The sequence below is a fragment of the Ornithorhynchus anatinus genome, chromosome 8 (assembly GCF_004115215.2).
Source record: "Ornithorhynchus anatinus isolate Pmale09 chromosome 8, mOrnAna1.pri.v4, whole genome shotgun sequence".
Taxonomy (NCBI): domain Eukaryota; kingdom Metazoa; phylum Chordata; class Mammalia; order Monotremata; family Ornithorhynchidae; genus Ornithorhynchus; species Ornithorhynchus anatinus.
Genome location: NC_041735.1, coordinates 38,780,538 through 39,929,678, shown reverse-complemented (window position 1 = coordinate 39,929,678; position 1,149,141 = coordinate 38,780,538). Strand labels below are relative to the sequence as shown.

At 43.6% G+C, this 1,149,141-nt stretch overlaps 10 protein-coding genes, 1 long non-coding RNA gene and 1 other non-coding gene across 29 annotated transcripts; 6 read left to right on the top strand and 6 right to left on the bottom strand.

Annotated features, from left to right (window-relative positions):
- Positions 1 to 9,684: 9,684 nt before the first annotated feature.
- Positions 9,685 to 18,306, bottom strand: ASTE1 (asteroid homolog 1). Of its 2 annotated transcripts, XM_007666165.3 has the most exons (5): positions 18,263 to 18,306; positions 16,493 to 17,795; positions 14,515 to 14,725; positions 12,336 to 12,531; positions 9,685 to 11,499 (listed from the first exon to the last, which is right to left on the bottom strand). In XM_007666165.3, the coding sequence occupies exons 2-5, from the start codon at positions 17,771 to 17,773 to the stop codon at positions 11,199 to 11,201; spliced, it is 1,989 nt and encodes a 662-aa protein (XP_007664355.1). In that variant the 5' UTR covers positions 17,774 to 17,795; positions 18,263 to 18,306; the 3' UTR covers positions 9,685 to 11,198. The 2 variants fall into 2 exon arrangements, with proteins under 2 accessions (XP_007664355.1, XP_039768783.1); XM_039912849.1 differs by lacking the exon at positions 18,263 to 18,306 and having other exon boundaries at positions 16,493 to 17,819.
- A 6,266-nt stretch (positions 18,307 to 24,572) lies between these two features.
- Positions 24,573 to 184,864, top strand: NEK11 (NIMA related kinase 11). 3 transcript variants are annotated; one of them, XM_029070650.2, is made up of 16 exons: positions 24,573 to 24,676; positions 29,108 to 29,387; positions 55,093 to 55,258; positions 64,005 to 64,123; positions 74,604 to 74,668; positions 75,486 to 75,612; positions 84,978 to 85,127; positions 85,229 to 85,307; positions 86,814 to 86,899; positions 93,375 to 93,494; positions 99,082 to 99,175; positions 102,772 to 102,910; positions 137,348 to 137,499; positions 145,572 to 145,632; positions 160,635 to 160,731; positions 184,589 to 184,864. In XM_029070650.2, exons 2-16 carry the CDS (start codon positions 29,218 to 29,220, stop codon positions 184,803 to 184,805), a joined length of 1,842 nt encoding a protein of 613 aa, XP_028926483.1. In that variant the 5' UTR covers positions 24,573 to 24,676; positions 29,108 to 29,217; the 3' UTR covers positions 184,806 to 184,864. The 3 variants fall into 3 exon arrangements, with proteins under 3 accessions (XP_028926483.1, XP_028926486.1, XP_028926487.1); XM_029070653.2 differs by lacking the exon at positions 93,375 to 93,494; XM_029070654.2 differs by lacking the exon at positions 160,635 to 160,731.
- On the bottom strand, positions 46,221 to 46,358 carry LOC114814003. Its single transcript, XR_003761746.1, has one exon. It is a non-coding gene; the product is annotated as a small nucleolar RNA SNORA7 (small nucleolar RNA).
- Positions 184,865 to 238,302: 53,438 nt separating the features above from the next.
- On the bottom strand, positions 238,303 to 283,627 carry MRPL3 (mitochondrial ribosomal protein L3). Of its 3 annotated transcripts, XR_003761516.2 has the most exons (11): positions 283,488 to 283,627; positions 276,557 to 276,741; positions 275,426 to 275,517; positions 274,077 to 274,172; positions 264,976 to 265,075; positions 262,832 to 262,892; positions 248,366 to 248,474; positions 245,111 to 245,188; positions 243,946 to 244,023; positions 240,558 to 240,687; positions 238,751 to 238,838 (listed from the first exon to the last, which is right to left on the bottom strand). XR_003761516.2 is itself a non-coding variant. In XM_029070655.2 (10 exons), exons 1-10 carry the CDS (start codon positions 283,604 to 283,606, stop codon positions 238,686 to 238,688), a joined length of 1,071 nt encoding a protein of 356 aa, XP_028926488.1. In that variant the 5' UTR covers positions 283,607 to 283,622; the 3' UTR covers positions 238,303 to 238,685. The 3 variants fall into 3 exon arrangements, 2 of the variants coding, with proteins under 2 accessions (XP_028926488.1, XP_028926489.1); XM_029070655.2 differs by lacking the exon at positions 240,558 to 240,687 and having other exon boundaries at positions 238,303 to 238,838; positions 283,488 to 283,622; XM_029070656.2 differs by lacking the exons at positions 238,751 to 238,838; positions 240,558 to 240,687 and adding an exon at positions 242,660 to 242,676 and having other exon boundaries at positions 283,488 to 283,626.
- On the top strand, positions 240,681 to 243,204 carry LOC120638583. The gene is made up of 3 exons (XR_005660309.1): positions 240,681 to 240,763; positions 241,755 to 241,855; positions 242,729 to 243,204. It is a non-coding gene; the product is annotated as an uncharacterized LOC120638583 (long non-coding RNA).
- Positions 283,628 to 292,348: 8,721 nt separating the features above from the next.
- Positions 292,349 to 718,678, bottom strand: CPNE4 (copine 4). Of its 4 annotated transcripts, none has more exons than XM_029070548.2 (17): positions 718,520 to 718,678; positions 652,550 to 652,665; positions 505,645 to 505,825; positions 391,748 to 391,927; positions 383,157 to 383,228; positions 382,048 to 382,122; positions 376,407 to 376,490; positions 374,335 to 374,424; positions 333,191 to 333,289; positions 323,072 to 323,158; positions 320,847 to 320,906; positions 315,384 to 315,517; positions 305,964 to 306,018; positions 304,337 to 304,388; positions 303,194 to 303,327; positions 297,740 to 297,976; positions 292,349 to 293,781 (listed from the first exon to the last, which is right to left on the bottom strand). In XM_029070548.2, exons 3-17 carry the CDS (start codon positions 505,822 to 505,824, stop codon positions 293,647 to 293,649), a joined length of 1,674 nt encoding a protein of 557 aa, XP_028926381.1. In that variant the 5' UTR covers position 505,825; positions 652,550 to 652,665; positions 718,520 to 718,678; the 3' UTR covers positions 292,349 to 293,646. The 4 variants fall into 4 exon arrangements, with proteins under 4 accessions (XP_028926381.1, XP_039768913.1, XP_028926380.1 ...); XM_039912979.1 differs by lacking the exon at positions 718,520 to 718,678 and adding an exon at positions 683,629 to 683,783; XM_029070547.2 differs by lacking the exons at positions 652,550 to 652,665; positions 718,520 to 718,678 and adding an exon at positions 580,131 to 580,268.
- On the top strand, positions 686,810 to 733,529 carry ACP3 (acid phosphatase 3). 6 transcript variants are annotated; one of them, XM_007666160.3, is made up of 12 exons: positions 686,810 to 686,895; positions 687,345 to 687,532; positions 700,330 to 700,425; positions 701,225 to 701,311; positions 707,427 to 707,579; positions 708,458 to 708,556; positions 711,829 to 711,921; positions 713,852 to 713,984; positions 718,167 to 718,249; positions 721,843 to 721,946; positions 722,864 to 723,033; positions 730,255 to 733,529. In XM_007666160.3, exons 2-12 carry the CDS (start codon positions 687,422 to 687,424, stop codon positions 730,371 to 730,373), a joined length of 1,248 nt encoding a protein of 415 aa, XP_007664350.1. In that variant the 5' UTR covers positions 686,810 to 686,895; positions 687,345 to 687,421; the 3' UTR covers positions 730,374 to 733,529. The 6 variants fall into 6 exon arrangements, with proteins under 6 accessions (XP_007664350.1, XP_028926387.1, XP_039768914.1 ...); XM_029070554.2 differs by having other exon boundaries at positions 686,810 to 687,214; XM_039912980.1 differs by lacking the exon at positions 730,255 to 733,529 and adding an exon at positions 726,007 to 727,175 and having other exon boundaries at positions 686,810 to 687,214.
- A 25,338-nt stretch (positions 733,530 to 758,867) lies between these two features.
- Positions 758,868 to 869,354, top strand: DNAJC13 (DnaJ heat shock protein family (Hsp40) member C13). Of its 4 annotated transcripts, XR_003761411.2 has the most exons (59): positions 758,868 to 758,960; positions 773,577 to 773,674; positions 776,125 to 776,205; positions 789,872 to 789,947; positions 790,505 to 790,654; positions 791,044 to 791,085; positions 793,573 to 793,773; positions 794,689 to 794,895; positions 794,985 to 795,080; positions 795,440 to 795,531; positions 802,520 to 802,686; positions 802,777 to 802,856; positions 802,936 to 803,105; positions 804,095 to 804,194; positions 804,965 to 805,072; positions 806,947 to 807,102; positions 807,997 to 808,053; positions 809,522 to 809,643; positions 817,224 to 817,299; positions 817,507 to 817,602; positions 818,838 to 818,981; positions 822,817 to 822,831; positions 823,402 to 823,484; positions 824,817 to 824,970; positions 825,414 to 825,517; positions 825,597 to 825,756; positions 826,950 to 827,012; positions 829,493 to 829,594; positions 830,543 to 830,647; positions 832,141 to 832,343; positions 833,863 to 833,947; positions 834,322 to 834,476; positions 834,769 to 834,814; positions 838,506 to 838,660; positions 839,479 to 839,680; positions 840,581 to 840,696; positions 841,964 to 842,042; positions 843,203 to 843,338; positions 844,502 to 844,686; positions 845,094 to 845,168; positions 846,191 to 846,310; positions 846,833 to 847,012; positions 847,120 to 847,287; positions 847,838 to 847,951; positions 849,376 to 849,492; positions 849,577 to 849,754; positions 852,225 to 852,316; positions 853,417 to 853,516; positions 854,331 to 854,405; positions 854,964 to 855,076; positions 855,689 to 855,858; positions 856,048 to 856,090; positions 857,067 to 857,240; positions 858,876 to 859,055; positions 859,517 to 859,657; positions 860,479 to 860,622; positions 861,596 to 861,695; positions 866,908 to 867,016; positions 868,460 to 868,546. XR_003761411.2 is itself a non-coding variant. In XM_029070119.2 (58 exons), exons 2-58 carry the CDS (start codon positions 773,664 to 773,666, stop codon positions 868,555 to 868,557), a joined length of 6,762 nt encoding a protein of 2,253 aa, XP_028925952.1. In that variant the 5' UTR covers positions 758,868 to 758,960; positions 773,577 to 773,663; the 3' UTR covers positions 868,558 to 869,354. The 4 variants fall into 4 exon arrangements, 3 of the variants coding, with proteins under 3 accessions (XP_028925952.1, XP_028925954.1, XP_028925953.1); XM_029070119.2 differs by lacking the exon at positions 866,908 to 867,016 and having other exon boundaries at positions 868,460 to 869,354; XM_029070121.2 differs by lacking the exons at positions 773,577 to 773,674; positions 866,908 to 867,016 and having other exon boundaries at positions 868,460 to 868,557.
- A 21,431-nt stretch (positions 869,355 to 890,785) lies between these two features.
- ACAD11 (acyl-CoA dehydrogenase family member 11) lies at positions 890,786 to 960,781 on the bottom strand. Its single transcript, XM_001514023.4, has 20 exons — positions 960,599 to 960,781; positions 955,952 to 956,051; positions 949,774 to 949,899; positions 947,057 to 947,218; positions 944,767 to 944,931; positions 941,848 to 941,995; positions 940,106 to 940,227; positions 939,034 to 939,140; positions 937,568 to 937,694; positions 935,578 to 935,655; positions 933,600 to 933,738; positions 928,521 to 928,628; positions 926,894 to 926,992; positions 906,317 to 906,383; positions 905,278 to 905,363; positions 901,665 to 901,736; positions 899,909 to 900,063; positions 894,746 to 894,862; positions 894,100 to 894,209; positions 890,786 to 891,765 (listed from the first exon to the last, which is right to left on the bottom strand). The coding sequence occupies exons 1-20, from the start codon at positions 960,718 to 960,720 to the stop codon at positions 891,651 to 891,653; spliced, it is 2,325 nt and encodes a 774-aa protein (XP_001514073.2). The 5' UTR covers positions 960,721 to 960,781; the 3' UTR covers positions 890,786 to 891,650.
- ACKR4 (atypical chemokine receptor 4) lies at positions 919,089 to 924,914 on the top strand. Its single transcript, XM_003430454.4, has 2 exons — positions 919,089 to 919,370; positions 922,396 to 924,914. The coding sequence occupies exon 2, from the start codon at positions 922,405 to 922,407 to the stop codon at positions 923,464 to 923,466; it is 1,062 nt and encodes a 353-aa protein (XP_003430502.1). The 5' UTR covers positions 919,089 to 919,370; positions 922,396 to 922,404; the 3' UTR covers positions 923,467 to 924,914.
- A 2,449-nt stretch (positions 960,782 to 963,230) lies between the features above and the next one.
- UBA5 (ubiquitin like modifier activating enzyme 5) lies at positions 963,231 to 977,237 on the top strand. 2 transcript variants are annotated; one of them, XM_029070399.2, is made up of 12 exons: positions 963,231 to 963,374; positions 967,053 to 967,098; positions 967,212 to 967,301; positions 968,198 to 968,307; positions 969,642 to 969,728; positions 969,945 to 970,029; positions 971,492 to 971,596; positions 973,456 to 973,583; positions 974,384 to 974,519; positions 974,738 to 974,813; positions 974,943 to 975,049; positions 975,651 to 977,237. In XM_029070399.2, the coding sequence occupies exons 1-12, from the start codon at positions 963,340 to 963,342 to the stop codon at positions 975,732 to 975,734; spliced, it is 1,089 nt and encodes a 362-aa protein (XP_028926232.2). In that variant the 5' UTR covers positions 963,231 to 963,339; the 3' UTR covers positions 975,735 to 977,237. The 2 variants fall into 2 exon arrangements, with proteins under 2 accessions (XP_028926232.2, XP_007664349.2); XM_007666159.4 differs by lacking the exon at positions 963,231 to 963,374 and having other exon boundaries at positions 967,047 to 967,098; positions 967,212 to 967,296.
- Positions 977,238 to 977,593: 356 nt separating this feature from the next.
- Positions 977,594 to 1,019,571, bottom strand: NPHP3 (nephrocystin 3). The gene is made up of 27 exons (XM_029071397.1): positions 1,019,230 to 1,019,571; positions 1,017,258 to 1,017,383; positions 1,013,092 to 1,013,242; positions 1,010,784 to 1,010,936; positions 1,009,846 to 1,009,979; positions 1,007,097 to 1,007,257; positions 1,004,636 to 1,004,792; positions 1,002,183 to 1,002,257; positions 1,000,675 to 1,000,854; positions 1,000,076 to 1,000,179; positions 998,682 to 998,796; positions 997,752 to 997,895; positions 996,945 to 997,042; positions 996,074 to 996,176; positions 995,082 to 995,164; positions 994,049 to 994,187; positions 989,322 to 989,486; positions 988,812 to 988,909; positions 988,361 to 988,483; positions 987,131 to 987,320; positions 986,724 to 986,965; positions 986,214 to 986,289; positions 984,311 to 984,438; positions 983,825 to 984,065; positions 981,398 to 981,523; positions 979,818 to 979,933; positions 977,594 to 979,619 (listed from the first exon to the last, which is right to left on the bottom strand). Exons 1-27 carry the CDS (start codon positions 1,019,569 to 1,019,571, stop codon positions 979,436 to 979,438), a joined length of 3,954 nt encoding a protein of 1,317 aa, XP_028927230.1. The 3' UTR covers positions 977,594 to 979,435.
- Between the last annotated feature and the right edge of the window lie 129,570 nt (positions 1,019,572 to 1,149,141).

Below are 1,149,141 nucleotides of genomic sequence, written 5' to 3'. Positions count from 1 at the left end.
TGCTTTTGAAAGAGGCCCTTTAAGAAGTCAAACTGCTCTCAGTGAGTGAGCTCTACAAATAGAGGATTCCTGCTTTATCGGTGGACCTCTGTCCATTTGGACCCTCAGAGAAGTGGAACTGCTGTTCGCCAGTTCTTCATTTTCATCTCCTGCAGTAACCCTCCTCCTCCTCCCTTTTTTACTCCTCACCCATCCAGCATTTACTCACTTCCTGCTTTCATCAGCGAGCGTGTAAATGGACGTTTTCCTGTGTTTCTAACTTGCAGTCCTTCACCACTTGATGAGGTAGGTGAAAATATTAAGTAGATACAGGACTTTGAATTCAGAGAGGATTTCTGCAATGTTCTGACTCTCTTCTCCCTGTTCTCACCCCTGCCACTGAAATTCTCTAAACAAAATAAATATTAAACAGATATTGAAGCAGTCTGCCACCCCCCTCCCCCCCCCCACCCCAAATCGCATCTCAGAGGTCTCTGGATTTTTTTTCTTTTTGAAATGTTGTTTTAAAATTCTTGCTATTCAAGCACATTGAATATAAAATTAAGCTCTTGAAATATTAACCAAAGGTAACAAAAGGACAACTTTTTTACTCTTATTAGTGAATACACAATCTTCATGAACAGCAACTTAAATATCTTTTTGGATAGAACTCTAATGATGTAGTAATCTAACTTTTTCTCAACTCATGAGTTCAGATGATGGTCATGATGTCTCTTGGGATGTTTTGTTTTTGAGATAAACTGATTGTGTTCATTACTATACCTGTGCTACACATTTCCAATTAACCGTGAGCTGTTCATTTGCTTCTCTGCCACAGGGATTTAGATCATTAACATTTCCAGGGAACTTCAAGTCTATTGTGCCGGAATGGAAACACTTCGCTTATCAGATCTGAATTATGGATTGTAAAACTTTAAAATCTATATAGGTTGTACTGGAGGGAGATGTAAACATTAACATGATTAATTTTGTGATTTAGTTCCTTCCTGGGTTGCCCAGGAATGATGATGATAATTATGGTACTTGTTAAGCGCTTGCTATGTGTCAAGTCCCTACTCCCAGGCTTATGGTTTATCCACTAGGCCACACTGCTTCTGATGCAGATAAAAGTGAAATCAAGTGCCTAGAGAAGCAGTGGCAGGTGTGAGCAGAGGGGTTATGTAGTTTCTAGCAGCAATAAATTGCTGTTGTCTGAGATTTGTTCTTCTAAACCTTTAGGTTCTTGGGCAGGACAAGTGTGCTGTCCATGGGGTAGCGTACAATTTTTGATAACCAATTTAATCATTCATGTAGTTATTAACGTGATTGTTTCCCACTAGGCTTTTGGAAACATACAATTATCCTAGAAGTTCATATATCAGAAACAGTGATCAATGCATACAAAATTTCTTGAATTTCTAAAGTACTAAAACGTCACTTGACACAGGTTGCATTATAAAAAGGCGTTTAATTTTTTTAAGCAATGGCAAGAAGTCCTTGCCTTCTACAGCCTTATATTTTGTATGACACAGGCACCAAAGGAAGCTTAGAAGAAGATCCATTCTCATGTCTGGGGATTTACCAAGAAGTTATCCAGACCTTTCTTGAGCCTATTAATAAAAGGTAATTGCATCAGATGTTGGAGGAAAACATCACTGGTGAAAATGAATGGACACGGGATGAAAGAGATGAGAGGGAACTTGATCACAGTGTTGAAAAAAGAGGGTTAACAGAACTATAACTACTCGTGATGAAACATGATGGCGAATGAAAGTGGTGTGCCGATTTTGGGGTTGTAAATGAAGACTAGAAATCTGTGTACTGTCTACAGCTATTCCCATTAGAGAAGCATTTTTGATCTTTGTAAATAGTGAATAGAATGCACTTAGGTTATTCAGAAAAACACTCTGGAGAAGGGTTTGGAGGGAGGAGTGATCAAAGCTGGTATATAACCTTTTTCCATCAGTTGCCCTCAAGTTCTTGAGCCAAATGTTTCAGAAAAGCAAGAGCCACAGTTCAAGGCTTTTTGAAATTTATTAGATATGCCAGGAAATATTTCTTGCGTTCTTTCTTTCCTCTTCAGTCCCATTCCCACACCACACTGAGCAAAGTGAATGAAAGAAAATGAGTTCTTGCATTTAGATATTGTTTTTCGTTTTCATGCTTAGAGCAATTTTAAGGCAGTTTTACAGGTTTACCAATTTGTTTACAGTTAAGTAATAGTCTTTCTACAAGGATACCTTCACGGTTCAGTAAAGGGCATAGAAAAGGCCTTTATTGAGAGATGCTATTTTAAAAATATGTACAGAAAATTTAATCTTTCCAACTCAATATCAAATTTTATATTTGTCAGAGATGGATGGGATCTAGAGTGATCTAGTCCATCCCCCTATTTCCAGCTCCACCTAGTCTCAGGCAGATGTTTAAAGATTCCCTAGAAGAGACTTTGCAGTCCTCATAGAAAACCCACCCCAACAAGTCCTTCCTTTTTATCTAGAATTTAGAACTGCCCTGTGTTCACTTCTTATACTGTCTTCAGTACTGAAGTCAACCTTCTTTCACTTACACTGAAACTTACACTTAAAAATCTCCTGTTGCCTTTCTGCTTTTCTTTGGAAGCGACATTAAATCCAGTTCCTGGCATTCTTCCGCCTCTGAGTGTAAATTCTAGAACAGACACAATACACCATCAGGATCAAAACTAAGAAAAACTGGAAGGATCAGGATTATCGTGATGTGTGGTTGGTTGCTGGCTGGGAAAAGGGGAAGCTGGGGTCTGTGTGTCCTTCCACCCTTCTGATGCATACCCTCTTCAGTGAATTAAAGGAATTCAGTCGATGGGCTGCCTTGGAAACAATAGTGCCTTGTGGTAACCTTTTTTAGGCTTTTTCATCTTCCACAATTTTCTAGAATTTCACCTCATGATAGGTGATAGGGGGTCTATACTAGTTATTTTCAAACTATCTCCCCCACTAAGCCCCTCAGTTCTTACCGAAACAATTGACATAAATGTACTATTTGGATGGCACTTGCTTGACTGCAGCTACTCTACTGTGGAAGAAATGCTTGTTTTCACAAGTCTGCTCCCAAAATTGAATGTGCAGCTTTATTTCAAAATAAATTGCCTTTAATGCCTAGCTTCTTGGCTGTAGTCACAGGTCTTAAGTGGCGAAGCGTTCCCTTCTACACACAGTCACTTGAAGATGGACTTGCAGTTCATTTGTGATTCCAATAGGTAGTAATTGATAAGTTTAAGTCCAAACCATGTTATCTATTCCAGGTATTTCCACCTTCCTAAAGAAAAGCCACTCTTTCTACCATTTGGGCCCTGTCTATCCAAGCAACTTAAGAATGACTTCAAAGCAATAACAGGGGATTAGTGAAGGGGAAAACCAATTGCTTCCTAAACTGGAATCCCACTGCAAACTTCCCTGTCCTTTTAAAACACTGTGGCATCAGGGTAATAATGGGAGGGCAGCGGGAGCAAATGCAATTACAGTAGGAAAGCAGTAAATGAGCAGGCTTTTAAAATTTTTTTAAAAATGGTAAAGTGCTTAAACACTGTTCTAAGCCCTGGGGCAGGTACAAGTTAATTAGGTCGGACACAATCCTTGTCCCACCGTGGGGCTTATGGTCTAAGTAGGAGGGAGAAGAGGTATTTAATCTCCATTTTCAGTAGAGGAAACTGAGGCACAGAGAAAGTAAGTACCTGGCCCAAGGTTACACGGCAAGCAATTGGCAGGCGGGGATTAGAGTTCAGGTCCTTTGACATACAGTGTGGCCTGCTTCTTTAAGCAGTTAACTCATACAATGGAACCTTGACTCGAATGAAGAATTGATCCCATTCCAGTGAGTCTTCTCAGTCTCCTTTTACTTGCTTTCTACCCCTACCAGGGCAGGGGATTCAGGAAGAGTTAAAACTCTGAAATTTTGAATAATAATTATTATGGCATTTAAGTGCTTACTATGTGCCAGGCACTGTGTTCCACATGGGGGGTCTCAGTCTTAATCCCCATTCTACAGATGAAGTAAATGTGGCCCAAGGAAGCTAATGGTCTTGCCCAAGGTCACCCGGCAGACAAGTGGCAGAGCGGGGATTAGAACCCAGGTCCTTCAGACTCCCAGGCTCACGCTCTATCCACTAGGCCATGCCACTTCTCAATACTAAAGTTTCTTCTATGTAAAGAAATAACATAGGTCAGTCTTGCAAATCATTTCTTAAAATCAGTCAAAATGCAACATCCATTCTGAATTCTAATTTGCCAGTTTTACCTTGTTCCTTCCTCCGAGCAATACTTACTTATTTGATCCAACCAAATCGGTAGTAGAGATGGGACTAATTCCCAGATTCCCTAATAGCTAACTCCAATTATTAAAGAGGGGATAGACCTCTGGGAGGTGGACAGAAGTGAGAAAAGAATTGATGCTTCATAAAGTTTTCCTATACAGGAACTTTTCATTGGTTTCATCAGGGTGTGGGCATGAGCATATGTATCTGAGGCCACTGGGTATTGAGTTATACCATTTCCAGCTCTTTTGCATTTAAAAGGAGCTTTTATTGAGGTAACTGACTGCAAAACTGAGATCATCAGTAGTAAATCTGTTCCCTTAATGTTTTTGAATTCCAGATGTCTGCAAGAAAGGAAGATGTTAGAAGCCCAGTTTAAGCAGCAGTGATAAAACCGTACAGTCTAGATCTCTTATTATCCATCTCTGAATGGCAGGTTGCCACAGGGTATATGCCCTCAGCCTTGGAAACAACTGCTTTCCTCTTTGCCCACATTATGGCTGGGAAAGTAAAAAGGATGTTGATTTCACTTGTTCCAGTGGGACACCCGGCAGTGTTCTGTACTTACATTTAGTGTTGATTTAGAACAGTGTAGGGTGTTGGAAGAGGAAGGTAATTTGGAAATGAGGAAACTTTTATCCTGTTTTGTTTTTTTTTGAAAAGAGTTTCTGGCCAATAATCTGATTCTAATGTGGTTCACTGTTAAAGGGCAACTGCAGAATGCAGGGAAGAAAAGAATAAACTGTTTCTCTGACCTGCCGTTCACACCCCTCAAATCCCAACTGTAGGTGGCTGGAGACGCTGACAGAGGCCTAGTGTTTATCTTGCCGGTGGCTCTGATGTGCTCCGTAGTTACTACAGTATGTAATCGTAATGGCCCAGACTAAGCTTTTCCCAGACACGGAACAAAGGGCAGAGGCCTAGGGGTTTGTAGAGCAGGGAATCTGCCCATCCCATAGGGTCCCTCCCAGTGGAAAAGCTGGGGGTCACTCACCTGCTTACACCAGCTGCAGCAGCCACTTACAGGAGCCGATCTGGGCATGGACTCGTGTGAAAGTTCCCCTCCACCGTACCTTGGTAGGGGCATCGGGTAATGTGATTTTGTTTGTAATGCTTAAATCCTCCACTCTAAGTTCACTTCATCCTCACATGAGCCTGTAGGCTCTTTATGGGCAGGAAGCATGTCTGCTAATTGTCATACTGCACTCTCCCAAGCGTCTAGTACGGGTCTCTGCACGTAGGTGCTCGATAAATACCACTGATTGACTGATAAATCCTTTTCTAGGGATCCACTGAAAGCAAACTCATCACATGAAGCTACAAACTTTTTCAGTGCTATCTATTGGCAGATAAAACAAAGTTAAGTTTTGAAAGTTGGGAGAACTAGCCTGTGTCTTTCAAGAAGTCTAGCCATTTAACCTTTAATTCAACTTTGGGAAGAATATTCTGAAATGTTTATATCTTCAAAGCATCATTACAGTTTCATGGAAAGTCTCCATTATTGCCAGTATCTTGAACAACATGGTCCTGAGGAAAGAACAAATGCCTGGGCCCAGCACGTAGTAAGCACTTAAATACCATTATTGTTATTATTTTAATCCCTCCTCTGGCCACTTGCCTGCTGTGTGACTTTGGGCAAGTCATTTAACTGCTCAGGACCTGTTTCCTCATCTGTAAAATGGGGATTCAATACCTGTCCTCCCTCCTACTTTAGACTACGAGCCTCATGAGGGACAGGGACTGTGTCCACCTGATTATCTTGTATCTATGTATCTACCCTGATCAATTGTATTTATTGAGCGCTTCCTGTGTGCACAGGACTGTACTAAGTGCTTGGGAGAATGCAATATGACACCTGGTAGACTCATTCCCTGCCCATAATGAGTTTAGGACAGTGCTTATCAATCAGTAAATAACTATTTATTGAGCGCTTACTGTGTGTAGAGCAGTACATTAAGCCCCTGGGAAAGTAACAAGAATACAACAGAGTTAAGTTGTTGCCCACAAGGAAGGGGGAAGCATACATTAAGATAGATTATGGACAAAGAAAATAAGAGTATGAGAATATTTACCTAAGCACTGTGGGACTAGGGTATGCCGCCCTTAGTAAGCACTTAACAAGTACCACTAATGATTGATAATTATGCTCACTGAATCTAAAAACTATACCTATTTTGTTAGAAACAGTCTTTTAGTCAAAGAAGCACAGCCAGTAAGATTACTTTCAACTTTTTGAAGGACAGGTATGACCTAATGCGAAATGCAGGGGTCTGAGACCCGGGAGACCCAGATTCTAATCCCAGCTCTATCAGTGATCTGTATGATCGGGGGCAAAATGGGGATTTACACATAGGTTTTTCTCCATTTTAGTTGGTGATGTCATGTGGGACAGGGAGTGTGTCCAATCTGATTATCTCTTATCTACCCCATTACAGTCCATAGAAAGCACTTAATACCAAATATAATCACTGAAATGCCCTCACCTCCTCCTATCCGACTATAGATTCGTCAGCTCTACGGTCGTACAGGGGTCCAGGAAAAAGAGATACCAAACCGAAATATTGCCAGAGTCCCATACCCCTTCACCAGAATCTATCCCATGGTGAGCACGTTGGTGGTGGAAATGTTGGATGGTAGCAGCAGTAGTGAGTTGTGTTCTCTCACGCCTCTTTTCACCTCTCATCCTCTTAGTTCCTTTCCTTCTGTCGATATCCATCTTACATGTCCATGGTCTATCATCTGATTTTAGAAGAGAAATTCTTTACCAAGAATTGTCTTTCTCCCTTCAAGTACAGCAGCCAGATTGCCCTCCCAAAATGAATATGCTTGGATTTGCCATCCACTTAATCTATATGTCAGGGCTGATTAAACAAGTGTAGGCAGCCATCACTTTTCTACCCTCAGGCTTATTTCTCATAAAATGTTTTTGAAATTCAGATTTTACTTGTTTTTCTTTTCCTGTGGAGGTTTTTCCTTAAGGTAACTGAACCCACCACCCCCATACTTACCCAAAGTCAACTCTGACTACATATTCTACAGTCCATTTCCAGATATGTTTCCTCTCCTAGCCTGCTGTCAGAGTAAGCCGCTGTTCCACTTAAGTATTTTTCATCGCAGCCTGTCTTAAGTATAGGAAGAATTACGAAAACCTTGTGAATGTGTCAGTTTTCCTTTTGCAGACTTGAGAGTGTGCAGTAATGGATCTTCTGTGCAGGAGCTGAGCAGAACTGCCTTTTAGAAGAAATACTCTGAGTAGGTAAGGATATCATCAGAAGTTAAGCACATCTGGGGCTTAAGAATTTTGGCAAGCTCAAGGGGCTTGACTACAAAAGGAATAATTTTGTTGTCATTTAAGATAGGCAGTACGCTCCATTTCTTCCAACGAACTCCAGCCTCAGCAGCATAGGTCAGTCAGTGGTATTTATTGAGCAGTGTGTGCAGACCACTGTACTAAGCATAGGTTCCCCGTTCAAAGGGGCGAGGGGGAGATTACCCCCAAAGTCATTTGAGCTGGCCTCCTGACTTGATCATCCCAGGCCTCAGAAAAGATCTGAGCACGTCTAATCGGGATGGAAAAGGTCAGAATGGTGGCTGGCTCACCTACTTTGTCCCCTTCTCACTCCCGTGTTCAAAATGAAGTTGGCACCTCTGCTTAGCAATTAATCTACCATCTCACTCTACTTCTAACATCCTTGTGAGATCAAGGGGAAGGAGTCTATCCTCACTTAACAGATGGGGAAAGCTGACAGGCAAAATGCGCTGCCTGGATATAGAACCTACTCCCTCAGTGTAGCCAATAAGTTATCTAAGAATTTCACAGCTAGCTTGACCAAGCCTTATGCATAAATCATAACCCTGAAAAAAGTGCAAAAGTAATTGTTCCATATGGCCCAGCAAGGCTGCTACTGAATGAAGGAGAAATGTAATTAAAATCTGCTCATGACAAACAGCGCTTCACTTTTAAATTGGCGTAAAGGACAATGTAATGAATCAGATCGATTAAAATAGATTTCAGAAAGACATTATGGGGCAAACACTCGAAGGACAGCATCCATCTCGGCTAATAGGTTGGAAAGAAACACAATGTTTGTGTTTCTGGGTTCTCGTGCCAAAAATAAGACAATTACTGCTGAATGAGAAGATTGACTGCCCTAGTTGCCTCTGCTGCCCTGAGGTTATCTGGTTCTCTTCATAATACTGGGGAAGCAGTGTAGCCTAGCGGAAAAAGCCCAGGCCCGGGAGTCAGGATACCTGGGTTCTAACCACGGCAACACCACTTCCCTCCTGTGAGACCTTGGGAAAGTCACTAGGTGTATTTTGAAGAGCATTTTTGGGTAGGGAAATCCATTCGGGGTTCAGAGCAAACCTGGAGGCAGTTTGGCCTAGTTAAAAGAGCTTGGTACCGGGAGTCAGAAGAGGCAGGTTTTAGTCCCAGTTAAGACCCTCGCTTGCTGTTTAACCTGGGACAAAAAACTGAATATCTCTGGGCCTCAGTTCTAAGACCTCTGCTCTCCCTGCCACTTATAATGTGAGCCTCAGATAGGACAGAAACTGCGATATGTCGACGCCAACGTTTAGCACGGTGCTTGCCACGTCGAAAGGCTTAATAAGCACCGTCATCTTTACATATTCATTCAATAGTATGTATTGAGCGCTTACTATGTGCAGAGCACCGTCTAACATTATCTGAAGTATATCTTGTGGATGGGTACCTATATTTCCGGAGAGCCCCTAACTCATCCCACCTTGAAGGACAGACCGTGTCAGCCTTTTGCCTCCGGGCTGGTCGTTCTCTTCCGGTCACAGTTCAGCGGGACACGGCAGACCCCCGGGGTCCAGGCGGACTGGCGATGAGGAAGAGCTCACGGTTGCCAGCCCTCCTTGGCAGGAGCTAACATAGTGTAGACTGCTGGGCTTAAGATGGTCTGCACAAGAATAAAATCTCATATAAATCATCAGCTATCATAGTGCCGCCTGCTGGGCTTAATACGGTCTGCACAAGAGTAAAATCTCATATGAGCATCATCAAGCTATTTGCTTGAACTGCTATAAAAACTACTGGTAGCAAATCTGATGTCACCGCCTTGAGTCTGAGATCTTAAATTGCTAGCCCCAAGCAGATTCCACGGCCCTTCTCCTCCCTGCTGTCAGTGTATAGAGTATTTTCTCAGAGCGGCTCTATTGACTCCACCTCGGAGGGGTGGCCTGCGGACTGTCGGTCGAACCCTCGGCCAGTTGAATGGAATGCACCCTGGCTCTGCTCCGGGTAGCGCTGTTGCAGCTTTTCCGCTCTCTCTGGTACGTCTTTGTCTCCGTCTGGCTGGTCGTCGGGCTGCGAAGGGCAGGGACACGAGCCATTCCTGCCTGCTCGGCCCTACTACCCTTCCTCCGCTCCCAAGTTCCAAGTCATTTCACTCTATAGTTGACAAAGTATTTATTTGTACACAATACCTACAAATAGCTTTACATACGTAAAAAGCATTAAAAATTAAGACCGAAAGAAGTAATCCCACAATTTAGGAACAGTATATTGATAACTCCTGATTCCTCAGCGAACAATGAAATGAAAAGATAACCACACCATGAACGGCTGCGGCAAAGCTTGTCTTGTCAGTTTCTTTTCCATTTTCAAAAATATTCCATTACCTCAGTTTTCATATTCAAAAAGTTAATCTGTTAACGACCGAATACCAGTTGTGACATTAATTTGCATTTCATCCTATGCCAGCAAACGTATATCCATCAGAACCAATTAAAACAAACCCCCAAAAAACCCCTTACAAAAGCCTCAGGCAAATGCCAGAGAAAATAGATTGGTAGTGGCCTGTGGTTGATAGAAATGCAGGTCCTGTTTGGAGCAGGTTATGAAAATTCTCAGGCTGAAAGATATCCTGAAGAGTTGCTCTTTCAAAACCACAGGACCACTTGTCTTCTCCATCGTTCTGGAGGTGCAATAGTGAGGTGAAGCGTTAATGTAGGATGGTGGGAGTGGGCCAAATGCCACTCAAGACCCACCCGCAGCTCTTCTCTGCTTGTGCTGCGGCTCTCACCTCTCCTCCCACAACAGACCTGGTCGCCATTCCAGTTAAAATATATATTTTTTTAATCTGTGGCTCTCAGCTGCCTTACATTTTTGAAGTCCTAGACTGTGGGCTTGCGGGCAGGGAATGCATCCACAAACTCTACTGAACTCTCCCAAGAGCTCAGTACAGTGCTCTGACCACGGTAAGTGCTCAATAAATACGATTGATTTGTGGCTCTCGTGCTCTCAATCAATACTTGCGTACCACCGAGGGTTAGACGACTGAAATAAGCACTTGGGAGACTACAGTGGTTAAACATGGTTCCACAAGCAGCTCATTTCATCTAATGGAGTTTAGAAAAGAACATCCCTTAAGTTTTAACAAATGCAATATATTTCACCGCTATAGGTGCGTAAAAGGAAGTAAAATGTTTTAGAAATTTGTTACCTGCTACCTGATGTGCTGAATTTCTCAAACTCCAGCAATATCACATCTGTCTCTTTCTTAGATATACAGATGTATCTCCCCCTCTGTCACATATACATATATAAAACAATTTTGGGGGGTTTTGCTTGCCGCTTGGAAGGGCGTTTGGAATTCGTCCTCTTTTTGTAAGCATATCTGGCTTGGGCATCTGTGATTCCAGGGGTTTATGACATAAAGGCTTTTAGCCAGTCAAAGAAGTGCCTGAAGTAGATAATCTAGGTTAAAAGTTTGGTAATTTGCCGGTCCCCTCTGAACTTCAAGTACTCTGTAATGTGCAATACAACATTCTCTGGAAAGGACATAAGTAGCCAAATTGGCCCCTGAGTGATCCAATTTAAGGAAAGCTATAGGTCATTCGTACCGGCAAGATGGACGTGTACCACGCTGGTACGGCCAAGGCTTATTCGAACCCCGCTGTTACCCTAAAGAGAGGGCTCCTCTAAGTCACTTAACGTTAGCATCGCAAACCTGTTGCTAGCTCTGGTCGCTAAGGTAGCGCCCATTCTCTTCTCCCCCTTAGTGGCTCGTTTCTTCCGTTTCGTTTTCCTGGGTTTTGATTTCCTACTCGGTAGGAAGTGTTCCGCAGGGACGGATGACTTCACTACCAGGAACAGCCGGTTATAAAGATGACTTGTCTCTGGACATGTACTTAATAGATTTTCTGCTGAAGCTGCTGACCGGAGCTCGTGATACAGTCCATGAGCAAGGGTCCCACTATAAAGCCTGTTCAATAAGAGAAAGAAGCAATGTCTTTGGGTCAAATTTTAGCGTAACTTTTGTCAATATTGTGAGCAAAAACAATCACCAACTTTAGACTCATTCATTTAGGCATCCTAAATGTTATGCCTGAAACTTACAACTTCCTTGATAATCAGTTAGGTCCTTAGCAAAAAAATTTCTCAGAATTGGAATTCAGTGCATTCTATGCTGCGGGGCGACGGGGAGGGGAAATCTGGCTACAGGTGTTTTCTACTCGACACTAGTCCCTTTTCCATACCCCTGTTAGGGGAGCAGCGTGGCCCAGTGGAAACAGTACAGGCCTGGGAGGCAGAAGATCTGGGTTCCAATCCTGCCTTTGCCACGTGTCAGCTGTGTGACCCTGAGCAAGTTACTTAATTTCTCTGTGCCTGTTACCTCATCTGTAAAATGGGGACTCAATATCTGTTCTTCCTACTTAGACTGAGAGACCTATGTGGGGTAGGGACTGTGTCTGACCTGATTATGTTGTATCGTCCCCAGCGCCGAGAACAGTGCTTGACACATGGTAAGCACTTAATACCACAATTCTTATTATTTCTATTTTAAGGTTTACCTCCGCTAAACTCATTTTATAACAATTAGTATTTCTATCACTAGATAAAAATGAGTTCTTTGTAATCATTTTTTAATGAGGCAGTAATTAACAACACTTTCCATTACTGTGCCTCGATACCCCGGATAATATTAATGCAACCTATGGTCAGAATTTGATGGTCCTTTTCTTTAAAATACATAAGAATTGTGATTTTTCTTTTTTTATTTCTCATGAAATAACATAGTATTTTACCAACGCTTCTTACCGAGTTAGGTCTGGCTCAGGGAGAGGAGTAGACAGCAACTGGTTCAGATATAATCCCATTTGGAGGCAACACTGCCATTGACAGAATATGTGGGCTGTTTCTAAATCCAATCTTCTATCCCAGAGTTTCTGTTGCTTTATTTTGAGAAACTGGTCATACACCATTTTAGCATTCTTCATGTGCAAATCATCCAGATCTAGGTGTAAAAGGAATTAATAAGTGACAGCATTTTCAAAGATTCCCCAAATTAAGTACTGTGTGTTCTATATGCAGAAACACGCTACAGTGTTGATAAATATTGAAATAACTATAAAGCTGTGCACACTGTTTTTCAATGTCTCCCTCCTAAGGTATAGGAAGAAGCTGAGTTTACTAATGTTAATCTCGTATAGCTAAATATCCTTTCTGGAACAATAGCTTAATCTTGCTAAACATGCACAAACAATTTTGCTGAGGGCTAAACACCCTAAGGAGACATTTTGTGATTTTGCACACATTGGTACCGACTTCAAGCACTAGATCCTAATGTATACGACTCTCTAAACTCCCCAAATTCTAAATGCATTGGTTTGTGAAAGTTTCAATACTTAATGTTCTGGCTTTTGGGTGTCCTATGGAAAATATATGTCTTTTTAAGGAAACAATGAAAGCAAATTGTACTTATGGCTTGGGATTTCATTTTCTGGATTCTAAAAATACTTGAAACATAGGCAAAAGTATGGCACAATGTGGGAAATGAGTTTAAATACAGTAATCTAGTTCCAAGAGGGGCAGAGGGAAGTCTGTGGGTACAGAGGGGATACAATGTAGGCAATGGGTAGTGTGGCACTTCCAAGGAATAAACAGAATGCAGTCACACTCCTAGGCAGATCACACACTTCTTTATGTCTACGCATTAGTGCACAAGATTAGATTTGGACCACCTTTGGAGTAGTAAAAAGAAGGTCCCACCTTGTACCAGATTAACAAGCAGCAGGAAACTGAGCCTGCCCATGTTCTGTGTCCAAAAGCCCTAAAAGAAAACACACAGACCCTTGACATGCACCCTTTCGATTGGTACTGGCTATATTGCAGAATGATGAACTCTGTCCTTACATATTTCATATTTTTCAATTAATATGGGGTGGGGAGGAGAAAGCCACCCTCATACTTCCAAACCTGGGGCTAAAAATAACAGAAGGACACTAACATGGATACTTGGCCCATAGACTCACTAGGCAACTCAAGCTGCCTCAGAGTTAGAACTTTAACATTTGAGTCATTCTGCAGAACATTTGAGCATTCTTTTTTTTTTTTTTTTTTAATGGCATTTGTTAAGCACTTACTATGTGCCAGGCACTGTACTAAGCACTGGGGTAGACACAAGCTAATCAGGTTGGACACAGTCCCTGTCCCACAATAATCAGTCTTACAGATGAGGTAACTGAGGCACTGAAGTGAAGTGACTTGCCCAAGGTCACCCAGCAGCCCAAAGGACGAACCCAGGTCCTCTGACTCCAGGCCAATGCTCCAGGCCTGACGTCACTCTATTTCTCTGTTTTTCTAAATAAAGGGAATCGGAGTGTCTCTAGATAGTCACTCATTTGGAACTATTCATTGGGATTAAAAGCTATATGATAGGTAGCACTGAAGAGTGATTATTGGAGATAATGGAAGACCACTGCCCAAACTTTTCTATTACCTAATATTTACACAGAGCTATTTCCTGAGGACAAGGGTTCCAGCAGAAATAGGAAAAAGCTGATACTGTCATCTTGTCAAGGAACTGACAAACACAAGAATGAGAGACAAATGTCAGGAAGGATAAAGTGTAGACATAAATGATGTGTATCCTATAACTATGGAAGAACAGCTTCCAGGATTACTCAGGAATGACACTACTCACACTTGGAAAAATCCAAGTACTGAAAGAACATCTCTTGGCAGATGGGATGTCTGTGAGTATGGAACGGGACATAAAATGGGCAAATGACTTTTACCAAGGCAAAGTCCTCACACCCCTGTGCTACTCTAGCCTGTGAAAGTGGATGGGCCAGTTAACAGGTTTGCCCGTTTTCACTCTCTCCATATTATATGCTAGAAATTGGTAGACGATAAAAGGGGCTACCTTGGGAGTTTGGAGTTACAAATAGAAAACTGTCCATGCAAGGACAAGTATTTTAAGTCATCACGCACTTACCTGGGTTACTGATTATCTCGTGCAACTGTCCACAGATCATCCCGAGTAGTAAAGCTTGTAAATGATGCAAGTTGGCTTTGGGTTCTGAATTTTGCAACCAATAGCAGGTGACAGCAATAGGCAGCTGCAAAGAACTAGGAAGAGGCTGGAGGATTCTGTGTTTCACATTCAAGGTCTCTAACAGAAGCATCAAACGACTAGATAAGGAGACCTGGGAAGAGAGAAGATCCCATGTGAATCAAATGTGGCTTTCTATAAGGCATGCAAAAGGTTTAAAATTTTACACTGAAATTTTGTTAGGTCTGACTGAGTTTAACTGAACAGTCTCCACCCAGTTTTATTTTTTAAATGTACTTCTGATCTGAGATCTCAGAATGAATGTGAGATTAATGGAGTAATTAAAAAAACACCAATTCTGCTATTTTTCTGAAGACTTCTTAAACGTTCCATAAAATCTAGTTTTTCAACTTGTTTTGCATGAAATACTTGTACGTGGTGGAAGGAAAGAGTTAATGTGTTGGTAGAAGAGTTTTACACAAGAAAATTACCTTTTCTTCGTATATGTATCTTTAAATTACAGTTTTATTGGCCTGAAGTGTCTTTATGTTCGCATTTATACAAAATACTATAAAAGAAATAACTAAGAACAAAGTGCTCAGTTTCCTTGTTGCCTTGGAAATATTTCCTCTCAGCTAGTGTTCATACTGCCAGAACTGGTGAAAGAACAATGACAAATTCAGAGTCATATTGCAGTTTAAGAAAATATAAATCAGCTCCCTGATGGGTTCCCATCGAGAGCGGAGGAAGGAGTTCATTTTCTAGCATTCCTTTCATCTTACGCGGAAGGTGAAACTCGTGTAAGTACAGCTAACAGGTGATCCATAAATACCGTTGACTGACAGAATAAAATAAAAATGAGGCTTAGAGGCTTAAATTGCCAGGACAAATTTTCCCCAAAAATATTCACCAGATTTCAGGCATACTACTCTGTGTCAAGAGCTACCAGTGAGTAAAAGGAAACCGATAATACCTACACCAAATCTAGTTTTATCATTTAATTGCAGCAAACATGAATGATTTAAAAAAAACTAAGGCTGAATGAAAGACAATCACATAATGATAATAATGGTATTTGTTAAGCAGTTACTATGTGCCAAGCACTGTTTTAAGCACTGGGGTAGATACAAGGAAATCAGGTTGTCCCACGTGGGGCTCACAGTCTTAATCCCATTTTACAGATGAAGTAATTGAGGCACGGAGAAGTGAAGTGACTCGCCCAAAGTCACACGGGTGACAATCGATGTGAATCTGATGCGTCTGTTTCCTCATCTGTAAAATGGAGGTTGAATGCCTTCCTCATACACTGAGAACTCCATGTGGGATAAGAACTCTATGTGTCTAATTGCACGCTCCCTTAGTCCAGTGCTTTCCACACGGTAAGTGCTCAATAAATACAGTTGAATGAATGAATGAATGAGTGAGATCTGATTATCCTGTATTTAAGCCAGTACTTGGCACACAGTATTTAATATCGTGACTGTTATTATTGCATATTTAGCCAGTTGAGTCAACTGTATTTTCCCCTCACCCCCTTTCCTCCCCTCTGGGATCATTTTGTCTGGCCAGAGATTTCCCCATCTTACATTTTGGTTGATTTCTTGCATTTTCCCCTTACTGATTTTTGCCTATGGAATCCATAGGTCTCTGCTTGACTCTCCCTCCCTTGGCCGAGACTGGTAGGTGCGTGCCTGAGAGGGGAAAGAGGATGGTAGAGTGAGCCAATGTGGGGTTACTTCGGTCTAAAACCTTTTCTATAAACTCCCCCAAGCAGAGCACTTTCTGTATGTTATTCTTTCTCATCTGTATTATTGTTTAAATCTTGAATTCCCCCATGATTCTGTCTGAGAATCTGGTTCGGCTAAGATCGCCGGGGTCATCACAGTGCCTTCACCCTTAAAAGTACAATATGTAGATTTACCTCTGGCAATTCATCCAAATCAAAAGAATCCCTGGGTAGCTTCGTCGCATGGATTATCGTCCTTTTGATGTTTTTATTGAGCCTAGTCAGCTCGCTGACAGCCAGTGGCTGATGGGCCACGGTTCGGGGATTCGCAGAGTTCAGAAGCAGCCCATAAATGATTTGGCGGATGGGCAAGGAGATGACGTGAGCGCTGGGCTGTTGCACATTTTCCACCTGCGTATGGAGGATGGTTCTTCTCAACACCATGACGTCACTGATGAACGGAGACAGCTGAGCTTTGGCCAGAGCCGTCCGGACCCATTCTGGCAAGCCCTGTTTCAAGGCATCTGGAGAAACGTAAATGCCTCGGTCGAAGAAGTCCTGAAGCTTCACCCGAGACGGCTGGTATTCCTCCATGGACGAACAGAGCAGAGCCTTGGCTTCTTCTCGCTCGTGGTTTTTCAGGTGTCTGAGAACCTTATCCAGGGCTTCGGTGGGGTCAGCGAAATGAGACAGCCAATTCAGAAGTCCCAGGATGCGGTGGTGCCTCTTCCCCTTGAAGCGCGAGGTTCCGGCGTGAAGGTCGACTCTGCTGAAGAACGTCTCAAGCGCAGGCAGGTTGATGTGGTCGTTCCCGTTCAGCACAGCGAAGAGGGGGAGCAGGGCCTTGTTCATGTGACCGAAGTGACCGCAGAACCTCTCTAGGGAGAAGCATCTGGCTGGGATGTAGTAGCCGAATGAACCTTGAAGGCGCGGGTTTCTCCACTGAAAACAACTCAGGGGGCAAAAACCCGATTTGAGGTCGAAGATGCAGAAATCACTATCCATGGTTAGTACGGGGCAGTCCCAGTGATTGGCCAGGGTCATGATGTCTCTATCTGCCTCCGAAAAGCACTGGACGAAGCTCACCTGAAGCTTTATCAAGACCTGAATGAAGACTTCTCTGATGAGCAAGGGACAGAGACTCCCACCTCCCCCCCTGGAGAGCGAGTGGGCCACCTGGATCTTGTCCTTGGCTCGCTCTTTCAGCGTTGCGAACTTCTTATCTGAAAAGTCACACCCTCCATCTAACAAAACGTAAGGACGGATGTCGCAGACGGCCAGCGATTCGAAAAACTCCTGGACGACCTCTGTAAAAGCGTCGTAGTCCCCTCCGTGCCGCAGGTCCAGATCTGAATCGAAGCAAAGCCGATGAAAGAGAGCAAAGCCGTCGATGACGATCTTTGTGTCCCTCAACTTCAGATCGATAAAGAACTGATTATTCTCTTCCACAAAACTCATCAATCCACGAACACCCATATCGGCGCATTAAGGAAACCCCCTGGAAGACCAAAAAAAAAAAAAAAAATCGATCCCGATTAAAGACAATCAGAGCACTGCACCAGTCATACGCTTCTTCCTGCTGAACACTGAGATGAAAGCTTCCCTGGGCCTAACGATCAATAGCAACCGTCGTGGAGTCGCTATGAAATTCTGGACGTTTCAATCCTACGGTCTGAGCACTGGATTGGGAGTCAATGGCTCCTACTTCAAGTCTCAGTCCTTCCGATAATGCTCCAGGAATATGGTAAAGCTGACTGCCAAAGAGAAGAGAGGTACTACTTTCTAAGTTGTTACGGAAGATAGGAAAACTGGAAGGCGACTTTCCACTTTGAAAAAATCTAGGTAAAACTGGATATAGCTTTCAGGTTCGTTTTAGTTTTTATTACTGGTTCACATCACCCGCAGACCATTTGGGAGAGTACAATATGAGTTGGTAGACATGTTCTCTAACCTCAAAGAGCTTACCCACTTAACTTCTGTACTTCAATCTTCTCCTCTGTAAAATAGAGAAAAAACATCTGTAAGCTCCATGCGGCTTAGAGACTGTATAATTATAATGATGGGATATGTTAGGCGCTTACTATGTGCAAAGCATTGGTCTAAGTGCTGGGGTAGAAAGAAGGTAATCAGGTTGTCCCATGTGGGGCTGACAGTCTTCACCCCCATTTTACAGATGAGGTAACTGAGGCACGTTGAAGTTGTGACTTGCCCAAAGTCACACAGCTGACAAGTGGCAGAGCGGGGATTAGAACCCACGACCTCTGACTCCCAAGCCCGGGCTCTTTCCTCTAAGCTAATTATAGTAATAATTGTGGTATCTAAGCGCTTACTGTGTGCCAGGCTCTGTACTAAGCGCTGGGATGAATACAAGCAAATCGAGTTGGACACGGTCCCTGTCCCACGTGGGGCTCACAGTCTCAATCTCCATTTTACAGATGAAGTAACTGAGGCAGAGGGAAGTGAAGTGACTTGCCCAAGGTCCCACAGCAGACAAGGGGCAGAGTCAGGATTACAACCCGTGACCTTCTGACTCCCAGACCCGTGCTCTATCCGCTACACCATGATGTCTTTCATCTACCTCAGCGGTTAGCAAAGTGCTCGGCACACAGTGAGCCTTTATACACCGATGGATGAATGGTATTTCACGAGTGCTTTACGTGTGCAGAACACTATCGTAAGCACTCGGGTAAGAACGGGGTTAGTAGGCAGGAGGAGGGAAGCAGCGTGGCCGGATGGAAAGGGCACAGGCCTGGGGATCAGAGGATGATAATGGTGGTATTTGCTAAGTGCTTACTATGTGCCAAGCACTGTTCTAAGCATTGGGATAGATACAAGGTTCTCAGGTTGTCCCACGTGGGGCACTCAGTCTTAATCCCCATTTTCCAGATGAGGGCACTGAGGCCCAGAGAAGTGAAGTGACTTGCCCAAAGTCACACAACTGACAAGTGGCAGAGCTGAGATTAGAACTCACGACCTCTGACTCCCAAGGCCCGCTCTTTCCACTAAGTCACGCCGTTTCTCTATGCGGACCTGAATTCTGACTCTCCCACTTGCCCGCTGTGCGACCCTGGGCAAGTCACTGGACTTGGCCGTGCCTCGGTTTACTCATCTGTCGCCCTCCAGATCCTGGATGTCGATTATCCAGAAACCGCTGAGGCGGTGCAAAACTTCCTGGGCCTCCAGCCACGGGCCACAGTGCGGGTGCCGTGCCAAACCTCACTACCCCAAGGCTCCTGAGGAAGAGGCCTTGAGGCCGTGCCATCAAAGTTTGATAATTATAATAATTATAGTGTGCTGGGCAGCACTGACACGGGAGAGAGTCGAGGGCAGAGACTCATTTAATAATAATAATGATTGCATTTGTTAAGCGCTTACTATGTACCAAGCACTGTCCTAAGCGCTGGGGGAGTGGTACAAGTAATCAGGTTGTCCCCCATGGGGCTCACAGTCTTCATGCCCATTTTCCAGGTGAGGTCACTGAGGCCCAGAGAAGTGAAGTGACTTGCTCAAGGTCACACGGCTGACAAGCGGCGGAGCTGGGATTAGAACCCACGACCTCTGACTCCCAAGCCCGGGCTCTTTCCACTGAGCCGCGCTGTGCGGAAGGAGGCGACGATAAACCATTTCTGTATTTTGACCGAGAAAACCCTATGGATCCACCACCGGGACAATGGCAGACGGAAGCAAGGCATTCTAGGAGAGTGCGTCTGGGTCGGACACGACTCGACAGCAAAAGACAACCACCATCTGTTAAGCGCACACTAGGTGCCAGGGACTGTACTAAGCGCCGGGGCGAATACAAGTAAATTGGGTGGGTCACCACCCCTGCCCCACGTGGGGCTCAACAGCCTCGATCCCCATTTTACAGACGAGGTAGCGGAGGCCCAGAGAAGCGAAGCGAGTTGCCCCAGATCCCACAGCAGACCAAGGGGCAGAGATGGGATCGGAACCCATGACCCTCCGACTCCCAGGCCCGGGCTCTAGCCGTTAGGCCACGCTGCTTCTCTGGACTGGGGGGGCCGGGGGACCCATGGCAACCCCCCCCCCCCCACCCCCATCTCAACCCGCTCCTTCCCTGAGCTCCCTTAATTGGCAATAAATGGGTGAAGGGTCTTAGAGGGGCGGGGGCCTGTGGGTGACAGGCCTCTCCCTGCAAACACCCCCTGCCCAAAGCGATTGTCACCGTATATTGTCCTAGGTGCATATTTGTATATTATTTCTCTATTCTGTTAATGTGTAGTATATATATCTATGATTCTAATCATTCATTCATTCAATAGTATTTATTGAGCGCTTACTATGTGCAGAGCACTGTACTAAGCGCTTGGAATGAACAAGTCGGCAACAGATAGAGACGGTCCCTGCCGTTGGACGGGCTTACGGTCTAATCGGGGGAGACGGACAGACGAGAACGATGGCAATAAACAGAGTCAAGGGGAAGAACATCTCGTAAAAACCGATGGCGACTAAATAGAATCGAGGCGATGTACAATTCATTAACAAAATAAATAGGGTAACGGAAATATATACAGTTGAGCGGACGAGTACGGTGCTGTGGGGATGGGAAGGGAGAGGTGGAGGAGCAGAGGGAAAAGGGGAAAAAGAGGGTTTAGCCGCGGAGAGGTGAAGGGGGGGTGGCAGAGGGAGTAGAGGGGGAAGAGGAGCTCAGTCTGGGAAGGCCTCTTGGAGGAGGTGAGTTTTAAGTAGGGTTTCGAAGAGGGAAAGAGAATCAGTTTGGCGGAGGTGAGGAGGGAGGGCGTTCCGGGACCGCGGGAGGACGTGGCCCCGGGGTCGACGGCGGGATGGGCGAGACCGAGGGACGGCGAGGAGGTGGACGGCGGAGGAGCGGAGCGTGCGGGGTGGGCGGTAGAAAGAGAGAAGGGAGGAGAGGTAGGAAGGGGCAAGGTGATGGAGAGCCTCGAAGCCTAGAGTGAGGAGTTTTTGTTTGGAGCGGAGGTCGATAGGCAACCACTGGAGTTGTTTAAGAAGGGGAGTGACACGCCCAAATCGTTTCTGCAGGAAGATGAGCCGGGCAGCGGAGTGAAGAATAGACCGGAGCGGGGCGAGAGAGGGGGAAGGGAGGTCAGAGAGAAGGCCGACACAGTAGTCTAGCCGGGATATCACGAGAGCCCGTAGCAGTAAGGTAGCCGTTTGGGTGGAGAGGAAAGGGCGGATCTTGGCGAATTATCTGTTTTGATGGTAGTGATGCCTGACTACTTGTTTCGGTTTGCTGTCGACGTGCCCCTTTTAGACCGTGAGCCTTTGGTGGGGCAGGGATGGCCTCTCTCTCTTGCCGAATTGTACATTCCAAGCGCTCAGGACAGTGCTCTGCACACAGTAAGCGTTCAATAAATATTATCTGTGATTCTATTTATCTGTTTTGACGGTAGCGACGCCTGACTGCTCGTTTTGTCGTCTGTCTCCCCCGTTTAGACCGCGAGCCCGTTGTGGGGCAGGGATCGTCTCTATCCGTTAACGAACTGTACATCCCAAGTGCTTAGTACAGTGCTCTGCACAGAGTAAGTGCCCAATAATTACCATCGAATGAATGCTCCGCATCCGGTGAGCGCTTGAGAAGCAGCGCGGCTCAGTGGCAAGAGTCCGCGCTTGGCAGTCAGAGGTCGTGGGTTCTAATCCCGTCTCAGCCCCTTGTCAGCCGTGTAACTTTGGGTAAGTCACTTGACTTCTCTGGGCCTCAGTGACCTCATCTGGAAAATGGGGATGAAGACTGGGAGCCCCTCGGGGGACCACCTGATGACCTTGTATCCTTTACACTGTAAGACCCTTCCCCAGTTTAGACGGTGAGCCCGTCATTGGGCAGGGATGGCCTCTGTTGCCGAATTGTACCCGCCAAGCGCTTAGTACAGTGCTCGGCACAGAGTAAGTGCTCAATCAATACCATTGAAGCAGCATGTCTCAGTGGAAAGAGCCTGGGCTTGGGAGTCAGATCATGGATTCGAATCCCGGCTCCGCCGCATGTCAGCTGTGTGCCTCAGTTACCTCATCTGTAAAATGGGGATGAAGACTGTGAGCCCCACGTGGGACAATCTGATGACCCTGTATCTCCCGCAGCGCTTAGAACAGTGCTCTGCACATAGTAAGCGCTTAACAAATACCAACATTGTTATGAATGAATATCCTCCCCAGCGCTTAGAACGGTGCTTGGCACCTACTAAGCGCTTAACAAATGTCTTTATTGTTATAGAGAAGCAGCGTGGCTTAGTGGAAAGAGCCCGGGCTGGGGAATCAGAGGTCGTGAGTTCTAATCCCGACTCCGCCCCTTGTCTGCTGTGTGACCTTGGGCAAGTCACCGAACTTCTCTGGGCCCCAATGACCTCCTGCCAAAATGGGGATTAAAAACTGGGACCCACACAGGGGACGATCTGATGACCCTGTATCTCCCGTCAATGGGCAGGGACTGTCTCTATCTGTTGCCGATTTGCACATTCCAAGCGCTTAGTAATAATGTTGGTATTTGGTACTCGCCCACAGTCACACAGCTGACAAGGGGCAGAACCGGGATTCGAACCCACGACCTCTGACTCCCAAGCCCGGCCTCCTTCCACTGAGCCACGCTGCTTCTCTCGTCCAGTGCTCTGCACAGAGTAAGTGCTCAATAAATACTATCAAATGAATGAATCTCCCCCAGCGCTCAGAACAGTGCTCTGCACACAGTAAACACTCAATAAATACTATCGAATAAATGAATCTCCCCCAGCGCTCAGAACAGTGTTCTGCACATGGTAAGCGCTCAATAAATACTATCGAATGAATGAATGAATCTCCCCCAGCGCTCAGCACAGTGCTCTGCACAGGGTAAGCGCTCAATAAATACTATCGAATGAATCTCCCCCAGCGCTCAGAACAGTGCTCTGCACATGGTAAGCGCTCAAATACTATCGAATGAATCTCCCCCAGCGCTCAGCACAGTGCTCTGCACATAGTAAGCGCTCAATAAATACTATCGAATGAATGAATCTCCCCCAGCGCTCAGCACAGTGCTCTGCACATGGTAAGCGCTCAATAAATACTATCGAATGAATCTCCCCCAGCGCTCAGAACAGTGCTCTGCACAGGGTAAGCGCTCAAATACTATCGAATGAATCTCCCCCAGCGCTCAGCACAGTGCTCTGCACATAGTAAGCGCTCAATAAATACTATCGAATGAGTGAATCTCCCCCAGCGCTCAGCACAGTGCTCCGCACAGGGTAAGCGCTCAATAAATACTATCGAATGAATCTCCCCCAGCGCTCAGAACAGTGCTCTGCACAGGGTAAGCGCTCAAATACTATCGAATGAATCTCCCCCAGCGCTCAGCACAGTGCTCTGCACATAGTAAGCGCTCAATAAATACTATCGAATGAGTGAATCTCCCCCAGCGCTCAGCACAGTGCTCCGCACAGGGTAAGCGCTCAATAAATACTATCGAATGAATCTCCCCCAGCGCTCAGAACAGTGCTCTGCACAGGGTAAGCGCTCAAATACTATCGAATGAATCTCCCCCAGCGCTCAGCACAGTGCTCTGCACATAGTAAGCGCTCAATAAATACTATCGAATGAGTGAATCTCCCCCAGCGCTCAGCACAGTGCTCCGCACAGGGTACGCGCTCCATAAATACTATCGAATGAGTGAATCTCCCCCAGCGCTCAGCACAGTGCTCTGCACATGTAAGCGCTCAATAAATGCTATCGAATGAGTGAATCCCCCCCCAGCGCTCAGCACAGTGCTCTGCACAGGGTAAGCGCTCAATAAATACCATCGAATGAATCTCCCCCAGCGCTCGGCACATGGTAAACGCTTAACAAATGCCATGATGATGATGATGATGAGAGGAGGAGTGAAGGTACCTGGTCCCGCCGTAGGTGCGGGGGGGGGGTGGGCGGGGGGCAGGGCCTGCGGAGTGAGAGGAGGATGGTGGTCGGGGAGGACGGGCCAAGCAGGGGACCGGAAGTGAAGGACCTTCCCGGAAGTGACGTCGGGCGGAGGCCCATTTTGGGGGGGAGGGGGGAGGGAACCCGGCGTCGGCCCGAGGGCGAGTCCTGGCCGACGGGAGGGGAGCAAGGCGGCGGGTACTTGGGGTTTCCACAGCGGGGCCCGCTTCTTCGCCGGCGGCCGCCCCTTCGCCTCAGGCGCCGCCCTGGCGGGAGGGCCGGGGCTTCCCAGGAGGCCGCGCGGCGTTTCCAGGCGACGGAGGCGCGTGGGCCACGTGACCCGGCGGGGCGCGCGCGCCTGCGCGTGTCCCGTCTCCGCCCCCGCCCCGAGGCGCGGGGGGGCCGCGGGTGGTTTCCAGGCCGCCCCCGTCAGGCTGCCCGCCGTCCTCCTCCTTCCTCCCTCTCCCTCCTCCTCCTCCTCCTCCTCAGGAAAGAGAAAGGGGAAAGGTAAACGCCGGTGTGGCCGCCCCAGCCCCACACCCGCCGCCCTCTCCCTCTCCACCGACCACCTGTCTCTCCCTGTGCCTCCCCCCGTGTCTCTGACCCTCCCCATGTCTCTCTCTGTCTCTCTCCCTCCCCCGTGTCTCTCTGTCTCTCTCTGCCCTCCCCCGTATCTCTGTCTCTCCCTCCCCCGTGTCTCTGTCTCCTCCCCCCGTGTCTGTCTCCCTCCCCCGTGTCTCTGTCTCTGGCCCTCCCCCCGTGTCTCTGTCTCTCGCCCTCCCCCGTGTCTCTCTGTCTCTCTCTGCCTTCCTCCTGTCTCTATCTCTGGCCCCCCCCGTGTCTCTGTCTCTCTCCCTCCCCCGTGTCTCTCTGTCTCTCTCTGCCCTCCCCCGTCTCTATCTCTGGCCCTCCCCCCGTGTCTCTGTCTCTCTTCCTCCCCCGTGTCTCTCTCTCCCTCCCTCCCCCGTGTCTCTCTGTCTCTCTCTGCCCTCCCCCGTATCTCTGTCTCCCCCTCCCCCGTGTCTCTGTCTCCTCCCCCGTGTCTGTCTCCCTCCCCCGTGTCTCTGTCTCTGACCCTCCCCCCGTGTCTCTGTCTCTCTCCCTCCCCCCGTGTCTCTGTCTCTCTCCCTCCCCCGTGTCTCTCTGTCTCTCTCTGCCCCTCCCCCCGTGTCTGTCTCTCCCTGCCCCTTGTCTCTGTCTGTCTCTGGCCTTCCTCCGTGTCTCTGTCTTTCGCCCTTCCCCGTGTCTCTGTCTCTGGCCCTCCCCCCGTGTCTGTCTCTGTCTCTCTGGCCCTCCCCCCGTGTCTCTGTCTGTCTCTGGCCCTCCCCCGTGTCTGTCTCTGTCTCTCTGGCCCTCCCCCCGTGTCTCTGTCTGTCTCTGGCCCTCCCCCCGTGTCTGTCTCTGTCTCTCTCCCCCGTGTCTCTGTCTCTGACCCTCCCCCGTGTCTCTGTCTGTCTCTGGCCCCCCCCCCCCCCGTGTCTGTCTCTGTGTGTCTCTCTGTCCCCCTCTGACCCTCCCCATCCCCCCCCCAATCCCGCTGGGAAGAGGAGCAGTAGATAGATAACCCACCTCCCCTTAGGTTGTATTCATTCAGTAGTATCTATTGAGCTCTTACTCTGTGCAGAGCCCTGGACTGAGCGCTTGGAATGGACAATTCGGCATCAGAGAGAGGCGACTTAAACCCTCCTTTTATTTCCTGTGCAGTTGGCGTCCTCCTGCAGGGAATTCCCACCCAGAGCCCCGGGCCTCGAAACCCAGTCTCCCCTCTTATCAGCGGAGGGAGGGAAGGAGGGCCTGCTTGGGAGTCAAAGGTCGTGGGTTCAAACCCCGACCCTGCCACTTGTCAGCTGTGTGACTGTGGGCAAGTCACTTCACTCCTCTGTGCCTCAGTTCCCTCATCTGGAAAATGGGGATTAACTGTGAGTCTCACGTGGGACATCCTGATGACCCTGTATCTCCCCCAGCGCTTAGAACAGTGCTCTGCACATAGTAAGCGCTTAACAAACACCGACATCATTACCGAGACACCGGTACGATGGTGAATTCACTCATTCGATCGTATTTACGGAGCGCTTACCATGTGCAGAGCGCTGGACTAAGCGCTTGGAATGGACAATTCGGCAACAGGTAGACACCATCCCTGCCCCACAACGGACTCACGGTCTAGAAGGGGGAAGACAGACAGCAAAACAAAACAAGTAGTCAGGCATCACTACCGTCAAAATAGATAGAATCATCGATATATATATATACACATCATTAACAAAATAGAGTAATAAATATGTGCAAATATGCACAGTGCTGTGGGAAGGGGAAGAGGGAAGAACAGAGGGAGGGATTGGGGGAAATGAGGGGAGGAGGAGCAGAGGGAAAGGGAGGGCTCATTCTTTCAATAGTATTTATTGAGCGCTTACTATGTGCAGAGCACTGGACTACGCCCTTAGAATGGACAATGCGGCAACAGATAGGGACCATCCCTGCCCAATGACGGGCTCAGTGTGGGAAGGCCTCCTGGAGGAGGTGAGCTCAGCTGGGTGCAGTGGGTGTAGTGCCTGGGTCAGGCTTTGGGGGAGAGATAAAGGACCTGGCAACCTTTGTGCCCCCCAAAGCTTCTGCACTTGGCCTCCCCACAACACCAGAGGAGACGGGGATGGTCCTAAACTTTCCAGGACCTCACCCTGCAATTCTAGGGCCTCTAGGGAAAGGGCCACTTCCCAAAATTTGGGAGTCCCCCCCTACCCCCAGCCTTTTCGGTGCAGGTTACTAAGCACTTCCCCCACGCCTTTAACTTCAACCTCAGAGGAGGACCTCTCCTCCACCGACGCAGTGATGTATTATGTCTTTCCTTTTCGAGGGATGCTGAAGAATAACATCTCTGTTTTAAAATCATGCAAGAAACAATGAACGATCCCGGTGTTAAATATATAAAATGCTTTGATAAATGGCCGTGAGTTGGGTTTCATATAACACTAAATTTTCCAGAATGCTTCACGTGGCTGAGCATTAGCCGTCTTGAGGAAGAGATTGGGGGGATGGGGGCATCATTACATCCCACTTTACTCGGGGCGCCATTAAATCCCACTTTACAGAAAAGAAAAAAATTAATGCTAGAGAGGTTAAGTGATGTGGAAACAATGTTGGAAACTGCTTAACTTTGAAATTCCAACTCAATATTTGGGCAGACTGATTAGGAGTCTGGGTTCTGGTCCCGGTTCCCCTCCTTGTTTGATCTTGGGCAAGACAATGACATCGTCATCTTCAACGCCATCATCCAAACTTTTGTATATTAATGTCTGTCTTCCCCTTAGACTCTGAACTCGTTTTGGACAGGGAATGTGTCTAATCTCTCTGAATCTGAATCTCTCTCTGCACTCTCCTGAATGCTTAGAACAGTGTTTGGCATATAGTAAGTGCGCAATAAATACAATGGATTGATTGATAAAATGGGGACTAAGTCTGTGAGCCAACCTGGCTATCTTGTATCAGTCAATTGTATTTATTGAGCACTTACTCTTTGAAGACCATTCATTCATTCAATAGTATTTATTGAGCACTTACTATGTGCAGAGCACTGTACTAAGTGCTTGGGAGAATACAATAATAGAGCTGGTAGACATCTTCCCTGTCCACAGAGAGCTTACAGTCTAGAGGACTGTACCCTAACACCTAGCACAGTGCCTCGCGCATAGTAAGTGCTTAAATACCATTTTAAAAGTTATCAAAACAGTACCTTTTCCTTCATTTACGTGTTCCAAAAGTTAAATTTTGGAATTTTGTATTGGACATGTTCAATTCTTTCCTCATTTTTAAAAGGGCATATGGTGTGAAGGATGGATAGAAAGCTTGGAGTATTTGAGCTCTAATCCCAGAATTGATATTATTCATTGTCTCCATGGGTGTCAGATATTTCATTTTATATAAAATGGAAATAGTAAGAAATATCCTCGCAGGTGTGGTGAGCTTTGCCCAATTAAATTTCTTTGAAGATGGAAGATGCCATAAATAGTTTATTTATGACACTATATTTTTATCGCTTTTTGAAAATGTGAGATTTGAGTATTTTTCATTATTAATTGCTATTGCCAAGTAAAGCCTGTTGGCACTGTGCCAGGCTTAGAACAGATGGCTCTTCTAATACTTTCACACCTCACATTAGAAATCACAGATTCTTGTAGTTTATTATAGTTTGAAACGGTTAGCTATGGGAAGCAACTTCCCACGATCCAGGCATTGTACATTAGTTAAGATAAGCATATTTTGTTGCGTTTAGAAATAAAGTCAATTATTTTCATGGTCATTTATCAAAATGTTTTTCAAGATTAAAGGAATAAATAGTGGCCTTTCTCTATTAAGATTGATAATCCTGGTTTACACTGTATAATTCCTTTATCTCAAGTGACTCCAGATCGTTTTCTACAGACCAGCACCCATTACAAAAATCTCTTGAGTCTGTCTTTTTGAAATACAGCTTTTGGATTGGAATGCATTAGCCAGAGAGTACAATGTATTTCCTATTCCAAGCCAAGGAGAATACTGAGTTAGTAATCATTAAAGTTAACAGGTACATATCATGTAATAATCCATGTTTTAGGGTATAGCAGCTTGCCCGGTTGTGGATTTAATATTGTCTTGAAGCTCATTTCTCGGAGCTCAGGGTGAACGAAAAGGGCTTAAATGTGGGAGATGATAGAGATTCCAAAAGCCTGAAAAAACTTTGCTAGAACTCAATTTAGACTATCAGCCTCAGGAAAAAAATACAGTAAACAAGCATTTCTCCATGGGGTTTTCTCAAAGGACTTCTCTCCCACCACTGATTCATATAACTAAAAGTGTGCCATCCAAATCCCAGCCCAAAGTTCTATTACTGCTCATCAAAATGGGCCATTTGGGCCCAGCAGATTTCTGATCCATGGTTTTTTTTTTTTATTAATCTTTAAGGTGTTTTCCTGTGATCACTGCTTGGCTGAAAACAACCATTTAATGGGAAACTTGAATTTTTAAGTCTCTATAAATGAATAACTGAATAATCAGGGTCTCTCGCTGGAGCAATGCTTAAGTTCCAAGAGACTGCCAAATATATGAATGCATCAAAATCTACTTCCACTTATTCAAAGACCTTGATTGCAAGAAGATATGCTCTTCAGCAGAAGCTCGGCAGTGGAAGCTTTGGGACTGTCTATCTGGTTTCAGATAAGAAAGCGAAGCAAGGAGAAGAATTGTAAGTAAATATTCCAAGTGAAAATCTTCATCTGCCTGCGACTAATAGCACAGTGATTTCACCAGCCTTACCTGATTTAGGCGTGAGGGGTATTATCTAAATGGGCTTTCAGATTCTTTTAGGGGGGTTAGTGGTCCACCGTTCTCAATTTCAGGGAGGTCAGGGCAAGAGGAAACAAACTAGCACCCAGAAAGGTTCAGTAAATGGCATTGATTAACTTAGGTACTGGATCTATTGAAGAAAGAATACCCTGGTTATGAGTGGTTAAAAACCACTGGAATCTCCTTTTCTGTAGTTCTTTAAGGACAGAACTGAAAACGGGGGGTAGATGAGAGGTGCCCTTGCCTGAAGATGACTTCCCATGACCCTTCTCATTGAACGGGAAGGAATTATTATTCTAATTCTTTGTTTTTACAACTGTTGCTTATAACACGATTTCGATTTTCCAGGATTGCAGAGAAAAACTGTAATTTACTTCGTTGGTAATTTTGTAGTTTTTATTTCTTTTCATTTACTTTGGGATTGAAACATGAACAAGATATAAAATCCAGATTTGTTACAAAATTGGCAATTTATCATTTTACCACTTGGAGGCACCACCACACCGCAGGTATTTTAATATAAACTTAGTTACAGTTTCAGCAGTATTTGAATCTTTTATCTCTCTTCTGTGAGACATATTCAGTGACAGACATAACACTTAGGATAATTGATGCTTAATGGATTTTATTTTCTCCCTCTGGCATTCTTTTAAGTTACCATTTAAGAAAATGATTTAATTGTTGAGCAGTTCTTTCTCTTAATGGAATGGGGTTTGGCTTACAACATTTGCAGTTGGAGAATACAGAGAGAAGCCTTTTTCACCACTAAATGCGTACCTCATGCACACGTAGCACCTCATGCAGTGCCAGAAAGTTAAAAAAAATAAAGCCCCAAAATGTGACTTTAATAAGATTTCTAGAAATTCAGATAATTATTTCGACGAAGCATCGCTGTATTACCTTTAATATGATGCGTGAAGTATACGGAAAACCCCATATGGGCAGGGAACATATAACAACTCTGTTATATTGTACTCTTCCAAGCTCTTAGTAAAGTGCTCTGCACACAGTCAGTCCTTAATAAATACCACTGATTGATAAGAAGGGAACATGGAGGTCTCCTACATTATAGACAGTAGTAGTTGCCAGGGAGCCTGTACAGAGGTCAGAGGACTGAATGAAGCCCTCCATTTTTTATAGCTCCTGCCTTACCCTACCACTTCTGGGCCGGGTTTGCCACAACCCCCATGTTCTACCTGTTTTCCCCAAAAGAAGGGCCAGAACCGTTCAACTTGTTTGTCAAGGGGGGGGGGGGGGGATCACACAAAATTCCTTTCCGTGACTTTGTATTTTATGAAGCACCTTGTCTCTCAGATTGCTGGTAGGTGAGAAGCCAGGCTTTCGGGAAAGCCTCTTTGGTGGTCAGCATTTAAATGTCTGGCAATTTAGGCTTAGAGATTTTATCTGATCTAATCCATCTATCCCAGAGTACCATGTCCCACTGGGCCTCTTTAACTCAACCTCCCTCTTCTTGATGCACAAATCCATGTGTTCAATCCTGCCCCCTGAGCATAAGTCAGCTCCCTCACCCCCTTGCCCTTCCACTGATCTCATGACCCTGGATCACCTCCACAGTATAGGCTACCTCCTTTTCCCGCAGAATGTTCTTTCTGTATATCCAGGCACCCGGCTGACTTCGCCCACTTCAAATTCACCCATACCTACTATGCAATTCCTCTTTTCCATTCAGCAAAACTACTTCTCCCTTATCGACCCCCATGCCCATTGTTCACATCTATTATCCTAGACTTTTAACATCCTCCGAAAACCTCTAGTATCTCCACCTCCCTCATCAATCATCCCAGTGACTTCGCCAAATACCTTTTGACAAAAGTCAAACCCTGTCTCCCTCTCACTTCCTCAGATCCCTCCTATATTATCTCATCTTTCCCTTTTTTTAATTTTTCTTTAATGACGTTTGTTAGCGCTTACTATGTCAAGCACCGTTCTATGCGCTGGAGTAGAAACAAGTTAATTAGGTCGGGCACAGCCCCTGTCCCTCATGGGGCTCACAGTCAATGAAGGAGGGAGAGAGAAGTGAAGAAACTGAGGCACAGAGAAGTGAAGTGATTTGCTCGAGGTCACGCAAGAAGCAAGTGGCAGAGCTGGGATTAGAACCCAGCTTCTTCTGACTTCGGGGCCCATGCCCTCTCTCCGCTAGGCCACGCTGCTTCCCTTCTGTCTGTCAAGTGGAAAACTCCTGCCTGCTTTTAAAATCTAGGTCCTCCATCTGAGCTTCGGACCCCATCCCTTAGTATCTTCTAAAATCATTTGCATCCAGTCTTTCTGCCCTCATTTCATCATCAGCTGCCTGCTCTCTGATGACTCTTTCCCTTCTGCCTTGAAGCATCCCCCCCCCACCCCCCGCCCACCCCGGATCCCATTAAGCCGTCTAAATATTTATACCATCTCCTTGCCTGGTACTCGTATCCATATTCTTCGAGTGGGTGGTACAAACATGCTACCTCATCTTCCTTTTTTCCAACTCTTTTTTCTTGGCTGCTACAATCCAGTTTCCTCCCTCTTCACTCTCCTGAGACCACTCTCTCCAAATCCTACCGACTGCCTTTCGACTACATGCCACCTATTCCCTTAAATACTCACAACTTTCCATATGTTCACACACCCATTCCTGGAGTACTAGCGTGGCTTAGTGGAAGCGGCACGGGCTTGGGAGTCAGAGGTGTTGGGTTCTAATCCCGGATCTGCCCTTTGTCTGCTGTGTGACCTTGGGCGAGTCACTTAACTTCTCTGTGCCTCAGTTATCTCATCTGTACAATGGAGATTAAGACCGTGAGCCCCAACCTGATTCTTGTAACTACCCCAGCGCTTAGAACCGTGCTTGGCACATAGCGCTTGACAAATGCTATTATCATTAACTCTTGTACATCTCCCCATTGTAGTTTATTTTAGTGTCTGTCACTCCAGCTAGATTGTAAACTCTTTCAAGGCTATGAATGGTTCTTCTAACTCCGTTGCATTCTCCCAAACACTTAGTAGAGTGCTCTCCATGAGGCAGACACTAAATAAATACTAGTAATTTGATTTGACCGATAGAGATTGGCAATGGAAGTTGACTCTGGTTTGTATATAAAGTAGCTGACTTTCCTGGTTCAGGCTGTCTCAGTATTTATCCTTGTCCCCGCTTACATTGGATCTTCATATAAGTGTGTACAGTCTGAAGCAGTTGCTCCTCTTAATCTTGACAACTGCTTCGAAATGCTTTTATATTTTGAAGCAGTGTGATCTGAAGGTGTGTCAAGGACTAGAAATGTTGGCTCTCCCACTTCTGCTGCTAAATTTCCGTGTGACCTAAATCCCTTGGGCAATATGCCATCCTAACTCACTGCCTTCCTGTTTTTCGTCTCATCGTAGTCATCAGCTGCCCATTTTTTCTGATTAAGAAAGGTACTGGGAACCATTCATTCATTTATTGAGCGCTTACTGTGTGCAAAGCACTGTACTAAGCACTTGGGAGAATACAGTATAACACCAGACACATTCCTGCCCACAAGCTCATAATCTAGAGGGAGACACAGACCTTAATATAGATAGATAAAGTCATTTGCTCATTTGTATATATATTACCCTATTTATTTTGTTAATGAGGTGTACATCCCCTTGATTCTATTTATTGCTATTGTTTTTGTCTGACTGTCTCCCCCGACTAGACTGTAAGCCCATCAGTGGACAGTGATTATTTCTATCTGTTGCTGAATTGTACATTCCAAGTGCTTAGTACAGTGCTCTACACATAGTAACCGCTCAATAAATACTATCGAATGAATAAATAAATAAGAGATATATACAGATATGTACATATGTGCTGTGGGGATGGGAGGGAGGATGAAGGAAGGAGCAATTGAGAGCGGCACAGAGGGAGTGGGAGAAGAAGAGAGGAGGGATAGTCAGGGCAGGCTTCTTGGAGGAGATGTGCCTTCAATAGCCATGAGAGGAAGAAGGGACAGAGAAGGCTTTCAACAGGTATTTGATGAGTTAGGGGACAGGGAACTCTTTAACAAGCTTCCTTCATTTTTTTCCCCTATCCTTTTTGTCCCAGTGTATCACTCCCTTCGTTATTGACCGGTGGTGGCGGTGGTTATTATTTTGGGCCAATGGGCAAGTGAAATGTAAGGAATAAATACAAATGTTACCTAATTGCTCTTTCTGACCGTAGATATCTTTGTCTTAATGAAAGAATTCTTGTAATGAAAGAAAACTTTCATAAAGCAGTAGGGCTTCAATCAGTCAATCTGTGGAAATCACTGAGCGCTTACTGTGTGCAGAGCATAGTACTAAGCACTTGAGGGAGTACAGTCCAACAGAGTTCATATAATAATAATAATGTTGGTATTTGTTAAGAGCTTACTATGTGCAGAGCACTGTTCTAAGCGCTGGGGTAGATACAGGGTAATCAGGTTGTCCCACATGAGGCTCACAGTCTTAATCCCCATTTTACAGATGAGGTAACTGAGGCACAGAGAAGTTAAGTGACTTGCCCCCAGTCACACAGCTGACAAGAGGCGGAGCCGGAATTCGAACCCTGACTTCTGACTCCCAAGCACGGGCTCTATGCACTGAGCCACGCTGCTTCTCTACTTGTTCCCTGCAATGATTGACATTATTAAAAACAACTTTTGGCAACCAATGTAGGCATATTTGGATTTTACGGGAATTGTGAATCTACTTGCAAAGACAATCCAAAGTAGTTCAAAGATGGTTCATCTATTTTCAAGTTTTATGCTTGACACTGAGAGATGATCAAATGGATTTTTCATGGTCCAAAAACCTAACCCAAAGTGCCGCAGGCCTTATTTTAATATCAGAATTTCCCCTGCTTTTAGCATCCATGGAGTTTTACTCTTCTGAGAAGTTAATAATACATCGGGCAGAATGGTCTGACAGTGTCTAAAACATAGTTATGATGAATAATGGATTTCAGACATGAATGGAGATTATAATCTGGGGTTATCTTCCAGGGATTTAGACCCCCCTCTAGATTGTAAACTCATTGTGGGCAGGGAATTGTGTCTGTTTATTGTTGTATTGTGCTCTCCCAAGTAGTTATAGTACTCTGCACACAGTAAGTACTCTGTAAATATGAATGAATTTGAAACTAAAAAGATGCCATTTACACCTCCTAGTCTCTGAGTAAGGCAAACTGAAATCTTTTTCAAAGACATTATTCATGAGGATTGATATACCGGCTGTATCTCTCATTTATTTTTGATCTCCTGGTTTTCTTTCAGCAATCATTTTAGTAACAGTAGAGTGCTGCATTGAAAATGTTCATTCAATCATATGATATGTATTGAGCACTTACTGTGTACAAAGTACTGTACTAAGTGCTTGGGAGAGTACAGTATAACAATAAACAGATGCATTCCTGCCCACAACCAGCTGACAGTCTAGCTAACAATCTGGCTAACCCAGATGACTGTAAATTTTGCTGTTTTCTGAATCGGGATCTGACATCGCAGGTCCAGTTGTATTAGTGACTTGCAATAGTAATTTTCTAAAGTTAAATAAAAGAGGCAGAATGCCCCTGTTCGGTTCAACTGCCAAATAAAGAAGAGTGAAAATTTGCAAACAGTAAACATGCAATAGCTGTTGGAACAAAAGGTAGTTGTTGAAAAAACTCCAACTCCTGAGAATGGGTCGAGTTGGGTGTTATATGTGTTCAAAAAAGGATGTTGCAAATCTAAAGGTTGGAAAATGGAAGATTGGGGGGAGTCATTAAGGCGGTCCTAAAAATTTTAACTTTTGCTAGTTATTTGAGACCTGTTTGGCTAAGGAGGTAACAGAATGAAGATTAATTCAGATTCCCCGGCCTTATGACCTTACAGCCACTCCGTACCCGTTGAGCCGAGAGATTTATAACATCACTACATAAGTAGGATCCAGCAGCCCTTAGATTTTTCATCTTGGTGAACTTCCTGGGAATTAAATCTAAAACCAAGGCCTACAAATTAACAAAATCAAATGCTTTAAAATGAAGATTTCCAGAGTGGGTTAGGGAAAAAAGAAATGAGCATGGGGATCTTGCCAACAAATAATGCATCTCAGTGTTTTCTTATACCAGTCCTCCTTCCCATTTTCAGCCAATAAAGGTCAGTGAAATCAGTATTTTGCAGTTCACCAGCCTTAAGTCTTACTTCAGTCTAGCCAGTGGGCAGCAAATGTGTTACACTGTATGTGTTTTGCTGTTTTATATTTGCATCAAAAAGAGAGACAGTAAAATTTATAAGAGGAGCAGTATCAAAGATTTGCAGATAGCAAAAGAGAGAAATTGAAAGACACCTCATGGAACATTACTTCTCCATCACTTTTGTTGGGGATACAGTATGCAGAAATGCATTGTCAGTTTATTGTTATATTTAGCAAAATCTGAGACCTAGGCAAGATCTCACTAAGATTCTGAGAAGTGAAAGGTATTTCTTCCCCCCAATAGGAAGACAAATCTCTGTAGTCTTTCCTTGCACTTTTTTGGATGACCCTCAAGAACAGGTGACTGTACAACTCTTAAGCAGTAACCTGACTGCCCTCCTTGGATCAAGTGCTCTGCATATAGTAAGCACTCAATAAATACGATTGAATGAATGAATGGCACATCACCAGGGCCGGCTTCGGACAATAGTTTGAGGTAAGCCATTACCAGGTGGTGGTGTTTCTGCCGCTACCCTTCTCAAACCTTCCCAAATGGCTGCTGCTTTAGAAAAGCAGTGCAGCCTAATGGATAGAGCACAGGCCTGGGAGTCAGAAGGACCTGGGTTCGAATCCTGGGTCCTCCCCTTATCTGCTGGGTGACCTTGGGCAAGTCACTTAGCTTCTCCGTGCCTGAGGTACCTCATCTGGAAAATGGGGACTGAGACCGTGAGCGCCATGTGGGACGGGGACTCTGTCCGACCCGATTTGCTCGTATCCATCCCAGCGCTTCGTACAGTGTCTGGCACAATAAAAAAGGGACCCAGGTGTTATTAGGACATAGCTCTCTCCATATACATATATTTGGTCTCAGGCTGGTCCTAATTACAGGCCAAATTTTTAGACGATTTCCCCATTATTGAATAACACTTGCTCTACTTCTGAATTTTTCTCAATGGTATTTGAATTATTTGTGTGTGAGCTCTCTCGAGAACCTTTTAAATATATATCTGATCCTGACAGAACATTTGAGGAGAAAGTTAGAACTTTTCAAGGCGTGATGAACTTTAGGTTCAATGCACTGCATTAGTGCTGTCATCCTGTGCAGGCTTTTTAGTTTAGATAGAGATTTTCATTTTGTCACGGTCTTCGATCAATGTTCACAAAAGAATGTATAATTAAAACTAAATAGCAGATAAAGAGATCACATTTTCACTTTAGTAGATTACTCATTAATTGTAATAGTTGGCTGCATTTTTACAATGTTTCTTTATTATTGTATAATGTAGTTTTTTTATAATATAAGCCAAGAATTGAACACGTTTCCTAGATTTCATTTGTCAGTTTTTATAGGGGAATCAAGCTATTCTGGTTAAGAATAATCAGTATTTTAGTATTTATAAAGCATCTTTCCCCATTTCAATTGTTCTGTGTGTATTTCAATTAAACCTTTCAAACTCTCAGGAGCTGGTTTTTAATTTTTTAGAGACACAGCATGGCATAGGGGAAAGATCACACAAGACAGGGAGTTAGGAGACTTGAATCCTAATCTGGCTCCACCACTTATCTACTATGTGACCTTGGACGAGTCATTAATTTCTCTGTACTGTAGTTTCTTCATCTGCAAAATGGGGATTAAATAGCTGTTCTCCCTCCCTCTTAGACTGTGAGGCCCATGTGGGACAGACACTGTGCCCAATCTTACTGCACCTGTCCCAGGTCTTAACATAGTTCTTGGCAAATAATGAGCATTCAACAAATATTATTACTGTTTTTATTATTATGATAAATGGGACCTATTTATTTTGGCAAGCACTTGATTGAGAGACCATCATCTGAATCAGTCAGTCAGTGGTACTGAGCACTTACAGCTTGCAGAAGACTGTACTAAGCGATTGGGAAGTCCCAGGAACATATGCCCTATTTCAAGAGAACAGTAATTGTAGGTTGACACTGAACTAAACTCTATACTAAAGTTCTATATATTAGCATTTCCACCCTATCTCCAATTTGCCAAGTTAGAGCAATTAATGTGATCCAGTACTTCTTCCTGTAATTTAGCTATTTGCTTCTGATGAGAATCAGCCTAAAGACATTCCCCCACTGGATAGATTTCTCTCTCTGATCTTTAAAATGGCCCTAAGCTGAATTCTCTGCGGGTCCAGACTATCGCTGTAGTGGACACATCCAGCATCAAGATTTTTGTTTGGACCGAGTCACAGGCCTGGAGAGAGATGGAAAAACAAGCAGTTGCTAGATTGGCCGCCATGGCCATTTTCCTCATTGCAGACATTCCAGACCCATTTCTTAGAAACTCATTGCAAAGATGTTGGGGTTCTTTCCTTAAGCCCCTCCATCCACTTCCTCATTTAACAGCCCCTCCTCATCCTCTTTCCTCCTCGGGCGTTGCCTGTCGGTTTGGGTTTACCGCCTTTCAGTTTTCATCTGTTATTAGAGGCACCAGAAGCAATTAACAGATTTGCGAATCTTCAATCTTTTAATATTGCAATTCAAACTCTAAGTGAAGAGCAAAACGCTGATGTTGACATTTAGTTTCTGGGTCGGTTGTCTCTAAGCTGCGCCTCAGCAATTTTTGTAAAGAACGATTTATCTCTGTGCGTACAAATAGACTCTTCCTACCTGTTGGAAGGCTTCAGAGGTGGTTGGTGCAACTTGAGTCATTGTGCATTGCATTTATAATTTCCCCAAGCATTGAAAATAAGCAATCTACATTGCAGTTCCTTCCTTTGAATTAAAATTTTGCTCCAGAGTTGAACAAGGCTTCATTTACTTTTTACCCCTGTTGGTAAGAATTGCAGTATATTTCATCAGTGATTTTATTTTGGGTTAGAAACTATTGCGCAGTTCCTCTCTCAGCATCTTACTGCCACTGTTGGGGGCAGAATAGGAAATCGGATGGGCTATGGATCTGATCCAGTAATGGTACTGCTTTTGATCTAAGATTGAAACTAAAGGAAGATGCTCTTAAAGTGTAAGGGAGAGTTAGGGACATAGGATGAAAAGGGCAATACTTTTTTGCATTTTGGCACATATTTAAACACACATTCTCCTCCTTGGGCACCAGCCATTGCACTGTGGGGAAAGTGCAGTTGACTTCCATAGTTCCCAGACTGAGATATGACTGGGTCCCCTTTTTCTTCCTTATGAAACTCTACTTTGCAGGAGGCCGGAGCATGGACTGCAGTGTGAGTGTTGAAGGGGCAGGATAAGGAGTGGGAAAGCCTATATAAATCCAAAAGCCTGACTTTGGGCAAAAGGTTAGATTATTAAAGTGGAGAGGATGGGGGAACCAATCTCTGATGGAAGAGAAGGGAAAGAAAGGGTTTATCTTTCCCTATCCTGGCCTTCTTTCCCAGGTTCTCCTGTTAACATTTCCAATAGTTGTAGTAGGTTTTATCGAGAGACGTACAAGACTCATTCCCTGCCCACAAGGAATCTTGCAATCCCCAAAAGACTTCATATCGTGAGAAAACCTCCTTGGCTGTAGCACGTCCTCCATAAGTAAGCCTAGGCCTCACATTCTTAAATAGCTAGTCCCAAATTAGGATTAGTCAACTGCAGTGCAAGGAGTTTCTCTCATTCCACTTTCTCTCTTCCCTCAGTTCACTCTATTATCTCTGGGACAGTTTTTCTCTTTCTGATACTACCTGTATTCCTATCCTCAGGAGTTCCTTACTCTTCTTATATTTCCTTTTAGGATATATCTTTATCTGATTGAAGGTCACTCTCCCAAAATGGAATGGAGGCCAACAGGTAGAGTTAAAGTGAAAGATAGAAGGGCTGCATCATGTTTGCGCTTTATTATAGACCGCCCCAACCAAAAAGAAAAGGATAAGAATTTCCCTGAAAACTTCACCAGAGCAGTGTTGCCAGTGCTTTAAAAGCCAGAAACTGGACAGCAGCAACGGGTTTTGTTTTTTTTTGATAGCTTCATTAAAACCTGGTATGGAACTTTCCAAGGCCCTCACATACATGTCGGTAGCATCGAGGAGTCCTCAACATCCGCAGGAGACTGTACGAGGCACTAAGGGACCGTGTCAGACACGCATTACAGTAGGACGGGTGGGTTGTGCCTTTATCTTTTCCACTGCATTGGTAAGAGTGGAAAGGAGCGCGCTGGCAGCATCATTTTAGAAGTGAAGAGTGGTTGGAAAGGGTTACCCAAGTTGGTTGTGGAGTCCTTGGGAATGCTTAAGGACGTAATAGACAAGTATATGTCCATGAATGAATTCGTCTTTTACTTGCTTAGAGGGAGAGGGCTTGAACCGGATGACCAAGTAGTACCAGAAGGGGACATTACAGCTTTCGGGGTGCTCCATCTAAATGCCCTGTCAGCCACCCTTCGAGGCGCTGGCTCACCTTAGCTCTTCGTGATTACAACGGGTGGAGTCTAGCCAGTTGCAAGGAAGGATTTGGATAAAGTGTAAGAGGGAACATGTTAACTACCAAGGGCAGGCGTATTTCTCTCTGAGCCTCGCCTTACTCTTCCTGGGCAGAACTTGATGATTGCAAGGTGCAGTCGGAGGTCAGAGGAGTTGGGCTTGAGGAGCCCTCACTGTGAGGATGACAGGAATTTCAGTGGTCCCGGAGCCACATCCTACAGGCAGAGGAGGGCAAGGCGTGGGCCAGCACCTGAGTATTTGGGCTATTGGCTTTCTTCTCCGTCTGTCTGCTAACCCCGCAGGAACACACGTCAGCAACCAGCCGCCCCCAGAAGTCATCCGTGCCTCTTGAGGATTCAGATCCGTTCAGCTGTGGACTGGGGGCAGCTAATTACTTGGGGAGCTGGAGCTGCTTGGGAGTGGAGAGTAAAGGAGGAGCAGCAGCCCCAAGATTCCCCAGACCCGATCGGGAAAGGTTGCCCTCTCTACCGATGTTTTCCAGTCCTGGCTCGGCAGGCAGGTAACCTAGGATGGGGAGACTTGTGGCCCCAGCCCCTCGGTCTCCCCTTGATTGAATCCTGCACAGCTGGGGGTCTGGGAGGGGCTCTGCCTTCAACAGAACCCCTCGAGTGGCTGTCAGATGCTGGCTGTGGGTTCCTTGGAGTACAAAAGAGGGCAGATTCCTCTTTTAAAGTGAAAGGGTCTGGCCTAAAGGTACTTCAAGGTAACTAATTGGGGCAAATAAAATAATTTTCGGTAGTTGGGTGGGGTCCCAGGGCAGTGAACTCTGAGATTCTCTGCTTCACTAGAAAAAATCAGTTTAACCTGAATTGTTGTGTTTTAAAACTATACATGGGATCCTCCTTCGGAGGCCTCTGATGGCGAAGCGATTAGCAAAACAGTTTGAAGATCCGTTGGGCAGCAGAGCACTGATTGGGTAAGAGAGAGATATTAACTTTTAAATTGGACTTTATCAGAACTGCTTTATGAAGGTCAAAAAGCTTTACTGGAAAGTGGGCTGGAAAATCTTCGAAAAGCCGTCTATCACAATTTGGTCTCATAAAAGGATGCATCGCATGCACTGAGAAGGTTCTGAAAACATGATAAATGATAAAACAGGAGGAACTCTAACTCCCCAAATAGCTTCTACATGCATTATTTATCATCCACACATAATAGGGAAAGTCACTGTTACGCTTGGGTCCTGTGACATCCCTGGGTCTACCGTTGAATAGAAAAATCAGCGAAGTCATCGCTGTCCTCGGTGGATAATGAATGTCCCGGCGTCCCAATCAGTTGGGTAAAGGGAACCTCGAGGTCAGGTCTTAGTATTTCATAACCGTGCTTGGACAAGCAACAGAAGTACACAGTGGGGATTTCTGCCTTATAAATATTGAGTAGGTATTAATATGTGCCCTTGGGGAAAGGCACATGCCGAGAAGAGTTTAACACCCAGCAAAGTCGCCGCGTGGGGTAATTGTGGGGTGTCGGCTCAACGGCTGCCTCCGCCTCGCATTATGCCATCGACCCAGACTCACGCTATGATTCCTTGGAAACCGTGCACTTACCTGAATAATTTATTACGTGACTTTCAATTATTTATGCCTCGTTATTACAACTGAAGTAAAGCCTAAAGGTGGAACGGCTCCGTCTCCTATGAATATCGGTAGATTGCTGTCCAGTTTTAAACCCGTTGGTTTCTCTCAAGGTATTCCAAAGAGAACGGCGATCTGAAACCGAATCGACTGACAGTATCGGATGACCTCCTGCCGCACTTGCTCTTCTCACTGGGCCGTTGGTTTCATTTCAACCTTGTTGGGACGTAGATGAGTAGACCACACACCCTCAGAAGGCTCTTCACGGGGTCAAGTTCAGGCTCTTGTCCAGAGCTGCCAGCCTGTCTCTCACTCTTGTAGGATCGTCTGTGCAGGGTGAGGGAGATGACTTCCGTCAAATTTCATCTAGGCGGAGGCCTGTCATTTTCATGTTCAAAAACTACTATTTCGGGGCTCGAAAATTTAGTGTACAGCAATATCCCATATTGCTGTTGTTGGGAAATATTTAAAGTTAATGAAAACAAACCCATTTGGCAGTTCTCAAGTAGTCATTATTTTTAAAGGAAATTCTCTTAAAGGTCAAAAGCAGTTCAGCAATGATTCTAAAATTCTAAATGCTTCTTTTTCTAATTATCTTAGAAGAAGTGAGATTCAGATTAATATTTCTCCTGAAAAACTCCAGTTTGAGCAGTCATTTTCATTTATTCAATTGGTTACATGCACGACGATGACTCTGGTTGGTGGCATTGACGAGGGAATCTTCAGTACATTTCTAAGGAGGGTAGAACTTCGAGATGGCATATGGGATATTCAGGTTGCCATCGGGACTGCAATTGTGCTTTCGTTTTATGAGTTCCTTCCAGGAGAGACTCAGCTCTGACTACGCACCTCACCATTTCAATACGCTCTTCCCATTCCTTTAAAATCCATGGGTTAAAATTTAACTGTTGATTTCTAAAGTTAGGATGTTTTTCAGAACTCACGAAAGTTTATTATTTCTTAAATATCTGCTCGACGGTTCATTAAGCGGTACACACGTAATAATGTTTACGCAAAGCCGAGTGATCTCTGCTGACTATCCAGTTGGGAAATTCTTTCGAACTGTGAAATCTTTTTTGCCTGGAATCAATCATATTTATTGAGCATTTACTCTGTATAGAACCCCTGCTCCGAGCGCTTAGGAAGAGTACAGTACAACAAGGTTGGTGTATATATTCCCCATATACAAGGAGCGTACAATCTAGGGGAAGATTTAAATAGAACAAGACAGTCATTGAGACGTTTTTACCAGTCATTATTACCTGGAGGCAGTGTTATAAGAAGGCATGTGAAATGTATCTAGCTTTTGAAGCTGATCTATCCGTAATTGGCCAACTCTAATGGGAAAAAGAATAGTGCCTCCCCAACAACATTTGAGAGAAGCAAGTCCTCCGAGGTTCCTTTTAGAGAGGTTTTGATATACGTTACTATGTTATTTTCCTTAGAATACTGATCACCGTGGAAATTAGCAGTGATTGTTTTAGGCAGCATTTAGTGCATTTTTACACCAGATGTGACATGGTTGAAGGAGGATGGCAGAAATTTGTGGTTTACCAGTAGACACGAACAGTAGATGGTGGTAACGTTACATCAGGAATCGTTCCTAAAGAGTGTGATATGCACGCTGAATACAGTGATATTCCAATGGCAATATCTGAGCCCTGCATTTTTTCACTTAATTACAGTCTTTTAAGATTTTAATTTCACCATTTAAATGAATAAAAGACTAAAACAGGTAATTAAGGTACTTCAGTTTCCTCCAAGGAGGAGTACAAATGAGTAACGTGTGGGGAATTATTTTTGTTTTAGCAAATCATAATAAGGATATATTTATCAATTTCCAAACATCCACTAGATTATTTTCATCTCTTATACATGCATAACATTATGTCCTTACAGACACCTTATTACTGTACAGTATATTAGAAATGCTGAACTAGGGTCCTAAACCATACTGTTACCGGAAAGAAGAATTGCCCTATCCAAAATGCTAAAAACATTTTCTAGCAGGATATGACTCATTACCTCATTGATTCTCACAATATATTTTTGAACCAGATTGCAAGCATTGTTATCCTCCACTTACTGATAAAGAAACTTGAAGACTAGAATGATTAAGTGATTTGCCTATGGCCACAATTCTGTGAAGAGAACAGAGGACAGAACTCCGATGATTTTAACTCTCATTTCTAGGCTCTTGCCACTGACGTTCATTATGGCCCCAGGAAATGAGAGAACTATTTGCCATCCTCTATAGATGGACTAGATTACCTTTAAGGCCTTTTCTGAGTTGATTTTTTATTATTATTGTGAAATGTTATGACGTGGATTCACTCTTCTAAGAAGTGTTTAACCTTCACAGTAAGGGTACTATATACACCAATACATACATATAATTATCAACAGGTTACTAAAGCGGCTATTGTAAGGTAAACTGAAAAGGGAGACCGTGCAAACCAAGAGGCCGGAATAAGCAATATAGCATTAATAACAAAAACTTCAATTTCCTAAATATCAGTAAATATATTTATAAAAATACATTTCATAATTTTCAGTGCCTTAGCAATAGTGATGGGTTTTTTTCCTTTTGAAGATTTCAAAATATTTTAGAAATATTATTCCTTGTACTCTCACAGAATTTCTGTGAGTTACCTTCAAATTAAAGATCAAAAACCTTCCAGGTGAAATAATGTTTTTGACTTAAAATAAAAGGAAGCTTTAATTAAAGGCTAAGAGGAAAGGACTTATAAATTTCATTTTAAAACGGATAATTTTTCTCTGGATTCAGCTGAGTATATTCAAACCTATCAAAAGAGATGAAAGTGTGGGTTGCCTAAAGGCTTTCATGTAAGCTCGCCTCTGGACTGTAAGCTTATTGTGGGCAGGTAACACATCTACCAACTCTCTTGTATCCTCCCAAGCACTTAGAACAGCACTCGTACTAAGCACTGGTATCAGTCGGTGAATACTATCGATTGATCGATCGATAGTCGTGTGAGAGCGGTGGCCGTCGATAGCTTAGGCTAGAGATTGAAAGAATGGCAGCTACAATTACGGTCCGAACAGCTCGTTAGAAAACTGGACTGTAACCGATCACTCAAGATACCAGAGAAGATAGATAATTAAAAGCAAGATGTCATCTTGTTTGAAATTATCTTCAGAGCCTCACAAGTGGTACAGAGTAATAGGAGTTTCAGGCCATTAGCTAGCAAATGGAAAATATACCTTAGACTGAGGTCACTCTTAGCTGGTATTCACGGTATTTCTTATCCATACGTTTGTCCATCTTCTAATGGCTTACTGAACCCAAATCTGGTCTGGTGCAGTATTCACTAGAGGAAAAGACGCATTAACTTCAATTCACATTTCTTTTGAACCTTTTCCGACGCCCTTTATATTATATCAGATATTCTGTGACATTGCTGTAATTGGGAAATGCTTTTGGTTAGGGCAAGAGATCTTTTGCAAAGCCCCTACAATTAGTAGTTGAGTCTTAGTAGGATTTCCATTTGCTGCTTCAACTCCCACAAGGAGAAGGGGGGGATGATCATGTTCACAAATACCTTTGCCAGATGTGCCTGGTGTTTAGTTGTATCTCTTTTGTGTTTGTCAAGTGATTAATAGTATAGAGGAAGCCTCAAGGGTAAGACACACACTTCCCTTGTCCGTCAAGGAATTAAAACCTATTTTTATGAAACTAGAGGCATCTGCAACCATTTCCAGAATTCCAAAGGGACCAGTTCCCTCAATAGTTCTAAGACTCAGGAGCCAACTCATTTGAACAGCTAGAGTTCTGAATGTGAAGGGACAGCAGACGTTCAGTCTAATTGGAAAAACACGTGATTTCCAGGAGCAATGGGGCCTAAACCTGGCCAAAGAGAAAGAATTTGAAGAAAGGATCCTGAAAATCAAGTTGGGTTATCCTTCTCATCGACTGAAAAGCTTTGCTCAAAAATTGGTTGATGCAATATTGTAGAAGTTTACTGGTTAGGTAGATGAGGAGGGATTACAGTTAAGTAAGATTGGTAGTTAAAACTCCAGACTAGGCCCTGGTAATCCTTTGGTTTATTTATCTCTTGCTCCTTGATGCCTTAATAACTTTTTGTGAGGTCTTCAGTTGTGGAGTCTTGAAAACTAAATCTGGGTTTAAGCCTGAGTTTTATTTGTAAAATAAAAATCGACAACCTATAAACACGTTAAATTCCCTCGAAAGAACTCATTTCAGAAAGTGAAAATGCAAATGCATAAACCAACCAAAGAGAATAAGCAAAATACGTTTTAGAGACTTGGATGGGTTGGAATCTAGCTTTTTATTCATGTTTTCCTAGGTCATGGGTGCTTTGTGTATTTGGCAATTGCCTCGTCTTACCTCTTGCCTTGTCGAGTCGTCTCAGACCCATAGCGGCACCGTGCACACGTCTCTCTCTGAACACCCCACCTTCATCTACAATCGTTCTGGTAGTGGATCCATAGAGTTTTCTTGGTAAGAATACGGAAGTGGTTTACCATCGCCTCCTTCCACGCGGTAAACCTAAATCTCCACCCTCCACTCTTTCCCATGCCGCTGCTGGCCAGCAGAGGGGAATTTTGACTTTTAACAGATGGCCTTCCATTCGCTAGCCCCTGCCCAAGCTAAGAACGGAATGGATAGGCCTCTGCTTGACTCTCCCTCCCGCAGTCGAGACTGGTAGAGTACTGGAAACTCTCCAGGTGCGACCCTGAAAGGGGATTTGGCAATTAGGAAATAGTAATTAAAGCCGCCTTAGGAAATGTGCAGAATCCATTACAAATAAAAACAGCTACTGAGGAACAGTATTTTTCTTCAATCAGCCCTATGTTTTGTTTTGTGTTTCTGTTTTTGAATGAGTCTGACTGATTCTGGAAGAGAGGGACCGATTGGCTCCTCATCGGTAGTTGAACTGATTGCCCCTGCCAGGTCTCTCCATTCAGTTCTCCATCGCTTTGCGATACTGATGCCGGACCTCCCTTGTGCGTAATTTTTATATTTTTATATTATCGAACAACTTATGTTTGGATCGGGTAAATATATTTAATTGTGATGGCATATGATCTGGTTGGGCATTGTAGAACTGTCTTTTGCTTCAGAGGTGGCATTCCTGGCGTGGCTAAAAAACTTACCCGCAATCAACAACCCATTCCATACTGGGTTTGATAAAACTCGTTCTTTGCCATGCTTCATATAGAAATCTTGATGTTCCTTGACCTCAGGGTTATTTTTGTAGGGGATATGAGTTTTTAGGGCTTTACCCAATTGAACCTTGGTGTTACCCCCTTCTGGTGTTGTCCCTTCAAAACCTCAAATGCACTAAATCAATTTTGAGAGGGAAGAGTTTAAGAAATAGTTTCTAAAAATGTGTCAACTTATGAATGCAACCTAATTCTGCCACAGTCCACAAGTTAATTCTGGTGCGTTGTGGGTTGAGTAGTCGATATTGCTCTGCCTGGTACATAGTAAGTGCTTAACAAATACTATAATTATTATTATTAGTTGTACATTTATTATTTTTTACTTCATTAATACAAATTATTATTATGTATTATTACTTCATTTATCATTAATAATAATTATGGTATTTGTTAAGCGCTTACTATGTGCCAAGCACTGTTCTAAGTGCTGGGGTAGGTACAAGGTAATCAGTGTGTCACACGTGGGGCTCATAGTCATAATCCCCACTTTACAGATGAGGTAACTGAGGCCCAGAGAAGTTAAGTGACTTGCCCAAAGTTACACAGCTGACAAGTAGCAGAGCAGGGATTCAAACCCATGACCTCTGACTTCCAAGCCCGTGCTCTTTCCACTGAACCACGCTGCTATTTTACCCCCTTCTGGTGTTGTCCCTTCAAAACCTCAAATGCACTAAATCATTTGTGAGAGGGAAAAGTTTAAGAAAAACGTAGTTTCTAAAAATGTGTCAACTTATGAATTCAACCTAATTCTGCCACAGTCGACGGATTCATTCTGTTGCATCGTGGATTGAGTAGTCGATATCGCTCTGATTGGCACATAGCGCTTAACAAATACCATAATTATTCTTAATTGACAGGCATTTTGGACTGTGATGTCCGGAAGGTTGGGTAATTTTAAAATGGGTCTCTGTAGGCCATAAAGAGTCTGGAATGTCAGATAGTCAAGGGCTCAGAGCCCCCCAAACCTCACAGCCTTCCCCATTCAGGGACTTCACGGCAGAGGAATCTGCACGACTGTAGGCCGCTACCATTCATGAGCAGCTTTTTGAACGTGTGCGCTCTATACGATCCCAGCCGCTCACTGAAACTATCACACGCATGAAAATATCCTGCCACCGCAAAATGGGTCTGGGCTCATTTCTAGTTTGGCCAGGACTCTCTCGCCTGGCTTTGTACTTGATACTACGATTAGGGCCCGTTGGGGGTGACGGTAATAGTAGTGATAGGTAAGTGCTTACCATGTGCAGAGCAGTGTACTAAGCACTGGGAAAGTATCCAACGGTGTGATTTCGAGATGGTTCCCAGTCTTCAGGGAGCTCGCACTTTAAGAATGTAAGAGAGGGAGAAGGGACTGGCCTCATAAGGAGAGTTGAAACCATAAATTATTTTAACAGCCTACAAGACGAGGGCCCTCTCAGGATCGTCCCGGGAGAGTTTCCGGTCCTCTACCGATCTCGGTTATGGAGGGGAGAGCCAAGCGGAGCCATTCCCATTCCATTACTAGTTTGGGTAGTGGCTAGCCAGTCAGCTCCAAGTCCAAACTCCCCTGTGCCGGGCAGCAGCGGCACGGCAGAGAGGCGGGGGCGGAGACTCAAGTTTAATAATAATGTTGGTATTTGTTAAGCGCTTACTATGTGCAGAGCACTGTTTTAAGCGCTGGGGTAGACACAGGGGAATCAGGTTGTCCCACGTGGGGCTCACAGTCTTAATCCCATTTTACAGATGAGGTAACTGAGGCACAGAGAAGTGAAGTGACTCGCCCACAGTCACTCAGCTGACAAGTGGCAGAGCCGGGATTTGAACCCATGACCTCTGACTCCAAAGCCCGGGCTCTTTCCACTGGGCCACGCTGCTTCTCTCCAGTTTACTGCTGGAGAGAAAGCGGTGTTAAGCCACTTCGGCATTTTCACCGAGAAAACTCTACGGATACGCCACCAGAACGTTTGCGGATGGAGGCGGGGCGTTCTGGGAGAGATGCGTCCGTGGTGTCACCGTGGGTCGGAGACGACTGGACAGCATAAGAGGAGGACAGATATAGAAATGTCAGTCGGGGGCTGTGGCTGGAGGAGTAGTATCTCAGGTTCCTCGTGGCTCAAAGGCACACTACTAGCCAGAGCAGCTGCTAGTCTTCCCAGAGTCTTGTGGAGGCCAGGCGGGGCCCACGGCGGACTTCTGTAGTGGCAAAATTGGCCCCGTGTTTCCAGACTCTTCAAGCGTTCTGCCTCGCCCTCCGTTGAGACTTTTAATATCGTTAAACTTACTACTTCTAATGTTTTAGATAGGCTGGGTCACATTCAGCAAAACCACTTAACCTGTCATGCCATAAGAGCCGTGTTCGAAAGTACTTCGTTTAGAGAGCTATCTCCTAAAGGTTCGAGGAAGGGGTTTAATTTAAGAAGGGACGGTACCGTCTTCTCTGACTCCGTTGCGCTTCTCGCTTCAAGTCGGCAGTAACTATTTCGTGTTATAAATCAATAGCAAAATCCATAGGTGGTTTTGCAGTGAAATGAGATCCTTTCTACAGCAGATACCAATTAGAATGCAATGGATTGGTTTTGCCTTTGAAGTTAGTGCGCAGAAATCAATCCGTGAAATGTCAGAAATTGTTTCTTTTTGTAAAAAATGTATTCATTTGCTGTGCAAAGTCTTCATGGGAAACGCGTTGAGGGCAGTTAATAATCTTTTTTAGTTCTCATTTTAATATGAAATGAAATCATCTCCAGGTTTAGGGCCATGCTTTCTGAATTCTATTATAAGCTTAAGAACAAAATGAAATCTAAAGTATTAGTTGAAACCGGAATTCAGGTCACAGTCTGTGATTATCTGCTAGTTTGACTGTCTTAATGTTAGGGTATGGGGAAACACACCTGCCGCATACAAGTTTTTGAAAGTTCATTTTTTATTAAAACCTTAGATTATTTTGTCATAATGCTTTTCAAGTATCGTCAATGTTTGTGACTCATTAAATATAGGTACTTTTGACTCAAAATCATTTTCTGTTTGTTTTACTTTGCAAGGTAATCCATCATTATATCAGTGAAATGATATCAGGATTATTTTGTAGAAACACAAAATAATTCCAGGATTATTTTGTAGAAACACAAAATAATCCTGGAATGACTTCATCTCTAATGCCTACTCATGTGGTCTGGCGAAAGCATGTTGGTAGTGAAATCTGCATTTATGAGCCACTGTTTTAACGGGAAGTGAGGAGATGCATTGCAGTCTCCTCTGCCAAGGTCCATGTTGCCCCCATGCATTTATATATTTGTGGAGTTAAGAAACTCTTTTTGGATGCCATAGTTCTGCTTTTAGAGGTACTGCGGGGAAAGTAAATGCAGTCTCCTGGAAAGCGCTCATATATACACACACAGCAAATGCCATGTATTTATTGTTGAGTTTTCATTTAACCCACATAATTTAAAAGTTTTTGGGGGGTTTTTGGCATTAGAGACAGTCTCAGAAATTACATAGTTGGTCCTGTCTAATACAGCTAAAATGCACAGTGCATATGGCCACAATTTCACAATTCTTTGCATTTTGTTTGATTATCATGATTCCACCAACCAAAAAAAAAACTAATAGTGGGCAGATCTAAGAAGTAAATCATTCAAGTGTGAAACCAGTGGCATAGGTCCTGTTTTTTGCAAAAGACTAGTATGTTCTTGTCCAGGGAAGAGCTCCCATTCAATCAGTAGTATTTATTGAGTACTTGCTCTGTCCAAAGCATTTCACTAAACACTGGGGGAGTACGTTAGAGTAAGTAAACATGATCTCTGCCCTTAAGGGTGTTATAATCTAGTGGGGAATCAGGGGAGGAAGTCATTGAGAAGCAGTCTGACCTAGTGGAAGAAGCACGGGCTTGGAGGTCAGAGGACCTGGTCTGTAATCCAGGCTCTGGCAAGTGTCTGCTGTGTGACCTTGGGCAGGTCACTTAACTTCTCTGTGCCTCAGTTGCCTCCTCTGTCAAATAGGGATTAAGACTGTGAGCACCTTGTGGGACAGGAACTGTGTTCAACCTGATTAATTTGTGTCTACCGCAGCATTTACTGCTTGGCACATAGTAAGTGCTTAACAAATAAGCAGTGTGGCTCAGTGGAACGAGCCCAGGCTTGGGAATCAGAGGTCATGGGTTCGAATTCCGGCTCTGCCACTTGTCAGCTGTGTGACTGTGGGCAAGCCACTTCACTTCTCTGTGCTTCAGTTACCTCATTTGTAAAATGGGGATGAAGACTGTGGGCCTCATGTGGGACAATCTGATTACCCTGTATCTACCCCAGCGCTCTGCACGTAGTAAGCGCTTAACAAATACCGACATTAAATGCTCTAATTATTATTATTATTATTGATAAATTTAAATCATTGTAATAATAATAGTAATACTGTTGGTATTTGTTAAGCACTATGTGCAGAGCACTGTTCTAAGTGCTGGGGTAGATACAGGGTAATCAGATTGTCCCACATGAGGTTCACAGTCTTCATCCCCATTTTACAGATGAGGTAACTGAGGCACAGAGTAGTTAAGTGACTTGCGCAAAGTCACACAGCAGACAAGTGGTGGAGCCAGGTATAGAACCCATGACCTCTGGCTCCCAAACCCGGGCTCTTTCCATTGAGCCATGCTGCTTGCTGTATCTGTGAAGCGCCATATTCTTTTTAGATCATTTCTTAACCCCCATCTTTAGACCTCATTCGAATATTTCATTCACTTATTTCAAGAGAAATCGTTGCCTGCGTTGTGTGGGGTTAGTAACATCCCAGTTTGTAGTCTCTCTACTGAGAGGGCCCATAGAAAGTTCTAAAGTCAAAACTATATTTCAGTGTCTGTACTAAACACAGTGAGCCAGCTTTTTCTACTGTGTGTTCTAGAGTGTCTTCTTATCTGAAGAGAGAATCCAAATACAACCTCCGCTCCAAACAAAAACTCCTCACTCTAGGCTTCAAGGCTCTCCATCACCTTGCCCCTTCCTACCTCTCCTCCCTTCTCTCTTTCTACCACTCACCCCGCACGCTCCGCTCCTCCGCTGCCCACCTCCTCACCGTCCCTCGGTCTCGCCCATCCCGCCGTCGACCCCCGGGTCACGTCCTCCCGCGGTCCCGGAATGCCCTCCCTCCTCACCTCCGCCAAACTGATTCTCTTTCCCTCTTCAAAACCCTACTTAAAACTCACCTCCTCCAAGAGGCCTTCCCAGACTGAGCTCCTCTTCTCCCTCTACTCCCTCTGCCATCCCCCCTTTACCTCTCCGCAGCTTAACCCTCTTTTTCCCCTTTTCCCTCTGCTCCTCCACCTCTCCCTTCCCATCCCCACAGCACCGTACTCGTCCGCTCAACTGTATATATTTTCGTTACCCTATTTATTTTGTTAATGAATTGTACATCGCCTCGATTCTATTTAGTTGCCATTGTTTTTACGAGATGTTCTTCCCCTTGACTCTGTTTATTGCCATTGTTCTCGTCTTCCGTGTCCCCCGATTAGACTGTAAGCCCATCCAACGGCAGGGACCGTCTCTATCTGTTGCCGATTTGTTCATCCCAAGCGCTTAGTACAGTGCTCTGCACATAGTAAGCGCTCAATAAATACTATTGAATGAATGAATGAAATACTCCCAAATCCGTGCTCTTTCCACTGAGCCACGCTGGGTCTCCTCCTTGCTCGGAGATCGGGAGGCCTCACTGGCCAAGTATGTCTGCTAATCTGAGATAAAGATGGCTTATAAAATCCCAACTAAATCGCTAGGGGAAACCCCTGTATTCCTCAGACGACATCCCGGGGGAGACAATACCATTTCCCGGTTGCCCTTATGGTCTCTCTAGGACTAGTGAGTGTCAACTAACAGTTCTGAACGTACTGGCTGTGGTCTTTTGTGGTGACTGTGACTCACTTGCGGACGGAATGGCTCCTGAGCCAGTTTCCCGTCCTTCCAGGAGCATCCAGGGTTTCTGGGAGGCAAGTGATATGGTGAGGGAAAACAAACATTGGACTGTGAGAGACCTGGGTTCTAGTCCCAGCTCTGCCGCTGGCCTGCCGAAGGGTGTGTACACAAGGGCTGTGGGACTGGAGTGAATATCAAAGTGCTTAAAAAGAACCCAGCCAAGGGCACGGTTGACACAGAAGGGAGGGTGGGGATAGGGGAAATGAGGACTTGGGCAGGGAAGGCTTCTTGGAGGAGATGTGATTTGAGGAATGTTTTGAAGGTGAGCGGAGTGGTGGACTGACGAGAAGGGGAAGGGAATTCCTGAGGAACGGTGTGGGTAAGAGGATGGTGGAGGGATAGAGGAGATGGAGGTACAGTGAGTAGGTTAGTGTTGGAGAAGATGGGGGTGCCGATTGGGTGGAGGTAGGAGATGATAATAATTATGATATTTGTTAAGTGTTTACTAAATGCCAGACACTGTACCGAGCTCTGGGTTAGCTAGGAAAGCTAAACTAGGGTTAGATAAGCTAGGTAAGATAGAAGGGAGAGAGCTAATTGAGTGCCTTCAAGCCTACGGTAAGTAGTTGGATGTGGAGGTGGATGAGCAACCATTGGAGGTTTTGGAGAAGTGGGGAGGTGTGGACTCAATTTTTTTGGTAAAAAAATGATCCAGGCAGCAGAGCGAAGACTGGAGAAGGGAGAGGCGGGGAGGTCAGCGAGGAGGTTGATGCAGTAGTCTTAACCTCTCTGGGTCTCATTTTCCTCTTTGTAAAATGGAGCTGATAATATTCGGCCCTCCCTGCCTTACAGAAATATTGTGAAAATAAGATAATTAATATGAAGCCCTTTAAGACTGGATCTGTGCCCTCTAAGCACTTGATATTGCCCCACCCTCAGCACCGTAGCACATACGTTCTTATGTACGCTCACGTTTTTCTCCCCCGCTAGACTCTAAGCTCCTGATGGGCAGTGGAATACGTCTACCGCCTCCGTGGTAATGTATTCTCCCAAGCGCTTAGTACAGCGCTTTGCACACAGTAAGCTATAAATGAAGACCACTGATCGATGAGTTAAAAGCTGCAACTGCCAATCTGGGCTGCCTAACTCCTTCTGGCCCTTTGCTACCAGAGGTGGGGGAAGGAGTACCTGTCGGCATCAGGCGGCCCAAGGGGGACACTCTACTCGATGGGGTATGCGGGTGCCGACCTCTGGAAGACAGGGAACCCTAGGGGCTCCGGGACCCGTGCCGCCCTGGCCCACCGGGCACCATTCAGATCAGGGAATCCTCACTCTGTTCCTTCCAGGTAGGGAGTTCCTGCCCCCTCACTTGCCCACCCTGAGGGTCCCAGGGGCAGGGCAGCTCTTTTGGACCTGGAAGGACAGGCGGCAGGTCCCAGCCACTGACCCACAGGCGGAGGTCCTGGCCAGGAGTAGGAGAAGGATTAGGGGCAGGACCCGGATTTAGATAACCACTAAGCAACCCATTCATTCCCCAATCCCACCCTGGAGCAGAACAGCCAAACCTCTCATCGGCCACGGGGTAAGAAGAGACGACATCCTGCTTCAAGCTGGGGCGAGAGGGGTCTACACCTGTCCCCGGAGAGTCTGACACCTGTGGGGAGGGGGATGGGTGTCTGTCCTCTGCCGGCGGGTTTGGGTCGGAAGAGGGGAGAAGAGAAAAGAGACTACCCTCTGCCATTGCCAGCCTGCTGCACCACCCCTCCTTTCCCACCCTCTGACCTCCCTTCCCGCTCTCTCCTCGTCCATTTCTCCCTCTCCCCCCCTTTCCTTTCCACTTCACTCCCTCCCCCCTCCCCCTTCTCTTCCACTCCGCTTCTCTTCTCTCTTTACCTCTCACCTTCCCTTGTGGTTAAAGGCCAGCCTGGAATATGATGTTTTGCCAGGTAGTATCTGATTGCCCACCGAGCATCACGCTGTTGGGGGAGGGAGTAGAATTGGTGGGGAAGCAGGGGTGGAAACAACTTTCGGGAAGGTTGCACAGCTGCAGTACTGTGTAAGACTAAGTGCATTCAGTGTACAAAAATAAAGGATCTCAATTATTTAGACATGAATAACTGAAACCATGCTAAAAATGCCAAACCAAGGCCCCAAGTGTGTGTTTATCTATAGGGACGGACAAGCCTTTCGACTGTGGCCCTGTAGTTTGGCCTACCCACATGCCAACTTTTAAAGACTAGCTTAACACTGTAGCCTGAATAAATGTCCAGTTCCATGACAATGAGTAAGTTAACCGATAGTCAAGTGATCTGATATCATTTGTTCGTGTCCTTTGCTGCCCTTAACACTTTTTAATGGTCTTTTTTTCTTCCTGGCTACAGAAAGGTTTTGAAGGAAATCTCCATTGGAGAACTAAAGCCCAATGAAACAGTGCAGGCGAATATGGAGGCCCTGCTCCTCTCCAAGCTTGACCACCCTTCTATAGTCAAGTTTTACACCAGCTTTGTGGAGCGAGATAACTTCTGCATCATCACCGAGTACTGTGAGGTGAGGCTCCAGCACCTCGTTGAATTGGTAATTTAATTGGTCTAATTGGTGATATTTTCAGAAATCTGCTCTGTGGAGTTTCAGCACTCACAAGTGCCCTAGGATGGCTATGGGAAATCTGCTACCTTCTGGATGGTAACTAAGAGTAATATTCTTCAGGCAGCTGATCTGCTCCAAAAGTGAATCAAATAGATCAAGGAAATAAATACTTATTCGTAAGAAGAATATAATGATAAAAAATAATAATGATCACGGTATTTGTTAAGCACTTAGTATGTGCCAAGCATTGTTTTAAGCGCTGGAGTAGATACAGAGTGATCAGGTTGTCCACGTGGGGCTCGCAGTCTTAACCCCCATTTTACAGATGAAGTAACTGAGGTGCAGAGAAGTTAAGTGGCTTGCCCAAGGTCACACAGCAGACAAGTGGCGGAGCCGGGATTAGAACCCATGTCCTCTGACTCCCAAGCCCTTGCTCTTTCCACTAAACCACACTGCTTCTCATAGCCACGCTGCTTCTCATATGAATATAATAATAATAGTGATGATGGTGGTATTTAAGCGCTTACTATGTGCTAAGCACTGTTCTAAGCATTGGGGTAGGTACAGGGTAATCAGCTGGTCCCACGTGGGGTTCACACTTTTAATCCCCAGAGTTCCTCAGTTTCATATGTACTCATATATGATTATGTGAATTCATATATTATGAGTTCATATGGACTCATATGAATATATGAAACTGAATGGTCAGGAAATATTTCGGGAAGATGATTATTTTTTTTAACAGCCAGTTAATCCTTCCTCAGTCACTGAATGAATATTCAGTTGCAAAGTATAGAACCTTGGGTTCTCTACTGGTCCTTTGTGACACTTAAACAGTCGGAACCTTAGTAACTTCACTGTAAAATGGTAGAATCACTTATTCACCAACAACCCCCTCTACACTTATGTACATATGTGTATACTTTTAATAATAATAATAACATTGGTATTTGTTAAGTGCTTAATATGTGCCCAGCACTGTTCTAAGCACTGGGGTAGATACAAGGTAATCAGGTTGTCCCACATAGGGCTCACAGTCTTCATCCCCATTTTATAAATGAGGTAACTGAGGCACAGAGAAGTTAAGTGACTTGCTCAAGGTCACACAGCTGACAAGCGGCGGAGTCGGGATTAGAACCCATGACTTCTGACTCCCAAGCCCAGGCTCTTTCCACCCAGCCACGCTGCTTCTCGACTACTTTTATCACTTTCACCCCTCTGTCATGTATTGTAGCGTCTGTATCTCCATAGTCTGATGGAAAGAACACGGGCCTGAGAGTCAGGAGACTTGAATTCTAGTCTCAACTCTGCTAGTTTCGTGTGGTAAGACCATGGACGAGGCACTTGACTTCTCTATGCCTCAGTTTCCTCATCAGTTAAATGGGGATTATCCACCCATTCTCCCTCTGCCTTAGGCTGTGAACCCAGTGTGGGACAGGGACCGAGTTTGGTCCGTGTATATTAGCTCTACCCCAGTGCTGCGTTAAATGCTTGACATATAGTAAGACTTAACAAATACCACAATGATTATTACCACCATCTTCATTGTTGTTATTATCCCATCCACCATGGGACTGTGACATGAAGCAGCGTGCTCTAGTGGATAGAGCACGAGTCCGGGAATCAGAAGGACCGGGGTTCTAATCCCGGCTCCGCCACTTGTCTGCTCTGTGGCCTTGGTAAAGTCACTTAACTTCTCTGTGCCTCAGTTACCTCAACTGTAAAATGGATTAAGACTGTGAGTCCCATGTGGGACAGGGCCTATGCCCAACCCGGTTTGCTTCTATCCATCCCAGCACTTACTACAGTGTCTGGCACGTAGTAAGCACATAACAAATACCACAGTTATTATTATTACTACTAATTCCATTGTACTCTCGCAGGCACTTAGTACCATATTCTGCAGGTGTTCAATAAATACTATTGATTTACTGACTGTGAAATGGAAGTGATAATTCCTATCTCTCAAGTATATGGGGATGTGGGAAGATAAGTGAAATATTTATATGAAAATAGTTTGTAGCTCTCTGGAGAATTAATCCAAGGCATTATAATAGTATCATAAAGGAAAAATATGCATATAGAGTGTCACACTTCAATAATTGGTCATAAATGTATTATTTTCCTTCCTTTCACCCCCGTCTTTGCCCTACCTTCCTGCCGCCGCTGCCAGTTTGAGGCAGTTGAGCACCGTTTTTACTAGGAAATTCACCTTTAACTTTTGGATCCGATTGAGGTTTGTACAAGGCATTTGCTATTTTTAAACTTTTTCTTAAAGTCAACTGCCTGGATTCAAAGAACCCCATCTTCCTCGTCTGTCTTAATTGTAAAATGATGGCTGATTTAAAAACAGCATGGCCCGTTCTTGAGGATAGGAAGTTTGTTGCTATGGTAGCTGGCTGGAAGGGCAGACAGAACATCTGTAGATTTCCAAAGCTCTGCAGAGAGCCTAAGCTGCTTGAGCCACCACTTTATACTTTAGAAAATAAATGCAATGTGCAGGCTTTTGAGTTGCTTCTTAACAGAGATGTTCCTTATCTTCAGGTCCAAATTTGCTTTCAACTCACACAAACCTGATGTTATCTCTCTTTTATTATGGTAAAATATATTAGAAACGACCGGTTGTGAAATCCCAGCGCAGAGAAATATGCTGTTACCATCAAGGGACTAGATCCCGTACGTTTCTGTAAACTTCCCCTTTGGTAATTTAATTCATTACCTCAGAAGACGAATATTGGTAACAGACCTCTTGTAGGAAGCTGCGGAGCTCTTTCCCTGTCCGCTAATTGAATTTGACCCGTACACACAAATATTATCGAGGGATTAATCGGGGATGATTGCTGGATGTTTCGATGCCAGAAGGAGTGCCAGAATGCTTCTTCATTTTAGGTCATGAATGTTTGGAGAGATTCCCCTTAGTATCAGGCTTGCCTTCTCGCAGAACTCTACATTAAGAAAAGCTCGTATTGTTGATCTCATCCCATGTCCGATGCCACTTGCCATGCACTTAATCCAGATAGACGTGCTTTATTATTACTACTAATTCTGTTGTACTCTCGCAGGCATTTAGTACCATATTCTGCAGGTGTTCAGTAAATACTATTGATTTACCGACTGTAAAATGGAAGTGATAATTCTTACCTCTCTCAAATATATGGAGATGTAGGAAGATAAGTGAAACATTTATATGAAAAATAGAACAGTGCAACTTTCGGAGTGTCTCTTAATCCTGCCATTGCATTCTAGCCAAAATGTGTAATGGTAATCCGCGTTCTAGCAGAACTGTCTGTAACTTCCCGATCATGGGGTTCGCCATACTACCTCAGCTCTACTTCTTTCCTCTCTTTGAGCTTTTAGAAGTACAAATCCAGATTAAGCTCCATACCCTATCCAAGAGCCACATAAACTGTGGCCTGGCCAGACCAGAATCACTAGCTATTCCAAGGAGGCTACTGCGTAGAAGGGGCTTCTGGAGCCCACCATGGTCCTAACCTGTGGCACCAAACAGTCCAGGCTCAGGACGGCAGGGGCAGCTGAGTCCCACTGGGTAGTTAATAAGTGGCAGGTTGACCCGAGTTATTGATTTAGGGCATGGAAAGATGGCCTTTTTCTCCTTTTTTTTAAAAAAAAACCTTTAGATGTGCAGATAATTTCTCGAGTAAATCGGTAAACTTAGTTCCATTTTTAAACAAAGAACGAAACCTCACATCATTCTCTACAGACAGTGTTATCTAAGGAATTTTATCTGGGTGGTTTGATTTTTAATAATGCAGCCAAATCTTACGGTTTTCCAGGTCTTTCATCCCAACTTGACTATATGGATATAAAGAAGAATTTCCTGAGGGAAAGGATTGTTAAACATTGAAGGGGGTTACTGAGGAGGTTCTAAAATCTCTCTTTGAAAGATTTTGAAAACAGGAAAGTCATAAAATGCACTTCTAAATGTAGAGCAGAATTTAATTGCTGAAAGGCTTAGCTTTGAAAAAAAAATTATGTTTGAAACATTATTTCTTCCTATTTCTCAAATTAAAAATAACACCTCCATTTTTTCATGCTCATACAGATTCAGCTCAGTGGGAAGAATCCTTACTCCAAGGAAATCTGAATAAGATTAGAAATTGAAATAATGAATGCCCATTTGTGTTATCAATCACAAACTTTGTGAATATTCCATGACTCACTATTTAGGAATTGGATTTTCTGCATTAGATTTTAAAATCGTAGTGTGGGTTGATACTTCACCTGCCTTTACCTCCCTGTATTGAACTTCAGAATATTAGGAGGAACCTCTTTAGGGTTTCTGAGCTCTTAACTTTTTATTTTATTTCCTGATTTCTTGTAAGAAAAGTTATCTGGGCTTTTTGTTTTGTTAAGGGATGTTTAGTGCAATTTTTTTGCATTGGCTTTAGTATGTTCAATGCATCTCCACTTATCCAGCCTCCATTTAATAAGATTTCCAATGTACCTCAACTATTTTGTGTTCTCTCCTGGCTTTTGCACCATTTTGAGTTGCTTTGTGTCTGTAATTAGGTCACGAGTGTCCGATTCCCCAAATTCACCTGAAACCAATAACGAGAAGCAGCATGGCCTAGTGGAAAGAGCACTGTCCTGGGAAGTCAGAGGACCTGAGTTCTGATCCCAGCTCTGCCCCTTGTCTCGGTGTAACTTTGGAAAAGCCACTTAATTTCTCTGAGTCTGTTATCTCATCTGCAAAATGGGCATAAAGGCTGTAAGCCCTATTTGGGACAGGGACTGTGTCCACCTGAATATCATGTATCTAACCTAGAGCTTAGTACAATAATAATAATGATAATAATAATGTTGGTATTTGTTAAGTGCTTACTATATGCAGAACACTGTTCTAAGCGCTGAGGTAGATACAGGGTAATCAGGATGTCCCTTGTGAGGCTCACAGTCTTCACCCCCATTTTACAGATGAGGTAACTGAGGCAAAGAGAAGTGAAGTGACTTGCCCTCAGTCACACAGCTGACAAGTGGCAGAGCCGGGATTCGAACCCCTGACCTCTGACTCCCAAGCCTGGGCTCTTTCCACTGACCCACACTGCTTCTCTGAATGCCTGGCACATAGTGAGCATTTAACAAGTACCATTTTTTTTTTACCCTAGGTGGTGTCACATTTTATTTTCAGAATATCATTTTCCAGGGTAGGAAACTATTTAAATTTACATCTTTAGATTATTCAGAATGTGCCAAATCCCGATTGCTATCCCTGTTAAGCTGAAGAAAGGGGGTTGTAATGACAGATATTGGGCTCATACAATAGGAGAAGCTCTGTGCTCAGTACTGGGGATAGGTAAAATAGCCTCCAGCCCTAAGTATCGGCCAAACCTCAATCCAGTCGCGTGCAAGAGAAGTGATTGTAGTTGTTGGGGTTTTCATAGTGTCACCCGTGTTCTCTTGTCCCTGCCAGCCTTGTTCCTGCCAGGGGAGGGGATGGAACAAACTAGTAGGTAGTCACAGGTGCAGCGTACCGCAAAGCACAGGTGAGAAATTCACGTTCGAAGCCCATGTGGGGGCAAGTTATCCCAGCAGAGTGCCAGTTCTGGGCTATAGTGCTGTGGACTGGCAGGCGAATAGCAGGAGGGGCACCACGTTATGTGTTATGGCCTTTACCTCCCATGTTAGCCAGCTGTGTGTTCAGGATCTGTGCTGAGCCTCCTTGTCCACCACCCAAGTTGCCACATAACTTAGCCCCACCAGCTATTCCCCGACGTGAACTGTGGGCCACACTTTGATAGGCAGGAGGCTGAAAAAGGTTCAAGAATATCGATTCAGGCACCATCCCTGTTCCACAGTGCTCTGTCCTCCAAAGGGCAGGAATGGAGCGGAAGGAAGGAAAGACCCACGGGGATGGAATATCCAGGTAATTTTAGAAGAAACATCACTTCTAGGATGGAACAGACCTTCGGTCAGGGCCGTTTTCGATCCAAACTGTCAAAAGACAAGGCTAATTCCATGCAGATCATGACTTCAGTAATAGGTTGAATGTTAAGTTTAGGTCTGTCAATTTGTGTCTGTGGCGGAACATTTGTTAGAATTACTTTTCGATGTTGAATACTAAAAGAGCATTCATAAATACTGACCCCAGAGGAAGTTTTGGAATTCAGAACTGACCTCTAATCTCCATTTTTCACATTTTTGGACTTTCACTTCTCTTCCTTGAATGTTAATTGTAAGCATATTTTTTACTTTATTGGATTGGGATCTACCCACTTCTACCGGTGAATTTTCACTCCTGAACGTTAATTTGTCTTTAAAATAATCCAGTTAGGGTTTAAAATTTAAAAGGAATCTAGGAAGGCTTTTAGATGACTAAATGGTGCATGAGTGCATTAACCTGTCACTGTCGTCTCACTGGATTCTTAACATTCAAAAGTCAAATAGGATATTAACTGATTAGGGAGAAGAAAATGTCAGATGGCATGCCTAGAAATATTTTTGAAACTGAAAAAGTTAACACAAAAGTTTTTAAATAAGGTACATTTTACTGATGGTCATGTTACAGCAAGTATTTTTCACAGGTAATATAGATTTAAATCAATACTAATTTCATGTTTAATAAAAAGTAAATACCTTTTTCAGGTCCTATTCTAAATAAAGGTTACCTTTAGACGAGAGAGATAAAATAAAGGTCACCTTTAAAATGAGAGCTATAAAAAAACCCCTCAAAGTTTCGAACATGAAATCAATACCACTTCAAACTTCTTAATTAGTGGAACATGTGGCATCAGGGCAAACGTATTAACTTTGTTACATTTTTCTTTCAGGTAAAAATAAGAAATGAGAGTTACTATTGACCCAGAGTAGTGTATTCCAGTTCTTTCTGACTTTTGTTTGATCCACTGAAGACTTGCGGTGCAGTCTTTGAATATTGTTTTGTGATGTGTGGAAGTTTGGTTATGTTCGGAGACTACTCCTCACTTCTGCAGGCTCAGTACAAAACAAGGCCCTGTTCTAGCTGTGAACATTTGCAACCAAGTTCCGGAGGTGACCCCTATGTGATGCAGTAAAATCTGGAATTGCAAGGGCATAAAAGAATCTATGGCCTCTTTTCACCAGAAATAGCAAGTGTATATGCTTGTGTTTGTATGTTAATAGTTGATGATTGCTTTGGAGGCTTACACCCAAAAGACATGCACATGATGAGGAACTGTTTCTCAGAATTAGTGAAGTAGTTTGGATTGGCAATTAGTCTGAAAAAATCTGAGGTTATCATCAAATGTCGTCGTGTCAATTCCGATTCATAGCGACTCGAGGGACATATTTTTTCCAGAACGTCCTGTCTTCTGCCCTGAGGTTGTATATGCCTGTAATTGAAGAGCCTTAAACACAACCAAGATCATAACGGGGGATATAAAGCTGAAGGCCGTCACTGACTTCTACCAACTAGCCAGCACTCTGTACAATGATAATAATAAGCATTGTAGTTTTTAAATGCATATTGTGTGCCAAGCACTGTACTACACTTTGGGGCAGACAGAAGATCATGATGTCAGATACACCCCTGTCCCATATGGAGCTCACAGTCTAAGTAGGAGGGAGAATAGGTACTGAATTCTTATTTTACAGATGAGGAAACTGAGATTCTCAGCAATTAAGTGACTTACCCAAGTAGATAAGTGGCAGAGCTGGATTAGAACCCAGCTCCTCTTACAGACTCCTGCTATTTTCATTAAACCAAACCGCAAGCATAGACGAAGACGTACTGAACCACAAAAAAACTGTGTCATTTGGAAGACTGACACAGTATACCACCAACACATTCTATGTAACTGGAGTCATATAGAGCATTTGTAATTCCCCATCTTTTTTATGACTTTGAGACATGGACCTATTAGAAGCACTGCATTCAGTTGCTAGGCACTTCCACCGATTTTGCAGTACAAGCGCTTAGTAGAGTGCTCTGCACAGAGTAAACGCTCAATAAATACGATTGAATGAAAGATAGGATGGGCTCCTAAAATGAGGTCAGACTACCAGCAAAGAAGCAATTCTCATCATATCATATAATTTCACTAGGTGGGCAAGTTAGGCTAACGGATTGAAGCAGGTTCCCCAACCAGCTACTATTTGTTAAACTAAACTGGGATAACTAGATGAGATGGAGAAAAAAAAGGTATGTATAGATCCAGTGAAGCAAAACCTCAGACAATATGGTATAGAAATGGACAGTTGAGAAGGGGCAGTAAAAGATAGATGATGGTAGTGTTTAACCATCAGAAGCAGAGTCACTGCTTTCTAATGTGATGCTGAAAGGAAGAGATGAAACAGGATCAGACACTGTAACGGATGAATCGCTTCAACAAGGGGCCATCTTCACATGCATAGAGTGTGTTAGGGATGGTTGATGATGCCATCCTACATGTCCCGATAACCATCTCATTGTCAAAAGCATCATATTCAAACTCAAAGAACAGTTCTGTACATAGAGGGAGCTCGAATGGAAAGCAAGGGAGCAAAGGTCTTTTCAGAGCATCGGAAGCCCTCGGGTCATTTCTGACGTCTGGAATGAGTGAGGCTGGTAGACGAGTACGGAAAACTGGGTGGGTGATGGTTCCCTTTGGCATTCACGCTTCTTTGTAAATCTTGTCAGGTAAAACATCCATATGTGTTCACTGGAATTAAAAATGATTTGATTTACCTGTTTTTGAAAAGACGTGGGGATGAACATGCTTTTGCCTTTTAGGGTCGAGATCTTGACTGTAAAATTCAAGAATACCGTGAAGCTGGGAAGACTTTTCCTGAAAGCCAGATATTAGAATGGTTCATACAACTGTTACTTGGCGTTAACTACATGCACGAAAGGTAAAAAAAATCATTGGCTAATATTGGGAGCTCCTTTTGGAAATGTTTAAAAGTTCTAAGCTTGAAAAAGAGTAGAATCAAACGCTGACGTATTCAAAAAGAAATTAGTGGTGAGTGCTGAACGAACAGGCAAAAAAGAAAACTGTTTACTTGGAGTAGTGGGGGAGTCCTCAGACCTCTAAGATCCATTCTTTCACTGTGTTGACAATGTCATCTTGGCTGGCTGGTTCTCTTGTAAACATTCCACTGTCTGTACCCACCTGGATTATAAATCCCTTGTGGGACGGGGTTTAGCATAGTGCCTGCTGCATAATAAATGCTGCATCAATATCACAAGCTTTGTTTAGCTTCGTTGAACCCTTGTTCACAGAGGAGCAGTGACTGTATGATTTACATGGAAATGATATTCTTCAAGGACTTGATTGCAAGGGCGAAGGGCTTTGGCCGATGACATCCTAAAGCCACAGAAGAGATCACCTTGTATGTAGCAGGTGGGATCTGAGAGAGGCTCTGACACCAGCCCATTAAGTAGATAGTAGTAGTATTTATTAAGCACTTCCTGTGTGTGCAGAGCACTGTACTGAACACCAGGAAAGAATAAACAGGCGGGAACTTAGACACGGTTCTTTTCCCTCTTGGGGAATCACAGTCTAAGAATATAAGTAGGAAGGGAAGGGGGCTGGGACTTCGGTTTGCCGCTTTTCTAACTGGTTCATGGTGGACATTGAAAGCCAGCTAGTTAGTTGTACTGTTTCTTAAACACTGCAGCGCCGCGATAGACCAAAAATAATCTCGAAATCCGGGAATAGCATAACTTCCAGGGGTTCGGGTTTATTCGGGCATGCAGTCATTTTAGCTCCGGGAGCTGTATTGACAGAGCCGAGCCATGTTATTCGTATAAACATGTGAGGGTCCGGACGAGTGGCTGTCAGCACAGAATTTACGAAAATAGATCTGGAATTTAAGAGATGTGTTATTTGTCCTTCTAGAGTAGACCTTGAATTGAACACAGTGACTTATGTTTTGTAACATCTTGTAAATTTAGGAGCACAAAGGCATTGTGGTGATGATTTCAGTGTATTCAATACCTTATAGATCAATCTATAAACTGCTCAGTACTCTAACTTAACAGTTTTCCAACTTGACATCAGTTAACACTTACGAGCTTCATAGTGTTTAAGGATCTGCCTCAGTATCCTGCTCTCCCCAAAGGCCTGCTCATGGAGAGCAAGCCCTGTCCTAACTCTAGGCTGGTCCAACTGCCGCTCTATTTTTCTCAGTAGTCCACTGTGCTACTGCATGGTTGAAAGAGTGCTTCAGTGGACCGCTGAAGCTGTTCATTCTGTTCTCCCTGTTGGCCAATGCCCCATTTCAGAACAGTGTCCTCTCCTGGTTATCCTCTGAGCTCTCTGGCTGCTCATTCTCAGTCTCTTTTATAGGCCCTTCTATTTTCCATCTACACCCACCCTCTTGGAGAACTCATTCACTCCGACTTTAAACTGCCATCTCTGTGCCGCCCTCTCTCCTTCTCTGCAGTCTCTCATTTCCTCCCGCCTTCAGGACACCTTTATTTGGATGTCCCGCCTCCAAATGGAGCTGAACGTGGCCAAAGCAGAAGAACTCCTCGGTTTCCTACCCAAACCCTGCCCTTCTCATTCTTTCCCATTACCGGAGCCAACACCCCGTCCCCTCTTTCTCACAACGTTGATTTTAGCTTCAATTTACCTCTCATTAGACACCCGTATGCCGTGTTACCATAACCTGTGGGTTCTCCCTTCACAACATCATTAAATTCTGTCCTATCTTCTCTATCCAAACTGCTACCATGTTGAGGCACTTGTCATACCCTGCATAAGCCTCCTCATAACCCTCCCTTCCCTCTCCCATCTCCGTATACTACACTATACTGTCTGGATCATTTTTCTGAAAAAATTGGTTCTGTTCACGTTTACCCGTTCCTCTAGAGTCTCCACTGGTTGCCTATCTCCCTGTAGACTGAAAGCTCGTGGTGGGCAGGAAGCGTTATTATTATGTATTCTTTCCCAAGTGCTTAATACAGTGCTCTTCACACGGTGGATGCTCAATAAATACCACTGATTGATCCACCTCCACATAAAACAGAAACTCCTTACAGTCAGTTTTAAAGGCACTCAAATCAGCTTGCCTCCACCTATCTCATTTCGTGGATTTCCTACTACAACCCAGCCTTCAAACTCTGCTGCTCTGATGCCAACCTACCCACGATACCTCAATCTCGTCTATATCACTGCCGACCCAGTAATTCACTGGGCACTTAATAATAATTGTGGTATTTGTTAAGCACTTACCTTGTGCCAGGCATTGTACCAAGGGGTATCCACTGGGGTGGATACAAGAAAATCGGGTTGGACACAGTCCCCGTCCCACGTGGGGCTCACGGTCTCGGTCCCCAGTTTACAGATGAGGTAACCGAGGCCCCAGAGAAGTAAAAAGACTTGCCCAAGGTCACACAGCAGACAAGTGGCAGAGCGAGATTAGAACCCGTGACCTTCTGACTCCCAGGCTGGTGCTCTATCTACTGCGCCATGCTGCTTCTTAGTACAGAACACTGTACTGAGCGCTTGGGGGAGACTATAGCACGACAGAGTTGGTAGACACATTGCTTGTCCACAGTGAGCTCACAGTCTAGCTCCTCCTCCTTTCCGTGTCGCCCCGACTCGCTCCCTTTACTCTACCCCCCCTCCCTGCCCCATAGCACTTGTGTATATATGTACATTATCTATAATCCTATTTATTTATATTGATGGCTGTTTACTGTTTTGATGTCTGCCTCCTCCCTTCTAGACTGTAAACGTGGTGTGGGCAGGGATTGTCTGTCTTTATTGCTGAACTGTACTTTCCAAGTGCTCGGTACAGTGTTCTGCGCACAGTAAGCGCTCAGTAAATGCGATTGAATGAATGAATGAGGGGGAGACTACATATAGAGTGGGTATAGAGTATATTTAGATGTGTGTGTGTGTGTGTGTGTGTGTAGCTTATCGAAAGAGTACAAAAGAATGAAAATTAGGTGGCAGGGAGGGATGGAATATTTCTAAGTCTGCAAACTGTACTCCAAATCTTTTATTATCCAAAATGATGGTTTCTTGGGTAAACCACAGTCTGAATATCTATCCATTCTGTGGTTGTTCAAATATGTCCACTAGGCTATATGCTAGAATTAGAATAAAGTTAAAATATCCTATGCTTCTCCAGCTTCTTCTCAAACACATCTAGAAAATGAAGCTATGTTTTATTGAGCACCCAGAAGTCTTTTGAAGGTTTTCCAACTATCTTAAGAGATGGTCAAAAAAGTAGATCAAGTAACCTTTTAATATTTTGTTCTGAGCCGGCTTCCTTCGAATTACAATGTAACTGATCATGCAAATCTATTCGTTTTTCTATTTTGTATTGCAATTGTTTAACTGTATTGTGCAGCACACTGAGAACTTGCAGTTATCCAATCAACCAAACCAAGGCAAGAACTTCAGTCAGTGCATTGTAAAAGTACTACCTCTTGATCTCTTAGTTCACTTAGCAAACTTTCAACATTTCAAATATATCGTGCATATTCAGTGACTTACCGGACCACAGTGTGGGGGAAAAAATGTGCCTTAAATTAATTAAGTAGATTTCTAAACCCTAAAATAATGTCAGAATACTTTTTTTTAATCATCAAGTAATTTATGTGTTATAAACTGAATCTAAGATGAATTTAATAAAATGTTAGTCAGTGGCTTTGTGGTGGTTTCTGTCCCAGGTCAGAGCAGTAAGAATTGAAAGATAATGAACAGGATATAGTATGTTTTAAAAATTAAGGTCTTTGTGTATAGTGGGATGAAAGAAGTTAATTTTCATCAAACCTATCGTTTAAATAGTTGATATCGTGTGTTGTATCTTTGTTCTGATATAAAAGTTTTAATTTCATATTTGGATTCCACCCCATTATTTGTGCAGGAGTGGCTAATTCATTATTTGCATTCAAATTAGGAGAATCAAAGGTCTTAAGAATGTTAATTATTCATGGCATATATGCAAAACCTGGAGGAATAGATCTCCTTCATCAAGTTTATAAAGACGGTTTTAATGCTGCTTCCAGTTTTTTGGGGTTTTTTTTTCAAACTGTACGGAAATTTAAGACCAATATTTCAACTTAATCATCATTCTCTATTGATGAGTAATGTCTGTCTTGCTCTTTTCTCAGTCATAACTCGTGGCAATCATGGTGCATAGAGGTTTCTTCAAGAAATATGTTTCCTCTGGACAGGCTTTTCCAAGCATATCCTATGTAAAATGGGAAGGTGGAAGATTGGGGCTGAGAGGTGTTGCAAATGCAGTGGGAACCATCTCATTGTGAATTCCCTGATGGGCCATTTCCGTTAAATGAAATCCAGGGAGGTCCAGGGAATAGCACAACTTTGCTTGACATGACACATGACTAACAGTATCCGTATTTGAGTGTGATACAAAACAAGATCAACAAATTCAGTCCCTGCCCGCCAAGCGTTTTTAATCTTCCCTCTTCCTCTTTTAACTTTCCCTCCTCTGTGCTTCGCTTGCTCTTAGTTTGCTCTTCTGCTTCCTTACCAGTAATCTCTCTAAGCAGATATAGCTTATTCGGCTTATGATCGGCTTGAAAGATCTGATTGTATCTTGAGATGGAGCCAATTGAGATTTCCAGCAACTTTTCGTATTTTCTATGAGTGTTTGAGATATCAGCACATTCAATAGTAGCTCTTTCCTATGTCTCACAAACTTGATAGTTTCCTGAAGAAAGTTCTCCATGTTCTACAACTTTGTACTTAAATTATCTTTCATTTGCATTTTATAACCTTCAGAATCAACCCTCAGATTTCACCTTTTTCTCCCTAAGCATTTACTATAACAGAGTGATAATTCAGTATTTATTAATCACTTGGAATGCCGGATATCATGTCGAAATAGAATTCTGCTTTTATGAAATTTCCATACTACAAATTTTTATTGCTGTGAGCATCAATAAGTAATATTTATTAAGCATTTACTGCATGCAGAGCATTATGCTACATGTTCTGGAGAACACAACGGATTTAGTAGGCGTGATCCATGCCTGTTATTGGTTTTTACCAACTTGCAGGGTCTACTTCCGGTCTATCATTTAGCAAATGATTTCTGTCTATTTCAGTCTGTTCACATGAACTAACAGACATAGGCCTGGTCTTGAAAGCAGACTTATATTGTTTTTTTCATGACATTTGTTAAGGGCTTACTATGTGCTAACTACTGGGGTAGATTCAACAAAGTAATCGGGTTGGACACAGACCTTGTCCCACAGAGGGTTCACAATCTTAAACTTAATTATACAGATGAAGGAATTGAGGCTCAGCGAAGTTAAGCGACTTGCCCAAGGTCACGCAGGAGACAAGTAGCGGAGCTGGGATTAGAACCCAGATCCTCTGACTCCCAGGCCCGTTTTCTATCCCATATTTGGCCTTGTGACTCTAAATAATGTGTTAGCATTATGGAATTCTCAGCATTGTTACTATCAGTGTGGCTAGGGTAGAAGTCTGTGGGTTTTAGGGCATTTAGTCACTGGCCTGGCATAATAGGGAGCCCACTGGGCAAGGAGCATAGCATCAGGGAATGATAGTAAGTGGAGAGGGATGGCGAGAAAAGAGAGCATTCACCAAGAGAGATAGGCAGTAGGGAGCCAGCTAGAAATATATAGAGAAAAACGGAAGGCTGAAAGGAAATGGAGGGAAGGATGTGAAAGGGGTGAAGAGAATAAGGAAGGGGGTGGGAGAGAGAAGGAGTTTATCCAGACAGCTGTTACAGAGATGGTATGGATCAGGCACAATCTGAATCTTCAACTTCCAGCCCCCTCTGCTATGTTACCTGCTCTGTGCCAGGCGGCAACTATCTGCACAGCCAGCCTTCCCTAACTGGAACCATCCTGGATAAATGCTTCCCCTTCACTAGCCTGTCCAGAGTTAGCTCTAGCTATGGAACCCCAGTAATTCTCAGGCAATTTGCTGAACCATCCCAGATTCGGTTATACGTGGAGCGTCCGTCAGATGAATACGGGCAGGGAACGTGTCTCCCAACTCTGTTGTATTGTACTCTCCTGGAGTGCTTAGTACCGGGCTCCGTGCACAGAAAGTGCTCAATACATAACCACTGTTGTTGATGACGATGGTGACGGTTCCTACACCAGGAGGTCCAAACTGTTAGTCCTTTACGCAGCTGATTCAGTAGCCAGTAGGGTAAGAAAGCCAATTCTCCAAAATGGCAGCGTGGTCTTTCTGGGATAATGGTTTCTCAAGAAAGAGACTTCACAGTCACTTCTCTTTTTAGAAAAAGAGATAGAAAAGTACACTCGCATGGACATTCAGAGGTGCCGTGGGGCTGAAGGTGGGGTAGAGATCCAAGTACATGGTGCAGAAAGGGGCAAGAAGGGGAAAGGCTGTCGGAGGTGTTGGGATTTAAGTAGGGCTTAGAAGGTGGGGAGAGTGGTGGTCTGTCAGATAGGAAGGGGAAGGGAAATCCAGGCCAGAGGGAGGACATGGACAAGGAGTCAACAGTGAAATAGATGAGATCGAGGTCCAGTGAGTACATTGGTGTTAGAGGAGTGCGTGGACTCATTTGTAGTAGGAGACTGGTTACGTAAGGTAGGATGGGGGAGAGTTGTTTGAGTGCCAATTAAGGAGTTTCTGTTTAATTCGAAGATGGAAGTTTTTGGAAACATCCTGGATAAATGCATAAACCACTGGAAGTTTTTGAGGAGTGGGGCTAACTGTTTTTTCGAAGAATGATCTGGGCAGCAGAGTGAGGTGTGGACTGGAGCAGGGAGAGACAGGAGGCAGGGAGGTCAGTGAGGAGGCTGATGTAGTAGTCAAGGCAGAAGAGGAGTGCTTGGATCAGCTTGGTAGCCATTTGGATGAGAGGAAAGGGAGGAACTCTGCCAGTCACCTGCCTGCATCCAAAACCACGATATCCAGCCGACGTTTTAAGTGTTGTTAGATCCGTAGGAAGAATGTGGTCTCTGGAAACTTTGAAGGGGAACTTTTGAGGGGAATAAAGTCCAGAGGTGAGCTCGATCAGCTTCTCTAGTGCTCAAGGCGTAGACATGCGAGGGAACTGGAACAAGGGTTGCCACAACGACGCTGCCTCTTCTCCAGGATTGCAAGGTTCCAGGAATTTGTACTGCAGCCTACCATTTCTCCTGGCTCTTGACCATCTCCTTGCGGGTCCCTTGTTCTACACAGGCTCCTAAAACATCAAGATAGAGGAAAGGAGTACAAGGGAGGGTGGCATTTGGGTAGACTGTGAGTTTAGACTTTGAGCTCGTCGTTTAGACTGTGAGCCTGTTATTGGGCAGGGATTATCTCTGTTGCCGAATTGTACATTCCAACCACTTACTACAGTGCTCTGCACATAGTAAGCGCTCAATACATACCGTTGAATGAATTTGGGTACCGGCAGTACGTCACCAGGCTGCAAAAATGGCAACGGTGAAGTGTCACTGTGAAATAAATCTGTATCTGGATTGTTTTTCCTTGCTCTTCTTAAATGAGAAGTGACTAATATGTAAATGAAATAATTGGAAATCTCTATATCGGACTTCTTTTTTTAACTGAGTCCTAAAGGAAAGCTATATTGCGTAATTATTAATCAATATATTTAAAGTTCTCTATTTCAGGATTTTAGTTGACATTCTCTGATGAACCCCCAGGCAGCATTATATTATTTCACTGCCAATGTTCATTTTTAATTCCCGATTTAGTGTATTTTTAGGGAAAGCTTTCTTTGTAAAGAGGGGATTTTCTCTTAGTGGGTATACAGCTCAAAGAGAATTAAAATGCGAAAATATATTTCACTCAACACTGTACGTCATCTTTCAAAATAGTGTATAAAAATATGGTTGTCTGTTAGGTATGTACAGATTATTCCAGTTTTTTTTTCTTTTTTATAATGATTAGTATGTCATGAAATCAGCCATAGGCACAGATTGCTTTCACATAAATAGCAGAATAAGTTGTTGGAAAATGATGCACCAGGAATAGTTTGGTGCTTGATGCAAGAAATTTCAGCACATCAATCTAGGAAATGAAATAAAGATCAGGGAAAGCCTTGCTAGTGTACAGAGTCAGATTTAAGGATTAAACTGATGATTTATGATTTTTATCATCCTCCAGCTAGGAATTTCCCAGTAACTTATTTTAAAACTTGTTATTTGAAGATTTAAGAACCTGATTCCACGCCACGTGACAAACCCTTACACACATATTTTTTGGTCTGGAGGAAATATTTATAGATAACTAAAGTGGTATGCTGTTATGGAATCTTTGCTTATGATTTGGACTTGGCATAGCGCGAGTCTCTCGAATTCCGCAGTTTTCACTGAAACTTGTTGATCTCAGGGCAGAGCTCCATAATGATTATCCCATATCGTTCTTCCTGGAACTAGCTGCTAGACTGCTATACTCAGTTCTCAGGAATCATCAGCCCATTGCCCACATAGCCTCCAGCTTGATATAAATTTACCAGTACTGGGGTAATATTCTGCAGTAGTGCAACTGCTCTGGCAATCCGGGCAGCTCTGTGAAGGTGCTGAATTAAGCATGGGGCATTCTGCAGATTTTTCCCTTTGAGAAGGAGATGATGAAGTGCATTTGTACCAGAAGGTGAGCTTCAATTTGTGATCGAATGCATGAATGTATGTTCCTCCTCTCTCGCCCCGCTCCGGTCTATTCTTCACTCCGCTGCCCGGCTCATCTTCCTGCAGAAACGATCTGGGCATGTCACTCCCCTTCTTAAACAACTCCAGTGGTTGCCTATCGACCTCCGCTCCAAACAAAAACTCCTCACTCTAGGCTTCAAGGCTCTCCATCACCTTGCCCCTTCCTACCTCTCCTCCCTTCTCTCTTTCTACCGCCCACCCCGCACGCTCCGCTCCTCTGCCGCCCACCTCCTCGCCGTCCCTCGGTCTCGCCTATCCCGCCGTCGACCCCTGGGTCACGTCCTCCCGCGGTCCTGGAACGCCCTCCCTCCTCACCTCCGCCAAACTGATTCGCTTTCCCTCTTCAAAACCTTACTTAAAAATCACCTCCTCCAAGAGGCATTCCCAGACTGAGCTCCTCTTCCCCCTCTACTCCCTCTGCCATCCCCCCTTTACCTCTCCGCAGCTAAAGCCTCATTTTCCCCTTTTCCCTCTGCTCCTCCACCTCTCCCTTCCCATCCCCACAGCACCGTACTCGTCCGCTCAACTGTATATATTTTCGTTACCCTATTTATTTTGTTAATGAATTGTACATCGCCTCGATTCTATTTAGTTGCCATTGTTTTTACGAGATGTTCTTCCCCTTGACGCTGTTTAGTGCCATTGTTCTTGTCTGTCCGTCTCCCCCGATTAGACCGTAAGCCCGTCAAACGGCAGGGACTGTCTCTATCTGTTGCCGACTTGTTCATCCCAAGCGCTTAGTACAGTGCTCTGCACATAGTAAGCGCTCAATAAATACTATTGAATGAATGTCTGAGCTACAGCCAGAGCCGCTTCTAAGAGACGCGGCAAGTTAATTCCTACTGTAGACTCTTTATAAGTTAGTCGTTTGTATGAGGGCCATACTTTCCAATTTTGTCAGTGTTATTATTTTTATGTCCGTTGCCTCCGTTATAACGAGAATCCGCGTAGCCTAGTGGATGGAGCTTGGGCCGGGGATTCCGAAGGACCCGAGTTCTAATCCTAGTCCCCCACTTGTCTGTTGTGTGACCTTGGGCAAGTCATTTTGCTTCTCTGTGCCTCAGTTACCCCATCTGTAAAATGGGGATTAAGACGGTGAGCCCCAAGTGGGAGAAGAACTGTGTCCAATCTGGTAAACCTGCTCACCTAGCAGCACAGTCTTATGAAATGGGCAAAGAATGACCTGCAAAGTACGAGGTCATGTTTACTTCAGCACCCGTGTCTGGGGCTTATTCTGTGACTGTGAAAAGTCAGATATTTATAAACCCCTTGAGGGCAGGGAGTATGTCTACTTAATCTGCTGTATCTCTCAAGTACTTAGTTAAGTGTCCTGCACAAGTAAGTTTTCAATAAATACCGCCGATCAAACTCTGGGCTTCTTTCCCCGCATAAAATAATGATAATTTTCATCTGTCCCTACCTCAGAGGGATATTATATGGGCACATGGAAAAATACTTGCACAAGTTCTTGAAAATCTTGGGAAGAAAGCCTATGTAAAAATGTGTTATTGTATCTAGGAAATTAATACATTCAGTGGGTAGAAAATACAGTGCCAGGCTGTATACTTAGGGGGTTATACCATATGATACCTCTGTTTAAAAGTTTCTATACTATACATTTTTCATGTGTTTATCAAATACATGCTTTTATATACTTCTTGGTACATGCCTACATTCATGTTACTGTGTTTTTCCATTTTTCACTTTGTGATTGGGAATGAAGTTGATTTCCTCTTTATTTTTCAGGAGAATACTTCATAGAGACTTAAAAGCAAAGAATATGTTCTTGAAAAACAACCTTCTTAAAATTGGTAAGATTTTCTTTTAGCATCTCTGTTAAATATTATAATAGCATCATAAAGTGGCTTTTTATGAAAATTTGTGGTTTACACTTTTCTAATATTTTTGTTTCATCTTTTACCGTGACTTATACAATCGAATACCAAATGAACTCTTTGACATATAAATTGAGTTTTTCATTTTAAAAGGTAAATTTTGTAAAACAGAAAAATTATGTTGTTTAGGAGATGTCTACTGGATTGAAATTGTCTTCCGCTTACTGTATTATGGCCTCAAGCTTTTATTCCAGATTATTAAATTGTATATTTAATTATTATATTAAACTTTTGCCCTTCCTGATAATTATTCAGATCTCTCTGCCTTCTCTTAATTATTAAGCACTGAATTTATTTAATTAAAAAACTTCTGATTTTATGTAGAGTGAACAAGTAAAAGAACTTCTTATAGAGTCATTAGACTAGAACAGAGAGATTTCACGATTTTGAGTTTTACAATTTAAAGTATTGTTTGGAAAATTCACAGGTTTTGCTTTAAAAAAATGAATTTCCTTCTTTGTAAATCTTTGTAATTGCAAAGAATCAAATCCAACTCCTACAAAAGGATTTGTATTAATTCATATCCACAGCATATGTTTATTTCCACGGAAATTGTCTCTCAGAAAAGATTAAATGCCTAGACTTCATTACTTTCAGAATGTTAGTCATTGCTCTTGTCCTCCTTTAAATATAGCTTTCTTAATTTTTTTCCTTTTAAATAGTAAAAAGCCATTTTGACTTTAATCAACTTGCCAATCCTTAGGATAGGTTTTTGTTTGCTCTTTTTTTTTAGGGGATTTTGGAGTTTCCCGTCTTTTAATGGGGTCCTGTGATCTAGCAACCACATTTACTGGGACTCCTTACTACATGAGCCCAGAGGCACTGAAACATCAAGGCTATGACACCAAATCTGACATTTGGTAAGTAGGCGGAGTGTTATTTCAGCTGCGTTGTCCGATTTTAATGAGATAAAGGAGAAAATGATGCATTGTGTCTGTTTTTAGGTCACCATCCATTAGGTGAGACTATGCACTCGCTTTTATATCTTAACAAATAGGTATGTGATGAGAAAAAAGAGAATCTGTGACCCTTTGAGTTGAAAGTATGGCCTATTCTATCAAACCATGTTAGAAGCTTCACGTATAGCTCAATTATAGCACAGCTGTCCGACTAACATACTTGGAAATTGAGTAGATGCCCACTGGTCTTTAGTGCAGCCTACCCCCCATTTTTCTAAGGGCGGTTGGGCAGAAGACAATTTGGTGGTCACTGAGTTCTGCCTCCCTGTTCTCTTTCTGCCCACCTCTAACTCTGCCTCTCAGTGGTTGCAGCAATTTCAAAGAATGGAAGTTTGGGCTCTGGAAAATTTAATGAACAGTGGACATTTGCCAAGCCTGTGGATGAAGTGATTCTAACCCTAATTGTCTACTTGAAGTTTTCTTCTTGATGACTGAAGCTATTACCAGGCTGTGACAAAGACATTTTGATGGGTTCTCCTGCTTTGCATTTCTCATGTTAGGATGTCATCGCCCTTTATTAGGCAAAGATATTACTTGGATTGTGCTGTATCTCTGGCCAGCAGCATCAGCACTGGATGACAGGCCCCTGGTCAGACCTCCCGGGGAGGAGGATTTCTTAGGCTTGCGCTTCCAGGGATTGGAGTCATCTTCTTTTATTTTTACTGGAGGGAAAGGGTCAGGATAAGGATGAGGAAGATTTTTGAAGCCAATTACTGCTGATGGCCTTCCCTCCCCAGAAGATTGCAGTTTACCAACCATGAAGCCTAGCAGGCAGATGATCAGTTGGGGACCCTATTTATCCTATACAGAAGAAATGCAACAGTCTTTGCTTTTTGTTTGCCTTTTCTGTTCCATTCAAGTATTTTCCCTTGGTAATGTACTGGGACAGAGGTGGTTGACTCCAACTGCAATTTTTAGGGGACATTTTTCTCCCTCAGAAAGGGCTTAGTCTATTGAAATGCATTCCATCAGTTCAGGTCCTAATCATGTCCAAGGGTGAGTCATTGTTTGGGGTATCCAAGTCCTTGGAGTTTTGAGAGAACCCAAAGGAAGTCTGCATTTAGAAATCGCTGCTTGGTTTCCTAGTGGGAGAGCATTTGAAAAATGTAGCCGTTAAGCAGATTGGGTATTAGCCTCTGCCCTGACAGCAGTAAGCCTTGGTGGCAATGTTAAACTCATCTTAGCTTTACATGAATTGTTTTATGAGCTTGGAAAAAGACTTGAAGAAAGGGACCCGTCATGGTAAATGAATTTTTCTGGCCAATTACTGTTCTGGCAGCTGTGAGTTGAAGAACCCTAAATTGGGAGAGCTAGTTCTGGGAGCCACAGTGTGATATGATATTGTTGTTTGCAGGATTTCCTCATGAAAAGTACAAAGGAACAAATCGTCCTATTCGTCTCCACACATTTGCAGTACAATTGAGTTCATTCCAAAGAGATACAAGAATTCTGTTTGGGTCTGAAGTAACTGAATCACCAGTTTTTATGTGAGAGTCATTGTCCTTTTCACCTCTATTGAACGCTTGATATTATCACTGAAGCCAATAGGATGTAGGTTTCACTATGTAGGTTTCACTCAGCCACCACTAGAACAAAATAATTGATCTCAGTCAGGAATGGTTTTTCATATAATTTATTTTATCTGTGGCTATTGTTTATGAATTCAAATAATTCATCTCTTGGATCAGCAGCTAATAATACTCACCAAAAGGGGATAATTGAAATGTAATTGATTATTTTATCTCAAAATTTAAAATGTGAAAGAAAGCATTTTAACCAATTGTTGTGAGGGCTATTTTAGCTACAACCTGAATTGAAGAACAATTAATAGAGCAGATGAATTTTTATTTCCCTCTTGATTTTTTTTTTTTCTTCAGCTGCTATGTGGGTAAAAAATTTAAAAGGTAACATGGTTTCAAGTAATGATTCTTAGCTTTCTAGCTGGAGCATCTCTTCCCTTTCAGAAGGCGGGAGATGAGAAAAGACTAATGAAAGAGCAAGAGGTTTGGAGGAGTTAGGATTGTCAATTCAGGACATGTGTTTCTTGGCCACAATGGGCAAGCTGAAATTAGAAAAGGGAAAATTGAATACCAAAGGAGTTCGATATAGTATCAATGCCCTATTTCATCCAGTTTTAGAATGTCTATATTTTGGGAGTTTCAGGAAATAGAAATGTAACTTGTCAGTATATAATTTTACAGAAAAAGGCTTTAATATGGCCACATCAAATCGTGCCCTCGAAAGTAATAGAGTCCAAAATGAAAATGCCTCGGGCACTAAAATCCACATGCAGAGAAGTTTCAGCGTATTCTCCTTCACATCGTGACCACAGTTTCCCTTCTTCCAGAGTTCATTCCTTTTTACTGGGGTGGATATAATTATGTCCTGCCTGCTTGCGTGAACTTTAGTACCTTAATCCTGGTGACCAGGAGTCAGAAAAGGTGCATTACTGCATTTTCATGGAAACAGTATGCCAGGAATTCTCTCTCAGCGATGCTCACACTCATGGATCTGATCTGATCGTCAGCCGTGCCTTCTCTAGAGTGGGACCTGAGAAATTGTCCACCACGTGCTGTAAGGGTTTTGACTTTGAGCTACAAATTTAATGGTAAGGCATTATTTGCCTTGATTCTAACTGGATCAGAGGTAGGATTGTTGGAATGTCTTATATCAGATTTTAAATGGTAGGAATAACAGCAAATGATTAATAATAGTGACAGCTCTAATTAATAATCTCCGGGAGGTACCCGCTGTAAGTTTAAATGGCATAAAATGAAGAGCCCTTCATTTTAATGTGCAGTATTCTATTTTTGGCGGGGCATTAGTCTGATAATTGGAAATACTCAAGAACAATTAGCATTTGTTATGTATTATTAATGGCTAAAATAGCATTTTTAAAAATCTCAGCTTAATAATGATATTTCTTATCTTTCTCCTCTTCTTATAATCTTGTTATCCCCAGTTTTCCAAGGCATACTCAAATTTGTTTATTTAAAGCACACACATACCTAAATTTAGGAATACTCACATTGATTGTAGTAATACTCACCAGATGTAATGCCTCACTTAAGCGCACAACTGTTTCTTCTGACATTATGGCATGGTGTGATTGAGTTGTCAGATGAACATTCCCCAGTTCTCTAATGATGTTCTAGCCAAAGTCTCAGCAAAAACACAAATTTGGACAGAACTGAGTATAACCAAGTGGAGTAAATGATAGGTGTCCCATTGGACAAGGCATCATAGATCATGACAGTTGAACCAACAACAATGAGGCTGATTCATGATCTTAATCAGTAACATTTATTGAACGCCTACTGTGTGCAGAGCACGGCACTAACTCCTGGGAAAGAAGAGTTGGTAGACGTGATCCTTGCTCAGAACAAACTTAGTCTGAAGAAGCGTGGACTGTGAAGTTCTTTAGCCCTCACTCTGTAGAAAGAGCCTTCATACTGAAAAGAACCTACCCCCGATCATTGGTATTTAGTGGGAATAAAACTAATAATAAGGATTCAGTTATAAATCTTAGAGAAAGACCACTTGTTGCTGGGATCGAAATGTCTTACAAGTTCCAGAGGTTTTTCAGTGATTAATTAGACTCTCTGAAAAGCCAGCTTTTTTCTTTTTTAATCTGAAACTACCACTTTATGGGCAAAGTGACAAGGAGAAATAATAAGTGCCCTAAAATCCTAATACCCCAATATGGCTTTAATTTTATCCCATTAGGTCTCCTCATCGGCAAGCTGGGAAAATATGGTCAGGATCATCCTACTGTTAAGTGGACATAGAAATGGGAAGATGACATAGGGAATTAATTGCCACTGTAGCCCAAAGAGGGTAGTCTTTGGTTTAGCTTTATTGAATATTTTTATCCAATAAAGATGGTGGAACAGAAAGCATGCCTGCCATATTTGCAGCTAAGAAATTAGAAACATTTTGTAAGAAACATGTTATAGGAAGTAAACATGCCAGCTTCAAAGGATCTTTCAAAATTAAAATGTAGATCATTAGTTTCGAGTGCTATGTAGTCTGCTTAAGTTCCAGAATAGACCACACAGATTCAAGGTGGGGAATAAGAATCTAGGTAAAAACACATCAATCAATTAATCTGGTATTTATTGAGCACTAATAGTGGGCAGAGCATTGTGCTAAGCGTTTGGAAGCGTATAGTACAACAGAGTTGGTAGATATGTTCCCTGTCCACAACGAGCTTACGGTCTAGAGTTACAAATCCAACGATCGACATCATAGTCATAGCTTTAGTGCTGTTACTGAAAAAGCTAGATATGCTCTTGAGGGTATATTGAGGGAGGGAGGGAGGTTACATAGGCAACCAGAAATTGACCCTTTCAAATAGACCCTTTCAAATAAACATTTGGCTGCCATATGTTTAGAGGGATTTGGAAAAATTGGAGAGATCTGAGAAAAGACCAACAAAAATGATTAAAGAAATGCATATAGCTTTCTTGCAAAGGAACAAATAGTTTGCCAGCTGAATTGAAGGGTTATTTAACTTATTTTAGTATCTATACCTTACAGGAAAAGGCTGGTTGGTTAAAAAAAAATGATAACGCAGGCTGCGAAACCTTTGGTAGACTGAAGTAAAGATGAAGAAAAGTGAAAAGAGTTGGGATAATTTAATGTGGGGAAGAAAAATTACCCTAGATCAGAATAACGTCTGACTTGATAATCAGAACTTTCTCCAAGTTCTCAGAAAATGCTATCGTTGCTGTTTAGCCTGGATTTTTTTTTTCAGAGTTTTTACAAAGACAGATATCAATAAGTGAATTCAGTTAGATTGAGACAAGTTGATGCCCCAGTTACATTTGCAATTTATTATCAGACTTTGCTTCAGTATTCCTCTGGGTGGTTCTGGTTGACTCAGACAGATGGTCTGCCTATGAAATTTAGGTGTAATATGCTTAGCTGCACCTGAGGTAGGGGTTTTTTTTTTGCTTGTTTCTCTCGATTTTGTTCCCCCTGGTATTTAGTTAGTTACCTATCATAGTGACAATGTTGTTGGAGAAAAAGTATTAATGTAGCTCATTTTCTCATTTCTTTACACAATGCATCCTTTCCATCTTGTTTTTCTCAGTTGCCTATTTCACTGCTTTTAAATTTGCGAATATTTGCATTGAAAACATCAAATTGAAAAGAAGATCTCTCAGAAGTTGCCTTACCCCAACTCTTTCACCTAGTCTGGCAGCCTTTTGGGTTCTAAAGAATTGCCTAGTTGATCCAAAACCATTAATCTCCCTTCAGAAGGTTACAATTAGTTTTAATGTGTTTTTTTTTCTATTCAGCGGGTTTCTACCATCATTTGCTTTCCTGTTGTACATATTAAATTTGAATCTGGCTCAAAGCAATATTTGCTAACTAAAATCCAAAAAAGGTAAAATCTGGGAAAGTAAACCAACAGGGGCCCGTATAGCCCAAGGTGACTCAAACAGATTCTTATTTTCGGCAAATAAATACATTTGGAGAGTCGACTCTCCTGACCATAAATAGGATCAGTTGCAATAAAAGCACCAGATATAACTTTTTTTATTTGATTCTCTTGAGATGAGATCTGAAGCTCCCTTTTATTTCTTCCAGAGTCGAACTTCTCCTACCCCCTTCGGGAAGGCTTCCCTTTCTCAGGACTCCTCGCAGCGGCGGTCCCTGGAGAGTCAGTGCTGTCTCGCTTTCTGAAATGACCTCCTCCCCAGTATACCTTTCCTTAATAACATTCAGAATGTGTACCCACATTGCAGGAACGATGAACTGAGAAAGGAGTTATCAAATTTGATTAGGTTCCCTAGCTCTGTAGGCAAATAGGGACCCTTCGCTTGAGCATTGCTGCCCCAAGTGTGTCTAGCCAAGATATTGTTGAGTGACGGCCCTGCCAGAAGGGAATGGTTTATTCATTTATTATAGATTTTGCAAATATCCATCCCTTTTTGCTTATTTTTGCTCTAACAAACAGGTGCCTCTTCTATCAGTAAGTGATATTTATTGAACACTCACAGTATGTAGAACTTTGAACTGAGCACTTAGCAGAGTACTATAGAAAGGCAGACCCATCCCCTGCCCTCTAGGAGTGTACAACCTCATCAGTGGCTTCTCATCTGGATAAGCGCTTAGTACCATGCACTGCACACTCTAAGCACTCAGTAAATACCACTGATTAATTCATTGATTGATGAGGCAGCTTAGAGTTTTGGAACAGGAAGCCTCATTACCGAGTCTAAATTAATCCCAAATCTATCTACTTCCAGAAAAATGGTAACAGTTCCATAAAGAACATAACACAATCCCTGAGTTGGATTCTTGGGCAGGAGGCGTTTCCAAGAGGGCCATTGTAAGCAAGAAATAGAAATGTTCAAAGCATTTTGCTGCAGAATTTTCATCTTATCTCCAAAGGATTTCCCATTTCCTAAATGAAATATGTTGGCCCCAAATTATGCACCACGTAGGATCGTAAAAGGCCCCAGGTGGATATAAGTACGCTTAGAATGCAGGAGCAGATGCAACTGGGGGTAGACAAATTAGAGTTAATGCGTACGGGTAAAAATAATATAAACTTCTCTTAAAATTGGTTCTCCCTGAGCTTGGTGAATCCTTTAACACTAAACACTTGGTCTCACCGAAAATACCTTAGTGTAAGCATTGAGCACATTAGATGTGGGAAGCAGCTTGGCCTAATGGAAAGAGCACGGGCCGGGGAGCCGGAGGACCTGGGTTGTAATCCCAGCTCTGCCACTTGCCTGTTGTGTGACCTTGGGCAAGTTGTTTCACTTCTCTGTGCCTCAGTTTCCTCAACTGCAAAAATGGGGATTCAGTACCTGTTCTCACTCCCACTTAGACTGTGAGCCCCATGGGGAATAAGGACTGTATCTAGCCTAATTAACTTGTATCTATCCCAGCACTTGAACAGTGCTTGACACATAATAAACACTAAATAAATATTAAAAAAGTTGTAGGCAGCAATGCATTAAATGATACTTTTTAAGCACTTACTATGTGCCAAGCGCTGTTCTAATAATAATAATGTTGGTGTTTGTTAAGTGCTTACTATGTGCAGAGCACTGTTCTAAGTGCTGGGGTAGATACAGGGTAATCAGGTTGTCCCACGTGAGGCTCACAGTCTTAGTCCCCATTTTACAGATGAGGGAACTGAGGCACAGAGAAGTGAAGTGGCTTGCCCACAGTCACATAGCTGACAAGTGGCAGATCCAGGATTCGAACCCTTGACCTCTGACTCCCAAGCCCGGGCTCTTTCCACTGAGCCACGCTGCTTATCTAAGAGCTGAGGAAGCTATAAGTTAAACAGTTTGGACACAGTCCCTGTCCCACCGTCTAAGTAAGAGACAGGAGGGTTTAATCCTCATTTGAAGATGAGGTAACCGAGGCACAGAGAAGTTAAGTGACTTGCCCAAGGTCACAGAGCAGACATTAGTACCCAGGCCCATGCTCTTTCCACTAGGCCACACTGCTTCTCAGTGGTCCCCTATTGATTCCTCGAAAGTTAATGCTACTCCCACAGTTCCTCTTTCGCTACCAAGCTACCAAGCTATCAAGCTGCTGTTTGAGAAGCAGCGTGGCTCAGTGGAAAGAGCACGGGCTTTGGAGTCAGAGGCCATGGGTTCGAATCCCGGCTCGGTCACTTGCCAGCTGTGTGACTGTGGGCAAGTCACTTCACTTCTCGGTGCCTCAGTTACCTCATCTGTAAAATGGGGATGAAGACTGTGAGCCCCATGTGGGACAACCTGATGACCCCGTATCTCCCCCAGCGCTTAGAACAGTGCTCGGCACATAGTAAGCGCTTAACAAATACCAACATTACCATGGGATAAATTTTAGCACTGAGGGGCTGAATCCATTTCTATGCTTTATTTGTATTTTTATATGGGTTCACTGTGGTCAGGAAATGTTTCTACCAACTCTGTTTATATTGTACTCTCCCAAGTGCTTAGTACAGTGCTCAGCATACGGTAAGCCCTCGATTAACACGATTGATCGATCAGTTTACTATTGATTTACGTGTTTTTGCCATTTGTGTTTTATGTATCTTCATAAGGGTCTTAGCATGATAAGCCTAGTATGATAAGTGTAAGAAGCAACATGGTCTAGTGGATAGAGCATGGGCCTGGGAGTCAGAAAGATCTGAGTTCTAATCACTGTTCTGCTATTTGTCTGCTGTGTGACCTTGGTCAAGTCACCTAACTTCTCCATGCCTCGGTTACCTCATCTGTTAAATGGGGATTAAGACTGGGAACCTCCACGAGGTGAGGACTGAGTCCAACTTGATACATAGGAGATGCTTAACAAATTACATTAAAAAAGCCTAAATGTATTTTTCTTTCTCAGAATTGTGTTCCCAATTAGGCTTCATTTACCTTACTAACTTTTCTGTAAATTTACTACTAAAGAAATGGCTGTGAGTCAGCCAGCCAATTGTATTTGTTGAGCACTTACCATCTGCAGAGGACTGTATTAAGCACTTGGGAGAGTAGAATATAACAGACCATTCCCTTCTCACAATGAGCTTTTAGACTAGAAGGGAGACAGACATCAATATAAATAAGTAAAATTATGGATAATAATGTTGGTATTTGTTAAGCGCTTACTATGTGCCAAACACTCTTCTAAGCACTCGGGTAGATACAGGGTAATCAGGCTGTCCCATATGGAGTTTACACTTTTAATCCCTGTTTTAGAGATGAGGTAACTGAGGCCCAGAGAAGGTCACGCAGCAGGAAAGCGACAGAGCCGGGATTAGAACCCAGCTCCTCTGCCAAATCCATGCTCTTTCCACTGTGGCGCTGGGAAGTTGAATAAAGGGAGCAAGTCAAAGCACCACAGAAGGGAGTGGGAGAAGAGGAAAGGAGGGCATAGTCAGGAAAGGCCTCTTGGAGGAGATGGGCCTTCAATAAGGCTTTGAAGGTGGGGAGAGTCATTGTCTGTCAGATATGAGGAGAGAGAGCGTTCCAGGCCAGACGCAGGACCGGGGCGAGAAGTTGGCGGCGAGATAGATGAGATGGAGCTACAATGACGAGGATGGCATTAGAGGAGCTAAGTGTGCGAGCTGGGTTGTAATAGAAGAGTAGCAAGGTGAGGTAGGAGACGGCAAGGTGAGGAACTGGAGTTTTGTATCAATTGGAAAAATAATATTGCTACCTAAAAGAAGGTGGCCTCATTACTGTTACAAAGGACCTATGTAGGGGAAGCAAGTGAAGAGTATTGTCCATGTGGATCCTTGACATTCTTTTGCTTTGTCCTTGTAGGTCACTGGCATGCATTTTGTATGAGATGTGCTGCATCAATCACGCTTTCACTGGTCACAGCTTCTTATCTATTGTTTATAAAATCGTCGAAGGCGAGACGCCTTCCCTTCCTGGTAGATATCCAAGAGAACTTAACGAAATCATGCAAAGGTACGCAAAGTTTACGTTTCAACTTGTTTAATTTTTACCTGGCATGTATTTTTTCAATTACCGGACTTTGGAAACTGTTTTTTCCTCTTTGAATATTACAGCATGTTGAACAAGAATCCATCATCGAGGCCCTCGGCAAGAGAAATATTAAAAAGCCCTTACATTGATGCACAACTACAGGTATTGAAAATGAAAAATTTACGTGCACATGCTTATGAGTATTTAAATGACCATTAGATGTTTTGAAGCTACACTGAAAGAGCTAGAGGCATAAGAATTCATTTGCAGAAGATACGTGAGATCTTGCATGAATAAAATAAGAAGTTTCAGGCTGTGTAACTCTGCATGTAAACTCCCCTCTTTCGAGACCTAGGTATTAAGAATCTAGGAATTACGCGTTTAGTAGAAATGAAGTTTCTCCTTTCCTGCCCTGTTTTCTGATAGAGACCTGGGAATCACTGAGAACAGGAACCAAATCTACGTTAGCTGGACTCCTGCAAAATATGACCGCAATATCCTTTCCCCAGATTTCCATTTATCAGCAGACGAGCTAGGCTATTCTTTGGTCAAATATGGTTGAAACTGCACACGCTTCTCATGGAATGCAGATCTGACAATTCTTTAGAGAAAAACCTAAACTATCTTCTGGAATTTGATACTTGAAATGACTGGCTGAAGAAAAAACACGGACAACCATTTATAGGCCTAACAAGTGTCTGCAAGCAAATATCAATTATCCATGCATCAGTGGCAGATATTTTTAAAACTCTAACCACTCCTAGCATTCCTTCTCTTTGACACCTAAACTGCAGTTTTCTAGTTTGCCAGCCCAGGGTGCCTTTTTGCTGGATAGGCTTTTATTGTCACTACATATTTATATTTGCCCTAGCAGCTAAAATAAGAAGCATGAGGAATCTAATAACCATGTTTGGAAATTTCATATTGTAATAAACTATCATATTCTAACATCTTTATTATCACTTGCTTGCATTCTAGGAGGATAAGGCTGTGAAGTATTGAAGTTTTACTATGTGCCAAGCGCTGTTCTAAGTGCTGGGGTAGAGTGCAGCGTAATCAGGTTGTCCTACCTGAGGCTCACAGTCTTCATCCCCATTTTACAGACGAGGTCACAGGCACAGAGAAGTTAAATGATTTGTCCAAGGTCACACAGCTGACAAGTGGTAGAGTCAGGATTCGAACCCATGACCTCTGACTCCCAAGCCCGGGCTCTTGCCACTAAGCCACACTGCTTCTCATACTCCACTTTATACTCCACTTAGGGCTTTTTATTGTTTCCAAGAAAGCAGTGTCTAGTGAAAGGGCTAAATAAAGTATAGTTTCTCAGAAGAAATAGTGTAAAACACCTAATTTCTTCCCCAAATTAAAAAATTAATCAAAACAATATAAATAAATAACAGCAAGTAAACACACAGCTACACCATCATCATTTAAGGAGGAATTATACATGCAGGTTACAACGGGTCATAATAGATTCTGATGTAAAAATCCTTTTTTTCAGGCTCTGGATTTTACTAAAAAATTATAGAACAGTTCTTTGATGGCTATGGGGTTGAAAGTGAGAAGAGTTGATTTTTGAACAGGTAGTTTATTGCCACGTCTTTACCATGCCGATTCAACTAAGTATCGTGTAGCCTTGCCAGAATTTCGTTTCTTGTTCTTTTTCAGCACATGAAGTGTAAATATTCACACATGGTCCCGGAAGACAAGAGACTGAATTGTCAGAAGGAAACTGACCATATTGTTAGTGCTGTGTAAGTAATTATTTTTGTGGTTTTTTTAAGGAATTAGCATTGTCAAATAGAATAAAAATCTATTAGCGTTAAGCTTATTGAATGAAGTCTTCTGAAATCCACTTGTGCTTTGCCAAGAAAACTGAGAAGCCTCAGTAACTTTGTGTTCCAGAGCCCTTTCCCCCAGGTGGTAGCAGGTTGAAGTCATAAAAGTTTAAACCAATAGATCTGCTGCATATCACCAGAGTTGCCTTTTAAGTATACTGAGAAATTAGTACCCCAAGCATTTCATGGCATTTACATTAATTGCCTCTAAGGATAACTGGCTTTTCATAAATTGTTTGCTTAATATAGATTGGCAGTTTATTAATTCTAAGGCTGCTTTTTTGATGTCTGAGATGATCAAAACAAAACAACATCTATATTTTTTTTTAAGATTCCTGCCCTCTGAAATAGGAACTGGAAATCATGATTTTAATGCATGCTTCAAAAAGTGTTTTTAGTCCTGTCCTGGCTCATCTCCTTTATCCTACTCCATAAACCTGCTCCTTAACTCTGAGGAATTCTACAAACTCAGAATGCTGTGAAGAGGCTATTTTGCTATTCTCCTGACTCTGCCTCAGGCTTCTTAAATGATTGCAAATTAAAATTTCCCATCCTCCTTCCCTGACAAATTTCTGCTTAATCCATCAATAATTTAATCAAGATCTTCAGAACTCCAAAGATTAACTTCTTCCTTGGTGATAAGGGCCTAAGGAAGAAGTTAATCTTTGGAGTTTCGAAGATCTCGAGTAAATTATCGATAGATTAGGTAGGTGATAAGAGCCTGAGTCTTCTAGATTCAGTATGAAATAGCCAGATTTCCCTGGGCTCAAACCATGATCTTACTGCTTTGGTTCCAATCCAACATTCCCTTTCTACTTCAGATTATTCCTGCTGTTTAATTTGATGTCAATCTCCATATTCCCTAGTTTTTCATTCACCACCTCCCTTCCCTGTCCTCAGAGCCTGGAATTTGAACTGGTTTGACGTTTTACGTCTTCATCCGAGAGTGTCACAGTGAAGCAGAGGCTGTTTGCCTTCCATGTGATGGGCTCAGTTAGGAAGATCCTAGTTTCCAGTTCTATTCGAGAACCCCTTAAGGTCTTCCTGTGAAGCCCCAGAATGAATAATTGCTAATTTTTGGCAACAAAAATGTGGTGCCCATCCCATTCAGTTTATAATTCAAATGATAATGGGTTGGAATTTGCTATGTACTTTGCACATAGTAAGTGCTTGACAAATATTCATTCAATAGTATTTATTGAGCGCTTACTATGTGCAGAGCACTGTACTAAGCGCTTGGGATGAACAAGTCGGCAACAGATAGAGACAGTCCCTGCCGTTTGACGGGCTTACAGTCTAATCGGGGGAGACAGACAGACAAGAACAATGGCAATAAACAGAGTCAAGGGGAAGAACATCTCGTAAAAACAATGGCAACTAAATAGAATCAAGGCGATGTACAATTCATTTACAAAATAAATAGGGTAACGAAAATAATACCATCGCTATTACTGTTATTATTCTTAAATCTTCAAGCCTGAGCCTAAGCTCATTGCAGTATAATCGAGATCAATCAATCTGTATTTTTGGAGGCCTTACAGTTTGCAGAGCACAGTACTAAGCCCTTGGGAGAGTACAATGCAGTAGATTTGGTAGGCATGATTCCTGTCCTCAGGAAATGTACAATCTGTGCAGAACACAGTGCTAAGCATTTGTGGGAATGCAAAAGACATGATCCCTACCCTCAAGGAGCTTACACAAACAGAAGAGAAGAGAAGAGAAGGGAATAGAAAGAAGGATAAATACCTTTTTTTTAAAAAAAGATATATAGATGAGTAAGTGCCTTAAATAGTAGCATAGGTAAGTCATCAGTTTCAAAGACTGTGAGCCCGCCATTGGGCAGGGATTGTCTCTATCCGTTGCCGAATTGTACATTCCAAGCACTTAGTACAGTGCTCTGCACATAGTAACGCCCAGTAAATACTATTGAATGAATGAAAAGCGGTACCAATGTTGTGTGAGTGTGTAATTGCCAAGGTGGCACAGAGTGACAAACGGGGAGTGGTGAAAGTATGATCTGAGGAGAAGGAAAATAAAAACGTGGAATGCTTCACAAATGTACTAATTTGGTCTTTAGATGCAGTGTAAATACCATCCTCTGACTTCAGAAATCTAATCTACTGATTTTATTTTTAATTATTTGAAGTAATAATAATTGTAGTATTTAAGAACTTACTATGTGCCAAGCACTAGACTAAGATCTGGGCTAGATATGAGATATTCAGATCCTACATGAGGCCCACAGTGTAAGTAGGAGGGAGAACAGATATTGAATCCCCATTTTGCAGTTGTGGTAACTGAGGCAGATATTGAATCCCCACTTTGCAGATGTGGTAACTGAGGCACAGAGAAGTTAAGTGACTTGCCCAAGGTCACCCCACAGACACTTGGCAGAGCCGGGATTAGCAACCAGGTCCTCTGATTCCCAGACCTATATTCTTTCCACCAGGCCAAAGCCACCGCATTTGCCTTTGAAGTATTCACTCAACGGAACAGATTTAAAGATACAATTCTCAAGGATCATCCTTGTTTCCCTTTTGAATTCGGAGACCACTGAAGATCTATGAGATGAGGATTATAGAACTCTTTGGTCAAAAGCCCAAATGCATCATATTAAGAATTTGCCATATTTTAGAGCAGAGTCCTGCAATTATGCCTCAAAGAACACTAAATAACTAATGAGGTTTAAATCTTCGTGCAAATATAGTAGCTGCTTTTACTTAAAAGATGTGTCTTTAGTATTTAGAGCATTAGCCCAGTGAGAAGGCTAGCAGTTTTGTATTCAAAGTGAGGCTCTGATTTACAACCATTTGCTGCTCTAAGTCTAATACTCTTGTGTTTGTTTTTTTAAACTCGGTAAGGGATTGAGTATTGTCTGTGAAGCAGAGGAAGAAAATTTGAGGGGAAAGCATTGTTTGTCAGGTTTCCTCAGTAGCAGGAACGGGGAGAATTAAAATGAAATCCATTGCTCTCTTCAGCAGACCTCCTGAAAGATACTAATAATAATTTTGGTATTTGTTAAGCATTTATTTTGTACCACACACTGTACTATTGCTGGGATTGCTATAGTACAGTCAGATCAGATGCAGTCATTACTCCACACTGGGCTCACAATCTATTTGGGAAGGAGAACAGGTATTTAATCCCCATTTTACAGGTGAGGAAACTAAAACATTGAGGAGTGATTTTTCCCAGTCACACAATAGACAAGTGACAAAGCTGGGATTAAAACCCAGGTTCCTTGACTCCCAGCCCCGTGTTCTTTTCGCTAGTCCTCTCAGCCCCTCACGACGATGTTTTTTGGTTTGAGTCATGTGAATAACTGAGTCAGTGATGGTGTGAGCCGGTAATTTTGTTGAACTCCGTGTGTACAGATAAGCTCACAGAGGCAGGCCCACTCATTTGTGGGGAAATGAACAATGCAGGACCCCAACTGGTCGAGAGCCCTCTTCTTCTAGGCATCTGGTGAAGTGAGGTCGGCAGGGAAGAGGGCTGTATTTAGCAGTACGCCCACCGGCACTTTATCCTTTGATTTCAAGTGCTCCTAGCTCAAAAAGACGGCGATATGTCAGTGTAGAGCAAGGGGCTAGAGAGAAGAGTCCACGGCAGAGCAGATCTGAATGAGCACAAAACCTCGGAGAGATCCTAGAATGCACCTGGTCTCCTGGGCCCATAATAATAATGATGGCCCATCTATCCCCTTGGGATCATTCCGCCCTGGACTCACATTCCCCTGGCTGACTCATTCTCTTTGAGCATCAGATTTTGAGTACCCGCCTGTTTATGGCATTTTCCCTTTCCCTTCGCAGCTCCTAGCAAAGATGTGATTTACTAGTAAAATCGGGCAAAAGACTGGTAGCAGAAAGAAGGAGGAAAAACAGAAGGCCTGAGGAATCCACAGATTGGATAATGAACCCTCTGAATAGTTGAAAATTGGCTATATCGATTCTACTGAAGGAATTACGTCCATGTGGCAGGCCTACGGTCACTTAACTCCTCTGTGCCTCAGTTACCTCATCTGTAAAAGGGGGATTAAGACCGCGGGTCCCATGTGGGACATGGACCGTGTCCAACTTGATCCACCCCAGCGCTTAGTATAGTTCCCGGAACATAATAAGCACATTACAAATTCCATTAAAAAAATCAAACTCTTCTTTCTTCAAGAGCAAACAAGTTTACGTTAGAAATTCATGGGGTTTTGACCAGAACTGGACATTACCCATCTTGAGCTGATTTTTAAATCAAGAGGAACAGTTTTCAGAGTGCTTTGCTTTTGAATTGTCGGCTAAGTGTACCTTCTCTTGAGAATCTGCTATATTAGGATTCATTTATTGTTCCATGAATAATGAAAATGAACTAAAGCCAGTTACAAAAGTACAATTTAGGGTTTAATTCCACCATGAACTTAAACAGAATTGGCGATGAAAATAAAAACTAATAAAGACAATGTAATTTGGTTGTAAAGGTTATGCTGACAAGCCAGCTGCCTTAGGGAGATATGACAGGAACATATAGTAGTACATCTCTTCAGGGACTTTGGTGTGACCATTTCAGTTGGTCAGCTTCCAGGACTTTTCCCCCGTAGCTTCGTCCTCTTGACTTTGATTCTTTAACAGCAGAGATGTTAATAATTTCAAAGTTTTACCCTTGTGACCAAATGTACTTCGAAGACTATTCATTGAAACGAAGCATGTGTTGGCATTCCTATTCTGTTTTCTCTGCTTTCCCTGGAGGCGTGAGAGCAGTTACTGTCTTATTCTAAAATACTATACTAATTCCACTTACTGTTATGCAACCTACTAAGTTCGTAAAACTCAACTGGAATCGTGTAAGAGTTTGACAGTCTTGGTTTACAGATGGAAGTATGCTGAAATCTAATTGTTTGGGGAATTGTATGGTAAGAAAGTATTAGTTTAATAATTAGTAGTTATAAAGATTTGAGGCTTTGCCTAGGAGTTTATAGTCATGTAAAAGCGTTTATCCCAGTAAACTACAGTCCGGATGCCATCAGAATGCAAGAAAAACTACATCGGACCCTGTAGTGGTTCCCAGATGAGTAGCACATAGGGAAAAACTTGGGCGGTGTTGTACAGAACCCTCAGTGGAGAAGGAAGGATCCAGTTATTTCACAAATCGAGTCAGATCTCTGAAATAATTGATTGTGTTTCTTCCGCCTAAGAAAATTCCCTATAGTATTTAGCCCTGAAAATAAAATTGTGAAATTGTCTGGGCTTCACCTGGGGTTGGGAACGAAGAAGCAGTGGGAGCCATGCAACCATTAATTGAGCCACACAGATTTTACTCCTCACATCCCCCACACATGTAATGTTTTAGCCACCTATGCCCGCAGAAACGTTCAGATAGAAGCACAGCAGGGGGGGAAGATTTCACTATGGAGTAAACCAGCACTGAGAGGAATTGATAAAAATGTAATTTCCTTGAGTGTGTTGGCAGTGGGGGTGGTGAGAGCAGCAGTTTTTGTTCTTACTTGTTACTGCTGCTCCCAGAGCACTTCTCTCTGGGCTTTGAATGGGAGGACGAACACCAGAGAGCTTAATCCCAGCTATAGAAACCACAGTGGCTGAATTTTCTATTTTTTATGTATTCCTGCTATGATTGCTTTGTTTCCTCGTGTGCTCAATGGATGGGTTAGCAGAGGCAGTACTGCGTACTCCCCCACCTCACGAGTATATGTACGGATTTGGATGAATGTGTTGATGTATTGCTTTGCCCGTCAGGGTGGTCACGGGGAAATTGTGACCCCCTTTTCAATTTAAATCGGTAGCAGAGTTGATGAAAAGGGCCCACCAAATTTCTGGGTGGGGGTGGGAAGGAAGACCGTGGCATGGGTTTTGGGAGAAGTGGCTGAAATTATTGGAGGCTGAGAGATTTGACCCATCCTTACCGGCTCAGCCTTCTCCGAAGCGCTCCTTAATTGATTCTCTTCCAAGACTCAAGGGGATGTTGATTCACCAAAATTTTCACTCTTCTTTGCTGCGTTGACATAGTAAATAAAATATTTCCCATTTGTGACATTTTGTGGCAGAGGAATCTCAGTGGCCACTGAAAGTAAATTGTTTATTAGTTGCTCCATTTATTTTCCCGCTGCTGGTTTTAAAAATTTCCTTACATTCTTAAATTGTCCTAGTCAAGCCGAAACTTGAAGTTCCTTTAATTCGGTTCTAAAGAAAAATCAAATTTAAAAATTATTGTAAACGAAAAACAGTCCTCATTCACACATTAACCTACCAGTTGTCCATTAGTTTTAGCTTTTATTGCTCTGATGTGTTTCAACTCTCTCAGTAGTATAATGATACCGTTGAAGAATATTGGTTCAGTTTTTCTAAATATGTTTGGATGGTCGGGGGGGTGAAACATTTATTATTTGTAGGCAGAAAAAGGTCCATCTTCAAACTCTGCGAGACTTCTCTGAAGTGCAGAAAATGACTCCACGTGAGAGGATGAGGCTGAGAAAGCTACAGGCCGCTGATGAGAAAGTAAAGAAGCTCCAGTAAGTCTCTGCGTTATTAGTTTTGTGTTCAGGTTTCCTGCAGCAGTTTACCAAGAAAAGAGATTCAAAACTAAAATTCTTGACATATTATTAGAAAGCATGGCCTCCTTTAGTAACGGTGGCATTTATTAAGCATCTGCTATGTGTCAAGCGCAATAAAAGATAATCAAAAAAGAAAGAGTCCCTGTTACCCGTGGTGCTCACAGACTAAGTGGGTCAGAAAACAGACATCCTATCCCCATTTTACAGATGAGGAAACTAATGAGGAAGTGACTTGCCCAAGGATTACTTAGTGAGAAGGTAATAATTGACCAAGGGGAATTTAATGGCTATGCTTAGACAATTAAACTTATAAAACTGCATAGAGTCATTTCTGCTAAATGTGTGTTTTTATTATGCGATTGGGATAGATCAGGGTGTAACAGGTGAACCTAGCTACTTTATGCAGCTGTCACTTAGCCCTGTACCCCTTAAGCACTCTGTTACTCAACCCCGCTCCACAGCGCTTATGCACATCTTCTTACACTCTTCTACTTCCCCTAAATCTACCATATGATCTATAACACCAGACTGCAGAGAAGGAGAGAGGTCAGGATTGAAGAGGTAAGTTTGGGAATCATCCATATAGAAGTGGTGTTGAAGCCGTGGAAGTGAATGAGCTTTCCAAGAGAGTGGGTGTAGGTGGAGAAAAGGAAGAAGCCCAGAATTGAGCTTTGGGGGACTCCCACAATTTTGTTTGTGTGTTGTAGTTTTTTTTAATAGCATTTATTAAGTGCTTACTACGTGCCAAACACTATGCTGAGCATTGGGGTACATCCAAGCCAATCAGTTGGACATGGACCCTGCCCTAGAGTCACTTCTGCCTATTGACTAATATTTTGGGTAAAAAATTATTACATTTTGAAATGTAAGTTTAAATGCTAGCAACAAAGTCAGTCAGTGGTATCTGAGCACTTTAAGTGTGCAGGGCAGTATACTAAGTGCCTGGGAAAGTACGATACAACAGAGTCCGTAATAATAATAATTATGGTGTATGTTCAGTGCTTACTATGTGCAGGCACTGTACTGAACCCTGGAGTTGGATACAAGCAAATCGGGATGGACGCAGTCCCTGCCCCATGTGAGGCTCACAGCCTTTGATCCCCATTTTACAGAGGAGGTAACTGAGGGACAAAGAAATGAAGTGACTTGTCCAAGGTCACACAGCAGACAGGTGGTGGAGTTGGGATTAGAACCCATGACCTCCTGACTCCCGGGCCCATGCTCTATCCTCTACACCGTGCTACTTCTCAGTAGACACAATCCCCGCCCACAGTGAATTTACAGTCTAAGGATCTTAAAGGAATCATGACCCACAGTTAAAATTTTTCAAATGCCATTTCCATAGAAGCAGAAGAAGAAGCACGTAGGAGCAGCGTGCCTCAGTGGAAAGAGCCCGGGCTTGGGAGTCAGAGGTCATGGGTTCTAATCCCGGCTCTGCCACTAATCAGCTGTGTGACTTTGGGCAAGTCACTTAACTTCTCTGTTCCTCAGTTCCCTCATCTGTAAAATGGGGATTAAGTCTGTGAGCCCCACGTAGGACAACCTGATCACCTTATATAAACCCCAGTGCTTAGAACAGTGCTTGGCACATAGAAAGTGCTAAATAAATAACATAATTAATTATTATTATTATTTCCGTGAATGGTGCTGAATTCGGCAACATTTTCATGGGCATATGAAAGTTTTCCAAAAGCATACAATCTTAAGGTTGGCAGTATCACCTACAAACCCGAGTGACACTTTCTACTCCTCTTCCTACTACAGTTTTGATAAGCTAAAAGGAAGTAGATGAGAGGTGGAACACAATTCCTTTAAAATATACTCTCTTTGAAAGGGAGGGGGAAAGATAATACCCCAATATGTGATTTTGTTTTTAATATAGCAAGATATTAGTTTGCTCAAGGTTTTCTACCGATGCACTGCCTCATCTTATTGTACCTCTCCTCCCTTTATTCTGCCAAAAGTCCATTAGTCACCAGGAAAAATGGCTCTTCTTTGCATTTCACATGATATGTGCATGTAATGTGTGAAAAATAAGGGAAAAATAAATGAGAAGATAGAATCCGGGAGCTGCATGACGGGTGAAGAAATCATTCACAGTGTAATTCTAGGAAGTATGGTTTATATATGTCTGTGTATATGTAATGACCCCCGCCCCGCAGCAGTCATCCTCACCACTTGGATTCGGTAGCCGGTTAGTGACAGACAACGTACGGGAAGATTTATTTCCCAGGTAATGGGTTCTCTGGGTTACATCAGAGAAGAAATCAGTCGTATTTATCGAGCACCGATTGGGTGTAGAGCACTCTACTAAGCGCTTGTGAGAGTACGGTATAACGGACTTCGTTCATTCATTCAAGAGTTGGTAGACATATTCCCTACCCGCAACGAGCTCACAGTCTAGAGGGAAAGAGACCTTCCCAGAGCCCCTCCGGTTGGAGCGCCGACAGCAGCAGGCAGGAGACAGCAGGATACAGAAAGAAAAAGAGAGGAGGCATCAAGAGTCAGAGCAAGAGCCAGCCTGGCATAGCCTCCCACTTTCCTACTCCCACTGCCTTAGTTATGCACACTTCACCTTCACACCTTCTTAACTCTACCCATCCTATGGTCTCAGATCTTCCTTTGCCCGTAGCCTCCCAGTGGGATTAATCATTAGGCCCCTGTTGACTTCTTAGATGCTCTACACCCTCTCTCTCCACTTCTGGAGATGAAAAGGCCAGAGCCTTCCCTCGGGCCAGACTTCACAGAGAGAGACTCGGTGCCCCTCAGAAGAGAGGAGTGAGTTCTTAGCTCCCCGATGGTTCTCCGCTCTCGCTCTCGGGTGGGAGGGGACCTCCCAGCATTCAGGCCTGACCTGCGAGAGCTTCCCCATCCTCTTGCGGGGCCTTTTCTGGGTGGACGTGTCCAGCTTCACGGTGGTTTTTTTTCAGTGGTATTTGTTAACAATAATAATAATAATTATGGTATTTGTTAAGCGCTTACTATGTGCAGAGCACTGTTCTGAGCGCTGGGTTAGATACAGGGTCATCAGATTGTCCCACGTGAGCTCACATGTCAAGCACTGCACTAAAGGCTGGGGTAGACACAAGCTGGGAAGCAGCTTGGCTCAGTGGAAAGAGCCCGGGCTTGGGAGTCAGAGATCATGGGTTCGAATCCCTGCTCCGCCACTTGTCAGCTGTGTGACTTTGGGCAAGTCACTTAACTTCCCTGTGCCTCAGTTACCTCATCTGTAAAAGGGGGATTAAAACTGTGAGCCCCACGTGGGACAACCTGATCACCTTGTATTCCCCCAGCGCTTAGAACAGTTCCTTGCACATAGTAAGCGCTTAACAAATACCACCGTTATAATCAAGTCTCACATGGGGCTCACAGTCTAAGTAGGAGGGAGAAAAGGGATTGAATCCCCATTTTGCAGTTGAGAGCCCTGAGGCACAGAGCCTCTGGTGTGAAACCTGAGAGGATGGAGAGAAAGGGCGGTGGGCATTTGGAGGCGGGAAAGAAGCTGCCTTAACTGGTTGGCGTTCGGCAGCACTCAGAGTTCCCTGCTAGGAGAATGGGTGAGGAGGAGGGGGACGTCACACTCTGTTTTCTCGTAGTTCCGAAGCCGTATCGGTCGGTGGCGGGACTGGAATTAACGCTCCTGCCTCCACGGTCTGATTATTCATTCAGTTCATTCAATAGTATTTATTGAGCGCTTACTATGTGCAGAGCACTGTACTAAGCGCTTGGAATGTACAAATCGGCAACAGATAGAGACAGTCCCTGCCCATTGATGGGCTTACAGTCTAATCAATATTGGTATTTGTTAGGCGCTTACTATGTGCAGAGCACTGTTCTAAGCACTGGGGTAGATACAGGGTCATCAAGTTGTCCCATGTGAGGCTCATAGTTAATCCCCATTTTACAGATGAGGTAACTGAGGCAGAGAGAAGTGAAGTGACTTGCCCACAGTCAAACAGTTGACAAGTGGCAGAGCCGGAATTCGAACCCATGACCTCTGGCTCCCCAGCCCGGGCTCTTTCCACTGAGCCACGCTGCTTGATTATCTTGTCGGGGCGGAAGGAATAGGACTGTATCACAAGGTCACTTATCGTAATACCTCAAAGCAGTGTGGCTTAGTTGGAAGAGCATGGGCCTGGGAGCCAGGGGGCCTGGGTTCTAATCTTGGCTCTGCCACTTGTCTGCTGTGTGACCTCGGGAAAGTCGTTTCACTTCTCTGTGCCTCAGGGCTCTCAACTGCAAAATGGGGATTCAGTCCCTTTTCTCCCTCCTACTTAGACTGTGAGCCCCATGTGGGACTTATCTTGTGTCTACCCCAGTCTTTAGTGCAGTGCTTGACACACAAAAGGCGCTAAACAAAAACCACAATTCTATCTCCCAACATCCATTTGGAATTCATATTGCCCATCTTCAGTCCTTCGGATATTGTTTTTCTAATAATAATTATAATAATAATTATAGTATTTGCCAACCACCGTTCCAAGTGCTGGGGTAGATACAAGGTAATCAGGTTGTCCCACATGGGGCTCACAGTCTTAATCCCCATTTTATAGATGAGGTAACTGAGGCCCAGAGAAGTGAAGTGACTTGCCCAAGGTCACAAAGCAGAAGAGTGGCAGAGCTGGGATTAGAACCCACATCCTCTGACTGCCAAGCCCATGCTGTTGCCACTAGGCCATGCTGCTTCCCATGAATCCTGCCCTTTGTATAGGCCTGCAAATATCCGTTCTTATCTACTTTATCAGAGATTGAGCTATTGAAATGGTAAATTAAGATTCCTAAAGCATCCATGTGGTCTCTTCAAGAGGCCTTCCCTGTCTAAGCCCTCATTTCCCCATCTCCCTCCCCTCCCTGTGTCACCTTTGCACTTGAATCTAACTTTAAATACTTGACGTTCACCCCACCTTCAACCTCACAGCACTTAGGTATGTGTTCGTAATTTATATTAATGCATTTCCCTCTCTAGACTGTAATTTCCTTGTGGACGGAGAACACTTCTGTTATATGGTACTCTCCCAAGCGCTTACTTTAGTGCTCTGCACTCAGTAAGTGCCCAGTAAATGCCATGAATTGACTGATTAATTGATTATAGTCCTCTTTAGGGAACACACAGCCTGCTGTATATTATCTAGTGAAACCTGGGCATAGTGAGGTCTATCAAACAGATTTGATCTACACCCAACAGGACAAGTTTTGGGGAGAATAAAAGTAGCAATCTCCTGTCCAGCTGTTTCTCCTCTATTTCTTTGGGTCAGCAGTCTCTTCTTCCGCCTTTCAGCAGCCGCTCAGTGATGACCCCGACTGAGTACCCCAAATCCTCGCCTCACATCAAGCCTAGCCCCGTCCCTGAGGGGGAATCTCCACAATGGGAGGGACGGAAGGGAAGCGGATATATAACTTTCCTACCTCCGAGTGCCTTCAGCTAGCACAGTCTTGCTTGTCTTAGGGGAGAACTAACGTCAGCGTCCGTAACGGTGATATGATAGTTGTGTGATTGTATCTGTATTCCTATAGTTGCACATTCTATCTATTTTATCTGTTTTAGAAAGCTGGCAGAAGAAAAATATCAAGAAAATAGCACCCGGATGCAAGAATTGAGATCTCGCCACTTCGAGCAGCCGAGTCTTGATGTGCTCCATGTAAGAGTTCTTCTTTTGTTTCACTCTGCCATTTATCCTCCTCAGCTGGGTAGTGCTTGGCACACAACAAATGCTCAATAAATACCATTGATTGAATGAATAACAAAACCTTGCTTGGTCAAATCATACTCGCTTGTGAAGATCTATATATCAATTGAGTTAGGATAGGGGGAAAGTGCTCAGATTGTTGAATACCTAATTACTGCACTGGATTTGGTGGTTCAAAATTAGCCGTAAGAGGGGGATTGTTCAGGGTTCAGGCCTAAATTCAGGGCATGGATTACAGTGTTGTAGCTAAATTTAAGAGAACGCGTTGGGATTTTTTTCTGTGATTCAGGGGCTAGAGGAGTCAAGTGAAGGGCCTCCTCGTAACTTTTTATTCTCTTATTTGTTACACTTTTATACTCCATTTATATACTTCCATTTAGCTCTCACTTGCTCTTCTCCCCTATATCTTGCCTCTTCAGTCATATTTATTGAGCGCTTACCGTGTGCAGAGCACTGTACTAAGCGCTTGGAAAATGCTGTTGCTTCTATTCTGTGCATAGATAGTGAAAAGTTCATATATATATATATATACATGCATGAAATGGAATCCAGATTCAAAGAGACTCATTTCAGCCAGAGCTAATGTTATCTGAAGCTCATGTATATTTCCCATTGTCTGCTGTGTGACCTTGACTAAGTCACTAAATTTAGAAGCAGCTTGGCTTAATGGGAAGAGCCCGGGCTTGGGAGTCAGAGGTCGTGGGTTCTAATCCCGACTCCATCGCTTGTCAGCTGTGTGACTTTGGGCAAGTCACTTCTGTGCCTCAGTTACCTCATTTGGAAAATGGGGATCAAGACCATGAGCCCCAAGTGGGACAACCTGATAACCTTGTGTCTATCCCAGCGCTGAGAACAGTGCTTGGCACAAAGTAAGCGCTCAACAAATGCCATCATTATTATTATTATTGACTTCTCCTTGCCTCAGTTCCCTCATCTGCAAAATGGGGATTCAGTACCTGTTCTCCCTCCTACTTAGACTGTGAGCTCCATGTCGGACCTGATTATCTTGTATCTACCCTAATACTTACTGCAGTGCTTGATACATAGTAAGCACTTGACAAATAACACAATTATTATTTATCCTGATGACAGAAGGCATTTCTTAAGATTCCAAGGGCTTGCCCTTCTAGACTATAGACTTGTCTTGGGCAGGCAACGTGTCTGCCAACTCTCTTGTATCGTACTCTCCCAAGCACTTAGTAGAGGCTCTGAACATAAGCTTGGATTTACTGTTCCAAGATGGTTTTCAAAACAAGTTGGGGTTCGGTAGCACTCCGAGTTCTCAGCTAGAGGAATGGGCGAGGAGGAGGGGGATGTCACACTCAGGTAATTCCACTCTATGGAAATACTCAATGAAGTGATTTTAGAGACCTGATATAGGCTTATATCAGAGCAAGCGTGAGAGAGGCTTTGATGCAAGAGGATAAGGGGATAAAATGAAATGAGTCCCATTTGTTGGATTTCATATTCACGATTGCAAGAGCTCCAAACCTTAAGAGGACGGTTTCTGCCGTTTCCCTAGAGCTGGGAAGCTTAAGCCTAATTCAGGAGAAACATGGAGAATTATTCGGCCAGAATCTTCTGTACCTTCTGGCTTTCTCTCCCAGTAGTATTTTTATGCGTACTTATACTCATCCTCAATACTTATGCCTCTAAGTTAGTACTTTTTTTTTTAGAGAGCAGGAAGTTAACATGAACAGGAGGAAAGAAAGAAGGTCAACAAAGCCTTCTTCTTCTGAGCCTATCCTTTACATAAAAACTTCTGGGGAAAGAACCAGTCAGGAAAAAGGTAACTTCAATACATGAAAGTGAGAAGACTATTCACTTAAGTCTAATAACATTCAGATTACAAGAGGAAGAAAGAGAAAGGAAATCAGAGTGCATCGTGTACAAGGATTTAAGCCTCTCTTGAAAAAGCATATTTAAAAATAACTAATGGGAAAAAATGGTTTAGTGGGCTGAGGAAGATTTTGAAAATTAAGATAAGGATGGGTGTTAAGAAATATTTCCTTTTCCTTTTTTTTCCCAATAAAATCATCCGTTTTTCAAATCACATTTCTTCACTTCATCATCTTTTAATTTCTAGTGAATAGAAAGTGAAATTTCTAGTGAAAGTGTTAGAAGCTACTTTGCAGCTTCAAAAGGGAGATGAACATGTAAACAATAGTAACAACAGAGTGGAAGGGGGGATACAGGAGAAGAAAAAGTAATTATACGAATAAAAGTAAATAATTTCAGTGGTTAAAACAAGAGAAAAAGAGAATAGAAAGGTAAGATGTGATTCAGAGCTGTCCACATGTATCCTGGGTTAATGGAGAAAGCATGTCTACTAAATCAAGTGAAAAAGATTCTGTCTTTCATTCAGTTTTCTGAGATTTCAAAGGAGGAACTAAAATTTCCTTGGGAAGATTGAGAAACATCTGACAATTTTTACTTTTAAGACATTTTCTATTGGGCTTATGTTTAGCTTTGGTGCTTGAAAGCTGAATCCAACACATTGTCATATTAGGAAACATTTTCTTAAGGCATTATGGAAAACATAAAAATGTAGATACATAACGAGACACAAATCAGAAACATTTCTTTTTCTTGAGGCATAGCCATGAAAATATTGATGACTTGATACAGTATATGTGACACTTCTCAGTGTACTCCCCTAAATAGATGTTTCTATAAAATCGATGACTATTCCATAAACCACATTGGAGTTTGTGTTGTGTCTATATGTGTTTAATAGAGATGGAAAGGATAAATCAACAAGCAATTAGAGTAATCTGACCTCTTCTCTTCCTACTCAAAAACAAAACAATCTCAGTCATTAGTGAGACCAAACATTTTCGGAACCTCTCATCTGCATCCAGAGGATTGAAAATTATTCCTAAAAGACACATCTCAACATCTTTCATGTCTTATACTGTTTTTAAAGCTCTCCTCCCATGGCAACACTGAAACACTAAAGTTGCGAGCTGCTAGTCTCTCTTGCCCCCCAGAAATAATTACCGGGTAGAGTAAATTCACTTTTGAAAAGGCTTTATGACTCTAATCTCACAAATGCCTTTTCTTGTGTGGTGTTGCTTTATTTTATTCATTAACTTAAGATGATTGCGTTGAACTTTCCATCCAGCTCTTAGTAAGAAAGGACTCTTGGAGTGTCTCCCCATGAAGGCTTTTATTTGGTCTCTCATCCATTCGCCAGAGAAAATAGGTCAATTCAGTGTAAGCTCGAAAGCTCTTTGCAGAAACAGCAAAAATTGTTTGAAATACCAATCAATGAACTATGGAGGTGAGGAAGGGGAGGGCTGACGCTGAAGGGTTCTTTTCTAGCTGGGCCAATATGTTTAGATTTCCCACTGGCACCGGTGAATTCGCCTAGTCTAAGTGTCTAAGTGTTTTTAGGGAGTGAGAAGTGCTGTAATTAAAGATGTTATTATGGTTTTTAAAGCGGGGTGAGTGAACCGTTTATTGATTTGTGAAAAACTTTATAGATCAGGAAATTAATCAGTTGTCTTATTTCTTTTTAACTTCCGCTCAACAAACTATTGAACAAGGAATCCCATGAACAGACTTCAGAGCACTTAATTGCGTCTCAGCCAGGCACTCCTTGGGACTCCAGAGCCGTAAGATACGATAAGTCGACTGGAAAGGAAATACCGGGCAGACTACTTGCATTTAAATCAGAGGAGCACGGTAAGGATTTGTTCAGAGTAACGACGGCATTTATTAAGGGCTTGCAGTGAACCGAACACTGTGCTAAGTACCAAGGCAGATGCAGAATGATTAGGTTGGACACAGTCCCCGTCCCACACAGGGCTCACAGTCAAAAAGGGAGGAGGCTTGGCTTTTTATCTCCCTTTTACAGGTGAAGAAATTTTTACAGAGAGATTAATGGACTTATCTAAATTCAAAGAGCAGGCAAGTCGCAGAGACAGGCCTGGAGCTCAGGTTTCCTGACTCCCGGCCCTATCCTATTTCCATTAGGCAGTACTGCCTCCCATTGTTCGTAATTGTTACAAATAAGACTGTAAGCTCATTGTGGTTAGGGAATATGTCTGTTATATCATTATAGTGTACTCTCCTAAGCACTTAGTACAGTGCTCTGCACACAGTAAGAGCTCAATAAATACAGTTGATTGATTGATAAGCACGGCCACATCCCTAAGATGCTTCTGATTGAGAAGCAGTGTGGCTCAGTGGAAAGAGCCCGGGCTTGGGAGTCAGAGGTCATGGGTTTGAGTCCCAGCTCTGCTGCTTGTCAGCTGTGTGACTGTGGGCAAGTCACTTCACTTCTCTGTGCCTCAGTTACCTCATCTGCAAAATGGGGATGAAGACTGGGAGCCTCACGTCACCTGATGACCCTGTATCTACCCCAGCACTTAGAACAGTGCTCTGCACAGAGTAAGCGCTAAACAAATACCAACATTATCTCTCCCCCGATTAGACTGAAAGCCCGTCGATGGGCAGGGATTGTCTCTATCTGTTGCCGAATTGTACATTCCAAGCGCTTAGTACAGTGCTCTGCACATAGTAAGCGCTTAATAAATAGTATCAAATGAATTCCTGAGTCAGATGGGGAAACTCACTCGGTCATTCGTGAAGATTAGCAGTTAAAAGAGAAGTAGCAGAATAATAATCAAATATCAAAGATTTCCATCAAACAGGCAAGATAAAATGCATAGTTTTGATATCCGATATAAGAACAGAAGGTTTTTTGAAGTAGAAGTTCCCCTAAGTTGAACAGTGAATGCAGTTGGAGTAGCTCGTAAGCCTGAAGGACGTAAGTATGTAGTTGTCCTTCATATTCGACAGAGATGGTGAGGTTCACCTCTCCTGTGTGGCTGAAAAGTAAAGGCTGCACCACAGTCCCCGTTAGGCACAAAAAAAAGTTAACCTTAGTTGTCTTGTTTTGCTTAATGCTTGCAGCACCTGGAACTGTTTCTGCTTTTCATTCATTCATTCAATAGTATTTATTGAGCGCTTACTCTGTGCAGAGCACTGTACTAAGCGCTTGGAATGTACAATTTGGTAACAGATAGAGACAATCCCTGCCCAATGACGGGCTCACAGTCTAAACGGGGGAGTCAGATGGACAAAAACAAGGCAACATGATCACGATAAATAGAATCAAGGGGATGTACACCTCATTAACAAAATAAATAGGGTAATAAAAATATATACAAATGAGCACAGTGCTGAGAGGAGGGTAAGGGAGAGGGGGAGGAGCAGAGGGAAAGGGGGGAAAGGGGGCTTAGCTGAGGGGAGGTGAAGGGGGGAAGGAGGAGGGAGCAGAGGGCGGAGGGGGAGCAGAGGGAAAAGGGGTAGCTCAGTCTGAGTAGTTTTTGCCTCCTTGTCTTTCATTATTTATGAAGCTTTTGCTTGAAGAAAGCCACTCCCGTCTTGATAGCAGCGTGTAGGCCAGAATGTCCTCAACAGCTGGTTCTCAGTTTTCGGCTGGGATGCAGCATTTTCTGAAACTGTGTTTCCCCAAGTCCTTAAAATGCTTCCTCCACCCTCCTCGCTTCCTGTTTCTCAGTTTCTGCTCTTCCTAAAGCAATAGTTTTGGTGTCTCGCTGCCTCCGCTCATTCTCTTTTTATATCCTACCCAGCAGAGCTTCGATGCTAGGGGACAGACTGTGTTCCGGGGCTTAGTTGTTTGTGATCTTGTTTTGTCATTTGACATTGAATATGGCCACTAAATGATGCTAATGGAACCGCTCCAGGCGGTGGATATGGTGGTTGGATGGAGTCCAGGTCTCACATTTATAAAGTTTTACAACACTACAATTCTGCAGACCTTAATTTGGTCTGGAGCCCGGTACCCTACTCATTCATTCATTCAATCGTATTTACTGAGCACTTACTGTTTGCAGAGCACTGTATTAAGCGCTTGGAATGTACAGTTTGGCAACAGATAGAGACCATCCCTGCCCAACAACGGGCTCATAGTCTAAAAAGGGGAGACAGACAGCAAAACCAAACAAGTAGGCATCAATACCATCAAAATAGGTAAACAGAATCATAGATATTCTATTTAACATTCTCCCAAAGGATGTGCTGGCCTTCTTGATTTGGTTTGTTACTTCCTTGTCTATCAGTATATCATTAGTCAATGTGCTTGCCAAGGTAACAGAATTCCTTCACAGCTTTTCGCTCTTTGTTACTAATATGAATTTTTGGTTGTGCCTATGGCTTTCTTGGTGCATCGCCTCAGTTTTCTTTAGAATTACCATCAGCCTACAGTGGCTGGCTCATTCGGTAAGGTGGTTTACAATCATTTGCATATCTTCTTGGGGGTGTGCCTCTAATACGTAGTCGTGTACTTGTAGGAAAACTTGAATGTTTCTTTCTGGGGCTTTGGATGCTTGAAACCTGTTAAGATGAAAGAGTTTCTCGGAGGTGCAAAAGTGTATTCCGACACCTACATCTATGGCCCTTTGTACCCTTCAGCAGGGCTGTATAGGTTGAGATTAACAGGAAGAGCCCCAATACGTGTCCCTCCTTTATTCCATTGGCAATAGGGAATGGATCGGACAGCCAAAAGTTTGAAGTATTTTCAAGACGCTGCACGTTGCTCTTGTGTGTTTTGCAGATGCACACCGTACACAATTTTAACATTTAAAAAAATTCAAGCTTGGCGATTCAGAGTTTTAGATGCTAAACGAGAAGATTGACAACCGTCTATCATTCTATGGGGTTAGTAGGCAGCAGTTCAACTTTGGAAGATGCAGGTCTCTGCAGGAGATTAATCAACAGTTTTTGAGCACTTGCTCAGTGCAGAGCACTGTGTCAAGCACTTAGGAGACTACAAGAGAATTAGTTAACACGATAGCTGTCTGCAAGGAGCTTACAATCTAGCAGGGAAGACAGGAGGTGAAATAAACTTCAGGAAGGGCGGAAGCAACGGAGTTTAAAGTTCTAGGCAAGTAGGGCTGGTGGCGGGGTTTAAGTTGAATAAGCGTTTAAGTGCTTAGGTGACTTGAAAATGGCGGAGTGATAGGACTGATGAAAATAGGGTGGGGAGATGAGATATTAATCATGGAAGGCTTCCCGGAGGCTAGAGAGAGAGAGCAGTGGTCGGCCAGGGGTGAAGGGGGAGGGAATTACAGGCAGGAGGGAACGCTGGAGCGAGACACTGATGGTGAGAGATCAGAAAACAAGGCACAGTGAGGAAATTGGCTGGAGAGGAGTGAAGCATGTGAGCTGGGTGGCAGTGGGAGAGGAATGAGTCAGGGAGAAAGGTGATTGCCTTAAAGCCAATGACCAGTAGTCTCTGCTCGATGTAGAGGGGAAGGGGCAACCACTGGAAGATTTTGAGGTATGGAGAGGCATGTGCAAAATGATGTTTTAGGAAAATGATCTGAGCAGCTGAATGGAAGTTCTGCCTTTATTAACAGGCTGATCACTCGGCTAGAGTAATCTGGTTTGTCCGTCTCCCCCGTTCAGATTCACTGGCTAGTCGAGCGGGTCGCCCCTTGCCTCCGCCTCTGTAGTTTTTTCTAAAAGTTTCAGAAGTTGTGCTGTCTCCCTTTAGCTGTAGACCTTAGACATTAGGTTGATGCAGTAATCTCATTGCCTTCTAAAGTGGTATCAGAATAACAATCTTGGGACATATATTATTCAGAAAAAATATGTGATCAAATTTATTCATATTTTACAGCTCTTTAAACTATTTTCCAGTGGTTGCTCTAGGTTCTTTAACTTAACATGCTAGTCATAACGTTTTTCAAAATGAAATGATCTGGTGACCCTTTTCTTGATGGAATACAAATTGGAAAGGTAGCAAAGATGTAGTAATATCCAAGTTGCATTAATAGATAGTTGCCTTGAACTCCTGGGAAGAAGTCAGTTACAAGAAAGAGGGCAAAGTGTGGAATACCTGAGAGGGCAGTCTGAAAAGTCAAAAGTAAGGACATCATCATCAGTGGTCTTTAATAAGCACTTACTCTGTGCAGAGCACTGTACTAAGCAGTTGGGAGAGTACAGTACAATGGAGTTGGTAGACACATTCCCTGCCCACAACAAGCTTACAGTCTAATACAGTGAATAGATTGGTGTTAGGGGAGTGAAGTGTGAAAGGGGGAGAGCTGATGGAGTGCTATAAAGATGATAGTAAAGAGTTTGGGTTTGATGTGGAAGAGCATGGGCAGTGCTTAGTACAGTGCTCTGCACATAGTAAGCACTCAATAAATACTGTTGAATGAATGAATGGAGGTTTTTGAGGAGTGGGAAGACATGGACTGAATTTTTTTTTTTTTTAAGAAAAGCAATCTGGGCAGCAAAAGTGAAATATGGACTGGAGTAGGGAGAGTCAAGAGGCAGGGAGGTCAGTCAGGAGGCTAATGAAGTAGTCAAGGTGGGATGGAAGTACTTGGATTCCTTCATTCATTCAATAGTATTTATTGAGCGCTTACTGTGTGCAGAGTACTGTACTGAGCGCTGGGAATGGACAATTAGGCAACAGATAGAGACCGTCCCTGCCCAGTGATGGTCTCACAGTCTAATCGGGGGAGACAGACAGCAAAGCAAAGCAGAACAGAACCAAAAGCAAGACAACATTGTCACAATAAATAGAATCAAGGGGATGTACATCTCATTAACAGAATAAATAGGGTAATAAATAATATATACAAATGAGAACAGTGCTGAGGGGAGGGGAAGGGGAGGAGCAGAGGGTGAAGTGGGGAAGGGAGGGGGGGCTCAGCTGAGGGGAGGTGAAGGGGGAAGGGGGAGGAGCAGAGGGAGGGATCAGTATGGCAGTAGGCTAGATGGAGAGGAAGGGGTGGATTCTAGAGAATCCCTTTCTTAATATCTTTCCTTCTGTCCCCTGATCATTTTGCCCGAGTTAATGGGGCCAAGGAGCTACCACTAAGAACTCTGTGGCAGGAGAAGATAGGAAGGAAGGGGAAATCTGTGGTTTCCTCACATTATCTCGTTGCCCCCAGCACCTCTCTCTCTCTCCACACCAAGCTTCCCCCAATTACCTCTCCACACCTCTTCTCCTTCTTGCTGATTTGGAATCCCCTTGTTGCCAAGAGTGAGGTTCGTTTCTCTCTGGACTCCTTAGGGAAAACTCCGTCACTGCCGTCTTCACCCTCCTCATTCCCGTGGAGGTAGCACCTATGTATCTGTACTTCTAAAGTAGCTTCTAATTATTATTTTTTTAAGTTAGTTGGGTAAAATACCCTCAAAAGGTTGTTAGGGATGTATCTCAGGAGTGGTATTGTGGAGAAAGATAATTACAAGGAAAGCAGAGTAGGAACTGATGAAGCCAATACATGGTGACCTTTGGTGAAGTGGCTTGACATATTCTTTACGAATAAGAAAAGTTCCTTTATAACGTTGGATCCTTTTTTAATACAGACTCAACCGAGGCTCTCCCTCAGGAACTGTCTGCAGCCTATCTGGAGTGGAAAATCCCTCCAAAACCTGAGCCGTCCTTATGGCGCCTCCAGATTTCTTTAGGCCCCTGAGGTCACCCAAATCTCCAGAGCCTGCAGTCGGAGCAGCTGCTGATTTCACCTGGCAGCCCCAGTTTAGTGGAGTCAGCTGTCTACATTGACAGACTGCTCTGGCTCTTTCAGGAGGCCTCCAGGGAGCGGTCTTCTGCTGTGTGCTTGGAGATTGATCAGCCCAACACTACCTCTGGTAAGCAGCTCTCCTTAATAACGTAGGCAGCAGCAGCAGTGGAGAACTCCAGCTCAATTGCCTTTAGATTTTCTACCACTCCTGGTTTTGCAGGGGTAAAGCATGTCTTGACCGCTCACTCCGCCTCCATTCGGCTACCTAAAATGCCTCTCCACCTCATTGCGAATTAGACCTCCTTCATTCTGATCACTCATTGAGGTAGCTTTTCTGGTTTAAGGCCTCTCAATTCCCTGTTAACCTTTTTTGATTTTTTTTTTCTGTGTTTTGCTACTGTCAGACTCCTATCAGGAGGTAGTTTAAAGTAGAATTTTGACCTAATGAATGGCTGTAAAAGTAAAATGGTTATCCAGTGTTTATTCTTGCGTTGACCTTCCGTTCAAAGTTACCGGTAGGCCGGATCCAAAGTCAGTCAATCAGTCATATTTATTGAACGCTTCCTGTGTGCAGAGGACCGAACTAAGCGCTTGGGTGAATACAGTATAACAGAGTTGGGAGACATGTTCCCTGCCCACAAGGAGCTTAAAGTGTAGAGGGGGAGATAGATATTAAAATTCTTGCATCATTTGACAGTGTGCTTTACAGTTATTGAGATGAAATGACAACCTCTAACTTCATACTGCTAATGGAGTTCCTTGTCCGTGTACAGGGTTTTCCAGGTGCAGGCGGTCTCAGACCTCAATCTTTTACAAGCTAATTGTCAGTACTTAACGCTTTGTTGATTCCGAAAATTAGTTCATAATTATCTGCATATCTTTCTGGGTGGGTGCTTTTAGAGCACAATAATCAACATGCAGGAGCTCCTGTAGGAGAGATTCAAGGACTTTAGGATGATACCTTCGTTTGTCGAGTTTCCTAGGGAAAGTTAATTGGAAATTTGCAGGGTCTTTGTGGCATCTTCAAACTGGCTAAAAGGATGAGGGAAATTATCAAACAAATCATCCCATCAGGGATTTTGTTCATATCTTGGCAAAGTTTGCAGGACAGCTTAACTTTTTAGTCCTGTGAGAGCTCAGACCTACAAAATTGTGTCAGTTGTGTGTCAGTTGCAGCCAGGACTCAATAAACACCATTAATTGATTGTAGGATAATATGACTCTACTTTTCATTTTGCAGTTATAAAAAGGAAGTTAGTCCCTCTACTCACATATATATTTTAAAATCTCAAATATAATAAATGAGACTTGAAAAAATGCCATCGTTTGCAGAAATCCTTACTACTGCTGCCATCGCTTTTTTTTTTAGACAGAGAAATATGTTCTATAAAAATCCAAGAAGGCTCTTCCTTATAATGGTCTCTAAAGGCTTCTTGTAGCTTCTTGGGATGAGAACAGGATAATCCCAGAAAGCCGGAAGGAGAAACTTCATTAAAGACTCATCTTTCTTGCTTCTGTTTTGCCAAAGGAGATTGAAGTTAGGTAGCAAAGAAGGAGGATCAAAATTCCAGGTGTGGCTCTGTCTTGGAATTCATTTTAAAATCAAGAGAGAAGAGTCTTTAGAACTTCTTAAAAGAGATCGATTCTTTTTGGAGTGATGAGAGGTTGGCTTTATCACACAAAGAAACATTCTTTCATCCACCACAGTTTGAGTCCACAAGATTCACTGAGGGTCTCCAGGCTCGAAGCCCTCTTTCTTTTTCCCTTTTTCTCTTTCTCTTTCTCTGAGTCTAACTCTCCAGAACTTTTTATGTATAGGATGGAGTCTGACGGCGAAAGGGCCACGTGATGATGCAGTGGAGAAGAATGATAGAATTTGTTATTTTAAAAACATCTCCAAATTGTATTAGGACAGAGTATCTGGGCAAGAAACTTTCATGTCTGAACCTTTTTCAATAGGCTCATTGCTTGTGGGCTACAAAAACCATCTGGTCTTTTAACTAGTGTCCAGAGACTCAGGGATTAGCAGCTTTACCCCTCTAAACTAGAAGTGAATTTATCTAGGGCCCTTAATTAGTCCTAATTTCCTCTTATTTGTTGTTAATGTTACTTGCCTGGAGGTTATTTTCATGAGTTTGGCTATTAGCAGAATAGAGTACAGTGGACTAAAAATGAAGCAGTTAAAAAGAAGGGAGAAACTTTACAGCTCCTCACATGGTCTCCAATTTCACCTATCTTGCCCACCCTGCTGTCACAGTGATTTTTCACATCCTTTCATCAAGAAACAAGAAGGTTTGCTTTGCCCTTTTCCTTCACGGTCTGGTGCTAGTGCCTCTCTTGTTCTTGTCCTTTCTTATTACAGAGATGCATGCAGCAACTTTACGCTCTTTGTACTAGACAGGAAAAATTGTGGTTTTATTACAGAAAGAAAGGGAGTTCACTGTATGCCCAACTTTTGGTTAGCACTGATAATGGCGGATAAAGGTCTCCTGGCTAAATGAAACCCAGAGATAATCCCAAAACTCTCATTTTAGCCAGTCTTTATTCATTAGACCTTTTACCACAGCTGAAAACAAATGGGGAAAAAAAAAGTCTGATTGGAGTTTCCTCTGAGCTCCCCTCCCCTCTTCACTCTAGAATGGAGGGTCCAGAAGGGAAGTGGTGAATCAGTCAATCTGTAGCATTTATGCAACACCTACTGTGTGCAGAGTATTGTGCTAAGCACTGGGGAACAGGGTGCTTGGGTAATCAACTCCTGCATAATGGAAATTTAATTGAATGTCAATTATGCCTTAGGCCCACCTAAAATGTAATTTTCAAAAATGAAAAATCTTCCTTACCTTTATGGTTGCGTTTTTTTTTTTTCCTCCTAAATGCTCATGATCAGGTTGACTAGTTTTGTTTCTTACTAAAATCCTTTGGGGCAGGACAGTCTTATTTCTCTGTTTTACAAACAAGAAAGTGTGAGGTGAAATAATTTGCCTACAGCTGAACAACTAATAACTGGGAGGGCCAGACATAGAAATCTCCCCCAATGCCTGCTAGAGAAATGAGAGTGTGGTTATGTAATCATAATATATACCATATTATATGACTTACCCTAGGGCTTTCCTTTTCAAGGATTTTATTGAGTTTTGAGTGATTTAAGGATACCAACTGGATTATCGTGTATTTGTAAAATTCCACTGATATTTGAAAAGTGCGAGCTTGTGGGTGTTTGTGTATTTAAGTGTTTGTATCTGGAGATGTGAAATTGTAAATGGCTTTTAAAAACAAATGTTGAGGGGGAAATCATTGGTGGCAACCCTATTTACTCTATTACACCCAACTATATCCCACGATGAACAGATGTAAGAATTTTTTTCAGGTCAGAGGGGCCGAAACAAATATTTAAATGCTGAAGAAATTCGGGATTTTCAGCTATTCCCCAAATCACAAAAATCAAAAGGGTAAGGGGGCTTAATATAACAATTAGAAGAAAGATACTGATGGTCCAATTTCAATGTCATTCCATCTGGGAAATTAACTGCGTTCTTCAAAGCAAATTGAATCTGAAACAGAAATGGCTCACCATCATATTGTGAGGCCTTATGCTCAGAGAAGACCCAAGAGGGACAATGTCCTTGGTGGGAAGGGAGCCGTATGTGATACCATTCTAGGAAACTCTTCCAGCTCAGCAGGCTAGGAGCATCTTAAAACATCTTTGAGATAGCAACCCACAGATTGCTTTATTAAGATGACTGTGCCCTAGAGGGACACCCACAAGAAAGCAGGCAAATGTGTTAAATTTCTATCAGATACTCTAGGGACTGAGAAGAAGTGAGAAGAAAGTGGAAGTCACATACTAGCCCACACTTGGAGAAACAAGAGTTGTCATCAACAAAACACAACTTAACCCTGTCAGTGAATTATGTTACCTAGTCAGTACGCTGTCTCATGGTGCACGGATAAAGAGATTGAAAGCAGAATGAAGGCGGAAATCATGACCGTCAGCTGACGGTAAGATTGAGTATGGTGACAACTGGGTATCAACCTCCATACCCGTTTGAATGTCTGTCACGTCGCTGTGGTGTTCAACCTCTTATAAGGCTATGAGACCTGGTCCTTCTTCAGAAAACACATCCAGCTTCTAGCTCAGTTAATGGCAGAGCAAGATAACCGTGGCTCAGTGGAAAGCGCCCGGGTTTAGGAGTCAGAGGTCGTGGGTTCTAATCCCAGCTCCGCCACCTGTCAGCTGTGTGACTTTGGGTAAGTCACTTAACTTCTCGGTGCCTCAGTTACCTCATCTGTAAGATGGGGATTAAGAGTGTGAGCCTCACGTGGGACAACCTGATTCCCTTGTATCTCCCCCAGCGCTTAGAACAGTGCTCAGCACATAGTAAGCGCTTAACAAATACCAACATTATTATTATTATTATAACCAATCAGTCAGATGTTCTGGTAAAATATTGAAGAAACATTCACACGGGCAGCACGTGAAAAAAATGGTCAGCCGCATTGTGCTGTTAGACTCCCACGATCTGTGAGATTGGAACTGTCTTGCTGACCTACACTGGATAAGGAATTACAATATTTGGTTAATAACATTATTAACTTTGCTGCACCTAGGCAGTCAAAAGGAATAAAATGGGTAGGGTGTCCGGCCAAGATCCAAGAGGAAGCTCTGTACCCAGTCCCCGCTAACAATGGCCGAAATAGGTTCCTGGACAGAAAAATGGTCGAAGGTCAGTGCCTATAAGGTCATGGTGGTGTCCAACCTCCTAAATGGCTATGAGATCTGACCTGCTGCCAAAGACACATCCAGCTTCTAGGTGAGTTTTCACGAGTGCCGTCTACAAACCGTACAGAGATTAACGCTTCGTATAGTCATGTAATCCAGGTGTCATCCCTCTCTTTAGCAAGAAAGGCGGGTTCCCCTACTGTAGGAAATCCTCCTGGCCCTCGGCTCAAGCCCCCACCCAACGTGAAATAAGGGGCCCATTCTGATGCAGGGCTACTGACCTGGAAGCATCTATAACCTCACCTTACGCTTGTGGAGAGGCAGAGTGTTTGCACTCCTCATGGGGGTCTCATCGACCGGTGTTACCAATCAATCGATCAGGGTATTTATTCAATCGATGGGATTTATTGAGTGCTTTCTTCGTGCAGAGCACTGAACTAATTGCTTGGGAGAGTATGATGGAGTAGGTAGATACAATCCCTGTCCTCAGCCACATTAACAGCCAGGAGAACCTCTGCCCGGCCTTATCCCCTCGAGTGATTGCCCCCAGTCACTTGGGGTGTCTCCTTTTTCCTCCCACTCTAGGGTTCTCCCATCCCCCCCCCTCCCCCCCCCCCCCCCCCCGTTTCCTAAGGCAGATTCCCCGAGGGCAAGATTCCTGCCACCTCCACTTGGGCCCCTCAGGAAAATTCCCCGGTCCCAGCTCTGTCAATTAAGAAGCTTTATGCGAAGCAGTGGAGGAGTTGGAGAGCCAGCTCATACATACAATTCAGGTCAGTACTCGGTCCAGTCCATAAGTAACAGGAAAAAAACTTCCTTGGAAGCCACACTGTTACACTTGTTTTCCTCTCTCTTTCTGCCGTCCAGATTAAAAACCATCATTGCTACTGAACAGTGCAGCATTTTTCAAAAGAATAAATTATCCCCTAATCCTGTTTATTGTTTGATAGACAAGGAAAACTTAGTTAAACTGCTTCTCATTCTTCTAACTCCAACAAATGAACAAGTAATACCCTCTTAATTTATACCGGGCCTTTTTTGAGGCAATTCTTCTGTAGCACGTCGGTGCTTTGGCAGGTTTTCAATTTGGGTAATTATGTTAAGCGCTCCTCAGTTCCTCCCGGAGCTTTAGTTGGAGAGGTTTCCTCTTGCTCTTCCTGAAATTATTGTGTAGCACGTTCATTTCAAATGGCCTCATTTCAGGGGAGCCCAAGGCAGCCGTTTTTGATGTCCTCTTTTATCTGCCAGGCCCATGCTCTCACTTCAAATAAATACTCTCAGGGCTCAAATTGAGAATTTTCTGGGAAGCCAACCCAGATTAAGCATGAAGTTATGTTCTACTCCACCATCCTCCCGGTCTCACCAGCCCGTAGCCTTGGCATTATCCTCGCTCGACTCATCTCTCATCGAACCCACGTATTCAATCTGTCACCAAATCCTCTCGGTTCTATCGTCACAGCATCTCTAGAATCCACCCTCTCCTCTCTATCCAAACTGCTATCGCTGCATATTTCAAGAACTCATATCGAACCTTCACGACTGCGTTCGTCTCACTGGAATCCCTGCCTCCTATCTCTTCCAACCCGATTTGATTGTATCCATCGAAGCGCTTAGTACGGTGTCTGGCGCATAGTAAGCTCTTAACAAATACCGTCATTATCACTATTATTAATTATTATCCCCCACCCCAGTCCTTATTTCACTCCTATTCTCGGATCATTTTTCTGAAAATATGTTCCGTCCACGTCTCCCCGCTCTCTTTTTTCAATAGTATTTGTTAAGCCTTTACTGTGTGTCACGTACAGTTCTAAGTGCCAGAGTAGATTCAGGTTAATCAGGTTAGTTAGAGTCCCTGCCCCACAAGGGCTCACAGTCTAAGTAGGAGAGAGAACAGGTACTGAATGCCCATTTTGCCGTTGAAGAAACTGAGGCACAGAGAAGTAAAGTAATCTGCCCAAAGGTCACAGAGCAGGCAAGTGGTGGAGCTAAGATTAAAACTCAGGCCCTCTGGTTCCCAGGCCCTTGATTTCCCCACTTCTCAAGAACCTCCAGTGATTGCTCGTCCACCTCCACGTCAAACAGAAATTCTTTTCCACTGGGTATAAAGAATTCATCAGGCTAACAAGCTTTCCCCCTCCTACCTTAGCTCATAAATTTCCTATTCCAACCGGCCTGCAAACTCCGCTCCTCTAATGCCAACCAAACAATAACAGTAATAATAATAATAATTGTGGTGTATGTGCCAAGCACTGTACTAGGAGCTGGGATAGATACAAGATAATCAGGTCCCCCATGGGGCTCACAGCCTAAATAGGAGGGAGAACAGGTATTGAATCCCCATTTTACACATGAGGAAACTGAGGCACAAAAAGGTAAAATGTCTTGACCAAGGTGATGATGATGATGGGATTTGTTAAGCGCTTACTTTGGGTCAGGCACTTTACTAAGCACTGGGGAGGATACAAGCAAATTGAGTAGGACACAGTCCCTATCCCACATGGGGCTCACAGTCTCAATCCCCATTTTACAGATGAGGTAACTGAGGCCCAGAGAAGAGAAGTGCCTTGCCCGAGATCACAGAGCGGACAAGTGGCGGAGCCAGGATTAGATGGTCACACAACAGGTAGGTGGCCGGGCTACGATTAAAATCCAGGTTCTCTGGCTCTCAGGACCGTGTTCTTTTCTCTGTGTCATATTGCTTCCCACTTGGCCCTGTTGCTTCTCTACTCACTGTACTGTGATCTCTTCTATTTCACCAACGACCCCTTGCGGTGTCTTCCCTCTGGCCGGGTACTCCCTCCGCTTTCATATATGTCAGTCACTCTCCCCGCTTTCAAAGCCTTGCTAAAATCGCCGCTCCTGGAACTCCCTCCACTTTCATATATGTCAGTCACTCTCTCCGCTTTCAAAGCCTGGCTAAAATCGCCACTCCTGGAACTCCCTCCACTTTCATATATGACAGTCACTCTCCCCGCCTTCAAAGCCTTGCTAAAATCACCGCTCTTCCGAGAGGCCTTCCCCGACTAAATCCCCATTTCCTCTACTCTGTCTCCCTTCGGCATTACCCAGGCCGCTGTGACCGTACCCTTTAAGGACTTGATATTCACTTTATCGTCCGCCTCACAAGTGTTATGTACATAGCTAGAATTTATTTTAATGACTGTCTTCACCGCTAGATGGTAAACTCCTTGTGCGCAGGGAGTGAGTCTGCCAACTCTGATGTATCGTACTCTACCCAGCACTTAGTACAGTGTACATAGTAAAGCATTCAGTAAAATACCATGGATTGAGTGACTATCCAATCCAAAACTTAACTAACAGCATTCCATAGTCACACCGCTCTATGCCTTTGTCTAGTTCTCAATAATGATGGCATCTGGTAAGCGCCTACTATGTGCCAAGCACTGTTCTAAGCACTGGGGGGGCGGTAATCAGGTTGTCCCACGTGGGGCTCACAGTCTTCACCCCCATTTTCCAGATGAGGTCACTGAGGCCCAGAGAAGTGAAGTGACTTGCCCAAAGTCCCACAGCTGACAAGTGGCGGAGTCGTAATTAGAACCCGTGACCCCCGACTCCCAAGCCTGGGCTCTTTCCACTGGGCCACACTGCTTCTCATAATAATAACAACAAGTCTGGTATCTAAGTGCTTACTCTGTTCCAGGTACTGTACTAACCGCTAGGGTGGGTACAAATCCTACCCACCCTAGCGGTTAGTACACCGGGTTGGACACCACCCCGTCCCACGTAGGGCTCACAGTCTCAATCCCCATTTCACAGATGAGGTAACTGAGGCACAGAGAAGTTAAGTGACAAGCCCAAGATCACACAGCAGACAAGTGGAGGAGCCGGGATTAGAACCCATGACCTTCTGACTCCCAGTCCTGTGCTCTGTCCACTATGCCACTCTAATTACCACTCAAGTGAACTCAAAAGGAACAGCCCCACAAACAAAATTAAAAAACACTTAAGAAGGGCACAGCCATGCCAAGGGTAAGGCACTTATGACAGTTGCTACATTTGCTATTCTGCCCTGAATTGTAGTTAGATTATTCTTGGCACTGGTGCAGCGGGAATTAGACTGTTGAAGTCAGTATCCCTCGCTGCGGTTTAAAAAAGGCCATATGGCAAAATCAGAGGAAGTCCAGAAAAGGGTTCTTCTCTGGGATTTTTTCTCCTGGAATCACTGTCTTCGGGGAAAATTTCTAAGGAAAAACTATATTTAGCAAAAACCCCCACGGAAGACAATTTTGCACCCTCTAAACACTCTGGGTCACCGATCAATCGATCACTTGTATTATTGAGCACTTACGGTGTGCAGAGCACTTTACTAAGCGCTTGGGAGAGTAGGACAACGTTGGTGGATACGTTCCCTGCCCACAATGAGCTTGCCGTCAAGATGGGGAGACAGCCATTAATGTAAATAAACTGTGGACAAATATATTAACTGCTGTGGGCTGGAGGCGGGGGAATAAAGGGAACATCTCCAGGGTGATGGAGAAGGGAATGGGAGAAGAGGAAATGAGGGCTTAGTCTGGGAAGGCCTCTTGGAGGAGATGCGCATTTTGGGGAGAGTAATTGTCCGTCAGATATGAAGAGGGAGGGCATTCCAGGCCAGGGGCAGGATGTGGGCACGAGAGGTCAGTGGCGAGGTAGGTGAGATTGAGTAGGTTGGCAGTAGTGGAGTGAAGTGTACGTGTTGGGTTGTAGTAGGAGAGCAGCAAGATGAAGTAGAAAGGGGCAAAGCGATTGAGTACCCAAAATCGAGACAAAAATTTGCCCCAAATTCAAAAACGTAGCTTAGCATGTAAGTCAGTGAAAGAATTGTACCACTACCGGATAGCTTAGATCTGTTTTCCCGATCGTGTCCGTGCTTATTTACTTGAGTAAGGTATGCATCTAATAAATGTTGCTGAACACGGGTGACATGTTTTATTTCTTAAAGGGAGTAAGACATCACTGTACGTTTAGGTGCTGTAATTGTTAAAAGGATTCGAATAGGTCGTTAAAATCTCAAATGCTATCGGAATGATTGAGACCGAGTATTTTTCACCTTCTGCATGTAAAAGAGTGAGAAATTAACAGGAAATTATATCTATTTCACTAACAAGGACCGAAAGATCCAATATCATTCTCTGATGGATTTGCCTGCCCCAGCACCTCAGTAAAGAAGATTTAGGTGTCGACCCTTCGTTAGAGGTGAATTCGAACGGGCATTACAGTGCGGACTAGATGGCTCTGAGAAGCGGTACAAACGAGGACTGTTGGCAATTTTAGAAGTCAGACATTTGCTTGGGCCAACATAGGCTTGGAAAGTGGCAGATTTGCAGAAACACTTCACATTATGTTGTCATTTCAGCAGACGTGGAAAAGGTTCGCGAATCACCACACTGCGATCTCCCAGGCAACCACAAAACAATGGCTTTTTTGGAATAATTCAACTGGGTTAGCAACATCGGGGCCATGGAATATTCTTAGCTCCTACAATCCTCCGTTTCCTCCATTTAGCCTAAACGCTCCAGGAGAATTTATATGTGTACGGTTCGGAAGACATGTGTCGTAACTGTTGTTATTCTGTCCGTTAAAGTCGTACTCTGTGTCAAGCACTTTTCTAAGCGTTGGGCTAGTTAATCAGTTCGGGTACGGTCAGTCTCAATAGGACAGTTAGTGAATCCCCATTTTGCAGCCTAGGAAACTGAGGCACAGAGAAGTTAAGTGACTTACCCAATGGTGACACAGCAGGCAAATGACGGAGCTGAGATCAGAATCCAGGGCCTCTGGCTCCCGGACCTGTGCACTTTCCCACATCCTCCCCGCCATCCTGGAATTCCCTCCCCCTCCATATACACCAGACCACCACTCTCTCCACTTTCAAAAAGTTATTAAGGTCACTTCTTCTCCAAGAGACTTTCCCTGATTAAGCCTCTTTTCCCCGGCTTGGTCTCCCTTTCGAATCATCTGTTCACTTGGATCCGTGACCTTTGGACATTTGATTTTTGCCCATTGCACTTAGGTACATATCTTTAAATGATATTTTTTAATTTACTTATTCATATTAATGTCTGTTTCATCTAGACCCTAAACTCATTATGGGCAGGGAACGTGTCTGCTAATTCTGTTGTAGTCTCTCAAGTGCAGTGCTCTGCACAGAGTAAGCACTCAATAAATGCAGTGGATTTATTGCCACTAGGCCACGCTGCTTCTGGGATGTAACATACTTCCCTCCTAAACTGCAACCGCCAGTAAAGGCTCTGATAAGGCAACACTGATATTTTTGAAAATGATGCTAAAGACTCTCCACCTCATTCATTCAATAGTATTTATTGAGCGCTTCCCATGTGCAGAGCACTGTACTAAGCGCTTGGAATGAACAAATCGGTAACAGATAGAGACGGTCCCTGCCCTTTGACGGGCTTACGGTCTAATCGAATGAATGATGAGAATATAAGCATAGGTGGTTTCGCTGGCAAAGTTGGATTAAGAATGTGGGTAGAGCAGCCTCCTCAGGGCTCACTATCAGAAAGCGTGGCCATGATAGACAATTTAAAAACGCCTAACCTCCCTGCACCCGAGTTGGAAATGTTGGTATTTGTTAAGCGCTTACTACGTGCAGAGCACTGTTCTAAGCGCTGGGGTAGATACAGGGTAATCAGCTTGTCCCACGTGGTGCTCACAGTCTCAATTCCCATTTTACAGATAAGGTTACGAGGCACAGAGAAGTGAAGTGACTTGTCCACAGTCACCCAGCCAACAAGTGGCAGAGGTGGGATTCGAACCCATGACCTCTGACTCCCAAGCCCGGGCTCTTTCCACTGAGCCACGCTACAATAATGACTTATTGTCATTATTGTATGACATTGCATTATTGTATACATTATTGGATGTATTGCATGGCATAGTGGAAAGAGCCTGGGCTTGGGAGTTAGAGGTTGTGAGTTCTAATCTGACTCTGCCACTGAAAACTGTGACTTTGGGCAAGTCACTTGACTTCTCTGTGCCTCCATGACCTCATCTGTAAAATGGGGATGAAGACTGTGAGCCCCATCTGGGACAACCTGATTACCTTGTATCTACCCCAGCGCTTAGAACAGTGCACGGCACATTGTAAGCACTTAGCAGATGCCATCATTATCAGCGCTTAGGACAGTGCTTTGCACATAGTAAATGCTTAATAAATACCATCATTATTTAGGTCACCTAAAAATGCATTTTGCAGGAATAGGCTGATGCTCTCTGAGTCATCCTGGGATCTCTTTGGAGTATCTCTGAGTTCCAAGAGAGTTCCAAGGATGCTTTAGATCAAGAAAAATGTCACCAAAAAAACCCCTAGTTCTTAGAAAATGCAGCCAATAGTCAGAAGACTAGTGGATTTTTTTTTCCTGGATTCATCTGAATAATTGCCTTAACTTTTCATTTCACTTGGCTTGGGTAGACAGATCATTTATCAAAATCTCGAGTTCCTTTTGGTGCCTCTGTTCCCTCTTTAAAGCAGCAGGATGCAGATGAACCAGTGATTCGCTTTATTGATGGCTGGTGATTCTTGAATTAAATTAGGAGTTAATTAGCTGTAAAAAATAAAAACAAGCATACAGGCACATTGAGATGGTAAACCCATCTTCTGACTATTGGCTGCATTTCCAAAAGAACCGTTTTTTTGTGACATTTTCCTTGATCCATAGCATCCTTGGGATTCTCTTTGAACTCAGAGATACTCCAGAGAGATCCCAGGATGACTCAGAGATCATCAGACTATTCCAGCAAAATTCATTCATTCAATAGCATTTATTGAGCGCTTACTATGTGCAGAGCACTGTACTAAGCGCTTGGAATGTACAAATCGGTAACAGAGACAGTCCCTGCCCTTTGACGGGCTTACAGTCTAATCGGGGGAGACGGACAGACAAGAACAATAGCAATAAATAGAATAAATAGAATCAAGGGGATGAACATTTCATTAACAAAATAAAATGCACCCTTATGCCCTGTGATACCTGCATTTATGAGGAATATTATCTGTCTTCTCCAAAATCTATTTTTGAGGAGGATCCCCTCCAGATCGTAAAAATGAGAGTAAATATTAGCTCTGTTTCTACATCTTATATGAAATAAGAACAGAACTTTTGATTTTGAAATGGAAAGCCAGGGAGCCATAGCTATTAAAATCAGAAAAATGTAAATACATGTAATTATAGTATTGTCTTGCTATTTTTGAATTGCAGTGAATCAGGATTTTGCCACCTCTAAATTTTTAGACTCACTTTCCTCCTTCCCACTTCAGAAATTCCTTAGCGGTCGGGGAAGTCAAACTGCTCTGTGCCGCTCCCGATTCCTCATCCCCGCTAGTCGTCCCTCTCGTCGGTTTTGGGCTGCTGAGGGGGGGCCTCTGGGGCAAATACAGTCCAGGCCACTGTGACCAGAGCGAAGCCATCCTTCACGCGAACCGTGTCTTTCCCTTTTAGTGGGACTGCAGCACATCTGAAAATAGAAGAATCATGGCAACTGGGCAGGGGTAGATCTGTGCTGTTTCCCTTCAGAGATGAAGAGCCAAGCCATATGTGGGATCCAGAACACACTTCATAGTAGCACAGGATCTATGTGTAGGGTGAAGGCGGGGTGTGGGTCACTTAATCCACTATTACAGAAGTGTCAGCCTTAACGAAAGGCTCCTCTCCCCAGATTGTCATTGAAGACCCTCATAGAGACTGGTCACCAAAGGGCCTATGACATCATGGGAGATCCCACTTAATAGGCTAGATGCACCATCTTGGTGTAAGTCCAAAAGTCAGCCCGTCCAGGCTCACTCAGATTTAGGGAGATCTCCTCAGTTGGGGCAGGGAATGTGTCTGTTGTGTTGTGCTCTACCAAGCGTTTAGTACAGTGCCCTGCGCACAGTAAGCGCTCAATAAATAAGATTGATTGATGAGAAAGGACTTCCCATGGCCCTCTCCCCTCTGACTACCTTCAGAGTCTTTATAACCCCCTCTAATTCCTGTAAATACCAGGCACCACTTTTGAGCCAAAAAAATCAGTGGCAGGAGCTGAGGCAACGGAAAGCTCGGAACCCAAAATGAAAATATTAGACGTAAAAGGGTGGGAAGTCTGCTCCAGTCCATCCAAACCTCCTAACCCCAAGAGTTTCCCTGGGTTCACCTGAGACTTCCTACCCTACGCTCCACTACTCTTCTCACTTTTGGTTGCAATTTCTCAAGAGCCAGGGGGGTTTTGTGACATTTTTCTTGATCTATAACGCCCTTGGGACTCTCTTTGAAGTAGAGATACTCCAAAGAGATCCCAGGATGACTCAGAGAGCATCAACATGTTCAGCGCTGCTAGAGAAGTGGCGTGGCTTAGTGGAAAGAACCTGGGCTTGGGAGTCAGAGGACGAGGGTTCTAATCCCGGCACTGCCACATGCCTGCTGTGTGACCTTGGGGAAGCCATTTCACTTTAACTGGCCATGTGTCCGTCTTCTAAAATTTAACTTATTCTGTTTGGGAAGGTATTAAAATAATAATAATATAATAGATAATATAATCATATTATTTGGATGTAAATATGCTACAAAATGACATGTTCACGGAGTCTATTCCTCGTACATGAATGAAGTCATTTTTTAGCGTCTGCGTGATTGACGTTTCATGCTTATTTATAGTGATCATGTATAAACTGTGAGGGGTTATTTTCATCAAAATGTACATTGCAATCTCCTCAGTTTTGCTTCAGTTGCAATCGCATCAGTTTGCTTCCCTGGACCGTCCTCAGCATCTAATATCCTAAAATTCTTTAAGCAGTTAACTTGCTTCAGTGCAGAGCCATTGACTATCATTTGTAAACCGCTAGAAGATTAAGTTCCTTAGCCATGGCTCCCAATTTTCATTTTGCTCAAATGAAACCAAAGGAAAAGAAGTTCTTGTTGAAGTTGGGGGCCCGAGTTCCCCTTTGCTAGTGGAGGCGGAGCTAGTCCTAGGCGGGTTTGGAGCCCGGGACAGATGGGCCAGTGTGTAACCTCTGTAGCTGGAACTTCAATCATTCCATCAGTGGTATTTGAGTGCTTACTCTATGCAAAGCACTGTACTAAGCACTTTGGAGAGTACAGTAGAGTAGGTGGACACAGTCTCTGCTCTCAAGGGACTTTCAGCCTACTGAGGACAGACATTGTAATAAATTAAGAAGGAAGGGAAGCAACCGATACGGATGAAAGTGCTCTCGGGGATGGAGTGAAGACCCAAGTGCTTAGGGATGGGACTAAGTGCAGAGATGATGCGATAAGGAGGAAAAATAGGTGGGAGGGGAGGTGGGAGCTTAGTCCAGGAAGACTTCCTGGAGGAGATGAGAATTTAGTGGGGTTTTAAAGATCGGGAGAACGGTGGAGTTCCAGGCAGGAGAGAGGGAGGGGGTGAGAAAGAGGTCAAAGGCGGGAGAGATGCGAGCGAGGTCCAGCGCATAGGTTAGCGCAAGCGGATGAGAAGGGATTGACAGGAGAGGAACTGGAGGCAACTCATTCAAGGAGTTTGGACAGGAAAGGAAGAGGAGGGAGTTGGGGACAATAGCTGGAAGGTGCAGTGGGGTCAAGGGAGGATTTTTTCAGGCAAGGAGATGCATAGGGGTCGTTCATAGTAGAGGGAAGGGAGATCATTGGAGAATTAGGGATTAAAAATATGCCATGGAGGGATAAAGGATGGTGCAATTTTTTTATTAAGATGTGAAGGGACTTTTCAATTCTGCTATTTAAACTGCCCCCCCTGCCCCAGGTTACACCTCAGAAGCATTGGTTCCAGGGACTGGTTTCATCCCTGCCGTCAGGTCTAGAAGAGGTGTGGGGCCAAGAAAATCACAGGCTCTGGGGCCATTTCTCCATTTCACTGCATTCTCTGCATGGTCCTGGGTGCAGGACTGAGTTTCTCTGTTCACCAAAGAAGCTTACAGAAGGAGAAGACGCTCCGCTCATTAATTTTCCTACCTAGCCTCATATTCCTGAGACCTGGACTTCCACAAATGCTCTTCCTATGCATATCGAAGAGGCCCTCAAATGTCCTGCTTTAGCAATGCCAGGGCATCACACATTTTTTTTCCCCTTCACACTCCCCATTTAACCAAATTTTGACAGACTGTCACAGGTAAAATAATGTGGAAGATGCGCAAAGGTATGTACTTCCTGTGAGTTACCTAAAAGCATAACCACCAATCAGCAACAATAGTGAAGTCAGTGATCTGCCATAATAATAACGATGGTATTTGTGAACATGTGTAATCTTACTAAGATTATGCACTTTATTATTTAAACTATATATGCTAAGTAGATTAAAAGATGGAATTGCATTTAGAATTTATTCATGTACCCATTTCCATCGAAAAGCTCTTGAGTCTGAAAAGCAATTAGCAAAATGCCAAAGCTTCAGAATCTGCAAGACACAGCAATTTTTCATCATGCTAGAGGACCAAATGAGATGCACATAGTTGGATGAAATATTTTTGTGTTATTGCCAAACTTTTCACCAGATGATCTCCAGAGAGCATTACCTGTGGCCAAAGCGACCCTTGAATTGATAGTAGAATGATTTTAAGCTTTTGTCATCTTTAAATAAAAACATCAAATATTTGGAAAGTGTGGTGACAACAAAATATGTTCTTACCTTGTTGGCATGAGTTTTCAAACATCTTTTGAGATTGATTCTTTTATGTCAACATTGATAAATTAAGCTTACATCCATTTCTATTTCAGGGTCTCCACTTCACTCTCTGTATCCTGATTAATTTCTTTAGACGTTCCTTTGGGAAGCTTTAAATTCTTTCTTTCAGTTGAATGACCTATAGAGAAAATGAAGTGTGCTTGTCAACAGTGCGGAGCATACGGATGGTATAAACACAGCTCTAAATTGATGAGCAACTAAAGAAGGGGGACAGTCCAAAATTTATAATACTTTTTCACTGATACATCTGTTCTGTTGTTTATTGGGCTTTATGTATTTATCAGAGATTATTCAACAGCATTCTAATTACAGAACCCTCAAAGACATAGGTAGGACTTTGCGATTTTTATCCCCATAGGTTGGGTTTTCCCCCAGGCATGAAAATAATCCTTTTCAAACCTTATAGACTGTTTCATTTGTGCTTTAGAGGGAATTTAACTGGATTTGTTGTGATAATTTAGTATTACTACATGCTCTGATACTTAAATTAAAAAGAACAAGATCTTATGATCTTTGAATAAACACTGGCAGATCGAAAGTACTTTAGGACCAGAGAGGTTTTATACTGAGAATGTGGAGAGACTTGGGTTCTAGACCCCGAAGTGCCACTGTATCATTTGCAGCTTTATCTCATCAATGCCAGTAGTTACACGTCAGCTGCAAATACGCGTAGCTTTCCACACCGTCTTAATTGAAAGAGAAGCTTAATTTTCAGGTTCTGTCGTTGATTTTACTCATGATTCTACATTCAATTGTAAGCATAGAAAGAAGGAAGAAAACTGACCTTGGGGTGAATATATCATTCATTCCTTAAAAGCATTCCGATAGTCTGCTTGGGGTAAGTCTACTACAAAATGGTGATTTGCAAATGCTTATTTTGGTGGCTGCAGAAACATCGTGTGTGGCCTCGTCGGGCTAGCCAACCAGGTTGATTTACGTGAAAAACTCCCCAAGTTTTGTCAGCGTATGATCAGGTGCCTCTGGTCTCCTCAAACAAATGTCTAATGAAGACTTCCGTACTTACCCTCAGAGACTCTTACTGACTTCATTCCAAGCTCGGTCTGAGTGAAAAGAGCACACTTCAACTCCGCTTATCCAAGTCGTGAATATAAAATGGGTGCATGTTTGTAATCTAGTCACAATATGCAAATATCTACAACGGAATCTTCGCAGAAGTACATTTGGCATCTTTTAGCATCACAGGCTTCTGCCTCCATACATTGACTGTCAGGCCCGTAAAAACTCGGGAGACGGCATAACCTAGTGCTAGAGAAGTGCCTTTTAGCTGTTGGGTAACTGCACCAGCTGGCTGGCTTATGGAGTGGCGCTGCCAATGGTAAACAAATGTTTGTCACGGGTTGGGGAATAGAAAAGGGAAATCATGACACCAGGCCATAACAGGAAAGGAAATCCCATTTGACTAACAAGGTGATCTCCCTGCCAGAAAGCAAACAAATTGCTAAATGTGTCCTAGTTTATTCACAAAACTCTGTTAATTAGGAAATGCAGCCAGAGAACAGGAGAGATAAGTCTTACTCTTATCATGTTGCTTTGATCTTAATTTACGTTTCTCTGCCATATGAAAGCGACTTCTGAATCTCATTCATTGCTGTTTTGCTCGAGGGATTCAAGCCAGGCAAAGTGCTACTGTAGTCTCTCAAACTCCATTTCTCCTCAGCCAGGTTGTCCTGCTGGAAGGGATTTATTTTCAGGCTTGTCTTTACTCCCATGAAGCTTAGAGAGAAGACAGATTTTCCTACTGGTTTTGATCCCAACTCATCATTCTAGATGGACAAAGTAGAAAAATGTATTATGGGCTTGCCTGTGGGAAAATCATCTTGACACATAAAATAGAGGTACAGATTTTAAAGTGAAAGAGACCCACTTTCAGAACTTAATTCTGTGTGTTGGGGAAGAAAGCTAAGAAGGAAGGAAGAGAAAGGGAGAATAAAAAGTAGGAAGATCTTTATGTGTTTGATTAAATACAGACCCGTCTCTCACAGTAAATTATATTGGGCCCTGCTATGCCGATTGTAAAAAAAAAGTCGTATGTATTTAATTTAGTACATGAAACTGAAAGGCTCATGAATATGCATTTTGACTGAGAAAATTATTTCACTTAACATCTCTCTGTGTGACTGCTTCAGGCCAACTAATCAATGTGGTTAATTTTAGTCTGAGTTTAGAAGGTTTATTTTGGGAAAGGTCAATGGTACTGGTGTATACTTGGATAAAAATATATCTTGAAGTCAAGATGCCAATATTTGTTGCTATGTAAGAGTCCTTTTGATGCTTCCACTGAAATACATTTATTTCTGGAGTTAGCCAGTATTACCCATATCAGAATCAGAGAGATCCTTGACAGTAGTTAAAGGTTTTGTTGGGAGTGAAAACAGCTCATTTTGTAAATGCTTGCAATATCATTGTCAGATCATAATATTAATTGTGGTATTCAAGTGCTGTTCATCAAACATCATTCTAAGCTCTGGAGAAGGTGCAAGACAACCAGGTCGGACACAGTCCCTGTCCCACATGGGGCTCACAGTTTAAGTAGGAGGGAGAACAGGTATTAAATCCTCATTTTACAGATGAGGAAACTGAGTCCCAGAGAAGTTAAGTGACTTGCTCCAGGTCACATAGCCGAGCAAGAATTAGAAGCCAGGTCCTGTGATTCCTGGGCCCTTGCTCTTTCCATTAGGCCGTGCTGCTCCCTTTTATCATATGCCTTTAAAGGATTTGCATTGTGTCTTTGAGGTCCTAGAACACAATGTCTTACTCATGCGTACTTGTAATCACTGGGTATTAAAGTGAATGGAATGGCATCCCACACTTAAATGGGTTTGGTTTGATGTAGAAAAAGGACACAAGTGTTTATCTAGCTAATTTATAATTTATTCTTACTTTCGCACACCTTTGACCTGCTAAGATTTACTGCCATTCAGTTTCCTTTTTTGGGAGGGCATAAACTCTGGAGTTCCCACAAGAATGACGATAGGAGAATAATGATCTTAAATAGTTTCAATCTAACAGGATTGAAACAGATGTCATCATCACCAAATTGCTTCTAAAGTAGTTATAGTCTCTTGACTCCTATCCTTTTCCAATCGCGAAGCAATTGATGAGACTCAGCAGTGTGTTAGGTATATCACCTGAGTTTATCCCATCGTAGATCACAGTGTAAGCACAGGTGGGTTTAGGTAATCTGCCTCCCTTGATTGAATGTCAACTCCTTGTGGGTAGGGAATGTTTCTTGTGCTTCTGTTGTTCTCCTCAAGTACCGAGTATAGTACACAGCATTCAATAGCTGCTCGCTGAATACCATTTCAACTGGTCCTAACCATCTGTGTAAATCAGAAAGCTCAGCAAATATGTGTGGGAAAAGTAGGCAGATCACACAACTGAAAATAATTTAATACACTTGTGGTTTAAATTTAGATTTGCAGGTTCAGAGCAGCAATTAGCTCTCCTTTATTATTGGGCTAGGAACTTGATGCAGAATCAAGGAAGACAACCCTTTCTGTGGTCAGAATTGATCAAAACTGGCACAGATTAGATCATAACAGGCACAGATTATATTTTCATTTGTAAAATATTTCATTGTTGATTGTATATATTGATCAGATTTTGCCAAGCTGTTAGGACAAAAGGCTCTCACCATCTTTGTGTATCTGTTTTCTTGGCTGCAAAATGTAGATAACTGTGGTCAAAGAGCTCCACTGCCCGGTATGGATCTGCTTTTGCCTGGTTTTAAAAGCTAAGTGGTTTCAGGCTTGCCCAGAACTTGAATGGGAGCCGTGAGATTACGTTCTTATGATCTCTCAAGATCCCTTCCAATAGCATTCTAAAAGTGATCACCCATACTTTGCAAATAGAAAATGTTTTGAGGTGCTAAAACATCATATTAAAATTATATTCCACAAAGTTTTACGTATTTCCCAGTTTAGCAGGGGCAGACTTGAGATTTTATATACCCCAGGCAATTTAAAAAACGTTTGCGAAGATCCTGGAATTCGGGTGATTACTGATGAACTGTTCAATTGACCTTGGGCCAAAGCCATAATGGCTCCAAACAGTAATTTATCTTCGTTTCCCGGCATATCTGTTTTATTCCTTCTGAAATAAGCGTAGATTAAGATTTTAAAAAAGATCTCCGTCTCTTAGTTTTGAGTTTCCAATTACAGTTCCATTTTAGACAGTGAGAAAGCACTACTTAAAAGCCCCAGAAACCCGTTTGGAAACGTTCTGCTGGGAAGTCAGCTCTGGGGTATACAAACTGTTCCTGTTTACTTCCGCGATAGAAGGGCATGTACAACACGGTGCTGAATCTGGCCCCGCAGTCTCACTTGGCAGATGCGTTAGTGAAAGCTTTGAGTGCCTGAAAATGATGTGGTCGTTGAAAACCAGAGTTTATCCCAGTACCCTTGGAGGGCAAGTCTTCATAAAGAGCCGTGAACACAGGGCCATTTGGAATTCTGCTTCTCCAGAGGCAAAGAAACAAATTAAATTCACGAGTGTGTGTGTCTGTTTCCATGGGTGTGGTGGGGTGGAAGGAGTTGAGTGGTGAAAGATTGGTGTAATCGATAGCGTGCCTCGTGGAATACTGTGCTACCATGCTGAGAACCAGCTTAGAGCACGGGCCTGGGAGTCAGAAGGTCATGGGTTCTAATGCTGACTGCGCCACTTGTCTGCTGTGCGACCTTGGGCAAATGACTTTACTTCTCTGGGCCTCAGTTCCCTCATCTGGGAAATGGGGATTGAGACTAAGCCCCATGTGGGACAGGGACTGTGTCTAGCCCAGTTTGCTCGTATCCACCCTGGTGCTTAGTACGGTGGCTGGCACATAGTAAGCGCCTAACAAATACCATCATTTTTATTACCCATTGCCTTCTTTTGAGTTTCAGTGAATAATCTGTAGTCTGTAATAATGATCTTTAGGCTGCAATAATGATCTGCGTTAATTATTACGAAGTGTAACGTAGCAGGTAGTGAAGTTTTTAAAGAGCTGGAGCTTTGTTTCTTGAACTGCTGCGCACTGACTTATAAACCTATTTGACTACTTCATCTTTTCTGGCTCCATTTCGCCATCACAAAGAGAAGGTGGGGATAGTACTCTTATTCAAGATTAACAAATTAGTATTTGCAGAATTGATATTTAGAAATGTTCCCCCGACTATGCGTCCCGTTCAATTCCGAAAGAAAGCGATCATGATTATGCTATTTGTTCTGCACTCATTATGTGTCTAGCATTGTTCTAAGCACTGGGGTGGGTCTAAGTTAATCAGGTCGGACACAGTCCCCGTCTAACAAAAAATGGCACTGTCTGTTAGCTACTGTAAAGGAGGAACAATTGCACTGATCCAGAATTCTACATTATGATAATGATGATGTTTACTGTTAATTTCCATTGTTAAATATTTACTTTGTGTAAACCACCGTACTTAGAGCTGGGGAAATTAGAGTAACATTGAGTCAGGCACCCGCAGTGGTCCACAGGGAACTCACAGTCTATAAACTGGAGGGAGGGATTTGGGACATAAGGAAAGAATAGCGGAGCAAAAACTGATAGATTAACAATGACAAAAATGACTCTAAAGGGAACAGTCTGTCAGGCTCCTCGGCGTTCCAGGGCTGATCTTAGTCCAACAGTCACAGCCTTACCAAAGTACCCAAAGTTGTGTGGGTAAGCTGCTACAATACCTTCTCCTGTCGATCAATCAATCAATGTTTTACTCATTGAGCACTTAATACGTGCAGAGCACTGTACCGAGTGCTTGAAAGAGTACAGTGAAACAGAGCTGCTAGACACGTTCCCTCCCTACAACTAGCTTACAGTCTAGAGGGGGAAATGGGCATTGATATAAATAAATTACAGATATGTACATAAGTCCTGTAGGGCTGAGGGAGGGGTGAACAAAGAGGTGCAAATTCAAGTGCAAGGGTGACGCAGGAAAGAGTGGGAGAAGAGGAAGTGAGTCTTAGTCGGGGGGAGGCCTCGGAGGAGATGTGCGTCAGTAAGGTTTTGAAGGTGGGGGGAGTGATCATCTGTCAGATACGAAGAGGGAGGGAGTTCCAGATAAGAGTCAGGGCACGGGCAAGAGGTTGGCAACAAGATGGGATCGGGGTACAGTGAGTAGGTTGGCATTAGAGGAGCAAAGTGTGCGGGCTGGGTTGTAGTAGGAGAGTAGCGCGGTGAGGTAGGAGGGGGCAAGGTGATAGAGAGCTTTAAAGCCAATGTTAAGAAGTGTCTGTTTGACATGAAGGTGGATGAACAACCTCGGACAGTTCTTGAGGAGTGGGGAACCATGGACTGAACATTTTTTTAGAAAAATGATCTGGGTAGCAGAGTGGAATATGAACTGGAATGGGGAGAGGCAGGGAGCTCAGCAAGGAGTCTGATACAGTAATCAAGATGGGGTAGGAGAAATGCTTGAATTACTGTCGTAGCAGTTTGGATGGCCAGGAAAGGGCTGATATTAGTGATACCGCGAAGGTCGACTGTACAGTATTCAACCTTCGCAACCCTGTCCTGTTCGTGTGGGACAAGGCTTCTCCCTGCAGAGATGGATATTACCCCCATAACTACAGGTAGGGTGGTGGAGGTTGGTGGGGAGATCCCATCTGTAAGAGATGCAGGTTTCTAACATCTCTTGCCTCCCTGGTCACTGAAGAGGGTGACGTGGGGGAGGTCATGGATCCAACGCGTAGTGGGAACGAGCACGGTGGAAGGTATAGAAGGGGAGACATCTTCCAGAACTGATTTTAAGTAGCTATTCTCTGTGACTTGCTCTAGCTTTAATTGTTGGTTTCCTAACAAAATGAGGTAGTAAATGAGTTCTGAGGAAGTAAATACGTTCTAATGAAGTAGATTCTTCTCATGCTGTTGATTTGGGAAATCTCATTTGAAGGAGTACATTGATATTTCCAGTTTAGCTAACTCCCCTCACGATTAACTCACAGTTGTCCAATTGTTCCTTTTCAAGGATCATGGGAAGTTCTGTGCAACCTTCCTCGTTAAATTAATCCTAATGTTCCCTTCTATCACGTCCTCTCATCCCATCCCATCCCGCTGATGGGCGAAATGGTCCGTAAGAGAGGCTAAAACTCCAAAGACTCCAAAAACAAAAATTGGAAGTCAGAAATCAAAGTTTGATTTTTGTTTCAACTCTCTTTCAGCATAATCATGTCATTTCCCTCAAAGAACAGGAGAATCTTAGGCTAAACCCCCCCCCAATTTTCAAAAATATTAGTGTAGAAATAGGTACTTCCCAGGGGAGAAAGAAATGCCTCAGATTAGTCCTTTGGTTTTCTCAAGTCGCAAATCATTTGGCTTCTAATTTCAACATTTATTAATGAGTTCTGTTATATTATTAGATATGTGGAGAGAGGCAGCCCAATATCATGGTTACAGCAAAATGTAGAGACTGGGAAAACTCTGTTGTGCCATCCCAGCGTGGCTCCGTGGAAAGAGCCCAGGCTTGGGAGTCAGAGGTCATGGGTTCGAGTCCCGGCTCTGCCACTTTTTCACATGTGTGACTGTGGGCAAGTCACTTAACTTTTGGCAAGTCACTTAACTTTTCTGTGCCTCAGTTACCTCATCTGTAAAATGGGGATTAAGACTGTGAGCCTCACATGGGACAACCTGATTACCCTGTATCTACCCCAGCGCTTAGAACAGTGCTCTGACATAGTAAGCGCTTAACAACTACCAACATTATTATTATTATTATTGTTATTATCCCAGTCACCTTTTCACCATACCCCATCACCTTGACCTTTTTGCTGAAGTGAATAGAGCTGAGAGGGAATCTCTGGCAAAGCCAAAACGGCTTTTGCTGTGACTTTCAGTTCCAAGATTATAATGATGGGAGAGTCTCCCTTCAGAAATGGCGGTTTGAGAAGAGAGGATTGAGAACCCGTGTAGAAGAATGGATTATAGTACTAATAGCCTGTGCAGTTGGTTCCACCCTTACTCTTTCATCATATTCTCGTGGGGCACAGACTGTAATGAACGAGTAGATGGGCAGGAATGCTTCACACGGCTAGGTACCTAAGTGTTTTTGGTCAGTGTTAACCAAAGGCAGAACTGGGCTGAATACATTCCCATGATCAAAAAGCTAATAGTCCCGTTAGCATTAGTTAATAACTCCGTTAATTAGCAAGATAGAAGCCTATTGTGAGCAGGGAATCATACTCTCCCATGTGCTTAGTACAGTGCTCTGCACACGGTAAGCACTCAATAAATTCAGTTGAATGAATGAATGTGTATATATAAAGATAGCTATACAAATATATAGATATTTGTCCCTCACATTCTCCCCCCTCTAGGCTGTAAGCCCGTTGTGGGCAGAGATTGCCTGAACTGTACTTTCCAGGTGCTTAGGAGAGTGCTCTGCACACAGTAAGCGCTCAATAAATACGATTGAATGAATGAATGAATGAATGTAAAGAAGACACCTCCGATCCTCTCAGGATGAGAAACAGTGAAGTCAGGGAGACAGCTTCAGTGTCTTCATATGCAGGGATACTTAATGATATCACACGCCATTTGGAGGTCCCAAAACTTATTAACACCAGGCCAACAGGACTAGTTAACATGGCACTGCTTTGCGGGAAAGATGATGAGTGAAACTTTCTTTCCCTTCAGTTATTCCAAGGGGTCACTTTAGTGGATTCTGAAAGAAAGTAAGTTTTGGCAGGAAAGGTTGACTGTCAGGGTCCTTGATGCTAATTCCAAAGCTGATGTGGGCACAAAGTAAGGTGTCAGCATTAAGATTGACTTCCAGCAAAGCTTCCTCTTTTCCATTATAAACTTTATAATCTCCAGCCTTGGGTAATGACATTAATGCTTCTCTGCCTGTTCTAACAAAGAAGGATCTGCTGACAGACACTCTGACACTTGTGTCAGTCAAATTCACACTTTCCTGCTAAGCACACACTGTGGGGAAAACTGGAATTGTCTCCCTCCCACCCAACCAAGTTTCCATCATACTCTGAATTGGGGGAGCAGGTGTCTTAATATGCAAAGTACAATTGAATTTCCCATTATGCTAATACCTGTGTGGCTCTTCAGCTCTATGAAGCTCTCGGAAGGTGGTGAAAAATTAATATGGTGGAATTGTTGGAATCAGAAGAAACATAATCTAGGATCATTTAAAACCGGAAACATGACAGTACTTTGACTTGGCTTTTACTGCAACCACGTTCCAGTAATGGTAACTTTGAGTGTATTGTTGGTCACTATACATCTTTTGGAAAGTGGAATGGGGCCAAAACTGGCCCACTTAAGTCCACCAAGGCAATATATCTCTTCTTCTATTCCTGTCCGAACTTCTCCAGTGGGTTGTATTCACCCACTGCTTCCAATTCCTTTCCTCCAACTACCTTTGTGACATGCAACAATCCAGTTTCTTCCTCTTTCACTCCACTGAGACCACTCTCTCCAAGGCCATCAATGACCCTCTTCTTGCCCAATCTAATGGTCTTTACTCCATCATAATCCTCCCCAACCTCCTGACTGCCTGGATCACTGTGGATCATTCCCTTCTTCTGGAAGCACTTGGTTTTTCTAACACAGTTCTCTTTTTACCTCTCTGTCTGATCCTTCTCAGTCTCTTTTCCCAGTTCTTCCTCCCTCTTTCACTCCCTAAAAGTGAGTTTCCCTCGTGGCTCAGCTCTGGATCCCCTTCTCTTCTAAGTTCTGCTTTCACCTGCCTGAGAAGGTCATCTATTCCCATGGCTTCAACTGTCTCCCAAATCTACTTCTCTCCTCAGTAATCTAGCATTTCCTCCTACCTCCAAGATGTCTTTATGTCCCACTGGCAACTTAAAGTAAATAAGACCCAAACTGAATTCCTCATCTGCCCTCCCAAATCCTCTCCTCCACTTATCTAACCTTCCTTCCACAGTTATCAACACCATCCTCCTAGTTTCTAAAGCCCTCAACCTTGGCATTTCTTTTAAGCCTCCCTCTCTTTCAACCCCCGTATTCAGTCGGTCCCCAAATCTTTCTGGTTCGTCCTCCACAACGTTACCGTAATCAGCCCATCCCTTTCCATCCAAGTGGTTACCAAGCTTGTCCAGGGGCCTGTCGTATCCTAGCTTCACTTCAACCTTTCCCTCCTCAATCTTTTTCCCTCTCCAGCCCATGCTTTGCATTGCTGCCCAGATCATATGAGGAGATGAATGTGTGTTTATGGGTAAAGTGCTATGAACTTCAAAGGTGCCCATAAAGTATTATGAGCACTGTAGGAAGAGTTCTGGACTGGGGAGTCAGGAGATTTGGACTTTTTTTTGTCCCAGTTCCCCCAACTTGGATGAATTTGGGCCTGTCACTGATACTCTCTGTCTCTTGGTTACTGCCAGCAAAATGGGGATCAAAATACCTGTCAAAAATAATACCAGCTGACATGATTGAGTAAGGTTTTAGGAGATTATTTGTTTGAAAGTGGAAAGTGATTAGAGCTTTTCAGGAGAAAGATATCCAGGCAAGATATTATTTTTATCAGAGTAATAGAGCCTATAATAAAAAGCTAATCTCTTTATCCAGCCAACCATGGATGAGCTTTGTTATCTTTTTAACCAGAGAGTATCTAGAAGGAGAATCTTTCGGACAATGCGATGGTTGATCTTTTCTCTTTCTGTTCTGTGGTGAGCTGGATCAGTTGTAGTGCATGCTCTGGGCAGTTATCATTGGTTTTCTTGGTAAACATACTCAGTCATTGCCTACTAAGAGTATGGGAATTCCAGAACGCAGCACTGATGCATCAGTTATTCGTCTGACTTCAGGGTGAGAGGAAATTAAAGCTATTTATCAAAGAGCATTTTCCCTCACCGGCCAAATTGACTGTGAGTGCAAACAAGTGATCACCTGCTGCCCATAAAAAACACACTCCTGCCCATTTGACAAGCACAATCCCAGGAGCTTTACACTTCTTTGAACTTTCCCCATAGACAGAAGTCCCCTCGGTAAGGTAGGGCTGTTTAATTTGACTGGTCAAGCCAGCACGTGGTGGTGACAGCGAGGGGACTCAGGAAAGATAATCAGAGACAAAGAAGGGATCTTGCCTGTTCCTTCCGCACAGTGCATTTTTCTAGATAATTTCTTAAGTGAGATCGTGTTTAGCAGCCTTTCCAGATTTATACTCTCCCAGGGCTCCACAGTTAATCTAAAGGAGCCCCATGAGGTTTTCAGTGGAGCAACCCTTTGGAAAAATTGGTTAATGCAGTGACAGGTGAAGAGATCTGCATGTCACATAATGAGTTAGCTGCAGGGTTGAGATTAGAAGGAAGAGACTTAGTTAATTGGTTAAAATGGTAAAGCTTGGTCTTGAGTTCTACCTCACTGATTTGCAGAGTGTTTTTTTAAACCGCTGATAATCTCTCTTCTTCGACTTCCATCTCCCTCTTTCTTCTCCAGTCGCAAAGTGCGGTTGCTGTCACTGTACTTGATGGCAATACACTTTGGACAGCCTTAGATGAAAGTGTTATTGTAAGTGTCAACTTTTTAAAAATAGTAATGTTAAAACATCAAACGAGTTACGTAACTCTTACTTGATATAAACAAACAGGATGTACTTTTTATCATTCATTTTTTATAAACATTCTGCTGAAAGGATAAGGATTGAACCCACAAAGTTTAAGAGCTAGCTAACTTTTGTGCTTCAGAAAGCTTCCCGGAATCTGCTCCAGATTTATGAAAGCAAAAAATTTTTCACTTCTCAAACGTCATCTCTAGCATTTTGACCTATTTATGTGTGCTCACCTCTAACTTTGTTGATTTGCTTCTTAGCTAGAACGCTGACCCAACTCCACTTGGACTGTTTGGCCTGAGAACACGTAGACATTATATAACAGGAGTTTACTGCAATGCTGGAATGGAACATCTTTGCTTCCTTAGTTCCTTCCCTTGAAATGAGCTTTCTTATTTAAATGGAGGTGTTTTCTAGTAGAACTTTTTAAATTGTTTTATGCTTTTGCTTTCCCTGAACTTTCAAACATGAAAAAAATTTTCCTCCTTTTCGCTAATCATTCACTTTAATGAATAAATGATATTGCTCTGGGTTTTCTTAGAAAAGTAAGACTGAACTCCAAATCATTTCTAAGCACCAACAATGGAATGGCTTATTGATACTCCTGTTTCCTTAACTCCATGAAAATGGCATTCACCTTCCCAGTCCCTAATCACTAGTTATGGTTTCATTCCAGAAATTCCTGAAGATCCCCTGGTAGCAGAAGAATACTACGATGATGTATTTGATTCCTGTTCTGAAGAGAGCGAGGAGGAAGCGGAAGAAAAAATTCAGGAAGAAATGGTGGAATATGAAACATCCCAGACAGTTGTTAAAACAAATCAACAGGTGAGTGCAGTCTTCAGAAATGTTGAAATAAATCTTACACCCTGTTTTTTTCCAGTTGACCCCACAAAGACTGTGTGAGTGAAGATCCAAAAGATCTACAGCTAGTGGATTTATATTCTAACACCAAAGACCAGACAACAGTTGGTCCTATCCGTTCAGGCCGCATGTCCCAATTTTCTGGTGAGGAAGGAGACAAGTGGGTGGTGTGAGAACATAGAGCAGATTGTTCTTTTTTCTCCAGGCTCCTACAACCCCCTTCCTCCCTAGGGCTGAGCCTTGTACCATTCTCTCCGTAAGCCATATACCACTAACTCCGCTATACCCGTCATATACTGCATGGATTGATTTGACCCCTGCTAATGAGGTTGCTCAAGTGTTTTTTTTAACCATTTGACGATGAATGGGTCACTCTACAGACAGCAAGACCAAACATGTACCTTCAGGGGTACTGTGAAAAGAATTACTGGTGTGGAACAGATCTGATTTAAGGAGAATCCGAGAGACTATTATAAGCAAAGTGTCAAGAAGCGATCAACAGAACTTCTGAGTTACGGAAAGTTTGTTGCACCAAATGCTTTTGGATATACTAGTTTATAACTCAATTAGCAATCATACTACCCACCCCGAGAAATCTAAAATATGACAAACTTGTACTTGGAAAGGAGATAATTTCCTCTTACAACTTAGTCGGTAGAGAAGCAGACCGGATGCCCGGGAACATACAAGAGGAGTAATGCTAATACTCTGATGCCAAATGCGCGTACTTGGATCAAGTGAAATGATTAGCATTCCTACTTGGCTAATCCCCTGTAGTCTTTCTCCCTGAAGAGTCTCAGGTCCCAAAATGTTCTGTTGGTAAAGTCTTATGTTCCCCAAAAGTGGACTGTTCATTTTAAAAGACAGGATGGGTTTCTAGCAGCTGAAGGTGATTGCACTTTTTGTGATGAAAGAGATAAAACAGTACTTTTAGGAGTTGAAACTGTGTTTTGAGCTGTAGAACTGGTGTTTCTAGAACATGATTCTCCTATAAGTTAACCTGAAAGGCTCTCCAATTTCACTATGCTTTCTTGGCTCTGATTGTTGAGCAAAGGTTCTACGAAGTAATCATTTGTTCATCAAGAATCAGAGAAATGTTGTAGGGGAAGTGATTGATTTTACTTGGGCAGGATCACTGGCCTGCCGGGATCCTATAGATTGAGTCAGCTGGAAGTGCCCAGGCCACTCTGTTGGAGACACAATCCTTTGGGTTGCACATCCGTCTTAACGGGTTTGCTTGGTTTTCTGTATCCTCTATTTCTTTTGTCTTCTCTGCCTCTCAAGTTTTCATCTGACCCTGGTCCAAGTTATCCACAACTTCTGTCATTAAGCATCAATCAGTAATTTTTTTTTAATCATTGGCCTGTTACCTAGGTATTAACTGAAGACAGCGGGAGATATAAAGACGGTTTTTAATAAAGTGGAGTAAATGAGGCCGAAAGTGAGATTCAGACAGATTGACAGGCATGCCTGAGAAATTCACAATTTTGTGACAGTTTGAGATGTTGTAATGTTATAGGTGACAGAGAGGCTTATTGCGAGTCTCATTTTACAAAGATGAGGTTCTGTTCTCCCCACGCTACCCACCCTTGCAAACCCTTTCCACGTGAGCTTTTCGGGATCCCCCGAGGGAGGCGAGAAGACCCACGTAAATGACTGGTTTCGGGACAACTCTGTTCAGGACAGATCAGCTCTGCTCACTTGTCTGGTCGGCTGCTGAATAATGGCTTCTAGCTCCTTGTGATTAATGGGTGTAAATCAGCACTGGGCTCGGGAGCTAATGAGATCAAGCTTTAGGATTCAGAATGAGGGCCATACTTTTGAGCAGGCTGTATGCGACGAGGTCACCTTGCGGCTTGTCTATGGCTGTGGGAAACCTAATAAGCAGTAATGAGAGAGGTGATGGCAGAGAGGTTAAATGCTGCGCTCTGCCTCCCTTCTCTGCGCCCCCGCACCCCACTCCCACTATAGGCTGTCAAGAAGAGGTCATTTGCCTTGAAGAATGGATAAGGCAGTGGCCTAATGGATAAGGCACTGGCCTCCTAAGCCAGGGATTGTGGGTTCGGGTCCCATCTGGGGTGCATTGGTAATATTTTCCCGATTAAGAATAATAATGGTGGTATTTGTTAAGCGCTTACTATGTGCAGAGCACTGTTCTAAGCGCTGGGGTAGACACAGGGGAATCAGGTTGTCCCACGTGGGGCTCACAGTCTTAATCCCCATTTTACAGATGAGGTAACTGAGGCACAGAGAAGTTAAATGACTTGCCCACAGTCACACAGCTGACAAGTGGCAAAGCCGGAATTCGAACCCATGACCTCTGACTCCAAAGCCCGTGCTCTTTCCATTGAGCCAAGGGCAGGGACTGTATCTGTTACCGATTTGTACATTCCAAGCGCTTAGTACAGTGCTCTGCACATAGTAAGCGCTCAATAAATACTATTGAATGAATAATGGTCAGAATAGCATGCATTTTGCTTTCGTTCTGAAACTTTGTCTGTCATGGATCTGACCAGTATTGCTCAGCAGGAGCAGCGTGGCCTAGTGGAAAGAGCACGGGCTTGGGAGTCAGAGGACGTGAGTTCTAATCCCAGCTCCACCACTTGTCTGCTGTATTGACCTTGGGCAAGTCCCTAACCTCTCTGTGCCTCAGTTACTTCATCTGTAAAAATGGGGATTAAAAAATGTGAGCCCCACGTGGGACAATCTGATTACCCGGTGTCGACCACTTACTATGTCCTGAGCACTGTTCTGAGCGCTGAGATAAACAAATACCATAATTATTATTATTATTTCCCAGGGGAAGGCAGCTAATAGGAAAGTATCATCACTGCTAAAGAATCATAGTCTATCGGCCGTTTTCAGTGTCTGGAATAGTTTCTAAATGTTCTACATTTGTGCAGCCATGAAAATCAGACCTGGCCCACATGCTGAAGGACACTATTTGCTGCAAGCAAATTACATTGTTACCAGATGCTAGAGAGAAAAGGCACAGTAGAAGGAGGGGCAGGAAGAGGGAGATTTGGAATTGATAAAACAAATGAGGAGGGGATTATGCCTATTTGCAACCTAATGTTTGTTGTTGTTTTTTGATTTGAGGCTGCAGATCTAAAAGCTGCGTACAGAAAGCTTTCTCCTGTGACGAAGTAAATTCTCCCTTACTGTCTACAAATATTTAGAAGTGACAAATAATAATAATAATGTTGGTATTTAAGAGCTTACTATATGCCCAGCACTGTTCTGTGAGGAAAGCATATACAGCGAAGACATAGTAAGGGACTAGGAAGCTAGTGGAGCAGTCGTTTCCAATCTACTAGGAAACTTCCGATCGAACAAACGACCGGTATCGTCGAAGGTTCCTGAAACCATTGATTACAAGCTACTGTGTGTCGATGGCTATGCTCTCAATACATGCATGCCAGAAGACGTGAACTGATTCTAAACTGCTTTGCAGAAGTCACTGCAGCGCAAGAGATTGACCGAAAGTGGAAGAAAACCAAGCTTCTGAAGTTAACCTACTCTCTGTGCCTCATTCTCATCTCCCTTGCCCTCAGCCTCTTGCTCTTGTCCTTCCCCACGTCTTGAACTCCTTCTCCACCTCGGATCCAAGACATAGCTCTTCCCATGCTCAGACCCCTTCTGAAATGACATCTCTGCCAGGAGGTCTTCCCTGATTAATGTTTCATCCCCCCCCTCTCCAACCACTTTAGCACTTCCAGTGTCACCTTCACGTCCATCTCTCCCTGACTAGATTGTAAGCTCCTTGTGGGCAGGGAATGTTTCGATCTATTGTATTGTACTCTCCCAAGCGCTTAGTACAGTGCTCTGCACACAGTAAGCACTCAATAAATACGATTGAATGAACGAATGAAAGGAAGAAACAGGAAAAATGGATGAGTATAAATAAGTAGGGAGAGTTTGTGAATCATATATATGAATGCTAAGGATGTTCCCAAGTGCTAAGGTGGCCGTTGGGACGACAACACCCGAAGTGGTTGAGTTCAGCTGGGGAATGAGTGAATCTCGAGGGAGATAAGATTTCAGAAAGGTTTTGAAGCTGGGAAGAGCTATAACGCGGGGAAGAGCTATAACCTGGTGAATGTAAAGGGGCAGCGAAGAGATCAGCAGTGTAAGAAGGAGTTACTTGGTGGAGAGCCTTGAAACCAGTTACAACCAGGAGCTTCCACCCGGTGCAGAGAGAAATGAGTAGCCATTAGAGATGCTTCCGGGGTGGAGAGATATGTGCCGAGTAACATTTTAGAAAAATGATCTGGGCTGCGCAAAAGGGCCTGGAGAAAGGAGAGGTTAGAGGCAAGGATACCAGCGAGGAGGCTGATAGAATAGTCTTAGTCCGGAGCTAGGACTAAGGACGTGGCTGTTTGGGTGGGGAGGAAGGGATGGATTCAGGAAATGTTGAGAAGGAAAAACCGACAGGATCTAGTAAAAGACCGAGAGAATTAGGCCCCAAAGGAGTTGAAGATGATGTCAGGTTTGCAAGCTTTGGGGACAGGGAGGTTAATGGTGCCACCTGTGAGGGGAAGGTTAAGGAAATGACAGGAACAAATGTAAATGCTAGAATGGAGTGCTAATTGGACTTGGTGTAAACCCGCTGTACCACCGAACACTTTGTAGAGTTGCCGCTTTTGCAAGTCTGTTCTGTTTTCAAGTACACAGTCAAGGAGATGGTTTTGCCAATTTGGCCCAAATGTCTGTCAATTTGTTAGTACGACTAAATGATCCTTGCATAAAACATTGTTCACCGATTGGACAATTGCTTTTCTAGGCTGCTGAGTCCCCAGTGGAGCATCCATCGTAATTTCACAAGAAATTTGCTAATTGCATCAGCATTAAGTTGACTAGGAAAACAACAGTGGGATGTGCTGTGCATTCAAAACGCTGTGTTTTTCTGGATGATCACAGCAAAAGCATATTTGGCAAGGCAGGTTTCAAAATTGTTTTAATGAGTCTCAAAGCCTCGGGGACTCTCTCCATATTAACCGAAGCTTCTGGTGGGGTTTTTTGTCGTTGACGATTTGAACAATCAAATGGAAGATTTGGGGGAATCCCTGTGTTTAATCGGGTCAAAATGTTTTAATCTGCCCAGAACATAAATCATATCAATTGCAATTTGGCCATTCCTGAGAACGTTAATAGCTAGTTATCAATCAATCGATAAATAGTATTTACTGAGCAAATATCGAATGCAGAACATTTGGGATAGTACAATAGAGAAAGGAGATAAAATACTTGCCTTGGAGGATTTTGCAATCTAAAGTGGGAGGCAGATACAAAATCATGTAGAGATAAAGGGAAGAATACGTGGAAAAGGAAGTGCTTAAAGAGTAAAGTTGCAGTGATCTAGCATATCCCAGCTCTGCCACTTGTCAGCTGTGTGACTGTGGACAAGTCACTTCACTTCTCTGTGCCTCAGTTACCTCATCTGTAAAATAGGGATGAAGACTGTGAGCCTCACGTGGGACAACCTGATTACTCTGTATCTACCCCAGTGCTTAGAACAGTGCTCTGCACATAGCGCTTAACAAATAACAACATTATTATGATTAGACCGTTCTCCCCCAATTAGACTGTAAACCCGTCAGTGGGTAGGAACTGTCTCTATCTGTTGCCGATTTGTACATTCCAAGCCCTTAGTACAGTGCTCTGCACATAGTAAGCACTCAATAAATACTATTAAATGAATGAATGAATATAATTTGAGACCTTGAAGTCATACATTTGAGTAATCAAGGGAAAAACTCACTTCCTCAGGCTTATATGGGAAGTGAGCTAAAATGCCAAAATTCTGGATCCCGTACAGCCTTTTTCAGAGATTGATTTAGCATTCAAACGTACACAATTTCATTGGCCATCACATCCATTTGTAGCATTACACACATTGTATCAATTAAGGTTCTCTGCAGAAGAATACACAACGAGGTGAAAGGATATCAATATTCAGGGGTGGCAGAACAGTGAATTGCCGCAATTCCCATCCGCCCATGTCACCGTTCGAACATATGTGTGTATCTACTGAACCGGCCTCTTCCCAATGTCCAAGTTATTTCCTGTGAGAAAGGTGCCCGAGGGGGGCATATTCACTCTTTCAGACTTTAAATATATCGTTTAGTATATTGTTGCTCCAGTGCCGTAAATTAGTGTTCCGCAGTTCAGAATGATCAAGAATGAGACCCTTGGAAATGCCATCCTAACACCCAAGTGTCCGTAGAGCATGAAGCAAGATCAGAAAAAACCTCAGGCAGTTGTAATTGGAGTGTGAAATATCTCCCTTTCCTATTAACCTCCATGAGAGGCGAGACAGTAGCCATCTTTCAAAGAGGTAAATTACAAATAAGTTGCTAGAAAAATCACGAGATCGTTTTGAATTTTAATAACCAAATTAACCCAGTCTCTGACATTGGCCATCCTTCCCCGTGTGATTGACTATGATACTCAGAACTGGCATTTAGCGTACATGCCCCTCTAGTGATGGTAATGCCAAACTACTTTCCTTCTTCCCCGAGCCTCTTTAATCACTAAGTTCTAGGTTGAGACGGATGCCATAAGAACTCCAGTTTTTCTGTGCTTCTTAATGTGTGCACTTCCTTATAATAATAATAATAATGTTGGTATTTGTTAAGCGCTTACTATGTGCACTGTTCTAAGGGCTGGGGTAGATACAGGATAATCAGGTTGTCCCGCGTGAGGCTCACAGTCTTAATCCCCATTTTACAGATGAGGGAACAGAGGCCCAGAGAAGTTAAATGACTTGCCCACAGTCACACAGCTGACGAGTGGCAGAGCCGGAATTCGAACCCATGACCTCTGACTCCCAGGCTCGGGCTCTTTCCACTGAGCCACGCTGCTCTGCTTCTCTTTATTATTTGTCCCGGGTCATACATATGGAAGTCAGAGGTTTGAGTTTCAGGCATTTTGAGTGTCAGGTCCGCAGGCCCCCACGAGCAAGGGTTGTCCGTTCCCGGCGTTTTTTATGTTTGACCCCAAGTGCAGCCAGATGGGAACCGGGACATCTCTCCCACTCAATCCACATGTTCAAACTTTCATCAAATCCCGTTGGGTCTATCTTCACAACATCTCTAAAATTCACCCTTTCCTCTCCATCTGAACTGCTACAGTGATCAGCCAAGCAATTATTGTAGCCTACCTCGACTCCTGCATCGGCCTCCCCATCGACCTCCCTGCCTCTTGCCCCTCCCCACTCCAGTCCTTCCTTCAGTCTGTTGCTCGGATCATTTTTCTAAAAACCTTTCAGTCCATGTTTTCCCCACTCCTCAAGAACCTCCAGTGGTTGCCCATTCACTTCCACTTCAAATGGAAATGCCTTAATCTAGGCTTTAAAGCACTCGGTGACCTTTCCCCCTCCTACCTGGCCTCGATGAGTTAAAATTGAGAGGTGAAAAATGTAATGTTAATTCCGAGTGGACATAACCACAAACGTTAAAATGGTGGTCTAATTAGGAAGCGTCATTTTCTCCAGATCACGTTGACCCTGTGTCGGATGGTTGGAATTAATTGGAGTTTGTATGCTTTTTTATGGTATTTGTTAAGCCCTTACTGTGTATCAAAAACTGTTCTAAGCTCTAGGGTAGATACGAGTTAATTCGGTTGGGCACGGTCCCTGTCCCACATGGGGCTCACAGTCTAAGTAGGAGGGAGAACGGGAGAACTGAGGCACCGAGAAGTGAAGCGACTTGCCCAGGGTCACACGGTAGGCAAGTGGCAGAGCCGAGATTAGAACTCAGGTCCTCTGCCTCTCCGGCCCATGATCTTTCCACTAGACCACGCTGATTTCCATTCACCCTGCCCACTAAGGAACTCCCGATCTGCCAGTACGCACCGGGGCAAGTAAGAGTCGAATGTTCGATTGCACAGAAAGCTTCATATTGCTAAAGAAGAATATGTGGAAAGCAGCTAAGATCAAACGGAGTCCCAGTTTTCTGCCCTGCTGTATTCATTCAATGAGCAGGATGAGAAATGCTAACAACCACAATGATTTTCTTTCTCTCTTGTGCCTACAGGACAGTGATGTTGAAGCAATGGTCAGGTATTTGGAGAATATCCTGGAGTGCAGCTCTCTAGGTGAGTTGATGTCACTTCGCACCGTAACGACATACTATTTGAAGGATCTGTGAGCCTTCTCTTGGAATATAGTCAATTTAGACCTTTCCATTCTTTTGCCACTCTTGCCATTTTCTTAATACTTTTAAAAGTTACTCTTAAAAGAAGTTGGGGTTTTTTTCCAGACAGCAACACAAGCTGCAACCTCTGAAAAGTAGTTTGAAGTTATTCAGTGTGAACCTGCCCATGTCTGAGGCAAAATGGAAATTTGGAGGCAGTCGTAATTATTATCCAGCCTGGCGCTGCATAATAGATTTTACACGAATTCCTGGGAAGAGAAATCTACCCACCTCCCATATTACGGAGAAGCGTATTGCTTTCATTCAAGCTGAGAGGGTTGTGACCATGAAGGTCAGCCAGCTATTGAAAGATATTAGGTCTGCAAAAGGAAACGGGGGTTTCTTTAACGTTTTCATTCTCAAGAAATGGGATGAAGCCCAGATTGCAATACTTTCAAGGAGAAAACCCTGCTGCTAAATTTTCTTTTCAAACAGCTCAACCGTGATCTCGCTAACTCCAGATAATAAATTGTCACGGAGACATAAGATAAAGTGAGGGTGAATACTGATATGTGGCCTAGTTGAAAAACGCTAGAATTCTTCTCTGAAAGTTGACTGGATCTCTTTAGGCTAACTTTGGAACAATGTCCGAAAGGGAAGGATGGTTAAATATCAGTAAAACTGATGTTTTAAATTAGGATATGAATCTGTTGCTTTATTGGTTGCTTAAAGATTTGTTCCCTGGGTCTGGGCATTTCCACATCAGTCATATTTACTGAGTGCTGGGTGCATAGCACTATACTAAGCACTTAGGAGAGTACTGTATAACAATCAGTAAACATGCTCCTTGCCCACAACCAGCTTACAGTTTAGAGGGGGAGACGGAGGCCAAAATAAATACATTACAGATTTGTACGTAAAGGCCGTGGGATTGAGTTGAGGGGATGAATAAAAGGTGCCAATCCAAGAGGAAGGACAACGCAGAAAGGAACTGGGAAAAGAGGAAATAAGGGCTTAGTCAGGGGTGGCCTCTTGGAGGAGATGTGCTCTTAATAGTGCTTTGAAGGGCAGGGAGAGCGATTGTCTGTCAGTTATGGAGAGGGAAGAAGTTCCAGTCCAGAAGCCGGGCTTGGGCAAGGGGTCAGCAGCCAGATAGATGAGATCGAGGATAGGTTAGCATGAGAGGAGCGAAGCGTGAAGTCTGGGTTGTAGTAGGAAATCAGGGTGTTAAGGTAGAAGGGGGGCAAGGTGATTGAAAGCCTAAGGTAAAGTGTTTGTGTTGATGCAGAGGGAGATCCCTGGAGGTTCTTGAGAAGTGGGTGAACATGGTCCGAAAGGTTTGTAGAAAAACAATCCGGGCAGCAGAGTGAACTATAGACTGGAGTGGGGTCAGACAGGAGGCAGGGGGCTCAGCAAGGAGGCTGATGCGGTAATCAAGGTGGGATAGGATAGATGCTTCGCATGTTAATCGAAGGATATCAAGATACTTCGATTAACATGCTAGCAGCAGTTTGGATGAAGAGGGAAGGGTGGATTTTAGCAATGTTGTGAAGGTTGAACAGACAGGATTTGATGACAGATTGAATATGTGGGTTGAGTGCGAGAGACGAGTGAAAGATAACACCAAGGTCACAGCCCCGTGAGACAGGGAGCATGTTGGTGCGATCCACAATGATGGGAAAGTCACGGGGAGGACAGGGTTTGGTGGGAATAGGAGGAGTTCCGTTTTGGACATGTTACGTTTGAGGTGTCGGTGAGACATCCGAGTAGAGATGTCCTGAAAGCAAGAAGAAATATGAGACTGCAGAGCAGGAGAGAGAGATCAGGGTTGGAGACCTAGATTTGGGAATCATCAGCATAGCGATGTCGAAGCCTTGGAAGTGAATATGTACTCCAAAGTAAGAGGGTGTAGGTGGAGGATAGAAGATGCATGTATAATCTCCCAAGTGCTTAGTATAGTGCTCTGCACATAGTAAGCGCTCAATAAGTACCATTGATTAATAGACGTTAAGGTAGATACACACCTACCTTTACTTCTGAGTTAAGGTAACTTCATTTTCTATCAGATACATTTCAAAATGGAAAGGGTCTAATACATTTTTCCTGATTTCCAAAGATTATTTACATTGAATGAAATATAAACATCAAAGATGACTGTTGTAACAACACATTATTCTTATTACAGAACTTACAATTGTTACTTCCTAGTAGTTCATATTATTAATACTCACCCAACAACCCAACAAAATGTTTCTCTTTATCATTCTGTCCGGTTCTCTTGAAACTATGGCTGCAGTCTGCCTTGGAAGCAAAATTCATTCACTCATGCAATAGTATTTATTGAGCGCTTACTATGTGCAGAGCACTGTACTAAGCATTTGGAATGGACAACTGGGCAACAGATAGAGACCATCCCCGCCCAACAACGGGAAATTTCTCACCAGCTGAGCACAGGGGCCTAACTGACCTCCCCCTTTCACTCCCCCACCCCACTTCACCCCCCCAGCCATGATTCCCCATCCCCAAGCTTTTCATTATGTGATGATGGGATTCGTTTACCACATGTGCTTCTTAAAATACCCTTTAGGACCCGAAATCCCCTCCTTTAATTCTTCTTGTTTCTTCCTATTCCCACTTTAGAGTAGGATACCCATGGGTTGAAAATAATGTCATGAATATGAAGACACAGTGAGGAGAGAATGCATTCCAAACTTCATCCTAAAGGAAAATGGGAACAAGTTATACACCGGCAGATAGGCCGAAACTTTCTCAAATGGCCAGATGAGGAGACTGTTTAAAAAGAGGCTGTATAAAGGCAGTCTCATTTCATTAATCTTGAGATCTGTGCTGGTGAAATTACTCAGGTGTGCTGAGCCCGCTACCCAGCATTGTTTTAATTACATTTACAGGGAGTTACTATGATTCAGCAATTATACAATTATAGTTACCACTTATTGATAATTATAGTTGCTATTCTATGCCAAAACGTTATTAGGATTCAAGAGTAGATTTAATCTTAAATAAGAAAGCGAGCCACACTTTAAAATGAAACCACAGTAAATGGGTTTATGCCTTTCACAATATACCCTAAATTAAACATGGTTTAAATTTTTTTTAAATGTCATCATATTCTTTATTTAAGTCATACATGCCTGTCACAAAGATTCCCTTGACGTAGATTTTCTTCAACTTGAAAGCAAAAGAATTAGAAATGCAAAAAGAAAAAAATCTGAAAACGTAATAACTGGTCGGAGTCTCTCTCTTACAGGGTAATTCTAATAAGCATTTAGGGAAAACCAGTTTCATCTCAGGCTCTGATTTCTGTTCATGTAAGGAGGAAATACAATATATGAGGCTTTTAAATCTTGAAGGAATATTGAGAGAATTAATTGATTAATGAAACTTAATTCTCCCTTATTTAGGAGGGTGTGTACTTTCAGCTACACAAAAGTATCTGAGTCAAAGTAGAAAACTGCATTTCTATGTAGTAAATTGTGAGTTGGACACTTTTTGTATTACAGTCCTGCTAAGATGAACTTAAATTCTTTCAAAAATGAGAGGATTGAGTTTAATACTTGTGAAGCATTAGGTTGCAAGATCCTGCCTTTGAAGTGCAATTTCCTGTCCCTAGCCCAAGATCATCGTTAGGGCTCTTCTCATCTACGGAACCAGTCAACATTATAGTTTATGTGAGTGACGCACTATCACAGACTGATATCAGGTCCCAAACTTTGAAATCTCAAGAGTTAGAAAATCTGGGGATTGCTGAGCAAGAGGAGGAAGACCTGGAGCAGAGGGAGAGTAACTTGCTGGGTGGTGTGGAGAATAGCGGAAATTCAGAGAAACAGCAAAGAAAGATCCCTGTATGGCAGCGGGGATCTGGACAACAGCCATTTCACCCTAATTTTTTAAGATGCCCCAAATATGAAGTTGCCATTTTTAATATGTGCAAAATTATGGCAGTGTTATCCCTTTTCAGAGGCAGATTTTTGTGCCTGGAACCTGCGATGGGGAGAGGTGCCAGAAAATGGGTTTGGGGAAATTGGGGTGGCACCTATATAATGCTCCCCCCGCCCCCAAGGGTGTCTGTTGTCCACTACCTGGTATTAAACTCCCTCTCCCACCCCTCCGTGAGGTATTTGCTCCACTCTCCACCCCAGTCCATTTTGTTTCCCTTCTTGGGCTCCATCCTAGTTTGGCTATTGCCTGTCTTGTCCACATTGTAGTAACCTAGTTAGGCCTTTATTCAAAGTATAAATCATGATAGCAATCTCAATAGGGCCATCCTTTTACATTTTGGACACTGAAGATATTTGCGTAGGTTTGTATTAGCAGCAGCAGGGCAATAAATACTCTTTGGAACATTTCAAGTTTGCTTTGTAGCCCCGCACTGGCTGTCTCTAAGGCAGTGATTAGAAGGTTAGTGAAGCCCTAAAGTCTTATCGCCCGTGAAGAGTTCTTTAATATGTCTGACTGATTTGAATTGTGGAAATTTACCCTTGAGAACCCCCTCTGAGCTCTGGTATTAATTGACTTCCTGTAATGTCTACTGAACAAATAAGGCGGATAAAGATCAGAGAAGATATTAGGGTTTGTCTTTATCACTGTTTGTTTTCAAGTCCAGAGCCCCTTAAAAAAAACTTCCTTCTGTTAAACTCTTCAACACAAAGTCACCAAGTGGAGAGGCCGAGTGACAGCCATTTAACTTCAAGGTGCTGTGCTTTTCATCTTGAAACAAAGATTTGGCTCAATGAGTTCATTTCAACAGGTTGTTTCCTCGTGAGCTGGAAAAGCTAGCCCTTTCAAGATTGGAAACCAGAATAGAAGTACTTTATATCCTAAATAGACTAGACCATGTTAAGGAAAGACTAATTCATATTCATTTTGTTTCCTTCCTTTCTTTTTCAATGTTTCCAGTGGGCCTTCTCCAGTAAACTTGCCCTGACTAACCCTGCCCATTTTCCAGCCGCCTTAGCTTAGACGTAGACCTGCTCTTTTCACACAAAATCTGAAATGTTAATGGATACAGTGCTGTGTAAGTGGTATTCTTTAAGGAGATGAGAGACTGTGCCAAAATATCAATCAACCAACTGTACTTATTGAGCGCTTACTCTGTGCAGAACACTGTTACTAAGTGCTTGGGAAAGTACAATGTAACAGACATATTTCCTGCCCACAATGAGCTTACACTGTGGGGGGCGGCGGGGGGACAGAATATTATGGTGTTCTCCCTTTTTACTTTGTCCTAGGAGCAAGGGCCGAGACTCCACGACACTTCACCCCTCTCCGCATCCCTGCCCCAGATCCTCAGGCAGACGTGTATTTCGCTCACGAGGGGCATACTTGTGGGCCCGAACTTTTAAATTAATCCCGGAATAAAACCATTCCCACATTCCATTTACTGACATAAGGAATTGCACCGCCAGTGGATGAGAATACCACTTCCTTAAATTTTAGACTTCTCGAAGCTGTTGCGGGACACCACTGAAGCACCTGACCGACGTTCATTAGGATTTTAAAAACTAGAGTATGGATACCTCTACCTAATTTGAAACTGCATTAAGCAACTAATTCCAATTCTGGTATTCTCAGGATTTAGGATAAAGAGGATGTGTATTTTCATTTATATCCATCCTTAGCACTTTAGTGCATCTGCTTATTCAATTGTGTATTCAGTTTATTTTGAATACTCTGCTTTTACATATTTTCATGTCTGTCTCTCCGAGTGCAAGATCCTGGTGGGTAGGGAACAGACTACTTCTTTTTTTCTTACTTTCCAAATACTTAGTACAGTATACTGCATGCAGTGAACACTCGGTTATTACCATATAGGAAAATACAAGTCTGAATGGTCTGGTGGTCTTTTGGGGAAGGGGATGCAGGGGGATGGTATTTATGGCATTTGTAAAGTGCTTACTATGTGCCAGGCAACTGTACTAAGCGCTTGGGTAGATACAAGCTAATCAGGTTGGACACAGTCCCTGTCCCACATGGGGCTCACAGTCTTCATCCCCATTTTACAATGAGATAATCGAGGCACAGAGAAGTGAAGTGACTTGCTGAAGGTCACCCAGCAAAGCGGTGCAATTGGGATTAGAATCCATGTTCTTCTGACTTCCGGGCCTGTGATCTGTCCACTTGGCCAAGCTGTTGTAGCATCATGTAAACAAGCACCGTCTTACCCATAAACTAGAATACACAGTGGCCTCCTTTCTTTTCTATATTTCCACTCACCAAATAGAATGGCGTTAAAGTCGAATCCTGAAATTCCGAGGTTAGGAACCTATGGCTCATTGAGCTACATTTGGGCCTTCTTGGAATCCAGCGTGGCTCTTGAGCCTTGGTACCCACCCGGGGACTTGGAACAGTGAGGGCAAAGGAGAAGTGGGAGGAAGGAAACAACTAAATGTCAATTTGGTTCTTCTGCTCTCTTTCTCCCTCATTCTCTCTCTTCCTTGTTCTCCAACAAATGCCAGTCTTCCCAAATCCCCGTGCCCTCTCCTCCCCCCCGGGTATCCCGTTGGCACCGATGTGGGCTGGGGGTTTCCTCTGCATTGACGGGGGTGGAAGCCAGAACGCATCCCTCTGCCTGTTACCTTCTCTCCTGGTTCGGCAGCTGGTCTGGGTGGGAGGATGGTGTCGGGGAGCAGGGACAAGAGCTGACTGAGAAGCTGCCTAAGTGAGCGGCAGTGGGAACGTCCTGGGTCGGTGAAATTTTTCTTCCCTTTAGCTGATCCAAGGGACAGAAATTCCCTATCATTCCTTCCCCTTTCCCTCCCTTCGTCCTCCTTTTCCTTTTTTTTTTTTTTTGCCCTTCCCTTTGGGAAGCAGCACGGCATAATCGATAGAGCACGGGCCTGGGAGTCAGAAGGTCATGGGTTTGAATCCTGGATTCATTCATTCATTCAATAGTATTTATTGAGCGCTTACTATGTGCAGAGCACTGTACTAAGCGCTTGGGATGAACAAGTCGGCAACAGATAGAGACAGTCCCTGCCGTTTGACGGGCTTACAGTCTAATCGGGGGAGACGGACAGACAAGAACAATGGCACTAAACAGCGTCAAGGGGAAGAACATCTCGTAAAAACAATGGCAACTAAATAGAATCGAGGCGATGTACAATTCATTAACAAAATAAATAGGGTAACGAAAATATATACAGTTGAGCGGACGGGTACAGTGCTGTGGGGATGGGAAGGGAGAGGTGGAGGAGCAGAGGGAAAAGGGGAAAATGAGGCTTTAGCTGCGGAGAGGTAAAGGGGGGATGGCAGAGGGAGTAGAGGGGGAAGAGGAGCTCAGTCTGGGAAGGCCTCTTGGAGGAGGTGATTTTTAAGTAAGGTTTCGAAGAGGGAAAGAGAATCAGTTTGGCGGAGGTGAGGAGGGAGGGCGTTCCAGGACCGCGGGAGGACGTGACCCAGGGGTCGACGGCGGGATAGGCGAGACCGAGGGACGGCGAGGAGGTGGGCGACAGAGGAGCGGAGCGTGCGGGGTGGGCGGTAGAAAGAGAGAAGGGAGGAGAGGTAGGAAGGGGCAAGGTGATGGAGAGCCTTGAAGCCTAGAGTGAGGAGTTTTTGTTTGGAGCGGAGGTCGATAGGCAACCACTGGAGTTGTTTAAGAGGGGGAGTGACATGCCCAGATCGTTTCTGCAGGAAGATGAGCCGGGCAGCGGAGTGAAGAATAGACCGGAGCGGGGCGAGAGAGGAGGAAGGGAGGTCAGAGAGAAGGCTGACACAGTAGTCTAGCCGGGATATAACGAGAGCCCGTAATAGTAAGGTAGCCGTTTGGGTGGAGAGGAAAGGGCGGATCTTGGCGATATTGTAGAGGTGAAACCGGCAGGTCTTGGTAACGGATAGGATGTGTGGGGTGAACGAGAGGGACGAGTCAAGGATGACACCGAGATTGCGGGCCTGCGGGACGGGAAGGATGGTCGTGCCATCCACGGTGATGGAGAAGTCTGGGAGCGGACCGGGCTTGGGAGGGAAGATGAGGAGCTCAGTCTTGCTCATGTTGAGTTTTAGGTGGCGGGCAGACATCCAAGTGGAGACGTCCCGGAGGCAGGAGGAGATGCGAGCCTGAAGGGAGGGGGAGAGGACAGGGGCGGAGATGTAGATCTGCGTGTCATCTGCGTAGAGATGGTAGTCAAAGCCGTGAGAGCGGATGAGTTCACCGAGGGAGTGAGTGTAAATGGAGAACAGAAGAGGGCCAAGAACTGACCCTTGAGGAACTCCAACAGTTAAAGGATGGGAGGGGGAGGAGGCTCCAGCGTAGGAGACCGAGAATGATCGGCCAGAGAGGTAAGAGGAGAACCAGGAGAGGACAGAGTCCGTGAAGCCAAGGTGAGATAAGGTACGGAGGAGGAGGGGATGGTCGACAGTGTCAAAGGCAGCAGAGAGGTCAAGGAGGATCAGAATGGAGTAGGAGCCATTGGATTTGGCAAGAAGGAGGTCATGGGTGACCTTAGAGAGAGCAGTCTCGGTAGAGTGGAGGGGACGGAAGCCAGATTGGAGGGGGTCTAGGAGAGAATGGGAGTTAAGGAATTCTAGGCATCGATTGTAGACGACTCGTTCTAAGATTTTGGAAAGGAAGGGTAGTAGGGAGATAGGACGATAACTGGAGGGGGAAGTGGGGTCAAGAGCGGGTTTTTTTAGGATGGGGGAGACGTGGATCCGCTGCTTATCTGCTGTGTGACCTTGGGCAAGTCACTTCATTTCCCTGAGCTCAGTTACCTCCTCTGGAAAATGGGAATTGAGACGGTGAGCCCCATGTGAGAAGCAGCATGGCTCTCAGTGGAAAGAGCTCGGGCTTCGGAGTCAGAGGTCATGGGTTCGAATCCCAGCTCTGCCACTTGTCAGCTGTGTGACTGTGGGCAGGTCACTTAACTTCTCTGTGCCTCAGTTACCTCATCTGTAAAATGGGGATTAACTGAGAGCCTCACGTGGGACAACCTGATTACCTTGTATCTACCCCAGCGCTTAGAACAGTGCTCTGCACATAGTAAGCGCTTAACAAATACCAACATTATTATTATTATTATGTGAGACAGGAACTGTGTCCACCCCAGCACTTACTACAGTGCCCGACACATAGTAAGCGCCTAACAAATACATTATTTTATTATTATTATTTTTATTTCCTACCCTTGCTGGCAGCAGCAACTGTTGCTATGAGGAGCTACTGATACACATTGTGGGTATGCATTGTGCTTTAAAGAATACTGACTGGTCATAGGTTTGATTTTTGTTGACTTTTCTGCAAAAAAAAAAAAGAAGTTTACCAATACCTGCGGCAAGTAGGGATACACCAGTATCTGTAATATTTCCACTAAGGTAGAGTAGCAAATGAATGACAGAAATGGCCACAACTTAGTAAATTTGTTAGTTGAAGAAGTAATTTTTCTATCCTAACAGCATCTACTGTGTCATATACGCTAATCATTTAGACCCCCCTCCCTCCCCACACACAAAAAAAGTGTTATGAAGGAAGAGGCATTTTTTTAACTTGAATTCTCCACTTATTGAACTCAATTTTCTTCTTTACTTTGCCTGGGTAGGCACACTATCAAAGGGGCAGGATCCTTCTTTTCAACCTGTCCCCAATCGGAATCTCATTGTCACTACAAAACGTCTTTATTGACAGATCGCATCCATCTAGAAACACTTTTTAAAGCTCTGAATGAATTCAAAGTCAACCTGAAGTTTTCAAAGCCCAAACCCCTACTTCGCTTTATTATTTCATACGGTTCTAGGGTATTTGCAGTATGAAATAAGTGTGCGGGAAAACCAACTCGACTCTCTATTTTGAAGGGCATGAAAATTCCATTCTGTGGCGTTGCACGGGGGAAAATGTTCAATTACAACTACATTTTGATGTGTGGCACGGTGCCCCTAAATCTGACATCCTTTGAATCTGACTCAGTTCTGTATCATTAACTCTTTCATACATCCCCAAATGCATGGATGCAAGGAGAAGCAGTGTGGCTCAGTGGAAAGACCACGGGCTTGGAAGTCAGAGGTCATGGGTTTGAATCCCTGCTCTGCCACTTGTCAGCTGTGTGACTTCGGGCAAGTCACTTAACTTCTCTGGGCCTCAGTTACCTCATCTGTAAAATGGGGATGAAGACTGTGAGCCCTACGTGAGACAACCTGATTACCCTGTATCTCCCCCAGCGCTTAGAACAGTGCTCTGCACATAGTAAGCGCTTAACAAATACCGACATTATTATTATTATTATCATCCCCAGTACCCAGACCAATATCCTAAGGTGTATGCTGCTTTAAATGTTTGCAGAAGGTGACCCCTACCGAAATCAATCAATCCACTGGAGTTTATCGAGCAATTACTGTGTGCAGGAACTGTACTAAACCCTTGGGAGAGTGCAGTGTGGCTCAATGGAAAGAGCCCGGGCTTGGGAGTCAGAGGTCATGGGTTCGAATCCCAGCTCTGCCACTTGTCAACTCTGTGACTGTGGGCAAGTCACTTCACTTCTCTGTGCCTCGATTACCTCATCTGTAAAATGGGGATTAAGAATGTGAGCCTCACGTGGGACAACCTTATTACCCTGTAAATCTACCCCAGCGCTTAGAGCAGTGCTCTGCACATAGGAAGCGCTTAACAAATACCAACGTTATTATTATTATTATGACAGATTTGGTAGATCTGTTCCCTGGCCACGGTGTGTTTGCAGTCTAGAATAGTCAAACGAATCTAAGGAGAGGACATTCAAGTTCCTACTGATTTCTTGAATCTTGGATCTTTTGGGGTGAGCACAGTGCTGCTAGTTACCCTAGAGAGGTACAATAATATGTGGAAGAAAAACCCCTCTTCGCATGTCTCTTAGCAACAGAGAGCAGAGTATTTCAGAACCGCATCCAAGGTTGTAGTTTTCCGGGGCTTGACTAGCCAGTGTGATGTGGCAGGACCTGCTAACCCTGTGCTTCAGGACATGCCCTATGCTAAATCAAATAGCATTTCAGCTCATCATTTCCCTGAGCCTTTCACTATTTATCAGTAAGATCCATAGCACCGGTGCTTGCATTTGACAGAAGAGCTTCCCCAGAACCTGCCCTTGTGTTCCTTATAGAGGCTCCACCCACCGGGAGAATATTCCATATAAATCTCAGGAGCCTCTGTTAAATTTGGGTTCAGTACAAAAAACATGAAAAATCAATATCTCACTTGGACTCAAAGGAAAATTTGAGTATGGGATTTCTTCCTCACCATATGTACTATCACTTAAAAATGATTTGGGGCTTCTGATTAGGCATCAAATTGCAGCGAATACCAAATGTGCAAGTTCTTCTAACCCTTAAATTGTCTCCGTCTCGACCCTCGATACTCCTTCTTGCATCCTGCTAAACATCGTTCGCGACTCTTCTTGCACCTTTACCTCTAATTATCAATCGATCTTCTTTATCGAGGACTTACTGTGTAAAGAGCACTGTACTGAGGACTTGGGAGTTCACGGCTATTCTTTGGGGCTATTAAGGGAGAAAGAACTCTGAGATCTGTAAGGGGATGGGAGTTTTTGCATTTCAAAATGACTGCCGTTTGAAACTTTCCTAGCAGTTTGCGGTCACAGCAATATTACCAAAAATCTAAGCCTCCGCCTCCCATTTCTTTCTAAATTGAACCACTCTAGTGCCCCCTTTTTAAAATTGGTTTTGCTTGAAGAAAAGGAAGGTGAAGCCACCCTACACTTCCAAAGACAGTTGGCAATTAGTCACAAATCAAGCAAATAAAGGTCAGAGCAATTTCCACAAGGGTGTAACTAATGCTAATTTGGTCACAGCTCCCCACAGTTTAACTCAGAGGTGTTGGAGAATAAGGGATCGGTGAGGTGCCTAAAAATCAAATTTAATAGTAAACTTCAGCTCTGGTGAAATGTGGTTCCCACAGGGATTTCGTTTTCAAGGTTTTTTCCTCCATCGATAGGCTTTTTCTCTCTCTCTGTCACCTTTCAATATGAGGAGCCAGCCACCTTGGCCCAAGAGAGATGAGAAGCAAGGCAGAAGCCATCTCAGAAACAATCAACTCCGGTGTATTATTCTGCAAGCTGCCTGGGGAACTGCAGATAATGGAGGCTGACCAATAACTCAGCTTGCCAAAGGAGATGATTATAGAACAGTCAGTCACAAGATTTAGCTGAGAAATGAGGTTGCCTGTAGCCCTTGGCGGGAGGCAGGAATCAGTCATTAAAGTAATCCTCAGGTGAGAAGTTCAGTCAGTCATTTATTGAGCACTTACTGTGTAGAGAGCTCCGTACTAAGCGCTTGGGAGAGTACAGTATGACATTTGGTGGCCCTGTTCCATGCTCACAAGGAGCTTACGGTCTAGTAGGGGAGACAGACATTCATATAAATAAATAAAATTTGACTATGTACCGAAGTGCTGGGGGGCTGATTGGAAAGATTGGAAAGGTAGAGTGGCTGGGATGGGAAGCAGCATGGCCTAGTGAATAAAGCACGGGCCTGGGAATCAGAAGGTCGTGGGTTCTAATCCTGGCTCCCCCACTTGTCTGCTGTGTGACCTTGGGCAAATCACTTAACTTTTCTGTGCCTCAGTTCCCTCGTCTGTAAAATGGGGATTAAGACTGTGAGCCCTACGTGTGTCCAACCCAACTATCTTGTATCTAAAGTGTTTAAAAGAGTGCCTGGCACATAGTAAGCGCTTAATGAATACCATGATTATTAATATTATTATTAGAGTGTCACTGCCGCTGACTGGAAAAAGCATAAAGGTTTTGGAGGGCCCTCAGTGAGAGTCCCTGCTCTTCCTCTAACCTTGCTACTGTATACTCAGTAAGCACCCAGTACATACCATTCATTGGTCGATAGCCTTCTGCAACAGCTCTGGGATATCATTCAACCTCAGAATTGCAACAGGATACCGTGATTCAGTATCTGCAGTTAAATTGTTCCTGCCTCCCCTAACCCTTCAGGCAAGTCATAAGGATAAAATGAAATAATTGATATGCATTCCTTTATTCAGTCAGTCAGTAGTTGTTAATGAGTGCCTTCTGGAAACAAAGCATTTCCCCAAGGCACTCTTAGTTTAAGAATCAAAAGGGATTGGCAGGCACATAAGGGAGCCAAAAACAGGACATAAAAGACAAAGGCAGATATAAATCCATTATGGGCCCTATTTTTAATGGATTTTCCAAGCGTTTACTGTGTGCCAGACACTGTACTAAGTGCTGGGTTAGATACAAACTAAGCAGGTTGGACCCAGTCCATGTCCCACGTAGGGCTCACAATCTTAATCCCCATCACACAGATGAGATAAGTGAGGGTCAGAGCCACTCCGTGATTTACCCAAGGTCACACAGCAGGCATGGGACAGAGTCGGGATTGGAACCTCTGGCGGTCAATGGTATTTGTTGAGTGCTTACTGTGTGCAGAGCCCTGTACTAAGCGCTGGGCAGAGTACAGTATACCCCTTGTCCTCTGACTGCCAGGCCCGTGGTCTTTCCACTAGGCCAGGCTGTTTCTCTTGTTGCCAAAGGGCAAAGTTGCTGGCTCCTTGTGGCTCAGAACTTTTCAGAGCCCAACCATCACAGAAGGCACAGATGCAGCAGCAGCCACAGGCTTCCCAACATTCTAACTTGTGAAGGCAAGCTGCCATTTCACATGAATATGCTTTAAAACAGTGCCAGTTCCCTAGATGCCCGAGTGGCATTATCAGTTTTGGTTTGTGTCCTCATGACCAAGGTGAGAGGCCATTTAAAAGCGAACAAATCCCTAGTCCTTGTCCGGTCTTACGCCGTCGAGTCATTTCCGACCCGTAGCGACACCACGGACACATCTCTCCCAGAAGGCCCCGGTCTCCATCTGCAATCGTTCTGGTAGTGGATCCATAGAGTTTTCTTGGTCAAAATGCGGAAGTGGCTTACCATCGCCTCCTTCCACGCAGTAAACTTTAGTCTCCGCCCTCGACTCTCTCCTTTGCCGCTGCTGCCCAGCACGGGTGAGTTTTGATTGCCTTCCACTCGTTAGCCACTGGCCAAATTGGAGTGGAATGGACAGGCCTCTGCTTGACTTTCTCTCCAGAGCCGAGTCTAGTAGAGTACTGGAAACTCTCCAGGTGTGACCCTGAGAGGAGAGGGACCTTAGTCCTATTCAGGCTTGAATTTAGGGCCTAAAACTAGGTCCCGGTGTTAGTTGCCCTGGTCAGTCGACTTAATCAAATAGCCATCTTCTGAAATGGTTGATGGTGATCAATGCAGAGGCTGTTGAGGATTTTTTTTTCTGACCGTGGTCGGCAATCACCAAGACTGTTTTACGTAACTTCAACCAGGAGTCAAGTAATAGTTGAGATGTCAGGACCGAGAACCTGCACGGAGGAATTGATAAGAGTGATAACAGCTTGCCTGACATCGTTCACACCCCCTCACACCTTCTTGTTTCTCATGTTTCTGCAGGGGCAGGCAGGCGGGAGGGCAGCCCAAGATGTTCATATGCAGTCTGCTTCCTCATGAGTCAGCTACTGGCAGGACTAGGACTAAAATTCAGGCCTCCTAATTCCCAGAGCAGTGTTCTGTCCTCTCAACCAAAAGCAGGGCGAAGTCTGAGAATTATGCATGTCCCGTAAGAGGGGAGGCTTCCAGCGCAAGTAGATAGCCATCGCAACAGGGAAAGCAATAGAGAACGGTATTATCCAAGCACATTTCCTTTTTGGCAGGTTTCTTTTCTTTGTTCCAGTTTATTACTGGAGTAACACCCCTTTTAATAAACAAATCTGACAAAATGTTCTCGAGATGATTGGTCTGCAAATTTCTTGCAAATTTAAAACCTGCAAGCCTTTTCCTTTAGAAGACAGCTATTTAATGTGCATGTAGTAATCTAAGAAATCTTTAATTAAAGCAATATTTCTTAGGCTCGCAGGTGACTTTCTCCCGGGTTTCTAATTGTCCTTGAAAAGTGCCTGAGGGTGGAAATAAGATTGTGTGTTTGCACATTGATTTCTAGGCGTGAGGACTGTCAGCAGTGTGGCTACAGGCGGGCCCGAGGTATCAAGACCTCTAAACAGCACCATGGCTGAGACCAGGATGAAGCGCATGAGGGAGTAAGTAGCATATATTGACCCACTGTAACAATCCAGAAGGAAGATCTACTTGGCACTTGACAATGTCCAGGCATACCTGCAACGCGACTGTTGAGGATGGAGGAGAAAGAGAAGCTGTGTCTTCTTGATTCAGAGGTGATTGGGGGAGGCCAGAGTCCTCCTGGCTAAATTTGAAGTCCAGGTCTATCACCAGATGTTGTGGGTGGGTGCTATCAAGGTGACAAAGCCACCTTATTCACTGTAGAACATCACCCAAATAGCAGTTGGATTTGTGACTTTTTATAATCAAAATTGTTTCCGTCACTGCGTCTCGTGCCAGCTTTCAATCAGTAATATTTATTGAATGCTTACTCTGCGCCGAGCACTGTTCTGAGCGCTTGGGAGAGTATAATAAAATAGTGTTGGTAGTTATGAGCCCTAGCTGGGGAGACAGACATGAAAATAAATTCCTGATAAGAGGAGCACAGGCTATAGTGATATGAGCATAAGTTTTAGGGGGCTGGGATCAGACCTAAGTGCTTAGGCAACACAGAGGGGAGGGCAAATAGGATGGAGAAATGAGGGGTTGGTTAGGGAAGACCTCTTGGAGGAGATATGATTTTAGTAGGGCTTTGAAGATAGTGGAGTGTGTCCATTGGATATGAAGGGGGAGGGAGTTCCAGGCCAGAAGTAGGAGTGTAAGCCAGGGGTTGGCTACTAAACAGTTAATTAGCCAATCAATCAATGAAATTTACTGAGTCCTTACTATGTGCAGAGCATTGTACTAAGTGCTGGGGGGATGGTAGACATGATTCCTGTCTTCAGGGGGTTTACTGTCTAGTGGGGGATGCAGATGTGTGCATCGAGGTACATCGAGCAGGTTGGTGTTAAAAGAGCAAAGTGTGTGGGCTAGGATGTATTGGAAAACAGCGAAGTCAAGTAGGAATGGTGGAGTACCTTAAATCTGATGGTGAAGAATTTCTGTTGGACGAAGCGAGCGATGGGCAACAACTGGAGGGTTTTAAGGTGCGGGGAGACACGGACTGAATGATTTTTTTAGCCAGATGATCCAGGCAGCAGAGTGAAATTGGGCAAATGGGAGCCTTGGGCAGAGCCCTTCTACTGGGACAGAGAGAACCCATTGCTTAGGGAACAGAACTACTTGTCAACACAGTAGTTTCATTCTTTGAAGTGCCCTGGCCTCTTCTGGGGATCCCCATGGCAATCCCCAAAATTGGTAACCTTGAGTGGTTGAACCAGGGGGCTTTCCTGCATCTGGGCCTTGGGGAAATTGCCCTGCCTAACCTATCCACCCCTATCTGAAGCCAGCCCACGAGGAAGAGTCATTTGAAAACAATGATTTAACTTCTCTCCTGGTTACTGTGGGCAGTCTAATTGCAGTCTGTGAACATCTCTCATTTAAAAATTTTTGTTTGGGGAAGGATAATGAAATTAATGGGCCCCCAGATTTTAATCTATTGAAATCCTCCATTACCACAGTCAGAAATTCTTCCTCAGCCTAACATTTCACAGAGAGGAGTGTCCCAGTAGTGGTTGAGAGGTTTCATCAATTCCTGCTATGTAGATGTGAAACCATTTTCATTCATTCAGTAGTATTTATTGAGCGTTTACTATGTGCAGAGCACTGTACTAAGCGCCTGAAATGTACAACTCGGCAACAGATAGAGACAGTCCCTGCCCATTGACGGGCTTACAGTCTAATCATTTTGTGAAAGCTGCAGAGGAAGACATCTGGTGATTACTCTGTACGGTGTCAAGGAATACTCAAGGAGGAATCTGAGAGCCGAGAGGATGGGGGTGTGGTGTTGGGGGTAGGTGGCCTTGTTGAGGTGTTGGTATCCAACCTCATTATTGTCTTAAATCCCTAAAAGGGGTGAGGGCCTTTTGGAATAGTGAGCAAAATGCCAAGTTTTGCACTGGAGATTATCTAGCCAGAACTGGTTAGTTTGCATAGGACTGTTCCTTGAGTATTTGGGTATTTGAAGAAATCCAGTTAACTAAAAAAAAAAATGGTGTTGAAGTTATTGGTTATGATGAACCTTCCTCTGCTAGGAGATCGTTAAGAGAAGCAGCGTGGCTCAGTGAAAGAGGCTGGGCTTAGGAGTCAGAGGTCATGGGTTCTAATCCCGGCTCCGCCACCTGTCAGCTGTGTGACTTTGGGCAAGTCACTTCACTTCTCGGTGCCTCAGTTCCCTCGTCTGTAAAATGTGGGTGAAGACTGTGAGCCTCACGTGGGACAACCTGATTCCCCTGTATCTACCCCAGCGCTTAGAACAGTGCTCGGCACATAGCGCTTAACAAATACCAACATTATTATTATTATTATGAAGCATTTTCCATGCTACAACATTTTGCTCTTAAAATGAAGTCTTTCTATTCCTGCCTTGAGACCTCTTCTTGGGAAACTTGCCTTCGCATAGCAAATGCTGTTGTTTTGAGGTCAACTGCAGTCAGAAGGTGCTACTCCCAGATATCGGAGCTGTAGTCGAATGAAGTGAAACAGAAACTTCATTCCAAGCTGAATGCTTTCCATTTACTTCGAACAACGTCCTGTCAGGCAGTGCCATGAAGCTTTCAAAGACGTTCTGTTAGTTAACCTCAAGCTTGCTGATTTCACCAAGAAACTGTTCAGTAAGATCCCAGTCTTGACCACTGCCTTGAGGTGGTGCTGGCAGGCAAAGCACTCGATTTAAATAGTAAAAAAAAATGATCACCGAAGACTCGCCGATTTTTTTTTCAGTTGGATGATCACACGAAGACCATTCAAACCTGATCTGACCCAACAGGCCCATCTTGTTCATCTGAATTGATTCCTGCAGAATCCACAATCGGTTCCTCTGCCGTTAATAAGTTGGCTACTCGGCCAAGTTCTCCTGAGGGCAGGCAGAGTCAGACAGTCGGGCCTTGCCGCTGGCTGTGATCGGTATTCCAGCCTGCTCTCCCAAAACCCTCCAGAAGAAAAACTTGTGGCAATATATTTCTGTTGGCTTAAACTATTCCGGGATAAAAATGAAGCTAGGATGGGTTAATTTGGGGTTACTTTCACCTACACCGTTTTTCCAACCATTTCCCAAGGAAGTTCTGAGGTCACCTGCCCTCACTGGGGGCAGGGAATGTGTTTACCAACTCTGTTGTATTGTACTCTTCCAAGTGCTTATTACAGACCTCTGCAAACAGTAAGCACTCAATAAATACCGTTGATTGATTTCTGGTAGCCAAATCACCCGCCTGGCTCTAGCGGTCTTGAATCTCCATGGCTTAAAAAAATCCCTTGTAAACTTTGACCGTAGTATTTTCTGTTGTACTCTTTTCTAGCTTGTGGTGCTAATTAAGTTCTGACTTTGATCTTTTCTTGTCGAAGAATCTGGGTCAGCCAGTCTTCAGAACTCTCAATAGGTTCACTGTAGGAGTTTTTCTATCTTATATCGTCCTTCGATTGCCCTGATTTCAAGATGGCTGATGTCGGTCTGGGTTGGGGTTATACGGCTGTGCAGCCCAAAATTCAACCTTCCGAGGAAAAAAAAACCTCATCATGGTCTAATATTGGCTAGTTCACTAGTAGTAGCTAACAGAATATTTCACTGAATCTGAAAAATAGTTCAAAAACTTTGAAATAAGAATAGGGAACAAAAATAACATAGATTACTTCCTTTCTTCCCTTGTTTTTTTTTCCTTCTCTGTCTCTGGTCTGCATTCACTTTCCTTTCTGTACTGTTCTTTTGGCTCTTGACTAATGGTCCTTCTTTCTTACAAGTTGAGTGAGAAACGGAAGACTTTTGTCCTCCTTTCGTCCCCCTCTCAAGTGAAGCTCACTTTAGCCCGAGCATCTTCATTTCTATGTCCCAGTAGCCCTGCTTCCCATCCATCCAGCTAAATCCAATTACACCTGCCAGTTTGAAGGTAATAACGGAATTTCTAGGTGAGTTGCAGTGGAGGCGGGAAACTGGGAGCAAATCCTGATTGTGTTCAGTCAGTGTTTGATTAGCTACTCTGTGCCAAATGCATCAAAATGCTTGATTAAATCCAATTTTCTCAAGGTAACCTGGGACTGGTCCTTTTTCCCAGAAGCAGAGGTGTTCTCTCTTTCTCTCTCCCCTTTGTCTCTCCTCTTTCTGTCGCTCTTTCTTTTTCTCCCCTCTCTCTCTCATCTATCTGTCTCTCCCTCACCTTTTCTGCTTAGAAGGCAATGAAGACAGTTATAAAGCACCTTAGGTTCATATTCCCTAAGCTAACATTACCTTGGGAAAGTTATACATTGGTTGAAAACACCTATAGGCAATAGATATCTTACCCCATCTCTAAATCTCTAAAAACCCCAGAGTCAAGGCTTCAGGATGGCAAGGAGCAAGCAGCTAACTTGCCAAGAAAAATATAAAGAATGTTTCTGAATATCTTTTGTAAAGGCCAGACCCTGTTACACACTAAAAGGTCACCAAATTACTCCCGAGAGGTCCCTTGGGGTTAAAGCAGGAAGCTTACCATTACAGTCAGAAAGACCGGGTTCTTAGATTCTAGGTTCCTAGATTCTAATCCCAGCTCTGCCTTCTAGGTAACCTTGGCCAAGTCACTCAACTTCTGTACCTCCACTTTCTCATCTGGAAAATAGGGATTAAGTTCTCCCTCCTGCTTAGACTGTGAGCCCCATGAGGGACAGGGACTTTGTCCAACCTGCTTATCTTGTATCTACCCCAGTGCTTAATACATTGCTTGGTTCATAGGAAACACCACAAATAGTTTATTATTGTCAACATCATCATCATCCAAGAGAACAGGTACTCAACCTGTCAGGGACTCTGTGACCCAGGGCGAGCACCAGGACGGGAGCCAGGTAGCAGGGGTCAGGCTGCAGATCGTAGACTGTAAAATTCTCACGGGCAGGGATTGTGTCCAGCTATTCTATAGTAACGTTCTTTACCAAGTGTACAGTACAGTGCTCTGCACACAGTAAGGCCTCAAATTGATTGATTGCTATGGGCTTCTGGTGTATAAGCAAAGAGTGGGACCTGTAAAATGCCCTCATAATTCAAAGCAGGAAATGCCCCAGTTAAAAAAATGACACGATATATACCCTGGGTGAACCGTTCAGATTGTGTAGTATCTTGGAATGTGCCTCTATCCTTTGCATCAACGCGCTAAAGAAATGATTAACTTTTTTTTCAACAGTATATGTTAAGCACTTACTATGTGTCGAGGAGTGTTCTAAACACTGGGATAGTTACAACATAATCAGGTTGGACGTAGTCCCGGTCCTTCATAGAGTTTACAGTCTAAGTCGGAAGATGGAGGATGTAGTCCCGTTTTACAGCTGAGGTAAGTGAGGCACAGAGAAGTTAAGTGCCTTGCCCAAAGTCACACAGCAGACAAGTGGTGGAGTGGGGATTAAACCCAAGTCCTCTGACTCCCAGGCCTGTGCTCTTTCCACTAGGCCACATTGCTTCAACCGTATTCACATGATATTCAAAGTCTGCACTATTTTTGCTGGCTCCTTGGTTTCTAATAAATTTGCACTTCAGAGGTTAGTTCTGCATCTGGCCTGGAACGCCCTCCCTTCTCATATCTCACAGACCATTATTCTTCCCACCTTCAGAGACATATTTAAAATGCATCTCCTCCAAAAAGCTTTTCTGGTCTAAGCCATTATTTCCTTTTTTCCCCACTCCCTTCTCTTTTACCAGCCCCACTGCGCTTATGGATAAATATATATATATATATATATATATATATGCACATATATATATATATAATTTATTTATATTAGTGTCTGTCTCCTCCTTTAGTCTGTAAGCTCATTGTGGGCAGGTAATGTGTCTGTTATACTGTTCTCTTATGCTCTTCCAAGTCCTTAGTACAGTGCTCTGCATATAGTAAGCGCTCAGTAAATACGATTGATAGTAATCTGCATCAAAGAAATGGGTGTGGTTAAAGTGCCTTGTTCCTCCCTCTCTTTTCCCTCCCCCTCCAAATTCTGTGGATTTGCTCTCTTGCATAGAGCTCATTTCTGAATGCATTAATAATCCTCAGCATTTGTACAGCTCTTTGCATTCATTGATCTGTTATTCATCCCACTAGCCCTATTAGGTAGGTCAGGGTTATTATTTCTCTGTTGCGTATACGGAAACCGAAGAATGAAGAGGTCAGACTGCCTCTCTGTACGTGTGCACCTGAGTCATTGGCAGATTTGGGGTTCCTAATTCCCTTCCCACCAGCCACCCCCGTCTTAAAGTGCAAATTCAACATTGGAAGAGCCAGATCTGGGTTCAAAGCAGCCAGCTGAGAGAATTTTCTAATAAGGCATGAAGATAATGAACTCATTATCCAGCTCTCTGCAGAAATGTTAGGTACAGAAATCTATTTTCTTGAAGAGAGTAAACCTCACTCAACACTTTTATCAAGTTTGTCTTGCCGTTACCTTGGGGACCCGGTTCTAAACTTTCACGGGTATCTTTTATATATCACTCGGAATCATCTGTAGAGTTGAATCTGTCTAATGCTCTGCTTTTTTCACCTTCAAACCTGGTGAATCTTCTGAAGTCAGGTTAGAGTTTTGGCAGGAAAGCGGAGAAGCATTTCAGTCAGGGCTAAGGCAGTCACTCAATCAATGGTATTTACTGAGCGCTTACTGTGTGCAGAGCTCTGTAGTAAGCCCTTGGGAAAAGACAATGCCGTAGAGTGGTAAGAATAAAAATAATTATGGTATTTAAGTGCTTACTGTGTGCCGTGCACGCGGGACAACCTGATAACCTTGCATCTATCCCAGCCCTTAGAACAGTGCTTGGCGCATAGTAAGCAGTTAACATATACCATCATTATTATAAAAGCTAATAAGGTTGGACACAGTCCCTGTCCCACACAGGATTCACAGTCTTAATCCCCATTTTACAGATGAGGTAACCGAGGCAAAGAGAAGTTAAGTGACTTGCCCACAGTCACAAAGGAGACAAGAGACGGAGTTGGGATTAAAACCCACGTCCTCTGACTCCAAAGCCCGGGCTCTTGCCACTGGCCATGCTGCTTCCTGCCCTCAAGGAGCTTAGAGTCTAATGAGGGAGATAGCTATTAAAATCAACTACAGATAGGAGAAGCAGCAGAGCATAAGGATGTGTCCGTAAGTGCTGGGGGTGGGGTGAGCTCAAATGCTTAGGTGATGCAGAAGAGAGGGAGAGTAGGGTGGGGGAAATGAAAGCTTCTTGGAGGAGACGTGATTTTAGTAGGGCTTTGAAGATGAGAAGAGTGGTGGGATTTCTGTTGGTCGTGGAACTGGAGAGAGTTCCAGACCACAGGGAGGAGATGAGCAAGGGGACAGCAGCAAGATAGACAAGAGCGAAACACCGTAAGTAAGTAGGCGGTAGATGAGGGAAGTGTGCGGGCTGGGTTGCAGTGGGAGACTAATGAGGCCGAGTAGGAAGGCGAGAGCTGATCGGTCAAAAGTATTAATTCTCCGCTTACTGTATACAGAGCACGGTTCTAAGTGCCGGGGAGAGTCCAATATAGCAGAAGTGGTAGACAAGTTCCCTGCCCACAAAGATCTTACAGTCTAGAGGGATTGAGGAGGATCTCTTTTCACTTCATCCCACATGGGAAAAGAAGTTTTCACTTTGTGATGTTCAAAGTCACCGATGTCTGACCCTTGGAGGCCAAGCTGCTCGGGGAAATGCGTAGATGTTGCATAGATTCAACAGAAGCCATAGAGAAAAGACTGCTCCTGTTCATTCAATAGTATTTATTGAGCGTTTACTATGTGCAGAGCACTGTACTAAGCGCTTGGAATGTACAAATCGGTAACAGATAGAGACAGTCCCTGCCCTTTGACGGGCTTACAGTCTAGCTGAGGCTCCTGCCGTTGCCTCCACTGCTCGAAAACCAGCTTATGAACACGGGACAATCTAAGGAGTTTTCTCCGTTTTCTTCAGTGCTGCCGGTGTCCCCGGGACCTAAAGGCCGGTGTCATCTAACAGCTCCAGCAACTTACAATCACAAGAGCAGGCTTCCCCAATACAGGCAAACATTCTGAGATCAGAAACATTCCCTCCTTTATGTCTCTTCTTTCTGGTTCCCTAAATAACTGCTCTGATCTGCTAGTTTTGAAGATTAAATTTCTAAGGACTGCAAGTTTGGAGATGTCAGCACTCAGAACAGTGCCCGGCATATAGTAAGCGCTTAACAAATACCACTCATTTTTATTATTATTATGCTTAACAAGCCCTGCAGAGATTGTACACTCCTTAACGGCAGGGATCGGGTCTTCCAACCCTATAGTACTGCAACTCTCCAAATAACTCTGTATATTGCTTTACATACAGTAAGAGAGAAATCCTGTGTCCAATACTATTGTGATGATAGACTTTCCTTAGAAGATATATTTTCCTTCAGGAAACACAGGGCAAAACTGAGGTCAGAACTGAGTTCTGATCAGTTTTCTGTGGCTAAATGATTCAGATTTGCCCAAATCATTCAATTAGCCGCTTTTTTCCCTATCGAGCCTATTAACTGCTGTGGCATTCTCTATTTCTCTGCAATTCTTAATCAAGAATTGGTTTACAATAGAAGGGACACTATAACTTGACAAAAAACCCTAAAAATGGGTAAATCTCCATTTATCGAGATATCGAGGTTATCGAGCCTGTTAACTGCTGTGGCATTCTCTATTTCTCTGCAATTCTTAATCAAGAATTGGTTTACAATAGAAGGGACACTATAACTTGACAAAAAAACCCTAAAAATGGGTAAATCTCCTGGGAGCTGAAGTGGATTTCACCTGCAGTTTACATTACAAAGAAGATGTTGACATTTCATAGCCCTAGGAAGCATACATAGATTATTCATATTCCAAATGTCATTTTGTGCCTTTTCTATAACTTCTCTTCTATTTTATCACTTAATTTGCCTAACATCAAAGCAAAAGCATTCAAAACAGATAAGTTAAATTGATAATGAAAAAAATCTCATCTGTTGTTCTTCGACAATGGAAATAAGCTACAGAGGTGACCGAGAAATGACATTTGATTTTTAAGAAAAGTTCACCTCTCTTGATGGACAGATTAACAACAGCATCTCTCCGGAATTCCTTCTACAGGCTTTGCCAATGTTAGTAGGAATCCACTCTCCTTCCTCTCATTGGACCTCCCTCTCTCCAACCAAAGTTACCAAAGCAAACTTTTTTAGAGGGTGTTCAGAGCTCACAGGGGGGCTGCCCTTGGGCTTTTGTTGGAGTTTATGTGATAGCTGGGTTCTGTTGGGTGACGGTGTCGTGAGTCCACTCTCCTGAGCAATCAGGTGGCCGATTGTGGATTTCTGTGCAGTACTTCAGTGAGGAAAGGTTGAAAAGAGGCCAAAAAAGAGGAACAACATTATCATTATCTGCTGGGCTGCTTTCCCAAATTATCAGGAAAATCAAATGTGAGTTGGCTAAGGGAGGAGAGCAAGTTCTCTATTGAGCCGCCACAGCTGTGCATTTCATTCCCCATTTTTCTTCCTGGTAAATGACAGAGCAACATGCAGACCAAAAGGTGGAAAAAGATACCAAGGAATTTGACATTTGCGTGTTTTGGCTTACTTTAGTTCTAGTTGTGGAGTGTGCTACACGGCTGTTCCTAAGACTCAGGGTAAGAGAAGCCAGAGTGCTCCCATTTGGAGGTACCTAAGACACAAACAGAATTTAGTTTATAATAGCATGAGACTCATCACAGATTTTGTACTTTGCAAGCTGGGCTGGGAAGTGAACAAGTTTAATATTTAAAATGTGTGGTCACTAATAGATCTGAGGTGCCACCCAGCTGCCCAAACGGCTCCCTAGCCCCTAGTAAGCTCCGAGATTGTGTGAGGGAAGAGATCTGTCTGGGGGGTTCGAAGAAGCAGCTCCGGTGGGCGGGAAACGCGCAACCTCTTTAATCAGTATTTCCCGAGCGTCCAGTACAGCGCGCTGCACCGAGTGGGCACTCAAAAGATGCTACTAATATTACTATTGATATTACTTCTTAGGAGAGAACAGGACTAGTGAATTTCCTGGCTTATCCTTGACCCCACGGCCACCCCACACCCTACTGAGGTGGAGGTGGGGTGAAGGATAAGCCAGGAAATAAGCCGGGGACTGGAGTCGTGCTCCAGTTTAGGGCTGTGGTTTAATTGAACGGCAGCTCAGAGAGTCAAGAGTACACCCGTCTGATCTAAAACATCCCTCCAGAGAGATGACTTTTAGGTCAGAGCACTGTTTATATAGGAGAGCCCATCCAGAGCACTCTCTGGTAACACTTGGTACGTACCGAACCTCAGGCAATGAGATGTAATGATCGACAAGACCGCATGCCCTTGGAAGCCCCCACCGACTCGTGGTGAACAGCAGAACCACCCAACGTGGAATCAAGTCAGCCTTGGCACTAGTGTTTTCAGGGCTGAGTCTGGGGAACTGGTTTAAGGATGGATGTACTGCACTATTCTGTAAACACCACTTCCCTTTTCTCATCGGGGAGCTAGCGGCCCTCCACCTTGACTGGCCCCGGGCTCCATCCGCACTTCTAGAGGGCCGGGTGGCCTTGCTTCTACGCGAACTAGGAGTCCCAGTGACCTCAGGGCCCTGCCTTTTGCAGGATGGATCGCCATTCTGTAAAGAAGGAAACTGAATAGGAATAATGAAAAGGAAACTAAAAAGCAATTGCAGAAAGATGCAAGCTGCAGTCTTATATTCAGGGTAACAGCTGAAGCTTTTTCAGTTAATGTCTAATTTTGTGCCTGAAACATGAATATCCATCTACTTTTCTTTTCCTCCTACGACAGCAGCATTTGATGTGAGATGGTGGTAATTGTTCGGTCCCATTATGACTGAGGCGTTATTGCCGAATTATTTCGACAACTTAAATTGTTTCCTAATGTTTTGACCCTATTAAGATGTTTTCTTTCAAGAACACCATCTAACCTTTGATCCATTGAAAAGGAAGATAAAGCATCTGACAGACGTTATCAACATTGTCATTTAAAGTTGAAGTGAAAGATGATCCTTCTCTCACCTCTTAACTGACAGTGCTTCTATTCGTTATGCTGCCTACCCCGTTTCCATTGACGAACATCTCCCCAGCTGTACTATTCTTGCAAATTACTCATGGAGGGAAAAAAGAGAAGTTGTAAAAATACATTTCCAACATCTTGAAGAAAGTTAAATTTTATAAGTGACGGTTTCCCCGGGTCATATATAAATCCACCTCTCAGACTTCTTCCAGGAAGCTCTTCGGAAAGCCCGCTCTCGAAGCAAAAGGCGGATGAAGAAAACCCATGTCAGTTAACCCATAAGGAGCAACCCACTGTGTCTGATTAATCGCCCCATCTTCCTGGTTGTGTCCACCCAATGCCCACCTCTGTACCTTAGGCCCTTACCTATTTAGTTACTATTGTTTGATTTGTCCACTTCGTTTAATTTATAACTACTCTCATGATCTTTATGTTGGAACTTGGTTAATATAAGCTTTCCTCCAGTTAGAGGTCAGGCTTCCTGACTGCTTTCAAGTCTTGCGTCCTGCTCATCGTTCATTGTGAAAAACAAAGAAACAAACTCCCCAGTTGTGTTTTTCTCTCTATGGTGATAGGTGTCATGGAAATGAATAATTCGTTGGCTAGAATTGTTCCTGTTTGAGATGAATTCTATTTTTTGCCCTTGTTTTGTTCTCCGAGGGCCACTTCAGAGCTTTTTGATTTTTATTATTCTCATAAGCTCACGATCCACAAAATCTTTGATTTAAGTTAACAGATTCCAATTCAGAGACATGTTTTTAATGTCCTGGCTTTTTATGCAATCCAGATAGGGATGATGAATCAGGAAAGGGAATCATTCTGCCTTGCTTGGGCAGAACCTCCCTCCCCCGTCCCACCCGCCCACTCCAACAAAGGAAGAGGCTTTGTTTCCCTTTCGTAGGAGTGGTGGGGCGGACACTATTCTATTCTCTACTACATTATCATAAAGATAAAAGTAATGTGATTGTCTCCCACTTCCCTCCAGAGAACTAAAAAACAATATTAGCTCAGCTTTTTGTGGCTGAGCACGATTTAGACCATTCCATCACTCAGCCAGTACACCAAGGTCCCCTTTGGCAGTAGCCACCACCTTCGATTTAACCCAGTGCCTTCGTATGGGCACGTTCTCGAGAATGGAAGTGTACCTGCCAGAGTGCCCCGAAATCATATATGGTGGAGTCCCCGGATTCTTGGGGCACACCGGGGAGATTACCAAACCACACTGCAGTTCTCTCAGCACCGCCAGGAGGGAACCAGTGATCCCGTCCAGCCTCCTGCCTGTTGACAGAACTGGCTTGATCACAGTCTCGGGAAGGTGGTCAACTACCCTTTACGGAATGGAGAGAATGAAACTCGATAACCTCCCTTAGAAAAATATTGTCTTGTCTGACCATATAGACCACCAAGAAATTCACCCTTCTGTAGTTTAAGCCTCAATCCTTATTCTGGCCTCAGCTGGTTCAAAAAATGATTTCTCACAATGACTATCTCACTCATCCTGCCCCCTTATGAATTTGGAAACAGGTGGATGAGGAGGAAGGTTCTGGAGATGGGAGCTGGAGGGGGTTAGAGGTATCGGAATTTTGCATCTGGGGCAATTAAACATTCCTAAAGATAAGTTGAGCGTCCACATTTTAGAAACTTAAAACTCCCTCTCCTGTCCTGCTCCAGCCATCAGCTCCCAGTCCTCCTTCCGCCCTGGGCAGAGCAGATTTGGTTAGCTCTTACCATCTCATTAGCTCTGGAGCATTAGAATGTTTTTAGAGTTAAGCTAATAAACTATGTTTATCAAGTTGGTCTGGGTAAATGCAGATTGGAAAAGATGAGTAGGGGAATGCACTTTATTAAGGTAAAGACTTCTAGGCCCAAGGAAAGTTCTCAGATTGGCCGTATTGATTAATACTGGCCAGAATTGTTGGATGCAGTCTCGGACCCAAGAAAATCCAACAGTTCTGACCACTTGTCCTGGCATTGCTGTGATGGCTTTTCAATTCACCCTTTTACCTAGAGGCAGTGTGAATCAGGGAATGAAAGCTTATTTTAGAAACCAGCAGATCTGGATTCTAGTCCCACATTTCTGTACGACACATTCCCTCTGGGACCTAGAGTTAGTCAGTTGACCTCTCTGGGTCTCAGTTTTCCCATCTTTTAAAAGAAGAATAACAATTTACCTACCCCAGCTTCTTCCAAGGGGTAATCAGAAGCTAAAGTGGTCATGTCCACCATACAAAGCTTTCCAAATTTCTTCCCGAGGCCGAGATTATTTCTGTTCAGGATTATTTTGTCCCTCATCATTGTAGCACAGTTTTCACTAGCATCTACGGGACTTTGATTACTCATGGTGGTAAGAAAAGACAGCCTGATGAAAAGTAACAGCCTGGGGAGTGTCACAGAGAGGAAGCTAAAATAGTTGTTGATTCCCCTACATACCAGTCCCGAGATCTCTAATCATATGGCAGGAACAGTTTAAATGAGTGATTTTCCTCGGCAAGCTCTAGTGCGCAGTAGACAGCTACATCCTTTCAACTTGAGAGTTTTATCACTTTCAGATCGAGGCCTACCCCGTAGCAGGTGCAGAAACACAGCTAGCCCTGGATTCATAAACCTCTTTTCAAGAGCAGGTGTCAGCTTCAATTATCGTTTTGCAAATTCATTTTAGCCAGTTAATGAAATTCACTGGAGAATAATGATATTGATTTTTTTCCCTCCCTCAGCTGTCTCTCTCTCTCTCTCCTAAGGCTTATAAAACATTTGCCTTCTCTCGCAGGGAATACATCTCTCGGTTAAGCTTAAGACTTCCTGAGGCTTTCTATTAGTGAATTGTCTGTGGTCGTCAAAGGAGTTGCTGTGATAATGGAATTAAGGATGTATTTAAGAGGCACGGTGAAAAATAACCATTCCGAATTTACATGGAAAAGTTTTAATTTAACTGTAATGTAATGAAAATTAAATTCAACTGAACCCAGAAAGCCAAGGCAGATACAGCCTTAAGATTCTGTCCCTCTAGGTCTTTACATGTTTCTTTTAGGACTCAGTCAATCCTATCCAGGTCCTCTATTCCGTAAACCACCCATTTTACATTTCTTTGCGATGCAGCTTTCCGTGTTACCAGCTGCCCGGTGCTGGTCTGTATGAAATTCATGGATTTTCCAGGTGATCTCAGCTAGAGAAATAACAGCATTCTTTTATCTCCGTGCATTATGAGCCAAACAAACCCTATTGTTTCCAAATCAAAAAAAACCTCTCCTTCCCATGATAAATTATTCAGTAGAGCTTTTTTTTCTTGAAGAACTCTTGATGATTTCCTCTGTGAATTTAATTTTTTTCATTTTGTTTGATTATGAATTATATTTCTGCTTCTGGCCTGCTTCATCCAAGCTACAATGAGATTGGCTTCTGAAAAATTAAATTTAACAATTAAAGTACCATTTAGCAAGGAAATCTTTGGGGCAGCCACATTTTATGATACCCTGTTTAATGGGAGAGAACCAGAAGGAAATCATAATCATTTATTTTTACAATTCATAAATTGAAAAGGCAGTGAACTTCTCATGAGAGCAGCCTGACTCTTCTTTGTGATTCAACAGAAAGTCTCAAGGTCTAATTCCTGTTCTTCCCAGAATGTAAATCAGATGTAATCTCCCAGGATCTTAGGTCTGCTTCCCCTTTCTAGTGGGGGTGGAGAAGAGAGTCCCTGATAATGCCAGTGCTCCCCAAGCCTGACCCAAAACTCTGTCTGACCTCACTGACTTCTCACCTACCAAATATATTTCATGAGGTCTTCAAGAGACATTATAAACAAGTTTTAGCAAAGGCTCGTCTGTAAATACATTAATATCTTGACTTACGTTTACATAGCATCCGACATTGAGCACTCACAGATCTTATATATTTTTGCTGCGGGTAATGAAATATTCTGCGAGCAGGGAACAGGTCTGCTAATTCTACTGGTCTCTGCCCATAGTGAGCACTTAGTAAATTCCACCGTTTAGTTGACGTTGGAATCCACACACACAGTTACGCACCTCTGGTCTTAATTTTCAGAGAGAATGCTATTGATCTAAAATCCTGTGGATGTGACTGAAAAGAGAGATGCAAAACTGACACTTTCACCTAGTTTGCATGTAAAGATGGTCCCTTGATGTATCTGTCCTGTTTTCAAAAGTGCCCCTTGGTATCCCCGTCTTCACAGAGCAGTCTCTCTTCTGATCTCTGCCAACCAGGCTGTTCTGTTAAAACATTTTTTCTGTCCTCTCTGCTTGTGCCCTTTTTCTGCCTTCTCTTTCAAGTTTGAAAACTCTCCCTCCCTCCCTGCAGGAAAAACTGGTGAATGTTTCATATGTAAATGTATGCTCCCACCTTCTCACAACAAGCCATGCTAGATGGTAGGGGTGATATTACCATCTCATTTTATATTTGAGGAAAATGAGGCTTAGCTATATTTAGTTATTTACCCAGTGTCACCAAGGAAATCAGTGACAGAACCAGAAATAAACAGTCTTCTTCTCTCCTCCAGTCCAGTAGCCTTTCAACTGCGCAGCATGGTATCGAGAGGAAATGCTAATATTAATAATTTCCCCTTTTTCCCCACAGCTCAAATCGTCCCCAAGTTTAGGCCAGCCAGTTGCTGAAATAGGTTAGAAAAATAAGGAAATACAGTTTTGCAGATTGTCACTCAGGTGATACGGCAGAGCCATAAACCTTCACAGGGATAAGCTCTGGAAGCTTTTTTGGGAAGCAGCACAATGTCTGGATCCAACACACCAGCATCTGAGGTTGGAGAAACTAGAATGGTACAATATTTAATTAGAGTTTGGATTCCTGGCATGACAATTCTAATTCTATATTAGCCACCCTAATATAGAACAAAAGTTATTCAGTGATAGCTTCGGAGCATTCTTCCATGTTTTTCAGTATCTTCTGTGGAGAACTGTTAAATGCCTCTTTTACAAATACGTTTTTCTGGTCAGCACTTCTTACTAATTCTGCCAGTTTACTCTTGTGCATTTTTCCGTAATTCTTTGGTCAAAATTTTAGGGAAATCTTGAATTCTGGGACCCAGTCAGGGAGAGAAATTGCAGCACTTGGTCATTCATTTCACTCACTGTTGTTTCCCCTTTTACTTCTCCAATCAGATTTGGTTTCTTTTGGCACATCAATCCGTCATTGGTATTTGTTGAGTGCTTACTGTGCAGCACTGTCCTAAGCACTTGGGCGACTAATAATAATAATGACATTTGTTAAGCACTTACTATGTGCAAAAGCACTGTTCTAAGCACGGGGTGGAATACAAGGTGATCATGTTATCCCACATGGGGCTCACAGTCTTAATCCCCATTTTACATGTGAGGTAACTGAGGTACAGAGAAGTTAAGTGACTTGCCCAAAGTCACACAGCTGGCAAGTGGCAGAGCCGGGATTAGAACTCATGACCTCTGACTCCAAAGCCCAGGCTCTTTCCACTGAGCCACACTGCTTCTCAGTACAGTACAGTAGAATTGGTAGACATATTCCCTGCCCACGAGAAGCTCACAATCTAGTGAGCTCATGTCCAATAGCCATGAATGTCCAATATTCCCAAGTTCTGAACTCCAAATCTGTAAAAACAAAAGAAAAATAATGCCAAGCAAGAACTTTACTTTTTTTTTTCATTTTAGTTACCCAACAGCCTGATTTACTATTCTGATTTTCCTGCCAAATTAAGTGTCAGTTATTGCCCTTAGAAACACCCTGATGAAAATCTTGATACTGACCAGAACTACATGTGCACTTCCATTTTATTTCATTTTCTTAAGCCTTGGCACTTCGCTGGTGTGCGTTGGACCATTATTGGGTTTTATTTTGCTGAGGGAAATGTTATATTTCAAGAAGATTGTTTAAAACACCTCTTTCATGTGTGTATGTGTCTCTCAAAAAATGTTGTTGCTTGTTATTGGGTAAGGGGAGAAAATTCACATACCACTAAAAATTTCTTCAGGTGCTGATTTCTGCCATACTTAGCATACGTGGGAGACAGGGACTATCTGAGTAGTGTCACTGAAGTGGTTGCCGTCCACTGGGATACAGAGTAAAGCTATTGATAGGCCAAAAACAGGTCATATTCCAACCGTCTCAGTCGCAGGAATGTTATCTTAGTTATTTCTCAAATGGGAAGCTGTGTATCCCAGGACATACAGGTGGAGATGTCCTGAAGGCAGGAGAAAATGTGAGATTGCAGAGAAGGAGAGAGGGTAGGCCGGGGGATGTAGATTAAAGGAATGAATGACCATAGGACACCCAAACAACTGTTGAACGGTGAGCTACAAGGGGGCACCCAAAACCTAGGGGCATAGACTAAAAGCTTTTAAAGAACACATTAAAGCACACTCAAACAGTTTCACACCTGGAACTGAGGGATAGAATTGTGACTGGCAGACCAGACCGGCTCTAATCGAGAAAGTGGTGGCTCTTTTTGAGCAGAAGACTTGAGAGAATTATAAGACCAACAGTAATGACAGCAAAAGGGAGCTAATCTTTGTTTGAGCACTATGGAGCCTGGAACTCTGGGTCCTAAATTGGCCTTTTGGGCTGCACTTATACAGATAAACTTTATCATATTGGTGTCACCTTCAACTGTGGACAAGTATATATGTTTATAGCTATGCAGGTCTCAAACTGTTTAGCTTTAGCATTTATCAAAGAAATCCTGGACCCTGATCACTATATAGCAAGCAATTTTCAAGTCAATATTTGGGGTCTCCTGTAAAGCAAGGGCTACCTGAATCCCATTTCTAACCCAGAATTGATTTTCAGAGAAACCTAGATATCACCCTGGAATTAGAAATGGGATCCAGGCTTTCTCTGCCCAATTTCATTTCCATATTTCCACTGAAGGCAAGTTAGTTTTTACTTGCCTCCCACCACCAGATTTAGGGGTCACAAAAGGAGCAATGAACACTTGAATGCATATATTAAAACCTCAAATATGTACAAAAGTGCACAATGTTTTTTTTATGGTATTAAGCGATTACTGTGTGCCAGGTACCGAACTAAATGCTGGGGTAGATGGAGCTAATCAGGTTGGACGCAGTCCGTGTCCCACACTGGGCTCAGAGCCTTAATTCCCATCCTACAGATGAGGTAACTGAGGCACAGAGAAATGAAGTGACTTGCCCAAGGTCACACACAGCAGACAAGTGTTAGTGTCGGGATGAGAATCCAGGTCCTTCTGACTCCCAGGTCCGGACTCCTTCCTCTAGACCACGCTTCTTCTCAATTCTTTGTAGAGCAGTGTACTAGGTATTTGGAAACATACAATAAAAGGAGACAACGTGGACTCTACCCCCAAGCAGTTTTTTTGTCTAATGGGGTTATCTGAAATTGTGTACATTTGGTATTAGATACACCAGAGTTGGCTGGATAATATAATGGCCTTCATCATGAGTGAGTTACATACTCAAGAAGCCAAGCTAATGTTTTCAGCCCCCCATAGCTGCTGAAGTGACCTAAATGTGTACTCTGTGGCCCTGGTTCCAAAAACGGCTCGATGTTTCAAGATGTGTTTTAACTTAGGACTTAGGATTTAGGGGAAAATCAGATGAGCTTTTATTTAGATTAACTTTGTGTGGTCAGAAAGCTAGCCTGCTAGTTAGGAAACATCCATCTTCTCCCTTCACAGATTTTTCAAGCACTAGAAGGGAGCCCCTTGAGTCCAGTAGCTAACTGGAAAGAAAGGGATGGATCAGAAGAGGAAATGAATGAAAAAAATTACTCATATGTCAAGTCCTCACTGTGATTCTTTTCCAGCTAACAATATTTTCATAATATCTCTTGTATCTTATCGTGTTTTATCAAAAAAGCAGAGACAAGTGCTGAAACCAGGCATCGCTAAGAACAGGCGTAGGCCGTTAGATAGGACCAATGTATTTCCTTTAAATAGAGTTTTCTATCTGCAAATTCCATAAACTTCAGAAGATATCATTGGCTGAATATTACAGTTTACTTTCCACGTGTCAGAATAAATTCACACTGTGGTATTTTTAAGACAGCCTCTTGGCATCCATCATTTCCCTCGCTTCCTAAAATGAATGATTTTATGTGTATTTGGGTTTATGGCAGGATTGACCTATTCTTTATGCAGAATAGCAGAAATAAAAGATAGCTGCAGAGCTCAGGTCCAGTTCCTAACCTGCCCACTGTGGGTTTCCCAAGTATTTTGTATAGCTAATGCCTGTACACACTGCTCTTCTTCTCTGGTTCTTCTACTGGTTCCTACTCCATCTCTCACCCCATAACTGTGGGTATCTATAAAGCTCCTATTCTTATCGTTCTAGACTTATCCACTCACATCTTTTCAGCGACTGTCTCTATGTAGATGACTCCCAAATCTACCACTCGAGCCCTGACCTGTCCCTAATTATCCTAGCCTGCATTTCATCGTACTTCCAGGAGATCTCAGATGGATGTCCCACCAGGGTTTCAACCCCAACATGTAACTGAAATTCTCATCTTCACCTTTCAACCTTCTCCTCCATCCAACTTTCCCATCTCTGTCAATAAAAGGACCGTGTTCCAGAAGCGTGCAACTTTTGGGTCACCCTCAACTCCTCCCCGTCTTTCAGGATTTATATGCAATCAAGCACTTAGTCCTGCCGACTCTTCCTCAAAAACATTTCCCAGATATGCCCCTTCCTCTCCATACGAACAACCACTGTCATGGTTTTCCTGTTCATATTACAACTGGGCTACTAGCAGCCTCCTCACCAAAGTCTTCATCTTTCAGCCTTCTGATTCCATGATTTTAAGTGATGTTTCTAGCTTGTTGAGTTTAAAATGCTTCCCAAGGGATAGCCCGAAATCATTTTCTACCACTAGTTTGCAGATTCTTTGTTGCAGTTTTGAGCTAGCTGCCCACTTAAGAAAAAATCAGAAACATTGCCTGTAATTCTGAACTGAAGATACAGAAACCTAAAACATAAAATTGGTGAAGTGAAAGTAAGGGCTGCCAGTCTTTATGAGAAGCAGTGTGGCCTGGTGAAAAGAGCAAAGGCCTGGGAGTTAGAAGACCTAAGACCTAAAATCTAATCCCACCTCTGCCACATGTCTGCTGTAGGACCTTGGACATGTCATTTAACTTTTCTCTGCCTCAGTTACTTCATCTGTAAAATGGGGATTAAATCCTACTCCCTCTTACTTAGACTGGGAGCCCCCATGTGGGACAAGGACGGTATCCAACCTGATTAGCTTTTATCTACTCCAGAGCTTAGAACAGTGCTTGGCACATAGTAACTGCTTAAGAAATAGCACAGTTATTAATTGTATGCTCTATTTGGGGGGTGGGAGGCAGTTGGAAGTGTAGGGTATATGAGCGGTTAGAACAAAAAAAGTCTTACCAGCTATCAGGAGTACCTTGTACTTTTTGTGATTAAAAACATGATTTAAGCAACAAAAATACTGTAGAAGGATTATAAACCACCTGACTAGAACTCAGAAAATGAACAAGAAATGTTAGATGAGACTGGGGAAGCTTCACAAGTGGAGTCATTCATTTTCTCTTCTGATCCATCCCACTAGTCAATAGTAATAGAGAATTCTATTATCCTGAAATAGATTGACTGAATAACTCATCAGGACAGATGTGAAAGGTAAGGTTGGGGGACTGGATAGAAGATGGTTTTCTGGAAAAATTAGTCCTAGAATCCATAGGGAAAGAGAATAAACTAGATTGAATTCTGAGTTGAATATCCTTCCTGATGCAGCGAAGTGTGAGGGAGAGCCACTTTGCAATAGCGAAAACACAACTAAATTTAACTTTCTTATTAGGGGAGAAAGGTAAAAACAGTTGCAATTCGATTATTATTTTAGAAGGGGGAAACTATGACAGATTTCAAACATAGAGGAAAATTAGGAAGGAATAGCCATACAAACAAAAAGCCTACAAGAAGACTGGAGGTTCTTTAAAAGTCTTTTTAGAGGTTCAGGCACTCTGTCCCAAATAAAGAACCCAAACAGGTGCTCAAACATAAATCGAGCATTCCTAATTGACCAAGTTAAAGAGGTCATTAAAATAAAAATGCAGTCTTTTAAAATGGCGAACTCCCCTGAGTGAGAATCGGCAAAAATGGCAGGTTAAAGTACATACAGAAAACTAGATGGACCAAAAGGGAATTTAAAAAGCTCCTTGCAAATTGTCAATGTTAATGAAAATTTCTTCAAAGTGCACTTGGGAATAAAAAAGGAGAGAGCAGAGAGGCTCAGCAAGTACTTTACCTTTTACTTAGGAAGAGAAAGTGTACTTTGCACCCAGTAAGTGCTCAAAAATTTGATTTATTTGAAGTATGATTGATATATGCTGAGAAAATTCGTAGGTAAAATTATTTTTTGCAGTAAACAAACCAGCTCCTGGATCAAATGTAGAAAACACTCTGTTCAGATGCTACTTCTGTTTTCCAGCTGTAGTCTGTCTAGTTGTATGAAGGACAACTGTATGTGTTCTTTATTTTGTTTTTCGGTTTTCACCTGATTTTTAAAACGAAGTGGAAGAGACTTATCCCTACTTCCTTAGCCACACATTAGTATTATTATTATCATTGTATTTGTTCAACACTTACTGTGTATCAAGTACTGTTCTAAGTGCTGAGGAAGATACAAGTTAATCAGGTTGGACAAAGTCCCTTTCCCACACAGGACTCGAAAGATAAGTAGAAGGGGGAGCAGGTATGAAATCCTCATTTTACAGTTGAGGAATCTGAGGCACAGGAAAGATAAATGACTTTCCCAAGGTCACACTGCAAACAATTGGCAGAGCCTCAGATACCTTATCTGGAAAACGGGGAATCGAGACTGTGAGACCGATTGACTTGTATCCGCCCCCGTGCTTAATACAGTGCCTGGTACATATCGCTTAACAAATACCATTATCATCATCATTATATATACACATATATAGGTAATTATTTAGACTCTTTAAGAGTATGTCTAGCTTGTCTTTGTTTTCACAGAGTATCTCATACTTGCAAATACAGTTGCTTAAAAAAGAAGACACTCCATTTTTATGTCTCATTCTCTGTATGTAGTGAAGAAAAGTAGTTTGAAAAGTGTGATTTCCTGAAACTCCTTCTTGAGACAGTTGTTACATGTATATAAAACATCCAAAAATGAAAAAAGGCATTTCAAGCTCCCTCATCCCAAATTCCTACCTGATAAATCCTCAGAGTATCTCCAACCTTTCTAACTTCTCTGCCAAATTTCTTCCCTCCCTCCCCCCAGCAATCTCACATCTTCCCCCTTACAGTATTATCCTTACTGTTATCATTATTATGTTAAGCGTTTACTATGTGTCAAGCACCGGGGTAGATATAAGCTAATCAGGTTGGACACAATCCATTACCCAGTTTATAGATGAGGAAGCTAAGGCACAGAGAAGTTAAGTGATTTGTCCAAGGTCACACAGCAGGCAAGTGGCGGAGCAGGAATTAGATCACAGGTGCTCTGATTCCTAGACCCTTGCTCTTTCCACTAGGCCATGCCGCTCCTCAATTGCTGAACCTTTCTCAGCTACAGGGAGAGACCGTGTCAGGAATTTTGCAGGGGTATGTAAAGGGAAGGGCTTGGCAGTGCATAGGAAGCACTTAACAAATACTACTATTATGAAGTACCTAATTGTGCCCTTCTTTAGCTGTTCATAATTGGCCTTACTTTAATATACCTTTCTCGGTCTTAGTTCTATCAGGAGTAGATTGAACCTCTAAAACAGAGATGAGCCATGGTCATGCCAGACAACTGAATTGTATCTTGAGTGTGCCTGTTACTTAGAAGAAAGCAATATTTTCCTCATTTTGGGTACTGTAGAGCCTAAGCCCTGGCAACTTTCCACACCATTTTATTGGTCACCATTACCCTTTGGGGTCCCTCTCCACTTTCATACACTATTTTGGGGTAGTGTATCATCAGTGGTTCTTTTCCAGACTGGTGCAGCTTGTATAATGGCTACTTGGGACTGGGTGCTTAGTACCCATCACCATTTATGGTAAAAAATGAACTTTATGGGGCCCCTGTATGTGGCCCCCCTGCTCTCTCCCTTCAAGGACTCTGACCATAAACCTCAGCCCTGCCCACCTTCAAAGCCCTTCTGAAACCCCACCTTTTCCAACAAGCTTTTCCTCACCAATTTTCACTTCCCTTGATGTTAACCCTTTGGCAATATATATACATATATATAAATATATGTAAATATTGGGTAATTCTGTGCCCTGTTAGAGTATAAACTCCTTGTGGGCAGGGAGTGTCTAGTACTTTTGTCTAATCAGTCGATTTTAATTGAGGGCTTACTGTGGGGCGAGCATAGTACTGAGCACTTGGGAGAGTTCAGTAGTTAAGTATATAGAATTCCTGCTCTCAAGGCATTTACAGTCTAACAGGGGATTCCCCCCAAAATAAATTATAGGTAGGGGGAAACAACTGAGTTTAAAGATTTGCATATAGGTATTCCTCTGTATGTACGTAGGTGCATAGGTGACGCAGAAGAAGGGAAAATGGAGTGGAGAGTTAGGGAAGGTTTCCTGTTGAGGATGTGATTTTAGTAGGGTTTTGAAGATCGGGAACATGATGGTCTGTCAGATAGAAAGGGAAAGGGAGTTCTAAGTCAGGAGAGGGGGTGAGCGAGTGGTGGACAACGAGAAAGATGATAGTGGGGCACAGTGAGTAGGTTGGCATTAGAGGAACGAATTGCAATCTGGGCGGTAGTGGGAAGAAAGAGTGCCTTCTGTACTTCCCAAGTACTCAGTACAGGGTACTGCACTCAGTAGGTACTCAGTGCCTACCAGTACACATGTTCATTGACAGCAAAATTTCTTCTTTTCTATTTTTTTTTAATTTATAGATCAGCCATCCAGAAGCTGGGAGCAGAAGTATTCGAGAAGGTCTATGGTTATCTCAAAGGGGCAAGACAACAAACTACAAGTGAAGATGAGATCAGGGAGTCTCTGGAGAAACTAGTGCCGCGGGCGAGTGACTGTTTCGAGGTGGACCAGCTCCTTTACTTTGAGGAGCTGCTGCTTGCCGGAGGAGAGGACCCAGTGATGCAGAGCCTTCTTTAATTAGCAGAACTGGCATGTAATCAAGGGTGTGATACTAATAAACATATGATTGTACTGTGTTATGGGAAAGGAAGATATTGCTGAAGTCCCCATTTGCCTGCTCACTTCAGTAGGAACAGTAAGCCTTGGTTTGAGGGTTCACCGCATATCTTACTGTGTCTTAACGGAGAGAAAGAAATCCAATCAGCATTTAAATTCTAGGGCTCCAGCTAAATAACTGTCCTTCACTAGTGTTGCTAGAAAAATAATCCTTTCTACTTTTCTTTCTCCATTAGAAACGATGTCCTTTCCTCCTGAAAACATCCCCGTGACATCGATGGGTGGCAAGCACTGTTTTTTGTTTGTTGGTTGTTTTGGGTGTTTTTTTTTTCCTGTTGGAGAAACTAAGGTACAAAGAAGAAATCCGGCTGCCAACTGAGGCTGGGACCCAGGGCTTCTGGCTTTCAGCGAGAGCTCTGGCTTCTCCACCTTCCTATCAACAATCCTACTGTTGTCCCGTGGGGCTACACAACTTTGGAAATGATCTAAGAATGAGAGCTGGAAAGGACCTCAAGAGGTCATCTAGTCCAGCCCCCAGTTTACAGAAATATCACCTCTTGCCAATTTAGAATAATACTACCTCACTCAAGGTGCTAGATCAATACTTGAAGAATTGCCTGAACCCCCCGAGGGCCAGAGACTCTTGACTCTGCCCCATCGTCCCATCCCCTGGACTCCCGGTGCGGGCTGTGGAGCGGAGCAAAACTCTCCACCACTTCACTGGAGATGGGAGGAACTCCAAACCCCTCAGAAATGTGGGGAGTTCCGTTCCCACTTTGCTCCTGGCTCTTGGGGAGTCCTCCAAGGACTCTGCAGTTTAAGAGTGAGAATTAGAGTTTCCCATTACCTCAGATGTTTCTACACTGATGAACAAGTTGCCCTCTTGTTTCAAAGTTGAATCTTACAGTGCTTTAAAAGCCTGGCACTAGCTTCCTGTCCCACGACTCCCCTGTGGGCTGCAATTGAAAAAGGAAAGAGCATAATATCTGGATTGCTGAAAAAGTTTTGGACTCGCCTTGCCGAAGAGTCTTATGTCAGAGGTTCAGAGGAACAAAAGGCGTACTATTACAAGAAATATAGAGCAAGTCTCTGGAATAGCTGGGTAGTTAGGTGGACTCTTAATTCCTTTCATAAGTAGATAAATATGTCCCAGAAGAACGATGCATCATTCTTCATCGCTTTTTAACATGTTTACAGGAGGGCAGCGGTAAACCTGGAAACATCTTCCTGGGATTAATGATGCATCCCACATCAAGCTTAAAGGAAAGAAGAGAAAAGAAACACTATTTCCACCTCGGCATCCTGCTTGGCAAACAAAGGTTACTCCAATTTACAGCTTCATTTTACATGCTAGGGAAGTAAGGGTTTAAGATAACTCAAAGAAAATTACCTTTTATTGCTGCCATTGGAAAAGTATTTTCTTCCCAAGCCGTACACAGTCTTATTTCCAGAGAGACTCTGGTATGGGTATTTATGACTAGCTGAACAGCAAGGGAGTAGATTGTTTACATGGTTGCTGTTCAGCTCTAGCACTGAGAAACAGCTAGTTGGGAAAGAGTTACAGATGGAAAGGTGTTCCACTGCCCTGCAACTTTATTTTTAAAAAAAGAAAGTACACACACATATACATACAACAGTTGACCTTTCTGCCTCCTAGTTACACTTCTATAATGCCTCTAGCTATTTTTAGGTGATGAAGAGATACAGCCCACAAAAGAAGGACTGGGACTCAATTATTTAATGTCTTTGAAGTTGGGACTTTGGCAACGGGCTCTTCCTCTATTACGAACAAACCATTGATAAGGAGCCTGGCTATCAATGTCTTGACTAGAGCTGGATAAAGAAGGCAGACAAATTAAAGCCTGGGCAGCCCGGCAAGAAATACATTCTTTTTCAGGAACGATTGGACTGCCAACTCTCGTCTGACAGAAGGAAATAGAGCCGGGTTCCAGGCCAGAAAGAGTGGGGGAGGGGAACTGAGGGTAAGTGGTATTTGTGTGTGTATCTGTCTATTTTTATATGGGTGGGTATATCCGTGCTTCTAATGTGGCATTTTGGTGTATAAGACCTGTACTCACGAAACATCTGTACCAGAGGCCTCAACAGAACCAATAAATTGCCTAGTCCTTTTTCAGTAGAAAGCTAGCCACACGGTTCAGGTGTTCAGTCCAACTGAAGAGATAAGCATGGTATTTTAATAACCCTCTTCTCAATCATTTTTGAGGCAGCTGTATATAGGGATGCTCGGGAGGGCTGCTATTGTTCAACACATCCTCTATACACAGGGAATGGAGATGATTCCTCACCTTACCCTTCCTTTCCCTGTGATACTGCTCTAAAGGACCATTCTGACAACCCCTTGGTGTCCTATCTTGTAGTGATACTTTTGCAAATACTGGAAAAATTGGATCTTCAGGCCAAATGCTGGGCAATCAGGATTGCTGTTCCCGGGAAGAAATAATGACACTCATCGTTACAAAGTAGCAGGTAGTGTCACAAACCTTTTTCTTAGTTTTCAAAAAACATTTTATAGAAATTGATCATTTAAGCTGGAAGGGCCCTAAGATTGCCTTCCCGCAATCCTCGGTTTACCCTCAGATCATCTTCTACTCTTTTTTCGTCTTTCTCTGTTAGTATGGAATTTGAGATTCACTTTAATATCTTTCCCTATGCAGTAAATTGTGTCTTGGTGAAATGATCAAAATAAAATACCCCACCTCTTTGCTTTGCAGATGAAATTTTATTTTTATGGTATTTGCTAAGCACTTACAAATATGCCAGGCACTGTGCCCAACACTGGGGTAGACACAAGCTAATGAAGTTGGACTTAATCCATGTCTCATTTGGGGCTCACAGGCTCAATCCCCATTTTACAAATGAGGAATCTGAGGCACAGAGAAATTAAGTGATGTGCCCAAGGTCATCCAGCAGACAAGTCGTGGATCTGGGATTAGAACCACCATTAGAATAGGAGGCTTTGGCCTTGAGAGCTATGGTCTTGAAATAGTCTGGTTTGTTTTTCCCTTCTTCCTTCAAAATGCTTCCTACTGGTTGCAGTTAACCCTGGAGAATACTTCCCTTTAACTGAGAAAGGTGATTGCTGGGAAGTCAAACTACTGAAATATGAATAGCAATCAGTTGCTCTCTCTTCTCTCATCTCCAGAAAGCAAAGCAGAGCAATCGGATAGACCCCAGGGCCCAGGAGTGGGGAAGCAAGTTCTGATGACTGGTCCCTTCACCTGGAAATTATATTGATTATTACTTACAACTAGTTTACTTCGTTTCCTTTTACAGTCTGGCATTCTAAGCTGTCCTCCATCCCTGTCCTAAGAAGCAGCGTGGCTCAGTGGAAAGATCCTGGGCTTGGGACTCAGGGGTCATGGGTTCGAATTCCGGCTCTGCCACTTGTCAGCTGTGTGACTGTGGGCAAGTCACTTCACTTCTCTGGGCCTCAGTTCATCTGTAAAATGGGGATTAACTGTGAGCCTCAAGTGGGATAACCTGATTACCCTGTATCTGCCCCTGCGCTTAGAACAGTGCTCTGCACATAGTAAGCACTTAACAAATACCAACATTATTATTATTATTATTATCAAACCTACTGACATTCACATCTTAAGCTTTGAATCTCTTTACCCACTGTGGGTTTTCATTTTCCTCAGTTGGAGTATTTCTGGGGGAGGGGCGGGGAAACCCGGTGTTTTGTTTTGTTTTTTCTTTTTTGACAAGCCGCCCCTTTGAGAATCAACACCTCGATCCACTACCTCTCATTCAGCAGACTTTCCTCTTCCCTCATACCAGCAGAGGAGCGCCTACCATCCAGGGAAAGTTAATTTTTGGTTTTTTACAGGATTGTACCTCCCCTAACCTGTTACGTTCATTGATTTTGAGCACCGCCTTGATTTTTTCTTTTTCTCCCAATACAGAGAAATGTATCTCTTTTTTTTTTTTCCTGGACAGGTTCACGGTTTAAGAGGAGACACAAAAGCTCAGGGCCTTAAGGTCAGGGATAAAATGGTTGAGCTATGGGATGCCAGACAACCCTGAACTGCTGGGGCAAAAAGAATGATCAAGATCCTCGTGCTCTTTGATCTGCAGTCACCTTTCGGCTCCTCCGAGGGGCCCAGACAGTAGCACACCTGCAGGGGAGTTTCTCATTACCTGCAGCTGTGTGAGCAACGCCTCTCTGCAGCTTGAAAGGCTCCCCCACTTTAGAAGCAGCAGCAGCAGCAGCAGCTCCCGGAGCCAGGTACAAAGCAAAACTTTTCCCTCTCACTTTGCTTGGGAAGCTGTTTGTTTTGCGTTGGGATTAGCTATCAGAGGTAGATCACGGACACACTGTTTGCAGAAGTTAGATATTTACACTGTTGTCTCCCCTGTGACTTCTAATTGTCCTGCTGGCTGACCTCCCTCCAGTTCCTTAGCCCTAACTCAGTTTACTAGTCCACGTTCTGGAAAGCTTTGGGGGAGGAAAGTGGGAGTCTGAGCAGGAAAAATATTCCTCAAATGATTTTAAAGAGGGCAAAACCAAGCCAGCTGGAAGAAGTCATGGTTGAAAATGGCCTTGAGCGTTTTTGCCCAGACAGGAATCAAGAGGTGCTTGGATAACAGCGTGTATGTTTGTATCTATGTTATTATGAGCATAATATAATAAAATATGTATATTAATGCTTGTTTCTCCCTCTGAGCTTAGTCTCATGGTGAGCAGGCAACATGTCTAAATCCGTTGTACTCTCCAAAGTGCTTAGTATAGTGATCTGCACACAGTAAGTGCTCAATAAATGCCATTGAGTTCATAAAGTCAAAAGCCGATAGTGCTGTAAGGGAGTGGGAGAGGATATTTAGACCCACCCTCCGCCAACATTTAACCCACTCTGCGCTCTATCCTATTTTAAAGGTTTTACCCAACCTTCCTCCTGTTTTCCATTGTCCCACAGCTTTTTATGTCAGGAATCGGTCAATCAATCAGTGGTATTTATTGAGCACTTATTGTGTGCAGAGCATTGTTCTAAGCCCTTGGGACTCTAAAATAGAGCAAAGTTGGTAGGCATTTTCCCTGTCCACAAGGAACATACAGGTTTACCCAGGGAGACAGACACTGAGAGAACACTTTTCTTTGTGTCTGACCCAAATACCTAAGTCTGTTTCTCTAGTCTGCCTTTGCTTGATATGGAGAACTAGTGGTCTCCCTCTCTAGTTTTTAAATGGTATTTATTGAGCTTTTCCTACTTACAGAAAATTGTATTAAGCTCTCAGAAGAGTCCAGAAAGTACCTTATTTCATCCTTCCCTTTCTTAGTCATTCCATTATTTTTAATTGAAAAGGACTCCATTCCCTTTGGTTCTAAATGAAATGGGGTTGGAATATGTGGCTTGTTCTCCTGGTAATGGTAGCTTGGTAATGGTCTTTAGTAGATGCTCTTGCTTGAGTACTGTACTAAGTCCGGGGTCAATCAGTTGTATTAATTGAGCGCATACTATATGCAGAACACTGTACTAAGTGCTTGAGAGAGTACAGTACAACAGAGTTGAAAGACATCCCCTGCCCACCGTGAGGGTACAGTCTAGAGGGGGAAACAGACATTAATATAAATAAATTATGGATATATACGTAAGTGCTGTGGGGCTGAGCGTGGGGTGCAAATAAAGGGAGCAAATCAAATCAGGGTGATGCAGAAAGGAGTTGGAGAAAAGGAAGTGGCTTAATTGGGGCCGGCTTCTCGAAGATGTGCCTTCAATAAGGCTTTGACGGTGGGGGGAGGTTGTCTAAAATATAAGGGAATTGAATCAAGAGTCTCCTACAAGGGGCTCACTATATAACCCGGGGAAGGCAGACACATAGGAAAGAAAAATAAATTATAAACAAGCCATGGACAATGGGAGCACTTAAAATAACTTGGTTCAAAAGGGACAGTTTGGTTCTTCCTCCCTCCATGCAGTCCTGTTGATGGTTCCTCTGAAGACGTGACAGAGTGGGAGACACGGGGTTCGCTTTGAATTCTTTTGTGTTCCATCCCTATTTGGTTCAAGGCTGATACTTAACCCCAGCTTTCATTTCCAGCTGGCTGAGAGACTTTGTTTTTCAGTGCTTAAATGTCCCACCTCCTTGCTAATCCTCTTCAGTCTGTCCTAGCATCAACTGTTCACACTTGTTTGTCCCTGTCTGTTTTCCTCATTTCTCCTGTTAGTTGTTTGTACTATATGTAGGGTATCTGATTACACATTCTGTCAAGCCAAAGCCACTGTGTTAACAAGTTCCTAGCAAGGCTGCTACTTTTAGGCATTATGTTTGTCTGTCACCTCACGACTTCCAGCACACTCTGTTGTGCCAATCTGAAGCCATGACCAAAGGAAGTGTTGCCGTGTAGTTAAAGTTTTCTCCATTTTCCTGTTTTTTTTCACCTTTCCCCTTAAACTCACTCAACCAACCTGTATCATCCCCAGAACTCCTCCATGCATTTTATCTCATTTTGTGCAGGATTTTTATACACAGCAACTACCTTCTTCCCACTATCACTCAGCCCCTCCTTCATTAGTACTTTTTCTCAGGGTGACGCAGTAGGCTTAATTTAGCTCTCAGTTCCACTGTTCTTTGTCCTCACCCTCCCACTTACACCTCGAAATCAATAGTATATGCATTTTATGCTTCTCAGCCCGCTCCTTTATTAGATTTCTCACTGTGTCACAGTGAGCTTTCAGCTGCACTGTTCTTCGCTATGTCAACTAAGAGTATTTACCGTATGCTTGATCTGGTGCAGAATACTGTATTAAAGCCCTTGAGAGTGTAAAATCAATCAGTCGTATTGAGCGCTTACTTTGTGCAGAGCACTGTACTAAGTACTTGGGAGAGTACAATTCAACAGAGTTGGTAGACATGACATAATCCGTGTCTTTAAGAAGCTTACAGTCTAATGGAGAACACAGATAGACATAGAAGTATTTACTGCTAGGAAGAGAAGAAGAGGTACAATAATAATTTTGTTTCATTCATTCGATCTTATTTATTGAGCGCTTACTGTATGCAGAACACTGTACTAAAGGCTTAGAAAGTACAATTCGGCAATAAAGAGAGCCAATCCGTACCCACACCGGGTTTAAATGTTAACTGTGTGCCAAACACTCTGCAAAGTACTGGCGTTGATACAATACGATCAGATCAGATACAATCTCTTCCCCACCTGGGGCTTGCTGTCTAAGGGGTAGGAAGATTAAAGATGAAGAAACCAAGGCACATAAGTGACTTTCCTAAAGTCACAAAGGCAAGGGGTGGAGCTGGGGTTAGAACCCAGGTCTCCTGCTTCCCAGTCCTGTGGTCTTTCCAGTAGGTGATGATGCTTCTCGGCTTTATAACCGTTTATTTCAAGAGAATGAAATGATAAGTAAATAAGTTCTTAAATGACAGAGTAAATAAATCAATTTGTTTTAAAATGTGGACTGTGAGTGCATAAATGCTGAGCTGGCAGTTGAGATGAAATAACCAGAGACGAAACTAGTCAATCAATCATAATTATTGAGTGCTTACTGTGGGCCAAGCACTGTACTAAGTACTTGAGAGAGTACAGTGTAACAGAGTTGGAAGACAAGTTCCCTGCCTATAATTAACTTAGAGTCTTGAGGCGGGGACAGGCGTGTTATAAATAAATGTAAGGATATGTACATAAGTGCTGAGGGAGGGGTGAATAAAGGGTGAAAATCCAAGTGCGAGGATAATGCAAAAAAAAAAAAGGGAGTGGGAGAAGAGGAATTCAGGGCTTAGTTGGGGAAGAGGCCTTTTAATAAAGCGATGTGCTTTTAATAAGGTCTTCAAGGTGGGGGGAGTGATTGTCAGACATGAAATGGGAGGGAGATCCAGGCCAGAGACCTGCTGTGGGTAAGAGGTGGGTGTTAAGATAGACAAGATCAAGTTACAATAAGCTGATGAACAGGTGCCTCCTGGAGGCATTGAAATTTCTTGAGGATTTTGAAGCTGTTTCTTAATAATAATAACAATAATAATGTTGGTATTTGTTAAGCGCTTACTATGTGCCGAGCACTGTTCTAAGCGCTGGGGTAGACACAGGGGAATCTGGTTGTCCCACGTGGGGCTCACAGTCTTAATCCCCATTTTACAGATGAGGGAACTGAGGCACCGAGAAGTGAAGTGACTTGCCCAAAGTCACACAGCTGACAAGTGGCCGAGCTGGGATTTGAACCCGTGACCTCTGACTCCAAAGCCCGTGCTCTTTCCACTGAGCCACGCTGCTTCTCTTATTATGTTTTAGGGAAAGGGAGAATTCCCAAAATGTGTAGTCCAAATGTATAAAATCCTACATGATCTGCTTGATGGAGAGATCGATCTTTCATCTTTAGCATCAAGCGATCCTCTGCGCCCAAGGAAGCAGCATGGCCTAGTGGAAAGAACACAGGCCTGGAAATCCCGACTCTGCCACATACCTGTTGTGTGTCCTTGGGCAAATCATTTAACTTCTTTGTGCCTCAGTTCCCTCATCTGCAGAATGGGAACTCAATACCTGTTCTCCCTCCTACTTACTCTGTCATCCCCACATAGGATCTGATTATCTTGTATCTGCCCTAGTGCTTAGTACAGTTCTTGGCCTGTAGTAAGCACTTAACAAATACCACTATTGTTATTATTGTTGCTAGTATTATTAAGGCATAAAACATTTACAAACAGAACCACAAATTATTGAATGTACAATTGAATAAACACATGTACAGAAGTCCTGAAACTCACCGTCATTCTCAACGGTAGATTCCAGCATCAGTACATCCGTTGCACTTGAGAAGAATCTTGAATCAAGAATCAAAACTGCCTTCTTTCCTAAAGTCCCTCCTGCAGTTTATTGCTTTTCCCCCCACGTCGGCTTCTCCCCAGAGCCGCCTTCTGATAGATGTTTAGGTTCAGTGGAATGTTGATGTTGAATAGTTGAAACAATTAACCGATACCACTACCCACACAAATCACTAATTATGGGCTAGAGAAGAGGTTGGAACCAGACAGTTATATTTTGTGCAAATCTGATTAATGAGGAAGGGGATAGACACAGCAGTTCTAATTACATTATAGAGCATGCTGAAGCCGAATGTACTAAGAGCCTAATATTAAGCGCAGAAAGGGATTTTAAGGCCCTCGTTGGTCATGCCTCGTTTCTGAAGCCGTTAAAGTCCTCGTGCATACTTCCTTCCTGGCTCCCCAGTTCACTTCTACCTTTGTACGTACTTTATTTTTAAATTTGCATCTTGTCGAGAACTCCCTGGCCTTTTAACGTTATCTGGCACTATTCTCCCTGTTTTCCTGATGGAGAAATCAAAGGCTCAGACAGGCTGCCTCTGTTCCCTTCCAATATCTAGACTGGATTTGAATTAGTTTCCTGACCCTATTCCCCAAGTAAACATTTAATATGCATCACCCGTAACCCGTTTCTAAGACCGAGAGAACCGGTCATTAATAACGTGTGCGTCGGTGGTGCTTAGGGCCCATCAAAGCTTAGCTTAATGCCACAGATCTGGGGAGCCTCCATAAAAGCCTCCACGTGCTTGTTTTGGGATGGGATAATAATATTAATAATAGTAATTGTATTTATTAAGCACTTGCTTTGTGCCAAGCACTGTACTAAGACCTAGGGTGGGTACAAAATCTACAGGTTCCACACACGGCTCACAGTCTAAGTAGGAGGGAGAACAGGTATTGAACCCAGATTTTCCAGATGAGGAAACTGAGATGAAACGAAGTGACTTGCCCAAGAAGCAACAGAATTTAAACTGTGAACTCGTTTTGGGCAGGTCTGCTAACTGCTAACTCAGGTGTACTCTCCTGAGCTCTTGGCACAGTGCTGTGCACATAATCCTTACTAAACACCATTGATTGTTAACTGCAAAATCAGTTATACATTTGTGTTCCTCATACTTTTGCGGTTTGTATGCCTGCTTTCTGTTTGTCTCTCCCAAGACCTTTGGGCTTCCCTTGAAATTTACCTCATTCATTCATTCAGTCATATTTGTTGAGCAGAGCACTTTACTAAGCACTTGGGAAAGTACAATGCAGCAATAAACAGTGACATTCCCTGCCCACCATGAGTTTACAGTCTAGAGTTGGGGAGACATCAATACAAATAAATAAAATTACAGATATGTACCTAAGTGCTTTGGGGCTGAGATGGGGGAAGAGCAAAGGAATAAATAAAATTACCGATATGTACATAAGTGCCTTGGGGTTGGAAGGTAGGAAGAAGAAAGGGAGCAAGTCAGGGTAACACAGAAGAGAGTGGGAGATGAGAGAAAGAGGGGCTTAGTCTGGGAAGGCCTCTTGGAGGAGATGGGCCTTCAAGAAGGCTTTGAAGCGGGGGAGAGTGGTTGTCTGTCAGATTAACGCTGTTAGAAGCAGCATGGCTCAGTGGAAAGAGTGCTGGGTTAGGTAAAAGCTAATCAGGGTGGACACAGTCTAAGTAAGAAGGAGTAAGATTTAATCCCCGTTTTACAGATGAGCTGTCTGAGGCACAGAGAAGTTAAGTGGCTTGCCCAAGGTCACACAGCAAGACCTAAGTGGCGGAGTCAGAACTAGAACCCACATTCTCTGACTCCCAAACCCACGCTCTTTCCATTAAGCCACGCTGCTTCTCTCAGGAGGGCTTTGAATTTTGGGAGGGCTGTGGTCTGTCAGATTTGGGGAGGAAGGGAACTCCAATCGGGAAATATAGCGTGAACAAGGGGATGAGCGTGGGAGAGGCGAGTGCGGTTCAGTTAGAACATTAGCTTGTGAAGAATGAAGACAGTGGATTGGGGGAGCAGAAGGTGAAGATGACTGATATGTAAGGTGGAGTGGCCGCTCTCGGGTTTACCCCAAATGTGATTGGGCACATCTAGCTCAAGGGCATCTGTGAAAACAAGCAATTCCACTAGGCCAGCACAGCATTCTTTCTCTGACAGTGGCAGAGGGACACTTGGAGGAACATTTATGCAGAATGTGATAAGGGAAAGGATCAATAATTAAGCCTTCATCACCTGAGTCCACATTATTTCTGCTTCACAGGCACATTTAGAAGCTTCTCCCAAGGTGCACCTGTCCTAAATCAATCTTAAACAACCCCCTTCCTTCTTTGCCTGTCTGCCCTGCATTGAGACATATTTCAGGAAGCTGCTTTTTCCCCATATTTCCTCTGATGGGAAGGTTGTTCTCTCCTTATTTGTCTCGTAAACACATAGCCTTGAATCTCTCACCTTTAAAAATCCATGTTCCCATTAATCTTCTGATGAACCTGGGTGCTTTGCTCTTTCTTTTCTTGAGGTCATCTCTCCTCTGTGTACATTTCATCATCTCTGATTGATAAGATTGGTGACGGTTCTATGTTTCCACCGCCCCAAGTCACCCTATGCTGCTCCGTTATAAGTGGCTGGAAGAAGGTAGTCGTCGGCACTGGGCTGGCCCCGGCTAGGTGATGTGCTGAATGGGTTAATAGATGTTTTTATTGAGTGAAGCAGAATTTACCGACTCGACTGGTAAGCTGGAAGTCAAAAGTCCTCACTTCTGCCCTCAACCACACAGATGCCTTTTGATATTCATTACTACAAAGAGCAGTTAAAAGAGTGACTGAATTCAGGTTAGCTGACCTTCTCATAGAGGGTGGGAAGGCTGTCCTCTCTTCCCCGGGGCTGTCTACTGGTACACAGTATTCACACGATGGTTTTCTGTGGGAGGAAAAAAGTGAGAGATAGGCAAGGGGATAAACTGAGGATCCCCTAGATCTTGAGCAGGACCACCTGAGGCAGCTCAAACAAACCTGCTCTTTGGGATGGTCACCCTGATCCTCTGACAGGGTTGTTGAACCCCGAAAGAGTTGGTCCATACCCAGCTGTGGTTGATAATTGCGTGGTTCATTCATTCCGTCAGTCATATTTATTGAGTGCTTACTATGTGCAGAGCACTGTACTAAGCCCTTGGAATGTATGATGTAGGGAGTGCTGAAACAGAAGTCCATGTACTGGTGCCTCCTCAAAACTGGACTTCACATCGTCCCTCCAAACTCACTCCACTTGCAAACTTCCCCATATCTGGTGACACACCACTACCGTCCCCGACCCAGAAGCCTTCAACTCTGGTATAATCTTGACTCTCGCTCTTTAACTCTTGCATTTCCTGAATTCACCCATTCTCTTCCACCTAAATATTCCACAACCCTCATTCAAGCATCCCATCTCCCGGTTAAAATTACTGTATTAGATCTCCTAGCCTACAAACTCAGTCAGATGTCTTTATCGAGCACTTACTGTGTGCAGAGCACTGCCCTAAGTCCACAGGAAAGTACGATAGAGTTGGTTCCCTGAAAGTGTATATTCGTTGCGTGAATCATCTTCATAAAAATGTCTCCGTTCCTCAGAAAACCTCGGATGGCTCCCCATTTCCCTCCATATCAAGCACCAGGTCTTACCATTCGCTTTAGGGTTATCAAGTGGTTTTCTTCATCGTCATCCCACAACTCTACCTGCTATTGCTTAAGCTTCCTCTAGTCACTCCTCCTAAGCTCACCTTGTAACTGTTCTGCCATTAGACTTAAACCTCCTTGTGGAAAGGGAGCTTTTATTTTGCTTCCATTCTACTTTCTTAAAAGCTTAGGTCAGTATCTTGCACTCTCAATAAATACTACTCTGATATTCTAGTACTTTGTTCTCACCAATCAATTGTGTTTATTAAGCACCTATTTTATGCAGAGCACTATACTAAAGGTGCTTGAATCCAGAAGAAGAAGACACAAACCTTGCCCAAAAGTGTAGAATCTAGTGTGAAGACAGGTATAAATTACAAAGAAGAGGAAGAAGTTCTCAAATAGTAAAGTATGTAAACACTGTTTACCAAAGTGTTAAGAGAAGTTAGGAGTTTAAAAGTGCTAAAAGATGGTATGCAAATGCTGAACTGATAGTGGGGAGGGTGTGACCTGAGGAAAAGGAAAATTAATTGGGGAAAATCTCCTGGAGGAGGTGGAATTTCAGAAGGGGAGAGTTGTGGCCTGGTAGATTTGAAGGGGGTGGGAATTTTTGCCTAGGAGAAGGAGGTGAACCTTGTGCCAAGAGGCAAGAGAATGGAGAATGAGGCACATTGAAAAGGCGGATTTGGGGGGAACAGGGGCTAGGAGCTGGATTGTAATTAGTAGGAGAGAGAGGAAGAGAGGATAGGTCCGAGGGGTTGAGCTGTTAGAGTGCCTTAAAGTACTGCTGGACCACACTGTTCATTTTTGCTTGTGTGTAGGCTTTGCCAGGTGCAGGAGTGTATATAACTTCAGTTTTTAGATTAATTGTCAATCCAAAGAGATTTGCACATTCTGAAAAGCCATTTGTAATCACCTGTAAGTCTTCCTGTGTATGTGCTTCCGGAGCCCAGTCATCCGAGTAAAAAAGCTCTTATGTAAGTGATTCAAGGACTTCCGATGATGCTCGCAGCCTGTTCAGTTGTTTCCCAGAGGACTGGAATTATACTTGGACATGAGTTTCCAGAATCCTGGTTGGGTTCTTGCACAAGCTTGTATAGAAGAGATTGAACAGGACTGGGCCTGGTATTTGACCCTGCCTTGCTCCTCGGGGGACAGAGAAAAGACCTGACAAGGCCACTCCCATTCAGATGCATTTTGCCTATTATTGTAGGAGAGATAGTGAGCAGAAAGAATATAAAAGGCTTTTTGTGTGTCAGCAAGGCCGCATTCAGTAAATGTTCTCTGGCTAACATGCTACCTTTTGTAAAGCACTCTGTCAATGAAATTTTGACATATTTCAGTCATATTTCAAGCATCACTACAATAGGAACGTAGTTCCTATAGCTTTAGCCTCGGCTAACCGCTCTCCCTGAAGATCTCCCTGTATTTTTATTCCAAAGATTTGGTTGCCATGGCCCAATTCTTATCCTTAGAAATATTGTTCAAGTCATTCATGGAGTATTTATCATCACAGGTTGAAAGTTGTGTGCCCCTTGGCCTGATATATTGGACAGATATTTTACATTAATGGCACATATTGCTACAAATCCTGGCAACGGTGTTGTTCATTCTAGGTTGTGTGGGGTTTGTGAGTGTTTTCTCAACAGGTTCACTTTAACTTTTTCTCTCTGTGTCAAAGATTCTGTTCTGTCTACCAAAAAATTCTCAGAACTGCCTTAACTTGCGACCTTCTTCGTCTTTCCACACTATACCTTGTCCTAGGACCTTCTTGAAAGTGTGTGTGTGTGTGTTTATAGGAAGCAGCTTGGCTTAGTGGATAGACCACGGGCCTGGGGGTCAGAAGAATCCGGGTTCTAGTCCCGGCTCTGCCACTTTTCTGCTGAATGACATTGGCAAGTCATTTCACTTTTCTCTGCCTCAGTTACCTCATCTATAAAAGGGGGATTAAATCTTACTCCTTCTTACTTAGACTGTGAGCCCCCATGTGGGATATGGACTGGTGTGCTAGGTAGGGATCATGTCACCACAGTCCCAGTGGGCCTGGAGTCATTTTAGGATCTGGGGGTGGGGCATCACGATGCCCCATGGCTGCCCTGGGCCTGTAAATTTAATTTAATTTAATAATGATATTTGTTAAATGCTTCCTATGTGCAAAGCACTGTTCTAAGTGCTGGGGGGGATACAAGGTGATCAGGTTGTCCCACATGGGGCTCACAGTCTTAATACTCATATTACAGATGAGGTAAGTGAGGCCCAGAGAAGTTAAGTGACTTGCCCAAAGTCACACAGCTGACAAGCGGTGGAGCCAGGATTAGAACCCATGACCTCTGACTCCCAAGCCCGGGCTCTTTTCACTGAACCACGCTGCTTCTCAGAGCCGCGCTGTAAAGCCCTCCCTTCCTTGGTCCTCCCCGCTAGATGCAGCCCACTGCTTCCCCAGCACGCACTCTGCAGGAATACCCGGAAGAATTTGCGGAAGCCCCCGAATGGAATTAGCTCCTTTAGAGCACAGAGGGGTTTGCCAGGAGAAGGACCTGCCTTTGGTGTCTGTATTATATATTATCTATGATGCCTATATTAAGCTGAGCGTCTATTTTTTTTTTCTTCCCTCTCAGATCAACCCAAAGAAAAATGCATTCAATTCCTGAAACCAGCGATGCACCTTTGCAGCCTTGTTAAAGCAGTCCTTCATCCATCCTAAAGGTAACTGCCCAATATTATGACTTTGAAGTAGATGATCAAAATTGAGAACAATAAGAAAGTGTCATTTTTGCCTGAGTTTGCAAGAGATTCACTTGAGAGTTTGTCGGCTCTATTATTTCAGCAGTGTTTGGACTAAACAAGGTTGCCATAGCGCCAGGTTGCCAAGCTGGCCGTGGGGCAGGAACAGGGATGGCCGTCTTGGGGACTCAAGACACGGGAGATGGTCCCGCTGCCAGCTGCCTCACGGCAGCCGTCGGATTCCGGGGAGTTTCTGGCATTCGGGTTCGCGGCTCTCGTGGTCGTTGTGGAAGCGTGGTGTGCTGTGGTGTCACGGTCTGGATGGGGATCGCCCCGGAGGTGATCTCACCATCAGCAAGAGATCGTCGAGTTGTCCTTTGGATTAGAAGATGACATTGTCAACGGCGAGGCGGCATCCCTGCCTGAGAGGGAACCCTGGGGGCGGGGCAGGGGAGAGGAGCGGGACGTTCATCACCTTAATCCCAACCGGCCGACCTAATTTTCAGTAATTGTGCTTGAGAAAAGTCTTTCAAGGTCTATGTGCATAGGAATGGTGGGAATGATTTTAAGAATGTGATGATAACGGTAATTATAACAGTATTTGTTAAGCATTTACTGTACTAAGCGCAGGGGTAGATATGAGTTATCAGATTGTCCACAGTCCCTGTCCCACGTGGGGCTCACAGTCTCAGTCCCCTTTCTACAGATGAGGTAGCCGAGGCACAGAGAAGTGAAGCGACTGGCCCGAGGTCACACAGCGGGCATGTGGCAGAGCCGGGATTAGAACCCATGACCTTCTGGGCCCACGCTCTATCCACTACACCATTCTGCTTCTCTGTACTAAGGGATAAAAAGATGCCTTCCAGTTAGTACAGATATATTGGTTCGATAGTTAATTTTAGGACTTTTCTAGCCATCTGAATCCTGAAATATAAACAATTCTAGGGAACCTAAGACTCAAGGTCCCCAGAGGAAGGCTGTAACTAGGTACAGTTCCTCAAAACAAGAACATCTCTTGCTTTTCTAGTTCAAGCTCCACAGGTTCACTAAGCCTGCTAGAATTGTTTTCGGTGCTTTCCCTTGATTCCAGACATCCTAGTACTTTGCAGTATAAATTTTCCCTACACCCTACGTATGCTTGTAAATGACTCCTACCGAAGTCACATCGCTAAGATAATATATTTGTGTTGAACTTTTCAGCAGTTTTAATCAAAGAGGCATTTTGAGGCACAGCGTGATGCTAATAAAAAAAAAGAGTTTTGTAGTGCATTTGTTTTAGGTGTTCTTGTATTTGATTGCTTATTTAACATTCATTGAGTCAGAGCTCTGCTTTGTAAATGTAGGATTTCATTACCAACAGAATTTAGTGAGCTTGAGAGCACAGTATTAGGTCTAGCTCACTATGGAAAAGAAACTTGCCTGCTTATTCTGTCATATTGCACCCGCCCAAACGCTTAGAACAGTGCTCTGCACATAGTAAGCACTCAATTAAATACCACCGATTGATTGATTCAGCAAAATAAGAGACCCGGCCTCTTAGAGGAGTTTATAGTCTACTGAGGGAGAAAAGCAGGCATGAATTGGCAATTATGGTCTAGTAGATAGAGGACGGGCCTGGGATACAGAAGGACCTGGATTCTATTCCCACCTCCTCCACTTGTCTGTTGTGTGACTTTGGGTAAGTCACATAATTTCTCTATGCCTCAGTTACCTCATCAGTAAAATGGGGATTAAGATTGTGAGCCCCATGTAGGACAGGGACTGTGTGCAACCTGATTAGCTTGAATCTACCAGTTCTTGGAACTGTGCTTAGTAAGTGCTTAACAAATACCATCATTGTTATTAAAAGAATAAGACACGTTGACATATTCAGTGAAGGATTTCCCAATGGTCCCCAGCCTAGAGTGGCAAATTGGAGTGATGGGAAAGGGCCGAGAGGCAGTTTTTCAGGAAAACACCATCCAAAACGTCGTACATTTATTACTAAGAATGTAAGGTATTTGTACAGAATTTTTATTACGGTTTGCTCCTGACAAAATTTCCTGACCGAGAGTTTGCAGAATGCAGTGCAGCAATGTTTCTTCTAAACCTGGTGGCTTTGAAGTGAAATTGCCCCCAGAGTGGGACAGTCGACTTTGTTTTTCGTTTTTGTACTGCAGTAGCAATAAGCTTAGTGTCTGTGGATGGGTGACAAATTGGTCCTTGTTCAAATGACAAGATCCAAAGCAAACCATGACACTGGTAACTGGGCCGTCAGAATTTTCCACATCACCAGAGGAGTATATCGGGTTAGATTAGAACCCCAGTACAGCATAGAGACTCTGGAGTCCAAATATGATTCCAGATCTCCGAGTCTGCAAACTCAATTATCTAAAAGCATCTCAAGTCCTGGAATCAAGCAGATTCAGAACTGTCGGTGGCTCCTATAGCTGATGATTGTGTGCACTAACCGCAAGAATACTGCAGGTTATTATGAACCGTTTTTCAGAATCCACAGAGTGCTCTGGTCTGAAAATTAACCTGAGCCTAGCAAAAGCAAGCAGGGAGGCCAGCCCCATTTTACTAAGTTATTAGATGTGGAATTTGAAGAAGCTTCTCAACAGTGGTAGCCAAATTTTAGTGAAGCTAGAGGGTGGAGAGAGACCCCAAAGGAAAGATCAATTCTGAATACATTTCCCATTATGCATTGAGTTTTAGCAGGGACTGTGAAAAGGTAGCTATTGCTTAAGGTCAAAGGGGTAGATCTTGAGAAAGAGGTGAGAGATAGAGGTTTGAGAAACAGAGTAGAAAGTGGAGGGCCCCAGTAGGGAGCAACCAGACACTCTCTTTATTTCAGTGGCAGAAATCCTGCCCTGCTGAATCTCCCTATTTTGCACAACTGATCGAGACTCTTCTCTAAATGGGTCCCCTTTTAGATGCTGGTGACCGCAGCAATTAACATTGTTTAGGCAGCTGCCTATCCTCCTCCTCATGCCATTTACATCCCTTTAGATCTCTTCATTTGAAAGAGGGAAAACTTTCTTTTTGTAATGCTTTAAAACCCCAGGCTAGAAAAATCCCTCGATCAGTTGTTTAACTTTACAGATGTAATTTATCCCGCCCTTCACAAACCCTTACTAATCTAAATCTTAAAATAATTCCAAGTTGCATTATTCCATGGAGTTCCTGTAGTAACAGTCATGATATTTGTTAAGCGCTTAACTATGTGCCGGGTACTATGACTGACATTTATGCAGTTCAAGACGGTGTTTGCAGTCACACTGGCAGTGACGGACAAGTCTCTTTCCACCGTTCCAGAAGTCATGGACCTCAGCTCCCTTGCTGGGTTATAGAGAGGGCTGTCTCTCCAATGGAAAACACTTTGCAAGTGCAGAATGATATCTAATTGCTAAATCACTGTAATCAAAACAATGAAATCTTTTTAGTTACAGATCCAAATAGTCTAGAGGGAGAAGAAGAGAATAAGAAGTGGAATTTTCACTGCATCGACAGTCAAGTCCAATTCCATTAGGAGCTTAGGGCCTACAAATTTAGTTTCTTGCTTGGATTTACTGCATAAGGGTTTTCCAAATGGAAACACGGGCATCGAGCAAGATCCACTTGGCCCTTGGCATCTGCCCTAGTATCTGATTTGGAAAATTCTAGGAAAAGCCTCACCCTTTACTACTACTACTAATAATAATAATGTTGGTATTTGTTAAGCGCTTACTATGTGCTGTTCTAAGCGCTGGGGTAGACACAGGGAAATCAGGTGGTCCCACGTGGGGCTCACAGTCTTCATCCACATTTTACAGATGAGGGAACTGAGGCACAGAGAAGTTAAGTGACTTGATGGGTGTGGTGGGGAAAGGGCACGGGGTGGCAAAAATGCCCCTTGTTTATTTAAAGACAATTCATATAGTATTGTTTGGCCCCGGGCCAGGCCACTCAGTGAGCTCTCTTCCTCCTAATAATAGTAATTATTATGGTATTTGGTAAGCACTTACTATGTGCCAGGTACTGTACTAAGCACTGGGTGGATGCAAGCAAATTGGGTTGAACACAGTCCCTGTCCCAGATGGGTCTCCCAGTCTCAATCCCTATTTTGCACATGAAGTAACTGAGGCACAGAGAAGTTAAGTGACTTGCCTAAGGTCACACAGCAGATAAGTGGCAGAGCCTCCAAATCTTACCTCACCGATGTCCTTATTATAACCCAGCCCGCACACTTGACTTCTCTAATTCATTCATTCATTCATTCATTCAATAGTATTTATTGAGCGCTTACTATGTGCAGAGCACTGTACTAAGCGCTTGGGATGAACAAGTCGGCAACAGATAGAGACAGTCCCTGCCGTTTGACGGGCTTACAGTCTAATCGGGGGAGACGGACAGACAAGAACAATGGCACTAAACAGCGTCAAGGGGAAGAACATCTCGTAAAAACAATGGCAACTAAATAGAATGTCAGCCTACTTATTGTACCTCCATCTCATCTCTCGGAGAAGCAGCGTGGCTCTGGAAAGAGCGCGGGCTTGGGAGTCAGAGGATGCCGGCTCTGTCACGTCTGCTGTGTGACCGTGGGCCAGCCACTTGACTTCTCTGTGCCTCAGTTACCTCATCTGTAAAATTGGGATTAAGCCTGGGAGCCCCATGTGGGACAACCTGATTACCTTGCCTTGTGTCTACCCTGACGCTTAGAAGAATGCTAGGCACTTGGTAAGCGCTTAACAAATACAATTATTATTATTATCATCTATCATACCACTGTCCCCTTGCCCACATCCTCCCCCTGGCCTCTCCCTCTATATCTGTTGCATCTCTGCTCTACCCACCTTCAAAGCCCTCCTCAAATCACATTTCCTCCAAGAGGCCTTTCCTGACTAAACCCTCATTTCCTTTATTGCATTTCCTTCCCCAAATCAACATCACAATTGATGAACAAATCATTGCAGTTCCAATGAGGTTCACCCTGTTTCTCTGTTGCTAAAGCAGTCAGATGATTTTCTGAGTATTACAAGCAAACTATTCAATTTAAAATACTAGCACCTCATTTCATTTGCCTGTAGGATCTACATTTCCAACATCTAGTCATTTTCCTTATTTACCAGGCCAATAGCTTTCATGCTAAATCGTACCCAATAAGAATGGTCTCAAATGCTTGGAGAAAATAATTGCAAACAAATGCCCAGAGGAAAGTCTAGCCCATCCAGGAAAGAGAGGTTTATTGAGGAAAGCGGGAAGGGACATTGAGTTGCCACTGTTTAAATGTTAACTACAGAGAAACCCATCTATGAGGTTTTGCAGATAGTTGAGAAAATGGGTCACAAGAAAGGAGGAGAATGCTTTCTGAAACCCTGAATGTGAATGAATGTGAGAGGCTAGAAGAAAAAAAAATACTTGAAAAATCTCGATTTTGTTGGAGCTGGTTATCCAGTTTCTAGGTAATCTAAGTCAATTTGTTTGCCCTCTTCTCCCTCTTAGTACTGCCTTTGGGCCATTTTGCTACTCATTACCCCCCACTCCAGGGATGGATAGGAAAAATAAATCAGTCAATGTCACTGATCTTATCCGAAAACAAATACAAATGATTTAGAAAGTAAACAACTAAATGAGCAGATATAAGTGAAGGTGCTAAGGTGGCTGAGGTGACATAACCAGAAAAGCAGGAATCCATTTTTTATACTAGAAGATAAACTGTTGGCATGGGAAAATGAGAAAAGGGAAGGGACAGGGAAACTATAACAAGGATTAAAAAAAAAATCCTATGCCTTACTAGTAATAGTAGTAAAAATACTAGAAGTAATAATAATAGTTGAAATAAAGAAGTGATGTGCCCAATGGAAAGAGCATGGGCCTGGGTATCAGAGGACCTGTGTTCATTCATTCAATAGTATATATTGAGCGCTTACTATGTGCAGAGCACTGTACTAAGCGCTTGGAATGTGCAATTCAGCAACAGATATTGTGTTCAAATCTCATTCCCACTACGTGTGTGCTGTGTGACCTTAGGTCAGTCACTTTGTGTCTGTTACCTCATCTGAAAATTGGGGATTAAGACTGTGGCACAGGGCCTGGGTCCAACCTGGTTATTTTGTGTCTACCCACATACAGTGCCTGGCACTCTCATAATTAGTGTTTGTTAAGCGTGCTGTGAAAATAGTAATAATAATAATGATGGTATTTGTTAAGCGCTTACTATGTGCCAAGCACTGTTCTAAGCGCTGGGGTAGATGAAAGATAATCAGGTTGTCCCACGTGGGGCTCACAGTCTTCATCCCCATTTTCCAGATGAGGTAACTGAGGCCCAGAGAAGTGAAGTGACTTGCCCAAAGTCACACAGCTGACAAGGTAGGAAGTCACCCACCATCCTTAGTGGTGGTTTGCACTAAGCAATTCACTCTCTTGCCCAGACTAAATTCCACTAGGTTTTAAGCTCCTTGATCATGTCTATCAATTTGAGTATACTCTCACAAGCTCTAATACCGTGCTCTGCAAATACCTTACAGAGCACTCGGGAACTACCAATGATGGACAAATCCTTGTAAATGTTTTCCAAGCCCAAAGAGAAATTTAAACTTCCAGACATTAGGAAGGAGAACTAACATTTTGTGTGCCAAACCTCTTTGACTATAAAACCTGCTTCAGAAATATTGCAGAGCTCGGAGGGTGAAATGCCCAACTGCTTCTTAGTGGCCAAGCACGAGACTGCTATCCCACTGATTCCGGGGAGCCAAAATTTAATGAGCAATTCGTTCTGAAAATACCCAACTGGATTCCAGATTTTGCTTTCAAAACCAATAAGCACCGTTGGAGTGGATATGCCGGGGAGGCAGTGAGAAGGGGGGAAAGATCTATTAGTTCATCTAATCCCCTTCCCTCAGCACTCAGAACTGTTCCCCTAAAGTGCCGCACCTGGCCTAGATACAAATGAGTTTTAAATCAGTTTAAGGGGATTGTATCGACTGAATTGCTCGGAGGAATGCTCCAGGCTTGGGGTTCTCATCTTGTTTTTGATTTCTGTTCCTTCCCTCCCTCCCTCCCTCCACCCTCTCCTGATTGTGATGCTCCCCTCTTGATGAGCTCCTCACCGGTCCCCACCCCAGTGGGGCAATCTTTTGCTTTTGTCAAAGGACAAGACTCCCTGCTGATAAAAGGTAAAAAAAAAAAAAAAAAAAAAGTCAGTCTCTCCCTTCCCTTCCTTCCTCCACCCCCATCTGTTTTCTAAATAAAGTGAGCAAAAAAGCCCATGGATTTTCATTAATCTCTGTTTAAAGCGTTAGCTGTGGGTAAACAAACTCGAGCTTCCAGTTTCCAAGCTGAAAGTGAAGAACAGCTACACTCATCCTTAATAGAAACTAATCCATTCAGGAGGTTAGTCGATTTCTCTTGAAATCTAATTGCATTGTTTTCATGTTTTCCACTCCTCCTAAAACACCCTAAGGATCCCTGTGAGGTGAAGTTGGAAAGGAGCCCTCTTACTTCTCTTCTTCCTCCACCCACCCCAGTTCCTTTTCTTCAGTATACAGTAGTACTTCTAGATTCAAGAAAAATACATTGCACAGAGCCAAGAGATGGAGGCATATGGTTTCCACTCCAAAGCTTTGAATTGTTTTACTTTTCCCACCAGGACTCACTGTGGATTCGATGAGGTTGCACTCAATGGACTAAATGGAGATTTGTCAATTTCTGGTCTGTTTTGGTCAGAAGGGGGAAATAAGGTGGTTACTTGTACAGGGTTTGCCATGCAGCCACATGTCGCTGGGAGTTGGGGGATTTTTGTTTGGGTTTAAGGTACCAACTGCTGAATGCTTTGAATCTGGGGGGCGGGGGGTTCCTGCTGACTTTCCTGACCACCTTTCCACCCAGCTTAGTCTTCCCCAGATTTTGGAGTAGGTTGGATTTCACCGAGAAGGGAAATGACCACTTCAGTCCTTGGGGAAGACTGAATTAGATTTATATGGGGAGTTGGTGCCAGGGAGGTGGGCATAAAGGCCATCCAGGGCAGATGCTCTGGGGGACACTGAAGTGAGAAGGTTCAGAGGTCAATATGGTGGTGGTGGGCAGCTCATGTCTGCTTTACAGAAATACCCCTTGCATCAGGAAGGGGGAAGGAAGGAGGAATGACGGAGTAAGGAGGGTTTAACTTCAGTCAATGGCATTTACCGGAGAGAGAACTGTCGGTGCCTCTGAGAAGAAGCAAGTGAAAAGCAGCATGGCCTGATGGTAAGAGCATGGGCCTGGGAGTCAGAGGACCTGGCTTCAGTCATTCAGTTGTGTTTATTGAGCGCTTACTGTGGGCAGAGCACTCTACTAAGTGCTTGGAAAGTACAATTCAGCAATAGAGAGAGACAATCCCTGCCCACCCCGGCCATGCAATCCAGAAGAGTTAGAAGGGTTCTAATCTGGTTCCACCACATATCTGCTGTGTGACCTTGGGCAAGTCACATAACTTCTCTGTGCCTCTGTTACCTCTTTTGTAAAATGGGGATTAAGCTTTGAGCTCTATGTGGGACAGGGACTGTGTCCAGCCCAATTAGCTTGTATCTCCCCCAGCACTTAGTACAGTGTCTGGCTCATGGTAGGCACTTAACAAATTCCTTTTTTTAAAAATAAAAATAAAATTGCCTGCTTAGAAAATTGCCGTTGAATTAACACAGTTTTAATAGAGAATCAGGAAGCTGGAGATTTACCCTGAAGTTTCTGAGGTGCAGCCCCGATGTGTACCATTAGGAACATAAGGCAGCGTGACTCAGTGGAAGGAGCCCGGGCTTGGGAGTCAGAGGTCATGGGTTCTAATCCCGGCTCCGCCGCTTGTCAGCTGTGTGACTTTGGGCAAGTCACTTAACTTCTCTGGGCCTCAGTGACCTCATCTGGAAAATGGGGATGAAGACTGTGAGCCCCACGTGGGACAACCTGATCACCTTGTATCCCCCCCAGTGCTTAGAACAGTGATTTGCACCTAGTAAGCACTTAACAAATACCAACATTATTATTATTATTGTAAGGAAGGTAGCACAAAGGGAAAACTGAAAAGACAGATCTAGGTCATTGGCAGAGAGAGGAAAGGCCTTCAGATATTTTCCAGCAATGCCGAGCAATTTTTCAGTACCTTCTGAAGACAATGTAACATTTACAATTCTGCTAGTAAAAAAAAACCAAAACACCCCAAAACCCATCCTGAGTAACATTCTATCCAAAGAGTTGTCCCATCCATTCTCTTTGCTTGTACATCTTTTCTTTTATCCCATCTCCAGGTGTACCAACCTTGCTGGGAAATGGCATAATTAGCAGCTGGGTTGCAAAGGAAGCTGATCATTTGCAGCAGATTCTCAGCTTGTTTTCTTTCAGAAATTCAGTCTGAAAAAGCTTTTTTTTTCCTGGAGGCAGTTTTCAGAAGTGGGTTTTGCTTGATGGCCTCTAGATTCATCTTGTTGGTTATTTGTTTTAAATCACTGATTTGGACTCCTGGAAATTGCCACTTTTGGGGCAGCAAGTTCTCAGTAAATGGTTTTGATTAGTGTTAAACTGGTTTGTAATATGTTTCTGAAGCAAAGGCCTACAAATCCTTGTCCTATAAGTGCTTCTGAATGCTCATTTTCCCTGCTTTCTGGATAGGAGACAGGGAACAGGGGCGAGGGACCCCCGTTCATGCAGCCCAAACTCTGTGTCTAAAGACAGGCTTAAAATCAATAATATTTAATCACAATCTGAAAACCTCTCAGAGCCTTGGTATAATCATTTTGTTTGGCAGACTAGCCTGTAACCTCGATGTGGGCAGGGAATGCGACTACCAACTCGATTGTATTGTACTTTCTTGGTGCGTAGTACAGTGCGCTGCACACGGTAAGTGCGCAATAATGGTCATTCTTAAGAGACTCAGGTGTGACATATATGAAATGTGTACTCTATTGATTTTGTCGTTTGCTATGCTATTTTTCCTCCTCCTCCCCTAAATCCCTTACAGTCGTTTTATTTCTAACTTTTAATCAAAAGTGATTTTGCCTACCCACCCCGTTCTGTCATCCCACTTTAAGACCACTGCAGGCAAAATGAATTCACCCCTGATTTCCTTTCCCAGGCCTCTTTTTGTGTCTCTCGAGCCCCTGGCTTTCTTGGAACTGGCAGCCTTAAGGATTTGGGGGGTTTTATTTTCTGCCTGGCTATGTTGTAGCAAGAAGAGAGCATGGTGACCTTTCGTATGGCAGTGGATTGGAGGAGGAAAGTGACCCAGTTGCTAATTATTCCTCAGGTTGGATGAAGCCTCCCACCTTCCCATACTATTGAATGAATGAATGAAGGGCTAAATCGAGCCTTAAATGAAGCACATGAAGGTGATTTCAGCAAACCTGCTCGAGAAGATGAATGTACCATCTGTGTCAGTCCAGTTCTGATAGCCAGAAAATAAGTCGGATACTGCAGTAGTTTTGTAGATCTTCTCGTCATGAAGATTGATGCCCCAGTGATGCCCCATGGTGGTCTTTGAAAGGTTTTGTTGAGCTCCTTGACTTTTTCTACTGCTTTAGCCTATCTCTGCATTGTCCATGCATCTTTGAGCAACATGTTTTTAGTGAAGACATTCTCCTTAGTTTCAAGGATGAAAATCTTCAGGTTTGTGAAGGGTTTCCTGAGTGGGTGTTTGTACATAATTTCCGTTTTCCAAACAGGTGATCCAAAACTGGAAAATGGTTTGAGCTCTAAAGAGGTGACCAAGGGAGGTAGTCCTGACACCTCTCCGTAATTCAGGAAGACAGAGCCTCAAATATGGAGGAGAAAGGCAGATTTCCAGAGGGCGGTAGCATAAGAATTTGTTGCAGATAATCCACTTGTAATGTTGGCTGAATTCCAGTTTGGAGAGTCAAATCTTGCCTGAAGTTTTCAGCTTCTTTTTATCCTGGTGGAGTGAGATTCAGTGTATGGCAAAACTACAGACTGTTCAGGTCTTCTGCGTAAGATTAGTGGGACGATGGCATGCTCTTCGCAGGCTTTAGTGAGTTAATATGCTCTGAGTCAATCAATTGTATGCATCGAGTGCTTACTGGGAACAGGGCACTGTAGCAAGCTATTAAAATACCTGACAGGCAGGGGGAAGTGGCTGAGTTTATAGATAGGTACATAAAGCGCTGTGGAAATAGAGGGGTTCTTAGGGGATGCTTTCCTTTATAGACTAACTTTGATGCCTTCAATGCTGACAAATCATTTGAAAGAAATAGGACTCCAAATTTTTAATTGACTTATGTGCCACCCCCACCTCTTTATCCCCCACTGTCCTCACGCACACCCTCACAACTCAGTGACCCAGTTAGGCAGGGAGGCTCTCACTCGGTCCCTATTCATTCATTCATTCATTCATTCATTCATTCAATATTATTTATTGAGCGCTTACTATGTGCAGAGCACTGTACTTGGCATGTACAAATCGGCAACAGATAGACAGTCCCTGCCCATTGACGGGCTTACAGTCTAATGGGGGGAGACAGACAAAAACAATAGCAATAAATAGAATCAAGGGGATGTGCCTCTCATTAAAACAATGGCAATAAATGGAATCAAGGTGATGTATATCTCACCAACAAAATAAATAGAGTAATAAAAAATAAATACAATTGAGCAGAGGAGCACAGTGCTGAGGGGAGGGGAAGGGAGATGGGGATGGGGTGGTGGAGGCTAGGGGGCTCCGTCCTGGTGTTTCAGGTGGGTGGTCTAGAAAATATTCATGGGTGGCCTTCATGGGTGGGACTGCCAATGGGGAAGCAGGGGCCGCTGCTTGGCTGCTCTTGAGCCCTAGGCGGTAAGGGAGCAGGGGTGTTGGCAAAGGAGAGGTGTGCAAAAGGCTTCTGAAGTCTTTGTTTTGGACCTTCCTATCTGCACTCAACTAGCCCAGAGGCTGGCAGCCTAGCAGGATCTGAGGGTCTTAAAATAATCCATGCTCAAAGGGCCCCTGAGGGCTTGATTTGAACTCCGTCTTGTCGGGGTGAGAAAGGATCAATCAGTCTGTGATATAGAGCGCTTTCTCTGTGCAGAGCACTGTACTGAGCACTTAGGAGAGTACAGTGCAACCGAGTTGGTAGACAGGTTCCTTGCCCACAACAAGCTTACAGCTTTTGTCTCCCATCAGCTACTTCCTCTTAGTAAAAACCTAGTCTAGGAGGCTTTAGATGGACAGAGATATGCAGGGGGTAACAAGCCAGACTGCCCCTATCTCACCAGCATCATACTTCTCATCCCCAGCCTCTGAAGCCTTTCACTGGGGATCTTCCCTAACTCAGCCTCTCATTAAGGACGGTCCCCTAGAGCGACAAATTCAGTAAGGAGCAGGTTTGTTTTCTGAAAGAAAAGAGTTCAGGATGGAGATCACTCACTTTGTCAGTTTGTACCTTATTTTTGTGGCTCTGTGTGCTTTAGCTGCGTGCCACCAGGCAGATCTGGTGGGGAAGTGTGATTTGGAAGCCGGGGGTCAGCCTTTATGTCACCATGAAGTCCTTCTACGCCTCTGATTCCAAATCAAACGTAAGGATTTTTTTTTTAATCCTCCTGTGCGAGAGAAGACTTAAGTTACATTTATATGCCAAGAGTTCAATGGTGTCACTCAAAATTGGAATCACCAGTCTGCTTGGCCTAGTTTTTTTCCCCTTTTCCCCTGTCCCCGATTTAGTCTGATTTCATTATCGTGTTTATATCAGCCTCATCAACATCTCAACGTTTATTAGTTGGGTTTTTTTTATGAATTCTTACAACCACTAATTTGCTCATTCAAGTATCAATTTCTTGATTGACTCATTAAGAGGAGATTGTAGTATAACAGCGAAGCAACGAGCCTAGTGGAAAGAGCATGGGCCTGGGAGTCAGTACGTGGATTCTAATCCTGGCTCTGCCACGTGTCTGCTCTGTGACCTTGGGCAAGTCACTTTTCTGTGCTTCAGTTACCTCAGTTGTAAAATGGGAATTCAATCATACTCCCATCTACTTAGTCTGTGAACCTCAAGTGGGACAGGGACGATGTCCAACGTGATTAACTTGTATCTACCCCAGAACATGGAACAGTGCTTGGCACCTAGTAAGCTCTTAACAAGTACCGTAGTTATTATGATTGTAAAAAAACGAGAGAAATGACAAGTAGTCCATTTCTTTTCATGCTGTAGCTAAGAAGACCTTAGCAGTAAGTCCTAGAGATAATGCCTCCAAATTCAGGGGAATGCATTAAGGGGCTGAATTTTAATAATAATGGTGCTTACTAAAGTGCTTATGTCCTCAACTGTGGGAAAAAAACAATTCTTCAGTGCCACATAAGAGAAAACTTGGTAAGAGAGCTAGGATTGGGGATACTTAATATATTGACCCCCTCATCTCGTGAGCTCCAGAAGTTCACCTCGATTTCGAGCCCAAGCCCCAATTTCTATGTCGCTTGAGGTGATAGGATTCTGAGCCTCCTTGTTGCACAAGCCCAGTAAAATGACCTTCCAGGCAGTAGTCTGTAGTCAAGCAAAGACTCGCTCGGAAGCCCTGAGTTCCCCGGATTTCCCAGGGAGGAAACCATAACTCCTTTGAAGTCTTGTCAGTTGGCATCATGTTCTTAACCGTTGCCTATTACTACCTGCGGTTCTAATGACACTAATAGCGATGATGATAACTGTCCAGAGAGCCCAGATAATAATAATAATAATAATGTTGGTATTTGTTAAGCGCTTACTATGTGCAGAGCACTGTTCTAAGCGCTGGGGTAGAAACAGGGGAATCAGGTTGTCCCACGTGGGGCTCACAGTCTTCATCCCCATTTTACAGATGAGGAAACTGAGGCCCAGAGAAGTTAAGTGACTTGCCCACAGTCAGACAGCTGACAAGTGGCAGAGCTGGGCTTCGAACTCATGACCTCTGACTCCAAAGCCCAGGCTCTTTCCACTGAGCCAGGCTGCTCCTCACATTGAAGGGAATGGGAGTTGGCCCCCAAAGCAGTCAGAAGATTTTAGGCTTAATGGCAGTTTGGGTTTGGATCATTTCTGGAAGGAGGAAAGTTTGGTATTCGACTGATGTCTCTGTAGTGGGATATTTTATCACCGTCATTTGGTAGAGGACAAACCACGTGGCTTTGCCTTAGTGAAAGAAGGGGTTACCTTAACATCATCCAGTGACCTGACAAATATAAATAAGGACAGTCTGAAAGTGATTAGGCCTCTGTTGGTGCCAAATTGTTCCCCTCCTCATCTCCCTCCCTCCTCCCCTACCTTTGTGAAGCACAGTTTTTGTTGAGCCTCATTTTCCAACTCAGTGACCAGAAATCAACCTCGTGGGGGCTGTCCTCTGGGTTCCCCCCTAGTGATTTTTCACATTATAATAAACACCCCTGGGATTGAAAGGGTTCTGGGTCCCGAAGTAGCTCTTAATTTGTACGGGGACTTGGGAGTGGCCTAGAAGAGCAGCCAGGGCCGTGGGGGAAAGCTATGCTAGCAAGGACCTCCCCTGGCTCATGAGAGAGAGTGGAATTTGGACACCTTATTCCCAGTCCTCTGGTTCTAGGGGATGTGCCCAATGGAGTTGAGAGGAAAGAAATGGGGTTATGAGAAGTAGTGTGACCTAGAGGATAGAGCCACGAGTCTGGGAGTCAGAAGGACCCGGGTTCTAATCCGGGCCCCACCACTTGTCTGCTGGGTGACCTCGGTCAAGTCACTTGACCTCTTCTGCGCCTCGATTCCCCCCTCTGTAAAATAATAATAATAATGTTGGTATTTGTTAAGCGCTTACTATGTGCCGAGCACTGTTCTAAGCGCTGGGGTTGACACAGGGGAATCAGATTGTCCCACGTGGGGCTCACAGTCTTAATCCCCATTTTACAGATGAGGTAACTGAGGCACCGAGAAGTTAAGTTACTTGCCCAAAGTCACACAGCTGACAAGTGGCCGAGCCGGGATTTGAACCCATGACCTCTGACTCCAAAGCCCGTGCTCTTTCCACTGAGCCACGCTGCTTATGTTGGCATTTATTAAGCGCTTACTATGTGCAGAGCACTGTTCTAAGCGCTGGGGTTGATACAAGGGAATCAGGTTGTCCCACGTGAGGCTCACAGTCTTCATCCCCATTTTGCAGATGAGGGAACTGAGGCCCAGAGAAGTGAAGTGACTTGCCCACAGTCACACAGCTGGCAAGTGACAGAGCTGGGATTCGAACCCATGACCTCTGACTCCCAAGCCCAGGCTCTTTCCACTGAGCCACGCTGCTTCTAAGGAGGATTAAGACTGCGAGTCCCACATGGGACAAGGACTGTGTCCAACTCGATTATCTTATATCTACCCCAGCGCTTAGAACAGTGCCTGGCACGTAGTAAGCACTTAACAAATAAGACTGTTCTCTGTCCATGAAGAAATGAAATTCAACTTTGTTTCCTCTTAAATCACCCGTCCGTTAGTCCTACCTTTCTAGCCGCTGCCCCTTGCCACATACACACAAAGCTATCCTTAGGTCATACTGATCCAGTCTCCGCGTCTTCAAGCTCGAAGCGATACTCCTCCTTTTAGAAGCGTGATGATGTTCCAGTGGGTAATAACTCAGACCTAAAAGGTTCCTTTATGGTGGCCTTCAGGCTGCTTGCCTCTGTCTTGGAGGTCACAGCAGAGGGCTCCTTTTAACCTGTTGCCGATCTGGTCTCCTCCTCCCCCGTGGGGTCTTCAGGAGCGGCTTCTCTCAGTTGACTCCACTCTTGGAAGTAAAAATAGTTCCCGAGGGTCTACCCGCTTTGGCCCGGCAAACCCAGCACTTTGGCGGACAGGCAAAAGCCAGTGTGTCACCTGGGGGTAGGGGTAGGTTAGGAGAGAAGTGAAAGACGTCCCCTTCAGCCGTCAGGCTGGAAGGAAACAGAGGAGAGACGACGGCCCGGTTCCAGCTTTCACTCTGGTAGTTCTTGGGACGCCAGAAATGACTTTTCTAGTACATTCAGAGTAGGGCTTCACAGCTGGTAAGAAATAAAGCCATTTTCTTGATGGAAAAGAAAAGATCATCATCACTTTCTGGGCCTCCTGCCATTCAATGAAGCCATAGGAAGGTCATCAGTTCAAACCGCAGCAAGGCCCGATGGTTTGTTTCTGCTCCGGGAGTCAGGAACCTTGAATTGAAACTCAACTATGGAGCCAATTTGCTGCGCGACTTGAGGACGTCATTTGTCCTCTCTGGGCCACGGGCTCCTATCTGTGAAACAGGGGTCACGGACCTTGCTTTGGAAAGGCCGAGAGGATAAATGAGATGTCGTATCAAGTGAAATTCCAAAGCTAATCAGGACCACAGCCAAGTATTAATATGGCTCAGGTCCCCAAAGTGATTGTGTGAAGCTCTTTACAAAACTCAAAAGCACTTTGCAAATGCCAACCAGCCAGCTCACTTTCGCCCTCGCCCTTCTCTGTTTCTGTAACTCTTTAGTTCTGTTTCCATTATCATGCGGGGCTGGTTCTCATTAAGTATTGATGGCATGAGCGTTTCTCTTTCCAGTAGTAGGAGGAGGAAAAGGTTATGATCCTTGCGTGAGCACATTCACACGCACGAGTCCTGCTTGCACGCTGCAGTTTTCCCTTTGATTCCCCCCCCGCAGCCTCAAAAGGAGATGGAGAATCTCACTGAGCATCAGTCCGTGGGGAGAGGAAGGCCATCCAGGATGCTTTGCAGCCTCACTACGATGGCTCAGGATCTGCAGCGAGCGTCTCAAGCTGGCCACCTCCTAAAACAGAGTCCCTTAAAAGGCTGGCTGCGGTTTCCGCTCCGCGCCTGCTGGGGAATGCCTGGTCCAACTCCTGCCCGTGGGTTTGACTTTGTTTCCGTTTGGATACGCCCAGGAAAAGCTGCACGGGAAAAGCACGGGCTCTAGTCACCCAAACCGGGACTCCAGGAGCTCGCCTGGAGAGCGATTCCGGAGATGGAGTCTCCCGTCAGGAGCGATGGATGAGCCTCAGTCCCGATGTTGGGACCGAGAACTCGGGCGGAGGAATTGATACTGGGGCTAATAATAGTAATTGTGGTATTTAAGCATTTATTTTGTGCCAGGCGCTGTACTAAGCGCTGGGGTCGTTACAAGCAAATCAGGTTGGGCACGGTCCCTGTCCCATGTGGGGCTCACAGTCTCAGTCCCCATTTTACAGATGAGGTAAGTGAGGCCCAGAGGAGTGAAGTGACTTGCCCAAGGTCACACAGCAGACAAGTGGCGGAGCCGGGCTAGTCGTTACGGGGCTAGTGATTGGGCAGCCCCAGTCACACTCTCTCGACCCCGGGGGTACAGCGCGTTGCCCAGTACGTGGGCGGTTTTCACCCAGGTTAGCCAGCCGTGTACCGGTGGGACTGGGACTAGAACCCCTGTCTCCTGACTCCCAGAGCACTCAGTACCCTTTCCTCTGGACCATCAGCAGATCCAGAGAGAAGATGCACATAGCAGGTGCTTTCCAGCCTGGGCTACCATCACCTAGTGAACCAGGAGGGAAAGTCGCAGGGCCTGGAACGCATGGGAGAGGAACCAAGCTAGGTTTGGATGCTTGGAAAGTAACCCGAGCCAATCAGAACCCACTGACACCTATCGTTCATCCCTCCTCAGTCTGGGGACTTTTTATCACTGGGCCGAAGCACCTCTGGGATGCATCCATGTGAAATGTTGACTCTCTCCGTGATTTTGGCCAACTCTCTGCCTCAGTTTCCCGGACGTCAAGGTCAAGTAGGTGCCCAGCCAGCCCCAGAAGAGCAGCCCTGGCAACGCGAGACTCTGCTCTGGCCGGAGATTTGCCGGAATGGCTCCGGGTCACCACCAACCGGTAGTCTCTCTGCCTTTTCTGGCCCACTTTTTCTCCTTGCCAGGAGTAAATGGGCAGGATCCATACGCTGGGCCTGCCACCAGAATACTGAGATGAGAATGAGAACTTCATCAGTCACCTGGGTGAAAAAGGGAATCTTGATGAGCAGTGGGGATCACTACGATAAAAGCGTTCCGCACACAGTCCCCAAGAGAGAATTGTCTTGGTTGTTTCAGTACAGGAAGAGTGCTGTTAATTGCGTTCTGAAAACAACCGCAGTGGAATCCATTTTCAGGGTTGTTACTTGAGCTCTAGAGCAGCCTACCAGAGCAGGGCACCCCATTCTCCGCTCTCACCTCCACCCCCTCCTGTACAGGCGGCAGGGACTCTGGGCTAGAGTGCAGGACTCTGGAACTGCAGATGTGCTGCCCAGACTCCCTTGCCGCTGACCTGGCCATCACTCTTTATTACCGATCCCTGAACCGGTCTCTACTGGGAACGCTTCACGGGGCTGGGCTCCGTCAGCCCTGGACTATCTGGGGAGGTGACGGGAGGGATTTCTGGCTCGTAGCTTTTCTAGGCTGTTTGCTTCTCCTCCTTCCAAAAGCTGCCGGGTTTTTCACCCATTTCACTGCTCACTGGCAACTTTACCGGGGATGGGGGAGGAGAAGAGAATGAAGGTGAAACTCAGTTTTGCCAGCATTGCTGCCTTTGGAATGGGACGTGGATTGGGGCTAACATGAGATTAACTCTGGATTTCAATTATCCCTGCCCCAGAGGTAATTGTACTCTCTGTTTGAAATGACCAAAGGTAACAGGAGCAGGAGAAGCAGCGTGGCCTAGTGGAAAGAGCACGGGCCCCGCACTCAGAGGACCTGGGTTCTAATCTCGGATTTGCCACCTGTCTGCTGTGTGACCTTGGTCAAGTGATTTAACTTCTCTGTGCCTTAGTTATCTCACTTGTAATATGGGGTTTAATACTGTGAGCCCCGTGTGGTGCATAGATTGTGTCCAACCCGATTAGCTTGCACCTACCCCAGGGCTTAGCTCAGTGCCTGGCACATGGTAAGTGCTTAATAAATACCATTTATTAAAAAAAAGAAAGGAGCCAGAGCCAAAGTGAATCCCTTCTGTTCCTTTTAAGGCCTTCCCCGAGGAACGTTTCTCCCACTTCCCAAGGCCAAGGTTGTGAGGTTTTCAACGGTCTCTTCCTCCGGGCGTGGTTTAATGGAACGTGTACTGGCCTGGGTGGCAGAGACCTGGGTTCTCATCCCAGCCCTGCCACTTGCCTGCTGTGTGACTTTGGGTAAGTCACTTAACCGCTCTGTGCACCCGCTCTGTGCCCTTTCCTGTACAGTGAGGATTAAATACCTGTCCTCCCTCCTCCTCAGACCGCGAGCCCCCTGTGGGACGGGTCCTGTACCCTGACCTGATTATCTCGTATGCACCCCGACTCTCAGTACGGTGCCTGGCACGTAGTTCAGATGCTTAACAGATACCTCGATCGTTATTATCATAGACTGTGTCTACTGACCTCCCAAGGGTTGGCGTGGGGCAGGTGTCGTCTTCTCCTACTTTATAGCTGAGGAAACTGAGGCAGCTCTTCCCACTAGGTGGCACCACCCTGATAGCATTTGCCCGGATTGGAAGTTTTACTCTTCTCTCATTCCCTCCGGAGACTGGGTTTGGCTACTTTAAACAAACCGTGGTTCACCCCTGGTCTTTTGCAGAGAAGAACTCTGAAGAGGCCCAAATTATTTTCGACAGCGGGTGGCTCCAGCCATTACAGAACAAACAGCAATTAGAAGGGTAAATTTACAATTTGCAGATTGTACTCAAGATCCAATCCCTTCTTTCCCCCATCCTTTTCCCTTCTGGCCAGCTCCTTGTTTGCCTAGCTCGATGTTACAAGTCTGGGCCTGTGGTGACATTTCAGGAAAGGTCATTCATCCCTCTGCCAGGAAACAACCCACCTCCAACCCCTTCCGGTGGGTTTTCGTGCTCCTCTTCCCCTCCTCCTCTTTGAAGAATGGTCTCCCTCTCAGCCGCCTTTAGACCTTCGCTGCACTTGACCCAATGACTCCAGTGGCCTCCTTGGAGTGGGAGAGGTCTGGACCCGGGTCCAGGTCACTTCTCTGGGCCTCAGTTCCCTGATCTGGAAAATGGGGCTAAAGAGTGAGAGCCCCTTGTGGGACGGGGACTCTGTCCAACCTGATTACCTTGTATCTACTCCAGTGCTTAGAACAGTGCTTGGCACGTAATAAGCCCTTAGCAAGTACCATCGTTAGTATCATCACTACCATGATAGCGCAGCAGCAGAGCCCAGCTTGGGGAAGACTCTCACCCTGGAACCATGTTGGTGTGCTGGCCACGAAGATGCTTCAGTTTCCCCGTTGGTAGGGACAGTAGAGAATTTGAGACCCAGCGTCTGACCTACTTCCAAACGGTGTTAATCTTTTGGGGGATTATCTCTCGGTCGTTAAATAATTTATTTCTAAATTCCATCACCGTTGCTGGGACTCGGCTCTGTCGTCATGACCTTGAATGGGTTTTTTACCTTCTGCTCCTGCAGAAATAGCTGTCGCTGCCAGGGAACGAACACGCTTGCCATAAATATACGGTTTTTTTGCGCTGTGCTTTGCTGCATTGATTGCTGACGGAAAACAAAACAAATCCTGTAAATGCCACCGTGCTTTGGGCTCAGAATAGAAGGGACTGGGAGAAAGTCCACGGAGGAAGGAAAATAAGGCTAAAATATTGAGTGTGATTTCTCTTTTCTCCCCCTGTGGCCCTCATCGACACCCTGCTCAGCCTCTTAGTAACCTGGAGAGGATCTCTTGGAGCTAGGGCCATGAACTGGGGTTCAGGCCCAACGTATCATGGCTGGGATGGGATGGACTAGGAGAACGCACACTGCTTTTAGAGGCAGCTAACGCCGATCAGACGTTCCCGGGAGCGTATCTAACGTAGCATCTCATGCATCCAGAAATCACAGATGGAAATGAGTTTCCTTGTTGCTCTAGTTATTATCTGGCTTACTCGAGAGAGATGAGCACATAATCCGCCTACTGAGTTTTACAGAGGTGAGAACGTCTACACGGAGAGGTTTTGTGACTTCCCTCAGGTACATCAGCAAACCAGCAGTTAAGCCTGGTATGGAATTGAGCCTTCTTGACCCCAGGCTCAAGCTCTTACATTTTGAAGCAGGAGGGCCTAGTGGAGAGAGCACAGGCCTGGGAATCAGAGGGCCTGGTTCTAATCCTGACTCTTCCACTGGCTGACTCAATGACCTTGGGCGAGTCAGCTGCTCTGCGCCTCGATTTCCTCATCTATAAAATGGGGATTAAATACCTGCTCTCCCTCCCGCTTAGACTGTGAACCCTCTATGGGACAGGGACTATGTCTGATCTGGCTGCGTTATGCCTACTCCACTTAGTACAGTGGTAGGCCCTTAGTAGGTATTTAACAATCAGTCGCATTTTTTAAGTGCTTACTGTGTGCCGAGCACCGTGCTTAATGCTTGGAAGAGTACGGCATAACAGACTTGATAGACACGTTCCCCCCGACATGAGTTTACAGTCTAGAGAGGAAACGGGCATTGATATAAATTAATAAATTGGGGATATGTACATAAGTGCCGTGGGGCTGAGGGAGGAGTGAATAAAGGGAACAGATCCTAGATCAAGGGAGACACAGAAGACAGAGGGAGCAGAAGAAAAGAGGGCTTAATCAGGGAAGTCCTCTTGGAGATGTTCCTTCAGTTAGGCTTCGTAGGTGGGGAAAGTAGTCGTCTGTCAGATATGAAGAGGGTAGGCGAGAGTACGGCAGTGACATAGGTGAGATCGAAGTCCGGTGAGGAGATTGGCATTAGAGGAGTGAAGTACGTGGGCTGGGTTGTAGTAGAAGAGTAGCGAGGTGAGTTAGGAGGGCACAAGGTGATTGAGTGCCTTAAAACTGATGGAAAGGAGTTTCAGTTTGATTCAGAGGTGGATGGGCAACCACCGGAGGTTCCGGAAGAGTGGGGAAACGTGGACTGAGTGTTTTCGTAGAAAAATGGTCCGGGCAGCAAAGTGGAGTATGGGCTGGAGAGGGGAGACACAGGTGGCGGGGAGGTCAGCAAGGAGACTGATACAGTAATCAAGATGGGTTAGGATAAATGCTTGGATTAATACGATAGCAGTTTGGCTGGAGAGGAAAGGATGGATTTTAGCGATGATGTGAAAATTGGACCGACAGGATTTAGTGAAAGCATAAATATGTGGTTGAATGAGAGAGGGGAGTCGAGGATAACACCGAGATTAGGGGCTTGTGAGGCAGGAAGGATGGTGGTGCCGTCTACGGTGATGGGAAAGTCATGGGGAGGACAGGGTTTGGGTGGGAAGATAAGGAGCTCTGTTTTGGACATGTTCGGTTTAAGGTGATGGCAGGAGGAAATGTGTGTGTGTGGTTGGGGGGAAGATGGAGAGAGAAATATAGCAGGGCTAGAGATGTAGAATGGCAATCACCTGCAAAGAGTTGGTAGTTTAAGCCATGGGAGTCGATTTCTTGGCTGCCTTCAACACTGTCGACCATCGCCTTCTCAGTCAATCAGTGGCATTTATTGAGCACTTACTATGTACAAAGCACTGTACTAAGCGCTTGGGGGAGTACAGTACAACAGAATTAGTAGACATGTTCCCTGCTCCTAATGAGCTTACAGTCTAGAGATGACGGCTTTTCTTGGAAACGTTATCCAGCCTTAACCTCACTGACCCTTTCTCTCCTCCCCTGGTTCTCCTTCTTCTCTCTGGCCGCTGGGAGAAGAGCGAGGAGGGCTCATTAGCGGCTGCTGGCTGCCAACTCTGATATTTCAGAAGATGGACTCGACAAAGATGTGGGAAGTTCCGGTAAGTGGGACGGTCCACCAGCTTCCCCTCCTCCCCCGGCCCTCCCTTGCCTCAAGCACCGGGTCCTGTGCCGGCAAAGGAAGACACGCAGATGCCGGGGCCCAAAGTCCATAACGACCGGGACCCGGCATTTGACTTGTCTTAAAGAATTTTCTACCATCCACTTGGCTAAGGATTGCTTGACACTGTCATGGTTCTGCTTACTCAAGACCCCCGGCCTCCTCAAGGACAAGACGTAACCGTGGGGTGGAGGGGAAAGGGAGAATCTGGAAAGTGTTGTGGGAGAAAACCCCACAGGTTTCAGCAAGAGACCAAATGTGTGTTCGGTCTGTGTGTTGTGCTACATCTGCAGTATATATTTTGGTTTTTTTCTTCCTAGAATAAAGCCCCGTCCCCACAGGAGACAAGTAAACAGTTGCACAATGGGATGGGAGGGCTGGAATAGGGCTTTCACTTTCTTCATTCGGCTTGCTTTTCCATGGGAACAATGCTGCGTTTCTTCTTAGCTGTTGCATAATGAGGTCACTCGCCTTCCAATATAATCAACTCTTTCTTGCTGGTTGATTTTTACCTCCGAATAAGTGACAAAAACCCAGAGCTGAGCCTGAATAGAAACACCACCTCCAGCTCTCCAACCTACCAATTACTTTCAAAACTTTGGGTTTGCATCTCTCAAACTTAATTCCCGGAGCACTCCCACTGAAACGAATACAGCCATTACGACGAGAGCGGGGATGGGAGAGGGATCCAAGTGTCACTACACAGTGCGAGAAACTACTCCCATCTTTCACCCTGCAGCACTTCTCCCTCCTGGAAGGGGCATCGGCTCCCAGTTTCTCTCGGCACTAGCCGGGGGTGTTCTCTCCTGCCGTCGGAATTGCGTTTGGGCTTTCCCATCCTACCCGTCGGTTCGGTGGTGGTTTTATATGCAGTCGGCGGTTTCCTAAATGTGGGTAAAGACTTGTCTGGGTCGGGCAGGATCTTAATCCTTGGATCTTCGACACCGTATCAATCAATCAGTGGAATCGAGCGGTTACTGTGCGCAGAGCGCTGAATTAAATGTTTTGGAGAGTACAATACAGCAGAATCGGCAGCTTGGTTCCGTGCCCACGAGGAGCTTACAGTCTCAAGAGGGAGACAGTCAGTAATATAAACAATTTATAATATATAATTTAAAGATGCATACATAAGTGCTGTGGGGTCCAGGGTGGAGCGAATACCAAATATCCATCTGCTTTGTTCCTGTGTGCTGGGGGAGAGGAGGAGCTAAAGAAAGGGAAGTTCGGTTGATATGATTTTATGGCAGGTTTACGCCCAGAACAGCATTATCCAATTCGTGCCTCTCTCAGATGGGTGGAGTATAAATGAAGACCCTCACATCAGTACAGATAGATGAATTTTGGTTCTTGCAGACTGGACTTTAAGAAAGAAGGCCCATAGAGGGACCTTAAGCATCAGCTCTAAATTTTGGACTTGAAGGTGAAACCGACAGTCCACATTCAGTGTTGGGTGAAGCTTCCTAGATTGGATTACGTACCTCACGCCTATGCACCTCTAAAACCGAACGACAACCAAACCCGAGGATTGATTGGAGAAGCAGCATAGCCTGGTGGTAGAACAAGGACCGGGGAGTCAGCAGGTCATGGGTTCTAATCCTGGCTATGCCACTTGTCTGTTGGGTGACCTTGGGCAACTCACTTAACTTCTCTGTGCTTCAGTTACCTCATCTGTAAAATGGGGATTGAGACTGAGCCCCATATAGGGCAGGGACTGTGCCCAACACGATTTGCTTGTATCCACCCCAGTGATTAGTACAGTGCCTAGTAAGCACATAGTAAGCGCTCAACAAATACCATAATTATTATTATTTCCAAATCAGAAGCACCACTGTGCTCAGTCGGATCGAAATAGTGCTCAGTGGGGTTAAGGGATTGAGAGAGAGGGAGATGGGGAAACAATGAGGAGGAAAAGATCGAAAGAGAAATTGGTGGGAAGAGGGAGGATTAAGATGAAATGAGTGGATAATGATTTTAAAAACATCAAAATATTCTGGTCTACAAGTATCCAACTCCACCACTTGGGTAACAGTGCCAATTTGATGGAATTGAAAAGGCCTCATAAATGCTCCTTTTGTTTAGTTTTCAGAGTCATGCAGAGTGAGGGTTCAAAGTCTGGTTGGAATCAATCAGTGGTATTTATTGAACGCTTCCTGGGTGCAGAACACTGTACTAAGCACTTGAGAGAGTATAATATAACAACGTAACAGACCCAGAAGAGTAGTTGGCAGACACGATCTCTGCCCTCAGGGAATTTACAGTCTATCGGAAGATTTTTTACCATCTAGTGGATCTAGCAGACCTGGCTTTCTTAGTCGGAAGGTTGCCGAAGAGCACATCTACTCCAGCCTGGATCATTTCTCCGGGACTCAGAACAGCGCTCTGTACCCAGTTCAGTAACGGAGTGATTGACTGATTGATTGATTGTGTATGCCGTAATGTGGCTGCAGGAAAAACTCACTCTTGCCCCACTTCAATACTCAGGGAAGGTGGTTTGGGGAGGAAACCGGGCAAACACAATTAGCTCACTGATAGACTTTAATTCCTGGGGTTCTGATTCTGTTGATGAGCCTCTGTCGCAGAAATAGCTCATTTTCACATTTCCTGGGTTCCCTCAGGGGAAAGGAAAGATGGCTGGTTTGGTAGCTGGTGAAAGGAATGGAGCTAGGTTTCCTAAGAAAGCTATGCCAAGGAATGTGGTCTTTTGTTTCCTTATTGCCCACATGCAATATTTAGGGCTTACTGTGTAGCAAAGGGATTATATAATGGATTGGTGGCTTATAAAATGATCCCAAATATCTGTAGGGGCTTTCCCTTCCAACATTCACTATCCTCCAGAGGCCTGATTTAATTTCTCCTCTTGATATTGCCTCGAGATCGAAGCCGTAAGGATTATTAACAATTTTTACCGAGGAGAATACTGGGAGGGGCTGTGAACCGAAGAGCGAAGGTTTCAGCGGCTTTCCCAAGGTGGCAGAGCATGTGGAAATGGGAGCCAGAACCCTGATTCCCAGCCTGGCATAGAAACACCTGCCTGGGAAACTCATAGAAACATAAAACTCCCGGCCCATCCCTCACCTCTAGGGAGGCACTGTTATAACCAACGTGAATCAGATGGTAATCTCTTTTTCAAATCTCTCAGTCGGTCAATTTATTGAATGCTTACTGTATGCCAGGGCACTGTCCTAAGTGCTTGGGAGAGTACAATACAGCAGAGTTGGTTGAACACGATGCCTGCCCACAAGGAGTTTATAATCCCAGCAGTTGGAGAGTCCACAGTTATGAGCCCTTAGAACAGTGCTTTGAACACCGTGAGTGCTCAATAAATACCTCTGATCGATGGATCTTTTGGTAGTCTCATCCAGGGTTTAATCACCTTTAGTGTTGAGGTTTTAAGATGATGTTCCAGCACATTCTCTGTGCTACAATCCCAGCTCACTTCTGAGTGTCTATGGGACACACTGTTTTGGATGACATTCTTTTACGTTACAAATTACTGTTTGAAGTTGGGATTCCTTGTTCCAAAGGACAGCTGTGGTGGTGTTGCAGAGGACCTCTCGGTTCCTTTTATCTCATATTTGGCTAGCTTGATGGTATGGGTGCCATTTTTTGATGTGTTCATTGTGTTAATAACTCGAGTTTGGGTCCTGTGAGCTGATGGTCGGTCCGGTATTTAACTCTCATGACTGCCCTGGTCTAAACTTTCTTCAGATCCCACTGATATAACCTTCAGATTGCCTCTGTTCAAACTTCGGTTGAATCCACAATGCCTTTCTCTTACGGGGGGAGGAGAGTGAATGAGTCCCACGGTAAGCTTGGCACGTTCCCTAGGCAGAAGTTGACCTTGCTATTTAGCTTCCTAATCCCTTGAATTCTGATGGCTTTTATTTGACTTCATAAGGCCAGCTTGAATTTGCTCAAGTTTCAAGAGTATCGCCAAATTCTGAGGAGTCATTTAGTAATTTTGTTGGCTCTTTAAAATGAACTAGGCATTAATTATGAATCTAGTTATGCCGAACTACTAAGTCTCTTGTTTGTTTTTTTGTTGTTCTTGTTGCAGGGTCCTTTCTGTTACTAGCAGTAATATTCGATTTCTGTTTCGTAAGAGGCAAGGAGACCGTGGGCTCACTGATAAGTGAGGGCGAGAATACATATCAATAACAGTAATGTCGATTGAGTGCGTATAGGTGCGGAGCATTGTATTCGATGGAGTTGTCCTTTGGTAGAAGGTGACATTATTGTCGGTGAGATTGCATCTGGAAGTGTGAGAGAGAGAGAGAAAATCACCTACACACTTTGTCCATGAAAATACAGTAGAGTCTTCAGCAAGCGTAGGTGTTGGGTTTCAAGGCTACGGGTTGATGGTCCCTAATTTATTGCTGCTAGGGTTGCTGATAATTTGGGTCTCAAGGCTATGGGTGGCCGGTCGGATGTCGATAAGGTGGATCCTGGCCTTGCCGGTCGCCGCCATTTTCCCGGGTGGGACTCAACACAAACTGATCAGAATACATATTCAGTGACGGTAATACCAATAATAACAATGATGCTGATGGTATTTGTCAAGCACTTGTATACATGAGCAGGGATAAGGCTTGACCACAGTACGGTGAGTAGGTTGGCGTGCAGCCTTGGCTCGATTCCCTTCGGGCGGCTCTCCTGGCAGCACCAACCCCAGAGCCCATCTTGGCGACGGAGCCACGTGTTCATGAAACCAGACTCCCAAGCTATCCTTAGAATGTCGGCGGGATGGGACTGCTGACATGTGCTTTCTGTACTTTGTGACAAGTAATTAAGATCTGTAGACACAACTGGCAATTACAATGAAAGTTCCCAGGAAGCAGCTTAGCTTCTTTTCTTTAAGCCATTATCAGCTTCTCAACACATTTTAGGTTCTGTCTGTCATCTCTCTCCTAGAAACTTTAATCTTCCCGATACAAATATCACACTATCACCAGCAGGGTTAGCCCATCCCTCTCTCTGCCCAGAAAGTGATTTGGGGGTGATTTTTCTCCTCCTCTTTCAAGAGTCCTTGGCAGAGCGGCATCCGTCACTTCCTCTGAAGAGGTGGACACCACCCCTTCCAGGTCTTTCGAGAAAGATCTCCCTTCTCAGTCTTCCCCTCCCGGCCGTTTCTACCGACGGAAATGTGTATATGATGCTGGGGCCAAAACAGTTCACCACTCGGTGGGTGCTGGACTGCCCTCCGGTAACTTGGGCCCTATTTTTTTAGAAAAATGAAAATTGCTTCAGCCATTTCCCCTCAGGCTATTTCAGAAGAGTTGTGGATCCACTGGTTGTCTTTGTATAAAACGTGACTTTGTTTTATAAAAAACACCGAAAGTCCCAGCTCCTCCCTCCTTCCCCGCAGCAGCAGGGCACGAGGAAGAACGGCCCGCCGCTCTCTGGGTGAAAACGGTCTGGGATCCAAGTAAAATGGATCTGCTGGGCCTCGCAGGAACCAGATTCTTTCCTCTGGAGGCAGCAGGCTGGCCCCGCTCACCAAAATGACACAGGGTTTTTTTTTTTCCCTGCTAAAATACCACTAAACTCTCCTCTCCATTCCCATAAATAAGAGCTTTCACATTCTAAATGATTTGGATAGTCTTATGAAAAATATTTCCCTTCTAGGCCCCTCTGTGGATGTGTTAAATGGAACAGGAAACCTAACTTTCCTCATCGGAACCTGTGAGAATTAGGGAAGGTAGGGAACGGAAGCCAGTCTCCCACGGCGAAATTAAGTGAGGAGGCTGGGATAAGTGGGGTGTCTGGGAGAAAAGTTCATAATAAGTGCTCAATAAATGTGATTGATTGATTGAGAGGCTCCATCCCCAGGACTTAGTAGTAGTAGTAGTAATTGGTATTTGTTATGCGCTCACTATGTGCCGAGCACTGTTCTAAGCGCTGGGGTAGACACAGGGGAATCAGGTGGTCCCACGTGGGGCTCACAGTCTTAATCCCCATTTTACAGATGAGGTAACTGAGGAACAGAGAAGTTAAGTGACTTGCCCACAGTCACACAGCTGACAAGTGGCGGAGCTGGGATTTGAACTCATGACCTCTGACTCCAAAGCCCGTGCTCTTTCCACTGAGCCACGCTGCTTCTCTTGAGGCTTCAGGGTTCACGAGGTCTTGCAGATCCAAGACTACATTTTCCCTTGCGGTGTAACCTTAAGGACGTTTTGAAAGGACATTTAGTCCTACTTGCAAGGATCGATTTGGGCCCCCAAATCCTGTTTTCTATTTCTTCCCTTTGTCTTTGTGGAACCAGTTCTTTAAGCAGCGTGGCCCAGTGGCTAGAGCACAGGCCTAGGAGTCAGAAGGACCTGGGTTTGAATTCTTGCTCCACCTTGGGCAAGTTGTAGACCTTGGGCAAATCACTTCACTTCTCTGTGCCTCAGTTACCTCATCTGTAAACTGGGGATTAATGCCGTGAGCCCCATGTGGGACATGGACTGTATCCAACCCGTTAAGTTGGATCTACCCCAGGACTTAGTATAATGCATGGCACATAGTAAGCACTTAATAAATACCAATTTTTTAAGAAAAAAAGAAACCTCTTCCCAAGAGTCTAGCATCGGGACCTGCTTCAGAGAGCAGGGCCATGGAGCTCTGGAGGCTTCTCTTGAACAGTAGCTGAGAAATTTAGGGGCTCAATCAGAGCAGTCCTTTGAGGTATTAGTCGTAGCAATAATAATAATAATGATAATAATAATATTAATTATGCACCGTTCTAAGCACAGGGGTAGACACAAGGTCATCAGGGTGTCCCACGTGGGGCTCACAGTCTTAGTCCCCCTTTTACAGATGAGGTCACTGAGGCACCGAGAAGTTGTGACTTGCCAAAGTCACCCAGCGGACAAGTGGCGGAGCCGGGATTCGAACGCACCATCTCTGACTCCCGAGCCCGGGCTCTTTCCACTGAGCCACGCTGCTTCTCTAATACTATTTATTGATCACTGACTGGGGGCAGTGCACTGCACTGAAATGTTTGGAAAGTACAAAACAAGCCCGTGACTCAGTCCCCGCTCACCAGCTTGCACTCTAACAAGGGAGAGAGAGGCATGAAAATACGTAGTCAAAGGAAGATTTCGAGTGGATAATTGGATAGCATGTTTAAGTGCTCAGCGTGGGCATAAGAGGCCTCTGTTCTGCAAGCTCCTGGTAGACAGGGATTGGGTCAGCTCTGAAGTGTAATTTCTCAAATGCTTACTACAGGACTACGCATTCAGTAAGCGCTCAATAAATGCCATCGATGGATTGATAAGACCGGGCCCTTTCCCGGGGACTGAGGTTTCGGATTAGTTCTCTCACAGAGGTTATCGGCGTGTGGTCATTCTGGATGGGAACAGGACCCGTGTTCATGTCAAAACAAGCCATCTGGACTTCACTCCACTTCACACGATGGGCTTGACAAGCCCGAGGATACGCAGTCGGTGCTGACCAGCCCTGCTGACTTCCATCCCGAAGTGGAAGCGCTGTCCTTGTTTTCCTTTCTTTCCCTTTCAGGGAGACAGACAGCTTTGCCAAGTGGAGCAATTTCACTGAACTGTAAATAGAAGATGCTTGAAAGCTTGTCATATCATCTCCCGATCCGGGACAAGTGAGAAGCGTTCTGGGCTCTGCGGGTCATTCTCTCTAGTCTCACACCCCCAGACACACACAAGCGGCTTAGCTTTGACCTTGTCATTCAGTCCATAGGCTGGGAAATCGAGCTTCCTTTAAATTCCTTCTCGCTTGCGTGCGGGGCTGTCGAAAGGGGAGCGGAGAGAGAGAGTCAGGAAGGAGGAGAAGGGTGGAGGGACTTGAGTTTCCGTACGTTCACCTTCGTGTGTCGCCAGCGGCCGACGGATTGAACTTAGCTCATCATCGCGAACCCTTGCCGTTCGGAGAAGCGGGAGAAAGCGTTCTACCGGGCACCTGAGGCTTTTTTTGTGCCCAGAGGCCCGGTGAGGAGGTGGCTAGGCACGCATTGCATTCTGCGTTCCCCGGCTTCTGCCCAGCATTCAGCGGTGCTCACCGGATGGGTGAAAGGCATGGCCCGGCAAAGGCCGGGCCGGGGTGGAGGCTGCCCGGGGTGGGCAGGAGGTCTCTAGGAGTTCAGCTTCACAGTCTGGGGCTCGTCAGGGCAGGGAGGACTTTCGGAACTACCCGCCGGTCATGTGAGATTGGTACCTTTTCCAGGCAGCGACACAAAAAGAGAAGTCAAACCGATTCTGTACTCCCCCGGTTCGTAGGGGCCGAGGATGCTGCCGTGATGACCTGTGGCCCTGAGGGGGAGGCCAGATCGTTTTGTATTCATCCCTTGGGGAGCCTGGGGTCTCCAGTGCAGCCCTGCCCCGGGGGCAGAAAGCAACAGCCCTCAATGTGGCCCCTTCCCAACCCCACTTCGCTGCAGTTGGATATTTTGTGCTCTCCAGCAGGCCCTGAATAAGGTTCGCTGGTGAGGCCGAGGAGGAGGGAGGCCCCTTAAACGTTACTGCTCAGACTGTAATGTTTTCCTGCAGTTGCCGTCTCCCAAAGCAGCAGTACCATTTAAGCAGCTCCCAAGTTCAGTGCATCGGCATCATTGTGTTGTAATGGGGAAACTTACGGCAGTGGAATCAGACTAAATACATCGACCGCTCTGTCGTAGTCACAAGGGCTGTAGGAGGCTGCTTTGATGATGCTATTCAGGCTACTCGGAATTAGCCTGGGAAGGTTTGTTGGAAGGGGTGGGATTTTAATAAGCTCGTTGTGGGCAGGGAACATGTCTACCAAGTGGGTTTTTTTTGTTTTTAATGGTATTTGTTGTATTTGTTAATGGTATTGTAGTAATAATAGTAATGTTGGTATTTATTAAGCGCTTACTATGTGCCAAATACTGTTCTAAGCACTGGGGTAGATACAGGATAATCAGGTTGTCCCACGTGAGGCTCACAGTCTCAATCCCCATTTTACAGCTGAGGTCACTGAGGCACAAAGAAGTTAAGCAACTTGCCCCAAGTCACACAGCTGACTTTGGGCCTTGGAACCTCTCTACTTGCTTGGCCTAGCTGTGGTCGTGAAGATGGAGACTTTCTGGACCTTTGGACTGGAATTAGGTGCTGTTTAACTCATCGGATTTAAGGTGGTACTGAGTTTGGGCCTCTGTGTTCCTTGCTGGTTTCATCACTAGAGGACTGTGTCATGGGCCTAAAACAAGGCGGGCAGAGAGGATGGGTGGGAAGGAACAGAAAGGTTGCAGTCAAATGAAGGAGGGGATTTGAGTGTAGAGTGTTTGTTCTCACCCCTTTCCGTTTTCCTTTTTCAATTTATTTATTTTCACTTCTCACGTAACATGGGGATTACATTCCCAAGCAACTCCATGTGAAGGAAAGCGCATGTTCCCTAATGCCCCTCTAGATTGTAAATTCCTTGAGAGCAGGAATCCGGTATACTAATTCTTTAATAGTCTCTCGGGCGCTTCATTCAGTGTTTCACGCAACACAGTAGGTGTTCAGTAAATGCTACTGACTGGCTTTAATTCCTTTACAGCATTCTATCCAAAACTCACAGTGGTAGCACGAGGTGAAAAAGAAAGGAGCAGGCTCCATGTGGGTTCAGTTGTAGGTCTGTCTTATTTCCGTAGCTCGTGTTTCCAGGAGGAACCATCCATCCGTATGGTGACCAGTTGTCACGGTCCAGCTGGGACAATCCTGAATGGTCTTGGACAATTTGAGAAGAGCAGAGCTCCGCCCCAGACGCAGAATTCTCCCCGGTAAGCTCGTCACCCTCCTGTTTCCGACCCTCGGTTACTGTTGGTCACTTTAGATGCTTACCCTGCTTTGTTCAGGTTGGCGCAAGTCCAGGGGAGGTTGAGTTTTGGTCCCACAGAATTCTGGGATTCAAAAGTCTGGATTTCCCAGAGGGCTGAAGGATTCCCCCCTCACCCGGCAGGCCAGCCTAAATCCCTGCCTCTAAAGCTCCCTTGCCTTTTCTGAACTAAGCAATGTAGCCAGATTTAAATCATTGGCTCTCTCTAGGCTAAGGATTGCATTTGTTTGGATTAATCTTCCCCGTCTGACTGGGACCAGACCTCTCAGTATTCATAAAGGGAGGAAACCCCTGAGTGACGGGGTATATTGCCAGGGTTTGAAGGTGTGCCTGAGAGCAGGATAATGAAATGAGTGATGGGGGGGGCCCACCGCCAGAAAGAAATGGCATCCTTTAATCCCACCCTGTTATTCCTTTTGAGTGGGGCCACAAAGAATAGTAGTCTCAGTTCCTCCCCTAATTGGTGAAGTCAGAGCAGGATTTTGGCATTTAGACTTGTTACATTTTAATGAATAGGATGAAAAATTAAAGAGGTCCTGACTCTAGTGGCAGTACCCCACACTGCTAAAAAGTGAGAGAAACAATAGCAAAGCGTTAGAGCAGGATGACTTTGAAGGGGAAATCGAGTTGCTTCCCTCCATTAGGTAGAAAATAAGACATTTCTGTATTTAGGTGCAGTGCAGAGTCTGAGCCTTTATACAGAGGAAACTGACCCATCAGCCCCCTCTCCTCTAATTAGGATCAGAAATCTTCCCCCCTTTATTGCCTTACCCATCTCAATCCATCCCACTCCATCACTGAGATTAGTATGAAGTGATGCGTCGGCTAGAAGAGAAACAGGATGCAGTGGCTTGGAGAGGTTACCAGTCATTCGCAGGGACTAACAACTGACCTCAAGGCAAAACCATCACTTGCCTCTCAGGGTCCCTGGCCCCGGGTGGCTTTTCCAAGGCCCGGCTCTCTCCCTTCCTCCTATTTTTCTCCTTCTCCTCTGTGCACGTTTCCCCCGGGGACCCCTGAATTGGTGGGTACCGAGGGAGCCGCAAGTGGCCCGATTAGCGAGTCGAAAGCATCAAACTTAGAATGGCATCATAGTGTTGGGAGTGACCTCAACGGCTCATCTGCCTTCCAAAATGAGGAGCGTCTCTTTCCTTAAACTACTTGCAACTGCTCCTGCTTTACCCTAAGCTCGCTTTCTCTCATTCGACCCTCAGTGGACATGAGTAACATCCTTCCTCTGGACTCCCATCGTATGCTTAAAGACAGCAGTTCACCCTTAAGCATTTTTGCTCTAGGTTAAACAACTTCTGGCATAAATCACTATTAAGAAGAAAACATTGAAAATGGATAAGGAGACTTGGTTGCAGTGAATGCTAAAGAATCCAGAAATCTGGGGCCTGGACATCTCTAGTTTTAAAAAACACTTCTGGATTCTTTCGCGTGCCCTATTTCTCTCACACTCACACTCTCACAGCTCTCTTTCGCTGACAAAATCATTTTACTCTGTCAGGAAGTTTTCTCTTCCCAGGTGGGCAGAAGGCGGGGCCGGGTTTGGCTCTCTGAGAACACCAGTGTGGCTGATTTACCTGCTTGTTTGTGACTGCGGACGGCTCACTCATCCCAGAATTAAAATTTAGTTGTTCAGTCCAGGTCCATTTGCCTTCCTCTGCACATCCCAAACCTCACCTCCGAGGTCCCCAAGAGCCCGCACTCCAGCCTTTCTACTCCCTTCCTGTCCTTGTCTGTGTCATTCTCTCTGCTGTTTTACAGTTTAGAAGAAATTCCTGTTCAGGGAGATGTCATTCTCGCCACTGGGGCGACATTGCTTTTGAATGACCTGAATGGGAGCTCTGGGTTATTTTTTTGGAGCCAGCAATCGAGAAAGCTGAACTGAAAGGATGTAAACATCCAAAGTCTAAAATTCTCCCAACAAGGCAGCATGTAGGATGAAAGTCAATATTTCACCTATCCCATGTTTGTTTAGTTTGCAGTTTCTTTATAATAATAATAATAATGTTGGTATTTGTTAAGCGCTATGTGCCAAGCACTGTTCTAAGCGTTGGGGTAGATACAAGGTCATCAGGTTGTCCCACGTAAGTCTGACAGTCTTCATCCCTGTTTTACAGAAGAGGTAACTGAGGGACAGAGAAGTTAAGTGACTTGCCCAATGTGACACAGCTGACAAGCGGCAGAGCAGGGATTAGAACCCATGACCTCTGACTCCCAAGCCTGGGCTCTTTCCACTGAGCCACGCTGCTTCTCAAAATTATTGGTGGTCCCAGCTTTTGTGGAGTAACACACTCTTAGAGTGAGTAAATCCTGGACCTTTCCGGTTCTCACGACCACCTGCTTCAGTTATCTTGAAGCAGGGGAAGCAGTTCTGTGGGAAGGAAGGACCCTTGAAGACTCTTGATAGGTGTTTAAGAGCTACAGGATCATAGAGCATATTTAGCATCAGTAACTGGGAAAATTATATCTTTACAATTCACTTACAATTTACAATTCCAGAATCACTCGGTTTGCTTCGGAACCAATACGAAAAGCATCTAGCCAATGATATCTTCTCTGGTTATTTCAGATAAAAGACCACGTTTACTGGCCCCACAGCTTGATTGAAAAAGGGAGCGCGTCTTTTTGCCATCTTCGGTGAAAGCCCTGCGTAATGAAGGTATTTAACATCATTTTGCGATGACCCAGCGGGTGTAACTCTGAATGATACTATATGCGGTATTTGTTTAGCACACACCGTGTTCCAGGCACTGTGCAAAGCGCTGGGGTAGATGCAGTGCCGTCAGATCGGACAGTCTAAGGGGTAGGGAGAACAGGAATTTAGCCCCCATTTTACAAAGGAACTGAAACACAAAGAAGTGACTTGGCCAAGGTCACACAGCAGGTAAGTGGCAGAGCCGGGATTAGAGTTCAGGTCTCTAGGTTCCCAGGTTTGTGCTCTTTCCACTAAACTCCACTTACATACCATTTTTAAAAAAAAATCCTCTACTTAACTCCCCTTTTCCTGTGCCTGCCAGGGAGGTGGAGTCACCAGGGAGGGTTTGAGCCATCTGTCTTACCTACTGGCTGCTGAATACTGAATTATAGGTGGCAAATGGACCTAGTGCCATAAAATGTAGATCAGTCTGTGGAAAGGGGCGTTACATCTCAGTTGAGGGCAGCCAGGATAGCAGTATATATTTCCTTGTAGTTGATAGCCACCATTAATGTCACAGTAGCTTTTGCCCTTTAACACTGTCTCTAGGAAAAAGAACCATAGACTACGGAATGAGCCTTTCCTTTACCTCTCCTGGCAAAAGCGATTCCCGGATTTTAGCCAGTCCTGCTCCCGCTTTCATTCTGCCGAGGAGCAGCAGTGGTGAGCTTTGAGGATTCTCTGCAAGTCACTAAGTTCTCCAGTTATTTTCAAAACCTGCAAATTAGTTGGTAGGGAATAGTATCTTGATTTAATAAAATGATTTAGCAGATATTTGAAGTGTCCCAAGATAACAAAAAGTACATCATCTCCTGAAGAACAAGGGCCTGTACTTTATGTCTGGGCCCCTCCCTTAAATAGGATGGGTTTGCATGGACCCGGTACCCACTATACTGCATACAGTGTTTTGGTTTTATTCCTTGGTAAAAAAAAAAAAAAAAAAGAAAAACAAATCCTAACGGAGAAAATTGGCATAATGAGGAGAGGAGAACAGAGAAAAAGAATCTAGAGAGGGGAGATAGGATTCAGAAAAAACAAACATGTAGGAGGAGCAGTCCTAGGAAAAGGCCTAGAATGAGTACTTTAAAAATGGCAAAGCAGGCTCAGAATATCCCGCCCTGTATTTTGATTCTAGTGGACAGATAAGAAACCAAGGTGATAAATGAGCATGGTCAAGCATCGCGGCGGCCCATCAGCTTTCTCCATCTCCCATGTCAACTCTCTTGACCTGTTACACTTCAGCTGTCATTCACGATGCTCCAGAGCTCACCTTCTTGGTACTGGGCTTTGCTGTGAACTTTCCCGCCTCTGGGCTCACGCTACACTCCCTGCCTAAAATTCCCTCCCTTCTTCAAAGTTCAGCTGCCAAGAAGGTTTCTGACCCCCAAAGTCACTGGATTGCCCTTACACGTACATGTATTCTCTTCCTCCCAAATTTTAGACGCCCGAGCGAGGAGATAACGGGAAGGGGAAGAAACGTAGGAGCATATGGAGTTTGTGGGACAATTAGAGGTCTCCTTCTCAAGCCTGCAAAAGTGAATATGCTGCAATAACTAAGTAAAATTTCTGTGTTCGAAGACTGGTTTTGTAGTTAAATAGGGGCACTCAAAAGATGATACTCAAAGTCCCAGGTGTAAAAATCCAGTGATCTTTACGCCTGTGCAATATTTAACTTGAAATCTGCTAGTACTGAGAAGCAGTGTTGCCTAGTAGAAAGAGCACACGCCTGGGGCTGGGAGTCTGGAGAACGGGGTTGCCTGCCGTGTGACCCTTGGCAAGTCACTTTGCTTCTTTATGCCCCAGTTTCCTCACCTTAAAATTAGGAATCAGAGATCTGTTCTCTTTTCCCCTCAGACTCTGAGCGGCCCCCGGGGAACAGAGCCTGCCTGTGATCCGTCAATCTTGTATCTGCACAGTGCCAGGTGCGGTGTGGGGCACCTCGTAAGCACTTGCGTGAATCTGCAAAAGCATGCATAGATTGAGATACTTGAGATCTGTACCGCTTGCTTAGAAGTCACACAGTATCAATTTCCTTACCACAGCACGCCTTACGGACAGATCCCATAATAGTTTGAATCTGATAATGAGGAACCCGTTTTTAAACCAACACCTGACCCGATGATGGGGCGGGGGGCGGGTCCCTGCCGATGAGTCTCCGTACTCAGGACCGTGGCTGGAGGAAGCGATTAGGGTGGCGGTGGTCCGTGCGGCTGCCTACTCTCTTGGGTGAGTATGCGGGCGAGAGTGCGGCACACATCCCAGCTGCCCACTCCGATCTTTGCCACCGTGTTAACTGCTGCCTTTCCCACACGTTCCCCTACTTGCAGAGCCAGGACTGGAACCCAGTTTCACCCCATCCCCACAGAGTGGATGGCAGGGCTACGCAGTTTTCCTGTCGTGGATGAAATGAGGAGCTGGAGAGGAGGGATCCAGAGGTGGCCATAAAACATCTAAACACAGAGGTTGCATTCTTAGAAAAGATCACAGAATCGGAAAACGTGGCACAAGAGTCTGGATCCTTTCCGTCAGTTCTACACATAAACAAGAGCAGTACACCGGATACTTAGAAATGGATGTTAAGGATCATTTGTAATATACAAGTGCTTCTCTTGTCTTTCTGCTTCTGTGTGTGGAGGTCCAGAATGCCAAACTTAGTTTGCCTTCCTCCCATGAAATTGGTGCTACAGCTCTCACGATATTTACTCTTATCCTTGTTGTTTTTTTTGTTTGCTTTTCATTCAGTAGTATTATTGAGCGCTTACTATGTGCAGAGCACTGTACTAAGCGCTTGGAATGCTTTTGCTGTACCTTTCCTTGTGGGTTTCTCTAACTCCTCCCTTCTTATTCTTAGACTGTGAGTCCCACTGAAGGCCAGAGGCGGTGTCTGATTGTCATCTGTGGACTTGCTCCCAGAGCTTAGTACATTACTTTGTGCATCATAGAAAAATAAGTAGTCTTATTACTCTTACCTCTCTGGACCATCTATCTCCTTATGCCCGAGCAGAGTAGAACGCAGGAAATACTCTGATCTTTCCCTCTGGCTGGCCTACCTTCCGCGTGCAGAGAAAGAGCTCTCGCTTGTCTCCTTTGGGCCCAAAACAATGCGTGAAGGAGGTCACGTGGAAGACAGAGTAAGTAAATGTTTCAGGAAATTTTGGCAAGAAAATCCTTTATTTTTTAAAAGCTATTTTGGGCTAATCTCTCGTTTAGGGGAGGAAAAACAATGTAGGAAGGAATTCAAATTAATCAAATGGCATTTACTTACAAAAACACTTTAAATGAACTCAGTCTTTGGGATTGAGACAGCTGAAGCTGAAAAAAATGTACAGTTAGCCTGCAAATCGTTTTCATTTAACCTGCCGAAAACAGCTCCACTTAGTCCGATGATCTAAAACCGAAAATCTGGATCCCAGATGAAGACGGTCCTGGTGGGTAGCTTAGATCATCGCTAAAGGAGAATGCGGAGCTCCCGGCTTATCCTTGTTCCTTTATTATAGAGTCCCTGGAAATACCCGAGAGCGAACCATTAGGCAAACGTGAGAGATGGATCACCGGGCTCAATTATGTCTTCGTCGAACAGGTCCTCTGGAAGTTCCTCTTCGTCGCCATCGGGAAAATAGGTAGGGAATGGCAGATGTTTAAGCTTGTCTCTGTATGTCGGTAGCTTGGTATCCCTGATCTAGGAAGGAAGGAAATGAATACAATCACTGGCCTGGATTTGTAGGGTAACAAAAGCTGAACTCCGAATGGAGTAAAAGGTGGTGATTGGCCAATGTCCTTCTTTCTTCCCCACCTCCGACCTTGAGTCCATCATTGAAAAGCAGCCTCCTCTCCCCTGGCTCTCATCTTTAGCTCTTGGGTAGAGTGTCCTAAAAATAGACTCCATGAAAGGCTACGGTATTTTTTTTTAATGGTATCTGTAAAGTGCTTACCGTTTGCTAGGCACCGTACTAAGCGCTGGGGGAGATACAAGATAGCTTGGACACAGTCTATGTCCCATGTGAGACTCACAGTCTTAATCCTCATTTTTACAGATGAGGTAACCGAGGCTCAGGGAAGTTAAGTGCTTTGCCGAAGGTCACGTAGCAGACAAGTGGTGGAACTGGGATTAAACCCCAGGTCTGTGCTCTACCCACTAAGCCATGCTGGTACATTAACATTTCTGCAACAACCTTTACAGCTTAGAATTTTTCATCATCTTTTCCCACGACAATAATAATCATCATAATTATTACGGTGCTTATTAAGCTCTTAGTATGTGTCAGGCACTTTTCTACGCACTGGGGCTCACACATTCCCATTTTTTACAGATGAGGTAACTGAGGCACAGGGAAGTTAACTGAGTTGCCCCAAGTCACACAGCGGACATGTGGCGGAGATGGGATTAGAACCCTGGTCCTTCTGACTCCCAAGCCTGTGCTCTATCCACTGAGCCACACTGCTTCTCAACTTTCATTCCTCTCTTCTCCGGTCTCCATCCCAGCCCTTTCCGAGGAGGCAATGGGCAGCCAGGTGCAGGAACCCTGGAAGTTGAGGAACAAATGCCTCAGCTTGGAGGGGTGTGGAGAAGGGGGTCCTTTAAACATGCTGCATGTAGGAATCTCTTCCACACTCAGAAATGATGACCCTGCGCTGACCAGGGTCGCTCTCCTCATCTCTCTCTTCGTCGTTTCAACACTTCTCCACAAATATAAAGCTCCTCCCCGCCCCACTCTATCGGCTACTTCCCAAGGCAGACATCTTGCTGTGCTTTTGTTAAACGAAGGGACTCTTTTTCCCCCAGAAGCCAACTGAAAGGCGGTCTGAGATATCCCCTTCAAGAAACAGGCCCGTATCCCCAGATTAAAAATAGATTCAATTGATCCTACATTTGAAAACTACACTTTCCCCTCTCAAATTTGTTTCCTATGATTAGGATTTGATTTCAAATCAGAGGGTAGACTAGATCTTCCAGTATCGTGTATATAAATGTCATTATATGGGAACTTTGAATAGCCTTAGCACATTCAAGAACTATCCAAGCTACTCGATAATTCATAGAATGAAGGCGTAGCGAATTATTGGTACGGCCCCAAATTGGTTTGCTTTATTTAGGGGAAAATTCCCCATTCCTCTTTAGCATCTGACTCATTCCCTAACTCATTCAGAGGAATATATTTTTTTTAAATTACATGTAATTATACACATACACAGCAAAATAAGGCACAGTCATTTTGGCAATAAGAAAATGAATAATTTAGTTGAAATAAGTGCACAGCTGCCGGGAATGACAGCAAAACAGATCTATATTTACACTCTCATTAAAATTGTTCGTGAAATTACAAAGTTAGCAACACTGGAGAAAATAAACTGTATTAACTGTATTCCATCCACAAAAATACTAAGGGGATAAACTCACTTTCCTTCACGGGAAGCTCTACACTTTGTGGGGTATCTGGGATGTTTTGGGGCTCGAAGTGATCATCCCTTGAATGCTCTTAACACTTTTCTCCAGATGTCTGGTTCCTAAATACAACTCTCCTCGGAAGCTAAAGAATAAGATGAGAACCGGTCAAATCTGGAAAGAAAATGCCACCAGGTACTAAGAAATTTTCATCAAAACAGGTGTGTTATTTTTAGCCTAAGGAATTACTACTGTGCTGGGGCAATCAGAGTTTTATATTCTCTCCCCTTCACCACCCAAGTTGTTTTGCTGTTGCCTTTCACCCACCTTGCATTCAATGTGTGTCCCTGGGAGAAAACACTCCCAGTCTTGCTCCCTTCTGTGCTTACCAAGTTGCGCAAAGCTCTTTCAACAAAGCTAAAACTGGATCGAAAATATTCCCGAACCAAAGCGAGTTGACCCTCACCCGCAAACACTTAAATGTTCAGTTCTTTGTAGAACTACAAAACCTTATACAAAAATGAACGGAACCACGATTGACAGCTTTACCTGATCAAGGGGGCAACAAAAGGGGGAAAACACCTCCTTCCTGAAAGGGGCTTTTTTGTATTTATCATCCGTTTCTCGACACTCTTCTAAAAGTGATATATTTCTACTATGAAGTTTGCTTTGGGGGTCACTGCAGATGCGAGTTCTTATTAACAGCACAGCTGGGTTGACAGGCTGCGGGGGTCACTTGTCCAATACTAGAGTCAGAGTGACATAAGGGATCGTGCGGGTTAGTTCGGGCTATCCCCTCCTAGTACTCTGCCAAGGGGGCACCGTCACTGTTGGGTTTTTAGGACGGAGGATTCAAAAATTACACGTGGTGATGAGAAGGGAGCCGACTACTTCGCGACAATTATCTGCCTGGTGGCCTCCTCTGACTCTCTGCTCAGAGTTGATGATGGACACGCCGGTATTCGGGCAGTCTCCTGATAGTGCAGCTGACCCAGAAAAGAAAAACGACCCATAGAGGGGAAGGAAACTTCAGTGAGACAGCTGAGGAAACAATGTAGAAGATTTGAAAAATCCTGTGTGGGCTGAAAAATTTGATGCAATTTTCCACCAGTGATTCCTATCTGAGCTGTAAATAAAATTCTGAGCTTTGCTTCCCACCGAAATACTAACTTACTTATTTCTCCCTCTTCTCCCCTCCCCCCGTTTATCAAGCTGAATTAAAGGCATCTCATTTTACGGACTTGGGCTAAGGATGTTCAATCCCCTGGCTTTCTCCACACAGATGCACTTGCTATTATGATAGTGGACTTGAGGTATGATTTTTCTTCTCAATGACTAATTACCATGCTCTTGGCTGCCAGAAAACAAATTTAAAAATCAATGTTCTTCTTAGCAAAACAGCAATCGTACTGAGGTCTCCTATTCGGTTAACTCTAAAACCTGATCGCTATCCCACAAGAGCAGAGCTGAAATGAGATTTCAAGAAGACATTTTAAAACAATTCGGGCTCTCCCTCCGACTTACCGCGTGAGCCCTGATGAACTCGTATGTGCCCCAGCACTTTCTTGGCTCACAGAAAGCACTTAAATGCCACTGTTACTTACTATCGCCTAGCGACTGTAAGCTCCTTCTGGGCAGGGAACTTGCCCGCCGACTCTGTTGTGCCGCACTCTCCTAAGTGTTAATTACAGTCTCGCCTTGGGCTCCCGAACCATCCGAGGACGGACACGGAAATGATGCCACTGAGGTTGAGGGAGCAGACGGCAGCGATAGAGCGTAGAACCGGGCTTCTGGCTGTCGTCCCCAGAGGTTTCACCTCATCAGGGAGCTCAGGCAATAGCAATGGAAAAAAACACCTTCAATCAGATACCTCTCACTGCACTAATTTACTTTCTCTTCATTATATCAAGCGTAAACTAGGAGAGGGCTTAGCTGAGGAGGACATTTCAGAGGCCACAGCAAATATGCCCCATTTAGCGATAAAACTCACCTAATTTAAATGCATTTTCCTTCACGTGTCTAGGCGTATATATTTAACAACATACACTGCCTCCCGAATTCGATGTACGCGGCAACCTTCTGAGCCCTAGGCAACAGCTGCCCTGGCGTTTTTTTTCCCCCTTCACCTGCATTTCTAGGCAAAAGAAACTTGGTTTAAATGTTGAAATCTTTTTTTTTAAAAAAAGCCTGATTGTAACTACAAAGAAAAACATGAAGAGGCTCATCTGCATGCTTTTCATCGGTTGACAATGTAACAAATGCAAAGAATGCAGAGGATGCGACTGTTGGAAGAACAAAAACTAAACTTACGACGACATCTCCACTCTATACAATGGAGGTCAAAAGGAAAATGGGGTTTGATCCATGGGACTGTGTACTGGGGAGCCTTCCACAAGACTGTTAAACTCCCTTGAAGACAGGGATCATGTCTACCAAAACCCCAAAGTACCAAGCTCTCCCACATGCTTAGTTCAGTTTTTTACCCACATTAAGCACTCAATAAATACTAGATTGCTTCACGTGTGTATTTATATGTAGATATGTAGATAAAAATCAATCAGTGGTGTTTATTGAGCATTTACTCAGCTCTATATAAAGAGTTGGTCCCCTGCCTGCAATATCTATGTATATATGAAAATATATATATTATTAAAAAAGCAGTATGGCCTAGTGGAAAGAACACAGGCCTGGGTCCTAATACGGGCTCCGCCATTTACTTTCTCTGGGCCTCAGTGACCTCATCTGTAAAACGGGGCTTAAAGCTGTGAGCCCCATGTGGGACAGGGACTAAGTTCAACTTGGTATCTACCCCAGCACTTAGTATCGTGCCCGGCATATTGTGAGGACTTAACAAATACCATTAAAAAAATGAAGCCCAACTCTTCCAGGGCCTAAAATTACTTCTTAGTAAGGCTCTTAGCGGGGAAAATTAAGTCTAGGGGGCCATTTGCTGTTTTACACTGCAGTTCTAAGCAGTCCCCGACTGGTCCGAGAGTCAATATTCCTCCCAGAGTACCTCGCTTAATCATCGGGCTAAATATACCGAATGGATAATCTCCAAAGTTCTCCCTGGGCAAGCGGTGTTGGATCTCTGGGCGCTACTGCTGCTGTGGACACCTGCTCCTCTATGTGAGGAAAGGGGGCCATTTTGGACAGAGGACGGGGCAGAGGGTGCATTCCAATAACTTCCGTTCTTCCCCTTTCTCCACTTTGTCGTAATTAAAATTTGAAGCAAAGCAAGGAAGAGAATTTAAGTCACCTCTGTGTGACACAGGGGACTTGATCACACCGTTAACTAAGTCTTCAGATTTCTAGAGAAAGACTTTACCCAGGTGTTCGAGCCTCCACTCCCTTAAATCAGCGCGACGACAGGCAACACCACTGAATAAAAAACTGCACATACCTTTACGAAGCAACTTTTATGGCCGGGAACAGAACCGTTGACATAAATGATGTTATGCTTTGTGTTTATTCTCCACACCTAAGGCAAAAATATACTTGTAAGAAGAGATGTCTTTACAGTGTGCAATTTATCTGTTTTATTAATGATGCGTCTATATCTATGATTCTATTTATTTGGATGGTATCGATGCCTACTTGTTTTGTTCTGGTGTCTGTCTCCCCCTTTTAGACCGTGAGCCCGCTGTTGGGCAGGGATTGTCTCTGTTGCCAAACTGTACATTCCAAACGCTTAGTACAGTGCTCTGCACACAGTAAATGCTCAATAAATACCACTGAATGAATACTCAGGTAGATTCACTGGTTTAAATTTAAGAGGAGAGGATGCCTTTACACAGGACGAATTAGTTGGCAATGATTCCCAGCTTCGTCTCAGGCGGTCTTGCTCATCAACCAAAACCCTATCAGACCCTCTTCATTAAAAAAAAGGTAGCTTCCTTTTTGAATGGATTTTTTTGAAGGGGCATACCAAAAAAAAAAAAAAAAGGAAACTGGAACCTCACGGGGAACCGAAAACCCTCTCTCCCTCGAGTGTGTTCAGGAGGCTGCCCCCTCCTCCCTCCCCCTTGCCTCCTGACTACAGATTGAGATCGGGCTGCAGACCTCAAACCCAAGCAACAGACGGACCCAAACGAGTACCGTGAGTGCAGCGGCAGCTACTTTGGAGTCTAAAAGGAATAGGATGCCCCCCTCGCCAGCAGGTATTCCCTTCTCCATTCTGGCTGCGAGCGACTCTAAGCAGCTGACTTGAATTTAGTGGTTTATTCACGGATCACAGGCAGGACAACAGAACATTTCATCACCCCCACAGCCCCCCGCCCCGCAAATCCCAACAGCCCTGCCCCAGATACCCAGGCCAGCAGGTGTGCACTACGACCCAAAGACCCTCCGTCGCTATACCTCGGGGTGGTATCAAGAAGCAGCAGGCCGAGAGCTAGGAACTGCCTATAATTCTTGCCTATAATGCTACTTCTGCCTTAAATAAGACAGCCCTTTCTTGGCTTTCTCTCAAAGTCGTATCAACTATGGAAAATGAGTCCCCGAAAAAGAAAAATTAACAATTTCAGTAAGCCATCAGGATAGCTAGGCCTCCGGCTTTCAAAACTCACCTTCAATCCAAACGCCGTCTGGTACCTGTTCCCCATTTGCCCGGGCATTTTCTTCCCAGGCCAGACTCTAGCGATATCCTACGATAAATCAGAATCGACAGTAAGGGAAGCGAAATATACTGAAGAAATGCACCTAGAACAGGCAAAAAACATCTCAAACTAAAAAGACTGTATTAGTTTGCCTCTGTTAAGCGGCAACAGTGAGTTGAGTAAGAAAAACTAGAATTAAAAACAATTTCTGCCTGGGGGCTTATGTTCTAAATTAGATTTAAATAGATGGGATACAAACATGGGAAGACGAGAGGAAACCAAGATGAGAAAAACAGAGCAGAGGGCCAGGCAATACCAAAGGATTCGCCGTATAGCGAAGTGGCCCTTAGGCTAAAGGAATGAAAAAAGAGAAAGAAAAAAGACGATAATGGATAAAGTCACCACTGGGCATGAAACAAAACTGCCTGGCCTCTCTCCTGCAATTCTGCAGAGGTTTTTTGTTGTTTTTTTTTAAAATCTATCAATAGTAGGGCAACGTAATCTAAGTGAATTCGTACTCTTTGCCTGTCCCTCTGTTCTTTTGATGCTAGTATTTTTTCTTTAGGCCAAGGTGATTAAAGGACAGACTCAGTTATCAGAACAAGCTTGTTTGCCCAGAGCCCTCGTTGGCTCTGTTTCACATAACCCGCAACTTCAAAGGGTTCTGCCCAATTTGGTTTCTAATGATAGCGACGACATCTAAAACGGCAAATTTTTAAAGCCATATAAAAAAGAGAGCACATAAATTACAAAGCTTTCTTTCCAAGGACCACAGATCCTTTGTGTATCCGACTACTTCATCATGTGTTCACAACTTCAGAAGAGGAAGCATTCTGAATCAAGATGGCGAATGGCAGTTTTTAATTGCATAAAACTAGTTCGGAGTGGATAACTGGAGGAAAAGCTGTTGATACTAGCTAAGTAGCACTCCCGTAAACATTAGGGACGATCAGTGGCGTTGACGGAATGCTTACCGTGTGCAGAAGAACACTGTACTAAGCGCTTGGGAGAGTAGGGTACCGCAAGGCAGACACGTTCCCTGCCAACAGTTAGCTTACCATCTAGAGGGACAATCCCACCTCCACCATTTGTCTGCTGTGTGACTTTGGGCAAGTCACTTCACTTCTCTGGGCCTCAGTTATCTCATCTGTAAAATGGGGATTGAGACTCTGAGTCCCATTTAGAACCGGGACTGTGTCCAAACTGATTTGCCTGTATCCACCCCAGCGCTCAGTACAGTGCCGAGCACACAGAAAGCACTTAACAAATACCACAATTATTGTCATTATTATTAAGGAAGGCAGTCCCGACCCAGTTCCCCCAGGGACCCTTTTGCCCAAAGGATCCAAAAATCCCGGGAGGGCTGGACTACGGATCTAACTCTGTAATGGCATTTCCTGACTAAGCCCTCATTTCTCCTCCCCTCTGCAACCATGACCCTCACCAAGCCCCTAGGCACTTAATAATAATGATGGCATTCGTTAGGGACTTACTATGTGCAAAGCACTGTTCTAAGCTCTGGGGAGGATACAACCGGTCATGGGTTCAAATCCCAGCTCTGCCACTTGTCAGCCGTGGGACCGTGGGCAAGTCACTTCACTTCTCTGTGCCTCAGTTACCTCATCTGTAAAATGGGGATTAAGACTGTGAGCCTCATATGGGACAACCTGATTACCCTGTATCTACTCCAGCGCTTAGAACAGTGCTCTGCACAGTGTAAGCGCTTAACAAATACCAACATCATTATTATTATTACGAGGTGATCGGGTTGTCCCACAGGGGGCTCACAGTCTTAATGCCCATTTTACAGATGAGGTAACCGAGGCACAGAGAAGTGAAGTGACTTGCCCAAAGTCACACAGCTGACAAGCAGCAGAGCCGGGGTTTGAACCCACGACCTCTGACTCCCCAGCTTGGGCTCTTTCCACGGAGCCACGCTGCTTCCTTAGACTCGACTATTTCCCTTATCTTATGGCATTCATTTTAACATCCATTTCCCCCGTGTGCTCTAAGCTCTGTGTAATCAGGGATCCCGTCTACCAACTCTACTGTACTTTTTTAAGCGCTCAGTAGAGTGTTCTGCACAGAGTAAGCCCTCAGTAAATACGACGACGGAGTGTTTGAGCTTACAATCTAAGGGCTGTATTTACACCCACAGACGGCCTGTCAAGATGCATATACACGATACTGTGAGTTTTCCTTAACGCAAGGGTTCATCAAGAACCTAATTTACCCTTGTGTTATATTTCTCTCTGTCTCCCTCTTGACTTTGAGAGCCTCACGTGCCACGAGGCCCGTCTCCGCTCTGAACTTGTAAGAAGGCAAGAAGGGAGGGACCAGAGAGGTTGCATCTAGGGGGAAGTACTTTCCTTCTTTCCTCTTGGCCTTTTTCACTCTTATCTCCCTCTTCTCCTCTTCCTTTACGGCCAAATTCGCTTGGAATTTTCAAGGGAAAAATTTCATTTTTGACTGGGAACTGCACAGAACCACTTAAAAAAAAAAAAATCAGCCTCACGAAGGCTTCACGGCAGTCTCCGGCAGGCCGGCCAGTCCTGGGATGAGGGAAGCAGCTCAACCAGCTGCTCTGGGCAACGGCTGTCAATCATACATTGATTGACATAATCATAATCAATCATAAAGGGAGCAGGCCCGAAAAGCCTGCAGCGTGACGCAGTGTGAAGCGGCCTGGCTTAGAGGATACAGCACGGATGGCCCTAGGAGCCAGAAGGACCTGGGTTCTAATCCCAGCTCCCCCACTTGTCTGCGGTGTGACCTTGGGCAAGTCACTTCACTTCTCTGGGCCTCAGTTACCTCGCCTGAAAAATAGGGATGAAGACAGTGAGTCCACTGTGGGACAGGGAATGGGTCCAACCTGATTAACTTGTATCTCTCTCAGGGCTTGGAACAGTACTTGGCACAAAGTAAGTGCTTAATAAGCACCAAAATCATAATTATTCGTACAGTCCTCTAGACTGCAAGCTTGTGGAGGGAAGATAATGTGTCTGTTATATTGTACTCTCCCGAGCGCTCAATACAGTGTTCTGTACACAGTAAATACGACTATCGCAAAGATTACTTGATGCAAAGTCAGCTATTTGTCTCCTTCCTGCTATGAAAATGTGTAAGATCTCATGGAAATACGTATTGTTCTCCCTGCTGGATGAGAAAAATGGCTCAGGCTACATTATAAACAAACAAAGAAAATAACCCAGGGAATGTCCTCACCCCAGTTGATATTGCCCCCGGTCTCCTGTGGGTTTTGGTCTGTCCATGAGTAGCTGGCTGTCCTTTAAATCCCCATCTCTTCATGACTCCTTGAAAACCTTTACCGATTCTGAAACAAAAAATATACAGAGAATCTGAAGTAGGGATCAAAAAAAAAAAATCTGGTCATTTCATAGCAACTGAGTTTTAATAAGGTTCACTCGGAGCCACTGCCTTCTGCCAAAATGATCTACCTAAAATGTTGATTATTCCCAAGCTTTACCAACCCCTCTTCCGCTGCTACTCTGGGCGACGTTAGAAGTTATAGAAAAAGTTATCCCGAGCAAGTAAAATCTCTTCCTTTACTGCTCGGCCTGCCATAATTATGATCTTAAAGCATCCGATTTCCTTGGAAGAGTAATAAAATTCACGTCCCTACATGCATATAAATAAGGGAAATAGCACTTTCACTCCATCCACATTGTTTAGGACAGAAGGGGCCAAAAACTGTAATTTAAATGCTATAAACAACCCTCAGAGTTGGGATAGATGAACTCTCCGAGCGTCTTTAAGGGCAGAAAAATAATTCCCATCATATTACAGTGCATCAGCAACAGTTCCTGCCGTGAATAACTTTATAGAGATGTTTATGCTGTGTTGAAATAGAGGGGAAATCCCGCTTCAAAAATCACCACAGAAATAATATGTAAAAATACCATTCAAATAACACTGAAACTAAATGTACTTTTAACTAATAAGGGTACTCCGTAACCGAGGCTCTGAAATTCATTTAGCAGAAAAATCATTCCGTGGAAACCTACCGAGGCCAGAACACAAAGCCAATTAATTTTAATAGGTTTGGGGACAGGGTTAACCGATGAATCAGACTCGGGAAAATCAAAAACTTAAAAGCTGCGACTGAGGGCACCGGGCAAATTTTTGCAGAGGATGATGGGCACGCTGAGAGTGCGAGGATCCTAAACCCCCGGCTCAGTCATGCCCTCGGCTCATGGAAATCCGGATAACCCGATGCACCCTTCCTCTACCCGACCGGCAAGCAAAAAGCTGGAGCTGGCAAAGTACACTAAATCAGAAACAGGACCCGAATGGGTATAAAACCATGAACAATACACAGCACCTAACAAAATTAGCCCAAGACTCAGAGACTGTCACCCTGAAAAATGAAGAGTACTCCCTTCCTCCCTAGATTTACACATTTGCTGCTGTACATCATTTTCCTAAGGTACACTAGCCCAAAAGGCTAGAGAGGGGCTCATGAGCCATGTAGAGTCCTTTGGGTATCGAGAAGGCGCTTTGCTGCATTTTCTCCATTTATGAGGCTGAGGCTGAAAAAGGTCTAAACTCTGCTTTAGGCCTGATTAACTCATATTCATTCAATAGTATTTACTGAGCGCTTACTATGTGCAGAGCACCATACTAAGTGCTTGGAATGTACAATTCGGCAACAGACAGAGACAATCCCTGCCCAATGACGGGCTCACAGTCTAAACGAGACAGCCCAGCACTTAGTACAGTGCTTGGCACATAATTGGTGCTTCATAATACCACAATAATTATTATTCCCTGTTTTGATGCACAAGAAAATTCAGCTGCAAAAGCTGCAAACCTACAAAGATACTACTGTTTTCTCGTTTAAAGACTCCTTTATTCCGCTGAACTGAGTATGCCAGAATTTGGTGGTGTTAAAAAAGGATGAGAGAATTGAGCTCAACCATCTAACACAACTAGATTCTTCAGCAAAGGAACAAGAGATTTGGGTGTTTCATAATTACCCTTGGTCTCTACTGAAAGGAAATGAATTTCCTTCCAATACTTGCCTAACAGAAGTCATCTAAAATGCCATTAAGCCGCACGATAAAGGAAACCTTGCAATATGCAGAAGACCGGGGACCGCTCGTTCAGCCTGGCATGGCCGAGAGCCCGAAGACCTGGATTCTCCGGGGACCAGCCCCGCTATCCAGGCGGCAATACGCTACCGTGTTTTCTCCTATTAAACTTTAATCTTTAATTTTGGAATACTGAATTCTGAAGAGAATTTTAACTTTGACAGCTTTCTGTTCATCTGTCCTCTTTGAGGCCGAGCCTCACGCAGACCAGTCAGAACCGTCTTTTCTGTGGGCTTCGGTCAGCTGTATTCAGTGAGCACTTACCCTGAGCACAGCCCCGTACTAAGCACTTGAGAGTACGATATGACAACGGAATACGTCCCCTGCCCACAACAAGCTTCCGGTCTAGGGGACCGTACAGTACTCTCTCTACTCTGAAGTCTTCACTCACCATGACGTAGAATGGTGGTTCCAAAGAATAAAGACGGCAAAATCTTACCGCTAAACACTGAGATGATCCATGTATTTGCCAGATCCGGTTGAGATTCTTAGGGTATTTTAAGGGAAATGGATATTTTTGTCTTCAGCGCTTTAATAATTAACGTTCCAGGCGGAAATCCAATACTACAGGACCATATGCCAAACTTTTTCTCAGTCATTTAGATCGATGAATTACAAAAACCCACCCATCCACCTCAATAAGCATTACTGAATGCACAGTTTGGCTAGTTTCAATTTTTGAATCATAATTCAAAGAAATACTTCTTCCTGATCAAGGGGCAAAATACTTAGTTATTAATTATAAACTTAATCTTCCGTATCAACTCAAACGGCTTATGTGAAACCGAAGAACAAAACCTAATATTCACTTAATGTGTGTCAGATACCTAAAAGAGAGCTTCTTTTCTAATTTGGCTTTTCTTCCTTTCAATTTGTCTTTGTTGCGTTCTCCGAAATGTAACAAGTTTTGGAGTCTGGAAACATGAACACCGAGGCCGATAAAGTCAAAAATTATTTTTTTTTCAGTAGGCCTGGAATAAGGCTGCTCGATACCTTTAAAATAACCGCGCCCCCCCCCCCCCCCCCAAAATTTGGCTCACAATATTAGTCCGAAAAAAGGGACTTCTTACAACAAATGAATTCTGCTTGTACAAGCAATTTTTGTTTTAAGCAAATACGTTATTCTTAATTGCCCAGCTTGACAATTTTCGATAAAGAAATACTGGGAAATAGTCTACAGATGGCTGTTAGGGTAATTTTAGACATTCAATTTACCCATCTCCAACGCAACCCAACAAAACACATGCCAGGTAAATTACTTAAGATAATCCGGCTCATTTTAAGAATAAATGATTATATGACGAAAGAAGTGAACTGACGGTACTAATTATCTGCAGACTAATTACAGATTGCCTTTCAATCTAGCTCTAGGTTATATCATGCTTTTATGCTGGATACAATGGAGGTCTAGTCGATAAATAACTCAAAACAAAAGGATTAAACTCAAATGCCATGCCGAATCGCCACCTCGATTCAGGCAAAGGAGAAATGGAGTACTTGCTGATCTCTGGCCTGGGCAGATATTTCACAGGTTTGACGCCGGAGCTCTGATGATTGTGGCATTGGTTAAGCGCTCACTACGTGTCAAGCCCTGCTCTAAGCGCTGGGGTAGATACAAGTTGATCGATCCATATAGGGCTCATGGCCTAGGTAGGAAGGAGAGTAGGTATTCAATCCCCATTATAGGGATGAAGAAACTGAGGCTGGTGAAATGAGGTGACTTGCCCAAGTCCGCATGACAGGCAAATGGCAGAGCCGGGATTAGAACCCAGGTCCTTTAACTCACAGGATTCTACTCTTTCCACTAGGCCACTCTTTCTCCAGTTGATGGAATAAAGAAGGGGGAGGTTTGGAATAAGGGGCATTTACAATAGCTAACGTCTGAAAATGACAGGATGGGAAAAAACGTTCACTATGGAAGTTCTCTCTCCAGTGAGTTAAGAAAGGATGAGCGGTGTCCCAGACCCCGGAGGCTGCGTGGTTAGCGGGAAAGAGTCAGTGAATCCAAGAGAATGGAGGTCCCAATACCGACGCTTTGTTCAATGACTTACAGACAATGGACCCGTGACTCCTGTTCGTAGCTTCCTAAATTTCCAATGAGGACAAAATGGTCTTACCTAAAATCTACCGGGTTTCCAAACAGTTCAAAACTGCTCGGTGAAAGCAAGCACAGCACATCGGCCTCACCTGTAAAACTGCATGGAACACCCTGGTGGCAGCCCACTTTCGTGATCGGGGACAAAGACAGATGGCGACCTTGTATCTTGGGCACAGGTATGAAGACGGGGCGGGGGGGAGCAAGTGGGATGATGGCCTTTGGAAGTGGCAGGCAGGCTCCATAGGTGCTGCTGGATCAAAAAGATCCAAGACGACACTAGATTCTTTTCAGCCCTGTCGGGAAGCCCCTATTTCAGAGAGGCCAGGAGGAGAGCATGTGGGAGCGCGGAGCCACATCTGTGGGGATCCCAAACCGAGGGTCCATCCATCTCCACAGCTGGAACTCTTAGGGCACTGGCCCCTACAGATCCCTACACTGGACCGAGCTCAATGACGAAGATTTTTAAAGTAGCACTTCGAGAGATTCTGAATGATAGGTTTCAGGCCTGATCGGTTTTTAAAAGCCCGCCTTGGCTCAGCCTGAAGTCAATTCGGTTAACCTGTATCTACCCAAGCGCTTAGAAGAGTAAGTGCTGAACAAATACCATAGTCATCATCAGGAAAACCACCACACGTGCGGCTTTATGCTCCTGCCGAACAATCCCCGCTTCGGCAGAAGTCATAAGTGGGGGTGGTGGGAATAGTGGCCTAAGTGACGATAATGGTATTTATTGAGTGCCCGAGTGCCATCAAAGGTACTAAGCACTTGAGAAAGGCCAAGAGAAGAACCAGGCATAGTCCCTACCCACACATAGCTTGCAGTCTATCAGTGCACCTACCCCCGATTACAAAGGGAGAATTTAGGTGAAGAGGTCCCAAATCTCACATAGAGACAACCAGAGAATCCAGCAGGGGTTGGGGGGTAGGGAGTTATAGCACTGAATGATGATGCCATCCTCGGCAGCGCCTGGGAGAGTGGATCAAAGTGTCCTGTGACCGTTATCTTCCCCCTCCTCTCCTTTTTTCTTCACTAATCCCCTGAGTACCAGCCCCTCCCTCGTTTAGGGTGGTAAAATTTAAGCCCAAAAGAATGGGGCGACTAGGCAAATTATCTCAAAGAAATGCTACTTCAAAGAGGACACTTTCTTCCAAGTGAACATTCGCTGCAGGTAGACAAGACCGATAATGAGATCTCAAATGAAAATGATTGGCGAATGGGATGCTGTCAAGTTTTACAAGAGCGGCAAAATTTAAAAAACTGGATATTGATTTCAGAACCAGGGCAAAATTGATTCCGTCTGGAAAAACCCAGTGCTTAGCCAGAAGCTGAGACACTTTAACTAATAAGCTAATCAAAATTATGATTGATCAGAGGCCGTGCTCCAAGAAAGTTGAACTACTTTACTGAGAAAGAATCTAAAGAGAGTTCATGGTGTGAATTCAACATTCCATATATTTGTTTTCAAACTAAATTTAGGGTAAACTGGACAAAATCAGGCTGATGCCCTACTAGTTCTATTGCTGCTATTAAAATCCTCCCACTAAAATGTGTTTGCTGTACTCGTCATAAAATCTCACCCCTGCTGTTAATCTATATTTAGATTTTCCTCAAAGCATTCCGATTAGAAACTTCTTTGCGCAAAGTTATAATTCCTCTATCCTGGAGACGGTCTATCCACCGACCACAAAGTCATCTGTGACCGCCGCTTCCCTGGCCCCTGGATCCCCACCATCTGCTTTCCCTGGCAGGGATGAGATGAGAGGCTGGGTGCTTGCCATCTACCTAATTTGGGAACTGCCCACGTTGCCTAAGAGAAGAACGGTTTGGCACGTGTCTACCGATCCTCTCAAGCCTCCAATGGCTACCTATTTCCCAACACAGTAGGTAGAACTTCCTGATCACTGGCTTCCAGGCTTCCCATATACACCCCCACCTTTTGCTCACACCAGCCCAAAGCCCTCCTGAAATCTCACCCCCTCCAGAAAGCATTCTCTGATTAACTTCCAGCGATCCAGGCTGTGTTGTCAAACAGTCACGCTTAGCTGGGGTGCCAACTTCTCATTTTGAGAGTGGAAAGGACTTGGGAGTGAGGTATTGGGCCATGGGGGAGGGCAGGAGAGGAAAAGAAGAGGAGGGAAAGGACAGAGAAAGCAGAAGGAAGGGGACACTCATCTCCAGGGTCCAGTTCTCCTTTTCGTTTTTATGTTATTTGTTAAGTGCTTACTGTGTGCCAGGCACTGTGCTCAGCAGTGGGGTAGATACAACAAGCTCGTCAGTTTGGTCAGAGTCCATGTCCCACATGGGGCTCACAATCTTAATCCCCATTTGGCAGAGGAGGTAACGGGCACAGGGACGTGAAGTGGTTTGCTCAAGGTCACATAGCAGACGAGTGGTGGAACCCAGGTCTCTCTGACTCCCAAGCCCGTGCTCTGTCCACTTGGCTACTCTGCTTCTCCTCCCCCGTGACCCTCTCGGCCCCAGCCGCCTCGGCAGCCCGGGTCCCTAGGCCCTGAGGATGAGATAGGGGTCGAAACTGTGCAGCCGCTGTGCTGGTGGGATGGGGGGACGCCCTGGGGCCACACAATCACTTCACCACTTTCTGGCCAGTGTGGGTCTGTAGGCCAGGCCACCCTGGATTTCTTGCTATGGTCAGCTGACCGTGACCGGACAGTTGGGCAGAAACTGTGAGGCTCCAGAAATCTGGCTCCCGTCCTGCGCCCGTGAATCCTTGGCTGACTCCTCGGGGTCCCGCCCCCTCCGGGCCTGGGGCAGGACTCCCTTCTCCAGGGGAAGAGGAGAGTCGTGGTCTCCACTGCCGCCTAGCTGGGTGATCTGCAAGGGGGGCGGGGGGAGGGACGGGTGCAGTGAGGGAAACACTGAGGGAAAGGAGCAGGTTCGGAATCAACTGTCCCCAGCTGGAATCCTGACCATGGGGAGGCAAGGGGGGCGGGGGGCAGAGAGGATGTGGGGCGATGGAGGCAGAGGAGAGGGGAGATCCCGGGTAAAGATGTGGGGACTTGGAGGCAGAGGCGAGAATAGATCCGGGGGAGGATTTGGGGGCAGATCCCGGGGGAGGGAGGATGTGGGACACGGAGGCAGAGCAGAGGGCGGATCCCGGGGGAGAACGTGGGGAGACGGAAGATCCTGGGGGCCGGTGCCATCTCTGATTCATTTCCGGCTCCAGGGGGTGGAACAGGTTAGCTAGTTACAGCTGCCTGCCCTGCCCTGCGAGGGATGCCTTCCTTGCCCCCGTGGAGTAGGGGACCCATGCCCCGTGGGGTTTAGGAATCTACAACTATTCTCGGCATTTACTTATCCCCATTCCCTTCTTATTCATTCTTACTCGGCCTTCCATATTCTTGATATATCACCAGCTGCCTCTCCTCCTACTCTTTCTACTTGCAAATAACTTGAGCCTCCCTGTCGCCCTTTAGATTGCACACCCGAGGAGAAGGATTGTGAGGCTTACTTCAGCTGCGTGCTCTCCTACGACAGCACAGCGCTCCGCACGTAGGAGGGCCTCGGCGAATACGAGTGGCCGATGGAACTGCTCTGCAGTCCCAAAGAAGAGGTTACGTTTCCAGCGCCAGAGACCGACCATCTAGGAGACGGGGATTTAAAGTGGCAAGATAGGAGGTCTTTTTGGAGAAAGCAGCGTGGCCTAGTGGCAAGAGCACGGGCCTGGGTTCTAATTCCACCTCTGCCAATTGCTTGCTGTGTGACCTTGGGCAAGTCACTTAACATCTCCGAGCCTCAGTTCCCTCAATTGTAAAATGGGGATTCAATCCCTGCTCTCCCTCCTTCTTAAGACTGTGAGCCGCATGTAGGATAGGGACTGTCTCCAACCTAATTAACTTGGAAGAATGACGATAACTTTGGTATTTGTATTAAGCGCTTACTCTATGCAAACACTGGGGCAGACACGAGGTGGTCGGGTCGGACGCAATCGCAGTCCGATATGGAGCTCAGTCTTAATCCTCATTAACCAGATGAGGTATAACTGAGGCAGAAGTGAAGTAACTTGCCCAAGGTCACACAGCAGACAGGTGGCAGAGCCGGGATTTGAACCCAGGCCCTTCTGACTTCCAAGCCCGTGCTCTTGCCTCTAAGCCATGCTACTCCTACCTCAGTGCTCAGAACAGTATTTGACATATAGTAATAGCTTATAATCGTTATAAAATTATAAATAATTTAAAATATTTTAATTTTATAAATATCGTATTTACATATTTATACATAATTTTAATTTTTATACAATTTTAAATATAAAATATTACTTTATAAATAATCGTTAGCAATCGTTTATAAAATTAAAAAAAAAGGAGGTGGTGATACGGGGATTCAAACTTCTGGTGGTCCATTTTTGAATGGATATGTCCCCCCCTCCTCAGTCTACTTCACAAAAGAATCCAGGTAAACCAAAAATTCTGATACGCAGGAACCAGAAAAAGTAGGTCAAGTGGCTAGATAGTTCTTAAATCCACTTAAGTTCATTTCATGTGGACATTATAAGAAAACCAACAAGGTAAAAGCACTGTTCCCCAAGGAGCTGGTCTCTGGCTATCATTACAAACGTTAAATAAACAGAGCTGCTGCTAGAATTCATTTTTTATAAAAGGCCTGTAGAAATAAAATACAGCCTATCAGCACCACATACATTTTCTTAACTTTAAGAAGAAAGCTGTTTACTTCTAAAATGTCCTTAGCCTCTAGCCCTTTTCCAGCAACTAAATTTGATGGTAGATGCCAGCCAGCATTGAGAGCACTCAGAGCTTCTCAGACTCAATTTTCCTTTCAGGTTAAATGTCACATTTAACACATTCAGCATCAAAACAAGAGAAGTCTCAAAAAAAAAAAGGAATTAAAATTAGGGTTTAATTAAATGACATCTTCTTTATTTTTCCTCAAGGGAGAGAGTCAGAGAATCCAATTTTGAGATCTTAATTTTCAGCGGCAAGTTAACCAAAACGTCAGTAAGAGACATGTACAATTCTGTTTATAAGGTCCTTCGAAACTCCCAATTAAAATGACCTCCATGCTTGATGACAGGCATCGCAGACCGATGTTAGTAATCTGAGCAAAATTAAAGGTTACAAAAAGCTTTCCTATTAACATTTGATGATGGGGAATGGATCTGGGGTCAAATTTAAGAAATCAAATTTGGATACATCGTCGATTCTAGATTTGCGGGTATCATCCCGGTCCTTTACAGCTTCTTTGCCTCTTGTTCAGTCAATAACATCTGAATACTTAGTTCGAGCAGAGAGCACGTATTGATGAGCTTGAGTACAGTAGAATTACTAGGTGTGATCCTTTCCCTCAAAAAGCTTAAAATCTTAGCGAGGAGCTCCCCTTGCTTGTTTCTGGAATATTCGCACTGTAGCAACCAAAGGATGGGCAGGGACGTTGAGCTCAAATCTCGATCGGTAGTAAATTTTTAATTACCCAGAAAAATATCTGGGGGATATTAACACAGGAATTAATACAGGCTGTAAGATTCTTATGGGCAGGGATCATGCCTAGCAACTCTATTGTACTCTCCCCCATGCGCTCACAGGATGCTCTGCACACAGCGTTCACTAAATACAACCGATGGACTGGGCACAAAAAAAATCACACAAACGGACACACGCTTTCTATCTGTTGTTTCCACACCGTATCTATCCCACGGCAGTTCTGGCTGCCAATTCTCCCGGTTCCTTAGCAGAGTGAGGCCCGGCTGCCCCAGATTTGGAGCAAAGACGGCGACAATTCTTGGTCCAAAAGACGGTCCCGCAGAGCCCAGAGAATTTGCCCCGGCCCCCATTCCCATTAGGGTCAGCCCAGCTTCCCCGAGAGACCCAGGTTCAGGCAGCTTCCCTCCCAATCCTAGCCAGCCAACTCCACACTAACCCCCGGGTGCAGCCACGCGTTACAGCTTTCCACTTCCACACTGCAGGCTGCCCACCCAGCTCAGCTATCACCCCCATCTCCCTCCTTAATTCCTTTCCAAATTCTTCAAGAGGGTGATTTACACCCACAGGCCTCCATTTGACTCCCTCCTCGCCCCTCTATAATCCGGCTCCTGCCCCGCCCCACTCCACTGAAACTACTCTCTCCAAGGACACCAGCGATCTCTACACCCATCTGATGGGCTTTTACTACGATGATGATGATTTTGGTATTCGTTAAGTGCTCACTGTGTGTCAAAGCACTGTTCTAAGCGCTGAGGTGGATACAAGTTAATCAGGTCAGGCAGTGGCCCTGTGCAACATGGGGCTCACAGTCTAAAAGGGGAGGGGGAGAGATCAGGTAGTTCAGGTATTGAGCCCCCATTTTACAGAAAACTGAGGCACAGAGAAATGTAATGACTTGCCCAAGGTCACTCAACAAGCAAGTGGCAGAGCTGGGATTAGAACCCAAGTCCTCTGTGCCCGGGGCTTAGGTTCTCTCCATTAGACCAGGCTGCTTCTTTACTCCAGCCTCATCTTTGTTGATCTCTTGGTGGCGGTCGACACCGTGGACCGTTTCTTCCTCCTCGAAACACCATCTCTAACCCCGTCCCCTCTTGGCTCTACTACCCCTTGTCACTCCCTCTCAGCCTCTTTCACTACCCCGTTACTCTGCCTCCTACTCTCTTCAAGGCCCAGTTCCCGGTTCCCTTCTATTTTCCATCGAAACCCACTCCCTCGGGGAGCTCGTCCGTTCTCACAACTTCGATGCCCACTTCTACACAGTGACTCCCAAATCCACCTCACGGGAGCTCCCCGCAATCTCGCATCTCCTTCTGCCTCCAAGAATCTCTGCCGTGACGCTCTACTCGATGCTTGCCGCTCTCGCGTTCAACACGGGAACTCATTTCCCTCCCAGATCCGCTCCTCCGACAATCTCTCCTTTCGCAGTTGAGAACACCGTCACCAGCTTCCCTATCTCAGGCCAACAACCTCGGCATTGTCCTTGATTCCTCTCTCTCTTTCAACCGACATTTTCAGGAAATCTCTCAATCGATCAAAGGGCATTTGTTGAGTATTTTTTCTGCGTAGGGCGCTGTCCTAAGCGTTTGGGAGAGTACGACAGTAGACGCGATCCCTGCCCATGTCACCATATCCTATTGATTCTTTTTTTTTAATGGTATTTGTTATGCGCTTACTATGTGCCAGACGCTATTCTAAGCTCTGGGGTAGATACGCGACAGTCAGGTCTGTCCTACGTAATGCTCGCAGTTTCAATCCCCATTTTAGAGATGCGGTAACTGAGGCACAGAGAAGTTAAATGACTCGCACAAGGTAGCGGAGCAGACAAGTGGCAGATCTTTGACTCCCGGGCCACTGTTCTTTCCACTACTCCAAGGTGCTTCTCAACATCTTCCTTTGCAAGATCTCGAGAACCTGTCCCTTCCTCTCTTTCCTCTGTCTAGTTCTTGTAGGATGACCATCTCCAGCTCATTCGTCCCCCCCGCAACCCCAAACATCTGGCAGATCACTGCTCTTCCCTTGTTCAAATCACATCTCCTCCAAGAGATCTTCCCTGATTAAACTTTTCCCCCCACACCCTATTCCCAGACCCGGCAGACACTTCTTCACTTGTGTGTCACCTAAATACTCTCCTGGCATAGAAATCCAGTTTCTGTGTGCATTAAATTAAGTCTTATATTACTGTACAGATGTTAGAGGCGTGGAGCAAAAGGGAACATTCAGACATTTAGCACAGCGGTCTGCATTCAGTAAGTGCTTAATAAGGTCTCTGTAGGAATGTATTTTTCTTTTTCCTCTCACCAAATTTTCAGACTCTGGGGAAAACAAAACCCAAAACACTTTTGCTTCAATAATCACCCACTGGAATAGAGTTGGTCGATAACTTTGAAATTAGATTTTTCAAGATGATTATTCTGGTTTATAAAGTATAACACATAAATAGCGTCGGGGTAGTCTGTGACTCAAATTTTAACAACATGCCTTTCGAAAAACACATTCTTTTCAAGAGTAAAGTGGAAAGCTTTATATAGTTTATTGTATTTAACGGGGGGGCGGGAAGAGAAAATGCTAGTTCTAACTTTTAACTTTCAAGAGATTTCCTCTTATAATAAATATTATTTTAGGATCTTTCAAACTTTTTTTTCAGGGAAAGGAAGCAATTAGTAGCTGAAAGAATTCAAATTTTATGTGAGACTAATCCATAACATCATAAGAGGATTACATTTAATTCATTTGTATAAAGGAAGCCAATATCTTAAACTGATTAGAAAACACTGCTGTTTTTACAAAATTAGAAATTAGAATACATATTGTTGCTTCAGGTAAAATGGGTAAGGGATTCTTAGTGACGCGCGGGAATAACTTGGGGATAACTGATTTGGTATTCAGCCAAAGTTAAAAATGATTTTCAAAAAACAGAAGTGGCCTTCAATCAATAATTATAATAATGATGGTGATGATGGCATTTGTTGAGCACTTACTACGTGCAAAACATTGTTCTAAGTGCTGGGGGAGGAATACGAGGCGATCAGCTTGTCCCATGTGGGGCTCACAGTCTTAATCCCTATTTTACAGATGAGGTCACTGAGGCCCAGAGAAATTCAGTGACTTGCCCAAAGTCACACAGCTGACAAGCGGCGGAGCCGGGATTAGAACCCATGAGCTCTGACTCCCAAGCCTGTCCTCTTACCACTGAGCCACGCTGCTTCTCAATCAGTGGTATCGCTTAGTATGGGCAGAGCACTGCACTCAATGCTTAGGAGAGTACTACAGAATTAGTGGACATGTTCCCAGCTTCAGAACAAGGCAGTACACAAAATATTTAGAGATTTCAAAACTAAAGTGGGACATAGAGGGGACAGATCCAAGTACAAATGTGATGCAGAAGGATGAGAGTAGGGAAGGCTTCTTGGAGGAGATTGGCTACTAATAAAGACGCTTGATGGGGTCACGTAACTATTTAGTGTGCCAGTGTCTCGCTCGTTATCCGATAACAAAATAAACCAGACAGATAGTTTCATTTACTAAGAACAGCCACACACCTCTCCACCCCACAGCATCGAGAGAGAGCATTCAATCTGGCATTCCTTTCCGTGTCTGGGCGAGGTTTGCCGTATGGCTAATCTTTGCTGACAACTTTTCCACTATAGAAAGCAGAAGTTCTGGTTGATAAGTGACGCTACTTAATATAGGAATATCTGAAATATAAATGCATTCGAGTGCTGTTCATCGAAATGCATCCACCCTAGATACTTTTCAGCTCGTCTCTTAATCTGAGAAACTATTTTCAATCTACTTTAGGGCAAACGAAAAACACCCAGCCAGATGTCCACGGAACTATGTCCCCATTCTATATTTCTAAATTTCACCTTCATTAGGTTACAAATGAAAATGCACAATGCTGTCAAATCAAGGCAATACGTCAGTACGGTTGGTCTTCTAATGCGTGGTGTCAATACGCTCAAAAATCTAACGAGACTACAACAAGCCATATGTATTTCCAGCCAGACATGAGGAGCATGGATTTCTATTCCAACTAGTACCAAAATCTTATTATTCTTGTTTTGAAGAACATCGGGGAAATGGAACGTGGTTAATAGAAATTTTGGTCTTTCATCACACTGCACAGTGCTAATGATAACTGTCCGGACTACAAACCAATCGTATTTTCAAAACAATGAGACTTCACATTCCATGCCCCCTAGGTATGTTTACTGTTTGTCCCATTTTCAATTGCCGGTGCAAACTGATCGGTTCCTTCTTGGGAAATGCAAACTAGTAAAAAGCAATTCTAGTGTAAAGAAGCGAGAAGAAGCGAGGGAACGTCAAACATGCCACCGATTCTGTCTTTGGAGGAAGCGACATGAAAAAATCTAGACACTCCAGGAACAAAACAAGTTACCGAATACTGATGAGACACCCAATTTCAATTTTGATTTCTAGGCACAGAGATACTTTGCAAGAAAATACACCACTCCCAGCTAACCACAGATATTGACAAATACTACACAGTAAGCAGACAATTGCTTCTTCCCCTTGGTTTATTCAATCTATACAATCTACTCAAAAAACCTGCCACTTTTCATGACTACTATTATTCACACTGTACCTTAAACTAAGAAATTTCAGAAGTGCATTTAGAGAAGGCCCTGAATATTTAAGGTTCGCTCTAAAGATGGTCTTTTCCATCTATGGTATTGAAAATCATAAATGCACATAAACGAACACATCAGGCAACAGCACGATAAAAGCACAACATTTTGAAAACAGACCTCGCAAAACCACTTTTTAAAGACTAATGTCTTCAGCCCCCGTCTGATTTTAAATCTGCCCTGGGAAGCTTAGCTTGATGTTCTGATACACTAGGTTCCAATTAAAGGCAGGGATCACCAGCCTGCTTTCACTTTACTTAAAGGACGGCAGAGGAAAACATTCCCCGGCAAGTGAATCCTGCACCAGTCTTTTCCCCAGCTACGATATTTTCATTTACATGAGCTAACAAAGAGAAAGTCCCAGGGCACGAACTTACGTTTTTGCGGTGACATCCACATATTGCCCAGGGCGAAAGTGAGCAGCATACAAAGGAGTACCTTTAGAAGGAGAAAAATAACATTTTGTGAAGTTGTGAAAGCTGAGAGACAATACATACCAAGTCTAAATATGTCTTCTAGAAGAAGGGTCTAGAAGAAAGCAGAAACACGTGTGGTGAAGGAACTGAACATTTCCTGAGATCAGGCTACCCAAAGCTATTTAATGACAAAGTTTGATTCTGCATTAGTCCTTTACTCTCAGAAACTCAGCTCGGTCACACCCAAATGTTGACATGTTCTACTTGATTTTTACTTTGCAGATATCACTTAGGGAGGCCATTTGTCTGATTTTATACCAGGAAATCTGATTTTCAGCGGATCATATGCCTGTTTGGTAACAGATACTTTGGAGTCTTGTTTTTCAAAAGCCTGGAGGGCGAGTGGAAAGAGCGTACGCCTGGAAGTCGGGAGACCGGGATTCTAATCCCAGCTCTGCCACATAATAATAATGACAGTAATAAAACAATAACAATAAATGCGTTATTTTTTAAGCACTGTGTCAAGCCCTGCTCTAAGCTCGGGGATAGAGAAAAGGTAATGGGGTTGGACACAATCCTAGTCCCTCATGGGGCCCACAGTCCAAGTAGGAGGGAGAATAAGTATTGGATCATAATTTTACAGATGAGGAAACTGAGGCATCGAGCAATGAAGTGACTTGCTCAAGGTCACAAGGCAGGCAGATGGGAGAGGTGGGATTAGAAGCCAGGTCCTCTGACTCCCAGGCCCTTCTCTTCCCACACTGCTTCTCTTGCCTGCTGTGGGTCGGTGAGCAAGTCGTTTAACTTCTTGGTGACTCAGTTTTCTCATCTGTAAAATGGGGATAAGATCTCTGTTCTTCCTTCCCTTTAAGACTGTGAGCCCCATGAGGGACAGAGGCTGTTTCCGATCAGTTTATGGAGCATCTACCCCCACCTTCTGTTCGGTGCTCGCCCGGCACATGGCAAGCACCTAAAACACGCCACAGATATTATTATTTTTTTATTTCGGCACCGAAGCTCCCTCGGCCACGGTTTCTGCCGTCGGTCTCCTCGGCTCCGATGCAGGGCCGTGGTTCATGTGGAACTGGGAAGGGAACACAAAGCCTCTGCGAGCAAGTGGGGTGTTCAGGTCCCCAGAACATCACTTCCCTAGGATCGCACAAAATAAACTGAGTTCTGCAAAAGGGTGTATAATATACCATCATGCTACTCCAGATGTCCTGTGTAACACGTGTCCGGGCTCTGCGAGGGCTGACCGTGGCCACCCTACCCTCGTCGCCAGGCTCGCGTGACTGACCCTGGCTTTTCGGGGTCCCCAGTGCAGAAATCCATGTCTGCGCGCCCATCAAATCCTCTCGTTTCGACTTCACATTCTAGAGCTCAGGTTTACAATGCCGGGTGGCTAGCACAGCTCTGAATACCAGGGAAAGCAAAATACTCCGTTTCGGGTCTTATTTACTGGTGCACTTATTGTGTGCACTGTATTAAGCGCTAGGGAGAGAACGATAAATCAGAGCCGGTAGGCACGTTCCCTGCCCTCGACGAGCTTCCAGTCTCAATACCGAAATGGGCAAATCCCTTCGAGGCTAAATTAGTCGGCAGCCACCGTTCTATAGCTTAGGCTCCATTTCATCTAGTTCTGCAAGGTTAACGTGTCTTCACCCCTCCTTCCAGATGTCCGTTTTTGGGAACACTAGGGACCATCTAGGAGGTGGGCCCCACACGCTCAGTTCCGCCTCACACATTCATTCCCTTCCCATTTTTCCCCGGAACGCTGCTGGAAGACTACGGCCCGCTCACCCTACCCCGTGAGCCCGTCGGGATTCAGCGCACGATGGTGTAGGAGAAACTGTCGGCGTTGGAATGGCCATCCTGCACAGTGCAAGTTTGCCTTAGTGCTCACTTTGCAAGGACGGTAGCCTCCCGTATTTTAAGAGAGTTGTGTGTACCCTAAATTTGTAAGTTAATTGGTTCATTATGGAATGGGTTTTCCAAGCACGACAACTGCCTCTCCTTAATGTGTTCCTCTCCATCTGATAAAAACAAAGAACCGAACCCTTTCGATTTTGCCATAAAAAAAAAACATATCCACCGCTTAAGGTTACCTGGCTTAATTTTAGCATTTTCGGTCACACGAAATATTTTAATTCTCTGCTTTGGGGGTACTCCAGCTTCTCTGTACATCTCCAGTGACTCTTCAGATTTCTGAAACAAACAAAAATGCCCATTAAGAATTCTCTTAAACACCAAAAAGGTAGGTTTACAACTTAAGAGTCTACTATTGTTTTAATGAGATGTTCATCCCCTTGATTCTATTTATTGCCATTGTTTTTGTTTGTCCGTCTCCCTCGATTAGACTGTAAGCCCGTCAAAGGGCAGGGACTGTCTCTATCTGTTACCGATTTGTACATTCCAAGTGCTTAGTACAGTGCTCTGCACATAATAAGTGCTCAATAAATACTATCGAATGAATGAATGAATAAAACTGAAATTAATACTAAAATACACCACACCACACCCTACCGAAGGGCAAGTTTAGTTTATATATGCAACTCGCTACATTCATGTTTCAGAAAACCACTTATGCTTTAGGAGAATTCAGGAAAAAAAATTCCAGATTTAGGAGATTAGAAAAAGAAGCCGTGGCACTTCGCAATGCAAAGTAAATCATACGCACTCCCTAAAAACAACTGATAAATTTATTGCCCACCTTTTTGTTAGAAAGATGAATACGGTCAATCTCACCATCTCTAACATAGATCAGACAAACACCTATAGTTTTTAGGAGTCACGACTCTCCACAGGGAGGAGGCAGGCCAAGAAAATGGGATTTTTGATTTATTCAGTCGAAGTCTACACCCTCAGGAGACTTTTCTACATCGACCTAAACCAACCCTTTATAACTCAGCTGATTTTAATTAATTCTTAATGGGGGAGACAAACAAAACTATTTACAACTAAAGCAAACAGAAAAAACAATCAAATGCATAGAGATTCACGGGTGCTGAGCCTGGGTGGAGATATAGCCGATGGGTTTCTTACTCAGTTTGGCGTGCTGGATTAAATGAGGTGTTGGAGGGGGCGATATTTTGGCAGGGCTCTGAATACGGAGAGAGCTACGATCTAGTAGATCTGGTAGGGTAGAGAAGGGAATTCCACGATGGGGATGGTATAGCCCTCTGGTCTTGGCGATAAGGGAACTATAAGGAGAAGCAGTGTGGAAAGAGCTGGGCTCTAATTCAGCTCGTCGGCATTTATTGAGTGCTTACTAAGTTTGTGAAGCACTGCATTAACCACCTGGGAAAATGAAACTGAAGCAAGACTGCCCTCGAGGAGCTATAATTTTAATAGAGTAGGCAGACAGACGAACATTAGTTACAGACAGTGGGAGCAAGAGGACCTATAGGGACAGAACAGAAAGTAGTACAGATATGTCAAGATACAAGAACCGGGCGGAAAACTGAATACAAAAATGTACAAAAATTGCTGGCGTGTCATCCAACAAGAAAACTCAATCCTGGTTTACACACACAGGCCCACCCTATGATACAGCCGTAATACGTTCCTCCAAAAAGTGGATGTATCCTGGAGCGTGTTTTCCCATTGATTTTTATACGTCAGAATCCATTCCAGAACCTCTGGATAAACATGGGATGTCTTTACACCCGATAGTCTATTACACCATTAAACCTATTTATCCTCTATTTACTTTAATTCACAGCACAGCATTACATTAACTACATAAGGGATTGAAATAATGAGTATTTATTTAGTCTTTGCAAGAGGCTGTGGAAGTAGCACTTCGCTTCACTGACTGCGACAGCGGCTCTGAAGCTTTTAGTAAGAAATACGACCGATTTACGTTGCAAAACGGGTTCCTTCATCCCGCACCTTACAGTAAGCAAAGTCTCTCGGGGCATCTCTGTACATTTTTGAACTCCTCTATCATTTTGCGATCATTTAAAAAAGTCCATTCGGTCTCTTGAAAAGTGATGCGAGACTTTTTGATGCAGAGAGCCTAGCTGGGGGCAGAGCTAAGATTCTGGGCTCGGCTGCAGCCTGGATGACTCGCCCCCCGGCAGGGCAGCTCCCGAAAGGAGGCTTCTCTCTCTGGGTAATCTACAGCGGCAGAGATTTGGGATGAGGCAGCACAGAGATGCTAGCCAGATTTAGGAGCTTCTTCTAATGGGTCATGATCAGGTAGAGCAGGGGAGTGGCTTTTAGTACATGTTCGGGGAAGGGCGGGAGGAAATTACAGGCCCTGGGCTATGTCAAGCCACTGCTGTAGGACACACACTGTATTTTACATATTATGGTGACTTGGTACTGGAAGAATAGCTGGTTTTTAAAATGTACAATAACCACAACAGTTTGGGGGGAAGCAGCGTGGCCTGGTGGAAACGCCACGGACCTGGATTCTAATAAGGGCTCCGCCACTTGACTGCTGTGTCGCTTAACTTCTCTGTGCTTCAGTTGCCGTACCTGTAAAATGGGGATTATATCTTCCTCTCTCTGATTTAGACTGTGAGCCCCATGTGGGACCAGGACTATGTCCAAACTGATTAGCGTGTATCTACTCCAGTGCTCAAAACAGTGCTCGACACATAGTAAGTGCTTAACAGACATTACAAAAAAAAATTAAAAGGCTATTTAGCTTCTAGGTGGAACAGTCAGGAGGGAGACTGCACTTATAAAAGGCCCCTGCCCCAGACCTCACTCCCTCATAGGGGAGGGGTACGCAGAGAGCCAGTTCAGTGGTTAAGAGGGCTAAAGATGCCCCAACAGCTCTTCCAAACCCACCTCCCCTTCCAGCTGTTGCCCACACCCAGGCTGTAAAAACATCCATTGCTTTCATTCCCTTGGCTTCTCTTTGCGATCCATTCCAATCAGGGTTTTGACCCCTCCATTTCACCAGCAACATATTTTCCATGGAGACAACCAACCACCTTTAGCAGTGGGCTTTCAGTACCTCCAGTGTGCCACACAAAGTACTAAACGCTGGGGGAGATCCAAGACAATCAGGTCAGAGGCGATCCCTGTTCCACATGGGGCTTACAATCTAAAGGGGAGGGAGAACGGCTCTCGTATCTCCATTTTACAGATGAGGAAACCGAGGCATAAAAGTTAAGTGACTTGCCCAAGGTTACAGAGCACACAAGTTGGCAGAGCCGGGATTAGAACCTGAACCCCAAGGCCTATGCTCTTTCTAAGAGGCCAAACTGCTTCTCCTTATGGCTCCCTCATCGTGGAAATCCCAAGTTCTACCACATCCATCAGACCCCAGCTCTCCCCGTATTCAGAGTCCTGCTGAAATACCACCTCTTCCGACACCGGGCTTAATCCAAAGCGCCAAACTGAATAAGCAACCCACTGGCCACTTCTACACCCAATCTCTGAGGACCCCTGAATAAGTCTATTCAAGTATTTCTTTCGATGACTCTAGTTGAAAATATTTTCATGTCTTGCTTTCCCGCCGTACTACGCTACCGTACATAGCAACCAGTGGGGACTCAATAAATTACTGCTACTAGGCTGGATTTGCGACCACTGCTTCAGGCTGAGATAAATGAACCGGAAAACCTTGATTAATTTCCACATATACATTTTAAAAATGTGGTGGGGAGCATCTGCCATTTTTTGAAATTCTGTTCAGGCCCTTATCTGTCACTGCTAGGTTAACCTCCAGAACCCAGCACCAACTCATATTCTGAGGTTTTTATAGCCAGACTAAACTAATGAGGTTATTTTCATTGACTTCATGGTTTCAAAGGCTTGATCTGTAAATACACTAAGACACCTGAGCATATGACATGGGTTTTATAAATGAAATAAGCAATTACCATGGTGAAGGCCCAGAAAAAAGTCCTAGCATTACATTTCTTGATATTTCCCGGTTTTAGTAAATAACCTTTTAGGAGCAAATCATCTAAAAAACTAAAAGGATTTCCCTCAAATGAAAACTACCAAAGACCTGAACCTGAAAATGGCAGCAGTACATCTACCTTTTGTTTGTTTGTTTGTTTTGTGTATTATTTTATTTTAATTCCAAATGAATAATCTCAAAAGGCAATTTACAGGACTGGCAGCAGGGTCACACTCGGATGAGCCCATCTAGCACAGGAGGTTGCTTTTTCTCCCCTTTTCAAGGTCCTCTGCAATTATCCTTTTCACAATGAAAACGCTTCTCTTCTCGAAAGATGAACTGATAGGGACCTTTTTTTTTAATACCACTTAACTTCCTTATTGGAAAACTCGGTGTAATTCATAAGTTTTCATTTTTAATAAATGACTGCATAATCCATTTTACAAGCAGAGTAGTTGGATTCAATATAGCTACACTTCCATAATACTTGGAAAAATAAGGATCTGAAACATTAAAAGGAAAATAAGACCAATTTCAATTTAGTTCCAGAATGCTTAATCCAAATATTTTTCTTTTCCTAGGTCCAATTTACTTAAGATTCAAAACTGCAACATAAACCTATTTGTAGTTTCCCTGAAGACTTGAGCAAAGAGAAATAAAAATCCAAATTGCCTGTTTTGAGATGGGCAGAGAGTCAGCCCAAAAGTCCTATTTCCAAATACTATTATTAGTAGTATAGGGGGTCATCAGGCTAACTTTTAATAAACTCTGTGCTGATAAAATTATTTTTCTAGTTACCAAGTTGATTTAGAATATTTCCTAGGTCAGCTTCTCAGAACCACACCAAGAACCAAACGCTCGAGAAATGAAAGAATAAAGCCCATTCCGTATCCGTTGACGTCACTTTAAGACGGTAAATGTTCCTATTGGGTCATTTTAAGAAATGAAATTAGGGCTATTACAGATTAGTGAATTTATATGTGCATATTTTGAGTTTGGAGGGCTTTCTCTTCACTTTTTCCAATGTCTGTAGTTTGGAAAAGTAATAAATATACTAAAGTGGCAAAACATTATGAAACACACTTTTGAGAAATCAATCTTCATCGGTCTACTGAAGCGGTATGAGGCACTCCCAAGACAGTGCTATCTGCAAAATGATTAATCAGGCTTTAAAACAGCATGCACGGTACCGAAATTAAATGGGAGGGACTAAGTGTCCCGTAAAATAAGATTTACAAAATGCAGCCACTTGGAAAACACTAGCTCCTGTCAAACTACAGCATTCCCATGACAGCTGGCACCCAAATTTGAAAAATTTAAGCATCTGACATGTTGAAAAGATCGCATACACCTTCACTGTTCTTTTAATTACTTTAAGAGCCTCCGAATTCTGAATTCATTAATGTCAAGTAGCTGCCGAGAACCAAGCCAGGAAAGGCATTATAAGATGACATTAACGAAAGCTACCCTCCTAACGTTAGCGTAAAACTTCAGGAGAGTTCGCTAGGGGTCCAATCTGCATGGACGTGCTTTTCCAAAGGATTTTTTAGTGGGAAGCTTCCCTCTGCCCAGAGCTCGCGGAGAGCAAAACCAAGTTTCAGGGCCCAAGTTTATGTTGGTGGTAGGAGGGCAGGAGGGTTTGGATAATGGGGGGAGCTTCATTCTGCGGGGGGGGGGGGGGGGGGGGGGGAGGATGAGATGGCAGGGAAGGTCCTACTGCCCCAGGAACCCTGACAGGCAGACGGCACTTCAGGCTTCTCTGTCTCCCGGCCCTTCTTTTCTCACGCCACGACCGACGTTCGGGATCCGGGGACAACGTTGGCGGAGCGAGGGCAGTAGCTGTCGTCGGGCAGTCGGGGCACCCCAGGACCACAGCTCTCGATCCGATAGACTCCCGGCCGCTTGAGAGGTGCCACGGAAGGAAGGAATCCCATGGGAAAATAGCCTGCCGGAATAAACCTCCTGATGCTTTTCAGTCCTCAAACTGCTACGAGTACTAGTAGCAAATCCTCCTAACTCTGGCTATCAATCAGTGGCAGTGCTCACTAAACTAAGCACTTGGGAGAGTACACCATGGCAGATTTGACAGATACGTTCCCTGCCCGCAGGGAGCTTACGGTCTAGAGGGGGAGCCGGATATTTAGCAGCGGTGGCTTAGCGGCAAGAGCCTGGGCTTGGGAGTCAGAGGTCGTGGGTTCTAATCCCGACTCTGCCACTTGTCAGCTGGGGCAGATACAAGGTCATCAGGTCACCCCACATGAGGCTCACAGTCTTCATCCCCATTTTACAGAGGAGGTAACTGAGGCACAGAGAAGTTATGTGATCTGCCAAGGCCACACAGGAGACAGGTGACGGAGCCGGGATTAGAACTCAGGTTCTTCTGACTCCCGAGTCTGTGCTCTTTCCATTAGGCCATGCTGCTCCCCCTGACCTTCCTATCACTGTAGATAGCACCACCATCCTCCCTGTCTCACAAGCCCGTAACCTTAGCATTATGCTAGACTCAGCTCTCTCATTCAACCCCAGATTCACTCGGTCTTCAAATCCTGTCAGTTCGACCTTCACACCGCTGATAAAATCCTCCCCTTCCTCTCCATCCAAACTTCTGCCGCGTTAAGCCAAGGACTTATCCTATCCTGGCTTGATTATTGCATCAGCCTCTTCGCTGACCACCCTGCCCCCCATCCCTTCCCACTCCAATCCAAATTTCACTCTGCTGCCCCGATCATTTTTCTACAACAACGTTCGGTCCAGGTTTCCTCACTCCTCAAGAACCTCTAGTGGTTGCCCATCCACCTCCGCATCAACTCCTTACCATTGGCTTTAAAGCACTCAATCACCTCACTTGCCTACCTCACTTCGCTACTCTCCTCCCGTGACCCAGCTCACACACTCACTACTCACTGCACCTCCATCTCATCCACCTCCCCGCTGACCTCTCGCCCACATCCTGCTTCTGGCCGGGAATGCCCTCTCTCCTCGTAGCCTACCGACAATTATTCTCCCCACCTTCAAAGCCTTATTGAAGGCCCATCTCCTCCAAGTGGCCTTCCCTTACTAAGCCCTTCTTTCCTCTTTTCCCACTCCCTTCTGTGTCGCCCTGACTCGCTCCCTTTATCCGCCATCCCCATCCTAACCCCACAGAACTTAAGTACATATCTGTAATTTATTGATTTATATTAATATCTGTCTTCCCCCGAGACTGTAAACTCATTGTGGGAGAGGAATGTGTCCATTAAATTGTTGTGTTGTACTCTCCCAGAAGCTTAGTACTGTGCTCTGCACCCGGTAAACCCTCAATAAGTAAGACTGATTGACCGATCTAGACTCTGAGCTCGTTGTGGACAAGAAACCTGTCTACCAACTCTGTTTTATGGTACTTTCCCAAGCACTTAGTGGGATAATCAGCCCACAGTATGTGCTCCCGTAGAACCGAATGACTGATTGTCCCAAGGATCTCCCGCAGCTCAAACCGTAAAGGGCTGCTGGGTGGCTCCAGTTAGCTATTCTACGGCCTCCCGAAATGGAGTCAAAAATGGGCCTGGGAACCTCCAGAATTGGTTCTAGGCAGCAAACACGAGACAGCATCCCCAGCCCTGGCTACCCTGGCCCAAAAAGGGCCAGAGGAGAGGGCCCACCGGCTCGGCTTTCTGTTGGCTTGGAGCCACAGGGCTGGAGTTCGGGTCTGCAACGAGCAGGACTCTAAACTACAAGCAAGACTCGCCACATCCCAACACGAGGAACTCCCTCCAACCACTGACCGTGGATAAGCCCCTTCTCAGAGGCTGGAAATGTGCGCCTGGAAGGGTGGAGTGACGACCTTCCCTGCTGGAGCAGGACACGCACTCCTCCCCAACGAAACTTCCTTTCCCTATCCTTATCCAACGTTTTCTAGCTTGGAAGAACCCCACAAAAGTTACTCCGGCTCTTCAAGGGGCAGAGGAAGGGAAACACTTCCCTAGAGGAAGTGGGGGTAGGCACGTTTGCTGGTTGGAAATTGACATAGACAGCCAAAAAAAAAACCCCTTTTGAGTTCAAAGCAAATATTTTGGCCTTTTCACACAAATCAAGCAAACTCTGAAGGCTATAAACAAAGGCATAACATTAATGCTGGTATTACGGGCTCACTATGTACTTATCAAGAGTTGGGGTGGATACAAGGATAGGAGAGGGGACACAGTCCCTATCCCAAACAGGGCTCTCAATCAATCGATCTCCATTTTAGAGATGTGGAAACGGAAGCCCAGGGAGGTTAAGTGACTTGGCCAAGATCACAAGTAGGCCAGTGGTGGAGTCAGAATGAGACCGAGATCCCTTGACTTCCAGTTTGGTGCACTGGAGATAATAGGAAATAACTCCGAGCCCAGAGAAAAGCAACTTTGGGGAGCTAAGCACTTAAAATTCTCATAACATCCCTTTGTAAAATCTAGGACACAGAGTAGGTTAGGGAGGGACGATGAGAATTAGCAGAGAAAAAAGGCCTATGGGTCTGGAGTGCACCACCTACCAACTTCCCTTAATACCCTTTCTAAACAAAACTTTGATTCCCTTCATGCTGGTAAAATGTCTGAATACGTAATTTTTCCCTCTATCTCTAGGTAACGCTGTACAGTGATCTGAAAGTTCGGCCTAATTTGATTTGGGCCCAGTTCTACCCTGAGGAGCACTCGTTCCACCCTGAAGGGCAGACGCTGGCTAGGGAAAGACTTCACTGCCACTGCTCGCTGAGTGTTAAGCATCAGGTCAAGGAGGGACCCTACACCCCCTGTCCCTCTTTCACCTCTCCGAGGCTGGCGGGTGGCACAGAAAGGAGAGAGGCAAGGGACGGACTTGGCGATTTTCCACCTGGCATGTGTATTTCCCAGCACGTGGAGGGGACAAGGCGAAACAAGAGAGAGGCTTGGGCTCGAGTTACTCAGATTTCCAGATTCCCGCCTTAATTTAAGCCTATGTTCTGTCCACTGATGGGTAACACATTTTCAAATACAGACAAAATCACTCTTCCTAAGACAGTTTGACTTTTACGGGAGGTTTTAAGTGTGTTTAAAGAAAATCAGTGGCACTGCATTACCAGACCCTGTCTACCACCCCCCTGCCCCGGATCCTTAGAGTGGCTCACATCAATCAATCAATGGTATTTATTGGCGCTTACTACACACAGTGCAGTAGACTAAGCGCTTAAATTAACCAGGGCCCACGCCTTCTCTCAGAACCCAGGATTCAGCTTGGTTCAGGGACTTGCCTAGAGTCGACTGAAACTGACGGCAACGGAGAGCCGAAAGACATAGAGTTGCCATTTCTGACATGGATCTAGTATTCCGCGTGTGAAGAAAGTGCACTTACATAGAAAGGTGACGCATTTTTGCCTCCTACAGTTAGGGCTCCCAGCTTTCCGGCACCTTCACTTGGCGTGTATTTGACCACATGACAGTCTTGTACCTTAAAGTGAAAAGAAAACCAAACCAAACAAACGATAAGCTAGAATTCAAAATGAGGAGCCACGGATTTTTAAAACGCTCCCTGCATATGGCATTTAGTCAAGTCACCTAGGCCTAGTGGGGGTCCAGGGGAAGGAGAACTGCTCTGGGAACCAGAAGACCTGGGTTTTAAGTCCCGATTCCGCCTGCGGCCGGCTAGGGTGGGCCAAGACGGCAACTGCGCTTCACGATGCGCTGAGCCCTTGCCTGCCTGGTCTCGCCCGTTGATTACCCTGTGCCCCAGAGGACTAGCGCAGCATTCAATTCCTCTACACAGGTTCCCGAAGCCTCGACCACACCGTCCCAGACGCGAGACTCCATCGGCATCAATGACATCTGATATACACCGTTTATAATAAAATCCCCTCCTCCACTTCCCTGGTATCTACCCTGCCTCTCCCCTCGGATTTATCTGCTTGAGGACAAGAATCACGGCTTCTTTCTCTGTAACTGCCCCCCGCCCCCCCACCAGCAGCTGGCAAAGTGCAATGCCCACACTGGATGCTCAATAAATGTCGATTTCATCAAAACTCTTCTGCTCAGAGAGTAATACTGAATACACCCTCCACTTTTGCAGATGCTAATCTTAGAGATGAAAGAAATACCCAGGGAAAATGTCCGTACGAATCTGCAAACTCTCTCGGAACCACCACGGTAACAATTCTCCAAGTGACGCTTTTCCTTCACCGGCCAGTTGATGACAGCAAAACAATTTTTTTTTTAATCAGTTTGGGAATCACTGTGTTGCACTTTTATCGTCTTTTCTATCTGCAGTCAGAAACTCTTCCGGAAACATTTATGTCTCATCTAAGTGCAACCGGGATTCCTGACGGAGGTAGGACACAGGCGTGCGATTCAACGTACTGTGCGCCTTGCCCTCAGTTGACCGACAGTTATTACCCCCTCAAGGCGTGAAGGGAAGGAGTCTGGCCATCAAGTAGCTGAGAGGCTCCTAAAGGGGGGGAGTCACGATGGCCTCCCTGTCCGCCCCTGGATCCCAAGGGCCAGAGACCGGAGCCATTCTGTTTGCCGTGGGCCAACCCCAATTCAGGGGGAGGGGAAACACGTTATTTTCACGTTTAAAAGGCTAACAGACACCCTGGTATATACTAGTTATACTACATAATATATTGGCTGTGATTCACAATCGCCAAGAATTCTACATTACACCTATTGGCTCCGGAAATCTCCCGCTGAACGTTTTACTTTTCTTACTTGAAGCAACGTGACGGCATGCTTTTTACCATTCTTAGTCCACAAGGGCATCATTCCCAATTTCAGAGCAATAAGGCCGACCCTGGCGGAACCTGGGGATTAAAACCAAAGAAGGTTAACGAGACTAAGAGTATTACTTCCGGATCTTTCGGGAAAGCAGCTAATTCATAAAGGATGGCACTACATACTGGGTCCTGCCTTCTCTGAAATAATTCCAATTATTTTTAATCATTCCCTAGGAATGAGATTCTCAGGCTTCCTACAAGCCAGTTGTAGAATCAGAGCTGTCCTCGAAAAATAATCGATCAACAAAGGCAGATGAAGTCGGGGTTGGAAACTATAAATTTTAAATATATTGGAATACTCACACTGACGCACTTCCTCCGCCCCTCCCCGCCCCCAACCTTGGAATACCTTCCCTCCTGACATCAGACCACAGCTTTTCCCTCATTTAAGTCCCTCCTAAAACTCCGTCTCCTCCAATTCATTTCCCTGGACCCCGAACTACATCGTTGCTTTAGCCAAATCTAACGCTGATGAATCCGTCACCCTCCTTGGATTTCAGGTACGTACGAAGCGCGGCCTTGCAGGAAGCGCCCGGGGCCCGAGTTCTAATTCCGGCTCTGCCGACTGCTTGCTGCGTGAACTTGGGCAAGCCCCTTAATTCCTCTGTGCCTGGTTCCTCAACTGTAAAATGGGAATTCTATACCTGCTCTCCCTCCTACCTTGACAGTAAATCCCGCGTGGGACAGGGACCGCGTCCAACTAGATTGACTGCGTTTAATCCGGCGATCGGAACACACAGTCAGTGCTTAACAATTACTAGTAAAGAAAACTTCTAATTCACGTCTGAGTTCTTTAGTTGTCTGTCATCCCCCGCTCCTTGTGGATAAGGAACATATCACTTTGTGATTCTGTACTTCCCAAACTCACTGGCCCAGATGGGCACTCAATAAATGCTGCTGCTGCCTTCACCTCAAAAGAGTACTGATACGGCAGAAAGTCTGCACTGATAAAGTCACGTATCAGAGTACCAAACACCGTTTTTCTTTTGGAATCACATCCCCAATGGCTCAAACCCCCGTCATCACTTTTTTAACGCCGAAAAATACCCCATTACAAATTAAGCACCTGGTTCCCAAGGTTGTATGGGCCACGGTTCATCCTTCAGAGGGCACAGTTTACTAGCCGTTTGGGCTCCGTATTCTTCCTGGGTTAGTTTTTTTATAAACTGGACGTTTTCTTCAGAAAGATGTTCATTCCACCAGGTGCGGTCAAGGTTGTGAACGCATCTCGCGCCGAACCACAACGGTGCCCTGTGGAGGAAAAACGAAGCGGGGGAAATTTGATGAGAAAACAAGAGGAAAAAGTCGAGGAAATGTCGACAGAGGGACCAGAAATTGAAAAGAGATGGGGGGGATCGGAGGGGTCAGACTACTCGATTCTGGCCAGTGGCTCGTTATGGTATTTTCTGTACAGACTGAAAGGAAGAGGTGGGGGCTTCCACAAGGTGAATCGCATGCCTTTTCTTGAGGCCTCTAGCCTCAAAGCTCGCCGTGAACGGGGAACATATCCGTCATATTGTACATTCCCAAGTGTTTCGCACAGTGCCCCGCACACATTATGCACCCGATAAATACGACAGATGGATCCACGGGCAAGGACCGACAATGGGACTGCACACTGATTCACTTAATGATAATAACTGCGGCGTCTGCTAAGCGCTTACTATGCACCGGGCGTTGTCCTAAGCGCAGGGGCGGACACGAGGCGACGGGACCGGAAACGGTCCCTGTCCCTCAGAGGGCTCCCCGGGCCCATCCCCATTTTCAGAAGGGAAAGTGAGGCACCGAGAAGCGAAGCGACTTGCCCGAGGTCACACCGCAGACGAGGGGCCGAGCCGGGATTACAACCCGGGTAGTTCTGACATGGAGGCCTGTGCTCTTTCTACTGGGTCACGCTGCCCTGGGGCAGGGAAACCGGCACTTGGCTTCCGCTGAACTTTCCCAAGTGCTCAGTACAGTGTACTGCAGTCGGTAGGCGCTGAATGAACGCCTTCACCACTCCTGCAAGAAGGGAGAGAGACAGAGAGAGAAGCAGACAGGCGCCAGCAGGAACCAGCCCCTCCACACTTGCCAGCCTAACCTTTCATTCATTCAATCGTATTTATTGAGCGCTTACTGTGTGCAAAGCACTATACTAAGCGCTTGGGAGAGTATGATATAACAACATACATTCCCTGCCCACAGTGATCTTATTTTTGTTATTTTTGTGGGGTCGGTGCGGGGGGTGAGAAGCAGCGTGGCCTAGTGGAGAGAAGACGGGACCAGGAGAAAGAAGGTCATGGGTTCTAACACCCGTCTGCGGTGTGACCTTGGGCAAGTCACTTCACCTCTCCGGGCCTCAGTTTCCTCATCGGTAAAAGGGGGCTTGAGACCGTGAGCCCCACGGGGGACAGGGGACGGGGTCCTGCTCGATTTGCTTGTATCCACCCCAGCGCCGAGTACAGCAGGGAAGCAGCCTGGCCTAACGGGTGGAGCCCGGACCTGGGAGTCAGAAGGTCGTGGGTTCTAATCCCGACTCCGCCCCTGGTCCGCTGTGAGGTTCTCTGGGCCTCAGCGACCTCATCTGTTGGGAGGGCGAGCCCCATGTGGCACAGGGGCTGCGTCCAACCCGACGTGCTTGTCTCCACCCCAGCGTTTAGTACAGTGCCTGGCACACAGTAAGCGCTTGACAAGAGAGCGTGGCTTAGTGGAAAGAGCACAGGGCTGGGAGGCAGAGGTCCTGGGTTCTAATCCCGGCTCCGCCGCTTGTCTGCTGCGTGACCTTGGGCGAGTCACTTCACTTCTCTGAGCCTCGGTGACTTCATCTGTAAAGGGGGATGAAGACTGTGAGCCCCGCGTGGGACAGCCTGATTACCTTGTATCTCCCCCAGCGCTTAGAACAGTGCTTGGCACATAGTAAGCGCTTGACAAATACCACCATTATTATTACTAGAAATACCATCCTCATTATTATCATTGCAGTGCCTGGCACATAGTGAGCGTTTGCACAAATGCCCCCATCATCATTATTGTTCATTTACTCATTTCATTCAATAGTATTTATTGAGCGCTCACTATGTGCAGAACCCCGTACTAAACGCTGGGAACGTACAATTCGGCAACAGATAGAGACAATCCCTGCCCAACGACGGGCTCACAGTCTAAAAGGGGGAGACAGACAACAAAACAAAACGTTATTATTATTATTACTATTGTCAGCGGGAGGATGAACGTGGCTCAGTGGAAAGAGCCCGGGCTTGGGAGTCAGAGGTCACGGGTTCTAATCCCGCCTCCGCCGCCTGTCAGCCGTGTGACCTCGGGCAAGTCACTTAATTTCTCTGTGCCTCAGTTACTTCATCTGCAAAATGGGGATTAGGACTGTGAGCCCCACGTGGGACAACCTGATCACCTTGTATCTACCCCAGCGCTTAGGACGGAGTAAGCGCTTAACAAATACCATTATTATTAGTAGCAGTGCTTGTAAGTGCTCAGTAAATTCATTCATTCATTCAATCGTATTTACTGAGCACTTACTGTGTGCAGAGCACTGTACTAAGTGTTTGGAAAGAACAATGGGGCACCAGATAGGGACCATCCCGGCCCCACGACGGGCTCACGGCCTAAACCGGGGAGACAGACAACACAACAGAACAGCACAAAACAAAAGATGAGTAGCCTGGCGACAAATAAATCAGTAAATGCCACTGATTGTCACGGTAAAAGTGCTCGGCACATAGTGAACGCTTAACGCAGCGTGACTCAGTGGCAATAGCCCAGGCTTGGGAGTCAGAAGTCATGGGTTCTAATCCCGCCTCTGCCCCTCGTCAGCTGGGTGACTTTGGGCAGGTCACTTTGCTTCTCTGTGTCTCAGTTCCCTCATCTGCACTATGCAGATAATAATAATAATGTTGGTATTTGTTAAGCGCTTACTATGTGCAGAGCATTGTTCTAAGCGCTGGGGAGATACAGGGGAATGAGGCTGTCCCACGTGAGGCTCACAGTCTTCATCCCCATTTTCCACATGAGGGAACTGAGGCACAGAGAAGTGAAGTGACTTGCCCACAGTCACACAGGTGGCAAGGGGCAGAGTCGGGATTCGAACCCATGACCTCTGACTCCCAAGCCCGGGCTCTTTCCACTGAGCCACGCTGCTTCTCTGATAATGTTGGTATTCGTTAAGCACTTACTTATGTGCAGAGCACTGTTCTGAGCGCTGGGGTAGAAACAGGGTCATCAGGTTGTCCCACATGAGGCTCACAGTCTTCATCCCCATTTTACAGATGAGGGAACTGAGGCACAGAGAAGTGACTCGCCCACAGTCACCCAGCTGACAAGCGGCAGAGCCGGCATTCGAACCCATGACCTCTGATTCCCAAGCCCGGGCTGTGAGCCCCACCTGGGACAACCTGATGACCCTGTCTCTCACTCAGCGCTTACAACGGTGCTGGGTACCTAGTAGGCGCTTAACAAATACCAACATCATTACTATTATTATTGTTCTCTGGGCCTCAGTGACCTCATCTGTAAAATGGAGATGAAGATGGCGAGCCCCACGTGGGACAACCTGATGACCTTCTATCTCTCCCAGTGCTTAGAACAGTGCTGGGCACCTAGTAAGCTCTTGCCAAATACCCCCATTATTATTATTATTGTTCCACGTGGGACCACCTGATGACCTCCTATCTCCACCAGCGCTTAGCACAGTGCTGGGCCCCTAGTAAGCGCTTAACAAACACCATCGTTATTATTATTCTCTGGGCCTCGGTGCAAAATCTGCAAAATGGAGATGAAGACTGTGAGCACAACGTGGGACAAACCGATGACCTAAGCGCTTAGAACAGTGCCGGGCAAGCGCTCATCAAATACCCCCATTATCATTATTATTCCACGTGGGGCAACCTGAAGACCTTCTATCTACCCCAGTGCTTAGCACAGTGCTGGGCACCTAGTAAGCGCTTAAAAAATACCCCCATTATCGCTGCTATCATTCCACGTGGGACACAACCTGACGACCTTGTGTCTCCCCCAGCGCTTAGAACGGTGCTGGGCACCTAGTAAGCACTTAAATACCACCATTTTTATTATTACTCCACATGAGACAACCTGATCACCTTCTATCTCCCCCAGCGCTCCGAACAGTGCCGGGCACATAGCGGGCGCTTGACAAATACCACCATTATTAACATCATTCCATTCCATCATTAGAGAAGCAGCGTGGCTCAGTGGAAAGAGCCCGGGCTTTGGAGTCAGAGGTCGTGAGTTCGAATCCCAGCTCTGCCACTTGTCAGCTGTGTGACCGTGGGCGAGTCACTTCTCTGTGCCTCAGCGACCTCATCTGTAAAATGGGGATGAAGACTGTGAGCCCCACGTGGGGCAACCTGATTCCCCTGTGTCTACCCCAGCGCTTAGAACAGTGCTCGGCACATAATAAGCGCTTAACAAATACAAACATTATTATTATTATTATGTAGAATAACCCGATGACCCCGTATCCCCCTCCCCCCAGTGCTTAGAGCAGCACTGGGGACCCAGGAAGCGCTTAACAAATACCATTATTATTATTCCACGTGGGACAACCTGACGACCTTCTATCTCTCCCCGGCGCTTAGCGCAGTGCTGGGCACCTAGCAAGCGCTTAACGAATACCACCATGATCATGATCATCATTCCACGTGGACCCACCCGATGGCCTTTCATCTCCCCCAGCGCTCAGCACGGTGCCGGCCCCCTAGTAAGCGCTTAACAAATACCACCATTATCATCATTCCACATGGGCCCACCTGATGACCTCCTATCTCCCCCGCAGCGCTCAGCACAGTGCGGGGCCCCTGGCAAGCGCTTAACAAACACCACCGTCATCACTGTCCATTCCAAGCGCTCAGTCCAGTGCTCTGCACCTAGGAAGCGCTCAATAAATACTATCGAACCAACATCATTCCACGTGGGCCCACCTGATGACCTTCCATCTCCCTCAGAGCTCAGCACAGTGCTGGGCCCCTTCCAAGCGCTTAACAAATACCACCGTTATCACGGTCCAGTCCAAGCGCTCGGTCCAGTGCTCCGCACGTAGTAAGCGCGTACTGAACGAATGATCATCGTTCCACGTGGGCCCGCCCGATAACCTTCTATCTCCCCCCCGGCGCTCGGCACTGTGCTGGGCCCCTAGCAAGTGCTTAACAAACACCACCATTATCACTGTCCATTCCAAGCGCTTAGTCCAGTCCTCTGCACATAGTAAGCGCTCAATAAATACTATTGAGTGAATGAATGATCATCATTCCACGCGGGCACATTGTAAGCGCTCAATAAACACTATTGACTGAATGAATGATCATCATTCCACGTGGGCCCACCTGATGACCTCCTATCTCCCCCGCAGCGCTCGGCACAGTGCCGGACCCCTAGCAAGCACTTAACAAACACCACCGTAATCACTGTCCATTCCAAACGCTCGGTCCAGTGCCCTGCACATAGTAAGCGCTCAATAAATACTATTGAATGAATGATCATCACTCCACGTGCGCATACAGTAAGTGCTCAATAAACACGAATGAATGAATGATCATCCTTCCACTTGGGCACATAGTAAGCAGCGTGGCTCAGTGGAAAGAGCACGGGCTTTGGAGTCAGGGCTCATGAGTTCGAATCCCAGCTCTGCCACTTGTCGGCTGTGTGACTGTGGGCGAGTCACTTCACTTCTCTGTGCCTCAGTTCCCTCATCTGTAAAATGGGGATGAAGACTGTGAGCCCCACGTGGGCCAACCTGATTCCCCTGTGTCTACCCCAGCGCTTAGAACAGTGCTCGGCACATAGTAAGCGCTTAACAAATACCAACATTATTATTATTATTAAGCGCTCAATATATACCACTGAATGATCATCCTTCCACTTGGGCACATAGTAAGCGCTCAATATTTACCACTGAATGAATGATCATCCTTCCACGTGGGCACATAGTAAGCACTCAATAAACACTACTGAATGAATGAATGATCATCATTCCACGTGGGCACATAGTAAGCGCTCAATATATACCACTGAATGAATGATCATTCTTCCACGTGGGCACATAGTAAGCACTCAATAAACACTACTGAATGAATGAATGATCATCCTTCCACGTGGGCACACAGTAAGCGCTCAATAAATACTACTGAGCGAATGAATGATCATCTTTCCACGTGGGCACACAGTAAGCGCTCAATATATACTATTGAACGAAGGAATGATCATCCTTCCACGTGGGCACATAATAAGCGCTCAATAAATACTACTGAACGAATGAATGTTCATCCTTCCACGTGGGCACACAGTAAGCGCTCAACAAATACTACTGGACGAAGGAATGCTCATCCTTCCATGTGGGCACATAGTAAGCGCTCAATAAATACTACTGAATGAATGAATAATCATCTTTCCACGTGGGCACACAGTAAGTGCTCAACAAATACTACTGAAGGAAGGAATGCTCATCCTTCCACGTGGGCACATAGTAAGCGCTCAATAAATACTACTGAATGAATGAATAATCATCTTTCCACGTGGGCACACAGTAAGTGCTCAACAAATACTACTGAAGGAAGGAATGCTCATCCTTCCACGTGGGCACGTAGTAAGCGCTCAACAAATACTGAACGAAGGAATAATCATCTTTCCACGTGGGCACACAGTAAGTGCTCAACAAATACTACTGAAGGAAGGAATGGTCATCCTTCCACGTGGGCCCCACCTGATGACCTTCCACCTCCCGCGCGGCGCTCAGCACAGTGCCGGGCCCTTAGCAAGCGGGCCAACAACCGGCCCCATCAGTGACGATGAGGATGTCAGTGATGATGACTGTCATTATGAGCCACCACAGTTATGTGCTCTGCACGTAGTAAGCGCTTAACAAGGACCAATATTATTAATAATGGGGGGGGGGGGGGGGAGGCGGAGGTGCCGAGGAGCGCCCCCTGGTGCCCCCTCCCGGTATCGCCCCCCGCCGCCGCCGCCGCCGCCGCCGCCGGCGCGGCCCCCACCTGTGTCCGCCGGGCCCCGCCGCCCCCCGGGAGATGCGGGCTCCGATGCGGGCTCCGCCGCGGGCCCACCAGGCTGTGGCCGCCAGGACCAGCGGCCTCCAACCCGCCGCCGCCGCCATGGCCCCGGCGTCCCGGCGCCCCGGATCCGGTCCTGCCGCCTGGGCCGGTCCCACTTCCGGTCCGCCCCGGAAACCCCTCCGCCTCCCCCGGCCGGCTTCACTTCCGGTCCGTCCCCGAAAGCCCTCCGCCAGGCCCGCGGGGAGGCCCAAGGGGGCCCCCCCCCCCCGTCCCCGCCGCCGGCCGAGGAGGAGGACGAGGAGGGTGGAGGGAGAAGGGAGGAGGAGGGTGGAGGAGGGAGAAGGGGGAACGAGGCCTGGCCGGCGCCGAAAGGAAGGGGCGCCATGCAGGCCCCCACCTGAAGGGGGCGCGCCTCGCCGCCCGCCCACGTGACCGATCCCCCTCCCGCCCCACAGCGCCCCCGCCCGGACGATCCTGCACCTCTCGGGGCAAATGTTAAGGATAACGTTGGGATCTGTTAATAATAATAATAACAATAATAATAATAATAATGTTGGTATTTGTTCAGCGCTTACTATGTGCCGAGCACTGTTCTAAGCGCTGGGATAGACACAGGGGAATCGGGTTGTCCCACGTGGGGCTCACAGTCTTAATCCCCATTTTACAGATGAGGTTAACTGAGGCCCAGAGAACTCAAGTGACTTGCCCAAAGTCACACATCTGACAAGTGGCGGAGCTGGGATCAGAACCCAAGACCTTCCGACTCCCAGACCCGTGCTCTCAGCGTTTACTATGTGTCGAGCCCTGTTCTAAACGCTGGGGGGATACAAGGTGATCAGGTTGTCCCACGTGGGGCTCACAATCTTAATCCCCATTTTACAGATGAGGTAACTGAGGCCCAGAGAAGTGAAGTGACTTGCCCAAAGTCACACAGCTGACAAGTGGCAGAGCCGGGATTAGAACCCATGACCTCTGACTTCCAAGCCTGTGCTCTTTCCACTGAGCCACGCCGCTTCCCACGATATCTTCAGACGTAGTTATCTTCAGACATAGTTCTCTTCGACCCAAGGTCGAGATTTCAAAACATTTGTTTTCATGAATCCAGTTTCAACCTCAACCAATTACTATTTCCCTGGCTCACCTGCTGCTGGGGACAACACTTGCAAGCTGTCTGCTCACTCCCTCGAGGCCTGGGAGGTGGGGCCGGGGAGGGATTTATTCGGTAAAGGGCAGTTCTTTTTTAAAATCAGTTGCCTCAGAAATGATTGAACCGAAAAAGTGACATCCCAAGCCGAAGACGAGTGGAGTGAGGGGAACCCTTGCGGGGAGAAGCCAGGTCCCAGGCGATGGAGGGAATTGAGAAGACTGTTTAGCCACCTTTTTCTGCAGCATTTCCTCCCCGCAACACCATGGCTGGGTTAGTGCCTGGCAGTGATCTTAGTTTTGACAGTTGAAAGGGAGTTCGCACGATGGGCCGGCTTACCTTGCGATCCCACGGCCGTACAGGATGTTGTATGAGAGAGAAAGGGGAACACTCATGGGAGAAGAAAACTTTCTTCTGCAAACTTCCCTTTCAAACCTTGAAAGGGAATTAGAGGGTACTTTCTTCTTCCCTTTGCAGGCCTAGGGATGCCGGGTAGATCTGATCTTAGTCTGTCCGGTGGCCAATACATATAATACCAAATGATCTCACCTCAAATCCTCGAATGAAAACTGCAATAATGATATGACCGCCTCCTAAGGAGAGAAGAGGCTGTGGCCTAAAATGAAGAAACCTCGAGACCGTCCGAGGCTCCAGGAGGGCATAGATTTGGGAGCCTCCATGGAAATTCTTCCATGACTCTGTTTCAGATTCCACTCCGAAACTGTGGGACTCTCTTTAGACTCTTCCGAGCGCTCAGTACAGCGCTCTTCATCGAGTGAGCACTCACTACGTGATTGACGTGGATGTTAAGGGACTGGGAGAATTAGTAAGAAACGCATCTCCGTTTGCCCCTTCGCGGCTCATTTTTAAAATATCAGGAGTTACGGCATTTAATAAGTGCTAACCGTGGCAGAGCCCCGGACTAAGCTCTGGGAAAGAATACTCAGTTGGGGATGAAACACAGTCTCTCCCTGAGAGATCCATCTGTACCTGCTAGCGCCAATCTGTCGAATGGAATATCCTAACCTCCAGTGCCTACCCCAGTGGAGAGCTGGGAGTCGCGGCAGGAGAGGAGGTGGGGAGTAGGGGGAAAGAAAAGGTCCGTGAATGTTTTGGGGCCCCCCCTCAGCCCCGTCCGTGAGCAAGCCGCTTGCTTAGATACTAGATGCCGCCAATCTAGCTTCCCGGCTCCCCGAGTAGCTCGTTTTCCTTTCCAGGACTGCCCGTACGGATAAATGAGACGGGGCGAGGGATGCTTCAAGATGCCTCCAGAGAAGGCATTACAGTCATTTGCAGTATTATCAGTTTCCTCGGCTGAGAGGGAAATGTTGGCCGGGCCAGATTGCAGACAGCTCGACTCCCGCACGCTCCCCCTCATGACACGGCTACCGATTTCATTAAATTTCAGATGCTGCTGTCGCTGCTAACCGGAAGCGTGACCTTGTGCTGCACTGAGGTGCGTGGAGGGGCCGGGCTCTCCAAAATCCCAGGAGGAAGGAGGAGGGAGGAAGGAAGGGAGAGAAAGAGTTTGTGTGTGTGTCTGTTGGGGGGGGGGGGTGCCAAAATCACTAGTGATGATGAAACTCAATAACTAAAGGGAGTAGAGACCCGGCAATATAAACTACAGGATGAGTTCTTCGAACAGATATCACAGGTGTCATACCCCACCAAAACCAAAATGTTTCAGTGACAACTCAAAATCGAGTAATAGATTACTCAAATTTCAGAATTAAAACTTACCTCGCTGAGAATCTACTGAGAGACGGGCCGGCTCACCCAGCTCAAAGGGAACGAGACAGCTGTTCTCTCCCTGAATGGATTTCTCTCTCTCCCTCCGATTGCCATCAGAGTGAGTACATCTGCCTGTACTTAGACCTACACGTATTCGCATCCTCTCATTTGAAAGCGATCCCTGAGGGCTAGGATGGTACCTGAGGAGCCTCAGTGTACAGTTCCTAGCACAGAGCCCCCTGTCTGAAGGTGCTTAAGAAATGTGACCCTCGAGAAATGGGAGTAATCACCCTAGATGGTCCACCGTCATGTCTGAGGAGGCAGGAAATGTCATTGTTCCATCGCCATGGTGACCGCATTCCCACTTGGTGATGCTGTGGAAGACAAGCCAGGATATTAACTGGAGGCAGGGCGTCGGAAGCTCCCTGGACCAGGCAGTTAAGGGGAGAAGACAGTTAACTGGAGAAGTGCGTTCTTATGCCGCTCGGGCAGATTTTCCCCCATGAATGGGGAGGGCAGGGATGGGAAGGGAAGAGCGGGGAGAACAGGATGAGTTTTCGGAATCTGGACTGATGACGTCGGATCCGGTTCAAGCTGGGGCCGAAGCCGGATCTCCAGCGTTCTACCTCGGGACTTGTGGGAAGCCGCTTGGGCGCCCCTAGTCCTGGCTTGGGGCTTCTGGAAAGGTGGATCAGAGAGAACTGGAAGTTGCAGAAGGCTCTGCACCTGTCCCAGCTGCGGTCCGCTTGGCCCCCAGGACTAAGTTTGCCCCCTACCGAGAGGGTACACCTGGGTGAGCCTCCCTCTATTTTGGCTCATTTCCCTCCATACTGGGGTGGGGCTATTTTCAGTCTGGCCATGGCAACAGCTGAGGTGGAATGGGGAATATTTCACTTTCGGGCTAGCCCAAGTGGGCCCTCTAGGTTGTGCCGTGTCTGGGGCAACCTCCCTTCCTGTCCGACGGGCCGCGTGTTCCTTCAGGTTGGTCTCAGATGGCTAGAGCCATTCCTTGTCTGGGGTTAATTGTCTCTCTTACTGGAATTCCCCCATTTCAACCGTCACACACAGGTCAGACTCCCGAACCAGCTAGGGCCCTGACCGGTGACTGCCCGTTGCCCCGGCCCAGGCACTTTACAGCTCAGTGGGCAGGGGGCAGCGGCAGGAAGCGTGCCAGTGAATTCTCCCTGGACAAGAAGAAAAGGTTGAGGTAGAGTCCCTGGCACTGAAACTGGGATGCGCGGGGAGCCGGAGGCAGGGAGGAGACCGTAGGCCGAGGACTGGTCAGGAAAGGATTGATCGTTTTGCTTCCCCTAGAGACTAACCTTATTGCTGCTCCTTGGTCATTAATTATAAAACCTGAAATAATTGTTATTCATTCTAAAAATGTTTGCTCTAATATGAATTTCCTTAGAAATGAGCGCAACCCAACGCCCCGCCTTCCTTTCGGCAGTAGGAGCTGGATGACGGCAATTCCATGACAACCCGTTCTCTCTCTTGTTTTGGTTTTGTTAGTTTTTATACTGAGCTTTGCTCGGGCTTTTTTCTCCACTTTTCATCATTTAAAAAACAATAAAAAAACCCCAGAGCTCTATCTCGTGCAAATGAATGGGCTGCACTCAAGGAAGGTCACCGGGGCTGCTGGGGTCATAAGGAATTCTGCCGCCAGGGTTAATGGGCCGCGACGGGCTCAGGCAGTACGAAGGTGTAAATTTCAAATGACAAAACACACAGCAGAATCTTGCCTTGTTCATAGAAACTTTTTTTTGTTGGTTAGGGGTTTTTTTGGTTGTTTTTTCTTTTTCTCCCGAGAAATCACCACTCCTCACATTTGCTGCTCTAGGCCGGGTGCCTCCGGAGCCTCCTGGGAAATCCACGCTGGCCCAGGTTGGGCAGCAGGCCATGGGTCCGAGGACAGCTCCGAGAGGCCAGTTCTGGAGAACGAGCAGACTTCCTTGAGTTCCCTCCTAGGTACTACACACATTTCCTCTTCTCCCACTCCCATCTGCGTTGCCATGATTTGCTCCCTTTATTCGCCCCCCCCTTTCAGCCCCACTGCACTCATGTGCGTATCTGTAATTTATTGACGTTAATGTCCGTCGCCCCCTCTAGACTGTAAGCTTGTGGGCAGGGAATATGTGTTTATTGTTACTTTGAATTCTCCCAAATACATAGTGCAGTACTCTACACAGTAAGCGCTCAATAAATATGAATGAATTTCAAATACAGAACCAGAATTAGTCAAGCCCAAGTCGCCCACCTGCACCGGCCAAGGGTTTCCTTTGTTGGGCCGTTCCCGGGAGGTCAGCAGGGGAAGGAGTGGGGTCCTTGCACTCTAGACCGTCAGGGTCGTGTAAACCCTCTCCCTCAGCTCCAGGGACCTGACTTGCCACTGTGGATCCCTGCCCGACTCTCCTCCCTACCTCTGTCGCCACTGGCCCAGGTCCCGTGCCATCTCGATGCCCTGCCATCCAGGGAGTAACAAGCCCTTTCCGGTCCAGGAGAAACAAGTTGCGAGGGGTACCTCAGCGCAGCCTGTCCTGGGCAAGTCCAGGTTCGTTATCCAGGGCCCCTCTGCTCTTGGCTTCAGAGGTCAGGATTATTGAGAAATCATTGCTACCCTTCCCACCATCTCACCACGGGGGCTCAAGCCCAGAAGAGACTGTGGAATGGTGTAAAATGGCCAAAATGCACCCGGAGGTTCCCGGGGTCAGGATCTGGGCTTCCTGGGGTGGTGCTGTTCCGAGAAACTACAGTAACTGCTTTCCCCCTGAAATAATAATAATAATAATAACCGTGGTATTTGTTAAGCACTATACTATGTAATATATAATACTCCACTAAGCACTGGTGTAGATAAATGATAATCTGGTAAAACACAGTCCTTGTCCTTCATAGGCCTTTTAGGGCTTACAGCCTAAGTATGGAGGAGTAGGATTTAATCTCCAATTTACAGATGAGGAAACTGAGGCATAGAGAAGGTAAGTGACTTTGCTCAGGGTCACAGAGGAGGAGAATGGGGGAGCAGGGATTAGAACCCAGATCCTTTGACTACCAAGCCCATACTCTTTCCTTCCAGACTTCCATCCCTCAGTGCCCAGCCCCTCCTCATCGGAACAAACCTTGGTAGACTGGGGACTCAAGAACCCTCTCTCCCATGCCTTCAATAAGGTTTTGAAGGTGAGGAGAGTGACTGTCGGAGGCCGATGATAGGAGAGGTCGGCAGCGAGATGGATGAGCTCGAGATAGAGTAAGTAGGTTAACAATAGAAGACTGAAGTGTGTGGGCTGGGTTGTAGTAGGAAATCAGGGTGGTAGGGTAGGAGAGGGCAAGATGATTAAGTGCTTTAAAGCCAAAAGTAAGATGTTTCTGTTGGATGCAGAGGTGGATGGGCAACCCCTGGAGGTTCTTGAGGAGTGGGGAAACTGACTGAACGGTTTTGTAGAAAAATGATCTGGGCAGCGGAATGAAGTATGGACTGGAGCGGAGAGAGGTAGGAGGTAGGGAGGTCACAAGGAGATTGGTACGGTAACCAAGGCGGGACAGGATAAACTCTGGGAGTAACACGGTAGCGGTTGGGCTGGAGAGGAAAGCAAAGATTCTATCAACGTTGTGAAGGTTGAACTGACAGAATTTAGTGACAGACTGAATATGTGGGTTGAATGAAAGAGATGAGCCGAGGATACCACCAAGGTTACGGGCTTGTGAGACAGGAAGGAGAGCGGAGCCGTCTACAGGGACGGGAAAGTCAGGGGGAGGACAGTCCGTGGAATTAACGATCCCATTCCAGGAGCCAGTCAACTAGAAACTCTTCCTGACCTTTCACTTGTGACTCTCCTCAAGGCTGGATTAGGGCCCCAGAATCTACAGCTGAACTCCAGGTAAGCAACTGAGCTAATATCCGACTGAACAGGAGAAGGTGGAAGCGACCTGTCCATTACTGCCGTAGGCTTCACGGTAATGGTTACTCACCTTCAATTCATTTTCTCCGTACTGAATTTGAAATGGATTAGTGTGGGTAATGAAATGATTTTCAAAGTCTAATTCAATTTCCTCTGACCACGTGGGTGAGTATGTTTTCAGCAGGCCTAAGAGTCCAAGCCAGCCCGTGAGACATTGTTCCCGGTGGTAGAATCCTGGTGGATCAGTGGATTGCCTGGTATCTAGAGTTTGGTGTGAAAATAAAATCCCCCTTTTGGGATTTCCGTGTTACGTAAAGTATTATTCAATGTGCAGACTTGAAAATATTTTCTATTTGAAGGTGTCGGACAGTTGAATTGCCACTAATAGAAAGCCCTTCCTTCCTCCTTCAGCAATCGGAGTGTCGGAGGCTGACAGGGAAGGAAAAAGGCAGGCAGAAAGACAGCTCACCTAAGAGGGCTCTTGAAGCCCGTTGGCCCTTCCTGACAATTTCAGTGTAGCCTAGAGGAAAGAGTGTAGGGCTGGGAGCCAGGGGACCTGGATTCTAGTACCAGCTGTGCCATTTACCTACTGTGTGACCTTGGGCAAGTCACTTCTCTGTGCCTCACTTTTTCCTGTAAAATGGGGATTAAATGCCCGTCCCCCCTCCCCCTAGGGTGTAAGCGCCGTGTTTGACAGGGCCTGAGTCTGATCTGATTTTACTATAATGTATATAGTACTTAGCATATAGTAAGCTCTTAACAAATACCATTATAGCTATTATTATTATCATTAAAATATCATTCAGTGCGTGTGTGGCAAATAAAGGACTTTGATCGATTTATCAACAATACTCTGAAAGCATAATTATTATTATGGTATTTGTTAAGCGCTTACTATGTTCTACGCACCGTTCTAAGTACCGTAGATACAAGGTAACCAGGTTGTCCCACGTGGGGCTCACAATCTTAATCCCCGTTTTACAGATGAGACCACTGAGGCACAGAGAAGTGAAGTGACTTGCCCAAGGTCACACAGCAAGCACGTCGCCGGTCGGCCGTGTTGAGGGAGCGACTCGTGGCTAGTCTGGCATCCCGCTTTGGGTCCTTAAGTAGACTAGAAACCTTCATTTTCAAGCTCCCACCCTCCTCACTCTCCACCCTCCCCTCTGTGTCATCAGTGTACTTGATTGTGAAGCCGTTTAAATGCAGATACTCATCCCAGCCCCACAAAACCTATAGGTAGGTAAATATACTTAAACTCTATTCTTCTCCCTATCCCTAACCTATTTTAATGCCCGTCTGCCCCTGTAGACTGTGAGCTCCTTGCGTCTACTAACTCCGTTGTACTCTCCGGAGCACCTGGTACAGTGCTTTGCACAGGAAGTGCTCAATAAATATCATCGATTGATTGAAAAAATGTTCATGTTTGTCATTGCATTTTTGAGTCACAAATGGGGCATGGCTCAGGAGCTTCACTGGCCCTTCATTCTGTCAGACACTAGGGGAAGATTGTTCCCTGGCCCAGAGTTTATTTTGGGGACTAGACTCTGTGTTTCAGATCAATTTTCTAACCCTGTACCGAGCTCCGTAGGCACTCTCCCGGCCTTCGGGGTCAGAAGGCATTCTCGGGCCCCACTTCCTGTGGCCTCCTTCTACAGTCACAGTCTGAGTTGCTATGGGGCTGGGGGAGCAGGGGTGGGGGGATAGCTTGACCTGAGTGGGTTCAGCGGCAAGCCTTGGTCAGGCCTCCTGGGGTCAGAGCAGGGTCCCCCCCAGTCACCAGGGGCCCCGTGTAGAAAGAATGGACAGTTGCCAAGCGGGCCAGGGCTCACTATCCTTGCAAATGGCCGGTTGCCCAGGCCAGATCACCTCAAATCCAAATGTGCATCCACCGGGAAATGGAGATTACAGCAGGTATACACCTCGGGAAGCAGCTGGTGTCTAAACTGAGACGGATGCCATGACCAATGGCTCCGGCCTAGGCCCTGGCCAAATCGCCTCCGGCCTTTAAGGGACATTGTGAAAATTGCCTTGAAAAGAGAAACAAGAACACAACTCTTAGAAAAAAAATTGTTTAAGTACCCAATTTATTCATAAAACAATACAGTTTAAATATTCATGTCATAATTTGGGTCTAAGGTTTCACCATCATTTCCCAAATACTGTGCTTTCGGTTAACGTATTTGCAAAGTCAGGAGCTACGGTTCTGACACAGATGAGTCATCTGATTTGCTCGTTAAAAAACAACAGAACTATAAACAATGCAGAGGTCTGAACTGACTTATGGTTTATTTCCCGGTTCCCTTAAGCGGGGCCCAAGAAGCGTATACAAGTTGAAAGGCTCAAACTTTTGGTCCAAGACGAGACAGGTTGAAAAATATGCTTCAGGCAGTGTTCCAGATAGAATCAGTATATGAATGCAAGCACAAAACCGAACCCCAAATCCCACCGAAATAATTTCTGTACCAGCAGGAGGCCAATTTATGATCTACTACAGCCCAGTGCGTTCTACTGAATGGCCCATGCCCCGGACTCCTCTTTCATAAGACACGGAGCATGCAGGGGCAAAGGGGGACTCTCCCGTCTCGATTCTCGGGCCTGAGATTAGGCGGAAGCCATCCTCGCTACGATAGAGAACCGTATTCAAGACAGCCAGGGATGGCGGGGCGGGAGGTGGTTCTGCTACCTTTCCTCACTCTTGTTAATTAGGTTCGGCCCTTCTGGACCTTCTCGTATCTCAGTTGGGCCACGTTCGGGTTCCCGGCTAAAAAACCTACTCCGCCCCGGAAGCCAGGGGCTGAGTTCTTCCAGCACGCCGAGGCCGAAATCAAGAAAATAGCCTCTTGGGGATTACGTTCTCCAAACGGGGTCTGTTTAGAGGATGCTTCCTCCCTGGCTGGGGAGAAATGATGACCACGACAACAAAACTGGGTGGTTTTATTTTAAACATGCAAAACACAGGCCATGCATCCGCCGTTCTGAAAAAATCTCGTACCCGGTAGCAGGTAAAACCAAATACGTTTTGCCTATCGACGCTCAATAAATGTTTCAAAATGCTTTACAGTGTAAAGATAAGAAATTTAGCAAAATTTCAACAAACCTGTATAAAAAACAGATACAGAGACCATTTTATTTCAAGGCGACATGCTGTAAAGTGTTAATTCTTTTTCTCTTCATAAAAAGTCTTCAACAATACAACGGTTTAATAGATCCTAGCCCGGGGGCTACACATGCAAAAAAACTGTCAGTTAAAAATCACCGAAACGTGCTATGGTTTTAAAATGTTTTTAAAGTACTGGAATAGGAGGACTATTAAGTAGTATTAGCGGGTAATATTTCTGTACGCCATAAAAGTGTGCGGAGAAGGTCACGGTGCTAGTGTCCTGGAAGACTCATACATTTCAGACATACATTTGGGTTTAATCCCTTTACCGTTGTAATAGTCCACGACTTGGTTTGGAACTTCGGCCAAAACGCTCTTCGCTAGTGCAGCCGGAGATGCCTGCGGGGCAAGCGGAAGGCAGTTATTCTATGGCGAGAGAGCCGGAGGACCGGAGGGGTAGACCAATAAGATGACCGAGAAAGGAGCCTAACGGTTCCCGGCTGTCCTGGCCACGTCTGGAGCACTTAAGCGGAGGGTGGCCTGGCTGTGCGCTGTGTGGGACGGGCATCCTGGGAGGGGAAGCTTGTCCCCGGCCCCCTGACCTGTGGATGCCGGGAATGGTACGGTCCAGTGGGATCTAGCGTTTGCTGTGAAGGTGTTGGGCAGGGTTAATCCTGACAGGAAAACAAGACAAAATCTTGTTGGGCCCGCTCCCATTCTCTAGCTCTGAGTCCTTCCAGAGATCACCTCTTATCCAGAGAGGGCCTGTTGGCCCTTAATCTTCCTGCCTAACTCCTCACGGAGCTACAACACAAGCTTGGAAGCTGCAGAGGGGAAAGCAGCCTCCGGTTATCCCCTTCCCCGACCCTCTGCTGGATGCAGGCTTACACTTGTAGCACCACTCCTGAGGGGGGTGGGAAAGGGGGGCAACCCGTCAGCCTCGTCACACCACCCCAACACATCTCTTTCAGTTTCCCTACGGGCTGGATGTTGAGTATTTTGTGGTGTTTCTCCGCTTCCTTCCCCCATCCCCCGCCCTCCAGTGAAATGACATGACAACAATAAATGACACATTCCCTGCCCACAAAGACCTTTTGGTCTAGGGATGGGGGGAGACAGGCATTAACATAAATAAATAAATCACAGATATGTACGATGCTCCGTGGGGCTGGGACGGGGGAGAACAAGGGGAGCAAGTCGGGACGACGCAGAAGGGAGTGGGAGAAGAGGAAAGGGGGGCTTAGTCGGGGAAGGCCTCTTGGAGGAGATGTGCCTTCAATAGGCTTTGAATGGGGGGAGAGTAATTGTCTGTCAGATTTGAGAAGGGAGGGCGTTCCGGGCCAGAGGCGGGACATAGGCGAGGGGGTCAGCGGTGAGATGGGTGAGACTGAGGCACAGTGAGAAGGTTAGCACTAGAGCAGTGAAGTGAGCGGGCTGGGTTGGAGTGGGAGAGTAGCGAGGTGAGGTAGGAGGCGGCAAGGTGATCGAGTCTCTTTTGCGGGCTTCTCCTCTGCCTCCCATTCCCTTAACTGCAAGAGTCCCTCCAAGGCTGGGTCCCCTTCGGTTCTCCATCTACACCCATTCCCTTGGAGAACTCAATCGCTCCCTTGGCTTCAACTATAATCTTATGGAGACGATTCACAAATTTACTTCTCCAGCCCTACCCGCTCTCCTTTTCTGCAATCTCGCATTTCCTCCTGGACACCTCCACCGAGATGTCCCACTGAAGACATGAACTAAGACATGTCCCAAACAGAACTCCTTATCTCCCACCCAAACCCTGTCCTCCTCATGTCTTTTCCATCACTGTAGACAGCACTATTATCTTCCTTATCTCATGAGCCTGGAACTTTGGCAATATTCTCGATTCCTCTCTCACTCAACCCACATATTCACTCCCACCAAATCCTGTCAGTGCTACCTCAGCAACCTCACTAAAATCTGTCTTTTTCTCTCCATCCAAATTGCTATCATGCTGATCTAAGCACTTATTTGAATCTGCCTTGACTACTGTCTCTGCCTCCTCGCTGCCTTCTGTCTCTTCAGACTCGAGTCCAGACTTCACTCTGCTTCCTAGATCATTTTTCTTAAAAAACTGTTCGGTCCATGTCTCCCCACTCCTCAAGAACCTCCAGCGGTTGCCCATCAACCTCCACGTCGAACAGAAACTCCTTACCATCATCTTGAAAGCACTCAATCAGCTTGTCCCCTCCTATTTTATCTCACTGATTTCTTACTAGAATCAAGTCTGCACACTTCATCCCTCCAAAGCCAACTTACGCGTACTCGGATCTCATCTATCTTTCCATGAGAAGCAGCATGGCTTAGTAGAAAGAGCCCAGGCTCGGGAGACAGAGGTCGTGAGTTCTAATCCTGGCTCTGCCACTTGTCAGCTGTGTGACTTTGGGCAAGTCACTTCACTTCTCTGTGCCTCAGTTACCTCATCTGTTAAATGGGGATGGAGAGCGTGAGCCCCACGTGGGACAACCTGATCAAGTTGTATCTACCTCACTGCTTAGAACAGTGCTGGGCACATAATAAGCGCTTAACAAATACCAATATTATTATTATTAAGCAGCGTGGCTCAGTGGAAAGAGCACGGGCTTTGGAGTCAGAGGTCATGGGTTCAAATCCCGGCTCGGCCATTTGTCAGCTGTGTGACTTTGGGCAAGTCACTTCACTTCTCGGTGCCTCAGTTACCTCATCTGTAAAATGGGGATTAAGACTGTGAGCCCCACGTGGAACAACCTGATTCCCTTGTGTCTACGCCAGCGCTTAGAACAGTGCTCGGCACATAGTAAGCGCTTAACAAATACCAACATGAGAAGCAGCGTGGCTCACTGGAAAGAGCACGGGCTTTGGAGTCAGAGGTCATGGGTTCGAACCCCGGCTCTGCCACTTGCCAGCTGTGTGACTTTGGGCAAGTCACTTAACTTCTCGGTGCCTCAGTTCCCTCATCTGTAAAATGGGGATTAAGACTGTGAGCCCCACGTGGGACAACCTGATTCCCCTATGTCTACCCCAGCGCTTAGAACAGTGCTCGGCACATAGTAAGCGCTTAACAAATACCAACATTATTATTATTATTATTATTTCCACTGACTCCTTTCCCATGACCCCACCTTCCGCCGGCCTGGAATTCCCTCCCTCTTCATATACGACAGACCATCACTCTCCCCACCTTCAAAGCCTGTTTAGGTCACATTTCCTCCAAGAGGGCTTTCTTGATGAAACCCTCTTTTCCCTGACTTCCTCTTCCTTCTGCACTGTCTTTGGATCTGTATCCTTTAAGCACTTGATAGTCACCCCACCCTCACAGCACCTACGTACATATCCGTAATTTTTTTATTGATACTAACGTCCGTCTCCCTCTCTATACTGTAAGCTCACTGTGGGCAGGGAACCTGTCTACCAACTCTGTTACACTGTACTCTCCCAAGTAGTTAGGCCAGTGCTCTGCACCCGGCAAGTGCTCAGTAAATGCCACTGATCGAGCAATCGTTCAATCTTATCTATTGAGTACTTACTATGTGCAGAGCACTGGACTAACTACTTGGGAGAGTACAGTGTAAAAAAGTTGATGGTACACTGATTAATTAAGGAGGCCTCCTTATCTTGCAGGGGATGATTTGGTGTACCTACTCCATTGCCCAGTGCTGGAGAATCATGTGTGGGTGTGTGATTCTTTTTTTTTTCCCTCTTGGCTGGCTTTCTGGACTCTGGGTAGCTTCCACCACTCAACCCTGCAGTAAAAAGATCAACTTTATCCTCTTTTAATGAGCCCAATTACATCTCAGGGGAATGGCTTTCTTGTAAAATAGAAACATAATTGAACGGCAATGTAATTATGAGGAGTACCTCATCATTCTGCCAGACCTGGGGTTTGCACTGACTGCCTGTGAGTTTCCCGCAGGAAACAAAGCCAGGGTTTGGCTAGCATTACCGTTACCATTATTCATCGCTTTCTTTGAAGAGACGTGCACATTGGCCCAGTGTCAAGGCCAACGTCTCCCCCTCTGTACAACCCCAACTACAGTGTAACTGGCTTCGCTGGTTAACTGCAAATTTCGGGTCAACTCTTTGAACGATGGTTGAGCTCCCAGTTAATCTATCATCATCATCTACTCTCTCTTTCTCAAACTCAAAGAGCAAAGCCTCAAGGGGCCCTGCCTGGGAAGAGGCTCGGGGCAGTCTCCTGGCTGGTCCCAGGAAGCTCATCCAAGCCAGCTAGTGTCAAAGAGGGTCTCACAGTCCAACGTGGACCACAGTGTCCCCCTCTAACGTGAAGCCCCTCAATTCGAGAGCTCCACACAGACGGTCATCCCCTGCCCGGGCCCAGAACCTCGCATTTGCTTACATGCTTGAAGTTCCTGAACGGCACAAACTGGACGATGTCTCGGAGAACGGGCTCGCCCTTGGGAGACCTCAGGATCCCGTCGTCCCCATCCAGCATCTGCATGTCGCTGAAGTCAGCGTTCCCGACGCCGACGATGATGACCGACATGGGGAGGTGGGAGGCGTGGACGATGGCCTCCCGGGTGTCGGCCATGTCTGTGATCACGCCGTCCGTCAAGATCAGCAGGATGAAATATTGCTGGGTTACAGAGGGGAGCAGCGGGGCGGGGGGATGGGAAGGGTTGGGGAAAGCGATGAAAACAGCAGCAAAGGTTAGTCAGTTCTACACCATACAAACCGTCGAGGGAGCTCATATGCAGGACCGTACAAAAAGCCAAGGAGGAGTTAGGTGGAAACCGGTACCGAAAAACAGCGGGCGAGGTTTTGCAAGAGCAAAATGTGGGAAAAAGGGGTTCTAACCCTGGCTCTTCCGTTGTCTCGCTGTACAGCCGGGTGACCCGAGCACTTAGATGCTCACTCCACACAGCACGTACCTAAATATCTTTATACTTGTCTGCTTCCCTTATCTATAATTTCTTTACGTGTCTGTCTTCTCCCCTAGGTTGTAAGCTCCTTGAAGGCAGGGATTATGTCTTCTTGCTCTGTTGTTTTCTCCCAAGCAGTTAGTACACATTCCAAGCGCTGAGTACAGTGCTCTGCACACAGTAAGCGCTCAATAAATACGATTGAATGAATGAATGCACACAATATGTACTCAATAAATACCACTGCTTAATTGATACATTGACTCAATGTGCATAGTCATTCATTCAATCGTATTTATTGAGTGCTTACTGTGTGCAGAGCACTGTACTAAGTGCTTGGAAAGTACAATTTGGCAAGAGATAGAGACAACCCCTACCCAACAACGGGCTCACAGTCTAGAAGGGGGAGATAGACAACAAAACAAAACAAGTAGGCATCAATACCATCAAAATAGATAAATCGAATCATAGATATATACACATCATTAATAAAATAGAGTAATATGTACAAATATACACAAGTGCTGTGTGGTCCTAATTTACTGCCTCAGTTCCTTCTTCCTAAGGAGGTGGCCTCACCAAGAAGAGTTGATATTGGGCTTTAGAAGCCCCTGACTTTGAAAAGGAACAAAGATGCCAAAGAGAGGGACAAACAAGGACTCCTGTCTGGGGCCTTGCCCACAGTTTCCTGGGAAGGGACCATCAAGGCCAATTAGAGACATGGAGGCCCGAGGTGCGGTAGCGGTCAAAAAGGTCAACTAAATCCTGGGCGTCATCATTAAAGGTAAATAATAATAATAATAATGTTGGTATTTGTTAAGCGCTTACTATGTGCAGAGCACTGTAAACAAGCCACAGGTACCATTTGGCCTCTCTAAAATACAACTGACATCCACATTTGGATTACTGCATAAGGTTCTGATTGCCGGATCTTAGGAAGGTACGTGAAGGACAACCAAGATGATCTGCGGGGTGGAGAAGCTTTTTTGTGAGGGCAGACCGAAAAGATTAAGACTCTTCACTCTGCAAAGAGGAAGACCGAGAGGGGACAGAATTGAAGTTTACAAAATAGGGAAGGGTTTGGACAGGACAAAACCGGAACTGTTGTTCATCATTTCCCCCAACTGTAGGATGAGTGGGGAGACCCACTGAAGCTTAACAATGGTTGGCTCAAAACAAAGAAAGAAAACACTTTTCCATAGGCTGGGTGGTAAAAAAAAAAATAAAATGGAATTCACTGTCTCAGGAAGTTGTGCTATGGAAAATATCATTAGGTTCAATTAGGGTTAAGACAATTCAGGGAAGAGAGAGATATATATTACTAGAGGGAAAGTTAGGGATAATAAGTGGTGCTCGTCTATCCACTGAGATTGATGTCAAGGCATCCTATTGTCATTTTGAGAGACCGGGAGGGTTGGGCCGGTGGTCTGATCCAGTAACGGCATGGCTTCCATTTTTATGTGTCTGAGCTGTGGGTATCACTGTCTCTTGTCCTCTGCACTTCATTAGGTCCCCAGCTCTCAGGATCACTGTAAAGAGTCCAAAGTGCCCGGACAGACTCCGGCTGCCCCAGCACAGAAACACCACTTGGAGACTTTGTGGAGGAAAGAACGCCCTAGTTTTTAAAAACAGAGACGGAGCCGTTGTAACAAGGAGGGCTTTACGCACAAGCAGAAATGTGGGAAAGAAGACCTGTCACGTCCGGCTGTGGGTTTAAAAAGAAGACAGGAATGATCGGCTAGAAACTAGAAATCATGTGACGGTGCAGGAAACACAGTCGCCTGGCCTAGTGGATAGAGCATGGGTCTGGGAGTCAGAAAGTCATGGGTTCAAAGTGGGCTCTGTCATTTGTCCGCTGTGTGACCTTGGGTGAGTCACTTAACTTCTCTGTGCCTCTCAGTTCCTTCATCTTTAAAATGGGGATTAAGACTGTGAGCTCTATGTTGGTGTGAGCTCGTCGAGGGCGGGGATTGTCCCAAGCGCTTAATACAGTGGTCTGTGCACAGTAAGTGCTCAATAAATATGACTTTATGAATGAATGACAGGGACTGTGTCCAACCTGATTCTCTTGTACTACCCCAGCGCTTACTACAGTGCCTGGCACATAGTAAGTGCTTAACAAATACCATAATTAGTATTATTACTCTTGGTGCCCCTGATCTGCTATCCAAGAGTGAAGCATCATTCTAAGAATTCCATGTATTGTCACAGAATACAGAGCATGTTCTCGTGGCAAGGGGGAAGCCAAATGGTTTATTAATAATAATAATAATAATAATGGTATTTGTTAAGCGCTTATTTTGTGCAAAGCACCGTTCTAAGTGCATGGGGGGGATTTGGGAGGGATACAAGGTGATAAGGTTGTCCCACGTGGGGTTCACAGTCTTAATCCCCATTTTACAGATGAGGGAACTGAGGCACAGAGAAGTAAAGTGACTTGCCCAAAGTCACACAGTTGACAAGTGGCAGAGCCGGAACTAGAGCCCATGACTTCTGACTCCCAAACCCAGGGTCTTTCCACTGAGCCACGCTGCTTCTCTACACTAAGATATTTTAACCTACATGTCCCAGATAGAGGTGCCCAAAGACTTTCATTACAATTTTTACAAAGCGGGCGACACCGGCTAGTCTGAGGCAGGCGTGGGGTGTGGAGAATGACTCTCCATCTCTGCCTATCCAAGTGCCACGCTGCTAAACTTACCAGACTTCAAAGGAAGGCAAGTGGTGCCAGGTCTGCAAATCAAGTGGCCAAAAGATTTCTAAGCATGGTGCCCATCAGGCCTCCCTTCTTACTTGTGAGCTCAAAAGCTCTCATTCTTTTTTTTTTTAACTCCACCCAAGGTTCAGTGGGAAAGTACTGGGATCTGTAATCAGAATGTTCCATCAGAATGTTTTCCCTTTGGCTCCACTGCATTTCCTTGAACACGGATTAACTATTACCTAATTGGTTAGGAGCAGTGGGGCAAGTATGATGGGAGAGAGATGTTTTCACTGAGATATAGGAATCCACAAGTGACAGAGGCTGCTGGTTAGAAATGGCTCTCTGCCCCCTCCCTGCCCACCCCCACCAAGGTTTTGGCCATCAGGGGTAGGCTGAGGAGGGGAGACTACAGTGGAGCCAGGAACTTTTCTGTGTTTACCTCGGAATTCTCTTTGGAACTGTTTTCCAAAGCGCATCAACCAGTTCATCATATTCCAAACTCTCCAAGCGCCTAATAATAATAAAGATGATGATGGGATTTGTTAAGCGCTTACTATGTGCCAAGCACTGTTCTAAGCGCTGGGGTAGATACAAGGTATTAGGTTGTCCCACGGGGGCGGGCTCACAGTCTCGAATCGCATTTTACAGATGAGGTGACTGAGGCCCAGAGTAGTTAAGTGACTTGCCCAAAGTCACACAGCTGACAAGTGGCAGAGCTGGGATTAGAACCCACAACTTCTGAGTCCCAAGCCTGTGCTCTTTCCACTAAGCATGCTGCTTCTCAGTACAGGAAAACTAGGAGAAGTCACCAAGATGAGCTCTCCTGGTCATCATGCCATTGTCTTTCCTGGGTGTGTGTTCGTTTCAAAATGACCAATAGCTAAAGAACCTGAAAATACTGAAAAATCATTTCCATCTCTGTGGAACTGCTTGATCAAGAGGTGGCCTAGGTGGCTTCTAAGATGCCTGGCATAAAAATGGTCTAACTTAATTGCCCAAAGATACCTCCTGCAGGAGCGTCTATTTTTACTGAAAACTGTGGATCTTTGAAAACTTGAATACCTCTTACAGTAATTTGTACACGAGGGTGGAAACTAAATTTCCTTTGTGAAATAGGTAGCTAGGATTAGCAGTTATTTTCTATTCAGATGTGCTGAGATTCATCTAGATGAAAAGATGCAGGTCATTAGCCCATTATAATTTGAATACTTACTTCTGATTTAATAATAATAGCACACAGAAAGATCTTCCGTATACTCATTAGATGGGATGTTTAATACAGTGCTTTAAGGTCTGCAGTGTGATTTATGTGGGTTATATACAGTCCCCACATAGATTCATATTCATTTTTCTATACCAGTAAAGATTAGTACCTAGAGAAAGCCTTACCACCCATTTTCAGTTATTCAGGGTGAGGGTGACCAAAGGCCTCTGGTTCTCTGTTTCCTCCTCCTAATGCTCCCTTTCTAGCCTTCTCCTTGCTCCTGAAATATCACTCCTAGAGAGTAAGCAGGGGAAATTAATGGAGACAAAAGTCAGGCCAATCCAGCTGGAAGTCTGGGAGCCCCTCAAATTAAAGGACTGATGAGAATGCCTGGCTGTAAAAAGGTTTCGGAAGTTACTATGGGTTCCATTTATTCATGTTACCCCTGTGGTTCATAAGCTTTCTCCCTACCTGGAGGTATGGCAAAAGGCCCCACAGAATCCCAGAGAGACGGTTTTAATTTTTTTTTTAAATGGTATTTATAAAGTGCTTACTATGTGCCAGCCACTGCACTAAACACTGGGGGTAGGTGAAAGCTAATCAGGTTGGACAGTCTCTGTCCCGCAGAGAACTCACAGTCTTAATCCCCATTTTAAAGATGAGGTAACTGAGGCACGGATAAGCTAAATGACTTGCCCAAGGTCACACGGCAGACAAGTGGCGGAGCCAGGTTTGGAACCCAACTCCTCTGACTCCCAGGCCCGTGATCTTTCCTCTAGGCCATGCTGCTTCTCCTGGGCAGCAGCAGGTCGGGATGCTGAGAGGGGTGAGGAAGAGACAAAAGCCACCCCCCCGCCTTCCAGGGAGACATGAGTGATTGGTCCTTATTTCAGGATCCTGTTCCTTTCCCAGAAAAGTCTTCCTGGAAGAGCTCGTTCACAAAGTCAGGGACTCCTGAGAGCCAGGGGCTGATGCCAAGGGAAGAAAAATAGGCCAGGGTGTATACGTGCCCTGACCCTTGCTTACCGAGGCTTCCTTGGTGTTGGTCTCCTCTGATGCCGACTTGGCTACCTTCTGGATGATGGGGGCAATGTTAGTTGGCCCATAGAGCTGGAGTTTAGGAAGGCAGTTCTGATAAGCTTCAACAACTCCCTGTATTCCTTTGGGAGAAAGAAACATAGGCCAAAAGACAGTAAAGAAAAAAGGCAGACAGGACTATCTCCATGGAGACCGTATTCCTAACGGCAGAGAGAAAACAAGATACCACTTTTGCCAGTTGGGTCAGTCTTATAGAGAAGAAAAGAGGTTCAATCACTCCATGACTCTCACTGGATAAACTGCTAATCTAGTCCCTACCCAGTTGGTGATGGGAATGGGTTGGGGAGGGGAGATGCCTAGAGACACAGTCCCAGCTTCACTCGATTCTTAAAAAAGTGAGTAAAATAACACCATCGGGGTTCTCATCGGGAATCATTTTCATTCTCAGCACTGACAGGTTCCTCGTTTTGGAGCCTGCTGCTATACTTCCCTCTTTTCTTCTCCTATCTGACCTCCCTTCTTTAACCAGTCCCCAGACAGCTCTCTAGGAGAGGTACTGACTGACGGACAGGGGATTCGTTTGAGTCTCATCTGGTTTTTCATCCCATACCTCGTGCCACCACATGCTGGAGAGCAGATCTTGGACGGGGGATGATGGATTTCTCTTCTGTTTGCTTCCCTCACACAAGCTGTACAGAAACTCTGGGAGAGTATGGTTGTGCCTATTTTGCTCTTCCCTAGATCTGCGGTTCTGAAGATGGAGGGATGCTCAACTGTTCTGCCTCTGGGCTCTGGGCTTGGGTCCTGCTGAATCGAGGTATCTTATTCTTTTGAGGTTCCCGAATGCCCGCCCGAGTCATCAGTTTGATTTCCTTTTCCAAAGCTTGGAACAGATGGATTGAAAAAGCACAAAGCAGATGGGAAGAGGAGGGTGGACCACCGCGTGCTCTTAATGCTCCGAGCCGATGGCGTCCAACGGCAACGTGAGATTTCGGGTCTGCAGAAATGTTTTCAGGGGTCGGTGTGGCATTAATTGGATTGGGGCTAAATTGCTTTAGGGGAAAAAGATGACAATCGGAACGATGCATATAAAAAGATTACAAGAATGTCCCCTTCCTCGGGATGATTTACCTGCGCATTCGGGATTATCTTCATTGAAGTTGATTGCAAAGTCATGAGAGACCTAAACATCAATTAAAAAAAGAATTATAACTTTAAGTCACCGAGTAGACATCAGGGTTTAACATTTACAAATACCCATTACGCTCATTATGTGTTTAAAAGGCTGGAAGCACTTCAAGGTTTTTGCCCATCAGTCAGAGGTAGGGAGTCAGCTCTAAGCTCCTGAGGTCTTAGGAAAGTTTGGCAGAATCAGATAAATGATGTCACACAAAGATTAAAAAGCAAAAAATACATAAAAATATCTAAGAAAAATGGGACTCCACCTTCAAACGGCCTCAGGGCAATGCCACTAATGCCAGCTGTAAACTTGTGGCCTAAATCTGATTAGAACACAATAGCCCATTATGTTGAGGGGTTACGAAGTTCCAGCTGGGGAATCAATAATTGGAGTGCTTTTAGGCCAAAATAAAATAAAACAGACAATAAAGGGTTAGAAAAGCATCCACATAAATATAGAAAACTCTTCTAAAGGATACAACTGAACACAACACATTCACTTTGAAAAGTATTAAAAGCAGTCGACCTTGGTTTTTATATTTATATTATCTTTCCACACACAGAGTTCTATAAAGTGAGGGACATAGGTACAGTCAAAAACCCAAACCATATATTTATCCTTTTATTTCTGTTAACCTCCAAGGCACCAGTTTAGAAATACTTTAGGCTCCCCGCCCCCATCTCCATTTTTAGGCTTATCTTTGCTTCAAAACCTGCAGAAAACCCTTTCGCTGACTTTTAACTTGGGGATAGGAGCTGCTTCCCAGAGTAGGGGCCATCGGTCACGCAAGGACTTTCTGCATCTCCTCGAAGAGGTCTTTCCAGACCAAGCCCCACTTTTCCTCATCTCCCACTCCCTTCCACATCACCCTGACTCACTCCCCTTGCTCTACCCCCCTCTCCCAGCCTCACAGCACTTACTTATACATCTGCCATTTTACTTACTTACACTGATGTCTGTTTACTTGCCTTGATGTCCGTCTCTCCCACCACCCCTCCCAGACTGTGAGCTTGTTGTTTTTGTTGTGTTGTCTCTCTTTACTGTTATACTGTACTCTCCCAAGCGCTTAGCACAGTGCTCTGCACACAGTAAGCTCTCAATAAATACGACCGGATGAATGAATCTGTGCCTTCCCAGGGTCCATCCATGTAACTCCTCCCTGCTCCACTACCTGGGAAATCCCTTGGGCTGTGGTTTGCTTTCCCTTTTTATGGAAAAAAAAAATAAATGTCAGTGAAAATGAATTTCAACCTCATCGGCCCTTTTCCGCGGCTCTGGCCTTTGACATCAAGTCCCTCAACTGATATTGGTTCTGTCCAGGTCACCGGACCAATATTACCAGGATTCCCCTAGGTGCCACCTCTGACGATCATAAGCCAGGGGCCTGGATTCATAAGCAGGGCTCTCAAAGCACTAGGGTTTCTGGGAAGCTTGAACCTTTATGTTCTGAGCCCCTGGGAAACTCACTTCATGAATATTCTCCTCACTCCTCCCTGAAAGATTAGGCCAGAGCTCCTAAAACCTGAGCAGCTTCAGGCCCAAACTCTGTGAAATACGGACCCAAATTCACTCACTCACCGTATACTCGGGAGGTATCCTCGCTCCAAAACCAAAGGCCGGGAACATTTTATCACTGAAATCAAAATGAGACAAAAAAATTGCTCTTCGGCTTTTTAGCAAAGAAGGAAAACATAAGACGGATAGGACAGGTCATATTTTTGAAGCAAATATTCAGTCACCGTAAGCCCTTCTTGATCATTCAAGATGACACTAGATCACAAAATTAGCATGGACGATTGAAATTTACAAGTAACCCCCAAAATTCACTTCAACTGTGCTTTCAGGCTCCTCTGGCATCAAATCTCTTTCCTGAGCCACTCTTAAAGTCACTCAAACTCTTTTTGTTTCACTTTCTCTCTCGGCCACCTGGAAGAGCCTCAGTCTATGGTGGATGATCTGCCCTGGTTGGCCTCACTGGACACTGAAGAGCTGATGAAGCAGAATACTATGTGGAAATACATGGGACTTCAAACACGGCACTCCATCTCGGCTTGGGTCACTTGTGATGACCAGAATGCTCGTTCTGTTCTCTGTTACCTGCACTGAGAAATGATTCCCTAAATTTATATAACACTTGTTTTTCATAATCTCCAGGATGATCCCTTAATATATCACTGGGATATTCTTTGAAGTTTCCCTACTGGCATCCTCAGTTTGCAGAAATGGATCGGTGGCTAAGAGAATTCACACTGTATTTACAACTGTTAAAATCTTTTCAGTTTATGGCACTGGACTGGATAGACAAGTTAACTCTTATCTTAATAATAATGTTGGTATTTGTTAAGCGCTTACTATGTGCAGAGCATTGTTCTAAGCACTGGGGTAGATACAGGGTAATCAGGTTGTCCCATGTGAGGCTTACAGTTAATCCCCATTTTACAGATGAGGTAACTGAGGCACAGATAAGTGAAGTGACTTGCCCACAGTCACACAGCTGACAAGTGGCAGAGCCAGGATTTGAACCCATGCCCTCTGACTCTCAAGTCCAGGCTCTTTCCACTGAGCCACGCTTCTTCTCAAGATAAAATACAACTAGGTATTTTATGAATTTCAAATCACATCGGGACAAAGTGATTGGGGAATCCAGTATGACCAGGTATAGGACAAAATTAAAATCAAAGCCTGACTTTTTTTGCCCTCGGGTAAAGCTGCCTAAGTGTTATGAAAAACGTGATCTTCCCATGAAGAGGCTGCAAAAGGAGAAAATGAACTGAATAAGTGAGTTTTATTCTCTACCTCTGAATTTTTTCTGGATTCTGAGCATATTATCACTTAGCTGAGCAAGTATTGGTGTGGTAAATAATCATTCCGGTTTATAAAGATTAACTACAGCACTAAAGGAAACACTGCAGAACATTTGCAATATTTAAGTCCTTCATATCAGCAATTTCCCCTTGAAAAGTAGGAAAACTGCTTCTGAGGATGGATTGATCCTAAACTGCCCATTAAAAAATAAGGGGCATAATCTGATGGGCTAAAACTGTCCTCATCTTTGTAGAAGACAGAGACTGCTATAACTGGGTTGCCAGATGTCCTGGTGTTGTCCTTTTTTTAATCCATCACCATTTCCTACTTTCCCCGAAGGACTACTAAGTGGGGATGTGTAATTGTCCCATATTTGAATGACACAGCAAGTCATCAGGAAGCAATGCGTCCTAGTGGCTGCAGCCCAGGCCTCAGAGTCAGAAGGTCGCGAGTTCTAATCCCAGCTCCACCACTTGTCTGCTGTGTGACCTAGGGCAAGTCACTTCACTTCTCTGGGCCTCAGTTCCCCCATCTGTAAAAAGGGGATTAAGACTATGAGCCCCACGTGGGATAGGGACTGTGTCCGACCCGATTTGCTTGTATCCATCCCGGCGCTTAGTAGAGCACCTGGCACATAGTAAGCTCTTAACAAATGCCATTATTATTATTATCTACCTTAGTGCTTAGTACAGTGCCTGGCACATAGTAAGCGCTTAACAAATACCATTTAAAACCAAACAAAGAACCCACAAGCCCCAAGTCTGTGAAGGTGTGGAGAGCCCGGGTCCCTATTGTGTCAAACCTGAATTTATGTAGGCCTGCCACAACCCGAAGACCAACTTCCACTGGGAAAACACAGCGATCCCTGCTGTCTGAATTCACAAACAAACTTAGATAAGAGCTATACGATCACACAGTAGTATTGGGCATCAGCTTTAATTACTGTTGTTGGTATTGAACAACAGAGAGGATTGAAAAAAAAATCCTACTAGCTCTCTTTTGGGAATTGAAGCTTGCTGAGTGCAACATACTCTATATACACAATTGGGTTTCAAGACTAGGAAGTTGGTTCAATTGGGTTACAAGACTAGGAAGATAATTCAACCTTATTTCCTTCCAGGGGAATAATTAACAAACCAAAAAAGCACAAATTCCCTGGAGTTAACTCTCAGGAGCATCTAACTAATGAAGTATCTAACAAAGCCTCATCTAGGAACAAGAGCTTAACATATTCTCTTTCCCTGATCGAAATGTAAAGGAACTCTGAGGACCAACTGGAAAGTTAAGTCAGGCTGAATAGAGCCTATCATTAAATAACTCTGCAACCATGGGATACAGTGAAGGAGAGAGAGCGGAATGTTGGGAAATCGGTGATAACAGGTGGTCAGGACAATTTTGCCACAGGTAAGGCAGGAAATTGGCACCTGTCAGGAAGTGGGGTCAAGTGTTCAATGGCCAGGCTCCTCCTTAATTTGTTGTAAAAACACTCAGGCTGTGCTCTGTGGCTGGGGCAGATGTCTCCACTGAATGGGTTTATGACTGCAGAAATGGGCCCACGTAGGAAAGAAAGTACACTGGCAGGAAGTATGTACATTGGGTTTGTTTGGCCCTAACCACTCGTAAATGGACTGCCTACATTATGGACGTATGTGCTGAATTGTGATGGACCCCAAAAAACCAGAATCAGGGCTAAACCAGGGTTTTAGACACAGCTGTGCTAATACAGCAAGATGAGGTAGAGTTGAGCTAAGGTGTTGCTTTAATATCCCACAATTAAAAACTGTTGGAAGCATCAGAAAAGTATGCTGCCTCCCAGAGTGTGGCATGAGCTTGGATGGCAAACAGGCACTGCCTCAATCCCCAGAAAATAAAGATAATTTAAGGGACATTATAATATCACAGACATTATGCTGTCGGGTGTTAATGACACTCTTTTTTGAATTTCTGAACGGTCATGCCCTGCACAGATTTTGTGTCTGGATCCACAGTCTTCAAAGGTAATGTTCAAACTCTCCCGCCCCTGTCTCTGCTCTCAAAAAAAAAAATAATCAATGAACTCTCTCTAATTGTGCCTCTCCTGATCCTGGGGCACCTAAGTAAGTCCTAATTTAGAGGCTTTTCTGGTGGTCCGATCCGGACGCTAACTACCTGCAAAACCTCAGCCGGGAGTTGCAGAGATTGACTTGGGTTGCTGGTTATGTACCTGGCTCTCCATTCGGATCCTGCAATGCTGATGAATGAGGGCTTCAACTGGGACACCCCTCCTTTTCGATCCAGGAATGAACACTCCGCTCCAGTTCAAAAAGGAGACTCGAGGATCTCTCCCCTACTACATGGGATATAGCCCAGAGAGCCGGTTAAAAACAGACCGCCAGCCCCCGCTCTAGATTCCATATTGCTCATGACATCCTAGCATCACAACACTCAGGGCCTCCCAGGGCTTTATGAAAATTTTACGGTGACACTCTTCATTCTAACTCCTTCACATAACACTCTTAGAATGACCTGCAGCTAAGCAACGTGTTATCCTCGTCACTCTGAGGAGTTGGAGATGAATCCTTTTTTAATTGAATAACCAGAAGCAGTGTGAAATTTCACTATTCCTACACTTTTAATAAAAGGCCTTTATCATTAAAATGGCATTTAATGTTAAGCTGGAAGCCTTCTCCCTTTTTCTAGCTTTTTATTTATTTATTAGCCAGGCTCTTTACCCTGAACCGTGAAACCTAATCTGGAAATTCCATTCTGTTTCCATGTCTTTGCATGTGAAGAAACTAAAGCAGGAATATAAAATCAGAGAAAACCCTTCCAAAATCCTTGCTTGAGGAGGCCACTCATCTGCTCTGTGCCAAGAAGATGCCTAAGGACAAATGTTTCCTATTCCGGTGGGTCAGTCTGGTGCCGCTGCCTAAAAATATTCCTGCAGCTGTTTCCTTCATTTCTCCAGAGCTTGCCTTCTTGCTGAACATGACGGGTTCTTTACTGGCTGTGGGTTAGCCTGGTTTTTCGACGATCAGAAGTTCCACAAACTTTGTTCTCCCCTAACTGCTCCCCGCCGCCCCTACCTTTCCTCCACCTCTGCCGCCCCAGTGATGTTACCCCTCGGGGTGGGACGGTATTCCCAGAAGAAGTATACCAGCATCCCTCCCGTCTGCTGCACAGCTCCCGGATGAGAAGGGGTAGAGACGATACAAGTCTCCGAGTGCATTTCTGTCCCTTGCAGTTTGTACCAACTGATTAAGCTCATTGCTAAAAGGCAGTTAATGGCATGCGATGCACTGAAAATTCCTGTTGGACCACAATCAATCAATTGATTAATCTACAATATTTAGTGAGCTTTTCTCCACACACAGCACTGTATTGAATGCTTAGGAGGGTACAAGAGAGTTAGCAGACACGATCCCCACCCCCCTGCATCCGCCACTGGGTACTGTGACTGGATTGTGCTCATGATAGGAGTTTGCTCTGCCTACAGGTTTTCTAAATGGTTTGAAAATTCCGACTTCTCCCACGTGGCACAGTCACGGGATGAAAACACTCTAGGGCGATTTTATTCTTTTTAGACATAACATTCCAGAACATCACAAGAGCACTAGGCTGCTGAGTTTGTTGCCCTGGTGAGAAATGTGGGTTAAACAAATCAACTAGAGTTTGTAGTTACTAAATAGGTTTGTGTGTGATAAACCCAGCGGTCTAATTTGCTAAAATTAATGGCACTCATGAAAACATTCATGGGATTGGAATATTCTCAATATTCCCACCATATTGCCTTCTTGCCACCTGGCACTCTTCTGTCCCCTTGGTCTCTCTCCTTGTCCTTCTCTCTTATATTATTGTGGCATTTATTAAAGGTTTACTATGTGTCAAGCATTGTTTTGAGCTACAAGTTAATCAGGTCGGATACAATGTCCCACATGGACTGGATAGTTTAAGGAGGGGGGGAGACAAATTATTGAATTCTCATTTTACAGATAACTGAGGCACAGAGAAGTTAAGTGACGTGCCCAAGGTCACACATCAGGCAACCAATAGAGCCAGGATCAGAACCCAGATTCTCTGACTCCCGGGCCTGTGCTCTTTCCACTAGACCCTATTGCTCCTCCCTTTCCAATTCTTTTCTACTGGTTGCTCCTTGCTTCGCTCCTTTTTTCTGCTCCCTCTCCTTTTTTATCTCTTCCCTTTTCCCAGTTTCTCATCTACTCTTCTTTCCCTGTCTCTTTTCTCCTGACTCTTTTTTCTCCTCTCTCGATTACTCATCACCTTCCCTCTCCCCATCCCTCCAATTTCTTTCCGTGTCCCTCACTTTTGTCCATCTTTTTCTCAACTCTTTCTGTCATCCAGTATCTGCCCTTGGCCGACTCAGAGTTTGAACAAGCCAAGGCTTCTCCTTGCTCCCCTCCTTTTTAGTATATCTGTCTCTCCAGATCTTGAATGCAATGCTGTCCTGGACTGGGTATAAGATAATCAAATAGAAATTGCACTAACCAGACTAGTTTGTGAATATGTGTAATAACAAAGTGGGCAGAAGGGCATCAGACATGTGGGTTACGGAATCAGAAGGGTGAGTGAGTGTGGAGGATGTGGGGGAGAGATGAAGAACTAGAGAGTTTGTGAATCTGTGTAATAACCAAGTGGGCAGAAGGGCATCAGACATATGGGTTATGGAATCAGGAGGGTGAGTGAGTGTGGAGGATGTGGGGGAAGTGAAGAACTAGAGTTGGAAGAATGTCATAGGAAAGCTGGTAGAGATCGAGATGAGCGCTAGCTACCACGGTGGATTTATTCAACATGTAACATTCAGTTCGGCTTGCTTCAGGCAGTGCCTCCTGATAGCCAAGTGGAGATGACTGTACAAGGCGGACAGGGCCTCACCTGCCGTGGACATGCAAAGTTTTGCTTGGTTGATAGTAAAGAAGACCTTATTGCAACTGAAGGAGAATAGAAATACAGCATGGTTTGGTGGAGGAAATCTACATCTATGAGTCAGAGGACCTGTATTTTAGCCCAGTTCTGCTACTTTTCTGTTGGGTGGCTTTGGACAAGTCATCTAATCTCTTATGCTTCAGTTTTTCCAACAGCAAAATGGAGCTTAAAATACCTATCTTTCTCTACCACGGAGGGAAGTTGTGAGGACAAAAACAACCCCCAGAGACGTGAATGTGGTTTGGAAATAAAAGTGTTGTATAAAATCAAGGTATCCTTTTGCCAAATAATCTCATTCTGACCACAAGTCCCTCGTAACTTTGACTTTTAAACAAATTATACCAGACCCAAACAATGAGATTTCTCGTCTTCAACAGTTTCTTTCTACTATATGCCCACACAGGGGAGCAAACCTTTGGGCTTGGACAATTTTTCAACTGAGCTGATTGGATTACTCTTCTCTGCAGGATAAATGATTTTCCGAATTTCTTCAAATAGCAATAGTTTACTGGATTTGAATCTGACTTCCCAATTTTCCGGAGTTTACTAAAAATTAGGTCATTGATCTGTTTGGGTTGCTGGCTGTGGCGTCTGGCATTTGCATTTTTACTCTTTCCATTTTTAAAAGCCTTCCAGGCAATAATTCTCCCATTGCCTCTTGGTTCCTGAACCACACTGTATCTTACTGTACCTTTTATTTTATATGGTAAATTTTTGGTAGGGAGTGAAAAGTGATGACATTTGACTGACCTTCCCAGTCTCCTCATAAGGCAGGCACCATGTTAACACAAGTATTCTTGTGTTATACTTGAGGAAGTTGACAAATGGAAAGGTTAAGCAACTTAATAATAATAATAATAATGTTGGTATTTGTAAAGCGCTTACTATGTGCAGAACATTGCTTTAGGCACTGGGGTAGATACAGGGTAATCAGGTTGTCCTATATGGGGCTCACAGTCTTAATCCCCATTTTACAGTTGAGGTAACTGAGGCACATAGAAGTTAAGTGACTTGCACACAGTCACACAGCTGACAAGTGGCAGAGCCGGGATTCGAACCCATGACCTCTGACTCACAAGCCCGGGCTCTTTCCACTGAGCCATGCTGCTTCCCTAACTTGACCAAGGTCATTGGGTAGCTCACTTGCAGAGTGGGGACCAAGCACTGAGAGTTGAGAAGCAGCATGGCCTACTAGATAGAGCACAGACCTGGGAGTCAGAAGGACCTAGGTTCCAATCCTGGCTATGCCACGTGTCTGCTATTTGGCCTTGGGCAAGTCACTTCACTTCTCCAGGCCTCAGTTACCTCATCTGTAAAATGGGGATTAAGACCGTGAGCCCTCTGTGGGACAGGGATGATCTCCAATCTATCTTGTATCTACCCCAGCGCTTAATACAGTGCCCAGAACATAGTAAGTGCTTAAATACCATGAAAAAAGCAGCTGGATTATTACCTCCTACACACTGTCGGCCTCTCTTCTGGGAGACACCCAACACCAGATCTTTTCACGTTCACTGCAGTCATTTCAATGGACAAAATGACAGGATCCTGGAAAGCGTACCTGTCTTGTTCTAGGGGATGGCCCTTCAGTTCAAGCTGGAATAATAATTATGGTATTTCTTAAGCGCTTACTATGTGCCAAGCGCTGTTCTAAGCGCTGGAATGACCCGAAAGGCCTGACACGTGTCAGAAGCCAGCCAGAAAGCCGGGATTCTCTTCTCAGTTCCACCAGGCTCCCCCAGAGAGTTCCCTATCCAAATGACCTACTTTCTTCACCTGCCTATTGAAAGGAACAATGCCTAATATCTTGGATATTTTTCTTTTCCCCTTCACCAGTCCTATTTTAGCCTTTATCCTTCCCTCCATCCTCCATTTCCATTGACTCACGGATGAATCGTGTTGCTCTACCAGACGCTTACTCCCTTACAAAGTCCCCTCCAAACAGTTGGCAGGTCCATCTCTATATTGACAGTGAATCAAGATATTTGCCTCCTTTTGGAGTCCAGAACACAATCAGAGAATATCACTCACTCAGAAAACTGTGTCTAGGAGACATTCAATTTGTAAACCGGGGATGGTAATTCTGGCCTACTATAAAGGACTGTTTGGGGAATAGAAAATAAAAGTGAACTGTAATGCTTTTCTGCAGGGACAATCTAGAAAAATTCATCCTGTCAAAACAGGATGAAATCTGGTAGGGACAAATACACAAAAACACGGCACTCCAAAAATGAATACCAATGTGGTAATGGAGAAAAATTTGCTAGATCTTTTTCCCAACAGAAATCGAGGCACAGAACAGTTACGTGACTTGTCCAGGGTCACACAGCAGGTAAATGGCAGAGTTGGACTTAGAACCCAGGACTGTGTTTTATCCACTATACCACACTGCTTTCTGAATCCCTAGCCAATCCCCATCCACATTTATGAGCAGCTGGAGGTGACAGAGCCGAATCTGAGAGAAGCGAGGTCACCACGACCTCTGTCATTCCCTGTCAACTTTTTCTGATTTCCTGCCTTGCATATGAAATGGATTTTCTAAAACATCATTGCTAAGCCTGAGATAACAGTGTCTGCGAGGCATAAAGGTGAGCCCTAGAGTAAATAATGTACTACGTCCACATCCAGGTAAAATCTGGAAGGCGGAATTACTCCCGTTTGTTCCTTCCCCCACCTCCTTCTTGCGGCTCTTCAGCTAAGTAATCTAATTAGTGTCAAATTACTAGGAATCAAAAGAGACCTTCAATACAAATATTTAAATATATATCAGCACAATAAATCCTTCTTGAATAAACACCTGAAAAAAATACACACTCTGAACTAACGGAAAGCAGCATGCCATTAGCCTAATACAGTTTATGCAGAGCTCATGAATGCGGGGAATTCTAATAAGAATGAAGATGTCAAATCACTGACACAAATAAAATAATGATCAAACCTTAAATCCTACCTCGCCCTTTTTATACACTCTAGCCAAGATTTTCAAGTGGCCTGACTGCCGACCTCCTTCAAAGGAGAAGACTAAATTCCGAAGGGAAGAATTGAGTGACTCTGTGATGAAGGCCTTGGGAACACCCATCTGGGATATATCAAATGGGGTGGATGATGGAAGTAAGGGGAACCGGCACGTCTGTACATTCAACTGGATTGTCCTAAGGTGTCCGGGGAGGTGACCCCGAGGAATTGCTCCCTAGGGAACCCCAGGATCCTACAGGGCCCTGTTTGGCTATGTTTCATAGCCTACTAGGGACAGCAAACTGGAAGCTTTACCTGTCATAGTCTTGGCATATTTCCCCGACGGCTACCAAGGCCTTCAGGTACTCGTTGGGCTGATACGGGTGGATGTAATGCAGGGAGCAGCTGTTCCGGGGATCGCCGTTTGAGGCGGTGAAGTCTATAGCTACCTGGAAGAGAAAAAGGAATGGCTGACATCCGTAGCCACAGCAACGTATGCACAGAAAACCTGAATAGTCAAAACCTAAATGCCACCAGGCTGAAGAGAGAACAAACCCTCAGATACCTTTAGAGAAAAATGAATGAGTCCTGTAAATTAAAGGTTTATTTTGTGCTTTGTGTCATCATCACAGTACTAGGTCCTAGGGAGGAGGAGCCGGCTAGAAGTTGCAGTCCAGTCGGGCCTTGCTAATGGGGTCGTAGGGCATACGGGACAAACACCTATACGCAGAGAGTTTGTCCAAAGCAAAGGGCAAATAAGAAACTGAAGACTCAGGGACAGAAATGCAGATTGCCAACAGTCAGAGGAATGCAAAAGGATTTGAGGGGAGCCAGGGATGTGGCGTGAGCAGCATCTAGCAGCCTGGGTGTGGAGGAGACACTTGGCCTTTCAGGACTTGGCTTTCAGAAGGACCCATTCCTGATTAGTCCAGGGTGGAGTTTCTGGAGCAGTCCTTGTTTTGGTGTCGGCGAGGAATTGGGAGCCTGGCCATTCCCAGGTCCCTAATGATGGTCTGTTTCTGAACAAGCAAGAGGCCCCAGAATTCAGTACAACAGAGGGAAGGCAGTTCACATATGAGGTAGGGGAGAAGGGGCTGCTGATCGGCAGAAAAGAGAAAGTAGGCTGCCCTGTCTTTTAAAAGTTTACTCAAATCAAGTTAGCAGAAAGCAACTCCCCCACCTTTCGAACCGCAGAGTTATGACACCATCCACGTTATAAGAAAAGAAAACCCGGGATTATGCAGCACTGACTGTCCTATATCCTGTCATTCTTTCCAGGTCATTATTCTGTTGGCATTCTCTTTCCCTTCAGCTCTTTATAGGACAGTGATTTAATAAGGAATTCATACCTGTATAACTCTTTTAAGTTTGGAGGTCTGAGTGATGAAATTTTTATTATTGAGAAGGTCTGGGGGCACAGTACAAGTAAACAAACGAGGAACCCAGAAACGAAGCAAATAAAACAGCCTGGAAGGTAGTTTCAAAATGTCTGTTGTTGAGCACACATTTTCCCCAGGCTCACACGCTATTACCTCCTTCTCCATCCTCAACAGACTCATCCAACCCTTTCTACATATCCAATATCGGAGCCTGTGATATAGATTATGGGAACCTGGACATCAAATACTCCCAGACTTCCTTCTTAAGCAGAAAGTCCCATGAAAACAGCCTCAAAACGAGAGAAAAATATGAAACTTCTTTAACTGGTTAAACTTCCTTAGGTTCACAACCTATTTTTACCTGAGTGTCTCATTTTCATCTGCACTGGGACCCGGTTTCTTATGAATACATAAAACCAGAGCTGGGATTAGAAGACAAGTCCTCTGACTCCCAAACCCAGGTTCTTTCCATTTGATTTCTTATGCATATAGACTAATCTGCACTATGGTACTAAGGCTAATCATTTCCATTGATCCGGGCAGATCTGGAGAAGGAGGTTAGTAAGGAGAAAAGACAAAAACATGAGCTAGCCCCTATTGCACTAGAGTGGATGCTTTTTGGTATCAATCAATATCATTGATGGGTTGATGTCTGTCTCCCCTCTAGACTGTAAACTAGTTGTGGGCAGAAAATGTGCCTACCGGCTCTGTTGTGTTGTGATAATTAAAATGATGGCATTTGTTAAGCACTGTTCTAAGCGCTGGGGTAGCTACAAGGTCATGAGCTTGTCCCACGTAGGGCTCACAATCTTAATCCCCATTTTACAGATGTGGTAACTGAGAAACAGAGAAATTAAGCAACTTGCCCAAGGTCACACGGCAGACAAGTGGCCGAGACGGGATTAGAACCTACGTCCTCTGACTCCCAAGCCTGTGCTCTTGCCAGTTCTCTGCACACAGTGAGCACTCGATAAATACCATTGATTGATTAATGTCTGCCTCCTGCTCTAGACTGTAAACTCCTGGTGGGCAGGGAACATATCTACCAACTCTGTTATAGTGTATTCTCCCAAGATCTTAATAAGTGCTCTGCATACAGTAAGCGCTCAATAAATGTGATTGATTTGGGAATGGGTATCCTGGAGGAAAATCTGTCCATTTTATCACAGGCAGAGGATGAAAATTTAATTCAGATGTTGCTCTTTGGGAACGTATGGAGGAAAGTGATGACCATTAGACTACCTTCTCCCATGTGCCTGAAGCAAAAAAGACGACTTTACACATGTATTTATCATCAGAAGTTTCATTCCTTTTCTATCCCTGCTGGGATCTCCCCTGCAGCCCAAACTAACCACTCTTCCTTCTGTTGTAACCTAATCTTTCTTCAACCCAAGCTGAATACAATTTCCACTGTTAATCTTGGCTACCCCACTTATCTGCTGTGTGACCTTAGGAAAGTCACTTTACTTCTCTGGGCCTCGGTTACCTCATCTGTAAAACTGGGATTGAGACTGTATGGCCCACAAGGGACAGGGACTGTGTCCAAACCCATTTGCTTGTTTCTAACCTAGTGCTTAATAGAGTGCCTGGCACATAGTAAGCGCTTAACAAATACTACAATTACTATAGATATAATATAGTATAATATAGTAATTATGGTATTTGTTAAGCGCTTACTATGTGCCAGGGTTTGAAATGTAATAATTATTAACTGTGCTGTTAACTCCTATTAACCCTCCTTTCAACTCTATTACGTTCCGAAACTTGAAGCAAGCTATGACCCTTTAGCTCAGATATTCTTTCCCCTTTACATTTAAACCCTGCTTTACTGGAATAAAACTTTCTTTGACTTCAAGAAGATTACCATGAGCAGGAGTAACGTGAAGGAGTGTTTGCCAGGGGCGGCGGGAGAGGGGGTAGAAGACAATGGAAAAGTGACAGTTTTAGCCTTCATTCTTCCACACAGGGCTCCTTTTGGTGATTTCTCCAGTAAATCAGCAATAATGATGATAATTGCGGTAATTGTTAAGCACTTACTATGTGCCAAGCACTGTACTTTGCCCTGAGGTAGATCCACTTGCCTGTACTACTTCAACAAGATAAGTGATTCAGCAGTACTCTGAGCCTCCTTTTCATTCATTCATTCAATAGTATTTATTGAGCGCTTAAAATGTGCAGAGCACTGTACTAAACGCTTGGAATGTACAAATCGGTAACAGAGACAGTCCCTGCCCTCTGATGGGCTTACAGTCTAATCGGGCCTGTGTGCAGTGAGGAGTTACAGAGATCTTTGCTCTCAGGAGGCTTACAATCTCTAGGCCGGCGACAGAGTCTAAGAGGCCGCCTTTTAGCTTTCTGATGATTTCTCCCAGATTTGCAGTTTTTCCACTGGCCCGAGAGGAGTACAGAAATGCGCCTAATGGAGTATTTAGTCCAGTGCCTTCCCTGCTCGGTCAGCGTATGTGCTGTTTGGTCTTGTGATAGCCAGGGGAGATATTACCGCCAGAGGGGAAGGAAATGAAGTATTTAAAAAATAAACTGACAACTCAACCCAAAGCCCCCATGCAGCTCCTATAGCCGATAACAGATGAACGTTTTTATCACACGGCTTGGACAGCAACGGGAGCGATAAAGTAGATGTCAGCTGGCAGCTCTTTTTCCGCCTGACATCTCCCAAACAGACTGTCTTAATGAGGTTTGAGGAAAAATGCGCCAGAGGGAATTGGACGGGCCTATCTTCCGGCCATGGCTCTTTGCCAAGATTGAGCGGGGCTCTTTAAGTGGAAACAATATCAGAGGGAGAAGGGAAGAGAAAAGGAAAGCACGCTGAGTTTTAGGACTGTGTGGCGGATAGACAGGATCCAGAGACGTGACACTTCCCTGGAAATAGCTATTGTCGTTCTGATTTCCTTTGTGCCTAGCCGAGTGCTTGCAGAGCGCATAAACCTCAGTTCCTGTCATGGTGCTTTTCTGAAACTTGAGGTTCTGTTATGTGCTTCAGTTGTCTCAGCAGGCAGCGGGAAGAGAGGCACCCGTCGGCTCCACTACTATCCGGGAGGACCCCGCTCATCATTATGTGGAGTTCCAAAGCTGCTTTGCAGGAATTTTGATTCATTCATTCAATCGTATTTATTGAGTGCTGTGTGCAGAGCAGGGTACTAAGCGCTTGGAATGTACAATTCGGCAATAGAGAGAGACAATCCCTCCCGAACAACGGTTCACAGTCTAGAAATTTGGAAGGCTAGAATATAAACTGTCCCTCCTGGCTAAGCAAAGAGGGTCCAAGCATAACCCAGCACTTCCCTGAGGATCCCGGAAGTCAGGGAGGAGCCTTCTAGTCATCGTCTGCGTTTCGTTTTTAACCCAGAACGACTTTGTTCCTCACCTCCCATCCGCGCTTGTGCAAACAAGCTGTTTACGAATCTCCTGGTACGATTTCTAAGGGATGGAGAAATGAACCAATCTCTGCAGTACTGTCCCAAGTGTTTAGTAGGGTGTTCCGCACATAGTAAGTGCGTAATACCACTGATTGTTGGGTTGGTTATTTATGGCAAGCTAGGATGATCTGAAGTTACTGTGGCTTTTCCCTTTCGCTTGGCACGGCAGCACCGATTCCTATACTGAAGATACTTGGATACTGAGGGTGGAGATGATGGACTTTCTTTGAGGACTATTTCTAAAATGATGAGCCTCGTTCTTATTTCTTCCCTTTACGCCTAAAGAATTCACAGCTGTGTGTCGAGAGTCACAAGAATCCAGCCTGGAGGATCGTTGCGATCAGAGAAGGGAAAGGCAAATGTCATCTCTCAAGAGCATTTCCTGGCAACGAATAGTCCGTTTGGAACGTCCAGCTTATACTGGCATTGTCGGGCAAATGGATAAGTACATTAATGATCACTTATCAACCTGCTTTGTTCCAGCCCAGATGAAGTTTCCATGCCCCAATAACTGATTCCTGAAAATTAGTCTGGAACAGCTCTGTCCTTGTATCCTTTAATTTGAGTAAACCTCCTTAACCCAGTCAATTGTCTTTACTGAATGCTTATTGTATGAAGAGCACTGTTCTAAGCGCTTGGGAGAGTCCACTACAACAATAAACAGACATATTCCCTGCCCACACACGCAGCCAATCCTTTCATAAAGCACAGACTGGAAAGGGTTGGGGTCGCTCCCTCCTCCAGCTTAGCAAGAGGGAGGAAGGGATAGTTTCTAGTTCCAGGATCAGAGTGTGTAAATGTTATCAACGAGAACTGTGAATTCTGTTGATAATGCACTGCTCTAAAATAAATTCCATATAAAAGGATAGCACATTACTAAGGGAAAAGAGTGGGCTTGATTTTTAGACCTTTCCCCTCTCTACTCCCAATACACCAGTAGAGTACATTAGAAAATGACTTACTGTAAACTGTATTTGGCATCCACCCATGATGTAATCCAAGAAGGAATGCATCTTGTGGATCTGAAAAGGAGTTAGAAATTCAAATAAGTAATAGCATTCGATTTCCTCTTAGTTTTGGGGACAAGCTGCTAAATACCGGAGATTGAGCGCAGGAGGGATCTGTAGAGGGAAATGGACTCTGCTATTTTCCTTTCATTTCACTCGTTCAATCGTATGTATCTATGTATTGAGCAGAGTATTGTACCAAATAAACAATAAACAGACACATTCCTCACCCACAGCAAGCTTACAGGAGCAGCAAAAACTATCGGGCAGAGGTTGGTCTGGAACAATTGAAAACACATAGCTTTCCTTCTGAGTGTTTTGCCCTAGAACTGGTCCGGGATCCCTTCCACAACCATCACTTCTGTCCCTAATCTTCAGTACTCTCCATTCTCAGCATATTTCCACTATAGCATCACCTGGTGGTAAAATTAAAAGAAAACACAACTATATGTTCCTTACCCCTGTTTCGGAAGTATCTAGAAAAAAAGAAGCATCTCCAGGGTACAGCACCACATCCTCCTTCAACATCTGCCTTGGGACGTTCATATCCACTTCCCTTCAGAGCTATGCTGAGAATTTAAGTGCCTGGCACAACTCTGCAACCCAACATTTTCCCCACGACACTCCAGCACCTCTCTTCCCCCGCATCCCCTTCCTACCCTTCATACCTTTTATCTCTCTGCCACTTCCCCTTCCTGCGCACAACCCTGCAGAAGTGCAGTTCGCTACGTGAAAGCTGTCACGTTTCTGACACCTGGGCTTGTGGCTGTGTTTGCGTCACTTTGTGCCTAGCCCCTTTTCGGGGGCCGTGTCCTGTCTCTCCCATGAGACTGTGAGCATTTTGGGGGCAGGGACTGTCGTATACGCTTTCTTTATAAATTCCCTCTCTACTCCTTCCCCTCCCCGACCACTGTTTAGTCGGCAGGGGGCTGGATTAGTGCTGCTGAGGGAAGATGCTGCAGAAGGCATTCTTAAATCTGCCAGCAGTCAGGAGTTTTACCTCCTCTGTCCGCATCTCCACCAACCTGGGGCTCCCATTGTATGGATGGTAGGAATCAGGTTTCACCCCAACTCAGTTGACTCTCAGGGCCATAGCCTTAGGGAGCAGGAAGATCCCCATTCTTGGAAACTGCCCCCCAATGCTGCCCCAGTTTAGGAATCTAGGCGTGGAGTCAAGGTCCCTCCTCAACACCCCTGAGCTTGTCCTTACATCCAGAGTTCCCCACGACACCAGAGAGCTTCACTTTTTGGGTAAGTTGGCTCAGCAGCTCAGAGTCACCAATCCTGGCAAAACACAGTCACGTCCCCAGTGGGCCTAGCCCTCTGGTCAAATCAGGACGGGAGTGAGATGGATGAAGGGGCCCTGATGAGGGCTAAAGTAGGGTTTCAGGCTTGTGGTTATTGGCAGAACCCAGCAGAAAGGAAGCTCCTTCAAGGAAGACTTCCCTCCTAGTTTATCTTATTTTATTCCTATGGCTTCATGATAAATTTTCAGTGAGGAGGGATGCAGTATACAGAAAAAGTCTGCATCCAGGTAGGACCCATCTCACTAAATCCTGCCCCGGGTAATCCCTAGAGGGTACAAGGCTCAGGGTGGGAGAAATAGAGAAGCAGCATGGCCCAGTGGAAAGGGCACCAGCCTGGGAGTCAGAGGATCTGGGTTCTAATCCCAGCTACCCCACTTGTCTGCTGTGTGGCACTGAGCAAGTCATTTCACTCCTCTGGGCCTCAGTTACCTCATCCGTAAAAGGGGGACTAAAACCGTGAGCCCCATGTGGGACACGGACTGGGTCCAAGTTTGTACCTACCCCAGTGCTTAGTAGAGTGCCTGGGACACAGTAAGGGCTAAATATAATTTTTTTTTTTAAAGGACTACATGCCCATGCAGTAGATCCACAAGCTCTCTCCCCCTTTTAACAAATCACTGCAGGCAACAGTTCCCAAGAGCTTTGGGTCCCTTAGGCTCTGCTACTCACTGGACTGTCCGGGCTCACTAAGGTGAGGGGCTGAGGGCAATTTCTATGACCCACCCCACCGAAGGGATCATCTTGATCCCACCCCACCGTCCCATCCTTGGGCTCTCTTACTGCCTCCTTTCTGCCCCTCTCCCCGAGATGTTAACAGAGTACAGGAGACAGGAGGAAGACCTAACAGGTGCTTCGAAAGGCTCATTGCCATACCTTGCACAGGTTCAGAATGACCATGCCCGAGTTCTTGTAATTCTTCTTCTTTGCTTTGTATTTGGGGTTTATGCACTCCCACTGTACCTGTAACAACACCAGTCACAGAATTAAAAGAAATGGAACCATTCATTAAGACTGCACCTCCCTTGGCTACTAATAAGAAGCCCAACAAATGGGCTAAAAAGTGAAAGCCAGAAAAGTGATCGGGCAGTCCAGTCTGTTTCCTGGCTTCATGGTGAAAAAATGGCCATGGCAATAGGGTGGGTTGGGGGTAGGAGTCTGTGTGTATATAAAGCAGTGTGGCTCTGTAGAAAGAGCATGGGCTTGGGAGGCAGAGGTCATGAGTTCTAATTCCAGCTCTGTCACTAATCAGCTGTGTGACTTTGGGCAAGTCACTCCACTTCTCTGTGCCTCAGTTCCCTCATGTGTAAAATGTGGATTAAGACTGTGAGCCCCATGTGGGACGACCTGATTACCTTGTACCCCCCAAGTGCTTAGAACAGTGCTTGGCACATAGTAAGCACTTAAATGCCATTATTATTATTATATGCATTTATGTGTGTGTTTGTGAGAGAGAGAGACAGAGACAGAGACAGAGAGAGAGAGAGAGAGAGAGAGAGAATCTGCTATGGAGGCAGACTCATCAATAATGGCAGAACCTGATGTTCCAGATTGAACCTGGCTGAAAATAAAATGAGACCAAGCAAAAGTTGAAGAATGAAGTTTTAAGAAAGTTTCTGACTCCTCAGTATTAGTTTACATGAAACCCCCAAACAGTCCTGTCAGAACTCTTTTGATTATGGACATGTGATGATCAGGGTCACATTGGAGGCTGAACAGTATTTCTTAATGATTCTCAGTCACTCTGCAGGTAGGGAGGGCAGCGGGGCCCCAGAACATGAGCAGGGCTAAGCAGGCACTGACTGCAGAATAAGAATCAATCAATAGCATTTACTGTGTGCAGAGCACACTACTAAGCACTTGGGAGTTGGTAGACACATTCCCTGCCCACGAAGAGTTTACAGTCCGGAGGGGAGACAGACATTAAAATAAATTATGGATATGTATACGTAAGTGCTGTGAGGCTGAAGGTGGGGTGAATAAAGGGCAAATCCAAATGCCAGGGAGAAGGAGTAGAGAAAATGAGGGCTGACTCAGGGAAGGTCTCTTGGAGGAGATGTGATATTTTATAAGGCTCTGAAGGTGGGGAGAGTAATGGTCTGTCAGATATGGAGGAGGAGGGAGTTCCAGGCCAGAGCGGGACGTGGGTGAGGGACTGATGGTGAGATAGACGAGACTGAGGTACATTGCGTAGGTTGGTGTTAGAGGAGTGAAGCGAACATGCTGGGTTGTAGAAGGGGGGACATCTGCAACCCAGGATAAACTTGGAGACACAAAGGGAAGTGAAGGGACAAAAGATAAACTGCTTGAGGATAAAGTGACTCAAGGGATGAGAAGGCTCGTGGGTAGAATGGAGAGTCAAGGAAAGCATGGTGATAGTGGTCAAAAAGTGAGAGGATGCAATGGGCCAGAAGAGGAGATCCAGACTCCCCAGGACCACCCTTACTCAACTCCCTGATTCACTCTTTAGGATTTTAGCCTTGTGTTGAGAAAGTGTGTTCCAACCCATAGTCCTAAATAATCGACAGCCTCAGCCACACAACAAGCAAAATACTGTGAGATTATTCTGACAGTAAAATATGAACACATCCAAAAAACCAGAAAAGGTGCTTCTCTACAGCTACAATAAAATAATGATAATAATTATAATTGTGGCATTTGTTAAGTGCTTTCTATATGGCGAGCATTGTATGTATCCACTGGGGTGGATACAAGATCATCAGGTCCCGATCCCGCATGGGGCTCTCAATCTAAGGGAGAGGAAGAAGCAAAAGAATGGGATGAAGGTTGGATATATGGGAAATATCCCCTTTCGTACTGATCAAAATGTTGAGATGGTGCTACGAATGGGCACCAAACAATTCAAAGAGGAGAAGTCATGTTTTGCAAAAAGGTGAAACTCAAGACCCCAGAAAATATAATTTTGCCTTTGAACTAAGTCCTTGAATTTAGGAACCATCTGGGCAGGGAATGTGTCTACCAACTCTTCCGCGCATTCTCCCAAATGCTTAGTACAGTATCCTGCACACAGTAAGCGCTCAAGGAATATGATTGCTCGACTGACACCACCGTACTAAGAACTCACACCACTTCCAGATAACATTCCCGGGAAGTAGGAACAGGATTATTACCCTCATGAATCAACCTTTCAAGAATATCTATTGAGCACCTATTGTGTGCTGAGCACTGAATTGAACACACGGCAGGAGTGCGATTGAATAAGTGACATGACCTCTGCCCTCAAAGAACTTACAGTCTAACCAGGGAGACTGACAGACCCAAGCCATTCATAAATAGTGGGAGAGAAAGAAACAACAAGAGAAAGAAAGATAAACAAAGGTACGGTAATGTAAGTTGAAAAAAATACATAAATGAAATTTATATAACATATCGCACCATTTTACCGATGTGGCACCAAGATTCAGAGAAGTTAAGTGTTTTGCTCACGGTCACTTGACAGGCTGATGGCTGAGTGGGAAATGGGTGCTCGAATCATGCTGCTGTAAGGTTAAACACGTAACTGTCCCGGGTCAAAAAAGGTATCTCCTTGGCAGATAGCACCTTTTCAATTCATATTACAGAGGGGAAGGACTTCAAGAGATCAGCCTTCTCCCTGATCACCCCACCTCCAGTTTCTCTCTTCCCTAGTTCACACTTAACTCGACTGACCAGATTATTTTTCTAAAACCCCACTGTGCACCAATCTCCCCACTCCTCAAAAACCTCCGACGGTTGTCTATTCCTCTCTGCATCAAGCAGAAACTCCTGACCAGTGGCTTTTAAAACACTCAATCAACTATCTCTTATTTATCCACTCTCGTCTCCCAATATACCCCAGCTTGTACTCTTCATTCTTCTCAAGACAGCTTGCTCACTGTGCCTTGTTTCCATCTCTCCAACCACCAACCTCTTGCTCACACCCTCCAATCTGCTGCATCTCCCTCCTTCATATCTGGCAGTCCTCAGCTCTCCCTACCTTCAAAGCCCTTCTAGAATGTGAGCCTGCTGTTGTGTAGGGATTGTGTCTATCGGTTGCCAAATTATACTTTCCAAGCGCTTAGTAAAGGGCTGTACACACCGTAAGCGCTCAATAAATATGAATGAATGAAATCATATTTCTTCCCAGCAGTCTTCCCAGATTAATATCTAACCACCTTATTTTTAATTTTCCAGCTATTTCAGCCCTTCTATGTCACCTAACCGCTTAAGTACTCCCAACCCCCTGAGCACTTAGGTACGTTACTCCATTAGTTCCTCCTATCTGCAATTTAAGTTTCTTCCCCTCTAGACTGTAAAATCCTGAGTGCAGGGATTATGCATTCGAATTCCACTAAACTCTCCCAAGTGCTTAGGCCAGTGGTCTGCTCCCGGTAGATGCTCGATAAATGTGACTGATTGATTTATCAGCGAGGGGGTTAAGGTCCAGGCTCCAAACAGATAACATGTAAATTTCAGTGAGATACTGAGGAAATCAGCTGTGCAGCTCAGTTTCAGCCTTGCAACCATTCTGATCAAAAGACAATTTGGTAGCCATTTCCGGTGGCTACTTGGGAGCACATATTAAATACTTCCAGATGCTTGGGGCAAAGGATGAGAGGTGAAAGGGAGGAGGGATCAGAGGTTTGCAGCTAGAATCTGATAACTGGGGGAAAAAGCTCTAATCATAAGAACACGTCTTCCAGCTCTGTGTTCTGTGGAGAACAGTTGTCACTTCCTTCCTTGTATCCATCAACTTGAGCGTAGTTAGTGTTTCTTTTTTTCAATTAAGTTTTCTCTTGATTAAATCATTCTAATTCCTTTCCTCTTTCCAAAAGAGCCATGTTTTCATCCTTTTTGAAGTTTCAGCTAATCTTTCTAGATCCTCGACAGTATTTCCACATACTTGTTGGTATTTGAAAACCAAAACTGGGATGCAGAACTTTAATAAAAGTTTTAAAAAATGAATAAAGTAGCAGATGAATAACTGCCTGCATCTTGGACATCATACTCCCATTCGCCTGTACGGATGCCATGTTGATTTTTCCAGTGACAACATTGCATTGTTGAAGCATTAGCTTTCTACCTCACAGTTTTTTTCCAAAATGTGATTCCTCACTAAAGATCTGTGATAAATCACCGATGAGCACCCTAACTTCAATTTGTTCTTACTAAATTTTAGTCTGTTCTTAAGGGAACATTTCATTGATTTGAGAAGTTAGATGGGAATTCTCTTCCTAAATTTCAGTGTCAACAACCTCATCCCTTCTCCCCATACTGGTATCACCCATAAATGTACACATATTCACAATTTTACCTCTTTTCCTAATTTTCTTTATAAAAAGGCAAAGGGCCATTTCCAATCTTGTTTCTCAGTGCTCCTCAAAGAGCAACTACTGGATTAACAAAAACATAAAACAACAAACCCCAAATGGCTGAGAGGAGGTGGAAGTCTGTAGGATATCAACATATTTCCATTTTGTCTCAATATAGGGCAGTCATCTTAGTATAAGTGACTTCAAGGAAGTTCTGCAGATTTTCTGCACTCATCCTATGGTTAGTTTTTAAGGAACTCTGGAAGGAAAGGGTTTTCTAAGCAAGTCTTCTTCCCAAACTTTCCCAGGGCAAATGCAGCTATATCAGCCTCACAGAATCTCAAACCTCATCACTACTGGTTTCCATAGCATTGCCAATAATCCAAGAGTCTTTCTTCAATCTTCTTCTGAGGTTTTTTAAAAACGAGCCACTCAGGGATTAAATAATAATGGGAAACAACAATTCCTAGTATTTGATATGCCAAATCATTTATCATTTTCAATAATTGTGATCAGCCTCAATTTGTGTGGCCCAGACAAACATAAATAATGCAATTATTAATGAATTAATAATTCCTGCTTCTGTTAGGGAAAATAATCATTCATGGAAGAGACTGATTTGTTTCATTTTGACAGTTGCTGTCTGAGAGTGACAGGAAGGAATATATCTGACAGAATATTGGGCCCCATCTGGCCAGAGCATTCACAGTTGGAAGTTGGAATACTCTGGGGCTCCCAAACCAAGACAACTCTGGATTCAAGACGACTCCCTAAAATCTGATATTGTAGAACAGAGAGGCAGTTAACCTCTTCTTTCTCCACATTTCTGGCTTTCTGTCACTTATCTGTCCCTGAAAGTCCTCCTTCCTTTAACTAATATCTTACTGCGCTTTTATTTTTGTTTTCAGCCATCAGGACAAGGAGGACACTTGAGGAGGCAACAGAAGAGATGATACCTTCACATGAGACACTCGGGCAGAAATGTACTGCATTTTGGGGGTGTTAAAATGCTTTACATGATTTGTATCTGGAGGAAAAAAGTGTAAGTCCAAATTTTGAGAATTGAGGGGATTTTGCATTTTTGTATTAATTTTGTACTAATTTTCTGCAGTACTAGCAGAAATCACCTCTGAGATAAGAAGACCTAAAAAGACAAGGAGAAAGAAAAGGAGAGGGAGTGACGGAGAAAGAATCAGAAACACACAGGAGGGAAAGCAAAATAAAATTATTTTTGCCCTTTTTTTTCCTTCCCTGGAAACCTTCTGTGCTGGGTTCTGCTCTCTTTTAATCTGGCTCTCTCAGGAATTTCCTCTCCTGGTGTGAGCCTCTGCCCACTCCTAGGGCACGAAACTGGAGGTGAAATGATCAGAGGTAACTTATTTCCGAGTACATAGTTCCCAGAGAGTTTTTGGACACAATTTTTTACACTGCAATTTGAGGATAAGGATGGTGCTAAAAATAACAAAAAAACCCCACTCTTATAATCACATCTGTGCTTGCTTTTGGGGAAATTCTGAATTTTTAGAAGTGGTAGAGTACAATACAACAGAATTAGCAGACACGTTACCTGCCCTCAACCTGGACTGCATTAGAAGAGCTGAAGACGGTCCTGTCTCCACAAAATTCTAGGATCAGGCCGGAGGAGCAAAAAACAACTTTCCCCATTTGGGGTTATTCCCTCTTTCTCAGGTTGCACAGAGGATCTAAGGGCTCAAACCCAGATGCCCAGGTTTTAGGCAGGGGAAGGAAAAGTGAAATGCTCTGAACTAAACCTACAAAGAGGAAGCTACTCCCAACTCACTAAAGTAAAGAATTCATTTTCCTCCTGGTTCTCTTCTAGGATGTGGTATCTTTTGCAATTGCGTTTCTCAACTGACAGAATCTATTAATCAACCCACAGTATCGATGAGCACCTTCATGTTTGCAGAGTGCTTGGGAGAGTACAACAGAGCAAACAGATCTGATCCCTTCTCTAAAGAGCTTTCAGCCTAGTGGCAACGCGAGCCTTAGCCTCAGCTAGTCTCTAAGCCCACTGGAGTCAGGGAATAATTCTCTTTATTGCTATAGTGTACTCTCCCAAGTGCTTAATACAGTGCTCTGCATATAGTAAGCGTCCAATAGATACAGGTCTATGCCATTTCCACTTTGTACAAGGCTCTTTAATCATATTTGAACTATTCCTTAAGAGAAAATTTTGAGGTGAATCTATGTTTTTATTCCCATTGTGTTGTAGTTGGGAAAGACAGTGGTTCGGAGAGGACAAGTGGCTTTTCCAAGACTGAAGAGCAACAGACTCTCTTTCCCTCTTAAAGTCCTACTGAGAGCTCACCTCCTCCAGGAAGCCTTCCCAGACTGAGCCCTCCCTTTCCCTCTGCTCCTCCTCCCCTCCCCATCGCCCCGACTCCCTCCCTCTGCTCTATACTAATAATGATGTTGGTATTTGTTAAGCGCTTACTACGTGCAGAGCACTGTTCTGAGCGCTGGGGTAGATACGGGGGAATGAGGTTGTCCCACGTGAGGCTGACAGTCTTCATCCCCATTTTACAGATGAGGGAACTGAGGCACAGAGAAGTGAAGTGACTTGCCCAGAGTCACACAGCTGACAAGGGTCCCCTCCCCACAGCACTTGTGTACTTGTGTACATATTTATTACTCTTTTTATTTTATTAATGATGTGCATATATCTGTGATTCTATGTATCTATTTTGATGGTATTGATGCCCGTCTACTTGTTTTGTTGTCTGTCTCCCCCTTCTACACTGTGAGCCCGTTGTGGGGCAGGGATTGTCTCTTCCTGTTGCTGAATTGTACTTTCCAAGCACTTAGTACAGTGCTCTGCACACAGTAAGTGCTCAATAAATACGATTGAATGAATGAGCGAACAGAAAACCCCAATCCTCACATCCTCTTTTTGCCTTTCTGTACACTTCTTTCGTCCCTGGTAATTCAAGATCCTTCACAGATAGTCTTCTCTCTACCGCCTGGAGAGAAAAACTGTGACTCAGAGACAATACTTCTGTTTGTCCTTCAAAAGAAAGATTATTTAATGTGTACGATTATAGCCGGTGTAGCACGTAAAGTCCCACACCAACTCTACTTTTCTCCTGCTCTGAATGGACGTCTCGGTTGGGTTGTGAGACATTAGCATGCATGAAAGGCACTGGTGGGAAGATCAGCAGCTCAAACATAATTGTGAGATGAAAAGTGACAGTGCTCGCCTTCTCGCCTCTGAACGGAGAGACCAGCTACCCTCTGTGGGATGAGGAAACCCTTTGAGAAATTCCAATGACGTCAATGTCAGCCTCCACTGTCACCATTTAGGAAAGAGATCTTTTTATAAATCGAATGCATCATCAAATCCAAGCGTTAAAATTAAATAGCATAAAGGGAAATCAATAAATCTTCCCCACTATTTAAATTCCCAGAAAGCTTGTAGGGCTTTTCGATGGATAAAAAATTTATCCGGCTACTCAAAGGATGCAACGAGATGCATTCTAAAAAAAAAATCTATGTAGAGCAGGGTTTGGGGAGAATCTTTATATTCTGGTCAGCTACAGAAATGGTGACAGGGATTTCTGTGATTCTTAACTGTGGATTTTGACAAGCTATTATTTTCAATATCCTCTTAGGAACCGAAAACTAAAATTTAGCTATGTACGTGGGTACCGATTTGGTCATTTTCTGCTTCTTTTTCTTTCGAAATAAGCAAAGGCAACATTTTGTGCAAATGTTTGCAAATACAAAGTTTACTAACAACCTTCATTAATTTATTAGCACAATGTAGCCTAGTTTGGTGCTTTCGGTTGAACGGTAATTGTTTTCCAACTGTCCCTATAGTGTTCTGGGAATGAAATAACTTGTATCTTACCTACTGGGGTTTTTTTCCTTCTCACTCTCCCTACCCCTACCTGCTTTCTTCTTCTTGCCTTCCTGCAGTTGAAGAGGTGTCCGGGGTACCACGTGTCCCAGTGATGGACTGCAAACGCTTGGGAGAAGGACTCTCAACTTTCTGATATGTTTCTTACAGTGCCCTGTAAATTATAAGCCACAAGAGGTCTCGTGGGAACTGTCAGCGAGCCTGAACAGTCGGCTTTCTGGAGTAAAGAGGTTTGGATGTGTTCATAGCAAAATATGGACTACCGTGACCCTAACGAGACCTCGTATCCTTAGAGGGTTAGCCTCGCTTGATTACTCCAGCTACATCTTGACAGAAACAACTGGAGAGATGACAGGGTAAGTCCATCTCCTCAAACAGGTTAGGCCGCTTTCAGGATGTCGGGTCCCAGGGTAAGAAGGAGCAGAACTAGGGCCCGGGAAGCAGGACGCTTGTGCCTCTCTCCCCTTCCTTCCTCAAAAACCTCCCTCTGCAGGCTCCCTCCCATCAATGTTAGTGTGCTGGGGGAACAGGGTAAACACAGTCTAATTATAGGCTTAATTATACCAGAAATCGCAATGGCAGTAATCAGTTTTCTGTTTGACTGATCTTTGATCCTGATCTAATGGGTTAATTGTCAACTCTCACAACTAGAGCTCTCCCTCTGCAATACTCATCTTGTGGTATTTAACCCCTCATTTTACAGATGAGGAAACGGAGACACAGAGAAGTTAAGTGACTTGCCCAAGGTCACTCAACAGGCAAGTGTTAGAGCTGGAATTAGAACCCAGGTCCTCTGACCCCCTAAGGTGCTTCTCTTATCTAGGCTTCTGGACGACCTGAGATCCAGAAAGTCTAACCTGGTCCCTTACTTAGGGTCTGATTTTACCAACCAGACTCTCAAAAAGACTGTTTTAGGGGAACACAATGTCAACCTCCAGCTTTCTTTCCTTCTGACTGTTTGTCTGGAGCCTTGTTTACTTTGCACACCCAATAAGATGGTGTCTTCTGCAATTAATGGCCTGCTCTGTGATACTGCCCCAGGGGACAGCCTTTTCAGATGCTGAAAGGCTTAAGCTTTTACCTGAGAAAGAAACTTAATATTGGATCCAGCTTTCAAAGCTTTCGATTTTGATGAAGTCGAGGCCCGATTTCCATCTTTGGAGGGAGAGAACTAGGAAAGGCCCCATGCTGGAGAGTGAATGGGATCAATGGGAGAGGGAGTGAAGGGGATCCAGTGCCGGGCCGGGAAGAGGGGACAGGGGCTGAAGTCAAGGGCAGAGGAAAACTTGTGAAATCCACTCAAAACAGCTAGGGGAGAAACAAGGGACTTCCCTGAGGGAAACAATACCTACCATGCCCTGTTGAGTTGACACCGGCCATTAATATCTTCAGGTTTCTCTCAGTGTTCCTGTGGGAGACGAGGGACCTGGGGTCTAATCCCGGCTCTGCCACCTGCCCGCTGCGTGACCATGGGTAAGTCACTTAACATCTCTGTGCCTCAGTTTCCTCTTATGTAAAATGTGAATTCACTATCTGTTCCTTCTCACCCTTAGGCTGTGAAACCCATGTGGGCCAGGGACTGGCTGACCTGATTATCTTATATCTACCCCAGTGATTAATATTGTGGCTGCCATATAGTAAGTATTTAACACATACTATTATTGTTATTACTATTATTGTCCAACCGGACCAGGAAGGCTGTTTTTATAAAATCATCCTGATCCAACAGCTCTACGGGAGCAATACTTTTAAATCCCAATCCGGGAATCAACACTTACTTTAAACCACGGACAAAAGAGAACTGTTTCTGAAACTGTTTGTGCTTACCTGTCTCCCTTCCATCGCTCCTCTCATTTCTTTAAAAGTCGAGGTAAATTCTCCAATGAAGTCATGTTTGCCATTGGAGTCCCAATCCCAAACTATGCACTACAAGAGAGGAAATTTTTTTTTTTTTAATTCAGAGGCAGTCAACACCAAAGTAATTGCAAAGCATGCTGTGACACATTTACTCTGTGAACTGTCGTTCGCTGAAACCAATTCAAGGAGCAGTCGACAAGTTGTGTCAGACCCGGAATGAAATAACATTACAGGATGTCAACCCAGATCAGGTGGAAGGTTGGATAGGCTCAGGATTGCTAGTGGTATGAGTGCCCGGCTTTACGGACGGGGTAAATGGAATAACGTGAGTCCGTGGATCCTATAACCACCGACTCTGCTTGGTTATTAAGGGTACGAATAAGGGTGCAGATTGCTTTCATCCCCTGGAGCTTCATCTCTAAGTCCGATGAGGATGGAGCCAGTGATAGCTCTTTGCTAGCATTAAAGGCACACAGTGAGACTGTTCAGTGAATCAAGTGATAATGGTTATAGCTGGCATTTTAATACCTGCCCCAAACACTGCCAACAACACAAGGTGGCCATCTCTCTTTAAAATACTATCCAGGAACACAGTTAACCCCTTTAGCAATGAAACCACCTGCAATCAGACCAGTAAAGGCGCCTAGGATGGAGACACTCATACCCTGGGTCCAGGGATTCATGGTCTCAAGAAGCAGTCCGATCCTTCCTAAACATCAGTGTGAGCCTACAACTCGCCCTAGGGGACCAGTCTGAATTTGATCTAGTGGAGATAGGTTTCCCAAAAGGAGAACAGAGGCAATATTAACTTAGCTTGCTGAAAGGCACTGAGGACATAAAGACCCAAGAGGGAGGAATGGTCAATAAAGACCTATTTCTTCAAATTTAAGAGGAAATCCAGAGAAAATTTTCTACAATCCCATATTACTAGCAACCGAGAAAGTAAATACCTCATCCTTACGATAAAATGGACTGTGGTTCCACGCCTGGTGCATTTTTGTGAGACAATCTAGGCAAACTAGACATCTCAACAGGGGTTCATGTGTGAGGGAAAAGAACTTTCCCATTTGGGATCATCAGTGGATCATCCCAAACCTTCACAGTGGACGTTGAAACACAACAATGATTCGGCCATTTGGAAAAATCAGTTAATGTGCCTGAGTGAGAACCGAAATGCAGATCACTCTGAACTGATTTGCTGCTGTTTCTGGATCCACTGGCTCTCCCACCTTCCCAGAACAATCTTCAAGTTGAAGAGAGGAGATTGAAATTTGGAGAAGAGATTAGATGGGAGAAAGTTTTGGGGTTTACATCATTCTGATCAGGTTTCTGATATCCATACTTACTCTCCAGCTTCAGACTCCACACACTATTGTTCTTGCCAATTCATTCTGTCGGGATTTATTCAAAGGCTATTCAAGAGCACAGTCTCAATCAAGAGTCCTTTCAGATCATAATGACACTTTTGCCTAGCAAACTGAAACATCAACTTTCCTTTCCAAAGGACATCTAATCTCTGCTTCCATCTGTGGCTTGGCAGGCAGATACATGGTGGGGTTTTCTGTCTTGAGAGCTTTGCAGAGTCTCAAGGAGTTCTAATCAACCATCCTTGGCCCATAATGGAGAATATCAGTGGGAGAAAAGTACTGGGGAGAAGTGAAATCCTCAAGGCTAAAAACAATAATCTTCCAAATGAAACAAATTCTGCATCAGGTTCACTGATGCTCTTTTCTATACTAAGAGAGCTTTTGCTCGCTCCTAGATACGCTCAGGACCTTTCACATGCCATACTCTTCCAAAGGGTAAGTCCTCCTTGATCCAGAAGAGGGAAACTGACATTCAAGCAGAATCACCTAGAAATAGTGTGTACCAACCGTCCATGCACATTTCTACACCTGTTTCCTGGGGACCCGCTACTGATTAGGCAGCAGGCCTTGATTATGAACATTTTAGCATTCTTCACCTTAGCAACTGCAGAATGTTTTAACCTTTCTGCAGAGGGATCCCAAAGGAAGGAAACACTCAGAGACAAACAAGAAAAAATGGTTTGCTTTTTTGCAGACTTGTGGCTGGTGTATGACAGTTCAGGCTAGACTGGCAGAGACAAGCTCCTTTGTGAGCAGTTTGATTTATTTCTTTTTCCACAGAGAACAGTGGGGTGGAGGTGGTTCAATTATCTGAGGAGACATGGAATAAATGTGAGGCACTGGAATTCTCAAGTGGCTTTGGGGTTTTTTGTGCATAGACAGTTTTGCCTTTGTCTATGGACTGTGAAGTTAAACTTCTCAAGAGGGTAAATATAAGAGCAGGTGCCAGGTTACCTGAGTCCGTTCCTTTCATCTGCCCAAATTTGCTCTGAGGATAAATATCCCTGAAAACTCTTCCTATACAACATCTCCTGTTTAGATGTTGTTAAAAGGCTCTGGTCATATCACGGCTAGATCATGGTATCAGCCTTCTCGCTAGTTTCCGTGCCTCCAGCCTCCCCCTTCTCCAATCCATATTAATAATAATAATAGCGGCATTTGTTAAGCACTTACTATGTGCCAGATACTGGACTAAGTGCTGGGGCGGATATAAGCAAATCAGGTTGGAGGCAGTCTCTGTGCCACATGGGGCTCACAGTCTCAATCCCCATTTTACAGATGAGGTAGGTGAGGCCCAGAGAAGTTAAGTGACTTGTCCAAGGTCACACAGAAGACAAGTGGCAGAACCGGGATTAGAACCCACGACCTCTGACTCCCAAATCCGGGCTGTGGTCACTAGGCTAAGCTGCTTCCCTGGACCCTACCGCACAGAGCATCTTCCTGAAATGTCATTTGACACATAGCTTCCTGCTCCTCGAAACCCTCCACTAGCTCCCCGTGTCCCTCCACAGCAAGCAAAAACTCTTCACCCTTGGCTTCTAGGCCCTCCGCCGACTCACTCCACCTTACCTATCTGGTCCCTTCATCTGCTCCTCTCCTATCTGCTCTCTCCATTCCTCCCAAGCCAAACTTCTAACACCTTGCTCTTGACTCTTCCGCCTCCACTCCCTCAGCTCTCCCCAACTTCAAAGTCCACCTCCTCCTCCAAACTGCTGTCCCTGATTAATTCCCAGCTTCCCAAGTCATCCAAACCCATCAATCATCTTCAGCGCTACGTACCTATTTATACCCATCCTCAGCACTTATGCTTATTCATATATACTTATTCAATTCAATAATGATTTATTCAATAATTCATATATTTATTCCATTGGGCATTCTCATTTGAATTACTCTGCAGACTCTCTTGGGTGAGTTTCCCCGTTAGAGTCCAAGCACCTTTTGAGCAGGGGGTGTTTCTCTTGCTTATTTTGTTCAGTGTATAGCATACAACTACTGTGTATCACCATACTTTGTTTAGCTCATAGCACCCAGAAAACAAAAACAGATGTTAAATGATTCGTTATAGGCTGTCCTGTAGCCACTCACCACTCTTTTTTTAGGACCGAGGGGCCTTAAAAAGTTTTAACAGAGTGGTATTATCCCTATACGCAATGTTGAAGTAGGTGTCCTAGTGGGCAGTCATACCTTTTCAGTCAAACCACCACCCACCGTGATTTTCTGCAATGGATAGTTAAAACTCCAGGTATGACTCTGGGTTGTCCTAACTATACGTCCTGGCGGAGTTGGAATTATCCTGAATATTTGGTAGGCAGTCCTTGATATTTTTAGCAAAACCAAAACGTCCGGTTAATCCAGTCTGCCTCTTGAATCGACGTCCCCAGCTGAGTTTTATGAGAGACAATCAGAGTCAAATGATTTTGAACAAGGTCAGAAAAGCATGAAACAAGCGTTTATTTGTTCCATTCCAGAAGCCTTCTAGCTGTAGCTTGGAGGAACCAGATGGTGCTTTATCTTTTGATGGACAAAATGGCCAATGGAAATAATTTCTATTTCAGCACAAATATAATTGGGTGTTTGTTAGCATTTCTGTGACAATTTCTTATTTTTAGGGAGCTATTATTTAGGGAGCTTATATTTAGGGAGTTATCCACCGCTTAGTAGGGTGCCTGGAACATAGTAAGCACTTAACTAATGCCATCACTACTATTGTTATTGGTTATAAAGATTGTCTGAAAATTCCTGACCCAAAACTGGTAATTTGAGACAAGAAACAAAAGACTATGGAAAAATAATTTGATTTATTTTTAATATACTTTTGGCATGGGGATACCTTGGCATCTTCTCTGACTGTGTCTACACCAAACAAGTGTATCCAAAAGTACTCATCAGTCCTACTACATTTTTTCTCCACAAGGTTTTGATGGTCTCCAATGACATTCAATAATTTCTCTATATCGGGGTGATCATGTTCTTGAAGAGCCTCGTGTTATGGAAAAATAGTGTTATAATAGCTATCAATTCGATGGGAATTAATGGAAAATTAATGCCTGGCCTCGTGTATAAAGCATGAGCCTAGGAATCAGAGGACCTGGGTTCTGATCCCAGCTCTGCTCCTTGTCCCCTGGGTGACCTTGGACAAATCACTTAACTTCACCGTGCCTCAGTTTCCTCAACTGCAAAACAGGGATTTGGGACCTGCTCTCCCTCCTGCCTAAAGTCTGAGCCCATGTGGGACAGGGACTATATCTTATCCAATTAGCTTGCATGTACCCCAGTGCTTTGAACAATGCCGGACACATAGTATGTGCTTAAGACTGCGAGCCCCACATGGGACATAGACTATGTCCAACCTATTTAGCCTGTTTCTACCCCAACGCTTAGTACAATATCTGACACATATTAAACACTTAATACCTTTAAAAAAAACTAAAAAACAAGTACCAAAGAAAATGGATTAATGGGTAAATGGTCTGAAGAGACATCACGACCGACACTTTTTGATACAAATATCTACATTACTCTTCTGACCGCTACTAATAGAATGCTTCATTCCTTTGCCACTTATAGTTATCTTATTACAGTAAATACTGTAACACTGCAAAATCCCACAGAAACCCCAAATAAGTAGTCTTACTGGGGCAGATCAGCTTTTCTGTTGTGAAACTACCCTTGTGGAATGAGCATGGGTCTGGGAGTCAGAGACCTTGCCTGCCGTGTGACTTTAGGCAAGTCAATTTGACGTCTCTCTGCCTCAGTTCCCTCATCTGTAAAATGGGGATTAAGACTGTGAAGTCTATTTCTTTCTGAAGTGCAGTGGTGTGCTTGTGTAGATTTGAGAAACAGCGTGGCTCAGTGGAAAAAGCCCGGGCTTAAGAATCAGAGGTCGTGGGTTCTAATCCCGACTCCGCCACTTGTCAGCTGGGCGACTTTTAGGCAAGTCACTTCCCTTGTCTGGGCCTCAGTTAACATTTGGAAAATGGGGATTAAGACTGTGAGCCCCACGTGGGGCAACCTGATGACCTTGTATCCCCCCAGTGCTTAGAACAGTGCTTGGCACATAGTAAGCACTTGACAAATGCCATTATCGTTTAGACTGTGAGCCCGATATTGGGCAGGGATTGTCTCTACCTGTTGCCAAATTGTACATTCCAAGCGCTTAGTACAGTGCTCTGCACATAGTAAGTGCTCAATAAATACTACTGAATGAATGAATTGTCCCAGTCATTTTACCATTATTTCCAATCAGATCCTTCCAGTTTATTAATTAGTTCCTCTTCCCAACCACTTCCAGAAAGGCAAGTGATGTTTGTAATGGAGCATCCTGGAGTTTCTAAATGATCAACTGAGAAACAAACACCTGTAGAAGGAGAAACTACTGCAATAAGTGAATCCATTGGAATTTTAAATGGTAGCTTGTGGAAAGGAGTTGCTCAAAGCCAATCAAACCCAAAATACACAAAACTTGCTTAATAGTAGCTACTTCGAATCTTCAGACTTGAGAACTCAAAAGCAGTGGGAGATTTTAGGAAAGATTTTTTTTTTCAACCTGTCCTCTAGCATTCATGTTCAATTATTTTTCTGCTCAGGTCTGGGTGGAATTTGGCAACGAAACTTGACCAGTGGCTTGGAGACTATTTTTTTTTTTTTGCAAAATACAAGGTCTTGAAAAGTTCTCATCAGGTTTAAAATAGTAATTTTTTATCCACAGATGATACAACAAACTACTGAACTACTTTACAAAGCCTCCATTTGCATTTGAAACCTACATAACCACCTAGACTACTTCCATCACTTGGGCCCCGTGCAATGTACGTTCTACAGAACAATAAACCAAAACGTGCTGAATTGCAAAAGCCAAAAAGGAATAATAACAATGTCCACCACATTGCAACTTTGCTATAGTCTACAAATGCTAGAAATACATAGCCAGATGAGCTAGCCCTATAAAATGGGTTTCTCCTGTTTATCAGTCTCCCGACAGGAAAAATCAGGTATTTAGGTCTAACAGAAAGCTCACCACCCATATTTTGCCCTCTGCATTCGCTAATAGTACCCTGCCCATAGAATTTTCCTTCTTAATCTCTCTATTTTATCTTCATCACCACCATCAATTGCATTTATTCAGAGCTTACCTTGTGCAGAGCACTGTACTAAGAGCTTGGGAGAGATTACAACAGAGTTGGTTGACATGTTCCCTGCCCCAAACAAGCTTACAGTCTAAAGTACATGGATCCTCTTTTCTCGTTTGGGTCCTTTGCTCTTAAAACAGTGATATATGTCATGGTTATTGTAGCCAGAAAAGAAGGCAATTTATCTTCTTGCAATGAGTCACAGCTTACCCCATCTCACATTCCTTGTGCTACTGCTCCAGGAGAAATGCTGCTGAAATAAGGAATCTCTTTTCTACGGTCCTAATGCTTGGAGGCAGGTATTCCCGGGTTAATAGTGGGGAATAGCAGATAGCCAGACAGAGCTGCTTTCCCGGTCCAAGAAGTTTGGGATTTCAGGTCCTCATCCACATGAGAAGAGTTAGGGAGTATGATGCCCCCAGGAAGAGGGATGGACAAAATGATCTCTTCAAAGGGTCTTCCAGGGCTCAGATTCTAAATCACAGATGAAGGCATTTCAGAGACAGGGATCATGAGGATGGCACACACAAAGCAAAGGAAAAACAGATTTCCTTTCCTTTGAAATCAGCCTGTCGCTAGGTCAGCAGTGGGCGTGTTGCCATGTTCTACTCTAAGTACGTACCCCTGATTGAGCTGGGAATGTTCTCCAATCCTGCTTCGCTGGACCTGTCCAAAAAATCCCCTTGAGCTGGATGCTGGAAAAACCTCACCCCAGGGATCCCACGGAGGAACAACCAGATTAGAGAAACCAAGCTCTGGTGTCCCAAAGAGCCCAGTTACAACAGCTGTCTGCAGTGGGCTTTAGGACCTTCCCTTCTTCCCATCAAACTTAATTTTTCTAAGCAGCAGGTGTCTCATTTCTATTTTGTCGCTAGGTCAGTGGGACCAATTTGCCTCCTATTACATGAATGGAAGCATAAGTGTTGGAAGAGAGTTCTTTTCACTCATATCCCACTTTTCCCTCATCCCTAGTGACTATTCCCCATGAAGAGGGGCTACGTTTAAGCGTACCACTCCATCACATTCAGAGGGGGGAACCAAATACTAGATTTGGTATCCTCCAAATCTAGCCCAGGTTATGTTGGTGGCTGTAGAAAGGGTCAAAATTTCCTCTGAATGATTCTTTCCACTCTTTCTTCAGCAGAGGAAAATATATTCCACAATGGGTCCCTTAAAACCAGCTGTAACAAGGGATTTGCAGGGGGAAAAGGGCAAAGAAAGATGAATATACACTTTGTTCACTTGGTATTCACAACCAGATAGGAGTGTTGAATTAAAAGGCCCAGCACGCTGCCTTTGGGCAGACTGGTGTTCATCACTCTGAATAAATAAGGCCAACCACATTGAACGGTTGCCTCAAACTGAAATGGAAACAAACTTTTCTTTTGAATTGCTGTACTGTTGGTTTTCCCTTGATTATTTCGATTCCCATGGAAAGAGCACGGGCTTGGGAGTTAGAGGACGTGGGTTCTCATCCCGGCTCTCCCACTTGTCTGCTGTGTGACCTCGGGCAGGCCGCTTAACTTCTCTGTGCCTCAGCTGCCTCATCTGTAAAATGGGGATTAAGACCGTGAGCCCCACGTGGGACAACTTGATTACCGTGTATCTACCCCAGCGCTGAGAACAGCGCTTGGCACAGAGTAAGCGCTTAACAAATACCATAAGTATTATTATTTGTAGATTCTAGGCAGGATGGAGAGAAGTACTGAATTAGTACTTGAACAGAACTCAAAGCAGCCAGATTGTTTCCAAACCTTTTAAACTTCACTGATGACTAGTCTTTAGCAGAATCAAAGTTCCCATGATTGTGTGAACACAGTGAGAAAGATGGACCAAAGACACTGGCTTAGAACTCAAGCTTTCCAGGTGGTCCAGCTTCATGATCAATCTGAGCTGCAGTGATGCCTTACTCCCCTTTCCCTCCTCCCAAATCCAACAGCGCATTCTACGCTAGAGTCTTTCACTAGATTGGGCTCTGAAAGGCTCTTCTGTACAGGGAAAGGTGAACGTGTAAGAGACCAACTTGGGATTCCTTCTCTCAGGGATTCAGTCCCCTCTACAGCAACACCAAAGACTGTGGCCTGCAACGCCTGGGCTTCTCAATTTCTAAGGACCGGCGGTCCATGTGGTACAACTTTTTGAGTCGGCCTGGGTATCATCTTAATACCCTCAAAGGTGTTCCTCTTATAAACCCTGCTGCACTCCTGGCAGGGCATCACGGCAGGGCAGAAGGGAGGTGGCTGCTCCTAGAATACTAAGCACCGTGGCTGATGGGGTTGGCCAGGCTAAGGTCAGAGGGAGGAGAGGGGGAGAATGAGTCAGAAATGACAGAATACAGCCTCAACAAAGCCACAGATCGCAACCCGAAAGAACGGCTGATTGGTCTGTGAATAATCTTGGAAGAAAGAGAAACTGGGTCACGAGGCAAAATTTCGAATAAGGTGTTGTCGCTGTCAAGATGACAGTCCCTTGACTTCCACATGAGGTGTGCAGTTAGTGGTTTATTGATTGCTGTAACATGATCCCAAGAAACAATCTTCAGCTGTTGAGGCCTCGAAGCACAGAGAGAGCAGCGGATTCCCACAGAGCAGAGCCTGAGCCTCGGCCCCAAACGTTTAAACGTGGAGACTACCAACAGCGAGGATACCTCTGCCTAAATGCCCTCTGCATTTAGGCCCCCATCTAGCAGCTAAAAGTAGTTCAAAATCGTGAAAAAACAGGCTGACTTGCACGTTTCCCTTTGATTAATTGCCTTCCAGAAGAGCCATCGAAAATGTCTGGGACTTGGGAGCTTTAGGCAATAGTCAAACACACTTTATGGACAAGAAACAGTACCTCTTCAGGCTGAACCAAACAAGATGGGCCAGACCAAGAAGAGTTTTACGATTTAAGCCCAACTGGGGGAAATGAGTCTTAGGGCTGTGCTTCAGAAAATCTGGTGACGTCTTCCTTTGATTATGGGGCAAAGAGAATCCCACATTAACAAGGAAATTGACTTGCTCAGAGGCTGCAAGTTACTTAACTTTTCCATTGGCTTCTATGAGCTGTGATATTGGATTAAGGCTGGGGAACTGTTATGGAGATTTTGCACGAATGAAGTAGTAACCTTCAGGCCCCAATCAGTAGGTAGTAGAGAATAAAATGTCATTTGCTCATTGGGATTCCCTTCAGCACCTTTCAACCAATCAGTGGCATTGAGTGGTCCCTGTGTGCAGAGCACTATACTAAGCATGTGGGATAGTACAATACAACCGAGTTGATAGGCAAGTTCCCTGATCCCAAGGAGCTTACAGTTCACAGAGGCAGACATTAAACTGAATTACAGATAGGGGAAATAGTAGAGTATAATAATAATAGTAATAATAATACAGGTATTTGTTAAGCACTATGTGCCAAGCAGTGTTCTAAGCCCTGGGGTAGATACAAGGTAATCAGGTTGTCCCACGTGGGGCTCACAACCTTAATCCCCGTTTTACAGATGAGGTAACTGAGGCACAGAGAAGTTAAGCGACTTGCCCTAAGTCACGCAGGTGACAAGTGGCGGAGCCGGGATTAGAACTCACAACCTCTGACTCCCAAATCCGGGCTCTTTCCACCATGCCACGCTCCTCCTCTATATATCTAAGGGCAAGTTAGGGTTGGTCAGAAAGTGAAACACTCCCTCTGGGGCCCTGGGAATTTTGCCAGCAGCCAGAGCATCTTGGTAGCTGACAGTGCTTGGGGGTGGGGGTTAGTATGAGCGACCGGCGCCCTGTATTGAGGGGTCTGGAGGATAGGAGTCCCCCAACACCAGGTGAACAAATCAGTTCTCCTAAGTAGATAAGTGTCTGTCCATTCGGATGTCACAGTGATGAGCCAGATGGCCAAACTATCTCATGTGGTTTATTGCACAAATCCCCTTCTTCCATCATTCTTTGTGAGACAGCATACCTTTGACAAATGACTTCCTCTGCCCTCCACTCCATTTCCAGCATTTCCTCTGACCCTAGCTAATTGAGAAGCAGTATGGCCTAGTGGAAAGAGCATGGGCCTGGGAGTCTAGGGACCTGGGTTCTAATCCTGGCTCTGGCCCTTGTCTGCTGGGTGACTTTGGGTAAGTCGCTTCACTTCTCTGTGCCTCAGTCACCTCATCTGTAAAATGGGGTTTAAGACTCTGAGCCCCATGAGGGACATGGACGGTGTCCAACCTAACTAGCTTGCATCAACCCCGGTATTTAGTACAGTGCCTGACACAAGGTGGGCATTTTAACAAATACCATAAAAAAAAATTCTTCCAAAGAAGGTGTCCACGGTAGCTCATTCTAGAGGTCAGCCAAACATCACCTATGTCTTGCAAGTTAAAGAGATCAGGACCATCCTCCTGTGGAGAGGGGCATAGCAGTAATGAGATGAAGTCAGTCCTCTTTTCGATTTGTCGGCAATAAGTTCTTACTTGCTTTTGGCAATTGGAAATGTGATTATAATAATAATAATACGATGGTATTTGTTAAATCAGGATTTGTTCTAATCCCAGCTCCTCCACTTGTCAGCTGTGTGACTTTGCGTGAGTGACTTTACTTCTCTGTGCCTCAGTTACCTCATCTGTAAAATGGGGATTAAGACTACGAGTCCCACGTGGGACAACCTGATAACCTTGTAACTACCCTGGTGTTTAGAACAGTGCTTGGTACATAGTAAGAGCATAAATATCATCATCATCATTAAGTGCTTACCATGTGCCAAACACTGTTTTAAGCACTGGGGTAGGTATGAGGTAAGTAACTGAGGCACAGACAAGGTAAATGACTAGCCCAAAGTCACACAGCTGATTAGTGGCGGAGCTGGGATCAGAACCCACGCCCTCTGACTCCCAAGTCAGTGCTCTTTCCATTAAGCCACGCTTATCAAGACTGGGTAAGGCCATAACAGCTGCCCACCACATAACAAGTCAACACAAGTGGCAAATCAAGAAGGCTTTCCTTGAACTAGCGACATTTACTCCCACATAACTGGGTAACCTGGACTGACCCATCAGGGGTTTAAAGCACCTAGAGAAATGGGGAAGAGTGTTGCTGTTACATAGGCTTCATAGAGAGGGTCCTCCACTCTGGTGTTTCCACATCCCCTTTCTGGGCAGAAAAAGAAAAATCCAGCCATGAATAACAAAGTGAATTTAAGAAAGAGAAACACTTGCCACAACATAATACTATACCATTAGACAATAGAAACTTCTGGGGTCATGTGAAAAAGACTAGCCAAAGAAGAATGGGGCCAGCAAGGAAGAAAAAGTGAATGATGAACTCTCCACCTCTTAGGAGAAAAAAAAAAGACTGTGATATGTGGAACCGTTACCTGAAGAGAAGTCCATGTTGGAAGAGTGAAAGGGAAGAGAGATTACTTTCCCTACCAAGGCCAACACAAAAAGGAAAGCGAGGCGTGCGTGCAAAGTTGTACGGGGGGATGGAAGGAGTAAAGCGTAAAGTGAACCGAGGCTATAGGTGGTGCCTGTTCTCATTCTCTGACCAGTCCCAACCATCAGGAGCAATAAGAAGAGCATATTATGCCAGATTCTACACCCTGCTTGTCACGGTGACAACTGTTTATACAATATGATTGATTACCCTGCAATTTACTTCGTCAATCAGTCACGGAGTTAATTACATGTTACTCTTGGGCACTATTCTAAATAATGGTACAGCAAACAGTGCTCGGTTTAATGGTCCTTAACACTCCACTATTAAATTGATGACACCGCTGTGTCGGTATTGATGACAGCGGCCCTCCTCCATTAAGGGTAATTTATATCACTAAGAGTAATGCACTACATCGGTCCTATTTTTGCCTTGACATTATTCATAACGATACAGATAATGAATTCCTCAAACAACGCCGAGCAAGTGTTTTTTCATAAACCCAAAGAAATCCCCTCCTCGAGGGCCCATCATTAAGATTCTGAGGAGCCTGGTTTACTATCTCTTCATTAAAACTAAAGGGAAGATGCTGGTGAAAAAAACTCCACCACCAGGAAGGTGAATGAGGAGTGGATTCCCACCAAGTTCCACACTCTCTTTTTTTTTTCTTTTAAGGGATGTATTAAACACTTTCTATGTGCCAGGCACGGTACTTTCCAGACCAAGAGCATTTGTCTGGATGCTCACCCATCTCGCTTCCCTCCCTCCCTGAGTTGCAGACTCCTTGGGGGCAGCAGTTGCATCACCGTCCCGTTCTGTAAAATCCTTTTAGATTAGCACCATGTTGAGGGGTGACCAAGGGGTGAATGAAAGGGGTAAAAACGACGAGAGATGAGATGATGCCCGGAGGCAGGAGATAACCTGAGTGGAGCAGGGGTGTGGCTCCATTTTGTGGCCCAGGATTCTGTGGTCCTCACTCTCTCCCAAAGTAGAAATCCTTTCCTACCAGGCCCCAGAGCACACCAGCCTGAGACGTTCCGGCCAAACTGCTTCTTCCCGCTTAAGGCTCTCGGCTATAAAAAGTTGACCCAACAAATAGCGTCCATACAGGGAATGATTAGCTGCACTTGCAAACGGGCACTTTGACACCTGGATATTTACTGGGCAGGCCTAAGTGCTGTTTAGGAGATCTGTGAGTCAGGGCTTTGCCGGGCCATTTAGGCAGCAGCTTTTGAAACTGTAACAAGGGTGCTATTTAATTCAGTTATAAAAACCTGAGATCACAATCGCTGCTAAACAGAATATCTATCACATTCCTCTTTGTCTTCTGACCATGCTGCAAACCATTCATTTGGAGAGTTCTTAGTAATTCCCCTAATTTAGTGCATCCGATTAGCCCCGGGTTTGGAGAGGCTGGAGTCCACCCTCTGTCTTTCACAAGGCCAAAAAATCAGTCCAGTCAAGATCAAGAAGCCACCCAATGCATCAGAAGAGACCTCTGACTGCTTAGTTCTCCTTAGCACTTAGTACAGTGCCTGGCACTTAGTAAGCGCTTACAGATATCGTTTTAAAAAACCACAACACCCAAAATCAAAACAACGGCCTGAATGAAAGGGACTAATTTACAAGCAATGTGCAAAGCTCTGTGTTCAAGTGAAAGGTAGCTCCTTGATGTGCTGATGTCAGCTGTGTGACTGTGGGCAAGTCACTTAACTTCTCTGTGCCTCAATGACCTCATCTGTAAAATGGGGATTATCTGCGAGCCTCACGCGGGACAACCTAATTACCCGGTATCTACCCCAGCGCTTAGAACAGTGCTCTGCACATAGTAAGCGCTTAACAAATACCAACATTATTATTATCATTTGCCCCAGACTGGGCCTGTTTCCATTTTCAAGATCGCCTCGTATTATTCTGACTTTTACAGAGCTTTACAAAAAATAAATGAATTAATGCCTAAGAGGCTGAGGAAGCTGAGAGAAGGCAAAACCGGAAAGGCCGAGGAAAATTAATAGCCTTTGGAAGCATCCGTATGAATTCGTCAGAGTTGCCGGTTCTGGCACCGGTGCTCTGCGGGACTCTGCCAGCTTGTCATCCGTTCATTCTGCTCTGTGTTGAGCACTTGGTCACCAGGAGTGGTCAGTTCATACAGAGCCAGATTCTCCCTGTGCTTAAGCTATGTTGGGTTGGTGGTTATTTACACCCGAAAGGTGCGTAACCTCTTTCAGCCTGCAACTCTGGCGCTGTTATTGACTAAAGCTATTGCCCACTGAAGAGCAACTGGACCCAGGCCAAACACAGGGAGGATCTGCTCATGATCTGATTACAGGTGACTCTGAAACTGCATCATCCCTCCATGTGCCTTCAGTTAGGGTCCAGGCCCAGGACCCATTCCTGTCAGATCCCTGCGATCCGAGCAGGAGGTCCAGGGAGCAGCAAGGCCTCCTCCAAGCCACAAGCTGAGCCATCCTGGTGGTGGTGGTGGCAGCTGGGGCCCTAATAATGGTGAGGGCTTCCTTCAGCATCCATCCCACTCTAGTTCTTCTTCCCCAAATAGTAGAGAAGAGAGAGAGAGAAAGCAGCATGGCTTAGTGGAAAGAGCCCGGGCCTGGGAGTCAGAAGTCATGGGTTAATAATGTCGATATTTGTTAAGTGCTTACTACGTGCCGAGCACTGTTCTAAGCACTGGGGGAGATACAGGGTAATCAGGTTGTCCCACGTGAGGCTCACGGTTAATCCCCATTTTACAGATGAGGTAACTGAGGCACAGAGAAGTGAAGTGACTCGCCCACAGTCACACAGCTGACAAGTGGCAGAGCCGGAAGTCGAACCCATGACCTCTGACTCCGAAGCCCAGGCTCTTTCCACTGAGCCACGCTTCTAATCCCAGCTCTGTCACTTGTCAGCTGTGTGACTTGGGGCACGCCACTTCACTTGTCTGTGTCTCAGTTACCTCAACTGGAAAATGGAGATTAAGACTGTGAGCCCCACGTGGGGCAATCTGATTACCTTCTATCTATCCCAGCGCTTAGAACAGTGCTTGGCACGCAGTAAGCGCTTAACAAATACCATTATTATTATTGTTAGAAAGGAGGTGGGGCCGGGGGATAAAGGGGAGTCAACATACATTCATTTTCCAAAGAGGAAATACAGGTTCCCCTCCTCTTTTTTCTTACCGTATACTACCTAATACAAATTGAAGGCCAGACAGATGCTAGAAAATACCGAATCGGATCAACCCGACCCTCAGTATTCTTATCAAAACTGGAGATTTCAGTCACTCTCTTTTTACCATTCCTTTGTTCTAAAAGGGCAGGAACTGCATCTGTACTTTGTTTTAAATTAAAGAGTCCCGATCCCCTTAAAGGAGCTCAATAAACAATCTGCAAATACAGCCAATTCTCGGTCATTTGAAGAAACGGGGAGATAGGAATAGTCTGGATTATGGAAATTTGGCTGCAACAGGGGAAGGAAAGAACAGGATGAATGACGGGGTTATTAGACTCCGACCATTTGTGAACTCTTGTTAATTCATTTACTCATTCAATGGTATATATATTGAGCACTTACTATGTGCAGAGCGCTGTACTAAGTACTTGGGAGAAAGACTATGCTACAACAGATTTGGCAGACGCATTCCCGGCCCATGATGGGTTCGCAGTATGGAGGGGGAACCAGACATTAATGTAAGCAAATAATTTTTCTTCCGATTAACTCAGTTTCATCCCTCCTAGAGCCAGCATCTATTTCCCGAGTTTCTGTGCAAGGAGAGGGTATATTTGAAAAGTGTCACTGGTCTCTCGACCTAGCCATGGCACCGGTCCATGACCGAACCTAATACGTCGCAAACTTGAGAATAGGGCAATTTTCTTTCCTTTCCCACTCACCGCAAAAAGTTAAGTCCAGGCACTTTACATAATGGCGGCTGACAGAGCTTCTGAGGAAGATTAGTTCTTTTTACCCAACTGGGTCAAGATGAAAGGAATAATTCATTACGATTCACTTGAGAATTGGGAGGAAGGTATGTGGTGAAAATGAGAGGTCCACAGTGCTTTGATGTGCATTTCCTTCATTAATTCAGTCAACTTGGGGGTAGGGAAGGTCCCGGGTTTTGGGGGGACAACTAGTTATAGTCCTCTTACTTCCCCCACCTATGCCAGCTTCCTGCACAACTTAGGGTGCTGTTTTCCCCAAGTCTGGTATATGTAAATTCCAGAAATCCACACTAAGGGAGGAAAAAGTGATGCAGATAAGACAAAATCGAAACTAAAAGAAATCAGAGGGGGCAGTTTGATTTCCGGTTGGATCAAAACAGAGACGCAAAAGGGTTCTGGGGAAAACAACCAGATATATCAGTATTTTCAAAACGTAACAAATCACTGTCATTGATGGGTTGATTTTTCAAAAGGGGAAAGAGGAAAAGTGAGGATTTAAAGAGAGGATCTGTGCTAGCATGGTAGGGATTGGAGTGCTTTAGGGGTCAGAGAGGTGCCAGATGAGATTCAATTTATTTTGAGGAGCAAGCCATTATAATAATAACAATGACAACTGTGGTATTTAAGTGCTTACTGCTACAATTACTGACTGTGGTGTCTGTTCAGTACTTTTGTGTCAGGCATCGCTTGATACAAGATAATCAGCTCAGACAAGTCCTCGACCTACATGGGGCTCACAATCTGAGGGAGGGTTAATCCCCATTTTACAGATGAGGAAACTAAGGCACAGAGAAGTGAAGTGACTTAACTTAAAGGTCACACAGCAGGCAAGTGATGGAGCTAGGCCTATTCAATACTTGTTCTCCCTCCTAATTAGACTGTGAGCTTCATTTGCGACAGGGACTTTGTCCTCACTATCGTCTATTTACTTCAGTGCTTGGCACATAAGAAGCATTTAATGAAAAATCACAATTTTTATGAAGAACTTGGGAAAGTACAACAGAAAGAAGGTGTACATTCTTTGCCCACAAGGAACTTAATTAATTAATGTTGGTATTTGTTAAGCTCTTACTATGTGCAGAACACTGTTCTAAGCCCTGGGGTAGACACAAGGTAATCAGGTTGTCCCACGTGAGGCTCACAGTCTTCATCCCCATTTTACAGATGAGGTAACTGAGGCACAGAGAAGTTAAGTGACTTGCCCACAGTCACACAGCTGACAAGTGGCAGAGCCAGGATTCGAACCCATGACCGCCGACTCCCAAGCCCGTGCTCTTTCCACTGGGCCACGCTGCTTCTCATAACTTGCAATCTGAGGGAGACAAACACTGAAACATTTACAGACCGATCAAAATAAATAGTTGAAAGTACAATTAAATACACACATACCCACTGAAAATGGGCATATATACATCCCCAAGACCTAGAGATGGTGGGTGGGTTGATATGATTTGGGGTGTTGGAAATAAACCGGGGAGCAATTCTTCCCAACCTCTCAATGAGTCATTATCCCCAGCTCTGAAAGCAGAGCATGGAATGCAGTGTTGCACAAAGGAACAAACTGAGAGACACTGGAAGTCCGACTTTTCCAAGAAATCCCTCACTGGAGAGTTAAGAACTCAGAAGACACTGCAAATGGAGATCATTTTCCTGAGCATTTGCTACCCTGAGATCAATAAATCTGACTGCATGTCTAGGCTAGGAAGAGGTATAGACCTAACTGAATTTCCCAGCAGAAACTTCTTTTTTTAACCATTATTCTATATAGGGAATCTGTTATCCAGCACCAACCTAATTCTTGCAGTCGCCGGCTGTTCAGCAGCAAGGCCCCCAAACTAGTCCTGCCTCGGAACCTGACCCGGGAACTCTGACGTCACCCCATCGCCCCGGCTGCATTTCAGTCTCTCACCCGCTAGATCATCAGCCAGGTAAAGGAGCTGCCTCAGCTACCTTATATTTTGTCAAATATATATTTTGTCAGTAGCCCCACAAGATATTTCTTTCCCTGCAAGATGAGTCTCTCCCAACCCAACTTGGCTCTGCCTTCAGAGAATGCATCTTGGACTTCAGAAGAGTCATAATAATAAAATAATAATAGAAGCAGTGTGGCCTAGTTGACAGAGCACGGGCTCCAGAGTCAGAAGCATCTGGATTCTAATCCTGGCTCCACCACTTGTCTGTTGTTTGACTTTGGGCAAGTCACTTGACTTCTCTGTGCCTCCGTTATCTCATCTGTAAAATGTGATTAATACCGTGACCCCCAAATGAAACACGGAAACTGCCTGTGTCCGACCCGATTAACATTTATTTACCCCAGTGCTTACTACAGTGCCCGGCACATAGTAAGCGCTTAACAAATGCCATTAAAAATCCTAATAATAATAATAAAAATAATAACTGTGATATATGTTAAATAGTTACTATACGCTAAATACTGTACTAAGTGCCGGGTTGGATACAGGGTAATCAGGTCCGACATGGGGCTCACAGAGTAAGTAGGAAGGAGAAAAGGTATTACACTCCCATTTTGCCATGAAGAGACTGAAGCAAAGAAAAGTTAAGTAACTTGCCCAAGATCACACTTGCTCAAGATCACACAGCAGATAGATGGAAGAGCCTGGATTAGAACCTGGAGACTTTGACTCCCAGGCTTGTTCTCTTTCCACCAAGTCACATGGCTTCCCCAAGGAACGGCCTAAGCCTCATGGTAAAAAAAAAATAAATCAGTCCTTAATCACAAACACCCCCCGCCCCCCAAATTCAGCATCAACCCGTGTCTCTTGAAAATCCGGGGAACCAAAATGACAAAACCCAAATGATGAAGCAGTGTGGCTTAGTGGAAAGAGTCAGAGGTTGTGGGTTCTAATCCCGGCTCCGCCACTTGTCAGCTGAATGACTTTGGGTGAGTCACTTCACTTCTCTGTGCCTCATCTGTAACATGTGGAGTAAGGCTGTGAGGCCCATGTGGGACAACCTGATTACCTCGTATCTACTCCAGCGCTTAGAACAGTGCTTGGCACATAGTAACAGCTTAACAAATACCATCATTATTATTATCATTATTATTATGAAAACCTTGAGTAGGAAGCAGCATGGCCTAAAGGAAAGAGCACGAGCTTGGGAGTCAGAGGATGTGGGTTCTAATTCCACCTCTGACGCCTGTCTGGGGTGTGATCCTGGGCAAGTCTCGTAACTTCTCTGTGCCTAAGATACATCATCTGTAAAATGGGAACTAAGCCTGTGAGCCCTATGTGGGACAGGGACTGTATCCAACCCAATTGATTACCTTGTATTTACTCTAGTACAGTGCCTGGTACACAGTAAGTGCTTAACAAATACCATTTAAAAACAAACAAAAAAAGAACGGGAGTGGGGTGGGGTCAATTCCAAGCGCTTAGTACAGTGCTCTGTACATAGTAAGCGCTCAATAAATACTATTGAATGAATGAATGAATGAATCCAGGCAGGGCACACAGACTTTTCGTGGAACCCAAGGGCCCAGAAAATAAACCATCTTAACAAGCTTCATCTGCCACAACATTATAAAAACTAGAATTACAAATGATTCATCTGGAAAGCTCCTAAGGGTAGGGATTTAATGGACTGTGTATTATTAGTCTCTTGGCTCTAGGAAGCTGTATTCTCCAGCCACAATCAGGAAAAGCAAAAGAAAAGAATTCATTAAAAAAATGCTATGTTTTGAAGCAAAGAACTACCTTCATTAAACTAGTAGGCATAGTTTGACTGGCTTTTGCCATTAATAAGAAGCATTCAAGCCTTTCACTCCACTTCTTCAACATATATCTTGGAAAATTGCAAATACTTTCAAGATTCTCTTCTTTCTGTATGGCCCAGGGAGGGGTGTGCATTACTCACCTCATTTGGCAGACGGGACACTGAAAGCACAGTGAGGGTAGGTGAGTGGCCTGAAGTCACGGAGCCAAGGAAGAACAGAAGCCGGTCTCAGGGTCCGGGGTTCCCTCCCACTAAGTTGCCATACAGTTGTACTGCCAGGCAATGGCACGGCAGCAGGACTGGAGGATAGGGAGAATGAAGGGAGCAAATTCCCTGGGATCTGGGCCAAATCGGGATCTTAGTTAGTCAAGGAAGTGAGGAGACAGGGGATTTACTACTGTACCTTCCGAGAGTGGTGGCTACGCAGCTGTGGGTGGCTGGGGGAACTGACGGGAGGAGGGAAGATTATTCTCCACCCCCTTTATGGGGAAGGTCATCAAAAAAACCCTGCGGGTAAACCCCGAACTTTTCTCCTACGGGTTTCTCAGGGCTCTTCCGACATTAACCCTCAAATCAACTCTGAGGGCAGCAAGAGTAGGCCATTCTCCACTTTACAGTTGGAGAAAAGGACTGAATTGGTCAGCTGATGCGATTCATTTACGGCAGCGTGGGGGACAAAACCGAGGACACCTCCGTGGCAGAAGAGCCCGGCTAGATGACGAGACCCTCTCTGGAGCCTGTCAGACTGGATTAGCTCAGTTTTCCTCCTCCACGTTCAGTCCGGTGCACTGGGTCCGAGAATGCTGCCTCGGCGGGAATAGCGGAGATACGTGGGATCAGAGCCTACCCTTACGAAGCAGGACCACTACTTTTTCCTGAAGCCTGAAGATGTTGGCTCCTGGATTAAGTTCAGCAATGGAATGCGGCAGTGGGGTCCAATGGGTAGGGCACGGGCACGGGAGTCAGGATGTGGGTTCTAATCCTGCCTCTGCCACGTGGCGACTGTGTGACCTTGGACGAGTCACTTCACTTCTCTGTGCCTGTTACCTCATCTGTAAAATGGGGCTTAAGGCCACGAGTCCCATGTGAGACAGGGACTAGGTCCAATCTGATTACCTGCTATCTACATCAGCACTTAGTAAGGTAATATAACACATAGTAAGCGCTTAACGAATACCATAAAAAAGCGACTATTCTACATCGGTCACGAGTCTTCCGACTGGCTTTGCTTTCTCTGAGATTTTCACTTTGTAATTTGCAGCAATGACACAGAGCCGATGGACCTTTGAGGGGATTAACGAAATGGAGGAAACAAAATCTGTCAGGGCATGTAGGAACATTTGGCAGTCGTCGGTTGGGCCTTTCCTTGGCCTGCGGGAGAGTTCCCAGATTTCTGACTGCTTCACAGGGGAGCTGACACCGGTTCTGATGGTGCGAAGCTTCGTTACGTCATAATGAAACCCGGTCCCATTCCTCTTGGATTCCGTAGCCGCCCCGAGACGCCCCCGATGACGAATGTGCCTAGAGGAGCGTCCTACTAACTGCAAATCTGCGTTCATGCAAGATCTCATGCAATTCCAATGTGTGAAATGCAATTTGGAATGATACTGCTCTGGGAAGGCTAAGAGCTTTTGAACGTTACCAACAGACAGCAGAGTGTCTGCTGAAACGAAGTGAAAGGTTCTGTGAAAAACAAGCTGGCAAATGAGAACTAAAGTTAGGCTTTTCCTATCGGTCTCTGAATAGCCAGCCCGCATAGAACTCAATCATCTCCAGGGCTCAGTACAGTGCTCTGCACAAAGTAAGTGCTTAATAGATTATATTAGTAAGATTGCTAGTAATAAAAAGACTCTGCTAATATTGACAGCAATGGGAAAGTATTTGTGAGCGTCTGGAAGATATCCAACAGGAGTTGCCAGGCCAGAAACTTGGCATCCGGACGGACTACGTCCTAGGTGGAAGAGCATCAAATATAATGTTATCCCTACCCCTTCACTGTGTTTCTGAGTCTTCTTTTCATTCATTCAATCGCATTTATCGAGCGCTTACTGTGTGCAGAGCACTGTACTACGGTTCTGCCTCTCCTTGTTTTAATTACAAAATTCGCATTAGCCTTCCCGTGCTTACCACATCCCTCCTTACCTACCCCTTTCTCCTTCTGCTCCCCAAGAGCACACTGTATGCAGCTAAAACCCCCCAAATTTCCCACAAATACCGATTCCCATGAAATCTCAAAGAAAAGCGTACCGGAGAGAGAGTCAGCAGAGATTAACCGTTTTACAGGTCAACACTACTCACACTTCACTGTGCTTACAGGATAGCACAACAACATCATAACCACCATTTTGCATAAACAAATGGATTCCAGGAAAGCTCAGCTAAATGCCCATGTTACACTGCTTTATATTGGCTGTTAATCATTGGGGATGTGGCTCATTAGCGAGTCATAAATCAACCTCTTCAGCTAGGTGGAGATAGATGAGCTAGGGGTGCCCAGAAACAGCCTTAATCCGACCCAACGCCTCTCGTGTAAATTGCACCCTCAGTGCATACTCTCCAAAGTCTTTGTTTTCCCTTCCCAAATCCCTCTAAACATAGGCTTGTCTTCTGAGCTGCAGAAGAAGGCGGCTGGGGCCTTAAGACAAAACTACCAGAGATGAAGGCGTCCAGTGCTATATCCATACTGAGTCAGACTGCCTCAACACCAGACTCTCCATCCGGCATGTGGTCCAGGGCTAATTTTCATGGCTGCCTACTAATCGAGTGATCTCTGCAATGTTAAAAGCAGCAAGGATGATGAGCCTTGGCTAGTCCAAACCCATTCTGCCACTTCCCCCAAGGAACAGGAAAAGATTTGAGGAGCCAGCTGGCCGGGGAGTTTCAGACAGCATTGATAGAAGGGCCAGGGAGATGGACGCAGCTTTAGGGACCAGAGCTGGTTTCTCTAAGGCTGGATCCGTCGCCTATCCTCCTGTGACTCTCCTCCTCAGAGTTCCCCTGGGCCAGCTTTTTCCAATTGCCTCACCTGCCCGCCACCGGTCAACATGGTTTCTTCCACTACAGCTCCCCTCTCTCCGCCTCTGCCATCTTGGGGGCCCTACTACAAGGAGTTATTATTCAATCGTATTTATTGAGCGCTTACTGTGTTACTACAGGGCAGGATAGGGCACGGCCTGATAGGAAGAGCACTTGTAGGCAGGAGAGTGGACAAGGGGTGTGTGCTAGGTGAGTTGATTCTGGCTGTAGACTCAGGACCGGGTAGCCTAGCTTCGGCTGTTACACTGACATAACTGTGACCTAGTCTTTCTGTGCTTCGGTTTTTTCCCTTTTAAAATGGGAAGGGCCAAACTTGCACTCCTTGTTTCACCAATGCGAAATAATACATGTAACAGGACTGCAGTAGGAACTAGTATTACTTAATTATTAGCAACACCTTAGAACTCCTATTTTGACTACTCATTCTAATGAATCCATATATAAATGAGGCTTCCTAAAGCTGTGTGAATAACCGGTTACCTTGGGAGGGAGGCCAGAAATCCCCAGTAGGGTATGTTGATGTGATCACTGGGGATGTGATTTACATTTTTTTTTAAAATTTGCTCGAACTGACGCTCTCCTTTGCTGCAACAATCCATATTGGTTTGTTTTTCTAACGATATCTGCAGAGCTCTTACTATATGCCGGGCACTGTATTAAGCACTGGGGTCGTTACAAAAAAATCAGGTTGGACACAGTCCCTGTCACAAATAGGGCTCATAGTCTTAATCTTCTCTAGACTGTGAGCTCGCTGCGGGCAGGGATTGTCTCTATTACTTCACTGTACTTTCCCAAGCACTCAGTACACGGCTCTGCACACAGTAAGCGCTCAATAAATACAATTGAATGAATGAATTTCCATTTTGTAGATGAAGTAACTGAGGCACAGAGAAGTGAAGTGACATGCCCATGGTCACACAGCAGATGTGCGGCAGAGCCGGGATCAGAACCCAAGTCCTATGCTCACTGGTGCTTGCTCAAAGAAATTCTAGTTCTAGAAGGAGAAGAAATAATTTCTTCTCCTGAAGGAACTGGCTCAGAGACTGTGAACTCTAATTTAGGAAATCAAGTCAGCAATCCAAAGGATGGGCAACAAAGATCAGACAGAGTGGTGGTTTTGTGGTCTTCCCAATTACGTGCTTGTGTTACCCATCCACACGCTCAGAGTTGGAGAAGGATGGTTGCATTAAGGGAAGAGGCCCTACACATAAATTCCAGGACTGCCTTTTAGAGCTTTCAGGAAGACATGTCTTTTGTACACCACATTCAAGGTGGGGGATGTGATTAGTTTTCTCCGTCATCATCATCACTGTTTGTTTTACGGTACCTGTTAAGCGCTTGCTATGTGTCAAACACCGTTTCAAACACTGGGGTAGGTATAAGTTAATTACATCGGAAACAGTCCCCGTCCCGCGTGGGGGCTCCAAGTCAGTCAGTTAGTCGATCATATTTACTGAGTGCTTACTGTGTGCAGAGCTCTGAATTAAGTATTTGGGAGAGTACAATACTACAAAAACCAGACACATTCCCTTCCCACAATGATCTTACTAAGTAAGCAGGTAACGAATCCCCACTTTACATTTGAGGAATCTGAGGCATGGAGAAGTTAAGTGACTTGCCCAAGATCACACAGCAAGCAACTGGCAGAGCCAGCATTAGAACCCAGGATCTCTGACTCCCAGGCCCATGCTCTTTCATCAGAATACTACCCTAGGAATTGTGGGGAGCTACAGAGAATGTTAAAGTTCAAATAATGGCATCTACTGAGTGCTTACTACATGCAGATTACAATAGAGTTGGTAGACACAATATCTATCATCAAGAACCTTACAATCTACCATCAGCGTTTGCAAAAATGCAATCCCTGACCTCAAGGAATTGAGCACTTAGCGGAGAAGACAACATATCTAGAGAAATTTTAATTCTAGTATCAGCAATTAAAACTTCTTTAAATACAGTACTCTCAGAAATATCTTGTTCAAGGATCATACCAGCAAGAGAAAGAAAGCGAGCAGCTAGCAAAGGCAGGGAACACGGGACTAAGGAACAGAACAAACTTTCTCGCAGCTTTAGGGCCTCGGAAACATTTTGCATCTTTCCAGACTCTGGCCCTCTCTCCTGGAAGAACAAGGGGTGCACTGCTTGGTGGTGGGTGGGAGGTAGAGGGATCAAGTCTTTCTGGCCTTGTTACTACCCTCCCTGTGACTTTCATGCAACATCAGAGCGCCTCAGAGGTCAGAATTAATGAGATAATCTCCTTAAAGTTTGGCTTTCCGGTACCTTAAGCCGTTTTGCTTAAATGGCTTCCCCAGAACAATCTCAGCCATCCAAGGCCTGTGGAGTACAGCTGCAAATTCTCTCTGGGGGGCTGAACCGACAGTCTCCAAGTAATTAGATGAACTTATAAATTACTTCACTGGGCCCGAAGTATGTCCATTTTGATGAATTAAATAAAATTATTCGGGAAGCAAACTTGCTTCCGTCTCTCCTCCGAGTGAAGTGAACTCCGTATGAATTCAAATGTATTCATAGTCAGAGGCCGACAGCCCTGACAAGCTCAGTTCTTAAATTAATTCCAGCCCAGGGACTAGAGATTGTAACCAAATGCAAGGTGACTTTTAGTCGCTCGTGGAGTTTTTGACCTCGGTTGGAGTATTTAACAGCTCAGGGTCTTGGTTTCTTTCTCCCCCTAATGAGGATGACAAGTCTGCTGGTCACCGGCAGGGGTGAAGCCAATGACAATACCGGTAAAGTGCTCGAATATTTCAGACCAGGGCCATTTCAGCTGTTGGGCAGAAAAGGCCATTGTCCAAGACCTCCCATTCAGAGATGCCCCACAGGAATCCAAAGAGTCATCTGCAACAGATAAACAGCCTGATCGCTCCACTCCCCTAACTTCTGGCCCCCTAAATGCTGCCAGTGCCTAGGTCAGGAAGGTCCTAGGTGAGATCCTCCAGAATCCCTGGCAGATGGACAGGGGGTGAACTCAGGCGTGAAGTCCCTTCCCGATTTCCATTTCTGGGCACTACCCACTACCTAGCTACGACTAAAAGTTGTCATAAAAGCATGAAGCAGCTGCAGGGTGAGGACTCTGAAGGATCACCTCTCTAGAAAGCCCTCCTGCACAAGTGAAATCTAAATTTCAATTCGAAGTCAGGAAAAAATAAGGAAAAGAGGAAAGAAAATTGGAGGCAGAACTTCAGGCTGCATTGTCATCACAGGGAAAAAAAAGATGTAGAAGCAGTTAGGTCTTATACTGAGGGCTTACTATATGCAGAGTACTGTAGTAAGCGCTTGGGAGAGTTCAATGCAACAGAATTAGCAGACACGTTCCCTGCCCATAATGAGTTCACAGCCAAGAGAAGCAAATGAGAATTTCTCCCACACTCAAAAAAGATCTTGAGGAAGAAGAATTCCCGAAACTCCTTTGGCAACTCATTTCACAACATTGGCAGCAGGGAAATTCTGCCTTATTTCTATCCCAAATCCCTCCTGATGATTCGCTTGCATTGGTCTGTGAATTTGTTTTTTTTGCATGACTGCTCATTTTTCTTTACCTAGAACTACTAAATTTCTGTGACCATGATGTTCAAAATGAGTAGAACCTGCAGAGGGCGGGAAAATGAAAACCATACTTTTGAGGTGCCTTCCAAGGCCTAGACTCTTGCGGGAAGGACTCTCAGATGACAAAAAGTTCTGTGTCACTATCCCAGAGAGTTCCTTCAAGCAAATACATTCTGATCACATGGGTTAGCCTAATCCTGATAAAGACTGCGCAAAATAGCTTTGAAAATAAAGGGCAGTAATGCTCTTTCCCCTAAAATTCTTGCCAATCCTACTGTCCTCTTTATTTAGACTACAAGCTCACTAAATGGGCATCAGCTCTCCCACTGAGTTCTTCACAAAAATAAGGACCCATTTGAAGTACTTCATCAGCATCCACAGCAACTCAGAGAAGCTCAGATTTGAGATATCTGGCAAATAAATTAAAAAAGTGAAACCAGAACCTTGTAGAGTACCTGGCACAGTGCTGAACAACTACCATAAACTACAAACAATTCTCTCTCAGTGTGTCCTTGTGTATTTGCTTTATTGAACCACTTCACACGGGTGGAAATCTAAATTTCACTTAGAAGGCAAGAAAAAATAAGAAAAGAAAATTGGATGCAGAACTTCGGGCTGCATTGTCATCGTAGGAAAAAAAAAATGATGTAGAGGCAGCTCTGAATCAATGCGCCTCTCTCCATCCACTATCCTTCCTGAGGTCCATTTAATGATCAAATCGCTGAGGTCTGGAAACAGGAAATGGCACTAAGAATGGAGTCCGAGGGTACTCCTGCCACAAGAAAAATTGATTTGCAAGGAGGCAGAGCTTTAGGCGGCTTGTTTAGCTTTTAGCAAATCAGCGGAAGCAGTGGAGGGTCATATCAAATTACTTTCCAGAACCCCAAGCTCCATTAATTTCAAATCAACCACCTACTTGAGCTTTCCAATCCGATATCTTTATGACTGCTGACGGATCGCTAGTTATCTCACATGTAAGTAACAACAACAGCAACAGACTACAACTGTGTTACTTAAGAGATAGAAGAGTTGCAATACAGTAAGGCTGAAGGAACGGCCTAGAGGCAGAGAAAGAATATGTTACAACACATTCCGTCCATCTTCCGGTAAACAACTGACTTGAGGATCACCAAAATGTTCAGCGTGAGCCTTGGAATGCTCAAATATAAGCAATATAACCAACTTACCTTCTGCTGTTTGTGAAAAGTCTAAGCAAAGCATTCTGTTGAGGATGTCAGAAGCTTAGGAGAGGGAGAGTTCTTCTCCCTCCACTCCCTGCTTTTCCACCTCTACGTCCCTCTCAGCACCTTGGCGAGAGGCAACTAAGGTCTGCAGCCTATTCTTGTGCCAGACCTCTGAAAGCCAATTTTGGTTTTATTCCCTACTCCCCTGCTTATCCACATATCATCATCACTCCTTAGTATCTCAGTTTCCCCTACCTCAACCTGAGACTGTTCTAGAAGCACTGCGGCCTAGCACGGGAGTCAGAGCACTTGTGTTCCGATCCCAGTTCTGCCACTTGCCTGCTGCGTAACAAATTGGGAGAGTCATTTCACTTCTGGGTGTCTCAGTTTCTTCATCTGTAAAATGGGGGAATATTCCATTTTTTCCTCCCCTTTAGACTGGGAACCCCATGTGGGACAGGTACTGTTTCTGACCAGATTGTTGTGTGTCTACTTTACTCTGCTTTAATTACAGTACTCTCAGAAAAATCTTGTTCAAGGATCATACCAGCAAGAGAAAGAAAGCGAGCAGCTAACAAAGGCAGGGAACATGGGACTAAGGAACAGAACAAACTCTCGCAGCTTTAGGGCCTCGGAAACATTTCGCATCTTTCCAGACTCCGGCCCGCTCTCCTGGAAGAAGAAGGGGTGGGCTGCTTGGTGGTGGGTGGGAGGTAGAGGGATCAAGTCTGGAACTTGGAACATAGTAAGTGCCTAATAAATACCACTTTACTAGTAAATCGGGCCTGATCGGAGACAGGGCATCTCAGGCATTTTGGATCAGACTTTCTTGGGAAAGCACAATTATATTTCCCAGTGAGAACGTTCCCACGAACAAAGAGGTTCCATATGCCCAGCTAGTCCTGCTGGTTTCCATTCATGTTACCATCTGGCCCTGACCCCTGAGCAGATATAAAAAGGGCAGGAGTGCAGAGAGTATGGTGCAGCCAGACAAAGGTTGAGGAGCACTGGTCTAGGACAGGAGCGGTCAAGCCTCACGGACTGAGGAGCCGAGAGCCGCAGATCGAGAAACAGCACTGCTGCACTTCTGGGTGGCTAAGAGGTGATGGTAAGCGAGGGCAGTGAGCAAAACATGATGGGGGGGGCTAGTGTTCTTCCTCTTCCTGGCTGGGGCCCAAATGGGTGGGGGTGCCACAGCAGCCGCCAACAGGGCTGGAGTGGCAAATCCCTGTAACCCAGTCCCAGGGCAAAATCATTTTTAAGGTGAGACACGCAGCAAGTGAAGAAGAGTGACATGGGGCTCCCAAGCTGCAGTTTGGCCATCCCGGGTCCGGGCTTTAAAACCGAACAGGTAACGCGTCCTTATCATCACCCAGAATATTTAGTAGCAACCCTTTCGAGTTCTTCCCAAAACTGCATTATTCAGCAGGAAACGAGGCAACGTACACGAACTCTTATTTACCAACCCAACTCTCCCAATTGTCTCATTCATCCTCATTACAATGTGGGGATCCACGGCAGTTCAAATTTAAGGTTTGCTTTCGATGATTAATGTCAGGAGCTGCATCCCTATTGCTGAAGACATCCTTTTCCTCGCTCATTCCGATTCTTATGAGATAGTAGGGAAAAAAGTGTTCCAGCTCATGTTCCCCCAGGTGGGTCACATCCCCTATCTGCTAAGGTCAAGCCCAATAGGGGACTGAAAGAATTTCTGTGCTGTGCACATAGTAAGCGCTCGGAAGCATGGCCTAGTGGATACGTGGGCCCGCGAGCCAGACGGCCATGGGTTCTACTTCCAGATCTGCTGCTTGTCTGCTTGTGACTTTGGGCAAGTCGTTTCACTTCTATGTGCCTCAGCTACCCCATCTGTAAAATGGGGATTGAGACTGTGAGCCCCACGAGGGACAGGGACCGTGTCCAACCCGATTGGCTTGTACCCACCCCAGAGCTTAGTAGAGTGCCTGAGCTTAACAAGTACCACAATTATCATTATTATTACCATGATTAACTGATTTTGTTGGGAGAATTTGAAGCTATTATTTTTTGTTGTTGGACTAAAGGTATTTGATTCCAAGAACGTTAATCCTGTTGGCTTCACTCATTCTCCTTATGTTTTAGGTCAACATTCAACGGCACATTTATGTGTGTATGTTTGAGCTCAAACTAGAATTTTAGGTGGAACGATTCCTTCCAATAAAGAAAACTTAATCCATGCAGATCCAGGCAGACAAACAAATAAACAAAACTAACATTCTTGAGTGCTCTTCAACAGCGAATCTTACTCTTCCAGGGCAGGGTGGCCATTTTCAAGAGGCAGGTTGGAAAATACAGCCAGACTCTGTACGGGCCAAACCCATTGATGTAGTTAGGCTCTCTCCTTACAGTTTGCAAATAATGTGGGATGAAAGGTAAGGTCATATATCAGTCTTTTCCCCCGCACTCACGTGCATGGACAGGATCTTGCCATCGGCAGTGTCACTTTCCAAAAAATCAAGGACACCCATGTATTTATTCAAGATGGCGTTCAATGAATATCATTTATCGCTTGAAGCGGGTAAGGAGTCAGAGACAACGCCAAGTTTTCGGGGTTTGTGGACAGGGAGGATGGTGGTGTTATTGACAGAGATGGGAAACTTAGAAAGAGGAGTAGAATTAGGAAGGAGAATGATGAGTTCAATTTTAGGAATGCAGAATTTGAGATGCCAGATAGACATCCAAGTGGAGATGTCCTAGAGGTAAGAGGAAATATGGGACTGGAAAGTTGGCGAGAGGTTGGGGCCAGAGAGGTAGATTTGAGCATCACCCTTATAGAAGTAGTAGCCAATGCTTTGTGAGTGAATGAGTTTTCCAGAAGAGTGGGTATAAAGCAAGAATAGTAGAGGTCCAAAGGCTTCCAGGACTCCCACAGGTAAGGAATGAGAGGTGGAAAAATAACCGGTGAATTAAAAGAAGTGACCAGAGAGATAGGGGAGAGCCACCTGAGGAAACCCAAAGTCTGAGAGCATTTCAAGGAGGTGGAAAAAACGGGGACTAGAGTCCCCTTCCCTCTGCCTTATGTTCCCTTTCTGATCGTGTGCTTAGTCCTCTGACTCTTTTTGTCTTCCGGTAGAAGACAATGGCGGAACTCATTAAGAGTCAGGAAGCAAAGACAGTCCTCGGTAGTTGCTCCCTGCAACTACCTTCTTTTCCTCATGAGAATGTGAGACGTCTCCAGTCCGCTCTATGTCACAGAAGCACCATTCCCCCTAACAGGTTGACAGACCGACTCTCCCAGTGCCTTCACAAAGGTAATACAATAACAGTGATTGTGGTCTATGTTGAACTTTAAACCCTGGGGTAGATGGGAGATAATCAGGTCACACACAATCCCTGTCCAAATGGAGCCCACCAACTAAGGAGGAGGGAAAACAGGAATTTAACCTCCACTTTACAGATGAGGGAACTGAGGAGCAGAAAAGGTAAGTGACTTGCCCAAGGCCATACAGCAGGCAGGGGGCAGTGCAGGGATCAGAATCCAGGTCTCCTGACTCCCAGTTCTGGGCTCTTCCCAAGGCTGACACAGGGAAATTACAAGTCCTCAGGTTCCCTCGTGGGCTCTTGACACAGGGTGAACCTCTAAGTTCACTGATACTGGTGAAGAGAATTAGAATAATATTAATAATAGTGACTGTGGTATTTCTTGAGTGTTTACTCTGCCGAGCCCTGTGCTGAGCACTGAGGTAGATACAAGAGAATCGGGTCAGACACCGTCCACATGTGAACCCACACGGGGCTCAGAGTCGCAGCCTAATCCAAGAGTGAACTGACTACCCCCAGGATGCCAAGTGTCTACCTTCTGGGTGGGATTTCACCCTCTGACATACTTGGGAGCCAGTCTGGTAAACTCTCTTTTTCAGGGCATTAAATGCTATCCGCAGTCTTGGAAGAGTTCAAATCCCCCAGCTGGAGGAGTAAGCAGCCAACTTGCAAAGGGCATTTGGCTTACTGCCTCACCAGGCCTGGTGCAAGGTCTGGTGTCTATAGAATCCTCATTTCTCCTCACCCCGAGGGCTGAGATAAATACCAAGTGAAGCCTACGGAGGGTAACCGGAACCAAGACCCTGAAATGAAGGCGATCAAGTGTGAGGGTCTGAAGACCTCCACTGAAGATTTATCCTTGGCCTACTTCTTTCAGGGCAGGGGCTGAAAATAGCTTTTGGCCTATCAGTGCTATTGTTTAGGAAACCGTAGCTTCTCAATAGAGGCTCCCTCCCTGAGAGCAGCCGGGGGTACGTTTAGCGGAGGAGAATCCGTGAAGGAGGCCAAAAGGAACTCTTAGGTGATGAACTGTAGGTAATGCATTCTGACAGATCCATCGGTGCTTTTATTCTGTCATGGGTTAGCTGTCACAAGGAGTTCCAAGCGCTGATGCATCCAGGCATAGTGTGTGGTCAAGAGCAATAACAGTTGCGCAGAGGTTTAATTAGCAGAAAGGAGGAATACGCCAGAATCCTAGGGCAAAGATTCTAATCAAGGGCCTCAGGGAGATATCTCTCCGACTGTCTGTATAGATAGATATATAAAGAGAGCAATAATGATTTAGAAATAATCTCCCATCACTCCAAGCCATATTCCTTCAGCCAACTCTAGCACTAATGAACACATTCCTTACCACCTGAGCTCTCAAGTTTATATATCTGCTCGATTTATCTTGTTCAACAGTTATAAATATTTTTATGTTCATCTCTTTAATCATAGCGTAAGCCCCTTGTGGTCGGGGAATGAGTCACATTGTTATTCTGTATTTCCCAAGCAAGTAGTACAGCGAACTGAACGAAATGGGGCTACAGTAGATGTTACTACTTCTAGAAGAGAGCTAGGCTTGCCACAACTCGTCACTTAGAAATCTAGTCCTCGGAGGAAATTCCCACAATTAGAATCCTGAGAGGGACCCACAGTCCGACCACACCAATGCCATGATATGAAATAAGTGCTGGGGACTGCCTGCTGACATTCCGAGGGGGGTGTCTAGACGAGAGACTGCCAGGCAATTTAAACTACATCAGTCAGGGATGTCACAGAGCCAATCATCCCTTAGAGCTCCAACTGTAAATCCTGCCACTTTTAGATTAGAGGTCAAACAGTCACGCCTTTACCGAAAGGGCGGTTTTGTCCTTTAAACCACAACTCAGCTGACAGTCCCTCTCTCAAAGGAGAATCGACCACCAGCATCTCAGTGAACAGGTGTGAGGGTTTCATCCATAAAATCTAGTCACAGATGGGGACGGGGAATAGCAGAACTGGTTTGGGTACAATGAACCGCAAGGTCTAGACACCCTCCATGAGGCTTAATTCATCTAAATAGTGAACAAAAACCGAAGCCCACGGATTCCAAATGAGCCTACTGACAATACAGGCTGCAGGGACTCGTTTCTGATTTAGTGGGACCTCAACTATTGCACCTCAGGCCCCGAGAGGTCAGGAAGGCGGAAGAGGAAGAGAGGGTTGATGGAACCACCTAAACCCAGCCCAGACCTGAGCGGACTGTCTAGACACCACCCTGATTCAGTCAGAGGAGCTCAGAATTCTGGGACCTATGGAAGAGGTCTAACCATTTGCAGATTCCAATGTCACCTACCTCGCCCAGTGCTGCAGGACACCCTTCTGAAGAGTTTCTTAGGGGCAGGACAGTTAGAGCAGCATGGCTTAGTGGAAAGAGCATACTTTGGAATCAGAGGACCTGGGTTCTAATCCCGGCTCCGCCACTTGTCTGCTGTGTAACCTGATTAAAAGGGACCCTCTGAACCATGGCCATTATGTCTTAGAGGGACTTTGTCCTCCATCCTCCTTCTGCTACTCAGAAACCTAAGACATAAAGCTGAGCTCCAAACAGGTGTGGTCTCAGTGGAAGAGGCAGAGAGGCTGAGGCTGGGCCGGCACCCTTGGGGCTCTCCGAGGGCCTCCCCCAGGGCTCCCATGTTGGGAATGAAAGCGGCTCTATAACGTTGGCGCCCAAAGAGGGGCAGCGTGAATCCTCCCAAGTCAGGGGTCCTCTTCCCACCCTCTTGGGGGGTTTCCCAGTTGACAGAAACACATCCTAAAGGAGGGCTTGTTGGGGTGCTTGTGGGCCTCTTGAACCCAGCTAGATCCCCAGAGTACATTAAAGAAACTCAAGTAGTTGCCCATCCACCTCTGCATCAAACAGAAATGCCTCACCATTGGCTTTAAAGCACTCAATCACCTTGCCCCCTCCTACCTCACCTTGCTACTTGCCAACTATAACCCAGCCCATACGCTTCGCTCTCTGTTTATTACTGTTCTCTACCAGTCACTTAGTTCAGTGCTCCACACACAGTAAGCGCTGAATACGACCGAATGAAAGAATAACGCTAACCTTCTCACTGTACCTCGATCTCCACTATCTCACTGCAGACCTCTCGCCTCGTGGCTCACTGGAAAGAGCACGGGCTTTGGAGTCAGAGGTCATGGGTTCAAACCCCGGCTCTGCCACTTGCCAGCTGTGTGACTTTGGGCAAGTCACTTAACTTCTCGGTGCCTCAGTTCCCTCATCTGTAAAATGGGGATTAAGACTGTGAGCCCCACGTGGGACAACCTGATTCCCCTGTGTCTACCCCAGCGCTTAGAACAGTGCTCGGCACATAGTAAGCGCTTAACAAATACCAACATTATTATATCCTGGCTCTGGCCTGGAACGCCCTCTTTCCTCACATCTGACAGAAAATTACTCTCCCGCCCCTTCTAAGCCTCAATGAAGGCAATGTGCCTCCTCCAAGGGGCTTTACCAAGCCACCCCCTTCCTCTTCTCCCACTCCCTCCTGCATCATCCTGACTTGCTCCTCTCTGTTCTTCCCCCATCCCAACCTCAGAACATTTACGTACATATCTGTAATTTATTTATATTGACGTCTGTTCTCCCCTCTAGACTGTAAGCTCACTGTGGGTAGGGAATGTGTCTGTTATATGACTTCACACAGTCAATCAAATACGATCGACTGACTGACCGTCCCCTAGTGAGGGTGATTGCCAGGAGAGTTTGTTTGGCTTAACACTTCGGGAATAGACAACATTGCACCAAGCCATCAGGGTGGCTTGTTTCAGCATTAAGAAGCCTTCTACTTTTACTAAAAGAGGTTTATTCTCTCACACGCTTGTTTTGCCTCAGTTTCAGGTGGCAATTCTCCCAAAGGGAACTTCTTCTTCTGAAAGGCACTCTGGGAAAATACAGACTGAATGGCTCTTGGGAATGTCATTTAATGTGCAGGTCTAAGTCACCGAATAAACCCAGAAGTTGGGTGTGCTCAACTGGAGAGGCTTCGAGACATCAACTGCAGAGAAGCCACTTTAAATTCTCGGCTTGTTTGGCAAAATCACTCCTGATGACAAGGCAATTTTTGAAAGTAACATTTTCACAGACCCAGGAAATGAAATAAAGAATTCAAAACACCTTTCCAACTGCTGATGCTAACAAGTCAGTGCAATGCACTATGAAGCCGCTGACATTCAAAAAAACTAATGGAAACCAGAATAAGCTAATGTTTCTGTTAACAGAAAAGCACAAACCATAGTAATAATCTCAACCAAGGGGTATGCTCCAACGCTTGAAATTATGCCACACGAATGCGGTACGATATTTTCACTCTCTTCAACCATCACAATCCGCCTCCTTTATTAACATTTAGTCATAATCACAATTTCGATAGTCTGAGGAGTTTCGTTAGCTTTTCTTCCCAAGCTCCCCAATCACTGCGGCCACCTCCGCTTCCCGGATTAAGAGGCACAGAGGTAAAGCTATAAGAAGTCACTGCCAAAGTGGCATACTTTCAAATCCCTTCAGGTAAACTTCAAACAGTGCGTGGCACATGGTAAGTGCCTAACAAATGCCATAAAAAACCCCACCAACCAACCAAAAATAACTTGGTGAGGAGAACTGCAAGAAAGGAAACACGAATTACAAAGCCCTGGGCGGCAGGGGTCTGACTGCCTGTCTACACTTCCAAGAAGCTACTGGGACATTCTGGGGGGGGGAGCCTGGCTTCTATATCAGGAGTTTGAAGATGTCATCTCAGGTTAAACTCTGCTGAGTTTAGTGTTTCTGACCTACTCTTGGTACTTTTTTTTCTTTGTTAAGAGCTTACTATGTGCCAGGCAAGCAGCATGGCTCAGTAGAAAGAGCACGGATTTAGGAGTCAGAGGTCATAGGTTCTAATCCAGGCTCCGCCACCTGTCAGCTGTGTGACTTTGGGCAAGTCACTTCACTTCTCGGTGCCTCAGTTACCTCATCTGTAAAATGAGGATTAAGACAGTGAGCCTCACGTAGGGTAACCTGATTACCCTGTATCTACCCCAGTGCGTAGAAAAATGCTCGGCACATAGAAAGCGCTTAACAAATACCAACAACAACAAAAAAAACCCCTAAGTGCTGGGGTAGATACAAAGTAATCGCATTGGACCCAATCCGTCCCTTATGGGGCTCAATGTCTTAACCCCTCATTTTACAGATGAGGTACCTGAGGTACAGAGAAAATAAGTGATTTGTCCAAGGTTACACAACAGACAAGTGGCGGAGCCATGATTAGAATGCAGGTACTCTGATCTGCTCTTCCATAAAGTACTGTATCTCTCCCTGTTTAAGCTACACCTGGGATAAAAAGAGAGCTTACAGAGAGCTAAATTTGGGTTATTTTAGTCAAAAACCTTTTCCATGTACTTCCCCCAAGTAAAGCCTTAGGGTGGCCACGTGGCCAAGCATATGGTGAGTTGTTTCTGGTAATCAGGCACTCAACCTTTGCATTTGCAGATTTCCCCCTCAGTAGCTTTAAATAGCTTTCTGTAAACCTTGGCTTTTCTATTTTCTGTTGCTATTCTTCCAAGTAGTCACACCGATTTTTAAATCTTGACTTTGTCCAACATTTGGTTCAGGAATCTGATTCACTCATGATTGCTAGGGCTTCACAGATCTAGCAACTGGATCCTGGCTGGCCTCTTAACATGGGGTGATAAGTAGTCTGAGTTCTAATAATAATAATGCTGGTATTTGTTAAGCACTTACTATGTGCCAAGCACTGTTCTAACTGCTGGGGTAGATACAAGGTAATTATGTTGTCCCCACGTGGAGCTCACAGTCTTAACCCCCATTTTCCAGATGAGGTAACTGAGGCACAGAGACGTTAAATGACTTGCCCAAAGTCACACAGCTGACAAGTGGCGGAGCTGGGATTAGACCCACGACCTCTGACTCCCACACATCTGGGCCTAGGCAATCCCTCTTCCATTTAAACTGTATGATTGACTTTTTGTTCTCCAGATTCTCAAAGGCTTCATCTTACATGACTCTGCAAGAACAGGTTGCGGGCCTTTGTCCTAGGACTTCCTATCGAGGAAGCTCATGTTATACAAAGTGGAGATTGGGCTCTTAGCTACTTAATACTAATGATTCCTTTAAGGGGTTTTTTTCCAACTAGAATGTGTTTGCTAATTAGGATGGACACTAATAATAATAATGATTGTGGCATTTGTTAAGTGCATACTATGTGCCAACTACTGTACTAAGCACTGGGGTAGATACTAGATAATCAGGTCCTACAGCGTGGCTCAGTGGAAAGAGCCTGGGCTTGGGAATCAGAGATCATGGGTTGGAATCCTGGCTCTGCTACTTGTCAGCTGTGTGACTGTGGGCAAGTCACTTAACTTCTCTGTGCCTCAGTTACCTCATCTGTAAAATGGGGATTAACTGTGAGCCTCACGTGGGGCAAGCTGATTACCCTGTATCTACCCCAGCGCTTAGAACAGTGCTCTGCACATAGTAAGCGCTTAACAACTACCAACATTATTACATGAGACTTACGGTCTCACGAGGAGGGAGAAGAAGTATTAATAATTATGGCATTTGTTATGCGCTTACTACGTGCCTGGCACTGTTCTAAGCGCTGGGGTGGATACAAGCAAATCAGGATGGATATAGTCCCTGTCACAAGATGGGCTCACAGTCCAAATTCCCATTTCAAGTGAGGCTTGAAAAAGTGAAGTGACTTGCCAGGTCACAGAGCAGAGAAGCGGCAGGGCCGGGATTAGAACCCATGACCTTCTGACTCCCAGGCCCGTGCTCCATCCACTCTGTCATGCCGCTTCTTGAATCAGATGAGGGAACTGAGGCATAGAGAAGTTAAGTGGCTTGCCCAAGATCACAGAGGAAAAAAATGGTGGAGCTGGAATTAGAACCCAGGTCCCTTGACTCCCAGGCCCGTGTTCTTTCCAAAAGAACATGCTGCTTCTCTTCCTACCTTCACTATCACATGCTGGAACAGTATTTTACCCTTCTATTGTTGCAAGGACTTCAGTGGGGAATTCAAAGATCAATAGGCAGTTTTGTTGGAATTATAGGAAGTACATGGAGAATACTGTTGGTGTGTCCTGAGTATCTGCTGAACTTGATTCCTCTGGCTTTGAAGAGTAGAAAAATTCAGCTTGGTGGGCTGTTTGGAAGAAAAGCATTGCCACTGTACAGATTTCCACCATGCTGTAGCTTTTTAACCTCTTTATTCAACACAATGCCAGGTTAAGACAGTTCTGTCTAGAGAATAATGGAAAAAATGGGCTTACTATTTCCAGTGTTACAGTTTTAGCATTTTATTGTTAGTATTGTTTTAATATTTCTATTTTGGGTGGTAGCCAATTTTTGTTTTGGGGAATTTGGCTAAAGGTTAATTCCAATAATTACCAGCCCAAAAGGGGACAGTAATTGACAAACACGTTTAGATTTTCATTAAGTTGTAACCACGGTTTTATGACGTATGAATCAAGCTCCAGTAACAGTGTAGGAAAGTGATAAATTACCCTATCTTTTGCTTCTCGGTGAAGAAATCTTTTCTTAATGAAACTTTAGCAATGGTGCAAATAATATGTACACTTGGCCGACTGCCTTGATGCAGTCAAAGAGAGAAAAGAAACGTATCACCAGGCTTGGGGAAATAATGATTCAAGTAGTAAATGCACAGCAAAAATTTCTGTTCATTTCAGAAGCACAGAATGATGCTGGATGCTTAGAGACTCTGAATGAAGCAGTATTCTGGAGAAGAAGAGATGTCCACTAGGGTACCAGACTGAGTGTGGAGGCCCAGACTGAGTGTGGAGGCCCTCTTAGGTGAGAACACGGGAGTTGGATGCCGACTTGTAGCTCAACTAACCACCTATGGGGTGTTTCAGGAAATTCAGAGCCCTTGGCTTGTCTCTTCTGTCTTTTGCAGAGAGAGAGAGCCTAGTTGCCCTAGGAAGCCTGGGAATCAGAAGACCTGGGTTCTAATATCTCTGCTACTTGCCTTCTGTATGATCTTGGGCAAGTCGCTTAGTTTCTCTGTGCCTCAGTTTCTTCTTTTGTAAAATGGGAATTCAATACCTCTTCTTCCTACTTAGACTGTGAGCCCCTTGCGGGACAGGGACTGACCTGATTATTTTGTATCTACTCTAGGGGTTAATACAGTGCTTGGTTACCATAGCGAGTGCTTAACAAATACCACAAATATTATTATTCACTTCCTCAAACTAATTGAGAATGTATTTCCTTGCCTTGGCTCCCTTAGACTACCAAAAAGCACCGGTGCTCTTGACTTCATTTGAAAGCTCCTTGACTTAAATCCTAATGCTGTGGCCAAAATGAATTCACCACGTGATGACTACTTGCTAATTAATTCCCTTGAGAATCATAAAGGAATGTTATGTACCACCTGTAGTGAGTCCAAAATGGTAAGACCATGATCAGTTCTTTCAGGCCAGTGTAACAGAAGGACCTCTTGTTTCCGCTTCCACAAGTCAGGACACATAATGACACTGAGAGGGAGAGATTATGTTGCTGTGTGCGGATTTGGTCTACGTTGCTCTTAAGCAAACTGATGGGGATAGCCTTATTTAGAGTATTAAATGGATAGTGCACACAAAATCAATAAAGCCCCGTCAGCCTTCCAGGGTAGCTGCATTTGTCCATGTGTCCCGCTGGATTAAAACATCAGTCCCGGAATCAAGCAAAACTCTGCCTGACAACTTGTCCTGAGCTGTTCCCTTGCCCATCCCTGGAGACACTTTGCCTGCAAACAGTGCTTGATGTCTTGTTTCCTCAGCCTTCCCTACATTCCCCCCTACCCCTTCAAAAGGCTGCTACTCCGCAGAGGAAACAGAATTCTTTTAAAACAAATTTGCACTATTTGCAAATTTCCCTTTTCATCTCATTTCATTTTGGGAATTTTTGTCCTTTTGACCCTCCCACCCTTCCTTTCTCGCTACCTCGTGAGTGGAGGCTCTCTTCAAACTGGTGCCTGCGTCCCTTCTCCGGACAAGTTAGGGACTTGGGCAGGTGAAAGCACTCTTTCACTCTTTCAGACCACAAGGAGGCTGTCCTCCAGAGTGCACCACTACATCACAGACTCCTTCTGTTTCCTAGTGTTTCTTTGGGAAGCAACTGTACTTGGTTTCATGGCAATCACTTATAGCTTTTCTATCCTTCTCTCTATCTTCCCCCCAATATAATTTCTTCCTGCTTTGGCTTCTTGCTCCTCTTATGGGATGCATTCTAACTAACCCTCTGACTTCCCAACAGAGGGTGTTCATGTTTTGGAATCACAACACTTTGACGAAAAACCCAATGTGCTTAAACCCCAATTTCCCCTCCTACCCACCCATCCCAGTAGGATACATCAATTTTTTTTTTTAAATTGCCTGATGTTGGGCTCAGAAGAAGTTTTTTTCCAGCAGGAGGACCTGAGGTGATATGGTCTCATGAGGCCCTGGCTGTGAAAACGGACATGGGGAGAAAACAGACATGGGAAACTGACCCGAGAGGTACCTGGAGTTACCTATCATTTTCTCCAACGTTATCCAGCACCAACTCCCTCCAGAAATCAAAGCTGGCCCTCGAAATTATGGGAGGATAGGGCTGAAAACTGTGGTAGACCAGGATAGAAGCTCACTGTGTCTACTGACTCTCTCGAGTGCTTAGCACAGTACTCTACACACAGTAAGCACTCGAAAAATACCATTGATGAATGTATTTCCCTTCCTGAAAGTCACATGGCTAGGTTGATGACGGAAGGAGGGAGGCAGGGGAGAGAGGAAAGTGACGATCTACTACAGCCTCCTTAGATTAATTTGTAGGACTTCAAGAACACACAAAAAAGTTGTTTATGCCAAAAGACACCTACATTTGTTCTCATGATTATTTATTCTACAAGACTCATTCAACATTCAAAGGCAACTCAGAGACGCAAACTATAATCATTTATCTGACATCTCATGCGTCTGCCATCCCACGTAATCTCGGTGAAACAAGCTTCCATTCACTTTGCTTAATGTGTGTTCTACAGATAGACTTTAACTTCAGTTTTCCAGATAACTCAGGCAAAAATATCTAAACCACTGATGCCAAAAGGGTATTTTGGGGGGTCTGCAAGATACCCTTTTCTGAATGAAATGCCTTGCTAGTTCCAGACTCAGATTTCTCAGTCAAGAACACATACAGTTTAGCTTCAGCAGGCTCAAGAAAATTATTTCTCTGACTTAACCGTTGGATTAACAGGGAGAGATCATAGCCCTTCCTCAATGGCTAATGCAGAATGCAGAAGTGAATTCTGGTTTTTCATCTCAGGCATCTCCAAACTCTCATTCCACTGCCCACTGGCCCAGCCATAAGAGCAGAAAATTATGGGTAGTCATCTCATTTGAAAACTGTACAGTGAAGGGGAGAGCGGGGGAAAGAATATTTATCCAGCTCAGACAGATCTCTGACCTTTAATCGACGGTCCTGGTCTCCACTGCACAGAGAATTTACAGATACTTTGAATGCTTTCCAGGCTGGGCTCAGGTTATTCATCACAACCTGAGAAAAGAGAACGGAGAGGAAAAGAGAAAATGTTTTGACATTTGCACATTTCAAAATAAAAACTGCTGGAAAAATTATTGCGACTCTCACGGAAGGACATTCATCAGAAGGAGGTTCCTTAATGAAGAAAAGCCAGAGAGGTAAATCTTTCCCAAAGCCTGTTCAATGGGGGATTATTACGGTTGAGATTCTTGCGGCAATCTGCTTGGCTTGCATACATGGCCCGGGCTGTTTAATGAAGAACAATATTAATGTGCATCACCTCGAGGCTATTTATGATTAGGCATGCTATAAAAGAGGACTGGAATGAAAGATCCATGGCCGGTGCTAGATCAGTGTTTTCCAAAACTGGGTCAGCAAGGTCTTTTATTTGGCATGGGGGAGAGAGGGGAGATAAGTGGCCCCAATAATAATAATAATAATGTTGGTATTTGTTAAGCGCTTACTATATGCAGAGCACTGTTCTAAGCGCTGGGGTAGATACAGGGTAATCAGGTTATCCCACGTGAGGCTCACAGTCTTAATCACCATTTTACAGATGAGGTAACTGAGGCACAGAGAAGTTAAGTGACTTGCCCACAGTGACACAGCAGACAGTGGCAGAGCTGGAATTCAAAGCCATGACCTCTGACTCCCAAGCCCGTGCTCATTCCACTGAGCCATGCTGCTTCAAGAAGCTTCGCTTGATGACTTCACTTGATGTTTTTTGGGGTGCACGGAGAAAGAATGTGCTTCGGGAGACCAAAAATGGACAAATAATAAATTTAGAAAAACAATCTCCTTTTTAGATTGTCAAAAAAAATTAAAAACAATCACCAAAATCATGATGGTCTATTATTCATTCAACAATCAAACTAGTTATCTAATGCCTCTACTATGGCAAAAGCCAGAGTCTACCTGTTAAGTGCCAGGGCCATGAAAGCGGGGGGGGGGGGGGGGGGGGGGGGAGACCACAAAGTAGCTGGGCAAAATGATTGACTTGGCAGGTATAATTTATGAATTTCCATATATATTCTGTTAGTAATAATAATGACATTTGTTGAGCGCTTACTATGTGTCAGACACCGTACTAAGTGCTGGGGTAGATATGAGATCATCTGGTCCCACATGGGGCTCACAGTCTAAGTAGCGAAGATGAGGAGTTCAGTTATGGACACCTTGAGCTATAGGTGTTGGTGGGACAATTAGGTGGAGATGGCCCTGAGCCAGGAGAAGATATGAGTTTGTGAAAGAGGTGAGAGACTGGGTGAAGATTTAGATTTGGGGGTCACCCACATCTGTAAACTCACTGTGGGCAGGGACTGTGTGTGTTGTATTGTTGAACCGCCTTCTCCCCAAAGCCCATGGGGAGATTTTACCCTCTACGTTTGAATTTGAACAAGAAGTCAAAGCTCAAGTGTGACCACCTCTCCACTCCACCCCCAACCATCTTCTAGAAGTCTGAAGGACAACTAAGGAAATCAAGGCTGAATAAGTGCTTTCCTGCCCCTATCAAATCTCCACTCAGGCTGAATTTTTCCTCTTTTTCCTAAGGCCAGTGAAATTTAATAGTTGTGAGTTTCAGTGTAAATAGCTGGTTAATCATCACTTTTTGGAAGGATATAAGTTTTGGTGGTTGAACAAGTCCTTAGGAAAATGTAGATATGAGTTTTCCCTGAAATTAAAGTTTGCATTTCTTATGAGAATGAATTGAAAGACACTTATTTGAGTTAGGAAGTGGTAAAATGGAACACTGAAATTCAGTTCAAATGACCTAGAAAATTCTCATGAAAGCATTAACCTTCACTTTAAATTCTCTCTCTCTCCTCTCTTTTGGTCTTGTGGCCCATCGGGGGCTGGAGACCTGCCCCATAAATCCCAGACTCTGGAACACTGTGGGGAGTATATTTTGACACTGAGCCAAGATGCAGATCAGTGCAGCCCTTTACTGACTGCCATACATGAAATCACACCACAAACACCCGGGTCATTTTTCTTACCTCAGTTCGGTGAACAAGCTGTTGAGTTGCATCATCGTTCATGCGGAAGATTTCCAGAAATGGATCAGATTTACTGAAGAAATCCTAAAGTGGGGAAGGGAGAGAGAGAAAGAATGAATTAGATTCACTGTAAGCCCATCATTGGGCAGGGATTGTCTCTATCTGTTGCCGAATTGTACATTCCAAGCGCTAGTACAGTGCTCTGCACATAGTAAGCGCTCAATAAATACTACTGAATGAATTCCTGAGTTCCAATTAATTTCACCCCAGCTAATCCTCTGAATTCCTCAACAGAAAACCAATGGTAATTATTGAGCTTTTACTGTACGTAGAGGATAATCAGGTCAGAGACATTCCTTGTCCCACCTGGGATTCCCAGTCTAAGGGGGAGGGAGAAAAGGTATTTAATCCCCATTTTGCAAATAAGGAAACTGAGGCAAAGACAAGTTTAGTGACCTGCCCAAGATTTCAAAGCAGTCAAGTGGGGGTTCAGGATTAGAACTCTGTTCCCTTAACTCAGAGAGCCGTGCTCTTTCTACTAGGTTGTGCTGCTTCCCTTCACGACTAAGGGATATACTGAGCTCTCAGCTGTCTGGCTGTGTTTCAGAGGATTAGCAATCCAAAAAATGGACTTAACTTTTCATCCTCCATCTCTATGGGGAAAAACTTAGAGTTATGAGAAGCCTCCACAATGCCAGAGAGAATATTTCCCATTGGGACACCATCTACTTGCCCAATGTGAACCAAAGGTGTTTCTGCAGAAGGTATCAGGAATAGATATCAATCCCCAGGCCAGAAGCTATCGGTGAGAAACGATATTACCTCTGAATAACACTTTGCACTATAAATTCATCCTCTAGTCTGTAAGCACATGGTGGGCAGGCAATGTGTCTACTAACTCTGTTGTACTGTACTCTCTCAAGTGTTTAGTAAAGTGCTCTGCACACAGTAGGTACTCAATAAATACTACTGACTGGCCCCCATCCCTCCTTCCAAGACCCTAGGAATGGAATTTTGTTCTTTTTCTTTGTCCGCTCTGGCAGGACAAAATTAAGCCTTTGAAATTTAACAAATTCAGTCCACCTGGAAGCAAATTCCCAGTGGAAATACATGAATGCAGTGATCAAATGCTTCTAACATAGATTTAAAGTCAAGAGGAATGGGTGAATTTAGAGTAGAAATGTAAGATAAGAGTGCTTTCATGAAAAAGAGAAGCTATTTTAGTGTCTCATTAATCTTGGGTCAGAATTAAAATAGTTATGTGGGTGAGCATTCTCCTTAAACAAAAATGGTTTAACACAAAGGGATCATGGGCAGGAAAAACACTTAGCTGGGGTTAGGACTTTTTCAATCTAATTTTAGAGTCACCGTTTCAATGGCTACATTGAGTCGCACAGAATTTTTAACTTTTGTTGGTTAGGCAGTCACACTGTCGTGGCAGTTCAGGGCAATCAAGAAGGAATGAATTAGATAGACAGTTTAATTACGTTCAGCCTCAGTAAAAATGTTTTACAAAAAAGAGGGCACAAAGCCCAATTCACCACCTTATTTTTGCCGGTATTTAAGGTAGCCTCATACCGAGTCGGCTTTGAGCTTAGAACACAGGAGGCAAAATGCAACACTTGGGAACTTGGAGAACTTTCCTTCCTACCCACCACTATGCCCATAAAAGTTCTCAGTAAGTTAGGGGTTGGTGATGAAGATAACCAAAATGAGGCCCTTTCCTGTATTTCATGGGCACGAACCAGGTTAAGGGGTGTCACCTCCCGGATAGTGACATAAACCATTCCCCAAGAGAGAGAAAATGAGAGCTTAAAACTGATGATTGTATTCAATAAGTACAGCTACTTGCTATGGTAATTGCCAGCTTGCTGCGAATGCAACAATAACGCTTTTGGAAGTCAGCATGCTGCTGTGAAGAGTTCTCAGCAGAAATCTTTAAGCACAAAGAGCCTCGCTGAGCTAAATGGGTTACATTAAAAGGGGAAAACTTAGTTGCTCCTTGCTTCTAAAATATGATCTCCTCTCTCCTGGCTTCCATTCATTCAGAATTAGCTCCTGGATTTTGGTTTGTCTGAACAGAGAATGAGAGCCCACCTACCCTTCAGTCTCCTCGTGCCCTTAATTCGATCAGTTGTTTTCTGTCCCAGATTCTTCATCTACCGCCTCCTCTACAGAGACAGCCTCACAAACCAAACAGGGAGTTTGATTTTTCTGGATTCACCAAGGGTGAGCATACCCAGCACTCACTTGCCAAGTGGAAGAGTTCAACAAGAGAGAATTAGCTTTTAGAGTTGGGAAGGAGCATTCAGGCTAGAATGGGCTCTTGAGAGAGACTCGGGCTATTCTTCTGATGAGCTCTTAATGAAAAGGTGCTCTTTTCTAAAGGGTTAGAATAAACAGGTTAATGTATGGAGATCGGGAAGTAAATAATATGACCGCTGAAAGACTTTTCTAAGGTTTGTGTTTCTTGATTTTTATTTTTTTTTGCTGCAAGAAAACCTTCCCTATCCAATTCCTTCTTTCTGGGTTAACGATTTCAGAGCATAAACAACTTTGAATGACAAGGAACAATGACTTTACATAGAGGTAAACATGCATAGCCTAGTGGAAAGAGCATAGCCCTAGAAGTCAGAAGATGTGGGTTCTAATCTCATCACTGCCACATGTCTGCTTTGTAACCTTGGGCAAGTCACTTAACTTCTCTATGCCTCAGTTCCCTCATCTGTAAAATGGAAATTAAGACTTTGAGCGCCATGTGGGACAGGCACTGCGTCTGATCTGATAATCTTGTACTTTCCCCAGTGCTTAGAACAGTGCTTGGAGCATAGTAAGCGCTTAAATATTATGATGATGATGTAGTGTGCTGTGCATTACAGGGAGAGCTGAGCTTCCATTTCTGGATAGAAACTGCATCCTAATTCTTAGTCCACTAATTCACTTCCATCTAAGGGAGAGTCTCTAAATATTAACTTCTCTGCAGAGAGTTTCTGATCAGAGATGTTATTGTCACCTGTCTAATGGATCTTAGACCCAAACACCGAGTACCTTGAGTGACTGACCCTTGCAACCTCACTCACTCCATGAGGCTGCCCCACCTAATGGAACCCATAGTTGAATGCCACAAATCTAGTGCGCTGTGACAACTGCTTGGCAGAAGTAAGGATCTTAGAGGAGGGGATACAGCCGATGTCTGCCGTCTCTATCCCTGACTTCTCAAAATCCCAAGAGATCATTTGGGTCCTACCAGGAATTTCGTTCCACTGTTTGATGGGTAGCAAAAGAGCAGAAATGTGGCAATGGGAATCAAGCTAGAGACTGGGAAGTCTGTACAACTGAGAAAGATACCATTTCTCCAAGGCAGCAAGAAAAAGAATGGGTGTGTGTGTGTGTGTGTGTGTGTGTGTGTGCGTGCGCTTTTTCTCTCTCTCTCTCCTCTCTCACTCTTCCTCTTCATTTCTCCTTTCCTCTCCTGCAGTATTTGGACAAAGAGAAATTGATCAAACACCCCAGAGCAGAAAAGCCCTCTAATAAACAACCTGAACCCTGTTATGTTGTAACCTGGGTAACGATGTCTTAACTTAGAAGTCTTTGAGTAAATCCTTAATGGGATGAAGTCACTACATGCCATCAAGTAAATGCCACATATTGCCAGGGCAGTTGATGACGGCATTGAGAAAGTCACTTCAGGGCATCAGCACATAAACATCATCTGAGGCCATCTTGTGAAACTCCCAGGGAGAGTGGCCGAGATAGATGCAGGTGCCTCCCAACAAGGTGAAAAACAGGGACTATGCAAAGATGTGTCTACAAGTCACAAAGTGAAAAGGCTGAGCCATTTATTACTTTGCTAATTTGATTAATGGAGGCAGCCAAACTGGAAAATTTCAGGTTCCAAGGAATCGTATTTAGCAGTCAAATTGGCCAGATAATTGGCAACTCCCCATTTCACTCTGTGCTGTATAGGCAGAACCTCTCAGTGACAGCCTCGTTTCCAGTATCGTGTGAGGTGCCTAGGGAAGCATTGTCCCTCGGAGGATACGGCAGGGAGTCGTTTAGTGCCCTGCGGTAGTGATGCCTCTCACTAGGATCCCTATCGTGTGAGGTGCCTAGGGAAGCATTGTCCCTCGGAGGACACGGCAGGGAGTCATTTAGTGCCCTGCGGCAGTGATGCCTCTCACTAGGATCCCCTACATTATATTACTATATATTACATTACTGCCGCTAAGGGGAACTTAGCCGCAGGGGTAATCTGACTCTCTGATTTTCTAGGAGTAGGGAATGCTCATTTCAGGACAGAATCAACCACTCAGTCAATCACTGGTATTTACTAAGTGCTTACTGTGTGTAGTGGACGGTACTAAGTGCTCGGGGGAGTACAATACAATAGAGTTAGTAGACAAGCTCCCTGCCCACAACGAGGATGATAACTTTTCTCAGGGAAGCAATAAGCAATTCCTCACTGGTTACGCTTTCTCCCAGTAGTTTGCAAGAAGAGCGCAGCTTCCAAAATCTATCTACAACATTCAGGAGCTATTCAACATCTATCGACTTGAGTAAAACATAGTTTTATACTGCTCAAGGCAAGTAGATAGCCAAGAGAAAAGATTCTTCTCAAGTTGTCTCACATAAGCTTCTTTTGATCAGGCACTGGGCTTCTAAATGCTGGGGAAGATCCAAGAAAACTAAACTGGAGTCCCATATGGGGCTTACAAACTAAGATGCAGGGACAGTAGGCATCCTCTTCCCGTTTTAAAAAAGGAAACTGAAGCACAGAGAGGCAAAGTGACTTGGCCGAGAGCACAGAGCACACCAGGGCAGACATGGACTAGAATCCAGGTCTTTTGATTCCAAACCCAATGTTCTCTAGCTCTCAGCTTCTGCGAGCCTAGAGTGGGTAACGAAACCCCCGCAGTGGCCACCCTGATTCATTCATTCATTCAATAGTATTTATTGAGCGCTTACTATGTGCAGAGCACTGTACTAAGCGCTTGGAATGTACAAATCGGCAACAGATAGAGACAGTCCCTGCCCATTGATGGGCTTACAGTCTAATCGGGGGAGACAGACAAAGACAACAGCAATAAATAGAATCTAAACAGGAGACAGAAAAGGACCTGTCTACTCATCCCAAACTCCAAGACTGGGTCTACTCAAAATATTATCCAGATAACTGGGGTCTACAAAATTGGCCTGAACTGTGATTGGGTCAGTCAGCCCAGAGATTTCAATTTCTTCACATGTACCAGAAATAGTCTGGGCCGGAAGGGAGGATTTTAGACAAAGAAGAGTCATGGTGTCAGAGGTTTTTTTTCCCTCTTTGTTGCTTCTTTGGAATGTTGTTCATCTGATGCCGCGACTGGTAAAGCTCACATGTCTTAGCACTTCTGATCGGTGACATTTTTAAACTAATTGAGGTCTCCATGTAATTAAATTGTCTTGGTTTTAATTACAATCCCTTCCCCCTTTTGTACTTGCTCCACAACTTGACAGGAACCTCATTTTCCACATTGGTCTGGAATCTCCAATCTGTTTAATCAAACTGGTGAAAGGAATAAAATAGCTATGGGGGAAAATGTTATTAAAATGCTTGAGGTTGCTAAATAGCATCTCTCAACAAAGTTAATATTAGATACTTTACCTTGTCATCTAATTTCCTGGCGTTGAAGGAAAGTTCAACGTAGTCATCATTGCCGGATAATTCTTCAGCAATCACCTAAATGAAAAGCTACACTTAAGGCCTAAACAGACAAGGTGGGTCCACAGAATCAATAATCTTGACCTTAGCTGATGTTTGGTCTGCTAACAGAATAGCCAGGACGCCATCTCAAATAGTTCCCTTAGGTTTTAACAAATGACAAGTATTTGATGGGATATTGCATGGATGGGAAGAGGAAAGAGACTAAGAATGCAAGACCAGAATTTTTAAATAGACATCGCAAATAACTTGTTGCCTGAGTTCTGACTCACTGAAATTTGCTCTCGAGGGGCAAGGCCAGGATAAGGCTCTGGGAGATTTGGTAATGGTCCCGAATCTCTCTTTCCCCAGTCCCCAACCCAGATAATAGCACAAAGTGTTCTCCTGAGGGAGGTTGGTTTTTTGTCTAGTTGTCGAAGTGAGTCCATCGAGGGAGGTTGAAGTCTCAGTCAGAACCTCCCTCAGTATGCACACTGAATTTGTGAAAATCTCCTCCAACCACCTGCCCATTGGTTTTGGATTTTCCTTACAGACCTCCAAGGTGTTGCACAGTCACTCTATGAAGGTTTGGCCTGATCAGGGAATGGGCTTTGAAGCCCCCTTACATGTTTAAACCACTGGGATACTCAATGAATAGCCAGATGCTCATTCCCATTGCCGGGAACAGTTGACCTCTTTATTTTTTAATATGATATAACTTCCGCTGCCGTCAATTCATTACTTTTAAGATTTAAAGTGAGCGTTTAAAGCAGTTCTGGAGAAGACTTGCTTTAGAGTTAGGATTACTGTGGGTTTCTCTCCAACTCCCTCAGAGGTTAGATTTTGGAGCTAGGAATTCAATGAATGCATGCTCTTTTCTTAATATTGAAAGACTCCTCTTGCTCCAAAAAGAGACTGGATGTTGCAAAGGGGCTTGGTAATCCACAAACTGGATGATCAGATCCTGAAAGTGGATAGTTAACTATCGGTACTCTTGACCCCATCCCTAATTGATTCAAGCAAGAGAATCCTGACCTTACTCTCATCCAGATGACTGCTTAAATGAAACTTACCGTTATGGAGGATTTCCCCGCTGTATTTCCGTGCTTCAGTAAGGACTTGGACAGCTTTCTCTGAGAAACGATCTTCACAAAACAAGGAGAAAAAGAAGGAGGGAGAATATTAACCCAGGGTCTGTGGCTGTCATCACCACAGGATGAGCACGTGCAGTAATAGCTCAGAGGGGACCCAGAGGGGAGTGGGAAGCAGCATTTTTTCCTGGTTGTACCCCAATTTGACAGCCTTCCTACCCCTCAGCCACCATCTATTCTGCTCCCAGGTCCATTTCTGGTCTATATAAAACCTGAGGCTCTGAACTGCTCTGCCTCTTCTGCAGTTCAGTCAATCGTATTTACTGAGTGCTTATTGTGTGCAGAGCACTGTACTACGCACTTGGTAGAGTATGATATAACAATAAGCAGACACATTCCCTGCCCACAATGAGCCTACAGCCTAGAGGGGGAGGCAGACATTAATATAAACTACAGATATGTACCTAAGTGCTGTGGGGCACTTTTACCCATAAGGATTTTTCAGCTTCCATCCATCCACATCAATTAATAGTATTTATTTAGCACTTACTGTCTGCAAAACACTGTACTAAGCACTTGGGGGAGTACAACATAACAGAGTTGGTAAACATGTTCCATGCACAAGGATCCAAAGTAACCATTTTTGGCCTCTAGTATCCTTAACCGGTTCTAATTTGGCCCACAGACATTTCACAAATAATGGTCACCTGTTTCCTTCCTGCCCTCCCCTCGTTTTTCCATCTGCCCTTGTTAATTAATAAGTGAAACCACCTTTACAGAGATACACAAATTAAATTAAGTTGAGATGACAGGGAAAACAAGCATGAGTACATCTCCAAATAACCCCTCATTTTTTTTTTTTACCTCTCCTGGCAGGGAAATGAAGTCTGGGGCCTATAAATAGCTGAAACATATGTGATTGTATAAAAAAAGCATTTCACTAGAAAGCAAATTATTAAAAGCCCAACACAAGACAAGCTGAGTACCAGTAATTGAGGTTTTCCTCCGAGATTCAGTATCAAATCATGAAATAGGGTAAACAACGATAAAACAAATTAGTCCCATTTATAATGGTGTTATTAACAGAAATCTTTTTCCTTCTTAATTCTTGTACCAAAAGATTAATCAGACATTATGACCTCGATGGGATTCTGAAAAATAAAGCTTGAGGCACAAAAACCCCTCAGTCTTAAAAACACATAAAAGGCAGGTCAGAAAAGAGAAAGAGTGAGTCACTCAAAGATTCGCTTTAACTGGGAGATCATGGATACCCTCAGACCACCTTCTGCTTTTGATTCCATGTTAGGAAAGAGCAAATACCAATAGGAGGTGTAAGGAACAGAAGAAAAACCCTCAGCCTTAGCTATCTTCACTGGGAAACATTTAAGTGTGCACTGTGTTCTTGGAGGGAACATTGTATTCTGCTTCAGTCAATCCCAAAGGGGAGAGGTGTTTGATCAGCAAAAGAAACAAGTGAAGCCTGTGCAAATTAGTAATAACAAATATACCGTAATCCATCTTAAATTACTGGGGAAGATGGGGCCATATTAAGGTCATGACAGGGCAGAGGAAGCCCCCTCCTAAAATCTGTCCCCACTAGCTCTCGCTTGAGCTCATATGTGTGTCTCTGCCTTCAGGTGCGCACTTCTTTACCCTTCTTCCCTACTGGATGACATGGTTGGAGCTATTTTAAGCTCAGTGATGACAGCAACAGAGTTGGGTGGGAGTTACTGTCAGGGGCAGTTTCTGTCATCATTGTTCAGTTGAAAAAAATCAAACTGCAATTAATTAGTAATTGGTCAACTCTCTATTATCTGTAATTATCCAAAGAAAGCCTTTAAATTTTGCCCAGTTGCAAATCTGTCCTTCGCATCCCCAGGGGTGCAGCCCACGGCTGCTCTCCAGCCTCTGTTGCCCTCAACTCACCTCTCCCCCTGCTACCCGGACCCCTCTCCTATTTTGCTTTATCTGGGTCATTATCTCTGGCACATCTTCCCTTCATTAGCGCAATAATCTAGAGGGCGGTACATAATAATGTTGGTATTTGTTAAGCGCTTACTATGTTCAGAGCACTGTTCTAAGTGCTGGGGTAAACAGGGTTATCAGGTTGTCCCACATGAGGCTCACAGTCTTAATCCCCATTTTACAGATGAGGTAACTGAGGCACAGAGAAGTTAAGTGACTTGCCCACAGTCACACAGCTGACAAGTGGCAGAGGTGGGATTCGAACCCATGACCTCTGACTCCCAATCTGTCATCGTTTAATGTAAATACGTGACAAGCAGCACCATCACTTTGGATCGAGTAAAATAGAAGCCAGAGAAGTTAAGGATCCTACACTAAAATCGCTCAGAAAATACAGCAGAGGGTGAACAACAAGTTGCCACTCCTCCCAGTCAGTTCTTAAAAAAGTCCAAACTGACTTTCCTTGCCCCAGAGGGTCCGCCTACCCCAAACTCCCCATTTGTGGGGCTGTTTTTATGTCCTAAAGGAAACAGAGCCATTTTCTTGCCAACATTAAGGGGACAAACTCTCTGTGCTATGAGGGTTTTGGCAGGAGAGAGACGCTGAAGGGAAATCCATGCCTGTATATTTGTGCTCTATGATCAAGCGACTAATGAATCAGACCCACTGGGAAGCTACTGGCCTGCACTTCTGTCCAAAAAAGGCAAATGACAGTTAGGATTCAAAGTCCTAAATTTAAATCATTTACAAAAAGAAAAGAGCATTTTTTAGCAGGAACTTTCCCTTTAGATTTATGGTTTAAAATAATAGCCAAGTGCCGCTGTTCTTTTATTGCAAATTACATTTATTGTTTATATTGCCTACTGCTGCCATTGCTTAGCTATAAAAGGACTTAAGATACCTGTGGATTCTGAAAAGGAAAAAGAAATGTTAGGATTAAAAGGACACAGTTAAAAGCTATAAATAACCATCTGACTCTAGCCTCTGACTGGGGATGAGCTCAAAAATCCTTTAATTTGATTCTTTAAATCCCACTTTGAGTCACAGCTGCAAATCCTATAGAAAAATCACTGTTTGCTAGCAGTGGGGTTTAGGAAAAATGCAGAGTTAAGATCTTCAGTGAATCTTCCTTTTCTCTAAGCAAGCAAGACTCAACCTCATACCACAACTAATATTTAGCCTGTGGGGAGGGTTTAAGTGTTGTTATGCACATTATTCAAGAAAGGCAACTGAGGCACTGTCTGAATATACCTTGGTTGTATACGTTCATGTCAAAGATGTTTGTCTTGGATTGGCAGTCCCCATAAGGTAGGCACCATTTATCCTGCTCTATCCCATACCAGCACAGTGCCTTCAATAAGTTGGTGATTCACAAACCCTGTGATCATGAGACCTCTTAAGATAAACCTGACTTGCCCAGCTTTACTAAGTACAAGGAAAAATCTAACTAGATTCAGTGGAATCAGAAAAATCTTCAGCAATCCACACTTTTCAGGGGTATCCAGGCTGGGCGACCTGGCTTTTGACCTATTCCGGTTCTCTACATGGGTAGATACCCATGCAAAAAGTAAGTCAGTACTGGATTCTGAATACTCAGTGATGCTAGCTAAAATGAGAACATGAAGCAGGATATGGTACTTAATAAAAACTGGCAGAGGGTACTGAAAACAAAAGAGGTGCCATTCATACCATTAACTTCAAATAAAATAAGTGTTCAAGTTCCTTCCTGCCTTTTAATTTCATTTGGCATCTTATTTCCAGGTGAGTCAAGAACTGTGACCTATATTCAGAATAGCCATGAATCCAGTCCATCTCTGGTCTGTTGTTTTTTTTTCTGTAATTACCTCAGAGCCAAGCTGCCTCTCCAGGACACTAATTTACCCCTGATAACCCATATGTAGGATATTGAGGAATGATGGTTTCATCAACATTGAGGTGATGCTTCATGCCCTACAGTGTGGGGATAGTTTTGAAAAAAATCTCTGCCATGTTTGAAAGGGAGGGAGTTAGGAGGACTGTCTCCTTCACTCTCAGTTTTCCTTCATGATATTTCTCAGCGCAACTACTTCTTTCCATCTTGGTCCATTCCATCCTGCCCTACTTTAGAAGCTCTGGGTAACGGCGGTGGGAGGTGCTGGTGGCTGCTTAAGACAGACCTTTCTTACAGTATCCTTAAAATAGGATTGGTTCCATATGCTCCGACCCCTCATTTTTTTTATGGTATTTGTTAACTGCTTACTCTGTGCCAGGCACTGTTCTAAGCACTGGAGAAGATACGAGCTAATCAGGTTGGAGGCAGTCCATGTCCCACATGGGGCTCATGGTCCCTATCCCCGTTTAATAGATGAGGTAACTGAGGCACAAAGAAGTGAAGTGACTTGACCAGGGTCACAGAGCAGACAGGTGGCAGAACAGGGATTAGAACCCAGGTCCATCTGACCCCCAGGTCTCTCCACTAAGCTACGCTGCTTCTCACTTATCTTACTTCAAAGAATAAGTGAGTTCTGAATGGAGCATCTGCTTTGGGAGTGGAGGTTGGGAGTTAAGAGAGAGATTGAGGGGAGGCAAAACTAGAAAACTGTAATTAACTCCTAGAGGAGCTTATCTTTATCTTGTACCTGGCCCAGTGCTTAGCCCTGTGCCTGACACATAGTGAGTGGTTAATAAATACCATCGTCACTGTCATAAGGTCTTACGCAAACACAAAACTATCTACTAATATGAATTCTGCAGCCTTGGCTCTGATTTGCAGCTTCGACATGACAAGCACAACAGACTGTTCTACAGAGCCAAGTGGGATTCTGGGAGAATCCTAGTCTACAGTCACGGTATCATGCATAATTTTGGTCACAAGGGAAAGATTAAGTACTAACCTAAAGGATCTCAAATGATTAACACTGATGCCACTGTGATCTCTAGGGCCATTAATGGGCGAAAGTGACAAGACTGCTGCAGTCTCAGCCAATCGGAGCGGCTCTGAATTCATTCATTTTTATCAAGTGAATTATTCAGCCTTGTGACAATTACATTGGAAGGACTGCAGTTGGGAGATGAAAATGACTTTTGCACTGTAGAAGCAATCTGCCATCTATTGGTCTGGTTTCGTTGTACTGAGGTTTCCATTAGGCAGAATTCCAATTACCTCAGGTGTAATTACAGCACTTACCCTTTCTCCAGTTTCATTAGTATAAAATGGGACTGGAAAGAGGGGAGGGGCAGTCAGGGTGCAAAGGCTGGATGGGAATTCATTATGCATAATTATCTCTTCCCCTGTATAATCCCTTAAATAGCATACAGTATTAACGGCATAGGTGAAATGGCGATAATCATCCAGAGGCCAAGATCTCCAATACAACGCAGGAGACAGGATAAAGATAGATTCCACCTCCAGCCCTCTCCCCCGAGCCTGCCCTGCCGCCATAAATTAATATTTTATCAGATTCCTGCCACAGCGGGAAGTGTCCACTTTTCAACCATCTGCCTTCTGTCAACAGGAGACTGTAGGGGGGAGTTAACCACTGAGTATTGGAGGTAGGAATAATTGGTGTTTGTGGAATTTGTTTAATTTAAAGCACAAAGACTGACCTCAGGGGGAAAAAAAAGCCTCTCTGCCACTTGCAAGTTTTGTCCCAGGGAACTGAGCACAGCTAACAGGGTTTATAAACCAGGACAGTGCATACTGCAAAGTCAGCAAGATGTTTCACCACTTTGAGTGCAAGCAGTTCCCAATATTTACAAGATGATGAAGATCTCCAAGGGAAGTCATCTTTTCCGGTGCCTGAGCTTACAGGGGAGTCATAATAAAATCAGTACTAAGAAGCTATGGGAGTGACTCACTTTGCTCCCAAAGGAGCACATGTGGAACCCAGAGCCACGTGCCTATACCCACAGGTAGGACTGCCATCGGAATGGGAAGATCTAAGAAAAACCCCACTGTGGAAATACAAGCATTGAGAGAGACACTGCATTTTAGGTAAGAGATCACCTAGGGTAAAGGAGATCCCAATATTTGGAAATTAACTCACCCTCCCAAAGGCCAAGGGGGTTAAACAGTCCCTACAGGGAGGACAGGTGGAGAATATGATTTCCAAAGAAGATGGAAGGGTTCTGTGTAGAAAAGGGAAAGCTCCTCTGTGGGAGAGATTATATCCCCTTGGGTTGAGAATGGTGGGGGCTGGAGGGTGGGAGTTGGGGGGAGAATGGGACAGAGAGGTGGGAAGAAAGGGAAAGAGTGAGTGAGAGAGACACCAAGGACTGGAGAGAATGAGGCAGAGAGAGGGTGATAAGTAGATTAAAGGATTACTTGTTTTTCCAGCTATTTTCTTCTGAGTGTTGGGATTTTTCCTAGGAACCTCTAAAGTAAGAGTATTCATTTCAGGATTCCAGTATATGGTGACAGGAAGCAACAGATCTTAACTGGAATTTATCAGCACAGTCCCCTCTTACTTCTGAGCCTAGGGATGCGGTTTTTATCTACTACATCATTTATCACTCACGGCTTACTACTGCTGCTTTCGGTGACTCCACAAAGTTAGGGAAGAGCTTCTTCGCTAGGAACAGAAGGAAAGCAAATCAACGACTCACCGTGACTGGTCAATTCAACTCTATCCGGCTCTTGTTCTCCCATCCCTAAGGCAGTAGATGCTAGATTCCCAGGAGGGCTGTAGTGTAATCGCTTGGGGCTTGCATGCCCCCATCTCTCCCACCGCCAAAACTGGGAGATAGCTATGAGGGAGGGGTGGCTACCCCCGCCCAGAGCAGATCAAGTTCTTCTCTGCATTTTCATAAAAAGATGAAAAGAAAACCAGAATCATTTTGGTCCCAGACTCAGAGGGATGGTGATCAGAAAATCCTTGGAAATCTCTTTTTATTTTTTGGGAATTTCCCCAGCATTGCTACTATCTTTATCACTACCTTTAACTACACTCCGTCTTCCCACAGAATAGGGCAGGATAGCTAGCAGGGTAGCTATATTTTGGATGCCCTCTAAGGCATTATTCTTAAAGAACCAACGAGGAGACCAGGTCAGAAATGTGTCAGAGGGAAACGGACAGCTGGAAAATCATTTTAAAAAATCCTTATCTGGCCTCAAAAGCACTAAGTCCTATAAAAGTGAGGTCAAGCAACTTTGCACAGACATGAAAGGGTTTGCCTAACATTGCGGGGTGAGTCAAAGGGAAGTCTGTTAGGACCCTCTGGGATGTCCAGATTCCCAGTTCTTACTGGGCCTTCATGCTTTTGTCACCATTGAGACCCAATGACCCTACCTCTATTTGAGGTAATTTTATTAGCAATACTGTGGGGGAAGAGAACTGAGCTACGTCATCAAAGACCTCAAGGTTACATTTCTGCAGATTTCTTGTTGTTCTCTTGGTTACCATGAAAAAGTGAAATTGCACTTCAAGTCCAACCTGGCGCTGAAGTATTCATAGCTGTGGTGCGTTGTTGAGGGCTTGTTTTCAAGGCAGTGCCAGACACAAAGAAACCTTGCATCTTCAAATCATAATTGGAAAGAAGGGCATTTTGGATATGTCTTTTTCATATGCTGACATGCTCCACATGCTATTTCTGTCAAGAGTTATCCAATATTCCAGACTCGGTGTCTGGATTATGAAGGAGCACACAGCTACAGAAACATCCTGGGTTCCAGTGTTCCCATATAACAGTTTCAAAGAGTCAAAACCATAGAGATCTAAGTAGGTTGTCAGTGAGGAGACAACCATTTTGGGAACCCAATAAGGCTGGGATTGTTGAACCTGCTCTGGCGTTTTCAGGCACACAAGCACTCATAGATGAACTTCACCATCAATGGTGTCTTCTTGAAATACGATGGACAACTTTATAGACACCATGGAGGCCATTTCCCTAAATTTGGAATCTTTGCTCAGATTACACAGGTACCTGCTGCACCTGAACCAAATTTGTGTCCAATCTGCTCCTGCCCTGGCCGCCTCATGCTTACCACCGGCCCCCTGCCTATTCAACACTAAGCCACTCGTTCCTGTTCATGGCAGTGGAGGGTGTAATTTAGAGAAGGTTAAGAGTCAGGAGATTTGGACTTTTATCAGAGAGCTGTCCCCGCTGTATGACCTTTGGTCAAGTCATTTCCCTTCCACTGAGCTCTCAGCAAGACAAAAATATTATCTGCAATAAGTTTTTCGAACTCAATCTGGGGTGAGGTCTTCTTTAACTTCCAGATGTTGACAGCAAATGAGGTGAGCAAAACTCATGGAAGAAGCAAAACTCAGTGATTAATTTTCAACAGATTGAAAATGATTATTTAGGAGATGACCCACCATCAATTCTTTCTTTCTACCTCTCCCCACTGCATTTTTTTTTAAACTACCATGCAGCAAACCCTATGGAAAAGTTAGCTGATTGATTCAACTTGTTACTAGTATCGTTAAGTTCTGAGGGTTTTCTCTTTTTCCCCTTCCCCTCCTGGGCTCCTACGTCTCCTTGAGTGTGGGTCGGCCCAATTTCAAGTCTGGGGGAGGGCGTGGGGGGTCCTAGGGAAGCAGGAGAAGCCAGCAGCCCCTCAGAATTTCCGGTCTTCCATCAGGACCATGTGGGCAGACAGGGAGAGGGAAGGAAGCCAGTAGGCCTACCTGGCCGAGAGTGCACTCCATGCCACCAAGAAAGTCCGCTTCCTTCAGCCCATTGTGATTGCTACTGATGTCGTGGACTTCAAACCGCAAACGCTGCACCTCTTCAAAGTAGAAGTCCACTGTGAACAACTTGGAGAAGATGGGATTTATGCAGGTACGAATCACCTCTGTCCTGTCGACCTGTCGAGAGAGAGCGAGGCTATAAGTTGGTAGAGCCATTTTTACCTGTAAAGCACCTCAGTGTTGACCAAATAAAAACCAATACCAATACCTTCGACACTTCCCAGATAATCCACCTCCAAACAGATCTAACCTGACTTGACACCAAATAGTAGGTCAGTCAGTCGTAATTATTGAGCACTGTGGGCACTGTGGGCAGAGCACTTTACTAAACGCTTGGGAGAGGACACTATAGCAATAAACAAAGACACTCCCTGCCCACAAAGAGCTTACAGTCTAGAGAGGGAGCCAGACATTAATATAAATACTTAAATTTAGTCCAGGCTAAATGTAGGGAACTGCTCCTTTCATGAGTGGATACGTAGTGTTTGGGCAAAGAGAGGGTGCCTTTGCAGACTGCAGATTGAGAGAATACTACCTAAACTCACTAATGAATACACTATAAAATTTTTTCCACTCATCACCCAAGAGCACACAATTTTTACTGAGAGAGAGGTATGCAGGAAACATTATAGTCAACATTTTTCAGAATGAAAATCTGAGGCACAGGAATGGTGAATCTGGGAAAACAACAAACAAAACAACAATGGTCCGGGAAAACAAAAATGACAGATTGCAGAGTCCTATTCCTCTGTTCTACTCGCCCAAGTAAGAGAGGGGTTATACTTCCACAAACGGTACGAATGAGCAAGTTAATATCTCTGTTGCTCTATTTAAGATTGGGTCTACTTTGCTCAAACGCACACCCAGATTTCAGAAGGAGCAGGATCAAGAGGGTGGACGCAGCCCGCTCACTGTGTCACCCTGACTTGCAGGCCAAATTTGGGTGACCAAATTATTAGTATTTTAATAATGTTGGTATTTGTTAAGCGCTTACTATGTGCAGAGCACTGTTCTAAGCGCTGGGGTAAACACAGGGGAATCAGGTTGTCCCACGTGGGGCTCACAGTCTTAATCCCCATTTTACAGATGAGGGAACTGAGGCACAGAGAAGTGAAGTGACTTGCCCAGAGTCACACAGCTGACAAGTGGCAGAGCTGGGATTCGAACTCATGAGCCCTGACTCCAAAGCCCGTGCTCTTTCCACTGCGCCACGCTGCTCCTCAATGGCACTGAACCTGCTACCAATGACTCAGCAGCATTTCCAACTTGTAGTCCCCAGAAATGCTTGGCATAATGAACACAACAGTTAGGGCCACATTAAGCATCCCCCACTGGCCTTTGAGCTAGTCGATTCTATGGGACTCCTTTCGCAGTTTGTGACAATAGGCCTCATGTGACAATATTGGAGCTGTCTCCTCAGCTTCACGCTGATCCTGGCCCCTCCCACCCCTCATGAAATCACTTCCCTAACCTGCGGGTGAGGTGTTCCCCAAGATACATGCCTCTCCTCCTGGTGGTTCCCCCGCCTCACTATCCCAGTCCAGAGGGGACAGAGCACTTAAGAGCAATGTATATGTCCCAGCTGTTGCTCCAGTTAACCATCATAAATTCCACATAAGATAAGAGTTGCTACTTAAAGGAACGATTTCATAAACTAGTGTTAGTGGGACTGTTTGTTAACTTGTTCAGCCACTGGAGCTCTCTGGGCCACAGCTATGGAAGGGGAGGAGAGGGCAGGTGAGGGAATGCCCTCTGCCTCCCTTTTTCCCCTCCACGTCTGGGGCTCTCTCAATTCCTGACAGGCCGAAACTGAACCTGGGGTCCCCGGAGTTGGGCTGCCTGGGGCTGCTGCTGGGATTCTTCTACATTACCTCTGGTAACAGCCCAGAGCTTCTGCTACCTAACTTCACTCCTTTCCCACTACAATCCAGCACGCACACTTGGTTCCCGTAACACTTTTGTACTTAGAGAGCCTCGATCTCAACTCTCTCACTGTCAACCCCTCGTTCAAGTCCTCCCTCCTGCTTGGAACACCCTCCCTCTTTATATCCAGTAGACCTCTACTTTCCCCACCTTCAAAGTCTTAGAAAATCCTATCTCCTCCAAGAAGCCTTCCTGACGACTTAGCCACCTTCCCACCTTATTCTCTCTCTCCCTTCTGCATTATCTACGTAGTTAGGTCTGTACCCCCTGAGCAGTTTAAAAGACACCACAGCCCTATCCCCATAGCTATCCTTAAACTCTGCTGCCTTCCCTACCCATAATATTGTAATGACCGCGACTTCTTGAGGGCAGCGATCACCATGCCTACCAACTGTATTGTACTCTCCTAAAGCACTCCATACAGTCATCTGCACACAGTGTTCGAGAAATACCACTGACTGAATGACTGACGACTCTCTCCTCGCAACACATCGAAAGTTCCTTGCGGGCAGGGATCACGTCAAACAATTCTGTTATACTGTACTTTCCCAAGCTCTTAGTATGGTGCCCTGCACTCAGTAAGAGCTCAATAAATACCATTGACTGATAGAAGAGGGAGCCTCACCCCGAGAAGGGGTAGTGACTGGGGTGGCTTTTGGCAAGGGTGGGGATTGCAAGTGGCGTCAACTCATGCGGCTGGGGGTCACACTGCGGAGTGGTCGTGGGCTCCCACGCTAGCCCAGCACTCCTAGGTTCCTACCCTGATAGCCTCTGAAGGAACCTGGTCTTGGCTATGATGTGTAAGGGTCATGAGGTGCACTTTGGTTCCATTGCTTCCGACTTCCTTTCCCTTCAGGGATCCAGAGACCTTCACTGAGTTCTGGTTCCCGTTTTGCTTCATCAATCTGTACCTAATTTCCTCCTCAAGAATCAAGGTTGACAAAAAATCCTGGACTGTTCCTTCTGAGCAGTCCTGAGATTTGAGAAAATAGAAACGGAATGTTGTATGGGTGCTAATTATTTTTGCCCTTCAGTACAGGCTCTTTGTTAATATTCAATTGCAAAAATATCCGAGAGGATTATCTAGCAACAGCACTATATGGTTTAAGGCCATTCCCAGCTCACCTCAAATACAAAACTCCCAATTGAGAGAGAAAGACACACACACACACAGAGCAAGCCCACAAGACCAGAGTCCTCTCTCTAGCTGGTTCTCTCCAACTGTTAACTGTTAGCGGTGAATTCGCAGGTCACTTAATCTGAAGCACAGTGGGACGGCCCCATACTGTACCACGCTGACCTCAATTCTGTGAGAAGTGAATTAGGCAGGGTAGCCGGTTGCAGAAGGTTAGCTGCTTGCTCACCGTTTGAAAGAACCCCAGACACAGTAACCGCCCACAGGGACACTTTCAGCTCTCTCCCTTCTACCCTACCTCACTGATCTATTACAAACCAAACCGCACGCTATGCTCCTCAGACGCCAAACTACTCCCCTCTGCTAATCCCTTGTCCGCATCCTCTCTCAGGCCTGCAGCCCCCTTCCCCGTCATAGCCAACATCTCACCACTCTTCTCACCTTCAAAACCCTCTTAAAATCACACCTCCCTCAGGAGATAGTCACTGACTAAGCTTTCCTTTCCCCATTTGCCCTCTCCTCTGTGCGACTACATACTTGGCTGTGTATCCCTTACGGACTTTGATGCTCACCCCAGCCCCCCGGCACTCAAGTACCTAGCCTTCTACTCTCCTATTTTGCTTACCTGCAATTTATTTTAATGTCTGTCCCCACTGTAGATGGTAAGCACCTTGTGGGTAGGCATCATGTCTACCAACTCTATGGTACTGTACTTTCCCAAGTGCTGTGCTGTGCACACAATAAGTGCTCAATAAATATCACTGATTGACTGGTTGCCTGGAAGGAACGGGAGCCCAGGACCATAATCTCGATGTGGTCAGGGAATGTGTCTGTTTATTGTTACAATGTACTCTCCCAAGCGCTTAGTACAGTGCTCTGCACACAGTAAGTGCCCAATAAATATGAATGAATATAGTTACACAGTTCCAAACTCCCATACTTTTCTACCACTATCTTCCCTGTTCTCAAACACACTACCCGCCTTCGTGCCCTCTCCTCAACTGCGACCCAACCTGACTTTGCCCCCTGGCCCCAAACTCCACTGGACTCAGGGAGCTCGTGGGTAGCTACAGTGACCCCTTCTCCAAGTCACTGCTGCCCACCTGTGGACTCACACACACTCACACATGTACACTGGAGAAGAAGAGTGGCCTAGAGGGAGCCTAGGCCTGGGAGTCAGAAGGATCTGGGTTCTAATCTCGGCTCCACTGCTTTTCTGCTGTGTGATTGGGCAAGTCACTTCGCTTCTCTGGGCCTCCATTTCCTCATCTGTAAAATGGAGATTAATGATGATGATGATAGTGGTATTTGTGAAGCGCTATGTGCCAAGCACTGTTCTAAGCACTGGGGTAGATACAAGGTAATCAGGTTGTTCTTTGTGGGGTTCACAATCTTAGACCCCATTTAAGATTTGGTTTGAGGGAACTGAGGCACAGAGAAGTTAGCGGCTTGCCCAAGGTCACACAGCAGACAAATGGCGGAGCTGGGATTAGAACCCATGACGTCTGACTTCCAAACCTGCCTTCTTTCCACTAAGCCCCACTGCTTCTCTAGATTAAGACTGTGAGTCCTAAGTGGGTCAGGGAGTGTGTCCAACTCGATTATCTTGTATCTTCCCCAGAACTTTGGCACATAGGAAGCATTTAACAAATACCATAATTTGTATTATTATTATTACCCATCCTGAGGACCTAAAAGCCAACTCTATTAGGTAAATTGAACCTCAGTAATTATTGAGCTCTATCTACTGGAGCACTTCCTAAAAATACGGAACCCTAAAAATGCTACAAGGACTTCACTGATGCCTACCATCATCACTGTCAAGAAGGAGAGAGAAGCCAATTATGGAACTACCAGGAAGCTACTGTTCGGTTACTAACAACATTCTAGCCAGAAATCCTCAGTCAATCAATCTAGCGTATTTACCGAGAGCTTACTGTGTGTGCTTGGGAGAATACAATACGATAAAGTAGGTAGACATGCCCACAGAGAGCTTACAGATAAAAGAGCTTGTTTTACACGTAAAAGGTATTGTGCTTTAAAAATCACATTTCTAAAGGTTTTTCACCATTCATTAGGTTCGTTATGCGTTCCGTCACAAAATGAAATGCCTTAATATCACATTAGTTGTTCAGTATTATAATTAATAGTAGGGTTGCAGTTCAGACTGGGGCAAAATTCTATAAGTAAAATGAATTGAAAAGCACACTGGAGAACTGTGCACTATATGAACTGCAATGGGCCAAAGGTTAAAATACAGCAGAGCAGAGAGCAATTACAAAATCTCTATACTATTTTCATAGATCTCCAGAATAATCTGACCACATTAATGGACCCAGAGTTCCAGCAAATGCAAAGCAAATCTAGTAGTCCTAAATTCACCAAATTCTTGGGGTACGGTACAAGTGAGCGAGTTCGAATTGAGGGACCCCTACCTGATTCTCTCCCCCTCACCACCAGAGTAAAGCAGAGCTGTATGGGTAAATCCAGTCCTGTTGAACTTATTCTAAGATAGCACGCTTGAGGGTCCATCGATGGGTCATAAATCTGGAGTGAGAATGCCCTTCGGATCCACCAGTAAACTTTTCCGACTCAAAATATTAGTAAAATTCATAAAAGAATCTTTTATGTCTTCTGGATTGACAATTTAAACAAGGTAAGGAGGGTCTGGAGAGGATCTAGAAAAGAACAAAAGCCAACTTTTTGGGAAATAGACCATATGAAGAAAAGCCAAAAGGGAAGCAAAGACTGAGGGAGGATTTACCAGTTTTCAAAGTACAAGAAGTAAATTCTAGGGATGGTGATGAGAAAGGGCAAGTGGCAAAGAATTTGAAGGACAAGAAACACTGGTCAAAAAAGCTTTGGGAGTTTTTAAGACAAGGGTAGACACCTTTTTCTGGAATACTTTGAGGACCACCCTCCTTAGCTGCAGAGGGATGGTCTACGTGACCTCATGAAATTTCTTTTCTTCGAGTGACAGAATCCTAATCCTGGCAGGAATCATGGAAGGTCATCTTCAAGAAGTGCATCAAGAAACATCCCAAGTGCTGTATGAGAGAACGGTCCAATTTGGATGCTATGAGGGAGTCAGATGGGCTTATAACCTAGCGTCTTTCTAAGCATTCAACTTGGTGAAGAAAGACAGGCCCAGACACACCTCCCCTTAATTGAGATTTAGGCATGCAAAACCTGGCTTCCAGATGAGCTAGGCCTCCCTTCCCCCTCTTGACTCCCAAACTACCTGCTGCCATTACCAATCAATTGGATCTGTTTAGGGCCTTGCACAAGTTGTCCAGTGCTCTAAAATGACTCACCTAAATGGCAAAGCCTGGTCGGATAAAGATGTGTTTTCCTTGGGACACAGAATCTGATTAACACCCGAGCACCTCCTGAAGATGAATCACATGAAAAGCTGGATATTTTCAGCAGCTGTTTACCACCACCCTCTGCTCCCCTCTGCTAACCCCACTGTAAATCTGTGCAATCAAGAAACACCACATGAAATTCAAAACTGCCTGCTAAGCTGGCAAAGCGCATTAGGGACAAGGGAGGGAGAAGGTTCTTTTTCAAGTCATTTGGCATTTTAACACAACCAGTGGGCTTGTCATCACATGGGAGCTCATGAACTTGCAAGATAATGCTGGACAAGTGTAAAGCAATTTACACTTCACAAAGAAGTTTTCATTAACAGGACTTCTGTACCATTTTGTCCCTGGGTTGCAGGTGAAGAGTCATCGGAAAAGGTCACCAGGAGTGAACTCTGGTTTCATGTTAATTGATGTTGGAAAACAGTCAAAAAAATGCATTTGCTATCTATTTCTAGCAATAAAAACTACAAATCATCTTGTGACTATGCCTTTCTGACCAATCAAAAAGCTAGGCTCATTCTGGAAGAAGTGTGATTCTCATTAAACCCTAGAGATCTGAAGGTCCAGAAGGTGGGGCTGGTGGTTTGATTTCATTAATTTTCCTTAAGTGCTTGTTATGTGCTAGGCCCTGCACTAAGTGCTGGGGTAGAAACAAGCTTCTCAGGTTGGACACAGTCCATGTCTCACATGAGGCTCACCTTTAATCCCCATTTTACAGATGAGGTTACTGTGGCACAGAAAAGTTAAGTGACTTGCTCAAAGTCAGACAACAGACAAGTACTGGAGCCCAGATACTATGACTGCCAAGCTCGGGTTCTTTCCTTTAGGCCACACTGCTTCTTCTTCACACTGGTTAAAAGTAATTTTCTCTGGGCATTGTCTATTGGAAGCATTGCTTCCCATTGTACTACTTAAATGGCATTTAGTTCCACAACCTCGGATTTTCACAACTGGAAAAGCAGAGGATGCCAAAGCAGGGAGGTGGGACACAATGGTTGCTTGTGCCCGGGCCAGTTATATTAGTATTCCTAATATTAACAGAGGTAACAGTGCTCTGATCATGCGATGCATATTTACACTGTTTAGGTAGGCCTGCCCTCTTGTCACCTATTTGGCACTTGGTTGGACAAAACTGGTGGGCAATGATATAGAATTGCTGTCAATATAGTCCTCCAAGTAGAGTTTATTTACTGTTTACTTGAATTGTTGACTTTGTTCATTAGAGTTATTTTGAATTCAATATTACTTTCTATTCAAGGCCACACTCTGCACTCCTGTCAGTTGTCTCATGATCTATGCTGTTTCTCATCAAAATGCTGGGAAAAAGAAATAGGATGAAACCAAGAAGTTCAGGAGGAACTACACTGGGCCCCAAATCAAAGGTAGAACCTTGAAAGATGCTGGGCCCTCAGTCCTAAGCTCCTGTAAAGCAACAATCATTCAAGAAAGCAAAGAGAGAAATCTGTGAGTGACGCAGAGAGTATCCCCTTACCCAGACCTGCCTTTTCATTTTTATTTGCTCCTGAGCCTGGGATTTTTGTGGGAGGGGGTGGAGAAGAGTGTTTATGATCCCTCACAAACTCTTCTGCCTATAAAAAATGGATCTGCATTGTTGAGGGGAAACTACCCCAAGAATAGCAGCTTTGACGGCAAAGTTTAAAATGATTCTAGAGCATGGTTGTTAGCTTTTCTGTGAAAAAAAATCAAGCTGAACTACACACGCCCGGTGCAGATTTCTGAGAAGCCCCAAAGAAAACTATTAGAAAGGCTTGACAGAGGATTTATTGATAGTCAGCCTACTGAGTTAATTGATATTCTAACCACTTCATCCATTAAATCATTTTCATACTTCGGTGTTGAATGGATGCAAAACAATTACAAATCGATCACCGGGTACAATGTGTTTTCATGAGTCATAAATTTGAAAAATGGCCTGCTGTGAGGTGCCATAAGTTTGACATGTTTCTTAATATTCAGAAACTGGGAGTCAGAGCTATTCAGGTTTCTTTTCATGTTATAGTGTTGATTGCTTCCTTTCTGTGATTTCATTAAATAAAAAAGCATCATGTCTAACTTATTTTATTACCATTAAATGTATCACATTTAGGTGTATCTGTCTCCTTACATTAGGCAGTGCTTTTTCAGAATACGAATTGGTCTCATTCTGAACAATTTACACCAACACATTCCAAGAAGAAGTGTGAACTATCTTAAGCATATCCTAGGCTGTTTCCCAGCTCTCTGACTTACAGAAGTTCTCCATTCTTTCTTTGGGAGAAACCCCAAATTCCCTGAGTTGTTAAACCTTCTTGATCACAATTGTGGGCAGGCACAGTCAGTGTCTTATATTGCTTCATAAGTACTGGGATGGGGTTTTGGGAGTTAGATGGAGTGGGGTGGCTTTTCCTTGTTTCCAAGACATTTTGAAGTGCTGAAGAGTCTCCTCTAACTGGGTCAGAAGACCTTCATTAGAGGTCTTTTGACCTCTAGTAATAAGGTAACTCTCCAGGATGTCTTTTTTTTTAAGCAGACTTCTCATCGCAGTAGCAAGATAAAAATTGTAATAATAAAAATCAGTAGTATTCATCAAGTGCTTCCTGTGTAGAGAACGCCGTAGTAAGGGCTTGGGAAGGTACAATATAACAGAGTTGGTAGACTCATTCCCTGCCCACAAGGAGGATACAGTCTACTGGGGCAGGGGGGACAGTATAATAGATTAGGGGTAGGGATAGTAGAGTACTGGAATATTTACATTAGCATTGTGGGGCTGGGTTGAATAATAATAACAATAATAAGGATAATTTCATTTCTTAAATCCTTACTATGTGCCAAGTACTATACTAAGCACTAGAGTAGATTCAAGATAATCAGGTTGGAAAAAGTCCCTGTCCCACATGTGGCTCCCAGTCTAGGTAGGAGGGAGAAGAAATATTAAATCCCCATTTTACAGATGAGGAAACCAAAGCTCAAAAAAGTCCAGTGACTTGACTAAGTCATGTTTCTTGGGGAACGTTCCCTGGGGCACAATGGGACTGTCTTCCAATGCATCGGTTACATCCAGCAGTTTTTTCACAGCAGGTTCTACTGCTTCGGAGTCAAGTATGAGCCCACGTGGTGGAGAGAAACTACCTGGTTGACGTTCTTGCTTCCCAGAGCAGGCCCACACGGAGCTACTTCTGAGTAAAGCTTTTCAACACTCCCCACCCCACACTGATGGCGAGGAGAGACAGACGTGTCTTTGGGTTGGTTTTCTAATGGAAGCCACAGCCTGCCCCTCTTGTGACCAAAACATCTCACTGAAAGATGCTAGCGGAGAACAACGGTGCAGTCAGTAAAACAGAAAATATGCGGGTCCTCGGGAACAGGCGTAGGTATGTATTTATTTCTTTTAATATTAATGTCCGTCTCACCCTCTAGACTGTAAGCTCATTGTGGGCAGGGAACATGGCTATGAACCAGAGGTCTCCCTGGTACTCCGCAAACAGTAAGCAATCAATAAATACCACTGATTGACTGTTTGTTCCATTCCTCCTGTAGACAGAGAGTCTTGCAGTTTCTTGCGGAGAAGACCCCTCCTTCCCCCTTCACGTGCACGGGAGAGAAAGCCCTCCTGGAAAGAGTGGTAGAGTGGAAAGAGCAGGCAGGACTAGGTGCCATGAGAACACTGGGTTCTAGCCTTGGTTCAGCCATCACTTTACCATCTGTGCTTCAGTTTCTTATTTCAACAAGGTGAGGATAACTTCCGCCTATTACTCTGAGCTAAACTCAATCAATTCAACCTATCTTTCAGCAGCCTTGAAAATTAGGAAGGCTCAACAGACCAAGAGGCAGAAAGCAATAAGGCCAGGTCTAAAAGAATCCAGCAAATAGGCAAGCCAGAACTTTACATGAGATAGAAAATAGAACCTCCAGCTCTGGAACTTGCCGTTTTCGGGGATCAATATTCACGGTCCCCTGATGCCTCATTACTAAAACAATGATGTGTATCATGATTTGGGGCTCTATAAATCTCCACTCCATGGTGTTAGTTTAAAAGACTACATTCTTTCTTGAAGTTACCTCTGCAACACAGGGAAGAAAACATTCTTTTTCCAAAAAGACTGCACAAGTTTGAAACTTGTGAGAAAAAATTGTTCTATTAATATAGGTGATGCACTCCCCCTGAGGTATTTAGTCCTGACCCAAGTTTCCTGAATATGTGAACATTGACTATTTAAACCTGTTAAATTCTCCCTTAATGTTCTGTATTTCCATGCTACAAGGTGTACGCATCAATATCAATGAGCAGGTCGATTTGATAGGATGAGAGAAAAAGTGTCCACTCTTTTAAGGCCAGACAGAGCGAAATCCCCACTGTGCATCATGAAATAACCAGCGAGACACAAATGCTTCACTAGATAAAGCTAAAATTAGAATCTGGTATGGAGATGAGGGCAAGGAAAGGAAGAAATGACAACTGGAGAAAAGGAAAGAAAAGGGAAAACAGAACCATTTTAAAAGAAAAGGCATTTTATATGATCTTTAGGACAAGTCTTATCCTTAAATTGATATGATGAATTGACGGCTCTCTGTTCCTTCAGACTCTAAACATGAGAGGAGCCCATTTTTCATAGTGGACTCAATGACTCACTGCAGAGAGTTTTTTTTTCCTACCCAAAATCACTTTTGAGCTTTGATTAAACTTTGGGAAATACCTTTGGCATTTAAGTTTCCTTTCCTCTCATGTCCCATAGTCAGTAATTTCCATTCACAACCTCCATATTTCCCCCTATCATCCTAAAATAACACTGCTAGTTATTTTCGTGCTCTTTTCCTGAACCCCCTCTCCGGTGATTACTCTTCTCTCTCCTCCCATCTTCTTTGACCTACCCTTATCTTAGGTTGTCCCTCTCCATCTCCCCACCAACACACACTCTACCTGTAAGGCTCTCTGGACCAATGTTTTAGGAAATCCAAATTCAGTCATTTATGAGTAAAGATGGTGAACCTTATAAAGCCATATTGTTCCCTAAGAGATCTGGCACAAGCGTACTTTTGTGGAGAGAGCACAAAGGAGCTCCCCAGGAGATTTCTTGAGTAGCCCAACATATCAGTGACAAAATCGAGTCTTAGCTCTTAGATCGCTTGCTTCATCTAGACTATGGTCTCCACAGGCAAGCCAGAATCTCTCTGTGTTTCAGGGTCTTCCTCTGGTAAACAGAGAGGGAAACTAGCTCTTCAGAAGGAACGCTGGGAGAAAAAGCTGGGTAAAGAGTATCTTGACTTCTGTTGAAAAAGGAATATCGTATTGAAACAACTGGCAGATTAGACTGTCCTCTAGCAAAATGAAACGCCAGCTGATGTTAGAAGAGAATTTGATTTGGCAGTGCTTCAAATACTCAAACACATGAATTTAGAGGCCTTTATAAGTGAAAATAAATCACTAACTTGCTATATATATAGCCGATGAATTGTGGAGTAAATTACTCAACTCAGTGTAATACAATATAAATAGACACCCTGAGGTCCCTACCTTGGATTTCTCTAATAATTTTGATCTCTCTTATCAAGAGTAAAGCCATTTGATCATGCCTCTCCATCAAATCTCATTGTAAAAGTCACTTAGACTAAAACAGAGCATCTGTTGGCCATATTCCCTACATCTCCCATCCCACCTAACACTCCTCCAGGGAGGCAGAGATGTCAGAGTGGATCCATGCTGATGTAATTTTCCGAGCATTTCTGTAACTTGTTAATTAAGATTGAAAGCAAATACCTAGGTGAATTGGAGGAGATGTTAGATGTTATAGCTCGATTTCTTAGAAGACAACTCACCTCTCTGAAAACGTTCATCACCTTTTGTGGGATTTTAATTAGACACCAAAGAAGAAATGGCCTAAGTTCTTGGTCAGACTGGGGATATATGACAGTCCACTGAAAGGAGCAAAAAGGGCTTATTCATTCATTCATTCATTCATTCATTCAATTGTATTTAGTGAGTTAATGTGCAGAGCACTGTACTAAGCACTTGGAACGTACAATTCGGCAACAGATAGAGACAATCACTGCCCAACAGTGGGCTCACAGTCTAAACGGGGGAGACAGACAACAAAACAAAACAGAATAAAACAAAACAAGTAGTCTGGCGTAAATATCATCAAGATAAATAGAATCATAGATATATACACATCATTAACAAAATAGAGTAATAAATAATATATACAAATATGCACAGTCCTGTGGGGAGGGGAAGGGGGAAGAGCAGAGGGAAAGGGAGGGCTCAGTCTGGGATGGCCTCCTGGAAGAGGTGAGCTCTCAGTAGGGCTTTGAAAAGGGGAAGAGAGTTAGTTTGGTGGATGTGAGGAGGAAGGGCATTCCAGGACAGCGGTAGGATGTGGGCCGGGGGTCGATGGAGGGACGGGGCAAACGAGGGACCGTGAGGAGGTGAGCGGCAGAGGAGCAGAGTGTACAAGGTGGGTTGTAGAAGGAGAGAAGGGAGGTGAGATAGGAGGGGGCAAGGTGATGGAGAGCTTTGGCCAAGAGTGAGGAGTTTTGTTCCATGCGAAGGTTGATAGGCAACCACTGGAGGTTTTTGAGGAGGGGAGTGACATGCCCAGAGCGTTTATGTAGGAAGATGATCCGGGTAGCGGAATGAAGAATAGACTGGACCGGGGAGATACAAGAGGATGGAAGATCAGAGAGGAGGCTGACACAATAATCCAGTTGGGATATTATTGATAATGGGAAACCAGGAGACGTCGTGGATGGGTGAGAGGGAAAAGGAGAGCAGATGGGGAAGGGAAGATTTGATTAGGTTTGACTCAGAAATCCAGGGACTAGCCCTCTTGTATGAGAATTTTTTTTTTAAAAAAAGGACTAGTAATAAGGAGTCACGATGAATGTGCCTTAGAAAATGAATTAATAGCTTTGGGCTGCAGGGGAAGGGATATAACGATTTGTTCAGGAAATTCCGTTCAGAATTTACTGCAAATTGCTTCGAGCAGGAAGAAGCCTTCCTTTAGCTTTAATCTGATACCCATTTACTTTAGCTAAATACCCAATGTGATAAACTTTCCTACAACTCCAAATACTCGTTTCTGACCGTACATTTAGCTTTTTATTGCTGTGAGTCTTCTGACTCTCGCCAAAGAAATTTTACTGTAATCTAGCTCATGTTAATAACCCAAAATGTAAAATTACCAGTGATCACTTCCTAGTTTCTCATAAAACCTAAATGTCCAGTACCCGATGATGGAGATAGAGTCATGTGAGGGCTAATTAAATCTGCCCTAGTGAACAGTTTATGACAGGCAGAACAAAGAGCGTATATGAATGTGTGCCTATAGCTTTCAGTTCTGCAAATGCTCTGCTGGAGTTTACATTCTCCAGGCAGGCAGGAGACTTTAAGGAAATGCCTCACAAACTGGGGCTGAGAAAGCTGTCGGAAGAAGGAATCTTACTTTACCTTCTTACTTTTATGACAGACCATGGTCTAGTAGAGAGGCCATGCACTAGAAGCTCAAAGTCCTTTTTTGTTTTCATAAGTATGCACTAATGTATAATCGCATTGTGATTTTGCTCTAGGAACGTTTTCTTCAAAAAGCTTTTTGTGTATTTCTTTGCAATCTTGGTGGCATTCAGAAGTGGGCACTCCAAAAAAGGAAATGGTGAAATGAGTGGGAAATGCTACAAAGTCCTTAACCAGTCCTTGCTTTCCTCTATTCTTTTAATCAATCATTAGAAACAGAAATGTTCGTGGTCACAGGTGAGCCTTGTCCACAGAAAATCCAACTGCCGATCACTTTGGATGCTTTGAGGGTAGAGCTAAGAGGTGGGTCTTGCATGATCTCTGGAGATCCTTTCCAGCCCACTGGTTCTAAAATTATCCCCTTATATTTAAGTACCACACCATGCCAGCTGGACGCATTCGTTAGCTATCACTGGCCAGCACAGTGGGAATTTTCCTGTCACTGCCAGCTGTCCTCCATATAACCCTTTAACTATTTTTTTTCCTTGTATTTATTCCATCCTCTCCCCACCCCTCCATCCTCACTACCCTACTCTTTTCTAAGCTGGTTTCAGATGGGGACTTCTTGCCTGCCCACTCCCTGCTGCTTCCTCACACCCCTAGACCCCAGTACCTGTTATAAATCTTCTAACCCTGAATCTGCCTGTCACTTAGAAAAAAAAAAGTCTGACCTTCTATGCTGCCCTGGTTCCATTTTAGCCCATACCTCCCTGATTCCCCCAAAGCCACAGGAAGGTGGGGATGGAAACAAGGTGGGAAGGAAGAACCAGGGGAGGAGGGCTATTGGAGGATTTAGGATAGAGGCAGCTCTATCCTCTTCCTCCTCCTCCCGTTCCTCATGCTAGTACAGTGAAGAGTACTGGGGAGGCAGAATTGGGGGCGGGTTTGGGACTTTGAGGGACCAGTGATACCAGGGAAGGTGAAAACATGGCTGCTACGAGAGGGGACGCAAGTTCAAAGAAAGGTGAGAAGGGTGGGCAGAGGATGAGCATTGCTAATAAGGGAAAAAATAATAATGGCTTTCCCGGGGGATGGCTAGCGGCAACAGGAAGAGTTCCTTTGTGCTGGCTGGAGATAGCTGGCCAGAGACGTTAATAGCTTTGAATTCTAAACTTAATTACTTCAAAATAATGAATCACTAGAAGATTTTTTTGCCTCCAAAATCCCTGGCAGCAGAGGTTGGGAAAAATTGTCCTCTGAACAGCAATGGCCGAATCTTTAGTTCAGTAAAGCTTCCTTGAGCACTAATCGCCCCCATAAACAGAAAAATAACAACCCTATTGAGAACCAGCGTAGCCTACTGACATGGGCCTGGGAGTCAGACGGACCTGTGTTCTAATCCTGACTCTGCCACTTGCCTGCTGTGTGACCTTGGGCAAGTCATTGGATTTCTTTGGGCCTCAGTTGCCCCATCTGTCAAGTTGGGATTGAGACTAAGTCCCTTGTGGGATTCAGACTGCGTCAAACCCGACTAGCTTGTATCTACCTCAGCATTTAAGATAGCGCCTAGTGCATAGTAAGCATTCATTCAATCATATTTATTGAGCGCTTACTGTGTGCAGAGCAGTGTGCTAAGCATTTGCACTGAAAAAATACCATTAAAAAACCAAAACCAAAACAAACCCAAAAAACAAAAAAACAAGGCCAGGAATCTACACAGATTTGAAACTCCTCGCTTCTCCAGGGAAATGTTTTGGGTTTGGATATTTAATTTTGTCCTTAGAAAAATAATGCTTTAGCTGGGGTGAATTTTCAGTTTTTGCTCGGTGACTTACAGTACTTAGCTTCTCACATATTCCCTTCATCCTTCCTCATAAGGATTCTTGATGTAGTCTGTAATGAGGGACAAGGGTATGTTCCATTTGTGAACTGAGGTGCAAGTGAAAATGAGAAATGAGAATAATTCAGGAAGAAAATTAATCTTTAGGTCTTCTTTACTGTGGGTCAGTTTCCCTGCTGGAAATATGCTGAAAACTTGGGAGCAAACGTTGAAATGTTTTCAGAAACGTTCCAGTTTGAAAGCAAATTGCCGTGACAGACTTGTCGTTTCCTGTCCATGCCTTTATTTATCCAGGACCTATGACCTGGTTCAGACTTGGAGATTCTAAAATGAATTGGATGACACTGTTAATCACCTAATCACACCCCTGGGATTAACATTATACAAAGAACATATACAAATATGAATCAGCATGAAAATGAAATGAATATTATGGAGTGAAATAGACTCGTTCACATAGGCGTTAGGACCACTTTTTTTTTTTTTTTTTAACAAACTGGATTTTCTTAACAATGTCTTTTAGAAAATTAGAGTTTTGCAATTTGCACTGAGGAAGCTTCTTACCAGAAGACCGAGGCTGTAGGGTTCTTAGCATGCCCAGACAGTTTAAATTTCTTCTGAGGATCATCAGTAGAGAAGAGAAAGAGAGCAAGGCAGGAGAGAGGAATTTTACAAAATCGATCAAAATGGAAAAGAGCCAAAACAGAGAGGGGGGGCCATAGGGAAAAAAAAAATTACCAATCTGAATCCAACTTGCATCCAGTTCCTGTATCACCGCTTACTCCTGGTGCCTCTCTCTTTTCACTATTCTCCTTCTCTGCCTAGAAAGGTTTTTTTTTTTTATTTAGACTGCTGCTGGGGCTCTCATCCTAGAAGAACCCAGCCCAAGCAGAGCCTGAGGACTGTGGTTTGAAACTTGATTAGGGGTGAACAGGTGTGAAGCAGGTTCAAGGATCACCCCTGGCAGGGACATTCAGTGATCCCTGTAACTGCTAGAAGTTACATCCCAGAGGACCTGGAGACCACTGAACATGTGCAGCACCCCTCTAGCCACTGGCAAGGACAACTTCTGGCCTAAAGAGCCTTAATCAGGGGGCCTCAGAGATCCCAGAGCCCTAGAGTTATGCCCAAATCCACCAGGGCAATCCATGCAGAAGCAAGCATAGACCACAATCTTTTAATAATAATAATGTTGGTGTTTGTTAAGTGCTTACTATGTGCCAGGCACTATATTAAGTGCTGGGGTGGATATGAGTAAATTGGGTTGGAGACAATCGCTGTCCCAAATGGGGCTCACAGTCTTAATCCTCATTTTACAGATGAGAAAACTGAGGCATAGAGAAGTGAAGCAGCTTGCCCAAGGTCACGCAGAAGAGAAGTATTGGAGCAGGGTCTAGAACCCAGGTCCTTCTGACTCCTAGGCCCGTGATCTATCCACAAGTCCACACTGCTTAGAGTTTTACCAAATTCTACATCGACATTCCTCCTTTCCTGATGAATTAGTGGGGCATGCAATTCATATGGCACGATCTTTTAGACAACATCAACACACAAATCTAAAAGCTTCTTGTGCCAAGGAGGCAAATCAAGAGAGCTTAGTCCACCTTTGAGGTCCGCCACTATCTGTCATTCTACCGATCAGGAGAATGGATCCTGTTTTCCCCATCAAGGATGGAGTAGCAAAGAGGGGAAAGGAAGAATTCCTCCATGGCTCGAGGCTAATTAAAGCTGGGGAAGAGGTAGAACTGAGGGAGGAGACCAATGAGAGTCAGTAGCCGAACATTTTTCAATTCTGTGTCTTACTGCCATCCACCCCGGATAAGAAGATTGCAGGATGACAGGATCATTACCAGACAAAACCCACTCTAGTCATCTTGAGATTGATGGAACCAAATGAAACAGATGCCCCCAGAGATTAAAAAAAAAAAAAAAAACAGATTCCAATTTGGGAAAAGCCAACACAATACCAGTTGTACTTAAAGCCATCAACATCTTCAATAGCCAAGTTACTTTTACATAGAGCTATTGAAAATGAAGTCACCTCTTCTAATACCTCCCATCTCTTACTTTTTGTTCAGACAATGGTGCTTGTTCATAAGGAATAGATGATGAATAAAGATTTGCTTGTAAAGGAAGAATACATTTAAAGAGACCAGTTAAACATCAAGGAATAAATAGAAGTGACTACATCAATTAAATTAAGCAATGTCAGGGTAATTCACACAGTCTTGTACCCAGAAAAGCCTTTTAGCTCATTCTCTTTGCTGCCGCTTTCATTTGTCACCACAAGAACTGTACCGCTGTTAACGGTATGGCTGAATTGACTGACTGGGAATGTGTTTCTCGTGAATTTTCTCTGAGAGTGAATTGACAATAGGATCTCTCTTGTCTGATCCTTTACAGTGGGTTCAACACCAATCATTTGAGGTCCAAAAAATCTGAGTAAACTTGATTTTCCACTTGTTGGTTTTGAACTACTAGTGCTGGCCTGAAATATGACATTGCACAGATTGAAAATGCTAACTCTATCATAAGAATGCCAATTTAGTGAGGAATTTTTTCTTTACTTTGCAGAACAAGACAGAAAATGCATCTCAACTCTTGTGTATGCATGTGCAATACAACTTAGAACCAATACATTCAACTAAGCTTTCAATTAATTTTCCAAAGTGCCTTCTGCACTGAAGGTCAGGTAGTTCCATAACACAAAGGGACATTCAGTCTATGGGCCTCTCTTTGGAGGGAACGTTTTTGGAGCCCTGAAGCCCTTTGAATAGTGGGTTCTCTATGCCTCACTTTATTCCCCATTACAATCTGGCCATGTAGGTATCCTAATTCAGGCCATCCTAAATCCTAAATCTCAGGCCAATCAATAAATCAAATAAGAGAGGATGAATCAAAAAGGAGACACAGAAAGTGATGGCTCCGCTCTCGGGGCATTTCTACCAAAAGGACTCCTACCTAGGAATGAGGGCTGGTTGTCTGTGGGACATGCCCACTTTTAGCCCGTGTGTGTGATGAAGGTTGGAGGGGTGTTTATTAAAGGTTGTTCACTTGCCTGATCCCACGAATTGGCTGTTATTAAGATTCTTAACTAGAAACAGAACTTCACAGCACATTAAACCCTAGGCTCCAATTTTGATGGAAGAACAGCATTTCAAAATCTTGAAAACATCAATCGGAAAGGATTTTTACATTATGCTTTTATATTACTACTCCAATAGATTTAATGCTCTCTAGAAATTTGCTGCCAATACTTTACAATCTCCCAGATCCTTTTAGTCATTTATTCCAAAAAAGGCCAATATTTAATGCACATTTTGGAACAAAAGCTATTGATCTGAATTTTAGAATCAATTTAAGGGTAGCAAATTTTCTTCTATTACACCAGGGTTGTAGCCTTAAAAAAACAACAGTTGGTTTCGTTAGTTCAGAGCTGTTTTAGAAAGATTAAATCTTAATCTACAGAACGAAACCACAGCTTCTCAAAAGAGATAGTTACAGTCATAGTATTCTGGAGGAGAAAAATCAATACTGCAGTCAATCCTGCAGGTGGTGACAGCTAGAGAGCATTGGTCTTTAGTGAATTCATCAAGTTCCCATGTTGGAAAATAATATATGGTACTGTGAATTTCCTCCAGAGTCCTTTTGTGAAGGGCAATCACTTTCTGGTGATAGTTCCTTATGCATTTCTGATTTAAAAAAAAAATAAAGGATAAGGTGAATTTCATTTCTCTTCAGTGAAATAATTGTCTCCTAGATTTTTGGAAATATGAGGTCTAACTTCTAACTCCTACGGTTGCAAGAAGCCTAGCTATAGGGTGGCCACTGTGGTCTTGATCTCAAAATCAAGAGGCTACAATAAACATGGACCCAGACTGCCAACTCTGACTACTGTTAAGGTGAAAAGGTGACCCAGTGGTAGGTAATTCTGCTGAAGTCGCCATTTGGAGGGAGTCACCAACACGCAGTGGCCAGTGAGACAATATGGGTCAAAAATAATAATAATAATAATGTTGGTATTTGTTAAGTGCTTACTATGTACCAAGCACTGTTCTAAGCGCTGGGGGAGATACAAGATAACCAGTTTGTCCCATGTGGGGCTCACAGCCTTAATCCTCATATTACAGATGGGGTAACTGAGGCACAGAGAAGTTAAGTGACTTGCCCAAGGTCACACAGCTGGCACCCCTGAGGAAGAATTGTGACTTACAGATAAATCAAGGGTAGTTTATTTCCTGGGTCACAGACCAGCAATAGGGAAAAAAAAATCCTTCAAAACTTTTTAGATCCTAAATGCATATATTTTTAAAAATGACCAATGCCATCCTTCCAGGCTCAAAAGGAGATTTTTAGGAGTTTAATTTTTTGCTTGCCCTAGAGGCCACTTAGGTAAATTTTGGAACTAAGTTTGGCTGACTGTCAAGGACTGCAGAAAAATTTCTCCCTGATAAAGACATCTGGTGGTTTGAATCAGGGATCTTAATGTTCACCCCAGTGCATGTAGGATTAGAATGGGGAGCAAGAAAACTGGCTTCCACCGTTGGCTTCATCATTCGCTATTTACCGGGTGGTCTAGACTGGTGGGTTGAGGAATGAAGGAAAATATATTTTAGAGATAGTTTTGATTCTTGGGTTTTTGGAAAACCGAAGATCATACTCACTTTTGTTGTGGTGGCTGAACGATGAGTACCCATCGTGTCCTAAGCACGGCACGTAAGCACAACACAGTACCCATCCCTTAGGAGTTTACATTCTGAGGAAGCATGGCATCTCTCAGATATATAAATGTATTCATTATACATCTCTGTTATATACTTGAAATTAAATACGATCAACTACAAAAATGAGTTGGAGAAGGCACTCAATCAGATGTCCCTTCATCATGGATATAGTCACTCCTCTACAACCAGCCAAACCCATTTTTGTTTCATCCTCAGCGATTGTTTTTCTTTCAACAGAAACGCTTATTAACACAAGGAATTTGGGTGTTGACTGTTTCCTCTCCCGTTTTCCTGAGAAGTTGGGCAGCAGCACCCTTCTCGAGTCTGTAAACAGTTCTGCGTAACCCTCCTGTGAACATGCCACATGTTGCCAACTTTAACTTCAGCACCTCTATTTGCAACTTGACACATTTTTAATCCAGGTTACTAAGTAACATGCACTCAGCTCTTTCCTTCCAATATCTCATTAAATGTCATAACGTGGTCAAAGTCTATTTTCTAGAGCCCAAAGAAGAAACAAATTGCAGAGAGGCATCCAGGACTGCCGAACATCGGTGGTATTTCCCGAGTGCTTACTGTGTGCAGAGTACAACAGAGTCAGTAGGCCTGTTTCCTGCCCACGGGGATCTTACTGTCTAGAGGGGGAGACAGACATTAAAAGAAATTATGGATATTTATACGTAATTGCTGTGGGGCTGAGGGTGGGTGAATATCAAGAGCTTAAAGGGTACGGATCCAAGTTCATAGGTGATGAAGAAGAGAGAGGGAATAGGGGAAATGAGGAGTTAGTTGGGGAAGGCCACATGGAGGAGACGGATTTTATTGAGGCTTTGAAAGTGGGGAGAATGGTGGTCTGCCATCTACAAAAGGGAAGGGAGTTTCAGACCAGAGAGAGAATATGGGCAAAGGGTTGGCAGCAAGATAGATGAGATCGAGGTACAGTGAGTAGGTTGGCGTTGGAGGAGTGTAGTGTGCGGGCTGCGTTATAGTAGGAAATCAGCAAGTGAAGATAGGAGGGGGCAAACTGACTGAGTGCTTTAAAGATCATGGTGAGGAGTTTCTGTTTGATGCAGAAGTGAATGGGCAACCACTGGAGGTTTTTGAGAACTGGGTCGATCAATCAACAGTACTTACTGAGCACTTATTCTGTGTTAAGTACTGTATTAAGTACTCGGGAGAGTACAGTAGTGTTAGTAGCCATGATCCCTGACCTCGAGGACCTTAAAATATAGCAAGGCCCTGTGAGTGGAAGCACAGCGCTCTGCACATAGTAAGCGCTCAGTAAATACTATTGAATGAATGACATTGGACTACGTCTATTACCTTCTCCAAGCTTTCACCATTATACCTTTATCTCATGGCTATAAGAGAATGAGTGGGTGATGGAGGGCAACTACCGTTACAGATTTCTGAGACTGACTCCACACCTTGCTCACCCCAGGTTTTCTGACATAATCTGAGTCTTCAACGGTGCTAAAAAGACTCATAATTGTGTCTCTCTGGCCACTTAGATCTTTGAAACCTGTGCCCTTCCAGTTCTCCCTCTGCCCTAAAATACCTGCCCCTTTTTTGTCCACATTCTCAAAATGAAAAGCAGGCACCTACGCCTTGGTATTCTTGGTGTCTGTTCTAGGTCCTACACAGATCGAGTCCAAATGTCATAAGGGCGCACGTAGCCAGGGGTTCAAATTTGGGTTAGAGAATCATTGCTATAGCCAAAAGTTGTTTTATTGGGAATTCATTATTAGTGACCCATTTGTTTGTCTCCAGGTATTATGAAAAGAGAACTGCTTTTTGCCCCATTATGAAAATGCCATACTGTACAAGAAATCCAACCCAATTTCCACCCCATAAAAGAAAACAGAAAAATAACACAAAGGAGCATTTTTCAATGAATTCATTCCCTGCTTTTCTTCCCAGAGAGGGAAAGTATGATAAGGGAAGGAGAGTGGACTTGAGTAGGGTAAGAGGACTGTAAAACTGTAGTACTTATTTGTAAAGCAGAGTTAGCATATCATGAAGATTTGGTTAGGATTTTTTTGTTAACCCTATCAGTCTGTCAATCAATATTTACTGAGTGCTTACTGCGTGCAGAACACTCTACTAAGCGCTTGGGAGAACACAATATAACAGACACATTCCCTGCCCACAATGAGCTTAGAGTCTAGAGGGGGAGACAGACATTAATAAAAATAAATAAAAATGCAGATATATACATAAATGCTGTGGGGCTGGGAGGGGGATGAATAAAGGAAGTACGTCGAGGTGGCACAGAAGGGAGTGGGAGAAGAGGAAAGGAGGGCTTAGTCAGCAGGCTAGCACGGAAGGGACAGTGCAATTCAACTTCTCCAGTCTTCGGGAACTGCTGATAATACTTCAGACATTAAAGTTGAAACAAGGGACTGTTTTGCCATCAAGCAGGTATTAATGTTGACAGAAGACAACATAAAGTTGTTTAGAAAATTAAATCCAAATAGATCCTAATTATGCACTTATAAAGGCAGCAATTCTGGGAAATCATCACAACAAAACTGGGAAAAAAACCAGAGGAACTAATCCCGTCGGGGTCTTTCCTGGCATGGTGGGTTATGATTATTTACCTCCAAGTAGTTGGTTTCTGCTATCATCCTCAATTAAAGGGTGGTTTTGGCTGCAGTGCTTTCAAAATGTTTCCCCAGCTGCTCCATCTAGCTTTGGCTCCTCTCAAAAACTTGAAAGTTTGATTATGTAACTTTTCTTTTTTGAAGGGGGAGACTCAAGGAGGGGCTACTAATTTCTTTCCTCTAGAGTACTTTGTGTGTCCTCCACATTCAAATTCTTCTTTTCTTTTTTTAAAAGGATTCTAATCTCTGCATCAGGCCGTGGGAGCCCAGGTTTTCACATCAGTAATTCTCCCAAGGAACCCACATTTGCACTTCAAGCCAAAGAATGTGTTCCCTTTGCTACTCTGCTCAGCAAAGTTCCCTTTACCTCACTGAGAATGGAACTGATAAAAAATGTTCTGTGCTGAAATCTAATCTACAATACCATATGCAAGCAGTACGGTTGTTGATTTATCAGAAATTCCTGCATGTGTTCCAAGGGTCGGGGTTTAGGGGAAAGAGCACTGGCTTGGGAGTCAGAGAACATGGTTTCTGATCCCGGCTCCCCTACTTGTCTGCTGTGTGACCTTGGGCAAGCCATTTAATAATAATAATAATGATAATGTTGCTATTTGTTAAGCACTTACTATGTGCAGAGCACTGTTCTAAGCGCTGGGGTAGATACAGGGTAATCAGGTTGTCCCACGTGAGGCTCACAGTTAATCCCCATTTTACAGATGAGGTAATTGAGGCACAGAGAAGTTAAGTGACGCCCACAGTCACACAGCTGACAGGTGGCAGAGTGTGGATTCAAACCCATGACCTCTGACTCCCAAGCCCGGGCTCTTTCCACTGAGCCACGCTGCTTCTCCTAACTATGCCTCAGTTACCTCATCTGTAAAATGGGATTAAGGTCGTGAGTCCCATGTGGGACAACCTGATTACCTTGTAATCAGTGCTTAGAACTGTGCTTGGCACATAGTGAGCGCTTAACAAGTACCATTATTATTATTAACCAATCAAAACCCTCCTGTCACTTCCCGAAGCAGCATCAGAGCCAGTGAAAGAGTTCATCCAGGGGAGTTTGGGGAGGGGTAGACAGACTCAAGGGAAGACTGGTGGGTTGACTTTCTCCCTGCCCACCATGGCTGCATTATCCCCTGACTCAGCAAAGGGCTAAGGAAAGGCTGAGAAATCTGGGATTCTCCTGGAAGGCCTTTTTCATGGTTTTCCAATTCCCTCTGCTTCTTCTCTTCCAGGGTTCCACGCTTCTTCTGCCACCTCACTTGCTGTCCCTAGCTTCGGACCACCACCGTCACCACATGACGGGCCTGGAGATGGACTGAGTTTGGATAGCGTGGGCCATTTTCTGACAGGAAATTTTCCGTGAAACACGTCCTAGCTGAGAAATCACCTGGAATTGTGCCTTCTGCAGTGACAGTCCATACCTCTCATTAACCATTGGTAAATAGGATTTAGGAGCATTTCCATGACTCTTTCCTTATCCCGTCTCCTGACCCAATGTGAGTTCTAGTGCCTCTCCTGTCTTTGACCTTTGACATTTTATTATTCCGGCCATAATGACAGAATTACAATCAGAGTCCACTCCTGGTTGCTGTACGAAATTTCAGCAGACTGATGGACTTCTCCCTAGCTTTAACTTGGAACACAACCAGTATACAGAAAAGGGCAAAATGTGAAATAAATTGGGCAGTGCCAATTCTATTTGGATGAGAGACTGAGGGGTCAGGAAACCGGGCTTTTTATTTGTGGTTTTATTACCGACTCACATTCTTCACCACACCAAGTCACAGTTCTCTAGACCGACTCATTGCTCCTGACAGTAATTGATGGTTAAATGTTAAGATTAGGACATTCTTCCTCCACGGTTCAATCACTCCACCACCCTAGGACTGATCCAAGTGACAAAATGGCCACAATTCACTGGCGCAGCAGTAGCACAGCCCTGATAGCCGAGCCGGGAAATACCTGAAGACCAGAACAAGTGAGCAAGAACTCACAGGGAGGATTTTATTATTATGCTTCACACCTTAAACCAACGTCAGGTGCAGGTGTATACCCGTTCTTTCCTACAGCAAATCTATTTTCGGCAACTCGGGGATCCCACAGTTTTATGTTGTGGGAAGAATTTTCTCTAAATCTTCTCTTGTGTTTCATCCAAATCTTGTCATGAAAAAGAAATGCTACCACCGAACTGGGAGTAACGTAATTTTTTGGACAGCTGCATGAGGCTGGGATTTTAAGTGGCATGTAAAAATGAGCAAGCTGCTATGTTTGTCACATGCTGTTTCCCGAGTTTTGTGGAATCCTGCTTAGTGGAAAGAGCATGGGCCTGGAAGTTAGAGGACCTGGGTTCTAATCCTGTCTCTGCTACTTGACTTCTGTGTGGCCTCGGGCGAGTCACAACTTCTTTGGGCCTCAATTCCTCGTCTGCAAAATGGGGATTCAGTTCCTGTTTTCCCTCTTACTTAGACTGTGCTCCCTATGTGGGATAGAAGCTGTCTGTGTCTGACCTATCTCGTGTCTACCCCAGTGTTTAGTACAGTGTTTGGCATATAGTAGGTGCTTAGCAAATATTATTATTATTATTGTGTCTATGTAAAGAAAACCTTCACCTTCTGTAGTCAAAAATATTGAGGTTTCAGGAGATTTTTCAACTTAAAGACTTTCTCCTGATGTTTTTCAGGATTGTGTAAATCCAGTTCATGTTATGTAAACTCTTCTGCCCCATTAGCCCATTTCAGAGTAATCTTCAGCCTCATTGACTGCTTAGATGGCTATTTGCTCACCAGTGCCTGAACTTCATACAGTTAAAAACAAGAACCTGCTGTGGAAATGAAGCTTCAAGTCAAGGGGAGCCCTGTCCAGTCACAGCGACTTAATTATGGACCAGTTAAATTCCAGGCCAACTTCACCTGGGTGACCATATTTAATGGGGCAATTGCAATCCACACAGGGGATGGGCTTTCCATTTTCTGGGAAACGGTGAAGGGAGCTGAAGTCGGGGGCAATGCAAATAAAATATATTTTCTCCAGGTCCTTATTTCTACGGCTCCTTTCCATCAATCCACATATTTAACTTCCCTGAATGCTCTCTAGGGAGAATTCAGTCAGCCACCAGCTTCCCCAAGAGCTTCCTTTCAGGGTACAAAGAGTTGAAAATGTCATTGCATTTGCAAATGAACAGAAGCCTCCTACTCAAAGAGCCCAATGCCACTGTCCCTCCCAGCGGTCCAGCAGTGGACTGCAGGAGCCTTCCTCTCCCCACCGCCATAGCTTTGTTGCTGGAATAAAAGCTATTTTTCATCTAATGATGTTGGGCAAAGTTAAACCTGAGAGGAGCAAATTCTCACCCCCATCTTGCCTTTCTTTCTTGGCAGAGGGAAGATACTGTTCCTACTTAGAAACTTTTCATCTTAGGGTCTCACTCTCTTCTGGCATTCAGTTCCTGCTTGGCTATCACCCCACTATTTTGAGATCTCTCTCTCTCTGTCTCACATAACACACACACACAGACACACACACACACACACACACAGAGTCTTATATTCACCTAGCTAAGGAAGCCTGAATTCAGAATTATAATTGGAGACTAACTGTGTTGATCCTAAATTTGTAGCATTCCTGAGAGGCTATATACATTTCAAATTTTGGAATTCCTTCTTCCCTGTGACCCCTGGCTCCTCTGAGCATATTCTCCATCCTTGGCAGACAGATTGTATCTTTAAACTGCCTTTTATAATCAGGTGGGACACAGTCCCTTTCCCACATGGGACTCACGGTCTCAATCCCCATTTTACAGATGAGGGAACTGAGGCTCAGAGAAGTGATTTGCCCAAGGTCTCACAGCAAAGGGCCACCAGCACACACCACCGTATTCATAGGGTGCCAAGAATCTCAATATGAAATTGGTCTCAAAATAATTCTATTGAAGCATCACTGTCCGCAGTATTAAACATCAAGCTTTTTGATATTAATACCCTAACCAAAGGTGGGCCAGTGTTCTGGTTTTTATGCAAAGGTTCAGAGCCCATCACCAATAACTGCAAATATTTATGAAGCAGTCTCTTATTCGTTATGCCATAAAGAAACACTTTACTGGCATCCCTATTTAAGAAATGAATTAATGCCGGGGGGAATTTCCCAACAGGTCAGCTCAAGTTAGGGGCAAATGGAAGACTTAGGGGGATTTCTACTCTTAGCAATCCGAGTCCTGACGGGATCACTGTGTGCGTCCTCTAGAGAATGTCCAAATTTGGCTAAGAGTTGCTGAGTCAGAGTCTGCCTATCTGCCTGTCCCCGAGAAGATTCTACAGCACCGTGACTTTTACTGTTACTAGAGGTATAATTGTTGTATTGCCCCATTCTGGAAGCTCCATTTGGTAACCAGTAAGCCCACTCCCACCCTCTCCCTTCTTCAAACTTTAAACTGTGCCTCCCTCCCCAGCTTTCACATTTTTCCTCAATTTCCCCACAGCTCCCATACACGATTCTCACCCCTCCATCCCCAAATCTGTTGTCCTCATGACCCTTTGTGTTTAAAACTTTGCTTTACCAAGACCACAATGGATTCCTTTAACAGTCTGCGCCCCCCAAAACCACTCTAGACAAAGGGACCAGATTGGACTGGGGAGGGACAAAGGCAGGGAAGGGCAAAAGTATTAAAGTACATCTTACCGTCATCTACCCTTCTGAAGCTCTTCCAGTTGTAATTCCTTAACATCCATTCACCACTCAGGGAACTACCAGGTCCACAAAACATCTCATACCCCTGTGTCTTGTCCCTGTGCTTTCACAAAACACTCATACAATTCCCTCTGTGGAGTTTGACCATGATATTAGTCTATAACAATCAGGACTTTGCGACAGCACATGCTGGTTCCATTTACAGACCAAGTGGTAAGGTAAACCACTTCCACATTTTTACCAAGAACACTCTATGGATACACTACCGGCATGTTTGCAGATGGAGGTGGGGCGGTCTGGGAGAGACGCGTCCACGACGTCGCTATAGATCGGAAAAGACTCGACTGCATTAGACAAGACCACTGTGAAAGGAGGGAATTGGCACAAATGACTCATCAATCAATGGTATTTATTGAGAGCTTACCGTGTGCCCAACACTCCACTAAACAGTGGGGAAGCAAGATACAACAGAGTTGGAAGATACGATCCGTGTCCACAAATCGATCAATCGATTTCTTGAGTGCTCGTTACTGTACTAAACGGCGGGAGAGTTCAACACAATATAACAGACACATTCAGAAGAAGCGTGGCTCATTGGAAAGAGCCCGGGCTTGGGAGTCAGAGCTCATGGGTTCAAATTCCAGCTCAGCCACTTGTCAGCTGTGTGACTGTGGGCAAGTCACTAACTTCTCTGTGCCTCAGGTGCCTCATCTGTAAAATAGGGATTAACTGTGAGCCTCACGTGGGACAACCTGATGACCCTGTATTTACCCCAGCACTTAGAACAGTGCTCTGCACATAGTAAGCACTTAACAGATACCAACATTCCCTGCTCACAGTGAGCTCACAGTGTAAGGAGCTATGTAGAAAGTATACAGAGTGAAAAAGAATTCTTTCAGCCACAGACTACACTGAATGAAACCTCATCATCAGTAATAATGAAAATAATAATAATGATGATAACTGTGGTTTTTTTTCAAGTGCTTACTAGGTGCCAAGCACTGTACTAAGATACAAGATCAACAGGTCCCTATGGGGTTCACAGTCTAAGTAGGAGAGAGAACAGGTATTGAATCCACATTTTGCAGAAGAAGGAACTGAGGCACAGAAAAGCTAAATGACTTGACCAAGGTCACTCAGCAGGCAAGTAGCAGAGCCGGGATTAGAATCCAGGTCATCTACAGAAGCAGAGCAATGCTACAGAAGCAGCATTGCCATGGGGTTGGGAGTCAGAGGATGTGGGTTCTAATCCTGGCTCCACCACTTGTCTGCTGTGTGACCTGGGGCAAGTCACTTAACTTCTCTTTGCCTCAGTTACCTCAACTGTAAAATGGGGATTAAAACTGTGAGCCCCATGTGGGACAGGGACTGTGTCTAACCTGATTACCTTCTATCTACCCCAGAGTACTTAGAAAAGTGCTTGGCACTTAGTAAGCGCTTAACAAATACCATTATTATTATTATTATCTGAGTCCCTGGCCCATGGTCTTTCCACTAAACTATGCTGCTTCTCATCAGTAGGATCATTTTTGAATAAAAGGTAGACCTAGATAGTAAGCGCTTAATAAATATGACTTAATTGAATAGGATACATAGTTAATAGATACAACTTTGTTATACTGTACTAACCCAATTGCTTTATACAGTGGTCCGCACACAGTAAGCGCTCAATAAATTCAACTGGTTTATGGACTGATAATCCCTCTCAGATAATCCTTCTCAGTCTCTTTTGCAGGTGTCTCCTTTGTCTCCCACCTTCTGACAGTGAGGGTCCCTCAAGGCTCCGTTCTAGGTTCCCTTTTATTCTGCATTTATACCCACTCCCTTGGAGAACTCATTCACTCCCATGGCTTCAATTACTACCTCTGTGTGGATGATTCCCAAATCTACATCTCCGGCCCTGACCTCTCTCCTTCTCTGCAGTCTCGCATTTCCTCCTGCCTTCAGGACATCTCTACCTGGATGTCCGGCTGACACCTCAAGCTAAACATGTCCAAAACAGAACTCCTTATCTTCCCAAACCCTGTCCACCCCCCATCACTGTAGATAATACCACTATCCTCCCTATCTCACGAGCACACGACTTTGCTGTAGTCCTTGACTCATCTCTCTCGATTCAATCTGTCAGTGAAACCTGTGGGTCCTACCCTCAATACATAGCTAAAATCCACCTTTCCCTCCAAAGTGCCACTATGCTGATCCAAGCACTTAACCTATCCCACCTTGACTACTACTTGCTGAAATCTCCGCCTTCTATCTCTCCCCATTCCAGTCCATAGTTCACTCTGCTGCCCGGATTATTTTTCTGAAAAAAAAATTCAATCTACATCTCCCCACTCCTCAAGAACCTCCAAAGGCTGCCCATCCACCTCTACATCAAGCAGAAATTCCTTACTATTGGCTGTAAAGCGCTCCATCAGCTCACCCCTTCCTACTTTGCTTCACAACTCCTTCTAGAGCCCAGCCCACACACTCAGCTTCTCTACTGATAGCTTAGTCAATGTACCCCAATTTCATCTTTCTCACCACTGACCCTTTTTCCATGTCCTCTCTTTGGCCTGGAACTCTCCTCCCCTCCATATACACCAGGCCACCACTCTCTTCACTTTCAAAACCTCATTAAGGTCACATCTCCTCCATGAGGCCGTCCCTGATTAAGCCTGCTTTTCCCTGGCTGCCTCTCCCTTCTGCGTTGTTTATACACTTGAATCCGTGACTCCTTGGTTATTTGATATTCGCCCCTCAGCACTTTTGTACATATCTATGTTATATATTGTTTATATTAATGTCTGTCTCCCCCTCTAGACTGTCAGCTTGCTGTGGGTAGGGAAAGTGTCTACCAACTCTGTTGTACTCTTTCAAGTACTTCGTACAGTGCTCTGCACACAGTAAGTGTGCAATAAAGACCACTGATGATGATGATGATGCAATATATAGGTGTCAGAGTTTTCCATATTCAGCTAGGCCCTGTTTTTTAATTTTCTTGGGGCAATCTCCAAAGGCAGCTTTCTCCACCACAAAGTCATCTGAGACTCCTGAGCAGGCAAGCCCTTCTGCTCTGCCAGACACGTCATTGACTAAGTGGGATTACGCTTTCCTTTTGTTTCTTGGGCTGACCAGAAGATAGGTCCCAAGGGAAACTTCTTTAGGACTCTCAACACCATCACTGTCATCAGCAATATTTATTGTGTTCCATGTGATCAGTATTGTACTAAGCATTTTGGGAAGATATAAGGGAAACGTATGACGCTATCCTTGATTATTATTATTATTATTATGGTATTTGCTAAGCACTTACTGTGTGACAAGCCCTAAGCGCTGGGGTAGTTATAAGATAATCAGGTTCCACAATCCCTGTCCCACATGGGGCTGACAGTCTAATCACAACCTGACTTGGACGACATTTCTCTCAGAAATTTTTCACGAAGAAAATCCCTTGAGCAACATTTCATCTTTTGGTCCTCAGTCCCTGCTCAATCATCGCCCACGCCCATTCCTGTTGATGCAGTGTTGGCATCCCAGACCTCTGGCACGTTGCCCTGCTCAGGGTGAACACTGGCTTCTCTCAGCAAAGGTTCAGCCTGTCGCTCTAGGTCTTGCCAGGAAAAGTCCTTCTGGGCCTGCTCTGGTCACTCACAGTGCAGATGGCGCATCGCAAGTCCATCGTCTTCTGCCAAAGCCAACTTGGCCCAAGACACTGCCAGCAATCTCAATACCAACTGAAAATTTGGGCAAGTAGAGATGAGCGGTTCCCCCAAATTACTGTGGCAAATTAGGAATCCCATCAAGAACTGATCATGCAATCAGCTTTTGAAAAGGAGGGCAGTGGAACTTCCTGATGGGAAGAGGAGCAAACTGGGGGGTGGGGGTGAAGCAGGGAGTGTGGCTTATACCCCCAACCAACAGGGATAGGCTCCTCTCCCAGGACCAACCCACCATTACTGTACTTCTGCCAATCCATTAGTAGCATTTGTTTAGCACCTACTGTAATCTGAGCACTTTACCAAAGTTTGGGAGAATACCATAGTCTAGATGACACAATCTGTATCCTCAAGGGCCTTACAAGCAATGGAGAAGACAAAGTACAGATAAAGGAGTAATAGAGTATAGCCAATCTATGCAGGTTTACTTTTACTTTTCACTGCAGCAAGGAATGTTGCTTACATAAATATTTCCAGTGTTGGGGATTTGCTGTTTTTTGACTTGAAAAGTGAGAGGAGGAAAAATGGTAAATTTGGAGAATGAGACGAGGAAATGGGTGGCAAAAACGTCTCCCAGAACCATTCCTCCTGAGGTAGGGAGCATTGCCTACCGCTGCCAATCAGCTTCCCTTGTTCCTGAGAGGCCCTACTGGTTTTTAACCTTTAGTACACTCTCGTCCAATCCCTCATTCCCAGTTTGAGAGCAGGGTGGGGAGAGGAGAGGAGAGGAAGAGGGGGACAGAGAGAGAGAGGGAGAGAATATGAACTTTGGCTCCTTCCCCCACTGTTTAGAAGATCTGTGGGGAGGGAACCAGGGTATCAAATAAGGCCATTAGGCAAAACCATGATGGGCAAGGGAAACCTGGAATCATTACTTTGGGGTTGTGCTATTAACGCTAATAATGTTACAACAACTGGATGGGAAAGTCCACTTTATTGAATACGGCCTTATTCTGCATTTAATTTCCCCTCCAGTGATTCGCTGGGATATCTTCTGACACTGCCCATCACACTGCCAAAACGCTGTTTTGTCTCTCTGGATGTGAAGACGGTCTACATCCTTGAAAAGGGATCCCAGCAGAAATAGCTTGTCTACTCCATCCTCTATTCTAATCCTCCTTGACTTCTTGGTTGCCTTTGACATATCTGGCCACATCTTCTCCCTGGTCTCTGTTTCTCAACACAAAACTCTCCTGGTTCTCTACTTAACTCAGACCACTCTTTCTCAACCTTCTTTGCTGGCTCTCCTTCCTCCAGCCTCTGGTCATGCCATCCCATCGGCCACCCTTAGCACTTAGGTGGATATCAGGTCATTCCTCTAAATTATTCACATATTCATTCAGTTTTTGTTTATTCTGTTGTTACCAGTTTCATTTATGCTTTTTTTCCCCCTTTGTTCCCATCCTATATATACAATCTGTGCCTGCTTCTCTCCCACACTGCACTGTGAACTCCTTGAGGGAGGGTACCATGTCTATTCTACTCTTGCACTTAGTACAGAGTGAGTGCTCAATCAATAAGTATCACTCAGCCCACATCTCTTGGCTCCTCAAACCCCTCCACTGGCTTCCTGGGCCCCTCAATATCAAACTCTCCACCAACTCTTCCCACCTTACCTTTCTACTCTCTTCACCTGCCCTCTCCCAGCTCATGGTCTTCATTCCTCCCAAGCTAAACTTCTTTCTGTCCCTCACTTTAGACCCTCCCACCTCTAGCCCTGCATTCATACTCTTCCCCAACATCTCAGAACTCCCTCTCTCCCCAAATCCAACAGATCCCAGCTCTCCCAACATTGAAAACCCTAATATCCCACCTCTTCCAGCAAGTCCTTCCTAAGTCCCAGCACCCTAAATCCATCATCTACCCCTAAGACTTCTGAACAAAATTATCTCACTCCTCAGAGCTTTTGTATATATGTTTATTCAATTTTACCTTTATCTTGCCAACTCTACAAGCAAATATTTTCATATCTGTCTCCCCCGTTAGACTATAGAGTGTAGTTAGAGAATGATGGCTCTGACCGATTTAAGAAATTGGGAAATATTGCTCAGTGTTTGAGCTGGAATTAAAACCAGATGTCCATAGCAGATGCTTGAGCCCTGTGTCTGAATCATCAGTTATTTCTTGAAGAGAGAGAGAGGGTAGATATCTATCTGCCATTTGTCAATCAATCAGATTTACTGAGCACTTACTCTCCTTGTTGGCAGGGAACGTGACTTGCTTTTTTTATACTTCCTAATCACCTCATATCAAATCAATAAATACGCCTATTGAGTGCAGAGAACTGCACTAAGCATTTGAGAGAATGTAATACAAAAGAGTAAGTATTTCAAGGAGCTTACAAGCTAATGGAAGAGACATGAAAATAAATTGCAGGCAAAACATAGGATATGTGCACAAGTGCTGAGGTGCTGGGGGAGGGGTGAATAGCAAAGTGCTGAAGGGGTACAGACCCACAATGAATCAAGCAGAAGGGAAAAAAAACTCTATTATTAGTCCAACTACTACTGTATGATGGGGATTCATCCCTCTACCTCCCTGTTACCTCCACATATGGACTTTGGAGGCAGAGAATGCAGGAGTTGAAGGACAAATTTTCAAGAAAAGGTTTGCGGACCACTGAACTACTTAGCTGACATCTGTTTTCGTTACCCTTCTCCTTTTTCCATCCCCTATGACTCTTCCAAAACTTCCTTTGCCATTCCAATAACCACCTTTCAGCCTCCTAAAGGTTAATTTATGTGCAAGCATGTATATGTTCCCTTAATAGTCTTTCTTTAGACATCAGTTTGGAAAGTAGAAAGGACTAAAAAGGTTTTCACTGCAGAGGTGAATGTCACACTCAACAAGAGTCCAAAAAAATAAACGAGGCCACAAGGGCATCTTGAGGCTGCAGAGAGTGCAACCAATCGATTAACAGTATTTACCGAACACTTACTGTGTGCCAAACATTACAAAGGAGTTTGCAATCTAGCAGGAGAGACACTATAATAAATTATAGGTAAGAGGAAGCAATAGAGTATAAGCATATTTCTCTTAAAATTATAGAGAGGTAATGATAGTGATAATCATAATTGCGGTGTTTGTTTAGCATTTTCTATGTTCCAAAGGCTATATTAAGCTCTGGGGTACATACAAGATAATCAGGTCCCACAAGGGGCTCACAGTCTAAGTAAGAAGGAGAACAGGTACAGAATCCCCATTTTGCAGATGAGGGAACTGAGGCACAGAGAAGTGATTTGCTCAAGGTCAGGTTGCAGACAAGTGGTAGAGTCGCGATTAAAACCCAAGACCACTGATTCCAAGGACTGCGCTTGAAGAATGCAGGTACCCGGTACTTAGGTGTTATGGGAAGGCTGAAGTAGCATTAGGGAAGATCTAAAGCAGTGCGGCCTAGTGGATAGAGCACGGGCCTGGGAGTCAGTAGGACCTGGGAGTCAGAAGGAACTGGTTCTAATCCCGGCTCTGCCACTCGTCTGCACCGTAACCTTGGGCAAGTCACTTCACTTCTCTGTGACTCAGTTACCTCATCTATAAACTGGGGACTAAGATTATAAGTCCCATGTGGTTAATACAGTGGCTAGCACGTAGTAAGCACTTAACCAATACCATTGAAAAAAAATGGGGAAATGAGAGATTAATCAGGGAAGGCCACCTGAGGGAGAAGTGGTTTTGAAGATGGGGGAGGGCAGTGGTCTGCCAAATGTGAAAGGGGAGGGAATTCCGGCAGAAACTAAGGCATGACCAGTGGTGAGAAAGCTGAGAGCATGGCAGGGAGAATAGGTTAGCTTGAGAGGAATGAAGCATGCAAACTGAGGTGTAGAAGGAGAAAGTCTTGCAGCAACTGCTCTCTCTAAAATTCCCCAAATTCTTAAGGGAGCAAGAGAGGCAGGAAATTCCAACAAGAACATAGATACAAGCTAGGGCCCACCCCTTTATCTGGTCAGCCCCAAGACAATAGGCACGGAGAAAGGAGGATTTCTGAAATGCTGTTATTTCCTACAGAAGCTTGACTTCCAGAACTTACAGCCTCAGCTCACAAAGACCGGGAGAAAAGATTACAGACCCTGTCTGACTGCTCCAGTGGTGCTTAGGAGACTGCCAAAGTCCCATTAAAGAAGAAATGAATTTCCCCGAGAGAACACACCACCCATGTTACTCCCACCAGGAGCAGGGCCTAAAAATAACTGGATGGCAGGAGCTGCGTGAACAGGACGAGAAAAAACATGAAAGAAGAAAGCCAGAGCTTAAAACAGCAGCAGGGAGTCATATTATTTAGGAGTCTTAATAGTCCAATAAAATTGTCTCTAATTTTTACAAGAACTTATTTTTTTCCCCCATATGTCATTCTCAGGCTGCCCCCACATTGAGTGTGCAGCAGGCACAGAAGTAGCTTCTATTAATATTGTCCACAGTGGGGAAATTAATTAATGTTCAGACAGCACTTGGAATTTTCCAAAAAATCTCCTGCTGCTATTCTGATTAAAGAAGGGTCAGGTTTTCTTTTTGCATCGTGCTGCACTTTGAGCCCCTTCCTGTCAAATTATCCCATCATCCCAAATTGCCGTCGTCTGAGAGAAGAATGTTGGAGACACAGAAAACAGCTCAAACAGAAAGGTGGCTCTGATCGATTTAAGAAATTGGGCAATACTGCCCAGTGTTTGAGTTGGAATTAAAACCAGATGTGCCGAACAGATGCTCAAGACCTGTGTCTGAATCATCAGTTATTTCTGGAAGAGAGAGAGAGTAGACATCTATCTGCCATTTATCAATCACATTTATTGAGCACTTACTGTGTGCAGATCACTGAACTAAGCCCTCAGGAGAGTACGAGATAGCGGAGTTGGTAGACGTGTTCTCTTCCCACAGCGAGTTTACAGTCTAGAGGACCATGTACTACCTTAGATTTAACTCAGTTGCCCGAGTTGGATTCTTCCAAGAAGAATGTTACAGAGCACATTCTGTTTGAATAAACAGGACAAAATATTTATCCGGAAACTTCCCAGAATTGAATGTGCAGGAAACCCCATCACTCGTCCATTGAAGGGACTAAATCGTATGCTGTCATAGATCTCAGGGCTGCTCAGAGAGCCCATGAATAGTCCCGAGTCTCTCCCGCACACGACACTTCTCAGTGTATCTGAGAGTCGCAGAACAGCTGACAAGGTCGAAAGCCGAACTTTGGGTGATCTAATTAAGGCAAAAATGCAAGGCTGCTTCCCATTGTCAGCATTTAAATTCACGTTCAGCATCTTAATAAATCGCTGGGCCACCCAGTGATGGTGCATAATGCTGCAGAGCCAGAAACCTCACTTCCCCAGTCTGTACTTAGCGAGAGCCTCCTGTGTAGGGACTACCCTATGAGGCTCCTTGGGAAATGAAAAAGGAAGGAGAAAACAGGGACCTTTGCTTTGAAGGACTGAAAATCTACTTGAAAAACAAGCACAGAACTGTAATCCTACATACAAGAAGACACAGTGATGTGGATGATGGAGTCTCCAGTTGAAAATGACAGACCGGCCTTGGTTTTGTCTCTTCAGGTGTGTTCCGAGTTAAGGGCAGCGACAAGCGGTTAGACGTACGGCAGGCCACAGACCCCGCACTGGCTGTTCTGCAACACTTAGAGCCATCCTTCGTCTAGCCCTTTTCTCCTTGGCCCTCAAAAGTTTGAAAAGCAAAATGGCAGACGTGATGCGAAGAGGCCCTATCTTTTGCTGCCCTTTCCAAAGCAAGGGGGTCAATGGAAGCAAGTTTTGAAGTCGACATTCAGTACGTTCTTGTACCTTTTCCTCAGCGGTGACAGGTAAAAGAGCCAAGGGAAACAAAACCCACAATTTACTGTATTGGAGAAGGGGTTTCTAGAATGAGGGGAGTGCCGAAAGCAAAGAGCAGCTAATCTGAAAAGCTCCTTTTAATGAAGTTTGGAAAGAGGGACGCTGATGCCTATGGATAAGACATATTAAAAATCCAGGTTTCACTCCCCTGGGTTTCTCCTGAGAACTACACTTAGGGTTTTAGGTGAGGGGACATCTCTAACAAATAAACCTCTTTCTGGGCTGTTTCTAAATGGCTGTTAATTGTCAGGAGTGTTATACACCCAAAATCCCAATTAATTCTGGATTAGTGCACTATCTTCACCTCAGAAGCTAGTGGCCTGGTGACTACCACCGACCCCTTGATCAATTACTGGTATTTACTGTGTGGCTGCTTAGTATCAATCAGTGGCATCTATCGAGCATTTACTGCGTGTAGAACACTGTACTAAGCATAGAACACTGTACTAAGCACTTGGGAGGAATTGGTAGGTGCAATCCCTGATGCAATCCCTGACCACAGAGACTTTACAATCTAGGAGAATATAACAGGAGCAAGACATATTAATAATAATGTTGGTATTTGTTAAGTGCTTACTATGTGCAGAGCACTGTTCTATGCGCTGGGGGAGATACAGGGTAATCAGGTTGTCCCACGTGAGGCTCACAGTTAATCCCCATTTTACAGATGAGGTAACTGTGGCACAGAGAAGTTAAGTGACTTGCTCAAAGTCACACAGCTGACAAGTGGCAGAGTCTGGATTTGAGCCCATAACCTTTGACTCCCAAGCCCGGGCTCTTTTCCCTGAGCCACGCTGCTTCTCTGTCCCCTGCCCTCAGGGAACTCACAATCCAGAGGGGAAGACAGGCAGAAAGTATAGATATTGTGCATATGAGGATGAAACAGGAAGGGGTTCGAGTATGGCAGGATGAAGCATCAGAACATGCAACTGAACAGAGCATCAGAACATGCAACTGAACAGACAAGTGAAAATCCATCTTACCAGCCATCAGATTGGATGATCAAAAAGGAGAAAGTTTTTGGTGGGGCTTACAGTCTTAGAAAGAGAGAATCTAGAAAGAGCTGGAAAGAGCCCAGCCCCTGCTTCCGAGCAGGTGAATGTCTAAACCACCCAGTCCAGTCTGGCGGGGGCGTGGGGACGGGGAGGACTGTCATTTTTTGACAGTTAGTTATTTCTGTTAACTTCTCTTCTTCATTCTTTTAGGGGAACAAATGAAAAAGCCAAGTCAAGAGCCAGTGACTGCAAATGGCCATGGAGAAGTGCAAGGGTTTTCATGGATTATAAGGTCTTTGAGCATCAGGGTCAAACAGAGATGCTCAAAGCCAGCAAAGCGTTCAGAGAAGATAGGAAAAGAGCAAATGCAGTTCAAAAAAAAAAATCCCAGCAGGGGCAATCGAGGGATTAGAGAGCCCAGGAAAGGCACTGAGCGGCTTCTGGTGACTGGTGGAGCACACTCAGAAGATCAAAGCGGAAAAAAAGGAAACAGAGAGGGGGTGCCCCAGGAGTAGGGAAGTACTGAACTAAATCTGAAGCTCTAAGAACTGTTGCAAAGACCTTCAGACTCTGGCCAAATTTGATTCAAGTTCCACGTTGGAAATGACCACGCCTGGGTATCTGCTCGGCATTTTAGCTATGAAAAGAAGCCCCGATCCCTGAGTCCGGGGCTTAAAATGGTGGGATAAATGATAGTGGGAAATTAGTCCAACAGGAAATGCCATACATGTCATCCCTCCTTTCTTTCACTGAGTGGAATAGAGTGTACTAAGGTCATGTCTCCTCCAAGAGGCCTTCACAGATTAAGCTCTCCTTTCCACGGCTCGCTTTCCCTTCTGCATCACCTATGCACTTCGATCTGTGACCTTTGGACAACTGATATTTGTCCACAGCACTTATGTACAATCTTTTCATTATACATTATAAATTATTTATTCATATCAATGTCTATCTTCCGCTCGAGACTGTAAGCTCGTATGGGCAGGGAACGTGTCGGCTAATTCAGCTGTATTGTACTCTCCCAAGAACTTAATATAGTACTCTGCACATAGTAAGTGTTCAGTAAATACAATCGATTGGTTGATTGGAGTGTGTTTTTCATGGGACCCACGTCGGTTGGGGAACGCCAAGCATTCTTGCTGCAGTCAGGTATTAGATTTCTCTCGGGGTTAGTGATTTAGGGGTGGGAATGTCTTTTGTATTAACGGTATTATTTACTGAGCACCTAGAGTCCGATGCACTGTACTAAGTTTTTGCAAGATACAAAGAAAGCACAAGACCCTGCCCACATAGAGTTTAGTTTAACTGGGGAGGTAGACTTATAAAAGTGAGGGATATACATATAATAATAATAATGGTATTTTTTAAGTGCTTATTATGTGTCGGGCACTGTACTGAGCGCTGGGGTGAATATGAGCAAATTGGGTTGGACCCAGTCCCTGTCCCCGCGGGGCTCACAGTTTCAGTCTCACACTCTCATATAATACCCAAGTGCTGGAGGGGTTATAAATAAATCAATACACACACATGCATAAGAGGCGGCTAAAGGGTTGATAAACTTTAGGTACTGAGAATTAGTTGGGCAAAGCTAGTTGGAGGAAATGGGACTGTAGTAGGTCTTTGAAGGTGGGAAGGTTTGAGGTCTGTGGGATCTAAGGAGAAGGGAGTTCCAGGCCCTAGAAGGGGCTGTGGTAAAGCCAATACTGTGAAACACAGAACTTTTCCAGTTTAGTAATTTTGGGAAACAATTTGGAGATCGATGATATCTTCTTAATTGCTTTGTAAATACCTTGAAGTAAAAATAATCCTCATTTTTCATTCGCTGGCCCCACATAAACTGCACTAAGGCAAGAGAATACATAAAAATCAGACTTTCTGTTATTGAAGCAGCATAGCGTAGTGGATAGAGACAGGCTTGGGAGTGAGAAGGTCATGAGTTCTAATCCCAGCTCCTCCACTTGTCTGCCTGGGCAAGTCACTTTCCTTTTCTGTGCCTCAGTTACCTCATATGAAAATGGAGATTGAGCCCCTGAGCCCCATGTGAGCTAGGGACTGCGTCCAACCCAATTGCTTGTATCCACTCCAGCGCTTAAGTACAGTGCCTGGCACACAGTAAGCTCTTAACAAATGCCATAACAATAATCATCAATAACAATACTTCTCCATCTATAATTAATACTGTCCTCAAGTGTGTGGCCATCCATAAGGCCTCTTATCAATAATAACTTTCCATAATCTTTGCAGTGACCATGGGCAGCAGGTCAGCATGGTGTGGTGAAAGCAGGATGAGATTTATTTCCAATCGGCTGCTTACTTCTCTAAGCCACAGTTCTTCCAAAGAGGCAGGGTACAATATATACTGATGGATGAAGCATTTTGTGCTGAAAAAAATCTTCAAACCAAAGAAAACATAGCATCTTCAAATGGTGTGAGTTAATTTAAGAGTTCAAGGAAGGAAACAAGTTCAAGGCAGGGAGCTAGCTGGACTCAAATGACTGCTGTCCTATGGTTGGGCCAAATGATACAACCTCTACTCTAGTTGCCAGCTCCACTGATAGCCATTCAACTGAGACAAGTACTAATGTGTGATAGCGAGTAATCAATCTGAATTAATTGATTTTACCGCCTAGAAAACTTCTAAGGGAAGACAGGCTGAGAAGCAAGTTATTTAGTAGGGCAAATATTGTATTACTATGTGCAAGTCCTGTAATAACCAGATAATGGTAGTTGAAGAACTGATCTGAGATTTCCTGAAGGTTGGTGGGGGGAGAGAGAGAAACTGATTTTGATCTAAGGAGAAACAGCGAAGAGGCAAACAGTAAACACCTCCCACTGCAGCCCATGGTTATCCAGGTATAATTTAGGATAGGGTTCAAAATTAGTAGGAGCTTAAGCAACTCCTCAACATAGACCCCTGAAGCAAATTCTACTGAACCTCCAGTTCATTCACTTAAGAACACTAATGCAATCACCCAGTGAGAGAAACAAACAGTAGAAGGATGAAAAGCTTTCCCTTTTTTTTTTTTTTTTTAACTGCCCCTGGGAGGCATTTTCTTCTGGCCCTCTAGAGTCTTGTTTTGCAGGGAGGAATGCATCAGGGAGCAAAGCTCTCAAGCTGTCAAAGCATTTGTACTGGGAAAAGTTAAAGAAAAAAGACTGCCTTGTAGTGGGACAAAAAAAAAACCATGGAGATCATCCTAAAACCATGAACACATACATTTAGATATTGCCTCTATTCCTAGAACAAAATAAATGGAAATGGCATATTTTGTAAATTTCAAAACAGTTTCAATATCATTAACATGCAATCAAAATCCTGTTTCAGCCTCGTGTTCAGAAACTCTCTTAATGACTTACATATTGAACAGAGCCATTCTCCACAAGGCTCCATCCTCCTAAAAGCAACTGGGAAGCAAATGTCATTCTCTCTCTTGGCTAGATTCCATCTTCTCAAATACAAACTAAGTGATGTTTAATTTGAAATTTGACATCAGTTTAAAATATTCATCAGCATGCAGTCTTCTTACAGGTTGCTCACATCTGACTATGGAAAGGAAACCCAGTCAAACAAGGATAGCTGCTTGTTAACCACAGCTGACGAAGAAAGTGACTCCAGTCTCATTTCAAAGCTTCCTTGTTGTGAGCTGCAAAAATCTAACCACCCACAAAAACCATAACCAGCCTGCAAAATTACTATCCGATACACAAAGTCCACATCACACTGATTCTTTCCCCACTTACCTTACCTTTCTTGGATTTGCTGCCTCCTTCTCCTCATATTACTGTTTTATGTTATATTGTACTCTCCCAGTACTTAGTGCAGCGCTCTGCAAACAGTAAGTGCTCAATAAGTAGTATAGATTGAATTTGAGCTGAGGGAACTACTCTCAGAGAAGAGAAGCAGCATGGCATAGTGGATAGAGCACGGGCCTGGGAGTCAGAAGGTCATGGGTTCTAATCTCGGCTCCTCCACTTATCTGTTGTGGGACACTGGGCAAGTCACTTCACTTCTCTGTACCTCAGTCACCTCATCTGTAAAATGGGGATTGAGACTGTGAGCCCCATTTGGGAAAGGCACTGTGTCTCCCACTCGATCTGCTTGCCTCCCCGCCAAGGCTCAGTACAGGGACTGGCACAAAGTAAGTGCTTACCAAATACCATCATTATTGTTATTACCCTCTAGGTGGAGAAATAACATTGACTGGAAGCCACAGTTCACCTGTTTCCTGAGGTATTATAGGACCTGTCAAACAATACCACAGTACGCCGCTCAGTGGAAAGAGCCCAAGCTTGGAAGTCAGAGGTCATGGGTTTGAATACCGGCTCTGCCACTTGTCAACTGTGTGACTGTGGGCAAGTCATTTCACTTCTCTGTGCCTCAGTGACCACATCTGTAAAATGGGGATTAAGACTGTGAGCCTCACATGGGACAACCTGATTACCCTGTATCTACCCCAGCATTTAGAACAGTGCTCTGCACATAGTAAGCACTTAAATACCAACATTATTATTATTATTATCTTTGGGGTGAAAAGTTGGGAAGAATCGATTGGGCATGTTTGAAACAAGTGGGGAAAAAGCTGTTGGAAAGTGAACGGTTGAAGATGGCAGTCAAGGAGAGAAAAAGAGAGGAGAGTGTTGTAAAAGGTGAAGGGATGGGGTCAGAAGCACAGGTGGAGTGGTAGATTTAGATAGAAGGCGAAAGATCTCTTCTTGAGTTGCTGCAAGGAATATAGGGAGAATCAAAGAGGGCAGAGGGGGAGGAAATGGAGAGGAGCAGCGGAGATTGTAGGGAGATCACATCTGATGGTTTCAATTTTGTTGATTAAGTTCTATGGCCAGGTCATTAGGGGAAAGAGATGGTGAGGGTGGGAGAGGACAACAGGTTTGAGGAAGGAGTTGTTGAATTTTGGAGGGGGTCAAAGAGAGAACAGGACAGATTGGCAGGGGGTGGGTGGATGGGAGAGAGAGCAGATGAGGAGGTTGTGGCCAGAGAGAGGAATTTCAGAATTGGTGAGGGTAGAGATTGTACAGTGACTAGTGATTATAAAATCAAGCATGAGTTCAATTCACTGAAGGAGAGCAATCCCAGGACAGCTAGGATAATAGAATGGCAAGCAATAAAATCAGCATTTATAGAGCAAAAAATCCAAGGAACACGATAATTTGAAATGCTGGATAACAAGTGGAGGAAGGAAATATTGTCGATAAACATTACTGTCTTTAAATAAAGAAACCTAAACATCGTGCCTCAAAATTATCTTCACTATATTAGTCACTAAAATCAGCTCTGGCCACAGGCTGCAGAAAAGGCTGAAGAAAAGATGTCATAGGGCTTGGATGTTCTGTCCTGTTTCCCTCAAGGGAACTTTCAGAAGCTCCAAGATTGGCAGGCCAAGTGGTGGTAGTATCTAAACTGTTCTTACAAAGCAGGAATGGGGAATAAATATTCAATATCATTACCAACTGGAGTAATTCCTATTTATCATTCCCTTCAAGGGTCCCGCTTTCTCCTCTGTCCCCCTTCCCCCTACCCCATTCCTATCTTACTGTTCCAACAGACCCTCCATTTCTCAGTGCTAAATTGTTTTTTTCCAGAATTTTCTGGGCAGTGCCTTGAGATCTACAGAGGAAGGGCATTACAGAAAATCCTCTAAATGAAGACTTAAATAATAAATGTTTGAACATGGGTCACATGGATCAAAAATTTTCTAAAAGGTAGAAGCCCAAGAGCATTGATTACTGAAAAATAATTTAACAAGCGAGAGGTGCGAGTCTGAGAGATGGATCACCACCACCATCATCATCTATCGACACCCACCGAGCCTTCATCAAAAATTCTTATATATTGAATACGGGGGTCTGTATGCCCTTGGCTCCTAAAAGACACACAATACACAGACCCTGCTGTTCAGATTTATGGGCAGTAATCTATTTCAAAACCAGTCATTCTCATTCTGAAGGAAGGGAGTTCAGGAAGTGCAACAAGAAAACTAATGGGAAAAGCAAGAGATCCAATTTGGAAAAAAATTCTGGCTGGAGTCCAGGAGGAAAGATTTTCACAAATAGATATTATAACAGTGAGGAAACCCAGAGAGCTGTGACGTCCAAGGTGGAGAGCAGGAAGGTTTGAGTGGATCCTGCTTTTGCTCCCAAACCTCTCAAATCAAGGGCAGAAGGAGGATCTAAAATTCTTCTCCCAGATTCAGAAATCGCAATCCTGGGAACTCTCACCTGATTTAAGCTCTAGATAGGAGTCTCAGATATTGCGCAGAAGCATAAGGGTCCTTCTAGATTGTAAGTTCATAGTGGGCAGGGAATGTGTCTGTTTTTTGTTTTATTGTACTCTCCCAAGCACTTAGTACAGTGCTCTGCACACAGGAAGCACTCAATAAATATGATCGACTGACTGATGGTGAAGTGAAATTATTGGAAAGGAAGGCTACAATGGATGGTAAAAATTATTGGAGCTTTTCTAAATGCTGCCCCCCCTACCCCCGACTCCTTGGGTCACAATGCAATCTCAGTAACTTGGTGCCAAGAGGATCTAGTCTTCAGGAAGGAGCTCGGTGAAGGAGAGCATACTATTATGGGGCCAGAAGGATTGACAGATAAGGGAAGATGAGGAGGATTAAGTATGTATAACTTAGCTAAGCAGAAACAGCAGGGAAGAGCAGTGGGTGGTGGAGGTGGACACGGGAGCCATCTAAAAATATCTGAAGGATATAAATACTCAGGAAGGAGAGGAATTTTTTTAGCATGGAAACGGGGAGGCACAGACTAGGTGTAATAAAAAAGGAGGATGGGAAATCTGAGGCTGAGTGATATTTTGTGAAAAATATCATATCGCCAAGGAAGGGAATGAATGGAAAAAATGAAGAATGAAAAATCATCTTAAAATCACTTGGGTTAAGGACTGAAATCAGCTGAGGGGAAGTGAGACGTCGGCTTTTGAATTAGAGGCAAAGGTTACCATTTAGTCTCTAAAGAGGAGAGTGAAGAAGCTGAGGTGTAGGTCAGTCTTCCCTTAAAACCCAAAATGGGTCAACAGCACTAGAAAGTTTAGACATACAGCAAAGCCTCTTATAGGAAGATTACAGAAACAAAAGGGTCTCAGGGTCTGCTAAGGGTTTTTGGAGGTGAATCCGAGTATCTGAAACGGCGTGGCTTAGTGGATGGAGCACAGGCCTGGGAGTCAGAAGGATCTGGCTTCTAATCCCAGCTCCACCACACATCTGCTGTGTGACCTTGGGCAAGTTGCTTAACTTCCCGGTGCCCCAGTTACCTCATCTGTAAAATGGGGACTATGACTGTGAGCCCCATGAGGGGCAGGGACTCTGTCTAACCTGATTAACTCGTACTTACTCCAGTGCTTAGAACAGTGCTTGGCACATAGTAAATGCCTAACAAGTACGGTCATTATTATTATTTCTAAATCAGACTCAGAAACATCTGAGTGTCTCCCAGTGGAAGCCTCAGATGATATGGCATAGTAGTGGCTAGCTGGGAGACTTGACCAGCACCCTGATCACCTTGACCTAGAGCACTTAAGACTGGAGTGACTCTTCAAAAGAGGCTTTGTGGAAAAAAATTACACCAAAAGGCAATATCAAAAATAGTGACAAGCTTGGCACATAGAGAATGTTAAAACACAGCAAGGACACTTTTTACAAGGACACAGATTAGAAGTGATTGCTTGTCACATGTTGGCTTTTTCAGCCACACTCACACATGATTAAAATCTCACCATCAGGAGCATCATCTTCAAACCCTAAGAATGGTCATAAATAAATGTTGAGGCATTTTCTTTGTTTATTCAAATTCAAAGGAGCAATTTAGATGCTCAAATTAACTACAACCTACCTCATCTCTGCCCACAATTTCTAAACAAGAGATTTAGCTTCCTAAATGCCATCTGCTGCTTCTATTCCTTAGAATAATCCCAAATCACACAAAATCTGGAGGGTCTGAAAATGGAGGAGAAATTTTGTGTCCTGCCATGTGAAGGCAAAAACCCCCACTCTGATTCTGGACATGGAGATGTTCCTGAAAAAGTGAATGAGAGCACCCGGGATTAAGAAAGCCAGAATCCAAATCTAACTCATGGCAAAAAGCCCAAATCATCGATCAATGGCATTTACTGAATGCTTAGTGCGGGCAGAGCACTATAAGTGCTTAGGAGAGTATGAATCAACAGTAGTGGTAGACATGTTCCATGCCCACAGGGAGCTTCCAGTGGAGAGGGGGAGAGAGACATTAAAATTAATAAATGAGGGAGATGGGCATGTGCTGTGGGGCTGAGAGTGTGGCAGATATCAAATGCTTAAAGGGTAGCGATCCATGAGCATCACATACACACACATGCCATAGAAATCCTGTTCCAATCAACCCTGGCCCCAGCGAAGGGACAGGAGTCGGCGAGTGTGCCCGGGTGACAGAGAGAGACCTGCTGGTGATTTCCCCCTACCCCTGCCCCGGCAAAGCCCAAGATTGGCATGCCTGTCCCCGCTGTACACCCATCCAGGGCCTTCTCTGACCCCAGGACCTGGGGATGGAAGGAGAGGTAGAGGGAATCCCACCATCATCCCTCACCAGTTGGCTCAGGGTCACACAGGCTCCTCTCTCAGATGGACCATCTCTTGCCTGCCCTTAAATCATAGATGACCCACTTAGAGGGCAGAGTCAGAGCCACATCAGAGTAGTACTTGGGGGCTGGAGCTGAGCTACAAGCAAAATCCCGGCTCTGACACTTGTCTGCTGTGTGACCTTGGGCAAGTCACTTAGCTTCTCTGTGCCTCAGTTACCTCCTCTGCAAAATGGGGAGTAAGACGTTGAGCGCCATGCGGGACAGCGACTGTGTCCAACCTGATTAGCCGGTATCTACCCCAGTGCTTGACAAATAGCAAGCGCTTAACAAGTACTGTTATTATTATTATGTGGTTCCCCCACCGTCAACCCACCCTCATAATCCTCTATCACTAGTTTCTCAAGTCACTATGAGCCCAACTGGGACCATTTTAGAAGCTGGGGAGAGCACTTGCTCTAGCTGGCCCAAGGGAGGTTGGGGAGGAGGTTGGGAGACTGAATCAGTTAGTGTAGTGTACAGTTAAGGTTCAAATTATTATCACTGATTGATGGATGCTGTGAGGACAAAAGTTACCTACATAAATGTGAAAAGACTTTGGAAATAAAAGTGCCATGTAAAATCAAGGGGCTAATGAGCACCTACTAGGTGTCCTGCACTGTCCTGAGTGTTTAGGATGGTACAAAGAAAAGAGGGAGGCACATAAAAATATTTACAGATAGAAAAGTCAGAATAAAGAATCGAACATCCAATAGAAAACATATATATTACACACACCCACATATTTTGGATGGGAATAAAATGAGTACCTAAATACTAGGCCTGCTTGGTGTGAGATGGGATATAGGATGCTGGGAATAAACCAGGGAAGCTGTGTTGGAGAAAGTGGGATTATAAGAGATCTTCGAATATGCAGAGAACTGTTGTCCATTGGCTTTATCAGGGAGGAGTTTCAAGTCTGGGGAATTGCATGAACAAGGACAGAGCTGAAAGCAAGTTGGCACTATCTGGAACACCTCTCCAGAAAAATAGCAAGTGCTGGGATCACTCCAGAATGAATTATTTGGAAGTGGATGCTTTCTTTTTCTCCACTTCAGCCCTGAACTCACCCTACTCAGGAAAGGGGCCAGCACTCTCTGTCTGGGGACTTTGGACCAGGGATTAGGTTGCCCTGCAAGCCCAGGCGGCAGTGGGCCAGGCAGCAAATTGGCCACCAGCACCCTCTCTGATCCTGCGGCAAGTCTGGCCAGGCTCTAAGATGGAGTGTTGAGGGTAGTGACTCCTCCATGGTGGGGATGGGGGCAAAATCTGGCCAGGGCTCCTGCTTCTCTAGCCCTTTCAGCCCATAGGTCATGACTCCCAGCCTGGCCTAGAGGCTTGTGGGGCCCTGGGTGAGTCATCCAGTGATATTTATTACATCTAATAACTGTTCTAAGCGTTTATTAAAGTACTATATAAAATATAATAGAGTAGGTATTTTGCAATCCCTACCTGCAAAGAGCTCACAGACTAAATGGGTACAGTCATTCATAATGCAGTGATATTTTCACGGAACCTAATCCTGCTGCAGCATGGGAAACAATCAAACTGAGCACTTGGGAGCATATAATAATAATAGAGCAGCTCTCCTCTCCTTTAATTCCATCCCTCACTCACGCCCCAGGCCCGTTTATCGCCTCCTGAGTGGTGAGGGGGTCAGAGACAGGAGAGTTGGGAGCAGAGTACACTTAGAAGGCTTGCTCGGGAAGAATGAACAAAGTCTATATATAAGATGGGGAGCATTGGTAGAGTCTTGAAGTGAAAGGTTTTTTCTTGATGTGGAGGGAAGTGGGAAACCAAAGGAGGCTTTTGAGAAGTGGAGGGATGTATGCCAAGTGATGCTTCGAGAAGATTATCTAGCCACCAGCATGTAGCATTAACTGGAAGGGGAAAGAGGCTGGTGGTGAGAAAATAGCTTTTCAGTAAATACTAAATCGCTTTGTCTGTTGTGTATATAAAAGCCTTTCAGGGTTGATGTTTTCCTCTGATACACCCGAGAAATCTCCAGTCTTAGTTGGGAGGGGAAGCAAAATGGTCCAGCACTGAACCAACGGAGCACTAAGAGTACAGAATTACCGAATCTGATGTCGGCCCCTTTCCTGAGTAGGGTGAGTTCAGGGCTGAAGTGGGGAAAAAGAAAGCATCCACTTCCAAATTTTACCTCCATCTCTGTCTTCCATAGACTGCGATGTGGGGCAAGTTGCTGTCCTTCAGTTTCTCCAACTGAGAAACACGAAGGAAGAATGTTCCCACTTTGGGGAGAGGTATAGTGTGGATTATAGTAAAAAGGTTCGGAGATGGACTGAAGCTACATAGTAGAGAATGGGATGATTTCTCTGCTTGACACAGAAGTGACCGGAGCTTGTAGGCCCCAGGATGGTAGCTGAGGGATTTTGCTCAAACATGGCATCTCCTCAACGGGATGATTTTGGCTCTTAGCATGAGACTGTCCTCCTCGGAGATGCACCAATCTGAGTCCAGAGGTTCCACTGAGTGGCAGCTAGGCCCCGGAGCCAGGGGAGTTCAGCTCGCCACGATGCATCCTCGAAGTTGGGTGTCCCCTGGTTCATGGGCAGCGTTCCTTCCCAGCCAGACCCCGGCCCAAGCTGAAGCCTTCTGTACAGTAAGAGTGAGGCGGGAGCCTCCTCTGCCAATACAGTGCAGCCCCAGGACAGGCTTGCTTGGGCATTTGCTAAAATTTCTGGAACCATACCTCATGACAGTATCTGTAAATAAAACCAAAATGATTGCCCTTACCACTTGGGATTACCTAATTGGACACGTGAAAGGGAAAGTGCCCTCCATACAGGGTAGCCCAATTAATGAAAATCATAATTAAAACTGTAGTTGTAGTTTTTGTTTTTTTCTTAAAAAAAAACAACAATGTAACTTTACCCAGGGAGAAAATAAGCACAGTAAAAAACACACTCACGTATCCAGCCAAATCCACTCCCCAGCGTATACTCATAGAGTACAAGAAAGGTTTTTTTTTTTTTCTCGAATGCCAACTCTGCTCTGCATGAATATGTATAATTAGATGTTCCCTGTGAGTGAGAAGTAGTAATTAATTCAGTGTTAAACATCACAACCTATTACTTGAACTCCATGGTAACCGATGTTGCCAATAGACAGAAAATGAAATTTCAAAACCTATTTTTAAGTTATTACTTTGAAATTTTGGAAAATGTGTAAAACATAGCTCTTGCTATTTTTAGGCTAAGACAATAGACTTTACCTTCTCCGAGAGCTACGGAATACGCTAATTAAGTGAGGAAGAAAAGGACGTTTCACTGAAAATGATCAGAATTCCTTAGCACTTTGGCCTTGGACCTTTGAGGCAAAAAGAAATAAATGAGCTTCTTTGGGAGATGCATTCATAGTCTGTAAACTCCTTGTGGGCTGGGATTAGGATGACCAACTATACTTTCCCAAGCATTCAGTACAGTACTCTGCACAGAAAGCACTCAGTAAACACCACCGACTGCTTGTCAGTGTGCTGCAAGATCACTTAACTAAAGAAAGTCTCTTGGCTGCGTACCCAGTTCCGCTGAAGCACATGTTTTCACTATGCTTTTTGGCTAGAATGCTGTTAGGAAATTATGGACCATTCATCTTCCAACATAAGCATGTTTGGATGCAGGATGCTGTGGTGCCAGAAGAAACAACCTTTGCAGGTGCACACATCAGCTGTATCTGTTGTGGGCTATGGCCAGAATTTAACACCCATGTTTTAGGAGAACTGGGTGTATTAATGGCTAAAAAGTGAGCAATAGTCTCACCGGGGGTGGGGGAGGGTGTCAGAAAGAACAAGAGGGAGAGACAGAGAGAAGGAAGAGAGATAAAAATGCATTCACAGGCTACCCTACATGATAACCCTGAATGCAGGTGTGGCTGAAAAGACCACTGTGTGACTTACAGCCCGTTCCACATTACGTAATTTTAGGTCCTGAACACACATTTATTTTGGTAGAGGGAGAGTGCCAAATTTAATGTCCTTCATCACACTCAAAAAAAGTTGCACGAGGCTAAGAGAAGCAGCGTGGCTCAGTGGAAAGAGCACGGGCTTTGGAGTCAGGGCTCATGAGTTCGAATCCCAGCTCTGCCACTTGTCGGCTGTGTGACTGTGGGCAAGTCACTTAACTTCTCTGTGCCTCAGTTCCCTCATCTGTAAAATGGGGGTGAAGACTGTGAGCCCCACGTGGGACAACCTGATTTCCCTGTGTCTACCCCAGCGCTTAGAACAGTGCTCGGCACATAGTAAGCGCTTAACAAATACCAACATTATTATTTAAGAAAAGTAAAATAGATCCTGACTATTTTACAGTGTCAGAGGATGTTCTTGGAGGGACAGCACAATCCCCAGAGGGTAAGGAAAAATGTACATTAGACATACAAATGCCTGCTCTGGGCTTTCAAATCGGAAAACATTACTCAGTGTTTGGAAAATAGGCTTTTCATTGATATCTGTCTTTCCCGGTATTTGGAATTTGGTAAAGTTAGAGAATACCATTGTCATTTTCATGCAGTTGTTGACATCACCCCATATACTTAACATCATGACTCATGACTTGCCCTTGGAAGACCTGAGTTTTCATTCCTTTCATCGACTAATCTCTCTGGGCCTAAATGCCCCCATCTGCAACACATGAGTGAGTACTTTGCAATAAATTGTTCCTAGAGAGTGCTGCCGGGATACGTTAGAAGCTATTGGCCAAGTGGTTGGACAAAAGCTAAAGATGCATACAAAGCCTCATTGTTAGCATTAGACAATTGCTCACTCTTTTTCTCCCAGAGTTCCAAGCACCGGCCATTGACGCCTGAGCAATTACTGAGCAATTTCTGGACCCGCGTCCGCTCCCTTTGTTCAGGTCTATTTGTTTCAAATAGGCACTCTTCCTGGAAGAGAGTTCCAGGGCCAGGCCCAGAACAGCCCTTACAGTGTTTATCCAGTGGCAAATTTTCCCTCGTCTTACCCAACCTGGGGAGCCCTCGGTTTCACGACGACAGCAGAGCGAGACTAGCCCTTGGCCTGGACCCTCTCGCTGCTCTTGTTGAGCCCAACTGCCCCGTCTGAGGCACCGGAGGTGTGGTCCACACTTCAAGAGCAACAGAGAGAAAACCAACCACCCTCGGACCCCGATATCATTCCCCACTTGAAATAGGGGGGTGTCCGCCTCAGACGGAAGAACCTCCATCGAGGGCCACTGCTATCTCTCGAAGAGCAGCTCTTATTTTGGGCAGGGAACGTGTCTGTCAACTCTGTTGTATTGTGCTCTCCCAGAGTGCTCTGCATATAGTAAGCACTCAATAAATAGCATCGATGATCATGGAGGGATGCTGTCACGGAGAGCAGAGCGGGAGGGGATGCGGCAGGGCGGGGGGAAAAAGTCATGCTAGGATTGCAAGTTGTTCCCACCCATCTCCAGTTCCTGGGCTGCACAGAAAGGTACTGTTTGCTAACAGAGGCACACTCACAGAAAGCATACTGCATTAACAGCCTTGCACTTGATATGAGAGAGCAGATAACATTTTCCAAACTCTCACACTTTAGGGTGTAAAGGAGCCTCCTTGTGAATACGCAGTTCATTCTCCTGGAATTAGACTTTCCTTTAATAAAAGTACCCTAGGATCAGAGAGTGTTCTGCATTCCCAAAGAGCTAATGTGATCAAGACCTGATTTGCCTCAAGTCCCACCCACACGGGTTTAATTTTCCTATCTAACTTCAAAGGAACTTCCCTCTGCCTGGCAAGAAGTTGGGAGAAACAATTCCGGAGCTGAAAGTGATGACTGAGATCCAGCACCCCCCATTTTAGGCAGATAAAAATTAAACCCTGAAAGTCAGGTAGGTGTTTGTTCCTTCCTTCCAGACCTGAAGGGAACTCCACAACCTACTTGGAGTGTGGGACAGTGACTATGTCCAAGGTGTTTATCTATCTACCTCAGCACATGATGCGGTTCTTGGCACAAAATAAGTGCTTAATGAGTACCGTTAAAAAAAAAACCCCAAACCCTTTTTTGGTAGCATTCTCTAGTGTTTTCTCTCTAGTCAGGAAGTTCTTCTCCATATTCTTTCCGCTGGATTCTTAGCACATACATCCCCCACCCCCATCTAGAAAAATATCACCTCAGTTATTTTTGATGAAATAGTTTCAGAAAAAACCAATCAATCCAAAATAACTTGCCCCCTATCGAGCAGTCTGGTTTACAAAAAATAAACGGGTGCGAGGAGAAAAGGCAAGATAGTATTGATGCATTATCTGATTATGTTGGGAAAACTGAAAGGACTAAAGCACATTACTTGCATTTTAACTTTTTGGGACTGAAATGAGACCGCTCTCACCGCAAAAGTCTGTGCAGAATTTTTCACTTGGTTCTTTTCAAGCAACTGACCAGTGGCAAATCTGTCATATCCTCCAGGGGGTTGCTCTACAGTTTTTCGATTACGTGGACATTGAACTACAGCTTAACCCGAGCATCTAGTAAGCACTTGATGAATTTCATAAATACCCTAGAAGTGGGTGGGAAGATAATTTCTAATAAAGGAGGGCTGTGAAGCAGACACTATCTTCTCCTCCATATTGTCATTCACATGTATACTTAGGAAATTAATCAGCACGACGGAGAGGTGTTAAGGTATTTGCTATTTGCTGTGAAAGCATATTTCCGATCTCTCTTTTAGGAAGCCACTATCCTAGGATAGTGGTCTCCAACACATGTTTAATAGTCACCTGTCATGATACGTTTCAACCATCTTGGTGCCAGCCATGTTTATTCTATTGTGGTTGTGAATAACAGCCTTAGTATACTAGCCTTGCAAGGGCTTGGTGCTTTCCAGCTTTCAGACTGGTTAAAAAAAGAAGCCACACTGCGGTGGGACTGTGCTGGGCCATAAAGGGGTGATCCTTAGCCTTCAGTAAGTGCTCAATAAATTCATGGATTGATTACTCCTAGATCAGATTTCTAAGAGCCATGGGAACTGCAATAAGACAACAGTGGCACTGGGATATGTGGGAGGTCGTTCTTCTGGGGTGCTGGGTGTACAAATCATTTTACTCCCATTAGCCCACCGTCAACTGTATTTATTGAGCACTTACTGTGTGCAGAGCACTGTACTAAACTCTTGGGAGGGTACAGTATAACAATAAAAAGACACATTCCCGGCCCACAACGAGCTTGCAGCCCAGAGGATTGTCTTACAGGGAAAACCACCTGTTTGTGCCACCACCCATGCCTTCCCACCACCTCCCCTAGAAATGAGATTACATCATCTTCAAGTCCTCTTAGGTGTGGAGTTCGGTATAGGCCTAATATGAGCTGGAGCTCAGTTTACAGCTCTCTAGGCTGAAACCTTGACTAGGGTTCTACTCTAGCATGTTCAGGTACATGCCACAACATGCGCAACCATATGTCTAGCGACCATTCCAGAGCACGTTAGGGCATGAAGAGGGATATTTAAGCAATGTTCCCCCCTCCCAAATCCCATTCCTACAGACTTGTTGCCCTCTTTCCATGTCTTTAGAGGTTCCTCAGTCTGAAAATGGCTGGGAAACATTAGTCTGAGAGAAAACCAGTAGAGAGAATCAGTTACTTGAATATGTACAATATAACACCGGTATTAAAAATTCCAACGTGGTTATTTGGAGAAGTAGCATGGCCTAATGGAAAGAGCATGGGCCTGGGCGTCAGAGGACCTGAGTTCTAATCCTAGCTCTGACACTGGCCTGCTGTGTGACCTTGGGCAAGTCACAATTTCTCTGAGCCTCAGTGTCCTCATCTGTAAAATGGGGGTTAAATATCTTTTCTCCTCCCTACTTAGACTGTGAACCCCATGTGCGATAGGGACTGTGTCTGACCTGATTATCTGGTCATAGAACACCACATAGAACAGTGCTCGGATGCTTGGAACATAGTAAGTGCTTAAATATTACTGATACTATCATTACTAATTATTACTACAAATTATAATTATAACAAAAATAAATAAGTCTAAAGAATTGAGATTGGCAAGGCTCATACTATAACCTGTTTTAGCGTCTGCATTTTAAACAAAAATATGGAGAAACCAGAAAGAGTTCAGAAAAAAGCCACACAGACTACTTCAGAAGAAAAAAGATCCCCTGAGGAAAAAAATAAAAGATTCCTTTTTTAAAAAACACAAGAAAAGACTAAAAGATTGTTTAATAACTGCCTTCAAGGATATATTGAAATATACATTTGAAATATTGAAATGGTATTTGTTCAATGCATACTATGTGCCAGGTACTGTTCTAAGTGTTGGGGTAGACACAAGGTAATCAGGCTGGACAAAGTCCATGTCCCATAAGGGGCTTACAGTCTTAATCCCCATTTTACAGATTAAGTGACTGAGGCACAGAGAAGTTAAGTGACTTGCCCAAGGTCACACAGTATACACACAAGTATATGATGGGTTACGGTGTGAAGAAGGCTTTCTAGATGATTGCCATCTCCACAGGTGCTAGGACAAAATTGTAGTAAGAGGAAGTGTCATTAGACATAAGAAAGAACTCCATTACTACGGGAGCGATTAAATATTAAAGCAGGAGTTTCCACTCCTGGGGATCTTTAATTATTGGGCTGACATGGTTTGTTTAGGGTCCTCAGACTCTGGGGGCTCCTAGGTTTACAGACAGGTGGGGATCCCTTTATCCCAGACAGGAGCCCAGACTCTTCCCTGATTGGTAGTTTATTATGAACAAGAACTAAAAACCCACTGTCAAAATCAAGTACCTCCCGTGAGATGAGGAAAGAAGAGAAGAGTTATTAAGTGGCCCAGATTCATAAATCTAAATTGTAGGTCAAAAAATACATCTTGTTGAAAATTGAATCTTATCTCACATGATGAATTCGGGATGCCCACATCCTGTGGCATTAAACTCCCTAGGCCCTAGATCACGGGGGACAGCTTGATCTGATCTTTGAGTTGTTAATTCTTGATCTTCACTGAAGATCTGTTCAAACTGGCCCACGGGGCTCAGAGCAATAAAACAGTTTAACATTCAAACATTCAAACTATCTTGAGGGGATTCTCGTATGGGATTAAAACAAAAGATTAGACTTTAGAGACATGTACTACACAGAAAGATAACAGCTTGTGCGATGGTGATAATAAAGAGAATGCCATGGATCTAACCTACAATGTCATGTGTGTCATTACTTCAGATACTAACCCAGAATACCTGAAAAAACCCACTAAGGTTTTGCACTTGCACTTGAATTTGCAACACTTATCCACCCCCCTCCTTTCCTATTTTTTCTTGTCCAGTAAATAGTTTATAACATACGATCTAGATAAAAAGACTCTTCTTCACCTCTTGACCTACTTTACACTGATCGGAGTTAATAATAATGTTGGTATTTGTTAAGCGCTTACTATGTGCACAGCACTGTTCTAAGCGCTGGGGTAGATTCAGGGTAACCAGGTTATCCTACGTGAGGCTCACAGTTAATCCCCATTTTACAGATGAGGTAACTGAGGCAGAGAGAAGTGAAGTGACTTGCCCAGAGTCACACAGCTGACAAGTGGCAGAGCCGGGAGTCGAACCCATGACCTCTGACTCCGAAGCCCATGCTCTTTCCACTGAGCCACGCTGCTTCTGTACAGTTTACTGTGCCTGGAGGAGAACCGATAAACCGTTCCTTCCCTCTGTGAGTACGAACTTTTCAGTGCATCCCCTGGACTGCTTTGTCCTGGAGAACCACAGAGGCAGCAGGACAGATTTACATTCTTGCACTGACCTGGGGTGGCCTTGCAGAAAAGTGATCGAGAGGATTCTTAAAGTTGAGCAGCATCAAACCCATCCATAGCAGGTAAGATTAAATTTCCCACCCCTTCCTGCAGTTTCCAAATACACTCTTCCTCCTACGCTCAAATCTTGCCTACAGAGAGAGGGGAGACTGGGTAGGGAGATGGAAGTGTAAAGGGTTCCACTGTCTTGGCACCCATCTGCTCTGAGATCGATGTCTGTCCCCGCTGAACATTTATGCAACGTCAACTCTAAACAAGGGGATCACTGTGATGAAACACTGTTGCTAGATGCTCCCGAGAGATATACTATACAAGCAGGATGAAGAACTGTACTTTATTACTGAAAAACTGTCATTTGGCCCGGAGGCATTTTCTGGTGGCTTATGGAAAGGAAAATCAACCATGGGGAAATCATGAGTGGTGAAAGAAACAAAGGAAGATGATTTAGGTAGTAACATTTTGAGAAAACCAGGAGTTAGCACACAATGCTGGGGCAAGAGGGAGGACAACCAAATCTATCAATAAGGACTTGGGGCAATAGCAGGAACAAAAGGGACAGAGCTTCACAATCAAGGAAAGCTACTAGATGCCTCTCTTCCTCTGCACAATCCCCTCAGTAGCCATTCAAAAAATGGTCAGGATTCCAAGAGCCTACCCACCACAAAGGCCAGTATTTCAAGGCAGTGAAGATTAGCTTTTAGCTGTCATTGGGAGATAGGGTTGGGTGGTTGCAGAATCAAAGACCACTTTTCCCTATTTCCTCCTACTTCGCAAACTCTGGCAAATAAATAATAAATCAGAACTGTGGTATTTGTTCAGCATTTACTATGTGTCAAGCACTGTTCTAAGCACCAGGATAGATACATGAAAATCAAGTCAGACAGTCCCTGTCCCATATGGGGCCCACAGTTTAAGCAGGGAGAACAGGTATTGAATCCCCATTTTGCAGTTGAGAAAACTGAGGCACAGAAAAGTGAACTGGTCAAGATTACACAGTGTACTAAGTGTTCCAAGAATACAGTAGAGGTAAGAGACTTGAGTCAAGCAGAGGCCTACCCATTCCATTCCTAGCTTGGCCAGTGGCTAGCGAGTGGAAGGCAATCTGCGACAAGTCAAAACTCACCTAGGTTGGGTAGCAGCGGAACGGGAGAGAGTCGAGGGCAGAGATTCAGGTTTACTGCGCGGAAGGTGCCAGTGGTAAACAACTTCCATATTTTTATCAAGAAAACTCCACGGATCCACTAGCAGAGCAATTGCAGATGGAGAGCAGGAGTTCTGGGAGAGATGTGTCCGTGGTGACGCTATGGGTCAGAAACGACTTGACGGCATAAGACAAGATGAGAGACCCAATCTTTGCCCTCAAGGAGTATATAGTCTAATGAGGGAGGCAAGCACAGAATAAATGGAAAGATAGTCTTGGGACATACAATGGATAGAAGGAGAAATGTCCGAGGTGGACACTGGCATCTTAGAGAGGGGGCCGGGAGGCTGGCGGTGCTTTTACAGTGATTTACAAATGAAAATAGCAAAAAACCAAACATATCAAATTCAGGAGTAAATGAAATATAAAATCCAAATTAACACGTGAAGGTCAAACAGGAAAGTGTGACTAATGACAGAATCACTATATCTTGGTGTAAATCCCGGCCGACAGAATCTTCAGGCAGAAAACTGGGGCTTTGGTCCAAATTTGGGAAATTTGGATGAAGACTATGTTAAAAACATAGTTGAAGACCATTTAGGACTTCATTACTTCCTCAGCATTTTCAAGTTATTTAGGTCATTTTTGTCCTCAACATCTCAATGCAGTAGGGAAAGGCAGGTATGATTAACCCTGTTCTACGAATGGGGAAATCAAGGCATGAAAAGGTTAAGTGACTTGTTTAAAATCATACAGAAGGCAAGTGGCAATGCCAGGACTCAACCGAGGCCCCCCGACTGTGGGAGACACACGCTTTCCACTATACCAGGCAGGGAAATTGTATAAGGGCAACCTCAAATTATTTTGACTAAATCATCAAACTTTATCTATGTTTCTCTCTAGGGCTTTCCTTCTGCTGTGTTCTAGTACATCATAATCCCTGTTTCCCTCTCGGTTTGACTGGTTCCTCATGGAGGCCAACTGCTAGCATCTGAAAGAGGATAGAAAGCAAAACAAAAGGCTTCAAACTTCTACTCCATAAAGCCATGGTAACCGTACCCTTGGAACACGGCATGTAGTTCTAGCTGACACATTTTAGGAAGGAGAAAAGAATAAATAATAGTATTTGTTAAGCATTTACTTTGTGCCAAGGACTGTACTGAGTCCTAGGGTAGAAGATAATCATGTCAGACCATAGTCCCTGTCCCACATGGGGCTCAGTCTAAGTGGAACGGCAATCAGGTGTTTCATTAACATTTTAGAGTGAGGACACTGAGGCACAGAAAATAATACTAATAATAATAGCATCAGTTGAGCACTGTACTAAGCACGGGCGTAAATACAAGCAAACTGTGTTGGACACAGTCCCTGTCCCATGTGGGGCTCACAGTCTTAATCCTTATTGTATAGATGAGGAAACTTAGGCACAGATAAGTTAAGTGACTTGCTCAGGGCCACACAGCTGACAAGCGGCAGAACCAGGATCCTTCTTACTGTCAGGCCCGCCCAAGGTCAGATAACAGGTAAATGGCAGAGCAGGGATTGGAACCCAGGTCCTCTGACTCTCATATCTGTGCTCTTTCCACTATGCCACACTGCTTCTCTCCCAGAAAAGATTACGATTTCTTGATCACGACAAATGAAGGCTGACGAGGAATGTGATTGAAGTCTATACGGTAATGAAGGATGTGGTCAGGGAAAACCCAGAATTATTATTTACCAAATCCCACAGCAGCATGAGGTACACCCACTGAGGCTTGAAAGTAGTAAGTCCAAAACAAACAAAAGGAAACACTTCCTGCAGAAAGAGGTAAGCACATGGAATTTGTTACCACTCCAAGTTGTGTAGGAAGAAAATATCATCAGGTTCCAAAGGGGTTTGGATAAATGTGGGAAGAGTGCCCTATCTGGGAATTCACCCCCTCCCTCCGCCTGAGCAACCCACAGCGTGGACACGGAACTGCTACACTACAAGGATGCGGAACGGAAACTGCCCCAATCAGACAGACATCCTGGGAACATGGGGAGGGCTGACTGGTACGAGAGGGCTTCACACACAAATGCATGATAAGTAGGGTATATGAGGCATTTCTGCATTCATTAGTTGTAGGCATGTAGACCGAGGCCTGCAGAGCCTGCAGGCTGAGTAAGACTCGGACCCCCTCCTTCACTTGTTTGCTGAGCTCCATTTAATAAAAAGGCAGAACTCATCACTCTGGCTCGATGTCTGGTCTTCGGTTCATCGTCGCCCAATCTGAAGAACCCGGAGCCGCTCTCTGGTCTGACTTGGGGGGCCTCTCCCCACGATAAATTAGCGGACAAGAGGTACATAATGGGTTACTCAAGTGAACATTAGGGATGTAGATGGGAAAAGTTATGGGTGTGAGATGATACACCCTTATCCATGAGGGTGGATGTCAAAAAGGACAATCATCATATGATTCGTCCAAACATCCTGTGGACTCGTGGCAGATGGAATACTAAGCTAGATGGATCAGTGGCTTGACCCGATAATGGTATTGCTTATGTTTTAGCACTTTAGGTTCATCTACTCCATTCCTCTGTTTCTGGGGAGGAATAGCTGAATCCTCCTTGACAGAAGCGAAACAATTCTAAGTTTAAAGATCTCTAGGGGAGGAGATTCCTAGCTTTATTGGCCCCCCATTCCCAGATTTTGCCACAGTAAGTTTAAATGACAACTGAACATCCTTCCTGAGAAATGTGTTCCATTTCACCATTGACTGGTATTTCCTAAAATGCCATGCTTAAATGCCACGGGAGCTATCCTTCCAAGGCCAAACTACCATATGTTTCATAAAGCAGATATTCTGATTTTTCTATTCAGTGAAACACGGAGCAAGTAAAAACACGCTCAGGAAAAGCCAGATAATAACTCCGTCACAACTGAAGCACAGTCCCCGACTTTTTCAGTAGGTGCAACATCATCATGCACATACTTCCTGCCTGCCGTGCCATTTTACTGGCCCTTGCTTGGTATCCTTGAAGACAAAATGGCAAGCGGGGGAATTTTACAAAGGTCACCACTGATTCACCAACCACTCTAGCAACATTCTAAATGTTTCTCGGTAAACCCACATTTCCCCAAAGAAGATCAGCTTCCACTGGGAGAGCACTGTAAATTCTAGCAATAGGAAATCAGCATGTGATTACTTTTCCTCAATTGTCAAGAGCGCTGGGGGTCTAAAGAGCTAATGTACTCATACTGTACCAAATACATTTATATATCTATTCAAATAGCTGATTAAGGACCCTTGAATAATACAAAGAATTAAATGGGGAAACAAGAAAAGTCTGCAAACTGATAAGGACGCAATTATTTCTTGCTCATAAAGCTCCAATTTTAATTCTGCATTTTGAGAAGCTAAGAATCCCATAAATATTCATCCGTTACACATTTTATAGTCAAAGGCCTAAAAGGACTTAGTGACTAACTGCTTACAATTCCCTTTTAGATTTCATAATCAACTTTATCTTGTGCAATTTCTCCATTTATTTATATCACGGGGTGTCCAGACTTAATGGGCTCCTTTTCAATTGTGTCGCTTGCTTCTCTGGTATGCTTCCTTTGCTTCTTGCTTGAAAAAAGGCAAGGAAGGCAAATGGAGAATTGTGGTTGTCCCTGCTGCCTCACCCTTACAAAGAAAGGAGACTTGGCTCCTCCTGGGGTTGAGGAGGCTTCTTCCTTCAGGGAAAAGGAGGAAACCGCCTACTCAAAGGTCACCAAAGATCTTCTTCTTGCCAAATCCAACCGCCTCTATTCCATCCTAATCCTCCTTGACCTCTCAGCTCCCTTCAACATTGTGGACCACCCCCTTCTCCTTGGAAATGATATCTAACCTTGACTTCACTCACTCTGTTCTCTCCTGGTTCTCCTCTAATCTCTCTGTCCGTTCACTCGCAGTCTCCTTCGCGGGCTCCTCCTCTGCCTCCCACCCCCTAACTGTGGGGGTCCCTCAAGGCTCTGGGTCCCCTTTTATTCTCCATCTACACCCACATCCTTGGAGACCTCATTCCCTCCCACTGCTTCAACTACCATTTCTATGCAGATGACACCCAAATCTACATCTCCAGCCCTGATCTCTCGCCAGCCTCGATCTTCTCCTGCCTTCAAGACATCTCTACTTGGACATCCTCCCATCACCTCAAACTTAACATGTCCAAAACAGAGCTCCTTATCTTCCCACCCAAACTCTGTCCTCCTCCCTAACTTCCCCATCACTGTAGACGGCACCACCAACTTTCCCGTCTCGCAAGCCCGTAACCTTGGCGTTATCCCTGACTCTTCTCATTCAACCCACATATTTAATCCGTCACCAAACCCTGGCAGTTCCACTTTCACAACACTGATAAAATATGTCCTTTCCTCTCCATTCATATTGCTACCATGCTAATACACTCACGCATCCTATCCCACCTGGATTACTCCATCAGCCTCCTTGCTGACCTCCCAGCCTTCTGTCTTTCCCTAATCCAGTTCTCACTTTATTCTGCTGCCTGGATCATTTTTCTACAAAACTGCTCTGGACACGTTACCACGCTCCTCAAAACACTCCAATGGTTGTCCATCCACCTCCGTATCAAACAAAAACTCCTCTCCACTGGCTTTAAAACCACCTTGCCCCATCCTTCCTCTAACCTGACAATCACTCTACCCAGCTTCAAAGCCTTACTGAAGGCCCATCTCCTCCAAAAGGCCTTCCCAGACTAAGCCCCACTTTTCCTCATTTCCTACTCCCCTCTGCCTTGCCCTGACTCCCTCCCTTTGCTCTTCCCCCCTCTCCCCTCCCAGCCCCAAAGCACTTATGTATATATCTGTCATTTTATTTATCCCTTTGCTCTTCCCCACTCCCTAGCCCCAAACCACTTATGTACATATCTGTAATTTTATCTATTTGCACTGACGTCTGTCTCCCCCACTCTAGACTGTAAGCTTGTTGTGGGCTGGGAATGTCATTGTTTATTGTTGGATTATACTCTCCCAAGTGCTTAGTACAGTGCTCTGCACACAGTAAATGCTCAATAAATACAACTGAATGAATGAATGAAAAGGAGGAAGAGCCTCCACTAGGGATCCGATTGCTTATCCCCTGTTTCCCCCAGTGCCCCAGACTGATTTTGTAATTTTCATTTTCTTAAATCATTTTTTTTCCCCATTTTTCTCAGCTTATGATTTCCTTGGGCGTAAGGTTTTGCTTGCAAAGATAGCCTGCGCAATTCTACAGTAAGTTTTGTCTCTGTTAGGAAAACTGACACAAAGCTAGCAAACCAGAATCAAAAAGAACAAATCTCATCACAGTTAGCAAATATTTTGGCAAAACGCCTGCTTTGGAGGGAGATAGCCAAAATATTTATCAACAGGATTTCAATCTTGAGGCTTGATTCAAATGTATGCTCGATGGTGTCTGTGGCTGATCTAGCTAAACTGGATGATTCTGAAGTTCAGAGCAAGGTAACAGCAGAGGGGTGACTGAGCCAGCAGACCGCTAACTCGAGATTTCTGAGTTTTAATTTCACAGCCATTCAACCAAAAGGGGCTCCCTGGAAAGTTCCGAGCCAGCTGGCCACTCGAGGAAAGGACAGAGCCACATAATGAACTTACCTACACCTTCCTGGGCTGGAGCCAAATACTCCTTTGGGTTAACATTGACTTCTCCCAGTAGGCCGTGCTACCTTGAGCTACCTAATTAATTTCTCCGGGTATTAGCTCTCTCTTCAGTAAATTGAAGCATGCCCAATAACATGGCCCACAATGCAGTTAATAAACAACGTGCTCTGGAAATGCTAAATAACAATGATAATTAAACCCAGGGGGTTAAGACAGGTCTGGGAAATTCTGCCTAATCCAAATGCATTCGCTTCCCGGCATCCCTCGGTGGGGGTCGTGATTCTCAGTTTCCACGTCAGCCTGCCAAATCGCACACTCCGCTTGCGTGAGGACCCTCTGAGGGACTGGAGGAGACTGCTGCGTCAGCCTGCACCAAGGTAATAATGTTGGTATTTATTAAGCGCTTACTATGTGCCGAGCACTGTTCTAAGCGCTGGGGTAGACACAAGGGAATCAGGTTGTCCCACGTGGGGCTCACAGTCTCAATCCCCATTCTACAGATGAGGCAACTGAGGCACAGAGAAGTGAAGTGACTTGCCCACAGTCACACAGCTGACAAGTGGCGGAGCCGGGATTCGAACTCATGACCTCTGACTCCAAAGCCCGTGCTCTTTCCACTGAGCCATGCTGCTTCTCGGATACCCCCTCGCTCTTTGGCAGTTCTGAACTCTGGGGTGGTGGGGGCTTATTAATAGTTTCCCATCCTGGACACCAAGGTTCAGTGGAACATGGAGAAGTGAGTCCCTTTATGAAGGTGGTGCAGCCTTGGGGGAAACCGTGAAGGACCCTATCTGGGAACCAGGGGTCTTGGGGAGAGGTTTCATCTAAGACTACCTCGCTACTCCCTCACAGCTGCTCTTGCTGCCTCCAATGAGATCATGATGGCAGCTACCACTTTGGTTTTATCGTCGACAGTGATCTGGAGCACCTCTCACCCAGGGGAGGGTGTCCTTTGCTACAAAATCCCTCTCCCCCTCCAACCCTCCATTCTAAATCAGTTATTATCATCATTACAAATACTGGTATTTGTTAAGTGCTTATTATGTGCCAGCCACTATACTAAGTGCTGGGGTGGATAGAAGCTAGTCAGGTTGGATGCAGTCCATGTCCTACAAGGGGCTCGTAGTTTAAATCCCCATTTTACAAAAGAGGTAACAGACAAAGAGAAGTTAAGTGACTTGCCCAAGGCCACACAGCGGACAAGTGTACGAAGCATTGGGGAAGACCCAAGATAATCAGGTTAAATACAGTCCCTGTCCCATACTGAGTGCTAATTGGATACAGAGCCCTGATTAAGAGTTTTGAGAGAGTACAACAGAGTTGTTACATTCCTTAACTTCCCTCCCCCGGATGCCACCTTTCTCCAAGCCCCCTCTTTTCAAGAACCCTCTCCCTCAAACAGCATAACCTCTTCAAGACCACCTTTCCTCAGACTCCTTTGCTTTCAGGACCCTCAGCCCTAGCACGCAGGATCTGGTGGTAATTGAGTGTGAGAGAGGAAGCGGCACGGCCTAGCAGGAAGACCACAGGTCTGGGAGTCAGAGGACCCGGATTCCAGCCCCAGCTTTGTCACTTGCCTGCTGTGTTGACTGACCGATTGACTGACTGCTGTGTGGGACCTTGGACAAGTCACTTTCCTTTACTGGGCCTCAATTACCCCGTCTGTAAAATGGGGATTGAGACTGTGAGCTCATGTGGGAGGTGGACTGTGTTCACCTTAGCTTGTATCTACTCCAGCACCAAGTGCAGTGCCCGGCACATAGTAAACACTTAACAAATACCATAAAAAAATCGAGTGTGCATGAATACAAGTAAGGTTATAGGGGTACATGAGTATGTACTTGTAAATATGTGAGCATATCTGTTATCTGATTGTATGTGAGCAGGCAGAAAGGATGATTTTTTTTTTCCATAGGGAAAAATGAGAGAGGCAGCATGAGAGGAGAAATTTAACCCAGGCAAATACCAGGTAGTGTGACTTCTTTCTTTTCTTTTCTTTAAAGACTGGCAAAACTCCAGTGGTGCTATAAATTATTTAAGCAGATATAGAAAAGAATAGTTTTCTCAATAAATTATGTATGCTTTTGCTTTACCAAATCCTTTTTTCCCCCTCCACCCATATCATACAAGTTGTCATCTCTTACACACCCCAGGGTGCTCCGCTTAGAGAAAGAGGGCAAAGTGATCCTAGTGGAGAGAGGAAAGGATGGTATTTACATTTGCACTATTAGCATTTAACAGTTACTGCCCCATTTCAATATATATTCTTTGAAAAGACGGGTTAATTTACACTGATTATTTCCTTACTGGGCGTGTTTGCGGTTTTATCTATTCTAGAAGACAGGGAGATGGCAGCAGGGATTAGCACTGGCAGCATGTTTTTTATTTCCAAGGTACTGTACTGAATGGAGTCTGGCACCAGGCTCATTTATTCCTGTGTCATTACTGTAGCCATCTGTGTTGGTTTCCCCAGCTTTGGAATAGGTTACTAAGGGAGAATGTGGAAACTCCTGTCTTTCAAAACCAGCATCAACACGCTTCTTAGCATTCATGTAAATGCGTGTGTGTATATACATACATATATATATTACTCATTTATTTATTCTGGTCACTGTAGTTGTAACAGTGTATATGTCTGTCTCCCCCATTAGAGTGTCCTTCCTTGATGGGGGAAAATGTGCCATGCCTTTATTCTATATTGACCAAATGTCTAGTACAGTGTACAGTATCAAGCGGGCCCTCAAAAAACCCTGCTGCCTGGAATAAGTCAAAAGTGGTCCTGTCTTAAGATGGGCGGATGGACAAGGTGACCCTTCAAGAACCTTTTCTGGCCCTGAGGTGACATGAATTCTGGATCGGAAAGTTAATCAATCGAGGGTATTCATTGAGCGTTTCCACGTTCCCTGACCACGAGTCTAGAGACTAGACCAGTCCTGGAACTGGAGGAAGTCTTGACGGTCCCTGTACCTGATAGGCTCCCTGGTTCTTCTCTCACATCAGGCTTTTGCCTCCTAAAGATAGCAGAGCATTTTCACCATAAGTTCCTTTCTAAGAACTTGTGTTTAAAAACAAAGGCAATGCGAGGTACTTCAACAGAAGTGCAAACAGTTGACTCACCTAGAGCTAACTTCCTGGATTACTTGGTGACTCCCACTTAACTTGGGGTGGAGAAATGGTGGCTAGGGCAGACCACCAATCTCTGGCAGCCGTGCTCTATCCATCTCATCTTTGGGGCCTTATGGAAATGTAACGGATCTGTCGAGTGGAGTCAGTCCGCACCTGCTCTTGGAGGAAGCATGACAAAGCTGACCGTGGCCCGGCATTCATATGCAAATGCAAAATTAAAATATAAGCACCCGGAGAGAATGGATCGGGTCATGTATTTCTACAGCAGTCAGCACCTGGTGGAAATTCAGGAGTGTCCAATCTTCTAGAACATTAAATCTCCACAGCAGTTTCACTAACGCCATCTCCATTCATTCATTCAATCGTATTTCTTGAGGTCTTAACTGTGTGCAAAGTACTGTACTAAGCACTTGGAAGAGTACAATATAACAACAGACACATTCCTGCCCACCGTGAGCTCACGGTCTAGAGAGGGAAGACTGACCTAGGTGAAATACATGATATAAAGCGTCAAGACAGAATCCCGGTACACAGTCCAACAACCGATCGATCGATCGAGCAGCGGTATTTATTGGGTGCCTTCTGAATCAAAAGCACTATTTTAAATGAGTGAGGAGAAGACCAAAGCAGCAAAACACCAACATAGAAATAATTCTAGTCACACCACACCTGGGAGGAACGTATGAGCCCAATGGACAAAAGGAAGATACGGTTGGTCAATATATTAGCACTCTGTTAGGCTACTTTCATTTTCATCATTCATTCCACAGCTTTTACTCTTTTATCTATGGTACCCATTAGGTTTTCATACCTATCTTCTCCCGACACGCAAACCCACAACCCCAATACCGCTCTCTCAACTGAATTCAGTTCCCTCACTCCCCTTATAGCCAAGCTTGTACCACCAACCTGCAGCCATGGATCACCTCCACGGTACACTTCCTCCACTCTTGCATGTGAGGTGTGGAATTCTGCTCTTTGGAAATCTAGACCTCAGGCTGACCCTTGGACAGCTCAAGTTCGTTCTCACCTGCTTTAATTCTGCCCTCTCATTCACAGGAAAATAATATATCTGCAACATTACCGACTCCCATGCTCCCTGTCTGTTTCAGACTTTCAACTCTCTCCCCCAACCCCTGTTCTTCCCATCTCTTGTTCCAGTGACCTGACACATATTCAGTAAAATTGAAATCATTAATCGTGCCCTTCCCTAAAATCTCCTCTGCTCCTCTCCAATCACTTCCTCATCCTTACCCCTCTTCAGCCCTCTGTCCTTCCCAGCAGTCTCTCAAGGAAAGATCAACTGCCTCCTCTCAAATTCTATCCCCTCAACCTGTGCTTCTGACCCCATTCCTTCTCACCTTGTCAAAGAAATTACCCCCTTGCTTCTTCCCTCCCTGACCACTAACTTCCACCGTTCACCTACCGATAACTTTTTCTCCACTGCTTTCAAGCAGGTCCACGTATCTCCATCCTAAAAAATACCCTTCCTTGAATCCTCAGATCCCTCCCGTTGTTATCTCATATCCTTCCTACTATTACTCCTCCAACTCTCTAAGCAAGTTGTCTACACCCACTGCCTCCACTTCCTCTCCTCGAACTCTCTTCTCGACCCCCTGTGATTTGGCGTCTGCCATGGAGTGTACCGAACACTTGTTAACCATCTAAGTGCACTACCTCCTCCGCTTCCTAGCCCTTCCGTGGAAGAAGGCAATGGTAAACCACTTCCGTACTCTTTACTAAGAAAACTCTACGAATAAAGTCCATAAAGTCTCTATGAATCAGAAATGACTTGATGGCATTGGATGATGACGATCCTAGCCCTTCCCTGAATTATCTCAGAGTGAAAAAAAAATCCCCTGATACAGAGCAATAACCCCTCTCTGCTTCTTTCAACCACTTGGAGCTTTGAAAGGTAAAAGCCTGTGACAAAGACATTCCTAAACAGGCATGGCTGGGATACTGGAGAATATATTAATGCCATCAACTCTAAGAAAATGATGCCAGCAACATTTCTGGGGCAGGCAATCAGCCTTTTAGGGAGATGCATTAGTGTCAAGCAGGCAAAGCTTTATCTGCAGTACAGTCCTTGTAAGTGACTGTTTCTGCCTGGCCACCTGCCAGATGTGTATGGTCGCATGTCAGTCCTGTCCTATCTCCTGATTTTTTTTTTTTTGCAGGCAGGAAAATCCATTCGTGAGCATGCCTATAAGCATCATTACCAATCAACACACTCTCTCGCTCATTTTCTCTTTCTTCTCTTACCCTTCTTTGCTGTTTAGCATTCCACTGTATTCATCAGACTCTGGCATTTCTCTCCAGCAGGGTTATGGCAGTTTTGAGATAATTAGGATGGGCGATGGATTCAGACTTAAAGTCATTTTACTATCAGTGAGATATTTTAACTGGGAATAAAATTAGTGGTAAATGTAATTGTTTCTAGCTACGTAGTGACTCATCGCAGTTGGAATATTGACTATTTGCCAGAAGAGGTACACATCGTTTATGTGAAATCAACCAAATGTTTTAGGATGATTTACTATTAAAAATCTCACTTTCATTAAAAGATATTCAAGGGAAACTTGAGAGGTTCAAAAGTTATTTCTGATAAATTTAGTGTACATGTTTCTGATTTGTGTTTTTTCCACTTTTTGCCTTAAACACATAAGTAGATGAACAAGATAAGGGAGAAGACTGGCATTACTTTAAATTTCAAATCTATGTAGTAACAATTTTTTAAACTATTTGAAACCTCATGAGTCATGAATCCTCAAGAGGTAGCCGCTAGCCTACAGATAAACCATACCTTTCCTGTTATCTCATTGCAATGTTCAGTAAAACAATGTCATCTAATTTCAATACCTCATCCCACTATATTCAATGGTAGCCAGAATCATAGAATAGTCTCTGATGAACCATGTACTTCTCGTAGAAGACATTATATATCACTGTCAAAGCATGGAAAGATAATGAATTGAAGCAACTGAGAATGTGACATGATTTCATTACTTCCTCTTTCCAAAGACAATGAAAACTGGCTAAGGGGCATTGGGGAGTCTGGGGGTAAAGAAAGAAGTGGGAAGCCTTCTTTGTTTTTTCCCCCCTTCAACCCTAATTCCTCAAATTAGACAAATTCACTTGTTTTTGAAGTCAATGATATTCTTATTACCTGACAAATCGGAGGACCAGAGAGCTAGAATTCAGCATTAATATGAGGAATGCAAGGAGGTGACCCATCTTCAGATCTTTTGCATCTGCTCTGGCTGTAATTTAGAAATCTATGAGTTATTCAGACATGATGGAGGACCTACAGCAGTAGGTAGAATTTCCGGCTCTATTCCTCATGTGCTCCCCATGTTTGAGAAAATCATTTGATCTGACTTGATTAATGGAAGGATAGCAACCCGATGAAAAGGACTTGAGTAATCAATCACCTTGGGGAATATCTTTCCATTCCAGAGCTTTCAAAGAGTAAAAGACGCTTTACCTAGAAGATGCCAAGCTCCACTGTGCCCTCCACAGCCTGCTTGGGAACTAGCCCCTCATTTAAGGTTAAGATCTCTAGGGAAAAGATATTTTTCCAGCTACAGGGAAGCTATGCTGTATTTTACATTTACTCTGTAGAGGTAAGCTCTCGGTCTTCAGGGCCACATTGCTCTCTTAGCATATCAGGATGGCCTAGTAGGTTTAAATCTGATATCCCAGCAGATGTCATATGATTAAGCATCAGAGAATGATAAACTTCGAATGATTTTTGAATAATTTTGTCAGCTTTAAGAACACAGACTGATTCGGCAGCTAACTTATTTTAGAGGTGCAGCATTTAAAAAACTTACTTTTATCCTCAATATTTCCTCATAAGTTGGGAGTTAACCCCAAAGACACTAACTCCTTTAACACATTTTCTATTCCCAAGAAAGACTAACTACACTTCTATGTTGGAAATCTGAAGTTATCCCTTTTTTGGCTGAGCTGCATAAATCTATGAGCAACTGGACCTTAGGAGACATCTCATTATTGTTCGAGACCTTCCTAGGGCCTAGCTGCTTGCAAATTATGCCCCTTTGAAGTTGAATTAAACTTTCCAGACCCTTGGGCTAATATTAGAAGTCCATTTAAGGCTTTAGAGGATCTTCCAGACCCAAGTGCTACTTGTGTTTTGAAACAGCAGCAGCCTTGGCAGAGATCAGAACAAAAGATCTACTTCTGTCCACCCTGATGAGAGTGGTGGGGGTGGACCCGAAGGCAGTGGATAAATGCTGGTTTACTTAGTGTTTAAGGCACTCTAGTTTCCAAGATTTGAGATTCAGGATAACATGGGCTTCCTCTTACAGCATATTTTGCTCATTGCCTTCTACTGCCCTGTAGAGACAGTTTATGTGGAAGATTCGAAAGCACAAATAAGAAGCATGAGTGCATTCTTGTTTGCAAGGGAAGTAGCATGGCACAGAGGATAGAGCATGGGCCTGGGAGTTAGAAGGTCATGGGTTCTAATCCCTGCTCCGCCACTTGTCTGCTGTGTGACCTTGGGCAAATCACTTCGCTTCTTCGTGCCTCAGTTACCTCAAAATGGGGATTGAGACTGTGAGTCCCACATGGAACTGTGTCCAGCAGGATTTGCTTGAATCCACCCCAGAACTTAGTACAGTGCCTGGAAAAGAATAAGCGTTTAACAAATACCACAATTATTTGGGAAGCAGCAAGCCCTAGTGTATACAGCACATGCCTAGGTGCCAGAAGGATCTGGGTTCTATCTCAGCTCCACCACTGAGTCTGCTGTGTGACCTTGGGCAACTCACTCAACTTCTTTGTGCCTCAGTATCCTCTTCTGTAAAATGGGGATGAAGACTGTGCACTCCACGGGAGACAGGGACTGTGTCCAACCTAATTAGTGTTTAGAACAATGCTTGAGCCATAGTAAGTGCCTAACAGACACCAGCATTACCATTATTACGTTTTAGCTTTTCAGTATAAGTATATGCTGTATAAGAATATACTATATGGGCATGGAATCTACTATGCCATAGGCCTCCCCTAAGATTTCCATGTTTCAAAAAACAAAAACCAAAAACCGCACCTCAATGGAAAGCCACTCACTGAATAATCATCACGATACTACATCCTGTTAATGTCTAAGAAATGACTTGTTCCTCTTCTGGTACAAATAGTAAATATTCACATCTGCCACTTGACAAGGCCTCAGGGAACTAAACAGTACTCTATTGGCTTGAAAGAGTGAATATGACTTCTTATGACACATTTTCCTTCAAAGAATAGCTCTGGCACAGGGAGACCATCTCTGCAACAAGGCAGTTTAAGGGAACGATGAAATTGTCAGTGAAAGAAGGTTTCTAGAGTCACAGACTTGAGATTTGACTACTCCTAGCTCTAGGCTAATTCTGAGAGGGGCCAAATATATCCAGATGGCCACTGACTCTCCAATATTTCTACACATTCAAATTAATTAAAGCCTGCCTTGATGGAAAGGTGATTGTCAAAATAGTTACAAGAGTGTGTATTCTCTATTGCCACCTCCCTTTCGAAGAACCGAGGGTTTTAAGATGCTGGTAACAACTTCCGGCACTAGGCTCAGATCTCCCAAAGCATTTGGGCAGGCAGACTCCTTGCAATATTCTTGCTGGTTTCTAAACTATTTTTTCTACCTGCCAGGAAATACCACCACAAAGGATAAGGCAGAAAGGGCAGTGGCTCTGAGGTCCTCTCCCAATTCGAGATATAAAACATCACCTCAATTCCTAACCCCACTCTCAGAAAACAGAGTACTTTGCTCACTAGGAAAGTTTAAAATGACTGCCTCACCTAGATAAAATAATTGTTATTAGGGCATTTATTAAGACCTTACCGCATGCCAAGCACTGGGCTAAGTGATGGGATGCTGACAAGATAATCAGATCATACAGTATTCCTGTCCCACATGGGGTTTACGGTCTAAAAGGTAGGGAGAGCAGGTGGCTTATCATTTTATAATAGGGATATAGATGAAAAAACTGAGGGACAGAGAGTTTAAAGTCACCTGGCATGCATATGGTATAAATGGAATTTGAACCTGGTGCTCCAAACTCCCAGATCCATTTGTGCTCTTTCCAGTAGGCCGTAACACCGCTTATAACTTATAACACACACCATCTTTAGAAAAGCAGTGTGGCTTAGTGGAAAGAGCATGGGCCCATGACTCAGAGGACCTGGGTTCTAATCTCAGACGTGCCACTCGTCTGCTGGGTGACCTGAGGCAAATACATACTTCATTCTGCTGCCCAGATCATTTTTCTACAAAAACGCTTAGGACATGTTTCCCCACTCTTCAAGAAACCCCAGTGGCTGCCCATCCACCTTCCGCATCAAACAGAAATTCCTTACCATCGGCTTTAAAACACTCAAGCACCTGTCCCTCTCATATCTCACCTCGCAGCCCACAAACTTTACTCTTGTAAGCCGACCTACTCACTGTACCTTAATCTCACTATTTCGTCCCCCAGCTTTTGCCTACATCCAGCCTCTGGCCCGAAATGCCATCCACAGACAATTACTCTCACCGCTTTCAAAGCCTCACTGAAGGCACAGCTTCTCCAAAAGGCCTTCCCTGACTAAACCCTCATTTCCTCTTCTCCCACCCTTCTACACCGGCCTTATCTGCTCCCTTTATTCACCCCCACATTAGCTTCATGGCACATATGCACATATCTGTAACTTATTTATTCATATTAATGCTTGTCTACCTCTCTAGATTGTAAGCACATTGTGGGCAGGGAATGTGTCCATCAACTCCGTCATATTGTGCTCTCCCAAGTGCTTAGTACAGTTCTCTGCACACAGCAAATGCTCAATAAATGATGATTTACTAACTTCTCTGTGTCCCAGTTTCCTCATCTGTAAAATGGGTATTCAGTACCTGTTCTCCTTCTACTTCGTCTTGATTTATTTTTATCCGGTAGGAGCGACAAGTTGGTTGAAGCCGTGCACATTCTCTCACCTAGCTTAAAGTAAAGGTGAGTCTGTGGCAGCAGACATTCCCTTACATCCTCAGCTCAACCTAAGGGGCTTTCTCTCAGACTAAGCAAAGGGGAGCTCAGGAACCCCGAGGCCCAGCATCCCAAGAGACAACTGGGGGCCCAGACATCTCCCATAGGATCAGAAAAGTCCATATTCAGGTAGATGAAATGAAATGCATGCAGCTGTTCCTCTGGGTTGAAGATGACATTATTGAGATGTAAATTCTTACTTTGTGCCACACACCATGGTAGATAGGAGATTCTCAATAGTGCCAAGCACCACGGTAGATCTTTCTACTGCCCACCCAGCACGCTCCGCTCCTCTGCCGCCCACCTCCTCACCGTTCCCCGTTCTCGCCTATCCCGCCGTCGACCCCAGTTAAGCGCTTAGTATGTGCAGAGCACCGTTCTAAGCACTGAGGTAGATACAGGGTAATCAGGTTGTCCCTCGTGAGGCTCACTCTTAATCCCCATTTTACAGATAAGGTAACTGAAGCACAGAGAAGTTAAGTGACTTGCCCACAGTCACACAGCTGACAAATGGCAGAGCTGGGATTCGAACCCATGACCTCTGACTCCCAAGCCCGTGCTCTTGCCACTGAGCCACACTGCTTTACCCATGAGCTAGAAAGATACCAGAATTTGGGGACAGTATTCCCCTCTGTAGCAGACTAAAATTATGTGGTTGTATGTTGATAGGTGCGGGCTGGTATATAATATCAATCTCCTGCTTAATTTTTAATTCATGATGCTTTTCTGTGCTCTACAAAGGGGTTCTTCATCTTCACCAGCCAAACGCTCAGTGAAAAGAGCATGGGCTTGGGAGTCAGAGGTCATGGGTTCGAATCCCTGCTCCGCCACTTGTCAGGTGTGACTGTGGGCAAGTCACTTAACTTCTCTGTGCCTCAGTTACCTCATCTGTAAAATGGGGATGAAGACTGTGAGCCTCATGAGGGACAACCTGATTACCCTGTATCTACCCCAGTGCTTAGAACAGTGCTCTGCACATATTAAACGTTTAATAATGTTGGTATTTGTTAAGCGCTTACTATGTGCAGAGCACTGTTCTAAGCGCTGGGGGAGACACGGGGGAATCAGGTTGTCCCACGTGGGGCTCACAGTCTTCATCCCCATTTTACAGATGAGGGAACTGAGGCACAGAGAAGTTAAGTGACTTGCCCACAGTCACACAGCTGACACGTGGCAGAGCTGGGATTCGAACGTTTAACAAATACCAATATTATTATTATTTATTGAATGCCTGCTGTGTGCAGGAAGTTAGCCCAGAGGTTTGGGAATATGAAATAGAAATAAATGTGATCCCATCACAGTACTTAGCATAGTGCTCAGCTCACAGCAGGTGGTTAATAAATGCCCTAATCAATCAATGGTATTTATTGAGCGCTTATTGTGTGTATTGGGAGAGCACAATACAACAGAGTTGGCAGGCACACCCCTGCCCAATCAACCTCTGGACAGGTTTACAATCTAATGTGGCTGATCAGAAGAAGCAAACAGCCAAACAAAATGGTTACCGAATAAGATCCGAGACATTCACTGTTCCTCGACCTCGTCTACCTCGCCACCAACCCCTCGCCCACACCTCTGGCCTGGAACTCCCTCCCCCCTCACATTCCAGATGATCACTTTCCCGGTTTTCAAAGCCTTATGCAAGTCACATCTCCAAGTGGCCTTCCCTAACCAAGCCCTCATTTCCCCTACTCCTCCCCCCTTCGGTACGGCTCTTGAACTGGGATTTGTACCCATTATTCACCCCATCTTCAGCCCCGCAGCACTTATACACATAGCCCTGATTCATTTTATTGTCTGTCTCCCTATCTAGACTGTAAGCTTCATATGGGCAGAGAACACGTCTACAGACTCTGTATTCTCCCAGGGGCTCAGTATAGCTCTCTGCACACAGTGAGTGCTCAATAAAGACAATCAATTGATTCATAACATGTATATCTATTTATTATAAGAATATATCATAAGTATATCTACTTATTCATAAGAATGCTAAAATGGCTAATTGGGAGGAAGGTGGATTAATCATAATCACTTGCATCACAGAACACTCAGACTTTCAGTATTGTTTGGTGGCTATAAGGGAAACAAAGGAGACCAGTGGGGAGTATAACTAGAGGTAGAAAATATGCAGGTAACACCTGCAACAAACTACAAGGAATTTTTTTAAATTACAGAACTCTTCTCTCAAATTTTCCAATGAAATGGTAACAAATCCCTGGAGATTGTATTATAAACACCTACATGTCCAGGATGATCTCTCTATTACTGTAGTGTACTTTCCCAAGCACTTAGTACAGCGCTCTGCACGCAGTAAACACTCAATAAATACGACTGAATGAATACAGTATGCATATTTTGAATACAACTGCTTTTGGTTCCAGAGTAGAGGATACCAACTTGTACATTCGAATGGCAATAGCTGTGTGACTGCTAACTGTTTATAGTGTTTCCCTAAGTGTAAGTTATTACATTCCCTGATATCTTTTTAAAAACCCAAACTTTCAATTTTGAAATAGCCAACTTTCATAACCCAGATTTCTGCTGAAAGAAGTATGGGGGTGGGGGGTAAAGTGGGAATAACTGAAATTGCAACTTCCTCACATCTCTCAGCTCTGAGCACCCTGTAGGTGCCTAACAAATAATAAATGAGGGCGATGAACAAATGATGTATTATTTATATTTTCTGGAATCTGTTTTTACTATTGCTTAGGGGTTGGGGACAAAATGGAAACACAACGGGGACCAAATACTCTTCCCATTTCTTTATGATAGCAATGGCCAGCAGGCAAGATTCTGCTGATCAAAAAATGGCAACGGTCGTGCGAAAGGGATTCAGACCACACCATCTGCACCGTACTCCTGTTCCAAAATGTAAAGCATTACAAAGGTTATTATTCCCTAATACAAGAAGGCACCCCAAAAGCAATGTCTTCAACAGCCATTCTTCTTGCTTAAATAGGATGTGTTACTCTCAAGAGTTCCCTTGGGTCTATATGCTGGAAAGAGTTACTTGCCCAACCATTCTTCCAACTCACTTAGCAGATGTCTCGAACTCTAAAACCTCTCTTGTAATAGTTTGAGACATCTGAGGATGGCATAATCCGAGTCAGGACTAGCAATGGATAGCTTGGGTGGGAAAAGAGAAGAGGAAGTGAGTAAAGAGAAGCAGATGGAGAAGGGAGAAAAAGAATTAAAAAAAATCAAGGGTGAAAAGGGCCACAAGGATGACCGGGAGAAATGAGACAAATGAAGACTGTGGCACAAAACAAAATTACAGAGGGGGCTGGAAGACGGGGAGGAGGCCCCATTCTGTCATGACTTCATAGAAATATCTCACTGGCTGAGGCAGTGAATTCAAAGGAATGCCAGTCTGCCAAGGATCATCTATCTACTGCTGAACAAAACTTAATTCCCAACTACAGAGCCATTCAAAGGGCTCCTGGAGGCCATGACTAGCGTGTGTTGAGGTTCCTCTCACCTGTCTACTCCACTTTTCCAGCTTCTCCTGTCTGAAGGGCGACATGGATATCAGGCTAACCAGGGCTGGTATGTGTGCTGGGGAAAATGTACCTTAGAGGCAATGAAGTGTTCAAAGAGCTGACTGTGATATGCAATAATTGCCTGAAAACATGGGGTTAAAGACTGACACCTTTTCCTCCTTGCTGTCTCTTCACCTCAGAATAACACTGGCCCCCTCTCAGGAAATTGTAAAGCCCGGAGCTTCTTTTCCAGTCTGGAAATTCGAGTCCTCTCTGCCCTGAAGAAGGAAAGATGTCCCATAGTCAGCAGACATAATTTTGTTAAGAGTAAGAATCGATGAAGTTTCTAAGTTTTAATCCCTCCTATAAGTCCTGAGACATTAGAAACATGTCTGAGTTAGGTTCTAATGCTGTGGAATATGATGGTTAATACAAAGTGCTTCATAAATCTGAAAAGCAGCCCCCAGCTTCGACTGGACTCACTGCCGCCTCTGGAATGCAAATATAAAACCTTAATCACTTAAACTTACCCTAACCTGGGCAGGCCCAGAGCCACTGTCGCTTCCAAAATGCTAGTCAGATGCTCTAAAGCAGCCTGTTAGTTTCCTCTTTTGGCATGTCTGAGGATCGTCTCTATCTGTTGCCGAATTGTACTTTCCAAGCTCTCAGAACTCTGCGCAAGGTAAACTCTCAATAAATACAATTGAATGAATGAATGACTCCTGATTTTAAGGCATATTTAAATGAAGAATGAGCGAAGGCCCAGAGTAAATCCAAACAGTTGAACTTTGAGCCATTTTGGATATTCCTTCCTCACTCAGTCAAGAGGCTGACTGGAAGGATAAGGGGGCCCGGACTAGAGGGACATGTGAGAAGCAGTGTGTCTCAGTGGAAAGAGCCCGGGCTTTGGAGTCAGAGGTCATGAGTTCGAATCCCAGCTTGGCCACTTGTCAGCTGTGTGACTGTGGGCAAGTCACACTTCTCTGTGCCTCAGTTCCCTCATCTGTAAAATGGGGATTAAGACTGTGAGCCCCACGTGGGACAACCTGATTCCCCTGTGTCTACCCCAGCGCTTAGAACAGTGCTCTGCACATAGTAAGCGCTTAACAAATACCAACATTATTATTTAGGGATGCCGAGGGTCATCTGACAAGCCGGAGATCCCCAACCAATAGGCCGCCCATGATTCACACAGCAAATCAGCCGCTGGTCGGGATCCGCTGCAAAGCCACACATACAACCAATCCAGACAACACCGCATCATGATGGGTCACTTCTCACCTGAGTCAGGGGGAAGGATGGCCAAACCTCTGGCTCAAAGGAAAGGGGTCTTTTGCAATACGGGGCACACACTGTGGGACATATGCTCCTGGAAGGCTGGTACCCTGACAGATGGGTGAGAGCTGCGGGGCTTCTCCCCAGGCTGGAACCGGAACAGGAAGGGTCAGCCTAGCCCAGGGGCTTGTAGAATTTGTGCAAGAGCCACACCAAAATGACACCTCTGTGCAGTTGGGGGGCAAAGGGCCAAACACACAATTTTAATGGATCAGGTGGAGGGGGAAAGAGAGGAGGGGAAAAAAAGTGGGGAGAAGAGAGAGTACGAGAATAAACTATTTTCTGATTCCTTTCATTTAGAAAAAGGAAGGGTGGGTGGTAAAGTTGCAAAGTAGCATGACTGCCCTTCTCACATCTCACTCATCAATCACATTTACTGAGCACTTACTGAGGGCAGAGCACTATACTAAGCCCTAGGGACAGTCCAATAAAATAGACACATTCTCTGCCCGCATTGAGCTTACAGTCTAGAGGGGGAGACATCGATATAAATTACAGATCTGTGTACCACACCCCTCCCTCCTCTTCACCCCGTCTTCCTCTTGATGCTTCCTGCTGCACCTGCACAGCAGTCCTAGACTGCGCACACATGGGGGGTTCCATTTTCCTTCGAGCACCCACAGGAACTGTTCTAGCTCCCAGCCCTGATCCTTCCCTGCCCAGCCTGGAGTTTTCTGCTGCCATACCAGGGCCCGCCAGAGTCCCCCACACCTGCGGGGCATGATCCAGCTGGATGCTGTAGCTGATCGCAGAGGTGCCAGCGGAGAGGGTGGGGAAGTGAGGGCAGTCACAGCTTGCCCTCCCGACTTGGTGAGGATGGTGGGAATCCCTCCCGGGCCAGGTAAGGTCATATCCCGCCACTGAGGGCAAAGAGCGGAGCCGCCATCTTGACTCCATTTCAGCTCCTTTCTGGGCAAAGAGGTGGGATGGGCCAACTCCTTCCTGCTCAGAAAGCTTTGTGGCTAATGGCAGGCGGAAAGAGAGGATCTGGCTCATGAGCCACGGGCTGCTGACCCCTGGTCTAGGGGAAGAGTGGACCTTTGAAAAAAACCTGAACCTTATAAAGTCTTCTCACACCCTGAAGGAGTTTTACTTAATCACCAGGTCAATCTGCCCCTGGAAGTAGCAGAGGAGGGGGTCAAAAAGAGGGGACGGGGAACCGTATGGAATACCTTATTCCTAAAATGCATTCCCTTCTTCTACCCACTCGTAACCAGAGTTGATCTGTTTTTCCTAAATGCCCTAAGTCTATAGTAGTGAAGAGCCAAGTGGTCTTACACTGGCCTAATTTTCTTTGAAGGTATTGAGCCCCAGACTGTTTTTTTCTACCACACCTCTTGTCTTCTCAATCAGTCAATGGCATTTATCGAGTGCTTACTTTGTACAGAGCACTGTTCTAAACTCTCGTAACAATACACCCAAATTAGCAGACACATTCCCTGCCTGCAACGAGCTTACAGTCTAGAGGCACCATGGGGATGGCTGTATCTCAGGTCAATGTGGCTGGGTGGAAGGTAGTAGCTTTGGGACCTCGTGACTCATTCTTTGGTTTGCCGACCTCATTCTTGAGACCGGAGACACACACTGTGGTCTAGGCACTCGACCCAAAATCCGAAGAAGGTCAAAATGTAATAATAACAATAATGGCATCTGTTAAGCACTTACTATGTGCGAAGCACTGTTCTAAGCGCTGGGGGGCGGGGGGATACAAGGTGATCAGGCTGTCCCAATTGGGGCTCACACTCTTAATCCCCATTTTACAGATGAGGTAACTGAGGCTCAGAGAAGCTAAGTGACTTGCCCAAAGTCACACGGCTGACAAGTGGCAGAGCCGGGATTAGAACCCATGACCTCTGACTCCCAAGCCAGGACTCTTTCCACTGAGCCATGCTGCTAATGTAGAGGTTAATGTTAGCCAGAGAGGGAATCTGCTGGGTAAAGGGGCTAATTGAGAGCATATTCCACCAGCTTGGAGACATCTGGGCCATGTTTGGCCCAGTTAGTATTAGAAGTAATAAAAATCGGACACGGACATTAAGCACGAATGGGAACATTAAACACTAACACGACAGAGCTGAGGTGTAGTCTTTAATGCGCCAGTAATAAATGTTTAGCTTCTAGCCTCGGCTTAATAGGGAGCGACCGCAACAGGCTTAATAAAGTCGTAACGTGTGAGGTAGGTGAGGAGGGGAGCTAGTGATGAGCATGCTGTGTGCTGAATGGAAAGACGTGAACACACAGTTTGAAATGGTAATAATAATAATGTTGGTATTTGTTAAGCGCTTACTATGTACCGAGCACTGTTCTAAGCACTGGGATAGATACAGGGTAATCAGGCTGCCCCACGTGAGGCTCACAGTCTTCATCCCCATTTTACAGATGAGGTAACTGAGGCACCGAGAAGTGAAGTGACTTGCCCAAAGTCACACAGCTGACAGGTGGCGGAGCCGGCATTAGAACCCATGACCTCTGACTCCTAAACCCGTGCTCTTTCTACTGAGCCACGCTGGGCTGAAGGCTTGGTTGAAAAAAGCTTCAGACTGGGATTTGGCAGACTTGAGTTCCGTTTCTGGCTCTGCCCCTAAGTGGCCATCTGACTCTGGCGAATCCTCTAGACCCTCCATTCTCCACCTGCCATGGGAATGATACCTCTTAAAATCACATCTCCTCCAGAAGACCTTCCCTGACAAACACCATAATACCAGACTGTGTCCTATCGGATTACCTCATGCTCCAGCACTTGGTACAGGCCTGGCATATGGTAAGCCCTAAACAAATAGCACAGTTCCTATTATTATTAGCTGGGCCACACAGCTGTAGCTCGGTGTCTTCTGGTTCCCACGCCTCTGTCAGCTTGCTTGATTAAATGAAAAATCGCCCCATCCTCCACTTATCTTTGGCTGCAAAGGTCAGTCCTGAGTAGGCCATTCCCAGGTTTCAGGAATGGTTGAAAGTGGTTGGGGTCCATTTCTTCGCCTGTATCTTCGCCCAGCATCCAAGCATCAATTTCATTTCCATAAGCACAACTTCAGGTCCCTGCTTTCCCTTCAACAAGAAGCCTCCCCTCATCACCTTGGCCTTTATCATACTCTCCTCTCAAGGAAGAGCACAGAATCTGTGACCGGGAGAGGCAGCCCACCGGGGGTTACTCGCAATACAACTTCTATATACAATACCAACAAATGAGCATGGGAAATATCACAGCAGAAACATGGGAGCTGTTGCTCCGCTCCCAAGAAAACTATCAGCAAATGTCTGCCCACCCTTGCCCATCCCCAGCCTCTAGCCCACCCATAAGTGGCATGAAATATGTATGCCTGCCAGAGTTTGTCCTCAGAAAATGTAGATCCACTGTCTTTAAGAGTGCCCTGTGAATGATCAGCAGTCCCTTCCATATCCACACACTCAATCAGTGGTATTTACTGAGCATATATTGCATGTAGAGCACTGTACTACACATTTAGGAGAGTACAATACAACAGAGTTGGTAGACATGTTCCCTACCCACGGTGAGCTTACAGTCTTCAGGGCAGTCATCCATACTGGCAGCATGGCTGGTTGTCCCGGCTCAAAAGAGGCCCATAAAGACAAGAGAAGCAAAGGCTTGCATGGCACTGTGGCCTCTGGCTGCTCCAGGATGGATGTAAACTTCCATTATGGGGACCCCTGTCTTTCACCACACGCTTAAACTAGCCCAAGGCAGAGGTAGCTGTGAAGAAACATTCATTTTCCCTCCCCCTTCTCCCTCTCCCCACTCTGATAAATTCTAGGAGGATTTCCCGCTGCAGATTTCCTGTAGCCTGCCCTCCAACACACAGACTGGAGAATCAACCTCATTACTTCCTAAAGCTCAATTTGACTTCTCTTCAACACAGTTCCAGGTTTCCCTTGAGAAATGTGTGTGTTTTGACCCTACTGTGCAAATGTTTGGCTTCCCGTCCAACTTGATTTTCTCCCTATTTTCACCCATCAGTTTATTTTAGCCATTATTCTTTGCGGACTTCTTTCTGAGCTCTGCGCAACATTCACCACCCTCCTCATACCGAATTCTAATGAGCCTCTCTGCCAAATTACTACTATTATTATTAGTTATGACATTCTTCAAGCACGTATTTTGGATGAGACGCTGTTATGAATGCTGCGGGGAGGGAGTGCAATAATAGTGATGGTATTTATTAGCATTTATGTCAAATGCTAGGTTAAGCCCTGGGGAAGAAACAAGAAAATCAGATAGGACGCGGTCCAGAAAAATACGGCAAGCATGATCACTAGTGGCAGAGAATCCATGACCTAAAAGAGGAGATAATTGAAAATAGACACGCAAGGAAAGGAATTGTGTGATGACTATGGCCCAATAAATAAATCAACAAGCTTAAAAGCATTAATACATTACTAGTTCCTCACCACATTCCTGACAAGCTCGGGTATTCCAAATGAACACATCTCTGTGTTTAAGGGCAACTGGACTTCTGAAAATTAATTCAAATTGCTCCCAGGGTCAGCAAATCGAACCATCCCCATAAAGGATTTGCTTTTCCTTTCTAATTTTATTCCTTAAATTTTGGCCAAAAAATTGCTGGTGTCCTATGGGATGATCTTGGTTCCGTTAAGAGCCAACATAACCTGTTGTCCTGGCAACAGATAGAAATATTTATAATTTCTATGGTAATCTGGATATTTGGAAAGGGTCATATAAAGTAATCAGATTTAACCGTCAACCTTCATTCCCTCTACAATATTACCTTTATTCAATTTTTCTTGTATTTATAAAGAGTGGAATTTGTCTGTTTTCAAATGGATGACAATTTAAAATGAGAAGAAACCAAAGAGAACAGAGAAAGCCAATCCCTGCTTTGCCAGTTGCTTGTTGTGTAACCTTGAGTAAGCCACTTAACTTCCTTGTGCCTCAGTTACCTCATCTGTAAAATGGGGATTAAATTCTCCTCCCTTGAATTTAGACTTTGAGCCCTATGTGGGACAGGGACTATGCCCAACCCGTATCTATCTACCTTAGTGCTTGACACATAGCAAGCACTTAAATATCATTAAAAATATCCAAGAGGAAAAGAAAGCTAGAAATGGGCTGAGAAAAGTAGGAGTCAGGAGAAAGGCAAGCAGGAACCAGGGCAAAATGTGGCAAATAGGGAGTATTGTTTAGCTGCATTCTAAAGGCTGCCATCTCTTTCATGATTGAAGGAGACCTGGCCCTACTGGATCATCTCCCTCCCCGAAGAGAAAGGTGTTTTATCCTCCTGGTGATGGTGGGGAGGAAGATGCTTTGCTTAACTCCTCTTCTGCTCCTCTGTTTCCATCACTTAACTTGGTTATGGCCCAATCAAACATTATAATTCACTGATCAGATCAACAACACACACTTCTTAATGACTTTAGCAGGTGTTAGGGGAAAAAAGAAATTAAAGAAAGATCAAAACAATTCACACCAGCTGTAAGCCATATAAATAAAAGTGTACAGGTGCTCACAGGGGAATATGTTCTCACTGTTTCTCCAAATAAGCCTCTCTATTCTTGACACCCAACATTTTGCAAAAGCTACTCACTAATTTAAATATTATCTGTTACCCAGGGAAGTGACTTTTACTCACACAAAGTTATACTCCCAAACTATTTCAGTTACAGTTTTCACAAATAATTTCCTAAGGTCTTTGGTGGGGGGTCAGAACGCAAATGAAACGATCTTTCAAGTTCTGCCAACTTTTGATTATGCCCTTGAATAGGATATTTGAAATCCACAGTTAATTCAAAAATACCATGATAGCAAGCAATTTCTACTTTCATTCGGGTCAAGCCTTTTACCAGAGCTGTTGACAACTATATCAGCTTCCACACTGGTCTTTCTGCTTCCGGTCTATCCCCTAACCGGCCCTTAACTTCACACGGCTGCCCAGGCCATTTTTCTAAAGCCTCATTACACGTGTCTCTCCGAAAAGTCTTCGGTGGTTACCGATTCCTCTCCACATCAAACAGAAACTCTTGACCTTTGACTTAGAAACACTCTAACAGCTCTCTCTGACATCCACACTCTCTCCCACTATATCCCAGTTGCATCGTTCATTTCTCTCAAGAAGCAGCATGGCCTATTGGAAAGAGCATGGGCCTGGGAGTCATAGGATCTGGGTTCTAATCCCAGCCCCGCCACTTGTCCGTTCTGTGACCTTGGGCAAGTCACTTAATTTCTCCATTCCTCAGTTTTCTCATCTGTAAAATGGGGATTCAATACCTGTTCTCCAACCTACTTAACCTATGGAAAGAGCATGGGCCTGGGAGTCATAGGATCTGGGTTCTGATCCCAGCTCTTCCACTTGTCAGCTGTGTGATTTAGGGCAAGTCACTTCACTTCTCTGTACCTCACTTACCTCATCTGTAAAATGGGAATTAAGACTGTGAGCCCCATGTGGGACAACCTGATGACCCCTGTATCTCCCCCAGTGCTCAGAACAGTGTTTGGCACATAGAAAGCACTTAACAAATACCATCATATTATTTATTATTATGTGTGAAACCTGGTAATCTTCTATCTCCCACAACATTTAGTACAGTGCTTGATACATAGTAAGTTCTCAAATACCATAATTATCACTAGTTATTATCACCCTCTCACTGTGCTTCAATCTGGACTTGTTCATCTTCAACCCCTTGCTGATGTCTTTCCTTCTGTCTGAAACTCTTCCCTCTTAAAACCACCAGACTTTAGTTCTCCTCATCTTCAAAGCCCTTCTGAAATCCTAACTCCTCTTGGAGGACTTCCTCTATGCATTTTTCTTCTCCCCAAGCCCTCTCCTCCCAACTACCCCTCAACACGGTTGCACCAACTCTGCATTTAGACACTCAAACACCAGCAGTACCTCTGTGCGCACAGATTTGCATACCCTCCAATTTAAGCATTTATCCTTATCCTTATTTCCATTCTCTGTATCTGCATTTATTTTCTGCTTCGCCGCTAAACTATAAGCTTTTTGAGAGCTCTTCTAGTTCCAATGAACTCTCCCAAGAACTTAATACAGTACCCTGCACACGAGAAATGCACAACAAATATTACTGATTGATCCCAGTAGTGAGATTGTGAAGTGGGGATTTCCCCTTTTCATTTTTGTCACCCTCTTTGGAAGGAAAGGGGAAGTGCTGAGAAGCAGTGAATTGTGAAAATGGAGGGTTGCGGAAGGGATAATGAGACTTCAGAATATGAAAAAGCCATAGACTAGATCAATTTGTGAATAACAGGTGGCATTCAGGTATGGAGAAGCAGCATGGGCTAGAGGAACGAGCATGGGCCTGGAAGACAGAAGATTTGGTTTCTAATCCTAACTCTGCTACCTCTCTATTGTGTGAACTTGGGCAAATCACTTCACGACTCTGGGCCTTAGTTTCCTCAACTGCAAAATGGGGATTCAATACCTGTTCTCCCTCCTACTTAGACAGTGAGTCCCGTGTGGGACAGGGACTGTGTCCGACTGATTATCTTGTATCTACCCCAGCGCTTAGTACAGTGATTTGCACATAGCAAGCGCTTAGCAAACACCGTTACTATTATTGTTTACAGTGAAGCAAGAATGTTTGACATTTGTTAAAACCACAGCTAAGGAAGCTATTTACCATTTTGTTTTTACTGTATGAGACATCTTGAAGAAACACTTACTATTTTGAATGCTTTTCTAAATGACCTGCAAAGGTGAGGAATGAAAAGTTTCCCGCCAAGTGACTTCACATCAATTAAACATTTATACCTGGTAGCTTCCAAATGTAGTCTCCAGGCCATCTGACTTAATGACCGTGTGTCATACAGTTGTCATATAATTGTTAAATTTTCTTGACTAGTATAATACGAGTGGAATATACAAAAAGCATGTTGGTATTTTACAATTCTTGCCACTTGTCAGAATGTCAAACGCTAGAACACTTCAGAGCAATAAGTAGGCATATAATTAATTCTCACACCAGTAGCAAAAGTAGGTGGAAAATATTAACTATTTCCCCTTTATAAACAAATATCAACTAGAACGAAGCCAGAAGACATAATTACTATTAAACTTCTGCATTTCAAGTGCTTTCTGTCACATCTTGGCAGTTTTTACTAACAAGGGCTTTTGACTTTATGGTATTTGTTAAGTACTTACTATGTGCCAGATACTGTACTAAGTGTAGGAATGTATACAAGCTAATCAGGTTGGACACAGTTCATGTCCCACATGGGCCTCACAGTACTAATCCCCAATTTACAAACGAGCTAACCGAGGCACAGAGAAGTGACTTCCCCAAAGTCACACAGCAGACAAGAGGCAGAGCCAGGATTAGAACCCAGGTCCTTCTGACTCCCAGGCCCTATCCACTAGACCACACTGTTTCTCTGTATATACTATTAATATGGTATATACTGAATATGTCTCCCTGTACACTCTTCCAGGTGTATTCCAATTTTAAAAATAAATGCTTACAGTATTGTCCTGAAAACTTCCTTGAAGTTTTCTAGTTGTATAGATCTTTTCATTCACATCTGTTCACTTGCTTCTTTTGCAAAAGGGACAGAATCAGGTTTTCCTTATGTATTCATTTTTCATGAGAAAACAATACTGGATTCTGCCTCTAGAGCTCTCCTCAGATCTGCAGCATGAAAACTTTGTATTTAGAATTGGGCAGGAAGAAGGGGTGTGCCTAAAGCCAAAATAAGGACCCCTGCAACTGGCCATTGGTTGCCAGAGAAAATCAATTGTAATTGTAAATATTTCATCCCCAACTGGAAGACAGAGGTGGCAAATTTTGTCTATAATTACCCAATCATACAGCTGAATTCTGCATATATTCTTTTGACATTGCAATGATGCAAATGGGTTGGAGAGAGACAACTGGGCTGTGGGATAATAATGCCCCCCCCCCCCAAAACAGCCAATCACCTATCTTGGCTACAAATTTGGAAGAAGGAAACAAAGGGCATTCGCCTCCCACCTCCCACTCCCTTGAAAGGGAATTTGGGTAGCTAATACTTTCCCCCTCCCCTACCCAAACACAGAAATGAGAAATGGTAAAGATATAACTAAAGGTTAAAACACAATTATGTTGTCAACCTAATCACTAGTACTATTACTGTAGAGAGTCAATTATCCTAACTAATTGGGATCAAGGTTAATGCAGATGATTGAAGTTCAGATCACTGGATGTAGCTGGATTTGGCTTTCTCTGAGAGGGACATTTCCAATTCTGTTTGGAAGACTTTTTTCCCCAGGTTTCTGAACTTTCTCTCCTTCAGTAACTGATTTGTGTGGATAACTGATATATCAATAATTGGCTTTTGCTGGTGTATGAAGAGTCCAAATCAAGCCAGCCAAGGGTAAGCCAGCTTCCCCTTAGCACATCCAGCCACGGGAAGGCAGGTTGTTGGAATTAGGTCTATCCCCAATCCCTTCTCTGAGTTTAAACTCTTAAATTCTGAGCTTCAGGAAGGACTAGGACCATATCTAATTCCCACTTAGGTATTCTCTCCCTAGGCTTAGCATAAGGTAAGTGCTTAATAAATAGGATTACTACTTTGAGCTCACAAACCAGAATACGTTTAGGCCATAATAGGGTGGGAGAAACCAATGGGTTTGAACTCTAGCAAAGTCTCATAATCTTGAAGACTGCTGCCTAATTATGGTCTTTCTCAACCCAAATGAGAAAAAAAGACCGACCGACTGAGCCAGGATTTTTGGGCCCAAAAGTCTCCGGGGCTCCAAAGCTACATTTTCTTCCTTATGCCATTAGAACACACATGTCGTAAAAAACTCAGTGCAGCTTTTACAAGAACTAAACTCACTTCCTGTTTATTCATGGGAAATCTGGGCATATCTTTGATCCTGGTTAACATTTTACATCAAGCAATATTTTCTCCAGTTTTGATCAATGTGTAAATTCAGCTCTGTGGGATTGCCAAGGGCAAAGATCTTGTAAATATTCCTTTTTTTTCCAAGGAAATCCATTTTTGGGTCTTGCACGACCTGGCCTGGGAGCCCCATAAGAACTGAATGAGTGATTAGGGTGCCAGACTGAAGGTTCAGGTGGGGGCACAACAGATTTTAACCCAATCAGTTTACGCTGGACTCAGGCTGCTCCTGGCTCTCCCCAACCTCCCCACCACACCCATCTGGACTCCTTTTTCTGCCTGTCTACCGTTCTACAAAGTAAAGGGGAAGGAAAGGGAAAGGAATAAATATACATCGAAATGTTTTCATAATTTTGGTTCCACTTTCCACTGAGAATTCAGCAATTCTACCCAAGCAAGGGCATTTTAAATGACTTTCTCTCCTAGCCACTGCTAAAGCAGGGCAGAACGGGACCCAACTACTTTGCCAGTCAGGCTTGAAGAGCAGCATTTAAGGGGACCACAGGCAGATAGCTTTCGATTACAGAGATAACAGAGGGCTGTTGCCTGTGCCTGAGCCTGTCAAGCTCAGATTAAACTCGGAGCCAGGTCGGAGTCTAAAATTCCAGCCTAGGCAGAGCTCTAATCCAGGCCCAGACCCTTAAATGCCTTTCAAGCATGGGACAACCAAACTCATTATGAGTCTCATGTTACAAACCATAAACACTGGCGGCCAAGACTTAGATATGGGTAAACAGAGATTTTCATTCAGATTCCGGGCAGTGAGCTTGAGATAATTCAATCCTTATCGACAATGTTTTGTTTTTTTTAAAAATGGTATTTGTTAAGCACTTACTATGGGGAGCTGCTGTACCACAAGGGGCTACAGTCTAAGTAGGAGGGAGGAGGATTTAAACCCCATTTTACAGATGAGATAACAGACACAGAGAGGTTACGTGATTTGCCCAAGGTCAGGCAGCAGACAAAGGCCGGATTAGAATGTAAATCCTCTGACTCCCGGGCTGTGCTCTTTCCATTAAGCTATGTTGCTTCTACTTTGCAATAGTGTTTTTGTACTGTTTATTGAACACCTACTGGGTGCACAGAATGAAATTGGGTGTTTACGAATCTACAGAAGAAGTGGACCAGTCCTCCCTTGAAGGTCTTGATGATTTCAACTGGGGACTCAAACTAAAGTTAGGATGGTAGCTACAAAACAGAATGGGCTTGAATTCAAACATTTTTCTAACCTAAATGAAATGACTTCCCTCCCTCCTATCAGTAAATCTATTATCATATGATTGTTTGATATGTGCTGCTTTGCATAAATATAAGCGTGTGATGTGGTACTCTGACCAGACAGATCAGCCTGAGGTACAGCAATCGATAATAGGACGGTTCCAGCAAGAAGCAAAAGGCCAAATAGAAACAGCAGCAGGTACTGCAAATACAATGTGGAAATGTCCCTAAATATTGTGGATGAATTTTAGCAACAGTTCCGATATCAACTCAGCACTAGGCATGATTAAGCATTCAAGTAGGCAGGAGCATCTAGAATAACAAATCGAAGGATTGGCCACAAAGAACGAAGGTACATTCAAATGCCCAGGTGCATATTTCAATTACCAAGCCCAAGGAACAGTAGAGAGAGGCAGGATTTACTCTCAAAACATGTACCGCAATCATGTTCTGTACCTGTATCTGATAATATAAGAATATAAATTAAATTTTAAAATCTATTAATCTATCAAGAATGATTAATCTTTATGTGTGTAAATTTCAGCCACATATAAATAAATAAAAGCTTCTCAGTAATATCACCTTACACAAAGGACAAAAAGAGAAAAAAACAAGTAGATGGAGAAAGATAACTGTCAGAGATGATCAAACCTGGGAACCTTTTCCAGAACTCACAGCTAGAAACAGACCAATCACACCTGAACTCAAACCAACCCAACAACCTTCAACATGATTCCCTGGAATATCTCAGAAGTCATTGGAACAACTTGCATGTGTCACCACCTACCAATTGACATAATTATACCCATCAGGCAATTCCCAATCAATCAACGGTATTTATTAAGTGCTTACTATATGCAGACCACTGTACTAAGCGCTTGGGAGGGTATCATGCAACAGAATTAGCAGAAACGTTCCCTGCCTATAACAAGCTAACAGCCAAGAAAGGGAGACAGACATTAATAAAAATAATTTTCAGATAGTTAACATGAGAGCATTAAAACGAGGTCTGGCTATTTAACCAAACATCCAGCAAAACTGAAATGAGGGACCCAATGCTTAAGAATCACTCCCACGGTAGAAGGAATAAATGTTAAGAGGAATTAACAAAAGCACCGATGAACTATTTTCAGCATCAAAATGATGATACTCCTAACTAGTGTTAAGTGTGAAAATGTATATTTATGTCTTTTTCTATATCTGTATGCCTGTCGATTTACATTGATAAGGACTGGTATTTCAAACATTTTTATAAAGCTACTCTTTAGTCTAATAAAATATGCTTCTTTTTTTCTTAGTTTTCTCCATTCCTATCAAGCTCCTCTTCTCATTTATATCCATTTATTCCTTACATACATTTACAATATCTCTGGTTTCCCCGGCCCCAACTCCTGAAGCCATCATTAAGACAAGTAGAGATATTTGTGGTTTTTTTTTTTTTTAACTAGCTCTCACAAATCAATACTTCTGTGTCTTTATATTTTGGTAGGTTAATCACAAAATGGAAGGAAAATAGCATGTGCCTCTGGGAATACGGTAAGGAGAATAAGACATACTTAATAAGAACAGTCTCAGTTAGATTTAGTGGTCATTAAACCTAAGAGTCCATGAAAGTAGAAATTTCCCTGAAATATTATGGATTAGTCTGAGCAACAGTTTCAATATTAACTCAAAAAGAATGTAGGTACATAAAAAGCCCAAGTGCATATTTCAGTGACCAAGCCCAAGGCAAAATATCGAGAGGCGGGATTGACTCCCGAAACAAGCGGTGCAATCACCAAAAATGTTCTATTCCTATATTTGATAATATATGTATGTAAATGAAGTTTTAAAATGAATCAATCAGTGGTATTTATTGTCCAGGGCACTGTAAAATGAGCTTGGGAGAATACAACAGAGTTGGTAGACAAGTTCCCTGCCCATAACAGGCTTACAGTCTAGGGGGAGACAAATATTAATATAAGTAACTTAGAGATATGTACATAAGTGCTGTGGGGTGAATACCAAGTGCCCAAAGGACATATACAACATAGAAGCGAGATGGGGTGGGGGGAAAGAGGGCTTAAACAGGGAAGGCCTCTTGGAGAAGATGTGAATTTAAGGCTTTGACTATAAATAATTTATATTAATATCCACCTTCCCCTCTAGACTAAAAGCTCACTGTGGGCAGGGAACATGACTACCATTTATGTTGCACTGTACTATCTCAAGTGCTTAGAATAGTGTTCTGCAGCGTGGCAGAGTGGATAGAGGATGGGTCTGGGAGTCGGAAGATCACGGGTTCTAATCCCTACTCTGCCGCTTGTCTGCTGTGTGAGCTTGGGCCCACTTCTCTGGGTCTCGGTTCCGTCGTCTGTAAAATGGGGATTAAGAGTGGGAGCCTCATGTGGGATAGGGACCATCTAACCCGATCTGCTTGTATCCACCCCAGCACTTAGTATAGTGCCTGGCACAAAGTAACCATTTAACAAATACCATAATTATCACTATTATTATCAGTAGTAGTAAGCACTCAATAACACCATTCATGTTGATTATGAGAGTGGGGGTCTGGCATATATGGAGGGTGGGAGGGAGAGAGAGGGAGGAGTGCCAAAGGGAGGATGGGGGGAAGGGTCAGTGATGAGATTGAGATCACGGAACAATGAGCAACCTGGCGCTAGAGACATGAAATGTGCGGGCTGGGCTGTAGTAGGAGATTAGTGAGGTAAGAAAGGATGGGGGTGAGTTGATTGAGTACTTTAAAGTTGATGGTAAGTGAATCTACTTAACATGAATGCACCTTACAGTAAATCTGGACAATCCAATTAGCCTAGTCAGTTTTATGTTTTGCCTTGAGATAACTTCATTACCTATTCTCGTGGGTTAAGATAAACAGAGGCGATGGACAAAGTATGTCATGTTCATTGGGTTTAGTCCTGTGTTTTAGAGCCTCCAGATGCTTCTGATTTCCTCATTTGTAATAATGCCAGAGCAGCAGAATGACCACCCTGTTCTTACCTTCCAGGCAGCTTCCTGTCACCATTTGTTCTCTTTAATGTTTAATTAAACCACAAGAACAGTTCCTTTGCATTAGGATTGATTAAAAAAACACACCACAAAACACATGTGGACAAAAACAATCAACAGATCACTTGCTGATAAAGGGACTGCATGGGCTGGGCTAAGGACTGCCATAAGCCTCCCTATACAAAATGACAAGCATACTGGCTTCGCCCACCAACTCTACCTTACATCCCGGTTCTTTCTACCCTTTGGTCCTCAACTCACACCATTCACTCCTCCCAAGCTCTCCACCTACTCCAGTAATATTTCCCTGCTTAATTCACCACAACCAAGTTGGATGATCTGGGCCCTGTGCCCCTATCTGACCCCACCCTGCAAGATGAGACCTAAAAGTAGATGGAAAGGTACAAGAAGGGCCACCAAACTCTAGACCACCCGGACCCTTGACAATCGCCCCAGCTTGGGCTTTCAGGATAGCGGCATCAATCAAGCAATCAATTGTATTTATTGGACGCTTATGTGCAGAGCTCTGTTCTAAGTGCTCGGGAGAGTACAGTATAACAATAAAACAGCTACATTTCCTGCCCACAACAGGCTTAAAGTTTATAGGACCAGTTTCATTGGGTGACCAGGGAACAAGCAATGTGATTTTTGATAACTGAGTGCCTTCCTGCCATCAGAAGCAAGACACAGTGGATGCTGAGTGCCCACCACACCCATTCTCTCAGATTCAAAATTAGAAGTGACTGCATCCTTGGCACAGGGGACTCGGCAGGCAGATTCCCCCACCAATCATACCCAGCCTGAGGGAACCAATTAGAAGAGGGGGTGAGAGGGGCAGATGATAAATCGGTGTTTTAATTGACAGAATACTAACAACAAAGGTTCCTTGGAAGACTTTCATTTGCCACGGGAGTCACAAACTTAGTGCGTACCTCCCTCAGGGTGCCTGTAGCAGGGAGGACAAGGGAATAAATGATAGGTGAGGGGAGATGTGAGGCAAAGAGTCAGGCAAAGAGTCTCAAGTCCTTAGTGCAGCACTCTGCACAGAACAAGTGCTCAATAAATACCACCGATTGATCATAGCGACTGAAAATTACATTAGGATTTTTTCTTTAAGAAGTCCTGCCCCAGGCTAATGGGAAATTGCTTGGGTAAGGTGTGACACCTAATGGTCCTCACTGACAGAAATGATAGAATGGAGTGTATACCTACACATTTACAAGGTAAAATAGAGAGAGGCATGATCCTCTGGAAGGAATCCAAGTGAATCAATGTCCCTACCTTTACCATTTGTAAAGGTTTCCTAAATGTGACTTTGTGTTTTGGGCTGATTTGTATGAGACTGAATTGGAGAGCCAGGATGCATACATATCTTCAAGTCAGGAGTAGGCTTTGAGAAGGAGGAATCTCCGGTTTTAATAATAATGCATGCTAGTCAAAAAATATCAAATTGTTAACTCATATAGTTTGGGAGTGTGTAAAAAAATTAATAATCTTATCTTGTTTAATTCCACTTGGCAAAAGAAGGAAACAGAGAGAGGTCACAGGGTAATTATTGTCTCATGAAAGGCTGGTTGCTAGTTGGGACAACACACTTTTATGAATTAAGGAGGCATTATGTCGGTAATTAAGAAAGGAGAACTGAAGATAATCTGGTAGAGAACTGAATCCTGGAAAAATGTCACTGCCTTTCAAACAAAGAGGGCAAAGGAGAAAATAAATAAAATACAGAGAGAGAGAGAGAGAGAGAGAGGGAGCGAGAGATGCTGCTGAGCACTGAATTACAATTCAAATTAATTTGGCAGCTAGTCAGCAACACTCTTGAGAAACTTTGAAGGAGAAGCAAGAATAGAGCTGCTGATGCCAGGAACATGTAAGAGTTTGTTACCTCTGTTCACAAAAGAAGATAAAGGTCACATATCGGAGATAGGAATATGTTTTCCTGGTGTAGAATAGCTGGGAAGGGTGTGAAACCAGGGAGAAACTATTTTACTATAAGGCCACAGCTGTCAGAGAAGCTAGGTAACAAAAGCAAAGATGAGAAAAACACCAGGAGCAGATAAACCAAATCCCTGGATTCTGAATGCTGCAGTAAAAGGACAAACCAAAAAGCTACTGACAGATTTGAGATGAGAGTGATAAGGAGAAGTGCACTGACTGCAAGGTGGCTAACACTTATAATTGAGAAAGGACAGTGATAATAAAGGGTTCTTCCTAAATGTCTATCCTTAGAATCAAAGACTTTAGAGGAACTTAAAGAGGTCACGGAATCCAGCCCCGTCTTTAGGAAATACTTCACCTCAATCAGCCAATAAAGATGGCCTTCTCTTCACTGTTAACCATTCCAGGAAGAGAGATTTCCCCACCTTCTACTGGTTGCCTATTTGAGTGCTTAAGAATGCTGACTCTCCAGACCTTCTCCCATGTGTTTAACCTACATTTCCAAATCTACGCTTGAAGCCCATTCTCTCTATCCTCCAAGGAAAATGAAGAGAAAGTGGTCAGCATTTCACATAGTAATCCTCCAAATGACTGGCCCTTTTAAGTTGTGGGCAAAACTGCAGAAACTGAGGTACGGGATATGGCAGACATTCCCTTTCACAGTCTGGAAGGTCAACACTCAACCGCCTTGTCTCCAGACTAAATAAAAACAATTCATTAAACTTAATTCATAGATCCTAAATCCAACGCTGAGAAGCTCGGGGGATCCCCAGCCATTATCGTCTATCCTCATTCACAGACTGATCATATTATTTTTGCTGAAAACCAGGACATCCAGCTTGCATGCCTTCCTCATCTTCCCCTGCAACTGGTGCAAAAAAGGGAGGGGGGCAAAGCAGAAATCCCCTAGGCTTCTAGGATATCTGAATGATGAGTCTTAAATAGCTGGGAAACCTAACCTGAGCATATGCTCAGCATGCTGCCACCCAGGCACAGAAGTCCAAGTGTATAAAGTGAGAGAAAACTTCTCACTTTAGGATGGCAAGTTTACCAGAGATGTTCCAATTCCAGGGCATTTGATTCATTTTCCTTAAATTACCCAGGCCAGCCTTCAAAAATCCAGGGCTGTCCAGTCTAAACCAAACCAGCTAATGTTAAACACTCTAGACAAGGACATTTTCAACCCTTACCCCACCCAAGCCAGCCTTGTTGGGCACCCAAGATGAACACAGCCAAAGAGAGTCTCCAAAACTGACAGGTTAGAAAGAAACTGAGTGGGGAGAACAACAGGTTTTGCTCAACCCCAAGCAAATTATACACCTTAAAATTACATACAATTTCTTTATATTAACATCTCCCTCCCTCGCTAAACTGTAAGCTCATTGTGGACCGGGAAATGTGTCCACCAACTCTGTTGTTTGTATTGTACTCTCTCAAGCATTTAGTACAGTGTTCTACCCATAGTAAGCGCTCAATAAATACTCTTGATTGATTAGAAGACAAAACACACGCCCAGCTTACTCAAAGAAAAAGTGATGTCATGTCAATACAGATAGATACTCTTGAAGTGCTGGACTCCCTCAGTGGGAGAGAGGGTAACAGTGGTCAAGGCGGATGAAATACAATCCAAATCACTGAAATGAAATTGCCCAAAGAATAAAACAGCATGGAGGTCCTTTAGTCTGGTTTCCTCCCTGCTTGCCTGGAAGCTTTCTTCCCATCAAGGAGCTCCTGCTTTGGTTATTTTTTGCAGAATTTCACCTGGGTCTGCATCAGAATTACAGAGCAGGCATTTCAAATGGTTTCTCTCAATGAGCCTTGTTATCTTTAAAGTAAATAAGCAAGGCATAAGAGAGAGCTACTAAAAAGATAGCACACGTTCAGAAGAGATTGGGTAAACTGACAAAGGCACAGCTTGCAAAGACTACAAAGCATTGCGTTTCAATAGGTTTTAAAATGGAAGCCAGAACTGAATCCTGTCAAACTACTTAGGGAAGGAAAGGACTTCAAAAGCAATACACCCCAAGGGCATTGAAAACAAGGTGAGCCCGCCACTGGCATCTGCATCAAACTTTCAGGTCTGCCCTGCCAAGCTCTCCAGGGATTTGATGGGGACCATAGCTCTTTCCTAAATTTCCCTTACCAAATCTACGACACACCGGAAAGCCTTTGAAGAATAGAGGCCAACTCCAGAATGTAGAAGGAAAAATAGGGGGCAATTACTCTTCCTCCCAAACCTTTTTGAGGGGGGAGGGAAGGGGGAAGGGGAGAGGAGAGGATACCTAATCCCTCTAACCCAGAGCTAGTTAGTAGCCAGAAAGAAGCAGACCTGTGACCTTTTTGGCTTTCCCCTTTCTTGAGTTAGAGACATTGGAGGGCAGGATCTCTCCTGTCCCTCAGATGCAGCTGAGAACAGACTCTAACCTAGACTCACCCATAACTAAGAGCAAGGTCTCCCCCAGGCCTGCTCGGAGGGGGCATCACTTTCCTTTCTTTCCCACTTTCCCACTGAGATTCCAGGCCAGAGGGGCGGTTGCCTGTGTCCCTTCTGAACTCTGGACTCACCTTAGGGATCTCCAAGTCCTGGGCCAAGGGATTTTTACACCTTTGCTGGGGTTGAGGCCTCCCTGTCCCCCAGATACACTATCTCTCTCTGCTTCTTCTCTCTCTCTCTACCTCTCTACTATTCTCTGATTCTCTCCACTGGTCTTCTTTGGTTCCCGCTCCTGGTTTTTTTATCCCGTTGGGGGTTCCTATGCCCAAAATTAAGAGTTGGCATGTAAGACATGCGAGAGAATGGAAAAATCATTGCTAATGGGACTTGAAAGCTCACGGAGTTAACCAGCGGAAAATCAAATCTATCATGGGATCAATGAGCCTAATCTGTGAGGGAAAAAAACACATATAAAGAGTATTCAGACGATGAGATTGGTGGTCCTCAGTGATCTCCTTCTTGCTAAACCCTTCCAACAGACACTACTCCATCCTAATTCTCCTCGACCATTCTGTTGCCTTCAACACTGTGGTCCACCCCCTTTCTCCTAGAAACTTTATCTAACCTTGGCTTCACTGACATTGTCCTTTCCTGACTCTTCTCCTCTCTGACTACATCTTCTCAGTCTTTCAGTCTGTTTGTCAGCTCCTCATCTGCCTCTACAAGTGGTCTACAAGACCTTCTACCAGCGGTTGGGGGGGAGGGGCGTGGGGAGTCAAATCTCAGTTTTGGCTCCCTTCAGGGTCCCCTCTTCTCTTCATCTACACCTACTCCCTTGGAGAACACATTCTTTCACACAGCTGGGATACAATCTCTATGCCCTCTAGACTTGAAGTTCCCTCTAAACTGGAAGCTAATTGTGGGCAGGGAATGTGTCTACCAATTCAGTTGCATTGTACTCTCCCAAGTGCTTACCACAGTGCTCTGCACACAGTAGGTGTTCAAAAAATAGCTTTGCGCAGATAATTCTCAAGCCTAATTCTCCACCCTGATCTTACTCCTCCTCTGCAGCCTCACATTTCCTCCTGCCTTCAGAACATCTCTACTTGGATGTCCCATCGAAGCCTCAGACTTAACGTATCCAAAACAGAACCCCCCACCTTGCCACCCAAATTCTGACCTCCCCTTGAAATCAGTGTAGATAACACCACCATCCAGTCTCACAAGGCCATAACCTTGGCATTATCCTCAACTCATCTCTCATCCAAACTGCACATTCCTTCTGCCATGAAGTCCTGTCAGTTCTACCTTCACATATTTCCCATTCCTCTCCATCCAAACTGATCCAAGCACTTATTTCCTGGTTTGACTACTGAATCGGCTTCTTCTCACCGACCTTCCTACCTCTTGTCTCTCTCCTCTCCAGGCTATACTTCACTCTGCTTCCTGGATCATTTTTCTTTTCTGATAAACCATTCAGCCCACATCTCCCCACTGCTCAAGAACCTCCAGGGTTGCCCATCTATCTCTGCATCCAATAAAAACTCCTTACCATCACCTTTAAGGCACTTACCATCGCCTTACCTCTCCGATCTACTACAACCCAATCTGCATACTTTGGTCTTCTACCACCACCTACTCACTGTACCACAATATTGTCTAGCCCACCACTTCTCTGTGGCCTGGAACTCCCTCCCTCTTCATATCCTACAGTCCAGCAGGCGCCACACGTTCAAAACCATCCTAAAATCACATCTCTTCCAAGATACCTGCCCTTAAGCCCTCAGTTTCCCTTTCTGCACTTCCCTCTGCAGTACCTATGCACTTGGTTGTGGACCCCTCACCCCAGCCACATGGCACTTAAGTGCACATCCTTATATCTATTGTTTTCCTTATCTGTAATTTATTTTAATGTCTTTTTACCTCTTCAGGATGTAAATTCCTTGTGGTCAGGGATCATGTTCACCAACCTTATTATATTATACTTTTCCAAAAGCAAAGTAGAGGGTCTGGCCCAGTAAGCTCTCAATAAATACCATTGCCTGATTTGATTTTGTTTAATAGCTCTTGTTAAGTGTTTACTATGTGCTGGGCACTGTGCTAAGCACCGGGATAGATAAAGAAGAATCAGGTTGGGTCTAAGTCAGAGGAAGGAGGACTCAATACCCATTTTACAGGTGAGGTAACTGAGGCACAGAGAGACGTGCCTTGCCTGACGTCTCATAGCAGGCCAGCGGAAGAGACAGGATTGGAACCCAGGTCCTCTGATTTCCAAGCCCGTGCTCTTTCCACTAGGCCAGGCAGCTTCTGCCCCGGTCCTGCTAACCCACTGGTTGCTTTTTTCCACTCTCCTCCCTCCTCGGTCCCCCAGGTTCTTTTCTCCTGGGGGCCACTGATTTCTCACATGCTATTCCATCTTGTTCTGGAAAGTACTAGTAGGCCTGCAGTCCTCCATCCATCTTCATTCATTCATTCAATAGTATTTATTGAGCGCTTACTATGTGCAGAGCACTGTACTAAGCGCTTGGGATGAACAAGTCGGCAACAGATAGAGACAGTCCCTGCCGTTTGACGGGCTTCATATACTTGCAAACATCTTCATCTTTCTCCTTGGTGAGCCATCTTTGATGGTCTCCTCTGCACTCGCCTCAGGAGGTCCTACATTAATAATTGGTGAGGTTGGAGAATCCCGGAATATCACTGTCTCAAGTTCTCCCCTCCACTCCAGTTTACCACCAGTATTTCTGGAGTGGTCACAAATGGTTATGCTGCTTGTCCTGCCCTACCCAGGAAAATTACTGCGTAGATCTCTGGGATGGACATAAGTTTTCATCTCATTATTGACACAATGAAGGAAATGCATCAGTGACAAGGAAGGCCTGTTATCTCCCCATGTCTCCTTTACATAAAAGGTCAGACTTATAATATTGGTATTTAAGATAAGAAACCCAAATCTTTGACACTGTTACAAATTTCCCCTTGAGGAAATGGTTTTCTTTTCCCTTTGATCAATGGTATAACAGGTTTCATATCTGACACTGAAATAATGTTGTTTAAATGGCATGAAATAGTGTAGTGGAGCAAAAATATTAAGCCTTTTCATTTCTCCTGGCACTTCAGAGATGAAAACCCCAATACTCTTGCACTGATCATTTTCCCTCCCTTTCAAAGCAGTAGACACAGAGCATGTCAAATACTTAAGAGTTGACATGTACCAACTCTAGTGAATGGTATAAACTCAAACCCAATTTGTTAAGTCCTCCTTTCATCCTTTAAAGATCACTTCTCCACCAAGGACGCCCAGCTCTTTTATATTTTATGAAAGACAGTATATTTTTAGACGCGGTTATAAATACATTATATATCAGATTCCCAGCCATTCATTGTACGATTTCCTTTTCTAAGCTTTTATGGATTAAGAGTATAGTGGGATAACCAGGATTGGATTTTTTATAGGGGAGGGAAGAGAAAAAGATACTCGAGGCTACAAGGAAAGGATACAACGTTTCTAAAATTCTAAAAACCCGCCTGTTCCCTGCTTGGCCCTCCTCCCTCTGCACGCTGTGGAGTCCCACCTCGGGACATCAGCCCAGACTGACCTACAGAAACCTGGCCATATGGCGGAAGTAAGCATCTCCACCACAAGAGCCTCCACAGGTTCCCAGGGCTTCCGGAATTAGTTATAGAGGAAGGGGGATGGGAAGACCGCCTGATGCCCAGACAGATGCAATTTCTATTAAAAAAAATCAGCTCGCCTGTGCAATCTGTCAGAACCGTGGAGCGAGCATGTGGTTCTTAGAAGCAGCCCCACAGAGTCATGCTGCGGAAGTCCAGCCGGTATAAAGGCTGAACTAGCAGACCTATTTAGAGACCATTTGACGAGGCAGAGCAGAGGCACTGAAAACTACCAGTTTATGTGCAATAGAGCTCTTTATGCAGCAAGCGAAGTGTTAAAAGGCAGGGCAGCTCCTGGTTGGTGTCACTATGAACCCTCCAAACTCCTTCCTCTTTAAAAGGTGTTCTGGGTTTCTGAATTTATTTGTAGGTCCTATCACATATATTTCTTTCTAATTTAATTTTCATTTGTGTTCTATGCCCTTTCTTGTTAAAGAACTGGAAAAGACGACCCAAGAGGAAGGTTAGAGGAACTGGGCTAATTTAACCCAGAGAATATCAGTTTTTCTTTGTATAATACTAATGAAATCTTCCAATAATCTGTTTACATAAAGTTGCTTCGAAAACTCATTAAAAAAGTGATGTATTTTTCCTGACTTTTTTTTCAAAATACCACTATCTTCATAATTTTGCATCCAACCATATATTGACCCCATTTTGTCTCTAAAGCCGTATTTTTTCCTTAGAGGAAAAAAAAACCACACACACAAATCTGGATCCCCCGCTTCCTTGACCATCCAGAAAAGTTTGCCACATGACCCTAATAAATGGTGTTCTTACATTCCTGTCTCTTTGCAGTTTTGCCTCATATGAGACTCTGGGTGTCTCCCAACATTCATATCTTTAACTCTCATTTACCATGTATACCGCATCTTCTTCCCTCCTGCTCATATTCAGTCTATTCAGACGGTAGAAGCTTGATCTGACTTCCTCAAGTTCACATCGCAGGCAAATGGTGGAACTGGATTAGAACCCACATCTCCTGGTTCCCAGTCCTGTGCTCTTTCTGCCTGATCATGCTAGTTCTTTGCCATCCCTACTTCTTTCCCACACATCATCCACAAACACATTCCTCAAACACTTACTTACCTCTTTAAGTGGATCTCTCTTCTCCTCTCCTTATTCCCAGTGCTTCCTATGCATTCTTCCATATCCCTTCATCTCAGCTGAGTTATGAAATCTCAGATTTGTTCATAACTTCTAACTGAAGATAAATGGACATCCTGATGGAGTTATAATACAGAGTATCATCTCTAACCACAAAGAAAAATTCTGGATCTTGATCTACAACCTCCCCAAACCTTAAAGCCAGTATCAACTCTTCCATTTGACTTTTACACTCTCTCAAAAGCATTCACACATGTTAAATGCTTGTGTTCATATCTGTAATTTATTTATATTAATAACAATCAGTCAAATTGTACTTATTGAGCACTTTACCATGTACAGAACACTGTACTAAGCACCTGGGAGAGTTCAATATAATGACAGATACATTCCCTGTCCACAAGTTTACAGTCTAGAGGGGGTGACAGACATTAATATAAATAAATTACAGATATGTGCATCAGTGCTGTGGGACTGGGATGGGAGATGATAATAATAATAATGATGGTATTTGTTAAGTGCTTACTCTGTGCCAAGCACTGTTCTAAGCACCAGGGTAGATACAAAGTTGTCCCACTTGGACTCAGAGTCCTAATCCCCATCCTCAGTTACAGATGAGGTAACTGAGGCACAGAGAAGTGAAGTGACTTGCCCAAAGTCACACAGCTGGCCAGTGGTGGAGCCGGGATCAGAACCCATGACCTCTGACCCTCAAGCCCGGGCTCTTGAATGAAGGGAGAAAGTCAGGGAGATGCAGAAGGAAGAGGGAGAAAAGAAAAGGAGGACTTAGGGAAGGCCTCTTGGAGACGTGTCTTCAATAAGGCTCTGAAGGTGGGGAGAGTATTTGCCTGTCTTCCCCTCTATGCTGTAAACTCCTTGTGTGCAGGAAACATGCCTACCAACTCTTCTGAACTGTACTCTCCCAAGCATTTAGTACAGTGCTCTGCACACAGTAAGCACTAAAATGCCATTGATTTTTGAATGAGACAGGGGTCGGTAGCCTATGACTTATGAGCCATATCTGGCTTTTCTTGGAATAAAATGTGGCTCGAGCTTCAAGTTAGTAGCAAGTAAACATAAAACTATAATAAATGTCTTACATTTAATAAGGTGCTGTCATGTTGCATAATATAGGTCTGTAGATTTTAAACTCACCTACCTACTAGTCTCTTTAGTACTTAATTCCTGTTTTATTGAGTTTTTATTGGTTGAGAAACCTGTCACTATCTGATTTGGTGTTTTTTTGTACTTTAACATGCCCTTGAGTCTGAAGCAGTTGCATTGAAAAATGACAAAAAAGAAAGATGAGGAATACTGTTATCATCAAACAGAATGGAAAGTCACGTATGCCTTTGTGGAGAAATAGGGATTTCCACTTTATCTCATATTCAGGGATCGTCTGGCTTCAAACAAAAAAAATCAAATTGACAAAGACATCTCATGACAAATCATGCTGCCTTTGCAGCAAATTACCCAGCAGGTGAAGTTCGGAATAAGGCCTGGGAGGTACTGCAAAGAAAAACAAAAGTCGGGCAAAGTAAAATCTGTTGGCATTAGGGAATAATGGGTCCAACACATTTGGGAGTGATTCACACATGCATAATAAAATTAAACTGGCAGTGCCCAGAACTTCTGGAGCATACTAGGGGGTGAAAACCACTGAATCAGATAACGCTGCAAGGCCCCTTCAAGACTATGCCAAGTATACCAAGCACTCAATAAATATGACTGAATGAATATCGTCCCCACGGGATGTCTGGGTGAGCTTTCGGATTGGACTAGAGTGGCACAGTTTTCACGAAAACCTAAACAGGTACAGGTTTTTTTGGGGTTTTTTTTTTTTTCTTTTTTGGGGGGGTCGTCCCTCCACCCCCACCCCCCACCCAGGTCATATGGGGAGGGGAAATACAAAGAAGGGAGGGAAAAATAACTGGATTAAAAGTTTGCTCTTCTGGATAAAGAAAACTAAGGAAAAAGGAAGGGGAGAAAGCCCAAACTAAGGCTTCTGGGAGCTCAAAGCAGCCTCTCTAGACACAGATTTCTTCTTCATTCATTCAATAGTTATTGAGCGCTTACTATGTGCAGAGCACTGTACTAAGCGCTTGGAATGTACAAATCGGTAACAGAGACAGTCCCTGCCTTTGATGGGCTTACAGTCTTCCTATCCATGTCTCAGGATTCTCTAGATGACAGTATTTCAGACAGTTCCATAACAGGGGGACTGCAGATCTGACATTACTCTCATAGTTTTCAGAACATTCCTTATCGTACTTGACTTTCGCCCAATGGAACTAAAGTGAGTATACTATGCATACACTGTACAGACTGTATATGTTTTGGATAAAATTTTTGAGAAAAGTACACCAATGGGTCTGATGCTCTGACTCCCACCCCAGGGGAATTTAAGAGAGTCAACACAGAGAAATAATCTTTGAGAAACATCTTGATTCATCCTGAATACAATATGAGAGAATAAAATGACATTCTCCTTATCCTCATATTCCTAAACAGGAGAAGGTTCCACAACCTTCCTCTTTGCTGATGAAGTCTCTCATTTCAGGTAGCGATGAACACGAGAAGCTAAGCAGTCCCGTATTAGGTGAGACCGATGGTCCATCCAACCAATATTCCATCTACAGTGATGGCATCCAAGGATACTTGGAGGGAGGGATGATAATTGCCCATGGTGAAAATGATCAGATATACCAAAGTCAATAGGAGAAATCTCTTGCTTCTTTTTTCAAATGGAAAAACTAAAATCTGGAGAGAGAAATGAAAACCTGGGCAACATTTTTACCCTAAGGCAGTCTTCTTTCCCTAAAGGTTTCCTCAGAAGTAATTCCTGGACAGCTTTTATCCCCATGTCAATAAGACCTATTTCGTGAATCCACTGATTACCCAACTTCTTCCATTCTTTTCACTGCTACATCAAATCAGTTTAAGGACTGTCACAACATTTTTATTCCACCAAAAATACCAGCATGCTTTCTTTCCCCTGAGTTTTCTTACCTTGGGTAATGTGAGTTATCAAACCAATTTGTCTTCTCATTTAAATAAGGAGAAGTATCAATATATGGCACTCAGAATTAAAAGATGACATTTTGGGGATACTTGTATTCATTCCTCTGCTCTCAGGAACACTTGTACAGTTTTTGTGAAGCATTTAAAAAAAGACATTGGAGCCAAGGAAGAACACAAATCTATAGGTTTAACATAGAAATTCCTGAAGAAACACCTATATATTGGAGAATATTGTTACTACTAATGTTTTACAAGCTTAAACAACATTTTCAGACACATTGGTGCTAAAGTGAGCATTGACATGCTGGATATAGGCAGCTTTTAAATGAGAAAACTCAAGGCAAAGCTTCCCTCACTACCAATCTTTGGCTCTAAGAAGTTGTTCAAAAAGGGCAGATATTCTACAAATAGAATAATTTTTATGTTCTTCTTTTGATGCACACCTGTACAAAATGCTAGCCTCTTAGAGAGAAGTGGTTTTCGAATCCTGAAGAAAATAGAATAGATGAGAGAATGCCCCATGAAATATCAAGTGTTTGAAAGGATAGCAACATAGACAGGAAGTTAAACACTCCTGAGCATGGAGCAAGATAAAATATTCAATTAGCCTTTAGTCTGACCCTCCCACCTCCCCACCCCCACCCCCACCCCACCACCACAAAAGACTTGCTGAGTTTCTAGAAAGGAAGGACTTTCTTGTCACTTCTGTTCAAATTCAGCCAAACTTTGGGGCAGTGATTGGTAGGGAACACACAAATGGAAAAGAAAGTGCTGGAGACAAGTGAATGGAATCGCCTTTCAGAGACCCACAGTTTACAGATTAGAGGAAAAAGGAAAAGGTAGGGAAACTCCCAGGCTAGCCGCCTGATTCCAAATGCAGCAGCCAGGGAGAAAAATAATCTAAAATAATCCTCCGCTCTTGAGGTACAGGCAGAAAACTCGGGTTGGATGGTTCCCTGGATGACTGCAGGAACTAGAAGACCCATCAAATTTGGGGCTGAAAATTATCTTTGGTCCAGAGGCACAGAAATGAACAAGTATGGAAAATGACAACAAACCCCATTTGGGACTTTTGCAATGATAAAGCTAATTTGAAGACATCACTGCTTGTGTTTGGGCCATGTGACACTGTTTAGAATGATGATACAACTCCAGTAGCAACTAAGAGTTCCAGATATTTATAGCGGTCCCATATTAGAAAATGAAGCCCCGATTCAACAAGTTCACCTATGGGTACAAGGAGGCCAATATAGGGCTAACAATACCTACTATATCATAAAGAAATATAGGTTTTAATTATTTTTTATTATGCTGACCTTCTTTGCTGTTTACAATACCTTGTGCTTGTTTGCTTTTACCTGGTTCGTGATTCTCTTGAAACTTGTACTTGAATAGAAATACTCCTTTCTTGAAACTTGTACTTAAATAGAAATACTCCTTTCTTGATTGTAACGCACCTAGTTGGCTGAGGTTCAGTCAATCCATCATTCATTCATTCAGTCGTATTTACTGAGCCGCCTACTGTGTGTAGAAAACTGTACTAAGTGCTTTGGGAAAGTGAAACACAATGAACAGTGCCATTCCCTGCCCACAACAAGCTTACAGTCTAGAGCGCTTACTGTGTGCACAGCACTGTACTAAGCATTTGGGAGAGTACAACATTGCGTGTTACTGCAACCGTGAAGCATTTCCTCTATAGCTCTTGCTTCTGGTGGTTAATTTTCAGCTCACCACGTAGCAGCTCTTAGCGTATTTTACCATCATCCACTCTCTCCAGATATTCTCCCTCTGCCCCCGCTCTCCTCCTTCCCCTTCCAAGCCAGGTGTTTAGGTGAACATAGTTTTAATGTCAGTAGAGTGACTTCATTCCATGGCTTCACTGTGTGCAGTCCTGCTTTGCAACTTAGAGGTGAGCCTGGATTGTAAATGCACCTAGCGTTATCTGCTCAGGGATCAAAATGTGGTCCTTGTGGAGGGTTAGGGTCTCATTACCATAAAAAGATTAGGGCTGTTCTATAGTTCTGTTGGCCTTGAATTTGGGATTCAATTCTGAAGCCATCTGGCCTTCACTTTTGATGTTTCTGGAGGGCCTCTTAAATGACTTCTTAAATGGCCATCAAGTTTCACGTTCATAGGTTTTGATACTGGAAGGTGCATTCGCGAAAATACTCAAGTGTTGTTCCCATCTCCATACGACTCCCTCCTTGACTGTGATGAGACTGAGCCCAGCTTCACTCTTCTCCTTGCACATTCAATCCCAAATCCTCTGGATTTCTACACATCTCCAGAATCCACCCCTTCTTATCCACCCAAACTACCACCACGCTAGTCGAAACACATCGGTCATATCCCAACTCGACCTCTGCACCAGCCACTTCTCTGACCTTTCTGCCTCCAGGCTTTCAGCTCTCCAATCCACACTTCAGATCGTTTTTGTGCAGATCACTTCTCCAAAACACCATTTTGCACACTTTTCTCCACTTCTCAAAATCCTCCGATAGTTGCCCCTTCCACTCTGCCTTAAGCAGAAACATCTCACTATTGGCTTTAAGCCACAAAATCGGTTCTCTCCCACCTCTTAATCCTTACTCCTGTCCCAATACAACGCAACTCCCATCTTTCTTCCTCTCAAGCCAACCCTACCTCTTATTTGTGTCTCTCACGTCAATATGTTACTTCAGACTTCCTCCAACCTGAAATTTCCTTCCCCTAGTTTGTGTAACGAAGGCCACACAGCTGCTTAATGAAGAAGTTCTTGGATCAATCAAAAGCATCTATTGGGCACTTACTCTGTGCAGAACAATGTTCTGAGGGTGTGGGAGAGTACAATAGAGTTCAGAGTCATAATTCCCTACCTTCAACGAGCTAACGCTCAAGAAATGGAGGTAGACACTAAAATAAATTACAGGTAGAAGGAAGCACCACAGCCTGTACAAATGCTAGAGGGAGAGGGGAGAAAGGGTGTGAGAACCTAAGTGCCTAGGTGATCAAGTGGCATTATGGAGGGAAAGATTAATCAGGGAAGGCCTGTGGAGGAGATGTGACATTACAAGGGCTTTGAAGATGGGCTGGGGCTGGGCGAGTAGTGATAATAATAATAAGAATGATAATAATGGCATTTGTTAAGGGCATACTGTGTGCCAAACACTGTACTAAGTCCTGGGGTAGATACAAGGTAATCAGGTTGGACATGGTCCCTGTCCCACATAGGGCTCATAGTTTTCATCCTTATTTTACAGATGAGGGAACTGAGGCATAGAGAAGTCAAGTGACTTGCCCAAGGTCACAACAGACAAGAGGTGGGGCCAGGATTAGAACCCAGGTCCTTCTGACTACCGGCCTATGCTCTATCCAGTAGGCCACACTGTTTCTTAGTGGTCTGTCACATGTGAAAGGAGAAGTTCCAGGCAAAAGGGAGGGCATGAGGAAGGGTTCATCTGCAAGAAAGACAACAGCAGAGCACAGTGAATAGGTTGGCTTCAGAGAGCAAAGTGAACAAGTGAGCTGGATTGGAGAGGGGAGAGGCTAGAAGCAGAGTTCTGTGAGAAGCCTGATTTCTTCAGCTTTAGCGACATCCCACCACTTGTTGAATGTAGCTGAAAAACGATTTGCAGATAATAATAATGTTGGTATTTGTTAAGCGCTTACTATGTGCCGAGCACTGTTCTAAGCGCTGGGGTAGACACAGGGGAATCAGGTTGTCCCACGTGGGGCTCACAGTCTTAATCCCCATTTTACTGATGAGGTAACTGAGGCACCGAGAAGTTGTGACTTGCCCAAAGTCACACAGCTGACAAGTGGTAGAGCCGGGGTTCGAACCCATGACGTCTGACTCCAAAGCCCGTGCTCTTTCCAGTGAGCCACGCTGCTTCCCGTCAAAACACAAGCTTCTCTAAGCCTCTTTTCTGTCTTAGTTCATCAAGTACAACTTGGAACAGATGTCCTGGGTTGTCACTGGTGTAACAGATGTGCTTAGAAGGGTGTTTTTGCTGCCTCCGGTGCCTCAGTTGAGTCCTCCCCTGGACTAGCTTTAAAACACACACGCTAATTAGGACAGCATCTTCTTGCTATGATTTCTGGGTAACAGAGACAGGGCCAACAGACTTCAATGTGGGGCCAATGCCAATATCCAAAGGCATCCCTGGAAGAATCTGGCTAAGACAACTTTATAAGGGGGAAAATAGAAAATTACCTCCAGTGATTTGGAACTAGTTGGCAGGGACTCCCTTGAAGGGTCGCTTGTTTGAGTTCCTACTGACTTTGAAGGCTGTTTTCTCTGATGTGTGACCAATGGGTAGGGGGCAATATTCAGCCTTGTCAGAGAGTCATCCTTGCCTAGAAAGATGGTTGAGGTGGGGAAGGGGGGTGCTGATTCCAGAGGTCTGGCATGGGTCCCTAGGAATGACATCAGCCAGGAAGAGCTCCTGTAGTCACGTAGTATCGAGCCAAAGGCAGCAGGAAAGGAGCTCCTGACCCAATGCCACTCTGGTGACGGCGCCTGAGTCTGTCGCCCCTACGCGGCACCATCTGAGGGAAACCAGCTGCTACCGCACAGGATGGTGACCAGATGCACATCTATCTCTATTTGTGACATAAGAAAGGTACGGTTGAATGCAGCACCCAAGTAACCAGGAAACAGTCTGGGTGATGGCACTTTTCTTCCACTTGCCAGGAGGGACTAACTTAACAGAGTCAAATGGTGGTGGTAGTTACGGGGGGGGGGGGGGGGGGAGGGGCGTTAACTTTTTGGGGTGCACTTTGGAAGTTCCCTACAGGTTGCCCCACCCCTTGTAAGGGGAAAACCCCAACTGTTAAGAACCTGGGATTTTCCTGGACAACTGAGCTGTCTTCAGAGTGACCTTTAGGGTTCTTTCTAGGCAGTGTAAGGCAATGGATCCCACACATTCACTAGCCTGCTGTCAAATTCTCCTTCTAAACTCATGGATCGAAAAAGCAACAGAGGAGTTCCCAATCAAAAGGACATCAAACCTGAACTAGAGGTGGCCATGAACTTGCCGGGCCATGGGCGACAAGTCATTTAAGGCCTAGTCTCCCCCTCTGGACTATCAGCTTGTTAGGGGCAGGGAATGTGGCTGCTAATTCTATTATACTGTACTCTCCCAAGTAGTTAGTACAGTGTTCTGCACAAAGCAAGTGCTTAATAAATACGATTGATTGACTGATTGATAGAAGACTCGGGATGGAAGACCATTCAGCTAATATGACTTTTTAAAATTTTGAGCAGTGTTTTCAGTTCATTGTCCCTAAAGGGTGGAAGCCACTCCATTTCTCCTCCTCTAGGGTCTTTGCTCTCTGAATGACTATCTAGTGATATTTTATAAAGGGCCTGATCAAAGAGGTACCTGGATGATTTGCAAGGCAAGCAGATAAAACCAATTCAGTAAAACCCACCACCTAACTCCCCATTCATTCTCCCAGGATTCCATATCCTACTTGTGCTGCTCTGTACAAGTCTGGCCCTTAATTAATCATGTTTGATTGCTTCGTGCCCATGTGCATGAGTCAAGTTGTAAAATGAAAGTACTCGGATGCCAAATTTAGACTTCACTATGGGAAAAAAAAGTTTAAAAACCAAATATGCTAAACACATTAAGAACTAAATATTTCAGGAAACCACTTCTCAACAGGACTGCTGGCAGAAATATTCATATTACAACAGGCAACAAATAACCATCAGGGGACTATGAGAGGTGGAATTATAAAACATAAGTTTTTTTGCTTCATTTTGCCTTTTCTCATTCGTAGGCAATGAATCTCGCCTTCAATTCCGGCACTAAAACTGTTCTTGGCATTGGTAAGCTAGACATCTCAATTTCCAAATAAGTCAGTTGTACTCTATACTGTAGTGGAGCAATTCCCATATTCTGTGTCCAAGGTTTTGTGTTGGTTTTTTTTTACCAATTGAACATGATGGAATATCTGTTTCCGGAGGCACAATGTCATCTTGGGCAGGATAGAAGCAATACTTTCAGTTAATAATATTTTATATTTTGTTAGATGCCCAGGTTGGATTGCTAATATAATAATAAACCACAAACTTTCATAAAGGAAAAGAGGAAAATATATTATTCCCATTAAATATGTGTTAAGGGAAAGGCTAAAACTGACATTAAGCTTTTCCCAAATGGGGATTTGATGCAAAGCAACTGTGGAAACTTTAATAGCAAAGAAAACCGTCATTTTGAATCATCTGTCATGCTGGGTGTTAGCAGCTGAAACATTGCAAGTTAGAAAAGTGTGAAAAGAAAATCTTTTAAAGAGGGAATTCATTTGTAATAGCTAGCTTGAACATTCTTTTCCAGTTCTGCCAATTCTGGCAATTGATAAAAGAACAAAAGTTCAGTTGCTGAACCCTCACTTTGGTTTTTTAATCTCCTATTTATATTTTAGATTATTTCTAATTTTCACTTCAATAGAGGAACCAACTACAATTATTTTTTCACCTGGTAGACTGGGTCCTCTTGGTTTCATTTTTCTCCTTCACATTAAGTGGTGGACCAACTACCTGATCCCGGGGATGGCACAGAGCTGAGGCAAGTTGCCCCCCCGCCCCATCACGGTTCTCCCTTTCAGCCAATGGAGCGCTGCGGATAGGCAGCCTCTTCCCTGACTTCGTAGCTTCTGGAGGAGGAAAAAGAACGAGCCCATCTTGACAGAATGCGCAATTCCCCCTCCCTGAGAAGATGGTGGAGTGTGACAACTGGCTGAAGGATCTCCTCTAGTGTAGACTCAGTCGTCCCCCAGCCCCCGAGTCAATCCACTTTGGGGGTTCTGCTGTAGAAGGAAATGTGCTAACCTATGAAACGGCTGTTTGACCTACATGTAGCTGAAAGGTAGTCTTGGAGAAGAGATTTTTTCTTCCTTACACCCCACTGTGCTCCGAAAGAAGAATGGGGCTCATAGCTCATTGATATTTCATTAATAATAATAACGACGCTATTTGTTAAGCACTTACTATGTGCCATGTACTGTTCTAAGCACCAGGGTAGATATGAGGTAATCAGGTTGTCCCACGTGGGGTTCCCAGTCTCAATCCCCATTTTTCAAATGAAGTAACTGTGGCACAGAGCAGGTAAGTGGCTTGCCCAAAGTCATACAGCAGACAAGTGGCGGAGCTGGGATTAGAACCCACGTCATCTCACTCGCAAGCCCATACTCTTTCCACTAAACCAAGCTGTTTAGATCAAAGATAAAATGCCATGAGATGCCTCCCTCTAAACAGGAACAACACATACAATCTGGTGAATTGAACAAGCTGGCTTTAAGTGACCATAAAGCAGCTCACCTAGAGTAGCAATTCATTTCCAGAAAATAGTGAATACATTCCGGAATCCAAAAATCTCAGACGAAGTGAAATGCATTTCTGCATTAAAGGTGAAATGTGCTGAGGCCCACAGATGTATATGGTCACTCTCATTTGGACTGATATCCAACCTGATTGGGAATGAATGACCCTAGCACATTGGGCATTCTACAAGCACTGGAGGGGGCTTGTATAATCCACATATTGCTGGAATTCGTAATTCCAGAAGCTCTCCAGACCCACACAGTCCATTCAGCTGGGAGCACTAATGGGGAATGCCAGCAGTGAGGAATTGTCCCTGCTCCTTCACTCCTTGATCCCCGTCCAATGCTCCAAGTTCTACTGCTTGGATAGAAACAGTCAAAGATGCTTCTGAAACTTCTGAATATTCCTCTATATTCTGACAACCTAAATTTTCTTCTTCCTACCTGCGGAAAATCAAACAGTGTCTGTACCTGGATAGGTGCTCACTTTCTCTCTGGACATCACTTAGAAGCCAGGGCCAGGAGGGAGCATAGTGACTTAATTCTAGGATTGGAGAAAAGTAATCCTCTGCACTTACCCTGACTTGATGCCCTTCTGCATCAGGAAAAATTCTACCCTCTCTAGGTTTCAAATTGCAACTTGCCACTGTACAATTCAGAAGAGTTGATTTCTAAACTCACGATGACTTAATGATATATCTCTGACCCTTCATTCTACTGCATTTAAGGAGGTCAGATGACAGATCTACAGATCTTCTTGATTCATTTAGTCATTCTTTTTTATGATCTTCTTTATTAGTGGAGGCCCAATCCAAATTTTAACGCGCTACAGTAAATCAAAATAGCCCAGGCTCACCCCCATACAACAGCACAACACCAGTGCACTAAGTTTAGGAGATGAAGACTCTGGTGGTGGCCAATCAAAACCCATTAAGATATACAGTTCAATTAGACAGACTATTCCTTCAGACTCTTTCACATCCAGCATAAGTCGGAGATGGGGAGAGAGGATATATGCCACAGTCTAAGCATATGAAAGCAAGTTCTCAATTTTATTTATTGATATTGTCTGTCTCCCCCTTTAGACTGTAAGTTTGTTGTGGGCTGGGAATCTCCCAAGTGCTTAGTACTGTACTCTGCACATAGTAAGCGCTCAAATACAACTGACTGACTGGAAGTCACTGCGTTGTTTTCTCCATTTTTTTTCTCGGTCAGGGAGTTCATCAGAACTCTCTTTAAAGTTACTGCATTTTGTTTTCCAGTAAAACCAACACTCCTTACCTCTTCTGTACTGTACCCTTTCCTTATTTACGAAAATATCCTGAAGGCAACATCCAACTCTCAATCCTGTCACTCATGCAGATAGAAAATGCTGATGGAGTCCACTTTAAACTTTTCCCATCCTAAAATCATTAGTGCCATAACTGTAGCAAAGGAAACCACAACCTCCCTAGTACATCTCGAGCAATTTCCCAGAATTGCCATTCATTATTAGTTAAAAAAGCAGATGTGGTCTGCTGCTCTTATTCAACTAGGCAAGCACAACTAAAACCATTCTTCCCTTTCTTCTTTTCTTTCTCTCTGCTAAATGTCAGAATGTTAGCACTTGTAATCCAAAAGGTTGAGGAGGTAAATTGCATACTTCATAAAATATATTCTATAAAAAAGAGAAAAACACAATGGATCACGATGCACACGAAAAAGATGACCCATATACAAAACAAATATGTTAATTTGTAATATTTTCCAAAAAACCCTACCCTGGCTTCTTTATGGCTTGAAAACAGTGAAAAGCCCAATAAAATCACATGAATTAAGTTATCAGGCAATATTCTTTTGCATTTCTTGGCCACCTACCTCAAACCACTGCCCGTGGGACTGCATTTTAAGGATGACACAGGGGTCGGGTTTGGAAAGGGCATCTCTGTCAGAAATGCCTTTGCATGCCACACGCAGCTCAACTTTTGTCAGGCAGGGACTGTTAAAGATTCCCAGCGTATTGGCGGCTGATTCATAGATGTTGCTCATCTTCTTCATTCTGTTTCAGGAAAGACAGATAAAGGAAAAGATGTGTCAAAGTCCACGGCCTAATTTGTTTAAGGAACGATTCTCACATTTCCTCTTGCAGTAGGCACCCACAAATACCCAGTGGACTTTTGTTCTTGTCTTCCAACAGAGTGACACCATCTTATTTAAAAAGTGTGACGACTTTTACCTTGAAATACTAGTGGAGAAGCAGGATGGCCTAGTTGGAAAGAGCATAGGTTTGGGAGTCAAGAGGCTGGCTCCATCACTTTGCCAATTGTGGGACCTTGGACAAGTCACTTAACTTCTCTATGCCTCGGTTTACTCACCTGGAATATATGGATTCAATCCCTGTTCTCCCACCTGATTATCTTGCCCTTACTTTACCACTTAGCACAGAAGTTGGCATACTGTAAGCACTTAATACAGCCATTATTCTTTGCATCCCACTATGAGCATTTTGCAAATCAAATTCATTAACCCTTAACTTCAAAGGACGTAAAACAAAACAGATAAATCTGTTATGCCAACTGACTGGTAATTGTAAGCCAATCCCAAATCTGGGATATGGCCCATAGGTAATATCTAATTGATTTAACTCCATGCCAGGTTAGGAGAGACAGGAGAACATGGGAGATGACCACTCAGCACCTTGCTGAAAAGAGGCAGAGGAGCATTTTCTTTGTTGTATCTCTCCTGTCCCACCCCATGCCCTGTTGCACCTTCCCATTAAGGCACTGACTTAGTTCACCAAAAGGTATGGAGACAAAAGTTCCCGCTTTGCTGATGGAGAGGGACGGAGCTTTGCCGGTGACCAGGTCATTTCACTGACTTCCCTGCCTCTAGTCTCTCCAACCCATACTTGGCTCAGCTGGACAGATCTATTTTTCAAAGTGTTTTTCTGCACATCTCCCTTCTCCTCAAAACCTGCAATGGTTACCATTTCTCTCTGCACTAAGCAGAAACTCCTGATTTCTATAAGAAACACTCGATCGCTGCTCCTTCTGACATATCCACTCTACCCCCATTACAGTGCAGTTCGCACTCTTTATTCCTCTCAAACCAACCTACTCTCCATACAGCGTTCTCACCTCTCCCACTGCCACTTTCTTGCTCACACCTTCCGTTTCGCCTGCAACTCCCTCTCCCTTCACATCTTGCTGGCCACTCACTCTCCCTTTCTCATAAGCCCTCCTGAACGCGATCAATTCCCCAATCAACTCATCATCTCCCCTCCCAATATCCCCCAATGGACACTCGAGGACTCCCCCATCGTTTAGGGACTTGCACAACCCCTGGATCACTTATGCACAGACCTTTAGAGTCTGTTATTCCTCCTATAATTTATTTTAGCATTCATGACTCCATTAGGTTGGAACCAACTGGAGGGCAGGAATCACGTCTACGAATTTTATTGTACTCTAAGCTCCTTGTGGGAAGGGAACACTCCTACCGGCCCTGTTGTAGTGTATTCTCCCAAGCGCTTAGTACAGTGCTCTGCACACTGTAGGCATTCAATGGCATTTATTGCAGGCTTACAGTGTGCAGACCACTGTACTAAACGCTCAGGAGGTTACACTACAGAAGAGTATGCACAGACGATCTCTGCCCACAAGGAACTTGCAGACTAGAGGTATGCAGTAGGTGCTTAATAAATGCTACTGATTGATTTTCTTTGACATTCTCTGTGGTCTTGTTATTGCCTTCAACTCATTTGGAAAACAATTTAGAATTAGTTTTACTAGAGGAATAGAGACAGAGGGACAATGTAAAGGGGTTTCTTTTAATTAGATGAATATTCTAAGTGATCAGACTATATTTTAGATTCACTTCCCATATTGGCCAAGTCAGTTTTTAATGAAACAATTCTCTACAGATGTCAGTCTCCTTAAAAGAAGAATGATATATGAAAGCCCATGAGAAGGATTTAAAAGGCATATGTAAAAATGTATCAATCATCTGGTTATATTAATCCTGCTCTCTAACAGAGTGTGAAATTACTTGTATACTGCTCTTATCTAGAGCTGAAGGTTGCAGGTAACCAATCTTCAGATTTGGGTTTGGGGGGACCATTTTAACTTGAGCGCTTGTCAAATCTGACAGCAAATTCCACTGGTGTTTCATATTGATTTAAGAGTGATGGTGGTGATTCTGTAACACAGAGAGAAAACAAGACTTTGCTGTCCTGCTTTTTTTCCCCCACCGGTGGACCGATCTAATTATTCTTTAGCTAAAGGATGGAAAAATAGCAATTTATATCTATACTATCTGTTTGGGATTGTCATCTCACTGAGGCCAGAGGGTCTACCACCTTATTCCATTCAAATCCGATTTAGAACCTTGTATTTACGGGTGTTTCATTTGATGTTGCTAATGATGCTGACATGGAGCAACTGTAGAGTGAGGTTCGATTTTCATTTCCGGTTTAAATAAAACATCATATGACACCATAGAGTCTCCTGCCCCACGAGGATTTCAAAAATCAAATCTACCACTATCCATCAGGGGCGGTCCTCTTTAGAGGCAGGAGGATGGATGACTTAACCTGTAGCGGTCTTCATTCCCCATTTAAGGTCTTTGTGTTAGGGTATAAGTCTCAAAAAAAAATTTATAGGGGTAAGTGAAGAAGGTTTGGATTCCTAGATTTATTGGTTTCAGTCCAAATTGCTTTGGAGTTCTCCCACTAAGCTTAAGATAAGAGTTATTTTTTTAGAGAGACTCCCTTACGTGGGGCTGGATTAGCTAAATGGGAATTGGGAGACTACCCTAATGAGAGAGAAAGCTCAGCTCTCCCTTTAAAAGGTAGATACTGTGTATTCCATGCTGGCTCTACTTGAAAATTAATGTTCTTTCTCATCCATAATTGTTTTTGATGTTGGAACCCTAAGACGATTAACAAATCAATCAATGCGATAGTCAAATTATGATATTATAAGTACTTGGCCATGGCGGTGGCTATTTGGATGGAAAGGAAAGAACAAATCCTGGAAATATTTGGGAAGAAGAAGCACCAGGGTTTGGCAACAGCTTGAATAGTGGAGTTGGGGAAAAAAAAAGGAGTCAAGAATAAAGTTAAGGCTAGGAGTTTCAGAGACAGAGAGGGTGGTTTTGGCATCATCTGTGATGGGAATGTTGTGGGAAGAGATTTGCAGGGAAAGTAAAGCAATCAGTTTGGGATACATTAAGCTTGAGGTACTGGTGTAACATCCGTATGGTGACATCCTGAAAGACTGCAGAGGAGAGAGGTCAAGGTTAACAAGGTGAATTTCAGAGTCATATAGACAGAGGTGGTAGTTAAAGTGTGGGATTGATTGGCTTCAACAACCACCCCCTCCCCAAGGCTCCCCCAGCCTCCTATCCTGCACAAAATACCCCTGTGTTTCCTGAATGGAAAAAAAATCACACTCAGCTGAAAAGATTTTTTTTTTTCCTTTTTTTCCCTTTTTACACTGCCCACATTTCTGAGTGTTTCACTAGAAACTAAACTTACCAAAATAGAATGATCAAATCTTCGCTTTCTTTTATTCCGTTATTTTCTTTTGTGAATAATAATCACTAGCTTAGGTTCCTCCACTGATGTCACGTTAACAGGAAGCAGGGGGTTTATACCATAGACTTTGAACTTCTGGTATAGTATGTGGAGCTTAAAAATATCTCAGAAAATTATTTTGATGTTCTCTGGAGGAAAATGGAGATTATATATGAAACAGCCAATTTTCCCATACTACCAGAGATAACTGATCAAATGAAGGGATTCATTTTTGTTCGGCAAAGCACTACTTAGGTTCCTCACTTCATTCATACTTTATCATTTCTAAACGTTTGCATAATTTTTGTTCACTGACAAGTGGTCTAAGAACTAAAGATCTGGGAGGGACAGAGGCAGCCTCAAGGCTGCCAAAGATGAACAGATCCTGAAGAAATGTAAGCTGACAGGCAGTCTATTATTTTTGAATTTCTTGTTCATCTTCTAGGAAAACAGAAGTCAAATTGGGTTGTCAAACAACATCTTTACCAACTCAGCTTAGGTCCCAGTATTATGGGTTTTCCCTTACCCCATCAAAGACCTCGTAAGACTGGATTTACTAACACTATTTTGGACTAGGTCTTGCTGTATGATTTCAGCTTACATATGGGCCTTCTCTCCAGGACTAGAAGCATAAGCTGCTCTCCAGTTCCTTTGCTTCCAACCAGCTATTATAGTTCCTGCTCTGGCGACCTTCTACAGTCCTCAGAAGCTAGTCTGACTAGAATCACTTCCTGCCTCACCCCTGGGATCTCAAAAAAAAAAAGATTCAATCACATCCCCATCTCAAGTCAAATGAAGAGGAAGAGAAATGGAAGAAGAAGCCTGATATTTGGAACCAAGTTTAGACTCAAACCTAAATTAAGCCTGCAACTTTCAGTACATTTTCCAGGTTCTCTTCTTTCTGTTTGTGACACTTCATTGGCCTTGTTAAATCTCTTTTGCCTGCGAAGTTGACATGTTCAGGCTAAATGACTTTAAGCAGCAGACATTTTTATGGCCCCTTAAATCTTACTGGGATTTACACTGAAGTGGATTTACATTGGAGGCATGTAATTTTAAATTAATTCTGCCCTCTAAGTCCTCTTGGGTAAACAGGGGTTAACCCAGAGAACAGAAAAACAAATCTTTAATATGCACATCAGATGTACTACCATTATCTCTTCCTCAGATGAATTCTTTGGCAAAGGATAAAGTATTATGACTTTATGACACTCTTGCCTCTTCCCAGCAGACAGATTCCTCAACGAGAGGTAAGGCAGCTATGCCTTACCTCAAATCTAGTTCTCACCCCCATCGGTGTTGGCTCTGGGTCCTAGTGGAAAACAGAAAGCAAAGAATTTTGGCCCTGCCCTCCGCATCTGCTCCCCAAATCGCCACTGAGCCAAATGGGGTGAGCGAGAGTGGAATTAGAGTGGGGGTCGGGTTCTTGTTTGGGTCTTATGTTTCTGGGAAGTGGAGTTCTGGAAAACTCCCCCAGGCAATAGTGGTAGCAGGAATCAGGTAGGTAGTCAGCAAAAGTGCAAAAATGGGTGGGGGGAGCAGGGGAGACTTCCAAAGCAATACCTTCAGGACCCTAAGCCAGCACCTGTTTCACCTGCCCCAGCAGCTATCAGCAAATTTCACCACTGATCGGCCAAGTGAGTTTGTTTCTTAAACTCTTGATTTTCCAGGAGTCAGGAGGAGGACACCCAATCTCTTCATTCTTCCCTAAAGTGGTGTGAGGATCAATGAGGGAACATCAATGGAACATTCAGCTCCTTGGACAGAGGCCCAATCTGAAATCAAAGTATTATTGCCAATTGCCAGAGCATGAAGGGATGAACATAAGGTGGTGATTGTAAGGAGCAAATGGCAACATTCCTACACACATTTTTCTGTGATGTACAGATAGCCTGAGTGCCAGCTAGGATTTGACTTTTTAGAGCACAATTTTGATGAGGAAGAGAGGAAGAATAGAGGAATGTATTTACCATTACGTGGCTGTAAATTGCTTATAAATCAAGAGGCTCTGCCAGGGATGGTATTTCAAACAGATGACAGTAACACTTACCAGTCCTTCATTGGCAGTGCAAAGAGTTCAAGTTACAACTGTTTAAAATTCATTATTTACTTGAAACCGATTTTAAGCGGTGCAAATTGGTTCCCCACGTGATGCTAATGACCACGGATATGTGACTGATAAGCATCAGAGTATACTCAGAGAAAAAAGTACAATAGTACACTTCAGGTTTTGGCCTTATAATGTTGAATCCAGCTCAAAACAATTGAATTGTACCCGATGAGAGAGAACTGTCTTCAGACCACCTCCCCACCTACTCTCATTATTCTCACAAACAACTGATGATACAACACAGTGATGGGGTAACAAGGGGGTTTGCAGGAACACAACTACCCAAATGCCCGTTTGCCTTTGGGCACAGTCTTGGATGAATTTACTTCCTGCTTTAGCTGGTGCAATCCTGAAGTCGTGTAGGTGATCACAAAGCAATTTTATAAAAATAAATACATGTCCCAGAATTTGGAATTCCCTGCTTTCTAAACTGCTCAACCTTTACACTGTAAGCTTCTTATAGGCAGGGAACTTGTCTACCAAATCTGTTCTAATGTACTCTCCCAAATGCTTAGTACAGTGCTCTGCACATAGCCCCCAAGAACTACAACTGATTACTCTTCAGAGGCTCTTGCTTATACTTGGACTTCCAAGACTGGCCTGGAACATGCTTATTAGGGACTTGGTTTATGTTCCGTGGCATTTTGGGCCTTGAGGTTCAGGTGAATCAGAATATTGGTTTTATCTCACCCCTCACTGTCTCTCTCAACTCACAGCCACCTGAGGGAAGTGGAAAAGTGTCCCAGAAAATGTCCTGGTTTTAAACAAAACTAATATGATCTATCTACTAAGGGGACTAAGGCATGCTTGAAAGGACTGAAAGGATTAACTGCTAGAACCTGCCTTCTATTCTCAAGAAGCCTTTTTTAGTTGCCTCAGAAATCTGACTCTGGTAATGTAGATGTAGCTTCAATCAGTCACCAAAGTGAAGTAGAGAATCGAGGCAATTACCTAGTTGACTCAGAAAACAGACACTTTAACTTCAGCTATCTGGAGAGTTGCTTCAGTGATCCATTTCTATTTGATATATCAACCTGTTTATTATTGCCTTCTGTTGAAGTTTTTCCAGAGGGATCTCATGGGAATATTTTAGGAAATCCATTACTTATGCTTCAATTTACACTTTTTATATAAATTGTGTGAATATAACACTCTCCAAAGATCGCTCACCCTTTCTAACAGCTTCATGGAATCATACAGTATCCATTCCATAAATTATACCAGTCCTCCAAATAGGTTTAGAATTGAGACACCCCATTTGCTAAAAATTGAATCCCATGCAGTGTGATATATAGATATACATCTCTCTCTCTAGATATATATTTCTTCCTATATCTACATGTAGATGGGTGTCCCACTTACACAAAAATATTGTATACATGTACCAAGAGTTTAGAGAAGAGCAATACAAAATTATTAAAGGAATGAAAGTAGTGCCTTTGAAGAAGAGTGATAACTGGTCTCATATAGTTCAGAAAAGACTGAAAGAAAGCTTAAAAATTGTCTTCAAAGTCCGTGCAAGGTTAGAATCAAGAACATACTGACTGGAGAACCAAATTAGAGTAAATCGATTTACATTGCCGCAAGAGACATGAGGAAGAACTTCTCAATTAAAAAGTGATTTAAAAAACCAGAAATGGCTACCTAGAAAAGATTACATTACCATCTACCCAGTATATTTTAATGGAGCCCTGCATGGAAGCAGAGGGCTGGACTACATGATCTTTCAAAATCCTTTCCAGCTCTGATGATGCAATTCAAACACCTCATACAATTTGCAGGGATTCAAATAATAGTGATAACAGTAATAAATTAAAATATATTTCTTAAGCACTTACTATGTGTCAAGCACTATTCTAAGCACAGGGGGAAAAAAAGATAATCAGGTCTGATACAATCCCTATCCCACACAGGGCTCACAGTCTAAGTAATAATAATGTTGGTATTTGTTAAGCACTTACTTTGTGCAGAGCACTGTTCTTAGCGCTGGGGTAGATACAAGGTAATCAGGTTGTCCCAAGTAAGGCTCACAATGAATCCCCATTTTACAGATGAGGTAACTGAGGCAGAGAGAAGTTAAGTGACTTGCCCACAGTCACATAGCTGAAAAGTGGCAGAGCCAGGTTTCAAACCCATGACCTCTGACTCCCAAGCCCGGGCTCTTTCCACTGAGCCACGCTGCGGAGAACAGGTGTTGAATCCCTATTTTACAGATGAAGAAGCTGAGGCACAGAGAGGTTAAGCAGCTAGGCCAAGGTCACACAGCAGGCACCTGGCAAAGCAGGGTTATCAATCAGGCCCTCTGTCTCCCAGGCCCCTGCTCTTTCCATTAGGCCATGCTGCTTCTTAAAATTTGAGTATCTTCCATATACAGGATGCAGGCCCTCTGGCAGAAATATGTCTATGCAGCTGCTCTGAGGTGTATCAAATTCAGGTTCTATTTTTAACAGGATCCTTGGCATTTTTAGTTCACCAATATCTCCCCCACTCTCCTCATCAATAATTGAAAAGGAAATACTGCATCCAATGACTTCAGAGATCCAGGTGGCCAATATGGCATACTGTTTCATTACAACATTCAAGTCAGTTGAACTGTGCACCCATGAAGCACATGATGAGTCTCTTCAGCGCTGCATTAAACAGTACTTCTGAGAGCTAACTAGAATGAAAATTTCTAACTTAAAAAGACTCTCCTTATCACAGCATTTATGGGTCTACAGGCTAAGGGAGATGAAATTTTGATGTAGGAAGGAAGAAAAAAATTGTTTTTTTATAGTTTTTGAAGTCAATGTATATTGGCTTTACCTTGTACTAGCTTCATGGTAGTCCCATTCTTCTAATAATGATGGTATTTGTTAAGCGCTTACTATGTGCCAAGCACTCTTCTAAATGCTGGGGTAGATACAAGGTAATCAGGTTGTCCCACGTGGGGCTCACAGTCATAATCTCCATTTTACAGATGAGCTAACTGAGGGCAGGAATGTGTCTATTTGTTGTCATTCTGTATTCTCCCAAGAACTTAGTTCAGAACTGGTCACAACCCACATCTAGTCAATTATTCATTCATTCATTCGCATTTGTTGAGCAGTTACAGTGTGCAAAGCATTGAACTAAGTTCTTGGGAGAGTACAGAACAACAACAAATAGCCACATTCCTGCCCACAATGAGCTCACAGTCTAGAGAGGGAGATAGACATTAATATAAACAAATAAATCAATAGAAGAGCAGCTTGGCTAAGGGAGAAGCAGCATGGTTTAGTGGAAAGAGCTTGGACTTGGGAGTCAGAGATCGCGGGTTCTAATCCCAGCTCTGCCACTTGTCAGCTGTGTGACTGGGCCAGTCACTTAACTTCTCTGTGCCTCAGTCACCTCATCTGTAAAATGGGGATTATGACTCTGAGCCCCACGTGGGACAACCTGATTACCTTTATCTACCCCAGTGCTTAGAACAGTGCTTGGCACATTGTAAGTGCTTAACAAATAGCATCTTTATTATTATTATAAATAAATTACAGACATGTACAGAGACGCAGCGTGGCTCAGTGGAAAGAACCCGGGCTTGGAAGTCAGAGGTCGTGGGTGTGAATCCAGGCTCTGACGCTTGTCAGCTGTGTGACCTCGGGCAAGTCACTTAACTTCTCTGTGCCTCAGTTACGTCATCTGTAAAATGGGGTTTAAAACTGTGAGCCCCAAGTGGGACAACCTGATCACCTTCTATCCCCCAGCACTTGGTACAGTGCTTTGCACATAGTAAGCACTTAATATCACCGTTATTATTCTTTGGGCATAGGAAGGAGGATGAATGAAGGAGCAAGGAAGACTGGCACAGAAGGGAGTGGGAGAAGAAGAGAGGAGGGCTTAGTGAGGGAAGACTTCTTGGAGGAGATGGGCCTTCGATAAGGTTTTGCAGTGGGGAGAAGCAACTATCTGTACGATATGAGGAGGGAGGGCATTCCAGGCCAGAGGTGGGCGAGAGGTCAGTGGCGAGACAGACGAGATCGAGGTACAGTGAGAAAGTTACCATTAGCGGAAAGAAGTGTGCAGGCTGGGTTGTAGTAGGAGAGGAAGGAGGTGAGGTAGGAGGGGGTAAGGTGATTAAGTGCTATAAAGACAATGGTGAAGATTATTCTTTCAGGTTGCTAGCCTAAATTCAGGGTCCTGATCTGGTATAAGCTTCTGCTGTCTCCATCTTCCACTAAGGAGGTGGAGGCAATAAGAGCAAGATGACACTGTCAATGATTACATCATGGAAGTAGAATCAAAATGCATTTGCATTCTAGAGACCTTTTGTAGTTTGGGGGAAAAAATGTGACATTCTCAGTAATCAATGAATGTGTACATACTACTCTTAGACACTTAAATTTTTAAATGTATGTGAGTTTTTTCTGTTGCAGCGAATCAAACTGTAAATAACTTGAAATGACAGCACCTAGCTTTCCATAAAAATGTAGTTTACAAGGACAATTAAAACTGGTATTAAAGAATCAGTCATTTTAATTTAAACCTCAAAAGCACTTGGCTCCAAAATGCAAAGAAGGCATTAAAGGTTGACAATTAAACAGACCCATGTCTGCTACCTGCAGCCAGCCTTTTCAACCCCCCGCTTCCTTCTCCTGCCCATTCCTCTCTGACATTTAAATAATGGGAAGAAGCCATCTGCTGCTATTTGTGCAGAGTGCACAAAGCCAAGATCTCCCCAGCAATTTGACACAGTTGAACTAAGTAGGGCCCACCTGAAAAGCCTCCAGTAGAGCTCCAGGTGGAATATTGCAAGAAGTGAGATAATAAAGGGGTGAGACGAAGTCACGGTGAATGCAGAGGGTTTCTTCACTGAGACTGTTCGCACAGATTGGTTTAGATGCTACAGAACATGACCAGATTTAAGCAGATGGCTCTAGAGCTTCAGAATGTCTCATCCCCAGCCAGGGGAACCTGTTATTCTGAACGCTTTTGTTTCCCTGACACCCCTATCCCCACGTGAGGGAAAGTGAAATGAGCTGGTGGCCATTGCCTGATGTTGCAGAAAGGTCTGGCTTCCAGCCGATGACAGCAAGTATCGTCCTGGACACACTCCAGTGGAGTTATTCCTGGGACTAATTGAAATAAAGGCTAAAACAGGCAATCCTCAAAACTCTAAACGTATGAATGAAGCTCCACTCTAGCAGCATCCAACTACGGGTCTCTGTTTTAAAATTCTCAATCAATCCATCAGACGAGTGGTTTCTGGGTGCACAGCACCGTATTGAACACTTAGGAGAGTGTGGGAGAGTTTAGTAGATGCAGTCCCTATATCTTGGAGGAGCTTACAATCTAGCGAGAAAGACAGACCCTAAAATAATTTAGAGAGAGCAGGAAGGACAGTGGATGGAAAGGCAAGTACTTAATAGGGTATGTCCAAAAGGTCTACAGAGGCTTATGAACTGCATAAAAATCACACCAACGTAGCACCTTAAATTCCAGTCCAAGATGGCACTTCACCTGGAGGTTTTCCACTCTCCACCTTCCACAAATGTAGCAAAGTCAAAATCAATATGTCTTTCATTGATGATTAAATGCTACGATTCAAAGCTATGGCAGATGAGAGAGACCTCAGAAGGCATTTGTCTGCCGGCCGATGGGATTGGCCACACTTTTCCAAAGTTGGGAAGGGAGAGAGAGAGAGAGAGAGAACAACAGAAACTGGTTTTCCAGCTCCCACTCCACTTTAGGACTGAATACAAGCAATCCTTTTAGATTGTACTTGCCTAGGCACTTAGTACAGTGCTCAAGAAATGTGTGTGTGTGTGTGAATATATATATGTGTATATATATATATATATGTGTGTTTGTGTGTGTATTTGTTAAGCACTCACTGTTATACTATACTCTCCCAAGTGCTCTGCATACAGAAAGCACTCAATAAATGCAATTGAATGAATGCATACTATGTGTCAGCTACTAAGCACTGGGGTAGACACAAGCTAATCGGGATGGACATAGTCTATGTCCCACAAGGCGCTATCAGTTTAAATCCCCATTTTACAGATGAAGTAATCCAGGTGCAGAGAAGTTAAGTGACTTGTCCAAGGTCACACAGCAGACAATTCGCACAGCTGGGATTAGAACCCTGATGGTTCTGACTCCCAGGCCCATGCTCCATCCGCTATGCCACATCCCTCAGTTTCCTCTCATAAATGCAGATTCAATACCTGGTCTCCCTCCAACTAAGACTGCAAGCCTCAAGTGAGAAAGGGACTGTGTAACCTAGCGATTTCGTAACTACTCTAATGTTCATAAGAGTGCTCGGCACAGAATATGCATTTCACAAATACCACAGTTATTTTTTACCGGAAGCCCAATCCCAGAACTTTTACTGAGGATCCTGGTGCCTTTTGAGTTTGCTTAGTCTGCTTGGTGGAAACAGTCTAATATCAGATATCTCTACTGCCCCAGAAAGAGAATGGCTTCTAACAATACTCACTGTGGATTATGGCAGCCTGGAAAATGAGCTCAAAACATATACCAGCTCACAAATTAACTAGCTCTCCTTCACCAGGTACAATATAAGAAAGGAAATTAGCAATCTTCATTATTCATATCTAGCAACTTTTGCTGGCTACTTTTCTAGATACTTGGGTCACAATACAACTAAATTTCAACAGTCAACAGCCTGTCCACAAAACTGTCTCACATCCCTTCCCTAATGAATATCACTCTGAATTGCAGAAAATTCAAATTGCCGACGCCACTAGACCATAAATTCCCCGAGGTCGGGGTCAGGTCTACCAATTCTATTGTAGTGTAGTCCCCCAAGTCCTCCATACAGTACTCTGCACACAGTAAGCATTCAAATGTCTTTGATTCATTAAGAGTTCAAAGGCAGAAAAGCTGGTGCTACTTAGTAATCTCTATGCTTCTTTTTGTACCTTGACAGTCACAAGGTGAGCCGATGCAAATGAAGTGCTGCATGGTGAGAAAAAAATGAGATTACAGAATGCAAAGGGTGTTCATTAGAAATGTTTCCGATCAGCTGAGCCAATATTCCAGACCAGAAATATACTGCCAGTTGAGAATTGCCTAGTACCTTTCACCTCAGTCAGCCTCAATGTTCTTTGGAAATCAGGAAAAGGGCTTTCAGTGCATAACCTGATATACTGAGCAATGGGGAGGGATCATTTGTCAACTACTCTTGAAACCAAATTATCTGTGAATTGAATATAATCATGACCTAGCATGAACAAGAAGCAATTCAGGAAAGGGAAGAGGGTTTTGTTGAAACAAATCAATACAGAATGTCTTTGAAACCACAGGGAGAAAGTGGTTCTAAGCTGAACTTTCAGGCTGAAATTTCACTAGGACCATCGTGAATCCAGGATCTGCTCTTGCCAAAGACGCCCGGGAGAACTAGTGGGCCTCTAAAAGGTCGGTCTGTTCCTTTGAACAGCGCCTTAATGTTTAGGATCCCTGCCACCGATTACGTGACCTTGGCCTTCTGCCATCACTTACAGTTGAGACCAAGGGACCAGTTTTTCCTCGCATTGCCTTCGATACCTGCCACTTAATAGAAATGGCAATAGAAAGTAATTGCCATTATATGAAAGTCACCAATCGATCACATGCTTACTGTGTGCAGAGCACTGTACTGAGCACTTGGGAGAGTACAGTACAACAGAGTTGTAGTCTAGAAGGGGAGACAGATAATAATATAAATAAATTACAGATATTTACATTAAGTGCTGTGGGGTTGAGGGAGGGGTGAACAAAGGGAGCAAATTCAAGTGCACTTTCCCCCCCTTTCACTCACCTATAACCTTCCTACCTCTCACAAATGATTACGAAAGATGAGACCATGGTAATAAAGTCCAAAAGGCAAGTTGAAAGCATTTATACAATAGACAAAGAGATAATCCACTAAACCAGCTTTCAGACATGCTGAGGATTGCCGCCACTCAGTTTATATCATTGCTTTCACCCAAGTTTTGATACTTTGTGCCGCAAGACCAAGTCGGCTGGAGTTGTCGAAGACAAACTACCATAGAAAGGCTAAAGCTGAAGCGCCGAAAGATTTGAGTAACTACATAGCATGTAGGAAATGATGAATTTCAGGAGCATCCCTGATTGTATTTTCAGAAACAACAGAAAGACTTCACTTTTTAGCTAATGCTGTGGGACGGAAGGGGCATAGGTCTCGGAACGAAATGACAACGATAGAAAATGAAAAGATACACACGCTGACAAATCCAAAGCCCTCATTACCAACGAACCAGCTGGTTTAGTTACAGGGTGACACACGAAAGCCGCTGGAGAACGACAAAGGTATCTGCTTTATGACAGGACAAGTTGTGGAAGCAACATCGTTTATAGGCAAGGGCGTCACCCACATCGCTTGGCCAGGAAACCCGGAGATCATTCAGGGACCAGGGTCCAGGAAACAAGCCTAGGGCATTCTTTCACCCAAAATGCATTTTAATGTTCAATGCTTGGCGCGCTAATCCTCCCTCAGATTAATAAGAACCAAATCGAACCACATACCTGAGCCTGCAATCAGGGGATCCAACAACAAATAGGGTACCATAGAAACCAGTATTTCATTCCCTGTAAGTATTTAAAAATCATCAATTTGCCTGAGTTGATTTCGGCACTCACCAACCTGGAGGTCAGTTGGGGCCCTTCCAGCTCAATGATTCTGTGATGAGAAGTTAAGGAAGTCGAAAGGGCCTGAAGGAAGAATTGCGTGTGGCTCTACGTTCGCTCTGAATATACGCTACTCAAGATCGTTAGTATTATTGGTATTGTAATTACAACAACAAGAACAGTGTGACTTTAATGGCCGATTGGTGTTCATTCCTCTACATCTCTGCTGGATATATCGCAGAGTCCCATTATCCTAAAGATCCAAACTGCGGTGCTATCGCTGTGATTTACAGTAGACCCTGCCAGAGAAAAGAGGCCATTTCCAGCCTGCGGGTTTCAACTTCTTGCTAACCAATCTGGATCTTTTCTAATTTAACAAAAGTTGTTAGACTCTTCCTAGGAAATCCAAATGCTACCATCCATCTGAGTTAGTGTGTGCTAGAGACAAAAGGGTAAAACGTTTGGCCTATCTCCATGCTCCAGATGCTAAGCAATGCTCATGAAGATAAAGTAATATAATGAGGAGATAAACCCTGGAATCGGCAGCTGTTCCACGGTCGACAGATTCACAAAACATGGATTAGAAAGGGGCTTCAGGAACGTAGCCAGTGGTTCTTGGGGACAGGAAGCAGCATGGAAAAAAACACACATGGGGACAGTGATGGGAGAGGCTTTGGGGACACTGACATTTGCCTCAGATTTAAAATCTACTCTGCTCAGATCTTAAAAAAACACACAAACCCCAATCAGATCCAGCATAGACAAGTCGTTCCCGAAACAATGATGCCATCATTCTTGTCAGTCGATCTGGGGGATTAATAATGGTGGTATTTGTTAAGTGCTTACTATGTGCAAAGCACTGTTCTAAGGACTGGGGTAGATACAGGGTAATCAGGTTATCCCGTGTGAGGCTCACAGTCTTAATCCCCGTTTTACAGATGAGGTAACTGAGGCCCAGAGAAGTGAAGTGACTTGCCCTCAGTCACACAGCTGCCAAGTGGAAGAGCCAGGATTCGAACTCATGACCTCTGGTTCCCAAGCCCGGGCTCTTTCCACTGAGCCACGCTGCTTCTCTGTGTGCTCTTCTGGATACTTTCAAGGGGCTGGAATAATAATAATAAGGATGGCATTTGTTAAGTGCTTACTATGTGCAAAGCACTGCTCTAAGCACTGGGGAGGATACAAGGAGATCAGTTTGTCCCACGTGGGGCTCACAGTGTTAATCCCCATTTTACAGATGAGGTCACTGAGGCACAGAGAAGTTAAGTGACTTGCCCAATGTCACACAGCTAACAAGTGGCAAAGCTGCCATCGACTCAGGGTCAAATGTTGATTCTATTTATTGCTATTGTTTTTGTCTGTCTCCCCCGATTAGACTGTAAGCCCGTCAATAGGCAGGGACTGTCTCTATCTGTTGCCGATTTGTCCATTCCAAGCACTTAGTACAGTGCTCTGCACATAGTAAACACTCAATAAATACTACTGAATGAATGAAATGTACCGGGTTCATGACGATGACCCCAGGGTGGCCAAGGGCCCATCAAGGGCTCACCAAGGGTCAGGGGCTCTGGGGGATTTGGGGAGGGGGATTCTCCCATTGGGGCTAGATCCAGGCTGCTCAGACCACCCACCCTGCACGGTTTAGACTAGAGAAAGCTTGCCCCTTTTTGCCCGAGGAGAGCGTTCCCACCCTTTTGTGGAAGGGTATTAATCACCTACTCTGAAGTCTCCCGCAGTCTCAGTGGCTCTTCAGAGTCAGGAGGGCAGAAAGGAGGTGGGGGCTGTGGCAGCAGGTCTTAGCTGCTATCCAGGCCCAGAAAGCCCACCTTGTGTCCCCACACCCATCTTCAGAGCTGAAGCCTGTTGGTGACCATGGGGTGGGGAAGAATGGGGTCCTCTCTTCTATAAAGGAAAGTTGCCCAACCCTAGTCTAGACACTTTCACTTCTGGATCTAAAAACATCCTCCTCTGAGCTCACCACAACTAGTATACATGGTTCGGTGACCAGGGCTTGGACAGTGAATGTTAGCTTCACCGCAATGTGACTGTGGAGTGGCAGCGTGGCTCAGGAGTGGCAGCGTGGCTCAGTGGAAAGAGCATGGGCTTTGGAGTCAGGGGTCATGAGTTCGAATCCCAGTTCTGCCACTTGTCAGCTGTGTGACTGTGGGCAAGTCACTTCACTTCTCTGGGCCTCAGTTACCTCATCTGTAAAATGGGGATTAAGACTGTGAGCCCCACGTGGGACAACCTGATTCCCGTGTCTACCCCAGCGCTTAGAACAGTGCTCTGCACATAGTAAGCGCTTAACAAATACCAACATTATTATTATTATTAAGAAAAAGAGAGAGGAGCCATTACACAAATAAAAGGGGGGCTCCTCAGACCTCTCCTGAATGCCTTGGCAATAAACCAGTCCGAATCCCAGCTCTGCCACTTGTCAGCTGTGTGACTGTGGGCAAGTCACTTAACTTCTCTGTGCCTCAGTTCCCTCATCTGTAAAATGGGGAATAAGACTGTGAGCCCCACGTGGGACAGACAACCTGATTCCCCTGTGTTTACCCCAGCGCTTAGAACAGTGCTCTGCACATAGTAAGCGCTTAACAAATACCAACATTATTATTATTATTATTAACCCCTTCATAAAAAACATATGGTAGCAATGAGACCAGTTTTCTGTTCAGCTGTTAAGGGGAAGAAAAAAATTATATTGAGCCCAATTTGGTGAGAAATGTTACAATCATAGGGACAAAGCAAGGGGCATCTGTTTTCAAACCCATCCCAAATATGTGGAGGTTTGGATTCTGAAGTCACTAAGAGTAATTTGGAGTGGTTGGGGAACGGAGGAAGAAGAAACCCTAACTAACACTGGATTTTTAGGGCAGGAAGTGATTTGGGATGGAATGGGGATCAAGAATTTCTCTAGTAGACAAGCAGCAGGGCCTAGGGGAAAGAGCACGGGTCTGGGAGTCAGAGGTCCCAAGTTCAAATCCCAGATCTGCCATTTGCCTCCTGTGTGACCGTGGGCAAGTCACTTAACATCTGTGTCTCCATTTCCTCACTTGTAAAATGGGGGTTCAATACCTGTTCTCCCTTCTACTTAGAGTTTGAATCACCTGTGGGACAGGGACTGTGTCTGATCTGATTAACCGATATGTATCCCAAGGCTTAGAACAGTGCTTGGCACATAGAAAGTGCTTGACAAATACTATTGTAATAATTATTATGGAGCAGTGCTGTCTAGAGGGCAGATCATGGTACTGAGAGTCAGAAGGAGCTGGGTTCTGATCCCAGCTCTGCCATTTGTCTGTTGTGTGACACTGAGCAAGTCACTTAACTTCTCTGTGCCTCTGTCACCTCATCTGCAAAATGGGGATTAAGGCTGTGAGCCCAGTGTGGCCGCCCGATTAGTCTGTATCTACCCCAGTGCTTAGTACAGTGCCTGTAAATGCTTAACAAATGCCATAAAAATAATACTATTTTGGCCACATAAGCATTTAGGGACTGTAGTAAAGCACATGCAGAGCAAAACGGAGAACTTAAGAAGGCTAGCAAGGGCTAATAATACGGCAACCTTGCACACAGAGCCTTCCCTTCTGACTGGTCCAACCAGAAGAGCTGCAAGGAAACTAATGCCTGGATCTAGGCTTTATGACATTGGCTTGTAGTAGTTTCCAACTGGCCCCTACTCTGCCACATTTTGTTCATAACACCACTCCCAATCTCCTCTCCACTAAAATGAGTCAAAATCCTTCATTCTTACCATGAAGATCAACTTTGTGAGCAGGGGACATGTCTACCAACTCCACTGTATTATACTCTCCCAAGTGCTTGGCACAGTGCCCTGAAAACACTAAACACTCAATAAATACCACTGATCAACTGAATGAACAGGATAAAGAGGACCTGAGATAAGGATCCAGAAGAAATGAAACCACAAAAAATTAAACAGCTATATGGAAATGACCTGATGAAATATGAAAAAGCCTTGGAAGGGATGGACAGATGACTTCTAAACCAAAAAGTGAGAAAAATGGTAACTGTCTGATCTATAGAGAAGTGAATTCAACCATTGTGTTGTTGAAAGATATTACCAATTGCTGGACCAAATGCACAGCAATCATATGCCATTTTAAAGATTTGTCTCCAATTGCAGCAGCTCATTTTCTTCCCCCGGATTGTCTCTTTCAGGATGCTTTCATCCCACAAGTATTATGAGCCACCGAACACACCTTTAAGACTGGACGGGAAAACATTGTGAGTACTGAAACATTCCCAAGTCATTTTAGAAATATCTGCCTTTTGCAACCGGTCCAGCTGGTTTGTGTTCACCATAAATATTGTCTGCCATTTGGAGCATTACAGTACTCAATGCTGATAAATGGAGACACGGAAACATCTTTTCTATACAAGGATACAACTTCTACTTTCCCCTTCCCTCCCTGCCGAAACAGGATGCTACTGAGCTTCTGAAAGTACAGTACCATTTGCTCTCAAAATAGGAATATATGACTAGTCATTTTTTCTTTCATGAACAACCTAACCATTGTAGTACGTACATCTCCAAAAGGCCACATTCTATTACTTTCAACTAATGCATCAAACTAAGTTGTGGTTATGAAGATAGAGTACATTAAAGTGACATGTGTGCATATATGTATGTGTGTACATATATATATATCCATCCATCCTTGGGAAGGGCTGTCATCTTAATGTACTGTGTTATATATTAAACCAGTGGTACGTTTATGATAAATAGGGCAAAGGATTATTTCTGTCCAGTGAGGGAGATGTCAATTTACACAAACTGCCTTTGCTGCTAAGAGACAGTTACCTAGCATTAGGGAGAAACTGGCCCCTGCACCTATTTGCTGACAACACATCTAGTAAAATAGACAACATTAGAGTCCATTACAACCCAGAAATACAGTTACTTCCTAAATATATGAAGCAATTTCGATGGAAATTATTTCCATTTAAAGATCTCCCTAAGAACTCTACATATAATAATAATAATTTTGGTATTTGTTAAGCGCTTACTATGTGCAGAGCACTGCTCTAAGCGCTGGGATAGATACAGGGTAATCAGGTTGTCCCACGTGAGGCTCACAGTCTTAATCCCCATTTTACAGATGAGGTAACTGAGGCAAAGAGAAGTTAAGTGACCTGCCCACAGTCACACAGACGACAAGTGGCAGAGCCAGGATATCATTCAGTGGTATTTACTGAGTGCTTCCTGTTTGCACAACACTGTACTAAGTGCTGGGAGAGTAAAATGCAACCACTAGAGTTGGTCCACACATTCTCTGCCCACAAGAGACTTACGGTCTACAAGAGGGAAAAGAAAAGACATGAAAATAAATTACAGATGTGTACCTAAGTGCTGTGGGGCTACTGGCGGACTGAATGTCAGGATCTTAAAGGGTATGCACAGACCCAAGTGCATACATGACTCAGAAAGGAGAGGGAGTAGGGGATATGAGGGATTAGTTGAGGAAGGTCTCTTGGCGGAGATGTGACTTTAAATAAGGCTTTAAAGGTGGGGAGAGTGACGGCCTGTCAGATACGTAGGAGGGGGGAGCTCCGGGTCGGAAGGAGGACGTGGGCAAGGGGCCAGTGATAAGCTAAATGGGACTGAGGTACAGTGAGCAAGTTGGAGTTAGAGGAACAATGCGTATGGGCTGACCTGTTGTAGAAAATCAGAGAAACAAGGTAGGAGGGGGATAGGAGATTGAGTGTTTTAAAGTCGACGGGAGGGAGTTTCTGTGTGATGCAGCGGTGGATGGGCAACCACTGGAGATTCTTGAAGAGTGGGGAGACCCGGACTGAATTTTTTTTTTTTTTAGAAAAATGAGCTGGGCAGCAGAGTGAAGGAAGGACTAGAGTGAGGAGAGACAGAATGCAGGGAGGAGAGTGAGGAGATGGATGCAATAGTCAAGGAGGTAAACGATAAATTCTTGGATTAGCGTGGTAGTAGTTTGGAGGTGCTTCCCTGAGACGAGGATATCGCAAGGCCTAGAACACACGAGGTGCCGGAGGTGCGGAGGTCCCCGTGGCACAGACCAGCCTCGCGAACCGATCAGCAATTGCACGATAACGATCGACTGGTAGGGGACAGTTGCAAAGTGGCCCGTGCGTTGTTTCCGCGTGACCAGCAGGCTTGCATCTCGCACATCCTTTCGGAGGCTTCCCAGTCCCTCCCAAATGTCCCATTCCTACCTATGAGAAGGGAAGCTTCAAGAGGGGCAACTAGGGACACTACAATCAGGGAACCCACAGCTTGCCCACACATCCTCCCCATTATCCTCCCCTTGGAGGTGTGTCATTTGGTAACGGGGAGGCTGGGACTATGGGACTGCTCAGAGAAGAGGAGGTTTTTGCCTGTTCCGCCTTGGATCTGCTCATCATCCCAACGGGGCTGGCCCCGATAAAATACGGTGCCCTGCAGCCATGGGGCAGGGAGGTGTGGGGAGGAAGACTGAAGTGAGGGATTATTTAAACATTTTACACAGAAGTCAACGACTCAAGACTGCAAGCTCATTATCGGCAGAGAATGTGTCTGATATAGCGTTATACCGTATACACGCCGTATTTACTGAACAACTTACTGTGTGCAAAGCACTTTACTAAGCACTTGGGAGAGTACACCACAACAGACATTCCCTGCCCGCAAGGAGCTTTCAGTCTAGAGGGGAAGACAGACATTAAAATGAATAAATTACTCTCGCAAACACTTAATACGGTGCTCTGCATCCAGTAAGCGCTCAATAAATACAACCGACTGACCGACTATGGAAAGGGAGCTGATGGTGGCAGTGAGCAAGTGGTGGCCATTTCGGGAAGCTGACTAGTCGTGGTGGGAAGCTGATGGTGGGGAACCACCTCAAACTCAGTGCCCTGACCCTGAAACTCCAAATACATTATTCCATCCACATGCAGTTTGTAGATGCCCTCGGAGATGGAGAAAAAGAGCTCTCTATGTTGAAAATGACAAAAAAAGTACATTAAAAAACTATCTTTCTTCCGTTGATTTGCCCTTTCCAGTTTCAGTATATTTGATCTCATTAGTGGAATTATCTCTGGATAATGTTTTTCTGGAAAGTCTTTTTGACTCAAAGATCACTCTGACAAAAGTGAAATGTAGAAGTTTGCTTTCCTGACAAAGCATTTGGGATGAGTCTAATTTAACTCTACAATGCTTTAAAATTCTAATTAAAAATAAAGAAAGGGGGTAAAGGTTAGAATCTTTTGCATCGCTGCATCTTATCAGCTGCCAAGACCTGCTGTCCTACACAATTAATAGTCTCTGCTGCCATGAACAGAATACACTGGGAACTCAGCAATTTCTAGTTGCTGCAGGTCTGCTAGCATGGGAAACAGAATGGCCTAGTGGAAGGAGCCCAGGTCCGCAGTCAGAGGATCTGGGTTCTAATCCTAGCTCCATCACTTGTCTGCTGTGTAACCTCGGGCAGTCACTCAATTTCTCTGTGCCTCCATTACCTCATCTGTAAAATAGGGACTACATCCTATTCCCTCCTACTTAGGCTGTGTCAACCTGATTATTTCTATCTACACCAATGCTTACTAAAGTCCACAGCACATAGTATACGCTTAATACCATAATTATTATGGGACTAAAAACAGTGAGGAGTTAGGGGGAAGTGGATGGATGGGGATGGGGGCTATGTGTGTGTCTCTCTGTCTCTTTTGCTCTAAAGGGAGTTCTAGGGAAAATAACTCATTGTGTAACTCCCTGGCCAAAATTGGAATTGTACCTAAATTCTTGGGAGTATCGTTCCTATTTTAATACTATTCCAGGTTGTTCAAAATAACCAAACTCCACAAACAGACTGAAAATAAAACTAAGACGAAAATTTCCCACCAGCCCAAACCCCTTACTACTAGACCCCAGCATCAGCCCTCGGTTGGTCAAAAATAGTACAGAGCTGCCGCCTCACATTCCTTCAAGGGAGACAAATTTATGAGATGGCCAGAATGATGAGACAGGATAAGGGAAGGGTCAGCCGTGAAGTCTTTAAGCTACTCCCCGTGCTTTAGGTCATCTCAAAACATTGAGTAAATTAGGAGGAGGAAACATTAGTGGGTGATAAGCTGACCAGATGGCTCACATTAAGTGGGCTGACCTTGCTTTTCTCAGGTCTATACTGTATCCAAAAAGATAGTGGTGATTAGGACCCTGCTTTCAGCCAGGCTGCAGCAGTGGGGTCAATGACAGTCTCCACAGCTCCTACTCCTTTTCCCCTCTGTCAGGGGTAAGAGTAGCCACTAGAGTTATGGTCGTCATCGTCATCATCATCATCCCGGCTACACTAATAACATGCATGAGGGGTTCATTTCTATTAATGTCTGCCTCCCCCTCTGGACTGTCAACTCGTGGTGGGCAGGGAACATGTCTGTTTATCTTTCTAATATGTAGACAGTAAGCACTCAATAAATATGATTGACTGTGGCTCTGACACGTGTCTGCTGTATGACCTTGGGCAAGTCATTTAACTTCTCTATACCTCGGTTGCCTCATATGTAAAGTGGGGATTAAATCCTATTGTCTCCTGCTTAGACTCTGATCCCCATATGGGGCAGGGACTGTGTCCAAACTGATTAACTTTTATCTTCCCTAGTGCTTAGAACAGTGTTTGGCACACCCTAAGTGCTTAACAAGAACTGTCAGTATTATTAGTTACTACTACTATCCTGTTATTCAAGGTTCAAGCATGACCAGAAATTAGAGTCAAGACTAAAAATGATGTTCCTCAGTATTTAGTTCTCAGTCTTCGGCTCTGGGAAGCAAGTGGGATCATGCTGAAATCCACCTCTTCAGTGGCTTTCAAGTTAACTAACATTACAGGATTTATTGAGAACTTACTCTGTGTCGAGAGTTGTGCTAAGCCCTGAGATAGATAAGATAATCGGATTGGACACACGCCCTGTCCCACATGGGGGTCAGTGGCAGTAACAGTGAGGAACCAACACTGCGATACTAATATGATAGACTGTTTCTCACTGCAGGCCAACTAGTTTCCACTCAAATGTGATGCTCCGGAAATTCTCGGAACATCCACAGATACCTCATGATGAGTTAGCTGATGCCAATACTATGTGCTGGAGCTAAACACCATTTTAAAGCAGACTAATGGAAATTAAACACACACATAACAAGGAAAGTGCCAATTCCCTGTCGCAGCAGCCTGACCAAGCCTTTTGGGGCTAATAATCTGTTGATTTTTGAATAGCTATCTCTAGGATATATATATACACACCGTAAAATCTGAATTTTAGAAAAGCACTGGAACCCTGGGGCCAGTCTGTACAAGGACAATAAAATGTCATTTACATATTAAATTAGGCAGCAGCTAGGAAGCTGTTAAAGGGGTACTCTAAATAGTCAAACTTGGCATCTGGTTCCTTGGAACACATTTAAGAAACTAGATCCTATCTCAAGGAGAAGAATAGGACAAGAGAAAGATTTGCAATATTGACTGGCTCGTATTTTATGCCCATTTGTACTGTTGCAATCTTGCTATCTGATGGGAGAGAACCTTCCTCTCAAATCTGGATCCTTGGTGGGGGAGATGAAGTGGAAATGAGTACCTGGCCTAAGTGGTGAAGTCTATGAATGAAGATCTACACAGGGATGATGGTGACAATTTATCTGAATAATCTCTGGGGGCTCCAAGAAGAGAAACATTCCAATCTCTCAGGTAAGAGTGTAAACTCTTAACACTCAGGGAATGTGTCTTGGCTTCACACTTTCTGAAGTGCTCAGTGGACACTCAAAATATACAGGAAAGCAGGACATGACTTACTTCTTATTTTAATTCTTTCCTTGTGCTGTGGAACTCTGTCACAGAGAAGAAAGTATAGGGAGTGGTTAGCACGGCTGCAACTAAGCTTTTTGAAGAGTGATTTCATGAGTTTTCATGGAGATTCCTCTCCTTTTTTTAAAAAAAAATGGCATTTGCTAAGTGCTTACTATGTGGTAGGCATTGTATTAACTGCTACAGTAGATACAAGCAAATCAGGTTGGCTCCAGTCCATATCCCACATGGGGTTTACAGTCTTAATCCCCATTCTATAGATGAGGTAATTGAGGCAGAGGATTTAAGTGAGTTGCCCAAGGTTACCTTCATTCCTATCTTAAGCCACAAGTATGTGTGACCCCCAACCATCACTGCTTTCTGAAGTAACCTGGCACGTCATAGTAGAGTACACGCCTAGGAGTCAGAGGTCATTGGTTTTAATGCCGACTCTGCTACTTGTCTGCTGCGTGACCCTGGGCAAGTTACTTCACTTTTCTGTGCCTCAGTTACCTCATCTGTAAAATGGAGATTGAGACTGTGAGCCCCACATGGGACAGAGATGGTGTTCAATTTGATTTGCTCGTATCCACCCCAGCACTTAGTACAGTACCTGGAACATAGTAAGCATTTAGCAAATATCATCATGATTATTAATATTATTATAGAGACTGGTAGAGGGAAGAAGACATCTGGGGACTTCTGATCTACTAGCCCCACACTACTTTTTCTGACCCACTAACCCAATCCCCAAAGTCACACCAACTCCTTGCCCTGGGGTTGGCCTTTAACTCCTTTCTTGACTTGAAATATTATGGCATTTTCTGTCCTGTTTCCATTACCGAACAGTGAGAGTGTGCTGGGCATGTGAGCTTAGACTGTGTACGACCAGGAACAAGCATGACATCTGGTCTGTATCAATCAGTGTAACCTTCCTTCAAGATAATGCATAGCTAGACAGATTATTTCACCCATTTTTCCCCAGTTAAACTCAGATTACACTGCTTCCTAAGAGTAGCACTGATGGCCTGGGAACTTTAGCCTAACTATAGTCATGGCTGAAAGCCCGTCGATTAGACTGTAAGCCCGTCAAAGGGCAGGGACTGTCTCTGTTGCCGATTTGTACATTCCAAGCGCTTAGTACAGTGCTCTGCACATAGTAAGTGCTCAATAAACACTATTGATGAACGGCAGAATTTTGGACAAGCAATTGTACCACAGTTTATCACTGGCAATGAAGTAAAATTTGGCAGGACACTGCTAGATTACAAAAGCATTACCTGCTCCCTCTTCTTGGTTCTTTGGAGAATATTTATGCTCCTTCCCTCTCGCCCCCAAATTTAAGACTTACCAATACATGGGTCCACTTATTGACACTCTGTTCCGGTTAAAAAAAAAAGTGACAGGCTAAGATCAGCACCATCCATCCATATCCTGCTTAAAGTGACCAGAATTCTGTAGGTAGAATAGGCTGAAAGGGAAGGGGCTGGAGGTGGGGAAGCCAGTAAGGAGGCTGTTTTAATAATTCAGCGGGAGTGATGGGGACTTGAACCAAACTGATGGTCATAAAGGAGAGGAAAGGGTGTATGCTCCATGTTGGCAAGAAATATGTCTATCAACTCTATAGTGTACTCTCCCAAGAGCTTGGTAAAGTGCTCTGCACAGAGTAAGCACTCAATAAATATCTATGCTTGATTCACTGATATGGAGGATATTACAGAGGCAGGACGTAAAGGCAGATGGAATCTGGAAAGCGGAAGACAAGGGGAAAGGAGTCAGAGATAATAATTATGGTATTTGTTAAGCCCTTACTATGTGCAGAGCACTGTTCTAAGTCCTGGGGTAGATACAGGATAATCAGATTGTCCCACGTGGGGCTCACATTTTTTAATCCCCATTTTTTCAGATGAGGTAACTGAGGCACAGAGAAGTTAAGTGACTTGCTCAAGGTCACACAGCAGACAAGTGGCGGAGCCGGGATTAGAACCCACGACCTCTGACTCCCAAGCCCAGGCTCTTTCTACTAAGCCACGCTGTTTCTTCATGACACCAAGGTTGCAGGTTTCTGGAACATGGAGGATTGGTGGCGGTGTTGACAGTGATGGAAAAGTTAGGACGAAGAAAAGATTCTGGAGGGCAGATGAGGAAGTGGGAATGGTATCTGCTGAGTGCCCACTGGATGCACTGCAGAATCCTATGCGCTTAGTAAAGGCCAACAGAAACACAAGACACGTTCCCTCCTGACAAGTAGCCTGTACCCAAATGAGAGTTTAAGATACCTGTGAGTCAGCCAGGTAGAGATGTTCCATAAGCAGGAGGAGAGAGGAGGCTGTAAAGCTAATGAAAATTCAGAGTTGAAGAGGTAGATTTGGGAGTCAGTTACACAGTGGTGGTAGCCAAAATACGTGAGAGATGAGCAATCAGAGCAAGAGTATAGAGCAAGAAGGTTAGATGACACAGAAATGAGCACCGAGACACCCAAAAGAATGACGAGGGGAGGAAGAGCTTGCATATATTCAACCAAAGAGAACCAGACAGATCCAGAAGCTCTCCTCGCCAAACTATGCTTCACTCTGCTTTCTAGATCATTTTTCTCCACTACTCAGAAACCTTCAGTGGTTACCCATCTCTTAGTACAGTGCTAAACGCTCAATAAATATGATCGAATGAATATCTCCGCAAACAGAAACTCCTCACCATTGACTTTAAGGCACTTTATCAGTTCTCTTCCTCCTATCTATCCTTGGCTCCTCACCCATTGCAACCCAGCCTACATACTTACGCTCCTCTAACACCAACTTACTTATTGTGCCTCCATCTTTTCTCTTTTGCCACTGACCCCTTGCTTATGCCCACCCTCTAACCTGGAACTTCCTCCTCCTTCAAAACTGACAGACTATCCATCTTCAGAGCCCTATTAATATCACACCTCTTCCAGGAAGTCTTCCATGACTACCCTCTCATCTCCCCACCCTCTTCTCCCTCTGTTCTGTGTAGCCAGAGTAATTAAGTCCATACCCACTAAGCACTTGGTTACTCACGCATCCCCCTCCCTCAGCATTTATGTACCTAGCTATATACATCTTTGTTTCCCCTATCTGCAATTTATTTTAATGCCAGTCTCCTCTACTACAGCACAAGCTCCTTGAAGTCATAAATCATGTCTACCTTCTCTATTGTACTTCTAAAGATGTTTAGTACTGGGGTCTGCACACAGTAAGGGCTCTATAAATACCACTGACTGACCGATTGATTAAATGCCCTGTATATGCATTGGTATAGGAGTTTCCTCTATTTGCCAGCCAAGGGGAGAGAAAACGTTTATTAAAGGTTCTCTTCAAAGTAAACTATTTTTAAGACAAACTGTTGATTCCCCCCAAATATTCTGAAATCATTATGAACAAATGCAAATTGGACACTCTTCATTCCCTTTATCCAAACTGTTCAAAATATGTTACCCCAAATAACAGTGCTCACCATTGCTTTGAATCACCATGGCAACAATAGCCAGTAAGGATCCAGGCAGTGTAAAATACACAGGAGAGGGGCTGTCATTAAAACCCGGTTTTCAAAGAGGTCAATTTAAAAGGAAGCCGATCCTGCAGGAGATTTCTCAAACTATTTCTGGGTTATCAGTGATCCTATATGATGCAGACCCTTCTGTTCACAATTTTTCTCAATATCGGAATTTTGTTTTGAGGGATTTCCTTTTCCTTTCATTCTGCTATGTATATATTGGCTGGTTTCCCAACCTCTCCTCACAGTGGTACTTACAGCTCAAGTGATTCTGACAGATGAGCGCTGCTGTGGAATTAGATTCAGTTGAGAGAAGCATCATGCTTCAGGGAGGGGCACCAAATGCAACTTCTGTTTCCCTTCTTTAACGAGAAAGGGTGCCAGCCTAGCTGTGATCTGATTAATTATGACCACCCGAAAAAAAAAATACAGATTCTCTCTCACACTCCACTGATGAATTTGTACCTTGGACCTTTCCATTTCTCCTCCTGATACCTGCTCCAAATAGAATGTGAAGACCATGGATTTTGTAAAAGAAAAAAAATAGGTCAGGGATGTGTTTGTTAATACCGTAATATGGTAACTGGGCCACTGACAGCTGGGGAAAAGACACATCAATAAACCAAAATGTCATTAGGACCTCTTTAAGCTCTGAGGGAGAATTTAGGGGGACATCGACCAAGAAAATTAGTAAGAAACAGAGGACTGGGGGCAAGCAAACTTTCCTGAGACCTGGTCCTTTCAATCAGCTATCACTCTCTCCACTCATGACAGCTTATAGTGGTCTAAGCTAAAGTCTACTGGGGATATTCCCTACTTAAGAAGTTCCTCCACTTGCAAGATTTTCTTTGCTCTATGGAAAATGTTACGCTAAGACTTTAAAAGTAAATAAAGTTAAATTCCCGAGGCCCAAAAATTGAAGGCTTCCACTTAGATGGAGGTTGGAAGATCATTTCCAAGTTGGATACAATGTAACAGAGGAAGAAGAAACCATAGGAGGGGCATAGAGGAAAAACGGTAGGAATGATTTACAGAAAACTTATGAGGGGAGGTTGGTGAAGTCATGGCTAGTGAGAGATTACTCATTACTTATTGAGCACCTATTTGGTGCGGGGTCCTGTATGAGGCACTTGGGAGGTATGGAATAAGCAAGTGACATGTTCTCTGCCCACAGAAAGCTTGCACATTAAGAGGAGGGAGGGAATGAATAAAAATATAGTCACAGCTGGAGAGGTCAAAAATAAAGTGGACGTAAAAACTTGAGTGCTAAAGAGGATGTAAATAAATTCATAAACGCTAGAATTGGTTAAGCCATTCTGGCTCAGCATCCTGAGAGATTAGTCGATGATTTTCAAATACACACACCAAAGAGGTGGTGTTAAAGAGTCTGAGCTTTTTCTGCTAAGCGCCACCTTAAAACATTGCCCCTGGTCCCACCCCTTAAATACATCACATTAGAGGTCACCTATCTCCAAAAGCCCCCATTCTGTTGAGGCAGCTGGTAATTTATTTCTGGAGTTTTATAAACTCTGTGTCAAGAGCTTGCTTGGGATAAAAATATTACATATATATGTTTCCTGAATTTCATAATAATAATGTTGGTATTTGTGAAGCGCTTACTATGTGCCCAGCACTGTTCTAAGCACTGGGGTAGGTACAGGGTAATCAGGTTGTCCCACGTGAGACTTACAAGTAATCCCCATTTTAATAATAATAATAATAATGTTGGTATTTGTTAAGCGCTTACTATGTGCCGAGCACTGTTCTAAGCGCTGGGGTAGACAAAGGGGAATCAGGTTGTCCCACGTGGGGCTCACAGTCTTAATCCCCATTTTACAGATGAGGTAACTGAGGCACAGAGAAGTTAAGTGACTTGCCCACAGTCACACAGCTGACAAGTGGCAGAGCCGGGATTGGAACTCATGACATCTGATTCTTAAGCCCGTGCTCTTTCCACTGAGCCACGCTGCTTCTCTATTTTCATTTCATTTCATTTTTTTCATTTTATTTTAATCAACGGATCTACTAATAGGAACAAATACTGCTGCATTCAGCACACAAGCTATCCTCACTTAAAATTAACAAACCGGAGAACAGGCTCCGGTAACAATTAGCAATCAAAATCGCTCACCTCTGTCACACAATTGCCCTCATTCAGGGGCTGTGAAAATCAGCATTAGAGCAGAGAGTATACACCTCAAACAGGATATTAATTAAGCCTACCACTGTTAATGAGGAATGGTTCTTGATCTCGGAGAGCTTTAGACAATCCCATAAAAATCAATGTTCAACTAGAGAATAACTAATCACCGCAAAAATAAACTCTCCCTGGGGCCTCCCTTCAGAGAGTCATATTCAATTTCCTCCCTTACCTGGTGGTTGATAATGTGGGCTTTATGATTCTTCTCAGACATTAGAAATTCAGTGCTGCTTTCTCTCAGCTTCATGATCTCAACTATAGAGTAGCAACATGGCCTAGTGGAAAGAGCCCGGGCCTGGGAGTTAAAGGACCTGGGTTCTAACTCTGGCTCCACCGCTTATCTGCTATGTGACCTTGAGCCTACGTCTTACCCTTCTTGGATCTTCGATTGAACAATTCTGTTAGAGTTCCTTGAAAGAACAGTTTCTAGGAGTGGCGGCGCCTAGTGAAAAGAGCACGTTTGTGAGTCAGAAGACATGGATTCTAATCCCAGCTCCGTCACTTAGCTGCTGTGTGGGCTTGGGCAAGTCACAACTCCTCTGGGCCTTATTTTCCTCATCCATAAAATGGGAATTCAACCCCTGATCTCCCTCCTACTTAGACTGTGAATCACATATAGGACAGGGACTGTAACTGATCTGATCAATTTGTAACTTCCCCAGCCCTTAGGACAGTGCTTGACACTTAGTAAGCACTTAAATACCATAAAAAAAATATTCAAATTGGTACACTTTGGGGTTCTGCACTTAAACATGAAATTATGTTGACGCTAAATAAGAGGATTCCATTAATTTTAACTAAGGTTCTGCATCAATTACTTTCCAAGTTCAGTAATAAAAAGAGAACAAATGAATATTTCTGTTCCTATTTTTGTGTGGAGCAAATTTGGGGATACTTTTCAAAGAAAATCCTGATAATCATTGATAATCATCAAAAGAAAATCACTTGATCTGTTAACTACGCAAAAGGATATCAGAAGCTACTCCCAAGATAATAGCATTTGTCTTGCTTCATAAGTAAAGGATGCATTCAGGGTAGTTTTTGTATTATAAACTGTCCATTCTAAGGAATCAACCCATTACTAAACTTTGAAATAACTACAATATTAAACTATCGGATGCCCTGAAACATTGACTCACCTTTTAAAGCTCAGTATACTGATGTGATTTCATTTCCGGAATAAGCTATGTTGGTGGTTTTGCAAAAACGAGATTGACACTGAGCTACAAATGGAACTTCACAAAATTTATTGCTAAGTAAAGCTAATAAACCACAAGTATAGAAGAACTCTGAAAACTAAAAAGATTTAGCAAATACTTTGGAGCCCCGAACTGAGTCTTCTCACAAAGAACACTAACAGAATAATTCCAACTAAAATCCAGTAAGCTTGGTATTTCTCAGGTTAGGGGTCCCACCAAGTGAGTTGCAAGTCAGAGCAGCAACCTCACCTGCTCTGTTCTCCACCCCTCAGACTCTCATCACTGCTCTCCTTTTACCAGTCACCATATTTGCTCCAGAAATCTCCCCTTTCCCTTTATCATCTTACTAAAATTTCCACCCCAGAGAAGATGATAAAATTGTTCTTCCTTTTTCAATAGCATGGAAATCTTGCCCTTGGTAGAAAGCTGAAGGAAGAAGATAACAAATTTAACAGTCTTCAGAAGACTGGTAAGAGAAAAAAAAGTTTGGTAATTCTAAATACAAGTTATTGTAGAAAGGTAGAGCTTATGCATCTGACAATTTACTCAAAAAGAATTACAAGCAAGAAGGGAAGGGACTATTAAGAACTTTGAGCTCTTCATGAGAACAATTCTATCATCACTCTCAAAAAGAAACATGAGAAAATTGACCAAAGCTTGCATGTAGATTTTTCACTGCCTCCACTGACAAAATGCTTTCCAGGATTCTTATGGACCAGCTGTGGGAGAATATCATGAATTACACACCTCATAGCTTTGGGCTTCAAATAGGAACATGAAACATGGGCATTCTGTCAATTAATTGGTCAATCAAATGCATTTACTGAGCCCTTACTGTGTGGAGAGATCACTGAATTAAGTTCTTGGGAAAGTACATCAGAGTTGGTAGACATGAACTCTGTCCACAAGGAAAAGGAGGAGATGGACATTAAAATAGATTAGGGATACTGGAAATGTTAGAATATAAGAACATTTACATATATGCTGTGGAACTGGTGTGAGTATCAAAGTTATTCGGGGAACACAGCCAAGTTCACAGACAGTGCAGAGGTGAGGTAGATAGGGGAAATTAAGGGCTTATCCTGAGAAGGCCTCTTGGAAATGTGATTCTTTTAAAATTCCCTTTTAAGAGAAGTCCACTAAATGCTACTGTATGACAAAAAAGCAAATGCAATATCTTAATGGATCAGAAAAGTAACCATCCAGTCCAATATTCATCTCCCACAATAGCAGCAAAAGGTATTTGTAGGAACAGTGTGGTAGTTGGGCTTCTATGACATATATCTTTGATATTTATCTTTTCCTCTAACAAACACATCAAGGACCTGCTGTATATGGATTTATCCAAATCTTTTCTTTTTAGGATAAAATAAAAGCTCTTACAAATCCATCTTTTTAAAAAGAAACCACAGGGTGACTTTATTCTCTCAGTATTTCAGAAATTATTGTTTCTAAAACTGTTCTAGATCATGATTATAAACACTATAAACTCCTTGAGGCCATGGACTTTTTTTTCTGTTGTGCTTGTCCTAGTCCTTAGAACAATGCTCTGCATACAGAAAGCACTCTAGAAAAAGCATTTATTTACTGGTTGAAGAGTTGTTTTTTCTAAATTATTTTGCATAGTGTTTGTCAAAAAGAAAAACATGAACAAAAAGAACTAAAGAATGATTCATCCATATGGCCCATCCATTAATCACAATAGTAATAATAATTGCAGTATTTATTAAGTGCTTATTATGTGCCAGGCACTGTTTTAAGCACTAGGGTAGACACAAGATAATTAGGTTGGTCACAGTCTATGTCCCACAGAGAACTCACAGTCTTAATCCCCATTTTACAGATGAGGTAACTGAGGCACCGAGAAGTTAAGCGACTTGCCCAAGGTCACACAGCAGACAAGTGGCAGAGTCAAGATTAGAACCCAGATCCTTCTGACTTCTTTCCCCTAGGCCATACTGCTATCCTACATCAACAAATGAATGTGACCGCTGCATTCAAGCTCCAACTGGGTAATATGGACTCTACCCTTCGCAGATCTTTAAACAAATTAATTTGCAAAGGTTTTCAATAAAAGAACTTCTATTTGGAAAAAATGATTCCTGCTCAAAGAAAACAGCTTTTAGGGGGAAGGTTTCAGGTCCCCCATGCATGAAATGTCCATCAGCAGGAACAGCATGGCACACAGGGACTTTTTTTTTTTTTTAACAATAACTACTATTTTCAATTTCAAAGCAGTGTATCTGGATGATGAAGTTTCCTATTGTAAATGATGGACAAAACTTAATTCAGTCACAAAGACTTTTGGACTAGCAACTAGGACAAAGGAAATAATACAACACTAGTGGTTTGTTCAGGTCAACTCATATTATCTTATTCCTGCCAACCACGTTCTCTTAGGGGCAATTTGTGCAGCAATCAATCATATACACTAAGAGCTTACTATGTGCACTGTACTAAGCACTTCAGAGAGCACAACAGAATTAGCAGACACGTTCTCCGCCCACAGCAAGTTTACAGCTTCCAGACATTACATGAATAAGCAAATTATATACTTAAAAGATAGGTATGTAAGTGCTGTGGGTTGGGGCAGATATCAAGCATCCAAAGGTCAGAGATCAAAGTGTACAGAACACAGAAGGGAGAGGGAGCCAGGAAAAAGAGGGCTTAATCAGGGAAGGTCTCTTGGAGTAGAGGAGGAGGAGGGCAGAGGTGTAACCCGGTTGACTAAATTACCTAAGCATATCAAGTCTGTTGCAGGCACGGTTCCTAGATTTATCAGAGATGAATAGTAAACAGCATTTAAATACCTTATATGCAGGAATAGAGTTGATTCAAAATTGCAGTGATTGAGCATTTTTTCAGCCCTGATCAAACTAAATGTTCTCCTTTCCTGACATGAAGTAATTGTCTGTGCCTCCTCAATTTGCTTAGGACGTTCTAAAATGCTCTCTATATTTCTGAAGAAATTAAGTGCCTAATTTAATCCACGGGTCCTCCTTTGGGGTTTTTAATTATTCATTTCTCCGTGATGGGAAAAGGCTGCTGGTCTGAAGTTATTTACAGCTGCAGGGTGAGGAAGGAGATGAAGACAAAGTAAGTGGGAATTATTGCTTTTTTTTTTTTTAAAGAATACAAGAACATCAATCAGAAATGTGGACAAGATTAATGAAACAAATGTAGGAGTTGGAAATCAAACCAAATAAACAAATAAGAAAGTTCACATGCACCAGTACAGCCAGAGGCTTGGGTACTGTTAATGAAATTTGGCAGCTTCATCATCACTCTTCAGCCCAGTTATCATACTTGGGAACGGGTGCAATTCGGTGTGATGAAATTTTCAGAGAGTCACATATGTGAGTTGACTTCAATATAATGGAGCCCTCGCTAATAAGCCAGCAACTTTGTAAAATCATGTGGGTAGAATTCTACAAAGATATGATATATCTTTATACATACACACACAATTAAAGCAATTTAGCAGTCATGCTGTTTTACAAAGGGAAATTCAGCATCTTCTGAAAAACTGTTCCCTCAACCAGAAATGTTTTTGCACGGACATTCACGAGGATTGTGAAACTTTCACCGGTAATTCTGAAGAGTTTGAACGGTGTGTGCATCTGCTTAATGAATCTTCGTTTTCTCTGTGTAGGCAATGCAGGTTATAAAAATGGTTATTAACAGAAATACTTTGTTATCAAAGATGTCATGAGGTCCATATAATAATAATAATAGTTTAGTGCTTACTATATGCCAAGCACCTTTCTAGGCGCTGGGGTAGATACAAGGTAATCAGGTTGGACACAGTCCACGTCCCACGTGAGTCTCACGGTCTTAATCCCCATTTTGCAGCTGAGGTAACTGAGGCACAGAGAAGTGAAACGACTTGCCCAAGAACAGACAGCTAAGTGGCAGAGGCAGGATTAGAACCTATGTCCTCTGACTCCCAAGCCCATGCTCTTACCCCTAGTCATGCTGCTTCACGGATATATATCATATATATGTAAAAGATATTATATAGGACTCAATGAGAATGAACCATAGTATAAGTGGCTACGTTTGGCATTAATTACAATGACAGTAAAGAAATAGCATTTTCATTTTCAGTTCCATTACTTTACGTGGTTTAGCATATCTTCTCAGTTTTGAGCTATCCCAGTTCAGAAGACCAGCTGCTTTCCACTTGGCAGGACCCACATACCAACCCGCCTTGCTGACTTATGTAAACAGTTGCTTGAGAAACTTGCATGGGAATTTTCAAGGCCCACTATGTGTGCAGTGATAAGCTACAGTAATGACAACAGTGCCAGGAGGCTAGGACGCATAATCGTTTAATGGAACGTAAATGCCTTGCTTTTACAGAAATGCACTCTGGGTTTCCAGAAAGTCATTTCCGATGACTCTCTGCTGTTCAGGGTGGTGACTGGCAACAGGCTAAAAGCTAGAGAAGCAGCGTGGCTCAGTGGAAAGAGTCCGGGCTTGGGAGTCAGAGGTCGTGGGTTCTAATCCCGGCTCTGCTGCTTCTCAGTTGTGTGACCTTAGGCAAGTCACTTAACTACTCTGTGCCTCAGTTATCTCATCTGTAAAATGGGGATGAAGACTGTGACCCCCTAAGTGGGACCACATGATTACCTTGCATCTACCCTAGTGCTTAGAACAGTCCTTGGCACATAGTAAGCGCTTGACAAATACCAACATTATTATTTGCCCACTGAAGTTGTTGGGTTGGAGTCAGTCAGGAAGAGAAGGGGGAGAAGAGTCCCAGAATTTAGACACACATGATTTATATTTTCAAAATTATTTTCAGGAATCATTCTGTCCAACATCCAATTTTATAGCCAGGGAAATGCAGAAAAAGGGTTTGGGAGGAGCAACAGCCCCGAGGGAGCAAGGTACCCTGAACCAATCTCATCTTGATTGAAGTTTGTTACTGTCATATTCCTGAGAACCTAGGAAGGTTGCTTTCATTCACTTAAGAAGGCCTAGCGAGAGAAATATCGTGGCCTAGTGGATAGAAGATGGGCCTGGGAGTCAGAAGGACCTGGGTTCTAATTCTATCTCTGCCACTTGCTTGATGTGTGACCCTGGACAAATCACTTCACTTCCCTGCACCTCAGTTACCTCATCTGTAAAACAGGGATTAAGGCCGTGAGCGCTGTGTGGGTCAGGGGCTGTGTCCAACGCGATTAACTTGCATCTACCTCAATAGCACATAAATATCATTTAAAAAAAGACAGCTGTCCTGGATTATGGCGGACACAAAATAATGACCAATGAGGCTTTCTGCAGCATTGTTTGATCCTGGAAATTACAATATGAAGGGCTGGGTACTATTAGTTCAGTTTTCTGTACATAGTGGGTTTTCAATAAATGTCCATCAACTAATTATTGACTGAAAGGGGAGAGGGAAAGAACAGAAGCAAATGGAGATTAGAATAGTAGTGCAATGTCTTAGTGACAGAATCTGAGAATTGGGTCAAAACTGGAGCCCGATTGGACAAACCCCAGTTAATCTCTGGGTATTGCCCGATGATACATCGGGGAGCACCCACTTTTCTGGAAGGCAGGAAATGAATAGCTGTGACTAGCCCTTAAGGTCTCCTCCTGCCTTACACCTAACTTTGGTGTGTATAATAATAACAATAATAGTGGTATTTGTTAAGCACTTACTATGTGCCAGGCACTGTACTAATAATAATAATGTTGGTATTTGTTAAGCGCTTACTATGTGCAGAGCACTGTTCTAAGTGCTGGGGGAGACACGGGGGAATCAGGTTGTCCCACATGGGGCTCACAGTCTTAATCCCCATTTTACAGATGGGGTAACTGAGGCCCAGAGAAGTTAAGTGACTTGCCCACAGTCACACAGCTGACAAGTGGCAGAGCTGGGATTCGAACTCATGACCTCTGACTCCAAAGCCCATGCTCTTTCCACTAAGCCAGTACTAAGCACTGGGGTAGAGACAAGATAAGCAGGTTGGACATAAATCCCTGTCCCACATGGGGTCACAGTCTTAATCCCCATTTTACAGATGAGGTAACAGACTCAAATAAGTGAAGTGACTTGCCCAAAGCCGCACAGCAGACACGTGGGAGAGCTGGGCTTAGAACCAAGGTCCTTCGGACTCCCAGGCCCAGGCTCTTTCCACTAGGCCACCCTGCTTCTCTTAGTGTTGTCATCTCTCTCACCTATCACCCACAGCCTCACACTTAGAAGTTCCACCTCTCAGAAATTCTCTAACTCGGGAAGAGGATGGTTGGAAATAATAATAATGATATTAATAACAATAATAGTATTTAAGTGCTTACTGGAGTAAATACAAGGTTAACAGTTTGGACACTGTCCCTGTCCCACATGGGGCTCACAGTCTGGATAGGAGACAGTGGGATTTAATCATTTTACAGATGAAGAAACTGAGGCACAGGGAAATGAAGTGACTTGCCTCAGGTCACACAGCAGACAAGTAGCGGAGCCAGGAGTAGAACCCAGGTTCTCTGACTCCGTGTTCTTTCCATGCTGCTGCTGCTGCTTCATAAACCAGTGGTATCAGATCTGTTTTCCCCTATTGTTTTTAATTAAATTTGGGTCTAAGTAGCAATCGGGTTGTAAAATGTAATTATTTACTAAATAGAAGCAACATGGCTTAGTGGAAAGAGCACGGGCTTGGGAGTCAGAGGTTACGCATTCTAATCCCGGCTTCACAACTTGTCAGCTATGTGACTTTGGGCAAGCCACTTAACTTCTCTGTGCCTCAGTTACCTCATCCATACATTGGGGATTAAGACTGTGAGCCCCATGTGAGACAATCTGATTACCTTGTATTGACCCCAGCACTTAGAACAGTGCTTGGCACATAGTAAGTGCTTAACAAATATCATCATTATTATTATTATCCATCCAGTGTTTCTACTTTGAGGAGTGATAGCATGAATAATTTCAGGATCCCTAACACAAAGGGAAAAATAATGCCTTTTCCACTTGTTCCTTTTTTCCTCCTTCTCAGGCTGATTTTGAACTACTGAAAATGAGCTAGTGTAAATTTGAAGTATGTTTGGGCTCTTAAAAATCCTATATTATACAGTCCCTGCCTGGGGGCTTAAAACTCCACTAAAATAGCCCAGGCCTGCCAAGTGGTGACTGTAAGCCCGTCATTGGGCAGGGATTGTCTCTATCTGTTGCCGAATTGTATATTCCAAGCGCTTAGTACAGTGCTCTGCATATAGTAAGCACTCAATAAATACTATTGAATGAATGAATGAAGTGGTGGGTGTGGTGGAGGGGTTAAACAGGCTCGGGAACTAGTTCTTATGGATTAGTGTTCTAGAGCCGCGATTATAACTCTGGATACACCATTTCTAGTCCCAGCTGCTGCAGTGACTCAGTGTATGTTTCCAGCAAAACACAAAGAACAAGAAGTTCTCGAGTAGACTTGTTTCACACAAGACTTCCCCGGCTTGCTTCTCAAGGTTTCCCGGATGTTCAAAAAATAACTTCTGAGAAATAGCTGCACTTCTCTACACTTCTCTGATCTCTGGTGTAACTCCTTTTTATCTGAGTTCCAGAGCTACTATTTGGGGATCTCTAAATTCCATCTGTTGGCTCCACAGTATTGAAAACTGGGAAAGGAGAAGAGGGCAAATAAATGGCAGGTTGCCCCGTCCGAGGCTCAACGTGCCATCTTGCAATAAGTATCTCTCCCAGTTTTCCCTCTGTAGCTCTACTGATGTTACTTTCTCAGTGGGGGAAGAAGCCTTCAAATGGAAGCCTCTGCTCAAAGGGACGTGGATTTTGAGCCATACTTAATTATACTTATTGAGCACTTACTGTGTGGAGAGCACCACACTACGTGCTTGGGAGAGTGCAATACAACAGAGTTGTTAAGACACAACCCCTCCCCACAACAAGCTCAGAGTCCAGAGGGGTAGACAATCATTAATGTGCATCAATAAAGTACATGTCTGCTTAACTGCTGGTTGACAGGTGCATTTTTCAGTTTGTCGCATTGTACTCTCACTGGACAACTCTTGTCCGACAACAGTAACTCGAAAACCCAGTACCATTTAATGGCGACTTCTGTATTCACGTGATAAAGAGCGTGAATTTCGGGGGTTAGCTGTGGTTTTTAAATTAATAGGAGAGTACTCATTAACATAACACATCGTTATAAGTTTTTGCTAAAGATTACACTGGTTCTCCTGCCCTAGCTGTTTCCTACAGTCTATGTCATGGGGGGATACCGCATAACAATAGCAAAGAGTTCACTGTGGTTTTGCCCAGTCGATGATAAAGTCGTTCTTTCGGAGCAAAGTTGCCGCAAACTCCAGTGGGTGAAGGGAGAGAGGTGAAAATAGTGAGAGGCTTTATGAGTGTCAGGTAAGTAAAATCCAAAGAACAATCTTCACTGTCGAAAAGTGGTGACAGAGGTGGGTGGCCCTGAGGGAGACAGGACCCTCTGTCCCGACCATCTATAGGCGACCTCCACTCAAATACCTCTCACTTAGGTTTGAGAACTGGGTCAGTGTGCATTTTGCCACAAGCCCCTTTGCTAGTACTGGGCAAAATGGCTAATCGTACATCAGTCATTACAGCCCCACCTCACACAAGGCTAATCACCCCAATCTGCAGGGCAGTGTTTATTCAATGTTCACAGTGAATATAAAATTCAAAGTATTTGAATATTAACACTTTGAGAAGCAGCATGGCCTAGTGGAAAGAGGAGGGCCTGGGAGTCAGAAGACCCAGCTCTAATCCTGGCTCCACCACTTGATTGCTGTGTGACTTTGGGCAAGTCACAACTTCTCTGTGCCTTAGCTACCGCATCTGTGAAATGGGGATTAAGACAGAGCCCCATAATAATTAATAATAATTATGGTATTAAGCGCTTACTATGTGCCAGACACTGTACTAAGCACTGGGGTAGATACAAGCAAATCAGGGTGGACAAAGTCCCTGTCCCACATGGGGCTCACAGTCTCAATCCCCATTTCACAGATGCGGTAACTGAGGCAGAGAGAAGTAAAGTGACTTGACCAAGGTCACACTGCAGACAAGTGGTGGAGCCAAGATTAGAACCCATGACCTTCTGACTCCCAGGCCCGTACTCTATTCACTACAGCATGCTGCTTCTCTTAGTAAAGTGCTCTGCACACAGTAAGTGTTCAATAAATATAACTGATTAATCATTATGAATGAAGGCAAGGTGAGACTTCCTAACACAATTGCCTATTGGAGGAGTAGAGTCACCACAAATCATTTATTGGAGGACTTGTATTTTGTAAATAATCTTTCAGCCCAGGACATAGTTTGCTGCCCATTAAGAAGGGATTGTGTAAACCACTACTAGGGAGAGTCAGGATTATGAACGGAAAAAGAAATGAACTGACTCTACCCTAAGGTATAATCAGGCAAAAGTAGCTTGATGACTTGCAAAATCAGATGCTTCACATGAATGCGTGTCACTTTGACCATAATTCACTAAAAATTGTCCTGTATTCTTGTGCCTGTAGCTGGACTCTCTCGAGTCATAAAATTTTTCTATGCTGATTACCATATTGCTAACTCCAATTCTGCTCCGCGCTGGATATAGCACAAATAAGGGCAATAAGGTTAACCCCTGGATTACGGGATTAGAGCATCTGGAAATGCCATATATAATTTATAACCATTAAAAAAAGGAAATCTCAGCGGAGGTCTCAAACAAACACGAAGAATTCCTCCTCATATAATGCTGGCAATGTGGTTGATTTTAATCAATACACTACAGATGAAAAAACTAGGAAGATTATTGTAAATATGAAAAATGAGCACGCCTCACATATATAAACAGCAATCATTTCGATCAGAAAATGGAAGTATTTTCATCTGGATCATAACACGCATGATACTGAGGGTTTGGCAGCAAAGTCTGGGTGCCTCTGGAGTTTGTTATTCCTAGTTTTTTTGCTGGAAATACATTGGCATAAAGTTCATCCCTCTAGACTGTAAACTCATTGTGGGCAGGGAATATATAATGGCATTTGTTAAGCGCTTACTATGTGCAAAGCACTGCTCTAAGCGCTGGGGAGGATACAAGGTGATCAGGTTGTCCCACGTTGGGTTCACAGTCTTAATGCCCATTTTACAGATGGGGTAACTAAGGCACAGAGAAGTTAAGTGATTTGCCCAAAGTCACACAGCTGACAAGTGGCAGAGCCGGGATTAGAACCCATGACCTCTGACTCCCAAGTCCGGGCTCTTTCCACTGAGCCACGTGCCTGTTTCATTGTTCTGTTGTCCTCTCCCAAACCCTTAGTATAGTGCTCCTCACACAGGAAGGGCTCAATAAATACGACTGATCGACTGACAGACGGTTTTAGTGACATTAATATAGTACCAGTAGCACTAGTATTTATCGAATGCCTGTTGGGTGTAATATACTGCACTGAGCACTTGGGAAAGTAAAACACAAAGAAGAGATATAGTCCTTGCCCACAAGGCGCTTGAGCTTTGTGACGGCAGACGCGAAACGCTCTAATATTAATTGATTAATGTTTTGAGATGTGACTTGTTCAAAGACCACAGAGCGGTCCGTGGTGATGCTAGCGCCTTGCTCTCCTGACTTCTGGATCGGTGCCATTCTGACCAGTCTCCTAAGCATCGAGAAAAGACGCTATCATCTTGGCCTGGGGTCTTTCTCTGGAGGGTACAATCATCACAAGCAAGTCAATTTAGAAGAGTAAGAGCTTGATGATCTTTCAGTGCAAAGAATCTTGTCACATAGCTGTCTTAATTACTCACTGCTCCTATAGATTCTATCATGCCTTCTCTCGGGATTAACATTCATCATTTATTCATGACACTGTAAGATCCTGGAACTCATTATGGATATAGAAAAGACCAAGCTCTAGCCTTCACAAACCTACAAATTCAAGAGACAAAGGCACGACGAAAGAGGGTAAAAGAAATCTATAGGCCAGCAGGAATAACAGAAACCTCTCCAATCTGTCCCATCATAAGAAGGTCCAAGCCTAGGTGCCTTCTGGCAAAAATACTTCCGAAACCACTCACGGCACGTGAGCAGAACCCACAGCAGGATGGTATAGCTTCAGGAATTCTACCTTCGGCACAGAGCTGATTCACACTTCACCTGACTCCAGAGCCTTATCTTGGTGTTTCCCCTCCTGCTCCCATGCTCTATTTCTCAGAAAGCAAGACCAAGAACATCATCATTACCAGTGAAATGTATTGAATGCCCACTGAGTGTGCCACACAGCTAAGCATTTGGGAGACTACAGCAGAAGCAAGATATACGATCATCGCTCTCATGATTTTATGGGGTGGAGAGATAGATAAAAACTCTTTACAAATAGCAAGAGCAGGATGACAACAAGGATAACACAGAAAGCAGTATAAATGTGTCAGAATTAATAGTTCAAATTATTGAATAAGCAAATAAAAATGCAAATGAAAATATCCAAAGGTATCTGAGTGCTGAAGAAAGGAATAGAATGAGCAAGTGCTAAGGAGTGGGCGTTGATGTGACTGGTGTTGAGAATCAATCAGGGATGGTTTCTTATAGGAGATGGGATTTTGGAAGGGCTCTGAAGATGGGGATAGCTGGAGTCTGATGGAATTGGCTGGGAAGGGAGTTCCAGGCCGGGGAAACAGCACTGAGTGCATGGTCGGAGGCGGGAGGGTCAAGAGAGACGTTCAGTTGGGAGGCGAGCTTGAGGAGGAACAGAGAATGCAAGCTGGGGAGAAGGTGAAGAGAGACACTACTGTGTCAGATAGAGTCGGTAGAGAGTCTTGATGCCGACAGTAAGGGATTTCTGCTTGATATGGAGGAGATGGGCAACCACTGAGGTGAGATGAGATTTATGCCAAGGGGCGTTTCACGAAGAGGATGCTTGCAGCAGCATGGTTTACTGACCCAAATGGGGAGAGGCTGGAGAAGAGCGTGGCCTTGTGAGAAGAGCAAAGGCCTGGGAGTCAGAAGACCTGGGTTCTCATCCCAGCTCTGCCTCTTAGCTGCTGTGTGACCTTGGGCAACTTACTTAACTCCTCTGTGCCTCATCGGCAAAATGGGGATTCCATACCTGGGTTCCCACCTACTTAAAATGTGAACCCCATGTGGGACCTGATGATCTCCTATCTACCCCAGCATTTAGAACTATGCCTGGCACATAGTAAGCGTAGAGAAGCAGCGTGGCTCAGTGGCAAGAGCCCAGACTTGGGAGTCAGAGGTCGTGGGTTCTAATGCGGACTCCACCACTTGTCTGCTGTGTGACCTTGGGTGAGTCACTTAACTTCTCTGTGCCTCAGTTCCCTCAACTGTAAAATGGGGATTAAGACTGTGAGCCCCATGTGGGGCAACCTGATTACCTTGTATCTACCCCAACGCTTAGAACAGTGCTTGGTACGTAGTAAGCGTTTAACAAATACCACCATTATTAACCAAAACAGCAATTACAATTACTAGCAGTAGTAGTAGGCTGATGAAATAATCCAGCAGTGTGAAAGGTAAGAGATGGTGTCATCAGCCTCTCAAGGAAACAGTCCCATAGCATGCCTCGGCCTAGCTTTACGCCCCAGGATGCCTTCCTTATTGGGTTCAGAGGCCTGGGATAAAACAGTCCACGGGAGATTGGAGCCTGCCAGATAGCTAACTTAATAATTAACAGCACCAGGTCTGCAAAATCCTTTCAATGATAGTTTCATTTCCAGCCTCTGCGTTCCCGGCCAGAAACGGTGTTCATTTTTCCAAGGAGTGGATTATTAAATTAAAATGTAATTAACATTTATTTTCCCTGAGATCTTCAGAAAGCTGAAATTTGCTTGATGGACAGTAGTAAATGAGGCTCGCGTTAAAAAGAAGATGCTGACAGCTAGAGGCCGAGGATGAATTTAGAAACTTTCACACAGTGGCATTTTCTCTCAAAATGGCATTCGATAGGAGATACTGAATTAACTAATCCAAAGGAGTGGCATGCCAGGGCTAGGGTCTGATGACCCTAATTAAATTGGGGTTTATTACCAAAATGACTGTCAACTTTCCTCCCGTCTATCCCTCCCCAATAAATTCTCTCTGCCCCTTGACTTGTGCCCTGCTTCTTCCCTTCCTGTCAGTCACTTTTCTTTCACTTTGAAGTCTTCAAAAGGAAAGAAAGTAATCTAAGGGTTTAGTGCTAAGGAACTGTCTCCTTTATATCATGAGCAGGGTCAGAATGTCAGCTTCTTTGCTCCTTGATGGATCTATGCTATAGCTTCCCTGAGAGAGACAATAAAGTCAATTCCTTACCTCAAATAAATGCCCTATGAAATCTTGAAGCACATCGCGTTTTTAAAAGGAAATAATGCAGCCACGATTTCCCAAAGATTGTAGATACAAAGTAAATACGACTGTGGAATTTAATCAGTGACTAAAGAGTCTCAATCAAGCCATCGTATTTACTGAGCACTTACTGGGTGCAGAACACTGTACTAAGTGCTTGGGAGAGTTCAGTTTAACAGTGCAACAGAGTTGGCAGACACATTCCCCACCCACAGCAAGCTTACAGTCTAGAGTCATAGCCAAACAGATGAATCGATTGACATTTCCTTAACATTCAAATATATCTCATTTCTCTAAATTTATATATTTAATATCTAAATATATTATTTATTATATTATTCGCTCTCTCTCTTTGGAGAGTGCTTGGTGTTGGAGACTCTAATGGCTAATAACCCCTCTGAGACAGAAAGAGAGGTGGTGAGAGGATGGGGATAGATTTAAAGGTAGTCATGAAGGTCTCCATTTCCAAGCACTCTGATGGATTTATATATATATTTTTTAAAAGATGGTATTTGTTAAGTGCTTACTATGTGCCAAGCACTGTTCTAAGCACTGAATAATAATGAAGATATTTGTTAAGCGCTCACTATGTCCCAGACATCTAACTAAGCGCTGGGGTGGTTACAAGCAAATCGGGTTGGACACAGTCTCTGTCCCACAAGGGGCTCACGGTCTCAAACCTCATTTTACAGATGAGGTAACTGAGGCACAGAGAAGTAAAGTGACTTGCCCAAGGTCACACAGCAAATGGCATAATTGGGATTAAAATCCATGACCTTCTGACTACCAGGCCCAAGCTCTATCCACTATGCCATGCTGCTTCTCTCAAAGACATCTGGACAAAAAACCCAACTGGATGATAAGGCTTAAGGCATGGGGAGTGGGAGAGGAGTAGGAGGAATGGCAGGAGGGAGGGCGGATAGGGCAAGGGATACTTCCAGCAGGCTTCCCTATGCCCTAAGGCCAAATGTCACTGACTTAGGGGAGAGGGGCCAAGGACATGGTAGAGGTAGAACCGCAGCCTCTCTCTTCCTCTGTGTTGTCACTAGCACTCCTTGAGTGACTCAGCCCTGGGGATTGTTCAGGGGAAAAACAGCTGAAGAGGGGGGACAAACCAGCCACATGGCCCAAATCATCTCTCTCATTCTCACAGAGACAGTATACGCCTGCTAGTGGAACTATAATTTCATTAAAGTATCCAGATGAAATTTTGCCAAACCTCAGAAAGGTTTCATGACAGGTCACCTAAAAAAAAAGGCAATTATTTAGGTTTTTTTTAAAAGGAAAACCAAATAAAATCAGCCAACCACTCTAGATTCCTGAAAACATTTAAAAGAAGGCCACATGCCACTTATATGCCCTCCATTATTTTTCCACAATTGACCACCTGTTTAAAATCAGGCTGGTTTCGATTTCTGGAGACTCTAAAGATATTTAGATAATGTAACTCTAGTTAATATAATATTAATGATGGCATTTTTAAGCCTTTATTTTGTGCCAAGCACTAGATTAAGCTCTGGGGTAGACTGGACTCCCTTTCCCAAATGGGGCTCAGTTTAAGAGGAACATGAGTTATAATTTGTTGCCAGACTCACATAATATCTATACACCACCACCTAGTTTTTTTAATATATGCACCTAATAAGCAGAGAAAAACATGTGCTTAAAGGGCATAAATCCAAGTGCAAGCGTGGTGCAAAAGGAAGAGGGAGTAGGGGAAATGAGGTTTAGCTGGGGAAGGTCTCTTGGAGATGTGATTTTAATAAGGCTTCAAAAGTGGGGAAAGTGACAGTTTGTTGGCTATTGAATAATAATAATAATAATGTGGGTATTTGTTAAGCGCTTACTATGTGCCGAGCACTGTTCTAAGCGCTGGGGTAGACATAGGGGAATCAGGTTGTCCCACGTGGGGCTCACAGTCTTAATCCCCATTTTACAGATGAGGGAACTGAGGCACAGAGAAGTTAAGTGACTTGCCCACAGTCACACAGCCAACAAGTGGCAGAGCTGGGATTCGAACTCATGAGCCCTGACTCCAAAGACCGTGCTCTTTCCACTGAGCCACGCTGCTTCTCCTTGAAGGAGGAGGGAGTTCCAGGGCAGAGGCAGGACTTGAGTCAGTGGGAAGTAGTGTGGCCTAGTGGAAGGAGCACAGGTCTGGGAGTCCTAGGGTCTAGTCCTGGCTCCACCACTTGTCTGCTAGGTAACCTTGGGTAAGTCACTGAACTTCCCTATGACTCGGTTCCCTCATCTATAAAATGGGGGTTAAGACAGTAAACTCCAAGTGAACGTGGGCTGTGTTCAGCCCCATTAACTCGAATCTACCCCAGCTCTTAGCACAGTGCCTGGCACACAGTAGACACTTAAATACCATAAAAAAGTGATTGGCGGCAAGATAGATGAGATTGAGGTACAGTCATTAGGTTGGTGTTACAGGGGCAAAGTGAACGTACTGGGTTGTGATTAAATGATTTAAAGCCATTGGTAAAGAGTTTCTGTTTGACGTGGAGGTGGGTGGGCAACCATCTTGAGGTTCTAGAGGACTGGGGAACATGGACTCTATGGGCTTTTTTTTTTTTTTTTTAAGAGAAAAACAGAATGAAGTATGGACTGGAGTGCAGAGAGACAGGAGGCAAGAAGGTCAGCAAGGAGGCTGACGCAGTAGTAAAGATGGGATATAATAAATGTTTGGATCAACAGAGAAGCGGTTTGGATGGAGAGGAAAGGGCAGATTTTAGTAATGTTGTGAAGGAAGAATCGACAGAATTTGGTGACAGCTTGAATGTGAGGGTTGAATGAAAGAGATGAGTCAAGAATAATACCAAGATTATGGAACAGAGAGAGAGCGAGAGAGCATGAGGATGGTGGAACGGGGTCTAGAGTGATGGGCAAGCTGAGGGAAGACAGGTTTTGGGTGGAGAAATAGCATGGCTTAGTGGAAAGAGCACGGGCCTGGGAGTCAGAGAACCTGGGTTCTAACCCTGGCTCTGACACTTATCTGCTGTGTGACCTTGGGCAAGTCACTTTACTTCTCTGTGCCACAGTTCCCTCATCTGCAAAATGGATTCAATGCCTGTTTTCCCTCCTACTTAAGACTGTAAGCCACATGTGGGACTTTGTTTCCAACCCAGTGCTCAGTACAGTGTTTGGCACATAGTAAGCACTTAAATACCACAATTATTATAATTATCATTAAGATAAGGAGTTCTGTTTCGGACATGTTAAGCCTGAGGGGTCGGCAGCACATCCAAGTAGAAATAGGCAGGAGGAAATGAAAGTGTGCAGAGAAGAAGAGAGATCAGGACTGGAGATGTAGACTTGGGAACCACCCAAATAGAGATGGTAAATGAAGCCATGAGGGTGAATGAGTTTTCCAAAGAAGTGGGTGTGTAGATGGAGAAGAGAAGGGGACTCTCAAAGTTAGTGGGTGGGAGGCAGAGGAGACTGAGAATGAGTCACCAGAGATAGGAGAACCAGAATAGGACAGTGTCAGACCTAATAATAATAGTAACTGCGGTATTTGTTAAGCACTTACTATGTGCCAGACACTACATTAAGCCCTGGAGAGGATACAAGCAAATCAGGTTGGACACAGTCCCCATCCCATGTGGGGCTCACAGTCTCAATTGCCATTTTACAGATGAGTTAACTGAGGTCCAGTGAAGCTAAAGTTAAAGGATGTTTACAGGAGAAGGGGGTGGTCTGAGGCAGGTGAGAGAATGGGCTGGATTAGGATGGAGTAGAAGCTGTTGTTTAGGGCAAGGAGCTCTTTGGTGAACTTTGCGAGGTCACCCTGACAGTGCCAGTGGGCTCGGGGGCAGGTCTGTGGCATCCCCGAAGAGGTCTAAAAAAGTGGGAGACAGTAAGGAGCCCCACAGCTTCCTTCCCACCACAGAGCCATGGGAGAGGGCAGTGGAGGAGAACGGACAGCGCCCTGTCATGCCTGGGAGCCTTGGAGCCTGAGCACTCTCCCCAAAACTCCTAGGGAACGGACTCGGTGTGAAGCAAGAGGCTGGATTCTTCATTTTGGTAAGAGCTGCACAGGTTGCGGCACAAGTTGACACCACTCTCTCCCTCATTAGGCTAGAGGTTTTGGATCCTTGCCTTACATCCGGATGGATCCCTGGGCATAGCAGGTCCTTGGGAGGACGGTCTTGTAGAGGTGGCATTATTGTTGATAATTATTCACTCTTATCCTGTTTAACTGTGTTATGATGCAGAACATAAACACTTCTAACTCTTTTCTAATGTGATTCAATCCCACTGAAAACAACACAAGGGTTGAAACACAGGGGAATAAAACAGAGCTAGATGTTTCTTATCTGCCCATTTTGTAGAATGATGAGGCATAAACTCCAGCTGCTTCCTGCTTCCAGCTGAGCAATGGGAGGGGTAAATTTCTTTGTATCTACCCCAGCCCTTAGTATAGTGCCTGGCATATAGTAAACACTTAAATATGACAATGACTATTATTATCCTTCAATTTATCTCATCTAATGTGAAATCTTTCACACCAAATGGCTAAGGAAAATGACCAAATTCAGAGGATAGCTACACCCAACAGAAACTATCAACATTTTTTCAGTTTATAAAATGACATAGAAGAATCCCAGGCATAGCTTCCTTCCCTCACCCTCCTAAATGGACCCATAACTCGTGATTGTTCATTTCCTGAAACTTTTAAAGAATTTTCAAGCTACTCACACAGATCCTTTACAGGGTTTCATCTTTCCTTCATCACTTACGGCACTCCGCTCTGAAGAGTTGTGCTAATATGTTGATTTAGAAATATACTGAATTTACAGAGCAATCTGCCCAGCCCTGCTCCTTTGGATCATCAAAACCATAACCTGTGCCATAAAGTATTAGGGTAAGGAATGGGAGATGAAGGTATTGCTTTTCCAACTGTCCGTCTTTAAGGGGTACCAACTTGGTGTTTTCTTTTCTAATTTTATTGCTGATTTCATTATAGGTAGATATTAGAAATAATTCATAAAGAAATGCTGAGAATATCTAGGATCAGGATAGTATAAACTGTCCCTGGCAGAAGTACTTTCATGTTGTATTATTTTCAATAATGGCAAGCTGGGAACATTCATTCATTCATTCACTCATTCAATCATATTTATTGAGCATTTACTGTGTGCAGAGCACTGTACTAAGCGCTTGGAACGTACAATTCGGCAACAGACAGAGACAATCTCTGCCCAACCACGGGCTCAAGGTCTAAAAGGGGGAGACAGAAGCCAGCCTGTAGTCCTCCACTCAACACAGAAAGAGAATGTAGGAAAATAAATGGGCCCGATTCTGGCCCCTCCCATGATTCTAGGATAGGGAACATTTCCCTGAGCCACCTACCCAACTATATTTTATGTACGAAATATGCAGTAGATTGGAGAAATGCTACATTCTAGGTGAGAAATTCACCAATCTTGAATAGACTTATCAGATCAAAACACTCTACCTCCTTCTAAGTAAAACCCAACAAGCCATGCTGACACCTATTTACCAAGAGAGTGCACCATTCCTCATCTTGCTGTAGCAGTAATGTTAATTACTGAGTATAATTTACTGTACAAAGCACTGGGAAATGCACGACAGAAGCTCTCTAAGTTATGTTTCCTGCACACAAAAAGCTTACAGTTGTTGAGCTCAATTAGGGAATACTTGCACCAACATACTCACCCGCTCTGGTTCTGTGGGCACATACACAAGCAGTGTTGTAAAAATATTCCCTAACCTCCTTATAACATGCCGGTCAAATCCCTCTTTGAAATAACCAAGGCAGAAGGGAAACCTCTGAAACAAACCCTAATTCTGAAAACTCTTTTCCCTCCTTCAGTTTGACATCTAATACCTGCTCTCTCATTCCACTACTATAAGTTGTGAGACCCCTGGGAATTGTACTCTTCCAAGGGCTTAGTACAGTGCTCGGCACATAGTAAGCACTCGGTAAATACCACTGATTGATCTAGTAGTCAGAGCATCGGGGGGTTATTGTAATACGCAAACAGAATTTGATTATGTTAGCAAAAATACCACCTTGATTTGGTCTTTTCATTCATTCCTAGCGACTTCCATGTCTTTTAGCCATTCACAGTGTTTGCACATCTATTAAAGGATTCATTTTTTAATATCAACTTGGGGATATTTTATCTTCTTTTTTAGTCTTCCAAACACTCCATCACTGGGGATATTCAGAGTTGCCGCCACCTTCCTCCTCACTGACTTCTCTCTCTAGTCCTAACTTCCCTCTGCTGCCTGGATCGTTTTTCTGAAAAGCCATTCAATCCATATCTCCCAACTGTGTGCCTCTTCTGAGCCTCTGCGATTCAGGATGATTATTGCTCACATACCACTGGTTAAAAAGGAGTAGGTATGTCCTACCATCAGCAGGGAATACGCTTGAATTATTTTTACTGTAGCGTTAATGGTTTATGCTGAATCATTCCGACTCTCAGAGTACCCAGTGACACCTATTACAAGTTAGGTGACAGGGATAATGGGATAGCTTGAAGGTCTACTCATTTTTGAATGCATTACAATTGGGCGGGGGGTGGCAGTGGGGTTGGAGGAGGATGGATAAGACTGTAAAGAGTTTGGAGTTTCCACGAGTAGTTAGCAACTCTGATCATTTTTTCTATCCCATATATACATTTTATTCTTCTTCTTCCAATATAAAGTGCCACCTCAAACCAAGATTTATATGTTGTAAAGTTTTAGGTTCACACCAGAGTCCGATATTCTAAATTGAGCAAGGTTGCCTTAATATTGCTGTGTTTGACAAACAACAGCTGTAATGGCACATGTGACCAATCAATATTCCACTTGTCATTCAGTTATTGAATTTGATTATTAAAATTCATCATAAAAAACAAATTTTTGGAAGTGCAAACTTCATTTTTACTCCAATTTTTTAAAATCCAATAAATGACACCAATTTTTTTTTTTTAAAGAAAAAAGGTCCATTTTTTCCAATAAAACCTTTTAAATCCTCACCCTACCTATAAAGCAGGCCCTGATTCTTCTTGAAGGAGATGTTTTTTTCGTAAACATCTGGAGCATTTAGCTCCCTTCCCATCAGTCTCATGAAAAAATTCCAGCATGCTCTTTAGAGGTGCCAGCAATGCCATACGCTTACGCCCTAGAAGCGGTGTTCCTACAAAAAGAATAAGCAGATTTCTATCTGGTTGGCTGCCTTTTGATGTTCCCCACTAGGTCGGTGCTTAGACATTTACAGACATGCATTCACCCTTCCAGGAGGAAGTGGGTGATATAAGGATGATCCCAATATCTAACAGGGAAAGTCAGAAGTTGTGAACTCAGTTTAGATCCAAAAGGGGAAAAGAGATGGAAGCCCATTACATATTGTATTTTTAAAGCAGCACGTGAAGTTTCCGGTTGATTCTGTGAGCCCTGAAGGTCAGAGGGCTCAGAGTTGCAATCCACTGAAGACAGGAAAAGAAATACTTAAGGATTTGGAGAGGGGAAGGAAGTAAATTAAATCAAGAACTAAATCGCATAAGTTGCCACGGGATTTTAGGTCGGATGCTTTCTTCTGAGCAGGATGGAATGATGAGACCAATCGACGGTCAATGAAAAAAGATAGGTGTCCTGCACCTCTTACAGGGTCTTCCTTGGGTGGTCCCTAAACTGAGAATACCCCTTGAAACTTTGAAGTACTACTTCAGTCTGACAGCAATTCTACCTCAAAAGCCCACAACCTCGGTGTCATCCTCAACTCCTCAGTGTCTTTCAACTTTCCTATTCTTAAATCGTAGCTTTCTATTGCCAAATCTTGCCAATTCTTCTTTCACATTATTTCCCACAGCTTCCCATTCCTCTCCACCCAAACTGCAACCACCTTGGCCCAAGATCTTATGATAACCCACCTCGGACCCTGACCAATTGCTTAAACAACCCTCCCATCAGACTCAGATGTGAATAACATAAGTAGAGCTAATATCACATGCAAAGAAACCGCAATCAAAACAAAAATATTTTGAACCAAGACCTTTATCAGGCATGATTTCACTGACTCTTGAGTCTGGGATTCTGTTTCCAGTGTGGCACATTTGTTAGTAGAGGTGGAAATCTAGATAAGGGAGAATTTGCTCACGAGGGCCATATTCTATGTATGTTTCATTACATTAAGCATTGGAGGCACTCAAACATTAAACATTGGCAACATGCTGTTACAGAGTAAGAGGTAGATTTGGATCATCTGTTTTTTTGTTGTTCTTGGATAGATGGTATTGGGTAGGAGGGACTAGAAGAGGTGAGCAAAGGGAGGGGTAAATTAACAGACTCCTCAAATCAAGGGACAAATTTGATTTGGAGAGTTCTATTTAATAAAAAAAAAAAGATCAATCTCGCAGTTTGCATTCCAAACATCCTGGGCAATGTTAATGCTGGAAAATGAGATGAAAGGTACAAAGAAATGGTGTTTAGTTAGCTTCACTGCTCAAGATGAGTGCAACACGGTCACCAATCCGATCCACGTGGTGGAAAGTAAGTGCGTATTTTAAAAATACCTTCCAATTACAATCCTTTAAGGCAGGGGTGGGGTCTGTAAACTTTTCATGCCAGAGCACTAAACCAAGTGAAACCTCTAAACAGGTGATATCCAAACGGCCAATCACGCGACTTAGATAAGAAATTTGGGAGGAAGGAAAGGAGAAAAGAAAAATGGAGAGAGAAAGAGTGAGAACCAACTTACTCTGGGTTCACTGGGAAAGCAAATGGGTGAGTCCCAGACGTGCAGCTGCTGGGCCTCACTCACCCCTCCTCCTCTTCTCCTGCCGCCACCACCCGCTGCTGCCAATCTGGGCCTGGAATATGTTGAGGGTTGATCTGTTCCTCCACAGCTCAAGGGAAGCAAGGCACCTGGACTGGGGCTGTTCTGACACTTCCCTGCCAACATATAGCTCGTCAATGCCACGCCAGGGTGGACTGTGTCCGCTGTCCATGGAGAGTGTATAATCTCCCTCCCCACCTGGCTTGCTGGCTCACTTTGCGGCCACTACTGTGGGCACAGACACTGGGAGGGAGGGGGCAAAGAGTGTCTCCAGCTTGCCAGGTTGACCAGGGAGGATGGCGGGAAAACCCAGCAGTTCCTGGCTGTGAGGTGCTGCGTCCCTTTGGCTCATTTCTGGGTCAAAGGGGTAGTGTCAGCCGGCTTCTTTCCGCCCGACTTTTTACGGTGGGGGATGGTGAACCAAATGGTGTTGCCTCCTTTGCCCTGCAGGTATGTGTGGTGTCAACTAGAGGCATAACTTAACCGAGAGCCTTGGGTTCCCAACCGCTGCTTAAGGGATTGGGTAATGACTGAACTGACTTTTGTTTCTTCCTTCCATCATCTCCCTTTCCCCACCCGTAACTGCTAGGCTTCACACAGCTTCCACTGCCCCACACCACTGCTCCATCAACATTTAAAAGGGCCCTAATATGGAGTCCCCCACTCCACTGCTCCATCAAAATTTAAAAAGGCCCTAATATGGAGTCCCTTCTAGCATCAGTGGAAATCTTAAAGGCTAGGGATTAATAATAATAATAATGTTGGTATTTGTTAAGCGCTTACTATGTGCCGAGCACTGTTCTAAGCGCTGGGGTAGACACAGGGGAATCAGGTTGTCCCACGTGGGGCTCACAGTCTTAATCCCCATTTTACAGATGAGGGAACTGAGGCACGGAGAAGTTAAGTGACTTGCCCACAGTCACACAGCCGACAAGTGGCAGAGCTGGGATTCGAACTCATGAGCCCTGACTCCAAAGCCCGTGCTCTTTCCACTGAGCCACGCTGGATTAGGGGGAGGAGGTGGCAAAAAGCCAGAAAGGAAGGAAGCTGCCTGGGTCTGTTCTTATAGCTGACAGTCCACTCTGCCACCCCTCCCCCAAAACAACTGAAAGCATTACAGTCCTTTTATTACTTAAAAATATGGAGGCCTCTTCTAGCCAGAAATATGGTTTTTTTCCAATCTGACAAACATGGACAGGGCCCCACTATTGAGGGTGACCTTACCAACATCAATTTGCCCAGAATTCTGACCCTTCAGTGAATAAGAAGCACAGGGTTTAATTTGTGCTAAGGCTTGTTGGAGCTTCAGCCCCTGGGCCACAGTCCAGCAACTTCAGGCTTCACCGGTGAACGGCTGTCCACTTACCCAGATTAGAGGAGAACCCGGACTGTGGGACCAGTGATGACTGAAGCACTCCATCTTTGAAGGAGAGGAACTTCCACTCTTCAAATCCTTACCTCCCTTCCCTCACCTCATTTGGGAATTTGGGCTTGGAAAGCACTGATTCAGTGTGGAGATTGGAGACTGGACAAGGTGATCAGGGGAGAGTGGCTGGAATTGACTATCGGGAACCTCTTCTAAGACAAAGTAAGTTTTAACAAAGAGAATTTGAGATTTCTTCCAATAGCATAGCCAACAATGAAGGAGAGAGAGACAAGAGCTAAATTAATAGAGACAAAAATAAATCCTTATAGATTGGTGGAAACTCACACACTTTACCTTGGGGAAAACTCTTAGCTATATTGAGATCAAAACCCAGGGACAGTGGGAGAACAACATATAACATCCCAAACATTCACTCTGGAAGGTATTCACTCCAATCCATCCCTTTAAACCCTTTCATTTTGGGAAGTTATTTCCTCCAAATAACTTCTAGAAAAACTAGATTTGGAAATTTTCAAATGGTGGAAAAGGAGGCTCTATTCATCTGTGTATTGCTGTTTGAGACACTAGAAAACTTTGGTGGTGTTTAACCTTGCTAATTTTAAAAAGGATGTAGAATCTGGGAAGGAATCTAGTTAGCGCTGACTCAGCTGAAGATTTCCTGCCCAACATTCTATAGACGGATTGCATTTTTTGGGATAGCGGGCGCTTCCCCATATATTTGATAATTTGGAATTTGTGGGGCTGAAGATTTTCACAGAATTCCCTCAACAAGTCTCACCACTCATTTTTCCCACAGCTACTATATTTTAGTAATCCTTTTAACTGACTACACGTTCCTAATACCACTTTAAATCTAAGTGATCCTTTGTCTCTTCTTTCTCACTCTCTCCTCCGCCCCCCACCCCCCAACACACACACATATACTCATTCACTTGTCTTTTAAGAATTCTGGGCTTCAGTCAATAGATATAGGAGTTGGTAGACCTGCCTTCCACAAATCTCTAGATCTCGACATCTCACAATATGACAAGACGACAGCTGTTTCAATTATAAATTATACCAAGCCTATGTCACCAGTGCCTAAGGGGATAGGAAGCAACATAAGCCATCTTAGGAGAACTCTTAAAGGTGATATCTAAAGGTTGGAGGTTATTCTGAAGGTTCCCTGGAGCAGCAGGAGCCAATGCAAAGAACCTTTCTGCACCCTGGTACGCAGACGTTTAGCCGCACTGGTGACTGCCTTGTGTATGGAAACCTTTGGCTCCAGATACCTCCAGGGAGGCTGGAGCCTTAGGTAGTCCCGGTGAGTGGTGACCATTTTGCACAATTCTAAAATAGACTGGGAATGAAGGGCAGTCTTCTCCCAACTCACATTGGATGGGGGCATTTAAAATGTAGTACCACCAGAGAATGAGGGAATAAGAAGGAAATATCAGTGTCAATCTCACTGGGAATAGCTTGAACCTTTAGTTGTACTTTTCCAGAAAGCTTAGTACAATTTATTGTACCAGGTAGGCACTCGATGCCATAATTACTACTGCTTCAACTTCCAGACCTCTGTTAGCACTACTGAGTTGGCTAGATACATGTAATTTCATACATTTGCCCTTCAAAAGAGTTAGCCAACTACCAGTCTACTATCTGCAACTGTCAAGAAGAGGACAGTGATTAAGTCATTCCTTAGGCATCTCCGGATCTAAAAACCAAATAACGGACCTTTTGTTTATGTTTATAAAACTATCTATCTCGAAGGTCTCTGCGCACACATACCAAATCCAAGTATTAACAAGCAAGAAAAACGATTTTTTTTTCCTCCAGGCTCCAGAGAATTCTCTAAGATGCGGTGGCAAACTTAGAATGTCTGGCAATGCATACAACTTGGACTCTGCATCCCCCAAAATTTCCAGGAATTGAGACTATTAGCCAAAGATTCTGGTTGAGGTACCCCAGATTACAATGAGGTTTAACTGCTAAATTTTCAATACAAACTTCCCTTCGCTCGGGACATAAGGGAACCTGTTTTAAGTGTGATTACCCCCTCCCCATCCCTCAGTATTCCCTCTCTCCCCTGAACCTACGAACCTGATCGGAGGGCACTGATGAATAGAATCTTGGTCCTGCATTTTCCTTGATTCCTAAACTGGAAATGTGAAGATTTCTGACAGGCAGAGAACACTCCTCAACAGCACAGTTTCAAGGTACCTGAGAAGCAGACGCATAAAGTACTAGGTTTCCTAGTGCGAAGCTTCAAAGTTCTTTACTGCGTAGCATGCAGCACTAGCTTTCTGAGTGGGCAAAGCCTGGCGATAGATACACAAAGAGCTGTCCCCTAGCATTATTCTGCAGTCGGTTGTCTTCTTTTCACATACACTGGTGGATTATGACATATTTAGTAAATAGCTTTGGGAAATCCACCATGAATGACTTCAGTGCATATTCTACCATGAGCCAATTCATGTATTTCCAATTGTTAAGGTGGCTGGTTCTTTCAGATTAGAAAAGCCCCTCGCTTCACAAAAGCTTCCTTGCTACTTCAGAGCTCTCTCTCAGGCAAGGTAGCACTGAATAGCACAGACTCCTAATAGTTTCTCATCCCACCTCCCCAAGAAGGCAAAGAGGTTTCTGTTAGTGCCCTGATACAGAATATAAATAGCTCCAATTACCTCTTCCTTGAGCACCCACATCTTTCTCTTGATCCCCTCTTTTCTGACTGAGTTGCTGACCTGCTAAAGAGTACTGGACCACTGAATTCTTCTTGATATGAGTACACTTGAAAACACAAACCCTATCAGGGAACACTATCACCACCGGGCAGACCCGATGCCACTCTCTTCTCCAAAGCACATTGTTAGAGCTTGAATGATATACTGTCAATTAGAAAAAGAACCCTTTCACATCAAAAGGAGACCATATCAAAAGCAGAATCTGGTTATCTCAACTGGATGTTAAATTCACTGAACTAGTTCCCAAAATGACAACTGATAGAGCAGCTCTTTTAAATGAAATTTTTGCCGGTGACATCCTCGGAATGGTCCCAGAGCACTCCATTCCTCAATCTGTCTGGGCGGGTGCTATTAATATATCCATTCACAATAACCCTGGATTGGCAGGGGCTGAGGGGTACATTTCTCCTTCGGCCGATACTCCTCTGAAGAGGAACTAGGATTCGATTTAGATTCTACTCCTGCCACGCAACTCACTCACTATCTAGATCTTCTCTCCTTGCATCTTTTCAGTGAAGAGGAGTGATTTGAGAAGAGATACATATTTATTACCACAGAGTGTTTCCTTTTTATTTTAAAAGCATAATTGGAGTACAGAAGCAGCATGGCTCAGTGGAAAGAGCACGGGCTGGGGAGTCAGTGATCATGGGTTCAAATCCCGGCTCCGCCGCTTGTCAGCTGTGTGACTTCGGGCAAGTCACTTAACTTCTCCGGGCTTCGGTTACCTTATCTGGAAAATGGGCATTAAGACTGTGAGCCCCACGTGGGACAACCTGATCACCTTGTATCCTCCCCAGCGCTTACAACAGTGCTTTGCACATAGTAAGCGGTTAACAAATGCCATCATTATTATGTTAGGAATACTGTTTCCTCCCGTCAAAATACTACCGAAATATGTCAACAAATACTACCAAAACGTAGTTTAGTTGCAAGATTAAAATTGACTGGAAATGCCAGAAAAGAAAGGTGATCTATATTTAAGGAACAACAAACTCCTAAATCATGGAGAAGTATGCCTTATCACTTTATTTTGTAAATGGCAGTTTGCAGTCTATGGAGATGTGAATCACTGTCTACATATGATATGACGATCACCCATATTTTCTTTGAGAGTTCATAAGGACTTACCAACTAAAAAAACAGAAAAGGTTTTGATAGATTCCCCCAAAAGAAAACATCATTAGCAAACTCAAATCACACCTGGAGAAAAGTGTTTTTTGGGGAGCCATACCCACACCAGGTCTAACAGCATAAACCTGAATAGTAACATTCTGATTCTCAAACCTTTTAAATGACTGAGTATTGCAATAAAAGAGGCTTCCACTAATAGCCCTCCCATGGCTGGGAAGGGAAATTCCCCACCTTCTTCCTGCAACAAAAGGCAAAGATATTGATTTAATTATTATTAAATTTTATATTGAGAATTGAAAGAAATCCATTTCGGAAAGAAAGAGTTGTATCATGGGTCTGCCCGTGAATGAGCACATCTGAGGAATGAGTTTTGTTTGCAGAAATACACTCAAAAAAGAACGGGTGATCACTTAAAAACTGACCCTTTTCTAAATCACACATGCAAATATATTTTCAAATGGAGAATGGAAAAGATTAGCAGAGATAAAATAGGTTTTTCTCATTTTGAGAAAACTTATCATGAATTCTAACTCAGTATAAGAAAAATCTACCATCTTGCTGGTTTGGCAATATTCCCCAAAGGTGAGAATTTTATTTTTTTAAATGAATCCAACATCAATATTACACTGCTGATGGATTTCGGAGACTGTACAAAGAATTAGAAGCTCTGAAAAAAAAATTTAAAAAACTCCTCCCTCGAAAGAAACAGGTAATCACTTACACCAAGCATACTAGGAAAAGGAACATTTTGGAAAGGAACCCCAAAGCAAAATGAAGTCATTAAAATTTGTCCCTGGGATTAAAAAATGCTAAGATTTAAAATACATGCAGGCTTTCTTCAATCAGTGGAGGGGAAGGGAAGGGGCACACAGATGAACACAAAAAGTGAAACGGTAAGAAAATGAAATGAACCGAGATGATGTAGAGTTCCCCTTCCCACCGTGGTGGTCCCCACCTAGCTGATGTGAGGGATGGGTTAGAATGCGGCTGGCCACTCACCAACAATGCAGCTCCTCTGAGCAGCTCAGCTCTCCCAATTCTGGAGTGCCTCAATCTCAGCTCTCTCGATTTGGCGCAGAGGCTGAGCCTATGCTTCACATCTCAGCGGGGGTGTCCCACCCTCCCAAATGAATGAATTAATAGAGGATAACCCCCGGCCAGATCTGGGACTTCGCAGCATATGGAAATTCGGGCTCGCTGCAGCAAAGGGTACTCTGTGAAGTGGAAGGGTTTGGATCCAATTCTGGTCAATCCACTCACCAAAACCGAGTATCTCTAGCCTCCTTTTTAAAAAGGTTGTCCTACTGCTTCTCCCCTTCTATCCTCTCCCCAACCATCCCCTTTCTCTACGGTCCTCTATCTTAACATCTAATCATTTTAAGGTCCAAGCAGTGATTTCTCTTTATGCTTCAAACCGATGAGATCCTGGTGGGCCTGGCATTGAGGTGCTCTCCTTAAGACCTGGGCGTGGCCCCACCCGAACACCCGGGGCTTACTCTAAGTAACCAAATCGTACTCTGAAAGAATTTTGAGGGATAGATACTTACCATTATTCCAAACTGATTTTTAAACTTATTCTCCATAAATACATTTGGGATAGAAATAAAATGCAGACTTGATGAGCGTGGGCTTTAGTTTCTTTCCAAGTAACACGAGACAGTGGACCATGATTATCTGTGCCCTCAACCGTCACCATGGGTACATAAAGCTAAGCAAATTGATAGCTGTTTGGTAGGTAATGAGTTCAGCAGAGCAATAGCTTTTACGTTCCCTGGGTTCAAGGCTCAGACTCGGTGGTACTTGTGGGATGACATCAGAATTAGGGCTTTTGGAGAAGCAGCGTGGCTTAGTGGAAAGAGCGTGGGCTTGGGAGTCAGAGGTCGTGGGTTCTAATTCCACCTCCACCATTGATCAGCCGTGTGACTCTGTGCAAGTCACTTAACTTATCTGTGCCTCAGTTACCTCATCTGTAAAATCAGGATTAAGGCTGTGAGCTCCACCTGGGACAACCTGGTTACCTTGTATCTATACCAGAGCTTAGAACAGTGCTTGGCACATAGTAAGCACTTAACAAATACCATCATTTATTTATTTTTTTTCTGTGCATCTCTTATCTCCGGTCCTTTGGGTGGGATCTCATCCATATTAGAGGTATAACTACATCTTGTCAATCAGCCAACAGAAGACTAAAATATTCTCCCTAATGAGGGGCTAAGCAGAAACGCCCATGAATGCTGTCAATTCTTTGGAAATGGTCTGAATATTCACAGCAGCGGCAAAGGCCCTGATGAAGGGCATTTGCCTTGTACTAGATCATTTTTTAAAAAAATACAGTTCACCTCTATGTTTGTGCCAGGACCCTCTTATCCTTCCTCTTGACCTCCATCACACACAAGTCAGTATCTGAAGGGAATGAGGGGATGGTGAGACTTTCAGTCTGCAGTGAGTTAAGAGCTACAACTGACCACTTAAACTAGAGGTGCAGAAGAGAAGCGTGACAAATGAAAATCAATAAATAATGGCATCTCTTGCCCTTGATGCTGCAATGTGCACACAATCGAAATGGCCTTGATTCTTAATGCCATATTGACTCTCACTCACTTTGGAGGAAACCAGACATGCAGAAAGGGTTCCATTACCAGGGCTTGGCACAATTTGTGATGTCTCCTCTCATCTGCTTGCTGCAGCAGCAAGGGTTGTTTTGTGGTTGCTTTGTTTGGTCCCTTTTAAAAGAAGCAAACTGTATCCAGTGCTCGATGTGGAAAGGAAAGTGTTGGTATAGATTTCTCCAAACTGGGCATCTTGAGAGCGATCTGGGGTAGCTGAGAAAAATGGGACGGAGCTGCGTGCTGTTGCCTACCAACCCCACTTGGAGTTCTGAGTCTGAACGATCAGTTATGGATTAAAGGAAAAAAAACAACTCTAAATGGCATGTCTGTATTTTTTCAAACAGACTCTGAAAACAAGGGTGTTTATCAGAAGTCGTCACCGTTACTGCCCACTTGAAACCCATAAGCAAACCTACTGCTTTTTACCTTATCCAAATGTCAGAGTGAAGAGCAAAACCCCTCTATAAGAGGCTTCCGATCTGATGCATATAGGCTCCTATAAGTCTACTGAAGAACCTCTGATGCTTGAAGTGAAAAGTCAGAAATGCTGACCAGAGTAGCTCACCAAATCTAAGAGATTTGAAGCAGAGTTGCTATCTGTTTAATTACTCTGTACGGAGGTAAGCCCAGTCAGCTTCCCTAATTAGCCCAGAGTGATTTCTCATTTCTTACAGCTATTTCTATATTTTACAAAATACATAATCCAAACGCACCACCAATCGAAATGTACGAACCTTGACACTAAATAAACAGAGGCTCTCCTTGCTGTATTTAATGCTTCTCTCAAGAATCGCATTTAACTGGACCTAATTCCCAAGGAACCATCCAGACAAGCGACTCTGTTATTCAAGGATACCCACCGGGGCAGTCTCAAGAAGTTCATTTTTTTCCTATAAAAGAGGATTTTTTAAAAAATGTCATTTATCATCGCATGACTCTCAGCCCAAGCTAACATGGGATTGGGTTTGCTCACTGAAACTTAATGATCTCATAAAGCTTTCACAGTTCAATTAGCAAGCACATAATACTGTCCGCATAACACTTATAGCACACTCAAACTCACAGCAAAAATAAATACCTGGACTTCGTTGCTGGCTTGTATTCCCAATAAGCAGTGAACATAAAATCATCAGAAAGGGCACTATTTCAGAGTTTAGCACAAGAGCTAACAAGACGCAGCTACCTATGTTATTGAACAGTTTATTATTTTCAGGTTTAAGCTATTTCTATCCCGGTGAAACTGCAAAATGATTTGATTCTTCTTGCAATGCCTTTAAATAGGTCAGAGCTGAAGGTTTTGCTCTCGTAAGCAGGAAATGGGTCTGTTGTGTTCTACTCTCCCAGTTGCTTAAAACAGTAAGTGATAATAATGATGATGATGGTATGTGTTAAGTGCTTACTATGTGCCAGGCACTGCACTATGCACTGGGGTGAATACAAGCAAATCAAGTTGGACACAGTCCCTGTCCCATGTGGGGCCACAGTCTCGGTCCTCATTTTACAGATGAGGTAACAGAGAAGTGAAACGACTTGCCCAAGGCAACACAGCAGACAAGTGGTGGAGCTGGGATTAGAACCCATGACCTTCCGACTCCCAAGCCTGGACTCTATCGACTAGGCCAGGCTCCTTGTACTACTATGCTCCTCAATATATGTGATTTTTTAAAAAATATGATTGATACCCCTTTTATTTAAAAATATCCTTTAGACAGAGATCTAGACTGAATAACAAAACTGTCATTGTTAACATCTCTAATAATGATTGGCATTTAATCGCTTATTGTGGGAGGTGAGTCTTGAATACATCTCACTTTTGAAAAATTACTTTATCCTCTCCTTTCCCTCAGGCAAAAATGAGGGAATAGTGGATGGGAAAGGTGGATAAAAGACCACTGCCCAAGCCAAAAATAAATAAATAGTATTTTAATTCCTACTCTGTGCATAACACTGTACAAAACAGAGGGAGAGAACGAAAATGGTAGACGATACCATCCCTGCCCTTGAAGACAAAATTTCTAAAAGATATATTTTATAATCTTAGAAAGGGAGCCAGCTTCAAAGAATGTAGAGCTCAGGCAAGGTTGAGGGAGGGCAAAGGGGGTCGAAACTCGCCCATTAGATTGCCAATTCCTTGAAAAGAGGGATGGTGGTTTTTGTCTTTATTATCCTAAGTGCTCAGAACAGTGCTCTACATTATAGTAAATCCACGAAATAGCGATCGCAATGCAGAATGAAGTCAGTCGGGATCTCCAACCCAGGAAAGATTTTCTTATTTTGTACATCTCTTGATCTTGGCTACTAAGGCACATAAGGAAAACGCACCAGGCCCCGCGAGAATGAAGTCCTTAAGAGGAGCTCCTTTCCCGCATCTGTGATGGGGTTAGCAGAAGGGAATCGAGAAGGTCTGCTCTCATTGTTCGGGACTGTAGCTGGCTCGTGGAGGAAATCACTCAACACCCTTTTACATCAAATAAATTTCACTTTCAACTCTGTCTTAGGGAAGTATTCGGTACCCATGCCGGTCCTACGCCAGAGAAACAAGTCGGCGAGCATGGCGTCATTCCGGGGAACTTCAGCCTCGTCTCCTCAACCCACCCCAAGTGCCAGGGAGCTTCCCGAGGATGCAGAAGCTTCCTCCCTCGGACAGGATAAGTCATCGGAACCCAGAGGAGGAGTGGGCCGGATCAGGAGTTCGAGAGAAAAAAGGGGGTAACCAGGGCTGGGCCGTGGAAGCGGTCTGAGAGGCGGGAGAGGTGAGGCTGAGGAATGGGGCAAAGAATGAGGCCTTCGAAGGGCCAGGGAGGAAGGAAACGGGAGGGCGAGGCGGAGGTGGGGGAAGAGAGGGACAGGTCGCCATCCCGAGGAGCAAGTGGGCCAGCCTGGCCGCAGCTAGGAGCCAGAAGACCACCGGCAGAGGCCAGAGAGAGGGGCTGGGAGAAGTCTTTGGGGGAGATCCTGGGCCAGGGACCATCCTCCCATCCAAGTGATGCACGGAGGCGGACCCTGGGGACCGACAGCTTAAAATCCCAACCCTTCGGCTGTCCCAAGGATGCCCCTGCCCCTACCATCCCCGGGGGTCGGGAGAGACGGACAGAACCAGACAGACACACACAGACATAGACAGCACCCAGAGTTTCTGTAGGCCTCTGGCCCCTCCTGCTGCAGCCCACCAGGCCCCTTCTCCTCCAGGGCTTCGGCGCCCCCTTGCGTCCATCCGCTCAAACAACCGATCCTCTCTGGCCTGCTCCTTCTCTCTCCCATCTCTGCACTTCCACCTCCCCCATCCTTTTCAATCAGTCGCATTTATTGAGCGCTTACTATCTGCAGAACACTGTACTGAGCGCTTTTCCCCCTGTTCCCCCCTCTTCCTTCTCCCCCCCAGCTCACGGGTCACTGCCAACGCTCTCTATCCACCTCGCCCGAGCTCTCCTCTGCCTTCCCCCTAGTCATCCCTCTCTCTCTACAGGCGGTTGGAATGATGCTCCTTCTGGGCTCCATCCATCCCTCCTCCCACTCGCCCACTCCCACCCTCCGAGGTCCAACGAGGACCGGGAGATATAGACCCTTCTGGGCCACTTCCCGGTGGAAACATGGGACACTCGTGTCTTGAGAAGTTGCAGACCTTCAAAGCTAGAGAACTCCAAAAGTTTATGATGGCGTTATATTTTTCTCTTCCCTAGAAAGACAGCTATTATCTGCAACACTGACTGGGAATGCATTCTTAGTTTAGCCATCAGGACATGGAAAACTGAAACTAATAATTGAATGAGCAAGTTTTCTTTACAGAACATGAACATTAACGGCGAAGGCCCAGACAATAAATTTGTACAAATTTAATAAAATCTGTTGGGTAAATATCTCACTGGCTCCGAGGGAATGGAATGTAATAAGCCCAAATCCTCCACAGTTAGTAGGGGCAATTCATCTTCACTAAAGGCTACCTAGAAAAAGCTCTTGGTCACCACAGTACCGTACTAGACCTCTCTGAGGTACGGCACTCTGAAACAACACAATGTAGCAGATAAATCAGAATGGCAGATTTTACACTGTAAAGTGAAAATTAGTTTATTATTTAGCTGGGACCCAAATGTGAAATGAAATATATCAGTGTCATCTCTCTCTGTGTCAATACACACAGACGCATAGACCACTTCACAGTTAGAAACATAAGGCTGAAGGAAAACCAGTCCAAACTCCAACACCAGAGCAGGATGACACTCCACTCAAAGCCATCTCAGAAGTCCCCACAAAGAAATGAAATCAAATAAGGCTTAAATGATTGGAACCCTATTTTTTTTTTACATTTGTGCCAAGAACCAAGGTCTCAGTAGGTACTCAAGAAATATCCTAACAACTCAACAGATATTTGGTCATTTGATCGACTTCCCAAGATCTAGATTTTTAAAAGTACAACTTTAGGGATTTCTTTGGCAGAAACGGTTTTTTGGTAGATAGGGATTTGGTAATTCTTTTTTCCCCTATCTTATTTGTTAAGCAATTACTATGTGCCTAGCGTAGACACAGGTTCATCAAGTTGGACCTAATTCCTGTCCCACATGGAGTTCACAGTCTAAGTAGTAAGGAGTAGGATGTAATCCCCATTTTACAGTTGAGGAAACAGAGGCATAGAGAAGTTAGAGATTTGCCCAAATTACACAGCAAGGAACTGGCAGAACCAGGATAAGAACCCAGGTTCTCTGACTCCCAGGTCCATGCTCTTTCCACCAGGCCATGCTGTTTTTTTTGTTTTCTTGTAAATGTATGGATCACTACCTTATTTCTATTAGTCAGAATCACCCTGAAGCTCTAAATGTATCAAGATATACTTCCTCCATCCAGCCCCAGATTTGGGGATTTTACTGAGGAAATGCAAAGTAACTTATGCTCTTTCCCTCCAAGATACTCGAGCTTATACTACCCAAACTCTTACTTAACAAGGGCATTTCACTGTTCACATTGGAATCTCTGGCCAATTTCATCCCAAGTTTTAGACATCTTATATCTGAGTTTGGATCTACCAAAAACGTACCATTAAAGATTAGATTTGTGTTTAGTTGCATTGAGCCTGCCCCTCATCAGGTAGAATTGTTATTTCTTTCTCTTCCTCCCATCACAATCAGTTCAGGGCTCTAATGCGCTGTCCTTGAGCTGGGGAGACCCACATTGACACAATGGACTGTACTAGACACTTGGGAAGTATGAAGTAAAGTAACAAGCTCCCTTCCCACAAGGAGTGACAAACACAAAAAATTTTAAGTACAGTGGGCAAAATAAGTGATTATTATTAAAATAATAACAGTATTTTTAAACACTTACTGTGTGCCAAGTACTTTAATAAGCTCTGGGGTAGGTATAAGATAATCACGTCCCACGTGGGAGTCACAGTCTAAGTAGGAGGAAGAACAGATAATGAATCCCCATTTTTCAGATGAGGGAACTGAAATACAAAGTTAAATGACTTGTCCAAGGCCACACCACAGACAAGTGGCAGAGCCGGGATTAGAACCCAGGTCTTCTGACTCCCAGGCCCACGTTCTTTCCACTAAGGCACTTTGCTTCTCATCTCTTACACAGATATTTGTGAGTGATGAGAACTTTATACGCTCCCAAATTGGCTACAGGGGTAACTGGCTCAGGGTAATAGGAGATTAATCAGGGAAGGCTTGTTGGAGGAGGTGGGATTTTAGATCTCTGAATGCGAGGAGAGTGTCGATCTGTCTGATGGGGGAGGGAGGGAGTTCCAAGCTGGAAGAATAGCATGAATGAAGGGTTGGAAGCAGTTAGGTACGGCTAGAAGGCTGGCTTGGGTGGAATGAAGATGGCACCTTGGGGAATAGGTGAAGAGTCAGGTAAGGGGCCAGGTGGTGGACAGCCTTGAAGTCAGCTGTGAGGAGTTGGAGGCAGAGAGAGACAGAAAGCCAGCGGAAGGTTTTTAGGAGAGGAGAGATATGGGCCCAGTGATTCTCCATCCCAATACATTTCAAACTGGGAGGGAGTGAAGCGGACAGTGGCAGAGAGTGCTACCCACCCCAGGCAATGATTCTCCAGGAAAACGTGGAAGAGGCACAAACGACCGGGTCTCCTTTCACAGTTCTGAGAGTGTGATGATATGCTCCCGGAGTCTCAGGTGAGTGAACTGAGGCTCACTCGTTTTCCGACTTGTGAGACTACCCGGGCAATAATTCATTGTATTTTAGGTCAGCCAAGAGCAATGAAATTAAATTAACCTATGCTTGGCACTGATTTTTTATTTAGCCAAGAAAAATTACACATCAAAATATAATCTGTTTCATGAAGAATAACCCCTGTTAAAGTGATAATAGGATCCTGAACTCATATAGTACTGTTGGTTTTTTGCCAGCATTCATTTTAAAAGGCATGCCTAATAGCTTGTTTATCTAACATAATGTTTTGTTGTGTGATGTATAACTTGGAACTATGCAATAATTAAGTTCTATGAAGAGGAATTTGCACACTTTTAAACGCTAAAATGGAAAAATCAGAAAACTCAGAAGTAACATTTGACCAACATACTTTAACGAACTTTAAATGTTTCTGTAACATTACAGATGAAGTCTCGCAACTTCTTTGTTCAGCACAACTATTTACAATTCTCTCCATTTCACAGTGAAATTGGGTGAATGACTTTTCAAGATCTAAATCAGACCTTGGAATGGACTTAGGGGCAATTTCTGACTCCCTCTCAAGTTCAGATCGCTTTGATAGACTCCTGCAATAGAGCAGAGATCACTGATCATTCTCAGTTGTCAACTCGCACCTGCCTGAGATGTGACTCAATTTATTTACCTCAGTTGGATTGAGCTGGTAGCTGGAGGTATCATGCAAAAGTTAATGCAGAAGTCATGGCGCAAACCTCATTCAAACGTTAGGATACAGGAGAGTCCCCAATGCCCAACCCACACCACCTTTATAACTGCTAAATCTAATCTTTCCCACGCATTCCTAAAGACAAATTCTCCCTTTTAAACAGAGGACAAATCCCTGACAACCTGAAAGTGAGGGAAAAAAAATAAGTACTCTATTTCTGAAAGCAAACAAAACTCTAGGGTAACTCCAAGGGAGGAGTGATCATTTTTTTTTATTGAATTTTCAAATGCAGTTTAACTGTGGAGTGAGAGTTTCTTCAGCTGAAAGAGTAGATTAGTTAAAAACTATGGATATATCTCCTCGAGACAAGTCGACGGCTTAATACCCAACATAAAATTGTTATTGGAGACCTAAAAATAGGAGTAGCTTGTGCTGTTTCTATCAAGTAGAAAATAAAAGAACCAAACAACAAAGAACGCTCACCCTTTTTGAGCAGGAACATTTAAAAGCTTCAGTTAGGTAGCTACCTCATGTTGTGAAACTTACTAGAATTCTTCTGTGCCTATTTCCTCTCAGATATTCAAGGAGTGTGCCTGGAAGGCTAAAACTAGAAAGCAGCTAGATTACTTATAGAATAGCTACAGGTTTTACGGTGACCAGCCTTCTGTCAAATCCCAGCCTAGTGCCATGGGATTAAATCTAGCGGTGTGGTTAAAAGCCATAAACCACTTGCAGCGTGAATAGTGTCGTACAAACCAGACAGGTGAAGCGATTGAAAATTCTCATGTTCAGTTCAATATCATGGGAGACAAAGTGCTAGATTTGCAGCCAGCGAGACTCTGGAAGAATCCCTCTTTAGCAGTATCGGTGTCATTTTTCTCTAGGCACGTCGATATAGGATTCCAGAGATTTTCTAAGGATTTGCCATGTCCCATTTGTGTTGTCACCCCTCTCTTTACAAATCTCTTTTAATGTGGGAACTTTCCCTCCTCGCTTAAAGAAAACAACGAGCAATGTACATGTGTTTTAAAGAAGGCAGACCCCAAAAATCAGTTCAAAGGAGACATGGACACAACTAATAATAATAATAATGTTGGTATTTGTTAAGCGCTTACTATGTGCCGAGCACTGTTCTAAGCGCTGGGGTAGACACAGGGGAATCAGGTTGTCCCACGTGGGGCTCACAGTCTTAATCCCCATTTTACAGATGAGGTAACTGAGGCACCGAGAAGTTAAGTGACTTGCCCAAAGTCACACAGCTGACAAGTGGTAGAGCCGGGGTTCGAACCCATGACCTCTGACTCCAAGTGATAACCTCAATTAAATAGTACATTATTTGACCAAGTTTAGAAGCACTATGTTCAAACTTCATATCTTATTTCCCAGTCACTAAAAAATAGGTGAAATCTTCTTAAATCTCAAAGCCCAGATTTACTATGTGATTGATGCACAAAATATTAAAGGCAGATCAATTTATCATGCCTATGTGCATACATACACACACACTGCAGTAGGATCCCAAGGGAAGTTGTGGAATCTTTGTGAAGATCTTTAGGAAAATAACAGACAGCCTACTGTCCTGGAGGCAGAGGCCAGAACCAAGCAGCTGATCTCTCTAACTCCCAATCTACCAATGATATTTACTGAGCTATTACTATGTGCAGAGGATTGTGCTACGCACTTGGGAGAGTGCAATATAACAGAGTTGGTAGACACGTTCCCTGCCCACCATGACCTTACAGTCTACGGGGGGGAGTCTAGTGCTGGAATTCCATCTAGCTCTGAGGTCCTTTTCCAATTTATGTACAAATTTGGCATCCCCAGAAATGCCAATTCTGAAAATCATTTTAGCCTCAAATTGCAAATATGAAATTATCGTCAAATCAGAGGAAGGCACAATTTGTAGAGTTGCTCTCAAGTGCTATATCAAACTTTTTCAGAGCTACAAGACCCTGGACAGGTCACACCTTGTCAGTAATGATTGGCCCAACGGGCTGAAAGTGCCACCCAGCCAGTCCCCCAAGTGGAACGAGGGCCTGGGCAAGAGAACAACAACAATAATAATAATAATAATAATAATAATGGCATTTGTTAAGCGCTTACTATGCAGCAAGCAAGCAGCACCGTGGCTCAGTGGAAAGAACCCGGGCTTGGGAGTCAGAGGTCACGGGTTCTAATCCTGACTCCAGCACTCATCAGCTCTGTGACTTTGGGCAAGTCACTTAACTCCTCTGTGCCTCAGTTGCCCCATCTGTAAAATGGGGCCCCACGTGGGACAACCTGATTACCTTGTTCCCCGCCCCACCCCCCATTGTTTAGAACAGTGCTTGGCACATAGTAAGTGCTTAACAAATACCATCATTATTATTATGGGCCACGCACTGTTCTTAGCGCTGGGGGTGGGGGGGTTGGGGAGGGGAATACAAGGTAATCAGGTTGTCCCACGTGGGGCTCACAGTCTTAATCCCCATTTTCCAGATGAGGTCACTGAGGCCCAGTGAAGTGACTTGCCCCGAGACCCACTGCTGATCGGGGGCGGCGGCGGGATTAGAACCCACGACCTCTGACTCCCAAGCCCGGGCTCTTGCCACTGAGCCTCGCAAAGAGCGCAAAGCAGAAAGTTCGGCAAAGGGACTTTTCAAAAGGCGCCGACGAGATAAAGAGGCCGGGGCCCCAGTCCCAGGGAGGGAAGGAGGGAGAGTGGGAGGGAGGGAAGGAGGGTAGGAGGGAGGAAGCGCTGCACAAATGCCGAGCAACAGCTCCAGCCAATTTCCCGGCCGGACAATCCCACTCGGTACCTGGACTGTGCTTGTCCGTGGATGGCATCCTCTCGCTCCCCGTTTCCATGGCCAGAGAGCAAGTTGGAGGGGAGGGGTCCCAGAGAGAGCCGGGGTACCCCCGCTCCAAGAAAAAAAGGGGGGGAGGCGGATAGGCCGCAGGCTACGCCGTATAAACCCCACCCAGTTCTCCAGGGCGATCCCTTTTCCAAGAGGGTGGGACGAGAAGCCCATTTCTAATAATAATAATAATGACGGTGGTATTCGTTAACTGCTTACTATGTGCCAAGCAGTCTTCTGAGCGCTGGGGTAGCCACGAGGCAATCCCACGTGGGGCTCCCAGTCTTCATCCCCATTTTGCAGGCGAGGTCACTGAGGCCCAGAGAAGTGAAGTGACTTGCCCGAGGTCACACAGCTTACAGTCGACGGGGCGGGGATTAGAACCCACGACCTCTGACTCCCAAGCCCGGGCTCTTGCCACGGGGCCACGCTGCTTCTCATCTCTAACAGGTCCTTCAGCTTGGGGACCCCCAAACACACACGTCCATACCGCTGGACCTAAAATCCCCTGAGGCCCGGGTGACCTCGGGCAAGTCACTTCCCTTCTCGGGGGGCCTCATCTGTAAAATGGGGATGAAGACTGCGAGCCCCACGTGGGACAACCCGATGACCTCGTATCTATCTCCCCCAGGGCTCAGAACAGTGCTCGGCACATAGTAAGCGCTTAACGAACACCAAGATGATTATTATTGTTATCCCACCGCCTTATAATAATGATCATTAGTACGGCATTGACTTTTCTGAGTCGGAGGGCGGGGATTAGACAGTCGTTTAGACCGAGCCCGTCGTGGGGCCGGGATGGTCTCGATCTGTTGCCGAAGTGGAGATTCCAAGCGCTCAGTACAGTGCTCTGCACAGAGTACGCGTTGGATAAATGGGACCGAATGAACGAGGGCGTGGGGGAGGCCACTTCTTTTTGGATTTCTTCCCGTTGCCCAGCACGCCCGCAAGCGAAAGCCAAGAGAGCCAGGCCCGGCGGCGGGACGGGCCCTGACCTCCAGGGTGAGAGGGACTGGGAGTTGCCGCGGCCTACCTGGGTCCGCCGCCGGGAGGAAGGACCGGACCGTGGGCCGGAGCTCTGGGGCTGGCTCGCTCCCTCTGGGGCCGGCGGGCAGGTTACAGCCGGCCCGTGGACGAGGTGTCAGGGGGACAGGTGGATGGCTCCGGCCACGACCCGCTCTCCATCCTCACTGCATCTGATGGGGCGTGGGGGGGGAGGGAGGCAGAGAGGGCGAGAGAGAGTGACAGAGACAGAGAGAGAGGGAGAGAGAGAGAGAAAAAGAGGGAGATGCAGAGAGACAGACAGGCAGAAGGGGATGGGGAAGAGAGGGAAAGCGAGAGAGGCAGAGAGAAACAGAGAGGGAGAGAGATGGGGGACAGAGAGAGAGGCAGAGGAGGAGGAGAGGGGAAAGAGAGAGAAGGGGGGAGAGAAAGAGAGAGGAGAAAGAAAAAGAGAGGGGAAGGAAGAGAGAGAAGGAGAGAAAGAAAAAGAGGGGGGAGAGAGGAGATAGAGACGGGATTAGGGGAGAGAGGAGAGAGAGGAGAAGAGATAAAGAGAAGGGAGAGAGAGAGGCAGAGGGGGAGAAAGGGATAGAAAGAGGCAGCGAGGGGGCGGGGGGGAGAGAACGAGAGAGGGAGAGGGGGAAGAGAGAAAGAGGGGGAGAGAAAGAGAGGGAGACAGAAAGAAAGAAAGAGGGGGAGAGAAAGAGAGAGGGGAGAGAGAAAAAGAGAGAGGAGAGAGAAAGAGAGAGGGGAGAGAGAAAAAGAGAGAGGAGAGAGAAAGAGAGAGGGGAGAGAGAAAGAGAGAGGGGAGAGAGAAAGAGAGAGGGGAGAGAGAAAGAGAAGGGAGAGAGGAAGAGAGAGAAAGAGCGAGAGGGACGGAGAAACGAATTCTGGAAAGAGAGAGAGGGATGGAGGGAGAGGGATGGAGGGAGAGGGCGGGCTCCTCGTCCGGGCTGGAGGAAGCAGAGAAGAGGCTGCGCTGGGGACTGAGTGGAAAGTGGCAGGTTGTGTGGGCGGGAGATTTCCCTCCACCCCCTGCCGCCGCCCGCTCGGGGGCCAGGAGCGACGAGGAGCTCCAGCCGCTAGGCCACGCCCCGGCCTGCGAGTCGGAAGGACCCGGGTTCTAATCCCGCCTCCGCCGCCCGTCCGCTGTGGGACCTTGGGCGAGTCGCTCGACTTCTCTGGGCCTCGGTTCCTTCATCCGCAAAATGGGGGTTGAGACCGTGGGCCCCACGTGGGACAGGGACGGGGTCCACTCTGAATCCACCCCACCGCTTAGGACAGTGCTTGGCACCCAGTGAGCGCTTGGCAGCGCGGCGGATGGACCACGGGCCTGGGAGTCCGGAGGTCATGGGTTCTAATCCTGACTCCCCCACTTGGGTGCCGTGAGACCTCGGGCCAGTCGCTTCCCTTTTCTCTGTTCCCCCATCTGGAACATGGGGATTGAGAGTGCGAGTCCCGCGTGGGACAGGGACTCTGTCCAACCCCGTTGGTGCTTGTACCCACCCAGCGCTTAGGGCAGTGCCTGGCACCCAGTAAGTGCTCAACAAAAACCATTATTATTATAATTATTAGCTGGGCCCACCAAGCGGCCCCAAGGGGAATCCAACGGAGCCGGGCTCTTCGCAGCGAGCCCGCAAATCTCCCCTGGAAGCCCGTGCCGGTCCTGGCCCCCGGCCCATGTTTGGGGGGCGAAAAAAACAAGGCGAGTGGCCTCCACACCCTCGCCTTTTAAACCCATCCCCGCTGTCACCTGGGGTCCCGCTGGTCGGAGAGGAAGGATACACGTGCTCTCTCCAGGAGACACCGGCCCAGACCTGCAGCTGGATCCCTCTCGCTTTCTCCCCGAAACGGCAGCCGAGTGACAACAGAAGCCTCACACTCGGGAGACGGAGCAGTGGGGATCCGCGCTGCTCACTCCTGCTGCTACTCCTTCCCTCCCCGCAGCCCTTCAGTTGGGGATAAAATCAAGGGGGGCTTTTAAAGTCTCCCCTCCCCCGGCCCAAGGTGGGTAAATACCGCCAGGGCCCTCTGAGCCGACACCGCTTACCCATCTCAAAGTCTACAAAAGGATCCTGAAGCATCTGCACGGCGAATGCTCCAGCGGGATAATTAGCAGGTCTTTAAAGGGCTTTGCCTTTGCTCCGTCTAACCCCCCTGTCGGTCCTCCTCTTTGGAACTGGAAGTCAAAAGGCAAATTTATTTTGCTACTTGGTCACGGCGGGCTTTTCCCTAGCCCTCCCAGTAGGTGGAAAGGCAGGCGTTGACGCTCTTTGCTGTGCCACCTCTGAGCGACGAGAAGTGTAAAGCATCAGGTAATAGGCAGAGTACATCTCTGTATCATTCTACAGGCAAAACTCCAGGACGATTCCTTTGCGGGAGGGGGGGAAAAAGTCGCAACTTGTAATCAGTCTGAATCCCTTGCCTAATCACGAAGCCAGTAGAGAACACGTGCAACCCTTGATTCCTCCCAACGCAGAACACCCGAGGTCAATTCGAAGCAGCTTTTGGCTATCGGGCTAAATTTACCCTTTCCTAACTCCTCCCAGCCTAAAATCAAAGATCGGTCAAGTCATTAGTGCGGATTGATAATCTGCCAGAGAAAAGCCAGAACATACAGGGAGGTCTGCATAAACTACATGACTCTCCCCCCCAACCCCAATAATCCCATGTCACAATCAACGCTTGTGTTCCCCCTTTCATTTTTCCACTTACCTTCCTCCAGCCTCAATTTCTGTGTTCTCGAAGCCGCCGTCTTTCTTAGCCATCGTTTAACTAAATGCACAACCACAAAGCCACGCGACTGCTTGAGTTCCCAAGCCGGCTGAAATGTTCCTGCCCCGCTCACACGGGTCTTGGTACAATAGCATAAGGGTGGGCACCTGCGCAGGGGCCTGTGCCAGCTTTAAAAGCCTCTCACATCACTGACAAGTGAAATGCTGGAATTCAGCCAAGAAAAGAAAAAGAAAGAAATGAGGATTTTTACAAACGCTCTCTCTACCCTTTCGGAGAAATGCTAACAGATGATGAAACAGGGAGGAGAAGAACAGAGAACAGTCAGAGAACCAATGTCCTATCAGGGACCCTGAGTGAGTCAGGGTCAGCATTTTGGTTTTAAATTTGATTTCTATTTTCTATTGTTTTCATCGCATGCTGTGAGATGATAGCATTCTCAACTAAGCAATGGGAACGCTGTACATAGCAGAATTTATTCTCAGGAAGATGTTTATAATAAGAACCTCAAATCTCACCCTGAGTTTATTTTTATCTGATTGATATGTTCTTTTCTAATTCACATGCTTTCTAGAACCGACTGATAATCCTCCCTCTAACATTCCTGCGGATACCCAAGATGGACTAAATTGCTGGAAAGCAAAGAAGGTGGGATGGCCAGGATTACCTGCATCTACCAATGAGTGGCATCCATAGTCCCTCTCCCCCATAACTTCTTAAATCCATTTAAAATATCACTGACAGATAAATCTCTTGGGGAGTTTTAAAGATATTAATATAAGCTGGCTGGTAAAAGTTAGTATGGGTGAGAGAGAGAGAGAGGGAGAGAATGTGAAATGGGGGGGTAGTTTTACAATGAAGTGGAAGCTCAGTACAGCCAACCCTGATTATCTGAGACAGAATAATGAGATAGAGAATAATAATCAAGTTGGACAGCTCAACCTTTTTGTACCTTTCCGTAGTTGGGGGGGGGGGCGGTTTAATGGTATTAAGCACTTACTATGTGCCAGGAACTGTACTAAGCACTGGGGTAGATGCAAGCTAATCAGGCTGGAGACAGTTCATGTCCCACATGGGGCTCACAGTTTAATCCCTATTTTACTAATAAGGTAACTGAGGCACAGAGAAGTTAAGTGACTTACCCAAGTCACACAGCAGACCAGTGGTGGAACTGGGATTAGAATCTAGGTTGTTCTGACGCCCCGGCTCAATCCACTAGATCATGCTGCTTCTCTACTTGGTTAAAATCTTACAGTGATGTCGTACATGAGTTGAAGCTAAGACCAATGAAGAGTGTTTAAAAAAAAAATACTGTAAACCAGAGGCAGCATCTCCAAAGAAGATATCTTGTTTCCTCTCCAAATCTTCTTCCTCCACCTGTACCTCCTTGCCCGCTCCCTGACAGCCACATTCACCCATTCACTTTCCAGTGGCTTCTTGCCCACTGCTTTCAAACAGGCTATTTGTAACCCCTATTCTAAAAATTAAAAAAAAACAAACCCCACCCTTGATCCCACAGCTCCCTCCAGTTTATTGGCCCAACTCCCACCTACCATTCCTCTCCAAATGCACTGAGAGACTTATCTACTCTCACTGTCTCTACTTCCTCTCCTCCAATTCTCTCCCTGATCCCCTCCAATCTGGTTTCCAACCCTTCACTCCACAGAAACTACCCTCTCTAAAAGTCACCACTGACCACCTTCTCACCAAATTCGATGGCCTCTACTCCAGCCTAATCCTTGTAGATCTCTTATCTGCCTTTGATACTATGGACCACCCCCCTTTTCCTTGAAGGATCATCAACCTTGGCTTCACTGACACCATCCTCTCCTGATCCTCTTCCTTTCTCTCTAACTGCTCCTTCTCAGTCTCTTTTGCAGACTTCTCTCCTCTGCCCCTCACCCTCTGACAATGGGTGTCCCTCAGGGCTCAGTTCTGGGTCCCCTTCCATTCTCCAACTACACCCACTCTCCAGGACAACTCATTTGTTGCCATGATTTCAACTAGCATCTTTTCCCAGATGATTCCCAAATTTAACTCCCCCTTACCTGACCTTTCTTGTTCTCTGCAGTCTTGCATTTCCTCCTGTCTTTGGGACATCTCTAGCCGGACAACACTGATCATCTGAGACAGAATACCGAGATAGACACACACAGTACACAGTACCACTATCCTCCCTATCTCACAAACCCATAACCGTAACGAACCTCGGCTCATCTCTCTTGTTCGTTCTATGTACTGTCTTGCACCAAATCCTGTCACTTCCACCTTCCCAACGTCACTAAAATCACCCTTTTCTTCTCCATCCAAACTGCTACTATGCTGATCTAAGCACTATCCTATCCTGCCTTCATCTATCAGAGTGGCTTAGTGGCCGGGCTTGGGAGTCAGAAGACATGGGTTCTAATTCCAGCTCCTCCATTTGTCTGCTGTGTGACCTTGGGCAAGCCACTTAACTTCTCTGTGCCTCAGTTACCTCATTTGTAAAATGGGGATGAAGACTGTGAGCCCCCCCCATGGGACAACCTGATTACCTTGTTTCGACTCCAGTGCTAAGCACACAATAAGTGCTTAACAAATACAATAATTATTATTATTATTATCTGTTTCCTTGCTGACCTCCTTGTCTCCTGTCTCTCCTCTCTTCAGTCCTTACTTCGCTCTGATGCCCATATCATTTTTCTAAAAAAACTATTCAGTTCTCCTCTCCTTATTCCTCAAGAACCTCCAGTGGTTGCCCAACCACCATCACCTCAGACAGAAACTCCATCGGCTTGCCCCCTCCTACCTCGACTGATCTACTACTGCCCAGTCTGCACACTTCGCTTCTCTTTTGCCAACTTGCTTACCATGCTTTCTCACTGCTGATCCTTTTCCCATGTTCTCCCTCTGGCCTGGAACTCCCTCCCCACTCCGTATATACCAGACCAGCAGTCTCCCCACCTTCAAAGCCTTATCAAGGTCACATCTCCAAGAGACCTTCCCGGATTAAACCCTCTTTTCCCCAGCTCCCTCTCCCTTCTCAGTCGTCTCTGCACTTGGAAGCTGCCTCTGGGCATTTGGTATTAGCCCCACCCTCAGCCCCACAGCACTTAAGCGCATATCCATAATTTATTTATTTGTATTAATGTCCCTCCTGGCCTCTAGACTTTAAACTCATTGTACAATTCTATTTTATTGTCCTCTCCCAAACACTTAGTACAGTCCTCTGTACACAGTGAGTGCTCAATAACTCCACAATAAGTCCACAATAATAGAGGAGCAGCGTGGCTCAGTGGAAAGAGCCCGGGCTTTGGAGTCAGAGGTCATGAGTTCAAATCCCAGCTCTGCCACTTGTCAGCTGTGTGACTGTGGGCAAGTCACTTAACTTCTCTGTGCCTCAGTTACCTCATCTGTAAAATGGGGATTAAGAGTGTGAGCCCCATGTGGGACATCCTGATTCCCCTGTGTCTACCCCAGCACTTAGAACAGTGCTCAGCACATAGTAAGCGCTTAACAAATGCCAACATTATTATTATTATTATTATTATTAACTGCCATTGATTGATTGGTAAAGTGGTCATGCATACAGTGAGGAACTGAAAAAATTACAACTGATCAGAGTAACGAGAAAGCAGTGGTCTAATGTAAAGAGTACGGGACTGGAAGTGAGAGGACCTGGGTTCTAACTCAGATCTGCCACTTGTCTGCTGTGTAACTTTGGACAAGTCATCTAATTTCTTTGTGCCTCAGTCATTTCATCTGTGAAACGGGGATTAAGACTGTGAGCCCTGTGTGGGACAGAAACTATAACCAACCTGCTTATCCTGTATCTAGCCCAGTGCTTAGTACAGTTCCTGGCACACAGTATGTGCTTAACAAACAGCACCAAAAAAACCCAAACAGATGCTTATTTTAAACAATGTGCATACAGTCATTCCTGCTATCATTTTCTTCTTTTAGGGTTCTTTCCTGAATTTAATACTAGCATTTTTTATGTTGCTCTTTAGTTTAAATCATATAATCTAATTCAAAATACTTTAGTTTTGGTACATACTTTTATTTCTATTGGTTCATGTAACTATCACTTTTATAGTTATATTGTTTGGGTCCATTTTTTGGAACTTGGAAAAGCATTAGTGTACTTTATTTTCTATGAGAAATTAAATTAGATACTGTTTTCTTGGAAGCAACTGAAGCTCTAACGGGGATACAGCAGCAGTCTGTGCTTTCTCTACCTTCCAAAATGCTTCATTTTAGTATAGTCCTTCTGCCCGGCTGATCTTTTATAGTTGTCAATATTCACAGCAATTTCTTTCCACTTAAACCGCAGCCAGGGATTTAGGACACTTCTTAAAAATCAAGCCAGGAAGCTAAATTGACCTAGTGAGACAACATCTCCACCCGTGAAAGAAGGAAAGATCATAGAAGATGACAGAAATGTCTTTGGCTAAAGAACATCTGTAAATCGCCTCATTCCTATGTCATTTGGAAAATGATTGTTCCAAAGAATTCAGTAAAAATCTGTTTTGTCCTGAGTGAAATGGGCATGTTTATTTAAAAGCAATTTGAATCAAAAAATATTCATCGAAATTCTGACTCACTGAATATATATTTGGTTTAATAGAGCTAACCAACTACGCTGTGAACAGAAGCTTTCTCTCCTCAAAAATGTTTGGATACCACAGGCCTCAATTATCAAAATTCAGAATACATTTGGAAAACTTGTTGCCTTTAAGCAGAAAAAAAACATAAAATCAGTGAAGCTAACATTACTGATAATGCTATTTTCAGCATCCACCTTTCCTCAATTTTAAGACTTTAGTTGCACGTAAATAGTGGTTACGGTTTGGTTGACTAATAGAAACTATGTCCCCGGGCCTAGTCGTGAACTTTCCCAGGAAATTTCCTCTACTTCGAGTTTAACACATTGGCTTTGGTTCTCATCTCTCTGAAAATAAAGACTTTTGATTGCTCTTTCTAGAATAATATTTTTTCCTATATTAGCAGGTGCCACTTGTCATTAGGTTCATAAAAGACCACTTGATCAAATTCCTTTCTATGCCAATGAAGCGACTAGAATCTAGGAGCTAAGAAGCTACTAATTTGGCTTCTTCTTGGGCCAGATCACAAGGCCTCAGCCTTTACGAGATCTTCCACTGCTGGGAGTTCTCCTAGGCACGTACAAGACTCTGTTTTCCACTTAATAAATTCTGCCTTTTGTCCACCTTAGCCCCAGAAGTACACGAGGCAATATGCAAAGAGACCAGTGACAGACTACCACAGTTAGCTCCCTGTTTTCCTCTGCCTTCATTCATCTCGTCTGACTCTTTCTGCATTCACAGAACTACAGTCTAAATAGGCAACTTATCGATCAATCAACGGTATTTACTGTGCACGTACTGTGTGCAGAGGACTGGATTAAGTGCTTGGGGGAGTACGATATAGCAGAGTTGGTAGACAGGTTCCCTGCCCACAAGGAGCTTACAGTCTAGAGGGGATAGCTACATCATAGACTGCTCACCGTTTCCCCTACCTCCCTCTCCTTCACCCATCTATAGTACTTACCTACTCTCTCCTGTCCAACTCCACCTTTGAATCTTATCCCTTTCACTAATTCTCTCAGCCACCTGATATTTCTCACACTCTCTTTTCTGTCTTCAGTCTGTTGGTAGTCTCCAGTTTCCATTTCTACCTCAGTCTCTATCTTAGAGAAGCAGCATGACTTAGTGGAAAGAGCCCAGGCTTGGGAGTCAGAGGTCGTGGGTTCTAATCCCAGCTCTGTCGCTTACCAGCTGTGGGACTTTGGGCAAGTCACTTCACTTCTCTGGGCCTCAGTTACCTCATCTGTAAAATGAGGATTAAGACTATGAGCCCCATGTGAGACAACCTGATTATCTTGTGTCTACCCCAGCACTCAGAACGGGGCTTGGCACATAGTAAGCACTTAACAAATAGCATCATTATTATTATTCCTGCCTCTTACACTCTTCGTTTTTTTCCCTTCTGGTGAGGGAACCCATAGTGACCACAGGTGAGAGACTATCTCGCTAATCCTGACTTCTCACCTCCTCTGTCATCTTGCATTTCTTCTTGTCTCCAAGACAACTCCACATGGATGTCTTGCCAGCACCTTAAACTCAGTATGTCTATGACTGAATTCTTCATCTTCCTCCCAAATCCCACTACACTCTAACTTGTACTCTTCATCACTCTTAAGCTAACACAGTCACTGCGCCTTATTCTCATCTCTCTCACGACCAAGTTCTTACTCAAGCACTTCCCCCAGTCTGAATGTCCTCCGATTGCATACCAAAGAATCCACAGCTCTCCCAGTTTTCAAAGTGTTCTGTGAAATCACATCGCCGCCAGGAGATCTTCCTCGATTAATTTCTCCGGTTTATATCTTCCGAACTGCCACTTCAGCACTTCCACACCATCTGAGTACAGCGTGGCTCAGTGGAAAGAGCCCGGGCTTGGGAGTCAGACGTCATGGGTTCGAATTCCGGCCCTGCCACTTGTCAGCTGTGTGACTGTGGGTATGTCACTTAACTTCTCTGTGCCTCAGTTACCTCATCTGTAAAGTGGGGATTAACTGTGAGCCTCATGTGGGACAACCTGATTTCCCTGTATCTACCCAGTGCTTAGAACAGTGTTCTGCACATAGTGAGTGCTTAACAAATACCAACATCATTATTATTATTATTGTTATTATTACCCTCAATCTCCTGTAGCATTTTGGTATATGTTTTACATACCCTACCATCTAGGGACTAACATATGTACATATCCCTTTTCCCTAATAGATTGTAAACTCCTTAGAAGGCAGGGATCGTGATTGCATCTATTAATTCTATTGCAAAAATAATGGCATTTGTTAAGCGCTTACTAAAGTGCCAAGCACTGTACTAAATGCTGGGGTAGATACAAGATGAGCAGGCCCGACTTGGAGCTCACAATCTAAGTAGGAGGGAGAACAGGCATCAAATCCCCATTCTGCAGATGAGGGAACGGAGGCACATAGAAGTTAAGTGACTTACAGAAGGTCACGCAGCAGGCAGGTGGTGGAGCTGGGATTAGAACCCAGGTCCTCACACTCCCAGGCCATGCTCTTTCCACGAGACCACAGTGCTTCCACTCGTGGGCCCACACCCCTTCCCACTAGGCCCAATAGCTTAGAATAGGGAAGAAGCATGGCCTAGTGGATCGAATATGGGCCTGGGAGTCAGAAAGACCTGGGCTCTAATCCTGAACCTGCCACCTGCCTGTGTGACCTTGGGCAAGTCACTTAACATTTTCGTGCCTCAGTTACCTCATCTTTAAAATGAGGATTAAGACTGGGAATCCATTGCAGGAAAGAAACTGTGTCCAACCTGATTAAGTTGGATCTACCCCAGTGCTTAATGGAGTGCCTGACACATAGCAAGCACTTAATGAATACCATAAAATAAACTGTACCCTCCCAAGAGCTTAGAACAATGTTCTGCACACAACAAAACACTCAACAAATACTACTGACTGATCCTTTCCTCCCAGTTAAATTTCTCATAGTTGATAACACCATTATTCATCCTTCTTGTCTCTGAAGCCTGCAACCTTGGTTTCATACTTGATTCTTTCTGTAACATTTCCCTAGCTTTTACCTTCTTTTCCACCGAAACAGCCACCAACCTGGTCCAAGGCCTCAGCAGATCCCAGGTAGACTATTGTGCTAACGTCATCATTGGTCTCCCTGCCTTCAGAATCTCCCTTCTCCAATCGATCATTTTTATTGTGCAGTAAGAGAGGGAAGGTGGGGAGAGTACTTTTCAGATGGGAAAAGGATCCATGGCCTACATAGAGGCATGAGATTGTTAAGAGGAACGGAAACACAGTTCGAAAGGAGGAAAATGTGCAAGTGAGAGCAAGAAAGCATTGAGGGAAGAAGGGTGATCCTTGGGGATGTCCTCAACTAATGGCCTCTCTCTAGACAACAAATTAGTTCACAAGGTCATCAGGTTTATAGAGGGAGGAGATGAGGGCTCTGGGGGGCATCCAGAAGGGAGTTCAAGTTCCCAGATTCCTTTGTTAAGGTCTTTTGGCTCCCCAGAGCAGGTCCTGAAGAAGATGATGCATGCAGAAAGAAGGACAAATGATATATTCTAAGAGGAAATGAAAGGTGAGGGAGTGAGAAACAATTACTTGGACTGGTTTCAGAACTGCATACAGCTGAGAAAGCCGTTCTCTGGAACTGCTAGGGCAGCAGCAGTTCTTGCCAGCAGTGAATTTTGGAGGAGCACCAGTAAATTCACCTCCAGCATCAACACTTCAACCCTGTGACCAGCGGCACGTCTCTTTGCCTTCCCCTGCAGAGGAAGTACTGCTGATTCGGAAGAGGAAAGAGGAGTCAGACTCCCAAGGATTCAGGTAGGGTTCATGTCAGTGAAGGAGCCGGCATTCTCATTGCGCTGCTCCCTTAACAAAAACATTCTCTCTCTGTCTTTATGTTTCTTTCCCAATAGTTCTTTTACAAACCATTCTGCTTTCTAGACACTTCTCTGTCCAGGAGTCCCACGACTTTTGTTCCCATTCCAGACTCTTCATATGAGGGGAGGAGAGAGGAAAGACTGGTTGTTGAAGCTTTTTTTTTTTTGTAAATTTACAATTTCTTTGGGATATTCCCAACAAGTCAGCAGTTCCAAGTGGGGAAAAGATCCCACAGAAGAAATTATAATTGAAAGAAAAAAAAATCTTGACACTTACACTCGCTTGCCCTTTCTTCTCCCTTCCCCAACCTTCTGGATTCACCTTGCGTACTTGAAGTAAAAGGTACTTAACTGGTGGCCTCACCTGTAACTCAGCCAATCACAGGAAAAAATGGGGAAATGTGGAGGGGGAAGCTTAACTGTGGGAAAGAAGCTTCTCGGCCATTTAACCGGAGGTGTGATGAAGCAACCCTTGGGACAGGATGCTGAAGAAGAAATCATCATGCCTGGGGGCCAGTGGCTAGGATCTCTGGCAAGAGAGGGGCATCTTCCCCAAAGTGGGAGAAAAAAATGATTATGTAGATCAGCAGTAGTTTCACCCTGAAAGCTGAAAATCCCAATGGTGGGAATATCCCCCCCCCCCAAAAAAAAAGCTAAAGGAAATGGACCAAAAGAACACATACTGGAACCACTTGCAGGAGAGTAGAAAGAGCCACGGGTGTGGTGGGGAATGAAAAATAATCCTTGAGAGTATGAGGGAGGGGCAGTTTGGATCGGATTTGTTACAAAATCGTGTCAGTGAAGATTATATCTATTTTTCTTTAAGAAATTAGTTAAAGCTCTTAGTTCCATGAATAAATATGGTAGGGGGTCTGGGCGGCTCCTGGTTGCCAGAGGAATGTGTTTACCTAGGAAGCTGAGGGGTGGGGAGAGAGGTAACACCTCAAGTTTTCTACAGCTCCCTTCAGGAGATAAGATGGCTGGTTGGTACTCCAAATTTCACAATGTTGCTTAGGGTGCCTATCTGAGAGTCAAGGGGTGGTTTGAGTGGTCTGAGGAGTGGGGTTTGGGGATTTTCTGGGCTGAAGTCTCCAATTCTTGCTTGTTTCCGTTGTGGTCAGAGAGAGACCTAAGAGTTTAGGATGCTGTGGAAACTTCTATCTGAGCCCTTCTCCAGTGACTCTGGAGGCTATTTGGGGGACTGAGGCGACCCTGACGTGCTACTCTTACCAACTGTAGCAAACTCACTCTTCTCACCTTTCAGCTGGAACTAAATTTCCGAGGTATCTATGAGCCAAGTTTTCCTTTTATTTTATTTTTTTCCTGACATCACCCCGGGAAACAGATCCCTTCCTCAGTCAGAGGAGAGTCATCCCAGTCATCGTAACGAAGGGGGCCAGAGGAAGAACAAGCATCCGGTACGGTCCTTCTACCGTTGCCTTGGCCTGGCAGTGTAAAAGAGTGGGCAGGACGTGTGACTCAAAGACACCCAGGGAGCAGTTACGTGGAGTACGAAAAGGCGATTTCACATCGTCATCTTCCTGATTGCAATTTGGCTCTCGGTGCTCTCAGCAGCACTGTTCTTTTAATGAATCACTAGAGTTCTAAGCCTATCAAAATAAAGCATTGTTCCCCTCCAGAGGAGATAATACCGATGTGTCCTGTGTTCTAACACAGTGAACGGTTGGACCCTCTCACCCCTTCCTAACTGACCCTCATTGGCCATGTTTCTAAAAGCGGGACCCATCCTGCATGTTCTTCTGATGTTTGTTTGTTTTTTAGTTTCATTTAGACCTAGTCGAAGAAACACTGGGGTTGAATATAGGAAAGAAAAAACCAAAACATTTCTTTGTACTCCTAGACATCTACTCTTTGGTCATGCTACATTCTGCCCTCATTCTGACTAGAGGGAAAAATAAGTGCTGAAAGGTTGTTGAGCTCATATTCACTTTTTAAATAGTAAAAGCTGCTCTTTTTCAACGTTGGGTTAGTTAAATAAGAAAATACCCAAAGAAAAAAAGGTGCCGGGAGGAGGAAGGAGATGTGGTTTATCGAATCTTTGAATACAAAGAATTTTGTTTAAAACTGATGTCATTCCATGACTGAAACTGTGAATGGCTAGCAGTAGAGTGGTCAGCTGCTTACCTGCGTATCTTAAAATGGGTTTTTCTCTTCCAATCCACTACTGCTAACTCTGCATGAGTCCTGACTGTTTGGCCTTCTTTCCCAGATGGGGATGCAAGTAGCCAGATTAGAAAGGAAGGATTGAGAAATGGTAACACTTGCTACCTAGCTAGAACAGTGATGAAAAAGGGGAGGAAAAGTGGAGGGAAGGGAGGAGAGAAGGAGAGAGGAAGAAGGAGTAAAAGGTACAACAGGAGTGACGCCTCCATCCTGGTCTTCCCTGAGGAATAGGACTAGATGTAAGGAATCTCCTTTGCCCCTTCCCCCATCCATCTGCCTGCTTGCCTCATCCCAGCCTGATTGTGTGTCTTTAGGGTTCAAAGAAATCCCATTGCCATGAGACCAGCACAGTGGAAAGAGCATGGGTCTGGGAGTCAGGAGATTTGGCTTCTAATCCTGACTGCATCATTTAATAATAATAATGTTGGTATTTGTTAAGCGCTTACTATGTGCCAAGCACTGTTCTAAGCGCTGGAGTAGATACAGGGTAATCAGGTTGTCCACGTAGGGCTCACAGTCTCCATCCCCCTTTTACAAATGAGATAACATTGTTATCTTGCATTGTTATATTGCACAGAGAAGTTAAGTGACTTGCCCAAGGTCACATGGCTGACAAGCAGCAGAGCCAGGATTAGAACCCATGACCTCTGACTCCAAAGCCCATGCTGTTTCCACATTTCTGGATGACCTTCTGCAAGTCACAACTTCTCTGTCCTCAGTTTCCTCATCTGTAAAATGGGGATTAAATGCCTATTCTCCCTCCCTCTTAGAATGTGAACCCCAGATAGGACAGTGTGTCTATCTGTACCGTATCGACCCCGAGTTTAGTACAATACCAATCAGTGGTATTTTTTAATGGCACTTGTTAAGTGCTTACTATGTGCCAGGCACTGTACTTAGCAATGGGGAAGATACGAGTTAATCAGGTCGGACGCAGCCCGTGTCCCACATGGGGCTCAGAGTCTTAATCCCCATTTTACAGATGAGTTGACTGAGGCACAGAGAAATTAAGTGATTTGCCCAAGGTCATACAGCAGACAAGTGGCGGAGGAGGAATCAGAACCCAGTTCTTTCTGATATTTATTTTTTATGGTATTTGTTAAGTGTTCACTATGTGTCAAGCACCGGTCTCAGCGCTGGGGTAGATACAAGTTTATCAGGTTGGACACAGTTTCTGTCCCAAATGGTGCTTATGGTCTAAGCAGGAGGGAGTAGGATTTAATCCCCATTTTACAGTTGAGGAAACTGAGGCACAGAGGAGTTAATTGACTTGCCCAGAGTCACACAGTAAGCAACTGGCAAAGCCAGGATTAGAACCCAGGTCTTCTGACTCCCAGGCTGGTACTCTTTCCACTAGTCTATGCTGTTGCTCAGGCTGCTTACTGAGAACTTACTCTGTGTGGAGCGCTGTACTACAGGCTTAGGGAAGGATAATTTAGTAGACTTGGTAGACGCAATCCCTGCCTACAAGTTGCTTACAGTCTACAGATGTTCAAGAAAATTGCAGATGGGGAAACAGTAGAATGGATGAATAAATGGATGAATTTTTATAAATAGTTGAAGAAGACCCTGTTGGAGAGAGGGATTAAAAAAGGCAAAGATGCTCAGAAGGAGTAAATTTTCCTGAAGGACTTCCTGAAGAAACAAAACTGCTTTTCAACTTAGACTGGACAAATTCTTCAAAAATTGAAAAACCATTACCACAGTGAGAATGAGGGTCTACTTCTGTGACACCCCCCGAAAAGATTTAATCACATTAACAGTTCCTCGTTTAGTTCATGTTCCAAATTATGCTCTGAATTACTCTAATAAGGATTGAACGCCATTATATGGCATGCCTAGGACTTTGATATTAGTTTCCCAGAGGTTCTGGAATGGATCTTAATTTAAAACCTGTAAGTTTATGGGAAGGCAGATCCCACAATAAAGCCACGCATGATAAAACCACATTTTCAGGGAACCTAATCCCTCTGTACCTTGAGGTTTGTCTGTAAACTAATAAGGCCATGGCCATGGGTAGTAAAAACAGGTGTTGCCTCAAGGGAGGTGCCCAGCGGAGGTATGGTTTAAATGATGAGGCTTTAAAAATAAATGTGAGAAAGAGCAGGGTGAGATAAGAGGGGTGGTACGGGACACAGAGACCTGTCAGGGATTTAGGATTAAAAAGGAATGTCAACATTATACTCTCCCAAAAGCTCAGTACAGTACTCTGCCCACAGTAAGCTTTCAATAAACACGACTGACTCTAATACATATATTAGCGCTTTTCTTTTCCCCTTAAAAATGCCCGGCAAGCTTCAGTTCTGTGACAACTCATTCGTTCTGTATTTATTTCACAGCAATCTAACCATACGGCTCCCCAGATTTTCAGAGTGGTTCTTTTCTATGAAGAAATTCCAGGGATCTTATCTCTAGGCATCTTGGAAATTCAAAACAATGAAGAAGAGACTATCTTTTCAAGATCCCATTCATCTCCTCAATACCAAAACTCAAATCCCTTAATGGGACCAAGCTTATATTTCCCATCTTTGATATTTTTTTATGAATCTTTCAACAGCAGTTGCCGTTACTGACTCAGTCCTCTCGAGCATTTCCAACCATGTTCTCGTCCTTGGCTGAGGTAATTTGCTTCCAGTTCTCACTTCTACTCCACTTTACAAAGCAGAGTAGCTAGTGATGTCTCCAAATGCTTCCATTTACATCTCACCTTGGGAATCTTTCTTTTTCGTTCACCACTTACCGGGGTCAAGTAGAGGGGCCAGGGCCTACTGTACATTGCCATGAATCAGATACCTCCACTAGTTGCTCTCACAATGTATTATCGTTTATTAATCCCTGCCAGTGTCTTGTCAAGGGTTCTCTTTGGAGAATGGTAAAACAATTAACTGACACCCAATCTCTAGTTTTATCTTCCTGCATATCAAACAATTGAATATTAAGGGAAAGTAAAATTCGTTATCTAGGAATGGTTCTCAAATCAAATCTTTCAACTCCTATTCATGACTCTCATGCATATCATATTAAGACAGTCTGCCGGCTTAAAGACTTCGTGTTCAAATCGAGGGAGATGGCTGTGGAAAATGAAGCGTTATTATATGAGCCACAGTGACTCTGAGGGAATGGGAGACAGCAGGGTGCAATCATTAACTCGTATGCTCACAGCCTTGTTTGGGGACAGAAAGTTCCCTTAATGCAGAAACCCATTTCCCAGGCAACTTCCTATTTATGGCTGCTTTTACACTAATTATTTGGTCTGCTTTGGCTTAAGTACTTTGATTTTTCTGTTCCTCTCCCCTCACCAAAAATCCCCACTTTCATTTACATTGCCTTTCCTTCCTCCCTTTATCTCACCTCACCTTGTTTACAGATAAGGCAACAACCAAGCGGAGAGTATAGCAGAGGGAGTAATTGCTATTGAAAAAATAGCAAGGGGCACTCTAGGGCCGGTGAAGAGGAGGTTTTCAAAATAAATTCATGAGGGGTGGAAGGGAGAGAGAAAGAGATAAGCCCTACAAAATATAGCAGGATTACCAATATGCAATATTACTTTTCTCAAAGAAATGCAAGGTGCAGGACGATCTCACAATGCCATACACTGATATGGTTTATGTGAACAATGGAGTATTTTAGTATTTTAATTAGTTTAGCTTGAAAGGATCCCAGTGGAAGAATCCCACAGAAGTCCGATTGTCATGGCAATATGTAATTACAACCTGCCGGTTCAGGGTGCATTTATGAAAAGCTATGTCTTCTTAATTCTCAATTCTTTACGTGAGTTTTCATCTGGGGCAAGCAAAGGCATATTTCAGTTCTTGCCACTAAGAAATCAAGTAATGGATATATTAAATGTTGACTGTGTGCAGAACACTGTTCTAAACACTAGGGTAAGTACAGTACAACAGAGTTGATCAATGAGATCCCTGACCACAAGGAGCTTAGAGTCTATGTCATAAAGGAGCAACTTTGTAGATTTATGTCATACTCATTTGAAGAATAATTACTACTTTGGAATGGCCAAAATATGGCCAAAGTCCTCCTTCAAGGAGTTCCCACATTTTTTTTCCTTCTTGATGGCATTTGTTAAGTGCTTACTAGGTCCTAAGCACTGGAATAGATACAAGTTAATCAGGTCAGAAATAGTCCCTGTCCCTATTTAGATGGGGCTCCCAATCTAAATAGGAGGGAGAACAAGTACTGAATCTCCATTTTGCAGTTGAGCAAACTGAGGCACAGAGAAGTGATCTGCCCAAGTCACACAGCAGGCATGTGGTGGAGCCAAGATTAGAAGCCAGGCCCTGTATCTCCCAGGCCATGCTTTGCCCACCAGGCCACATCTTCCTGCTCTGCTTCCCGTAATTTATTTCTGCAACAAAAATAAATATCCCGTGTCTCTGTCCCTTCTTACTGTAAAATCCAGTTTCATCTAAAACCAGAGGTTCAACCCCGACAATCACAGTTTGATGAATCTCTCTGCTTCTCATGTTCTCAACATTACATATTAAACATTCATCTCACTATTGGAGGGAAAGATCATACATCAACTCATCCTGTCCTTTAGAAAGTGCAGTTCCAAGAGTAGACGATGACCATAACATTTTAAAACAACATTTTAAAACTAAAAATAACGTTTTAAAACCATAACATTTTAAAACTCGGGGCCTCGTTACGGTTTTGAAAGAAAGAAAGGAATATCTTGCCGAAAGGCATCCCAATTCCTTATAGACTATGAGATGAGGCCAGGATCAAATCTAGGCATCGGAAATGTCGAACTAAGCAACTCAACATCCCTGTCTGATTAGTCCTTTTAGAGATTTAAAGAAGAGAAGAAACATTTACGCTTTATGAACCATCCTGCTAATACGGGACACTCTGTTACTGATCGGGCCCCAAATCAATCTGTTCAAATTCTGTTCAGCGTCCATAATATTCTTCTCCCTATCCCCACCATCTCCCAGAGAAAGCCTGAATATCCCAGTGAATCATCCGTCTAGAGGGTCCTATTTTACTGTGAGAGTGGGGTTAGCTGGAATAATAAGGAGGATATTTGTTCCATAGAAAAGAACTGGAATTTGTTGGATAGGGGCATGGGGCTCTTTATTAAAAAAAAAAAACAACAAAAATTAAAACAAAACTATCCCCTCCACTTATCTTTTTTTAGCTTAGGGGCTTACTCTAAGTCCCCTTCCCTTCATTCCTTATCCCCTCTCCCATTGATGAAAGTAGCAGAATGCAGATATGATAAGACCTTGAAAGGGAAAAAATTGCCATGGGCAAACCATAGCTCTCGTATGTGCGTCTTCTTGTGAATGCCAGTCACTATACAAAATCTACGGTGGAGTGGATAAAGCAGGGGCCTGGGAGTCAGAAGGTCATGAGTTCTAATCCCAGCTCCACCCCTTGCCTCCCGTGTGACCTTGGACAAGTCACTTCACTTCTCTGTGCCTCAGTTACCTCATCTGTAAAATGGGGATTAAGAATGTGAGCAAATACATTTAACAAATACCACAGCTATTCCCTCTAAACTGTAAGCTCATTGTGGGAAGGGAATGTGAATGTATCTGTTTATTGTTGTATTGTACTCTCCCAAGCACTTAGTACAGTGCTCTGCACACAGTAAGAGCTAATTAAATACAATTGAATGAATGATTTCAGAGCTCGTAAAGTCACCCTGGAATCGGAGATTGCAAAAGGGCAGACCCAGGCCACTAGACTGTAAGCCCCTTGTGGGCACAGAATGTGTCCACCGACTCCCTAGTATTGTACTCTCCCGAGCTATTAGTACAGTGCTCTGCACACATAAAGTGCTAAATAAATATAGCAGATCAAGTGATCCAGAGAGAATGGGCCAAAAATATCTATATGTGTAGAGGTAGGGGGTTTGTATGTGTAGCTATTCTCTGGTTCAAAGATGAGGGTTCTGAAGGTAAGATTTTATGAGTGGATGCAAGTGTGACTGAACAAATGTGTGACTTACATCATGTTCGAGTATAGATTGCTCTTTGAAGGCCTGTTGCTCCCCTAATGCTTGGCAGTGTCTTTTTGTTTGGTTTTTTTTCCCCTCACTTGTGTCATAGTCTTCTTGAAATCTCTATTCTAATTGCTGTCCCCCAGGCTGGCCCACCTTCTGTTGACTCTCCACTATGCGAGGTTAAGTCATATGGTTTGAGGTTTTGCTTCCCTCATCTCTAAAATCTTTCTCCTTTCCACTGTTTATGGCTTACCCATTTCAGCTCATCATACAATAACTCTTGTCCATTATCCTCCCTCACCCCACCCAGTGAAAGTGTGGTGAGGAAAGACCTATTTAGATGGGGGTAGACTAAATACACAACAGGACCTCACTGTGATGCAGTCTTCATCATCAGTATTTATTGATCCCCTAATGTGTACAGCGTGGCCTAGTGGAAAGAGCCCGGGCTTGGGAGTCAGAGGTCAGGGGTTCTAATCCCTGCTCTACCACTTGTCAGCTGTGTGACTTTGGGCAAGTCACTTCGCTTCTCTGTGCCTCATTTACCTCATCTGTAAAATGGGGACGAAGACTGTGAGCCCCACGTCGGACAACCTGATAACCTTATATCTACCCCAGCCCTCAGAACAGTGCTTGGCACATAGTAAGTGCTTAAAAAATATCATTATCATTATTGTTATTATTATTATTATTATTATTACAGAAGACTGTACTAAGTGCTTGGGTAAATACTAAAAGTCAAAGACAAGGTCTCTCCTCCTGACGAGCTTTACAATCGAATGGGGTGCTCGCATCTAGATGGCATTGATGGAACGGCTCTAGAATTCTGTAAATCACTTATTTTTATTAATGTCTGTCTCCCCCGACTCTAGACTGTAAGCTCGTTGTGGGCAGGGAATGTGTCTATTGTTGTACTGTACTCAACCAAGTGCTTAGTACGGTGCTCTGCACACAGTAAGTACTCGATAAATACGACTGAATGAATGAAATACGATTGAATGAATGAAGGAGTCATATTAAGGTCACACAGTCACAAAAGTGTTGAACATTCATTCTATGTATTTTCAATTTGATCTAAATCTTAATGCCGTAATGTTGCCGTGCTCTGCCTGTTCTTCTCTCAAAACATACTCATTTTCTTCTTTCTGTATTTTATCTCTACATGTGGATACCCATAAGCACGTGCCCATAGATTTTATTAGTATTCATTCATTCGATAGTATTTATTAAGCACTTACTGTGTGCAAGAGCTTGGGGAAGTACGATACAACAGTAAAGAGAGATGATCCCTGCCCACAACGAGCTCACGGTCTAGAGGTGGGGAGACAGACATCCATACAAACATCATCAAACATCAATACAAATAAATAAAATTCCAGATACATAAGTGCTTGTGGGGCTAGGAGAGGGAACAAGAGCAAAGGGAGACGTATTATTACAGCACATATGAGTAAAAAGAAAACGATCATAGGATGGATGACTTCTATTCTCCTCACTCCACGACCCAAAACTGAGATTCCACTGGGCTCAGTGGGAGGAGCAGTGAGAGGGTACAGAGGAACCACACGATTTAATAACCCACGACACAGCTGTCATGCTTATCGGAAAACAATGGGAGATGAATGCTGCATGATGCCGTTGATTCACACATTAGGAGAAACAAAGTCCCATGTTTCTTTATCATCCTTGTACTTTTTCAGCTTTTGTGCGATTAGAAAGGACTGAGTCCTGATAAATTGTCTCCTTAATATCAGTGTCTAAAGATAGCGGAGCGCTGTGAAATGGCATTCAGAAGCTGTAATTTGTGATCTAGTGTTTTCATTAGATAGCCGTAGGTGTAGTAGTGTAGGAGGATAATTTGGGAACACAACACTATTGTGATTCACAATTATGGATCTTTATAAAAACGAGGAAAGAAAACAAAATTATGAAGTGTTTCCTCTTTTTAAAAATAGAGGCCTTCAGACGCCCCCAGGAAAGCACACCACAAAAAGATCCCCCGGACAAGCTGCAGAAAGCCAAAGAGCTAGCCCAAAGCATCCAGAATCTGGGGCCTGGGGCCTTTCTTCAAGGACTGAGCAAGAGGGATTGGACTGAAATTACAGCAAAAGAAAACTCAGATTTAAAGAATTTCTTGACTGTCGGCAGGGTGACGGGGAGGGGAAACATGGAAATATCCCTCACTGAAGGACACTGAGGAATCTCCATTCATTCAATCGTATTTATTGAGACCTTACTGTGTGCAGAACACTGTACTAAGCCCTTGGAAAGTACAATTCGGCAACAGATAGTGACAATCCCTACCCAACAACAGGCTCACTGTCTAGAAGGGGGAGACAGGCAACAAAACAAGTAGACAGGCAATGAGCTCCTTTTTATAAAAACAAGAAAAAACACACTGATTTGTCCTGAATACTCTATGCATTGACTTGCCTGGAATAGAGGTTTGAGACGGGATATACATATTTATATACATATCCCCTTTTTATCTTTCTTCCTATCTAAATTATTTCAGTGTCAGTCTCCCTTGCTAGAATGTAAGATCCTTACGGGTGGGAGCCTTTTCTACTAACTCCACTGTACTCTCCCAAGAACATAGTACAGTGCTCTGCACAAAATAGGCACTTAGTAAATACTACTGATTGAAATAGTTGAACACACATCAAGATCCCATCCACTTTTTTGATTCCAAAGAAGGCATATGTAATTAAAACAGTTGAGAAACATGAGTATGATTGGAGACCTTGAGAGATAACAGCATGATCTCAAGATGGGTTGAATTAATGGCTGGAAATCCATTGGCCTTTGGGCGATTCATGTGATGAGTCACCCTGTTTTACCTAATTATAAATTCTGTAAGATTCAGTAGCTCCGACTCCCTCTTTAAGTATGTGGATAGAGATCTACCTGAGACACTGCTGAGAGGCCATTAACTGGTGTGGACCCATCGACTATCGCTCGGGCCCGAGACCTGCCCGAGGACACCTGAGATCTTTCCACCGAGAGGCCACAGACTAGCCCGGACCATCGACCATCAGAACCCCCGCCTACCATCTGCCCACCAGGACTCTGACATTTCGTTCCTGCACTGCCAGAAGTGGTCATTTCTTCATCTTCCACTTTTCCCTGCAGCCTGGCCTGAATCCATAGGGGAGAATGTAGAACAGGTGTGGCTGTCCATCACCCAGGTGGCAAGAAACTCTGATTTTTGAGGAGCGAACAATAAAGGCTGCATTGCAGTAGGAGAGTAGTGAAGTGAGATAGGAGGGGCAAGGTGACTGAGAGCTTTAAAGCCGATGGTAAGGAGTTTCTGTTTGATGCAGAGGTGGATGGGCAACCACTGGAGATTCTTGAGTAGTGGGGAAACAATGGACTGAACATTTTTGTAGAAAAATGATCCAGGCAGCAGAGTGAAATAACAGACTGGAGTAGGGGGAGACAGGGAGATCAGCCAGGAGGCTGATACAGTAATCAAGGTGGGATAGGACAGGGAAGCAGCGTGGCTCAGTGGAAAGAGCCCGGACTTGGGAGTCAGAGGTCATGAGTTCAAATCCCTGCTCTGCCATTACCCTGTATCACCCCCAGCGCTTAGAACAGTGCTCTGCAAATAGTAAGCGCTTAACAAATACCAACATTATTGTTATAAGTGCTTGGATTAACACTGTAGCAGCTTAATTGGAGAAGAAAGGGCAGATTTTAGCAGTGTTGTGAAGGTTGAACCAACTGGATTTAGTGATAGATTGAATGAATGGGTTGAATGAGAGAGGAGTCAAGGGTAACTGCCAACCAACTCATTGTACCTTGATCTCATCTATCTCACCATGGAACTCTTGCCCACGTCCGGTCTCTGGCCTGGAATGACCTCTTTTCATATTTGAGAGACAATTACTCTCCTGACCTTCAAAATCTTATTGAAGGCACATCTCCTCCAAAAGGCCTTCCCTGACCAATTAGTCTTGACCAATTAGAGGATTAGTCTTGTCTCCCAGAACGCCCCACCTCCATCTGCAATTGTTCCGGTAGTGTATCCATAGAGTTTTCTTGGTAAAAATGTAGAAGTATTGCACTCGACTCTCTCCCATGCCTCTCTCTTCCCTGACCAAGCACTCATTTCCTCTTTTCCCACTCCCTTCTGCATCATCCTGACTTGCTTCCCTTTATTCATCACCCCCAACAAGCCCCACAGCAATTATGTATGCATTCTTAATTTATTTATATTAATGTCTGTCTCCCCCTCTAGATGCAAGCTCACTGTGGGCAGGGAATGTGTCTGTCATATTGTTGTGTTGTAGTCTGCCAAGCGCTTAGTACAGCAGTCTGCACACAGTAAATGCTCCATAAATACAATTGATTGGATGTTCCGATTTACAAATAATTTAGGTCTTGCCTTATTTTTTACAGAGTGTGGGTCTCAGAGCACATTACGGACAGGATCTCACTTATTTTCATAACAGTCCCAGAGAGGAAGTAAGGGAGTAGACATTATTGTCCCCATTTTTCAGGGTTAATTGAGCAATGCTCAGAAAAATCAGTGCCAAGGTTTGGAACAGATTCTAGCCAGCCTGAGTCTTAACTTGTTACTCTCTCCAGGACAGTATTCCATCCCTCTTCCCACAGACTCCAGAAGTGCCAGAACTGGCTAGGTTGGCTCATGGAGGAAGGGGAATTGATATATGCAGCAAAAAAAGCTAATATGGATTTCTTTTTTTTTTTAGCACCATCTTTAAAAAAGAATAGTTCTGAAATACTGGTGGGTGTGTGTGTGTGTGTGTGTGTGAGAGAGAGAGAAGGGACAGAGAAGCATAGATGAGTTTAAATGTGGGTGAGTATAGATTCTGTGACTATCTACTCACCCTCGGCAAGATCCTGGTATCTATCCACACAGCCGATGTCCTGCCATGAGCTTGCGTAAACCTTATTCCCTCATTTGGAATTTTATGCAACTACTAATTCACTCCCCTCTCAAGGTCACACCTGGAGAGTTTCCAGTATTCTATCAGTCTCGACTACAGGAGGGAGAGTCAAGCAGAGGCCTATCTGCCAAACAATCACTGTTCCCCCTCCTTTAAAGCCCTACTGAAGGCTCACCTCCTTCAAGAGGCCTTTCCAGACTAAACCCCCCTTTTCCTCAGCTGCCCTGCCTTCCACGTCACCTCGTCTCACTCCCTTTGCTCTTCCTCCCCTCCCTGCCCCATATGTATATATCTATAATTCTATTTATTTATACTGGTGCCTGTTTACTTGTTTTGATGTCTGTCTCCCCCTTCTAAACTGTGAGCCCGGTGTGGTCAGGGATTGTCTCTCTTTACTGCTGAATTGTACCTTCCAAGTGCTTAGTACAGTCCTCTGCACACAGTAAATGCTCGATAAATATGGCTGGATGAATGAGCCCATGAATATCCTTTCCATTCCTAGCTTGGGCAGTGACAAGCGAGTGGCAGGCAATCTGCTACACGTCCAAACTCACCCATGCTGGGCAGCAGCGGCACGGGAGAGAGTCTAGGGTGGAGACTCCAGTTTACTGCGCGGAAGGAGGTGGTGGTAAACGGCTTCCTTACTTTTACCAAGAAAACTCTGTAGATCCACTACTGGAACGATTGCAGATGGAGGTGGGGCGTTCTGGGAGAGATGTATCCATGACATCGTTATGGGTCGGAGACGACACGACAGCTTAAAAGAAGACAAGACTAATTCACTGCTTCACCAGTTGCCCAAGGAGTTTCAGAAAATGAAATCCTGCTTCTCTACATTTTAGAGAGCCTTGGGCTCCTAAAGACGTTGGGCCAAGCCCTTTAATTTTTCTTGTATCTGTTCCTTCAAGGATAGCCAAGCACCATCCTTCGTTTTCCCTCCCCCTCGATACTCTTCTGGTGCCATTCCACCAAACTGAATTTGGCACGAGTATTTGTCCCGATGATAACACAAGAACTGGACCTGAGGAAAGGCCTACCATAATTCAAGGCCTGCTATCCAGAGTGAAAGTCGTATGAAAAAAATCAAATTTTAAGTTGTTAAATAATTCAGAGCCTCATAAAGATGCTCAAATGGATGTCATATAATCTGACTGTCCATTTAGTTCTTTTAGTCAGGTAATTGGCGAATCAGTATGGGAAAGATCCAGAGTCATCATTTGTACAGTAATCAACTCTGAATAATGCCAGAGTTCTCATGCTTAGGGGACTTCCTTCGGAATTTGATGGAGCCAGACATCATGATGACTCCAGTAAGCAAGGCATGCATTAAAACAGGAAATACTGTGGGTGGGGTGAATTTGATGTGATGAATCTGATAATTCCCTTCTAATAATTCCAAATGTCCCGATTAAAAATGTTTTCTTTGGCAGGTACTACAACCATGTCGTGCTCTCGCTCAGAATTTTCCACTGGACCCTTCTAACCCTTTACCTTATAACCAGTCACCACCTCCATCAACATCGCTTCTCTCAATTCCTCCTCCTTTTGACCTACATCCTGGCCCACATACCTGGAATGGCATCCCACTTTTCATCCCTTATGTCACCCTATTTAAAACTCCCTTAACTTATCATCACATGCAGGAAACACCCCCCCCCCCGATTAGGCAGCCTAGAAGAGGGTTTACAATTTCCCCAATCCTATTTCGAATAATTACTCTGCCTTGACGTATCCACATCATCTAGCTTAAGGGGAAAAAAACCAGAAAACAGAGAAAGAAACAACAAAAGCGAATTGTAAAAAGTCATCAGTATATGCATGTGGAGTTTCTGTATTTGTGATACCCCAGTTTCCATCCTCCGGCCATCCCAATTTCACCTTTCTTCCTGCCTGGCACTCCCTCCCGCTTCTTCTCCACCAGAGCTCAGCTCTCTTTATTCAAAATGCATCTGAAATCCCATCTCCTCCAGGAGACCTTCCCTGATCCATTTTTCTCCTCCCTACTATCCTCCCTACAACCTTTTCAGCCCCTTGGCATTTCTGCAGCCACACTACTTCACGCTGCATTTTGTATATATGACAGTTCGCATTATTTGAACACCTCTTCCTCTTTGTAAATTATTTTATCTTTATGCAGATGATTCCCAAATGCACTTCTCTAGCTCTGCCGTCTCAACTCCTCTGCAGTCTGACATTTCCTCTTGCCTTCAGGACATCTCTACGTGGATGTCCTGACATCTCAAGCTTAACATGTCCAAAACAGAACGTCTCGTCTTCCCACCGTCTTTCCCAACACTGTAGAAAACACCACTATTCTCCCTTGACTCACGAGCCCGTAACCTTGGCGTTGTCCTCAACTCCTCTCTCTCACTCAACCCACATAATGAATCTGTCCCCAAATCCCGTCGGTACAACCTTCACAACGCCATGAAAATCTGCCCATTCCTTTCCATCCAAACTGCTCCCACGTGAGCAAGCACTTATCCTATCCTGTTTTGATTACTGCAGCAGGCTCCTCACTGACCTTCCTACTTCCTGCCCCTCCCCACTCCAGATACCCAGATCATTTTTCTAAAAACCACATTCAGTCCGCCTCTCCCTACTCCTCAAGAAACTCAAGTGGTTGCCCATCCCTTTCCACATCGAACAGAAACTTCTCATCTTTGTCTTCAAAGTGCTCAATCAACTCATCTCCTCCTCTTACCTCACTGATTCCCTACTACGATCCCGAATGCACACTTTCCTCCTTTAACACCTGGTGCTAACCTCCTCACTGGGCCTCGTTCTCGCCTGTCCCGCCGTCGGCCCCTGGCCCACGTCCCGTCTCTGGCCTGGGATGCCCTCCCTCCTCAAATCTGCCAAACTAGCACACTTCCCCCCTTCAAAGCCCTACTGAAAGCTCACCTCTTCCAGGAGGCCTTCCCGGGCTAAGCTCGCTTTTCCTCTGCTCCCCCATCCCATCACCTTCATTCACTCCCTCTGCTCTACCTCCCTCCCCGCCCAGCAGGACTTGGGTGTATACATGTAGGTATTTATAATTCTATTTATTTTATTGATGCGTATATATCTATAATTCTATTTATGTATATCGATGCCTGTTTACTTATTTTGATGTCTGTCTCCCCCCTTCTAGACCGTGAACCCGTCATGGGCAGGGATTATCTCTATTTGTTGCTGAATCGTACTGTCCAAGTGCTTGTGTGCTCTGCACACAGTAAGCTCTCAATAAATACGATTGAAAGAATGAACCTAGTCACCGAGTCTTGATCTCGTCTTTCTCATTGCTCGCCCTTTGCCCACATCCTCCCTCTGGCCTGAAACTCCTTCCCCCATTGTATTCATCACATCACCACTCTCCCCACCTTCAGAGCCTTATTAAAATCACACCTCCTCCAAGAGGTCTTCCCCCACTAAGCCCTCATTTCCCCTGCTCACACTCCCTTCTGTGTTCCCTAGGCATTTGGAGCTGTACCCATTGACCACCTGATATTCATCCCACCCTCAATGCCACAGCACTTAGGTACATTTCCATAATTTATTTATTTATGTTAATGGCTGTCTCCCCCTCTAGAGTGTAATCCCACTGTGGGCAGGGAATGTATCTACCAACTCTGTTCTAATGTACCTGCCCAAGTGCTCAGTACAGTGCTCTGTGCATAGTAAGTGATCGATAAAAAAAATCAATGATTGATTGGTCCCAAGCACTTAGAGTGCTCTCAGTAAGTACTCAATAAATTCCATGGAGTGACTAATTTTTCTGACTAAATTGTAAGATCCTTGTGAGCAGGAATCGAGTCTTCTTTGATATGACTCTCCCAGGTGTAGAGTGCTCTTCACAAGGTAGGTACTCAACAAATGCCACTGACTAATGGAATCATGTCATCTAGGCTGCACAGTCTAGGCTGTTCTAAACCCGGCTCTGCCACTTATGTACTGTGTGATTTTGGACAAGTCACTTTACTTCTCTGTGCCTCAGTTATCTCATCTGTAAAATGGGAATTGAGACTGTGAGCCCCACGCGGGACAGGGGCTATGTCCAACCTGATTTGCTTGTATCCACCTCAGTGCTTAGTACAGTGTCTGGCACATAGTATGCACTTAACACCGTAATTATTATTATTATTATTTCCAAAGAGACATTGATGAACCTAATAATAATAGTATTTAAGTTCTTGCTATATAATAATAATGATGGTGTTTGTTAAGTGCTTACTCTGTTCCAAGCACTGTTCTATGTGCTGGGGTAGATACAAGATAATCAGGTTGTCCCACTTGGGGCTCACAGTCTTCATCCCCATTTTACAGATGAGGTAACTGAGGGAAGAGAAGTGACGTGACTTTCCCAAAGTCACATAGCTGACAAGTGGCGGAGCCGGGATTAGAACCACGACCTCTGACTCCCAAGCCCATGTTCTTTCCACTAAGCCACACTGCATCTCTCATCATCAATCGTATTTATTGAGCACCAACTGTGTGTACTAAGCACTCGAGATGGACCATCCTCCTACAGGTAGAGACAAGCCCTACCCAACAATGGGCTCACAGTCTAGAAGGGGGGAGACAGACAACAAAATAATAATAATGATGGTATTTGTTAAGCGCTTACTATGTTCTGCACTGTTCTAAGCCCTGGGATAGATACAAAACAAAACAAGTAGACAGGCATCAATAGCATCAATTTAAATAAACAGGATTATAGATATATACATATTAAATTAATAGAATAATAAATATGCGTGTATACACAAGTGTTGTGGGGCGGGGAGGGGGAAGAGCAGAGGGACGGAGTTGGAGCGATGGGGAGGGGAGGAGGAGCAGGGGGAAAGGGGGGTTCAGTCTGGGAAGACCTCCTGGAGGAGGTGAGCTTTCAGAAGGGCTTTGAAGGGGGGAAGTGTGTTACTTTGGCGGATGTGAGGAGGGAGGGCATTCCAGGCCAGGAGAGCAGAACAAACCCTTTAAAGCAACTGAGCCTCAAGCAAAGCAGCAGAGTAGAGGACAGTTGAGAAACAATTCTCATCCAGCTGGAGAGCAAGCTTTGGAAAGATTGTTTTTCCCAGATTGTGAAACTAAGAGAAAGAATGAGAAAGAGCATTCGAGGATGCAATTAGTAGATAAAGCGACTCATGAAAAGTCAATGAGGAAGGAGCCCTTTGATGTGTATTGACCATTTCAGCCTCACCCATATGCATGGATAGAGTTCACCATCTTTGAACATGAACAGCTTAAAAAGAATGAAAAATAATATATGTAATATTTGTATTTATGAATGCTGAATATATTTGTACGCCTCCATCTGCCTACTAAATTTAGACTCAGACCATATTTACAAATGTCCCCAGCCTTGACTGCATCACTGCTCTAAATGAAAACAGGTGTTATTTGGAGAAGTTAAATACATTGAATAGTGGGACCGAGTTATAACGAGACTAGATGGTGCACACTTTTAGATTCATTATGTACCAAACTCTTGTTATGGCTGGAACCGGAAAAGCAGCATGGGGTCCTGGGAGTCAGAAGGACCTGGGTGCTAATCCCAACTCTGCCAGTTGTCTGCTGTTAACTTCTCCGTGCCTCAGTTACCTCATTTGGGATTGAGAACGTGAGCCTCATGTGGGACATGGACTATGTTCGATTTGATTATTCATTCAATAGTATTTATTGAGCGCTTACTATGTGCAGAGCACTGCACTAAGCGGGGAATGTACAAATCGGCAACAGATAGAGACAGTCCCTGCCCATTGAAGGGCTTACAGTCTACCCCAGTGCTTAATAGAGTGCCTGGAATATAGTAGGTGCTTAACAAATACCATAAAACAACAGCAAAAGCCCACAAAAATCCAGAGCAAGGAATGTGCACAGGCCAGGGCCCGGGCCAAGGGGGAGCTCTGCTTCTCTAGGAGGAGCCTGAGGATGGGGAGAGGATCGGGACCCCTAATGGGAGCCCGGAATCTGCCCTAGAGACTTGGGGATGGTGTTGTTGGCGGGGGGAGGGTTGATAACTGAGAAAGGAGAAAACAGTGAAACACCAGCAAGAGGGAAACCCCAGGGAAAGGAGAGTCTAGCTCTCACTGGGAAGTGGGCAGGAGAAACCTAAGCAGGAGCAGAGGGATGCAAGAAAGGGATGGGGGAAAGGAATTCTAACCTGCCATACCATCTTCCTGTCGTTTCTCTCCTGCATATTCATAGATACTCACACATATTTTACAGCTGCAGATGAAAGGGGGCGTTTTCATGCAAACTGTTGACTGGATGCTGGTTCAGTGCATGGCAGCTGAGAATAGATGCTAATAGGTCTGAACTCTACTTTCCTTCACTCCCCTACATCACTGAATAATATTAAGTGAGACCAGTTCTCTCCCCTCAACATAGAAAAAGGAGCCGTGTAGCCTAGAGGAAAGAGCCGGGGCCTGAGAGTCAGAGAACCTGGGTCCTAATCCCTGCTCTGCAAGCTGCCTGCTGTGAGACCTTGGGCAACTTAACTTCTCTGTGCCTCAGTTTCTTCATCTGCAAAATGGGAATTCGGCAGCATGGTCTAGTGGATAGAGCCTGGGTCTGGGAGTCAGAAGGACTGGGTTCTAATCCCTGCTCTGCCAGTTGTCTTCTGTGTGACTGTAGGCAAGTCACTTCACTTCTCTGTGCCTCAGTTTCCTCATCTGTAAAATGGGGATTAAGACTTTGAGCACCATGTGACACAGGGACTGTGTCCATCCCTACTCATTTATATCCATCCCAGCGCTGAGTACAGTGCCTGGTACATAGTAAGCGCTTAACAAATACCACAATCAGCATTATTATTATTATTCTCCCTGTCACTTAGACCATCGGTCGCATCTGGGCCAGGGACTGTGTCCGCCTTGACTAACAGTGCTTAGAACAGTATTTGGCGTATAAAAAGTGCTTAACAAACGTAATAATAATAATAATAACAACAACAGAGATCAGATTGTTAGAAAGCTGCACTCTGACTTTCACCGACGGGGAATCACTGCCCCATTAGGTAAATGCAAAATTCAATAGCACTTCCTGAGGCTCATGAGCTCAGTGATTCCCATTTGGGAGCTTGGCCAGAAGCTGCCCATCGCAGCTCTTCCTGTGGTCTCACTAAGTTAACTTCCCTTCCGTGGCCTCTTCTCTAGCAGAAGGGCTGGAAAATCGGAAGGCTGCAGACTCAAGAAAAGGATCAAGGAGGAAGGGAATTTAGAGAAGGGCTTTTTCCCCTTCACATGACTTGCAACTTCCTAAATCAGTTGGGTGAGTAGACACAGATGAGTCTTAAACGGTTTACTTTCACTAAAGTTTAGTTTTCACCTTATTTCTTTTGTTTCCACCATTATGATATGCGTGACAAGGTGGGAGAAGAGGTGATGAAGGTAGGAAACAGGAGGGAAGAGGACTGTGGAAGCAGAGGGAGAAGAAGGCTGCAGGCATAGGGGAGGGGGCTGGATGAGAAGAAAAGAGATGGAAGGGGAAGATGCAGAGAAGAAAGGGTGGGAGGTGGGCACAGTTGGGAGTGGGGAAGTTGTTTGGGGATGGAGGGAGGGAAGGAGGAGGGAGAAATCAGACCCACAAAGCATTAACAATCAGCTTATCATAATAATGGCATTTGTTAAGCGCTTACTATGTGCCATTATGTCCCACTAGGGGGATACAAGGTAATCAGGTTGTCCCACTTGGGCCTCACAGTCTTAATCCCCATTTTACAGATGAGGTCACTGAGGCACAGAGAAGTCAGGTAACATGCCCAAAGTCACACAGCTGACAAGTGGTGGAGCCGGGATTAGAACCCATGACCTCTGACTCCCGTGCTCTTTCCACTGAGCCATGCCGCTTCTCTAAAAATAATAATAATGTTGGTATTTGTTAAGCACTATGTGCCAAGCACTGTTCTAAGCGCTGGGGCAGCCCGACTGGATTATTGTGTCAGCCTCCTCTCTGATCTCCCTTCCTCCTTCTCTCTTCGCTCCAGTCTCCCAGTGCCTGGGTCATCTTTCTACAGAAACACTCTGGGAATGTCACTCCCCTCCTCCAAAACCTCCAGTGGTTGCCTATTGACCTCCGCCCAAAACAAAAACTCCTCATTCTTGGCTTCAAAGCTCTCCATCACTTTGCCCCCTCCTACCTCACCTCACTTTTCTCCTTCTATAACCCACCTCCTACACTCCACTCCTCTGCCGCTCATCTCCTCACGCCTGTCCCACTGTTGATCCCTGGTCCACATCCTACCGTTGACCTGGTATGCCCTCACTCCTCACCTCTGCCAAACTAATTCTTCCCCTCTTCAAAGCCCTACTGAGAGCTCACCTCCTCCAGGAGGCCTTCCCAGACTGAGCCCTCCCTTTCCCTCTGCTCCTCCTCCCCTCCCCATTCCCCTTACTCCCACCCTCTGCTCTTTCCCCTTCCCCTCCCCTCAGCACTGTGTATATTTGTATATATTATTTCTTTATTTTTGTTAATGATGTGTATATATCTATGATTCTATTTATCTTGATGATATCTATGCCAGACTACTTGTTTTGTTTTATTCTGTTTTGCTTTGCTGTCTGTCTCCCCCATTTAGACAGTGAGCCCGCTTTTGGGTAGGGATTGTCTCTATCTATTGCCGAATTGTACATTCCAAGTGCTTAGTACAGTGCTGTGCACATAGTAAGCGCTCAATAAATACGACTGAATGAATGAATACAAGATAATCGGGTTGTCCCACGTGGGGCTCACAATCTTCATCCCCATTTTACAGATGAGGTCACTGAGTCGTAGAGAAGTTAAATGACTTGCCCAAGGTTAAACAGCTAAGTGACAGAGTCAGGATTCAAACCTATGAGCTCTGACTCCCAAGCCCGTGCTCTTTCCACTTCTCTTGCTCCCTCCTTCGACACCATCATTAATATCAACAGAGCACCGAATGAGGCTCTCGGGGAGCATATGACAGAAATAAAAGACTCAACCCTTTCTCTTGAGGCACTTCCGACTTAGGCGAGACTTACAAATAGGCTGAATGGGTCTTGCCTCTGCCTCCCTCTGCTCTCACATCTGAAATTAAAGGAAGGGTTAATTCTCAATCCTCTGTGGATACTGGGACTGGTCCCTAATTTCCTTTGGTTGGAAGGGAAGGCTTTAAGAGGGAAGCTAAGAGCTAAAATGCCCCCATATTCATCAGCAAGTTGCCAGTGAGGAGAGGTGTTGACTTAAAAGACTAAGCTCTGTTCCCATCCTATCCCTAGTTCCCGGGACTAGTATATGCCAATAGAAAAATCCATGGATGCAAATAAAATATTTCCAGTTCTACGTTGGTTCTTCCTCTGGCTTTCACGGTGGTCTGTCAGTCTCCCCAGGAGATTGTAAGCTCCACGAGGGCAGGCACATCTGTCTTGCTACTGTTTTCCACCCCGAAGGGTTTAGTTCAATACCTAGCACTTAGTAGGTACTAAAGAAACGGATCGATTGACTACAGGAAATATAGTTTGTGGTGGCAAATGAAGAGAAGTCTCTGAACACACAACTCTAATAATAATAATGTTGGTATTTGTTAAGTGCTTACTATGTGCCGAGCACTGTTCTAAGCGCTGGGGTAGACACAGGGGAATCAGGCTGTCCCACGTGGGGCTCACAGTCTTAATCCCCATTTTACAGATGAGGTAACTGAGGCACCGAGAAGTTAAGTGACTTGCCCAAAGTCACACAGCTGACAAGTGGTAGAGCCGGGGTTCGAACCCATGACCTCTGACTCCAAAGTCCGTGCTCTTTCCAGTGAGCCACGCTGCTTCTCTAAGATAAAGAACAGCTGACTTGCTTGCACAGATATCCTTTGAGCTTCCAGCCATAAATTTTCCCTCCCCTCATTCTTCAAAGGTGTCACCTCCTCCCATGGGAGTCTGGAAATATGGACGGTAAAGAGCAGGGTTACCAAACTCTGCCTTTTTCCCTTCAAAAATATCCCCTCATCCCTTCCTCTTCCATCCTGAATTTCTTTAACATCTTCTCAGGCCGTAAGAGCCAAGACAAATCTCGGGCTCCTGGGACCCCACATCAGCTTTCATCCTTTCGAATGACGACTGCGTTTCCAACTAAAGATAGCCTGATCGTTGTTTTCCCTCTTAGCAGGATAATCCGATCCGACCTTGCTGAGAGTGTTTTTATACTTGATTTTTTTAAAACCCATGTCTTCTTTATAAAAAATTCAGAGGAATCCAATGGAGATGTCAAAAGCAAATGCAAATATATTTTCCAAAGGCTTAAACTGATGTATACCCATCAAGAGGCAGCAGGAAATTAAATATAGGAACTCCTATTGATGGGAAATTCAAAAGAAAAATCACCTGCCAATTCAAGAGAGTTGGCTCCAGTGTTTGCAAGTAGGGGTGGCAGGGAAGGCATAAGAGCTCATGATTTTTAAAAATATATTTCACTAAGGTGGATGAGAGAGGGATTGATGGATATTTCAAGCTCCCAATCATGTGGATCAAACAAAAAGATTAATGGGTGCACCAGATGAAGAGAGAGCTGCCAGGTGCATCTCAAAATAGACAGGCCATCTCACAAGGAGAAAGGAAACCAACCAGCAACTAGCTCTGCTCTCCCTTTTGACTCATTTCCTCGACAATTTTTCTAACTTTTTATCAGGGACTTAGCATGACACTAGGTGGGAAACGATGGAAAATGGGTCTGATACTATGAATCGCATTAGAGAGGAGGATGGTGGTGGAGGGAGACTAATGGGATATAGAGGAAGAGCAAATCTCATTCTCTTGATATATTCATCTTTGATGGTGGGATTTTCTTTCCATTTACCACACTGGATGTTCATTAGAGAAAAAGAGGTACAAGATTGATGTCATATTAGCCTCATGTTATAAAATGTGCACTTTTGTTCTGGAACCGGATGTCAGAAATATTTTCGTGCATGGAGTTTGGTCCCTGGGGCTCAGCTCAGGCAAATGCCCTCTACTCTAAATACTCACAATTGTCAGAAGCAAAATGCTAAGTAGTTATGAACTCCTCGATATCCATTTACTCTCTAAATCTCAATCAGTAGTCATAGGTTGCATCAAGCTCTGAGTATATTACTGCTGACAGGGAGGTGAAGGAAAAACCCAGCATTTCATCAGCCTGAGGACCAGAGGGGCCTGCTTGTCAATTCCAGCATCCCTTAGCATTTACCATGGAGGAAAAGGACCAAAAATTTTGATGCACTGAGCATCTAAGCAGCAGGCAATCTCGAGGCTGATGATTAGGCTCCCTCCTCTGAGCATCAACATCCCTTTTCATCAGGTGCCAATTTCACCCTTTTCCCTGCTCCATTTTCCCTGCTCTAAAATGTTCATGATGTGCTCTGTCGAGCATTCAGATTCCACAGGATGTCTGAAGGAGCTGTGGGTCCCCGAGAAAATCCTTGTCCTTTTCACAGTATCTCAGGCCCAGGTGTCTCAGGGTCAGACTTCCTAAGGCCAGCCTTCCAAACTCATCTCTCTCCCACCCTGTAACTTGTGGGAGTCTCTCAAGGCTCAGTCCTGGTTCTCTTACTATTCTCCGTCTATACCCACTTGTTTGGAGAACTCGTTCGTCCCCATGGCTTCCATTACCACCTCTATGTGGACGATTCCCAAACCTACGTCCTCAGCCCCGACCTCTCTCAGTCATTCATTCGTTCGTATTTATCGAGCGCTTACTGTGTGCAGAGCACTGTACTAAGCACTTGGAATGTACAGTTCGGCAACAGATAGACAATCCCTGCCAAACAACGGGCTCACGGTCTAAAAGGGGGAGACAGACAGCAGAACAAAACAAGTAGTCAGGCATCAATATCATCAAAATGGATAAACAGAATCATAGAAATATACTCCTCTGCAGTCTCTCATTTCCACCTGCCTTCAGGACATCACTACTTCTGAATGTCCCGATGACTTTAAAAACTAAACATGTCCGAAATCTTCCCACACAAACCCTGCCCTCCCCCATACTTTCTCATCACTTTAGATGACACCACCATCCTCCCTGTCTCACAAGTCTACATCACTGGCATTATCCTCAACACATTTCTCATATTCAACCGGTCACCAGATCATCTTGCTTCTACTTTCACAACATCTTTAAAATCTGCCTTTTCCTCTCCATCCAAACTGCTAACATGTTCATCCAAGCACTTATATCCCACCTTGACTCAGCCCTGCCTCACTGACCTCCCTGCCTCTTGTCTCTCTCCACTCCAGTCTATACTTCACTCGGTGGCCCAAATCATTTTGATTTAAAAAAAGCCCATGTCTTCCCTCTCCTCAAGAATCTCTAATGATTGCCCTATCCACCTCTGCATGAAACAAACTCCTTACCTTAGACTTTAGGCACTCAGTCAACATCCTCCCTCCAACCTTACCTCACTGATTTCAACACAGCCCACACACTTTGCTCCTCTGATGACAACCTCCTCACTGTATCTTGATTTCATCCATGTCACCTCCGACCTCTTGCCCACATATTTCCTTTGGCCTGGAATTCCTTCCCCCTTCACACCCGACGGACCACCATTCTCCCCACCTTCAGAGCCATCCTGAAATCACATCTCCTCCAAGAGGCCTTCCCTGACTAAGCCTTCATTTTCCCTTCTTGCTCTCTCTTCTGCATTACCTATGCCCTCGGACTGTGATTTTTCTAAATGGCACAATATAATTTACATTTGTTGAGTAATAAAAAAAAAGCTGGAGAAAATCAGGAAGGGTAGGGTAGACAAGTCAGAGATAGACATTATGATGAACTATGATTATGAGCTATTGGAACTTTTCTCTGAGTATTTCCAAGACATCCGAAAGCACCCAATGATGTGAAGGAAAGCTTCTGAGTAAAAGAATAATCAGGTGTTTGTAAGGAACCCTGTGTATCCCCATATCATTCATGTGAATGCTAGACCAGAAATCACCAAAATTCTTGAATCTTTTCACTCGTTGCTGTTGTTCATTGCCAAATAGCAACTGAAAAAATATGGATTGAAACCCACTATGTCCCATGACCGTACTGGTTTCCATTTACAAAAGTCAGCATTCAGGCTACAGTAAGCTATTCCTCAAATACCTTTGGTGAGATAAACTTAGTAAATCATTTATACCAGAAGGGGAAGTGTTCTAGGTGCAGCTGAACAGGAGGCCAAGAAAGGGAACTGAAGTGAAACTTTTTTGCCTGCATTGTGCCACCTCTCTCTTTTTCTTTTAAAATGGTATTTGCATACTTTGTGCCAGGCACTATACTAACCAGTGGGGGAAGATACAAGTTAATCAGGTTGGACACAATCCCTTTATCACCTAGGGCTCACAGTCTGAAACCCCAATTTACAGATGAGGTAACTAAGATACAGAGAAGTTAAGTGACTTGCCCAACATCACACAGCAGACAAGTGGCAGAGCCAGAATTAGAACTCAGGTCTTCCCAGGCCCGTGCTCTATCCATTAAGCAACACTGCTTCTCTAGCTCCTCCACCCTGCCTCTTGCTCTGGAGGTAGCCCTGGCCCCATGTGACTCTCCTTTCCCCTTTCTGGGGCAATTGTAGAAGTGAAGGGAGAAGGGAGTGACTTTCAGTTCTACAAACAGTGCCCTAGGGGCTTCGTCTAGCATGGAGAGTGGCCTTGGCCACACCAGGTTCCCCAGCCATCACGGTTGATGTGAGCCACCTCAGTGGTTGCTTTATGCTTAGAAGTCTTGACACGGGGTCAGAGGTCAGGGCTCTGCTGTCATGATATCCCCAGGAGTTTTTTTCCTAACCCTGGACGTGGAGCAAACTGTAAATGCAGGGCATTTCCTTTCTCCTTATACTGTCACTCAGGATGTGTGAGTTTCTGTGTGTATGGGGACTGCTAAGGTCTCACCAGCAAAGGGAATGCTGGGCTGAAGGTGGAGTCCATGAAAACCCTAAAACTGGACATGAACTGTCAGAAAAGCCCCGGTTAGCCCTTGAGGAAGCCCTCACAGGCCAGGGAAGAGTCCTGACCACCCAAGAGCCGAGTCATCAGGGAGCTGATGTCGCAGATGATGACACTCAGCTATCTCTCCAGTGAGGTGTGGAGCCCCTCCCCATGACCTCTAGTCTGAGGATAGTCCCAGGACTAATCATATCCAGGAGCAGGAAGACAAGGTGTGAAATATTGGGGTATAGAGAATCAACAGGGGACAATGGGAAGTAAGAGCCTGAAGCCTACTGAAGTCTAGGACCGGGGGCACAAGAGAATGTGAAATGCGTGTGCATAATAAAGGCAGTAGGAGGAGGCTAAGATCCCTTCTCTCCCTTTTTTACTGTGCTCTCTCTCTCTCTGCTCCTGTTGCTAGATGTTCATTTGAGGGAGGCAGTTCAAATGGTCAGCCTGCTTCTTCCCAAACCATGAGGTCCACTAGTTGCCAAATTAATCTTACTGTAACCCATGTGAGACAAATATTCCATCGAATCAGGGGTTCAGGATCACTTCTGTGGGTAGGAGAGCCTTACATCTCTCCTCGTCGACCTCTAAGGGTATACCAGGAAAGTGGGGGCCGGGGGCTGGATAGGATTGTATTGAGCCAATCCTCAACTCTCTCTGAAATGTCTGAGCTCCATCTGCCACCCACCTTCACTTCCCTCTGCCCTTGGAAAATCCAAGTGCCGGGTAGGAATGTGGTTATCAGGGAGTGCCATTTAGGGTACCCAGGGTGGAAAAGTGAGCTGGGATATTTGTCCTTCAGTATATTGGGAAAATGATAACATCTCAAACCACAGGCTGGCAGGCTAGTGCAAATTTGCTAGATGACTGGTTGGGGTTCTGGCAATTACATATTTGTAAGGTGGATACCTGTGGCTCCTGAAAGAGAGCAGGGAGCAGAGAGGGCAGAGCTGTTCTCTCACACACAATAGTGGCATTCTGCTGGGGAGACAGAATACAATTAGTGTTTCACTTGGTTCCATCTTCTCGGTGGTGTCTTTCTGTGTTTAATCCGTGCAGCAATCCTTCTTTTCTCAAGATCTGCTCACTGCTCCCTGATAGGAACTACTTGGGGAAAAGGGATGGGTCCACTGCAGTAAGACAGGAAGAGAGCCGCAAGGAAGTGAGAAGAGGAATAGGTAGAGGGATACAGGCGAAGAAGGAGAAGAAGTGGAAAGATCATTAGAGACAGAAGAGAGGGACAAATGAGTAGAGTGACAGAGAAAGGAAGAGAGGAAGACAAAGCATGGGCGGTCATAGGAAAAGGGAATAAGAAAAGAGAAGTGTGAGGGTGGAGGAGGAGGAGAACACATAAGTACAGGTCTGAGGAAAATGAAAGCAAAGGTGAAGGATACAGTTTCGAAGCACAGGGAAAGGGAAGTAGGAAATGAAGCTGCAAAGGAAAAGTGCAATGAGAAGGGGAAATGAAGAGAGGCATAAGGACATAAGGAAAGGACACAGGGAGAGAGGTAAGGACTGGCAAAGGGAGGGGAAAGGACAAGAGAAGACAAATGGAGGGAGAGACAGTGGAAGAGGAATTGAGGTCTAAGGAGAAGAAAGAAGAAATTCAAGGAGTTGGGAAGGGAAGGTAGTCCCGAGGAATGACAAGAGTTACTTCTAGTCATAACCAGTCTACACAATGTGCCTGAAATCAATTTCATTGAATCTGGAAAACTCTTAAGTTCCTTGAACTGGTGGGTCTATTCGCTTAATGCATATACATGGCAGCTATTTCTAGATTTTTCTCTATTTCATGAATGTTTGAGGCCTACTCCATTCTCTCTCTGCAGAGCCATTTTTGTGTGAGACATCTGTGGCTTCCTTACGGTAACACCCAGGGAAGTCAGAAGGCTGGGAGGCAATGTGGCCTTGGGAAAAAGAGCACAGGTCTGAGAACCAAGAGACCTTGTTGGACCTTGAGCAAGTCTCTTAACCTATCTGGGCCTCACTTTCCTCATTTGTAAAATGGGGGATAACATACCTACTCTCTTCCCTTCTTAGATTGTGAGCCCCAATTCTTTTTTACCCAAATAAAGGATCTGGCTTAGCTCAGCAGCCTATGTGTGGCTTCACATACTACACAGCAGCAGAGCAGTTGCTTAATTGCCTGTGGCATGTTGAAAGGGATTTCTGTGCCCATTTGGCAGAATGAACAGACTGAACAGTTGATTCGGCTGTCTTCCCCACACAGGCTTAAAGCTGTTGCCCACAAGAAAAACAGGAACGTGTTTCATTACATTTTTCAACGGGAGAAATTCTGAAAAGAAATTTTTAATGATGGAGTATCAATCCTGTTCCAGTAAGCCATGAGTAGAAAGAGAAGATGATACTGGCATCTGACCTACTCAGGACACCCCATCAGTCGAGGTGACAGAACTGAGGCAGGGACTTGAGAAGATCATATGGCCAAAGGTCAGGGCAGCAAACTGCTGCCCTTGAAATGGTGGCAAGATGTGGTGGGGACAAAAACGGTGTTCAGCTGTTACTATTATTGTTACTTAGGGAAGGAAATCTTTCCAAGACCAACACAAGGACTATACTGATCAGATGGGCCCCAGGCTATTTTCAACTCTGCTAAAGTGAAACATTACTTACTAGAAGAAATACCTGTTCTTCACCCAAGTTAGACAGATGGTGTACTCCTGTACTTCATTTTTACTGCTTTCCCCCCGCCCTCTGCTTCTCTCCTTTTATTTCTTTCAATTCACTCCATGTCCTGTTCTTCCATTATTCTCTGTCCTTTTCCTCTTTGCTGAACCTATGGCCTTCACTTGAGGGTACTCTAGCCCGCCTCCCTCTCTTTCCCTAGATTCCTATTACCTCAATCTATCCATTGGCTTCTTTTTTGTGCCTCTAATTCTGTATTCCTAATTATGTCCTCTCCCCACTTTTAATTCTCTCATCTCTTCTATTTACTCTTTTTTCCTTTACTACTCTCCCATGATCCTCACTACAGGCTTAAAGATCCTCCACCAACTAACCCCACTTATATATTGGCTCTCTCCAGTGCTACTCTCCAATTCATTCTCTTCATTCCTCCTGTGATAACCTTCTATTGTGCCTCATTCTTGACTTTCTCTCCTCTTTCCCCTGGCTCCTGCATCCTTTGCTTACAACTTCCTCCTTTCCATTAATCTAACACCTCTCAGCCCTCTCCATAATCAAAGCCCTCCTGAAATTCCACCTCTTCCAATAAGCCTTCCATGATTTAATTCCCAGCATTTCAAGCTGTAGAAATCCATTAGTCTTTTCTCACACTTAGATATTTAGCTAGATTAACCTTCAGGACTTTTGTATATATGTTTATACAGTAGTACCTTCAATTATTTAACTGCTCTATTTGTAAACATTTTTAAGATGGTCTGTGCCCTTTAGCATGTAAGTTTCCTGTGGACAGGGAATGCCAGTGCTCTGCTCAGAGTAAGCACACAACAAACACCATTAATTGACTTTTTGTGCTGAAATAATAATAGTGATTGTGGAATTTGTTGAGTGTTTACTATATGTAGAGCACTGTACTAAGCACTGGGGTAGAGGCAAGATAACCAGGTACACATGGGACTCACTGTCTAAGTAGGAAGGAGAACAGGTGTTAAGTCTCCATTTTGCCAATGAGGGAACTGAGGGACTTGCCCAAAGTCAAGCTGCAGACAAGTGGCAGAGCCAGCATCAGATTTTCCCCTGACATTCTCCCCCACTGGGTATTTGCCAGGCATCAATAAGGGGGCTTCTTTCTGTGCTCAGCTAGAGCCAATCGGTAATACGGCCTCCGCAGGAACACGGAGCACCTTTCTCTCCTAGAAGACTTGACATGACATGGCCTTTGGAATAAAAGCTTCATCCATCTCATCAGAAGACTGCTTTACAGCAAGTACATCGGGATGAATCATGTCCCTTCACCCTTCCAGCACATTAGATCCCTTCTATTTTAGAAGAAAACATCTAAAGGGCAGACAGGTGTCACCTGTAATTCCTGCCAGCCAACTTGGAAGTAATCTCAGGTTTTCCACCCCAAAGAATGAGAAGCTTTCAAATTCCAAAGCTGTTCCCAGTAAGCAGGACTCCATACCATTTTCATGGCCATGGACTCCAGGACTAAGCCAAACAGGGATAGTTTCCTTTATGGTAAAGCCTCTATAGACCATTCCTGACTTGGCAAATCGGAAATAGTGGCATGCATGTTACTGAGATTCCATTCAGAGGTTGGGGTAAAGAACCATTCTTCTTGAAGTTTCCCGGAAATTCTCAGGCCTTGAAAATTCTGAAACGTAAGGATACTGCTGTCCAGTTTCAATTATCTTGGAAAACTGAGGACAGGAAAGATTAGAATAAATGCCATCCAGAGATAACAAAAAAAATTTAAAACTAATATATTGTCATCTCTCTGAGGGCAGGGACTTTGTCTTACTTCTACCATACTCTCCCAAGCACCGAGTACAGTGTTCTACACGTAGTAGATGCTCAGTAAATGTCACTGATTGATAAGCTATTAATAAATATCACTAACTGAGTGTCATCGCTCTAATTCACCAAACCTATCACTTGAGCCGATAAGGACCAAAAATGAGCTCTCAATTTACCCGCCTTTCCTCATCCCTAACCTCCATTTGACAGAGATGCTAAAATAACAGGGAAATGGATGAAGTTGGTGAGCAGGAGACAGAAAGAGAAGCAAAGAGTCCAGATAATCTACAAATCAGAAAATCAGCCCCTTGAGTTAGCTACATTTAGAATATAAGTTTACTTACTGGGGAGAGTAAAGTTGAATGCTGTAAAGAATCTAGAATAGTGCCGATATCCTATTATTCACTGTTGGTGGACTTCTTCTAGCTTCCCCTGAGACAGAAAGAGGGATTTAGGGGTAGACAAAGGGGGATAAGAAAGATACAGGAGGTAGAAGCAAACAGTGAGGGATGGGCTCTCCCAAAGCGGATGCCCTTGACGGGAGCAGCAGGAACAGCTAAAAATGGAAATGGCTGCAGAAAGCTGGAGGAGCTTGGTAGTGGTTGAAACCATGGCAGCAGTTTTTTCTATTCTTCCCTACACCTCCCTCTCCTGCTCCCCTTTTGCTGGACGTCCCAGCGCAGCAGTAGCAGGGACAGGTACAAAGACCAACTAATGCTGTCACTGTGGCCATCATAATCACTATGGTAGGCTCTCTCCCCGCCCTTTCCGTTACTCCACCCCCAAGTATCCACAGGGTACCTCTTTTTCCCGCTTTCAGAAGAGCTCCAGGACAGATGCTGAATCAGAAACTGTTGGTGCACGCCTTGGAACTGCTAAAGAACAACAACATCCTTGTTGCATTAACAAAGCAGATAAGCAGATCCCCACCTGTGGTCATTTTGTGGCAACAGACTATTGAATGGGCTGCTCTCCTCATTTTCCTGCCTCCAGCCTCCCACCTCTGCTGCCCAGATCAGTTTCTTCAAGAGTGTCTCAGTACACAACTCACTGCTCCTCGAACACCTCCCTTGGTTTCCCAATTCCTTCTGCATCAAGTCAAAAATCCTCACAATTAGCCTGGATGTCCTCCTCCACCTCTCCCCATCTCACATACTGGCTCTCTTCACTCACTACTTCCCAAATCACTCCTCCAAGCAATTCTTCTAACTCTTACCTGGCTTCTGAGTCCATTCCCTTCACCTGCACTAGTCTTGAACTCCCTGAAAGACCACTGCTCTCCCCATGTTCAAGACCTTCCTAAAATCCCAAGAAGCCTTTCCCAATAAAATCCCATCTCCCCAGGTTATAAGAACCTGGCAGTCACCTCTAGCACTATGTTTTCACTTTTGCCCTTCCTTGGTACTTGTGTAATAATAATAACAATTATTATTATTACTACAGTAGGCGTTTAGCATTTATTATGTGTCAAGCCCTGTTTTAAGCCCTGGGTTGATCAGTCTGGACACCTTTCCTGTCCCAGCTGGGGATCACAGTTTAAATAGGAGAGAGAACAAGCACTGAATCTCTATTTTACAGTCGAGGAAACTGAGGTACAGAATAGTTAAGTGACTCGCCCAACCAAGTAGTGTCGCTGGGGTTAGAACCCAGGTCTTCTGACTCCCAGGCCTGCATTTTTCCACTGGGCTACGCTGATTTCCGTAAACACGTATAATCAATTAGAGAGTAAAGTAGTTACTCTTCAGGTGAAATAACTGTCTCTCTCCCTTCCCAAACCTCCTAAACCTCCAAAAGGGCTGCCTGCATGCTTAAGGGTAGGAGATGAACAGATGTTCCACTGTGACTTATTTTGTACCTAGCCAATATTTTCTTGAAAACCAGGCAAGATATGTGCTTTTAATAGACAAGCTCTATGCACAGAACAGTGTTACTTAGGACAGGGCAGGGGCCATAATATCAAATTTGCTCCTTCACCTTCTTCTCCCATGGAACGGAGATGTATTCATGCTACCTGCGATTCCTCACTACTTGGCCATACGACCCTCCTTCCGCCTCTGTACCCGACTGATTTCCAGTGAAGTTAGATGGTTTGTATTTTTCAAGCATTTAAACTACAACCCAGGGCGATGCTGCAAGTTTCCACTCCTCCCCTTAGCCCCTTCTCTCCCCCCAGAAGGAGAGATGGGATATTTAGCCGGTATAGGGCAGTATATCAGAGGGCTACTGGGTTTTCTTACCTGGCTTGTAAGAAGGAGGCAGCAGAGTAGCATTTATTGAGCACTCACTTGGTCCCCAACTAGGCTCTTGGGAGGAATGGAATAAAAGAAGGACTCACCCCCTGCCCAAAAGGAGCTTACATTATAACGGTCATCTTATAGTTGTGAGAAGCTCTGAGTTGTGATAGGGAAGTGAGAGCTGTGGCCTCTGAGTGCAAGAGAATCAAGTTCCTGAAAAAGATCCGGGATGATTTTTTTCTTGCCTCCTTACCTGGGACCTAGTTGAGGACTCTAGCAGAAGACAGATGCTAAAAATCAGATATCAGTAGGGTAAGCCTCAAAGCAAATAATCTAGCAGGCAAGTTGAAGCTAAGGGGAGACTAGCAGACAAGTGTGGCGGCTGCTGATTCTGAATCTGTCTGAATCTTGTTTGTTGTTTTGCTTTATGGCATTTGTTGAGCACTTATTGTGCGTCAAACCCTGTTCTAAGCCTTGGGGTAGATAAAAGTTAATCAGGCTGGATACAGTCGCTGTCCCACATGGGGCTCACAGTCTAAGTAGGAGGGAGAACAGGTATGGAATCCCCATTTGGCAGTTGAGAAAACTGAGGCACAGAGAAGTTAAGTGACTTGCCCAAGATCACACATCAGGCAAGTGGTGGATCTGGGATTAGAGCCTAAATCCTCTGCCTCCCAGGCCCGGACTTTATCCGCTAGGCCATTCTGCTTCTCATTTGCCTAGTATCTTCTGCACTAGACTTGGGAACATGCTAAATATAGAAATATCACTGTCCTTTGTTTTAGAAGATGACACTACTGATAGTGAGATTCAATTATGTATGTGGATGAAAAATCTGATGTATGACTGACATTCCCTTTTGCACCGTTGCACATAAGGATGGAGTCTTGCTGTGCTAATGAATTTATCCCATACGGTGCCCAAGTCTATTTAGTATCCCAATTTTTACCAAATTTTTGCTCATGGAGAGTAGCTCTTTCCATAATTCTTGATGTGTTTCTCAATAACATGAACAGCTGTATTGCGGGGGTATATTTTTCCCATAGACCTACATGTAAGAATTGGAATGTATTCCAAAACCCTTGGAAAAACAATATAATAATGATAATGGTGGTATTTGTTAAGCATTTACTTTGTGCCAAGAACTGTTCTGAGAGCTGGGGTAGATACAGGGTAATCAGGTTGTCCCACGTGAGGCTCACAGTCTTTGTCCCCACTTAACTGAGGCACCGAGAAGTTAAGTGACTTACCCAAAGTCACACAGCTGATGGGATTAGAACCCATGACCTCTGAGTCCTAAGCCCCGGCTGTTCCCACTGCGCCACGCTGCTTCTCTTTATGTGCTATATTCTGCTACAGTAAATATAACTAAACTATTACTTAAGCTTTGTTAAAGTAATTCAAAGCATAACATCACCACATTAATTAAATGATGGGTTGCATTACAAGTATAAATTTTTGCAGGAAACTGTAAAAAGTAGGAAGTTTAGTCTGTTGACTATGGAAGGGATTTTTGGATTGGATGTCCACTTTGGATTGAACAGCCTTTTTCTTGACGTCTAAAGAAAAATAAACAAACTACCTCTGAAACTAATAATAATCATCATCATCATCATGGTATTTGTTAAACAATTACTAAATGCTAAGTGCCGTACTAAGCACAGGGGTAGATTTCCATAAGATAATCAGGACTGATACAGTCCCTGTCCCACATGGGGCTCACAGTCTAAGAGGGAGGGAGAACAAGTATACTGAGGCACGGAGAACTTAAGTGCCTGGCCGGAGGTCCCTCGGCAGGCAAGTGACAGAGCCGGGATTAGAATCCAGGCCCTGTGACTCCCAGGCCCAGGCTCTTTCCACTAGGCCACTCTGCTTTATACCTTTCAATTCTCTCCAGCAGGGCCATCTTTAGTATTTTTATATATTAACATGCTTTCTTTAAAATGGCTTCAAGACTTCTTAATTCCCAAATTTGGCTGGTGGTGAATAGGCCGTAACTTTGTCATCTGTTCTGGCTTCTTGCAAACACCAGCGGGGTTAATCAATAACAGCTGCCTCCCAACTATCCCCATCTCACATATTGACACTCTTCACCCTCAATTCTTCACTCCTCACCAAACTCACCTCCCTCTCGACTGCCTCCTCTGACCCCTCGCTCCACATTGTTCCCCAAGCCTGAAACTCCCTCTCCCGACTAGATTGCAAGGTCACAGCCCTGCCCGTCTTCAAAGACCTCCTACCACTGACTCCAAGAAGAAGCAAGAAGGGAAGCAGCGTGGCTCAGTGGAAAGAGCCCGGGCTGGAGAGTCAGAGGTCATGGGTTTAAATCCCTGCTGTGCCGTTTGTCAGCTGTGTGACTTTGGGCAAGTCACTTAACTTCTCGGTGCCTCAGTTACCTCAACTGTAAAATGGGCATTAAGACTGTGAGCCCCACATGGGACAACCTGATCACCTTGTATCCTCTCCACGCTTAGAACAGTGCTTTGCATATAGTAAGCACTTAACAAATGCCATCATCATTATTATTATTATTATTAAGCCTTCCCCGACTGATTCCTAAGACACCCATCACTACCTCACGTTCCATCAATCCAGCGGACGTCCTCGGGGCTTATGTGGGCTTTGGAGTCAGAGGTCATGGGTTCGAATCCCAGATCTGCCACTTGTCAGCTGTGTGACTGTGGGCAAGTCACTTAACTTCTCTGTGCCTCAGTTATCTCATCTGTAAAATGGGGATTAAGACTGTGAGCCCCACGTGGGACATCCTGATTCCCCTGTGTCTACCCCAGCGCTTAGAACAGTGCTCGGCACATAGTAAGCGCTTAACAAATACCAACATTATTATTATTATTACTTGTACCCATCCTCAGCATTTATAAATGTATAGAATATAATATATATATATAAATGTATATATACATAGCCACACACAAGTAATTTAACACCTACTTTCACTACTACCTAGTATGTTCTTCTTCCTGCTTCTTCCTTTGTATATAATTCCTGTCTGTCTGCCAACCCCCCCCCAGATAGATTGTATATGCCTTGAGGTCAGGGATTATGTGTTTTCTCTCTATTATTCTCTCCTAAACTCATAATGCAGTGCCCTGCACTCAGTAGAAATTCAATAAATACCCATGATTCATGCAAACAATTGGAGGTCCAGTTCTGGGCCTTGAGGAAATCAACAGAAATTTCTAAGGAGCTCTCAGAATGGTTCACTCCTTAAAACTGACCTGTAGAGACTCTCGCCTGCAACTCCATGTTCATTCCCATTACGGTCACTCTGCTTGAAGATCTACAGAGGAGGGACCGTTTTAAATAATTCAATCGGGATCGGAACAAAAGCACTGAAGCATAATTCAATTCCTACTTGGAATGTTTACAAGATAGGATCTATGTCACCAAAGAATTTACGTATTTCGATTGCAACAAGTGGCAGATAGATTAGTGAGGTAAAGGATGATTTTTACGGGCACGCAGCATGGAATAGAAGATAGCCAGTAGGTCAGTCAATCATTTCAAACACGGCTGGGCACATGGGACGGATAGGATCTCACCACTAGCAAGCAGCATCATCTCCAGATATGAAGGACTGCTGTATCTGGATAGATTTATTTTGGGTTCACCCATGAATACCATTCTCCATATGTTTTTTCCAGAAAATAGATTCTTGGATCTGAAAACATTCTTTCAATATCTGTACTAGGGGAAAAAATGCATTACCAAGTCTAATGCTTTTCCTACCCCACTCACTTGTTACCAAGGCAAGATCAAGTTTCCTGTAGGCCACTAGGCTAATAGATTTTGCCTCCTACACAATGGGTGATGCCATTATGTCACACTGCATCCGTGGAGCCAGCTCCTTGACTTCACTCTGATCCTGCTCCTACCCCGAAGTCAATCCCTGCCCTGTAGGGGAGGGCAGGCCACTGATCGCGGCTATGGGGCTCCATATTATACGACTCAGGAGAAATTTTCCCTATGCCCTGGCACCTCTCCCCTGCCTCTAGGGAGGGAAGGAAAGCCAGGGAGGAAACACTGCCTCGTACCTTTCTCTTCCTGTATTTCTGTTTTCAACACGGATCAGAGTAGGTAGAGGGGCAGAGACAAAGCTGCTTGGGGCCTTGCCCTAAGCTTGTGAGAGTCTTTCCTCTGACAGCAAACCAGGCTGTATCAAGGTTTGATCTTGTTCTGAGGCTGGAGGGAGGTTAGCGGGCACATAGCTTCAAGGATGGGGACTCATCACTGGACAGCGCGGGGTGGTTGGGTCCCCAGGTTCCCCGGTCCCTGGTCTGAGATTAGTCCCACTCTCCATTTAGTCTATTTTTCATGGTCTGCAGGGCCTTTTGAGGGGCTCTGGTGAATTCAGCTCTGCTAGGGTCAACTCCCTGCATACCCCACTGGCCAAGCCTTCCCTCATATCCAAGAGCTTCGGATGGACGGGTGGGAGGAGAGGACAGGTAGGAGTGATCCTCCGTCCTTGCTTTTCTCCCTGCAGGTTCTCTGTGAGGGGCTCTCTCTCCTTCTAGGTTTCCCAGAACTTACCCTGGGAATAAAGCTCCTTCCAAAAAACTCCTGCGAGGCTGAGTCTCTCTCTCCCCATTGCCTCTGATCCCAGGACCCTGGGTAACTGCTTCTAAAGCTCCTGCATTGATCTGGCCCTTTTGATTATGCTCCACTAATGTAATATTACCATCTTTGGCTGTCCTCTGGAAAAATGCATTTGCCTACTCGCGTAAGGGGATCCCCCTTTCAGGATCACACCTGGACAGTTTCCGGTACTCTACTAGCCTTGGCTACGGAAGGGAGAGTCAAGCAGAGGTCTACCCATTCCATTCCTGGTTTGGGCAGTGGTTAACAAGTGGAAGGCAATCTGCTATGAATCAAAACTCACCGGTGGTAGGCAGCAGTGGCATGGGAGAGAGTCAAGGGCAGAGACTCAAGTTTACTGCGTAGGAGAAGGCGATGATCAACTACGTTCGTATTTTTACCAAGAAAACTCTACAGATCCACTACCAGAATGACTGCAGATAGAGGAGGGGTGTTCTGGGAGAGATGTGTCCATGAAGTCCCTATAGGTCAGAGAAGACTCGACAGCCTAAGACAAGACGATAAGGGGATCGGGGTATTTTTAGTCTGAGGGGAACAGCTGGAGGTTAACTCTGACAAAGCTTTCAGCAATAACCTGGTTTATTCATTCATTCATTCAATAGTATTTATTGAGCGCTTACTATGTGCAGAGCACTGTACTAAGCGCTTGGGATGAACAAGTCGGCAACAGATAGAGACAGTCCCTGCCGTTTGACGGGCTTACAGTCTAATCGGGGGAGACGGACAGACGAGAACAATGGCACTAAACAGCGTCAAGAGGAAGAACATCTCGTAAAAACAATGGCAACTAAATAGAATCAAGGCGATGTACAATTCATTAACAAAATAAATAGGGTAACGAAAATATATACAGTTGAGCGGACGAGTACAGTGCTGTGGGGATGGGAAGGGAGAGGTGGAGGAGCAGAGGGAAAAGGGGAAAATGAGGCTTTAGCTGCGGAGAGGTAAAGGGGGGATGGCAGAGGGAGTAGAGGGGGAAGAGGAGCTCAGTCTGGGAACGCCTCTTGGAGGAGGTGATTTTTAAGTAAGGTTTTGAAGAGGGAAAGAGAATCAGTTTGGCGGAGGTGAGGAGGGAGGGCGTTCCGGGACCGCGGGAGGACGTGACCCAGGGGTCGACGGCGGGATAGGCGAGACCGAGGGACGGTGAGGAGGTGGGCGGCGGAGGAGCGGAGCGTGCGGGGTGGGCGGTAGAAAGAGAGAAGGGAGGAGAGGTAGGAAGGGGCAAGGTGATGGAGAGCCTTGAAGCCTAGAGTGAGGAGTTTTTGTTTGGAGCGGAGGTCGATAGGCAACCACTGGAGTTGTTTAAGAAGGGGAGTGACATGCCCAGATCGTTTCTGCGGGAAGATGAGCCGGGCAGCGGAGTGAAGAATAGACCGGAGCGGGGCGAGAGAGGAGGAAGGGAGGTCAGAGAGAAGGCTGACACAGTAGTCTAGCCGGGATATAACGAGAGCCCGTAATAGTAAGGTAGCCGTTTGGGTGGAGAGGAAAGGGCGGATCTTGGCGATATTGTAGAGGTGAAACCGGCAGGTCTTGGTAACGGATAGGATGTGTGGGGTGAACGAGAGGGACGAGTCAAGGATGACACCGAGATTGCGGGCCTGCGGGACGGGAAGGATGTTCGTGCCATCCACGGTGATAGAGAAGTCTGGGATAGAACCCCTGCTCAGTGCAAATGGATGTTGCTACAAGGAGCACGCTGGAACAGCTGGCCAGAGGAGTTGTTATAAAGAACTGAGACCCAGAGCATTTTTTCTGTCGTCAGACATTTCTTGAGTTTCCCATCTAGTTTCAAGTCACATACTCCACTGGCATTCGAGAAGTTTTATGAATGAAGGGCTAAGCAACAAAATAGAAAACCTGGGGCAGGTTAATATATCCTCAAAATCCTCGGTGTATATAATCCGAGGGTCTTTAAATGGATGACTGAGTTATTATCAAGTGTTTGAATTTTCTTCTAAAAGAGTCCTTCCTTTGCTAATACTGACAGAACCAGAATACTAAGACCGAATGGACCGCTGCTTGACCAAGGGGGTTATTCTGAATAGTCTTATGCTCTTTTCCTCCTTCCGAGGAAATCAGGGGACCATTACCTCCATTTCATCATCCAGGAAATAGTTTTAGAAGACTTAAATAGTTGGCCTAAGATGCCACACAAGGCAAAAATTCCAGGGCCTTGGGTTTTCTGTTCAGCCTCATCTTTGTGTTTTTCTAACAACCATATATCAGAAAAAAAAGTGTAATACTGAGCCAGAGGTTTTAGATCATCAATCATCAATAGGTCTTACTGTTGAGAGCTTCTGGTGTGCAGAGCACTGTGCTAAGCACTTGGGAGAATACAATCTAACAGAATTGGTAGACATGCTCCCTGCCCACGAGCATACAATTTAAAGAGGGAGACAGATATTAATATTAAGAAATAAATTACAGATATGTACAGAAGTGCTGTGGGGCTGAAAGGGGGGAATAAAGGGAGCAAATTCAAGTGCTAGATGCTCATTGGCACCCGACTCTGCTCAGTTTAGGTAGGCTTTATAAACTTTCTTCTCCTCTTCAAAGCCCTTCTGAGAGCTCACCTCCTCCAGGAGGTCTTCCCAGACTGAGCCCTCCCTTTCCCTCTGTCCTTCCTCCCATCCCCAATGCCATCTCTCTGCTCTACCCCCTTTCGCTCCCCACAATACTTGTGTATATTTGTATATATTATTTATTACTCTATTGTATTAATGATGTATATACATATCTATGATTCTATTTCTCTATTTTGATGGTATTGATGTCTGACTACTTGTTTTGTTCTGCTGTCTGTCTCCCCCTTTTAGACTGTGAGCCCACTATGGGGCAGGGATTGTCTCCATCTGTTGCCTAATTGTACATTCCAAGTGCTTAGCACAGTGCTCTACACACCGTAAGCGCTCAATAAACACCACTGAATGAATGAAGGAATGAATGAAGGAAAACGGAGAAGAAGATCAAGCTCATGAATTCTGTTGAGCTATCAGGGTCTTAATTTTTGTTCCCTCTTCTGCTGTGATGCAGTTATCTCTGTTAGCAACTGCCAGAATCACCCTGTATTCCTGCCTTCTCACAAGATCATGTTAAAAAAAAAAAGTCTGGAACCCTGCCAAGGAGTAAACTGCCAGGAGGAGACCTTCATAAATAAAATGCATCCTTCTGCGTGAGTTGAACAACCTCATTAGAGATGGGCACATTGCAAACGAACAGGAGCAGGCCCATTTGATATGTGTTAGAAAGTATCATCCCAGCAAATGAAGGCAAATCCACAGAAATAAGGCTACTGGCAAGTCAAAATGAGAAAATTGAAAGTACAACCCAGAGCCACTAACGTTCATCAGATGCATCATTATTATGACATTAGCAAGTGAGGGAAAAGCTAGTAACAAAATGCTATGGGCTGAAATTGTAGCTAAGGTTCAATGGCAACACTACTCATTCAGTTTACAGTGACACCGCTACTTTGCATTTACATACTGACATTTCTTCTAGAGACTGGTAGAGGTTTTACACATTTTTGTCAGCTGTCAAGTGGTAATTCATCATTTTAGGGATGGGAAATTTGAGACTAAATAACCTGGCAAAACACAGTCAATGGCGGGAATGTGAGTAGAACCTCAGTATCCTGACTCAGCTCTCATAAACTTTTAAGATATCAGGGTACTAAGCACAGACATCCATTCGTTCATTCAACTGTATTTATTGAGCGCTTACTGTGTGCAGAGCACTGATCTAAGCGCCTGGAATGTGCAATTCGGCAACTGATTGAGGCAATCCCTGCCTGACAACGGGCTCACGGTCTAAAAGGGGGAGACAGACAGCAGAACAAAACAAGTAGTCAGTAGTCAGACATGCACATTGAGGGCACAGCAGGGGACGTGTTGTTTAGGGGACACATAAGGATATTCTGTTCTGTAGCCACACACCACAGGCAGTTTCCCCGATGGGTAGCGGAGCAGACGAGAGCATCTCACTCAGCAAAAGTACACTAGCTGGATGACCACCTGGTAAGGTCTGCTGCTAAGAGGGCACACAGAGATAGGCTGACCCAAACGACACCTATATCCTGATAAACCATCTCGCAATGTGTGCCTTGGCTTACAGGTGTCCTTGGCATGAGAGTATGGATGGCTCAGCATGATTCATCAATATTACTGAGCAATAACTCAAGTTCAGGACCTACCTCCTCCCTAAATATGTACGTGATTCAAGATACTGGTCACCTATTTCTCTGAAGAGGCAACAGCACCATTCGGCGCCTCGGAGGTCCCAGCTCACCTAATTAGGGATGCACCGGTCACTTCAAAATGGGCAAAATATCCTAGGAAAGGACGAAAATCACCTGCCTCACCCAAATGAAACTGGGTTCACTTCGGTTACCCCCAAAATAACAGAAGAAATACTTCTATTAAGAAAATAAACACTGGGCACAGACCTTTCGAAACGGGGATCCACTGTACTCTCCAAAACACTCTGTACAGTGCTCTGTACACAATGAGTGCTCAATACATTGATTTATTGATTGATTGATCTTCCTAAAGATACCAGTTGGTCCCAGGAGCATCCACTATTTTCTCTTGCTCATCCTAATTACAAAAGGTGTATCTATGGAGCCCTCCCACTGCAAGTACAATTTTTGAGGGTTTTTAAAGCTGAAATTTTTCATTAATTCTAACTACCAGCAAGATTTAGATAAATCGTCGATTAGGAGTGCACGAGTTTCTATCAAGTTAGGGAGGTATAAAGAAAGTTGTATATGTTAGACTGCTCATTCAAGGAGGATAACCATCACAAACTTCCTCTCATTATAACGCTGCCTCGGCACAAAAAGGATCCCGGCTGGCTGGATCCCATCAGTCTGAGCCAGTAATGACATTACTTATGTTCTTGTGTATAATACTGTCTCTGTTTTTCACTGATGCTAAAAATTGTTCACTCGCACTTTGAAGCTCTTGCAATTCTCAGAGAGGCACTTCAAAAATCCCAGAAAGTATCAAACCAGAAAGAGAGCTGGGCTTTAATAATGATCTTTCTATACATCCACCCATATCAAAAGCTGCCCCTGCCTTAAGAAAAATGATAACCACAGATAGCAGAAAGAAACAGAGGAATAAAATTAGCGGCGACTCAAGGGAGAAAATGACATTTTTTAAGATGACAATTTATCCAAATTAAGAATTCGCTTGCCACCTCTAAATTAACAGACTGTAAAGAGAATGCTAGGTTAAAAAAGAGAAACCTTTAAAGGAGAAAAATCATACTAAAGGTTTTTAGCAAGAACTTTAGTGGTTAATGGAATTGCCAAAAGCAAAGTTTAATTCAAAAATAAGCAAGTCCTAAATAATTCACTTAGTATTTAAAGCCACAAAGTCTCCAGAGCAAACTGTAATTGCCTAGATTAGATGATTTAAAAATGCCATATGTGAAAGCCATTGTACAAAACAAATTATTTTACGAAAAGACCAATCAGTGAGGTCGGCAGATAATCCAAAATGAATTAAAATTGGCCAAGTTTTGAGGGATTTTTATTTTTTATATTTATACACAATGCAAGTCCTTTAGTAATGTGCAAACTTATTAAATGATACCACAAAATCCTATGAGGTCTACGATTTTTTAAAAAATGAAACAGATCAATAACTTGAAAAAATAAAGTACTCTTCAACACTTTCAACACTTCAAAATTCAAGGTCTCAGATGATGGCCCTTTAAAATAACTAGAGAACACTGGAGGGAAGAAGGCCTCTACTTGAGGAGACACAGACATGCTTCTGTGGAAAGTACTTAAACAGATTCTCCCCATCTCACCTCCCTCATCCATTAAGGCTTTACAAAAGTGATATCATAGATCACAGCCAGAATCCACTAAACCAACTAGCTGAGTGATCCGAGAAACTTCCCCATACAAATCAACCCAAATGCACTGGAGTTTTAGAAACACACGCACACACACACAAATAAATAAATAAATAAAAAACACCCAAAAACTTTGCTACTTGTCAATTGCTTCTATTTAGAATCAATTCTGTTTGGTGAAGCCAAGACACAAGCATGATGGACCATCCAAATCCCCCATCAAAAAAACAGATTTCTTTTTAATAAAATGTCCCTTCTTCCCACCTGATAGTATGTTCATTCAACTGTGTGCAGACACAAATCTCAACTGCTTAATTTAAAGCCACTTCTCAATTATTCATGTTAATGGTGAGGGGGCGAGAAAGACTGTGAGAACAGTTTGGCACATAGTAAGTGCTTAACAAATACCATCATTATTATTAATATTAAAAGAAGTCTACAATTAGTTCCAAAAATCCACTTTAGCAATGAGTGCTAATCTCCTCCCCAACCAAATCTTTTAGCAAGTAGCAAAATTGGTCAATTTGTTCTCCATCTCTTCATCTCTTCTCCCTTCCCCAGTTCGCCCTCGAGCTAAAGTGCGCATCATCAATGAAATGGCCAAAGTCAGCCAAGGAGAAGAAGCATGGAACCCGGATAATAAACCTGTGAATAATTAAGATATTTTGTGCTAACATTGTAAGGTTGAGGCTGCATGTGGGCAAAACTGGATATTCATTTAAATGTCCCAATGTTTCAAAAGTCATAGACAATATTTTTTAGTTCTGGGCACACTGAAGGTGGTCGTGTGTAACAGTTCACTTGGATTTAACTTTTTGTGGTAGCTAAAGGAGCTGAGGAGAGAGGGCATGGTAGAAGAAATAGATATAATACTGTCCTGCAGGAAGATAAACCTAACAGAGCCAGGGACAGCAAGAGTGTATCTGTCTCTGTCACACGGTTCTGCTTTAGAATCCAGCATGGGTTTGGGTTATTTATGGCATCTCCAGGCCACTCTGCATGTGCAGTTGTTTCAAACCTTTTCCTCTGCCTTCTCTTCCTCCTCCTCTCCCTCAGCAGCAAAATGAGCAACTTATTTTACCTTGCTTGGCCTTTATATTATCATTTGTTCATTGGGGTTAATGTATTGAGTTCCTTAGAGAAAGGCACACACTTCATTATTTTCTTTGTCCTTACTGGATCATTTATTGTTCCAAGTAATGGGGAATTTGGAAACTTCCGGCAAGGCCAAATGCTCATCAGCCCATAGAAAAACTGTCATCTTGGTCTTATGGTTGCTGAAGTGGAAACTGGCATAACTCCCCTGCCTAGCAACTTTTCTCATTAGCTTCTGGAGGAACATCTTCACTAAACACTTATTTTGAAAATGCAACAAATCAAAAAAGTAAAACACAAAAATTCAGGAATGTCTAACCAAACGTAACAGAGCTAATGAACTCCAAGACCACAAGAAGGAAACACTCACTGCCACCAAATTGTGTCATTTGGCTGAGTTTCAGGAAAAAAAAGCAACCTTCCATCTGATATTTTTCCCCTGAAGTCAAATTCAAATTTCATGGAGGAAGAAATGATTTCCACATCATAGCAATCACACACTCAGCAATCAACCAAGCAGTGTGAACAAATCTGCCCTGGAATTTATTCGAAGTAAATTCAAACAAATCCAAAATACAAGATGAATGCATAGTTCATCAGTACGATGGCTCTTCCCCCGTGCCATCAAGGAGACTCCATCCTGTCCTACCTTCTACCAGCCCAGAGAGAAGGAGAAAAGTAGCCAAAGCATGAGAATGCCACAAAACCTGCAGGTTACTGTAATGGTTGATGTAGCCATGGATATTCATTGTATCCTGAGCCATGAGGAGTCTGAAATTCACCTTCAGCCACCACATCTGATTTTGTTTTAATTTTGTGCATTTGTCTTGATGTTGTGCTTTATTGTTTCATCACTCTTAATTAGTCTATCTCTACTCCCTTCTCTCCATTTATACTCTCAGACTGTGAGCCCCTTGGGGGGCGGGGAACAGGTCTAATTCCCACCTGTGTATTCTCTCCTGGCACTCAGTACAGCACTCAGCCAGAGAAAGCACTTAATAAAAACTATTATCACTAATACTATTACTAGAAATATCTGAATGTTAAAATGAGGGAGATAATAATGTTGGTATTTGTTAAGCGCTTAGTATGTGCAGAGCACTGTTCTAAGCACTGGGGTAGATAGAGGGTAATCAGGTTGTCCCACATAAGGCTCACAGTCTTAATCCCCATTTTACAGATGAGGTAACTGAGAAGTTAAGTGACTTGCCCACAGTCACACAGCCAACAAGTGGCAGAACTGAGATTTGAACCCATGCCCTGTGACTCCCAAGCCCGTGCTCCTTCCACTGAGCCACGCTGGTATCACTTAGTATTTGACCTGGGTAGACATGATTGTCAAAAACAAAGTTGAATTCCTTCCCAAGGACACACTTTTGGAAAACAAATATTTTTATAATGTACTATCACATCATCATGATCATTACCAAAAACTACTAAGCCCTCCCACACACATAGACTGGACAGAGTACGCTGCTGAATACGTCTACTAGATCCACTCCTTGTAAATTCTAAAAAGAGAGGTAGATAGATATGGATTTATCTACAGTGAACCTTATATGATGAACTACTTTTCTATGTTGAACTAGTTTTTCCTCTTGCTCACTTTTATCACAGAGTGTCGCTTGGACTTGTACCCTTTGGGCACTTGATATTTACTCCACCCTCAACCCCACAGCACTTACGAACATATCCCTAATTTACTTTAATGTCCGCCTCCCCCTATAGATCCTAAGCTCCTTATAGGCAGTGAACATGACTACCAACTCTGTTGCGTTCTCTCAGATGCCTAGTACATGCTCTGCACACAGTAAACACTCAAGAATACCACTGACTGACTGAGCGGTATCATTTTTTGGATACAGCCTAGGTCAGTAATGTTGGGAACTTGCGCATCATAACGATGGTATTTATTAAGCTCTTACTATGTGCCAAGCACTAGTTATGTCATTTCTGGTCTTGTAATTCTGCCACCCAGCAGCTATACTGCCAGGCAGCTCTGTAGAAAAAAAGATGGGCAAGTTGTTCAAGATGATGATTTGTAGCTTTTTAAGGGCCTACTTTGTGATGGGCTCTGGGGAATCAGTGAATCAGAAGCAAGCCCCGGCCAACGATGGGGCTTGGTGGAAAGATCATGGGACTCGGGGGTCAGAAGACCTAGGTTCAAGTCCCAGATCCACAAATGAGTGATCCTGGACAAGTCATTTAAACACCCTAGGTCTCAGTTTCCACATATGTAAAATGGGACTAAAATAGATCAAGATCCCCACATGGGACGAGGACTATGTTCAATTCCATTGCATTGTATTATAACCAGTGGTTAGCACATAATAAGTGCTTAATAAATATGATTGTTAATAGGTGGAGGTCTTTGGCCCAGATGTGGTGAGATTAGACCCACAAAGAAGTACCCATGCAAATTCAGTAGATACAAAAAACCCCCAAAAAACCACACCTCTGCAATCACAATAATGACAAGAAAAGCTGTATAATATAGTGAATGTGGAAGAAATATTTCGCAGGTTTCTCACTTCCCCAGCCAGGGTCATCTACAATTAAAAAAGGTCAAAAGTTTCCCTAGGTTTGAAAGCTGGGCTTCTCCCTAATGATGTTGGACAGGAAAGGAGAGGCGCAGGAAAATGGCCGTAACTGTTCTCACTGCTGAATGTTTATTTCCTATAGGCTGGTGGATACCCAAGAAGAGGGGACATAACAGTGCAGCCCAGTTCCCCTTCATTTCAACCACTATGCATAAACATCATGTTGTAGTTTTCTCCTCTTTGCTCTCCTCTAACCTTTTGAATCTGAAGGATCCGAGGATGATCTCTGCTGATGTTTTGGTGCCCATGTTGCTACTGAATACTGAGTACCACGGGGGTCTTGTTTTCTGTTTACCTTTGAAAAGATGGAAAAGAAATTTTTGTCTCAAACCATTAAATTTAAACGAATGGCTCTCAGTTACAGGACCACGCCCCCAACACAGACACACACTTTCTCTGTCTCTGTCTCTGTCTCTCTCTCTCACAGACACACACACACACACAAATACATAACCCCATCTAAAGACTCCAAACTCCTATCTAATTAGATTGGTTCTTACCCTTTAAAATAAGTTACAAACTCTAAATTAAATCCTAATCACACTGAATCCTGGCTACACTGCTTCCCAGTGATCTACAGAAACTGTGATTCCAAATACACTTCTTTTTTAGACATTCCTTTCATTAGAATGAAATCGGAATTCAGATTCCAGACCCTGGTGCCTTTCTTTCTTGCCTTTCTTCTTTCTCTTACTGAAATGATTCCTATTTCCCTCACCCCTATAGTGAGACTTTACTAATTTATATAAAATGTTTCTTAGAATGCCCATTTCTTAACAGAGGATTTTTACTAACGGATTTTGCTGATTTCCTCCATACTGAAGTTTGTGAAGTGTGATCAATGGTTGGAAGTGAATTTGCTGCCAAACTTTTGCTTTTCTCCTCATGAGGACAATTTTCAAAATAGTTGGAATGGGAGCAAGATTAGCCAGTAGAAACCCTCACTCTGAAGGCCCCCCGCATGATTAAATGTCCAGAAGCACTCATTTTCTAGTTACTCAGACTTCTATCTCTTAGGATTCTGATTCATTTAGTCATATTTATTGAACTCTTACTGTGTGCAGAGCACTGTACTAGACACTTGGGAGAGTACAATACAACAATAAACAGACATATTACCTCCTCCCAACGATCCTACACAACAAGAAAATACAGGGTTTATTGGCTTAAACCCAGTCCAGAGAGTTCACCGCCTTACATAATGCTTTAGTTTAAGTAAGCAGAATGGCCTAATGGATAGAGCACGGGCCTGGAAGTCAGAAGGACCTGGCTTCTAATCCTGATTCTGCTACTTGTCTGCTGTGTGACCTTGGGCAAATCTCTTCACTTTTCTTTGCCTCAGTTAACTCATCTGTAAAATGGAGGTTACAGTGTGGGACAGGAACTGTGACCAACCCAAGCTTTGTGGCACATATTAAGCACTTAAATACCACTGTTTCTATTATTATTATTAAAATTCAAGCAAGCTGCTTCACCTCTAAGTCTCAATTTCTTCACCTGTAAAATTGAGTTACTACATCCAATGAGGGTGTTGTTCAATTTTATAGAACTGTATAACCCCTAATTATCATAAAAAAGAAAATTAAAGGATCACAGGTATGAGGATGGGTTCAGCTTTGAGAGTCTCTTTAAAGTTTAAAAACAATGTCACGGTCACCAACAGCCAGTGCAGAGTAAATCATTTGCCAGATATTTTTCTTTCTTTCTTTCCCCTCCCCGCCGAAAAGAGCCTTTGGAAAAGAGATCGGAATTTTTTCAGCCAGCAGTATATGTTACTTAAGTTCATCCAAAACCGCAGTCATCCCTAGGCCTTGAAGACTCTACAGTATATTGGAGATTTTCATCCTCAATTTCTTCTAAATCTCAAATGGCCTCATGTAAATTGTAAATTATTCTAGGGCAGGGATCTAATCTTCTTCTCCTTTTATATCTCTCAAATTACCTAGGATGCAAGGCTACGCAGAGTGTGGCTCAACAATATTGTCAGCTGATTGTGCTCTCGATCAACAATCATAGTTATTGGGCACTTACTGTGTCCAGAGCACTGTACTAAGTCGTAGGGAGAGTATAACAATCTAACAGAGCAGGTAGACATGTTCCCTGTCCACGACAAGCTTACATTCTAGAGGCTGGAGCAGAAATGAGGCTCCTTGTGGCCTTCACATAGCCGACTCTTGTCCCTGATTTGGGAGGAGATGAAACGGCAGCCACAGTAGCCTGCATTTCCCCAACACAAGCTCCTGCGGCCAGAGCACAGATGAGCCCACTCAAAATAGCTCCCAAATACCGTAAGGAAAATGCAGTGTATGTCTACTACAGCCAGGTCCTTCCTGGAAAGATCCAGATGTGACTGAACCGTTGCTACGATAAAAATTTTCCTCCAACTCACAGACATTGGAGATAGACCCTTTCTGTCGCCACAAGGGTGGTGTGCAGTCATCTGGGAGGAAATACACCGGGAACTTGTTAATCCTCCGAAGCAATACAAGAGGACAAGACAGACCACAAAGTAATAACATCAATTTAAGAATCTCATTTCCAGGATGATCAATAGTATCTTTAATATTATCGGATCTTGTCAACTACACTGTATTCTCAAACATTTACTACAGTACCCGCCCCACAGTTGCTGCTCAAGATGAAGCAAAACACACTAAGGGTCGGAGTCAAATTAAGATTAAACTGGGGGGAAGTGGAGGCAGGAGAAGAGAGCTGCTCTCTTGTTTGTGCCTAGATATATATGCCTGGAAACAGGGCTTTTGGAGTTGGTCAATAGAAATAAGTTGGAAAAATAATTTTAAATTGTCTTTTTTCTGAGCACTGAAAGATACAAGCAGATCTTATTTCTAAAATAGCCTATTTTAGTTCAAATAGACTGATTGCTTTTCTCCTACTTAAGAAAATGCTCTTTCTGATTTCCCTCACAGGGGCTTTCTCCTTTCAGGTGAAGGATAAGTGTTAAATCGAGTTTTATATATCACAAAATCTGTAAAATTTAGTATAAAAATATATTTATAAATTTTATTTTTTTCCTCATGTTTCTAGGAAATCGCTTCCAGGCTGCCACCTGCTGGCTATCAACTTCTAGCTTTCAGAAGCAAGCTTCATAAAGCGTTTAGCCTCGAACTTGGAAATACATTTGGAATAAAAGTTCATTCAGTTATGATTTAAAGGAAAACTAATTAAAGGTCAGTCTTCCATTTGAGTATACCTTGGGTACATTTTTGACATACACTGTCCTATGTGTGCTGGGAATCCAGGTGACTGCTTCAGTGCAAAATTTTGCCCCAGAAATGAATGTAGAATGTATTTTTAGGATTGCAACTTATGGTTGAGTAGGTTAGAAAGTGTTGGCTATCAAGGCCACTTATCCTGACATTCATACTTATCGTTATCAAACAGTATTTACTGAGTGCCGACTTTACACATACAATAGAAACAAAAGACACTTTTCCAGTCGTGGAGGAGAATGTGATTTAACGGAGGAGTTGGTCAGATATAAAATTATTTACAAACAGAGGATCAAGAAAAGACAGAGACACTCCTGCTAATAGTCGAAGTGTGTTTCAGTTCCCAGAGTAGACCTTAATTGGTACCTCAGCCAGGATTCAGCTATCTTTTTTGGAACCAAAGAAATAGTCCCTAGTCCCCACAAAACAGGCCCCTAGACAGCATACCTGATGATAGGGCTTCGGAGTGGCCTTTTTCACCATCTACAATTGAAATGTTCTTTGAGGGAAGCTCACGGTTCCTGGGTTCATGGGTTTGGTGGGCCAGGGAAGGTTGCTGCTGCCCCTCTCCTTTGCCCAGCCTCTCCCTGAATATTCTGATTCTCTGTGGAACCTCCTCAGGGACAGGGACCTCAGTGTTTCGTCCTCTTGCATCCGCCCCCACCTCTGAAAATGAATGAGCCGATCCAAATCACTGGGCATCTGTTCCCGTCTTCTGGGAGATAGTACAACCCTGCCCTCAGCTTCCAACTGGCTACGCCTGAGGCAGCAGGAAAAAAATGTGTATCTGCAGCCATGATGGACGCGTATTTAAAATTCTAAATTAATTCAGTTTCTGGCTGGATTCTTTGCTGCAAAATGCTGTGATAAGTTGGTAAACGAATGAACTTTACTTTTCAAATACATTCACCTTAGAACTACAATTTCTCCTCCTGTCAAATGAGTATTGCAAGCCTTAAGCCATATTTCTTAATTTCTTCATAAAATCTCTCTGTTACAGTTAGTCTCTAAGCAGTTGTCTCTAAGATTGAAGAAAACTTAGTACCAAAAGGTAAACGATAGAAAGATATTGACAGAAGCTTCCAAACTTTGACAGTGAATGAAAGGACTCTTGTCTTGGCTTTTGAGCTTCAATAAGGACTATAGTCCCCTCTAGGGTCACACTTGGAGAGTTTCCAGTACTCTATCAGTCTCAGCTACAGGAGGGAGAGTCAAGCAGAGGCCTGCCCATTCCATTCCTAGGTTGGGCAGTGGCTAGTGAGTGGAAGGCAACCTGCTACAAGTCAAAACTCACCCGTGCTGGGCAGCAGCAGCACGGGAGAGAGTCGAGGGCGGAGACTCGGGTTTACTGCGAGGGAGGCGGCAGTGGTAAACCATTTCTGTATTTTTACGAAGAAAACACTATGGATCCACTACCAGAACGATTGCAGAGGGAGAGAGGGGCGTTCTGGAAGAGATGTGCCCGTGGTGTCGCTATGGATCGGAAACGACCCGATGGCATAAGACAAGACAAAAGACTACAGGGTTTGGAACAAAATGATTTTAACATGTGGGAACTCCCTCTAAAGTCCAAATCACAATAGAAAGAAAAGATTTTCAATTTCATTTCTGCAGTCATGAGGTGAAGTAGGCACTAGTGGAAAAATCATGAGTCCAGAGACCCGAGACCTAGTCCCAGCTCTGCCACTAGCCTGCTGTGTGACATTTTAAAAGTCACTTCATCTCTCTGGGCCAAGTTTTCCTCATCTGTAGAATAGGGGGAGTAATACCTGTTTCTCCTTAGCTCATGGGGATAAGGTAAAGATAAAAATAAGATAATTGATGTGAAAGCGATTTAGAAAACAAAAAACAACATAAAAATTCAAAATATTATGCAAAAATCAATATTTTTCTGACAAGATATGGCATAAAATGAAAAAAGCAAAAATGCATCGTATGCAGATAATCCATGTACTAGTAATATTAATTCATGTTAAATATCCAAACAAAAAGCAGCTTGTTGTTCTACCTAGCATTCTTTCCTTAAGTCTGAAATCAATGAATTAGAAGTTTAAACATAAACTAAAGCATGAATGAGCTGCATGATATTGATTTCTATATTTGTTAGAAAATACTATTTGCTACAATTTCAGCCGAGATTATACTCTCACTTTTAAGCACTAGCAACCTGATGCGGCTTTTAATTTGAACACGTGCTTAACCAACGACCTATATTGCAGTCCTGCAAAAAAAGATGTACTTCTAGTTATCTAACAGTGGTACTTATTGAGCTTTTACTTTGTGCAAAGCACTGTATTAAGTGCTTAGGAGAGTACAAAAGGGTTAGTAGACTTGACCTCTGCCCCCTGGGAGTTTACAATCCAGTGTGGGAGACAGACATTAAAATAAATTACAGATTAAACATACACACCTAAATGCTCGAGGGGGAGTATTACAGTACTTAGGTACAAACCCAAGTGTCTAGGTGGTGCAGAAGAGAGGGAGGATATGGTAGGAAGATGAGAGGTTTGTCAGAGAAATCTTCCTGGAGGAGATATAAGTATTAAGCTTATAGTTTATGCTTTGAAGATGAGAAGAGTGGGGGTCTATTGGATATAATAAAGATGAAAATAATAATAATGATATTTGTTAAGCACTTACAACGTGCCAAGCTCTGTTCCGAACACTGAGATAGATACAAGGTAATCAGGCTGAACACAGTCCCAGTCCCACATGGGCCTCACCATCTTAATCCCCATTTTAAAGATGAGGCAACAGGCACAGAGAAGTTAACTGACTTCCCCAGGGTCACACAGTAGACAAGTGGCAGAGTGGGAATTAGAACTCAGGTCCTCTGACTTTCGAGCCTGTGTTCTTCCCAATAGGCCACGCCGCATCTATATAAGGGAGTTCCAGTCAGGAGAGAGGACATGAGCAATTGGGCGATGATGAGAGAGAAGATATCAAGGTAGAGTAAGCAAGTTGGTGTTAGAGGAGTGAAGTGTGCTGGCTGAATCGTAGTTGGAGGCGAATGTATGGGGAGTGCTGAATGTGCGTCTAAAACCAGTGAGAAGGAGTTTCTGTTCGATGTGGAGATAGGAGGGTAACCATTGGAGGTTTTAGAGGAGTGGGAAGATGTGCAGGATGATATTTTAGGAAAATGATCCTAATGAAGTATGGACTGCAGATGGGAGAGGTTGGAGGCAGGGAGGTCAGTAAGGAGGCTGACGCAGTAATTGAGGTGGGATATGACAAGTGCCTGGTCTGGCGTGGTAGCAATTTGGATGTAGAGGAAGGGGCAGACTCTATCAATGCTGTGAAGATAGAATCCACAGGATTTGGTGACAGTCTAAATATGTAGGTTGAGTGAGAGAGATGAGTCGAGGATAATGACAAGATTAGGGTTTGTTGTCAAGAAGGAGCAGTGTGGCCTAGTAGAAAGACCATAGGCCTGGGTTCTAATCTTGACTCTGCTACTTGTTTGCGGTGTCACCTTGGGCAAGTCACAATTTTTCTATGCCTTGGTTACCTAATCAGTAAAATGGGAAATAAAGCCAAGAGCCCCATGAGGGACATGGACTGTGTCCAACTTGATTAACTTCTATCAACCTCATTGTTTGGTTTAGTGCCTGGCATACAGTAAGTACTTCATAAATACCGTATAAAAAATAACAACAACAACAACACAAAAAAAACAGTGATGGGAAAGTTGGATGGAGGACAGGTTTAGGTAGGAAAATGAGTTTTGGCTGTGTTAAGTTTGAGGATTTTAGCCAGGCAATCAAGTAAGATATTTGAAGGCAGGAGAAAATGCACGATTGTAGAGAAGGAGAAAGGTTGTACCGGAGAGATGGCGTGCGAGTCATCCGTGAAGAAATGGTAACTGAAGTCCGTGAGAGTGAATGAGGTTCTTCAGCAGATTGGGTGTAAATGGAGACTAGAAGGAGACCCAGAACTGAACCTTGAGGGACTCCCCCACAGTTAAGGGTGGAAGGCAGAGGAAGAAGCGGAAAGAAGAAGCAGCCAGAGACAAAGGAAGAGGACCAGGAGAACACAGTGTCAATGAAACCAAGCTTAGACAGTATTTCCAAGAGAAGGGGGTGGTACACAGTGTTGAAGGAAGCTGAGAGGTGAAGGAGGATTAAGATGGAATAAAGTCCATTAGATTTAGAAAGATGGACGTCACTGGTGACCTTGAAGAGGGCAGTTCCAGTGGCATGGAGATAAGGAAAGCCAGACTGCAATTCACAGTGAGAAAAACAGGTGCAGTGAGAGTGCGGCCCCAGAAGAAATCAATGACAAGATCGGGGTTCTTTTGGGCACACAAGAGTCTCCTAATGAAAGCCCCAAGAAAGGGTTCAAGTATACCCAGAGAAAACACCACAGGGATCAAATACCATAATTGTTATCGAACAATCATTCAGTTATTCAGTGACATTTACTGAGCACTTACTTTGTGCAGAGCACTGTACTTGGGGAAGTATATTAGAATTGGCAGATGCCACGCCTCTACACAGGAGCTTCATCAACAGGGGGAAAGAAATATAAAAATACATTATGGATAGGGGAAATATCACATGCAAGATGAAACCTGAAAACTGAAAATTGGACTACTTGACCCAACACAGTGACTCTTGGGTTAAATGTCCTCATATGGGTGAACACATTTTATCTAGACACTCCCCCAGCACAGTCCAAGACAGAGCCCTTTGGGGAAAAATGATGAGAGGCCTCATTACCCAGCTGCTTAACACTGAGCTGGGACTAACTCTGAAGAGGTGATTTGAAGGCACAGTCCCGAATTAACTCTAAATAGCAACAGTTTACAGTCTATGACTAAATTATTCTGGGATACAGAGTACCAGAAATCACACCTAACATCATTTAATTGTTATATATTTCAAGAACAGCTGATAAACATGAAATGCTTTGAAAACCTTTCCTGAGAGAATGGTTTCTGCATGTATTTCCTAAAATCTCTGTAGTTGTCTTTGCCAATTGTTTATTTCTTTATCTAACCCAGGAGTGATGTGCTCATTAATCTCCACCAAGTGTCTGGAGGTGAAAGAAGTTCTAAAAAACATTCAAAGTGCGTGGAATGAAAATAGCCTATGAGGGTTTGCATAATTTCAGCTCTTTTTTTTTGCCCACCAGCCAAAAATCCTCATCCTCCTTTTGGCAATTAACACGTAAAAGATAAAAGTCACTTGGTCAGCAGTTGGCTAGGATGCCAGAGGATTACAACTTCAAGGAGAGAAAGGACTAGTAGAAATGGGGGAGTTGTCAGTACGAGCTAAGTCCAATCTAAAGCTCACGGTTGTCGAATCGGAAAAGAGAAGGAATGGCAAGAATCCAAATGAACTAAATTGTTTCCTTTGGATGAAACTTTTTCCAGAAGAGACCACTTCAAACCTGCTAGTCCTCAAACCCAACCCAAATAAGGATCTCTCCTTACACTAGTTCGGGAAAGGCACTTCCGTACATATCTGTTACGTACTTTAATATGTCCTCCCCTCTAGACTCTAAGCTCCTGTTTTTTAAAACGGTCTTTGTTAAGCTCTTACTATGTGCCAGGCAGATAGGGTAAATATTAACTAATCAGGTTGGGCACAGTCCATATACCACATGGGGCTCACAGTCTTAATCCCCATTTTACAGATGAGGTAACAGGCACAGAGACACTACATGACTTGCTCTAGGTCGCACAGGGGACAAGTGGGGGTCCTCTAACTCACAGGCCCATGTTCTTTCCACTAGACCACACTGCTTCTCCATGGGACAGAGAACATGTCTACCAGTTCTGTTGTATTGTACTCTCCCCCAAGCACCTAATGCAGTGTTCTGCACAAGGTAAGTGCTCAATAAACACCATTGGTTGATCGATTGAGAGACTCCTGCTTACTTTGTTCACACTGATTCCCTGATGGCTTCAAGCATCGCATGAAAAAGTGGAGATCAAGAAACCAGATAATTCTGATACACACTGTGTTTCCAGAAAGCGCCCAGCAGCCTCTAAGCATGATATTTAAGAGATTAAACTGTGTCTACCAAAGGTATTCACTAAACCCCCCAAATTATATCTCTTCAAACTCTTCGCCTACAGGGCAGGCAAAAAAGTACCCTATGCTTTTTAACAAATACAATGCTTCTTAATCTTATCTGTGCTGCTACACTACTTTCATTCCCGGCCAAGGGCACCTATAATTAATTTGCATACACCAAACCCTCAACCCCACGACTCTCCACTGATACATGCTGCCGAACATTATACTGCCAATTAATTTGTCAAGCAAACGCTAGGAACAAGAACACTAGTAATTTCATACCATAGATATTCAAATGAAACATCAAGTTCAAGTGTTTTGTGACATCCAAATGGAGAACAATTGCAGGAGGAGATCAGAGGAACACAGTCTCCATCCTGCTACCTCCTGAGGGGCGGAGGGTGACTGCAGAACAGATGAAATGTATTGTACCCTTCGGTGCCATCTGTGAACTTGTCTTAGGGACATTAAGAGACACACACTAATTAGGGGTATTGCTCAGCGTGTTCCCACTCTGAGTGAAAGGGTATGGGTGGTTATTTACTTTGTACTATTCCTCGTGGTTCTGGGAATCCTTCTAGGGAAGAACAATAGATTCCCATCCTCCCAACTTGCAGTAACCCACATATGGGTACCACGCTATTTCCTGGAAGGCCAGAAACTTTGGCGGTTGACTTCTGACTGATCTTGATATCTCTCAATAGGCTGGTTGCAGATAAAGAATTATCACTAAAACAAAAGCAGCTTGAAAAGGTCTTGGGAGAAATTCCTGGAAAGCCATACTAGGTGATAGAATCGTGGAAAGTTTAAAAGATTGTCAAGAAAAGCATCAGTGAAACTCTGGGTTCTTCCATTTCTCCAGTTCTAAAGGGTAATTTCACAACCATTTCCATGTTTATTTTTGACTCTATGTAATGAAACCCAGGTCTCTTAAATAGGATTATTGTGTGGTCAGATTATGAAAAGGATTTCAAAAACATTAAAAGCAAATGAAAACTAAAAAGCACAGTGTCAGTCAAATACTTATCAAAAATGCATGGCTCAGTGGAAAAAACACAGGCTTGGGAGTCAGAGGTCATGGATTCTAATCCCAGCTCTACCACTTGTCAGCTGTGTGACTTTGGGCAAATCACTTCACTTCTCTGTGCCTCAGAGAAGTGGGGATTAAGACGGTGAGCCCCACGCGGGACAACCTGATGACCTTGTATCCCCCCAGTGCTTAGAACAGTGCTTTGCACATAGTAAGCGCTTAATAAATACCATCCTTATCATTATTGGCCTAACTACACAGTACTGGCCCTGAAGCAAAGTACACACATTAACTGCAAAATTTTACTGATCTTGTCGAACACTTTATAAAAAAAAATGCCTGAAAGGTCAGTGACAAGTGTATCAAGTCCAAATGCATGCTCAACATTTCCTTTGTGTCCTAAATTAGGTACAGCTTTACCAGGATGAATGTGGGGCTGAGTTTTTTAAATTCCCTGCTAATTAAAAAAGCACAAATGTCACACATAAATAATTAATAGTCTTTCTGTCTTTACCATTACCGTTTGTTTCTTCTTTATACCTTCAGACATCCTTTCCTGGATGATTTTCAGAAACTGGAGGACACCGCTTATCATCGCCTAATGTTAAGACAATGGAACATTTTCCTAAATGAGCATTTCACATCTTACTAGAACAGTCATGGGATTGATCTTTGTGTGGTTAAGTGTTAAGATGACCTAATTCCACAACAGTGAAGCAAAAGAAACTGAAGTGTTGAAAAGGGGTTGCAGAGATAGGTTGTTAATGGGATAGGAAATGTAGATAAAGCAATAACATTGCCAGGTTGAAAAGCACAAAAACAAACCATGTTTGTTTGTTTTTTATGCTGTCTCCTACGTGTTATATTCAAAATGGGACAAATCTGTTGACAGAAAAAAAGTTTCACTAAATCCTGCCTGTCTCTTGATGGGCTCAGTGATATCTAAATAGCCAAATCATATAAGATTGGGTTGGTTATGGAGATAAAAAATAGGACCAATTAATACATCATCTAAACTAGAGCTGAAACTAAATGGCTAAAGATTCTGAGCAGCAATAAATTGATTCGAATTGATACAAATCTTGGTTTTCACATCACTGCTTCTGCCAAGTGAGTTGGGAGGTTGGTATCCGAACTCAAGAAAATTAAAGTAAAGAGCATATGGGGCAATATGTCTCAAAAAGTAAACACCATACGGGGAATTCCAAAATACATTCTAACACCCGTTCCCCCAGCCAGTGACACTTCCACAAGAGACAATCTTCCCTGTGTCTGTTTTTCCCCACTTTTAAAATGGGATCACGATTCTATTTAATAAGGGGTTGAGAAGAACAGCAAGTCTGGGATTGTGAACCAGTTGGAAAATAATTACATTTTTAAATACAAAAATTCCAGGGAACTTGTAGTTATGATATTGACTGCTAATTGGGTGCTAAGCTCTGAGGTAAATACAAGATATTTAGATTAGACACATCCTGGCTCCAGGAGAGAGTTCCCTAAGGGAGTCACAACCTAGGTGGGGGAAGACAGAGTCAGAGAACAATGAGAGTGAGGATAAACATTACAGTCAATCAATTAATAGTATTTACTGGGCACCTGTTGTGTGCTGAGCAGCTGAACTAAGCCTTTGGGAGAATTCGCTAATTACACAAACCAAGATGACAGTGTCACAGTGAAAAATTACAATTCCTAGAAAGGATCCTCATACCTCCCAACTAGGTAATAGCCACTGCCTCTCCAGTGCTCTGAATGTTCTAAAGGCAGGCCACTATGGTAATAGGTTGGCTGGCCCCTCTATAATCAATCAAATTTATTGAGTGTACAGAGCACCGTACTGAGCTCTTGGGAGAGTGCAATATAAGAGAGTTGGTAGGCCCCTTCCCTGTACACTACAAGCTCAGTCTAGAGGGGGAGACGGATATTAATATAAATAAATTACGGATATGTACATGTGCCGCTGGTCTGGGGAAGGAGGGTATAAAGGGAGCGAATCCAAATGCAAGGCTAACGCAGAAGAGAGTGGGGGAAGTGGAAATGAAAGGCTTGGTCAGGGAAGGCCTCTGGGAGGAGATGGGCCTTCAATAAGGCTTTGACGGTGGGGAGAGTCATCATCGATTGAATATGAAGAGGGAGGGTGTTCCAGGCCAGAGGCAGGACGTGGACGAGGGGTCAGCAGTCAGATCAATGATATCCAGGTACAGGGAGTAGGTTGGCAATAGAGGAGTGAAGTGTGCAGTAGGAGAACAGCAAGGTGAGATAGGAGAAGGCATGGAGATTCAGTGTTTTAAAGCCTGTGGTAAGGGGTTTCTCTCTGATGAAGAGGTGGATGGACAACCATGGGAGGTTCTTGAGGAGTGGAGAGACATGGACTGAATGATTTAGTAGAAAAATGATCCAGGCAGCAGAGTGAAATATGCACTGGAGTGGGAGAGACTGCAAGTTTGTTATGGGCAGGGAACAAGTCTGCCAGTTCTATTGTATTGTACTCTCTCAAGCACTTAATAGTGCTTTGCACATATTACAGGCTCAGTAATATATCACTGATTGATTGATGGGTATGGCGTGGAGCAGCCATCTCTGTTGACTCCACAGGGAGTGTCATGGGGACTCCTCATCAATTAGGTCCCAAAATTTTCTCTAAGCTCTAAGAGAGTGCTGGACAGCTTCTCAGGCCAAGTCTCTCAACCACATCATTAAGTTCAAATGCCTCATTGCCTGTTGAGCAATCAGGAGAGGAAACACAAGTAGCCCTGGTTAACACTTCAGTCATGATTACTGAATTTCTGTAATTGGATCTTCATCCTTGGATAAAATTGCAATTATGGTTCAGGCATGTAGATTCTCATATAGCACATTTCTTGGGTTCAAGACTCCAAAAGGAAAGTACTTTTTGATGATATATATATTTATTTACCAAAGGAAAATTGGGAGAATCAAATTTGTTCAGAAGAGTCAATCAGTGGTATTAATTGAATGCCAACTGAGCACAGGGCACTAGACTAAACAGTTGGGGAGTACAATACAAAAGAGTTGGTAGACATGATACCTGCCCATGAGGAACTTAGAGTCTAGAGGGGGAGACAGACATTATTATGAATAAATTGTGGACATGGACATAAGTGCTGCGGGGCTGAAGGTGTGATGAATATCAAGTGCTCTAAGGGAACAGATTTAAGTACATAGGCACTTGGGAGAGGGAATCGGGAAAAGGAGGGCTTAATCGGGGAAGTCCTCTTAGAAGAGATGTGATTTTAGGATGGCTTTAAAAGTGTTAGATTTGAAGGAGGAGCGAGTTATAGGACAGAGGGAGAATGTGGGCAAGGGATTGGTGGAGAGATAATAACGATGGTATCTGTTAAGTGCTTTCGATGCGCCAAGCACTGTTCTGAGCGCTGAGATAGATGAGATCAAGGTACAGTGAGTAAGTTGACATTAGAGGAATGAACGGAACTGCGCAGGCTAACTTGTAGTAGGAAAGCAATGAGGAAAGATTAGAGGTGGGGAGAACTGACAGTGCAAGGATTTTCTGTTTGATGTGGATGGGCAACCACTGGAGGGCCTTGAGGAGTTGGGTAGAGCCATGGATTGAACATATTGTTTAGGAAAATGTTCTGGGCAGTAAGTAAAAACTGGAGTAGGGAGAGGTAAGAGGCAGGGAGGTAAATGAGGAGATGGATGCCGTAGTCAAGGTGGATCAACGCAGTAGCAGTTTGGAGGGACTTTCCTGAGAGGATGGTATCGCAAGGCCCTAGGACACACGAGGTAACTGAAGTGAACTGGTACCTGGGGCACACGCCGGAGTCGCAAACCAATCAACGATGGAACTCCAATAATCTTTTAGAAGGAGAGAGTTACAAAGTGCCAAGCACTGTACTAAGCACTGGGGTAGATCCAGTTAATCAGGTCAGACACAGTCCATTATCCCACCATCTAAGTAGCAGAGAGAACAGGCACTGAATCCCCATTTTACAGATGAGGAAACTGAGGCATGGGAAAGATAAGTAACTTGCCCAAGGTCACATTGCATGCAAATGGCAGAGCTGGGATTAGAACCTAGATCCTCTGACTCCCAGACCCACGATCCTTCTCTTGGAACATTAAAGGTTAACCTTACATTAGTGGTGATGGTTCTTTGTTGACATGATAAACATTTTGGAGTCACTAATCCAGCTGTGGATGACAGCAATTTGTGGTATTAAGTGCTTAGTTTTTGCGGAGCAATATACTAAATGATGGAGTAGATATAAAATAATAGGGTCAGGCAGTCCTTGCCTCACATGGGGCTCACAGTCTTAGGGGGAAATAGAAAAGGTAGCATTAGTGACACTGAGTATCCTCTACACTTGGAAGAAAAAGCCACGAAGACCTAACTGAAAGCAGACAAACCAAGCAAAGTCTGCCAAATGTATACAAATGAAACTTCACTATCAAACCAGTGAAAATCAACTTTTTCCAATCAGTTCTGCTTTTCTGAGATGTGTCTAACATCTGAGATGCTTCTAACAGTTTATGTTTGAAAAGAAATTTAAAAGTCCCTTTTTGGGGTAAACTGCAGTTGCTAATCATCAGGAGCAAAATCAAGCTCAAGGGGGAAAATGCTTGCTTTTCAGCATTGAAAAATGAAGCACCTAATTATGCATTCTGTAATTAATTTGTAATTCTCAGAAAAGGCATATGCAGAATGTTAACGGTGGATGGTATAGGGAGAAAGATAGCTTGATATTCAGAACCCATCTTTTAATGGGATTCACTGATGGTGCAAAGCCTAGCTGCCAATTTTATTCCTCCAGCAAAAGAAACTCTGTTAGCAAAGTGACAGAACGAAGAAAAAATTAGTTTACTCTTCCCAGATGTCGAGATCCTCAGTAATAGAATCAGTACCTAGATGTTTGCTATGGAACCCAGTTGAACCACATATTTGCCCCCAGAACTGATGTAGGTGAGTTCGTCTAGACTGTAAACTCATTGTCAGCAGGTAAGGTGTCTGTGATATTGCTACGTTGTACTCTCCGGAGCTTTTAGTAGCTTTTAGTAAAGTGCTCTGCATACAGTAAGCACTCATTAAATACAATTGATTGATTAGGATTTTCCATTGAGTTTCAATAAAATCAGATGCATTATTTGCAGAAACGGTTGCTCAACTCCAAATCCATGCCACAATTACCAACAATCCATTCCCTCAGGCCATTCCTAGTGTTCTCTTGGAGCCGGAATGATTATCGATTATCCAAGCTCCCTGACCCTTCTCCTTAGAAATATCTGAAGTCAGGCTCTCTAGGAGTTACCTCCCGGAGAACCGGAGAGCTCCTCCTCTGCTAACAATTCCTGCTTTCTACTGCAGTGTTCTCACTCTGCTCCCAGGTGGTCTCTAAGAAGTCTGTAAGGTGAGCCCCAACTCACCTTACAGGAAAACGGATATGTGCAATAACGATGATATTTATAAAGCTGTGCCTTGCACTGTATTAAATGCTGGGGTAGAAACAAGATCAGCAGAGCAGAGTCCTTGTAACACATAGGGTTCACAGTCTAAGAGGGAGGGAGAAGACTATATAAGTTAGGGCTTAAGTAATGGAGCACGTTAAGATACATTCAAAAGGGCTTCGGGTGATTGTGGATACCCAAGGTTGTAGTTGGCAAGGAACAGTCAAAGTGGTAGATGAGGGGGACGTCGTTTGGGATGAACAGAAATGAATCAAGGGAGCCCTTGTGTAGGATATGGGATTTGAGAAATGGCTTTGGAGTATTTCTGCAAGGTAGAATATGATAGATATGGCATTCTTCAAACTCAAAGTACGATCCCTTCTGAGGGTTGTAGTTATTTCTCTCAGAGGAGCCGACCCTCTATATGGCACACAGATAGAAAGCTTACCCCTTATCCTCCTACCGTGCCGCGTTTCTGAGTCAGCCGGCCTCTGCCTCCGGATTCCCTGCCATTCCTCAGCACTGGAAGCTCCACAATCCGTAGCCTTCATTAACTGTCAGAACCTGTGGAAAGCAGAACGTGAGGGGACCCAGGATGGCCTTTCCCCATTCTAACTATTCCCCTCTTCCCCCAACCCCCCATCCCCAGCCATGATTTGGACTAGACCCACGTGCGGGACACTGTGGGAGGGAGAGGTGTGGGGAGGATGGTGTCCCTGGACCAGGGACACCCTGTAGTCCCAGGCTAGGCTGCTTTAGGGCATCTTCTTGGCTGCCAGAGTTTCCCCATGCAAAAGAAGCCAAAGATCATTTTTCCTTTGTCTTCAAAGCACCCAGTGTCCTCTGGCCATATCTCAGCCATATCTCAGAGACCACTTGACAAGACTCTCAAGTGCACTTAATTGTACTATTGCAAAGAAGGAAATGTCTTCCTGGCCCCAGCGGGTGATCCATTCCTGTCCTGAAATAGTAACTTGCAACTTTAAAAGAGACTATTCGGTAATGTGACTTGGCCCCATACAATGTTCTGAGTCACAATATCTCTTTCAGAATATTTCAATTGATCAGCCAAACAGGATGTAACCTTTTAAACGTTGTTTTTTTTTTATTTTAACAATGGGTTGAGCAGGCATCTAAAGTCCGGATGGTAGTTAAAGAAATGACTATTAACTGAATTGGCAAAAAAAATCATAAACCCAGTTTAAGTTAACTCTATTCTAACCATACCAAAATTTAAGATGTCTCATCTGTCCTTAATGTGTTTGACACTTTTGCTGTAGCTCTAAACTGTCTCTGACCAGAGTGATATCCAAATAAGAACTCATCTGGTTTGGTTCCTTTCACTCCACTGAGCAGTCATCGATCAATCAATGGTATTTATTGGGTGCTTACCATGGGCAGAGTACCGTACTAAGTGTTAGGGAGAATATGATGCAAGAGAGGAGACAGAGAAGTTCCCTGCCCACGAGAAGTGGGAGATAGACATTAAAATTAATTATAGATATGCACACAAGTGCTGTGGGGCTGAGGGTGGAGTGAATATCAAGAGCTCAAAGGGTAAAGACCCATAGGTGATGCAGAAGGGAGAAGGAATAGGGGAAAAGAGGGCTTAACTGGAGAAGGCCGCTTGGAGGAGATGTGATTTTAATAAGGCTTTGAAGATGGGGAAGAGTGGTGGACTGTGGTATGAAGAGGGGAGGGAGTTCCAGGCCAGAGGGACCAAGTGGTCAAGGGGTCAGCAGTGAGATAGATGAGATCCACATGGGGCTGACAGTATGAGAGGGGCACATGAGAAAACAGGCACAGAGAAGTTAAGTGACTTGCCCAATATCACGCAGCAGGCAAGTGGCAGAACTGGAAATAAAATCCAAATCCTCAGACTCACTAGCCAGCCCTGCTTCTCGCTGTATATTTACATAGTGTATATATTTTTGCTCTTCTAAGTCTCCCATCTTCAAGACCCCTTGCTCTGATTTGAAGGAATTTGGGACGCTGGAAAAAGTGGTGAAGAGAGGGATTCTTAGGAGCTAATAACTCCCTTCTACCTCTAAACCAATGTTCAGAGTTTCCCAGTCCAACCTCTAGGAAGCAGCATTATTGAGGAATTTCAATCATCGCAACCTGACGACCAGGCATGGACCCGAGTGAAGGCAGTGCCGTGGCTTTTTGAGGGAGGAATAAATCAGCAGGCAGAACCATTCACCAATCATCCCAAATCAGAAAACCGAGTCAGCTAAGAACCTGGGAGAAAGTGAGGAGAAATAGTCTAATTGGACACCACTCAGTAGTGACTCCAGGAAGGAATTTGTTTTTAATTAGCTGCAGGAATTATTTTATGGCAGCTCTCATTCTCCTCTGAACTCTTTGGGAAACTGCTAATTGTAAGATTCAGGAATTGAGATCTCTGTAACAGTCTAGCACTGAATAGCATTAACTTTCCTGCCTATGATTTGTTGGGTGAAAAGCAGCCCATTTTGAAGGCAAGCAAAAGAATTCAGTAAGATACTGACAGGAATAAAATTTCCTATTCATTTTGAAAAGTTTCAAGGTTGTGCTGTGTCACTCGGTGGATGGTCTGACCATGCTCACAGTTAAATTGATCATGAACAATGGAAAATATTTCTCTCATCTCTTTTTTTTCAACTACGTGTCACTTTCCCAAATGAGAAGGTGGCAGCACAAAGACCCATAAGATATGATAAAAAGGAAGAAATCTAGGCCATGCGTGGAACCATCATCATGAAAGATTCAAATGTACCAACTGTAAAATGCGATGAGAACTACAATAAGGATATTTTCCAGCTGGTGTGTATTTTATTAGCATAGCGTTGGTATTATGGCTCACTCTATCACATGTGCTTATTAAATATGCAAGCTACCCTTTTCATAAACGTTACATCTTTTTCAGTTCCACGCACATATCCACAGGTGAATTTCACCATCAGTGGTGTCTTCTTTGAGAATAAGTGACAGGTATATGTCACTTAATGGGGAAGCAGCGTGGCTCAGTGGAAAGAGCCTGGGCTTCGGAGTCAGAGGTCATGGGTTCGACTCCCGGCTCTGCCACTTGTCAGGTATGTGACCATGGGCAAGTCACTTGACTTCTCTGTGCCTCAGTTACCTCATCTGTAAAATGGGGATTAATTGTGAGCCTCACGTGGGACGACCTGATTACCCTGTATCTCCCCCAGCGCTTAGAACAGTGCTCTGCACATAGTAAGTGCTTAACAAATACCAACATTATTAATTGTATTCATTGAGTGTTTAGTCTATATAGAGCACTCAGTGCTCTAAGCACTTGGGAGGAATTTGGGATGCTGGAAAAAGTAAGTGGTAAAGAGAGAGAGGCTTAAGGAGCCAATAATTCCCTTCTACTTCTAAGCCAATGTTCAGAATTCCCCAGTCCAACATCTTGGAAGCAGCATTATTGAGGAATTTATATATCTTCCCTTTATTAGAATTAATGTATTATGTAACATACAATGTCATGACATGAAATAATATATATGTATAGTTAATGGGCATAAGGTAAAATATTGGGGTTGCTCATAATAGCAATAATAATAATGATGATGGTATTTGTTAAGCATTTACTATGTGCCAAGCACTGTTCTAAGCTCTAGGGTAGATACAAGGCAACCAAGTTGTCCCAGATGGGGCTCACGGTCTCAATCCCCATTTTCCAGATGAGGGAACTGAGGCACAGAGAAGTGAAATGACTTGCCCAAAGTCAACCAGCTGACGAGTGGAGGAGGCAGAATTAGAACCCATGACCTCTGACTCCCAAGCTCGTACTCTTTCTACTAAGCCACGCTCCTTCTCCAGTAGTGATAGTAGTAATTGTAGTCAAGTCCAAGAAGCCCATGGAAACCTTCTACCTCCCCACTACGAAGGCAGACCCATTCTAACCCTGCAGGACCTGTGTTCTAATCCTGACCCCACCACTAGTCTGCTGTGTGACCCTATGACTTCTCTGTGCCTCAGATTCCTCATCAGTAAAATGGAGATTTAATAATCCGATCCCCTACCCACTCACTTTTAGTCCCATGTGAGTCAGGGCCTGTGTTGGACCTGATTTCCTTGTAGCTACATACTAAGTGCTTAACAAGTGTCATTATTACTTTATTATTATTATTAGAAGTTGCTGCATTCAGCGTGGCTCAGTGGCAAGAACCCGGGCTTAGGAGTCAGAGGTCATGGGTTCGAATCCTGCCTCTGCCACTTGTCAGCTATGTGACTGTGGGCAAATCACTTAACTTCTCTGTGCCTCAGTTACCTCATCTGGAAAATGGGGATTAAGACCCCGAGCCTCATGTGGGACAACCTGATTACCCTGTATCTACCCTAGCACTTAGAACAGTGCTCTGCACATAGTAAGTGCTTAACAAATACCAACATTATTATTATTATATGATATTCTCCCTTCCATTCAGACTGTGAGCCGTACATGGGACGGGGACAGTGTCCGACCTGATTATCTTAAATCTACCCTAGCGCTTAGTACGGTGCTTGTCAGAGAGTAAATAGTTAAATATTACTATTATAATTATTAATAACTTTGGAACATTGGAGAGGCTCTGTTTGTTGTGAATCCTGAACTCTGGGTTGTGGCACCAAATGAGAAAAGCGAAATGACTCAGTTATCATAACTTATATTGCCTCTTATTGTTTCATTTTTGTCACAGTCTTGGGTAATTTTATTTAATTCATTTTAGGGTTTACTTGCAAGCCTGGTGCCTTCCCCTAGATTCTTAGATGATGAGCCCCTAAGTGAGACAGGGGCCGTGTCACTCTATTCTCCCCCAACAGTTGTTACAGTGCTCTGCACACATAAGAGCTCACCCAGATTTGTTCATCATTCATTCGATGGTATTTATTGAGCGCTCCTTGTGTGCTGAGCACTGTACTAAGCACTTGGAAAGTACAATTTGGCAACAGAGATGATCCCTACCCAGCAACGGGCTCACAGTCTGGAAGGGGGAGACGGACAACAAAAGAAGTAGACAGGGTTCTAATCCCAGATCTACAGATTGCTTACTGGATGACCTTGGGCAAGTCACTTAACTTCTCTGTGACTCAGTTTCCTCAGCTGTAAAGTGGGGATTAAATACCTGTTGTCCCTCCTACTTAGAGTGGGATCCCCATGTGGGACAAGGGCTGGGTCCAACCTGATCAACTCGTATCGGCCCCAGGACTTGGAACACACTTGACACATAGTAAGCATTTAAAAAATACCATAAAGTAGTAATAATAATAGATACTACTGAATGAGAAATAGTAATGATAACAATAACACCACTAGTATTTTGAGCCATATTCAATAGAATAACAGTGAGAAGCAGGGTTTTCTAGTGGAAAGAGCCTGGGAATGGGGACCCACCACTTGGCTGCTGTGTGACCTCGGGCAAGCCACTTAACTTCTCTCAGCCTCAGTTACCTCACCGGTAAAATGGGGATTAAGAGTGTGAGACGCACGTGGGACTGGGACTGTGTCCAACCTGGTTAATTTGTATCCACCCCAGCGCTTAGAACAGTGTTTGACACACAGTAAGCACTCAACAAGTAATTATATTATTATCATTTTCCTTCTTTCCAATTCTCTATTGCATAATTGGCTACATAATTTTCCATCCCATCCCACCCCACCTTCCAATTTTGAGAATGAAATAAAATATTATTATTTTTCTAAACTGTGTTGGGTCACAAGCCTGGGTAGGAAGAAAAGTAAGGTATTTATTTTATTTATATTAATGTCTGTCTCCCCCTCTAGACTGTGAACTCATTGTGGGCAGGAATGAGTCTATCTGCTGTTATATTGTACTCTCCCAAGTGCTTAGTACAGTGCTGGCACACAGTAAGTGCTCAATAAAAATGACTGAAGGAATGAATGAAGTCCAGAAAGCCAATGCAGGCAGATCCATACTCAGGTCAGGGTGGGAGTTTATTCACTGATATTAGGGAATTCCAGAGTAGCAATCATTCATTCGATCATATTTATTGAGGGCTTACCGTGTGCAGAGCACTGTACTAAATGCTTGATAGGTGGTGGAGTTAATTTAGTGAGTGTCTACTGTAGGCAACCCTTGGGAGAGTGCACTAAAAGTAAGAGCAAGTGCCCTCTTTTCTTTCTTTCCTCCTTCCCTTCTTCCTCCTGTTCCCTTTATTGTTAAACTTAATTCTTATGACTCTATGAAAATACCCATCCCAAGTTTTTGTGTTGCAAAAATTATGCAAAAAAACGGAGCAGTTATGGAAGTAAATTTGGTCATCCTTTATGGACTTTTCATCCATTAAATTATTTAAAACTTTCGACATATATTTACCTATTTGAGATGGGACTAAGGGGAGGGGGAGGAGGCAGAGGGGGGAAGGTAGGAGAGGCCAAGTTTGCTTAGAGGAGTGAACTGTGGAAAAGAAGGTGAGAAGGTAAAAGCTATCTTCCAGCATGGAAGGAAAGCTGCTTTACTCCCTGGATCGTTCAAATTGCTGCCGGTAACCTTTTTAGCTTTTTATCCATCAGTTCATCCTGGGGCCTCCAGTACCATGTTGGGGTTCCCAAAGGCACCAAAAAGGTTATAAATGAGGTAATCAGTCTTTTGAAGAAGATAAGCTTCTGCAAGAACAAACAATCCAAGTTTCTGAAAAGAAGACCCCTACCATAAAAATCCCAGAGGGAAGAAAAGGCCTTTTACAAATAAAGGTCTCCATGAGCACGGTTGTCATGGATTGCCCTGTTTTTTCTGCAGTGATTACCCGGTTGTGTGCTTGGCACCTGGACCTGAAGTGGAGAGATTTGTGATTTAATAACTTCCATTTCCACGATTCATCAGTCCAGCCCCTGCAGCATACCAAGGGGAGGCTTAACTGCTTGAGCAAATATTTTGGCAGTCATCACAACAAAAAAGCGCTGATCGGAATGAGTTAATGTGACCTTCCTTGTGCCTGAAGACCTAATCCCAGAGAGTCCTTTTTCATTATTTCTCTTTGCTTACCCAGATGAAACCCCATAAGCAGACTCAAGTTGGCCAATGTTCCTGGAGCAGCCAAATGAACAGGGAAGCAAATGACCTGAACCTACCCCAGGCCTAACCTACCCCAGGCCTGGCACTCCCTGCTTTACCCGACCTGCAGCACTTATGTACTCATCTGTAATTTTATTTATTTCTACTGGTGCCTGTCTCCCTTGCTCTAGACCATAAACTCATTGTGGACAGGGAATGTCATTGTTTATTATGTTGTACTTTCCCAAGCACTTAGTACAGGCCTTTGCACACAGTAAGCGCTCAGTACGTACGACGATGAATGTCTGGATCTTCCTTAAACACTGGTCTGCAATCCCAACCAGCATTTCCACCTCCCGTGGATCAGTCAGTCGCATTTATGGAGTGCGCACTCTGTGCAGAGCACCATACTAAGTGCTTTGGAGAGTACAGTACAGTAGATCTATGCCCTGACTATAGTCAGCTACTGCTAGTTCCCCAGCTGCATACATTTCCATATAGCTGGGCCTTCTAGATCGTGAGCCCGTTGTTAGGTAGGGATTGTCTCTGTTGCCGGATTGTACATTCCAAGTGCTTAGTACAGTGCTCTGCACACAGTAGGCGCTCAATAAATACGATTGAATGAATGACTTCACTACATCACACTGAGTGTGGTACAATGTGATGACATCCTCACATTGTGTGACTACTTCATAGCAGCAGCTGTTGCTGCTGGGACTGTCTCTATCTGTTGCCGACTTGTTCATCCCAAGCGCTTAGTACAGTGCTCTGCACATAGTAAGCGCTCGATAAATACTATTGAATGAACCCCCATACATCTCAGAGTGGCAAGCCAAGTCACAGTACCCCATCATCAGAAGAAAGGGACCCAGTGAGACCTTTGAGCAAATAATGACCAAACTTGCTGGGGAATCTTCATTTGTATTTACCCGACCTTGATTCCTGTCCTCCCAGAGTCCAAGTAATGAGAGCTGCAAAATGGGATCACATTCTGGGTACTTCTGGGATTAAAGTGTATGTTTAGATCAGCACAAAACAAGTTTAAATTGCAGACACCAAACACTGAAAGATCAGTGTTTACCTGAGAGAAATCATTCTGTGCTGCAACCTGGCACTTAAGTCCCTGGAAGACGGGTGTTAGAGGCTCAGTAGCCTCAGCCAAACGAAGAGAAGATCCTGGAGATGAGTGGAGAACATCTCTGTTCTAAGATGCTGAAAGGACTGTATGCATGTGTCGGGATTAAGGTCCCCCTCGTATTTGTGTGTTGGAGAATGGTTATGGAGGATGTTTCAAGAACAGCGAGGAATAGAGATTTGAGATAATGCCTATAAAGAGATTATAGGGCAGGATGTGGATGGGGCAGGAATAAGGAAAAGTTGTAAAGATCGGAAAGAGTGAAAGGATTGAAGAGTCATCTCTAAAGAGAGAGTGGGAGAGTGAATTTGGATAGAGAGGGAATCTGTACAGAGCAGAAAGGAATGAGAACGTTGAATAAGGATTTAGGCATGTGGTTATGGGAGATGGAAAATGACACCTCCTCATTTACAGGAAGGATCGGGTGCACCCACGTGTCTAAGTAAGAGAGTGTGTGTATGTAAGTGTGGGTTATGGTAAAATAGACTTGTCAGGGTTGAGAAAATGTGTACTGTGGGAGAAATTCCTAACCGAATATGGGTAACTGCATAGGTTGAGAGTCATCTTATTGGTTGCCTCGTCGTTTCTTTAAAGCAGGAAAAGAAGGCCATTACTCCAGTAGAGACCTCAGCCCATCCACTGGCTTAGAGATTGACCTCTGATCATTATTCTTAAAAATTCTGAAAAAATCAGAGCATGCCGTATAACTCCATGACCCTATGTCATATTCTCACTGAGTTTTTCTAGTTTAAAACATCAGGCTGTGTCCTCACAGTTTCCTGTCCATACTACTTCCAAAAGTATCTTATGTCCCTTATTACTTCAGCACCAACTCTTGTCCAGTAACTCTCCCTCTCTAAGCTGGAAGCTCATTATGGGCAGGGAACGTATCTGCTAATTCTGCTGTATTATTGTACTCTCCCAAGTGCTTAATACAGTGCTAATCACATAGTAAGCACTCAATAAATACCACCGATTGATTGATTTGCTGTTTTAATCTGTTTCCTTCTCTCAGCAAATCTTGAAACCACCTAGTTAGTTGTAGGTAATCTGCAACTGAGGCATAGGAGTAAGAAACCTAACCAACTTTCCTTTCTTATTTGGAATAAGAAAACCCCTACGGGCCAGGGCTATCAATTTAGAAATGTGAGGGAAGGCACCTCCCTCAAAAGGCCACTCCCTTAAGCAAATGATTATCTGGCTTTATTATGAAGTGTGGATAGCCTTGTTGGGAAAACTAGTTCTCAACTGGTTAAGTGTGAAACTTCAAAGGAGGTAACTGAGAGAGGAGAGTTTGCAATTGCTCTTTCAGGCTAAGTATGCTTGTAGGAGTGGTAATCTAATTACTCTGTCACAATTCAACTGCAGATTTGCTTATTTGGTAAAAGAGGCACATAAGCAAGTCAAATGCGAACTGTCATCTTGTTACCGGTAAGTATTATAATAATAATAGTAATGGCATTTAAGTGCTTAGTATGTACCAAACACTGTTCTAAGCACTGGGGGGATACAAGGTAATCAGGTTGTCCAACATGGGGCTCACAGTCTTAATCCCCATTTTACAGATGAGGTAACTGAGGCACAGAGAAGTGAAGTGATTTACCTAAAGTCACACAGCTGACAAGTGGTGGAGCTAGGATTAGAACCCACGACCTCTGGCTCCCAAGCCTGTGCTCTTTCCACTAAGACACATATAAACATGATGGTTTGAAGAATGAAACCTGCCTTGATATGTTCACTATGGAACTAACTGAATGTGTGGTAAAAGAAAAAATGTTAGAAAAACATGTGTTCCTTGCTTACATAGTGCTGGATGAATTGGAATACGGAAATGGGGTAAAGAAATGTTGTTCTGAGTGACAAGATAATACCAAGAATTGGAAAGGGAAAATTTGGAATGATAATTAAATCTGGATTTTTCAGGAATGGGAATTAAAAAGAGAACCTAAGGAATCTGTGTTAGATGCCAGGAAGGCTACAAGGCTACACAAACATCTTGGGGAAAGGACTGGAGAAAGGGTCGTTATTTGACAAGGGATTTTAGGTCCACATAAAACCCCAGCTTTCAAATGGTTAGTAAGGGTTAACTGGAATAGGATTAGGCTGAGAAACTTTGTCAGCCTTGAATCTTAAAGAGTCTGTGATAAGGGGGCAGCTGCACAGAAGGAAAAAATGTAATTGCTGAGCATTGTAAATTAAGTGCACTAAGGTTGGGTTTTATCTGTTCATCTCTGCTTACTTGAGCTTTTGGTTCAAATGATTATTATTAGAAAACGTCCACTATGTTAAGAAGCAGAATGGGTTTGCTCAAGCTGTGTTAGTCCAGAGACATGGGGACAACTTTCACCCCACTGCTTATTTTAGCTGGCTCTCGTAGTGGCAGGCAGGCCTCCTCCCTCGCCTGCATGAAATAGCCACCACCACGCCGCTGCCTATGCAGTGGAAACTTCCACCATGCTCCTTTTAGGCTCTTTACTTTCTGTCGCCATCCCCCAGTGCAACTGTAACCCTTCTGCTGAATGAAGTCACCCAACTCTTCTTACTGTCCTGATTGACCAAGTGTGAGATGCTGCTTTTGGGCTCGCTCCATATCACCGTGACCTAATGTCTGTGCTGAACCCCAAATCCTCAATACCCACTCCCGAGGAGTAAATGCCAGGCGTGCCAGCAGGTTACCGATGACGTTACCCGAGGAAACGGTCTGGCAGATATCGCCTCCAGAGACGCAGCCCTTTCCTCTGCTCCTGCGGCTGGAGCTTTCTCTGCCCTTCGTGAACCCTCTTTGGGAACTGTGGATGGTGATTTCTTTACAGGACGCTGGCTCTGCCACAGAGCAGTCTGCCTGGACATCGGCAAGCTGCACCCATTCCCCTCGGGCTTCGGGTTGCCCCGATGGCCGCCCTCGGCCTCCTTCATTATTACCACCCCTCAACTGATACCTTGCTCGTCTGACTCACGGATTGAGCCATGCAAAGCCAAGAGGAATGATTGCATCTGTGAGAAAGCTTTGGGTTTGCTCCCTCATTTCCCAAGGTCACGGGACAATACAGGAGCACTGGCTTGACCTGCCAGACGAAAAGCTGTTCATCTGCCACCCTGGGGACCCTTTGTAAATATCCAAGTTGACTTCATTCAAATGCCCAAACACTGGCTTTATGCACCATATCGCTATTTTTCCAAATGGATGGAACCATGCCAATGCGCAAAGGTGAACACTAGATCCATAGGTAAACACCTCTTAAGAGCAGATGGTTTGCTGTCAGATTATTGTAGATCATTAGTAAGTGCATTCGGAGTTCTAACACCCAGGTCCAGGAGGCCCTCCCAGGGGACCCAGGCTCATTCTACCATTCTCTAAAACCAGGGGATTGGGTACAAGTCAAGGTCAGTCAATCATATTTGATGATGATGGTATTTGTTAAGCACTTACTATGTGCCAAGCACTGTTCTAAGCACTGGGGTAGATACAAGGTTATCAGGTTGTCCCACGTGGGGCTCAGTCTTAATCCCCATTTTTACAGATGAGGTAACTGAGGCACAGAGAAGTTAAGTGACTTGCCCAAGGTCACACAGCAGACAGGTGGTGGGGCCAGGATTAGAACACAGGCTCAGTACAGTGCTCTGAACACAGCTCAATAAATGCCATTGACCAGGCAGATATCCTTAACGGCTGAAAGCACACTAACAGGTGATATGGGAAGAAACCCATTTTTATTCTCCCTTTCTTCCCAACCCACAACTTTTCCATTTTTCTGCCCTGCACACATTCCCATCATTCATTCAATCATATCTATTGCCTTTCTCTGAGTTTATTTAATTGCTTTTGTGGACCTATTGGATGAAGACTGCCTCATAATTTGAGTCTCTGACTCACTGCCAGTTAATTGAAACTTCCAGGAAGTTCATGGAAGTGATAACCAAAGAGAGCATGAAGATTCAAAGGAGTCTTTTCATCGGAATTCTACAGTGCTCTGCACACAGTCAGCATTCAATAAATATCATTGATTGAGTGGAGGAATGCATGCATCCAGTAGCACCAAAAGGGTAGAAATGAATAGAGAGGGGAAGTGATCACTAGATGGCAATCTGCCTTTAGGAACGGTTTACTGCAAGGCAGAAATGTTTTTCCCTCACATTTATTGCAGGGTTTACTGGGCACTAAAACTGTTACTAAACAAATAACGGGGACGTTTGTTTATGGCCAGCCTGATGCCATGATTAGAAAGGTCTCCAACAAAAACAAACGCCAGTTTCCTGAATCATCCACAGTTTATAAGTTTCTTGGTATTAACCAAAGGAAGTGCCGCAATTGTCCACAAGTGTTTTTGTATTTAAGAATCGGCATACTTACTCGGATATGAAAAAAATCCAGTGGCAGAACTGTTTTAACTACTGGGAAAAGTGGGAATTTTCCCAGAGCTCACTGCCCCTGTCAAGAAGCCTGCCAAAGCCCACTGAACAATGTACCTTCCATTCTTTCTCTTACCCGATCAGTTCTGCTGGGCCTCTGCTGTCCATCTGTCACTGGGTGCTTTTTGGATTGGAGCAGAGGTGAATGCAGAAATGGGAACATTATAGGGAGGGTGTTGACCCCCATGATCCACATGCAAACCTGAAAAGCTTAACCCTTGTTCTATCCACAGGGACAGCTCTCACGTGTATATTGGAGTCAACCTCTGGTACTACTGCGTATATTCCAACTGAATAACAACAAAACTAGTCCCTGGATTAGGACCATGACAAAGGGAGAAAATAAGGGTTTGTCTTGGCTTTCATGTTTTCTCAAATTGCAAGGGTGGAGAAATATTCTATGAGATGAATTGTACATTCCAAGCATTTAGTAATAATAATAATAATAATGGTATTTGTTAAGCACTTACTATGTGCAAAGCACTGTTCTAAACTCTGGGGTTGATACAAGATAATCAGGTTGTCCCTCGTGGGGCTCACAGTCTTAATCCCTATTTTACAGATGTGGTAACTGAGGTGCAGAGAAATTAAGTGATTTGCCCAAAGTCACACAGCTGATGAGTGGCAGAGCTGGGATTAGAACCCATAACTTCTGACTCCCAAGCCTGTGCTCTTTTCACTAAGCCACGCTGCTTCTCAAGGCTCATCCAATTGGTCCACAAAAGCAATTAAACTCAGAGAATGCAATAGATATGATAGTACAGGGCTCTGCACACAGTAAGCGCTCAATAAATATTATTGAATGAATGAATATACACAGCTCAGAGCAGGTGAAAATAGCTCAACAGACTTCAGCCAAAGTGATACTCTCACTTCGGCTTTGCTGTGGGACATGTGAGGAAAATGGATGGCATTAGGATGCCCAAACAGCTGCTCGATATTGAGCTAAAATTGGGAAACTAAAAGCAAGGAGGACAGGGAAAAGCTTTTACAGGTCATACAATTGATCATACAGAATAAAAAAGTGGTGGTCCAAGTGCTGAGGAGGAGTCCAAGTGAAAACATAAATCCTAGGAGTGGTTGCTGAGCTGCTACAATTCAGGGAGTTGGGAGTCAATTATGAAAGGCTTCTTAAAGGAGATGGGATTTGAGGAGGACTTTGAAGTTATGGAAAGCTGCAGTCTATTGGATTTGCCGGGAGGGGACCTTCCAACCTGGAAGAAACACGGGACCGAGGCAGAAGGGTTGGCAGGGAAAAACAGATGGACTGCTCGGGAAGAATGAAGAGAACAATTTGGGGAATAACAGTTGAAGTAAGCGGATGTGGTACGAGCTGTCATAATGTCCCGACTGGATGATTGTGTCAGCCTCCTCTCTGATCTCCCTTCCTCCTGTCTCTTCCCACTCCAGTCTATTCTTCATTCCGCTGACCGGATCAACTTCCTACAGAAACGCTCTGGGCATGTCACTCCCCTCCTCAAACACCTCCAGTGGTTGCCTATCGACCTTCGCAAGAAACAAAAACTCCTTACTCTTGTTTTCAGAGCTCTCCATTACCTTGCCCCCTCCTACCTCACCTCCCTTCTCTCTTTCTACTGCCCCCCCAATACACTACACTCCTCTACTGCTCAACTCCTCATGGTCCCCCGTTCCCTTCTATCCTGCCGTCAACCCCAGCCCATATCCTACCACTGTCCTGGAATGCCCTTACTCCTCAAATCTGCCAAACTAGCTCTCTTCCCCCCTTCAAAGCCCTACTGAGAGCTCACCTCCTCCAGGAGGCCTTCCCAGACTGAGCCCCCCCTTTTTCCTCTGCTCTTCTTTCCCTCCCCATTCCTCCTTCTCCTGCCCTCTGCTCTTCCCCCTTCCCCTCTCCTCAGCACTGTGCATATTTGTATATATCATTTATTACCCTATTTATTTTAATGAGTTATATATCTCTATAATTCTATTTATCTTGATGATGTTTTGTTTAGTTCTGTTTTACTTTACTGTCTGTCTCCCCCGTTTAGACTGTGAGCCCATCATTGGGCAGGGATTGTCTCTATCTGTTGCCGAATTGCACATTCCAAGCGCTTAATACAGTGCTCTGCACATAGTAAGCACTCAATAAATACTACTGAATGAATGAATGGTATTCTCTACATTGTGAGGATTCTTGTCTAACTTGGTGCCTGCAGTTTGAGAAGTTCTGCCTTTTGTATGTAGCGTGCAACGAAACTATTATATCCTGAATGCAAAAAAAAAAAAAGCAAGTTTCAGATTATGCTACATTTTCCTTTCCTAAAGGGGAATAGAAATTGCCAATCATGTATTCTCCCAGACAATCTGGAGACCCATAAGAGAACCAAAATTAATCCTATCAGTCTGATCCTAAATTATTACAGCGACATGTGTCATTTCCAATGACTTTTTGTTCTGAATGAAACAGAGACAGAGAAGGTTTGCCCTATTAAGATAAATTTATGTTTTAAATTTCTTTTTCGGAAATGAATATTATTTTTTATCTCACAGGGATAAGGGCAATTGCACAAATGGGAAAGAATACATTTCCAATTTATTGTCTAAATGACCATCTTCTGTGAATCTTTTCTTTCAGGTTAATATAACGGAGGTGATTGGCCATAGGATTTGGAAAATGCCATGGGGCAAAGTGACTTTTCAAACAACTGACTTCATTCAAGTGTAAGAGTTCTGTAGATACCACAGAAATTTCCAAACAGATGTTGTCTGAACGCTTCCTTCTTTTCCCCAATCTACTCTACCAAAAAACAAACAAAGCTCACCGTCATAGCTGAACTCTGGCAATGCAAGGAAAGGAGATGGGAGTCACCACACCTGTAAATAAATCTACGTATCTTGAGTTTCAGGCCTGGCAGGTCCCGCTCCCAAATATGTCATTATAGAGACATATGATCTGAGTAAACTTTCATGTCTCAGGCCATCATTTGTGTAGGGATGTTGTGAAGTTTAAATAGTATTTTAAAATGCTGTATAAGAGGGGGAAAAAAAGCACTATTCAGAAGATGGGACAGACTGCATTTCTCACCCCTACTCTGCACTACATTTTGAGAAATTAACCCAGAAAACTATGTGGTTGTGGGCTTAAGGTCCTTAGAAAATACAATCTATTTTTATTCTTCATCCAGAACTCAATCAATCAATAAATTGGTGGCATTTACTGCTTACTCTGGGCATACCACTGTAATAATAATAATGATGATGGTATTTGTTAAGCGCTTACTATGTGTGAATCACTAAGTGCTATACTAAGCAGTTAGTACTCTTGGCATCTCCCAGTGCCTCACTATATTCTGAGCATCACTGAATTCCCATTAGGATAGAGAAGAAAAAACCTACTGGGGGCTGTGTCATCACTGTTGAAGGTTTCCAATAGAAAAGACACTTATGGTTTTTCAAGTGGTGGACAAATTCAGCAGAAGTCCCCCAAATAACCGGCTAATTAGGAGGGTAAGACCACAGTGGCTACCAAGGCTGCTCCCTTGGCAACTGTTGGCTGTTCTATAGCTCTACTGGCAGAGCATCAGCACTATGAAGGAGTCACTTTGGCCACAGATGAGTTCAGTGCCTAAAATCTTGGGTGTACTTTACAATGTGCTATATTCCTGCCTGCCTACTAGCTGGTGGCATTAACCTCCCCACCGGGAATCCCACTAGTAGGGATGACGGGGGGCAGACGATGCTGCCAAACCACCAGCACTCTGATCAATTCCTTCATGTGGGTTCTCGTCCCTTTAGTCTTCAAGGCTGATCCAACATTTATGATGGGAGACACCACCATGCTTCAGAGTACTAAAGAGTTAATGCAGCTTCAAAAGGTGACTAATCTGTTCTCAGGGAATAGCTTAGGCACTAGTAGAATCTGGCTCAGTATGCAGTTTTGTGAGTACCCACAGGGTTTGAGGCATGACGCATGAGTTAGATACAGGTCCAGCCTTATAGCTTAATAGGGTACCTTCTGAATGACATTTGTGGAAACACAAAGGTCAAGGTCCTGCTTTTGCCCACCTTTCTCTCTGACCTTTCCCTCTACCTAAGGCCCCCTTGACCACTTCTGGTGTGCCTGAGGGGTTGGTTGACTCAAATTGAATAGCCTCCCTCCTTCTGCTCTTCCCCCTTCCCCTCCCCACAACACTTGTGCATATTTGTACATTTTATTACTCTATTTCTTTTGTTAATGATGTGTCTATATGTATGATTCTATTTATCTTGATGGTATTGATGCCTGACTACTTTTGTTTTGTGGTCTGCCTCCCCTGTTTAGACTCCGTGAGCCCGTTGTTTGACAGGGATCGTCTCTGTTGCCGAATTGTACATTCCAAACAGTACAGTGTTCTGCACATAGTAAGCGCTCAATACATATGATTGAATGAATGAATCTCAGTCAAACACAATACAACATGATAAAACCATGCCCTTGAACCAATCAAGCCCCTGGCCCTACTTATCACCTTATCAAAGGAGGTCCAGGACTAAACACGAAATGTCCCAGGGACTCACTGCTTTCTATCCTGAAGTATTTCTCCTATTGTATTGTTCTGATCTAATAATGCTGGTACTTGTTAAGTGCTTTCTATGTGCTAAGCACTGTTCTTAGAGCTGGGGTAATAGTAATAATAATTAGGGTATTAAGTGCTTACTATGTGCAGAGCACTGTTCTAAGTGCTGGGGTAGATACAGGGTAATCAGATTGTCCCACGTGGGGCTCACATTTTTTAATCCCCATTTTTACAGATGAGGTCACTGAGGTACAGAGAAGTTAAGTGACTTGCCTAAGGTCACACAGCAGACAAGTGGCGGAGCCGGGGTTAGAACCCATAACCTCTGACTCCCAAGCCCGGGCTCCTTCCATTAAGCCATGCTGCTCCTACAAACCAGGTAGAAACAAGGTCATCAGGTTGTCCCACATGAGGCTCACAGTCTTAATCCCCCTTTGACAGATGAGGTAACTGAGGTACAGAGAAGTCAAGTGACTCACCCAAAGTCACACAGCTCATAAGTGGCAGAGCCAGGATTAGAACCCGCAGCCTCTGACTCCCAAGCCAGTGTGCTCTTTCCACTAAGCCACGCTGCTTCTCTAAGAATATTAACAACGGTGGTATTTGTTAAGTGCTTACGATGTAGCCCAAGCACAATCCTAAGCACTGGGTAGATACAAGGTCATCAGGTTGTTCCACATGGGACTCACAGTTTTAATCCCCATTTTACAGAGGAGGTAAGTGAGGCCCAGAGAATTTAAGTGACTTGCCCAAAGTCACACAGCTGACGAGTAGAGGAGCCGGGATTAGAACCCACGACTTAATGGAATATAAAGAAACTCTGCATTGCTTGAAGTTGAGTTGGCCTTGACTAGCAGGAGAATCTCTGCCACTCAATGCCTCTCCCTACTTGTGCCGGATGAAGCTCTAGTAGTAATAAAACTTGTCTCTGACATCTTTTTCTGAACACAGCACAGAGTCTGTAAAATTTTTCTTCCACCCATTGCTGCTTCATACCTAAGGCAGCCCAGTAGATAGGATCTTTGCAGTGAAACAGGCTGAAGAAAAGTGTAGAGAGCAACATCAAGACTTCTGTGTCGTATTCGCCATCTTAACAAAACCATTTGATGGTATCAGCAGTTCAAGCTTCTGGCAGTTATTAAGCAAATTTGGTTGTCCTGAGAAAAATCACCAAGATAATAATAATAATGTTGGTATTTAAGTGCTTACTATGTGCAGAGCACTGTTCTAAGCGCTGGGGTAGATACAGGGTAATCAGGTTGTCCCACTTGGGGCTCACACTCTTAATCCCCATTTTACAGATGAGGTAACTGAGGCACAGAGAAGTGAAGCGACTTGCCCAAAGTCACACAGTCGATAAGTGGCAGAGCCGGAATTAGAACCCATGGCCTCTGACTCCCAAGCCCAGGCTCTTTCCGCTAAGCCACGCTGCTTCACTCTTCTCATTAACAGGCAACGGTTAATGAGCTACATATACAGGAAGGCAGGCAGATGGTAAGCGCTTAACAAATACCATTATTATTATTATGGTTATTAACTGCTTTGCAGATTCAGCATAGTGCTATGGTTTGAAGTAAACGTGAAAAAAATTAAAGTTACATAACAACACAGTCAGGACATCCTCCTCAAAACCAAGATCTTCAATAACAACACAGAACACTTTCACTGAATTTTGCTACCAAGGCATCATCACAATCATCAACGGTATTTATTGAGCATTCAGGTGCAGGCAATGTGTCTATTAATTCTGTCTTATTGTACTCTCCAGGGCTCTGCGCAAGGTAAGTGCTCAGTAAATACCAACTGATTGATTGCTGTGTGCAGAATATTAATTCATTCATTCAATCGTATTTATTGAGCACTTACTGTGTGTGGAGCACTGTACTACGCGCTTGGAAAGTACAATTAGGCAACAGATAGAGACAATCCCTACCCAACAATGGGCTCACGGTCTAGAAGGGGGGGAGACTGACAACCAAACCAAACCAGTAGACTGGCATCAATAGTATCAAAATAGATAAATAAAATTATAGATATAGGCACATCATTAATAAAATAGAATAATGAATATACACAAAGGTAGCACTCTACTAAGCACATGGGAGAGTACAATCCAGCAGAATTGGTAGACGAGTTCCCTGCTCACAGTGAGCTTACAGTCTAGAAATGCGCTTGCAGTCTAGAAGCAGTGTAATACACTATAATTAGTGGCGCAATAAAGCAATAAAAACAATAATGTCCAGATCGAAGTAGAAAACAGAATCAAGAGCCTGGAAGGTAGCAACAGCATGTTTATATTTAACAGTGTATAAGACAATGGAATCAAAAAAGGGCCTTCTAAAGGTAATTAAAATTTCAGTTGAAAATTTCAGTTGAATGTACTTGCTTTATGAAAAGTAATAATATAACTGGGTACCAAGTAAATAAGTATAGGCCTGGCATAGCCAGATTTTTTTGTTCAACGGTACTTTGAAGTCAAATCTAACAGGTTGAGTCCTTGAGTCCTGATCTGTATTGTAGGACCTCAGTCTCACATGTGATGTCTCGTCTCTATGGCTCAGTTGCTTTGAAAGTACAAAGATATCAGTAAATCACACATGGGTTTCATTACTATTATTATTATGGTACTTGTTAAGTGTTTCCTCTGTGCCAAGCACTGTACTAAGCACTGGGGTAGATACAAGTTAGTTAGGTTTCATGTGAAGGAACAGATTAGATGAAAATAATTTAGATAAGTTTTAGCTTTCTTCTGCCAACTCCCCTGTTTCATGAGGAGAGATTTTAGAAGACATTTTCCCAGTTATCACATGAACACTGTCACCTATCTTAATGTCCTATTTAGCTTAGAAGTCCACAAGAATCGGGTCAAGTCCAGAAAAATGGAAGAAAATAATAATAATAATAATGTTGGTATTTCTTAAGCACTTACTATGTGCCGAGCACTGTTCTAAGCGCTGGGGTAGACACAGGGGAATCAGATTCTCCCACGTGGGGCTCACAGTCTTAATCCCCATTTTACAGATGAGGTAATTGAGGCGCAGAGAAGTTAAGTGACTTGCCCAAAGTCACACAGCTGACAAGTGGCCGAGCCTGGATTCAAACCCATGACCTCTGACTCCAAAGCCCGTGCTCTTTCCACTGAGCCACACTGCTTCTTGTTTTCAGAAAATGAAAACGTGCCTTAGAGCTTTCTCATTTAGGTGTAGGGAACTTAGGCAAACGAAGGTGGAAAGACAGTGTGGCTCAGTGGAAAGAGTCCGGGCTTGGGAGTCAGAGGTCATGAGTTCGAATTCCGACTCTGCCACTTGTCAGCTGGGTGACTGTGGGCAAGTCACTTCATTTCTCTGTGCCTCAGTCACCTCATCTGTAAAATGGGGATTAACCATTAGCCTCAAGTGCGTCAACCTGATTACCCTGTATCTACCCCAGCGCTTAGAACAGTGCTCTTCACATAGTAAGTGCTTAACAAATACCAACATTATTATTTATTAAGACCATAAATTATGAATGTTTTGTATAAACATGAGTTATCGGAACATGGGATTTAGATGTAGCCATCTGGAGATTCCCAGATTACCACATATGGTAACTCTCAGCCATGTGAATGTGTCACATGGCTGGATTCAGCAAAGTTTTCAATGGTGAAATACAGATATTGAAACAAAATCTCTCACTCAAAGTCCTTTTTCTACAAGAATTTCTAAATCCTTAATGGACCTAAACCCTTCAGAACATTCCAGATAAGTGGGGTTTCTCTTTTTCTGGGATGGTTCTCTTTACCCTTCAATTTGAATAAAATTTGCAGTCAATAAAATAATTTCAAAATAAAGTATGTAAACTCTTGCAATCTACTATCTATACCTGACTAAAATACATAGGGGTTTTTTTTTTGGAAAAATGCCTTGCTCTAGATCTATTTTCTAGAGAAGCTTGTCACTGATCTTTTTTTTTTCATGGGTGTCACCAAACCCCTCCCCACTTTATTCTTAGATAAGGAATGTGTCTGTTTATTGTTATATTGTACTCTCCCAAGCGCTTGGTACAGTCATCTGCAGACAGTAAGCACTCAAAAATACGATTTAATATTAATAAATTACAGATATGTACATAAGTGCAGTGGGGCTGGGAGGGGAGATGAATAAAAGGAGGAAGTCAGGGCAACACAGAAGAGAGTGAGAGAAGAGAAAAGGCCTCCTGGAGGAGATATGCCTTCAGTAAGGTTTTTAAGAAGGGGAGAGTAATGGTCAGATATGAGAAGGGAGAGGGTTCCAGGCCAGAGGCGGGACGTGGGCGAGACGTCAGCAGTGAGACTGACGAGATCGAGGTACAGTGAAAAGATTAGCATTAGAGGAGTAAGTGACATTACCAAAGTCATTCCCAAACAGGCAAGTGGCAAAGCTTGGACTAGAACCCGGGTCCCCTGACTCCCGTATCCATGCTCATTCAACTCCACTGCACAATACTTGCTGGGTTAGGGTCAGTCTAGTAAGGATATTTTGTTCACACCCTGCTTTAGGTCATCAACAAAGCAATATATGTTACAGAAACTAAATTTAAGCAATCCCCTCACTCACGGTATTTCTCCAGCTTGGGACTTCTTACTTCCCACAAAGGGCTTACAGTGTATTGCATTTAGTGGGTGCTCAGTAAATATTATCACTACTACTACTATCTGGCTATCACCCTGTAACCATCCCCTTCTCAGTACACCCTGAGGCCATCGCTTTACTCGGCTGTCTGAAGCTGGCACTGGTCGAGTGATCGGGCTTGCTCTCTGAGGAGTCTAAATTTCCAGAATTTTATTCAGCAGCGTGCTCCATTTTATTTTGAAAATACTCAGCCACAGTGTGAACACCCATAGAAAATGAACGGCCACTTTGTCATCCAGAGACAAAGGTCAAGTTACTTCTTGAAAATGATTTTCATTTTCTACCAAAGTATCTTAAGGGCAATAAAATATTTGTGCAATAAAATTCTTACACAGAGGATAATAATAGTGGTACTGTTAAGTGCTTACTATATGCCAAGCACTGTACTAAGCTTTAGGATCGATACAAGAAAATCAGGATGGGGCTCGCAATTTTAATCCCCATTTTCCAGGTAAGGTAACTGAGGCACTGAGAAGTGAAGTGACTTTCCCAAAGTCAAACAGCAGACAAGTGGTGGAGTCAGGATTAGAGTCCAGGTCCTTCTGACTCCCAGGCCTGTGCCGCTAGGCCATACTTGGATAGGATAGATATCCAATTCCTCGCAGGAGGTACAAAATAACAGTGTCACTTCTGAGCCCCAACTTAGAAACCCGGACATAACCCTGTGGACCTGTTTGGAAGACAAAAGCCTATTTCAGGCTTTTTCATCCCTCTTATGATTGACCCCAACCCCCTCAGTGCCACCCTAGCTGACCTCTGGGCATTCTTCAGAGTCCAGACAGGATAAGTGCTGACCCTCTGCTCCCTCCCTCTACCCCCCTTCACCTCCCCTCAGCTAAGCCCCCTTTCCCTTCCCCTCCCCACAGCACTCTGCTCATTTGTATATAGTTTTATTATTCTATTTATTTTGTTAATGAGGTGTACATCCCCTTGATTCTATTTATCGTGATTATGTTGTCTCGTTTTTGTCCGTCTGTCTCCCCCGATTAGACTGTAAGTCCTTTGGGCAGGGATTGTCTCTATCTGGTGCCAAATTGTACATTCCAAGTGCTTAGTACAGTGCTCTGCGCATAGTAAGCGCTCAATAAATACCATTGAATGAATAAGGATGAGATGGACAACTTCTCCAAACATCAGCTGTCAATCAGGCTTACTCTTGGGTCACTCAGAAGGCGCACTTCACAAAGCAGCACCTGAGACTCGCTTGTTTCCTTTGTCACCATATACGAAGCAAGCCATGCTGAAGAGCAGCAAAATATTATATCTACCTACTCCTTTTTAGTTGACTTGAAAACAAAGGTAGGGAGCACCCAACCACTCAACACCAGTAGTACATCCTTTAGTTTCTTTTTATTTTTTTTTCCAAACTGTTGCGTAGCTTGCCTGTTAGAGATATGCTGTTTATCCTCTGTAGTCCCAAGGTGGTTCCAAATGGACCCACGCCAATACCTTTGGGATTTGCTCAGGGAAGACTCAAGTGCATTTGTTTTGTAACAAGCCCATTTTATTGCTTGACAGTTACATAATGGAAATTCAAAAAGGAATTGTTCAATTTGTAAATAGGGTATAAAGGAAGCAGAGAGTTTTCGGAATAAGACCAGAGTGGTTTGCTGAAATGATTGCTGCAATAGGGATGAAAGAACCCGGACTGGTTCCCTGGCTCTACGACTTCCTTCTGGTATGAACTGGGACCTCGGTGCTTCACTTCTCCATCAATCAGCCAATCCATCAATCCATCTATCAAATGGATTGAATAATTCCTGGAGGCAGATTGTGTGGTAAAGTGCTTAGATATTCTCTGTTGAAAGGTTGACTACCAAGGGGATCATGCCTTTATAACTTCCCGCACGGACATTTGATACTATCAGTGTTTATTATTAGTAATGAGTTGGGTAATATATTTCATTAGCTGCCAGGACACTCTGAGCATCCCCCTAACCCAAATGAGGTAAGTTGAATCATCATCACCTCAGTCTTGTGCTTGTAGCTCACATACAAAGGAATATTTTTCTTCTAATAATAAAAATAATAACAATAATAATAATAATGGCACTCAGGTACTTACTATGTACCAAGCACTGTACTAGGTGTTGGGATAGTTACAAAATAATCAGGTCAGACACAGTCCCTGTCCACATGGGTTTATAATCTAAATAGGAAGGAGATGAGGTAATAAGTATTCTGTGGCAAAGAATTTTCCTCTGGAGGTTGTTGAACGATCCCAAGGCCAGATATAATCAGGTCACTTTGTTATTACATTCATTCATTAATTCAATCGAATTTATTAAGTGCTTAATGTGTGCAGAGCACTGTATTAAGCACTTGGGAAAGTACAATACAACACTAAACAGTGACATTCCCTGCTGGCAGTCTACAGGGGCGGAGGGAGACAGACAGCAATATAAATAAAGTTACAGCTAAATATACAAGTGATGTGAGCCTGGGAGGGGGTGAAGAGCAAAGAGAGCAATTCAGGGTGTAGCAGAAGGGAGTGGGAGATAAGGAAAAGTGGGGCTTAGTGCCTTGACCGTGCCTTCAATAAAGGCTTTGAAGTGGGGGAGAGTAATTGTTTGTTGGATTTGAGGAAGGGAGGAAGTTCCAGGCCAGATGCAGGATGTGGGCCAGGCGATAGAGGCGAGATGGGGGGCCCAGCGAGAAGGTTAGTGCTAGAGGAGCGAAGTATGTGGACTGGGTTGTAGGAGGAGAGAAGCGAGGTGAGGTGGGTGGGGGCAAGGTAATGGACTACTTTAAAGCCAATAGTGAGGAGTTTTTGTTTGATATGGAGGTGGATGGGCAACCAGTGTAGTTTTTTGAGGAGGGTAGTGACGTGTCCTGAACGTTTTTGTAGAAAGATGATCCTGGCAGCGGAGTATAGTACGGACTGGAGTGGGGAGAGACAGGTGGTCGGAGGTCAGCAAGGAGACCGATGCAGTAATCTAGGAGGGCTAGGATGAGCGACTGTATTAACATGGTAGTAGTATGGATAGAAAGGAAAGGGCAGATTTCAGCAATGCTGTGAAGGTGGGACTGACAGGATTTGGTGACGGATTGAATACGTGGGTTGAACAAGAGAGCGGATTCAAGGATGACGCCAAGGTCGGTGGTGCCGTCTACAGTGACGGGAAAGTCAGGGAGAGGACAGGGTTTGGGTGGGGAGATAAGGAATTCTGTTTTGGACATGCAAATCTGTCACCTGTACATGACTGTTGAAATAATTCATCCTCTCCCAAGTGCAACAGTCTGTTTGGTTGCGGTCGGGTCCTTGCTGGTACGAAGGCTCTTTCTGCAAGAAGGTCTCAAGAGACACCTCAGCTGCAACGTCATTAACTGAGGCTCAGAACTCTGGCAATTGGCTTCCTGGGGAGCTATCATTCTTTGGACACCCAGTCAGCTAAATTATAATAATTAGAATTGTGGTATTTGTTAAGCGCTTACTATGTGACAGGCAAGGTACTAAATGCTGGGGGGGGGGTAATAAAGCAAATTGACACAGTCCCTGTCCCACTTCAGGCTCACACTTAATCTCCATTTCCAAATGAGGGAACTGAGGCAAGAAGGACTTGAAGGACTGCCCAAGGTCACACAGCAGACTGGTGGTGGAACCGGGGTTAGAACCCATAACCTAATAGTATTTATTTATTGAGCGCTTACTATGTGCAGAGCACTGTACTAAGCGCTTGGGATGAACAAGTCGGCAACAGATAGAGACAGTCCCTGCCGTTTGACGGGCTTACAGTCTAATCGGGGGAGACGGACAGACGAGAACAATGGCAATAGAGTCGAGGGGAAGAACATCTCGTAAAAACAATGGCAACTAAAAAGAATCAAGGCGATGTACAATTCATTAACAAAATAAATAGGGTAATGGAAATATATACAGTTGAGCGGACGAGTACAGTGCTGAGGGGATGGGAAGGGAGAGGTGGAGGAGCATAGGGAAAGGGGGAAAAGAGGGTTTAGCCGCGGAGAGGTAAAGGGGGGGTGGCAGAGGGAGTAGAGGGAGAAGAGGAGCTCAGTCTGGGAAGGCCTCTTGGAGGAGGTGAGACTTCCAGGCCCATGCTCTATCCATTAGGCCACGCTAGGTCTCAGCCTCCTACCAACAACCAGAAGATTGCCAGGAGAGGTGCATCAGAAAACTGGAAAAGATTTCCAGTAAGAGGAACCTGAATACCAACTCCCACTACCAACGTTGAAGCTACCTCAACAACTAATCAGCTGTTGTTTATACTGATTTATCTTCTTTTGAAAAAAAAAAAAGGTCAACTATATTGTCACCAAGAACCCAGAAAGTGGCCCAAGAATTGGACAGCTCAAGGGTAGTGGAAGGCCCAGTGCCAAATCCACCAAGAAGCATGGTAGCCTAGTGGAAAGAACACTGACCTAGGAGTCAGAGAACCCAGGTTGTCATCCCAGTTCTGCCACGTACCCGCTGGGTGACCTTGGGCATGTTATTTAACTCCTCTGTGCTTCAGTCCCCTCATCTACAAAATAGAGATTCAATACCTGTTTTCTCTCCTACGTAGATGCTGAGCCCCATGAGGTACCTGATTAGCATGTATCTACCCCAGCGCTTAGAAGAGTGCTTCACACATATTATGTGCTTAACAAATACCTCAATTATTATAGTTATTATTATTATTCTTAGAACTGGGAGTCAAAAGACGTGGGTGCTAAACCCAGCTTCACCACTTACCTACTGGGTAAGATAGGGCGAGACACTTAATTTTCCTGAGCCTCAGTTTCCTCATCTGTAAAAGGGGGATTTGGGTAAAGAATGTAGTAAAATTTGGATAACTTGATGAAAAGAGTTAATCACCAATGCCACAAAGTGAGAATTCCCCTGAAAAGTGGAAGGTCACACATGGCTTGCACTTTCTCTGAATGTTCTAAATCATCTAGGAAGCGTGCATGGCCAGAATGGCACGCTCTATCCCAATTCAGATACACAAGACTTTCCTAAGCACTGTTGTGGAAGTACTTATAATAAAGTTATTGAAATTCAGTACCCATATGATTAATATATCTGAAAATCCCTATACAATCATTTAATTTTTCACATTTAAAGGAAATGTTCTTGAATTTCTTATTCCTTGACTAGTATACTCACATATGTTACAACTGTGGTCGCCCTTCACAGATGACGCTGGGCACTGTGGAACTCCTCTGAATTCCAGAAATATCTGTGTTTCACATTATCAAAAAATGAATAGGACTCTGTGGACACCATAGAGGGCTGTGACCAAACCAGGAACAGAGGCAGCAACAATTAAAATTGTTAACACTGGCAGATAAAAAGATCCGACAGATTCAAGAGGGATTTGTATAGATTTATGGACGAGTAGTCCAAAACAGTTGTAACTAGATGTAAAATTTAGACTGTAGAAGAAAAACAATAGGATTGAGGTCAAACTATCACACAAGTCTTCCAAACATTCTACTGTCACTGGAAGGGACAGAATACTGAGCTGAATAAACTATTGGTCAGACCCAGGAACCGCATTTCTTATGCATCTAAGTTCTTTTTGCAAAATATCTTAAAATCAAGTTTTAATTCAGGATGCAAAGGTCAATCTGTTCTATTTATTGGAAAGATTCTTCCGGAATTGAAGAATCAATCATATCTTATTTCTACTATGTGGTAAGAATCCGTACCTGTTTCTATAAACTTGGTGGGGACCCAAATATTCCTATGATATTGTCTACTGTAGAGATAGTGACAGGGAATCTTGGAATAACAATGCCACCTAAGGGTTCTCTATTTCTGTCTCCCCAAACTACTCAGTAATGATTTTTCATGTGATTTAATTTTATTCACCTTAACAAGAGATACTTGTATCTTGTTTGGGAATGATCTAATCAAAAGCTATAAACACGAAGAGAAAGCAAAAGAGCAAGGAATAGAAATAAGTTCTTCCCTCCGAATCCTTATGCCAAATAGTCTGAACACTGATCTACTGTGTAGAAACTGCCATTCTCTTCCTATCTTCTTGCCCAAATTCTCCCATTATCTTATGCACCAACCTTTAATAAACAGAAAAGCTCCCAAGCCCTCTCTTTCCACAAGTTCACTCCTCAACAAGAGTCCAAATATATGCATTTTCCTTCTCTGTAGTAATAAAGTTCAAAGGTGAGCATTTTACTACTTAGGAGGATCCTAACAAGGTGAACCGAAATAGGAATTCATTCATTCAGTAGTATTTATTGAGTGCTTACTATGTGCAGAGCACTGTACTAAGCACTTGGAATGTACAATTCGGCAACAGATAGAGACAATCCCTGCCCATTGATGGGCTTACAGTCTAATCGGGGGAGACAGACAAAAACAATAACAATGAATAGAATCAAGGGGATGTACATCTCATTAACAAAATAAAATAAAATAAATAGGGTAATAAAAATATATACAAATGAGCGGACGAGTACAGTGCTGAGGGGAGGGGATGGGAGGGGGTGAGGAGCAGAGGGAAAAGGGGAAAAGGGGTATTAGCTGAGGGGAGGTGAAGTGGGGACAGAGAGGGAGTAGAGGGAAAAGGGGAAACAGTCTGGGAAGGCCTCTTAGAGGAGGTGAGCTTTCAGTAGGTCTCTGAAGAGGGGAAGAGAGTTAGGAATCACTGATGTGAAATTAGGTTTTCTCTCTGGGAATTTATTCATGATGCCTTTGGTCCCTGAATTCAGGGCCACTCCAGGTGCATGGAGGAGAAGTGATGATACAAGATGCATGATGGGCAGGGAAACTTCCTGCTAATTCTGTTGAACTGTACTCTCCCAAGTGCTCTGCACATAGTAAGCACTCAATAAATACCATTGATTGACTGACTGCTGATTATTAGAGGACATTCCATTAGAGCACCCCATCGAAGATCAAAGAGCTGGCAGTGGCAAGAATTGGCTCTTTTGGAGCAGCACGTGAAATCCAATTGAAGAAAGGAGCATAGTTGCTGAATTTCCTCCATTTTCACCCTCTCTCTTCTTACATACCCCTAGATGACCAGTAAGTAGGCATGTGATGCCTTTGTAGAGTGCTAACATTCGATCAGCACTGAAGACTTGCAAAAACAGGGGAAGGACTTCTTATCTTGACCTATTAAATAGCAATCCCTCATCCTAAATTCTCTTCTCAGTACTGTATTTTCCTTTGTACTGTACTTCAACACTAATTGATAACGAGGACTGCTTAGGTTTGAAAAAACCACTAACTGTAATGAAAATAGGCACATAACGACTCATATGCTCAGATCCCTGAAATAAATCTGGACCAGTGGAGCAAAAATTAGATCGAGAAACAATTTACATTATTCTGCTATTCATTTATATTTTCTGTTTGCTTTGTTTTCAGGAGATACTGCAGAGTTTGTATCCTGCTGGCAGGTCCCTGTATTCTTCCACCTTGTAGAGATGGGGAATAGCAAGAGGAAGGTTGAGGATGGCTAGGAGGGAGAGGGAAGTGGAGCAAAGGAGGGAAATCAATTAAGGAATATTTATTGAGTGCTTACGATGTGCAAAGCGCCATACTACGCAGCTGGGGGAATAAAATACAACAGAGTTGGAACATATACAATCCCTGTGCCAGAGGAGCTAACAGCGCTAAACGAAGATATCCTTTCCACGGATGCTCAGGAGCCAGAGCTCTATAACATGGGACCAGGCTGCACAGCTGCCAAGCACCCTGTTCCCAAAGCTAGAGCCATCCACTGCTGCTGCCATCTCGATAACAGCGGCCAAGACTCTGACTTGAGTCAGGAGCTGGGAGTGCTGCGGCTCAGCAGACAGCAGCTGCGGTGGAAGTGGAATCAACCGTTCGATTTATTGAGCGGTGACTGGGTGCAGAAGACGGTAGGGAGCACTTTGGAGAGTTGGTAGATACGCTCTCTCTCCATAAGGAGCTTACAATCTGTTGGCAGAAATGGCACAGCAGTATTGGATATCTTCTCTCTTCCTCCTCTCCCCTTCTCTATTTATTTGCTTATTTCTGTTTTTAATATTTGTATCTATGCCTTCAGTCTTTTGCCTATGACGTGTGGGGCAATTTATGTCTACTTGTCCTCCCTACTAAACTAAGTTCTCCTAATACATATTTGTAAGAACCTAGAACGGTATTCCCTCCACAGAAAGTGCTCAATCAATGGTGTTGATGATGATAACGATGATATTTACCACTTTCCCCTACCCTAGGTTTTGTTTCTGGCCTGGGCCTTTTTAAGTGCTAAGTATACTGCTTTGCACACAGTAAGTGCTGAGTAAATACGAGTGAAGGAATCAATAAGGTCCCACTAGGTTCCAGAGTAGGAGAGAGGCTTTTTTTCCTCTCCTGTCAGCTAAGGGCTTTTTATCTCCTCATTGTCAGGCCCCATCATTCATTCATTCATATTTATTGAGCGCTAACTGTGTGCAGAGCACTTTACTAAGAGCTTGGGGGAAAAAAATCTCAAAGCTCCACTGTAATTCGACCCCACAGTCAAAATGACACCCCTGCAAAGAAGGCCAATGAAAATGTGGTGGGGGAAAAATAATTTCTGAAATGAACTGGGAAGCTGCTTTCTAATTACTTACTCATGTTGCCATTGTTTTTATGAGATGTCCTTCCCCTTGACTCTATTTATTGCTATTGTTCTTGTCTGCCTGTCTCCCCCGATTAGACTGTAAGCCCGTCAAAGGGCAGGGACTGTCTCTATCTGTTGCCGATTTGTCCATTCCAAGCGCTTAGTACAGTGCTCTGCACATAGTAAGCGCTCAATAAATACTATTGAATAAATGAATGAATATTTGCTTACTGGGTTCTGCACATGTCCCCAGAGGCTGAGGCAATGGATGTATTTGTTCCATCAGAAAAATAAACATATTTTGAGAAATAACTTGTTTTAGACATTATCTCTATTTAGCTGCAAAAACTGCACAGGAACATTCAGTTCAAGGGTGTTGCCAGATCCTGAGAAAAGAGGTCTTAAGTGTCCTTTAGCATAAAAGGACATTCCTGTCACTACAGAAAGATCACATTGAAGTGATGTAATAGTTAAAAACTGATATACAACACAGTTGACCTGGTTAATAAAAGGAAAAGTTCCAATCCAGATTACTCAATTTTTAAAATTAGTTTGGAAATTGAAGAAATGGTTACAAGTCTACCTTCCAAAATGCACTTTTTATTCTGTTCCCTTGGATAAATGGAAATATTTCATTCTAACCATTTATATTGTAATAGAAAGTAAATGTGCTGCAGTGGGTGGTCTTCAATACATAGAGTGAATTTTGTAAAGTGTCTCTTTTGGGACCCTTCAAGGAATGGTGGGATTTTCATCATTTTCTTGCAAATTACTGTGTTGGAAGTTAAAGAAAGTCTAAATTTCCAGGGCCATCTAGTAGTATTAACCCTGCTATCATACCCTTCATCCTTGCATCCCCACAAGCCATTACAGCTTGGCTCAATCTATTTTCTGAAACTGCTGAAACTGGAAAAGGGGAGAGTAAAAAAAGACTATTTTGGACCCTTTGGAGGCAACTGGGCACAATGGGAGAAAAGCCCTCTCATCTGATTAGAGGGTAGGCAGACGCCTAGAGACATGTAGCCCCAAACTCCATCCCCATCTTGTGTCTTGAGTTGGGGTGGGAAGCATCTTGCTGGCCTGGACCATCCCAATTCTCCACTGTGGAAGAGGACCCCTTCCCCACTCACACCTACCCCTCATCACATTTGGAATTCTGGGAAGATTGTGGCAGTTTGGACCCAGGGGGTCCTGCCTGAAACAGTGAGGAGAATGAGAAAACAAAGAGGAGAATGAGAAAACAAGGACTATCCCCTCCAAACAATAACTCACCATTATTTTCAGTGTTTTGTCTTTTAACTGTTCAACAATTTAGCTTATTTTTTTCTCTGTATGCTTATCCTCCATCCTTTAGACTTTGAAACTCCTGAGAGCCAAGAATCGTGACTGGATCAGGGTCTTCCCAGTACTTAGTATAGTTCTCCAACAAATCCTGTGGCAAAATGAATATTATTGATTAAGGTGGAGGCTCTTCTTGATATAACCTTTGCTAACAGAGAGGTTAATTTAGAACTTAAAAGTGGCAGGCAACATTGATGAAAATGATCATTAACCAAGAAAACATAAAAATATATTCCTGTCTGTAATTGATACTGAAATGCTTTACTAAGGAAGATGGTGGAACATACTGAAGAAGGAATACCTCCTGGATAGTTTGGCTTTCATTTTGCCTTGGACAGTGAAGTACATGAGTTCTGAGCTCCTTCCTTGTCCCACAGTCTGTTTCTTAAAAACTCACAGACACACACACACACACACAAACCATGGGTCCTCTTGCTCAACACAGCATTATTACAAAGTGCTTTTTGACTCCCTTTGAAATACTAATATTCCCCATTATCACATTTTCACTCAAGAACTCAAGTAATTTTTAAAATTATCATGCTTTCGTGTAAATTTGCATAAGTACATAGGAGTCATGCAAGTTATATAAGGGGTGAAGTTCAAACACTAAAGGATGATTGAACCCAAGGAATACTTGATTTCCCAAATTGTGCCTTCAACCACTGAAATTAGACCACAGTCTACGAGAGCACCTAAAGACTAACTGGTCTTCTCATAGGCTACTCCTTGGTCAACCCTATAACACCCCGCAGATAGCAAACACTTGACAAATGGAGAAAAAAGTAGTGGCATGAAGTGTGACTGCTAAAGAGCACCATCTCATCAGCATCCCTGAAGATAGATAATAATGATGAAGACAGAGCTCTTTAGGGCACTTATAAATAAGATAAAATGAACTTATATATTAAATTAATGAGATTTTTACAATGAACTAGAGTACTAAATCTCAGATAGGGTAAATTAAGTACTATTAAAAGCTGGATTTACTTTCATACCAGAACATCAACTAATAAGTAACTACTCCCCAGCGCTAAAATCTTTTCAACAGTGGCTAACAGGTTCATACGATTTAAGAGCAAGATGACTCATGGGGAAAAAATCCGGCATGTAGTGTGTCAGTGAAGAAGAAAGTGTGTTTGGTAGTTATGGTAGATGACACTGCATCACCAGAGGCCTCTTTTGAAAATGCATCAAAATGCCCCATCCTATTTTTACTACCATAACCCCAAACAAGCTGGTTACTTTCACTCATTTTGAAGTCTCCTCAGCGAGTCTGCAAATTTAGAGACCATGACAACTTAAAATCCAGAAACCACTGAAAGCTGGGTAAGTAGGGGTGCAAGCAAAATTTCAAATCATGCTTCAGATACTAAAAAAGGTGCCAGATGAGCCATCTCCCAGTGGCAATAGAAGGCACACTTCTCTAGTGAGATGAAAAACAGGATTGGGATGATAACTGAAGTAGTGGGGGAAAAGGAGGCTGAACTAGCTTTGCCTCCATCTCTCTCTCCCCCAGACACTCCGTGTTTTCTTAGTTCTTTCTCCCCTCAACCCCCGGGAGTGTTTTTGGGTTTTTTTAAGGATTTTTTCCTCCCCTGGTTATATTTGGTTTTGCCCTGAAACCACAACGGACAGATTCATTCAATAGTATTTATTGAGCGCTTACTGAGTACAGAGCACTGTACTAAGCGCTTGGAATGTACAAATCGGTAACAGATAGAGACAGTCCCTGCCCTCTGACGGGCTTACAGTCTAATCGGGGGAGACAGACAAGAACAATGGCAATAAATAGAATCAAGGGGAAGAACAGCTCATTAAAACAATAGCAAATAAATAGAATCAAGGTGCTGTTCATCTCATTAACAAAATAAATAGGGTAATGAAGATATATACAGTTGAGCGGACGAGTACAGTGCTGAGGGGATGGGACGGGAGAGGGGGAGGAGTCCCTGTGCCAAACTCTAAGTCCCCTTTCATTAGACTGAAAATGAGACTCCTCTATCTGTGTTAAGAAACATGTGGGTGTGATTTGTGAAATTTTCAAACAGCTGGTGGTTTTGCCTCGGGCAGAGGTGGCATTGAAATACTGCATTCTCTTTGCCCCATTGCTACCCTGTGAAGCTGTGAGAAACCAAAACCCCATTAAATTGAGTGTGCAAACAGTTATGGGGATAGTAGATTTTTTACAACCTTATTTTCAAGAGTCTGTCTACCAAAACATGGGAGGGAGCAAATGATTGATTGATTGAAAAGTCCATGGGGGGGTGGGGAGACACACCACAGTTTCTCTCCTTATCTATTCTCTACTTAGCAGAAAAAGAATCAAAGCATCAAATAAGAAACAGTTATTAACATATCTGTAATAAGACTAGATAAGGTCACAGGGACTCAGTCAGGCAAGAGTCCAATCAGGAACCTTCCCCAAGGATGCAGTCTCAAAGAAAACTCAAACCGGGACCTAATGATTCGGATAAAACCAAGTCAATACACAAAATCAACACACGTGGTTGCAAATCCCTTTTTCAAATAGCTGAAACGAGTTTGCTTCCAGTTTGGGTGGTTGAGAAACAAGGAATCGGTGTTGAGCTGCCCTTCCCCCCATCAAACACACATCCCCGTCACATGTAGGGTGGTTAAATACAGTGCTCTGAACATAGTAAGTCCTCAATAAATACGATCAAATGAATCAATCATCCAGTTTCACAACAGATGGTACAGTTTTCTGTCCCCTGACGCTTTTAGGTCTGTTTTTTTGTTTTCCAGCTTTCAGTCTGTGCCGTGTATCTTGCTACCATGTTCAACAGATGGGACGAGGTGCCAAAGTTCATATGGAACTCAAAACTTGGGAAAAGGTGGGTGCTTCAGGGGTCCTCCTCCACCTCCAAAGAAAGGCATGCAGATCGTGCAAAATCCGCTTATTTGGGCAAAATGGTGCATGAGACAGCATCACACTAGCACTGAGCCCTAACATAGGTGTGAAATCACAAGCTACTTCTCTGATGTTTGCTAGGCCCATCGGTGGGCAACCTGTTCACATTCCACTGCATTCTGTGACCTCATAAACCGGAAAAACTCTCTGACTGTAAGCAAGCAGAGAGAATGAGGGGGCCGGGTTGCCAAGAGAACCTAAACGTTGGCCTGATTGCTCAGATGGATTTAAAACCTCAGGCTTCTTGGCACTTCGACGTCACGAAGGTCTGTAAGAGCCCTGCTAACTCCCTGCCTGATGTCCCAAGCTAGAGGGTTTTTTAGCTCATTCAAATCATACGACTCACATGGTTCCTGATAATTCCCTTTCTAAGCTTCCCCTGTGAGATCATGGCTAGGGAAACGAGGACCTGAAATACCTCGTGTGTGAGGCTCTGAGCTATCAGCATGCTGACATTTTGCGATTTCAACAACTAAAGAGACCATGTCAGCCCAGTCCAGATCTGGTTCCCTAAAGTCACAGCTGGATTCTTTGCTACAAGCCTCTGGCAAAACATAAGCCCAGAAAAGATCAAACAAATCAAAGGTGAGTGAGATCAAGCTAAAAGCAAATCATCTTAAAGAACCCATAAAAAAAATGCAACTCCACCCAAAGCCTCTTTGGGTGTTTAATATTCATGATGTCTGGTTCCGCCTCTTCATTTGTTTGATTAAAGGGCTTCCACTTCAGGGCTTTTCGACTTGGAAAGCTTCACTATCGCGTTTCAAGCAACTTCATTCAGCTGGCCCCAAGATGAGAGTCTCCCCACCGATGCCCTGGCCTGCCAGCCTGGGCTCTTTGTTTCTTTTTTCCGTCTGGTTCCACCAAGCCGCCGCAGTGAAGGAACTGAAGTTTGTCATACTAGTAAGTAGATTTTCTCATTTCTTTTTTTTCCAAGACTATGTTATCAGTGTGTTCTGGAAATCGCATAAGTTTTCATTATGCCCTAGATGGTCTGGTTTATGGTCTCGTTCCGACAAACATTTTAAGAATCAAGTTTCCCTGAATGAAGATCAAACAAGTCCTGACAGACGAACAGACCTTCTTTTTCTTCCTCTTATTTAGCCCCCCTCCTTTTTTCTTTTGCTCTGCATCAGGTAAGGGAGCCTCCTTATCTATCAATCGTGACAGCATAAGAAGACTAGCAGCAGCCGTGGAAGGAGCTCTACAAAACCTGCATTTTTTACTTCTAGGATTCAAATTAGCTTTACTTAAATCGTATTCCAAATTCGTAGGAATACTTCTTTAGACTGAGAAGTGTTTCCCTTTTTTGGTTAACAGATTACTTCAAAATGCTGATCTTGTGAAATAACCTCTAAAGTGTGAAAATGAAACTAAACCAACGATTTCAGAGAATACTTTCTAAAGGACAGAACGAGTTTACTTTGATAAGAATTAAATTCAGATGGTTGAGAAGAACCAAAGTTACTAAAAGAAGTGTTAAAGACATGCTCTTGGGAAAAGGAATACTACAGTATTTGTGCTCACCGTTTGAACTAGTCTGAATGAAAGGCTTAAAAAAGATGAAATCACCTCCTAGGTATCTGTGTTAACATGTCAGCATATTTATACAAACACGTTTAATTGACACGTGACACTTCATTCATTTTATCCATAGGTGCAGCTTTTTCTAATTTGCGCAGGATCTTCCTTTTGAGGCTCCAGTTTAAATTAAATTTAGAACCCCACTCCCCTCGTCCCCAACTTTTCTTCTAGAAACCTCTAATGCATTAGCCCACCAGACCAGTGAATCTCAACCACAGTGTGAGGCAATAATAAATGACAGAGAACTAAGTGAGAGAATTTGTAGTTTGATTCAACTGTGAGACTCCCATGATATAAAACTCTCAACAACAGTGTGTACTTTTTGGGTACGATGTCTAACAGCTTGGACATTTTATGGAAAGCCTTTAAGCTGTTAATTACAGTACATGAGGAATTTGGCATTTACACACTCTGAAAAATATTCGCTCTTTTTGCACTTATATTTAAAGAATGGCTTGGGAGTCGAGGATTCACTATACCAGCAATGACGGCAGACTTGCTATACTCCAAATGTTTACTAGAGCAGCAGAAGAGGAAGAGGGAGAAGGACAGACAGACAGGCAGACAAACTTGAGCCCCTTTCATCCAGAGATCTCAAGCTAGTAAATATTCTCTCCATTTTATAGTCTGGGAGTGCCAGGTCAGAGGCAGTCCCCTCTAGACTGTAGGCTCCTGGTGGACAGGGAATGTATCTACCAACTCTGTAATGTTGTATTCTCCCAAGCACCTGGTAAGTGCTTTGCAAACAATCCATGGAATTTGAGTGCTTAAAGCTTTAAACACTCATACCACTGATTGAAAACCCATAAATTGAACCCATCATCCAGGCCAGCCTGAAATCACTTCTGGTTTCAGCTCATTGACTCCCTAAAGCACAACACTTTTAATGATGGAATGTTTTACTTCAGCCAGGTTTAAGGAATTACTAAATCAGTTAGAGGTCTTGCAGAAAACAGGAATACAAGATGTGCCAGAACTCCAAAGAGCAAACAAGCTCTATGTCATCTCTGGGAGCCAATGTAAACAAGTCCCTGCCACTTCTAAACAGGTTCTCTTAGGAGGAAGGACAAGGGAAGGCCGTAGTCGAAGGTGATCTCAGATGACGAGCAGAGTCCCATCCCATCTCATTCCATGGAAATAGATCTGCCCAAAGGTTTATTCGATAACTTTTGCCCCCCTTAACTATTAAGGGCTGAGGTAGGTACAAGCTAAGCAGGAGGGACACAGTCCATGTCCCACATGTGATGCTCAGTCAATCCACAATTTACAGAAGTTAAGTGACTGCCCAAGGTGACGGAGCTGGTTTATAACCCAGGTCCCTCTGACTGCGAGGCCTCTGCTCTGTTCACTAGGCAACAGTGCTTCATGACTGCAGTGTGCAGAATTCCCATTTTAGTTTCTGGGATTTCCTTGAGAGTTTGGATTTAGGAATAGACAAAGCAAACACTCTAGGCCATCTAGCTCACTTTCTACCTTCTTCATTTAAGAGATGTGAAACATCTCGTATACTCCTGGTCATCCCGGAACACAGCTACAGATCTAACATGTGGCTATAAACACTTCTTCATCAACCTCTCCAAGGTTGGTGAAAATTTCATGACTGCTGAGAAGCAGCGTGGCTTAGTGGAAAGAGCCCGGACTCACTCAGTAGGTCCTGGGTTCTAATCCCATCTCTGCCACTTGTCTGCTGTGTGACCTTGGGCAAGTAGTCACTTAACTTCTCTGGGCCTCAGTTCCCTCATCCGTAAAATGGGAATTAAGACTGTGAACCCCACGTGGGACAACCTGATTACTTTGTATCTACCCCAGCACTTAGAACAGTGCTTGTCCCATAGTAAGCGCTTAACAAATACTATCATTATTATCAAAACATGTTGCAAAAATTTGTTATATCACAACTAGAACAAACGCTATTCTTTGCTGACATTTGGCAGCAAAATTAGACATAATCATGGTCTACTGATTGGCCACCCGTATCATTCATCTGTCTCCATGGAACTCACCCCAAAATTGCATACGCCAAAAAAGCTATCCAAACTGTATGTTTCTTTTCACTAGTCGTCTTGATTTTGTAGTTACATCAAACGAGTGTAAATCAAAGTGGTGGTCCTCTTTACAAAATGGAAGTACTTATCTCATGTGCTACTCGCAAAGTAGAGTGCAACTAACGAATCTACCATTTTAGCACTTCGTTTGCCCATCATGAAACAATTCTTAATTAATAGTTTTCACTGAATAAAAAGGGGCTTTTAAACATTCGAAATAAGCATGAAACTTTGGGAATTGCAAATCTCCGTTTCAGCCAAATTCAGGATTTTAAAAAAAATATCATCAAAAACAAGCCTAATCTGTTGATTTTTTTTTTTTTTGGTTGTTGTCCCTATATTTGAATTCAAGGCATTTAATGACTAAAGTCAATGTTCTGGGTTTCAGGGAACCTTAAAATCTTAGTTTAAATGAATTCCAATGATTTAACCTTAAAAAGAGGTTGACAACTCTAAGGCCTCCAAATAGTCTGTCAACTTGTAAAATACACCCAACATTACAGTGCCTTTGCATTTGATCACAGTGTGTCTCTGAATCCTGAAGAAACTTTATTCTATTACAAGGAATCACAGTTTTAAATATACACAATTCCATTGCCTAATTTTATTTTCATCCAGTCTAATTTCTTTCAAGCCCCAAGCTTCTAAACTTGCGTTAATTTTTCTTGGTTACTTTATTTAAAGTTTGCAATGGAAGACCATCTTCTTGGTCTATTTATCAAGGCAAAAAAACTCCCATAAGGTACTGTCAAGTGAGACAAGATTTGCATATATAATAGCACTTGCAAATAAATGTGGGTTGGAATTTAAATGAAGGGAGATGCTTACATGAGGAAGGAAAACCCTTTCCAGGAAGTCCTGTAGTTTTCAAGTTTCATAGAGGCAAATTAATTCCAGAGCAGAAAAACCAGATAGGCTAATTATAAATGAAACAATCTCTTTTGCTGAGCTAAGAGAAAGGCGTGGCTGGGAACATGAGAGAAGAGGAAAGAAGAAGAAAAAAAGGAAGCACCGGGCACCCTGGGATATTTGCTTAGAGTTAGCACTGATGGACTGCCCTGAGCCAGTTCAACCAAGGACTCAGACAAGGAAATCTGCCAGCACAGGAAGGATTTCTGCACCCATTAAGCACTTTCCCTCCATTGAATTCACCCCACATTCCAGGTATTACCTCATGAATCCTCAGAACTTTCAAGCTATTAACAAGAATAACTATTTCTGCTCTGTGTGCAGAAACCAAGGCACATATAGTGACTTGCCCAAGGTCGCATAGAAAATAAATTTCACAGGTAAAAATAGAACCCAGCTCTCTCTGCCTAGACCGTGCCCTATACGTTGCCCGGCCTCGGAAATCACAATGAAGCAAAAGCTTTAGATGATGGGGCATACCAGCAGGAAGCTGGGAGAGAACAGCCTGGCCTACATAGCCTTAAAAAACAAAGATTTCAGGAAGACTGTAGCATCCAACAGGGAGGATTGTGAATGGCATCAGGCACTCTGGAGAACCAATTTCCCAGAGTGCAATTGTACAGGCACGTATTCTAGAAGAGAATGCTGGTCATGCATTGGTCTTTCAGCCAGACTTCTACTGATAAAATCTCACCGTCAGTAGGTTTCATCTTTAAAACCAAAAAGATAGTGAGATCCATACATATAAATATTGATATGGATGTGTTACACACACGGACACACAAACATTTGTGTCGACCTCACAGGAAATTCCAGCAGGTGTTATGGAGGTGGGGTTATGTAATACTTTAGGAGCCTGGTATTGTACAGTGAGATCTGATGTCATAAACCTGAAATAATATGTAAAATCAGATTAGATTAGATCCTAGGTGTTAGATTTTGAAGCCCATGTGGGACAGGAACCTTGTCTAATCTGATTATCTTGCACTTACCCCAATTCTGAGCACATGGCTTTGCCCAGAGTAAGTTTATAGAGACACTACCAAGATAAGCCAGTCTTCTTCCCTCCCTCTCTCTCCACATTCCTTCTTGATGATTTTCTGGGCTTTCTCCCATATTTGACTCCTGTCTCAGCCAGCCTCCATCGGAAGGGATTTCAGACCGAAAAGACATCACTCATCAGGCATCTCACCCTTTTACCTGCTTGTCTGTCTGTCTGCCTTAGACAAAGAAAAGCACAGCAGTTTCACCTTCTATAACAGAGGGTTAATTCACAAGGAATAGGCAGTCACTTCTACAAACTCCAGGTCTATTTAAAATCTATCTATGCCTTTTAGGTCATTCGCTCCAGAGTCACTGTATTCCCTTCCCAGGTTCCTCTTTCCCCGGGCACCACTTCTTAGCCATGGAACTTTGTAGCATGAACCCAGGTGGAAGGAGGATTGGGGGGTGGTCACAATAAAATAGAGTCATAAGACACCTGGGGTCATATTCAGAGACTAGGTGAAAGTCAAATTAGCTGGTAAAAATGTGGATAAATGGCCACTCCAGTGCCATATCTGCACCTCTGACATAGATGTTAACAGGGCAGATTTTTAGCTGGGCCATCCATGTACATGTAGTTTAGTGCCTCTTCTTGGCTTTATTGCCATCCTTGAGGTTTTTTGGTTTTTTTAATTCTCTCTTTCCCTCTCGCTCATGTGACAAGCTCACTTCCGGACTGCCATGATCCAACACAGAATTCCTTTCAAGGTATCCACGTCGCAGTGAGCTTAGACCGTAAGGAACAAACTACTATGAAAAATACTTGGAAATAGATTATGAACATCAAAGTGTTCTTTTTAAAGGATTGTCCCCTCCCCGCATCTGATTTGCCTCTAGTCAGGGTCTACATGGCCTGTTAGGAAATCTGCCACTGGCTAACACCCAATCAAAAAGTGTGAGGCAATAAAAATGAAGCCAGTCCTGCCACTAAATTGATTTCAAAATAGAGAGCCTGATTTAATAGGTGGCAGCTGAACGGCCCGACGCTGTTCTTGCCCACAGAATACATCCTGCTTTGGACAGTTCAAGGAGGGAGAAGGGGAGCAGGTGATGTGTCAGCTCATTTTCTCTGAAGAAAAGTACCAGTGGGCAGAGAGATGGTCAAATACTGGGCAACAAGGAGGAAAAGAAGTAAATGACATTGGTAATATATATAAACAGGTAACAAGGCTTTGAATAAGCAGCATGGCCTAGTGGAAAGATCTTGGGCACAGAATCAGGATGATCAGGTTCAAGTCCAAGCTCTGTCAGTTGCCTACTTTGTTGCCTTAGCAGGTCACAACCCATCTGGGCCTCGGTTTCTTCATCTATAAAATGGGGGTAAAATAGGCTGTGAACCCTGAGTGGGAGAGGGACTGCGTCTGATCTCAAATGTGTGCTTTTCACAAAGCATTTATTAACTGCTTCCAAAAGTGCCAATTTATTCCCAGGCCATAACTAAACCATAACAAACTGTCTTACCAAGTTCTCCGAGTTTAATATGCACGTTCTGGTAACAGAAAACAGCATAAACATTTATGAAGGAAATCACTGGTGTTTTATAGAGATTTGAAGAAAAAATAATAGTGGTTTTTGTTAAGGGCTTACTATATGAGAAGCACTGTACTAAGCCCTGGGGAAGATACAAGATTGAAAAAAGATTGGATACAGTCCCTGTAGTATGTGGGTCTCCCAGTCTTAAATAGAAGGGAGAAAAGGTATTTAATCCCCATTTTATAGATGAGGAAAGTGAGGCAGAGAAATGGAATGACTTGCCCTAGGTCATAAATCAGGGAAGTGGCAGAGTCAGGATTAGAATCCAGGTCCCCTGACGCCCAGGTCCATATTCTTTCCCACTGGGCCATGCAGTGAGCTGAATATTTCCTGCTACTTTTGAGATGAAGCAAATTGAAACCACAACACACTTGAGATTCTCCTGATTTTATAACATCACTAGTTCCTGTTTCTGAATTCTTATACCATACTAGGCTCTGAACTGACAGTAGAATTAGATGTGGTCAGTGTGTTGGAAGATCACAATCTAAATTAGACAGACAGGCAAAACATTGGAGAAAGAATGGAAATATCCTTGTGGAAATGATGCAGTGGTCAAGTACAAACAAACTAAAGATCTTCAAAACAACTACCTCATCCTCTCAGCCTAACCCCCCAAAGCCCCAATGTCTCTGTTACCTAGAGCGGAACCCAGGAAGTCTTTGGAAAAGAAAAAGAGAGAAAGAATCACTGTCATCTGGGCACTGCTGCTGAGAGGTGAGATTTTTATACTAGGAAAAGAAGGTTCCAAGCTTCCCTTAACCTGGGGTGCTAATACTTCATTCTGGGTATGAGGCAGGGTTGAAACACATAGACACAGTAAAGACCACTTCCTCCCACCCTGCCCACACACAGACACAGGCACACAGCCAGGGCAGTGGATCCAGGCACACAGACAAATGGAAACTGGAAGGTGTATATGTAAGCACAATTAGGTGGTGGGAAGGGGGAAACACCGTCACACACTGGGCAAGGAAGAACTTCTCTGGGCAAAAAAATAAGAGGTTGGCAAGAATAAGGGGTTGGCAAGGAGCCTGTTTTCCATGCCTACTCCCTGCTGAGACTGGAGGGGGTAGGTTGGACATGAAGAGGCAATTTCTGGGTCCAGGTCAGGATTAAGAGGGGTCTTCAGTACCCATTGCTGGCTCCAAGCTAGGGCAGACTGGGCCTCAAAAGTCTCAACCGCACCTCTCAACCAAGAGTCAGCCTTCTTTCTTTCCACTCATGATTTACCCATCCCTTACACCTCACCCCTTGCTCCAGAGTCAGCCTCTTTCGAGGTAGTGATAGTGATATTTACCTAAAGGTGTGTGTTTCTCCAGCTTCCCCTCCTCATTCCTTGCTGCTTGTATCTTATAACTCCATTTCAGGCATAAGGGAGTGGGGAGCAGAGGGCAGGTCACCAGCACCATCATTAATACCTTTACTAAGCACCTACTGGGCACTTGGATTACATACACTACAGGAAGAAGATGTGGCTCCTACCCTTCGGGAGTTTTTGATCTAATATGAGACACAAAAATTTCCAAACATTCAGAAAGTTTGGAAGATAATGTACATGATAGAGACAAATGGGAGAAAACACAAATAAGCAAATAAACATATATAAATGAGTGCTAAGGTGGGTGGTGGAGTGGCCTAATCAGAAAGGTGGGGGATTAATCAGAGAATGCTTTTCAAAGGAGGTGGCCTTTTAGGAGGACTTTGAAGGAAGACGGGGTTATGGTTTGGCAGAGCAGTGGAGAGATTACATTTTATGCAGGGGAAAGATATAAGCAGTGGGTCAAGGATGGAATTTTCACAAGTGAATTACATACAGTTAGGTGGTTTGCTTTAGAGGAGCTAAGAGTGCAAATAGGAGTCCAGGAGGAGAAAGAGGGAGGCTAGATGAGGGGGAATCAGCCGATGGAGAGTTTCGAAGCCAAAGAATGGATAGAATATCTTGTTTTATGCTTGAACAGCTAACTATTGAAGGCTTGCCCAACAGCAAAAAGTCATGAGGACAAGCGATTAATTGGGCATCTGGCATAAATTGATCATCCTTTGTGGATGAACTTTTACATTAAGAATGAATGATACCAAAATAAATTTCCCTCCATAGTAAAATCAACAGACCACATAGATGAGGGAAGAAACAGATACACTCTCCTTAGAGTTTAGTAAAGAATTTAAATCTGTCCCACCTGACAAAAGTATCATCTTGTTCATACTACTGTCAGTTGAGTGAATGAAGGGTCACACCAAAAGAGTAGTCCTCTTTTGTAGTAGTAGTAGTTCCTCCCAAGGGACACTTCTCATATCTCCCCGCTTTGACCCCTTGATCATTTACACCCACCTGCCCCAAGACTGGAGCTCCATCCCCAACTGTCCCCATCTTTATTACCCATTCTCCCTCCTACTTAGACTGAGACCCCTGTGGGGACAGGGACTATGTCCAACCTGCTTGTCTTGTATCTAACCCCAAGGGTTTAATATAGTGCTTGGCACAAAATAAGCACCTAACAAAGGGTATGATTATTGAAGCCCTTCTAAAATACCACTTCCTCCAGATGAATTTTCTTCTCATTAGGTCATATCCTCCCAATTATCATCTAAGCACTTAGAATATATCCACCTGTAGCACTTATGATCATGTCAGTTTATGGACTTTACTACTTTTTATTTCTGTATCTATCTTTTCATTTTCTTAACAAGCTCTTTTTTTCCCTAAACTGTCAGTAATGCTGTGTTTATCTCCCCTGTTAGACTGTCAACTCCTTAATGGCAAGGATAGTATTGTTACTTCTATCACAGGACCCTTATAACCCTCCCCCCCATTTAAGCAGTACATACAAGCAAAGGTAAATATACTGTATTCTAAATTGGTTAAACCTCCATTAGAATATTGCATTTAGTTTTGGCCATCACCTCTAAATAGGATGCAAAAAATCTGGAGAAGATTCAGAGAAATCAATATAAAATGGATTCTCAGAAGAAGTTAAAGGAATCCGAGTTAAGTCCGGCAAAAAAAAAATGACAATAACTATTTAAAAATATATGAAAAGCTTTTATGGGGAGAATCCTGATCAGTTGTTCTGTCTGTGCACTGAGGACCAAATATAAAAGGAAACAGGCTTAAATTAAATGAAGAGATATTTTAATTAGCTGTAAGGGGAATGTCTTGACTATCAGGTTTAGAAATATTGGAATGTGCAACCAAGAGAAGTTATAGTCTCCCCAATGCAGAAGATCTCTAAGAAAATAATAGACAGCCATGTGGTATGACTGACTCCAAACAGGGTGAAGACTGAGTTGGACCAAATTACTTCTAGACTGTCAACTTGTTGTGGGCAAGGTCATGTCTACCAACTCTGTTACATATATTATACTCCCTCAAGTACTTAGTACAGTCCTGTGCACACAGTAAGCGCTCAATAAATACAATCGAATGACTGATCTCTTAAATCGCTTAAATAGGTAGTGATGTGGAAAATGGAAAAAAACAAAACATCTCTGGACCTCTAGGGATTGTGCAGCCAAATAGTAATAGCCTTCTGCTTGATAAGATGGCCTAGGGGAAAAACACTGGCCTGGGTCACAAAACCTAGGTTCTAATCATCATTCTCAATGGCATTTGCTCCAGCTCTCCCCCAGCCTAGGTGGCCTTGGACAAGTCATTTAACTTTTCCATGCCTCAGTTGTTCTTCATCCTACTTAGACTGTGAGCCCAATGAGGGACAAGTCCAACCTAATTATCTTGTATCTAACCTAGTGCTTGGGTTATAATAAATACCACCCTAAAAAAATTGAGTTTTAAAAATTAGCCCAAATCTACCGGCCCTAACTTTCATGAACTGAATATGAGGAAGACATGTTTGATGCAACCCAATAATTCTACTTCTAAAGTTCTATCATCTTCTCTAATAGGACCTGAATGATTTTTGGATCACTATAGTCATGAGAGGTACTGAGTACTGGATCGACGATCATATAATATGGTTCACATGAGCTAGCAGGGCAGCCCATGTTTTGAAAAAAAAAATCAGCACAGAGAAATGGGAATAAACTGCAGAAAAACTTTAAGATGAATTATTTGCCTAGAAAAAATGGCAGATACGATTCATTTTGAGTCAGTACAGCATAACATACATAGTGAGAAGTTATCCAAATTATCATCACATGATGATGGGCTCCAAACTCTGTTATGATTTTAAAAAATATTGAGGTTATTGTTGATTGTTCTTCCAAATCACTCGGTCCCTGCACAGCAGGCGCCAAAGAGATCAGCTGAATGCTGGGCATTATCAGGAAGGGCACAGAAAACAAGAGACAATTTTGCCACTACATAAAACTATGTAAGCCCATACCTGGGAATACTGTGGACATATTGTGGGCAGTTGAGAGTGACAGACTAAGGAAAAATATAATAGAGTTTCTGAAAAGGAAAGAGAGACAGGATAACTACATACGTTCAGAGGAATCGAGAAGCCTCCTTGTGTGAATAGACCGCCAGGGATAGGGCTTCTCAGTATGGGAAGATTCAGGCTGAGAGAGGATGTGATTGAAATCTACAAAATCATGTTGGATGTGGATAGGACAAATATGGATAATTACACACAAATCCCCATAACACCAGGATGAGGAGATACCCTAAGAAAGAGGTAGATTCTAAGCAAACAAAACTCTTCTTTACACAAAGTGTGAAAAGCATAGGGAATGTTTTATTCATTCATCCGTATTTATTGAGTGCTTACCGTGTGCAGAGCACTTTACTAAGAGCTAAGGAAGTTGGGTAGAATGAAAATGTTAATAGGTTCGAGAAGAGTTTGGATAAATTTGTGAATGAGCAGTCCGTAATGGATTACTAGGAGAAAGTTTGGAGTGTAGAGGAGCGGAGAAAGGTAGATTAGATGGTGCATTCCAGAGCATTAAAAGCTGATTGTTAATCTCCGAGCATATTTGCTTTTTACAGTCAAGACTCAGTAATTACATTTCTCTTGTTTTTTTATCAATGTTATCTAGGAGCTCTATTTAACATCAAATGACAAGGGATAATCACCAAAAAAAAGGGTTTTGGCCCATAGTCATTTCCCTAGCGTTGGAACAATACTCAGTGCATGACAATTCATGGGCAGTACATCAAACAGATTCCTAATCATTAGCTTTTAGGTACCCAGAAAGCTCTCCCTTTTCTATCTTACCTTGTTTCTCCCCCACTACGACTCAGTTTGCTCACTTGGCTCTTCTAACACCCACTTATACATTGTGCCGCAGTCTTTTCTCTTTCAACCCTCTCACCTTGCTCATACGTTCCCTCTGTCCTGGAACTCCCTCTCCCTTCATATCCAACAGCCCTCTGCTCCCCACAACTTCAAAGCTCTACCAAAATTATATCTCCCTCAAGAAACTTCTAACTTCTATTTTTAAAAAGTGGAATTTGTTAAGCGCTCACTATATGCCAGGCACTGTACTAAAAGTTGGGGTAGATACAAGTTTATCAGGTTGAACACAGTCCCTGTCCCACATGGGGCTCACAGTCAATCCCCATTTTTCTGATGAGGTAACTGAGTCCCAGAGAAGTTGTGACTTGCTTAAGGTCGCCACTCTATTTACCCTCCCTTCTGTCCCCCTTATATGCTAAGATTCATTTAGGAACATACACTAATAATATTACACTTCCTCTATATGTAATTTATTTTGTCTGCCTCCCCCAATAGATTGTAAACTCCTTGAGGGCAGGGATCATGTCTATGATCTCTACTGTATTGTATTCTCCCCAATGCTTAATACAATGTTTTGCACATAATCAGTACTCAAATACCACTGAATGATTGAGGAAAGGAGGAGTCCTAAAGAGCTGCTGGATAGCAGACTAAAAGGGGAAAAATAACAACAGGGAATTTAGGATAAATCCTTTAAAATCAGTTTCCTGAAACACATTTTAAAATATGGAGAACCTGGTAAAGTTTTACTTATGTAAAATCTATTCCAAGTTCCGTAGTTCAGAGAGGATAATAGTTTCTTTTGAAAAATTTAAGGCAACCACAGCTCATTTCAAATTGTTCTTCCATCCCTTCTCATATTTTGAAAATTGGAATTTGTCGTGTGACTCAGAATCCAGAAGGAAACCTAATATAATACATTTCAAATGTGCAAGGCGTAGCTTGCCGGGGTACAATTTAGAAAAATCAATGAAATTTCATTAATAATGATTTGTATTTATGAGGCATTCATCTAACACGTACAAACTCAGTAATATGAAGCCTCTCTAATGCTTTCTCTTATTAAATCCATACCGAAAAGGATTTTGAGTGTATGTGTAATCAAGTTTACAGAGAAGCAATGTGAGAATTAATGAGTATAACTTTAACAAAATCAATATTTGGGCCTTTTCAAGGATCAGAGGCATCAAGCTTTCACTCACAATAGTCAAAGGAGCATAAGCTTCAGCCCTAATTGATATATACAACTGAGTTTCTTCAAGTTCTGCAGTACCGCAGGTGGGAAAGAAAATGCTGCTAGATTTTCAATAAAATCTCCTATTGCAACAGGCAAGGGAAATGACAAAAAGAACTTTCAGAGTCAATTTCCCATTCCTTTTTTTAGATATTTCGACATGGTGATAGAAGTCCCATCGAAACATTTCCTATGGATCCTCACAAGGAGTCTGCTTGGCCACAGGGATTTGGGCAGCTTACTCAGGTTAGTGGAGTTAAGTGTTTTCAAAGACTGATCCCATTCTATTAATTTTCTTCTCTTTGCTCTATTAAATTATAAGAGCTCCAGATTCTTTGGGTAATATCAAACAACTAGCTCAGTGTGAACTCTCCAATTAAAGCAAGTAATAACTGAAGTTTAATAAAGCCCCAAATCAAGTACTGACTAGTAGATTTGTGTTAAAGAACTGAGATCTAGTTTTCAAATTTCTAAAATGAATCAACCAAGGTAGAAAAGAATATCTTTTATCTTGCTGAGTTTGTGAGTTGCCTCATGAAAGACAATGGATTACCATCCAACTCAAAATGCTGACATCAGATATGAATTTTCTGGAGGCACTGCTATCTCAGCTATCTCAAGTCACTGCTATTGAAACAAATTAGTTCTGACTTGAAGATAATCAAGCCCTTTCATGGACATGCTAGAGTTCTCTCTCCAAAAGGAAACTGATGTCTTTTTCTTAGGAGTTGTTCACAAATAGTTCAACATACTGAAAGTTATGAGTGACCTCACACATTCTATAGCAAAAAAAAATTTACTTTTTTTTTTAACTTCTCTTTTCCTTGTTTATGTTCAATCACATCTTGTTTGGAATCCCTTTGGACAATCATAACTGACTCTCAGGAATTCTTAGAGAAATGAATAGAAGTATGGGAGGAAAAGGAGAGTGAGAAGAGGGTGGAGGAAAGTAGATGAGAAGTGGAGGAGAGAGAGAAGTAGGAAGGTAATAGTCCACTCTATGCAAATGGCTTTCTGACATTCACTCTTATTGATGTTTTTGCAGCTTGGCATGGAACAACAGTATGAACTTGGACAGTTTTTACATAAAACATACTCACACTTTCTGAATGATTCTTATAACCGGAATCAGGTAAGAGGTAGAGCAGGTGATTGCGGGGAGGTAAAGAGAGGGGGAGAGTTTTTCCTTTCAGACTTTGCTTTGCACTGAATCATCAATTTGTTACTCTCTTTCCCACTGGAGTAATAATAATAATAACGTTGGTATTTGTTAAGCGCTTACTATGTGCAGAGCACTGTTCTAAGCGCTGGGGTAGATGCAGGGTAATCACGTTGTCCCACATGAGGCTCACAGTTAATCCCCATTTTACAGATGAGGTAACTGAGGCACAGAGAAGTTAAGTGACTTGCCCACGGTCACACAGCTAACAAGTGGCAGAGGCGGGATAAGAGATTATAAATGGTGAAAAACATCTTACATTTATTTATGATGTCTGTAGGGCACTTATAATGTGCAAAGCACTCTATTAAGAGCTGGGGAAAAGCTCTTAGACCATAGTGGGTTCACCATCTAAAAGTGGGGACCCTAATGCCAGATACCCAGGAAAAGAAGTTCAATTGGGAATATAAAGAACTCCACTTTTCTTATCGATAGCTTACTGTATGTTTCTCAAATAATTAAGTAGCAAAATTTAAGAATGCATAATTATTTAACTTATAAAAAGAGAACTCAGGTTAAGAGGACAATAGTGTGTTAATAGAGGAAAAGAGTATGCCTCTGAGTTGTGAAAAGCAGCATGGCCTAGTGGAAAGAGCATGACTTTAGGAGTCAGAGGACCTGAGTTCTAATCTAACTCTGCCAATTGCTTGCTCAGTAACCTTGAGCAAGTCACATACCTTCTCTGCCTCAGTTACCTCATCTGTAAAATGAGGATTAAATCTTCTTCCCTCTAGTTTAGACTATGAACCCTATATGGGACAGAGATTATGTCCAATCTAATAAACTTGTATGTACCCCAGTACTTAGAACAGTGTTTGACACATAGTAAGCGCTCAACAAATACTGTTAAAATTGATTTTCGGGGTTCAGATACCATTCAAACATTTGATTTTTAGTGTTCTAGGATTGAATTTAGTAAGGTGAACCCTTGTATACCTTAGATGTGCATCCTGTACATATGAGAAGGGAAAATGTGAAAAACATCCCATTTCTAACCAGATGTCCTTACCTATTTTGGCTGGCTAGAACATTTATTCACACAGAAATAGAAGTCAGTACTCCATTCATTTCTACTCCTTCACTTTCCCCATCATGTAGCACGGCATAGCTAGAAAGAAGATTTTCTCCTCTCCAAACTCTAGGATTCTGCAAAATGATGGAAATCATCAGCCTGGAAAGGGCCTAGGGAGATTATCCAGTCCATTTTCCTTTCTTATGGTTAGACTACAACTGAACGAGCAAATAAGAGTTTAAAATAGAGATTAAAAGTGATGGTCACTTGGTGTCAAGACACCAAAATAAACAAATTTCTCAAAAGATACCTCCTTCTTAGGAGAAATAAAAGTAGATTTTAAAAACCCAGTGTCTCTTTAATAAGGCTGTCATTTTATAATAGCAACCAACAGTTCAACTATGGATATGAACAATATTTACTGTCCAGTTTCCAATCAGGATTTCCAGCAGTCTTATGTCTCTTTTTGGCCGCTGGGCTACTTGGTATAAGTGCCGCAAAAGCTTCAGATTCTAGTCAAGACTTGGAAACTGCCATTTGTCTCAAAACAAGAGAAGTAGAATGGCCTAATGGATAGAGCATGGGCCTGGGAATCAGAAAGACCCTGGGTTCTAATCCCAGCTCTACCATTTGGCTTCTGGGTTACCTTGGCAAGTCATTTTTCGTGCCTCAGTTACCTCATCTGTAAAATGGGGATTAAGACTGAGCCCCTTGTGGGACACAGTCTATGTCCATCCTGATGAACTTGTATCTACTCCAGTGCTTCGTACAGTAACTGGCATATAGTAAACACTTAAAATACCATTAAAAAAACTGTCATGGTTCCAAATGGGTTGGGCCACACTCTACACTGCTCTCGTTATGCTTCTCTGAGCAGAACCTCCGGGGAGATGAGGGAAGTGGTCATGGGAGTGAGAGTGGTAGCCAGACCTGGAAGCAGCAATAACGGAGACCTAGACTCCAAGGCTGGTAAAGCTTAACTGTGCCAGGTTAAATAATCAAACCTGCCTGACTCTGGCATGTGTGTCAAAGGTTGCTGATGTTTGATTTCAGTAGTAATAATAATGATAATGGTATGTATTTAGCACCTGGCTTAGTGGAAAGAGCACAGGCTTGGGAGTCAGAGGTCATGGGTTCTAATCCCAGCCCTGCCGTATGTCTGCTGTGTGACCTTGAGCAAGTCACAACTTCTCTGTGCCTCAGTTACCTCATCTATAAAAATGGGGATTAAAAAATGTGAGCCCCATGTGGGACAATCTGACTACCCTGTATCTACCTCAGCACTTAGAACAGTGCTCAGCACATAGTAAGTGCTTAACAAATACCATAATTATTATTATTTACTACACACCAAGCACCATAGTAGGCACTGGGGTAAATACCAGATAATCAGTTGGACAGTCCCTGTCCCACGTGGGGGGGGGGGGGGGGGTAAGAGAGGAGAGAGAGGACAGAGAGAGGATAGAGAGAGGACAGAGAGAGGACAGAGAGAGGACAGAGAAGCTCATTTTCTGGACTTGTGGGCTGGGAATGTGTCTACTAAATCTGTTCTTTTGTACTCCCCCAAGAGCTTAGAAGAGTGCTCTGCACACAGTAAGTGCTCCATAAATATGACTGGGTGTGTGTGAGAGAGAGAAAGGTATTTTATCTCCATTTTACAGATAAGGTTGCTGAGGCACAGAGAGATTAAATGAGTTGCTCAAGATCACAGAGCCAGCAAGTGGCAGAACCAGAATCTGGCTCTCCTGATTCTTAAGCCCGTGCTCTTCCCATAAGGCAACACTGCCTCCCCGAACACATTCTTCTCTGTACTTCCCTGCACTACTATCTACCGTGTTTGGCATTTGGTTTCCACACATTCTCATGATACGCTCCCTTGGCCTATATTTCTAGTTATCATTGTGTAATGTTTCTGTTATTAGGATGCACTAAACCAGTGTGTCCTTAACGACGAAGTCAATCAGTAGCACTTAATGAACATTTTCTTTTTGCAGAGCTCTGCTCTGCTTAAAAGATTAGAAGAGAAGAGACGCACTTCTTACTTTTAGAATATTTATAACCTAATGGGGGGAGCAGACAAACATTTACAGTTAGAAGGAAAATGAGAATGGAAATATGGATGAGAATAAATGCTTAAATAGTATAGTTAGCACTCCCAGAATGCTTGTTTTCTTGTACATTTTGAATAAATCATGAGAACAGATTTAGGGAACTTTTCCTTCCAAAAACATGCCTCAGTCCAGGTAAAAACACAGCGAGCATAAGGAGAGATGGTTTGTGCACATGTGTGAGGCATCAGACATGTTGTGAGTGTCATAATGAGGAAAGAGGTGGGGTGGGGAGTGAAGGTGTTTGTGTTTTTGGCTCCAGTTTGGCATTCAAACAGTGGTATTTACTGAGTGTTTATTGTGTGCAGAGCACTGTACTGTTTGGGCGAGTACAATATAACAGGTTGTTAGTCGGCTTTAAAGCACTCAATTGCCTCCCACCCCCACCCAAAACTAACCCCGCTGCTCTTTTTCCACAATCCAGCCCACACACTTTGCTCTTCTAATGCCAACCTACTCACTTTACCTCTATCTTGTCTATCTCAGAGAAGCAGCGTGGCTCAGGGGAAAGAGCCCGGGCTTGGGAGTCAGAGGTCATGGGTTCTAATCCCCACTCCACCACTTGTCAGCTTTCTGACTTTGGGCAAGTCACTTGACTTCTCTGTGCCTCAGTTACCCCAACTGTAAAATGGGGATGAAGACTGAGCCCCACGTGAGACAACCTGATCACCTTGTCTCCTCCCAGCGCTTGGAGCAGTGCTTTGCACATAGTAGGCGCTTGACAAATAGTATTATTATTATTATTATCTCACCACCGACCTCTCATCCACACCCTGCCTCTGGCCTGGAATGCCCTCGCTTTTCATATCGCACAAACACTCTCCCCACCTTCAAAGCCTTATTGAAGGCACATCTCCAAGAAGCTAAGCCCTCATTTCCTTTTCTCCCACTCCCTTCCACTTTACCCTGATTTGCTCTCTTTATTCACCCTCCCTCAGCCCCACAGCACTTATGTACATATCTGTAATTTATGTGGATGTCTCTCTCCCCCTCTAGACTGAAAGTTAATTGAGGGAAGAGAATGTGTCTGTTTTATTGTTATATTGTATTCTTCCAAGAGTTTAGTACACTGCTCTGCACACAGATTGATTGCGTTGGTAGACACATCCTCTGCCCACAAGGAGCTTACAAACCAGAGTGGTGGCAGGGTGATATTGCTCTCCTCTTAAATCCAGGAGTGTTGGTTGAAATAAATATTTTAATTTTGTAGCACATACATTTTTCTTTCATCTTGAGCCTCAGTCTAACAAGCCTTCTAACTTTTCAATTCTCATTCCCTGCTTGCTAATTGAGGTACTACTTCATTGTAATAACTTGGGTTCACTACTTAAAAGAACTGTGCCTCTGTTCTCTATAAATAAGAATATCTTTCTCCTCCCTACCTTCCCAGAGATGTACTAAGGGTACATAGAATATTGAGGCAGATTCTCTAAGGGTAATTTGGGTCTTGAGTATAATACATCAGTTCACCTTTGGAAGGAGTGGCAACTTTTCCAAGCCACTAAGAGATGGTTCAGTGCTCTGAAGGGTGAAAGAATAATAAAAAAAAATCAAGCTAGTTTTCTGTCATGCTATCTGTTAGTTTGGAAATACTGCTGAAGGGGGTTACTAAAGATAGGTAAATTGGGTAAACAGTGGTCTTTATTGAGTGCTTTCTGTGGAAAGAGCTCTGTATTTAGCAGTTGGGAGAATATGCCAAAAGGAAAAGATAAAAGCCAGACCCTTCTGCCCCATATAGCCTTCAGAAATGCTCTGAGACCATCGGAGAGATTCAGGAGGGCCTCCGGGAGAATTATTTGAGCTAGGGCCAGGTCTTGGTTTGGGGATTTACCACTCCTGTAAACAAACACCCTTAGGACCTCAAATTATAGTTGAAAGAGGATTTATCAAGCACCCCCTGAGTACAATACATTATTCTAAGTACTCAGGAAAGTATAGTAGGCACACAAGGCATATTTCCTGCCTGAAAGGTGTTTATACCCTAACTGAAGAGACAGAAAAATATTTACAAACAGTGGAATCAGAGCATGTCCAAGTCCTTTTAATTTGAGTACACAAGTACAGCTCTTGAAGAAGTTATCCCCATCCCAGATCTCCCAACCCATTCAACAGGCAGATCCTCTGAAACGGTCTTGTGGCCAACTGAACCTCTGTGGCAGTCCCTGGGCACCCTGAAATAGGCACAAGTTTGGGATGAGAAGAGAATATACAATGCGAGAAATGGCTGAACCAAGAAAAATATTGCTGTGGAGTGAACCTCTGGTAGTGAATTTGTAAAAGATCTGAAGTTTGCATTTTTTCCTCTTTACTTTGTTGAACATCATTACCTCACATTGTTGAATTTGTAATTTAGTGTTGCTTTGTATTTAACTGTTGTTCTTCTAGGTGCCTGTATGCCCCTACTTAGACTGTGAACCTCATATGGGATTGAGACAATGTCTAATCTATTCTACCTTGTAATTATCCCTTGGGTTAGCACAGTGCTAAAGACATAGAAAATGCTTAAGAAATACAGTAGCTAGCTACGAAAGAGTAACTTATTAATTGGTTCTAGTACCTGAAATTGCCAATGCCCCAGAAGGGCCTAACTTGTACAGTGCACACACAATGGGTGAATCTCGCACCATATATAACAAATTCTGATAATTCTGAATTCCTAAGAAGCTCTACATAAATTCCAGGTGTTTTGATTTCACCCTTCATGTGAGCTCACTGAATACAATCACTTTAGGAACCCCTAATGCATTCTGGAGATACAGCTGGCCTGTGCTCTATCCTAATTTTCTCAGAAGAGCACGAGTCCACTAAAATGGCAACTGTTTTTTTCTGAGGTCAGAGTTGTCCCAGTGATACTTGCCATGAAGACCGCTTCTAACACTAACAATCTCTATGGGTTTTTATTCTCCAGGTTTATGTTCGCAGCACAGATATTGACCGGACCTTGATGAGTGCCATGACCAATCTTGCTGCTCTCTTTCCACCAAAGGGAACCAGTGTTTGGAATCCCCAAATCCCCTGGCAACCCATCCCAGTCCACACAATACCAGTGTCCGAAGATCAGGTCAGTACACATAGGAAACTTGCTGGTGGATTATCCAAAGGAAGAGTGATTTTTCTGCCAACGGAGGTCATGTCTGTTGCCTGACCCCTGCAAAACACAAGCCACCTATGGAGGCACAGGAATAAACCTGCCTTTTCTTCATCGGCACTTTGAAAGAAATAAGAAGCTGGTCCATTTGGTTATTCATCTGCCCACCTCTGTCACTCTAGTAGTTTTTATGAGTGAAGAGCTATGACAGTTTTTTTGAAATGCTTAAACAGAAACTTTTCGTTTCTAACAACAGCATATTCTTGGGCAGAAGTATCAGTAACTATATAATGCAAGTCATTTTTGTCACTTTATGGTTTCCATATTACAAAGTATTTGATTAATAAACTGCACTTTTTAAAAAGCTACAAATTATTGCAATAATACAACACTTTAGCTGTTAGTGTTGTAACACTCAGGACTGACTGTAGTCTTTTATCCCATCACAGTGACAGGACCCGAACAATCAGAAAATAAATACTATTGCATAATTGTCGATCACTGAGACACCATACAACTCTCAGTTATTGAGTGGTAGATTATCCAGGGGGTGGTTTTAGGGCTGTTTTGTCCAACTGTAAGCAGTGGATTAAATAATGCTTCCCGCCTTGTAATTTGATTAGCTAAGTACACGGTAAATGCAGGCATGTGTGAAAACATATTCATCTACTAAACTATTTTTCCAGAAGTAAATGTTTCGATCAGTTCAGATAAAAACGAAACTGGCATTATTTGTGCCAGTTTTCCCAGCTGAGGTTTGGCATGTGACTCTATCCTTCCAGAGCTGCCTCTCCCATCATATGGTATAGCATCTTTTCCTACCTAATAAATGTTTTATTCTCTTGGACCAGTTGCTGTACCTTCCTTTTCTAAAATGCCCTCGTTTTAAAGAACTTGAGAAAGAAACTTTGGAGTCGGAGGATTTCCAGAACAGGCTCAAACCCTACAAGGTAAAAAAATAAAATAAAAGCACTTGATTTGTTCATGTTTGGGTCATTATCACCTATAGCGCCCTTTAAGAGGGATTTCCCAAGGCTTGGCAATGGTTGCTGCCTAAAATCACAGAATGCAGGTAAGTTCAAAACCCAAGATGCAACACATGTGGAAGGATTTATGCCAAACCAAGCAGAGAAACAGTACCTAGAGAAATTTCAACTTCCTAGAAAAATATCAATATAAAACTATAAATACCTACTGTCCCATTCCCTGCCTTTCCCTTGTCGTGAGCTGGTTTAAACTTCTCCAATCCCATACATCTCTCCTCCTCAGGGGGCCTAAACCCGAGGATTGTTTCTGAACCTGACCAAGCCCCAGACTCTGGTATCCTCCAGAGATTTAGCGACTGAGTTTTGGAAAACTCTCTCTCACTGAACCATTTGTTTCCTGTCACCAAATGGCACTTCCTCCTATTGGCCTTGAGACTTATCATTAGTCTGTCATAGTTTTCCCTTGTGAAGCTATGTGGCTATATACCATGGGAAGGTCTAATAGTATAGCGAGACTGAAGCAATTAAGGACATCACGCTGAAGGGGGCACAAAATCATGAAGGTTATTGGTCAGAGCAACCACCTGTTATTACTAAATCCAGAAACACCGGAGAATGAAGGTGCTAGATTCAAAACAAAATCAAAAGGAGTACACTTCTCACACAGTGGTAATATAAATCCATATAGAATTCATCACTATAGAAGTTGTACAGGAAGAAAGTACATTCAAGTAGAATTTGGATGCATTCATTTACAAAAGGCCCTTTGGGTTTATGGGAGGAAAAAAGTTACTCTGTCCATATCTAGCCACGAGAATGGGGATCGTCATACTTAAAGTTTTATCCCTTAAGCATTTGATATTCACCACACTCTCAGCCCAGAGTACTTTTGTACATATCCTTACATTTTTCCACTTCCCCTGTCTGTCTCCACTTCTAAACTTTAAGCTCCTTGTGGGCAGGGATCATGTCTACCAACTTTATTGTATCGTACTTTCCCAAGAGCTTAGGACAGTGTTCAACACACAGAAAGTGCCCAGTAAATACCCTTGATTGATAGGGTAGGTGATCACTTTGCTCCACTCAACATCTAGGAGTTCCATATCTCCAAAAGAGTTTGCCTCAAATAGAATGCTGGACTTGTTGGATCACTGATCTGACTCAGGCATTTCTTTTGCCTTATGTATGCATCTGATCAATGCTTAGAACAGTGCTCAACATTTAGAACAGTGCTTGGCATATAGTAAGCGCTTAAATACCATTATCATTATCGTCTTAGGCTGTGTAGGACTCGATTTAAAAATAATATGGAACTTATTAAATAAGTTGACTCCTCATTTAGGTAACTACATCCCATTCCCAAGTGACAACTAGAATAAAAATTAATATACTACTCTAAGCCAACTGGGTTAGCACCGTAACTGAAGCAATTTCTTCCTTGAAATTAAAATCATTTCCACTGCCAACTTGTACCCCTTTCTAAAACGCACTAAGTGACAGTTGTCCAAGATTGAATTCCTCTTAACCTCATATGCAAGTGCACCTAAAAATAGCAAAATGCATTCATAACTCATTCATTATCTGTTGTCCGGTAATGATAGTACTGTATGGCCTTTCAAAGGAGATTTTCATACTCTACACAAATTAGGCTCCCCTTGACTAATTTGACAAGAGGAATCAACTAATGTGTACCCCTTGGAACAATCTGCCTTGGTAATTTATCACATACTAAAGCTTCACTGATGGCCCTCCTTCGATGTAGAGCGAAGCAGCAGCATGGCTTAGTGAAAAGAGTATGGGTCTAGGAGTTAGATGACCTGGGTTCTAATCCCAGCTCTGCCATTTGCCTGCTGTGTGACCCTGGGCAAGTCACTTCACTTCTCTGTCTGTTTCCTCATCTGTAAAATGGGGATTCATTACCTGTTCTCCCTCCTACGTAGACTGTGAGCACTGTTCCTGGGACAGGGACTGTGTCCTTAATTAACTCGTATCGACCCCAGCACTCAGGTCGGTGCTGGACACTTAAGTACTTTATTATTATTATTGTTTTTTATCAGGACTCAACTGCACCCACATAATAATAGTAATAATAATATTAATTAAGCAGTATGTACCAAGCACTCTTCTAGATGCCGGAGTGGATACCAGATGATCAGGTTGGACATAGTCCCTGTCCTACTTAGAGCTCACAGTTTAAGTAGGAGGGAGAACAGCTATTGAATCCCCATTTTACAGATGAGGAAACGGAGCCCCAGGGAGTTGAGACTTCTCCAAGGTCATACACCAGGCAAGAGGCAGAACTGAAATTAAAACCCAAGTCCTCTGACTTCAAAGCCCATGATCTTTTCACTTCAGCACACTTCATACCTAGAGAAATATCTGTTCCACCCTACCCCATGCCCAAAGGCAGATCTGAGATGTCCTGCGGTTGCTAATGTTAGACCTAAATCGTCTTGGCCACCTAAGTTTCTCCAGTTCCAAATCCTTGTGAGTCTAGGTCTGCCTTTCCCCAGAGTTTGGTTGGAATTGATCAGAAATCTGGGGAAGAGGGGTTTCAAACTGTAACTACTACTAGGAGTGTTAAAAAGTGTTGCAATAACTTTAATCAAATTCAGAAAAAAAACAGTAAACACTATTAGAAAAGTTATCAGTGCATATATCAAACAAAACCCCCTCACTATTGGCTTTAAAACCATCCATCACCTTGCCCCCTCCTACCTCACCTCCCTACTCTCCTACTACAAGCCAGCCCGTACACTCCACTCCTCTAATGCTAACCTTCTCACTGTACCTCGATCTCACCTATCTCTCCACCAACTCTCACCCACATCCTGCCTCTGGCCTAGAACATCCTCCCTCCTCAAATCTGGCAGGCTATTACTCTCCCCCTCTTCAAAGCCTTATTGAAGGCACATCTCCAGGAGGCCTTCCCGAAACTCCCCCTTTCCTCTTCTGCCATTCCCTTCTGCATCCCCCAGACTTGCTCCCTTTGTTCTTCCCCCATCCGAGCACCACAGCACTCAAGTAGCGATTTGTAATTTATTTATATTAATGTCTGTCTCCCCACCTCTACACTGTGGGCAGGGGATGTGTCTGTTTATTGTGGAATAGTACTCTCCCAAGTTCTTAGTACGGTACTCTGCACAGAGTAAGCGTTCAAGAAATCCAGCTGAATGAATAAATCTCGGTGCGTTAATCCACTTGCTGGATCCTGCATTTTTGTGTGTGTCTTTCAGGAGTTCCTAAAAGAGTTACCAAAGCAGTCAGGATTCACAGGTGACAACCTTTTTGAAATCTGGAGTAAAATCTATGATCCTTTATTTTGTGAGGTATGACAACAAACAAAAGGAGACTAATATCCTGTAATCTGATTTTGTGAAATATGCTTATATAAATTCACAAATGTGTGTGTGCATATGTATGGGGAGGGGGGAGTATGTTTCTTCTTATATTGTTACATTTTCCTTTGCTATTGAATCATATTTTTTTGCCAACTTTGGAAATCCTCTTCTTTTCTGTTATTAATATTCTCAACCTTTAGAAAATTGCAAGTGAAATTGCTTTTCTTCCACCCCTTACTCTATAGTTATTTTTCAGTCACTGTATGCTCCCGGCCACGATTTTAATTAAAAAATAGATTCCTCTCTTCAGAAATGAAAGAGAGAATCATTTGAATTTTGCCGACATAAGTAAACAAACCAAATATAGGAATCCATCAGCACTGGCTTATCAGCAGAGAATCTCCTTAGTTTTATGTTATGAATATAAAAATATCCATTTACATTGGATGAAATACTGTTATTTTGTTTAGATTGCATTTTCTCACTTTATGTGAAGTTCATGGCCATTTTCCTTCTCGTTCATGGAGCTCTACCTTCTGGATAGGAAGGGTATTACGTTACCCTCTCAATCAATACTTTAAGTTTGACAATTTAATGAAGTTCTTCCCCCATCTCCTTTCTTTTAAACTGCTTTAAAAGTTGCTATGGAGATAATTTAGCTTTATAGTTGTTTCTCAGAAACACAGCAGAGTTGGAGGTGCTCAGTAAAGTACCTTTTCCCTTGGGTACACTAATTTTCTAATATCAATCTATTGCCAGTCATCATCATCAATTTATAATGATTGTATGCCTACAGGAAAAGGAAACTATGGTTTTCCTTACCATAATTTCCTCAGATTTCCCCCACTGGAAATCTTGTTCTTCTTCCTTCTCCTGACTGAGCAGTTAAACAGCACGATTATGTTACTGGAAATTGATCCTCTTTGATTTGATTGCTCTGCAGATCATGAAACTGTGATTATCAATTTGATCTTCATGGTCCAGAGAATGACCATGGGCCTGGGAGTCAGAGGATCTGGGTTTTTGTCCCGGTCTTGCTGTGTGACCTTGGGCATGTCATTTAATCTATGGACCTCAGTTTCCTCATCTGAAAAATGGGGATAATAATACTTGCCTTCTCCTTCCTCACAATGTTATTGTGAGGTTAAATAAGATAACTGACGTGAATGCACTTTAGACAAATAAAAGTGCTATTTTTTTTTTAAAAAAAAAGATAGTATTATTACACTGACTCTTAATTGGGCTCTTGCATTAAAATCTGGGGGAAATCACTGCTCTTCTTTGGAATGTGGAATATCATGTGCCAGGCAATGGGGAAATAACTTTTAAGCCAGGTTCCCAAGGGCTCCATAGAGGCTCCCGCCCTTGGCCATCCAATTCATCAGTGGTATTGAGTGCCTACTGATCTGGAGAATTGGCGGGGATGGCAGAAGGGAGTTCAACCAAGGGAGGTAAGAGAGTCGGGTAGGCTCTTCATTTGGACTAAACATTTTCTCGGTCCCAATTTGAGAGAAACAGCTGATTTATTTCCAAATTCTGAATCCAAAGTTGCTCAGCTTTGGCTGTCTTTCCTAGAACGTTTTCAAATCTTCCAGCAAAAAGTGAAGTTGATTAGCAGTCTGATCTTCCCTTTGCACGCACAACGTATTTATCACTGAAATATGTAATGTAAATTTCATGACTTCAGCAAGGACAAATGTGCTGCAGGAATAGAAAAACTAGTCTGAGCGTGTTCCCAACTAAAATGTAAAAGGCTCAGCATACTTTTTCTACTTTTAAGGCCATGGAGATTTGAGTCCAAGAGAGTTTCCTTTTGGACTGAGGTAAGATAAATGGAGATAACAGAATGAGAGGGAAGAAAAGGAAAACTTCTAAAGGAAGGGCAATCAACATGCTTTCTGCTTCTCTTTTGCTATAGAGTATTCACAACTTCACTTTACCTACCTGGGCCACTGAGGACACTATGACCAAGTTGAAAGAGCTGTCAGAATTGTCCCTAATGTCAACCTTTGGAATTTACAAGCAAAAAGAAAAATCTCGACTTCAGGGAGGTAAGTGAAAAAGTGGTGGTGTAGAAAAGGAACGCATTGGTGTTAATTACAGCATTTTATGCAATGGTTTTTGTCCAGCTTTTTCAGAATCCTGAAGGGTGAATATGTCAAAATAGGAGAAGACTGAAATAGTGGCTCTAATGAAAAATCAAATTTTTCTCCCCATGGGCTGTTCATAAACTGAAAGTTTGATCTGGCATCTAAACTAGGTTAAACAAGATAGGTCAGGTCTGTCTGCCATAAGCTTCTGAAACAGTAACATGACTTTAAGCTGTAACCTGTCTGAGAAGATGATATGGTCATTTTAGCAATCGATACAAAACAAATTCAAGGAAAGAGCAGCAGGATCCCCACTCTATTTACTAGCCTGACCAAAGCAAAATTGCTACAAGGTCCTAGTCCTGGCAAAGGCTACTCCAAAATGATATCATCAATCGTATCAGAGTTGATGGCCCCTTGACCAACCTGTTCCTTGACCATCACCAAGAGAATGAAGTGCTTAACAGATCTAGATTTTTTCAAGCCATATACAAGTATACTACAAGAAACCTGGTTTTAGATTGTGCTTCCAGACTTCTGGAAAACACAGCTCAATATGCGAGGTGTTGGAAACCTTCTGGGCCATAGGGTAATGATGAGGCCCTCAAAAGGCACATAAGAGAAGATTTGCATTAGGTGGTGGACCAGTTTGCAGAGGCAGGAGAGCCTTAGGCACTGACAAGAAATTCAAAGAAAACTTAAATCAGGTACCAGCCTGCCCCAGGGTCATGCTACACGAAGCCAGCTCTTATCTGCACATAACCAAATTCTTCTACCTACGTTGTACACTAATGAACTGATTTCAGAAAGAGCAATAGACAATAATAATAATAATGTTGGTATTTGTTAAGCGCTTACTATGTGCTGAGCACTGTTGTAAGTGCTGGGGTAGATACAGGGTAATCAGGTTGTCCCATGTGAGGCTCACAGTCTTAATCCCTATTTTACAGATGAGGTAACTGAGGAACCGAAAAGTTAAGTGACTTGCCTAAAGTCACAGCTGGCAGGTGGCAGAGCCAGGATTAGAACCCATGACCTCTGACTCCTAAACTCGTGCTCTTTCCGCTGACCCACGCTACTTCTCCAGTAGATCTTTCAAAGAACTGGCAGCCAGGAGGTGGTGATTATAACATGTCAATGAAGTTGTTTATCATGGTCAAACTTCCTTGCACCTGTGAGACATGATCCTCTCAGGTGTGCCATCTAGACCCTTGAGCAACTTCATCAGTGTTACCTAAGAATCCAATTTGTTACCTAAGAACCAAACGCGACTCTAAATGGGAAGGTAAAATGAACAACAGATATCTGGCAAAAAGTCTCTCAGCACTGAAATAACACTTTCCACAACTCAGCTCTGCTGGGTAGGACGGGGATGAGAGCACAATACTTAAATGCCGTGAAGACCGCGACAAGGAACAGAGGCTGAAGAAAGGCTAACGGGATGTCCTGAAGTACAACTTTAATAGTCAGTGACATGGCAGTAGAAAGCTAAGGAAAAGGGAGGCAGGGACCTGGTATGTAATCCTGCTAGTAGAATGAAAAGGCTCAGTTCACATGAAAACGTTTAGCAGCCCACAAGGTAAAGAGGTGGAACAAACAGCAACAGAGCATTAAAACAATGGCTAGAGTTGAAAAGAAAAAAGGTCATGCATTGCATTTGCCTCTTGATCACACACCCAAGGAGAAAATAGCTCCATCAGACCAAGTTACCTTGCCCACAAAAGAACAGTGATTTATATTACCATTTATAGAGCAGCTGGTAATACTGTGAGGCTTTAATAATCATTCACCACTATCAATAATAACCATATACTGTTAAACCTGATTTCCTACAGGACACATTCAAGTCTAGAGAAATAACATATGCAACCACAGGAAATATATAAATATATATTCAGAGAGGACATCAGGGATGGTGAAACCCACCTTGGGTGCCTACATGCCTGAAGAAATCAGTTCAGAGCCCAAAGGCCTCTGCCCTTTCCTCATCTTTTTCCTTGTTTGTATTACCTGAGGCTCTGCCACTTGTCAGCTGGGTGACTGTGGGCAAGTCACTAATTTCTCTGTGCCTCAGTTACCTCATCTGTAAAATGGGGATTAAGACTGTGAGCCTCACATGGGACAACCTGATTACTCTGTATCTACCCCAGCGCTTAGAACAGTGCTCTGCACATAGTAAGCACTAAATACCAACATTATTATTTTCACTTTTTCCTTCTTTCCCCAAAATCATTAGAAAGTTTCTGCTTTAAAAAAAACAAACGGTGTTCTTGATTTGTATCCCATGCTGGCCTATCTGGCAGTGTAGTCAATAGAGCACAGGCCCGGCCGTCAGAAGGTTGTGGGTTCTAATCCCATCTCTGCCACTTGCCTACTGTGTGTCCTTGGTCAAGTCACTTCACTGAGCCTCGGTTACCTCACCTGTAAAATGAGGATTGAAACAGTGAGTGCCACATGGGGCAGGGACTGTGTCCAACCTGATTTGCTTGCATCTAACCCAGTGCTTAGTAGAGTGTCTGGAACATATTAAGCACTTAAATACCATAATTATTAATTGATGAGAAGCAGTATCGCCTAGTGGCTAGACCACAGTCCTGGGAGTCAGAAGGACCTCAGTTCTGTGACTCCACAATTTGTTGTGTTACCTTGGACAAGTCATTTGACTTCTGTGCCTCAGTTACCTCATTTTTAATGGTAATTAAGATTGTGAGCTCCATATGGGATGTGGACCGTAACTAACCCGATTAGCTTGTATCTTCCCCAGCACGTAGTTCAGTGCCTGGCACATATTAGACACTTATGTCATTTTTTAAAAAAGTGACTCCCAGCTGAAAACATGGAGTCAGTGTCTGAGGCTTTCCTTTACGGTGTCCTAAAAATACTCCCCCTGACCTCTTTTTCAGCTCTCCATAGAGCAGTTGCTAGGGTACCCTGCCACTGGCCACTCTCCTATTCCCACTCCCACTGCAGGCATGTTGCTTTAGGCAGAGCTTCAGTAGCAGGAGATTGGCTTCAACACTAGTAGCCTCACTTCATTGTTTATGGTCCTCTCTTGCCACTTGATAGCCCATAAATGATGCCGTGGAAGTGCTTAAGCAGATGTGTGCGGAGAAATCAGGTCTCACAATCACAGGGTAGGTTGGACAGCACTAAAGCTCTGGAGACCTTTAGTTTGGTATTGAGTTGAACACCACATTACTGGCACAGTCTAACAACTTCCCAAAGGATGTTGCAGCCTGTCTGATTGGATTTTCTACTGCTGCATCGATCGACGTGCTGCCTTATGTTACAGAATCATATGACGATGATTAACTCTGTATGGCCAATACAGATATTTGGTTATTTGTACAGTTTCCCTGATGCCGGCTGATATGTCGCTTCAGTTTTCTCTAACTTTGTCAGAGGTAATGCCTGGCTTGATCTGACCAAAGGGGTTACATTAATTTGCTTTGTTTTGGGGAGGTATGTGCCTCAAGGGTGATTCTTTGGTCTAATGGAAAGCCACACCCTAGTCCCAATCCTGCCACAGACCTGCTTGGTGATCTTATGCCAATCACAGCCCCTATCTCAGTTTCTGCATCTGAAAAACAAGAATTCAATAGCTATTACCTCCTGGATGGTGATCTGTATGTAGATCAAGTACCATGTCCAACCACATTATCTTCTACCTAACCCTGTGCTTAGTTAGCATAGCGTCTTGACAAAAAGTAAACACATACTGCCATTATTGTCCAGAAAGCAGAAAACAGATTGTCCTGAAAGACAAACACCCAGAATGAAGCGGGAGAGGAGACGTGGACAAATGCAAGCAGGAATCTAATAACCATCATTTTATTATTCTTCTCAGGCAAGTATCAGCTACCGCTTCTTGATCAGAAGAACGGTGTTCAGAAGAGCAAAAGGGAAACAATTAGTGGGGCTCCTGAAGTTCATAAATCTCTTGAGCTGTATACTAAAACCCTACCCTAACAGAACAATGCCTGCTGAAGCATAGATGGTCCCTCACTTGTGAATTCATAGAAAAAGATTCAGCTAATGACTTGTCATATATCTGAATCTGTTTGTTCTTGGACTCCTTTGAGTCTGAGCCCTCAGTTGTTAATTCTTTGATTCATCCCCATCATTTTTCACATTTTCATTAAGGTGTCCTGGTGAATGACATCCTCACACATATCAAGAATTCCACAGAACCCACCAACCAGAGAAAACTTGTCATCTATTCTGCAGTGAGTAATTTTGCTTTCCTCAGGAGCTGGGTAACTCTGATCACCAGAAACAAAAGACACCAGGTTTTATAACTCACTAGCTGAAATTCTTGAAGCATTCATGATCATTTTGGGATGGGGTAAGGAAATTCCATCAGTCTTTTCTGCATTTCCTTTTCAATTTCCACTTGTATTTCCCACTCCCTTCTCTCTTCACATCCTCAACCTGGTTCTTGTGTCTCTGATCTCCTAAGAAACCGGTCCATTCAAGGGGCCCGTGCACACACTTACCCAGTCTGTATGCCAAAGAAACACGGTTGTTCTAAACAGTGCTGAAAGTAACCCAGAATGGGCCACAGCTAGCTTCCAGTAGAAGAAAAAGGCCCGGCACTTTCCCCAATGAAAGCTGTCCTCCCACCGTGCCATCCACAAAAATGGCTCTCCCAGCCCAGCTGAGATTAATTTAATCACAAGCACAAACTGAATGTATGCCCCACCCTCCCATTAACAATCATCAATCCTTCATCAAAAAGCTCGTGCTAATGGGGCTAATAGTCTGTAGGGGGAGAGGGGTGGGGCTTTCTCCGCTAGTCCTCAGTCTTCATTAGCTACAGCTGATGAAGCTCAGCCCAGTCAGCTCTCTCCCAAGGATGAATTTTAGGGACAAGAGGAGGAGAGGACAGGACAGGTAAAGAAGAGATCTTCCACCATCTCTTCTCATCCTGCAGGGTGCTTTTTCTTCGTCCCCCCCAACTCATGCTGAACCTAGGTCCTTCTGAGCTGGGTTAAGCTCCCTTGGGGGAGTGACTCTTCTGTATTGTACTCTCCCAAGCACTCAGTACTCTCCCAAGCACTCTGCACACCGTAAGTGCTCAATAAATACCACTGAGTGACTGACTGGTCGACCCAGGCTGTGGCTCTCGCAAGGCTTAGGAACTGCAGTTTGTACATGCATCCTCTATGCTGTTCCTTACATCCCCATAAATGAGAGTGCCCAAAGCACAAGAGGCAGAGACAAGGAAGCAGAGCACCTATGGGGGGGAAGGACACTGGACTCCTGGCTTCCCATCTCTGCTGCTCTTTCCCTCCCAGTCAAGTGCTTAGTACAGTGCTCAACACACAATAAGTGCTTAATAAATACATTTGAATGAATGAATCCAGCTGGGGCACTAGCAAGACTTTCTCCTTTGTAAAGGGGTCTCTCCCTTGTGGAATCGCTCCAATTGCCCTCAGTGTCCTCCCTGTCCCTCTCTATTCCTCCACCCTTCTCTTCTACCTGTTGCTGTTTGCTCTTTTGGGTGCAAATCCTGGGCCAGAGTGGGCCCTTACTTCTTGCTCCCCTTCCCACCCTCTTTTACTCTCACCACCACCTCTCCCCTCCCCTACGATCTATACTCACCACTCCTGAGGCAAGGTTCTGGTTAAAAATTTGTAAAAAACCCTCTTTCTATTAACTCTAGTTCTATCTGAATCCATGAGGGACTTCAGAGAGACCTAGGGCAATGCTAACTTCTCTTTTTTTAAGAAAAGTACCATTTTGCCATCAGTGGAATTTATCAAGCAACTGTTTTAGGCCAAATGCTCTGGAGAATATGCTGATAAGAAAAACACTCAGTTCCTACCCTCTAGTGGCCTGCAGTGGGTTTGGAGAGGCAGGAAATTTTAAATCATTTACAAACAATGAGATCAGCAGGAACAAAAAGATATAACAGAAGATAGCATATATGCATGGATAGTTTTCCTTGGAGATTAGGCTCTTCTCGTTACCCTACCTCATCCCTTTCCAGACCAGCTCCTCCTTGAAATATAAGCTAGCCCACTCTATTCTCTTGTTGAGAAAGAGATAAAATGCTAATCAATGACACCCTTCATATCCAGAGAAGCACTGTGGTCTAATGGATAGAGCTGTGGGCCTGGGAGTCAGAAGGATGCGGGTTCCAATACCGGCTCCCCCACTCGTCTGCTTGTGTGACCTTGGGCAAGTCACTTTCCTGTGCCTCATCTGTAAAATGGGTATTAAAACTGTGAGGCCCCCGTGGGACATGGACTGTGTCCAACTTGATTAGGCTATATCTACCCCAGCATTTAGAGATGTGGCTCAGTGGAAAGAGCTTTGGGCAAGTCACTTAACTTCTCTCTGCCTCAGTTACCTCATCTGGAAAATGGGGATTAAGACTGTGAGCCCCACATGGGACAACCTGATTACCTTGTATCTACCCAGCGCTTAGAACAGTGCTTGATACATAGTAAGCGCTTAACAAATACTAAAATCATTATTATTATTATTACACATAATACACGCTTAACGATACCATAAAAAAGTCTGGCTTAGGGATGCAATGTCCAATCTGAACGAAAAGTGGCCAGAACAGATTACCTCTTATGTTTATATAGGCACTACATGCCAGCGATTGTATCTACCCTTGTATCTACCCAGCGCTTAGAACAGTGCTTGGTACATAGTAAGCGCTTAACAAATACCAAAATCATTATTATTATCATTACACATAATACACGCTTAACAATACCATAAAAAAGTCTGGCTTAGGGATGCAATGTCCAATCTGAAAGAAAAGTGGCCAGAACAGATAACCTCTTATGTTTATATAGGCACTACATGCCAGCAATTTTCAGCGTTTCACACAGATACCCACCTCCGCCCTCAACAGCAGCAAGCAGGTTTTTCAATCGTGAAAGACAGCTAGCTTCTTTCTGAGTGTCTCTCTGGGTGGGTATTGGTCATTTTGACCCTGTATGTTGATTTTTCTGTTTGTGTGTGGTGTGGGCCTGCCTACAGGTCTATGTCTTTAAGTCTCTGTGATGTAGGTCTGTATATGGGTCCATATTTGTTTTCTTTAGAAAGCTCTGTGCCCTATATGCTTTTCGGACTCCCCATGTGCGTTTGTGTCCTTAGTGGTGGATGTATCTGCTGCCTGATGCTGGTGTCCAACTCCATCCTGGCCTACTGATTGTTTTTCCACTCGGGACTGGACCCAGAAGCAGCAAAAACAGGCGCTCCTGAATCCCAACCATCCAATCAATCCCTACTGATAGGGCCTGCTGATAGGTTGCTTTCAGGGCCTTGTCTTTTCCCTCAGCTCCTGGGCTTTGTCTGTAGTGCTGGGCTGGGAGATGACTAGAAAAAGTAGAAAAGGGAAGAAAGGAAAAGACAGTGAAAAAAGGAGGGAGAGGACCAAGAAATGAAAGAGGATAGAAAGATCTGGGTGAGAGTGAAGGGGCAGATAGGTGAAAAAATGGATGTTCAGGTAGGTCACAGACATGGAAAGCAAATTGGGGATTGCCCAGTTTGGCTAGCGGTAGGGTGCAGAGGTGGGTTTTTCTGAATTTGAGAATCATTCATTAAAATTTATAGTATTTCTATTATGGAAATAGCCTTGTTTTGAAGTTTTGCCCAGTGGCGTGTTTAGTGAAAATTTGCCGTCCTATTTGGAAGATGTGATATGAACCTGGACAAGGCAGAAGGACGGTGTGAGGGAAGTTCTAGACATTTTTCCTCAGAAAAAAAGAAAATCCCATGAACTCTTTCATCAGTGGGCTTTACTAATGTCAGTGATGAATCTGAAGAGTGAAAAACTCTATTTTGGATTTTTCAGCATGACACTACCATTGCTGGTCTCCAAGTGGCACTCGATGTTTTTAATGGAAAACTCCCTCCTTATGCCTCCTGCCACATCTTTGAAGTCCATCTCGAGAATGGGTAAGTACCTTCAGCTATTTGTTTACAATACCCACGGCATGAGGACCTAAGAATTTTAGTTTAAAAAGTCTCAGTCTAATCATGACACTTACATTACATGTAATCCAAGTCCATTACATCTAAGGGGAAAGATTAATTCCACCAGTTCCTTGAAACATAATAAAAATGAATAAAGGGAATAATAATAATGGTGGTGTTTGTTAAGCGCTTACCGTGTGCCAAGCACTGTTGTGAGTGCTGGGGGAGATACAAAGTTACCAGTTGTCCAGGTGGGGCTCACAATCTTAATCCCCATTTTCCAGATGAGGTCACTGAGGCCCAGAGAAGTGAAGTGACTTGCCCCAGGTCACACAGCTGACAGGCGGCAGAGCTGGGATTAAAACCCACTCTCTGACTCCCAAGCCCGGGCTCTTTCCACTGAGCCACGCTGAATGAAAGGGAGAATTGAAGACAGGCATGGCTTCCTCTGAAGCTGAGCAATTCCCTTGAGACAAAGAAAGGACAAAAAAGACAGTATGGTCAAATAGGTACTTAGAAAGTCTGGATTCAAGTCTCAGCTCAGTCCTGACTTGCTACACAACTGTGGACAAACTGTTTATTTTATCTGGACCTCATATTCTCATTTGGACCCTGCTCCCTGCCCCAACCGGCAAGTAAAGCCATTATCAGATGGTAGCCCTCTTTCTCCTTTGTCGTCACCTCGTGTGAATCCTCCTACGTCCCAAGTTGTGCTGATTAGACACAGCATTCCCAAATGACAAAGCTATTCTCATATCATTGCTATTAACCCACTGTGGTCACTGTGCTATTAAACCACTGTGGCACCCATGTGCAGCATGCTGGAGTCTCTTCCAAGAATTCAGAGGCACTTGGATGATACAGAAACTAATTTCCATCTTTTGTGTTCCACCACCCAGGAAGTACAACATTGAAATGTATTATCGGAACAACTCTTGGAATGACCCTTACCCACTCACGCTGCCAGGCTGCACCCATAGCTGCCCAGTGACAAAGTTTGCTGAGCTGGTCTCTCCTGTGATAACACAAGATTGGTCAGAGGAGTGTATGACCACAAAGGCTTACAAAGGTACCAAGAAATGTAGGGGCTAATTCCGTAGCACAGTATCTCGGCAGCAACAACGGGAACATCTGGGAAGCTTTGACAAGGGTCACTTTGACTATCCTCCCATCTCCCATCTGTGGGGTTTTAGAGTGCAAATCATGTACTTCGGGGACTGCCAACCTCCTGCACCTCAGGTGTTGGTTTTTTGTTTTTTTTTTAATTCTACTCTACCCTCATTCATTTGCAACAATTGTGGATCAGCGTTTAGACCAAGAAAATTTGAGAAAGTGACCAGTTCAGAATTCGGAATAAAATTAGCCAGAAAATGATCTGACAGCACTGTGCTAAGGGATCAGTGGGAGCTCTCTGTGGACTGACCTGGTGATGCCAGTCTGTACAATTTTGAGTCCTCTTGGCAGCCACAGCAGAAGCCCACTCTGAAAAACTATGCCACTGGTGGGCAAAATACAGGCAAGGGGTCAGTGGATTTTATCAGAAAAACATGTCATGGCATCATTTCCATGAGAAAAAAAACCTGTTCAGTTTCTTGGCATGTTTATTAGCATTGTGTGAATTTGTGCCAAGTACTTTATACAATAAATGTCATGATAATTTTAATGATGGGCATTTTGAACACTAAATTTTTATATAGGCAACCCTCAGCTTCTTATTGAAACTTGAAAAATAGCCCCCTAGCCAAAATATTTGTTCACGATTCTACTGAGTTCTCCAGAGGTAGAACAAAACCCAGTTCAAAACCTGCCCTCTACAATTCTGAAGAAGTGGAGTCTCTGGGAATGAGGCAGAGATCCAGTCAGTGTGCAGAGGACCCAGGGGACCTAGCACCAATAAATTCCATAGGATCTCCTCATCTTCCTTCTAGAAGAAGCCAGGCTGTGAAGTATAAAAGGATGGGATTTTTACGAGAGCCAGGGAACTGGTAAGTGGGAAGTGTTCATCTCGGTGCGGTAGACAAAAGCAGCAGGAAGATGATGTAGAATTGTGTAGTTGCAGCAGATGAAATCAAGGAAGTAATGTTTACCTTTATCTTGAATGACCCCTATACTGAAGAAGGGGTAAAATCTTCCTAGGGACTTAAAAAAAAATGATGCTGGAGAGAAATTCCTTCTTAAACCACCTGGCTCTGTAACAGTGAAGACATTTTCCTTTCTGTCATTTTTGGGAAAAATTTGAAGTCAGCCCCTAGAAAGGATCTGTGTGCATCATATGTTTATGGACATGACAACAGTGCTGCATCTGTGTGATTTACATCATGGCATTCAAAGTAAGCCGATAGACTGTACCAAAAGAGTATGTTGGTGATGAAAAACTTAAAAAGATGACTCATTCCTCGAGCCCCCAACATGAGCAGCGAGTGTCAAAACGGCAGCGAAAACTAGTAGTAGAAATGTCCTCTATGCTCACCGATTCTTACAAAATCTCAGACTATAGAAACTTTCCAAGTATAAGTAAAAGGAAACGTGTTAGAATAGAAGTGAAATCTCAGATGAATATGAAATATAGACACAGACTTAAGGAAGCAAGGGGAGTATGCGAGCCTTTGGATTTAGCTGGCCCCAGGGAACATTTATTAAGTTGTTCTTTAATTTGAAGACAATGTTGCTGATCGTGAGATTGCCTCCGTGAGAGTGTCATTGAGAGAGATCACTGAGAATCTCTTGCATACTTGTACCTCGAAGGTACAGTAATATACTTTTTCTAGTTTTTGCCATTCCCAGAATCTCATGGTTAAGAAGGGAGGGACATGTCCTATCACCAGCAGGACATGTGCTTCAGTTGATTGGATAGTAATAATAATAATATTTGTGGAATTTTTAGGTGCTTACTATGTGCCAAGGACTGTACAAGTACTAGGGTACATACAAGATGATTAGGTTAGACACAGTCCCTGTGCCATATGGGGCTCAGAGTCCCATAGAAGTAGAAGAGACAACAGGTACTGAATCACTATTTACAGATAAGGAAACTGAGGCACTGAGAAGTTAGGTGACTTGCCCAGCATTACACAGCAAATAAGTGGCAGAGCTAGGATTAGAACCCAGGTCCTCTGATTCCCAGCCACTAGGCAATGTTAGCGTGTTTGGGTTGAGTCATTCCCACTCTCTCGCCTGGTCTCTGGGCCCCAGTAGCAGGCACTGTGAGACTGCAAGTAGGCATCATGGGTGCCAGCTATGGGCAGAGAAACAGCACTGTGCCCTCTGAGTAACTTAGTAAGGGTTGGGGGAACGGGTGACTTCCATTTTCTTGGAAATTTCTGGGGAAAAACAAAACGGAGAACATGGGTAACGCTTAGAACTAAAAGCCTCACACCAAGAGATAAAATTGCATCAAAATGCGTATGCCACGATACCCTAAACCTAGAATAGTGAGAGGTTCGACGCGGAAATCACTCGACCAACTGATGGAAGCAATAGAACAGACTCGAAAATAACCATTTCTGCAGAGAGCAACCGAAGGAAGGTTGGGGGGAATTCTTAGGTGTGACAACCTTTTACGCAAACATCACCGCCTGGAGCTCAAATTGCAGGCAGAGCTTCTCCCAGCTCATCAAGTTCGCTTGATGCACGGAGAATTGGTCAGCCACATTAAAAGTGCATTTTGTCAACCAAGTTGAAAAAGAATACCAATACCTTATGACAATGATTGATGTATACTTTATAATACCTGAAGCTTGGATTGCAGGGGTATCCAAAGTATTATTTTTCACCGATATTACATTTTTCCTAACTACCTCTAATGAACTTTGCGAAAGTGCCTAGTGCCCTTAGGAAGTTCAAAAAAATTACTGTTTAGCTGAATTGAAACGTGTGTTTAGAGAATGTATCTATATGATAGCACACATCTATTTGGTGGCATAAATCAATGTTCACCGTTATGGGCAGCAGTACTTAATGCAAACCTATTCTTTCCCCCCCCCCCCTTTTTTCCCAATCTTGATCTCACCTTTCTATTTCTACTTTATTGTGAGTTTTTCAGGCAAATGTTTTCTGATTAAGTGTCAATTATTGCATATACGACAAGCGAACTGCTCGGCAACTGGAAAAAAAAATAAACATAATCTAAGCAGATAGTTGCCTGCTCCTTTACCTCCTATGACCCCGGCCTCTTTTACAGCCCAGTGAAATAGATATTTTCATTTTTGGTAGGGACCAAAAGAGTTTGCACTGAGAATATTAGCTAGTCAAATGGAGACAGAGAAACTGGTCAGTGGTAAGCGCTAGCTGGGGAGACTCTCCGGGTGGGATCGGGAGGCCAGAGGATGAGGGGGCTGCCAACCTCCCACCTTCTCATCCCTACTCTGGCCTGCTTGCTTTCTGTTCTGAGAGTACTTGAGATGGCAGCAGAGTAGGATGGCAGAGACGGGGATGGAAAAAGCCTCGAGTGCTCTCGTTGAATAAGGGCAACCGTGATCGGGACACAGAGCAGTTTCTGGTCACGACAGACCACAACGGTTGAGAGGGACTATGACCGAAGACTACAGAATCATAAACGGTATAGAAGGGTAAACGCCAAAAGTTGTTCATCAAATCTCACAGCTCCAGACAAAGAGAGCAGGCACCTAAGCAGGCTAACAAATGGCTAACTGGAAGGGCAAAAAGAGTTACCAGAGAGAAAAAGCCATCTTAAAAAAAGGCTTATCTCAGTGAGAATAAAAGGAAAGTTCATAAGGAGTAGCAAGTCGTTTCAAACATAAAATGACCTGGGATGCAAAGGAATCTAAGGGCACCTTCAAAGGAGTGTCATGCAATAGAAAAAATTATTTGAATAAGTCAAAAACAAGGAAGAAGGAAGACACTTGACACATTGAGGAAGAGTGCACCTTTACACTCAGTTGAAGGGTGAAAAAATTGGTTTGGGTTTTTCCTGAGGAAGATATTCAAGTGATTCAAGTGATTCCAACAACTTGAGTTATTTTTACAGCAGATAGGACAAAGGGTCTGAATCAAGTTGTGATGACTCTACAAGGTGTTTTAGATCAAAGTGATAAATTTCACACCAAAAAATCCCCTGGACCATAATGGCATATCCACCCAGGAGTTCTAAAGGAACTCAAAAAATAAGTTACCAAACTTTGGGGAGATTGTATAACCTAGTTTTACAAAGAGTCACTGTCCCAGAAGGCCGGCCAACAGTGAGCATCATTTCTAAACCTTACAAATTAAAATTAATCATTAAGTTTAGAATCAGTGAACACTTGGATAATGATGGCGTCTCCTGTCATAAATGAAGGTTGAGCCTTGTTCCAATCACAAAGACTTCAGTTCAGCGCTTAATAAGTTCGATTGATTGATGGTCATATAGCACGGGGAATCAAGTCTGGCAATATAGAATCAAAGTTAAACAGGAATTTGCATGGAAAAATCGTAAAATGCCGATTTCTGATATGGTCAAGATCAAGTGACTCCAAGTCAGGTTTAAGACAGATGCATTCTCCCTAGATTTTTCAACTTCTTTCCCTCCATATAAATAAATATTACGAAGGAAGAAAAAACATATTTTGTGTCCCAAATTCAATATACCTGAACCTGCCACTTCTAAAACTCCTTCAGAAGAGATTTCAAGGGACTAAGCTTTCTGAATTTTACATGAAGGAAAACATTGCATGAAAGTAAAATCACCGTGGGAATATCCAAAACGGAGGAAATCAGAAAGGTAATATTATATGGAAGCTGAAATGTCACTGACACAAATAACAAAAAACAGAGTAAAACCTTAAGGATCTATGGACTCAGGATCCTTTGTCTTAAAATCACGCTCACCAAATGATTCAACTAACACTTCCATTAGCAGTAATGAAGGGTGGACTTTCACTGTTGAGAGGGGTAGCTGTGATGTGTTGGTTTATTTTCCCCAGACTCACTGCTGTACCTACGCCTATTTTAGACACATGAGGGATATGTAGGAAGCTTAGTGATATAATTAAGAAGCAAAAGAGTTAAGTTATTCAGTGGGAATCAGCAGTGGCCTTAAATTAAGGGGGCAAGTTACTTAGATAAAAGTCTGTACATTTTTCCAGCATGGCTAAGGGGAAAAAGTACAGGATTGGGAACCGGGAGAACTGGGCTCAAGTCCCAGGTAAAAATAATAATAAAAATAATAATAATGGTATTGGCTAAGTGCTTACTATGTGCCAAACACTGTACTAAGTGCTGGAGTGGATACAAGCAAATCAGGTTGGACCCAATCTCTGTCCCATGTGGGGCTCACAGTTTCAATCCTCATTTCACAAATGAGGTAACTGAGGCACAGAGAAGTGAAGTGACCTGCCCAAGGTCACACAGACAAATGGCAGAGCCAGGTTTAGTACCCATAACCTTCTGACTCCCAGGCTCATGCTCTATCGTTACACCATGCTGCTTCTCTACCACTGGCCTATTACGTGACCATGAGCAAGTCACTTCACCTTTCTGAGCCTCAGTTTCCTCATCTGTAAAATGGGAATTAAAAGATTGTGAGTCCTGTGTGGGACAGGAACTGTGTCCTGTCTTGTGACTTCTTATCTACCCCAGTGCTTAGCACATAATTAGCACTCAATAAATGCTTTTTTAAAAAGTGAGGCCCTGCAACTCACTGCCAAGCCCAGTTTGGGAATCCCCTCCTTATGAAAATCTTAAGTATAGAGGAGATGACTGTCTAGAATTATTTGGGAGGCTGTGGAATGGACATAGCATCTTGAAGATCTATCCAGTTCTGTGATTAAATAATTCTACATCAAACTCTGAACTTGCTTCCCAGGTAGCCATCAGCAAGTCACAAGAATACTAGTTTAGCATAGTGGGAGGTACCCTGCATACTGAATACATAGGTATCTTTTAATTTCTGCTGTAATTTGTCCCTTCCATTACACAGTAAACTTGTGGCAAGGCCTATCACTTTATAAACCCTGTCAGGTTCCAAGATAAAACCAACAACTCAACAACAACCCAAAATAAACCTTAGGCCTTCCTGGCAGAGAGTTTCAAAGGCTCATCAGACCACAGGCATTCTATCTAGGTGTAAAATTTATAGGACCCTTATAAACTAATGCAGGTCCTTCCCCTACTAACGAGCCACTTTCCCTTTTTTGTGCTTGTCATATCATTAGCCTGTATGAACAGAAGCCCATGCCCCTAGAAAAAAATACTTGGTTTCCCCACTGACACATATCCCCATGAAAACCAAACTCAAAGGGAATATCATTCAATCAATTCATTATATTTACTGAGCATTTACTGTGTGCAGAGAACTGTACTGGGCACTTGGGAAGAGTACAATACAACACAGTGGATAGATATGTTCCCTTTTCCCGAGGAGCTTGCAATGTAGAAAATGAGACAGACATTAAAAATAGAATACAGATGTATATATATATATGATTTCTGATTTCCTCCATTTTGGATATCCCCACAGTGATTTTACTTTCATGCAATGTTTTCCTTCATGTAAAATTCAGAAAGTTTAGTCTCTTGAAATCTCTTCTGAAGGAGTTTCAGAAGTGGCCGTTTCAGGTATATTGAATTTGGAACACAAAATACTTTTTTCTTCTTAATATTTATTTATATGGAGTGAAATATATGCATATATATATGTTTTGGGGCACAGACAAGGATGAATGTCAAGTGCTTAAAGAGAACAAATTCAAGTGCAAGGGTGACACAGAAGGAAGAAGGAGAAATGAGGGCTTAGTCAGGGAAGGCCTCTTGGAGATGTGGGTGGGGAGAGACTGTAGGATATGAAGGGGAGGGAGTTCCAGGCCCTAGGGAGACTGTGGTGAATGGTTGGTGGAGAGATAGATGACATTGAAGTACAGTGAGTTGGTCAGCATTAGAGGAGTGAACTGGGTTAATAGAAAGGAGAGGCAGAGTAGATCGCACTTCTTTTAGGCCCTGGTACTAGACATGTACTTATTTCCTTACCCCCCCAAATTATCATTACAGTAAGAAATAACAAAGAAGCTGTGTGGCACGATGGGCTGGTAGCCAAGAAACCTGGGTTTGACTTTCAGCTCTGTCCCAAATTGCTGGGTGACTTGAACAAATTACTCAATCTTTCTGGGCCTCTATTTTCTCACTTGCAAAATGAGAAGAATACTAACCTGCCTACCTCAGGGGGCTGTTGCAAGGAAAAATAGGCTCACTGATGCAAAGCTTCCTTGGGAAATAAAAGCGTTCTCTAAATTTGAGGAATTATCTGCTAGGATTTTCCTAACTTGGATATTTGATATACTTTTTCTATTTTTCAAAGATCTAAGGATAACCCTTGCTGTTACCTTTTGCCTATTGTCCGGCCTTTTGATGGTGTTGCTGTTTCTCCTGTTGCGATTTGGACCTTGCAGGCAGAGGGACTGCTATCAGAACATTTAAATGGAGGTTCAAGCGAGGAGTGAAAAGCTGTGAAAGACTTGATGCAGTGATGTGAATGTCTGTGTTACGACCCTCAAATGGCTTTCATCCTTTGTAGCTCTTCTGTCCAAACCCATCCTTGAACCTGTTGTAGTAATGAATTAGAGCAATTACATCAGCCGCAACTAGGCTGACCTATTAGTGCACACCTATGATACACAGGCCATTTCAGGAACAAACTCATATTAGAGCACTTATGCTGGTAAATGAATTTTGGCTAGTCAGAGGTTGATTTCTTCCAGAATCTTCAGCGGTTTAGCAAACGGGTGCTTGGCTCTCGGGGTTGGGCCTCTGCTACTAAGGCTAGGGAAGAGTAAGAAAGGAAGCTAACTTTACATCCTTATTTTTTTCTATAAAGGATATAAAGATGTGAGGGGGGCCAAAGGGAAAACTTAAAAGAGCCAGAGGGTTGCTTCTGCAGTAGATTGTTTGAAAGAAATAAGATCAAGCCATCAATAAAGGGAGCAAGAAATAGATGGAAGATTTTCCTCTGACCAAGCTGGAGTTATAACATACCCAGAAGAATACTAACTTTGAGTTTCATCATCCGTGTTTCTCTTCTGACCTAGATGTTATTTATAACCTCAACAAACTTGAAGCATTAGCCATGTTTGTTTCTCGAGTTTTTGTCTTAATTATGTACAATACTTAGAGCTGGTCAGCTGTAAAAGTATGCATTCTTAACTCTTTTTCACTGAAGAGAAGAGTGAAAGAACTCTATTCCCCATAATTTATAGAAGTGGGTTTTCTTCGTCCCATTTTCCATTCTTCCTCCTTCAATCTTCCTATCTAACTATAGAAAAAAGAAAGCCCTCCGAATCCAATTTAGACTCCCAAAGCTAAAAATTGGACCTGTCACGAGTTGTTTCCTTCAAAGTTCAATGGAGCTAGTCTGTTGACAAATTCGGTAATTATATTTCAAGGCTCAAAGCTGAATGAAAAACTAACAGTGACAAATGATGTATAGCAATAGAGCAGAGAGCACACGTACATACTAAAAAAATTATCCATGTAGAAACAATCGCACAGCTTCAAAAAAGAAGGTCCAATCTCTCTAAATGTGAATTCTCTCTGCTGATAAGTGACTCTTTTCAGATATGGCAAAAATGATAAATCCAGTTGTCAGAATGATCAATCCTTAGAAGATATTTCCAACATTTAAGTAACCTTCACTAAGAGTTGTACCTATTGGCTTTTGGACAACTACTGACATGGGCCTGAATGAGACGAAATACTACAGTGGCCAAGTCACCATGTCAGTATGCAGAGATAGATAGATTTAATATGCGGATAAGCAATCTAAAATAAAAATATTAGTTATCATGTATAGCAAAAGAACAAGTGCACAAATCCATTTTGATGGAAAGTGACATTATGTGATGACCCGTATACCTACACGGTGCCTTTGGAAAGTTTGAGTTTTCTAGGAAGTCATTTCACTGGAGTAAGTTGACCTGAAAAACTTGAACTACATAACTGCTCTCCACTTTCTTCAAACACCAATTCTTTATTTTCATTTTCCCTCCAAGTAAGTCTCTGTTCTTTCACACCCTCCTCTATCCCCAACTTTGTGCCTTCCTTCATGCGGATAAGGTTTCTTGATTAATGTAAGCCTAATGGCCTCAATCTCTCTTCTTTCAAATTCTCTCTGCCAAATCCTCTCTGAGGTTATTGATCAGCATTAATGTGCTTACATTACATTTTGACTGTTGGCTATATTCTATCTTGATGTCACTGGTTGATTGCCTCTCTGTTATTCGTTTCTGATTGTAAAGTACCACATGTAGCTATAGAATTGTAGAAATAAAATAGTATCTTTCACTGTGTATCTTTCTGGTAGAATGGATATAAAGGCTCCAGGGTTGGAACAAGCTTTGGTAAGTGCTGCCATTCCAACAAGGGATAAAGGACGCCTACCCCAAGAACATCCTGGGCTTCCTAAAATCCAGGATTCCCAATGCAGCCACACCATCTGATCTGACAAGTGTTTGCCCCAAATAGGTGTCCCTTCATTTAGAGAAAGCTCTTCCTTAAAACAAACACCAACTGGGTTTATTGGCCCTCCACAGCCTCTACAGAAATAAGTTGGAAATGTTTTAAATAAGATGGAGATAAATTAATTGCAGTGGATTTTGTAGTGGCTGAAAATTGGAAACCTGTGACCCCAGACCTAGACCAGAAGTGAGCAATCATTTTTGCTTTAAGTTTGCCATGCCGGTGGATGCCACAGGTTGGTCAAGGAACACAAGAAAAGGATAAGGAACAAAAAGCAAGAGTAAAGGGAAGGAGTCAGTAAGTTAAAAACAAAAAGTGAGATAGACACCAAAAATTGCTTCTAGAGATAATGATTGTTGGAACCTACTTTAGAGTTGCTATTTAACTCCTTAAGCAAGTGATTTAACCTCTGTCTCACCAGTGAGTTTCTTCACCCGTTAAGCAGTTCCAGCTCACAGGGAAAGACTAAAGAATCACTATCATTTCATAGAAGGGGCAATGATGCTTCGGAGGAAACGTTTTCAGCTAAGTAAACTGAGTCTTAGAACATTTCTAAAACTTACTCAAGGTCAGTGTAATTTTTGCTTCAGGCTATAGATCATTATACATTCCTAGGAACCAAAGGGTGTGAATTTCACTTGAGAAAGTTACACTAATTATCCTAAAGTATTCAGTATTAAACTAAACACAACACATCCCAATTACGCATGATAATATTTTGAATTTCCTTCTGTGAGAGAGCTGAGCAGATTGAATTAGCTCTGTACCTGTTCTCTGAAAGATTTTTTTTTTTTACATCCTTTCATCTCCATCAATACTACTATTTCATTTAGCCATGCAATATGGAGACTTGAAGTCTCATCAAACTGTAACTTTGATGAAAAATTGTTTTTGGGGGGCCCAAACTATGTAGTCAGGAATACTGTGTTGAAATTACTACATTTCAGAAAAACATTTGAGACTGTGAGCTTATTACCAATTGCAATAATAAATGTGATGCTGTAAAATTACAATTCATTAAAAGTGGAAAGAGGAATTCTAGGATGAAGTTACTGTAAGATATTTCATATGAGTGTGGATACATTATAAGAAAAATTTAATAAAGATTTTTCACACCATTAATGATGAAGTTTTCCTTTTTCAAGTACTTGCTATAATGAAGTGAAGCAGGGAGGTGGGGGTGGGTAGAATTGTGCAGTGAATTGTTTTTTGTCTCCTTTACTATAATTCTGAATTTTCAGACTGTTAAATCCTGTACCTTCTTGGGAATTCTTGACACACACCCCACCCAGTTCTTCCAAGCCACAAGCGGAGAAGAGTTGCCCTCTCTTCAGCCTGATTTTAGAGAATTGTTTTCTATCAGGGAGAAACCAACTGGCAGAGTGACTATTGTGAGTACCCCAGTAGGGTGGCATGGGGCTATCAGAATTGGCAGCTGGCTCCAAATCAGTCCCTGCTGGGGTACAGAGCTTGTGCCACACAGTATGCGGTACACTCTTCTCAAATATAAGCAGACATATAAGCCAAGAGTGTGTTTACAGCCACCCATTTCTCACCTACGAATGAAAAGGAGAACCATCATCTCGCCTTGGAAGTGCAGACACCGCTTAAGTCTGAAAATGATGTTGCCAATGGGGAGGTTTTATCTCTGTGGGTGTGGTCAAGAAAAAAAGGGAGAAGATGAAGAAAATCTCTTCCATTCTACACCCAGAAAAATAATAGATAATTTTTTCTAGGGATCAACAATGCACCGATGTGTTCAGAAATAGGTGCTGCCAAAAGGTCAATAGAGAACCCAATATTTAGCTCCTTTCTTGGGATAATAATAATGATGGTATTTGTTAAGCCCTTACTACATGCCAGGCACTGTACTAAGATCTGGGGTGGACACCAGCAAAATGGGTTGGACACAGTCCCTGTCTCACATGGGGCTCATAGTCTCAAACCCCACTTTACAGATGAGGTAACTGAGGCATAGAGAAGTGAACTCACTTCCCCAAGGTCACACAGCAGACAAGGGGCAGATCCTGGATTAGAACCCATGACCTTCTGACTCCAGGCCCGTGCTCTATCCACTACATTCATTCATTCATTCAGTCGTATTCATTGAGCGCTTACTGTTTGCAAAGCACTGTATTAAGCGCTTGGGAGAGTACAGTATAACAACAGAGAGACACATTCCTACTCACAACAAGCTCACAGTCTAGAGGGGGAGATAGATAGTAATATAAATAAATTATGGATCTATTCAGATACATACATATATGTGTGAATATATGTATAGAGAGATACAGATATGTATGTGCTGTGCGGATGGGAGGGAGGATGAATGAAGGAGGAAGAAAGAGTGGCCCAGAAGGGAATGGAAGAAGAGGAGAGGAGGGCTTAATCAGGGAAGGCTTCTTGGAGGAAGCCATTTAGCGGGAGGAGGGTGAAAGAAGCAATATTCTTTGGGCAGCACACAGATCTGATTTCTTTTCCCAATAATGGTGGTGATTTAAGCTGACCTACCTATTCATTCATTCATTCAATCATATTTATTGAGCTCTTACTGTGTGCAGACCACTGTACTAAGCACTTGGTATGTACACTACACTGCGCTTTCTCAGCCCATTCCTCACAGCTAATGGTCTGCCCTGCTGGATGCCTGGCAGGAGTAGCTAGTGTAGTTTCTGATCGCTTCGCAGAAAATCTCCATCAGCCCCCCAAAAGTGGGAGACACTGCTGGGCCCTCAAAAGATCACTTGTGATGAGCTCACCCTGATTGTACTATTAACTAGCCAATACGGTGGAGGGGAGGCAGGGGGCTAAAACCAAACCAGCCAGATTCTTTTACTTTCATAGTTATGAAATAGTTTGGCCCAAGTCATTTTGCCTTCCCACCTTCCCCTGATCCTCTACGCCATCAGTAGCTAGTCAAAAAGAATAACCTAGGGAGCATAATCTCTCCCAGGACATCGAAAAGACTTCAGTCTCCATAGCTCCTAGGAGGCACCAACAATCTCCTGAGATCTTCCAAATCGTCAGCCTGGTTTGGGCACTTTTCCAGTTTCTTTTTTTTCTCATCATGACTACCTAGGAATGGTTCTGAAAGCCTCTGATTTCTTCATTTGAGAGTACGTCCGAGAACAAGGGGAAGACCTAAATCCATGGCATTATTTTTAAGTTGAGGCCTCTAAGGAAACAAAACCAGGGTCAGTGAAATCGATCCAACTAATGACTTCAGGGTATGGGAGATAACTCCCTTTCCAAATTAAATCAAGGTACAAGCTTCATGGATTTTTACCAAATGTCATTCCTGACAAATTCCAGGGAAACAAGGTAAAATGCACTACTGAGTGATCTGTCTAGACAAAGACTTCCTACCTAGGGATGGCCACGAGGGAAGCAGGGTCGGGAGGTTGGAGGGATGGCTACAGAGATGATAGAGAGGACAGTTTGGGTTTGGAAATTGGGGAGGGAGGAGAATGGGCAGGATAGAGGGATGTGAGTGATGATGAGGTAACGATGATGACGCTGAGGAGGATGAAGAGGATGAGAAGGATGATGACGGAGTCTTCCACAGTGGATGGAATATGGGGGGTGGGGTTTTGGACCAACTGTGGTGGGGATGGGAAGGCTGGACCAGGAATGAGAAGGATGAACCAGGGCTGGGTGGACACAGCAGTAGTCGAGAATACGGACACAGTCCGGGACAGTGTGGCTGTGACAGTGTGACAGGGGTTGAGGGGCAGACTGAGTTGGGAATTCTTGGAGTTGGAGAAATGGGCACATAATGAGCTGTTTAGCTGGGAGAGAATGAATGGAAGTTGGGTAGAGTGAGGGTTGCAGGGGGAAAGGGTGCAAGGTTCAGAATCCTCTACCAACCCCTTGTCTATCTTTGCAGAGAAGGAATTCCGACAGTGTCCGGAACTGAGGGAGAATCCTAGACCTTGTTCCCTTTCCCAATACCCAGTGCTGCCAGTCCATGAACCCCAACTCATGGGGATCGCATTCACTCTCTAACCCCAGTCACTCGGAAGACAGATCACTCCCCATCCAGGAGCAGAGATCACTGAGATCGGAGGAGGGAACAAGAGGAAGAGGATTGGGGGAGGGTCAGTCAAGGAAACAGAGTTGGAAGTTCAAATCCCTACTTAAAGCTCACGTCCTCCAAGAGGCCTTCCCAGACTGAGCTCCCCCCTTTTTCCCTCTGCTCCCTCTACCCCCCCTTCACCTCTCTGCAGCTAAACCCTCTTCTCCCCCCTTTCCCTCTCTTCCTCCCCCTCTCCCGTCCCTCCCCCTCAGCACTGTACTCGTCCGCTCAACTGTATATATCTTCATCACCCTATTTATTTTGTTTATTTTGTTCAATGAGATATATATCACCCTGATTCTATTTATTTGCCATTGTTTTTATGAGATGTTCTTCCCCTTGACTCTATTGCCATTGTTCTTGTCTGCCTGTCTCCCCCAATTAGCCTGTAAGCCCGTCAAAGGGCAGGGACTGTCTCTGTTGCCGACTTGTACATTCCAAGCGCTTAGTACAGTGCTCTGCACATAGTAAGTGCTCCATAAATACTATTGAATGAATGAATGAATGATACCCCTTTACCACTCCTCCCTTTGTCTAGATCAGGACGGAGGGCATTCACCTGTGGTCAACCCCTGAGCCGAGGTCACAAAAGCAATCTTCCGCTGATTCGGGGGCAGACATGTGGAGCTTGGCAAAGGGCAGGTCAACATTCTGCTGGTCACACAAATAACAGTAACCCGTCTGCAGCCTTCCCCCTATCCTCTCCTGTGCCTATATCAGTGGTGTGCACCATCATTTCGTCCAACCACTAGGGCATAGTTCGGTCCCGCAGCAATGATATAATAACTAACAGGGTTACCATAGTACATCTCTGTTGCCAAGTATTAAATGGCCTCTTAGCTGTTGGGAAAAGTGATTATGTCTCCCTAACTATCTGCCTTCTCTAGCTTCTCTCATCTTCTCTTTTTGTACTTCTGTTAACCTTGCATCCAAATGTTCCATGCCTCATTCTCGGTCTTGGATTCAGTGCTTTGATTTGCAGTTTGTCAGGCTCCTCCTTCTCCTCCCATCCACTGCCAACGTGGCTTGCAACCCTTTAATTGCAGGTGCAATTAGAAAATCATGATCAACCCCTGCACTCCATGCTTTATTGTGCCGTTTCCTAAAATCTTCATTTGCTGGCCATACTCTAAAGGACTCCACTGCCATTTCCTGGATCGAGTCCGCCCTCTGCTGATCATAAATAGCCTCTGCTGTAGCTTTTCCTAATCCAAAGGATGGGTTTCATTTCTATTTTTGTGCAATTGAAATATAAAAAGCCGTTTGGGAAATCAATCAACCAATGGTATTTATTGAAAGCTTACTATATGCAGAACACTGTACAATATTACAGTATCAGCAGACATGTTTCCTGCCCCTAAACATAACTCAGAATCTTCTAATCTCACCCTTAACAACTGACTTTTTTCTTTTTTTTTTTCATTTTAAAAGCCAAACTTTCACTTTGGTTCCAGGCCTTTGGCCTTCTGGGGATCTCTGAGAAACTGCTGAGGAGTTCTCCCTTTCTAAAGATTGATCTAACATCTCTCATTATCACAGAGAGATTTCTCTTGAAACATCTGATTCTCAGAGGCAGCACATACTCATTTCATTTCACTTAATCAATTGTATTTATTTATTGAGCACTTACTGTGTGCACAGCACTCTACTAAGTACTTGGGAGAAACAATATAATGGTTGCTAGATACCTTCGGGCTTACAACAGATTTACAGCCTAGAGGGGGAGACAGACATTACCATAATAAATTATGGGTGTGTATTCTCTCAGATATCTGTTTCAGTGTACTAAAATGTATATCCCATAATGATTCTTCAAACTTTTAATTATCTTTTATCTCTTATTACACCTCTCAAAAATTAACATCTCATCTCCAGGTTTTTTTTTCCTTTTCAAAGTTCTACTTTCTAAGGGCCAGCAAGCATCAGCCAGCCTGACCTTGGTCAGATGCTTTAAGAAAATAGAGATAAGGACAGTCACAGTCCTGGTTTCTGAGCAACAACTCTCCCGGCCAACATCTCAGAGAGACTCCGCATTTTGTTCACATGTCTTAACTACTAATTTGATCTGTTAGTTCTATATTTCATCTGTATTCCAGGAACCCAAAGCACTAAATACATAATATAAAATAAAGATTCTTAAATTCTTAAATAGCACAAGAGCTAAAGAAGTGGAAAACTATCGGTGGAGGAGGGGCTAACAGCACCACTGGAGGTAATGGGCAGAGAGGATGATAGGAGTGCAGTGTAGTTGAACAGGAATCCAACAACATAACATTCTCTGCACAAAATATAGATCATTCAGTTACCATTTCCATACCAAATACTTGGAAATGTGACGCATTCACCCTATTCGATACTCTGTAAACTTTCACTTCTATTCATAATTGTGTTTTTTCCTTCTTCTTTCTCTGCTTGTTCTATTTTCCAACTCGCAGGTATAGATCTCGGATCCCTGTCAGAGTCACTTTCTAATGAGAACGTGTCCAAGTGGTTGGAAAACTCATTAGGGGAGACCGTTCTTGTCACTTGTGGACTAGGCTGGAGATCCACATCCAGGCCCCAAACGTATCATTATAGATCTATATAACTGGGAACCTAGAGCGCTGACAAAACCAACCTTAAAGTGGCCTAAATGGTTTAAAATGACAAAAATGAGAGAGAACTCATTTCCATTTGAAGGAAGAAGGTTCAAAACAAACAACAAAATACAGTGAATGGTAGTCAGACAGCATTCTGTCTCCACCGGAAGTTGTATAAGTCAAATTCAGCAGGAGGTTCCAGAGGAATTTGGATAAAATTAGGCACAAAAAGTTTAGAGTATTTTACTAGTGGGATATTTAGGGATGTTTGGGGGGAAGTTAGGAATATTAGACAGTACCTTTAATATAGATGTCAAGGATGTCAGACATGACATTCTTCCTCCAAGTATCCTGCTGCCACTGGGAAGGCAGAATATTGAGGTGGGTGGACAGTTGTTCTGATCCCACCAAGCTATTCATCTTTGGTTGTATCTGCTTAGGTCTTGGCCCTGTTGGTATGAAATAAAATAATAAGTCCCATTGTTTGTTTCCTAAATGTGTTGTGTGACCCATTTCGGCCAAAGCAAATGGGAAAGAAGCATAAACAGAGCTAATTTTCAACACACTGACCTCGATTGGGTTTGTATGTCATGGGTTAAAATGATATTTAGTAACACTGGCTGTGTAGGGAAATGATAGCTGATTTTTGATGGCAAACGTTGTGTATCACTGCCCCTTTTACTCAGGAAAATTATTCTAGAAAAATTAATAAAAGTTGCAAGGGATACATAAAGATTTGTTGGAATAAATTGAATATGTAACAACCAAGAGATAAGAGAATAAGAGATCATCACCGAGAGCTGGTCAAAAACAACATCAACAGAACTGCACTGAGTGAGACACGGCTGCCTGACATCTACATTTTGGAGGAAGTTGGAGCTAGATATGCCTTTGATTGATTTAATAAGACACAAGAGTGATAATGGGATGGGGTTGGCTGAGTGAGCAAGATACCGCTTATCAAAATTTTTGGTTAAATCCCACTCACTTCATGGGGACATGGCTCAGTCTAACACAGTCACCCCAAGTTACTGCTACCAATGCATATTCCCCAAAATTGACCCATTCTGAGATGGACAGTGAGTACTTCTATAAGGATCTAAATTATGTCATTAAGGTAATCGGCCAGTCAGTCGTATTTATTGAGCACTTACTGTATTCAGAGCACTGTACTAAAGGCTTGGGCGAGAACAAATACAACAATACAACAGACACATTCCCTGCCCACAACGAGCTTTCAGTCTAGAAGATGGTGACAAATTGATTCAGGACAGGCCAGTTCACCTGGGGTTGCTGCGAATGTCGCTACCGCAACCTGGGGTCCACTGACAAAGGCAGTTTCAGCAAGCCAAGGTTGCTAAAGTTGGTGGGGATTTAGAGGGTTGGCCCTACCTCTTAGGTAAGTTTGGTGTAGGTAAACACAATTGGCAGGCTACTTTTTAGTACGTGTGCGAGTAAACAGCTGGCTACCTCAAACACTGTATTTGAACTGGCAGAAAAGCATGGAACCACATGGAAGTTTGTCTGGAAAAATCTGTTCATCTCATGAGGTCTCATTGGTGAGGTACTATTTGTTGATGATTTCACAGTGGTGGCTGACATTCTTAGAGACAGAGATAGGCTTGCTAAATGCTTTACAGGAGTTGCTACTCGCTTCGCTACGAAAATCATCTGAAAAAAAAAATCAGGCATTCTCCAGCGGAAGCCCGACACCACAGGGTCTGCGTCAATGTGAGATAAACTTTAGATTTACCGTTTAAAGCTATCTAGAAATTCTGCTATGTGGGCAGAGGGCTCTCACAGAACGCTGCTGTCTGTGGCCAGGTCGCAAGAGTATGAGCTACTCTTACTTACTAGTACTAGTACTGCTCGTACTAGTACGAGTAGTGCAATATTTGTTAAGGTGGAACACTGGCTCTGGGAGGAAAGAGAAACCAGTTTGAAGGTGAAAATCAATGCCTACTATGCTGGTGCTGTCATCACAACACTGCTGATTGGCAGTGAGGTACAGATACCATACCAAAGGCATATCAAACAACTTGACCAACTCCACTTGTAGTTTCTGAGGTGAATAACTTGCATAAAATGGCAAGGTTTCATCCCAAACTCCAAGGTCCATATCGCTGAAGGATCACGGACACCAAGGCAATGAGGATCACAGCTCGACCACAGTGCTATGGTCGACCAGTATGGATGAACAGTAAGAGGTTGCCCAAGACATCAAACAGGATGGATGAACTGTAAAAGGGTGCCCAAGACAATCTTTTTTATGGAGATCTTAGCAAATAGATCATGCTCTAGAGGTGGCCAGGTAGAACAGTAGAAGGATGATTAAGGGATGCCTCAAAATGTGCTCCGTTGACACTAATGCCCTGAACTTTGCGATATGAGACAGGTCCTCCAGCTCCAGATTTGCCATTTGGATCTTTGGTCTTTTGAGGACAAATACACCGATGCATAAAAGGGACAAACTTGCTGAGCACAAGGCAACTCTTAGCATTGCACAACCGGTGCTAATTTTCACAAGCCCAGTCTGTGATTGGCTATGTGTCTCATGCATTGGTCTCTCTGCTCATCTTGGAAAATACTGGAAGTGAGAGACTGACTCTCGTGAGTCATTTTTGCCAGGAGACTCTCACATTTTATTCTCTGCCGAAAGTATCTTCAGAGCACTTTCCTGTTTCTCGGACAAGGGATCTCCTCCTCATTTTGTAGAAGGGAACATTCAGACACCAGAAACGAAGCAACTTAGCCCAATTCGATAGCAGAACTGAAATGTTAAATTTGCTGAGAGAACTACAAATTCTTCTGTGAGGAGCTAGAGGCTCAGAGCAGAGGCACAAGAAGTTCCAACCAGCTCCAGGGCCGCGTTCCATCAAAGTGGATTTGGGGCAGGCAAGATGGATGAGGAGGGTGAGAAGAATTAGAGCATAACACAGTGGGAGCCACCTTCGCTCCTACTATCCAGATACCATGATTATGATTATTACTGCAAGCTCCAAAAGATGGGGTACTTTCAGAACAGCTACTTTCAGTATCCTTCAGGGTACTTCGAGAATATTTTGGGAAATATGGAATGTGGGTGGGTATTCCAAGATTAAAATATGGCTCTTCAAGACCCTGGGCCTCTTGCCCCAAATACCTCAATAATATAGTCTCAACTATGATTCATTGTCCCAGAAAACAGAGGTTCAAGAGGATGGGCTGAACCAAAACTTGAGCAGAAAAAGATGTTATAGGAGGTAGCTTGAATAGTTGACTTAAAAATCAAAAGGCTATGAAACATATAGGAGATGATCCTGTCTGGGGGTTTATCATGTGTCAACTTTTAAAGAGGATAAAATGTGTGGGAAAGAATCAGAGGCCAAAGGAGAGCCTAGGACCAGGGATTATGGTATAAAGGTTACATACATTTGGTGATTTTACTGCTCCCACCCAAGTCTAAGAAGAGGAGCACCTGTTCACCTGGAGGTAATATGTCAGATTCTTGGTCAAAATTTGCCTCCTGGGAGATGACATTTCTCCATTAGTACTTCAACTAACCACATCAATACCGGTGGTAAAGAATGAGAAAGGATTTAAAGAAATCCAGCAATCTGCTGCAATGATAAAGATCACTATGCATCACTCAGAGCAATAATTGACTGATCAACTCCCACGCCGATCTTCACTAGTTCAAATTGAAAAAAGTGGAGAAGGAACTCTGACTGATTTCTCTATGTCTGTTACTTCCCTCAAAATGCCCAGGAGCATGTTTAGCCGTGTGAGATAACAAGTTATCATGCAGTGAGAAATGAAGGAATTGGAAGCCATTCAAAATACTATCCTGGAATAGGAAAGATATATCAGCTAGTTCTAAATAGCCCTGGACCAAGAGACAGAAGAGAAGCAGTGTGGCTTAGTGGAAAGAGCATGGGCTTGGGAGTCAGAGTCGTGGGTTCTAATCCTAGCTCCGCCAATCATCAGCTGTGTGACTTTGGGCAAGTCACTTAACTTCCCTGTGCCTCAGTTCCCTCTTTCGTAAAATGGGGATTAAGACTGAGAGCCCCACGTGGGGTGACCTGATTACCTTGTGTCTAGAACAGTGCTTGCCACATAATAAGTGCTTAACAAAAGCCATCATTATTATTATTTCTATTATTAGAAGATACAGAATCAGAGTAGGAGTTCAGAGAAGCCAAACTGGTTGCTTCGTTGATAGTCATGGAAAACAGAAACTGATTAGATGTCTTTAACTAGGCTGAGATCAGGATGTCCAGTATCTTTTTTAACATTTCGGGATTCACTCAGGTCTCGGCCCCTGATTAACTGCATGACTGTGATGAGTCACTTCCCTACTTTCTGACTCTTCATATACGCTCCTCGAGGGCAGGGATCTTGTTTACAAACTCGATCATACTCTTCCAAATGATTAATTCAGTAAGCACTCAATAAATACCACTGATTGATCTTCCCTGTCTATAAAATGGGAATAACCATACTCAGGGAGGACAAATGAGATGTGACAGTGTGCGAGGGGAATTTTTGAGAAAGGCGGTGTATCAAAAGCAAGCTAATAACTTTATTATGTTGTTTTGTGTTTTTCAATCAAAACCATGGTACTCATGATGTTCAAAATCTGTAAAGTCAGTGCTAGCCTGTTCAACTCCAGCTCCAGGGAGAATGGTTCAACACTTCATTGGATTATGTAGAGATTACACTTTAGAGGCTGAAGATCTTAAAAACATTAAACTACTTATTAACATTACCTTCTCTTACATGTCTGTGGGGAAGATGCCCTAGTAAGAAGATAGGTGGTCTGGAAAGGTATCATCAGGAAAAATAACGAAGTTCTGATAAGGAACAACAGAAAAGAGGAGGGAAAGAATTCGAAAAGAAACAAAAAAATGGGGTCTTCAGCTGAATGAGAAAGGGAAAATGATCAGAACCAAAGTCATGCCAGCTTTTAAATATAATAATAATAATAATAATAGTGGTATTTGTTAAGCGATTACTGTGTGCAGAGCACTGTTCTAAGCGCTGGGGTAGATACAGGGTCACAGGTTGTCCCATGTGAGGCTCACAGTTAATCCCCATTTTACAGATGAGGTATCTGAGGCACAGAGAAGTTAAATGACTTGTCCACAGTCACACTGCTGGCAAGTGGCAGAGCTGTGATTAGAAACCATAACCTCTGACTCCCAAGACCGTGCTCTTTCCACTGAGCCATGCTGCTTCCCCATGCTGGGAACTAGGATGAGAATCCAGTAGGCACAGTTCTAGTTGTCCAGACAACAGCAAGCTGGGAAAATTTATTTGGAAATAATAATGATCCAGTAGTACTTATTGAACTTACTGTGAACTTAATCACTTACCATGATTCTAGCACTACATGAGGAGGGAAAGGTACAAGAATGATCATTCATCCATGACCCCTGGCACACAATGGACTCTCCCAGGCTAAGAAAATGTTATTATGGCAGGGCCCCCAGGTGATTTATTTTACTATTGTTTCAAAGACAAGGCATCATGAGCCCAGAGATGTGGAGTGATTTGTCCAAAAGGACCTATCACATTAGGAGACAAGCTAGCAGAAACAGGATGTGTGAGTGGGGGTGTGTGATGACACTCCTAACTCTGTCTTGAGTTGTATATTCATCAAATCATACTTTCTCATCTGTGGAAAATAAGACTCTGGAGTTATGTGGCATGACTACTTTGACAAAGCTCGAGCAGGAAAACGATGACACACTCTACTGTATGAGTGAATTGAGCCTGACTAGGGAGGAAAATAGCACTGCTCTCATCTAATATTAACTTTGCCATTTAGGCAGTAGAACGCACCTCACAGCAGCCTGCAATCTATAAACCGGATAATTCTCTTCCAGCTTGAAACTGGGTTGATCAATCAGAAGAGTCCAAAAAGGGGGATTTTTTTTTTTTCCTCTCCTTCTCTCCCCGAGTCCTTGCACGTACATACAGAAACCCCTTTGAAATCAGAAAGATGGACAAGATCCCAGGGATGAACGCCAGCAGCCACTTAATGCCAGAAATGGGCAGTAAGGCCAACAATGAAGCACACTCGGTCATGTAGTCAGAAACCAACGCGTCAGCGAAAAAGCAGGCTTTGGTTTGTTTTCGTTTTGTTCTTTTCCAGCAGTGTGCATGCTGCCACTGTTTGCTGGAAGAAATGGAAGTGATTCAGGGCTGCAAATGAACAATCTGGTATCCCTCTGCCAAAACCTGAGTCAGCAGCCTTGGCTTCTGTAACGTCTTGTATAGTTTCTGGGCTAGTCCTGGACACAGAGTTATAATGCTGTAGGTCATGAGGAGGAGGAAAAAATGGAGAACCAAGTAAATGCAACCCAGATTGGTGAGATGAAATACCGAGTGAGATCTCCATGAGCAGTTTCAATTTCATCCACTTTATTTTCTAGGACTGTCCAATTACTCTTTATTTTCCATTGGGTATTGTTTACTGATGGTCACTAAAAGCTTTTAAATTGACTTTGTTTGGTCTATTCCTTTCGGTGCATTCTCATTTGAATGAAATTTTCGACATTAGCATTTTACGGAATCAATGGCAACAAAGAGCCCCCTAAACAACTACCAGTGACCCAACCCTCATCCCACTTCACCTCACCCTTGTTCCTGTTGTTAGCTCCAATGTTGACCTCTACAAATGGCTCTGACCTTTTTTCCTCCCTTTTTACCACCCCCAGTCCTAACCGTCTCCAGCTCTGTTTCCTTCCTTCCTGATCCAAACTGTCTTAAAAGGAAACTCTTGGCTGAGAAGACAAAGAAGGGGTGAGAGATGAGATTGAACACTGACTGCCCTTCTGACGTGCCCACCTCTGAAAATTATCCACGCACCCTAGTAGAGACCGGATAAACAGACCTGTTTCACTAGAGAATTTTACTAGAGAATTTTACAGGAAAGAAATCATAATTAAAACAGATTTTTAGGAGATGGAGAAATAGCACACTAACAATTATCCCCGACATCCTTAATCCAGCAGGTTTCACCCAAGTGGCTGGAATTCAACTGACTGTGGAGTCCTCTACCCTTACAACTCTTTGCCTAATGTTTCTAGTTTCCCTTGCCAGACTTTCATGTCAAGCCTGACAAACCAGAAACTGGGGAAAGCTTTTGGTCGAAGCGCGTTTCCTCTCTTCATAGGTACACAGAGAGTTGTTTTAGAGGTAGGTGAAGTGGCCATTGCCTAGGACCAAAGATAGTCTCTTTGCCCCCAGCGACCCAATTCCATGGGGCAATAACCCCCATCGGTCCTCTGAAATTGGCAACCCAGCAAACATTCACCCCCACATGCAAAACCTTTTCTAGCATACTCTTTTCTGAAAGTATTGAAAGTAAAGATATTATCTGTGACCCTTAGGGTTTTAAGGCACGAAAATATTTAACTTACTGTATGTTGCAGTAACCAAGGATTTCTGAGGAGCTCTTCAATTAGTGCAAACATTTCTGACAGCAACTGAAAGGTCTTATGGCAGGTAAAAACTCTTATGTAAGCAGGTTTCCACTATCTAAATACATTTCCAACAGATATATGAGCAGCACATTTGCTATCTCTATTTAGACAAGATCCTTCCACGCTTTTAGAATAAGGCTAATGAAATCTACTTAAAAGAAAATCTCACCGACCTCGTCTAAGATTTTAGGAAAGAAAAACAGAGGAGGAAAATAAAAATGAAATGTAGTGAATTCAGCAACATCCCTTTAAATCTGCTACAGATTTGTCATGAGTAATTTTCTACCTCAGGAGTGTCATAAAAAACTGAGAACTCACACATATTAAACTTAAATATGGAAAACATTCTGTTTTATTGAAAGTATGTAGTGGCAAAGTGGTAAGTGGCTAACGGGGAATTTGCTGAAAATTCCAAATTCCTGATATATGAGGCAATGAAATAACACTTTTGGTTTTAAGGAGTAATTTTACCTCACAGAGCCTGGGCTTAGCAGAGATGTTTAAGGCCCACTAAAGTATTAGAAGTCTGTCACCTACTGATGCGGAAACAACTGAAACTGCATTAATGTCCTGCATTAATGAACTTTGGGATAATCTAATGTAAATTTTTTTTAAACTCAATTAAGTAGCTTATTCTTGAGTTTGCCTCATTATAACATCCCTCGGTTGAAACATTTAAGTGCAGTGTCCTGTACCCAAGGGATGGTTCAACAGATTTTAGTTTATTGGGATGATGACGATGATGAGCAAAACACAGTTCCTCATCATTTTGGTATTTTGGGCTCATAATGCCTAAGACACTCCTTGATAGTAAGTTAGACCGTTAAGTCTTTCACATGATTGGGGTTCTTTTAGTGCTCTGAAGCAAGAATATATGTTAGTAACTCATTTTGTAATACATGGTAGTAGAGAAGAAAATACTAACAGTAGAAATCCACTGAGGCAGTCCTGTGGGCTGAAAACTTCTCTAAGCATCTAATTTACCCCAAGGGAGTAGCTTAGGCACTGGGGAAAATCTAGCTCATTATTGTAATATAAAAGGTTTGCACAGTAAGAGCTCAGTAAGTACAAGTGATTGATTCATTGCATTACCTTTCTTCTTCTCTCCTTTTATTTTTTTGGCTAATAGTTGGCCGTGGTTATCTTCACAAGTGACAAAGCCTGTGAGAATGAATAATCAGGGATCAAACAAGTTAATCAAGCATGGAACCACAGACGGATTTATTTACAGGAAGACGAGGCAATGAAAAAGAGCAGAATATTTTACTGTGATAGCCCAAAATAGTGATGATGGTCACGGCCTGCACCGCCTTTCGGAAACAATTTTCTCCAAAGCCCTGGCCTTCCGTTCTCAAATATTCCCATCCCTCTTCTTGCTCCTATGGTGATCAAAGACAGGAGTTCACAATGCTGGGCTGCTGGGAGATGTCGTTTCCTGTGTGGGCAAGGTTCACTTTTGAACTAATTACTTGGGGAAATTTTCACTGAGCAACAAGAACAGATAACCCAAACCTCCTTTCCTTGGGTTGAGGGAAGCCAAAGCCCCACCTCCCCACATCTATGAAGAATCATTTAGCCATGAAAATTTTCAGGTGAGCAAATTTAAGGCTTAGAACAGAAGCAGCGGGGCCTAGTGGAAAGAGTCAAAGGACCTGGGTTCTAATCCTAGCTCTGTCAATTGCTTGCTCTGGGTCCTTGGGCAAGTCACAACTCTATGCCTCAGTTTCCTCAACTGTAAAATGGGGATTAAATCTTACTCCCTCCTACTCACATGGTGCCCCATGTGGAACAGGGACTGTGTCCCACCTAAATTGCATCTACCGCAGCACTTAGAACAGCGCTCGACACAGTAAATGCTTAACAAATACAGAATAAGAACAATAATAATTTAGGAAAACATTCTGAGGCACAGAATATATGAAGTTTAAGTCTCTTCCTAACCATCCCCACCCTCATGTTTCATGTTTGCCAGTGACAGGAAAGGCAGGGAAGAATGATGTGGAATTTTGCCCTGGGTTTAGGTAAAACTTGTTGCCATGCCTAACTAGATCACTTCTTCCTGTACTCATTTATTTTCTTCCATGTGGAGCAGGTGGTTGCAGTCTGTTTTTTTATTACTGTTCTCAAAGTAAAAAAGAACATTGCAATTCTACTTTTTCTCTTAGGGAAGTAGTTAAAGTCTTATTAGTTGTTTTATAATCCATGCCCTCCTTTTTCACATATTCTTTATAAACATTCATTGCCGATTGAATGCCAGTGGGAATTTCCCATATGAAGGGGCGATTCAGTTCTTGAAAGTGACTCTTTGAAGATGTGAGTAGCCCAATTCAATAGAATATATGAGCAGAAAATATTCAATATGAGGGGAAATTTCATTCCCCCTCCTGCCCTTCTCCCCCGTCTATGCAATACAGGACTGCTAAGGAATAAATGACTAAGACGTGGAAGCTTCCAATGCATTTATTTGGTACTTTTGAAGTGTTCTTTTATTTTACTTCCAAATAACAGGGAAGGAGTTGTAGGCCTTATCGCACCATTGGCAAAGAGTGTGATTCAGGGCAAAGCCGGAGAAGAGAATGGAAAGATAAGAAGAAAAAATTGGTGGAGGGGAATGAGTAGGGGAATGGGTAGCCAGGGGAGGTCTTTGAGGAGGGGAGTAAATGAGCAAATATCATGCGGCATAGTATAGGATAGTCAGAAGACGGCTGAGGTTGGAAGCATGGACACCAGTAAGGAGCCTGAGGCAGTGATCTGGCCGGGAAATGTGAAACAGCGTGGCCCAGTTGAAAGAGCGTGGGCCGGGGAGTCAGAGGACCTGGGTTCTACTTGTCTGTTCTGTGCTTGGACAGTCACTCAACTTCTCTGAGCCCCAATTACCTCATCTGTAAACCGAAAATTAAAACTGTGAGCCCCATGTGGGACGTGGACTGTGTCCAACCTGACCCAGTGCTTAGCAGGTCCCTAACAATACCGAGAAAAACAAAAACAAAAATAAAAAAGGAATGACGACATCTTGGACCAAGAGGGTGGTCATAAGGATGGGAAAGAAGAGGTAGATCCATGAAATAAGGTAGAGGAGAAACCTGTAAGTTTAAGGGAGGAAATCGGTGAAGTTGACCATGGTAAGAATAAGAAAAGAGTAGGTTTAGAAGGGAAGGTGAGAAGGCAGTGTTGGCCTACTCTTTTCTTATTCTTACCATGGTCAACACCACCTCCAGGCAGCTGAACACTACAGTGACAATAAGCTTCCAGCTGTCTCTATGTGGCTGTCTCATAAGCACTTACTGCGTGAAGCACTAGGGTGAATACACAAAAATCAATTTCGGCAAATTATCTGACCCTCAAGGGGTTCACAATTTAAAAGGGGAAGACAGAGACATATAACAGCAGAACTTCTTCCTGCCCTCTCCCGAAGGAGGAGAGACTCATCTGGCGTGGTGTCAGGTGGCAAGGTGTCTGTGTATTTCTCCCCTTCCATAATTCTCCGTGTGTCTTTTGATCTCCATCTATCTCTGCTGCTGTGCCTTTAATTGTGTGTGTTTCTTTCTCTTTTATAATGGTATTTGTTAAGCGTTTACTATGTGCCAGGCACTGTACTGAGCACTGGGGTAGATACGAGATGGTCAGGTTGGACCTAGGCCCTGTCCCGCAGAATGACTGGCTCAAGGTGACATCTTCAAGAGGCTCAGATTTTTATAATTCCATATATAAGGACATGAGTGAAGCACTAAGCACTGGGGTAGATACAAGGTTGTCAGGTTGGACATCGGCCCTATTCCGCACGGGACTCGCAGTCTTAATCCCCATTTTACGGATGAGATAACTGAGGCCCAGAGAAGTGAAATGACTGGCTCAAGGTCACACAGCAGACAAGTCTCTGTCACATCTTCAAGAGGCTCAGATTTTTATGATAATACTATAAACAAGGACATCAGTGGAGCATCTGATTGAGAATCAGGACATCTGGATTGAATTCCCAGTGGTACTCTTCACTGAATGACTGTGGGTTACCCCTTCTTAAGTTTGTTCCTCCTGTTTAAGGTGACTGCTGGTTATGAGATATTTTGAATCATCTGGATGAATGGACGCACCATGCACAAAATACCATATAATAATAATAGTGTTGGTATTTGTTAAGCACTTACTATGCGCAGGGCACTGTTCTAAGCACTGGGGTAGATACAGGGTAATCAGGTTGTCTCACGTGAGGCTCACAGTTAATCCCCATTTTACAGATGAGATAACTGACGCACAGAGAAGTTAAGTGACTTGCCCACAGTCACACAGCTGACAAGTGGCAGAGGTGGGATTCGAACCCAAGACCTCTGACTCCCGAGCCCAGGCTCTTTCCACTGAGACACACTGCTTCTCTAAGGTACCAGAGATTATAGCCAAATGGTGAGCCTCAAGAAAGGGGGCCGAGCCCCCTTGCCTTGGAGTTGCAGGAGCTCATTAAGGGAACTCACTACTTCTGCAGGAGTTAATAATAATAATGTTGGTATTTGTTAAGCGAATACTATGGACAGAGCACTGTTCTAAGCACTGGGGTAGACACAGGGGAATCAGGTTGTCCCACGTGGGGCTCACAGTCTTAATCCCCATTTTACAGATGAGGGAACTGAGGCACAGAGAAGTTAAGTGACTTGCCCACAGTCCTCTTTGGCTCCCCAGGCCACCACCCTGGAAAAAGGAACCTCAGAGACCTTGAGATGGCAGCCACATTTCTTCGTTCATTCATTCATTCGTTCAATCATATTTATTGAGGGCTTACTGTGTGCAGAGCACCGTACTAAGCACTTGGTAGAGTACAACACGACACTAAACAGTGACATTCCCTGCCCACAACGGGCTCAGAGTCTAGAGGTGGAGAGACAAACATCAATACAAATAAATCAAATTACCGATATATACCTAAGTGCTGTGGGGCTGGGAGGGGGGAAGAGCAGAGGGAGCAAGTCAGGGTGACGCAGAAGGGAGTGGGAGATGAAGAAAAGTGGGGCTTAGTCTGGGAAGGCCTCTTGGAGGAGATGTGTCTTTGATAAGGCTTGGAAGGGGGGGAATCGTCTGTCAGATTTGAGCGGGGAGGACGTTCCAGGCCAGAGGCATGACGTGGGCTAGGAGTCAGTGGCGAGGCGACAGGCAAGACGGAGGCTCAGTGAGAAGATTAGCATGAGAGGAGCGGAGTGTGCGGGTAGGGTTGTAGAAGAAGAGAAGCGAGGTGAGGCATGAGGGGGCAAGATGGTGGACTACTTCAAAGCCAATGGTGAGGAGTTTTTGTTTGATATGGAGGTGAATGGGCAACCACTGGAGTTTTTTGAGGAGTGGGGTGATGTGTCCTGAATGTTTCTGTAGAAAAATGACCTGGGCAGCAGAGTGAAGAATGGACTGGAGCGGGGAGAGCCAGGAGGCTGGGAGGTCACCAAGGAGGTCAGCAAGGAGGCTGAAGCGGTAATCTAGAGAAGCAGCGAGGCTCATTGGCAAAAGCCCGGGCTTAGGAGTCAGAGGTCATGGGTTCTAATCCCGGCTCTGCCACCTGTCAGCTGTGTGACTTTGGGCAAGTCACTTCACTTCTCTGGGCCTCAGTGACCTCCTCTTTAAAATGGGGATTAAGACTGTGAGCCTCATGTGGGACAACCTGTATCTACCATAGAGCTTAGAACAGTGCTCTGCACATAGTAAGCGCTTAAAAAATACCAACATTAACATTATTAATCTAGGTGGGATAGGATGGAGTGATTTCTTCCAGCTAGGGTTCAGAGGCTTGGGTCACTGAAGGACGTGACACTGTGTCTCTCTCTGAGACCGTGTGGGTGGGCGGCTGGGGAGAGGGAGGAGCGGCCGACAGGAGCAGCTGTGGTGTCGCTGGATAAACTGGAGAGAGAGACCTAATAGGCTTGTTAATACTTTTATGCTTGTCTTCTCCATGAAAGTTGGAAGCTCCTTGGAATGTGTCACTATCTTGTTTTGTAGTTCCCAAATGCTTACTACAGTGCTTAGCACCCAGCAGGTACTCAAAAATAATGATAATAATTGGGCATTTTTCAAGCGCTTACTATGTTCCAGGCACTAAACTAAGCAAGCGCTGGAGTGGATATAAGCCAATCGGGTTGGATCCAGTCCCTGTCTCATGTGGGGCTCATAGTCTCAATCCCCATTTTACAGATGAGGTAACTGAGGGACAGAGAAGTGACTTATCCAAGGTCATACAACAAGCAAGTGGCAGAGTCAGAATTAGAACTCATGACCTTCTGACTCCCAGGCCTGTACTCTCTCTACTATGCCATGCTGCTTTTCCAGAGAAAGAACCGATTCTTGGGAAAATGTTTCCTTTGTGACTCTTACTGCCATTGATTACTGACAACCTCAGGGAATCTGTTGGTTTTCAAAGGAAGCCCATGCTATTTAAACACTTTTAAACTCCTTTGGGGGCAGCTAAAAACATACACTGCAGTGACATGTATTTCAAGGATTCGCGTTGTCAGAAAAACCACTACCACTGACTCTGGCTAGCCTGATTCAGTGTTAATCAATTAGTTTACCGACTCTATTGTACCGTACCTGCCCAAGAATTTAGTATAGTACTCGGCAGAGAGTAAACGCTCAATAGAAACCCCTGATTTAAATCCTGGTAGCTTCTGAATTGTTGGAAAATAAATGGTCCCCTTTATCATTCTTAACTAGAATTTCAAGATCAGTTTCTCACTAATAAATCTCAAACATATACTTAATTCGTCTACGTATTCATCTTTCCGTTTTCTTCCTTCAGTCGGTAATTTAGTTTGTATTTGCCTCCCCCACTGGACCGTAAGATCTCTGGGGGTTGGGATCATGCCTGCTAATTCTATTTGTACTCTCCCAAGCACTTCACTGATTATTCTCAATAAATACTCCCGATTTATTATGCTACTATTCTCCCAATTCTCCCATCCTATGGGATGTCCTTTACGGAACAAGGCTTTTGAAAATCGGAGGCTCCTCCTTTGGTACTCAGGGAGTCATGGTCTTTCTCAAGCAGGAAACCAGTTTCCAGTCAGTTATGTAAGGATCCAGGGATCTGGTACTCTCTCATGCCATCCCAAAAAACTAAACATTCCCATAGCTCCTTACTGGCTAAGATAGGTACGATGATGATTCTGAAGCAAAGAAGGTGCCTGTACAGGCTTGGCTGGGTTTCAGACTTCCCAGAGTCATGCAGACAATGTAAAATATGTCACAGATTTGAAATAGGCTACCACACGAGTGATTCTGGATGCATATTTAAAATGTGTGGTGGGGGGGAGGGGAACTGGACATCCCCATCCCACCATCTTGAATCCTAAAATATAGGTGTCACCTGAGAACCCCATTTTGAGAAAACACAGTCAAGAGAATAGTGCCCAGTGGATCCAGTTTTGCAAAGCTAAAAGGTCATGAGTTTTCAGAAAAATCTACCAAAATACAACTCCAAGCAGCTGTGCAAGTGTAAATCACTGTGAAAAGAACCAGTGTAAATTAAAGTGAGAAACTCTACATACTAATTGGACATTAGGGAGTGATTCCAGGGGAGGGAAGGTGCTATGCTTGCCCAGACACCTGAATGAGACATCAAGATTCTCTGATGACCATCTAAGTGAGGCCTCCCTCTGTCCCTCCTCTGCCTTTCCTCCCTGGACCCGACCCTCTTTCAACCTTCCCTCACCGAGCCGCTGCTTTGTTTTGAGAAGCAGCGTGGCTCAGTGGCAAGAGCTCGGGCTTAGGACTCAGGGGTTGTGGATTCTAATCCCGGCTCCACCACCCGTCGGCTGTGTGACTTTGGGCAAGTCTCCTCACTCCTCGGTGCCTCAGTGACCTCCTCTGTAAAATGGGGATGAAGACTGTGAGCCTCACGTGGGACAATCTGATCACCCTGTATCAACCCCAGCGCTCAGAACAGGGCTTGGCACGTAGCAAGAGCTTAACAAATACCAATATTATTACTGTTCTCTGAGCTTCTCTTTGGAATCTTCCCCTTTGGAAAAGAGGGCAGCCGAGGAGGGCCGCCCTAAATGGGTGTCCAATTGGAATTGGCAAATACACCCCTAAATCAGGGGTGTTAGCTCCTCCATTCTGTCTTGTTCCACTTTTTTGGTGGGGATTCGTAAGCGTTGGCCATCTGGGTGATGAATTCCACCTCATCGGTTGCACTGGGGTGGGTAATGCCAGGGTGCCATCACCTCAAAACTGCACCGGGCAACTCCCATTCATTCACTCGTATTTACCGAGCGCTGCGTGCTCAGTGTTTGGGAGAGTGCAACGTAACAACCATCCAAATGGGAACTTCTCAAGAGGCCTGAGTTAGTCAGGATGCACTGGGGTGGCTGAAAGCAGTGGATTATGTTCCAAACTCTATGTAGTTCTCCTGTTAAACCTGAACAGAGAACAATCGGCTTGGGTGCAAAGAAGGAGGGAAAGAGTACATAGAAAATTAGATCAAGTAAAATCATGTTGGATGTCTCAGAAATTATTATTCTTACAGGCATGGAGTCTCTGTTACAGTGTACTCTCCCAAGTGCAGAGGACAGTGCTCTGCACACAATAAGTGCTCAGTAAATGTGATTGAAGAAAAAGATGATGTGTCAAGTTGCAAAAGTAGGACACATGGGAGTTGATAAACAATTTAATAATAATAATAGTAACATTGGTATTTGTTAAGAGCTTACTGTGTGCAGAGCACTGTTCTAAGCACTGGGGTAGATACAGGGTCATCAGGTTGTCCCACGTGAGGCTCACAGTCTTAATCCCCATTTTACAGAGGAGGTCACTGAGGCCCAGAGAAGTGACTTGTCCGCAGTCACACAGCTGACAAGTGGCAGAGCAGGCATTCGAACCCATGACCTCTGACTCCCTAGCCCGGGCTCTTTCCACTGAGCCACACTGCTTCTCTTTTAGACTGTGAGCCCATCATTGGGCAGGGAGGGTCTCTCTCTGTTGCCCAATTGTCCATTCCAAGCACTCAGTACAGTGTTCTGCACAAGGTAAGTGCTCAATAAATAGTATTAAATGAATGAATGAATGAAAGGAGGCAGGAGGCGTGATCTGGAGGCAGAGGGCTGCGGTGAGCCTTTAGGCTGTGAGCCCGTCATGGGACCGGGATGGTCCTTCTCTGTTGCCCAATTATCCATTCCAAGAGGTCAGTTCAGTGCTCTGCACAAGGTAAGCGCTCAATAAATAGTATTAAATGAGTGAATGAAAGGAGGCAGGGGGCAGGGCCTGGAGGCCGAGGGCTGCGGTGGGCCAGGTTTCCCCCCCTTTAGACTGTGAGCCCGTCATGGGGCGGGGAGGGTCTCTCTCTGTTGCCCAGTTGTCCATTCCAAGCTCTCAGTACAGTGCTCTGCACAGGGTAAGCACTCAATAAATAGTATTAAATGAATGAAAAGGGGAAAGGAACGGGGCCTGGAGGCAGAGGGCTGCGGTTTGTGGAGTTTCCCCCCCTATAGACTGTGAGCCTGTCATGGGGCGGGGATGGTCCTTCTCTGTTACCCAACTGTCTATTCCAAGCGCTCAGTCCAGTGCTCTGCACAAGGTAAACGCTCAATAAATAGTATTAAATGAATGAATGAAAGGAGGCAGGGGGTGTGGCCTGGAGGCCGAGGGCTGCGGTGGGACGAGTTTTCCCCCTTTTAGACTGTGAGCCCGTCATGGGGCGGGGATGGTCCTTTTCTGTTGCCCAATTGTCCATTCCAAGCGCTCAGTCCAGTGCTCTGCACAGGGTAAGTGCTCAATAAATAGTATTAAATGAATGAATAAATGAAAGGAGGCAGGGGGCGGGGCCTGGAGGAGGAAAGGAACTGCGGTGAGCGGAGTTTTCTCCCCTCTAGACGTGAGACCGTCTTGGGCCGGGGATGGTCCTTTTCTGTTGCCAAGTTGTCCATTCCAAGCGTTCTGCACAGAGTAAGCGCTTCATAAGCTGTGTAGAAGCAGCGTGGCTCAGTGGAAAGAGCCCGGGCTTGGGACTCAGAGGTCATGAGTTCAAATCCCGGCTCCGCCACTTGTCAGCTGTGTGACTGTGAGTGACTCACTTCACTTCTCTGGGCCTCAGTTCCCTCATCTGTCAAATGGAGATGAAGACGGTGAGCCCCACATGGGAAAACCTCATTCCCCTGTGTCTCCCCCAGCGCTTAGAACAGTGCTCTGCACTTAGTAAGCGCTTAACAAATACCAACATTACTATGGGGCGGGGATGGTCCTTTTCTGTTAGCCCAGTTGTCTATTCCAAGCACTCGGTCCAGTGCTGTGCACAGAGTAAGCGCTCCATAACTCTAGGCTTCAAGGCTGTCCATCACCTTGCCCCTTCCTACCTCTCCTCCCTTCTCTCTTTCTACCGCCCACCCCGCACGCTCCGCTCCTCCGCCGCCCACCTCCTCACCGTCCCTCGGTCTCGCCCATCCCGCCGTCGACCCCCGGGCCACGTCCTCCCACGGTCCCGGAACGCCCTCCCTCCTCACCTCCGCCAAACTGATTCTCTTTCCCTCTTCAAAACCCTACTTAAAACTCACCTCCTCCAAGAGGCCTTCCCAGACTGAGCTCCTCTTCTCCCTCTACTCCCTCTGCCACCCCCGCTTTACTTTCCACAGCTAAACCCTCTTTTTCCCCTTTTCCTTCTGCTCCTCCACCTCTCCCTTCCCTTCCCCACAGCACTGTACTCGTCCGCTCAACTGTATATATCTTCACCACCCTATTTATTTTGTTTATTTTGTTTAATGAGATGTACATCACCCTGATTCTATTTAGTTGCCGTTGTTTTTGTGAGATGAAGCAGCGTGGCTCAGTGGAAAGGGCACGGCCTTGGGAGTCTGAGGTCATGGGTTCGAATCCCGACTCTACCACCTGTCAGCTGTGTGACTTTGGGCAAGTCACTTAACTTCTCTGGGCCTCAGTTCCCTCATCTGTAAAATGGGGATTAAGACTGTGAGCCCACGTGGGACAACCTAATTCCCCTATGTCTACCCCAGCGCTTAGAACAGTGCTCGGCACATAGTAAGCGCTTAACAAATACCAACATTAACATTAACATTCTCTGGGCCTCAGTTCCCTCATCTGTAAAATGGGGATGAAGTCTGTGAGCCCTACGTGGGACAACCTGATTGCCTGGAGAAGCAGTGTGGCTGAGTGAAAAGAGCGTGGGCTTCGGAATCAGAGGTCATGGGTTCGACTCCTGGCTCTGCCACTTAGCTGTGTGACTGTGGGCAAGTCACTTAACTTCTGTATGTCTCAGTTACCTCATCTGTAAAATGGGGATTATCTGTGAGCCTCACGTGGGACAAACTGATTACCCTGATCTGCCCCAGCGCTTAGAACAGTGCTCGGCACATAGTAAGCGCTTAACAAATACCAACATTATTATTTATTGCCATTGTTCTCATCTTCCCGTCTCCCCCGATTAGACTGTAAGCCTGTCAGAGGGCAGGGACGGTCTCGCTCTGTTGCCGACTTGTTCATTCCAAGTGCTTAGTCCAGGGCTCTGCACAGAGTAAGCGCTCAATAAATACTAGGAAATGAATGAATGAATAAATATGATTGAGTGCGTGAATGAGTGAATGAAATGAATGAGTGAATGATTGAGTGAACTTATGAATGAGTGAGTGAATGAATGAGTGAACGAATGAATGAATGAACGAATGAGTGAATGAACGAACGAGTGAATGAATGAATGAGTGAATGGGTGAATGAATGAAGAGTGAATAAATGACTGAATGAACGAATGAATGAATGAATGAGTGAATGAATGAGTGAACGAATGAATGAATGGTGAATGAATGAGTGAACGAATGAATGAGTGAACGAATGAATGAATGAATGAACGAATGAGTGAATGAACGAATGAGTGAATGGGTGAATGAATGAAGAGTGAATAAATGACTGAATGAACGAATGAATGAATGAGTGAGTGAATGAGTGAATGAATGAAGAGTGAATGATTGAGTGAAAGAATGAATGAATGAATGAGTGAGTGAATGAGTGAATGAATGAAGAGTGAATGAATGAATGAGTGAGTGAATGAGTGAATGAACGAATGAATGAGTGAGTGAATGAGGAATGAATGAAGAGTGAATGAATGAGTGAACGAATGAGTGAATGAATGAGTGAGTGAATGAATGAGTGAACGAATGAACGAATGAGAGAATGAACGAATGAGTGAAGGAACGAAGGAATGAATGAACGGAAGGGGGCGGGGCCTGGAGGCGGCGGGCGGAGAGGGGCGGGGCGTGTTCGTCCTCGTGACAGGCGTGGGGGGGGGCGGCGCCGGCGCAGGCGCAGTGGAGGAGATTTCCTGTGGCCGGGGGGGGGGGGGAAGATGGCGGCCTCCACTGCCCGCCGCTGAGCCCCGCAGCCGCAGCCGCAGCCGGGGGAGGAGCAGCCGCCTGGGCCGGGTCGGGCCGGGTCGGAGCCCGCCGTCTCCGCCGCCGCCGAGGTAACGGGGAGGGCCGGGGAGGGGGGGCACGGAGGCCGCCGGGACGGACGAGGGCGACGAGGAAGGAGCGGCGGCAGCGGCAGGAGGTTTTCGGTGCCCGGGCCGGTCCTGCCGCGCCCCGCTGTCCCCTCCCGGCCCCCGCCCCCCGCCCCCCGTCCTCTCTTCCCCCCAATCCTCCCCGAAACGCTTCCGGGAAGCCGCACCGCCCCCGACACACACACACACACACACACACACACACGCGAAGGGGAGGCCCCGAGGAAACACAGATGCTCTGGCTCTGTGTCTCTCTGTCTCTCTTCCTGTCTCTCTGTGTCTAACCCTATCTGTCTCTCTCGGTCTCTTTCTCTCTGTGTCTCTCTGTCCCTGACTCTATCTGTCTCTGGGTCTGTCTCTGTCTCTCTCGGTCTCTCTGCCTCTCTGTTTCTCTCTCTGCGTGTCTCTCTCTCTCTGTGTCTCTCTGTCCCTGACTCTATCTCTCTCTGTCTCTCTCTGTATCTCTCTGTCTCTCTGTGGCTAACCCTATCTGTCTCTGGGTCTGTCTCTGTCTCTCTCGGTCTCTCTGCGTGTCTCTCTCTCTCTGTGTCTCTCTGTCCCTGGGTCTGTCTCTGTCTCTCTCGGTCTCTCTGCCTCTCTGTCTCTCTCTGCGTGTCTCTCTCTCTCTGTGTCTCTCTGTCCCTGACTCTATCTCTCTCTGTCTCTCTCTGTATCTCTGTCTCTCTGTCTCTCTGTGGCTAACCCTATCTGTCTCTGGGTCTGTCTCTGTCTCTCTCGGTCTCTCTGCCTCTCTGTTTCTCTCTCTGCGTGTCTCTCTCTCTCTCTGTGTCTCTCTGTCCCTGACTCTATCTCTCTCTGTCTCTCTCTGTATCTCTCTGTCTCTGTCTCTCTGTGGCTAACCCTATCTGTCTCTGGGTCTGTCTCTGTCTCTCTCGGTCTCTCTGCCTCTCTGTTTCTCTCTCTGCGTGTCTCTCTCTCTCTGTGTCTCTCTGTCCCTGACTCTATCTCTCTCTCTCTGTCTCTGGGTCTGTCTCTGTCTCTCTCGGTCTCTCTGCCTCTCTGTTTCTCTCTCTGCGTGTCTTTCTGTGTCTCTCTGTCCCTGACTCTATCTCCGTCTCTCTCTGTATCTGTCTCTGTGTCTCTCTTCCTGTCTCTGTCTCTCTCTGTCTCTCTGTCCCTGACTCTATCTCTGTGTCTCTCTGTCTCTCTCGGTCTCTGTCTCTCTCGGGCTCTCTGCCTCTCTGTTTCTCTCTCTGTGTGTCTGTCTCTGTGACTCTCTGTCCCTGACTCTATCTATCTCTGTCTCTCTCTGTATCTGTCTCTGTGTCTCTCTTCCTGTCTGTCTCTCTGTGTCTAACCCTATCTGTCTCTGTGTCTGTCTCTCTCGGTCTCTGTCTCTCTCGGTCTCTCTGCCTCTCTGTTTCTCTCTCTGCATGTCTCTCTCTGTATCTCTCTGTCCCTAACTCTATCTCTGTCTCTCTATCTGTCTCAGTATCTGTCTCAGTGTCTCTCTGTCTCTCTCTGTCCCTATCTGTCTCTGTGTCTGTCTCTGTCTCTCTCGGTCTCTCTGTTTCTCTCTTTCTCTCTGTGGCTCTCTGTCCCTGACTCTATCTCTGTCTCTCTCTGTGTCTGTCTCTGTGTCTCTCTGTCTCTATCTGTCTCTGTGTCTCTCTTCCTGTCTCTCTGTGTCTAACCCTATCTGTCTCTGTGTCTGTCTCTGTCTCTCTTGGTCTCTGTCACGGTCTCTCTGCCTCTCTGTTTCTCTGCGTGTCTGTCTCTCTCTGTGTCTCTCTGACCTTGTCTCTCTCTATCTCTGTCTCTGTGCCGCTCTGTCTCTCTCTGTCTATCTTTCTGTGTCTCTTTGTCCCTATCTGTCTCTGTCTCTCTTCGTGTCTGTCTCTGTCTCTGTGTCTAACCCTATCTCTCTCTGTCTCTGTCTCGGTCTCTCTGTGTCTCTGTTTCTCTTTGTTTGTGTCTCTCTGTCCCTGACTCTATCTCTGTCTCTCTCTGTATGTGTCTCTGTCTGTCTGTCTCTGTCTCTCTCTACCTCTCTCTGTCTCTCTGTGTCTGTCTCTGTCTCTCTCGGTCTCTCTGTTTCTCTCTTTCTCTCTGTGTCTCTCTGTCCTTGACTCTATCTCTGTCTCTGTTTCTGTCTCTGTCTCTCTTGGTCTCTGTCTCTCTCGGTCTCTCTGTTTCTCTCTCTCTCTCTGTGTCTGTCTCTCGCTGTGTCTCTCTGCCCCTGTCTCTCTGTGTCTCTTTGTCTCTGTCTCTCTGTTTTTCTGTCATTGTCTCTCTGTCTGCCTTTGTCTCTCTCTCTCTCTGTCTCTCTGTGTCTGGCTCTCTCTATGTCTCTCTGTCTCTGTCTCTCTGTGTCTGTCTCTCTGTCTCCCTCGCTCCATCTCTCTGTCTCGCTCTCTGTATCCGTCTCTGTCTGTCTCTGCCTGTCTCTCTCTGTATCTCTCTCTGTCTGTCTGTCTCTCTGTGTGTCTCTCTGATTCTGTCTCTGGGTGTCTCCCTGTCTCTGTCTCCCTGTCTCTGTCTCTCAGCTGTGCATGTGCCGAGAGACAGACAGCGGCTCTGCTACTCATATTGTGTGTGACCTGGGGCAAGTCTCTTCATTTCCCTGGGCCTCAGTTACCTCATCTCTAAAATGGGGATTGAGACTGTGAGCCCCATGTGGGACAGGGACTGGGTCCAGTTGGATTATCTTATATCTACCCAGTGCTTAGAACAATGCTTGATTGAGAAGCAGCGTGGCTCACTGGAAAGAGCACGGGCTTTGGAGTCAGAGGTCATGGGTTCGAACCCCGGCTCTACCACTTGTCAGCTGTGTGACTTTGGGCAAGTTACTTAACTTCTCGGTGCCTCAGTTACCTCATCTGTAAAATGGGGATTAAGACTGTGAGCCCCACGTGGGACAACCTGATTCCCCTGTGTCTACCCCAGCGCTTAGAACAGTGCTCGGCACATAGTAAGCGCTTAACAAATACCAACATTATTATTATTATTATTATAACAAGCACTCAACAAATACAATTATTATTATTATTATTATTATTATTATCATCATCTCTAGGACAGGAGCAGGCTGGGCTTGAGAAGCAGCATGGCGGAGTGACCAGGAACAATAGTGGCATCTGTTAAGCGCTTACTCTGTGCCGGACACTATACTAAGCGCTGGGATGGATACAAGCAAACTGAGTTGGGCACAGGCCCCCGTCCCATGTGGGGCTCACGGTCTCAACCCCCATTTTGCAGATGAGGGACCTGAGACCCAGAGACGTCAAGCGACTTGCCCCAGGTCCCACAGCAGACCAGTGGGCCGGGGGGGGGGATTATTTCATTCATTAATTTATCCAATCGTATGTATTGAGCGCTTTTCTGTGTGCAGAGCACTGTCCACTACACCGTGCTGCCTCCGGGCCTGGGAGTCAGAAGGTCGTGAGTTCTAATCCCAGCTCTGTCACCTGTCTGCTCTGCAACCTTGGGCAAGTTACTTTACTTCTCTGGGCCTCAGTGACCTCGTCTCCAAAATGGGGATTGAGACAGGGAGCCCCAGGTGGGACAGGAAGCGTGGCCAACCCGATTCGCTGACATCCACCCCAGCGCTTAGTACAGTGCCTGGCACACAGTAAACGTTTAACAAGGACCTCAGTTCTTAGTAGTAAGATTATTGTGATGGGCCGGGAGCAAGGTGGGCTGCAGCAGAGAAGCAGGGTGGCTCAGTGGCCAGAACCTGGGTTTGGGAGTCAGAGGACTTGAGTTCTAATCCAGCTCCCACCACTCATCGGCTCTGTGACTTTGGGCAAGCCACTTCACTCCTCTGGGCCTCTGGTGACCTCATCTGTAAAACGGGGATAAAGACTGGGAGCCCCACGTGCGACGACCTCTTTACCTGGTATCCACCCCGGGGCTTAGAGCAGCGCTTGGCATGTAGTAAGCGCTTAGCAGATTCATTCAATTCACTCGTATTTATTGAGCGCTTCCAGTGTGCAGAGCACTGTACTAAGCACTTGGAATGTACAGTGTATAACAGATACTGTCATGATGATGATTACCAGAATAAGTCCTGGGTGACCCCGGGAATATCCCTGAATCCAGCCAGGATAGGGGGGCTTGTCCTCTGAGGGATGGCTTCCTGTGGTGACTTGTTCCCGCTGCCGGGTACAGGAGACAGCAGGGCTTGGCTCTCCAAGGGCTCTCAGAGGACCAAATGACCCAATTAATAGCCACCATCTAGTTGGTTTTGTTTGTTTTGGGGTGGGAAGGCTCTCTCTGTCTCCCAGGTCCTGCCTTTTCCCCATCCCGTGTTAAACGGAAAGATTGCATTTGCAACTCTTGCTCTGGAAAAAGCCGCCCGTTATCTGCTTCCTCTTCGAAATGCGTGTCACCGTTTCCCTACATACTTTGTTTCCAGCTTGGAAACCGGAGACCACGTTTGGGGGATCTGTTCCGTGGTGGTCGGGCCGACCGAAATTTACGCTCCTAGCATTAGGAATACACGCATCGAGCGTAAGGACGCTTTTCCGAGCGGGCTTCAAAAGGATAAATTTAGGTCTTTAAGAGGAGACGTTTGGAAGAGCAATTGCTGCTAGATTCCATGAGACTTGGTGTAGTAATTTGTATATAGGAAGTACATTTTCCAGTGTACATCAGCTTTCAGACTTCAGATATTTGAGGGACGGATGCTAAACTAAAAAAATAGTGCAATTGAAGACAATAAAACACTTTAGGTGTCGACCATCACCAAAGTTTCCTCATTCTTCTGGTGTCCTTTTAGTTAAATTTCCATAGCACCCTTACTTCAGAGGGCTAAAGATGCTATTAAGAGAATTAGTTTCCACCTACTAGCTCTATTCTCTTTTATTTTGAACGACTACGTTCTATCTGAAAGTATCTTTTCCCTAACAAACCCCATGTTCCTGAGTCATTCAACCTTCATTATTGAGGAGGACCCAGAACTGGACGACGGGTCAGTAGTAGAGAGTGAGCATGTAAAATCACATCTTGGGGAAGAAGTATTTTGTTCTAATCCCAGTGTTTTTATTGGGAACAAAATAGTATGCAGAAAGTACTTCTTCACCTTCAGGGAGTTCAACTGCAGGTGAAGTTGCTGTATTTGACCCTAACTATACTAAGTTTTTAAAGTTTAATCTGCAAGGTTGTTTTCATTCTTTCCTCCCTTTCCCAAGAGTCCATGATACACCACGTTGCATAGACACTTTACTATTGAAGATATAGGGAACTGTTTATAAATGACAAGCATTTCTTTTTAAATAGGAGTTTTCTGTCAGGTTTTTTGTGTGTGTGTGTGCTGGAAAGTTTGGATGTGGATATTAGCCCTTGTTTTAAACATCTCAGTGGTTGGTGAGGGTAGACATTTGCAAAAGGAAAATCTCAAATATGAGACCACTGTGAAGAGGGGGTTTCAGTGAGACTATTATGCTTTTGGTGTATAGCTTCTCAAAAACAATCAATAGTATTGAGCACTTACAGAGCACTATACTCAGTGCTTGGGAAAATACACTAGAACAGAGGTAGGATAGAATCTGTACAATATATTAGCAACTCATATATAATCAAAAATGTAATGCCTTGGAAATGAAAATAGTGCAAGTGTTCTGAAACCTTTTTACGGGGAAATTAAATCGTAAAGTGACTCACCCCTTTGTAGTATATGTGCATTCATAGTTTAGGAGTCAGTGCCTTTTTTCCCCATATATTTAACACAGAGGTGGCTCTTTGCTTTTGTAATCTCCAGACAACAGTGAAATTTTTTGGGCATTTGGATTATTTTTAAATATCTTCCTCCTCCTCCTCCCCCCATAACAATTGTTAAGCACTGTGTGCTAAGTCCTAAGGTAGGTAGAATATAATCAATTCAGGCACAGTCTGTCTACCACATTAGGACTCAGAGGATAGGGGAAAGGGAAAAGTATCATTTTGCAGTTAGTACAATATTCTGGACACTGTGGCTGCTCAATAAATACAATAAATACAGTTGATTAATTTAAAGCTGAACATATTAGAGATTAGCAATGAATTAGTAAATATTCATTCAATCGTATTTGAGTGCTCAGTACATAAGCTGCTTTTCTGCATATTTCCATGCTTTTTTTTTTTTTTTTTTGCTTGTCACAAATTGTAAACTTCATAAAGCAGGGCCTTTACCTTTCAAGCATGATGATGATGATGGTGTTTGTTGAGCACTTACTATGTGCCAAGCACTGGTCCAAGCACTGGGATAGCTACAAGGTAATCAGGTTGTCCCACGTGGGGCTCACAGTCTTAATCCTCATTTTACAGATGAGGTCACTGAGGCATAGAGAAGTTAGATGGCTTGCCCAAGGTCACACAGCAGACGAGTGGCGGAGCCAGGATTAGAACCCACATCCTCTGACTCCCAAGTCCATGCTCTTTCCACTAAGCCACGCTGCTTCCCAAAACTTAACATAGTTTGGGCTGGAATAGGACATTGAGTCGCCAAGTCAAATCCTTATTATTGGGCCTCAGTGAAGAACTCCTAATTCGTCCAAGTCCTATTTAAAATAAATTTGTAGATTTAATGGAAGACCTATTTCATTTTTGGCATTCTCAAACAGGCTCTTCAGGATCTTTTTTTCAAGAAGACTTTTATCTCTAAATTTAATTTTCGGTGTTGAGGTCTGTGCATTCATGCGGAGGTACGTTTTGAAAAAATTATAAAAGCCCCTTTGAAGAATAAAAGTATGATATTTTAGTCATTGTTTACTTTTATCCATGAACAGTTTTTTCAGAAAGTTTTATAGTAAGTTGTGAAATGAACGATATTATTTTAGAAGTTGGGTTGCCCATCCAAAAACTCACATCAGTTGGGAAATATTTTTAATTTCTTTAGCGACAAGAGTTGACCTGTTCACGAACAACTTGCCTATTGGGTTAAACAGGATTTTGGAAGATTAATGTCATCGAAGACAAAGCACAAAATTATTTTTTCTTTTCACATAAATGCATGTTGCAGGTGTTCCTATCTGACAGTTAGAAAAGGGCTTAGTGGTTTCCCTCATTTTCTTTGGACGGTTCAGTGTTTTGAGATGGCCTGCTGGCCTCCTCCACTCCCTGAGGCCTCACAGATTGCAGTGGTCTTTCAACAGTTCATGGCTAGGCCACTCTGAGTGTCACTCTGCCCTTAAAATGCCTTTTTTTTTTTTGGTCCTCCTGGTTTGCCTGTAGCCCTTGAACTTCACCAGGCCGCAACTACTTGGCGAGCCTGCTGTTGCCTATTTTAATCAAGGGTCCCATCATAAAACTGTGTACGATGGAGCCTGCCTTCAGTGCCGCTGAATTGACAGGGGTCCCAGACCTCACTGTTGGAAATCTTGCCTTGATGCCTGGCCACCCGGACAGGGATTGTCTCTATCTGTTGCCGAATTGTCCATTTCAAGAGCTTAGTACAGTGCTCTGCACATGGTAAGCACTCAATAAATACTATTGAATGAATGAATGATGTTGAGCGTGGCTCTTAGGTGATGTTGGTGAAACTGCTTGAGATGTTGCATTGGTGGATCCAGTTTCACCGCCGAATAGGTGGCTGTGGCTTTATGTAACCTCAGTTTGTTAGAAATGTCGATGTTCTGTTGTGAGCAGATTCTGAAATTCTCCAATTTGGTTTTCTGCTTTAATAATAATAATAATAATAATGTTGGTATTTGTTAAGCGCTTACTATGTGCCGAGCACTGTTCTAAGCGCTGGGGTAGACACAGGGGAATCAGGTTGTCCCACGTGGGGCTCACAGTCTTAATCCTCATTTTACAGATGAGGGAACTGAGGCACAGAGAAGTGAAGTGACTTGCCCACAGTCACACAGCTGCCAAGGGGCAGAGCCGGGGTTCGAACCCATGACCTCTGACTCCAAAGCCCGTGCTCTTTCCAGTGAGCCACGCTGCTTCTCGTGTATTCTCGTGCTTTACTTGTGTATACGTCACTGGGTAATACACTGATTAGGTGGCAGAATTTGGCAAGAGCTTTAAATTCTATGTTGCTGATGAAATGTTTTATAATAGGACTTCCCAGGTAAAGGCGGTTATGACCTCAATTTTTCTCAATCTTGTTAATTCATATCCCTATGTTTACTATTGATAAATGGGATATTTATTGCTTACGATGTTGCCAAACATTTTACAGAACGCTGGGGTAGATGCGAGATGATAAGGTCGGACACAGTCCCGCAGGTGCTCACAGCCCTAAGAGGGAAGGAAAACAGGTATTGCCCATAGTGGATACTGAAAATGAGGCAGTATGGCTGAGGCTGTTTGAGGCTGAGGCTCAGTTTCCATGGCTGAGGAAACTGAGGCACAGAGATGTTGTGACTAGCCCACTGTCACACATCAGGCAAGTGGCAAAGCTAGAACCCAGATCCTCTGACTCCCAATCCCATGCTCTTTTCACTAGACTACACTGCTTCTCTTTTCTCCGAAGTCGTTCAGTCATCCGCGTGTTATCTCGCATGTCTGCCTGAAGAGCCGAGTAGTCATCGGCACGTAGTTTTCTGAATGATTGTCTCAGTGACCCTCAGTCGCCCGGAGGGTCAGAAGCAAACTCGATCTCCAGTTCCCTGGTCCATCTTCAAGCTTGGTGGCCCATTTTCCCTCCTACTTAGATTGTGAGTCCTGTGTGGGCCAGAACTGACCCAATTATCCATATCTTCCCTAGTGCTTAGAACAGTGCTTGACCAAATAGTAAATGCTTAATGAATACCACAATTATTATTATTACTATTATTAATTACACAGCCCAGAGCCCATCACCCATCCCTCTTGTACCTGAGCTCTTTCAATTCTGACTTGATCTTGAGCCATGTCATGTTCTTAAGGTTTAATGGCTTATTCCAGAATGCTCCACTAATGTATAAACACGATCATATGCCGAGCTGAGATTTTATATCAAACTTTAAATATCCAAATTCACTGTGAGACTTTCAGGAGAACATCTCAATGACTGTGCATGATCGAATAGCTGAGAAGCCATGAAATGACAAGTGGTTCTTGAAAGTTAAAAACTGTTAAGATCTTTTAGGGGGGAAGAAACTGCAGAGAAGAGTGGTCATCTTTAGAAGAAATAGTGTAAATCATGAGATGGTACTTAGCATTTTCTTATTTGACTTCCTTCTCTTGTTCTCTTTCCATTAATCAATTTGTCATCTTTATTTTTTTTTTTCCATTTTGGATACTGTTCATTTTATTACTTAACAGACTCTGGAGTCCTTCCTGATGCTCTTTTGCTCCACAAATTGGTACCCAGTTCTTTATTTGGAATGGAATTGATAAAACGAGTAACTTAAGATGGTGTAGCATGCCTTTATAGTGGTTCATAGCAGTCGGCAAATCACAGTGGAAATTTTTCCTAAAGCCAAACACAACAACCCATCTCAGTGATTTGCAGTAATTAGGGGAGAGATGACTTGGCTAATAGAAAAGTAAGGAGGCAATTTAAAGCTCAAGCAGGTAGCTGGGGAGGTAGCACTGAGATTTTTGGGCCAAGGTGGTAGATGACAACTCCCTATTTGACCCATCTGACATGGAAAAAAGTATTTCAGTTTCCTAGTAGAATAAATAGGATGTACAAAATCAGAAACTTCTTTGTACCCAGGGTTTTATGACACGCTTTTCAGATGCAAGTGCTTGAAATCCTTCGTCATTCAAGTTCTCTTTTTCTGTTGAGGAAAATTCTTAATAGATTGTGGACTTGAGTTATCTATTAAAAGAAGGTTTTAAATTCAAAATGAAGTGGGGTTAAAGTTCGCAAGGCAGTGTGTTTTCCACAGAAAATATGCTACAAAGAGTTTAAATTTAGATGAATATGTTTTACAGTTATTTTCCATATTTAACTTTTTCCATGCCACCTAGGTTAAATCTATATCAACATATATTTAACAATAGACTAAGTGCAGATAAAACTAAACAAATACTAACCAAAAACTGTGCGTTGCCACTTCAAGTTCCCACCGTGGTTCATTGCACATTATTTTGAAAATATTCCTTTCTCCATGGACTTTTAGTTTTCTAGCATTTTTCATTAATTCTTTCCCCTAAAACATTTTAGGTTTGTTGCCACGAGTCATTTTTATGCACCAGATGGTGATTTTTCAGTGTGTGACTTTCTTTCAGAAGCTTAAACTTTACACACTCAAATCCGCTGTAACATTTTGGCCTAGAAGATTATTAAGTACATAGGGAATGGTTTTCCAACAGCGTGAACCTGTTGGCTGCAGTGTGTCAAAATGTTCAAAGAAACCGTTTCAGTATCCGTGCGCTTAGTACTGAGCGGATGAGTAATATCGCATGAGTTTTCCATAATGCAAGATTTTGTAAGAAGGTAACCTCCCTCCAATAGAACTGGATCTATTGTATAAGAAAAATCAGGTCACAAGTTGTTAATATTCTGTTCCTAGACATTTAGTTGAATCTCCAAAAAAATTATCCATTGCAGATCCTATTAGAATACAATTCCTTTGATTATGTGAAATTACCAGTCATCCAGAATGTGTGCTTAAAAAGGATAAGTATCTGTGATTAAAGTTCTGATTTCAGTCACAAGAGTACATAGGTAATTTTAGAAGCCATGACAGAGAAGGGATAAATATAGTATCGTATAATTTAGGGAGACTAAATCAAGATAGAAACCCAATTTAATGTGTGATCCTGTTATCTTTTTCTACAAAAAGGAAATTTGGAAGAATGCCATTCGGGCATAATAATTGACTACATTGGGAGATGCTATTGCTAATGAAGACAGTAAAAACAGGATCCTAGTATGTCCTGGAAATAAATTGTCAATCAAAGAATAAATCAGATGTTGATTTGCTAATCAAAAGGATACCTTAAAGGATTTTTTTTTGTATTCCTTTTTTCCCCAGTATTTTGACATCAGTTCTATAATTTTGTTCCCTTAACATCCCTGTGAGTCAAGGAAAGGTAGGTATTATTTCTCCATTTTACATGGGGAAACCAAGACACAGAATAATTGAGGGACTCGTTGAAGGTCCATTTAAAGGACTGGTCTCCTAACTCCCAGATCTGTGATCTTCCTACTAGACCACTCTAGACAAAACTTAGACTGTCAAGAGAAACATTAGCAAATTGCAGTAGATGGGGTTTTAAATTGTCATATGTTCATGCTGCACATAAGATACATATCTTTTCTTCCTCAGTTTGACAGTATCACTGCGTTTCTTTAAAAAATAATCTCCTGTCCTTGGCCAGAAACCAAAAGAATAGGAAGAAGAGGTCTGCCATAGCAGCTTAGGCTTCCTGATCCATGGATTTGTGCCTACCTCCTATAGCAGTATATTCACATTTATAAAGTACCTATGTGATGTACAGTAATAAGCACTATGTAGATTTTCTAGATACTGATCATCATGCATGTAAAACACCAAGATACATACGCTTATGAAATCCTTAGTAGTTGGACGAGTTCATGTACTTAACCTTTAAATTAAGGGACCAGAGAGACTCTCCTAGTAATTATGTTTGGTAGTGCATAATGAATGAAAAACCAAAGGAATGCCATTATTCTAGACTTTAAGGCCATTATGGGCAGGGAACGTGCTAATTCTCTTGTGCTTTCCCAGACGCTCAGTACAGTGTTCTACACATAGTAAGCGCTTCATAAATTCCACTGATTGAACCTGACGATGCTTTCAGTTTACATAACCTCCGGAGACCATGCGTTTCATACGGTTACAATGCCTTTCCCAAATAAACGTTTCTCTCTGTTTGATGCTTTCATTTGGCGCCTCCTAATTATGGTGGTATTTAAGTGCTTACCATGTGCTAAAACTGTACTAAGCACTGGGGTAGTCAGGAGATAATCAGGTTGGACATAATCCCTGTCCACACCTCTCATCCTGGTGGTGCGATCTATAAGCACAACTATTCCAGGTGTATTTTGTTTACAGCCATCTATTTTTTTATGAAAATGGTATTTGTTAAGCATTTACTGTATGTCAGGCACTGTACTAAGCACTGGTAGAGTAATCAGGTTGGACACGGTCCATATGGGGCTCACGGTATTAATCCCCGTTTTACAGATGAGGTCACTGAGGCACAGAGAAGTTTGATGACTTGCCTGAGGTCACACAGCCATTCTTTCAGCCTTCTTATATAGGGACTTTAAAGCCCCACCATTTTCTTTCTGTCTTACATGGAGTCTTTTTATGTAATCTTATGTGGAATTTACACACACATACTCCCTTCCCCACCCCAATCATGTTTTTTGGCCTTTTCTGTACAGTCTCCATCTTCACCACTTTCTTAAGAGATGACAACCTGGACGTCACTCAGTGAACCAGAAATAGGTGTTAGTTTTGATAAGTGGTAAAGCTAGTCTTATTTCTGTACCCTTCCTCATGATATCCATACGTACTGACAGTGCTTTTTAGTGAAATGAATATCAGGAGGGGTCAGCTACCCAGGTTCTCAAAATGCTTCACTTACTTCTTAGAAGTATGTTAAGAGCTTTCTTGTTGTAAGAAGCTACAATTACACTCCACTTAGTAGCATTCAATGTCAGTTTACCAGGTGGGTGTTACTGATGCCAGGTAATTTCAGCATTTAGAACTAATCGCACTTGGTCAAAGGGGATCTTGTCAAGTGAAGAAATCATAATACCTTTGGAATAAATTCAAGGAAATTAGTTACAGATGGGATGAGAATTCTGCATCTTGGGGCAGAGGCATTCTTGGGAATTAATGGTCATCAGACAATAGATAGAAACTTCAGTGACTTGGATAAAATATATGTGCCACTGAATTCTTTGAACCCACCTAAAGCCTTGCTATCAAAAGGAAAAAAAATAAGTTGATTATTTAAAAACACTCACGTGGAAATGACTTCTCTAAGATGTCTTCAGAGTGTTTGTACTAAAATTAAAACGTTGCTTTCAATCTTAGGTTCAGTAAAACCTATTGATTTTAAAGATCCCGAGCGCATCACAAACCAATGGTAGTGTTCTGTTTTTTTAAACAACATCTAAATGGAGATAAACTGGGAATTTTGAAAGGGTAGGTGTACAGAAATTTCTCTTTAAGAACAATTCTGCCTCTATTTCGAATGCAAGTCTACTTCATGGTGCAGCAGTTGTGTGTTCCTTGGAAACCCGGCTGTATCATGGAATGTGTTTTCTGTACACATACGTACAATCTCATAAGTTTCATTCGAGAACAAGCCCTTATCGTCTTTAAAACACTCAATCAACTTGGCCCTTTCCTGTTTTGCCTCGCTGATTTCTTACTACAACCCAGCCCGCACACTCTGCTCCTCTAACGCCAGCTCACTGTAATCTCATCTGCATTGCCATTCCGGTTCTCTGGCATGGAACTCCCTCCCCCTTCTTATATGACAGACCACCGCTTTGTTTCCACTTTTAAAACCCCCCTAAAATCATAATCTCCTCCAAGAGGCCTTCCCTGACTAGCCCTTGTTTCCCCTACTCCTTCTCACTTCTCTGTTGCCTATGCATCATGGATCTGTAGCCTTCGAGAACATGATATTTTCCCTTCATCACTTTTGTATTTATCTGTATTGTATTTTAATATTTGCCTCCCTTGCTAGACTGTAAACTGCTTGTGGGCAGGGAGCATGGAGAAGCAGCGTGGCTCAGTGGAAAGAGCACGGGCTTTGGAGTCAGGGCTCATGAGTTCGAATCCCAGCTCTGCCACTTGTCGGCTGTGTGACTGTGGGCAAGTCACTTAACTTCTCCGTGCCTCAGTTCCCTCATCTGTAAAATGGGGATTAAGACTGTGAGCCCCACGTGGGACAACCTGATTCCCCTATGTCTACCCCAGCGCTTAGAACAGTGCTCGGCACATAGTAAGCGCTTAACAAATACCAACATTATTATTATTATTAACTGTCATTCTCCCAAGCACTTAGTACAGTGCTCTCCACACAGTAAGCACTTAATAAACGCCGTGGATTTCATTTTCATTTTGCTCACTCTGATCCTCTAACACCAGCCTACTCACTGTATGTAGATCTTGTCTCTCTTGCCGTCAACCCCTTGCCCAAGTCCGCCTCTTTATTTATGACAGACCACCACTCTCCTCACCTTCGAAGTCTTTTTAAAATCATATCTCCAAGTGGCCTTCCCTGATTAGTCCTGTTTTTCCTACTCCTTCTGCGTCGTCACCTAAGCCCTTGGATGGATGTCCTTTAAGGACTTGGTGTTCACCCCACCATTTAATGTACATGGTTGTAATTTATGTTAATGTCTGCCTCCCCCTCTAGACTGTAAGCTTCTTGGGGGCAGGGAACGTGTCTACCAACCCTGTGCCGTACTCTCCCAAGCACTTACTCTTACTTGCTCTCCAGAGAGTAAGTGCTCAATAAATGCCACCGCTTGATTTACAGCTTTTCATCTCTTCAAGAACTCCACGAAATAGTCAAAGTATTCATCTTCATTTCAGGGAAATGTAAGCCTCTCCAGTGTTTTTCTTCAGTACACAATCACTATACATTTTATTAAGAGACGTGCTTTCCAGATGGGTCCTCATTCAGCCACGTTCTTAAACCAAACTGTAGAAGTACTTTTACATTTTCAGAATGTTTGTAGATTCACTTTTTCTTCTTCCCATTCAGAAAATCAGAGCAATACTGCAACGCGAGATGTGCATATTAAGCCTTCATTTTGATAGTAATTGAAGAACTTTCCTTTTGACCTAAAAGATGGATGTGAGGTACTTTTCCTTTTAAAAAAAAATTCTGGAATTTTTTTTGATGTAGCTATTTCTAAAACAAGCTTCCCCTACCCAGTTGTGGGGATTAGATTCTGTCAGGTACTCCAGCTGGCGAATCCACACTTGGTTAAGAACAAAGGTTTGAAGAATAAGGAGGGTTAAGGAAGTTCGCAGCACCACCCACTTTGTGGGAAATTGACTGTTACAGTAAAAAGTGCTTAATGGGCACCTAAAGGAAGCTATAGTATGTGAAACTCATTTATGCTTTGGTCAGTTTCTGTGTAATTTGAAAAGCGTTGTGACAATAACTTGACAGTTACAGCACTAACTGAAGAATGCTTGCAACACAATAAACTACTGCTGCAGAAAAATTCAATCAGTCATTTATTGAGCATTTAGTCTGTGCAGAGCACTGTACTGAGAGCTTGAGAGAGTATATATAATACTGTAAAAATGCAGTGTAAGGGCTGTGGGTAATGAACGGCATTCTAGCCTGCTTGAAATGACAAGATGCCTCTATACGTGGCCGTAGAAAATCGATAGTATTTACTGAGCGCTATATTAAGTTATTAACAGAAGGAGATGACATGATCTCTGCTGATAAGGAGCTTACAATCTAATGGAAAACATTGGCTGTGACTGTGTAATAATGACTACACATTTCCAACTGGTGTTGGAAAATCCGTGGTTTGTGAGAAAAGCCTATACTCGGTAGTAATGCCAACTTTGGACAGTGCTCTGTACTAAACCCTTGGGAGAGCCCAACAGAAGTAAAGGTCACAATCCCTGTCCTCAAGGATCGTACTGTCTGTAGTTGGAGTCAGAAATTTATTTACTTTTGGGAGCTAATGAGATATAGTAGGGTTTAACAAGAGAAAGATGGGTAAGTGAATAAATATGTGGTTAAGTGGACTTCAATCAATATGTGCCGAAGTACTGAGTGGTGGTTGTGAGACCATGACCAGGGGTTGCCACTTGAAGAATGTGGGATTTCAGCAGAGCTGTAAAGGTAGAAAAGTGGTGGGGCTGACAGAGGGAAGGAGTTCTAGGTACATGGAAGGCATAAGCAAGGGGCAGGAGGTGGGAGAAGTGGGAAAGGTGAGAGTGAGGGACAGCGATAAGGTTTCCTTGGTTAGAAAAGAGTTTGGCAAGTAGTGGGTCAAGAGGGCAGTTAAAGGAGAGTCCTGGTGCAGGGCCCTCAAGTCAACTAAGAGTTGTTACTTGACCTAAATGGAAATTGATAGCTATTGGAAGATTTTTGAGGAGAAATTTATCTGGAGAAGGACTTGCAAACCCGTAGTCTCTTGAAACTGGTCGGCCTAAGGCACTTTTTAGGCCAGAGATTAGATTTGATTGAAAAGAAAAAAAAGAAACCAAAATGTGTCCTCAAAGAAGGTTGAAAAGCAGCGTGGCTTAGTTGGAAGAGTACAGGCCGGGAGTCAGAGCATCTGGGATCTAATCCCAGCTCTGCCATTTGTCTGCTGTGTGACCTTGGGCAAGTCACTTAACTTCTTGTGCCTGTTACCTCATCTGTAAAATGGAGATTAATACCGTGAGCCCCATGTGGGACATGGACTGTGTCCAACCTGACTTGACTGGCTTGTATCTACTGCAGTGCTTAGAACAGTGCCTGGCACATAGTAAGCATTAACAAATACAATTAAAAAAAATAGGTGATAATTCCTTTAGCGTTTATCTGAGGACATTTTGTGCATTTTTATACATAGAATTATCATCACTGTAGAATGCAAACATTGTAGAATGCAAACCATTCAGCTACATGAGACTAAAACTGGTGAGGAAGGAAGGTTCCGATTAATATTGAGAAAATTTCAGCTAGCTAGGATTGCCATCTGAGTGTTCAACGACCCTCGGGAGAAAGAGTGGAAATGTTCTTTCAAAATACTGTACCTTTTAATGGAAAATATTCTTCGCTTAAATCGTTTTGTAATGCTATACCTTTTGAATAATTAGCATGCTTGCGTGCCATAGTTGAAGGGTAAATGCAAGTGCTTCACCATTTTGCCGAGAGAAAGGAACCGGGTCCTCAAATGCTTTCCTGCCACACATTGCTGGTAATGGCTGGAGTGGAGGTGGGGAGGGGATGTAGCTGTGGGGAGTTCCCAGTCGGATGCAGATGAGGAATGGAAATGTTGCCCATCGAACTGCTCCCTGGATGCTTGTGTGAGACCTATTGCCAGCAGGGAGGAACATTGTAAAGGAATCCATATATAGACTATGTAGAGGAGAAGTATTTTGTTTTCAGGGATCATTAAGGAAACTATGCTTCCTTAAGTATAGAAATATGTGTTAGGCTTATTTTAAAGACCGGATTAAGGATTTTAGTAAGATTGATACATCATAAATAATTGGTACTAGTTAGGGAATTGGGCTGACTTGTTTGTTCCCTTTTGTGACCTGATTTTAACAGCATATCTTCTATATTTCAGGTCTCAGCACAAAATGAACATAATTAGGGAAAATAAAGACTTGGCTTGTTTCTACACAACAAAACATTCATGGAGGGGAAAGTGAGTATAATATTTTCTCTCTTCTGTTTCCATAAAGGGATACCTTACATTGCTAATCTGGTACTGTTCAGTCAATGGTGTGAAATAGACTGTAGTAACATGGCGTAGCAAATTTCTTTTAGCCTTTTCCCTTTACCAGAAACCTAAATGAAACATGTCACATGTTGATCTGACTTTGGGCTCATGAGGCTTTTGGTGGGGAGGAGAAATTGAAAAAAAAGAAAACCAAAAACAGATCTCGCACCATCTCACATGTAAGTGGTAAAAAAAAAAAAAGCTAACGTTGTCAGTTGTATTTATTGAGCCGTCGGGACGTCGAGCCATGTACTGGGTGCTCAAACATTCCCAGAACCGCGCACCAGTTACAGGGGTGGACAAACCACCTCACTGGCAGGGCCGCCCTGCCTCTGGGGATCTCTCGCCGTCCCTTTTCTTCACCTCAGCGACCCAGGTAGTGTGGATGTTTGGCAGTTCTGGGTAAGTCTGCCTTTTGCCCTTGATCCTTCTTGGCTACCTCCTTATAGAGTCGTGATAGATTCATGTCCATGTCATGGGAAGGATGGTGAGCCTAAAGAAAGCGGAATCTTTGAAGTCTCAAAAGCCCATCATTAATGCCACCTTAGGCCCCTGTGCTCTAACTAGAAGAAATATTCATATCTAATACTGAATGATCGGTGTCTACCCACACTAACGTGATAGAGGCTTCCTGCTTGTTTTGCTTTTTAATATGTTAGAGAAAATATTTAACATGATTTCTTCAGTAAAGAACTCTGTTTGAAAAAAGCTGGAGGTATTTTATGTGAAGGTATATTAAGTGGGAAGAAGCAGATAGTTGTCTTTTTTTTTTTTTTTTTAAAAAAAGGCACCTTCCCAGCATATATTCAAGTGAAAGAACTGCAGTTGAGTCTTATCGGAATCTTGACACTGCATTCCTTGTCAACCTGTTCCGTGATTTCCTCCCCACCTCTTCTCTTAACTTTTTTTCTTTTCCATTTAAATATACCTTCCCAGGATTTTATATTATGTCAGCTCACTTCGTTCCCGAAATTTGTGTAGATGTGTTTAAATATCTTCTTTAGTTATTTATTGCTCTAATTATTTTCTTATCCCACCATAGATGCATTCAGTGACTTTATTCTGCCCAAGGAGTTTGCTGAGGGATGCACGAAACGGACACATTTGCTAATCAAATACCGCTGTTGATTTTGTGATTAATTATTCTCGTTTAGAGATTCAGAATTTCCGGAGCGGTGTTGTAGCATTTCTTAGCTGACACGGCATTTGGAGAAGTTTGAGCAGTACTTTACTTCTCCCTTTCATTGGGGAAAGGGAGGTTTGAACTTATGTAGAACCTCAGAACATTTGCCAACATTCCCTTCCAATAAGCTCTTGTCTAAGTTATCTTCTAAATCCTACTTTTCTGTAAAGCATCCGTAGAAGTGTGTATAAAAATATTTAAATTCCTGATCAGCATTGGTAATGATGAATGGTCGCAAGTAAGCATAGAGGTCATTGTATGTTGTTCTTCTGGAGAAGGTCGGCTCATTGAGAAAAGCCTTAGGTTCTTTTAATCCATGGTAGGTCAGAAAATTTCAGAGCTGAATGCCTTACTTGAAAAATGTGTATCCTACCTTCAGTTTTCCAAAATGGAAACCTTGAGGTGACAGGAGAGCACAGTGGCTTCTCTTAGTCATTATGAAGAGGCATAGAAAGACAATATTTTTTGTTTGGGAAGCCAGAGCCCCAAACACATAGGATTTTGTGGACTGCAGTCTACACTCTAAATTGTATTTGGAAGCAGTGATGGTTGATATTAGCCACAGAGTGAAAGAGCAGGCTCATACTGTGAGCATTCCAGAAATCCAGGCCGGCCACTGGTGCCAGGTTTAAGCAGCCCGACCGACCGGCTCCCGGGATTCGTGGAGGGCCGAGGGCCAACAACCGCAGGGGAGTCGAACCAAGCCAGAAGTGGCCGGAAATTCACTTTGGCAGGGCTGAGATGCCCAGAAGCTACCCCTGGCCTTCTGGGCCCCTAGGGCAACTGCTCATGCATACGAAATCCCCGTAGGGGCCTATCGGGCCACTTGAGGTTTGTCCCAGCTCACTTCCAGGTTGTTGGCACGCCCACTGTCGTGATTGCTACCAGGTTTCTAGCCCATGCACGTTGTGTCATGTGCATAGTGATTAGAATGCCCAAATGATCAGAAACAGTGGTTGGCAAGATACTGGACTCTGTTTAGCTCTGTGAAATATTTTGGTCCTTTACTAGAAATGAGACTCGTTCAGAGTTAAATTCATCAATTTTAGAGCTGTGAAGTTAATTGCTAAAGCTTCCGGGTCAGTGGAAGCAAAGTTACTGGTAGGTGTGGTGGTATTCGGTTAATCCTAGGTGTATTATGAAGAGGAAGCCCCTGGTTGTCTCAGGTTATTCTGTTCATGGAACACAGGTCTGAGATTCTCGAAAAAAAAAGCAACAAACAAAAAACCTGTCTAAGTCATGTCTAATTAAAGGGCAAGATAATCCTTTGAAATCCAGTGAGGTTTTAATCCGATTAAGTCTGAAATGAGATGACATAACCCTAACACTTCAGTATTCCACACTGATGGAGTAGATTTCCAACTCTGTAGGTAGCCACAGATGGGACAGAAATGAGCGTTCAGTGAGTACCATTGAGTGAATGAAATGAGGTTACTGCCCTTGGCTGCTAATTTCTTGGTAACCAATTTAAGTAAAGACCTTGGGGCCCTTACACCATCAAGCACATTTCAGTTTGTACCTCGGGATAGGCACAGCCTCCCACACACGTGTGGGCACGCACTTCTACCCGTGAAAAGGCTTAGCAATTAGAGTTACACAGTTCCTGACTTATCTTGTCAAGTGGTAAAGGCGGTGTATAGAGTGTTGAGTTTCTCCTGTATCTTTTTAGGAATGTAACATATGATGCAACGACTTAAAGAGCAAAGGTTACTGTAAGAAAGCTTACAAAGCAAAAATTACTAATGAGCTTTTTAAAACAGTTCAAGAGTACACTGTCTGAAGTTCAGAACTGATTTAAGCAAGCTAGTCTTCCGTCGTACTCTCCCAAGCACTTAGCTGAGTGGTGTGCACATGGTAAATGTTTAGTTGGTACCATTGATCGACTGCTTAACCACTGGGCAGAAGAGGGCTTAATTTGAGGTAATGTTTATGAAGATTGTGTTAAATACAGAGGCTGTGTTTTTCATCTTTCCATTCATGTGACTTTGAAATTTTATTTATATGAAACTCCAGCCCATGGGAAGCTGGTATAGAGCATACTGATTGCCTTGGTCCGTCTTTTGTCTCTAAGGGTAGCGTCTCCCTCCCCCCAACACACACACACACACACACACACACACAATCCTCAAGTGGTGTTACATTGGTAGCCGGGCGGAGGTGACTGAATAATAATAATGATGGCATTTGTTAAGCGCTTACTATGGGCAAAGCACTGTTCTAAGCGTGGGGGAGGATACAAAGTGATCAGGTTGTCCCACTTGGGGCTCACAGTCTTAATCCCCATTTTACAGATGAGGGAACTGAGGCCCAGAGAAGTTGTGACTTGCCCAGAGTCACACAGCTGACAAGCGGCTGAGCTGGGATTTGAACCCATGACCTCTGACTACCCAGCTCGTGCTCTTTCCACTAAGCCATGTATATACTTATGGTAATTGTGATACTTATTATGCACTTAGTATGTTCCCAGCATTGTTAAGGTGCAGGGGTAGATGCAACTTAATCAAACAATCAGATCCCACTTGGACCTCATTGTCCAAGTAGGAGGGAGTAGGATTTAATCCTCATTTAACAGGAGAGGAAGCCGAGGTAGAGAAGTTAAGTGACTTGCCTAAGGTCATACAGCAGGAAAGTGGCAGAGGCTGGATTAGACCCCAGGTCCCCTGAGTCCCAGCTTTCTCCACCAACGTTCTCCACCAAGTCATACTGCTTCTCGACATAGACATTCCTCTGTTATTTTTGCTGTAGAGAAGAGTTTAGCAGTAATACCATTTGGCCACTTCTGTGGAGGCCCAATGTTTGCTTTCAGCTTAAAACTCCTTAAAACCAACCTTGGCTGCACCATATAGATGTCCTTAGTGTTTCAAGTACACACCTTTGATAGTGGTTTATGAAAGCTCGTTGTGGGCGGGGAATATGTCTGCTTATTGTTTCCCAAGGGCTTAGTACAGTGCTTTGCACACAGTAAGCGCTCAGTTGTTGTTTAAAAAAAAAAAAGTCTCCCTTAGAGGGTTTGCTCCTTGTGGGCAGGAAGTGCCATTTTTTAGCTTTATATTTCACCAAAGCCTAACTTGCCGCAATGCTTAAATGTTATTGCTATTTCTGTTTTAGCGTATTGTTTTGATTGATTTTAATCTTAGAATACATTAAAACGCTGTGCCGTACTCCTTTGAAAAACTACACTTTGTTTAGTGTGCTTTTGCTTAATAGGGTTTTCATCGAACCAATTAAGAGTACTTACCATGTCTAGCAGTTTTCATCACGTCCCTGATATTTCATTCAGATATTAAAATGATGCTTTTAAATTCCTTAATATCGGATGCATTGATTATGTTCTTATCATATACTGAAAATATTGAGTGTGTATTTTTGACAAAGTCTATTAAACACTGATGCCTGGATATTCAAAAATACAGCAAAGCTTCCATAGTGGCTTTGCACTTTTGCTTAAGCAGGAACACCTACCCCTTTTCTTCCTCTTTGAAATAACTTCCTTTGAGTTGAGGGAAATTTTGTTTCCATCAGAAAGAGTGGCCTGTCTGTACGCATTTTATACACTTTGGGTCTTCTGAGAGAAAACCTATGTATGCTCATTTGACCACTTAGAGTGCCCACATCAGTTTTCTCCTTATTTTTAATGGTCGATTTTCCCTTCTAATAAACATGCTTCAGGTGATAGGTGGTATTAACTTCCCGTCTCCCTATTAGGTTTTCAATTCGGCACTGGGCATTAAAAAAACCACGTTTCAAAGAAAACTGATGCACCAGTGAAATTACATATATCCTGGAAAAGAAGAGGAAATAAATATACCCTTCTTCCTGTTTGAAGCCTCTTCCTGCCTTAAGGCTGTCAAACTGTATCCCTTCACTTTTAAAGCCCTCTTAATAAGCCTCCTCCTCTAAGAGACATTCTCTACTTATCCCTACGTTGTTATGCCCTCCACTACCTTCCGTCACTGTCTTACAGATATCTGTTCATTACATTGCCTATTTTTAACTACAATCCTTTTCTTATCTTTGGTATGCTTGTCATTTGTGTCTGCCTCCCCTATGAGAGCAGAGCCTGGACTTTTTTATAGTATATTTCCAAGTTCACAGGACTGTACTTGACACACAGAAGCTGTAAATGCTGCTATCGATCATTGATGTGCACAACTTTCTCCGATCATCTTCATTCAGCACTAATAGGGGCCTTATGCCAGTGCGGTAATTGGGTTCCTTGGGACACTTGCCAACTGTGGTGTTTTCCCAGTCCTCTCTCTGGGTGCCTTTCTGGGCATATTGGCAGGGAGGGTGTTTTGGATGCCCCCCATCTTGGCCACAGTCAACCTGCTGCAGCTGAGTGGTTTACTATAGCCTGAGTGGGATTGGAAAATAGCGTAGTCTTGTTTGCAAGCAGGGGGCTGGGCTAATTGACCTTTCGATGCCTCTTCTCGCTCTAATTTTAAGGCAATTAGATTTATTACATTATAATTTATCTAGAACAAGAACACTTTTCTTTTCTTTACATCTTTTCTTTACATCTTTTCATACATAACACTTTTCTTTACATCGAGAGACTCACTTTAGTCCCGTATTGATGTTGGAGTAATCTTATTCCTATTCAGGGTAAGCTAGTGGAATAAAAAAATACTAATTGCCTTCATTAAGAGGATTAATAGAAAGGCAGAGGGTAGGTAGGTAACTGGGTCATACACCTTTTGTCCGTACTGCAGGCCGAGAGAAAAGTATGAGGAACGACAAGCAAAAACCCCTGGACCACAATCCTTAGATCCTCTTCCTGCTTTCCAATTACTGAATCACTCTGGTTCTTCACTACAGAAATTGCTTACGATCTTACAAAAGATGGGCTGCATTTGCAGAGTTGCCAAAGGCATACTTCAGCCATGTGATGAAGGCACCTAAATATTAGTTTCTCAAAATATACAACCAATACTTGTATCTCTGATTTTGTTGCTTTGAGAACGTTTTAAATTCTGCTCTACCCACTCAGGCAATTGCTTCCTGCATATGACTATTCCTGAATAGTCATACCATTCCCATTACTATTTAGGTTTTTTTCATTTCTGTGTGCCTTTTCAATGTCAGATTTTTTTTTGCCTTTTGAACTGTGAGATGAGACCATTTAGGAAAAATAGGATTTAGCATGACAATTTGGTTTACCGTTAAGCTACCGTCTCTCCTCTCATGTGGCCACAGTGCTATCGCCTCCTAACTCGAATGGACTGATCTATCTGAAGGACTTTAGTCATAGATTAGGAAACTCTGAATGGAGAAGGTGGTGCAAGCAAAATGTGCTGCAATGGGGGGTTTTGTTCTCCAGGAAGGAAGCGACAGCTTCCTTTTTCACCATTTCTCTAACACTGTATAAGTTTAAATCAACAAACAGCTAAATGCTACTTTCCTCTTAAAACTGGGATCGCATCTCTTCAAGTGACCGATTTGGGGATTTTGTATGGATGTAGAATGGATGCTACACTATTCAGAGTAGTCACACCTACCCCGCTAAAGGAATTCCTTATGGTCCGACCCCATTCAAAGACAGGGACTACTGAAAATAACGTCCTGCCATAATATGACCCGATGTCTACCTTCTGTACAAGAATGAGTTGGTCGCATTTAGGTAATCAGCTTATTTCTCTTCTAGCAGCCTGGCTAATTAGTGTGAGTGCAATTCATGTCTGTTTTAGCTTACATTGGATTTCTGCTAAGGCTGTGTGTTTGAGCAACTTCCTGTATGGATTTCACTGTTGACTGTGTCTGTTGAGGTTGCAGATGTTAGAAAAAGTGACCATTTGGGACCACAACTCCCGGAGAGCAGTCACTTGAATTGAAATTTACAGAAGCAGTCCTGTTGTTTAGGTCAGACTCAAATCAGCGTTAAATATCACCGACAGTGAGTTCAGATTTGCTGGTTGGAGACTTTTCCTTAAACCAGGGATAAGGAACCTATGGCTCCTGAGCTGCATATGACTCTTCTTGAAATCAAATGTGGCTCTTCAATCTGTCCAGAGACTTGGCACCACGAAATCAATGCCAATAATCTCAATTCCACAGAAGAAAAACCTACGCAGGAACTTTAAGAGAAGCAGTGTGGTCTAGTGGAAAAAGCCCAGGCCTGGGAGTAGGAGGACCTGGTTTCTAATCTCGGCTCCATCGCTCGTCTGCTGTGTAGCACCAGGCAAGTCACTCCTCTGGGCCTCAGTTACCCCATCTGTAAAACGGAGTTTAAGACTGGGACCCCCAAGAGAAGCAGCATGGCTCAGTGGAAAGAGCACGGGCTTTGGAGTCAGAGGTCATGGGTTCGAATCGCGGCTCGGCCACTTGTCAGCTGTGTGACTTTGGGCAAGTCACTTAACTTCTCGGGGCCTCAGTTACCTCATCTGTAAAATGGGGATTAAGACTGTGAGCCCCACGTGGGACCACCTGATTCCCCTGTGTCTACCCCAGCGCTTAGAACAGTGCTCGGCACATAGTAAGCGCTTAACAAATACCAACATTATTATTATGTGAGACACAGGCAGTGTCCCATCGGATGAGCTTGTATTTACCCCAGTGCTTAGTTATAGTGCTTGGCACATTGAAAGCACTTAATAAATACCGTTACAAAAAAGAAGCTGGGCATGAAGTAGTAGTTGGACTGTTCTGTCCATATGATAGGAAAAGCGCAGGCAAGGTAACATTCTCACCGGACTGGGGGAGGTTTTTCTTGAGAAGGAGCATGGCCTAGTGGAAAGAGCATGGGCCTGGGAGTCAGAGGACCCAGGTTCTCGCTCCGGTTCTGCCAAATGCTTGCTGTGTGACCTTGGGCAAGTCACTTCACTTCTCTTTGCCTCAGTTCTCCTGTTCCCCCTCCTACTTAGATTGTGAGCCCCAACCTAATTAACATCCATCCCAGCCCTTAGAACAGTGCCTGGAAGGTTGCAAATGCTTAACAGATCCCTTAGAAAAAGGAAGAAAAAAAATGAGTCACTGAGGCGGGCCAGCTGAGCCAGGCCTAGGGCCTGATCATCGAGATTAAGGCTGGAAAAATCCACCTCTCAACTCCTTCCGGTTTTCAGATCATCTCGAGACCTAGCCCACTAGAGCAAATTAAATACAGTTTTCAACTAATTGTAGCTTCAACTTCTATGTGTTTGCATTTTGAGTTCTAAAAATTTGGAGGTCCTCTAAGTAAATTGGACCTTACAATATTTCAAACAGATATTAGGACTGTGGGCGTAAATGCCTAAAAGCTTTGGGGATTTGTCATTTGAAAGCATATTTAAAATGCCCAAGGTATTTAAAAACCAAATCACCTTGGTGGTTTTAATTCACTGAAAATTTAAAACATTTAAACATACATTCATTTCGGCCGTATGTTTAGAAGGTGTTCTGACAGCAGTCTGTCAGTCAGTGGTATTTACAGTGTGCAGAGCATTAATTAAGTTGTATTTATTGGGTGCTTACTGTGTGAAAAGCACTGTACTAAGTGTATTGGAGATTACAGTTTAACAATAAACAGTCATGTTCCCTGCCCACAGTGAAAATATAGTGCTTGGGGGTGTGAAATACAGCAGAGTTGGTAGGCACGTTCCCTGCCCACAGTGACATTCTACTAAATTTTTAATTTGCTTGACTTTTTTATGGTATTAGTTAAACGTTTAATATACGCCAGTTAATTTACTAAGCACCGGGGTAGATAAACCTTAATACAGTTGGGCAGTCCCTGTCCCACAGGGGGCTCGCAATCTTAATCCCCATTTTACAGATGAGGTAACTGAGGTATAGAGAAGTTAAGTGACTTGCCTGAGGTCACACAGCAGCCAAGTGACCTTTTGCTTAGAATTCACAGAATAAGGAAGTATTTTTGCAGCCTTTTCAAATTTTCGAGTTCAGCAGTAATGGTATTTATTAAGTGCTTACTGTGTGCAGAGCTAGGAGAAAATACACAGGTGGGAATTACACACAGTCCCTGTCCCTTCTTTATTGAGGGTAGTAGGAATTGAAAGAGAAGGGAGAGGAAAAGAAGGCGAAGCAGATTAAAAAAAAGCTCTGGTGTGTGTCTCTCAGTGCTCATTTTTGTTTTTGTTATTTTGGGGGTGGGGGGAGTTAGGGGAAGGGAGGCTTGGACCTGTACTTTTCTGATTCCTGTTCCAGGTTAACCCTAAAAACCATCCAGAAGACTCAGTCGATGCATTTCAGGATTGGAACACATACAGCCTATTGTACACATGCTTTGAAATATCAGAATGACCTTAACTTTTAATTTTGATGCCATTCAGCAAAAGAGAGAATTTGAGTCAATGGAAAGCATTTCTCAGTTGAGTATATATTCTGGCACACAGCTTCCGAAGTGAAGTGTTTTTACTAGCTCCCCATATAGGTGAAATGTAAAGCTGTGGTAAGGCTGGTATTGAGCACCAAAATTGTTTTCAACCTTATCTTAACTGGTCAACATCAACATTAGTGGTATGTATTGAGTATCTGGAGCATGCAAAGCACTATATGAGGTACCTAGGAGGACATACGCAAAGTATAAAGCTAGGTTACTAGTCCCCCAGAGCTGGTTTACCATTTTGTGCAAAGTTACAATGTTGTGGACCATTTCTTACTCAAAACATATCAGTTTGCTCCTTTAAGTATAGTGGGATTGATTTAATGCATCATCAGTTGTAACATAGAAATACTGTCATTGGGAGGTGAGTGTTCATGGCTGAAATAGTTTCTAGGCATGATCATTTGTACAATCTCTTTTGAAGTTAGAGTCCTTTTTTTTCATATTCCACCTAAAATGTATTTGATTTGGCCAGTATGAAAGCAAGATAAAGAGCCTTGGCTATTTAAAGGGGTGACAATAAAATAAGTTGGAGGTGTCTTTGAACTTCATAGTAACCTAAACAGTGCCATTCCTGGGTCAGATCAATAGTCTGGCTAGCACAGGATTCTGGCCTGCAATGATGTCCTTAGGCTATGACAAAGAGCAGTGACTGTGGGCCCTCTCCTTCCCTGTACCCTCTCCCCACACACCCCTATATTGTGCTAAACCATCCCTAAAATGTGCCCCTTACTTTTTGCCCACAGGAGATCGTTACTTTGGGACCTCTCTTCCTTTTATCCTTCCTCATGCACGACCCAGAACCTTTCTCCGACCTCAGAGGGAGAGACCCGAATGCTGCCTTCCTCCCTGAATGCTCATTCTGGGGTTGCAATGACTAATTTGCCCTGGCTCCTTATCACTATAGAAGCAGCTCTATCTAGTTTCAGTGGTAATATGATGTTTGCCTTCATTATTTGTCAGAAGTACTTGAACAATTGTAGAACTGCATTTATCTCTGAATTACCTTTCCCTCCTTTTGACATTACATTCCTCAGAAAAGATTATGTTGACAAATTCACCTGACTTTGAGAAACAGTAAAATATTAACATTGCTCTTAATCCAAAGATTTAAAAGCAAAAGGACTGAAGTTTACTGGGAGACACTTCTTAATTTTTGGAAATTGAGATAAGGAAGTGCTGACTTTTCCAAGATAAGAGGGCCAAGCCTTGCCACATGATGATCCCTGTACTCCTGGTTAAGACCTATCTTTTCTCTGGAATCTCTTGCAGTTTATCATAGGGAACTTGACACTAGCAAGTGGCAGATCTCTCCTCTCAACCCTGGGGGAGTGGGGAAGGGGGTGGTCGTACAGATGGTAAAGTGAACTTAAAATGTATTAATTAAACGATGAAAGGTTTATAGGGCATCTTTCATTTTGTTGCTGAAGAACAAGCGGTTAGATGACAAATGAGAGGTAGAGGAATGAGATCCTTCTGTAGCAGTGGTTCTCATAACTATTGATGCACTTGTTTTATAAAAGATGACAGTACTAATCTTTGAGGAAAGCAAGTATAATAAGCAAAAGAGATTGGGAAATACTATATAGAAAAGGTCATAGAAATGTATTGCTTTGATTTCTCCCTCTTCTGAATATCTTATTCGGGCAGTCTTTGGACTTAGACTAAAACTGGTTCCTGAATACTGGGCCTTTAGGCATTGTTGCTGGAAACATTTTTTTTTTTTAAATAGTATTTGTTAAGCGCTTACTAAGCATCAGATGCTGCTCTGAGAACTGATGACAGTGCAGGTTATTTAGGTTAGACACAGCCCCTGTCCCACATGGGGCTCTTAAGAACAATGTTATAAATGGGGGATTGGTCCCTGACCCATGGTTGGAGACCTTATTTAATTAATGGTATTTATTGAGAGCTTACTGTATGCAGAGCACTATATTAAATGCTTGGGAGACTATGATACAACAGTCAGTAGACGCATTACTGGCCATTACTACATTACAGGTAATCCAAATGAGATCATACAGAGTTGATTTACCAGTTAATTACAGAGTAATGATATGGCTTTATTAATGAATTTACATTCAGAGAAGTACCACAATAATCAATTTGAATTTCATTGGAAATCACATGGTTTTGTTACCAGCCCCAGTGACTGCTTTTCTCCTTATTTTTCTTCCCTGTGCGTGCCATCTAGCTCGGGCTTAAAAAGTTTGTCCCATTTTCCCGTGTCTCTTATGCACCCATGACCGGGGCCCCGATGCTAGAGCTGTAAAGGAGGCCAGTATTGTCCGTTCAAAGCCTATGTGTTATAAAGATATGGTGGTGTAAATCTCAAAATGAAAGTGCCATTCGTCATAACCTCACCTCACTTCTCGCCTTCTTCAACCCAGTCTGCCCACTTCACTCCGCTAGTGCTAACCTTCTCACTGTGCCTCCATCTCGCCTGTCTCGCTCCCGACACCCGACCCACATCCTGCTCTGGCCTGGAAAGCCTTCCCTCCTCTAATCTGACAGACAACCACTCTCCCCACCATCAAAGTCTTATTGAAGGCCCATCTCCTCCAAGAGGCCTTCCCTGATTAAGCCCCACTTTTCCTCTTCTCTCACTCCGTTCTGCATCACCCTTACGTGCTCCCTTTATTCATCCCCCCCGTCCCCGCCCCATAAAACTTATGTACATATCTGTAATTTTATTTATCCCTTTGCTCTTCCCCCTCCCAGCCCCAAAGCACTTAAATACATAGCTGTAATTTTATTTCCTTGCTTTGATGTCTGTCTCCCCCACTCTAGACTGTGAGCTTGTTGTGGGCAGGGAATGTCACTGTTTATTGTTGCATTGTACTTTCCCAAGCGCTTAGTACAGTGCTCGGCACACAGTAAGTGCTCAATAGATAGGATTGAATGCATGAATGAATAACCTGAAGCTTCTGAAGTTTAAGACTACCTGTCCTTGTCTTAGTCTTTTAGTTTTTGTACAGATTGTGGGGAATCATATTCCAATCATGGTTCGGCTTAAGTTGTGCCTGCTACACCTTCTGGCTACAGAGACATCCCCGGCCTACAGCTTTTAATTAAAAAAACGGTGGCCAATGTTTAAATACCTCTTGGAGTGTGACATTGTTCCTGCCTTAGAAGACTGTACAGTATTTTTGCTTAAATTCTCACAAGGACCTGATAGAAATATTCTGCACGTGGCCTCTCAGTAAATAACAGTGATGACATTTTGCCACTTGATTGGTTTGAATAAAATTTTTCTTTTTTGGTCCTTTTAGTAGATTGTTGTTGGAAGCCTTCTATTTAAGCTTTTATTTAGGGGTATAAAAGAATCTCAAGTTGCGGAAAGCTATACTTACTTTTAAGAGTGGGGAAGGTCCAGAAAAGACATGGTAGTTTAGTTGCATGAATTTGAGATTTAGCTGAAAATAAAACCTAGGATTCCTACTTCTATCGGTGAATGTTTGTATCTTTGTCGGAGAGAAGTCTTTATTTTACTTGAACCCAGGGCCGAAAATTTGTGTGAAGAGGTACGTGAAATGTTGTTTAATGTGTTCCCCCCCCCCCCCACATTTTCCTTCCCATTATCTGCTATCTATAAAACTTTAATGAACACCTTTTATTCCAAGGTCAGATTTTGTCTGAGAAATGTCTCAGATCTTTCTGCCTTTCCATCTTTTTCTCAAGACCTTTTAGAATAATTGGCACCTTGTAATTGTCTGTTTCATCTTTACCCTTGTAGAAACCTGTGATGTTAGGATTCTGACCCCATTCCAACTAAGTTGAAACAAATTTATAGCTCGCTATTGGTTCTTCTGCACACTTTTTATGCTGGCCAAGATTTTGTAACGTTTGTAGATTTTGTTTAATTTTGTAATGGTTGTGCTAATTAGAAGTGCTAATAACCATAACATGAAGATATTCACTTGGTATGACTTTTAATCAAGAGAGGTAAAGCTTTATTAACTGAATGACAGTTTCATTGTTTTAAAATATACTTGTAATCTTACATTTGAAATTAGATGTGATACTAAATATTTTAAAGACAGTTTGTTTTTGTGGAGAAAAATAAAACTCAAAACTTGTTGTTCTGCTTTTAGGTATAAACGGGTCTTTTCAGTTGGAAGTCATGCTATCACTACATATAATCCCAACACACTAGAAGTGACAAATCAGGTAACAATACAAAAAGCTGATCTTTGGCCCCTTAACACAAGCTATGTTTTTACAGGTTTTTTTTTTTCTTTTATTCTTCCCACTTCCTTTCCTTTTCTCAGGGTACCAAAGGGACTAGATAAAATATTGATTGGGCAGAGTCATTTCTCTAAATAGCAGATCTAGCAGCACTATTCAAATCTACTTTTTCGGTGTATATTTTTAAAAAATGCAATAATCTTATAATTATCCATGGTCACATAAGAGCAAAACAAATAATTGAGTGTCTGGGGAAGAAACTGGGGGTTCGATGAGAACTTGCCAGGGCTGGTTCTTAAGGATGAACATAGAGCAGCAAATGTAAAAATTATTTGGAAAGTTTGCAGCAGTGACTTTCTGTTCTCTTTGAGGGTGGCAGGCTATTCAGATCTTTTTCAGTAATTCATTTGAAGGCGATACGATTGGGGGTCCCACTCTTACGTATTGTAAGCCCTGCCCAGTTCTCAGCTGTCAGAATCCTCAAAATGAATCATTTGAATTGTTGTTTATATTGAATGTAATAAATGTGTTTATTTTAGTGGCCTTATGGAGATATTTGTAGCATCAGCCCTGTTGGAAAAGGACAGGGCACAGAGTTCAATCTCACATTTCGTAAAGGCAGTGGAAAGAAGTCTGAAACTTTAAAGTTCTCCACAGAGCACAGAACGGAACTTCTTACAGAAGCACTGGTAAGAAGTAGTGATGATTAACTTGGTAACTGAGAGTTTTCTTAAGGGAACTTAGATTTATGCTTGATCAAACATTTGGAAGAATCACTGTTTATGTAAATTGGAGCCTGTCAAAATGGGCAGTTAAGATGAAATATAAATAATGAACTCACTCAATCTTATTGAGTCTATATGGTAAACAGTATTTTTTCCAGTAGTGTAACATTCCTGTTCGTTGTCAATTTGTACGTCTAAAAATCCTGAGTTCTACATTTTAATGGCAATATTCATTTTGGGTTACAAGTCAGGATTTTTTTTTTTTCCAGTTGAGTGGAATGGGCTGGAACAGAAGTGAAGGACACTGTGCTGATTCTCTTGTTACAAATTCTGTCCATTATTTTCTCTTACAGAGGTTCAGGACTGACTTTTCAGAAGGAAAGATTACAGGCCGGGCAAGTATCGGATCTTGTTGGGTTAGAGAGGTTTATTTTCACTTTCGTAAATTTAGCCCTAAATAAATGTGAAAGTTTCTGGTAGGACCAGTGATTTATGGTATTAGGTGGATCTTTTGAGAATAGCATAGAATTATACAGCTGGAAAGGACCTGGAGAAAAAATGTAGTCCACCTGCTGCCTCCAAATACATGAATTAGTTACTGTTGTATGTGCGAAGCACTGAACTAGTCACTTGAGAGTCAAGTGAGGTAAGACACGATTCCTGCCTCAAGGAGTTTACACTAACAGCGACGATAGACGTCGGGGTATAAGGAAAAAGAGAATGGACAAGTGAATGAATAAGTGTTTAAACAGTAGAGTACAGAAATTCAGCGCTCCAGGAGACTGCACAGAATCTGAAGTGGTGTTTGGAAGATATGACCTGGGAAGGAAAAAAGTCACTTCCTGGAGGAGGTGGGATTTCAGAAGAGCTTTCCAGAGGCCGACAGCTGTGGGCTGAGGCAGATTTGAAGGGAAAGTGAGTTCCAGGAAAAGGGTAGGGTATGGGCAAGGGGCCAGAGGTGAGAGAAGGGAGAGCGAGGGACAGTGTGGAAATGTTCACTTGGGAAAAGCTTAGAAAGTAGACTCGGGAGGAGTAGCAATAGTAATGACTAAGCCTTCATTTCCCTTTCTCATCCTCCCTTCTGTCACCCGTGCACCTTTAAGCACTTGACGTTCAACCCACCAGCACTACCGTATGTATCGGTAATATATTGTAACGTCTGCCTGCCGCTCTGGAATATAAAGCTCCATGTGAGCAGGGAATGTGCCTATCAATTCTGTTGGATTGTACTCTTCTTAGTGCTTAGTACAGTGCTATGCACTTAGTAAGCACTCAATAAATACCATTGATAGTAGGGAAAGGGGTATATATGTAAGGAGAAGACAACTGGTGGAGGTCCCCAAGGCCAGTGATGAGATTTTGCTGGATGAGGAGGAACTTGGGAAGCCAGTAGGAGTTTTGGAGGTGGAAAGGAATGTGATCAGAAGAGCAATTTAGGAGGGTAATTCGGGCTGCGGAGTCTAGACTGTAGAGGGGAGAGGATGGAGGTAAGGATTCAGGTATCGAATCATAAGAAGAGAACTTGAACCAGGGTGGTGGCTGTGTAGTTGTAAAGGAAAGGGCAGATCTGAGAAATTTTGTGGAGAAAGAATCGGCGGGGTTAAGCATCAGAATGATTCAGGGTTAAAAGAGGAGTCAGAGCATCAAGGCTGCTGGCCTGAGGGATAGGGAGGGAAAAGTTAAAGGGGGTTTAGGCAGTAGAGAGTTTATTTCCATCCTGATAGACCCCTCTAGCCAGATGATCTGGGCCAGTCTGGATCAGGGATGATAGCTAGGTACTGGAGTTACCGCTCACTGAATTCCCCAGCAGTGTATCGAGGTTTGTGAGTCTCATGGGTAAGTCTCCCGGATGAGGTGTGTGATCACGGGTTCAGCATCCACGAAGATTGCTGCCTCCTTGGGCCACCATTCCAAAGCCGTATGGGAGACTCTCAAAAGAGCCATCCTCATTGCCAGTGGGCAGTTCTATTTCTTTTACTCTGGACTCACAGTGGTTACCTGCCCATTCACTCTGAGGCTATTCTTTAGTATTTTAGCTTTTTTCCATAGCTGCTCTGCTGATGAGTACAGATATATTTATGTTTTTGAATACCTGAGTCTTTAGCGTCCCTTCCTCCATGCCTACCTTTTCACTCTGAAGCCATCAGATTAGTGGCCGTAGGTCTTCACTCCGATTGAGGTCCTACTTCTGAGTTTTGCTACAAACCTGTAGAGGTCTTTTGATTCTCTAGAGTATCCTTTTACCGTTTGTTGTAATAAATTTCCTTTCCAGAAGGTCTTTTCACGATGCCTTTGGGGTGAATGCTTTCTCTGAAAAAGTGTTATTGAAACTGAGGCACCAGAAGATGCACCCTGAGCAGTAGTAGTGTTTTCTAGTTTTGTGTTGAATTTGGTTGTCTGTTATACTTTGGTTCTCTTGGAACTTTTCCCATTCAATAACTCTTTGTAAGTGGGCTCAGTAGACCATTTAAAGGGACATATGAAAGCATAAACTAAAAGTTAAATGCTGTTCCTACTTTAAAATCAATTTTGATTTTATTACCTAAACCATTCCTCTCCACCCTCCTTTTGTTGCTTGAGGTTGAAGTATTTTAAAACTTTAGGCTGTCTTGTTTTATGAAATAATCTAATCCTCCATTTTTTCTTAGAGAAAAATAAGTTACCTTGGAACTGGATTGACAGAAAGACTAGCCTGATATGAACATAAAGAAGCTTTAATGTATTCTTTTAGGCATAATGAAAATAATTTGACTTGTAATATAGGTATTTGAAATAGTTTTTCTTTTTTGTGATGGATTTCATAGATTAAACATTAGGCTATGCTTAGGATTTGTCACTAATTTGAAAAACTGAATGTGAATGTAGTCCTGCTTTCTTTTTAGAGATATAACTGCTATAAGCATCACTGGAGTGATACAAGGAAACCTGTTATTTTGGAAGTAACTCCTGGAGGTTTTGACCAAATCAATCCTGCCACCAACAGAGTACTCTGTTCCTATGACTATAGAAATATTGAGGGCTTTGCAGACCTCTCTGATTACCAGGGCGGGTTCTGTATACTCTATGGAGGATTCAGTAGATTGGTAAGTGTTGTACCGCAAGATTATTGCAAAAACCGGAATCTCTGTAGATTGATAGTGTAAAGGGTCTGTCTTTTTATTTGCATGTTTACTTGTCATGTAATTCGTGTACTTCTGCATAAATTGTAGGAAATGTAGCTTAGGAAAACATGTGAATATGTTATGTATCCCTTAATATATGAAAGCACTTTCCTGAAGCTCTGCATCAGAAAAATTTCTGTATTACTAAGAGCTCCTGTTTCAAATGGATGTCTTTATTTAGGTGAGTCAATCACGTGTTCTAAGAGCTTGGGAGAGTACAGTATGACAGAGTTGGTCTACACATTTCCTGCCCACATCAATCTTACAGTCTAGAGTGTGAGTGAGTGAATATAGAGATTCAGAATGGCATAAATGTGAATTTAATATATTCTTTTTGACTCCATCCCTAACAGAACAAGCATTTTCTAGGAACATGACTTGATAATCAATTGTCTAATACGTAAATATCCTATGTAAGTGAAGGCTCTCAAGAGAAAAGAAAGACCCTTCGGGAAGAACCTCTAGTAGATGCCAATATGTGGTGGAAATCTCTTAAAATAGAGTTTCTCCTTAAGGGTTGTCTCTTTAAACATCTTAACCAAAATATTTAAAATTAAATTCACCCCATACTCAACTTTATGTATTTATTGAATGCCTGTTGTATACAGGGCACTCTATTGAGCGCTTGGGCAATCACAATACGATGGAGTTGGTCAGTGCTATCCTAGCCCCCAAATACACAGAAGCCTCTTTACTTTTGGGGCCAGTGTTCATCGGTAACTTGAATTTTCTGTACTCTACCTTCCCAGTTACTAAAAAGTGAACTCAGGTATTTAGTTTATTCACCAAATATTAAGCCCAAATCCTTTTTTTTTTTTAAATTCAACAATACTGCAGCATCTATTTGCATCTGAGCAAAGAGAAGAAATAATCAAGAGTGCAATAGAGCATGCCGGCAACTATATAGGTATTTCGCTGCGGATCAGGAAAGAACCGTTAGAATTTGAGCAATATCTGAGCCTTCGCTTTGGGAAGTACAGCAATGATGAATCCATTACGTCTTTAGCGGAGTTCGTTGTTCAGAAGATATCACCTAGACATTCGGTAAGATATGAAAATAAGAAACATCATTTTGAGCTTTCAGTTCCAAGCCATTCATTGCCTCAACTTTTCAGTATTGATCTGTTTTAAAGGAGCCGGTGAAAAGAGTTCTGGCACTTACAGAAACTTGTTTAGTTGAAAGAGATCCAGCTACCTACAATATTGCAACGCTGAAGCCTTTAGGAGAGGTAAGCAGTGTTTTTTTTCCAGCTGAAATGATCGTTTCATATAACTAGAAAAACTATTTTCGTTTTACATTTCACACGTCGGTACTATAGTTGAAGATTTCTTAGTCTTCAGAGGGCTCATGAAAAAGAGTTACATGTTTAGGAAAGATTTTAAAATCTCATTTAGAAAAGGCAATTAAAAAAATGTTACTTTAAGAAATGTGAAATGGTCCCAAATTACCTGAAAGTTTGCTGATAGAATTTTAAAGCGCCTACATAAACATTACTTATTAAACTTTTTCATTGTAAAGAAAATCTGATTTTAACAAAAATGAAATATTTGGGTTTTTTTCCCCTCCCTCTACCCCCATCCTCTCTAGGTATTTGCATTGGTTTGTGACTTTGATAATCCACAGCTTTTCACTATTGAATTTATAAAGGGGCAAATACGGAAATATTCTTCAACAGAAAGGTATGGTAAAACTTTTTAAAGTATTCAAAGGCTTTTCAATATGGAATCAGTTGAAAATTATCCTAATTTAATATATGTAAGAATGACAGTGTTAAACCCGAGAAGCTGGCAAAGTAGCATATGTTTTCATATTGTGGAAGTTACTGTGGGACTATTGTTACAGTGATTTTTATGTCTAGTGAGCTACGTGGCCTAGTGGAAAGGAGAGAACCGGGAATCCGAATACCGGGTTTCTGAGACCACCTCCCCGCCTTGTTTGCTGTGCAATTTAACTGCCCCCGCTCAGTCTCCTCTGTAAAATTGGGATTAAATACTTGCTCTCTCTTCACCTCAGACTCTGAGCCCCATGTGAACAGGGAATCCGGCCGATGAAAATGGTAAACGTTAGCCCCAGGAGACGTTATCCCCACAGGGCTGGTGCTGCAAAACCACACCGAGGAGAGGCTCGGAAGTGGCGAGAAGCAGCTTCGTTCTCTGGTGGCGATCGTGGTTGCGGGATGGGAAGGTGCCGCAAAGAGATGCTTAGAAGCGGTGATTTTTAGCTTTATGGACAATCCCGTCATGGAAGGAACGGCACGTCGGTTATGACCTGAGGGGTGATCTCTGTCAGGGGACCGTGTCAGCTGAAGTCACACTGAGCGGGACGGTCTACCCACTTAGGTGTACCCTCCTGCAGGTCCGTCCTTGGGCTATCGGTCCTCTTCTCCATCTGCATCCTTGGGTGATCTTTGGTCGGGTGTGCCGTCGTCCGCCCCTCTGCCTGGGTCCCCAGCTCCTGGTCTCAGCTGGTTTCAGCTAGAGCTTGCCGTGGGGTCATGGAATACATCCTCATCTGTGTTCTTGGCATTCCTCCTTACGTCTTCTGGCATTCCTTGTTTTTTAATGCGTAGACCTCGAGCCCCTCTCCTTTGTCAGTCAGTCGTGTTTATTGAGCACTGACTGTGTGCAGAGTATCGTACTTGGGAGAGGCCAGTATATCAGAGTTGTGTCCCCGCAGTATGTATCCCAGCAGTTAGCAGAGTGCCTGCCCCATAGTAAGCAGGGAACAAGTACTGCTATTCTTATTTGTTGAGCTGCTGTCTTAGCCTGGATGGAACCGACGGATAATCTGGCATGTACGCGCTGCACGATTGAACCCTCCACAAGCCCAGTTGGCTCAGGCCTGTTCATCCCAAGCCTCGTCAACTTTAGAGAACTGAGACTGTGAGCCCACGTGGGACAGGAACTGTGTCCAACCTGATGACCTTCTGTCTACTCCAGTGTTTAGTACAGTCCTTAGCCTGGCACATAGTAAGTGCTTAACAAATTCCCCAATTAGTATTATTACTACTATTAGGTCTAAGCCATTACTGAGCATGAGAGTCTGTCCACAGTAAGCCCTCAAGGAATACAATTGCCTTGTACACACCTTGCCCCCACCCACCTCACCTCGCTACTCTATTACTACAACCCAGCCCGTACACTTCGCTCCTCTAATGCCCACCTTCTCGCTGTACCTCCATCTTGTCCATCTCGCCGCTGACCTCTCGCCCACTTCCTCTGGCCTGGGACACCCTCCTTCCTCATATCAGGCAGATAATTGCTCTCACCCTCTTCAAAGCCTTATTGAAGGGACATCTCCTCCAAGAAGCCTTCCCTGGCTTAACCTTCCTCCTCTTCTCCCACTTCCTTCTGCATCACCTTGGCTTGCCCCTGTCATTCATCCTCCCTCGCAGCCCCACAGCACGTATCTATATCTCTGTAATTTATTTATTTGTGTATATTAGTATCTGTGTCCTCCTCTAGGCTGTGAGCTCGCTGTGGACGGGGAATATGTCTGTTGTACTCTCCCAAGTGCTTAATATAGTCCTTTGCACACAGTAAGCGCTCAATATATATGATTGAATGGGTATGGGTCTCCCTGCATGTGACATATGATTTAAAATGGACATTTTAGCAACTTCTGAACTTTTCTGTCTTCAAATGCTTATTTTTCTCAACTGGCTTCTGCTTTTTCTGATCAGTAAAGCCTATCTATTTCCATTCATCAAAGACGCTCCAGGCTCTGATGGCGGCACCTGTGCCAGTCGATATCGTTCGTGCCTTCCTTCTTGCCGAGAATTCCCAATAATCAGGGGTATTTATAGAGCCCTTCTTGCGGGTAGAACCGTGGAGTAATTGTTCATGGTAGACATGATCCCAGGGCTCAAGGAGCTTGTAGTGTAGTGGTGGGAGACAGACATTAGACAAATTACAGAGTATAAAGATATGTACAGTAAGTGCTGTCCCTCAGTTCCACCAAACCGTAATCCTCTCCTCATTTAATAGCTACTGAAGAAGTCACTTCCCAGAAGTATTACTTGTCTAATTTCCAACCTTCCTGGTCATGCTACTTTAAACACCATTTTAGTACTCAGTGTGGCTCAGTGGAAAGAGCCCGGGCTTGAGAGTCAGGGGTCATGGGTTCTAATCCTGACTCCGCCGCTTGTCAGATATGTGACCTTGGGTGAGTCATTTTACTTCTCAGTGCCTCAGTTACCTCGTCTGTAAAATGGGGATTCAGACTGTGAGTTTCACGAGGGACAACCTGATTACCGTGTCTAATAATAATAATAATAATGTTGGTATTTGTTAAGCGCTTACTATGTGCAGAGCACTGTTCTAAGCGCTGGGGGAGACACAGGGGAATCAGGTTGTCCCACGTGGGGCTCACAGTCTTAATCCCCATTTTACAGATGAGGGAACTGAGGCACAGAGAAGTGAAGTGACTCGCCCACAGTCACACAGCTGACAAGTGGCAGAGCTGGGATTCGAACTCATGAGCCCTGACTCCAAAGCCCGTGCTCTTTCCACTGCGCCACGCTGCTTCTCTACCCAAGCACTTAGAACAGTGTTCGGCACATAGTAAGTGCTTAACAGATACCAACATTATTATTATTATTATTATTATTTATTTCCATTTTCCTTATTCAATTACGCAGTATTGTTCATTTGGCCATTTATGTCTGCCTTCCCTTGATGACAGGGGCGGAGTCTCCCTGTTCTGTTGCATAGTAGGTACTTGGTAAATGCATCTGATGTTGTTTTCATTTTACTCTTCCCGTTTCTTGTTTCCATTGTGCCCCTGTAGAGTTCTAATGTGAGCTATCTCGAGCCCCTCTGCTTCTCTTATTTCATTCAGTCTGATTCTTCAGCTCCTTTTGGATCAAGAATGCAGCTACAAAAGATTATCGATGTCTCATTTTCTAATTATTATTCTCTAATAAGAAGTATTATTATGGTATTAAGTGCATACTGGGTGTCAAGCACCGTTCTGAGTGCTGGGGAAGATACAAGTTAATCAGGGTAGACCCAGTTCTTGTCCCACATGGAGCTCTCAGTCTAGGAGTGAGAACATATATTGAACCCCTATTTTACAGATGAGGAAACTGAGGCAGAGAGAAGTTGTGACTCACCCAAGGTCACACAGCAGGCAAGTGGCAAAGCCGGGATTAGAACCCCAGTCCTCTGACTCCCAGGCCCCATGCATTGTCCTCTAGGTCATGCTGTTCCTTTGCTGGGGTAATACTGTAAGTTTGAATCTTTGTAGAAGAGAACTTTTTCCCAAATATATAATTTTCCTTTTTCTTTACTCCCTAATTGGAATCAGATTGGTTAGCAGGGCCAGAGACTGAGAGCCCGTTATTGGGCAGGGATTGTCTCTATCTGTTGCCGAATTATACATTCCAAGCGCTTAGTACAGTGCTCTGCACATAGTAAGCGCTCATTAAATACTATTGAATAAATGAATGAATGACTCAATCAACTCCGGCCGGGTCCCGGGAGGAGACCTTCTTGTGTCCTCCTGCCTGCCCTTGTGTTCTACAGCACTTCCAAACTTCTCTTTGCAAATAAAAATAATAATACTGGTATTTGTTCAGCGTTTACTATGTGCCAGGCGCTCTTTTAATCGCTGGGGTCGATAGAAAAAGTCAAGGCTGCCAGGCCACCCAACCCTGACCTGTCTGACCCTGATCTCATCTCTTTTGAGCTGTCAGAGCAGCCGCCGAAATGCGAGCCATCATGGGGACTTTTAGGGTGCGAAGAGGTGGTGGACTTAGGGCCAGGCTCGAGCCTGGGCCCCATGGCTATTGCAGTTCCTGTCCCCCATTCCTTACCCATCTGGGACCATTCTCCCCACCCCCCGACTCATCTGACTTTTTCTAGGACTATGGACAGGTGCGGGGAAGGGACAGGTGCTTTGGGGATCATTCAGGCTCCTCTCTTGGGCTGCCCATTCCTTTGCCTTCCCCTAGCTGTTCTGCTTCATCCCTGAAGCTGGCCTCAGCTGCAGCCATGTAGGGGACGAGAAGGAGCGACAGGAAAGTGGGAGAATGGAGGGGGAGGGGGCTGAGGGAGAGGGGAAGCAGTCCTTAAAGCCTGTGTGTTCACCTGGCCCCCTTCCGTAAGCCACGGGTTTCCAAACGTTGTTCGCTTGAATCTTGGCGCAACTGTAAAATTGCTATAGCACCTTTAATTGGGATAATGGGTGAGGGGAGTGTGGGTTAGTTGTTTTTTTTAAACTGCCCATCATTTTCTGCTCTGCCTCCTGCATCCTACTCCCACTTCCCTGTATTAACTAACTGCCTCTGAGATGCTTGGGAATAAGGTACAGAGGAAGGAGTGCTGGTGAGCTTTTATTGTTAGCTACTGATGGTAATCGTTGTTGGAGGGTCTGTTCTCTTAGAGGATAACAGAAGAGTTTCTCGATGATAGTTTAGATACGTGAGCTCTAGCCCGAATTTTTCTTAATGGTATTTGTTAAGCACTTACTGTGTGCCAAGCACTGTTCTAAGCACTGGGGTTCATGCAAGCTAATCAGGGTGGATACAGTCCGTATCCCACATGGGGCTCACGGTCTTCATTCACAATTTATAGATGAAGTAACAGGTGCAGTGAAGTGAAGTGACTCTCCCAAGGTCATACAGCAGACAAGTGGCGGAGCTGGGATTCATTCATTCAGTTGCATTTATTGAGCACTTACTATGTGCAGAGCACTGTACTAAGCGCTTGGAATGTACAATTCGGCAACAGATAGGGACCAAAGTCCTTCTGACTCGTACGCCCGTGTTCTATCCACTAGGTTACACTGCTTCTCCCTCCTTGGAGAACAGGGTACATTGGGTCTTTCAGGTGAAAGGGCTCGGAGCCTCTTATTGGATTCTCAATATTGCAATAACTCCAGCCAGTGGCTGAATTTGGAGAGTTTAACAAAACAGAAAATATTTACATCTCAGTAATGAGGAAGGAAGAAGTAGTTCTGTCCGATGTGAATAGCATTTTCATTCATTCAATAGTATTTATTGAGCACTTACTATGTGCAGAGCACTGTACTAAGCGCTTGGGATGAACAAGTCGGCAACAGATAGAGACAGTCCCTGCCGTTTGACGGGCTTACGGTCTAATCGGGGGAGACGGACAGACAAGAACAATGGCACTAAACAGCGTCAAGGGGAAGAACATCTCGTAAAAACAATGGCAACTAAATAGAATCAAGACGATGTACAATTCATTAACAAAATAAATAGGGTAACGAAAATATATACAGTTGAGCGGACGAGTACGGTGCTGTGGGGATGGGAAGGGAGAGGTGGAGGAGCAGAGGGAAAAGGGGAAAATGAGGCTTTAGCTGCGGAGAGGTAAAGGGGGGATGGCAGAGGGAGTAGAGGGGGAAGAGGAGCTCAGTCTGGGAAGGCCTCTTGGAGGAGGTGATTTTTAAGTAAGGTTTTGAAGAGGGAAAGAGAATCAGTTTGGCGGAGGTGAGGAGGGGGGGCGTTCCAGGACCGCGGGAGGACGTGACCCAGGGGTCGACGGCGGGATAGGCGAGACCGAGGGACGGCGAGGAGGTGGGCGGCAGAGGAGCGGAGCGTGCGGGGTGGGTGGTAGAAAGAGAGAAGGGAGGAGAGGTAGGAAGGGGCAAGGTGATGGAGAGCCTTGAAGCCTAGAGTGAGGAATAGCATCTCTAGTAGAAACATGCCGGGTTACTACTGAAGACCTCTTAGAACCACACTGAACATCTTTTTCATGGTAAGCGGTTCCTCTGTTGTCAGCACCTCTTACCATGCGGAATTCCTGCAACCTACTTCAGGGGCACTGAAACACTTGAAGCAGTTATCCCAGTGATAGTTTCACCCCTCCTTTACTTAATGCCTTGCATTTTGCTCTTATTCAGTCCTCCCCAATTCAGCCGGTGTTCTTTTGATCTTGCTGCTGTTGTACCAGAAGGGCGCCGGGCACTGCAGGCATTTAACATAACCTAACAAAGGACAACTCTTTGGTATGCCCAAAGCCCCTGGCACTGTGGATCCTCCACTGCCCTTTTTAGCTACACACACACACTCATAGTGAACTTCAGTGTTGTTATCTTTGATGTACTCCTCAAAGTATTGTTCTTTAGTGCTCCTTTTATCTGTGTCCAATTCTGCCTCCACTTTCCTTAGAACTTGGATACTTTTAGTGACTGCTAGCTCCTTCCCATTTTCTTTTTAATATCTGACTTAAGTTGGCATTGTATAATCAGAGAAATAAGTTTCAAGCTCCCTAAAATTTGTCATGCCAAGAGTAACAGCTGGAAGTCATTGTTCAAATCTTCAGTCATTTATCAAGTGCTTACTGTGGGCAGAGTGCTGTGCTGAGTGCTTGGGAGAGCACAATACAACAATTAACGGACATGTTCCCTGCCCACAACAAGCTTACAGTTTGGGGAACTTGCCTTTTAAAAAGAAGGTCATGTGGCCCTTTTTTAGCCACATTTTAACCAAGGAAAAGGTCTCTCCCCTCTCGTCTCTGAATTCAAGGGAGAGGGACTGTAAAGGAAGAATCAGTTGGTGTAGAGAGGAGGGTAGTTTGCCAGTTGTAAAAGGAGTCGGCTAAGTATCATCCTTAATCACTCTCTCCCTATCTGATGAAGCCAGTCTTTTGCCTTCTACTATTGAATTGGTGTTATTGACATTATTTTTTTCTTGCTTAGAGATTCCCTGTTAGCCAGCTTGCTGGATGGAGTAAGAGCCTCTGGTAATAGAGATGTTTGCGTAAAGATGACATCTACACATAAAGGTCAACGGTGGGGATTACTCAGCATGCCTGTTGACGAGGAGGTAGAAAGTCTCCATCTGAGGTTCTTAGCTGCACCCCCAAGTAAGTGCCAGTTGAAAATTTTCTTCTCTTGAAAACGATACGCTTCGCGGGCCGGAGGTCCTAATGATTCCTTTTCCCACCTTGTTACAGATGGAAACTTTGCAGATGCCGTTTTCAGGTTCAACGCTAACATCTCATACAGTGGAGTTCTGCATGCTGTGACGCAAGACGTAAGAATGCATTTTGGCCTTCTTAGTGATTCAGCCACCGTCGGGGAACCAAAGGTCTAATGGTTCTTTCTTCAACTAGGGTCTTTTCTCAGAGAACAAGGAGAAACTGATCAATAATGCCATCACGGCATTACTGTCACAAGAGGGGGATGTTGCAGCATCTAATGCAGAACTTGAGAGCCAGTTCCAAGCCGTGAGGCGTCTCGTTGCCTCCAAAGCTGGTTTCCTAGCCTTTACTCAACTTCCAAAGTAAGTAACTCCTCATGCAAACTATTTAGGCTTTGAACTCTCACTAGACTCTAAGGTCCTCGAGGGCAGGGATATCGCGTCTGAGAAGCAGCATGGCCTAATGGATGGAGCAAGGGCCTGGGAGTCAGAGGGTCCTGAGTTCTAATACCGGCTCCGCCCCTTGTCCGCCGGGTGACCCTGGTCAAGTCACTTCACTGCTCTGGGCCTCAGTTCCCTCATTTATAAAATGGGGATTAAGACTGTGAGCCCCATGTGGGTCAGGGACTGCGTCCAACCCGATTATTTTATATCTACTCCGGCGCTTAGAACAGTGCCTGGCACATAGTAAGCGCTTAACAAATATCATTATTATTATTATCTGTGTTGTACTCTCTCAACTGCTTAAAAAGTTCTCTGCATAGAGTAAGCATGTACTAAATACCATTGATTGAGGTCTTGTTATTCTACAGAACTGTAGCCTGTTGAGAGAATGCCTTAAGAAGCAAGCACACCTCCCTTACAGTAGTAAAGAAACCAAAAAACTGAAACAACCATTTTTTCCCCCTCATTTATTGTTTTTCCATCTTTTTTACTTCTCATTCTCCAGTAGAAGTACATGTCCTCACTTTTCATGTGAGAAAATGTATGTTCATTGAAGGATCGTGGGTGAATGACTGTTATTCTCAATTCAGTCTACTTGTTTGATCACAACCAAATTAGGCATGATTTAAGGGAAATTATTTTTACTGTCGTCTTTTCGATCCCTTGCAATGAGTGAAAGATTAGGTCGTCTAATAACTGATCTTCAAGCAGTTGCTTAAGATCCTGCTTGATGAAGCATATTTCCAGCTACTCACTTTGTCAATAAGTATAAATTACTTACGTATGACTAGCAATAACGAAGCGCTGTTGACGACGTTGCAGTTAGTACTGTAAGATTTTAATTTCTGGACTATATCAAACTTTTGAGGTTGCACCATTATGGCAGTATGGTGTTTGTCTTCCACAAGGTTTCGGGAACGTTTAGGAGTAAAGGTGGTGAAAGCTCTCAAGAGAAATAATGATGGAGTAACCCACGCATCTATTGATATGCTTTGCGCCCTCATGTGTGTAAGTCTTTCACCGTTTCGTCGTCGTTTTCTTTTTAAATTCAGCTGAATGGTAAACTTTAAGATGTAAAACTAAGGCAGATGTTTCACTGCATATAGTGAAGTTGGCCTAAAGTTGTGGGGGGAGTGATAGAACATGAAGAAAGGAGTCATCTCATATCCAGTGTTATGGATAGTCAGAGCTCAAATCTTAATTTTGCCAGTTAAATGTAGCATTGGCCAGATGTTCTGCATCTTTGTGTTTTCTCTCATGACCTCCCCGCATCAGGTTGCTCTAGCCAAAGCATGTGACTGTATTTTCAGCACATTTTTTTTCCCTTGCTGATCATTGACAAACAGTGTATTGATTGAACCTGTGGATAGGACGCAGATGTGCCTGAGATAGCCCAAGGATTAAGTTCCTGTTGGGCAACCCAGCTCTCTAAAAGTTAACCTATGGATGGCAGATAATCCTCACTATCCACAAACCAATCCTGAAATGCCTGGTGTCCAGTTAGAGGAATTCTGTCGACCCGTGATTTTTGGCCATACTGTATTTTTTGGTTTGTAGCTATTCAGTTCATGAAGCCTAACCATCCCAGGTGCTCCTTACACAAATCAATAGACTGAAGTGCTTCCATTCCTGAGCGTGTCACGAGTAATTATTCTGTTTTGAGGACCATAGTTGTGCCCCCTCCCAGAGGTCAAAAATATTTTGGAGTTTATGCTAATTGGATGGCAGGCCCATAGGCAACTTCTGAATGCTTTAACCCCAGTGTCTTTATCACACAGCCTATGCATGATGATTATGACTTGAGGCAAGAACAGCTGAATAAAGCATCTCTTCTTTCTTCAAAGAAGTTTCTGGAAAACTTATTAGAGAAATTTAATTCCCATGTGGTAAGTCACAATTAAGCTCTTTTTATGAGAAGAGTTACGATGTTGATTTGCGGGGGAAATTGAGGTTAAATTTCTTCCAAGTGGTTCGTATGAGTTTATGTGACTAATTGTGGGATGCCCAATCTGAAGAGAGCCAAGGAATACGCAAACTGATCCCAAACTCCAGACCTTAATTTGTCACTGTGGTCACATAAACACCACTATGGCAACTCTTGAGGGTGGTTCCAGTCAGATCTTTTCGTAGAAAAAGAGCAAACCTTTCACAGATGGCAAAGATGTGGTAATGAACTCCTAAATACGTCTTCCATCATCTACGGAGACATGATCTCCATTCCAAATTTTGAGGAAGTGATCTTTACAGTCAGTCACGAGATACGGAAAAGCAAATCAATCCGGTAGCATTCCTAGAATTCTATGAGCACGGAGGCAAACTGCCCTCAGGTACTTGCATGAGCTTTTCCTCCAAGTACGGAACACAGAGAGGATCCCTTAAGATTTTGAAGGTGCCACTATAACCGCCGTTCTTTAAGGAAGGGAGATAGCAATAACTGTGGAAACCTTAGGGAAATCTCCCTGCTTTCCACTGCAGGCAAGATTCTATACTAAAAAACAAAATTAGTCAACCTGAAAAGAGGAGCTTCAAACCAAAAGTGCACCACTGCAGGAATGATCTTTGCCACACGACAAATACAGGAAAAATACAGAGTCCAGTATTAAGACTGCTATACTGTGTTCAGTGACCTTACAAAGCATGGCACGTCAGTGACAACTTGTAAATTTAGCCAAATGTCCCGAAATTAATCGAAAGCATGATACTGGTGCCGTTAGAGTGTGAAGGTGCCATATCTGATCCTGTACTTAACATTGTGGTAGAATCAGTCCTGCTCTAACTTTCTTAGGATCTCAAAATCTCTTCTTGATATGATCTGGGTAGGAATTGTTTATATTCAGTTTACAATCAATCTGACTCATCTAGGACTAATCAACCGAGCTTTGTATTTCCCAGGCCCTTTGCTTTCTCTTCTGCTTCATGGCTTTGGGCCACTTTATTGTTCATTAGCTCCACAGTTGCGGGCAGGATAGTGAAGAGAGAGGAAATAAAACACATCATTTGAATAGTGTTAATCAGTATTTTGTAGATATTTGGTTGTGGTTTACTTGCTGACTTCAGAAGCACTAAAATAGACTGGCTGAAACGTTGAAAGAATAATCTTTACAAACTAGGGCAAAAAGATTTTCAGTTTCTCCTTTCTCTTCAAGCTGATTCATTTCTTTGCTACTGATTAGCAGACTTCAGGAGCTCAATTTTGTGATGAAAAAGATTTCTGAATCATGTCAGGCATTTCGTCTACAATGAGTTGTGATATTAACCCTTCTAGAATGTAGTGTTTTTTATCAGTATTCTCATGGTGCGCAATCTTGTTACTAAATCTTTGTTGCAAGCTTCTTGAGGGGAAGCGTCAAGTCTCCCAACTCTATTGTATTCTCCCAAGTCCTTAGCACAGTGCTGTGCCCACAGTAAGCACTCCATACCATCGATTGATTCTAGCAAAAGTAAAAATGACTAGCTCTACCCAGAAGAAAAAGTAAGCTAAGTTGGTAGCTCACTATTTTCCATTATTGGTATCAAAAAGGCACTTCCCAGGTTCAAGCGACCAAAGTGTTTGGGGACTTTTATGTGATTATGACGCTTAAGGATTGAGGTGGTTAGGTTTTACTCGTAGCTTTGTGATCATTTAGTTTTTTCATTACTTAAAACTTGTGAACCTGAAGTTGAAAAGTTTTTTCTACTTACCAAAAATCACCTCTACATGATTTTACTGCTTTTTTTTGTGTGCAAACTTTCACAAGGTAGTGTGCTAACTTTGTTTCAGGATCATGGGACAGGCGCCCTAGTAATTAGTTCACTTTTGGACTTCCTTACCTTTGCCCTCTGCGCTCCGTATAGTGAGACGACTGAAGGGCAGCAGTTTGATATGCTCTTAGAGATGGTGGCCTCCAATGGAAGAACCCTCTTTAAGCTCTTTCAGGTGAGATCTTTTGTCTCTATTTTTCTTGTTTGTTTACCATTAAAAAACCCTTGCAAAATCCTAGGTGTACACTTGGCTGGACTCAACTCTCTTACATTCTGCCTAAAGATGTAAGGAAAGCTAGTAAGCACTGCTCATATCTCACATGATGCTAGGCCATGATTGTTGTTGTGACACACTGTTCTCTCTTTCAACTCCACCCAAAGGTGTTGAGAAATTTTCTAATACATGGAGGCAGATTATCTCCTTGTTCTCAGTTGGGTCGCTCCCCACCCTTTCATGTATTCTAAAGGTGAAGCATTAGATGCAGCAAAATTATTTCCTGTTGTTGACTTTATTAGCAGATTTCGATTTCAGTTTGATTAGCACCCAGTTCTCCATTTCCTCACCCCAGATTAAGAGAAATTTACCATGTTCTACTCACCCATGTCAGTCACTGCACAAATATGCATCATACATTTCTTCTGTCATGTCGTATTGTTTCCAAACAGGTTTGTAGTGTTAGATAAATATTCCCTAGCAGATTGATAGCCAAAAAGCATAATTTAAACCTATTTGATGGCAGAATTGAGTGTATTGATGGGATGTATGAAATCACAGGATTGTCACACAACTGGTGAGGGTTTTTCCATTAATATGTGACTTTCCGTTCTGAATTGGCCCCAAAACATAAGTTTATTCCTAATGGGCTATTTATATCCTTAAAATAATAACACATTTTGGACCCTGGTATAACTTCAACAAAGAATTGAGTGGTAACAGATGTAAAACTTAATATTATCATGGCCAGTTACATAGACCCCCATACTTCTAAGGTGGAACTTCCTCTGAAGTCATTGAAAAAGAGACGATTGACACTGTAGCTTACCTTTTGTTTTTGTCTTGTTTTTAAAGCACCCTTCAATGGCAATTATTAAGGGAGCTGGTTTGGTTATGAAGGCCATAATAGAGGTGAGAATATTTTGACTTGTTTATGAATCAGCTATTATATGTTTATTCACTATAGTTTAAGTATTAAAATTGGACTAATAGAAGCTCCATATATTGCTTACTTAAGTAATGGCAATTTCCTTCTAATTGTTGATAGTTGTAACTTAAGTGAACTTTTTAGTAGCTTGACAGTATTGCAGCCAGGCAGTGGCATGATTGAATTGATCTCCTTCCTCCAACCTCTTCAGTTACTGGTGGTAACAAAGAGTTCCTTCCAAATTTCTCATTGTGTGTATTTTGGAGTATCTAGAAGTTAGGGTAATGAGAAATGCAGGATTTATGTGTGGAAATCATGTAGTATATTAGGAAAACAAATTTATCTGCCCTAACCCTGTATTTGCCAGTCCATTGTTTTTCATTATCTTCTCAGAGAGGACATTTGGATTTGCCCTGGAGGCATCAGATACTTCTCAGAAACAAGTTAGTCTGAATGTGGATGAGGAAGATCTGTTAATGATCTCGAGTTTTTAAAATTACTTTTTAATCCTTAAATTCCATACAGTGGTTAGAATTACCATTTGATCCTTATAGTAATGATGGCATTTGTTAAGCGCTTACTATGTGCAAAGCACTGTTCTCAGCACTGGGGAGGATACAAGGTGATCAGGTTGTCCCATGTGGGGCGCACAGTCTTCATCCCCATTTTACAGATGGGGTAACTGAGGCCCGGAGAAGTTAAGTGACTTGCACAAAGCCACACAGCTGACAAGTGGCTGAGTCGGGATTTGAACCCTTGACTTCTGACTCCCAAGCCCGGGCTCTTTCCACTGAGCCACGCTGCTTCTCTCTAATGAGGAGTCCTTATGAATTATGAATAATAGTGAATAATCCTTATGAGGAAGACTGATTTTTAATCTCTTTTGTGATAGAATATTTATTAACAAGTGTAGTTGCTAACTTTTAGTAGCTAAGCATATATTGAAAATCAGCACAGAATTATTCCCATACTTTTTTTTTTAATGAAAGTTTATTCCACAAGCCCTGTACTTGATGGGATTCTTCAGACATTAGTTCCCGAAATGCAGTCTGGCTCATTTGAGAGTAAAGGGCAAATAGACACGTTTCGAAGCAATAGCTCCGTGAGACTGAACTACATCCAGCAGGGATCCAAATGTGAGGTGAAACGTCTCACACGAAGCATTCCCTGGCCAAGGCTACAGAAGCAGCAGCCTTGCGCGCAGGTGGGAACCAGTGCTGAAAATTTCCTTGTAAGTTATTAGTTGACTTAGGATAAGAGCCTTATTTAAAATTCAGATGATTGTTTAATAGAACAATCTGTCTTTTCAAAATACGGCTCTCGTGGTCATGGAAATTTTGCTGAACTGAATTTCATGTTGTGGTTTAATGCACATTTACTATCGGTTGGCAAAAAGTGTTTCTGCGAGAGAGAATACTTTGAGACTCTTGTCATTTTACCATCTTTTCAAAGGAAGGTGATAAAGAAATCGCCACGAAAATGCAAGACCTTGCCCTAAGTGAAGGTGCCTTACCTAGGCACCTGCATACGGCGATGTTTACAATAAGCTCAGATCAGCGGATGCTCACGAATAGGTAAGCTGCATTTAATTAAATGAGACTGAGTATAAACCTGCAGGTGTGGTGAAGGCTCGGGTTTAAAAGGGAACCGCCGTGGTGGCCGCCTAGGGTTGTCCTGAAAGCATTTGAAAATTGGTATGCAATTTAAGGAGGCTAACAATATACGACTCATTAGCCAGCTCACATTAAGGGGACTTGACAGCGGTCTCTTTGGTAGGCATCGGGCATGGAGGAATCCAAAAGCAATATGTCCCTGTGCGAACGAGACCTTTTTTCCCCTAGGATGGTATCTTTTAGGTGCCACGTGATTTGGCTCAGCGCTCCACCTTCTTGACACCCCCAAACCTGCAAAGGCTTCAGAGACACACCAGAGGCCTCTCCATGTAGCAGCAGAGAGAGGGAGAGACCGGGATGGGAGTGTGGAAGGTCCTAAATGCTACTTGTCGCTCAGGCAGACCTGCTGACATCATTGTCCCTGGTGCAGATTGGGAGCTGGGTGGCCTCCAGATTTTTAATTCAGCATGGGGAATCCCTTTTAAAGTTGGTTGCTGTCTTCCACGGCTCTGACTACATTCTTAGGCTCCTGGGTTTGGGCTGTGGAGCCCTGCTGGCAGAAATTCAGATATCAGGCCAACCTCATCCGCCTCAAACCCTCGTCGGCTGTAACTGTCCTCTCCTCCGGCGACGATACTTCTCCACCTTTGTCAACTCCCCCGCCCTTTACCTGCACATGTCTTTTGAGACTTTTAATTCCCCCTCCCTTGGCCTTGCCATCTATCTTATCGAAAACTTGAAACCATCAGACATCACATATGCAACAAAAACTCTTAGTCTTTGGCTTTAAAGCACTTAATCACCTTGCCCCCTCCTCCCTCACCTCGCTACTGTAATACAACCTAGGCCACACACTTCGTTCCCCTAGTGCTAACCTTCTCATTGTACCTCCATCTCCTCTGCCTCGCCACCGATCTCTCACCCTCATCCTACCTCTGTCCTGGATCATCCTCTCTCCTCATATTCAATAGTATTTATTGAGCACTGACTATGTGCAGAGCACTGTACTAAGCGTTTGGAATGTACAAATCGGTAACCGAGACAGTCCCTGCCCTTTGACAGGCTTATAGTCTAATCGGGGGAGACGGACAGACAAGAACAAAAGCAATAAATAGAATCAAGATAGCAATAAATAGAATCAAGGATTAAGATGATGTAGAGTCTGTTAGATGTGGCCCGAAAGAGATTATATCTGTCTCCTGTGAGACAGATAATTACTCTCCCCCACTTCAAAGCCTTACCGAAGGCACATCTCCTCCAAGAAGCCTACCCTGACTAAGTCCTCTTCCCCACTCCCTTCTGTGTCACCCTGACTTCCTTCATTCATCCTCCCTCCCATCCCCACAGCGCATATGTATATATCGATATATCTGTAATTTATGTATGTATATTAATGCCTGTCTCTCCCTCTAGACTGTGAGCTTGTGGGAAGGGATCGTGTTGGACACCATACTCTCTCAAGCGCTTAGTACAGTGCTCTGCACAAAGTAAACGTTCAGTAAATACGATCGAATGAATGAGTGATCCCCTTAATTTCCCTTGCACCTCTCCTGGCCCACCCTCCTCCTGTCCCCCTTTGACCTTCCCAGCAGTATCTCAGGAGAACCCCTGCCTCCTCTTAAAATCTACTCCTGCCACCCATCCCTTTGCACTTTATCAAAAAACTTGTCCCCTTCAGTCTTCCCTTCCTGACCGCCACTACAACTGTTCACCCTCCATGGCTCCTTCACTACCGGTTTCAATTATGCCCGTGTATCCCCTATCTTAAAAAAAAAATGCTCCCTTGACCCCACTAGAACCTCTATTTATTGGTCATCTCCATCCTTCCCTTCTTTTCCTGACGCCTTGAACAAGTTTGGAATCCCACTGCTTGAACTTCCTCTCCAATTCTTTCCTTGGCCCCCAGTAATCTGGCTTCCACCTCCTCCATTCCATGCCCTCTCCAAGGCCACCTATGAACTCCTTTGGGCCACATCTAACACACTGTACATCATCTTAATCCTCCTTGACTTCTCAGCTGCTTTTGATACTTGTGGACCACTCCTTTCTCCTTGAAATGCTGTCTTACCTTAGCTTCACTGACACTGTCCTGTCCCCATTCTCCTTCTCTCTGGCTGCTCCTTCTTGGTCATTTTACCTGTGGGAGTTCCCTTCTGTTTTCCATCTATACCTCTCCCTTGGAGAACTCATCCACTTCCATGGTCTCTTATACCATCCCTGTGTGGATGATTTCCAGATCTACCTCTCCTGACTTTGTCTGCAGTTTCGTATTTCCTCCTGCATTCAGGGTAACTCTACTTGGTTGTGTGGCCGGCTTCTCAAACTAAACATACCCCCAAACAGAACCCCTCATCTTCTCTTTCAAACTCTCTCCTTCGTCAGCGTTCCCAACACTGTAGACAACGCCACCGTCCTCCTGTCTCACACACCCATGACCTTAGCATTATCCGCAACTCATGTCTCAATCTGCCTGTTCAGTCTGTCCCCAAATCCTGTTGCTCCTCCCTTCACAACTACTCTAAAATCTGTCCCTCTCCATCCACCTCAAATACTGCCCCAGCCTCCTCTCACTGATCTCCCTGCCCTCTGTCTCACCACACTCCAGTTCATGCTTCACTCTGCTGCCTGAATTGTCTTTCTAAAATATCGTTCTGTGCTAATCCCTCATTTCCTTACAAACTCCAATGGTTTTTGCGTTGGAGAAACTTCTTCCCCCCTACCTAACCTCGCTCATATCCCACTACAACCCAGCCTACACATTTGGTTTCTCCCAACGCCAACCTATCACTGTATCTCAGTCTCCTCTCTTTTGCAGTTGACACCCCTTGTTCAAGTCCTCCTTCAGGCCTGGAACACCGTTCCCCCCCCCCCCCCCCCCCCGGCAGACTGCCACTCTCCCCATCATCATCATCGTGACTGATTTAGTGAATGCTTACTATGTGCAGAGCACTATACTCGGTGTGTGGGAGAGAACGGTACATCAGAGTTGCTAGGCATGTTCTCTGCCCACAACGAGCTTATAGTCTGGGGGGGAGACAGACATTGATTATAAATAAATAATTCATAATATTAAATTTAAAGATCTACATAAATGTTGAGGGTGGGGCAAATATCAAATCCCCAGAGCTCCCCAATCCAAGTGCCTGGATGATGCAGAAGGAAGAGGGAGCTGGGAAAGAGAGGGATTTATCAGGAAAGGCCTGTTGGAGTGGCTTCGTGACCTTAATAATGCTTTGAAGATGGGAAGAGTGGTGGTGTGGTATATGTAGAGGGAGAGGGATTTCGAGGCTAGGGGGAGGACGTGGGAAAGGGGTCAGCGGGGAGCTAGACGAGATCAGGGTACTGTGAATAAGCTCGCACTAGAGGAGCGATGTGTGCAGATTGGGCAGTAGAGGAGATAAATGAGGTAGGAGGGGGTAAGTTTACTGAGTGCTTTAAAGCCAGTGGTAAAGAATTTCTGTTTGCAGAGGTGGATGGGCAGCCTCCTGGAGGTTCTTGAGGAGTAGGAAGACATGGATTGAACTTTTTTTTTATTTTTGAGAAAAATGATCTCTGCAGTTCAGTGAAGTATGGACTGGATTGGGGAGAGACAGGAGGCAGGGAGGGCAGCGAGGAGGAAGATGCATTCGCCAAGATGGGATAGGATAAGTGCTTGGATGAGCATGGTAGCCGTTTGGATGGAGAGGAAAAGCTGGATTTTTGAAATGTTGTGAAGCTAGAACCAAGAGGATATGCCAACAGATGTAATGAGAGAGATGAGTCAAGGTCAGAGCCAAGTTTCTGGGCTAATGAGGTTTGGGGAGGAGAGTGGTTTGGCCTAGAGTGATGGGAAAACAGAGAAGGACAAGGTCTTCAAAGCCCTACTAAAATCACATTTCCCCCAAGAAGCCTTCCTTTACTCACCCTTCATTTCCCCATCCTATTTGGCCTGCCTTCGACATCCCCCAGTGCACTTGGATCTGTACCGCAAGTTTAGATAACTCGCTCCAGCATTTATTTACGTTTCTTTCTATTTGGCTGCTTCCCCTATCTGTAACTTAATGTCTGTCTTCCCCCACTAAATTGTTAACTCCTTAAGGGCAGGGATCGGGCCTACAAAATCTAATGTATTCTACTCTCCCAAGTGCCCAGTACAGTGCTCAGTAAATGCCATTGCCCACTTCGCGCCGGATCAGTTAAGGTAGGATGCTAGGCTTCCCCTTGTAGATTTCAAGAAACACTAGAATTTTCTTGAATACACCTAAAAATTCCTCTCGCAAAGGTCAGCCTCTTAAGCACGGCCTTTGTATATTTGAGTTAAATGACTAATCTATTTATGTGAACCATGGCGTCTTTGTGCTTCTATGCTAAAATCCTTGCGAATCTATGCTAAACCATTCCCGTCAGTTGGAAAGTCTAACTGCTTGGCTCTTGGGGTTTTTTTTTGTGTGTGTGGCTTTTTGTTTTTTCATTTTGTTTTATTTTCACCGGCCCCATAAAGACTCCGAAAGGAGTGAGGCTAGAGAGAAATGGAGAACAAAGGCCAGAAGCTGTGGGAAGCTGGAACCACACGGCCTGGGCCCAGATTCCTTGAAGAAGTCCAAAATGGCCAGAGAGAGAGGGAGAGCCGGAAGACAGCTCTTTGCATGGCCACGTGCAAGCTATGGCTTGCAATCTATCGCAATCCAGTACAGTTTACTTTCCTTTCACGTATGTCTCCGTTGGAGGCGGGATACCTCAGATTATTTTGATGACCCTTTATGTTGTCTAGCAACCTGTACCGACTAACCCAGCTCTTACCGTTCCTCATTCCTAGCGTAGTATGAAAATGAAGAGAGTTTATAATCAACAGCAGCAGTGGTGAAGGGGGTGTTTTGTGGGGTTGGGAGGGGAGAGGAGGGCAGGGATTCAGCCCTGGGTGACCCTACAGGTTCTACTCATAGCACCTGCCCTTTATGGCTCAGTGGACACTCTGAGCTCACAACCCCAGGTTTCGGGTCAGAGGAAAATGGGAGGGTTGGGGGGCTGTGGCTGCTGGTGAGCAAGAGAAGGTCAGGGGGAGCTCAGAAGGTAAGGGGTGCAGCCTGGTCAGGTCCCTCTGGGCACGGGGACTGTCGCCGCCATTCACATCCGAACGGCTCTTTTCAGGACTTTTTAGAGCCAGGTGGTGACCCGCTCTATTTTTCTCCCCCCAATAGTATTTAGGTGCTTACTTTGTGCCGAGCCCTCTACTAAGCACTGAGGTAGATAAAAGATCATCAGGTTGGATACAGTTTCTGTCTCACTTAGTCTTTATCCTCATTATACAGATGAGGTAACTGAGGCACAGAGAAGTTAAGTGACTTCTTAATTTAAGCGGACAAGTGGCAGAGCTGGGATTAAAACCCAGGTCCTCTGATTACCCCAGCTAGTGCTCTTCCCACTAGACTGTGCTGCTTCTCATTCCAGGATAATGCCCCAATTCTCCTCTTCCAGCTAATTTAAACCAATTGTCTTTAATCTATCAGTGGTAAAGGGGATGGCTAATCATTCATCTTCATATTTAAAATTGCTTTTTGTAACCCAGAAAAACAGCTGGATTTCAACTTTCTCCCGTCATAACAAAAACCCAGCTCCCCATAGCTCGCCTCTCAGGGTCCCTTTTTTTTGTTTTTTTTAATCGTCCCTTTTTAAATGTGAATTCCCCAGCTGTATTTAGTATTTTAATAAGGTTACTTCCAGTGCTGTGTGTAATGAGATGACTCTTTTCCTGTTTCTCTTCAGTTAGCACATAGCCCTCCCTAGTAGCAGGTTGGCTTTTTAAATACTACAGCGTGCATTGCTGATTGACATTTAGTTCACTGTCTTGTGTGGTTTCCCCCTATTGTCCCATCTACCCTTTTTGGGTTTTTTTGCTGGGCTCTGTGCCTCCTTGGTCGTTTCCCGACTCTTTGTAGTTAGTTTTGCCTCCCTCGGTGTGCTGCCCTACATACGTCCCAACTGAATAAATCCCTTGTTAATACTCTTTTCCCAATTTGTCCTTATAATATTTAATGCTAAACTACATATTTAAATAAATCCGTCACCCTTGGAAGTTAAACAAAGATCCTCTGTATTTTAAAGAGGGGAAGATACTTGAAGGATGGGTCTTTTATTGTTAGCCTTGCTGTCGGTCTGGTGGAAAGAGTGCTACTTTTGGAGTCAGACCAGGGTTCTAGTCCTTTTTCTACCTTCTGTGATTAAGGCTTCTGGCCGGGAGGTGGACAGGCCCAGCAGGAATCCTGAAAAATAGCTGGCTACGAAGCTAAAAGCGGTGGGCGACCAAAGACCGCAGCAGCTATCAAGGCAGCTCCCTGTCGGGTTATGACGCTATGGTTGTTTAGGCCGTAAATAGCCCCTGGGTATAAAAAGCCTGGCTTTGCATCTTGCAAGCTGCTGGCCCCCTGCTTGGTCGCTCATTGCAGTCTGTGGTCCAGTGGGAACTCGACTGACACTGGGGGAGATAGGAGGTGTGAATGATGCTGTGCAAATCGCTAAAATCGATTTCTCTACACAGGCTCTTGATCCTAGAATTTCAGGACCCAGGCTCATCCATCATTCCCAATGGAAGATTCCATCCATCGTCGTCATATTTAATGCCTTAGAAACATAAATATAGACAAACCTATTTGTAGTGTATTAATACTTTGTTTTCTTTAGTGCTTAATTTTTCTGAAGTGCTTTCCCATCAAAGATCTCATTTTATCCTTCTGACATCGTTATGCAGTAGAGAGAAGCAGGGAATTGGATCCCATGATTATGTCTTACCCCATTAAGACCCCCCAGTCAAATGCTTCAAGTAAATTTTTGTCTCTTTTGATCCTTAGCCAATTGCAACCATATCTGTCTAATCATTTAGAATTGGGAAGCTGTCTTAGCATCGACTTTAACTGTGGGACACGTATCCTTAAATTCGGTGGATTCAGTATGACAGCTTATGTTGGCCTAGACTTTCAATGAAAACATTACACTTCAGATTCTCTAATTCAGAATTGAGAGACAAGAAATTGGAGTTCTTTTTCATATCTGCTGTGTTTCTGGGAATAAGGTTTCTAGACCATTGTCCAAACATCAGGCCTTTAATGCTGACTGAGTGCATTTCTTCCTCTGTCTACCCTGCCAATCAGGAAATATTTTACTATTGTCAGTTTAAGTACAGATTATTTTTAAATGGCATGAAATGCTGATTCTTCCAATTGAGAGTCATTGGCAGGTTGAACCAATGGTTAGTCCTCTGGTGCTCCAGTTGCCTGTCTTTCAAAGCTTTACAGTTTGGTAAATTCCGATTCCCACTCTGTGGGAATGTTGTGGATTAATGAAGCGGATTTTTTCCCCCCGTTTAGCATAAAAATGCAAGTTGCACTGTTAACTTTTTTTTACCTTTAGGAAGGTAAAACGAAGTTCTAGGTATTTAACCACAAACGAATGATTAAAAGCATAGCCCATCTGTTTTTCAAGCTTACATGAAATTTTGTTTTTAAAAATTCCTTTCTGTTCTAGCTGAGGTAAAGCAGCAAACCTTTCTCAACGTCTGCTTTTTTCAGACAGCTAAGTAGACATTTAGTCGGCCTCTGGACAGCTGAAAATGCAACTGCTTCAAATTTATTGAAACGTATATTGGTAAGTTACATCCAAAAAATTGAAGATTCCTGTAAAATGCAAAAAACAATCGAATAAGCAGTTAAGCATGTTAGAAGAAATCCTAAAATAAGCACTCGACTATCTGTCTTGTTTGTAAATTGAAACTCTTCTTTGTAATTTACTTGTCTTTTGACTTTCGACTTTTCAATTTATTTTGAAATGCAACAGTTTCTGTTTGTGGTTTAGCCACCAGGTTTGCTGGCATACCTGGACAGCACTGACCCAGTTCCTGAGAAGGATGCTGACCGAATGCATGTTAGAGATAATGTGAAAATAGCAACTGTGAGTAAAAAAATGTTTTTAAAACGTGAGACCAACAAATAAATGCCGATCTTGGTCTCGCTTGCCTTTCTTGTTCTTTAGTGTCAGGATCCTGCTGTAGATATTACTACTTTTCAGATGAGATGATATTTATTGCTTCCTTAGAGACCTACTTCTTTCTGCTAATAGACTGCAACTGAACCATGACCAGAGTGCCTTTGGCTGCAAAATTGGGCTTTGAGCCTCATATTTGAACAGCAGTGGATTATGTACACATGGCTTCTCTATTTCAGGAAAATATTTTCCCAGTTTCCTTCTTTCGATGAGAGTAACTGAGGAACAGAGCCGGGACTGGGGAGAAGCAAGGCAGAGGTGGTGGGGGAGTAGGGGAAGCTTGGGGGGTTGAGGACTACCCCCAATGTGTGAAAGATAGAACTAGAGCTATCTCATGGCCAGGACTGACATCTGCCCAGAAATAATGTGGGACAAAACCAACTCAAAATGTGGAAAGGGAGGGCTGGAGCTGGGTGAAAATTATCCCACTCTGTTCCAACCATTTAGAGAAACATCAGGAAGCATGCCCAAAGCAGGGGACTTGACACAAATGAGCCCTCACTTTTTTTTTTTTCACTGAATAAGCAATCGATCAGTGGTGTCGAGCATTCACTGTGTGCAGAGTAACTGTGCTAAGGACTTGGGAAAATACAACACAACAGGATTAGCAGACACGCCCCCTGCCCTTAACAAGCTTAGAGCAAGACCTTTTGTCCATTTCTTTGCTCCAATCCACTTATTGGGCTCCATCAGTGCTAAGTGGGAAAAGAGGCATGTGAAACAGGTCATTAATCAGGATTGGTAATTGCTTTTATTGGCTCAAAACAGAAGTTTTATGTAAGCAGCTGAAATGGGGAATACAAGCAACAGACTGAAGTGTTGGATGAAGTTGAGAAGCATTTACGATGCAATCTCCTTGTGGACAGGGATCGTGTCTATCAATTCTCTTGTATTTTCATGAGCAGTTAGTACAGTGCTCCGTACACAGTTAAGTGCTCAGTACATACTGTTGATTAATTACTGCGTATGCTAAGGAGAGATATGAAGGACCTTTAGACTACCATTCGAAAAACTATCAGAAGATCAAACACCACCAAAACGTGAAAGCAGTTTGCTCCGAAAATCTTTGTTGTCCGTTTCCTTCCGAGTGCTTTCCCAGAAGGCTGTTACTCGGTATTATTTTACAAGTTCTTCTTTTTCAGGATCAGTATGGCAAGTTTAATAAAGTTCCAGAGTGGCAGAGACTGGCTGGAAAAGCCGCTAAAGAAGTTGAAAAGTTTGCCAAAGAAAAAGTGGATCTCGTGTTAATGCACTGGAGAGATAGAATGGGTATTGCTCAAAAAGAGGTAAGCATCCCCCCTAACCCCCATACTCACGTTGTTCCTTCACTTCAAGCCTCATGGTGGGATGGTGCCAGGGAAGTTTCCCTGTATCTCTCTACTGGTTGCTGGTAGTCAGGTCCCTCGTATTAACGGGAGTCTTAAATTTTCACATGTTTTATTTACTGTTAATCAGTGGGGTTGTTCATGCCCTCCTTCTTTCAGTCCTCCACCTTGATTCATTCTGAGTGAAAAACTGCCTAAAATGTTAAATCCTAAAATTGTTCCCCAACTCGTTAGGGTTGGAACCTTTTTTTCCCCAAAAATGACAAAAATGTAACGTGGATTTTTTTACTAATAATTTTACAGAAGGCTCTAGTGACTTCAATCCACTTACTTTTCTTCAGTGAGGAGACATAGATATAATGCTGAGACTCCCTCAGCCCTTTGCCATCTCCTATCCTCCTTTCCTTGTTCACGTTTGTGGATGTGTTATTGCCCAGTCAACTGTGGTTAGAGCGATGATACCATTCCCCTCTGAAGTCCTTCCCCACACCTCCACTGGGTTTTCTGACGTGGGCAGGAGGCTGATGTCAGAACTTAATGTGCATTTACCAACTGAAACTTTTATTCCAACTTTTTGTTCTTCTCTCTTCTTCCTCTTTGTGCCTTGAGTCCAAATTAGGTTATTCATTTAAATGAAAACATTGCCGATCATAGAATGTTGTGGAATCTCAATTATCACCAACTTTGCTTTCTATCAAGTGGTGAAGTTACTTTTAAAAGGCAGAAAGCCTACAAAACTTTTATTTGCTGAAGATAGTTTTTCAATGGCCCATTACAAAATTACTAAATTACCTTTCTGCACTGCTATTCGTTCATTAATTTAATCATATTTATTGAGTGCTAATTGTGTACTAAACGGTTGGGAGAGTACGATATAACAAAAAAACAGACACATTCCCTGCCCACAGTGAGCTTACAGTTTAGAGGAGGGGAGACAGACAATAATATAAATAAATGACAGACATGTGCATAAAAGTACATTAAATCATTAGGTTGCCACTAAAACTCCCCAAATTTGGGCTTTAATTTTTTAGATTTTTCTACTGTAATGCAGTTCTTAACTCATGCCTTCTCATGAACAATCTTTCTCTTAAAAAAAAAAAAATCAGCTATGTTTCAAAATGTTCTTTTGGTTTCTCTGTGGATAAAATTTTCATCACCACTTTCCAAGTGTGAAATTCTCTCTCTGGAAAACTCTTTTGTTAAATATGTATAGCTGCCTTCATTACCAGCTAGACAGGGCTCATTAGATTTTGCTTTAGGAGGAAGAAATAGTGTAGTTAATTTGGCAATATTGTTTAAGTGATAAAGGCTCCAATAAAGCAGGACAGTATTAGCCTGATGGTTGCCAACTATCTAGGTAGGCCATGGAAAGTTTAGAGTTAATAGAAGTACCCTAGTAAATGCGAACATGGAATAATTCAGTATAGCCAACGATGAATTCTGAAAACATTGTAAAAAATCAGTTTATCTTAAAACTACTGAGTGCACTTCTTCTCTTCAGTCAATTTAATCTTTTTAGATTATTACTCCTTCTTTGAGTTATCTGTACTTTTATTTTTCTCACTTGCCAGCTTGATTATTTTGTGGCTCATTAGCTATTTAAGTGAGCAGGAGAAATGAAAGGCTACGGATAGTCACTCTAGTAAAATGTTTGAAAGGTAAGGGGGCAAAACTAAGATTATTGGTCGAAACAAGCCTGTGGATTTATTTTAGTTACCCTGTTATTGCCACCTGTTATCATATGAATCCATAATCATCTTTGACAGCAGAACTGAGGGCCTCCTGGGTACAGAGCAGCGTCCTTAGTGTTGAGAGGCAGCGTGGCCTAGTGGATAGAGCACGGCCCTGGGAGTCAGAAGGTCATGGGTTCTAATTCTGAATCTACTGCTTGTCTGCTGTGTGACCTTGGGCAAGTCACTTAACTTCTCTATGCCTCATTGCCTCATCTATAAAATGGGGATTGAGACTGTGAGCCCCACATGGGACAGGGATTTGCTTGTATCCACCTCAGTGCTTAGTACAGTGCCTGGCTCATAGTAAGCACTTAAATACCATTATTATTATTGGAAACATATAACAGAGCGACACTGAAAATACCCAATTCCATGAAAAAAAAATTCCTCATACCCCAAGGGTTTATTCTGAATTCTAAGGTGGAACACTTTGTTTTCTTGCTTGTGTACACTCTTGTAATTGACTCCACCACATAGTTCTCTCTCTCCTACCCCCATTTTTTTTTAAGAAATAAAAGATTATGTTAGTAAAACATAAAAACGTCATGTACCGGGGTAGGGTCAGAACACCCTGGATCAAGCTTGTGGAGATGTCAATTTGGGGGATGGGAGAGGAGGATTCAGACATAAGCCCATAATGGAGCCCACTCTGGGGTAGGAAGGGGATAAAGGAGGGTGTTGGAGTTCCTGTAATTCATTGAGAACCTATTGAATGCAGCCCTCGAGAGAGTGCGGTAAAAGATAGACAGTCTCCAGCGTCCCTCTCTGTTCCTTCTCCCCTCTTTTCATCCTTTTTTTCCTTTTACACTAGTGCCCCTTATCGCTAGACTTAATACCCCATATTACAGTCTCTCCCATGTTTGGGGGGTTGCAGAAAAGTGGGGCATTTATGCAAGGAGATAATGTAGTCTTTCTGGGCCATCTTAATCTGTTTTACCTGAGTACTTCTATCCCTCTTCACCTTTGTTATGTAAACTTCATTTCTAGTTTGAATCTGTCATACCTGCAAGTTCGTATTTTAATAATTTCATCTAGCTGTTTGCCTACCAAGCAGAGAAAGAAATTCATGATGATTTTGAAAGCTTCAGTAACCCCTTTGAAGTTTTTCAGTTAGGGATTGTGGAGCAACTTCTAAATTTTCCTGATTAGAATAGAGCATTCACGTTGAGGGAATTAAAAAAATAACAAATTTCTGGAAGAATGCAACTGTTTGGGCTTGATTTTTGTGTAGTAAAATTTTGATATGAGTTGTATTTGTGTTTGTGTCTCTGTGTGTTTGTTGTATATATACTCTACAGTGTGGCTTAGTTGTTTGTATATAGATATATATTTATTCCAATATTCCAGTATCAGGTTTTATAGGCAACCAAATTTTCTAGTCAAATATATAAAACTAAGCCACGCTAGTTAGAGTCTAGAAAATTTGTTGCCTATTTAACCTGATACTGGAATATTTTAAGTTCAACCCTCTACTAGTTCTTGCAAATTGTACTAAATTTCTTCAAGGATAAGGGTAGGCGTGTAAATGCTGAATTTGAACATGTGGAAAAATTTGTTGTTTCAAAATCTTTCTTTTTCATGAACTGGGTTGTGGTCTGTTTTGAAAGTATCAGCTGTAATTGAGTGCCTGCTGGGAACAAAACATTGCACTAAGCACTTTGGGAAGGCTTCAAAGGAAGATGTGATTCATGCCCTTGCGGAGCTTTATAGCCTAATGGAAGAGGGATGACTAAAGAGATAATAAATGGGAAAACAGTTAAGTTAGTAAACAGTTCAATATGAGAGTGCTGAAATGCTGATGGGTTTCGGAAGCAGAACTATTAATGAAAGGCAATTTAAGAAGTGGGGAGTACTTTGAGTGGCTCCATAATTCTGTAGTATGTTTTGAGCCACTTTGAGATCTACAGACTACTGGTTCTATCTCCCCTGTTCAAATAAAATCTATTAATATTGGCGTCATCCTTAAAAAGTTAATATATAAGGTGATACTTTGCAGAGATTGCCTGATTTTTTTTTTTGTTAAAAAATATTCCTTTTTTCTTTCTATCGATCATATTCAGGACAGAAACAATATGGTGAGTTTAAAGTCCGTGCTGTCTGTGTCACTTGTGTTAAACTGCCTGGCATGTAAAGTCTTGTTTGATTAGCAGTAGCTAAGAATGTAGTAACATCTGATTTCCAGTCCAAGTCGTTGGTGCGTTTTTGTATTACCTGCTTCATTCAAACTTTAAGATATTCTTGGTCCTGACAACTAAGACACCTCTGCATTTTGAAGTTTGATTGTAGTTTCCTATTAACTGCATGTAAACGTGTGCAATAATTCACCTCTTTTAACTGATACGTAATACTTAGACACACTTAGAGCTTATTGATTCTTTATTGAAAAATACAATGTTGGTTTCTAAATGTGGTAAATTGAATATTGTACGTTAGTAACGTGGTCTTCCTAGATAAAATTCGCTATTTAGTCCTGCTGCCTTTCATCAAAATATGGATTTCGTTGGAATTTTGCTAATCGTTTATAAACTGAACATGATTTTGGGAAGTGGAATGCTGTAAATATGGGCAAATAACGTTGGAAGAGTTTACTTGGTAACCCCAGATTTGGCAGTGTTTTGTGTGTTTTTTTCTTTGCCCCTCTTCAGAATCTTAATCAAAAGCCAGTCATACTTAGGAAGAGAAGACAACGAATTAAAATAGAAGCAAACTGGGATCTCTTCTATTACAGGTAAAATCCGGGTTTTATTAAATTCATCCTTGGTTTTGCCTGGTGGTTCATCTTATTGGAGCTTCCGTTCTTTTCCATAATAGGACATTCTTTTAGGTAGAGATGTATTTTTTTCTAGAATAAATATGAAACAAACTGAAAAACCCATTAAAATTGGAAAGCCTAATGGAGCATTTATAAAAATAGAGGTATACTGCTATGATCTAAAAGGAATTTGACATTATGTAGTCAAATCACTTTCCAGTTACTCTCATTAACCTTCGCAATATAGTTCTGAGGTGAGAGGCGTCTCCATCTTATGAACAGGAGAAACGGGGCAAGAGAACAAATGGACTGATTGTCAGAATTCAGATATTCAGACAGTGGCAGAATTGACAAGACCCAAATTAGGTGGGTGCTCTTCATCAGCCGGGTTTTTTGTCTTGGAATAAAAAAGGAAGTCCTTATAATGGGAAATATTCGAACCGCAATTTTAAAGAGAAGGGGGGAATTGAACTGAAAGAGTATCTGTCGAAAGCTGGCTACCAGATATTACCGAAGATATGACATTATTTAGAGTGCACCTTCCTGCAGGAGTGCATCTTGAGCCTTTACTAGGGGAAATGCGTAGAGAACGGAGATGTCCACCGGGCTCTGGAAATGACTTGGCTACCCAACTTTGTGAGCCTTTAAGAAAAATAATAATACTAATAATGGTATATGTTAAGTGCTTACTATGCGCCTGGTACTCTTCTAAGCTCTGGGAGAGGTAAAAGATAGTCAAATTTTATGCAGTCTCTCTCCCCCATAGGGCTCACAGTCTTAATCCCCCGTTTTACAGATAGGAGAACTGAGGCCCAGAGAAGTGAAGTGACTTTCCCTAGGTCACACAGCATAGGCTCAGTACCGAGCAGGGGCCTGCGCCACTATGGGCTCTGGGCATGAAACCCAAAACAGAAATTGTCCTCTCAGTTTGGCGGATTTCATTATGACAAATTCTGCAATTTTCCGGCAGCCTCACGGGACTTCACCTACGTGTTTTCTCTTTGACCTGAAATCTTAAATTAGTGGTTGAAATTTCAATTTCTGACTGCTACTGTGGTAACTTTAAAGTAGTAATTCTTTAACAGGTGAAGTAGAAATATCTCATTTTCTTTAGTACATTCTTTAATTTGAGATTCCAATTACAAAGGACATATATTCTCTTCTGCTTTTTCCCTTATTACAAGATGTAGTGAGGAATATTTATTTAAATATTTTAAAAATGTAGTTCAACAACAGAATGTAGAGTGCCTGTTTTATGCAGAATATTCTACTAGTATTTCACCATTTTCTAATCACGCTTTTGTCTAGGTTTCTTCAAGATCATGCTAGATCAAACTTGATTTGGAATTTCAAAACACGAGAAGAACTGCGAGATACACTTGAATCTGAAATGAGAGCATTTAACATTGACAGAGAACTTGGCAGTGCAAATGTGATCTCATGGAACCACCATGAGTTTGAGGTAAATATGCTCGTTTTTGTGTTTGTTACTTTTTCAAAGTGATTTCTCATTGTTTTAAAATAAAAACTTCCTCAGTTGTGCCAGAATACACATTTTCACTTGTGGTGATTTGGATAGAAGGTGACAACAGAAGTAACGTTCTTCTGAAAAGTGTCCGTCTGACTAAAGCACATAAACCCAGGTGATTCTGGGTGAATGCTACAATTGACATTTTTCATTAACATGTAGTTTGGTAAAAATCAAGCCCCGTATGGTAGGAACGTTGGGACTCTATTAATCAGTAATGTGTAATGTATTCTTAGAACCATTCTTAGAGCCATCTCAGGTGAGAACTTTGAACCATGCTTACAGCCATCCATTCCTGAATGACCACTTAAAAGCTCAAATGTAAAATGAGCTCACTCTCGCATCTGGGTCCATGTATTCTGACTTTATCCATATAGGTGAAGTACGATTGCCTAGCAGAGGAAATAAAAATCGGAGATTATTACCTGAGACTGCTGTTGGAAGAGGATGAAAACGAAGGTAGTGGAGGGATCAAAAAATCGTAAGCGACCCTTCTGGTTTTTATAACTTCCGTGTTCAACTCTCAGTGCCTATTTTGATGGAGAAACTTGTCATTTTAGGTATGAATTTTTCAATGAGCTCTACCATCGCTTTCTGCTGACCCCCAAAATCAACATGAAGTGTTTATGTTTACAAGCCTTGGCCATTGTGTATGGGAGATGTCATGAAGAAATAGGACCATTTGGGGACACTAGATATATTGTTGGAATGTTAGAAAGGGTAAGAATTTCATTTTTAAAATTCACTGGGCCTTCTAGTAATCAATTAGGTGTACATTTTTTAAATCTGCAATTGAGTTAGAGTTAAAATGCCTTTTAATGATGTCAAAGTAGTTGGGCTTGAGGGTTTGAGCGGGAAGAGATGGAGATGGAGGCACCTAGCGCTCCAGGAGAAGGTTGAAAATCCGGAATAGGTGGCATGGGCCACGGATGTGGAAGTCAGTGAGGAAGATGGAAACAGCAGTGTTGAGCAGAAGAAAGAGCAGCATTCTATACGCAAGAGAAGTTAAATTTGAAGTAACAGAAGTCGGACTGGTTTTAATTTCTACCCAACAAAGCACAGCAACCCAAGTGCCGGACTGGTGGAGGTCAGTTAAAGGTTAGGGTTTTGTGATGTCAGAGCACTAGAGAGAAAAGTGGGCAAAGACTTGTGTCAGGGAAAAGGCTTGTTAGGGAAGCAGTATGGTCTAGAGGATAAAGCACAGTCCTGGGAGCCAGAGATCCTGGGTTTGAAGGTCTCTGTTGTGTAACCTTGGGCACATCACTTCATGTCTCTGTGCCTCAGTTTCCTCAACTGCAAAAGGTTTCAGTGCCTGTTCTCCCTCCTACTTAGACTGGGAGCCTCATGTGGGACAGGGACTGTGTCTGACCTGATTGACTTATATCTATCCATCACTTCAATAGGGTTGGCAAATAATAAGCCCTTAACAAATACCATTAAAAGAGGGTGTAGCTCTGCATCAATATATTTAGCTGAATTATAGTTGGAACGGTAAGTGTTTCTGTGATGGTAAATTTATTCTCTAAAATAGGGGCGTCATACAACAGAGGTGTTTTCCAATTTTCCCCAGAGTTCTGGGGGTTTAGAGAAACGTGCTATTGGATTCACTTCCTTTCACCCTGTACTTGCTTGAAATGTTTTTTGGACATAGATCTCTAAAGCATCCTTTTCCTATAAAGTTAGTTATTGTTCTGATATTCCTGAAAGATTGATTTTCACATTTAGAGCAAAAGCTATGAAAAATACACACTTCAGCAGTGGTAGCAAACTCTATATACGTTTTGTTCTCAAGGTGTTTAAGGAAAATACTTTTTAAATACAAATGAACTGGCAGGCTTATTTTGTTAAGCGCCCTTACTGCTTGAATGTGTGATATTTTATTAAATCTTTATAATTGTTTTTTATGTGAATAGTGTACCGACAGACTTGAAAGAGACCGGTTGATCCTCTTCCTTAACAAGCTCATCCTTAATAAGGTACAGTACTTATAAGCAAAAATGTCAGAGCTCACCTGAGCACATAACATCAGATGTAATCTCACCATTTAGGCAGTGAGTTTTCCAGTCCAGGCAGTCGGGGCAGTTTCCCCCTCTCTTCCAGGAAAAACACAGCCTCCTTCTGTGTTTCCAGCTCAGTGCCCTCTCTCAAACCTCACCTAATCAGTTTCTCATTATTAGTTCACATTTGTAGGATGCTAGGTCTAGCGCTTAGAAGACTGTTCGGCACATAGCGCTTAACAAATGCCTTCATTATCACTTGAGGGCAGAAGTGGAGTTCTGAAATTGCTGCCCCCGTGAGTGGGAGTAAATGAAGATAAACTGGGAGTATTTTTGCCCCATGCCGTTAAGCCAGTGAAGTGGGATGCAAGTTTAAAGAGGTGAGGTTCTTGGGGGCAACTTGCCAATATAGTCTCCTGGACTCTGATGACCCTGAGACTTGGGGGAACCAGAACATTACACATTTTAGGCCCCAGGGAAGGGTGTAGTAAACTCGCATGTAGGCAGACTGTACCTCCTGGTTTAACCATGGCAGGTGTGGATTTGGTGGGGGTAGGAAGGGCTGTTCATGTGGCTGCTGAAAATAGCAAATGGTTTGGCACCACTCTGAGGGAGAGGTAATGGCAGACCCCAGTCCCCACTTTACCATCTCCCCCTGAACCTGAAATTATTCCTCTGGCGCAGTGCAGTGAGAAGCAACCTAACCTAGTGGATAGATCACGGATATGGGAATCAGAAGGATAATAATAATAATTATAATAATGATGGTATTTGTGAAGTGCTTACTATGTGCCAGGGACTGTTCTAAGGATCTGGGTTCGAATTCCCGCCCTGCCACTCATCTGCTCTGTGACCCTGGGCAAGTCACTTAACTTCTCTGTGCCTCAGTTATCTCTTCTGTAAGACTGTGAGCCCCTGTGGGACATGGACTGTGTCCAACCCGCTTACTTTGTATCTCCCCTAGCGCTTAGACTGTGAGCCCGTCATTGGGCAGGGATTGTCTCTATTGTCTGTTGCCGAATTGTATATTCCAAGCACTTAGTACAGTGCTCTGCACATAGCGCTCAATAAATGCTATTGAATGAATGAATAGTAAATACTTAACAGATACCGTAAAAAAAAAAAAATAGCAATTCCGTATCACTTCCCCCCTCCTCTTGTTTCACCTTCCTCCTATGGCCTCTCTCTCTCTCTTTCCTTCCCTTCTCCTTTCCTTCCCCACATCCCTCCAGAATTCATAGCACAGGAAAGTGTGGCTTATTTGAAGCTTGGCACTTGCTGTGGAAAAGCAGTTGTGATGCCATTACCCTAATGCTCTACCTTTAGCATTCTGTGTGGTTGAGGATACAGTGTTTCTCTTCAGCAGAAAGTAAAGCACCTGTGAGAGCTGGCAGGTGTGATGTGGTCTTGGAGAGGGACTTGTTAGGGAGGCAGCTTGGTCTAGGGGAAAAGAGAACAGTTTCTTCTCTTGGCTCTACCGCTTGCCGGTTACGGGACCTTGGGAAAGTCATTTCACCTCTGTGTCTTGACTTCTACATCTGAAAATGGGGGTGAAACTCCTCTTTTCCCTCCCTCTTAAGAATAATTGTGATATTTATTCATATGTGCCAAGCACCAGGGCAGATAGGAGATAACCATGTCGTTCCCCAGCCCACATGGGATTCACAGTCTAAGTACGAGGGAGACGAGTCGTATAGTCCTTATTTTACGTAAGAGGAAACGGAGGTTTAGAGAAGTTACTTGCCCAAGTACATGCTTAGCACAATCCCCAGCACACTGTTAAGCATTTAATAAATACTATTACTATCTTAATATCTGTAGGGAAATATTTCCTAGATAAGTGGTACCATGGAATGGGGAGGGGTGATGGCAGAGGACTTGAGGGCAGTGGCAGTGATATTTGAGGGGTGGTTGTTGGCAGAATGTGGCTGGAGAGAGGAGATGACAAACTCCGAATCACTCCCAAGTCTCTTGTCCAGCTGGAGAGAGACACACCCCTCTGCCATTCCTTCTGTCTAACCTCTGCAGCCCTTCTCTGCGTGCAGCCCTTCTCTGCGTACAGCCCTCTGGCAGTATGGAACTCTCCCAATGTGCACATCAGTGCTGGGTTGATAGAGTAGCTGGATGCTTATAGTCTCCCTAACATCAGCGGAAATGGCAGTTTCCTTCATTTAAAATACCCCGAAATCGATTCTTACCCGTATGAACAGATTGTTATTGGCCGATTGTGGTGGTCTTCGTAATGTGTCTTCAAGAATTTCAGCAGACTAGCTTTGTATTACTCTAAATTCACATTCCCTTGCCCTAGAGAAATTCAGGCCAGTGATCCCAAGCTGTAATACAGGGTCTATAGACTTGTTCTGCACCGTTTTTCCCACTGATGCTCTTCTGTGATACGTCACGTGGTATCGTTTGCTGTAGGACTTTTAAAACTGTTTTATATAACCGTTGTTTTACAGAAAAATGTCAAAGACCTCATGGATTCAAATGGAGTCAAAATCCTTGTGGATCTGCTTACTCTGGCCCATCTACATACAAGCCGAGCAACTGTACCACTGCAGGTATCTGGGCGTCTGGTATTGTTATTGCCAAGAGTCCTTGATTTCTGGAGATTCGAGGGAGGAAAGTGTGTCCCGTTTTATTTAAGAAAATGGAAAATAAGATGACTCAGGGAGCTGTTTCTCCAGTAGTAGTGACGTCAGAACCAGACTTGCGAAATGTCGAAAAAGGCTCTAGAAAGTGAAATCCTCATACAAAGAACGAATCCAGGATGAATATCAGTATTTCAAGGTGCACCTAACTTGTTATGAGAGTAACAGTCTCAAGGAGCAGTCTGTTTTGGTTCAACCAGAGGGTTAACCCCGGGGAGGGGAAAAAAGATTATCTGACACTGAGAAGTAAAGGAAGAGTTTTCAGGAAATTATTCAGCCCCTCAGTTCTTTCAATCTCCATCATCATAAATTTTATTCTGGCTAAGGCCAGAGACAAAGAATGCTGTAAAAGCTCCTCCCATTTCTTTACTGGATCCCTTCTGACACCACTGTAGTACAGTCATTCTCTATTGGGGTTTGTTAAAATCACCTGATTTCAGAAGGGCATTGAAGGTGGGGCTACTGGGTGCTATTCCTTTGAACTTTTAGCTTAATATTATTTGTGAATTATTCTTTCCAGAAACTGAGTTCTGTGTTGGATACCTTACCATAAGGCCATTAGTCCAGTCAGTAAAACTTAGAAATTGGCAACCAGAATTTGGTTGCAGTATCAGTCCACAGGTTTGAGGGAAGCAGCCCTTGCCTTAAAATGAGAGGATGTAGAACGTAAAATGTAAGGGACCTAATAGTCTGAGAAAATCCCGAATTAGTTGAGCGTCAAAATGTGAAATGAACCTTAACGTCGATGTAGACATCTTGAGGTAAAAAGTACCGTTTGGTCAATCAGAACAAGATAAAACCAACAAACCCCATCCAGATTTTATCTCTTGAATCTGTGTAAACTTTCCCTTAATTTAGAGCAACGTGATTGAAGCAGCCCCTGATATGAAGAGGGAAAGTGAGAAAGAATGGTACTTCGGCAACGCAGACAAAGAAAGAAGTGGTCCCTATGGATTTCACGAGGTACCTAAAATTTTTAATATTGCCCTAAAATGGTTTGTGATTATTAGATTTTTGTTTTCAGGGCAGTTGGCATATTCTGTGTTGTGGAAAAATGCATTTTCTGGGGGAAATGGAGCTGTTGTGCAGTATAGCATATGTCGGTCATGGAATTAGTTGGAACCTCAGCATTCATAGCATTTTACAGGGTCACAGATCAATTTGGAAATGAGGGAATAGAAATAGTTGTGCCCATTCAAGCAGGTGCTTCAGAAAGCTACAAAAAATGGAACGGCTTCTGGTTAGCGTCCAGCATGGTCATGTAGGACGAGAGATCAGCAGCTCTGAGCAAAAGAGCTTGAGCTTTTCCACAATATTGGTTCTTTCACATTGCTTCCTCTATACCTGACAGAGCGAATCATTGGCCTGAACCACGGTAGTGGAATTTTGATTCTGTTTAATAGGTGTAGAATTTTCAGAGTTAAAATATAGTTATATTTTTGGAGTTATTTATCTACAGATGTAGAGAGTGAATTTATATATTTTAGCTCCAAAAGTTATATATAAGCCAATATATTTATATGGTGTAGGTCTATCTCTGTCTATATCTCTTATATATTTTAAAAATCAACCCCAAACATGTGTGTATTCAGTGTTATCAGAATTTTTAAATTCATGAAAAACATGGCCTTAAAAATTCTAAATTTGGGGGTTTTATATTAATGTTTCTCATTAGGCAACATATGCATGGCACAAGTTTCCTCAGCAAGATTTACAGAGTGTTAAGGTGACCTTGTTTTAATAGAGGGGATTGGATTTGCGTCAATCCAAAGTTTAACAATATCCAAATCTTAGGTTTTAGGGGAAGACCGCTTATTGGAGTGAGAGAAATGTTGAAATGAGATGAGTAAAAAATGGCAATAGTTGCCAAATGCCTCAGGGTAGAAAGACAATCCCTTCAGGAAAATAATGTGCTGACAAAATGAGCAAACCTTTCAGACGTCATTAGAATCTATCTTCAAATGTGACACAGCAGGGGATATACTGACATAAATGGGCTACATCAATTTTATTATCTTGGAAGAATAGAATATATTCCTAAGCATTGGTGATTTTGTTGGGCATGATCATCCCCAGATTTGAGCTGGACTCTCTGCCACGTGCGTCCCCTGACGAAACCTGGAAATTTCCAACCAAAAATGACAAGACTCCCAATAATAACTCTCTGTCCTCATAGGTTTTTCAAGAATGCCCTGTATTCCAACCCCACAAAATTAGAAATTTCATGCCAGTGTTTATACATCAGTTAAACAGTAGATAAGAAACTGCCATAATACTTCTTTGCTGGTTCTTTTTTGTGTGTTTCCCTAATTTTTCAGAAATATCTCATAGTAGAAAGATGTTGGTAGAACTGGAGCTACGTGGAATAAAACCCCTCTTATAATTAGTATGGGTTACCTTTAAAAACCAAACCAAAAAACTACTCCTTGAAGTCACCAAAAGCTTCTTTCTTTCAGATGCAAGAATTGTGGACCAAAGGGGTGCTGATTCCCAAAACACGATGCTGGGCCCAGGGCATGGATGGGTGGCGACCCCTGCAAGTTATCCCCCAGCTTAAATGGTGTTTGCTAGCCACCGGACAAGCTGTGCTGAATGAGACTGATCTAGCTACACTTATACTTAACATGCTCATTACAATGTGTGGATATTTTCCAAGCAGGTATTTTGTTTGCAAAAAATGGAAACGTTCTTCAAATGATATAACTAACTCCATTGTTTCTAAAAAAAAAAAAAAGTTTAGAAAAACATTAATGGGATCGATATGCATATTTAGTGGTCCCTCACTCTTTAGTAAATGGTAGGAATGCGCTTTTACTCTCTAGCATGACATAGTGGTTAGAGCATGGGCCTAGGAGTCAGAAGGCCATAGGTTCTAATCCCGGCTCTGCTACTTGTCAGCTCTCATGACCTTGGTCGAATGACTTTGCTTCTTTGTGCCTCGTTTCCCTCATCTGTAAAGTGGGGATTGAGACTGTTAGTCCCACGTGGGACAGGGACTGTGTCCATCCCTATTTACTTGTATCCACCCCAGTGCTTAGTACAGTGTGTGGCACCCAGTAAGCACCTAACAGATTCCACAATTATTATTACTGTTTTCAGTCTTCAGCCCCGAAAGACTTAAAAGATGAGTTAGAGTAAGCCAGGTAACTTATCCTATGAGCTACTCAGGTGGCTTCTTGACTGATTGACTCTGAGTCTGCGCTTCTTCCCACACCAGTCAGTCTACTTTAAGGACCTCAGGATTGCACTGGAGGGGGAAATGTTCAGCACCTCAACCTTTCAGAGGTAGTTTGGCTCATATAAGGGGTCTGAAAGTATCCAGAAATAGGACTGAGGGCATGGGGCTCCAGGGATCTTGGATCTATAAGTACGTTGAAATTCCTACCAATATTAAATAGGCCCCAACTTTAATTTTGCCCCAGGTAGATTTTGACCCGGAATGAAATTTTCCACCTGAAATATTTTGGAAACGCTTGCCGAGCTAGCTCGGAGAAACCTTTAAATAGTTTATAAATGTACCGAATGCACAACTCAACTCCATATTAGGTAGAAAAGTAATCATTTGTGTACTAAATACACCAATTCACTTTAATGGGGAAAACTGTCGAAACTCCAATTTACCTGAAAATCCTTGCAGTCTTCAAAACATTGCTACCTTTCTCAGACTTACAGCGTCACTGAATTATTATTTGGGAACAGTGACTAAATGATCAGATGGAAAAAATATGGGAATAGTTAGGGCTCAATCCTGTGTAGCACTAAAATATATTAATGTCCCCATTATTGCTCTTGTTTTTGTCTGTCTCCCCCGATTAGACTGTAAGCCCGTCAGTGGGCAGAGACTATCTCTATCTGCTGCCAATTTGTACATTCCAAGCGCTTAGTACAGTGCTCTGCACATAGTAAGCACTCAATAAATACTATTGAATGACTGAATGAATGAAAGTGTTATAAAATTGGAATGTTAGCCAAACCTAATTTACTAAAAGCAGTGTTTCAAGGAAATGAAGTCATAGTAAGCCGCTAAATATATTGAAACAAAAGCATCTAATTGTTTTCAACTGCTTAACGTCTGTGTCTTCTCAATAAAAAAGTCAGGTTAGTAGGCCCAATACTGTGTATGGAGTATTCTTTGGGAGTTCAACAAGTTGAATAAAATGTATCTAACATTTTTTCAGGGACCAAGATAATGCCATAATCAGGCCCTTGCCCAGAGTGAAAAGGCTTCTTTCGGACAGCACTTGCCTTCCCCACATCATTCAGGTGAGTTGCTTCTGCTTTTCTCAAGAATGCTATAAAGTGTCTGATCCGCTCAAATCACTAGTTAAAGCCATTGTAGTTCACGTGGATGATGTCTACGTATCAAAGTTGTTTGGTTTTAGATCATATTGGTGATTTTTTTTAAATATATGCTGCTTGTGACTGAGGGGTCTAATTAAAGAAATGGGATTAAGGCCTGGCTTTGCCAAAGATTCCATTTTACCCAAGAATTGTTAGAGTCCTCATTCACTATCACTGCTGCCATTTCTTTAAAGGATTCCCATATACATGTGCATCAGTTTAACTTTTTAAATTGGAAAAATTACTATTTAAATACTTGAAAATTAAAGAAGAACATGCCATTTATGATTTTTCAGCTGCTGCTGACTTTTGACCCTATTCTTGTTGAGAAAGTTGCCATTTTGCTTTATCACATCATGCAAGATAATCCACAGTTACCTCGTTTTTATCTGAGCGGAGTGTTTTTTTTTATCATGATGTATACTGGTTCCAACGTTCTTCCTATTGCAAGGTGAGTACAGTTTAATGTGATAACTTGAGCTAAAATAGGTAAGCAGTGCATATCTGGAATTTTTCTCTTTTAAATTTCTGTGCAAAAGTACTAAATAACTGCAAGGTATTTGTACATGTTTCCTGAGGTAATTTCAATACAGGAGACTTTCAGATAAATTATAAGGAATTCTAGAATTTTGTAAATTAAGGCTAGAATTCAATTGGTTGACTGGAAATAGTCTTCAAAAAACAGATTTTCAAAATTTATGGCTCAATTCCCAAGTCTGACTGGCAATTTTATTTTTCTGAAGGTTTTTGAAGTATACACATACCAAGCAAGCTTTCAAATCTGAAGAGGTGAGTATTAATACTTGGTTAGTTTCAAAATCTGAAACTTGCATTTTTACTTTATTAATTGGGCAAAACTTTGAACTGCAGACAAAATTAGACCACAATAAGCAGTGTTCCTTGGTAGAGGACGGGCCCAGGAATCATAGGACCTGGGCTCTAATCTTGGCTTGCAACTTGCCTGCAGTTTGACCTTGGGCAAGCCACTTAATTTCCCTGTGCCTCAGTTTCTTCAGAAGTAATATGGGGAATAAATAAACTTTTCTCTTTTTCCCCATTATATTGAGACCATGCGCTCCATGTGGGACAGAGACTGTATCCAACCTGACTATATTCTATCAGCTCCAGTGGCTAGTACAGTGCTCGGCACATAGTAAGGGTTTAACACATGCAAATTCGAGCCCCAAGTATGAAGGAACTCTCTGTAAGATAACCATTACTGTATAGTTTCCTATTGGTTGTGTTTATCAGTCTTCTGTCACCTACTCTCTCTGTGTCACCTATGTACCTGGACCTGTACTCTTTAAACACTAAGTATTCGCTAGACAGCACTTATATACATATCTGAAATTCATTTCTGTTAGTGTCTGTCTCTCCTTCTTGACTGTGAGCTCCTTGTGGACAGGGAACGTGCTTGCCAACTCCCAAATGATTAATACAGTGCTCTCCACACAGGAAATACTCAGTATATACCTTTGATTCTGTGTTCAAAGTTGATACTGCTGTCAGAGTCCATCAATCTTTCCTTTACTCTTCCCATAAGGAGAAAAAGTAGCACCTCATGCTGGCACATTTTCCTTTCAGGGTGAGCATTCCGTCACTAAGCCAGCATTTTAGGACACCAGGAATGGTATAGAAAGACAATGCTGCTTCTCCCCTGAAAAAGAGACCAGAATTGGATTTCCCAAGATTTTAGTTTAGATTCGGGGCAAGAGGAATGATGTAAACTCCAGTCAGTAGGGTATCCCCTTGATTTGCGTTTTTACAGTGGTCGGAACGGGTAACTGGGCTGAGCCAACCATATTCCCTTGCTCTGATGACAATCAGTCCACCAGAGATATTTAATCACTCTGCTTACTCTGTGCAGAGCATTGTTCTGAGAGTTTGGGAGAGTCAAGAGAGTAAGTAGATGTGATCCATACCCTTCAAGGAGCTTTCCTTAGTGGGGGAAACAGGCAATAAAATAAATTACAAGTACGGGAAGCAACGGAGTAGAAAGGTGTGTAAGTAGTTGCTCTGGAGTATTAAAGTTTTTGGTGAGGGGAGTGGGTAGAGGCATAGGTGACACAGTAGGAAAAGAAAATAGGGTGGGGTGATGAATCAGGAATGGCGTTTGGAAAGAGAAATGATTTTAGTAAGGCTCTGAAGACTAGGGAGAGTGGACATGAGGTTTGGAGAGCCTGACAAAGGGTTGGTCGCTAGAAGAACAAGATTGAGGCGCAGTGAGTAGGTTGGTGTGAGAGGAACAAAGTCTGCAGGCTGAGTTGTAGTAGGAGAGGAGTACAGATACCTGAGCCAGTGCCTTAAAGCTGATGGCGGGGATTTTTTTGCTTGATAAGAAGGTGGATGTGTGAGAGGAACAAAGTCTGCAGGCTGAGTTGTAGTAGGAGAGGAGTACAGATACCTGAGCCAATGCCTTAAAGCTGATGGCGGGGATTTTTTTGCTTGATAAGAAGGTGGATGAGTAACCACTGGAGGCTTTTGAGATGTGGGGAAAGGTACCCAGCATGGTTTTTTCAGAAAAAATGATCAGAGGCCATCATAGTATAGCCTGGAAAGGGGAAAGGCTGGAACCAGGGTGGTGAATGAGGAGACTGATGTCCTGTGCAAAAAAAAATGATCAGAGGTCATCAGGGTATAGGCTGGAAACAGGGTGGTGAGTGAGGAGACTGATGTCCTGTGGAAAAAAACGGCTGGGGTGAGGCTATATCCTGGAGTCATGGAATGGACTGTTTCCGTAAGACCTCAGCACAACCAAGCGCTGCTCTGCTCTCATCCTTTTCAAAAGCTGTTGTGGAATATCAGGCTGGCTATAATAAGCATATGGGTGGTTTCCCTCTTCTTAAAAGCTGTGGGGGGAAAAAATTTGGAATGTCAGCCTCATAAAAACCTGTATTTTGAAAATGAAAATGTACCATATGTAACACCAAGGCTGTTTATCTTGTTAGGTGATATAAATCACATATTTTAGTCTTATCTGAAGCCTTGTGCTTTAGTTGATGAAAATAGTGAGCAAGAGACTATTAATCCTCTCAGCCCAGTATTATCTCCAGATATGGACACAGGAGGCTTGGAGTAATAGCATTTGATTACCCTCCTGCATATCCACCCTAGTGTTTGTGTAGATAATATTTGCCATCCCTAACTTTTTCCCTTCTACAGTCCTGACTTGCCTTTTAGCAAGTAGCCCATGACAGACAATTTACCCAGGAATCTCTTGACATTGTTGGTCTACACAACTATCTGTGGAAATTAATTTCTCATTATTTGCATTTGAGGAGTGTGTTTGAATTGCCCAGATCCAAAATAACCTTCAACACTCAAGCAGAATAATGTTAGATCAGAATTTAAACTTCTTTCTTCAGTCCCAACTGAAAAGCTGATCCAGTTCCTAGTTAGTAGCGGTAATAGTTTTGACATCAGGTCTTTTCTTTGGACATTTAACTGAAAACTGCATTACTGAATCCTTTTTTATCAGTTCATTTTTCTGAACCTCTGATAGCAACTGGCCAAATTAGTGGTCACCAGTGTAATAACTGATAAAGCAATATTTTATCCGAGAGTTGAACATGTTCAGTTTACTCGATTCTGATGCAGAAGTGACAGAAATGTCTCATTTGGTTTCATGTAGCTTTGTATCTGCTTTTCTGTCTGAGAAGCGGAGTGGTCTTGTGGAAAGAGTAGGGACCTTGGAGTCAGAGGACCTGAGTTCTAATGCCGACCCTGCCTCTTCCCTGTCGCGTGATCTTGGGCAGTCACTTAACTTTTCCGTATCTCAGTTTCATCATCTGTAAAATGGGGGTTCAGTACCGGTTCTCTCTGCTACTTAGACTCTTTGCCCCATGTGGGACCTTTTCTCTCTCTGACTGTGAGCCCCATGAGGGACAGACACTGAGTCTCACTGCTTCTCTTGTGTCTACCTCTGCACTCAGTTCAGTACTTGGCAAAGAGCATTATTATTAAGATTATTAAATCTTAACTTATTAAGATTTCCCTTCAAACTTAGAGAAAGAAATAGTGCTCCTAATGACTTTTTGCTTTTTTCAATCTGATCCTAGGCTACCTCCAGATTGGGTAGCCCTTATATGATGCTGTTTTTAGAGGATTTAGGGGCAAAATTGTGCCCTGTTGCTATTTGGTTTAGCACTGAATGGTGGTGCGAACTGTGACACAGAATGTATGCCAACAAGGCAAGGGGACCCACTGAACACCAGAGAATTTCAGGGCTTCCTAAAGCACCCTGGACTCCATGAACTCTCGGGAGCCCCGGGGAACCTGCAGAATCAATAGCATTTACTCTAGACCATAACACTGCTCATTATGAGGACGCTGCAAAGCCTGGAGCGTTTTTATTCCCTGTCTCCCCTTATGTTCTCTGAACACATGGAGCTTCTCAGCATCATCATTTTCTGAAACAAATTAAATTACAGAACCAGCAGGGCAATTTGCTTATATGGCTAATTTCTTCATATTCTTTTAGACAAAAGGACAAGATATCTTTCAAAGAAGTATACTGGGACACATTCTTCCTGAAGCAATGGTTTGTTATTTGGAAAATTATGAACCTGATAAATTTTCTGAGATTTTTCTAGGAGAATTTGACACTCCAGAAGCAATCTGGAGTAGTGAGATGAGGTAAGTTAACTGTTCATATTCCATGCAGTGTATGTCTCTCTCTCTCATCCACCTAATACCTAGCTTGACATGAGTAGGCTATGTCTGCTTAATCAGGTTGTTAAATGAAAGCCAAATTATGGATTTTGGTTAGTGCCACAAACATTTTGTCCTGCTCACTTTCATACGTTCTCATTGCTTGAAGAAGTGTAAACTTTATACCGTCTTCTTTCAAGAGACACCCAAACAGTCCTAGTTTGAATAAAGTGGTAAGTCTTTAGACCGTTAAACCTGATAACTCCCCAGGATTGTTGTTTTTTTTTTTTCCCGGGAGAGGGGTTATGATGGTAGTTTAAAACATAAATAAGCTTTGTCTCTAGACCGTGAGCTTGTTGTGGGTAAGGAACATGTCTATCAACTGGGTTGTATGGTACTCTCCCAAGCACTTAGATTAATGCTCTGCACAAAGTAAATGCTAAAATAAAACCGAGTGATAAATCCTCTCTATCTTATGATCATTACAATGAATGATAATTATGTTATCATTAAGTATCCTCAAGTGCATAATAGTCACCCCCATCACAAAATGTTGAGTGGTATGCAGTCAGTGAAATGTGCCCAAGATGCAAAATAAACTCAGGTGAGAAGAGGCTGATCACCTGATAGTGTTTGAAAGTACATACAGCTGTCAGTGTAATGGAATTCAAAATATGTCAATATAGTACGAAGGCTTAGTGGTAATGGAACACCTCATTTTAAACTGTTTTCAATATATAGCCAAATAGTTCATGTATAATACTTGAATGGGCTTTGGGGTTTGTTTTTTTTGCAATTTGCAGACGTCTCATGATAGAGAAGATTGCTGCACATCTGGCTGACTTCACTCCCCGCCTTCAGAGCAACACAAGAGCACTTTATCAGTACTGTCCCATCCCAGTGATCAACTATCCACAACTGGAGAATGAATTGTTCTGTAACATTTATTATCTCAAACATCTCTGTGACACACTCCGATTTCCCGACTGGCCAATTAAAGATCCTGTGAGTTCACAAATCAGTTCATGCCCACCATCATCTGAAAAATGGTCATGTCAGTTAATGAAATAGCTCCTGATAATGGCACTCAGGAGAGTAAATAAGTCAAGAGTATTATTTTGGGTTTGGTACACTATTAATAAGCATATTTTACAGGTCTGAGGGAGATTAAATTTTTAGGAACCTTGAAATCCTTTAAAATCATGACTCTAAAATGGCTAAAGCACAAACTATGCAGAGATAGATCAGGCATACAAAATACGTTGTCGAAGTTGTAAATTAGCATTTGAAATGCTTTGCACAGGTATTAAGTAAATACCATTATTTTATGGGAAATTTTGAAGGCATCCTAGAGGTACATCTGTACATATGAAATTATTGTCCCATTTTCCACCAACACCCTGAAATATGAAACTATAGAGACCACTGATTGATATACATTCCATTTAAATGGGAGAAAGTGAAAAAAGACTTCTGCTAATTCACTCGTTTTCAGTGAAGTGGACTTGTATAATGCTGTTGGTATAGAAACATTTCTGCTTGTAGAAATCCCTTTCCTCTTTTTTAAAGATCATGATACTCATCAGAGTTTGTGAAACCTTTCTTAGTATGCAGGGACTAAATTGAAAGCTGTAACCAGTGAGTTCTTTTTTGTGTCATTTTGTTAGTAGCACGTTAAACACCGAATAGATCCAGGCAGTGAGTAAGGTGCCTTTTGAAAGGGGAAAGGAATGCAGCGTCCCAGCAGGTGTTTAAATTGCTCAACTCTCCACTTGACACTGCTGCTAAATAATATTTGAAAAGTTACTCGTACTAAAATCAAAACTAAGCTTAAGAAAAGCTAGCATTTTCAGCCTATCTTCGTTTGAGCATTTTAATAACTTGAAAACACTGAACCTTTTCAAGGTGAAATTGTTGAAGGATACTCTGGATGCTTGGAAGAAGGAAGTAGAAAAGAAACCTCCAACGATGTCGATAGATGATGCTTACGAAGTCCTTAACCTCCCGAAAGGACAGGGACAGTAAGTTCTAATCTCAGTGTTTTGATATTTCACGTTTTTGGGAAATGGGCTGTAAGATCTGAACTAGATGCTTTCCCAACATAAATGCCAGATTTTCTTTCATAATCACATATGCGTAAAGCTAAAGATGACAAGGTATTTCTGATATTCCCACGCCAATGTTAGTAGCAGAAATTCTTCAGTCTCCTGAAAATGTATGTTAATTTTTTGTATTTTTTAAGTTGTGACTTAAAAGTTCTTATATTCAAATTTCTTTCTCATAAATTCTTGATCTTTAGAGTAATTTACATCTAAAGCAGCCTTGTCGGTGGCTGCATACCTGGATTCAGTTTATGGTAGGTGAGATCGGTGGTTTAAAAAAAAAAAAAAGCTGATTATTTTATATATTGGTTTAGGACGGTAGTAAACTAGGGTAGCCAATGTGCACCTGGAAGGAAGAGTGAAATGGTCAATGATCTGAAATTGAGAGCCATTTGGTGTGTTGACATATCTTGGAGAGGCAGCATGATCTAGGGAAAGAGGACAGGTGTCAGGAGACCCAGGTTCTAGTCCCTGACTTGCCAATGGTGTGCTTTGTGACCCATTAAGTGGACAGATCACTTAACCTCTCTGGGACTCAGTTTCCTCATCTGTAGAATGGGAGTAAGAAGCACTTAATGTAATGCTCTGCACAGAAAAAGTCTTCAATAAATGCTGTCGCTTGACTGATTGCAAGACACTGCCCAGTCTCATAACTTTGTACCCATCCTGATGCTTAGCGAACTCACAGTAAGAATTTAATTTATTGTTATTATGTTACCATTATTATTATTATCGTCATCATCTTGCCTGCAAGACTGCCATGAAGTGTACAACTGCTTTGGGTAAATGAAATACTAATCCTGGTAGTTTCGGCATTTGGCATTTTAACCTCATTTATCAGCCCCTGAACTGGAGAATCCTCAGAGCTGATAAATGTCTTGTAATTGGGAAGAGAGGAAAGAAACAACATGAATGATCATGTCTAATCCTAAAAGCTGGTCCCTTAGTGAGCACTTCCATAACCACTGTCTGCCTCTCTAAAGGTATGATGGCAGGGAAAAAAAATTGTAAAGAACATAGACTTTTTAGGTTTGATACGCTACCCTCTTCATTATCGTATGCAAAGATGATAAAAGTGGATTTCCACAAAGCCATTTCTCAGGAGATGAATGCCTAATTGACATTGTCTCCCGTAGCCCCTGAAAGCTTCCCGTGTATGTAAAATGTGATTTCCTATATCTGACAGGCATGATGAGAGCAAAATTAGAAAAGCCTACTTCAGACTGGCACAGAAGTATCACCCTGACAAGAACCCCGAAGGGAGGGTATGTACCGTGATAGGAAATAAAGCGCTGTGGGCTCACCATTCTCCACCGTCATTTAGGAAGCTTGCTAACCTTTCTTTTTTCCCAACCCCCATTGTAACCTTTTCCCATGATCCCTTTATCCTTTTAAGTCCTCCTTCCCTCGCTTTGCTCAAGAACCTGTTTGTGCTTCTCTAAAAAGCTGTCCTTTGTATTTGAGGTGTAGGTACCACCGATGGCAAATTTACCTTTGAGCGCATGTGTGGTTTTAAATACGGCATGCCACTAAGATCCATTCTGCCCATCGCCCCTTTCTTTTTTTCCCCATCCAAGTCTAAGTCTGAACTGTAGTGGAGTTGGAGAGCATTTGGGTGGGAGGCGGGTTGGCCCGGCGCCAGTCAGATCTTCAAAGCCAGCTGCTGGTTTTATTTCGTATTTAGTTTGGTGACAGCCTCCAAATAAGTGGAGTTAAAGTAGTTGACAGAGAAATGACTTTTTCAGGGTTTGGGATAGCAGTTTCCTAACTTAGGTCAGTGCAAAGTATCCTTGTGCTCCCAAAATGGATAGCTATGGGAATAGTCACCTTTTATGGTAATTAGTAACAAGACTAAATAGGAAAATACATAAGCATATTTATATTTTGGCATGTATACATATATGTCCAAAATGGAACTATTGTAATTAGATTCAGTTTTCTAGAGAAAATATGTCTAAGAAGAATGAGCACGGGCCTGGGAGACAGAGGGCCTGGGTCTAATCTTGGCTCCACTATTTGTCTGCTGTGCGACCTTGGACAAATGACTTAACTTTTTTGTGACGCAGTCTCCTCCCCTGCAAAATGGGGATTACATTCTACTCCGTTCTACTTTGACTCAGGGACTATGTCCAACTCGAAAATCATGCATCTACCCCAGGGCTTAGTACAGTGAAAGCTAGCACCGCAGTGGGATCGAATTAAATTAGGTCCTCTATCAGGAAATATTAAATTTACCAAAAAGTTTACAGAAGGTGATTTGGTATTTTAGTATTAAATTCCCAGTTGACTAGTTTAAATGAAGTAATAGCTAAAATTCTGTTTGCTACTATCTCAAACATTAGTTCATATTGAAGGTAATAGTTTGACTGGAGAACACTGAACACACATTAAATGAACTTGAAAGTTATAATTTGGTTAATTGCAGGATATGTTTGAGAAAGTGAACAAAGCATATGAATTCTTGTGCACCAAATCAGCAAAAATAGTGGATGGTCCAGACCCAGAGAATATAATTCTAATTCTGAAAGCTCAGAGCATTCTGTTCAACCGACATAAAGAAGGTAAGTATGCCTTTCCACCCCTCCTATCTTCAAATCTGTCTTTTCACAGTAATTAGTTCAACTTTCTTTTGTCAAGAATGCGATTACAAGTAGTCCATAAAGAGTGGTGTGGTGGGGTGGGGAATGTTAAGGGAAAAATTGTAATGTGGAAGAATCATCTCTGACTAGGATGTCTGGGAAGGCAACTATCACACTCTTTCTCAAGTATTTCTCACCACCTCGGTCAGACAGAATACTGGGCTGATAAGATGTGGAGATTCATCTAGTCTGGTAATTCTTACTTTATCTTTGAACTACTAGCTCATGGGATTTTGGAAGCAACTTCTGGGTCAACCAGAGTTCTAAACAGTTTCTCTTGGCAGTCTTTCCCACGTTTTCCCACTTGCATTGTTTAATTTTCACAACTAATGCGCCTTTCAAGAGAAGTCAATTTCTTTCCTTCCAAAGGGGGCTGCAGTTGCCAAGTCAAGTGAGACAAAGCTGTTTTGTGTTGCTACTTGGTTGGATGTGCTTTTTTTTTTTTTAAAGTGAGGTTAAACCTAAACTTAAGGAAAACTGCTGAAGTGGAACTGGCCCATTCTATACCTGCCTACCTGCCATGTGCAGTTAAGGTGATGCAATACTAATGAGCGGAGCCACTGAACAGGCTAAAAACATAGTTGAAAGAAAATGAAGCAGCCTCTAACAAGTGAACACGATTCAGTTAAAATGGAAAATGAATGAGAACCAAATTCTCTGTCCAGGAGACTCAGGGAAGTGAATGTAGCTGAATAAAAACCCCTGTCTTCACCAACAACCAGCCAACCTGCTGCTCCGACCTCAAAATTGCTTTTAGGTGCATAATCATTCCATCCCAAATTACTAGCACCCATCAACTACCCCAAACCGTTTGATAAGCCTACCACTAGATAAACTACACTATCAAATGGCTTAGATTTTTAAAGGCATCTAGTTGCTTTTAGCTGAAAAATTAATGGAATTAATACACTAGCCAAGTTATGAGTAGGGAGGGAGAGTCGAAGGAATGTTTTCTTTCATTTCCATACATATCTGTAGCAATTTCAGTGAATGAGAATGATTACCAATGTCTACACTTGACTGAGATTGAGTTTTTGTCAAAACCCTCCAGTTATTAGATTAAAAAGTTGCTTTTGGTCTCCTAGACTTACAACCGTACAAGTACGCGGGATACCCCATGCTAATCAGGACCATTACCATGGAAACGTCAGACGACCTGCTTTTTTCTAAAGAATCGCCTCTGCTACCCGCTGCTGCCGAGCTGGCTTTCCATACTGTCAACTGTTCGGCTCTCAATGCCGAAGAACTTCGGAGGGAGAACGGAATAGAGGTAACCCCGGACAGCTTGATCACGTGCTGAAGAAAAGCAAACGGGGATAATTAATACGGGGTCAGAAACAAAGTTTGTCTTGAAATGGGAGTAGTTGGCACCCTATTACATCTCCGCATGCTCCACATTTAGTCATCGTGTACGGTTCCCCTGAAAGGATGCCAGAAAAACCTCCCGCTCGTCACAGCCATTCCACGACCGGGGCCCTGGGCCATCCCTTTCTTCATTTTCAATCGCTACCCAGGGAGACGACTCCTGAGGAGAAAGTTTAAAGAGGTGCACTCGGGGAAACTAGAGGGTACCTAGGAAGCCGTGATGAGATTTAAAGGACTTCGGTTTGTGCTTGGAGTTGGGAAAACTCTCATCCGAGAGCTGCCAAATACTCACGAGCTTTTATTTCTCAAAAGGTGCTGCAGGAAGCATTCAGTCGCTGTGTGGCAGTCTTGAATCGTTCAAGTAAGCCAAGTGATATGTCAGTCCAGGTAAGGATTAAAAAAAAAAGACCATCCCTTCCTTACATGTCCTGTTTAACTTACTGCTTGTTTTTCCTTCAGTTTTTTTCTTTAATGATTTCCTTTGGAATCAGTAAGTCATGTAAGAAGAAATGAACTTTGGAACATCTTTTTGGTATTGTTTCTGGTGGGGTTTTAATCTTTTCAGCAACTCTTACTAGACTCAGAGGAGCGAGGCATATTTTTAGCAGTGATACTTGAGCTTTAGCTCCCTTCCACTGAATGAAATTTGGATAAAATTATGTGCAGTCAGAGTATTTGGAAACTCTAGGATGACCTTGTGAATGCTAAAGAGCAGAGCAAGAACCTAACTGAAGATGCTGACAGCAAGAGCTAAAAATGAATCAGTTCATTATATAAGGAGCACTCATGAGGGTGATATTAAACATTTCACATGAGAATTTAAGGCATTAACCAAGCGTCTACTAAAACATCATTCTGCACACTTCTCCAGAACCTTTCAGTTCTCCGCATCAAATAGAAATTCCTGACCATTGACTTTAAGGCACTCAGTCAACTTCCCTCTTTCATAACTATGGTCATCTGCCACTATACCCCAGCTTGTACTCTTTGTTCTTATGAAGTTTACCTACTCACAGGGCCATTCTCTCGTCTCTCCCTTTCTCCAGCCTAGCACTCCTCCTTCCTTCTCATCTTTCAGACAAGCGTTCTCCCCATCTTCAAAGCTCCTCTCTGATCTCCTCTCTTGGGGGAGGCCTTCCTTGATTAGATTTCTCATCACTCCCCAGTTTTATATCCTTCCAACTACCACCCCAGTACTTTCAGCCAACCACGCACTTACAAAGTGAAAATCATATGTGGAACTTTTAGTCTACTGTGTCACTGAAGCACTCACTCGCAAGTTTCTAAGTTTCTTGAAGGCAGGGGTCGTGACTTCCAACTGTAATGTACTTTCCCAAGTGCTCAGGATAGCACGTGCACAAGTAAATGCACATGACTAAATATTATCTAAATATCGGGTCTCCTCTCAGGTGTGTGGGCATATCAGTAAGTGCTATAGTGTGGCAGCACAATTTGAAGAATGCAGAGAGAAGATCACGGAAATGCCCAGTATCATCAAAGATCTCTGTCGGGTGATGTATTATGGCAAGGTAAGACCCATCAGAGTTGTTACCCAAGCGGGATCATTAATGAAGCGATGGGTGCCCAGAACTGGAAAAGCATTTAAAAGGGCTTGGGATTTTTATTTCACTTTTATAGGCACATTCTGCACACTGATAGGACAGTTTCTCGGTTGTTCTAGTCTAGTGAACCTCTTAAATTAGATGAATAAAAACCCTCCTTTTTGTCATAGAAAGCTGCCAATAGTTTTGCAATTTGTTTGATTTTTAGGTTTTACTAATATCAGTGTGGCTTGACATAGAAAACAGTTTGTGAATTTAAATTATGGGTGAACTTGTCATTCAGGGTTAGACTTTTTTCAAATGTATAGGACTTTAATGTGAATTTCTCTATAAAAACAAATATGCCCACAATGGCTGGAGAGAATGGAAGCTGTAGGCCGGTGCTACAAAGGGATAGGTAATCTAGAATAAACGCAGAGCGTTGCTGACTTGTAGCAACTGCTTTGATTCAGTACATTTAATTTAGTCCCCTTATTTTTAACCTCTCAGAGTATCCCACTGGTGGCCTCTCTCGGCGTGGAATGTGTCAGCTCATTTGCTGTGGATTTCTGGCTACAGACCCACTTATTTCAAGCTGGAATTTTATGGCATTTACTTGGTTATCTTTTTAACTATGACTACACACTAGAAGAGAGTGGCATTCAAAAGAGCAAAGAGACTAATCAGCAGGTAAATTACGTTGGAAGTGCACTTTTATTTCCCCAGATTTAATGATATATTCTTTTGTGACACCTTTGGTAACGTGCCCTTCAGTAGCGATACCTCTTTCGTAACAGGAAGTAGCCAATAGTCTTGCCAAACTCAGTCTTCTTGCCCTGAGCCGTCTTGGAGGATATTTACCTGATGATCAAACTACTCCGGAAAATCCAACGATAAAGAAAAGTTTGGCTGGTATGCTGACACCCTACGTTGCTAGAAAACTTGCCGTTGTTGACCCTACTGAGGTATGCTCGGATTGTGTCAATCCAGTTTTTTCATTTGGATTTTTGAAAATAGCTTTTGAGTTTAGGATGTTGTTGGGGAGTAAGAGAATTCATGATATCATGGGAATGGAATCCGACTGCTCCCTTTGAATTTTCAGTAAACCTAAAGAATGTGAAAAGATAGATGTTATTTTTACCCATAAAGCATAATATGGTGTTGAAGATCAGAGGGAATGCTAATACTTCCTATTGTAGTGCTTAGTGATATCCACCTATTTCTTCCATGCAAAGTCTTAATAGTTTTGCCCACCAATTTAGTGTGTCTTCAAATCCATGCCCTGCCCAGAAGGGTGTGTGATGTATGTATAACGTGAATATAAATTCATTGGAAACAGAACCTTTCCCATCATTCCATGCTTTCTTCCCATTTCCCTCTTCACTAGCACTACGCAAATGTAGCATATTACATTTCACCTCAGGTGCAACTGCTCCAATAAGATTTGGATTTTAGGATCTACAGTGCGTTCTGGGTCTCACCTCAAAAACTTTATTAAGTTGTGATCTTCCCTAGATTCTGAAGATGCTCAACAGCAACACAGAGTCCCCTTATTTGATATGGAATAATGGAACGAGAGCAGAACTACTGGAATTTCTTGAATCGCAACAAGAAAGTATGATTAAAAAAGTAAGCCCTTAAAAATACAGTCCGCGGCCAGCTTGGTTCGTAGAGCGTCTTTGTAACCAAATAGAATAGTAACAGAGTTAATACTATTTGGGTTAGTAGGATTTATCATTTGTGGTATGTTGCAGTTGATAGAGCTTTGATTTTGTTCAAGTGATTTTTAGTGAGTTTTAGAAAATATTGAAAATGAGTTTAGAAATGAATATATTTCACTGTAAACAGTTATAAATATTCTAAAGGTAGGCAACAGGAGGGAGATATAGGTGTTCATTGGGTTTATTATCCAGGCCCTTTGTTTTAGTCAAAAGGTGACTGGGTAATTGTTTGGAGTAAGATGAGCGTTGGTTGTGTTAACTGAAATTTTGAGTAATTGCATTGAAATGGTTGTTATCTACAGCCGTTTCCTCAGAATCTAGTTTTGATTATTGAACTGCGCTGGTTATCCTAAGATCCTTGCAAACCCTTGTTCTCCTTAAAATTTAAGATAATGGAAATAAGTCAACTGCAGCTTTCTTAACAAGGGCGTGTTTGATTTTTTTATACGTATTCTTCGTAATATCAAATTTTAAAGATATATTCTTCCTAATGTCAAATTTAAATTTCTTTTTCTGCAGTTTAATTGCATTTCTCTTGTCCCATCCTTTGACTTTTTCCAAAGTAGAAATTTATCGAGCTCTTACTCTGTGCAGAGCACTTGGACCATACAGGAGAGCAAGTGGACACAATCCCTGCTCTCAGGGTACAAGGAATTTTCAGTCTAGCAGGTGGAAAACATGCATACCAAATTCCTTCAAATTCCCTTCTGAGTAATTGAGTACTTGTTGTTCTTGCTTATACAGCTGGGTAATTTCCCAAACAGCAAGTGATCTTAATCAAATAATGATATTTGAGTGCTTTCTATGGGCAGGCCACTATACTAAATGCTTGGAAGAGTACAATTCAGCGGTGGTAGACACCATTCCTGCCCTCGAGGAGTTAACCATCTAGTGGGCTAGATGGGCATTAAAGTAAATTACAGATCTCCCTAATAGAGTCCTGATGAATTCATGGAACAGGGCATTCTTGTAATGCCATAGTGCATTTTAGTTTGTTCTTGAACAGCTGCTCTCTAATATTTAGTTTGTAGTACACTTCGACCCCAAATAATTTAAGGAATAAGAGGGGGGATGTGTTTGGATTAAAAATGGTGCGATTTTTCTAGTTTATCTTCACCGAAGGAATATATCTATAGCTAAGACCGGTCAGAGTTAAATTCTCTGTAACAACGAAAATTTCATTATTTGTTCTCTTAACATTTTACTGTAGACAGAATGAAATGCATTTTGATTAGCTGCTTGATTACGGTACTACAGTTACAGTGTTTCTGTTTACCAAAAAAGTACCAATAATTGTAAAGATCTAGCCAATAAATGTTTTCTTTTTCAAAGGGTGATTGTGACAAAAGTTATGGATCAGAATTTGTCTACAGTGACCATGCTAAGGAACTCATTGTGGGAGAGATTTTTGTTAGGGTGTACAATGAAGTGCCCACCTTCCAGCTGGAGGTAAGCGTCCAGTCTGTGTTTCTGTGTCCGAGTTATCAGCGTGAACCTTGACGAGTTAAAGGTTTAACTGTTCTTTTGACTTAGCTTCCCAAAGCATTTGCCGCAAGCCTTTTGGATTACATAGGCTCCCAAGCGCAGTATCTCCACACGTTCATGGCTATAACCCATTCTGCCAAAGTGGAGTCGGACCAGCACGGAGATCGGCTGCCGAGGGTTGAAATGTCTTTGGAGGCTCTGAGAAATGTCATAAAACACAACCCAGGTGCGTAGGCTTGAGTTCATAATGTAAAGCAAATGATAAGTTTTGATCGGGAAGGTCCATTAAAGGTGGTTCAGGGAAAGGGGATTCCTATTAGCAGTTGGTCCTTAAGATGATTTTTAGTCTCTTCTTGCCCAATTACTTCCGTTCATATGAATTATGAAGTGGATGGGAGAGTTAATGTGTCTTCAGGTGGTTTGGACAGAGTGAAACTAAGGACTGAATGTGCTTAAGAGAACTCAGGAACAATAAAAGTGATGGCTTGTACAGCCACTCCCTTAGAGAACTCATTCACTCCCATGGCTTCAACTACTATTCCTCCATCCCTCCCCCTCCCTCCCTCTCTCCGTCTCCCTCCCTCTCTCTCTCCTCTCTCTTCCCTCTCCCCTCTCTCCCCCCTCACCCCCTGCAGATTTCAAATTGTCTTTCTTACAGGATATCTCTACTTGGATGTCTAGCTGACACCACAGACTTACCATGTCCAAAACGGAATTCCTCATCTTCCCACCCAAACCCTCTCCTCTCCCTTGATTTTTTTTTCCATCATCATTGACGATATCACCATCCTCCATGTCTCACAAGCATGCATATCAAGCATTATCCTTGATTCCTCTCGTATTTAACCACATATTCAGTCACTAGATTCTATCAGTTCTAGCTTTACATCATCTCTAAATCCATCTAAAATGTTAACCTGCACGCTGAGAAGCATGGCTTGGGAGTCAGAGGACGGGGGTTCTAATCCCGGCTCCGCCACTTGTCTGCTGTGTGACCTTGGGCAAGCTGCTTAACTTCTGTGCCTCAGTTACCTCATCTGTAAAAAGGGGATTAAAACTGTGAGCCCCACTTGGGACAACCTGATTACCTGATATCTACCCCAGGGCTTAGAGCAGTACTTGGCACATAGTAAGCTCTTAACAAATGCCATAATCATTATTATTATTCAAGCACCTAATTACTACATTAGCCTCCTGGCTGACCTCTTTGCTCCATCCTCTTTCCTCTCCAGTCCATATTCCACTCTTCTTCTTGTATCATTTTATTTAAAGTGTTCTGTGCACATACTTCTGGTTTCTCAATCAGCTGTCTTCTATCTGTGCTCCTCTGCCCCTACAACCCAACCCACACACTTTGCTCCTCTAACACCAACCGATTTAAAGCAGTGTGGCTTAGGTGAAAGAGCCTGGGCTTGGGGGTCAGAAGTTGTGGGTTCTAATCCTGGCTCCGCCACTTAGCTGTGTGACTTTGGGCAAGTCACTTCATTTCTCTGCTCCCCAGTTACCTCGTGTGTAAAATGGGGATTAAGACTGTGAACCCATGTGGGACAACCTGATGACCTTGTATCTCCCCCAGTGCTTGGCACATAGTAAACGCTTAACAAAAACCATCATTATTATTAGTATTATCGACTCCTTGCTCACACCCTTCCTCTTACTTAGAACTCCTTCCTCCACCTGTCACTGACCAGTCTCTCCATTTTCAATGCACTATTCAAATCATATCTGATCCAGGAAGCCTTCCTTTTATCTTTCTCCCCACTTTATTCTTCCTCACTTTGCATCACCTGTGCACAATTAAGTACCTCCCCTGAGCACTTCGATACTCACCCCAGCCCCACGGCATTTCGGTACAGAGTCTTATATTCTCTCCCTTCCCCTTTTTATGGCTTATTTTAAAGTCTTTCTCCCCCACTAGACTGTAAGCTCCTTCAGGGCAAAGATCAAATCTTCCCTCTCTTTTGTACTCCCTAAAATCCTAGCACAGTGCTCTCTGCTCCATAAATACCAGTGATTGATTACAGCTGGTGGACAATAAGCAAGAGTCAGAGCTTTAAGGGTTGAAAGGTATTGGCCTGATGTGGGCTCCTTCCTTAGAGATGTGTCTCTGAAATGATAGGTAGCAGACACTTGGCAAGCTTAGTCTATGGAAGCTCTGAAAAGTATGCCCAGAGGCCTCGCTGCACAGTAAAATATGGTTCCTTTGCATTTCACACAAGTGACTGATTTAAAATTCGTGCATTTTCATTAAAAACATCATTGAAATGTATCAGAATTCATAACCTAACTGCCCAGAAATAGCATACTGAGACTTCGCCTTTCAATCAGTAAGTGCAGTGTTTATACGAAATCAGCGAAGGAGCAAAATTTTATGTAGCAAGGTGAAAGAATTAACAGAAGATGCTTATTCATTATGTATTCATAAAGTCCCATTATCTAATAGTGTTCTTTGGAGTTAGTGGATAAGCAGAAGAAACGAGCCAAAAAACCCCAAACATTTGTAGTTTGCAACATCTGTCACTTTTAAAACTAAAAAAATTTCCCTCCGACTTTCTGGCTCCAGATTTAAAACCTTCTCAGTGTTGGTGTCCTTGTCTTATCATTGCAGGGGAGTTTGCGTTCTTGAAAACTTTAAACTGCAGAAATGAAAGGAAACAATTTCAAACAGAAAACTAAGGATTTTATTGTTCCCACAGGGTCTGAGAGCGAATGCATCGGTCACTTTAAGTTGATATTCTCTCTTCTCCGTGTCCATGGAGCTGGTCAAGTACAACAGTTGGCTTTAGAGGTAACAACCTTTTGTAGCAAAGCATCGTGGTACCTGAATGCTCATCATGGGCACTAGATGGTCTCACCCATCCAATTCGTCCCAAGAGGGCTAATGGAGCATTCGGGTCTGTCCTTTTTATTTACCTTTTTTAAAAACCACAGTGGACATGGCTTTGAAATTGAACCAATCCTCTTGAAATAAGAAGGGATACTGAACGGTTTCTTAGGAAAAAAAATTCCCACAACAACCCTGCAACTCTAGAAACACATCTGAAAACTTGTGACTGAATCTGACCTGATAATCTTATATCTACCCCAGCGCATAGTACGGTGCTTAATACAAAGACAGCGCTTGACAAATATCTATTATTAGTATTGTTACTGATTCAGATTTATCAGAATATAATGTATTGTGGTAATTTTTTCTTCCCAGAGAACAGTGGAATGGAACTTAAGCAAGTTTTTTTTTTCCTGTAATTCCTTCAGGGGCCTTATTGGAAGTAGATTTCATGGTTTTTTAAATTGAACAGCCGATCGATCCTTTCTTACAGAGGGGTTGACTTTCCTAGACGAGCCTTGGATAGCCAAGACAATGACTAGGTGTTCTTGGAAAGCAAATGCTGCCATTTGACAAATCTGGCTCCTTTACATAAGACTCTTCCCTCATTCTTTTGCTAACACATTAATCAATTAATCAATCAATGGTACTTACTGAGTGCTTACGATGTGCAGAGCACTATAGTAAGCACCTGGAAGAATACAGTACCCCAGAGTTGGTAGACATATACCCCGCCACGAGGAGCTTACAGTCCAGAGGTACAGTCTGGTGTACAGTTAGCTTTGGGTGTTAGAGCTGTATGCCAGATACCAAGTCAGGATTGTTTTAAAATGAGCGTTTTAATTTCTTTTCCCTTCAAAGTAAATTAAAATAGAGTAGTAAATAAACTCGTTACTGCAATGTAAATGTTTGTGTACGATCAGTTACTTCAGTATTCTGTTTGTGAAACCTGCACTGGGAATGGATTTCATTTAGGTCCCAAATTATGCCCTTCGAAACCAGGGTGCCACCAGGAATACTGTGCCATTTTCTTTATGCCTGGTTCATGATTTCTTTTTCAGGTCGTGAACATAGTGACATCCAATCAAGAATGTGTCAATAATATTGCAGAATCAATGGTTTTGTCCAATTTATTGGCCCTTCTACATTCATTACCATCCAGTAAGTAGGAGCATAAGATAGAGTATGTTTTTGCAAAATGTTCACGTGAATATTAATAGGAAGTGAAAGCAGGTTTCTGTGAGACTGAGACTCGATAAATATAAGCCACATTCTTTGTAATCTCTAAAGGTTGAGGGCACCTCTGCAAGGTGGATAAATAGTACAATAAAAAAATAAAGAGCAGTTTGCCAATTAAAGCCCAGTTTTGAAGTCCTGCCCTAAACCTTTTGTTACAGAGAGTTAATCCAAGACTCTGTGGCCCGGGTGCTTGATTGGTATAATCTGTCACCAACTTCTACAGATTCACTCCCTGTAAATTCATGAGACTTACAGTGACTTTCCATCTAGGTCTCCCCGGGATCTATTCCCAGAAAAGACTAGAGGGAACCAGGACGGCCTGTGGAACTGGCCTATACTGTGGTCCCATCCATTCTGGTCTTTAGTCACACCCACAGGGTGGGAGTTGGTAGTATTTTATTTTTTAAGAATAAATGAATGAATGGGGGATTCTGGAAGACTCAACCCCAAATTTTCCCTAGGCTTGGGCTGGAGATCCCTAACCCAGGCCAGGTCAGACCCCATGTTTAGCACCCTCAGCACTCTTCCTCTCCCTGTTCGCTCCCCCCTTTTCCCCCTCTCTTCATGTACATGTGCACTGCTTCCTTTGAACTCTACTGCACCACGCCCCTTCCCCATCTTAGAGCTTCTGGCCAATTCCTAAGTGTCAACTGGGGCAATCGAACATCACTGTGACTTAGAGCGTGACGATGCGAGATGATGCTAATCGTCATTTCTCGTTTCTCTTCATCGACAGGCCGTCAGCTGGTTCTTGAAACTCTATATGCCTTGACGTCAAGTACGAAAATAATCAAAGAGGCCATGGCAAAAGGTATCGTGACTCCGGTCTTTTGTGGAAGCTTTAAACCTCCAGGTGGTAGGTGGAGTGACTGCAGTCAGTCGGTGGTATTTATTGAGCACTTACCGTGGGCAAAGCACTGAAAAAAAAAAAAAAAAGTTGGTATTTGTTAAGCACTTACTATGTTCAGAGCACTGTTCTAAGCGCTGTGGAAGATACAGGGTCATCAGATTGTCCCACGTGAGCCTCACAGTCTTAATCCCCATTTTACAGATGAGGTAACTGAGGCACAGAGAAGTTAAGTGACTTGCCCACAGTCACACAGCTGACATGAGGCGGGATTCGAACCCATGACCTCTGATTCCCAAACCCATGCTCTTTCCACTGAGCCATGCTGCTTCCTATAGAGTTTGAAATAACAGAGAGCCGTTACATTCCTGAGGTGTATGGTAGATGCAGAATAGACACCCCATCGCTGTTGAAATATAACTTTATTCTCTCGAAGTGAAGTTAAAATGGAATTCTGCTATTTGGCACTTGGTGTTCTTCCCTACTACAATTCAAGCAGCTAACAGTTGAGCTCTTCCACAGGTGCTTTAATTTATTTGCTGGATATGTTCTGCAATTCGACTCATCCACAAGTCCGAGCCCAAACAGCAGAGCTCTTTGCCAAGATGACTACAGACAAGCTAATAGGTCCCAAGGTGAGCCAGAAAATGAGTCTCTCGGGAACTGAATGCCTAAAGCCACATATAGTAACCTGATTTCATTCACTTGGGGTAATTTAGGTGTTCCAAAGTCTTTGGGGAAGGAGAGGGGAAGAGAGATATTAGTGTGGGCAAGGTGACTACTAAATTTTCATCTGAAATTGTCCCTATCGTTTATGCAGGTGCTTTAAGTATATTCTTTAGTTTGTTGTGAAATCATCTTGGTGAAAATGGCACGTAAATTGACCACTCACTGACGGGGTGTTGTTTTCTTTTAAGAACGAGCAAGCCTGAAAAGAGAATGGCTTTTTCAGGTGAATTGCTGCCCTGTAGTGAATGGGCCTGCTATTCTCCATTTCTACTAAGGACAGAATAAGAGAAGATAGGATTCAGTTGACACGGGAGAAAGTGAGGTCAAACCTACTGCTGAAATTCTCATAGTTACCTTCCAAAGGAGGCTTCTAACATAGAAGGGACATCCCTGCCACCGCTCAAAATGATGGCCCTCCGGGAGCTTGGCAACTGGCATGTTTGCACTCTAGGGTTGGGTCCCTCTTCACCCTTTCCCTGTTCTCACACCTTTTTTCTTCTATGTCCCTCCATTTGTAGGTTAGAATTACACTAATGAAGTTTCTCCCTGGAGTTTTCATGGATGCCATGAGAGACAATCCTGAAGCTGCTGTGCATATTTTTGAAGGAACTCATGAAAACCCAGAGTTAATTTGGAATGATAACTCTAGAGACAAAGTATCAACAACAGTTCGGGAGATGATGTTAGAGTACGTAAAGATTTATGAGAACCGAGACAGTTTTGTAGGAAATGCGTGTCTTATAGTGGTGGAACAGGCTGTGTATTTCCCACTGTATTACACACAACAGTTTCTTGAATTTTGAATAGTCTGTTGAAGTGAACGGGTTATAATTAAATCTCAAATTGACTCGTTTCCTCTCTCTTTTTTTTTTTTAAGGCATTTTAAAAATCAAAGAGACAACCCTGATATAAACTGGAAGGTAAAAAGCCATTCTCATTAGTGGAGAGGGGAGAAAAACATCTGCTTTTCCCTGCTTGATCTGTATTCTGTCCTTGCTGGGTGATTGGAACTATAGCTCATGTTTTAATATGTAATTTTAGTTGGTGTCTTGCATTCTTCTGGAGCCCGTCAAGTTGGTTCTTAGCCCTGTAAGATGTACTAGTAGTAATTGTAGTTCTATTTAAGTGCTTCTTATGTGGCAAGCATTGTACTAGTTGCTGGGGCAGATGTAATGTAAATAGATCGGTTCAAGTCCCCCACGGTGCTCCCAGACTAGGTGGGAGGACGGTAGTTAACCTCCCATTTTACAGATGAGGAGACCAAGTTGCAAAGATGTCGAGACTTTTCTAAGGTAACTCAACAGGGAAACGGTGAAGCTGAGATTAGGACCCAGCTCTCCTGACCTCCAGCCTGTGCTCTTTTTCCACAAGGCCATGCATGCTGCAATTGGCTATTACGTATTAAGAATCAGTTTTTGTTAAAGCAATTAAGCAAAACCACCACTTGCAAGATTATGTTGTGTTCCCCAGAAAATTATACAAACTTCCTTATTGAAACTGGGGAAAAGTGACCCCTGAAACTGTTGTAAACTGTATGTACTGCTTCAGTCAATGGCATTTGAGCACTTTGTGTTCACAGACCACTGTACTAATTACTGGGGAGAATACACTGAAAGTGGAAGACACAAACACTGCCTTTTGAGGAACTTATCACTCGGTGGTACTTATGGAATGCTTACAGTCTGCAGAGCACTGTAAGTGCATGGTGGAGTACAATGTAACAGGAGTTCAATGCCCACAAGGAGTGTACAGTCTAGAAAGGAAATTACAATCTACTGACCAGTTGCATTCCCCAAAAAGCCATTCAGTAGCTTATACTTCTTTCCTTCCTAAAGTAACGAGAGGTGATTTCTCTCTTGTTCATTTCTATTTTTATTCCTTCTCCAATTTATGCAGCTGCCCGAAGACTTTACAGTGGTATATGGGGAAGCAGAGGGGGAACTTGCCGTAGGAGGAGTTTTCTTGAGGATCTTCATTGCCCAGCCAGCCTGGGTTCTTCGGAAACCCAGAGAATTTCTCATTGCACTATTAGAAAAATTCACTGAACTACTGGAGAAGAATAATCCTCATGTGAGTGTCTCTTTTCTGTGACAGAAAAAGAAAGGGTGCTAAAAACACCATGATTTTTATAAGTTGATAGTGGCTTATTGATTTTATTAAGCTACACATAGGTATCATATTAAAATGACCCACTTTAGGAGTTAAAATGACTTATTTGAAAAGACCCTCTGTGGTATTCTTCAAGGTAGTCGTTAATCAGCATTTGTCCTCATTTTTTTTAATATAACTGACTCTGTGGCTGATAATTGAGAAGTCCATTGAACAGAGGTTTGCTATTCTGTTGGGTTAAGCAATTTTCTTTTTCAGTATTGTTTCAGCAAATGCATCTCTCTGGGGATTTGTGGTGTTGCCTTTGGGAAAAGGGCAAAGGAGAGGCAGGAAGCAGGATGAGGGGGACTTCGAGCCTTATGGCCCTCCCTTTCATCACTAACACCTAGGAGATGATACCTACAGTCTTTGTCCTGAGAGGATTCAATGGAGCTCATATCCTTGACCCTCATTAAATAGGATATTAAACTCAGTGTAGTTGATTTTTCTCAAAACGCAGTGCCCAGAAATAATATGCAAGTGTTCCCCTGAATCAAATAACTCCATTTTGTTTCTAAGAAGGTCTGCCATAGTATGCTGCCTCTACACATTTTAGCTACAGCGCTATTGTAGAATTAGAGAACTTTCTTTTCTAAATGCCCATCTGCCTAGTTACAGCTCAGTGCGGTATTGAGAAACAAGTTTTTTCCCAGATGTGCCATGTTGGACACAGCCTGAATGCTGTGAGATTTCTAGGAGTGCTGACTACTAAAATTAGCCCTGAAGAAAATTGTGAAAAATCTGGGCACCTGGCTCTATGATTTATACCACCCACGCATGCCATCTCAATGTCACCTTCCCTTCTTTTATGAATCTCTAGCTACACCTGCATATACTTCATAAAAAGTGCAAAAACAGTTCCCAAGAAATCTACCAAAAATACTAGAAAGGGGAAATGGAGCTTTTAACCTTTTTCATTACCTCTTTTTCACTTTCCTGCAAATGTAGTATTATAGGAATATAATACACACACTGCAGGTATACCAAGCTAGCATCTTTAAATTGAAAAGACATACTTGCCAGATAGATAATTCTCAGTAATTCTTTCTCAGTAATTCAGATGTGCAGTTTACGAAGATTAGGGATCAGAGGATGTAATTCCCTCACACCTAAACAAACTGTAAACCTGACACACACCACCCCCCATCCCCCTGCCCCTTGAGCACTGCTCTGGTGTCTTCTGCTCCCCGCTAGCAAGTGTAGCTTACTAAAAATTGTTGGCCGAAGATAGTTTTTAAAAGTGTAACTGCCAGATTCATGCGGTCCTCTGATCTAATCCAGTTGGTGAGCTTCTGAGCGTTGAGTAGGCATTAATTGTGTCTTTGAATTCAGATGAATGGTAAAAAAAAAGGGTGGGGGCCGGGGAGAGGGGAGCTGGTAAGCTAAATGGCCGCTTTTGTCTTAGAATGCAGCTAGCTGTTAAACCCCAGTGGTTGTGGACCTTCACATCCCTTAACAGCAACATCATTCTTTGACTTGTTAAGGAGGTCTTCTCTTAAAACTGTGGAAATCTTATCTGATGACTAGATAAACTTGTCATTTGTGTTTGCTGCACAGGGAGAAACCTTGGAAACTCTGACCATGGCCACGGTTTGCCTCTTCACCGCTCAGCCTCAGTTAGCAGACCAAGTGCCACCCCTGGGCCACCTCCCTAAAGTCATCCAGGCCCTGAACCACAAGAACAATGCCATTCCTAAAAGTGCCATCCGAGTCATACACTCGTTGTCCGATAATGAGGTACGCTAGCAGCATTTGCAAGAACTGTGAACTCTGTTGCAGCAACACGCTCCTTTCCCTGTCAGAACCTAACAGGACAACTCTCCTTGGGCCTGGGAGTTTATGTGGTTGCTGATCCGCACACAGGTGTGCAGTGACTATTACTGATTGATTAGAAGGATTATTATTAACTTCTTGCTAGAGGGGCTGTGGATCCCCTGTGTCAGATAACGTGCCTTTATCTTTTCGTCAGAGATAAAGATCGGGTCATGTGGAGGATAAATCTGGGACTGAACTTCCAGAAGAGGGTTCGTTTAGTTTGTCTAAAAACACAGTTCAGTTCCTAGTCCAAGAAATGGAATTTTCCCAGCTACTTGAATAAATTATAGCCTGTAGATGTGGAATAATGTTTCAAACGGAAGTGCTAACCGTCCTGGTGCAGCCCACCATTCCACTCTTGACCCCGACTTTTTTGTATGTAGCTGTGTGTTCGAGCCATGGCATCTCTCGAGACCATTGGCCCGCTGATGAACGGAATGAAAAAACGAACGGATACAGTTGGCCTGGCTTGCGAAGCGATTAATCGAATGTTTCAAAAGGAGCAGAGCGATTTAGTAGCCCAGGTAAGCAGCTTTCTCTCTGAATTATCCACGATGTGATGATTCTTCAAACCCAGGCTTGATATTAGAAGGCAGTAGCTGTCGTCATGGCGTCTGTGACATGCTTCGAGTAGCAACTTTCCAAACTCTAGAATTGCATCGGTCTCTGTGACGTGCCTCGCTGCCAGGGTCTCGAAGTATTCTCAGATCCTATAAACGCCTTCCGCTTGTTGAAAAGCCATCCTTCTTTTATGTTGGAAGAATTTAAATCTGCCATTCAGTACCAGCTTTTCTGAATATCTTTTCAAAGTTGCCGGGTGGTGGTTTTTGTGGCTTTGTGGTGTACGTAATCCTATACCAGCAAGCGGACTAAGGTGATTTTAAAATGCGGCTGATTCATTTTAGCAATGCCGGTATTACAGTTGTGCCCAAATACATCATTAAATATTAAATATTTGAAAGCACACTCAACTTGGTATTTTGTTTACCCAAAACAAGTGTTGGTGTCCAAAGGAGATAGTTTCTCCACAAGGTTTATTTTCAAACGTGTGTGCTTCGGACCCATAAACTCCTCAGGGCTTGAATCGGGTGTACTGACTGTATCGTACTCTCCCAAGTGCTCTGCACAGTGCTCTGAATGAAGTCAGCACTCATACACCATTGATGAAAATGATTAAAATGATATCCGTAGTTCATAATGGGGAAAATGCACAGCTAGTATAATTGCTGTTCTTTCTCAGAAGTAAAATTGAGTAAAACAGTTTCTCCTGCAGTGAGAACATGAATCTGACCGTAATTATCGAACAAGCACATTTAGTATCCCTAAACCTTTTTCTCTCTATTAGGCTCTGAAAGCAGATTTGGTTCCGTATCTCTTAAAACTTCTAGAAGGCATTGGTCTAGAGGCTCTGGAAAGCCCAGCAGCGACAAAGGCACAAATTGTTAAAGCGCTGAAGTCTATGACTCGGAGCCTACAGTACGGCGAGCAGGTGAGCAGGTGTGCCGAAACCTACTACCAGGCCTCCAAATGAAAACAGCACCTGTCTTTTGATACTCCTCCCATCCCCTTTAGTCAGGACCTTTAAATAACCGTCGGTGTGTCTTTAAGGATATTGTACAAATCCCAACAGTGAAGATACAGTTGGTGTAGGAGGCCAGGTTCCCAGCTGACTTGTTGGGAACAAGTGTTTCTTCTCAGCCCTCTGACCCGCTTTCCTATTCTCCTTAGTGTCCTCTCCCCCCGCATTCCTTTCCTCCCTCTTTCCCCTTTCTCGTTCCCTCCCTCTCCCCCTGCACTTTCTCACTCTTCAGTACCTACCTAACTTCCTCCTCTCTCTGCCCTTTCCCTCCCTTCAACCTAGACTCCTCCATGCCCGTGATCCCGGTGTCGAGGCCACTTGGCTGGGCCATATGGTTCCGATTCACTTCAATCTCTGTCCACTTAGTAGGCCGTAGGGAGTTCCTCCAACTGCCTCGTCCCCCTCACCCAAGTGATCTATCCAACCACCCACCTACCCACTTGGAGAGATGGTGGATGAAATTTAAATCTGGAAGGATCCTCAGCCTTTTGGTCCTTGAAGCACTCTGAGTGTGGGGCGCTAAACTGGAGCTTGGCTTCCCTGCTGGGCGTCAAAATGGTGCTTGTCCACAAGGATGCACTTCTGGGTCAATTAGTCTCCTTTCCAGTTTTCTTATGACTAGAAATCCTTGTTTGAATGTTCCAGCTGTGTGTACTCTCTCAAGTGGGTGCTGTAAAGAAAGTCTCGTTGTTAAAAATTGCTTTTAGCTTTGGTTTTTCCCAAATGAAGAACCTTTTATGTAATGAGTTTTTATAGATCTTTCCCCAGGGTTAATGTGAAATGGCTAAACTCTGAATTGTGTGTCGGTAAGAATGGCTAACTGAAGTTTCCCAGGGTAATTTTAATGTCGGCAGTGATGACGGTAGTGGGTTTTATTTCACAGGTAAATGAAATCTTGTCTCGTTCTTCAATCTGGAGTGCCTTCAAAGATCAGAAACATGACCTGTTCATTTCTGAGACCCAAACAGCAGGATACCTCACAGGTCAGCAGTTTTGTGAATACATTTATCCTTTTTCTTTTCAGAAAACAGTTAACATCAATTTACATATCTTTGTCAGTTGCCTGGTTTCAAGTTAGCAGTTTTCAAAAGTATTAGTGAATCTCTGCATAATACCAAAGGTGACTTGTTTCTCTGTCCATCATTAATGAGAGGAATGATACATTGTGGAAAAATAAGATCTGTCTAGAAAGATTGAACTTCATTTGAATTTCTAATTATCTTGTGTTCATAGTAGATATAATTGTAGAAAATGGTGCTAGAATTTAGATAATTTTTTTGAGTATATAAAATGCCTGTCTTGTAGTAAGTTACTGCTTGTTTTATTGGTGAAAAGAAATACTGTTCCGGACACATAACAGAATGATCTCAATTGGCTTTTTAATTGAAAGTTAAAGCATCCAATTACATGTCACACCACTGTTCAATTGAAGCATCTCCATAAAATGCTTATAAAACATTGGGAATAACCAAGTGTGTGCTAATTATAGTAGCTGAGAGCATTGACTTGCCATTTTTAGGCTACTTGATTGAAGTTCTTGTTTGTTTTTTTCAAGAATGGGTTATTTCTATTGCTTAAATTTATTGTCTCTGAACTGTGGTCCACTTAGAACAGCTCTCACCGTAAAACATAATTTATTGCCATCTGAGGACCGAGTTGGAAGCTGTTTTTATACAAAGACAAGGATCAAGGAAAATGATAAATTCTGAGTTAAAACTTTGACCAAGAGGCATCTGTACCACAATTACACAGCCAAGTTAGCCAGCGATTGAGGAAAAACAAAGTGTTGCGGCATGTTCTAGACTAGGTTTGCCACTGGGTGTCTCACACTTAGGCTGCTTTGCTATTTGGATACTACAAATGATAATTAATAAAAAATATAGTAGCCCATAACAAGACCGACTCAGGGAATACACCAGTTACGGCTTGAAAGGAGTTTTATAAGACTCAAGCTTCTGACTTCATTGAGACATTACTACTTTTTTCCTTGTTTCTTCAATTTTTTCAGCCGAGTAAATCAGCAAGGATATCTTCTACATGGATTTCCCTACACACACTGAATTGCAATGAAAAACTGAAATTCCAATTATCCGAAAACACTTTTTCAAACAGATCGGCTTCTAACCTTTTAGGCTGATTTAGATGAGTACGATAGCTGTGTCTTTCCCGTGTGCGATGACACCCAGCTCCCGCTTACCATCAGCTGACAGCTAGAAAAATCCAGCGGCAGGTCACCTTGTAGGGCCGTACGCTGGGAATAGCCCCCGAAGTTCTGCAGCTTGGATCTCTCTGATCCCCACTGCAATTCCCCCAGAGGTGGGATGGAGGGAGGGAAGCCTCCAGTTCGGGAAATAGTGGATTTAGTTAGCATGCAGGAGTGTGCTGGTGGACTCGAGCTGGCTGCTTTTGGGGCTGGAGACCTGTATGACAGTGGAAACAATCCTGCGAGTCATTGCATTTGAAAAACTTGCCCACCTGTGAGTTAAGGAGCTTTGGTCTTGCTGACTGAGTTAATGAGCTTTTTAAGTTTGCTATGGGTCTCTTTGAGTGCTCAGCTGTCTTGGGCTGCCAGATTCTTTCTGTCCTTTTTGTTTGAACTTCCTCATTAGCTGGCCGTCTGTCATAAGGGTGCAATCTTAAGACTGTTTCAGTTATCATTTCCATTGTGGGTTTGCGGGCAGTAGTGCGGTCTGTCTTTGGCTGTGATGTTAATGTCATCGAGCATCCTTTATGAATTATTTAGACAGATTTCTTTAGTCCTTTCCCTCTAAAGAGCTCAAGGCACTGTCTGAATAACTTAAAGTGAGCATATCAACGTGTCCTAACAATAAAAATGAATACAGGAGATGAAACGGGGAGAAAGAGGACGGTGGTGCAGATGGAAGAAAAATGAAACAGTTAGGGGCTGAGGTAGTGTCAATTGGTTGTATTTATTGAGCGCTGTACTAAGCGCTTGGGAGAGTATAGCATAACAATATAACAGACACATTTCCTGCCCATGAGTTACAGTCTACAGGGGCAGATGGACATTAATAAGTAAATTACATAAGTATTACAGAATGTAAGTGCTATGGGTCTGGGAGAGGGGAATGAATAAAGAGAACAAGTCAGGGCAGTGCAGAAAGGAGTTAAAGGAAAGGAAAGGGTTTAATCAAGGAAGGCCTCTTGGAGGAGATGTGCCTTCATTGAGGCTTTGAACCGGGGGAGAGTGATCATCTGTCAGATACGAAGGTATTCTAAGCCAGAGGCAGGACGTAGGCGAGAGGTTGGTGGCAAGGTAAACGAGATCGAGGTACAGTGACAAGGTAAATGTGTGGGCTGGTTTGTAGTAGGAGAGTAGCACGGTGAGGTAGGCAGTAAGGTGATCTGAGTGTTTTAAAGCCAGTGGTGAGGAGTTTCTGTTTGATGTGAAGGTGATGGGCAACAACTGGAGGTTCCTGAGCAGTGGGGAAACCTGGCGTTTTTGTAGAAAAATGAACTGGCCAGCAGAGTTAAGTATGCACTAGAGTGGGGCGAGGCAGGAGGCAGGAAGGTCAGCAAAAGAGGTTGATACATTAGTCAAGGCGTGATGGGATAAGGGATTGGATTCATATGTCGAAGCCAAATTTTCAGGTGGAAGGAATGGGTGGTTCCCCATGGCCGCCCACCTGAATGTGCTGGGTGGTGGAGTAGGGGCTCTTCACGCCCCTGAGGTGCTGTGGGAGGGCTCTCTGCCGACCCTGTCTGCAGGGTCCCTAAGCTCACCAGCTCACCTCTTCCACGAGTGGATGAGGATCGGGGCCCTCAGCGAGGCCGTCCTCAATTTTCCACTGCTCAGCTCTGCAGCCCTGAGCAGCAGGGGATCATTTGCAGAACAACTAGCTATCCTGCCTGTGGAGGAAGGCTGCCAGGACCTCCCAGGAGGAGTCTGACCGCCCACCCCCCCGTGTCACCCCCCCACATACACACACACTTCCCAGCAAATGTATTTCTGCGGCAGACAGGGACCACCCATGCCCCATTCCTGATGCAGACACGGGAGTCGGAGTGTTAACTGACTTGTAATCGAAAAATGGAAATCATTTGAATGAATTAGGCAACCACGATTAAAGACGTGGGAGCCAAAGTGCCTTTCCCCTTTCCCTAGGGTTGACCTTCAGTCGTCCACCCCCAGGATCCTCTCTGCTTTCTGTGGGTGTCCCTCTGCACATGTTCCTCTGGTCCCGTCCCCTCGGCCCGTCTCGGGGAAGCCCAGTGGTGGGGTAGACCGATATCTCGAATCCTCCTCTCAGCGGGAAGCTGCTGCCCGGCCACATGGCGGCTTTCCCCGGCTGTAGGGAGGGAGCCTTGCTCCCTAAGAAACCGAGGCTCTGAATTCTGACCTGGAGAACATTCGTTCCTCTGGTCGCTCGATCCCAAGCTCACCACCCTCGTGTGGGACGGGCTGAGCAACCAAGCAAGACAGCTCCCCTTCCTGCCTGAAAACAGCAGAGTCACGGGGTATAGAGCCCCAGAGTGGCCTTCCCTGCCCCTCTCCGAGAGCTTACAGGGTGGCACAGGGTGGCACGGAGCTCGGCCACCCTGTGGAAGTTGGCACTTCACAGCTGTAGGTGTCGAGGGCAGGGGAGCGGGTATTCAAAAGCAGATGACTTCCCAGTGTGGGAACGCCACTCCTCAACACCATCAGTCCTGGGTCGGGTCCTGGTAGTTGTGAATCCGAATGCTTCCACGTTTGGCGGTTGAAGGGGCAGAAACTGTGGTGCAATAGCAGGTTTTGCTACTTCACGCTCGTCTGTGTTTGAGGCCCCAGAACCCTGCCGTGGGCTGCCTTCGGTTGCTGCCTTCGGTCGCTGTCTTCCCTCCTTTTAAGGTCAAGGAAGTTGACCCTTGCAGGGAAGGGCCATGGCGGGATAGAGTCTTCCCACAAGCCAATCGCGGGATGTGGGATTTCTCCCGGCCGTTTTCTTTTTGCTCCTCAGTCCGGTAGGTGTTTGATGACATGAAGCCTACTGGAGCGCCAGGGTATAATTGTATGGAATTTTATAAAACGTTGACATTTCAGAAAATAGCCTTCTCTCTCTCTCTATGTATATATATATGTATAAAATGTTATGGAAAAATGTATATAAACATACACAGTTTTGCCATATGAATTTTTTCCTGACACGAATCCTCATAGCATTTAAACACCATGGAACTCCTCCTCTCAGGTCATTCTCTCCAGTCCCTTGTGTCACTTCGCCTTCCAGCCCCGAGGAACCTCTCCCACACTTCCTGAGATGGTTGATTAATATTAACAATAGTTATCATCGTTACGGTTTTGGTTAAGCACTTATTATGCGCCAAGCACTGTACCGACCGTGGGGGTAGAGAAAAGATAATGGGTTCGGACACGGTCCCTGTCATCCGTGGAGCTCCCGGGTAGAGCGGGAGGGAGAGCAGGTATTGAATCCCTATTTTATAGATGAGGAAACCGAAGCACAGAGGAGTCAAGTGACTTGCCCTAGGCCACACAGCAGGCAGGCGGCCGAGCCAGGACGAAGCGCAGCTCCGCTGGCGTAAGAGCACTGGGCTGCGGGAGCTCCGGAGGCCTCTGCGGCACCTGCGCCTTGGTCCAAAAAGAGGCAGCGGCCACACTTATCCCACCACAGCCACCAAGCCTAGAACTCTGCAGGGATACCGTTCGACTGTAGCGAATAATCTTACTAACATTTACGCCGCTGAAGCCATCATTGAAGAGGTTACAGATCCGTAAGGTCTTTTTGGCTCCGAGACCCCTCTTCAATCCATAAAATTCGGCTTTTGGCAGATTTTTTTGGTCTGGGGAGGGTGGGACTTGGTGGCCTGAGGAAAAGAGAGGGGGAAGCCTGTGCTTCTCTGTCTCTAGGGAGCTGGAAAAATGAGGCCACTGGATATGTTGCAGCATCCTGCTGACAGCCCCTTAGTGTGGAGGCACTGGAAAAATATTTCTGCTAAAACGTCCAAAGAGCTCTCCTTCCTCTCTGGGGAACTTAAAATTTTGGCTTCCTCGCTGTACCGGCTCTCTCTCCCAAAGCTCTTCTTGAAAACCGGGAGCTGATTAATTCCTGAGCTCAGTGCGCAGGCTCGACTGCAGTCCTTCTGTCCGATGTTGATTCTTTGTTTGCCTCAGGCTTCATTGAACTGCTCTGCTATTAGCACTTCCCTTGCTGCTTATATTTCTTTTTTCCCCTTCAGGTGTTTCTCCTTCCCTCCTAACTGGCAACAGTCCCCTTCACCTCAGAAGTGGGCTTTAGATCTGTTCTGCCAGGCAGCTTCCTAACTTCTGTGTAGCTCTCTAAAGCAGGTAGATACCATTTTGCTAAATGCATGTGCCACCCCCTCTTCCCCCCGCATTTCTAGTCTCAACCCTTTAGATGCTCCTGAGCTATCTGCTATGGGCCCCTTTGACTCCCGCTAAAATATATTGTGCTGGGGAAGAGAAAAAGGAAAAAGTCTTCTGCAGGACTATCTATGGGTTCTATAGTGGTTTGGTTTTTTTTTCACCATGCTGATGAAAGGCTGGCTATCTTAAAATATCAACATATATGTCTTTAAATGTAAAGTTTAAATGAGAGGGAACGAAGACACAATATACATTGGGAAACCTTGGCAAATGTCTTCTTTCTGTACTGCACTTGGCTGAATTTCAGATTGCCTTCTAACGTCAGTAGTGTCTTCCTTGCAAACAACAATTGACGAGATGAAATCTGGGCAGGGATCACCCTCGTATTCAATTCAGTTGTTTTGAGAAATCCTCGAGACTTATTCATTTCTCCCCCAAACCCCGGTCACCCCTGGCCCATAGCACAATGTGAACCTCTGGAAGCACTAGCCTAAATTGAATATGTTTTGGTAGTAGCCCATCCTCCCTTCCTCCCGTTTTCCAATCAGATCGTAATTGTCACTATTGTTTAGTTGGGAATCTGCCTTTGAGCATATCATTGATTTGTGATCGTTGAAGAAATTAGAAATCCGGTCAAGAACTTGGGGTTGGAATCTAAAATATAGAACGTTGCCGAGGCTAGTTCTTTTTTCCAGTCTCTCGTTTTTTTCTTCCCTGCTAAATTTCTTCCTGATGCCAATTTAAATTATGATAGTTTATTATTAACTGCTTACGTGCTAGGCACTGAAGTCGCTACTACGGCATTATTGGTTTGGACACAGACTGACAACCTATCTTAACTCCTCTGTGCCCCAGTTTCCTCATCTGTAAAGAGGCCCCAGGTCACCCAGCAGACCTGAGACAGAACTGGGATTAAAACTCTAGGTCCCCTGGCTGGGTGCCAACCTCATTCAGTTAGGCCAGGCTGCTTCCCTACCTTGAAGGCCCTGAGGAGGGTGGGATCACTCTTTAAAATTTCCTCATCAGTGTTACTCCACAGTGCGCATTTTGGGATGAACACTGACTTTCTAATGGATCTCAGGCACCAAAATTGAGATAAGCCTCTTTCAGGAAAAGATCTTTGGGTGTCTTTGGAGGCTTAACTTCTGTGGTTAAGCATTTTTAAAAGCATCCTTTAGGCCTGAAAACGTTCTTAACCTCATCACAATTAAGGTACATAGGAAAATGGAGCTCCCCACAGTAATCCCCCTCACTTTTTTTAAATGGGAAAACTTGACCAGGTTCCTAAACTTTTTAAACTGCCCAGAAGCGGTGGTACTTTCCCAGAAGAGGCTTGTGGAGAAAATAAATGTGTGTTGGTGTTTTTTTGTTGTTTTTTGTCTTTTTCCCCATTTCTTCACCCAGGCCCCGGAGTGGCTGGCTACCTGACTGCAGGGACCTCCTCGTCGCTCATGCCCAGCGTGCCCCCTCCAGTAGATCACGAAGCGGGAGAACTTGGCTAACCGACCTGCAGCTGAGGGACGGGGGTGCAGAAAGGCCAGCGATGAGTACCACATTCCTCCATCTAATACGTCGACACCAACTCTCCTGCCTGCCTTTCTGCTCGTTTCATGACAGTGTTATTCCTTTTCTATAAATATATTTTTATTTAGGAAAAAAGTTGGTGATTCTAACCGCATCAAGTCGCAACCTAAGAAAGCACTCTGTGGATCAACCTAAATGGGTACACAAGAATATCTTTCTTTTCTTGCTGTACGTAAGCACATTTTGTTCCTTTGTATCTGTTTACAAGACTGTGAATCAAGACGAAGCTTTTTTCCTAGTTTTTATATTGGTTTTTTTTTTGAATGAGCGTGACTGTGGAATTGACCTGCAGTCCGGTGGGATTGGGTAAAATCACTCGAGGCCCCTGCGAGGGCCCGTCCTTGCTCCACTCTGGGTCTGGCCTGATTATCCCCGCCACCCCCCACCCGCCCCCGCCCTCCCGAAACGTGAAGTTCGGTCCCCACCCCGGTTCACTCGTGTCCTTACTCGTTAACGTTACCTTCCTCGAGTCTCATGGTAGACATGTGTATGTATAACTGGCTTTACCAAATTCATAAGAGAGGCGCTGCTGCAAAAAGAAAAAAAAAAGAAAACAATGTCGACATGTTATGTAAGAGATTAGTGTAATTGTGAAATGTTCTATACATTATCCAGTATATAAAGCTTTCTATATTGAATGTACATTATACAGATCATTCATATGTGTACATAAAATTTTAAAAAATAAAGGGAATCGACTGCCTTGTTAATGAGAGAGGTGTTCTGGTGTAATCTTTCTCTTTGGTAACGTAGCCTCTACCTAAAATGAAGCAGAGGAAGAGGCTTAGAAGGGCCTAAGGGTTCGGTTTGGGATATATCGATCTTACGGTGCTGTGCGTGATCAAGACGAAGACATCCCGAAAGCAAGAGGAAATAGATTGTAGGACAGGTGAGATCTTAGAGGGCCGTAAAGGTTAACGAGCATTGACCAGACCAAACGCTGGTATTGCAAGTCAAAATTCAGTCTATTACAAGCATTTGTATGTCTACCGTATGCAGAGTGCTGAACCTCAGTTCGCTGGGGCGAGTACACTGCGGGAGTTAGCAGGCGTGACCCCCTGCCATTAAGGAGCTCACAAACAAGCAGGAGAAGATGCGGCACAAAATAAACTACAGATAGAAAGACCAACGGAAAGCCGGGTATGTGGATGAGAACGGGGTTCAGTAGAGTATGTAAATCCACAGGTTTAGAAGAGCTTCAGATGGTTGTGAGTGCCCAGGTGGAAAATTAGGACTTGGGGGGATCAGGAATGCCTCTGGGAGGAGGTGGGATTTTCAGAGGGCTCTGAAGAGGGAGGGGATGGGGTGTGAGCAAGGGCTCGGGTGGGAGAGCGACAGCGAGGCTAACACCGTAGACTTTGGAGATGGGGAGGATCGTGGTGGTAAACTCTGATGGCAAAGTTAGGTGGAAGAGTGGATTTGGGAAGGAAGATGAGTTCAGATGGAGATACATTTACATTGAGTTTAAGGTGCCAAGGGGCATCCATGTGAGAAGCAGTGTGTCCCAGTGGAAAGAGCATGGGCCTGAGCGTAAGAAGGACTAATCCAGGCTCCCCCACTTGTCTCTTGTGTGACCTTCCCTGTGCCTCAGCTACCTCATCTGTAAAATGGAGATTAAGATTGTGAGCCCCATATGGGATATGGACTGGGTCCAACCTGATCAGCTTGCATCTACCCCGGTGTTTAGTAGAGTGCCCGGTATGTAATAAGCGTTTAAGTACCGTTTTTTAAAAAATTGTGTAAATATTTTAGAGGCAAGAAGGAATGCCAGATTACAGATAGGGAGGGAAGCCGGGGTTAGCAAGTTAGATTTGGGGGTCACCTGAACAGAAGGGGTGGCAGATGAGCACCTTGACGGAGGGTGAAAAGGATGGAGAGGATGGGATCCAGACCGCAGCCTTGAGGCAGAAAAGGAGCCAGAAAATGCGGGTAAGTGGGCATGATCAGAAAGGAGGAGGACCAGGACAGAAGTGTGGTCGGTAAAACCAACTGTAGATTGGATTTTCAGGAGAAGGGAGCGACGGTTTTGTAAATGAAGCGGTTTTGTTCTTTAGGACACTGTTTCCTTGGCGACTGGTCATTGAGACCTCAGTGAGTAAGGTGAATCCGTGAATACCAACTGTTCCCGACAGCAAAATTGATTTTACTCACCATCCTCCAGGCTTTTCAGGGGAGGGAAGGAAGGGGCGGGTGGGTGGGCAGTGGTGATGGGCTGCTCGTGGTGCTGCTGTGAATCTATCTGCCAATGCCAGGGGGCTGCTGGTTCACTGATCACTCCAGTCCCCCTTTAGCAGCAGAAAATAGGGGATTTATCTCAGTTCTGTGTGGTTGAAATATTTTAACCCAAATAACTTCTTTTCCCTCTTTGAAATGATGCAAATATTTTAAGAACTGTTTATTCTAAAATGAACTGTAATAACTGAATTCATAAGGGAAGTTAATAATTTCAATCATGGGCCTGGGTAGCCTGCACCCCGAGTCCCGTTGTTTCTACTGTGAGTTCTTGTGCCTCGGTCCAAAAAGTATCAGCAGTCACACTTGTATCCCTTGTGAGGGCAAGGGATCGTCATGTCTTTGAACTCTATTGAGCTCCCGTAAATGCTTAGTACAGTGCTCTGCACACAGCAGACGATAGTATTTGAGTGCTTGCTGTTACCAGAGCACTGTCCTTTATGTCCTTTACTCTCTTGGCAGAGTACCATAAAATTGGCAGACATAAACTCTGCCCTCAAGGAGCTTACAATCTAGCACACTGGTTAATTAGCATAAAAGCCCGGTGTTCAATAAGTCTGAAGAAAACTCCATGTGGGAAAGCGCCATCCTGGTTTGCAGTGAATGCGAGATCCTGGAAGCAGCTGCACGGTATTCTACTTTTTTTTTTCTGGTCTTTCAGTGCTTACTATGGGCCAGGGACTGTACTAAGCGCTGGGGTAGATACAAACTAATCAGGTTGGACACAGTCCATGTCCCACGTGGGGGCTCACAGTCTTAATCCCCGTTTTACAGATGATGTAAATGAGGCGCAGTTAAGTGGCATGCCCAAGGTCACACAGCAGAGAAGCAGCGGAGCTGGATTAAAACCCAGGTCCTTCTGACTCGCGGGCCCGTGCGCTACCCATTAGGCCATGCTGCTTCACTACTTTTTATGTCAGAGAGGTGAGACTGGATCGGGTGGGTTTGGAGCTCAGCAGGAAAGATTGGACAGACTCAACAGGGAGAGGCAACAGAACTTGACCAGAAGATACAGCGACCACAAAATCGCTGGCCCTCAGACTGCCTAGGTAGGGGGTGTTTATGAGTCTCTGGTGGGAAGGCGGAGGAAACGAGAGCACAGCACAATAACTCTTTTCCTGCCTTTCTTTCCTATTAAACACAACCAAGCCATAAACGGGAAAAACCGAAAGGATAATACGGAAGAAACCACTCCAAGAGAAGAGGGAGAAAGGGCAGGAAAAAAAGAGAAAAACATGGGGGAAAAAACAGGTATTTTAGAGAGCTGAATGAGGTTTCAAAGCTCTCGGGTTCAGTCCCAACCTCCAGGTGTGTGAAGGATTCGACCTTCTAAACCTTCACTGGTGGTACCGACCTGCGGAGCTGTCCTTGACTTTAACTCGTGGGTTTCCCCCCCAGGAGGCTGTGGACTGGGTTTGGGGGGTTCGATTCAGGGGAGGGGTTTGGCTTGTCATCCACCAAGAAGTTGGGGGTGAATAACTGTTCTTTGCTGGACTGTTCCCCAGTCTGCCCTAAACCCCTTCCATTTTTCTCCTCTTCTCCTTCTCTCTACCAACCCAGCTCTCCTTTCGGGCTTTGGGATCAGCCTGTGACATTCTGCTACAAGGTGAGAATGGCAGGATGGACAGGTGGTTGCCTATATGTATTGGTACATAGTAAGTGTTTAACAAATACCAAGGTAAGAATGGCAGGATGGACAGGTGCTTGTCTATATCTATATGCTTGGCATATAGTAAGTGCTTAAATACCATCATTATTATTCTAAATGTATATGTACACACACATATTTGTCAGTAGCTGTGCCACCTCCTGGCAGTAGAGACCCCAGCCTATAGGCAAAGACCACTTTTCTGAATCTATTCCACTCCCCCAACAAAAAACCTCTTGAACTGGGCCCCACTTCTAGTTTCTGCTGCAAAGTTGAGTCAGATTGGCAGAGACGCTTTTTTTTTTTTAATTGCTGGCCTAGATGGTTGACCTAGAACGGGGTAAGAGCACGAAATATACCTATGCATCTCTACTATGGTGGTTTATTCCATGGTTTTTCACCCTGGAAATCGAGGAGTTCTTCCTCATGTTAACTTGAACTCTTCTGCTTTAGTTTCAATCCATTTTCTGTCCTTCGTGCTCAGTTGGCTTGGAGAACATTTGATCAGCTTCTTCCCCAGGCAAGCCCTACTTCCTGTTCTTCAAGTCTGATTATCAGTCCCTTTGCTCGCTCTTCTCCTGGTTGCATAACCCAAATTCCTCCTAATGAAATGTGTAATCATTTTTGTTCTTCCCCTCTAGACATAGTCAAATATTTCTCCATCCTTTTAAAAGTACAATACATGCTAGTGGAAAGAGCATGGGCCTAGGAGTCAGAGGACCTGGGTTCTAATCCCACCTCTACCACTTGGCATCTGTGTGACCTTGGGAAAATTACTTAACTTCTCTGTGCCTCAGTTACCTAATCTGGAAAATGTCAATTGATGATGATGATGATGGTATTTGTTAAGCGCTTACTATGTGCAGAGCACTGTTCTAAGTGCTGGATTAGATACAGGACATGTGAGGCTCACAGTCTTAATCCCCATTTTACAGATGGGGTACCTGAGGCACAGAGAAGTTAAGTGACTTGCCCACAGTCACACAGCTGACAAGTGGCAGAGCCGGGATTCAAACCCATAACCTCTGACTCCCAAGCCTGGGCTCTTTCCGCTGAGCCACGCTGCTTGGGATGGGGGTCCATGTCCAAACTGGATTACCCTGTATCTACCCCGATGGTTAGTACAATGCTGGTATATAGTAAGTGCTTAACAAATGCCATTTAAAAAAAAAAAATCAGGATCTGCCCCATGCGGCGCACACTTCCCAGCCCAGGCACATTAAAACATCCGGTCATACAGCCCCGTACTCTTTGGGTAGTTTTAATGGTATTACCTTGTACAACGTGACCCCAGCCTTTCTTCTACTGGACACATCTAGCCAGGCTTTTACCATCCTGTATTTTTAGGACTGAAAAACAAACAGCAAAGTAATATTCTGCACTTGACTCCAGTGAATTATCTCATTTTGGTAGGGTCACTTTCCATTCTGTCTAGATCAGGGAACCGTGTAGCCTAGTGGAGAGAGCACAGGGCATGGGAGTCAGAGGATGTGGGTTCTACTCCTGGCTCTGCCACTTGCCTGATTTTTGACCTTGGACAATTACTTCAACGGGCCTCAGTTTCCTCAACTGTAAAAGGGGGATTCATTACCTGTTTAAAAAAAATACCCGTTTTCCCTACTCTCCTACTTGGGCTGTGAGCCCCATGTGGGATAGGGACTGTGTCAAACCTGATTAACTTGTATTTTTCCCAGCACTTGACAACATAGTAAGTGTTTAAATGCCATATAAAAAAAAATAAAATACTGAGATTCCTTTGAATGTTATTCCTATCTAAACCACCCCCATCTACAGTTGAAGGACCTGCTAATTTTTCTACGTTCTTCACGAGGAAGCAGTCTCCAGTGCCAGCCAGATCCCACTGAATTGCTTATCTAGGAACTAGAGCCGCATCCCAACACCCTTCATCCCCAGAGCCTCCTCTGCAGCCACTTTGGTGAGTTGACAAAGAAGGCCATCTCTGTCCTGGTTTGGAAGTTTAAATAATCAGTAGTAATTACTCAGTGTCTTCTGTGCAGCTCACAGGCCTAACTAAGTGCTAGGAATGTCAAACTGAGATATGTAACTTCGGGAGGCTGACAGACCCAAGTCATTCCACCAACCTTTACGGCTATGGGTGGTAGAAGAATGAGGGGAGAAATGTACATTGACCCAAGTTTGTAATGAGCGAGAAAGCTAAGATGTACAAATAGAAGGGCTGTATAAATGGAAGGGCTGAGGACAGTTGTTGGATGGAAGATACTGGCCAGTGGAGCCTGAGCAGGGATTACCCCCCAGGAGATGGGGGCGGGGTTTATTCCAGGTGGATTGGAAGGGCTCAGGGGATAATCACGATGGTACATGTTTAACAAATACCATCATCATCGCGCACCATTGCACGTACTAGACGCCCCTCGAATCCCGGCTCCGCCACTTGTCAGCTTGTGTGACTTTAGGCTAGTCGCTTTAACTTCTCTGTGCCCCAGTTATCTCATCTGTAACATGGAGATTACCACAGTGAGCCCCACCTGGGACAACCTGATTACCTCGTATCTACCCCAGTGCTTAAAATAGTGCTTGGCACATAGTAAGCGCTTAACAAATACCATTATTATTTATTATTATTTGTTAAGCGCTTACTATGTGTCAAGCACTGTTCTAAGCACTGAGGTAGACATATGGCAATCAGGCTGGACACAGTCCCTGTCCCACATGAGGCTCACAGTCTCTATCCCCATTTTATAGATAAGGTAACTGAGGCCCAGAGAAGTGAAGTGACTTGCCCAAGGTCACACAGCAGACAAGTGGCAGAGCTGGGATTAGAACCCACGACCTCTGACTCCGAAGCCTGGACTCTTGCCACTAGGCCATGACTAGAAGGGATGCCCTCTCTAATGTCCAATTGCACAAGAATGAACACCCCCACCCCACCCCCCGAAAGTCTCTACACCCCTGACCTCCTGTTTCGTGGGCATCTAGTACCTGCAATGGTTCGCAATGATGATGATGGTATTTATTAAGCACTTACTGTGTGTCAAGCACTGCTATAAGTGCTGGGGTAGATATAAGCTAATCAGGTTGGACACTGTCCCTGTCCCACATGGGGCTCACAACATCCATTTTACAGGTGATGGAACCGAGGCCCAGAAAAGTGAAGCAACTTGCCTGAGATCACACAGCAGTCAAGTGGCAGAGCCCGGCTTAGAACCCAGGCCCGCTCCACGCTTTCCCCGCCACGTTTTTCTGAAAGTTGATGCCGCCTGGTCCGTCGCTACGGTCAATCGTGAGTGCCACCCCACCGGTTCTCCGTTATTCCAGTAACGACTGGACCCTGCTTCTGAGCCACTCTCTGCTCATTTTCCCTGCTCTATACATTTCAGGTAGCAGTCCTTCAGTTCGCCTTCTCTTTACCCTCCTGCCCACAATAGCACTTCCCCAGTCTCTGGCTTCTTCAGGTAAGTGGAAATTTCTATCTAATTTGGGCTTAGAGGCACCATTCTTGTCAAGCCTAGTCCAAAGCTCCCCCTTCTTCTGTGGTAGGTGGATTGAGGCCTTCCTTTTTAATTGCCCCAGGGTTGAGGCATCAGAGCCCTCTCTGACAGCCACGGCTCAGTCAGCTGGACCTCTCGCCGTGTGAGCCCTTTCCCCAAGAGCTCCGCCTTTGCCCCCGCCTCCCACCCAGAGCCTGTAGGCGCTCTCGGTGAGGACAGGCGGTGTCCTCCCACAAGAGTACACAGCCTGGGGAGGCGAGGGAAGGAGGAGGGAAGGAGGAAGGAAGAGACATCTCAGGGCCAGGCTACGTTCCTGCTCGGGGCCGGATCATCTCATCAGTTGGTAGCTCGCCCAGAGGGTCAGCTAGGAGGTGGAGTGTCCTCCCCAGCTGCTGTTTAAAAGCATTTCTTGGCCCTGGGAAGCTGAAGGAATGCTGGCAGGCCCAGCAGGGAGAGCCCTCGGGAAAGCTGGGGCAGGGCAGCTGGGAGCCTCTTGGATGGCTGCTGCTGACACCGCCGTGGACGGTGACATCACCGGTCTGGGCCCCCGACAGGCAACGCCCCTGACAGGACTCCACTTACTGACCATCGGCACTGGGCTCTTCCTGGGGGCCTTCACCAACCCTCTGACCCCTGGGGTGAGGAGGGTCCTCCTCTTCCCATCTCCCAAAGTCCAGGCAGCGTCCATTCGTTCAGGTTTGGCCACATTAGGTGCTGAGTTGACCCTTGTGATTGGGCGTCAAGCTGGTGTGAGCAGCCCCTAGCCGGGTGACCATCACTCACAAACACTGCAGCTAAACCTACTCCGTTACACTCTCCCTTCTCCCATCCCTTTCATCCTCACCTTCTCCTCTCGCTTCCCTCTTTGTTACTTTGGGTCCTCTTCCCCCCTCACAAGTACTGCTGGTCCGGGTCTGCCTCGTAGGAATAAGAACCAACCTGAGGTCTCAGTATCCCTTCCTTCATCCACACCTAAAAAGAAAACATCTGAAATCAACAGGTTTGGAGGTGGCGATTTGAGCAGTTGCAAGTAGCTTCAAAAGAAGGGGAGAATTGACTAAAGCTGTTGAATTTTCTTGAAAGGCAAGGTAGGTTGTTGGTTTCGGGTCTATTTTTCCTGGCTGTTTTCTAGGATGTTTCTGGCATAAGATTTCATTTTGAATTTTGTCTTGGATCCTAGAAATGGAGTATATAGATACAATGGTAGCATCTCTATAGAGTAATTCCTCATTAAAACAAGTGGCTAGTAAGTTTCAGAGCTCTCATATTATCCAATTCTGTCAAAAAACAGGATGCTCTTCACCTAGAATCTATTTAAGATGACTATATATAGAATTTATATAAGATGACTATTTAAACGTATCTATGCTTAGCTACGTTTATCCACAGCTGTGTTTACAGGAGATGGAGTGAAACCAAAGAAATTTGACTTTTTTTTTAATGTATAGTCTGTGAAAATTAGACCAGTATGGACTAAAACAAATTACCGAGTGCAGAATTAATGGTCATCCGGGTAAGGGAGGACAGTTAGCTGGGTCACTTTTTCGAGTGATCCTCTAACTAAGAGTATTGATACAAGATCCCCAAATAAAATTATAACCAGAGGAACTGTAGATTATTTACTTCAATTAGTATTTCAACTTGAATCAATTTTTTCTCACATTAACTTGTATCTCTAGGCAAATAAAGGGCATAAATGGCCAATATTTCCTAGTCAAATGACCAATTTAAGAGTAACAATTAGAAAAAAAAGAGCTTCAAGCAGCTCTCTAACTTTAAAATGTTATGTCTAATTATATTCTAGTGGTTTTCTGTAATCAAGACTATTAACACATTTTCACATCTATAAATTGGGTCTGGGCTAAACATAGGCCTCCATAAGAAGGAAGCAGCGTGAACTAGTGGAAAGAGCATGGGCCTGGGTGTCAGATGACCTGAGTTCTAATCCCAGCTCTGCCACTCGTCTGTTTCTCTGTGCCTCAGTTGCCTCATTTGTAAAATGGGGACTAAGACTGTGAGCCCCAGGTGGGACGTGGACCGTGTGTGTCCAATCTGATTGGCTTTTATCTACCCCAGGGCTTAATATAGTGACTGATGCATAGCAAGCACTTAATAAATGTCATTAACCCCCTCCCCCGCCCAGCAATTGATGATGCTTTTGATTTTCAAAAGTATTTTGCCATTTCTGCTAGGATGAATTTTATGGCTCTATAGAACTTGGCTGAAGAGTTCTATAGAAAAAGATGATGAGACAAATGTAAAACAGATGCACCTGGTCCTTCTCCAACTATCTCAGCTTGCTGATTATAAAAGGAGAACACTTCCTTCACTAGTGGTGTGCCCGTCCAACTGGGGAAAAAACTTTCTGAGTAAATCATGGCTGGTGTTTTAAAAGGGCCAAAAAACCTTTCCTTAATACAAGACCCGAACGTTAAGCTACAACTCGTTATTTAACACTGCGTGGCTTTACTTTCACCTCTGTTCAAGCACAGGACACAAAAGGCCTGTCGACAGAGTTTCGAAGTCCTTCCCGTGAAAAACAAGTCCCCTCGATATCTTATTTGAATTAGTTATGTCTTTCTGAACGCAAAGTAAAGGCCACCTTTGTTGCAGGTCAAGATGGCTTGCAGTTTGAAGTTGGCAAGAGGTGCTTTAGTCTAAGGTGACCGCATCTCTACACTTTTCTTCCATGTCACATCTGTCTTGAAGAGTTTCCTACCTCGAAAGAAAGGCTAGACCGTGAGGATTGCAGCTGCAATGCCCCTTTTTCTTTACCTTTATGTGAATGCTGCCACACGAACGCTTTAGCTATGTTGGGACTCAGAGGAGAAACACGCTCGGTGTGGTTGTCGATCAAGGACTTCTAGCGGGCAATAATTATAAATCCCTGAGAAGGTATAGTGAGGAAGAGAAAATGTAGAGTTGAAAAGAGGACTGCTAAGAGGAGGAAAGACCCTTTTGGGTCGGGGGGGTCGGGGAGAGTGATACATAAGTGTTTAACCACAGAAGGAGAAACGTTATAGTAGAAAATCCAAACAGGGTGGAGGATGACCGAGGTATGAACTAAAAAGACCCTGAAGTGTCCACGGAAGGCAGAGGGAGAAATGACCGTGGTGTCACGGAAAAGATGGAGTGTAAGTAAATAGGGACAGATTGTTTACCGAGGAGGTTAAAGGGTGGAATAAAGAGGGAGCATGAGTTAAATAAAGGGGAATGGATGGACGTCACAGGGGGTTGAAAGCGTGTCTCCATCTGTAGCGTTGGGGGAAAAGAGAGGTTCCGGCCATAAGAGACGTTCAGAGAATTAGCTACTTCTCATTCCCTGATCTTCAACTCTCGGGCCTTTCTTCTCGGCTGCTTGACAGTTTGATTTCTCAAAGAAACCGTTCTGGAACTGTAAGTTTACTGCTGACAGCATCTGTGTTCTTAGACCAATCGTTAGTCTTATCATAGGCTTTTCTAGCATAAAATAAAACCTGTCTTGCCTTGGACCTAGATGTGCCCTAGATTTTGAGTTTGGGATGAAAGCCAATTTCAACTGGTACCCAGCAGAACTGACAGAGGCAACTTGTGAGTCGGTACTTTGTCTATGAATTTACCAGATGGGGAAAGGTTTGAAGTCAGTATTTACATGGGGGTGTTGGTTTGATCCGGTTCCACTGAAACAAGTCCACATTTATTGAGAAATTGGGATAATTTTTGAGGTGCATTTTGCACTCGGAGCCAGTTAAATGAATTACCCCACCTGGGAGTTTTCTTAAACAGATCGACATGTCTACGAGTGAGATGGACCAATCATGTAGAGGTGCAGGTTGGAGGAGAGTTGGAAACGGGTAAGAACAGAACCCCTTTTCCAGCACCTCCACACTGTAGTTCAGCTTACTTGCTGATTAGTCAACTAAAGCTATAACCGAGAAACGGCTTTAGACGTTATGATTGTTTATTATAAGAAACTCCCTGCAAAGATAGGAAACGACAGAGCTTGTAGCCAGAGAAATATCATTTCAAGGACCCCCACATTTATGATGATGCTAGCTCCTTTACAACACAGAGCTGCGGCTTCATTGTCAGCCCAGACCAGAGATTTCAAGGATCGATCGGATGAATTCCAGGGTGGTTCCCTGTGAGCTTTTGCAATCAATCAATGAATGATGTATTCATTCAGCACTTACTATGTGCACAGCACTGTTCTAAGCGCTTGAGAGAATCAACAGAATTAGACATGTTTCCTGCCCAGAATAAGCTTATGGTCTAGAGGGGGGAGATAGACATTAATGTAAATAAGTAATTGTCTATAAGTCATTTAAAGATAAGTGCCGTGGGGTTGGGTAGTGAGACAGATATCAAATGTCCCAAGTTCACAGATAGACGATGACGCAAAGATGACATGGAAGGGAGAGAGAGCCGGGGAAGAGAGGGCTCAATCGGCTTTTTAACCGAGAGGGATGGTTATTTAAAGGTGTGTGTTTTCAAACTGAAAAATGAGAGGCTTGATTGACTAGCCTCTCCCTCACCTGCTCTATGCGAAGCAGGAAATGGGAGTGGGGAGGTGAAGGCTGGCCGCGAAGACGGGTGAGCAGGTGGCAGAAGGAGACTCTGAGATATAGGAACTAGCCTGGGCTGTAGTCTAGGCAACCTGGAAATTGCCACCAGCTTGCAAAGTGAGTGCCAAAAGAGGGTACAGAGTGGTATGTCCCTTATTTCCTCCAAAAGATGGAAACTCATTTCCTTGGGTGAAAAGGTCGTAGGATCAAACGGTTCCTGAAAATGCTGAACTAGAAGATACTGGCATTTTCTTGCCATAAAAATACTTGGTTTGTGGTTGTGTACGTTTTTTTTAATACATTTCCCAACTCTTATGTTTATAAAATAAAGGGTCTGTTTAAGATATGTAATTCTCAGAAAAAGTTATTTTTCTGAGTCCCGAAACATTGATAAGAATCAGAGCTGAGCCCATGTATGTAAGCAGAAAAGGGGCCGGGTGGGTGGGGGGGAGGGAAGGAACCCCCCACTTAAAATTGATTCTTTCCAGAAATGTTCATGATGAACCCTAAGTCAACATGGGAGTGACTCATTTCAACTTCTTATATGTTAAGGACACACAAAGACCGATTCCACAAATGTTTATAAAAATAAGCCCTTGGGGAAATTTGTTTAGCTCTATACCCACAAAATCAACTTTCCAAAAGAGAAACTTAGAAAAATGACTGAATTAGTACTCCCTTCAAGCAGATGCATGTAGCCAGAATGCATCAGTTTTATCACTGGGCCATTACAAACTGGATTTGGAAATTCTCTAAATCTGCTTTCAGACTCTGACTCCTGGGTTCATGCTCCTTCCCCTAGACCACATTGCTCCTCTACCTCCAGTATTAATAATAATAATTATAATAATAATGATGGTACTTGTTAAGCACTTACTATGTGCCACGCACTGTTCTAAGTGCTGGGGAAGATATATGGTCTTCAGATTGTACACAGTACTTGTCCCACATAGGGCTCACACTCTTAATCCCCATTTTATAGATAAAAGAACTGAGGCCCTGAGAAGTGAAGTGACTTGCCCAAGGTCACAAAGCAGACACGTGGCGGGAGCAGGGTTTAGAACCTATGACCTAGTAGCCGATCCGGGAGTGAACTGTCTAGGATCTTGGCAGAAATAGAGATTAAAGAGATGCAAGATAATAATGGTAATAATTGTAGTATTTAAGTGCTATGTGCCAAGCACTGTACTAAGCCCTGGTGTAGATACAAGCAAATCGGGTTGGACATAGTCCCGATCCCACGTGGGGGTCACAATCTCAATCCCCATTTTACAGATGAGATACCTGAGGCGTGGAGAAGTGAAGTGACTTGCCCAAGGTCACACAGCAGACAAGTGGCAGAGCTGGGATTAGAGCCCATGACCTTCTGACTCCCAGGCCTGGGCTCTATCCACTACACCACGCTGCTTCTCTTAAGAAACATACTTAGACCCAACTAACAAATACCACCCCTCTCCCCCACAAAAAAAAAACTAGGCATATGTGCTCAGGTCAAAAGTTTAATTATATCTTTACAGCAAGTAGGAAGAATTAGTCATTTGACCAGCTCTGCAGGAGTACAGTGCTCTGCACACAGTAAGCGCTCAATAAATGCGATTGAATGAATGAATAGCAGTGTGAGATTAAGCTAAATTATTAATTGTTGTTTTGGGATCAGTAGCCTAGAAAGTTGATCAAGGAACTCGAGTTTGGCTTCTCTCTCTCTCTGTATTAAATGAGAATTGTAGCTATGAGCCCCTGTGGTCCCTCTGCTTCCTTTAGTAAAACGTTAGATGGATTGTCATCATTATCCTGTGGTATGGAATAGTCATCCATGAGTCTTTGAAATAAAAAATCACAGTATCTTGTACTAGGATTTCTCCAACCTCTTTCTTAGACTGAATTCCTTTAGCCTAAAACCCAGCGTTTATTTGAATTTCCCTCAGAATGCAGATGTAAAATAGGGTTAAACCGTTCTCCATTTCACCTTAAGGAGGTGGAAATCTCAGGCAAAATGATCTATGTCAAAGACGTTATAAAGGAGAGGGGAAAAATTAGCGGAATGAAAGGAAAGATAGGATGGGGAAAAGTTTTGTTGCTCTAAATATAACCCTAGTACAAAAGGTACCAAGGGGCCTCTTACCTGTTAAAGAAAGACAGTATAGGGTAGGTGCTTCCACCTCTCATTTCTAGCCAAACACAAAGTCCCTAACGCGTGACTATTTCTGCCGTTTCTCTTGAGCAACTCCCCTTTCTGCCGTTTCTCTTGAGCAACTCCCCGTTGCGCTGCTAGAGAATAAAAGGCTTCTCTTGAATTGATTCTAGAGCTGAGGATAGAGTTCTCATTGCATGGGGACCTCCTGTCCTCGTTGTTTACCTTTAGCCTGAACCACTGGTCTTAGCTGACAGAGAATCTGGCTGGCTTTACTGACCAGTGGGTGGGGTACCCAACCAGAAAGAGGGTTTTACAAAGCCCAGGTCCCCCATGTTGCTTAAGTTAAAGGAGAATTCCCCAAGGTCTTGCCGTGAATCAGTGTGTATGCGTGCATGTGGCTGGGGGGAAGAGCATCAAAACAGAGTTCGTTCTTGGCACTTAGTTTTCAGTTCTACTCATAAAGAACATTGAAGGGGATGGGAAGTCTCCGGGTATTTGAACCAGAAGTTCCTAGGCCCTATTCAAGTTGAAGTGGGAGTAGGAATTTTGGCAGGATAAACTGAACTGAGGCTGGAAAAGATTGCGTCGTAGCTGAGCAATAGTTGGAAATGCAGGCTGAGTATCCTGATTCCACATCTGCCACCAATGTGTCTAACAGGGACCAGGTACTTCAATTTCCTCTCCCTCGCTCTCCTTATATGTAAACAATGATAGCAATGGTCACCGACTCCCAAGAGCTGAAAAGATCACGAAGGGCCATGGAAAAGCCAATGGCCACTAGAGCACCAATCAATCCATCATATTTATTGAGTGCTTACTGTGTGCAGAGCACTGTACTAAGCACTTGGGCAAATACAACAGAGTTGACAGACAAATTCCCTGCCCACAACAGGCTCACGGTCTAGAGGGGAGACAGATGTTAATATAAATAAATTACTCATATGTACATACGTGCTGAATAAAGGGAGCAGAGTGGGTAGCTAAGAAAGGAGGGCTTGGTCAGGGAAGGCTTCCTGGAGATGTGACTTCAATAAGAGTTTGACGGTGGGTAGAGCACTCGTCTGTCGGATATGAAGAAGGAAGTCATTCCAGGCCAGAGGCAGGATAATAGTAATAATGACAATTATGGATTCATTAAGCGCTTACTATGTGCCCGGCACTTGTACTAAAAAGAAAATCGGGTTGGACACAGTCCCTGTCCCACATGGGGCTCACACTCTCAATCTCCATTTTCCAGATGAGGTAACCGAGGCCCAGGGAAGTGAAGTGACTTGCCCGAGGTCACATAGCAGACGCGTGACAGAGGCGGGATTAGAACCCATGACTTTCTTACTCCCAGTCCCATGCTCTATCCACTGCGCCATGCTCCTTCTCTGAAGCGAGAGGTTGGAGACGAGATAGAAGAGACTGAAGTACGGTGAGTAGGTTGGCGTTAGAGGAGCGAAGGCTGGGTTGGAGTAGGAGAGCACTGAGGTGTGAGGTAGGAAGGGGGAAAGCTGACTGTTTTAAAGCTGATGGTAAGGAGTGAGTTTGATGCAGAGGTGGATGGGCAACCACTAGAGGTTCTTGAGGGGTGGGGAAACATGGACTATATGTTTTGGTTTAAACAAAAATGATCGGGACAGCAGAGTGAAGTAAGTAAGCAGAGTGAAGTGAGGACTGGCATGAGGAGAGACAGGAGGCAGGGAGTCAGCAAGAGGTCATACAGTAATAAAGGTAGGATAGGAAAAGTGCTGGGATCAACGTGGTAGCACTTTGGAGAGGGAAGGCGGATTTTAGCGATGTGCGGATTTTAGCGATGTTGCAAAGGTCAAACCTGCAGAATTTAGTGACAGAGAGAGAGAGGAGTCAAGGGTAATATCCAGGTTGTGGGCTTGTGACTCAAGAAGGATAGTGGTGCTGTCTATGGTGATGGGAAAATCTGGGGTAGGGCAGGGTCTGGGTGGGAATAATAATAACAATTTTGGTATTTGTTAAGCGCTTACTATGTGCCAAGCACTGTTCTAAGCGCTGGGTAGATACAAGCTAATCAGGTTGTCTCACGTAGGAAGACTAGGAGTTCTGTTTTGGACATGTTAAGTTTGAGGTGTCGGCGTGGCACACAAGTAGAGATGTCTTGAAGGCAGGAGGAAATGCGAAACTGCAAAGAGGGAGAGATCAGGGCTGGAGATGTATATTAGGGAATCACCTGTATAGAGGTGGTAGTTGAAACCACGGGAGTGAATGAGTTCTCCCAAAGGAGGGGTGTAAATGGAGAATAGAAGGGGACTCAAACCTGAGCCTCGAGGGACCCCCACAATTAGACGATGTGAGGCAGAGGAGGAACCTGTGAAAGAGTCTGAGAATGAGTGGCCAGAGAGCTAGGAGGAGAAGCAGGAGAGGACAGTGGCAGGGAAGCTGAGGTTGGATAATGTTTTCGGAGCGGTCGAGAGTGTTGAAGGTAGATGAGAGGTCGAGGAGGATTAGGTTGGAGTAGAGGCCCTTGGATTTGGCAAGAAGATTATTTATTACCTTTGAGAGGGAGGTTTCTGTGGAGTGAAGGGGACAGACACTAGCTTGGAGGGGGTCAAGGAGAGAACTGGAGGAGAGGAACTTGAGATAGCGGGTGTAGACAACTCGCTCAAGGAGTTGGGAGAGGAATGGTAGGAGGGAGAGGGGGCGGTAACTGGAGGGAGCCGTGGGGTCAAGGGAGGGTTTTTTTTTACGCTAGGAGAGGCATGAGCATGTTTTTTTGAAGGAGTAGGGAAGAAGCCAGTGGACAGCAAACAGCTGAAGATGGCAGTCAGGGAGGGAAGAAGGGAAGGGGCAAGTATTTTGTCAAAGTGTTAAGGGATGGGGTCGGATGCCCAGGTATTCATTTAATGCTTCCACCATAAGCGCTGAGCACTGAGTGAGCACTGTCGGGAGTTATAAAGGGAAGACATGACACCCCTGCCCTAGTTAAAAACCTAGTTAAGGAGTGAAGAAAAATACCAGTCCATTTGTATAAAATAAGTGGCAGAGCATAAGAACAGAGAATAAGCAGTAGAAACCTATAACCCTGTTTACATATACTTCTTATAGCAAACGCTTAGTTGAAGATTTTGGAGTGCCTAGAGACAGGTGGGTATAAGGTAAAGAATAGGGTGCAAAGGAAGCCTTTTCCCGAGGGCTGGAAGTCTTTGTTTCGGTTATGGGGAGAATAACTTCATCACTTTAAATAATTTTTTGTTTGCACTGTACTTTTACGTCACAGACTTACGCACTGTATTTTATTGTCTTGAAATGCCTATGAGGAAAGTCAAGAGGACAACGGGGCCATGGTCCAAGATGACCCACAGTGAAGCGGCAGGGATGAGTCAGTCTCCTACCAGACTGTAAGCACAATGTGGGCAAGGAATGCGTTATTTATCGTTAGACTGTACTCTCCCCAAGCGTTTACTGAAGTGCTTTGTACCCAGTAAGCGCTCAATGAATAGGACTGAGGGAGTGAATACCAGATCCTTGCCGCTGCCTGAAACGCAAGTTGATCTCACCAGTGCACAAATGGTTTTCCATATTTCAGGTTCAGGATCCTGTACTGTACTACTATCGTTAGGTCTTTAAAATGTGAGAAATTCCTACTGGAAGAGATATGATTGCCAGAATTTAAACTGGATTAAATTGAAAAAACTTCAGTACATTGCTTTGCACACAGCATGCACTCAAATACCATTGATTCTGCCCCCTTGCTAACAATCCCTCAATTTTCCTCTCAATATTGCCAGTATTGTTTTTAGTATATCATTTGCCCCTTGTCTATTCACAGATTAGCATTTACAAATTAGCTTTCTATTTATAGGTAGTTGAGAAACAGCAGGGCCCAGTGGAAACAGCCCAGGGCTAGGAGTCAGGAGTCCCAGTTTCTAATCCTAGCTCTACAACTTGCCCGCTGAGAGACCTTGGGCAAGTCACTTCCCTTCCCTGGGCCTCGGTTCTCTCACCTGCAAAATGGGGATAAGATACCTGTTCTCCCTCCTCCTTAGACCGTGAACCCCATGTGGGCCCCTGACCATGTGTAATCCGGTTTATATCTACCCGAGTGCTCACTACAGTACCGGGCACATAATGAGCACTTTTCGAATCGCCACTGGTATTTGTATACCCAATCTCCCAGTGTGGGGAGTCTTCACTGAGTGGCTTTCTGGTGCCTCACTGGCAAAGAAGACCTTTTCCCTGCTTCACTTTTTTGTTTGCCTGTTAGTGTGCAGAGCCCAGGTTGGAGTTTTTCCTTTTCCTGACAGTTATATCTTCTGCCTTGCATTTAGGGGAGATTACTGATGGGCGTCCAGTCCTCCCCCGCATTCTTTCGGGATGTGATTTGGACCCGGGCAGCATGGAAGGCAGCTGTCTCCAGGAAAGTGGAGGGAGAATACCTTTGAACTCTGTGATTGGCCGACTGCCCGGACAAAGGGAAATTTTGTCTGAATTGCTTTGCCAGACTTCTGTGGTGGGTGTCAAGCTTCACCAGCTTGCTCATGTGACTCAAAGAGGCTGGTTGATTCAAAACTGTTTTAAAAATAGCTCTCGATAGGTGCCTAAGCCTCCGTCTGTTTTAAGAGCCTACTTGGGCTAAATATTTGCCTTTAAGTTTCAGTTGCTGTACCGATTTTCGTTTAGAGGTGTGACTGCATCACCACGTATTTTACTGTGGTTGTTAAAAAGCTAAAAATGCTATCTCCAGTGGAGTTGGGGATGTTTGGGGTGGGGGCGGGGAAGGGGGGAAGTTGACCTCGTAAGTAAGTTTAAATTTGGATTTCAGTTAGTAATGGCCTTGGTCTAATCACCTCCAATAGACTGGTTCAGAGCTTCAGCCTCATATGTGATTAGATTATATAAGGTTGGTGGGTTTTGGTTTTTTTTTTTAACTGCCACGGAATATCCCCAAGCTCTTTAATTCAGTGGCCTGCACCTAGCAGGTATTCACATGATGCTGCTGTGGACATATCAAAACCATGGGTTGGCTGATTAGGCTGGTTTTCAATTCTCTTATTTATTATCCTAATAGAGGGTATTGAGATGGGCCCCGAGACACTGTCGCTTCAGCAGCTCTTCCCCGCTTCCACTATTCGTCCACTCATTCATTCAGTGGTATTTATTGAGCACTTACTACGTGCAGAGCACTGTACTAAGCGCTTGGGAGAGGACAACAATCAACGGACACGTTTCCTGCCCACAAACAACTGATTGTTTGGCCATAACCATCATCAGACAGGGAAGCTTTCTAAGGCAGCTCCACTCTTCCCCCACTGGCCAGTCCCCACTGGAGAATGAATATGGGCCAGCAGCAGTGGCTGAAATGATACTAAGAGCCAAAGAAGGTGTCGGGGAACAGTTAAGTTGTGAAGTGCGGCAATTTTAACCGTTACCTTATAAGCTCAATGTCAAGCTCCTGAAGTGACGCCAATGCAGAAATGACAGAAGAGCTCTTCACCCCAACTCAGACGGTCATATGATGAGGACTTCCAGTAGCCGGTTTGTCCTGTTGTTTATTAGGAGTCGCATTAAGGTATCAGCTCAGATTCTGCTGTAATCCATGTGGTTAGTTCTTTCCCTCATTCCATGTGTTTGACCTTTTTGAGTGGAAGGAGCCAATTCTAATGCCCTGGAGAACAGATGATTATTTTGATTGTCTAACCTGAATGAAACGCAGTAAGTAAACTGTGGGACCCAGATGTCCAGAAGCCAAAACATCCTGTTAGTAAGTATTAGAGGGCTTTAACAAAGATAGAGAGGTATTTTAATGATTAAATTGTGCCTTCATTACCATTGGACAGTTACTAGTTCCCACAGGGCATGAGATTCTGCAGATGCTATTTTATGCTTAACCCTGGTGGTATGGAGTCATGGCTTTGTCTTAATTCCCAAAAAGATTCATAGACTTAGTGTAGCTCATGGCCTCCAGGACTCTGAATTACCCTGGACAGTTGGCTTTTAAAGCTCTCCTCATAAGGAGGTTTCTTGGTTTTTTGGTATTCTAATCCACCAAGATTCTTATTGTTACAAAATTCTAACTTCTTACATTTAAATTCTACTGCCCATAGCATTTTAAGTGTTGCAATAGAGAAAGGTGACCTGCCTTTATAGAATTTAGATCCTGAAAGGGCACCAGCATGTGGCCTCATATAAAGCAGGAACAAAATATGCGAAAAGTGAAAGCCTCCAAGTGGGGGCTGTGGATTAGATATCACCGAAGACTTTCAAAAGCACATCAGACATCCCTTTCTCTTTGACCTAGGGTTGTAACCCCTTGTCTAGGCTAGATATATATTTTTTAATCTTTCCTTTTTGATCCAGTTAAGGAGTAAATGGGTACTTTCTCTTGGAAGACCTACAATCGAGCATAAGAGGTCCTGAAAATAGAGTCTTTTTGTGACCATTTCATCCCTGCTTAAGTGGCTTACTTCCATTCTTCACCTCATTGGGATGCTTGTTCAACAGGAAAACCCAAACACTTACCGTTAAGTAATCTCATCTCTATTCAGTTTCTTGACTTCCCTTGATGCTGAGTGCCGGTAATGCCCCTGTGAGTAAGAGTCAACTCGTGACTAATCATCCTAATTAAAACCAGAACGGCATCCTGTTTCTTGTCCAATTGTACATCTATGGAAGCAACCCTGCTCTCCCTAACTGGGAGGATGAAGTGAGCAGTGGCATGCCCAAAAGACAGAAACCAGGAAGAAATAAGGAGTCTCCTTCTTATTTGAAAGGAGTAGGTTATTTATTTTTCTTTCCCCGCTAAGTACTTCTGTACTCAAAGAGAATGGAACTAAAAAAGCAGCGAGGATTCGAACCCAAGGTGGTGGTGACACAAGCAAGGAAAAGTAACACTCAGAGACAGTGCTGGATAGATCAGAAAAGGGAGGAATATGACCGAGTTCCCGGTCACCTCCGGAGAGGTACGAGTGACACAGCGGGCCCCCCTCTCCAGTTTGGCTGTGCCATTATTTACAACATATTGGAGAACTAGCCAATCACAAAAGAACTCAGACAAGCGTGTTTTCTTCAATGACAAAACAGACTCTTCAGGCAGGTCTTATCTGTTTTGGGTAAGAAGCAATCTCCGGTCCTCCTGGAATTTGCGGATGTGGGATACATCCCACCTGAAATGGGGGACTTCCTGAGGCAAAAACAGAGTCATTTAGATCAAGAGCTGTTATCCTCGGAATGCTGTTCCAAAACACTTCATATCAGACTTGCAGGTGTTTTTTTTTTTTCCATTTTTGTTGCACTGTACTAGCCCAAGCACTCAGTACAGTGCTCGGCACTAAGTAAGTAAATACCACTGATTCTTAAGGAACTTTCACCATATAATGAAATGCCTTTTACTCAAAGAAAGAGGAATTGTCTTACCTGCTTACTAGGCTCTCCCCAGAGACATACGATGGCCATTTCCTGATTGGAAAAAGGATTTTTCTGGACCTCTTCATGATCGGTCACTTCCTAGAGTGGTAGGGGCTTAATGCTGTCTTTCAGCTCTTCACTTGCTCCCAGGGAGATGGGCAAGGCCACTATCTAATGGGCTGAATGGGTTACCGGGATCCTTTGTTCTTCTTCAGTTCCAAAATGACAGAACATTTCAAAAGATCCTTTTTGGGCAGCCAATCCAAAAGCAAGAATAGCACCCTATGTTTTCTGGTAGATCATTTTGAGGGAATATTCAATCGTATTTATTGAGCGCTTACTGTGTGCAAAGCACTGTGCTAAGTGCTTGAATATCATGGGAGCTGGCGGGAAAGCCCAAGTCACAGTAGGGAAGACAAGACTGAATTGCAACGTCAGCAGCCACAGGCTGTCTTAACTTAAGCCAGATATTGATGTCCCTTTTTTTTTTGACGACAGGCCCATTTTCAAGAGCACCATTACCTGACTCAACAATATGGAAAGAGGTAAGACAAAACTACATCCCCCGATGACAGAGGGGGGAGATCAGCACTTTTTTGAGGAACTACTCCTCAAAAACGTTGCCACCCTCTAATAGGATATTTCAAAAGGATCAAACTGTTCAAGGTGTAGATGATCTTCTCTCCCTTGGGAGTTTACTTCAAGATGAAGGGTAAATTATTTCTCAGCATGACAGAGAACCTGAATGCTTCCTGATCAAACAAAATGAATGAAAATTATTTTATTTAGAAACCATCATTTCCATTGCATTTCAGAGCTTCCAGTGATATCTTCATCTGTCAAACACTCAGAGAACAATAATCTTCCTTTACAATTGTACTGTTAACGAGTTTCCTCCAGAGAAGACAGAGTTGGTTAAAATTGACTTTTTACATACACCACTCCTTCCCCGCCAGTCAGTCATCTGTAGACGTGACAGGCTAGAAAATATCTAAAAAGTACTTATGCTACCAAGTAAAATTATATGTCAAAGGAGGTGGTAATGAAAAATGGCAGGATCAATTTTGTCCCTCGATTTGTTAAACTCTTCTAGGAGGTTTAAAATTACATGCTGACCTTCATTAAAATCTCTTACAAAATCCGATAATTTCCAGGCAGTCAAAACCATCATAATTCTTACTCTTAGCCCTGATCTTGAAATCCAAGTAAATACAATTTCCTTCCGCATGTATTTACTACTGGATCTACTTGTTGGAATTAAAAGTTTAAGAAGTATAAAAGAAAAATATAAGCCTGTCATTCTAGACATTTGCTTGCTGCAGACAGTTCACAACTTTTAAATTGCCCTTGAACTACAAGAACCACTTATTCAAAAACATTACAATCAGCACCAACATCCAGAGCTGTGTTGGCAATCGGTTACTGTCACGTTTTGCATAATATTCAAAAGCCGAATTTGGATTATCTTTTTGTATTTACTAACATCCATGATTCTAGAAAATCTCTAACTCTTACAATATCACCATCACTTAAAAAAAAAAATCACAGGCTCAAACATCTGCCATAATTGTTAAGTTTGTCCTACCTAGTTATTAGACGGTAATACCTGAGCTAATCTGCTCTACATTTTTGCAACTAGCTGCTTGGCTTGATCACGCAACTCCATTGCTGCAATTGCTGAGAGGTGGACTTCATCAGGACCGTCAGCTATGCGCAGAGAGCGCACTATAGCATACCTGAAGGAAACAGAAGCACACACAGGTACGTAGTTTAGGTAGGTACACCTAGAGCTGAAAAAAATCCGTGAGCTGATGCTGATGGGATATTTCTTCCTATCAACTAATGGTATTTATTGAGCACTTACTATGTGCAGACCACTGTACTAAGTGCTTGGGAATAATAATATTAATGCTAGTATTTGTTATGTGTACTATGTGCCAAGCACAGTACTAAACCCTGGGGGAGATACAAGACAATCAGGTTGGAAACAGTCCCTGTCCCACTGGGCTCACAGTGAATACTCATTTTAAAGATGAGGCAATCAAGACACAGAGAAGTTCAATGATTTGCCCAAAATCATACATCAAGCAAATGGCAGAGCTGGGATTAGAACTCAGGTCTTCTGATTCCTAGGCCTGTGTGCTCTTTCCATTAAGCCGTGCTGCTTCCCAGGCGGAAAAGTGGGTAGTCATGATATCTGTCCATGAGGAGCTTACAATAAAGTGAGGGAGACAGGCATTAAAAGAAATTAGATGGGGGAAGCAACGGAGCATAAGGATATGTGCATAACTGATGTGGGGTAAATGTTAAAATGCATTGGTGGCATAGAAGGGAGCGAGGATGTGGGGGGAGATAGGTTAGTCAGGGAAGACTTCCTGGGGGTGATACGATTTTACTAAGGGGGATGCTGTTCTATCAGGAATGAAGGGAGAGGGAGTTCCAGTCCAGAGAGAAGGTATGAGCACGAAGTTGATGAGAGAGAAGAGAACAAGGCCTGTTAGAGAAGTGAAGGGTGCAGACTGCGAAGTAGCAGACTGGGAAGTAGTGGGAGAGTAGGGGGAGAGACTTGATAGACTGTTTCCTGGTGATGGGTTGGCATTCTGTTGCAATCCCCCACGGTGGGCATGGACGGGAGCCCTGGCAGCCTAATTGGTCAAAGGGTGATATCTAAGATTGGAGTCTTAGAGGATCTGGTAGTCAAAGCCCAAAATGATCACGTTAATCAGCCAAGCGTACTGACTTCCCGGCTCCCGGGGCAGTTCTGCTTGCGCTTGTCTGCCTGCGTGGCACAATCTCCTCCACTGTTAGCTTCTTGCCTAATCTTACGTTGCCCCCATGGCACCCTCCTCAATTCCTTCCTGTCCTTCAGCTCGCAAGAGTCGATCCACAATTAAATCCTGCCAATTCTCCCTCCAAAACATTCGGGCATCTGTCCCTCTCCACCCAAGCAGTTACCCACCAGGCACAAATTCAACCTCAACACTGCTGCCCAAATCACCAGTCGGCAGTATTGCTCAGCCCACATCTCACCACTCTTCAAAATCCTCTACTGGCTCCCCAGCATCCCCCTCCGCATCAAGCCCCTTCAGCTGCTCTTCCCCCAGTCACCCTCTTCGTTACGCCCAAGCTCACCTAACTGTACTTCACCCTTCATGCTCACAGTGTCCCTTCTCCACTCATTTTCAAAGACACCTTAAAATCTCACCTCCTCCAGATAGCCTTCCCTGATTACACCCAATCACATCAACCAAACAGCCACTCTCAGCATTTGGTACATATGTATACTTCTATTTGGACATTCAGTTGATTTATTCAGTTATTTCATCCTGATAGGGTAGCATCACTTCCTGCTGTAGCCTCATTCTTTCGCTTGCTCCCACGATGTGTAACTAATTTTCGTGTGTCTCCCCTATTAGACCGAAAGAGCAGTGAAAGGCAAGGGATGTGGATCTTACTTCTCTTAAACTCCCCCAAGCAGGACTTAGTATGGTGCTTTAGAACACAATATTTATGCAAATACCACAGACTGAGTCAGTTAAAATCTGGCCAAAAAATGACCTTTTGCTAGTATTCCTATCATGGTCATTGACTAACTTACATTTGCAAAGATACGAATATTAGTTCTGCAGGATTACATATGCTGCAGATTGTTGTGGACACCCTCAGATTACTTCTGATTTCGAGTTTAGAAGGCCCCCTGCTTCAGACAAAAACATGTCAACCTGGCAATAGTAAATCTGATGACCAATTGTGGCAGTGTGTCTGGAAAACTGAAATACTGTAATAGAAAAGTGTCTTTAGCTTCACTTTTGAAAATGAAGGCTAAATACAAAATGCCCTCTCCTCCTCCTCATCACTCTTCCTCCCTCGATGCTCAGCCCCGCATTCAAAACGGGAAATGGAGTGTGTGGGGGGGGCCAGAGTCAGGTGACAGGGGTTGAGACTTCCTTGGGCAGAATGACCTCGGTGAGTTGGTATCTGTGACACACTGAATCCTCAAATATAGACCCCAATTCAGGTGCCTTTTCAAATTATGGGAAATCTGAGTTCATTAACTATTTGTGACTCACATGTTGGCTAGTGGGAAATCCTGGGAAAGTCCAGCTCCTCCACAAACTTGAATCGCCTTGTCAAGGACTTCACAAACAGCTCGGGGTGCAGCCACTTTGATCATTGCAATCTGGGTCAGACAGTAAGAACTTTCACTTTTGGGGGAGAGCAAACAGTGTGGCAGAGTTGCATATGTTAATATTTATCTAGAAAACTAAATAATTTTCCCACAGGAGCCACCCAAGTAATAATACCATATTACAGAAAAGACCACAGACAGTAACTTATTTGTCAACTCCAAGCTGTCTTCATAGTCTCCCTAGCATTAGTTCTTTTCTCAATTTTCCTTTAGCTATTGCAAGACTAACAGGTTTAGAAAATTGGCCATTTTCTTTTCGAAATTAAAGACCACTTCTATATGGTTTCTAAACACTAGCCCTTAATCACTTATCTGTATTTTGTAAACTTGATCACAACGAGGTCTTCCTGGTGAGAAATCAGAAAATAAGAGGCAAATTTCCATTTCTGAAAGTAAGCCATATGAGTGATTTGAAGTTTTCTAAATTAGCATTCCTCTGGTGTCCATGGTTTGGGGGATCTGACTCCACTGAAAACTAGATAACCGACTGATAAATGTGAGCAAGATTTAGGTCAGGTCGGTGTTACCTCTTTCTTTGCTTGAGCACTGCCAATGGTGTCGATGCTGTGGGCCGCTTTCAAGGTCAACAGTCTCACTTCTTCAATTGCAATGCGACTTTCGGCAATCCAGTGTGCGATAACCTCCTGTTGGAGCAGCAAGACACAGGATAAAGAGGTCTGACATCTAACAGCTTCTAGTGGACATAAGAGCAAACCATAACCCAGCAAGTTGGTTTAAAAAACAAAACCATAACGAAAAACCTGAGGCTGAGAAATTTTTAATAGCAAACAAAATAGATAATATAGGAAGACAGATGCCATCTAATGCTTCTTCCTATCTTTAATTTACTCTCTTGTTTCCACTGTTATATTGTAAATACTCTGAGGGTAGGATCCAGGTCTACTGGTTGTACTTAGGTCTCCCAAGCACTTAGTCCCAGCAGAGATGCTCCAGGACATAGACATCTCTACATGGTTATCTCACTAGCCCCTTAAACTCAACATGTCCAGAACTGAATTCGTCCCTTTCCCTCCCAAATCCTCTCCTCCCCCAAACTTTCCCTTCATTGTTGACACCACCACCATTCACTCAGTCTCTCAAGCACACAATCTTGGCATTATCCTTGACTCTTCTTGCTTCCAACACATAGATTCAATCAGTCACCAAATCCTGTTGGATCTTTTTCCACACCATCTCCAGAATTTGCCCCTTTCTCTCAATCCAAACTGCCAACATGCTGGTCCAAGCACCTGGCATATCCTCATCTGACTATGGCATCAGCCTCCTCCCTGCATTGAGTCTCTCCCCTCCTCAGTCACATCATATCACATCATTTCCCTAAAATGTCATACTGCATTGGTCTCCCTGCTCATCAAAACTCTCCAATGGTTTCCCGTTCCTTCACGACCAGTGGTTTTAAAGTCTCGGTCAAGTCCCTCCCCAACTTTTCCTCGCTTATCTTCTGCTACATTCCAGCTCATTCCTCATGCAGTCTCTTCACTGTCTTGTTCTTGTCTCCTCCACCTACCTCTTGCTCATACCCTCCCTTAGGCCTGGAACTCCTTTCCTTTTCATATCTGGCAGAGACTACTCACCTCCTCTTCAAGATCATTCTGAAATCACATCTCATTCAAGATTAATTTCATTTCCACAAACCGATTTCCCACTCCCACGGCCTCTTCAGCACTCTAGGATCTGGGTTCTAATTCCGGCTCCGCCACTTACCTGCTGTGTGATTTTGGGAAAGTCACTTAACACTTCTCTGTGCCTTATTTTCCTCATCTGTAAAATGGAGATTAAGTCCTACTCCCTCCCACTTACTGTGAGCCCCATGCGGGACAGGGCCTGTGTCCAACCTATCTTGTATCTACCGTAGTGCGTAGCACAGTGTTTGACAAATAGTAAGTGCTTCTCTAATACCACAATGATTATTATTTATTGTCACCTAAGCCCTCGGATACTCTCGCCACCCCCACCTCCACCCACCGTATTTGTGTGCACATTTTTACATTCTGTTTCCTCCTACCTGTAATTTATCTGCCCCACCCCACCACATAGCTCCTTGAGGGAAGGGACTATATCTATTAATTCTGTCACAGTTTCCCAAGTGCTTAGTACAATGCAATTCACAGAGTAAGGACTCAAAAAATACTACTGATGACTGATTCTATTTGTATACTAGGAGCCTAAAGTGAGAGCCAGCCAAGTGAATGAAAAGACAACAGACGTGTGGGTGATATTTTCAATTTTTTTAAAACACTTACTTGCTCATAACATAATTTGTTTGAGACTCAGCACTGATTCACAGGCCTAGGGCAATCGGCATAGCTACCTTTGCCATAAACATCAAGCCCTAGTGGCTGCTCATCGGCTTATTCCCATTCTCACATCAAGGCTGTGGGCTTCTGAAATAAACTAGGCCATTCTAATAAATAACGATTATAGCGGTATTTGTTAAGTGCTTAATATGTGCCAAGCACTCTACTAGATACAGAGGCAGATACAAGAAAATCAGACTGAATGCAGTTCCTGAACAACCTGGGGCTCACCATATAAAAGGAAGGAGAACAGGTATTTCAGCTCCATTTATCCAATGAGGAAACTGAGGCACAGAAGTCAAGTGACTTGCCCCAGGTCACAGAAGGCACGTCATGGGGACAGAATTAGAACCCAGGTCTTCTGACTCTCAGCACTCTGCTCTTTCCTCGAGGCCATGCTGCTTCTCAAATAACTAGATTGAAGATGGTCCAGGCACTTTTTTCCTTTGACATAAGCCACCACATAAAGCAAGACATCCTGTGGAGGGTAACGTAACTTCTTTTTGTGAGCACCTGGCCCTTGATAACCTGTTTTTGCCCAGAACATCTCTAGTTAGAATCACAAGTAGTTCATTTTGGATCAGGTAAATTCTTTGGGATCTAAAACAGAGTCATTTTTCTCCACTCCCCAACATACATTCAAAACACAAGCGTTAAGTGAAATGTTCAATTTTTTGGAATCTGCGCTACAGTACATATAATAATTTCCTCTTTTCTTTGAGTGGTGAGCATACCCACCTAAGTACAGAATTAGGTTAGAGATGATCATGCAGCTACTACTGTAACCATGGGACTAGCTGAAAATGAGACTTGTGAAAAAAAAAGATAAAGGAGAGTTATTCAGATTAACCAACTCTTCATATCCAGACCTGTTCTGAGGAATAGAGCCTAAACTCTTATTGCCACCTGTTTGCTGTAAGTTTACTAGAAGTGTGAAATCAACAATTCCAATTTATTTTTCCACAGACAGCGAGAATGGGTTCATTTTTTTCAAATTATGGTATTTGTTGAGCGATGCTATCTGAGCATTTATTGTGGGCAGAGTACTGTTCTAAGCACTGGGGTCGATGCAAATTAATCAGGTCAGGGTCCAAGGAAGTATTTACAGGTAGAACACATCTGTTTAAACTAAATGTTTATGGAAAAAAATGGTTATTTTTTCCACAGTTTTGGTCACAGTGGCAAAATTCAACAGGGCTGACGACAATCCAAAATGAACATTCTAAGTTTCTTCTAAACATAATCAGAGGACATTCTGGGTGTGAAGGTCACTATCACACTTTCAGAGTTTTGTTTGTTATAATGCTGTTACAAGGGGGAAAAATAATCACAGAAATGTCACTGTTACATATGTTGCAGTACCTGTTTAAAGTTCACTATCATAAATTCAGTGCTGGGTCTCTCTCTGTTCAAAAGTTGACTGTCAAAATAAGTGTCCTGTTTGCTGCTCTTCCTGAGCTACTGCTACAGTAAACAGAGTCCTGGGGATAGGGAGGGAGAGGCCAGGGAGTGCAATGCAAGGCTCTGGACAAGAATGGATGCTCAGATGATTATCCATCTTAATCAGGGTAGCTGACATGTCTGACAGATTTCAACGTGGATAACTAGAGCCGTGAATGGAAAAACAATGGCTCTTAAAAACCATGGCTCTTGGAGTCAGTGTCTCAGGTTGAATTTGCTAGTGACTGGTTCCCACCTGGTTCACCGGGTTAGTCTGATCCTGAAATGGGTCAGATTTGTTGGGCTGGAGAGTAACGTTCAGTCCCTAATACAGATACAGTTCTTGCTGGGTCACCTTCCCCTGATGTCTCAAACAGAGCACAGAGTGGAATGAGTACTTAGCTTGGCACTTAAAGGCCTTACTAACTCTAGTTTTCAGTTCCAAAGAGCAATGGGAGCAACTGGTGATGGTTTAATTCCTTTTAAATTTGGCTGTATCCTATAATGTTTGATTTAAAATATCTCACGTTCTTTTTGGTGAGAGAATGGGACTATTTAGCAGGCAGCGGTGCAGAATCTCTTGCTCTCTCAAAGTAATGGAATTCCCTTCCCCGAATGTTTGCTAAATGAGCTCCCTTCGTTATTAATCATGTGATCACCCATCTTCTCTTAGATTCCGCTAAACTGCTTAATCTGCTAGAATCAAACACTTTGTAGTGGAAATCTGGAGGCCTGTTCATGGAACATTCTAGTGTTGTAATTCTTGCTATTTTGGCAGGCTACTTTTGTAAGAAGGGAAGAGAAACAAATATCTTCGACTTAATTGGAAGGAAAGTATTTTCCAAGAAAGGAGCTGAACAACTGTCCTTTGTGGTAGAATGGGGGTGCTGGTAGTAGGGTTTGTGTTTCTGAGGGTATGTCCCTTTGCAGTTCTGTCTCTACCTTCTGCAAAGCATCAATCCTTTCCTCAAAAAGTGATGTCTTAACTCTGCTGCACTCCTTGAGGATCTGATTGATGCTCTTGTTTCCCGCCATTGTGCAGTCTGCATTTCTGCAACTTCTGTCCTTCCCTTATCAAGATACCCCACTTTGGTTAGCAAACGGCCAGCTGCTAATGTAGCAAGGGGTACTGTATAGTTCCAAGTTCAAAACTGAGCTAGAAGTTCAAGACCATCATTTCTCTCTATTTATCTGGTGTTTACTTTTCCCTTCTAATGCTCCTACACAAACAGGTTTCTTCTGGGTGAAAGATTAACACTTTGTCCAAACCCCATCTTAAATGTTAAACTGTCATATGAATTTGAATCTGCACTTCACCTGCATTTTTCAGATGAAGGTACTTCAGAGTTCCCAGATACATGGCGTCTGATGGGCCCAAGGTTTTTGAAATGGTAAACATGGGGCAAACCTTCTTGATAGACGGTCCATATTACCTACTGCTTTTCAGAGTACTGAAATAGAGAGATTTAGGGCCCGCGGCTTGGATAGACTATGGCGTTAATTCTTTTACTCTTACACTTTCAAGTTAACTTCATATTTCCCCCTTTTAAAATACTTTCATGATGAATGTAAATCATTTTTGAGCCATTCTGTCTACTGAATTACTGTTGGTGAGAGAGAGACAAGAAATTCACTGAAATGCTTCACTTATTAAAAACACTATTTTCCACCTGAACTGTGGCCCTGTGAAGTACTTCAGTGAGATAAATGCTAATGTGCAAAAGGTATTCAACAGCTTTGGAAAGATAACACACTCCAAATACTTTCCCGTTTACTTCGGCACCAGAGAGGACATGCTTTTTGCTTCTGTTTCCTGAGATATCTCATACTCTAGACAATAGAATAATGACCCACAAAGATGAGATCTAACACAATTCATTTTGTATGTGGGAGAAGCAAAATGAAGATTTAAAATGCTTTTTTTGTTCTTACGTGAGCATGCAGTTTCTTCTTAAAAGTGACTCTTTGAGCAGCCCGCTCACACATGATCTGCAAAGCCCGTTCAGCCAAGCCTATTGATCTCATACAGTGATGAATACGACCTGGCCCAAGTCGGCCTTGAGCAATTTCAAATCCCCTTCCTTCGCCTAAACAACAGAAGGGATCAAGAGAGAGGAAAAGGGGTTATCTGCGATTCATTTAGGTATGCAAAGATTCCACACACAACACCATGAAGTACATCCAGGATATTGTGAAATATTTATCTTGGCATTTTAAAGAAAGGCTTCTGAAATTCTTTCGCAGAATGTTGCACACCCCAGAGATACCTTCACATTGACTAAAACAATATTTCTCCACATCCTACCTTCGAGGGAGGTCTGCCACCCAAAGCTGTGCTCCAGAAAATTTTTTTTTCTTGGTACCTTCCCTGAAATTGCACTTCTGGTGCTATTTTCAGAATGCAGCTGCCATTGTGCACTTTCAGTCTAGTCATGGCACGCTTGGACAACTGTCTGAGGCTAACGACCTCAGCTTGGCCTAGTGGAAAGCACACGGGCCTCTTGATCAGAGGACCCGGGCTCTTATCCCGGCTCTGCCACTCGCCTGCTGTGTGACTTCAGGCAAGCCACTTAATTTCTCTGTCCCTCAGTTTCCTCATCTGTAAAATGGGAAATCAATACCCCTTCTCCTCCCTACTTAAACTGTGAGTACTGTGTGGGACAGGGACTGTGTCCAACTTGATTATCTTGTTATCTACTTAATAATAATAATGAAGGTATGTGTTAAGCCCTTACTATGTCCCGGGGACTGTACTAAGTGCCGAGGTGGCTACAAGCCAATCGAATTGGACACAGCCCCCGTCCCACATGGGGCTCACAGTCTCAATCCCCATTTTACAGATGAGGGAACTGAGGCACAGAGAACTGAAGTGACTTGCCCAAGGTCACACAGCAGACAAGTTGGGGAGCTGGGAAGTGACTTGCCCAAGGTCACACAGCAGACAAGTTGGGGAGCTGGGATTAGAACCCATGACCTTTTCACTTCAGCGCTTAATACAGTGTTTGGCATTTATAAGCACTTAATAAATGCCACCATTATTATTATTCCTCTCTGCTGCCCTACCCCATTCCTAGACATTTCTCCAAAATTGAAACAGGTGGAGACTTTTACCCCACTGAAGTGGTCGTCAAATCAGACAACTTTAAGGACCTCTGAATATAACTTTCACATAGCAAGACTCTTTTTCTGTACATTTGGGGGAACTTCTTTTCCCCTTTGAATTTAATCCTCCTCCCCCCCAAACAAAACCACCTAATCAACCAACAAAATTAAATGTACAAAATGGTAAGCGGTATAAAAGAGATGTCTAAGAAAGTGCAGCGCTCACACCAGATCTACATCAGTGTTCAGAAGCAAAGACCTTCATTCTGAACATGCCTTTTACTTCATTTAATGTTGAATTTGAAGTTTATTACTAAACAGTGTGTGGGGGACAAAAATTCCAAGAATATGATTCAACCCTTTTCTTGACAGTAGTAATCCCTCTGAATTTGAGTTTTTTCTTGCCAAGTTTAACACATGCTGAAATGTGTTTTAGACAGTTTTTTCAAAAAAGGAAGCTATTTTCCAAATGTAGTTCAACTACATTTAAATATCTGATCTACATTGTGCATAATTTTGTTACACTTAACCAAAAGGTACTAGTGATACTCTTTTCTTCATTTCTAAAGAAGTTAAGAAAACTCACCTAATATTAAATTGGAGGCAGGGACTCGCACTTTGTTGAAATGTATCTCAAAATGGCCTCCGTGAATATTATCTACAAATATAAAATATTTGGAAATAAGACCCATAAATAATAGACCAATGTAAATGATCAACCTTACATATCATTTGCTTTTCCTGAGCAGTTCAGTAAGGATCATCTATAAATCTTACTCAACAGCCCAACATTGAGATCCTGGGAGACAGCCCAGCCCCAAACCATCCAACTTACATTGTACTCTTCCAAGGACTTTGCATACAGTAAGCGCTCAATAAATATGATTGAACTGAATAGACTACCTAAGTCACCCATCCCGTCACTATTACGTACTGAACTTTCAATCGGCGGGACACTCTACTACACATTGTGCAGTGCTGAGTGACATCATTCCTCTCCTTAGGGAAGCTTTCAGCCTAATGGAAAAAAACCAGAATTATATCTGAAAGCTTCCCAAAGGATAGGAATGATGTTTACAAAAGTGTTAGGCGGTGAAGGAGAACAGAAGAGAAAGGTGGTGAAATAATTCATGCCTGCAGCCACATGGGGTTAGTTCGGAGAGGTTTCATGAAAGATCTGGCACTTAGAGATTTTAAAAAATCTTCAGGTCTAAGAGATTTGGAGATTTAGGAGGGGAGGGATGCAGTGTATGGATTGTTGAGGTTTGTGTTTGTAGAGTAGAGAACTTGAGCTGGATAGTCATGAGAGGTGAGGGTAGTTAGTTGGGGAGAGGGAGGAAGAAAACGGATAATATATCTAAATGAATTTAAATTTGATGGAAGTGGTGATTAATAGCCAGAATAGGATTCCAAGGAGAGTGACAGGTTTGGGGATTATCAATCTATCTTCAATAACACAAATAACTGAACTGGCATCATAGGTACCTTTGGCCACAAAAAATGTCAAAGCACCAGCTGAGCTTCCCCAAGTGCAGTTTGCCCCACACCATCAACACTAACTTGCCAAACCCTTAACACCCTCATTCATTCATTCAATCATTCATTGGTATTTACTGAGCACTTACTGTATGCAGACACTGTACTAAGCCCTTGAGAGAGTATAGCAATAAACAGACATTTCCTGCCCACAACATGCTTACAGTCTAGAGGGGAAGACAAACATTAATATAAATAAATTACAAATATGTACATAAATTTGGGGGGCGGGGAATGAATAAAGGGAGCAAGTCAGGGCGATGCAGAGGAGAGCAGGAAAAGAGGAAAGGAAGGCTTGGTCAGGGAAGGCCTCTTGGAGATGTGCCTTCAATATGGCTTTGAAGGGGGGCGGAGAGAAATTGTCTGTCGGTTATGAGGCAGGAGGGTGTTCCAGGGCAGAGGCAGGATGTGGGCGAGGGGTTGGCAGCGAGATAGAAGAGATCGAGGAACAGTGAGAAGGTTAGCATTAGAGGAGCAAAGTGTGTGGGCTGGGTTGTAGTAGGAGAATAGCAAGGTCAAGGAGGGGGCAAGCTGACTGACTGCTTTGAAGACAATGGTGAGTGGGCAACCACTGGAGTTTCTTGAGGAGTGGGGAAACATGGCCTGAACGTTTCTGTAGAAAAAGGATCTCGGCAGCAGATAGAAGTATGGACTGGAGTGGGGAGAGACAGGAGGCTGGGAGGTGAGCAAGGAGACTGATACAGTAATTAAGGTAGGATAGGATAAGTGTATTAACTTGGTAGCATTTGGGACGGAGAGGAAAGAATGGATTTTAGCGATGTTGTGCAGGTGGAACCGACACCACTTAGTGATGGACTGAATTTGTGGTTTGAATGACAGGTATTTAACGCCAAGGTTACAGGCTTGTGAGACAGGAAGGACGGTGGTGCCGTCTACATGACGCGAAAGTCAGTGGGGAGGACAGGGTTTGGGTGGGAAGATAAGGAGTTCTGTTTTGGATATGTTAAGCTTGAGGTGTCAGGAAGACATCCAAGAAGAGACTTCTTGAAGGCAGGAGGAAATGCAAAGCTGCAGAGAGGGAGAGAAATCAGAGCTGGAGATGTATCATCCTCAAAGAGGTGACAGTTGAAGCCATGGGAGCGAATGAGTTCTCCAAGGGAGTGGGAGTAAATGGAGAATAGAAGGAGATTCAGAACGAGATTGTTGGCTGGGATTCAAGGGAAGAAGTGGTGGAAAGGAGAAGCAGGGAGAGAAAAGTTAACGGGGTTTCAAAAAAAACAAATTTCAAAAACAACTCTACTTAATCTCTTACTCATTCCTACTCGTGTCTAATATTTTAAGAACATAATGCACCCAGTTCTCCTATTATGTGAGGATTGCATTCTTGCAAAATCCCACATTAAGGAAATTGTCTTGTAGTACTCATGTCTAACACCGCAAACACTGACACGCACACACACCATTTCTTCCAGCACTGTGTTGTGTTATATCCAAGTAAGCCCAAGGGATTGGAAGAGTCTTCCTATTTCCTAATGGGGTTCTAGCCAAAACCCATAGTGAAAACATGAGGTACTGCTGAACCGAAGGAACACTCTATTTGATCCTCATTGTCACTCTGGATGAGAAGCAGCATGGCGTAGCAGATGGAGCACGGGCCTGGGAGTCAGAAGGTCACGGGTTCTAATCCCAGCTCTGCTGCTTGTCTGCTGGGTGGCCTTAGACAAGTCACTATACTTCTCTATTCCTCAGTTACCTCATCTGTAAAATGGGGATGGAGACTGTGAGCCCCACGTGGGACGAGGGAGCGTGTCCAGCCTGATTTGCTTGTACCCACCCCAGCGCTTAGAACAGTGCCTGGCACATAGTAAGCACTTAACAAATTCCATAATTATGATGTTATTGTTCGGGTTCATTATTACCAATTATATTTTTTGAGTGTTTACCGTGGGCAGAGCATCGTACCAAGTAATTGGGAGAGTACAATATAACAGAGTTTGTAGACATGTTCCCTGCCCACAACAAGCTTACAGTCTAGAAGGGGAAATAGACATTAATACAAATAAATTACAGGTACGTAGTTAGTACTAAAGGCTGAGGGAGGGGTGCAAATCCAAATGCAAGGGCAACACTGAAGGGAGGGGGAGAAGAGGAAATGAGGGCCTAGTCAGGGAATGCCTCGTCAGAGGAGGTGTGCTTCAGTAAGGCTTTGAAGGGGGGGACAGTAAATCATCTGTGGCATGTGAAGAGGGAGGGCGTTCCAGGTCAGAGGCAGGAGATGGGCAAGGTGTGGGTAGTGAGACAGTTGATTTCGAGGTACAGTGAGTAGGTTGGCAGGAGAGGAGCAAAGTGTGCATGTTGGATTGTAATAGAAAGTCAGGGAGGTAAGGTAGGAGGGTGTAAGGGTGCTTTAGAGGCGATGGTGAGGAGTTTCTGTTTGACGTCGATGGGGTTGGGCAACAACTGGAGGTTCTTGGGGAGAGGGGAGCCAGACTGAACATTTTGGTAGAAAAGCCAACTGGGCAGCAGAGTGAAGTCTAGATTGGAGTGGGGAGAGACAGGAGGCAGAGAGGTCAGCAAGGAGGCGGATACAGTAATCAAGATCGGATAGGATGAGTGCTTAGATTAACACAGGAGCAGTTCTGATGGAGGAAAGGGTGGATTTTAGTGATTCATTAATACACGGACTTATTTTCCCCACTTACCCAAATATCCAAAAACTGACAGTGGTCTTATCAGTTTCACTCCAGATGTGCTTAAAGGAACAAGAATCATGCTGTGCTGTTGGTGTCTGTTCAAGAAAAAGGCAATAAATGTGATTCTTGGGTGTGAAACAGTATATCTTTTAAATGGCCACAACACAAATAAAGACAAACAGTGAAAGATGCAAGTTCAGTTTTATACAATAAAGGAAGTATGATCCAACTCTGAAAGAGAATGCAACCTTGAGTGGCTTTTAAGTCATTTTAACTTTTAAGTCATTTGAACAAAAGCTTTTAATGAGCAATTTAAGACTGTTCAAACAGATGGACCAAAATTTTTATATCGAAGATTATTGCTTAAAGCAAATATAGGACTACAACTGCTGTTTCACATTTCAAGTGGAATGTATTTTTGGAATTAACATTGCTAGTCATATGATCTTAGATTCTCTTTTACAGCAGTCCCCCAGAGAAACATATTTAGGACCCAAGCTGTAGAATGTCTTCCAAATAATGTTTTTAATTTTTAATTTTATTTGAAAAATAACCATGAATCACAAATATATCAAACCACACCCTATGCTTGCCCTGGCTCAACAGGCTCCCTCCTTTCCATCATTCAAGAAGACTCCACCTTCTCCAACAAGTGCTCACTGACTCCGTGGAAAACAACTGGCAATTCCCCATTAAAATCCAACTTCCAGGAATCCCTCAGCCTTCCCACCCTCTTAAATCCCTTTGCTTGCACTATTACTTTGTGGACATATTTATTTAATGATGTTCTTCTGCCTGATTTATGAACTCCTCCATCTGAAAGTCATATTTTGTGTCTTAAGCTATGAATTATAAGTCCTAGACTATGTCTAGTAACACATTTGCTACTTAGTCCAGCATGTTGGAATAGATGCTTACTAAATGTTAACAATAAAAACCTCACATTACATTTAAGATGTTTTCCATTTAGATTCTAGGCTTTCAAAAATGCAAAACCACTTTTATGAGACTGAACTAATCCACTTCTCAGTCACGATTCATTTCTTACCTAGATGAGGAAGAATTTTTATTTCTCCCCATGACAATCGCTACTTTGCATTTTGGATTTCCAGCCCCTAAAAATGGGAAAAAAGACGAAGTTTTTAAATAGAGTGCTTCTAAAGATAGATTTCAAGACTGCTTTTTCACCCTGGAGCCAGTTTATCCCAAATTATTAATGGCAGATGCAAAACAACAAAGAGGCAGCAAAATAATCTGTAGATAAAGCAAACGAGTGCAACCACACCCCCCAAGGAAAATGATTAAACAAAGCTTTGAAGGACAAAGACAATTCAGTCACTAGGAACAGGTGCTTCAACAAACATAAAGAAAAAAGTTACACAACGAGATGTCGCCCTTAATTTTTTTTTTTAATAAGCGTTCCCTCCCAAATCATACGTTGGTTGCATGCTAGAATGATTGTGAAATCATAATAGAGTATTTCCACTTGTTTAGAGTATGCAAAACCTGTCAGGCCTAAGTAAAGAGAAGTAAAGCATTTGAACATATGATTCTTCCTAACCTAATTCAAAAAAGGTGATTGGAGAGAAACTGGGATGGTTTTTTTTTTTCTTTGCCTATTTGTCTACTGAGATATGGCCAGCGTGACTTTTTTTTTTTAAAGTCTGTGACTACTTTTTGTATATGCACTTAAAAGAGCATGTTCAAATAAAATACAGCTGTACACGCATGTATTTATTCGTGTGTGTGTATGTGTGTAAATATATACAAACACTTATACAACTGAGAAGGAGATCCAGGAAACCTGGTATAAATACCTAGAGTCACAGAAAAGGGCAGAAAAAAAATAGTCACAGAGGCCCACAGATGTCTGCGTGTGAGTTTATGCTTACTCTACACCTACATACATGTTTATCATGAAACTATTATTCTGAGTCTGAGAACCAAAACCCTTAGTTCCCATCAAGTCAATGATTCATTCCATAATTAGGTACACACGTGACCACATTTTCCCAAGTTGCAACTATAGATTTTGCTGTGTAACGTCACAGGCTTTAGAACAAGGAAGATGGATCTTGCTACTGCTTTATTCTCCCAGGCGCTTGGCATAATGCCTAACGTGCATAAGAGGCTCAGTGCACGCTGTTGATGCCGACAACAGAACGATACCATCTGAACGGACACCTCAAAAAGGACCGAGAGAGGTGCCAGTATGAAAACTCACAGCCAGGGCAGGACTGAGGCCGCCTCCAGCTCGGGGGCCGCAACAAGGTCTCTGGGGACCGGAGGGATGAGTCCTCCCCGGCTTGGAGCCGAACATCGTCCCTCCCCGATCTGCAGTCAACGGCGGGTTTGGGCTCCGCCATGCAAGGTGTAGGGGGCAAGGCAGGGCTTCCCAGCCCATCTAAGATCCGTTCTCCAGCACGTGCCTGGTCCTCGCCTGTGGCTCTCTGACTCCCTTCTCCCCTCCTAGCTCCGAAGAGTAGCCAAGCCCCTAGGAGCCTCTAGGGTGAGCAGGGATTCCCTTTGGTGAAGAAGCTGGAATTCCCTCCCTGGGCAGGATGGGGCAAATGTCCCATGACCTGGATGGATTGTGGAGTGGCATGGGCCTAACTGAACCCTGGAATGCCTGCCATGCCCCACAACCCTCTGAGGGCCTTCGAGGCAGGGGACCGGGATCATGCTCTGCTGGAGGTGAGCGCCTAGCAGAGTGCCACGGGAGGGTTGCCTCTCGCTGCTACACATTCGGGGAGCTGTCGATTGCTGACCTTTCCCCCCTGCCCCTGAAGGCGATGGGCCACCCACAGCCACGGCTTTTAGGTAATCTGCAGCACTGCTGCTGTGCTTGGTAGCGGCACCACATTCTGAGGGCGGGGGTCGGGTCTATCTAATCCACTGTAATAGAAACGATAATAAAAATAATAGTGATATTTGTTAAGCCCCTACCGTAAAGCACTGTACTCATTTCTGGAGTAGGTACAAATTAATCAGGTCAGGCAGAGTCCACGTTCCACAGAGGTTTCACAGTTTAAGTAGGAGGAGAGCAGCTACTGAATCTCTGTTTTACAAATGAGGAAACTGAGGCACAGAGAAGCTGTGACTTACCCAAGAGCAGACAGCAGACAAGTGGCTGAGCTGGGATTAGGACACAGGTCCTCAGACTCCCAGGCCTGTGCTCTTTCCACTAGGCTATGCTGCTTCTCTAAGTGAACTCTCTCAATCAGTCAGGTCAGTGCTTTGAGCCCAGTAAGTGCTTAATAAATACCACTGATCGGTTAATCCACTGAATGTAGATGTCTGGCAGGGGCCCTCCAGGTTGGGAGCCACATTCGGTTCCAAGAAGAGCCAGATATGGTGCTCAAGTCAAACTGTAGGCCGCTGTCGAAAAGCCAAATAAAATAAAAGGCGGTCAAATGCCTATGCCGTCCAGCGTGCTCAATGTTTCATTACCTAGACTAGTCTCAGGTCCTGATTTCTTGGTGCACTGTAGCAATCCACATGTGAGGAATAAACCCAGAGGAGGAAAGAAAAGATAGGATAAGTTTCACTGAGGAGCAATCAACAGGATTTGGTGACTCAATGGGTGTTGAAGATGACTTCAAGATTTTGAGCCCAGAAAGATAGGGGTACAGAGACAATGTTGAGAAAGTCAGGATGAGGGCAGGGGAATTGGTGAGAATTCCAGATAGAAGATCAGCACTCTCTGAATATGGTCCCTTTAAGGAAACACACTTCTGTTTCCTTCAATAACTAAAACCACTGGGCCCCTAAAAGGGAAATACTGTGCTCCAGATATTGACCCTACCCCCACAGAGTTCATTTACTGGTATCCAAGACATAATAATCCAACCAACTTAAGTTAGTACCTCCAAAATCAGATTCTAAAGATTTTCTTATCTGTTAGTTATGAAAAACGATTTCAAAGCCCAAAAAATAATTTATTGGTTCAGACATGGAGCCTCCCCTCAAAAAATGAGCAAAGAGGAGCCACCAGATGATCAGAGGGACAGTCGATGTTACCACTTAGGGCTGAGGGAAGAGAGGAGCCACTAAATCCAAGGAATCACCCACCATATCAGTTTACACCAAGCCAGCCTATATCACCATCTTCCTCCCATTTGAACCCCTGGAAAGTGGATGAAGAGGAAGGAACCATTTCCCGTATGAACCGGGGTTCCCTGGATCCTCGCGACTGCCTTTTGAAACCCTGCATGCACATCCAACCTGGCTATCATCACCAGCACTATTATTAGCACCACGTTCAGAAATGGATTTCAGATGAGGATAGCATGTGTTAGAGATGAATGAGAATCTGCACGTACAAATCTGGCTCTGGAGCACTGAACCGGCCCTGAACAGATTAACGTCGCACACACTGTCTCTCTACAGAAGGCACAAAACTCAGAACAGATTCTTTTAGATTTAATACATTTGCCCACAAATCTGAAGGATGGAGGAGGCATGGATTTTAATGACTATTAAAATTTTCAAAATTTATAAAGGCAAAAAACGCTTGACCAGGCTTCATACGTAGATTAATAGTCGGCAAACGAATAGTTTCTTAGCAAATCTCTCCCTCATTCTTTACTTTTGGGTGGTTTGTTTTTTTCCTGAGGCAAACCATAATTTACTTCAGCCTTATGGGAATTCGCCATTATAAGGCTGTAATTGTGTAACCAGCTGAGATATATTAAAACAAAACCAAAAAATAGGGACACAAATATGAGCCTAATGCACTTGGACAAGGGAGAAATCTGATTCTGATTTAAAACATGAACAGAAGGGCTTTCCCCAAATTCATCAAGAATATATATTTAATATGTTTTTGTATTCCATCAGGAAATGTTCCTCCAAACTTGTGAATCATATTCTAACACCTTAATGTCTCAGATCTACGTTAACACCTACACAACCTGGTGAATGGGCAGAAATTTCACATGAACTATGAGAATTTTTCAACTTTAGAATTTCTACCCTTCATTCGGTAAAAATATGCTCATTCACTGTGATGAATTAGAAATCCCTTGACAGATGTTAATCTTGTCAGTCTTTTTTTTCCTGAGAAAATGTGGGCCTGAATTTTTGTTAGATTGGGTTTCCAGGGGCCTGGGGCTTCAAGTCATGGATAAAAGCAAATGACAGATATGCGGGGACATCCCCCCCAACCCTCGCTGTCTCTTTAGCACAAGGCCATCATGTCCCATTTGAAGTCCCTTTCCACCAACGCTTCTCCTCTAGATAAATATGGGTCTCTACAACTGCATCGCCCCCTCAGCCAAACGACTCCCTGATCCCCATCCCTCCACAGACTTTGCACCCCCAACTCCATGCCCTGTATCACCTCCACAGTACTTGTCTTCTGAACCTGCCCTCTTGATGCAGAGTGCTATTGGCAGAAATACCGGCATCCAGCTGACCTCGGCCCCTTCAAATTCATCCTCAATTGCTAAACTCTGCCCTCTTTCCTCACTCATCAACTCCCATGTCTGGTGCCTTGCCTACTATTCCAGATATTTCATTCCCTCCTGAAACTCTTAATACCGCCATACACCTCCCCCCCGCCCCCCCGCCGCCCCACTATTGATGACCATGCCGATTATTATTATTTTTTTAATTGAAACCATCAGGAGTAAGTACCTCAAAAACTTCCTCACCTACCCAGTCCTCTCCCTACTTTCATCCTTTCTTGACCCTCTACGATCTGGTTTTCGCCCCTTCACTCTGCTGAGACCACTCTCAAATAGAACAGATTCAACTCTGCCCTAATCCTTCTCGATCTTTAGACTGGCCTTCAACGCCTTAGACTACTCTCTTCTTCCAGAAATGCTATCTTTTGAAAACTTGGTTTTCCTGACTCAGTTCTCAACTGATTCTTCCCTTACCTCTCGCCAATTCTTCTCAAGGCGCTATCTAACCGTGGGGACCCCTCCATGATCTGATACCCATCTCTTTTTAATTTACACTAATTTGCTCAGGGAGCCGATCTATGCCCACAGCTTCCAACTACTGCCTCTATGAGGATGACTCCCAAATCTCACTAGTCTTGATCTCTCTCTCTCTCTGCAATTTTTCCATTGCCTGCTGCCTCCAAGTGGATGTCTCAGCACCTCAAGCTCAATATACCTCAGGCAATTTCTCATCTCCCTCTCCCGTCACATGGCCTAGTGGATAGAGTACGGGCCTAGGAGTCAGAAGTTCACGGGTTCTAATCCCAGCTCCACCACTTGCTGTTGTGTGACCATGGATAGGTCACTTCACTTCTCTGGGCCTCACTTCCCTCATCTGTAAAATGGCAATTAAGACTGTGAGCCCTGGGTGGGACAGGGATTATGTCCAACCTGATTATCTTGTATCTACCCCAGCACTTGGAACAGTGCCTGGCACAGGGTAAGGACTTAACAAATACCACAATCATTTACTTACACCAGTTCCTCACCTCCCTCTCCCTCATTTTACTTACACCCAGGAGCCCCATGTGGAAAAAGAACTACGTCCAATAATCTCATATCTACCTTCATGCTTAGTACAGCACATTGTGCTTCACAATTAAAAAACCCCACAATAATCATCATTATTATCATTATTTCCAAATTGGTTGACAAGTCTTCCCATTTCTTACCCTTGACTCATCCCTCTCTTTCAACCCCCACATTCAGTCTGTCACCAAATCCTATCAGTTCTTCCTTCACAACATTTCCAGAATCCATCCTTTCCTCTCCACCCAAACGGCCAACATGCTGGTTTCAGCACTTGTTCCATTCCAACTTATTACATCAGTAATAAAACCTCCTCGCTGACCTCCTGCTGTCCAGTCCATACTGCATTCTGCTTTCCAGACCACTCTTCTAAAAATGATATTCTGCAAGTCTCCCCACTCCTACAAATCTCCAACGGTTGCTTGTTCCTTTCTGCAGCAAGCAAAAATTCCTGACCATTGCTGCCCATCAGCTTTACCCACTTTTTTCTCCCCGACTTACAGTTTTCATTTCTCTCAAGCTAACCTACTCAACCTGCCTGGTTCTCCTCTCTCCTGCCATCAATCCTGCTCACCCTCTGCTCATTCCTGGAGTTCCCTCCCTCTTCATATGTGAAGCTTTCCCCCATCCTCAAAGCCCCTGGGAGATGACCTCTTCTCCAGGAAGCCTTTCCCAACCAACTACTCTCTCCACCTTATGTTCACCTTCTATCTCCTAACTGCCATTACAACCCTTCCACACCACCTGAGCACTTAAGTTTCTACAATCCCCTTAACATTTAACTTCATATGTTTCCTCTACTACTCTCTTTTTCTGCAATTTTTGAACTGTGTCTCTTCAGTTAAACTGGAAGATCCCTGAAGGCAAGGATCATGTGTTCTGTACTTGCCCAAGAACTTAACACAGTAGGGGCTCAATCAATGCTACTGATTCATAATGCTAAGCAGATCAGAAAATGCGCAAGCCTTTTCTTCCAAAGGTACAGAAGAGACACCCTGAACCCTCTTTTCAGCTTCCCGCCAGAGGAAGAATTATTCATTTATTCACTAGTATCTATTGATCGCTTACTGTGTGCAGAACACTGTACTAAGTGCTTGGGAGAGGACAATATAGCAATAAATGGACACATTCCCTACCCTCAGCGAGCAAGAATTATCCCAAAATCAGTAGGCAACTCAATTGGAGTCCACAACTTCTGGGCCAGGACCAAACTAAACCCTAAGTCAGAAAAAGGCAAATCAACATTCTCTTAAGAAAGAAGTCTTGCATCTTGCACTAACTTCAAAAAAAGTGTAAGGTTTTATAAAGAAAGAATCATCCCTCAAAAAAGAAGAAAATCCAAGCACTTGTACCCAGTCCTAATTACCATATCAGCCTCCTTGCTGACCTCCATGCCTCTTGTCTTTTCTTTCTCCAGGTCATACTTCACTCTGTTGCCTGGATCATCATTCATTCATCCAATCGTATCTATTGAGCGCTTACTGTGTGCAAAGCACTGTACTAAGCACTTGGAAAGTACAATTCGGCAACCGATAGAGACAATCCCTACCTGACAACGGACTCACAGTTTAGAAGGAGGGGAGACAGACAACAAAAAATGACAGGCATCGATAGCATGAAAATAGATAAATAGAATCTCCCCATATCCCCCTAATCCTCAAAAACCTCCAATGATTACCCATCCACCTCTGCATCAAAGAGGGACTCCTTACCATAAACATTAAAGCAATCAGTTCTTACCCTCCTACTTTACCTCGCTGATCTCCTACTACATCCCAATCCACTCACTTTACTCCTCTAACACCAACTTAGTTGGTAACTCAACCTTGTCTATCCCACCACTGACCCCTTGTCCATGTCAGCCCTCTGACCCACAATCTCCTTTCCCTTCGTTGCCCAGTCTACCACTCTCCCTACCTTCAAAACCCTTCTAAAAAATCACATCTCCTCAAAGAAGTCGTCCTCGACTACACCCTCATCTCGCCTATCCACCTTCCCCTCTATGCCACCTATGTTCTTGCCTTTGCAACTCTTTAGCACTTTGATATTCAAGCCAGCCCCCAAACACGTATGTAAATATTCTATCTACTATTTCCCCGATCCCTAATCTACTTTAATGTCTGTCTCCCCCTGCAGACTGTAAGCTCCTCGTGGGCAGAGAGTGTCTACCTACTCCATTGTATTGAACCTTCCCATGCAGTGTGCATTCAATAAATATCATTGATTGACTGAAGTACAAATAGCAATTTCCACAGTTCACATGCTTACAAAACCAAATGCCCTCTATCCTGAATGGAATTACAAAAGGAGACGACTACTGAGACATTCCCCTGCTCCCTTTCCAGTCTAACTCCCAAAATGGGTTGAATACACCCATCTCCTTCACTTTCTCTCGAGACACCAACTCTCTTCTTAATTCCCTGCATTCTGGTTTCTGTTCCCTTAACTCTGCTGAGGATCTGCTCACCCATATCTCTAAGGACCTTCTCCTGGCCAACTCTAATATGGTTTTCTCTGTCCTAGTTCTTGGCCTCTTGACTGTTTTCAACAATGTCGAATACTCCCTTCTCTTTGAAGGTCAGTCCAACTTTGTTTTTGTCAACATAGTACTCACCTGCTCTACTTTGATCGCTCCTTCTCTGCCTCCTTTCCTGGCTCATCTTTCGGAATTCATCGCTTGACTGTGGTTGTCCCAGATGGTTATGGCTGATTTGGGTCCCCTATTCTTCCTTACACTGTCTCAGGAAGCTGATTCACTCACATGGCTTCAGCTACCACTTCTAGGCAGTTGATGCCCAGTCTACTACATTAAACCCCTTCAAAACTGCTCGACATTCGTACATTCCTCTTGCCTCTTCGACACCTCTACTTCAATGTCCGGACGACACCCAAAACTCCACATGGCTAAAACCAAACTTCTCATCTTCCTTTCTAAACGCCCCTCTCCTCCTAACTTTCCTGTTATGGTTGTGTATGTGCCAGCCATTTCCAGAAGGTTTCCAGTGTAGCTACTCTTATGATGCTTCTGGTGACAGCAGAAGGTACCCCAGCACAGCCTTAGCAGCAGGGGAGAGCTCTTCGTACCTCTCAGGCTCCACCTGTGGTAGGGGGAATCCATGCCACTATCACCCAGGCTTTTTTTTATGGTATTTATTAAGTTCTTACTATGTGCCAAGCACTGTTCTAAGCGCCGGGATAGATACAAGGTTATCACGTTGTCCCACATGGGGCTCACAGTCTTATTCCCCTTTTGCAGATGAGGTAACTGAGGCATAGAGAAGTGAAGTGACTTGCCCAAAGTCACACAACTGACAAGTGGTGGAGCCAGGATTAGAACTCACGACCTTTGACTCCCAAGCCCGGGCTCTTTCCACTAAGACACGCTGCTTCTCTCACAGGCCTTGCCAGTGTAGTCTACATAACAGGATTAGCAAGCACCACACCACTCAAAATTAGGCGATAGTTAAGCGGGGCAGAGATTAATAGTTTTCAGTATGCCTGTGTAACCTCCATAAATTAATTTTCATACCCCTTTTCTCCTATTTCTTCTCACTTTTGACTTTGTTCCTGACAATTTTTCACTATTTTTCTGTCTCTCACCTCCTGCCATGTCTCTTAGGAGGCCCTGTCCCTTGGCCCACAGTAAATTCCCCAAAATATGGTCACCTAACTTTCACCCATGGTTCTTTAAAGACTGCTCCTTTCCATATGCTCCTTCCCTGCAATGTCAAACATTTTTCATTATTCTAACAGTCCATAATGATTCAAAATAAGAATTGAAGGAATTCCTGAGAGGGGTTTCCAGTGGAAAATGCTTATCCCTTGATTTTTCTCAGAAGAAAATCAGGTGTCTAACACCAGGGCGTGATGAAAAATACACTTGTTTGGCCTGATAGTTGACAACCTTCTCCTACTTTTTTTTTTAAACCTCCACAGGAAGATTGCCATGATTTTTTAAAATTTGATTCTTCTTATTGTCAATGGTTTTGTACCCAGCAGCCTTCGGGCAAAAAGTACATTATTAGTCACCTGAGAACTAAGCAATATTCACTCCATTTTTGCCCTTTAAACTTTTGAGCCAGTCTCATAATGCAGCACCACAGAAATTCTAAAGCTTCCTAACTCTTATTCTTTTCCACTGCTGCTTTTCAGTTAGTACTAGGAAAGCTGGTGCATGTCACAATGATGAAAATGGGGAAAGTATGAAGATTTACTCTTGCTTTTTGAGGAAAATGGAAAACCCCTCACAAATATATCATCTCAGCTCATTTAGCCCCGAGCAGAATTTGGCAGGTGTGACAGCTGATACACCAGTTGATAGTTCTTTAATGCACTTGCATCCTGTACTTTGCCTACATCAGGGATTACAGGGTACAAAATAACACAGATAAAACAAATTCATAGGAAATTTGAGTGGGCAACCAAAAGATACTGGAAGTTCATCCAATTACAATATCATGCCCCTGTTCTGATTTAACCAGATGGACTCATTTAATATATATATTTTTTATTAGTTCTTCTTATTCAGATTTTTTACTCTCCTCCTTGTGCTCTTTGTTGTTTTACAGCTTTATGTTTCCTTGTATATAATAATAATAATGGCATTTGTTGAGCGCTTACTATGTGCAAAGCACTGTTCTAAGCGCTGTCTGTCACCAGTCCTCTTATTTTAAGACTAGGTCCCCTAGGGACTGTGCCAGCTTCTCAAACTTGTACTTTTTTTCCTCAGTGCTTAATTCAACCTTTGCAGAAAGGTGTTTAGTACAAATTGCTACACTGTCATTATAAATAGAAGAAAACAAGACCCAGAGTCTGTGCCAAAAGCAAACAACAGGAAGTCCACATGAGCTACCATAATGGCTTGTACCTCAGAACCTCTTACAGGGCTGTGTAGTATCCCCTGGGTCCTGGCACCTCGTACAGAGCTTTGAAGTGTCCCTTGGGGTTCCAAACACAATTGTCTACCTCATCTCCAGCCTGCTGAAGAGAGAGCGAGCCTCAAGAAAGGTGCACAACCTTCCCAGAGGAGAAAAAATGACCCAAATTTTTCTGTAGCTGTCAATAACCTCTCAGACCAAGGACACCCGTCAGAGGAAGGGAGTTCTTAAGGGGTTGGCAGTCCTCTTGACTGTAAGCTTGCTGGGGGCAGGGAATGTGTCCATCAACTCGGATATGTTATACTGTACGCTCCCCAAAACTCAGTAGTGTTTTGTGCACAGTAAGCACTCAATAAATACGATTGATAGGTAGGCATGATTGCTAGATCTGCAGAGTCAAGAAGATCGCACGGCGACTTGTTTGCTGAATTAAAAGGCATTTAACCATGGGGCGATAAGCTGTTAGGGGAAGAGTCGGTGGTCACGGAAAGGGCAGTAGGCTGGCTCTGGAGACTAAATTTAGGGGGCCAGCCAGAATGACATTATGGGATGTAGCTGGGTGCTCAAGCACAGGAGTCAACAGAGCTTTGGCTTCGCCAAGCTCAAAAGAGACAATGGGGCAGAGAGGAGTTTAGATGCTTTAAGACCTGGGGACTCGAGGAGACTGGTAGAACTGCTTTAAGAGGCAAGGGCTCCATCCAAGGCAGAATGGAAGGTGGCTACTGAGAGTAAAAACATAAATAGGCATATGGGCCAGTTTTAAAAATAAAAGCAGGGGCCAAACCACTAAGGGAAGAAAAGCACAAGACCCAAATTGGCACACTGCCCAAAAGGGAGGTGGCTTGAGAATATGGAAGGGCTGGCTGGGTCTGAAGGAGTTTGATAACACATTTGAGGTAAATAAGGAAGGCTAATTAGTCTACTCATCAAATAGGAAAACTGACCGGTGGAAATCAGCAAAAAAGCAGAGTAAAAGTATCAGTTGCATCTACGCAAATACTAGAAGCTTAATAAAAACACAATGGATGCATTAGAATACTTGACAACTAGAAGGAGCCGAATATAATTGGTATTCCTCAGACCTGGGGAAGGAAGAAGCAGCACGGCGTAGTGGAGGGAGCCTGGGCCTGAGAGTTAGAAGTTCATGGGTTCTAATCCCAACTCCGCCACCTGTCTGCTGTGTGACCTTGGGCAAGCACTTCCCTTCTCGGGGCCTCACAGTACCCTCATCTGTTAAATGGGGATTAAGACTGTGAGCCCCATGTGGGACAGGGACTGTGCAACTCAATTTGCTTGTATCCACCCCAGTGCTTAGTCCAGTGCCTGGCACATAGTAAGAGCCTAACAAATATCATTATTATTAATTACTATGATCAAAGAAAAACTTCTCACCATCGGCTTTAAAGCACTCAATCTTGTCCCCTCTGACCTTGCCTTGACATTTTCCTACTACAACCCAGCCCACACACTAATGCTAACCCTCTCACTGAAACTTGATCACGTCTATCTCGCCGCCAATCTCTCGCCCACGTCCTGCCTCTAGTCTGAAACATCCTTTCTCTTCATATCTGACAGAATCACTCTCTCCAACTTCCAAGTCTTTTGAAAGCCCATCTCCTCCAAGAGGACTTCCCTGATTAAGCCCTACTCTTCTCCCACTCCCTTCTGCATCACCATGACTTGCTCCCTTTGTTCTTCCCCGACTAGCCCCACAGCACTTACGTTCACATCTGTAATTTTATTTATTTATATTAATGTCTGTCTCCCCTTCTAGACTGTTTTTTGTGGGCAAAGGATGTGTCAGTTATATTGTGGTGTTATACTCTCCCAAGTGCTTAGGACAGTGCTCTACACACAGTAAGCGGTCAACTTATATGATTGATTGTTTGACTAAGAGACCAACCTTCTAAGGGGCAGTAAAGCTAATAACAAAAGATTCTTCAAATTTATCAAATGCAGGGAGCAGACCAGGGGCCATTCTATATCTGTGATATAAAAGGGATCTTAAAGGGACAATCACAGAGACTGGAGAGTAAGAGTAGTACAAGAAGGGGGGTCGAAGGGAATTTCAGGGGACATTAGGGAAAAGAGGTAATCAAAGAGAACAAACATGGGAGGGAAAGATGTGTCTACTCACAATTTTTCTGCTTCTTCATCTTAGGTAAATAAAATTACTTCAGGGATGCAAAAGTAAATAATTAAAACATTTCTCCCTACTCTGCTCCCTGCCCCTCTCCACCTCCTGCGACCCAAATTACTTTAAGAAAAAGTAAGTAATCAAAATTTTCCCCCTTTATCCAACTAGGCAAAATATATTTGAGTCAGGTGTAAAAGAAATGGTCTTAGAAAAGCTATTCATCATTCTGGAGGTTGCAAATTCACATCATTTTCTCTACTCTGATGCCCTTGGGTGACTCTTTTAGTTCCCCTCATCTGTAGTCATTTGCACATTGTTAACAGCTGTGAGCCCAAGATGGTATGCATTCAGATCCATTCCCAGAAAACTTGAGAATTTGGGTTTTAGCTTGCCTTGTGACTGAAAGCAAAAAGAAACTGGAAGTACTTGTATGGTTAATTGACTTCCTGGAAGACAGGATTTATTTTTTTTCCCCTTCGAACGTACATTCAAGTCACTTGGAAAAATGATAAAGGCGTGGTGCTTGCTGAAAAACCAACATTGCTTGAGTCAGTCTCATCAGAGTCTCCTTTCCTCCCCCAGATCTGGTTCCTACTCGGCAGAATACAAAAGGTCAGTGATTTGTCTCTCTCATTCGAACATAGCTAATATCTTATGAGGCTTTAAATTCTATTTCTGTCTTCCAGGAATGTTCTGATTAGTGGTTGAAAAGTCTCTGCTTGCGGAATGCAGCAATGTGAAAACTTCATTCTGCAATTCTTTAATGAGCATCTGAAAATACTAATACTAGGATAGTACCATAGTTATTTAACTTTCCTATTTAATTAAAAATTAACAATTAAAAAAATGCCCTGTTCCATTTATTTTAGGACTTTAGCTTTAATAGGGTTGCAGACAGTTTTAAATCTTATTTCCTCAATGATTATTTGATGGGTTATAAATTACTGGTGCATTCATTTTAGACAATGGATCGGAAATATTATTCTCAACTTTTTCCAGTTTTGTTTTGAAGCACTCATAACTAAGATGATTACTTTGGTTCAGACGCTTGGTCAGCAGAAGAATTTACATTTCCCCATTTTCCTATAATATATGACTGCATTACAACTAATCAGTAGGTAACTTAGAAGAACTACCTGAGAGATCATGTGCCTCTATTGAAACTGTGTGCTTATATTGCCATGAATGTGTCTGTTATATTGCGTTGTACGCTCCCAAATGCTTAGTACAGTGCTCTGCACAGAGTAAGCACTCAATATGATTGATTGATTATACATTGAGGATTAAAATATACAACCCTACGGGCGATCATTTTTCAAAGACCTGAAGAGTAAAAAGAGAACGCAAACCTGTCAACATCTGTGTAAATATTATGAAAACAGTGGGTTTTATTTTACTTATTTTTTAAAAGGGACTTTCCTCAAGTGTTTTATGAACTCAGAAAAGTGGAGCTAAACCAAAAATGCTCTTTCAAGTGCACTAAGACTGGTGTTTGAATTTGAAATCATATAAGAGTATTTCAAGCTTTCCAAATTCAAAGTCCATGTGAGAATGTGGCAAGCTTTCAGAACACACAAAAATGGGAAGTTATATAAATTTAGATTTGCAAAGGGATTGTTAGAATCTTCAAATTTAAATTACCACACTGAAATCTATTAATATTACCTAAGATTCAATTAACAAATACTGTTTGCAGAGGTAAGATTACTTTTCCTGTCACTTCCTAATATGTAATAAGTTATTTTTCTTACATTATGGTGTTATTAGTTCTGGCACCTTTTTTTTTAAAGTGAATTTTAGGCTGTGGAAGATGCCTAACTGGTGGAAGTAGTGGTCTGAAACTTTGGTTATGACTGACAATCATTAAGCATTTCTGTTTTAGAAACTATATCGAATGTTATTATTAATGGATTTTAAAATATTTGAGGAATATACTGGTCTAAAAGATTCAAATTTTTCAAAAGCCAACTCTGGCATTTCAGTAGTTAAACCAGTGACCAAATTTGTGAATTCCTTAAAATCACTTTTTGGCAGGTGGTTCATCTGAATACTTGAAAAGGTTCAGGGATCTAGATAAAAACAGAGCTGAACTGGAACTGACCAGACCAAGGAATATCAAAATGGTGTTTTTTTTCTTGCTTGCTACTGAAGATTTTCAAAATAAATAATACTGGCAAAGAAGAAAGGTTCAGCCACTTGGACAAGGATGAGCCTGATGAATAAAGGTTCTACTCCCAATTCTTAACCCTGGTGCTTTAGGAGGAGGACATGGTCTCTTGAATCAAGAAGCTCAATAGAGCTTCACGAAATCTTCTGGCCAAGTCCCCTGCTACAAGCAGTTTAATGATAAAGAATTTCAGGCAGTTAATCATCCATAAATAAAGATCTTCAGAGATGGAAATTCTCCAACTACCCTCAATCGCTTTGTGCTTTGAGCTTTTCTTGATCAACTGATTATAAAAATACTAATTTTAAATAATGGCTTTACTATTTTCACATTAAATTTGTTTTTGTTACTTTGACTTGGGACACTCAAAGGGAGGAAAAAATATAGTCTAAGCACAGGTGCATTTCAAACAAAAACTCCTCACCACTGGCTTTAAAGCACTCAATCACCTTGCCCTCTCCTACCTCACCTTGCTACTCTCCTACTACAACCCGGCCCGCAAACTTCACTCCTGTAACGCTAACCTTCTCAGTGTACCTCAATCTCATCTTTTTTGCCACCGACCTCTAGGCCACATCCTACCTCTGGCCTGGAATGCCCTCCCTCCTCATCAGACAGTTGTTCTCCCCCACTTCAAAGTCTTATTGAAGGCACACCTCCTCCAAGAAGCCTTCCCTGACTAAGCCCTCCTCTCTTCTCCCACTCCCTTCTGCGTCACCCTGATTTGCTCCTTTCAGTAATCTTTCAGTCAGGCACAGATGTATATATCTGTAATCTGTAATTTATTTAGTAATTTATGAACATTAATGTCCATCTCCCTCTCTAGACTGTGAGCTCCTTGTGGGCAGGAATGTGTCTGTCTGTTATTGCGTTGTAATAATAATGTTGATATTTGTTAAGCGCTTACTATGTGCTGAGCACTGTTCTAAGAGCAGGGGTAAACACAAGTTAATCAGGTTGTCTCACATGGGGCTCACAGTCTTCATCCCCATTTTACAGATGAGGTAACTGAGGCACAGAGAATTCAAGTGACCTGCCCCAAGTCACACAGCCGTCAAGTGGTGGAGCCGGGATTAGAACCCATGACCTCTGACTCCCAAGCCCATGCTCTTTCCCCTGAACCATGTATTGTACTCTCCCAAGTGCTTAGTACAGTGCTTTGCACACAGTAAGTGCTCAATATGATTAAATGAATTTCTGCATCCTTCTCCCCAGGTTACCCATAAAAGGCTGCCACATAAGAGCACCTAGGGGATCCCCTTCACTTTAGGTCTCTCTTTTACAGCCCAAATGTGGGTTGAATGGCACTGTGCCTTGTTAAGAAAAATGGGTTTAGCTCTAAAACTGGACTAACTTCTACAACCTTATCTTCTCTTCAAAGGATGAACCGTGCGGTGGAGGAAAAGATGTTCCCTTTAGCACTCAATCAGAATCAACTTGTAACATCTCACTGTCATTTCTCCCTTCTAGATCCTGGCCATGGATTTGGCACACAACCAATCAAGTGAGTACTATTACGAAGAGGGTGAAATGAATGCCACTTATGATTATGGCCTATTTGAAACGATATGTTTAAAAGAAGAGGTCAGGAATTTTGCAAAATCATTTCTGCCTGCCTTTTACACCGTGGCTTTCATCGTTGGGCTCGCAGGAAATTCTGCAGTGTTAGTGGTTTACTCCTTCTACAAGAAACAGAAATCGAAGACTGACGTATACATCATGAATTTGGCCGTGGCTGATTTACTCCTGCTATTCACCCTGCCTTTTTGGGCCGTAAACGCAGTGCAGGGGTGGGTATTGGGGCAGACGATGTGCAAAGTAACCTCGGCTCTCTACACCATAAACTTTGTGTCTGGCATGCAGTTTCTGGCCTGTATCAGCGTAGATAGATACTCTGCAGTAACTAATGCTCCAAGACTGGAAAAAATTGGAAAAACCTGCTGGGTTATTTGTTTCTGTGTCTGGATAGCTGCAGTTTTACTGAGCGTACCCGAATTAATTTTTAATACGGTCAGGAAAAACAAAGACAGGTATAGATGTCTTCCAATATTCCCACAGCACCTGGGAATATCTATGAAAGCATCGATTCAGTTGCTGGAAATCAGCTTGGGTTTCGCAGTCCCCTTTCTGATCATGGGGGTTTGCTATTTTATCACTGCTAGGACTCTCATTAGGACTCCAAACATTAAAAAATCTCAGCCCCTCAAAGTTCTGCTGGCAGTGGTAGTGGTTTTCATTGTCACCCAGTTGCCGTATAACATTGTCAAGTTCTGGCGAGCCATGGACATCATCTACTTACTAATTACAGACTGTGGCATGAGCAAACGCATTGATGTCGCAATCCAGATCACAGAAAGTGTAGCCCTATTTCACAGCTGCCTCAATCCAATTTTGTACGCCTTTATGGGAGCCTCTTTTAAAACGCATATTTTGAAAATGGCAAAGAGATACGGATACTGGAGAAGACAGAGACAAAACCCTGAGGAGATTCCTTTCGACTCAGAAGGGCACACAGAACCGACAAGTAGTTTTAGTATTTAGCATTCAGACTTCTCTTGCTTAAAATGCAGCCTTTATCTCAAGGGATGCTGCTCACTCTGAGGTAAGAAAGAGAACATCCACATTACTCTGACTCTTAAGTCCAAAATCTGTGGAAATCTTTGGATGGACCAAGAAATGACATGCCCAAGACACTCAAAATGTAATTTAAAAAAGGTGTTTTTTTTTTAAAATAAGGCTGAATAAGACAAGGCATGTGTTATGTGAGAAAAAGAAAACCTTAGGAACAAATCCACACCGGAAATAATTCAAATAAATATGAAGAGTTCAGGATTGACAATGACTGAAACGCTGGAACCAGACCCAAGATCTGGATGAACCAACAGAGCCAACCATTGAAAATTAACTGACTACAAAAAGCCATGGGAGAATAGAGCAACAAATTTTAACGTGACTTTCTAAGCCATTTTTAACTTTCTGAATTTTATCAAAAGAGGCTTATTTCATTAAATCATATCAGGACTTTAAAAAACATACTCCAATAACCTTAGAGTAAAATATCATTCAGCATTTCTCTAGAACTCATTTTATATGTAATCTCATATAACATCAGCAGGTGTGTAGTTAAACAGAGAATTGTACAGTATTTTATTGTTTTGTTTTCCACATACTTTTGCCATGTTTCCAAGATGACTACTCATTTTCCTACACTAGAATCTCCTTTCATCATGATCTGGTTTCTATTACTAAATACTGGATTTGTAACTGTAAGGGCAAAGCCTCAAATTACAAATTTATCTGCTAATTTCTCCAAAAATGGGTTTTCTTCTGAGACGCCTGAAGAACTTAGTGCTACAAAACCTCAAAATCTGCCCGTTACAGCTCTCTGAGGCCCATCTTTCCCAGAGATCTCCTTGAAGGTCCACCTTGACCATAAAGATTCCACCTTCATAATTTCTACGTGAGAAATATTTATATAAAGAGCTAGGTTGAAAAGACCAGTACCTAAATTGAAACCACACACACACAAAACCCCAAAACCCCAAACTTGTGTCTAATCATCTTGAATAAATGAATCTGCTTTTCAATGCAGATAAACCAAAATACATTACAAAAGGTATATTTTCTAGACTCAGTAACAAATAATTTAGCAAAAAAAATCTGATTCAAGAGCAGAGCGATTAAGATCAAATGCATTGGAAATATTCTGGTTCTAATATAAACTAAAGCCATGGATCCTCAACACATGTGGTTCCTGAAGATCAGTTACTTCTGTTTCTAGAAGTAGAACATAAATGAAATAAATACACTGTTCTTGGGAAATGCAAAACCAAAAAGTGATACAAACAATGACGACAGGGTGTCTACTCTCAAGGAAGAGTCAGAATAACTGAATGTACAAATGCAAAAGGACGCATTTCATTCAGCACAAGGTTTCTCCTGGGATAGATACAGTGTACCTTCCCCATAATAAAACTCTTTTCCCTGTGCGTTGCTTTGAGCTGCAAAATTCCAGAGTGTCACCCATCTTAAGCTACAGCAGGGTTGACATTTTGCCTGAACAACTCTTCTCCTCCTTTCCTCCTTACTCCCACAAGGATTCTAGTCTCATTTTGGGAAGTGACTTAAAGAAGCTATCAACTCTTTTCATATGCATTGGCGAGCAAATGGATTAGGCACTGACAGAGTGACCATCTGTTTCCCATCTCTGTGAACAGAATAGGAAAGGAAGCTAAGAGATCCGGTTTTCCTCACTTGAGAAAGGATAGAGAGGAATGGAGACATTTTTCTGTAAGGCGTGCAGAATTATTTTCTTATGAATTCATTGCTAACAGACAAGGCAATGTTTTGGCTTGGTTAAGGACTACATTTTTGCTCATCTTTCTGACCCACTTTCTCTCCCGTTTTCCCATAATTCTCTCCATCACCCACCTCTCCTCCCCATGCCGCTTTCCTTCTTCCTTCATCTTCAAACTCTTCAATCAATTATTAATAAGTGCTTACTGTGTACAGAGCACTGTACTAAACACCTAGGAAAGTACAAGACAATAGAGTTGATATAATTATTATTATTATGGTATCTGTTAAGCATTTTCAATGTGACAAGCACTGTTCTAAGCCTTGGTTTGAATACAAGTTAATCAAGTGAGGCACAGACCCTGTCCCACGTGGAACTCACAGTCGAAATAGTTGGTAAACATGATCTTTGAGAGGGTTAACCATCTCGTGCAGAAGCACTTACTGGACAATTATCTGTCTTTATTTATTTGTTCTTATATCCTGTTCTTTCTTGCTACTGTCTTGCTGGTCCCTCTCATTCTCCTATTCCCAACCATTCATCTCTGTCTCTTCCTGTGATGTGAGCTATTGTCTTTCTTCAATTGGCTCTCTCTTCTCATTTTTTTGTTTTGTTTTGTTTCTAATGGCCTTGTAGGCTCTCCTTGTCCCTTCCCCCCCCCCCCCTTGTCCCCTCCTGTCACTGACTTCTGGCTTTCTCACTGTCTGTCCATCTCCTTGTCTTTTTCCTCCTTCAATTCTTTTTATGATCTCTGTGTGCTCTCTCCCTCCTTTTCCCAGACCCCTATATACTCATAACATATTCTGGCTAAAGCTTCACCCAGTGAGGCCACACGTGACTAAGGAGGATGGCAAGAGGAGAAAAGCTAATAAAAATTATCATTACTATCATGATCTCCCCCAGCGGCATTTTGGCCTTAGTCCCACTCTTACAGGGAGCTGGATGGAGGAAGGGAATTACCTTGACCTATCAGGCAAAGAGGGGGTGGGGTACAGGGCACTATAACAAAATGAGTACATTTCTTTTGGTTTACTGCAGAATGATTTAATAGTTTGTACCTGGGTTGGACCTCCTCTCAAAATTGATACTGGACAGTATTCGCTTTATGAATTCCTCAACAAAAAGGTAGAGATTGAATATCTACAGAAAAGGTGTTATTGGATGAAACTAATTTCTTTTGAAAAGTGTCAAAAAATTATTGTACACTTTTAATTACTTTAGATCAGAATGTAAAGCCTCATCTCTGTAATCTCTAATCTATATAGATATATATACTCTCCTTTTTTGTAAATATATATTCTCACCATTTTTAAAGCAGTGAAACTATACCAAAATAAACCATTTTTAATACATGATTCCATTCATCTCACTATAGACGTTTGATCCTACAAGTATATCTTATAATAAAATAATCTGAGTCTTGTATAGTGCATGTAAACCAATGGTTTGAAGAAATTTCTACATTAGAAATCATTAAAAGGTACTTGTGGTTTCCATCGTCATTACTCGGTTCTAAAATTACAGCTATTAATGGGATGATTCTTGTCTTTCATGTATTTTCCAAATGAAAAGCAAAGAAAACATATGGTGTTAGCTTAAAGTGAATGTCAACATTTTTAATTGCAGGCCTGAAGCTCTGATCACTTGTAATAGCCCAGTCTTCATACTGACCACTGCTCCACCACTTTTTGCCATCAATCACGTAGCCATCCCCATCTCGTTCAATGCTACATTCCATATTGGTAGCGTCACTTGAGGCAACATCGGGTTCTGTGAAAGAATACAAAGTGAATTTACTGATAAGGACAACCATAGAAATAGGCCAAAAAATTCCACCGGACTGTGTTTGGATTCCACTAACTAGGAGCAGGTGAAGAGAAAGATGGCATGGTAATTTATGAAACAATCTACCCAGTTTGGCTACCTATATTGATCAAATTAACTGGATAATGAACAACTCACCCATGCACTTTGGCTAAGTGTCAGGATTCCTGCAACATAACATTAAAAGCTGCCAACTGAGATGGAGGTTTAATTCTAAACTCACAGAGGAAACTATGAAACTGGACTCTTGGGAGAACTCTCGATTACCGTTTCCTATCCAAGTGTGGCCAAACGTTTTTGGATAAAAGTTTGCTAACATGTTTACAGCATTATCAAAGTCATAATTTATAAAAGAATTCCAGCCTCCACAGGTTTCTAGGGGGAAAAACAAAGTAATTCTACCCAAGGGAATCTTTGGGAACACTTAATTTACAGATAGGGTATAGTAAATAAAACAAATGGTCACATGAAGCAGAATTTTGCCTTGGGGCCAATGCACTCAACATGTACCTAGAAAAGATAACCCACCCTTTTTCCTCTCAAAGATACGAAGAAATTTTTAATATAGAACATATGTTGTGGACCAAAATTTTTTTAATGATCTCAAAAACATATATTCACATATTTGGCAACTTTTTGCCTTTGCTTGTCCAGATCTCATAATTAGATGTCTCTAGAACTTATTTGCAATACTCGAGACCCGTACTACCAGGTCTCAAAAGCAACGCTGATCCCACCGGTATTCTAGGCCTTACCATTATTGGTCCATAAGACAAGCGTATGCAAAGGAACTGACGGGAGTGGGGAAGCTGCACTATTAATTCCACATTTGAACTCAGAGAATCCAAAGCACACACAGAACTCTACTATCCCTGCAGCCAACTAAACTGCAACCAAACTGGAACCTCCAGGCTTAGTCTGAAGTTGTACCTGAACAGTACGAGGGGCTCGGTCTCAAACAAGGCCTCAAGCAAGAACTGAGGCTTAGAAATGTGGACCTGCATGAAACCCAACTAGGACCGATCTCACTTCTGAAAGGGAGGGGTAGGATAGTAGGTTGGGAAAAAAAAAACAACAACTCCTTGTGAAGTGCTGGGCTTCTGGCTGGGCCTAATTTTTTTGTGCACACACAGCAATGACAAGCTCAGTGCTGGCTAGGAATGCAGTTAGGCATCTAGTCCTGGCCCAAGTAGGGTATAACTCGGAGGAATGCAGGCTACCTTTCTCTCAGTCCAAGCCCAAGGCAGGGGCCCGCCAAAGGCCCCGACTCATGCAAAGCTTTTCCTGAAGTGTTTAGAGATGGAAGGGGTTGGGGAAGGAAGGGAGTAAGGGCCGTACGGAGGAAGGAAATGGAAAAAATGAAGCTAAGGCATCACCTCCATTCATTCCCAACAAATAAATGCCCTGGACCTTTGAGAAAACTTGATCTAAGTTGAGGATTTTAGAAACTGCCACAAAGTGATTTCTCTTTTACCAGTCATGCAGAAGCAGGACCTAATAGTTCCTTGAAGGAGAGGCTCAAGCCACTGTTTCTTTTGCTCCTCACTTCCATACAAGTGGAGTACCTCCATGTTTCCGGTGTCTATGGAACAGCAGAAAGAATATAAATTCATTAGAAAAGTTCTCCAGGCATGAAATTTTCAGATTTTTGAGCATGCCCACGTCAGTTTTGGCATTCAAAATAACATGAAAAAAGACGAAAAAGTTAACAGATGACATGATTTAAATCACAATCTCACTTAAGCAATACGCGATGGGTACATTTCCATTAACTTAGCCACAGAAGAGAACGCGGATTTCCAAAGCCCTTCATCTAAAATCATTCCCAATCAGGATGCAGGCCCAGACTGCTTTTTGGGTATTGGACATTTGAATTTTAATTTATTTCAGCCATATATCATTTCTCCATGACTAAATAGATTTTTATTGATATGGTTGGTTCATCTTTTTCTGAGATGAGCAAATGTTTTCATTTGGAACCTTGTTTTCTGCCCAGTTGGAAAAAAATCACTAAATCCTAGAGTTCTTTAGAGAATGCAATATCAGGTATAGTAGATCAAGAGATTTGCAAAAAAAAAAAAAGCTTTACAGAGGTGATAAAAGCTGATGGGCAAGCAACCAATTTATCACATCTGTTTTCACATTTAATAGACACAAGGACAGCTCTAATACAATCAATATTGGATCCAATTCTCCAGAAAGCATTGGATCTGTTTTGCAAATCTGGTAATGCATCATCAGCTGCTTATGTTATCATGCAACAATGGAGGAAGAAAAGTAGACAAAGAAAGCCCTATAGAGATTTATCCCATAGGAGATCTGCCTAAAAACAGGTAAGTCACTGAACCACATCCTTCCCTCTTTTAGGGCCTACTATAAGTTCACCTCTTCCAGGAAACCTTTCACAATTAACCTCTTCTCTTCTCCCCACTAGCCTGAACCCTGCAGGACCAAAAGCACTATTGATCAATCACTGATATTTACTGAGCACTTACTGCGTTCAAAGCACTGCACTCAGCAGTTGGGAAAGCCCATTACAGAAGAGTTGGTATGGAAAATCCAGGCCCACAAGGAGCTTACACACTACAGGGTGAGACGGACGTTAAGATAAATTACAAATAGATACGGTACAGAAATGCTGTTTGACCAGCGGAGTGGTGGACATCAAACCCAGATGGTCCTGGAGGCTCCTCCACTGGCAACTCACGGCCTGTGAATGGGACCCTACTTAAATCCCCTTTCGGGAGTCGAATCTTTCCCTTTTGGAGTGAGATCGGTAGCCACGGCAGCACCAGTGCCAGCCATGAATTCCTGGAGGCCCTACCTATGTCCAATTCGATTTCCCTGTTTCCACCCTGGCCGCTTTGTACATTTCTTGGTACATAGTAAGCGCTTGACAAATACCATCATTACTATTCTATCAGGGCTGCAGAGGCCTTGAATGAGCCCTTCCCAACACCCCACAAAAACAGGAATCCAATTCTACCCTGCTGGAGTGGTAGCCACATCAGGCAAACTCTTAAAAACGTGAAGAAAGGAGGTTCTGGAGATTGTGGTTGGGCTTCAGAAGACCTTTAGACTGTAAGCTCATTGTGGGCAAGGAAGGTGTCTGTTTATTGTTGTATTGTACTCTCCCAAGCGCTTAGTACTGCACTCTGCATGCGGTAAGCTCTCAATAAATACAACGGAATGAATGAATGAATGACCTAACCAGAGCTATGAGAAACCTGGAAACATATCTTTTGGCCATAATGTATTGTATAGCTCTTACTGTCTTTGTTACTGTCCTCGTTTTATTGATATTCTTGCCAGTGCCTGACCTCCTTTATTCTTAGATTGTGAGCCTTCTGTAGGCAATGCTTAATTGTCATTTTGGCATTTTTCCCCAGCACATAGTACAGGTACTCAATAATTACTACTGAATGGATGAATCCTCCACTACAGCCATCTCCACATTTGTCCTTTTATTTTTAGTTATGCTCAAGCATTTGGGTTCCAACTTCATATTCATTTTACGTTTGCTGATCTCCACCATTAGATTAAAATCTCCTCAGGGGAAGATCCTACTCTTCAGCAAATTCTTTCAGGAGACAGTACAGTGCTTTGCATATGGTACCTAGTATGGACAGTGTTTTCCACGAAATACTATTGGCGGTAGTAGTCTTTGATAAACTTTAGAGTTGCCCAAGTTGAAATCAGTTACATGAGGGGGAAAATAACTCTAAGGCTCGAAGCCCTGACGGAATTCCTGTGTGTTTTTAAAGTATATGGGTAGGAATCCAATTTTAAACTGAAAATACCTTCCTTCCAAACAACCTAAATGAATATGGTGTCCTAAAACTAGGATGGCGATGTTCCAAGCAATTTAACTGGTGAAAACACTCTGAACTAAGTCTCATGACTAAACTATCTTTTGGCATCAGGAAGAAAACACCCAATTTCCTATTTAACAATTATTTAATGTTTATCTATGTAGGAAGTCTGGACTCTCTGTTTACTATATTTTGGCTACTGAGGCAAAAAGGCAGAGGGTACCTTAGCTAACCTCTTTTATCACAGACTACTAAGGACATAGATTTTGCTAATCTGTGCTTCCCCTAATTTAAAAAATGCTGAAGGAGCTTTTCCCCAGCATTCTGGAAGCTGCTTTACCTTGATTCTACCATAAATTTGATTAACTGGTCACCAGGTGTAGCATATGGTACCGTTACACTGAGACTAAAAAGAAGAGACATTCCACCCAGTGGCAAGGTCTACAACTGTTATTATTATCATTGAATAATATTTCTTAAGTGTTTACTATGTGTTAAGCACTGGTCTAAGTGCTGGGGTAGATACGAGATAATCAGGTTAATCAGAGTCCTTATCCCACACGAGGCTCCTAGTTGAAATAAGAGGGAAAACAAGTACTGACTCCCCATTTTAATGTTGAGAAAACAAAGGAACAAAGAAGTGACTTGCCCAAGGCCACACAGCAGGAAGTGGCAAAATTGGGAGTAGAATCCAGGTCCTCACCCCGGGTAGCTATCGGAGTTCAAATGCAGTCCAGGATATTTATTTTGGGCCCCTTAGATCAGACCTCCTAAAAAGCTCCTGCAGTAAATCGAACAGATTGTGTATCAACCTCACATAAGCCCAGCAGAAAGGCAGCAGCATTTCTGGAGGCTTATTGTGCAGAATCTCTTTCCGGGAACCTCAGGATTACATAATCCAGATCAGATATAACCACTGGTCATGAACCACTCACCAGGCTTCTCCCTCCACTCCCACCTTTTATTATAGGTGCATCACCATCATCAACAGCGTTTACTCCATGCCTACTGTACGGAAAGCACTGTACTAGTTGCTGGGGAACATAAAAGCAAGAAACAGTCCCTACCTTGAGAAGTTCACATTGTACTAGTTGTTTGGGAATTTTAAAAATCCATATAAAACAAAGACTGTCTGTAAGGTGTTTACATTCTAACTTCACTCGTGACCTCTTTATATTACTGTATCCGCTGTTATTCTGCTCTGTGACCATGGGCTCCACCCATTCTTCCGGCCCACTGTCACACAAGGCATTACTGCTAGGCATAGGGAGGATTGGTCAGTTGATCAATTGTGTGCACAGCAATATACTATATGCTTGGGAGAGCACAATGTCACAGAGTTGGCATGCCCCAAAAGAGCTTAAAGTGTAGGGCTCAAGAGAAGCAGCATGGCCAAATGGCACAAGGCTGGGAATCAAAAGGACTTGTGGGTCTAATTCCAGCTCTGCTGCTTGTCTGCTGTGTGACCTTGGCCCAGTCAGTTCATTTCTCTGAACCTCAGTTACCTCATCAGTAAAGTGGAGATTAAGACTGTGAGCCACACGTGGGACACGAACCGTGTCCTACCCGATTAGCTTTATCTACTTCAGTGCTTAGTACGGTGCCTGGCACAGAGGAAGCCCTGAGAGAGAGAAAGAGAGAGAAAGATACACTCACACACACATCATCACTACTGTAAAACCAATTCAAACACAGGTCTTGCTGTCAGTAGGGCTTCATTTTACCTTCTGAACAAGTGACATCAGTAATACTCACCCAAATAGCAAAGCTCCACCACTTTCCTGCTGTGTGGCAAGTCACTTCTCTGCCTCCGTTTCTTCAGCTGCCAAATGGGGATTCAATCCCTGTGCTCCCTCCTATTGTGAGCCCCATGTGAGACAGGGACTGTGTCCAGTCTGATTAGCTTATATCTACCTCAGCACCTAGTACAGGGTCTGGCACACAGAAAGCACTTAAGCACCATTTAAAAGAAAAGGGCCAGAAAACATTCATTGCTGCATTTTAAGGGGCGTAAGGGTCAAGTGTGCTTGACCGTCCCACCCATGGACACCGATTTTCAACAGTTTAGTCTTCCAACTGAAGAAAAACCCTAGCCATACATTCTAAAGGGGACAACAGATGTAAATCGTTGACATATAGCAGATAAAATAAAGGGACTAATACATGGATGAATTGATACGTGAAATCTGAGACGCACAAAGAGCGTATCACCTGGGCTTCTTTCCCCACCCTCTACCAATTCACTTTCTATCAGTCATCCATGCCTCTAAATATCCCCAGACCTCTAAGAAGGAGGTTCCCTTCCACTATTAGGTAAAGTTTTTAAACGGTATTTGTTAAGCTTTTACTGTGTGATAGGCACTGTACTAAGCACTGGGCTAGATACAAGATAATTAGGTTGGACAGAGTGCCTGTCCCACATAAGGCTCAAAGTCTTAATCCCCATTTCACAGATGAGGTAACAGAGGCACAGAGAAGTTAAGAGACTTTCCCAAGGTCATACAGCAAACAAATGGCAGAGTTGGATTTAGAACCCAGGTCCTCTGACTCCCAGGCCCGTGAAGTAAATGAACGCAACCAGAATTGTAACATTATATCATGACATGCACCTTTGCCAAACAACTGATTTCACAGATGAGCTTGTGAGTTTCAAGGAATTGGCAAATTAAATTAAAAAGGGTGAAATTTTAAATCTTGTTCAAAGTATTCAATGAAGCGATTCCTTTAAATTATTTTGTAACCTGGTGCTTGGCAGTTGAAGATATCTGCCGCAAAAAAACATTTTCCGGTTTCTTCTGCAATCAGGGCATAGTCCAGTTGGCTGAGGCCACTTATGGCTGGCAAGAAGAGGTTCCAGAGACCCTCTGCTTTAGCCATTTCCTGTCAAGGTGGTGAAAATGTGAATGAGATCATAATCAGTCACAAATTTTCAATATAACTTCACAGAGAAATACTATCTTAAGTGTATTCCTTAATCTTCAAAATTCACTGCACAGCAATGAAAAGCTCTCAGTTTCTTCCTTACTGCCAGAAAGAAGCATATCCCAGAATGTGATCACCCCTATAACTTTTACTTCATGTTTTTCCTTCCACTATGAAAATGTACCTCTACATCTGAATCAAAGCAGATTCTCTCACCCTGATTTAAATCTCCTAATATTTTAAAGATGATATAAATTCAATTCTATAGGATTTGAATGGGAAAAACTCAAATTATTCTTTTCTTTGATGCCATTTTTTTTTTTTACCAATCAACTACCCCAGAATTTACCAGCTCTTCAAGGCATTGATTTTATGCTTTTCCTATCTTATTTATACCACTCAAACTTCTTCTTGATATTTTGGGATGTTCTCTATGGCTTTCTTTTCATTGCTTCCATGAGTATTTTTTTTATATACACCATCGAAAAAAGTCTTCCGCATTTGTAATACATGCTATCCAATTTCTTCATTTTCTTTTTTGCTTAAAATATGGAACATAAAATTGAACTAAATTTTATTATCCAGATTTTGCTTTGGGGGAGTGAATGTGCAGCCCCTTACACGGACTTCTGGGCAGGGGAAGAGAGGGAAAAAAATGGATCCTCCCAACCCTGTACAGAGGGCCGGCACCCAGGAGAAGTAGAAGAAATGAATAGCGCCAACTGGAGTTGAAGTTGGGGTGGAAGAGATGCCCCAAGTTGGTAGCTACTTCGTTTGGAATGGGACAAAGAGAAGGGCAAGCGAGGTGTTAGAGTCCCTGAGCCCCGTATTCTCCTAGGGGCATTGTTTCGGCTATTTCTTCCTAATCTCGGAATTTTCCCCGTATTCACAAAATATACAAGCTGGAAAAACTCTGTTGTTAGCCAATGAAAGTCAACAGGGCGCAGTTTCTAAACAGCTGATAGCATATTCTCACCACCTTCAAACACGAGCCCCCTTAGAGTAGAGAATGCATGAAATGTAAACTTCCCTTGGGAAGGGATGGTGTCTACCTACTCTAATGTGTTGTACTCGCCCAAGTGTTTAGTTCATCGCTGATTGATGGAAGAGGGCTGCAGGAGGCTTCTCTTTACTCTGTACCCAGAGAGTGCATTAGGAGCACGGCCTAGATGAAAGGACTAAGGTCTAGGTTCCATCCCCAGCTCTGCCACTTGCCTGCTCTGTGATCTTGGGGAAGTCACATAACTTCCATGTGCCTCAATTTCCCCATCAGTAAAATGGTGATTAAACCCTACTACCTCCTACTTAGACTGAGAGCCCCATGGGAGACATGGACTATGTCCAACTTGCTTATCTGGAATCCATCCTAGTGCAGGCTCAGTACAGTGCTTGACATAAAGAAGGGTTTAACAAATACCATCATTACAGGGGAGAACAGTGCTCTCTGTGGGTCAGTGTACCCCCCCATCATCACATTTCTAGGTATGAATTGATGCCAGGTGAGCATATCATTTCATCAGTTCCTGTTGGTCATGCTGGAAGGATGGTAGGATGGTAAATTTTTCATTCTTCTTTGCAAGAGTACCAAATAACAAAATAAGTCTTTAATTCTGTAAAAATATTCTGTCAGTCTTTTTTAAAGTTTTTCCCTCAAAAGGTGTTTGGGGGAGACCCTAAGTTGACACACAAAATAAAAAACATCAAAGTATAATCTCGACTAAAACTAACATTTACTTCTGATGATCATCAATTACCACAATAATTTCTAACACCCTTCAAGATCTTTTCCCCTTGTACCTTGAGCTTATCGATCACAAAAGGTTGTTCCCACTTGTCCAGAGAATTTTCGTTGCAGGTGTAGAACTCCATTACCTCCTTAAAACAGATAAGAATCAAATCTCAATTAGGACTTTTAAAAGGCTAAGCAATAATATATTACCCCTCCCATCCACCTCATTTGTGAAATAAAAAATTCCAAATTACATCTATGGTCTTTTTAGATCAAAATAAATTTAAACAGCACAGGTCAATCCAGTAACAATTATTTCTGTTGGACTTCTGTAGTGTGACATATAATCCTGAAGCCTCCTTCATAAGCAGCAAGATTCCCAAAATATCTGGTTTTTCCAATAGGTAGCCTAAGAAAAATGTGTACATCCTATATACATCTTCTCTCACACATAAAACAAGTGAAGTTATCATTACAGTTTCTCCTGGTGTTGAAACAGTTGACAGCCTCCAAATTTCCCTAAGAGAGACAGATTCTTACACTCTTGCTTTTACTTTCTTCCTTCTTTCTTCCTTCTCCTCTCTTTTCCCTTTCTCTCCTGCTCCCCAAATTTTTAGACTTAATTACATGAGCTTTAACAGAACCTTCCCCTGAAGTCTTTAGGATGCACAACTTTTGCAAATTAATAAATAAAATGGGGGGGGAATATGCAAGTAAATTCAGTAACTCAAACACATTTTTAAAAACCTACTTTAATTACACGGATATTTGATAAACACAAATGCACTGACTTTTCACTTTGACTGTGCCTGCCTAAACCTGACTTCAGTGACCCTCTTTAAGTACAGTACCCCCAAACAAGGCTTTTAGAGAAGCAGCGTGGCTCAGTGGAAAGAGCATGGGCTTTGGAGTCAGAGGTGATGGGTTCGAATCCCTGCTCCACCACTTGTCAGCTGTGTGACTGTGGGCAAGTCACTTAACTTCTCTGTGCCTCAGTTACCTCATCTGTAAAATGGGGATTAGGACTGTGAGCCCCACGTGGGACAACCTGATTCCCTCGTGTCTACCCCAGCGCTTAGAACAGTGCTCTGCACATAGTAAGCGCTTAAATACCAACATTATTACTTTTAAGAGCCAGGCCTTCGAAGAGTTGCCATCATCACAGAATTCTCTTACCCAGGACAGCACTAGTATTTTGATGGTTCTAAGCAAATTGGACAGCTGGAAGGACATTTTGAGAAAACCACTTTGCCACTCTACTCCTTAAGCCACTCTCTTCCTGGACTGAGCCCCAAGACTTAGGTTGCAGTCTTCCACACTGCCCCAGGCTTGAGTTGATTAAAGGGTGGAAATACTGAACCAGCAAATCGTCCCACTTTTTTTGCTGCCAAGACTACAACCACCAAGCTTTTTAGAAGCAGGAATACCCTGCAGTCTCCCCCGAGAGCTTAGTAGAGTGCTTTGCACCGACTGAATCCTTGAAAGCCAGGTCCAAGAATGACAGTCAGGTCAAACTAGCTTTGCTGGGTGACTGTCCACTTCATCCCCCACTACAATCGGCTCTGTTCTTGCAGAGCATTAAAATATCTGGGTTCTCTTTCATAGCCCAGTTTTGAAGGGAAATAATGCTGGGGCCCTTAGGAGGGCAAAACTGGTAAGTAGAGAAGCAGCGTGGCTTAGTGGAAAGAGCACGGACTTGGAAGTCAGAAGTCGAGGGTTCGAATCCCGGCTCCACTGCTTGTCAGCTGTGTGACATTAAGCAAGTCACTTAACTTCTCTGTGCCTCAGTTATCTCATCTCTAAAATGGGGATTAAGACTGTGAGCCCCATGTGGGACAATCTGATAACCTTGTATCTACCCCAGTGCTAAGAACAGTACTTGGCACATAGTAAGTGCTTAACAAATACCATCATCACATATTACCGACCGTTAAATTTAGGAGCTTCTAAACTTATGGACGCACCAACAACCCAAGTGTTCAACACACCTGGTGGTGAATTTCCTTTGGCTATAAATTTGCTTTATGTGTTAAGAAAAGTACTTTAAAATCAACTTACCTTTTCAGCTGGTAATATGTGTTTTTTCATGAACTGTTTCACCTTCATCAGAATTTCTTTACCTCTTTTAGTCCGTGGGAACAATCCTTCTGTAGTGTGGGTCGGTGGTACTGAAGTACTGAAGGTTCTGAAAGTTAGAAGAGCAAGTTATTTCGAGAATTCCAAAACCATCATCAAAGGATGTTTTATGCACCCAACTTTACATGGCGATTTGGGGAATACAGTAAAACTAATTTAGGAATAGTCCCTATTCCCTAGAAGCTTACCGAGAAGCAGTGTGGTTCAATGGAAAGAGCACAGGATGGGGAAACTTGGGTTTTAATCCCAGCTCCAACACTTGTCCACTATGTGACCTCAGGTAAGTGTCTCAGTGTCTGTGTCTCAGTTTCCCCAGCTTTAAAATGGAGATTCATTATCTATTCCCCACATTCATTCATTCTTTCAGTTGTATTTATTGAGCGCTTACTGTGTGCAGGGCACAGTACTAAGGGCTTGGAATGTACAATTTGATGACTGGGAGCCCCACATGGGTCAGGGACTGTGTTCGATTGGATGGTATTTTTCCATCTAGGCCAATGCTTAGCACGTAATAGGCACTTAACAAATACAATCAGTATTATTGTGCAAGGTTTCTCTAGCAAACCTTTGAATTTCAAACGTCAAATCGTTTGAAATTCGTTATTCGTGAAATCGTTAGAGAAGCAGTGTGGCTCACTGGAAAGAGCCCGGGCTTTGGAGTCAGAGGTCATGGGTTCGAACCCTGGCTCTGCCACTTGTCAGCTGTGTGACTTTGGGCAAGTCACTTAACTTCTCTGTGCCTCAGTTCCCTCATCTGTAAAATGGGGATTAAGACTGTGAGCCCCACGTGGGACAACCTGATTCCCCTGTGTCTACCCCAGCGCTTAGAACAGTGCTCGGCACATAGTAAGTGCTTAACAAATATCAACATTATTATTAACATTATTAAATTGTCAACTGATAACCCCATCACATGAACAATTTCGACTTTAAGCCATCAACAACCCAAGAATTGACCCAACCCATCTCTGACCCAAGAAAGAGCATGGCGAACAATCTGATATATATTCCCCACTGATACATATTCCCCACCACAGGCAAGAAGGCTGTCAAGATGCCATAGGTCTTCACCACTAAGGGAGAATGGGGACAGACCCCGATAGGAAAGGGATGGACCCAGACTGATCAAGGGTATGTAGACTTCTAGAGGTCAGAGGGAGGTATCTTAGTCCAGTAGAAATTTGCTTCCTGTCACTCCCCCTACCCACCTCTTAGACACCTGATGACCCAGTTTTGACATGGAAACACAACCCTCTTAACAATCTGTTTTAGTCCCATATTAGAGGTCCAACTAACGAACTAAAGTCACTTTCAGGGTTTTATTTTCAACAATTTGTCACAAAGAGCTTTATCTTGTTTAGCCATTAATACACATAAACCTGCCTTACTTTTGTGAGAGTTGTAATCCAATTTCTGCCAGGGGTTTCACGACACTGTCAAACAGACAACTATTTTCACCTGAAGAATTTCCACGAATGGATCTATCATACACTCCCTAAAGGCAAATTGAGATTAAAAAGAGGTAGATTAAAGACTGAATGTATATATTAGAATTATAAGTAGTATCTGATATATAGAAACTGACATCTTAGAGAGGCTCCACTGTTCAAGGTTCCCACAGGGTGAGATGGAACACAATGGAGAGGAATAATAATGGTATTTGTTAAGCACTGATTATGTGCCAAGCACTGTTCTAAGCACTGGGGAAGATACATGTTAATCAGGTTGGACACAGGATCTAGAGAATGGCGTGAAGTGTGCAGAGTGGGCTTGTTTCCCTTCATCGTTTTAAAATTTTTGTTAGGTAAGCAGTGAATGCACGCTTTCCCGGGCCTAAGACCTATCTTACAAAAAGAAAAAAAAACAGAATAGAAAAGGAAAAAGTGGGAAAAATGCCCTAGCAACTTCAGCCAGACATGACTAAGCACATGACTAGACATCTTTATAGAGATGGGGCTAATGACAAAGTTATTTTTGGTCCTCAACAATAGTACTTTGGTTTGGTTGAGAAGCAGCGTGGCTTAGTGAAAAGAGCATGGGCTTGGGAGTCAGAGGTCATGGATTCTAATCCCAGCTCCGCCACTTGTCAGCTGTGTGACTTTGAGCAAGTCACTTAACTTTTCTGTGCCTGTTACCTCATCTGTAAAATGGGAATTAAGACTGAGAGCCTCACATGGGACAAACTGATAAGCTTGTATCTACCCTAGCGCTTAGAACAGTGCTTGGCACATTGAAAGTGCTTAACAAATACCATCAATATTATTATTATTTTTATATTTGCCATGGAATGTATTGCACCACCTACAATCTGCATTAGCTATAAGTCACACTGTGAGACCATCATTGGGCAGGGATTGTCTCTATCTGTTGCTGAATTGTACATTCCAAGCGCTTAGTACAGTGCTCTGCACATAGTAAGTGCTCAATAAATACTATTGAAGGAATAAGTCAAACAGTTACCTGTGCTATTCCAGCCATTTTAAAATATGAAAGAGCGAGAAAGAAATTCCAGTTGGGAAGCGTAGGGCTAATGTCCCGACAGCGGCAATAAATTGAAATCAGTTCTTCAACTGATGGTATTCCTATAAAAGGAATAAAAAGTAAAGGCTTTTGTATTACTGAAGATATTTTTTCAGAACATAGGATTGACAACGATCAAAGTATTCATGAACAGGTTTTCTAAATTTGGATTCCTTAAAATGCAGGGAAAGGAATAATTTGTTATTCCTTTTACCATTATTTTACCATTATTCATTTTTCCACCACTATGCCCACTTCAGAAAACCTTCCTAAAATGGTATCTTCTCCAAGAGGCCTTGGCTAAGCCCTCGCTTCTCCTATCCGCCCTCCCCTCTGTCAACTACACACTTAGCCGCGAATTCTTTAAGCAGTATGATACTCAACCCAGCCCCACAGCACTTATTAACATATCCTTCTGCTCTACAATTTCTCCTCTCTGTAATTTATTTTAATGTCTGTCTCCCCCTTCAGACTGTAAAATCCCTGTGAACAGAGATCACACCTACCAACTCTGTTATAGTGTATTTCCCCAAGCGTAGAGTACAGTGCTCTGCACATAGTAAGCACTCAATGAATACCACTGACTGACTGGAGAGTGGGAGGACTGAACTGAGTGAGGGAGACAAGAGGAAGCTGAAACAGTAATCAAGCTAGGATATGGCAAGTGCCTGTACTAGCATGGTGCCAGTTTGAATGGAGAGGACGGGGCGGATCCTGGAAATGTTGTGGAGGAAATCCAGTGACTGACTGGATAAAAGGGTTGACAGAGGAAGAGGAGCAATGCTAGGGTTGTAGGCTTGAGAATCGTACAGGATGGCTAGGTTTCTCAACTGAGATGGGAAAGAACAGTGCCTTCCACATAGTAAGTGCTTAAATACCATAAAAAAAAAACCGAGGCGGAGGAGAGGATTTGTGGGCAAAGTCAAGGAATTTAGTTTGTGGAGCTGGTGGGGATTCCGAGTAGAGACAATAATGGTATTTGTTAAGCGCTTACTAGGTGTCAAGCACTGTTTTAAGCACTGGGTAGATACAAGCTAATCTGATTAGACACAGTCCCACAAAGGGCTCACAATCTTAATCGCCATTTTACAGATGAGGTAACTGAGGTGTGGAAAAGTGAAGTGACTTGCCCAAGGTCACACAGCAGACAAGTGGCAGAGCTGGGATTAGAACCCAGGTCCTCCTGCACCCCAGGCCCATACTCTATCCATTAGGCCAAGCTTTGTGAGATTGCAGAGGAGAAAGGTCAAGGTTAGCAGGAAAGATCTGGAAGTTATCCACACTGACGAAGCTGTGAGCATGGATAAGCTCTCCAAAAGAGTGAAAGTATACTGAGAACCAAGGGGGATCCAGGTGACAGTTTGAATATAGGGTTTAAAAACCAAGCGGGACTCAAGGATCAGCTAAGGTCTGATTTGTTTATTTGACTGTATGTGCTGATGCCGAATTATTCTGCGGGAACTCCGGGGAACCAGAGCAAATAAGAATACAAATTGCTACTGCCAGTGCTGTCATCGTGGCCGCCATCATGACCACTGCACGCTGCCTCTAGAACCTGGGTTTCGGTCAATCCCAGCCCCCATTCCCTTGTCCTGTCCCTTGGTGGACGCCCTTGTCGCAGCCCCCCCTACGTCTGAGTGAAGCTGGGCAACTGCACTAGTATTATTAAATAAGTTCAATACCTACAGTATCTTCATAAGAAAGCATATTCTTAGCAACTAAAACTGGAATTGTCTTGGGCCAGAAGTAGAACAGGCACAGGTATGCTAAATCTGATAAAGGATGACCAATCGTTGAAAGTTCCCAGTCTAGAACTGCCACAACACGAGCCTTGAAACAAAAAGGTTTGAAGAGTTAGAATTGCAAGTTACTGGTATAAAAAGAAAACGGATTAAATCAAATACCGTCTGACACCATCAGCCTTTTCACACTAGAAAAAGCCAAGTGGATCTTCAGTTTGTACAATCGTCTCAGGGATTCACGATTTGAACTGGTTGGTGGATTAACCAAATTATTTTACTCCCCTCCCTGTTGATGCCCACCTTTTAGTCATTTCACTGCCTGTTACCACTTCCATTAACAGGGTGGGTAGAGGTGAAATTTATATCTATTAGTTTGCTACTTGTCAGCAGCAAAGAAAAGTTTTGTTCGGAAAGAAGCTACTGGCTATCAAGTCTGTAATACTTTTAGTTCATTTATCCATGCTACTCTGTGTCCTCATGACCGCAGATAATTGATAGCTTTTGTGATAACTGCCAATAAACAGATTCTCAAGCCATTTGGACATTGACCAAAGTGGAAAAATACCCCTGATCCACGAATGCTGGAAACTGAATACCTGAATCCACATGTTTAAAGTTGGAATGGTGCAGAAGGGCTGGAGAATTCTCAGAACAGACCCTGGTATTTTGAAATGAGCGGGGCAGCTATGCCCCACATTTTAACTTCCCTTCTAACCATGCTCTTATCTGCTGAGAGGGAAGGGGAAAGTGGGTTTGCCTGGAATGGTATCCTCACTTCTGAATTTCTGAAAAATCCACGTCTGTTTCAAAACTTTAACCAACAGTACAAACTTACAAATGATTTCCAAATCTTGCTAAATATTTGCCAAACTATTATGCAAGATTTATATTATGCCCAAGTCCCACTTGTTTCCAGGTTAAAGGTTGAATCTGTTTCAAAGTGCAATGAAATAATGGGGTTACTAATGCAATGACAAGCCCTAAACCATTAATAAATAATATGGAAACAAATGGGATGGAGAAATTTTATAGATTCACTACCCCCTTAGCACTACTCTTCGCTGGCATTTTTACTTTTCCTAAATACCCTGTCCCCCCCATTCCATGTGATAAGAGTTAGCCACAAATTGAGGGGGGGCAACATTCATAGCAATTTAATTATCCCTCATCAATTAAATGATTTGAAACTCTCCAAAGAAAATAATCACCAAAAAAAATACTTAAAATTGATTGATTGTTGAATAGTTTTCCCAAAGCTATAGAGTTTAGAGAGACTCTTACCCAAACTGTCCCACCTTCTGCCTGTCTAAAAGTAAATGGCAGCTGCTACAATAACATGAAAGGAGTATATTTTGTGATAGCGTAACTAAAATGCTAATTCTATAGCCAAAGGTACATTTCAAAATAGGAAACATCTGTTTGATCTTCAAGTTGATGAATATTTACCAACTCATATCATTCATACTAAATGTAAAATGAAATTATATTCTGACATGCAAAAAATGATTTTAAATTCATATGCCTATTTGAGATTTTAATAATTAAAAGGTTCCCCCTCCCAACCAAAAAAATCTTTAAAAAATATAAAATGGAATTACTGGGTTCATATGAAGAGTAAATCATCCAACAGATTCATTGGTGGTATTGCTAATACAATGAAGTTGAGCCTTTTAAACCACTGAAAAGTTTTTTTGATTTTGTAGATCAGAAAAATAGAAAATGTAACTTAGCATGTATTAGTGTACTAAGGTTAAGAATCATGATTTTCTTTATATATGAAATGTTGATTTAGTCTTCTGCAGAAAAGCCTACCAGTATAACAGGCGTGATCCAGCAGAAACTGATGGACTGAATATTGGGATAATATTCAGATAGTTAAAGGTGGGATTGTGAAACATCATAGATGATATGACGTGGCTCAGTGGAAAGAGCACGGGCTTTGGAGTCAGGGCTCATGAGTTCGAATCCCAGCTCTGCCACTTGTCAGCTGTGTGACTGTGGGCGAGTCACTTAACTTCTCTGTGCCTCAGTTCCCTCATCTGTAAAATGGGGATTAAGACTGTGAGCCCCACGTGGGACAACCTGATTCCCCTATGTCTACCCCAGCGCTTAGAACAGTGCTCGGCACATAGTAAGCGCTTAACAAATACCAAAAAAAAAAAAAAAATGTTTCCCAGCTTTCTCCAACTACTCCGGGGCCATTTACAACCAACCGTAAGGCCAGATCCTTCCAAGTAGACAAGCCACTCCCTCGTCAGAAGCTGAATGGTTTTGGTGGTTTCTCTCAGGAAACCAAACATTAACTTCCTCTGAAGTGTTCTAATACCCTAAATACAAAATGCGGTCTTGAGCACAGTATTTTATAATCGCCCAAAGGAGGCAGGTACAGTAAGCTTAGAAACCAAAACACATTTTTTTTTCCTGAAACCACATAATGAAATCACAGGGAGGTTAGATATTCCGACCACACTGCTCCAATTTCCCCATCCTGGCCCACAAGCCTCTACTCCCAAGTTTATATAGCCAGTTTTTACGGATTCAACATTCTCACGCTAACCATTATGTTTCCATTCATCTTGTACAGAGCTGTACTTCAGGGAATTTTGGGGAACTCATGAAGTACCAAATAAATGGAGACTGTCCAAAAGGTGGACAGGAAGAAATGATATTAACCCAAAAGATAATGCCAGAGTGGCCCAACATAAAGCTATACTTTTAAGCAGCCTTTTATATTCATTCTATCTGAAAACAAAGCAAAACAACAAAATACAATAATGATTAGGCATTGCTAATCGGCAAGTCACTTTTTTTCCCCCAGAAAATAGGATACATAAAGTTACACACAAATATGTACGCTACCTCTTTTGGATGAAAAATTATGTTATCTAGTTTGAAGTCTCCATGAATCAAATTTTCTTCATTGTCATTAGCTGGCAAGTTTTTCATTAACCAGGCAGACAACTGATTCATAGCAGGAATGTCCTGGTGAGCAGTTGCACGATATTGCTCTGTCCAAGTTGATACCTGATCATAAATAATAGATGGAGTAGAACAAAGAGTAAATGAGCACCAGGCCCTATAACATTTAAATAAATCACAATTATACTGAAAGTGGCTCAACTAGCCATTTTATAATGGGGTTTGAAGTGATTTACTTTTTACTAGTCACTTCAACTAAAAACAAATGAGACCTGTAATTTTGTTTAAAGACGTTATTCATCAGTTCCTACTTTGCTGTCTTAAGTTACTGATTATAGTCATTTTATGTTTGTCTTGGTTCTTTTCATGAATCCCAAATACCCAGTACCATAGTGTGGCCCTTTTGGGTACTTAAAAAGTACTTCTTAATCACTGGAAGAAGGAAATTCAGGCATCAAATTGATAATTATCTCCAGTCAAGCCTAGAAGTAATCACTCTATAAACAAACTGGACACCAGCAGAGTGAAGCAGCACAAGAAGCAGCAGGGCCTAATGGAAAGAACATGGGAGTGGGAGTCAGAGGACCTGAGTTCTAATCCTCAAGCAGCGTGGCTCAGTGGAAAGAGCACGGGCTTTGGAGTCAGGGCTCATGAGTTCGAATCCCAGCTCGGCCACTTGTCGGCTGTGTGACTGTGGGCAAGTCACTTAACTTCTCTGTGCCTCAGTTCCCTCATCTGTAAAATGGGGATTAAGACTGTGAGCCCCACGTGGGACAACCTGATTCCCCTGTGTTTACCCCAGCGCTTAGAACAGTGCTCGGCACATAGTAAGCGCTTAACAAATACCAACATTATTATTATTATTATTAATCCTAGCTCTGCCACTTGCCAACTGTGTGACCTTGGGCAAGTCATTGAACTTCCTCTGTGCTGCAGTTTCCTCACCTGTAAAATGGGGATTCATTACCTAATAATAATAACAGTAATAATTAGTATGTTGTTTTTAAGCGCTTACTATGTACCAAGCACTGTTCTGAGCGCTGGGGTAGGTACAAGGTAATCAGGTTATCCCACATGGGGCTCACAGTCTTAATCCCCACTTTACAGATGAGGTAACTGAAGCACAGAGATGTGAAATGGCTTGCCCAAGGTCACACAGCTGACAAGTGGCAGATCCAGGATTAGAACCCATGTCCTCTGATTCCCAAGCCCGGGCTCTTTCCGCTAAGCCACACGGCTTCTCCCTCCTGTTCTCCCTCCTACTTAGACTGTGAGCACGTGAGGGAACTGATTATCTTCTATCTACCCCAGCACTTAGTACAGTGCTTGGCACATAGTATGCACTTATATACAACATTACTACTACTAATAATAGTTATGAGATTTTCAGTGATCTTTGATACCATCTACTAAATCTAAATATAGAGCATTTATTTCTCTGAGTCACAGTTTGTTACGCTTCCTGGCTTTCTACGATTCTTTCAGCTTAAGGAGTTGGTCATCACTTGGTACCCTCTCCCCAGTCCTCTGAGCCTATCAGAATCAGCAATTCCTACCCCTTCAAATGCTTTCTCTTCACGAATCTTCATCAATTTCACAGCAGGTTTTTGACAATAATGTGAAAATGAAGTCCAATAAGAAGAAAGTTAGAATTTCTGGTGGGAAATTCTAGAGGATTCCATTCTAATGTGGGGCCGGAACGGCAGACCACAACCGCTCTGATCTCCACAGGCCCTCTCAGGTGCACTCAGATGGCTTTAAGCGCCTCAGAACCTCTGACTCCCAAGCCCGTGCTCTTTCCACTAAGCCACGCTGCTTCCCCTGCCCCTATGTTTTACTGTTACAGGGGCCACTTAAATGGTCAACAAAATTATTGTGTGCCAAGGATAAGTCTTGAATAATAGATAGAAAAGAAACATTAATAGAAAATGTATCGGTAAACCTAAGTGAACGTGTATTTCATTTACACAATAGTGCTCATTAAAATCCAAGCAGGCATAATTACAAGAATGTGTTACTTGTACATCATTTCATTTGAAAAACCTAAAGGAAAATTCCTTCATGTGCCCAAAAGATATATTTTGAAAATTAGAACTACAACTCTTTAGAGATTAAAAAAAGCCTAAACTTAAGTCTATATGGTTTATTATTTCAAAACAGTCATCCAACATTTCAGCCTGAAACAATACCATCAAGAACCTGACAAAGTTATTTCCACGGCACACATTACCTGTCTCTTGCAGTACCCTATTCCTCTACCATATCCTTCCAGATCCAATGTCTTTAAATTCAATGAATGTAGCTGTGCCAGAGTTTCTACCGCAGCCACAAACAAAGCTGAACGTTCTGCTGGAGTAATGCCAGGTACTGTGAAATCACGAAAGATACGACCCTAGAGAAACAAAACACTGCTTTTTAGAAAACCGTCATTACAGTACAACAGAATTTTCATGGAACATGTCTACCAACTCTGTTAATATTGTACTCGACCAAGCACTTACTGCAGCATTCTGCATACAGTAAGTGCTCAATAAATATGATCGAATGAATGACTGAATGATTGATTAAATGAACTAGGTCCATTTTGCAAATCCAGCCACCCTCAGTAGGTCCTAACTCTAATTTGTGCCAGAAGATTACATTTCAGTTTGGCAGTGCGGAGGTTACAAGTAGGGACTTGAATTATCAGTTCCAATGAAAACCCTCTACACCCACAGAGGTGTCACCCAGAAATCTTGAGACTGCTTCCAATTCAACTCATGCCTCTTTCTGGTTCGGTCACCATCTCTGCTTAGCTTAACTGGGCCAAGGCTAGAGCTGAACCCTAGAATCTCATTTGTCATTTCAACTGGGCCCACTTTCCTTTTATTTCAAAGCCCAGAAAATACAGATAAACTGGTTTGAAATTCAAACCAGCCCACTTTTGTGGAATTTTTAAATTTTTAAAATGAGGCTCTTGGCATATTTAGGCCTTATATATATATCTACACACATATATGGCCTAAATTTACGTTGTTGTAGTCACACCTTTCAAAAATGGTCATAGAGATCTGGCTCAGTTTTTGTAGACTTTTCTCTTCCGGATTTGGACCACTTTTTTGGTGACTTCACTTTCTGGCTGTACTGTACTGACACCTGGAGGAAAATGAAGGACCCGATTAAAGGCACCTTCTAGCTCGGTGTGAAGCCAGAAAGATCAAAAAGTGAAAAACAGGCCTGTCTGTGACTTAATTTTAACACCGTGAAAAATATTCACTTCAAGGGAAAATCTTTTTAATGAAGATCTGTTAACTTAAAGATCTACTTGAACATGCTCCAGTCCATCTCCTTGGCCAGTTTACATAACCTAGGGCCAGCAGTGGGGATGGAAGCCTCTTCAAAAATCCTACCCAGAGGTCTTGAGTAGAATGTGTTCAGATGGTTAGGTTTGGCTCTATTTTTCTGTAATAGGAGCCCACAGAGATTGTTGACTTTGCAGTGATATTTACCAAGGCACATGCCCCAGGCATTGCCCTGAAAGCTAACGAGTGTAACAGACACTTCAAGAGGTACATTTGTTCATTCAAATCGCCAATGCCATTTAGTGACCTGATGACGCTACTTTAATAGATGACTCACTGAAATCTACCAAACAATGGTACTTATTGAGTATTTGTGTGCAGAGCTCTATACAAAGCACTTGGGAAAATACAATACAGTTAGTAGACATGATTCTTGAGGAGTTCAGAGAGGTGAGACCTAACAGTTTTTTTAGAAAAATGATCTGGGCAGCAGAGGGAAGGACTGGAGTGGGGAGAGTGGAGGCTGGTGCAGCAGTCAAGGCAGGATATAAGTGTTTAGATCAATGTAGCAGCAGTTTGGATGGAGAGGAAAAGACGGATTTTAGTGATGATGTGAAGGCAGAACTGACAGGATTTGGTGATCCTGAGTAGATGGGATTAATGAGGGAAAATGAGTAGAGGATAATGGCAACATTATGGCCTTGTGAGACAGGGTGGGGAGTGGTGCTGTCTACGTTGATAAGAAAAACAGGGCGATGTCAGGGTTTGGATGGGAAGGTGAGGAGGTCTCTTTTGTTAAGTTGGAGATATTGGCAGGACATACAAGTAAAGACGAGGAAAGTGAGCCTCCACTGAAGGAGAGAGGTCAGGGCTGGAGAGGTAAATCTGGCAATCATCTGTTTACTGGTGGCAGCTGAAGCCACAGGGGATAAATTCATTCAACAGTATTTATTGAGCACTTACTATGTGCGGAGCACTGTATTAAGCGCTTGGGAATAAATGAATTGTCCAAGGGAGTAGGTGTAGATAGAGAATGCACCTGAGCTTTGACAGATACCCACAGTTAGAAGACGGAAGACAGAGGAAAAGACTTTGAAAACAACTGAGAAGGACTAATCAGAAACACAGGAAGAGAATCAAAAGAGTGTCAGTGAAGCCAAGGGTAGGTAATGTCTCAAGGAGAAGGGGATGGTCCACAATGTCGGAGGCAGCTGAGAGGTCGAGGAGCATTACGATGGGGTAGAGGCTGTTGGACTTGGCAAGAAAGGGGTCACTAGTGGTCTTAGAGAGGGCAGTTTCTGTGGAGTGAAGGAGGCAGAAGCCAGATTGGAGGGAGCCAAGGAGAGAATTGAAGGAGAGGCGGTGGGTCTAGACAACTTGATCAAGGGGCTTAGAAAGGAATGGTAGGAGGAGATGGGGTGATAACTGGAGAGTGATGTGGAAAGAAGAGAGTGGGATCGTAGCGGGACATGAGCAAGAATAGGTGGGAGGGGGAGAGCAGACTGCATGCCTAAAAGCCAACATTGAGGAGTTTCTGTTTGATGACATTAAAGAGTGTGGCATCTAAGTGTACAATACGCAAGGAGCATTTTACTTAGCAGCACCTGAAACATTATCATGAGCATATGTTTTTTCCACTATTAATATTTTTTACCGAGGGACTCACCTGTACATGTTCCATCACATAAAATTCCGTTCCAATCACAGAAGCATCATCACAGTACAGTAAGGGCTTAGGAACTGGGAATCCATTTGAAAATAAGGTTTTCAGCACACGGAATTCTCTATCAATCTAAACACAATAATGGTTACAGAATATTCAAAATCATCACGAGTATAGCGATACCAATTGATTAACAGACAGGTTTCCAGCAGCTCTCAAACAGACTTCCTCTCTAATACCAAAATCAAAGTTTCCAGTTTATTTTGCTTCTTTAGATTGTAAGTTCCTCTAGGACAGGACACTGAAGAGATGATAAATAATTGATCCGAGAAAATGAAGGCAAAGATTTCAATTTGAATTTAGAAAAAGTTACATCAAAAACCCCAATAGTGTATAAGTAGTGAAAAAAACAAAAGCTGCTTTTCAAGAAAGTGAAGCTAAATGTTTGTATTTAGAGTGGGCTATATGATGGAAGAATTAATTTGTAAGGAAGGAGAATTTCATGGTGGGGGGGAATGCTAAAAGAAAAGATGGATTTATTATTCCAGTGGGATTTTAACGGTTCTCAAAAAGTTCCCAAAATGACCAAACCATTATATTAATCAAAAACTATTCACAGGTGGTATATGTTTAAAACAGATGTACCGCTAACACATTAGAAGAATTTTTAAAATCCAGTTTATCAGCTTCGGTATTATGTAGAGCTACCGGGGGGGTAGGGGGGCAGTTTGCCCTCTCTCCAAAGTTTGAAGAAAGTAATAGAATTTAGAGTGATTTAGACATACTGGAAAAATGGTTATTCAAAAACAGGACAAAATTTAATGTGGAAAAGAGTAAGAGGTGAAAAGCAATATAAATCCAAGATGGGGAAAGGCTGGCTAGGCAAAAACTTAGTACAGAGGAAAGGTCCGATAATGATTATAGCTGACCCGAAACTGAATAGAAATCAACAACAAATTTATTATTAAAGCCAGTATGATATTGGATGGTACCAATAGGCACATAATAGATGTAAGTTATAAAATGATCCTCCATTTTTCTCTGCCCTGATTCTTTACAATGGACTGGTAAAAGGTCTGAAGATGATTCCGCCCTGGCTTGTCTCTGGCAGTGCCACCTTCTCATGACCTGAGAATGCTGGGCAGCCATCCGACTGCCCACGGGTAGGGAGGCAGCGTGGCTCAATAGAAAGAGCCCGGGCTTGGAAATCAGAGGTCATGGGTTCTAATCCAGGCTCTGCCGCTTGTCAGCTGTGTAACTTTGGGCAAGTCACTTAACTTCTCTGTGCCTCAGTTTCCTCATCTGTAAAATGGGGATTGAGACTGTGAGCCCCACATGGGGCAACCTGAACACCTTGTATCCTCCCAGCACTTAGAAGAGTGCTTTGCACATAGTAAGCGCTTAATAAATACCATCATTATTATTTCCCTTTCAGCAGAAAATCAAACACCATCAAGAAGCTGAAGAAGCAACTTTAACTTTGCAACTGTCCACAAGGCTGGGCTGTGGAGTTAGGTCATGGGTTCTAATCCCAGCTCTGCCCCGACTGCTGCATGACCTTGGGCAAGTCACCTCACTTCTCTGGGCCTCAGTTCCCTCATCTGTGAAATGGGGATTGAGGCTGTGTCCAACCCGATTGGCCTGCATCCACCCCAGTGCTTAGTACAGCACTGGGCACTTAGTAAGCACTTAAACACCATTATCATTATTTTTATCACTGCCCCTAGTCGTTGCAGTGTCCTGTCTCACCTCTACCACTGACTCAAATTGAGCTCCTGATGTCTACAGGACAGGCTGGCAGCAAACTGTCTAGGGGGTCAAGAGACAAGACTGCCCCAGCTCTTCACCTGAGTGGTCACCAAGCATCTCTTCTCTCCAGGAGTTAAATGAGCTTCCCGGTCTCTCTTTCTCCTAGCCTCCCTTCCCCCAGTTAAGTGCTTGTGCTGAAATTTTATTGAATCATGGTTATTTTCTGTTCTCTTCTGTTCTAGAGACACTCTCTTTTAAATCTAATAAAGACAAATACCAGGGGGAAGGGAGGGAAGAGAGCTCACGAGCTGCACTTCAGCAAACCTGCCACCTACACATCACAGGCAGATTCCTCCCGGGGCACGTTGTGGACGGTGGCTCGAAATAGTGCAGAGCCCACAATTGCCAAACTCACGAGAACCGGCAGTGACCCAGGCCTCCACATTGGATCTCCCGCTGGATGGGGGCCATTCTCAGTACTGATGGGCCTGGTCATGGGAGACCTTGGACGGTTTACCCAGAGCCCTCCCATCCTGAAGAAATGCTTCTATTAAAAGTTCCCACTAAGAGCAGTGACACATGTCCCACCCACCATCTTCTACTCAATCTTGCTATTTCTGCTCACAAGGTGGTGGCAATTCCCACAGTTTCCCGGGGCATCCAGCAGCAATATCACCTTCTTCTGCTCAGATCAGAGACATGAAGGTGGAGAGGGAACTCTCCTCCTCCATCGATATCCGGCTAGCTATCGCTAGCAGTTTAGACGATTTTTTTTAAACTCACTCAAACCCTGCCTTATTTAGTGCTACTGGTTATTTGTTATTGGTTATTGGTTGTTACCCACAGCTAGTAAGGGACACTGGTCACTCCTTTCTCCACAATAAAAAGCTGGGTAAGGGCAGCGCAAAGCAGAACAGCATTAACAGAACGGTGTGAAGCAGAATAGTCTAGTGAAATGAGAAAAGGCCGGGGGGTCAGAGGATCTGGATGCTAATCCTGGCTCTGCCACTTGTCTGCTGTATGACCTGGGGCAAGTCACTTCACGTCTCTGGATGTCAGTTACCCAGAAAAATGGGGAATACGACTATGCGCCCTATGTGGATGACTATGAACCCCTATGTGGGATAGCGGCTGTTTTCCACCTGATTAGCTCTGTCATTACCCCAACACTTAGTACAGCATATGGTAGGTGCTTAATCAATACCTAAAAACAGACAAATGAAAAAAACACCTTGTCTTTGGGTACCATTTCAGAGGAACTTCCTGGTTTCCTATAGGTGGCCAGGACACTAGAAATCTGTTTCGCTTCTATTTATAATCTAGATAAATCAAGGACTTTATTTGCTCCTGCTTCACTCCACCCTCCTGCAAAATACACACCCTATTCCTGGGGCTCTGGGGAGAGTCTTCCCTCTGACTCTTTTGTTGCCCGACGCTTCTTGGTCCTGTTCATACTGCCTCACCCCTCCTCACCTGGAGCACCCCTCGAGCTGAGCTGCCCAGCAGCCGCAGGCCAGGGATGACCGGGTTGCATAGCTTTGGGGGACTGAGACGCAGAGGGCTAAGACAGAACTGATGCAGCAGAGACAGAGGCAAGGGGAATGAAACAAGTTTTTGGGGTTTTTTTTTGGGTAAAGCTAGAAGCATGAATTCAGGTTTCAGCATGGTTCAGATCTTCCCAAAACTGAAGGACAAGGGATACAAGTTTAAAGGAAGGTAGGCAGGGTGAGAAAACAAATAACATTTTGCAATGCTTAATTGGGGGCCAATAGGGAGATTTCAGGTCGGCAGGCTAGCAACAGGAATCATCATCGTCAATGGTGTTTTCAGAGCACTTACAGTGTGCAGAACACTATACTAAGCACTTGGTTAAGCTTATACCTCAGTTGCATAAGTGGTCGGTTCAATCCAGGTTTCGATATTCCATTCTCCCATTTTGGCACTGCAGCCCCAAGACGGAGGTTTTCCTTTTCCCCTTTGGCCTCGGCTTATTTGCAGCCCTGATTTTTGGCTGGATTATCTCGCTCATGCTACTTACTGAGAAAAGGGCCAACAGCAACAGCCTGCTATCCCAAACTCAAACTTTTTCCCGAGTGATTTCTCTCCGGTGAAAATAAAAGGTTCTACGGCTTTACATGGAGAAATGACCTTTCATAGAACTTCTTGCTCTGATTTCAAAAAGGGCTTTTTCCTCCAACAAAAGCAGAAAAACCAAGTGCAATTCCAGAGTATCCCTTCCAGTTGAGATCTATTACTTTCTTTTTTCAGAAGGGAGCATTTGAATGAACTATACTTTTGTTTAAAACAAGTATTTCAGTAATGTGAGTAATCAAAATTATATAGAATTCTAATGCTAATTAACCATTTTAGGTCCAGACATACATAAAGCCCATCTAAGGAAACGCTTCCATTTTCCTGCAAATCCCATCTCCTAATTGGGTATTTTATGACCAAATACTGTTTTAATAAATATTTTTGCAAATCGATATCTCAGATTCTATGTATACCAGTTCTAAGAGATCTAGGAAGTTTATAAATCTCGGTGTTAATTCTAACACTATATTAGAATTCTCAGAATTCAAAAGCCATTAATAAAATAATGATTAATAATAACACTAATAGTTGATAATAATGATTAAAATAATTAATGAAATGGTTTATCAGTCACATCTTCACCCAAGGTGCAAGTTATCCTTTAAACACATGGGGGTTAATTTTTATAAACTAAACTTTTATCATTCACAGTAATTTTCACTTAGAGAGTAGTTTTGTTCAAAGTTTGCTGGTTTAAAGCTTTACCGTTCACAAAAGAGCAAAGTCACACCCAAGGAAACAAACTAATATCCACCTGAAGCCCAATAGGCAATTTCAGAGTAATCCCTGCAATTTGTTTTTAGACGCATAGATGTACAACTGAGATATAAAACGTCTCTGAGTATCACTGAGCATGCCAGAAACTCTTTTTTTCTGGTAACTGCTTATCAGGCTTTTACGCAACCTGTTTACCCAAGTTGTGGCTTGAACACAGCAGGCTCGTGCTTCCTAGACCAGTCCTAGCTGGACTACTGAAATGGCCTCTACCTCTGTCTCGGCCCTAAGAGTTTATCATCCAAACAATCCTATAACATTCCTTTCTTTCAATGGCTTCCCCACTGTTTTTCAGATGCAACTGGAAGTCTTCATCACCGGCTTCAAGGTTCTCTCTTACCTATCTGCTCCACCTTCTGCTACACCCTGGTTTGTATTCATTCATTCATTCAATCGTATTTATTGAGTGCTAACTATGTGCAGAGCACTTCATTCCCCACCAGCAAATATACTACCCAACCCTCCGCCTGCCAAGCCATTGCTCTGCCTTTCCCCCTGAATGGAATCATCCCCCTCAGCCTCACCAAATCTCATCCCTTCAAAGACTTCCACAAAAACTCCCCTCTTTTTGTTTTGTATGGCACTTTAGTACTTACTATGTGCCAGACACTGCAGTAAGTGTTGGGGTAGGTAAAAGCTAACGGGGTTGGACCCAGTCCCTGTCCCACATGAGGCTCATAGCCTGAATCCCCATTTTACAGATGAGGTGACTGAGGCACAGAGAAGTGAAGTGACTTGCTCAAGGTTATGCAGCAGATGAGTGTCAGAGCCAAGATTAGAACCCTGGTCCTCCTGACTCCCGGGCCCGTACTCCATTGGCGATACCACACTGCTTCTCTTTCAAAGGTATTTCTCAATTAATCCCTCTACCTACACATTCATGCCGCCCCATCTGCCACCTCCATATTCACTTCATTCAATGCTATTTATTGAGCGCTTACTGTGTGCAGAGCACTGTACTAAGCGCTTGGAAAGTATGATTCGGCAAAAGAGACGATCCCTACCCAACATCGGGCTCACAGTCTTGTTTCTTCTGCTTATTCATTTATTTTGGTCTTATTTATACCTATTCTCTTATTCTCCTAATTGTGATTATAAGTGACCAAGGAGCAGAGAATACATCTTTAACGTCTCTTGAATATTCTCAAGGACCTGGTACATGCTCTGCACCAATTAAATACATAAAAATGGTCTGTCCTGATACCAAGATCACGCACGGAGCGTAAAGCTCTCAGTTGATAGGTAGAGCAAACCACAAACACGGAACATAATAAGAGTGCATATTTCCTCACATCTGAGGCTCTGGAATCCGAGCCTGGTGGATTTCTGGAGTCCAATCACAAGGCTGAAATGTTGTGGCCACCGGCAGTTACCTGGGCAACAAAAGTTGCAAGCCCTGCTTATGCAAGCTTTTAAAGGCGGAATGAAGATTTTTTTTTTTAAATGATCCTTGGTGAATTTGAGAAATTCAGATTACAGATTAAGCACTCAAAACCAAATTTCAATGCATATGCTAAAATGCATAATTTTTCACCACAGAAAGCATTAGTCTGTCTAGTCATACCTTGTGTGCTTTAGGAAGGAGAGAGCCATGTGGCTTTTTTCTTAGTACATAGGCTTTCGGTCCCTTTTTCAAGTAGAAAGTTGGATTTGACTGTCCTGATCTAAACAGGAAAGAAATGAGAGTTTTAAAAAGCCGATTTGCGAGGAAAACTGACCCCATCAATTATTTAAAATGGATGAGAACTGACAACATCAATTTTAAAAATGGAGAGCTTTCAGTATCGCTGCTGAGATGCATAACATTTTCATTATTGGCAAATACCAAACAGGAATCTCATATCACTTCTCTCATTCCCAAGGTTTTCAAAATACTGAAATACTACACTCTCATATCACATCTCAGTTTTTAGACCTATCTTAAAAAAAACCCAATAACATTGTTGCATTTTGGTACTGTTGGTTTCTAAATATAAAAACCCCACCAATTCATATTAATTTTTCCAAATACTCATTGACTTCACATCCCTCAGGAGGTTGGCCTAGGCCTAAAAGCGACAGAGAAGTCTAATGCCCATGATATGATACCACTGTGGAACAGGGTCCTAACTCTGGACTATAATTTTAGTCCACGGCCAGCAAGAGTGGGAGAAGACCCGATGTTTTAACTTTTGCTGGCCTTCCAAAACCTTTAAGGAAGAAAGATCTTAAAAAGGGGATGGTGAAAATGAAATAAAGTTGCAATGCCAATAAATAGTAAAGGCTAGTAATAGGCAATATTAGGTTTTCAGTTAAACTGATCTAATGGTCAAATCCCAATTATTCAGGGGCTATTCTTTTCTCCTCCTTCCCTTCCCTTCTGTTAATCTTGTAGCTGTTTCATTCCACCTTCGCACTTCCTCCCAAAATTATGCAGAGAGGGGAAATTCAAAAATGACCATTCATTCAGTGGTATTTATTGAGCACTCACTGTGGGCAGAGCACTGTACTAAGTGTTTGGAAAGTACAATTTGGCAAAAGATAGAGACCGTCCCTACCCAACAACGGGCTCACGGTTTAGAAGGGGCCTCTCAGCCCCCCAAAAAAGAGCCAGTGACTTCTGCCTCCCAGCTCAGTGCCAGTTAGATATGTCTGCACATGTTTAGTCCAGTAGCTTTCAGGCCAAGGCAAGGAAGTCTGCAGGATTAATCTAACTACTTTATATTCAAACCAATATGTCTTCTTCAGGTGATACTTTGACCGCCAATTTTTAGTCCCTATAAATGCAATATTTACTAGGAACCCCACTCAGTATGACTTCAGCAAATACAATTATAAAGCCTGAACATATTAGTCTTTTCTGACAAGGCATTATCCTGGAGATTGTCCACAGTGCATTGACACCCAACCCAGTCAATAAGGGTCGTATCCGCTAGAAGTAATTTTCTCAGCAACAGGCAGGTCTTGGGAAAAAGTCACTTTATTCCATTAATAGCTTCCAGACCAAGTAGCTCCCTTGAATCATACTACTTTAAATTCAAACTGATACGTTTGCTACAAGTGGCATTTTGCCTTCTTTTCTATTTGCCCCTCGAGAACAGCCATAGACCATTCTTTTTAAAAACAACAAACATACAGAAGGAAAAATGGCAACTTGGCAATTCAGAAGAGAGACGTTCACAGGTGAAAGGTGAAGCACCTCAAACACGGAAATGGGAGTGGATTGAAGAAAAGTAGGAAATTATTCATTCATTCTTTCATTTGATAGTATTTATTGAGCGCTCACTATGTGCAGAGCACTCTAAGCGTTTGGAATGGACAATTTGGTAACAAGGCAAGTTAGGAAGCAAGTATCTTACAGCAAACTGGAGAACACCCTACCTTTGAAAGAATTAGAATTTTTGGAAAAAGAGGTTGGGACACAATTACCCCCTTCATGGTAATACTGAGATTGAACTGTCATCAATTAACCAAAATGCCAAAAATGCAAGGTTTGACCATTCATTCAATCGTATTTATTGAACGCCTACTGTGTGCAGAGCACTGTACTAAGCACTTGGAAAGTATAATTCGGCAACAGATAGAGACAATCCCTGCCCCGTAACGGGCTCACAGTCTAAATGGGGCAGACAGACAACAAAACAAGTAGGCAGACGGGCAGACTATCTATCTATCTCCACCCCAGCGGTTGACGAAAATCACATTTCTGGGTTTAGATTCTGAAGAGGGGAGTTTCCATTAAATATTAAAACCCTGCCCTCGGTGGAAAAGAAATCCGATTACTGAGTAACAACCACAGAGCAAGACCGAATACACACATTGCTTGATTGTCATCAGTAAACGATTTATTGTAGAACTGTGCCAAGGATGCTTGGGAAGGAAACTTCTGGATGGTGCTCAATCGCCTGAAAACCTCTTCCCAGAAATATAAACGTCCACCTACACAAACGTGCATGTGCAAACCAATTTAGCCCCTCTCTTTTGGCTCCAAGGCTCCAGATAAGCAGAGTTTGAGGCTTGATTACAATAATAATAATGCTGGTATTTGTTAAGCGTTACTATGTGCCAAGCACTGTTCTAAGTGCTGAGGTAGATACAGGGTAATCAGGTTGTCCCACGTGAGGCTCACAGTTAATCCCCATTTTATAGATGAGGTAACTGAGGCTCAGAGAAGTTAAGTGACTTGCCCACAGTCACACAGCTGACAAGTCGCAGAGCCAGGATTCAAACCCATGACCTCTGACTCCAGAGCCCAGGCTCTTTCCACTGAGCCATGGTGAAACTAGCCTCATCTGGAAAATGGGGATTAAGACTGTGAGCCTCACATGGGACAACTTGAGGACCCTGTATCTCCCCCAGCGCTTAGAACAGTGCTCTGCACACAGTAAGCGCTTAACAAATACCAACATTATTATTTATTAAGAGTTTATACACTAAGCCGTGGGCTACAGATCCCTCATCTACAAAATGGGGATTTAATACCTGTTGCCCCGTAGGGGACCCGGTTACCTGGTATCTAGTAAAGTGACTGACACATAGTAAGTGCTTAACAAATCCCACGATTATTAGGACAGAGTTCTGGGAAGGAGCAGAAAGGCGGGAATCAGTCACGGATCCTGCCCTTTGAGGGGCTGGCTGACAAACTCCCAAGCACATAGTAGACTTTTCCACACAGAGTAAGCGCTCAATAAATACCACTGCTTCAACGTTCAACTGCCTTACCCTTTCTAAGCGCCAAGATGTCTTGAGCCTTGTGAGAACTGGGCAGAAAAGGCCATCTTCTCGTCCACACTAACACTCGGATGTCGTGGTCAATCAACATCACCTTTGAGTATGGATATATGTATATATGCACACACATGTACATATATATATATTTATATATCAAACAAAAACTCCTCATTCTTGGCTTCAAATCTCTCCACTACCTTGCCTCTTCCTCCCTCACCTCCCTTCTCTCCCCACCAAACTAGCTCTCTTCCCCCCTTCAAAGCCCTACTGAGAGCTCACCTCCTCCAGGAGGCCTTCCCACACTGAACCCACATCCTACCACTGACCTGGAATGCCCTCCCTCCTCACACCCCCCAAACTAACTCTCTTCCCCCTACAGTGGAAAAAGCCCAGGCTTGGGAGTCAGAGGTCATGGGTTCGAATCCCAGCTCTGCCCCTTGTCAGCTGGGTGACTTTGGGCGAGTCACTTCACTTCTCTGGGCCTCAGTGACCTCATCTGGAAAATAGGGATTAAGACAGTGAGACCAACGTGGGACAACCTGATTACCCTGTATCTACCCCAGCTTTTAGAACAGTGTTCTGCACGTAGTAAGCGTTTAACAAACGCCAACATTATTATTATTATTCAAAGCCCTCCTGAGAGCTCACCTCCTCCAGGAGGCCTGCCCAGTCTGAGCCCTCCCTCTCCTCCCCATTCCCCCTACTCCCTCAGCTTTACTCCCCTCCCTGCCCCTCTATGTACATATTTATAATTCAATTTATTTTTTATTAATGATTTATTAACGATTCTATTTATTTGCTATTGTTTTAATGAGATGTTCATCCCCTTGATTCTCTTTATTGCTATTGTTTTTTCCGTCTGTCTCCCCCGATTAGACTGTAAGCCCATCAAGGGGCAGGGACTCTATTGCCGATCTGTCCACTCCAAGCGCTTAGCACAGTGCTCTGCACATAGTAAGCGCTCAATAAATACTACTGAATGAATGAATGAATGTGCATATATCTTTAATTCTATGTATTTATAGTGATGCTACTGATGCCTGTTTACTTGTTTTGTGGCCTTTCTCCCCCCCTCCTAGGCCGTGAGCGCGGGGCAGGGAAGCAGCGTGGCTCAGTGCAAAGAGCCCGGGCTTGGGCGTCCGAGGTCACGGGTTCGAATCCCGACCCTGCCCCTTGTCAGCTGTGTGATTTTGGGCGAGTCGCTGCACTTCTCTGGGCCTCAGGGCCCTCGGCTGCAAAATGGGGATGAAGCCTGTGCGCCTCCCGTGGGCCCACCTGATGACCCTGCATTTCCCCCAGCGCTTTAGACCAGTGCTCTGCACAGAGTAAGGGCTTAACAAATACCCACATTATTCTTATTACTTGTTGGTGCACTGTACTTGCCCAGCGCTCAGTCCAGCGCTCGACACAGAGTAGGCGCTCAATAAATAGGGCGGAATGAATGAACGCTCTGCACCACGTAAGCGCTCAGTGGATGCGGGAATGAGGGAGAGAGCGGTACCTGTATCGGGAGACGGTGAGCGGCGGCGCAGGGGGGAGCGCGAAGCCCGGCAGGTGCCGTGAGAGGTGTCGGTCCAGGACCTGCAGGTCCAACCCCGCCGCGCCTCCACGCCCGCCGCCCATGGCCAGGACCGGTCTGCACCGCACTGCACCCGCACTGCACCCGCACTGCACCCGCACTGCACCGCACCGGTCCGGCGGCCCCCCGCCCGGCGCCAGATGAAGGAGCGCGCCGAGCCGATGGGGGCGGGGCCCAGGGGGCGCAGCCAATGGGAGGCCAGGAGGGCGGGGCAGGGGGCGGGGCCAAGGGCGCAGCCCCGGGGCCGGGGACGAGGGAGGGGGGAAGGGGCGGGGACAACGGGGCCGGAGCCAATGGGAGGCCAGGAGGGCGGGAAAGGGGGGCGGGGACAAGAGGCCGCAACCAATGGGAGGCCAGGAGGGAATGGGAGCCTAGGCGGGCCTAGGGATGGGAGCCTAGGGGGCTGCAGCCACGTGGTCGGGGACGAGGGGGGGGGGAAAGGGGCGGGGCTAACGGGTTCGGAGCCAATAGGAGGCCAGGAGGAAGGGGAAAGGGGCGGGGACAAAGGGGCCGCAGCCAATGGAGGGAGGAGGAGGGGTAAAGGGCGGGGACAAGTGGGCCGTAGCCAATGGGAGGCCAGGAGGGAAGGGGAAAGGGGCGGGGACAGGGAGGCGCAGCCACGGGGACCAGGGAGGGAAAGGGGCGGGCCCAAAGGGGCCGGAGCCAATAGGCCAGGAGGGAGGGGGGAAAGGGGCGGGGCCCAGGGGGGCGCAGCCAATGGGAGGCCAGGAGGGGGGAAGGGGGCGGGGCCAAGGGCGCAGCCACGGGGCCGGGGACGAGGGAGGGGGGAAGGGGCGGGGACAACGGGGCCGGAGCCAATGGGAGGCCAGGAAAGTGGGAAAGGGGCGGGGACAGGGAGGCCGCAGCCAATGGAGGGAGGAGGCGGGGTAAGGGGCGGGGACAAGGGGGCCTGAGCCAATGGGAGAGCCGGATCTGAGGAGGCGGAGCCAATGGGGGCTCGGGGGCACGCCACGTGGGACAATTTGATAATCTCGTACCTCCCCCAGCGTTTAGGGCAGTGCTCGGCCCATAGTAAACGCTTAACAAATACTATCCATCACTATTACTATCGTCACCTGTAAAAGGGGGATTAAGCCTGCGAGCCCCACGTGGGACTCCCGATAATAATAATAATAATAATAATAATGTTGGTATTCGTTTAGCGCTTACCATGGGCTGAGCACTGTTCTAAGCGCTGGAGAAGATACAGGGTCATGAGGTTGTCCCACGTGGGGCTCCCAGTCTTCATCCCCATTTTCCAGACGAGGTCACTGAGGCCCAGAGAAGCAAAGTGACTCGCCCACAGTCACACAGCTGACAAGGGGCAGAGCCGGGAATCTAACGCATGCCTTGTCTTCGCCCCAGCGCTTAGAACAGTGCGTGGCACCTAATAAGCGCTTCCCAAATACTATCATAATTATAATAACGTTGGTATTTGTTAAGCGCTTACTAGGTGCAGAGCACTGTTCTAAGCGCTGGCGTAGACACAGGGGAATCAGGTTGTCCCACGTGAGGCTCACAGTCTTCATCGAGAAGCAGCGTGGCTCAGTGGAAAGAGCACGGGCTTTGGAGTCAGGGCTCATGAGTTCGAATCCCAGCTCTGCCGCTTGTCGGCTGGGTGACTGTGGGCCAGTCACTTCACTTCTCTGGGCCTCAGCGATCTCATCTGTCAAATGGGGATGAAGACTGTGAGCCCCACGTGGGACAACCTGATTCCCCTGTGTCTACGCCAGCGCTTAGAACAGTGCTCGGCACCTAGTAAGCGCTTAACAAATACCAACATTATTGTTATTATTCATCCCCATTTGACAGATCACTTGTCGGCTGTGTGACTGTGGGCAAGTCACTTCACTTCTCTGTGCCTCAGTTCCCTCATCTGTAAAATGGGGATGAAGACTGTGAGCCCCACGTGGGACAACCTGATTCCCCTGTGTCTACCCCAGCGCTTAGAACAGTGCTCGGCACCTAGTAAGCGCTTAACAAATACCAAAAAAAAAAAAACCCAGCCGACAAGCGGCAGAGCTGGGATTCGAACTCATGACCTCTGACTCCAAAGCCCGTGCTCTTTCCACGATGAAGATGTTCTTCCCCTCGACTCTATTTATCGCCATCGTTCTCGTCTGCCCGTCTCCCCCGATTAGACCGGAAGCCCGTCCGACGGCGGGGACCGTCTCTATCTGTTGCCGACTTGTTCATCCCAAGCGCTCAGTACGGTGCTCTGCACCGAGGAAGCGCTCAATAAATACCGTTGAATGAATGAATGAAGACCGCCAGCCCCGGGCGGGGGGGGCGGGGGGAGAAACAACCACCTGATCACCTTGGCATCCGCCCCCGAAGCGCTTCGGGGAAGACCGGCTTTTTTTTTTTTCTTTTTGAAAGAGGGCTCCGCGCGGGAGGCAGCGCTCGGCCAATCCGCTGGAAGGACGGGATGGCGCGGGGGAGGGGGGACCGGAAGTGCGGGGGGCGCGCGCCCGCGGGGGCGGAAGTGACGTCAGGCGGCGGCGGCGGCGGCGGCGTCCTGGCGGGCGGAGGAGGCGGCGGCGGCGGCCATGACGGCGGAGTCGGTGTCGGGGCTGCAGCGGCGGGTGCGGGAGCTGGAGCGGGAGCTGGAGCTGCTGTCGGGGCGGCGGGAGGCCGGGCCGGGCCGCGCCCCCATCGAGCGGATGAGCCCCGACGTCTCCCACTCCAACCCCTACAGGTCCGCTCCCCTCACCGTGCGTCACCGTGCGTCACCTTGCGTCACCGTGCGTCACCTTGCGTCACCTTGCGTCAGCTCTGCTCTGCCTGGGGAGCAACGGCGTTGGGACCCAGGGGAAGCGCTTCCTAGGTGCAGAGCCCTGTTCTAAGCCCTGGGGTGATCATAATAATAATGTTGGTATTTGGGAGGCGCTTCCTAGGTGCAGAGCCCTGTTCTAAGCCCTGGGGTGATCATAATAATAATGTTGGTATTTGGGAAGCGCCTCCTAGGTGCAGAGCCCTGTTCTAAGCCCTGGGGTGATCATAATAATAATGCTGGTATTTGGGAAGCGCTTCCTAGATGCAGAGCCCTGTTCTAAGCACTGGGGTGATCATAATAATAATGTTGGTATTTGGGAAGCGCCTCCTAGGTGCAGAGCCCTGTTCTAAGCCCTGGGGTGATCATAATAATAATGCTGGTATTTGGGAGGCGCTTCCTAGATGCAGAGCCCTGTTCTAAGCCCTGGGGTGATCATAATAATGTTGGTATTTGGGAGGCGCTTCCTAGGTGCAGAGCCCTGTTCTAAGCGCTGGGGTGATCATAATAATAATGCTGGTATTTGGGAGGCGCTTCCTAGGTGCAGAGCCCTGTTCTAAGCCCTGGGGTGATCATAATAATAATGTTGGTATTTGGGAAGCGCCTCCTAGGTGCAGAGCCCTGTTCTAAGCCCTGGGGTGATCATAATAATAATGCTGGTATTTGGGAAGCGCTTCCTAGATGCAGAGCCCTGTTCTAAGCACTGGGGTGATCATAATAATAATGTTGGTATTTGGGAGGCGCTTCCTAGGTGCAGAGCCCTGTTCTAAGCCCTGGGGTGATCATAATAATAATGTTGGTATTTGGGAAGCGCCTCCTAGGTGCAGAGCCCTGTTCTAAGCCCTGGGGTGATCATAATAATAATGCTGGTATTTGGGAGGCGCTTCCTAGATGCAGAGCCCTGTTCTAAGCCCTGGGGTGATCATAATAATAATGTTGGTATTTGGGAAGCGCCTCCTAGGTGCAGAGCCCTGTTCTAAGCCCTGGGGTGATCATAATAATAATGCTGGTATTTGGGAAGCGCTTCCTAGGTGCAGAGCCCTGTTCTAAGCCCTGGGGTGATCATAATAATAATGCTGGTATTTGGGAAGCGCTTCCTAGGTGCAGAGCCCTGTTCTAAGCCCTGGGGTGATCATAATAATAATGCTGGTATTTGGGAAGCGCTTCCTAGGTGCAGAGCCCTGTTCTAAGCCCTGGGGTGATCATAATAATAATGCAGGCATTTGGGAAGCGCTTACTAGGTAAACAGCACTGTTCTGAGCACTGGGGAAATAATAATAGTAATGCTGGTATTTGTTAAGAGCTTATTAGTGCAGAGGACTGTGCTAAGCGCTGGGGTGATGATAATAGCAATGCTGGTATTTGGGAAGCGCTTAGTTGGTGCACAGCACTGTTCTGAGCGCTGGGGAAATAATAATAGTAATGCTGGTATTTGCTAAGAGCTTATTAGTGCAGAGGACTGTGCTAAGCGCTGGGGTGATGATAATAGCTATGCTGGTATTTGGGAAGCGCTTACTAGGTGCACAGCACTGCTCTGAGCGCTGGGGAAATAATAATAGTAATGCTGGGATTTGGGAAGCGCTTCCTAGGTGCAGAGCCCTGTTCTAAGCGCTGGGGTGATCATAATAATAATGCTGGTATTTGGGTAGCGCTTACTAGGTGCACAGCACTGTTCTGAGCGCTGAGGAAATAATAATAGTAATGCTGGTATTTGGGAAGCGCTTATTAGGTGCAGAGCACTGTTTTAAGCTCTGGGGTGGTGATAATAGCATTGCTGGTATTTGGGAAGCACTTAGTAGGTGCAGAGCACTGTTCTAAGCACTGGAGTAATAATAATGCTGGTATTTGGGAAGCGCTTACTAGGTGCACAGCGCTGTTCTAAGCACTGGGATAATAATAGTAATGCTGGTATTTGGGAAGCGCTTACTAGGTGCACAGCACTGTTCTGAGCACTGGGGTAATAGTAATGTTGGTATTTGTTAAGCGCTGACTAGGTGCAGAGCACTGTTCTAAGCACTGGGGGAGATACAGGTCATCAGGTTGCCCCACGTGAGGCTCCCAGTCTTCATCCCCATTTTCCAGATGAGGTCGCTAAGGCCCAGAGAAGTGAAGTGACTTGCCCACAGTCACCCGGCTGACAAGTGGCAGAGCCCGGGATTCTAACCCATGGCCTCTGACTCCCGAGCCCAGGCTCTTTCCACTGAGCGTAATAATAATCTTGGGATTTGTGAAGCGCTTCCTGTGTGCCCAAGCACTGTGCTGAGCGCTGGGAGAGGTACAGCAGCGTGGCTTAGCCATGGGTTCGAATCCCGGCTCCGCCCCTTGTCAGCTGTGTGACTGTGGGCAAGTCACTTCAGTTGTCTGGGCCTCAGTGACCTCATCTGGAAAATGGGGATGAAAAACTGTGAGTCCCAGGTGGGACAACCTGATCGCCTTGTATCCCCCTAGCGCTCAGAACAGTGCTCTGCACATAGTAAGTGCTTAATAAATACCACCATTTTATTTCATTTTTTATACAGGGTCATCAGGTGGTCCTACATGGGGCTCACAGTCTTCATCCCCATTTTATGGATGAGGTCACTGAGGCCCAGAGAAGTGAAGTGACTTGCCCCAAAGTCACACAGCTGACAGGCAGCAGAGCCGGGATTAGAACCCGTGACCTCTGACTCCCCAGCCCGAGCTCTTTCCACTGAGCCACGCTGCGTCTCTACCCCCGTTGTTGTTAGTGCAAAGAGCCAGGGCCTGGGAGTCAGAGGTCTTGGGTTCTGATCCCGCCACCGCCACGTGTCTGTTAAGAGGCCTTGGCCAAGTCACTTCTCTGGACCTCCGTCGCCTCATCTGTCAAATGGGCATGGAGCCTGTGAGTCCTAAATGGGATGGGGACAGCGTCCAAACCGATTTGCTTGTATCCACCCAGCGCTTGTCACATAGTAAGCGCTTAACAAATACCCCAGTTATTACTAGCGGTTAGAGGACGGGCCTGGGAGACAGACGGACCTGAGTTCTAATTCCGCCTCCGCCACCTGTCTGCTGTGTGGCCTTAGCCGAGTCACTTCATTGCTCTGGGCCTCAGTTACCTCCTCTGTCAAATAGGGATGAAGACTGTGAGCCCCACGGGGGACAGGGATTGTGTCCAACCCGACTACCTTGTTTCTGTCCCAGCGTTCAGTACAGTACCTGGTACATAGCACTTAACAAATACCATAAAAAAAAAAAATGGCTTGGGAGCCAAGGGACCTGGGTTCTAATTCCAGCTCTGTCCCCTGCGGGTGGACAAACCAAATAACTTCTCTGGACCTCGGTTTCCTCATCTGTAAAACACACCTCATCTTAGACCGTGAGCCCCATGTGAAAGAGACGGTGTCCGACCTCATTATCTAATTTGTCAGGCAAAAAAATCCCCAGGCGTTTCACAGTAGATGAAATGATTCATTTTTTTTCCTGTAGATCAGCATAATGAGGATGAATTTCGGGGCGGCCTGATTTTGACCTCCTGTTCACACACACTTGCAATCAACTGAATATCAAGATATTAGGAATGTTTTTAAAAAGAACTTGAGGGAAAGAGCGCTTTCTGTGAACGCTTTGTCTTTTGCTTTTCAGCCGTCTGATGGCTCTGAAACGAATGGGCATCGTGAATGACTATGAGGTACGATTCCTTCTGAGTCCTCGAAAGTGGCATCATTACGTGAAAATACCTTGTAGAAATAGATTTCTCTTGAAGGGATGACGTGCCGATCAATATATATTTCTTTCTCCCAGAAAATCCGCACCTTTGCCGTAGCCGTAGTAGGTGTTGGTGGAGTTGGTAGTGTGACGGCTGAAATGTTGACAAGATGTGGCATTGGTAAGGTAAAATACATTCTTTAACCATCAGTTGGTAGGCAGTAAACCAGTCTTGGATAAAAACAGGTATTGTTGTGATTAATTGTTTTTTTTTCCCACTCCACACCTGCCCTTTCCTCTTTTTTTTCCCCCCTCAACTTCTCCTAAAAGAAAAGAAATTAATGTCACGAGGACATAGCCGAGATGATGTTGATAGGCCCAAGGGCTTTTAAATTGTGTTTATGTGGGCAAGAGGCCTCATTTGTTATATTGTCAGGAAAAAGGGTTGATGTGTATTGAGCACCAAACTTCACAGTCATTGCCAATATCTTGCTTAGGCAATTGAAGAAGAGTATCATACAGATAAGTTGCCTTAAAGTAGCAAGCATCAGAAAAGGGCAGATCTTTTTAATTCTAAATATTGCCCATTTTAGGGACCTGAATCTAAAGATTTCAGTAGATGCTGAAGGTTATAATTGATGCCAGGTAGGCGAGTGCAGTCTCCTACACAAAAATAGACCCAGAGCCCTCGAGCACCCAAAAAGGTGGCTGGACTAGTAAATATTTAGGGGGGTATTAAGGCATAATTTGAAAAAAAAAAAAATACGATAGCCTTTATATTAACCTCCGCGTGATTCTTCGAGAGGTGACGCTTGGCACCCAAGGTGTGATTGTAGCTTTGGAGGGAGGGCATTGAGTAGAAACCTAATTTGAACTTCTTGGCAATGTTGAGTTTTCTTAATTTACCTTATTTAGTCTACAAATTGCCATCGATGAAATCGAGTTGATTAAGCCTTCAATTGTCACCGGGTGTACAGGAAGAATATAAAATAAATCCATCTGGCAGGAGCCGTTGACTCTCCATACAGTCTCTGAGCATACAAGTTTTCCCATTCATCGGCATTTTGAAATCTTTATTTTAGCTGCTGCTATTTGATTACGACAAGGTGGAACTAGCGAACATGAACAGACTTTTCTTTCAACCTCACCAAGCTGGACTGAGTAAAGTTCAAGCTGCCGAACATACCTTGAGGTAAATGAAACTAAGCCATTAGTGTGAATTGAACACCTGTTGTGTACACGGCACTGTTTTAAGCGCTTGGGGAGTAAATGACAGTGCCTGCCTTCAGGGAGCACAGAGTCTGATTCGGGGGGACAGGTGGACAGGCAGGCAGTGGGAGCCGAAAGCGCAGCAGAGTTCCAGCTGGTTAAAGGAATAATATAGAAAGTTGAACGGTTGTATAAGTAAGCTTAAAATAATTGTATCTATAAATGTGTATATTTATCTATTTTGATGGTAGTGATGCCTGTCGTCTTGTTTTGTCCGTCTCCCCCTTCTAGACTGTGAGCCCGTTGTCGGGTAGGGATTGTCACTATCTGTTGCCGAATGGTACTTTCCAAGCTCTTAGTACAGGGCTCTGCACACAGTAAGCACTCAATCAATGCGGTTGAATGAATGAATGCATATAGACACAAATATTTAGGCAAGTGCTAAGGATCGTTATGTAAATTTAAATATCTAGGTGGCAGTTGGGCTGGCAAACATGGGAGAATAAAGATGGGGACAGCTTTGATCAGGTGAATTTTGAAGGGGAAGAAAATCTGGACAGGAGGAAAGGTAGGAATAATGGGTTGGAGGCGGGAGAGTCAGCAAGGCAAAATCAGTGTAGCTTGGGAAGAGCAGGGAGCCCAGACCAGAGATTAGCAGTGGGAAATAGAAAGTGTAAGAGCCTTGAAGTCAATGTTCAGCTTTTTCTGCTTGACGCAGGGGCAGATGGATAATAATCGGAGACTTTGGAGGCCTGCAGAGAGGTTTTAGAAAAGCCATCTGAGGACCAGTGTAGTATGGAGACCTAAGAGGTTGGAGACAGAGAAACCGGTGAGAAGCTGATGCAGTAGTATAGTCAGAATTCATTCATTCAATAGTATATGGTGAGAGCTTGAGTCAGAGTGCTCTGCACATAGTAAGCGCTTAATAAATACTATTGAATGAAAGAGTGGTGGATGGTTGGTTGGTTGGTGGAGGAAAGAGGGTGAGCCCAGGAAATACTGCGCTGGAAAAAACTGCAAGATTTAGCAAAAGACTGAATTGGAGAATCATACCCCAAAGAGAGATCCTAGAAGCCTAGATGTCTGGACTAATTAGCCGTATCCTCAACTACGAGAGGAAAGTTAAAAGTGATTTTAGGAGGAAAGGTGTGTTTTAACCATTTTTAAGGTGCCCCCAAATTAGGCATCAAAATAGGATGAATTTACTCATTAAATATTTCTTGGGCAAAAATGTTAGAGGAGTGGTAAGTACTATTTTGCCTCAACTCAGAGGCTTTGTTTATCAAGTTTTAATTATTCCCTGTTGTTCTCTCTTAGAAACATTAACCCTGATGTTCAGTTTGAGGTACATAACTATAACATCACCACAGTGGACAACTTTGAACATTTCATGGATAGAATAAGGTAAAATGCTTTTCAAGTCTGGTATAGCTTCTGTCATCCTATTATCTTATGGTGCCATTTGAAACGAGCCACTTCAAATGAAGCTTTCACATTTTGGATTTACTAGAAATTGTGAAATTGTATTCAGTCTTCAATTGTATCGATACCAGCAGTTAGCACGTATTAAACACTTAATGGATGAAGTATTTAATGAACAGATTTGTATTTTCTTGGTAGTAAAGGCGGATTAGAAAGTGGAAAACCTGTTGATTTGGTTCTGAGCTGTGTGGACAACTTTGAAGCTCGAATGGCCATCAATACAGTAAGTACTCCCCCACCCCACCCTCCCCTCCCCAAAATGCAATAATATATTTAGCAGCGTGTGAGTTCCCCTGATGAGTTTTGCATAAGCGCTGAACACTTAGTTGAGAAAGTGTGGAATAAATTGTGAAAGTTAAAACAATGTATGCAGTAGAGCCATTATTCATAAAAATGGCTAACTATATAACAGATATTACAAGAATTTTTAATTCTTAAAATTAGCATCTTTCTCTGTCAACTATTTTTACTTAAACATTTTTGCTTTGTAGTAAGTATGGCTATTCCAAACAGTGTAAAATGAAAAAGACTTAAACTTTTCCCTTTAAATTTGTTAGTTTCCAGGTAGTGACACATTTGGAACCATTCATCGTTGAAGATTATACCACTCCTTCTTGAATATACTGATATTTTCACCATACGTAGCCTTGTTTGGGAAAATAACTTCATTTCTATCAGCTGAGTACATAATAAATCCCACAGCTCTACTCGTTTTAACACTTCAGCTCAAATTTTTCAGGCAGGATATCATCTCTACCCTCTGTCCATTGATCGGAACCTGAGGGTCCTTAACAAAAACCTATTTATTTCTTGAGCTAACTAAGAGTTTGTGAATTTTCTTTTTAATGGCATTAAGCTTTTACGATGGGCCAGGCGCCGTTCTAAAGGCTGGGGTAGATACAAGCTAATCAGGTTGGACACAGTCCATGTCCCACGTGGGCTCACAGTCTTAATCCCCATTTTACAGGTGAAGTAACTGAGGCACAAAGAAGTTGTGACTTGCCCAAGCTCGTCCCTTTGGGTTTATGGTCTTTGATCCTTTTTCTTGACTTAGAGGTACATTATTAATATGACAAATCTACACAGAATGTCTTGAGGGAATTGGAAGGTTAATTGTTCAAATTTGCCTCACACCACACTAATAACTATAATAATAATAATGGTAGTAGTTATACAACATAAGCAGAATCAAACTAATGCAGGTCAAAGCCGGTCACCGTTCAGGCTCATCTCACCAGTAATGATTCTTATTTGTCCCCATTCTCCTCCCCATTGACTTGTAACCCCAAATTCTGCCGCCTCGGTGTCTGTCCTCTGCCAGGCCAGGGCTAATGGTGATTTTTTTTTAAATTTGGGTATTATTAAAAGCATCTTACAAATTCAGCTTCATAAAAAAAAATTTACAGATCTTTTAAAATTCATACTAATAAGCCATCTATACGCGTAACTTCAGACCAAAGTCTGTGAAGCACGTAATGACCTCCCTTTGATTATAACTCTGACGTCAACACCTTGTTCTTCCCCCTTCTGCTTTACTGAGTACATTACCCCATATGTTGTTTTTCTGTTTACATATTCTTTGGTAGTAAGTAAATCAGCAATTGAGGGCTTCCCTGCCTTTGTCGTTTTTGCATCTCAGATATCGCTACATTATGACTTTTTTCCATGTTGATTATTTCTACAAGGCCTGTAATGAACTTGGACAAACTTGGATGGAATCTGGAGTTAGTGAAAATGCAGTGTCAGGGCATATTCAGCTCATCATACCTGGAGAATCTGCTTGTTTTGCGGTACGTATCACTTCTGAAATCAAGGGGTTTTTTTTGGTATTTCTTGCTCTGGGTGGGACCCGGGGCCAGAGAAGTCTCCGCTAGGCCCCTCACGGGCCGTGCCTCTCCCGCCCTCCCTCTCCTCCCTTTCCTTAATCCTCAACTCTCCCCGTACTCTTCGCGGCTACAGTTTGCTCCACCGGACTCTCAAACCTCCAAACCTCAGCTCTCGGCACAAGCCAAGGCAGCACGGCCCGCTCAAGTGAGCGGGGGAGACTTGGCCCTCTCAGGCTTGTCGGTACTGCCCTCGAGCCTGAGGTGAGCTAACGGGAGAATGGAGGCGGAGAAGGTGGGTTTCAACCTTTGCAAGTCACTTAACTTCTCTGTGCCTCAGTTACCTCACCTGTAAAATGGGGATTAACAAGTGTCGTCTCCTGGTTTTCCTCCTATATCTCTGGCCGCTCATTCTCAGCCTCTTTGGCAAGATCCTTCCCTGCCCCCCGACACCCTCAGTCCCGGTTTCCCTTCTAGTCTCCATCTACATCCATTCCCGCGGAGAACTCATTCGCTCCCGCGGCTTCAGCTACCACCTCTCTGCTGATGATTCCCAAATCTCCATCTCCCAAATCTCCATCTCCAGCCCTGACCTCTCTCCTTCTCTGCAGCCTCACATTTCCTCCTGCCTTCGGGACATCTCTCCGTGGGTGTCTTGCTGACACCTCCACCACAACATATCCCAAATGGAACTCCTCATCTTCCCATCCAAACCATCCTCCCCGGGACCGTCCCGTCGCTGTAGACGGCGCTGCCATCCTCCCTCTCTCGCAAGCCCGAACCCTCGGCCCTTTCGACTCATCTCTCTCATTCAACCCGCATATTCCGTCTGTCCCCGAGTCCTGTCGGTTGCACCTTCACAACACTGCTGAAATCCACCCTTTCTTCTCCCTCCAAACTGCTACCATGTTAATCCAAGCATTTATCCTTTCCCACCTTGATTACTGTGTCAGCCTCCTGTCTCTCCCCACTCCAGTCCATACTTTAATCTGCTGCCCAGATTATTTTTCTACAGAACTGTTCTGTCCATGTTCCCCTACTCGTCAAGAATCTCCAGTGATTGCCCATCCACCTTCACGTAATAATAGTAATAATTATAATGAGGGTATTTGTTAAACGTTATGTGCAAAGCACTGTTCTACCCACTATTGGGAGGGATACAAGGTGATCAGGTTGTCACACGTGGGGTTCACGGTCCACACCTCATCTATTTGGGCTTGGAACAAGCAGGCTTTTTTGCGCTTCCAAACCCACATCAGGCCCTGACCCGGGGCCGACCCTCGTGGAGCGCGGCATCGTTCTCTGTAATGGCCAACCGATCTGGTACTTGGGCAGGCGGTGGGGGGGGCGAGGTGCGGGGGTTGTGCTCCACTGAGAAAGTAGTGGTTGGAGAGCCGTGGCAGAGGTTGGGGCTGGGGGCGGCGCCGGAGCAGAGGTCTGAGCCCAGGCAGCCTCACAATGTATAGCGCTTCTTTCCTGCTGCTCTTCCACGAGCCGTCTTTGTAGAGCCAAGCCCCAGCTCCCCACATTGCAATGCCAGCACGTCATCTTCAGATGGTCTGTGTCAGGTGCCGTTTTCGTAACATCGCAAGCCGGTGGCCGTGTCGGGAGGGTCACCACCTGTGGTTGTGGGTGGAGGTTAGTGCTTAGATACGCCGGGACTTTTCAGGTGATTTGGATGAACAAGGATCTGTGCCATTTGGAATTCCCCCGATTCCTTGACGCGTAGGGGAACCCCCTTGTTGGGGCCTACTGTAATCTTTTTTTTAAACCGTTTTGAAATGTCAATGTCTCCCTCTTTCCCTCCTGTCCACCTCCCCACCCAGTGTGCCCCTCCACTTGTAGTTGCCGCCAATATCGACGAAAAGACACTGAAACGAGAAGGAGTCTGCGCAGCGAGTCTTCCCACCACCATGGGCGTGGTTGCCGGGATTCTTGTGCAAAACGTTTTGAAGTGAGTGATGGCTTTCGGAACGTTCTTGTCTTCTGTCCATAAAAAAAGGTCTGCATAGATCAGTTTCAAAAAGTTAAAATTACTAAAGTCATTTTGGATTTGTCTACGGTTGTATGGATTTTTGTTAAGCACTGAGTGCTAGGTACTGTACTTAATCACTGGGGTAGAGCCAAAATGATTAGGTTGAACACAGTCGACATCCCACATGAGGCTCCGAGTCTTAATCCCCATTTTGCAGATGAGGGAACCGAGGCCTAGAAGTCCAAATGACTTGCCCAAGGATCACACAGCATTCATTAATTCATTCAATCCTATTTATTGAGTGCATACTGGGGGCAAAGCACTGTACTGAGCACTTGGGAGAGTAAGTATAACTACAGACACATTCCTGCCCACAACGAGCTCACGGCCTAGGGGAGAGATGGACATTAGTATAAATATTATATTAAATATATTTATAAATACTATTTATAAATAGACAAGTGATGGAGCTAGGATTAGAACCTAGGTCTTCTGACTCAGGTCAGTGGTCTGTCCATTAGGCCACTCTGCTGGTCACTTTTTACTTGTTTTTGTGACCACAAAGACCTTAATGAATATACTGGGTAAAGCTCAGTGGGGATTTGATTTTTTTTTTGATAATCAGCCTGGGTGATGGGTGTAACGCTTTTTGAGGTGCACCAGTAGTAAATTCTAGATGCCAGGAAATTAATTCTTCAGCACAAAAATGCCTTTCAAGAAGATAGTGAATTCAGTAGGTGAAGCCCAGCATCAGTCCTAAATGTTTTTTTTCTTAACAGGTTTTTGTTAAACTTTGGAACAGTGAGTTTTTACCTTGGTTACAATGCAATGCAGGATTTCTTTCCCAGTATGGCAATGAAGCCGAACCCTCATTGTGGTGACAAAAACTGTAGGAAACAGCAGGAAGAGTACAAGGTAAAAAAAAAAACAACACAAAAAACCATCTTATACTACTGAATATTCAAGGGGAAAGATATACTGAAAGATAAGATGACTACTTGACTGTAATTACTTGTTTTGACAATACACAAGAGGCAAACATACTCATCATGATCATTTACTTCCATGAGGAAAATTAAGTTAATTTGTTGAAATTTAGTCAAAACTTTTTGATTTGTGTCTAATCTATACAGAAAAAAATAGCCACGGAGCCCAAACTGGCAGATGTTGAACAAGAGGAGGAAATAGTACATGAAGACAACGACTGGGGTACGAATTGCATTATTACCCGAATAGCCAGCCTAAAGCCTAAACTGTTTCCATTTAGGAAAGTGTTTCTAGCTTAAATAGAATTTTAGGAGTTCAAACTCTTGAGTCCTGTACATTTTGACCCTGCAGGTATTGAGTTAGTATCTGAAGTTTCAGAAGAAGAATTGAAAGCCGCATCAGGTCCAGTTCCCAACTTGCCCGAGGGCATTACGGTAGCATATACGGTTCCGGAAAAGGTACGGATTATTCTCCTTAGTGGTATCTCATATTTTCAAAATACCCCAGAAACTTGTGGAATTTGTTCCTGTACAAAAGAATCAGTTGCATTTTCTACGCTATTCCCGCTCCCCACCCACACCAGTATCTTACTCTCAGAAGGCTTCTTTGACTAACCAGTCTGATGGGACATAGCTGCAGCTATTTACAAAAATGAAGTAATTCACTAAATGTGTTCATGTCTTCCTTTACTTCTTCATCTCTCCGAGGGGTGTATGGTGGAACTGCTCCTTGTTTTTGAAGGCCCAGAGAAGAATTCCTGTTGTGGAAACAGTCTTGACTCTTCCATCAATACGTTGATCCCTTCTTGGCCAGAAAGCCCCATCTAGTTGAACTGGAACTAGGGTTTATGTCCAAACTGGTTTTTTTGATAGCATAAAGAAAAATACTGGAGCAGATCTCTGTAGAACAGTCCTTTCAACACTGTTTTGGGCAAGGTCCCTCGCTCACTCACTAGGGTCATGCCCCCAGACTATTTAGATGGCAAAGGCCCATATTTTATGCTCCGAAGTCTTTGCTATACCTCACCGGTAAGAAATTTGAACTTCTTTCACTAAACAGGATGAAGACACTGTTCCTGGGGAAACTGTGGAAGAGTCTGAGCAAAGTCTAGATGAACTCATGGCCAAGATGAAGAACATGTAGAAAGATGTGTGAACTATATGCTAATACTCTAAATACTCTATCTACTTTCTCACCCCCACCAGTTCCTCCCCTTAAAAATAGCCCGACGCAACTGTTCCAAAAAAAAGGTCAACTTCTACATTTCTAGTAAGAGAATTTTGAAATAGCCTCTGATACATGGTTTATGTTGGTTTTATATACTAATCTCTAAGTGTTTGGTTTTTTGTTTTTTTTTTTTACCTTAGCCAGGCCAGAATTCTCCAACTGACTACAAAAAAGTAATCATGCACATCCTGTGTAGTGTTAGTCTAGGTTAAATGTAAGAAAACGAGCTGTTACAAATGTGCTCTTTGATTTTGTCAGTTTGTGCTGCATTTGAGAGTGGTAACAGGGCTAATTCCTGGATTTTATTTTCCAGTAGTTAATTATCACTGAAGGGCTTCTCGCCATGGAGGTGATAAGGTAGGGGTGCTTGCTGGGAGAAGTTTGATCCACAAATCTTGTAAATCACACAAAAGACGAAAACATTTTATTAGTGGGTTTAGCTGCTATATTTCTTTATTTAGGGTCCAATAATGAAGCTTTAGGTTTCTGGAAAGTTAAAGCCCAGTCTGTCCATCAAAATGTTTTAATTTTATATATAAAAAAAATCTTATTCTCTAATTTAAATGTCATTGTCAATAGGGCCTTAATGCCAAAAAGCTTTATGTACATGTAGAATGTCACGCAAGTGAAAAAAAACTTGAGGGGAAAAATAAATTTATCCTTAAAAATCTTAATAAAGGGTGCTGACAAAGCCTGAAGAAATGATTTAGAAGACATTACTGTTTACCATTTTAACGACTCTACTGTAATGAGGCCTATGATTGCCTTATAAACATTACTGTGAAACCTGGGCGGGGCGGCATCCGGCTTTGGTCTGCTGATGATGGTGAAAGTTCAGATGCATCTTTCATATTGGTTCTCCAATTTCTCCCTTTCTAAAGCAGCCTTTCCCTGATTGACAGGAAGATGGGGATATACTACTTCACTTTAAAAAGCTTCCTTGGAAATTGCTCTGATGGTAGAGTGTGGCTTTACTAGTTAAGCAATCAGTGAGTTTATCTTACCCCCTCAACTATTGTGAACGGAGTTGATTCAGTCTTATTCTATATGGTTGATGTGTGGAGTGTAAACCCCAATCTTCTCATTTTGAGGAAATCGTCTTTTTAATGGAAGTATCTTTAAACGGTTGAAGTTGGCAGACAGAATTCATTCAGCTAAAATTGATGAAGTAACGTATATTTGTTAAGCTTAGGTTTAAGGGAGTGAAATGGTAAGCATTTAATGATGAGAAACAGATTTTGCTGCCTGGAATTCATTTCCCCCATATGTTGCAGTTCCAGATAGAATTCCAGCATTCAAGTTTTCAGTCCAATTTGGAAGTGACAGATCCACGTTGCTTTTACTTGAAGATTTAAAGTGTTAATTAGCCCTGCCTGATTTGAATGAACAATGAGAAAATAAAATGAATTTGACCCTCAAGGTTACTTTCTTTTTTCGGAAGTATTTAAGACATTTTAAAAATTATCCCTTTCTTGATTCACAAGTACTGTTATAGCTAGTCAAAACTAAAACAGCTTTCACTGATTCACTTCCCACAATTTTAACACACACCCAAGTTATATGACTAATGAACTGGACACACATTTAAGCATTTTCTCCTTCACTAATTTCAGCTGGCTCTGAGTAAACTATTTGATTTCATGAACTTGCTTTTTAGTAAAAGGCTAGAGTGTACACAGTTTATTCGAGAACAAAATGAATTATTCTTTTTAAATACAAGTCATTCTGAGGCCTGATGCCCACCTTGTAGTAGTAACCCAAGAACTGGAAAAGGAGAGGAGTCAAACAACAATTTATTTTCATTTCAGAACAGTGTAGAATCATGTTTTTCCACCTCTTCCGTTAAGGCCAATTGAAATTTTACAAATATGAAAACTATATACAAAGATAGAAAATATACAGAAAAATATTTCACATGTAACAAGGTTCTCGACTTCATACAGTCATCTTTAGGCTACTGCTTTTTTAGGGCAACAAGAAAGTCAATTCAGAGAGGTAAATGATAAGACTAATGAGGATAATTAAATTTACATTTTGGGTAAATACATTTTTCAAGGGTCAGTAAAAGATTGTCAAAAACAGAAACCGTGAGTAGGATTTCAAAATGTCTAGAAACTAGTAGGTGATACAGAAACATCTTGGGCACTGGGGAAGAAATAAACTTTAAAAGCTCATTTTAGGACTTCAATTAGAGTCCCAGGCACTGCCTACTCGAGGAGTGAGTATTTTTCCCAGACGAAGGATACAAGCGCCATTTCAGGAACAATCCCACAAGAGCCTCCGCCTCACCTCCTTTTGCCTCTGAAAAATACTGATGTCGGAGCGGTGAACCGACTCCATCCCTGTTCCCGCACCCCTCTGATCTCTTAGGGTGGCCTGCAGAAGTGCAAGCAGTCAACACAGTGGAGCTCGGGTCAGGGAGCAGGCATCCCAAGAAAATAAGCCACAGACCACTATTTGCTAAGTAAACCATGCCAAACCGACTGCTCCTTTAGCTTAAAAAGCAGAGCCCTAAATAAGAGTTAGGTGGGATGTGGCACTTTCCTCCAAACCGTTGCAAATGATCGAAGAGTCAGAAAAATCGGCTCTGCAATAAATGACATTTTGAGAGTTTTAAGCCTTCTGCTCGATACAAGATAACCATGTCCATCGCGGTCCCTATCCTACACAGACTCAGTCTTTAAAAGGGAGAGAGCAGGTACCAGCAAACAGGCTCCCAGAGGTTGGGATTGGGTGGTGAGCCTGAGGCATAGACCATGGTTTATCCAGGACTTCGAAATGAAAACATACTCTTCCCCTCCCCATCTCCCCGAGAAGGTGTCCAAAAGGCTTAGGGGATTTTTATCTTGCCCAAGGTCCTACGGGGGCAGAACTGGGAAGAAAAGCTGGGACAAGGCTGAGCTCTTTCTACTATCAACCAACAGATGGTATGGCACGCCTACTGTGTGCAAAGCAACGCACTAAGCCCTTGGGAGAGTATAACAGGTGGCAAACAGGTCCCATGCCCGCAAAGAGCTTACTAGGCCACAATGCCCTATATTTTAAAAGGACTTTCATGAAAAGAAATCAAAACATTAAGAAACATCATCCCATAAAGCCTCAGAATACTTGTGAGAGGTAGGTTACGTGCATAAGCTGATTTTATTTTATGAAGTGGAGTAAGCTGAAGGAGGGAGAACCTAACTAGCTTTACGTGGGCTACAAAGGAGGCTGGAACTAGGGCGAAAACACCCTGAGTCTCCCGATTTACAGATTGTGCCGGCATTTTGCTTTAGCAAAAGGAAGAATCTCATTTTTGGAATTTTCATCTCCTGGAGGATATAATTAGGAAATTACTCTGCATTTAAAAACCTACAAGTGAATCATTTAAAAAGTACCTGTTTAGTCTCTCTGGACACCTCCAAAAGTTGCCAGAGTCCAAATCGGTGCCTGTTCCTAGATGAACGTGAAACATAACATGACAGCCAGGAAAAGAACATTTTTAAAAATTGAATTTTTTTTGTCCTTCCAAGTTTTCAACATCAAAGGCGTAGGTTTGGCTCCTTTTCGGTACTAAAGTGCAGTTGCGAGAGAGGGCTGGGGCAAGTTGGTTGGTCTGTGACCGCCACGTTGTTGAATCAGTTTCCTTCTTCTCCGTCAAGAAAAACGTCTGGAGTCACGGTTGTTTTTAAACTGACTGTATCCCCGCTTGAGGAGTGCTGTGACAGGGCTTTTCCTCCTAAAAGTGAGGCTTCAGCTTCTTTTATTTCCATGGCCCTTTTGTACAGTGCGGCGGCTTTTTCGAAGTCTCCCTCTTCATAGCTTTGAGAGGAAAGAGTTGGGTTACAAAGTTAGGACTTGAGTAACAGAATCTAATCCAATATCTACAGTAAGTGTTGTGGGATAGAATTAGTACAACTCATTCTGTATTCAACATGTTGCACCCTTTTCCGCACTACTGCTAACAAGGATAATTTTGAAAGAATAAATATATTTTGAGGGGAAGAAAAGAAGACTTACCGAAGTACGGCTAAATTTTTTAGTGTTTCTCCGACTCGAGGATGCACTCGACCCAGGCTATCTTCATAAATCTTTAAAGCACGCTCATAGAGGGGCAGGGCTTCGATATGCTTTTTCTTAAAAGAAAATCCAACAGTATTTAATAATAAGGACAATTAATAATGGTATGTTAGACATTTACTATGTGCCAGGGACTGTACTAAGCACTGGGGTAGATACAAGTTGATCAGTCCCACTCCCACGTGGGGCTGAGAGTCTTTGATATAGTCCTATCTCTACATCGATAAGTCCCCAACAAAAGCAACAGTCTTTATGAAAGAAAAACTTTGAAAAAGAAAATAAAAAATTATAACTGGTAAAAGTGGGAAACGTAAATGCTTATCCCCAAGGATGCTGTTTCAAGCACTCAGGAATCTTTGGTAGGAAGGCACAATCCTGATTTAAGCTGTTGCATTTTCAATAATGACAGCTCACCAATTCTGCCATCACTTAAAGCTAAACAAGAAAGGCAGCTTCCTCTTAAAATGGAAATATTCAGATTTGTAATTCTCTTTCCCCAAGTAAACTGCTATTTAGCAATCAGAGATGATACTTTTCAGATAGGGTAACGTACACCTTCATTAGAAAAGCTAAAATGATGCTTTTCTGTGGCAGAAATTAGAGGTTTTTCAGCTCAAGCTCCACCACATCCGCTCAGATGGTACGTTCAAGTAGTGAACCCAAGCCAAGGACTTCCAATTTTCTCCATGACGGACCAAATAGCAAGTGTGACCAAAAAATTTGAGACTTTTGCCATGGAGGTGTGCAAAATCTTGGCTCACATTCGCTGCTGAGGCAGTTGATGCGGTGGTCCATCTGATCCAAAAAACCATATTCCGCCGAACCTCCAGACGTGTCAGCAGAGGCTGAAAACTGTAGCCCAAGCATGTCAACCGTTTGGGCAGAAAACCTTTGGTTTATTGGTGGGCGAATAGCTGAAAATTACTTTCTCCCTGGGTGATCAAAAGGCTTCACATATTTTATGTTATTTCTTCTTCCAATATCAATTCCTAGCATTCAGCTGCCTTGCAGGTGTGATCCCCATTATTAAGAGCTCACTGAGGATACAGGTCTTGACTCGGTTTATGTATTAGGTCCACCTGATCTTTCAGTGCCTTTGTACAGTGGGTTCATAGCTCAACGATACAAAATACCTGTTAGATAATTGCAGCATGCTCGAAGAAGATATGGAGATGCCTTAGCTGAACTGGCATTTCCTGGCTACTTTTATTAGTTCAAAATTCAAACCAATGAGGATGCTTCAGGATGTAAGAATACATACATAGAACGTATACAGTGTATGCACGTACTTAATTCTGTAACACAGGGGTTATATTCTGGACAAACCCAAGTTACAGGAAGCCTGCGTTAGAGGACATGGGCCTTGTGCTCTAACATTTCTCTCAACATTATATGTGTACAGAAATTGTCAGAAGGACATAACCCTGATTCCCAGACAGCTTCCTGTTTAATGTATAGTGAAAACATACATTATGGGAGAACTGAATGTACTCTGAAAGAGAGTAAAATGGGAAACTTACCATTTGGCAGTAAAGCACAGCCAGATTCACCAACGCAGTCGCTACACTAGGGTGCTTCGGGCCAAAAGATTTCTGCCGTATTTCTACGGCCAATTCATACAAAGGCACGGCCTTTTCAAATTTCCCCTAAAAAAACAAGAAAGAAATCAAAATGAAGATAATAGATAAGGGGATCCCCAACTTTTTTTTTTTTTTTTTTTTACTACGGTCACCATCAGCTCCCCCGATCCTATCTTACCTCAACTCATCTCCTACTATAACCCAGACCGCAAGCTTCACTCCTCTAAATAATAATGACAATATTTGTTATACGCTTCCTCTATGTCACGTGCTGTTCTAAGTGCTGGGTGGCACAAGCTCATCAGGTTGGACCCAGTCCCCGTCCCACATGGGGCTCACAGTCTTAATCCCCATTTGACCGATGAGGTGACTGAGGCACAGAGAAGTGAACTGACTTTTCCTAGGTCACAGCAGACAAGTGGGGAAGATGGGATCAGAAGCCAGGTCTTTCTGATTCTGAGGCCCATGGTCTGTCCACTAGGCCACGCTTCTTCCTCCAGTGCCAACCTACTCACTGGATTTTGAGCTCATCTCTCTCGCCGATGACCCCCTTTTTGTCCGCATCTTCCCTCTGGCCTGGAACTCAATCAATCAATGGAACTCAATCGATTGATCAATGGTATTTATGAGAACTGTACTATGCATTTGGGAAAAGTACAACAGAATTAGCAGACACATTCCTTGCCCTCTCCATATATGACAGACCACCACTCTCCCCATCTTCAGAGTTCTAGTTACATCACATCTCCTCCAAGAGGCCTTCCCTGATTAAGCCCTCACTTCCTCTATTCGCCTTCTTCACTGCAACGCCTAAGTACTTGGCTCTGTACCCTTTAAGCAAACCATCCACGGCACAATGTTCAGATCTTTATACTCCGCCATTTCTCCTCTCTGTAATAGATTTTAATGTCTGTCTCCCCTTTGGTCTGCAGTCCCTTGTGGACGTGGATCACCAACTCTATTGTATTACACTGTCTCAAGCGATTAGTACGGTACTCTGCACAGTAAGTGCTCCATAAATACCACTGTGATTATTTTTTCACGGCACCCTCTCCATGACAGAATTTGGGTAGTTCTAATAAACCAAGTATTTAATACGACACTTTGAACAAATATCAGCTACAGCTTTCAAATGGTCCTTTCCTGATTATTTTTAGATGCAATGTTTGACCACTGAAATGTATTTCTGAACACTTCTGAACAATCACTTCTCCAAAAAAGCCAATATGACGAGCAAATAAAACTATCCAGGGTCTTTTTATTCATTTTACTTAATTAGGCACACAAAATTAAGGGGAGTAAGAGTTGATTGATAGGCTAATTCCTATAACACCCCTTAAGGAAGCTCTGTTGGGAGCTAAAGATAATTAGTCACACCTACTTTTCTCAGTGGAACTGTTGTAAAGCCTTTTGAAAAACCTTTACCTTCATTGCAGAAAAATCTTCTCTTGGGTTACTTCATTTATTGGAGAAAATGTTTTGAGGATATTTAATACATTATGTTCCCTTCAAAGTAATCTGTCTTGATATTTGTATCCTTTTAAATACGACACACATCCATCTTCTCCCCTTCTAGACTTTAAACTTGTTGTGGGCAGGGACTGCGCCTCTTTATTGTTATACTGTACTCTCCCCAGTGCTCAGTTACAGGGCTTTGCACACAGTAAGCACACAATATGACTGAGTCTTTTTTCCAGTTAATATTGGGAAAGGAGGCTGAGAAAAGCAGGTAAATTCATAAAGCTTTAATTTAATTTTTGTTTACCTCAATCACAGGTCTTTCAAAACAGAAAAGTAATCAGCCTTGTTTAGTGGTTAAAACTGGGGAGAGGTCTGATTCATTTTATTCTGATTTTTACCACACTGTTTGCATTTGTAGATAATAGAGGAAATAAGAGTATTGCACCATGGTTCTGGCTGATTTGTCATGACCCTGAGCATTAAAAATCATAGAGCCATTCAGCTCTTCATTATTTTACCGGACAGAGTGATCTCTCTTCTTCCAGGCTTTGATTCCTCAAAGCTCTCTGAAGCTCTGTAATTTATTTTTTAATTTGAGGTTGAAATACAATTTTCAACTTATTTTATTTCCTGTGTCTGCTGTGAATAGAAAATGAACGGTCCAATACAAAATGACTAGACTAGTGGCGACAAATAATTGGCTCAATGTTTTTATGAACAGGCTAGGTCATGAGGAAAATTAGCCTCCCCAAGTGTTTACCTATTTATATGAAAGAATAATTGAGTTATTATGAAATGAAAGCCCTTAACTGAATGGACAGAGCCGTTCTTATGCGTTAAACGCATTCTTTTAAAGTGCAAAAATAAAATAAAATAAAAATGCACCGACACCGCCAAAGTACTTACCATCCTTTTGTAGAGAACTGCGAGGTGTTTCACTGTGTAAGCCAGGGAAGGGTGGTCTGGGGCCAAAGCTCGCCTCCGAATGTCTAGAGCTCTTTCGTAGAGCTCCTCTGCTTTATCGTATTGTTTCTTCTCATTGTAGAGGGCTGCAAGATTGTTTAGAGACTGCGCACAATCAGGGTGGTCTTGTCCAAGGACCCGCTCCCTCATTTCTAAGGAGCGCTTGAGGAACAGATCGGCTGTCCTACAAATCAATAACCACCCATTATTTGGCACAGCGTCACTACACACTAAGCTCTGTGTCATCTTTGAAAGCATTCGGAGGGATCAAAAAACGTAGTTTTTTTGGAATTGCAGTTATCAGTTATCTGGCAATATACTAGTGGTGTGCACTGAGTGCCATAATCGGATCAGGAGAAAAGTATCTCTACTTATTTTGTAAGGTATACTGACAAGGTTATTTTGTAAAAAAAACAGAGTCATACTCACTCAAGGTTATTTTGTAAATAATACAGAACTCCCAGCTCGTTGAGTGTCCGAGCATTATCAGCCGTGTCTTTGCCCAAGGTAAGTTCTTCTAACTGCAGGGCCCGACGACGAAGAAGGGCAAATCCATACTAAAGAACACAGAAAGACAGAGTGTTTGCCATGCCCGTATTTCCATCAGATTTAAAAAGATCTATTCCTTCCCCTTTTCTGGCAGTGCTAACTACATTAAATAAGAAATAATCCAAAATAATAATAATGTTGGTATCTGTTCTTCATTGGGCCTGTATTTCTTAATGTTTGGTGATAGAATAAAAGGATTTTTGTTTGCTTTGAGGGGAAAGTTTTATAGCATTTGCCTCTTATCAATTGTACAAATCCTAGGCAGATTCATGTTGGAGAGATTGAGATTTTTAAAATTTCACTTTAAAGGAGATTTTGCCACTTTCCACGGTGTGAAACATTCCCTCCTCCTTTAAACTCTCTCTCCTGCTGCCTCACTGACTGTTCCTTCTACATCTCATTTGATGCCTCCTTCCCTAACTGCGAGTGACCCCTAAGGCTCTGTTGTTGATCCCCTACTCTTCTCACTCTGTAATCACTCTCTTGGGGAGCTCATCAACTATCATGTACAGTTCTCAGCAGAGTCAGCGCTCAATAAATAGTCCCTGATTAATGGACTCACTGATTGACTGAATGGCTCCCAAATCTATTTCTCCAGTCCTGACTTCTCAGCTACTCAGCAATCCCACATTTCTCTTGCCTCCAAAATATCTCCATGTGGAGGTCCCACCAACGCCTGGAATTCAAGATGTTGAAAACTGAATCTCATCTCCTCTAATTCACCCACTCCTTTTTCAACTTTCCCACCTCTATTGATAACACCACCATCCTCCTTGATCCCAAGCCATAGCTTCGTTTTCAACTCGCTGCTGTCTTTCAGCTCTCACCTTCATTCAACTGCTAAATCTTGCCAGTTCTTCCTCTACAAAATTTCCTGGATCCCTCCCCTTCCTCCTCATCCGAACAGTGACTCCCCTGGCCCTAGCTCTTGTCATGTTACAATCAGACTACTGTAGCCACCTACTCGCTGGCCTCCCCGCCTCCGACTCGCCACCCTTTGGTCCATAAGCCTTGGTGCTGCCCTGACCGTCTAACTGAAGCATCGCTTGGGTGCACATCTTTCTACTCTTCAAAAGCCGTCCTCCAACTTCCCATCTCCATGCGTATCGAGCAGAAACTCGTGACCATTTGATTTCAGGACCTCCATGTGTTTCAGCTGCTGCTTCCCCGCTCCTATTCTTTGCTCACCTAACTCTCCCCCAGCTCTGGATGGTCCTCAAATTCACCGTACCAAAGCTCTCCCGATCTCCAAAGCCCTTGTGAAATCTCTCCTTCTCCTTGAAGCTTTCCCCAAGGAATTGACAATACTTCCATCATGTAAGCCTAACATCTACCCTTACCAATTTTATAGTTAATTCCAAGCTTCTCCACTTGCATGCATATTTTATTTGCTCGGCTATCTCATCCTGAATCATTTTCTATATCTTCGTTCTTTCCCCCGCTCCCATTATTTGTAAATAATTTTTGTGTCTGTCTCTGTGGGTCCTCTTCCCTCCCCTCCCCCCAGCCAATTAGATTGCAAACTCTTTGAGGGCAGGGAACACGTTTTTCTTCCTTCTGCCGTATTCTCCTAAGTGCTCATATACTCACTAGTTTGCCCCAAAAAACCCCTCTGATTAATATTTTATAATGCTTGCTTTAATTACAAGTCCCCCAAAGACCGACAGGTGTTCAAGAGATTTAATACATCTGCCTTCAGCACTTAGAATTTCAGCCCTTTTATCTCCAATATAACTAATGCTTGAGAATTTTCTTCAGCCTAGAAGAAAGAAACATTTTTTACCAAACTGCCTTTTCTCCTTGCAGCTTTCTGTCTAATTTTAAATGATTTTTTCCTCAGATGTTCAGCTTGTTCATATCTAAAAATAATTAACAGAGAAATCATTAAAAAGGAGGAATCACTGTTGAAAGTAAAGCATTTTCCTTTCATATTTCTCAGTAAGAGACAAGCTAAATACAAACATTCATTGATGCTGTAATCAAGAATTCAAGCCCTCACAACAGGTTTTAGAGTTTTCATCTTAAAAATAAATCACATCTCAAATTACAAATACCCAAGCTACTTGTACAAAAACAAACCTCGAGTCAAGACCAAATATTGGGTCCCGTGTGACTGGGCAGAGAAAGAAAGAAGTTTTAAATCAGTTTGAAGGCATTCCATCCTCTCAGCACTTTAGCATCCATTTATACGCACTGGACAAAAGGAAAATAAACCCCCCACCTGATGTGAGACTTGAGAAATTGAAACCACCTCCCTCTGACAAACCGGAGAATCAGTAAATCTCTGTCTTACTTGTTTTGCTTTTGGTACAGTGTTGCCAGGGCATCGAGGTCACGAGCCACCCGTGAGTGCTCAGAGCCATAAGCGTTCTCAGAGATTTCTAGGGCCTGTTTATACAATTGTTCAGCACTGCCAAACTTCTTCCATTGCACATAAACCCCTGCTAGCTGGTGGAGGGACTGGGCCACTCTTGGGTGATCCGGATCCAGAGCTGTTTCACGAATTTCTAGGGACCTCTGCAAAGGAGCAACAGCCTGCAAAAAGTTAAAACTTAATTAAGGCAGGGGAATGCTGAAAAACCGGCCTTCTGATTCACCCCTGTGTATTGTATAGTGTTATTAATGGTGCCTGTACTAGACGGTACTTACAAGGGGGAGAAAAAAGTCAGAGTGGTGGTACTGAATATCAGATTCATTTACCTGACTGAGAAGACCTAGGTCTTTGAGAAAGCGTCCCAAGGTCTCGTAAAGATCAGCCAAACAAATTAAACTTTCTTCCGCGTCACAGTTTTTCTCATATTGTTTTAAAGAATCAAAATACTCTGCTGCCATGGTGCTCTTGTCTTTCCCGACAAGCTGCCAGTAGCTCAGTAATTCTGCAAAATGACCTCTGTTGAAATGACAAAGATACGGTTGAAAAGCAAGAGCGCTGAAAATTGGGGAGCGGGGGGGGGGGAACCCAAAACATAATTTGTGACAAACCAATGACAATTCCTCTCTAAAAACTTTTGAAAAGAGGTTTATCTATTTGTATTTTTAGAGCCTTTGTAATGAGCCTCCACATCTGTGAAAATGAAATCTTTCACAATTTTACTTAAGACTCTTGTGATTTAAATGGACTGAAAATAATAGTGGCTGAGATAAAACATCTTCATTGTTCAAAATGAAAAAATTAGACAAAACTGCCAAATATATAACAAGTAAAAGTGTTCTTTGTAGAATTCAAGCACCTTTATATTTTGTTAGCTAGATAATATAGATATGCCTGGAACGACAGCATAGCAGCTTGGCATGTTTTGACTAAAAACACAAAAACAACTAGAGATACATTGAATATATTCAAAGAACTCAACCATTATCACAAACATATGTCAAACTTTCATTTCTGTAGTCTGGATTTATTGATATGGCAGAAAAGTCACAACCAGTCACAACAAAAAAAAAAGTTGACAATGTAATGCTACTGCTAAAAAAGCGTTCACCAGCATCATCACCAGCATCACCACCATCAATGGCATTTGAGCCCTTACTGTATACAGAGTACTGTACTAAGCACTTGGGAGAATACAATAAAAGAGAACGGAGAGATACGTTTCCTGACCACAATGAGCTTATAAGCAGGTTAAACAAATGCACTTAGAGAAACCAGACCTCATCATACTTAAAATCAGTTAAGTCTTACGGGTTTCAATGCTAGATCTGGGGAAAACCTGCTGGCCTTAACCCCAACGACAAGAAAGATATTTCTATCTGGAATGATTTAGATAATCGTGTGAAAAAAGGGGACTTCTGAGTCCATATTAGAACGATTTCTGGGACTCTGATTTCATTAATTGGCATTTCTGATATTTCTACCTTGTCTTTTCATTAAGTGAACTATTTTAAGACAACCAGAATAACGACTAAGGAATTGTATACTTTTTCTTTTACCTCTTGTAAAGATTTTGGGACACAAAGAGGTTCAGCAAACACTCATGCAGCTTCTGCTTGTCTCCTTTTTGTTGGAAAAGCCAAGGGAGTTCATCTGCACTTCTCCAAGTCACTCTGTCCTGCCTAATGGAAGGAAAGTGAAAACACAATGAAATATTTTTGCCATCAAACAATTTAGGATTGTGGAAACTAAATACTTAATTATAAAGAAAACATATTCAATCTGTGTCCTGGTGTCTTTACGATAAGTTAGTTGGAGATTATTATCCTACAGTATAAATGTTTAAAGACTTCCTTTACATCATGTATTGCTGACATTTTGGTTCCAGTTACATTTCAGACAGGAGTTTTTTTGCGATAACTAACTGCTTAGGTATGAAGCTGTAAAGCCAATGAGAGGGGGATAAAAGATTTGTTATACAAACTATAAGACTGAAATCTTATAAAATACCTTAGCTGCATGGTGAAATAGTTTATTAGTTTTTCCCTGTATGTGGAAATAATACTTTGGCCTTCTTCCATATATTCCAGTCTTACTGTTTCCCAGGCCTAAAAATAAACAATAAATCATTGCATTCTTTTTGGCAAGTAATACTGCAAATAAAACTGTGAATTTAAACACCTAGTTCCTGCAAGAAGTCATCTGGATTATTACTGCAGTTGAAATGGCCACTAAGATCTATTTTTTCCAGAGTTTTCCAATAAAATGTCATCAACTCTTGTATGAATACTAAACAATTTATCTAAAGGAAAAATGGTAGTGAAAGTGTGGATAAAAAAATCTTTATTGCAAGACAAGGGGTAAACATTTCAAAGACAAGAGCAATTTGCTTTTGTTTGTTTCTGTCTTAACTGGGAACTTTCTCAACAAACAGTTCAGAACCATGAAAACATACAACGATGTGTCTCAAATTATAAATCAAATCCATTTTAAAATGCCCAGCGCAGTATAACACTTTACCTGAAGATGTTGAAACTTCAACAAACCACAACCATATGTCAACAGACACATCTTGTTCAAACTGTGAACAAGTGAGGTCAGTACTGCCCAGGTCAGTTCAGGGTAGAGTTCCATCAGTTCTGATTCACTCACTCCATTGTGGCTAACACTGACTAGGCAGAGAATCTACACAGCAAAGAAATGAATGACAATCACTGTCCAACACCTAAAGTCAGAAAACTACTTTAGCAGCACCATATTCAGAATTGAGAATTATTTATTGGAGTCAACTGATTTGACTTGATAAGACATTAAAGGAAACAATTCACAATTCACTCTACAGGAAAAACCTGCCAAATTCAACCCAGCAGAAACATGACATCTGAAGTACAAACAGAAAACTTGGCTTTTCAAAACTTCCAAATGCACAAATACAGGACTACAATTTCAATGACTTTGAAATTAGGCCCACCCCCACCAAACAATGAATGCAACTGTTAAACAGCAGAATACTATTAGAATTATAGAGCTGAAAGGGGATTAAGGAGATAATGCAGGATATTCCCACGATGCCAACTCCATGGATGGATGCCTTTAGCTGTGCTCCCATGACTTTGTGGGCAGCCTATCCCACCCTAACAAGTGGGCAGTTGGAAATCAGAGCCACAGATGGGATCCTGGCTGTGTGTAGCTCTCTCCCACCCTTGGCCTCAGTAGCAAATAGGTCAATCTGCCACACTTTAAGCAGGGAACGGACACTTCTTGGTCAGTCAATCCTATTTATTGAGAGCTTATGGCGTGCAGAGTACGCTTGGTCCCAGTCTCGGCAAAAAATAGGTATTCCAGCCCCTGGCTGCCACAGCCTCAGAAAAACAAAACAGGCACTATGGATCCTTTCTGGACCCAGATAATAGGGTTGGAAATTCCCTGCCAGATCCCAGCAGACTTTTGTGGGTCCTCTTTGTTCTTTGTGTCTGTGTGTCTACTTTTCTCCTTCCATATTTTGTCTTTGTGTCCACTTATGGACTGTGTAAATGTTTCCACTTCTTTAACCCTGTGTTGTGAATACTTCTGTGACCGTGTTTCTGTATTTCACCTCTTACCTAAGGTGGCTATATCTCTCACTTTTCCCTTAGCACTGCCCAAGCCAGATTCATCCCCATGTTCAAAATGAAAAGTTAGCACCCCAGATCTACACTATGCCAGCATAGGTAACTATCCAGTTTTCACAGGTTTAATAATGATATTGATAGTATTCATGTATCAAGTGCTATACTAAGCACTGGGGTAGATACAAGATAATCAGGTTGGATACAGTCCCTGTCCCATATGGGGCTCAGTCTAAGTGGGAAGGAGAACAGCTACTGAATCTCCATTTTACAGATGAGAAAATTGAGAAACAGAGAAGTGAAGCAACTTGCTCAAGGTCCCACAGAAGGCAAGTGGTGGAGTTGGGAGTAGAACCCGGGCCCATGCTTTTTCTGCTAGGCCTTGCTATTTTCCAGACTTGCAGAGTAGAATATTCTACATCCTTTCTGGGAACCCATTCCAGAATTTAACAAATGTGATTGCCAATTCCTCCTCCTATTTTATTTATATCTTCATGCTACAGTTTAAACTGGCTTCCTCTTGGTATCCAGCACTGATTTTGTACTCTGGTGAAGATGGATAAAAGCTGTTCACTCTTCTTTGTACAAAATCCCACCATCTGATTTATATTTGAAAATAGTATTCCTGCCCTGCTTAGCTTTCCAATCTCCCCGATGATTAAGTCTAATTCCTCTCAGCTTTCCTTACAGGTATTACATTTCAACTTCTTAATTATCTTTGTGACTCTCATATGAACTCTTCCAATTTTCCATGGCCCCAGAAGGGTGGGGTCCACTGCTCTGGTGACCATTTTTAAAAGACGCTTTAATCTGTGGGTACCGAATAAAATCAAGCCTTACTTCCAATAGTCCACCCTGTATTTTCCACTCACTCAAATCTGCTATTGAGCACCCTGGCAACCACCTGACCTGTAAAGGCTGATCCATTATAGAACTAAAACCTCCATTTGTAAGGTATGACACACATAGGTGAACACATGGGTTCCGGGGTCAAAAAGAATCCTCATTAGTCTCTAAAACATTTCAAATTGTATCTTCCTATTATAAGCTGCATTCTATTTAAACCTTCAAAGAGAGTACTGAATATTATTTGCCACCATTTTAATATCTGCAAACATCTAAACTTATTATATTACGAAACTAAGAGTAGGCAAGCCAGAATTACTTCCCAGCACTCCAAAGTTACCACCTCATTGGCCGTCAACTAAGCGTCTGCCTGCTGATTAGGCAAGAATATGGAAAAGGCAGCCGCTGGTGGCCTCGTCACCAAATCTGCCAAGGCCTGCAGCCCAGGAGAGACAGAATGCCCAGCCTCAATGCCACCAGGCCTTTCCAACAGCCTCTGTTGCAGTCCAGTTAAGGGTACTGACACAGCAGCACACGAGGCCCCAATCAGTCCTCTTACCGCCAGGTCACTGAGCAGGCAGAGAGAAAAAGTGTTTAATCCTGTAGCCCACTTAGAAAGAAAGCGCTTAACCCCTTAAGATCAAGTGGGCATACACCTGACCTCATAATCTCCAGTAACTCTTCAACTTCTACGCACCAATTCTGATACTCTTCTGACCACGCTTCCTCACCTGCTCTTTCCCACCCCCTGCAAATCTGTCCCTTTCCCCCAAAGAGACCCCCATTCTTTTGATCGCCTCCAGTATCCTACAGCCATCCTACCCCATTTAGTCTCCATAGCCAAACTATCTTTTCCTGACACACAAATCGACCCTCTCAACACCGAACTCCCTGGCGCCCCTGTTCCTCCACCCGTTTCGTACCATTAACCCTCAACCCTGGATCGCCTCCACGGTACATTTCCTCCCCTCCCATGCCTGAGCTGTGGAGCGTTGGAGGAGGAAACCCAGATATCCCTCTGGCCTTGTCCACCTTAAATTCATTCTTATCAGCTTCAATTTGGTCATCTCCTCTGCTCGACAACAACACTTCTCCTTCCTAATTCACTCTCATAGTCATTCCCCCTGTCAGCTGTTGCAGATATTTAACTCCTTTCTCAAACTTCCTGTCCCCCCAACTACCCCTTTCCCCTAATGACCTGGCTGCATACTTCACCGACAAAACTGATCTCCCTAAAATCTCCCCTGCTCCTCTCCAATCACCCCCAAAACCCTCTTGACTCTCATGTTCCCTGCAGTGACTCAAGAAATCTCTTGCCTCCTCTCTAAATCTACCCCCTCCACCTGTGCTTCTGACCCCATCCCTTCATACCTTTTTAAAATTCTCACCCCCTCCCTTCTTCCCTGCCATCTGCCATCTTCATCTGTTCGCTTTCTAAGAGCTTCTTTGCCACTGCTTTCAAACATAATAATAATAATAATGTTGGTATTTGTTAAGCGCTTACTATGTGCCGAGCACTGTTCTAAGCGCTGGGGTAGACACGGGAATCAGGTTGTCCCACGTGGGGCTCACAGTCTTAATCCCCATTTTACAGATGAGGTAACTGAGGCACCGAGAAGTTAAGTGACTTGCCCAAAGTCACACAGCTGACAAGTGGTAGAGCCGGGGTTCGAACCCATGACCTCTGACTCCAAAGCCCGTGCTCTTTCCAGTGAGCCACGCTGCATGCTTATGCATCCCCTATCCTAAAAAAACCTCCCACTTGACCCCATGGCTCCCTCCAGTTACAGCCCCATCTTCCTCAGACCATTTCTCTCCAAACATCTTCAGAGGGTTGTTTCTGCCCACTGTCTCCACTTTCTATTCTCCAATTCTCTCCTGGATCGCCTCCAATCTGGCTTCTACCCCCTTCACTCCACGGAATGGCCCTCTCTAAGGTAACCAATAACCTTCTTCTAGCCAAATCTGATGTCCTCTACTCCATCCTAATCCTCCTACACCTCTCCGCCGCCTCTGACAATGTAAATCACCCCCCTCCTCCTTGAAACTTGATCTGACCTTGGATTCACCGACACTGTCCTCTCTTGTTTCTCCTTCTATCTCTCTGACTCTCCTTCTTCGTCTCTTTTGCTGGTTCTTTCTCTGAGTATAGGAGTCCCTCAAGGTTCAGTTCTAGGTCCAATTCTATTCTCCCTCTACACCCACTCCCTAGGAGAAGCCATTGCTTCAATTACCATGACTATGTAGGTGACTGCTAAATATACATCTCCAGCCCCGACCTCTCTCCTTCTTTGCAACCTCCTGCCTTTGAGACATCCCTACTTGGATGTCCCACCAACACCTCAAATTGAACACATCCAAAACTGAACCCCTTATCTTCCCACACGAACTCTGTCATCCCCTTTCTCTTCACCGTAGACAATACCACTATCCTCCCCTACGTCACAAGCTCATAACCTTGGCGTTGCCCTCCACTCATCTCTCTCCTTCCACCCACGTATTCAATCTGCCGCCAAATCCCGTCGGTTCTATCTTCGCAACAAATGGAATAGAATTAATTTCTGCTAGTTTAAACACAGAACTGGTCTAAGCGCTAGAAATTACCGAGAGAGAAGCTGCTGTCCCCGTTCTCCAAGAGGTAAAACAATAAGTGCCGTGACTAACAGCAATACGTACCACCTCTCCTTTTAATATACACAAACCTTTATTACTTAATTTCCCCAGTGTGCTGAAAAATGTATTCGGGCCCATGCAACACTTTATTATTAAAGTGTTAGTGTAATGAGGACTTACCTCTTTCATTAGCTCTTTTTCCTTTATAGTCATCATGGACTCCTGAACTGTTTGCAGAACTAACCTATATAATGACACTGTGTCTTGACACTGGAAACACTGTTTAAGAACTTCATCAATATCACGTCCTCTTCCAGCCCTGATGGAATGGACATTTAGCAAAGCATTACATAAGGGGAGTCCTGAAGATATCAAACTACTTTTCTGTAAATATGGCCAGCACCGCAAGTCCCAAGTAATGTCAAAGCAACCCGCTATTTTTATTATTTCATGGCTTTTATTAAAGACTTATCGTGCGTCAAGAACTGATCTAAGTGCTAGGGTAGATACAAGTTAATCGGGTGGGACACAGTCCTTACCTCACTCGGGGCTCACGGTCGAGTGGGAGGTACTGAATTCCCAATTTACAATCGAGGAAACTGAGGCACAAAGAAGTTAAGGGACTTGCCCAAGGTCACAAGCAAGCATATGGTGTTGCCAGGATTAGAACTCATGTTCTCTGGTTCCCAGGCCCATGCTTTATCCACTAGGCCCTGCTCTGGCTCCCTTTATAAGCAATATTAGTGGACATTTCATCCCTGCAGAGTCTCCTGCTAACTCAAACTTGGATTTGAAATATATAGCCTAAAATAAAAGTTTAAAAGGCTATTTCATGTTACTTAAAAAGCTCAAAATAGGAGTCTTATTGGTCCAACTTTATAAAATTTGAATTACCCTATTAACTAAAATGTAATAAAATTAACTAGAACTGGCTTCCGTTAGCAATTAGTGCTATTAAAAGATATTTTCATTAAAGAGATTATTCAAACCTATGATTAATATTTCAAAAGGGCCATTTTAATCATACCTTCAGCTCCATTCTCTCAGCGCACTAACTACTCCTTTGTTCTTTCTAGTTACTGCTGTACTGTAGGAAATTGTGCCGCAGTAGCCTAGAAGAGTTACTGCACCTCCCAAATCAGCGACAATATCCCAAATTGAAAATTTCAAGTCAATAAAATAGTTCAAAGCTTAACAGATACATTCAACTTACCACGTGATCATTTTACTCAAAAGAGTTACATATAAAGCATTGCAGGTTGTAGAGGATCGACAGTGTCTCTCTAACTTCTTCTCCTACAACAGTTTAACCCAAAAAAACCCCCCATTAAATTATGAACTCTGAATAACAGTGATTTAAATATAAATCTTAAACATCGTAACCAGTGTTAAGTAACTTGCTGTTCTATTTCACAGGACGAAATGCCTTTCCAATTTAGTATGCTTTCCAGTTGGGGCCTTAAAAGAAATGGATAGGAGAATAAATCCAATCTAGCAATACTTCAGGGACGTTTTTAAAACGCTTTTTTAAAGCATCACACCCCCGCCCAAAATAATGTTCCGTATCTGTCACTCTCAAGGTCCAAGTTTGGGAAATGAGGGGAAGGGCAGAAAATGGAAGGGGGTGGGTAAAAGACATAAAGGAGTAAGATTCTTCTGTAATGGTTGTTCCGTCTCTTCTCCTTTACTGTTTCTGAGCCTGTGTTGGTTGACATTTAACCAGTATGTAATAATCAGGCTATTTGTTAAGCAGTTACTATGTGCCAGGCACTGTATTAAGCACTGGGGAGGATATATCCAAATCAGGTTGGACACTGTCTCTGTACCATGTGGGGCTCTCGGTCTCAATGCCCATTTTACAGATGAGGGAACGGAGGCACAGAGAAGAGACTTGCCCAAGGCCACACAGCAGACAAGCCGGGATTAGAATCCATGACCTTCTGACTCCAGGCCCGTGCTCCATCCATTAGGCATGCTTTTTCAATGTCATGTGTTTATGAATTTATAGTATTTTATTGCTCTGGGTTGTTGATGATTTATGGGAAGATGCATACATTAATATCTGCAATTGCATTTATATATCAAATCCATTTTTAATTGCGATATTAGAGAGAAGTTTATTCTCACGTGCATTAATAGTTTCTTTTAAAATTTCCCGTTAAGCTAAAACTGCAAATCATGTCTCTCGAAATTTAGAATATATACCTGCTCTTTAGTCAATTTGATATCTGCACAGTTGCATTCTGCAGTAATAAGAGATTTTGCATCCTTTGAATTCAAAGGGTCCAGATGAAGGGTGGGCCACAATCTTTCAAATAAAAAAAAAAAGGAAACATAATCATTCTATATCCCAGACAGGCAGTCAGCACTTGCTTATTCATCTGGAGCAGGTGAAAAAACGAAAAAACAAGCAGGCCAGGGAGTAAAAACTGTCGCGGCTCTAGTTACCAGGACTTTCAGCATTATTATTCTACTGCAGTTTCAGTTTCCTGGCGCTACTACCCGAGGTTAATTTTTCGCACAAGGTAAAAAAGACTGTCTCACTACTCTAGACAGTAATTTTCCAAACACGGCCTATAGCCAGAGCACTTCTGGCACCATTCCCGGATCCTTTCATCTGTAGGGTAGTTTTTCCCTTTGTTTTCCTGAGCACATGGGTACTTTTCAGGCTGCCTCTAGTGCTGTTTTTAGGATGGGCACGCTGCTGCCTACTCTAGAGGCGATGAACTCAAGAGAGCAGCCAGGATCTCAGCACTGGCAGAGTCGAGCCAAGAAGTTTGAAAAGTTACTTCTCTCTCCCCCCCAAAATACAAGGAAATCCAAATGAAGGCATGGTCTTGGGGGAGGAGGTGGGGGGGTGTTGTCTTGCCCTTCCAAAATGGGCTTCAAATGGAAAAGTGATATGTTCAGCTGATCGCATCCACCCGTGCGGACCGAGGCAGCTTGCCGTTTCCACTGCAAATATGACTCAGAGTATATTTACGGTTGCTATAACTCGCGGCTTAACAGATATTACAAATATATATGAAATTACATGGTGAAATTTCCAACTGCCTAGCAAACAAGCTTATCATACCTCCATGCCTGAGGACAAGTCTCGACATTCACTGAAACGATTACTCTGACATTTACTGGCAGGGGATCTATCAGCCATTTCATATGTTTCTCAACTTGCTTAAAAATACAAAAAAAAAATACAATCTATGAATTCGAGTAAACAAATTACTAAAACGAAGACTTAATAGATTAGTCAGGAAAAATGAAATCCTATTACATGAACTATTCCAGAAAAATGCTTATAGGTTATAATCAGTATGCTGGCATAAAAACCGATATAGGTAGGATATAGTATAAATCAACACCATTACTGCCCAGGCATTGGAAACAGGAGGAACTCTACAGCCTTTTATCTGAATAGGTGTAAACCGATTCTAAATCAGAAAGCACTATTGATGCTAAAATACAGATAAACCTAGTTCTTTAACACTATCCACTCCCTACCAGAAGAGTGAAATTTTTCTTAATCATTAAAGCCATTAAAATCTGATTACCTTGCCTTGAAAATTAGTGGTCAAGCGTCACATTATTATTTTTTTTTTACATTCCTTCCCTCCAAAAAGAAATCTATATTTTATTTTTTTAATGGATGGGTATTTTTTATGTTCATCCAGCATAATCTGTCACTAGACTGCTATGGTCATCGTTAATCGTATTTACATCTTTAGTCTAAACCCTAAGACCACTGAAGGCAGGGAATGTGCCTACCAACTCTGGTATACTGTACTCTCCCAAGTGCTTAGAACAGTGCTCTGCACACAGTAAGCACTCAATAACTACGACTGATTGATAGGATTGTTCTGAACATATTAAGGTAGTTTATTACCTGAATTTGGTCAATAGAGTCAATAATGATGATAATGCTGCCTTGGTGGCGAGCAGAGAGTTTTTCTAGCCAGCGAGGAAATTCCTCCAAGAGCTTACCAGGATCCAGGGTTAAAGCAGACAATGACCAAGTATGCTGCATGAGCTGCAAGGAGAGACATAAATCATGATCATTTCAACCTTTGAGTCGGTCCCTGCCTGCACACCATCCCATTCTGAGTAGATGAGAGAAATCAGCGAGAGATGAGCAGGTGGTGATGGGGCCTTGAGTCAGAGAACCGGCGTTGTGGGTACATGGAGGGAGAGTGGGGCCAAGGGTCAGAGTGGCCAAGAGGAGAGTAAGGCCCAGGAGACATGGATTGAGGCAGGGGCGAGGAGGGTGGTCAACGTAGCCTTCGGGGAATGGAAGTTAGAGGGGACCGGAAGCAGAGGAATGAGGAAGGTGGGGACTAGGAAAAAAAAAAAGGAGGAAGACAATGGAAGATTGAGGAATCTCTGAAAAAAGACTAGGGAGAGAAAGAACATGAAAAGACCAGTGATTAGAAAAGATTAGAAAACAGGAAAATCTTTGAAGAACCTCATGGGTCTCAGTTTGCAGCCTTAATTTTATAGCTGCTGGAATAGAGTTCTCTTTTTTTCCTCCCAAGGGGGAAAAAATACAGTGGCAACAGGATCAGTATTACGCTGAGAATATTTTTAAATGGTTTAGGATTATATGGAATATAATATGAGGAAAATTCTCAAAATTCACTGACAGGATTACTCTTCTATTTACTGGGAGGGGATCTATCAGCCACTTACTATGTTTTTCACCTTGTTTAAAAATACAAAAAATGTAATGTTAAGCTATTTAAATATATATGTTATATGCACATACTAGAAATATATGTGTGTGCATTAGAAAGTGACTAGTGACATTAAATAAAAGTACCTTTAAGATTAATCGTTTAATTATCAAGGCAGACTCTGAACTGGTAGACATGGACTTCCCCACAAAATGATAAAGAATTAGTGTGTTAGGGGCGTGCTTCTGTTGCAGTTGAATCCTGTGGAGGATAAGAAAGTGTTTTAGTTAGATTCAAAGATTCCCCAAAAATGTTACCACAGTTATGTCATCTCCTAATCTTCCCACCTAAACCCTGCCCTCCCCATGACTTTCCCATCACCGCAGACAATCCCAAAATCCGTCCTGTCTCAAAAGTCCGTAACCTTGGCGTTGTCCTCGACTCAGCTCAATCAATCCACCCATATATTCAATCTATCACTAAATACTATCAGTTCACCCTTCACAACATAGCTAAAATCTGCCCTCTCCTTGCCATTCAAAATGCTACACGTGAATCCAAACACTCATCCTAACCTGATTTGATTATTGTATCGGTTTCCTTACCTACCCGTCTCCTGTATCTCTCCACTCCAGTCCATGCTTCACTCAGCTGCCCAGGTCATTTTTCTGCCCAAACGTTCAGTCCATGTGTCCCCATTCAAGAACCTTTCCGTGGTTGCCTATCACCTCCACATCAAACTCCTTACCATTGATTTTAAAGCACTCCATCACTTGTGCCCTCCCACCTTATCCCTCTGCTCTCCTACTACTACCCAGCTCATACATTTCACTTCTTTAATGCCAGCTTACACACTGTCCCTCGATTTCATCTATCTTTTTTAATGGTATTTGTTAAGCACTTACTATGAGTTAGGTACTACTCTAAGCGCTGGGGTAGAAACAAGATAATCACTGCTGACCTCCTGCCTCTGCCCTGGAGAGTCCTCCCTCTTCATATTTGACAAATAAAATTCGACAGACAAATACTCTCCCCACCTCATTAAAAGCATCTCTTCTCCAAGAGGCCTTTCTAAGCCTTCATTCCCTCTCCTCCAACTCCCTTCTGTATGGCCCTTGAACTTGGATTTGCTCCCTTTATTCACCCCTCCCCAACCCCACAACACCTATGTACATATCCATAATTTATTTTAATGTCTGTCTCCCCCTCTAGACTGGAGGGAAGGTAACTAACAACTGTTATATTGTACTCTTTGAACAGTATTCTGCACACAGTACGCACTCAATAAACACAATTTACAGATTGAATATCATCTCCCATGAGTTGTCCCAATTTCTATGCCAAAAACTTATTGCTAAATGAGATAGTGATTTATGTGATGGGTCTCATGGACCGGGAGCTAGAATTATGGAAAATTGATGCATGCATTTAAGATACTCCTAAATCTTAACACATTTTTTCCCTTTAATTTTTCTGTGGCTAATTTAGTGAAGACGCATTTTTCCAGCAAGCTCTGTAATTGAAATAATCCTAAACAAACCATTTTGATAGCAGGAGGGACTTTCCAGAGCCGGGTCCTCCGGTAACAAGTAAAGGTGGAATAGGAGCTGGGACTGCCACTAGGTCATTGAGGCGCTGGTAATACTATAGATGAAATAGACCAAAAATACATGCATAAAAATAAAGCAAGCGCTCAAACACTACTTCAAGTTTTTAAAAAGCACAATACAATCAAGTGAATTATCAGAAAAGATAACAAATCCATCAATAATTCAAAACTCTTCATTTCACAGGATACAAGAGTACACATTTTTGCAGCTACTACAACCAGTCTAAAATGGGATTGTTAGTGAGGCCTAAATAAAATGCCGGGTACTCTATGAGTATTTAATATTTTTGCATTACAAAGTTGAGATTCTACCAAGTAAAAAGCCTTTTTCACTCAATAGCTCATGAATCCTCTTAATGATCCCAAATCAGGTTTCAGTCTCAGTTTCAGAAACAGAGGTAGAAGTCTACCTCATTTATCAAAGGCCATATAGAGTATACTGGTGACAGGTCCAAGAATAGAGCTCAATCTTTAGCGAAGCGACAGAAAAATCAGAGCCCATTAATCTCCACATAATTCCACCAACTCACTTTCTCAAAACCCAGCTCGTATGTTGAATTAGAAGCCTGCTGAAAAGCTTCTATCTGCTCCTGTTCATCATGTACATCCCAAAGAACATCTCCGTAATCTTCCTCTTCTGGGATGACAGAATCTCCTTCAGTATTTGATTTCTTCATTTCCAGATCTGAGCTCTCAAAGCCCAGTAAGTCCTAAACCACAAGAGTAAATGAATCAAGTAATATAGGTGCCACCTTAACAACTGAAACAAAAACGTACACTTCCATCGAATCCATGCTCTGAATAAAAAATAAGGAGTCGATTATACGTTTCTATCATTCTGGACAGTAAGTGTTATCTAATATGTGGCTTTAATTTCAGGTGCTAATGGAAGGCCCAGTTAGTAATGATGATATTTTCCCTGAAATCAGAGAAAATATACATGCATTTCACTTGCTGAATCACATATAAGGTCAGGTTTAAACCAGCTCCTCTATAGAAAATTTCCCAATAGAAGAACTACTATTTTCCATTAATTAAAGGCTGTAGTTTTATAGTGTTACACCAGATAGTTTTTTTTTTCCATTCTCTTGGGGCTTTGGAACAATTGAGGAATAGTCAGGTATTTTAAGTTTGTTCCAAGTTTGCTTAGGTTAAATGTGAATTGGCAATAATTCAACACTCTGTCACATTTCTGTACCACTTATGGAGTGTTTATTAAAATTCATTTTGAGTTAAACTTGTTTAATTTACTGAAGTGTACCCTTCATTCCTATGTTAAAAAAATTAATTTTTTTTTCTTATTGGGGGGAAAAACATGTAATTCCAAATATGAACAGTTCTCCTAAAACACAGGGGTTGTCCTCTTGCAAAACTTCAAGCTACAACACTCATGCATTTTGACACTGTGCCCAGTCATTTGTGCATGCCGACAAGCATTTTCTCAAATAATATGTCAGACTCACATTGACAGAAGAGCAATCCGTAGGGCGGTCTAGACAAAACATACATAGAAAACATCTGCTGGCAGAACTGGGTGCATCCTTTTATTATAAAAAACTCTATCCAACTATTAGATAGTCCATAAAAACCAGCCCAGTTTTTCTGCTTTCACTGTCTTGAAGATGGCTTCTGAAGCCCATTTGTCCCTTGAGATTCCTATTTTCTTTAAACTGCTCAGGTTAGTCCCTATTAATTTAATTCAATAGTTTTCCATAGCATATGGTTACACACTTCACTTTCTCAATGAAAGTTAACTAGCATAGCTTGCCAATGACTTGATGTGCTGCTGCCAAAACAATTCTTCTGGCAAAAGAAGAATTTAAACTTTATAAATACTTTACATATCCTTCAAACATCCCCATGGAAATAGGCAAGAGAGACGCATGGCCTTTTAGGGTACCGGTTACCCTGTTAGCACAGATCTACTACTTCCAAAACTATTCAACTGACCTTTTCTTAAAAGCTCACTTTTTATGGCAAACAGCAGGCTAACACTTAAGACCCAAATAGTTTAAAATATTCCACCTTACAAGTTTACCTGCTTAATAATGCTTTCCACATAAGTGTAGGTTTTATAAGCGCCTTCTGCAGGTTCTCCTTGATGATCAATGATCTGAAAACAGAGTGAAATTAAGTTATGAAAATGAGTGGCATAACTGGTCAACGAATAATATTTATATCGCAGGGCATTAACAAGTGGAATAAGTATCCAAAACTAATTTAGATCAGAGATGGCGATGACTTCTGGGAGTGATTTCAGAATGTCTGAAGCAATGATGAAATCTGCATTTTAGAAGCAATGCCCAATTAGCCAGGGTGACATAAAGCTGAGGTGAGAAGACAAATTCATTAGGGAAAAAAGGTGTCAAATGATAGGGAAAACAAAATAATGGAAATTACAACCAAAATACAAGAAAGAAGGTTGCTCCCTCTGCAACAAGAGATGACAGAGACAGAAAAAGCCTGTAAAGGAGGAGGGGGGAAACAAATCATGGAAAAAAAAAGAACTGGGGAAAAAAAATACCAGAAAGGAAAAGAATTGCATGACACTTAAAAAGAGAACTTAGTAATGAGTATTGACTTAAATACTTAAATACTTAAGTATTTAGCACTTAACTGCATGCAACTGTATTATGCAATGTAAAAAGGTACACGGATGAGAATGAGACATTAGAAAACCATAATGCTGGACCAAAAATAAAAAGAGACAGCTTGAAAGCAAAAAACACTAAAAACAATCCATATATAATAATAATAATGTTGGTATTTGTTAAGCGCTTACTAAGTGCAGAGCACTGTTCTAAGCGCTGGGGTAGACATAGGGGAATCAGGTTGTCCCACGTGGGGCTCACAGTCTTAATCCCCATTTTACAGATGAGGGAACTGAGGCACAGAGAAGTGAAGTGACTCGCCCACAGTCACACAGCTGACAAGTGGCAGAGCTGGGATTCGAACTCATGATCTCTGACTCCAAAGCCCGTGCTTTTTCCACTGAGCCACACTGCATATATCACATAGCATTTGTCAAATGGCCAATCTTGAGAATGCATGCAAGAAAAAAATACTTTTTAGGTTTTCAGATAGCACTTGAAAGGTGAAAAACAATGCAGTAAAGGTGATGAGAGACCCAAAGAAGGCAGAGGACTGATATAGAGAAGACCACTGCTAATCTTACCCAAGCAAAGAATACCAATTGTATTCAATTTCAACAAATTGAAAGCAAATTGTTTCATTATTATGTTGTTGATCTATTAGAGAACCTATTTGTTTAAAGTTGTCCAATACTGAGAAGAAGCACAGTCGAGCGGAAAGAGCGTGGGCCTAAGAATCAGAAGGCCCAGGTTCTAATCCCAGCTCAGCCACTGGCCTGCTGTGTGACCCTGGGCAAGTTACTTCTCCTTGCCTGTTTCTTCTGAAGAATGGAGATTAAATGCTATTCTCCCTCTCCTTTAGAATGTGCATCCTATGAGAGACAGGGATTATGTCCAACTGGATTACCTTGTGCCTTCCCCAGTCCTTAGAACAGTACTTGGTATCTATTAAGTGCTTAGCAAATATCACAATTATTTTCACCAAATTATACTATTTTGCCACAACCAAAATGGTAAGAGGAGCAGCTGGAAAATCCACTCTCATTCCACTATTTCAAAGCTGCTTGTGGGCAGGGATCACATCTACCAACTCTGTTGTATTGTATTCTTCCGAGGACATAGTACAGTGCCCTGCACTCAGTAAGCACTCAATTACTAAGCACTCGACAAGAACCTTTGGTCGACTGCCTGATTAAACCAAGTTTCCCAATTATAACTGGTGAATCATCACCACTGCTTATAATTATTTCAAACTTACACTGAATAACTTTTTGGCTGGCACTAAAAATTCCCTACAACCTAATTCTACCTATTTAACTTTAACTACTTCTTAAGAGGGAAACTGGATTCACTTAACACTGCTTCGCTGGAAAAATAAGACTTTAAAAACAGCAACATTCAGCCTAAGGGTTGGGATTCTGAGATGGGGATAGAAATTGTGAGGCTCTCCTAATAGGTCATCTCTCCCAGAATCAAATCGGAGTCCAAGAATGAACAACTAACTGCACATGGCCCTGGGGCAGGGGCAGAGGTTTGGGGACAGTTGTTCCTCCCCCCCCCAGAACGTCCAGCTCTAACTTCCTTTCTCATTCCAAGGAGGCCCCTCAGGGGGCCAAGGTGTCTGCACCAACTTCCCCCACCCTCCTGCTGATCCCATTTTGCAGATCCCGAAATAGCAGGGAGGGGACTGCTGTTTCCCAATCACGTTATGCAATCACCTTATCAAATTTCACCCTCACAGCTCACACACACACAAAAATCACACCCTTCTCATCTAAAATTAGGGGGTCCACGGTAGGTGGGTGGGAGGCTGGTTACAGCAGGAATGAAACATCCAAAAATATAATTTTGTAACTGTCCCTGAACAAAAACAAAGTAACAGCTTTCTACAAAATTTTACCTTGGCTTTGTTAGCCTGGTCCGAGTAGCAAACTTGTTCAACGAACTGCTGCACAGAGTCTGAGCTAACCTGGCCATCTTCCAATCGGCGGTAAATCAATCGCGGCTTTCCTTCTGGGTTTTTTAAAAATGCTTCTTCACAGTCCTCCAACAAACAGCTAGATTGGAAATCAGCATTTCTTGTGCTACATTACACTGCTGTAGCAAATAGTTATTAATCAACCTAAGTGCCGAATAATGGATTTTACTACAAAACCTAAGAGAGAAAAAGAATTGCCTGCAGAACAAAGTAAAAACTAACATACATTCATTAACTTCTGTGTTGCTAGAGGATAGCTCTTTATCTGTACTATGATGTTATTTTAAAATGATTAGAAGACCTCAAAAGTCCTTATTAATGGATTATAAGACCTCAAAAATGGCTGCAGTAAGTTTCACGTAATGAAGCACGGACAAATGAGGCATTTCAGAAAAACGGGAAGAAGCCAATCTTCTTTTCAGAGTCGCCAGGCAGACAAGCTATCTAGGCTCTCTGCGTAAGACAATAAAGCATAAGACCAAAGGTAGAAGTTAGTTACACCTACATAAGACAGGGTATTTTATAGGAAGTTGCGCGACACTGCCACGAAGCCCGGGGAGGTACATCAAAGAAAACCCCATACTCCTAAATTTAACTTGAGGAAGGAACTGACCAAGGAGGCAGGGAAAATGTTCTCTATTTTTCTGACACCGAGACAATCCCTTCCTGCACCTTCCCCGCCCCTTCCAAAAAGAAAAAAAAAAGTATACTTCAGAATGTGGAAAAAAAATTCACCTTCTCCATCAGCGCTTTTGTTTCTAACTTCTCTTCCCTTCAAAACCAACTGTAGTAGGAACTCCAGTAAGTCTCATGGCGGGGATTACTTCTACAGTATGCCCACGAAGGGCTCTGAAATCAGCTGCAATGTTCGAAGTACGTGCACACTGGTTCACATGCCTCTATGCAACAATAATATTCAAAATCCACTCCAGATCTACTTTAGTTACACTTTGTTGCTCTGTCCTGAATCTGTTAAAGTGGCATTGACTAAAATAGTTCTGGAGGGAACTCTGAACATCCAAGCTACAGAGACACTGTCAAGAAATGTTCCAGATTTGCGTGGGCAATGAGGGGCCCTGGGGGAGGAGTGAGAGGCTGTGCTTAAATTCAAGCATTTAGTGGGAGTTCAGCTCCTGGAAATCTCATGGACTCCAGAGCTGTTATTACAGTAAGGACCGTCAGCTACCTTGATGTTGCCCAAGACAGCCTGCTGAAATTTTGAAACCAACACTATGCCAAGCATTTTGACTTCCTTAGGCACCTCCCTACTCAAACATATCCTGGTCATTCTAAGTGATAAGCACCGTATTTTCCTTGTGCATCAAAAATCCAGATTTTTCCAACTCTGACAAATGCTAAATCTATGCATACTAGATTTTTAAAAAAAATAATAATAATGTTGGTATTTGTTAAGCGCTTACTATGTGCCGAGCACTGTTCTAAGCGCTGGGGTAGACATAGGGGAATCAGGTTGTGCCACGTGGGGCTCACAGTCTTAATCCCCATTTTACAGAGAAGTGAAGTGACTTGCCCACAGTCACACAGCCAACAAGTGGCAGAGCTGGGATTCGAACTCATGAGACCTGACTCCAAAGCCCGTGCTCTTTCCACTGAGCCATGCTGCTTCTCCAAATACATTGTAGGAGGTATAGAAACCTTGCCTCAAATTATGTTAAAATCTATTTTTATTAGGAACCTTAAAGATCTAGGCATCATTTGAGTGAAAACATCAATGTACTGAAATGTAAGAACTATTAGCCCTCTACCACTTTATAAAATCTATGGAAGAAAGCATGTAACATTTTCAACTCCAAGTATAAGGAATATTCAGGGGGAATCCATTACCTGAATAGATTATGCAGAAAACTAGAATTAGTGACACAGAAGTGCTCCCCAGGACTACTCTAAGGGTATGACCCCGATGACTGCTAAAAATATTTTCGGAGAAGGTAGACTCTAAAGCCCCTAATTCAGCTGGAATTGAGCTATCTATAAGGCAAGGGGTCTGGTATAGCAGAACCAGTGAACATCCCCCTGGCTCCAATACACAGCCAAGAACCATGGAAAGCATGAAGCAATGTTTCATAGAACATTAGTACGGCTGAAACAAATAGAGATATGAGAACACAAATACGGTTATGAAACACTCAATTTAAAATCCATTAAAAACCACTACTAGGCAGAGATACCAGGTGTCTGACAAAATAGGAAGCACTTTAACAGGTAAAACTCCATTTGGTTATAAAGTAGCAACTAAGCACAGGAACTGCCTGAAATGTCTGCGATCCCTCCAAAAATCCAAATAAAAACTTATATTATCAATTTGGAGTCCCTATATATAAGCTCTCCTCTTAAAAGTTAATTGTTGGTTTATTAAACTTACCTTGGTAAAGCTAAATGAATGAACAAAATAACTAAAGAACTTTTCTCTATTTCCCATTTTTTTGCACTGAGGTAATGAGTTGCACTCTCTACTGGAAAATGAATTGCATGAAAGAAGTATCCCATTGTCTCACACATTCTTTGAAGTTTCGGCGAGTAGTCCTAGATGTCAAAAAACACATTGAAAAATACAATCTATAAAAACCAAAGATCCACACTAGTATTGGTTTTAATTGCATGCTAGATTCTAGGTTGATTTGGAGGTTTACAATAAATTAATCAATGGTATTTACCTAGCACTTATGTTGTGCAGAACACCGTACTAAGCACCCGGGAGAGTACCATTCAACAGCATTTATAGACATGTTCCCTGACTACAAGGAGTTTAAAGTATCAAGGGGGAGACAGACATTAAAATTAATTACGGATAGGTACAGAAATGCTGAGAGTCTGAGGGTCGGGTGACTCTCAAATGCTTAAAGGCTACAGATCCAAGATCCCTGGCTATGCAGAAGGTAGAGGGAGTAAGGGAAAAGAGGGCTGAGTTGCAGAAGGCCTTTTGGAGATGTGATTTTCCTAACCAGTGGTATTTATTGAAGCGCTTACTAGGTACTATACTAAATGCTTGGGAGTACTCTACACCAGAACTGGTAGACATATGCCCTGCCCAGAGATAGCTCAGTGTAGGCTTTGAAGGTGGGGAGATTGGTGGTCTGTCATATGAGGGTGGGGGAGGAGAGTTCCAAGCCAGAGGAAGGATGTGGGCAAGGGGTCAGCGGGGCGATAGGTAAGATCACAGTACAGTGATTAAACTGCCGTTTAAATGAAGTGGGTGGCCTGGGTTGTAGTAGGAAATAAGTGAGTTCCAATGAGAGGGGGCGAGCTGAATGAGTATTTTAAAGCCAATGGTAAGGCATTTCTGTTTGACGTGGAAGTGGACGGGCAAACACTGATGGTCCTTGAGGAACGGGATGATGAGGACAATTTTTTTTTTAGAAAAACGATCCGGGCAACAGAGGTAAGTATAGGCTGGGTGGGAAGGGACAGGAGGCAGGGAGGTCAGGGACGCTGTAGTCAAGGGGAAATATGCTAAGCGCTTGCATCAGCATAGTAGCAGTTAGGATGGAGAGGAAAGAGCCGATTTTAGTGATGTCGTGAAGGCAGAATCGACAGGTTTTGGTGACAGTCTGAATATGTGATTTAATTTGAGGGCGATGAGGTGAGGAAAATGCCAAGGTTACAGGCTTGTGTGAAAGAGATGATATAGTGGTGAAGTCTACAATGAAAGGAAAGACGGGTGGGAGGATAGATTTGGGTGGGAAGATGAGGAGATCCACTATTTTTTAAAAGCTGCTTTTCATAGACTGTAAGAAAAATAGCCTTTTAAAGCTTGTAAATTTATGTCTTTTTCAGCCCAGGAAAAAACATAAAATGTTATATTTGAAGTTAGAACTGAACAAATTATCCTGTTTCTTTAGAGTAATTTGGCACTGCACTAGAAACAAAGCAGCAAGTACAACCATGACAAAAATTGTGCTACAGCAAGAGTTTACTCTGTTTTTTTTTAAAAAAGTACTATACATGAAATGGCTTTAAACTATTTAACATAAACCTTACACATGAATTATTTTAGGACTAGATCCAAATATTTTCCTGTTAAATATGTGTAGTAAAAGCAAATGCAAAGCTATACAAGTTAGTTTCATCAAAGAATGTTAACATCTGCCTTGATCAATCAAATGCCATTTTGAACAGTCTGCCATAACAGAGAATGTGTCTGTTATACTGTTGTGTTGTCATTTCCCAGGCGCGCGCTTCAGAGCTCTACACACAGTACGCACTCAGTAAATAGGATTTTCTGACTGACCATCCCAGAATGAATTTAGGGACAGGGCGTTTATGAAGCCTTAAAAAAAAAATCAACACTATCTACTCAGAAGTGGAAGCTTTCAACTGAGGGCAGTGCAATATCACTGTGCAGTATATACACTCTTAGCAACTACAAACACATGGGCCGTCTAACAAATTTCACATCTAAGACGAAGGAGGAATTTTCCATCGCCTCCTGACTAAACTGGCATTGAGTCACTGATTCAATGAACTGTATCAATAAAACTGAGAGAAGACCCAGAACGATCTCGGTAACAAAACACACTTCACAGGCGATTAGAATTCTGTCTCATCCACCGGGGTTGAGACCAAGGTCACTCGTATTCCAATTTCCAACCTGCTTCATTTATGAATGTGCAATTGAAATAATTCTAGCAGGGAGCATATGAGTGTCTCCCTCTGAATCAAAAGTAATGATTCAAAATGACTGTCTCATAAGCGTAAGTGGATAATTAGATGTACAAGGAAAACTTCAGGTGATGAAAATACAGCACTGTTCCGCTTCCTCCATTTCCGTAACGCAAGTACAGATTTCCATGAATAAAATAGATGTCTGCTATTTTTTATTATTATTCATTTTTTAGTAATGTCTGTCTCGCCCTCTAGACTGTTATTTCGTTGTGGGCAGGGACTATGTCTGACAACTCTGTTGTATCATCCCTTCCTAAATGCTTAGAACAGGGCTTAGCACACCATAAGTGCTCAATAAATATGACTGATTGCTAATTCTTTCCTCTGAATCCCAAGAAGGTATTCATATAACTTTTTAGATAACCCTTACTTGGTTCATATGAATATCAAAGGAGAAAATGATATGATGAACTCTACATCAGTGAGTATACCTTTTCTAACAATCTCACCTTGAGAAAAATGTCCACTTCAGGTTGTGTTTCATCTGTCCAGATGAGATAGCACCTTACTGTGTTACTCCAAAGAGAATGTGAAAACAACGGAGTAACCTGTAATAAACTAGCTACGGCAGCATCCCAGTCATCTGCAAACAAAAGAAAATACCACTTTACCTTAGGCCTTCGCCTAAGGTCACTACAAGAACTGTTTCATACTCATCTTACCATGAGGGTCTATGGAAATTAGTGTGATTTTACACATACTAGCTCATATTTGTTGCTATGATTGACTTGGATGGTGATGCTGCTCAACCCAGACTATGAATTGTATAATTTAAGAATGGTGGAAGCCAATGTGGGGGGAGGGAGAGAAGAGAAATCTCCGATGCCCAGAGCCCCAAAGATGGAGGAGGGATTCCAATAGCCCAGGAGTCACCTAGCACCCTCACAAGACCCATCTCTCGGCACCTCTGAGCCCGCTAGTTTGGGCACACCTGACTTGAAGAAATTCCAAACTCCCTGGTAAAAGTAAAAAACGTCTTGGCTGGGAAGTGCTGCCCAAAGAGCTGACACAGCGGGGCAGTTGAACGGCTGAATTTCCAAAATTCACAGTGAGGATCACAGGGTTGATCAGGGCTTGGAATATCCTCACTGTGAATGTTGGAAATTCAGGCATTCAGGTCCCCCACTATAACAGCTCTTTGGGCAGCACTTCCAAGCCAAGGGGTTGTTTTTTTTTATTTTTACCGTGTTCGCCTAATTCAACACCCTGATTCTGTGGTGAAAGGCGGAAACCTGGTGCTCAAGCACAGCACTACACCATCTTTCTCCCCCAGCAGAGGGAAGGGCACAGTTAAACTGGAACACAGATAATTCACATCCAGTAAACTGAGATTACGATGTAGGCTTACCCACTGCTAAGAATTTATCAGAAGAATGGTTTTCCTTACCTCTAGTAACATTTGCAAATGGTCCCTCCACATCTATAGAACTGTGGGCAAATTCAGGTCCTCTGTAAGATTGCTGAAGGTGCATCATACTGCCCATTGAAGGCTCACTTCCCAAGGCTCCTCCAGGCCAATAGTCACACTGAGTTTCAGTAGCTTTGAAGAAGGAGAAAAAAATATTTTCTTCCAGGGAAAATATACAATCGTGCTTCATGCAATCAATCAATGGTATTGAGCATTTTCTGTGCGCAGATCACACTACTAAGTGCTTGGGAGAGTACGACAGTTAACAGACACGTTCCCTGTCATTTACTATAAACACTGCAACTCCAGCTTCCCTGTTCACCTCAGGTTTTTGGTTTTGTGCACTCAATAAAGTATTTTTTATCTACTCTATGACTGCCGGTAAGCCAGTATTAATATGCCTGGGCACCAACTACACACCACCTAGACATAGCTGACAGTAACAAATTTTTTTTTTGCCTCTCAGAAAACCTTTGTCAGAATTTAGGAAAAGACGCCTAAGAACTGTATTAATTAGTACATACCTATAGACAACATCAAGAAAATTTCCCAACCAAAATGATTACAAGAATTCCGAGTAATTTGAAAGGTGTCAGTAAAAGTGGCACTGTTTAACTTGATTATATTATACTCTCCCAAGTGCTTAGTACAGTGCTCTGCACAGAGTAAGTACATAGTAAATACTACTGATTGATTCTATATCAACTTAAAACTAGGCCAAATCAACCCTCATTTTAATGAGCACCCCATTCAAATTCATTCAAAATTGAAACTGACAATAATAATAATTATTTCTTAAGCTCTTACTTTGTTCAAGGCACTGTACTAAGTGGTGGATGACAAAGGAAAAGAAATGAACGGTAAGGCATAAGAAAAAAAGTATTTCTAGACGAAGAAGTTTCCACCCCATACCAGGATTTTAAAGCTGCTTCCAACTGACGGGGTTATTTATACAATTTCAAAGTAAGAGTGTCAGTTCAAATAAATCTGGATTCAGATATATCACACTTAAGTGCTTATTTTGTGCCAAGCACTGTTCTAAGCACTGGGATAGAGAGGAGTTAGGTTGTACGCAGTCCCTGTCCCTATGGAGCTGACAGACTGGGCAGGAGAGACATTTTCTTGATATTCTTCGTAACGTTCCTAATGTTATATTACAATGAAACTAGAATACTGAGGTACAGAGAGGCTGACCTGCCTTAAATATTCCCCCATATCTTTAATAAACAATTCTTTTTCGTATTGTACAGTTTTTAGAAGGCTGGCAGTCAGGTTGCTTATATTCTGACTACCCATTTATTGATATCCCCAGAATAGGGAAAGGGAAACTTAGAGCTACACTCATCCCTGCCCAGCCAGCTTCCAGGTCCTGCTTATAGCAGAGACTACAAATGGCCTCCCTTGGCGTCTCACTCAGTCAGGCCAGGAGCAAATGACAAATCACGATGAAAACATCTGAATGCTCTCTAATTCTCTGATATAGTGTCCACCTAAGAACTATACAAGAAACTTCTAGTATCTAAAAATTGCACAGCTCTTGCTCTGCTGATGCACTTGAATCTGGTCCCTTTAAGTCCTTGATAGTCCCCCCATCCCTTCCCTCGCAGCACCTACATACTTATCCGTAATTTATTTAAATGTCTGTCTCCCCCTCTAGACTGTACGCTCCTTACGGGCAGGGAACACGCCTACCAATTCGGTTGCAATGTACTCCCCCAAACGCATAAGTGCAGTGCTCTGCACACAGTGAGTGCTCAGTAAATACCATGTACGAGGACGAGAAAGATCAGAATACCACCAAGTAGCACTTGATATAACCCCTCAACTTGGAACCCAGTTTCTACAGCAAAGGTAAAGGGACAAATCAGAGGAAAGGAAACCAAGCATAAGATTAAATGCAGGAAGAGTGATGATAAAACGAGAACTCCTCTCTATTTTCTTCATAATGTTTAATATCACAAATACCAATAGGACTATTGCACTACTGATGGAAGACTGGAAGCTCACTGTGGGAAGGGAATGCGTCTACCAACTCTGTTGTACTATCCTCACCTAAGCACTCAAGAGAGTGCTCTGAATACAGTAAGCCTCAATAAATACCATTAATGATGACAATGGAAGTTTTAGAAACCCTTAATTTACAGGCTGTTGCAGATTTAAAAAGATATTTATACCTCTTACATGTTTAAATGATTTTTCCTGTTGCTTTACATAGCTAAAACAGAAACCATGACTTTACAATCATAGAGATTTACAGAAAATGGTCAGCGATGTGTAAAATTCTTACCAGTGACATCTGTGCAGTTATCATCTGAATCGGATTCTCCGGGATCAAACACTTGAATACCTTGGGACTGCAGCCTCTGAAGCTTTCTCTCTAGTTCTCTCTTGGCCCTTAATAAATCCTGGATTTCATTTTCCTTAGTTTCCCTAAAAATCTTTGAAAGAAAACGTGGTTTTTTTTTATTTTTTAAGTTTAATTTTTCCCACCACTGAAAATTACACTCACTACATCTTTTGAATTTGGAAACAGGAGCCCAAATGTTTAAATGTATTACTGTTCTACTACTTTTCCTTTCTTTAAAAAAAATCAGCCATTACATTGTTTTAGGAATGAGAGAGTCTCTCCCCAATGCATAAATAAGTTCATCAGTTAGATGCTTAGGAAATATTAACTCTTCCGGGAACTATGACACTATTTAATGCACTGAAGCAGTGGAGAAAGAGCACATTATTGATTTTAAATACCTGCTACTAAACAAAACCAGATATTTTTAGTCACTCAATTGGTGTTAGTGTTGTCACAAAAGAATAATTCAAAACCACAAAGGTTTATTCAAAGCATGTCAAGAATTACCAGAAGGAAAACCAAAAGTTACACGTCACAAACACATAGTTTTTTGAGGTGGTTTGGGTTTTTTTTTCCCCTTTAACTTGAATACGTTTTTCCTTCACCTCATGGAGAGCACATTTTTCTGAACCACTGTGGCCTCAAAATACATCCCAAGAACTCAAGATCCTTTCCGGTTCCAACAACTGAGTAAGAATTCCCTAAGGGAATTCTAGGCAGCCAAGAGAAACCGGGTTGACAGAGGGAGGAGGGTGCAAGGATTAGGGCAGAGCCATGGAAATCCTCTGCGATTCCCAAACACTCATGGCAATTACTCCTTTCACTCACTTCCTGCAATCTCCCTGATTTCCACTTCCCTCATTAACTCCTATCTCCCAAACAGGATCCATGAAAATCAGTTGTTGAACCCTAGGTAATCTAACCCAGAGGCTTATCAAGACGTCGGTCACGAGTCCCTGGGAGGGAGGTGTTACCAACAACTCCTGATGTCTTCAGGTTGCTCTAGAATCAAAGGAGTTCGAGGTTGTCGCCTGCCGACCCAGAGAATGCCCACACGTGGACAATAAAAATCAAACTTGGCTGTGATAAAGCATAAGGCTTCATCTTCATTCATGCTTTCCTCATGGCTGCCTCATTGTCGGGTTTTGGGTTTTTTTTGGCCCTGGAGTGTTAATAATAATAATAATAATAATAACAATAATGTTGGTATTTGTTAAGCACTTACTATGTGCCGAGCACTGTTCTAAGCGCTGGGGTAGATACAGGGTAATCAGGTTGTCCCACGTGAGGTTCACAGTTAATCCCCATTTTACAGATGAGGTAAATGAGGCACAGAGAAGTGAAGTGACTTTCTCACAGTTAATGACTGAGCTCCCCTGAGCCTGCAGAAGCTTTAGGGGCTGAAGCTCAGGGCCTCGGACAGGGGATGGCCCCTAGTCACAGGAGCTGCCACTGTAATGCCCATCGCCACTGGATCGAATACGCTGACACTGTAATGCCCATCGTCACTGGTTCAAACCCCACGTGCCAGTACCCTTCCCCTCTCACTGCGATTTGCTCCCATCCTAATTCCTGGCAGTGGGGTCCTCTGCAGCCCACAGGAGTTTTCTGGGAATGTGGTAGTGGTTGTCACCCCACTCCCCTTGTAGTGCTCTTATTATTTCTAATAATAATAATAACTGTGGTAATTTTTAAGCACTTACTATGTGCCAGGCCCCCTCTGCGGGTCACGCCTGGGATTTCCAGGACTCTTTTAGTCTTAACTGCGGGAGGGAAAGTCGAAGAGAGGCATAGCCATTCCGTTTCTAGCTTGGACAGTAGCTAGCGGAGTGGAAGGCAATCTGCTACAAGTCAAAACTCAACCGTGTTGGGCAACAGCGGCACGGGAGAGTGTCGAGGGCTGAGACTCGAGTTTACTGCGCGGAAGGTGGCAACGGTAAATCACATCCGTATTTTTACCAAGAAAACACTAAGGATCCACTACCGGAACGACTGCAGATGGAGGTGGGGCGTGCTGGGAGAGATGTGTCCATCGCGTCTCTGGGTCGGAGACGACTCGACAGCAGAAGACAAGACGTGCCAGGCACCGTACTAAGCCCTGGGATGGATGCAAGCAAATCAGGTTGGACACAGCCCCAGTTCCATGGGGGGCTCACAGTCTCAACCCCCATTTTACAGACTGGTAACTGAGGCAGAGAAGTGAAGCGACTTGCCCAAAGTCACCAAGCAGATAAGTGGCGAAGCCGGGATTAGAGCCCGGGACCCAGGCCTGCGTTCTAATAATGGTGGCATTTAGGCGCTTATTATGTGCAGAGCACTGTTCTAAGCGCTGGGATAGATACAGGGTAATCAGGCTGTAATCAGGCACAGAGAAGTTAAGTGACTTGCCCACAGTCACACAGCTGACAAGTGGCAAAGCCGGGATTCCACTGCGCCACACTGCTTCGCTTCGTGCTTCTCCTGCCGCTCTTTTCTCTTCCCCAGACCGCCAATGGGTGCAAGAAAGATGGGGCTCGGGGGAAGACAATGTCACCCAAGGGGAGGCTCAAGTAGAGAAGGGGGTGGCTGTGCGGCCGGGCGTCTGCTGAGGAGGCGGGGGTAGCCAGTCCCCTTCCCACCTGCCCCTGGGAAGAGGTGAGGGGGAGGGAAGAGAAAAGCAGGCTGAAAGGAAGAGGCTGTTTCCTCCTCAGCCCTGCCCCTCCCTGGGGTATGTGCAACTCAGCTGCCTCATCCTCTCGGTTTTCAGCCCCACTTCATGCCGGTCCCCGATCTTGGTCGTCTACCTGCTGACCTTCCCTTTCTTCCACGTCCCGAAAACTCCATGTCCAACAGAGGAGGACGGAAGGGAGGTGGGCCAGTGGAGAGGATTAGAGACAGGAAGGGAAGGAGGGAAAGACAGAAGGAAATAACGCCGGTGAGGGTGATAGAGGGCAGGGAGCTCAGATCAAGCCACCGCATTCCCATCTCACCCAACTATCCCTCGTCTTCCCACCCCTTCCCACTCCTCATCCACCCAAACTTCAGGAAGAAGAGAGGAGCAGGGGAGGGAGTGGACCAAGGCAGGAACAAGTGACAATGACATCGGGGACTCGCTGGCTCTGGTGGACTGCGGCCAGCCAGGCCCGGACAGAGCCAGCGCCCTTAAACAGCGAGCCCTTTCCCATCCCGAGGATCGCCCACCCCGGGGGCAGGTCCCAGCGAGACGGCGGAGGGATTGGCCGGGGCGGCAGGACGAAAACCGGACCCGAGGTTTGCTGCCCTCTACCCACAGACGTGTTTGGGCCTTCCCAGCTCCCAAGACAGCCTCCCAGCCCCTGCCCCACAAAAACCAATCGCTATTCAATCTCAAAACTAGGCCTCGAAGCGGCTGGAGAGAAGAGGAAGGAGAGAAAGGCTGTTGCCCATATACAGGTCCGGGCGCTAGGAACTGGGGACAGGCACCACCTTCTTTGCAGCCAAAATTGCTGCAGGGTGGGAGAGGGAAAAGAAAGGAGAGGCGTAACAACCCAACGACATCTGACTCAGGTTGGCGAAATGTCATCACGTGCCTTGCGGAGCATAATCTAATGGTACGATGCATCATACGAGGGACCCCATAATGTTGAACAGTCCCAGGGTTCACAGGAGAGTTAGTCCAGGCCTCTCTAGGTGATGGGTGAAGACGGCTCTGAGGCCGTCCAGACAGCAGTGGGGTAAGGTGATAGAAAGAGGGATAAGTAGGAACCCGAAAAGTTCTCTGACAAACAGAAATGTTGACACCGGGGTTTCCTCAGAGACAAAATAAGAGTATAAATGACTCTAAAAAGTCTTGTTTGCATGAGGAAACCTCCGCTGTTAGCTTGAGATTAAAGTTTGTACTGTCCTATGGAGATGTGAATTTTAAAAATCCATTCTCTCACAGAAAATTCCTTGGAAAAAATGTCTGCTCCATGCAGCCATAATCTGTAAAGAATGGGCCTGAACGACATTGAGTTGAATTGAACAGCAAGAGTGCCTCCAGGTTTCTTCATATTCCTACTTTGCATCTCCGTACCACGGTTACTTTAAAAAATTAAACTCAGAGCTCACATGACTTTGGAAGATAAATTTATTGTAAAACTTACCTTAAACTGTCTTTTGACTTTGTCTCTATCGTGTTCAAAGGTCGCTGCCCTCTCCATTGCTTGATATTTGGCTTCCAACGCACTTTCTTTCTCTCGCAATATCTTCTGATAAGTTTTCTGAAGTGCCTAAAATGGTTTAGCTTGTTATTTTTCCGACGGAAAAGGAACGTTTGCAGTATCGTCTATTTTGTAACTACACATTCATGCCAGCTATGCAAAAAGCAAATTCGAATTGTAGGAGAAACTCAACCTCCCCTTTATTTTGAAAAGATGCATTAATGTGGAGATATACCGTGTGTGTTTTCCTAATATAATTTGATCAGAACACAATGGAAGAATTACGGAATGTTCCGTACGGCTGTTTTGTGTATCGGGGGATCCTCGCTGACCTCCCTGCCTCCCGTCTCTCCCTATTTCTGTCCACGTTTCATTCTGCCGCCCAGATCGTTTCTCTAAAAAAGTTCAGTCCGTCTCCCCACTTCTCAAGAACCTCCAGCCCATCCACCTCTACTTCAAAACACTCTGCCCACAGGAAGCGCTCAGTAAATAAATCTGAATGAAAAGCGCTCAGTAAATATGAATGACCGCTCTGCCCCCAGGGAGTGCTCAGTAAATATGAATGAATGACTGCTCTGTCCTCAGGAAGTGCTCAATAAACATGAATGAATGACTGCTCTGCCCACAGGAAGTGCTCAATAAACATGAATGAATGACTGCTCTGCCCACAGGAAGTGCTCAATAAATATGAATGACTATTCATTCAGCCCCCAGGATGTGCTCAATAAACATGAATGGCGATGAGGTGGGGGGTGTGAATGAATGAAGGAATTGATGAATGAATGGCAAGCAATGGGGTTGGGGGGGTGTGAATGAATGAATGGCGATGGGGCTGGGGGATGTGAATGAATAAATGAAGGACTGAACGAATGAATGTCGATGGGGCTGGGGATGTGAATGAATGAATGAATGGAGGGCGATGGGGCTGGGGGCTGCGAATGAATGAATGACTGAATGAATGGCGATGGGGCTGGGGGATGTGTATGAATGAAGGACTGTATGAATGAATAGCGACAGGGTGGGGGGCTGTGAATGAATGAATGAAGGAATGAATGAAGAGCAATGGAGTGGTGGATGTGAATGAATGAATGAAGGGCTGGATGAATGAATGGCAATAGGGCTGGGGGGGGGGTGAGAATGAATGAAGGACTGAATGAATGGCGATGGGGCTGGGGGATGTGAACGAATGAAGGACTGAATGACTGAATGAACGAATGAATGGCAATGGGGTGGGGACTGTGAATGAATGAATGAAGAGCAAGGGAGTGGTGGATGTGAATGAATGAAGGACTGGATGAATGAATGGCAATAGGGCTGGGGGGATAATAATAATAATGTTGGCATTTGTTAAGCGCTTACTATGTGCCGAGCACTGTTCTAAGCGCTGGGGTAGACATAGGGGAATCAGGTTGTCCCACGTGGGGCTCACAGTCTTAATCCCCATTTTACAGATGAGGGAACTGAGGCACAGAGAAGTTAAGTGACTTGCCCACAGTCACACAGCCAACAAGTGGCAGAGCTGGGATTCGAACTCATGAGCCCTGACTCCAAAGCCCGTGCTCTTTCCACTGAGCCACGCTGCTTCTCCTAACAGGAGATGACAATGAATGAATGAAGGCCTGAATGAATGAATGGCGATGGGGCTGGGGAAGGTGAACGAATGAAGGACTGAATGAACGAATGAATGGCAATGGGGTGGGGACTGTGAGTGAATGAATGAAGGACTGGATGAATGAGTGGCGATGGGGTGCAGGGCTGCGAATGAATGAATGAATGGACTGAATGAATGAGTGGCGATGGGGTGGGGGCTGTGAAGGAATGAACGCAGGACGGAATGAGCGAATGTGGAGGGGGTGGGGAGGAGGATGCACGAATGAAGGGGCGGATGACCAACAGGGCGTGGGGGCGCGTGTACCTGCAGCTCGGCCCTGAGGCGCTTGTTGTGGCAGTGCAGGCGGTCCTCGCGTCGCGCCAGGGCCTGCAGCTCCCGGCTGCGGCCCTGCCGGAGGACGTCGTAGTCCTTCCTCAGCCGGTCCAGCTCGGCCGCCGCGCCGTCGGCCTCGGGCCCGGACGAGGCGGTGGAGCGGAAGCTGGCCCCCGCCAGCGCCGCGGGGCCCCGGCGGCAAGGGCCGCGCAGCAGCCGGGCCTTGGGCCTCACCTCCACCGGGATGTCGCAGGGGTCCCCGTCCCCGCCCCCGCCGCCCCCGCCGCCATAGGCCTCGCCCGCCGGGCCCAGCACCGACGACGCGCTGCCCATCGAGGGCGGAGGGCGGAGGGCGGAGGGGGGAGGGGGGAGGGGACGCAGCGGCGCGAGACCGGCCCGAAACGCCTCCTCATTGGCCGGCGCCCGCCCCGCCGCGCGTCCTCATTGGCTGAGCCGCGCGGGGCGCGCGACAGCCCGGCGCGGCGTGCGCCTGCGCGGCCCCTCCTCCCCCTTCGTTCGTTCATTCATATTTATTGAGCGCTTTACTATAATAAGAATGTTGGGAATTTATTAAGCGCCGGCTGTGTGCGCTGAATTAAGCGCTTGGAATGGACCATTGGGCAATAGATAGAGACCATCCCTGCCCCGTGACGGGCTCACAGTCTCATTCATTCAAGCGTATTCATTCATTCAACAGTACTTATTGAGCGCTTTACTATAATAAGAATGTTGGGAATAAATTAAGCGCCGGGGGTGTGCGCTGAATTAAGCGCTTGGAATGGACCATTGGGCAATAGATAGAGACCATCCCTGCCCCGTGACGGGCTCACAGTCTCATTCATTCAAGCGTATTCATTCATTCAATAGTACTTATTGAGCGCTTTACTATAATAAGAATGTTGGGAATTTATTAAGCGCCGGGTGTGTGCACTGAATTAAGCGCTTGGAATGGACCATTGGGCAATAGATAGAGACCATCCCTGCCCCGTGAGGGGCTCACAGTCTCATTCATTCAAGCGTATTCATTCATTCAACAGTACTTATTGAGCGCTTTACTATAATAAGAATGTTGGGAATTTATTAAGCGCCGGCTGTGTGCACTGAATTAAGCGCTTGGAATGGACCATTGGGCAATAGATAGAGACCATCCCTGCCCCGTGACGGGCTCACAGTCTCATTCATTCAAGCGTATTCATTCATTCAATAGTACTTTTTTTTTTTTTTTTTGGTATTTGTTAAGCGCTTACTATGTGCAGAGCACTGTTCTAAGCGCTGGGGGAGACACGGGGGAATCAGGTTGTCCCACATGGGGCTCACAGTCTTAATCCCCATTTTACAGATGAGGTAACTGAGGCCTAGAGAAGTTAAGTGACTTGCCCACAGTCACACAGCTGACAAGTGGCAGAGCTGGGATTCGAACTCATGACCTCTGACTCCAAAGCCCATGCTCTTTCCACTGAGCCACTCTGCTTCTCTACTTATTGAGCACTTTACTATAATAAGAATGTTGGGAATTTATTAAGCGCCGGGTGTGTGCACTGAATTAAGCGCTTGGAATGGACCATTGGGCAATAGATAGAGACCATCCCTGCCCCGTGACGGGCTCACAGTCTCATTCATTCAAGCGTATTCATTCATTCAATAGTACTTATTGAGCGCTTTACTATAATAAGAATGTTGGGAATTTATTAAGCGCCGGGTGTGTGCACTGAATTAAGCGCTTGGAATGGACCATTGGGCAATAGATAGAGACCATCCCTGCCCCGTGAGGGGCTCACAGTCTCATTCATTCAAGCGTATTCATTCATTCAATAGTATTTATTGAGCGCTTACTATAATAATGATAATGTTGGTATTTGTTAAGCACTTACTAGGTGCAGAGCACTGCTCTAAGCGCTGGGGGAGGTACAGGGTAAGCGGGTGGTCCCGCGTGAGGCCGCCGCCATAAGCGTCGTCCAGGACCTCCCCGACGGCAGGGCCCAACAACGACGACGCGCTGCCCCTCGAGGGGGGAGGGGACGCAGCGGCGCGAGACCGGCCCGAAACGCCTCCTCATTGGCCGGCGCCCGCCTCGCCGCGCGTCCTCATTGGCTGAGCCGCGCGGGGCGCGCGACAGCCCGGCGCGGGGCGCGCGACAGCCCGGCGCGGGGCGCGCCGCTTCCCCCTCGTGCGCCTGCGCGGCCCCTCCTCCCACTCATTCATTCATTCATTCATCCATCCATCCATCCATCCATCCATCCATCCATCCATCCATCCATCCATCCATCCATCCATCCATCCATCCATCCATCCATCCATCCACTCATTCAGTAGTATTTATTGAGCGCTTACTATAAAAATGTTGGTATTTGTTAAGCTCTTACTATGTGCAGAGCACTGTTCTAAGCGCTGGGGGAGATACAGGGTCATCGGGTTGTCCCCGGTGAGGCTCACCGTCTTCATCCCCATTTTCCAGATGAGGGAACTGAGGCACAGAGAAGTGAAGAGACTTGCCCACAGTCACACAGCTGACAAGCGGCATATTGGGATTTGTTAAGCGCTTACTATGTGCAGAGCACTGGACTAAGCGCTTGGAATGGACAATTGGGCAACAGAGAGAGACCATCCCTGCCCAACGATGGGCTTATAGTCTCATTCATTCAAGCATATTCATTCATTCAATAGTATTTATTGAGCGCTTACTATAATAATAATAATGTTGGGATTTGTTAAGCACTTACTAGGTGCAGAGCACTGTTCGAAGCGCTGGGGGACAGATAGGGTAATCAGGTTGTCCCACGTGAGGCTCACAGTCTTAATCCCCATTTTACAGATGAGGGAACTGAGACACAGAGAAGTTAAGTGACTTGCCCACAGTCACATAGCAGAGCACTGTACTAAGCGCTTGGAATGGACAATTGGGCAACAGATAGAGACAATCCCTGCCCACTGACGGGCTCATAGTCTCATTCATTCAAGCGTATTCATTCATTCAGTAGTATTTATTGAGCGCTTACTATCTGCAGAGCACTGGACTAAGCGCTTGGAATGGACAATTGGGCAACAGATAGAGACAATCCCTGCCCACTGACGGGCTCATAGTCTCATTCATTCAAGCGTATTCATTCATTCAGTAGTATTTATTGAGCGCTTACTATCTGCAGAGCACTGGACTAAGCGCTTGGAATGGACAATTGGGCAACAGATAGAGACAATCCCTGCCCACTGACGGGCTCATAGTCTCATTCATTCAAGCGTATTCATTCATTCAGTAGTATTTATTGAGCGCTTACTATCTGCAGAGCACTGGACTAAGCGCTTGGAATGGACAATTGGGCAACAGATAGAGACAATCCCTGCCCACTGACGGGCTCATAGTCTCATTCATTCAAGCGTATTCATTCATTCAGTAGTATTTATTGAGCGCTTACTATCTGCAGAGCACTGGACTAAGCGCTTGGAATGGACAATTGGGCAACAGATAGAGACAATCCCTGCCCACTGACGGGCTCATAGTCTCATTCATTCAAGCGTATTCATTCATTCAGTAGTATTTATTGAGCGCTTACTATCTGCAGAGCACTGGACTAAGCGCTTGGAATGGACAATTGGGCAACAGAGAGAGACCATCCCTGCCCATTGATGGGCTCACAGTCTAACTGGGGGAGACAGACAGACAAAGAACAAGACAACTTGATCATGATAAATAGAATGAAGGGGATGAACATCACTTTCATAAAATAAATAGGGTCAGAAAATAAGTAGGGTCATAAAAAGCATATTGATCGAGCTCTTCCTGTGTTGGTATTTCTTAAGCCCTTCCTATGTGCCAAGCACTGTTCTAAGCGCTGGGGGAGATGCAGGGTAATGAGGTTGTCCCATGTGAGGCTCACGGTCTTCATCCCCATTTTCCAGAGGAGGTCACTGAGGCCCAGAGAAGTGGGAAAAAAAAGTTGGTATTTGTTAAGCGCTTACTAGGTGCAGAGCACTGTTCTAAGCGCTGGGGGAGATACAGGGTCATCAGGTTGTCCCTCGTGAGGCTCACAGTCTTAATCCCCCTTTTACAGATGAGGTAACTGAGGCACAGAGAAGTGAAGTGACTCACCCCCAGTCACACAGCTGACAAGTGGCAGAGTCGGGATTCGAACCCATGACCTCTGACTCCCAAGCCCAGGCTCTTGCCACTAAGCCACACTGAGTGACTTGCCCACCATCACCCAGCTGAAAAGTGGCAGAGTCAGGATTTGAACCCATGACTTCTGACTCCCAAGCCTAGGTTCTTGCCCCTGGGCCACACTGCTTCTCGATGAATGAGAGTAGTTCATATATTCATTCATTCATTCATTTATTCAATTGGATTGATTGAGCGCTTCCTATGTTGGTATTTCTTAAGCGCTTCCTATGTGCTGAGCACTGTTCTAAGCACTGGGGTAGATACAGGATGATCAGGTTGCTTACCCATTTCTTCCTCCCCATTTTCCAGATGAGGGCCTGGGAAGTGAAGTGATTTGCCCACAGTCGCCCAGCTGACGAGTGGCAGATTCGAGCCCATGACTTCTGACTCCCAAGCCTAGGCTCTGGCCACTGGGCCACGCTGCTTCTCAGCAAATGAGAGTAGTTCATATATTCATTTATTCAATTGTATTGATTGAGCGCTTCCTATGTGCTGAGCACTGTTCTAAGCACTGGGGTAGATGCTGGTAATCAGGTTGTCCCACGTGAGGCTCACGGTCTTCATCCCCATTTTCCAGAGGAGGACAATACAAGGTGATCAGGTTGTCCCACATGGGGCTTGCAGTTTTAATCCCCATTTTACAGATGAGGGAACTGAGGCACAGAGAAGTTAAGTGACTTGCCCAAAGCCACCCACCTGGCAAGCGACAGAGCCGGGATTAGAACCCATGACCTCTGATTCCCAAGCCCAGGATCTTTCCACTGAGCCACGCTGCTTCTCAGTGCTTGGCACATAAAAAGCGCTTCACAAATACCAAAATTATTATTATTATCACCTCCAAAACCGACAGGCTCCCTCCTGCACCATAAGGTTTTAGCCATTAAGCCATCAGCCATTAAGGTAGAGAAGAGGAAGCACCTGAGGGACAGTGATGAAGAGGGTTTTGTAAGGATGAAGGATAATAATGGTGGGATTTGTCGAGTGCTTTACTAGGCGCTCTACTGAGCCATGAGGGGGATACAGGCAAATTGGGTCGATCCCGGTCTTGGATCCTCATCCTCATTTGACAGATGAGGTCACTGAGGCACAGGGAAGGGAAGTGATTTGCCCAAGGTCACGCAGCAGACAAGTGTCAGAAGGGGGATTCGAACCCCTGGCCTTTTGACTCGCAGGCCCCTGTTCTATCCAAGGAGAATAATGATGGTACGTGTTAAGCCTTTACTATGTGCCAAGCACTATTCGAAGCGCTGAGGTAGATGCAAGGTAATCAGGTTGTCCCCGTGGGGCTCACCCATCCCCATTTTCCAGACGAGGCCACTGAGGCCCAGACAAGTGAAGCCTGAAGTCACACAGCTGATGAGTGGCTGGAGGGAGGATTGGAACCCACGACCTCTGACTGCCAAGCCCGGCCTCTTTCTGCTAAGCCACGCTGCTTCTATGGCCAGTGACTCTCCATCAGCCTGGAAGTGGTCGGAGAGATAGGAGGAGAATTAGGTGAGGACAATGGCTGCAAAACCAAGGAGCAGGGAAGGGGTCAGTTTGGGGAAGCAGGTCGAGGAGGACTGGGGACTAAGAAAACCCCATCAGATTTGGTTATGAGGACGTCACAGGCAACTTTGAAGAGAGTCACCTCAGTAGAGTGAAGGGGCTGCTCTAAGCGGAGTTTGCACCCAAAAGACCAAATTTCGAGGTGGTCGAAAGTTGGGAGGAGGATTTGAGAGCTGCAGATAGAGGATTTGTAAGGTGTAAGCGGAAGCTGGGAGCTTTAACAGCACGGAAGAGAAGCAGAAGGGGAATGGGTAGCAGTGGCAAGATGATGAAGGACAGCCAGATGGCAAAGCCTGCAGCAATAATGATGGCGGAGGTGAGCAGCTGGTGGGCAACCTGACATGGGGTTCTCCTGGGAGGAGGCTGGGCCAGTCTCTGAGAGAAGAGCAGAGACAACCTTTGGACCAGGTGACGCAAAATAATTGTCTCCCCTTACATCTCTTTCCCTCTCCCCTCCGCACATATCTTTAACTTCCGTTGCTTCCCCCACCTGTAATTCATTTTAGTGGTATTTCCCCTGCTAGATTGTATTGATGGCGGGCATCGTGTCTACTGTAAACTCAATTGTACTCTCTCAAGTACTCAGTACAGAGTTCAGTTCATTAGTAAGTTTTCAGTCAATGCTCTTGATTGACCTACATTTGGAAAGAGAAGCAGCATGGCTGAGTGGAAAGTGAGTCGGAGGTCATGGGTTCGAATCCCAGATCTGCCCCTTGTCAGCTGTGTGTGTGGACGAGTCACTTCACTTTTCTGTGCCTCAGTTACCTCATCTGTAAAATGGGGATTAAGACTGTGAGCCTCATGTGGAACAACCTGATTACCCTGTATACTCCAGCGCTTAGAACAGTGCTCGGCACATAGAAAGCGCTTAACAAATACCAACATTATTATTATTATTAAAGAGAGTGTGACCAATTCCGCAGGGGAGGGAGGGAACTTTCTGGTGGGGGCCCGTTTGGCTTTAGAGTGAGGTCTGGTTTAGGCTAAGAACTGAGGTAATGGAGATTTATATGGAGTATTAAGCTGTGGAAAAATCTCCATAGTCATAGGGGAACTTCCAGAAGGGATCAGGTTAGCAAATGACAGATAGGGGATACGGCCCAGTCGGGGATGAGAGATTGGAAGCGTTGCTGTTTATTTTGGCACTTCGCCGTCTGTGAAGACTATAGCACCCAGAAATGCAGGATCCTTACTGGATAGCAAATAAATTTGATCCATAACAGATGCCTGCTGAAATTAAGTGCTAGAGAATCACCACTGGTCAGAAAGACTTCCCCCTCCCAAGATCTCTGCCTCTGTTCGCTCCCACACGCAAATGAAATTCGGTGTCTAAGAATTCAGTGTAAGTATACGAGTAAAACGTTTAGTTGCAATAAACTGTATTTTTTTTTAAGAAAAATCACTTCTAAAAATCAAATTTTTAACCAAGACTCATTCCCCTCTCCCGTGTTTAAATTGGAACTAGAGAGGTTGCTCTGAGTGAACAGTAAGAGAACCAGCGTAGCTCAGTGGAAAGAGCCTGGGCTTGGGAGTCAGAGGTCATGGGTTCGAATCCCAGCTCTGCCTCTTGTCAGCTGTGTGACTATGAGCAAGTCACTTCACTTCTCTGTGCCTCAGTTCCCTCATCTGTAAAATAGGGATTAACTGTGAGACTCACGTGGGACAACCTGATGACCCTGTATCTTCCCCAGTGCTTAGAACAGTGCTCTGTACATAGTAAGCGCTTAACAAATACCAACATTATTATTATTAATAAGCAGTATTTAAAACCGAGACACTTGTGATCCTCTTAACTATATCAGTGCCAGCATGTGGAGCTTGGGAAAATCCCAGCAATCAGGAGGTCATGGGTTCTAATTCCATCTCTGCTACTTGATAATAGTAATAATAATAATGGTATTTCTTAAATGCTTACTAACTGCAAAGCGCTGGGGAGGATACAAGGTGATCAGGTTGTCCCACCTGAGGCTCACAGTCTTAATGCCTATTTTCCAGATGAGGTCACTCACTGAGGCCCAGAGAAGTGAAGTGACTTGCCCAAAGTCACACTGCTGACAAGCAGTGGAGCTGGGATTTGAACCCATGATCTCTGACTCCCCAGCCCGTGCTCTTTCCACTGAGCCACGCTGTGTCTGCCATGTGACCTTGGGCACATCACTTCACTTCTCTGTGCCTCAGTTACCTCATCTGTAGAATGGAGACAGGGACCGTGTCCAACCCGATTTGCTCGTAACCACCCCAGAGCCCACTGCAGTGCCTGGAGCAGACTAAGCGCTTAACAAAGACCATAATTATTATTATTAAAATCCTAATCCGGAATATAGTGTGGACAGGCTGTCCTAGCTTCCTTGCTTAAACTGAGTGAAATTCAAACTACAAAGCTCCTGGCAATTGCATGTTTAAAACTCAGTACCGATGATCAGCGATGTCATTATGAGTGGCTGTAGATAGTTCCTCAGCGCTCACAATAGGCTGAGTATTTTCTGAGACATCCACCACAGCTGCTTTCTGAGGCAGCGGCACATCCCGCACAATAAGCCTCTACCAACATCCCAAGGCTAACGATACAGTGAGGACGCTAATCAGTCACCGACCCTTTTCCCATGTCTTCCCCCTTAGCCTGGACCGCCCTCTCCCTTCACATACACTAGACCGCCGCTCCCCCCACCTTCAAAGCATTATTAAGATCACCTTTCCTCCAAGAGGCCTTCCCTGATTAAACTCTCTTTTCCCAGCTCCCTCTCCCTTCTGTGTCTTCTACGCACTTGGAGCTGTGACCTTTGGATATTTGATATTCTCCCCAACCCCACAGCACTTAAGGACATAGCTTTAAATTACATATTATTAATCGCTTACTAATTAATATTAATGTCTGTCTCCCCCTCTAGACTCGTTATAGGCAGGGAAGCTATCTGCTAATTCCAAGCACATAATAAGCACTCAAGAAATGCCATTGACTGACTGAGCATCCACCAAGGTACCAAGGCTGAAGATACCGTGAGTACTCTAGATTTCAAAAGTAGATTATATTCTTTGCGAATGATCAAAATCAAGCAGTAGTGTCCATTGAGTAATTACTTTGCACAGAGCTCTGTGTTAAGCATTCCCTAGGTGGGAAGGAAGGCATGAAATTAAATTACAGGTGGGTGAAAGCAATGGGGAATTGAGATATGTGCATAAATAAAGCAGAATGTGAGGGGTGGGGGTGACTATCCAAGTGCTTAGGTGATGTGAAAGTACAAGAGTGGCAGGCGGATAGAGATGTGAGTGATTAATCAGGGAAGGCCTCCTGGCAGAGATGGGATTTCAGAAGGACTTTTTAAGATGGGGAGAGTAGTGGTCATCGCCCTGTGAAGGGGGAGGGAGTCCCAGGTGGAAGAGAGGAGAATGAGGCACGGTGCGTAGGTTTTCTTGAAAGGGGGGAATCTGCTCTGCACACAGTAAACGCTCAGTACCATTGACAAAGATGAGGGAAGCAGGAAAACTGGGGTGTAGTGGGAGAACAACACACAGAGCTCTGTACACAGTAAGCGCTCAATAAATACGATCGAATGAATGAATATATAGAGGGGAGAGAGTTGACCGAATGACTTAAAGCCAATGGCCTGGGGTTTCTGTTAGATATGGAGACGAGTGAGCAGCCCTTGGTGGGTTTTTGAGGAGCGGGCAAAAGGATGCTTTAGAAAAATGATCAGAGCTGCAACGTGAAGTTTGGACTGGATAGAGGAGAGACTAGAGGTAGGGAAGTCTGCAAGAAGGCTGATGCTGTCATCTAGTGGGGATGGGAATCTGTGCTCGGACCCTTATGGTGAAGGTTTGGTTTGGTGAAGATGCTGATTCTGGAGATGTTGTGAAGGAAGAATCACAGATGATTTGGGGACTGAATTTGGGGGTTTGAAAGAGAGAAAGGAGTCAAGGATAATGCCAAGATCGGTAGCCTGAGAGATGGGAAGGATGGTATCCACAGTGATGAGAATGTTACTTGGAGAAAAGGGAAGATGAGGCCTTCAGTTCTGCACTGTTGAGCTTGAAGCACAGGTAGAACTTTCATGTAGAGAAGCCGGAGGCAGGAGGGAGATGCAAGATGGCAGAGAAGAAGTGAGGTCCAGGCTTGTGAGGCGGATTTAGGAGTCATCCTCACAGGAGGTATTTGAAGCCATGAGGGCAAATGAGCTCTTTTTAAAAAATCTTTAATGCATAACAGCATTAAAACAAACAAAACTAAAACAGGGCAGATACTCTCTAATTGTACTTTCAGGGAGCGCTGAGTGGAAAAGGCAATTGGTGATTCTTTTGGGAAAACATGGATTTAGGGGAAGCCAGAAAATACTGTGTTACTTCTGTGTAAATGAATGCAGCCTAGGTTTTGACCCAACCAAAGGGGGATTTGCATACAGAACTTTACACTGTAACTTTTCCAGATGGGATGAAAGCTAGGGTGTTGTTGTTTTTTTTGGAATCACGCAGATGTAGATTTTTAGCTGTATGACTGCAAGCTCTGGGGGTGGCTGGGGAGCCATCTGATAGGTTTCCAGATGTCCCCCCCCTCCTTTTTACTGCTGTTCTCAACGTGCTTGCAGCCTTCTCTGACTCTGCAATGAGTTGCCTAAAGGCAGCAGCAGGGTGAGAGGATGGAGCTAGAGTTTGAAGGAGCCTAAAAGGTCATCCATCAATTGGTTGGACATACCGACATTACTGTTCCAATTATTCATTCAATCGCATTTATTGATTGAACGAAAGAAACACGAGGTGCTCTTAGCTGAATAGGCGATTATGTATTTTACTTACATGAAAGAAGTGGCTTTCCTCCTGATGCTCCTGGTAGTGGGTCTTAAAAAAATCAGCATATATACCCGTGGTTGCTAATTCTGTTGTATTGTACTCTCCCAGGTGCCTAGTACAGGCTTACTGTGTGCAAATCACTATACTAACGACTTGGGAGAGTATACTATAGCAACAAACAGACACATTCCTGCTCACAACAAGTTCACAGTCTTAAAAATTAGATTGTCACTTCATCGACGTCAGGGACAGTGTCTCTTCTAGGTTTCTGAATGTGTATTTTACTTTTGGATGTTACATAGATTTTAGTTCAAACTATTTCAAGAAAATAATTTCTCTTTAAATATACACTTGTCCTTATGGAGCGCATAAAGTGTGTCCAACAACTGTAATCAGAAAGAATGGGAATATGAATGTTTAGGTACTCTTCCAAGTGCTTTTAGTTGTATTAATTGTAAATTCTTTAATTATATTAATGGCTGTCTCCACCCTCTAGACTGTAAGATCATTTGAGGCCAAGGAATTTTTTGTGGTGGGGGAGAGTACGAGTAAGGGAATTGTCCATTACGAAGAAGAGGGGCAGCCCTAATTAAGAAGCAGCATGGCTTAATGGCAAGAATACGGGCTTGGGAGTCAGAGGTCGTGAGTTCTCATTCTGGCTCTACAGTTCTAATTCTGGCTCTACCACTTTCGGCCGTGTGACCTTAGACAAGTCACTTCTCTGTGCCTCGATTACCTCGTCTGGAAAATGGGTATGAAGACTGCGAGCCCCATGTGGGATGACCTGATTATCTTGTATCTACTCCGGTGCTTAGAAAAGTGCTTGGCACATAGTAAGTGCTTACCAAATACCGTTATTATTATTCTTATTATTTTTATTAAGAACTGCTGCCTTGTCACATGGTTTCTGGGTTCTTAGGTTCCGTTACACTGCAAGCTCTCTTCACAAGCAGGGATCATATCTTCTACTTTATTGCACGCTCTTGGGCATACACAAAGTACACAGCTAAGTGTTTGCTCATGGTAGATGTTGGGGTAAATGCTGATGTTATTTGATGAAAGGGGGCGAGGTAGGGGTTTGCAAGAGGTGGCCATAGGGAGGCCTTCAACTTTGGGTGTCCAGTCTCCCTTTTGGGCAGGTGGTACAATGGGAGGCACTCCCATCCAGAGCTCTGTTGACTGCCCACATCTGGGCACAGTTCTATTCAACTGGGCATTCTCCCATTCAGTAAATCCAGGGAGAAGGGGAAACTAGAGAAGCCTCACCTTCAACCTCACAGCATTTAGGTACCTAGCTATTTGTAAATTTTTTAATTATATTAATGTCTGTCTCCCCCTCTAGACTGTAAGATCATTGCAGGCAGGGAATATGTCTACCGACTCTGTTGTACTCTCCCAAGTGCTTAGTAGAGTGCTCCACACACTGTAAGCGCTCAATAAATTCCATCGTTGATGATGAAGCGTGGAGCTGTGGGATATGAAACTTAGAAAATGTTTTTCTTGGTGTCCGAGGAGTATCTTACCCAATCTGAAGGGAAAAAATCGACGCAATATGCTCAGTTCTGCTATAATGCGTGTTTTCCATAAATCTTTTGAGTAGATGGGGATTGGGGATGTTCTTCTGTGAAGACTAACCTGTTAGAACCAGGGGTGCCTCACTGTAGAAGAAATCGCTGGGGCACCTATGGGCAGCACCAAAAGGCTGACTTTACAAGCGCAGGTGTTCCACATGAGGTTTCACAAAACCTCAACTCTGTTAGATTATCTGCTTCTTGTAGTGTTGGTGGTGGTATTTGTTAAGTGCTCACTATGTGCAAGACACTGTACCAAACCCCGGGATGGATACAAGTAAATAAGGTTGGACACAGTCCCTGTCCCACGTTTGTCTCCCTGTCTTAATCCCCATTTTACACATCAGGTAACTGAGGCACAGAGAAGTCAAGTGACTTACCCAAGGTCACACAGCAGAGAAGTGGCGGAGCTAGGATTAGAACCCAGGTCCTTCTGACTCCCAAGCCCGGGCTTTAGCCACGAGGACATGCTGCTTCTCCTCGTGGGCAGAGAACATGCCTTTAAGGAGCTTCTCTTATATTTCCCCGGTACTTATCAATCACTTCATCAATCACTGGTGTTTATCGGATACTTACTGGGTGCAGAGCATACAGTACAGTGTACAGTACAATGTATTGCAATAGCAGGAGAGATACCAATTATCATTACAATTACAACTTGCATTGTAGGCCAATTGGATCATCAGAAGAAATCCAGTTAAAACAAAAAGCTTATACTGATTTTTTTTTCCACACCCTGGCAAATGGACCATAGCATCATAGCCAGTTGAAAAATGGTCTCATTTGTTGTAACAAGATGGGGAAATTCTGTATATCTCCACTGTAGTCCTGTGATTATCTGTGGTTCACTGTCATTTGTGGTCCTTTTTTTTTTCCTTGGACTTTTCAAGGATCTAAAGGCTCCAAGATGGGACTGAGTCTTAACATGGGACAGGCCAGCCACCAGGAATGACTTCAGACAGTAAATAAGATAAGTGGTTTCCCCAAAGTGTCCCATGGCAGGGGAGGGGTGTGATTTTGTGACCCACTGAAGATGGCCACCACCAGCACTTAGAACAGTGCTTCACACATAGTAAGCACTTAACAAATGCCATCATTATCATTATTACTTGAGAAATAAAGGAGGAGGGCGTGAGTGCCCAAATGCCATTTGGCATGGAATTGCTGAAGCGGCAGTGAGGGGTACATCTCTCTCTCTCCCTCTCTCTCTTTCTGCCTTTTCGCATATGTTTATAAATGGAATAAAAAGGGCATTATGCATCTGAGCTTATGACCTGTGATTTGTTTGCAAATTGGTTGACTTCATTTATTGCTTAAGTTTACTGACCCTGCATTCCAATGCATTGTATTCTCCCAAACGTGTAGTACAGTGCTCTGCACACAGTTAAAAAATTGTGGTATCCATTATGGGCTTACTATGTGCCAGGCACTGTACTAAACACTGGGGGAGAATATAAGCAAATCAGGTTGAGTACAGTCCCTCTCCCACATCGGGCTCACAGTCTTAATTCCCATTTTACAAAGGAGGTAACTGAGGCACAGGCAAGTGAAGTGACTTGCCTAAGGTCACACAGCAGACAAGTGGCAAAGCTGGATTAGAACCCATGACCTTCTGACTTTCAGGCTCTGTCCATGTGGCCCTGCTGCTCTCAGTGAGCACTCAGTCAATACCACTTATTGATGGATTCCTTTCTCCTAAAGTTATTTCACCTTTCCCTCTTAGTCTTTTGACCAGTTTGCTGAAGAGCAGGGGCTGAGAAGTGGAAGGGGTGTGTGTGAATGTGTATGTGGGTAAGTTGCATTTTGATATAGGAAGGAAGGTGGAGAAGTAATGCCAAAGGGTGGTGGGTAGGATGCAAAAATACAGCATGGCCCTATGCCATTTTATTAGGAATAAATAGTCTAATAAATAATTTAATTAATCATGTATGATGCAATGTTAAATAGGGTGGGCAAAGAATTGCTGTAGTGGCTTATGTGTAACCTCAACAAAATTTGTGAAACAATGCTCTATTACTGCCACTCAGTTCTCGTGTATCTTACATTTAATCTTTTTACATCTCAATGGAAATAGTCATTCTGAAAGTTCAGTGGCTCTCCTTCATAGCACTAATAGAAGACCAGTTAGATGCAAAATATTCTATTGTGTTAAATTTCATTTACTGAAGGATCAAGTACACCAAAAGCTAGTAATTAGAAGGAAAAAAACCCCCTCATTTTGGCTAAATTCCATCCTCCACATCACTTAGCAGCAGGGCTACTAAAGAATTTGGCATGCTTAACAGGTGCCTTTCACTCACTGAGATTCTGAAGGGTGTTCTGACTGGCAACCCAACAATGCTTATCTCCAAAATCAGGAGTGTTGACATATTCACATCAATAAACATATATTATAAGTGAACTAAATTGGCAGTTTCTTCCTGACTGGTCCCTTGTCTCTTCCACCCTCATTTCAAAGTCAAACCATGTCATGAAGATCATTTGGTTTTTAAGTCAAGTGATATTTCTTCGTAGCATAGTCTGTATGATTTTCTGTTCCCAGATTTCCATTTTTCTGTCCCCAGATTTCCACTGAACGATTACAGAAAAAGGACATCTAAAGGAGAAAAAATATTTAATAGGATTGAAGGGAAAAAAGACAAGAGAAACGGGTTAAAAAACTCAAAATTCTAGACGACATTAGTTCGTTATTGTGTGGAAAGAGCCCGGGCTTGGGAGTCAGACGTCATGGGTTCGAATCCCTGTTCTGCCACTTGGCAGCTGTGTGACTGTGGGCAAGTCATTTAACTTCTCTGTGCCTCAGTCCCTCATCTGTAAAATGAGGATGAAGACTGTGAGCCTCACGTGGGACAACCTGATTACCCTTTATCTACCCCAGTACTTAGAACAGTGCTCTGCACATAGTAAGCGCTTAAATACCAACATTATTATTATTATTATTATTATTATGTTTACAAACTAATGGCCTGCCATTATTCCGAGTTTACCTTTATAGATACATATAGCTCTGTCTTCTCTCCCCCTCCCCGCCCCGGGCCTGACACACACACACACACACACACACACACACACACACACACACACACACCTGACCTCAGGGCTGGTTCAAGACAACTTGGCTCCCTAGGCAAAAGGAAACGGCTGAATCATGAGGCAAGAACTAGAAGTCAGAAAGAAACACGAGGTGCTCTTAGCTGAATAGGCGATTATGTATTTTACTTACATGAAAGAAGTAGCTTTCCTCCTGATGCTCCTGGTAGTGGGTCTTAAAAAAATCAGCATATATACCCGTGGTTGCTAAAACCAACGTGTGACTGACAATCCCTTTCACATGTAGATGTAATCCTTGCTGTATTCTTGAATTTGTTACCCTTAGTGTCCATCACTTTTTATTTCTCCCACTTGGTGTCACTCTCTTCCAATGGCTCAATTCCAAAACAGTCACCCCATTTCCGACTGCTGCAAGCCGCGGTGATTTGTCGTCTATTACTGACTTCTGATTGTTCATTGCTAGGCCACGCTGTTTGAAGATTTACTTCAGTTTGCCTCTAAAGTGGGTTTTCTGTTCGCCTCCTTTCCATTTGCTCCATTTCAGCTTACCATAGAACAACTGTCTAATTTTGCACTTGTTGGCCATCCTTTCACATGCCCCACACGCTGAAGATGCATTTTGTCAAGTGTCATTTGTAACCGGGTGGACTGACTGTATACCTCATTGATACCTCATCCTACGTGACCTCGTTGTCTTTCGATACCGTCGTCACATGATGTCGCACAAAGATGGTGTTGAAGGAAATACTCTAAGATGAAATATATTTCCATGAAAGGTTCACAACTCACATCCATAAAGAAGACTGGACACTTCAGTTGCTCTATATTCCTTCGGTTTGGTTTACATCTTGTTATTATTGTCAGGCATTGGCAGGCTTCCTAATCAGTTTTGCCTAACTTCAGATAGGCATAGCTATACCCCAAAATGCAGTTATGATGAGGTTCCTTGAAAACATGGATGGATCATGAACTGTTGAATCTTGGGCTCTATTTTCCTGCAGATCTACATGTTGTAGATGGAGATCCATTTCAAAAATCTCTGGAAAAATAATATGAAATTTCTTTATGCGCTATATCCTGTTGAATTAAGCATCACTACACTCCTGATTAATCTCTCTTTGAGTAATACAAAGTATAGCATCACAGTATTAATGAAACGAGGAGATATATTATGATTTCTAATCTTTATAGGAGGTTGCAAAAGTAAAATCTTGTCTGGCTGTAGTAGTGACATCCATTTAAGGGAAGAATTTATCCAATTTAAATTGAACAGCCTTCTTCTCGATTTCAGAAAATACCTCTGGTTAGCAGCAGGTCAACAGCTTCTGAACACTTCTTCATACCTGTAAATGCTCTCCATCAGAGTCTTTTTCAATCACTTTTATAAATTAATCTGCTTTCTTTAACATTTATGCAAGATTTCTTAATCTCCAAATCTTGGTCGATGGTGGGAGAGACCATAACTTCTTCATCTGTTCACGCATCTTACCATGATTGATGCATTGGATTATGAAGGAATCAAATAAGAACAGATATACACCGAGGTTTTATTCACTTGTATTTATTGAGCACTTACTCTGTGCAGAGCACTGTACTGAGCACTTGGGAGAGTACAGAATAACAGAATTAGCAGACTCATTCTTTGCCCATAACGAGCTTACAGCCTAGAGGGGAAGAGACAGACATAATATAATTTACAGATATGTATGTAAGTGTTGTGGGGCTGGGAGGGGGGATGAACAAAGGGAATAAATCAGGGCATTGCAGAAGGGAGTGGGAGAAGAGGAAAAGGGGGTGGTTTAGTCAGGGAAGGTCTCTTGGAGGAGATGATGTGCCTTCAATAAGGCTTTAAAGTGGGGGAGATTGTCAGATTTGAGGAGGGACGGTATTTCAGGCTAGAGGTAGGATGAGGGCAAAGGTTTGGTGGTGAGAAAGATGAGATCGAGGCACAGTGAGACATGAGCATTAGAGGAGCAAAGTGGGTTGTAGTGAGTAGAAAGGTGAAGTAGGAGGGGCTAAGGTGATTGAGTGCTTTAAAGCCAATGGTGAGGGGTTTCTGTTTGGTGTGGAGTTGGATGAGCAACCGCTGGACTATTTTGAGGCGTGGGGTGACATATCTTGAATGTTTTTGTGGAAAAATGATCCAGGCAGCAGAGTTAAATATGGACTGGTTTGGGGAGAGACAGGAGGCTGGGAGGTTTTATTTATTGTGGGGTTGCTGTAGCCTGGGGTAAGATAACAAACCATAATGGCTATATCTCTAGGTTGAATGTATTGTGGTTGACTGTAACCTGGGGAATTCCTGTATTCCTCCTGCTTCTGACAATGGAGATCCCCAGTGCTTGGTTCTCCAACCACTTCTCTTTTATATAATTACCAAAACCCGACTTTCATTTCTATAACATCTGTTTACAGGCACTGTACATGTCTACCTGCCTATTGCTGAACCCTTAACCTAGCACCAGCTCCTCCTTCTCTTTTCCCACTACTAATCTAAAATTAGATTAGTAAATTCAATTAAACTATCCAAAAGGAAGACAGAACTACTAGAGACAAAATTACAGCACAGTGAAACCTTCCCTCTGTTAAAGCTGTAGGGAGAAACCCCCATCTTACTCAGCTTCCCTAACTCCATGGGAAAATTCACTTTTCAATGATGCTGGAGGAACAGGAAAAAATTTGGAGGAAGTTTAGGTGTACCATAAATGCAGGTCTTTGAGGCTGCTCTGAAGAAAGAAATAGAAGGAAGATGGGAGGGGAAAAGAAGGATAGAGGAATGAAAGAGAGAAGAAATGGTGGAAGATGGCTGGAAAAGAGAGGGCTGAAAGAAGTAGAAGGGGAAGCAGAAATAAAAGGTGGGAAGGAAAAAGGAAGAGGGGGATCCAAGGATTAATCAGGGAGAGAGACAGTGGATGGCTGAGTAGAAGAGTGGAAGAGAGCAACGTGAGTGGGAATAGCAGTTGGGAATATTAGAGAGGTTTGACAGGAGTCAGTGCTGGGTTAGCGGACAAGGGAAGTCAGCGATGACAGAGAATATGGTTAGATAAATGGGAGATGGGTAACCGATAGTTATGAACCCCTTTTCATTCCCATACATTATGATAGCACATTTAAATAAAAAAGGATCTTCACCTTATGTGATAAAAATTTAGAAGGTAATCCTCTCTCTAAAATTATTTCTTTTTCCTCTCTATCTTTGAATTGCCTCCAGAAGTTTAGATTTAGAGTATAATTTGCTGTTTAGACATGCCATTTTATCAGAATTACTTTTCTATTCTTCCATTCGGGTGTTTTTATTTTCATTTATTACCGTTCCTTGCCACAAGGTTCTGATTATTTCCTCTGAAAACGTGTAGTCCCTGTGTGCTTGATTTTGATTATGCCTTTGTGGCTTTCAGGTAGCATTTTCATGAGCTACATAAATTGGTGAAATGTATACTTGCTGTCATCAACCTGATCTAGTCCTTTTTCTTCATTGATTCCTGATTTTTCTTTTTTGTCTTTTTCCTTCTGCAATCAGTGATCTTGATCCCGAGCAACCAGAGAACCACTTTGCCAGAGAAGAGTAAAGTACAGAGCCTCTAAATGGAATCCTGAAACTCCCCTGGGATGTGAAGGCATTGATATACCAAAATATATTGATATAGTATAGATTGCTCTTGAAGTAAAATGTTAAGACTGCATTCTATGATTGTTCATTGGCTGTCTGTGGTTACTTGGTGGTCTCCAGACATTCTTTTTTTAAGAATAAAGTCACATTAATATGATGCCCAAATTAATTTACTCCTGGTAACTCTATAGGCAGGTATGGGGCACTTATTTTCTATCCCTTCACCCTTCATAGGTGCTTGAGGGAAATGGAACTGATTTGGTTGATGAGGATATTTTAAAGTACCATGAGACAACAATATCTGTGGTATTTATGAAGCGCTTACTATGTTCCAAGTACCATACTAAGCATGGGGATAGAGACAAGCTGATTGGGTCCCAGCTGGGGGTGACAGTCTAAATAGGAGGGAGAACAGGTATTTATTTATTAATGGAATTTTTTAAGTGCTTACCAGGCAGTGTTCTAAGCATTGGGGCAGATACAAGGTAATCAGTCCCTGACCCTCATTTTAATCCCCATTTTTGCAGATGAGGGAACTGAGATACAGAGAAGTTAAGTGACTCGCCTAAGGTCGTACAGCAGGTAAGTGGCAGAGCCAAGATTAGAACCCAGGCCCTCTGGCTTCCAGGCCTGTGCTCCTTCCACTAGGCCATATGGCCTCTCAGTTATCTGAATTGGAAAGAGGAAAGGCAACAACTCTCTGTTAGGCTCATATCTTATTGGATGGCCGAATTACATCGTTACGTTTAGAAGGAATCTCCTTACTTTCGATGTAGGAGCAGGACCTCACTCTAAAGTCAAGGAGACAGGGTGGTAGCTGGGGCAATCCCCTCCCCACCCCAACTCCTGCTTACATTCAAATTTAGAATTTTGTGAATATACAGGACGCTAATGTTCCCTCTTTAGTCTCCATGCCAAAGTTAATGGGACTGTGTGTGTATATGTATTTTCTTGTGGTCTCTAGGATGCTAACCAAATGTGAAATCAGAGACTGTTTCTTACTGATTCCAGTGGGAACTGGACTGAAACATGAACCCTGGCAGTGGCATTAGAAAATGGCCCCCTTTCAGGGATATGGAAATGTTCTGCCATTTTTCATTGCAGTCTTTGTGAGGGCCTTTGTGGCGGTGGCTTACTTGTCTTCTCTGGGGTGGGCCTGGGATACTGGCTTCGAGCCCGAGCCAAGAAGGGACTTCCCTCCTGTACAGGGGTCAAGGAGGAGTGAGAGAGGTCTAAACTTCATTTGTTTATCTCTGACTAGGCCCATTCTTGACCTGCAATTAAGGTGACTATCCAGTTTTAAACCAGATAGTCTGGTTTTCAGTCGGCCTGTCTCATGCCTTGTACGATAGAGAACCGGACCCTTTTATATCTCTATCTGTTGCCGACTTGTTCATCCCAAGCGCTTAGTACAGTGCTCTGCACATAGTAAGCGCTCAATAAATACTATTGAATGAATGAATGAATGAATATCGGGATTTTGGTTTGTTTTTTGGTTTGTTTTTTTTTTTTTACTTTCAATACTGAGTTTCCTTCAGCCATGGCTCCTGCTGCTAAGTTCTGTGACTCAGCCATGGCCCCAGAATTCATCTGGACCTGGAAGAGGACTGGAAAGACTTAGGAACAAGTTGGAGGTACTGAAATCTCCCCAGGGAAATGTCATAGGAGACTGTGAAATGGGTGTGTTTCCACAAATTGGTGCATGTGATGTCATCACGTTTTGCTGCATGCCCACCTTGTCTGGTTATTCACAACTGTGATCGGTGGCCAGTACCCCAGAGTGGCTTCAATCCAGCATAGATTTCCTCAAACCCAAGTTTGGGTTTACAGAGTAGAATTGAACTGGTCCCTAAAACAGTGCATACTTTGACCGAGAAGGTCCTCTGACCCAAAGATTTCCTGGCCTCTGCCTGTTCATAAGCTCCTATCAAGCAATCAATCAATTTTATTTATTAAGCACTTACTATGTGCAGAGCTCTATACTAAGCACTTGAGAGAGTACAATATAACAGATGGTAGATGCATTCTCTGCTCACAGTACTTACAGCCTAGAGGAGGAGAAAGCTATTAACGCAAATAATTAAATTACAGATATGTACTTAAGTGCTATGGGGCTGAAGAGGACTGTGAATAAAGGAAGCAGATCAGTGTGATGCAAAAGGGAGTGGAAGAAAAGAGAGTCAGAAAGACTTGGGTTCTATTCCCGGCTCTGCCACTTGTCTGCTGTGTCCTTGGGCAAGTCACTTAATCTCTCTGTGCCTCAGTTACTTCATCTGTAAAATGGGGATTAATATTGTGAGCCAAATGTGGGACATGGACTGTATCCAGTCTGATTAGCTTACATTTACCCCAGCACTTAGTACAGTTCCTGGCACATAATAAGTGCTTAACAAGTACTAAAAAACTTTTTTTTTTAAAGTGGAGGTGTTTGGTTCCAAAACCGTTGGTCGGTCTGCCCCATGCCACCCCAATCATGTTAAATTGGCTCTGATATTCAGTATCTTCTGGACATATTGAGGCCAAAATTGAAATATTCTGGAGGAAAATTATCTTCCAAAAGGTACTTGTCCAGTGTTAACATAATCATCATCTTCAAGAAAAGAGAAATCTTAACACAAAGTTTCTTACCTACTTCATTAGGCAGCATTGTTTTTCTTTCTGTGATGACATCTGTTTTACAGTACTTTCCTTTGAAAATAGTCAATTATCTGTATTAGAATTTTAGTCTTTTGTACTGAGTTAAAAACTCCACATAATTAGAACCTGTATTCTGCAATATCAATTTTAGATTTAATGACTACTGGTTGGGAACTTGTCTACAAACTCTGTTTTATTGTACTCTCCCAAGTGCTTAGTGTAGTGCTCTGCACATAGTAAGTGCTCACTATATACCAGTGATTGATTGATACTGGTGTAGCTCAGTGGAAAGAGCCTGGGTTTGGGAGTCAGAGGTCATGGGTTCTAATCCCAGCTCCACCATTTAATAATAATGTTGGTATTTGTTAAACGCTTATTATATGCAGAGCACTGTTCTAAGCCCTGGGGTAGATACAGGGTAATCAGGTTGTCCCACTTGAGGTTCACAGTCTTGATCCCCATTTTACAGATGAGGTAACTGAGGCACAGAGAAGTGAAGTGACTTGCCCACAGTCACACAGCTGACAAGCGACAGAGGCAGGATTTGTCAGCTGTGTGACTTTGGGCAAGTCACTTCACTTCTCTGTGCCTCAGTTACCTCATCTGTAAAGTGAGAATTAAGACTGTGAGCCCCACGTGGGATAACCTGATCACCTTGTATCCCCCCAGCGCTTAGAACAGTGCCTTGCACATAATAATCACTTAACAAATACCATTATTATTATTATTATTATAATTTAACCAGAAGGAGAATTGACTCTATGGTTTAAGATAATTTTTCATAGTACTTATTTAGCACTATTCACTGGGGTAGGTACAAGATAATCAACTTGCACATAGTCCCTGTCTCACATGGGGCTCATCATCTAAGATGAAAGGAGGAGGATTTAATTCCCATTTTACAGATGAGGTAGCTGAGGCACAGAGAAGTTAAGTAACTTGCCCAAGGTCACAAAGCAGACAAGTGGCAGAGCTGGGATTAGAACCCAGAACAGTTTTAAAAAATTATTATTATTTATTAAGCTCTTACTATGTACTAAGCAAGTACTAAGCACTAGGGCAGATACAAGATAATCAGGTTGGACACAGTCCCTGTCCCATGTGGGGCTCAATCCCCATTTTCCAGATGAGGTAACTGAAGCACAGAGAAGTTACGTGACTTGCCCAAGGTCACACAGCAGACAGATGGCAGAGCTGGGATTAGAACCCGGGTCCTCTGACTCCCCAGCCTGTGCCCTTTCCTAGTCTAAGCCATACCACTTCCTCAGATATTATTGCCGTCTATGGAAGTTCCAGGTCTCACAGTCACATACAGGAGGTTGGACTTGACAACAGCCTTAAAGGCCTGCAACTTGGTTTAGAGTCAGATAACCTGTTTTCACCACATCTTGTAACTCTACCGTGAGTCGAATCGAACCGGTTTAACACTGGTTAGGCTGTTTTGCTTTTTTTTCAGTTTGAACACCGTCACAAGCCAGGGAGCAAACAGTTATTTCAAACTGGTAACTCGAACCACTATAAATTTTACACTTAAAGGAAAAAGTTACTAAAGTCTGGCCATCAATCTCTGGAGCCCCAAATTCAGCATAGTTCTGGTTTCAAAGGGACAATTTAGAAACTGTTCCAAGATGACTGAAAAACCCCCAAATGAGCCTTCACATGTGGAAAATAATGTGCTTTAGGAGCAGGTGCAAACAGTGAGTATTGGATCATTTATTGGCCCATTGCTTACAGCAGCAGCACCTGCTGTGGAAGTCAGCCTCCCTGGATCGGAAGGCAAAAATATTTTGGTGTTTTTCCATTCAACACTTGAAAAAAATCCTCTTTTAAATTGACTTCAAAGAAAAAGAAATTTCTGCTGCAAAGACACTTCTTCGAATTATTTATAAAGGGTATTTTCATCTCATTTTAGAGCAAGGTAAACAAAAAACATATAAAGTCTGGCTCAGAACTATCAAAAGAGAACACGGCTTTTAAATCAGAAGGAACGTTCATCACTGTATCTTCAAACAATCCTCTTTAGAACTTCTTTTTACAGAATAAACCTTCTCCGTGGTTACAATGTTAAACATAATGTCTAGGTTCCAGTTCATCATGCAGTAACACGAAGAACAATACTATTCAAGTGACCCCTGAGTCAACCATTTCCCTGGATTCATTTTAAATCAGACACTCCGTTAAAACAAAAATTGAAACAGGTAAACAAAAAGGAGTGACTGAAACACCTTCACTTTGTTATTCATCGTCATCATCAGTGATATTTGAATGCTTCCCGGGTGCAGAGCACTCTACTAAGCGCTCGGGAGAGTACAACAGAGTTGGTAAATATGTCCGTTGCCCAAAGTGGGCTTAGAGTCTAGAGGGGGAGACAGGCATTTAAATAAATTATAGATATATGTACATCAATGTAGTGGAGGAGAGGATGATGTGGTTAAAGCATGTTTCATTTTTGCCCCATTATACAGTTGAGTATTTGGAGAAATAAATGAGTCGGTAGCTTTTTGAGACTCATTCTGAACCTAATATTTAATCAAAATGGATAACTCTGCCAACTCCTATACTTTCACAGTATCTAGATAAATGAGGGCTAAAATTGATTTGCTATGGATAAATTAGGTCAAAATATATTTGGGGACTGAAATTACCTGGATATTTGTGGGTGGAAGAATGGTTCAGGGTAAATTTGTAGTCTTGAGAATTTTCAGAGTGAAACAATAATAAAAATACTAAGGTTAACTAAATATTCCTAGCATAATGCTTCCCCTTTTTAAAGTTAATGCAAGGTTTTTAAATGTAGGCAAGATGGGTGTAAAAGAAACTGAGAAATCCATCAAAAAATGAATCAGATTGGGAAAGGGCAGCACAGTAATAGAGTTTTCTAGTCCTGATTACTGATTTTTACTGACATAAATTATACCTAGATTTTTTTGGTTATAAACCAGAACACTGGGACACCATTCCAAATGTATCTTCTCCTCCCCTCTTGGCAACCAAGAGGAGGAAGGCTGGAGGAGAAATATGGGGTGAAAATATCCCAGCTTTTTGGTATGTTCCCCACTACAAGTGCTAAAATTCTGAAGGATTTAAAGTGAGAATAAATTGAGTATGTTCCAACTCTGAGATGAAAGACCAAATGTTTGCAGTGAGCAAGAACAGCTAAGCGGTGAGAAGCAGCACATGGGCTAGTGGAAAGAGAATGGACCAGGGAGTTAGAGCCCCTGGGTTCTAATCCCAGCTCTGCCACTTGCTTGCTGTGTGAATTTGGGCAAGTCACTTAATTTCTCTATGCCTCAGTCTTCCCAGCTGTAAAATGGGAATTAAATACCTGCTCTCCCCCCTACGTAGACTGCGAGCCCCTCTTGGGACAGGAACTGTGTGCAACTTAACAAATTACTATTATTGTCATCATCATCACTGTTTAATCCGGAACAATTCCATTTTTTTCATTTATTTTGCCCAAGGTACTTTAAAAATCACAATTGCTTAGTTAAACAGAGATATAAAGGGTCAACATTATTATATCTGCGACTCAATTCTGAAAATAGATGCAGTTAAGATTATCCATGGACTTTTTGAATTTAAAATTCTTAGATAAAAGATACATGTCCTTGGAGCCTCCTACCCCTTGCCAAATGCCAAACCAGTGCAGTTGCAGGAGGGTGAAAAATGAGGGCATGAATCAAGAGGAAGCTCGACACTTGGGATGCTGGTCCGAAGGCAAATGATAGAAGGACTTGGCTTCTCTCTTGCCAGTGTTCCTGGGATTTCACCCTTACACTGGTTGGCTTGTCGTATCAGAAAGGGGATGATCTTCCAATAGGGAGTGAATAGACATGACAGAACATTGAACCAGAGACCCAGGACAGTCTGTCCAGTCTAATACCAACCAATTTTCTTTACCAAAACTAATCACTCGATCACCCTATGTTGATTGCTCTTCATAAAGAACTTTAAAACTGCACTCTTCAAAATTCAACAGTCTGAGGTGATGAGACCCATGTAACCACATTTTAATAATTAAGAAAAAAATCAACAGAGACTTTTATTCATAACCCAGAATCTGTGAAATGATAGTTTCCTCAGCGATTTTTTTTTTGGAAGGGATGAGATTTGGGGAGAAAGATCAATTGAGTCCAGAACTATGTGGCTGCAGTAAGATAGAATATATTTGCATTTTGCTATTTTAGCTCAAGCAGCTAAAACAATATAGAGAAGGTGCTCATTAATAGAAACTAAAAAATAAAATGGGTGATTCAGAAATATCAATTAATCAATTGGTATTTATTGGGGACTTACTGTACGTAGAGCACTGTACTAAGCACATGGAAACTACAGTGCAACAACATTGGTAGACATGATCCCTGTCTATAGGGAACTTACAGAGCTTAGTGGCTGGGGGAGGTAGGCATCAAAATAAATTACAGATAAGGGAAATAGAGTAATATGAGAATAGATGAAATCCCCAACTGTTCTTCTAAGTCAGGCTGTTGTTTCGGAAAAGGATCGTGAAGTGAACCATCTTGGATCGTCAGACCAACTGCATTAGTAGTGCCCTACCTAGACTAAACCCAAAAGTCCTAGGAGCTTGGCATCAGAGCTTGGTACCAGCTCACCCCTTTGGCCCTGGACTAAAGGCTTGGGACAAGTCAGCCTGAGGGGACTTCTCTCCCTCTCCACATTTTTCTGCGGGTAACCATCTGTCTACTACAATCTTCAAAGGCAGATGCAGCCTGAGGTAAAACACAGATGGCACCCAGCTGTATCATTATAATGCAGTTATGTTAGAATTAAATTCTAATGTTGAAGCATACCATCCTTCAAATACTAGGCCTATGATGGTGACCCATTATGCTTAAACCTAGAGACAATCTCCTTGCCGATTCAGTTTGAGTTGGGAGATCTTCAGGGTCTCCTGTTTTGGGCATTTTACACTGTAGTGGCTGGGTAGTAGCTAGTCGGAAAGGACACCACTCCACATTAGTAACTTTTTGTGCATGTTCGATCATCACCAAGATTCTGCAGCCCACCGGGACCACCTGACATGCACAGAAATGTGACGCATGCTTGGTATGGCACCCAGATGCATTGCTGAGATCACTTTTAGTCACGCTTGTGCTCACTTCCAAGTCTGCATAACTGCAGGCAGGACAAGGCCTGGTAGCTGCTCAGGTGGACCAGGACTGTGCCCGGCTGAATCATCATCATCAGTGGTATTTACTGAAGGCTTTCTCTGGGTCCTGAATTTCCAGTCTGTGCCACGCTGAAGACTCTTATATTCAGGTAAAAGAGTTAATTGTCATCTGATCTTTCACTTGCCCCAAAGTCATCTTCTGGCTCACTTAATGAATGAGATTTTGATTTTTTCTACCTTTCCTCTGTGCTTCTACCTTTAAGTAAACGGAGGCACCCCTCTGCTACTTTATGTAATGGAAGAGTATGTCTCGGCCCACTACTGTGGGAGCTACAGGTCTGCACTGCCCTGATGTGTGGTTGTGCTGATGAGGTCACAGGGCCCAGAGGAGAGGGTACAAGTCGGGGGTTCCAAGCACAGAGTAGCAGCAGCAAATGAGAAGGATTCTTCTGCTTATACAATGGCCCCTGCTCTTTGCTTAGATGGGAGGGCTCTCATGTGGCTATCCAAATACTGGAAGGAGGATTCTTTTTTCCAAAGATTGTGTGACTACTCTCAAACCAACCTACTTGCAGCATCTCTTTCTCATCTTTCTCACCTCTAACCGCTCTGCCTGGAGTCTTCCACCCTTTCAGATCCGGCAGGCCATTGCTCTACCCTTCTTTATGTCCCTTATGAAATCACATCTCCTCCAGGAGGCCTTCCATTAGTTAGTCTTGGTCTTCTGTCTCACCGCCCTACCTCCCATTGCCAAATACTATTGATCGATTGACTTCAGCACTTCCATATCACCCAAATACTTGAGTGCTCACCCAGTCCCACACCTAGCACTTATGTCCAAAATCTTTATATTCTATATTGCTTCCCCTCTATCTGTCATTTATTATTTTGGTGCCTGTCTATCCCGCTATAATGTAAGCTCCTTGTGGGTAGGGAACATGTCTACCAATTCTGCAATATTGTACTGTCCTAAGATCTGAGTATGCTCTTCTGCACATGGTAAGCACTCAATAAATATGGTTGATTGGTTGATTGATTGATGGTATTCTTTAGTACTCAAACCAGATCTTGGCTAGGATCTTGCCAACTCTAGAGAGGAGTGAGATGCCTTGATATTTGCCAGTCTGATTTTTCATCATTTTTCTTGAAGATGATGTAGATGGTGGCATCTTTGAGATCCCATGAGATCTTTTCAGAGTTCCATTTATTGAAAAATGCGCGGTTCCGTACTAATGATCCATTTCCATACCCATAGACCTCAACAGGTCCAGGTTCTTGCCATTTCTCATGATGGACGGCTGTGGTAACATTTTCATGCTTTCATATATTTATAAGATGTTCTAGGTCTTTCCGGGACTCATTTTTGATTTTAGGACTTAGGATCCGGCAAGTACTGAAATGTTTTTGCTTTTTTTTCATTCATTCATTCAAACGTATTTATTGAGCGCTTACTGTGTGCAGAGCACTGTATTAAGCCCTTGAAATGTTCAATTCGGCAACAGATGAAGACAATCTCTGCCCAACAGCGGGCTCACGGTCTAAAAGGGGGAGACAGACAACAAAACAAAACAAGTAGTCAAGCATCAATACCATCAAGATAAATAGAATCATAGATATAGACACATCATTAATAAAATAGAGTAATAAATAATATATACAAATAGACACAAGTGCTGTGGGGAGGGGAAGGGGGGAGAGCAGAGGGAGGGAGTAGGACAGAGGGAAAGGGAGGGCTCAGTCTGGGAAGGCTTCCTGGAGGAGGTGAGCTCTCAGTAGGGCTTTGAAGAGGTTCCTCACTGTGTCTGTGCCAGGCCTAGTGCCATCTTCACTTTTCAAAGGTGCTGTCATTGTGTGTAAAGAGGATTTTATAACTTCTTTAGTGATGCAAGACATCCTCTTCCTCTGCTTTGGCATCCCAATACTTTTCACATAGGTGCCTTGACTTGATTTTCATGCTTAACTGTAAGTTTCTCTAAACTTTCCTTTCATCTGGATCATGAGCTATTTTTGGAGCAGTACTTTCTTTGCTGCATATAGTCTCTTTTCTATCTGAGCTGTGTGACTTCAGTGACCAGGCCCAATGCCTCATTGACTGCCTTTGACAGCTAGCATCATGGAGTCCATTCGCTGTTACATTGGAGATTGAGGTGGGGTTCTTTGCTCCGGTAGGACTGCTATGATATTACCGGAGAGTTTCTTCCAGATTTATTCATTTGCTAGGAGCTTTATATTTAGCTGCTTGGGTGATTTGTGGACCATTTTTTAATGCAAAGCTGCTCTGGCAGTGCGAGCTGGGTGTGTGTCAGATGGTGTCCTGAAAAGCACTCTACTCCATGCACAGCTAATGTCAACTGGACTGGTGAGACATTTACAACAGAAACTACATCTGATTTCTTCAGTAATTTCATCAGCTCTATATGTAACATCAAAAAGGATCACACACAATATGGATTCAGAATGCAACAGTCCCCCAGTTTCAGAGCAATGTCCACCCCATCACATCTCCACTGGGCAGGACATGAGAGAAGAATGGAAGACAGCAGAAGATACAGATGCCTGCTACTTGAGGAACTAAAAGGAAGAAACCAAAACAGAATAATTGCAATGAAGAGACAACAGAGCAAAACCTCAAATTATAGTTGTGGACTTCTGGGACTAATAGCAGAAGACGGGGCATTCTGGTGTAGAGTCCAGGCACTTAACAAATAGCACAAAATAAAAAGAAAGAAAAAGGTTGTACCCTAAGATTTTTTTTTTTTTTACTGGCATTTGTTAAGCCTTTACTGTGAGCCAGGCACTGTACTAAACACTGGTGTGGATGTAAGATAATTGGGTTAGACACACTTCCTAACTCACAAAAGTCTCACAGTCTTAATCCCAATTTTACAGATGAGGTAACAGGCTCTTCTGTGTGTTGTGAAATTAAGTGCACAAAAATTGTGTGTGTACACTGATGATTTTGGAGGTTTTAATCATGTCTCCTCTCTGCCTTCAATTTTTCAAGCTGTAGAGTTAAAGTGAGTTTTCAGCTTGCTCCTAAGTATGCTGAACACAGTTTCATGAAAGTAGGAATCTAATAGCTATTTACCTACTTCATGTTATCAGTATGTATTTTAGTTTATTTTCCAATTATGACCATTCAATTGATGAAATCCTAGTGGCTACTAACAGTAGTAGTGATTTTGTGGGCAGAACACTGTATTATGTGCTGGGAGAGAAAATGCACAGACTAGTCATTTTCAGTTATCTCACTAAAAAGAGGGCATTTCTCTAAGGCATAACCTTATATGGGCTATCAGAGTATGCTAAGAGTAAAATATTCTTGACTGATATCATCATGTTTAAAAGAACCCAAGCTCCTTAGTAGTTTCATAAGGGTGCACTTCAGGCCTGAGTCGACAGTTTCCAGGTTTTGATTTTGTTGAAACAGTCCTTAAAGAGTCTTCTGCTTCATATAGAAAGCTCATGCTCAATTCTCAGGGATCTGATCTGTGAGTGCAGAGAAAATTTTCATGTCTTTTAAAAAGTTATTTCATTAATTCCAGATCATTGATTATATCTATCCAAGATGTGTATCCATTCTTCCTTCATGATGCATTTTTGTCTCCATTAGGTTCCTGTGGAATGATGACAAAATTGTAGGCTCCATCTCATCTTCGGGCCTTTTAAATCACTCTCACAGGTAAGCAGCACCTAAAGATATCTTAATGGTATGATATCGAGATGTGAATCCTAACAAAATCCGATAACCTGAATTATAATTAAGAACTAGAAAACACCTTTTTAGCTCATCACACTTTCTATTTAAAATGGAAGCAAGCGATTGGGTGGGGGGTAGTGAGATTTTTGTTGTGTTTCTCCTGATCCTTTCTCAAATTTCTCCTTGACCAGTTTCTTTTGAATATTGTTATATCTTCAGCTATTTATACAATGATGATCAGGCCCTCTAGCCCTATGCTAATTGAAAAGCAACTATGCATTGTTGATTTGATGGAGAAAAATCAGTCGAGGTGTGTTTTACATATTATGCCTCTTGGTCTACTTGAAACTTAAGGAACTAAAACAAGTAGAGATAATTGCTTATGACATCTTTCATGTTTATGAAAAGCACATTTTGAGATTGTGATTATTTTAATTATTTTTTTAAAGATTTGCTTTGTAGATCAGTGTAGGCTTTCAAGTGCATAATTTATCATAAAGGCTTCCAAAGCACAGATTTTTTTTAGCATTATAATGCATGAACTGTGTATTACTGGATGAGAAAAGTGTTCTTTCTACAAGCCATCACCATTATTTTGCTGGATCCCCACTGTGCAAATCCCATTATTATGTAAAGGAGTTGTGAAATGTTTGCTCATTCTGAGAATGGTCTGTTTATGCCAACTGGCATAATGTACCATAAACTTGCAATGGTCATTTTAGAGTAAAAAAGTCTCACTTCTAACATTCATCTGAGTAAATGCCTTGTGTAAGGCACAGATTTGAATAGCAGTAACGTAAAATTATGCATTTGTCAAGCTATCCTTCATTAAAATTGCATAGTATATAAATATTAAAATATACACAATACAGTTATTAGTTTCCTATTATTGTAGTGCCCGCTGTAGCAAAGCATTAGGCTTTCATATTTTCTAGTGGGTCATTCGAGGCAAACCGTGCAAGAAGTGTGGAGAAAAACAGTCGTGGTTTTTGCCATGGCCTCTCTGAGACTGAGCTGTTCCCCAGTGCTTAATAAAGGACAAACCTGTTTTATATTTATATATGTGTGAGTCTGATGTCATAATGAGTCGACCCCTGGTCAGATGAAGTATAATCCAGTAATGTTTTATTAAGTTGCAGTGTGTTTCCCCCCATATATCTTGGTCTAGCCTAGAGCCGTCTATTCTTTTAGATTCATTCTGAGCCAACCTTATCTGTCCCTTGCCTAAATCCCTTTTCTGGTACTGCCAGGTTCCTGTCCCCAAGATATTATGAATTGTCAGATTATTTAATTCCCTTCTGGTTCCCTCATGTCTACACCTGTGAATGTATTGCATTTAAAAAGGAAATAATATGAATTTAAAGCAAGGGATCAGGGGCTATTTTAAAGAAAGAGGAGGATGTTCTGGTCAGTTGGACCTCTTGAAGCTAATAATTTGCAAAGCATTCTTGAAAACTGGAAACCTCGATTTCTTTCTGGTATTCGAAAATTTGGAGATGAACGTAGGATTTTAGACTGTAAGCTCGTCTTTGTGCTGTTAACTCATTATGGGCAGAGAATGTGTCTACTAATTCTGTATTGTGTACCCTCCCTATAGTTTTGTACATTAATAATAATAATAATGGTATTTGTTAAGCGTTTTCTATGTGCCAAGCACTATTCTAAGTACTTTGCACTTAGTAAGGGCTCAGTAAACACTATTGATTGATTATTTATCTTAGATCATTAAATTAATTAATTTTAGATTCATCCTTCCAAGGAACCCACATCTATCATGATTAGCATCTCCTGTTTGTCCCACACTACTCTAAGTGCTTGGGAGAGTACAAAAGAGGTAGTAGAGACAATAATCCCTGCTTTCAAAGAACTTACAGTCTAAGAGGGGAGACAGAGGCAAACTCATTTACAGAGAACAGGAAGAAGAGAGTAAAGAAATGGATAAGTGAGTCATTATGTTGCTAAATTGTAGACATTGTACAAAAGTGCCGCAAGTGACTGCCATTACAGAAATGGGGTGGAGAGAGGGGGATTATTGGCAAAAGTCTGCTGGAGAAGGTGAGATTTCAGGAGGGCTTTGAAGATAGGGAGAGCTAAGGTCTGGTGGATTTGAAGAGGGAGGGAGAACATGAGTAAGGGGTCTAAGGTGAAACTGATGAGAACAAAGCACCGTGAGAAGATGAGCTTGAGAGGAACAGAATGTCTGAGCTGGGGTTTTATGAGAGCAGAGAGCTGATAAAATGGAGAGGACTGCTTGAGCACCTTAAAGGGGATGGATGGGACTTTCTACTTTATACAGGGGGTAATGGGTTATCACTGATAGCTTTTGAAGAGTGGAAAAATGAGTGCAGAATGATGTTTTTGAAAAATGATCTAGGCAGCAGAGTGAAATATGGATTGGTGAGGCTGGAGACAGGGAAAACCAGTGAGGAGGCTCTATATTCATGTACAAATAATTCTTTCTAGGCTCTCAGATATATTTTGTTGGTCATCTATCTCTATCTTCCTAAATAGAAGTCTCAAGTTTATTGCAACTCAGTAATTTGACCTATAAGGGAAAGATATGAGGGATATTAGGTGAGATTTTGTTACTGGAAAAACATCGCTTGATAAATTGAATCAAACAGTTCTTGTTTTGTACTTTTTAGCCCCCTTAAGAATTAGAACATGACCTGATTATCTTGCATCTACTACAGCACTTAGTACAGAACTCTTGCGGACATGATGCCATTTGCCTTGTCCCTTTGAGTCTTCCTTTATCCTCATCACCACTTGATGCTTGTTAACCCCAGGTCCCTTTGTGCAAATTTGCACATTATAAAGTGGAAGATGATGAAGAAGTCCCTCTGATCAATCTGGGCTGCACCTCTCAAAATCTTAAATCAGGTGAAATTGTCATCATGAGCACTTTACTCTTTTTTTTTTTTTGGTTAGAGTCTCTCTCTTTTCTCCAGACAATACCCACCTAGTGTCTCTTTCCCTGAGACACTGAGTGAACTACAGTATCTGACCTTTCACATGCCCTGTTGCTCCTGAATTCCCAATAGCCGTCATAACTGAGAAGAGGATGAATATTGAGTCCTTTGACGTTCTGATAAATGGAACCACAAGCGTCTCATACTATTTTTTAAGTAACGGTAATTGATATTGTTACTAATATTACTAGGTGCCAAGCATTGTGCTAAGCGCTGAGGTAGAGAGAAAATATTCAGATCAGGCACAGTCCCTGCCCCCATGGGGCTCACAGTCTATGAAGGAGGCAGAACAGCTATCAAACTCCCATTTTACAGATGAGAAAACAAATAGTGTGGGCTTGGGGTTGGTTTCGTTTCAGCTGAATGACTTGGTTGAGGATTTTGGAGAGGGCTATAAAGATAAAATTAAAAATCTGTGGTTGACCCCATTTTCAGATGAATGCCCATTTGCTACTCTTTTCTTTTCATGGTCACCCAAAAGAGGTTGAGAATCTTGAGTCCCTAATATCTGCTTAGTTTATTTTCTTGACCATGACAAACAAATCTCTCCGAGATTCCAGCTGTAAAGGGGAGATAACGATACTTGCTTATGATGAATAATGATGCAAAATATTACACTGGTGAACAGGCCTAGCCATAGATCTAGACGCTGCTGCCTCAACGAGTTTCCTCTGGATGTCAAGAAGATTTGTTACTGCACTTTTGTTTTTAAGGCCTTTCACGATCTTAGGTTTAAATGCTTAACTTTAGAATTCTTAACCTTGCACTGATGGATCAGTTGTTCTGTCTTCCAACCTTGCTTTCAAGAACGCCATGCTCAGTTTACAGATTTTAGACTCTTCTGCTGGGCTCTCTATTCTAGTGAAAGCAAAAAATGTTTCTTACTGAAACAGCCAGGCATCGATACTGACCATGGAGCAGGTAGTGAGCGGGTGTGGCTTGGGTGTGGGGTGTGGGCGAGAATTGTACTGGTTCACCTTACAGCCTGGTTATGACCATGGGAATCCCCTAGGTCTCTGGGCTGGAGCTGGAGCAGTGGAGGGGAAGGCTGGATTTCCCTTTATCCCTACCTGGAGTGTCCCCCATGCCCTTTGCACAACTACAGCAACAATAACACTAATAATAGTGGTTTTCGTTAAGCACTTACTACGTGTCAAGCACTGTTCTAAGTGCTGGGGTAGATACAAGGTTACCAGGTTGGACACAGTCCCTGTCCCTCATGGGGCTCACAATCTTAATCCCCATTTTCCAGATGAGGTAACTGCGGCACAGGCAAGTGAAGTGACTTGCCCACAGTTACGCAACAGACAAGTGGCGGAGTCAGGATTAGAACCCAGGTCCTTCTGACTCCCAGGCCCTTGCTCTAGCCACTAGGCCATGCTGCTTCATGTGGGACCTATGCAGGCTTGCTGCAGGAGCGGGCAGTATTGCTGGCGACCAGCTGGCTGCCCCTGCCACACTGATCCACACTGGACTTCCACTGCAGTCTCAGTGCAAGTCCCCTCCTTTGCATCAGTAGTGATGAGGGCCCCCAAATCAGTGATGAGCAGCCTGTCCCCCATATATCGCCGGGGAGTCCCTGGTGCAGAGCCCCTAACATGACCTCCCAGGTGGAGGAATGCCTGGCACCAAAAAAGAAATGGTAGCACCAGACCGCTGTAGCCTTCCAGATTGTTTAAACCTCCGCCTTTTACTGCAGATACAGCATTTTTGAGCTGTGCCTTTCTATCACCATACCAATAATGCTCATCCAGCTGACAGAGAGCATGATGGGTGTTCTTAAGCTCCCAGTTCTCTTTCCATTTCTTGCTGAGCCCCTGGAAATCAGGCTACTCTACAGTGTAAGCTCTCCTGTAGCCTCTCAGCTCAAGGTGGGCAGGGAATACGTCTACCAATTCTGCTGTATTGTAGTTTCCCAGAGTTTATTCCGGGACTCTCCACACAGTAAGTGCTTGATAATTACTCTTGACTGGTTGACTGATTACTCCTGAGTCCAGGGAGACTGGGATAAGCAGAGCCACGCAGTGTCCAGGTTGCCTGAGAGTCAGTGACCAATTAGGTTGCCCGCGGGAGCACTCAGTCTTATGGCCAAAATGCCACAGTGGCAAAGCCGCAAAGAAAAGTCACAGAAAATGGCTGCAGCCCTGCTTCACCTACCCTCTGACCTGGGAGGAGGCAAGACTCCCGTCATTCAAACGTAAGACGATCACGCAGCCTTTATGATAAATTTTCCGGGAAAATTGGATAAGGCAATGAAATTAAGAGCAATCCCATAGCTACAGGGCAATTGGTAGCCCTAGTATTACTGAATATGTAAATCGTGGTGTGTGTCGCCAAGATGTGCACTGATGCTTGTAAATGTGAATAGCCTGCTTGAGTTTGGCTTCTTTTACAGGCCTGGAGACTCGGCCCAATTATGTTGTAGGCTATCAGTTGTTGATTACCTCTGAATAACCTATCTGCCGAATACAAAATAAATAATAATAATAATAATGTTGGTATTTGTTAAGCGCTTACTATGTGCAGAGCACTGTTCTAAGCGCTGGGGTAGATACAGGCTAATCAGGCTGTCCCATGTGAGGCTCACAGTCTTAATCCTCATTTTACAGATGAGGTCACTGAGACACAGAGAAGTTAAGTGATTTGCCCACAGTCACACAGCTGCCAAGTGGCAGAATAGGGATTTGAACCCATGACCTCAGACACCCAAGCCCATTCTCTTTCCACTGAGCCATGCTGCTTCTCTAAAAAAGGATTGAATAAGATTAGGTCTATTGCATAGTCTGTTCTACCCTGTGGGTGATGGGAAGTGGATTGGGCCTGGCACTCTGACAAGATGGGTCACATATCCCAGAGTAACTAGATAACTCCATGAACTTTTCCGAACAATCAGGCTCGCTTATTAGTTTCCCTGATGGCCAGAAGATGCTATGCAAAACCCTAACCACCTGGTTTATGCCCGAGTATCAGGTTTGTCTTGATGCTCATAATAATGATGCAATTGGCAAATGAAGGCTCCAAATAAAACATGGCATAATCAGCAAATTAATTTGGGTCATTTTTAGATGGGGTGATGATTTAAATTTTGTTGCTCCTATTAAATGTCCTCCCAGGACAGAGAAAACTCATGGGCTATGGCCGGTACAGTTCATTATTTTATTCAGGACTCGCTGAACCAAGACCCACTGCACTGACTTCAGAAAGAAAGAAAAAAAACAACAAATGCTACTGCAATAAAGGTAGAAGATTCACCCAGATCTCCAGTGCTGTATTTTTAATGTTAATTTAAGTGACTAAAACATATTGCAGCAATTAAAGCAGTAGTCCACCATGCCCCTCTATGCCATAGCGAGTAGAGCATTGGAAGATTGATGGCCATAAATAGAACTAATTCCAATCACTGCCACTTCAATCTATTAAAGGGAAGCAAATAGATTTGATTCTTTCAATTGTTTTCCTTGACCGGCATAGGCTGGAAATGCGGTAGAGAGAGGGCACTTCTGACCTTGTGGAAGAACGGGCTTCTCATGCCCATCGACAGTTTCTCTGGCAAATTCCGCTGGACGGTTAATAGGTTCTGAAATGAGTCCCGTCTAGTTTTACAATAGGAAAAAAAAGCTTAAAATCTCCTTTCTATCTCTGGCCCCAAGTGTTCAATTTTTGAATAGATATTTTTTAACACTCCAAGGGAATTTTCTTTCTTGGCCTCTCTTCCCCCCCTCCCTCTTTCCCAAATGAGAGAAAGTGACTTATGCTTCCAGCATATTGAAGAATATCACAGGCTTTCACCAAATTTTATGAAACTTGTCATCTGTACAATCTGCAAAAATGCAGTTAGTACTGAGTAATTTTTAAAAAGAGAAATTCTCAATTTCAGCTTATATTTTCAAGTCCCTTTGTTTCTCAGCTGAAACCAAAGTTAATGTAGAATCAACTTTACCTATTAATGAAATAGATTAATCAGTCACTGACATTTACTGAGCACCTACTGAGTGCATAGCACTAAATTAATTACTTATTTAGGAGAGTACATAAGCAGTGTAAGAAGTAGCGTTACCTATGAGATAAAGCATGGAGCTGAGTGCCAGAGGACCGGGCTTCTAACCCCAGCTCTGCCAGTTGCCTGCTGCGTGACCTTGGACAAGTCACTTAACTTCTCTCTGCCTCAATTTCTTCAACTGCAAAATGGGGATTCAATACCTGTTCTCCTTCCTACTTAGACTGTGAGCCCCATGCAGGGTAGGTACTCTATCCAGCCTGAGAAACTTGTATCTGTCCCAGAGGTTAGACCCATGTAAGCACTTAACAAATTCCACAAAAAAAAAAAATACAAACATTCCCCACCCTCAAGGGGAGAAAGATGGAGAAAACAGTATTTACCAAGAGTGGAAGCAGGAAAAAGAGTAAAAATACAGCAGGTGGTTGGACAGAAATATCAGGATAAAGTAGTTGAATAAATAATTGACTATACAAATAAATTAAAAATCAAATAAAAATACATAATGGCTAAGAGTGGCCGTTGGCTTGACGTAACCAGGCTGATGTGAACTAAGTGGGTAAGGCTTCTTGTGGGAGGAGGGATATTAAGAGATGGGAAAAGTTATGGTTTAGTGAAGTTGGGGTGGGGAGAGAGGGAGAAGCGTACAAGTCTTGGCGACAGTGTGAGGGGAAGGCCAGAGGAGAACGACAAGCGCAGCTAGAACTGAGTTAGGGAAAAGCAAAGAGGACAAGCTGGGAGGAAGAAGTTAAGTTCATTGATATGTAACGTGTCCATCCTTGTGAGTTTTTGCTTGATAGAAAGGTTAGCAATTGGAAGTTTTTGAGGAGTGAAGAGATGTGTGCCGAACAGCTTTTCAAGAAGATGATCTGGGGTAGCCTGTAGTATAGACAGAAGTAGTGAGAGGCTGGAGGAAGGAGTCAGATCCAGTAGTCTAAATGTGGATTGATAAGAATTTGGACCGTGGAGGTAGTTTGGAGAGAAAGAGATGAATAAGGGGAAATGTGGTGGCTCCTGAGATAAGGAAGACGGTGGTGTTACTGATAAAGATAATAATAATAATAATGTTGGTATTTGTTAAGAGCTTACTGTGTGCAGAGCACTGTTCTAAGCGCTGGGGTAGATACAGGGTCATCAGGTTGTCCCACGCGAGGCTCACAGTTAATCCCCATTTTACAGATGAGGTAACTAAGGCACAGAGAAGTTAAGTGACTTGCCCACAGTCACCCAGCTGACAAGTGGCAGAGCCGGGAGTCAAACCCAAGACCTCTGACTCCGAAGCCCAGGCTCTATAAGGAAAGTTAGGAGGAGGCATAGGTTAAGGAGGGAAGATGAGAAGGTCAGTTTTAGATATGCCAAGTTCAGAGTGCCAGCAGGACATCCAGGTGCAGTCGGAGATGAATGGCAATGCAGGATTGTAGGATAGTTGAAAGGTTGAGGATCCTTTGCACTTCCTGTTCCTCCCTGCCAGGGATCAGCCAGTCATGACCATGTGAAATGGTTCTTGTGTGGTCTGACCTAGGTTATTCCCCTGCCCAAGGTTCTAAACTACTCAAGAATGACCAAGGAAGGTAGTTCTTTGAAGCCGGTTCCTCTTACCCTCCCGCTTTTAGTTCAACCATCTATCTGTATAAATGGCCAAGACAGCTTCATATGGGACTATCGCCACCTTCCCTTCTTCTTCCTTTCCTTCCTTCTCCCCATCTGCTCGGTGCATCAGACAGTCAGTCAATAGTATTTGTGGAGCAGCAACACTGTGCAGAGCATTGTACTAAGCAATTTAGAGAATACAATCCAGGTAAAGTCATGCTTTGAGGACATAGACAGAGTGGCCTTCGAAATCATCAGCCCCTTGGGGAGGGATCATCTCTATCTGTTGCCGAATTGTACTTTCCAAGCAATTAGTACAGTGCTCTGCACACAGTAAGTGCTCAATATATATGATTGAATGAATGAATGGGGGTCAACTGTGAGTTGCATTACCAGCTTTCAACTAGATCACCTCTCCTGGAGTCTGTCAAAAGTGCTCCCTACTGCCTTGATATTAGGCTCATTGGGGGTTACATTTTTAGTGCTGCACAAACTTTCCAACTTAGAGATCTCTCCTTCTTTAGGATCAGGCCTCACAGGTTTTATTTCTTCCAAAATTTGAGAAGTTGGACAAGAGAGATTCTCCTGAATCACAGAAGCCAGATTCCAATTTGACTGGTGACCATTCTTATCTGAGATATCCATAGCTCCTGTGAATGCTTCTCTTTCAGTGGCTTTCCTAGACCCTTTCTTTACTCAGGCTTTTATGGGATGCCTTTCTTTCCGGTTTTTTTTTTTTGGCATATACCTCTAACTCTTTTGGAGCAGCTGGCACCTGATAAGGATGTATAACCTAAAAGGTTGGGAAGTCAGTTTTTGCAGAAGAGTTCTGGGCTGGCATCCAGCTCCGTTTGCTGGGTCCCTTCTCTTAGCCCCTTGAATTCTGAACTGGGGCATGTACTTCCCGAGGTGTGGTCCACAGCCTGCCAGCTAGTTGCCATCTATTGCAGGTGTACAAACCCTGGAATATTGATTGATCAATTTATAACTCCCCCAAGTAGCTTTTCCTGACTAAGCTCTTTACCACACACTATTCACCTGCCCTTCTGCAGTCAAGAATAATTACATTGCTATTTAGCAACATGGCCCTTCTGTTCCATAATCATCATTAGTATTTATTGAGCACTTATTGTGTGCAGAGCTAAGCACTTGGGAGAGAATAACACAACAGAGTTGGTAGACACACAGGTAGACACACGCCCTGCCCACAACAAGCTATGCACTCGGGTCTGTCGATGTTAGCTTCTTCCCCTACCTTATTCATTTAAATATGGCTTTGCCCCAATAGATTGTAAGGTCTTTGAGGGCAGGGATCATGTCTACCAACTCTATCACATTGTATTCTCCCAAGCGCTCAGTACAGTGCTCTGCTGAAATAAGCACTCAATAAATGCCACCGATTGATTGGTTGTGCACATTCCAGAACTTAGTCAAGCAATCCTGGCGGACAGGTGAGCTGTCATTCCTGCCTCTGGCACCAACTTGGACTCCACTCCCTGTGCCCCAGCCTTCAAGTCACTATTGTCACCGTTTTTTTTTATGTTTTGTTTTAATGATATTTGTCAAGCACTTACTCTGTGCTGGACACTGTTCTAAGCTCTGGGGTACACATAAGCTAATCAGGTTGGACACAGTCCATATCCCACAAGGGGCCTACAGTCTTAATCCCCATTTTAGCGATGCGGTCACTGAGGCACAGAGAAGTTAAATGACTTGCCCAAGGTCTGGTCTCAAAGCAGACAAGCGGCAGAGCTGGAATAGAACCAAGGTCCTCTGACTCCCAGCCCTGTGCTCTATCCACTAATCCATGCTGCTTCTCTTCTTTTAAATCCACTGCATCGAACATTAGGATTACAAAATTCGTTCATTCAGTTGTATTTAATGAGCACTTACTGTGTGCAGAGCACTGTACTAAGCACTTGGCAGATTACAATGTAACAGTAGACAGACACATTCCCTGCCCACAACGAGCTTAGAGTCGAGAGGGGTGACAAACATTAATATAAATAAGTTACAGGTATGTACATAAATGCTGTGGGGCTGGGATGGAGTATGAATAAAGGGAGAAAGTCAGGGTGAAGCGGAAAGGACTGAGAGAGGAGGCAAGGAGGGCTTAGTCAGGGAAGGCTTCTTGGAGGAGATGCAGTGTCTTCAATAAGGCTCAAAAGGGAGGGAGAGCAATTGTCTGTCAGATACGAGGAGGAAGGCAGTTCATCAACCTCTCTGGGCCCTCATTCTAGTCTCCCCACCACTGCCCCATCCACCCGTGTCTGCAGAAGTCCTGGGGCAGAACCAATATATCGGATAGGAGATTGAATAGTAGCTGAACTAGTCTACTGAATTAACAGAGACACTCTTCGGAATCCTAGGCTGAGAGTGGTGAGCCCCCCGCCAGAACACCTAACAAGGTGACCCCAGCTGTGCAAACTTCCACTACCCCCACGCCCACCGAAAGTCATCCCCAAGCCTGGTCGGATGAAGCAATCGCTCCCTTCCCCAGGCAGAACTCCCCCTCCTCCCTGCAGCCCTGGCTGATTTCCAAGAAGCAGAAGCAGAGAGAAGCAGCGTGGCTCACTGGAAAGAGCACGGGCTTTGGAGTCAGAGGTCATGGGTTCGAACCCCGGCTCTACCACTTGTCAGCTGTGTGACTTTGGGCAAGTCACTTAACTTCTCGGTGCCTCAGTTACCTCATCTGTAAAATGGGGATTAAGACTGTGAGCCCCACGTGGGACAACCTGATTCCCCTGTGTCTACCCCAGCGCTTAGAACAGTGCTCGGCACATAGTAAGCGCTTAACAAATACCAACATTATTATTCCTGGGATGGTATGCAGGAGGCGTGCTGAGATCTCAGCCCTAGCCAACACGGCTCAGGAGGCCCCGGGCTCAGCTTCAGTAAGTTGGGAAGGAGAGGTCCCAGCCAGATAAGGAGAGAAATGGGAATACTAGATCACCCCTCCTGGGTCCTTTCCTCCCCTTCCCTTGTCCCCGAAACACTTGCCCGTGAAGGATCCGATCTATCATCGGAGAGGGGCCGCACCGACTGTGGCCGGAGGAAACCACCCGTCCAGGGCTGAGTGTGCTAACAGCATCATTAACAGTAGTTAATCCTCACAGTGATTGTTGATGGAAATGATGCCCGAAACCTACAGGCAAGCAGTCAGTCTTCACATGGAGAGTGGTAGGAGGGTGCCAGCTTGGGTCTGGAGAAGACTCCTTGCCCAGTGCTAATTAGATAAGCTAGAGAGATGGCTCAATGTCATCATAAGCAGCGTGACACAGTGACTTTGCGTGTCAGGTCGGGAGTTGTCCAGAAAACCCATTAACCTCTAAGAATCAAGCTTTCCATTTTACTTAGGCAGTCTATCATCAGAGATCGTAAATAATATTTGGCCAATGATTTCAAACATTTTGATAGGACCCTGTACCATTTTGATAGGACCCTCTACCCATATAACCTCTGAGACCCTGCGTATGAAGTCTTTAAAAAGGTTTCAACTTGGAACCATTTGGTTGATTTGATTTACCCGCATTGATACATTCATTACAGACCTTCACTTCCACCTCTATATCTCCTCACCAAGGCCAGATCTAACATCTCCTTGGTCCAAGGGGTTCACATGCATATCTAGGGATGTGGTAGTTGGAAGAATTGGCAGTTGTAACCATTCGTCCCTAAGCCCTGGAGAGACGTTATAAATGAAATCAAAAATATGTCATCTTACCCTCCTCCTGCTGGGGAAAAAATTACTTCAGCTTTGGGCATTTTACTGTTGCAAATGATGTTGGGGGAGGAATGACATGATTAGTGGCATTGCTCTAATATTAGATGCCTTTTGAACTGAAGTCGTATCTTGATGCCCTTGAAATACACACAATCCTCTAATGAGGATGAGTTGCTCAGAACAGTAACTGACAAAGCTAGAGTTTGAAGCAAAGTTCAAAAGTGAGGAAAGAGTAGGGAAGAACTCCAATGGTAAAAATGAGAAAGGAATGAGAGGACAAGCTACTGAGCGAGGCAGTTCTCTCCCAGAGGAATGAGATTGACACTTCATTAGGAAATGTGATCTAATAAGAATGCCGCTAGCACTCAACACAGGCCTAGTGGATGAGTGGATATTTGGATATCTTACTTGCATTAGAAATATATAAACAGTGATTGCCTCTATTTCTGATGAATTTGGTTTGGCTAAAACAGGTGCTGGTTGACATAGAGACTGTCACTTGGGGTTAGCTTGAAGTTTCCCAGTAGGGTTTCCATTCCTTACAAGAGCTAATTCCTCAGCCCCAATTCCACAAGCACTCTATACTATCTAAAGGAATTGCTATTCAGAGCACCGGTGTCTCTAAATAGCTAGAAATCATTAAAAGATTTCATTCATTCCTAGGAAGTTACTGACTTCCCAATTATTCAAGACGAATATAAAAAGAGTCAGAAATAGTAGATTCCAAGGCTTTTTCTTGAATGGCACTTTTTTAAAGAATATCACCATAGGACTTTGTGGGGGTAATGTTTCTCAGCTTTGGAAATTAGTTATATTAACACGCGATCAAAGAGTCCATGGTTTTGACATATTAAATTTTCTCTGGTTCGTTATTTCATTAGCATGCTCCTTCGGGAATGAGGCCAGGCTCCGCTTGTGGAATTTCCTACAGACTCTGAGGATGATCTGTGACCAGGAAGTATTCTGGAGCCCAAAGTTCCTGGGACTCTGGACCATAAACCCCTTTGAGAGAGAGTTCTTATGTTGATTTTCTGAATTTCAGACAGCCTGTTTGAGGGTGAGCTGACCTGGCCAGCTTCCACTAGTTCTTATATACTTTCAAGCACTTATGTATTTGTTTATCATTTGAATCAGTCAGTAATATTCATTGAGTCCTTATTGCATGCAGAACACTGAACTAAGTGCTTGGGAGAGCAGTTCATCAATCAATGGTATTTATTAAGCGCTTATTGTCAGCAGAACACTGTACTTAATGCTTCAGAGAGCTCAATAAAACAGAGTCAGGTACCAGAAGACATTCCATTAGTTCTAAACTGTCCTTTAACCTCTCTTCCTCCCTCCTATGGGATGGGCTGCACTCTAACTGGTATGCTCTGCTGTGTTAAACCCCTCTGAATGATTAACAGCTCACATCGCCCTGACTTGCTCCCTTTATTCATCCCCCTCTCTGCCCCACAGCACTTATGGACATATCTGCAATTTATATTACTGTCTGTCTCCTCTTCTAGATCGTAAACTCACTATGGACAGGGAATATGTCTGTTATATTGTTATATTATGCAGTGCTCTGCACACAATAAGTGCTCAATAAATACAAAAGACTGAGTCCCAAGGAGGAGTCAGTTGATCAGTGCTATTTATTGAGTATTTATTGCAGTGCAGAGCACTGTACTAAATGCTTGGGAGAGTACAGTGCAGTAGAATCAGCAGCATGGCTGTGTATGGAGGCCTCCAGGGTAATTGCAAAAGGCTCTCTCCGGGGTAAGGAGGGACAAATGCGGGCTTCTGACGGGCACGAGGAACCCCAGAGCTGGGCAGAGGGAGCGATGGGGGCATCAACCCCATCAGCCCAGAATTCCTGCTGACATTTCCCACCTCTCCTAGCCCCCAAGAAGGCCTGTCTGCCATCTCTGCTCTGGACGGTTGCACTCTTATGCTGCTGTGTTTTGTTTTTGTTTTTTTCCTCCTCCCACTACAATTTATGCTTAACCGCATGACGAGGTTTGTGAGTGTGGATCGGCATGTGTCAGCCTGTCTGTGTATTTTCCTTTGCCCCTCTATGGCTCTTTTTGTGTCTTTACAGATACTTTTTCCTCTTTGGGTCTCTGATCCTCTTTCACCCTTTGCTTCTATCTCCTCTTCCTACCCTTTGTCATCCTCTTCTTCATCTGATAATAATGATAATAATAATAATAATTAATCCCGGCTCCACCACTCTAATCCCAGCTCCTCTGCTTGTCAGCTGTGTGACTTTGGGCAAATCACTTCACTTCTCTGTGCCTCAGTTACCTCATCTGTAAAATGGGGAGTATGACCATGAGCCTCACATGGAACAATCTGCGCTTTTATCTACCCCAGTGCTTAGAACAGTGCTTGGCACATAGTAAGTGCTTAACAAATACCATCATCATCATTATTATTATTAATAAGCACTTACTATGTGCCAGGCATCAGACTAAGTGCTGGGTGGCAATACAAGCAAATCATGTTGGAAGCAGTCCCAGTCCCACATGGGGCTCACAGTCTTAATCCCCATTTTACAAATGAGTTAATTGAGGCACAGAGAAATGAAGTGACAAGTGGAGGAGCCGGGATTAGAACACATGACCATCTCACTCTTAGGCCCATGCTCTATCCACTAGATCATGCTGCTGCTTCTAGGCCACGCTGCTTCTCATCCTGCTAGACCTCACTTCCATGTTTCAGTATATGCTATGGATCCGACCTCCTGAAAGCACTCCCTCCAAGAAATCCTGTCCCCGTCTTCCTTTTGAATTACAGAAGATACTGCCACACTAGACAGTGTGTGGTTTTTGGAAACCTTTTAATATTTGATCGCCCAGATTCTCTTGTCAGAATGAGAGAAAGCATTTTCTCTTGGCATCCCTCTGCATGTAGCTTCGCTTGCGGTAGAGGGAGAGAACTCTTCCCCTGTTCTCTTTACGACAGAAAGCTTAGGTGCAGCTCCGGCCAACTTCCTGAAAAGACTTTTCTGGGATTTGCCAGGATGTATTCTCTGGCATTTGGGTATGCAAGAACTTTCCTGAAGGACATAAAAAGGCACCACTTCGTTCTATGGTAACGGTCTGTAAACCCAGAAACCCTGGCTTTCCTCACCCGGGCATCAATCTATCAATCAGTAGTATTTATTGAGCGCTCGCAGTGTGTGCAGAGCACTGCCCTAAGTGTGTGTTGAAGAGTACTACAGAAGTAAAAGATCTGGTCCCTGACTTCGAGAAGCAGCAGAGCATAGTAACGAAACATTTCCAGTTGTTCTTCATACACCAGGAAGATGGAATTGACAGTGAAATTCACCTATGAGAGTGTGTACATGTGCGTGTGATGGGAAAGGTCATTGTGGACTCCACAGTCCCAGCTGCATTTTGCATATACACAAAAGATGCCCCCAGTTTCACCATCACATTTGATGTTTTCAGTGCTGGGCACCGTTTTTGCTTTTGTCTCTTGATCTTTACGAAGTTTCAATGCCCGCCCGCTCGCCCCTCCTCATGTTCAAAAAGACCCCCCAGCCCCTTTCCTTACTGTAGTACATTATGCTGATATCTCCTTAGCTATTGATTCTCAGTTTTCATCTGGGATTCAGCTTTGCCCGAGGCAAGGCTGTATCCTATTTCCTCCGTCCTTGCTTTCAGTTTCCCATTTTCAGCTCACCATAGAACAGCTGTTTGGATATCCTGCTGTAATGAAATATGAAGGCTATAGTCATAATTAAAAGGGCTCAGTTTTTAGCAGTATTCATTTTCATCAGCCACTCTAAAGTCAACTAGCGTATGTGGCTACCTCTAAGGCTTGTTTGGTTCTTTAATTGAAACTGCTGGGCATTTGGGACTCCTCTGAGGTATCTGTGGTGTCTATTTCAGAGCTATATGATTTAAAAAGAAATGCATTCTCGTTGTACCTTTCAAGCAATTAATGTCTTCCTTGATCCACTGGAATCTCTTTCTGGAACACTTCTGCAAAATAAATCTGATTTGTGATGTATAAGGGGGGATCTGAATTTAAATGGGGCAAAATGTTTAGATGTGTTTAGCCATCTTTACTATAAAGTCAAAGATATAAAATCTATAAATACTGCAGTGCACAATTCAGAACAGAGGAGAAACTGCAGGACATGTTTTTGCATCATGAGCAACTTTAACCAACTGTTGTGACTGGCTGAAAAATGCCACATACTTATTTACATATATAACAAATAGGCAACAGTTTGCATCACCCTTAGGTTTACAAAACACTCTGTTAAGTTAATGGTATATACAGGATCGTTAAGAAACAGTGTACCCTGGTTAATGTTTTCATTTCAGGCTATTTGCTTTTTCAAGGATTTCAACACTTCAGTGATAATTTAATCCTTAGTCCTTAGTGACTGAAGAATGATGTATTCAGGATGGCCTATTTAAAATAACCTTGATTTAAATCAATATGCTGTGAGATCCATATATTTACCCCAGGTTTAAATGAGATCCATTTGCAGCAGGTCAACCCTGCCCCTATTTTATATGACTTTCTTACTATTTGGAAATAGTAATTTGGAAATGCTCTATGGAAAGCATTTAAAATGTTCATCCCAACTAATTAGTTAGAATACAGTGTGTGAAACCAAAGGCGAAATGTAATTTTGAGAAGCAACCTAGCCATGTGAAAAGATTGTAGGCCTGGGATTCTGAAGACCTGGGTTCTGGTTGTGGCCGCACCATTAGCCTGCTATTGCTTCACTTCTTTATGCCTCAGTTTCCTCACCTGTAAAATGGGGGGGGTTAAATATCTTTTCTCTCTCTCCTCTCTCTCTGTTAGCACCATGTAGGGCAGGTAGGGTGTCTAATCCAATTGCATAACATTCAGAACAATGCTTGACACATAGGAAGTGCCTAATACCGTAACCTTTATTATTATTTTTATATGAATTTTCTCCCTCATCTATTAATTCCTCCTCATACATTTTTTTTCAGAATATGAATAATGGTACTGGTAGCTGACCTTAAAACCAAGTCAGCACTAGCAAATATGGGGAGTTCAGTCAAAAAATATACTTTGTCTTCAATGATCTTACCTGGATATTCTAGGAAAAGTTGTTTTTAAACTTGGATCAGGTATTTTGATCATGTCTCCCTGGCTCAAACTGTAGCTTTACACTAGACCTGTATTTGTTGATTGGAATTCAATTTTGTTCCCATTGAAGACTTTCAAAATTCTCCTTTGTGTTCTTTTTGTGATTGTTTTGTGATCTTTTCTATTCAATGTGGCCGTTTTTCATAATTAGGTGATGTGTGTATGTAAATTTCTCTCCCTGCAAATTCGAAATGATTTTGCTTCACTTTGGTGACCATAGGTGGAGTTTAGTTCATTATTTGAAAGTTACTGTAAAACCATAAGTGACAGGTGATTTAAAAGGTCACTGAAGTGATTTGCCATCTTCTATTATTGGTAATGGGTACCATTACCCCAAATTTCAGAGGAAAATTTTCTTGTGCACGCAAAAGTCATCATTCCTTAGAGGAAGGTAAAAATTTCCATTTTTCTGTACTTAAAATTTAGTTAACTGATTTGTAACCCCTGCAAACACTTTGAGCAACTTAACAAGAGAGCAAATTGGAAGTTGTGTCTTTAATTGTGTCTTTGAGGACTGTTAAGCTGGGTATTTGAATTATGAGTTCTTGGGACATCTCATTTGGAGTCTGAACATTTCATGAGGATACCTCCTGAATGTCCAAGGATAAATGATGTCTTTGAACAATAGCTGTTAGTTTCTATTACTAACTATAAAAACAAAGCCTGGCTTTTATTTTGGAACTCTCATCCTTTGCCATATTCTGCCTGTGACTCTCATCAATTTCAGATGGAGTTCTACAGGTACATGGAGGAGGGCTTGGGGGGAGTTGGAAGATACTTGAAGAAAAGTCTGAGACTTTTGGTTTAAATTGTCACTTTGGGCTCTTTTGGTTGTTCTGAGTCAAAATGCTTGGTATGACCAATAGAAATAACTTCTGTGGTATCATGATTTCCCCTCAATATGACCAAATGCCATAGATAAAAATTCAAGCACAAGAATTTTTCTTAATCCCTCAAAGGCTTCACTCAACATTCAGGTAGATTTGAAAGGGGCTTCAGGCAGCACTGAGGCTGAAAATAATTTTAACATGGTTGACTTAGGGAAGGAAATTAGGAGCCTGCTTGTTGACATTGTCTTGCCACTTCTAAATTTGGAGATTTCCTAGTTTTCCTTGCAAAATAACATTGCCGTTCTTGGTGTTTTTTCACTTCAGGATAAAAATCAACACTCTGGCTGCTTGGTTTTGATCCCTTATGGATTAATAACCTCAGAAGCTATTATTGTTCAGGTTTTGCAGCTGTTCAGAATGTTTCTGTTTGTCTAAGTTGAAAGGAAGCCAAGAGGTATTAAAAACAAATATACTTTTGGTATATTATTTTGAATTATCAGTAGGACGACTGGAGTATTAGTTCACAGAAATTCAGCTCTCCCACAGGAGGGGAACTGGTAAGAAAAGTGTTAGAAGTAGCCTTCATCTTACAAACGGGGAAAATAAAACCATTATGTAGTATAATGAATGACCTCCAACTTTGACCAAGCAAAATTTTGGGATGCTATTGTAAAAGCTCCAGCAGTAATTGAAACAAGGAATTAAAGTATGGTATGGTGGAGAATATTTGGAACGAAGCCATAAGGTACTCAAATTACTTGGTCGTGGAAAAAAGCAAGGTGGAACTCCTTTGTTTAGGAAGACACTGAGGCAGCAAGGAGCACTCATTTTAGGAATATAGTAAAAGCTTTGTTATCTGCTATACTTGTTACAAATATCATGAATTACTATATATTATAAATGATTTATTTATATTAATTTCTGTCTGTCTGAACTCACTGTGGACATGGAATTTGCCTGTCCACTCTGTTGTGTTGGACTCTCCCAAACACTTAGTAGTGGTTCACACATATAAGAGCTCAATAAATATCATGGACTGAATGACTGAGAAATGCTGGTCATCAAATATGCCAGATATCTTAGAGAAAAGGCTGCCCATCAGAGGATAATAATAATAATAATAATTTTGGTATTATTATAGGTCAAACACTGTTCTAAGCACTGGGGTAAATATAAATTAATCAGGTTGACCTAGTCCATGTCCCACTTAGGGCTCATGTCTAAGTAGGAGGAAAAACAGGTGTTCAATTCCCATTTTATAGATGAGGAAACTGGGGCACAGAGAAGTCATGACTTGCCTAAGGCCACATCATGACTTGCCTAAGGCCACACAGCAGGTAACTGGCAGAGCCAGGATTAGAACCAAATTGCTCTTACTCCCAGGCCTGTGCTATTTCCACCAGGCCATGCTGTTTTTCAAAATCACCCAGAGAGCTCTGGAAAGTCTTCTGGAAGCCTCCAAGAAGGTTTCTGATTAGAGTAGGCGATAACCTACAGCTAAAATGAACTCGTTCTAGGCAGAGTGGCCATTTACATTGTTTTACACCAGACAGTTCCTTGTCAATAAGTGCTTAATTAATTAATTATGGTATTTGTTAAGGACTTACTATGTGCAGAGCACTGTTCTAAGCACTGGGGTAGATACAGGGTAATCAGATTGTCCCACTTGGGGCTCACATTTTTTAATCTCCATTTTTACAGATGAGGTAAGTGAGGCCCAGAGAAGTTAAGTGACTTGCCCAAGGTCACACAGCAGACAATCGGTGGAGTCGGGATTAGAACCCATGACTCCTGACTCCCAAGCCTGTGCTCTTTCCACTAAGCCATGCTGTTTCTCTGTCCCCTGTGCAATCCCGATGCGGCATCAGGTTCCTTACTGTCCGATGTTTTCACTGAACATGTCCTACCTCCCTCTGAGGGCCTTGGCTCCAGTTGTCAGATCCTCAAGGCTCAGAAGTGGCACCTGGGTAAATAGAAACCAGGAAGGGGAATACAATGGCACTGGAGCAATTGAGGAGGGTCAGGGGTCCCACCAGGGACTCCTTCTAGGTTCTGCACATTTCTTTTCAACCATATTGCCATCATGTTATATTGTGTAATGAGCATCTGTTACAGTGGTGTCTGGATTCTCCCCTGCCTTCAATAGCCCCCCTGGTTGTGGGTGAGCTGAAACTGATGGCTAGATTAGCACAGCTTTTAGGGAAATGACCCAGAGAGGCTGAATTCGCAGGGAGAACTCAGACGTAAACTGATTTTGCCAGTTCAGGAACTCTGGGAGTTGCCAGGTTGGAGAACTTTTGGGGTGGTAAAGTACCAGATAGTTTTAACTGAAATTTAATAATTTTAACTGAAATTAGTATTAGGTTTAAAATTGCAATATAGCAATCATCAGAATGAGTGTGGTTAAAAAGGTTGCTTACTGTGATTGAGGCAGCATACCTAGTAGAAAGAAAGTCCCTTCTATTAATTTTTGTATGTTTTTTTTATGGCCAACTCTGTTGGGGTGAAAGGATTCTCCAGCTTCCTTGTAAGCACATGACTTTATGAAATCCTGAACCTCCTCTTTAATGGTGGAGAGCAATGCATTTTCTCTAGGAAAGCAAACCTGAACCACTTGAAATTACGCAAGTCCACCCCAAAAATCACTTAAAATTGCTGTATTTTCAAAGACCATCTATACCTCAGGGGCACGGCCTCCCTCCCCTAAGTAACTTCCTTTCCTTTGCCTATGTTTGTGATCTTGTTTGTCCGCCAAGTATAGCTTGTGAGTACAGAAGGGAGAGATCATGCCTAATTCTGTTCTGAAGTGTTCCTAACATATGGCAGCCTGAAGTGTTTTGAGGTGTTTGTAATGATCCATGAATACATTACAGGATAATTATAATAATATTATTATTATTTCCAACTCCTCCTCTGGACACGCAGAAGGGGGAATGGCCTGGTGTAAACCAGGAAGGATATCCTTGCTCTGAGAGAGAGTGTAGCCAGGGTGTTTTGGGGGCTAGAGCTGGTGGCCGGCGGTGGTTGATGATTCTCCTGCTCACCCAGCAGCTTCCCAGTCAAATCCTAACAGAAGCTTTGGCACTAGAGAAGCAGCAGGGCCTTGTGAAAAGAGAGAGGACCTGGGTTCTAAACCCAACTCCACTACTTGTCTGCTGTGTGACCTTGGGCAAGTCACTTAACTTCTCTGTGCCTCAGTTACTTCATCTGTAAAATGAGTGTTAAAACTATGAGCCCCATGTGGGAAATGGACAGTGCCCAACCTGATTATCCTGTATCTACCCCAGTGCTTAGTATAGTGCCTGGCACCTAGTAAGTGCTTAACAACTACTATTTAAAAAAAAAAACTGGCTGAAGGCTGCCATTTGGGGAAATGACTGTTACTTTTTTTTGACACTTTTGTTACTTTTCAAATGTGGAATTTAGCCTATCTTGTAGTTCTTGTTGATTTTTTCTCTACGAGACTTTCCTTCCCTCTTAGATTGCGAGCCCCTTGACTGCCAGGAACAATGTCTTCATTAATTATCACAAATCACTCTAGCACTTAGCTCAGCATTTCATACACTGTAAACACTTAATAAATGCTTGTAATCGATCAAGTTCCTCTGCTGGCAGCCAGGTTAATGAAGCAGGTCAGAAGGCTCCTTTTCTCCCTTGTGTGCCTTGTCCTTAATGATCTTTAGTGCCCTCTAGACTGTAAGCTCTGAGGGCAGGGAGCATGTCTACCAGTTCTATTCTCTTGTGCTCTCCTGAGCAATTAGTACAGTTCTCTGCACACAGTAAGTGCTCAATAAATATCGTTGATTGATTGACTGCCCTTCTGATGTAAGCGGGAGGATGAGCATATTGCTTTGGATTTCAAAAGAGCTGGTGCCTACAGTGCCCTAAATCTTTCTTCATCAGTTAATCCCAGACTGAACTCCCATTCATTTAGAAGAGCATCTGTCTACCCGATGTGGGGCACGAAATACTCAAACTCCTTGCAAAGTTGTGATTTGGGGGTTTTTAAATGGTCAGCTCATGTTCATCAAATATAGGCAGTCAAAGAGCTCTGCCATTTCAGAGAATGCTATCAGTCCTATAGATTCTTTTACAATTAGCTCATTGTTTCCTTTGGACTATATTCAACTTTAAATATTCGTGGAGTCTAATATAATTTATGTGGGTAACAGATTCCAATTTAAGTTCCCAACCTCTTTTTGCCTCGACTCTCTCTACTGAGTTCACCGGTCCACAAACAGAGCATATTTTCAGAGGGAACTGGGAAGGGAATTCAGCAGCTTTGGAGCAAGGGAGGGATCCAGGGTCCAAGGGTTACCGATTTACGTCCAAGATTCCTTATGGCGTTATGTTATCTCGTGAGCCCAGCTGAATGCACGTGACGTCATGTGCATGATATTCACAAGTGCTGTCAGTGACTACCTATTGCTGTAGGCCAATCCCTGCTGGGCTCTTTCGTGAGAAAAGCGTGCAAGACCGATCAGCCTGAGATCAGTGATGCCTATGCCCGTGCCCCACTGATATTTCTTCCTCTGGAGGCATCCCGGCCTGCAACGGAACATGCACAGTGTATATTCTGAAAAGTCTATGTGTGCAGTTTTATTACCTCCCACTGCTGGATGTGTGGTCCGACACCCTGTGCAGAACTGTGGCCTATGCAGAAATAATAATAATGTTGGTATTTGTTAAGCGCTTACTATGTGCAGAGCACTGTTCTAAGCGCTGGGGTAGACACAGGGGAATCAGGTTGTCCCACGTGGGGCTCACAGTCTTAATCCCCATTTTACAGATGAGGGAACTGAGGCACAGAGAAGTTAAGTGACTTGCCCACAGTCACACAGCTGACAAGTGGCAGAGCTGGGATTCGAACTCATGAGCCCTGACTCCAAAGCCCGTGCTCTTTCCACTGTGCCACGCTGCTTCTCTAATCTCTTGGGACCTCCAGTCCTTAGGTAAATGGAGCTAGCCCCAAGAGTAAGTACAGTCCTTGGTTGAAAATAGCGTGTCTGTCCTTTGTCTAAACCATCCACCAATCAATCCTATTTATGGAGCACTTGGGAGAGTTCAATACAACCGAGTCAGTAGACATGTTCCCTGCCCATGATGAGCTCAGAGTCTAAAATCCCACTGGTGTAGTGGCTGCTTTGTTTCTATTGTTGGTAAGAGGTTAAAGGTTATGTGAACGCCCTTGCAGTCTATGGGGGCTAACCACACAAAGAAGTTATCAGAACAACTCTGTCCCACCCCGTCCCCACCCTTCCGCCAACAGCCTCTCACCCCCTTGCGTCCCCACTGCCTTCAGAGGGACCAATGTGCCCCTCTTAGCCCTTTTAGGTAAATGAAACAAGATGGAAAAAATTTTAACCCAAGAATAGAGAAGGGCCAACTGAGGCAGAAGTAACTTTTGTTAAAATCCATATAGCTCAGCTTTGGCTAATCACTGAAGGGGAAGGGTGAAACTGCTTCTGGACTGTAAGCTCACTGCGAGCAGGGAACGCGTCTGCTAACTCTGTCGGATTGTACTTTCCCAAGCGCTTAGTACGGTCCTGATAAATGCCCCTGGCAGATTGGCTTCCTCCTGGTTACCCTTTGCCTTCTGGACTGCTCCTTTTCCTTTCTGCTCTCCACCTTAGCATTTTATCCTCAAGAGAATCTAAGCTGCTTTCCGGTGCCTGCCAAGAACTTACTCAGGAGTGCTTATTCCCTTTGTTGGTTTCATTCTATCATGCTGTGGCTCTCAGTTGGGTGAGCAAGGCCTCATTTGCTTGTACATGCTTCCTGGATTGCTGCTTGTAGGTCTCTGGGATTCCACTGTTCTATTTTCAAAGTCTGATTAGTTTGAATCAGTTGGATCTTTTAGAAGCCTTGCAGAAAGATTGAAAAATCTCCAATCCCCACAGCAGAATCAGCTTGATACTGTACCCACGTTTCTGAGCCACACACCCTCTCCCCCTATTCATCTACACCTTTTCTTCCCCTGCAAACATAAACGTGGCCCAAATTCAGGTGGTCTGATGAAAGGGACAGAGAAGTCCCTGAAAAACTGTCATACTGAAGATTTTCTTCCATCAAGAGATGCTTAAATGTAGATATGTAGCTGTAGACAGGAGAAGCAGTGTAGCCCAGTGGAAAGAGCATGGGCTGGGGAGTCAGAGGTAATGGGTTCAAATCCCAGCTCTGCCTCCTGATGGCTGTGTAACTTTGGGCAAGTCACTGAACTTCTCTGTATCTCAGTTATCTCATCTGTAAAATGGGCATTGACTGTTAGCCCCACGTGGGACAACCTGATCACCTTGTATCCTCCCCAGCGCTTAGAACAGTGCTTTGCACATAGTAAGCACTTAACAAATGCCATCATTATTATTATAGATGTAGAGAAGCAACATGGCCTAGTGGCTAGAGTATGGGCCTGGGAGTCAGAAGGAGCTGAGTTTTAATCCTGCCTCCACCACTTGTCTGCTCTGCATTCTTGGGCAAGCCACTTAACTTCTCTGTGCCTCAGTTACGCCCTCTGTAAAATGGGTATTAGGACGGTGAGCCCTATATGGGACATGGGCTGTGCTCAACCTCATTATCTTATATCTAGCCCAGTACAGTACCTTGCACGTAGTAAGCACTTAACAAATACCATTTAAAAAGGAAATAAAAATTAAAGTAATTTGGGTGCCTATTTCTGAATATGAATTCCACGTAACATTTTTCAAACGATCTCCTAATTTATCAATTTAGTCGTAGCAAAATTCTATATACTGAATCGATGGAATAAAAAGGCTTGTCCACTCATATAGCTGTTCCTTCAAGTACATATTTCCAAGAAAACCAAACAAACGTGGAATGGAAAGAAGAGGATGAAGTACATTATAATTCCTATAGGTCTGTTGCTCAATTTTCTCTAGACCTGCTCCGATTTCTTTTAGGCTCTGGACGTATGACCTAGTATTTATTTCCATGGCCGCTACAGAGCATTCCCCTTAAATTGAAGAGGATTAGCTGATGAAATGCAAAGACCTGCCACAGTATTTTTTATCGCTTTTTTGTGACGTCTTTGCCGTGCTTCATCCCATTTCTAAGGGGCCATGTGAGAGCTACTTTTCATCAAGAGAAACATCTAATTTGGTTCTGAGTGCTTCATCTCCTATTGTACTTCTTCTATTAGACTTTCTCCTCATAAATATCCTCCTTGAGCTCCGGGATCATTTTAGAACAAATCTTCAGGGCTACTTGCCACTTTTAAACCTTGAGTTGGGATTTGTCTGGAGAGCTCTTGGATCCTCTTCTTGAAAAATAGTGATTACTCGAGAGCTTTTTATTCTTCATAGCTTGTTGCTGAATATTTTTAGACATTCAGTGTCACATATTTCTTGAATGCCAGAAGCATGCTTCACTAGTATAGCATCTGTCTTCCATCTTTCCTTTTTCTTTGAGATGGCTAAAAAATAGGTGCGAGCTACAAAGGTTCTCTTTGATGAAAGTGGTAGAGGAAAGAACATACATGAAGAGGTAGGCTGTGTTCATTTTACCATAGTAAAAAAGCTATGTTGAAATAATTATTATTGTGATTTTTCATTATTTAATATGTGACAGTGATGATGACTGTTTCAAGATAATGAAGATATTGTAGAAAAATTCATGTTCTTTGTCCTCAAAAAGCTCCCAGTCTTGTGAGGGAGTTTATATGGCAAGCACTGGGCTAGATACAAAGGAATCAGGTCATACACAGCCTGTGTCCCACATGGGGCTCACAATCTAAGTAGGAGGGAGGGAGAACAGGTATTGACTCCCCATTTTACATTTGAGGAAACCGAGGTACAGAGAAGTGAATTGACTTGCCCAAGGTCACACAGCGAGGAAGTAGCAGAACAGGGATGAGAATGCCAGTCCTCTGACTGCCACTCTGGTTCCTCGTATTTTTATTTTATTTTACTTATTAATAAGTGTATTTTATTTATGTTGTATTTTTATTTGTGGCCAACTTTAAATGGTGAAAAATATGCAGCAGGAAGGGGATGCAGACCGAGCAGCCTCCTTAGACTGGTTCCTGACCCCAGAATATCTTTTCCGTGACTCTCTCTGCCCTGTCTCTAATGCCTGTCGGGACTCTGGGCATGAGTAGTAGGACATGCTTGAATCCTACTCTGTTAGGAAGGGGGGGGCTCATGTTCATGGAGGTCTTTCGGGATTCCAAAGTCAATCCATGGTCTTAGTGAATGCTTCCTGTGTGTGGTCTGTATTAAGGGTTTGGTAGACCACCTTCGACTTGCTAGACATGATCCCTGCCCTCAAAGAACTTACAGTTTGGTTTTGTGGCAGAGCGGGAACTTATTTTACGTTACAGAGTCTTAAGGCAGGTTTCTCCGCCTAGGGTTTTGCCAGTCTCGAAAGGCCTGAATTGATCACCCAGGGACACCTGCTAAAACCATTTTCTTTCTTCTAAACTCTGAAAGTGATTTTGTTTTATTCGAACGTGCTGGGTGGTACTTGGTATTGTTTTCATTTTTAATGGAGAGGGAAACAATAAAGTCGGAAAAATGTTATCTCTAGAAGTATGACATGCCCTAACAGATTTCCCACCATTATCTTCATGAAATTTGGGGCTTTAATTTTTTCTTTTGGTTTGGTCCTTGGTGGGAACTTCTGGGCATACAAAGATTGCTCTGGAGTTTTGTGAACACTGATGACTGTACTGTTTGAGAGACTGGTGTGAAGAGTTGATCTGTAAAGTCAACAAAACAAATTTAATACCTCCATCTCCCTCTATTCCACAAACATATGCTTAGACTTTCTTTCCTCTGATTCTAATCATGGAGAGACTGGAGATAACATAGCTAGTCTCTGAAAATATCTGATTTGGTTGGAAATAAGAGATCGCAAGATATCAAGGAGAAGAAAATGGATAGATTTTTACTTAGAATTTTTACCATTTGGTCTCATTTCCACTAATACATTGGGCTGCATAGGGATTTTTTGATTATCCTTCCTCCGTGTAAATTGAAATGTAACAGAAGGCTCTTTGGGCAGTTGTTGATTTATTCAGGATCTCAGAAAAATGGCTTAAGATGAGCTTCCTGGATCTCTGTCAGCATTTCAAGGAAATGCCTATTTATAGAGGGTGAAAGTCTCCCTGTCATCTCTATGACAGCTTTCTCCTAGAGAATTATCCTCAAAGCCAGATTCACAAACTGAGATACCAACTCTCATTTTTAACAAACTTCTTGAAACTAGATACACATTTTAAATGGACTTATTGAAAGATCGCCTTTCTATCTTACGGCTTGCACTGTATACACGGCAAATGATCTTTACTTACATAGGGAAGATTTCCTTTCTCCAGTTAGTGGTTTGTTGGAGCTACAAGCAAAGAATCTTTCTTCGCTGTCAGAAGACATCAGCTCCATGGAGGCACAGGAGGGTGCTGGTTACCATAGCCAATCAGCCTTGGGGATGATGCCAATCAGTCAACCAATTGTATTTATTGAGAACTTACTCTGTGCTGAGCACTGTGCTAAGCACTTGGGAGAGCACAATCTAACAGAATGGGTAGACATGTTCCTGGCCCACGCCGAGTTGGGATTTGGGAGGATGCAAAGCAAAAGCACAGGACTAGGAATTGGATGTACTGGCTCAGCCATTTGCTTGCTGTGTGATCTTGGGGAAGTCTTTTAACTCCTCCATACCTCACTTTCCTTTTCTGTAAAATATTTTTTCTCCCTCTTAAACTGTGGGACAGGAACTGTGTCCAATCTGATTATTAACTTGTAACTACCTCAGGGCTTAGCCCAGTGATTGGCACATAGTAAGCACATGTTTGTCATTATTATTTTTTAATCACAAAGGGAGTTATGACCTCCAAGGAGCAAAAGCAAATGTTGTCATGGGCACAGAAAAGGTCGTGATTCCAGCCCTCCTCTTGCAGTTGACACATCGAAAAATTGAGATGTTGGACACTGGTGTCTTTCCTCATTCTGAAATGGGTAGCCGGAGGCAGGGAGAGTAACAGCATGGACTAGTGGATAGAGCCCAGGCCTGGGAGTCAGAAGGATCTGAGTTCTAGTCCTGGACTGCCACTTATCTGCTTGTGACCTTGGGCAAGTCACTTAACTTCTCTGTGCCAGTTATCTCATCTGTAAAACAGGGGTTATGACTGTGAGCCCCATGTAGGACGTGGACTGTGTCCAACCCGATTACCTCATATCTATGTCAGTGATTAGAACAGAGCCTGGCATGTAGAAAGCATTTAACAAATACCATAAAAAAAAGAGTACCAGAGTGATGGTCAATGTTGAAGCCCCAGGGTGTCCTGGCACCCCCCACAGTCACCTAAGGTACCTCAACTCTAGCTTAGGTAGTTTCCACTGACCTAAGAATAGCAGTAAGGAAGGATTTGATTTGATCTGTTACTCCACAAGTTAACTATATATGAAATTGCCACCTGAAAGAGAAACACAAAAAAACTCAGTTGAGAAATGGCACTTACTGGGTTTCCTGGTAATCTCTCAAGAACAAAACTGAGCAACATAAAAATCTAAATTGTTTGGGATGTGGACATTCCTGGAATTTTTAGTTTCCAGATTTTTGAGTAACATATTTTTGGACCATAAATCCACTAACACTGTCACTCTGCTAATGTTTTTATTCATTAGTGCTTCGTGTTCAGCATCGTCGGTGCCAGAAAGAGCAGTACTCTCTTTGAAGTTGATAGAAGGGAAAGGGGAGGAAGGTACCAGGAAGTGGCAGTCTGGAGAGAGGCATGAACCCATCACATTGGGAGGGAAAATCTAGTGCAAGAATAGGTTCTCCCGCATTCATGAAATTTCCCATCAGTAAATGGTATTTAGTTGGCACTTACTGTGTAGAATATTTATTGTACTAAGCACTTGGGAGAGTACGATAGAACAGAGTTGTAGACATGTTCCCTGCCCACAGAGCTTAAAGATTTCTGTGGTTGAGTTTTTTGAAATTATTCCAAACCTGCCAAATTTATTTCATTCAATCAGTCATATTTATTGAGCGCTTACTGTGGGCAAAGCACTGTACTAAGCACCTGGGAGAGTACAGTATAAGCAGACACATTCCCCACCCACACCAAGCTTACAGACTAGAGGTATATTGCTTGTTTAAGGTCAAAAAGAATGAAAACCTCATATTGGGTTTCTATAAAACCAGTTTGGGATGTTTTTCAAACTAAAAGGCTGAGGCTTCCCTTGGAATTCAAGCAAGAGGTTTTATTGGCAGGGAAGGGAGGGGAAAAGGTTAGGGCTACTCAGGGAGTGAGGGAATAAAGAAACTATGTGAGAGGTGAATGGGATCTGTACAATAGCAATGATCAGAAACACTGAGAAACAAAATGATGCTGAAGGAGAACAAATCACATTACTGGACCTGATCAGTACTGCTAAGATTAACGAAGACCAGAAGCTTCGAAAGTGTCCAAGTGTCGATTAGAAATTTACCAGAGCTGGCATTCAGGCCCCTACCCAGTATAAAAAGCAATTGAGGTCATTCATCCTCATGCTACAGGGGCCGAGTTAGTCATCCACTGAGTTCAGGAAGAAATTTCTGTCAGCCATTCAATAGTGCCTTATTCACTGTAAGGCGATTTCCTTGAAAGATTAATGTTTCCTGTACTTAGGCTGATCATGCACCCTGGTTAGGTGGCTAGTTCCAGATCTTATGGGCTGTGACCAAATCTTATGCTATCAGACAAAAGGGCTCAACTAATCTGTTTTGTGGTGGCCCCGAACCTCTCAAATACAGATGCTCATACTTCTGGGCAACTAAGTGGAAACGAGGCCCAACCCGCAGCCTCCTCGCTTCTTTCCTCACCTCCCAGAGTTATGCTGTCAGCAGTTCACTCAGGTCTACACTTCATCGTCCACCAAGTACTGCCCATCTTTCCAGCGGGTGGGAAGACTATTCCTTTCCCTCCTCACCTCCTGGATGCAGGCTGCTGCCAAACAGAGCTTCTCCCGGGGCCTTAAGTCTGCTTGCCTGTAATCATTTCTGTTAAGAAATGCAGATGCTCAGGGTGCTGCCTACAGTGAAGCAGGCATACTGACCAACTACTCAGTGCAAAGCGGGACAGTTTAGATAATGCCCCTGAAATACTGTTTGCTTCACAAGGCTAAGCTTACCAGTAATATTTTTTTTTAATAGCATTTATCAAGTGCTTACTATGTTCATTCATTTCGTTCGATCGTATTTATTGAGCGCTTAGTGGTTGCAGAGCACTGTACTAAGCACTTGAAAAATACAATTTGGCAACAGATAGAGACAATTCCTACCCCACAACGGGCTCACAGTCTAGAAGGGGGAATGTGCCAGGCACTATATTAAGTGCTGGGGTAGATCCATGATAATTGGGTTGGACACAGTCCATGAACCACATGGGACTCTCACTGTTAATCTCCATAATACAGATGAGGTGACTGAGGCCCAGAGAAGTGAATGACTTGTCCAAGGTCACCCAGCAGAGAAGCGGTGGGGATTAGTGTTTGGGAAAGTACAAGAAGTTGATATTCACTCCCTTCAGTGTGTTTATGATCTACTTGAGGAGACAAAACTACAGATTTATTTACAAAGAGTGGAAATTGAAAGAAGGACAAAGATCAGCTATGTAGATGAATGAATTTTTCAGGATGAAATAGAATGAATGAGTCAATCAATCAGTGGTATTTATTGAGCGCTTATTATGTGCAGGACACTTATGGAGAATTTAGGAGAGTACAATACAATAGAGTTAGTAGATTTGATCCCTGCCCTTAAGGAGCATACAATCGAATGGGGGAGACAGATTTTAAAATAAATTACAGCTAAGTGGAGAAGCAAAATCTAAGGAAAAGTGCCTAGATGCTGAGTGGACGGGGGTGGGATAAGTAATAATAATAATAATAATAATGTTGGTACTTGTTAAGCGCTTACTATGTGCCGAGCACTGTTCTAAGCGCTGGGGTAGACACAGGGGAATCAGGTTGTCCCACGTGGGGCTCACAGTCTTAATCCCCATTTTACAGATGAGAGAACTGAGGCACAGAGAAGTTAAGTGACTTGCCCACAGTCACACAGCTGACAAGTGGCAGAGCTGGGATTCGAACTCATGAGCCCTGACTCCAAAGCCCGTGCTCTTTCCACTGAGCCATGCTGCTTCTCCAATCAAGGTGCTTCAGGGTACAGACTCCCGTGTGTAGGTGACATAATAATAATAATAATAATAATGTTGGTATTTGTTAAGTGCTTATTATGTGCAGAGCACTGTTTTAAGCGCTGGGTTAGATACAGGGTAATCAGGTTGTCCCACATGAGGCTCAGAAGGGAGGGAGAGTAGGGTGGGGAAATGAGAGGGGCAGGAGGTTTCTTGGAGAAGATAAGACAATAATAGGGCTTTGAAGATGAGGAGAGTGGTAGGCTGTTGGATATGAAGGGGGAGGGTGATCCAGGCAGGAGGGCAGACGTGATCTAGGGTTTGACAGTGAGAGAGAGACAAGAGCCAGTTAAAGGGAGTAATTTGGTGGTAGAAGAGCAAAGTGTGCTGGCTAGGTTGTAGTGGGAGGTGGAACAAGGATATGTAGGGGTGATCTGATTGAGTGCCTTAAAGCTGATGGTATGATAGGCAGTCATAGGAGATAATGAGTGAAGGGAAGTGTGCAGAATGATTTTTTTTTTAGAAGAATGATCTGGGCAGCAGAGTGAAGTATGGAAAGGAGAGGCTGGAGGCAGGAAGTTCAGCAGGAAGCCTGACCTATTAGTCGGGGCAGAATGTGACGATTGCTTGGACCAATATTGTGAGGATAGAGTTGACAGGATTTGGTTACAGTATGAACAAGTTGGTTGAATGAGAGAGAGATGATTTGAGGTTACCAGTTTGTGAGGCAGGGCAATTGGGATGAGAAAGTTGCAGGGAGGAGGGGGTTTGGGTGGGAAGACCAGTAGTTCTGTTCTACAGTTGCTCTGAATCACAATAAATCATTTAATGCACAATTGAATTATCATCAGGGGTGGTTATTGAGAACTTAGGGGTTATTGAGGACCTATAGTGTGCAGAGCACTGAACTAAATGCTTGGGAGAGTACAGTACAACAGAGTTGATAAACACGTTCACTTACCACACTGAGCTTACAGTCTAGAGGGGGAGATAGAATTGATTCTAAATAAATGATTTATAATAGAAAATTTATAAATATGTACATAAGTGCTGTGGGGTTGAGGGTGGGGTGAATATCAAATGCCTAAAAGTCATAGAAAATACCAGATGCTGAAAAGAGACCTGATCTTAGAGTACCCAGGGTCTTTAGTGCATGTCTTCTTCACGTCTCATCATTGAAAACTTGGTGCTATGTAAGAATTTGGATAAATTCATATTTGGTTCATTGCTATGCAAAACTCCACGTGGAGTAAGAATCTAAATTTGGCAAATCATATGGCGAATCAAAGAAGCATAGAGACGTGTTTCTCACTTCACTAATTCTACTCGCTCTTTGGCGCTCTTCTCCTACATGCAGTTCTGAGGTAGTTAAAGGAAAGGAAGGACACTTTGGATACGAAATTATCATTTGCTTTGAGTTATACTTCCTTATACCCATTACAGCGACGTCAAGGGTGAAGAGTTTGGATCTGGAAGAATCTGTTAGGCCCTCAGGGAACATGACAAATCTATATACTTTCACCATGGGCTGGATTTGTGCTAGACTCTCAGAGCTGGTTGACAGTCCTGTGTAATCATGGGTGACCTGACTTCTCCTGATGACTGCACTCTCCGAAGAGTGTGTATTTTAATTAACACTGAGCCGAATTTTTCTGGGAAGGGTTCCAGGGTGCATTTAAGCATCCTCTGGAGATACACAGCTTTGCTGTGTTCAGTTCCCATTCCTTATGCCTTCTCTTGGGAAGCAAGGCTGGCAAAATCCTCACTGCTTTCCCTGCCTTCTATACCTTCTTTAAGACCATCCCAGAAGCATGTTCTTTTAGAGGTAGGCTGCCAGGGGCATCAGAGGTCAAAACCAGTGCCCCAAAGCCTTTAACAGAGCTATTTTTATTCTTATTGTTATTTATTTCTTGCTTTTAACTGTTTGCTCTGTGCAAAGCATAGAAAAAAGGATAAGTCCAACACATTTCCTAAACATTCAGTCTCAAAAGGAGTGAAAAAACGGGGAACTGGCCACAGATTCACAAAGAAAGAACAACTTGATCAAGCCAAACCAGTAAATTAGCAAAACAAGGACAACGTAAATAATGTGAGCTCTGGGACAGAGGGGAGGTTTTGGCCTAGTGGAAAGAGGACAGGAATGGGAGTCAGTAGATAAGTGTGGAAGGCCCAGCTCTACTGTGTAACCTACAACAAGTCATTTAACCCCCTCTGGGCCTCAATTTCCTCATCCGAAAAATGGAGATAAGAAGATTGTGAACCCTGTGAAGGACAAGGACTATGTCCAGTTTGGACAACGCTGTGGTAAGTCCATACCTCTCCAACCAGACGGAAGAAGTCTCTTGAGTGAGCCAGACTGAATGACTTGTCGATGCTCTTGGGGACTTTGAAGCTGGGCTGGTTTCAGATTTGGGGAACATTTTGAGGGGAGTGCAGTAAATCAATTCTTTTCCTGCCCTTCCCTCTTCCTTGTCAGGTCTTCTGTTCCCTCTCCCTTGAGCTTCCTCTTTTACTGAACTGTCCTGTATAATATAATATATTGATTCCTTTTTAAAAAAACCTTTAATTCTACCTTCAGCAGCTACTAACGCACCCTCCTCCCCGACACCCAACCCTTCATTTGGTCTTTGGCAGCTTGCAGCCCTGTTTCCCAAGCCCATGCTAAACAGAGGGGCCCCAAGTAAGACAGTTTTGTGGCATGACTTCATCAGCCACTGAAAAAAGAATGCAGTGGGCTCTAAAGGTTGCAGCTACACAACTGGGAAAATACATGGCCAAAACCACTGCTGACCTCACCCTGACCAGCATCCAGCCAGGCCCAGCTCCATCAGCGGGGCCCACTTTATCATTTTTGCTGCCCTTGGGTGCTCTGCTTCTTGCCGCTCTGTGGTTTATTAATTACAGGAGAGTGAGAGATTATGCAATTGGCATTTATTATGAGAATACACATTTTGGCATATTTATATCTCATACATTTATTACGTCGGGAACTTTGAATCTTACAAGGCACAGTTCCTCGCCTTCCTTTCGGCAAAGGAATTGATGTCATCATAAATTTCTAACAATGCCATTATCGCTTTTTTTTTTAGTTTTTTATGTTGAGCTTCTCCCAACCTATTTCTTCTATCATTGATTACTAAAATAAATAAAAATAAAACTAATCGCTCCCCCAAAAAGCATTGTCTCTCGGGTACTGCTCCTAAGGCTAGCTTGCTCCCGGGCTGCTGAGATTATGTAAAGAATATGCGGTGTGCTCATATTTTATAGGATGTGATTGAAAAATGTTATAGGTACTGTACTTTCTTTTCAGTTTATATTTACATTGAATTCTTCCAAATTCTTCCAAACCACATGTTTTCATTATGCCACTTTGGATAGAACACTATTAGGGAATTAGGGAATTTTCTCTTGGCTACTTGGCACATAGTAAGCACTTAATAAATACCTTCATTATAAACTCCTCATTACATAATCCTTCAGAGAGCTGTATTGCAGGGCCTTCACCAGTCCACTTCCCCTCTGAAAGGCAGAAAATTAGGCTTCTTGAGGTCTCAGGGCTTGTGGTAGATACTAATAAAGACTGTTGAAATTAGTGCAAAAAAATCCCTACTCTCAAGTAGCTGACAATCTAGTGCAGTCACACATTTGAGATTCTCGAAATTCTTTGAATCCATGCCACTCAAGATTTTTTCCTAAAGCTACCCGAGTTAAATAAATGGTAAATCAGCCCACCTCTGCCCTCTACTTCCTTTCATACTTCTTGTACCTTGTACTTATTTTGGCAACCAAAGCAAAGATGAAGAAAGAGACACATGGAAGTAAGAAAAAGTGATCAGATTTGACACATTCACCCCCCCACCTCCCCAACACCCCCCTCCCCCCGAACACACACACCTGGCCTTGTCCCTGTTTCTCTTACTGGGTCACTGAGATCCGGTAATGTCAGTTGACTTGCTCCAAGCTCAGTAGTTAGTGAACGACGGTACAAAGAGATCTTAAATTGCAACCACTACATTATCAGTGGTATTTACTGCGGTATTATTCTCATCTCAGCTCTCTCATGCAACCCACATTTTCAGTCTGTCACTAAATCCTGTCGGTTCTTCCTTCACGCCATTGCTAAAATACGCCCTTTCCTCTCCATCCAAACTGCTACCACATTAATCCAAGCATATTCTATCCTGCTTTGGTTACTGTATCACCCTCCTTGCTGACCTCTCTGTCTCCGGTCTCCCCTCATTCCAGAACATACTTCACTCTGCTGCTCGGATCATTTTTCTCCAAAATGTTCAGTCTGTGTTTCCTCACTCCTCAAGACCTGCCAGTGGTTGTCTGTTCCTCTCTGCATCAAACAGAAATTCCGTACCATGGGCTTTAAAGCAGTCAATCATTTTGCCCACTTGTAAATTACCTCACTGCTCTCCCACTACCACCCAGCCCATACACTTTGCTCCTCTGTCAACCTACTCACCATCCCTTCATCTTTTCTCTCTCACCACCAACCTCATCCTCATCCTGCTGCTGGCCTGGAACGTCCTCTCTCCTCATATCCAACAGACGATTACTCACCCCACCTTCAAATCCTTACTGAAGGCATAGCCCTCATAAATCCTTGCTCCCTATATTCACCCCTCCCTAAGCCCCACAGCACTTACTCTATGTATCCATAGTTTATATATTTATAATAACATCCGTCTCCCCCTCTAGACTCTAAGTTCACTGTGGGCAGGGAATACTGGCTCTGTAGTATGGTCCTCTCCCAAGTACTTAGTACGGTGCTCTGCATACATTAAACACTCAATAAATATGATTGATTGATTGGCAGATGTTGCAAAACACTGTAAGAAGAGCTTGGGGAAGTACAATCAAAGTAGAAGGCCTGGTCCCTGCCCTCAGGGAGCTTACAATTTATTGGAGGAGATAGGCAAACACAAACTTATACATAACTATTAGAAATAAGAGGAAGAAATGGAAATCTAGCTAGTAATAGCCAGAATGTGCAGAGATGAATAGATGAATGAATCAATGAATGAATAAGTAAAATACCTCAATTTCTACCTACATAAATGCTAAGGGTAGGTGAATGAACCCTAATTGTTAAGAGCAATTAAGGAGGAGATCAGTCAGGGAAAGTCTCCTTTAGGAAGTAGGATTTCAGGAGAGCTTTGAAGGTAGGAAAGCTATGGTCTAGCAGATTTAGGAAGAAGGAAGGGTTTGATCAAGTAGTTAGAGGAGGGAAAGTTTAGAGTGGAAATATTCAAGAAATTTAACTTGTAAGGAGCTAAGCCTGGGGGATGCAGGCATAAAGAGAGTTGATAGATTAAAGGGAACTTACTGGTGGAGTGCCTTGGAGTCAGAGATTAGAAGTTTCTGCTTAATGTGGAGAGAAATAGTAAAGCATGAGAGCTTTTTAAAGAATGGAGAGCTGTGAGCTGAACAATATTTTAGAAAGATTATCTGGTTTATGGACTCCACTTTAGATTGGAGAGGAGAGAGGCTGGATGGAGGAAGACTGGTGTGAAGTTTGCTACAACCATCTATTTAGGTTATAAAGAGAGCATCTTCAGATTGGTAAATCATTTGGATGGAGAGGGAGGATCAGATCTGGGTAATGTTTGGTGGAAAACCCAGAACAATTTAGCAACTGTCTAAATGTGAGACTTTGATTGCTCTGTCTTCTAGATCACTTTCCTTCCTACACCATTGTTCTTGGACATAGCACTACAGAAACCAGAACCCACAGAAGCATAAATAACTCAGGCAACCATTTTTGGCCAATCGATGGGACAATTAAATACAAGGATAAAAGGCTTTCCTTTAGAGGAACGTAAATTGAATTGCAGAGTTCTGTCATCTTTTTTAAAAGTGGGGCATATTATTCTTGCACCAAATTATGAATTTTAAGTATGCAGAAGGCAATAAAATGAAGTATTGAATTGATCTTTTCAAAGGGAACTTGGCTGGTTAAGTGAAAACAGGGAAACATCAACATTTCCATGATTGCTGCTCTGAGACCTTCAGTGAGTCTTGATAACAACCCTATAGAGGTTTCCTGAAGACCTGACACGTGTGCCATTAGGCAGAAAACACATTCTATATTCATTCATCTTCTTTTGCAACTAAGTTCAAATAAGATCTTACTATATAATGTCAAACAGGTTCTTCCTCTCAGCTTGAAACAAGTAGCAATATTGTCAATTTGCTTTGTTGTCTCGTGATCTCCTGGCAGAGGTGGTATAAGCAAAACTTCTGACAATTTCATCCTTAAAGGTGGTGGGGAAATTATACTGTGCTATTTCCCAGTTCCGGAGTTGAATTTGAAAGAGTGGTCTCTTTTTTCAGAGAGTAACAGGAACGTATCTACCTGCTCTGTTAGGTTGCACTCTCCCAAGCACTTAGGGCATTGCTCTGCACACAGTAAAACTGATTGATTAGTTCCGTCTCTAATTTGTGAAAATGGGGATTCGGGGTTGACTCATCACTGAGATTCATACATAATGTCCATCAATCAATCACTTTATTTACTGAGCTCTTACTGAGCACCTGGGAGAGTATAACAGACACATTTCCTCTCCACAACAAGAGGGGGAGGGGAAGATAGGCATTAATATAAATAAATTGTGGATATGTAGATAAGGGCTGCTGGGTGACTAAAGGGAGCAAGTCAGGGTGACACAGAAGGGAGAGGGAGAAAAGGAAATGAGGTCTTAGGGAAAGCTCCTTGAAGGAGGATGTGCCTTCAAAAAGGGTTTGAAGGTGGGGAGAATGATTGCCTGTACATCTCTCCTTAGACAGAGACAGAGAATTTGGATGGAGTTAGCCTACCAGTTATTGGGTAACTGGTAAATGGTAACTGGTATTGGATAATTCTAGACTGTAAGCTCTTTATGGGCCAGGAACGTGTCTCCTAATTCTGTTGTATTGTATCTCCCAAGCGCTTAATACACTGCTCTGTATATAGCAAGTGTTCAGTAAATACCATTGTCATGGTACCATTTATAATATCTGTCTCCCCTCTAGGCTGTAAATGCAGTGTGGGCAGGGTACATGTCTGCCAACTTTGTTGTACTCTCCCCAGAACTTAGTACAGTATTCTGCACATTGTAAGCATTAAATAAATACAACTAGTTGATTGAAAGCTCCTCCCTTCTTTCAACCCCCTTGTTCAATATGTCTCCAAATCCTGTCTGTTCTTCCTCCACAACAATTCCAGAATTTGCCCCTTCCTCTCTATCCGCTTGGCCATCACACCGGTCCAGGCATTCATCGTATCTCAGTTTGACCGGCTTCTTCATTGACCTCCCGGCTCCAGTTCATTCTGTCTAGTCCATTCTTCACTCTGCTGCCTAGATCATCTTTTAAGATGTAGTTCTGCAAACGTCTCTCAACTGCTCTAAAACCTCCAATGGTTTCCCATTCTACTTAGCATCAAACAGAAACTCCTAATCCTTGTCTTGAAGGCACTTAGCCTACTCTTTCCTTCCTATTTCCCCACTCTCTTTTCCCACTAAACCCTAGCTTTTACTATTCATTCCCCTAAAACTAGCCAACTCACTGCCTGTGCTCCTCTCCCTCTGTGGACCTCTTGCTCCCTCCCTCCCTCCCTTCCTCCTGCCTAGAACTCCCTCCCCCATTACATCCACATCTGACAGCTTTCCTATTCTTCATCCCCCTTCTAAAATCACATCTGCTCCAAGAGGTCTTACCCGGTTGATTTCTAATCCCTCTACTTTTTATGTCAAACTACCACTTCAGCATTTTCTCTCTCTTAAGCACTTAAGTACTCACAATCCCCTACAGCACTTACGTGCATATCTCTTTTCTGTATTACTTCATCCTATCTGTAATTTATTTTAAGGTCTGTCTCCCCAACAGGATTGTAAACTCCTTTAGGTCAGGGATCGTGTCTTCTTATTTATTTATACTCTCCCAAGTGCTTAGTACAGTGCTCTCCACCTAGTGATCAATATATTCTCTTGTTGGATTGACTGAAATGCAAAACAGAAATAGCTACCTCAAATCTGCAGGCAGCTGAGACTGTAGAAACATATGACCAGGCAGTGAGAATTGCCAATAACCAGAAATCGGTAATTAGAAAGAGTTCGAAAGGATAAGCAGCCACCTACCAAGTCCCATTCAGAAGCGAAAACAGTAAGCCAGAAACCTCTCATTTTAAAGGAATGACTTTTCACCTCGTTGGTTTTCAATGGCCTCTGCTCAGCTTTCTCCCCCAGTGGCTATTTGCAGCTGATTTGCTGACACCCTCCACTCGTATTAATTTCCCCAACAATCAAATAGAAGGTCAGTCATGCTTGTGCATGTGGACACGCAAACCCACCCAAACCCCCACACACACAAAAGTATGTAAATGACAGTTAGATACAGGCACATCTAACCGTTCCTTGTTTTTGAAGATGACTAGACAATACTGATAATGAGAGGGGGTTTGAAAAGGCACCTGTGACCAATGCAGTGAATGACCTTCCACATTATATGAATGTTAAAATAATACCCTACTGCTCTAATGCATTTGTCCTACATAAGGCCTATCTTTGTTTTAAAGCCTACCCCTTGCGATCCCAATTTTTGTGAAACCTCTGCTCAAGGAGAAAAACCCTCCTCTCAACAGTTGCCACCCACTCCCCACAACCTGGTTCTTTCTTCTGCCATAGCTTCTCAGTGGGCCACTGTTACGTTACATTATTTGGGACTCTGCTTTCCTGTGTTTTGAAATCATTTATTCTGACCTGCCAGTTTAGGTATCCTCACCTTCAGTTCACCACAGCTTATTGTATATTTTGTCATCACCATTCCCCTCACATGACCTGTCTAGTGAAGTTGTCTTGCTTTCAGAACTAGAGAGGGGAACTAGATTAAGTAAAAGGCGATGAATCATCACAACCTGAAGATTATTTGGAGCACTGTGGAGCAATATCTCCAAATAATTATAGCAATATCTCAAAAGAGCATTCAAATGATTTGTGCAAACATAGAGGAGGTAGGTGAGGTGGTATTTATTCAGAATTGTACACGGTGATTTGTCTCTTCACCCAGGGGGAGTAATAATAGATGATGGAGAGCAAAGAATGCAGTTTTCATTCATTTTACTGCCTGTATATCTCTTAAGGAGCTAATATCGTGGTAAATGTATTTTGGAGTTGTGCAAGCGGGATGGCATAGTGGATAGAGCACAAGCCTGGGCATCAGAAGGTCATGGGTTCTAATCCCAACTCCACCACGCATCTGCTGTGTGACCTTGGGCAAATCACTTCACTTCTCCGTGCCTCAGTTACCTCATCTGTAAAATAGGGATTGATGCTATGAGCCCCATATGGGATAGGGACTGTGTCCAACCCAATTTGCTTATTTCAGTGCACCGGCTCACAGTAAGTGCTTAACAAATACCACAATTATTATTATTATCCTTATTTGGCCCTTATTTTGTAAGTCTTGGCTCAGTTAGTAGCACTCACAGTTTTTCTTATACCAAGGAAAATTAAATGGGAGTACCACAGCATAGATGTAACACTTAGAATGGAAATTTGGCAAGTCCTCCTATCCCTTCCTTTTTAACCTGCCTGCCCATCTGTAGCATGTTCAATTGCCTGGAATACTTTAGCATTAATCCTGCAGTTATCAACATTGTGTATACTCTTCTAGTTTAGACATGACTCTACATAAGGTATAGTGGAAGAAGCATGGGTCTGTATATCAGGAGACCTGGGCTAATCCCAGCTCCATCCCTTCTTCGCTGTGTGACCTTGGGCAAATGGCTTAACTTCTTTGTACCTCGGTTTCCTCATATGTAAAATGGGAGGTAAATATCTGTCCTTGTTTCCCCTTAAACTGTGAACCCCATGAAGGACAGGGATTGTGTCTGATCTGATTATTGCAAAGTTTAAATTAGGTGACCTTCTATCACTATAATCCCAGTCCTGGCAGACTTGCTTGGTGGGACTCAACAAAAGTGATTGGAATTAGGATGCAAAAGTAAAGGGGATGATACCATCCAAGGAGGAAGGCAGGTCTGGAAGGGAAGAGCTCTTGAAGAGGTTGTTGATTTTAGAACGATAAAATTAGGAAGCAATGTGAAGACTTTGGGAAGATAATTCAGTCACCAAACTGAGACTCATATATGCCCGATAAAAGAAATATAGGCGATAAATCAGAACTGCTTTTCCAAGTAATTGTATAATCTTTGTGTCTTTGTTTCCTGCTGCTGTCTTTATTTCCTGCTGCTTCTATATTCTAAAACCTACTTCTGAAAATCAGGTTTTTGCTTTGGGTTTTTCTTTCAGTAGTATCGGTTAAAAGCTAATTATATGCTAGGCACTGTTCTAAGTGCTGGGGTAGGTACAAGATAATCAGGTTGGACACAGTTCATGTCCTACATGGGGCTCACAACCTTCAACCCCATTTTACAGATGAGGTAACTGAGGCCCAGAGAAGTTAAGTGACTTACCCAGGTTCACCCAGAAGGCAAGGGGTGGAGCCAGGATCAGAACCCAGGACCTTATGACCCTTAAGCCACACTGGTTCAATTCTCCTTCTCCCCATCTGCTTGCTTTCCAATGGAGGCTTGCTCTAGTTTAGAACTCCTAGAAAGACCTGTTGACACAGTGGTTTAAAAGGGAAGTATAGTAGTTTAAAGGTTTTTCTCAAGTTACTTTTCTGAGATCACCGTACCTTTGCAACTTGAAGATACTCAGTCGGAAAGGATTTGAATTTGGGTCTGAAGATGAGTCTGAAAGCTGTGACAGGTATAGTAGCAGTTTGAAACACAAATCCAATCCTGCAGTAGGGAAGATAAATCAATACTTAATTTCTAGGTGGGCAGAAAATGTCTCTCTTCCCCTTAGGCTGGATCCAGTATACTGTTGCCTAACTCAATGGTTCAGCACTGCAAAGGGCTTCTAACTACTGAGAAGAATGCCAGGCCAAATGCACTGATTGTCCTAAGATATGTTCTACTCTTTTTTGGCTCCTTTCACCTTCAGTTGTAAGATGACTAGTCTAGGTGATGGGAGAAACTTGTCCTTAAGAAATAAAATGTGTCCTGTTTTGGTTAAAAGAAATGAGAGTAGCTCATTTATTTAGTATTTATTGAGTACTTACTGTGTGCACTGTGCTAAGAAACATTGTGGAAGAGTACGATGTCACTGCGTTGGTATACACATTCTCTGCCCAAAACAAGCTTACAGTCTAGAGGGGAAGACAGGCATTAATATAAATAAATTACAGATAAGTACATAGTACATATCATAGTACAGATATGTACATACACAGCCCTCAGCTATGGGGCTGAGGGAGGGGTGAATAAAGGATGCAAATTCAACTGCAAGGGAGATGCAAAAGGGAGTGGGAGAAGAGGAGAAGAGGGCTGAGGCAGGAAAGACCTCTTGGAGGAGACGTGCTTTTAATAAGGTTTGAAAGGTGAGACGAGTGATTGTTGGATATAAAGAGGGAGGGAGTTCCAAAGTAAAACTTTTTTGATGACTAAAACCCTTGAAAAATTAAACAGTCCAGGAAAATCTCTGATAATTTGGAGGATGATATGTGTGTGTGTTCCTGCAGGTAGAAATGAGGTTAATATACTCTCTTTTCCTTTTATATTGCCCCCTTTTCTTGATATTCCTATAAATCGGTGTTTTGGGGACAACGCTGAGAGAAATTGCTGCCAAGAAATATTTGTCTTTTCTTAGCCTAGGAATATGACAGAGCATTTTAGATGTTTGAAAGCCCTGAGACTTTTCTAGAACATTTTTTTCATCTATTATCCCCAAAGAGGGCCTCTAGGATCAAAATTATGATAACCTTGGGTTTTAGCTTAGTTTGTGTTAGAAAATATTTAATCTTTTTTTCTCTTTGCATGACTCGCTCAGTAGAAAAAAGTATCAAGAAAACAGTTTACCACAGTCAGCCTGGCATAGCTCCAAAATATGCCTTGTGACAAGGAGAACTTGGTTGCTTTACATGTTGGTTTCACTCTTCCCATCACTGACTCAGATATAACAACACTCATATCCTGCAGCTTAAAAATCTTTGTTAAATGCTTCGCTCTGCTCAGATCACAACCCACCTATATTTGGATTCACACCCTTCCACGTCTTAATGATGTTTCTGCACCATCTTTCCCGGTGATCAGGGTAGCAGGTTTTTATAAACCCCCCAGCCTTTTGTTATAATCACAAGGACCTACAAGATGTTGGCAGTGCAGTTTGGGCTTTGCTGAAAGTCATTTTTGGGAGCCAGATTTGGTGGTCTCTTTGCCATACCCACAATCTTGATGGCTGACTGGTAGACACTGGACAGTGTCTTGGCGATGTGCTCATCTGGCTGTTATAAGAAAAAGAAAATAATTGATGTCAAAGCTTTCAGTGCCTAGTAGTCAGTCGGTCATATTTATTGAGCACTTACTGTATGCAGAACACTGTACTAAGTGCTTGGGAGAGTACAGTATAACAGACACATTCCCTGCGCACAACGAGCTTACAGTCCAGAGTGGCCTTGACTCCTCTCTCTCATTCTACTCACATATTCAAACTATCACTAAGCCCTGTCAGTTCAACCTTAATATCTCTGAAATCCTCCCTTTCCTCTCCATCCAAACTGATCCCGGGTTAATCCAAGCACTTATTCTATCCTCCCTTGATTATTGTATCAACCTCCTTGCTGTCCTCCCTGCCTTCTGTCTCTCCCCTCTCCAGTCCACACTTCACTCCGCTGCCTGGATCATTTTTCTACAAAAACGTTCAGTTTGTGTTTCCCCACTCCTCAAGAGCCTCCAGTGGTTGCCCATTCACCTCTGCATCAAACAAACTCCTCACCATTGGCTTTAAAGTAGTCAATCACCTTACCCCTCACCTTGCCGTTCTCCTAGTACAACCTAACCCACACACTTTGCTCCTCTAATGCCAACCTACTCACTATGCCTCGATCTTGCATCTCTCCCTGCCAACCTCTCACCCAATTCCTCCCTCAGGCCTAGCACGTCCTCCCTCTTCATATCCATCAGGTAGTTACTCTCCCCACCTTCAAAGCCTTATTGAAGGCATCTCGCCTCCAAGAGGCCTAATCTGACTAAGCCCTCTTTTCCTTTTCTCCCAGTCCCTTCTAGGTCACCCTGATTTTCTCCCTTTATTCACCCCTCCCTCAGCCCCAAAGCACTTTTGTACCTATCTGTATTTTATTTATATTGATGTCTGTTGCCCCCTCTAGACGGTAGGCTTGTTGGGGGCAGGGAACATGCCCACTGTTATATTGTGCTCTCCCAAGCTCTTAGTACAATGCTCTGTACACAGTAAGTGCTCAGTAAATACAACTTTCTGATTGATTGATAGGATGATGCGATTTCATGGAGGTGCTCATAAAAAGGCAAAAGCACAGGAATATTTCAGTAACCCAGTCTCTCCTTGGGAAAAGTATCACTTCAGTGCATGCTTAAAGAATGTGAGTTCAGTGAGGTCCTGGTCTCGTCTCTGACCTCCGTGTTGACTTGACTGCCCTGGCGTGACGCTCCGTATGCACGAAGCACCTTCTAGGTCAAGGAAAACAAGATCAAAGTTTGAAAAAATCTTCCAAATATTACGCAGTGCTTCAGTTAAGGAAATAACATATTCCTCCTTGGAACAAGGACACAACTTTGCAATCAAATCCAATTATTCTGAGTCAGATGGGCCATTTTCTGGGTAGTAAGGGATCTGGGTTATCTCCATCAGCCAACCATATGGGTTTGGAACATTTGTCAGCTAGAGGACTCACTGATCTGGAAAAAAGAGATTTCATGGTGGAGCTCAAAGTATTAAAAACCATTATGGATAAGGGATAGTGGTCTTTTCCACATGGCTGTTGCTGACCTGAGATTTGACTGGAAGATACAATGATCAATCAATCGATCGTATTTTTTGAGCGCTACAGTGGTTGGGAGACTACAATGAAATGGAGTTGGAAGACACTTTCCCTGCCCATGACAAGCATACAGTTGCAGTGCTTTAGGGTTAAATTTTGACTTTTTCACAAGTCACCTGCTCAGCTGTCAACTCGCAGCAGAATGCTCTTAGATCCAAGGGGAACTTTGCAATATCCTAAATTATACAGGCCATAGCGGAAGCAAAACGAATACAATTCGATGATGCTGCGAAGTACAATTAAATGCAGATGCTATTTTTCCTTCAGTTGGTCTTCTTTGCCCTACCTAAAAATATCTACAGAATGGCTCATGATAATCTCCAGCTTGGGCAGAAGAACACAGAGTCTTAGAAAGAGAGATGCAAATCACAGAAGCAGACCGACAAGCGGAATCCAGTTAACTTCCAAACTCTGGGTTATTTGACTCCTTCAGAATGTGGGATGCTCACTAGTACAGAGCAGGCATGCCGTTAAAAGATCCGGCAAATGCCGTGGATTCCCAGACAGGAGTAAATTAGAGTGGCTCTGCACGTATTAAAGGTAATGTTTTGGTTCGGAATGATTCGATATGTCTCACTGGAGGTGTCCTTAAGCTCCCCAAGGGAAGAAATTTCCTGGGTGTATTTTTTGCTCTGTACTGCATCGAGCTAATGGCTGTTACTTCTGGAATTGTTGTAACTGAGAATTAAACATATCTTAAACTGAACTGACAAGTTGCTGTGAGCCCCAGGTGTCAGCATCCTCACATACACTGTGACTTTATTATGCCTGCACATCATTTACTGTAGAAAAGACATAAATAAGGCTGTTGGTAGAAATGAAAAATGTGTACGCCTGTGGCAAATCTGTTGCCTTTCCACTAAATTCATCCATCTCGGTGTCTCTAAAATTCACTCAGTGCCACCCACCGACCTCTGCCTCTCTCCTGCTTTTGTGTTTAGGATGAAAGGGGACTTGATTCAGAGAAGGGTTCATAGTGGAGCCCCGTGCAGTCACAGCGGCTCCTCTGGAAACGCTCGTCCCTGTCACCGGCCCTTCCTATTGAGCTTTTAAGTTGACTCAATGACCTGCACGTCCTGCAACCTTTCCTTCCTTTTACACAGACTTTACACAGTGATATCAGATCCCCATCACATTGGGTATGGAGCAGAACTATGCAGAAAGGCCAGTCCTGTTGAACTTATTCTATGCTCGAAGGGATCCGCAAGCTAGAGTCAAAATACACTTCTCATCCATAGGAAACTCTTCCAGGTCAATAGACCTATGAGCATTTTCAAAGTCTTTAATACTATGATTCTAAAACTCCTTTAATTGTGGCATTTGTTAAGCGCTTACTATGTGCCATTCATTCATTCATTCATTCATTCATTCAGTCGTATTTATTGAGCATTTACTGTGTGCAGAGCACTGTACAAAGCACTTGGAATGTACAATTCGGCAAGAGATAGAGACTATTCCTGCCCCACAACAGGCTTACGGCCTAAAAGGGGGAGACAGACAGTAAAACAAAACAAGTAGTCATGCATCAGTGCCATCAAGATAGATAAATATAAGCATAGATATACACACAACATTAATAAAATAGAGTAATAAATAATATATACAAATATAGCCAGCCTCTGTACTAGGCACCAGGGTAGATACAAGGTAATGGGGTTGGACACAGTCCCTATCCGACGTTGGGCTCGCTGTCTTAATCCCTGTTTTTTACAGATGAGGGAACTAGGACACAGAAAAGTAAAGTGACTTGCCCGAGGTACACAGCAGATACATGGCAGAACGGGGATTAGAACCCAGGTCCTTCTGACTCCCAGACATGTGCTTTATCCACTAGACCACAATGCCCAAGGTGTGTGCATGCACTCATACTCCCACACCCAGTTAGAAGCTCAGTTCTAGCTATTTCTGCTTTCAGCTCCATGTTGCTGGAGAAAAATAGAAATGTTGATTGTTCACCCAAACGAGCAACTATTAAAGTAATCAGGGCCTCAGGCATACCTCAGAGCAGCCTAAATAGCAGCCCTCTAACCTGCTGAAGTTCATGATGTTGCCCCTTCTTTGATTTGTTATCAATGCCCGATTCTATTTTTTGGCTATTTTTAAAAAAAGACCTTCCAACAGAGAACAGGAGAGGAAAATCGGATAAAGATCTTAACCCTAAAATAAAAGAAAAATAAATCCGTGCAGCAATTTCAAGGGTAGATTGCATGAACCGGCAGGTGGTAAATGTAGAACCCAAATGCCCAGACCAATTTTTTTTCTCTTATTTTGTTTTTGCAGGCCAGCCAAATGAGGTCAATTTTACTCTGGCTGGACCTGAGGGCTCCAGCAGCCGGGACAACGAAATTGGAACTGCTCACACCATTTACTGTAATTCTCCTCACATCCCCACAACAATCAGGCAAGAGCGCAGGTCTAGAAGTCAGAGGACCAGAGGTTCTTATCCCAGGTCTGCCATGTGTTTGCTGTGTCACTTTGGGGAAGTCACTTCATTTCTTTGTGCCTCAGTTACCTCATCTGTAAAATAGGGATTGAGACTGTGAGCCCCACGTGGGACAGGAACTGTGTCCAACGTGATTACCTTCTATCTACGCAGTGCTTAGAAAAATGTTTGGCACATAGTAAGAACTTAGAAAGTAAAATAATAATTATTATTAGCTCCAGCAATAAACATGTTTACATATAAGATACACATCCAATATGCACTAATATTTATAAAATATTATAATATAATGTATCTTTTATGATATTATATATATATATATATATATATATGTATATATATAAGATGTGCAACTTGGAGAACTTTAGGGGCTGCTTGGGGAGTAGTGCATATAAAAATTACATTTTCATGGGCTTTCATCTGTTATAATATTTTATTATTAAACATGATTAAATAATTAATCCTATATGTTCTACTTTGATTTTGATTTTTGTTCACTTTCCTATTTCTCCACAATTCTAAAACTTGGCCCCGTCCCTGCATGAAGAAGCGTGCTTCCTCATCTTCCTTGCTTCCTAACTTTGGATGGTAGTCAGCTGAGACTAGAAGGGAAGGAAAGAGGAAGATAAGAACTTGGAAAAAGTGGAGGAGGAAGGCTTGGAGAAGGGGATGTTAATAGAGAGGCGTGTTTGATGGTGAAGAAAAGACATGGACGGTGACAATCACAAAAATCAGTGTACAGTTAGAAGGCCTGGCCACTAACAATAATGAATCCACAGATGTTTTGAGGATACTCTGGAGGAAAAAGTGGCCTCTCACTTCTCCACTGTTGGTCTCTATTTGAAGATACACAACTGGTAGCCATTTGTTTTTCCACATATTAAAGGCCTATAGAGGCTCAGTGCAGTTCATAAGTTATGTTGGGATGGAATGAAGAATATTCAACTGAGACGGACTGGGCTTGAAATGGGTCCCCAAGCCCTCGTCCCCAAATAATTGAACTTTCTTGTCCTAGGCAGCTCTAATTAGATAGACAGACCTGGATTCTTTCAGCAAGTTGGGTCAGCTTCTGTCGGAGAAAAGAACCATTTTCTCAATGTAGAATGATAGGTTGAGAGGGAACCTGATTGTAGTTTGCAGAATCATGAAAGGTGTGGATAGACATGAACTTATGTTTTCCAAATTCCATGGTACCAGGATAAGGGTTGCCTATTGGAGTTTCTTGCTGGAAGTTTTAAAACAAATGATGTCCTCATTTCCCCCATCCGCCCTCAACTCTGTATCAGCTATGACCGTGACTGAGTACCCCTTAAGCACTTTGATATTCATCCCAGCCCCACAGCAGCGTGGCTGAGAAGATTCTGGGTTCTAATCCCAGCTCTGACACATGTCTGATGTGTGACCTTGGGCAAGTCACTTAACTTCCCTGGGTCTCAGTGACCTCATCTGTAAAATGGGGATTAAGAGTGTGAGCCGCATGTGGGACGGGGCTGTGTCCAGCCTGATTACTGTAGTGCTTAGAAGAGTGTGTGGCACATAGTAAGCACTTATCAAGTACCATAGTTATTATTATTAGGTAAATATCTTTGCAATCTATTTCCCTTATCTGTAATTTATTTTAATGTCTGTCTCCCCCTGAAGACTGTAAACTCCTTATGGGCAGGGATTGTATGGTACTTCCCCAAGCATTTAATAGTCCTCTGCACGTAGTAGTTGCTCAATAAATACCACTGATTGATTGATTTTACAGTAGCACGAATATGAGTGTAAACTGAAAGGAGTCACGGTAGCAGGTTTCTTGGCTGGGGAGAATGGTAATGTCAAACAGAGACGAGTTTAGCCGGGGAGGTGAATAATTCGGTTCTGGGCATGTTAAATTGGAGGGGGTCATGGTGGGGGCCATTCAAGTGGAGAAGTCTTGGGGTCAAGAGGCAATCTAGAATTGTAGATCAGATGAAAAGTCAGGGCTATAGAGGGAAATTTGGAAATTGTCAGCCCAGAGGTGGTTGCTGAAGCCATGGGAACAGATGAGCTTTCCCAAGAGTAGAGTGAGAAGAGACCCAAAACAGAATCTTGCAGGACATCTGGAGTTTGGGACTGCAATGTAGGAGAAGAGCCAGCAAATGAGACTGAGAGGTAGAGAGGTAGGAGGAGAAGCCTGTTTGTACTGCTTTGGCTAGTCCAAGGTCTGAGAGTGCTTCCGGAGAAAGGAGTGGTTCATAATGACATTACACTTAAGCAGAACAACACTGTCTAGGAGATTGAATCCTATTAACTCATTTAAAATGTGATGGGAAAAGGCCATAGTAGTTTTTGGCCTTTCTGCCCTGCCTCCCAACCTATTCTACAGTATAGTAGCAGGATCAGCAGTTAAATAGTCTCCCACTGTCTCCAGTACCTATCAGTCAATCAGTAGTATTCAAAGAGCATCTACTGTGTCATGAACACTGTATTAAGCACTTGGGAGAAATGCAAGAAATGACACGGTGCCATCCTAATGAGTATTTGATCCCTTGAGTTGAAACAGATAAATTATCCACATCACCCTCCTCTTGTGGATAAAAGTAAATTCCCTCTAAACCATGGAAGGAGAGGAAGAAGGGAGGTGAGCAGATAGGTGGAAAAAGATAGGGATTAAGCACATAAGCGGAGTTTAAATAAAAGAGTGTGTTTATATTAACATCTGTCTTCCCCTCTAGACTGTAAATGCATTCTGGGCAGGGGATGCATTCTTTTGTACTTTACTCCCCCGGGTTCTTAATACAGTTCTCTACACATAGTAAGTGCTCAAAAAATATGATTCATTGATTGATGTTAGATATATACATAAGCGCTATAGGAAGAAGTGAGTATTTAATGCATAAGTGGTGTAGAAAAGCCAGCACGATAATTGGAGAGAGACATTAGATGCTAATCAGGGAAGGCCTCCTGGAGGAGGTGCTATTTCAGCAAGACTTTGAAAGTAGCATGGTCTAGTGGATAGAAACACGGGCCCGGGAGTCAGATGGTCATGGGTTCTAATCCTGCTCTGCCACTAGTCTGCTGTGACCTTAGGCAAGTCCTTTCATTTCCCTGTGCCTCAGTTACCACCTCTGTAAAATGATGGATTCAAATTGTGAGCCTGAGGTGGGCCAGGGACTGTGTCCAACTCGATTTGCTTGTATCCACCCCAGTGCTTAGCACAGTGCCTGGCACATAGGAAGCACTTAAAAATACCATTATTATTATTATTATTATTATTATTACCATTACTGTTAGTAATAATAATAAATGGAGTTGTGCTTTGAAATGGGAGGGAGGTCCAGGCAAGTTTATGGCCTGAGGAAGAAGTCAGTGAAAGGGAGAGATAGAAACAAGTCTCGGTGAGTAGGTGAGTTTGAGAGGAATGAAGACTGTGAGCTGGGGTGTAGTAGAAGGAGAGAGGGGATGAGTAGCAGGAAGAGAGTTGATTAAGTGGCTTAAAGCCAATAGTCATCTATGCTCCTTCCCTTTCTAATGTTTTCATGGCTGAGGGAAGGCTTGCTATCACGTTATTCCAGTTTTCAATCAAAATAATATCAACAGCCTGACCCACATCCTTAACCAATTGTAGGTATTCATTAAGCCCTTACCTAAGTGTCAAAAATGCTGGAAGGTGGAGGAAGAGGAGGGAAAAAGTGGTAATTCTGCCTTATATCTTTTTCAGAATCTTGATGGGAATGTGAAATTTTGTTATCAGGGAGAATGTCTCCAGTAGATAAATATAAAGTAGTTTTGTACCCTGTTACTGCAAACTTTGAAAGATCCAGCTGATCTACTTTTAATTGTCTGAAAGAAACCAGTGAATATACACATTAGAAGTGTGAAGTTGAGGGCTTGTTTTCATTATCAGAGAACTCTGTCTCTCAACTATCAGGGCAATGTCTAACACATGCAGTCGAGAGACTGAGAATTTATAAATTAATTTTTTTCTGCCATTCCCAAATATGTTAGCATGCTGGGATTTTAACAAACCACCATATTCAAGATTTTATAACCTGATTCTTGGTTTCTCATCCAGGAATCTGATCTAGTGATCTGTGCCATTGTGTATCCTCTATATCTGCCCCTATTTGCCCTTTAGAGTTACCTTTTAAATTATATACCACATTGCTTTAGGAGCTTGATATCAACAAAACAGAGATTCCTGCTTGAGATCAGTGTGCTGGATTACTGTTTTCCAATTTGACGACCAAGGTAACTAGGCATAGGGAAATTCATTAGCTCCGTTGGCTGAAAATGGTTTATTTAGAAGTGTCTGGTAAAAGAAAGGGAATTTAGCTTTTCTGGATCCAAATAGTGACATTCCTATCTAACCGTCTGTGGGCAGGACACCTTAGTCAGTAAGCATTGAGCCTGTACAGGCTACATGGCAGTGAAATAGCATGAGCAGAAAAATGCATCAATTGAGCTAATTTCTTAAACAAAGGGCATCCAGGACAGATGGTGTCCCTAATTCCAGTAATTTTCAGTTTGCTTTTTCCCCCAGAAGATGCTCTGATATTTGATAATTTCACACACCAATCTCTCCTCAGTTTAGATTATTCACTGTTTTCTCATCAGTATTTGCTATCAGTTCTTTTTTCCACTCATATAATGCCCCAAGCTGTTGCTCTTTCCCCTTCCTCTTTGGCTTTGGAATCAGGAGACCTAAGTTCTAATTCTTCCTACACTGCTGGCTTGCCGTGTGATGTTGGGCAAGTCACTTAACTTCTCTGTGCTTCAGTTCCCTCATTTGTAAAATGGGAAGCAAATACCTATTCTCCCTCTACCTTAGGCTGCGAGCCCCATGTGGGATGTGGACTGTGTCTGACCTAATTATCTGGTATCACTTCAGTGCTTAATGTAGCACTTTGCACATAGTAAGTGCCTAAGAAGAACCATGGTTGTTGTTATATATCACAGAAAGTAAACTGAGAACGTACTGAGTATGCCCTTGTTTGAGGATTGCTGCAAGTTAGGCTTCTGATCAAGCCCCAGTCATCCTAGACCTAGAGTGCTTTTATGTTTTTTCTAAAATGGTCCAGGGATCACATCTACCAGCTCGGTTGTATTTTCCCCAGTGCTTGCCCCAGTGCTCTGCACACAGTAATTGTATTAGCACAGTGCCAGTTCTACTTAAATCACAATGCACGGTCAACATAGGGATAAAAGTAATAATGATAATAATAATAATGCTATTTGTTAAACCCTTGCTATATGCCACGGTTCTAAGCACTGGGGCAGATGCTTTAGAGAAGCAGCGTAGCTCAGTGGAAAGAGCACAGGCTGGGGAGTCTGAGGTCATGGGTTCTAATACCAGCTCAGCCACTTGTCAGCTGTGTGACTTTGGGCAAGTCACTTAGCTTCTCTGGGCCTCAGTTACCTCATCTGTAAAATGGGCATTAGGACTGTGAGCCCCACATGGGACGACCTGATCACCTTGTATCCTCCCCAGCACTGAGAACAGTGCCCTGCAAATAGTAAGTGCTTAACAAATGCCATTATTATTATACAAGGAAATCCAATCCCAATCAAAGTAGGAGGGAGAATAGGTACTGAATCCTCATTTTGCAGATGAGGAAGCTGAGGCACAGAGAAGTTAAATGACTTGCTCAGGGTCAAAAGGCAGACAAGTGGCAAAGCAGGGTTTAGAACCCAGGTCCTTCTGACTCTCAGGCCAATGCTCTCTCCCCTAGGCCGTGCTGCTTCAAGTCTCCAGTGAGTCAGAGCATTTTCTGATGGGAAATGTAAGCTATCTAATGTCCGGTTGATTTCAAACCCTTCCCAGCAGTGAATTTGTAGAACTCTCTAACCATACATTATGAATTGTCTCGCATCTCAGCTGTCAGAATGACTGGAAAAAGATGCAAGAGCAGAATCTGCTAAATGAGATTGAGAGACTCCGTGCAGAGCCGATATAGACTGGTACATGGAACAATGCCCTGAGAATCAGGCAACGGGAATTGCGTTAGCAGCTCTCTTACCTTCTGGCTTTGAGCAAATCACTCCGTCTTCCAACTCAGTTTCTTAAAATGCAAAACAAGATGAATACTTGCTGCCTTTCCCCTACATATAAGGAGTTTTGAACATTTAAGAGTTTATATTCAAAAGGGTTTTGAATAATTTTTATGAAATACGTTAATTAAAGTGGTGATTCTGTATGGCACTATAATAAGTTGTCCAAAGTTAAATACCTGCAGGTCAGTCATTCACAGACTTCAGTTGGACGCAGTGCAGATATGAGAGAAGCCAATCCCTGATGGGAGGATAAAGGGAGAGATTGGCACTGCCGGCCAGATATGTTCAGAAGGAGAAGGCTCCTCCAGTTGGATTCAGCTTGAGTCTCAGATTCCTTTCTCAGATGGGAGCTGAGACCCAGATCAGCACGAGGCCGCCCAAAGTGCCAAGATGAGGTGGGAAACCACCTGGCCGGTTGGTCCCTGCTCTGCAGTTACTATGCTTCTGGAGGTAATAGCTCTGCAAAGGATTCAAGGCCAATCGGAATCCCAGATCCTGCTTCATGAGGGTTCCCACTTGTTGTGGGATCCTGCAATCCGTATGAACCCTAAACCAAACTACTACAGTGTTGAAATGAAGGGAAGGCAGAAGCAAGGCCTGATGGAAAGAGTCCGGTCTGGGAGTCAGAAGGCCTGGATTTTGATCCTGGTTCCACCACTTGTCTGCTGTGTCATCTTGGGCAAGTCACTCCACTTCTCTGTGTTTGTTACCTCTTCTATACAGTGGGATTTAGACTGTGAGCCCTAGGTGGGACAGGGACCGATTATCCTGTATCTACCCCAGTGCTCCGTTCAGTGCCTCTCCTCTAGACTATAAGCTTGTCGTGGGCAGGAAACGTGTCTACCAACTCTGTTATATTGTTCTACTGTATTCTCCCAAGTACATAGAATAGTGCTCTGTATACAGTAAATGCTCCACAAATAGATAGTGGAAAGAGCACGGGCTTGGGAGTCACAGGTCATGGGTTTGAATCCCGGCTCTGCCACTTGGCAGCTGTGTGACTGTGGGCATGTCACTTAACTTCTCTGTGCCTCAGTTACCTCATCTGTAAAATGGAGATTAAGACTGTGAGCCTCACAAGGAACAACCTGATGACCCTGTATCTACCCCAGCGCTTCGAACAGTGCTCTGCATATAGTAAGTGTTTAACAAATACCAACTTTATTATTATTATTATTAGGATTGATTGATTGAATGAATGAATCTGCTCCATTGAAAACATGGTTTGAGGGAAAGATGAGTTCTTTGACAGAATAAGTAAACATTTAGATAGAGGGGAAACAGTAGGCAAATTATATTTAGATTTTTCCAAAGGGCTTCGACAAGTTTCTGGGCTTTAAAAAAGCTGACTAATCAAGGGATTGGAGTGAATGTTCTGTCATGGGTAGAAAACTAGCTTATAAGATGGATAACAAATGGAAGGAATAAATGGCCACTTCTCAAGACGGAGATGGATAAAGAATGGGTGCCCCCGTGACCAGAGCTCAAAACTAGTTTTGATGAACACCTTGTTAAATGTGAGCAAGTGTAATATCCCAAGGGAAAAACAATCCAAACTACAACCACTTGACAATGGACTCTGAACTGTCAGTGACAACTCAGAAGAAAGATCTCAGAAAATGATTAGCAATAATAGTACCAGTGTATTTGTTAAGAACTTAGTAGGTGTCAAGCACTCTTTTAAACTTTGGGGGTAGATACAAGTTAATTCAGATCAGACACAGTCCTTGTCCCATATGGGACTCACGCTTTAAGTAGAGGGGAGAACAGGCATCGAATTCCCATTTTACAGTTGCAGAAGCTGAGGTCCAGAGAAGTTAAGTGACTTGCCAAAGAACACACTGCAGACAACCGACTGAGCCTGAATTAGAACTCAGCTCTTCCGAGTCTCTGGTCTGTGCTCTTTCATCATTGTTGATTATTCTTCCAAATCACTGGTCCAATGTGCAACACTGGCCAAAAAAAGCCATCTGAATCCTAGGCATCAGCAGGAAGAAGATAGAAAACAAAACAAAAGGCCGATTCGTTCAAAAACCATGACACTTCTGTATCTGGAAAATGGAGTACTGTTTTGGTCACTGTATTTTTGGAAAGCATAATAACAGTTGGAGGCAATTCAAAGAAGGGCAACCAAGAAGGGCAACCATGATGATCAGATTCTGTTCGAGGAAAGACTGAAAAGATTAGGACTCCATACTGGAAAGATGAAGGATGAGAGGGAATATTTTTGAAGGCTACAAATTCATCAGACATATGGACAGTGAGGAAGCTGAATTATTTTAAATTTTCTTTCTAAAGAAAAGATGTTGTTGTGACTTGTTCCTCCATGCCATGGTGCTAGGGTCAGGAGGAATATGCTCCATCCTTTTGGAGACATGTTTTGCATCACTAACTAAATGATTACCAAACTCATTTACTGTTGGAGAGGCCCAGATCAGATTTACTTCTGGTGACATGACAGAGCCAAATTTTATTTCTGGCTTAATATTGGTATTGAAGCTGAGGGAAACCTTTAGTTAAATTTTTTTGCCTAGGCAAAATGCCATTGTCTTTCTTGCCTTTTCTGTGCATGTCTGTCATGCCTTTTGGAAAGCTAAGCCTTCCCTGGAACTGGATGCATTCTGTTCGGAGTTGGTTCTGTCATGGTCTTTTCAAAGCACAGAAACATATGCTATGGTCTGTTAAACCAGCACATGCTCAATTGTGTGCTCCTAAAATTTGGGAGCAACCTGGATGGGTCTGGTTTTCTTCTTTCCCATAGAGCTCAGGTAAAGGTTTTCGGCCTTTAAAATGTTTAAAAGATAATAATATCATTTAAGATCATTAGAGATCAGCATGGCCTATTGGAAAGAGCCCGGACTTCAAGATGGTGGGTGGACCTGGGTTCTAATCCTAGTTCTACCAAGTGCTTGCTTAGGCAAGTCACTCAACTATTCTATGCCTCAGTTTCCTCATTTGAAAATAGGGAATCAATGCCTGACTCCTCTCTACATAGACTGTGGCCCCCATGTGGGACAGAAAGTGTGTCTGATCTGATTGATTTGGACACAATCCCTATCCCACATGGGGCTCACAATCTAAGGGAGAGGGAAAACAAATAATGAATCCCCATTTTACAGATTAGGAAGCTGAGGAACAGAGAAGTTAGATGACTTGCTGAAGGTCAAACGGTTGGCAAGTGTGCAGAACTGGGATTACCCTCCCAGGTGGCACGACTCCCAGACCCATGATCTTTCTTCTAGTCCACTGTGCTTCTTGGGGCCTTTGCGATTTCTCGATAATGCTTTCAATTTTCCTCCTTCTTTGTCCCCAGTTTATATTCAAGAACTGCATGTCAATTCATTCTATTCTCTGCAAAACTGGAAAAAAGAATTTTGCTGTATTTGAAGCAGTGAACCTTCATTTTACTCAATGCTCTTGATGCTTGCCCAAGTATCATTTGAAGTGAAACCTTAGACTTAATTCCCTTTCTTTCATTTCCACCTCTGCTAAATTACTTTTCAGTAAATGACTTTCTCCATCTGAATCTAGTTAGGAGTATTAATTTAATGTGCTTGAACATTTCCTTGGGGTGACCTTTTACTTTACACTATTATTTTATCATTCCCTTTATAATCTATTGAATTCAAAGCAGGTGTATTCCCAAACATGTAGATATTCTAGTATAAGTAGGAAAAAAATGTCTATTCAGTAAGAATGGATGTGAGATTAACTGGCATTTATTGACTAGGACCTCCACTGATTGTCCACTCTAAATTCTTAAATCCGTCAGTGGTCTAATTCTTTAATTTTGTCATTCATTTTTGAGTAACTCAAAGTAGATGAATGGCAAATGTTATCAGCCCAAACTGACGAGTGTGGAGAGTAAAACAAGAAGTATAGGACTAATCTAATGGTATGAGTGTATAACAAATAAATGAAAACCAATCATTGACAAGCCAGTCATTGATCAAGATATTAGACAAGGCAATCAATCAATTGATGGTATTTACTGAGCACTTACTGTGTACAGAGCACTTTGCTAAGCACTTGGGGGAGTACTATATTACAAAGTTGGTAGATATGTCCTGTACCCAAAAAGAGCTTACAGTCTAGAGGAGGAACTTACAACCTAGAAGGGAGCTTAAAAGAAAGTTCAACAATTTGATTTGACATTCCTTCCTCTAATAATGAGGGCAGTTAGGTTGCAGGGGTGGGAAGAGGAATTAAAAAAAAACTTCTTTATACTCCCCTGATTCTCCAAAAGTTCTAAATTCTCTTTGAGTTAGAAAGGGCCACTCTTCCCTTCCCCAACCTCGACAGAGAGTATGGAGTACATGGAGCAAGACTTTACTCAGTTTCTTAACTTTCATCCGAGAGAGATGTCCGGTCCCTGTTTAGGCTCATAGCCCCTGCAGAATTTGTCAGATCCCAGGACATGAGAGGTTTTTTCATTTTAACCCCCTATTTCAGTGTGACTTAGTGGGTTGGAAACTATTCTTTCCAGTCATAAGTGTCCATAGCAACTGTTTGTCATCTTCCTTATCAAAGGTAAAAGAGCTCCAAGAAGAGCCCTCTTGGAAAGGATGGAAGAAAGAGGCCATATGTACGCAATATTTGGTTGACAATTACTTTAAATGAAATGGATCCTCTGAGATGGTAGAAGTGTTTGGATGCATTAGCAAAACAATTTCTTTTTCCATTTTGTAACAGCGAGGCTGTGAAATACCCTTCGTGAAAGATAAATGATTCTGAGTTACTTTGCTTTGTCATACCTAGTTGAGGGAAATGTTTTCAAGCTTAGCATATGGTTTATGCTTTTATTATTGATTCTCCTTACCATTGCCTCTGTCTACTTCCATATTGTTGCCATATTCAAGATGCCAAGTTCTTATTAAAGACAAAAAGAAGATCAAACAATTAATTCCACATAGGAGAAGGTAACACAATGAAACGAAAGCTTCCACCTCCATCACAATAACTGAAACATTGATTTGGCATTTAATGGCAGACTACACTATATTTTTTGTAGTCCTTAAGTGCGCTTCAAAGAAATGAGAGCCTGAGGATATGTGTAGGGGCTTAAGAATGAAGGGGAGAGATAATACCAAGCCAAATTGAGGTTTAGGAGCAACTAATTAAAAAGTATGTCCTTATGTGGGCAGAAGTGGGGATCATAACAAATGTTATTGTAAAGAAAGTCAGATTATAATTTATTTTATTCAGAAAAGTACAGTACAGGGAAATCACATTCCCCAGTCAAATATCACAGAATATAATTCCATCAAGTATGCAGGCAGATTTTTGAAAAATGAACAAAGCCATTTTAGAGTTGAATGTTGAATTTAAATGACATTTCTTGTCCCAAAATTCAGTGGCTTGGGGGTTTCATAAGAAAGATGATAAAATATTCATTTCTTCATAATTACTAAAAGCTAAAGGTAAGAAAGGGGAAAAAAAGCTTGTAACTTAGAAATGCTGATTTTGGTCAGAAAGTGCACTCTGGGGACAGGATAGAAGTTATGAGAACTATTGATGTATTAACAGTCATTTCTTTGTAGATTTTCCCAAAATGGGTGGTAGCATTCACCTCTTTTAAAATAATCAAAATAAACAGTAAAACCCTTTAAATCAATCAGGGATGTACTTTAGCCTGATATCACTGGAGAAATTTTAACTGAGATGTAACTTTTCCTTTTAAAAAAAGTGATTTTTTTTAACCAGGCTAGAACAGTGCACTGAACCAGGTGGGTGCTTAATAAATATCACTATGACTCACCATTACTAATGCCGTAAACACAATAGAAGTCGCCGAAGCTAAACTCACTAGAGAGCCATCTACTAGATTGTAAAGCAATTACTTTTTGAAGATTAAGAAACTGAACCGACATCAAGGCACCTTTTTCTAATGACTCCCAAAACCTGGATATCATTTGGCATGGAGAGAGTGCAGCGGGTTGGTGAATCATGAGGAGACGGTGTTTCCAGAGGGGATATAGTGACTGGAACATGGACTGAAAAATGAAGAGCTAACAGAGTTGTTCACCTGTAATCTAGGGATAACACCCACCCTAGGTATGATTTAAGACCCCACAGTACCATATGAGATGAAGTTCACTGAGCCGTTGGCCTTTGCAGAACAGGTTCCTGGCCCTCGGTGCAGCTATAAACAGTAAAACCAGTAAAACAGTAAAACATTTCAACTTGACAACGTACTGAAAGATAAAATGTAAGTCACCTATTCAAAAACCGCTATGAATGGAGAGTACTACATCACTATTCTTCAGCAGGAGATAATTCAAAACTGACTTAAATAAACCCATAACACCAGCTCAGAAAGAGGCTAAAAAAGAAACAGAGAACGAGGCGTTGCTTGTAGAAATATTGAATCAAAAAGGAAAACAGTAAGATCCACCACAAAATGTATATTTCCTAGACATCACTTCAGGAGAACTCACACTCTTTGGTAGAGAAGAATGAGCTTCAGATGTTTGAACTCCCAGTTATTCAAGTGCAAAAAAAATAAACTCCAAAAAAAACCCAACACCCAAAGCGGTGCTGCCGAAAGAAGGTAGGCTTCTGTTTCTAATGAAATCGATGCAGGGCACTGCAAGGCTCATCTCAGTGCAGCAGAAGTGAGCCAATGGATGAAGGTGGAGAAAGGCCGTGGGTCCTGAGTTCAGGGTCGTTGTCCACAATCCCATTTGTTAATTAATTCAACAGTATTTACTGAATGCTTAATGTGTACCCAGCACTATATTTGGTACTTGGGGGAATAGAATAGTGAATCTATCAATCAGTGATATTTGTTCAGCACCTACTATGTGTGAGTCTTGTACTAAACATTTGGGAGAGTACATTACAACAGAATTAGCAGACATGTTCCCTGCCCATAACGAGTTTACCGTCCAGAGGGGTAGAATAAAAGCAAAAAAGCTGAGTGCTTTCTCTCAAGGAGCTAACTAATGGGGGTGACAGGCAGAAATAAACCCAATACCAATCCCCGATTTCTTACCCTGGGTCTTTATGTTACTATGCTTTGTGGACATGAACAAATAATTATTTAGCTGGTCTTGCTTAAGCAAGCATTAAAGCAAGTTGAACCAATTTTGAGAATCCACATAAGCAATTCAATTCAATTGTATTTATTGAGCGCTTCTGTGTGCAGAGCACTATACTAAGCGCTTGGGAAGTATAATTCAGCAACAAATAGAGACAATCCCTGCCCACAATGGGCTCCTTAGCCTTAATATTATCTCAAATGCAAGCCAGTAAATGATAGGCAAATTTCAGTGGTACTTTTACTCAATCCAGCATGTTAGAGCTCGGTCATGTGAGGTCGTGTAAACTGATATTTTTAAAATATGAGATTGCAACCTCTTATACACTTCCTGGGTGGCCCAGATTGACAGCTCTTAACCAAGAGGTAGCTGTTTACACTCTCCTAGATTTTCACCCACTGTCAGCCTATACGCACCCTGGGAACGGACCAAGTTTTCCCATGGAGGCAAACCTGGAGGGTATGAAGCTAGGGTTGGAAAAGCAGTTTATGAATTAAGTGTGTGTGTTGACATCAGATTCCTAGCTCATATCCATCTAGTCTATCTTGCCACCGACCTCCCGCCCATGTCCTGCCTCTGGCCTGTAAAGCCCTCCCTCTTCATATCCAACAAACAATTACTCTCTCCACCTTCAAAGCCTTATATGAAGGCCCATCTCCTCCAAGAGGCCTTCCCTGACTAAGCTCGTGTCCCATTCCTTTCTGTGTCACCCCCATTTGCTTCATTTTTTCAACGTCCCTTCGGCCCCACAGCATTTACGTACGTATCTGTAATTTATTTATTTATATTAATGCCTGTCTCCCCCTCTAGACTATGAGCTCGTTGAGGGCAGGGAATGCGTCTCATATTGTTATGCTGTACTCTCCCAAACGCTTAGTACAGTGCTTTGCACACAGTAAGCACTCAATAAATAGGATTGATTGATTAATTATTGGAGGGGGCTTAGTGCTGAGATCTCATACAAATGATTTATTGGTTCGGCCTGCACATTAATCCTATCTGAAGTTTTTATGACATTTGTTAAGCATTTACCGCTGGCTCTGTTGAATTGTACTCTCCCATGTACTTAGTACAGTAAGCTTTAATAAATGCTATTGACTGACTTTTAAATGCCAGGCACTCTACTGAGTGCTGGGGTAGATACAGATCATCAGGTTAGACACAGTTCCTGTCCCACATGACGCTCACTGTCTAAATTGGTGGGAGGGATATTTAATCGCTATTTTCCAGATGAGGTAACTGAGGCCCAGAGGAGGTAAGTAACCTGCTTAAGGTTACACAGCAAGCAGTTGGCAGAAGTAAGATTAAAACCCATGTCCTCTGACTCCCAGGACTGTGCTCTTTCCACTAGGCCACCCTGGTTTCTGCTCACATTGGTTTGACACAACATTAATTAGCATCCTTGGAGTCAAGCAATTTTAGGTCCCAATGGACAACGGAGAAACGATATTTAGGGCCCTTAGGTAGACCTGGCTGGAACTCGCACACCTTTCAACTTCCATTTGAGTGTCTCAGTTCATTGAGGTTGGTTCCCCCACCCCACCGCTGCCTGTTTTTTCTTTTTATAATTAGTTATTATCTATGACTGTTTAGATTTTCTGGAAGCCTTGACTTGTCCTTTAGACTGAGCTTTTTAAGGGGAGGGTCTTTGGGATGCAGTGTTGCCTAAAGGAAAGAATATGGGACTTCAAGTTAGGAGACCTGGGTTTTGAGCCCCAGCTCTGACAGTGACCTATTGTGTTATTTGGGCAAGTGAGTTAACCATTCTGGGCTTCAGTTTCCTCATCCATAAAATGGGTTTAAGTTTGTGAGTCTCGTGTGATACAGGGGTTGTGTCAGATTAGAGTAGCAGCGTGGCTCAGCGGCAAGACCCCGGGCCTGGGAGCCAGAGGTCATGAGTTCTAATCTCTACTCCGCCAGTTGTCAGCTCTGTGACTTCAGGCAAGTCACTTAACTTCTTGGGGCCTCAGGTCCCTCATCTGTAAAATGGGGATTAAGACTGTGAGCCTCATGTGGGACAACTTAATTACCTTGTATTTATCCCAGCGCTTAGAACAGTGCTTGGCACATAGTAAGTGCTTAACAAATACCAACATTATTATTATTTCATAACCTTTTATATGCCCCAGTGCTTAGCATGCAATATATGCTTCAGTGCCTAATTTTTGTTTTTTTCCTTTAGGTCTTCTGCCAGTGCTTAGTATAGGTCCTCAGAACATTAAATTAATAAAATAAATCAACAGGTTGATATTAATTCCTTTGGTTCTTTGCTGTTCCGAATAAATAAAGAGGAGGCACTTTAACATTAATGATCTCTCTTTGAATGTGTGGTTGGTATAGGCTCTTTAAGGCCTTAAACCCTCTCCCCAGGGCCTTGGCATTTTCTGCTCCATTCTTTACCATGACTATTGCAGCACTGGTGTAAAAGAAGGAATAACACGGAGCCTGAGTCTCTGGTTTAGGCTACAGGTAGGATAGTTAGGCTTTTCCCTAAAGAAGTGCAGCTCTGCTGAATATCCCTGCCAGATCCAGCCCTGGAGACAAGAGCCTGTCTGATCATTGCTCCATTCTAGGTCAGGATCACTGGAAGTTAAAGGCCGGCACACTGTCCACTCCTGCTGTGCTCTCACATGCAGCTGCCCAGACTGACTCTGAAAAGGACTGAGTGATCCTGGGCCCTGGCCCGTAGTTAAGGATGCTTAAATTCTAGTCAGAAATAAGTCAAATGGGTTGAGGCTTATTGCCTGCACTCACCTTTCCCCTGCTTTCCAAAAGAAATATCACTGCTGACCTCTGGGGCCTCATGGAGATTGATCTGGACAGGGACAGTGCCCAAGATGGTGTGTGGCTGGGTGGAGGATGCTAGAGGGGAGGGGCTGGGTGTGCGCTTGAAAGGGCAAGGATAAGCTCCATAGGCTTAAATTGGCCTGGTCTTCTCTTTTCAAGGGAACACCATCAGTCATTGCCATTGCAAGAGTACACACTTTCATGAAGATTCCTCATTTTTCTTAAACAATCTTCTAATCACATCTATCATATGAACCTAGGTGGTGATATAGTCATGTAAAAATGACTCCATCCTCCATGTCAGCATACTAATCAATGTGGTGGAGTATCGTCTGGTTCCTGAGAATGGTAAATGCCTGCATTTTTTGTCATTCCGCCTTAATTTGCACTTGTTACGCTGACTGTCTAACTATACTTATTTGCATTTATATCTGTCCCACAGGCTGTCAACGTTTTCCAGAAGGAGGAGGAGGACAGTGAGAGTAAGTGATGTTTACAAATGAAAATCATATTAAATATTCCAAATGTCAATGAGAGCGATCTGGGGGGTATGTTTCAACTTTGCCAGAGCAAGGAAGAACACAAACTAATTATATTCCTAGCCGATGTGGGGTGCATTTAGTTGGAGGGCAGAAGTTACATGGCCTAGTGGAAAGGCCAGGGAGCCAGGAAGCCTCAGTTTCCTCACCTTTAAAATAGGGATTAAATTATCCATTCTCCCTCCCCCTTAGACTGTAGGTCCCATATGGGATAGGAACTGTGTCTGACCTGATTGTCCTGTATCTACCCCAGTGCTTAATACGGTGATTGGCACATAGTAAGAGCTTAACAAATGCCACCACGATGATGATGATGATTATGGTGCTGAGGAGTTAGGGTTTCACTTAATGTCTCCCTTTCAACTGTGTACGACTTTTCTCCACAGATCCTTGGGCTTGCTTTTTGTATTCCCTCAGGTAGACGACTATTACATCTCTGAAAAGCAGAAAACTGGGTCCCTAGCATCCTTCAGCTCCAACATATGCCCAATTTTCCTATAATAAAGCATTAAATCCAGAGTTTAGTACACGAAGTCTCAGGCAACTCCAGTGAATATGAATGGCATGCCTTCAGATTTCTGCAGTTGTCTTTAAAAATACCCCTTTCATCTCCACTGAAGTTCAAGATGGGAATATTTATAAGCTCCAGGGGAGGGGAACTCTTAAAAGGTACCTGTCCAGGTTTCAGTAATATAACTCAATCAATCATTGTACGCTTCAGTTAAAGGAAGTAGCAGAGGGGGATTTTTTAAAAGCATGATCTTCAGAAGTCAGTAGCCACTTTGGCAAGGACAATGATAGTCATTCGATGGTATGTATCAATTGAATGCTGAAGCATCGGTCCCCTCTTCCATCTCTAGCCAGAAACATTTTATCTGGTGGCCCAAAATAGCCTGTGTTTTCCAGAGGAAGTCGTGGATACTCTGAGCTCTGTGTCAGAGGCCCTCCCCTAAGCCAAGTCTCAGTATAACACGAGGATTCAACAGTTCCCTGAAGCCTGACTCCTAGAAACTCTCTTACTTGACCTGGCATCGTGGGGCTTTGCTAAGTTGGGGTGACACCACCCAAAGAGTGTTTATGGAGGGCTTCCTGGATGCTAGCCTCTTGGAGAACAACAGAAGAGGAAGATGTAAGACAGTAGCTGGAAAGAGGGAATGCTGTTGAAGATGAGTGAATGCAATTTTCCAAAGTTAAGTGATTTTCCACTAGTGGGTATTTGGGTCTTTGGGTTAATAATAATTAAAAAAACACTTATATGTGTCAAGCACTGTGTTAAGCTCTGTTACAAGACAATCAGAATAGACACAGTCCCTGTCTCACACTAATCTCGTAGTTTAAGAGGGAGGGAGAACAGGTATTATATCCCCATTTACAGAGGCAGGAATTGGCACAGAAGGGCTAGGCAACTTGTCCAAGGTCACACAGCAGGCAAATAATGGATATAGATCCAGAATCCAGGTCTCCCAACTCCCACTCCTATGCTCCTAGATTGGGCTTCCCAGCATGTTTAATAAGTTCTACCTGTTAAACATGTACAATCATGTACAACAATGTGTTTATTTAATACTTTTAACATCGCAGACAGATGTTGTTATTACTACATTTTCTTTTCATCTGTGCACCCTGAAACTAATATCTTTCCTGCCATTTTACAAATCAGTCCCGGCAGATCATCTTCCCTCGAGATTCCAAAGAGAGTAAATGACCCTAGGAAACCTAGGGAAAATAATTCTGCTATGGCTTTTATCCTGTGTTCTGACTGGTAGCCACATAGGGTTGAAAAAGTACCAAGCATTTCATTTGCTAATAATTTTTAGTTCCTCAGCCAAATGACAGGTCAACTGGCAATTCAGGGAAGACCAGTGGGGCTAAATATCAAATCGTTACAAACTAAATACTTAAGCATTCATCTTTATCAAAATAACCATCTAAAAAGATAATATGCAGCACCAATCTATACCCTTAATGCTTAACCCTATCCACAAACTTGGACTGTAGTATGATTATTATTATTGATAATAAAAATAATAATAGTTGTAGTAGTAATATTTAAAGTCACTGCCCTTGCCCATTCCTTGGGAGAGAAGAAAGACAAGGAAGAAAGAGAAGAGTCTAACCTCTGCCAGTCCTGGCCTTTTGCACCATCCTCCCCTCCTACTTCCTCTCTTTTCCTCCTTTCTCTTTCCCTTCCCCTCCTTTGGCCTCCCACCTTTCATTCCATCCTTTCTTTCTCCTACTGCCTTGGGTTCCCATTCCTCCCAGTCCATCTCCTCTCTTTTCTTTGCTCACTGGTGGCAACGGCTGTTAGTTCGAAGCAACCACATGCCTACTGATGTCATCATACTGTACCAGGCCCAGCTTGATGTAATAATGTCCCCTGGGAAGTAGTCCCGGGTCCCTAGGAGTGAGGGAGTTCATCCGGCACAACTAGTGTGAGGGCCCCGCACAAGTACGAGGCTGGGAATGAGGCATTTAAAATGATTAGATTCATATTAATATAAGTTTAATTTGTATCTCATCTCTCTGTGATTTCAATTTGTTTGGCTCTTGTGCACAAAAAAGTTGTTGACTTCTGGTCCATAGAAAACCAGGAGAGATGCACCGGGGAAGCCGTACACATAAAGAGTATTAATATTACTAACACAGAGCTAAGAGCTGTCACTGAATTTGGTTATCTAAGCAGCACAAGAGCTGCAAACATCAAACACAACATCACAACAAGGAACAGTCCCCTTGGGTGCACGACACATCCTGAATGGTCCCACATTGATTTTCCAGTCACACACTCACCCATAGGTAATTGCACCGTCAAAGGCAGTTTCTTCAAAGTACAAAAGCACAACTATGTACACGTCAGTAGCTTCCTCAAAAGTTACGTGTTGTATCTTCACATGTTGGCAGATTCTCTGTGCTTCATTTGCGGATATCTTCACATTTTGACAAATGCTGTTCTCCTATCCTCTTAGTCTTTCTTTGTTGACTATGATATTCACACCCACCATACAAATCATTGATCCTCTGGGATCCATGGGTTCTAGGAGGTAGCTGTTTTTTTGAATCTCTTCCCTCCCTGCCCCTTCACATATTAATCTGGGATGTCAGGAATTTCTTTTCTGCCTGTTCCTTTCTCCTAAACCTTTTGATCTTTTGGGTTCATGTATTCTGGGCTGCTCTTCTTACAGTCTGACCCTGACTTTGACTGAAGTAAATAATCCTCCTGTCACATGAGTGTCTTCTAAAGAGAAAGAGGTACTGTTATGGAGAACGAGCAATGAATTGGATGATTTTTTTCAACCAGACACTCAGAGATGTAGTAGCTGAATACAAATAAAAGGCCAGATGTACTCGTGGGCACAATTCAGCAGCAGTCTGCTACAGGTGTTTAAATATCAGAATGTAATCAAAGCTGCTACTCGAGCTGTTGCCATTCTAAATCTGTTACTATGCTACAATGAGGAAATCAAACGTGACATTAAAATGGCTCCATGCCTTTAGCAGGCTTTTAAGGAAACTTGTCTTAAACAGAAGAGACAACCAATTAACTGTCCCCTTCCCCACAAGATAGTTCTCTAACCCCTTTCTCAGTTTCACTTCTAAAAGCTGGTTTCTCGCAGAGAGCAGAGATGATGAATCACAGTTTCCTTTTCCCATGCTCAAGGCTATTCTCCTCGCGCCTGTTCCACGAAGGCAGTCAACACTCAGTGATCAATATGGGGCAAGCTGAATTTACAGTAGGGAAGGAGGTCTTGGGAAGGTGTGTGGGTGGCCATTAACTTTGGAGGAAAAAACACAAAGCCCTAATGGCAACAGCCAAGAGATATTACTTTCATGGACTATAACTAGATGCCTGTCCATAGAATCAAGCAAAAAAGGCTTATAAGAAAGCTGAAGATGTATTTTAGGCAGCATAGATGGAAATCCCTGCCTAACAAATAATTATTGGTTAATACTTCTTAAAGCTATTGTATATGAAGGGGGAGGGAGTGCCAACATAGAGAATGTATATGAGCAAGAGGTCGATGCTCAAGGTACGGTGAGCAGGCCAGCGTTGGAGAAGCCAAGTGTACAAGCTAGGTTATGGTAGGAGATGGGTGAGGTTAGGTAGGAAGGGAAGAGTTTATGGAGAACCTTCAACCTAATGGTAAAAAACAATCAATCAGTAAATTGTATTTATTGAGCGGTTACTCTGTGCAGAGCGCTGTACTAAGCTCTTAGGAGAATATGAGTTGGTAAATACGTATCCTACCCACAAGGAGCTCAGAGTTGGGAGGGAAAGACAAACATTAATATAAATAAATTACAGACACACACATAAGTACTTTGGGACTGAGGGTAGCGGGAATAAAGGTTCAAATCCAAGTGCGAGGTCAATGCAGAAGGGAGAGAGAGAAGAGGATATGAAGGTTTAGTCGGGGAGGGCCTCTTGGAGGAGTTGTGCTTTTAATAAGGCTTTGAAGGTGAGAAGAGTCATCATCTGTCAGGTATGAAGAGGGAGGCAGTTTAAGGCCAGAGGCAGGATGTCGGCAAAGGATCGGTGGCGAGATAGACAGGATTGAGGTACAGTAAATAGGTTGGCATTAGTGGAGCTAAGTGTGGGCTGAGTTGTAGAGGAAATCAGAGAGATGAGGTAGGAGAGGGCAAGGTGTGTTGAGTCCTTTAAAGTAAGAGTTTCCGTTTGATGCGACGGTTGGATGGGCTGTACTAAACAATTTTTAGGAAAATGAATCAGGCAGTAGAATGAAGTGTGGACTGGAGTGGAGAGAGACAGGCGGCAGGGAGGTCAATAAGGAGGCTGATGCAGTTGTTAAGACAGGCTAGGATAATGCTTGAATTTATATGGGAGCAGTTTGGAGAGGAACAGGTGGATTTTAGCGATGTTGTGAAGGTTGAACCTATATTTCTCCATCAGTGGTGTCTTCTCTGAAAATGAAGGGCAATTATAGACAATTTAGAGATATTGATGAGGCAGCTTAAAGGCAAGAATTTAGGTCTGGAAATAGGAGATCCAGGTTCTAGTGCCAGCTGGCCACTGGCCTGCTGTATGGCAAATCATTTCAACTCTCCAGGCCCTTGTGTTCATCAGCGAAGAATAATAATACCTGCCTCTCCATGCCTCCAAGTGATATGGAGAGGCTCCAAGGAGATCTCTGATTTGAAAGCACTTTGGGGAAATGAAGGCATTGAACAACAAACAAGGAATTATTATTCACTGTTGTGATGTTTTCTATCATCCTACTGATACAGGCAAATTACGTAAGCTCCTAAAGGGTAGGGTTAAGATCGTCAGTGTGTTCTCTGCATAGATCTCTATAGGGTTGTATAGAGATTTCGGCAGTGTGATAATGTAGATGAAGAATATGTTTAATTGTTTGCTTTTATGCTACTGTCAGTTGGCTGCCAGAAAGTACTGAGAAAGTTTATGTCTCATATACTTGTGCAACAGGGGTGAAAATAGTTTTATAGATAATATTTTTCTTCTCCTTTCTCTGAATATCTCCAGTCCCTCTCTAGCTACAGATTAAACCTAACAACGGCTGCAGAGTGTGGCTCATTTGACCTGCAGGAGAAAGTAAACCTGAGAGAAGTAGAAACTTGTCCAGAGTCACAAAGTGTCAGTGACTGAGCTGGGAGTTTCCCATTCTAAGGTTCTATTTGCATTTCCAGACCACCTTCCGCACGGCTCTATTTGCATCCCCAGATCACATTCTCCGTGGTTTTTCTTTTTCTCTTTTTTCAAACAAAAAGAAATGAAGCAAAGATGCCTTCAACTGGAAGAGTTTACACCTCTTCCCAGCTCCAAATGGTATTTTTTTAGATCATTTTTCACACTTAGGCGAGACTGAGACTGGGCACTGTCATACAGCCTAGGGAAAGATTTGAGGCAGCTGTTGGCTTTCAAATGGTGCTCTTTGCACTTACTGGTAGATAACACTTTTCATCCCAGGGTCGTAAAGTTCTTTACAGAAAGAAATTCTGCTTTCATAGGAACTTGAATCTGAAAGAAGAGAAGAATGGAGGAGAGAGTCGACACAAGGAGATGCGATCTGTGGTTGCAGGTCAGCCAAGTGGCCCTCGCTATTTTTAGGATGGTGATCCTTCCCAGCACGTTTCTGGGTGTGATAGCCATCTGAGTGGGTTTCTTTGACATCTAGAGTTTTGAGATTCTGAAATTCATTTCCTAGGGCTTTTAAGGAATCCCCTTTCCTGAAGATTTTTAGCTGTAAATTGAGTGGCCTGGGATGGTTATGGGACAGTCCAGCCTAAGACAGGGGATGGACTGGAAGATCTTTGCTGTGGATTTAATGATCCTATCTGGTCACTTTGCCTCCAATAGGCTCCAGTGGGGAAGTGAGATGGGGACATCCTTATCTCTTTACAACCTAGCCAGATCAGGCTAAACAGCCAAGACACCGGAATGCTGGAATATTAGGAAGGTATTGGTGACAATTTAAAGCAAAGAGGGATCTCAGATCTTCTGTGGAATAATTATTAGCTCTTTGGACACATCCCTTGCTGTTGTCAGATGGTTTTGTAGTCACAAATGAGAAGAACCTGTTTTGGGTGGCAGTTGGTCCTCTGATTTTAGCAGGAGAGAGTAATCCTAGTGGGAATTGTTGGATTAAGAGTTGGGAAAAAAATAGAAAGACACTAGGGGAAGCAACCTCGTAGGAAAGAAATGAGGAAATAATAAAGAGATTCAAGTGCCACACCCCGGTGATTTATCTTTTAGACTGTCAGCCCGTTGTTGGGCAGGGATTGTCTCCATCTGTTGCCGAATTGTACATTCCAAGTGCTTAGTACAGTGCTCTGCACACAGTAAGCACAGTAAGTGCTTAATAAATACGAATGAATCTAATTTCTATAAACGAAGATTTAACTTAAAATTGAGGCTTAAGATTAATGACAATATGATATAAAAGGCTTACAAAATGATGGGAACTGTGCCACAGAAGTACTGAATGATACCAGTCCTGAGGGTTACAACACTTGGGTCACTGAAAATTACCATTTAGAAAATCTTCATATTTCACAGCATCCTGCAGGCCGAAGGAGGTCCCACAGCTCTAGAGGGTCCCAGGTTACTAGTAGGGTCCAGTCTTGACTGGTCTGGATTTCAAATTTAGTCTTTTCAGTGGCCACTAATGGCATTTCTGGGGCCTTCTTACATCTTGCAGATAACTTGATGGTATCCATTAATCTACTCCAAACCTAGGAGAGGGGAAAGGGATTATTGGCTCCTAATTTAGGCCATGGTTCCCTTTAATACATAGAAATAGTAATTAACTAACATAGCACTCTGGTGGCCAGGAGGAGCTGAAGCAAGTTCCAGGGGAACCAAGTATAACTGGGAGTGATTTTGGCAATGGGAGAATTTGGCTTGAGATGTACAAATTTCCAGGGTAGGTAGACTATCTTTTACTGGAAAGTTACAGACTCTAGGAAGTTGTCAATCTATCGATCAGTGGTACTTACTGAGTGCTTTATTATGTGCAGAGAACTGTATTAAGCACCTGGGAGAGTACAGTACAATAGAGTTGGTAGATTCACTCTCTGCCCTCAGTGAGCTCGTCTCTCATCCAGTATTTCCTTTCTGTCAGCTCATTAATGCTAACGAGTCATGATCTCTCCCTCTTGACTATAAGCTCATTTTGGGCAGGGAATGTGTCTGTGGTCTTGTTATATTTTACCCTCCCAAGCACTTAATACAGCTCATTAATGCTAACGAGTCATGATCTCTCCCTCTTGACTATAAGCTCATTTTGGGCAGGGAATGTGTCTGTGGTCTTGTTATATTTTACCCTCCCAAGCACTTAATACAGTCCATTGATTGATGGACGTCATCTGCATACATCCATTCTTGAATGACTTCAGTCGATCAATGTTATTTATTGAGTGCTTACTCTGTGCAGAACACTAAACTAAGTAGTTGGGAAAGTACAAGCCCGACAATGGCCAGGGATTGTCTCTATTTGTTGCCGAATTGTACATTCCAAGCGCTTAGTACCGTGCTCGGCACATAGTAAGCGCTCAATAAATACTATTGAATGAATGAATACAACAGTGTTGGTAGGCATTTTCCTTGCCCACAAGGAGCTTACAGTCAAGAGGGACTTCAGAAGCCTTTTGGACTTCAGGTGATGCTCAAAACCTGTTGCTGAAAGTTTCCCAGAGAAGAGGAAGCATATTCTCACACCTGCATCCAGGACTCTTGTTACATCTTACATCATGTCTGTGTAGAATAGGTTGAACAGTTATGGCCTCCTAAAGTAGAAATAGAGAAGGCCTGTGCCCCTGCATCTTCCCCTGCCATCCTGGAGCAAGGCAGGAGGGGAGATCTGTCTTCGCCTATGAAAATGGAGCAAGACAGAATGGGACACCCACCTTCCCCTACTGTGCTGGATCAAGGCAGGGTGGGAGACAGGGATGGCACTGGGGCAGGTACAACTGCAGTATTTTCTTTAGACTGAGCTCTTGGGGGGCAGGGAACAATATTCTACTGTACTGTTCTCTCCCAAGTACCTAGTTCAGTGTTCAACACACAGTAAACACTGAATAAATACCATTGATTGATGGCTTCATTCATTCATTCCTGCATTGTTGGCCTCTGTGCTCCAGTGTCAGAGGAGCATCCATGGTCTCAGGCTATAGCTGCACTATAAGATAAAATACTTTCATAAGATTTATGGAAACTGTATAGTGGTCTTGATGCGACTCCCTGACTTTTCATTCATTCATTCATTCATTCAATAGTATTTATTGAGCACTTACTATGTGCAGAGCACTGTACTAAGCGTTTGGAATGTACAAATTGGCAACAGATAGAGACAGTCCCTGCCCATGGACAGGCTTACAGTCTAATCGGGAGAGACAGACAGACAAAAACAGTAGCAATAAATAGAATCAAGGGGATGTACATCTCATTAAAACAATAGCAATAAATAGAATCAAGGTGATGTACATCTCATTAACAAAATAAATAGGGTAATAAAAATATTTACAATTGAGCGGACGAGCACAGTGCTGAGGGGAGGGGAAGGGAGAGGGGGAGGAGCAGAGGGAAAGGGGGGAAAGGGGGGCTTAGCTGTGGGGAGGTGAAGGGGAGTTAGAGGGGCAGCAGAGGGAGCAGAGGGAAAAGGGGAAGCTCAGTCTGGGAAGGCCTCTTGGAGGAGGTGAGCTCTAAGTAGGACTTTGAAGAGGGGAAGAGAATTAGTTTGGCAGAGCTGAGGAGGGAGGGCATTCCAGGACAGCAGGAGGACGTGGGCCAGGGGTCGATGGCGGGATAGGCGAGAATGGGGGACGGTGAGGAAGTGGGTGGCAGAGGAGCGGAGCGTGCGGGGTGGGCAGTGGAAAGAGATAAGGGAGGAGAGGTAGGAGGGGGCAAGGTGATGGAGAGCCTTGAAGCCTAGAGTGAGAAGTTTTTGTTTTGTGCGGAGGTTGATAGGCAACCACTGGAAGTTTTTAAGAAGGAGAGTGACATGCCCAGAGTGTTTCTGCAGGAAGATGAGCCGGGCAGTGGAATGAAGAATAGACTGGAGCGGGGAGAGACAGGAGGAAGGGAGATCAGAGAGAAGGATGACACGATAATCCAGCCAGGATATTATGAGAGCCTGTATTAGTAAAATAGCTGTTTGGGTGGAGAGGAAAGGGCAGATTTTGGTGATATTATAAAGGTGAAACCGGCAGGTCTTGGTGACAGATCGGATGTGTGGGGTGAACGAGAGAGCCGAGTCAAAGATGACACCGAGGTTGCGGGCCTGAGAGACGGGAAGGATGGTCATACCATCCACGGTGATAAGGAAGTCAGGGAGAGTACAGGACTTAGGAGGGAAGGTGAGGAGCTCAGTCTTGCTCATGTTGAGTTTTAGATGGCGGGCCGACATCTAGGTGGAGACATCCTGGAGGCGGGAGGAGATAGGAGCCTGAAGGGAGGGGGAGAGGACAGGGGCAGAGATGTAGATCTGTGTGTCATCTGCAGAAAGGTGATAGTTGAAGCCGTGAGAGCGAATGAGTTCACCGAGGGAGTGATTGTAGATGGAGAACAGAAGAGGGAGAAAAACTGACCCTTGGGGAACCCCAACAGTTAGAAGATGGGAGGGGGAGGAGGAGCCCGTGAAGGAGATCGAGAATGAACGCCCAGAGAGATAAGAGGAGAACCAGGAGAGGAGGGAGTCCGTGAAGTCAAGGTGAGATAAGGTGTGGAGGAAGAGGGGATGGTCGACAGTGTCGAAGGCAGCTGAGAGGTCAAGGAGGATTAGGATAGAGTAGGAGCCATTGGATTTGGCAAGAAGGAGGTCATGGGTGACCTTTGAGAGAGCAGTCTCGGTAGAGTGGAGGGGACGGAAGCCAGATGGGAGGGGGTCCAGGAGAGAATGAGAGTTAAGGAATTCTAGGCAGCGAGTGTAGATGACTCGTTCTAGGAGCTTGGAAAGGAAGGGTAGTAGAGAGATAGGGCGATAACTTGTTTTTAAGCAATAAATTGTATTTATTGAGTACTTCTGTAAGGGCGAGTAGAGGAGAGAGCGGTAAAGGAAAAGGTTAAGGATGAAAGGTAGTTTACCTGTAATGGTGCGGGGGTTCCAGAGGCCGCACTTGAAAGTAGCTGTGGGTGCAAGGGGGAGAGAGTGGGGGGAGGGGAGGGTTTGGATGGGAAGGAGGTGGCGGGGCCCTGGACGGGAAGCGGGGGAGGAGGGGTGGTGGTGGGACAGGAGGACAGGGATGGGGCGTGGGTGGGGAATAGGGAAGAGGGGAGGGTGGGAGGAGGGGGTTTGGTGGGGTGGAGCATAGGGGGAGGTGGAAGAGGGGTGGCGCTGGTATAGTGGGGTTCTAGGGCTGGGGAGAGGAGGAGGGGAGGAGGCAGAGGAGAGCGCGGGAAAGAGCTGGGCCAGAGAGGGGAAGGGGAAGGAAAGGATTGGGAGGGGCAGATGGGGGTGGGGGTGGAAGGACATGGTGAGGCCAGAGAGGTTGGTGGCAGCACTGACAATTAACCATAACATGCCAAAGTGGTAATATAGTAATATGATACAATGAAATATTATTAATAAGAGGGTGGTGACCAGGGTTGGGTGTTGACTTGATTAAGGGTCGACCTGATCAAAATCAAAGTCAAAAGGCCGGCGGCAAGGAGAGTCCCGGGGCTCATGTCCAAATGTCTCTGAGGCGGCGGCGGGAACCCTGAGGATGTCCGGGGTGGTTTGCGGGCGTAGGTGGCGGCTAAAATAAGGTAACACAATGAGAACAAGGACATCGTTGCCCAGGGCAGGGAAGATCAATTACCTCACGGGGGAAGAGGGAGTGAGGGCTTCCCAAAATCGCCGCTTCCGGGCGGAGTAGGGGGAGGGCGGTTGGGGAGCACGATGTCCCCAGGCCCAAGCAGGGGAGCACAATGTCCCCAGGCCTGAGCAGGGGAGCACAATGTCCCAAGGCCCAGTGTGGGAGGAACAGGGGAGCACAATGTCCCCAGGCCCGAGCAGGGGAGCACAATGTCCGCAGGCCCGAGCAGGGGAGCACAATGTCCCCAGGTCCGAGCAGGGGAACACAACGTCCCCGGGGCCGAGCAGGGGAGCATAATGGGAGCCGGTGGCTGGGGGTCTGCGGGTGGGAAGGCGAGATCCTCAGTGTGGGAGTCCTTGAGCGGGGGTGCAGAGTCCGGGTTGCAGAGCTGACTCTAAGGCCAGTGGGAGGTCATCGAAGACTGAGAGTGCGGCTCCAAGGAAGCAGAGGGCTCCAGTCGACGTGGTGGCGATGACTGTGTCCGTCCATCTGCTTTGGGCTCGGGGTCAGGCCAGCGGCGAAGTGGTGCTGCGGCAGGGCTCAGCAGGGCTCGGCACGGCTCGGCATGGCTTGGCACGCCTCGGCACAGCACAGCTTGGCTCGGCACGGCACAGCACAGTACGGCTTGGCGTGGCATGGCTCGGCACAGTACGGCACAGCTCGGCACAGTGCGGTACAGCATGGCACAGTGCGGCACGATACAGTACATCTCAGCACGGCACGGCACGGCACGGCACGGCACGGCTCAGCACGCTTTGGTAAAATAAGCTACATTTCTAAGTCCAAAGTTCAAAAAACTCCCACTTTTCATTGATTTATCTTCCCCAACAAACGACGCTACCTATCAGTGGAGCTCAACCACTCTATCAGTGGAGCTCAAGTTTTAGCTAAACTGGCTTTCTTTGGGGCTCTGTGTTCTTGCCATATTTTAATTCCCAGTTGAGTGAGAAAGAGGGATTTGGCTCTGATATCTGATCTCTCATCATTAGTGGGATCCCCTCATGTGGGAATATCTGCTTGGGATTTGTTTTTGTGTCATCAGTGTTTCAATAACATAATGTCCATGTGTTCAAACAATCGAGGTCTCTTTTCTAAGCTTTCAGATCCTTGGCTCATGGCTCACCCAGCAGATACTTTTCTTCAGAGCAGATGCCATTATGCTTCTTAGTCCAGGGAGAGTAGTTTCAGTAACTTCTGACTAGTCTTAGTTGAGTGACATTGCTCCTGGACGTAATTATAGGACAGATGCAGGCATGTTGACTCTGCAAGGAAATGATGGGGTGACAGGAGTCATTTGAGATTCCCTTTATTTCTCTCCTGATTTTTCCCTCTCCATTTTGAATTCATCATTTAAATAGGCGCTGTACTGTACTTTTAACTGATGTGATACTCTCATCGAGGAGCTTTAAGTATTTTCCAGGTATTATTTAATTAAATCAAGCAATGTGGAAAAAGTACATGATTGGGAGTCAGAAGACCCAGATTCACACCCCAGCTCGGTCTCTGGCCTACTGTATGGCCTGGGGCAAATTTATTAACCTCTATGGGTCTCAGTTTCCTCACTGTAAAATGGTTAAATTAGTTGATTGTGAATCTCATATAGTCAAGATACCGTGATTGATCTCGACTTTTTATCTACCCCAGTGCTCAGCGCAAGTTTAATGAATGCCGCAGTTATGCCATAAAGTCTAACCAGTTAATGTCAGTGGAAAGATATGTTTTCAAGGGTCAATATTTCAGAACAAATTTTGATCGTGAAAGACAAAGGGATTCATATATAGCCCTTCCCTTGTCCTTTCCATATTTTGCTTATCCCTAACCTCAACAACTGTATCTAAGGAGAAACTTGTCTGCTCCAGGAGGACTGCATGGGGGCGCACGGTGTGATCCCGAAGGGGAATCCAGATATAATCTCTCTCCCTCCCTCCACCCCCCATGACTGCCCAATGCAGTTTCCTGTGTAAACTAAACGAAAAGAGAAGTAGATTAGAGAAGCCTGGTACAAATACCTTTTTTCGTGCTAATTTTAGGATTATTGTTGGATTTCATTTCTCACTTGGGAAAATAGCCAGCACTTATTTTCATGATGAAGGGGTGAGTAGCTTGCTGAAGATTGGCTGGGCATTGTGAAAACTGGAAACGAGAGACAGAGCATTTAACTCCTGGTCCAGTTCTCACCTCTCCCAGGTCCCTGGTTGTCTCAACCCTCTGAAGAATTCAGTCACTGAGCTAAGCAACAAAGTCTCGAGGTGAAAAGATTTCTGCTTCGACTTAGTTCCTGTGGAGTGTGGAAGAATGCCCAACTATCATGGTGCTAGTTCTTTTTCTTTTTTTGGCTTATTTTAGTGAGTGTTAAATAATGCCAATAAAAGCAAAACTGTAATTAATGTTAATAAAGGGAAGAGCCAGATTGAAAGATGCATCGGTTCAATCTGGCTTTTTAGGAGCTGGCGGTAGCTTTGTTTCATCGGTAAGAGGAAAGTGGACGCAGGTAACAAAGTTTGGTTGTTTTGGTGGTCAACTTCATGCCTACTAGTGTGTACGATAATACCGTGGTCAGGAGATCTCTGAATCGCAGAACTCTAAAGAAGAAAAACATGTTGGAGTTCCTGAAGGTAAATGGGGTTGTTCTCTGTGCATTGTGATCAAGCTTTCTGCTGGAGGAGACAGAGGTCCAACCTCAAGGAGTGCGATTTCCCCTCTGTCTATAAAGGTGACGTGTCCAGCAACCTGCTTTGTGTTCTCTCCCCTCTCATTCCCACGCTCTGCTTCCCAATCGGTTAATCGTTTGGAAGGGAGTTTGGGGTTGGGAGCGGACACAGTGGGTGAATCTGAGCATCAGGAAAATGTGGTGGTGTCCCCTTGGCCCTGAACAAAATGAAAGAACTATTTCCCTGGTCCCTGGATAATGTTTTGGAAACTTAAGGAATCGGCATAAAATTGCAGTTGAGCTCAGAATATGCAGATATTGCTGAGAAAAGCAACCGGGGTGTGATTATTCAAGGATGGAGAAATGGAAATTTGCAAAATGCATGTTAACTATGCATCTAATCTTTTAACCGTGCCCCAGGCTTGTGTGATCTTTTCCATAGAATTCTCATCTTCCTGCAAACTATGAGGCAGGAATTTCCCTCTATTATTTGGAAGTTTAGAATGAGGATCAGACCTGTGGAGTTTAGCAGGGAGCTAAATTGTGATGGTCCCTTTATAACCATGTATCCAAAAGCTTCCAAGGCCCTTCTGATGTGCATCCTTAAATTCCATAGCAGCGCTGGTGCCTGCAGAGCTCCTAGAAGCCCCCTTAGATTGAGCCAAAACCAGAGGCGACCCTGAACAGGGTCCCATTTGCCTTATTGCAGTCCCCAGTAGTGTCTCAGGACAGTTCCCCGACTTGCCCCCCGCTTGCCTCTAGGTCCATCCCAGCACAAACCAACAGCCAGGCCAGCTCCGGGCCCTTTTGCTGCCCTGGGATTCGGGGTTTAGACCGGAAGCTTCATAATCGCAGGTACTAACCCCACCAACCTATGGCTATACTTTCCTATAAATGATTCCCCAAACAACAAGAGGGATGAACTCCACCTAGGGAAACCAGATTGCCCCGACTGGTGCTTCACATAGAAAAGCTGGAAAAATGACGATCCACAAATTCCTGGGAAGCATGAGGAAGTTGAGTATTGAAAAACCTCAAAATGATTTCCTCTCCCTAGCTGAAGTCTCCTATCTACCCAAGGAGCTGAAGCCAGTCCACGCTAGACTGGGGAATTCCCTAATACTAATGATTATATTATTACAATATTATTATTATTATCCTGAGTATTCTAGCCATTCACTGATTTATAGTGTTATGGTATTTGTTAAGCACTTACTGTCTGTCTAGCATTGCTCAGCACTGTAGTAGATACAAATCAATTAGATTGGACACAATCCTATCCCACGGGGGGCTGACTCCCAAGTCGAAGTACGTGGGGGAACAGGTATCGAATTCCCATATTAATAATAATAATGTTGGTATTTGTTAAGCGCTTACTATGTGCAGAGCACTGTTCTAAGCGCTGAGGTAGATACAGGGTAATCAGGTTGTCCCACGTGAGGCTCACAGTTAATCCCCATTTTACAGATGAGGTAACTGAGGCACAGAGATGTAAAGTGACTTGCCCACAAAACAGAGCCACAGAGAAGTTAAGTGAATTGCCCAAGGTCACACAGTAGGCAAGTAGCGGGGCTGGGATTAGAACCCAGTTCCTCTTACTACTAGACCTAGGCTCTTTCCTCTAGGACACACTGCTTCGCTTTATTTCCATCCTTTCCTGGGAACTTCCATTAGAATAGTTTGAATGACTCCTTTGATCTGTCAAAAAAGCCTCCGCAACCCTGAAAGGCCTTGGAAGAACAAGGGAAGAATACTTGGTGCATGACAGCTCAGAAAAGGGGCTTTTTTCTTTCCTAAAGAGGCCCCACAAGTCACATATGAAGACAAGGCCTTTGAACAGCAAGTTAGGAGCGGATATGTCAATTGATGCAAGACTTGTGAAGAAGCTAGTTTAATGATCTTTGGAAACGTTAAATCCTGAGGTGCGCTCTAGTATCTTATACCTCTCCCAATCATGACAAGTAATGCTTTCAAAAAGGTCCCATGTAGTCAGGAGTACTGTGTTTGCCTCTTATAGGTACCTAGACACCTGATGAGTCAGAGACCAGTTAAGATTTGTGCTTCCTATGAGGAAGGGCTGGGTTTTTTTGACTCAGTATTATTCGTTTCCCTAGTCCATCCCCATTTTGAGGAGTGAAAAAGTAAAAGGATACCTTAGGTGCCTGTAGAGGTTTTGATTTTGGGCAAATGGGGGTGGGGGGGTTGAGCCTCGCTTCCCCCACCTTGTTCAGCTGCAGACCCTCTACCTAGCTATTCAGTGACTGGGTGAAATTATGATATAGGAAAAAAGAGGGAGAGAACAGAACATGAGGTACAGAAAGAACTAAAGAGCATACTCTCCTGGACAGATGTGCTTCCTGGCCTCCCTATATGCATCTGCATTTGGAATGTACTGTTGCAAGTTCAGGAGATTGGGCATTTTACTGCAATGCTTTATTAGAAGGAGACTTGGGTTGCAGAAATGTTGCTTTGCCCCGACTAGAGTTTTCTCTTGTTTTGTTTTTTTCCATTTGAACTCTCTGGAGTACAGAAGCGCTGCAAATTCAAACTGGTGGTATTTGTGGGGGGAAGGACGGGCTAAGTACCGAACAAGAGACAAAGTGAAGACTCAGTTTGAGAGTTCTTGGATGTGCAAGCTACTCCTCTTTTTGTTTTCAAATAAATCTGGAAAATATCGTTTAAATTTTTTCTTATTCCCTTCTGGGAAGTTTTACATAATCAGATGAAACTAGCATCAGAAAAATCTATACATCCACAAATTCTAATTCTAGCTCTGCCAGTGACTCACGGTTGGACAACATCACCCAGGTCCCAGTTTACTCATGTGAAGTAGGATGACTTTAATAGCTTGGAGCCCCTGGAGCGGAAGAACTCGATCCTATTTTAGTGTTTCAGTGGTAATAAAACCCTATAAACTTTCTTACCCTTTGCATGCTTACCCCTTCATGCCTTTGTGGTTTTCTCTCCCTTTTTGACCATAAGTCTGCCATATAAGCCTACCTGGAGGGATCAGGCCTCTCTCAGGATTGCACCTGGTGAGTTTCCAGTATCTACCAGTCTCGGCTACGGGAGGAAGAGTCAAGCAGAGGCCTACCCATTCCGTTCCTAGCTTGGCCAGTGGTTAGCAAGTGGAAGGCAATCTGCTACAAGTCAAAACTCACCCGTGCTGAGCACCAGTGGCATGGGAGAGACGAGGGCGGACACTCGAGTTCACTGAGCGAAAGAAGGCAGTGGTAAACCACTTCTGTATTTTTACCAAGAAAACTCTGTGGATACACTACTGGAATGATGGCAGATGGATAGTGGGGCGTTCTGGTAGAGATGTCACACACACACACACACACACACACACACACACACACACACACACACACACACACACACCCCCCCCCCCCCATGATTTGGTGGAAGAAAGGAGTATAGGGATCAGTGTTTTCAGTCCCTGAGGTGTTTCTGATCAATTCTTTGATCCAAAAATTTGGGTTCTATTTAGATCATCTGCTTATTTGGGGCTGGATCCCCGGGACAACAACTCTGCCAATGCCTTTTCTTCATGTCGGTCACTGTTACTTTTCTGTTACAAGAAACTGAGCAGGTCAAACATTTTCTGCCTTGCTGATGAGAAAGTAGCACTGAAAACATGGTTGTCTGGTGAAAATTTAGTTATAAGGTACAAAGTAACAAAAAACCTTTCTGCAGGTTTTGACAATAATTAGGGTTCTTGTTAAGGTAGACCCAAGTTAATTCACATGGAGCTCACAGTCTAAGAAGGAGGGAATAGGATTTAATCCTCATTTTACAGATGAGGAAATTGAAGCACAGAGAAGTGAACTGACACCCAAGGTCACACAGCCGACAAATGATGAAACCAGGATTAGAACCCAGGCCCTTTGACTCCCAGGCCCAGCTCTTTCTACTATGCCACGCTGCTCCCTATGTCATGGCTTTTCAATTAATAGCATATCTACCTACACAGTCCTCTGCATATACGAACTCTTCCTGTCTGAAAATCCTGAAATCCTGTGGGACTAGGGGAAAATGACAAATAGTGGTTATAATCAATCAATCGATGGTATCTATTGAGCGCTTACTGTGTGTAAGTGTTTGGGAGAGGACAGCACAACACTGTTGGAAGAAACCTTCCCCACCCACAGGAGCTTAGAGTCTATAAGAATGTAAATCTTTGGAAATGGCAGAATTCCATCGGAGACGGAAAAATTAAAGTATTTCAACACCGATTTGGAATCTACATCCTTAGAGTCAGTACTACCACTAATAGACAGAGAAGCAGCGTGGCTTAGTGGAAAGAGCAGGGGCTTGGGAGTTAGAGGTGGTGGGTTCTAATCCGCCACTTGTCAGCTGGGTGACTTTGGGCAAGTCGCTTAATTTCTCTGTGCCTCAGTTACCTCATCTGGAAAATGGGGATTAAGACTGTGAGCCCACGTGGGACAACCCGATTACCTTGTATCTAACCTGGCGCTTAGAACAGTGCTTGGCACATAGTAAGCTCCTAACAAATACCATCATTATTTTTATTATTATTATTAGACAGCCATCTGTTCTGGATCATTTAAGTCATTTAGCTGCCTGGAGATAGGAGGCAGGAGCAGATGACCTCTTCATGTTCATTCATGCATTCAATTGTATTTATAGAGTGCTTACTGTGTGCAGAGCACTATACTAAGCGTTTGGGAGAGCACAATTCAACAATAAACAAAAACACTCCCAGCCCACAATAAGCTTACAGTCTAGAGAGGTGCAGAGGTTTCATTATCATTATGATGGAATTCATTAAGCGGTTACTATACGCTAGGCAATAGTTCCTTCTTGAGCTATAATTCTAATAAACTGAAATCAGCCATGTAAGTATAGCATTGAATTGTAGGTAAAAAGGATTTTATTCCTCCCGTCACCATTGCTGTAAGAGGGTTAGCGTTAGTATGACCTCCAGTTTAATGTCGAAAACAGAAATATGAGACAATTGACTGCTCAGTGTCATCCAGTATAACAGCCTCAACCCTAGGAATGCAATTCAGAATTTCTAACTCTCAGACCTATGCTTAGTTCAATCGTCCATGCAATTCTTTATGCTTCATACCCAGCAAATGGAAATCTTTAAAGGGCAACGAAGGCAGGCAAAGGTATATCATCTGACACTTATAGCAGAGGTAGAAAAGGGAGAGATAGTCCTGGGTTCCCACAGGAATACTTCTTTGGAACCTTTTAGCCCCAGCTGTATCCAACCCCACCCCAGATAAAATAGCTAAGTGATATGAGTTTCATATTTGACTGGAAGGTCACTCTTGTCAATCAGCAGCATTTAGAGAAGGAGCGTGGCTCAGTGGAAGGAGCCTGGGCTTGGGAGCCAGAGGTCGTGGGTTCTAATCCTGGTTCTGCCACTTGTCAGCTGTGTGACTGTGGGCAAGTCACTTCACTTCTCTGTGCCTCAGTTCCCTCATCCCTAAAATGGGGATGAAGACTGTGAGCCTTATGTGGGACAACCTGATGACCCTGTATCTACCCCAGCGCTTAGAACAGTGCTCGGCACATAGTAAGTGCTTAACAAATACCAACAATATTATTATTATTATTATTTATTATCTGCCATGTGCAGGTGGACTGTGCTAAACACTCTGGAGAATACAAGACTCTGGAGAATACAGAGAAGCGGCATTGTTTCGCGGATAGAGCACGGGCCCAGGAGTCATAAGGAACTGGGTTCCAGTGCCAGCTCTGCCGCTTGTCTGCTGTGTGACTTTGGGCAAGTCACTTAATTTCTCTGTGCCTCAGTTACCTCATCTGTAAATTGGGGATTAAGATCGTGAGCCCCACGTGGGATGTGGACTGTGTCCAACCTGATTAGCTGTGTCTACCCCAGTGCTTAGTACAGTCCCTGGCATGTAGTATGCACTTAAATACCATTAAAAAATACATTAGAAATAGTATAAATGATCCTTGGCCTTGAAAAGTTTAAAGTTTAGTGGGGGAAACCAATACTTAAATAAATTACAGATAGGAAAACCTGATAGAGTTTTAAAGGTATGACATAAGAATGATGGGGGTTGTAAGTACTGGCTGCCATAGAGTATCAAGTTATGCAGGTAAGTCTAATGCGGGTTATAAGTACTTAAGTGCTTAAGTGGGGCAGAGTTGACAGTTAGGGAAATTAATGATTAATTGGGGACGACTTCTTGGCAGAGATGTGATTTAGGGTTTGAAGATAAGGAGAGCAGTGGTGTGTCAGATGTGCAATGATAGGGAGTCCCAGGATATTGGGGAGGTGGGGGATGAGGAAGAGGCCAGTGGTGGGGGGACATGAGAATAAGGCACCAGTTGTAGGTTAGCTCCAGAGGAATGAAGATTGTGAGCTGAGAAGGAGAAGAGAGTGGATAAGGAGGAAGGAGATGTAAAGCTACCGGTTAGCAGTTTCAGCCTGACAAGGAGAGGAATGGATAATCATTTGAATTGAGACATACAAAATGTCTTGGAAAAATGACCTGGGCAGCAGAGTAAAGTATGTACTGGAGAGTGGAGCGACTGAAGTAACCTAGAGGATTTCCTTCTAGAATCCAGTTCCTACCAACTTCTGGGACCTTTTTTTAATTCTTGGGAAATAAAAAACAATATATGCCATTTCCGAGGAAAATGTGAAAAATGTTCAGAAACAGCCGTCGTGAGATTTGGGTTTTCAAATATTGGAATGGTTTTGGGGACAAAGCTTGTGTTTTGTAAATTGAGGGGTCTTGATGACCCATTAATTGACCTGAATTTTTTCTGCTCAGATTTTCTTCCAGGTTCAACAGTGGCAAATATTTTTGGCAGCTGTGGCATTGTCTTTACTAACCTTTTTACCTGTAATGAGCTCTATAATAAGCTCTCTAAGGTCAGTCCTCTAGACTGCAAGCTCTTTGTGGGCAGCGACTGTTTTTACCAACTCTCTTTTACTTTTCCAAGCACTTAGTATAGTGCTCTGCACACAATGAGTGCTCTATAAATATGATGGATAGATTATAATTGCTATAGTTCAGTGACAAGGCTAGAAAAAACAAAAGAACAAACAAAGCATAGGGCATGCTTTCTTAAATGGCTAAGCTTCCATCACGTAGCTTTTTGCGATTTGGAAAAGAAGAGACTTAAGGAAAGCTAGTGTGAGAATTGCTTAAAAGGGTAAAATTTATCCAGGGTGTGAAACTCTATTGTTTCTCCTTTTAAGGGGGCCTTCTAAAGAAAATCATTAGGAGAGCGATGGATTTTTTTCAATTGTTTGTCTTTTTGTTACCCCAGAAACTGAAAATTCCTTTTGAGTTGGCTTATGTCACTCCGTGATCAGACTGTGTTCAATAATTAACATTTTTAGCCTGGCTTCTCAATCAGACACAAAATGTAGCACTTTTAAAAATAGCCTTGCCAGTCTGTTCAAATCTGATACAGCTTCTTGAAAGTAATTACTGACATTAGCATCCCAGGAAAGGCATCTTGACCTTAGTGAAAGAGCACCAGCTAAGGAATTAGGTGACAAAAATTATACAAGTAACCCCATTGACATGGCAGTTTTGCCATTTGTCTCCCTCTCTGTTTCTCAGTTTTTCAACTTGAATAGCAGGAATTATTTGGGAAAAATTTCATATGATGCTTTGAGATATTTGGATAAAACTATAAATATTTAAACTATTATTCATTTATTGAAAATCTTACCTCCCAAATCAATTTGAACATGAAATACCAAGTGGCACCACTATGGCTAAGAAATGTCTCCCAAAATATGAGATATGTGAAGTTTTTGATTTTCGCTTTATCTCCTCTCTTCCACATGCCCTGAATCCCCAGACAGTTGCATTAGATTATTTTTCTCAAATTATTGTTTTCATTTAGTATTTGCTGGTGCACATCAGAAAATCCATCTCTGCTTAGCTATGGCTAATGAAATGCCTATTTGTGACTAACCTGTCATGCAAAACATAACTGGAAAAATGAGATGTGAGATGGAAACTTTAAAGGGAGATATCTCCCCTCATTTATGGGGAGATACCTGGCTTCAGTGATTTCCATTTCCTATGTTAATCTGCTCCTCTCCTCCACTGGAAGCCAGTCCAATTATAGTTAGGAGAAAGTCTTTTATACCTCTGATCTTAAAGAAGATCAATCACCTTTCTGCCTTTGTTTCCCTATGTTTTGATATCAAGTTTCTAACTTGTGACCTTAATTGTCCACCAAAATGAATTACCTCATTTTCTGGTGAAGTGTTCACCGAAGGCAGACTGAAGGTGTTTTCCTATTCACTCACGGGAGAAGGGGAAGCTGACAATCAGTCCTAGATGATTCCTAACAAAACATCTTCTCCTCATATAATTAAAACATGTTAATTCCTTTAACAATTCCTTTTTAAGTATAATTTTTAAGGTTGCTTCTCTAGCAGTTGAAATGTGGGGAAACAAATCACCAGAGTCTTTTTGGTATATATGGTATATATTACTACAAATAGAGAATATTGGCAAAGTACTTCTTAGGAGAAATTTAGTTTAGAGAATTGGCACAGCAATTTATTAGATCAGAAGGGTCTAAAGTCTAATGGATCGCCTACCAATGTATGGACTTTTTTGCTCATAAAAATGCAAATGCATTTTTCTAACACATTAATTTGCAAAGAATTAAGCTTCATTTCTTTATTTGGTCTCTTACACTTCTAATTCAGGGTTTTCTGAATTCATTTCACATCGAAAGAGTCCCCTTTTTTTGGTCCAGATGAAGAAGAGGGCAGGTTAGGTGATTTTACATTTAGCAGTTTACTAAATCAAACACCTCCTTTCATCCTTTCATTTACACACACACTGTCACACATGCGAGATAATTCTGTATCTCAGTCTTCTGGGTATTAGTGGAATGTAGCCCCATTTATTGGGCTGGTACCCTTCTAGCCTCCTATGTCGCTATATCTTTCCCCCTGCTTGGTATGACCCCTGAGACAACTACCATTTTCGGGGATCCATTCTATATTACTAAATCTGTTCTTCTAAGCAATTTGAAAGAGAAACCTAGTCAGTCTCAGATAAATGTTATTATAGAACTCATAGAGGGCATATAATAGTGTGAGAGATTTAATTAAAATGTTAAAAAAACCCCCAAGGAATCCAGGAAATTAGTGGAAAGTGGGGTGAGGAAGTTTCATTTGCGGCCAGCCAAGGCAGTGGAACCCGAGGAGTATAGCAGATGTCAGTCAATCAGTGGTATTTATTGAGCACTTATTCTGTGCAGAGTGCTGTTCTAAGCTCTTGGGAGAGTACGCTACAACAGTTAGCAGACATGTTCCCTGCCCACAGCAGGCTTACAACCTAAAGGTGCAGAAAGCTTACAGCTTAAAGGTCTAGCAGTAGTGTAGTATAGTACAGCAGCTAGTAGAGAAGGCAGTTAATAAATAGTCAATTGTATTAATTGAGTGCTTACTCTGTGCAGAGCTCTGTTTTAAGCACTTGGGTGAGTTCGGTATAACAATAAGACAGGCACATTCCTTGCCCACAATGAGCTTCCAGTCTAGAGGGAGAGACAGACATTAATACAATAATGATAATGAGGTAATTATGGTACTTGTTAAGCCCTTTCTATGTGCCAAGCACTGTTCTAAGTGCCGGGGTAGATACAAGTTAATCGAGTGGGAAACAGTTCCTGTCCCGCATGGGGCTCATGCTCTTAAATACGTAAATAAGTTAGGGATATGTATGTAAGTGCTATGGACCTGAAGGGGCAGTGAATAAAAGGAGCAAATCAGCAACGTAGAAGGGAGTAGGAGAAAAAGAAATGAGGGCTTATTCAAGGAAGTCCTCTCGGAAGAGATGTGCCTTCAACAAGGCTTTGAAGAGGGGGAGAGTGATTGTCAGATATGAAGAGGGAGGGAGTTCCAGGCCAGAGCAGGATGTGGGCAAGGGGTCAGTGGTGAGATAGACGAGATCGAGATACAGTGAGTAGGTTGGCATTAGAGGAGCAAAGCGTGTGGGCTGGGTAAGAGTTACAAGGTGCTCATTGTGGGCAAAGAATCTGTTTCTTATATTGTTATATTATACTCTCCCAAGCTCCTAGTTCAGTGCTCTGCACAAAGTAAGCACTCAATAAATATAATTGATTGATTGATAGGAGGGGGCAAGGTGATTGAATACTTTAAAGTCAATGGTAAAGAGTTACTGTTTGATGTGGATGTTGATGGGCAACCACTGGAGGTTCTTGAGGGGTGGGGAAAATGGGCTGAACGTTTTTGTAGAACAATGATCTGGACAGCAGAGTGAAGTATGGACTGAAGTGGGGAGAGACAGAAGGCAGGGAGATCAGCAAAGATGCTGATGCAGTAATCAAGGCGGGATGGGATAAATGCTCGGATTAACAAGGACCGACAAGGCAAGGACTAGGTCTTCTGTATGTGGAAGGCAGCACAGTGAAACTAAACAATAGTGTTGGTGGTGATACTGCCAAGGGTTCTGTCGAGAGTCCTGAAGATAATGGGATTCGTTAATGCCTCTCCTCTTAGAATGTGACACGAAGCAAATGAGCATATCAGGAGTGACATGACTCCAGGAAATTCCTGTCATCATGTGATGACAGGAAAACCACCTCAAGATGATTCTACTCTATGCTTTCACTGTTTAGGCTCGGACACATTAAAATGACCAAAACTCATTTCTGTAGAAAGATGAAGTGGAATTTTGTACGCTAAGGAGGTGTCTGAAATGGTTAAGGGGGAGAGATGGTTTTAGTTGCCAAGAACACTTAAGAGAATACATGAGGGGAGAAAATACTTTTACTTGACAGAAATGCATCAACTAATTTGTCAGATAGGGTTTAAAAAAGAATGAAGACAGGGTAGATCCCTAATAGAGGTTTTCAATGTCTTGGCAAGGGTTTTGACAAGAATGGCACAAGAAGCTGAAGATACCAGTCATTTGACTGGAATACCTAGATTGACAAGGAAGAAATAATAACCTTGGGTTGATTTATCTTTCTTTTTTCTTTTTAAGGATGTGAGGATGAGGAGAAGGCATTTCCCGAAGCTTCTGGAAGGGGTAAGACTTTGATATTTATCACTGGAGAAATAAGGAAGGATTCATTCCAAAGAGATTGAATCACAAATGTCTGCTAAAGGAAAACTGGCACTTTGCCAAGCTGGAAATAGATGAAGCAATCCAGAAAGTTGGTCCTCCTAACCCGGAGTAAATAACTTCAGCATAGCGGACTTCAAATATGGAGATACATTGCTGTCACCTGTACCTGGGCTTATATGATCAAAACTCCCTGCCCCCACAAGGCTCAGTGCATTAATTATTGGCTGTAGGTTTTTAAAATATTATTATTACTATATGGTATTTGTTAAGCACTTACTAGGTGCCAGGCACCGTTCTAAGGCTGAGGTAGATACAAGGTCATCAAATTGTACTCAGTCCCTGTCCCACATGGGGCTCACAGTCTTCATCCGCATTTTACAGATAAGGTAACTGAGGCACAGAGAAGTTAAGTGACTTGCCCAAGGTCACACTGCAGACAAATGGCAGAGCTCGGATTGAACGCAGGTGCTTCTGACTCCCACGCCCGGGCTCTATTGACTACGCCATGCTATATTTTGCATCAACAGGACCTGATCCTGGGTCAAAGCCAAAAAACCCTAACAAAGGAGAGGGGAGTAGAGATAAAAATGAAAGAATAGCTGATTCAATTTTCCTTTTAGCGAATGACAAAATGATGCCAAGATGGTTGGGTCAAAAGGAAATTTGACTGAGATGACATACTGGAAAGCAGATGGTCAATCTCCTCTTGTGAGACCACAGAGAAGTCTGAAAAGAAGACTGCTTCCTGGTACATCTTTACTTGGTTCATTACACCTACATTATTTAAATTAAAGCTCAGCATAGCTAAAGATTGAAAATAATTATGCAATCCTGAGGGAGCCTAGATTAATCAATTGTCTTGCCTATATCCTTATATTATTACTAGTAGATTATTGCTTTCTTCTTCTCTGCCTTAAATTTAGACCAAAGGACTATTCAGATACATATTCATTGTCATGAAAATGAGTAGGGTTTGGATGGACTGTACAGATTTTGCCTCCGAGAATATTTTTTTAAATAATTTAAACGTCATGAATCTTCCGACATTTGCTTAGCCAAAGACCAGAGCGGCGCCAGCCAAGTAAATGGTTTTTATCACATCGGAAGAGGAATAGGGACTAACTTTACAACATTTTCGTATGAAATCTGAAGTGCTACTTCACTAAAGCGACTGTTTTCCAACAACTCTGTACGTTTGGATAGCCGTTCTTCATATTTGAAGGTGAAACTATGAATGGTGAAATTTCATCTGTATGTGAATGTCCAGAAAGCAGTTTCTTCCTAATTTTACATGCGTGAAGACAATGGGCAAGTTGTTTAGCCCCTTGCCAATTGCTGAGCGGTATAATCTTCACCAGGGCTACTCGGATATCGGAGTTGCTTCCAAAGACTCAATTGCTTCTTTCGCAACAGGAGATTTAGATTGAGCTGTCTACTTAAATGATAAGCTAGTTTACAGTCTGGGCATGGGAGGAAAAATAACGATAATGATAACAGCAACAATAATAATAGTAATCATGTATTGGTTAAAGCCTTACTGTGTAACAAGCACTGTACAAGAACCTGGGTTTTATAGGAGATAATCAGGTCTGGCAGTCTAGGTAGGAAGGAGAACAGGTATTTGGTTCTCATTTTACAGATGAGAAAACTGGAGCACAGAGAAATTAAGTGACTTGCCCAAGGCCACACAGCAGTCAAGTAGCAGAGACAGGCTTAGAGCCCGGGTCCTCTGACTCCTAGGCCTGAGCTCTTTCCACTAGATATTTCAATCTGTATCCTTTAGGAACAGATGTAAGGGGTATTCTACCTTTAGCAACACACATGATTTGTTTTATTGGCCATGAATTATGTTACCGCTGGCTTCAGACATTCGGCCTTCCAAGGTGGGGAACAATTTGCCATCCCTTCCCATTTTCTATGACACATCATGTTACTCCTTTGACTACCATCTCTACGCAGATGACACACAGATCTACATCTCTGCCCCTGTCCTCTCCCCCTCCCTTCAGGCTCGCATCTCCTCCTGCCTCCAGGATGTCTCCACCTGGATGTCGGCCCGCCACCTAAAACTCAACATGATCAAGACTGAGCTCTTCATCTTCCCTCCCAAGCCCGGTTCTCTCCCAGACTTCCTTATCACCGTGGATGGCACGACCATCCTTTCTGTCTCTTGGGCCCGCGATCTCGGTGTCATCTTTGACTCATCTCTCTCGTTCACCCCACACATCCTATCCGTTACCGAGACCTGCCGGTTTCACCTTTACAGTATTGCCAAGATCCGCCCTTTCCTATCCACCCAAACGGCTACCTTACTGCTATGGGCTCTTGTTATATCCCGGCTAGACTACTTTGTCAGCCTTCTCTCTGATCTCCCTTCCTCCTCTCTTGTCCCGCTCCAGTCTATTCTTCACTCCGCTGCCCGGCTCATCTTCCTGCAGAAACGATCTGGGCATGTCACTCCCCTTCTTAAACACCTCCAATGGTTGCCTATCAACCTCCACTCCAAACAAAAACTCCTCACTCTAGGCTTCAAGGCTCTCCATCACCTTGCCCCTTCCTACCTCTCCTCCCTTCTCTCTTTCTACCGCCCACCCCGCACGCTCCGCTCCTCTGCCGCCCACCTCCTCACCGTCCCTCGGTCTCCCCTATCCCACCGTCGATCCCTGGGTCACGTCCTCCCGCGGTCCTGGAACGCCCTCCCTCCTCACCTCCGCCAAACTGATTCTCTTCCCCTCTTCAAAATCCTACTTAAAACTCACCTCCTCCAAGAGGCCTTCCCAGACTGAGCTCCCCTTCTCCCTCTACTCCCTCTACCGACACCCCCTTCACCTCTCCGCAGCTAAATCCTCTTTTCCCCCCATTTCCCTCCGCTCCTCCCCCTCTCCCTTCCCATCCCCTCAGCACTGTACTCGTCTGCTCAACGGTATATATTTTCATTACCCTATTTATTTTGTTAATGAAATGTACATCGCCTTGATTCTATTTAATTGCCATTGTTTTTATGAGATGTTCTTCCCCTCAACTCTATTTATTGCCATTGTTCTTGTCTGCCTGTCTCCCCCGATTAGACTGTAAGCCCGTCAGACGGCAGGGACTGCCTCTATCTGTTGCCGACTTGTTCATTCCAAGCGCTTAGTACAGTGCTCTGCACATAGTAAGCGCTCAATAAATACTATTGAATGAATGAATGAATGAACTCCGGGGGCAGAGTCCTGTATGGTGGTAACATTTTTAGTTAGATGTGCACATGCATCGTCTCTGGCCTCCTTACTTTTGGCTGCATGTCCATCCGAACCCCTGAACCTAGAACATTTCTCTGGGGGAAGAGCATTTCTCTGGGGGAACCCCTAACCCTCCCTCACTGTTACTCCTCACATCCCCTTTAACAAAGACGCTACTTCCGTCCCAGGATACCACAGCCCCATTACCCCTATCCGCTGTAGAGGGTCACTGTCAGAAGGTCCCTATTATTTCATTCCATCTATTTCCTTTGCATTATCTTCCAGGAAGAAATATCTTCTTGGAAATGGGTGCTTTTAAACAGCACCTTTTTTATAAAAAATGAATTCTCACTACTGAATAACATCGACCCTCTGTTCCCAATCCCGCACCCAGAGTACTGGACCAGTTGAAAGGTGGAAACAGAATAAAAAAAGTTGTGGTATCCTTAACGAAACTACTTGTTGGTACTTGTGTAATCTCTACTTAGAATTCAATTTGTTGCCCAATTAAATCTCTTGGGAGTTAGTTTGAATATGCAGAGTATTCTGGGGGAAAAAATAGCAGTAATTAAAACACAGAGACACACATACATAAAAAGTTACTCTGTGTTTATATGCCAGATGGTGAGTAGAATCCTGGGTAATCTGTGAGTCCTCATGAATGAAATCAATTAAGTTAAGAGAAGCTATTTATTGCCAAGGATATAAAAAAGTAATTAGTAATTGGAAACAAATCTGTGCAGTTCGGATTAGCAAGAAGAGAGCCAGTGAGTAGTTCTGGACAAAGGAGACTTTGCAAATTAGAGGAGAGTTTAAATTTTACCGTTTAAATGTATTAATCTCATGACATTCATTCATTCATGCAATCGTATTTATTGAGTGCTTACTATGTGCAGAGCACTGTATCATCTTACTGCTATATTGACCATCTTTGGAAAATATTTGGAAATTATTTTGGAAAAATCTTGATTTATATCCCAATTACAGACACATCAACATCAATTTTAAAAAACCGTTTGTCAACTTATGTGTTTAAACCAAATATCCTTTAGTGATAGATGTAAAATGAATCGATGGTGCTATCACTCTTCAGTTTAGCTTGAACCCATAAGTAAATTTCACCCCCTCAACTTTTTCTATAATGATGACATCAATAACCCAATTCAATATTTTTTCTATTTTAATTCATATACTTCATATTCATTGAACTTCAAAAAATACTGTCCTTATAAAGTGCTAAAGCCTTCTTTCTCTGAAAACTGTGAAATAGGTTTTTGAAGGAAGTGTCAGAACAGGAAGAAAGCTTGTTTGTAGTTTCACACATTGGGCTTCCATATTTCTTGAGTCATAAATGATGCCACTATTCAAGAACATGACTCCTGCTGGCAGTGTGGAGTCAGAAGAGAACACTTGAATATTTAAAATACATGTCTTTTTTATTTTACTTTCCCATTGAAATGTGTGGTTTCCATTTCCAGAGAAGCAGAGTGGCTTAGTGGAAAGAGCATGGGCTTAGGAGTCAGAGGTTGTGGGTTCTAATCCCGGCTCTGACACTTGTCAGCTGCGTGACTTTGGGCAAGTCATTTCACTTCTCTCTCTCAGTTACCTCATCTGTAAAATGGGGATCAAGTCTGTGAGCCCCAAGTGCGACAACCGGATAACCTTGTATCTGACCCAGCGCCAGCAGCGTGGTTCAGTGAAAAGAGCACAGGCTTGGGAGTCAGAGGTCGTGGGTTCTAATTCAGGATCCTCCATCTGTCAGCTGTGTGACTTTGGGTAAGTCACTTAACTTCTCGGTGCCTCAGTTACCTCATCTCTTAAATGGGGATGAAGATTGTGAGCCTCACGAGGGACAACCTGATTATCCTGCATCTACCCCAGCGCTTAGAACAGTGCTCGGCACATAGTAAGCACTTAACAAATACCAACATCATTATTATTATTATTAGGACAATGCTTGGCACGTAGTAAGTGCTTAACAAATACCATTATTATTATTATTATTTAATTGGGAACAAATCACAAAGCATTGGCTTTACGAGGACTAAAGTTAGGTGGGAAAACAGCTTCATCAAGGTAAGGAAATGGCAAAAGGAAATGAAGCAACTTGATCTAGTGGAAAGAGGACAGGATTGGGAGTCAGTGGACCTGATTCTAATCCTCACTCTGCCACTTGCCTACTGCGTGAACTTGGGTAAGTCACTTTACTCTGTGCTTCAGTTTCCTCATCTGCAGAATTCATTCATTCATTCCATAATATTTATCAAGTGTTTACTGTGTGCAGAGCACTGTACTAAGCCCTTGGGAAAGAACAATGCAACAATAAACAATAAAATGGGGGTTCAGTGCTTGTTCTCCCTCATCCTTAGACTGTGAACCCCATGAGGGACGGAGACTATGACCAGCCTAATTATCTTGTATTCACCCCAGTGCTTAGTCCAAACGTCACAGTGAACACAGTTATTATTAACACTGTTCCCATCCGTCCAGGTGGCAGAGGAGGAAAAGGAGGAGAAGAATGTCAAGATGATGTTTGTTGACTTTGCAAAAGCATTTCATTCATTCAGTAGTATTTATTGAGCACTTACTTTGTGCAGAGCACTGTACTAAGGCCTTGGAATGTGCAATTCGGCAACAGATAAAGACAATCCCTGCCCAATGACGAGCTCACAGTCTAAACTTATTATATGTCAGACACACTTCTAAGCACTGGATAGATACAGGATAATCAGGTCAGACTCAACCCCTGTCTCATATGGGCTCACATCTAAATAGGAGGGAGAACAGGTATGCATCCCCATTTTACAGTTGAGGAAACTGAGGCTCAAAGATGTTAAGTGACTTGCCCGAGGTCACACAGCAGGCAAGTAGCAGACCTGCTCTTAGAACCTTGGTCCTTTGACTTCCAGGCCTATGCTCTTTCCACTAGGCAACACTATTTCCCAATATGCGTATAGGTATACCCCAAGTTATGGCAACAAACCTATACCCCACCCTACACCCCTATTCCCCACATTCACTGTCCCATTCTTTCCAGCAATTTCTCAAGAAGTAATTCCCCACATATTTTCATAATCTACCTCCTCTGTCCATCCCTCTCCATATCAAGCTTTAAGGCACTGAACCATCCCTATCCCTCCTATTTATGCACTATCCTCTCTCCCCCACTCAGACTCACCGTTCTTCCCAAACCAACCCTCTCCCTGTGACTTCTTATCATTTCTTCTGCTGCAAACTCCTGCTGGAACTCCCTTCTCCATAACCAACAGGCCATAGCTCTTCCTGTCTTCAAAGCTCTTCAGAGATCACACTCCTCTAGTCATCCTTCCCTGTTAATTTCTAATATACTTATTTCCCCAGACTGCCACTTCTGTCCTTCTTTTCAACCTGAGCCCTTAGGTACTTACAACCCCCACTTACTACATGCAGAGAGAAATTTTATGCTTCCTCATATCTGTAATTTATTTGTCGGTCCCTCCTGTTAGATTTTATGTTTCTTGAGAGCAGGGAACTCATTTTCTTATACTCTCCTATGTGCCTAGTCCAGTGCTCTGCACATGGAAGGCATTCAATAAATACTATTGATTGATTGCTAAGGTTGGCTAATCAGAGGGTACAACAGAGAGGAGGGTGATGACCAAGGAATCATCCTAAGGGAGGTGGCTTTTTAGGGGGCTTTGAAGTTAGTGAAGGGGAAGGAGTTCCATGTAGGAGGAATAAGCACGAGCAGTGGGTCAGAGATAGGAGAGTTGAGTGAGAGGTACCGTTGGTTAGTTTGAGAGCAGTGAAGAGTGAGAGCTGAGATGTAGTGAGAGAAGAGAGGAGATACGTAAGAAATAAACAGCTAATGGAAAATCCTATAACCAGTGGTAAGGAGTTCAATAGAGGGAAATGTGTAGTCAGAGAGTTTGCAGGGAGGTGATTGATGCATAGTGTTCTAAACAGTCGATCCACAAAACTATGTATAAAATATTTCGAAGAGGGAAGGGGCTGGAAGATGAAAGACCAGTAAGGTGGTTGTTGCAGAATGCTGTTGGATGAAGAGGGTGGTGACCGCTAATCCACAAGTGAATCCAAATCTTTATCTGAGGCTTTTTTTATTGACTAGAGAATACTTTTCTTTCTGTATTTCAAAGAGAAAATTTTGGGTCATTGAGTTTCAAACTTTACAATCTATTCTACTGATTGAACAACTAAATAGTAAACAGAAGAAGCATCCTGTAAACTATGTATGATCTTATTTTCCCAATTAGACCTTTCTTTATTCTCATGGTTTTCAGTCCTGGCATTGTAATTTCCATTATGCGCTGAAATTCAGAATTCATTTGCTAAATCACCTCTAAATCAAAAAACATTATCCACCCCTTTTCTAGCTAAACAGAAATGAGTACTTGAACGGCATAATCGAGAGATTTAAAGATAGAACCAAAAGTATGTGAGAAGGACTGAGATTTCGATCATCTTGATGAATGATACGCTAAGAATATTTGCAGCACACTGTGGCAGAACATTAAATCACTTTAGTTTGGGGGAAAGGAAGGTTGGGGAGATCTGAGATATTGGAGAATTTAGCACTGATTAAGAAATGAGTTGGGCTAGAGGGTAGGTGACTTGAAATGAACCATTTCCTTCAGCAAAGTAAGAGCAGGCTAATTTAACTTGGAAGAAAAAAATGTAGGCTTTGGTAGGATAAAAAATACTAGCTTCTTCTGGCCGTCATCTACTCCTTAGTGCTAGTTCCTGAGCTGGTCCGAACTCTTTTATGCTTCAGTTTTGCCCAGTGAATGCCATGCCCGGCTACTTCAAACCCCCTTCCAGTGTGGTCCTGGCTCCTTTTTGTATTAGGCCCATTCATTTATTTGTTCATTCATTCGTATTTATTGAGCACTTACTGTGTGCAGAGCATTGTACTAAGCACTTGGGAAAGTACAATAATCCCAGCTGTGCCACTCATCAGCTGTGTGACTTTGGGCAAGTCACTTCACCTCTCTGTGCCTCAGTTACCACCTCTGTAAAATGGTGGTACACGTCTGTGAGCCCCACGTGGGACAACCTGATTACCTTGTATCTACCCCGGTGCTTGGAACAGTGCTTGGCACAAAGTAAGTGCTTAACAAATACTATCATCATCATTACAACAACAAACAGACATTCCCTGCCCACAGGTGGAAGGAAATGGCACAAGATCAAACCTATATCAGAGCTGAATCAGGGCCCGGTGAGAAGGCTTGGGTAGGGGTGAGACAGAGAGAGGGTGAAGGTGCATTCATCAGTTTCCTGAAAATTCTTCTTCATAACAGTGATTAATCTACATATAGATGGTCAGCCACCACATTGGATTTCTTCAGCAGATCTACGGCAATATGCCGAGAACCATAAACACCAATCAAGGATACATACAAACCCTTAGATTGATGTGAATCTGTTGAATCCTGGATCTTTTCAGCCTGGAAAGGCCACCACTCTTTGCTCACGTTTTTAAGTAGAAATGCATTTAATTATGCGATGGCATTTGTTAAGCTCTTACTATGTGCCAAGCACTGTTCTAAGTGCTGGGGAGGATACAAGGTGATCAAGTTGTCCCATGTGGGGCTCACAGTCTTCATCCCCATTTAACATATGAGGTCACTGAGGCACAGAGAAATTAAGTGACTTGGCCAAGGTCACAAAGCTGACAACCAGCAGAGCTGGGATTTGAACCCATGACCTCTGATTCCCCAGCCCTTGCTCTTTCCACTGAGCCGTGCTGCTTCTCAATAGGCAGCAAGGGATTTCCCGCCTACTTGGAGGTCTCCATCTGGTGGGTAGGACCCAAAATAAATGTCCCCTGGGCCACATGTCACTCTACACTCATGGCCAGTTTTCAGCAGACTGTGAAAGAAGATGATAGAAAAATAACACCCTACTCTTCCCGTAGAATGAGTGGAGAATAAAGCCCACGTGACTGAGTTAACTGTCCCCCAAGGACATATGGAACACACAGATCTATCTCTTTGGCCTTCGATATGTAGTTCCACTGGGAGACAGGAGAGGAGGAGGATGTGGTAAGAAGTTTAAAAGGCTAAAATGACAGGTATTTCTCCCCTCTTACCTGCCAGGTTCTTTCCGCCTCTCCGGAGGAGGATGGGCCCTTGGCTCAAACAGCAGCATTTCCACCCAAAAGGGAACATTCCTCCCACTAGCAGCATTCCACCTTCCAACAGGACCCACCCTTCCTATTCACCAGAAACCGTATCGGACTCCGGCTTGCAGCCAGAGAGGTCTTCCACAGAGTTGCTGCTGTTGTTGCCCTTGGTCCCAACCCCGCAGCCCCATGGGCCCATGGCACTGGACCGCCTTCTCTGGTGGATCTCATCGGAGATCATCTCCAGGTTCTTCAAGACTGTCTTGTATTCCCCTTTGGCCAGGGACAGCTTTGACCGCAGATCGTCCACGGTCTTCTTCAATTTCTCCAGCTGCATGTAGTACTTGGCCTTGAGTTCAAAATAAGGCTTTGACTTAATGATCACGGGCATCTAGCATCATTCAGACTGCTTCATTTGTATTGGATCGAATGGTGCTTTTCAGAGCCATGCCCTCCTTCAGAGGTCTATTTTATGGTATTTGTTAAGTGCTTACAACGTGCTAGACACCATACTAGGCACTGTGGTAGATACAAGCTACTCAGGTTGGACACAGTCCCCGTCCCACATGGGGTGCAGTCTTACTCCCAGTTTTACAGATGAGGTAACTGAGGCACAGAAACGTTTAGTGATTTGCCCCGCATCACCCAGCAGGCAAGTGGGAGAGCAGGGATTAGAACCCAGTTCCTTCTGACTCCCAGGGCCTTGCTCTATCCATTAGGCTACACAGCACTCTAAAGTCCCTTCCTTCAAGAGGTAGTCCCTGACTAATCCTCCATCTTCCTGGTGATACCACACCATCAAATGAGAAAGCATTCATGAGTTCATTCGTTCGTTCGTTCATTCATTCATTCATTCATTCATTCATATTTATTGAGCACTTACTATGTGCAGAGCACTGTACTAAGCGCTTGGAATGTACAATTCGGTAACAGATAGAGACAGTCCCTGCCCTTTGACGGGCTTACAGTCTAATCAGGGGAGACATACAGACAAGAACAATAGCAATAAATAGAAACAGTTGCATTCATTCAATCGTATTTATTGAGCGCTTACTGTGTGCGGAGCACTGTAACTAAGCAGTTATTCACTTATTCATTTATTGTTCAGTTTATTTCATTTATTGTTTACCTACTTCTGCTTATTATGTGCAATTTGTGTCCACTTTATTTCCTTATTTGATTACAAACCCAATTTAGGGCAGATTCTCAGCATTGCCCGTTCTCCAAACAGCCAGAATAGAAGTGTTTTACATTTAT

Coding starts and splice junctions, on each gene's coding strand:
- ASTE1 (XM_007666165.3), bottom strand. CDS start 17,773: ATGGGTGTTCGTGGATTGATGAGTTTTGTGGAAGAGAATAATCAGTTC. Junction 14,726..16,492: donor ATTTGGATGAATTGCCAGAG/GTAAATCTACAT, acceptor CTCTCTTCCCAG/GTCTCCTTATCTAGTCGTTT. Junction 12,532..14,514: donor CGAGATAATCAGTAACCCAG/GTAAGTGCGTGA, acceptor TTTTACACCTAG/ATCTGGATGATTTGCACATG.
- DNAJC13 (XM_029070119.2), top strand. Junction 829,595..830,542: donor GAGCAACTGTACCACTGCAG/GTATCTGGGCGT, acceptor CCCTTAATTTAG/AGCAACGTGATTGAAGCAGC. Junction 847,952..849,375: donor AAGAAAGTATGATTAAAAAA/GTAAGCCCTTAA, acceptor TCTTTTTCAAAG/GGTGATTGTGACAAAAGTTA.
- NEK11 (XM_029070650.2), top strand. CDS start 29,218: ATGCTTAAGTTCCAAGAGACTGCCAAATATATGAATGCATCAAAATCT. Junction 64,124..74,603: donor GTTAACTACATGCACGAAAG/GTAAAAAAAATC, acceptor TTTATTTTTCAG/GAGAATACTTCATAGAGACT. Junction 75,613..84,977: donor GACACCAAATCTGACATTTG/GTAAGTAGGCGG, acceptor TTGTCCTTGTAG/GTCACTGGCATGCATTTTGT.
- ACP3 (XM_007666160.3), top strand. CDS start 687,422: ATGAGAGTCTCCCCACCGATGCCCTGGCCTGCCAGCCTGGGCTCTTTG. Junction 700,426..701,224: donor GATTTGGGCAGCTTACTCAG/GTTAGTGGAGTT, acceptor ATGTTTTTGCAG/CTTGGCATGGAACAACAGTA. Junction 718,250..721,842: donor AACTTGTCATCTATTCTGCA/GTGAGTAATTTT, acceptor TGGATTTTTCAG/CATGACACTACCATTGCTGG.
- ACAD11 (XM_001514023.4), bottom strand. CDS start 960,720: ATGGGCGGCGGGCGTGGAGGCGCGGCGGGGTTGGACCTGCAGGTCCTG. Junction 947,219..949,773: donor ATGTGATGGAACATGTACAG/GTGAGTCCCTCG, acceptor TTGTTTCTCTAG/GGTCGTATCTTTCGTGATTT. Junction 933,739..935,577: donor TTGTGATCGATAAGCTCAAG/GTACAAGGGGAA, acceptor CCACCTTGACAG/GAAATGGCTAAAGCAGAGGG.
- UBA5 (XM_029070399.2), top strand. CDS start 963,340: ATGAGCCCCGACGTCTCCCACTCCAACCCCTACAG. Junction 969,729..969,944: donor CATTTCATGGATAGAATAAG/GTAAAATGCTTT, acceptor TTTTCTTGGTAG/TAAAGGCGGATTAGAAAGTG. Junction 974,520..974,737: donor AACAGCAGGAAGAGTACAAG/GTAAAAAAAAAA, acceptor TAATCTATACAG/AAAAAAATAGCCACGGAGCC.
- CPNE4 (XM_029070547.2), bottom strand. CDS start 580,183: ATGGCTAAGAAAGACGGCGGCTTCGAGAACACAGAAATTGAGGCTGGA. Junction 315,518..320,846: donor GATGCCAAATACAGTTTACA/GTAAGTCATTTT, acceptor TTTCTCTTCCAG/GTAGCTATAGACTTCACCGC. Junction 306,019..315,383: donor ATATGCCAAGACTATGACAG/GTAAAGCTTCCA, acceptor TTTTGATTTCAG/TGATAAAATGTTCCCGGCCT.
- NPHP3 (XM_029071397.1), bottom strand. CDS start 1,019,571: ATGGGCAGCGCGTCGTCGGTGCTGGGCCCGGCGGGCGAGGCCTATGGC. Junction 1,002,258..1,004,635: donor ACCAGGCTAACAAAGCCAAG/GTAAAATTTTGT, acceptor CTCTGTTTTCAG/ATCATTGATCATCAAGGAGA. Junction 986,290..986,723: donor CTGTACCAAAAGCAAAACAA/GTAAGACAGAGA, acceptor AATTATTTTTAG/ATATGAACAAGCTGAACATC.
- MRPL3 (XM_029070655.2), bottom strand. CDS start 283,606: ATGGCGGCGGCGGCGGGTTGGAGGCCGCTGGTCCTGGCGGCCACAGCC. Junction 248,475..262,831: donor GTGGATGTCACCGCAAAAAC/GTAAGTTCGTGC, acceptor TTTTTGTTTCAG/AATCGGTAAAGGTTTTCAAG. Junction 238,839..243,945: donor ATAAAAGTTGCTTCGTAAAG/GTATGTGCAGTT, acceptor CTTCCTTCCTAG/ATCAGGGATACCAAGCTACC.
- ACKR4 (XM_003430454.4), top strand. CDS start 922,405: ATGGATTTGGCACACAACCAATCAAGTGAGTACTATTACGAAGAGGGT.